Raw genomic sequence first — 1,153,433 nt, forward strand, 5'->3', positions numbered from 1 at the left:
TCCCAGTGCTTTGTCAGCAAGTGAGACAGTCTATTCAACACTTCCTCCTGATAAATTTCAAACACTTTTAGGACAGAGTTTCCTTGACTGTTGCCATGCCCTGGGTAGCATCTACCTTCTTGATAAAGATGGTTTCAAAGTATTAATTTAGTACCTCAGCCATTCTTCCATCCTCCATGTATAAAGTCCTTCTAATTCTCTAATGGGCCCTATTCCTCCTTTTATCACCTGTTTATTATTTCTATGCCTATCAAAGGATTCCCCTTTATGTTGGTTGCCTGTATTTTCTCACAATCCCTCTTAGGCTTTTTCACCTCCCTCTGAACCTTCTGTACTCCTCTTGGTTCTCAACTGTATTTTCTACCCAACACCTGTCATAAGTACACTTTTTCTTCCATAGTAGTGAATCTCTGGAATTCTCTGCCCATTGAAGCAGTGGAGGCTCCCTCGTTAAATATGTTTAAGACACAGGTAGATAGATTTCTGATCAATAAGGGAATTAAGGGTTATGGGGAGTGGGCGGGTAAGTGGAACTAAACCATTATCAGATCAGCCATGATCTTATTGAATGGCGGGGCAGGCTCGAGGGGCTAGATGGCCTACTCCTGCTCCTATTTCTTATGTTCTTATGTTCTTATATCTTAATTTCTATCTCCGTTTTTATCCAGGCAGCTCTGGATTTATTTGTCCTACCTTTCCCTTTTAGGGGAATATAGCCTGACTGTTTCCAGATCATTCCAGCCCATTATTCGGTTATAGATTTTCTAATTAACCTTTAATTTCAGTGTAACTGGCCCAGTTCCATTCTTGCCCCATTAAAGTCAGATCTCCCCCAGTTAATTATTTTTACTCCGCATTACCTATTATCCTTGTCTACCATAATCCTAAACCTAATGATACAATGATCACTGTCTCCTAAGTGTTTCCCTCCTGACACTTGATCTACTTGGCCCACCTTATTTCCAAGAACCAGATCCAACAGTGCATTCTTTTTTGTTGGGCTGAACACAAAGAGAAAGCAAGCATGGAACTATTCTTTGTTTTGGCCCTCTTTAGATACTGCGGAACAAGGAGTCAGTGAGCTTCCCATTCTGCCGTGGTGGATGCTTCAATAAAAATTGTCCCATCACAGTCATTACAAAAGTGAAATAAAGATCTAAACTATACTTCATCCAGCCAAGCCTTCAGCTGCAAAACATACAAAAAGATTTCCAAACAAGAGCAAAGATTTGCACAAATACAAATGCACAAATGCAAATGCAAATCAGGTTAAAATCAACCAAGTGGAAAATACTAAGAGAAAGAGTAATATGATGATCCAGCTGACACACTCTCTGAACTTTCTTTTTTCTAAGATTGCAATCCGGAAGTACTGTATCCAAAATACACTGACTACATCTGTATTCAAAAAGTTATATAACCACAGAACACCAGGGGCAAAATGACTCACGAAGGATAGAAGACATGCCTTTTTCCCCTTAGTTAATAACCTGCTAACAAAACTGGCTCTTTGGAAGATTTTCCTGCTTATGATTTAAGTTATTTAACGACATAGAAACACTGGCATTCTCCCACAAAACAGAAATTATTGGGCCAGAAATAAAACATTGTTTCAACCCATGTTGACAAAAAGTGTCTGAAATTCATACAACTCGATTTGGTTTGATTTATTATTGTCACATGTGTTAGTGTACAGTGAAAAGTATTGTTTCCTGCATGCTATACAGACAAAGCATACCGTTCATAGAGAAGGAAAGGAGAGAGTGCAGAATGTAGTGCTACAATCATAACTAGGGTGTAGAGAAAGATCAACTTAGAGCGAGGTAGGTCCATTCAAACGTCTGATGGCAGCAGGAAAGAAGCTGTTCTTCAGTCAGTTGGTACGTGACCTCAGACATTTATATCTTTTTCCCGACGGAAGAAGGTGGAAGAGAGTATGTCCGGGGTGGATGGGGTCCTTAATTATGCTGGCTGCTTTTCTGAGGCAGCAGGAAGTGTAGACAGAGTCAATGGATGGGAGGCTGGTTTGCGTGATGGGCTGGGCTTCATTCACAACCCTTTGTAATTTCTTGCGGTCTTGGGCAGAGCAGGAGCCATACCAAGCTGTGATACAACCAGAAAGAATGCTTTCTATGGTGCATCTGTAAAAGTTGGAGAGAGTTGTAATGGACATGCCAAATTTCCTTAGTCTTCTGAAAAAGTAGAGGTGTTGGTGGGCTTTCTTAACTATAATGTCGGCTTGGGGGGGCCAGATCAGGTTGTTGCTGATGTGGACACCTAAAAACCTGAAGCTCTCAACCATTTTTACTTCATCCCATTGATGTAGACTGGGGCATGTTCTCCACTATGCTCCCTGAAGTTGATGACTACATCCTTTGTTTTGTTGACATTGAGGGAAAAATTATTGTCGCCACACCAGTCCACCAGATTCTCTTTCTCATTCCTGTATTCCGTCTCAGCAAAGATTGAAATTTCTATCTGTCAATCAGGTTGGATTTCATTTCCCTTGTGCTGGATTCAAAAATGACACCACAAAAATCCTCAATACTGTGGTGCACTGTAATCTTTGATCAAAGGTTAAACATAGCCATTTTCTGAAATAAAATGACACTGAACTTATGCTACAACTTTCTAAGTAACCAATTAATGCTTTGCTAATGATTTAATGTAATTTCAAATGCAATTAAAATTATTCATTGTTTATCTATAAAACTCAGTTTAAATGCAATTTGGCTTAGAGGGGGATTTAGGCTGAGAAATACGAATACATTTTTACCTGACTCATACTTCAATGTTAACTAAATGTTGATGAATTATTACCTAAGAAAGAACAATGTTTAAAATAATTAAGAAAAACAGTAATTATAGGAAATTGTTAAAAATTATGATAAAAGGTTTTTCATTTGGGAGTCATCCTAATCTAATAACTGAAGTAGTCCATAATAAGTATACTGCTTCTAATTCTCTGCCCTTTCCACAGTGGTATAGAAAAATGAGACTGATACAAAAAACACCTGGACCAAAAAATCCAATTGCCACCCCTGCATTTTTCTGGTGTAAATCAGCTAATTAAGGGTCAAATATGGCAAGTGGTGTGTGAATATACATTCCACATGAGAAGTATTTTGGAGCTGGCTCCTATGTATCACAACTTGGTATGTCTCCTGCTTTGACCAAGACTGCAAGAAACTACAAAGGATTGTGAACATAGCCCAGTCCATCACGCAAACCAGTCTCCCATCCATGACTCTGTCTACACTTCCCGCTGCCTTGGAAAAGCAGCCAGCATAATCAAGGACCCCAAGCATCCTGGACATACTCTGTTCCTTCTTCTTCCGTCGGGAAAATAATACAAAAGTCTGAGGTCACCTATCAACTGATTCAAGAACAGCTTCTGCCCTACTCCCTTCACACTTTTGAATGGACTTACCTTATATTAAGTTGATGTTTCCCCACATCGCAGCAATGGCTGTAGCACTACATTCTGCACCTTCTTTTTTCCTTCTCCCCTATGTACACTATGAATGGTATGCTTTGTTAGTATAGTGCACAAGAAACAATATTTTTTACTGTATACCAAGACATTATGAATAATAAATCAAATCAAAAAGAAAAAGGCAAAATACTGTGGATACTGGAATCTGAAACAAAAGCAGACAAGATGACCCTTCGCTCTCAAAGGGTTATCCTGACTTGAAACATTGGTTTTATTCTCTCTCCATAGAAGCTGCTGAGATTTTCAAACAATTTATAGAAGCTTGGAGTTAATAATAGTTAAAAGCTAACTCGTGTTTGTCTCATCGGGTAATTGTTGATAGTGAAAAAGCTTGAACAATGAATGATCCATCTCTAAGATTGTAATGGAACCAGGGAGTCTGGAGCAAGGGCAATTACACACATTGAAATATTAATTCTTCATATGGGTTACTGAATCAAAGAGCTAATTGAAGGTAAAATAAATTGTTTGCACCAACCCAAAGTATGCTACATTGCCATAGAGGTAGTGATTCATGGTGGAGCCTTGGTTAGAAAGTTCTTTTGTTTGATTTATGTGTGCATTTGCTGACAGAAGCAGGCAGATTTGGTCTTCATCGGTCAGTACATACATTTGGATTCGTATCATTCCACGGGCTATAAGGTTGGTCATATCAGCAATCTTATAAATAGGGCCCGGCCATTTTTCCAGCTTGCAAGCTTGATGCAGAAATAGAACACATCAGAACTATTCTGTGAGACAGTGCCTCTCCTGAGCAGATCATTGTTTGCTGTGCCCGAAGAGAAAAAACGCTGGAAAATCTCAGCAGATCTGGCAGCATCTGTAAGGAGAGAAAAGAGCTGACATTTCGAGTCCAGCTGACCCTTTGTCAAAGCTAAAAGGCATAGAAAGTGGGAAATATTTATACTGCGGGGGAGGGAATGAAAGATGAGTCATAGCTATAGAAACCAGGGGAAAAGACTGCTAATAGCTGTTCACAGAGAGAATAAAGGGTGTGAATGGCCAAGCGGTGACAGATGAAGATGTTGGGGGCCAGGTTGGGGGGGGGTAGTGGGACAGAGATAGAATGTAGAAAAGGGGAAGCGGGGAGGAGAAAAGGTAAGGTAAGGGAGATGAAGTAGGGGGAAAAAGTGGGGGGGGGGGAGGGGGGGTGGCGGGAAGCAAAATGAAGAAAGACAATCAAGAAATAAAAGATAGAGAACAGTAAAAAATTAAATAAAATAGAATGAAAACAAGGATAGAGTCCCCCTTGTTCTCACATTTCACCCTGCCAGCCTCCGCATGCAAAACATAATCCTCCACCATTTTCGCCAACTCCAGCGTGATGCCATCACTAAACACACATTCCCTTCACTCCCTCTGTCAGCATTCCGCAGAGACCGTTCCCTCCGGGATAACCTGGTCCACTCCTCCACTATGCCCAACACCTCTCCTGTCACTCATGGCACCTTCCCATGCAATCGCAGAAGGTGTAACACCTGTCCCGTTACCTCTTCCATGCTCACTATCCAAGGTCCAAAATATTCATTCCAGGTTAAGCAGCGTTTCACTTGCACCTCTTTCAATTTGGTGTATTGTATTCGCTCCTCCCAATGTGGTCTCCTCTATAATCGGAGAGACCAAGTGTAGACTGGGTGATTGCTTTGCTGAGCACCTTCGGTCTGTGCACAATCAGGACTCTGACCTTCCGGTTGCTTGCCATTTTAACACATGATCCTGCACCCATACCCACATGTCTGTCCTTGGTCTGCTGCAATGTTCCAGTGAAGCTCAATGCAAACTGGAGGAACAGCATCTCATCTTCTGACTAGGCACTTTACAGCCTTCCAGTCTCAACATTGAAACTGACAACTTCAGATGATTTGTTCTACCCCACCTTGGCCCCCTTTGTTTTCATTCTATTTTATTTAATTTTTTACTGTTCTCTACCTTTTATTTCTTATCTTTCTTCATTTTTCTTCCCTCCCTACTCTTTCTCCCTACTTCATCCCCCTTCCCTTACCTTTTCTCCCCCCCGCTTCCCCTTTTCTACATTCTACTTCTGTCCCATTCCCACCCTCCCCACCCCCCACCACCCCAACATCTTCATCTATCACCACTTACAGCTTCTCTGCTGACCATTCACCCTTTATTCTCTCTGTGGACAGCTATTAGCAGTCTTTTCCCCTGGTTTCTATGGCTATGGCTCATCTTTCATTCTCTCCTCCCCCCCCCCAAGTATAAATATCTCCCACTTTCCATGCCTTTTAGCTTTGACAAAGAGTCATCTGGACTTTTCTCTCCTTACAGATGCTGCCAGACCTGCTGAGATTTTCCAGTGTTTTCTCTTTTGGTTTCAGATTCCAGCATCCGCAGTCATTTGCTTTTATCCATTGTTTGCTGTGCACAAACTTGCAAATGGGACGTAGACCAGCACTTCCAGACAAGCATTTCCAGATGTGAAAGCTTAAAAAGTATATTTTAAATCTGGAATTAAAAGTCTAATGATAACCATGAAACCATTGTCAACTGTTGTAAAAACCCATCACAAATGTCCTTTTAGGGAAGGAAATCTGCAGTCCTTACCTGGTCTAGTCTACCTACCTATGACTCCAGACCCACAGCAATGTGGTTGACTCTTAAACGCCCTCTAAAATTCATGGGCAGAGTCAAGGACAATTAAGGATAGGCAATAAATGCTGGCCCAGCTAGCAATGCCCACATTACCTGAGCAAATAAAAAGAAATGCCCAATGCCACTTTACTAATAAAAACCATTTCTACATTTCCGTTTAACCACATGTGACTAGTGACTGAGGTTTTGGAGAACAGTGCTGTTAAAATAAATCACATCTGCAAAAATAATTACAATTATCTGTACACGGGGAGGCGATGGCCTAGTGGTATTATCACTGGACAATTAATCCAGAAACTCAGCTAATGTTCTGGGGACCCGGGTTTGAATCCAACCATGGTAGATGGTGGAATTTAAATTCAATAAAAAAATCTCTGGAATTAAGAATCTACTGATGACCGTGAAACCATTGTCGATTGTTGTAAAAACCCATCTGGTTCACTAATGTCCTTTAGGGTAGGAAATTTGCCATCCTTACCTGGCCTGGCCTACATGTGACTCCAGATCCACAGCAATGAGGTTGACTCTCAACTACCCTCTGAACAAGGGCGACTAGCGATGCAAGCTAGCGATGCCCATGTCCCATGAATGAATAAAAGTAAAACATAACTCAAAATATATTGCAACTCAGTAAATATATTACAAAGGGTATGCAGTATGTTAAACAAAATGACTAAAAGACAACAAAGAATCAAAACTGTGTTTTATTTTTAATGTTAATATTTTGGTAAGTTCTGCCCCCTGGTGTATAACTTGACCATCTTACAAAATGCTGAGTACAATCAGATCACCCATTGACAGAATTTCATTTTAGCAAAAAAAAAGAAAATATTTTCAGCATGTCTCATAAGCAAATTGATTAATGATTTTGAATTGCTTTTCAATTGATGAGTTTAAAGCTTCTTCATTTAGACCGATGATCAATCAATATGAATCACTATTGATTTTTCCAGTAATAATGGAGTTAGCCAAACTCTGCCTTGAAAGAAAATTAAATAAAGATCTGAAAATTAATAAACATTTTAAAATTGAAAGGAAGTAAAACAAATCTGTTCAACCCTGTATTGGTCCTTGATGAAAACAAAATAAAATTAATTCCTAATTTCAGGAAATAACACTTTTTACTATTCAGTGTGTGGTAACTTGGCCCCTTTGAGGGGGTGATCCTCGAGGGTCAAGTGATCAAACCAGACCCTATGGAGAGGCTGCGCGGGAAGCCCGGTCAGTTGGGAGCAAATGCATATGTCTTGGGTGGAGAGAAACCTCAGTTGGAGCCAGGGAGGAGGAGAGTAGATGTGTATTACAGTTCTGTCAAACACTTGATTGTACATATAAAAATGTTGTTATCAATAAATCAGTTATAACTTGAAGCCACGGCAGTTGCATTTGAAGTTACTACACTGGCGATGAGGAAAAACTTGATTAGTTGTTGGGAGATTGAAGCTACAGAGGGAGGAGAATGAGCGTTGAAGCTGCAAAAAGACAGGTAAATATAAAAAACCTTTAATTGGAAAGATTGAGCCGTTTGACCCACAAGTGGAAAATTGGGTACCGTATATCGAAAGGCTGTGTTATTTCTTCGTAGCTAATGAGATCACAGAGGAGGAAAAACAAAAGGTGATACTACTCACTGTCTGTTGCCCACCAACATACAGCCCAGTGAAGAATCTAACATCGCCTGATGCACCAGACACAAAGGGGTGATCTTACCAGAATTTGGCAAAGTGTTGGGTGCTTCTTTCCAGAGAAACAGGTGGTTTTCTCTTCAGATCTTATGACACTCTGTCCAAAAAAAGGTGAGTGTTTTCCATGCCATCATACAGAGGGGCGGAATCTAAACACGTCAGCAAAGCTCGGCTGCACTGAGATCGGGGCGCCATATTTAAACCCTGAGGCAAAGCCAAAATTCTTTAGTGTCCGCCCAGTACTTTAAGTACTTCATCATAAAGTAGAAGTAGAGCTGTACAGTTCTCTGAATGGGCTCTGCTCATAGTCCCTATTCTCAAACCGGATCACACTGCAAGAGTCTGTGGGGATTATAAACTAACTGTAAATTGAAGAGCTCAAATGGTTGATACCGCATTCCTAGAATTAAGGACCTCTACACCAGATTGATTCCAGGGATGAAAGGGTTGATGTATGAGGAGAGATTAAACAGTTTGTGCTTATACTCACCGGAGCTTAGAAGGATAAGAAGGGTGATCGAGGTATATAAAATACTAAAATGGATTGATACAGTAAACATAGACCAAATGTGTAGCAATCTAGGACAAGAGGTCACAGGTATGGGTTGAGGGGTAGTAGATTTAAAACTGAGATAAGAAGGAACTACTTCTCGCAGAGAGTGGTGAATTTGTGGAACTCGCTGCCCCATAGTGCGGTGAAGTCTGAATCGTTAAATGGTTTCAAGAAGGAGATAGATATATTTCTGATTTTTAAAAAAGCGGGTTAAAGGGATATGGGGAACAGGTAGGGAGATGGATTTGAGATCGGGGAGAGATCAGCCAGGATCTGATTGAATGGTGGAGCAGGCTCAAAGGGCTGACTTTTCCTACTTCTGCTCCTAACTCCTATGTTCTTAGACCAAATTAGTAAGGGGCCTTAAGTACACCAAGTTAGATTTCAGTCACACCTCCTAGCAGCTGGAGTTGGATGAAGATTCGCGGTTACCGGTTAGTTACCATTAACACCCACAAGGCAATAAAACAGTACACGTTTATCCTTTGGGTGTCATCAGCCTGTGCCATTTTCCAGCGTATGATGGAAAGTTTATTGTAGGGCATTCCTAATGTAGTGTGCATCTGGATGATGTTCTATAGCTGGAGTGCCCCCTCAGGAACACAGAGCAAACTTAGACAAGGTTCTAAGAAGATTTAAAGAAGCGGGTGTCCATTTAAAATGAGAGAAATGCACTTTCGAGGTAGAAGAACTTAAATACCTGGGTTTCAGGCTAGAAGCTAAAGGTTTACATCTTTTGAAGGATAAACTTGTAAATAAAATTATTAAGGAGGTACCACAGCCTAAAAATATATTGGACTTAAAATCGCTCCTAGGAATGGTGAACTATTACGTCAGATTCTTACAAAATGCATCTACAACTTAGCTCCACTTCCAGCTTTTGAAGAAGTCTCAGCAATAAAAATGGGGGGAAGCACAAAAGGTGTTTGCAAAAGTAAAGCAAGCCTTACAGTCATTGCCAGTACACTCTGATTCAACCAAACAGGTAGTTAGTTACCTGTGATGCATCACTTTTAAAGTTTGTTTATTAGTGTCACAAATAGCTTATATTAACACTGCAATGAAGTTACTGTGAAAATCCCCTAGTTGCCACACTCCGGCGCCCGTTCAGGTAACACCAAAGGAGAATTTAGCATGGCCAATGCACCTAACTAGCACATCTTTTGGACTGTGGGGGGAAACTGGAGCACCTGGAGAAAACACATGCAGACACAGGGAGAACATGCAGACTCCGCACAGACAGTGACCCAAGCCAGGAATTGAACCCAGGTCCTTGGCGCTGTGAGGCAGCAGTGCTAACCATTGTGCCACTGTATCACCATATGGAGTGGGAGCAGTTTTTCCCACAAGATGTCAGATGGAGTAGAAAAGCCAAATGTATTTGCTTCAAGATGATAAAAAGTATTCTCAGATAGACAAAGTAAGTCTGGTGGTAATTTATGTGGTAAAATATATATGCGGTAGACATTTCACCATAGTATCAGATCACAAGCCATTGTTGGATTTATTCCGAAAGGATAAACCAGTGCTAGCAATTGCTTCTGCAAGGGTGCAGAGATGATCTCTATTGCTAGCTGCATGTAGCTATTCTTTCCAGCATAGGCCAGGGCTACAAATATCAAATTCGAACACGCTCAGCTGCCTCCCTCTGCCGCAGACAGCACCATCATTATCTGTACCACAAGAAATAGTGTTGCACTGAGAGACTTTGCCGGTCTCAGCTACTCATGTGAAAACTTAGAACTGGGTCCCTTTCAGTCCATCAAAAGTTAAAAGGATGGGGATGCAAGGATGGTGATACGATAAGTCAGGGCAAATTAGACCTTACCAGCAGCACTGATGGAGATAACATGTGAAGACGGCATATTATTGTGGGGCCAAAAGAGAAAATGCTGGAAAATCTCAGCAGGTCTGGCAGCATCTGTAAGGAGAAAAAAAGAGCTGACATTTTTTTTCTCTCCTTACAGATGCTGCTAGACCTGCTGAGATTTTCCAGCATTTTCTCTTTTGGTTTCAGATTCCAGCATCCGCAGTAATTTGCTTTTATGTTATTGTGGGGCCTCATGTTATCATGCTATCCCAAGGGCGATGGCATTTATTACAGGAATTGCATGATGCACACCCCAGACAAAGTAAGATGAAAGCACTAGCCCGAAGTTACGTTTGGTGGCTGGGCATCGATAATGAAATCAAAAGAATGGTCAGCTAGTGCCAAGTTCTGAAGCTCAACAGTCATTGCCGCCCCTGGCAAATATATAGCCTTGAGTGTGGCCGGATCCGCCATGGTCAAGATTGCATATGGACTCCACAGGACCATTCATGGACATAGCAACCTCATCCCGGTTGATGCTCATTCTAAGTGGTTGGCTGTCCAATTGATGAAGTCTACAATGGCCACAGCCACCAATGACAAGTTGAGGCAGATTTTTGCCATCTATGGCATCCCAGAGATCTTAGTGTCAAACAATGGCACAGCAATTACAGCAGAGGAGTTTCATAAACGTGTCAAGTCAAACAGCATTCATCACATTCGATCAGCCGCTTATCAGCCAGCTTCCAATGGTTTAGCAGAATGAGCTGCACAAACATTCAAATCATCTATGATAAAGCAAGTTCACAGGCCACTGCCTATTTGTTTGGCAAATTTCTTGTTGTAATACAATACCATGCCCAATGCAACCACTGGAGTTACGCCAGTTGAATACCAATGGGACACTGCCTATGGACCCATTTGGATTTGATATTTCCAGATTTGGTGGGGAGGGCGGAGGGTTACGCAAGCCTCCCTGAAAGAAAACCACGACTCGAGATAAGGGGACAGAGGTTCCCAAGTTGGTGATTTAGTTCTGGCCAGAAACTTTGCAGCAGGATCAACATGGCTGGCTGGCAAAATTGTGGAAAAAAGTTGGTCTCCTATGTAGAAGTACAAGGCCACTCTGCAAAAGAAAATGTGGATTATTTGAGGCAGAGAGTTGGGCCTGATACAGGGTCAACAGGTGTGCCCTGCGGTGGATCTGTGTTCAACAATTGCTGATCCAGGGATTCCTGTTGTAAATGTGGAACCGGGGCAAACAATTGTTTCTGAAACTGAGGAGACAGAAGCTACTGAGGAGGATTTCGACCCCGGATTGATGAGTTTACTTTTGCATTTCTCCGTCCAGATTCTTTACTCACATTTGTGGCACAGTTGCTACCAAGCAGGATATTGATATATTTAGAACAGTGCGACCACAGTACAGAGTCACATTGCCTGCTTATGCAAACAATACAGTGCACAAGCCTACTTCAACACAGAGGCTACTGAACAGAATCTGGATAACATGAACTGAAACCTTCAGTTGATAAGAACTAATCCCTGTTGAGACTCTGAATTGGATTTGATTTGATTGAATTGGAAAAGTATTTTTAAAAAATCCCTCTATCAGCTGTTTTCCAACTTTAAGTTCAGTAATTCCCCATAATCACTAGTAACAAATGACCTGGTACTTAATTGAGACATTTCTCCCGGATCTGGAAGTCTCCTGATCGACTGAATTTGCGATGGTTTTTACCTGGTGCGTCCCTGATGTCTTGTTGTGCTATGCATGCCTATGTGTAATGATGCTCCTTTTGTTTCATTCATAAGTGGACTCAGGAGTTAGGGGAGGAAGGAGCGTGGTAACATGATCCCTTTAAGGGGGTGATCCTTGAGGGCTCGTGACAGGGCCAGACCCTATGGAGAGGCAGCACAGGAAGCTGAGCCAGTTGAGAACAAGAGCACATGTCCTGGGTCAGGGAGGAACCTCAGTTGGAGCCAGGGATGAGGAGAGTAAACATGTATTACAATTCTGTCAGACTCTTGATTGTACATATAAAAATATTGTTATTAATAAATCAATTAAACTTGAAGTCATGATGAGTCACCTTTGAAATAAAATGCATGCATATAGCATGTATCTTCCTCACCTACTTTATGTTTCTTCAAGCTAAATATGGAATTTACTGGCTGGAAGGAAGGGCCTGTAACATGCTGGTTGACCTCTGTACACATTTATTGTACAGTTGCTACCAAGCAGGATATTGATATATTTAGAACAGTGCGACCACAGTACAGAGTCACATTGCCTGCTCATGCAAATAGTGCACCAGCCTACTTCAACACAGAGGCTACTGAACAGAATCCAGATAACATGAACAGAAGCTTGCAGATGATAAGAACTAATTCCCCAATCAGTTGTTTTCTAACTTTAAGTTCAGTAATTCCACATGATCACTCGTAACACTGAAAGTTCAAGGTGTCAAAATTTTAAAATGCAACTGTGTGAAGCCAAAGTATGACAAGACCACCACCTATTCGTGGATTCACATTGTTAGAAAAACATTGAATAGATGCAACTTCAACAATGTATTTTGTCCACCTTCTGCCTGTGGAATACAGAAATTGTCTCACACTGAAGCTGCTATCAAGTGCAGAAGGCTTGTGGTGACCCACTGTAATTACATGTGTATGCCTGGACACACCCATGCTGCACCTGCCCCGAGACTCCTCCCTTTCCACCTGAGACTCCTCCCTTTCCACCTGAGCGAGGTACAAAGGTGATGGTTCCTCCTCCTCGCCTCAGTCTGGGCCAGGTTAGCTACAAGGGTGTGCTCCAGTTCTTTGCGAATAAAAGCCTGTTATTTCACTCACTCGCTGGAGTCCTCGTATCGTGATTGATAGTGCATCAATTTTATTCGCAAAGAAAACAAACAGAATGGATGCATCAAGGTTGATTTTAATTTCCCTCATACTGCCTTTGAGGAAAAGCCCAACATTTGATTGGTACCAGCAAGGTGATCTTAGGGATCCATTGTAATACTATACAATCATAGTGCAACACAGACACACTGCATTCACATAATCTCAAAACACTTCTAGTATATTGTTTGAAAGCTTATACCCATAATGCATTTTTGTACTAGTTACATATTTAAATAGTTGCAGGTTGCTTTATGTGCTGATCACATGATTTAATGGTGATGTCATTAGGGTGTTGTAGAGGCTGCTGTTTTACATTCAGTTTATATTTGTACAGGCCAGAGCTCCTAGAATAAGTGTTTTTGTTAGTTTGAATCTACGTGTGCAAACCACATATTTTCTTTTGTGTAAAACCCACAATCCCTAAAATAGTTAGGACATTACAGTACTGAACATCCAGCCTAACAGTTAAAGCCGGTATTGCTCAGACAATATAGAGCACTCATTTAATTTGGAGATGTGAACAACAATGTGGCATGGGTCCTGTTTGAAAATATTAGTGTAGAATGCCAAAGTATCATGCAAAACATAACCACGAGTCTGGGTCCAATAGATTTGTGGCAGGGAACTTCCAAGGTGAATATTAAGAATATTAAAGCATTGAGATAGATGGTTAAAGACAACACAGTCAAAGACAAGGTAGAAATTGTAAGTATTATGATAGTGTACATAGCCATGCAAGTTATGTCAGAGAATATAGATAGCAATACCTTAAGAGTTTATTTGAAGTGGGTGAGTCAAAGTCAAGTGCATGCAGTACCTGGCAATTTAATTTTTGGATAACAATACAGATAGTAGATATCAGAGAAACAAAAATTAAGGATTAAAATATCACCTGGGCAATTATATATGAAACATAAAATGAGCAAGATTAAAACATCTAACACTTTGGTTATAGTACTCACATCAGGATCAGGTACTATTTAAGTTAATATTTAATCATAATGAATTCTGATGTTTGAATGTAAATACAGATCCCAGTTAGTGCTGATTGACTCAAATAAGACAAATAAAAATGAATTAACATAGTTTGATATTCAATATACTTCTCAATTTCTTTCTCATCATTCCCGTTTATAATTACCCTCTAAGAGATTGGTGTTTATTTATATGTTATTTGAACATCACACAATTAAGTTACTAAAAATATAATAACCCCCATAGAGACCAATAACTTTTAAAAAGATTTGAATTCCCCGTGACCAACTCAAAGGATCATACAACAAAATTTGATATTAAGACTTTGACGAAACAAGCTAAAATCAACATTGATGAAACATTACTTAGTTGATAGCTAATTTACCAAACTATAGAAAAAATGTTCCTTATTAGTTTCTTCACATGACTGATAACCCCATACCACGTTTATATGTTATGTCACATTCCCAGCAGAAATATAAATGTTATCAAGTCCTGAATCCCTCCCAGACTTTCAACAGGCTCTCTTCTCCCTACTACACAGGGAGAAGTCTTCTAAAGGGCTCTTGCAAGTGTTTCCAATCAATCCTCCAGATCATAATCAAATTCACTTACAACAGCAAGGCACCCTCAGGTGGTTTCTGTACAAGATCCATATGTTCAAATGAAAAATTAATTCTCAGCAGCATTCTGTTCCCACAGAAATAGCTTCCCACCTTTTTACACATCCAGCAGCATCTCTGTATCCCTCTCTCCAAGGTATCGGAGTCTGATGTCCATCTATAGCAAATCCAATTGCTTCTTTGTTTTGCGGTCTGAAAGCTTGCACATGAACTTCAATAGGACTTGACTGGGTCCCCAGCCTCCATGGTAACTAGGTCAGGTAGGCTTATTTATGGGCAGAACTAGCAATAGGCCACATGCCCCTCTTTATTACTCTATTTTACCTTGAATCAAAGAGACAATTTAAAACATAACCATCTTATAAAACCTCACACCCATAACATTTCCCCTCCAAAAAAATTAACATATAATTTTTTCCATAACACTATCAAAATACAACATTGAAAACTAGTAACAACCAACTTACTACATACAAGTAATATTATTTTGCTTGTTGCCCCACTTCACCATTAAAAGTCTGTCTTGGCAACTTCAATATGCGTAACTTGTGGAGTTGAGGATAATCATATCATAACAGTAATGATCTCACAGAATCGTAGAGCAGATTCAATGCTATAATCACATGGAAAGGTACAAGATACAGGAAATTCACCTTGCAAATGTAATGTATCGAATTCATTAACCAACTGAATTAAAAGAAAGATTTTGTAACCATTGCTTGATAAGTTAATTGTTAACATCGTTTCATGTCCAGTACAGACATGTTGTAGTATAAACTTGGTCAATGCTTTTAAAAATTGGACAAACAAGCTGTTAAAATGACTGTTGTAAATCATGCAGCTTTTGCCATTTGGGTTAGACAGTATCCAGTCTTTGGTGAATACCTAATTAAATATGGACACAGGTGATGGTACCTTACTGTCACTAGTAGAATTTACACATCTCCTTGAAGGATGAGCCAAAACCTAAAGACTATGAAGTTTCCAGTCTCCGTGTTATAAAGGACATAGGGAAAGTCTTCGGGGTTTGGAGGAACATGCTTGGGCAAGGGTTAGTGCCAGAGGGATGTGCCAGGGTGGGCCCTCATTGAAACCCGATTGGTTCCAGAGGCATTAGCAGTTATGTGTGGTTGGGGGGGGGGGGGGGGGGAGAAGAATGGGTGACTTACAGGCATGGGGGGAGTGGGCATGGGGGGTTGGGAACGTGTGGCGATACCTCCTTGGTGATGGGGGAGGAGAGAGCCCCAAAACATTGTACTTGTGGGGGGCGGGGCAAATGTTTATTTCAGAAGCTGGTCACAATCTCTGTGGAGCTGGTTTTGCTGGCTGTATCAGGCCCCGTCCTGATACAGTGATGGCGCAAACCCCATCCACTCATTTATTTTTCACCCCAAGAGGCTTAAATCTGGAGTGAAAACTGTCTATGCAGATGGAGAGTAAGATTCCGCTCATAAAAATCCCTTAGCAAGTTTGAAAATCTCCAGTCAAATCTGAAGCTCTCTTTGGGGTTTCCTTTATGAAACGCATCAGACTTATTCAAGTATAGAAAGTTAAAGCACAAGGTAGCAATATCAAGGTATTAATATCAAGGTATTGTCGCCTTCAGGTTTTGTAGGGATACTGCTGAATGCAGCATTACCAACTAAGAGCATAGCCTTCAATACAAAGTATTCACAAGTTCCTATTTCAGACCACCCCACCTTCTGGACCAATGGCTTGCGTGATTATTGGAGAGAAATCTACTGCAGAGGGCCATTTGGTTCAGATATTCCAGTATCATGCTTGTCATTTCAGAAAGAAGGCATTCATATCTGATCACTCCACAGAGAAGTTGCCAATTGGCTGTCCAAATAAATTTACCCTAGTGACTATGAGTGTTTTTAAACACAACTCTATTATTCTGATAAAATCCAATTGTTAGAATATCCGATTACCTTTATCGTTAGTTAAATATGCATTCCTGGTAAGTTATATGTTTCATTCCACATTTATCACATACGGTATTGCAACAGGAAGTGAAGAGACAATGGTTGGTTAGTTTAAGAGACTAAATCTCAGGAAAACAACCACAAAGAATAAGAACATTACTCCAATTGCTCAATGACCCTATTGACAGTTACAAGAGATGTATTCAAGGATCAAAACATTTGTTCACCACATCTCTGCAGTCACAATCTGAATTTGAATGGTCATATGTTGCAATGATAAATTTGTAGAAATAGTCTCAGGTAGTAAGTTTTTTGTTATATGCAAAATATTGACCAGACTCTCTTAAAAAAAGTTTCAATTTTGTGTAGCTGGATGGGTATTCATGAAGGCACCAGCATAATAAAGGCACCAGCAAAGCCTGATGGTTAAAAGGGCTAACTCTGTATCAGGCTGAGGACAGTGAGAGTAGCAAAGAATAGGATGCGCAGCTATGGAAAAGCATCACGAGAATTGATTGGACAGTGGCTGTTATAATGTCTTGAACAGAATAGTGATTGAACAGGTCCCCATGTGTCATGTCCCTGAGAGAAACATGATCCTCTGACAGAGGCACAACTCTACAGTAATCATGACCAAAGAGTGATTAATTAGTGCCTGTCCTGTGAGTCTGTGATTGGAAACATGATCAGTGTCAGCAGGATCTGTATAAGAGACAAGAGACATCAGTAGCAGTAACCCAGGATCAATCACTGTATAAGAAGCAATAAGTCTAGGACTCAAGACATCAGACCAAAGCCCATCAGGAGGGAATCTGATCAGTTTGCCTCATCACATGCAGTATCTCTAAGTCCAAGTCATAACTTTGGATATTTTGCGAAGTTTTGATTTCTTATGCATGACCTACATTCTTAGGTTAGCTACTTTATATCAGAGTTTGATGCCTGGTGTAATTTTGCAGTAACTTGATAAGGAGATTTGTAATACAATAATTCGAGATCTTGAGTGTCTTTGTTCACAGCATCAGTTGACCAAAGGTCAAGGGCAACAGTTGAAGCAGTTCAGTAGCAAGATGGATATTTCCTGGCACAATGTTGCTCGTCACTTATCAGTCCAATCTTGAATGTTGAAAGTAGTGTATCATCTAAGGAGTTGCAAATGGAACTTAACATTGCAGTCAGCAGCAAACAGCCCCAGGCCTAACCTTACAATGGACAGAAGGTAATTTTTGAAGCAACTAAAGATGGTTGGGACCTAGGACACTGCCCTGAAAAACTCGACAATCACCAGGCAAGACTGTTCTCTTCCTGTTGGGGAGCACTTCAGCGGTCACGGGCATTCGGCCTCTGATATTCGGGTAAGCGTTCTCCAAGGCGGCCTTCGCGACACACGACAGCGCAGTCGCTGAGCAGAAACTGATAGCCAAGTTCCGCACACACGCGGACGGCCTCAACCGGGATATTGGGTTCATGTCACATTATTTGTAACGCCCACAGTTGCATGGACCTGCAGAGTTTCACTGGCTGTCTTGTCTGGAGACAATACACATCTTTTTAGCCTGTCTTGATGCTCTCTCCACTCCCATTGTTTTGTTTCTTAAAGACTTGATTCGTTGTAAGTATTCGCATTCCAACCATTATTCATGTAAATTGAGTCTGTGTCTTTATAAACTCTGTTTGTGAACAGAATTCCCACTCACCTGAAGAAGGGGCTTGCAGCTCCGAAAGCTTGTGTGGCTTTTGCTACCAAATAAACCTGTTGGACTTTAACCTGGTATTGTTAAACTTCTTACTCTGAAAAACTCCAGCAGCATCTCCTGGGGCCAAGATGATTGGTCTGCAATAATCACCACCTCTTCCTTAATGCTAGATATGACTCTAGCCAGAGTACACCCCTCCAACCCATCCCACTTAAAAACTTTGAATATCTTTCTTAAATCAACCCATAGCCTTTTCTACTGAATAACAATCCCAATTCTCTGAAACTTTGTATTATAAATTTCCCTCTCCATGGTCCTGACATCTTTTCTAAAGCGTGATGTCCAGAATTAAGGCATATTACTCCAGCTGCCACCCAAACAATGATTTATAAAATACAACATCACTCTGCTTTTGAAACTATGCCTGGACACCTTTTCACTGCAATCCCAAGCTACTTATTTGTCAGAAGAGATACAGGTTATTTTGCAGCTAGCATCTATCTGGAGGTTGATCTGGCTATCCACCAACTGTTGATGCAGTTGAGCCGCAGGTTGCTCTGACATGATGTTGGTACTGTGACATTATTCAAAATACCATAAACTTACTTTACAGCACTCTGACACAGCAAGCAAGGACCACCATTCAACGAGACCCAACCACAACAAAATCCTTCAATGGTCAATCAGCTGATGGTTGTGAAGGCAGACAGAAGGTTGCAGCAAGGCCTTGTCCACCAATATACTGGTTCGCCCGATAATTCCAAAGGCCTGTTATTCAACAGGCCTCCCACTTTAAAGGATACCACGCAGAGGACCGTCTACAGATGCAAAATTTCCTCAAGTCCTTTAGTGATCAGCTTTTTACGACAGACTGGAATGCGATAGCTGGGAACTACCAATTCTGGAGTAACAGAAACAGAAAATGTGTTTCTGTGCCCCCTCCTTTGGTGCCAATGTGAAGCACAATTTCAAAGATCGGGCAATACCAGGCTCTTCACTTGGCTTGCTCCCCTCATTCTCCCCTCCAATGCAGGAGGAGTGTCCCAGCTGGTGTCAACACTCTGAACAAGTTTGATGCACAAGTCATTGATTTTTTTTCCCACCCCCCACTGTCTTTTTCCCATTGAATCTTTCTACTGGTAGTGTGGTTGATTTCTTTTGAAACAATTTGGCTGAGGCTCAAGTTGTCTGAGCTGACATCAACTGCTAATATCAATGGTGTTTGCTTAAATTTATCTTTAAAAAAAATTTCATTTTGCAATATCGATCAAGTTGAGCACATATCTGAAGCACATTATTATTTTTCCAAGACAGCAACGAGGGAACATACTTTATTAAATCACATGGAACCCACTCCCCAAAACATTGTCAAATGAAATTACTTAAAGCACAAATAAGCAGAGACAAATTCTTTTTTGTTTTCTTTATTGGTGCTTGAACATGACATTGGATAATGTACCATTGGAAGATTTATTTACACACACGGTCTACAAATTGATTTTTCTTGTCTCTGATGAAAACTATCACACAGGGCTAGCTAGATGAACAAGCTGATGACCTTAAGCAAGTTAATTGCTGCTTTTACCATTTACAAATATCCAAAACTTACGACTGATGAAATTACGAAAACCCCACCCATATATTAGCAATCAAATTAAGTGGTCTCAGCTAAGTTTTTCTTTAATACAGAAAGAGACTATTATAGGCAAAGTTTAAAGGCAGACAAAATTCTATAGAATTTTGAATATAACTGGTTTTTATAAAACTAGTCTTGAAAATGCAAATGGAAGTCACATTATTAATTTACACTCCTTACTTCATATAATCCTGTAAATTTAACTATTATGCACATTAATGCCACTGCCAAAATCTTGTTGCCCGTGAGTTACACTGAAAGTCTACGCTCAGGAATCCTGAACAAATCAGATCTTCCAATATTTCCAGAGCTGAATCCCAAAACACTGCAATAGATATTGGTCACATGTTCCTCAAGTTGATTTTATACGAGCTATAAATACAAATGGACGTGTAGACTTGATGGTTCTGAAAGAAGGTGTTAGAGAGATTAAAACTGTAAAATCACAAGAAACTAGACCACTTAAGCAATAAGGTGTATGCTCAGAAATAAAAAAAGCCAACCCTTACTTGCCTAACACTTCTGGTGCCTGTACGATAACAAAAAAAAACTGAAGGAAAAAAGACCCATTAAGAACAATGTCCACATTTGCACCAAGTATGCAATTAGAATTGGCAAATACAATTTACAAAGTAAGAACTTTGGCTGTATACTTACCTTCCTCCACCATTTAATATAGCTGAAACCACCTTTGGAGTTCTGAAAAGCAGAGCTTCTGTTTGATGGTGCAAATACCATTTTTTCTAACCAGGTTTAAGATTAGAGAGGTATATTAAGCCATAACAAGTCATCAAGATGGAAGATAATTGATGAATTATTTTGAAAAAGATTTAAAAGTCCCCAATTTCTAACTGTTCAGTATCCCCAATTGTTTAAATATTTTAAAAAGATTGCAGATTGAAAATGCACTAATGCATTCAAAAAAATGGTGCAATTGTAAATATTTCATATTTTGCTTCACATTTTCTCCAGTGGTCAATGCTTAAATGTGGAGCATTTCCCATTTTTACATTATCAGCATCTCCAGGACATGTAAAGCTGTTAGCTAACTCCATTCAGTTCCAAAAGTGAATGTGACATTTTGTCCAGGAAGACTCCTCTTCAATACTATTACATGATATCAATTTCTGATCACCAGTTGTGGCTTCTGTGGCAGACTGACCACAAGTAGGTATTTTTTTGCTGTGGTACCTACCAAGAACTACTGCTCCTCAAGATCTATTCATTGGCACATGTTTAAATTCAGTCCAGGACAGGTTGAAAAACATCCTGCACTCAAGGATGTTGATGTAAAATGGGAATCATTCAATGCTATTCCACACATTTTTTTTTTCAACGTACACTAATTTCCAAGCACGTTAAAAGGTAACTGAACATAACCTAAAACTGAAGGATCAACACAAGACTCTAGATTTCTACAAGTTACCCTCCCACAAGAGAAATGCTGTGAACAGCTGCATAGCTGTTTTTTAAAAAAAAAATCAGCATGAGGCACATAAAAAGGTGAAGTGGACATATTTATAGGGGAGTGTAAATAAACCGTACCATTTTCATTCAAAGTATTTAATAAGATGGAGTAGTCCAGACTTTTTTTCTATAGGAAATAATGGGACAGTGACTCCAATTGGCTAAAGTTCCATGACTCTGGAAAACTACACTGAGGTGCAGATTTCCTAACAAAGCATTATTTTCCAGGGTACTGGAAATCTGGTGCACCTCTCAGACTGGTTTGAAGTTGTTGCCTCTTCAGTTTCTTATGGAAAACACAAGGATCACAAAAAAAACTTAAGAGTCCTGACTTAAGGGTCTGAATTCTTGCAACAAAAACTGTAATTTAACAAAAATGTCAAACAAAATTCAGCTGTTACCAATACTGTATCCTGATTCATGATTGGCAATTTGAACAAATATGCCTGTAGAATTTACCTCTTTAAAGTTTCTCCTCCTTTAAAGACCACATGTACTTACACAGACCCTCTGCATTGTATGCTGTAGACATACAGGTGTATACATAATGTGCACTTCAAACTCACTAGTCTTTATGGTTCTTGTAATAAAAATGCATCAAAATCAGTTTTCCATGAGGAAAAAACTATTATGGCTTAATATACTAATTTAGTAGACTGGAGTACAATTCTAGCACACTCAAAGCAACAATAAGTTTAAGATTACATCAGCAAGATTTCACCAGGACATATGCCCAATTTCTTTTAATGTTTTCACAACATCTCAGGTGGATTTGCTCAAGACACGAATAACTTTAAAATAAGTTTCATGCACTTTTCCAGAAATTACTGAACTTTTAAAAACTGCAGATGTTAAAAGGCTATTTCTGTTTAGAACTTGAACGGGAGCCCGAATGAGAGGATCCAGAGGACGATCCACTGCGCCTGCAAAAGACAAAAAAAATCAACAAGGTGTGCAAAGCTGAAATTTGGGAAACTGCAGTTACATCTTACAATAACTCTTCTAAATTAATATACCAAAAATATACATTGCTTCTATTATAAAGCCCACAACCTGTGTAAAGAAGTATCCTCTGACTTTTTAAATCCAACAATATTAACAAAAAAAAGCCTTTGTTTTAAATGGGATGGTTTCTGCAGTCCTGTTAAACTCTAGTAATCTTATTCTACAGAAGCCCAAACCTTTCTGCAGACCAAGATCTTGAGTCAGAACGTCTAGTTTTTTTGCGGCCACTTGAGGATGATGACCTGGAACGGCTTCGTTTTTTGCCTCTTTCAGAGGATGATGATGATCGCGAACTTGAACGAGACCTCTTCCTTGGAGATGATGACCCCCGGCGTGATCTGGAGCTGGATTTTGATTGATTGGGAGAAAATTAGATTTGTGCCAACTACTAATCCAACAGATTCAAGGTTACATTTGACTGTTTTTAGCTGGTTTAAATTTAATTAAATGTTTAAGTGCAAGGTTATCACTACAGCATGAGGATATCATAATGAAGGGTATTTGCTTGTTCCAATAGATTAAAGGGACTCATAAGTTGTCTTAACTACAGAGATGCAACTGTGATTAAAGCTTTGAACACATCAACTTTCATTTAAATACCAAGAGCGATCAGTTAGTGACAAGACAGGGATAGGATAAATATGTGCTCAAATCATAAAAAACACAAGTGCTTTCTAATCCAGAGAAGACCTAACTATTTCTTTTGAACTCCAGCACCCAATTTACACTTATGCTTCCTCCCCCCAACCCAAAATTTGCTAGTTTCTCCTTTTGGTGAATTTTACAAATCTGGAAGGCCTGCTTCTGGCACTGTTGCCTCACTTCTGGAATAACTGTTAAATCAGGAATAACCAAGATCTGTTGATGTCAACAATTGGAGATATGTGCAAACTAATTAATGGGAACTTGAATTTTAATCCTGAGCTTTCATGGTGCATACTTACATTGTTTTTGAAGGCAAAATGTTGACAACCCTGCTCTAATCCACTCTACTACTCAGAATATAATAAGAATTATACAGTATTTTGGAAGTGTCGGCCTTTTGATATAGCATTTTGACACAGCAAACATCCAGCGGTTACATAATGGCTCATTTCGCATAGTAGCAGTTACGTCAGCAACTACAAAGAACAAGGTTTTAGATATTTAAATTTTAAAAAAAAAATCAACCTTTTCAACAACTCTGAGACAATGAATAAAATGATAGGGTACTAAAATCCCAAGTCTTTGAAACATATACTGAATTAGTCACTATCACATGAAGCCTAGCAGAACCCTCTATTGATTAAATATTTAAAGGAATCAAGGAAACAAGAACACATCAAGACTTTATCTTACATATATAGTACCACATGCTTTGCCCTTATTTCTTCAGTTCTTTAAAGCCTGGTTGAATAAGGTACTTCTTAAAAGATTATTTTTCAGAGTGGATTTTAAGAACAGGGCATCCAAATTTGTTTCAAGCAAACAGCAGCATCAATTTGTTGAAAGGCCTCAACTTAAAACACCAACCCTGTTTTTCTCTCCACTAGTTCATAATACAGTAATAGATTATATCTGGTAATTTTACATTGCCATCTATTGTTCATCATTCAGTAAGAGACTAACTTTCAAACACTAAGTTTGCAACAGAATTTGGACAGGCAAAAAAAAACTCCACTCCAAGATGGTGATCCAATTACCTTAAAGTTATCATTGCTGCACAGCCAAATAGTTAAGAACATTTATTGACTTTCTTTTAAGATGGGAAGGTGTATGTGGTACAGAGTATGCATCGGGGAATATAAAACAAATTTTGTTGGATTACACTCCACACTAAAGCTGCTATATAAATGCAAGATACTGAGATTACTCTCTCTTTAAAATACTTCCTCAGCTTCTCTTTCAGAGTCTTCCTTCTGCTTCAATTTCTCATTTTGTCCAATTTATGGCGACTTGTCAGGCGATCTTTCTGGTTAGTTTGCCTTCAGAAATACCCGATTTGCTCTTCTCGCAACTGATCAAAAGATGTGCTCATACTAATAAAACATACCGATCACTATTCTACAAATTCATTCACCAGAGCTGAAGCGTCAGAACTGCATCCAAAATTTAGCACAGCAGTCTCCTGTTGCATCCTGACATAGGACGTCCAATTAGAATGGTGCAGAGGGTCACAAGCTACTTACACAGCCTGTACCCGACTCTAACCTGGTTTTTGTAAAGACTATTCAAAGTCGGTAGTAGAGCATTTGAGTAGGCACACAGCATGCATCTTTATGGTGCTTCTCACATTAAGAACATGCTTTACAATTAGGAAGACAAGAAACTAAAGTGTAATACAACTTGGACACTAAAGTCATAAAAATAGAAAAGATCACGGAGTTAAGACAGGAATATCAAACTCAATTTGCATGCTGGTCTGATGTGACATCATGGAAAGCTGGCTGAGGCACTCAGCAAAATTATTTGAAGACATTGGGATAGTATGCATTTTGCAATTTCTTGGAATGTAAAATTTAGTATATACTATTTCTAGGGCGCAAGGTCTTCAACTCAATCTGCACAGCAGCATCCATATTGACTCTCAGTCCTCTGAGGCAGCCCTGGCAGTTGTCTGAAGTTAGCACTGGTTTAATTTAAACATGCAGAGGGTTTAGTGGCTGTCTCAGGACCATTTTGTAAAACACTTTAGCTAAGTAGAGCACTTGCCATCCAGGTTCATTAGATCTTTCAGTTCCGCTGCAGCCTGAACAGTGATGATATTGAGGTTGAGAAAGAGATGGGGAAGTAAAGCCTCTAGTTGCTGCCTAAGAGAGAAACTGAGGGAGGTGCTGTATGTTTTAGCAGTGCCACCACTGAAGCCCTCTACCCACCCTGTGTAGATTGTGACATATCGAGCACACTATTCCTTCAGCACAGTGAGAACCTTCAATCTCATTTCCCTGGTCCCCCATTCACATATCTGTGGAAAACAATTCCATTATTTATGCATAAAGTTCCCAGATTTCACTCACTCATCACAGGCTGCTTCTCTTTCAGCATCGCTCAGTCATTATGTTGCTTCCAATGGGCACCATTCCCACAAAACAACACTACATTCTCCAGTTCACTTTCTCCCCACAATCTCCCACCCTCCAATCTTTGGGACTCCTCTTTCCCCACCCTCAAATCCAGTCTTTGTCTTGCTTCCCACCCCATCAAAACATCAGCCTCCAAGCCATAACTTCACCGAGACTGGATATGGGATTGATCACTCTAACCTGTCCTTCTGAGACAAAGAAATTTTTGACTCTTGGGATAAGGAATTCAACTCTCTGGCATCTATTTTGCACATCAAAAATGGGGGCAGGGTTCCTTGATGACTCTCTTACACCCAAAGCCAACTTTTTTATCCAGAAAAGCCTGTAAATGGCCGAGTGGTCTTCTGCCTTGTAACAGGTATATGTAAATTCAGCCTTGTGCTAGTTGTAAGACTCCAGCAGAAATCCCAGGCACAAATTCATGGAGTTCACGTTGCACAAGTTCTACCTAATTGTTCCCGACCTTGAACGGCCTAATCAACAATTAAGGGACTACTAGAGGCCAGTACAAAGTTACTGCCACAAAAAGGAAATTTTGGAAGTTCCAGAAGAAACGGGACTTTCAGCTTTCCAAAAAACTAGCTGGTGCCAGCTCAACCCATTCCCCCTCTCAACACCTAACTGTGGGTCTGCTAGGTGTTCAAAATGGGTCCAAGCAGTGAGCTACATCAGTATGATCATTTAGCACATGCAGCTCACCAGTTCAATTGAACAGAAACTGATACCAGCAGCAGAAAAGCACAGCAAATCTGTAAACTCAAAAAAACTTCCCCCGGTGCTGGAATATACCAGTGTTTGTTAAGGATAACAAATGAGGAAGAAAAGTCCATAACAGAGACTAAAGTTGGAATCTCAGGAAATGTCAAAAGGCATAACACAGAATAAAATATTCTCACATTTCAAAAGTTTTTTTAAAATTCTGGACTTCTAGAAAAAACAGCACATATTCTGAAATACACTACAACAGCTTTAATTTTCACTTAACACGATCGTATTCTCCTTACGTCAGGTATTGCAGAGTATTGTGTGCATAATCATGACTAGCCAAAACATGTTTTTTTTCTTGATTTTAAACACAGTTTTGTCTAGGTCCAATGTTACATACACAACTCAATTCAGCTGGATTCCTTGCGTAGTTGAGAATATCCTGAGATATGAAGTATATACAAACCAAAACAGTTTCCCACATTACATATTAAACAAAATGTGCAAAACGGAATGCAACTTGCAATATAGTAAAAGCAGATGCTGGAATCGGAAACTAAAACAGAAAATGCTGGAAAACCTCAGCAGGTCTGACAGCATTTATGGAGAGATCAGAGCTAACATTTCAAGTCTGGGTCCAGACCTGCTGAGATTTTGCAGCATTTTCTGTTTTTGTTGTGAGGTAACGTGCAGTGTTTGGAAACGGGCAAAGTTTCTGAATATATGCTAGCTGATGTTTCAAAAACTAAACTGGCCCAGATTTAAAATGTACAAACATTTATGTCACTTTTGAAAAATATTGCTTCCATATTTAAAGTTGTACTTTGCACTTTAATAAAAGAACATTCAAACAAACGAATTCATTAAAGGTTACATAGCAGCAGACCGTTAATAATTGTAAACAGATACAGAGCCACTTGTTAAAAACAAAGACAAGGTACAAATTTCCTGGCAGTAAAAGATAACTGAAGTAACATACGTAATTTAGTTGATGTTCTGGCCACCAATTTGGAAGGGGACTGAGTGATGCGCAGAATTTCACTTTGAAAAGGTATGAGGTATTTAACAAGTACCTGTTAGCTTACTTTATACAGTGTTGGAGACCAAGACAACCCCGGCACAGTTTAATAATCAAGTATGAAAGAATAATACAGAATGGATTCTTGTAGGATTATGTGACAACTAATTGCATTCTAAGATGGCCACATGTACTTAGTCTTATTTCATGGAAGTCAAGTCCTCTATAAGCAAAAGGAGGCAAAGTACAGAATTTGAATAATTTGACAAAGTATTTAAATAGTTCTGCAAACGATGTGCCAAGAGAAATAAAAAGGCGAGGAAGAAGGTATTTGTTTGATAAGCTACAAACTAATGGAAAATTGGCAAAGGATAAATTGGTTGTAAAACAAAGTAAATTCTAGAGCCTAGTTAGGGGAAAGCAATGTTCCATCATTAGGCTTTTCATAATCTTGGATCCTATACATCTCCAAAATAATTAAAAATGCAATATCATCTGTTTTGGATCACAAAAGGATAGATCCGAGTATTTTTTTTTAAGTGTTGAAAGCTAGTGAAGATCTAAGGGTCATGTCCACAAATCACTCAAATGTAGCAGTCAGATACAAAAGACTTTAAAAACCAATGGAATGTTAGGCTTCACATTTAGAGGGTTGGAATATAAGGGAGGGGAGGTGAGCTTTTCAATAGCCATACAAAGGTCTGATCAGAATTCATTTGAGGGTACTTTTCTAGCACCAAACCCTGGCAAGGATATAGTGGTCGCAAAAGGAGTACGGTGGAAATTCAGCAGGATATTAAATTATGAAATGAGATTAATTCAACTATATATAAATTTCTTGGAATATAAAAGGCTAAGGGATGATTTGATCCAAAGTTTTAGAACTTTGAAAGGAACATTTTCTGCTGATGAGGGAAGTATATAGTTCAGGGGATATAACCTTAAAATCAAAGCCAGGCTATTCAGGAGAGAAATTAGGAAGCACTTCTGCACACAAAGATGAAATGTGGAACTCCATCCCACAAAAAAAAGCAGATGTCAGTTAATCATTTTAAACCAGAGCTTGATAAGATTTTTGTTAGCCAAGTGTATTAAGGAATGTGGAGCCATGGTGGGTGGATAGAGTTTGTTTACCCATTAGTCATGATCTCACTGAATGGCACAAAGGCTTGGCTGGGGAAAGGAAGGGGTGCGGAAGAGACACAGTGAGTTATTTACTCCTGTTCCTATCTTGTTCCATTATGTTATACTTAAATCTATCCTCGCTTACTAATTACTGATTGTGTAAATATGCATTGTAATTGGTACCAGAAATCAAACAAATCTTCTGGATTGCTAAAAATTTGTTGACGGACCAGTCCATTTGTTATAATGCAATTGTAATTTTAGGACTTTTATTAATGTAAATCTACTCAACATTGCATAGAACAGACTTGGCCCTGCAATACATTATAATGTTTCAATAAACAATTAATATTATTTTGCTATACAGGTGTTGAGGATGTTTGTTCCTAATTGGAGGTAAAGTTTGCAGACTTCAGTCACCTATTAAATCTATTAAAAAATACTAATATAAACATTCAATGATCTGGGTCATAAGATTACATTTCATAATGCTTTTTGCTCTCAGACATCAAATCTTTCCTGATGTTGGCGGTTATCAATTGTTGTCTGGTATCTCCTGTCCTTTTACTGCAATAGCAAACACTGAATACTGAAGAAAATTAACTGCATCTATAAAGAGATTCTGTAATTTGGTCCAAAATTTTCTTCTTAAAAACTGTTCACTTAGACGGTGTACGGAAGGTGCCAGCTGTTCTCTGACAACTTGCCCAAGTAGTATTAACTAATTCAACATGGAGTTCACATGTCCAAGGAGAGGGACTTCTCTGAGCACAATGCACTTACTCACCTGAGAAACCCACACTTTTCCAGCAGGGGATGAATACATATAATTAGTAACATTGGTGCATTTCTATTCCCTTTAATTTGGTGACTAAAATCAATTTCATCAATCCTACTGCCAGCCAGGTCAAGATAACATATCCAAGATTATACAAGATGTGGATCAAACCAAGGACATTATTTGCTAATATAAGCACAGTATCATATGGGACAATACATATACCTATTAAGTTAAATCTTTAAGTTTATGCTAAATCTGTCTTACAGGTAATTAATAATTGCAGCCAACTCAAGGTAACAAGGTAATTATTTCACTTCTGTGCTCACCAGACCAGTTTTTATTCTAAAGCAACTGGACAAAAATCATATCGGCGAGTGCAAAAGCAGAATGTTTACCTCAAATTGTTATTAAGCTTGACACATTACTGCGGGCAGGAAACTAAAATGGTTGAATAATACACTGACCCTTTCAGGTTATAAAATATCCTTTCAGGTTGATGCAAATCCAGGAATGAAGTCAACTGTGGTCCTATTTGAATGGCAATGGTAATAATGATGGTATGAAAATGTCAATATCAAAAGGAGCTTAGGTGTCCTTGCCCTAGAAGTACTTTTTAAACTCTCCTAGAAGGAGAGAATGTTACCCCATTCACCTTGACTTCGACCGGGGTGATCTAGATTGACCTCTGGAGCTGGAACGTGACCTGGATCTGGAAGTGGTAGAACTTCTGGTCCGGGACCTGCAATAAAATGGTAAATATTTTCCAATACTAAGTTTACATTTCAAACTACATAAAAACTGGAACTAGAAACACTTCAATTTCACACAATTCATAAAACTACTCATTGCTGTTTACTAACTACCACATACAAAAGAAAACAAATCAGCCTTGTAGCCAAGCTGAGAGAATAATGGAAATCAAGTCAGATTTTCCAGTGTTTGCACAAAGTCCAGGTAAAACAATCCCTCATTCATTACAAAAGGACCTCATCACTGCCCACTTTTAGAATCATTGGTCACAGAACACCATTTGTATTCTTTTAAAATGGGTAGATAGCAAATAGAGATTTTTAAAAACAAACAATGTTAAACCAAGGGTCACTATAAAACACGAGATGGACATCCATCTAAAAGTGACTTTAGCATGGTTATTTAGAAAACTGTTCTTATTGCAACATTTCATACTACTTCCTATAAATAGGAAGCATAATTAAAATTCATCAATTAAAACAACTTGCTTTTCAAAGAAAAGGAAAACAGAAGTGCAGTCATCTCTTCAACCATGTGGAAACATGCATGTTCAACCAAGCAGTTTGTGCGTGAGTTTGGAAAAGTACGTGACAATAAAATAGGTAACATTGACTTTAATTTCTCAGCCATCCTTGTTCCCACCAATTTACATTGGTTCCAGTACAAGTTATTTCTGGATTTAAACTTTAAAATTGAAAATTAACATTAAAATTGTTAGTCTCGCATTCATGTGGCCAAACTTCGCTTGATTATATTTTTATTTTTCTAGCTTCATAACATCAACTTTTCAAAACCACTATGAAATGGTCAGATATTATTGTAGAGTGTTAAGTCTCAATTATTGTAAATCAGTTAATTACATAATTAGTTGCTTGTTTTATAAACGACTTGACTGAGCACAGCCAAAGCAAAAAAAATTGTAACCAAGACAAGAAAAGACATCACAATAATGAAGAACAATTCAAAGGGATTGGGTGAATTTCCAACTAATCTAACCAATAGGCAGAATCAATGTTTATATTAATTGACTTTAAAAAGTTAATATGGGGAATTAAAAAGGACCAGCTGATGAATGAAATTGTCAGAAATTAGTATAGGAAAGATCATGAGTTGACAAATTAAAAACAAATAAGCTACTGGGCTGGATTAACAGAAAACAAGGGACAGCACAAAAAGCAGTATCACAGGATTATTAGTGGACAAGGCTATTCAGTCCATTGTACACAACTCTCCAAATGAGCAATTCACCTAGTCCTATTGCCCATCTTTGCCCTGCAAAGCACTTGTGCATTCCAGATCTTAATCATTCCCTGCTTGAAAAAGCTACCTTTGTGTCTTTTGCCAATGATTTTTAATCTGCACCCTTGTTTTCTCGATTCTTTTAAAAATGGGTAGATAGCAACAGTTTCTTTCTATCTCCTCTGTCTAGAATCAGCCTTCTCGGCTCCAAGGAAAACAGTCTTAACTTCCTAACCTATTTTCATATCTGAAGCTCCTCGCCCCTCGAACCATTCTTGTGAATCTTTTCTGCACTCTCTCTCTCTGAACTTCTCTATCATTTTGAACTTCTACACTATCTTCCCCACAGTTCACAATTCTTCCAAATTTTGAATCACACACAAGTTTTGAAATTATACCCTGTACCACAACCTAAGTCATTAATATAGATCAGGAAGAGCAAGAGTTCCCACGGGGAACTCAACTACTGACCCTCTTCTACTAACTTTCCTCCATTACAAAAGACATCCGTTAACCACCAGCCTGTTTTCTGGCAATTTTTTAATCCATGTTGCTGCTGTCCCTCTTATTCCATGAACTATAACTTTGCTCACAGGTCTGTTGTCTGGCACTGGAGCAAATGCCTTTTTGGAAGTCCACACAGCATTACCTTCAATCTTATCTGCATTTCTTAGAAAAAAACCTCGAACTTAAGCACAACTTTCCCTGAAGAAATCCCTGCTGGTTTTCCTTAATTAACCGGCATTTGACCATGTGACTATTAATTTGTCCCAAATTATTGTTTCTGAAAGCTTTCCACATCACAAAAGTTGAACTGACTGGCCTGTAATTACTGGCCTTATGGATTTAAAGTTTATTTATTCATGTCACAAGTAGGCTTACATTAACACTGCAATGAAGTTACTGTGAAAATTCCTTAGTCGCAGGGACCGGTTAGGTACACGGAGGGAGAGTTTAGCATGGCCAATGCACCTAATGCATCCTTTTTTGAGTTAGAGTGCAATATTTGCAACTACCCAGTTCTCTGGCACTTCCCAATTCTAAAGAAGACTGGAATATTATGGCCAGAGCCTCAACAATTTCCACTCTCACTTCCCTCAATATCCCTGGAGCCTCGCATCTGGTCTTGATGTTTGTTAACTTTAAGACAGCCTAGTTAACACCGCGAGTGTATTAATTGCTTCATCTTTCATTGTGAACTGGGTAGCATCTCCTTACTTGGTAAAAATCAGATGCAAAGTAACCATTCAAGAACTCAGCTCTGCCCCATCCGCAAATCCCCTTTTTGGTCCCTAATCAGCCTCAACCACTTTTACTATTTATCTGCTGATAAAAGACTTTGGGATTCCTTTCAATGTTACCTCCAGTCTCTTTTCATATTCCCGCTTTGCTTCACTTATTTGCTTTTAGTTTCCCTCTAAACTTTCTATATATCTAATATATATTATACTTTTTTTCAGTCCGATTCTCCATTTTATTACCCATCAGAAATGTCGCAAGAAGTATTTTTCTTCATTTTAATCTATATCTTTTTTTCTTCATCTAGGGAGCTCTGATTTGTTTGCCCTACCTTTCCCCTTCAGGCGAATATATTGTGTCTGTTCCCAAATACTCTCTTCTTTGAGGGTAACCCATTTTTCATGTACCATTATCCTATCAATTTTTGATTCAATTTATTTGGCCCAAATCCATTCTTACCCATTGAAACTGGCTTTCCCCCATTAATTATTCTTACTCTGGATTGTGCTTTATCCTTTTTCATAGCCAATCTATGTCTTATGACACAACGATTGCAACCCCCTACATGATCTCCAATCGACCCACCTCATTCCCAAGAGCTAGGTCCAACACTGCCTCCTTTTTCACTGGGCTAGAAACAGACTGTAGTAAATTTTCCTGAACACACTCTAGGAATTATTGCCTTCTCTGTCGTTTACACTACTATTCCATTGAACATCAGCTCTTTCTGTATTATGCAAGGTGTTTCTCATGTTATTTGGATGACTGTACAGAGTTCTGATCCCCAGTTAAAGTGAGCAATTACTACCCCTGAGAATACACAAGGAAGCAAAGAAAATAATTCAAACATCAAAAATGTAAGTTACAATGGAACGTAAAGTGGTACATGTGCTTTATAAAAAAGGGAAAACTTTCAAGTGCTCCCTGATCCAGACAAAAGGTTTCAAAGAAAGTGGGTAACTGAAATGGATATAAATAGATTTGAGGCCAATTGGTCACATTTGCTCACTTTCCTATTCTTAACAATTATAATCAGGTTCTTGATAAAATACACAGAGGGAGTCTTCCTTCTATAAGCACCTGAACAGAAAATAATGATTTGGAATATAATAAAGTAGGTAAATAAGACTACGGTTATATCAGAGGAGGACCAAGTCTTCGGGCCTCTCCATACCTTCACTTCCCCCACCCAACAATTTCTAAAATACAGCAAGTCCTTGCTTAATGTCACCTCTGTTTAACAATGATAATACCGTGCATCTCCCATTTAATTTTGCCAGATTTACTTTAATATTGTTTGCAAGACTTCCTCTTCTGTGGCCTTCCTACTCACAAAACCTTTCCCCCACTGATTGTGCTCATACCCCTTCGTGCCTCTTCCCTACTCGCTGTCACCTTTGCCACCTGCCCTTGCTCCCAAGCCTTGTCTCTTGTTCTGTTCTTGCACTAGACCCTGGCATCAGTTCTCGCAGCTGCTCGCTCCACAGCTGCTACCTCCAGTGCTGAATTCCCTCTGAAGTCCTGCCCTCCATCTTGTGGCAGAGGTTGGTCAGTGCAGACAGTTCCGGGATTTCAGCTGATAACTGCAACTTCACCAACCAAATTCTGTCACTAGACGCAGTCTGGTCAACCCAAGTACTGTTCAGTACAGGAATCTGTTTGGTTGGTGCATTTTAAAAATCTGATACTGCATTGTATTTTTTCTATTTAATAATGCATTTTATTTTGCAAGGAATGCATAGTGCTATGATACAGTATTTCAACTTGTACATCGAATATTTCTTGCCTCAAAAAAAAATCAAAGGAACCTAACTTGGGCTTTAACAATGATTCATTTAAAAGTTTAGTTTCAGGAATGCAACCACAACTTTGAATGAGGAGATACTATATAAAATAAGTCTCAGAACTTTGGAAATAAATTCACGTTCTAGCACCTAAAAACAAAAAATTATTAAAGTCTTACGGCTAAAGATCTTATGATTGCAAATTTTGATCTATGACAACTACAGAATACATTTGATATTGCAATATTTTAGGTGATCCAATAGCAGCCATCTAAAAGTCATCTCCTAAAGGAAGGAATGTAACTTCAGATGCAAGACTTGACTCAAAACTTCATATCACATGAATAAACATTTAAAAGAAAGAAGTTAAACTGATACTGACATTTTGCCCGGTGTCACCCTTGACCTGTACCCGTTTACCTGGACCTTGAACTGGAATGAGCAGCAGAAGACGACGAAGATCGAGATGAGCGTGACTTAGAGCGACTCCTGCTTTTGGGAGGCTTCTTTTCATCTTCACTTGCATCCAGGTTGTACTTTGAGAGATCCCCATCTTCATCATCATCGTCGTCGTCATCCTGTAAAGTGTTGTAAGTTTATGCTAGCACATACAGAATTGGATATTCCTGACCCCTCAATTTAACAGAAGTTGCAATAAAGAAATATAGATAGACCTGTTTCATGTTCAAAACAATTTTTTTCATTTGTTAGCTTCCCTCCCTGGATATATTGGTCTTAGACTGGCTTCTAATAATCAATGTAGCTTCAGGACTGGAGGTAGCAGCTGTGGAGCGAGCAGCTGCGAGAACTGATGCTAGGGTCTAGTGCAAGAACAGAGAACAAGAGACGAGGCCTGGGAGCAAGGGCAGGTGGCAAAGGTGGCAGCAAGTAGGGAAGAGGCACGAAAGGGTACGAGCACAATCAGTGGGGGAAAGGTTGTGTGAGTAGGAAGGCCACAGAAGAGGAAGTCTTGCAAACAATGTTAAAGTAAGTCTGGCAAAATTAAATGGGACATGCACAGTATTATCATTGTTAAACAGAGGTGACATTAAGCAAGGACTTGCTGTATTTTAGAAATTGTTAATATTTATGATTCAATCAATCAAGGAGAGTCAACTTTTCTTGGTATGACCCAAATGGGAAATCAACTGGTTCGCAACATTTCACCAGTGGTTAGCTTTAGAAACAGAATTCACAAACTGGGATGAAGAGTCATTTTGAAAGCAACAAAATATAACACTGTGGCAAATTAATCTTGCTTGCTTAATGCATTGTCTTTTTTTCTTCTACAGGTGGAATTTAAAATATGGTTTACTCCCAAATGGTGTCTTCTATTCAATAATGATTCAGGAATATGACAGAAAGCTGGTTCTATTTTTTTAAAATCTAAAATGGAAAAGAGCTTGAATCTTGCAGCATCTTTTACACCCAGGAGTCCTTAAAAGCACTAATAACGAATGAGTTACTTTTCTTGAAGCGTTGTAACTCTTCTGTTATCATAATATAGATCTGTTTGGTTATGCGTCAGAGGGAGCACCCATTTAATTCAAATGATTGGATTTTAAATAATGTGTGACAACTTGTACTAATATTATGCCTTTACTGCAGTAAAATGCCCCAAGGTGCTTTAAAGGTGCTTTAAAATAGACACATATTCGATTATAATTGATTAGGTTAAGAGGCAAATACTTAAATTTAGACTAAACTGCGTTTGTCAATTTTGCTTTCCATTTCTCAGCTAGTTGTCAAATTAGGAAGTTTGCCTGAAGCCAGAGAGAAATCTTGGTAAATGCTAACATTCAGGGAACTCTTGGTTGGTACAGTTTAATACAGCAGAATTGGCCCCTAATTTCTGAAATAAATGACAAGCTACAGATCAGTTATTGAACTTAAATTTGACCACATGTAATCGCATTCATGTGCAAATATGCAATTATGCCTGCTTTAATGAAGTTGCCAACAAAAGAATCATAAACCTCACTGCGGGAAGTGTTTATTCAAAAGCCTTCTGAAGTCTAGGATTCAGTGAGGCCACATGTTGTAAACAACAGCTGAAATATACGGCTTTGTTTGATTCCTGAACTTGCTATAAATTAGGTCTGGGTCATAAGGAGCAAGAGCTGACTTGAATGATCTCAGATAGTAAAAACACCAAAATAATATCTAGAGTAAAACATTTAGTTGAAACTACCATGCAAACTCAACTATGATTGTGTGGAGCGACCAAATAAAAAGTAGGACCTCTTGTGGTAGAGTAAAATTTTTAAAAACAAAAGGTCATAAAGGATAGCACGTGCCTCATTATTTATGGTACAGATGTAGTTTTTTTAATAACTTAATTTCCGAGTTTACTTTATAAACAAAATACCCATCTCATCTCAGATGAATACATCCCCAAATAATGGGCTGGATTTTCATCGAGGCAGGCAACATGGACCATAGAATCCCTACAGTGCAGAAAGAGGCCATTCTGGCATTGAGTCTGCACTAACTCTCTGAAAGAGCATCCCACACAGGCCCTCTCCTCTATCCATAACCCCACACATACACCATGGCCAATCCACCTAACCTAAACATCTTTGGACTGTGGGAGGAAGCCAGAGCACCTGGAGGAAATCTACACATACATGGGAAGAATGTGCAAATTCCAAACAGGAAGCTTCCTGATTGTCACATGTGTCAATGTCCAGAGAAGCAGCTTTGACATTTGTTTCTGGACCAAACTTTACTCCACTGCAGGTGAGATCTGAGCCCACAATCCCTGGCTCAGGAGGCCAGTGCCTTATCCATTATGTCAATGGGGCTGTACAATGAGTTAGGAAAATTCACAGTTCAACGTGTGCATGAAAGGGCTGCGTTTAGGCCAGCTGGTTCAATAGAGTTTGATGTAACCACGGAGAGGCCAGTTTAAAATGCCTTTCTTGCACTCATCCCTGGTCTTGGTTAACTCCATTGCATTGAACATATTTGGCAGCTATATAAAGAAAATGAATTTTGCGACCATCAGGGAATAAACTAAAAATACAGGAACTAGTATCCACCATGTCCCCCTCCCCCCACCCCCATCCAATCCAAAAAATTCCCTTTTAACTTATTACAAATTTATTACCGTAATTGAAATACTGACTTTTAGCTTATTTCCAAGGAGAAACATTTACTAGGCCTCAGATTTTCTCCCTTCCTTCTCCATCTCCATTTCAAACAGGTCAGCAATGCTAACTATTTTATCTGCAGCAGTGTCTTTTTTACACTAATACGCAAGGTTAAGGACCTTGTCAAAATAAAAACATTTTCTTAACGCAACTGTACATAATGAGATACATGCATGCACAGTGCTTAAAAACAGAATGACTCACGTCCAGTTTGTATTTGGACAGATCTCCATCCTCATCATCATCCTCTTCATCTTTTTCACTTTCAATTTCTTCTTGCAGGATAGTTTTGGGTCCAACTGGTTTTCCACGGAATTTCTTCTTTTTCCTTCCAAACTAGTTTAGGAAACAAATAAAAGGATAATATTCCAAATGTGGCCTCCAATTTGACATTTCCAGTACTTTACAACTGGATCAAAAAACTGTTTTGAAACTGCAAAATATGAAAAATGTTGCTTAGCAAGTATGGGTAGCTCAGGGCTAAATTAAAAAGCAGAACTTTAAAAAGTTCTATGGATTACTACCTGAGCCACAGGCAATTTGGAGTAGGGAAAGTAAGATAAAAGTGTTAAATGCGTGACTCAGATTGGAGAGAGAAATAAGTTTCGACTCACAAGGCGCTGGCACCAGTACTGGGGAATGTGGGAGCTGTACTATTGGGAGGGTAATCACCTAAAGCGTGCTGGGACACATGTTCCGGTGAGTCATAACTGAGATGGGTCAGGGTGATCGCAACAAAATAGTGGGGACAATGGATCAGCTGAGAAAAGATGTGATAAATTGCAAGAGAAGACAAGGAAAGAGATTTGTTAATTCGAATGCAACAGGAAGGAACCAAGTTTACTAGCATACAAGGCGAGAAGTTGCAAAAATAAAACGGTACTCAATGCACACATCATTTGCAACAAGATGGAAGAACTGATGACACAAATGGAAGTAAACAGCTATGATTTAATTGCCATTTTGGGGACGTGGCTGCAGGGTGATCAAAGCTGGGAACTGAGTGTGCAAGGGTATTCAACATTCAGGAAGGATATAAGAAAAGGAGGTGGAGATAATAAAGGATGCGATGAGTACATTACTGAGAGGATCTTAGATTATAAGATCAGGATGTAGAATCAGTTTGGATGGAGCTGAGATATAAACAACTCTTACCAATGTTTGTTGTAAGTCAAACATTGGTGGTAATGTAGGGTACTGCATAACATCAGGAAGTTAGAGGGTACATGTAGCAAGTGTAATGTAGTAATCATGGGGGACTTTGATCCACAGACTAGGTAAATCTAATTAACACTAACTCTGCAGAAGATCAATCCCTGGAATGTATAGATGATGTTTTCTAGAACAGTAGATTAAGGAACAAACTAAAAAATGGGTTTAGATCTGGCATTGTGCAATTAGAATGGGCTAATAAATAAATTGTTGTAAAGGACCCTCGAGACAAGAGTGACCATAATGAGAAATTTTACATTAAATTTAAAAGTTACGTAGTTCAATCCAAAACTAGGGTCTTAAATCTAAGCAAAGGTATGAACGGCAAATTGGTTGGGTAGTTTGAAAAACTATATTAAGAGGTATGGCGGTAAACAGCAATGGCTAGCATTTAAAGAATCAATATGTGGTTATAAAGTGAATTTAGATTCCTTGGAGCTACAAAAAAACACAGGAAAGGCAATTAAATCATGGCTAACATGAGAAGTTAGAGATTGGATCAAAGGAAGAGGTCTATTAAATTACCGAAGTGTTATTGCCCTTCACTCTGTGGACAAATCCTTCTCTAATTCTGAAGTGATTCTCGAGTCTAAGAAAATACACACTTTTTCTTCTGTGATCACGATTTTTAAACTCCCTTTCCCATCACTTTCTTCCCAGCTTGTTTGAATTAGCAAGTGCAAGAAATACAGGGATTTCTTCATTTCCAAGATCAGTGCTTCTTAAGCACTGCCTCCAAATGCCTCTCATGTCATAAACATTTCTTTACCATCACACCCCCTCCCCACCCTCTGCCAGCTCTTCAGAAACCCACATCTTGTCTCCTTGTTCCTCCCCATGGTTCAATTGTCTTCCTGGCCACAATACTTGCTGACATTGTTAATGACTCCTTTGAAATAGGCCATTGATGACATGTAATATGCAATCTCAAAGATTACCTCTCCAATGCGTCTTCCAAATGCTTGCCTGACAACATAAATCAATATTCTTTTTAATTATTACTGGATTAGTCCACTGGCAATGTTACTTTGATTGACAATCCTTGGTTGCCCTGAATATACAGATATTAGACCACTTGAGAGCAAGAGTCAACCGCATAGTATAGGCGACTTGCATGAAAACTGTTCGTTGAAGTACACTGAGCAGAACATCATACAGGCTGCATCCTGTGGGATGGATTTCAGGACAAAGAATTCTGGAGTACAAAACTCTGTCTCATAAGGATTTTGGGTCACAGCAAGACCCACCAACCCAGTTGCTTTCTTCAGGATTCCGGCCATTGCCACCCCTGTGCTGTCCACAATACTTCAACTGAGGCCTAAGCAGCGATTTAGACGCGAGGATTTTTTCTGATGCAATGCTAATCAGCCCAATGCTAGAAGTGGGAAAATCTGTGTTGCTCTTCAAAAGAGCGTGCAAGAGGAGTCAGCTAGCACGGCCGCCTGGTGCATTCGAAGGGGATAAACTGGAAGAATTTGTCTCTCGCTCAGCAGGCTTGAAAATAAACTTTAATAAGGTAAATACTAGTACTGGATTCATTCTGTTAGGCTATGCATTATCAGAGTTAACACCAGCGGCTCTCATTTTTGACCAGCACCCTGTTCTCCCCCACCACTATACACCCACCCAGACAGATAACCTTTTGGCTAAGATCAAGTGTCAAATCAAGCCTAGAATGGGGTGCAATGCCTCATCTTGTGAGGAACTGGAATTGGATTCAATTGGAATTTGAATTTGGAGAAGGCAATGAATGGATTCCAATCTCCCCCAATCCACTCTGAGCATTGGCTTTGTAACATTAAAGATGAGTGTGCTCTCTCTGCTCCGGAATCTATTAAAGCAGAACAGCTGTTCTTCTTGGGAGCTCAACTTCTGACATTTCAGCAAATAAGATTCCTCCAAATAGACTCTCTGCCTCTTATTAAAAAGTACGCTTTTGCCAAGTCTAAACAACATTTTCCTTTCAGACCAAGGGTAAGAGGCTTACCCTCACTCTGAAAGTGACATTACTGTACAAGAAAATGGACATTACATCAATTTATGCTTTACAGTGCATGTACCAGTGATAAGGAAGGACTGTAGAAAAAGAGATAATCAGCCATGGATATCTAAGGAAATAAGGGAGGGTATTAAATTGAAAGAAAATGCATACAAAGTGGCAAAGATTAGTGGAAAGCTAGAGGATTGGGAAATCTTTAAAGGTCAGCAGAAAGCAACGAAAAAAGCTATAAAGAAAAGAAAGATGGATTGAGAGAGTAAACTAGCTCAGAATATGAAAACAGATAGCAAACGTTTCTACAAATATGTAAAAAGCACGGCTAAAGTAAACATTGGTTCTTTAGAGGATGAGAAGGGGGATGTAATAACTGGAAATGAGAAAATGGCTGAGGCATTGAACAGGTATTTTGTGTCGGTCTTCACAGTGGAAGACTACAAATAACATGCCAAAAATTGATGACAGGAAGGCTATGGCAGGTGAGGACCTAGAACCTATCACAAAAAAGAGGTAGTGTTGGGCAAGTTAATGGGGCTAAAGGTAGACAAGTCTCCTGGTCCCGATTTAATACCCTGGGATGTATTCCAAGAGATGGCGGGAGAAATAGCAAATGCACTAGTGGTAATTTACCAAAATTCGCTGGACTCTGGGGTGGTTACCGCAGATTGGAAAACAGCAAATGTGACCCCACTGTTTAAAAAAGGAGGTAGACAAAAAGCAGGTAACTATAGGCCGATTAGCTTAACTCCTGTAGTAGGGAAAGTGCTTGAATCTATCAAGGAAGAAATAGTAAGACATCTGGATATAAATTGTCCCATTGGTAAGGCGCAGCATGGGTTCATGAAGGGAAGGTCATGTTTGATTAATCTGATGGAATTCTTTGAGAACATTACATGTGCAGTGGACAATGGGGATCCTGTGGCGAGGGTCAGGCAGATGGAGTACAATGTTGGGAAGTGTGGGGTCATCCATTTCGGTAGGAACAGCAGCAAAATGGACTATTATTTAAATGGTAAAAAATTGCTGCATGCTGCTGTGCGGAGGGGCCTGGGTGTCCTTGTGCAGGAATCTCAAGGAGTTGGTTTGCAGGTGCAGCAGTTAATTAAGGCAGCAAATGGAATTTTGTCCTTCATTGATGGAGGGATGGAGCTTAAAAACAGCAAGGTTATGTCGCAGCTGTACAAGGTGCTGGTGAGACCACACCTTGAGAAAGGATATACTGGCACTGGAGGGGGTTGGCTTATGAGGAGAGACTGAATAGATTGGGGCTATACTCATTGGAATTCAGAAGAATGAGGGGAGATCTTATAGAAACCTAAGATTATGAAGGGAATAGATAAGATAGATGCAGGGAAGTTGTTTCCACTGGCGGGTGAAGCTAGAACGAGGGGGCATAGCCTCAAAATAAGGGGGAGCAGATTTAGGACCGAGTTGAGGAATTTTTCACACACAGGGTTGTGAATCTGTGGAATTCCCTGCCCAGTGAAGCAGTTGAGGCTACCTCATTGAATGTTTTTAAGGCAAGGATAGATAAATTTTTGAACAGTAAAGGAATTAAGGGTTATGGTGAGTGGGTGGGTAAGTGGAACTGAGTCCATGAAAAGATCAGCCATGATCTTGTCAGGCCCAAGGGGTCAGATGGCCTACTCCTAGTTCTTATGTTTGCATGATACAATTTCCAAAATGTCTCATTTATACCAAGTCTTACCTCATCATATTCATCATCAGATTCTTCACGCTCAATGTATTCTACATTTTCTCTTTCATTAAATCCACCTCCATATCCTGTCAGAAGTGAAGTGATAATACAATTTTTTAAAAATCTAATTAAATGTAGTTCAAGGATTAAATGCCATAAGAACTGCATTCCAAATATTATGTGGTTTATTAGGAGATTATGCATACGATGTCTATTTTTAGAAAATGTAACCAGGAAATCCCAGGTCATGAATCAAAAATGTGTTAATACAAAAATTAAACTAAAAAGTTAATATTTGCAGACAAAGTCGAGTTGTGACCACAACCAGATCAGCCATGATCTTATTGAATTGCAGGACTGGCTCGAAGGACTGATAGGCCTACATCTGCTGCTAAGTCCTATATAGTGACAAAAACATATCAAGTTCCAAGCTATAAAAATTGTTAGTGCAGATTGCATTTTAATTACTATTAATTATGTATTATACTTTTCCATTGCATTTGCAATAATACTTAGTAATTAATTATGACCAATGAGAAGTAAACAAAGCTGTAGCTGCTACAGAGCAAACATGCTAACTGGTCCAGAATTACAGGTATTACACTACACACCAACATTTGACAGCAGTATTGTACAAATTACCCTAAGTGAACAGAGGTAGAATCTAAATTGCACTGAGCCGAGGATATTTGAGCTTTATTATTTTTTAAAAATCCCTTTCACCCCTCCCATCCTGGCCTCTTTAATATTAGTGGCCATATGAAGACTCACATCTAACAAAATGTTTACGCCCACTACAGAACATGTGCACATAAATACCTGTATAATGTTTTTGATTAGGAAGGAGCACTGGACAGCACAGTGGGTTTAAATCCAATGAACTAATGTGAATGGAAGTTTATTTCTTCTATCTACAAGCATCCTACCTCAAACTAATTGAGGAGTTCAACCCAGTTCTCAATAAATACATAGTATTATAATACTGAGTATACAGTCAGGTAAGGACAGATTTAAAAAAAAAACCTGTTAGAGCAGAACAGAGCTTAATTTTACACCCCGGCAGTGCTATAGCCCTTAATGGAATATCCAGTATTGAAACACAATGCCTATAGGGAGAGTATTCCAGACGCAAACACCAACATACCATTCAGTGCGAAAATTTTCCAAACGAAAGTTAATGATGGTTGTACAGGATTGAAATGTACAAGGGCAGTCTCTTTCTTCCTCCTTCCCTCCACATCAAATGAGGCGCATGTATTTTCTCACGAGCCCGATCTGTTCTCTTTCCTGCTTGAATTGGCCCAATCAGCTCTTAACCACATTCATTCCAACAGAAAGTCCCCCTTTGATCTGTTTTTCAACATCTGCTGTCTGGATTCACCCTCTATAAACTACTTTTGCCATGGATTTAGCTCCTGCTCTTCAAATTTTCTTTGGTTTCTATTTATTAGTCTATTATCTCCTCGAATTTTTCAAACAATAAACTGGAAAAATCTGGTTAGTGCTGTTCACTTATTTTTAATGAAGAAGCAGCACTCTGCAATCCTTTCCAAACCATAAGGCCTACAAAATTCACAGGAATAAGTTAACAGCTTATGAAACATGAGAAAATATGCCATTAAGTTTTCACAGACCAGATGATCACATCTGCACTGTAGGCCATTTAGACACACTGCTTCTGATGTTGCAGAACAAATCAAAATGTCAACAGTACTTAAGCCAAACTTCAATATTTGCTTTAGAAACGCAGGATTCACATTCTACACATCTACAAAGATCAGTAAGATTTCACACATTGCTACACTGCATGAAATATTCTAGGTAGTCCAGAAATTACAGAAACGAGTCATTTAGTCCAATTGGTTTATGCTCCCATCTTACTCCATCTCACCCGATGAACACGTCCTATTTATTTCTCCTTCATATATTTATCAAGCTTCGTCTTGATTACATCCACACTTTCTCCCTCAACTACTCTATGAGATAGCAAGTTTCAGATTCTCATCAGTCTCTCAGTAAAGTTTCTCCCGAATTCCTTATTGAATTTATTAGTGACCATCTACTATTTCTGACCTGGATTTTGAATGGCCTAGAAGTGGAAATATCATCTCCATGCCTATTCTATCAAACCCCTTTGGAACTTTAAATATTTTGCTCTGGCCTCTCCTCAGTTTTCTTTCCCTCCGGAGAAAGCTACAGCCTGTTAAATAGTGCCCAGTGTGTGTTCTGGCATTATCCTCGCAGATCCTTTTGCTACTTTCTCCAGGGCTTCCATATCTCTTTTGTAATATGGAGACAGAAATGTGCACAATTCTACAAGTATGATCTAACTAAAAATCTATACCACTTTAACATAGCATTTGCGCTTTTGGATTCCACCCTTTGAAAGATTAATCCTTTGTTGAAATACAGATTTTAGCATCAATGAATCAGCGCTGCTTGACTGCGGAAGGATGTTGAAAATCTGCTTGGCAAGCGGTATTCAGGACAATGTCTCTAAAGCTTTATTCAGTTAAATCTAGATATCAAACTTATGTTCGAAATTACTTTCATCATTTCAGCTTACACTGAATTGCAATTTTAAAAAATGGTATTAGTCATAAACTGAACACGTGGAGATATCAATTGGACTCAGATTTAAAGTTTTAGTCAGATGGCTTTTACTAGCAGTATATTCTACTATTGGATATTCAGATCTCACCAGTCCTTTCTTCCAATTTGGCATACTTTGGAGTGTTGCACATGTTGCACTCTGATCTTCGTGCCCAATTCACATTCCCACAGCTAAAAATTAAAATTTAAATCATTAGTCTCTACAGTTATAGCAAAATATATAAACAACCATGGATTCTATGCCTACTTACACCCAACTGAATTTGAATAGAAAAAAAAAACTGGCACACAACTAAGAGCACAAACGCTTTTTTAAAAACTTGAATTTAACCCAAGTTTCAGAGAACTTTTATTTTGCAGTAAAATTGAACACACTTCTTTAGCTTGATAACCTTACGTTTTACATTGCCAGTCATTGGCACTGAAAAGGCCGCGGCTCTTTTCTGCAAGAGTCTTCCCAATTTCTGTTCCTCCAGCCTTCATGAGTTTTGCCTCACATGTTCTTTCTGAAGAATATATAAAAATGCTACAATCAAAATTCTCTCAAAATTGCGACATTCTATTTTTTCAAAATCAAGCTTGAACCACGATTTCCAGCCCAGCATTCTGCCACATGATATGACAAGAGATGCACTGGAAAACTAAATCAAATTTAAAAGTTTTGACGTTCAATCTGGAATTCTGTAACATTTATATCTGCTGGGTAAGGGCGAAGAGAAAAATCTGTTTTCTCCCAACAACAGGAGGTGACGAGCCAAGGGAAAGTACATTCAGATTAACTGATCTCAGTTGGATTGGAGTTACAAATTTACATACCTGCAGTAAATCTCTCAAGCTCAGGGTTCAGCAATCAATTTCCAGTTGAACAACAGTAAAAACTAGCAGTCGTAACAAGCTTTCGCAACGTGTGCACAGAACACTATAATCATGCATGCATTGATGTGCAATCATCTTTTCAGGGGAGCTGAGTAACAAACACTCAAGCAAGACAAGACTATTTGTAAACCAAACTAGCTTATAACAACCCATTCATTACTACTTGTAACATAATAAAATACACATTTACCATTATGGGAAAAACTTAAAACTTCCTAGCTGCCAGCATTGTTTTCTTCACAGGCTAAATACATACATGCGACAATTTCCCTATAGCCTTTCTCACTCAATGGAGAAAGAGACATCTGTATCTGGCTACTACAGGCACAGAATGTTCTAGAATTAAACTCAAGAGAAAAGACAAAAGTTAACCTCTCAAGTCAGTTCTCTTTTGAAAATTGGCTCACCTGCCAAGGTTAACACCTGTTTGAAGGCCCTTGTCTAGCATGATGCATTTCCCAAAGCACTTTACAGCACAGATGGAGGCTATTCAGCTCTTCATGCTTACGAAGGGTCCTCTGTACAACTATTCAATTAATCCTCCTCCACTGCTCCTTCCCCACGTCCCTGTATATTTGTTCCTTTCAAGTATTTATCACCTTAAATTTGTGTTTGCCATCAACCTTAAATTGGTGTATTGTCGTTACCAAACCTTCAGTCACTGGAAACAGCTGTTATTTAATTTATCATAACAGTTCATGATTTGAATAACTATCAAATCTTCAGTTAACCATCTCTACTCAAAGGAGAACAACCCCAGTTTATCTACCCAAGTTGCTCATCCATGGTAACAGTTCAGTATTTCTCATTGCACTCTCTTTGACATCCTTCTTAAATCAGTGTACAAAATTGAACAAAATATACTAGCTGAGACCTAACCAGTGTTTTATAAAGGTTCACAATACCTTCCTTCTTTCTTAACTCATTGTTATCCATGCCAAAATTGTGCATTGAGTCAAGAAAAGCAGAAATCTATTTTAATTGGAGATTAAAACTGAGCAGAGACCCCAAAGCTATCAAAACAATGAAAAGATTTAGATGAACAATTTATTTACTGGTAGAATGAACACAGAGCTGGAGAACACATTTACAAAAATCCAAGCCATGGCAGTTAGGAAATGATGTGGAGATGCCGGCGTTGGACTGGGGTAAACACAGTAAGAAGTTTAACAACACCAGGTTAAAGTCCAACAGGTTTATTTGGTAGCAAAAGCCACACAAGCTTTCGAGGCTCTGAGCCCCTTCTTCAGGTGAGTGGGAATTCTGTTCACAAACAGAACTTATAAGACACAGACTCAATTTACATGAATAATGGTTGGAATGCGAATACTTACAACTAATCCAGTCTTTAAGAAACAAAACAATGGGAGTGGAGAGAGCATCAAGACAGGCTAAAAAGATGTGTATTGTCTCCAGACAAGACAGCCAGTGAAACTCTGCAGGTCCACGCAACTGTGGGAGTTACAAATAGTGTGACATAAATTCTGATTCTAGGATCGCATGATAAAGACTCAGGAGGAAAAAAGCAGAAATATTTATGTGAAATAGTGTGACATAAACCCAATATCCCGGTTGAGGCCGTCCTTGTGTGTGCGGAACCTGGCTATCAGTTTCTGCTCCGCGACTCTGCGCTGTCGTGTGTCGCGAAGGCCGCCTTGGAGAACGCTTACCCGAATATCAGAGGCCGAATGCCCGTGACCGCTGAAGTGCTCCCCAACAGGAAGAGAACAGTCTTGCCTGGTGATTGTCGAGCGGTGTTCATTCATCCGTTGTCGCAGCGTCTGCATAGTTTCCCCAATGTACCATGCCTCGGGACATCCTTTCTTGCAGCGTATCAGGTAGACAACGTTGGCCGAGTTGCAAGAGTATGTACCGTGTACCTGGTGGATGGTGTTCTCACGTGAGATGATGGCATCTGTGTCGATGATCCGGCACGTCTTGCAGAGGTTGCTGTGGCAGGGTTGTGTGGTGTCTTGGTCACTGTTCTCCTGAAGGCTGGGTAGTTTGCTGCGGACAATGGTCTGTTTGAGGTTGTGCGGTTGTTTGAAGGCAAGAAGTGGGGGTGTGGGGATGGCCTTGGCGAGATGTTCGTCTTCATCAATGACATGTTGAAGGCTCCGGAGGAGATGCCGTAGCTTCTCCGCTCCGGGGAAGTACTGGACAACGAAGGGTACTCTGTCCACTGTGTCCCGTGTTTGTCTTCTGAGGAGAATCAGAATTTATGTCACACTATTTGTAACTCCCACAGTTGCGTGGACCTGCAGAGTTTCACTGGCTGTCTTGTCTGGAGACAATACACATCTTTTTAGCCTGTCTTGATGCTCTCTCCACTCCCATTGTTTTGTTTCTTAAAGACTGGATTAGTTGTAAGTATTCGCATTCCAACCATTATTCATGTAAATTGAGTCTGTGTCTTATAAGTTCTGTTTGTGAACAGAATTCCCACTCACCTGAGTTAGGAAATGTCAGAAGATAACATGTGGAGCATGCTCCCAAAGATAAATGACTCAAATCCAATTTTCACCTATAAAAAAGGTTGAAAAACAGATTAAGGTTCGGAACAAAATAGCATTGCTTAATTTCCCTCGCTCCTTCCTGGGAAGGAAGTTAGAGCAGATGGCACAAGAAACTTCTTTACATAGAGTTGCAAAGTTGTGGAAGGAACAAAGTTTCCAGAGTTAGTATTAGAGGCAGCAATATTGAAAGTTAGGCTGGATAGGTGGACGGAGAGAGAGAGATTGAAAGGATATTGAAACAGAATAAATAAATAAGATCAGAAACATGGACTTGGACTGGGTTGGCAAAATAGTCTATTCTGTGTTGTAACTTATGTACTTTCATGGATGTTAGCATTTCTTAAAATCCAGAGATCAAAATTAGTATGACTTGGAAACCTACGATAGAACACTTATGTTCATGGAATCGCAAGCATGGAATCAAATTTGGCCATCACTTCCCATTGGGGAACAGTCAGCTGAAACTTAACATTAACTGACCACCTAAGCAAAGTACTGCAAGATGCCCAAGGCAATGTGGCCTGAAAAGCAATCCATACTTGAAGGGCAGGGAAGAAAATCGCAAAGAAAAATTAATATTTTACCTAAACAATTGTGAAAATTCTGTCCAAATATACAAAATGTGATAAAGTGACTAAATTTAAAGGCAGCAGCCCAAATAAAATCTAGTACCACTTACCTTTTCCACATCTGTTACAATTTGTTCTTCTTGCAAAGTTAACATTCCCACATCTAAAAAGAGAAATGTAAGAACTACAAATGAAAAGCTTGCTCCCAAAGATACACATTAATTCAGAAATCAATATCATTCATTTTAATAGGTCTTTAGGTTATTCCTATTTAGATGTGCCAGTTCGGTGCATAGGCTATGCTAAATTCTCCCTCAGTGTACCAGAACAGGCACCAGAGTATGGCAACTAGGGGATTTTCACAGTAACTTCATTGCAGTGTTAACGTAAGTCTACTTGTGACACAAATAAACAAACTTGAAACTTTTTTGGGGGGAAGTACGTTATTATATTTCATCTGCAGACTGCTCATTAAGCTGAATACTGCACCGTATCTATTTTTGATTATTTCAGCTGTACAGAAAAAACATTTAAACATGCATATTTTGCAGTAACATTCATTGATCTGGAAATATGGTAAGCAACTTTGTCACAAAATCACATTTTTCTCTTAATAGACAAGGAAATATAGTGGTAACAATTAATGGCTTCCTCTAGTAAACAGGAGTTTTAAATTTTAAAATTTAAGTCCAAAACATATGCACATTAATTTCAATTGACAACATATTTGAAAAAAAATTGTCTGTCTCTCCACAATAGTGACTCTTAACAAATAATGCCTGAATATTAAACTCAAATTAACTGATGGACTTGAATATATTATTAACAATGCGATTAAAAAGTTTACAGAACTGTAACTCCATGTATAAAGAGCAAAAGCTTCTATTTTTAAGGTACTTATAAAGATACCATAATGACGACAAGGAATAAATATATTTCTCCTCCAGCACTGAGTAGCATATGAAATGACAATTGATCCCCAAAGTAGAGATTTAATATATAGAACAATGGTTTAAAATGTTAGTTTCTAAAAGTGCTATAGCTGTTGAATAAATTTCCCTGGCTCGATCACTCTCCAACAATGCATCATGAACAAAAAATTCCTGTTTCTCTGCTTTTAAACCCAGCGGTTGCTCTTGTAGGATCGGAATTACCGCCAACTCGACCTTTATTAAAATTAAACTCCAAATGCTGCATAAGCATGAATACTGTACACAAAACAGACCAAATCTGAACAGAGGAGGCAGGTTGTACTCCAGATAGCTGAAGGCTGAGGTCCAGCAAAAAACCCCGCAACCTAAACAGATGGTGGGTGGTGAAAGTGCAGGAGACCCAGCAGTTAGCTGACAACCATGGCGCACAAGGTTTCTTTAATGCAGTCAAGAACAACTATGGACTGAACACCCAGGGCCCCACCCCACTGCTGGGAAAGAGCGGAAAGGTGTTCATCAAAAAAGAGAGGCAATCAGCATGCACTGAAAGGAGCACTTTGAAGACCTCCTCAACAGAGGCTGTGTCTTCAACACAAGTATCATTGACTCGATCTTACAGCACGCCACCTGCCAACATCTCAGCACAACCCCTACCTAGCATGAGATAGAAAAGGCCATTCGAAAGCTAAGAAACACAAAGTTATCAGGAGCAGATGGAATCCCTGCTAAACCACTAAAAACATGGTGGAGAAGTACTATTGATGTGAATACATGACCTCATTTCCCTTATGTGGAAAGAAAGCAAGCCAGGAGATCTCAGGCAAGCAGCAGGAGTAGCCAAGTTCAAGAAAGGTGAAAATTCCGACTGCAATAACTACTGAGGAATTTCTCTGTTGTTGGCCACAGGGAAGGTCATCACAAGAGTACTCTTTAATTGTCTTCTTCCTGTGGCTCAAGAGCTCCTCCCAGAGTCACAATGCAGATTCTGCCTATAGACGAGCATAATGGTTATGACCTTCACCATGCGGCAAACAGCATCAAGGTTGCCCCATCCCCGGGCACTGAATTACGATGCTTCTATCTGCATAAACCTGCAGGCCGAGCTCCAAGCCATCATCTTCACTGAAGCGTACAAGAGTATGGGCCTTAGATTAAACAAAAGGTCCTCTCGGAACTTGCCCCTCCACAAGATCCTGAAACTCCATTGGCAGAATACACACACCAGTGGTCCAACTCAGGCCAACATACCCAGCACTGAAGCACTGTCCATGTTCAATCAGCTCTGCTGGTCAAAGCACATCGTCCGCATGCCTGACAGAAGACTCCTGAAACAAGCTTTCTACTGAGAGCTTTGACATGGCAAGCCCCAGGAAGGAAAAGGAAACCCTTCAAGGACACCCTCAAAGCTTCTTTGAAAAAGTGCAACATTCCCACCGACACCTGGGACTCTCCGGCCCAACACCATCTGAAGTGAAGAAAAAGCATTCATGAAGGAGCAGAACATATTGAGTTTCATTGGTGAGCAAACTGAAGCCAAGTGTCGACAGCAAAAGCAACATGCGACAACCTAGGCACCCTACCCACCTGCTCTCCCAACTGTACAGAGATTGTAGGTCGCACAATGGACTCCTCAGTCACTCGAGAATTCATTCTTAATTTAGAAGCAAGTCATCTTTGACTCCAGTACCCCCTTATCTTGCTACTCCTTCCAAAGTGCATCACCTTTCAATTTTCAAGGTTAAATTCCATCTGCCACTGATCAATCCATCTGACCAACCCATCTATGTCTTCCTTAAAACTAAGGCCTTTTTCCTCACTATTAACTAGCCTGCCAATCTTCGTGACATCTGCAAACTTACTCATCATCTCCCCCCATATTCTCCCAAAATATGACTGCCCCTTTTATACCCAAGCTCTACCCACAAAGCCTCATTTGAAGAGCCCAAGATGTTATCCTCCCTTAGCATAATAATAGACTCCTTAATTAATAATACAACAGCCTCCCGTCGTGCTTTAAAATCCCATACCCTGGAATGTTGAGTTGCCAGTCCTGTCGTGAAGAATCCCAAGTCTCATCACATGGTAGATGGAGGGGCCTTAGTTTCTTCCTGTGATGACGGGTGGTTAAAAGATGACAGTTGTTGGGATACAGATGAACAGTTTGTGCTTATAAATCATCAGTAAGATGATGCATTTGCTTAATTCTTCTGTTCACAGGTGTTTTTAACACCAGCACACCTGACCATTTTCCATGGTTATTTGCCAATACCATTGTTGGATCAACTGGATGAGTAGTTTGTTCTTGGCAAATGTTTCAAGAAAGTACTTGCTAATTTTAGTAGTTGAATTCAGAGATCAGCTTACAATGTAATAAGGTATGCATAGGGTGGGCCATTAAAAAAAAAAGCAAGCCTGGTGCTGACTGCAAATGCAATATTAACACACTAACTTAACAGTTTGAATTGTTAGGCTTCAGGTAGTTGTTCCTGAAATTTCACAATGGTTTGGGAGAGAAAAGGCATTCGTGCAGAACAAACTGCCATGCAACTTTAGGTAAAGTCCCATCTTCTTAAGCGGGACGCAAAGAATGGAGCCACCAACAAATGTAAGCAACACGGAGAGGGGTGTGTGGGGATATTGTTTCTACCAGATTCTGTCTTCCCTTCTCATTCTCCGCCCACCCCATCCCTCCCAAATTCAACCACTACCTGCTGGCTCCCATCACATCTTACACCATATCATTAACCTTCCTTACCTCATAGCATTCCACCCCCACTCTCCCTCTGTTCAAATTGCATCAGCTTTTCCTAGTCATTATGTTTCCACTTATTTCACCAAAACCCCGTATTCGCTTCCAATTTCACTTCAAAGTTTCAAAAGGTGAAAGGCTCCCCCAACTGGAAAATTACCTTCCGTAGAGACATCAGTTGCTTTAAAATAAACTGTGCCTGTCTTTCAGTCTGTCTCACAGGTGTACACATCACACATTGACCTTTCAGTCGTCAGTAGGACATAATTGCTGTCAAAATAGTAATTTCTCCTTCTCAAAAAAGAGAACATTAAATGCAGACATACAATCTCCCAGGCAGACCATGCCTTCTTCAGCATAATATGCTTTCTACAATTGTTAGAACATAAACAAAAACTAAACTATCTTTTCTGACACCACTAACTGGAAAATTAACTGGACTAGCCATATAAATATGGTTTCTGCGAGCGCAGATTAGAGGCTAGGAGTAACTCACCTCCTGATTCCACGAAGCCTGTTACAATCTACAGGGCACTAGTCTAAAGCGTGATGGAATATTCTCCCCTTGCATGGATGAGTGCAGCTCCAACACTCAATAAGTTTGACACCATTCAGGGCAAAACAGCACGCTTGATTGGCACCCTATGTTTGTGAATGGTTTGATTTATTATTGCCACATGTATTAGTATACAGGGAAAAGTATTGTTTCTGGCGCGCTATACAAAGCATACCATACATAGAGAAGGAAAGGAGAGGAGCAATGGTAATGCTGTTGAATGTCAATGAGTTACAAGTTAGATTCGCTCTTGTTGAAGATGGTCATTATCTGGCACTTGTGTGGCATTAATGTTACTTGCCACTTATCAGTCCATGGACCACATTGTCATGAACAGTACGGAACACTGTGCAATTACTGGAGATGATGTCTTCAGGTTGCCAACGCCAGAAACTCTTGAATTCCCTCTTTTGGAAAGTCCCTGAAAACCTCTGACCAAGCTTTTGATCATCTGCCACCATCCTAACATTCCACTTCTAACCTTATTATGTTTGAGAGAATATCATTGATGAGGCTGTAAAGATGGTGGGCTCTGAGGCACGACCCTGAAGCAATGATCTAGAACGGAGATGATTGACCCCCAACTACCGCAACCAGCAGCAGAGCTCAAGTTCCTGGCAATCAGTCAAATGTTACCTCGATGTGCCAAGAGCAGTCCCTCTTGCCTCCCCTCTCGAGTTCAGCAGTATTTTGGAAATGCAGTACCCAATTTGCATACAGCAAGCTCCCAAAAAAACAGCAACACGAGAATAATCAGTTTTGTGTTGTTTGAGGCATTAACATTGACCTGAACACTACAGACAGACCCTTGGCTCTCCTTTGAAATAGCTCACCTGAGGGGGGCTAAGGCTATTCAGGAGAGAGCAGTGGCACGGTGGTTAGCACTGCTGCCTCACAGCACCTGGTGTTGAGAGACTTCTTACTGTGTTTACCCCAGTCCAATGCCAGCATCTCCACATCATGCCTCACAGCACAAGAGACCCGGGCTCATTCCAGCCTTGGGTGACTGTGTGGAGTTTGCACACTCTCCACATCTGCATGGTTTCCTCCAGGTGCTCTGGTTTCCCTTCCCTGTAAGAAGTCTCACAACACCAGGTTAAAGTCCAACAGGTTTATTTCCCTTCCCTGTCCAAAGATGTGCCAGTTAGGTTGATGGGGCAATTTAACATGCCCATTAGTGTTCCAAGATATATAGGTTGGGAGATTAGCAGGATAAATACGTGGGGTTATGGGGTACAGCCTGGCTAAGGGTCAGTGTAGACTGTATGGGCTAAATGGTCTCCTTCCGCACTGTAGGGATTCTATGAACGAGTGCTACCATTTGATGTGGAGATGCCGGCGTTGGACTGGGGTAAACTCAGTAAGGAGTCCTGGTGTTGTTAGACTCCTTACTATGCTACCATTTGAGCCATGGTTGCTGATATGAATATTGCAATTAGCTGTAAATCACTCAGTTGGGAAGTTGAGATTCTGCTAGAAATTTATAAAGTGCAACTAAGGGGACGTTGAGCGAACATCACACTGATCGCTCATGTATCGATTCCCCACCCATCAAAACACTCATTACCTAAGCCAAAGCAAGTTATAGGTGAAGAACTACATGATGCCAAACCATTGGTACCTTAAGATGTTAACTTCTCCATAAGAAAAATGACTAACAACTATTAAGCATTGTATGTATACCATGTGTTCACGTACAAGATTGTTAAAAAATTATGCCACAGCATCAAGACGTCCAAGTTTCAATGTTACCATTACTTTCAATTTCGCCGTCAGTTCACAACAGGAAAGGAATCAAAAATATACCTCATCGCGAACTTTTAAAGGCCCAGTAAAATTGTAAGTTAATTGTAAATGAGTCAGACGCAGCAAACCATAATCAAACACGGCGAATAGAAACGACGCCGCAGTTGGAGCAATAAGCACAGCTCGGCTTTGCAGAAATGGGCATGGGATAGAGGCAGAATAAAACAAAGTAGCTCAATTACACCGCGGGCACTTCTAAGAGATCGGGGCCGAAGAACCCAGAGATAACAGGTCAAAGGGGGTCGGGGCGACTCAAATAGGGCGAAAACTTTAGGACGTAGCGTGCACAACAAATCTCGCTGAAAAGTACAGATGAGATAGATTCCTGCCTAAACGGTGAATCGTATCAATTAAAATAAATATGAAATCAAAAATAAGAATCGGCTGGAGGAGGAATTGTTGAGCTGACAGCGCGGTTTCTGCCTCAGTGAGCGGAGCGGGCCTGATGTCCACGTTCTCCATTCACTCACTGGGCCTACGTCTGAGTGCAGACAGCAGCACGGCTCCCAGCCACCCCGCCCGCCCTCCCTCAGCATCAATCAGCGGCAGCATTATTATTACTACTACTATTACTACTTCAGTCCTCTTACTTTTTATCGGGACAAATCCAGTCCCCGTCGCTGACGCGAAAGCTTTTCGCCGACATCTTTTCCGCCTCCATTGAAGAGGCCGGGGATGGAGACACACACTGAGGGAGAGAGGCTGCGGCCGGCTCAAACAGCAACACAAAAACTTTCTCCTCCTGCTCCGACTCTCTCGCCCTCTTTCCCGGTGTGTTTGTGAGTGTTGGGGGAGGGGGGGGGGGTGTTTGTATCTAAATATTACAGTCACCGACTCCCCAGCGCCTGCACCCAGCTCCGGCCTAGTAACTACCGCTCGCACAGCCTCCCGGGATACTGGAGGACCTCAACTCCCAAGCTCTGATTGGCTGGCTCCCCTCCCCCAGGCCACTCCAGCCCTGCACTCCCAGTGTTTAAAGGGACAGAAGGTCTTGCTGGCTCAACCTTGCATCCATCAACATGTTGTACATATATGCAAAACAAAACATTTCACTTTTAAAATTGAGTGCTTATAAGTTCATCAGACTTTGAACTTCTTTTTGCTCTTGCCTGTATTATAAACCATGTTTTTTTTGAAGGGAGCGTGAGTGTCTTCAATTGGTCAGTCCTGGGGAAGTTTGCCTCCTTGTGTTCCAGCAAAATCATGAAACGAATCATCGAAACCCTGCAACGCAGAAGGAGGCCATTCAGCCCAGCAAGTCTGCACCGACCACAATCCTACCCAGGGCCTATCCCCGGAACCCCACGTATTTACCCTGCCAGGCCCCTGACATTAAGAGTCAATTTACCATGGTCAATCAACCTAACCCACACATCATTGGAGTTGAAAACTAAAGCTCATCTACAAAAGTGGCTTGCCGCTGAAACACATCCTTTACAATAAATATCCCTCAAACTATTTGATTGATTGTCCCAATAAAATTTGGGCCTTTTGTCGCAAATTTTTTAACGACATGGTATAGATTCATGAATCTCTACAGTGCAGAAGGAGGCAATTTGGCCCATCAAGTCTGCACTGACCATAATCCATCCCAGCCCCTATCCCTGTAGCCCCACATATTTACCCTGCTAATCCCCCGACACTAAGTGTCAATGTAGCATGGCCACTCAACCTAACCTGCACATCTTTCGGGCTGTGGGAGGAAACCAGAGCACCTGGAGGAACCCCATGCAGACACGGGGAGAATGTGCAAACTCCACACAGACAGTGACCTAAGCTGGGAATCAAACCCAGGTCCCTGGCACTGTGAGGCAGCAGTGCTAACCACTGTGCCATCGTGCCACCCTGGTATAGAATACTTAGATATTTGACTGCAAGATTAATGCAACAACTCCCATTCTGTTTGAAAGTCACAGATATCCTAATTTTCACATGACAGAATTAAACTGCTCACTACTGCTCCTTTGTGCATCAATGTTTATAAGGTCAAATATAGTGCAAACAATGTTATTAGATTTAGTAGAGAACTCAAACCCCGGTACTTTTTTTCTTGTTGTCAGTAAACACCTGTAAGCTGTAAGAAGTAGGATACTCCAAGGAGTCATAAAAATGTCAGAGGAGATGATATAGATGAGATAGGGGAAGATGGTGTAAAACCAATTGAATAAGATTTCCGAAACTCATGGAAGATGGATAATGTCAAGGTGGGCTTTCACCCCCATGGTTTAAACAAAGAATTTGATACACCATTGGACATTTCATACCAAGAGCTTCTATAGGACAATAAGACCTGTCAATATTACAACTCAGATCCACACCTGAAAGCATATTAACGATGATGAAAAATGATAATCTATACGACAGTTGGAAGGACGTAACTTGGCCTGGCATCACACATATGAGGACCCACAATCAAAGTTGGACTAATCATTCATTGGTGGATGTATGTACGGATATAATTTGTTACATTATCAGTGTAATATCCGCATTAGAGTGTATCAGAGAAAGAAAAGAGAATGTGACTGGTGGGTTACTTTGCCCTCATTGGGTATGCTCTAAAATAGAGTTCTTGGGATGGGGAAAATGGCACGCAATGCCTTTCTCTATCCACACGGCTAACTTTTCCGAAGCTTTCTCCCATGAGAACTTCTGTTTTTTGTGCAGGATTCTTGAACATGTGAAAAACAAGGCTGGGAAGATGCTAAAAAGCAGGATGATGATGCAGTGCTCAGATTCTCTGAGGCTTTAAATTACATTCCCCAAAATTCTGGTAAAGCCCTTTAGGAAATCTCACCACCCTACTTCAAAAGCTGGTTCCTGGTGAAAGAAAGGAAGCATTCTTTAGAAGTGCTTTCTAGATCAGGGGAGAGTTGAAGAATGAACTTACCAGAGGCTGAGGAGACGGAAGAATTGGGCAGCTGGAAAAGGAGTGAGGAGGCATTACAGGGTCAACAGCAGCAACAATTACACTGTGATAGTTAAGTGTTCACATTGGAAATATTTATGGTAAATTGAATGACAACAGGGACTTGGACAAAAACTGCACGCTTATTTATGACACCTGTTTCCTTCCCAACTTTAAAAAAAAATTATCCTTTCATAGGATGTGGGCATTGTTGGCCAAGTGGTACTTATTTCCCTTCCCAATTGCTCTTGAGAAGGTGGTGGTGAGCTGCCTTTTTGAACTGCTGCAGTCCACGTGAGGTAGGTGCACCCACAGTGCTGTTAGGGAGGGAGATCCAGGATTTTGACCCAGCGACAGTGAGGGAATGGCGATATATTTCCAGTCAGGATGGTGCATGGCTTGGAGGGGAATCTCCAGGTGGTGGTATTCCCATGCATTTGCTGCCCTTGTCCTTCTCGGTGTTAGAGTTTGCAGGTTTGGAAGGTTCTGCCGAGGGAAACTTGATGAATTCTGCAGTGCATCTTGCAGATGGGACACACTACTGCCACTGTGCATCAGTGGGGAAAGAAGTTAATGTTGGTGGATGGAGTGCCAAACAATTGGGATGCTTTGTCTTGGATGGCGTCGTTGGAACTGCACTCATACAGACATGTTATGAAATTTTTGTTATACTTTTATTTTCAACTTTTATTGGTCCATATTTATTGAGTTTTACCTATATCAATTTGTCAAACCGAAGTCAAACAAAGAATAAAGAGCAAAGAAAATTACAGCAGAGGAACAGGCCCTTCGGCCCTCCAAGCCTGCACCGACCATGCTGCCCGATTGAACTAAAACCCCCTACCCTTCTGGGGACCATATCCCTCCATTCCCTTCTATTCATGTATTTGTCAAGACACCCCTTAAAACTCACGATTGTATTTGCTTCCACTACCTCCCCCGGCAGCGAGTTCCAGGCACCCAACACCCTCTGTGTAAAATACCTGCTTCGTACATCTCTTTTAAACCTTGCCCCTCGCACCTTAAACCTATGCCCCCTAGTAATTGACTCTTCCACCCTGGGAAAAAGCTTCTGACTATCCACTCTATCCATGCCTCTCATAATTTTGTAGACTTCTATCAGGTCACCCCTCAACCTTTGTCGTTCCAGTGAGAATAAATCAAGTTTCTCCAACCTCTCCTCATAGCTAATGCCCTCCATACCAGGCAACATCCTGGTAAATCTTTTCTGTACCCTCTTCAAAGCCTCCACATCCTTCTGGTAGTGTGGCAATCAGAATTGAACACTATATTCCAAGTGCGGCCTGACTAAGGTTCTATAAACCTGCAACATGACATGCCGATTTTTAATGCCCCAGCCGATGAAGGCAAGCCTGCCGTATGCCTTCTTGATTACCTTCTCCACCTGCGTTGCCACTTTCAGTGACCGGTGTACCTGTACACCCAGATCCCTCTGTCTATCAATACTCTTAAGGGTTCTGTCATTTACTGCATATTTCCTATCTGTATTAGACTTTCCAAAATGCATTGCCTCACATTTGTCCGGATTAAACTCCATCTGCCATCTCTCCGCCCAAGTTTCCAACCGATCCATATCCTAGTTGTATGGTGACTTAGTGAAACTGCAGTTGTCATTTTGAATGGAGTTACAGTCAAGGTGTGTTTAGTGTTGATTATTTATCTTTTGTCTAAGATGTAAATTCTAAAATCATGGCAATTTCTTTACTCTAATCAAGTGATTTTGTCTCACTATTGTCTCATCCACTGGTATTTTCTCGATCTGCCCACATATCATGTATGATGACAGACCAGGAAGCAGCTATTTCCACTCTCCAGGACAGGATTATTATGTACTTCAATTTAAAATGCTGCAAAGATTTGGGAAATGATTTGCAGTGCCTTTCGTGACAAATTACTCAAAATTAAAGCTTGTGTAGTGGCTGGGTAATATTTTGAAATATTAAGGGGCAAGGACATTTTTTTAAAAACTGGTAATTCTTTGAGGAATTCCATTCTATTTGGAAGGAGAGCAGTTACATTGACAGGTGAAAAGAATACACGGAGTTGCAGTTTCTGGAAAGCCAGATAAGAAGAGGGGAGTTTGCAGAAATCCTTACATTCCCAACAGGAATTATAAGCTCAGAAAAGTATACCAAACAGGTTAAACTTGTCAAGGGCATTTGCCATAGAACTGTGTAATTACCAGAACAGGATTTGCAACATATTGCTACAGCTGAAACTATATCACCTGTTGCAGCCTAAGTCACAGCAGACGTGAATTTTATCAACATCTTTTTCTAGATTGTAACCCAGTATATGAGTAACACCTGTCAATCTCTCATCCTTAAATGTATTTTAAGAAGGTGACTGATAAGTTATATTTCCTTTGGACAAATGGAAACATCAGGATAGGTCCCCGAGGTCACTCAGATTGAGGGTTTCTCCAAGTCCAGGGTTTCGTTATACCCATATCACCTTGAATGACCCCATTGCTCTCATGAGTTACAAGACCTTCTTAAGGGTCACTGACGTATGATTACCAGTAGTGCATCTGGAAGGTCTATAACTGTATTCCCAGCAACCACCTTCCATTCCCCCCTCCCCCTCTGTACAACAAGTGGGGCTGGTTGCATGGGGGCAAAAATACTTGGCTTATGACTTCACACAGGAAGCTGAACTGCACTAATATCAAAACTGTAGTTAACAAGAGTCATCATTAAGCAGACCACTGGAGCTCACTGGCAACCATTCCACAGATGGGTCTACAATGTGGTCCAAACATACGGTGGGAGTTTCCACGCACCCACAGCATGTTTCACAGTGGCGGAGATGGCCTGCCATTGACCGGCAGCAAGATTTTCTGATCTCGCTGCTGTCAATGGGGTTCTCTGTTCTATAGGCTACCGGGAAACCCGCAGAGAGAGCGGCTGGAAACTCCTGGCATTGGTGTCTCATATGACCTTGATTTGCTCTGTGCTGCATAATGTTCCTCTAGGCAGGCACAATGCAAGGAGTAACCATAAGACAAGGATTATTAGAATGATCAGCCATGATCAGGGGCCAAATGGCCTACTTCTGATCCTAATTCAAATGTTCATATGATGTGGAAGAGAACATGGATGGCTTAGTGAATAATAAAGAAACTGGTGCACTTTGGCAATAGCTCATTGAACAGCACTGTATATGAATAATCCTGCCTCCTCAACATAACAGTTATGTCCAACATTTGTCCTCATCAAACTCCTAATAAGCTATATCTATAAGCATTGATATTCGAGTCATTTGACATTATAGGGTTATTACTACTACTACGACAAGAAGAACTGGAATTTTCTGAGAGATTTATTGTATTACTGACTTCCACAAATGCCTTCAAACTAATCATCACATTAGTTTGAGCCCATAGTGTCTGCTTTAAGTGAGAGGAAGATAGGACCAGGACATTGAACCCCTCAATCCTTGTCAGCCATTCAACTTTTAAAATTTGTGTATGGGATGTGGGCATCACTGGCTAAGACAACATTTATTGCCCATCCCTACTTACCCTTGAGAAGAATTAGGTCATGGCTGATCTGTATCTTAACTTCTTATATCTGTCCTGCAGCCCATTAATACATCTGTGCAACAAAATTGTATCAATCTCAGTTTTGTAACTGTTAATTAACCTAGCCTTAACAGCTTTTTGATGGATGCTGTTCTAGATTTCCACTTCGCCATTTGATGAAATACTTTCTGATATCACCCTGAACACCCTGCACTAAACTTGAGACTATACCCACCCCCCCTCTTCTGGATTGCTTTACTGGGAAATACTACTGCCCACAGTGTGATGTAAAGAGGCACACGACTTGAGATTAGGGTCAGTTGGGGACTCCGCAGTGACTTGTGTAGAAGCAAGCATGGAGTTAGCTTATATCTTGGGTTAAACTGTATATAGGTACATAATGATATGTTATCCAGAAACATAGAAAAACTACAGCACAAACAGGCCCTTCGGCCCACAAGTTGTGCCGAACACATCCCTACCTTCTAGACCTACCTATAACCTCCATCCTATTAAGCTCCATGTACTCATCCAGGAGTCTCTTAAAAGACCCTATTGAGTTCGCCTCCACCACCATTGACGGCAGCCGATTCCACTCGCCCACCACCCTCTGTGTGAAAAACTTACCCCTAACATCTCCCCTGTACCTACCCCCCAGCACCTTAAACCTGTGTCCTCTCGTAGAAGACATTTCCACCCTGGGAAAAAGCCTCTGAGAGTCCACCCGATCTATGCCTCTCAACATCTTATACACCTCTATTAGGTCTCCTCTCATCCTTCGTCTCTCCAAGGAGAAAAGACCGAGCTCCCTCAGCCTATCCTCATAAGGCATGCCACTCAATCCAGGCAACATCCTTATAAATCTCCTCTACACCCTTTCAATCTTTTCCACATCCTTCCTATAGTGAGGCGACCAGAACTGAGCACAGTACTCCAAGTGGGGTCTGACGAGGGTCTTATATAGCTGCATCATTATCCCCGGACTCCTAAACTCAATCCCTTGATTGATAAAGGCCAGCACACCATACGCCTTCTTAACCACCTCCTCCACCTGCGGGGCCGATTTTAGAGTCCTATGGACGTGGACCCCAAGGTCCTTCTGATCCTCTACAGTACTAAGAGTCTTTCCCTTTATATGGTGGCAGCTAAGGGAAAAGCCCAGAATCTCAGAGAAGCTGGAGTAAAAATTCAAACATTAGAAAACTAAAGGAACAGTATTCTTACCTGATTAAAAGTACTTGAAGTGAAGACACAGAAGAAGATCACCTGAAAGAAACTCCTTTGCAGAATTGGAAGCAGAAATGCAGAATAAAAAATTCCACTGTGCAACTGAGAACTCCACAAGATCTCATGGAGCTCCATTGTGATTGCCCACGGAATGAAGAATCCAAGTGTCCAGCAGGGATGAAGAAAATTTTTTAGTTCTAAGCCAAGACTGGTTTAATTTAAAAAAACTTAGAGCATCCCTTTTCTGAAGGTGGCCTGTCTGGGTTCAGAATCAGTGCCATACCATGTGGAAGTCAAGTTTGCTGTAAGAAGGGAAAAACTGGAAGTGGTAGGTTTAAAACCTGGGAATTGATTGTAAAATATTCAGCCTGCAAAATGTGGCAAGTGTGGGGAGGCACTGAAAAAAAACACTTGCTGTGGTGACATCTTGAAAACCTTCACATCATTTAAAGTCGTACTCACCTGAATTTTAAAGCAACCACAAACAACAATTCGACAGCACCAGACCATTTTGGAATGATCCAAGCACCAGACCAAACACAAAATTGGGAACTTGGACAGAAAAGATTCTTAAAACCTGATAACTTCGGGGTTAGATAAAAAGACAGAAGCTGAACAGGTAAATGCATTATTTTATTCAGTAAGTCTGATATTCAAAAATATTATTGCAAAGCAAGGAATAAATGAATCTTCAAATAAATTTGATGACGTTCTAAAATTGTGCAATACATATTTTAATCCGAGAAGCAAAACGTTTGAGAGAGAGCGAAATTCAACAAACGTGTCCAATAGCCTGGAGAACTGGTTAATTCTTTTAGAAATAAATTATGCAGATTAGTTGAAGGCTGTGATTACGGTGACCTTAACACAGAACTCATAAAGGGCAGAATTGGTGTTGAAGTGTCTGACAATGCCCTTTCACAGTAAGAGTTTTAACAACACCAGATTAAAGTCCAACAGGTTTATTTGGTAGCAAATGCCATTAGCTTTGGAGTGCTGCTCATTCGTCAGATGGAGTGGAAATCTGCAGATTTCCACTCCATTTGACGAAGGAGCAGCGCTCCGAAAGCTAATGGCATTTGCTACCAAATAAACCTGTTGGACTTTAACCTGGTGTTGTTAAAACTCTTACTGTATTTACCCCAGTCCAATGCTGGTATCTCCACATCATGAATGCCCTTTCAGACATACTACAGCTCAAGGAAGGTCTAACTTGTAAGGGTGGAAAATCCAGAGCTCAGACCCTTTCTAGTTCCCCATTAACTGGATGATGATACAGGAGCTCTATCTTCCTGTAGCCCAAGACAATCAACCTCACTGTTAACCACCTGGCCAATTTTTGTGTCATCCTCAAACTTACTAATCCTATCCCCCCACATAGTCATCTATGTCATTTATATAAATATCAAATAGTAGAGGACACAGCACAGATTACTTTAGTATGCCACTGGACACTGTCTCCCAGTCACTAAAGCAGTCTCCTATCATCACCCTCTGTCTCCTACAACTAAGCCAATTTTGAATCCACTTTATCAAATTACCCTGTATCCCATGTGTACCTGTCTTCTTTATAAGTCTTCCATGTGGGATCGTATCAAAGTCTTTGTTGAAATCCATATAAACTATGTCAACTGTACCACCCTCATCTACACACCTGGTCATTGATGCTCTATCAATGACAATACGAAGACTCTAGCGAGTGAGTGAAATTAACAGGCTTTTATTCACAAAGAACAGGAGCACACCCTTGTAGCTGACCTGACCCAGACTGAGGCGAGGAGGAGGAACCATCACCTTTATACCTCGCTCTGGTGGAAAGGGAGGAGTCTCGGGCCAGGTGCAGCATGGGTGTGTCCAGGCACACACATGTAGTTACAGTGGTTCACCACATTCACCCCCTCTTTAAAAAAAGAGTCCGGCGGGGTGGGTGGAACAATATGTACAGAGGTATGAAAATATATATATACACAAGAGTCACAAAACGGAGGTAAGGCGTCGTCCCTTCACAGGTTCAGCCTGTCGGGCGGCTTGATCAGTCGCTGTGACCGCCGCAGTACCAGTTGAGGTGTTGCTTCCGATGGCAGGGTGGAACCGCTCGTCGTCGTCCCTTCTGGTTGGGTCCTGCGTGGTGACTCTGGGGACTCAGGCGAGCTGCATACAAGGGGCAAAGATGTAAGCAGACCTGGTGCTACCTGAACAGAGGGGTCTAGGGATGTGGGGTGGGGGGTCATAGTGGGCTCCGGGGCACCCGCCGGCGCCAGGTCCTGGATAGAGACCGTGTCCTCCTGCCCATCGTGGTATGCCACATTGGGGGTTGGCGTGGAGGAGCTGGACCTTTTCAACCAGGGGGTCCGACTTATGGGGGCATACATGCCTCCAGAGCAGAACGGGGCCTGGGTACGCCAGCCACGACGGTAGTGTGATTCCCGAGGAGGACTTCCTAGGGAAGGCAAACATCTGCTCATGGGGGGTAGCATTGGTGGCCGTACACAGGAGGGACCTAATTGAATGCAGTGCATCAGGGAGGACTTCTTGCCAGCGAGAGACTGGAAGGCCTTTAGACCGTAGCGCTAGTAAAACGGCCTTCCAGACTGTCGCGTTCTCCCTCTCTACCTGCCTGTTACCCCTGGGTTGTAGCTGATAGTCCTACTCGAGGCTATGCCCTTAGAGAGCAGGTACTGACGCAGCTCATCACTCATGAATGAGGATCCCCAGTCGCTGTGGATGTAGTTAGGGTAACCGAACAGGGTGAAGAGGCCGTGCAGGGCCTTGACGACCGTGGTTGAGGTCATGTCCGAGCAGGGAATGGCAAAAGGGAATCGGGAGTAATCATCTATAACGTTGAGGAAATAGATGTTGCGGTCAGAAGAAGGAAGGGGCCCTTTGAAATCGATGCTGAGGCGTTCAAAGGGGCGGGTGGCTTTTATGAAGTGTGCCCTGTCTGGCCGATGGAAGTGCGGCTTACACTCTGCGCAGACCGGGCAGTGTCTGGTTATAGACCGGACGTCCTCAACAGAATAGGGCAGGTTACGGGCCTTAATAAAATGGTAGAGCCTGGTGACCCCCGGGTGACAGAGGTCATTGTGGAGAGTCTGTAGTTGGTTCACCTGTGCGCTGGCACATGTTCCATGAGACAGAACGTCTGGAGGCTCATTGAGCTTCCCGTGCTGGTATAAGATATCGTAATTGTAGGTGGAGAGCTCAATCCTCCACCTCAATATCTTATCATTCTTAATCTTGCCCCTCTGCTTGTTGTTGAACATGAAAGCCACTGAACATTGGTCCGTGAGCAAGGTGAACCATCGGCCAGCTAGGTAGTGGCGCCAGTGTCGCACTGCTTCAACGATGGCCTGAGCCTCCTTCTCGACAGAGGAGTGCCGAATTTCTGAGCCCTGAAGGGTCCGTGAGAAGAAGGCTACGGGTCTGCCTGCCTGGTTAAGGGTGGGGCCAGGGCGAAGTCAGACGCATCACTCTCCACCTGGAAGGGGATTGACTCGTCCACAGCGTGCATCGTGGCCTTCGCGATGTCCGCTTTGATGCGGTCGAAGGCCGAGCGGGCCTCTCCCGACAGGGGAAAAAGGGTGGATTTGATAAGCGGACGGGCCTTATCCGCGTAATTAGGGACCCACTGGGCGTAGTATGAGAAGAAGCCCAGGCATCTCCTCAGTGCTTTAAGCGTGGTCGGGAGGGGAAGTTCCATGAGGGGGCGCATGCGGTCAGGATCGGGACCGATGACCCCGTTTTCCACCACATATCCCAGGATGGCGAGGCGGTGAGTGCGGAAAACACACTTCTCCTTATTGTAGGTCAGATTAAGGAGAGCGGCCGTATGGAGGAATTTATTAAGGCTGGCGTTGTGGTCCTGCTGACCATGGCCACAGATGGCGACGTTATCCAGGTACGGGAAGGTGGCCCGCAGCCCGTTCTGGTCCACCATTCGGTCCATTTCGCGCTGGAAGACCGAGACCCCATTGGTGACGCCGAAGGGAATCCTAAGAAAGTGGTAGAGGCGGCCATCCGCCTCGAAAGCCGTATATTTGCGGTCCTCCGGGCGGATGGGGAGCTGGTGGTAGGCCGATTTGAGGTCAATCGTGGAGAACACCCGGTATTGCGCAATCTGATTGACCATGTCGGATATGTGCGGATGGGGATACGCATCCAGCCGCGTGTACCGGTTGATGGTCTGACTGTAATCGATGACCATCCGGTGTTTCTCCCCAGTTTTGAACACTACCACCTGCGCTCTCCAGGGGCTGGTGCTAGCCTCACTGATCCCTTCCTTCAGGAGCCGCTGGACCTCGGACCTAATGAAGGTCCTGTCCCCCGCACTGTACCGTCTGCTCTTAGTGGCAATGGGCTTACACTCGGGGGTGAGGTGTTCGAATAGCGGTGGAGGGGTGACTTGGAGGGTTGAAAGGCCGCAAGTGGTGCACGGTGGGCAGTCTAGGAACTATGGGTTGCAGACGGAGATCGGGGGAAGAGGCCCGTTGTACTGCAACGTGACACTCCTAAGATGGGTCAGGAAATCAAGCCCTAGGAGTACGGGAGCGCAGAGGTGTGGCAGCACCAGGAGCTTAAAATTTGCGTACTCGGTCCCCCGAAGCGTAAGGGTCACCACACAATACCCGAGGACATCCACCGAGCGGGACTTTGAGGCCAAGGAAATGGTTTGCTTGACTGGCTGCACCAAAAGGGCGTAGCGGCGCACAGTATCGGGGTGGATGAAGCTCTCCGTACTCCCGCAGTCAAACAAACAATTTCCCGCGCGACCGTTTACCTGGATGTCCATCATGGACCTGGCGAGCTGATGCGGATGAGACTGGTCCAGCTGGACCGCTGCCACCGTGGGTCCCGGAGAATCATCGACCGGTGTCCAAAATGGCGGCTCCCTTGTCTCGCATGCGGCCGACGGCGTCCAAGATGGCGGCTCCCTTGACTCCCACACGGCCGATGGCGTCCAAAATGGCGGCTCCCTTGACTCACATGTGGTCGATGGTGTCCAACATGGCGGCTCCCTTGACTCACACGCGGCTGATGGCGTTCGGATTTTCGGTTCCCTTGGGTCGCACGCTGCGCTGTTTGGTTTCGAGGCCGACTTTGCCCTGCAGACTTTCGCGTAGTGGCCTTTCTTTCCGCACCCAGAGCAGAACACCTCCCTTGCCGGGCAGCGTTGTCGGGGGTGCTTCCCTAGACCACAAAAATAGCACTTTGGGCCTGTAACAGCCGCAGCAGTCGAGTCGTTGGTGGGGCGCTGTGTGGCATAAGTCTGTGGCCCTCCTAGGTACTGGGGTGGTAGTGGCCGTGAGGCCCACGATGTCGCCGCGTGGTCGGGTGCGTACGCCTCGAGATTATGGGATGCCACTTCTAGGGATTCAGCGAGTGTCACGGTTTTTGGTAGATCTAGCCCACCTTGTTCTAGCAGGCGCTGCTGAATATAGTTGGATGCGATGCTCGTAACGTAGGCATCGCGGATTAAGTCCTCCGTATACTGCGCAGCGGATACAGCCTTGCAATTACAGGCCCTGCCGAGCGCACGTAGTTCGCGGAGAAACTGTGCGTTTGCTTCTCCCAGCCGCTGTTTTCGGGTAGCCAGAAGGTGCCTGGCGTAGACTTCATTTGTCTGTTGGTTGTATTGGCTCTTTAGGAGCGCTAGCGCGTCCACGTACGTCTCTGCGTCACAGATGGTGGCATAAACTGTGTTGCTTACCCGGGCGTGGAGCATGTGCAGCTTGTCTGAATCGGACTGGACGGCAGTGGAGGCTCCGAGGAAGGCTTCGAAGCACTTCAGCCAGTGATCAAAGCTGCTGGCGGCTCCCACAGCTTGCGGATCCAGGTTTAAAGTATTGGGCTTTAGAAGTTGCTCCATTCTGTTTTTTTTTCTCTTTGTGAATTAAATTGATGCACTATCAATCACGATACGGAGACTCCAGCGAGTGAGTGAAATTAACAGGCTTTTATTCACAAAGAACAGGAGCACACCCTTGTAGCTGACCTGGCCCAGACTGAGGCGAGGAGGAGGAACCATCACCTTTATACCTCGCTCTGGTAGAAAGGGAGGAGTCTCAGGTGGAAAGGGAGGAGTCTCGGGCCAGGTGCAGCATGGGTGTGTCCAGGCATACACATGTAGTTACAGTGGGTCACCACAGTCATCTCCTCAAAAAAATCTACCAAATTTGTTAGGTATGACCTCCCTCTGACAAAGCCATGCTGACTATCCCAATCAAACCTTGCTTCTCCAAGTGAAGATAGATCCTCTCTTTCAGAATTTTCTGCAATAGTTACCCTTTGACTGACGTGAGACTCACTGGTCTGTAGTTCCCTGGTTTATCTCTACAACTCTTCTTAAATAGCTGAACCACACTAGCTGTCTGGCATCTCTTCCATGGTAAGAAGTCTCACAACACCAGGTTAAAGTCCAACAGGTTTATTTGGTAGCAAATACCATAAGCTTTCGGAGCAATGCTCCTTCGTCAGATGGAGTGGTCTCTGTTCTCAAACAGGGCACGGACACAGAAATCAAATTACAGAATACTGATTAGAATGCAAATCTCTACAGCCAGCCAGGTCTTAAATGTACAGACAATGTGGGTGGAGGGAGCATTCAACACAGGTTAAAGAGATGTGTATTGTCTCCAGACAGTACAGCTTGTGAAATTGTGCAAGTCCAGGAGGCAAGCTGTGGGGGTTACTGATAATGTGACATAAATCCAACATCCCGGTTTAGACCGTCCTCATGTGTGCGGAACTTGGCTATCAGTTTCTGCTCAGTGACTCTGCGCTGTCGTGTGTCGTGAAGGCCGCCTTGGAGAACGCTTACCTGAAGATCCAAGGCTGAGAGACTTCTTACCCCAGTCCAACGCCGGCATCTCCACATCATCTCTTCCATGGCCAGAGGGGAATTAAAAGTTTGGGTCAGAGCCCCTGAAATCCCCTCTATTGCCTCCTATAGCAGCCTGCGACACAATTCATCCAGACCTGGAGATTTGTCCGCTTTTAAGGCTGTCAACACCTCCAATGCCTTGTCCTTCCCTCCGTCAATTTGCTCAAGAACCCCACAGTCACTTTCCATGAGTTTCATACCTTCATCCTCATTCTCTTGGGTGATGGAAGTGAAGTATTCATTCAATATTCTACCGATGTCCTCTGGCTCCACACACTGATTGCCCCATTTGTCCCTAATGGGCCCCACTTTTTCCCTGGTTATCCTCTTCCCATTGATATACTTATAGAATAAGTAGCCAAGAGTGGTGGGAGTGTGGAGTGTGGAATGAGCTGCCGGATAAAGTGGTAAAACTTTTAACATTTAAGAAAAACTTGGACAGGTTCATGGATGAGAGGAGTGTGGAGGGATATGGTCCAAGTGCAGGTCAGTGGGACTAGGCAAAAAATGGTTCGGCACAGACAAGAAGGGCCAAAAGGCCTGTTTCTGAGCTGTAATTTTCTATGGTTCGATGGATGAATTAAGGATGTGGATTGACTCATGAAATTGTGATATGGTAGCCATCACAGAGGTATGGTTGAGGGATAGGCAGGATTGGCAGCTCAACATTCTTGGATATGAAATCTTCAGGGGAGACAGGGAAGCTGATAAAAGAAGAGGAAGCATTGCATTATCTGTTAAGGAGTTAATTACTGCAGTAAAGAGAGATGATGGCCATGATTTTATCAGCTTGCCTGGCCCATCCCTCAACCATACCTCTGTGCTGGCTACCATATCACAATTTCATGAGTCAATCCACATCCTTAATTCATCCACCACTCTCTCCTACAATAATCCTGGCATTAAAGTAGAGGCTATCCAACTTTGCCTTACTCCCTTGAAACTCAAGATAGCTGTACTTCCTTTGACTTGACTGTTTTACTGTATTCTGCAAACAGTCTGTGTCCCCTTCCTCTGCTGATTTAGTTTAAACTCCTCCATAATGTTCAAACGTCCTTTTCTATGCTGTAACTGATGGATGTTTCTTTGATTCTAAGAAATACAAAAACAGTTCTGATGTTGGGGTGCCACTGAGATTGGCAAAATCCAGGCCAATGTTTCAGGTCAATGTCCTTTTCAGCAGAACCACATATTTTTTACTATTTTGGACTCCACCAATATGGTTCAGATTTTCTCTTGTGCAGATTGGTTTGCCCCAACTCAAGTTGTACCAGGGCTCCAATGCCAGGTTCCCAGCATAGCATTTGGGCCTCCAGACCTATATTATTGGGCAGGACTTTATGCCCCCTGCGTCGTGTTCTCAGCAGCAGAGACGACTTGCTATTGGCCGGCGACGGGATCTTCTGATCCCACAGCTGTCAACAGGGTTTCTGGCTGTTCGCACTCTCCGCCGCTAGCGAACCCACGGCAGGGGGTCACCATCAGTGGGACCGGAGGACCCCACCAGCCAGAAAATCCCGTCTTCTTCACTGTCCTTTGAAGCGGCCGAACAATTTACTGGGTTGTATCAAGAGACAGTGGCCCTTCACAACATTCTCAAAGCAACTAGGGATGAACAATAATTAATGTCATGCACAGTGATGCCAGATCTGAGAAGCACATCGATAAAAGACGTGAGTTTTGTTCAATACTTCCCTTACACCCACTGTACAATGGGGCTATTTATTCTGTGTTAACAATTCAGTTTGTGCCCTTTCATCTGCTGAAAATTCATGACCTGAAACGCTAACTCTCTCTATGGATGCTGCCAGGCCAGCTGATCATTTCGAGCATTTTCTGCTTGTATTTCCAGATTTCCATCATCCACAGTATTTTGCTTGTAATACTATTCATTTGTGCTGATGTCAGATGCCACCTAGTGTATAAAAGGGCCAACTATTCTTCACAAGAAGGCCTTGGCAAGTAAGATTAAGGAGAACCCTAAGGCGTTCTATAAATATGTGAAGAGTAAAAGGATGAGATGTGAAGGAATAGGACCTATAAAATGTGAAGGTGAGAAAGTCTGTACAGAACCGGAAGAAATAGCAGAGGTGCTTAATCAATATTTTACCTCGGTATTCACGGTGGAAAAAGACCTGGGTGGTTGTACTACAGGATTGAGGTGGACTGAAAAGATTGAGTATGCGGACATTAAGAAAGAGGATGTGTTGGAAATCTTGAATAGCATCAAGATAGATAAGTCGCCGGGACCGGATGGGATGTACCCCAGGTTACTGTGGGGGGCGAGGGAAGAGATTGCAGAGCTTCTGGCGATGATCTTTGCGTCGTCGATGGAGACGGGAGAGGTTCCGGAGGATTGGAGGATTACGGATGTGGTTTCTATATTCAAGAAAGGGAATAGGGATAGCCCAGGAAATTACCGACCGGTGAGTCTAACCTCAGTGGTTGGTAAGTTGATGGAGAAGATCCTGAGGGACAGGATTTATGAACATTTAGAGAAGTTTAGTATGCTCAAAAGTAGTCAGCACGGCTTTGTCAAAGGAAAATCGTGCCTTACGAGCCTGATGGAGTTCTTTGAAAATGTGACTAAACACATTGATGAAGGAAAAGTGGTAGATGTGGTTTACATGGACTTCAGCAAGGTGTTCGATAAGGTCCCCCATGCAAGACTTCTTGAGCAAGTGAGAGGGCATGGGATCCTAGGGGCTGTTGCCTTGTGGATCCAGAACTGGCTTGCCTGCAGAAGGCAGAGAGTGGTTGTAGATGGGTCTTTTTCTGAATGGAGGTTGGTCACCAGTGGAGTGCCCCAGGGATCTGTTCTGGGACCCTTGCTGTTTGTCATTTTCATAAATGACCTGGATGAGGAAGTGGAGGGATGGGTTGGTAAGTTTGCCGACGACACGAAGGTTGGTGGTGTTGTGGATAGGTTGGAGGGATGTCAGAAGCTGCAGCGTGATAGATAGGATGCAAGACTGGGCGGAGAAGTAGCAGATGGACTTCAACCCGGATAAATGTGTAGTGGTACATTTTGGCAGGTCAAATGGGATGAAGGAGTATAATATCAAGGGTAAGACTCTTAGCAGTGTAGAGGATCAGAAGGACCTTGGGTCTGGGTCCATAGGACTCTTAAATCGGCCTCGCAGGTAGGGGAGGTGGTTAAGAAGGCGTATGGTGTGCTGGCCTTTATCAATCGAGGGATTGAGTTTAGGAGTCCGGGGATAATGATGCAGCTATATAAGACCCTTGTCAGACCCCACTTGGAGTACTGTGCTCAGTTCTGGTCGCCTCACTATAGGAAGGATGTGGAAAAGATTGAAAGATTGCCTGGATTGGTTGGCATGCCTTATGAGGATAGATTGAGGGAGCTCAGTCTTTTCTCCTTGGAGAGACGAAGGATGAGAGGTGACCTGATAGAGATGTACAAGATGTTGAGAGGTATAGATCGGGTGGATTCTCGGAGGCTTTTTCCCAGGGCTGAAATGGCTGCTACGAGAGGACACAGGTTTAAGGTGCTGGGGAGTAGGTACAGAGGAGATGTCAAGGGTAAGTTTTTCACTCAGAGGGTGGTGGGTGAGTGGAATCGGCTGCCGTCAGTGGTGGTGGAGGCAAACTCGATAGGGTCTTTTAAGAGACTTCTCGATGAGTACATGGGACTTAGTAGGATTGAGGGTTATAGGTAAGCCTATATATAGGCCTAGGTAGGTAGGGACATGACCGGTGCAACTTGTGGGCTGAAGGGCCTGTTTCTGCTGTATTTTTTCTATGTCTATGTTCTATTCAATACTGCATTTAATACTCCTGTATAAAAGAACTGTTTATTCGGCAGTGCATTTACTACTACTATGTAAAGGGGGCAATTACTCAGTACTGAACTCAATACTGGTGTATAAAGGAGTCATTTATTCAGTACAGTAATTGATTCATCTGTATAAATGGACTGTTTATTCAGCACTGGACTCTATTACTCCACAGAACGACCAATTATTCAGTGCTACATAAGTACTATTGCATAAAGGGACTGTTTATTCAGTGTTACTCTAAAAGCTACTGTATAATTAATCAGTTTATCCTCAAACCTCAGAGCTACCATATAAAGGGACCATTTATTGAAAACATTGACACAATTATGTTCTGCTTTCGTTCTGTTGGAATTGAACAGATAGCAGATCACAAAATTGCTGTTTTTTTTCTGTCACAATGCAAGAACTTTCTTGCACAAGGGAATAAAGATGAATGGAATCTTTGTTTGATTATCCACAAAGACAGATGAGCTAATGTGGCCCTAGCAATTTATGTATAAAGGGTCTAATTATTCAGTCCTTCCTTGAGACCTGTTGTCCAATGGGGTCATTTGTTCAATGTTACGCTCATGTTACAGAGTTCTTTCTTGCCATCTGTATGTAAGAAGAGGTCTTTGAATGCTTGAATTAGGCCATGGCGTGTTTCCCCAAACCCTGTTTGTGATGTCAATTTTAAAGTGATTCACATCAAACTCGGCTGTTCTCACTGGTGGGATCTTCCAGTCCTGCCAATGGTGAACCTTGGCCATGGGTCTCCCGGCAGTGGGGTGTGCATAGAATGAGAAGCACCGTTGACAGTGGTGGAAGCAGAAGTGAAACATGCCACAGAGGGCACAGAATATCTCACCCATTTTTCCTAATGCATTCAAACCTGGGAATGGTTGCACCTTCATTCACACACAAGCGCACAATAAGAAGAAAGCAAAGAGGATTTTTTATAACAATGCATAACTTTAAAAAAAAACACAGGTATGGATATCAGTTTACTCGATTGCCAGAGTCTAGGAAGTCACTGCCCATTGAGGATTTCTTTTTGGAGGAGTTACAGTTTAGGCGAGTTCAGCTGGCTAAAGCGGGAACAGCAGAATTATTCTAAAGTTAACGGTGAGGCAGCAAAATGAGGTTGATGCAAGCTGTTGGTCAGCCTGAAGTCCTGCTGTGGTGTTTGCAGGACAGAGATGAAACAGCGGGCTGAGTTGCAAGTCTAGAAATGTAATATTGAAACTTTCCAAAAGCCACAAGCTTTTAATAGAGTGATGTTGTCGATTAATTAGTCAGTTGTAGGTGGCCAAGCAATTTCTGTGCTTCTGGTCAAAATCCATTGTTCACTCCAGGAGATAGATGATGGCTATTAACATATCTGCAGGTATAATGAGTTTTGATAGTTCTCACTTTGTTATAGGACCAGGCTGGGGAGACAGATCATTTGCTGTTCCCTGGTTTCATTAATTGTAATGTGTGTTCAGAATGAGAGGTGAGAGTTAAGCTTTTATCATGTAACCGCTATTGGAAATTTCCAGAAGCTGTAGCCAAATTGTGAATCATGTGATCTGTAGCTGCCTTTTTGTGTTCAATTTAAATAGGCAGGAGGTAAGATTTGATTTAAACAGTTTGTGATCTCTTTCATACCTTCAGGACTTGACACTCATCCTTATTGTTTAAGGTGTCATTTAATCAATGGCACTCTCAGATCTATGAAGGGGCTGTTTATTCAATGGTGCCATTCGTCATCTTCTCAGCCCCACAGTATTGAGCAACTATTTAATCAGTAGTGCCTGATGATCTACTGAATAATGGGACTATGTATTCAGAGCTCTCCAAAACCCAATGACATGCACAAGAGCAATGACATGAAAAGGGGTTTCAGCAGCATAAGGACAGGTGTGGGTAATGCGACTGATTTGATTTGATTTGATTTATTATTGTCACATGTATTAACATACAGTGAAAAGTATTGTTTCTTGCGCGCTATACAATGCATTCCATTCATAGAGAAGGAAACGAGAGAGTACAGAATGTAGTGTTACAGTCATAGCTAGGGTGTAGAGAAAGGTCAACTTAATACAAGGTAAGTCCATTCCAAAGTCGATAGCAGCAGGGAAGAAGCTTTTCTTGAGTCAGTTGGTACGTGACCTCAGACTTTTATATCTTTTTCCCGATGGAAGAAGATGGAAGAGAGAATGTCCGGGGTGCGTGGGGTCCTTAATTATGCTGGCTGCTTTGCCGAGGCAGCGGGAAGTGTAGACAGTGTCAGTGGATGGGAGGCTGGTTTGCGTGATGGATTGGGCTACATTCACGACCTTTTGTAGTTCCTTGTGGTCTTGGGCAGAGCAGGAGCCATACCAAGCCATGATACAACCAGAAAGAATGCTTTCTATGGTGCATTGTAAAAGCTGGTGAGAGTCGTAGCTGGCATGCCAAATTTCCTTAGTCTTCTGAGAAAGAAGACGCTTTGGTGTTTTTTCTTAACTATAGTGTCAGCATGAGGGGACCAGGTCAGGTTGTTGATGATCTGGACACCGAAAAACTTGAAGCTCTCAACCCTTTCTATTTCGTTCCCATTGATGTAGACAGGGGCATCTTCTCCTTTACGCTTCCTGAAGTCAATGACAATCTCTTTCGTTTTATTGACATTGAGGGAGAGATTGAAGTGGAAGCTGATGGTCTTTGGATTTGGAAGCTCAACTTGAGGTTGAATAGAATGCTGAAGTTTCAAACACTGATTCAACCTGTGATTATGGCAGGGAAAGAGGGGGGAATTGAGTGTTCAGAGTTGTGATGGTGGCTAAGAATAATAACTCTGCTTTTTATTTGGTGGACATAATGTTCCATCCATGACTGGGTATTGTTGTCTGTGAAATATTCTATACAGACATTCAACCAATTTATCACTCAAAACACATTTACCCAGGTGCTCTTACTTTATGAGACAGTCAAAAGGACTATAGTTCAAACTTAGCTTTATTAAAAACACTCACCAGATAAAGAAACAATTCTTACACAATAAATTAAGTTAACTTTTTCTCAAACTAGGCTAATTGCCTGAGAAATAGATACCACATCACAAATAGATACTACCCAGTCTGGTAAAATTGATTGGGGCTATTGGATTTAATTCACTGAGCTCACAGCGACAGATAGACTCAAGGTTAATCTTGCACGTCCCAGGTAACAGTAGGTTTGGCGGAGTCTTCGCTGGAGTTTGTCTTGAAAATTGCTGTTTTTACCCCTCCCCCCTTCGAGTCATTTCTGGAATGTTCTCTGGCTTTCAGCCAATGGGATGACAGGGCAGGGGTCACAGCACCCAATGAGGTTAGGCCGGCCATCCTGGTTGTACATATCGCATTTCAGGATATGGCTAAAAGCAGGGAGTCCGGCTGAAATGAGGGAATACACAATCATAATGTATTTCTCTATTCTTCTGGCTGAGTGCCTCCTGATAGGTTTTGGGCCACAATGATTCTTCGTTACATATTACATATATTCAATGTGTAAGAGCTCTGGGTTCTGGTTTTGGTTAATAATGACTTCCCATAGCTTAAGGTCAGGTTCCTCTGTTTGATATGTGAGACAGCTTTGTTCGGTGTCCCTTTTGGCTTTTGACCTGCACGTTAAGCAGTTTGGCTGTATTACTTTAACGTGTCCAATTTTACATTGGGCCTAATTGCTCAGGCCGTTGTCTACTTGGCCACACTATCAGACACGTTTTTGACCACATAAAGACAGTGGAGGCATTGAGGGAGCTAGTAGAGATGTAGAGCTGATTAAGGGACAAAGTGTGGACAAGTATGAAATGAGAGCCAATGATGGATCTACTGAATTTCTAAAATGAACAATATGAAATGGGAAGAGAAGCTATTGCTGGAGATCCTTTAGCCATGTTCAAGACAGGTAAAAATGGAACCAAGCAAGGCTATTTCCAAGGATTTGGACAGCAGAGAAGGATTGGGGGAGCTCAGTGTGTTTGACTGCCAAAGCCTGAAGACAGGTCAGAGGAGGTGCACCAAGTGGTAGACAAACAATAAAAAATTGTGTCTTCAGCTTTCAAGGCTTTTCTCTGGAGAGTTTTCTGGCAAATTGTCTCTGCACTTTTGTCTTCTGTTGGGAGCTTCATTATGCTCAAAGCTTTCATTGAAGTTTTCTCAGTCTTCCAGTATCTCAGCATTTTAGCAAGGTTGCAAGTGTTCATACGAATTGTTAGTATATAATGGAGGAATAATACAGCAGCTTGTCTTTTACCTTCAGCAAGTTTATTCTGCATCCAACTCAGCACAGGTACAAACTCCATTTACTCATTCCCCTGACACCCAACTGTTCCATTTATACTCTATTGGAGGTTGAGCCAATAACCATTACCATTCTTTAATAAGGCAATTGGCTTAATGGGGCGGTACGGTAGCACAGTGGTTAGCATTGCTGCTTCACAGCGCCAGGAATCCGGGTTAGATTCCTGGCTTGGGTCACTGTTTGTGTGGAGTTTGCACGTTCTCCCCGTGTCTGCGTGGGTTTCCTCTGGATGCTCCGGTTTCCTCCCACAATCTGAAAGACGTGCTGGTTAGGTGCATTGACCCGAACAGGCGCCGTACTGTGGCGACTAGGGGAATTTCACAGTAATTTCATTGCAGTGTTAATGTAAGCCTTATTTGTGACTAATAAATAAATTTTACTTTACTTAACAATGTAATTGCCAAAGCATACACCTTTTTTTTGATTTTTCGATTTGATTTATTATTGTCATGTGTATTAGTATGCAGTGAAAAGTATTGTTTCTTGCGCACAATACAGACAAAGCATATCATTCATAGAGAAGGAAACAAGAGAGTGCAGAATGTAGTGTTATAGTCATATCTAGGGTGTAGAGAAAGATCAACCTAATGCAAGGTAGGTCCATTCAAAAGTCTGATGGCAGCAGGGAAGAAGCTGTTCTTGAATCGGTTGGTACGTGACCTCAGATTTTTGTATCTTTTTCCCGATACAAGAAGATGGAAGAGAGAATGTCCAGGGTGTGTGGGGTCTTAAATTATGCTGGCTGCTTTGCTGAGGCAGTGGGAAGTGTAGAGTTAATGGATGGGAGGCTGGTTTACATGATGGATTGGGCCACATTCACGACCTTTTGTAGTTTCTTGAGGCGTTGGGCAGAGCAGGAGTCATACCTAGCTGTGATACAACCAGAAAGAATGCTTTCTGTGGTGCATCTGTAAGAGTTGATAAGAGTCATAGCTGACATGCCAAATCTCCTTAGTCTTCTGAGAAAGTTGAGGCGTTGGTGGGCTTTCCTAATTATAGTGTTGGCATGGGAGGACCAGGACAAGTTGTTGGTGATTGGACACCTAAAAACTTGAAGCTTTCGACCATTTCTACTTTGTCCCCATTGATGTAGACAGGGGCATGTTCTCCACTTCCTGAAGTCAATGACAATCTCCTTTGTTTTGTTGACATTGAGGGAGAGATTATTGTTGCCGCACCAGTTCAACACATTCTCTATCTCATTACTGTACTTTGTCTCGTCATTGTTTGAGATCCAACCCACTACAGTGGTGTTGCCAGCAAACTTGAAAATCGAATTGGAGGGGAATTTGGCCACACAGTCATAGGTACATAGGTACACTTGCTGACACATTGACAGACTGACAAAAGGTTTTTGATTCCCAGCTGCCACCATTTTGGAAGAGCTTTGGTTATAGAATGGTGTCTCTTAAAGAAGCCTTTATTCAACTGCCACCATTTTGGAAGAGCTTTGGTTACAGAATGGCGTCTCTTAAAGAAGCCTTTATAGTCTTGAGTAGGCTAACTGTAAGTATTAAGAAGCAGAATTATTTAGACATGTACAGTAAAGCGTATAGGCTAGGAGTTATCTCCAAGCTTAGCTCTTTTTCTGTCTGCTCAAAATTACACTGACCCCTGGGTCTGGGACATGTAGCTTCTTACATCACTGTGTGGGTGGTACTGTATGATTTGATTTTGATTTGATTTATTATTGTCACATGTATTAACATACAGTGAAAAGTATTGTTTCTTGCGCGCTATACAGACAAAACATACCGTTCATAGAGAAGGAAACGAGAGAATGCAGAATGCAGTGTTACAGTCATAGCTAGGGTGTAGAGAAAGATCAATTTAATGCAAGGAAAGTCCATTCAAAAGTCTGACAGCAGCAGGGAAGAAGCTGTTCTTGAATCGGTTGGTACGTGACCTCAGACTTTTGTATCTTTTTCCCGAAGGAAGAAGGTGGAAGAGAGAATGTCTGGGGTGTGTGGGGTCCTTAATTCTGCTGGCTGCTTTGGCGGCGGGAAGTGTAGACAGAGTCAATGGATGGGGGGCTGGTTTGTGTGATGGATTGGGCCACATTCACGACCTTTTGTAGTTCCTTGCTGCCTTGGGCAGAGCAGAAGCCATACCAAGCTGTGATACAACCAGAAAGAATGCTTTCTATGGTGCATCTGTAAAAGTTGGTGAGAGTCATAGCTGACATGCCAAATTTCCTTAGTCTTCTGAGAAAGTAGAGGTGTTGGTGGGCTTTCTTAACTACAGTGTCGGCATGGGGGGACCAGGACAGGTTGTTGGTGATCTGGACACCTAAAAGCTTGAAGCTCCCAACCCTTTCTACTTCGTCCTCATTGATGTAGACAGGGGCATGTTCTCCTTTATGCTTCCTGAAGTCAATGACAATCTCCTTCGTTTTGTTGACACTGAGGGGGAGATTATTGTCGCTGCACCAGTTCACCAGATTCTCTATCTCATTCCTGTACTCTGTCTCGTTATTGTTTGAGATCCGACCCACTTCAGTGGTGTTGCCAGCAAACTTGAAAATCGAATTGGAGGGGAATTTGGCCGCACATTCATAGGTATACAAGGAATATAGTAGGGGGCTGAGAACACAGCCTTGTTTGCAGTAATGCCTCAGTATCAAAATTCTTATCCTTTTCAAATCCATCTGTGGCCTCATCCCTCCTTATCTTTCTAATCTCCTCCAGGTTTATAACCCTCCAAGTAATCTGCAATCCTCCAATTCTGGCCACTTTTGATAGCCATTTTTAAATCGATGCACCATTGGTGACAATGGACGGGATTCTCCAATTTCATTCGCCCTGTCACCACTATCAGCGAGAACAGAGAATCTGGCGCTCAGCCAAAACTCCACTCACTGCAGCAGCACTGGAGAATCCCAACCGCGAGCGGGTCTGAGATTTCCTATGAATGTCTTCAGCTGCCTGTGCCCTAAGATCAGGAATTCCCTTTCTAAACCTCTTGGCCTCTCTGTCTGTTTTTAAAACCTAGCTCTTTAACCAAGCTTTTGTTCAGCCATCTTATCTCCTTATGCGATCTAGTGTCACTTTAATATTATACTTTGTTTAAGGAATGGATTGCCTCCTCACTTCGTCCATTCTGTGAGGTTGTTCAAAGTGTATTTGTAGCTGATTGCAATTAGTATTTACGTTTTAAGTTCATCCCTTATAAATGCGATAAATATTGGGGATTCATGTACAGAACTCCACACCTTATGAAGCTTTTCTTTATCCAGTCAATGCAATTGAGGATCAGATGTACAAAGCATGCATTCGTAAATTGTCAGCCGCATCAATGGACGGGAGGCTGGTTTGTATGATGGAATTGGGCTGCATTCACGACCTTTTGTAATTCCTTGCGGTCTTGGACAGAGCAGGAGCCATACCAAGCTGTGATACAACCAGAAAGAATGCTTTCTCTGGTGCATCTTTAAAAGTTGCTGAGAGTCGTAACTGACATGTTCACCAGGTAGTCGCAAATTCACAAGCTATTCAATTTAGCCCCTATTATGTTTAATAGGTTTACTAATATATCCATAATAATATGCCTGTTTTTTGTGCTTTATTTCTCAGCTCCTCCTAATTAGTTACTTAAAATATTTATTGTCATTATGACACAAGTTTTCACAGTAATTGTTTGTAAAACCTCAAATGGTTTTGCTGAGGGACTGCATGGGTATTCCCATATTGAATTAAAGAGAATAATCAGACATTGCAATGGGATCCTTCCACAGTGCTCATACAGTCCCTTTGTAGAATAAACACAATTATGTTTTATCATGCACAAGGAAAGCATTTACTGTGATAGCTCTTTGCATTAGGGGACAGATTTGATAATTCACAATGCATTGTAGAACGGTCACAATTAACAACACAAGTAATAATAAATGGCAGAATATTACTGGGAGCAATTCAACAGCTCTACATAGCAATTTGAAATCTAAATTACATTTTCCCCCAAAGAACCTTTATTGTGTAAATGACCATGCATTTGCATCAAATAGCACGATATTTGGAGTGTCTTTTAATCAGCTGGACTACATAACATCCATCGTCTGACAGAATATTAAATGCTTTTAAATGCAAAGATACCTTTCCTCTCACAGATGTATCAAAATAATGCCTGGGGTTAGTTAATTGAAAATTTTGAGACTTGGCTGGCAGCATAACGTCACAGAATTCACTTATTAGCGGTGTCAGCTTGGTTCAGTGGTAATGTAGTCACTGTTGCTTTTGTAAGCAATTGTGGCAGCCATTTTACACACAGCATGATTACATAAACAGCAATCAGATAAATAGGAAAACAATTAATTTTGCACACCATTTATCATTGGGCACAGTGCCTGGTTTAAAGTTATCAGCACCAACCAACCCCAGGATCTCTACTACTGCAAGAAGGACAAGAGCAGCAATGTCATGAAAACATCATCACTAGCATCTCACTATTGTCATAGAGATATGGATAAGCGCATTGATCCAGAAGAATATGTAAATTTTTACTTAGTGAATCTTGGAGCTATTTGCCCTCCTGCAGGACATACTTTTGTATGTCATATTCTCAGCATTAAGAATAGGAGAATGCCACAGAGCTAAGTCCCAGAGCCCTTAGAAACACCCAAGGCATATTGGTGGCTTCACTGAAGGTCAGGAGGTGGTGGCTGGCTTTCTTTTGTTGGAAATTGCCATTGGTTGCATAGCTGAACTGAGCACAGAGGATTAAGAAGGCTATGTGAGAACATCGCCAAAAAAATGTTCTCATGTTATTTCAACTTCTTATTGACCACAGCAAACTTTTCAATTTTCACTCTTTCTATATCTTCTTTGTCCTTTGCTTCCCACATCCTATTAATTATCTCCACCAGACTATTATTTGTACTCATGATTGCAAGAAGTCACTTTTTATATATCCTCTTCTTCCTAGCAAGGCTGAAAATAGGAAAATCCTATAGGTGGCACTCCTGTGCTACCATCTGCCCGGGATAAGCAAGATATTAAAGCTAATGCCAAATCCAATATTGCTTTTTACAAGGGAAAATAACGTAATGTTAAAAAGAACTACAGTTAATTTCCCACAGCCTTTAATTTATTCTGCACACAGTGTCCTCCTCAAACCTTAATTTGCAATCTTTTGGTGATATTTGCATACACAAAGCTTCAGATTTTTTTCCCCAGATTTTGTTTGGTCCATGTCAAGAATTTAAATTCTGTTTCTGAGCCATAAACCTGTAATTTTCCTGATAGTTATATTTCTAGTTAAAGCTTCTGATACTCAAGGCACAATGTGCATAATGGTAACTAGTGGAGACATTTTGTTACAACCAATTTAATCTTCTGTCATGATTGTTTTGCTTGGCTTAATTTGATCCCAGTAAGGTTCTGTCCAGGATTATCCATTTATATTATAATCTACTGCCTAATTCAAGAGGTTTAAACTATGATTTGTTAACAACCCTTCATTCTTTGTAGGAGGTCAGCACTTGAGCTGTGGGGTGTGGAACGTTGTATAGTCTGCTGCAGTAATATGCATGTTACAGCTGAAATGTCATATTCTGCTTTTTGAAAACAGCTTTCCAGTTTAATACTCAGTTGCCATGGAGATATTTTAACAAGTCTGTTTACAGCATAGCACTGTGATCTGGGAAAGTGTTCATGGAGAACGTCACAGAGATCATATTAAGAGGTTGCGATAGGCACTGAAGAAAGAATGTGCAATTTCAATTAGAATACATAGATATACACACACACCATATAGAGGATGCTTGTTTAATGGAAAATTATTCTATTCCTTCATTCTTCATTTGCAATCTTGGCAACAGTTAAGGAAATTTTGAAATGACACGAGGGCTGAAAATAAGCAAAAAGCATTTACTTTCTGGCAAAAAAATGAACATTATGGCTGGAATTTTACCGCCTCAATTCTGGGGCGGGCGAGGCTCGCAGAAAGGCCTTCTCCGTTGGCCTCGGGCAAGATCTTATGAGTCTCAGGCAGGCAAGGCGGTAAAATTCTGGCATATATCTTTTCAATTTTTTCCCCTCTGCTTCTTATGTTTATTTAATTTATTTATGGGATGTGGGCTTCGCTGGCTAGGCCAACATTTATTGCCCATCCCTAATTGCTCCTGAGAAGGTGTTGGTGAGCTGCCTTCTTGGACCGCTGCAGCCCCTGAGGTGTAGATGTACCCACAGTTCTGTTAGGGAGGAAATTCCAGCTCATTTTTCAGGTATGCCTGGTGTTGCTCCTAATATGCCCTCCTGTACTCTTCATTGAACTAGGGTTGATCCCCTGCCTTGGTGGTAATGGTACAGTGGGGGATATGCCGTGTCATGAGCAGATTGTGGTTAAGTACAGTTCTGCTGCTGCTGATGGTCCACTGTGCCTGATGGATGCTGTTGAGCTGTTAAATGTGTTTGACGTCTATCCTATTTAGCACAGTGGCAGTGCCACACAACACGATGGAGGGTGTCCTCAATGGGAAGATGGGACTTTGTCTCCACAAGGACCGTGCAGTGGTCACTCCTACTGATACTGTCATGGACAGACGTATCTGGCAGGTTGGTGAGGTCAAGGTCAAATATGTTTCTTCATCTTGTTGGTTCCCTCACCGCTTGCCGCAGCCCCAGTCCAGCAGTTATGTTCTTTAGGACCCGGCCAGATCCTTCTGTGGTGGTACTACCAAACCACTCTTAGTGATGGACATTGATGTCCCCCACCCAGAGTATATACTGTGCCCTTGACACTCTCAGTGCCTCCTCCAAGTGGTGTTCAACATGGGACAAGTACTGATTCATCAATTTCTCACGAGATAATCACAGGAGACTCAGAGGAGGTTACCATCACTTATTCAAATGTATGCAGGGAGAGCATTGCTTCAGAGAAAGGCCTCTGAAACAAACTCTGGTGTTACACCATGCTGCACACTTACACAGACATTGTTTAAATTTCAATCCAACAATACATATAGGTTTTGCCAAAAACAGGCACATCTTGTACTAGTCACATATCTACTCTTGCACCCACTGCTGAGGCTTCCAATTTATCTTGGGTATGACTACTACCCTTCTCTCTATCTGGCCCTTCTATCTGACTCCAAAACCCGGTTATTGATAAAGCTAATGCAGACTTAGTGAGGTGCTAAACGCAGCTGGAAATTCTGCTGAATTGTATGAAGGTCAATTTCTGCTGGAATCCTATTTATAGAATCCCTACAGTACAGAATGAGGCCATTCAGCCCATCGAGTCTGTACCCAGTGGTGAGGAAACAAACAACAATTTGATGCTAATCTTTGTGACAAAGAGATCTGTAACCATTTTCTATTATTTTCTTATTAATTATTAATCTTAAACCTCACTGCATAATTGTATTAAAATGTCAACTTTTATCATTTATTTTCTCTAACAGTAACCAGCAGGAGGTTGCCTTGCCCATGTTTGATCTGATGCCCTGAGACATCATGGCATCCAGAGTAAATGTTGAGGACTCCCAGGGCAACTCCCTCCCAGCTGTATACCATTGTGCCATCACCTCTGCTGGGTTTGTCCTGCCGGTGGGACGGGACATACCCAGGAATGGTGATGATGGTGTCTGGGACATTATCTGTAAGGTAAGATTCCGTGAGTATGACAATGTCAGGCTGTTGCTTGACTAGTCTGTGAGACAGTTCTCCTAATTTTGGAACAAGCCCTCAGATATTAGTAAAGAGACTTTTCCGGGTCAACAGGGCTGGGTTTTCCATTGTCTTTTCCAGTGCTTAGGTAGATGTTATGTGGTCCGTCCAGCTAATTCCTTTGTGTTTCCTTTGTAGCGGTTGGATATAACTGAGTGGCCATTTAGGAGGACATTTAAGAGTCAACCACATTGCTGTGGGTCTACAGTCACATGTAACTAGGCTGGGTAAGGATGGCAGGTTTACAAAGTACATTTCTTTAACTGCCTCACTGAGAGCTGCTAAAGCACAAATTCTACATCAAGTTAGTAACTCTCTGTTCTATATCATTCAGTACCACCAAGAGGGAACATACGAATAATTTGTATTAGCTAGGCATAGATTAGTTGAGCTATTGGACATTGGAATTATTAAGTATCTTACAAGTGTATGTTCCAGACCACTTGCATTGTATCTTAGGTAACATTGAGTTAATGTTCAAGTTGCAATGTCACTTCTCAACTCTGTTGGTGCATCACAATTAGGTAATCACCCATGTTTGACTCCCGTCTCCAATGACACAAGGAAATGAAATTATAGAGCAGCATAGATTGAATTCTGTTAAATAGTATAAGTGACTATCGCTACGGCTTTTAACGTTGTTCAGTTCTGACAGAAGAGAAAGGCAAGTCTGCCCAGAGTATTCTTACCTATAAGTGATGTAAATGTTGAGGACATTACATTTTTCAACCTATAATAAGGAAAAGGGTGACAGAATTATTCAGAAATGACAAAGGCGGGGATTCTTCGACCTTGCTGTGCGTTGATCTGGAGAATAGCGCACAAGCTTAAAAATCCATTTCACACCCGGCACAAGACAGTTTGCAATTCTCTCAGCCCCTTTTTAATGGCGCGAATCGCTTCGCGCCCATTCTCACCCAGAAATGGCACAAGGGTGATTAGCATGAGATTGACTGCATTTCAATATTATTAGTGAAATTGCTACATGACCCACCCCCCCCCTCCTCCTGAAATGCACCCTCCTCTCTGGATGTCACACCAACATGAATCACTACTGCTCCTTTAAAGTATGGTTCCGGCACAACAGTTGTAAGGGAGAGTCAGGAGGTGAGCACTGCTGTGCACCAACCTCCAAGGTGCAAGAGGGTGGGTCAGCTGCTGCCATGGTGTGGACTGGGTCTCTCCCCCCCCCCCCCCCGCCCCCCCCCCCCGCCCCCCCCCCCCCCACCACCATGAGTTCTGGGACTTGGGTCCCTCATGGTTTCTAGGCCTTCTGGGGCCTTGGGCTGGGTGGGTGTCATGTGGCGAGCATTCACTCTGCCTGCTGAAAGACCCCTGAGGGGTTTTAGAGGTTGAGTTCAAATCCCACTACCGTTGCACCCTCCATCCTATTACCTTGCGGCTGGGAGAGCTCAGTGGTTTATTGCGGACATCCCATCCCGGGTCCCACCAGCAGTCACAAGTATCTGACAGGTGTCACCCAAAACAAGGGAGCTCAGCACATGCTAATACGGCTCTGCACACTGCATGAACTCTGCGGTGCTCCCTACAATGACCACCTGTCACAGGAAAGTTAGGAGGGCATCTCCCCACTGTCTGTCTGAACAGCACTCCATGTCTGGAAGCCACTTTTCGCCAAATGTCCTGGAGGGTGCACGCAAGTTTATACTGCAAGAGTTCCTCAATGAGGACTTTCCCACAGCCAACTCTACATGAGTGCCACAGCACTGAGCCTAGTCTGTCTCTTGCTGCCGCCAATGGCATGTGATGTTAGGGCTCCATATCAGAGTGGGCAGATCTGCAACACACAACAGTGAGCACGCAACTGCACTCGGGATGCAGAAGACATTCTGCCACATCATGTGAAGGGAGGGTACAGCCATGATTGACACCATTGGTGACCCTGTGGGGGTAGTTTCCATTGCTGCTGAGGCAATGAGGTGGTAACAGTCGGTAGCCAATTGAGGTTGACATAAAGTTTATTAGTCACAAGTAGGCTTACATTAACACTGCAATGAAGTTACTGTGAAAATCCCCTAGTCGCCACACTCCGGCACCTGTTCGGGTACACTGAGGGAGAATTTAGCATGGCCATTGCACCTAACCAGCACATCTTTCGGACTGTGGGAGGAAACCAGAGCACCTGGATTAAACCCACGCAGACACTGGGAGAACGCGCAGACTCTGCACAGGGACAGTGACCCAAGCCAAGAATTGAACCCGGGTCCCTGGTGCTGTGAGGCAGCAGTGCTAACCACTGTGCTACTGTGCCGCCCCATGGTGGCACTGGAGACGGTGTTGTGTTGCCAAGATTCAAGCACATGGGGACACGAGTTGCTAGGAGGGATTGAGGGCCCAGGATGGATATGGTTTTTCTTTCACTCTGTCCTTCTCCAGATTAGAGCTGCAGCGATCATCATCATTGCCATGGCGGTCAACAAACATTGCCACCCGTGGCATGGCCAACCCAGGCAGGAGATCGCAGCAGGCCAGTAGGGGGCTACTGATTCAGGTTAGGACCTGGCCGCACATCAGCCCAAGGTGGTGGCCAGCAGATGGCGGAGGAGGAAACTTGGCAGTAGAGGGCTTACATGTCCTTCCATGAGCTGCCGGATGCCATGCGCCACTGAAGGCTCTGCCTGAGAGTGGAAACAGTACAGCACCTGTACCACATTCATGGACCTGGCACCTCGTGGGGAAGGAGGACACGCACTTCCTGTAACAGTTAAGATAACGGCTGCCCTTAACTTCTACCCCACCGGGTCATTCCAGGGCTCGCTATGTGCCACCTTCTCCTGTGGAGACATAAGGGGATGATTGAGAGCTTAATGTTGGCAGCCTAGGGGAGGGGAGGGGGAATGGGTGGCATAGATTGGCAGCATGCCTTACCAGACAATGGTTGTGACTGGGGGTGTCAGGGGGTATGAAGAGAATGCTGTGGGGTTGGGTAGTGGATGACCTTGGGGTGCCCGGGAGTGGGTCAAAGTGAACATTCCAGATGAACAGGACTGCTGCCAGAACAAGATGGATGAGCACTCACCCTTGCAGCCCAAATAAGGTCGTTCATTTTCTTCTGACATGGTGCGCCAGTCCTGCATGTCAAACCATGGGCACTGAATGCTACAGCCACTGCTTCCCAGGCAGCATTGGAGCCCCTGCTCCTGGGTCGTCTTCCCTCCCAGGGGGACTGGATGTCCTGCTTCTCCTCCACCGCATTCAGGAGTTCTCCCTCCGTGAACCATGTGGTTGGTCTGCGTGGTACCATCTTCCTGGCGTGACTGGCTGAGTACAGCAGGAGCACTTAAATGCAGCTCCCTCTTGTTAACGGCACACAGCTGTGGCCACCTCAGGCGAGTCTTGCGCCTCAAGACTCCACAACGGTGTTATTCATGTGACAGCTTTTTCAGTGCACTGAATGTCAGTGAATATGCAGTGCGGAATGCACCAAAGAGACCGGTGCAGATCACTCCACTGTTCTCCCCATAATGACACTTAGAAAGTTTTGTGGAGAATTCCACCCGACATCTCTCGCGAATTATAGACAACCTCAAGAGCAGAAATGAAAACTGCAATTCACTGGGAAATGGTTTCATAAAACACCATGTCCAGAAATGATGGTGTGGGACATTAGTACATGAACACTCAATGCATTCTCCCTCTGCTAATTTAGCAGAATCATTAGTCCATTTAAATAGGTAGCACCAGTACTAGAGGACTTGCACTTTAATTGTTTGTACAACAGTATCCCATAACACAAGTTCAAAGCTTTAGGACAAGGGCATAAATTGTATTCAGGCAAGATCAGCAAACTCATTGATTGATACTATCAAGATCCAAATGGGATTCTACATCAATTCTAGGTTCATATCATCAATGGAGTACTTTCCTCCTCACTTCCACTTGTACTTGTTACTCTTTCCTCGCCATGCTTCTTTCGCTGTTGGTCTCTGAGTGCTAAGGCACAGGTAGTAGGTTGACTTTGGCTCAAAATTCAAATGTCAGAAAGTTCACTCGCACCCGAGGTCACATCTTTCACCCATTTACACAGCAACTTCTAAACACATCTTTCTGCTCTGATACGATTTGTACTTTAAAAGCATTTTGGAGGAAATTACAAAATTCAAGCTATGTAATGCAAACTCACCTAACATTATTTAAAAGTGCATTTTTACTTTGTCATTTAACATTTTCCCCATGTCTTCCTATATACCTTTCCCTATATCTTCCTTCCTCCTTCATACCCCTCTTATTTTTTACATCATGTACTTTTTAAATCTTTTATCCTTTCTTGCTTTCCTCTTACCCTTTAATTCCTTCTTCAAAGACATCAGCCCAACACAGGCCATTAGACCTTGACAAACTCCAGCCGGACTTACGCACATATTTATTGAGTTAAAACAATGTAATAGATCCAGGGCGACACGATACAGCTTTAACAATAAAGGCTTTATTGCCAACAGAATAAATATCTACATGTACAACAAGGTAAGACTACATTACAAATGTGACTGCTCTTTCTGACTTTCTGGCTCCAACTGTGAATCCCTCCACGAACTGTGGTCTGCGCCCTCCTGCCAATTGACTCAACTTCGCACTGGGACGATACACATTATCCTCGCCAACCATGTGGCCCTCGGGAAACACTCCTCCTTAAAGGGCCACGCTACTACAAACAGTAAGTAAAAGATCATAAGCAACTGCCAGGGCCATGCCACACAACAGCGAGCTTGGCTGAAGTTTTGCTTTGTCCCTTCAGATACAATGTTGCTATTCCTGATGCTTCTTCTTTGGAACAGGTAATATTAAAGACTTAAATGCAAATATGTATTTTTTTTCTATATACCAGTTGATCTTTCTTCTCATTGCCCATTTGCTAATGCAGTTTTCAGATGAAATGGAATAAGGGGCAAGACTCAGGCTGCATGCATAATTCAGTCTCCATTCCAAATCAAAGATTGTGTCCTATTTTAATATTATAATTTGATTCCATATTAAATAGAAACATTTACAGAATATTGGAAGTAGGGAAGTAGAGTTTCTTCACAGGCTGAGGAGCTTTGAGATGCAGTACTAAATAAAGCACCACACAATTTGCTCTGGTAATGGGTATAATGACAGTGTGGCACCCTTGCAGAGGTAGTCTCCATTATAAATGTGGAAACAGAAATTTATAATGAAAAGATAATTAACAAAATATAATCAGGTTTGAGCCTGGCTGCATTACCTTCTATTTACCTGCTGATATTGAGGCTTTCATGTGGGGCGATTTCTCCTGTCCCGCCCGCCACGGGAATCGTAGCGAGTGGGGAGCGGACCACGCAAATGTCCATTGACCTCGGGCCGGGTTCTCTGATTTTGGGGTGAGCGCGGCCGGAGAATCCTACCCATGAACCACTTCAGCACAGACTGAAGATGGAAACTGGCACCTCCCAGGCTGAGTTACACCTTTGACGTTATGAGAGTTCCAACTGAAAAGTTTTCTTTCTGTTGAGTAATCTTCTGATAATAACCAAGGGTTAAAGCGCATATTTCCCTCAAGTGTATTGTTTAACCATGTGCGGTTCAAAATCTATTTTTACAGCTTTCTTTGGATTTGAAAAGTAGATAAACTGTACTTAACTCCCCCTCTACAATCTGCCCTATTTGTATTCTTCACACTTTATGGCTTACAGCAAACGTTTGTCCTATCACACCAGAGAATTACTTTATATGAGTGGCAGCGGCCCTTGACAAATGGTTTTTATCTGTAAAGCAGATTGTGGCTCCCTGGGTTAAAAAAAACAGCTTTCCTAACATATTTGCGAATGCGGAATTAATTGCTAGAAAACGTGTAGCTTTATTCCTTCAAGATTTAGCCTGATACATGGTAGACAGTGAGTGTATGAAGCTTGACCTTTTTACAACCCATTCATCTCACATTTTTCAAATCAGATTCACAGATTTCCTTCTAAAAGAGATTTTTAAAAAAATCAAACCACTTCACTTCCCAGTACCACAAGGCCCCCTTCCTATTCACAGGTGCTGACCAATGCAGCAATGCCTTTCCCAAGACACTAGTCTTTATGCTGATAGTGGATCCTGGCAGACTATTCAACTATTAGGAGGAATCACAGCCAATTCTGAACCTGTCCTCAATTAATTTCCATGAGGCTCTTGCCAGGACGAACAGCAATCAGGAAGCTCTGCCTTGGCCAGGGCTGCAGAAACACACTGTAGAACTTACATCAGTGCCATGGCTGAGATCAACACAGGGGATCAAATCTGGGTTCTTCCATGTCTTCATTCGCTGGGACACTTAAACCTGAGCCATTCAGGCAGCAGGAATAAATTACAAGTTGATTGTTCCATCATTATAAACATTCCAATAAATGGAAACCTCTTAACTCACAATGCTCAGTAATGTTTCTGCTTTAATACAGTTGATAATGGACAATTAGGTAAAACAGCCATCATTCACAGCAGATTTCTCTGGTCTATGACACCACAAACACAATTGAAAATGCAAAAGAATTTATTCGTACTGCTACCATGATAGCTTTTCTGCTTCTGAGTTGGAAGGTTGTGGGTTCTAGTCCCACTCCAGAGACTTGAGCCCATCATCTAGGCTGCTACTTCAGTACTTCATTGTTGGAGCTGCCACCTTTCCGTCACCCATGTTAAAACTGAAGTTCCATCTACCTTCTCATGTGGATATTAAGGCACTTCTCTAAAGATAACGGGGAGTTCTTCTGGTGTCCTGACCAATATTCATTCTAAAGCAGATTATCTGGTCATTATCTCATTGCTGTTTTTGGAACTTTGGCCAAGTGCCACTGGCCTGCTGCATTTTCTACATTACAATAGTGACTATACTTCCAAAGTACTTCATTGTAAAGTGCCTTGGCATGTTCTAAGGTTTCTTTCACTTTCTTTTGTACTGTAAGGACTATAGTGTTACATTTCTGCAGTAGCAATTGTAAAGCATAAAACACTATAGTAATTGGTGAGTGACACCTGTAAGTGTGCAGGTATATATCTTCCATAAATTAATATCCTCAACATAAAGTAACAGAAAATATCCCTCCTCATCTGGGTGGAAATGAAAACTGTGAGGTGGATACAGAGGAGCTGCAAAGAGATAGAGATAGGTTAAGTTAGTGAGCATCAAGGCAGATGGAATATATTATGGGGAAGTGTGAGGTTATTCACTTTCCTTTTAAGAATAGGTAAGTAGAATTTAAAAAAAAAAAATGTAGGGCATTAGGATCAGTTCTGGGGAGGTGGGACCAGTACAAATGGGATGGGTTACATCTGGGCAAAACTGGGACTGATGCCCTAGGATGAATATTTGCTAGTGTGGTCAGGGCGGGTTTAAAGTGGAATGGGAAACTAAGCAAAGTGACAAGGGAAAGAGGAATAAGGACAGTAATAAAAATATGAACAGTAAAATGCAAAAACAATAGACAGGGTAATCAAGAGCGAGAAGCACAAAAGGCCACGTACAAAGAAAGTTAGGATGATTAAAAATGGCAAAAAGGCAAGCCAAAGGGCTTTGTATCTTAATACATGAAGAATTTGGAATAAGGTAGATGAACTGACAGCACAAATCGAGGTAAGTGGATATGATCTCAGGGCCATTAGGGAGACATGGTTAAAAGGAGATCAAAATTGGGAACTTAATAGCCAGGGATATTTGACCTTTTGGAAAGACGGGCAAGGGGAAGGTGGTGAGATAGCACTAATAATAATAGATATATGAAGTCAGTCGTGAAAGATGATCTAGGATTGGATGATGTAGAGTCCATTTGGATGGAGGTAAAAAAAAGCAAGGGAAAGAGACATTGTAGGAGTAGTAAATAGACCCCCAAACAATGGCCACACTGTAGGAAAGGGTATAAATCAACAAATAATGGGAGCATGTTAAAAGAATAGACCAAAAATTATGGATGACTTTAATCTTCATGTTGATTGAGTTAATCAAGTTGGAAAATGTAGCTAAGGCAACAAATTCAGAGTGTGCGTGGGGTAGTTTCCTAGAGCAATATGTCATGGAGCCAAACATGGAACAGGCTATCTTGGATCTGGTAATGAGTAATGAGGTAGGTTTAATAAATGACCTCAGAGTAAAAGATCCCCTAAGAAGTAGTGATCATAACATGATAGGATTTAATATTCAGTTTGAGAGTGAGAAACTTGGGTTGGAAACAACTGTATTTAACTTAAATAAAGGCAATTACGATGAAATGAGGATAGAGTTAGTTAAAGTGGACTGGGCGGATAGATTAGCAGGAAAGTCAGAAAGCAAGCAGCGGCAGACATTTAAGGAGGTAATTCATGACTCTCAACAAAAACATATCCTAGTAAGGAGGAAAGATTCTATGAAGGGGATTAACTAACCATTGCTAACCAAGGAAGTTAAGGAAAGTATTAAGTGGAAAGAAAAAGCATATAAGGTGGCAAAAGTCAGTTATAGCCCTGAAGACTGGGATAAACTCAGAATCCAGAAAAGGAGGACTAAAAAGTTAATAAAGAGAGAGAAAATAAACCATGAGGAAAAACTAGTGATGAATATAAAAACTGACAATAAGATCTTCTTTAAATATATAAAAAGGAAGAGAGAGGTCAAAGTAAACATAAACCTCTTAGAAAATGAATCTGGGGAGATAGTTATAGGGAACAAGGAAATGGCAGAGGAGTTAAACAGATATTTTGTGTCAGTCTTTACAGTAGAAGATACTTCGAACACCTCATTAATACTAAAGAATACGGGGGAAGAATGAAATACCATCACAATAACTAGAGAAGTAGTATTAGACAAACTGATGGGGCTAAAGGCAGACAAGTTCCCTGACCCTGATGGTTTACATCCTAGGCTCCTAAAGGAAGTAGCTACAGAGATTGTGGATGCATTGGTTGTAATTTTCCAACAATCTTTTGATTATGGAGAAGTACTGGAGGATTGGAAAATTGGACAACCCTATTCAAAAAAAGAGCGAGGCAAAAACTGATAACTAGAGGCTGATTAGCCTAATATCTACTGTTGGAAAAATGTTGGAGTCAATTATTAAGGAAATAATAGCAGAATATTTGGAAAATCATAACCTAATCAAGCAGAGTCAGCAAGAAAGGTAAATCGTATCTGACTAATTTGAGATTTTCGAGGAAGTCTCAACCAGAGTGGATAGAGGATAACCAGTAGATGTGATGTACTTGGACTTCCAGAAGGCATACAGCAAGATACCTCACAAAAGGTTAAGCTATAAGAACCCAAGGTGTTGGAGGTAGTATATTGGTATGGATAGAGAATTAACTAATGATCAGGAAACGATGAGTGGGGATTAGGGGTTCTTTTTCAGGTTGGTGACCTGTAATCAGTGGGGTTCTATGAGGATCAGTGCTGGGATTACAATATATATATTGTAAAGGAAGGAAGCGAATATACTTCAGCCACATTTGCAGATGACACAAAAGTAGGTGGAAAGGCAAGTTATGAGAGGAATACCAACAGTTTACAAAGAGCTATTGATAGGTTAAGTAAGTGGACAAAAAGTTGGGAAATGGAGTATAACGTGGGAAAATGTGCAATTGTTCATTTTGGAAGTGAGAACAAAAGAGCCGAGTATTATTTAAAAAGAGAAAACTGCAGAAAGCTGCAACACAAAGGGGCTTGGGTGTACTTGTGCATGAAACACAGAAAGCTAGCACATAGGTGCAGCAGGTAATCAAGAAGGCGAATGGAATGTTAGTCCTTATTTCAAGGGGGTTGGAGTTTCTGAGTAGGGAAGTCTGTACAAGGTGCTGGTGAGGGTACATCTGGAATACTGTGAGCAGTTTTGGTCCCTTTATATACGGAAAGATATTATTTAATTGAAGGCAGATCAGAGAAGGTTCACTGGGATGATCTCTGGTATGGAGGGATTGTCTTATGAGGAAAGGTTAAACAGATTGGTCGCTACTCATTGGAATTTGGAAGAATGAGAGATAATCTCATTGAAACATATAGGATTCTTAAGGGGCTTAAGGGGGTTAAATGGTGAGAGGATATTTCCCCTCATGAGAGAGGCTAGGACCAGAGGGCATAGTCTGAGAATAAGGAGGCACAATTTAAGATTGAGATGAGGAGGAATTTCGTCTGTCAGATAGTTGTGAGTCTTTGGAACTCCTTGCCACAGAGAGTTGTCAGGACAGAGTTATTGTGTATATTTAATATTGAAATGGATAGATTTTTAATCAGTAAGGGAATTAAGTGTTATGGGGAAAGGGCAGAAAAGTGGATGTGAGGAATGTTGGATCAACCATGATCCTATTGAATGGCGCAGCAGACTCAAGGGGCCAAATGGCCTACTCCTGTTTCTAATTCTCATTATTTTATGGTCATATTAATCTTGTATATGCTGATGTTCAGAAACACTTAAGTATGTTCATACAAGGATGCACATATAGCAAGCAATCAGGAGGGCAAATGGCATGTTGGCTTTTATTGCAAGGGGAATTGGATTATAGGTGTGGTGATGTGACCCCTTTAAGGGGTGATCCTTTGAGGGGCACATGATCAAGCTGGACCCTATGGAGAGGCTGTGTGGGAAGCCAGGCCAATCGGGAGCGTGGGCGCACGTCTTGGAAGGAGGAGGACCTTCAGTTGGAGCCAGAGTGGAGAAGAGAGTAGACATGTGCGAGAGTTTACTGTCAGATCCTTAAATTGTATAGATATGATCAGCAGTTAATAAAACCTTTGTTGTTGGAGCCACTTTGAATTGCCTCTTATTATTACAACAGGAGTAATTGTTGCAATTGTACACGGTTTTGGTGAGACAACCTGGAATATTGTACTCAATTTTATATATTTAAGAAAGAATATACTCACATTGGAGGTTGGACAGCAATGGTTCACAAGATTGGTCCCTGAGATGACAGGGTTGTGCTATGATCAAACGTGATTAAATGGGGCTTATACTTTCTGGAGTATGAAGAATGAGAGACGATCTTATTGAAGCATATAAGGTTCTGAAGGAGTTTAAAAAGGTAAACAATATGGGCCCTATTTTACTATTTTGATTCTAAGTGCTGGGCGGACTTGAAACTGGGAACATTTCAGATCCGACTTTTAGAGCCGTTCTCACGCACTCTGCCTGAAAAAATATCAGCAATTCCGAATCGCACTGCACAAGCCTGTGGGCGGGGCTTAATGTGCCCGAAATCATAGAAATCCTACAGTATAGAAAGAGGCCATTCGGCCCATCGAGTCTGCACCGACCACAATCCCATCCAGGCCCTACCCCCATATCCCTACATATTTTACTCACTAATCCCTCTAATCTACACATCTCAGGACACTAAGGGGCAATTTTAGCATGGCCAATCAACCTAACCCGCACATCTTTGGACTGTGGGAGGAAACCGGAGCACCCGGAGGAAACCCACGCAGACACGAGGAGAATGTGCAAACACCACATAGACAGTGACCCAAGCCGGGAATCGAACCCAGGTCTCTGGAGCTGTGAAACAGCAGTGCTAACCACTGTGCTACCGTGCCGCTCTGATCCTGCAGCTCCAATCGGAACCTCCACCAGCGCATGCACAGAAAAAAATTGATAGAATGCGGCTCCCCTGCCACATCCCTCCCGGGCCGGATAATGCCTCCCCCTGGTCCCCACAGACATTGCCCTACCCTCTCCGCCACCCAGACCGATCGTGGGCCCCTCCCCCCCTTCCCCCTCACTGATCTCAGGCAGAGTGGCAGTGGACCCCCCCTTCCCCCTCACTGATCACAGGCAGAGTGGCAGCGTACCCCTCTTCGCCCCCTCCACCGATCTCAAGCAGAGAGCCGTTGGATGCTTAGCACTTACCTCCTCATTAACTGGAGCGCCCGAATCGGACTTTTGTGGAGCATGTCTGTTTTGCGCCGAATCTGGATGGGCGAATGCAGTGGTAAAGGGGGAAGTGCCGGTAAAGTTGGGCGTGCGGCCCATTAAATCAATTTGAATGCATGCAAATGCATTTAAATGGCCGTCGTGCCCGTTTCAGGTGCAGTCCCGATCGTGGCCATTTTCGGGCCTTGGTAAAGGGGGAACCAGTGCGGAGGTGGGCGTAGACCAGCGCGGAGGTGGGCGCAGACCGCGCTACTCGTCTCACCCCTGACTTTACCAAGTTTTTGCGCCCGAAAATAGGCGCAAGTTGATGGTAAAATCAGGTCCTGAGAGGCTGTTTCTGCTGGCTGGGAGATCTAAACCACAAGGTTTAGATAAGATAAGGAAACTGAGAAGAGGAGAAATTTCTTCATTCAAATGGTTGTAAATCTTTGTAATTCTCTACCCCAGAAGATTGTGGATGTTCCATTACTGAAAAATTTAAAGCTGAGAGAGATAGATTTTTGGTCTCACAGGGAATGGGGAGTGGGTTGGAAAGTGTACGTGAAGCCCAAGATCAGCCATGATTGTATCATATTGAATTTGCAAAGTCATATGGTCTACTCCTGGTCTTCTCTCTTGTGCTCTTGAGTTCTTGTGTGTGCTGCTTTCTAAGTTTTACCTTTACTTAAGTTTTAGGTTTTACCTCCCAGGGTTTTGTTCATTTGCCCTAATACCTTCTTCTGTGGCTTGTTGTCAAATTTTATTTGACTGTAAGGAGCTGTATAATTACAAGCAGATGTCGTTATATATCCTTAAAATGTCAGTCTGGCTTAGCAGTGAGAATCTCACCCAGGAGTCAAAAGTTTTGGATTCAAGACCCTCTCCAGGGCTTGAGAGTATAATGTGAGCTGGGTCTACTGAGGGAGTATTGCATTAGCAGAGGCGCTGTCATTAAATGAAATTTAAACTGTAGCTCTGCGTACATGTTCAAGTAGAGCAAAAAGATCTCATAACAGTACTTGAAGGAGAGCAGAGAAATCTCCGAGTGTGATAATTAACATAATTTTGCCCCCTCAACCAAGATCATCCAAGCTGGTTATCTGGTCTTTTATCTTAATGCTGTTTCTGGGACATTACCATATACAAATCAATGGCTGCACTTGCCTACAGAACAACAATGACAGGGGGGGCGATCTTGAGCCCACGCTCACTGTCTGCGGGAATGGCAGCAGGGAAATCAAGGTTCGACAAAATCCCAGAAGTTGCAGGGCTGGGATTCTCCCCAAAAATTCTAAGTCCCCAATTCGTGTGAAAACGGGAGTAACTCCCGCTGGTGTTTTTAGCGGGATTTTCAAATTGAATCTCTGAAACTCTGAGCACTGCAGAGTGCCCCAGTAGGATTCCCTCTGAAAATCAGGGGGCAGGGCCTATTCCTGCCGAGAGGCCGGCAGCATAATGCTGATGTGGAGATGCTGATGTGGCTTGTGCTACCAAATAAACCTGTTGGACTTTAACCTGGGGTTGTGAGACTTCTTACTGAGCATAACACTGAGTTGGCCACTGCGTTTGCGCCGATCTGTCAGAGAGGAGATCAACACATGCGCAGTAGCCCCGCATTGCCCGCCCTCGCCGGCCAGTCCCGATCTCCCTGAACACCCACCCTCCCCACCCCCAGCAATCCTGACCCCGCCCACCCCAGCAGCCCTGAGCCTACACCCCCCCCGACAGCTTTGAACCCCCCCAATGGCCCCGACACCCCCCGCACCTGAATGGCCAGCCCCAATCACTGTCCTCTCTCCCTCCCTCTGCCACTAATCCTGAATGCAATGTGGCAGCAGAACCCCTCACCCCCACGATTGCCCCCCTATAGGCCCTGCTCCCAATAGGCCCTGTCCCCCTCTGGCCTTGCCCCCTTGGCATTGCCCGATGCCTGGTGGGAAGTGCCAAGGTGCCCCTTGGGCATTTCCAGTTTGCCCTTGGGTAGTGCCAAGGGGCCAGGCTGGCACTGCTAGGCTAGCACTGTCCAGGGGACAACTTTCCTTACCCCTGACCACCTGAGCAGTAGTAAACCTTGCTGGAGTGAACCACTCCTGTCACGGGTGTGGGTGTGGGGGGGGCGGCATCGTCTCCCCCCACTCCCCTGAAGTCTCCAGGCCCGCTAACCAAATGTAAATGTTAATTTAAATATTGAAATCAGCTCCGTACCCATTTCCCCTGGGGGAGAGGGACATGGCCAGGTAGTGCCCTGCCAATGCACCCTGGCACTGCACCTTGGCACAGGTTGGCACTGCCAGTTGGCACCTTATATTTCTAAATAGTTGTTCAGTTGACTGTGATGCACTTTGGAATGTGCTATTGATGTAAAAGAAGCTATATAAATGCAGGTTTGCAAGGGATATCAAAACAACAGTAAAACAATATATTTATAAATATATTAGGAGAAGCAGAGTAGAAAAGGGGAATGTGAGCCCGGAAAAGATGGAAGCGAGTAATTCCATAATGGAAGGTTAGGTAATGAAAGATTGGTTGAGCAAATATTTAATTCAATTTATAATGGAGGAAGAGAACATAATAGCACTGGTACAGGGCAACCAAGATGTCAAGAGGCAGAACTTGGTGGATTTAATATGAATTTTTAAAAATGTAATGAAAAAGTATTAGGGCCTAAGAGACAAATCTACAGGAACTAATGCTTTTCACATGAGGGTATTTCATGAAATAGATGAGGAAATTGCAGATGATTTAGTTATAATTTTGCAAAGCTTCCAAAAATAAAAATTGCAGAAGAGGGAAGGAGATATCAGGTGATTAATCAGTTTAACATCTGTTTTGGAAAAGCATCTGGAATCTTTCATCAGGGACAATGTGACTGCACTTGGACAAGTATGAGCTGATCAAAGGATCAGTGTGGATTCACGAAGAGGAGGTCTCAAAGGCCTCTTTATCTCAGGGGGTTGGGATGAAATCAATATATATTTTCAAGCAATCAATGGAGACCACCCTCCACCACTCCGCACCGTCCCTTCCCCCTGACCTGTGCCTCTGCCTGGAGTTCTGTTTTTCTTTCTCCTAGAAAAGAAAGCTAACAATTGTGAGTGTGAGAAGTGAGTTGCATGGAGAGAAAGAAATGAAATGATACGATGCTGAGAGAAGAAAGGAATTGAGGTGCAGATCATCCATGGATATTTGAATGGTAGAACAGGGTGAAGACTCAATTGCTTGCTTCTATTCTTATGCAGGCTCTGTCTTTATTTGCAAATGTGTTCTGTCAAAATGAAATGTCTTTAATTGAGAGATGCCTTTCCCTCCAGTTTTCTCCTTGCTCCTCCTGAAAACAATCACCTCCACTGGGATATTGCGGTATCCACCTTCTGACATCTTAGCACTGCTGCCTCACAGCACCAGGGACCCGGGTTCGATTCCCGGCTTGGGTCACTGTCTGTGCGGAGCCTGCATGTTCTCCCAGTGTCTGCATAGGTTTCCTCCGGGTGCTCTGGCTTCCCCCCACAGTCCAAAAAATGCGCTGATTAGGTGCATTGTCCATGCTAAATTCACCCTCAGTGTATCTGAACAGGCGCCTGAGTGTGACAACTAGGGGATTTTCATGGCAACTTCATTGCAGTGTTAATGTAAGCCTTCTTGTGTGACACTGATAAATAAACTTTAAACTTGAAAACATCTTAGATAGAGTTTTAACTGCCAAACAGGGGTGGAGATTAGGGTGTGGGCTGACAGTTAAAGCCCTGAAAAGTGGCATGAGATCAGAAAGCAGACATGATCCTGCCCACGTCAGGGTTTAACCTGGGCGGGTTTGCAGATATGTGGGAAACCTCTGTGGAAATGTGAGGTAAAGTAGCTTCGATACTGACATCCCAGTTGACACAGGATTTAACACACGTTCTGTTTTTAACAGCCAGCACACAGGAACTTCCCAGGGTCAACCAGGTCAGAACACAGTGGGGGGTGTGAAACTGGCAGGGTGGGAAATCTTCAAAGAGTGAAACCTTTCCAAGGGCAATTAGGGTTGGGCAACAAATGCTGACTTTTCAAGTGACGCTCACATCTCACAAATGAATAAAAGTTAAACTAATTAGCTGCAGCCCTGCCTGGGTGAGAGGTCGGTGCCATTGCAGTACGTCAGGGAGTGTGCGCTCACTGCCTGACAGGTGATTTCCAACTTATTGAAAGTCATTTTACCTTGATCTCTGTTACCTGCTGTCAGCCTTCACTGTGGTGTGGGAATAACAGGAGCAACACCAGCAGCATTAGCTACTTTTTCCTCAGCTGCATGCCACTTCAGAGAACAGAAAGGATAGAGATCCCATTTCAAGCAGTCGGGACCCCCCAGCAGAGGATCAGTTCCCTCGACTTGTGTGAGTGCCAGTGTGTCAAGGGCTCACACCCTCTCAGCAAGTCGTTGCTGATATGCAGTCTTCCTTTGCAGTGGAGCAAGTGATCACACTTTGCCAGCGGCCATTAAGATGGTAATCACAGGAGATCCACCACCCATCCCCAGCCACCACCACATGACAGGTAGGTCATGCTGAACAAACTTGGTTGAATTTTTTGAAGAGCTTACTCAGGTGGTGGATAGGGCAATATAATTTCTACAGTCAAAAGGAGGCTATTCAGCCCATCGAGTCTCCAAAAGAGCATCTTATCCAGCCCCCACCCCCCTACCCAATCCCCATAGCCTCACACATTTACCTTGGCCAATCCACCTAACCTGCACACCTTTGGACTGTGGGAGGAAACTGGAACACCCACGCACGCACCCACAGGGTGAATGTGCAAACTCCACACAAACAGTCACCCAAGGCTGGAATTGAACTCTGCTGCTGTGAGACAACAGTGCTAACCACTGTGCCATGGTTTATGTCTATGGATATTATTTATATGGACTTCCAAAAGGCCTTTGATAAAGTTCCACACAAGAGACTGTTACCAAAGGTAGACGCTCGTCCAATTGAGGGCAAATTACTGACGTGGGTGGGAAATTGGTTGAGTAGCAGGCGACAGAAGGTAGGGATAATTGGTAGTTACTCAAATTGGTGAGATGTGACTAGTGGTGTCCCACAAGGATCTGTGTTAGGGTCTCAATTATTTATTGACAACTTGGATAATGGCAAAGTCATATATCCAAATTTGCTGATGATACAAAGTTAGATGACATTGTCGGCAATGTGGAAGATAGCATCAAACAACAAAGGGATATTGATAGACTAGATGAATGGGCAAAACTGTGGCAAATAAATTTCAGTGTAAGCAAGTCTGAGGTTACTCATTTGGACTGAAAAAGAATGGATCAGGGTACTTTCTAGATGGTATGAAGTTAAATACGGTCGATGTCCAAAGAGACTTGAGGGTTCAGGTGCATAGATCTTTAATTTGGTACAAACAGGTGCAGAAAATAATCAAGCAGGCTAATGGAATGCCAGCCTTGATATCTGGAGGACTGGAGAATACGGATGCAGAAGTTGTCCTGCAGTTATATAGAATCCTGGCTAGACCACACTTGGAATATTGTGAGCCGATGTGGGCACCACACCTTAGGAAGAATATATTGTCCTTGGAGGGAGTACAACGTAGGTTTACAAGAATGATACCTGGACTTCAATGGTTTAATTATGAGGAGAGATTATACAAATTAGACCTGTTTTTTCTAGCATTTAGAAGGTTATGGGGTGATCTGACCGAAGTCTTCAAGATATTACCAGGAAAAGACAGGGTAGATAAAGATAGACTATTTCCACTGGTTGGAGATTCTAGAACTGGGGGCATAATCTAAAAAATAGGGCCTGTTCAGGAGAGATGTTAGGAAGCACTTCTACACACAAAGGATGATAGAGGTTTGGAACACTCATCCACAAACAACAGTTGATGCTAGATCAGTTGCTAGTTTTAAATCTGAGACAGATAATTTTTTGTTAAGCAAAGTTATTAAGGGATGTGGACCAAAAGCAGATATATGGAGTTAGACCACTGATTAACCCTGATCTCATTAAATGGTGGAATCAGTTTGAGGGGCTGAATAGCTTACTCCTGTTCCTGTGTTGCTAAGTAATATCCCGGATTTTCTTAAAGCCAGGGATGAGTTGCCAGCCCTATGGCAGGGATCACATTCAGTTCTCTGGTGGACAGACATAGCTGTAAATTGTTGAATTTTGTTGCCTCCATATACAGCCACTCCACTAACATCACCAACTATCTTTCCTTTATTCAGGTGCTTTCAACTCTGAAAAGGCAGATGGCTGAGGAGATGCAGTGTTACTTTACTTAAATATCTCCATTAAATTCTGAAAACTATCTTCAGTTATGGAAGTGTTGCAAAAGTACCATACAAAGTACATTTGTGCTTTGACAGCATCAGTCTAGGACTTGAACATCCCAAACTAAATACCATCCATGACTGCAGTGAAATAGAATATGTTAACCTTTGCCAGAATTTAAAATCTGAAGTTTGAGCACACATCTGAAGTGCGTAATAATGTGCAAGAGGATGTTGGGCACGCATTCCAGCATCATTGCGTCCTCATGCAATATTTTGGTTGGCGAGCACGCACACACGCGAATCAGAAATGCGCCCACCGACAATCAAGAAACCAATATAAATTTATTAAACAGCAATTGACTGGGATTTTATGTCTGCTTTTATGTTTGGCAGGCAGGCCAATTGATGGCCTTTATGTTTAAACTGCAACCTCGGTCCAGGGCGGGATGAAAGGTTAGGGCTCAAATAAAATTAACAAATGTGTCTGGGGTCTGAGGTCTCTGTGTGATTGTATTGCCTCAACACTCATGGCGTAGTTTTAACATCGATATTTATTTTTCACGGGTCAGCAGCTCCCTCAGACTGCTCCACAGCAGCTGCGCCCCTGAGGGAGCACATTGGAAATGCCAGCTCGCACCCTCCCTTTGCTCAGGCCTGTCCTCTTCCCAGTGCTTAGCCTTCCACAGAGCACGTTTCACACTGGATGGTTGTTAATTGGCCAGCCAGCATGAAATGACCCACTGGGGGCTGACTGCAGCCAAAAACATGTTTCATGCCCGTTTCCGGGTCTGTCAGTTGCATGCACCCTACGGGTGAAAAATTCAGACCATTTATATTATTTTTTGAGAAAGGTTTTAAGTTTTTTGAAAAGAAGAAAAATCTGTTTTTAATATGGTGTGGACAGAATCAAGATTGCAATCTCTAAAATAATATGCACCGTAATGATTGTGTAAATGTTGTGGTACCTATTTATCCTAATGTAGCAATGGCTTATAATGTATTTTTAGTTTAATTATTGTTCAATGCTGCATGTCAAGATGGCTCCAGAGGAAGTTCTTGTAATGAAGCATTAATTAATGCTGTGACTACTGGGGATGCACAATTATATGGATTTATTTCTGAGCCCAAAGCTTCACTAATGGCTAAGTGGGTAAATAAATTACTCAGTGAATAATGAATCAAAAGTGACTAGGTTAGTATCAGGTTTTATTGCTAGTCTGGGCTAAACTGAGAGGTCAACAGTTGGGGTGGTACAATTGACCTTAGCACCCTGGTCTGGGGGCAGGAATAGAAAACATCAGCTAATCTTCCTGTTCCTAATTACCATCCAATAACCATTGCCAGAAAGTCCTCAAGTCTTGGCAAGACAGCTCCTTATGGATATTGAGTGAGGACAGGAATGGACTTGATCACAATTCTGACTTTCTGCTCTGGTCAAAACCCGGCATAATGTTGGCATGGTGGACAATATATTCACCTGTGCTGGCATGTGTTCTTGATTCAGCCTAGTTAGTATAATTTTGGAAGGCACCTGTTAAAATTCCTCCCTGTGGTGAAGAGGCCAGTGGAGCAGTGGAGATGGGAATTGAGAAAGGTTGGGATGAGGGAGAGATGAAAATCCATGGTTGTCCTCAATTGTCTGCAGAGAAGAATGGGGGCCAACAACCTAATGGGGCAGCTGTAAAAATGGAACAAACTTTAAAAAAAAACTCACATTCCCTGGGGAGTGGAATGCAATCAGCAACAATAACTTGCCTTTATGTAGTGACTTTTGGTATAACAGAACATCCTGAGGTATTTTACAGAAGCACTATCAAACAAAATTTGAAACTGAACCACATAAGGAAATATTAGACCAAATGATCAAGACTTGGTCAGAAATGGGCTGTAAAGAGCATTTTAAAGGAGGAAAGAGAGATGGAAAGATTTAGGAAAGAAATTCCTGAGCTTAGGGTCTAGGCAGTTGAAGGCATGGCCATCAGTGGTGGAGCAATTCAAATGGAGAATGCTCAAGAAAGACACATCACAAAATCTTACCAAAAGATAGCAGAGTGTTGGTTCCAGCATGAAATATGGAGTGATTCCCGCTGACAGTGCCGGCATGATTTTGGAACGAATCTTATGCCTCATTCCTGAAAATGTTTATGCCCAGGAGAGTCACCTCGCTCCTGCAGCGTGTTCCCTTTGATTTGTTTGCCCCGCAACAGCTTAATCACTGCAAGCACTGTGAAGCTCCCCAGCACTTGTTCCAGAACGACTGCATGGGATGGCAGCTGAGAAGTCTGCGCCTTGATTTTCGGGTTGGAGTGGGGGGTTTTCAGAAAATCCCAGCCATAATCTTTTACGGAATGTTGATTGAAAGATAAATATTGGTCAGGACATTGGGATGACTCCTCTGTTCTTCTTTGAATTAATGCCATATTTCTATTTACCTGACTCATCCTAAAGGTGGCACCTTGAAAGTGCAGCAGTGCTCTATCAGTGCTACACTGGAGTGTCAGCTTTTTGATTTTTGTGCTCAAGTGGGACTTGAACCCAAAACCTTTTGACACAGAGGCTAACAACTGAGCGATGCTGACACTCTGACAATTCATCACAGAACAGCTATTAAACTATTGACTCTACAAGTTGTACAGCTTTTCCAAAAACTGGACAAACCCTTCACCCCACCCGGCAACTGGAGAACCAAAAATAAAGAATTGCCATCACACTATTTTGATTAGTTCTTCCACATGTCTTTTTGAAATGTTTTCATTAAATATTAAGCAAGCTGAGCACTGAACACACTTGTTTAGGAACCCAAAAGGGTGAAGGGAATAAATTAATAAATCCAATCATAGACAGCCTTCAACCAGTGAATAGTAGTGTTTTTCCACAACACCCTTCAACAATGCAACTCCTCTGAACTCCCTTTCCTCTGACTGGGCCTTTGATGCACCCACTCTTTACTGGCTACTTACATCTGTCCTTTCAGATGTCTTAGCCTCAATCTTTGGAATCCATACTAAAATGCTTTAATCTCTCTTTCTTTAAAGACTCTCCTTAAAATACCTCGCTTACTGACATTTGATCGTCCCATCTATAAACTCTTTCCATGGCTTTATGCCTATTGTTCCGTGCATTTCCAGGAATATTCATCCTCCTGCTTCAAGTACCATGTCCTAAGACAGAGTTGGCAACCATGGACTGCCATTGGATTGGTCCATGATTATGCTTGGCAAAGTAGTGCAGTCACTTGCAAAATGACAGACCAGAAAATTCTCTCGCTCTTACTGCCTGCCGTCACATATAGTTGATGGATTCTATGAAGACTGTGGGATCGATTAACTCTGCAATAGACATTCTTTGAACCAAAGTAATTGTTATGGGTCATACCTTAAAAAAAAGGTTGCTGATTTTTTAAAATTATAGTATTCACTGCTGTTGTTCCTTTCCTTTCTGAAGGTGCCAACTCATGTTGGTGTCCCACAAGTGTTTATCCTTCATATATATGTCTGTACAATGAGTTATTCTTCTAGCAGGCATGATCTTTGAACAGAATTCTGCCCTCACCCAATGTCCATTTGCTGGTAAATTAGGTCCTCTAGGTTTTTCCATTCCTTAATCCAGGGGATGAAAGTTGGTTTTGGAATGTAACTCCTACCTCAGTGCATATTGGAGTTTAAACCCCTGACCATCCAGGTAAATGCCACATGGTGAACTGTATTTAACCACTGAGAAACTGGGAGAACCTGGGAGGATTTCAAGTCAACAGATTTTTTTTTGAGGTTACACATAAATCGATATTGGTTTGATAATAATGACAAAAGAATTTTAATGTACATGATTGGTACAAATACAGCAGAACCAAAGATTTCACAGATTTCAATTACATTAGAAATTGTTGTAGACAGGAACATAATTGGCAATTTTTGCTGACAAAAAAACCCGCTGAATTATACAAAACCTTTTCACCAATATAATGTACAGAGTACAGCTTTCAAAGAGTACATTTCACTAAGAATGCACGGCAACAATCATCTTATAGTTTTAACCATACAAAAATATTAAATAGGAGCATGAAAAAAACAAATATTACACAGCGTAATAGTGCTGTAACCTCATATGCATGAGGCTGCTAGAATTCTACGCTATGACATGCTTCTAATGTCATGCACCCTAAAATGTATTATGCTGTCGTATGTTTCTACAGCAGTCTTAGCTCATTCAAGTTCATGGCAAGAATCGTGTCACACTTCATTGAATGACCAAGGCATATTACTCTCTTTGCACTCAATAAACTGCACTCTCAAAACATTTAACTGTAATTCTAAACTGCACTATACAACAAGAATTGCTGCAGTAACATTGCAAAACAATGCAACCCTACACTTGTCAAATTGATTCAAACTGTACATTGATAGGGCACTTTACATTAATCAACATCACCATCACCTTACATTAAAGCAATAATGAACTCCAAAGGTGTGTATTACAGGGATGTAAGACAAAGAAGAGTTTACCCTTTATATTTTGGAGTAGTGGTATTCAGAAGATAGCTAGGGCTATTTTGCAGCTCCTTTCCTCTTCATCTGTTGTCTTTAGCAATTTGCCTCTGGGTTTTTGTTTGTGGTCTACCCTAATAACCAAGTTTGAACTTAACACTGTTCTCTCTTGTTTTCTTGCTCGCCAGCAAAAGAAGGTGAGGGAGTGCTAATCTAGGGGGCTTTGTTAGCTCAGATTTCATACGGCAAGCACCCTATTAAAATAGATCTATTGAACAAAAAATTATCAGTCCTGCATTCTTCCTGTGTGAATGTGTTTTGTCTTCTCTTACCAAATACACACAGTAGTATGATGTAAATTAGAACTCACTGTATGAAGAATTATAAGTGCAGGTGTGCATCCCTTCACCTCATGGTACGTGCTCCTTGAGCAAGGTACCACTCAATTTGAGGCTAGTAACTAAAGTTAGTAACACCGCATTGGAGTTATCTTGTTTTAATTCCTTTGCCAAATCAGACTTACACTTGACACTTAAAATGAACTAGAATTCTATAGAATACAAATACTGAATATCATAAGTAATAAACTGCACAATACACTGAAAACAAACGTTTCTGTTTTCGCATGTTAAGATGAAATGTTGTCTTGTGAAATATCATGTCAGATGGATGATTTAATTTATCCTTTGAATATCCTTTGACTATTCAGCTTTACAAGAATGACATTTATTTTCTTATTGGAATTTCAACAGGTAATAACTGTTATATGTACTAAATAATCAGTGAAAATGCAGTGACACCTCATTTAAAATGCCAAAAAGGTCATTTTGATCATAGGATTGTCTGTAGCTGTATTATTTGGCACATTGCTATTAATATGCTGCACCAAAAATTTACACTAAAGCCAAAATCGTTATGTGACATACTTCTTGCAAGATATCCTGACATCACTTCAAATTGCTTCTACCACCAACACAATTGGTAATAGGCTTGTAACCAGAACCTAGTGCAATACAGTTCAAAAATACTCTTTGCAAATTTGGAAGAATAAAATTATAATTTGAATAAAAAGAATAAAACTATAATTCTACTTTTGGCTATTTTCCATAGCCCTAGCAAACATAATATGAAAATTTCACATCTCCACCATTGTGCTTTACTGAAATCCTGGGAACAACATTAATTCCATCCAATGTTAACTGATTTTCTACAATATGTTATTATGTGTCCATGCATGTATACATTTCTTCTGCTTCTTGTTAGTTTACTTAGAGCAAGATTGCAATGAAATAATAAACCAATTCTGTAAATCAATCATTTAATATACAGTTCACTTATAGTAACATGAAAGGGCTGAGAAGTAATCTAGTAGCCTGCAAACATATGCCCTGCTATACCTTATTATTGACTGCTGCTCTAATCTAATTCTTTATTTTTACTTCACTTATCACTGCGGTACTGCACCATTGAGTTAAACCTTTGCACTGTGTGATCCTATTCATCTCGAGATCAACACCTATTTGCTATAATTCTATTACTTGATTTCCCAAGTGCCTTGCAGTTCTAATCTCATTTTGAGACATAAAGCCCAAGTCTTGCATTTTGTAATAGAGGCATAGTGTGTTTCCCATGCATAATTGCATAAGGTGGCTGTAGAGGGTATCATCAAGTTGCTGATATATGCTGACATTGAAAGGAAATGTTAAATGGCAATTTATGTTCTGCATTTCCAATCTCATACTTGACAAGTGTTTTCCCCATGTTATTCCTATATGTTCTGAAGGTGCTGACTTATGTTGGATTTTAGTTCCAGAAACACCAGCTCCTGGTCCAAATAGGATTCTTCACAGGTAGGCAGGCCATGGTTAGCATCACAGCTGAGTCCAGCCCTATCCCCTGTTTGACATTCACGTGCACGGACTTTACAACAAGGTCACTAGGTAGGAATTCGAAGTGAGAGCCCGAGGTGTTTTTTTACTCTATTTGTCCACAGACATTGAGGTCAATTCTACTGTAGTCCCAGGTGAGACCAACTAACTCAGCACAATCTTGCAGTTAGAATATGTTGGTCTGCGGAACTTAGTACCACGGCACACAGTTTCTATTTAATTACTAAAGCCATTGGGGAAGTGGGTTAATGCTGAATATCTGAATCAAGAAACAAAGACATTGGTAAATTGAAATATAAAACAGCTAGAGATTAGATACACCGGATTTAGGATGTGTTAGTTGCAATATGTTTTGCATTTTAATGGACAAACATGCATATATTTTTTGCAAATGTTGCTATTAAGTAGAATAAATTACAGAAACAATATTTTTCAAAGAGGCTAAGGTTTGCTCTCTATTCTTGCATTTCTTTATAATGCTGACCTCAGTATTACCTTTGTCATTGGTGAAATGCTTTGTATATGCATAGTCTCATTACCATCATATTGTGGTTTCACTGGTGCTCTCTAACACACTCTATTTCTTATGTCAAATTGCAAAGCTTGGACTACTTTTCCCTCAATCTCGAAGCTTCACAAAAGACCTGCCATGATTATGTTTAGCATATATATGTGCAGGCATGGAATCTGTACACCTTAATGGTTGACTCATGGAACGCATTCTGTATTCTGTGCTCAGTCCACAAATAGTAATTTAGAATCAAGATAAACTCATGTATTTCAAATAATCTTCATATTGTAATGGATTTTCATATTTATTCGATAGGACAAATAAACCTGAATCAGAATGGTCTATGAGCTTTATGATTATTTACCATTGTAGCCAGTTTTCGACCAGCTAGCAATACTGCTGGTGCTGGGCACAACATGAAGTCCAAGACTCACTGGGGGAGGGGGAGGTGGGGGGGTGTGTGGTTGGTGGTAGTGTAGATAAGGGCTGTTGAAAGCAAAGTTTTCATTGGTCTTGAGTTTTCCTTTTATCAATTAGCTGTTGTTGTGCTGGTAAGATATATCATAAACCCACTCAGGCTGTTTGTTACCTGTAGGTTTCCTGATGTAGCTAACTTAAACATTCTTGGCCAAGCTCTGGTCCAACTGTGGAAGTTGCTTAGTGCTATTGAAATAATTACACTCTACAAACATCATCAGCATCAGCAAAACGCTGTTTGATAGGATGTTAAGCAGCTGATGAGTGGTTTTTCTGGCAATTTCTACCAGATCACTAGATGGCATCTCTCACCCATACCATCAATCTAATGTGATCATATTAAGTGGCGAAGCAGGTCTGAAGAGCTGAACGAACTACTCTTGCTTCTATTTTTCTATGTTTCATGAGTGTTGTTGGAACTGCACTCATCCAGGCAAGAATTCCAAGGCTTTGACCTGCACTTATAGTCACAGTACTTATATGGCTGATCCATTTCAGTTTCTTGTCAATGGTAACTCCCAGGATGTTGATGCCGGGAGATTTGGTGATGGTAATACCATTCATTGTCAAAGAAAGCTGGTTAGATTCTCTCTTGTTGGAGATGGTCATTGCCTGGCATTTGTATGCTGTGAAAACCGTTTGTCACTTATCTGCCCAAGCCTGAATGTTGTCTTGCTGCATATGGACACAAACTGCTTTGGTATCTAAGGAGTTGTGAATGGTGGTGAACACTATAATCCTCAACGAATATCCCACTTCTGACCTTAGGATGGCTCATTGATGAAGTAACTGAAAATGGTTGGGCCAAGGATCCTATCCTGAGGAACTCCCGCAATGATGACCTTGGACTCTTCATTTGTGCTAGTTATGACTCCCAACCAGTGGAGAATTTTCTCACTGATGCCCGTTGACTTCAATTTTGCTGCCCTTCTTGATGCCACACCTGGTCAAAGATGTCAAGTGCGGTCATTCTCACTTCACCTCTGGAATTCATATCTTTTGTCCATGTTTGGACCAAAGCTGTAATGAGGTCAGAAACTTAGGTGCAAATGTCAGTGATTAAAATATGAAGAAAATGAGTTGGAAAAAAGTTCCTCAGCTTTCTATAAAGTTGGACTTTACTTCTACTTGTCTGAGAGCATGGGGAAGCTGTTAGACCATTGTTCATTTTTGAGTAGTTACACTGAGTGTTGCACACCCAGGAAACCTCTGTATGCCTGTACAAAGACCTGTGGCTATATATCGTGTGGCTTTTGCTACCAAATAAACCTGTTGGACTTTAACCTGGTGTTGTTAAACTTCTTACTGTGTTTACCCCAGTCCAACGCCGGCATCTCCACATCATGGCTATATATTCTCCATGCCTCAACAATGTAGTCAGAAAAAGTGGATCCCGGTGTATTTTGACAGGCACTGTTCAAAATTTCAAGGAAATTTGTATTTAGTGCAATAATTGCATGCTACTGCTGTTTGGAGCTACTCCTCCCAGGAGACATGCTGTCAGGATATGTCACGCTCGTCTGTCCTGCAACATCCTCACACATTCACTATAGCTCATCTGCAACTGTTCAGTGACGTCCATCAACCAACTGTGCCTCGGACGACCCGTCTTTCTGTTGCCCTTTAGAAGTGATTTCTGTAGCTTTTCAGCTCTGATTAAATGGCTAAAATCCTGATATTTTCTTTTCTGGACATGACTTCAGAGTTCTATTCGCTCTTGCAACTTCAAGTATCTCTTCATTTGACCTATGGTCTGTATATGGAATTTTTAGTATAGGTCTTTGCGTCTATATGGCATAAAAGTGGCATAATGCGCTAAAAGTGATTTCCCATGATCTTTAACAGTGCAGACATACTTCCAACATGAGTCGAATTTCCGGTAGGGACACGATTAGAATGCTAGCTTGGAAATTACATCTATTCATGCCCTCATTTTGTTGACATCAATTTGCACTTAAATTTCCTGTCATCTCATTAGCATGTGCCAGAACATAACATTTAGTGTAAACAACTTGTGGAAAGCACCAAAGTCACACCATATAATCACCCTTTCAGTACGAAAATTAAAGTTTGAAGCCATCTAACTCACACTGATACCCATTGGACATGAAATGTTCATGATCCTGTGGTCATGGATAATTTTAATTAATTAAAAAATGAATTCACAGAAATAGAAATGAGATTGTAGGCCTCGGAATTCATTTTAAAAATATCACAATGAAACAAGAGAAAAATTATGGTTCCCTGCTGCTACTTGAAATCTTGGGTTTAATTTTGAACCTGTATTGAACCAGCATAATTGCATAGAAGGAGAGGATCTTGTGACATCCCGCAGTCCTTCCAGTGGGGTGGGGGTAGTCACGTCTAGGGGGATCAAGTGGGGAATCGGTAGCAAGAGCGGGGTGTGCCTCTCACAGAAGCTCTCTGTCTGATGCCAGGTCCCTCGATCACGTATCAAGTGGCTGACAACTGGAACCCCCACTGATGCCCACCAGCAATCCAGACAGGGTTTGCTCTTGGGACTTCTCGCATGGCGAGTTCCCCACCCACTGCTGAGTGAACACCAGTGGGAGGATGAGGCCCTCAAGTGGGTGTTAATTAGGGGCTTCATTTGGCATTGCGGTGGGAAGGTTGTGCATGAGCCTTCCCGGCCCAGACTTCATTGGGGTGGAGGTGAGAAGGTGGCAGCCTCCTGTTCGATTAAATGCCCCCTCACCATTAAACTTTGCCCATTTTGCCCTTCAGATGAACCTTGACCCAGAGAAACATTTCAGGATTAGTATGACTTTGAAAATGTAGGCTGAAGCCCTGCCCAGCCAGGACTCTTGCCCAAAGGAGGATTCTGCCAGTGGTTCCCATGTTGTTGACATGCTGAATGTGTCATGTACAGAAAGTAACATTATAAGTTTGAATAATGAAAGTGGAAGTATACATAAACATTGCTTGCTAGTTACCTTTAGAAAAAGCATTTCAGCAATTTCTGTATGGATGCCAGTGTTTTTGTCTGATGTATGTGGTTTCCTGAACCAAATACAGTAATGCCCAAGTGCAGTGTGTGTATGACTCTGGTTTACTCTGTATCTTACAACAGCCCACAACAACATAGCAGCATTCCCACAACCTGTAGGATTATCTAATAAGAAGGTTTTGGCCAAAAGAAATTGATGTGTGTCCGATGGTATCAGCCTATTCTTAGCATATCATTACCAGATTACCCAATGAATAATAATGGAATACTGAAAAACCTCTCCTGAGTAATTTGGCAATATTCCCTAAATTTTAACTCTGGGTGGGTAGCCAGATGAATTAACTCGCTGCCCCAGAAATGACAGCGGACTAATTTTACCACCACCACCACCACTTCATTTTTATTCTGCCAGCTGACTTTCTACTCAGAACAGGCAGAAAGTTGTAGGAAAAGGAAATAGAACTGTTCAGATGCTACCTGCCAAGACAGGTAGGTGGTGGGATCGGTTTCAGGAGGGGGTGGGGGGGGGGGGGCGGTAGTGGAGGGAATCTATAACAAGGGAATCTCAAATTTACCTATGTGTCCTTGTGACTGGGGACTAATGCAGCTCCTTATGGCCAAACAATTAAAGTAAAAAAACAGAATGGTTTTGGCCATTAGTTACAATTGCAATATGCCCTATGTTATCAAAGTGGCTATACATTCATGTATGGAGAAGGACCTCACCAGCTTTGGCATCCTGTGCCACCTGCTGAGGGCAACAAACTAAAATCCGGAATGGTAAGATGCAGGAAGCTTTCCGGTGGGTAAGTAACAAGGACAAATTTACCTGCCCATGATTGAGGTTTCTGCCAGTTATGCACAAATAAAATGGCTCTTCTGGCCTCCCGCCTGATCTTCTAGAATTGCATTACACACATTGAATACACAGCTTGAATACACCCAAAGTAACTGCATGTTAACCATATGAAAGACATTCTGCAGTGTCACAACCATGTAGAGTGGGGAAAATGGATGTAAATGGATTACTTGTGCAACATTGCTGATGATTAAACTAAATATGAAATTGTAACGTGTTCAAGTCAGAATATGGTTTAGTGCAGGAATTCCACAGGCTTAACACTGTGGTACCTGTTGGAACAAATCAGTGTGACGCACTTGTTAAAAAGACAGCATTGTTTTTTTGCAGACTGTTGGTACATAGTCATCAGAACAGAGTGCCTAATGAAACAAATAAATGAAACATAGATCTGGGAAAGCCTGTGTGGAATTAATAATCCTGATGTGAACCAGTGTTTTTCTCCAACTGGACACCTACAGAAATCTTGAATTCTTTTCTCAGATTGCACCTTATCCATGGTTTGAAACTCCTGTGATGTGACATAATTAGATGGAATCATTGTTTTTTCAAACAAGAAGACTCTCATTGTGATGGATCATGTACTTTTCATGCAGGTACTGTAATAATGTAGATTATCCCAGTACAGTAAGATTACATTATGGTGAAAGGATTGCAGCGGGTAGCCATGGGGACCTGATTTGTATGAAGACTGGCATCCTCCAAAGGTGACAGAATGGATCTGAATGGACAAATGGCTGCACAGGAAGGTTAAAGCCATGATGGTGGGACAGTGTGGGGTAAGATCTGTCTGGTTAAATAATAATAAACCAAACAGCTGTGGGAGCTACCAGAGGGACTAGAGAGAGAGGGAGAGAAATATTTGATTTGATTTATTATTGTCACATGTATTAACATATAGTATTGTTTTTTGTGCGCTATACAAAGCATACTGTTCATCGAGAAGGAAACGAGAGAGTGCAGAATCTAATGTTACCGTCATAGCTAGGGTGCAGAGAAAGATCAACTTAATGCAAGGTAGGTCCATTCAAAAGTCTGATGGCAGGAGGGAAGAAGCTGTTCTTGAGTTGGTTGGTACGTGACCTCAGACTTTTGTATCCTTTTCATAGAATCCCTACAGTACAGAAAGAGGCCATTCGGCCCATCGAGCCTGCACTGACCACAATCGCACCCAGGCCCTACCCCCATATCTCTACATATTTATCCACTAATCCCTCTAACCTACGCATCTCAGGATACTAAGGGCAATTTTAGCATGGCCAATCAACTTAACCCGCACATCTTTGGACTGTGGGAGGAAACCGGAGGAAACCCACGCAGACACGAGGAGAATGTGCAAACTTCCCTACTGAAGAAGGTGGAAGAGAGAATGTCTGGGGCGTGTGGGGTCCTTAATTATGCTGGCTGCTTTGCCGATGCAGCGGGAAGTGTAGACAGAGTCAATGGATGGGAGGCTGGTTTGCGTGATGGATTGGGTTACATTCACGACCTTTTGTAGCTTCTTGCTGTCTTGGGCAGAGCAGGAACCATATCAAGTTGTGATACAACCAGAAAGAATGCTTTCTATGAAAGAGAAAGGGGTCTTGTGGCATGTATGAGCAGCTTATTTATGACTGACTGGCTGCTCATTATGCTGCTTTGTTTAGAGTTTCAGTTTCCACTTTAACAAGGTTTAAGTGGATGCTACTGTGACAGGATTCATAACTCCACTTTTCAAACCAGATAAAGGCTGTTCTATGAGGACATAAGGAGTAATTTATAAATCTCTGCGGCTGACGCACAGCCTTGCTAGATGCATGCATGGACCTAAAGATAGGGCCATCACATTATATAGTCTCATTTTCTGACCTTCACTTGTCACTCTGCACAAATTTGTAAAATTACCGAGAAACTAGCCCCACAAAGTAGTATTGATTCACTGCATGCTTGTCTTTACAATAGAAGTTGACATCCTAATTGTATCACAGCAATAATGAAGAAATCATTCTTAATAACAAATCAGACTGATTGGAAGTTTTGATTTCAACAGGGATAATCGAAAATCAGAATACTGGAAATCTCAAATAAAAATCTCAAATCGAAAAATAAAGGCAGTAGAAACTCAATAGGTGAGGCAGCATCTGTGGGGAGAGAAACAGAGTTAGCGGGCTGAATTCTCCCCAAAAAATTCTAAGTGTCGAATTTGCAGGAAAACTGGAGTAATTTACGCTGGTTTTTTCAGTGGGAGTTCAGAGAAGAATCTCCCACACTCAGTGCACTGCTGAGGCCACCACGGTGAATATCATCAAATTTCAAAGGGCAGGTCCTATTCCCATCGGAGAGGCTGAAATCAGCGCACTGAGCGGACCTCTACACATATGCTGATCTGTCAGTGCCGAGATCGCTGCATGCGCAGTGGCCTCGCACTAATGGCCTCCCAAATGCTGGCCAGCGCCACCCCTGCAATGACAGCTGTCCACCCCCACACGGCCCGTACGCTGGCCCCCTAACCATTCCTGGGCCCAGCCCCGGCCCCCTCCTCCTGACCCACCGGGATTTCCAGCCCACCCCTCCCCCGACAGTAAACTACCCTCCCTGCAGCCCCGACCCCCTCCACCCGGCCCGCCGCGATCTCCATCACGCCCTCGACAGTAGCCCCGTCCCTCCCACAGTCCCAACTCCCCCCCTGCAGTGCCGACCCCCCCCCCCCCCCAAGCAGGCTGATTGCCCCCTTCCTGACCCCCCACCCCACCCCGATCAATGGCCTCCCTTCTTCCCCTACCAATTCCAACTGCAAAGTGGCAGCAGGACCCCACACTCCCACCAATCACCCCCTAGGCCTCTCATAAAGTGGAGAGCTAGTATAATCCCTGCTGGAGTGAAATACTCTGGTGGGTGGGAGACGCTCGTGGACCAAGAGACTTCACATTTGAATAATATTGAAATGACCGTTTAAATTGTCTGTGCGTCTCCTGGCTGATTTCCAGTGTGGAGCAGACACCGCCGGAAATCCGGCGCTGGGAGACGCAAGCGGGATATGAACGCTCACGCAAACCCCCGTGAATCGGCCGCCGCGGGATGGGAGAATAGCGGCCAACATTTCAAGTCTGTCACCTTTCGTCATACCTGGGAAAAGTTATTGATGTAACAGGTTTTGTGATTAGGGGTGGGTGGGACAAGGACAAAAGCAAGGTCTGTGATAGGGTGGAAGACAGGAGACACAAATGTTAGTCCTTCAAGTCCAAAGACAATGGAGATGACGCAAGAAACAAAGAAACAAAAGATGTCTCTAGAGCAGGAAAAAGAACATGCCAGACTGTGCATTTTGAGGCAAGGAAGAACAAGGGAGGAAAGTCCAGAGTTGAAAAGACAAGAAAGGAGCAGAGTAGGAAGGCTGGTGTTGGATGTTAGAGGGGACATCTGGATTGCCTGATATATTCCAAGTTTTTTCTTTCATAAAAGAGGCTAGGACTGCAAGAAAGGTTCCAGGCACAGAAATAATCACCTTGTTGTTACTGTGCTCCCTCAACAGTATAAATCAAGTTGAATGGATTCAAGGCTGGAAACAAAATACTTTCCATTTCAGGCACATTAAGTACTCCCCATTCAGTTAGGCACAGAATATTCTATTTCAGCAAGGTGCCTGAGATTGAAGTCCTGAGTCTGAACTCTAATTTTACAGTCTAGACACAAACCCACTCAGAACTGGATTGAATTTGCTCAAAGGAATAAGGCCCCAACAGCCAATCAGCAAAGGAGACTCCCATCCCACCAGTCTGGGTTGAATTTTAATACAGATCTTAGAGACGAAATCCACCAACCGATATCAGCCATTTGTTATCCAAATAGTATCACAAATGTAACTACAGACTCCTCAGCAGAAACACTAGTTCAACCAATAAAACAAATGTCTTCCTTTGGCAAGAGACACCCTTAAAGACTTTGACATAATTTCCTTCAGTCGAGAAAAACACAACAAATTTCCAATTGCAGAGATTTATTAATCCTATACATGCCATAGCTGTAAATCAAGAAGGTGTTATTGCTTTCCCCTACCTCATCACGCTGTACCTGATGAATGGACTCCTTCTGATTCTGAGAATCCAAAGAGCTTCTACAAATACATAAAGGGCAAAATAGTAACTAGGGAAAGAGTAGAGCCTCTTAAGGATCAACAAGGTCATCTATGTGCGGATCCACAAAAGATGGGTGAGATCCTAAATGAATATTTCTCATCAGCATTTACTGTTGAGAAAGGCATGGATGTTAGGGAACTTGGGGAAATAAATAGTGACGTCTTGAGGAGGAGGTGCTGGAAGTCTTAAAGTGCATCAAAGTAGATAACTCCCCGGGACCTGCTGAAGTGAATCCCAGGAACTTCAGGCCGTTGAGCCTCACATCTGTAGTGGGTAAGTTGTTGGAAGGTATTCTGAGTGACAGAATCTATGGGCATTTAGGGAGACAAACAATGATTAGGGATAGTCAGCATGGCTTTGTGAGTGAAAAATCATGTCTCACGAATTTGATTGAGTTTTTTGAAGGGGTAACCAAGAAGGTAGATGAGGGCAGTGCAGTCGATGTTGTATACATGGACTTTAGCAAGGCCTTTGACAAGGTACTGCATGGTAAGTTGTTGCATAAAGTTAAATCTCACAGGATCCAGGATGAGGTAGCCAATTGGATACAAAATTGACTTGATGACAGAAGTCAGAGGGTGGTTGTAGAGGGTTGTTTTTCAAACTGGAGGCATGTGACCAGTGGTGTGCCTCAGGGATCGATGCTGGGTCCAATATTTGTCATTTATGTTAATCATTTGGATGGGAATTTCGGAGGCATGGTTAGTAAGTTTGCAGATGACACCAAGATTGGTGGCATAGTGGACAGTGAAGAGAGTTATCCAGGATTGCAATGGGATCTTGATCAATTGAGCGAGTGGGCTGATGAATGGCAGATGTAGTTTAATTTAGATAAATGCGATGTGATGCATTTTGGTAGATCGAACCAGGGCAGGACTTACTCAGTTAACATTAGGCTGTTGAGGAGGGTTATAGAACAAAGAGATCTAGGAGTACAGGTTCATAGCTCCTTGAAAGGGAAGTCACAGGTGGACAGAATGGTGAAGAAGGCATTCGGCATGCTTGGTTTTATTGGTCAGAACATTGAATACAGGAGTTGGGACGTCTTGTTGAAGTTGTACAAGACATTGGTAAGGCCGCACGTGGAATACTGTGTATAGGTCTGGTCACCCTATATAGAAAGGATGTTATTAACTAGAAAGAGTGCAGAAAGGATTTACTAGAATGCTACCAGGACTTGATGGTTTGAGTTATAAGGAGCGGCTGGATAGACTGGGATTTTTTTCCCTGGAGCGGAGAAAGCTTAGGGGTGATCTTATAGAGGTCTCTAAAATAATGAGGGGCGTAGATAAGACAGATAATCAACATCGTTTCCCAAAGGTAGGGGAGTCAAAAACTATAGGGAATAGGTTTAAGGTGAGAGGGGAGAGATACAAAAGAGTCCAGAGGGGCAATCTTTTTCACAGAGAGGGTGGTGAGTGTTTGGAATGAGCTGCCAGAGGTAGTAGTAGAGGTGGGTACAATTTTGTCTTTTAAAAAGCATGTACATGGGTAAGATTGGCATAGAGAAATATGGGCCAAATGTGGGCAATTGGGAATAGCTTAGTGGCAAAAATTGGGCGGCATGGACAAGTTGGGCTGAAGGGCCTGTTTCCATGCTATAAACCTCTTTGACCCTATGATGCTTTAATCAGTAGCATTGTTCCAGCATTTTTTGTTTTTATTGGCAACCTTGAGCTTTCCAGAACACCATCAATGTACAGTATCATACAGATTCTCCACAGCAAACAACTATAAAATTTAAATGTGATATTATATATGGGGAACAGAAACTTCCCTTGTCCACTTCAGGCTGGTCATGTTGCATGGAACCACCTGATTCCACAGGCACCATCAGAAGGTCTAAACATGATCAAATGACATTGAGGTTGCGTAGCATTTTTATGAACTGCGCATTAACATAGTTATTAATATGGAACTTACTCAGAACTTTGACCATCACCTTTCTCCTGAAGAAGAGTGATGAAGAACAAGAAAGTAAACAGCTAAATTTAAAATAATAAAATTTTGAAGGTGGGAAGAGAGGGAATATTGCTTGCTAACGCCAGAAGGGTACCATGCTGAAATGCCAGTTAGGTTTAAATCAGAGATAAAAGCAAGGCTTATACCACTGGGGTCAAATCTGACTGCCATCAGTCTTTTCAAAAATAATTTAGTAAGAACGCCCCTCGGAGAAGTTGCTATTTATTTTGTGGAATATAGGTTCCCTATTTGTATGTCAATTTACTGCAATAATAGGAAGTGCATGAGACATTTGTCTGCAGATTGTGGATAGCTAAATGTGATGTCAATCAGATTCATTATAACTATCACTATTAACAATTTATCTGATATTATCAAGGAGAGTGGTTCTATTGGAGAACTGGTTTAAATAATTAAGATTTTTCTCGCTCAACATGTATTACTCCAAAATTTCATGTCAGACATACATTGCTCATTTATCTTGCTCCAGCTCTCACAGCAAGTGTTATTAGGAGGCAGGGTTTTCACATTCCCTTATGTTCTCATACTGGTCCATTCTCATTAGAGATACAAATTTGGTTTCATTCAGATTGTGCAAGAAACTCAAATAGGCCTGCTTCCCAATAATGCTCGTAAAAGAACAGCATATTGCAAAAGGTGCAGCAGGTGACCTGTGACAATGGTTTGTGGTCAAATGAAAGTCAGGATGGGGAATTTCGAGGCACATTAAGCCAGTAATAATCAGTAATGAGCAAGAACAAACAACTTACCCGATCGGCTGAATTCCTCAAACATGTCAGGTCTCTACCAACTTATCATAAACTCTAATAAAAATATAGTATTCTGCTTATGATTTTAAGACTAAAGTTTCAGGCATACATATGTTCTCCTGATTCAACAATAATGCATTAATGCCTGCCCTATTGTTTTGAGAGGAAAGGCATCAATGAGGTTTTCCTTTACTAACGGTGACATTTAATACTTCAAATTACCATGCAGGCCAAAACACAATTGCATGTCATAATCAAATGTTACTGCTTAATGTTTTTTTTGTGAACAACATTAATACCTGAATGACTTTTCTTCCTTGAGGCAAACTGAACTTTTTACAAAAGGGCTCCATGTTACATGCTTTGCTTATGTTCTTTTTAAATCTAAAAAGAGCAATAGTTTCTTTTCAAGGTGGTTTTATCCCTTGTCTCTTGGGTTCTTTGTACCACAACCACTTGTGGCCGACAGGGTAGTTAGAGTTAGTATTAACTTGTTTGGTTTAGTGTGGAATTCCCCATGTAACACAAGCTCATGTTACTCAGGATATTAAAGGTTTCTGCTTCTTTGAAATGATAGTTTTAAAGTGAATACAGCATTTGACAAGTGATTGAAGTTGAAACTGAAAATACAATTATCCTTGGCTGCCTATGCTGATATTGGTGTCATATACTTCTGTTTTGTCCAAATTATCTCTCCACTTATTTCCTCCTCTTCCTTTTCCAATGATTTCAAGGGTGTTAATTGATGTTTGGTAACTTGGCCAAGACTTTATGATTTACGTGTGATCCTTTACAGCAAGTATCGAGATTTTCTTTAGCAGAATTTTGTCCGAACCCGTTAACTGCACATTCTTAAGCACGGCGAACAGGATAGGAATGCTTGCTTGTTTCTCCTTCCAGACCAGAATTTGAAAACATTTTTAGGATATGGGTGACATTGGTAAAGTCAAATTTATTGTCCATTCCTAATTGGGGACATTGAGTCAACCACATATTGAGAGACTAGAGTTACAGTAATTCAAATTGTGTGGGGTGGTAGTTTTCATTCTCGGCAGAACATGAGTGAATCAGTTGGGTTTCCAACATTCCAGCAGTTTTACTGATTACTTTTCTGCTGCTAGCTCCCAGATTTATTGATTTCAATTTTATAACGTGTCGCGGTGGCAATTGAAATCCTGATCAGACACAGAATCCATAAAACTAACTCAGCATTGTGTAGATCGAACCATATTGTTTCTGCATCTGTGTGACTCAGTATCAAACAGAGCCATCAGGATGCTGCTGTCAGACTCTTCTATCTATTTCTCGTGTTTCAACAAATGAAGTTACGATAATAAAACAACTGGAAAGAGCACAGAGTAGCTTACACAGCTTCAAAAAGATATTTTCCATTGCGTAATGCTTACTCTATTGCTTCTTCCATGATGGAGCTTTTGTTCTCTGCCATATGATATGGGTATACTGAAGGTTTTAAGTTAGTCTCAATGTTGCTGTTGCTGCAATCACAAATTAATTTCAGTCTTCTTAAAAAAACTGAAAATTTTGAATGTCAGTCAACTTGTCGGTAACTCCAACTATTGCAGTTTTCCATTCAGCTGCTCTCTAGTTATTTCACTGCTAAAATATCTAACTAGAATCATTCAGCCTCTGTGTTACCAACAGCAAGAACAGACAGCCAGATACGTGGGTCTCTGATGTGAAGTGAAGAAATCTCATTCTGTTGGTGATTAGCGCAACTTTAATCTCCTCTAATGCATTGTGGACATGGTGAATTATGGTAATGATTTGTGGAAGCAATCAAGGCCTGAAATTTTTAATGATTTGGCAGTCACCAAATAATTGCCTGAAATTAATTAGTTGAAGTATGTTACTTAAAGATTGACAGTGATGCAATGAAAACACTTATCTTTTTACTATTCAGCAAGCAGAGGCAACTTCCCGGACTGCTGTTTCTGAACTACGTATTTAACATTTCCATATATATCAGTGACTGTCACATACCAGTCTCATTTAATGAAACAGATGAATAGATAAAGGGATTACCATCATATTTTATATAATCCATTAGAAATGCACCATGCCTGCTACCAAGTACTTTCAATCTGAGTTCTTGGACAGAATTCTCCCAAAAACTTCAAGGTTTCATGGTACGGCACAATGCCTTCTGCACCCCCAATACAGTTGTGTGGTCACTAGTGTGTGGTGTTGAGGTGTCCTTCCGGATGGCTGGTCGCCCACCCCACCCCTCCCTCCCCCCCCCCAACTACGGACCCCTGATATAGGCCATTGGCGGCAGCATGAGGCAGGCTAGGCTCAGCGCTCTGGCGCTCATGTAGAGCAAAAGGATGCTGTGAGAAGGTCCTCATTGGGGAACCCAAGCTGTATAAATCCTCTCCCTAGATTGGGGTGACAGCTGTCAGTCCTGGTGCTTGTAACTGTTAGTGGGCCTGGGATGGGATGTCCACAATAAACTACAGAGTCTGTCCAGCAGATGGGTGGCAGGGTTAAGAGTGTGACATTAGTGGAATTCAAACTCAACCTTGTATGGAACCCCTTGAAGGTCTTTGGGCAAGCAGGGAGAATGCTTGTCACACGGGCCTGAGCTCTGTGGTGACCCATGACCCAAGGCCCAACCCGAACACTCTCAAGCCTCTGCACCCATGGGGGCCACCCAGCTCACCCCACACTATAGTAGTGACTGACCCACTTCCTTACATTCTGGAGTTTGGTGTTAAGCGGTACTTACCTCCTCACTTTCCCTTGCAACTGCTGCACCTGAACCAAACTTCAAGGGACAAGTAGTGATTCTTGCCAGAGAGGTGTGAGCATTCCAGAAGCAGCGGAGGAGAGAAGGGGGGGGGGGGGGGGGCGTGGGGGGGGGAGGTCACAAGCCAAATTTGTCAATGAGATTGAAATCCAGTCAATCTCATGCAAATCGGCCTCACGCCCTTTCTGGGTGAGATCTGGTTCACACCATTAGAAAGGGGCCGGGAGAATCGCAAACTGTTTTGCACTGGGACTGAAACCAATTTTTAGGCCCGCATGCAATTCTCCGAGTTCAGCGCGATCTGTGCCAGGTGCAGTGAGGTCGGAGAATCAGCATTATATATAGCACGGAAATAGCCATATCACTGTAAATTATAGGGCAGTATCTTATCAGCTGTGTAAAGGTGGCTTTGGAGAGGAGAAAGGTTTGAATCATGTGCTCGGCTCCACATTGGAAGCAGGGTGAGAACAGCAACAGCTACTCATCTGACAGCAATGAATAGCTAATTATCAGCAATTAAGTGGCCACTTTGGGCAGATTGATGTTGCTGGGGTTTTACTGGCTTCAGATGGGCCCCCGCTGAGATCAAAGCTCAGCAGATGCCTGGAGGTGGCCCTCTGATGGCAGATTAGATGCCAGCAATGCCTTCGTTAAGTCTGCTCGCTCGACCCACAGTTTTGTGTGATAGAGAGTCACAGTTACAGCCATAGACCATCCTGTGGAAGGAATTCCCCTGCACAATGGTGGTCTGGTAGTTGTGGCCACAATTTATTCTTAAGCATTTGAAAGCCTCAGAGGACATCTTCATCTTGTGGTGCCCTCGCGGTTTCCCCTCTACATCTGCAATTTATACCTCTCCTGTTCCCTTGGAGCCAGAAGATGTGGGAGCGCTCTCCCCTGAACCCACAGTCCTGATAATTCATTTGACATGGACCTAGCTCGTGGAACCAGTATTATTGCCTTGCGGAACCACAAAGCTCAGTCTGCCATTTTTTTCCATCGACAAACGATGGCACAGAAAAAGGGCTCTGCCCAGATTGAATGCCTGGTCCCATCTGCACTGTTTCTACTGGAACTTCTGTACCATCGCTTCTAAGATTGAATCATCTCTTTTGCCAATCACCTCTTGTGATGTCAACTCCACTGGAAATGTGAATTGTACAACATTGCTTTTCAACATACTTCACTGTGCTTTGATTCTGGACTCTGGACACACGTGAAACAATAAATCATTTCAACACTTTCATCATTAGGCAGTAATATTTTCTTTAGTTGTCAGTATTGAAATTATTTGCTGGAGATGATGACTGGGAACCAGGATGCTGCCTTCATTTTATGGGTAGATTTTTGAGGGTGGTGAGCAATCGGCACTCATCATCCTGAGAATGGTGCCTAACGTTCACCCGCCGACCCTCGCACTCCGACTGCCATTTCACGCTCAGTTGAGCATTGGTTGGCTCTTGGAAGGAAGTCCCGCCTGTGAGAGCTGTTGGCCAAGCAGATTGGTCACCAGCTCTTCAACCTGACCAGACACAGCACTGCAGTGACCAGACATGGAGAGTGAAGAAAGTTATCTCCGATTGCAACAGGATCTTGATCAATTGGGCCAGTGAGCTGACGAATGGCAGATGGAGTTTAATTTAGATAAATGCGAGGTGATGCATTTTGGTAGATTGAACCAGGGCAGGACTTACTCAGTTAATGGTAGGGTGTTGGGGGGAGTTACAGAACAAAGAGATCTAGGGGTACATGTTCATAGCTCCTTGAAAGTGGAGTCTCAGGTGGACAGAGTGGTGAAGAAGGCATTCAGCATACTTGGTTTCATTGGTCAAAACATTTAATACAGGAGTTGGGACGTCTTGTTGAAGTCGTACAAGACAGTTGTACAAGTAAGGCCACACTTGGAGTACTGTGTACAGTTCTGGTCACCCTATTATAGAAAGGATATAATTAAACTAGAAAGAGTGCAGAAAAGATTTACTAGGATGCTACCGGGACTTGATGGTTTGAGTTATAAGCAGAGGCTGGATAGACTGGGCCTTTTTTCTCTGGAGCGTAGAAGGCTGAGGGGTGATCTTATAGATGTCTCTAAAATAATGAGGGGCATAGATCAGCTAGTCAATATCTTTTCCCAAAGGTAGGGGAGTCTAAAACTAGATGGCATAGGTTTAAGGTGAGAGGGGAGAGATACAAAAGTGTCCAAAGGGGCAATTGTTTCACACAGAAGGTGTGAGTGTCTGGAACAAGCTGCCAGAGGTAGTAGTAGAGGCGGGTATAATTTTGTCTTTTAAAAAGCATTTAGACAGTTACATGGGTAAGATGGGTATAGAGGGATATGGGCCAAATGCAGGCAATTGGGATTAGCTTAGGGGTTTATAAAAAAAAGGCAGCATGGACAAGTTGGGCCAAAGGGCCTGTTTCTATGTTGTAAACCTCTATGACTATGACGTGGAAATACAGTGCTCTGTCTGAGACTAAGCCCTGGGACCTTGGAGAAGAGAAGTCCTGGCGATCCCAGGGTCGGGAGGATAGGGGACACATTTTGGGATTGGAAGGAGTGCGATTGTGGCATCTGGTATTAGGCCAGGGGAGGGAGGTGAGGGGTACTCAGAGTTCCAATGTCCTGAGAGGCCTGGGTGGGGAAAGAGGGTACCCCAACTCTGAGGGGGTCATCAGAGGGGGTCATCCCACCCTCCATCTGCTAGCTGGAAAGCTGACAAGAAACCATCTCAGCCACTGAAATAGTCAATTCCCCAAGGTCAAGGACCCCACGGAATTCCACTCCCCTAACCACCCCCGAGAACAGCCGGAAAATCAGGGGCTGCTGGCTGTTTTTCTGCCATCAGAGGCCCAGATTTCTGAGCGACCCAGGCCAGAGGTAAATCATGACAGGAAGGGTTCTGCAGGGTGTGGGCTGCGTGGGGTTGGGGGCGGGGGGGGGAGAGGACAATGTATACTTACTTCCCTCTAGTCTGAACAATAACAATTTGCAACTCCTCTCCATTCTCTGCCTCTTAGCTAAGTTCATGTCCACACTGCCACTACTCCTTTAATCCCACTCAATGAATTTTGCTAATAAGTCTATCTTGCAGTACTTTATCAAACATCTGATGCTGGCGCAATATGAGTTTGGGATCGTGAAATTCAGCCACAATTGGGGTCCCACCCCCAAAAGAAAAGTTCAGCCCAGAGTGTATAGTAGACCTTTCAACAGTTACAAAAAAAAATACAGCAATACTGCATCGTAATTGAAGAACATAAGAAATATCAGGTTTTGTTTGTGTCCCCAAATTGGAACACTGATGTGATATTGAAAATTGAGAGTTGAGCTGAGAGAGTTCGTATTTAGATACATTTTGAATCAAGTGGGATTTTCCTGCCTCAAAGCTCACTTTACTCCACATGAGAGTCCTTCTGCTTTTCTGATTAAATTGTAGATCTTTCCATTTTGTCAGCCATCCCAGCTGGTTTTAATTTCTACAGAGGCAGTTAAAAATGTTTATCAATCATTTCAATAAAATACCACTTCCTTCAGAGGTAAATTGTGTAAGTTTCACTCCTGGCCGATCTGAAATTTAAAGCTAATAGCAAATATAGAACATAGAACATTACAGCGCAGTACAGGCCCTTCGGCCCTCGATGTTGCACCGACCTGTGAAACCAATCTAAAGCCCATCTAACCTACACTATTTCAATATCATCCATATGTTTATTCAATGACCATTTAAATGCCCTTAATGTTGGTGAGTCCACTACTGTTGCAGGCAGGGCATTCCACGCCCTTACTACTCTCTGCGTAAAGAACCCACCTCTGACATCTGTCCTATATCTATCACCCCTCAATTTAAAGCTATGTCCCCTCGTGCTAGCCATCACCATCCGAGGAAAAAGGCTCTCACTGTCCACCCTATCTAATCCCCTGATCATCTTAAGTGCCTCTATTAAGTCACCTCTTAACCTTCTTCTCTCTAACGAAAACAGCCTCAAGTCCCTCAGCCTTTCCTCATAAGACCTTCCCACCATACCAGGCAACATCCTGGTAAATCTCCTCTGCACCCTTTCCAAAGGTTCCACAGCCTTCCTATAATGCGGCAACCAGAACTGTACGCAAATACTCCAAGTGCAGCTGCGAGTCTTGTACAGCTGCAACATGACCTCATGGCTCCGAAACTCAATCCCTCTACCAATAAAAGCTAACCCACCGTATGCCTTCTTAACAACGCTATCAACCTGGGTGCCAATTTTCACATGGATCTATGTACATGGACACTGAGATATCTCTGCTCATCCACACTACCAAGTATCTTACCATTAGCCCAGTGCTCTGTATTCCTGTTACTCCTTCCAAAGTGAATCACCTCACACTTTTCCGCATTAAACTCCATTTGCCACCTCTCAGCCCAGCTCTGCAGCTTATCTATGTCCCTCTGTAACTTGCAACATCCTTCCGCACTGTCCACAACTCCACCGACTTTAGTGTCATCCGCAAATTTACTAACCCATCCTTCTACGCCCTCATCCAGGTCATTTATAAAAAGACAAACAGCAGTGGCTCCAAAACAGATCCTTGCGGTACACCACTAGTAACTGAACTCCAGGATGAACATTTCCCATCAACCACCACCCTCTGTCTTCTTACAGCTATGATGTGGAGATGTGTGGCTTTTGCTACCAAATAAACCTGTTGGACTTTAACCTGGTGTTGTTAAACTTCTTACTGTTCTTACAGCTAGCCAATTTCTGATCCAAACCACTAAATCACCCTCAATCCCATGCCTCCGTATCTTCTGCAATAGCTTACCATGGGGAACCTTATCAAACGCTTTACTGAAATCCATATACACCACATCAACTGCTTTACCCTTATCCACCTCTTTGGTCACCTTCTCAAAGAACTCAATAAGGTTTGTGAGGCATGACCTACCCTTCACAAAACCATGTTGACTATCCCTAATCAAATTATTCCTTTCTTGATGATTATAAATCCTATCTCTTATAATCCTTTCCAAAGCTTTGCCCACAACAGAAGTAAGGCTCACTGGTCTATAATTATCAGGGTTGTCTCTACTCCCCTTCTTGAACAAGGGGACAACATTTGCTATCCTCCAGTCTTCTGGCACTATTCCTGTAGACAATGACGACATAAAGATCAAAGCCAAAGGCTCTGCAATCTCCTCCCTAGCCTCCCAGAGAATCCCAGGATAAATCCCATCCGGCCCAGGGGACTTATCTATTTTCACACTTTCCCGAATTGCTAACACCTCCTCCTTATTAACCTCAATCCCGTCTAGTCTAATAGCCTGTATCTCAGTATTCTCCTCAACAACATTGTCTTTTTCCTGCGTGAATACTGACGAAAAATATTCATTTAACGCCTCTCCTATCTCTTCGGACTCCATGCACAACTTCCCACTACTGTCCTTGACTGGCCCTAATCTTACCCTAGTCATTCTTTTATTCCTGACATACCTATAAAAAGCTTTAGGGTTTTCCTTGATCCTACCTGCCAAAGACTTCTCATGTCCCCTCCTGGCTCTTCTTAGCTCTCTCTTTAGGTCCTTCCTGGCTAACTTGTAACTCTCAAGCGCCCTAACTGAGCCTTCACGTCTCATCTTTACGTACGTCTCCTTCTTCCTCTTCACAAGAGATTCAACTTCCTTAGTAAACCACGGTTCCCTCGCTCGACCACTTCCTCCCTGCCTGACAGGTACATACTTATCAAGGACACACAGTAGCTGTTCCTTGAACAAGCTCCACATTTCAATTGTGCCCATCCCCTGAAGTTTCCTTTCACATCCTATGCATCCTAAATCTCGCCTAATCGCATCATAATTTCCTTTCTCCCAGCTATAACTCTTGCCCTGCGGTATATACCTATCCCTTTCCATTGCTAAAGTAAACGTAACCGAATTGTGGTCACTATCACCAAAGTGTTCACCTACGTCCAAATCTAACACCTGGCCGGGTTCATTACCCAGTACCAAATCCAATGTGGCCTTGCTTCTTGTTGGCCTATCTACATACTGTGTCAGGAAACCCTCCTGCACACATTGGACAAAAACTGGCCCCTCTAAAGTACTCAAACTATAGCTTTTCCAGTCAATATTTGTAAAGTTAAAGTCCCCCATAACAACTACCCTGTTACTTTTGCTCCTATCCTGAATCATCTTTGCAATCCTTTCCTCTACATCTCTGGAACTTTTATATCACTGGACATAGAGAGAGAGAGAGAGAGGAGAGTGAAGCAGACACAATGGATTGCAAGTCAGTCACTTTGATTTTGTTTTTGCTCTTTTTTAAATAACGAGGACAAGTTTGAAGCTTGATCATTTCACTTTTATAAAGATTTATTATTTTAGAGCGCGAATATCAAAAAGAATTGTAAGCTTATTTCTGTGGAGGATTTTTTTGTTGAGCAGGTCACAATGATGTTTTGAAAAACACTGACCACTGAAGAGTGCTGTTATATTACAGGTAATGGTTTGAAACTAGCACCTCTTTCGAATGATGGCAAAAGGCAGATCCAAGTTACACTGCAAACTCCATTTTTCTCTTTGGTCAGAGATAAAGTAGTGCTGGTCATAAATGATCTGCTCATACGTATCTAATCTGAACTACAATGCTAAAACTTACAAATTCAGGTTAAAACATTTGCTTTGCATCAATTGTGAAACATTCCTTCTCAAGTTCAACTCATGCTGATTGCTCCCATTTGGACATTTCCATTTTAAATGACAAAAGAACTTTGCATTGCTGTGAAGCTAAAACCAAAAAGTAACAGGTGTGTTTTCACTTTTAACCAATGTGAAACGTGGGACTAATATTCCACGAAACTATGCAAATTTATACAGCCAGATGGCACTTAAAGCTTTTAAATCATTGGCAACCCTTCCCGTTCACTCCCACCTTAAAGAGATGTTTCAGTGTCACATTAATAGAAAAAATTAGGGTTTTTATTTCATTTGGCTGAGGTAACATAGGATCATAAATAATCTGTTTTGTTATGGATAATCTATAAGAGACTTTTGAAATTTGAGAAGCAGAAGGCTGTCAGCAGAACCAATCTTTTTAAAAAATGCAACTATAATTAATTAGCTTTTGCGCCGCTATATTGCATTTGTTTTAAATAAATCACCAGATGTCCCAACATCAAGGAGTTACCGTATCCAACTGTGTGAAGGAGTGCACTTAGCAGGAGTTAAGATACAACAGGGTTATTGAAGCACGGGTGCTTTAGCCTTATTATAGTGTTACTAATTATCTTAATTATTAATGTATTAATTCAGCTGCCTTGCATTACAGTTACCCTACCAGTGCTTATAATTATGTAATCAACACTCAAAGCTCAGGCAAAAGTATCCACAAAGAATCGTCTATTTTGAAAAAAAAATATATATTCAGAAACCCAGCTCCACAGGACACCCAAGATCACTGGAATAGGAGAGAAATTAAGAAAATCAGTGAGTGACTAGATGATTTCAGGCTTTCTTTCTGTTTAGTGTCTTAACTTTGCAGCCCTGGCAAGGATTGAGAAAGAATAATTTAATTTAAAAAGAGGTTTGATACAAAGTTTTCTCTTTTAAATTTATATTATACAAGGAAGTTTTGGATTGAAGTCTTGAAGGTATTGAATGAAAAGCATTATAAATTGCTTAAGCATAACTGTATAATCAGAATACCTAGTAAATGTCAATCTTATCCATTCCAATTTATTTTCAGCACTTCCCAATATAACTGAGGCCAACCGTTAAGTATCTATTTTTCCTTCTGCCCCTCTCAATCATGTAGGAAAGACCTCTAAATTCTATACAATCTATTGGTGTTGAACCTTGTCAATATTCAATGTGTTAAATGCCAGGACGCAATTAAAACAAAACATCTTGGAGATACCTTTCTTTATTTCAGCTGATACTATTACATCATACTGTAGATTTTAAAAACATTAAACCAATTTCACAGATGTCTGTTAAAGTCCAGAAGCAGTACTCTATAATTCTGGAATTAAATTCTTTTTATTCAAAGTACATCTTTTTTTATTTAATGTGCTGTAAAATTTTCAGTTTATGTCAATGTTCAAAAGTGTCTCCTGGTTTTGGGTTCCCTTCAAAGGTTTGGTATTTTTTTCCCAAATGTCAAAACAGAAATAGAATAAAGAAACCTTATTTCGCTAGACTTTCTCCTTTAAATCATTAAGATTTATTCATTCTGCACATGCTTACATGCATGTCATCCTGTTTCTGAGCAAAGTGATGGCTAATCCAATTTTAATTTGTACTTCAACTTACTTGGGCTGTCTTAAACAACGTGGTTTGCATTAAGGATACGGCCAGAAACCTCTCCAAAAAAGTACAGTAAACTTACAAAATAATAGATAGTCTGTTAAATTGAAAGAAACTATCAGGATATTTAAATGTGTTGAACTAAAAGACTCTTCTGTAAAATATAATTTGTAAAAGTTAACAAATAATAGAGCCAAGATGAGACAACTAAGACACCAATGTGATAAGCAGGTTTGGGCTCATTTTCTTGCATCTTCCAATTTCAATAGATGTAACTAAACTTTTTCTTTTCAATTTAATGTGCACATCTGGGTAATTGTTGTTTATGGTCAAATCGTTATTCCTTTAGTTTTTGTGTGAACTTTTATGTTCAAGGTTACTGGCATTTGTGCAAGGTATTGGAAACTATTTTTCATTTTTGATATCTGGGTTGGCATTGTTAACGACATTATGATCCCCAGAGAGGCATCTCTCCTGCAATAGATTGAGATCTGCTGCAGCACCGCAACCCCCCATCCTTTGCCCACCACCTCTTACTCGGCTGGCCATTCTGAGTTGAAACAATTCCAGTGACAGAGTAAGATTGTCTGTTTAGTAGTGAAATTACATGCAGTTTTATTCTGTGGCCCCACGTACACTGGAACAGGATCATCAAAACTAATTTCACATGCAACTCTTACGCCCTGCAGTCATATACCTTGATGTGGAGATGCCGGCGTTGGACTGGGGTAAACACAGTAAGAAGTTTAACAGCACCAGGTTAAAGTCCAACAGGTTTATTTGGTAGCAAAAGCCACACAAGCTTTCGGAGCTCCAAGCCCCTTCTTCAGGTGAGTCTTCACCTGAAGAAGGGGCTTCACACCATCAGCCAAGGTTGGATTGCAGAAGTATTCAAACAACTGCAGCTTCGAGGCCAGGGGAGAGGTCAGCAAAAACCAGTACTGCCATTAGGATTTGCTTCTTCTTCCTCAAGTTCTCCAACTTTAGTGATCTACAAAGATTTTCCTTTCAATCTCAATGTATGCAACTGGGGAATAACTGTCATTAATACAATATCAATCATTATTAGTCTGCAAGATAGATTTTGGAAGAGGAAGAAATGACTTGCAGAAGAGTTGCAATTTTCCATGACTAACACGATAAATATCTATGCTAGACTGTATGTTGTGGCTCTGATGTTGTGGAATGGAGAACGATGTTGTGCCATAAAACGAGACGGTCAGTGATTTTGATATCATCGAGCCACAATGTACAAGGCAGCATAGCAGCAGGCCAATTGATTGTCAGTTGCTAAGGCCCAACTACAAAGTATCAGGGCATCATCACGAAGAAGTGTGTTTAAAGTGCCAGATTATTTAATGTATAAAAGATGTTCCAGCTTCAATTCAACTGAGAATCTCTTGACCCTCCCAAAAATTCTCCCCTACTTTTACTTGTTACATTTGAAACAACAGTGAAACAAATAATGGTGAAATACTGATCATTAGAAAAATATATATAATTCCATACAGATGGAATTATTCAATAAATAATAGTGAGCTATAGCGTCCACAATGAATTCCACACTGCCACAGCTTGAATAAAGAAAGATAATCAAGAGTGGTCACACTTGCTGCACTCCAAGATGAAGACCTTTTATCTTCAACTATTAACTGGGAGCTCTGTGTGTTATAGCAACACCTGAATGAAGTTTGAGTTTGTAGTATCTGGACATTCTCACTGACAGCAGGTAGACTGCAGCTTCTTTGGTGAAGCAAAGTCTAAATATATATTTGATCTCTGACAGTGACTCCAGTCTCTGGGTGGGTGAAGAATAGCTATTTTGCTGCACACTCCGGCCATGGTGCATCAAGTGCCGTGCTTCCTACCTCTGCTTCTCTATGTTAATCAAGACCAGGACGATGTCCAGGGAACAGGTCATTGCAATCCTTTCTCCTTTTTAAATTGGGGTGGGTGGATTGGGTGGATTGTCATCGCTGGTTGGGGGACGGGGGATCGCGGAATTATTGCCTTCAAACACTAGCAGGAAAGAAATATTTTCAGTCTGCTTGCCCGTGGCTCCATAACTGTTCTCTCTTGGCTGAGAGTCAAGTAAGGTCATAAATCACATCAGCATCAGATCACTCTCACCATGATACAAATTTTGACCCATTGAAAGTATCAAGCCAAGGTAAAGGTGCATATCCCAGCTTGCCAAGGATGATGTAATTTGCCATATCCATACTATCAGGTTCCATTTGCACAGTAAGGCACCTTGTTCAAGTAGCTATTGCTCTTAATCAGTCTACATGGTGCGTATCTGTAGGTTACTCGATCAATTGGATCATCAAAACTGAGGCTAATCCTGTCTTCAGGCAACGTCTATACCCCTCTCCCTCTTCTGAGAGTGGATGCTGGAGTGATTTGGAGCAGAAGTCTTGGGGATTTCATTTTTTTCCCTCAATGGATTTAGCCATTGCTAGCAAGATAAACATTTATTTCCCATCTCTAATTGTCCTTGTGGTGAGCCACTTTTTAAATCACTGCCATGTGTGGTGAAGGTGCTCTCACAGTGCTGTTAAAAATGGTGTTCCAGTATTTTGACCCTGTAGCAGTGAAGGATTTGCTCCTCGCCAGAGTAATGGTACTAAGGCCATAAATAAGCCTTTGCTAACATCCCAGATAATATCAGTTAACTCAACTCATACCAGGTGATCAAACTTGAAACCATGCTGTTCAAAAGGCAGTTTGCCATGTAACTGCTGAGACTACTAATTAAGCTCATTCTAAAGAATCTCAGGGATATCTGTAGTTTCTTTCACATTAACCTAAGCCTTTCATTTAAATTACTGCTTTGGAATAATCCTCATATTGCTCCCTATATAATAGCAGCACTGGCCTTTTTGAGTATACAAGGTAAAAGCTTCAACCAATCTGTTCATCTGTTTTATAAACTGGAATCATGAACTGAGAGTATTCAGAATCAATTTGAATTTGAAGTTGATGCTTTTTACTGGTACAGATGTAGATCCCAAGTTATTGGGATGTTAGTGATCATGGAAGATTTATTTTAGTGTGGTAGATGAGGAATCAGTGTATTTGTATTAATGTTATCCCAAATTGTGGGTAAGTTAATTTAACAGCAAACATTTAAAATAGCCTGTTCTCAGAAATGTAAGAATTGGTGGACAAATAAAAGATCAAGTCCAAAGATGTGCGGGTTAGGTTGATTGGCCAGGTTAAAAATTGCCCCTTAGAGTCCTGGGATGTGTAGGTTAGAGGGATTAGTGGGTAAATATGTGGGGATAGGGCCTGGGTGGGATTGTGGTCGGTGCAGACTCGATGGGCCGAATGGCCTCCTTCTGCACTGTAGGGTTTCTATGATTTCTATGATTTCTATCTCATCTACCTTCTGCCATCCACCTAGTTGCAAGAAACAGCAATAAGTATGCTGCAGCTGGAGCTAGAGTCAATGCTGAATGCAACTGACTGCACCATCTTTCAGACTGCCAGGTTATTTGTAGAGCTAGTAATATTCAACACATGATTCAAGCTGAAATGACTAACTGGAACAGACTGTATCTCCAAGTTGTGACAATAGTCTAATCAACAAAAGAACTGGCAGGTGAAACTAGAACTAAGGGGCACGACTTCAAAATAAGGGGGAGCAGATTTAGGACTGAGTTGAGGAGGAACTTCTTCACCCAAAGGTTGTGAATCTGTGGAATTCCCTGCCCAGTGAAACAGTTGAGGCTACCTCATTGAATGTTTTTAAGGCAAGGAAAGATAAATTTTTGAACAATAAAGGAATTAAGGATTATGGTGCGTGACCGGGTAAATGGAGCTGAGTCCACGAAAAGATCAGCTATGATCTTATTGAAAGGCAGAGCAGGCTTGAAGGGCCAGAGGGCCGACTCCTGCTCCTAATTCTTATGTTCTTATGTAACAAGGCAATTCTTGCACCTTCAACTGAACAAATTCTCCAGGCTTGGGATCACTTTTTGAAAGATGGTGAACTATATAAGCATGTAGGACCTTCTTAGCTCCCCCACTGCATCTCCAAGCCACTCAATGTGGATACTGGAACTAAATAGGTTGGCGCAGGCTGCTTTATATTCCATTATAATTGCCCTGGTTATAGATTGGGACCTTTTATTGGCAAGAGATGGAAGTTATGTTTTCCTCCTCCTATGAACACACCAGCCCAGATCTCAGGCAAATCTCTAACTTGGCACATTGTTGACCAGCTCCTTCCTAGAGACGTCATTCATCTCAGGGATATAATTTAACTTAGTATGTTGGTGCAATTCTATCCTTAATGTTACAACTGATCAGTATTCACAGGAGTCATTCTGGTTAATAATATACTTTAGATTATTGCTAACCATGGACATTCTTTTCACAATCATGTAAGTTCCAATCAATCATTTGAAACAAGTAAAAATAAGAAAGGTCAAGTGTAACAGTATGAATATACATGCAAATATACAAATTAGGAGCAAGAGACAAAATAGGCCATTTGACCCCTCAAACCTGCTCTGCCATTTTATTGGATCATGGCTGATTGAGAACTCAACTCCACTCTCCTCCTACCCTGATACCCTTTGATTCCCAATCAAGCATCTTTCTAATTCTGCCTTAAAAATATTCAATGATCCTGCCTCCGAAGGCTCATAACCCTCTTGAGAGAAAACATTGTTCCTCATCTCCATCTTAAATGGGAGACCCCTTATTTTTAAACTGTGTCTCCTAATTCTAGTTCCTCCCACAAGGGGAAACATCAGCATCCACCCTGTGAACTCCCCTCAGGATCTTGTATGTTTCAAAAAGATCACCCCTCATTCTTCTAAATGCTATTGGATATAGGCCCAATTTGAATTCCAAGAATCAGTTGAGTGAACCATCTTTGCACTGTTTCTAATGCAATTATATATATATATATTTTTATATATTTAATTGCATTAGAAACAGTGCAAAGATGGAGACCAAAACCGTACACCGTACTTGAGATGTGGTCTCACCAGTGCCTGCGCAACTGCAGCAAACTTTTCCTACTGTTATATCCCATCCCCTTACAATAAACAACAACATTCCATTTGCCTTCCTCATCACTTGCTGTACCTGCATCCTAACTTTAAGTGATTCATGTACCAGGACACCCAGATCCCTCTGTACTGCAGAGTTCTGCAGTCTCTCTTCATTTTAAATAATATGCCATTTTTCTATTTTCCTTTATTATACTCCATCTGCCAAATTTTTACCCACTAATTTAACCCATCTATATTCCTTTGTAGACTCCTTAAATCCTCTCAACAGCTTATTGCCCTACCTATCCATAAACATGATAGATTCTTAATAACTCTGTCTAAAACATGTATTCGATGCTATAAGGATTGGACACAACTGTCTTGTAACATATTACCATTTCTGGTATAAATTCTAACTCATGTAGTTAAATACCAATACTCCTGTGAGAAGGTTTATGGCAAAGAGATTCTGCAAATTAAATTATATAATACCAACACTGGTTGGATACGCTGCTTCAACTAAACAACCAAAGTACACTACAAATCTGCCAGTCCAGAGCTACACTTCCTCCCTCTCTCCAGAAGGCACTAATTCATAGGGTTAGATCTAAGTGTAAAGCAGGTGATAGTGAGACTTCAATGGAAATAAATTCAGGAAATATGGAAGTGCCTACTGACTGGATATCAGCTGTTTTACATTATTGCATAAAGACCCCACAGCAGGTTACAATTCCAATGGTATTGTAGCCTCCTTCCTTAAGTGGCCAGGCTTCGCATAAATTGTGACAGCATTAGCGTGCTAATGGTTCATGGGATACATGAGACCAAACACTGATCTTCTCCACATCCACCATCCACAGAAGTGTACTTTACAGCAGGAATCACAGGAGAATAATCATGAACTATAACTGCTTCTTACCCTGACTAAATTAAGGATGCAGAAACCAATTGTAATGACCCTATTATAGCTCCAGTTGAGCAAAACTAATGGGGCACAGCTAAGGGATCAAAACAAAGACCTCAGATTCAGTTCTACAGTGGACAAGGTTGACTACAGCCCAGTTACGTTTATTGTAGCATCAATAATTCTCTAGTGTTAAATTCAAAACTTAATACAAAATTATTGGAGCAGAATATTTTGAAAATCGGTGCTACTGTATTTGTCAATGTTTTATTCTATTACCATAAATTCCATTTGGCAAGCAAACAAATAAGTCACTGTACTATTTTACTCACCATCTTGTTACATATGTTAGCTTTTTTCCGCTCTATTTTTGTTGCACAGGACACATTTTCTGTAAACACTTTACATATTAAAGTGGGTGGACTGTAACTGGAGAATCTCACAAGAGAAGGAGACTTAATAACACTGATGAAATTTCATTAAGAATGTAAAATCTGCCTTATTGTTGTAAACATTATTTTCCACATCACAAATCACTACAGGCAGCCCAGGCAGGCAGCAGAGCTCAAGACATTGTCATGTAATCTCCCAAAAATATTAACAAAAACATTATTTTCTGAAAAAGAAAATCTCCAATTGGTCCAGATATGACAACAGCTTTAGATTTCAGGGATGCCAAATGATTTCACTAGGATGTTAGTAAAGTGTTATGCTCGATTCATGAAATATTCATACCTGGCTCACTCGGCAATGATATGTACCCAGCAGAACAAGTATAACTGTCATCCCTCCAAACTTGAGCTGTATAATGTTAAGGTGAAATATTAAAGATTACAGATGTATAACTTATATTATTTGCAGTGATTAAAGGGAGTCATCAATCAGTATTGGTTCATTACTAAAATATATTGACCTAAAGTGATTTTTAAAATATGTTAGTAGACAAATATTAGTTAATCACTTCACTGCATTTTATTTGTGGTTCCCTGATCTATTTCTGCTTTATTTTAAAATCATAAATGTATTATTTAAACCACAGATGTATTATTGAGTTTTGGAAAGACAACTGAACTGTTGTATATTTTTCATAATTTGCGTGAATCTGGTATGAATATTTCTCACATCCAGCTTTTCAAATCCTCGGGGGGAGCACTGAGTATCTCTTTAAAGTTGATATCATATCTGGGATGACTGAAGGATTTTTCCCAGAAAAAAATGTGTATTTGATTTGCTGCACACCTTTGTTCTTGGGCAGTTATAAACTATTTTACCATTTGCACCATTACAGTTAGTCAACTAAATTCATCATGTAGAACCATAACACATACACATATATAAAGGGTTACAATCTTCACAAGAAAGTGTTTGTAAACTAAAACAAAATTGCCGAACACATGCCTTTATATAAACTGCATTGGAGAAATGTATCACTGCTTGCACTTGAGGTCACCATGATTGAAAATGATGCACAGCTTTTTGGTTTTACTCCCTCCTCCACGAGTTTGCCAAACGTTCCTTCATTAAGTTAATACACTAAAGAGATGGTCTGATCATTGGATTGGGGAAGAATATCAGCATATCATTTTCTTCATGATGGCACTACAGACAAATGATACTATTTGTAGTGAACTGCAGCATCCTGTCACAATATTTGCTAAGCAAATCCAAATAATATTTTAAACATTTGAATAAAGACAGTTCCACTTTAATAAATCAAGACTGTAATTGCAGATATTTTATAAAGGTATTCCTTACTGAACATTACTTTGCTGTTCTAGCTCCTGTAAACCCCTGATCTTACAAACCTTGTACAATTGTATAACTACTAGTTGTTTTTGTTCTTTAATAACAACAATTGATTTTCTTTCCTCCTTATTCCAGGTTTTTTGTAGACAAAAATTTTGTTGGAGTAAATTAATATCTTAATATGTTGCGTGCTTCTGTGCTGAAGATGCTAATTGAACATAGATCCTACCAAGAACACCATTACTATTGAAGTTGTATTATGCATGTGGAAAGGCTACAAGGTTTGGCACAGATTGTTTTTTGAAGCATTGAAACCTAGATATGACTTTTTTGTTTTGTTGCAACTAGATGCACAGCCATCTGGTCAAACAAGTGAATGGTAGAGTTCTTGCAACATGTAAATTGGAGGTTTCCATCCTTACTCTCTCCTGTTCTCAGGATGAGCTAGAATTTAAAAGTAACCACAATAATTTCTTGTTATCTTCCATATATGAACAAGTGTGGTTATTATGTGCTGCAGCTTCATATAAGTCACACAGCCTTTTAGGTGGAAATGGCGTGAAACAGGCAGTGGGTAGTGAAGTCACAAAGTCAGCCAGCCAGGATGAGCCCATTTGCATACTAAACTGGGGATATAAACAGGCTAACCATCAAATACAGAAGAGTGAAAAAATAATCATGCCTTTATGTTAGTTTATTCTACAATGAAATGAACAGTCAATGGTTGTCACCAGCTAAAAAAGAAAGTTTGGGTTGGATTTTCCATTAGAATAGAACATTCTTATGTGGAGGTTCCCAACTAAAATGTTAACTTGCCTTCCCCGCTTTTTCACATGTTGTTTATTTCCAAAAAATGATTGTGTCATTTCATATTTCTAGTATTTTCAGATTTTATTTTCTATTTACAATGGGAGAGGACAGAAATCCTATGGAACAAAATAATCGTAGAAAAATGATTTAAATGAGATCCCCGATCTGAAATGTCACTTTAAGTGTATGTGTGGGAGTGAAGTAAAAGGGAAAAATAGAAGCATGACAGACGACTGACCTATTCTTTCTAATTTTCTCCAGATAAATTATTCCACAACTGCATGGGATTTTAAAAGAAAATCGAAGCGTGTTAAAAGGTATTCCTGTGGCATTCATTCTAATATTTTGACAAATGATTATTTGAAGTGGATGCTTTTCTTGTTGTCAGTTTATTCAATTGTACAAATGGGTTTCCTTGATTTAGTTTTTTTTTTAACATTTCTATTAAAACGTCAGAACTAGACACAAGAGGTCCATTTTCACTGAATGCTCTGTGACCCTACGATACAATAATGAAGGTTAAATCATATTATAGGTGGTGAAATCTCATGCAAGTGCCATATCTTTCTTGCATGTATTCAACACAGTGGGTAGGGTTAACCTAGTCTGTGAAGCATTGCAGCTTATATGCAGGATATTACAATATATGTTCTCGAAAAGTAATTTCCACAGCCTACAAAGCATGATAAAGGACAATGAGTTCAGTGTTAGAACTTGATGACAACCTGAAAAGAATATAGTTTAGACATTTACAGAATCATTAATCCTAGGAAAGGTTCACATCCCTGTGTTTGTACTGCTGGTTGATTCTCACACTTTTCCGTGAATGAACTGTACCAGATTGTATCCAGTTCCCAGCACTTGGAAGAGATTCTTCAACTTCTTTGTGGTTCTTTTTGTTCACTGCGGCTTGCACATTTTCCCCTCTGCTAGTATGTGCTGACCAGACAGGATAAAGCCATCACCAGGCACCACCAGGATAAAATAACTTCAGCACTGCCGGTGATCCAATAATGCTCTGTGCTTGGCACTGTGAAAGTAAGAGAAATCATAAATCACTACATAATGTTTTTAAAAACACACAATTTTGAAGCATATAAAGACATGTGAACATAAAAAAGGATTAGGAGCAGGCCATTCAGCCATTCACTATCATAGCTGATCTGATTTTAGCCTTAATTTCACTTTCCTGCCAGTCTCCCATAACCTTTGACTTCCCAGTCAATCCAAAGATCTGTCAATCCAAAAATCTCTCTAACTCAGTCTTGAATATATTCAATGACTCAGCTTCACTTCACTGTGAAGAGAATTCTAAACTCTAACAACTCTGAGAAAATAAATTCCTCCTCATCTCTGTCTTAAATGGAAGACCTCTTATTTTGAAACTGTAACCCCTGGTTTAGATTCCCCCGTGAGGGCACACATCCTCTCTACATTTACCCTGTCAAGCTCCCTCATATTAAGATATGTTTATGTTTCAATAAAATCATCTCTCATTCTTTTAAATTCCAATGAGTCTCGGCCCAACCTTTCCTCATTGAACAAACCCTTCATCCCAGGAATTAGCCGAATGAATCTTCTCTGATTCTATTGTATGTCTTTGCGACCAAAGCTATAATCAGCATTCTAGGTGTGCTCGCACCAATGCTATGTACAGTTGGAGCAAGACTTCCTACTTATATATTTCCCCCTTTCACTTACAATAAAGGACAACATTACGTTTGCCTTCCTAATTATTTGTTATACCTGCACTGTGACCTTTTGGATTCATGTACAAGGAATTTAAGGTTCTTCTGTACCACAGCATTCTACAGTCTCTTTCCATTTAAATAATATTCTGTTTTTCCCACCAAAGCGGACAACCACACATTATGCGCCATCTGCCAAATTTTTCTGCCAAATTTTTGCCCTTTCACTTAATCTATCTATATGTCTTGCAGAATGTTTGTATTCTTCTCACAACTTGCTTTCCTAAATACCTTTGCACCATCGGCAAATTTGGTTACAATGCAACTGGTATCTTTACCCAAATCATTAATATAGATTGTAAATAGTTGAGACACCCAGCACTGATCTGTGTGGATTTCCACTCATTACGGTTTGTCATTATGAAAAATACCTATTTATCTCAACTTTCTGTTTCCTGTTAATTTGGCAATCCTCTATCCATGCTAATGCATCACTCTCAACGCTGTAAGCCTGTATGTTGTATAGTAACCTTTTATATGGCACTTTATCAAATACCTTTTGGAAATCCAAATACACTACATCTATCAGTTCCCATTTATCCACCTTGCTTATTACATCCTCAAAGAACTTCAATAAATTTGTCAAACATGATTTACCTTCAACAAAACCATGTTGACTCTGCTTGATAGTATTGTAATTTTCTAAATGTCTAGCTATACCTCTTTAATCATAGATTCAATCATTTTTTCAATAGCAAATGTTAGACTAACCGGCCTATAGTTTTTAACTCCCACCCTTCTTGAACAGAAGTGTTACATTTTCAATTTTCCAATCCACTGGGACCTTTCCAGAATTTAGGAGATTTCGGAAAGGGGTGTAGCTCCTTTGCCGGTTGCCTATGCCTATCAGTTGCACCTCCCCAAGGTCATACCCCCTTTATCCCTCCAGCCTCTTAAACTGGGCTCCCCAATCCCTATCAGGAGCCTGCCAACCAAGCCCCGCTGATAGCCTAGACTTACCTTCAGTCTGATCTCCATTGGCTCCTATTCTTTGGGGACTGTCTGTAGCCCCTGCAGTGGCCGCTGTTTGAACGTGGAGCTGCTGGGACTACAGAGCCACCGGCCATCTGATTGGCTGGCAGCACTCTATTGCAGGACTTCCTCCCAGAAGTCTCTCCCTTAGGCAATTAATGCCCTGTCAACGTTTAATGGCTGCGGGGCATCCAGTATCAGCAGGGATGTATTCCCCACTAAGTCTTTAAGTGAAAAGGTGACATCCAAGAGATCCTGCCCTTTAGTTTAAAGCCCTCTCTACAGTAAAATGATTTTAGACAGTGGTTTTACAAAAATTAAATAATTTACAATAATGTCATACCAAGGCAATGAAGACTGCAGAGGGAATGAAATTATATTCTGTAATAACAAGAATTTAGCATACCAAGTGGCATTTTTAAATTAAAATTTACTGATAAATTTTGTGTTCACAAAAATAATAATTGGGAATAAAACTCTCCTATTTTGGTCTTGGGAGTTCTCTGGAATCACACCAAAACATCCCCCACTCATGTCTGGGCCTAGACAGAATATGTGGTCAAGCCCACTTTCCACTTCAACTGACATTCACACATTATGATAACTTATGGCATTTTGAGGAAGAATTTGCAGAGCGGGAACACTGCCATACTTCATTCCTCTTTAGCCCAGGGCATTAATGTCAACTACAGCAATTCCACAACTATCTTGGATGAACATTACATAAACCAGGAGAGTGTAGGGATCAAAGCTGTGGCTCACAAACCACCCGCGTGCGGCATTTACTCACTGAGCCTATGGGCAGCAGCCAACTTAAATTGAACAGAATTGTACTTTCCACAAGATTTTAATCGCTTCACATGCACTGCCACATGAACAGTTTGACACATTGCTCACATCCGATTGCACAGTTAATTGTAAAGCTGTAAAGGAAATGTTTTTATCGAATTGGGCAATATAAAACCATTTTTAAGTGGAATTAATGAAAGGCTGCAAGTAACTGAATAATGACTGCCCAAACTGCTCTTTAATCTCAATCTTCTGAGTTCATAATTCAAAGTAAATGCCAACGTTGATGCAGGTAAATTGCTCCTAATGGTGTGAGAGTTCTAGTCCAGAAAATGCAATTTATAATTAGAGAGGAAGGCGAAAGGTGGCCAGGTACTAACCTTTCACCCAAAGAGCAACACGCTTGTGAAGTAAATTACTAGGGAAGGCTTTTGAGGTGGACAATATGAGTGGATGAAGAGATCCTTTGATGTATTTTCAGAAAGGACAGACAGGTAGCTTTGTTTGATCTGTCATTAAGAAACAGACTGAGCTCAATTATCTTTTTGTGGTTATAGAAATCCTGTGCTCACACACAATTACCAAAGATTTTACCCAAAAACAAATGAGATCAAGACCAGCATTTGTAGTGGGTGAGTGGGGTCTTGTCCCCCAGTTGGGGAACCATTGGGAACCCCGCGTTACTGCTTTGCGGGAGGCCCAAAGCAATTTCATTCCAATCAGGCAATTACCTGTGGGCCTCCCATCCAATTGAGGTACCAACAGGATGATAATTGCCTCCGAGAGCAATCAGAGGGCAGCGGTTTTCCAGTACCGGCGGTGCCACCTGGAGCGGTAGCAACTACTGCCACAGTGAGGCTGACTGATTTCACCAGACAGAGGTGGAAGTACGGGTGGGTCACAAGGAGGGTTCGCTGGCAAGGCTGGGAGTAGGGATGGGAGACGGAAGCAAAGGCAGAAGTTGGCTTCCTGTGAGGCCCTCCATTCCCTAAGTTCGGTGTCTCAATTGGGGTGGCCCGTGAATGAAGGACCCTCCCTCCCCATCCCCTCCATGAGGCTGCTGGCTCCCCCTCATCAACTCTACCAGTTATATCCTCAAAGAATTCCAGTAGATTTGCCAAGCATGATTTCCCTTTCATAAATCCACGCTGTCTCTGTCCGATCCTGCCACTTTGTCCAAGTGTTTGCTTTAAAATCTTTGATAATGGATTCTAGAATTTTTCGCAATACTGACATCAGGCTTACTGTCCATAATTCCCTGTTTTCTCTCTTTTGAATAGTGGGGTTCCATTAGCTATCCTCCAATCTGTAGGAACTGTTCCAGAATCTATAAAATCTTGGATGATGATCACCAATGCATCCACTATTTCGCGGCCACTTCCTTATGCACTCTGGGATGTAGATTATCAGGCCCTGGGGATCTATCAGCTTTCAATCCCATTATTTTCCCCAACACCATTATTCTACCAATACTGATCTTCTTCAGTTCCTCCTTCTCACTAAACCCTGTGTTCCCCGACATTTCTGGTACCTTATTTGTGTCCTCCTTCTTGAAGACAGAACCAAAGTATGTATTCAGCTGGTCAGCCATTTTCTTTGCTCCACATTATAAATTCTCCTGTTTTTGACTGTAGGGGACCTACATTTGTCTTCACAAATCTTTTTCTCGTCACATACCTATAGAAACTTTTAGGGCATGATCTTACCAGCCGTTCTTGCCACGCTCCCATTGCAGCGCGGTTGGAGAATTTGGCACCCAGCTAAATTTCTGTTCACTGCAGACGGTTGGGAAAATCCCGCCAATGTGAATGGCCATAACATTCTGGCCTTACAGTTAATTTTTATGTTCCCTGCAAGCTTACTCACATACTCTATTTTCCCCTTCTTAATCAGTCCCTTGGTCCTCCTTTGTTGTATTCTGAACTGTTCCCAATCTTCAGGTCTATTGTTTCTCTGGGCCAATTTGTATACCTCTCCCTTGGATCTAATACTATCTCTAATTTCTCTTATAAGTCCTGGTTTGGCCACCGTTCCAGTTTTACTTTTGTGCTAGACAGGAATAAACAATTATTGCAGTTCATCCATGCCCTCTTTGTTTGCCGTTGTCTATTCACCATCATGCCTTTAAGTAACGTTTCCTAATCTATCATAGCCAACTCATGCCTCATATCATTGTAGTTTCCTTTTTTAAGATTCAGGACCCTAATCTCAGAATCAATTGCATCACTTTCCATCTTGATGAAAAATTCTTTTGTGTTATGGTCACTCACCCAAGAAGTCTTGCACAACTATGTTGCCAATTATTCTTTTCTCAATACACAATACCCAGTTTAGAATGGCCTGCTCTCTAGTTGGTTCCTCAACATATTGGTCCAGAAAATCATCCCATATACACTCCAGGAATTCCTCCTCTATGGTATTGTGACTAATTTGATTTGCCCAATCAAATGGAAATTAAAATCGCCCATAATTACAGATGATCTTTTATTGCATATATTTGTAATTTCCTATTTAATGTCATTCTCAAAACCACCACCACAGGTTGGGGGGTCTATATACAACTCTTAATATAGTTTTTTGCCCTTTGGTGTTTCTTAGCTCTATCCATATGGATTGTTGGAGCTAATATACTTTCTCAGTATGGTGTTAATTTCCTCTTTATTCAGAAAGGTAACTCCACTGCCTTTAACTTTTTGTCCATCTTTCCTAAATACCCCTGGATGTTCAGTTCCCATCCCTGGTCACCCTGCAGCCATGCCTCCGTAATCGCAACTATATCATATCCGTTTATGTCTATTTGAGCAATTGATTCATCCACTTTATTGCGAATGCTCCGTGCATTAAGGCACAAAGCCTTTAGACTTGTCTTTTTAACTTTACTGTCCCATTCCCATTATTTTTCACTGAGGCCTTGTTTGATTCTATCCCTTGGTTTCTCTGTCTATCAATTTTCTTATTCCCCTTTTTGTCTTTGGTTTTTGTTAATTCAAAGAATCATAGAATCCCTGCAGTGCAGAAGGAGTGGCATTCGGACCATCTAGCCTGCACCAATGCTCCGACAGAGCATCTCACCCAGGCCCACCCCCTGCCCTATCCCCCTAACCCCACACATTAACCTCCCAATCTCCCCAACCTACACATCTTGGGACACCAAGGGGAAATTTAGCATGTCCAATCCACCTAATCTGCATATCTTTGGACTATGAGAGGAAACCGGAGCACCTGGAGGAAACCCACGCAGATACAGGGAGAACCTGAAAACTCCCCACAGACAATCACCCAAGGCTAGAATTGAATCAGGGTCCCTGGCACTCTGAGACAGCAGTGCTAACCACTGTGCCACCATGTCGCCTACCCTGTCTCATTGAATAGGTTCCCAACCCCCTTGCCATTTTAATTTAAACCCTTCCCAGCCACTCTTACAAACACTGACCCGAGGACATCAGTCCCCGTACTGCCCAGGTGTAACTCATTCAGTTTGTACAGGTGCCACCTCCCCCAGAACTGGTCCCAGTGACCCAGGAATCTGAAATCCTCCCCCTCATACCATCTCTTCAGCTCTATATTCATCTGATATATCCTGCTATTTCTACTCTGACTAACACATGGTACTGGTAGTAATCTCAAGATCACTGCCTTTGAGGTCCAACTTCTCAACTTTCTTCCTAACTTCCTATATTCTGCTTTTAGGACATCATCGTTATTTTAAACTGATGTCATTGGTACTGATGTGTACCATGACCACTGGCTGATCAACCTCTCCTTCCAGAAAGTCCGATAACTGCGTTGAGATATCCTTGACCCTAGCGCCAGGGAGGCAAGATACCATTCTGGAGTATCGTTTGCAGCCACAGAAATGTCTATCTGTTCTCCTTACAATTGAATCCCCTACAACTGGGCGGCACGGTAGCACAGTGGTTGGGCGGCACGGTAGCACAGTGGTTGGGCGGCACGGTAGCACAGTGGTTGGGCGGCACGGTAGCACAGTGGTTGGGCGGCACGGTAGCACAGTGGTTAGCACTGCTGCTTCACAGCTCCAGGGACCTGGGTTCGATTCCTGGCTTGGGTCACTGTCTGTGTGGAGTTTGCACATTCTCCTCGTGTCTGCGTGGGTTTCCTCCGGGTGCTCCGGTTTCCTCCCACAGTCCAAAGATGTGCGGGTCAGGTTGATTGGCCAGGTTAAAAATTGCCCCTTAGAGTCCTGAGATGCGTAGGTTAGAGGGATTAGCGGGTAAAATATGTGGGGGTAGGGCCTGGGTGGGATTGTGGTCGGTGCAGACTCAATGGGCCGAATGGCCTCCTTCTGCACTGTAGGGTTTCTATGATTTCTATGAACTGTAAGCATTCTCACACTTTTTACTCCTCCCCTCTGCAGTGGAACCAACCGTGATGCAACGAATTTGGTTGTTCTTTCCTGGTCCTCGTTACTACTGAATATACCCATACAAACTATAAAAAAAAGATCTCTGAGCCTATGAGTGATAAAAGTTTTAAATACTTACCTAACCTTACCCACTAATTACCAATCAACTCTCTTCCCTTGTGTCCTCTAATACTGCAGCAGGGCAAGACCACTCTCTGAAGATTTACAAGTTAGAAAGCGAGGAGAAAAAGCAAAAAGCACCTCTTTTTCCCCTGCGCTGAATTCTCACTCAGCTCCAAATTTCTGATGTCCACACTCACTCTCACTTGAGTACGCTTGCAAGCCCCTTTCTTAGAGCTGAGGTGAGCTGAGATGACTCACATCAGTGAAACTTCAAAAGAATTCACACATTCAAAGGTATTCACACCTATTGAGGCCCTAATCAGGATGATGAAAATATTCCACCACAGAGACCGATGGTGCTTTCATTTTCACTCCAATTACTATCTGCTTACTCAGCATTGGAAAATGGTCCGGATATGCTGTGTAAAACCACACCTATGATATGAGCAACCAAACATGGGCCTTCAGTCACTCAGTTTCAAAAACTATTGTAAAATAATTGATTTTGTTTTTGTGCAAGTTATCAAATAAGTGGTTTTGTATAATTAGTGGCGTTATCCAGTGAAGTAGATACTTTCAAATCTGAAACAATAAAATCATAGTTCTGCATTGCCTCAATATTTAACTGAGATATCCTTATTGCACCTTTATTGCTAAAATGATCCTAAGTACATAAATTCTACTTAAGTCATTTTCAAAAAAGTTTATTTATTAGTCACAAGTAGGCTTATATTAACACTGCAATGATGTTACTGTGAAAATCCCCTAGTCGCCACATTCCGGCGCCTGTTTCGGTACACTGAGGGAGAATTTAGCATGACCAATGCACCCAGCCTGCACATCTTTGGACTGTGGGAGGAAACCGGAGCATCCGGAGGAAACCCACGCAGACACGGGGAAAACGTGCAAACTCCACACAGACAGTGCCCCAAGCCAGGAATCGAATCCGAGTCCCTGGTGCTGTGAGGCAGCATTGCTAACCACTGTGCCACAAGTCTCTAGTCAAATTGAGTTTCTAGGTGGAAGTGCAGGTCAGCACTCTGGAATAACTGCATCACTAACTCAGTATTAAGGTTTGGTATGATTTCAACTGAAATCACCCTGGAGCAGGCACTGTGGGTAAGCCAGTACATAACTGTGAGAATTAATTAGGTGACAAAGATGATGATTAGCAAAAGGAACATATCATAAACAGCCTTCAGAATTTCATTATCTAATCACCCCTAAATGCACGGGATTATCAAACAGTTTACAGCTTCCGTCAAAATTTCAGGAGCATCAAAGCAAAGGTACTCTACTGCATAAGTTAAGTATAAAGTCCCAACTTTTCTCTCAGTTTCCATAATAAAGTATTAAGAGAGTCTGGCTAAATGCATGCGGGCATACTGACCTGTGGTTAGGGGAGGATTAGAAGGACTAGTAAAACTAGTAGACTCAATTAGCTCTACAAAAAGGGGGAAAGGAAAAAAAAATGACATGTATCTTTCATCAACATATGGAAGATAATGCAGAGAAACAATTATAGACAGACAGATGGTTTACAGATAGCTATCTGACTTGGATGGCAAGTTAAAAGAAATGGTGTATTTCTTAAAAGTATATATGGCGTGTTTAATAACTTTCATATTTTCAAATTCAAAACAGCATTGGTTTGAAAGATTGGCCTTTGTAACTGGACTGAAATTATTTTCATCAACGTAAAACATGTTCACTGGAGGTGCAAACCCCATTATGGCCGTTAAGTCTCACCAGAGGACCATAACGGGGTTTGCGGCAGCCAGACCTTAGTTTGACATCTTCCCTGCCCACACCTGCCTGCAACATAATCAGGTTCGTGCCCAGAAAGGCATAGACCTGATTTCCATGAAATTGAATTAATTTTAATGTCATTATATGCCTTAATGCCATTGCTTCAGCCGCGTTAAATGCTCCCCCACCCTGCCAGCATGATGTCACACCAGCGGGAACCACTACTGGTTTTCAAAAATGGAGTCCTGATTTCCACTGAGGGGCGGGGGGGGGGGGGGGGGGGAAGAGGAGGGCATTTAACTTTACTTTGTAATCAAAGAGCACTCCGATCTCTGTGGAGCCAACTTTGCCGGCTCTGTCGGGCCCAGCTCTATCAGGCCCTGCCCTGCAAGAGTGACGGCGCAAAACAACATCCCCCGATTTCTTTTTGGACAAAATGTCAGAAGATCTGGTGAGAATACCTGCCTGGAGAGAAACATGCTGGTTTTCAGTCTGAACCCAACACTTCACCATCTTTTTTGAAAAATTCTGCGCAACATATATTGATGAAAAAAGTGTTGGGAAACATGGAAACTCTGGAAGTTATATAATCTGCATTGAAATGCACCGTTCCATCACTTGCAGGTGATGCTTTTGGAACAAACTGACCTGTTCAGCGCTTTCACTCCAACATAATTTCCCAACAGTTTTTCACCCGTAAAGACAACCATCAAGTGGAATTTTCTTCCTCAACTTACCATTACTTTTAGACAAGTTCATATTTAAAGATAATTAAACTTTCAGTTTTAAGTAAGAACACTAATGCAACTTAGTAAGCTTTGATTTTTTAAAAAATAAAGACAGTTCTAAGAGGAAGTAATAATTTTTCTGCCATGTAATTGTTATATCACATAAAAATTAAATAAAAGAACCAAACAAGGCAGAAACCAGCTCTAGTCCATTAGATGGCAGAGGAAGTATAGATTGTGCTTGTGAGCAGTGTAATGGACATGCCAAAAGAGGTTGGAAGGCATTGAGAGGTTTGGCTGACACTGGAAATTGGTTCTCTTGTAGCAGAGAGACTAATGCCTCCATTGCCCCTCGAATACTTGTGCCTATATTGCCCCTCAAGAAACCCCTGGGTTTCTTCTGGGTCAACGATTTGGCTTGTCCTTTTATATTGCAGAAGTATTTAAGGACATGGCAAAGCAAAATATATTCTCACATTTCTCACTGAGCTCAGTATAATACTTCAACATCACAAGATGGCAATGATGAACCATTGGAAAATCACACACCATCCTGGATTTGCCTGCACAGCTTCCAGTTCACTACACTCACAATACTTCAGACAGCACTGGACTTAGAAAAATCGTCTTATGGTTTAGAATCTATTATTTGACTATTTCCACACTCATCGACTTGATATTAGACATAGACATAGAACAGTACAGCACAGAACAGGCCCTTCGGCCCACGATGTTGTGCCGAGCTTTATCTGAAACCAAGATCAAGCTATCCCACTCCCTATCATCCTGGTGTGCTCTATGTGCCTATCCAATAACCGCTTAAATGTTCCTAAAGTGTCTGACTCCACTATCACTGCAGGCAGTCCATTCCACACCCCAACCACTCTCTGCGTAAAGAACCTACCTCTGATATCCTTCCTATATCTCCCACCACGAACCCTATAGTTATGCCCCCTTGTAATAGCTCCATCCACCTGAGGAAATAGTCTTTGGCTATATTACAAACATGAAAAAGCAGTACATGCAGAAATTGGTGTCAGACGTAAAACCATCAATACACTTCTTCCAATTAAAATACCAATCGCAAATATTGCAGCATTTCACACAGCTCAGGCCAATTTGCCTTTTGAGAGTGATCAATGATGATGAAGCAAAAGAAACCCTTTTGAGGGAAGGGCTATTTGGTGGAAAATCTAAAAGAAAAGCATTATCTCATTAACCTTTGACAGGACATGGTAGATTGCAGAATCACAGAATTGTTACGGTGCAGAAGGAAGCCGCTTGGCCCATTGTGTCTGCACCAGCTCACCAAATGAGCATCATGGCTTAGTGCTATTGCCCTGCCTTTTTCCCGTACCACTGCACATTGTTTCTATTCAAGTAATGCCCTCTTGAATGCCTTGATTGAACGTGCGTCCACCACACTTCCAGGCAGTGCTTTCCAGACCTGAAGCACTTGTTATTAAACTGTGCTTCTGGAAATGCTCTGCTCAATCTATTTTTTAGTGGATAAGGATAGTCCTATTCTCAAGAAATGGATTTAGAAAAATCTAGAATATATATATCAATATATATTGATAGAAAAATATATCTTTGGCAAATAAAAGTGTTAATGGACTTCCCTTTTGTTAAGGCAAAAGTATGATTTTAGAGTGTGGGAATGCATTAGATGTTACTATGGAAGAGGTAGACTAGTGTATCATTGTATACTTTGAATTTTGTGATACAATGAATTGTTCAAATGTGTCTAGCAGTTTATGGTTAAAGTTCGCTGGTTTTTATTCCCATTGAAGGAGGGGTAGAATTCATGTTTGCAATGTACTGGTGTCAGATGACTTCAAAATGACCATATAGTCAATAGTGTGAATATCGATGGCGAGAGAAACCAGATTATGTTACAACGTAGGTGTATAAGATTTTGATGGGTATAGATAGAGTGAATGCAAGCAGGCATTTTCCGCTGAGGCTAGGGGAGAAAAAAACCAGAGGGCATGGGTTAAGGGTGAAAGGAGAAAAGTTTAAAGGGAATATTAGGGGGGGCTTCTTCACACAGAGAGTGGTAGGAGTGTGGAATGAGCTGCCGGATAAAGTGGTAATAAAGTGGTAACATTTAAGAAAAACTTGGACGGGTTCATGGATGAGAGGGGTGTGGAAGGATATGGTCCAAGTGCAGGTCAGTGGGACTAGGCAAAAAATGGTTCGGCACAGACAAGAAGGGCCAAAAAGCCTGTTTCTGAGCTGTAATTTTCTATGGTTCTATGGTAGCAGGGAACTGGACAAGGAAACTGAACAAGATCTGGACAGGGAATAGTGAGGAATGGTGCCAAGGGAGAAGGGAGCCTGAAATAGATCACAGTTAAAATATAGGGAAGGATTAAAAGCTAACAAACAGATTTGTGCTAACTGACATGGAATAAAGGAATGGAGCAATGCTGTGCTGATATTCAATACTGGGAAGATAGGTTTGGAGGCTAGTGGAAGGGAAGAGGTAGAACCTGAGGGAGATAAGAACACATGGCTTTGTCCCAATGTTCCTCTCACAACTGCTTTGTGGCTTTCAAATTCCAGGCTCAAACTGGCAATGCAAATGATAAACATTCTAGACCAGTTAACATGATATAAATCTTTTTCATTGTGCCCTGAGAGATAAATGGCAGGAAATTCTTAAATTAAATTATTGAATTAATTCCCCATAATGTTTTTGAAATGTTGTAACAGAAACATATACTGTACTATCGCAATCACTTGCATTCTAGTTGATCTAATTCACTAATATTCAAGATTTTCATGAATTATATCCTCTCTGCATATAGTGTCTTCCACCCTTACTGTACTGTAAGCAAAGATTTCGCTTGGTTAAGCGTTGTGATATAATTTCTCCTTCCTCAGGCTTATAGTCGAACTCTTTAAAAACACTTTCTTTAATCCATTGTTGTAGGCCATTTACACTACAGTGCTTCCAATTACAGCTGTGGTTAATTTTCCCCATTTTTATATTAGAACACACTTACGGTATGTGATCAATGGAAAATAATTAAATCTGGTAATGATAATAACCGTTTGTTCAGGTGACTCAATTAGCTGAACAATTATTGGATTGAAAGAATCAAAAAAGGAACTTAAGCTATAAATCTGATGCTTAATATAGTCAGAAACTACAATTGTGAATGAAAATTATCCTATTTCAACAGCTAACGGACATTTCTCAAGAAATATAACAGGAGACTTTGTTAAACAGTTCAGAAGATTTTTCTCCCTGGGATACACTGTACACCACGAAGCTACGAAACCTCTGGTTAGTAGCCTGTACTTCTCAACACACTATCAATAAGAGATGCTAATATTTATTTAAATGGATTAAGAAAGCTTACAATGCCACCTATCTTTGTCTCATCAGTAAACTTGAATATGTGGATTATTCCTCATTAACCAAGTCATTAATACTGTGAATATTTGAGGCCCCAAAGTAGATGCTTGCATGGTAACACCATCCTGCCAATTATAGACTAACTGCCCATTATCACAAATCATTGTTTCCTGCCACTCATCCAATTTCCTAACTAGACCAATAATTATTTTTTAGTTTATTTATTAGTCACAAGTAAGTCTTACATTAATGAACACTGCAATGAAGTTACTGTGAAATTCCCTTAGTCGCCACACTCCAGCGCCTGTTCAGGTCAATGCACGTCTTTTAGACTGTGGGAGGAAACCTGAGCACCTGGAGGAAACCCACACAGACACGGGGAGAATGTGCAAACTTCACACAGACTGTGACCCAAGCCGGGAATCGAACCCGGGTCCCTGGCGCTATGAGGCAGCAGTACTAACTACTGTGCCACCGTGCTACCCCACAGCAATTCCAGGCATTTCAACTTTATTTAAACAGCCTTGTACGGTGGGCTTTATCAAATACTTTCCTGAAGTTCATATAGATAACGTCCATAGACATTCCCCTGTCCACTCCATTAACAAGCTGTTTAGACAACTTAATTAGTTCGTTGGGTATGACCTACCCTTTACTACTTCATGCTGGTTCGATATGACTAGCTGAAAATTTTCAAGGTGTTCAGTTACCCTACCCCTAATTATTGATTCCAGTCAATGGTTTTCTGTATTTGTTCATGGGATATGTGTCACTGCTCATCCCTAATTGCCCTTGAGAATGTTATGGTGGGGCCACAAACATTCTTGAACTGTAGCAGCTCATGTGATGTAGGCATATCCACAGTGCTGTTAGGGAGAGTGTTCCTGAACTTTGGCCAGGCAACAGTGAAGGAACAATAATATATTCCAAGTCAGGATGTTGAGCGAGTTGAAATGGAGTTTGCAGGTGGCTGGGTTACCATGTTTCTGAAACCCTTGCTCTTCCAGATGGTATTGGAAAAAATTCTGAGGGACAGAATTAATCTCCACTTGGGAAGGCAAGGATTACTGGATCCAAAATTGGCTTAGCAGCAGGAGGCAGAGGGTGATGGTCGAAGGTTGTTTTTATGACTGGAAGCCTGTGTCCAGTGGTATTCTGCAGTGATCGGTGTTGGGTCCCTTGTTGTTTGTAGTATACATTAATGATCTGGATGGGAATGTACGAAGTATGGTAGGTAAGCTTGTAGATGAAAAAAATTGTTGGTGCGGTAAATAGTGAGGAGCGAAGGCTTAGGTTATAGGACGATGTAGATGGACTGACTAGATGGGCAGATCAGTGGCAAATGGAATTTAACCCTGAAAAGTGTGCGGTATTGCATTTTAGGAGGACTAACAAGGCAAAGGAATATACAGTGGAGCCCCGTTTTAATGCGATGGTTGGGGTCCATAAGATGTGATCGCGAATGTTATCGGGGTCGCGCTAAATCGGTGTCGCGCTAATTCACTAAACCGGAAATAGTAAAAAAAAGGGTCCGTCGCGCGATCGCGTAATATCCGATTTCGTGCTAAATCGGGGCGCGTAAAATCGGGGCTCCACTGTACAATGAATGACAAGACAACAGAAGGTACAAGGGATCAGAGGGATGTTTGTGTGCATGTCCATAGATTACTGAAGGCAGCAGGACAGGTAGATAAGGTGGTTAAGAAGGCATATGGGCATATACTTGCCTTTGTTAACTGAGGCACTGAATGTAAGAGCAGGGATATTCTGATGGAGCTGTATAAAATGATTGTTAGGCCTCATCTGGAGTACAGTGTGCAGTTCTGTTTGCCACATTATAGAAGGGTTTGATTGCATTATGGAATGTGCAGAGGAGATTCACCAGAATGTTGTCTGAGATGGAGCGTTTCAGCTATCAAGAGAGACTGGATAGGCTGTGGTTGTTTTCCTTGGTGAAGAGAAGGCTGAGGGGATACCTGATTGAGGTGTTTAAAATTATGAGGCGCACAGATAGGATGGATAGGAAGGAACTTTTCCCCTTAGCAGAAGAGTCAATAACCAGGGGGGGCAGAGGTATAAATGAAGGGGCAGGAGGTTTATAGGAGATGGTGAGGAAAACCTTTTAACCCAGAGGGTGGTGGAAATCTGGAACTCACTGCCTGAAAAAGTGGTAGAGGCAAGAACCCTCACAACATTTAAGAAGTATTTAGATGAGTACTTGAAATGTCATAGCATACAAGGTTCTGGGCCAAGTGCTGGAAAATGGGATTAGAATAGATAGGTACTTGATGGCTGGTGCAGACACGATAGGCCGAATGACCTCTTTCTGTGCTGTAAACTCTGTGACGCTAAGACTAACTGAGTGGCTTGTTAGGCCATTTCAGAGGAACTAACCTCATTGCTGTGGGTCTGAACTCGTGTGTAGGCCAGAGCGGTAAAGGCGGCAGAATTTCTTCTCATGAACCAGGTGGGTTTTTATGACAATTCTGTTGCTTCATGATCACCATTACTGAGACAAGCTTTTTCTAGATGTATTTAATTCATTGCATTTAAATTCCCCAAGATGCTCGGGTGAGATTTGAACTTTCTTGTCTCTGGAAAATTAGTCCGGGTCTCTGAATTACTTGTCCAGTAATGTTTCCACCATGCTGTCCTTCCCTCATTTCCGAACAACAACTGTTAGGCTAACTGGTCTAGAATTCCTGAGATTCTCTCTCTCACCATTTTTTAAATAGCAGAGTGACATGCACAATTTTCCGAGTTAAAGGAAAGTTTCCTGAACTGGGAGAACTTTATAAATAGAGCAGCTTCAATATTCTCACTTATGTCCTTTAAAACCTTGGGAAGGAAACAAACAGATCCTGGGGTTCTATCACTCTTTAGTGACATTATTTTCTTCATTCTGTTGATCTTTTCCTCTTTTTTTAATTCATTTGTGGGATGTGGGAGCTGGCTGGCCAGCATTTATTACCCATCCCTAGTTGTCCTTGAGAAGTTGGTGGCGACCTGCCTTCTTTAATTGCAGTAAGAGTTTTAACAACACCAGGTTAAAGTCCAACATGTTTATTTGGTAGAAAATGCCATTAGCTTTCGGAGCGCTGCTCCTTCGTCAGATGGAGTGGATATCTGCTGTCAAACAGGGCATACAGAGACACAAAATCAAGTTACAGAACACTGATTAGAATGCGAATCTCTACAGCCAACAAGGTCTTAAAGATACAGACAACGTGAGTGGAGGGAGCATTAGGCACAGGTTAAAGAGATGTGTATTGTCTCCAGACAGGACAGCCAGTGAGATTCTGCAAGTCCAGGAGGCAAGCTGTGGGGGTTACTGATAGTGTGACATAAACCCAAGATCCTGGTTTTGCGCCACAGCGAAAAACCGCACCGACCTCCTCAGAAGACGAACACGGGACACAGTGGACAGAGTATCCTTCGTCGTCCAGTACCTCCCCGGAGCGGAGAAACTACAGCATTTCCTCTGGAGCCTTCAACATGTCATTGATGAAGACGAACATCTCGCCAAGGCCATCCCCACACCCCCACTTCTTACCTTCAAACAACCGCACAACCTCAAACAGACTATTGTCCGCAGCAAACTACCCAGCCTTCAGGAGAACAGTGACCACGACACCACACAACCCTGCCACAGCAACCTCTGCAAGACGTGCCGGATCATCGACACGGATGCCATCATCTCACATGAGAACACCATCTACCAGGTACACGGTACCTACTCTTGCAACTCGGCCAACGTTGTCTACCTGATACACTGCAGGAAAGGATGTCCCGAGGCATGGTACATTGGGGAAACCATGCAGACGCTACAACGACGGATGAATGAACACCGCTCGACAATCACCAGGCAAGACTGTTCTCTTCCTGTTGGGGAGCACTTCAGCGGTCACGGGCATTCAGCCTCTGATCTTCGGGTAAGCGTTCTCCAAGGCGGCCTTCACGACACACGACAGCGTAGAGTCGCTGAGCAGAAACTGATAGCCAAGTTCCGCACACATGAGGACGGCCTAAACCGGGATCTTGGGTTTATGTCACACTATCAGTAACCCCCACAGCTTGCCTCCTGGACTTGCAGAATCTCACTGGCTGTCCTGTCTGGAGACAATACACATTTCTTTAACCTGTGCCTAATGTTCCCTCCACTCACGTTGTCTGTATCCTTAAGACCTGGTTGGTTGTAGAGATTCGCATTCTAATCAGTATTCTGTAACTTGATTCTGTGTCTCCGTATGCCCTGTTTGAGAGCAGATATTCACTCCATCTGACAAAGGAGCAGCGCTCCGAAAGCTAATGGCATTTGCTACCAAATAAACCTGTTGGACTTTAACCTGGTGTTGTTAAAACTCTTACTGTGTTTACCCCAGTCCAACGCCGGCATCTCCACATCATGACTTCTTTAATTGCTGCAGTCCATGTGCTGTGGGTTGACCCACATGCTGTTAGGGAGGGAATTTTAGGATTTTGACCCAGTGACTGCGAAGGAAGGGCGATATATTTCCAAGTCAGGATGGTGAGTGACTTGGAGGGGAACTTGCAGATGGTGGTGCTCCCATGTATCTGCTGCTCTTGTCCTTCTAGATGGAAGTGGCCATGGGCTTGGAAGGTGCTGTCTAAGGATCTTTGGTGAATTGCTTCAGTGCATCTTGTAGATAGTACACACTGCTGCTACTGAGCGTCGGTAGTGGAGGGAGTGGATGCTTGTGGATCTAGCATGCTGCTTTGTCCTGGATGGTGTAAGCTTCTTGAGTGTTGTTGGAGCTGCACCCATCCAGGCAAGTGGGGAGTATGCCATCACACTCTTGACGTGTGTCTTGTAGATGGTGGATAGGCTTTAGAGAGTCAGGAGGTGAGTTGCTCGCCACAGTATTTCTAGCTTCTGACCTGCTCTTGTAGCCACTGTGTTTATGTGGTGAGTTCAGTTGAGTTTCTGGTCAATGGTAACCCCAAGGTTGTTGACAGTGGGGGATTCAGTGATGGTTACACCATTGAATGTTAAGGGTGGTGGTTAAAGTGTCTCTTATTGGTGATGGTCATTGCCTAGCTTTGTGTGGCGTGAATGTTATTTGCCACTTGTCAGCCCAAGCCTGGATATTGTCCAGATCTTGTTGCATTTGAACATGGACTGCTTCATTATCTGAGGAGTCGCGAATGGTGCTGAACATATCTGCAAATATTTGTACAGTGTAATTATGTAATATAAAATCTGCAAGATCATCTTTCCAGCGTGGGAAGATCTTACAGTTGTGCCACAACTGCTAGCTCCAGTTGTGAGCAGGAGAGCAGGAAATGTATCAGTGAGGGTTAGGGTTACAATCTGTTTTCGAGATGTGGTTGTCATGACTGAACGGCTGGTAATATGTGCAAGCTGTGTGATGTGGGTGAGGTTTCAGCAGTGGTAAGTGTGTGAGAGGAAGGTAATGCTATGAATGTTGGCTCAGCGTCCTGATTGATAGAGACTGTTTGTAGATGAATGATCTGGCTGTGGTGCATTGAGCTTTATCAGAGGCAGTTGTTAGGATATGGCATTTGAATAAGCATTCACTGACCTTGACTATTTATGCAGGCTGTTGAGGATTTTGCAGTAGCGCGTGCAGGTTTGCGGGGTTTGACTCCCGGCACTGACTGCTGTGGTTATCTGGTCCTAACAGCTTGGCTGGGGGGCCTCCAGGATAGACAGCAACTCTTCTGTCTGTCCTCAGCGAAGACCTCCATTCCAATGTTGGAAAAGTTTGGAAGCTGCCTTCCGTCGTGTTGTACCATTCTTGTTAAAATTAGTTGTAGAAATGACTTTCAACACCTGCTGCAGACATGCTGTATTTCCCTTTTAAATTAATTGGTACTAACATCTGACAGTTTTAAGCCTTCTGCTTAGGCATGCAGCCATTTAACAGCACAATTACTGCTGGTTACACACTGCAATTATGTCAGTTTTAAAGTGGAATGAAATTGTCATAATGCCTACATTGGAAGCATTGATTGATCCTGCATCATGATCCCCATGCCCATTTTTGCAGGCTAACGAATTTACTTCTCCTAGTCTCCATACCCTCTAAGCTGCCCTGGAATTTCTGTGGCTTCCTCCAGTAACAGGTGCATGTTAAGGTCTCTCATGGTAAACATGTGTGAGTTGTGTTCCCAGCTTCACTTTCTATACAGCCCCAGTATTAGAAAATTGCACATTTTTTGAGGGGCAATTAGGCGAGGCAAGTCAGCAGTAACTAACAGACAGCTGGTCTCAGATGGGCATTCTGACTGCTATTTAGGAGGCCAATTCTGATGCCCTAAAGCCAGCAGCTATTCCTGCTTTAAAGCAGCCTCAGAAGGTTTCAGCAGAGGTTGATTTCTCCATCCCTATAGTGTCTCAGTGAGTGGCAGAAGCTGACTTATGTATCCAGAGACAGGATGGACTTGTTGCAGAGGCTGGGGGTTATGGGAGACGCTAAAAATAGAATGGCTTCTGTTTTGATAGCTCATTGAAATACAAGAAGAAAAGCTTAAGTGTATGTAGGATGATTGCAGAAGCAAGATCAAACTGACCATAACATATCGCTTGCTATATGTGCATCCATTTTTCCTACATTTTGATTGTGTAAGTGTGCCAATGACTGGCTAGTTTTGAGCATTTACATTCACAAAGAGTGAAAGGAATCAATGTCAATCCCCAGGATCTGAGTAGCTGTGTTGCAGTTGATTTTAGTAGGCACTCCCCTTCAGAAGCTTTCATAAACTGAGTTTCAAATGCAAAGCTTTCTTTGATACATACACTTCGCCGCACCCCCCCCCCCCCCCCCACCCCAAACCCTGTCCGCTCTGCAAACAGCCAGATGACAGAGCATTTTCGTAAGCACCGTGCACTTTACTGTTTTTAACTTGTGAGTGACACTTAGCGACTTGGTGTAGCTCAAGGCTAGCAATTACCCATTTTCTGGGTCTTGCTCAGAATCTTTACTACAGCTGTCAATCTGAAAATAGATGGAAAATAATTTGCTTGACCCTGACCAAATGCTGAAGCAATTAAATTCAAATGATTTCTAATGAGAGATGATTTACAGAAGCAAAGATGTTGAAAATACTTTAGTAAAATAATTGATTGCAATGTCTACAGCTGTCTTGACCCTACTAACTTCAACTTTCTATTAAACCATCCATTTTTCTCCACCTCCTTCACTACCTTTTGAAAGACTGCTCTAAACTCTGCAGATTAAAACTTCAAGTAATTGCTATCTGGTTCTCAAAGCTTGACATCCATTCTAATGCTTTTCTGTGAAGCTTTTGGAGACATCCTTTGATGTCATAGAATCCCTACAGTGCAGAAAGAGGTAATTTGGCCCATAGAGTCTGCACCGACAACAATCCCACCCAGGCCCTATCCCCCTAACCCCATGTATTTACCCTGTTAGTCACCCTGACACTAAGGGGCAATGTAGCATGGCCAATGAACCTAACCCCCATATATTTGGACTGTGGGAGGAAACTGGAGGACCCGGAGGAAACCCATGCAGACACGGGGAGAATGTGCCAACTCCGCACAGACAGTGACCTGAGGCCGGAATTGAACCTGGGTCCCTGGCGCTGTGAGGCAGCAGTGCTAACCACTGTGCCACCATGGGACCCAAAATACTATTTGCATGCAAGTTGTTGGTGGCTTAATTCTGATCAAATGAATGACTCTAATAAATGCAGCGACAAAGGGATGCAAGTGCTCACTGAAAGAAGACATCTAAAAAACAAAATGGACGCAAAACATGAAGGAAAAAATAATTCAAAAGGTTGAAGTGTTTTGAAATCTTGAAATCAGGAAGTCGGGGGAAGACGGGAGAGAGAACAAGTAAAGGAGACAATGGCTGAAGGAGTGGATAAATTTGGGGGATAAAGAGTAACATGGGCCTGGATTTTCACTCCCTGAATCAGGATATTTTCCAGTTTCACAAACCCGACCCGATAGAAAGTGGCTTGGAAGGTCAGATTTCTGTTCCGGCATGATGAGGATCCCTGGGAGTTGGACCGGGTGATCCTGGAATGAGTGAAAAATTCAGGGTGCAGAGGCGGGCACCATGTCGAAGTTTAAAAAAGATAAATATAAAACCATCTGCCAACCCTCAACCCTCATGCCCTCTCAGGCCCCCTACACAGTCCCCATGCCCCATTCATGTCAACCCATGCCACCTCATCTCCCTCTGCCCAACTCCATGGCCTTTCATACCCTCTATGTCAACATATGCCCCTCTGCTTACCCCATTCCCCTCATTGCCAACCCGACATGATCCTTTATAGCCCCATGCCAATTTAGTGTCAACTAATGCCAACCCATGCCCCCACCTACAACCCTATGTCATTAACCAGCGTGCTAACTCTAGTGCGCTTATGCACATTTTACGCACACCACTGCTTACTTTGCCCAAAGGCAACCTGACCTCTCCCAAAGGGCACTCAACCTTCCCCATAGGTGTCCCAGGATCAAATTCAAAGGATATCCTGGCTAACCAAACAATCCACCAAGTTTAGACCTGTTCTGACCAGGTCTAATCTGCGCACATCAAGTTTCAGACACCTCTCACACTAAAATCATGAATGGGGCTGATGCTGATTTCTATAGGCAGCTGCCTATGTAAAATTTGGGTGTGTGAATCCCAGCCTGGGTCCATTCTTATCCCTGCAACAATGGTAGTTGCTATTTTCAGGGGTGGGACCTTTTTGGCTATTTTTGCAATGATGGAGTGGTTCTCAATTTTTGCAGAAAATCCTGGCCATGGGTCCAAAAAGCAATGATTGCACTTAAGAATGTAGGGCTACAGGCAGTCACCAATTTTGGGTTGGGCAAGATGACTTTGAAAGTGAGGCCAAAGCTTTTGAAATTAACCCATTGGGAGTCAAGAAAACAGGAGTGATCAAAATTCAGGACTTTTTGAATGAAGATCTACTATTTTGAATGAGCTGGGAGGCTGATTCAGAATTGTGGAGAAGTTTGACCGTAAGATGTTAATTAGAGTTTTAATTCCAATAAAAAGTGGAGGCTAGCATGTTGTGGAGACTGAAGAAACTAAGCTTTAGTTAATGGAATGCATATTGTGGAAAGCGGCTTAGCGCAATGTTGGACAATACATCAAAGTTCTGCAGCACATTATAAAGCTGGAGGTCACAGTTTGAGAGATTGACAGGATTAAGACCAATGCTCAATGTACAGTTTGAGCCAAAGAGAATGTTTTTAGTTTTACAGACTTGAAACTATGTACTGCTCCGAGCATTTGTCATTAGGAAATTAAACAAAATGGCTGGTTATGTTATCTACCACATCAGTGGGTGACACGTTAGATGATAGTGCACAGTTTCTAATACTACACAGGAGGTTGACAGAAACACAAACAAATTGATTGTGCTGTTGACCTTATCAGCTTACTGACAGCGCTGTTCATGTTGGAACGCTGGAAAAGGAGGAGGACATTTGCACCCTCGAGCTTGTCCCACCTTCACATCTTTCCTGAAGTGTTGTGCCCAGAGCTGGACACAGTGCTCCAGTTGGGGCTGAAGAGATATTTTAGACAGGTTTATCATTATTTCCTTGTTTTTGTACTCTATGCCCCCATTTACAAAGCCCAGGATCCCACATGCTTTATAAACCACTTTCTCAACCTGCCCTGCCACCTTCAATGACTTGTACACTTATACCCCCAGGTCCCTGTGCTCCTGCACCCCATCTAGAACTATACCTTGAATTTATGCTGCCTCTGCTTGTTATTTATAACAAAGTGACAATCTGGGTCATGGGACAAGAAAACAGTGATCCTAATACTGACCCATGGACAACCCCACTACAGATCTGTCTCCAGTTTGGGAAACAATCCTTCACAACTACTCTCTGCTTCCCATCACCCAACCCATTTTGTATCAATGCTGCCACTGTCCCTTTTATTCCATTGGCTCTAACTTTGAAAGCCTGTTATGTGGCTTCTTCTCAAATACCTTTTGGAAATCCATCGTTATGTGTTCCTAATGTCATAGTTCATGTTTTAGAGGTATAGCTTTTCAGTTTAGAAATTGAATTTTAAATGTATGTTCAGTGGGGAAAACCCTAGTAAAAATCTACAGACTGGCAAACTACAGAGACTTAAGATAATTACAATTCTAAAGGTAATTTGTGCAGAAAGATCATAAAATGACAGCTTGGATTAGTTAGCTAAAGAATTGGAGAAATGATGCCTGCAGTTATTCTATTAAAAGTTATACAAGTTATTCATGTGGTTTCCCAGAATTACGGAAAGCTTTGGAATTAAAAGGTAGTTCATTTCAATTTCTACTTGGGGACAGGTCATGTATGTCACATTGCCATGGAGCTTAATGAGATTCTTTGTTTTGAGCTATCTCTGAATTCAGTTAGAGCATAGCCAACAGGAACACTAGTTAACGTTTGGAAAAAGCAGTTCATAGAGAATCATAGAAACCTTATAGTGCAGTCTGCACTGACAACAATCCCACCCCAGGCCCTCTCCCGACAACCCTACACATTTAGCCCGCTAATCCCTCTAACCTACGCATCCCTGGATACTAAGGGGCAGTTTAACATGGCCAATCAGCCTAACCCACACATCTTTGGACAGTTATGAGACTACTTCAGCTTTAGGTCTTCTGTAGGTTGTAGCTCTGTGGAGGTTGTGTGGAGGTAAAGCCAGACCTACACATGAAGTGGAGTAAATGCTAGATCTATTGTCCATGACACAACCAGTGGCTGAGAGCTGAGATTCAGTATTAGACAAAACTGGAAAGGGGAAAAACAACTGGAAGATTTGTTTAGCTAGAAGGAATAAATATCCAGTGACCCTCTCACAGTTAAGGGCAGCACAGTGGTTAGCACTGCTGCCTCACAGCACCAGGGACCTGAGTTCAATTCTAGCCTTAGGTGACTGTGTGGAGTTTGCACATTCTCCCTGTGTCTGCGTGGGTTTCATCCGGTTGCTCCAGCTTCCTCCCATACTCCAAAGATGTGCGGGTTAGGTTGATTGGCCATGCTAAATTAGTGTCAGAGGGACTAGCTGGGGTAAATATGTGGGATTACAGGGATAGGGCCTGGGGGGGGATTGTGGTCGGTGAAGACTTGATGGGCTGAATGGCCTCCTCCTGCACTGTAGGGATTCTATGATTTAACCTTGTTGCAGTGAAAGTTCCAGAAATGCAGTTTGAAATCATAGCAACAGGCTATTAAAAACCAGGATGTTTTAAGCCACTGCCTAGGAGTTACAGAGAGGCCAGTACAGAGTTGTGAGATCAGTAAAGAAATTTGGGAATTACATAGCCAAAAGCTAAAGGATGACCCCCATAAAATCTTGTACCTTGGTAAATAGCTCTAACAGTGAAGAGTAAGTTCTAAAGAACACTGATATATCTTTTGATTTGGTCCCAGTGTTACGATCCAGTTAGAGTCTTTTAACATCTAAAGAGAAATGTGAACACTTTGTTTTAACTAATAGAACTTTGCCACAAGATTTCACTTTGTTTTAAACAAAACTTTATTGTAACTAGTACAAGTCAAACAAAGCACACGTGATTAAGTTACACTAAAATCTTAAACCCATATGCCAGGCCCTCAAGGTTACTTTGTGCTTTCCCAATAAGTCTTTTATGGTTTTGATATCTTAAAATGATTTATTTATATAGGGAACAAACATAAGTATGTCACAGTCCTCTGGAATTTACTTCAATTCTGCTTAGCTCCAGCTATTCTCAGAGTTTTCATTTACCATGTCTGATGGTGGCTGCCTCAGTCTCCTGTTTTAGTTACTTTTTCAATATGTGCAGCTAATCTGTTGGTTCCTTTTGTCACCACAAGACCTGAGGAGATTATTGGACTAGATTTAAATTGGATAATGTTCCTGCTTCTGTTCCCTCATAAAATTCAAGCTGGGATTAAATCTCACCTGCACTCCACAAGGATGAGTGATGATGTTACTCTGCTTCCAGTGCAGGTCTACCTAATTGTGAATTACTTTGGCTATCTTTTCTCAGCGAGTTGCAAAGTGCATTCCAAACTGCAACTGCTCCTTGGGTGACTCTGTGACCACTGCTTACAACCAGATTCCATCTGCCCAGATTTTTGGCATCCAAACCTCGTGTTCAGTTTTTGTTTCCTTCGTAAGGTACCTGACCCTCCCAGTTACTATGTTCCCCTTTTCTGTTTCATTTCAGTATCTGCTTTCAGTTAGGTCATATTATGCTTAAGTTACTCTACCTGCTGTTTTATATTTCTACCTTTCTATTATGACCTTTGAAGTATAATAACTTCCCAACTTGTTTACACAGCATTCCCCATTTTCTACAATTGTGACCTTAATTCGTAAAACTACAAGTTATATACTGAAACGCAAGGACTATAAACTACATACGTGCAACATCAAGAAAAGTGAATGAATCTCAAAGATTTCATTGGATAAGGAAATAACTCTTGGGTGAAATTGAAAGTAGAACTGAGTTTATAGCCTTTATAGGCCATGGTTTAAGTTAGCAGTGCTTACATTTTAAAATTTCCCCTCACATATACAATGATGTTCGTTCTGTTAAAAACGTGAAAGCTTGTGATATAGTTCCATTGGTTAAAGTTAAGTGTTCAGATTTCTCTTTAAACATTAATGGTCCCTAGCAGAATCATAACATGTGCAACAATCGCACTACCATCACATCAACCGTCTATTAGTTCAAAAAATTCAAGCAAGTTAATTAAACAAAATTTGCCCTTAGCAACAGGATCACAGAGAGAAATCATGGACCCTGGTGCTTCTCCTGTTCCTGAGTCCCATATCCCGACATCCTAACCCTCAACAGCTTTTACCGAGTCCATTCACGATACACTTTGGGTCCTACAGACTAGAACTGAATAGTGCATCAAAGAAGGCCATTCAGCACATCAAGTCTGTGTCAGTTCTTTTGAAGAGAAACCCAGTCAGTCGGAAAATCCCCTCCCTCCTGCTTTTTCCCTATAATATTTCTCTCCAAGTATTCACTCAATTTCCTTTTGAACACTCATTTGAATCTGTATCCATCACAATAACAGGGAGGAAGTGCATTCTAAATCCTAACCACGCTATGTGTAAATGTTTTTTTATGTCACCTCTGGTTCTTTTGCCAATCAACTGAAATAAAGTTACATCTAGGCCATCTAATTATTGATCCTTCAGCCATTGGAAACTGTTTCTATTCTTTTATTTAAATTCTTCAGAGCTTTATACACTTCCATCAAATTCCCTCAGGCTTCTTGGCTCTAAGAACAACTGCAGCTTCTCTGTAATCCTTCAATGCCTATTCCAGTAAATCACTTCCGAATTCTCTACAAAGCATTTGCATCCTTCGGGTGCCAAGAATTGGAAGCATAGTCACAGCGGGCTGAACTGTTGGATATATGTTAAGCAAAACATCTTGGCTTTTGTACTCTATGCCTCTACTTATAAAGCTCGTTGAAAGTGCAGGTTTCCATATGATACACTTTACAACCACAGCTTTGTTGGACAATTGCACACAAATGTTCAGTCATATTATGCAATCAGCTCCACTTCTTTCAACCTGGCTCTATGCAATATCCGGAGAGCAACATAGAGTCCCTACAGTGCAGAAAGAGGACATTCGGTCCATTGAACCTGCACCTACAACAATCCCATCCAGGCCCTATCACTGTAACCCCATGTATTTACCCTGCTAATCCCCCTGACACTGAGATGCAAATTGCCATGCCAATCAACCTAACCCGTGCATCTTTGGAATGTGGGAGGAAATAGGAGGACCCGGAGGAAACCCACGCAGACATGGGGAGAACATGCAAACTCCACAGTGTCACCTGAGGCTGGGACCCACATCCCTAGCACTGTGAGGCAGCACTACTAACCACTGTGCCACCGTGTTGCCCTATAAACATCCAAAAGATTTGAATCTCATAAACACCGCAAGCAACAATCACATGTACAAATGAGAATATCTTGAACTAACAGTGACATATTCGATTCACACATAACTCCTGGTTTCAATTTCAATTTTTAAAATGGTAAAGTAAATTGGAAGAGACCAACTTATCTGCTGCTTCTAGCCACACAAATAGACTTTGTTAATAAATAAGGTATATTTTACACCGGGTGATAAATACTTTCTCATTTTAAATTGAAACTAACAACAGTTACAAATGCCCAGCGTGGAACATACAATAGCAGAACAAACCACTGCAGACGCTGGCAATCTGAAATATAAGCAGAGAATGTGGAAATACTCAGCAGATCAAGCAGCATCTGCGCAGAGAGAAACAAAGTCATCGTTTCAGGTCCCTGATCTGTACTGGTTCTGATGAAGGGTCACTGACCTCTGTGGCACAGATGCTACCAGATGTGCTAAGCATTTCCAAAACTTCCTGAGCAAAAAATATCCCTTTTGCCAGCCCTCCAAAAAGCATTCATTCCTCTTCAGTAAGAAGCTCAGCAGCAGCAGCTGCCTGAGATCTGCTTTGGCAAAACATTAATCACGAATTGCAAAAAAAAACAAGTTAAGGTATGAAGAAAACATAAACAACTTGCTGAGCAAAAAAAAGTCAAAGCAATAAATTGATAATTTAGAAATGAATAATAAATAAAAATTATCATTTAAAAGTGCCAGATATGACGGGAAAGGAGTGAGATGCGGTTGTTGACAGCTCCCACGATTCCGGTCATTTATCCCTGAAAAACTGACTAATAACAGGTTAAAGATTCAAGTTCAGAATTGTGTTTATCTGTTGCTACTCTACAAGCCTCTGTCGCTTCATTCAATCAAAGGTTCCAGGATGTTGAACAGTTAGTTATTGATTCGAGTGACAGAATTGTGGCTCTGGAGACCTAGTACACTCACCTAGAAGCCCAAAACACTGAATTGCTAACAAAGGTCACTGACCTGGAGAATGGCAGCATAATTTAAGGATTCTCTTGGTACCTGAGGGAATCCCTATAACTTTCACTGAGGCAATTCTTTTGGAGGTTTTCGCCAAGGAGAGTTTCAATTCACCACTGGTAGTGGATCGAGCTCATCGTTCTTTGTCACCATGGCAGCAGCATGGCGAATCACCAAGACTGATAATACTAAGACTGCCTCACTACAGAGTGAAGGATCAAATTGTGCGCCAGTCTAGAGAAAAGGCTCAACTATATATCTGTGGAAGAAAGATATTCATCTACCCTGACCACAATGTGGATCTAGCCCAGTGCTGTGGAAGATACAAATCTGTTAAAGCCAGACTTCATGAAGCCATCTCCATCCTGTTCGCCCATCTGTAACTTTCAGAGGAGTGAATAAGATTTTCAACATACCGCGTGAAGATTCAGCTTTTCTCAAGAACACAATTGTACTTTCCCATAGTAAGTTATAATATGACTGCCCAGGACAAAACAGTACTCATTGCCTAATTGGGTAACTGCGCCTGTTGGTTCTGTAACACAATAAGATTGGTTTGTTATTTTATGTCCAAACTGCATCAATTGCGGGAAGTTATACATAAACCCAATTGGTGTTTGTTTTTAATCTTCCACCACAACTGAGTTTGTGATTTGAAACTGTATATCTTAATGTCTGTCTTAAACGGCAGAATTTCTTTTTCCTCTCTTTCCATATTTCGCCTCTCTTGTTGAATACTGTATTACAAAAACTGTTTCTTCCAAACAGAATTTGCACTGTGCTCATGCCCCGATCCCATGGTCAGGAAAAGGTCTTGATTTTGAGACCCTTGCCTCACTTTAATTTGGCAGAAGAATCATGGGTCACCCAGACGGCTGTCTCAATGCTGCTTTTTGATCTCAGCAATGAAACACCAGCAGAGACCTGCAGGTAGAGAGAGGATAAGACATGCGATACAAAAGCAGAGGAGAGTGGGAAGAGGCAGGACCAGAAGTGGCCCGCAGTATTTTTGTGTAGCCAAGAGGAACACTTCTGCTCCTGAATTCACGCAAAAAATAACAGGAAACATTTTTTGATTCGGCTGCTGGTCCATGTAGGAGGGGGCATTGTGACAAATAGCTCCGAGCCCAGAGGGAGCTCTCTAGACTCAGATGATAGTCTAGGGATGTCACGCAGTGCCAAAGCCAGAGCTGCCCACACCTGGGCTTCCTGAGCTCCATGTATGGGCATATACATCAGAGGCGGAACGGAACCCACGGCCACCGCTCCCAATGCTGGCAATGAAAGGATTCATTCACCGGGGGAGGAGAGAGACGAGAGAAGACCAGCTCTGACCAAGAGTCTTTGTGACTCAAAACATTAGCTCTGTTCTCTCTCTGCAGGTGCTGTCAGACCTGCTGACATTTTCCAGCACGTTCTGATTTTGTTTCAGATTCTAGCATCCACAGAAATTTGCTTTTATCTTTATATTATATTGGGAGACTCAATGTTTCATTTCAAACTTTTTATTTTCCATCCCTGATTTAGATTCAAATAATTTATTTCTTGGAACAGACCTTACTTGTGTTCTTAACCCAAATTTAGATAGTTTATCCATTAAATCTGTTCCAATATCGCAACCAACCTCAGCCACAGTGATCTGACGAAGGGTCATCCAGACTCAAAACGTTGGCTCTATTCTCTCCCCACAGATGCTGTCAGGACTGCTGAGATTTTCCAGCATTTTCTGTTTTGGTCTCAGCCACTACACACGGATTGGTGGACCCATAGAGCTTTCTGTCCCCGTAAGCAAGTCAATGCTCCTTTTTCCCTCTTGCTCACCACACTGACTCATGTATTGACTATTGTTTTCATGACAAGAGGTTGCTCCCGTAAATTCAATCTTGCATGCCATACATTTCCTATCTCTGACCATGCCCCCTTAGTTTTAACAATACGATTTGATGGCCAACTTGTTTCTTGTCCACCATGGCGACTTAATTCTCTCCTTCCAGCAGACCCAAATTTTACTATATTTATTTCCTTGCAAATGAATAATTTTATGGAACTTAATACTACTTCAGATATTTCTGTTGCTATTATTTGGGAGAGTTTGAAGACTTACTGATGTGGACAAATAATTTCATATACTGTTCAACAAACGCAATCCCTCAAAATTGTCCCAATTGATTGACCAGATTCTCATAGTAGACCGACAGATTGCTAATAAATCTACTCCATCCCTATACCAACAGCAAGCATCTTGCTCTACAAACTGAAGTTGATCTTCTTTCTACTAAACAAACAGAAAAGCTTATACTCAGATCACGTTGTACGTTTTATGAACATAGTGGAAAAAAACGGTCAACTCTTGGCTCATCTGCTTCCTCTCAAACTATTACTGAAATCACCATTCCAACAGGGTCAACCACTGACAAACATCAGGAGATCAATGATCAATTTAATATTTTTTATTCCACTCTTTATGCCTCAGACTCCCTTTCAGATCCTAGCCTATTTCACAACTTTTTTGATAATATTGATTTCTCTATTGCCTGACTCTATGAATGTGTTCGAAGCAGCCCTCTCCAAAGATGAAGTATTCAAAGCAATGAAATTCCATGCAAAGTAATAAGGCACCAAGGCCTGATGGATTTCCAATAGAATTTTACAAAAAATTCTTATCACAACTTTTGTCCATTATTATTGTCTGTGTTTTTAGATGCTATCTCTCTAAAATGCTCCCTCCTACGCTGTGTGAGGCATCTGTGTCTGTTCTTTTCAAGAAGGATAAAAATCCTTTGCATAGCAGTTCATACCTGCCTATTTTGCTTTTAAATGCGGATGTTAAAGAGATCAGCTAAAGCCTTAGCCCATCGGCTTGAACCTGTCCTTCCAGCTATTATCTATCCTGACCAGACAGGTTTCATAGAGGGCAGGCAATCCTCTTATCTAAGGCGTCTTTTCAATATTATTTATACACATTCAACGACTCTTCCTGAGGTTCTTATAACTATGGATGCAGAAAAGGATTTTAATAGATGAAATGGGACTTCTTCATTCTTCAAAAATTTGGATTTAGACCCAGTTTATAAATTGGATGAAACTATTGTATTCCTCCCCAGTTATCCCAGTACACACAAAGAATATCCACTCTAAACTCTTTAACCTCCACTGAGGTACCAGACAGGGCTGTCCCCTTTCCCTGTTACTTTTCACTGTTGCTATTAACCCCCTGGCAACTTCACTGAAGACCACTGGATATATACAGGGTGTTTATACATGTGGAGTCAAAAGAAACTCTCCGTACATGCTGATGAATGTTTTTTACATTTTTGATCCGGCGTCATCTTCCCCACATATTCTCTCTATTCTTCGGCAATTTGGTCACGTTTCAAGTTTTAAAATTAATTTGGAAAAGAGTGAAATTTTTCCTATTAATAGATCAGCTAATTAGCTTCTTCCTTCTGGTGCACCTGTCGGGTAGATTTCCCTGGAGGCGACCAGTTCAGATGTCTAGGAACTCCGTCCAATTAGACATGCGGTCGGGTTTCAGAGTCGGGATGTGCATTCAATGCAGTCTGCGGATATGTCTATCTGCACAGAGGTGCGGTGTTGCCAGTAAAGCAGAAACTGCGAGATGAACCGGGAGCCCATCCCCTTGAGATCAGGAGTCCCCGCATTTTGCACCTTTTGCTTCCCTTCTCTCCCAGGACTAGCTTAACAAATCTGTGCTGGCTTTCTTTAATTTATCCACATTTGTCCAATTGACTGTTAACCACAGAATCATAGAATCCCTCAAGTGCAGAAGAAGGCCATTCGGCCCATTGAGCATACACAGAAAACAATCCCAATCCCCGTAACCCCATGTATTTACCCTGCTAGTCCCCCTGACACTGAGGGTTAATTTAGCATGGCCAATCAACCTAACCCACAGATCTTTGGAGTGTGGGAGGAAACCGAAGCACCCGGAGGAAACTCACGCAGACACGGGAAGAACATGCAAACTCCACACAGACAGTGACCCGAGGCTGGAATTGAACCCAGGTTCCTGGTGAGGCAGCAGTGCTAACCACTGTGCCATCATGCCGCCCATGCAAAATTTTCATGGAAAATGTTTCCCAGAATAATTGTTTCCCACCATCAAGGTTAAACTGACTGGACTGTAATCACTGGCCTTTTCCTTGCATCCTTTTTTGAACAGAGCATGTAACATTTGTAATTCTCCAGTTCTCTGGTACCACCTCTATAACAAAAGGGGATTGGAAAATTATGGGCAGTGACTCCTTGGATACATCTCATCTGTGTATTAACTCTTAAGTACAGCCAGCCTATTCCAAACTTCCTATTTGTCAATTTTTAGGTGATCTAGTGTCTCAACTGCCTCCTTTCACTGTGACATTGGCAGCAACCTCTTCCTTGGTAAAGAAAGATGCAAAGTACTTAGTACCTCAGCCAGGCCCACTGCCTCAATGAAAAAAATCCCCTTTTGGTCCCTAATCAAATTCACTCTTCCTTTTATCATCCCTTTTACTATTTATATGCTAATAGAAGACTTTTGGATTCCCTTTTCCCTCTGAACCTTCTATACTGAGCCTTTTTTCACCTGTATTATTCATCTGATATCTGTCATATGCACCCTTTTTTCTACTTCATCTTACTCTCTATTGCTTTTGTCATCCAGGAAGCGCTAAATTGGTTTGTCCTATCTTTCTCCCTCCTGGGAACATATCTTGACTGACCATTGGTGCAGTTTTGCCTACCAGTCTTTGATTCCAATTTGCTCCAGCTCTTTTCGCACCACATTGAAGTTGTCCCTCCCTCAATTAATTATTTGTACTCCAGATTGCTCCTTGTCCTTTTCCATAGTTAATCTGAGCCTTACAATGCTATGATCATTATGCTCTAAATGTTTTCCTGCTACACTTGATTTATTTGACCCATCTTTTTCTCCTAGAGCCAGATCCAACAATGCCTTCTTCTTCATTGCAGTATAAAATATACAAAAATATAGAAAATTATCCTCAACACACTCTAGAAATTCTTATCACTCTCTTTACACTATCGCTATCCCAGTCTGTACCAAGATAATTAAAGTACCCCATTATAATTACTCTATAATTCTTGTACTTTTCTACAATTGCCTTGCAAATTTGTTCCTCTATATCTTTCCCACTAGTTTATGTCCTACAGAATACACAAGACAAGGTAATGATAGTGTTATTGCTTCTTCTCATCTATTAGATTCTGTCCTTGACCATCAGGGACATCTCTCTCCAACATTTTTTTCCGTTCATGGGATGTGGGCGTCGCTGACTGGGCCAGCATTTATTGCCCACTCCTGAGGGCATTTAAGAGTCAAATAAATTTCTGTGGGTCTGGTGTCACACATAGGCCAGACCAGGTAAGGACGGCAGGTTTCCTTCCTTAATGGACATTAGTGAACCAGATGGGTTTTATGACAATCGACAATGGATTCATGGTCATCATTTGAATTTTAATTCCAGATTCTTACTGAATTCAAATTTCACCATCTGCTGTGGTGGGATTCAAACCCAGGTCCCAAAGCATTACCCTGGGTCTCTGGATTACTAGTCCAGTGACAATACCACTACGCCGCCATCTCCCCAGACTCTACAATGTTCTCCTTAATCAATACTGCCACCCCTCCTACTTATTTTCCTTCCCCATCTTTCCTGAACACCTTGTATCCTGGAATATTTAGTATCAAGTGCTCCCCTTTTTTGAGCCAATTCTCCATTATCGCCAAGATATCATATTTCCACGTGTCTATCTGAATCTTAGCTCATCAACCTTATTTACCACACTCTTTTCATTCACATTTAAGCAGCAAACATACTTTAGACCTGATTACAATGCCTTTTATGCTAACCCCACCTGATCCCTTATCATTTCCTCCTCTAGTGTTATCTGTCTCTCCCAATTCTCTCTGCAGCTTAGTTTTCTTTGCTAATATGACCACTCTTGGGCCCTTGCCCCATATCCTCAAATACCTTTGGTTAAGAAAAATCTACCAACTTTTGATTTAAAATTAACAATTGACCTAACATCATTTTCCATTTGCAGAAGAGAGTTCCAAGCTTCTATTACCCTTTGTGTGTAAAAGTGTGTCCCACATTACTCCCGAAAGATCTGGCTCTAATTTATAGATAATGCCCCAGGTTGTGGTCTCCCAAATTAATAGAAACAGTTTCCTTTCATTTACCCCTAACTGTTCCCCTTCATATCTTGAAAACTTTGATCAAATTATTCCTTAATCTTCTAAATTCCAGCGAATACAGCCCATGCCCGTTTGACATTTAGTTGTAGCACATGGCCCCTTTTTTCAGTCTGCATTCTCTTTACATTTCTTGCAAAGCTGCGCACACAAGTTATTCATCATAGAACAGGGCCTGCAATGTACCTGTCAGGCTGTTGCATAGCTGCACAACCAGGTAACAGATACAACCCCAAATTTATAAACTCTATTCATAACTTAACCTTTGGAATTCTGGTACTGTTCTTGTAAATCTACACTGCACTCCCTATGATACTTTGTATTCCTCCTAAGCTGCAGTGCACAGAACTATTCACAGTGCTACAGGTATGGTCTAACCAGGGCTTTGTATTGCTTAAACATGAATTCTACTACATTGTCTTCTGGCCCTCTTGATATAAAGACCAGCATTCTAATAGTCTTTTGATTATTTTCTATACCAAGCCATTACATTTTAATAACCTCTGTACTAGGTTCTCCAAGTTTCTTTGGACTTGCACAATTTCTAGCTTTTCACCACACCCTGTTCTATTCCTTTTAGCTCGGCCCAAAGTGGACCTAAATATGGTGCAGTTCAGCTGATGGTGACTTTGAAAACCAGAAAATGCTGACCTGGTTCCCGCACAGATAATTATCAGTAGCCACTTCCAGGTAGGTCTTCTATGACCTGCAGCTATGATTGATGGCATCCTGGCAAGTGGAAAATATCCAGTTGATCTCAATGGCATGCCTCCTTTCATTTGGCATCAGTCAAAGTACCACTTATTGCAATTGGCCAGCTTTCTGCATTAATGTAACAAGGAGTTGCCAATGGGTATTGAAGTTGGTAAGTATGTGAATGAATGTTGATACTGGTGATCCAATTTACAAATCCTATTCTTAAGGACCTTCCAGTTTGATGACCTCTTTTTACAACTTTCACTTTCAGTTCTTTGTTTTATTAGATAAACATTTTCTCACATAACAGCAGGGGAAAACTTCTTTGAAATGATTATCCTTTGGTACTTTACCAAGCAATTTCCCAGGGTGTGGTAGTGATTGATTATAGTACAAAACTGCTTCTTACATTCTCAAAGGACTTCCAGAAATTTGTCAAGCCCAATTTTCTTTCACGAACCATGTTGACTCTGCCTGATTGTATTATGATTTTCTGAATGTCCTGATGCTCCCTCCTTAATAATGGATGGCTCCCAGTGACAGATGTTAAATTAACTGGCCTAGCCTGATTAGCTAATTTCATCTTCGAAGCAAAATGCAACCTGACTGAGATGTTAGTTATCAATTTGATTTGATTTGATTTTGATTTATTATTGTCACATGTATTAACATACAGTGAAAAGTATTGTTTCTTGCGCGCTATACAGACAAAACATAACGTTCATTGAGAAGGAAATGAGAGAGTGCAGAATGTAGTGTTACAGTCATAGCTAGGGTGTAGAGAAAGATCAACTTAATGCAAGGTAAGTCCATTCAAAAGTCTGATGGCAGCAGGGAAGAAACTGTTCTTGAGTTGGCTGGTACGTGATCTCAGACTTTTGTATCTTTTTCCCGAAGGAAGAAGGTGGAAGAGAGAATGTCCGGGGTGCGTGGGGTCCTTAATTATGCTGAATATGAGTGGGAATTTCTTAACCATGCAGATGTTCTAAAATTACTTCTGTCACAACTTAATAGCATTAACATGGACCAAATGTGCCATCCTGAAGGCAGTCCTATGCCTGGAGCATTGAGCACAATTTAATAGTGATTACTATCTTTATTTTGTTTCACTATGGAAAACATGGTATTCAATCCCAACAGTCAGATTTTGCCTGCTGCTATTTATCATTTGTAAGAAGTAAGGTAGTTAAAGGGAAGCCAGTAGACACAGTGCATTTGAATTTCCAAAGGGCATCTGAAAAAGTACCAAACAAAGGTATTAGATCAGAGCATGTGGTGTTTGGGGTGAGTTTTTACCATGGATAGAGGATCCTCTGACCAACAGGAAGCAGCGAGTCTGGATACGTGAGTCATTTTCAGGTTGGCGAACTGTAACTAATGGAGTGCCACAGGACTCAATACCGGAGCCTCAACTATTTACGATCTATCTAAATGGCCAGGATGAAAGGACTGACTGAATTGTAGCCAAATTTGAAGATGATACAAAGATAGATAGGAAAGCAAGTTGTAAGAAAGATGCAATGGCATATAGGCAGTTTAAATAAGTGGAAAAACTTGGCAGATAGAGTATAATATGAGAAAATGTGAGATTGTCACTGACAGGAAGAATAGAAAAGCACAATTTCATTTAAGAGGAGGGAGACTGTAGAATTCTGCAGTACAGAGGGATCTGGGTGTCCTTGTACATGGATCACAAAAGGTTAGTAATCAGAAAGTCAATTTAAATGCTGGCCATTATTGCATGGGGATGGAGTATAAAAGTAGGGAAGTCTTGCTATAGCTCAAAAGGGCATTGGTGTGACTGCACCTGGAGTACTGTGTACAATTTTGGCCTCCTTACTTTAAGAAGGGTATACTTGTACAGGAACTGGTTTAGAGAGGGGATTGGTTCCTCAGACGGAAGGGTAATCTTACAGGGAAAGGTTGAGCAGTTTGGGCCTTTACTGATTGGAGTTTAGAAGAATGAGAGGTAATTGTATTGAAACATATATGATTCTAAAGGGGCCTAACATGGTAGATACTGGGAACATGTTTCCTCTTCTTGGGGGAATCATAAACTATGGAATGTGATTTACAAATAAGAGTCTCCCATTTAGGACAGAGAAGATAGGGCATTTCTTCTCTTAGCGGGTCACTTTTCGTTTGAATTCTCTTCCATGGAGAGCACTGGAGATTGGGTTTTTGAATGTATTCAAGGGTGAGTTAGACAAATTTTTGATCAACAAAGGAGTCAAGTGTAATGGGGTCATTGCAGGAAAGTGGTTTTAAAGCCGCTATCAGATCAGCCATGATCTTATTAAATGGCAAATCAGGTTTAATGGGCCGAATGGTTTACTCCTTCTTCTATTTCTCATGATCTTACAGTGCCAGAGGCACCCCGTTTTCCACAGAAGGACTACTAATTTTTTGACTGCGTTTCACACCAACATTTGTCATCAATGTGTGCACTGGGGAGAGCAGATTTCCTGGTGGGACTGCTCCCGGGTTTGGCAAAAACTGCCGTCTGTAGGTCCGCGATACACAGTATCATCAAGAGGCTCTGATCGCTTGCCGTTGTTCCAAGCCCTAGTTTCCAGACAACCTTGGAGTTGGATCACGCGGCCTCCACTGGTTTGTTCATGATCAGTGGGCAACACAGGATATTGTTTGGTCCATCGGTGATGAGGACCAAATGGAATATTCCATGCATGAAATTTTAATTTGATTGAACCGCTTGTATTGTGTCACTGATGTCCTTTGCTTGAGAAGGACACTTGCAGAGCTATTTGTTCTGCTGATGTTGGCCTCAAAACCAGTGTCATGTTATTGGCCCACATTCAAAGCCGAACCAAAAATCTCCAATTAATGTTTGTTCATAATGAATGGAAGTAATGCTCAGCAGGGCCTCTATTCAAATACTGCACAATTCGCTGAGCAACAGTGCTCAATAGCACACAGGATGCAGACTAAAGCATTGATTTTGGTCAGGATACCTACCCCACAGTTTGTGATTAGCTCTTAGATATTTCTGGATACTCCACTAAAAAAAAATAAACTTAATTGCATTGCTCCATTTGTTACTTTACACTGCAGCCATGGGAGGACCATGGTGTAATGGTGTACAAAATGTTGTTACTGAGCTAAACTTCGCTCTCAAGAGGTTAAATTCATAGCACTGCATGGCTGGCAGGTGTATATTAGATTTTAGATAGGATGTCTGGAGACAATGACAAGATAATTTGACATTTCAGCAACTATCCGCCCTCATTGCTATGCAACAATTCGATTCATTTGAACTTGAACATACAGCCAAGTTGGGCAAGTGGGTGATTCTCTTGGGAAGGAATGGTAGTCAGTTTTGACAAAAAAAGCTAACATTGCAATCAGACTTTTAAAAATGAAACTGAGACCTCTGAAGGCTGGAGGGTTGTAAAGACTGAAGACAGCAGGGAGACGAGGAGCTTTCTACCCTTGGCTCTGGGAGAAACTGCAGAGGAGTTATTGGGGAAGAATTTTGATGTCTGTCTGAAGCAGGCATCTATGATGGATTGAATGTTTTCTTTTCCTTCCTCTATCTTCCAAATTCATCTCTGATTCTGTTACTGAAACAACACAGGTAGTGATACCATGTGTACAGAATATGTCATTAAAGCCAGTGTATGTGAACACAACATAATTCTCCCAGGCCATCTACTAGCTGCATGCTAGATTCAGCAATTACTCTCTGGCCACAAGATAGCTGGAGTCCACAGCAGGAATGGAAATCCCCATGAAGACTGAAAAAGCACAATGTTTAAATCAGACCTTTGGAGGTTTAGAAAAATTTGAACATGTGAATCATCCAATTAGCCCTCACTCCCATTTATTTTTTTGAACCATGTTTGGGCAGGATATAAAATAAGAACAAATGCTTTAACTTTTTCTTTCCTTCCCAATTTACATAGCCTCCTTTCTGTAATTGCTTATTCATATTGGGATGTGATAGCTTATTGGCTGGCATTGGAGGGGGGGGGGGGGGGGGGGGAGAGATGGTTTGGGGGGTGGCAGCAGGGGTTGGGGAGGGGACACATGGACTGGCCATTCCTTATGGTGAGTCTGGATGTTAAGCCTGTGCAGCTCAATCAACTGCTGGAGGTATCGTATTTATTGGTGAATCCATTAGGGAACTGTGCTCATTTAATTGTTAAATTAACTAAAGAAAGAATGGTTAACTGGAATTACATAGGTAGATCTTGACACAAACATTGAAACACAATAACATTTGTGAAACGAAACAGAAAGCTCACAAATATAGCTCTTTCATGCCCATTCATTTTGAGATAATAAATGCAGAAATATTCCCCAAGACTTACTGTGTAGAAAATGACTGGCACTACTTGTCCCTAGCTTATTAACAGCCACGCATGTGTAGTTGCCATAGTGATCCTCTGTAATGTTGGTAACAGTGAGAATAGATCTGGTGCTGAAGTTCTTGATTTCAATTCCCTTCCTGCCAGAGGCCAACCTAATGGATTGACAGAAACAAGTAAGGTGATTAAAAAACAATGAACCTCACCAAACAAAGCAATCACAGCCTGTCCACCCTACCACAAATGATGTAGAACTGAACTAAATGCACATTCTTGCTGAAACATATTTTTAACTATGTGTGTATGTATGTGCATTTGTGTGTGTGTATGTATGTGTGTGTGTGTGTGTTTATGTGTGTATGTGTTTGTGTGAGTGCATGTATATTCGTACTTGTGTGCGTGTATGAGTGTGTATATGTGTATGGTGGGAGTGGGTAGCAATATACAATGAGACAGACCCAAATACACAACTAAATTGAACAGCAAAAACACTAAACAGAACTTTTACTGAGTGAATGTAATGAGTTTTGTAAAAGTAAGAGTTTTAAAATTCCAAGGTAGATTGTTCTGCGATCATATATTGTTTAATATACTTAGACATGAATTTTCTTCCCAGTTACTAGAAATATAAGGTATGTAGCAATTGTACAAAGTGCAGATTTTGTATGATTCAGATTCTGTACATTTTATTTTGCTGTGGTTTTTCAGCAATTAGAATTTATTTTTTTACAGTGTATTTTATCTGTTTTTTGCTGCTTTCCAAAGGTTTTCTTTTGAAATTGGACTCAGATTTTCTGGGTGGTATTTGAACTCATATGATTTGAAATTGTTGAATTCAATGTTGAGTCGGAAAGTCTGTAAAGTGCCTCATTGAAAAATGAGGGACTGTTCCTCAAGCTTACATTGAGCTTCATCACGCAGAAAAAGAGAAAATCTCCTGAAAAAGCTGAAAAAAGGATGCTGAAAATACACAAGGCGGGATTTTTCTCTCCAGAGATAATGTGTGATGGAGGGTCGGAAAAGCAGCACATCTCCCAGTGGCCGGAATGGCAGCTTTCTGTGCCAGATTGTCCACTTTACAGCTCATTAAATATGCATGGACTTTGCATTCTGTGGCAGGACGGGTTGCAATTTATCTGCTCCATTGTGACCTCATTGATTCATCTTTCTGTGCACCTTATTTAACCCACATCCTTCACTGTCTGCAGTCCAGGACTTAGTGGAAGAGAGTGATGGCTCCCCAAGGAAAGAATCCAAGTGCTCCCAAATTCAGTGACAATGAACTGAGGTGACTTCTGGATGTGGTTGAGGCAAATCGTATTGCCCTTTACCTCAGTGATGGGAGAAGGAGATCCACCAACCTCACCACTCTGGCTCTGAAGGTGACCAGCAGTCAGTGCCAACTCAGCACAGAAGTGGTTTGCTATCTAGTGCAGAAAAAGGATGCACGATCTCATCCGCACAGCCTGGGTATGTCAACCTTTTCTTTACTCTCAACTCTCTCACTCAAAAGCCCATCAGACATTCGTAGGGTTACAGTCCACAAGGATCTCACACATGACCAGATCACGTGACATCACCATTGATACTCTCACACATACTTTGACATCTTCATCTCTTCTCACATCCTGTGTAGCTCTCATCCTCAGTCCTTACACAGGTCCGCTCAACACCCATAGAAGGCAGGCATCCTTATCATTAACCTTGGCATCCATCCTGCTCATAGTCAGTCCATTTGTCTTCCTGCAGGAGAAACCTGCCCATAACAAAAGGGAGAGATCTCAGACCCAAGGGGGTTGTGTAAACTCAGGCCCCTCACTCAGTTTGTAGAGGATGGGGCAGAACTGGCTGGTGAGGACCAGGACCGTGCCTGTGTCCAGGGTGCAATCTGCTCTCTCAAGCAAGTGAGAACTCATCACCAGCTCATCGTTCACCCAGCGAAACAGTGAGAGCCTTTGTAACGTTGGATACTATATAGCAAATCACTAATTATATCTTCTGTCTTTGACAAACACCAGTGGGAAATGGAAGGGACCCACTGGCAGCCAACGTCTCAGTTCCAGCTCCCAGACCACCTCAGATAAGGACCCTGAGGACCCTATTAGATGTAGAGTCATCACAGTGTTTACCTGCACCCTTCACCAGTGCAGAGCCACACATCTTGGCAGGACCTCTAGAGCAGGCTCGGTATCACAATCTGGTGAGCACAGCACAGATTTTGGTGAACAGAAGGTGGAGGCAGGGACATCCAAGGCTTCTGACATCCAGAGGACTGCTAGAGGCTAACATTCTGTTGAGTCCAAGTCACATGGTGAGCTTGTGGATTCCACCCTAACACAGATGTTGGAGCTGCACTGAAAGATACAATAATGTCTGGCAATGTTGTCAGATGCAGTCAACAGATTGCAATGGACGGGAAGGAGTCTGTGTCCAGTCTGAGGTCACTGTGCTGACATGCGAATGCTTCAAGGTTGTAGCATCTTGACACGATAGGCGATCACCAGGTAGATGAACAAATAAACGGTTTATTGAGATAAATAACTATTTACAGAGAGTGATGGAAAGGCTACCCTACTCCATGACTCCAGACTCCCAACAACCAGAGAAACCCTGCACTCTGTCCCTGGAACTGCACGCTCTGGCCTGATTGGCCAACTGAGTCACATGACTCATGAAACGCTCACTCCCTAAAGGAGCACTCTACCACAGAGATCGACACTGGTAGGACTGCCGTAGAAACATTGGTCCAATGCACTAGAGTCATATATATATATATATATCAGACGTTGCCCACTTGCAGGCATAGGTAGGATCCATCTGCATCTGCATCCAAGGGAAAGGGGGGCAGGGCACCTTATCTCACTCCAGGTGCACCTTCTCTTCAAGGAGTCAGCCAGGCTCCCATAAGGCCAAGGGCCAGCAGCTGGACAACCTGAAACCGTCCACCTAAATGACTCTGAGTAGGCCGAGCTGATCCCAATCCCCTCTGCCTGTGACCCCACCTGCAAGTCCAAAGCCAAAGAGGGAACACCTGCCACACAGGAGACCTAAAGCAGGCCAGGTTCTACTGGTCTCGGCCCTCTGAAGGACATCTACCAAGGTCATCACGCAAAAGTGCGCAACAGTTAATAGGCTGCCTCCACCTATGCTGTAGCTGTCAGGGATGCGCCAAGATGTAGTGGTAGGATTAGAAAAGTTAAGAAATACTAAGAGCATCCTGCTGCGTGGATGTTCACAATATGTATTGGGTTTGCACAAATGTAAATGGATTTCCATTCATTCCACTCATCATGTTGTGTATGCCTCTTCTATTTGATGATATGCTTCATGGTCAGAGATTTCAACCCCTCTCCTAACATTCTCATAGATGTCCCATCTTGTGCCTCAACTCTATGGTAACTGGAAGCATCTCAGAAGAGTCTTTGTTCTCTGCTCAGTGCCGACATGAATGAAGCATCAGATTGAGAGAACACAAGGTGAGATCTTGCATCAGAGGTTCATCTGAATTTGAGTCATAAGTCTAGAATCTGGAGGTTGCTTTGGTTCCCTGATACTTCTGCATTGTAGTGTTTAGTGTGGATCCTAGATGATTGATGTGCACTGAGACGGGACAATTTTCATTGTTCTGCTTCACCTTCGAGTGTGCTTTACTCATGAATCCGAACTCTGAGCCCTTATGTGCTCCTGTCTTCCTTCAGCATTATCTCATGCCCATTTGTACACCCCAAGATTAGTTTCCGCCTTCTCACCTCCACGTTTTTGAGCTTTTGACCTCACTGACACATGATGGTCCTTGTGTTTCCTGCTAGTTGATTAAAGGGATGTGATCTATGAGTTGTGTGCACAAGCCCCAGAATGCCAACATGGACATAAGAAGATGACGATGCATTGGGCTATAAAGTCTGACTTGCATCTACTGACATTAACCCTCTGCCAGGTCTCTGATGGTCAATCAAAATGTTTATGTGCAACACGAGTGGCATTGGTGTGCCTGGTTTCCATGTGTTCATGTCAGACTGTTGGGATGAAAATGATGTGGAGATGCTGGCGTTGGACTGGGGTGAACACAGTAAGAAGTCTCACAACATCAGGTTAAAGTCCAACAGGTTTATTTGGATTTGCTACCAAATAAACCTGTTGGACTTTAACCTGGTGTTGTGAGACTTCTTACTGGGATGAAAATGGGCAGCCCTGACACTAGAATGAGACAGCAATACATCTGATGGGTGCTCTTTATTATCGGTGAATTGGGTTCTTAAGGGCTAGATGGAGTGTCAGAATTTTCAGGAGCAGAAGTGCCATGGCTAGGCAGGGGTAAAAGTTGGGAAACTCCAAGCGTTTGTGAGCGGTAGGCAGATATCAAAGTTTGCTGCTCATGAAGTTCAAGATCCATTGAAAAGTGAGCTGAACTGCATTCTCACATTGTTGACTGTGAGTTACAAATGACTGTGTCCTGTGGATGTGAGAGATGCTGAGGATTAAGTATGGTGAAGAAGCATCAATACTTGCCTTGCACGAATGATTGGCTGTGTGGAAAAAGCGCAGTGCAGAATCAGAATCGACCTCACATGTGAAAGTGAAATCCACTGAGTGAAGATTGGCCTCCCTGAGGCACCTTGTCACAGAGCAGGCATACTGCCACAAGGGCACTGAGGTTGGCAGTGCTACTCCAGCCTCTTGCAGGCTGCCCTAGACAGTGGAATGTTGGTGAGATGCTTGAAACGGCTGCACCATCTCTGCTGTGCTTACAGAACTCCCTGTTTCTATTATTATCATATTGCAGAAAGGCCACTTGCTCCCGAGCCTGCCCTACCTTCCAAGGATGAGGACATTGTGACGCTAGAGTGGTGCATTGTGGTGAAGATAGCAAAGAGGTAAGGTGGACCCAGCATGGAGGGCACTGGTGAAAGGATTGTCTTAGCTAATCCTCCTGGAACCTGCTGGCTATTAGCATTTCATGTACACACCCACCTAGTCTGGCCATGCTATGGCCTCTTCCTCTGGACCCTCAACTTCCTCGCCCTCATCGATCTTCCCCTTAGCATCCCAAGATGTTTAGGTTAGATGGATTAGCCATGGTAAATGTGTGGAACTGCAGGGATAGGGCGGGAAAGAGGGTCTGGGAAAGGTAGAGTCAGTGCAGACTCGGGCCAAATGGCCTCCTTCTGCTCTGTAGTGATTCTATGATTCAATGAGTGACTGTGGAGACAAAGGGTTAATTTCAGCCCAGTCATTATCTCCTCACTTAGTTCCTTTTCTGTGCCAATACAGTATTTAGGATCACCTGAAGTGCAGCCACCAACCCCACCCCAACCCCAACACTCCTCACCCCTTCCCCACCACCAGCAGCCATTATTGGGCTTGCCACTGCCTTGAAGGATGAAGCAGGCAGGAGAGCAGAGGGCCAGCAGCCTCATGGTCCACACAAGTGCCCGGACGCTGAAGAAATCAAGCCAATCTGCTCAAGCAATGGCAACTTCGTGCATCAGGGCCTCAGTTTGACTCCTCTTTTTTATGGAGGAGTTTTTCATCAGCAGACACAAACAATAATGGCTCCCCGCTGTGTACCCACTGGCTGCTCACTAATGTTTCCCAAACTGTTTTCTCTTTCTGTTATTCACATTGAAAATTTGATTCTGTCCCTCTCCAGCTTGTTAACGAGCTCATCAATGAGTTTAACAGGAAGTTAATTAGAGGCATGCGGGAAATTCCAGCACATCACAGAGATGTGGGATTACTGACACACCATCCATGTGCGCTATTTTTCAGAGTGTGCCAGCACTTGCCGTCACCTTCACAGGTGATTGAAAGTCTGGCCCTATCACACCCTCAGCAACCTCTGTGAAGGTAGATAGGATAGTTGAAGGTTCGACTCCCCCTACTTCCTCATTTGCCCTTGCCGCTGATTTTTTCCATCACCTTGACGTCACAGGCTGAAAGCTTTCTTTACAAATGCTGATGAAGTTGCTTCACATTCCAAGCTGTTACAGTATTTCTCATGTAAACTATTGGTCTTTGGAATGTCGGGTGTTCAATAATACATCAAGTTTTAGCTTTGGGTATATTATATTACAGTCACTTCTGTAGCAAATCAAACTAATAGTTTACCATTATAACTGTTCACAAGAGTCAATATCTTGCTTAACATGAGGCCTGAAATCAAAGACAATCGGAGAAAAAACAGAAAAATGCTTTAGTTCGGAGTGTCAACCTACTTTTTGTCTCCTTTATACCATTCAAACACTGCTGCAGGAACTGCTAAGGCCTCACATCGCAACAATCCTCCTTTACCCAGTACCATCCCAGGACTCTTAATTTCCATTACTGCGGGAGGGTCTAGAACAGAAAACAATCACAGTATTAACACAGAAGTCATGAAACAACTCAGGGAAAATGACATTATTTTACTATTTTGTGAAGCTGGGTTAATCATTTTAGGTCAAAGCAAAATACTGTGGATGCTGGAATCAGCTCTGACTGATCATCCAGGCTCAATCACTGGCTTTATTCTCTCTCCACAGATGCTGTCAGACCTGCTGAGATTTTCCAGCATTTTCTGTTCTTGTAATCATTCTTAGATCTGCAGAGGTCTACGGTCCATTCCCTTTAATGATTCACAGCAAATAGAATGTAGTTCACACGTAAAACATGCACCATTGCTTTCATATCAAATTAAATTAAGGTAATTGTGCAAAACATGCTGCCAATGTTGTCTATCACACGCACAAATTACATGCAATTCATTCATAAAAGAATTTCAAAGCTTATCACAGTTAATAATCAATTCTTTTTTTTTGAATAACCTTATCTCACAAATGTTTCATTCCATTTCCTATAAGAGCAGACGGAGGAGCTTCTGGAAACGTAGTACATTTTCCTATCCTCAGGACCTGCCTGATCAGTTACCTTTAAAGTGCAATGTCTGCTGTTGTGTAGATGAATACAACAACCAACTTGTACACAGCAAAGCCCCACAACAGCAAGGTGACCAGATAATTCTGTTTTGATGATGTTAGTTGATGGACAAATATTATTGAGGACATCTTCTTTGAATTGTGCCATGGGATTCTCTACACCTACCTGAACAAATGGATAGGGCCTAGATTAATTATTACATGAAAGAGAACACTTCTGATGCTGTAGCACTCCTTTGCCTTGAGATCAAAACTTGGAATCCAAATGGGTAATTATTTTGATGAATGATGTATGGAAATAAGCACGTTCTGCTTTACTAATGGAAGTTAGGATAATGACTTCAAAAGGCGTTAGATCTAATCTCCAAACATATTCATAAGTTTACGGAGCTTCAGGCAAATGGATACAAATGGTTATCCCAAAAGAGAAGAGGTTACTGTTTTTTAAAAATCGTTCTATTTAAATACTACTTGAATTTTGGAATTCAAATTTGGTTGCACAAGGTCACACAGCATCTCAGTTATGACCTCATGGGGTGGAATTTTCCGCTCCCATTTGTGTTGGGCAGGTTTAGCGGCGAGCACGAAAAATATCACGAGAAGGCCTTAGATATGTTTCCTGGTGATGTAAGTGCAGGATGCAATCCCTCCCCCCCCCCCCCCCCCAGGAATGTCATCGTAACGTATTAGCGGATCATTTTCAGGCCCATACACTGGAATCATACCCCCATGTCAAATAAAGCATCTATGGTGGTGTGATGTCAGAATTGCACAATGTATGACTAGTTCAAATGGCGTGCACCTGGCGAACAGAACTCCGAGGGGAGCTTGGAGGTAAATGCACTCATGCTGACTCAGTGCTGGCAGAGCGACTCCGCATCTTTAGGGAGGAAGAGGGGCAGAAGTAGAAGGGGAGTGAGGGGTGATCACAAGCAAGTCTGAACAGAAATATATTCGAGGCTGCTTTCTGGTGCAGGGCTATGGGGTTCTTTGAAGGGCTGCACAGAGGGAAGGGAAGCCAGGGGCATGGTCTGCTTGAAGGGCTGCAGAGAGGAAAACCAATTTTGCTCACTCAAGCAGCACTTATGTGTTGCAGTGCCAATGATTGCAGCTCCGCATTTAACCCTTGGTGCACAGACTTCCAAATTCAATGACTGCTATGGTGTGGTTGTACCATTGCCCGACTGGGCAGGCAACTAGAGTAAGGTGGCCATGGCAGACTGCCTGAGGATGGCACTCCTAATTCTTGGCTCTGTGCTGAAGTACCTATTGACATGGGCCAAGCTGAGCATGAGGCCTTGCAGTGAAGGTTTGGATAATGCCTACACTGAGATGAGAGCATAGGATGCAGGAGAGTGGCCAAAACTGTCGTCACTCAGTCGCATGGCTTGGGGTCTTGTTCAACCAGCATGCAACCTAAGTATGGAGCATCAATGTTGTGGCCAAGACGAAAGTCAATAGACTTTGAGAGGCAGCTGCAGATGATGAATGGACAAAGTGTGGTTCTTGGCAGACAAATGCTAACTATCAAGTCTCTCTCTTTTGATACTGTAGTGAGAAGACGATCAGGAACACCTGGCAATCTCGCTGTCATTCTTCTTGCTCATAAGTATGAGAGAGGAAGAAGATGCTAATGAGTGATTGGCTCACCAAAGACAGGAGCAGAATTGCCAAGAGGAAGGAATGGCAGGGCTTGCTTTGCACACAGAAGATGAACCCCAGAAAATCGTTGCTCATAGGCACATCACAAGACTCAAGGTCTACTGAAAGTACTTGACATAGCTTAGATGTCCAAGTGTCAGTGTGGCTGAAGACTATGTATATAGGGAAAGCAGTGGCATGGTGGAATCATCACTGAACTAGTCATCTAGGCACTCAGGAAATGGTCTGGGAACCCAGGTTGAAATTCAATAAAATAAAGCTGGTATTAAAAATTTAAGGATGACCATGAAACCATTGTCGATTGTTGTAAAAGCCCAACTGGTTCACGAATGTCCGTTAGGGAAGGAAATCTGCCTTCTTCACCTGGTCTGGACTGTATGTGACTCCAGACCCACAGCAATGTGGTTGATTCTCAGCTGCCCTCTGAAGTGGCCTCGCAAGCCACACAGTTCTAGGATAACAAATGTTGACTCAGCCAACGATGCCCATATCCCATCAATTAATTAAAAACATTGTCCAGGCAACTCATCTGCCATTGCTGCAGGATTTGGTGCCACAGGAAATTGGAGGGTTTCCACTCCCAGTTTTGCAGAAAGAGATTGCATTGCTCAATTTTTATGCCAGTGGCTCCTTCCTGGGCTCCACAGGTGATCTCTGTGGGATTTCACAAGCTTCTGCACACAAGAGCATCCAGTAGGTCACGGATGTAATCTTTGCGAGGGCATACGACTTCATTCATTTTGATCAGGATCAGGCAAGCCAGGAAGCAAGAGCTCTGTGGCACCAAGCTATGAACTGTGAGAACCACAAGGGCTTCTCTTCACTGAATGTTCAACTGCTCTGTGAGCACATCAAACACGTTCTGCAGGTGTGTGCTCAATTCATCAGAGTGTGCATGGCTCCTACATTCTGAGCTGCTCCCAGATCCCTGGCATTTTTCTGGGTCCACAGAGGCTGCAGTGTTGGCTCCTTCTGGGACAAGGGCTACCCATTGAGGACATGGCTGATGACACCTGTCCAGCGGCCACAGAGCCGAGGGTGTCACACAACGTTGTAGCCTGCAGCCTCCCACACAACCTCGTCTTGCAACAGGGGAGGAACAACCTGAGAAGGAGATGGAGGAGCGGCACATCTCCTTCGATGAGGAGGATGCTGAAAGGGAAGATTAGGAGGTCCTGGAGATCAGGGATATTGGCCATGAGGTCATGGTGATGTCCAAACGAGGCAGATGAGCTTCGGAGCTCATTATTGTTAGATTCATGGAGGGTGATGAGGATGTCCAGTGAGGACATCCCATTATCTTCACATGGCTTCTGTGAGCTTTGTATTCGAGTCTGAGGCTGCACGGTAGCACAGTGGTTAGCACTGCTGCTCCACAGCGCTCAGGACCCAGGTTCGATTCCTGGCTTGGGTCATTGCCTATGTGCAGTTTGCACATTCTCTCCATGTCTGTGTGGGTTTCCTCCGGGTGCTCCGGTTTCCTCCCACAGTCTGAAAGTAGTGCTGGTTAGGTACATTGACCGTGCTAAATTCTCCCTCAGTGTACCTGAAAAGGTGCTGGAGTGTGGCGACTAGGGGATTTTCACAGTAACTTTATTGCAGTGTTAATGTAAGCCTACTTGTGACATTAATAAATAAACTTTAAACTTAAACTGGATGAAGGCAGCATACATATTCTCTGTGATAAGGCTCCTGTTGTAGGGACGTAGTGGATACCCATACCCCCTACATTCCAGGAGGAGGATAATCATCTGTATTGGGGTCAGTGCATAGATCCTCAGAGCTGATGTGAATGTCTGATTCCTGTCTGCCTGATGGCAGCTCGGGTGCTCTCAATGACCAAGGTCACATCATGGTGATGCAGCAGAGAAAATTTAACCTCTCCTGATTCAGCAGCATTCCTTCACGAGCTGAACCCTTGAGGATCAAAGTGTCACTGGAGATAGAAGCCGCTGGGATGGTGGGGCCAGCCACACCTCAAAGATACAGAGAGCACACAGGGAGAATGATTGAATTGTGCAAAGCCAGCCAGTACATTCAGGTAGACATTATAATGCCAGAGAGATAGAGACATGACTGATGTGCTCAGTCACTGTGAAGGGACACTATCAATGAGCTGAGAAGGTTGAACAAAGCACAGGGAGGAAGTCCTGGACTGTGAACCCTGCCTTTAGCTTGTGCAGGAATCAATTTTTCACTTCAGACTGACAGGGACACAGCTCATCATGACAAGGAGCCATAGAAAGGGTGAAATTAGTGGGAGTTTATTTACAGAAGTGCTTCACACACGTGCCCACACTGTGCAGCTACAACTTCTTAACCCTCTTTACCCTGTTGCTATGTCTTGGTGTATCCACAACATCCACAGTGGAAGGTGAAAGCAGCCTACTGACTGCTACACCTTGTTGTCTCTAATGACCTTGGCAAGCGTTCTCTGGAGGACTGAGATCTGAGGACCCCTGCCTACTTGTGGGGTCCTGCCGTGTGGCAGTGCCACCCTCCTCGGCCTGTGGAGTTGGAGCTGAAGCAGGTTCAGGTAAAGGGGATTTGGATAGGTGGTACACTCCCAGAGTTACCCAGATGGATGGCCCCGGGGTGTAAAACAATGGATCTTCTTCCCTGTGGATGCCCGAGGGCTCTTGGCTGCCTCCTGGAGCGCTAGAAACAGCTGGAGTGAGCTCGAGAAGCCTTGGCCTCCCTGGCATTGATACTGGTGGTTGCCACTAGGTGCCTCTACCATGGCTTGCTCCTTCTGCAGCAGTGCAGGACAGAAGTCTTGGATCAAGGTCTCTACTGTGGTCACCACCCTACCAGTGTTGACCTCAGTAAATCTGCCTGTCCTTGTGATGGTGACCCTTGAGCTGGCATTGAGTGAGACCCCTGTAGGTGTGTGAGCTTGAGTTGTGAGTGATGAGAAGAGTGACTTACTCTGGCAGAATGGAGAAGATCATTCATCCTTTTGCAGCATTGGATGGCTGTCCTCTTTTGCAGGGCATAGGCACTGACCACTGCTGCTACCACCACCTCCCATGCTGGATTGATCACCTTGGATGAGGGTCTTTGCCCCATAGTCAGCCTCTATTGCATTCAGGAGGCGCTCGAGGGAAATGTTGGTGAACTTCGATGTGCTTCTTAAGTTTGGCAGCCATGACTTTCCAGCAATTTCTGAAATGTGCTACCTGTGTGCAGGGGCAGCCTTTAAATATGGCGCCCAGACCATTGAAGCAATGAGTGTTGGCGGGATGGACAAATCAGAGGCTGCCTGCCAGCGACATGGTGTGGAATCCGTGCTGGAAATGTTTTCGCTAAGTGCCACACTATCGGGTGAAAATCATCGCCATTTCCATCAGCTTGTAAAGTATGTCACTTTCCCCACCTGAAATCAGACTTTGCTGGTTTCTGAGACGATTCCGCCCATTATGCTAGACATTCCACTCAAATACATTTACCTTGGCTAATTGGGTTCTTTGCCCTCTGCTGCTTGCAATATGCATTCTTGCATGACTAATGTGCTAACCCCATGATATTTCATTGCCTAACTGCATTATAATGGATCATAATATTTGCCTACACATTTGTATACAGTAAGTAGGGATCCACTATATTTCTGCTGTCTGCTGCAGCATTTAAGTATTGCTACAGAATGAATTTATTTCACCTCAAGGTGGATTCTTAAGCAAACAACATTAGCTTAGATTGGTGGCTTGAAAAATATTAGGTTTTGTTATTTATTTTTAAGTAATATTTTATGGATTTTTGCAGCAAATGTGTTCCTTCCACAATGCATGAATACATCATCTTAAAATGGCTAAACATTTGGTGCACAAGATGGTAGCAAGCGTATGGACAAGAAGCAAATGTTAATGTAGTTTATAAAGGCACGTCAAAGAGGGGAAAAGGTACACAAGAGGCAATAGGATCAACACAAGTGCCAGAAGAATATTGGATTAAAAAGATGGAGCTACATGTCAGTTGTCAGCTCTTCTGCAAGTGCATTGCCATTTATACTGTCAAGATGATGGGTCTGCAGGTATTGTAGTTTCTGGGGTCTTTGCTCTGTGAAATATCATAATAAGAGCTTCATTGCAAAATGCAGACAGCACCTCGAAGTAGGCTGTATGGTAGGCTGAATTTTTTTTAAGACACCAGAAGGAAACTAATGGCACTCAGCTTTTAGCAGAGAGGGAAAGAACACAATTGACCCTGCTAAATTGGCTTTATCATGTCATGCACAATATCTAATTTTGCTAAGGTGGAGCTAAATCATTGTAAGATCACAAAGTTTAATGTTGTAAGTAGATTGTGGGTCACTGAAAGTTTAATTACTATATAGTCAGGGAATGTGTTGGCTGGCGTTAGGCTGAAGATTAGAAGTACAAGTGAGAAGCTCCTATTATTTTAGGATTAACTATCTGGCAATGTATAATTTCAGCCAACATTAGATGAACATATGTAACAAATGTACAAACTACTATTTCGTGGTGTGAGTATAATGATTCCTCATTTTTTCCAGTCTCCTGAAGCCACTGAATCCTTCTGGGTTCACCTTCCACTGGAATTCGGCTATTCTTTGTGTGAATATATCAGCAAGCAGCAGAATGCTATCCCACTGTAGTGCTGCACGGTGACACAGTGGTTAGGACTGCTGCCTCACAGTGCCAGGGATTTGGGTTCGATTCCAGCCTTGGGTGACTGTGCAGAGCCTGCACATTCTCCCCCTATCCAAGTGGGTTTCGTCTGGGTGCTCTGGTTTCCTCCCACAGTCCAAAGATGTGTAGGATAGGTGGATTGGCCATGTTAAATTGCACCTTAGTGTCTCAAACAACATGTGTAGGTTAGGAGGATTAGCAGGGTTAATACATGGGGCTTTAGGAGTAGGGCGGGGGGTGGGTGTGGGTAAGATGCTCTATCGGAGAGTCGGTGCAGACTCAATGGGCTGAATGGCCTCCTTCTGCACTGTAGGGATTTTATGATTATTATACCTGTACTCAGTCTCATGCTTGAGCATCTCCCTTTTCTTCTTAAATTTCCCTTCCATGTTGTGGGGGAACGCAGCGAGGGGAATACTGGCTGCCCTGCAGTCATTTGGCAGGAGGTGAATATCTGCCTCTCAGGGACAGAAAGTTCCTCCTCAGTGGGATGTTGGCCAGTCAGAGGCCAGTTGCTCTTTAGCGATTCAGTCCTGGATGAGACGTGCGGCCATGGATTGGAACTGGCAAGGGGGTGGAGGGAAATCTGCTGGGACTTTCCCACCGCCAATTAAATCCAGGTGGTGGCAGGATGGGGCAATGTTGTGGGCATTAATTTCCCACTTAAGGGCCTCAATTGGCCCACTGGCTGGCAGACTGCTGACTCCACTTACTGCTGTTGGTATAATTGCGGTGGGAGCAGAGACGGCTGGATAACATTCCCTCTCCCCACCCCTTCAAATCTGCAGCGAGGAACATTAAATCCAGCCCAATGTTTAATTTTTCTTGCCTTTCTTGATGAAAAGTCATCAACCCTGAAATACTAAATCTGTTTCTCTCTACACAGATGTTGCCAGACCTACAAAGTACTCCCAGGATTTGCTGTTTTTATTTCTGATTTCCAGCATCTGTAGCATTTAATTTTATGTTCGGCTGCATTGTTCTGTCTGTTAAACTATGTGGCAAACATGGCAAAAAATTACAGTACAGCAAGGTCCCACAAGGAGGAAAGAGATGGTCATCTATTTTTGTAGTGTTGGCCGAAACAGAAACACCAGGAGAGCTCTCCTACTCAGCTCTGTAAAGTTCTTTAACTTCCAATCGAATTTGCAGATTGACCTCAGTCTAACGGCTCATCTAAAAGATGGCATCCCCAACATAGCAGCACTCCCTCAGTACTGCACTAAAACGTCAGTCCATTTGTTCAAGTTCTTCAATGGAGCTTGAATTGATAACCTTTTGACTCAGAGGCGAGGGTGATACAAACTGACACTTGGATCAAATGCTTTCCAATTAACATGTCAGGAGATCTGATCAATTAGCTGTATTGATCCCTTTGCTACAAAAGCAATGCTGCCACTCAGTAATCCCATTTTAAAATCACATTCATCGCGTCTACTTAAAATCAAACAAAATAAAGCAGAGTGTTATGATCACCAAAGAGACTAATAACATTTAAAAAGGGATTTGAATTCCCAGTAAATAAAAGCAAATTACTGTCGATGCTGGAATCTGAAAGCAAAAAAGAACTTTGAGAGGGAACTTTGAGGGAAAAGCCCAGTCCAAGCAGGTTTCCCTCCCCACCCTAGCCAGTTCCAATCCATCGCCACACACCTCATCCAGGACTGAATTGCTAAAGAGCTGCTGGCCTCTGACTGGCCAGCATACCACTGAGGAGCTTTAACAAAGGGTCATCTGGATTCAAAACGTCAGCTCTTTTCTCTCCTTACAGATGCTGCCAGATCTGCTGAGATTTTCCAGCATTTTCTCTTTTGGTTTTTGAATTCCCAGTGACCGACTTAAAGGAATCTCATGATGGAGCCTTGCTGAGACCACAGGTGGTGTATTGTGTACAATTTTGATCTCTTTATCTAAGGAAGGATATACTTACCATTGAGGGAGTGCAACAAAGGTTCGCCAAACTGATCCCTGGGATGGCAGGGTTGTCCTATGAACAGACACCGAGAAAACTGGGCCTGTGTCCTCTAGAGTTTAGAAACTGAGACGTGATCTAACTGAAGCATATAACATTCATACAGGGGCTCAACTTATCTCGGTTCTAAATGGCCTACCCGTTATCTTGAAATTAAGTCCCCGTTTCTAGATTCTACAGAAAGGAAACATCCTTTCTACATCTACCCTGCTGTTGATTCCACCGCCTGGCCTCATCAGGATGAACCTTCCAGTGTCCTTAAATCTTTGCATCTGCCTTTTCTTCAACCGGAAGACAAGCTTCCCATTCTGCCTGGTAGCTAGCAGAAAACTACCTTTTCTTTGCTGCTCACAATGACTGCTACTTTCCTCTGTGCGTATCTCTCTAGGTCCATGTCCAGCATTTTTTAATCAGACTGCCTGAGAGACCATCGCCAAAATCACGCTGTCATTAATGCCGCGGGATCTTATGGTCCCGCAGATGGCACACACCCGCCGGGGTTTCCCAGTGGTGAGGGGTGCATTCAACGGGAAATCCCGTTGACAACAGCAGGACCATAAGATCTTGCCACCAGCAAGTGGCTTGCTGCCTCCCGCTGCCATGAAACACAGCGCGGAGGGGGAGAAAAATCCTACTCCATAAGTCTACCCATGGCAAAGCCTGAAGAAGGGGCTCAGAGCCTCGAAAGCTTGTGTGGCTTTTGCTACCAAATAAACCTGTTGGACTTTAACCTGGTGTTGTTAAACTTCTTACAAAGCCAACAACGCAGACCTTTGTTTTCAGGTATTAAACCTGCTTATGGATTTCAATAGCATTTGACCTGGGTTGCTTGTCCCCAGGTCATATCTGCTGATTGCTGGGCAGAACAACCAGGAAGTCATTTTGACTTCAAAGAGACAATTTAATACATAACCATTTTATAAAATCTTGCATTCCTAACAACAGAAAATCCTCTCTCTTTTGTCACAGCCTCTCAGAATTGGACAAAATGATCTAGCTCTCCAGCATGATCTCTGAAATTGCTTGACTAACTTCAAGCCTGTGAAGTAGATGGAACAGTAATCACATCATCTTATCACCATGGTTACATTACTTGTCCCTTCGTCTAAGAAAACAATATTCCAGTTGTTCTGAATTGAGTGCAATCAACTCAAAAGTTTTTCAAATTGAACAGGATTACAGTATTAGGCGTGGAGTATCTCACAAGGGCAATGCAGCAGAGTTAATGCTGAACTCTTAAGAATAAAACTCAGAATCATCTTACTTGTTATACATGAGAAAAATGAGAGAAAATTTTGTTCCTTAAGAAATTCTTACTAGCTTTCCCCATATCTCTAACTGGGAACACAATCGACCTGCACGAAGAAAGATAAGGTAAGAAACTAGAAACTTGGCAATGCTTCCTTCTGTCTGACTTACATCTCTAGTGGGTGCAGGCTCTCCCCCTTCCCCCCCTCCCCCCTAAATAACCCCCACCCAACATCATTAGACCAAGCTGACAGAACCATTTCCACCCCTGGGTTAAGACACCTACTTCGCAGAATGCTTCATTGCAATGATCTAATTTCCTCCCACATGGATAATGGGCTTGGTAATCAGATGATAAAAGTCACTGACACCTTTGATTGATAAATAGGACTGAAAATGATGTTACGTTAATGTTATTTTCAGTGAAACTGGGGGCTGGAGAGTCAAAATTCTAAAAGGAACAAACCTCTCAGAGAAGAAATATAAAAATATATTTGACTGCCAAATTATGAAAATCTTTACATCCCATAACTGGCAATAACTATAATAAAAATGCATAAGCTAATAGTTTATCCCCTCACTCACCATTCCTGAGCTGAAATAGATCTAAGTGATTTAATACCAGATCTTGTAATTCAGTATTTAATGAGGAAGAAAGGCTATCTCTCCACTGCCATTATGGCAGGAGGCTGACAGTGCCCCTGTCCAGCCTGACATCACATACAGGGGAATGTAATTTAGCCAGAATTCACGTGCTCACCTATTAGTATTGACAGCATTAGTGGGCAAAAGCTTAATGCATTTGAATGACATACTTCTTTGCATTATATCAACATTTGGTTACTAATTTCCTTTAAACTAGTTACATGTTAATCATCTTTGCTAAAACAATAGACAGAGGAATGTCATGGAACAGGTCTTCCTTTTGTCTGCTGATATTACCCACATGCTAGACTCTCATCTTCTCATTAATTACTTTGCCTTTATGTCATGAAATTGTCAAAATACCTATTGATTTATTGGAAATTATTTAGAAAGGCAAAGAAGAAAGGGTGGTGAGTAATGTGCCTCTAATTTACAACCATAGAGTCCATTTATGCTATATTAATCTTACTGAAAATCTGTCTCTTTAATTTACGCATTGCTGGCACACTGTCCTTAAAGAATTTTCTCTATCCCTTTTTCCAACTCTGGTACACTTAAATCTGCCATCCTGGCCCAAGTCATTGTTAGGTGTAGGTCCTTCCAATCAGCTGTTGCACATAATCAACTCAAGCTGAGATTTCTTTCAAACTCAACTATCAATTCGTTCTGATGAAGGTTTATGCCCGAAATGTCAATATGTTCCTTTCTTTATTGATGCTGCCCGGCACGTTGAATATTTCCAGCAGTTTATGCTTTTGTATCAATCGGAGGTGTCAGTGATATTGGAATTCAGCATCAACCCAGTGAAGAAGGCTGCTCCCAAGCAGTTTGTTAACAGTTGTTGAACAGGATTCCAAAAGATACTGCACATCACTAATTATATAGAGCAGCTGAACATCACAGCCTGTAACTATTCCTACTGAGTTTGAATGGTAGGAAGGGGAGTATTTTACATTGAATGCTGACCTGGATTCAAATATGCAATGTAAATTGATCAAATACACAGATGGTACTACGCTAGGGGAGCAGTAAGTCAGATGAAGCAGCCAAAGAATTACAGCAGGGCATTGACAACATTTCCAACTTTCACAGATAACATTAGCAGAAATTACAGTGAATGTACCTACCCAATGGTGATGAACTAGCTAAAGGTGAAGCTGAAGGAGGTCTGAATGTGGTAACATGTTTAACTCTGAACATGCTAATAGGACATATAACTAGAATTCTCTTAAAGGGGTCTCAGACATGTTTCTTGTTATAGATTATTCTCTCTGCTGGTGAAGGAAGTTAAAAACCTCCAAAGATTTAAAAGTAAAATAATTTTATATAATCCAGGTAGAATGAAACCTATCATGAAAATAAATGTCTCTGCAGGTGTATTAAGAGCTGTAGTGGCTGATGTTAAGTTAGTTAGCTACAATTATAACCCTAAGCAGAATTTAGCTGTTAACTTTATTGATCCAAACATACATAAAAACATACACAGAAAATAGAAGCAGGAGTAGGCTATTTGGCCCTTTGGACCTGCTCTGCCATTCATTATGATCATGGCTGATCATCAAATTCAACATCCTGATTCCCCCCTTGCCACCATATCCCTTGATCCCTTTAGCCCCAATAGCTATATCTAAATTCTTCCTGAAACCACACAGCGTTTTGGCTTCAACTACTTTCTGTGGTTGTGAATTCCACACATTCACCGTTCTCTGGATGAAGAAATTTCTCCTCACCTCAGTCCCAAAAGATTTACCCTTTATCCACAAACTATGACCCCTATTTCTGGACTCCCATACCATCGGGAACGTTCTTTCTGAATCTATTCTGTCTATTCCTGTTAGAATTTTATACGTTTCGATGAGATTCCCTCTCACTCTTCTAAACTCCAATGAATATAATCCTACCATTTGCCTTCTTTACTGCCTGCTGTACCTGTGCGCTTATTTTCAGTGACTGATGCGCGAGGACACCAAGGTCTCGGTGAATATCCACTCTCTCAATTTACCCCCATTCAAATAATAATCTGCCTTCCTATTTTTGCTACTGAATTGGATAACCTCACATTTATCTACAACAAAGCTCTATTATTGGAGTGCCAATTTTTTTGACACAGATGATGAGTTTTAATTTCAATTCCCAAGGTTAAAGAGGACAGCTATGCCTAAGCCAGTTCCTTAAGGGTTAGAATTTTCACCCCCCCCCCCAATTTGGGTAAGCAGTGTGTAAATTCGTGCAGCTGGACAATGGGTCAGCACGATCCTGCCCCAAGTCATTTTCCTAGAGGCAGGGTCAGGCAAGCAGTATGCAGCAAATTCATGTAAGTTAATGCCAATTAAAGCTAATTATCAAAAGTTGACTGGAATTTTCTATGGCTTGAGCCGCCAGTGCGTAGGGAACAGATCAGGACCAAGAGGCAACCTCTTGGCGGCAAACTTGGGGGGGGGGGGTGGTGCGGGGGAGGTGCAGCACTCTTGGCAGGCTTTGAGGCTCTACTTGCCTATCTGGTCACTGCTGTGACCACAGGCTGCCTGTGATGGGGAGAGATGGATTACATGGTGGTGACCTGACAGCTGTGGCCATATTTTAATTTGAAAGTTTCAAATGCTGCTGAGAGTGCGCCTTTTACCTAAAATGGCAGGCTGCAGCTCCATCCAAGCAGAAGGGCCTCTTATTGACACTCCAGCTTTGAGAGACTGCGCACCATCCTAAACTGAATGACGAGCAGCTCTCTAGTCGTTAATTGGCCAATTCAGAGAAAATCACTTATTGGGTGACAGTCCCCACACAGTGTGGGATTGGGACCTGAATGTTCTTGTAGAGCGACAGAAAGAAGATTGTGAATAAAATTAGGTAGGAGAAAGATGTTGAAATAGTTGGAGTGGGAGGCAACAAATCTGCCTGTACTTCAACCAGGACCACATGGAGAGAAGTGACAAAAGTAGTGAGAGTGACAACAGAGATAAGTGTCAATGCTGCAATCTGCAGTTGATGTAAATTTTGTACATTTCAGACTGTAGACGGGTACTTACCTTAAAAATGCATTGACAAGTCTAAAGATATTCCTTATGCTCTAAATTATTTATACTCTCACCTGCGTATTCAAGTTTAGTAGATAGGTACAGTGTCCTGCAGTGCCGGTATGCCCACTCAGGCTTCACTCGGAATTCCCGAATGCATGGTAGCATCTTTGCCAATTCTATAGCATTTAATAATGTAACCAACAGTTTGTGGACTAAGTGGTAAACTTTATGCCTAACATGTAAACTTTCTCACAAGCCCATGCAGTTGCTTATTTTCAATTTTAATTGCAGCTTATCTTTGTTCCAATTCAGTTAATGATTGAGATGCGGAGTACACTGGTCTGTTTTTACCATCTCTCTCTGAGTCTGAAAGTTTATTGCCCCTGGTCCAATTGATGATACATCTGCGGCAACTGTCATAGGTGATTCTGGATCATGGTGAGTCAATATGTCTGGTGAAATTAGCATCTCTTTTATCCTTTCAAACAAAATTTGTTGACTTTCTTCCCAAAACCATGTTTGGTCTTACCAAGCAACTGTCGCAGTGCTTCATTCACACGTGGCAAATTAGATAAGAACTTTTCTACTTGATTCACCATTCCCATGAAATGCTGAAGCTCTGTGACATTGTGAGATAGTGAAAATTCTTTGATTGCTGTGGTTTTTTGAGAATTTGATGCCTGACGCATGAATAACATGTCCTAGAAATTTAATGGCTAGTTGCAGGGACTCAAATTTATAGCCCTACTTCTTACAAGCATTGCAACACAGCTCTCATACACGCATCATGCTCTGATGCAGTGGGCCCCTGGATCAGGATGCCATCCATGTGATAAACCCTTCTAATCTTTCTACAATACTCATCATTGTCCTCTGAAAAATCTCTGTTGTTGATGTAATACCAAAGAGTAGTCAATTGAAGCAGTATCTCCCAAATGGTGTGAATATTGTCAGTAATCTGGATTGCTCATCCAAAGGGAGTTGCCAAGAGCCACCGTTTGCATCCAGTTTGGAAAAAAATGTGCTTTTTGCTAGCTTTGCCACTCTTGAATCCGCAGACACCATTGGGTGGATCTCCCTTTCCACAGCTTTGTTTAATTGTGTTGGGTCAACACAGATTTGTAGTGAGCTGTTTGTTTTTGGTATTGGAACTATACTTGAACACCAACTTGTAAGTTTGGTCACAGGTGAGATGACTCCCTGATGCAGCACTAACTCAATTTTTTGTTTCACTTTCTGTAAAAGTGGGTGTGGAACTTTCCTTGAGGTAATGATGGCTGGACGAAGTCTTGCTTTAGCTATTGCCCTTTGTCTGAAAGAACTGAAACTCCTTTGCTAGTGTCTAAATCTGTTGACCATAATATCTGCGTTCCCTTTTGTAATTTCTCCCAGGAATGGTACCTCATTGTCTTTTGCATTTTCCATTGCCTGAATTCTACCTGCTTTAATCAGTTTCTCTTTAAATTTCTGAGTTTAGAGCTATTTGCTGCTGCACACAGCATTAAAACATCATCTTTTCTTACAGCAATGGGATTCCACATTTTTGGCAGGACCCTCTTCCCACTGCAGCAAGAACACTAAGTAATGGCAGCTAGTGCACTTTCTTCGCTCTTCCCTGTTTTTCAGTAGGTGCACTGCTACTTTGGTGTCCTACAAACGCCACTGTGTCATTTTTTTCTCCACAAAATCTCTCTGCCACCTTGAATAAATACATGATTTTGCTTTCTCACTTTTGCCTGTTAACTGCACAGTCTGTGATAACATTAAATCCTCCCTTGACAATCTGATAAAGTCTCTTCTAAGACTCCTATAACAATGCAACTCTGAATTAATTTGTCTTTCAGGGCTTCATATTTGCAATTCTTAGTAGTCAATATAAATCATTCATGAAGGAATCCATACTCTCTTCCAGTCTTTGAATACCTTGACTAAATATCACCCTTTCTAGATTGTGTTCTTTCCAAGGCTGAAATATGTGTCAAACATTTTATAACATCTTTGTATGTCACCGCTTCTTCATTAATGCCTTATCTGACCAATATGTCACCTGCATGACTACCTACAACCTAAAACAGGGTCCTGACCTGTTCCTTGCCAGGCTTCCCTGCTAATTCTAAAGTACGTCTGTACCTGATAAACCTATGATGCCAGTTCTGACAATTCTTGGCTTGATCCAGGCCTTTCACATGCTCAAAGTGCGCTGGTACGGGGAAGGTTTTCTTCATGGCTTTTCTTTGCTCTAGCCTTTCTTCAAATTCTGTTGGCATTTTTTCCATGCTCTCCCTTCTTGACAGCCATTTTGCCCATTGCTTTTTCAGTCGCTTCCCCCACCCCGCCCTCCTCATTGGTTAGGATTAATAGGAGGCAAGGTTGTTGGCAAACATTACCTTTTATTAAATATTAATCTAAGTAAAACAGGACAAAGCTTAGCATGAGGCTTCACACAGAACCAGCCCCCAATACACTGTGTTGTTATGTGATTGTACATCACTGATGCTGTAGACTGTCTAGTTATATACTTAACATTAGCCTTTTACACTACAGGAGCCATAGATCCAGAGTCACTTGGTTCTTTCAACCATCCTACGCTTACCACATTGTTAGGAGCTGGGCATAGTTTTAAGTAAGTTATATCCCAATGTGTGGGTGTTAGGAATAAGATAGAGCTTTGAGATTGATTTGATTTGATTTATTATTGTCACGTGCATTAGTATACAGTGAAAAGTCTTGTTTCTTGCGCGCTATACAGACAAAGCATACCGTACATAGAGAAGGAAAGGAGAGAGTGCAAAATGTGCTGTTACAGTCATAGGAAGGGTGTAGAGAAAGATCAACTGAATGCAAGGTAGGTCCATTCAAAGGTCTGATGGCAGCAGGGAAAATGCTGTTCTTGAGTCGGTTGGTACGTATCCTCAGACTTTTGTATCTTTTTCCCAACAGAAGAAGGTGGAAGAGAGAATGTCCAGGATGCATACGGCCCTTAATTATGCTGACTGCTTTTCTGAGGCAGCGGGAACTATAGACAGTGTCAATGGGTGGGAGGCTGGTTTGAGTGATGGACTGGGCTTCATTCACGACCCTTTGTAGTTTCTTGCAGTCTTGGGCAGAGCAGGAACCATACCAAGCTGTGATACAACCAGAAAGAATGCTTTCTAAGGTGCATCTGTAAAAGTTGATGAGTCATAGCGGACATGCCAAATTTCCTTTGTCTTCTGAGAAAGTAGAGGCGTTGATGGGCTTTCTTAACTATAGTGTCAGCATGGGGGGGACCAGGACAGGTTGATGATGATCTGGTCACCTATAAACTTGAAGCTCTTGACCATTTCTACTTTGTCCCCATTGATGTAGACAGGGGCATGTACTCCTCTACGCTTCCTGAAGCCAATGACAATCTCCTTCGTTTTGTTGACATTGAGGGAGAGATTATTGTCGTCGTACCAGTTCACCAGGGAATGATCTGGCCTCACTCCCTCCGCCCCCCAACCAGACAACGATCGGCCCTGCCCCCCCCCCCCCCACCGATCGGGCCTCCCTCCTGCACCCCCCCCCAAAACCAGAGAATGATCTGACCTGCCTCCCTCCCCCCCCCCACCAGAGAATGATCTGACCTGCCTCCGTCCTTCCCCCTCACCACCGATCTGAATCAGAGAGCCGTTGGAAGCAGTGAACTCACCTCTTCAGCAACTGGAACGCCCGATTCAGACTTTTATTCAGCATGTCCATTTCGGCACGATTCCGGCTTGGCGAACGCGGTGGTAAAGGAGGAAATGCTGATAAAGTTGGGCAGGCAGTTCATTAATTCAATTGAAATGCATGCAAATGCATTTAAATCGCCGTTGCGCCCGTTTCGGGCGCAAATCGGATCACGGCCATTCCCGGGTCTCGATAAAGTGGCCATCTGCATGGACGCGGGCGCGGATCGTGTTAATGGCCTCAAACCCAACTTTACCACATTTTCGCGTCTGTTGGTAAAATCAGGCCCTATGTCATTTCTTAAATTACTCACAAATGCTATCACAAAATATTATTTTTTGAAAACAATCAAATATGAATTTGAATGAATCAGTTTCAACTGCCTGCCTCCCTAAGGGCGGTCCATAAAGTGACCAATCTTTTAAGTGTTGTTTCAGCTGATTAGTTTTGATTTAACCCCCATTTGAATGCAGGTTGCATCTCTGACCCTCTTGTTTTGGACCAGGTATTATGGTCTATATTATCTAGTTGCTTCTAAATCCAAAATTAGCAATTATATTACCTCTCGAGCATTTCTTTTCCAGTGAGAACATGCACACTTTACTTAAATGTTTCTCCTAATCCAATGCCCCATTGCTATAATCATTCGGGTTGCTCTCTACTATATGCTCTTATTAGCTGCGATGTCCTTTTTGTACTATGGCACCCAAAACTGTACGCAGCATTCTACATACACTCACACCAGTGACTTATAACAGATTGGATTTCTTCAGCATTACTGCTCAGTCTTGCCCCAACAACTACGTATTTTACCTGCAGTCCCTTATTGTTGCATTATATCCAACCAATCCATTCACATTTCAGATCCTTTGTTTATTATGGTTGTATATCAAAAACTCCAAAACATAAAAGCAAGTCAAATTGTTTTGATGAAAACAGAAGACAGGAAGCATTTTAGGAGCAATATAATTGATAACAAATTATGCATGTGGCCATACTACAGTTTATTTGTTAAATGGCTTGCCATTGCATTATGTCTCAACTTGAGATAAAAGGGATTTATAGTGGCAACCTTGGTCCATAATTGCAGTAGTATTGCTTTTTAGAGCATCATAAGTGCGGCAAATAACAATCTGGATAGTGGTTATTTTTCATGGCTCTAGCAAAAACCTTACACACCACAGCCCTGATCCATAACCTGTATTTTGACACAATGGTAATGAATGTGGCAACGTCTAAAAGAGAAATTAAATTAGCAGGATGAAATAGGGAGATGCAATTTTGTCTTAATTATTTACCATTACTTGATTTACTGCTATGTATCTTGTAAGAGAGTTTTGCTTTCATATTAAATCCACCTGCACTGAAAATCCTTTGCCTTTGCTGATGGTGTTACTATAGAGGGTGATTCATGGTTATGGACGGCCAACAGTTTCAGGATACTGTTTTTACAAAAGGTAAAGCTGGAAACCAATTATCAAGATAGGTTCATGTCATATAAAAGAACCTTCCTTCCTTCCTTGCTTTCCTCCCATTTTTAAAGGTACATGAGGCACGTGCTTATATCTGCTCTGGTTTAAAGCAGTCTCAGTATATTAATATATAACTTCTAATATTTACCCTACAGGTACAGTAAAGACCCATGGGAAGACCACATGAAAACTTACAAAAGATGCGAGGTGTTGTTCAAAACAACTTATACATCTTTGGATGAGGTATAAAGGTGTCAGAATGAAAAAACTGAACAAAATCTCTCAGCACTCTATTGGAATCTCCACCTAGATTTTGTACTCAAAAATGTTTGAAGAACAATATGATGATGAGATTTTTTAAACATTACTTATCAATACGCTTTTATGCACTTCATGACCATATTATTGACATTCCTTTCAACACTAAATATATGAATGTTCCATAATATTTTGTTACAAATGTAAGTTTTTAATCAATTTTGGCAAAGAGTAAATCAGCTACTCTAATTCCTGATGAGCAATAGGGAGGCTAATGTTTTGGGTGTAAACACAACTTGCAAGTGGGTAGGAGCTTAGGGATGGAGGATGATGATGATACCCCTGAGGTTTCAGATCCTTCTTTTAGAGCCTATGGATGATCAATCTCACAAATACTACTTTCAGAAGAAAATGATGGTGGAGCTTCAGGCCTATGTGCAGGTATTGCATGATGGCTTTCAAAATCTGATTTAACCAGATGTTCTACGTCAGATGTCTATCCCCAGTCAGCAGGGCACAGATCAGGGCAGATTTCTCTCTTAAAGGTTAATATATTGGACAACACTCTATTGCCTGGTGAGTGTAAAGACAGGGAAATTGTGGCTGCAGTCTGATTGAGCCTCATTATAATATTATCGATCACTTCAATTGGGATTGTGTAGAGGACTGTGGGTGAGGGCCAAAAAGAGCATGGAACTGATTTGTGGCAGAAAATCAGTGGCCTCCACCCCACTTTACCATCAAAAAAACTGCTTTGAAACTATGGTGAAAACGGCATGGAAAATGTGCGATGTGATCTTTCTTTTCCTGGAATAAATGCTTTGGACTAAATATTAATGCAGATCTGTGCTCAAACCCATGTCAAATTCCTCAGATTGCATATTGGTCATCAACCATGTTGGCGTCCTTGGTTACTGAAGATAAACTTTTTAGCGTCTTGCATAATCCAACTATTTGAACCGATCTTATAAACGACTTTGACTTTACCCAGATACAGCATTGTGTACATTTATTATTGCATCTCCCCTGGTGAATCCATCAATACATTTCTGAACAGGTTTGAAGAAAAATATTGTTTAGAGAGATTTCCCACGAGGATACACTATAATGCTACATTTATTCAGATCTGCATGTTTAATACTAACATTCCTTCAGAACCACCTATCTGGGCTTTTCTACTAACATACGGCAGTGGGGAGTTCTAATCCCACACTATTATCTGAGCAATTTGGGGATCTGTTCGAAAAATATTCCATTGGTTCATTGTTCTTGTTGTTCTGAAGGAAACCTATCATCCAAAATGGTTTTGTATCTTGCTCTAATCTAGTGTCTTTTACCCTTCATGATGCACTGCAGCAATTTGCTAAATAAGGCTCTTTCAACAGGATTTTCCAAACCTGCACAACCTGGACGAGCAAAGGCAGCAGGTGCCTGCGAACATCACTATCTGAAAGTTCCCCTCCAAGTCACACACCATCTTGATCTACAATTAGATTACTGTCGTTTCACTGTCACTGTATCAAATCCTTGAACTCCAGGCCTAACAACACTATGGAACTTCAGTAGTTAAAGAAGGTAGCTCATTAACTTCTCAAGGGTAATTCCAGATGGGCAATAAATGTTGATACCCAATTGAAACTTGTTTATTCTGGTTTGTTTACAAACATACACAAGAGGCTGTGATTACACTCTTCCCTCTTTACGCAAAGTTCAAATTCCATACAACTATATACATTGTTTGTATATATACTTGTAACAAATGTGAGTTACCTGGTCCCCAGACTTATTTCGACTCTGGTTCGATGAATTCTGAGATAGCTGATAAGTCCAATGCATGATCTGCAGACACTGTCACATGCTAGGCAGGTGGTGCTTGAAGAGTCAGGTGGATGGGTTTGGAGGTTTGTGGGCTCTCTCTGATGCCTTGACCTGGCCTCTATGTGTTCCTCGCGAAGTCTTTTGACATGTTTGTGTCCTTTCCAAATGAACTTTTTTCTTATTGGTCAGTCACAAGCCAGGGACTCCCAAGAATCAGTGAAGATGTTTGATCCCTTCAGAGATGAAGATTTCCACTGTCTTCCTGCTGTAACCAAGTTCTAAATCGAGTAGTTACTTTGGGAATCTGGAGTCAGGTATATAAATGGCATGTCTTGCCCAGCAGAACTGGTTCTGAGTGATTAGTGCCTTGATGCTGGACAATTTGCTCTGTGAGAGAGGACCCTGCTAAGGTGTTGCTTTTTGAGCCATCGGATTTGGAGGATTTTGCAAAGGCACCCTAAGTGGTAGTTCTTCAGTGCTTTGAAGTGTCTGTTGTAGGTTGTCCAAATTTCTGAAGCACATAGGAGTGCAGGGATCATTACTGCCCAAAAAACTATGGCCTTAGTCTTGGCTGTAAGATCCTGGTTCTCAAATAGTCCTTCATAAGAACATAAGAACATAAGAAATAGGAGCAGGAGTAGGCCATCTAGCCCCTCGAGCCTGCCCCGCCATTCAATAAGATCATGGCTGATCTGAAGTGGATCAGTTCCACTTACCCGCCTGATCCCTATAACCCCGAATTCCCTTACCGATCAGGAATCCATCTATCCGTGATTTAAACATATTCAACGAGGTTGCCTCCACCACTTCAGTGGGCAGAGAATTCCAGAGATTCACCACCCTCTGAGAGAAGAAGTTCCTCCTCAACTCTGTCCTAAACTGACCCTCCTCTATTTTGAGGCTGTGCCCTCTAGTTCTAGCTTCCTTTCTAAGTGGAAAGAATCTCTCCACCTCTACCCTATCTCTATAAGATCCCCCCTCAGCCTTCTAAATTCCAACGAGTACAAACCCAATCTGCTCAGTCTCTCCTCATAATCAACACCCCTCATCTCTGGTATCAACCTGGTGAACCTTCTCTGCACTCCCTCCAAGGCCAATATATCCTTCCGCAAATAAGGGGACCAAAACTGCACACAGTATTCCAGCTGTGGCCTCACCAATGCCCTGTACAGATGCAGCAAGACATCTCTGCTTTTATATTCTATCCCCCTTGCGATATAGGCCAACATCCCATTTGCCTTCTTGATCAACTGTTGCACCTGCAGACTGGGTTTTTGCGTCTCATGCACAAGGACCCTCAGGTCCCTTTGCACAGTAGCATGTTGTAATTTTTTTCCATTTAGATAATAATCAAATTTGCTATTATTTCCTCCAAAGTGAATAACCTCGCATTTGTCAACGTTATACCCCATCTGCCAGATCCTCGCCCACTCACTCAGCCTGTCCAAATCTCTCTGCAGACCTTCTACGCCCTCCACACGATTCACTTTTCCACTTATCTTTGTGTCGTCTGCAAACTTTGTTACCCTACACTCAGTCCCCTCCTCCAGATCGTCTATATAAATGGTAAATAGTTGAGGCCCCAGTACCGATCCCTGCGGCACGCCACTAGTTACCATCTGCCAACCAGAAAAGCACCCATTTATTCCGACTCTCTGTTTCCTGTCGGATAGCCAATCCCCAATCCAGGCTAACACCCTACCCCCAACTCCGTGTGACCCAATCTTCTTCAGCAACCTTTTGTGAGGCACCTTATCAAACGCCTTTTGGAAATCCAAAAACACCGCATCCACCGGTTCCCCTCTGTCAACCGCACAAGTCACATTTTCATAAAAATCCAACAAGTTCATCAAGCACGACTTTCCCCTCATGAATCCATGCTGCATCTGCTTAATCGAACCATTCTTATCCAGATGGCCTGCTATTTCTTCTTTAATGATGGATTCCAGCATTTTCCCAACTACAGACGTTAAGCTAACCGGCCGGTAGTTACCCGCCTTTTGTCTATTTCCCTTTTTAAACAGCGGCGTAACATTAGCCGTTTTCCAATCCGCCGGCACTACCCCAGAATCCAATGAATTTTGATAAATAACCACTAACGCATCCGCTATTACCTCTGACATTTCTTTCAGCACCCTGGGATGCATTCCATCCGGGCCCGGGGACTTGTCCACCTTCAGTCCCGTTAGTCTACCAAGCACTGCCTCCCTGGTAACATTAATTGTATTGAGTACCTCTCCTCCTACCAACCCTCTATCGTTAATATTCGTAAACTATTTGTGTCTTCCACCGTGAAGACCGACACAGAAAACTTATTTAAAGTTTCAGCCATTTCCTCATTTCCCACTATTAAATCCCCCCTCTCGTCCTCCAAGGGTCCAACATTCACTCTTGCCACTCTATTCCTTTTTATATATTTGTAAAAGCTTTTACTATCATTTTTTATATTTATATTTAGAGCTAGCCTAACCTATCTTTCATTTCTTTATCGCTTTCTTAGTTGTTCTTTGTTGTTTCTTAAAGTTTTCCCAATCTTCCGATTCTCCACTATTTTTGGCCACTCTGTATGCATCGGTCTTTAATTTAATACTCTCCTTAATTTCCTTCATTATCCATGGCTGGTTATCCCTTTTCTTACAGTCCTTGTTTATCACCGGTCAAGCAAAGGCACATTGGAGGAAATGAAGAATTTAGTTGTCTATGCCTATTTTTGCTGAAAGGAAGCTCCTAGGATATTGAAAACAGTCCACTTTTTCCGGGATCTCACTATTGATCTTTATCGAAGAGGTGTTGTACTAGGGGAACTGGTTGGAAGAATATAGAACATAGAACAGTACAGCACAGAACAGGCCCTTCAGCCCACAATGTTGTGCCGAGCTTTATCTGAAACCAAGATCAAGCTATCCCACTCCCTATCATCCTGGTGTGCTCCATGTGCCTATCCAATAACCGCTTAAATGTTCCTAAAGTGTCTGACTCCACTATCACTGCAGGCAGTCCATTCCACACCCCAACCACTCTCTGCGTAAAGAACCTACCTCTGATATCCTTCCTATATCTCCCACCATGAACCCTATAGTTATGCCCCCTTGTAATAGCTCCATCCACCCGAGGAAATAGTCTTTGAACGTTCACTCTATCTATCCCCTTCATCATTTTATAAACCTCTATTAAGTATCCCCTCAGCCTCCTCCGCTCCAGAGAGAACAGCCCTAGCTCCCTCAACCTTTCCTCATAAGACCTACACTCCAAACCAGGCAGCATCCTGGTAAATCTCCTCTGCACTCTTTCCAGCGCTTCCACATCCTTCTTATAGTGAGGTGACCAGAACTGCACACTATATTCCAAATGTGGTCTCACCAAGGTCCTGTACAGTTGCAGCATAACCCCACGGCGCTTAAACTCCAACCCCTGTTAATAAAAGCTAACACACTATAAGCCTTCTTCACAGCTCTTTCCACTTGAGTGGCAACCTTTAGAGATCTGTGGATATGGACCCCAAGATCTCTCTGTTCCTCCACAGTCTTCAGAACCCTACCTTTAACCCTGTAATCCACATTTAAATTAGTCCTACCAAAATGAATCACCTCACATTTATCAGGGTTAAACTCCATTTGCCATTTTTCAGCCCAGCTTTGCATCCTATCTATGTCTCTTTGCAGCCTACAACAGCCCTCCACCTCATCCACTACTCCACCAATCTTGGTGTCATCAGCAAATTTACTGATCCACCCTTCAGCCCCCTCCTCTAAGTCATTAATAAAAATCACAAAGAGCAGAGGGCCAAGCACTGATCCTTGTGGCACTCCGCTAGCAACCTGCCTCCAGTCCGAAAAATTTCCATCCACCACCACCCTCTGTCTTCGATCAGATAGCCATTTACCTATCCAATCGGCCAACTTTCCCTCTATCCCACACCTCCTTACTTTCATCATAAGCCAACCATGGGGGACCTTATCAAATGCCTTACTAAAATCCATGTATATGACATCAACTGCCCTACCTTCATCAACACACTTAGTTACCTCCTCAAAAAATTCAATCAAATTTATGAGGCACAACTTGCCCTTCACAAATCCGTGCTGACTATCCCGGATTAATCTGCATCTTTCTAAATGGTCGTAAATCCCATCCCTAAGGACCTTTTCCATCAACTTACCAACCACCGAAGTCAGACTAACCGGTCTATAATTACCAGGGTCATTTCTATTCCCTTTCTTAAACAGAGGAACAACATTCGCCACTCTCCAGTCCTCTGGCACCATCCCTGTGGACAGTGAGGACCCAAAGATCAAAGCCAAAGGCTCTGCAATCACATCCCTTGCCTCCCAAAGAATCCTAGGATACATTTCATCAGGCCCAAGGGACTTATCGACCTTCAGTTTATTCAAAACTGCCAGTACATCCTCTCTCCGAACATCTATTTCCTCCAGCCTATTAGCCTGTAACACCTTCTCTTCCTCAAAAACATGGCCCTTCTCCTTGGTGAACACTGAGGAAAAATATTCATTCATCACCTCGCCTATCTCTACTGACTCCATACACAAGTTCCCACTACTGTCCTTGACCGGCCCTAACCTCACCCTGGTCATTCTTTTATTCCTCACATAAGAGTAAAAAGCCTTGGGGTTTTCCTTGATCCGACCTGCCAAGGACTTCTCATGTCCCCTTCTAGCTCTCCTAAGCCCCTTTTTCAGCTCATTCCTTGCTAACTTGTAACACTCAATCGAGCCATCTGAACATTGTTTCCTCATCCCTACATAAGCTTCCCTCTTCCTTTTCACAAGACATCCCACCTCTTTCGTGAGCCATGGTTCCCTCACTCAGCCATTTCCTCCCTGCCTGACAGGGACATACCTATCAAGGACACCCAGTATTTGTTCCTTGAAAAAGTTCCACTTTTCATTAGTGCCTTTCCCTGACAGTTTCTGTTCCCATCTTATGCCACCTAATTCTTGCCTAATCGCATCATAATTACCTCTCCCCCAATTGTAAACCTTGCCCTGCCGTACGGCCCTATCCCTCTCCATTGCAATAACAAAAGACACCGAATTGTGGTCACTATCTCCAAAGTGCTCTCCCACAACCAAATCTAACACTTGGCCCGGTTCATTTCCCAGTACCAAATCCAATGTGGCCTCACCTCTTGTCGGTCTATCCACATATTGTGTTAGGAAACCCTCCTGCACACACTGCACATAAACTGCCCCATCCGAACTATTTGACCTACAAAGGTTCCAATCAATATTTGGAAAGTTAAAGTCCCCCATGACAACTACCCTGTGACCCCCACACATATCCATAATCTGCTTAGCAATTTCTTCCTCCACATCTCTATTACTATTTGGGGGCCTATAGTAAACTCCTAACAACGTGACCGCCTCTTTCCTATTTCTAACTTCAGCCCATATTACCTCAGTGTGCAGATCCCCCTCGAAGTGCCTTTCCGCAGCCGTTAAACTATCCTTGATTAACAATGCTACTCCTCCACCTCTTTTACCAGCTTCCCTACACTTACTGAAACATCTATACCCCGGAACGTCCAACAACCATTCCTGTCCTTGTTCTACCCACGTCTCCGTAATGGCCACAACATCGTAGTCCCAAGTACCAATCCACGCCCCAAGTTCATCTACCTTGTTCCGGATGCTCCTTGCATTGAAGTAGACACACTTCAACCCACCTTCCTGTCTACCGGTACCCACCCTTGACCTTGATACCTTCCCCAATACCTCACCACCCTCAACACTGACTTCTGGACTACAACTCCTTTCCCCACTCCCCTGACAAATTAGTTTAAACCCCCCTGAAGAGCCGTATCAAATTTCCCTCCCAGGATATTGGTGCCCCTCTGGTTCAGGTGCACCCTGTCCTGTTTGTACAGGTCCCACCTTCCCCAGAATGTGTTCCAATTATCCACGTATCTGAAACCCTCCCTCCTACACCATCCCTGCAACCACATGTTTAACTGCACTCTCTCCCTGTTCCTCAACTCGCTATCACGTGGCACTGGTAACATACCAGAGATGACCACATGTTTTGTCTTGGCTCTCAGCTTCCAGCCCAGCTCCCGAAATTCCTGTTTTAAATCCCCGTCCCTTCTCTTACCTATGCCGTTGGTACCAATGTGTACCACGACTTGTGACTGTTTCCCCTCCCCCTTAAGAATCTGGAAGACACGGTCCGAGACATCACGGACCCTGCCATCCGGTAGGCAACATACCACCCTCGAGTCTCTTTTGCTGCCACAGAACCTCCTATCTATCCCTCTAACTAACGAGTCCCCAAAGATCTTCATATTCTAGGCATTTAGTGAAAGGCCCGTTTTCTCAGTGCTTCAGAGGAGGAATCAACAATGGCCTGGAGTGCAATTTCGGAGTGAATGCTCACACAAATGTTGCAAGACACCTGACTGAACATAAACTCAAAGCTTTCACTAACTGGAAACTGCACCATACCTCAAAAGAAAAGTAGCAGCCCGACAGGTGCCTGAAGATGGTGTTTCTCTCTCTCCGGTCATTAAGCCCCTACTTGGTTCAAAGGCTTCAGAAGAAGTTGGTTCAAATTTTAAAATACTTTGATTCTGGATAGGACCAACCTTACCCTTGATGTTGCTATTTCTTCTTAGCCTTCTCCATCCAAATCCTGCAAGGAGATTCAATTCGGGGCACCATCTTACCGGCCATTCATGCCACGCGCCTGCTGCAGGGAGGTCAGAGAATTTGGTGGCCGGCAGTGGGATGGGAATATCCCGCCAGCGTGAATGATGGTAAGATTCCAGCCTCAGTGTTATAAGTTGACAAAAGTATTGGCTCAATAAACAGGGAGCCAACAGCTCTCTGATTGCTGCTGGTGCCCAGGTCAATGGTCCCTGACTCCCCCCATGGCTCTCCTTGTATCATGTACCACACTCATATATCACCACTGAAATATGGATGGACAGTTCATTTCAGTGGATTAGTCCCTGTTGAGGGAATAACTTGGTTCGGAAAGGTGATCGTTTTACTATTGAGAGAAATTCAGTTCTTTAACAATGAAGGTTATACTAATGTGCCCAGTAGAGCAAAATCTATTTGCTGATTTTTCACTGGGTATTTTGTTCCATCAATAATCCATTTCTGATAGGATCAGGTAACTGCTGGCAAGAGGTGAGCATCACTGATTCATGAAATTGATATAATCCACAACTAAATTATATATTTTTGAATTTCAGGACAAGAGGTTTGCCCTGCAATATTGAGTTCAACTTAAAATAGGGCATTTGTTCCAAACCAATGCTCCTGCAGTAAAAGAGCTCTTTTCTGATTATTCATATCCACCTGTAGAAAACTGCGACAATAGATTTGACTTATTATCACTGTGGTGTTTTATCCAGACAGGAGAAAAATATGAACCATGTACAACAGGACCGGACCACAAGACAGTGTCATTCTTTAACACCTAATGAGCTGTGTTGAGTCCACACATTGCACTAATGTTGCCTAATTACTCATTATAATATTAATAAAGATTTACATAAATCATTGAGTTGAATTTAATGATCCTTTGCATAAGTTTAATCATTATGTGATGTATGAAGATTGCCACTTTCCTTAAAACTTCCACTTTTTAAATTCTCAGCAGGTACAGAAGCATCTGTGGAGTGAAAAACAGAAGGTGAATTTTGATGTCCATTTCCACCTGGCAAGTTCAGAGATGGTGGAGAGGTGTGAGAGTTAGCAGGGGGTAACATCTTGTCACCTTCCCGCCTCACTCCAATCAGGTCCAAGGTGGGAAGGCTTGCAGGTGTCCTTCCAGCCCAGATGTCAATTGAAGCCCTTGGTATTCAACCAGCAGAGGAGGGAGGAACTCACCATCTAGGAAGGCCACTCACTAAACCTTGTCGGATGTGCGAGCAGCCTATTTGGGGCTTCCTCTTTCATTCTGTGCCTGATTGAGGGACCTGGCGTGAGATGGGAGACTCCGGCAGGAAGGCATCCCCTACCGTTGCTTTCAAGAGCCCCTCCCTCCCCCTCACCAGCGACCAATTCCCTTGACCTGCCCGCACTCACTTTTATCCAGGGATTCATTGCTGATCCCTCCTATAGGTTCCGCTGTAGTACCAGCAGTGGTCACTGCTCCCAGTGGCGCAGTCAGTACCACAGAGCTGCCACCATCTGATTAGCCGGTCACTCTCGGGGCTTAACTGGAAGGGAGGCTCGATGCTGACCAGGTAAGTGCCTGATTGGAATTAAATAGTGTCAGGTCTTCCAGAGAAAAGTGACACGGAGCTCCCACTGGTTCACCAACTAGTGGGTGAGACCCTTGATGCCCACATTAAACCCTGGCCAGAGATAATGCTTCAGGTCAATAATCTTTCAACAGAACCGTGTTTCTTTCTCCACAGATGCTGTCAGACCTGCTGTGTATTTCCAGCATTTGTTGTTTATATGTTGTAGGGCCTCTGGCAGCAAGTGGTGATGAGCACTGAGCAGGGGAACTAGTTGACCCTAATGGGCCCCTCCCTTCAGGGTGCAGTGTCTTTGACTGGCGAGACAGGGGATGGAGTAGTGCAGTGGAGCTAGGTGCCATGAGCTGAGGAAAAAAGCAGCCAGGACTTGAGTGGCAGTATTGACAAGGTAGATGCTGAGAGGTTGCTTGCCCTTGTGGGAGAGTCTAGGCACAGAGGGCATAATCTCAGAGTAAAGGATCACCCATTTAAGTCAGAGATGTGGAATTCTTCACTGCAGAGAGCTGTAGAGGTTGGGTCATTAAGCATGTTCAAGGCTGAGAGGGAATCAGTGAGGCAATCAAGGCTTATGGGTTTAAGGTTTAAGGAACTGATCCACTTCAGATCAGCCATGATCTTATTGAATGGCGGGGCAGGCTCGAGGGGCTAGATGGCCTACTCCTGCTCCTATTTCTTATGTTCTTATGTTTTTAAGGCAGGAAAGTGGAATTGAGGATTATCACATTAGATCAGCCATGATCTTATTGAATGGTGGAGCAGACTCGATGGGCTGAATGACCTATTCTCCTCCTATGTCTTATGATTTTATTGCAACCTAGGGCAGCATGAAGCCCCGAAGATTGGTTAAGGAACCAGGAGGAGATTGTAAACCTAATCAAACTAACTGGCTGCACAACTGAGTCAGAGAGGCCTTAGGGGAGAGAGAGAGAGAGAGAGAGTGGAAGAGACACACTGCAGCTAGGACTTGGGCCACAGAACAACTCTAATCAGTGGCTGCATTTAGCCGAGGCCTTGAATAGGACAGAGATTTCCAGCATTGGCAGTGAATATTCTCCGTAAATAGTTTGTTTCTTGGTGTTACACTTTCACTTGGTGCTACTTTGACGTAGGTATAAAAAAAAACCTTGTTTTATAACTGTACAATCCATGTGCTTAAATTGCATGTTATTTTTATATCAGATTTGCAACATTTGCAGTGTTTTACCTTTCCATCTAATGTTCTTTTAGATCAATTGAAGAGTACACTTTTGTGTGCAGTGGTTTGATGAAGCGATGTGGTTAGCAGGGACAGTCTTGATATGGGGTTTCAATGATTTTTATGGTCTTCTATGCATTTTATCACAGTACAAGAATTAATAATTTTTTTAAAATGGCAGAACAAATTAATCCTCACCATGCTGTGGATGAGTTTCCTTAACTGGTTGTGCTCTACCCATGGGTCATTAATCAGCAGCTAATTAATGTGAGAAGTGTTTCTGGTGCAACTCTGTCCCTCTCGGCTAAGATCAAGTGTGGTCTGGTGATGCTGCACTTGGTCGTGGCCATTGGGTTGCACTTAAGCTTCATTTTCGTGTGAGGCGATTTTTGGAGGCGGCGTCTCGGCCTTTTGGCTGGGATGCGGGTGGGATCGGGCCTTGGAGGCGGAGACGTCAGCCTGCTCCAATCAGCTTGGCTCATGTAGATCAGAACCAAGACAGGGTAAAGGGTCGCATACCCTGTCTTGTCAGCTTGGATCGGAAATGTCTCAACTTGTTGAGACTCTGAATTGGACTTGATTTGATTGAATTGGAATTTTAAAAAACTCTGTCCCTCTTCAGCTGTTTGTCGTACAACTGAAAAGTTGGTCATTGGGTCTTCTTTTAGCCAATCAATTGACAAGATTTTAAAAATATGTTGTTTCACAGCCAAAATGAAGAGGAGGAACAAGAGGGAAAAGGTTCAAGAGTTCAAATAGACTGAAAAGGATTCACAAACATTATTTTTTGTAACTAACTTTATCATAAAGAAGGCACTTCTTCAAATGCATTTAAATTAAGATTTGGCATTTAATTTTGTGCGTTAGAGTTAATTTTACAGAAATGTGATTCTTGATATTTGAATTGTTTTATCACTGATGTTTGTGATTTCTTTCAGTATCACAGTGATACGCATTGTACTCGCATTTTTCCTTTAGTTAATATTAAAGTTACTAAATAGCTTTTTTTTAAATTGAGAGTGAGACCCTGTTTTCACATTTTTCCAAGAATACATTTCTCTCCCAAATCTTTTCCGGTTCTTGCTGCAGCACACAATTCTATGCAACACAAACTAAAGACTGAGTTAATTATAGGCTGGTTGCTTTAAATCAACATCCGGAAACAGGGATGCCAATCTCAATGAATCGACAGAGTTGCACTTTGATATTTATCTGACTGTGACTGAGAGTATCCAGCAGAGCTGAAATGCCACTTTCTCCTTGTGGGCTGGTGATAAAATGCCTGGAAGGTAAATGGAAGTCGCGATATTGTATCCTTAGGTGGTCTGCCCAGAGCATAATTTAAGACAAATGATAATTTCTGTAGACGTGTTTCTTTTTTTTCAGCAATTTGCAATTCCAGTGGGAAAGCTGCGCTTGATGGGGGCGAAGATTGGAACTACAGCTACAATACTAGCTTAGATTCGCCAATCATCACTCAGTTCATGTAAACCTCTCTATTGAGAGCATGGGATCAGTGAACTTACTCTTATATCCTACTTTAATTACTTCATCACATGTCTGGACATTGAAAGTGACATTTCCACTATTACTCACAAGTCCTGCTTCACACCCACTCCTTCTGGCTGTGCAATAATAAAGGTTAAAAGGAAATGTCATCCATCTTCTGAGAAGCCTTCAGCAGTCTTTTTTAAGGACTACACTAGAACGACTTAAGGCCACTCAACATAGGTACAAATGGATAGAGTATACACTTAATTGTAGTACCTGACATTTGGAAAGGGTAGAACCGCACTCCCCCCCCCCTCCCCCACCCCACCACGAAGCCATCCTATGCCATTGCTTTTGCTCCCTGTCTCTCATTGGGTTCCCCATGACCCACATCCTGCCCGCACTAACATCTATCTTAGGATCAATCACTGATCCCTCCTGCAGACCCCACTGTAGTACAGCAATTCTCACATTTTGCCCACTTCTAATTCAAAATTGCAGGATTCTGATTTGAATATTACAAGTGCCCTCTTGCCTGAAACAGAGGGGGATTCACTCTGCAGCCCACCCATCTCAGGACCCTACCCAATTTGGTAGATGTTAGAGTTCCCACAGAAATGAAGTAAACACCTTTACAATTTGCTAATGCCCCATTTATGCCAGGTAGTGGCACTTAAAATTGCACCTCATCTGTTTTTGGCTGGTGCAATAATGATCTGACGGTATGTAAGAGATGAGTTGCAAATGTGAAAGAGGGATAACAGAAAAAGTACAACAAATTCACTTAATTCCCAGCAATGTACAGGGGCTGAGTTGCAGGGTGCAAACAGAACTGAAAATTTGACAAGTTCTGTAATAGGTGGGCAAACCACTAGGTTAGTTTACTGCCCAGTTCAGCCTTCAACACTATTATTCCCACAAAACTTATCTCCAAACTCCGTGGCCTGGGCCCCGACACCTCCCTCAGCGACTGGATCCTGAACTTCCTAACTCACAGACCACAATCAGTAAGGATAAGCAACAACACTTCCTCCACAATCATCCTCAATACCGGTGCCCCACAAGGCTGTATTCTCAGCCCCTTACTATACTTCTTATACACCTATGACTGTGTGGCCAAATTCCCCTCCAATTTGATTTTCAAATTTGCTGACGACACCACTGTAGTGGGTCGGATCTCAAACAATGACGAGACAGAGTACAGGAATGAGATAGAGAATCTGGTGAACTGGTGCGGCAACAGTAATCTCTCCCTCAATGTCAACAAAACGAAGGAGATTGTCATTGACTTCAGGAAGCGTAAAGGAGAACATGCCCCTGTCTACATCAAAGGGGATGAAATAGAAAGGGTCGTGAGCTTCAAGTTTTTAGGAGTCCAGATCACCAACAACCTGTCTTGGTTTCCCCATGCCAACACTATAGTTAAGAAAGCCCACCAACTTTCTCAGAAGACTAAGGAAATTTGGTATGTCAGCTACAACTCTCATCAACTTTTACAGATGCACCATAGAAAGCATTCTTTCTGGTTGTATCACAGCTTGGTACGGCACCTGCTCTGCCCAAGACTGCAAGGAACTGCAAAAGGTCGTGAATGTAGCCCAATCCATCACGCAAATCAGCCCCCCATCCATTGACTCTGTCTACACTTCCCACTGCCTCAGCAAAGCAGCCAGCATAATTAAGGACCCCACGCACCCCCGACATTCTGTCTCCCACCTTCTTCCTTCGGGTCTGAGGTCACGTACCAACCGACTCAAGAACAGCTTCTTCCCTGCTGCTGTCAGATTTTCGAATGGACTTACCTTGCACTAAATTGATCTTTCTCTGCACTCTTGCTATGACTGTAACACTACATTCTACACTCTCTCATTTCTTTCTCTATGAACGGTATGTTTTTTCTGTATAGCGCACAAGAAACAATACTTTTCACTGTATGTTAGTACAATGGAGCCCCGATTTAGCGTGAATTCGCATATAACGCGATGGTGTCACTGGACGCTTTTTTTCCCGCTAATAATTGGCAAATTTAGCGCGACCCCGCTTTTTTTGCGACCCTGCTTTTATGGACCCCAACCATCGTGTTATAACGGGGCTCCACCGTACATGTGACAATAATAAATCAAATCAGTTGATGAATTGCCAATAGCAGCTTGATCTTTCATTAAGTGCTGCTACTTCTTATTGCCGGGATCATCCACTGTGCCTGGAACTCTTTACACTCATGTTCCTAAATCTGGCGCTAGCTCCATATCAGAGGTTTTACTGCTTCAATCGACTGCAACCCACCCCCCTCCAACCACACCTCCCCGCCTCCCACCCCCCCACAACTTCAGCTTAGCTGTAAATGAATTCCTCATCAATACTTCTGTAACCTCAATTTGACTATTCCAACACACTCCTGTCTAGCTTCTCATCTTACATGCTCTGTACACTCGAGTGCATCCAATACTCTGCAGCCTTTGCCTTAACTCATTCCAAGATCTGTTTAACCATTATGCCTGTGCTTGCTGCTCGACATTGGCTCCTTCTTCAGTAACACCTTGGGTTCAAAGTTCTCATCCTTATTTCATATCCTTCTCTATCTCTAATCTCTGCCAGTGCCACACCCTCTGAGGTCTCTGAACTCCACCAAATCCAGCTTCTTAAAGATACCTGATTTAAATCACTTCATCATTAGTGGTTGTGCCTTCAGATGTAAAAATCCTGAGCTCTGAAATTCCCTCACAAAACCTTTTTATATCGGTCCGCTCCTTTAAAATGCTCCTTAAAATCCATCTCTTTGATCAAGCTTTTCATCATCTACCCTCATATCTCCTTACATGGCACAATGTCAAATTTTGTTTAATAATGTTCCTGAGAAAATGCTTGGGATACTTTTACCGTGTTAAAGAGGGGAGTGTTGTTTTTAGGCAATACCTATTGAGATGACTTTTGAAAATGTAAATGTCACTTTGTTTTCCCTTTATTTGGATTAGAAGTCAGCCAACTGTGCATGTATCAGTACTTTCAATTAACCGGAATGTATAATTTATTTTGTGAAAATATAAGATTTTCTGGGCCAGTATACTTCTGCCCTCCCAAAACAGACTACCAATTTCATTTCTTGATCTTTGAGCTTCCATGTAATTGCATTTTCGTTTCTCCCAATGAAAGTGGAGTCAAAGTCTGCCAATTTGTTTTCACATCAGGGATTTATAATCGAGTCCGTTCTACAGCTTGCGTTTTTTGGGGAACATGTCTCTACTGTTCTTTTTTAAAGCATATCTTCACACACATTTTATCCCTTTTGAGGAATATTGGGGAGGTGGTGGAAGGATTCCCAGGCTGCTCATCAGCCCATTCAACCACATCATGAACATTCCTTCTATGGCCAACAAGTCCTGGCATAAGACTTGAACCTGCAATTCAAAGGTAGGGACACTACCATTGGGCCACAAGACCTCCTTCCTCTCTACTGTTTGAAACTGTCTTTTGCCAGGTTGATGACTAAGCTGGCATGTATGACATAGGTATGTGAAAGATCATAGAATCCCTGCAGTGCAGAAGGAGGCCATTCGGCCCATCAAGCCTGAACTGACAACAATCCCTATCCCCGTAACCCCAAGTATTTACCCTGCTAATCCCCCTGACACTAAGGGCCAATTTATCATGACCAATCAACCTAATCCGCACATCTTTGGACAGTGGGAGGAAACCGGAGCACCCAGAGGAAATCCACACAGACACAGAGGGAATGTAAAAACTCCTCACGGACAGTAACCCGAGGCTGGAATCAAACTCAGGTCCTTGGCTCTGTGAGGCAGCAGTGCTAATCACTGTGCCATCCATAATTACAAATTCTGAGGATAAGAGTGACATTTCTTAGCAATGACAGTAAATGCGACAGGGCTTGCAATCTTTCCAACACAGCCCAGAATAGGTGGTACATTTCAGTTATAGTCTTCTTGTTGAGCCTGAACTTCCTCAGCACTTGTACTATTTTTCTTAAGATAAATAGAACATATAACTCATTATTATAATACAAGTTTTCTGTTATTCCCCATCTCATAGAAACATAGAAACCCTACAGTGCAGAAGGAGGCCATTCGGCCCATCGAGTCTGCACCGACCACAATCCCACCCAGGCCCTCCCCCCACATATGTTACCCGCTAATCCCTCTAACCTACGCATCCCAGGGACGCTAAGGGACAATTTTTAACCTGGCCAATCAACCTAACCCGCACATCTTTGGACTGTGGGAGGAAACCGGAGCACCCGGAGGAAACCCACGCAGACACGAGGAGAATGTGCAAACTCCACACAGACAGTGACCCGAGCCGGGAATCGAACCCGGGACCCTGGAGCTGTGAAGCAGCAGTGCTAACCACTGTGCTACCGTGCCGCCCCTCAGCGTCCTTTTCTCAGTGAACTGATTTAGTTTCTCCTTCAGGAGACAGATTATGTCATGACCATTACTGGTGCTGATCAGACTTAATGAATGTGATTCTGATTATGTCACTTATTCACTTGTACACGATATTGCTATTTTACACAGATAGTTCACTAACGCTCTTTTGCTCTGCAAATATAGGTTTACCAAATTGAATGTTCATGAAGGAGATTCTCCTTGTGACATATTATTCAAATTAGTTAACAGTAGAAAGATAATGAGTTTTGATGGCTTGAAAATGTAAAACATTGGATTTACCATTCTAATAGTTCAGGAAATATGAGTATAACTTGGACATAAATTTGCCAAAAGAAGATAGAAAATATGACTGTCTGACCTTTCTGTAAAATGTGGGGTTTCTGTATATGTTAATTATGCTGGTCTTAATTGGTAATTAAAATCTGAAAGAACACTTAGTAAATTCAGGGAAGAGTCAATCAATGTTTCCTTAAAGGTCAGGGATGTGATATGTATACTGCAGTGATCTCACAAATTAGTGTTTTAACTGTCTGTTGAGAATATGACATTTTTGTGTATGTTTTTCAGCAATGGATTCCAATGGTGATTCTCACCACACTGTTATTATCTAGGGAAACTATTCTTGTCCCTCTCTAACAGATACAAGAAAGCCATTGCTGCCCAGCTGATGGACCATCTCTCATCCCTAGCCGCCGATCTTTATGGAGTTACACTCTATGTGGTGTCAAATCTAAAGCAGAGGGCAACTGCTTCATCCAAGGGTTCTCAAGTCACATCCTTTTGAAGTCAAAAAGTTGCAGTGTAACTTCAAAACTGCTGCATTGGTCTCTTTCCTTCCTTAAACTTGGTATAACCTAGCTTTCTTGATTTATTGCATCTTCCCTCAAACTTTTTAACCATAATACTACCAAGGTTAAAAAGTTTGAGGGAAGATGCAATAAATCAATAATGATTACAATGTTAATATGGAGGTTTGTGAACTGCATGTGAACCAAACACCACGCTCAGTGACAGTGCATGCTGCAATGCAGAACGGTTATATTCTAATAAAGAGGATAAGAAACACTGTGTTATAAATTCTCAATCTGACACTGCCTCAGAACTATGCACCATGCTTGGCAAATGAGTAGCTGGACAATTTATTGTTGCCTGTGGCAAATAAAGCACACTAAGAACCAATCCATTGGATGTTACATTCCTCAGTAATGAAGTATTTAAAGACACCAGCAAGGATGTACCTTGAGATTAATAGCTCTGACAACACGGTTTCAACAAACCTCACAATTGCACCTAACAAAATTCCCCTCAGAAGCTCAGTTAGGTGGTGCTCTTGAACACAAAATGTAAAAACTATGCATTTTTCGTATATTCACTTTCACCAGAATTCTACCACCCTGCCCGCTACGGGAATTGGAGAGGGAGAGGGGCGGACAATGGGAAGGTCCGTTGACCTCGGGTGGGATTTTATGGTTTTGGGATGAGCAAGGCTGTAAAATTCCACCCTTTATGCTCAAACCCCATTTCTGTCAAAATCCAACTTCCTGCTTTCTGTATAAAGCCCACAGAATCTATGCTGAGTTTAATGGAGACAGTAAATGGTTGGCTGTAAAGTTCAGACCATTTACCTGCAGTTCACTTCATCTTATTATCTACTGCCTATTTAATCAATATGTGAAAAAAGGAAAGCTACGCATATTAACGTAATGCTTCATGCTTAGGGACAGAGTTTGATATATATATATATACATACATACATATATATACACAATGTTCACACATGCTTTGCAGAGATCCAACAAGAATGATTTTGGTTCACTGCAGACAATGGAATGATCAGATAGTCAAAAATATGCAACAATAAGGACTGTACCATTTACACTTATAAATCTGCAAACTGAGACCAGGGTGCAGCAACTAAAATACATTAAAAGACTTAAAAAGTGGCAAGAATATCAAGGGATGAGCCTGTATGTTTTCAATTCATGCACTGTGACATTGAAATAAACAATACAATTAATGTAATGGAGCTATTTAAATGCTTTGCTGAAATGCTTGAAATAAGCACACAGGCACAATTTATATTAAAATGTATTTATCATCCTGACAATCCTTTTCTTTTCCATTCTCTATCTGTCTAACGTTTACTCTAAAACAGTTGAGCTTGATAATAGTGGAAGGCTGCACACTGCCATCGTCCTGGTGTGACTGACTGTGGGTGCAGTGGGAGTGTTTAAATGCAGCTTCCCCTTGTTAATAGCTACGGCCGATACGGGAAGGTCGCGTGGAGGCTCTTTCAGTACACTACCTGTGGGACGACTGGTGCGGAGCACGCCAGAGAGACCGGCACGGATTGCTCTATTATTCTCGCCATTATGACACTTAGTCGTTTTATTGGGAAAATTTTGCCTCTCATATCAATTTGAAACGCTTTAGACAGAACTTGGCGAGTTGCTGTTGTGCATCTTGTAGATGGTACATACTGTTGTCATATGCACCAGTTATAGAGGGAGTGAATGTTTAAGGTGGTGGATGGATTACTGACCAAGCAGGCTGCTTTATCCTGCATGGTGTTAAGCTTCTTGAGTGTTGCTGGAGTTGCAAGGCACATGGAGGGTCTTCATTCAAAATCATGACTTGTGCCTTGTAGATGGTGGACAGGCTTTGGGGAGTTAGGAAGTGAATTCCTTGCTGCAGAATTCCCAGTATCTGACCTGCTCTTGGTGCTGCAGTGTTTATATGGCAAGTCCAGTTCAAGGGAAATGATAACCTCCCGAGGATGTTGATTGTGGAGATTTTAGCGATGTTAATGCCATTGAATGTCATAAGAAGATGGTTAGAATCTCCTTTACTGGAGATGGTCAGTGTCTGGCACTTGTTTGGTGTGAATGTCACCTGTCACTTATCAGCCCAAGCCTGAATGGTGTCCAGGTTTTGCTGCCTATGGATACCAACTGTGTCAATATGTGATGAATTGCGGATTCCCAGAAGGCAGCTCACTACACACCCATATCTCATTACAACTTGTTTGCGCAGAAACTTTTGAAGTTAGCATAAAGCACTTCAACACCTACCACACTACTCCCTATAAGCTTTTGAAATTTGAAACAAGTATGGAAAGCACCAAATATATATATACAAAATATATTGTATATGTGCATATAACTAACAACAGTTGGAAGAAAGAAAGCAGCAACTAACCTGTAAGTAGTTAATGATCTCTTTAAATGGCACTATTGGAGGTAGTGCTTCATGATACTTAACTCATGTACTGTGCAAAGTTAAGATATGGTGTCATCTGGAGAAGGGTGCTTCAAATGAACAATGCTGGGTTATGATCAGTCTGCTCTGTGCATTTCCAGCAGACGTAAGCGTGCAGATGCTAACGCCTTTTTGAACAAACAAACAAGGAGTAGGCCATTCGGCCCTTCGAGCCTGCTTCACCATTTATTAAGATCATGGCTGATTTGATAGTAACCTCAAATCTGCAATCCACCTAACCTCGATTATCTGTCATCTTCTTGCTTGCCAAAAATCTATCCATCTCTGTCTTAAAAATTCAAAGACTCTATTTCCACAACCTTTTCAGGGAGAGTTCCAAAGACTCACGACCAACCATGCAAATATGTTACCTCCTGTAGCATGAGCTTTTAATCTAAATATGATGCATCCATCATTTTCCATTTACCTACAATACAAGTTACTTCCTCAAAGAACTCCAATAAGTTCGCTAAACATAATTGCCCTTTCACAAAACCGTGCTGACTCTGCCTGGTGACCTTGAGCTCATCCCAGTGCCCTGCCCTGGGTTCGTTTCCCGGCTTAGGTCACTGTCTGTGTGGAGTTTGCACATTCTCCCCGAGTCTTCATGGGTTTCCTCTGGGGGCTCCGGTTTCCTCCCACAGTCCAAACATGTGCGGGTTAGGTGGATTGGCCATGCTGAATTTCCCCTTAGTGTCAGGGGGACTAGCTCGGGTAAATGCATGGGGTTATGGGGATAGAGCATGAGTGGGATTGTGATCGGTGCAGGCTCAATGGGCCGAATGGCCTCCTTCTGCACTGTAGGATTCTATGAATCTATGAAACATATGCTGTAATTTCTCGAATAATAACTTCCAAAGTTTTCACTCCAACAGATGTCAGCTAACTAGCCTGCAGTTTCCCACTTTCTGTCTCCTTCCCTTTTCGAATAATGGAGTTACATTTGCTATCTTCCAATTTAATGGGAGCTTCCCTGATCGAGGGAGTTTTGGAAAATTGAAACCAATGCTTCAACTATCTCACTAGACATTTATTTTATTCTCCGAGGTGAATTTCATCAGACCTGGGTTCTTGTCAGTGCAAAGCACCAACAGTTTTCTCAGTGCCACTTCTCTGGTGACTGTAATTTTCCTGAGTTTAAAGCTTAAAGTTTATTTATTAGTGTCACAACATTAACATTGCAATTAAGTTACTGTGAAAATCCCCTAGTCGCCACACTCCAGTGCCTGTACACGTACACTGAGAGAGAATTTAGCATGACCAATGCACCTAATCAGCACGCCTTTCGGACTGTGGGAGAAAACCAGAGCACCCAGAGAAAACCTCCGCAGACACGGGGAGAACATGCAGACTCCGCACAGACAGTGACCCAAGCCGAGAATTGAACCCCCGTCCCTGGCGCTGTGAGGCAGTGTTGCTAAACACTGTGCTGCCCTCCCTTACATTTCCTGGTTTATAACTGCTTCTGGGACGATACTTGTATCCTCTATGCTGAAGACTGATGCAAAATACCTGTTCAATTCATCCTCCATCTCCTTGTTTTCCATTGCCAATTCTCTAGACATGCTTTCTATAGAACCACCGCTCACTTTGTTAACTCTTTTCTTCTTTAAATACCTATAAAAAACTCCTACCATCTGTTTTTATATTTCTGGCTAGCTTTCTCCCATGCTCTAATTTTTCCCTCCTAATTAATCTTTTAATCATCCTTTGTTGTTCCTTATATTCTGTCTGATCTTCTGACCTGCCATCTGCCTTTGTCTCTTTAAGTTTGGTACTATCTTTAATCTTTCTAGCTAACCACAGATGGTGGGTCTGTCCCTGGCCTTTTTTCTTACTTGTTTGAATGTATCTATTCTGAAATATTGCCTTAAATGTCACTGCATCTCTATTGACCTATCCCTTTACCTAATTTGCCAATTCACTTTAGCCAGATCGGCTTTCATGCCCTCATAATTGCCTTTCTCCTCTCCCCTCAAACTGAATATAAAATTCAATCATATTATGGTTGCTGCTACCTAGGGGGCCTTCACTATGAGATCATGAACTACTCCCATTTCATTGCACAATACCGAGTCTAGGATAGTCTGTTCTCTGTTTGGCTCCAGGACATGCTGCTATAAGGAACTATCTTGAAAACATTCAATGAACTTCTCACCTAGTCTACCTTTGCCCATCTGATTTTTCCAGTCTATATTTAAATTAAAATCTCCCAAGATTATCACTGTACCTTTCTGAAAAGCTCTTTCTTCCTTTATGCTTCACTATTTCATGTGATTACTGTTAGGGGACCTGACCACAAGTGACCTTTGAAATAGTTAATTCATGGGATGCAAGTATCACTGGCTGGGCCAGCATTTATTTCCCATCGCTGATTGCCCTTGTCCTGTGTGGCTTGCTCAGCCATTTCAGAGGGCAATTAAGAGTCAAAGCACATTGCTGTGGATCCTGGAGTCACATGTAGGCTAGACCAGATGAGAACAGCAGATTTTCTTCCCTAAAGGATTTTTTGTTTTTACCTTTTTTCATCTCTACCCAAACCATTTCCACATCCTGGTTTCCTGAACTTAAATCATCTCCATCTATTGTGCTAATATCATCAATAGCTAAGAGACCCACTCTTCCAGTTTTTCTTCACTTCCTGTCCTTCCTAAGCATCCTGTACCCTTCAATATTCAGATCCCAATCCATGTCCTCCTGCAGCCATATTTCTGTAATGGCTAACAAATCATATTTATTTATTTCCATGTGCGCTTTCAGTTCTTCTGTTCTGTTTCAAATACCGGTGCACTCAGATACTGAGCTTTTAGTTCTATCCTTTTCTTATTTTATAACAGCTAGGGGGTGATTTTACCATTTTGATTCTAAGTGCTGAATCTGGGCGTAATTCAGATCCGACTTGGAAACCTTTTCTCAGACGCCCCCATACGCACTGAGCCTGAAAAAAGAATCGCGAGTCTGAATCGTGCTGTGGGCAGGGTTTATCGTGCCCGAAACACTGCTGCTCCGATCAGAGCCTTCAACTGCGCATACACAGTAAAAAAAAATTGAAAACACTCCCGTGCCACATTGCTCCCGGGCCGCAAAAAGTGGATAAAGCGGCTCGGGAGCGATGGCCCCCACAGATATTGCCCCACCTCCACAACATAACTGTTCCTCTTATCTACCTCCCCCACCACTACCCAGACCGATCACGACCCTCTGCCCCCCCACCCCGATTGCCCGCAGAGTGGCAGCAGACCCCCCACTTCCCCCTTCCCCCCCCCCACCGAACACCCACAGAGTGCCAGTAGACCCCCTCTGCCCCTGCCCCCCCCCACCCCCTGTTCCCCCCCAGAGATCCATCTGGCCTCCCTCCTTCCCCACCCCACCTGAGAACGATTTATCCTCCCACCTCCTCCCCACCCCCCACCAGAGAATGATCTGGCCTTCCTCCTCTCCCCCCCCCCCACCAGAAAATGATCTGGCCTTCCTCCTCCACCCCTCAACCAGAGAATGATCTGGCCTTCCTCCTTCCCCCCAGCAGAGAATGATCTGGTCTCCCTCCTCCTCCTCCCCCCACCAGAGATACATCTGGCCCTTCTCCTCCTCCCCTACCCTCCCTCCAGAGAACGATCGGGCCTTCCCCCTCCACCAGAGAATGATCTGACCCCGCCTCCCCCACCCTCACCACCGATCTGAGTTAGAGAGCCGCTGGAAGCTCTGAACTTACCCTTTCAGAAGGTGGAGTGCCCGAAACAAACCTTTGCCGAGCATGTCTGTTTCGTGCCGAATCTGGAAGGGCGAACGCGATGGTAAAGGGGGAAATGCCAGTAAGATTCCCCAATTACACGATTCACAAGAATACCAGCCACAGCATGGTTCTGGCGCAGACCTTCCTAAAGGTACAGATCCCACTTTCCCAGTACTGGTGCCAGTGCCCCAGAACAGGAACCCACATTTCCCATCCCTGCCTTTGCGCCACACATTCATCCCTCTACTATGATCTATCCTATTCTAATTTGCATGTAGCTCAGGTAATAATCCAGAGATTATGGCCTTTGAGGTTCTGCTTCTTAATTAGGTGCCTAGGTCCTCATATTGACTATGCAGAACCTCCTTCTTTATCTTGCCTATGTCATTGATATCCGCATGGACCACAATGACTGGGTCCTCCCCTCCCACTGCATATTCCTCCCCATCCAAAAGATATACTGGCACTGAAGTGGGTGCAGTGGAGATTCACTAGGTTGATTCTGGAGTTGAGAGGGTTGGCTGAGGAGAGACTGAGTAGATTTGGACTATACTCATTGGAATTCAGAAGAATGAGGGGGGATCTTATAGAAACATATAAAATTATGAAGGGAATAGATAAGATGGAAGCAGTGAGGTTGTTTCCACTGGAGGGTGAAACCAAAACTAGGGGGCATAGCCTCAAAATAAGGGGGAGCAGATTTAGGACTGAGTTGAGGAGGAACTTCTTCACCGAAAGGGTTGTGAATCTGTGGAATTCCCTGGCCAGTGAAGCAGTTGAGACTATCTTGTTGAATGTTTTTAAGACAGAAATGGATAGATTTTTGAACAGTAGAGGAATTAAGGGTTATGGTGAGCGGGCGGGTAAGTGGAGCTGAGTCCATGAAAAGATCAGCCATTATCTTATTGAGGGGCCAAATGGCCTACTCCTGCTCCTAGTTCTTATAATATGTTTTTATTTTATGTTCATTCCCAAGCTGATGTCCTGAACTCTGGCACCAGAAAAGCAACACAGCCATCCGGACTCGCACTCTTTGCTTCATAGAATGGCGTCAAGCACTCTGGCTATATCCTCGCCTACTACCACTACATTCCTTTACCATGGCACCTTGGACTTTCTGTACCAAGGTGCCATGGTAAATGAGCTCATCCATCCTACAGCCCCCACTCTCATCTAAACAAGTGGTGAGAATGTCAAACCTGTTGGACAATTGTAAACTGTAAATTGAAAATTGTAAAGGCTGAGGCTCCTGTGCTCCAGCCCAGGTTTCATATAAAGTGCTTCGCAAGACAAGCACGCATGCACAAGGGTACACTGAGGATCCTATGCTGGAATCCTCAGGGATCTCATACCAGCCTGACGTGACCTCCTATGGATCCAAATGGAGAACAAAGTAAAGTGATTTAGGGCTGCAAACACAATGGCACAGGAGGCCATAAATAAAGAGAACAAAGCGCTGGCATTTATTTCTAGACTGGAAGAATTGAAAAGCGAAGATGAAGGGTGGGATTTTCAGATCCTGACTGCCAACAGATCTTCCAATCACGCCAGTGTCGGCCTCTGCTGTGGGTTCCCCGTCAACAGGATGGACGAGCCATACAGAACACTCCAGACTTCAGTGGGACTGGAAGATCCCGCTGGTGGTCCATAGCGAGCCGCTTCCACTGTGGGAAGGCCCACCATGCGGTGCTTGGAAAATTCTAGCCAAAATGTCAACATCAAATAGAACCTTGGCGAGACCACACTTACAGTACTGTGCATAGTTCTGGTATCAACATGATTGAAAGGATATAAATTCACTAGAGAAGGTGCAAAACAGATTTGCAAGGCTGCATCCAAATCTAAGAGGTTATACCTAACAGGAAAGATTGAACAAGCCAGGGATCTTTTCTCTAAAGTTTAGCAGGCTGAGGGTTAACCTATAGGCGAGATCAAAACGGAGGGCCATAAAAATAAGATAATTACCAATAAATCTATTGGGGAATTCAGGAATTCTTTATTCAGAGTGTGGTTAGGGTGTTGAACTTGCTATCACAATGAGTGGTTGAGGTGAATATCACAGATGCACTTAAGAGGAACCTAGCTGAACACATGAGGGAGAAAGAATGGACGGATACTCTGATAGGGTTAGATAAAGAACTGTAGGATCAGGTTCTTGAGGAGCATAAACACTGGCATGGACCAGGAGGGTAGAATGACCTGTTTCCATGCTGTACAATTTATGTAATTTTATGTAAAGTTATCTTGTCCAAACCTGTGGTGCAGAATATTAATATGCTCTTATATTCAACATAGTACATAGTACATCATCGGCATGACATTTCTAGTTCCAGCAACTTAGGATCATGTTCTACACAGCACTCACTCATCTCTGCCCGCATAAATTAAATTAAACTAGGCTGAACTAGACTAAACTCAATTTAACTCAGCAAAAAAAAACATATGGAGAAGGCACTGTATGCCACAATAAAAGTAGAATTTTATTATTTCCAACCTGGACCTTATAATAGTACAGTATTCTTACAACAGCATTTTCTATATATGTTACATGTAAAACGTGTAACACATGGGTGGCACGGTGGCTCAGTGGTTAGCATTACTGCCTCACAGTGCCAGGGACCTGGGTTCAATTCCGGCCTTGGGTGACTATCAGTGTGGAGTTTACACATTCTCCCCATGTCTGCATGGGTTTCCTCCGGGTGTTCCGGTTTCCTCCCTCAGTCCAAAGCTGTGCAGGTTAGGTGGATTGGCTTTGCTAGATTTCCCCTTAGAGTCCCAAGGTGTGTAGGTTAGATGGGTCAGCCATGGTAAATGTGTGGGGTTACAGGAATAGGGTGGGGGAGAGGACCTGGGTAAGATACTCTGTCAGGGAGTCGGTGCAGACTCGATGGGCTGAATGGCCCCTTCTGCACTGTACGGATTCTATTATTCTACATGTGACTTCACAAATAGAGAAACATGCTAAACCATGTAAATATAGTTTAGGGAAGGTGAGCAAATGCCTAGTGAAAAGATTGACTTTGACAAGACTTTTAAAGGGGACAGAAGTGGAGAGGTGAATAGGGCTTAGTATCAGAGTTTCAATGACAAAGGCCAAAGCAGCTGAAGGCTGGTGAGGTGAAGAGAGACAGGAATGCATGCAAATCTGAACTTGAGAAGTGAGTGAAGGGTACAGAGAGGGATGTAAGCTGGAAGTTGTTGCAGAGCTAAGATGGGGCAAGGCTTTGGAGGTAGGGACAGCACTTAGACCATAAGACATAACAGCAGAATTAGGCCACTCGGCCCATCGAGTCTGCTCCACCATTCAATCGTGGCTGATATTTTTCTCATCCCCATTCTCCTGCCTTTTCCCCATAACCCCTGATCCCCTTGTTAATCAAGAACCTATCTATCTCTGTCTTAAAGACACTCAATGACCTGGCTTCCACAGCCTTCTGCAGCAAAGAGTTTCACAGATTCACCACTCTCTGCTGAAGAAATTCCTCCTCATCTCTGTTTTAAAGGATCGTTCCTTTAGCCTGAGGTTGTACCCTCTGGTTCTAGTTTTTCCTACTAATGGAAACATCCTCTCCATGTCCACTCTATCCAGGCCTCGCAGTATCCTGTAAGTTTCAATAAGATCCCCCCTCATCCTTCTAAACTCCAATGAGTACAGACCCAGAGTCCTCAACCGTTCCTCATACGACAAGCTCTTCATTCCAGGGATCATTCTTGTGAACCTCTGGACCCTTTAAATCTAACATGTCAGGGGACATGGAGCCTGTGCAGATCTTTGACAATGTGGGGAGTTTTATGGAGCCTGCAAGAGCAGGAAACATGGCACGCAGGGTGACTGAATTTGGCAGAATGTGAAATTTTGATTTCTTGATTGCGGGTTGAGATGCAGAGATGTCAGTGGTGTGTTTGTAGTGTGTTGAGCATTATACAAGCCTGTGACAAGTTCATACCTGTAATGCATTTGCATGCCATGAATACTCATTAGTGTGAAACCATTTTTTATAAAGTCCTACCGTTGGGATAAAGTGGGCCTAGGTAAGTTGCTCTTTCAGAGAGTCGAAGCAGACTTGATGGGCCAAAAGGCCTCCTCCTGCACTGTAAGGATTCTAAGTACGGTTACATGTGCTGGAAAATGGGATTAGAATGGAGAGGTGTTGGATGGCTGGCGCAGACACGACAGGCTGAAGGGCATCTTTCTGTGCTGTAAAACTCTATGACATCTAATGATCCTGGAATAATAAGCAGCTTTGGCTGAAGGAGTATTAATGAAATGCTCTAGTAAAATCTGGCAATGAATCAGAGGGCAGGATATGATGCTGTAATAACTTCCCCCTCCATCTTAAAACACCCAGCTTTTGCAGTTTGTATTCAGTTGCTTTTCAGCTCCCTGATCTGCCCCCATACAACACCACTCCTCCCCCACATGGCCACCTGTGTCCCTGGCTGTTCAGTTTTGCTCCCAGTAACACATTCTGCTATCTTGCCTTTCGCCACTATTAGAACTCTTCATCCCTTAATGACACCATTAACATTCCCTTTTGTCTTACGTCCATGACCAAATTGTCAATCTCTCCTTTGCCTCGACATATCCCTGTTTCTCTATTCTGCCCCACCTCCTCCACTTTCCAACTATGTAATTCTTTACATTTCAACGTTTCTTCAGTTCTGTCGAAGAGTCACTTAGACAAGAAACACGATTTTCCCAAAAAGTCCTAAGTGTTGAATGCTGGTTTTTTTTAGTTCAGACAAGAATCTCCCACACTCTGTGCAATGCAGAATCACAATCAGGAATATCATTACAAGCTTGGGGGGGTGGGGCCTATTCACACTGGAGTCTGACAGTTCTGGAACTCTGCGCATACGCAGTGGCCCCAATCTGTCAGCCTGCAGTTTGCTGGCCAGCCTAGGACCCTCGCAGTGTTGCCCCTCCAACCCCCCCAATGTCTCAATTGTGGCCCCCATGACCATTCCCAGGCCAGCTCCGACCCTCCTCTTGTCTTGGAGTGCACCGATCTCCAGCCCTCCTCCCCCCTATCCCCCCACAGCAGTGACGACCTCCTTCTCCTCCCCCCCACCGCAGACTCCCCAGCTGACCACCTCCACCCCCCCTTCGGCTGCCCCCATCGCTGGCCTCCCTCCAGCCCTGACCGATCCCCATGCAGACTGATAGCGGGACCCTCCACCCCCATGAATCACCCCAAGGCACTGCCCCAGCTGGTCCCTCCCCTTGGCCCCACCCCAATTAGCCCCGCCCCTAGGCCCCACCCTCTTGGCACTGCCCGATGCCTGATGGGCAGTGTCAAGATGGCTCCTGGGCATGAGCACTTTGCCCCTTGGGCAGTGTCGGGGGCACAGGCTGGCACTGCCAGGGTGCCTATGCCCAGGGGTCACCACCGCCTCACCACCCAAACCCCTGGGGAGGCCACGTTTGCCCCCCCTTTATTCCAGTGGGGGCGTCCCGCTAGTTCAAAGAACAAAGAAAATTACAGCACAGGAACAGGCCCTTTGGCCCTCCAAGCCTGCATCAACCACGCTGCCCGACTTAATAAAACCCCTTACCCTTCCGGGGACCATGTCCCTCTATTCCCATCCTATTCATGTATTTGTCAAAATGCCTCTTAAAAGTCACAAACGTATCTGCTTCCACTACCTCCCCCGGCAACGAGTCCCAGGCACCCACTACTCTCTGTGTAAAAAAAGTGGGGAGCTAGTCTGAACAATGTCGGTTTAAAATTGTATTGGGGGGGTGGGAGATGCCCGCGGGCCTGGCGAATTCAATTCTGGGCCCGCTAATTACATTTAAATTAGATTTTACATATCAGCCCCACCTCCCAGCCAATTTACGATGCCATGCAGATGCCACCAGAAATCCGGGCCTGGGAGGTGCAATCATAGTCATAGTAGCCATAGTGGTTTACAGCATGGAAACAGGCCCTTCGGCCCAACTTGTCCATGCCGCCCTTTTTTTTTAAAAACCCCTAAGCTAATCCCAATTGCCTGCATTTGGCCCATATCCCTCTATAGCCATCGTAGCCATGTAACCATTTAAATGCTTTTTAAAAGACAAAATTGTACCCGCCTCTACTACTACCTCTGGCAGCTTGTTCCAGACACTCACCACCCTCTGTGTGAAAAAATTGCCCCTCTGGACACTTTTGTATCTCTCCCCTCTCACCTTAAACCTATGCCCTCTAGTTTTAGACTCCCCTACCTTTGGGAAAAGATATTGACTATCTAGCTGATCTGTGTCCCTCATTATTTTATAGACGTCTATAAGATCACCCCTCAGCCGCCTATGCTCCAGAGAAAAAAAGTCCCAGTCTATCCTGTCTCTCCTTATAACTCAATCCATCAAGTCCCGGTAGCATCCTAGTAAACGCTCGCGGGAATCCCGCAAATCGGACGACACGCATTTCCCCCACCCCCACTAACTCTGTTTCTCTTCATAGAATGTGCCAGACTTGCTGAGTTTATCCAGCATTTTCTGAGGATATAATGCTTCCCTGCCAAAAGGTATGAGGATGAAAGGGCATGTTAAATCCAATGAACAGTTTGCCTACCCATTTGCCCTGGCCTCCATTGCAATATAATCAATTGTGTGGGGAAGTGTTGTTGGCCAATTGATGCTCCTACGCAGGCAATTAATTCCTACTTAAAGATCTCACCCTGTCAGCACCATAGGGGAGAAGCCCATGCCAAATAGTCAGCCCAGCAAGTTTCTCTGCATGGGCTGATGGTGGGTATAGGAACATATGAATTATGGAGTAGGCTATTCAGCCCCTTGGGTCTGCAGCTCCACCATTTCAAAGATCATTGCTGATCTGATTGTGGCCTGAATGCCATTATCCTGCTTACTCCGATGTTCTTTGAGTGCGTTGTTAGTCAAGAATCTATCCACCTCTGCCTTAAATATATTCAATGACACTGCCTCTGGGGAAGAGTGTTCCAGATTCATGACCCTCTGGCAGAAAAAAAATCTCTCCTCATCTCTGTCTTAAATGACAGATCCCTTGGCTGAATTTTCCAGGTGTTCCCATTGGCAGAATCTTCCGTTGACAACGGCAGGACCAGAAGATCCTGTCACAGGCCAGTGGAGGGCACCTTCCGCTGTGAAATCATGTGCCTTATTTTTAAACTGTGACCCCTAGTTCTGGCTTTCCCACAAAAGAAAACAGCCTTTCAGCATCAACGCTATCAAGTCTCCTCTGGATCTTATATATTTCAATAAAATCACTTCTCATTCTTCTAAACTCCAATGGATACAGGTCCAACCTTTCCTCATATTATAACCCCCTCATCTCAGGTATCAGTCAAGTGAACTTTCTCAGAACTGCTTTGAATGCAATTACATCCATTCTTAAATAAGGAGACCAAAACTGTACACAGTACTCCAGATATGGTCTTATCAAAACTCTGTACAGTGGTAGCAAAACTTCCTATTTTTATATTCCTTTCCCCTTGCAATAAATGACAACATTTTACTTGCCTTCCTAAACACTTATCGTACTTGCCTTTTTGCGAGTCATGTACTGGGACACCAGATCCCCCTGTAACTTCAGAGATCTGCATTCTTTCCACTTAGATAAAACACAGCTTTTTGATTCTTCCCGCCAAAGTGGACAGATTCACATTTTCCTACATTATACTCCATCTGCCAAATTTTTGCCCACTCACTTAACCTACCTATATTCCTTTGCATATTCCTTGGGTAAGATTTTCCCAGATATCAGCAAAGGCTGATAGCAGGTGAGAAAAGTGGTGCTGAAGTTGCCAACAGCAATTGCGGCTTTCTCCGCTGGATTGTCTGGGACATAGTCATAAAAACCTAAAGGGCTAGGTTCCATGACCTAACGGTGGCAAGGCAGGTTCTGATAGAACACATCCCACCAGGAACTTAGTCGCTCAAACATTGGGTGCCATTTTTAAAGGTTGCCCCAGCAAACAAGTGTCACCTGAAAACCCCCGCACCACTGTACTCCCCACGCCGCTAACCCCCCCCACCCCCACCCCCCCGCCACCCCACCCCCCCCACCTGGCACTTCCCAAACACTGAAGTGTTTAAACACTGCCCTCACACCGACCTGGGGTGGGGCGGGGGGAGGAGTTGATTCAGATGTAGGGGTCTGACCATGAGATGATGGCGTATTTAAATAATGTTCCCGACGTTCAAAGTTGGGAATGTGCTATGTCACTGATGGGGAGGGGGTCAATCGCGTTATGCATTTACCACCAGCATGAAATGCGATTTGGATTCCTCGTGAGATATTCCGCTCCCATCACTAAGCCAGCCCAATGAAAAGATCGCGGAAAATCCTGGCCTTAATATCCTCTTCACAACTTACATTTGTACCCATCTTTGTGTCATCAGCAAATTTAGCAACTATACATTTGGCAGGTGCAGAGCAGTCCCTCCTTAATAGGCTCCTTACCACATCAAAGAATCCCCCCCAAATCTCCCAGGGAGAGAGGGGAACCAAAGGCTCCCCTTTCTCCCCAGTCGTTCCCCCCACTCTTCTTACTGGGGCCTGCCAGCTTGGCACTGTGGAGGCCCCGGACTCCCCTGCAGGGCTGGATCTAGCACACTACACCTACTCTCTGCCTTTCCACTCCTGCTGTCACTGCTGGGACTGCAGCTTTCTATTCCTGAGGAGTGCAAGTCCCTCCTCACCTCCCTTAATTGGTAACCAGGCTCATAATGACAGTGCATCAGCCATCGTTCTACCAGGCAGGCACCCCGCCACAATATTTTAGATGGGGTATGGGGTGGACGCGGAATGTGACAACTCATAAATTCCAGCCCAAAGCACAGAAGGAGGCCATTCTCCCATCATGTCCATGCTGGTTCTCTGAAAGAACAACCTGTCTTGTCCCTGCCTTAACCTGTAACCCTGTAAATCTTTTTGCTTCAGAAATTCTCTCTTGAAGGCCTCAACTGAATCAGCCTGCACCACACTCTCAGAAGAGCATTCCAGATCATAACCACTCGCTGCATAAAAAAGCTTTTCCTCATCACCATTGCTTCTTTTGCCAATCATCTTAAATTGGTATCCTTGGATCCTCAATCCTTTCTGCCAAGAACAGTGACCCCCTTACTACTCTGTCCAAACCTTTCATAATTCTGAAGACATCTATCAAATCTCCTCTTAATCTTCTCTTCTGCAAGGACAGCCTCAGCTTCTCCAATCTACCCATGTAGCTAAAGTTCCTTATTCCTGTGAATCTTTTCTGCATCCTCTCTAATGCCTTCACATCCTTCCTAAATGTGGTGTCCAGAGTTGGACACAATACTCAAATTGAGATGGAACCAGGGTTTTATATTGGTTCATCATAACTTCCTTGTTTTTATATTCTATGCCTCTGTTTTTAAAACCCAGATCCCGTATGCTTTTTAAAAAAAAACACTTTCTCAACCTGCCACCTTCAGTGAATTGTGCACTTATACCCTCAGGTCTCCCTGCTCCTGCAGCCCCTTTAGAATTGTACCATTATTTTATATTGTTCCTTTGCATTCTTCCTACCAAAATGAATCACTTCACACTTTTCAATATTAAATTTCATCCGACACTTGTCCGCCCATTCCAACAGCCTGTCAAAGGCCTCTTGATGTTCATCATTAACCTCCTCACAGTTCACAATACTTCCAAGCTTTGTACCGTCAATAAATTATGAAATGGTTTAGAATCATAGAAGCATAGAAATTATGCCCTTCACGCCCAAGTCTTAATCATTAATATGTACCGTATTTAAAATGATCATTTTACTGGAAATATCCTTCACCTGTTAATTAATGTTTGATTTTAGTTTGATCGTTTACAGTAAAAGTTTTAAAAAGTGAAATTTTGGCCAGCAGTTTTCTTTCCAAAAAAGAAATAAATCCCCATGATATTAAAGTTGTTGGCCTATGGTCATCACAACCATTACAAAACAAGGATTTTCAGTAAAATTGAACAGGGTGAGATGCTTAAAGAAGATGTCAGAAGAATAGAGGGGGAAGAGCCAAAGTCTGACTTAAGTTTATTTAAATCCTGGACCTTATTTACATTTCATAGAAATCATAGAAATCATAGAAACCCTACAGTGCAGAAGGAGGCCATTCGGCCCATCGAGTCTGCACCGACCACAATCCCACCCAGGCCCTACCCCCACATATTTACCCGCTAAACCCTCTAACCTACACATCCCAGGACTCTAAGGGGCAATTTTTAACCTGGCCAATCAACCTAACCCACACATCTTTGGACTGTGGGAGGAAACCGGAGCACCCGGAGGAAACCCACGCAGACACGAGGAGAATGTGCAAACTCCACACAGACAGTGACCCGAGCCGGGAATCGAACCCGGGACCCTGGAGCTGTGAAGCAGCAGTGCTAACCACTGTGCTACCGTGCCGCCCTTTTTTTGATTGGCAAACTCCCCTCTTGATTGCATAAAGAACATGACGCAGGTCACTTTCCGGGCTGGATTTCTGATGTGCCTCCAGAAGACTTGTTGAAGCGAGACTGCACCTCTTAAAGGGACAGGTCACAAACTGCAATTGTTCTGTGTCCTCCAAATGGTGCAGCAGATTTTGTTTAGCGCGTGCTCGAGGGAGTTCCCAGGCCTATCCAGGCACCCAAACCTGCTTTAAGAGTGCTAAAGTGTGGTCAGTGTTGCTGTTGTTGGCCCTGAGCCTGTGGTTCTTCAGCATGGTGAGGTTGCTAAAAGATGTCACCAGCCCTGGGTGGAATCAGTGGGTTCAGAGCAGCTTCTTAATGTTCTTGAAAAAGTGACATAAAGAAGAAATGGTTGATTTTTTTCAAGATGAGGGCATCAAAAACTGGCACATATTTGCAAAATTGTTCTCCAAAGAATACAGATCAGCTAGTCACTTATGGAATGTTGATAAAAGCTGGTAGTGGCACAATGGTTAGCACTGCTGTCTCACAGCACCAGGGATCTGGGTTCGATTCCTGGCTTGGGTAACTGTCTGTGTGGAGCTTGCACATTCTCCCTGTGTCTGCGTGGATTTCCTCCCCTTAGAGTCAGGGAGATTAGAAGGGTAAATATGTGGGGTAACGGGGATAGGCCTGGGTGGAATTGTTGTTGGTGCAGACTCAATGGGCCGAATGACTTCCTTCTGCACTGTAGGGATTCTATGATTTATGGTAACAAGAGTGCAGTCCAGAAACTCTTTCAGGTACCACAAGGAAGGTGATAGGCGAGTTGACCTTGGAAATAAAGCACTGGTGAACTGTGCAAAGTCCCTTACAGGATCCTGAAAGGAGCCTCAGTTACAAAAGTTAAGGGCACTGGTGACTTTGACAACCACTCTTAAGCATCACCATTGGCAGCAGGTTTTGGGTTGCAGAGAACAGCAACAGCCTTCTTCTCCTGCACGGCCTCTCAGCGTATATCCGGTAAACTCACTCTTGGCCTATAGTTCCTATAGGCTGAGTAAGGTCTTCTCTAAGCAAATTCCCTCACCTGCAGTGTACGGCAAACCTACTGTTTCTCTTGGTTGCTAAGCTGCTGCTACTGCTCCATCTCCTCTGTCCAAAACAATGAAGCAAGAATGATACCCATGATAAGCTGTGAGGGCCTTTTCAGGTGAGTAAGGAAAGGAAAATCAGAAATGCAACACCAAGCTTGATTATGCCAGAAATCTAAAAAGCACGACTGCGCATATATCATTGTCATCTGAGTGCTTGCACCTGAGAGCACTTAGTATAGCACACTTACTCAGCCTCAGAAACCAATTAGGCAAAGGGCAGGACTTTGTCATTTTAGAGTTGAAAATGTGGTAGGTTCCTGATGATATAGATGACCCCAAATTCCACAAATTGCATGAATATGGTGCATGACAGGAATCAGGCAGGATCAGGGTGGTAATTTTTTGCAGATGATTTTACACTGCTCAATGGGCGTGACAGGATGTGCAATGAGAGTGTGGGCTTTCTCGGGATGGCGGGAGGAAGGAAGAGAGAGACAATCAAGAGAAGCAAGGTGCTGGAAAAGGGGGAGCAGGAGATCAGGGAGGAGGCATAACTGGATGGAAAGTAAAATGAGGAGGAAAGATAGTCAAACTCAGAAATGGCCTAAAATGGCAGCCAAAACACTCATACGAATGAATGCAGAATGAAACTTCAGATTATGTTGGCTGGGAAGCTACGGAGAATAGTTTTGAAGGTGATTCCAGTATCAAGAGTATAAGTTATGGAAGAAAAATAAGGGAAATTGCACATGCTCCTTGATAAAGAGATTTCAAAGTGACCAAGATTAAGTTTTCATGCCTATGAAGGGGAATGGTAAAGCTGACGGGAATTGTTCGCAGTGATGACTGATTCTGCATGAGATTAGCCCTTGTAAAATATATTCGGTCGACACAGTTTGTGACATAGCCAGCTGTAGCTAATTAAACCCTGGGAACAGCTCAAACTAGGAGCCTGTCAAAATGGAAGAAGAAGAATGATGTCACGGTCTCTGGACAGATAACCTTAGTAAGGCCTTGAAAGGGAGTGTCGTCTTCTCCTCGGTAATTTAAACACTGGAAAATGAAAAATGGGGGAGATGGGACATTATGGTGTTTGTCAAACTAATTAAAAACTGCCAATTACAGCTTCTGGAATATGTCTTTTTAGTTGAATGATACTTCTGAAAGTGACATAGCCAAATTTGTCACCTTAATTGGCCATCATTAGTCATGTCCTGGCTGGTTGAGCAGAATGTGTGGCGGAGGCCCAGCCTATGATGACAGCAGGTCCTCATTTAAATAGCGCTGCCTATTTTAACAGGAGTCTAGATGCAGCTTGCTTGGATCTGGAGGTCTAAGTTCAGGCACTTGGGAGTCACCTGGCTGTCAGCAATATATGTTGTTAGGGGAAAGGAAATTTCGGGAGAGTCTCAGGAAGGCTGGGGAATGGGGATTGTGGTGCATGGTCAGAATGTGGGGCAGCAGCCCAAACAATTGTTTGTAATGTCTAGAATTATAGAAGCAAACAGTACAGAAGTAGCACTTTGGTCCACCGAGTCTGCACTAATATGTGAGAAACACCTGACCTCCCACCTAATCCCATTTACCAGTACTTGGCCCATGTATATTCTTTGATTGAATTTATTATTGTCACATGTATTAGTATACAGTGAAAAGTATTGTTTCTTGCGTGCTATACAGACAAAGCATATCATTCATACAGAAGGAAACGAGAGAGTGCAGAATGCAGTGTTACAGTCATAGCTAGGGTGTAGAAAAAGATCAACTTAATGCAAGGTAAGTCCATTCAAAAGTCTGACAGCAGCAGTGAAGAAGCTGTTCTTGAGTTTTTTGGTACGTGACCTCAGACTTTTGTATCTTTTTCCCGACAGAAGATGATGGAAGAGAGAATGTCTGGGGTGCGTGGGGCCCTTAATTATGCAGGCTGCTTTGCTGAGGCAGCGGAAAGTGGAGACAGTGTCAATGGATGACCTGCCAAATGCTCATCCAGGTACTTTTTAAAGGATCTGAGGCAACTTGCCTCTACCACCCTCCCAGACAGCGCATTCCAGACCGTCACTATTCTCTGGGTGAAAAGTTTTTTCATCACACCACCAGCCCCAGCCCCAGCCCCAGCCCCATCGCCCCCCCGCCCCCCCCCCCCCCCCCCACCCCAATCTCCTGCCCCTCACCTTGAAATTTTGTCCCCTCATGACTGACCCTTCAAATAAGGGAAACAGCTGCTCCTTATCCACTCTGTCCATGTCTCTCATAACCTTGTACACCTTGATCAGGTCACCCCTCAGTCTTCTCTGTTCCAATGAAAGCCAGCCTATGGAACCTCTCTTCATAACTTAAATGTTCCATCCCAGGCAGCATCCTGGTGAATCTCCTCTGCACCCCCTCCAGTGCAGTCACATCCTTCCGATAATGCGGCAACCAGAACAGCACACAGTACTCCAGCTGTGGCCTCACCAAAGTTCTATACAACTCCAACATGCCTTCCCTGCTTTTGTAATCTCTGCCTCGAATGATAAAGGCAAGTGTCCCATTTGCCTTTTCACCACCCTACTAACATGCCCTTCTGTCTTCAGAGATCTATGGACAAACATGTCAAGGTCTCTTTGTTCCACAGAACTTCCCATGGCCGTTCACTGAATACTTCCTTGTCAAATTGCTTCTTCCAGAGTGTATCACCTCACAATTTTCAGGGTTAAATGCCATCTGCCACTTATCTGCCCATTTAACCACCCCATCTACATCTTCTTGTAGCCCATAACACTCAACCTCACTGTTAACCATCCGGCTAATCTTTGTGTCATCTGCAAGCTTATTAATCCTAGCCCCCACAAAGTCATCAATGTCATTTATATAAATGATGAATGATAGGGGACCCAGCATAGATCCCTGTGGTATGCCATTGGACACTGGCTTCCAGTCACTAATGCAGCCTTCTGTCATCACTCCCTGTCTCCTACAACTGAGCCAATTTTGAATCCATTTTATCAAATTATATCCCATGTGCATTTGCCTTCATTATAATTCTCCAATATGGGACCTTGTCAAAGGCTTTGCTGAAATCCATATAAACTACATCGACTGCATTACCTTCATCTACCCACCTGGTCACTACCTCAAAAAATGTAATCAAATTTGTTAGGCATGACCTCCCTCTGACGAAGCCATGCTGAACATCCCTGATCAAGCCTAAACTCTCCAATGGAGACAGATGCTCTCCTTCAGAATTTTCCCGACAATAGTTTCCTTACCATTAATGTGAGACTCACTGATCTTAAATTCCCTGAATTATCTTACAACCCTTCTTAAATAACGGAACCACATTGGCTGTTCTCCAGTCCTCTGGCACCTCCCCCATGATGTGGAAATGCCGGCGTTGGACTGGGGTAAATACAGTAAGACGTTTAACAACACCAGGTTAAAGTCCAACAGATTTATTTGGTAGCAAATGCCACTAGCTTTCGGAGCGCTGCTCCTTCGTCAGGTGGAGTGGAACTCCACATCATGAAAAATTATGGCCAGTGCCTGCGTAATTTCCACTCTCATTTCCCTCAATATTTTTAGATGCATCTTATTTGGTTTCTCTTTAAATTCTATGAGGGAGCAGAGGTAGTTTTAGGTGATCTACTCTTGTATTCCCATAGAATACTTACAGTGTAGAAAGAGGCCATTCAGCCCATCTTGTCTGCACCAACTCTTTGAAAGAGCATTCCACTCAAGCCCTCCCCTCCGCTCTATCCCTGTAACCTCGTGCATTTGCCATGGCTAATCCAGTTAACCTACACATCTTTGGACATGAAGGGGCAATTTAACATGGCCAATTCACCTAACCTGCACATCTTTGGTCTGTGGGATTGTCCGGAGGAAACCCATGCAGACAGGGGAAGAACGTGCAAACTCCTCACCCTTGGAGGGGGCAGGGGGGGTGGATATTAGAAATAAACTATAAATTTAAGTGGATTTAATTCAGTGTTTCAGTGTAAGAAGAGGTATAATTCTAGTTAGATTCATATTAAACATATGTGTTCGCATGTATCGAGGTTTTTGGTTTCATTTTAAGCTGTGTCTGTATTGTGCTTAGAGAGTTTATGACATGAAAGGTAAACAAGAGCTTGGAGAATGAATGAACTGTTGCTTAGCAACCAGGGGCCACTTTTAGGGAAAAACAGCTGGTGTTTTTAGTTTCACTTCACTGGACCCAGACAGAAGGAGCTTAGCAGCTAGAACAAGAACAGCTCTCTGAGCTGTGCCAGAAGCAGAATAATTGAGTAATGAAAAGAAAGCAAGTCCCAGAAGAACTAAAGGGCAGTTAGTTCTATAAACCAAGGAATGAAAAGAGAAGTTCGAAGTCAAAAGAACAGAAGAATTGGAACAGGGTACTCTTCATTCAAATTAAAGTCGGAGCTTAAAAGTGAAGGTCTGGTGAAGGTGGCTAATGAAGAGCCAGAAAGATAAGAAGTAAACCTATAGATTGATGATATCTAAGGACAGCATGTGAAGTAAAGGGTGAAGCAATTGTGAAGTAATTGGTGACTGGGTCCCTGAGAGATTGTGTGAAAATTTCAAAGCTTGTGGTTATTCAAGACAAAGGAATACTGAACCAAGAGTTGAAAATCCTGGAAGTGGATCCTTGCTGGAAAGAGTTGAGGGAAGGCAGATTTTACCTTGTGTCTTTTTGCGAGTGGAGTTTGGAAATACTTGTGGGGAAACGGAGTGCACGGAGATTAGTTGGCTCACAGTGTAATAATCATCTGGGGGCATTTGAGGAGAAATCCACAGAAGCTCGATTGGGTAGCTGGCATCTGCCACTTGGTTTCAGAGAGAGGTGTGGTCTGACCATAGTTAGCCTGTTGAGTTACAGGAACTGTGTATTTACTGAGAACATTGTAGCATTAGATATATTTTGTAATCCGTGTTTTCCTTAAGATCTGTGTAGATTTGTGAGGATAATCGGGACAGAAAGAGTACTGTATTATTGTTAAACTTTTCATGTTTAATAAATAATTTTTTTCACGGAGGCATAGCGTGTAAAATGTAAGTCTGCCTCTGTCTCCCCTCAGTGACATCCTTGATCCTGGCACTAGGGAGGCAACACACCATCCTAGATTCACCTTTGCAGCCACAGAAACGGCTAATTATTCCCCTAACTATCAACTCACCTATCCCTATTGATCTGTCTTTGTGACCCCTGTGGAGCTGTGCCAACCGTGGTGCCACGGACCTGGTTCTGGTTGTCGTCCCAGATGAATCATTGCTCTCCTCAGTATTCAGAACTGAATTATTTCAATCTCATTAGCGTTCAAGTGGCATTTAAAAAGATACTGGCAACACTCATCACTTCAAGTGATTTAAAATTTCAACTCAGCTTGGTATACAACAAGCCAGATTATTTTTTGTTGGTTTGCACTATGGTGGGAGCATTCCCATTTATGCATTCAGCCTCTGAGATAAAATTGGTCAGGTTATTATGCAACAAGGATCATAGTTGCCAATTGTCTCTAAATTAATGAAGTGCCCTCAAGAAATGCAGTTGATTGATGGTCAAAGTTAAATTATTAAACAAAAATCACCTCACGTCCTTAGATTTTATACTGCTACAAATTAAATTTGTAATGGTGGCTGCTCCTTTCATGCTCTTTAACATGTGTGAAATGACTCTATTAAAGAGCAACCGACTGTGTGTGCTCTACAGACAGCCAACCTTCGTGTTAGTTTTACGGAGAAGAGGAAAAGATCCAGGGGGCGATTCTCCCATCCCGCTGCGCAGTGGACCAGAAGATTCAAGCGGCATCCGATGCGCGGGATCCGCGCTGGGCGTCACGCCCCGATAGCGTCTCCCAGCACCGGATTTCCGCAGTGTCAGCCCCTGATTGGAGTTGTCAGCCCATCAATTTAATGTAAATGAGGTTGGATCCAAATTATGATCAGGCCTTGTACCACAGCAGTCAGTTTTGTTGGCTTCCTGTCAGTTTTGGGTACAGGCCCAATTTCTTTGCTGCACAGGTGGATCAGGCTGAGGCAGAAATAAAACGTGATGGGATGTGATTCAGTGAAGATGTGTCAGAGATCAAGAGATCACGATTACTAATATTGGTGGCAACATCTCTCACAAAACAGTATGTAAAACATATATTAATTCTAAGGTCATGTACTAAACTTTAGCTAAAGTGACAGGCACGGCATAATCAGGCAAAAAAGTTGAATATGACTTCAAAAACTCATAACACGAAGAACTACTGGTTCAGGTGACTTTTTAATCATTCATGAGTTGTGGACATCACTGCCAAACTCAGCACATTGTCCATCTCTAATTGCCCTTGAGAAGGTGGAACTGGGCTGTCTTCTTGAACCAGTCTCTGTGGTGTGGGTATGCTCACAGTGCTGTTAAGAAAGAACTTCCAGGATTTTAATGCAACTCCGATTAAGGAACAGCAACATAGTTCCCAGGAAGGATGATGTGTGATATGGATGGGAAGTTGCAGGTGGTGGTGTTCCCATGTCTTTATTCGCCTAAACACAGTAAGAAGTCTCACAACACCAGATTAAAGTCCAACAGGTTTATTTGGTAGCAAATACCATAAGCTTTCGGAGCACTGCTCCTTCGTCAGATGGATAATAAGCTCCGAAAGCTTATAGTATTTGCTACCAAATAAACCTGTTGGACTTTAACCTGGTGTTGTGAGACTTCTTACTGTGCTTACCCCAGTCCAACGCCGGCATCTCCACATCATCACTTTATTCACCTAGCCAGTGGAGGTTGCAGATTTCAAAAGTACTGTCAAATAAAACAAAAACAGAAAAGTGCTGGAAAATCTCAGCAGGTCTGACAGCATCTGTGGAGAGAGAGTAGAGCCAACGTCAGAACTTCAGTGATAATATTGGCTCTGACGAAGGGTCATCTAGACTCAACACTTTAGCTCTACTCTCTCTCCACAGATACTGTCAAATAAACTTTGGTAAGTTGTCAAAGTGCATCTTGTGTATGGTGCACACTGCTGTCACTGTGCATTGATGTTGGAGGAACTAAATGCCAAGGTGATTAATGCAGTACCAATCAAGTAGGCTGCTTTGTCTTGGATGGTGTCAAGTTCTTGAGTGTTGTTTGAGCTACACTTATCCAAGCAAGTGGAGAGATTTCCATCACACTCCTGATTTGTGCCTTGTAGATGGTGGACAGGCTTTGGGGAGTCAGTAAGTGAGTTTACTTGCTCCAGACTTCCCAGCCTCTGACTTGCTCTTGTAGCCACAGCGTTTATATGGCTGGTCCAGTTCAGTTTTTCACCAATGGTAACCCCCAAGATGTTATAGTGGGGGATTCAGTGATGTTAATACCAATGAACGCCAAGGAGAGATGGTTAGATTGTCCCTTGTTGGAGATGGTCATTGCCTGGCACATGTGGACCAAGGCTATAATGAAGTCAGGAGCTGAGTAGCCTTGGCGCAACACCAACAGGGCATTGGTTAGCAGGTGATTGGTGAGTAAGTGCCACTTGACAGCACTGTTGAATGACACCCTTCATTTTCAGCATCGTTGTATCTGAGAAACCTGTTCTCCACTTGAATTATCTGCAGCAAGTGTTGCTCTTCTGTCCAAATGGGAAGCAGTAAACATTTTGCAGAAAAATTAAAACCAGTTCAATCTGCCCAGAAATAGCACTGAAATGTTTGTCTCTGGTAGTACTATTCTCTTTAATTTTCCATATGTATAGATTATCATTTCTGATTCGCCCGAAGGCAGATCTGGAGATGTTGAAGGTGGGGAAAACTTCTGTTATGCTGAGTACCAACAACCCAGCTTCTCCGCATCAGCCTCCAGGATGGCCTGAAGCATAAATAAATAGAACTCTGCAGGATGTTCCCTGGGATATACATATTTGGAACAGGTCCAAAAACAAACTAGTTCCCAAAATAGTGAATCGCCAGCACGGAGATCTTTCTACAAACAGTAGAGTTCTGTTCTCATCCAACTCTGTATTTAAAATAAACTGATCGAATTTCCTGGTGCATTGGAGATGGCAAGTTCAAACCTGTTCTGATTCTCCCTGTCTCCCTCACTCCGACTCCTGCCTCCCTCACTCCGACTCCTGCCTCCCTCACTCCGACTCCTGCCTCCCTCACCCCGACTCCTGCCTCCCTCACTCCGACTCCTGCCTCCCTCACTCCGACTCCTGCCTCCCTCACTCCGACTCCTGCCTCCCTCACCCCGACTCCTGCCTCCCTCACTCCGACTCCTGCCTCCCTCACTCCGACTCCTGCCTCCCTCACTCCGACTCCTGCCTCCCTCACTCCGACTCCTGCCTCCCTCACCCCGACTCCTGCCTCCCTCACCCCGACTCCTGCCTCCCTCACCCCGACTCCTGCCTCCCTCACTCCGACTCCTGCCTCCCTCACCCCGACTCCTGCCTCCCTCACCTCGACTTCTGCCTCCCTCACCTCGACTTCTGCCTCCTTCACCCCGACTCCTGCCTCCCTCACCCCGACTCCTGCCTCCCTCACCCTGACCCCTGCCTCGCTCACTCCGACTCCTGCCTCGCTCACTCCGACTCCTGCCTCCCTCACTCCGACTCCTGCCTCCCTCACTCCGACTCCTGCCTCCCTCACTCCGACTCCTGCCTCCCTCACTCCGACTCCTGCCTCCCTCACTCCGACTCCTGCCTCCCTCACCCCGACTCCTGCCTCGTTCACTCCGACTCCTGCCTCCCTCACTCCGACTCCTGCCTCCCTCACTCCGACTCCTGCCTCCCTCACTCCGACTCCTGCCTCCCTCACTCCGACTCCTGCCTCCCTCACTCCGACTCCTGCCTCCCTCACTCAGACTCCTGCCTCCCTCACTCAGACTCCTGCCTCCCTCACCCAGACTCCTGCCTCCCTCACTCAGACTCCTGCCTCCCTCACTCAGACTCCTGCCTCCCTCACCCAGACTCCTGCCTTGCTCACTCTCTCTCTCTGATTCTGGGGGAGAATTCACCAGGTTTGTTAGCTCTGGGTGAGGATCACGATGACCTGGAGAATTGGGCGTTGAGCAGAAAACGCGTTTCTCATCGGGTGCCTTGCTGGCCCCGATCGGGTTCTTGCAGGTGGATGGGAACCCGATAAATATTCAGATCGGCCAGTTAATATATTAATAGGCTTGAAGCTCGATACAATTATCTCTCTTCATTCACCTGCCTCCCTAGCGAGATCAGCAGCGAAAGGGCTTTCTTACAGGCCCCCCTTCAGGCCACACACTTTGGAAATGCCCACAGTGCACTGTCCCCTGGCCTGGTGCCTGGGGCTCTGGGTGGGGTCAAGGAGGTAGGTCCTGTGGCCCTTTGCCCCTCTGCTGTTGACAGGCTGCAGAGGAAGGATCCGAGGTTCCGTCTTCCCACCGGCATGGACAATTAATCCTTATTCAGGAGAATCATGGCCTCTGTCTCTCTCACACTCCCTCCCCCCCTCTCTGACACACACCCCTCTCTCTCTCCGACACACTCTACCCCCCTCTCTCTCTGACACACTCCCCCCCTCTGTCTCTCTGACATACTCCCCCCCTCTCTCACACTCTCCCTTTCTCTCTCTCACGCACTCCCCCTCTCTCTCTCTGACGCACTCCCCCACTATCTCTCTGACGCACTCCTCCCCTCTCTCTCTCTCTGACGCACTCCCCCCTCTCTCTCTGACGCACTCCCCCTCTCTCTCTCTGACGTACTCCCTCCCTTTCTCTCTGACGCACTCCCCCTCTCTCTCTCTGACGCACTTCCCCCTCTCTCTCTCTGACGCACTCCCCCTCTCTCTCTCTGACGCACTCCCCCCCTCTCTCTCTGACGCACTCCCCCTCTCTCTCTCTGACGCACTCCCCCTCTCTCTCTCTGACGCACTCCCCCTCTCTCTCTCTGACGCACTCCCCCTCTCTCTCTCTGACGCACTCCCCCTCTCTCTCTCTGACGCACTCCCCCTCTCTCTCTCTGACGCACTCCCCCTCTCTCTCTCTGACGCACTCCCCCTCTCTCTCTCTGACGCACTCCCCCTCTCTCTCTCTCTGACGCACTCCCCCTCTCTCTCTCTCTGACGCACTCCCCCTCTCTCTCTCTGACGCACTCCCCCTCTCTCTCTCTGACGCACTCCCCCTCTCTCTCTCTGACGCACTCCCCCTCTCTCTCTCTGACGCACTCCCCCTCTCTCTCTCTGACGCACTCCCCCTCTCTCTCTCTGACGCACTCCCCCTCTCTCTCTCTGACGCACTCCCCCCTCTCTCTCTGACGCACTCCCCCCTCTCTCTCTGACGCACTCCCCCTCTCTCTCTCTGACGCACTTCCCCCTCTCTCTGACGCACTGCCCCTCTCTCTCTCTGACGCACTCCCCCTCTCTCTCTCTGACGCACTCCCCCCTCTCTCTCTGACGCACTGCTCCTCTCTCTCTCTGGCGCACTCCCCCTCTCTCTCTCTGGCGCACTCCCCCTCTCTCTCTCTCTGGCGCACTCCCCCTCTCTCTCTCTCTGGCGCACTCCCCCTCTCTCTCTCTCTGGCGCACTCCCCCTCTCTCTCTCTCTGGCGCACTCCCCCTCTCTCTCTCTGGCGCACTCCCCCTCTCTCTCTCTGGCGCACTCCCCCTCTCTCTCTCTGGCGCACTCCCCCTCTCTCTTTCTGGCGCACTCCCCCTCTCTCTCTCTGGCGCACTCCCCCTCTCTCTCTGGCGCACTCCCCCTCTCTCTCTGGCGCACTCCCCCTCTCTCTCTGGCGCACTCCCCCTCTCTCTCTGGCGCGCTCCTCCTCTCTCTCTGGCACACTCCTCTCTCTTTGATGCACTCACCTTTCTCTCTGATGCACTCCTCCTCTCTCTCTGATTCTGTCTGATTCTCGCTCTGCTCCTTTCTCTCACTCTGATTCTGCCTCTTGCTCCCTCTCTCTGCTCCTGTTTCTTAATCCAATCATCAGGTTCCAAACAAGGGCAGAAATCTAAGTGATAATTAGAGTAAAGCAGAGCAATAGGGAAGAGGAAACAGAGAAAGGAGGCAGATGACGTTTCGAAGAATAGATAGGTTATGTCTTTGGAACATACAAGATGTTGTTTTTCTCTGCTTGGGAATCTAGGATACAGTCTCAGGACAAAGGGTTAGTTATTTCGAGAAATTTTTGCACTCAGTGCATTGTGAATCTTTGAAATGATCTATCCCGGAGAATCAGGAAAATACTCAACGATGGAGTATCCAAGACTGGAACAGGCAGAGTTTTGATCTCTCAGGGAATCAAGGGATTTGGGGAATGGTGGGGGTGTGACAGGGATCCGTGGGTGATGGCTGCAGAGGAAAGGAAAGTGTAGTTCAGGCTGAAGGTCAGCACTGAATGGGTGAAGTGGACTCGAGGGGCCGTATGGTGTATTTCTGCTCCTTTTTATAAGTTCATATAAAAGAGGGGACAGGAAAGGAGTGTGCAGAGAAGGAAGAGAAAAAAGGAGGGATGGGGAAGGGAGATGGAGAGAGGAAGGGAGGGAGAGGGGAGACAGTGGAGGAAAATATGGACAAAAGAGATGATCAGGAACATTAAACATGGGAATGCCATTCAGCTCCTCAAACTGTTCAGTTCTTCAGAAAGTTCATGGTTGATTTGCACTTCATCTTTATTTACTGCCCTGATTCACATCCTTTGTTAAATTACCTAATAAAAACTTGCTGATCTGAGACTTGAAAATTTCAATTAACCCAAAAGTCCCAGCCTCCAGATCTCCATTTTCCTTTGTGTGAAAAAGCCTTTCCTAATTTCACTCCTGAATGACCTAACTCGAATTTTATGACTCTGGTCAGATTTTCTGGCTGTTCTCGCAGGCGGGATCTTCTGATCATGGGTTTCCCAGTGCTGAACCCCGCCATGGACTAGCATTTAATACTCGTCCCTTACTGTCTTCCATTTCAGAGGGCATTTGAGAGTCAACCACATTGATATGGATCTGGAGTCACATGTAGGCCAGAGAAAACTTCCTTCCCTAAAGGACATTAATGAACCAGATGGGTTTTTATGATAATCGACAATTCCAGATTTGTATAGAATTCAAATTTCAGCATCTGCCAAGGTGGGATTGGAACCCGGGTCTCCAGATCTTGCCCTGTGTCCATGACAATACCATGATGCCAGCTCCTCCCCATTGAGTGACCTCTTGTCCTAAGTTAACCCTTTAAGTCATGGTATTTCTGTGGTGAATCTGTGCTGTAATCCTTCCAAAGCCATGCAATATTCCTGAGGTGGACAGTAGCTAGATGCAGTTCTCCAGCCGGAGTCTGACCAAAGTTCTGTAAACCCAAAATTTTAATATTCTGGCTTCTCCTCGCTATCTTTTTAAAAATTTGCTCATGGGATGGGAGTTTTGCTTGCACAGCCAGTATTTATTGTCCATCTTTAATAGCCATTAAGAATATGATGATGAGTCACCTTCCTGAACTGTGGCAACCCACGTGGACAGCTGGGCTGAATCTGTTTTTCTCATGTCCGATGCCTCGGCGAGTGCCACGTGGTGTCTGGTTTAATTCTTATTCAATCTTTTATTGCGGCTTGCTAGGCTATTTCAAAGGTCAGATTGCTGTGGGTCTGGAGTCATGTGCAGGCCAGACCGGGCAAGGGCAGGCAGATTTCTTTCCCTAAAGACTATTACTGAACTCATTGAGTTTCTAAACTCTGCAGTCCAGTGTCATTCACCCATCATTCAAATGCTCTCTCACATTTATTTTCCATTAAGCAATGGCTCAATTTTTAAATTCCCACCTTTGTTTACAAATTCCTCATTACCTGGACCCACTTTATTTCTGCAACTGCCACCAATCCTATAATTATTTGAAATAAAAGTATTCCTTCAATCTTGGCCTTTTCCACGTCCCCGATTTAATCGTTTTACCACTGGTGCCCATGCTTTCAGCTGCTGAGGCTCTAAGCTCTCGAATTGCCTCCTTAATCCTGTCTCGCTCTCTTTCCTCCATTAAGACAGCCTTGAGAAGCTACCTCGGTGACCAACTGCCCTAATATTCCATGTAGCTCGGTGTCAAATGTCTTATGACAACATCCAGTGAAGCATCTTGGGATGTTTTACATGTTAATGGTACAATGCCAATACAATTTGTACCATGAGGCAAATTTAGACTTCAAGGAAATAAAACATAAATACAGAGTAGAGCTTTAAAACAAAACACAAATGCTATAAATTTGAATTAAGAGCAGGAAACGCTTTTCCAAGAAAAATACACAGAAACTGATAAATGAACACAACAGGGCAGTTAACATCTGAAAGAAAAATATTAGTTCATGATATGGATGAAATCCTTTGTCAGAGCTGGTTCCAGGTTCCGCCTTATTGTTAACTCTGTAAGGAGAGAAAAGAACTGACGTTCCAAGTCCAGAGGACCCTTTGTCAGAGCTTTGTCACAAGGTCATCTGGACTCAAATCGTCAGCTCTTTCCTCTCCTTACAGATGCTGCCAGGCCTGCTGAGATTTTCCAGCATTTTCTCTTTTGGTTTCAGATGCGCAGTAATTTGTTTTTATTTTAAAATTGTTAACTTTTCCTTATTTTTCAGATGCTTACTAGTATTTTCTGTGTTTGGCACAAACACCTATGTCAATTGACTTTCTAAATGAACAGCATTCTTTAAAAGGCAACTTACAATTGACTGTAATGTGGACTCTTCGTGTATCTGGAGAAGACACGTCGTTGTTTGCGAGACATTCGTAGTCTCCAGCTTGGTCCCGAGTAATGCCAGTAATCTCAAGGTATTCACCTTCACTGTCAAAGTCTTTCGCTGAAAGTAATAACACAGTGTTAAAAGATCAGAATCTATTTGACTGCATGACTTATAATGTGAAATTGATACTTTGTTTTGTGTACTTTAATAGAATCATGTAAAATTATTAGTGTAATTTATTGACTGACCGGAGAGAGACAAGGGACATTTTAAATTGAAAAACAAGCACTATTATACATCTATAACAAGGTGGGTATAAATATGCTCCTTGTACATATCTTTTAAACCTTGTGAACATTGTCAGCCCCTCAACTATTTCTATAATTGAGTTCACTGACCCTTCAACAACCATGATTTACTCCATTTTTAGAGTCTTGTACACATCAGCTAATCTCACATCAACTAAATGCACTGACAACAAAATAGATTTTCTTTTCTCAGGAGGTCTTTGCCATGTTACCCATTATATGGACTTGTTTATTTGCATGTGCATAGAATAGAAATTATATCGGAAATTAAGTACAATTATTCCTTTAAGTTTCTTAATTAGTGTCCAAGATACTAATAAGAAACATTCTCTTGGTAACTGATGAATGCATGGAATATACTATGCAATCCATGAATTTCCATGTTCCAATCACTCTGTGCTGAATTATCTTGTCTCAGCTGGAGCTACTGAAAGGGTAACGAATGCCTTATCCATGGTTCCTGCTGCAACTGCATCCAGCAACTCCTGATAGAATGCTACGTGTACAATATATTGGCATTTGATCTTTGTTTTTTATTCCTAGCAGTGAGTTGTTGAGAACATTGACTTGCACTTCATGTTACCTCAGACCCACCCATATTCTCCAAGAAAACCCTGTGAGAGCTGCGTGTTATTGGCTGGGAATGAATTCTTCTCCTTGCCTAGAGCAGTTATTCTGATCAGTCAAGATGACTATGTTATCCACTCCATTCTTCATTTACTCATCAAAATTGCAATTAGCCACATCTGCATTCCCCATTAGCTACATCTGGCTATTGGCTAACTTATTGGACACCTGTGTTTTGCAGCATTAAGGGAAATTCCCCAGAGTTTTGTTGAATTCGCTGGTGGTTTTTGTTTTTTCTAGGAGAGTGCATTGTTAAGTGGCATATTGTTGCACTGTATCACAAGCTTTCAAAGCTTGATAAACTTCTCCATTTTCTTTTCATATTTTATATTTCTTTACACTGAATTGGTAATGTAATGCACAACCTTTGTTTGTCTCCAAACTGCGATCTCAAAATAGTGTATAATGTTATTGTCTTCACAAAAGAAGAGCCTCAGCAGATATCTCCATGCCAAGGCAGTGCAATCTCATTATCTATGGCCAGTCAATGGTGAAGATTGGAAGACTCTACATAACCAGGGAGATGCTGAAATTTATGGAGTCGACCATTCTCTTATGTTCATGCACCGATAGTTATATACTTTCATTGTGCTTTACGTACTAGTCCCTGTCTGTCAGAGTTGTGATGGAAATTGAACAAGCTTGCCAGTTAAGGGTGGGGGCGGTGGGGGGGGGGGGGGGTCTTGGTATTTTCTGATGCTGTTTGCTGGTTTGGCTTTGTCAAATTTCCAGTGGCTCTTGTTGAACCAGCTCGTACACAGGCAGATCCTGAGGTGAGGAGGCAGAGGAGAAGTGCGGGGGAGGGAGCTGGGAAAGACAGTCTTGCTTGGCAGCAGTGCACAGTATTTCTGTGAAGGTTCTGTAGAAAATACGTTTTTAAAAAGTTCTCATAAAGGACTGGTGGTTATTCCCTTGCAACGGTGTTAGAATCTAATTGGCATACACAAAGGCCCCAACTCCCCTACTGACCAAACAGTCGCTGGCTTCCAATTTGACAATCGGAGAAGATTGGCGATAGGGACTGGATTCTGATTCACAATTTTACATCCAAAACAGAACAGGAGAAATAATATTTAATTTCTCCCACTGAATCTGAGTTGAGGTGCTTGCAATTGTTGATGACATACACTTAGATAGTGCCATACACTTAGATGGTGGGTCGAACAGCTCTTGCAGCAGTCTGAGCTGCTCCTGCTCCTTCAAAGGAAACACCATTGTTGAACTTGATGCTACAGCAATTTTGCACAGTTTATTGAAAGACTCATCCTTTAGATAGCATCCCCTGCTTTGATCATCACTGGAACTCTGCCAGCTCCCGCTTGTGCTTAGGTTTAGGTTTTAATTAAGTTAATTATAATGGTATGAAAGTGAAGTACATTTTCAGCAAATTTGTATGTTCCACCTTCATTGTTTATCAAGCAAAAACAAAATGCATTGTCTACATCCTAGTTCAGAAATATTTGCATTCAGAGACAAGTTAGAAACTAGAATCAGAGGGTGAATATTAAAGCCCCCCACCCCCAGGTGGGTGTATTATCTGTGAGGGGAGCACATTTAGTAGGTTGAGTGGGTAGCTCTGCTGCCCAACCCCATCTCATAATATGAGGGGTGGGTCAGGCTGCCCATTTACCCGTCTATCTGTTCTTAGACATATTGAGGCTCTTACCTGTCCAATTAAGTGGCAACTAAAGACCTCAATCTGCCCACACTAGCATAATATGCTGGGCAGTGGAAGACAGGCAAGAGTAAGAAGGTTGATTTTTCACCACAGTTGCTGAAAGGGTGGGAAGGAAGTGGGGTACATTCTTTAAGTGGTGCCGTGTGCATATTGAGGAGCACCACCCACCAGGATAATAACTACCCTCTTTGTGCCTCCATGCCTGGCCAACAAAATCCACCTGCCCATCCACTCACCGTCCTTGCTGCCAAAGAAAACGTGGAAGTACCCACTCTCCCATGTTCATTTTTGATCTTTAAGTGCCTCCTTGCAACCCCAGAAGCTCCTACTACTCACTGCTGGCAGTGCTGAAACTGCAGGAGCTTCCAGCCAATCTAATTGCAGCACAGTGGTTAGCACTGCTGCCTCACAGTGCCAGGGATCCGGGTTCAACTCCAGCCTCGGGTGACTGTGTGTGTTCTCCCCGTGTCTGCATGGGTTTTCTCTGGGTTCTCCGGTTTCCTCCCACACTCCAAAGGCGTGCAGGTTAGGTTGATTGGCCATGCTAAATTACCCTTTGGTGTCAGAGGGAATAGCAGGGTAAATATGTGGGGTTATGGCGATAGGACCTGGGTGGGATTGTTGTCGGTGCAGGCTTGATGGGCTGAATGGCCTCCATCTGCACTGTAGGGATTCTATGATTCTATAATTAGTTAGCCGCTCTTGAGGGCAGGATTTCCTTCCTCTGAGAGGAGGTACTCAAGGTGTCATTCAGCCCATTAAATGGTTACAGCACAGAAGGAGATCATTTGGCCCATTGTATCTATGCCAGCACTCTGTGAGAGAACTCACTTCTTGCCTTTTCCTATAACCTTGTGATTCTTCTTCTCCTTAGATAATTATATAATTCCCTTTGAAAAGGCACAATTGAATCAGCCTCCACCACATTCTTAGGCATAGCATTCCAAATCCTAACTACACAAATCAAAAAAAAAGATATTCCTTGTGTCAACTTTTGTTCTTTTGTCACTCACTTTAAATTGATGTCCTCTGGTTCTTGACCCAATTTTCAATGGGAATAGTTTCTCCCTAACTAATCTATCCAGATCCGTTATGATTCTGAAAATCTCTATCAAATTTATCTTAACCTTCTCCTCGCTTAGGAGAACAATTGGAATCTATCCAATAAACTGACCATACAATTAATGCCATATTACAGACATACTATTCTTCATTGCACAATTGCAGGCAGTAGTTCAAGACACTGAAAAATGTATGCTTACACCCTTGTTATATCTAATGAAGCTCATCAGTAATTTAAGAAGAGCAAAAAAAAATCGGATAAGTACACACACACTGTTAGACTGGGTGAACTATGACTTGTATATTCTTGCTCCCTTCAATTATGTTCTCCATCAATGCAGTGTTTTGATCTCTTTGAGTGAACCGTAAACCACATTTACTAAATGATCCCCAAATAATGAAATTACCAACAAGATTTCACAATTTGTAACTTCCACATGAATCAGAACCAATAAAAATTAAACACAAATTAACTGGCAAAATATACTTCAAATGAAAAGGTAAATTTCACTTTAAATAGTTGATGAAACAAAGAAAAGTCTTACACAACTACAAGCGTACTCCTTCAGTGTGTATGACATGATTTAGCTACACAATATGCTGTTCTTAATTAAAATGGGAAAGGTCAGGAATCCTATCCGACAGCAGTTTTCACCTTCGGGTTTCACAGGTGCGATTCTCATCAGCAAGACTCACTTCCACAAACCCTTTCTCCCTCGGGTCACAACAGTCCTACTGGTAGCTTTTCAGAATTCCTTTCAACCAACCAACCAATATTAATCATTCATGGCTTGGCCACCTCTGGGAAAACACCCAGCTCTTCAGCATCTCTGAGTTATTCACATAGATTTCCAGGTTTTTGATCTTTTTAGCCAGCTTGTACAGTACATCTAAGAGCTTGTCTCTCTTTTTCTGCCAAACAGAAAAACAGACATCTTCCTGAGATTGATTTGTCGTCTCCTCACAAGAATTCTGTGTTCCTCATTCTGCTTTCTCCTTATGTCTGTATTTATGTGCAGTTTGCCTTCATTCTCCAGCTCTTCCGCTTGTACCTCAGCTGCTGGTGATGCTCATGTTGCTGCTGGAGTTGTTGGTGGTTGTGTGTCCTCTGTTTATAATCCTCAGAAAAGCTGCGTAATGGATCAGCATAAGCTTCCCCATGTTGTAGTGAAGGCAGGCAACAGGGAACTCCAGCTGAGGATGAGTGAAGCACCAGTAGGTGAAATGCCTTCCAAAAAATTGGCTCATCTGTCAAACAATGAAAACACTCTCAAAGAAGAAGTGCTTTGACCAGCAGTCCCTCGATGGCTGCGGCTGAAGTGGTAACAGGGATATAGGTTTTAAGCAGGATGGAGGAAGAAATACACTGGTGTTGAATAAATTGGGTGGATGGGGGATTGTTGTTGAGAGAGTGGTAATGGGAGGCAGTGGTCTAGGCTCCAAGATGTGGTCAAGAAAACATAGCATTGGCATGATGCTCAATGGTGTTCAGCTTCTCCTAGGATTGGTTAGAATCTGAGCAAGGTGACAAAATAATTGATTGTTTTTTTTAGTCAGAGCAAGCTTTACCAATTGGCAATGGATTTGTATGGGGAAACCATATAAAACAAGAAAAGAGGGTACTCAGTATCTCTGCCACACCGTGTTTACTCAATGTTATTACAATTACGTAGTTCTTCCTCAACCCTTTTCCCTGTCTGGTTCATGTTCTGTAAATACAAAGCTGAAAAAATAAATCTTTTTCTTAAGAGCTTCCGTCTCACAAAGGAGGCTCTAAACCAATCCATATCCAACAACTTGCTCTGAAAACTCTGCTCACATTTTGACGGCGGAGACAGAGTCCACAACACCAGCCGAGACAATGTACAACATTTTAAAACAATCAACAACATTCTTTGCTTTACAATACTTCAGGATCAGGATTCAAATCTTGATCTGTATCAAAAATTAATCAATTATTCCTTGGGCTATAACCTACTCTATCTCTGTACCAAGTTTCATTGAGATATAGGCTGGAATTTTACCGCTGGGTCGGGCGAGGCTTGCAGAACGCATTCTCCATTGGCCTCAGGCGGATCTTATGAGCCTCGGGCTGGCGAGGCGGCAAAATTCCGGCAATATTATTTACAGACAAACAGACTGACAGGCAAAAACATTATCTAGGCTAGAGAACACATAAAATTGTTGCAATCGTTCCTTTTCACATATGCTTTCACCAAATGTAGGTGGAAGGCAGAGTAAGAATGCCAGCCAGATCTGGGCACTTTGCCAGAGCACCACTATTGTGAGAAGAATGGATAGCAAACATTGTGAGAGCATGGTGCATTGTCAAAGATGCGACAATCAAAAATAACTCGAGATTTTTACATATTACTCATCAACCTCCCACAACATTATACATGGCGAGTCAGAAACATGTGAAGCTTTTTTTCAGATGAGACCAGAGGATGAGAACAGAGAGATGAAATTCCTCATTTTAAAGTTATACAGTTTGTCCCTACTTTTCCATTATAAGTTCCATTGCCCACATTTATAATGAAAGCACTCCCAACAGTGCAGCGTCTCCACTAATGGGGAGCTGTATTTATAGCTTAAGAAATTCATCAAGACAGTTTCATTATAAATGTGGAAATTATAATTTTGGAAAAGGTGACATGGAATTCTTCAATTGGAAGATTTTTAATATAGATATAAGTAGATTAGCAGCAATATCCATGAATGAAATACTTTGGGGTTATAGTATAACAAACGATAGACTTCACAGTGTCATTTATTAATTACTTTTATGATTTATTTGCTATTATACTCATGCCATTAATTTCCATGGGTTTATCCTGTTCATCCACTGTAATTTTGGCAGAGAATCTGTGGGAAAATCATGAGAAATGGCATGAAAGTGTTTACACCATTTCTCCAGTGTCACTTTGGATCTGTTGTCCAACTTATGATGGACACTCAGGAAACTCCACTCCTGTGGAAAATCCTAATGTCCGCTCTGGGTATCAGCCATGACGGTACAACAAAGTCTTTTTGTATTTTTATCTGTAAACATTTTCATGGAGTGTCTTGTTCCACAGAACAATAGAATCCTTGCAGCTCTCTGAAGTTGGGGGTTGCGGGAGCTATGGTGGAATCTGGTTGAAGGTTTAGTGATGTTTTGTACCCAATGTTTCACACAGATGTTTGGACAATTCCATGCAAATCATTTGACTTCCAACTAGATTCACATTCAGGGCCAATACAAGGATAAGAATTGTATGTCTGTATAAATGAGTTAATTAAGCTGGAGAAAGGTTAGTAGAAACAACTTATTTGGGCGATAAAAAGGGTAAAAGTGCAAAATGCATGCATTTGTAAAAAGAGGCCAAAGTGAAGTGGGTTTATAAGTAAATAGATTGGGTTTAGAAATTTGCATTTGGAGATGGATAGGGACTTGGCTTTTCAACTGATAAATTTCAAGGGATGAGTAAGGGGACTTGTACAACTTACAAAGGTTTGATAAGTAAACAAGGGAAGGTTCTTAAATTTTATTTGGGGAGACTATAGGAAAACATGAAAGATATTTACATTTTGGAACAGTTGAGTTCAAAGGGGTGCTGAGGAAAATAGGATTGGTGATGATAGGGAATAAGGATATTTAAGGCAGGATGTGGGGAAGGCATCCTGACAATAACTCTATGCTGAGAGAAGGAGCAAAACCTGAGCAATTCCATGCAGATACCAGAAAGCAATTCGGTTTCTGAATTGTTTTGGATTTCCACAACAGAGTGGAAGAGATTGAGTGGTCATGTGATATACTTCTACAAAAGTGACAGCAGTTTCACCTTGGGTAATATTACTGAATTTCTAGAGTTAAAAATCTATAAGCAAGTGTTGCTCAGAGGTACTTACTGGTGGTGTTCTGACCAAACAGGTTTACTTGGAGGGCGGAGGGGGGGAGGGGGGTGTAACTTTAATTTGTTCTTCTTGTTAATAAATCTTTTAATTTCCAAAATCTCAAATGTGCCACTGGAATTCTATATTTCTGGGATCAATAGATTTCTCCTCAAGTGCCCTGCCCCTGTGCCGTATATTTTTATGATTTTATATTTTCTATGTTTTGCTGGTATTTATCCAGGTCCTTGGGCCGGACTCCGGACGTTGATTTCTGTGGTTACCTTCTTCCACTGCCTTTGTAATGTATGTCCGAAGGGCCTACTGGGCCCCTGTAGAAAAGTGACCTCTCTCTTCCTATCCTACTCCTTCACTAAGGTTTCCAGCAGTACCTCTAGGAACCTTGGAGCCCTGTCTCTGGCCTGCTGCTTTCTTCTTTTACAAAGTCTCTCCCATCCACTTCCAGCACCTGAAGTCCTGCACAAACCGAGGCTGCCTGTAGAGGATGCAGCCCTCAACAACATCTTTAGCACTGGGCTGCATGTCACAATCTTGGGGATAAGCAGGTATCCAGCATCACTTCCATTGGGAGCGGGGTAATCACAATCCCCTCATCAGCTAAGAGACATTGTCCAATTTTTCTTCTCTAGTCTCTTTGACATTCAGTAAAGGACACTCACGAAAAAAGGAGCTTCTGGCTGTTTGGAAGAGAGTGGCTCAAGCAGCCGATGCCACAGCAACCAACCCGTGAATGACCGTTCGACATTGTGGAGGTTTTATGAAACAATAGAAGTTTGATTCAACTCCACAATATCCAGGGCCATAGAACATTAAGGAAGTGATGTAATGAGACAGTTATTATGCATAAGGAAACCTCATCAAACACTGTCCCTCCTATTCTCACAATTTAAATTTCTCTCCTACCATTACATTGTCTCCTATCATACTTTCTAGCATGCTTGAGTGAGTGAGAAGTGTAGTGATTGCTTCATTGCCTGCATCTCTTAGTATGATGATAACAAAATAAAGTTTTGCATTTAAAGTTTATTTATTAGTGTCACAAGTAGGCTTACATTAACACTGCAATGAAGTTACTGATCTGCAAAGACTGGTAAAATAAAATTGTGAATTGGTCTGTAACTTGTTGAAACTGAATCGAGGACTAAAATCTTAGGCACTTGGTGCTTAAAGTATCTATGATTCCAGAAGATTGATCTCATGTGTAAGGAATTGGGAACAATAGTCATCTCGTGCTGTAGATAGTGGGTAAATCAACAGAAAACTTCTGTAAGATCACGAACAAAACAAGGCATAATATGAAAAACATTCTAATGGGTGTGGTAATCCAGGAGATCACTACAGTGTCCACCTGTCAAGAAAAGGTCCAAAGTTGCTTCTGGAGTACCAGTAATGCATTCTATTGATGTCCTGAAGGACAGCCTAGCCAGCTTTCATAACTTAAAATGAACTCTTGGCTCTGTTTGTGCACAGACCATTAACCCAGCAGAAAGTACCACCAGTATTTGTGTGTTTAGATGTCCCGTGTTAATGTACAAGCATCAATGCAGCCCCCTCCAACATCAGCGCAAGATAAAGCTTCTGGCTTGGGCCTAATAGGCATTAGATGCACAAGTGACACGATATCAGAAGCAGTTCCAGAAGGAGCTCAGCGTCCAGAAGTTAATGCCCCCTCAAACTTTTAAAAATACTTTGGCACAATCTCAGTCATTAATCTTACAATCTCCTGACACTGATGTAGCATCACATAGGAGCAAGAAGATCATGCAATTTAAAGCTTTTGGAAGCAAGGGGAACATACATTGCTATGTAGCAATAGGGCATAATGAAGGGACGAGATGGAAGTAATTGGAAAAATGTTTTGCAAATTGGGTGTTTGAGTGTACTCAGTGGAGGCCTCCTGATTTATAAAACTTCATAAGGCGATTCCTGTCAGTAGGTGCCCTCCGTGGAACACACAGCAATGTTGTAATATAATTGGATTGAGGTAATTTGAGAGCAAGACGGGAGATAGTTAAGGGTTTTTGTGTTAAGCACCCTTTTTCTTGTGGAAGAAGTTGCTGATGATGAGCAGTCTGATGGTACATGTTGCTGTCTGAAGGCTGTCCCGAGTCTTTTCTTTATCTCTTTATCATTGCCACCGCTTTCATTTTCTTCAGCTGTTCTGGATGAAAGACCCAATTCCTTTGTAATGACTAAACTAAGCAGGTTGTAGCAAGCCTGTAATTCTGGATAACCTTGCTGGACTGTATAGCATGGCTACCCACCCCCTCCAACCTCTCACCGCTCTGTTGAATCTTAACCAAGCAACTAAGAATACCAGTCTGCTCAATTATCGTTTAGGTAGTACAGCACTTTGTTAAACCTCTTTTTGCAGATAATGGCAAGAAAAAGTCATCGATCCTGCCAGAAACAAGTACCTCACATCTCTTTTCAACCACCCTGATATGATGCTCTGGCTGAGAAGTGCAGCTAACTGGTATTGCGAGAGAATCAAAGACTTGTGACTGCTTCCAAAGTAATATGCAAAGACATGTAGAAGCATTGATTTGCATCACTCACTATCAATGAATGAAATCACTTCCTGTTGATGCAATTCAGCTGGGGCCTGTTCTCCATATGTGTGACATCAATGCTACTTTGTACCTGTGGGATTCCAGCCACTCAAAAATAGTTGACTGACTCTGGTTGACTGGTAGGGCATTGAAAAGGTTAATGAGCTCAGCAGCTGAGATTCTAACAAAAGATCACAGACCTGAAATGTCAATCTGACTTTACTCCCTCCATAACTGTTGAGACTTCCCAGCATTTTGTGTTTTTATTTCAGAACTCAAGAGGCATGATTGAACAGGAAATAAATCACTTGTGCGTTGACACATTGCTGATGGACTGATGCCATTAACACCACCACAGCCCTATTGAGGCTCTTAAGTGAACAACTAACTGTTACTTAAGGATCTCATTCCATCTCTGCTGCAATTTTTCAGTCTGCGGGGGAAGGTGGAAGCAACATGGGCAGCCTGGCAATTTTGATAGTGCGGACTGCTGTCGGGTAGGGAAGTGTATACCTCATGGGGGGGAGGGGGGTGTGCACTGGTTTCCTCCCACAATCCCAAAGATGTGTTCGTTAGGTGCATTGGCCATGCTAAATTCTCCCTCAGTGTACCCAAACAGGCACTGGAGTGTGGCGACTAGGGGATTTTCACAGTAATTTCATTACAGTGTTAATGTAAGCCTACTTGTGACAATAATAAGTAAACTTTAACCTTTAAGTCAAGGAGGCTTCTTCATTGATTCCTGGGTACTGGTGGTAATGGCCACTACTGAAATCTGGCAACTCTCTAGGGTGAGATTTCCTGTTCCTGATGGGTGGAAGTCTCACTCTGCACAAATTAAGGCCACTGTAATAATCTTGCTGAAGCCAGTCTTCTGTCACTATTACCCTTTATTTACAACATACATAAAGTACCACTCGGTGGCTACAATATACAGGTCAAGCCCCAGAGTCCTTCGACAGCTGGCCTGCCTGGGGCCAGCTGGTTTGAAAGCCCTTGCTGTCCCTTCCCTATTGGCCAAGCCACCAATCACTCGTACTCTACTGTGAGATCTATTGACAATCCCCCGTGGCCATCATAAAATCCCTCCTCCCTCACATCCCACTGCTTGGCAATCAGCCTGGGGTCGATTGGAGGCAGGATCAGATCTGAGCAGAGAACTTTGCTTCCGAAGGGAGTGCCTTAAAGCCACTGACACTGGTTCTTCCGGAGGTCTCGCTTCCGTTGGACAGGTGTGGGTCAACTTCTAGTGCTGGCTCGACATTGACAGTGGTTGTCTCCATTGGCTGGTAATGAGGTCTGCACTGGTGCAGGCTCCCTACTCCTGAGCTGGCCCAGGTGCTGTCTGACAACTTTGGCCTGTCTTTGCACTTTATTAGACATAGACCCTGTTTTTTCCATTATGATCCCAGGGACCTGACTGACACTGTCCCCAAAGTTCCTCACATGGACTGGGTTGCCGGTTTTGAACTTTTTCTCTGTGCTTGCAGAATCATACCTTTCCTGCTGGGATTCCACCCTCCCTGCCAGGTTTTGGAACAGTAAGCTTAATTTTGTCCAAAGCCTCCATCCCATTAACAATTCTGCTAGGGCAATTCCTACCATTGAGTTAATCATAATAAAATGCATTGGTTTAGTCTCTATGGATGCTGCAGTTTGTTTCTTCATGTCGAACTTCAAGTCTGCATCACTCGTTCAGCCAATCCCTTCGATGATGGGTGTGGTCCTAATGTGTTTGATTTCATTGGAAAGCATGAAGGTCTGAAACTCAGAGCTGGCAACGACAGTCCAATTGTCAGAAACCAGGACATCAGGTATCCCATGTGTGCAGAGACTTTGCCATAGTGTCTCAATGGTAGCATGTGAAGTGTTGGAGCTCGATGTACCTCCATCCATTTGGGGCATGCATCAACTATAATTCAGAACATGGAACCCATAAAAGGCCCGGCAAAGTCTACATGCAGTCGCTCCCAGGGCCTACCAGGCCACTCCCATGGATGCAAGAAGGCTGGGGTGGAGGGGAGGGGCTGGTGGGGAAGAGTTGTTGGTTCTCTTTGCACAACTCACCCATTAACTTAAAATAATTAGCAAAAGTACCAAAAGCAAGATGAAGAAAAACTTTTATGCCGTAAGTGGTCATGATGTGGCATGCATCGACTAAAAGGATGGTAGAGTCAGATTAAATTGTGACTTTCAGAAGGGAATTGGATAAGCACCTGAAGGGAAAACAAATTGTAATGCTGTGAGGTAAAGGTGGGGGACAGGAACTACCTTTAATGCCCTTATAGGGAGCTGGCACAGACTCTATAAGCCAAATGGTCTCCTTCTGTGCTGTAACCATGCTATTGCTATAACCTACCAGATGGTTAGACATTCCTTGTGTACACAATGCCTCAATTCCCTCCTCCTCCATGTCCTCATCATTTTCTACTCAAAGCACAAGGAGAAACCCATCATCTCTTTCAATTGTCAGAAATATCCAGCAAACATTTTCAATGTGGACTTAAGAGGGGAGACGGTGTCATAGTTGTAATACCACTACTGGTGATCCAGCGGCTCAAGCTAATGCTCTGGGGACATGGCCGCTGGTGGAATTTAAATTCAATTAATAAAATCTGGAATTAAAAGCTAGTCTCAGTAATGTGGTCCAGATCAGTAATGCCAGTCGGAGGGACAGCGGAGGAATTGAGGAAGCCTTTCCTTGGGGGTTCCCTCTTGATGGAATACCTGTCTCTCTGCCACTTGGCAGAGCAAAACTCTGGACAGTCTTAACAAGCAAATTCTAGCCTATCGCCAGCTATTAGAGAGGAAAGGAAACATGTGTTTGTGGATAAATTTATTACATCTTTTAACACTGCCCTCTTCTTTTAAAATTGACATTGGAGGTAAAACCTCCTTACTTTCTCTCCTGTGTTCCTTCCTTACACCATCCCTGCTTACTAATTAGTTGAGTCACATGCTTCTTGACCTTCTACAAAGTCATTTTGACCCAGCTGGTGTGAAAGGAGTATGAATTTTGACATTCCCTCTGGTTTTTCTTCTCCACATCTTCCCTCACTGGAAAGCAAAGCATATGGGAGTGTAAGCTACTAACTTTGCCTGTCCAGAAAACTAGCAATAGACAGCTCGGACATGGTAGACCAACTAGGCACTGATAAAACTGACGGCAGTGAAACGAGTGTGTTATTGATGATATAATAAGTCTTCAAACATTTCAGTACATAGCTTCCATTTCCAGCACTTTAAACTTTCCCAAACTCGTCTGTAACAGGGAAAGAAAATCTCAGGCCCTCTGGAAAATTGGAATTTTTGCCAATTATCGAAACTTAAACAAAAGGAGATCTATGTCAGTGCTGGTTGACTTTTGTCACACTGCAAATCTGTAGAATAAGTAGAATGAATATTAAAATGCCCTCCAAATAAAATGCTGTGTTCGAGGAAAGGACTGTAAGTAACCTAATTATGTCTTGTCTGAAAATTACTGCACAAAAGGTTAGATAAAAAATGTTCTTATAAAACCATTGACAGATACAGATGTTCCTAAAACATTAGATTACTTAATGTCATGTTCAATGTCTGATTCATTTATATGGGATTATGATGCCAATGTAGAAAAATTGAGGTTGAATAAAGCATTAGGTAATACCTTCATGCCTCCATTGGCCTTGTAAACCCAATTTGAACATGGAATATCAGTATTTCCACAGTATGGCCAGTAGGTACCTGATTTTGACACATGATTATTCTTAAAACATGTAAGGCCATTCTACTTTGATAATTATTTTCCATAAGAAATGTTTTACATGGGAATGAACATCAGTTCAACAATCAACGGGATTAATTGTTTTTATATAAATTATCTGCTAACATATACAGTGACTAATTCAGTCTCTGTACTGTGTGATCCATTTAGTAATTATATAAATTGCAACTTGTAATCATTAATATTGAAATAAATCATTTATTAACCTTGGTGCAGGTGGATGAAGCCATAAGATAGTAAATTATTTTCTTTGTTTAATATATCAGGGCATTGTCTAGAAAATGAAGGACGTGATAATGAATTAGTACAACAGGGTAGGTTACTGCTGGAGCACTGTTCACAGTGTTGCCATTGAGCTAGTCATACAAAAGTGGCTGTGTAGATTTATTAAGATAATACCAGGAATGAGAGAATATAATTATGATGAGCGACTAATCTGTGTTTATTAACTGGAGCAGAGAGGCTAAGAGGATCTAACAGAAATATTCCAACTTTTGTTAGGATAAGTACTGCACTACTTGCTTCCACTACGCAGTGAATCAGTAACAAGGGATAATAAATTTAGAATTAGAACTAAAACATCAAGGGGGAGATTAAAATAACTTTTCACATGAAGGTGTGTTGATAAGTAACATGCTTTTTAAATTGAGACAATCAAGACATCCAAGACAGGATTATATAAATATTTAAAGAGGGAATGTACTGAGGGATAAGGGTAGGCAGGAATATGAAACACCAATGTGGAGCTATGACTGACACAAACAAGAAGAGCTAAATGACCTCCTTCTGTACTGATGTTTCTATGGTTCTTTAATGAGGAATTATTATTGACCATATTAACTTATGAACACTTGGTGCAACTGTATAACCATTACTTTTTTCTGTAATCCACGGGTGATGTATTTAAATATGCCAGCTCGTTAAATTATTTAGCGCAGCCACACACAGGCAGCATCTTAAAGGGACTGCCTTTGCGCACAGTGCGTAGGAATGCTTGATTGTTACGCACTCATGTGCTTCGTGGGAACATTGCGTAAAACATCCATCCCTCTGTCTGCTATTTTAATTGAAGTGTTGATCTAGTTTAAATGGACAGCAATATCTGGGCTTCAAATCCTCTAGAACCATGATTCTATCATAGGATGTTTTGGAACAGCTCGAGGACAGATGAATTCACTTGAGGAATTTGTTTTTTTAAAAATAAACTTCCTTTCCTTTTTAATGAAAGCACAGACCCTCGCTGGTCTGGGTTTCTCGGGTCACTCACCTTAAAGCATCGTGTCCTCATGTGAGCCCAGGCAGTAAGTACAGCAGGCAGTTTAATCAGGCAGAGAGCATCAAGGATGAACCTGATGCCGTTTCACTAATCTTCAGAGATCTACTTTCTAGCAATCAAGAGCTGTTTTCTTCCTCTCACTGGCAATGAATCATTTGTAGCCCAATTTTGACCCAGCTGAGGTTAGTTCATATAGCACACATTTGGGAACATAGGGCCAAGTAGAGGGTATTCATGTCTTTGAGTCTGCAAATAAGTGGTTCCCAAAGGGTGCGGCGCGCCACACTGGTGTTAAGTCTTAACACAAAGAGAGATGGCATGAAATCTGGAAACTTCTATGGGTTTCTATACATGAATGTTTAAATGTTTCTTTGATTGTCCTTGAATCTTCCCGCCATCCTCTCCTGCTGCACCAGTGTGGCGCGCCGCACCTTTGGGAACCACTCTATCCCAAATTAATTTGCTTACCTTTGTTCTATAATCCCTTGATACCTAATAAAAATCTCTCCCTCTCTAGGTCAATAACTTTCACACCAAAATAGTGACTTAAAACTAACTCAATAATTCTAAATTCTAAGGGAATTTTGAGATATTGGCCGGAATTCTCAGACCTTGCCTGCGGCTGGGATTCTCTGGTCCCACTGTAGTGAATGGAGTGTTGCTGAGTGCCAAATTCTCCAGTGTCGCTGGTAGTGGAGATGGACCGGAGAATTCTGGCCATTATATAAATTCTGCATTAGACAGGCCCTTTACAATTCTGTAACATTTTAAAGTCAATATCTGTAACAAGCAAAGTTAGAACTGTAGAAATGGGTGTGGGAAATCACAAAGAGAAAGCAGATTTACCAAGTGGCCAAAACTCTGACAGATGGAGTTCAATGTGGGGTAATGTGAGAATATTCCCTTGGAATCTGAGAAATAAAATTGGAATATTTTCTCAATGGTGAGAGACTAGAATTTGTGAAGATATAAAAGGATTTGGATTTCCACATTCACAAATCTCTGAGAGTTACAGAAAAGGTACATGAAGCAATCAAAAAGGCGAATGAAAAGTTGACCTTTATCTCGAGGATTGTAACACAAAAGGGAGGAAATTATGATTCAGTTGTACGGAGCATTGGCCAGGCTCCATCTGTGTTCAGCTTTGGGCACTACACAAAAGGAAAGATTATTGTGCCAATTCACCAGAATACCACATCTGGAATGGGTTAAATTATGAGGTGGACTCACCTGATGAAGGGGCAATGCACCGAAAGCTTGTGGCGTGTGCTACCAAATAAACCTGTTGGACTTTAACCTGGCATTGTGAGACTTCTTACTTAAATTATGAGGCCAGGTTGCATAAATTTGACTTGTATGCCTCCGAATTTAGAAAGATGAGAGATGATCTAATCGAGGTGTTTAGCACAGTGGAAGAATTCAATAGGGTGGATCCAGAGGAATTATTTCCTTTGATAGGGAATCCAGAATAAGAAGGCAACCCCATGCTCTCGATCTTTGGGCACCTATTGTAGAGGGGGGCGGAGGGGTCCTCCAGCTCCTCATAGGCATGCTCCTGGGCCTGGCCCAGGTGGTCATCAACAGACAAAAAAAATCAATAAGTTAAACAATAATCAATAAATGAGAGGGGGTGATGGCCCCTTGTGCAACACTAACAAAAAGTCAAAAGTTCAGAAGAAATTCAAAGTATATCAAATTAAAATGTCCTTTCTGGGGGGGGGGGGGGGGGGGGGGGGTGATGAATCCCCACCCCCACAGCACCCATTGGTTATGGAAGGCCTAAAGCGTACCAGTGGACACTGCATGCTCCCTCTCCAGAGCCACCCGGCAGTGAATGGAGCCGTATTCTTTTTGAGAAAGCAAAAATCAATTAATACAACAAATTAAGAGGGGTGATAGCCCCTGGTGGGACACTGCAGCTAAAACAAAATGTCAAAAAGGAAACTTAACTAACTAAACCAAAGTATCATACCCCAGGGTGATGATGCATCCCAGGCCCTGCAGCGCCCACTGGTTGCAGAGGCCTGAATTGTATCGGTAAACACTGTGTGCTCCCTCTCCAAGGCCATGAATGTAACTATGATGCAAGGGCCGACGTTTCTGTTGGATGACCACCTCAAATGCCCGCTGCCAGGACCTGTTAATGGCTAACTTGGCCAAGGCCTGGAGTAAGCTGACACAGGAGGTCTTCTTCCCTCCCTGTCCCCCTCCAATGCTGGTTGACCGACAGAGACGGATTTACAAAGAAAATAGAGCCCCAACCAATGGGGATGAGGGAGGCCCTTTACCGGGCCAGTGCACTGGGCATCCAACCTGCATTGAGCAGCAAATGCAGAACGAAATCAGACTCCAATTGCTGAGTCTGAATGAGGAGGAAAACAGGTGACCAATGGTTAACCTGAGGCACGTGCATGAGCCTAGATGAGAGGAGAAGGACAGACTGCTGAGATTTGTGAATCAAGCCATAAGGTGCAGAGCAGGCAAGCAGATTTGTGATGGGCACTGACACTTGCAGACGCAGGCCAATACTAGCGAGGCAGGACCATTGAATCAAGCCACCAGGATATCGCCTCGCAAAGGAGTGGACCCAGGTGCATGACAACGGCCTGAGGCATGGTGAGTTGCGGTGGCCATGGTGAGTGAGGCACAGCTCCCTTGATCTCCACAGGTGAGTGAGAAGGTGAGAATGGGAGAGTGTGAGGGGATGGAGTTGGGGGGGTGGGGAGGTTGGAAAATTGTGAGGATGTCGGTGGAGGAGAGTGTGCAAGAGGGTTAGGTTGCAGACTTGCAGAGAAGGAGAGTCTGTGAAGGAAGTGGGCAGGAGAAAAGTAGATTCTCATTTGATTTGATTTATTATTGTCACATGTATTGGTATACAGTGAAAAGTATTGTTTCTTGCGTGTTATACAGACAAAGCATACTGTACATAGAGAAGGAGAGAGTGCAGAATGTAGTGTTACAGCTAGGGTATAGAGAAAGATCAATTTAATGCGAGGTAGGTTAATTCAAAAGTTTGATGGCAACAGGAAATAAACTGTTTTTGAGTCAGTTGGCGCGTGTCCTCGGACTTTTGAATCTTTTTCCCAATGGAAGAAGGTGGACGAGAGAATGTCTGGTGCATGGGGTGCTTAATTATGCTGGCTGCTTTTCCGAGGCAGCTCGAAGTGTAGACAGTGTCAATGGGTGGGAGGCTGGTTTGAATGATGGACTGGGCTTCGTTCACAACTCTTTGTAGTTTCTTGCAGTCTTGGGCAGAGCAGGAGCCGTACAAAGCTGTGATATAACTAAAAGGAATGCTTTCTATGGTGCATCTGTAAAAGCTGGTGAGAGTCATAGCAGACATGCCAAATTTCCTCAGTCCTCTGAGCAAGTAGAGGTATTGGTGGACTTTTTTAACTATAGCATCGGCATGGGGGGATCATAGAAATCATAGAAACCCTACAGTGCAGAAGGAGGCCATTCGGCCCATCGAGTCTGCACCGACCACAATCCCACCCAGGCCCTACCCCCACATATTTATCCGCTAATCCCTCTAACCTACACATCTCAGGACTCTAAGGGGCAATTTTTAGCATGGCCAATCAACCTAACCCACACATCTTTGGACTGTGGGAGGAAACCGGAGTACCCGGAGGAAACCCACGCAGACACGAGGAGAATGTGCAAACACCACACAGACAGTGACCCAAGCCGGGAATCGAACCCAGGTCCCTGGAGCTGTGAAGCAGCAGTGCTAACCACTGTGCTACCGTGCCGCCCCTGTGCTACCGTGCCGATCAGGACTGGTGGTTGATGATCAGGACACCTAAAAACTTGAAGCTCTCAACCATTTCTACTTTGTCCCCATTGATGTAGACAGAGGCATGTTCTCCACTACACTTCCAGAAGTCGATGGCTATCTCTTTCGTTTGTTGACATTGAGGGAGAGATTATTATCATCGCACCAGTTCACCAGATTCTCTATCTCTTTTCTGTACTCTGTCTCATCATTGTGACTGAGTGTTGTTTGGAATCCAGTTTGTTTGAATCACAGCTTCATAGTTAAAAGATTTATTTAATTTTTGCAGAGCTTGATCCTGATAAAAATGTGGGATTGACTGTGCAAAAATAATGCCTACTCTTTCAAACATTTCTCTAAAATCAAGGTCAGTTTCTTATGTGATATGAAGCAACATAAATCAGGCTGTCAAAAACACAAAAAACTGAAGGCAAGGCAAGAGGACAAAGCGAGGCAAAAAGACAGTTTTCATTTTACTTTAAAAGTTCAAAGTATTTAACAGTGCACAAACTGCACATTCATCCTCATCCATAAGAATGGGTGAATTATTAGATGACTTAGACTTGCCAATCCATTGCACATCGTCTGAAACAGTTAAACAAGATGTGGTCTCTAACATGACAATGGGGCTACAAGACATTGTTGATTCTTTTGTTGAAGTAAGTTAAGAAAGCTACCCTGAAGATATTGCCTTATAGCCAACACCTGTTTCCCTGGGTATGAAAGAGTATTTTGCAATCAATAAACCAGAAAGCAGGCAATATGGAAAATTTGAGAAAAGTGTTTGAGGTTGGAGGCTGAAAGCCGGTTAGGAGCTTTCATAAGCACCATTTTCTGAGGGTGAAAAGAAATGGGATTACAGGAATTAGAATTTGGTTAAGTTCTTTTGGAAAACTCTGAGGCAGTTTACTGTTACGTTTGCAATATTATATTGCAAAATTACTCCCTGACCCTAGTAAATGGAAATAGGCATTCATCAATGGGTACTTTAACTGGAGAAATGTTGGAAGAGATCTTGCTGGTCATGAAACTTCTAAAGCTCATAGTAAAGCAATGTGTGCATCTGTTCAAAGATGTAATTTATCTGGAAGAATTGATTCTGTGTTACCACTCAGCTTGAAAAGGTAGTGTTCTTATTGGTAGAAAGAATTGTCCTTGAAGGGGCAATTAAGAGTCAACCACATCGCTGTGGATCTGGAGTCACATGTAGGCCAGACCAGGTAAGGATGGCAGATTTCCTTCCCTAAAGAACATTCAGATGGGTTTTCACAATGGGCAATGGTTTCCTGGTCATCTTTAGACTTTCAATTCCATATTTTTATTGAACTTAAATTTCACCATCTGCAGTGGTGGGATTTGAACCTGGGACCCCAGTGCATTACTTTGGGTTTCTGCATTACAAGTCCACTATGCCACCACCTCCCCCTAGCCCAGATGGGCCATCCTGTTTGGAAAATTTGGGATAATGGGTAGTCAGTAACCAAATATAATATGGAGTCCTGTTGTATAATTGTAAACACAGGTATCTCCTGGTTATCGTGTTTTCTCATAGCACATTTTTCTTTTAGTGTGGTTTGTAAATTAGGAAAGTTACCCACTAGAGCTGCTTCCATTTCATTTTAGAGAGGTTACTGTGCATGTGCCAGGAACCATGTTGATACTGCGCATGCTGTCATGTTTTTAAAACTTATCACTTCCATCTCCCACTCACCACTTCCCACCACTTGCTCTCTTCTGGCTCCTCCCCCCATTTGCCACATCTTTCGCTTACTTCCTCACTCTTTCCACCCCTCTCCTGGGCCCTTGCTCACAGGGTAGTGAGCAAGGCAGCAAGTGGGAAGAAATGAGGGTTTGGAAGAGGGAGCAGGAGGGGCAAGTGGCAAGATGCAGGATCAGGAGGTGATCAGAAGGTGGGAAGTGCTGCATGGGAGGTAAGTAGAACAAGTTAAAGAGGAATTTTTGGCCAGTTCGGTTCAAGCAGCCAATAAATTTTTAATATAAAGATTACAGGTCAAGAACATAACCTGCCTCTACTGCATGTTTTCTTATGGAAAAGTGATTTCCATTTAGCACGTTAGCATTCAGCACACAATTTTTTAAAGTAACATATTAGGAGTACTAAACGAGCAATAGCTGTACACTCAATGGTTTAAATCTCCAAAGAGTAACAGATTATGTTAAACCCAGAATTGTATTGATGGAGTCTGAAAGGTTGACCTGAGTTAAAGGAAAATGCATTGTATTAACAATTTCTCTATTAGCCTAATAAACTACAGAACTTGACCTTCCATATTGGCAAAGAAATAAGTACCTCCGAGTTATGTCTAATTATATTCGGTATTAACTAATGATGACAGATTTTAATTGAAGGATACATTTAACTGAAGGATATATTAAGCTTTTCTTACCTGATGGGGATATGTGCTTCCAAGTGATGGTGGGCTCTGGTTTTCCACTTGCTAGACAAAAAAGAGTGACATTGCTGAATTCATTCACGACACAGCCAGTAGAGATGTCAATAATTTTTGGAGGAACTAAAAGAAAACAGAAAGGGAAGACAGTTAGATAACATTTATTGTGTTATTAACCTATAAACATTTTAACTGATCCTGATAAGCACTGAATTAAGCAGCCAATAAATATTAAACTTTTATCAGGCTTTCCACAAGATATGAATGACCTAGAGCAATCTTTTTAATCAAAACTTTCTGGATCTGAACTCCCCAAATAGAAACAATGCAATTCATACACAACAATGAAAATAATGGAGGGAATTTTAATACTCACTGGGTGAAAACAGAACGGTTGAGGAGTTAAAATGCCCTGGGCTACTGAAGTGCCTGGTTACAGTTAGATATGTCTCCGTCAGGGAGAGACTAGAACTAGGGGGACATATATTGAAATAAGGGGTCTCCCAATTAGAGTCATAGAGGTTTACAGCATGGAAACAGGCCCTTCGGCCCAACTTGTCCATGCCACCCTTCTTTTATAAACCCCTAAGCTAGTCTTGGTCAAGTTAAGTTGGAGATGAGGAAAAATCTTTTTTTCTCAGAGGGTTATGAACTCTCCTCCCCAGTAGCGGCGGGGTCATTGAATATTTTTAAGGCAAACGTTCTGAATTAACAAAGGAGTCAGAAGTTATCGGAGGGAAGTAGTGGAATGTGGAATTGAGGCCAGAATCAGCCATGATCTTATTGAATGGCAGAGCTGGCACAAAGGGCTAAATAGCCTATTCCTGCTCCTAATTTGTATGTTTGTATAAGGTGCCCAACCAATGATAGCCTGCTGCTAATTTACATGTGTTAATTGGGGTCTAATAACAATCAATCGTGATTTTAACTTCTATTTGCGTAGGGCAATTCCCAATGTTGCGGTGATGGCCAGGAACAGGAGCACTCCTCCAGGCTCACATGAAAAGTTTAGGCCTCCCCTGCCCCAGACTTTCTCATCATTGTCATTACACGCCCTTCTTTACACATACCTGAGAATCGTGGAGGAAGCTCTAACTGGCTGGTTTTTGGGAGGCCAACAGCACATCCTCCCACCCACGTCTGACTAATTTTTGATGGGAAATAGATCAGTGGCAGGTTAATGAGACCCACTAGTTAAAACTGTCACTCTTTCATATTGCACTGACTGATAGAAAGTTAAGCGGCACTAACAGTTTGCCAAAGGAAACCAGTTGACAGTTAAAATCACTCATTATATTTTAGAAAAAGGTACTGAAACTGAAAAATGAGATTAATTTAGATCTGATCTTATACCAAACAGTGAAAAGTCGCAAAATTCATAGAATCATAGAATCCTCCAGTGCACAAGAAGGCCATTCGGCCCATCGAGTCTGCATTGACCACAATCTTACCCAGGCCCTATCCCCACAACCCCATGCATTTACCATAGCTAGTCCCCCTGACACTAAGGGGCAATTTAGCATGGTCAATCCAGCTAACCCGCACACCTTTGGACTGTGGGAGGAAACCGGAGCACCCGGAGGAAACCCACACAGACACGGGGAGACTGTGCAAACTCCACACAGACAGTGACCAAGCCATAAATCAAACCCGGATCCCTGGCACTGTGAGACAGCAGTGCTAACCACTGTGCCACCGTGTTGCCCTTATATAGAAGTGGGTGACAACATTATAAATTTGTTCCAGAGCACATGTTTGGCATTAAACTACGCAATTTACTTCCTCCTTCTTTGACCAAGCTATTGTTCCGTACTCCTCCCCTGATGGTAATGGCTCCTCCCCGAGATACTCTCACGATTGCTGTGCACCATCCAACATCTTGCACTAATGAACATCCTGCATGTGGCAACCTATGTGTCTCAGTAAGTTAGCAAGCTGTGTCTTCACATCCACACTCATATAACCATTAGATAGCAATCAGGAGAAAGAACCCTAGTTAATTTTCTTCATCTTAGTACAAGGGCTCTTAAGCCATGTGTAACAGCTGAATTGCCAAAATAGCTGAGATCGCGACTTCAAGCCACGTACTTCGAATGACCTGAGATACTCTTTCCCTTTCCACCTCCTAGTCAATGCAAATTACCTGGCAATGGCTGCTATACCCATTTCTCTGACAAAAAAGTACATGTTTTCTTCACTTCTATACTGTACAGTTGTATGTTAAAGTATTACTGTTAAGTAAACTTGGTGGCCTAGCAATCACAAGAACAGCTAGACCCAAAGCTCACATGGTCTCATGTCTCCTTTAAAAAAATGTTAAATTGAGAAGGGATGTTTGATGTGACTAGGTAGTGCACTGAAGAATTGATATCAGATTTTGAGCTATCGCCCTCAGGCAGATCCTGGAAGTTGAAGGCAGAGACTATTAGCAGGGGGCAAAGTGGGAGCTGGCAACTGTCTTCATCACTAGAGTGGAATTGAAAGATTGGTTCTGTTCCTTCTATGACAATTTCTAGGATTCTTAACCATGACTGGTTGGAAGATAAAACTTTGGACTTGCTGTTCCACTGGAGGGAATTTCAGGTGAAGCAACTCCAACCCTTGGAACAAATAATGGATTACAGCGGGTGGCACTGTAAAATGGATATGTAACTACCTAAGAATTAAAAAGAAAAATTTGCATTTAGTTACAACTAATCTAAAAGGTAAAACTCAAATGATAAAAATAAAAGGAAATGGGAGGAAATGTTAATGAAGATATCAAAAAGGAAATCGGAGAAATACAATATTTCAAGCTGTTTATTTTTAATTTTGCAACATTAAGGTGATAAAACCAATTCTGAAATCAGAACAGATTTATTTCTGCATTTGTTGCAGCGTCGTGCTCTGAGAAATTGCCCTTAACTCCTAAACTCTGTTTCATCTTTTCAAACCAGTTTTAATCCAATTTGCTAACTTTCTCTTAATTCAATATCTCTTGATCTTCTTCAATAATTCCCTGTGCGAGACCTTGTCAAAAGCTTTTTAAAAGTTCACATACACATCCATTACGGTTCCCCATCTATAACATCTGTCACATCTTCAAAGAACTATGTTGCCAAGCCAATCTTTCTTTCAAGAATCTGTGTTGGCAGCTCGAATTAATTTCTCTTTATCTAGATATTTAGTAATTTCCTCTTTGATTAAAGATTCAAAATTTTCCCTACTCCATCTATTAAACTGCTGCTTTGTAATTACAAAATAAACTGTGGATATACGAAATCTAATACAAAAACAGATTATGCTGGAAATACTCAGCAGGTCTGGCAGAATCTGTGGAGAGACAAACATGTTTTAAATTGATGAACTGGGTTAATTTCTCCTTCTTATTTCACCTACTTACTCAGCTGCCACTGTTTGTGGACATGATGTGGAGCGCTGTTTAGGAGTTCCCCCTTAGGAACAGTGCTCCGAAAGCTCGTGACTCCAAATAAACCTGTTGGACTTTAACCTGGCGTTGTGAGACTTCTTACTGTGCCCACCCCAGTCCAACGCCGGCATCTCCACATCATGGCTACCACCGACACCGCAAACTGCCAGCTCAAAGTGGAGAGGATCTCCAAGACGATCACACCTATCAACACAGACATCGAGTTTCTACACTCACCTGAGGAAGGAGCAGTGCTCCGAAAGCTTGTGATTCCAAATAAAGCTGTTGGACTTAAACCTGGTGTTGTGAGATTTGTGTGGAGGGACTGAATGTTTGTGAAAGGGGAAGCAATCTGGTGGGCTGCTTTGTCCTGGATGGTGTCAGACTTCTTGAATGTTGTTGGAGCTGCACACATCCAAGCAAATGGAGAGTATCCCATTACACTCCTGACTGGCACCTTGTAGATGGTGGACAGGTTTTAGGGAGTCAGAAAGTGAGTTACTCGCCACAAAATTCCTAGCCTTTGACCTGCTGTGGTAGCTAAAGAACTGATGAATGCTCTGATCTGAAGAGTTACAAATGGTGCTGAACATTGTACAGTCATCTGCAACCATTCCTACTTCTGCTCTGGTAGCTAAACAACGGATCAATGAACACCGCTCGACAATCACCAGGCAAGACTGTTCTCTTCCTATTGGTGAGCACTTCAGCGGTCACGGGCATTCAGCCTCTGATCTCCGGGTAAGCGTTCTCCAAGGCGGCCTTCATGACATACAACAGCTAAGCAGAGACTGATAGCCTGGTTCCGCACACATGAGGACAGCCTCAACCGGGATCTTGGGTTCATGTCACACTATCTGTAACCCCCACAACCTGCCTGGATGTGCAAAATCTTACTAGCTGTCCTGTCTGGAGACAATACACATCTCTTTAACCTGTGCTTAATGCTCCCTCCACTCACATTGTCTGTACCTTTAAGACTTGATTAGCTGCAAAGACTCACATTCCAATCATTATTCATGAAAATTGAGTTTGTGTCTTTGTGCCCTGTTTGTGATCAGAACTCCCACCCACCTGACGAAGGGACAGCCTGTTCGAAAGCTAGTGGCTTTTGCTACCAAATAAACCTGTTGGACTTTAACCTGGTGTTGTTAGACTTCTTACTGAGCTAAAGAACTGACGTAGCTAGTTCAGTTCAGTTTCTGGTCAATGGTACCACCAGGATGTTGATTGTGGGGGATTCAGTTATGGTAATGACATTGAATGTCAAGGGGCAATGGTTAAATTCCCCCTTGTTAGAGATGGTCATTGCCTGGCACTTATGTGGCATGAATATTACCTGTCACCTATCAGCCCAAGCCTAGATATTGTCAGGTCTTTCTGCATTTGGACATGGACTGCTTCAGTACCTGAAGAGTTACAAATGGTGCTGAACATTGTGCAACCATTCCTACTTCTGACTTTATATGAAAGGAAGGTCATTGATGAAGCAGCTGAAGATGGTTGAGCCTACGACACTACCCTGAGGAACTCCTGCAGTGATGTGTTGTAGCTGAGAAAATAGACCTCCAATCATCATTCTTTGTGCTAAGTAAGACTCCAACCGGTGGAGAGTTTTCCCGATTTCTATTGACTCCAGTTTTGCTACAGCTTTTTGATGCCACACTCAGTCAAATGCTGTCTCGTCAGGGCAGTCACTCACCTCCGGAGTTCACTTTACTGATCATCGAGAGTAGACTGATTGGCTGGGTCGGATTTGTCCTGCTTCTTGTGTACAGGACATACTTGGGCAATCTTCCATATTGCTGGGTAGATGTCAGTGATGTAGCTGTATTGGAACAACTTGGCTAGGGGCTAGGCAAATTCTGGAGCACATCTTCAGTACTATTGTTGGAATATTGTCAGGGCCCATTGCCTTTGCCTATCCTGTGCCTCCAACCATTTCTTGATATCATATGGAGAGAATCAAATTGGCTGAAGACTGACATCTGTGATGCTGGGGACCTCCAGAGGAGGCCGCGATGTATCATCTATTCGGCACTCCCGGCTGAAGATTCCTGTGAATGCTTCAGCCTTATCTTTTGGATTGATGTGCTGGGCTCCTCCATCATTGAGTATGGGGATATTTGTGGAGTTTAAACATGATTTCTGTAGCAGACGGCTACAGGAGGATAGCAGTGCTGACACTCCCTCAACTTTATGAATGTTTTTGCAATCAGCAGTAATTAGTGGCAATTTTAACCTAACCTACCTGTCAGGTACCAAAGGGATTAGGTCTTGAATCTCATCTGATTTTACTTTCTGTGATAGTCACTGGAGAGTAATTCTGGTTGATTTGTAAATCTGGCATTTCATCCAATCCTTTCAGTTTCCCAAAGGAAACATTATCCCTGATAGTTTCGACATTGCTTTATGAACTGTCTAGAACTGTGATGTCATGAAATCTGATGTTTTGAAGTATTAATATCTAACCATTGTCAAAGGTAGCGTCTCCATATCTGAGTTACCAGAATAGAAAGGTCTCAGTGGCAGTTCCTGGTTGAGTTAGATCATTTCAACTAGATCAGTGGTAGGGGAATTGCAACTGAGTTACAGAGCTTATAGTTTAGGAAAGAACAATTACTGAGAATTTAGCGGTATTTGGTATTTCTCAACAGATTTTGTGTAATTCACAGGTGGATAACAAACTCTTTTGCATTTGACAAAGGGTCATCTGGACTCGAAACGTCAACCCTTTTCTCTCCTTACAGATGCTGCCAGGCCTGCTGAGATTTTCCAGCATTTTCTTTTTTGGCCTCTCACATTTATGCCAGTGAAGCGACATTCTAGGTGCCTGAGAAGTATTAAATAATCATTATTACACAGATAGAAATGGTAAACAGATACACAAATGACTGCACAGATAGATACTCGGTCAAACACAGAGAGACATTGTAAGATAAAAGCAAAATACTCTGGAAGCTGGAAATTAGAATTAAAACCAGAAAATGCTGGAAAAACTCAGCCGGTCTGGAAGTATCTGTGGAGACAGAGACAGAGTTAATGTTTTGCGTCTTTATGACTTCTTCAGAGAGAATACACTGGCAGCACACACATAAGACTCTCTCCAGCCCACGGGTCTTCACCAGATCATGCAGGATGTCCAGATGCCCTGAAGGAAAAGGCTAACAGCAGAAGTCTGTTCCTCGATTCACCCTCCCCGAGTCCACTACCTGTGAGGTGCCCATGCTCCACTGGAATCTTTATCCATTCCCTTCCAGAAAACAATGTGGAAAACCGTTGGCTCCTTTGTTTGTCAGCTTTTCATTCAGCCTTGTTAGGGTCTTCTCTCCCTCTGGTCTTCCCTCTGCCTTCCATTGTTCATTTTATCCATTCATCACCTTGTCCCTCTGCCTGCCATTGTGAGCTGTGAACCCTCGCCTTTCCCTTGTTCCTTGCACAGTCTTCTTTCCACATTGCCCCCCAACACTGCCCAACAACAGGATTAAAGATTGAAGTGCCAGTGTAGGAAGACTCAAGAAAGAAAAAGAGCTCTCTGTGTGGTTTTAAAAGAGGATTTTTTTTTCCAATCAGAAAAACGTCAGATTCCAGGCAATATCTGGCATATTTGAAAAGAGTGGATGCTTTGCTGGACGGTTGGGATCATGGGAAAGGAAAAAATATACATCAAGTCAACGGTCTCCAGGGTAAAAAGGGGAGTACTGGGAAGACAATAAAAAGATATATACATATATTAAGCAGTCTTGAGTTCTAGTGCCTGCAAGAGAAATGAGGGTCAAGTAGGATCCATGGGCCTTTTCAATGAAGAAAATTAGTCATGGAGTTCCTATGTAGAACTTTTTCAGTACTTTGTACAAACGAATAAAATTGCAAACAAGGTGCTTGTACCTGTCTTTTGCAGTACAGTAGCATGTAAAACTTTTAATTTGTTCCAGAACTTGTTTTATCCAGCAAAGACAGAAACCAAAACTCACAATGACTTGACAAAGATTCTTGAAGAGCATTATTGTCCAAATCCACTGATAGTCAACAGTTCAGGTTCCACTGATGGAATCAAGTGGAAGGCAAAAGCTTTGCTCAATTTGTGGCAACCTTAAAACAACACTGTGAAGTTTGAGAGTCATTGGAAGATATTATTCAAGATTGTCTAGTCTGCGGTCTCCAAAATGAGGCTATCCAAAGGAGATTGCTTACTGAACATGCTTTGACTTTAAAGACAGCAATGGAAATCACAATGTTGATGGAACTGGCTGCTAAAGAAGCTTCACAATTTGGTGCAGGAATGAAGATCCACAAGTTGGGAACTGCCCATAAGAAGCAACAAGCTAATGGGCCATTCAGCAGGTGAATGCTGGAGCAATGACAGTCAATGCAAGAATTGTTGCAAAATGGATCATATTGCATAAGCTTGTTGGGTTAGACCAGCTTCCCCGAGAAAATATTCAGAAGAAGAATCTGGGGACTTTCAAGAGGAGGAACAAGTTGCAATCTACAGAAAGAATTTACAACATGGAATAAAAGAATTATAACTGTGAAGAAAATGTCCAGAAATAGGATGGAGAGCTCCAACTGAACTTCTTACCCATACTGGGTGAATCACATAGATTCTGGGTGATTCGGAAGTTAAGTGGCCTATCTGTGAGGATATTGATGCTGAGATTGCATACCAATAAAGTGCATCGAGGGGGACATTGGATGATGGGGAAGGGAGTTGTGTAGAGGGGAGTGAGATGGTGAGGGGTAAGGTTTAAGGGGCCTTTAAACAATGTTAGGAGCCGTGCTGCTGTTGCTGAGAGGGCCTTCTTACCTGCCACCTCTATGTCTGTATTTCTCCCACATTGGTTCAGGGCTCGCAAACTACACTGTGAACCTGAACCCTGCAGGAAAAGACCAAAATACCAGGCAGAGTTGCACATCAATTGGGGGTGCAGTTCGCAAACCCCTGGTTGTAAAAGATGATTTTAAAGTCTTGGGGTGAGTTGAAGAGTGGAATTAAACCAGGCAGTTCACGCCGCAAAAAAAATAGTGGCATGCACCTGCTTCGCTAAGCACACCTGCTACAAGCGGCAGCTCGGAAATCTTCACTTCAAGCTTTCAGGTGTTTTTGTTTTCTCTTTTTAAAAGCCCACTAATTATCGGTAATCTAATTAACCATGTGTCATAATATAATTGGATAGTGAGCTCCTCAACAGTTTTCCCATGAAGATAGCAATCAGTGAAGGCTTTTTCGCTTTTCCTCTTCTGAATCTTAGTCAATTTGGTGAGTCAATTCTCCCTGTTAAGCTATGAGTGAAGATACTGACACTTCAAATTTCACTACCCACTCATTTCAGTAGCCCAAGAGTTTACATAGCCAAGCTGCCAACACTTGATTTTTTTTTCCCATAACAATTTCCACCATAGAGTTGTCCATCAATTGTCAGAAATATGGGTTTGTTTAAAACAATATTCTTTTTCAACATCTTGTCAGCTAGTTATAATTCACTGCCTCGTAGGCTGTGATTCTCAGTGGATGCAACACGGCTGCATTTATCACTGGAATATTTTCTGATAAAGCTCTCTCTCTGCAGCTCTTGATTATTTTTATTAATGTTTTGCTTAAGAATTTTTTTCTAACTGTCAAAATAAAGTCAAATTCAAACCAAAACAAGATAGGCAAAAAAGATTACAGTTTAGAAAATAATGTGTGCAACATTAATGTACAACTACTTAACACTTGTATGAAACATTCATTATCTGCGATTTTAACACTTATTAATCCACTTGAAATAGGGTAATCCAAGGCAGTCGCTTCCAGATGAGCATGCCAATAATTCACAAGTCTAATTAGAAAGCTCACATATTCACAATATTAACATAAATTTTGAAATATGATCAAAGGCATAAAATTGTACTTAAATAAGCAAACTTCACAAGGTTTATAAACTAGTCCTTGTGCTGTCGCACCTTGGTGACAAGACCGTATATCATGAGTTCATCATGAGTGAAATGATTGGAAAGAAAATGGTGCGTGCACACTGACTTCTGAATTCTTGACATGTACTAGCTTTAGAGGATTTTCAGTGTATCTCACTTACTTATCCTCCAGTGACAATATGAGGCCAGAGCAATTTTACCTATTGGGCTTCATTAATTTGCTACAGGTTCAGGATCTTCCCCCAACCAAACTGGGTGGAAAGTGGGTGAGAAGCAGTTACTAACCTCCAACTAAGGGATTAAAGTAGACGTGGGCACTGGGATTGCATGAGATATTGATGAATGTGGTTGTACAATGCAGGAGAGGTCAAAGCACTCCTGCTCCCCCTGGACCCCATAAAGTAATGTAAAAGAGTTATTTGGAAGGCCTCTTTAGCTTCTTAAATCACTTCAACTTGACCTTCGCTCAGTGTGGAAACAATGACAGCTTCCTTACTCAGACTATAGTTAAAGTTGCCTTTGGGATCTGATGGCTTTGTTGGATCCTGATTTACAAAGTGAATTGGGATCCCACTGATTTTACGCAGGCTATTTTGCCACCTAAAAGGAGCAAGAGTAGGCCATTTGGAACATTGGGCATGCTCCACTATTCAACATGGTTGATTTGACTGTGACCTTAACTCCACTCCTGCACCCAACCCCCCCAATACCCTCAACTATTTTACTCCTGTCTAACTCAGCTTTGAATTTATTCAATTACCCAGCCCGCACTGCTCTCAGCAGAAGAGAATACCAAATTCTAGTGACCCTCTCAGAGAACAAATTCCTTTTCATCTCAGTCTTAAATGGGAGGCCCTTTATTTTTAAGCTATGTACCCAAGTTCTAGATTAGGGGAATCATCCTCTCAGCATCTACCTTGTCAAGCCCCTTCAAAATTATGTGCCGGATTCTCCCACCTCGCCTGCAGCCAGGATTCTCCCGTGCCACTGCAGTGAACGGAGACTTGGCTGAGCCCAAATTATCCGTTCTCGTTGGAGTGGCGGCGAGATGTGAACAGTTGGAGAATTCTGGCCTATCTGTTTCAATAAAATCAGCTCTCATTCTATTAAAGTTTAAAGAGTTTGTGCCCAACCTGCTCACTCTTTCTTCATAAGACAACCTGTCCCGAAGTGTCACTTAAAGTTAGAAATAGCACAATACCAGCAACTGTCTGAAAGCCAAGTAACTTGGGCCACCTGAGTTCCCACCCACCCAGATTTTGCTGGGTGTGTAGAGTTAGGTTCTCCCTACGCGACAATTCAATTTTTCAGGTACATCGCCAGCAAATACATGCCACAGCGCTTTTCGAGGCAACATGTTACATATTTACTGCTAGTGCATGCAAAGCTCTCATGCAGTCGTATAGCTCTTTCACTGCTGACTACGTGTACCTGTAGGTATATGGTTCTATGTATGTTAGTACTGTAACACACACTTGAAATTGTCACTGCACTCAATTGTCAAAGATCCTCACGTATAAAAGCACTAACACAGCCTAGCTGAATGATAAACTGTCACTTAACAATAGCCAAGATGAGGGTTTTGGCTTCTGCACCCATGTCACTGTGCACATGCTCCTTCAATTTATGACAGATCAAGGATATTTATGGGATTGCATAACAGGAGGTCGCTTGATATCAAAACAAATCCAAACTGGAGGAAAACTCAGAAATTACAAGCCCTAAACGTTTTTTCAAGCTGATCAAGTTTGACAATCTAACTTGTAAGGACATTGAGATGGGTAAGAGAAACCTGAAACTGAAGACCTCATCGATCTATCGATTGGTTTGACTCCCATTCGCATCCACACAGTCCTACACATACCAAATAAACATCATTAACAATGACTAGTGCTGTAAGCCTATTGAATGGTATGTTCTGGAGTTAATATTGTAAAATGTACCACTTTCTGTCTCTATTGGCTGGATTTTACAGGAGGGAATGGGTGCCAAGCTCTTAATTTGTATTAAAGAACAATATATAGAATGTTTTACTCAACATGCCATAGTATTAGTCACATTATGTTCGATTGCCAAAGCAATTGAGTTCAAATTGCCAAAGGTTGTACTAAAGCTATAGTGTCTTGATGAGGTATAGCTGGACAAACTGAAAAATCTTTGGCTATCATGATATCAGGAAGCCATCCATGACTTAAAGGCAGTGGACGAAACCCATTTTTCCTTCAGAAATTGAACAGAGGATAGCAACATGGAAAATCTCCAGAGCGAGAATGAAGAGCTTTTTGGATGATTCACTAAGCTGGGGCTCTTCAACATAATGGATGTCTCAAAGCGAACTAGATAAGGTAATTAATCGGATAGAGACTGTAAACTTGAAACAACATTTTCAAATACACCAGGCACCAGAATAGGATTTTCTTTGTTCTATTATCGGTGGCTGTTCCTTCAGCTGTCTGGACCCCGAGCCTTGGAATTCCCTCTCCAAATCTTCTCTGCCTCTTTACTTCTCTTTCCTCTTTTAAGACGTTCCTGGAAAAGTACCTCGCTGACCAAGCTTTTGGACATCTGCCTTAAGACCTCCTTAAGTCACTCTGTGTCATTTTTTGTTTGATAACGCTCATGTGGAGCAACTTGGAACATTTTATGAAGTTCAAGGTGCTATATAAATCCAAATTATTGCCACAGCTCTAGCTGCCATAGAGCAGGTAAGTTAAAGGGACCAGTGAAATTGGCGGGGCCATGCAGAAGGTAAGTGCCTCAGGCAAATGGATAGGATTTGGGTAGTCAGAAGGCCAAGGGGATGGGGGAAATCAGGGGGGGTCGAAGGTTGAGGGTGTCAGTTTGGACCTGCGGGTTAGGATGGGGAAATCCTTGGCGGGGGGGGAGGGTCGGGATATTGGGAAATACCATTGAGAGGCGTAGTCGGGGGTGTGGGGGGGAGACCCATGGGGGTCAGTTTGGGTGTATACAATAGCTATCCAGAAGATTGAAGTGGTTTTAATTCTTCTAAAATTTTCTGGGTAAAAATTAGTCGAACCCCATTGGAACCGTCTGAAGTTTGTGATTTAAATTGCATTTTTGGATGGTTCACAGCACAGGGCAATTGCCCAGAGGAAGCTAGCACTGCTATGCCATGCAAACCCTTACCTGGGAGTTTCTGAGAGGGATTCCACAGTGTATCTTTGGGGTAAGCACCAAATGCTGAGATTTATGGTCCTATTGCACATTAATGGAATGGAGTTATTTTCTGTTTATGAAGTATACAGGTCCCAGGGAGTTCTGATCACAACATGCATAGAGCCAGTTCCCCTCTGCACTTGTGGGAAACCCACAATGGTACCAAAGCCTTCAGCTCTTGCACACTGGCTCTCTGGGTCTGCACAGCCCTTTGAAATAGTGCATTGATGACCTTTATGATGCAGCAATGCGCAGCTGCCTGGGAGGTGCCACACATTTCTCCTGTGGAACCCTGGAAGAAGCTGCTGCCATAGAAGTTCAATGCCACAGTGACTTCTAATGCATTGGATTCCTTTCTGGTCCAAGGGGCTGCAGATCATCCTGAAGAAGAATCCACAGGTCAGTTACTGTCTCCCTGTAGACATCTTCAGTGTCTTTGACACTGGCTATCAGTTTTCTGCAGACAGTTCAGAATACTTCAGGACACACCACTGCTTGTCATCACATTGACTTCTGGTTGCCCCCATCTTGACCAGCCTCAGAATCTGATGCTGCTCCTTCTTGATTTTTTTGCCCTGACCCAATGCCATCTTCCATCTTCTATGTTCCTGTTCCTCCTCCACTCCAGGCTCCAGCTGCTCTGGGTGGACGAAACACATTTTTCCTTCAGAAATTGAACAAAGGGCAGCATCCAGGCAAAGGTGTGCCCTCCACTGTTGACCTGACCCTCAAGCAAAACCTTAGGCCTATGGACAAATGGCACTCATTCTGATCTTCATCAACTATACCCTGATTTTGCTCTCAATGTCCCTTGACCTCTCACACATCCTTGCCCTTCCTTCAGTCACCCTTGAGCTTCCCTTGGTCACTCTTGAGCTTCCCTTGTCACCCTTGAGCTCCCCTCGGTCACCCTTGATCTGTCCTGTGATGATTTTCTGTCTCTTCTCCCCTATTCCAACAAATTCGCCCAAGTTTCATCCAGTTCCAACTCACTCAGCTTCAGTCTTGAAGTCTGCCTGACTTGCTCCATCCAGCTTTAAGTAGTTGTGAAAGCGAAATTGTGTATTTCCTGTGCTCCTCCAACTTAATTACAAAGGTAACATTTAATTGCAAAACCTTGATGAGTATTCATATGCAAATCTATTATAATTACCTCTCTGCTGTGTGCCGTTGACACTGCATCCCACTTGTAACCCACTGGCGGGAGATTTCAGCGCATCTATCGTGATGTCAGGAACTTGAAACTTTGCCTCTCTCCCTAATCCCCACCGACCTCTTCCCCGCTCCCTTGGCAAGCATTAAATGCGCCCTTTCCTTAATTATTATAAAGTCAATCATTTAAACATGGATTACTGCCATTATTTTCAGTCTCCAGGAAATCCTTGGCCAAACAAGTTCCGCATTATGCAATCAAACAATGGATTCCAAGATTTAGTTGCCCACTGTGCAATATGAAGGAGCAGCATCAGTGATGTGATAATGACATCCTCGTCAACTTGTGAACAATATCTGAGATTTTCTGGTATTCAGTGTGAAGATATCAAAAGTAGCTTGGAAACAAGCCTTGTTTTTCTTGACTTGTTTCATCGAAAATAATTAGTGTCATCAATGCAAATTTATACCCAGAGCTGCAATCATTCCCAGAGCAAGCATATCATATTTTATATATAAAGTCACATTATACATAGAAATATTGAATATTTTCCATGTTTTCTTTCTCTAGATAATCAATAGTGAACCTCAGTGAAGTGTTTCATAAAGGAAAGCTTTCTTGCATATTCAAGCAACCCTCACCTGTCTGTGGCTTGTCTGACACATTTCATTTGTGTTAATTGACTATCTCTGTTTAAACAGTGTTCCTCGCATGGAATCATAGAATCATAGAGTGCAGAAGAGGCAGTTCGGCCCATCAGGTCCGCACCGACACAATAGAAACATCTGAACTCCCACCTAATCCCATCCACCAGCACTTGCCCCACAGCCCTGATTGTTATGATGTGCCAAGTGCTCATCCAGATACTTTTTTTAAAAGGATGTGAGGCAACCCGCCTCTACCACCCTCCCAGACAGCGCATTCCAGATCGTCACCACCCTCTGGGTAAATAAGTTTTTCCACACATCCCCTCTAAACCTCCTGCCCTCAGCTTGAATCTATGGCCCCTCATGACTGACCCTTCAACTAAGGGAACAGCTGCTCCTTATCCACTCTGTCCATGTTCTCATAATCTTGTACACCTCGATCAGGTCGCCCCTCAGTCTTTTCTGCTCCAACGAAAACAACCCAAGCCTATGGAACTTCTCTTCATAACTTAAATGTTCCATCCCAGGCAGCATCCTGATGAATCTCCTCTGCTCCCCCTCCAGTGTAATCACATCCTTCCGATAACGTGGCGACCAGAACAGCACATCGTACGCTAGCTGTGGCCTCACGAAATTTCTATACAACTCCAACATGGCTTCCCTGCTTTTGTGATCTGTGCCTCGATTGATAGTGTCCCATATACCCTTTTCACCACTCTACTAACATGCCCTTCCGCCTTCAGAGATCTTATTAATCCTATCCCCCATAAAGCCATCGATGTCATTTATATAAATGAGGAATAATTGGGGGCCCAATACAGATCCCTGTGGAATGCTATCAGTTATCTATCTCACCAATAGCTAAACCTCTGTGCCAGTTCTTGTAGAATGGTGGCACAGTGATTAGCACTACTGCCTCACGGTGCCAGGGACCCGGGTTCTATTCCTTCAGTGACGGTCTGTGTGGAGTTTGCATGTTCTCCCTGGTTCTGCTTCGGTTCCCTCCAGGTGCTCTGGTTTCCTACCACAGTCCAAAGATGTTCAGGTTAGGTGGATTGGACATGCTAAGTTGCCCCTTAGTGTTCCTAGGTGTGTAGGTTAGATGGGATTAGCCATGGTAAATGTGTGTGATTACAGGGATAGGGCGGGGGAGACAGCGTGGGTAAGATATTGAGTGGGATTTTATAGCTTTGCTTGGGCGAGATCTTAAAATCCTGTCCGAGGCCAATGGAGATTTCCGTTCTGGGAACCTCGCCTGCCCCGATTCTGGGGTGGGTGAGGTGGTAGGTTTTCAGCCACTGTGTCAGGGAGTTGGTGCAGACTCCATGGGCTGAATGGCCTCTTCTGCACTGTAGGGATTCTATGGAACGCATAATCGAGAATGCTTTACTGTTCAGTATCTGGATGAACAGGATATAAAGTGCCTCAATTATTTCATTATCTCCATAGAAATACAGCAGAAAGCATATTTCCTTTCATTGAAAAACTATCTTAACTCAATGGCTCAAGTTGCTTGATGGATTTGAAATTCAGTCTCAAATCTGGCTTGGGTCTTCGAGGAAATGTACCTCATTACATTTTTAAAATACTCTATATTTCAATGGTACATTTCTATTCCTGGTCTTTAACCAGTAAGGTATTACAATGTAGAAGAAGAAATGCACCATATGAGGCCAAAACATTGTGTGTTTCCAAGAAGAAATTAGATATAGCTCTTGGGGCTAAAGGAATTAAGGGATATGGGCGGAAGGCGGGATCAGGTTATTGAATCTGATGATGAGCCATGATCAAAATGAATGGTGGAGCAAGCTTGAAGGGCCGAATGGCCTACTGCTGCTTCTATTTTCTATCCTTTTATGTTTCTAATACAAAGTTTAGGGTCTTTAGTTTCAGGGATTTTATGAGTAGAAATATCAAGTCTTCTTTTGAAAAAGTCAGCCAGTTTCAATAAAATCAATCCAAAATTATTAATAAAACGATTTCAGAAGAAACCTGTGTGCCCTCATGGTGAAAGAATTACAAACACCTCTACTTTCTCAGAGGACTAAGGAAGTTTGGCATATCCGCTACAACTCCACCAACTTTTACAGATGCACCATAGAAAGCATTCTTTCTGGTTGTATCATAGTTTGGTATGGCTCCTGCTCTGTCCAAGACCGCAAGAAACTACAAAAGGTCGTGAATGTAGCCCAATCCATCACACAAACCAGCCTCCCATCCATTAACTCTGTCTACATTTCCCGCTGCCTTGGAAAAACAGCCAGCATAATTAAGGACCCCACATACCCTGGACATTCTCTCTTCCACCTTCTTCCATCGGGAAAAAGATACAAAAGTCTGAGGTCACATACCAACCGACGCAAGAACAACTTCTTCCCTGCCGCCATCAGACTTTTAAATGGACCTACCTCGCACTAAGTTGATCTTTCTCTACACCCTAGCTATGACTGTAACACTACATTCTGCACTCTCTCGTTTCCTTCACTATGAACGCCATGCTTTGTCTGTATAGTGCGCAAGAAACAATACTTTTCAGTGTATACTAATAAATGCGACAATAATAAATCAAATCAAATCAAAGACAAAAGGTGAGATTCTCCGATCTCGTCTGTGCTTGTCCCGCTGCCAGTGAGATCGGAGAATCTGGCGCTCAGCAAAATTCCATTCACTGCAGCGGCGCCGGAGAATCCCAGCCGTGGGTGAGGATGGAGGTTCTCCATAAAAATATTTTGATTTCCAACTGCGAAGCAGGAGATTTAAATCAAATGCTTGAATTGATGTGTGCGAACTTCAGCTTTAATCTAAAGGGAATCTATTGGAGTCGATTTTCTTGCATATGCCTTACCACTGCAATAGTTAGCAAATCCAACATCAACAGTAGCCCAGTACTATAAATAAGTTAACACATCATCATGAGGGAGTCAAGAAACGTAGAGGAAGTTTCATTGGGTTGAAAACATCAAAACCTGGTTTCCATCTTCAAAAATAAGAGTCACAGCTAATTTGAGAGGTCACACAACACTAGGTTATAGTCTAACAGATTTATTTGAAATCACAAGCTTTTGTCAGGTGAAGTGATTTCAAATAAACCTGTTGGACTATAACCTGGTGTCGTGTGGCCTCTCATCTTGTCTGCCCCAATCCAACTCCCGCATCTCCACATCACGGCTAATTTGGACACCTATAAACTCATTGATTTCATATGAATAGTTGGAGCAACAATGGAATTGGTCATCAGGAACAACCTGGAAGATTATCTGAATGAAAAAAATGGGTTAATGCCAATCCTTGTGGGTTCAGTTACCATCTGTTAACATCATGGACAAATTGACCATGGAAAACTCCAGAAAGCATTCACCAAAAGCCGAAGCATCCAAACTTAAAGAAAAACAGACAAAAGCCTAACAATTAGTTTCAGAAAGATGGAACAGCTGACAGTTTAAACAGAGCCTTGAATGTAGGTCTGACAGCATGTTTCGATAGGAAGCTGCATTGTAAGTGGAAGGGAAACTGAGCAGATCACAACATAAGCTGCAGGCGTATCAAAAAGTCCTATTTTCCTGTTACAAGATGCTCCTCTTTTCACCAGAGACTCATTACCTCTCATTTGCACTCTCTTTGCAGGACAAAAGAGCACATCACGGCAGGAAGAGAAGTGAGATCAGGGAAAAACACACAATTCCGTGGGCTGCCGGAGTAAGCAATGGGAATCAGGGGCCCTGCCAAAACTTTCAGGATGGGAGATTTTGAGACAGGGGATGTCTGGGAAAGGGCTCTGATTTGCTTGCATAATTTCATGAATGTTTGTGAAACATGTAGGAGTGAATTTTCAGATGGTGGGCGACATATTCACTGCCTTACGGGGGGTGGGGGGGCGGGGTTGTAAGATGGGGAATAGCACAGAGATGGATGGGAAGTCAGTAGGATAGCCACTTTTATTTGAGTGTCCCCCACCTCCCATCTTCAAATACGCTGGTAAGGGGCCTTGAAACTCCCCATAATCACACAGTTCGACTCCATGAAGCTATAATGAGATAATTGTGATCTGCTACTGTCTAGCCTATCAGTGCCATCCTCTCAGTTGCTGATTTTTCCTTTGCTCCAGGTCCTTCTGGGCAGCAAAAGCTTTCTGAAGAGGACACCTCAGGGAGGAACAGTCTTCCTGATGAGGTCATCATGAGCTTCATCCCTACCAACAGTGGCACTCAGTGTGTGTCAGCTAATGAATCAGCGTGGTCTACATATAGTACAACGCTCAGAACCAGTGAGCAACTGGTGGCAAGGCTAACCCAGGTGGCAGCTTGCCACAGGACAAAGTCCTCTGCTACAGGGTTGAAATCCCCTGAGGATTCAGGGATCCAACTATATTCACTAAACCTTATAATCAGAGAATGAGTCAGCACAGAATGAGGCCATTCAGCCAATCATGACTGTGTTAGCTCTTTGAAAGAGTTATCAAATTTGTCCCACTCCCCTGCTTTGGCTACATAGACCAACAGAATGTCCCACTTTAACTATTTATCCAATTCCCTGTTGAAATATATTATTGAATCTGCTTCCACCGCCCTTTTGGCCAGTGTATTCCAGATCACAACATATTGGCAAATATTTCTTCTTTATGTCACCTCTGGTTCTTTTCCCAATTACTTTGGATCAGTGCGTCCCCTGATTCCCAAACCTGGTGCCATCGGAATCAGTTTCTCCCTGTTTGCTCTAACAAAATTGTTTATGGCTTTGAACACCACTATCAAACCACCTATTAACCTCTCTGCGTTAAAGAGAACAATTCCAGGTTCTCCGGTCCCTCCACATAACTGAAGTCTACCCTTTGCTGGTACCATTATAGTAAATCTCCTCTTCACCCTGTCCAAGGCCTTGACATCCTTTGAGTGTCGTGCTCAGAATTGGCCTAACTGGTGTTTTATAAAGGTTTAGCATAATTTCCTGAATTCCATAATCTATAACTCTATCAAGCCTTGGCTTTTTTTAAAAACAGTCTTATCAACTTGTCCTGCCTTTATAGATTTATGCACATACACCATCAGCATTCTCTTATCCTGCACCCCTTTTAAAATTGGACCATTTAGTTTCATCTTGCCTCTCCTCATTCTTTCTGTCAAAATGAATTACTGCTCACTACTCTGCACTAAATTTAATCTGCCATGGTGTCTGCCCACTCTGTCAGTCTGTCTCTGACCTCCTGTATTAGTTACTATTTTCCTCGGCATTTTCTATGAAAGTTTGTGGCATCGTACAAATAATTATATCACATTTTGGATTACTCATCAATAGGGTTTTCAGCAGTAAGTGTAGGCCTCTATCAATAGGTCAACTTCATTGAATCAGAGAATCATAAGCTGGAATTCTACCGCTCTGCCCGCCATGGAATCAGAGCGGGTGAGTAGCAGACAACGGAAATGTCTGTTGACCTCGGACGGGAATTTCCGGTGTCGCTCAAGTGAGGCCATAAAATCTCACCCATTGAATCTCTACAGTGCAGAAAGAGGCCATTTGGCCCATTGAGCCTGGACCGTCAACAATCCCACCCAGGTCCTATTCCTGTAATCCCAGGTATTTATCCTGCTAATCACTGACACTCAGGGGCAATTCAGCTCGGCCAATCAACCTAACCTGCACATCTTTGGACTGTGGGAGGAAACCGGAGCACCCAGAGGAAACCCACACCGACACGGGGAGAATGTGCAAACTCTACACAGGCAGTGATCCGAGGTTGGAATTGAACCCAGGTCCCTGGCGCAGTGAGGCTGCAGTCCTAGCCACTGTGCCGCCCCTGTCTGCCTCTTTGTTCCACTTCAACCAATACTCTCTATAGTGCCAGCAAATCAGCAGAGCCAGACTGTTCCAGCAGTAGCCCAAGTGTAACAATCTACGGCTGGATGCTCACAGATTCAAGCTCCCAGAAGTAACCAATTACAAGTATCTCAGGGGACAAGAGAAACAGCAACCTTCCATAATGCTTAGGTCAATTAATGAGAACCTCGTAAGAGTAGTGGTGCCAAGAAACCCTTTTATCAGAAAATACCATGGGTTGATACTTACGCGAGAAAAGAATTAAAGGCAATTAATATATTGAAAAATAATATGCCCCATGGTGTGTAGTGTTATTTTATAACAGCTTCTGTACTTAGAGTATGGCATTGTTAAATACATTGACCAAATGGCTTTGAATGTTTTTTTAGCAGAGCATTAAGGGAGTGCTAAACGATGTAAAAGGAACTATTAATAGAGAAGAGCTTTTTCTCAAGGCAGGAAAATGAGAAAGTAAACCACAATTGCTGCATACTTAATTTGTTCCTCATAACATTTGCTAGAAGACACTGCAGTTCCTCTCCTTCTTTTGCTGCTTCCTTGCCTTCATTATGGTCTTGGACACGTACCAACCAACTCAAAAACAGCTTCTTCGCTACTGCTGTCAGACTTTTGAATGGACCTTGCATTAAGTTGATCTTTCTCTACACCCTAGCTATGACTGTAACACTACATTCTGCACTCTCTCATTTCCTTCTCTATGAACGGTATGCTTTGTCCTTATAGCGCGCAAGAAACAATACTTTTTACTGTACGTTAATACATGTGACAATAATAAATCAATTTGAATCAAAATTCATTGTCCGACTGTTGCTTCTCCTGCTGCGCATTCTCTGAATGCAGTTCTGTAGGACACAGCTGTGCAGGTTGCAACACATTCGATATATGTGAATGAAAGGGGAGACATTTTCTAGAGCATATTGTATCCTGTCCATGCACTTGAGCCACTGTCATATGGTGTATTCAATAATCATCCCACTGGTCCCATGACTTTATTCTGCTGTGGTTTTCTGGGCTTCTTTGGGCGGACCTTCTCACTGCCAGGGAAGGTGGGAGCAGCAGTATTCCCGTAGATTAGGACATGGGTAGGAGTGCTGACACGTTCCCATCTCCAGACAATCTTATGGAGGTGGGTGAACAACAGCAGTGGTTACTTTGCTCAGTGGCAGAGGTTAGCCAATAATCATCAATTAAAGGCCCAATTGGGGGGGGGGGGGGGGGGGGGGCGGCAAGGGGGAAAGATTCTGTCAGAATCTTCCCAGTGTTTTGGAGTGGATTCCTGTTAGGTGCTGAACCCAGCCGTTTTGTGGGAGTGGCTTCCCAAAAGGTGGATCTGAGGGCTAACAGACCCAGAGATTCCATGCCCCAGTGATGGAGCCATGGATCGGAAAAGCCTCTGGAGGTGTTTCCGCTCTGAAGGGCCTAGGGCCTCATCCCTATTCATTCTTGAAATAAGACTCAGAGAGCCGTGGAGACATTTGTAGCATAGAAGGAGGCCATTCAGCCCATCAAGTCATTCTGACTCGCCTCAAAGTAATTCAGTCAGTCCCCCTTCCTGGCTTGATCCCTGTAACCCTGCAAATTTATTTCCTTCAGGTGCCCATCTAATTTCCTTCCAAAATCATGGATTGTTTCCGCTTCCAACACCTTCATGGTAAGTGAGCTTCTGATCATTTCCACTCACTGTGTAAAAACGTATGCTTGCTTGCAAGGGTGCCTCCGTTTTCATAGAATTATAAAATCACTTCAATACAGAAGGAGGCCATTTGGCCCATTGAGTCTGCATCAACTCTCTGAAAAAACATCTTCCAAAGACCCAACCCCGCTGCCCTATCCCCGTAACTCGCTATTTAGCCTGCTAATCCCCCTAATCTCTACATTTTGGGACACTAAGAGGAAATTTAGCATAGCCAATCCACCTAACCTGCACATCTTTCGGACTGCGGGAGGAAACTGGAACGCCCGGAGGAAACCCACGCAGACAAGGGAGAACGTGCAAACTCCATGCAGACAGTCACCCAAGGCAGGAATCGAACCCGGGCCCCTGGCGCTGTGAGGCAGCAGTGCTAATCACTGTGCCACCATGCTGCCCACTGAATTAGACAGTAGATGGTCAATTAGGAGGTCACCTCTTGTAAGTTCACTCCAGTGTGTGCAATGTCGATTCATACACGATCAGGGTCTGGAATGGTCACAATTCCCGAAAATAAACAATCACCAGTAGCTTCCACACAACGGGAGGAATTTTCCAGTCCTTCCCACTGGCGGCATCTTCTGGTCCTGCCAAAGGCGATGCCCTGCGGCAGATTCTCTGGCAGCAGGATGGGTGAGCCATGCAAAACACCATAGACATTGGCGGGACCAGAAGATCCCACCAGCAGCTAATGCTTAGCTGACTCCGCCACTGGCAAACACACTGCCAGTGTGGGGTGTATCTACTGTTCCACTCTGTCTGTGGAGATGTCCCTGGAATCATCAAGCAAGGCTATCGGGGCTCTCCAACTAACCAACTATCTTGATACACGATTCTGAGTCACTGAAGACTGGCATGGTGGATAGTAACTTTATGAAGCACTAAGGCAGCTTCCTAAGTAAATAGTATTGATGTTCAGGATAAGATGATTCGGGAATTGCACACGTGCTGAATAATAAGAGAAAAAAAGTCCTTCCGTTCATAACATTAAAGGCCTTATCAAATGGGGCTTCAGAGGCACATGTGATCTTTCAATTGTTCCTGGAATCTGTGGGAAGATTGCAGTCCATAGATTTGGTTAATTTTCTCTCTTTGTTTGCCAGCTGTTTGAATTAGGAAGTTCATAAATTTCCCAGCCCCCCAGAACAGAATATTAGTGATTGTGGTGAATGGCTGCTTTTGCATCTGGATCCTTCCAAGCAATGTCAGGTAGAAAAATGCCCAGCTGAACTGCCATCGAGCCTGTACTTAGTGCTCCCTTCCCAGTAATGTGAAAGTGTGATTGGATTATCTTGCTGGCAGATTTGGAAAGTTAGCAAAAGAAAACACGGAGAGAAAAAAAAAAGTACTAATTTTAGGATCAATATATAGCATTACCGGCACATGTGAAACAGAAGTAAAAGTTTTTTTTTGAGTATAATCAATGGTATCTTCCTATAGCAGCCTTGTGGGTGGCACAGTGGCACGGCGGTTAGCACTGCTGTCTCACAGCTCCAGGGACCTGGGTTTGATTCCCGGCTTGGGTCACTGTCTGTGCGGAGTTTGCACATTCTCGCCGTGTCTGCGTGGGTTTCCTCCAGGTGCTCTGGTTTCCTCCCATAGTCTGAAAGATGTGCTGGTTAGGTGCATTGACCATGCTAAATTCTCCCTTAGTGTAGCCGAACAGGCGCCGGAGTGTGGCGACTAGGGGATTTTCACAGTAACTTAACTGCAGTGTTAATGTTAGCCTACTCGTGACAAATAAATAAACTTTTATTTATAATAAATAAAATGATAATTCCTTCATTCACGGATCATGAGTGGAAAGTTTTTTTGTAGCCTCATAACAAAAATGAATGCTATATTGTCTGTGAATGGTGAAATTGATTACAAACAGTCGCTGTTAAAAATAATTCCAAAGGTCACTGTGATATTGACAGCTGATGTTAATTGCCAATTTCAAGACACCGCACCTACACAACTTGATATTCTTTCTCAAGTGGATCTTATTGAACTCTACTGGAAGCCAATTTTGTATTTTTTTTACTTGCACCAATCATTTTGTGAGGAAAAAGCTTGTCTGAGCATTTGATTTTGGCTATGCTGCATTTATCCATATCAAAGGTGAGGATTATAACCTTTCAAAAGCTTTACATTTTGGTGGCATTTATAGCAATGGAAAATATTTAATCATTAAGAACTCTACAAATCAAAAATCCAACAAATAATGGATCCTAACCTTTGAAGGTACAAGAACCATAAACATGTTGGAGAGTTTTATTATTTTAAAGAACCTCACACAGGGCCCTGATTTTGTAAGTCTGCAGAAAAAAAGTATTATAGACCCTGAATATTGCAGAAAAGTGAGACATATTGTCGAAGCTTTTAATCTTGCACTCAACAGGACAAATCCAAGAATGCCAAATTTTAAATAATCACAACAATTTAAACTACAGGAGAAAATGGTGCTATTGGTTGGCAAGTAGACTCTGATTGGCCAAGTTGTTGCCATGGAGAAAACAGCAGGAACTATTGTCTTTGCTGAGATCCTGGGTAATATCAAAAAGTCACAAGGTTTGAACATATTCCTCTTGTTTGCAAAGAGCGTGCCCCTGCATATGATAGGACTAAAGAAAATAATGGCACTAAACAGTGACAAATCCCAAGGACCAGATGGTTCCTGGCCCAGGATTTTAAAGGAAGTAGGTGAGACCATTGGAAATGCAGTAACTATAATCCTACAAAGTTGGCACAATTCAGAAATCATTATTTTAGATTTGAAAATTGTGTATGGCACTGTGCTATTTAAGAACAGTGAAAGGGGGAATCTAGGGAATTATAGACCAATTAGCTGAAGGTCAGTTGTCGATGAATCACTGGAGTCAATAATTAAAGGCAAGATGATTGAGCACATTGGCCGGAACTCTACCACCTCACCCGCCACTGAAGAGGAATGGGTGAAAGTCCGACAACTTAGGTTTCCATTGACCTCGAGCAGGAATTTCCGGTCTCGCCTGAGCTTTGTTAATTCGTTGTCTCGAATCAACTGAAAATTTACAATCAGCATTGGTAATGGGTAAGTCATGCCCAACAGATGTGAATGAAATTTCTGAAGATGTGACTAATTGATGGACAAAGGAATGTCTATGGACGTTACCTATATGGACTCCAGAAGGCAGTTGATAAAATCCCTCAGAAAGGTCTGTTATGTGAGCTGAAACCTATAAGGCCCGATTTTGCCATTTTGATTCTAAGTGCTGAGTCTGGGAGTGTTTCAGGTCCGACGTTTAGACTCGTTCTCAGGCGCCTCCAAACACAATCTGCCTGAAAGAAAAGCAGCGATTCTGAATCGCGCTGCAGAAGCCTGTGGGCAGGGCTTATTGCGCCCGAAGCACTACTGCTCCAATCAGAGCCTTCAACTGCTCATGCGCAGTAAAAAAATAGAAAAACGCTACCCTGCCATATCGCTCCCAGGCCGGATAATGCCTCCTCTCTGGCCCCCCAGAAACATTGCCCCACCCCCACAACATGACTGTTCTCCTTATCCCCCCGCTACCCAGACCGATCGCGGCCTCTTGCCCCCCCCTTCCCCCCACTGATTGCACGCAGAGTGGCAGCAGACCCCCCCTGCACTCTCCTACTGGAGAGCAATCTGACCCACCTCCCTCCTTGATGCGCGTCAATGAGCACATGGAATCAAGGCTTTAGTATTGAAGGCTTTAATACAGTAACAATGAAACTACTAACACGAATACACCAGTTCAGACTGAAGGGGTCCTGCCGGAGCAGGGGGTCTTATACCCTGCCACCGGAGGCGGGACCCCACTGGAATGTGCCATGGTAACACTTATAACAGGTAAACACCCTAACCCAACAACATAGTACAACCCCCACAGTAATAACACCCTAGCCCAACAGTAACATGGTAACAAACCCCAGTGGTGAACCAACGATGGTTCACCACATTCACCCCTCCTTTAAGAACAAAAGGTGGCGGGGTGGACGAAAACAGACAATAACAAAAAAAAAAAATCACAGGATTCACAAGTCCAGACGGTCTGGAGGACCGCACCGACGCTGCGATCTCCTCAACACCGGTTGCGAAACCGGAGCAGGTGCTTGTAGTGGTTCTCTCCAAGTAACGTGTGGCTGTCCCCTCAAGGACTCCCGGGCCGGCCGGCCCTGGTGAGGCGATGGTGCAGGGGATCCTGGAACGTTTGGTGGTAGTGGTGGTGGTGGTGATGATGGTGGCGCCGATCTCCGAGTCTCAGGCAAGCTGTACATGGGAGTAAAAGTGTTATGCACTGGTCCCGGTGCTGACCGCGCCACGTCTGGGGAAGTAATGAGGAGTAGTGGATTTGTGACTGGGGGAATAGGAGCGACAGGGGTTCCTACGTCCCCTGCGGGCGCCAGGTCTCTAATGGAGACAGTGTCCTCTCGCCCGTCAGGATATGCCACATAGGCATACTGAGGGTTGGCGTGGAGGAGTTGGACCGGTTCGACCAAGGGGTCGGACTTGCGAGCCCTCACATGGCGCCGCAGAAGGACGGGTCCTGGGTACGTCAACCAGGCTGGCAATGAGGTCCCCGAGGACGACTTCCGAGGGAATGAGAACATCCTCTCGTGGGGAGTAGCATTGGTTGCCGTACACAGGAGGGAGCGGATAGAATGGAGCGCATTTGGAAGGACCTCCTGCCAACGGGAGACTGGAAGGCCCCTGGATTTCAGTGCCAGTAGGACAGCCTTCCAGACTGTAGCATTCTCCCTTTCCACCTGTCCGTTACCCCTAGGGTTGTAGCTCGTGGTTCTACTAGAGGCAATCCCGAATGAGAGCAGGAATTGCCTCAAGTCGTTGCTCATGAACGACGAGCCCCTGTCGCTATGAATGTAGCAGGGGTACCCGAACAGGGTAAAAAGTTCACTGAAAACCTTGATGACGGTGGCAGTTGACGTGTCCGCACAGGGGAAAACAAACGGAAACCGGGAATATTCGTCTATTATATTGAGAAAATAGACATTCCGGTCCGTTGAGGGAAGGGGGCCCTTAAAATCCACACTCAGCCTCTCAAAAGGGCGAGTGGCCTTGACCAAATGTGCCCGGTCTGGTCGATAAAAGTGTGGTTTGCATTCTGCGCAAATCCGACAGCTTCTAGTTACTGACCTGACATCCTCCACCGAGTAGGGCAGGTTGCGGGCTTTGATGAAGTGGTAGAGTCTGGTGACTCCAGGATGACACAGATCATTGTGGAGAGCCTTCAAGCGGTCCTCCTGCATGATGGCGCATGTTCCGCGCGAGAGGGCATCCGAGGGCTCATTGAGCTTCCCTGGACGATACATAATATCGTAATTATAGGTGGAGAGCTCAATTCTCCACCGCAAGATCTTATCGTTCTTGATCTTGCCCCTCTGCGTGTTATTGAACATAAACGCCACGGATCGTTGATCCGTGATCAGGGTGAACCGCTTACCTGCCAGGTAATGGCGCCAGTGTCTGACTGCCTCCACAATGGCCTGAGCCTCCTTTTCCACCGCTGAGTGCCGAATCTCTGGGCCTTGAAGGGTGCGGGAAAAAAACGCGACGGGCCTGCCTGCCTGGTTTAGTGTGGCGGCTAGGGCGAAGTCAGATGCATCACTCTCCACCTGGAAAGGGATGGATTCATCCACCGCGTGCATCGTGGCTTTCGAGATGTCGCTTTTCAAAACCTTGAAGGCCAATTGGGCCTCCGGCGTAAGTGGGAAGGTCGTGGACTTAATGAGCGGACGAGCTTTGTCCGCGTAGTTGGGGACCCACTGTGCATAATACGAAAAGAACCCGAGGCATCTCCTCAGTGCTTTCGTGCTAGCGGGCAAGGGAAGTTCAGTGAGTGGGCGCATACGGTCTGGATCAGGGCCAATGACCCCGTTTTCCACCACGTATCCGAGGATGGCTAACTTACGCGTACGGAATACGCACTTCTCCCTGTTATAGGTCAGATTCAGGCGAGATGCAGTGCGCAGAAAGTGTTGGAGATTCGTGTCGTGGTCCTGCTGGTCATGGCCGCAGATGGTGACGTTATCCAGGTACGGGAAGGTAGCCCGCAACCCATTCTGGTCCACCATTCGGTCCATAGCACGCTGGAAGACCGAGACCCCATTGGTGACACCAAATGGAACCCTGAGGAATTGGTATAGACGACCATCCGCCTCAAAGGCCGTATATTGTCGGTCCTCTGGGCGGATGGGGAGTTGATGGTAGGCGGACTTAAGGTCTATGGTAGAAAACACTCGGTACTGCGCAATCTGATTGACCATATCAGAAATGCGAGGGAGAGGATACGCATCCAGCTGCGTGTATCTATTAATGGTCTGACTATAGTCGATGACCATCCGAGGTTTGTTCCCGCTTTTGACTACCACGACCTGCGCTCTCCACGGACTAGCACTGGCCTGTATGATCCCTTCCTTGAGGAGCCGCTGAACCTCAGATCTAATAAAGATCCGGTCCTCAGCGCTGTAACGCCTACTTTTAGTAGCGATGGGCTTGCAGCCAGGTACCAGATTTTTAAAAAGGGATGGTGTCGTGATCTTCAGGATGGATAGATTGCACGCGGGGCGCTTTGGGCAATTTGGAGGCTGCGGCTGGTTCCCTACTGCCAATGAAGGGAGTGGCCCACCGTACTGTAGGATCACACTCTTCATGTGGACCATAAAGTTTAGTCCGAGGATAATTGGCGCGCAAAGGTGAGGTAGCACAAGGAGCCTGAATTGCTCGTAAACTGTGCCCTGTACCTCAAGAGTTACCATACATCGTCCTTGGATCGGTACAGACCGGGACTGTGATGCCATGGAAATTGTCTGTTTGGCAGGGAGAACCCGGAGTCCACACCTTTTAGCAGTTTCAGGGTGTATGAAACTTTCGGTGCTCCCACTGTCAAACAGACAATTCACAGTTCTGCCACTAACCTTTACCTCCATCATAGAATGTTCCAGTCTGTAATGCCTGGTCTGATCCAGAGAGATCGACGCCACCGTTGGCCCCTGGGCGTCACTGCATGCTGCCGATGTGGATGCTGAGGACCCCTGCTGGTCGCTCCTAGTCGTCGTGGACCATGATGGCCGCCCCCATGAATCGCACGTGGGCGAGGGCGCCAAGCGCAGCGACTCCTGGTGGTCTTCCTCCTCCTCTGTTTGCCACGATGGCGCCGTCCTGAGATCGCACGTGGTCGGACCTCGTGGGTACTGCAACGCCGAAAGAGATGGTCTCCGTTCTGGAGGGTTACAAACTGCACTGCCGTTTTTAGGTCTGGACCTACAGACTTTGCCGTAGTGGCCTTTTTTACCGCACTGGCTGCAGATTGCCGTTCTTGCCGGACACTGTTGCCGTGGATGCTTGGCCCCACCGCAAAAATAGCATCGCTGGCCACCTGGAGCTGCCGCCGTCGTCGAATCGATCTGGGAGCGCGGGTTCGCGGGGCGAGGAGGGAGCAGAGCTTGCTCCAACCACGTTGACTGCACGTGGTCCTCGGGGTACAGCGCCAAGCTCTTCGACGCCGCCTCCAACCTCGCGGCCATCCCCATTGCCTGGGTCAAGTTGAGTTTCCCCTTTTCTAGTAATTTAAGCCTGATGTACGAGGACCCTACCCCTGCTACGAACGCGTCTCGGGCGAGGTCGTACATGTACTGCTCGGCGGAGACGTCCTTACAGTCGCAACCCCTGGCAAGCTGCAGGAGCTCATTGGCATAATCCTCTATGGTTTCGCCCGACTGCCGACGTCGTGTAGCGAGGAGGTAACGAGCATGTATCTCGTTGGGTGGCGTAATGTACCTATTCTTTAGGAGCTCGACGGCACCCTGGTAAGTGGGAGCTGCACGAATGGCTAGGTAAATCGTGTCGCTTACCCTCGCGTGGAGGACCTGGAGTCTATCACTGTCCGTAGTGATAGCTACCGAGGCTGCCAGGTAGTCCTCAAAGCACTTCCACCAATGGTCGAATGTGTTAGCTGCACCGACCGCACGTGGGTCCAGTGTCAGACGATCCGGTTTTAGAATCTGTTCCATACTCTCTGTTTACTGTATTAAATTGATGCGCGTCAATGAGCACATGGAATCAAGGCTTTAGTATTGAAGGCTTTAATACAGTAACAATGAAACTACTAACACGAATACACCAGTTCAGACTGAAGGGGTCCTGCCGGAGCAGGGGGTCTTATACCCTGCCACCGGAGGCGGGACCCCACTGGAATGTGCCATGGTAACACTTATAACAGGTAAACACCCTAACCCAACAACATAGTACAACCCCCACAGTAATAACACCCTAGCCCAACAGTAACATGGTAACAAACCCCAGTGGTGAACCAACGATGGTTCACCACACTCCTCCCCCTCCACCCCCCACCAGAGAACAATCTGATCTGCTTCCCTCCCTCCCCCCACCAGAGAGCGATCTGACCTGCCCCCCTCTGCCCCTCACCACTGATCTGAGTTAGAGAGCCGCCGGAAGCTCTGAACGTACCTCCTCAGAAGCTGGAGCGCCCGAACCGGACTTTTGTGGACCATGTCTGTTTTGCGCCGAATCTGGACGGGCGAACGGGGTGGTAAAGATGGAAATGCCGCTAAGTTTGAGCGTCCAGCCCATTAAGTCAATTTAAATGCATGAAAATCGTGGCCATTTTAGGCACTTGGTAAAGGGGGAACTGGCATGGTGGCGGTCGCAGATCGCGCTACTTGCCTCACACCCGACTTTACCAAGTTTTCACACCCAAAAACGGGTGCAACTTGATGGTAACATCGGGCCCATAGAATTAAAGAAAATTGGTGGGTAGCTTGAGATAGAGTGCAGTTATTTAAATGACAAGATATGAATAATGATGTCCTGCAAGGCTCTGCATCAGGGTCTCAATTATTCACTGTACTTGTTAAGGACTGAGTTAATGGAATAGAAAGCCACATATCCAAATTTGCTGATGACATGAAGATAGGCAGCACGATAAGCAGTGTAAATGGAAACATACCATTGCAAAGATTTATTGGTGGATTGACTTAATGTGGTAAATGAATTTCAATATAGGAAAATGTGAGGTTATCTACTTTGGGCCTATAAAGAATAGAAAAGCATAATTTCTAAATGTTGAAATGCCTGAAGCAGTTGGTGCCCAAAGAGACCGGGGGTTCAGGAACTAGATTATTAAAATGTCATGAACAGAAACAGAAAATAATCAAAAAGGTTAATGAAATGCTGATATACATCATGAGAACTTAGAAGTAGGTGGAAACAATGCTTCAGCTATACAAGTGCAAATCCTCTGCTGCTGTCATTTGTACATCCAAACTGTAGCAGGATATGTCTTTACTGACCCCCAATACTCAATGTATGCCATCATAAGCTCAGCTTTGTTACCACTGTTGCACAAAGTGTGCTGTCACACATCTATGTCATCTACTGTAATTAGACCAGCAAAATAAAAGATTCCATGGTCCTGCATTGAATTTTTATATCATTGGATTCTTCACCGTTACTGACCAGTTCAGTTACACTGCTGTCCATGTAGGCATTATATGTGGAAAGGAGTCAGCTGGAGAGAAACCTGGAAATTGTGGTGTACATGTAAACACTGCTGAACATTGAGCTCATTTTCTATGGTTGACCTGCTCCGATCTCCTACCCAGCACATGGTGTGGTCACATTCAGTGAAACCTATTTGGACACACTGAGGATAGAGACTGATGTGTGTGTTTTGGCACAAAGCCAGTGCATCAATTTCAGGTTGCAATCTCCTGGGCCTTAGTGCAAAGAGCTCATGTCTGTTTCAGAATCATTCCACAAAATGTGTGAAAAAGGTGGAATGCTCAGCCGTGCAAGCTCCAATTAGCTTTTCCAGTTCTACAGCTGCCTGTAAAGTGATCTTTAAATGGACCACTGGAGGCCACTGAAGAAACAGTTGGAAAAGTATTTCTTATCTCCCCGTCTGTAGAGCGTGGAGAAGAATGCAAAGCAAACAGTTAAACAGTCCAGCTGTCTGACTGCAGGAAGATCACCATTTCCTCGGCTGCAGCTTTGATGTAATGTTTAGATAATTTCATTTCATTCCTATTTACTGTGAACAAAGGCTCCATTTATTCAAATACATTTCCAGAGCCTTATCGTGTTTAGATAAAAATACTGTGATGCATTCACAATTTCAAACTACAAATCATCACGGGAAATAAATTCAATGTTTATTATATCTGCTACTCAGTGTGAAGTAGAAATGCTAATTATAATTTAAATGATTAGTAATAAAATTCGAGTCTTGGTGTCTTGCATTACGTTGTAAATTTTTATCTCACACATACATGGGGGTGGCACAGTGGTTAGCACTGCTGCCTCACAGCGCCGGGGACCCAAGTTCAATTCCTGGGTTGAACATAAGAATAAGAGCATAAGAAATAGGAGCAGGAGTAGGCCATCTAGCCCCTCGAGCCTGCCCCACCATTCAATAAGATCATGGATGATCTGAAATGGATCAGTTCCACTTACCCGCCTGATCCCCATAACCCCTAATTCCCTTACCGATCAGGAATCCATCTATCCGTGATTTAAACATATTCAAGCAATAAGGGTTGGGTCACTGTCTGTGCGGAGTCTGCACGTTCTCCTCGTAAGGAGTCTAACAACGCCAGGTTAAACTCTAACAGAATTATTTGGTAGCAAACGCCACTAGCTACCAAATAAACCTGTTGGACTTTAATCTGGTGTTGTTAGACTCCTTACTGTGTTTACCCCAGTCCAACGCCGGTATCTCCACATCATGACTACCATCGTTCTCCTTGTGCCATGGGTTTCCTCCCGGGTGCTCCGGTTTCCTCCCACAGTCCAAAAGACGTGCCGATTCGGTGCATTGCCCATGCTAAATTCTCCCTCACTGTACCTGAACAGGCATCAGAGTGTGGCAACTAGGGGATTTTCACAATAACTTCATTGCAGTGTTAGTGTAAGCCTACTTGTGACACTAATAGATAAACTTTAAACATGAGAAAGAAAGCAAGACAGAGAAATTGAGGCCACCTGACAATAAATAATGCTGAGTATAATTAGTCAGAATGACAAAATCCCTCAATCACCACATAACTTTGTTTTTAATCCATGTTATGAAATAATCAGTGTAATTCATGACCCTCTGACAGTGCAATACTCCCTCAGTACTGACCCTCATTGTATGGAAGGCAGTGAAAGATATTTTCTTTTAGAGTTCTCCCTTATTGCTTGAAAGTATTGATTCTTCTCACAGCGCCTGCCCTGTGAGGAGGCTCCTCCCATTTTCAGAATCAGACCTTCTTTGAATTTTATCAGTAAAGTGTTCGCACCACACAGAAACTAATTTGCTGGAAAATTGGTGCCCTAGGCATGGAGCTGGCCAACAGGTGGGACCTGTTGGAAACGGGGGAAGAGATCTTGTAAGGGTACAGAACAGACTGACAGTACGGTAACAAGACTTTTGCGTGGCCAGAAAGAACATGAAGGTTCTTCCTGGTCCCACAAAAATCTTTAAAACAAAAGGCCTAAAATGTGTCTTTTCCTGAGAGGCTTCCATCAGTTCCTTTGAGTACTCGTAAACATGGCACATGCTCTACCCATTTGTACATTAAAATTATAATAGGAGCTTCTAAAACCGAAGCAGGATTTCGATTTGCAGTTGTATAAAGCTGACTGAATGTTTTAGATGCAAATACTGTTCATCCATAAAAATATCTGGCTAAAATGTTGGCCAAAAGGGGCCTAAAGTCCTCACTTTAGGCTTTCCTTCCACTGCAGATTTCCTGTTTTTCAGGTGAGAAATGTGCAGCTACTAGTTGAACATCCATCCAGACTTGGATGGCAATCAGGATCGGAATCCTGGCTGACCTTTTTGCATACTTTATCCTAGCGTACGAAGGTTAATTATTATATTTCTATTGCCAACCCAAGCTGTGATAAATAATTGAGCAGAGACAGGGGACTGAGTCTAGACATTTTCCTGGTCTGAATGGCTCTGTTTCACAGCATATAGTGCAATTACCAACTAAGCCATGGAGGGAACTCTCAAATTCCTTCACTGCTCCAGTATCTGGTCAATTTGTTCAGAACTCCCAAACCAAAGATTGCCAAACTGTTGGTAAAAGAAGCATTTCTCTTTCCCCATGTGGTCTAGCACCTGGAGCAAATATTTCTGCATCAGATGCCAACCAGACATTACTTTAAGTGCTCAAGAAATTACTGCAGATTCATCCATTCAGCCTGTTCAATTCAGACTATAAACTCGTATTACAAGTATTAACAGTTCTATTGGGTTGCCTTCCAACCCAATAATTAAGTGTGTAACCATGCTGAATACCATCAGCCAAACATTAAATTCTATAGATGTATTTTGCCAAAATGCTGAACAAATTTGCACTGGGTCACCATCAGATGCCAATATAGGTGGTCTACACTTTCCACCCTGTGCCAAAAATCTCACTGTTTTCAATGAAGGGTGCCATTAGTTTCCTGCCCAGGACAGATGCTGTATCAATAACACAGAGACTAGTATCTCAGTGAAAGCTGCTGTCATCCAATGTTTACATGTTCATGTAAACTCACTTTCTGTATTGGCCAAATCTCCAGCTAAAGTCAGTCTAGGGATTAATTCTGAATTCCGTATCTGAACCCTTTCAAAAAGGAAGACTAATTGTTTTCTATGCAAATGAATACAGCTGCTATGAGGTTTTTTTTGCCACTCAACAGAAACATTACAACTGACTCTTGGAGTAGAGGGACAAAAAAGCTGGCAATAATGTAGCTTTGATATCAGCATTCAAGCAGTTTAAACCTGCGTTTGGATTGTTCTGGCTGAATTCAAATGGGAGTGCACTTCTAGGTAGGAAAAGTAAACAGATATATTTGAATGCCATTTATTTTTTTCTTTAAAAAGCTCCAGGATGTAATCACTGCCGCACCAACATCACAGGAAGATACAGAATGAAAAACAAGGCTTCAATCTATTCTTCCAATTCACTACTGTCGCCCTGCGGTTGAGGTCATTGGCAGAGGTCATCAACAGACATTTTCCCATGCTGGAATCACATCCAGGAGAAATTCTGGTTCTTCTAGGAATAAATAAGAAATCCCTGGCCTGATTTTGTGGTTAAAACTCAATGTTAATGATAGATGGCCAACAATTCTTCTTCCTCCACGCTTTATCACTCAGATTCCATCTCCTACTCAAACTGATTCTGTTCAAATAACTTAAAATTGCAAACTGAGTTATTTCAATCACTTCTCCTTTTCTCCTAAAGGCTTTTAAAACTCAAACATGGAGCCCTGTGATGATTACTTAATTTAGATGATTTTTTTCTCATATTGTATTATTCTGTTATTGCATCAGCCATTACTTCATCTAGGTTTACCAATAATATATATATAAAAATGAAAATATTCATATTCACACTACAGACTGCTCTTCACTTTAATTTATAGGAAATTTGCATCATGGGTTAAGAAATATTCCCCTGCCAACCAAACTCCTCTAAGATGGAGCACTCTATCATCCTGAGGTTTACCATCTTGTGACCTAGGCTACAACCAGTGAAGTTTTACCAGAGTGGCTTAGCCACCACAATATTTGACAGGAAATAGATGAAAATCCAGAGCATATGGTGATAGAGTAATGCTATTTCTTTCCTCTTAATACTGAGAAACTCAGGTGTAAGATTTATAATGCGAGACTCCCCCATATCCTAACACATACCAAGACCCCACTTACCCATCACCAAACTAGCTCCCAGTCTGACGACAGCTCAATGTTAAAATTCTCACTCCTGTTTTCAAATCCTCCTATGGTTTCATCATTTCCCATCACTGTAACCTCATCATCCTTACACATTCCCAAGATTTCTGTGCTTCCCTAACTCTTGGTCTTTTGAACATCCTCGATTTTAATTGCTCCATCATTGGTGGCCTTGCCTTCAGTTGGCCGAGTCCTGAGCTCTGGAATTCCCCCCCTCAACCTCTCCGATTTGCTGCCTTTCTCTCTTCTTCTAAAATGCTCCTTAAAACATAGCTCTTTGACCAAGTGTGACCTAATTACATGGCTTGGACTCAAAGGCCCTGAGTCTACCGGCACCCCCGTCCCAAAATTCGGGCGGGCGAAGCTTGCAAAACGGTTTTCTCCGTTGGCCTCGGGTGCAATCTTATGAGCCTCGGGCGGGCGTGCCGGTAAAATTCCAGCCAAAGTCTATTTGAAAAGTCATGTGAAGCCTCTTGAGGGCTATATAAAGACAAGGGGCATGATCTTTCCGGCCCGTTGCACCAATCAATTGGAGCAGTGAGACGGGAAGATAGCGCACGAGGCTTTTACCAGTCTCACATCAAAAGCCATCTTCCTGGCCGTGTTCTGCCAGCGCCCAAGTCATTAACGCACCTGGCACAGCCGTTTCCGGCCTCCTAGACATTTCCCTCTCTTGTCAGTGAGAGGTCTCATCGAAGAGAATCACTCATAGACTTAACCAACTGGGACCAGATGTGACGACCACCCCTGAGGTATTGGAGGCTACTGAAGCCCCAAGGTGGTCAGGGGCATGGCCGGGGAGTGTCCATGGGGCAGTGCCAGCTTGGTAGTGCCTGCGTGGCACCATACCGGGCACCATAACTGCGTTAGGAACAATGCCAAGAGGGTGGGGCCTAAGTGGGGGTGGGGCCTAAGTGGGGGTGGGGCTTAAGTGAGAATCAAAGAATCCCTATAGTGCACAGTGATGGGGGAGGAATGGGGGTAGATCTGCGGGGGGGAAGGGGGTGGGGAGCAGGCCCTGCAAGGGGGGAGGCAAGGGGGCAGCTCCACAGAGGCAGTGATCGGTGGTAGGGAAACTGCAGATGGGGGCTGATTGGCGGGGGGGAGGTGGGGAGGGATCAGCGCAGGGAGCGATCAGCAGGGTGGGGGGTAATGTCCATGGGGATTGGGTGGGTGCGGGGGTTGGCACTGGGAGATCGAGGCACCTGCGCAATGGCATCCCAAGCGCTCTGCAGCTGGCTTCGCCGGCAGCCATTCTCTCCCATTTTCTCACTCGTTCGGCATTTGGAAATGTTTTTTGTAACATTGCGCCCAAGGAGTTGTTGCTGCATCGATAACATTGATAAATATAAAAGAGTTGATTGCTGCTACAAAACAGAACAAAATAATTACAACTCAAATTTAAAGGCTAGGTATATCCAAATCCTGGTGAAAATAACAACTTGCCGTTTGTATTACCGCTGACATGGCCCGGATTTTGCTGTGGTAATGACGGTGAAACTATCAGCATTGGCCATCATTACTCCAGTGAAACTGACACCAATTTCTGCAGTCCACACCTACGCACAACAATTAAGAGACACAAGGCTTGCTGTCATTGATTCTATGCTTCTCAAGACAGTGTACTGTTGAGGTCCTTCAGACTGCAATTAATGGAAATCAATTGAATTGACATGAAGTTCCGTTCTGAAGCTGTTGGTTTTGCTTAAAAAAAACCCTTGTCGCAAGAAGTGTAATAGAAATTGTGATCTTCATAAATACTGCACAACACTCCCATTGGCACTGACAAGCTAACTTTATGTGGGGAAAGTCAACATTATCCAAAATATCAAACAAAATTCCAAATTTAAAAAAATATATTTTATTCTTTTTGTAAACGTTTATCTTTATTTTAAGTTCTATCTGAATCCAAACATAATAAAATATTTTACTTTCTAAAATCTTAAATTAAATTGGGAGGGTCTGATGTGCTTTTAACCTTGTGATTTGCAGTGTGTGAACTGCTTGCTTGCTGGCCCCATTGCTGCTGCAGTACGTCAAACATACTCTTCACTTGACAATAGGGACGGCATTCCCAGCTCGCCGTACCTGGCACAGATTCCGCCGATCCCGGAAAAAAGTGTGCTGGTCTAAAAATCAGTTCGGTGCCCGGCACCAAACGGTTTGCAATCGGCCCAGTTCCATTTCTAATGGTGTAAACCAGACTGGGCCCAGAAAGGGTGTGAGGCCAATTAGCAAATTGAAAGTAGCATTTAAATCTGTATTATCTTTTTGAAACCGGATTCTCCCAGCACCCGGGACCTTACAACCTTTGGGCGCGGTGTGAGGCTGGTGAGAATCTCTACTGGTCTCCACCAGCGGAGACCAGGCATGATGGCCACTCTGAGGGGCTCGGAGGCCATTGAAGCACCGGGGGTTCAGGGACGTGGCTGGGCAATACCCACCAGGCCCCTGGCAGTGTCAGATGGGCTCTACCCATGTGCCAAGGACATTGCCAAGAGGCGTGGCCTGAGTGAGGGTTGCGCCTGAGTAAGGGTTATGACGGAGGTGGGGGCTCATGCAGGGGTGTAACATGAAGATGACATGAAGGGGGGGGGCATGTAGGTTGGGCCTATTGGAGGGGCTCCTATGCCCCGATGCCAGTGTTCCATGTCAGGAAGGGGGTAGGGGAACATGCCGGAAGGGGCTGGAAGACACTGGGTGTGAAATAATTGTTCGGCCCGCATGCTATTCTCCAGGCCCGGTGTGATCCACTAACGCCGCGGCGAGATTGAAGAATTGTCCTCTTAGTTTTTTTTGGAAAATCAAGGGGGGGCAATTCTCCCAGCCTGCTCCAGCAGTGCAATGGGCCGGGAGACATCAGTGAAGGCCGTTTAACCGGCTCCCCGCTGGGCGCTATGGCCTCCACGTGTCTCCAGCTCCCTATTTCCATCCTATTAGCGTCTCCTCCCCTCTCCAATGTCAGGAGTGGTTTCCTCCAGCTGGGTTTACTACTGCTCCCCACAAACAGGGCAAAGGTGGCCCGACCCCGCGGGAGAGAACAGAGGCTGTGGAGGCCCCCAAGAGGCCAGGGGTAAGGGAGGGGTGTCGCCTGGGCAGTGCCAGCCTGGACCCTGACACTGCGCAAGGGGCAAACTGGCATGTCCAAGGGGCACCTTGGCACTACCCACCGGGTATCAGGCAGTACCAAGGGGAGAGACCAGAGATGGTGAGGCCAATTGGGGGCAGGGCCAGTTGTGGGGGGCAATTGGTGGGTGTGGGTCCCGGTGCCAATCTGCCAGAAGATCGCGGGCAGAGGGAGGGAAGGGCAGGTTGGGGCTGTCTGGGCATGGGGGGGGGGTCAGGTCGGGGAGATCAGGGCTGGCTAGTGGGGGGGGGGGAGGGGGACTTGCCCAGAGAGGTCTGGGAGGCCAGCATTTAAGCTGGCCAGCAATTGGGAGCCAGCAGTGCAGGGCACTGCGCATCTGCCGATCTTCGATATAACAGATTCGCGCATGTGCAGTGGCCCACTCAATGCTATGCTGCTGGCCTCTCCAGCGAGAATAGGCCCCACCCCTGATTTTCCAAGATATCCAGTTGTTTACCTTTGCGACTGTTACTTTAACCAGGCTTCTTGTAGTAGACAACAATTTATCAGTTTATTATAAAATCAGCCCGGTTTTATAGAAAGGCGAGGCTTATTAGAAAATGAAATATGAAAGTATTCTAATTACTCTTCTGAGATACGTTAAATCAAAAATATATAAATAAATAAAAACAGAAGACTTCTGCCAAAGGTTAAAAATGATACATAGAAACGAAGGAGTAGGCTATTCGGCCCTTCAAGACTGCTCTACCATTCATTGACCTCATGACTGATCATCCAACTCAATAGCCTGATCCCATCTTTGCCCCATATCCTTTGATACCCTTTGCCCCAAGAGTTATATTTAACTCCTTCTAGAAAACATATAATGTTTTGAAAACATACACTATTCTTACGAAACTCATATCTAAACTCCGTGGCCTGGGCCTCGGCTCCTCCCTCTGTAACTGGATCCTGAACTTCTCAACCCACAGGCCACAATCTGTAAGGATAGGCAACAACACCTCCTCCACGATCATCCTCAACACTGGTCCCCCACAAGACTGTGTTCTCAGCCCCCTACTATACTCCTTATACATCTATGACTGTGTGGCCAAATTCCCCTTCAACCTGGTTTTCAAGTTTGCTGACGACACTACCGTATTGGGTCGGATCTCAGATAATGATGAGACAGAGTACAGGAATGAGATACAGGAATGGTGCGGCAACAATAATGTCAAATAAATGAAGGAGATTGTCATCGACTTCAGGGAGTGTAGAAGAGAACATGCCCCTGTCTACATCAACAGGGGCGAAGTAGAAAGAGTCGAGAGCTTCAAGTTTTTAGGTGTCCAGATCACCAACAACTGTCCTGGTCCCCCCCATGCTGACACTATAGTTAAGAAAGCCCACCAATGCCTCTACTTTCTCAGAAGACTAAAGAAATTTGGCATGTCAGCTACGACTCTCACCAACTTTTACAGATGCACCATAGAAAGCATTCTTTCTGGTTGTATCACAGCTTGGTATGGCACCTGCTCTGCCCAAGACTGCAAGAAACTACAAAAGGTCATGAATGTAGCCCAATCCATCACACAGACCAGCCTCCTATCCATTAACTCTGTCTACACTTCCCGCTGCCTCCGCAAAGCAACCAGCATAATTAAGGATCCCACGTACCCTGGACATTCCCTCTTCCAAGTTCTTCCGTCGGGAAAAAGTTACAAAAGTCTGAGGTCATGTACCAACCGACTCAAGAACAACTTCTTCCCTGCTGCTGTCAGACTTTTGAATGGACCTACCTTGCATTAAGTTGATCTTTCTCTACACCCTAGCTGTGACTGTAACATTACATTCTGCACTCTCTCGTTTCCTTCTCTATGAATGGTATGCTTTGTCTGTATAGCGAGCTAGAAACAATACTTTTCACTGTATATTAATACATGTGACAATAATAAATTAAATCAAATCAAATCAAATCAAACAATGTTTTGGCCTTAACTGCTTCCTGTGGTAGCGAATTCCACAGGCTTACCATTCTCTGGGTGAAGAAATTTCTCCTCATCTCAGTCTTAAAAGGTGCCTCTGGCCACCTCCATCATCGGGAACATCCTTCTTGCATCCACCCTGTCAAGGCCTGTTAGAATTTTATCGATTTCTTTCAGATGCCCCACATTCTTCTAAACTCCAGTAAATACAATCCTAACCGACTCAATCTTTCCTTGTATGTCAGCCCCGCTACCCCAGGAATCAGTCTGATAAATCTTTACTCCCTCTGTGGCAAGAACTTCCTTCCTCAGATAAGGAGACCAAAGCTGCACACAATATTCCAGGTGCGGCCTCACCAAGCCCCTGTATAATTGCAACAAGACATTCCTGCTCCTGCTTTCATCGTCCCCTTTCTGTCTTTTGTTCTTATCCTGGTTTCTCCCTCCTCTGACTCCATAGGTTGCCATCCCCCTGCCATTATAGTTTAAACCTTCCCCAACCATTCTCACAAGTACTCCCCCAGGACATCAGCCCCAGTCATGCCCAGCAGTTGGTCCTCCTTCTACTAAAAGCAAAACCAAGTTTTTAAAACACAGTTTCCAGGCATTTTTTTTCAGTCATAAACTACCATGTAATCCTGTTTGTGCACAGTCCACCGGGGTTTGGAGGTTTCCTGCTCTTTTAATACTGCCTAATTACCTTTTCTTGTAAAAGGATGTTTTTTTTTCCCAGGAATGGAAATCAGAGCCCTGCATTAACCCTTTAAAGAATAGGGCCTTTTAAACCACAAATTCATCCAGAATGTTCTTAGTCCTTGAAGATGAATCATTTTCTGTGATCAAAGTGTTCCTGACAACGCACAGCCATTCTTCTTTAGGGACACAGAGAATGTGTTCTTTGTATTGCAATGCTGATATCCTGGTCATCTAAACAAAATTTAAATTAGATTCAGGTGCCATGGTGACAGTCCTGTTGGAGAAGGAGACATGGCTCCAAATCTTTGGATTTGAACGACAGACACTCCACTGTGTGGAGCAGGGGGGAGGAAGTCTTACTCCCAGTCATCAACAAGATCCTTGAACTATGAGTTATGGCACCAGATAGATCTTTGAGCTGACGTTTGTCAGTCAACAATTGGCCTTTTTCTCTTCTTAGCAATGATGCTGTCTGGCCCTTGATCTTCTTCAGCAGTGGTAAATGTCAAACTACCACTGCCATTAACAACAGTTAACAACATAATACTATTATAATATTAACACTAACGACATTCTCAGTCCATCATCTCCCCCTTCATGTCCTTAATGTTAAAGGTTCAGGTGGTCTGGAACAGCACAGTCCTGAGTCTTCAAACACTAAAGACTATTCAGGCTCTGATTTCAACTGTGATTTCTCTCCTCTTTTGAGGGCCAGGAATATCCATCATCATTCCAGGTCCTGGAACGTCCCTGATGGTCAGACCAACCTGCTGCACATGAAGTTACCATAATACCTCTGGTAGAAGTGGTAACAGGGAAGGATCCACAGTTTGAGAAACCTCTTATGATGATGATACAGTTGGTGGACCACTGTGAATGCACAGTAACTTCCAGCTAGTGTGCCAAAACCACAAGGGATGTGGAACCTGGTAGCAGTTGTGCACCATCATCAACAGAAAGCAGAGGTGAACATGCTACCCAATCTTCTCAGAGAGCTTCCAGACAGCCTAAAGGGAATAGAAAGAAGGAAAAGCACCAGCGAGTAGACAAAAACCGTTTCCGTCCACCCCAATTAAGACAAACAACAACCATACACGGCCAAACCAGCCAGACCAACCAGGCATGGTTTCACCTCAAGCAATGGGAGAAATGGATGTAACCATACCCAAACTCCAGTTCAACATCCAAGCCAACAACAAGAACAAGCAACACCAGAGCTAACAACCTACCACTCTCCTGACAGAACGGTGAATGAGATTTGGAAGGGTTATAAGGATTCCAGACCATCTGAACCACTAACTTCAAGAACTCAAAGGAGGAGATGGCGTAGTGAGAATGTTGTTAGTGTTAATATTGTAACAGCAAACATGTTAAAATAGCATTAAAATAACATTAATGCCCAAGACTTATAACAATGTAAGAGTTGAAAGTAAACTAAAGTAACTCTACATTCCTGGGATAAGAGCTTGGGGAAAGTTTAGTAATAGGGTCTGATACATAAAGGGTTAATGTGCGACTGAGTACAGTATCACCCACACACTGATGTAAGAAGGCACATGACCCAAAGTTCGCGTCAGTCTCGAGATGGGTAAAGACTTAGACTGGAGTCAGCTCAACACTTGTACCTTCTCCTGAAAATATGTACATCGTTAGAGCTGTTAATAAAGATTTGCAGTTAACATACACTAGAATATAAAGCCTACTTAATGGTGTCTGAAGCAGGATTATTTTGTGTCTTAAGATCTTTTGCTCCCGAGAGGGTGACCAGGCCTCATCTGAAAGATGGCGCTCTGACAGTGCAGCACTCCACTTGTACTGCACTGGAGTGTTAGATTGTACTAAGTCTTGGAGTAGGACTTTTCAAGGACATATAATTATGATACTAAAGATTTTAAGGACAACTGTTTTAAAGACATATTTCTGTTTTCAAACCTCTTTCAAAATGGAAATACGGACAGATAACCTGGTACCTTTTTGTGTTTGTTTGAACCTTGTCAGACTATTATCTCTAGAGCTGATTATGAAGAGTCATTAAAATGCCAAGAGTCCTCCAGGAATGTACATTGAATCTTTAAAAAAGTGCAAAAAACGTTTTGGCTTCAGGAAGTCAGTTCCAGTGCACAGCTCTCAGTCGAGCTCACAGTGAACATCATATGGGAGCTGTGTTTCTCTCTGCCACTGGGAGTTAGTATGGGGCTGCTAAACTGAACATCAATTTCAACCCTTCACTTCAGAAAGAAGGAATTCAAGCAACAACATCTCATAGAGCTTTGACAAAGGGTCATCGGGACTCGAAACGTCAGCTCTTTTTTCTCCTTACAGATGCTGCCAGACCTGCTGAGATTTTCCAGCATTTTCTCTTTTGACATCTCACAGAGATTGATTTGAAATCTCATCTTAAGTATCTTTTTTGGCATTTTAATCTTGTATCTATATTTTAGTTAATAACTTCCTCACTGCTACTAAAGTAACTTTCAACAGCAGCAAATAAACTAATCTCGGTTAGGGTTGTATTCATTGGAGTTTAGAAGAGTGAGAGGGATCTCACAGAAGGTTATAAAATTCTAACAGGATTAGACATAGTGGATTCAGAATGAATGGTCCCAGTGGTGGGTGAGTCCAGAACGAGGGGTCATAGTTTGATGATAAGGGATAAGCCTTTCAGAACTGAGGTGAGGAGAAATTTCTTCACCCAGAGAGTGGTGAATACGTGAAATTCACTACCACAGAAAGTAGTTGAAAAGCGTTGTGTGATTTCAAGAAGAAATTAGATATGGTTCTTGGGGCTAAAAGGATCAAGAGATAGGGGGGAAAGGGGGAATCAGGATATTGAATTTGCTAATCAGCCATGATAAAAATGAATGGCGGAGCAGGCTTGAAGGGCCGAATGGCCTATTCCTGCTTCTATTTTCTATGTTTCTATATTGATTTTAGTTAAGACTAAAGAGTTGCTGCTGATTATTTTTAAATTGAAGCACATATAAGTTATAAGGGAGCTTTAGGCAAACATATACAAATTGTTGGCTCATGAACCACTTTGAGGAAATACCTTTTACGTGGTTGTGACATGTTTGAACGCATATCATTCTGTGTGAAGTATGAAAGCGAGAGCAACTGTGCAATGGTGACGAAGATGATTAAATTCACAATTGGATAGAATTGTCCTCTTCCGTTGTAGCTAATGTGATGCAGCAATAGGTCAGAGTTGAGTACTAGAGATACGGGGTAAGTTGGATACTCTTCTGATTTGTTTGATCACCTTTGAGGATCAGGAATGTTTTATTGCTACACTATGGCAGATGGTAAGTGTTAGGCTGCTGAAATCCCTAAAGGAAAGTTGGATAAGCTGTTCTTGATTACTAAGGGCGTCAGGGGTTATGGGGAAAAGGCAGGAGAATGGGGATAAGAAAAATATCAGCCATGATTGAATGGCAGAGCAGACTCGATGGGCCGAGTGGCCTAATTCTGCTCCTATGTCTTATAGTTTTATGGTATTTCACGGCAATTTGTATTTTATTACAAGGAAATGTGTGCACCAAAGTCAGGAGCTAGAATTCCATAACCATCTTTGGCGATTTGAAGTATTAAGTTAAAACATTTATCAACAAAAAGAAAATGTAAACACACACAATTACATTTACACAATTAAAAGCAGATAGTGAGGAACATTGTCAGAGGCTACAGAAGGTTATAGATAGGCTGGAAATTTGGGCAAAAAAATGGCAGACGGAGTTCAATCCAGATAAATGCGAAGTGATGCATTTTGGTAGAACTAATGTAGGGGGGAGCTATACGATAAATGGCAGAACCATAAAGGGTATAGATACGCAGAGGGACCTGGGTGTGCAAGTCCACAGATTCCTGAAGGTGACGTCACAGGTGGAGAAGGTAGTGAATTAGGCATATGGCATGCTTGCCTTTATAAGATGGGGCATAGAGTATAAAAGTTGGTCTGATGTTGCAGTTGTATAGAACGTTGGTTTGGCCGCATTTGGAATACTGCGTCCAGTTCTGGTCGCCACACTACCAGAAGGACGTGGAGGCTTTGGAGAGAGTGCAGAGGAAGTTTACCAGGGTGTTGCCTGGTATGGAGGGGCTTAGTTATGAGGAGAGATTGGGTAAACTGGGGTTGTTCTCACTGGAAAGACGGAGGATGAGGGGTGACCTAATAGAGGTGTATAAAATTATGAAAGGCATAGATAGGGTGAACGGTAGGAAGCTTTTCCCCAGGTCGGTGGTTACGTTCACGAGGGGTCATAGGTTCAAGGTGAAGGGCGGGGGGAGGTTTAACATGGATATCAGAAGGACGTATTTTACACAGAGGGTGGTGGGGACCTGGAATGCGCTGCCGGGTAAGCTGGTGGAGGCGGACACACTGGGAACGTTTAAGACTTATCTAGATAGCCACATGAACGGAGTGGGAATGGAGGGGTACAAAAGAATGGTCTAGTTTGGACCAGGGAGTGGCGTGGACTTGGAGGGTCGAAGGGCCTGTTCCTGTGCTGTATTGTTCTTTGTTCAGTCCTCCAAATATTTGTTCCCAAAAGATTTCTGCTTCGTTAAACTTACAACTAAACACAGTCCCTACAGATTCTTAATCTATAGAAATTCCAGTAATATTACTAAAGACTTCAATGTTGCTATCAGGAAGGTATTTCACAAGACTTTTCCCTCCCATCAATTGACAAAGGAAATCCACAACTTTGCTTTCTGGAACAAAGAAAGATTTTTCTGAGGTTGATTGGAGCTCATTTTGCTTCTTTCACAGTTGTCTCTAAGCACAGCACATGATTCAGGATATTACATGGCTATTCTCTTCCTACCTAGCTTGCAATCGTCCTTAAATGTGCTTTTTCTCTTTCATCTTTAAACCCCATTGTTTCCCATTGTGAAGATTTTAAATTTTAAATGTAAACATTTATTAAAATAAAGGAAAAAGAAAATAACACTTAAAAGACACAGGAACTCCTTTACACAGTTAACAGTATTTCTACAAACATTTCCTGAAAGTGTTCGGCTTAAGTAACTCAGAGCTAAATCCCCTTTTGATGGCAACAGTCTTCACAGATTTTTAATCTATAAAGAAATTCCGGTGATATCACTACACAATGCAGTGCTGGTGTTGGGGAAACCTGAAGCAGGCTTTTTCTCCTCTCTTACTCAATACTGAGAGCCTTGCAGACAAAAACACATTTCTCTGAGGACGGCAGCAGCTGGTGTTCTTAGGCTTTTCGCTAGCACAAACTATCTTGTCAAGATCTCTTTAAAAATGTTTATTTTCTTTGATCTTCCACTGTATTGTTTTTATAGTCCTTTTGAAGTTCCTCTTCCCAGAATTTACCAATCTTTCATGTTACTTTATGACTACTATTTTTTATCAAAGCAAACTTACAACTTTGCCTCACCCAATTACAATCTCTCAATTGTATATGTTCCTTGCAAAATACAACAACTAACTTTTACAGCACGTTCCTTATGCCTAATGTAAATTCCTATTCACATTATCCCCTGATGTTCCATCCTAACTCTGTTCATTTCCACTTCAACCACTTGTCTTCACACCTACCCCTCCCTGGCCACTCGCAGTCTTACTGTCTTCAGTTTAATTAAACCAATCACACCCGTACTTTCACACGCAAGCCTGATTCATGGTATATGACAATGATATTGAAAAAAGTATTGAGAAATCTAATTTTTCCTCATAAAATTGACCTATCCTTAGGCAACTCTTTCTGTTAGAGGAAACCAAGTTGGTGTAGCATTGAATTCATACTGTGACTACGTCGTCATGGCTGTGCAAAACAATGATGACTAAAATTAAAAGAAAAGCAAACTTTTGCATTGTAGGTACATCTGAAAAGTATCAAAAGTAGGTATCAGATTAAGCTGGTTGACTCTATTTATATGCAGTATTGAGGGAGTACAGGTGCTGTGTTTTAAACCAAGCTACCTTATTGTCCATTTAGGTAGATATAAAATATCCCATGACACTATCTGAAGACGACAAATATCTTTCCAAACATTTAGACCTCAACCAAAAGGTTTACTGACCATTTGTCTCATTTGCTGTGTATAAATTGGCTGATATGTTTCACAACAGCGGCTACATTTCATAAGTAAACAATACCCTTGCTTTAAATACAGAAACATAGGGCAGGCTTTTAAATCTTGTGCCAGAGAGCTTGCAGGTGGGAGGGGGCTTGTAAAATACCCTGTGGGGTGTACCCGTCTCTTTCCTGCCCACCCTTGACCCACTTGAGTTCCTTAGGCGCCAACTATTGGCCACTTAAGGGCTAATTCCCAGTGGGAGGCGTTCAGGGACAGAAATATTCCCACTTGTGCTACCCACCTTGGTGGTGAAGATCCAGGCCATGAACTCTGTTTCTCTCATCACAGATGCTGCCAGACCAGCTGAGTGTTTCCAATATTTTCTGTTTTTATCTAAGCATTTGAGAGAGAAGGAAATAGGGGGTCCCGAAGATAGATTTGGATGAGGGAAAAATGGGAAGAGGCTTGTGTGCAGCACAAACACTGGTCTTGATTGGCTGCGCAGAGTTCTACACATCCAATGAGAAGAGAAATTTGAGAGGAGATCTGATAGAGATGTTCAAAGCCACGCAGGTTCTGGATGAGGTAGAGAGAGAGAAACTGCTCCCATTGGCGAGAACCAGAGCAAGTCGATTTAAGGTTATTGTTAAAAGATGCAGCGGCAACATGAGAAAATCCTTAAATCTACAGTGGGTGGTTAGGATCTTAAATGTACTGCCTGGAAGCACAAGTGGTGGTAGCTTCAATTGTGGCTTTCAAAAGGGAATTTGATAATTGTCTGAAAGAACACATTTGCAGCGTTACTGGGAAGTGAGATTAACTGGGCTGCTTTTGCAGAGAACCAACATGACAAAATGGGCTGAATAGTTTTTAACACAGGAGACCATTCTTTAATTACTTATGAAGCCACGTGATATATGGCTGCATGAATGAAAGTTCTTGTTTGCAACACCTATAAAAAAATCAATATCTATTTTGAATTCTAGTAATGTCTTAAAAGTTAGTTCCAAGTAAATTTGTAGCATTGCTCCAATGCCTTAGTTATGAATACACTGCTCTGATTCTGACCATGAAAATTCTGTGTTCAATCTCCAATCTGATTTTGCTAACCTCAGCTAAGTTAAAACTGGTCTCAATGCTCTTGGGCTAGAGGAAGAAAAAGTCACCTTGTTTCAGATCTCCTGATCACTATCCACTGACCACTGCTATATATTTGAGCGAGGTCAAGATTAAGCCTCTGTGTTGTCCTTTATAATGTCTACATCACACATGAAGGAAAATTTCATAGAATCCCTACAGTACGAAGGAGGCCATTTGGCCCATTGGGTGTGTACCGATCACAATCCCACCCAGGTCCTATTCCCATAACCCCACGCATTTACCCTGCTAATCCCCCTGACACAAGGGTCTATTTAGCATGGCCAATCCACCTAACCTGCACATCTTTGGACTGTGGGAGGAAACTGGAGCACCCGGAGGGAACCCACGCAGACACGGGGAGCAAGTACAAACTCCACACAGAAGGTGACCTGAGGCCAGAATTGAACCTGGGACCCTGGCACTGTGAGGCAGCAATGCTAACCACTGTGCCACCATGTCACCCAAAATAGCCTCTTACATTTGTAGCTAAGGGGCATAATTGCCTTTAGAACTGTACATGAAAGTAGTCAGCACCTTCAGGAGAAGACAATAGAAAATTGAATTTAAAAAATCCGTATGCAATCAACGTGACATATTACTGGACGAATGTGGTGATTGTCCCATTAAGCATAACACAGGCCTTGTAACCCTTCAACTAACAATAATAGGATTACATATTCTTCCTCTGATTTCTGATCTTGATGGATGCAGGATTTCTTTCAATCTTTTCAAGTGGCTTACCTTGTACTATCAAATGCAGTTGCGATGTCTTGGGATTGTGTTGGGTCTGGATTGAGCAGGTATATGGGCCATCATCAGTGACTTCTACATTATGAATCTGAAGGCTATATTCCCGTTTACCACCTGATGCAATTGACACCCGTGGGTCCACGGACCATTTGTCGTTTCCTGCAAAGATGATGCTGGACCGGTTCAACCATGCTCCCTTCGAAGCAACATCTTCAAGATAGCACCTGTGGACAATGAAAGACATCCGAAGGATTAGTTTTACATAATGAAAATACAATTTGATTCCGTGGATCTTTCTTTTTATTTGGCCCCACTTTGTGAATGTCATGTCTTTTACACCCCAGCCAAATTCCTGAAGAAAAATTGGCAGTGTTGCATTATGAGTTGGCTGAACTGCTAGCATCAATTTTGTGCCTGGACAAAGTTGAATTTCATCACTCAAGTGTTAGAGGTAAATGTCTAATCAATGCCTAATCCACTGGAGACTGGATATTTTTTTACCTTGACTGAATGCGCCTTTAACATCTGGTGAAAACTTTCCAGGCTTACTTAACTCACTGTAGGTAAAAAAAAAAAGTGCTGGTATCAGGAACAAAACATGTGATTGCAATGCTTTTATCTTCTTAATGCTCAGTGAACCTAATCTTTTATGCAATGAATGCTCAACTGCAAAGAAATTGAATGAGATTCTATGATTGAATGGGGCCTTTAGGACATAATTCACAGTTTAGCTTCTGCATCCCTTTAGTTAATATTGCTTCGATGATCATAAGGTATCGCAGTGCAGGACACAGTCCAACATCGATAGCATTGCATAGTGTTCAACCTTCTCTGCATTCCATTCAAGCACGGAAGACGTTTTTGCCAAAGTACTTAATATTGTGTTACCTAAGCACTTTGAATGAAGAGCAGAAAACGCTCCTGTCCCTCTTGACTTAAAAGAATGCTTTAAAGGCACTTGCCTTCTCCCCAAAATTGCTGTAGTGCCAAGTTTCCCCAAGTTCTTAGAACAGAAGTTGTGAGTAAAGTGCACGAAAGAAATAAATAAATTTGATGGCCATTTACACACTGAAATTGATGAAACATTTGTCAAAGTATTATCTCGCTTTAAGTGAACTCTTAGTCATTTGTAAAATAGTTTTCTGATGACTGAATGAACCAGATTAACCCAGGAAATTTCATGCACTCTTTAAACAAATTCTGGAGGTCAAAGCAATTTTATGTGTGTGTCATGTGTCATAATACAGACTGTAAATTATATACACACAGACTTTGACATATTCAATTATAGAATGCAATTTAGTTCACATTTGTTAGGAGAACTGCAGTCTATCAAAGAGGGCCAAGGATTATATATGAAGCAGTTGCAAATCCCATAAATCATACCTATCAATATCAGTGACTGGTAAAATGTCAGATAATTAACATACTGCAGTTAAGTAAAAACTACAATTCAAAAGCTAGTCTTTTCTGATATTATATTTTATCTTGTAAGGATAATTTGCTATGTACATTTCTAAAAGCACTTAAACACATAAGAGCCCCATTGACGATGCACTGGGCCTGCTTCAATGGCCCCAGTTAATAGATTGGGTTTTTAATCTGTGTATGTGTGAATATCTCATTCTACTTTAATTTGTAAAAGTGGGTTGTACTCAATTAAAACCATGCCAACTCCGATGAAGGGTATAAACTGCAAAATTATCCTGTCATTCTCTCTCTTTCAAATGATGGACCACAGTTCTCCTGATTGCACCATTGCTGTGATTGCCTATTTCCATTTCTGCAAAATCACCTGGCTCTACTCATCTGTTGTAAAAAAATCATATCTTTCAAAACCATATTTTTCTTTTAAAACATGGAAAGGCATTGCATATTGGGACACTTGGATGCTGACCTGGAGAATTTTTTAAGAAGGATCACAAGTCCAACTTTGGCCTGGGAACAAGCCTGCCTTTTCCCAGCAAATCATTTTATCAGCGTAGTCTTAAGGGGGGGTGAGCTGTTCATTGTTTTGAGCTGCAATTCACTTTAATTGATGGGGAAGAAACTGGCTAAAGTTACCAATTTACTGGCAACCACATGACAGAGACAAGCCTTATGTTTTGGACCTTTTGTTTTTGATATCAGTGTGTTTTGGGAAATAAGCTGACAAGCAAGGTTTCACTAACTCTCTCCCTGCCTTGCCTGAATTTCCATATGTGGTTATCAATCTGCTGCCAGAGAAGCTTCATCTGAGTATAACTGGTCTGCATTTGAAAACTTGAAAAGCTGAGACAAGAAGAATTGATCCAATTCTATATTAACCTCCATGCTGAAGCTTCATTGGTAAGAACCTCCAGACATCTACCGGGTCCAGCTGCCCACCTTCACACAAGGGAGCTCCAGATCAACAGCATTGAGATCCTGTGAACTTTATGTTATAAAGCCTATCCTCCAAAGCTCATCTCTGCTGAGACCCTATATAAGGGGAGAGTCACTGGGTACTGTAGCCGTGGTGGGAATCCCAATGGCCTGTTGAAGGGGGCATTGGGGCTAAAATGGGGTTCCTGATGGGCGGCAAACCCATCACCATCCACCCGGCCTGCCCAGCCAATCCAGATCAGGTTCCCACTCAGACCAGGCAGGAACCCCTTGATAATACAAAACTCTCATTGTAATCTCATTAGTGGGCTGGAAGCCCGATTCAGCGGTCTCCAGTGATGCACCTACCTCTCTTGCAGGAAATGTACCAGGCAGGCTTTGGTAATGGGCTTGACATGTATGGATCTGGTGCGGTGGACCTTGAGGGGAGGGTTAAGGAGGTAAATGCAGTGCCCATGTACCCTACTGCCACTTCCAGGCTGCAGAGGGAGGGTCCCCAATGGACCTAGGGATGGGCTGAGGGCATGGGGTTGACCTCGCGACTCTACCCTGGGATGGAGGTCTTATGCTGCACTGCTCCTTGTAGCCCTGGCAAAGCTGAAGACGACTCTTGGCATGGTGATTTCAGGCATCATCTGATCAAAATCTTCATTATGCTCTGTGGACTGTGAAAACCTTGAATTGGCCTGTTCAATTTAATTGCCATGTCCCCTGGACAGCTGAAATGCTTCCAAACCACATCAGCACTCTATTCTGCGGAAGGGGTTCCCCTTTCTCTCTCAAAGTTGCAGATGTGATGCACAGGAGAAGTCATTTCAACTGAAGGGAGGGGGGCGGAATTCCCTTTCCCACAGCTGCTCACACAGGTCCATTCTTGTAACAGTGCATTTGCTTCAAGGCTCTGAGCCTTTCTAGAAAGATCACCTCCATTACCAACCTTCGATGTCTTTTGAAATCCATTGCCAATCTTTGAAGACCTTCGTTTTCATTCAATTACATGGGCTAATATCTTGAACTAGCCTTTGATTGACAGCTTAATGTTTTTTTCACCGCACACTGGAAGTTTGTTTATTAATCTTTCCCTTCAGGGTACCCCACATTGTTCCTAACCAAATGTTTGTAAACATTATAGTTCTGCTTGACAGCTGCAGGCAACCTCAAAGCAGCTAAGTGCTTTTACTTCCTCTTTTCTATCAACAGTCCCTGAGCATATTACCTTTTCTACTCCAAATTTTCAATTTGTGCTTCTCTGAACTTTTCACCATAACAAACAAGTTGGCTTAATCAACTTTCTAAACCCCTTTCATAATTTCATGAAGCAACCCTGAAGATTCTTCTTTTTTAATACTAATTTTCCAATTTCAACCTCCTTCGTGACTTCAAATTCTGATAGCTGGTATTATGCTACTTACCCGTCTCACTCTGTAAAATAAACTTGATCCACTTTCAATTGCTAATATTGTAGTGTTAGCATTTCACCAAAATCTAATCAATAATGCTGTAGGTAGTTTTGTGGCTCTCCTGATATAAAAAAATATTGGTTTCCTTGATAATATTAATCATCTTTTGGCACAATTACATAAGTTCCTATTAGTTAGCCACTTTGAACTCTTTTATCACATTTAATTTGGAACCTGTCATTTCTCCTTCATTATTGCTTTATTAGATCTTCTTGTTCGATAATTATTCTCCATGAACTCGAAATGTAATACATTTCATTGCTCAACAGAATAATATCTTTCATTTTCATTGTTAAATAGTATTAATGAATGCTTTGTGAATCAGCTTCATAAATAAGCCAAGATAAGCTGTTCTCATTATCTTGCTTTGATTTTCTGTCTTTGCCACTCACGCTTGCAAGTCCAAAGGGTATCCTTGTCCTTCATCAAACTCCAGTAAGTTATTTCTTCTTTGGTAACATTCTATCAACTCTACAGTTGTTTGTATTCAATATTCACGTAGCAATTGGTTGTATCATTTTTTTCCTCGAAACCTTAGTAGATGAATATTTCAGTAATTGAAGAAAAGTCTGAAATTTATTCATGTACATCTATATTTTTAGAAGTAAATAGCTTTTTGCTAACAATGAACTTGAAGGCTTGAGTTATTTTGAACAATGCATATCATTGCGAAACAGTACTTCAACATGGTATTCAAAAAGCAGGAGCTCGGTTCCTGGCATCAATCCACTCCTATATTCTTAAATTTAACATAACAAGAACAACTTACATTTACAGTGTGCATTGAACATGGAAAATAAGAGATGTTAAAAATGGCCATCAAATCAAAACTTGAAGCTTTAGTGAAAGAGTTGGGTTTCAAGATGGTCTCCAAAGTTTGGTTGGGTGAGAGAGAGGCAGAAGACTTTAGGGAAGGAATTCAAGAGCCTAGCCCAAGAGGCCAATATCAGAGGAATGCAGAATGATGAGCCATGAGGGGGTGGAGGAGGGCATGAGGGAAAGTGATATGGGGATGGTAGATTGGGGAAAGCACGTTATAAAGAAAGGGAAGTGTGAGGCTGAAGGAATTTACATTCCAGGTTAGTGACATCAAGAAAGATAATTTTTAAATTACTCATTCAAGGGAACAAGGGAGTCACTGTAGATTAATAAGGACTGGGATGATTAGGATATGATGCTGGATATGACATGGCGAACAAGTTTTGGGTGAACTGATGGTTACGCAGGATAAAAGATAGGAGGCCATCCATGGCTGTATTAGTTGAGTTGGGAGGTAACAAATGAACAGATGAGGGTTTCAGAAGCAAGTGAACTGAGGCAGGAGTGGAGTTGGATGTAAACAGTCACTATGATGGAGAGAATATGGGGTTGGATACTCAACTCGGGATCAAACAGGATGCTGAACAGCATTGTTCATCCTGAGATCAGGGAAGGTGATCAAAATAGTGGTAAAGGCATGGAGTGAGTGAGTGGTACAAAGAACATGTTCTCATTGATGTTTAACTGGAGAAATATTTTGGTCTGTAGATTTTTTTAAAAATTGGAATTATTCATGTTGCAGTTGGTCTAATTTCTGCTGTGGCCTAAATGTGGCAGTACAACACCACATTTAATTCAGCATTCCCTTTTAAAAAACACATTTCTGCAGTTAAAATAGCTCAGAAACATTGTTGGAAATAGTCCCCACTGTATCACTCTCATCACTTGTGAGTTGCCTGTTCGAGGTAAATGACATTAATCAGCTTGCAGGACAGAAATCTCCCAGGTCCTGAGTGGGATGGAAAATTTATTGGAGCATTGAGAGGCGAGTTGACCTCAGGTGGGAATTTCTGATCCAAGGGTGGGCGGGACCAGAAAACCCCACCCTTCTTTCATTTTAACAGTTATAGGTGCTTATCCTGTGTAGACCTTCAGAGGACCGATGAGTATTGAATGCTAATGCTTGACCATACTACAGCAAGGGAAGAATATAAACTGAAATTGTGTAACTCAATCCCTGACATCCAAAACTCTTAAAGGGGCTTGACAAAATGAATACTTGTAAACTAACCTAATTAGCCGATATACATTCAGAATGTGACTGATCAGTGCCTATTGTACTGTTGTGCCAGCTAGGTGTCCTATCATAATGGGCACTAAGGCCAGGATGTACAAAATGTTCCATATGTACAGCACTGTATAACTGATCTGAGATTAAGCACTTCAGTTACTTGGAGCCTATGCACCTGATTTACTAAAGCATCAATTCATATGCTATAGGTATCCTCATGGACAGACATCTTTATGTAAAGGTTTGAAGAAAGAGGTGGATCAAATAAGACATGTTTTATAATTATTCAAACTTTTTTACCTGGACATATTCAATGCCAATGGCAGAATTTTAATGTTTAGATCTACTTGCAAGGCTGGCAGTGGGTCTGGAACTTAAATTGTAGAAGTCGGTTTGGCCAAGGGCTTTGTAGCTTAGCCAGGGCATTAACATCCTACTTCTAGGTTTCTGAACTAGTCAGAGTGGTAGGTGTGGTGATGGTCTATTTAAAAGGGTCAGGGATCCTGACAAGGGAGGGTTGGGTGGCACAGTGGCTAGCACTGCTGCCTCACAGTGCCAGGGACCCGGGTTCAAATCCTGGCTTGGGTCACTGTCTGTGTGGAGTTTGCACATTCTCCCCGTGTCTGCCTGGGGTCCTCCGGATGCTCTGGTTTCCTCCCACAGTAAGAAGTCTCACAACACCAGGTTAAAGTCCAACAGGTTTATTTGGTAGCAAATACCATAAGCTTTCGGAGCACTGCTCCTTCGTCAGATGGAGTGGAAATCTGCTTTCAAACAGTGCAAACAGACAGAATCAAGTTGCAGAATACTGATTAGAATGCGAATCCTACAGCCAGCCAGGTCTTAAAGGTACAGACAATGTGGGTGGAGGGAACATTAAACACAGGTTAAAGAGATGTGTATTGTCTCCAGACAGAACAGCTAGTGAAATTCTGCAAGTCCAGGAGGCAAGCTGTGGGGGTTACTGATAATGTGACATAAATCCAACATCCCGGTTTAGGCCGTCCTCATGTGTGCGGAACTTGGCTATCAGTTTCTGCTCAGCGACTCTGCGCTGTCGTGTGTTGTGAAGGCCGCCTTGGAGAATGCTTACCTGAAGATCATTCCACATCATTCCTCCCACAGTCCAAAGATGTGCTGGTTAGGTTGATTGGCCATGATTAATTGCCATTTAGTGTCAGGGTGGCTAGGAGGGTAAAATATGTGGGGATATGGGGAAAGGACCTGGGTGGGATTGTTGCTGGTGCAGGCTCGATGGGCCAAACGGCCTTCTTCTGCACTGTAGATTCTATGATTCACACACAGTTTTTACAGATTATAGGGTGAAGTACTCCTCTTTGGGTGTTTGGGTGTTAGTTCTCAGAGGGGGGGGGGGGGGATCCACCTCCGCTTTATAACACAGCACACTCCAAACACCCTCTGGCTTTCTATAGGACAACCACAGCTCACCTGCACCCCCCCTTCCCCCCGCCCCATACACACACACACACACCTAACTGCAACTGAAAACTCATTTTCAAAAATACTTTTGGATCCCTTTTATCTTAGCTCTCCATTGTTTTCTAATATCCCTTTGAAAACTCAAGTTACCAAATACTAAAATCTTTCATGTTCCTATCTTCCCTCGCATTTAGTTCAATACATTTACAAATGCCTGCCCCTGTTTACTCATTTTTCTTTGAATCACTTTTCTTTGTCTCCTTTGAAGTGCAACAGCTATTCATCAATTTCAACACTTACCCCAAAATGCACATTTCAGATCCATTCTGTTTCTTTGTAAGTTAAGACCCACCCTAAGGCTCCATTATAAAATACAAGAAGATAACGCCTTTAATCTTTCATCCCTTTGACTCTACAGATAATCTGATTCCAACACCCTCTCTTTGATTAACCCTGGACACAGAGACATAACTTTACCCGTACCTACGCAGCATATACACACACAAACACAGAAATATATAAAAAACACATCAATCACACCTAACATTTTGGACAGGATTTTCCAGATGTGCTCGCCCCAAAACTGGAAAATCCCGCCTGAGGTCAAAGGACCTTCTCATGGTCCGCCCCTCGCCTGCTACGATTCTTGTGGCAGGATAAACAGGAAAATTTGCCCTATAGTGTCAAAAGCGGTTCAATGACCTTATTTAGGGCAAGAAGTCCTCGGAGGGAGGGCGGCGGTTGTGAACTCTGAAAAAGCACTGTTGCAATACTAATGAGTACTTTCCATCAGTTTAGATACACACACCCAGATCTGTCCAAGTATCTGAAACACATCTTTGCACCCAACGGTTTGCTCTATGACTACTCTTGTGCTCATATGGCTCAGATTGCACCTTGTTCATTAGTTGGAGGCTTTCTCACTGCTGTCATCAGCCAGTTCCACTGGAGGTCAGTCCATGTCTCCATGGAGTCATCCTTGTTTATGTTTGGAGGTGCAAAGATATGTTGGAGATGTGACTGGTGCAGAATGAAGGCTTCAGAGCAGCTTCCAGGATATCTTGCACAGACATGCACGATAAATTTGTGGTGATTATATACCAGCTAAACATTGATAGAGTGACATCTCTTCTTAAATACTCCTGAATGATCTGAGGGTGTCTTGATTGTCATGGATGAAATTTATGATGCTCTGTGCTTATAGGAATACAGCCATTGCAACAAATTACAGAGCTTCTCATTCTGCATTCATCAGTGGACATGGCCCCGGCAAACATGGCATTGGATATCTGTGAGCTGCACTAAGGTACAGCAGATTGTGAAATCCCACAAATGTCACCAGCAGCTCTTTGGAGTGAGGTTGAGGTGAAGAAATTCAGGGCTGTGGAGACCTTGTTGGCCACTGGCAATGCGTACCCACCTGGTCCTGTTGGAAGGAGGTCTGTTCCAAGAGGCTGCAGATGTCAACAGTTACCGGCCAACAAACTCGGAGCCTCCTGAGGCAACCGCTGCTCCTCAGTCATGTCCAGAAAGCCGATCATGTTTCTGTTCACTGGGAGTTTGTGGTATATTATCCTTCAAGCTGCAGCTATGTGTTCATCCTCTCTATCATGTGGAAAGGCAGGTGGTTAAGGAGAAAGCTGCTGCTCCTGCTGTTGGTGCTGCTCCTCCTTGTCTGAGGTTCAAGGCAAAGGTGCATAAACTGCTCCCATGATGCAGTGAAGCCTGACAGCAGAGAGGTGCAGATCAAAGTCATGAAAGTCCAAGTTAGCACTTAGCAGAAATGACCTCAAAATTGTTGGAAATCTCCAAAGCAGTGAAAGTACACTCTAAGTGCAAGTCCTGTGAGCAAAACCCTTCCACTTACACAAGGAAGTAAATGTCATAGTTCAATATTGAAAGGTTTTCCAGCTTGTCAGTTTGACAGCCCAGTAAATCTCCACTGTGTTGTTAAATAATAAGAGAATTTCACCAGCTGCCATTGTGGGATTGAACACCGCGTCCCCAGAGCATTAGCCTCAGCCTTTAGATTACTGGTTTGGTGACATTACCACTGTCCCTACAAATTCCAAAGATTCACAACCCCTTGAGTAAATAAAATTTTCCTTATCGCAGTTCTAAATGATCACTCTTGAAACTGTTCTCTGGTCTTGTCCGTGGCGGGACCCTTTGCCAACGAGAATGAAAAATTTGACATTCTAGCCAAAAACTCCATTTACTCTTAGCAGCACTGGAAAATCTCATCCACAAACAAGGACGGAAAATTTCAGCCCTTGACTATTTCGGTGACATCACTGTTCATTCTTCGAAACTTCAGAGAATATAGACCCAGTTTACTCAGCTTCTTATCGTACCCTCTTACCCCAAGAATCAATCTGACCTTATGAAGGAGGGAAAGTCATTGTTGAAACAGCTGAAGATGGTTGCGTGTAGGACACTACCCTGAGGAACTTAAGATGTCCTGGGATTGAGATGTTTGACCTCCAACCATCACAACCATCTTCCTTTGTGCCAAGTATGACTCCAACCAGAGGAGTTTTCCCCTCAATTCCCACTGACTTTAGATTTGCTAAGGTTCTTCGATGCCATACTTGGTTAATTGCTGCCTCCATGTCAAGGGGAGTCACACTTACCTCATGTCTGGAATTCAGCTCTTTTGTCCATGTTTGAACCAAGACTGTCATGCGGTCAGGAGCTGAGTGGCCAGGCAAAACCCAAAGTGAGCAATGAGAAAGCTATTGCTGTGTAAGCATTGCTTTGTCACACTGATATGGTGGTGATCGGCTGGGTCAGATTGGTCCTGGTATTTGTGGACAGGACACACCTTGGCAATTAATATATTGCCATTTAGATGCCAGCGTTGCAGCTGTACTGGAACAGCTTGGCTAGGGATATGGCTAATTCTGGAGCACAAGCTTTCAGTACTGCTGCTGAGATATTCTCAGGGCCCATAGCCTTTGCACAGTTTGCAGCATCCAGTACCTTCAGCTGTTTCTTGATATCATGTGGAGTGTACTGAATTAACAGAAGACTGTCGTCCGTAATGTTGGGGCACTTCAGGAGGAGGCTCAGCTGGATCATCCACTCAGCATTTCTGGCTGAAGATTGTTACGAATGCTTCAGCCTTATCTTTTGTACTGATTGCTAGGTTCCCCCATCATTGAGGATGGGGACATTTGTGGAGCTTCCTCCTTCATTTAGTTATTAAATTGTCTACCACCATTCATGGCTGGTTGTAGCAGGACTGCAGATCTTAGATCTGATCTGTTGTTGCGGGAATGTGTAGCTCTGTCCATCACTTGCTGTTTCCATTGTTTGGCATGCAAGTAGTCCAATGTTGTAGTTTCATCAAGTTGACACTTCATTTTTAGGTATGCCTGGTGCTGTTCCTGGTATGCCCTCCTGCACCTTCGCTAGGGTTAATCCCGGCTTGTTGCTAATGGTAGAGTGAGGAATCTGCCAAGCCATGAGGTTGAAGATTGTGGTTGAATACAATGGAGCTGCTGCTGATGGCTCACAGCACCTCATCGATGCCAAGTTTTGAGTTGCTAGGTCTGTTCGAAATCTATTCCATTTAACCTGGTGGTAGTGCCACACAACCCGATAGAGTATGCTCAATGTGAGGACGGAAATTTGTCTCTACAAGGACGGTGCGGTGGCTGCTCCTAGCAATATAACCGTGGACAGATGTCTATGCGAAAGGTAGATTGGCGAGGACAAGACCAAGTGGATTTTTCACTTACCACCTGCTGCAGACCCAGTGTAACACTATGTTCTTCAGGACTTGACCAGCTCGGTCAGTAGTGCTTCGACTGAACCACCTTTCTGATCAAAGTGAACAACTTCACACTTCCCCACATTATATTCCATCTGCCACTTCCTCAGACACCACCTTCCAAACCTACAACCATCACCATCTGGAAGGACAAGAGCAGTTAGCAACAGTCAATAAATGCTGACCTAGCCAGTGATGCTCACAACCCAAGAATACATTTTTAAAAAATGCAGAGTCTTTTTGTCCTTCTCAAATCTTGCATTCCCACTTGGTTTAGTACCATCAGCAACCTAGATACACAACTCCCAATCTTTTAATCTATGTCATTAATATAGATTGTAAATAGTTGAGGCTCCAGGGTTGATGGTGCTCCACTAGTCATAGCCTGCCAATTTAAAAATGCTCCCACTCTGCTTTCTGTCCATTAACCAATCCTCTATCCATGCTAAAAAAAAAGTGCCCCAACTTCTTAAGCCCTTATCTTGTGTATTAACCTTTTAAAAGTAGCCTTAGTGTAATTATCATCGATCTTGTGAAGGTCTTTAAGAACATAAGAACATAAGAAATAGGAGCAGGAGTAGGCCATCTAGCCCTTCGAGCCTGCCCCGTCATTCAGTAAGATCATGGCTGATCTGAAGTGGATCAGTTCCACTTACCCGCCTGATCCCTATAACCACTAATTCCCTTACCGATCAGGAATCCATCTATCCGTGATTTAAACATATTCAGCGAGGTAGCCTCCACCACTTCAGTGGGCAGAGAATTCCAGAGATTCACCTGAGAGAAGAAGTTCCTCCTCAACTCTGTCCTAAACTGACCCCCCTTTATTTTGAGGCTGTGCCCTCTAGTTCTAGCTTCCTTTCTAAGTGGAAAGAATCTCTCCACCTCTACCCTATCCAGCCCCTTCATTATCTTATAGGTCTCTATAAGATCCCCCCTCAGCCTTCTAAATTCCAACGAGTACAAACCCAATCTGCTCAGTCTCTCCTCATAATCAACACCCCTCATCTCTGGTATCAACCTGGTGAACCTTCTCTGCACTCCCTCCAAGGCCAATATATCCTTCCGCAAATAAGGGGACCAATACTGCACACAGTATTCCAGCTGCGGCCTCACCAATGCCCTGTACAGATGCAGCAAGACATCTCTGCTTTTATATTCTATCCCCCTTGCGATATAGGCCAACATCCCATTTGCCTTCTTGATCACCTCTTGCACCTGCAGACTGGGTTTTTGCGTCTCATGCACAAGGACCCCCAGGTCCCTTTGCACAGTAGCATGTTGCAATTTTTTTCCATTTAGATAATAATCAAATTTGCTATTATTTCCTCCAAAGTGAATAACCTCACATTTGTCAACGTTATACTCCATCTGCCAGATCCTCGCCCACTCACTCAGCCTGTTCAAATCTCTCTGCAGACCTTCTACGCCCTCCACACAATTCACTTTTCCACTTATCTTTGTGTCGTCTGCAAACTTTGTTACCCTACACTCAGTCCCCTCCTCCAGATCGTCTATATAAATGGTCAATAGTTGAGGCCCCAGTACCGATCCCTGCGGCACGCCACTAGTTACCATCCGCCAACCAGAAAGGCACCCATTTATTCCGACTCTTTGATTCCTGTCGGATAGCCAATCCCCAATCCACGCTAACACCCTACCCCCAACTCCGTGTGACCCAATCTTCTTCAGCAATCTTTTGTGAGGCACCTTGTCAAACGCCTTTTGATTCAGTGAAACACTCCTCAATTATGAAAAGCCTTAAAAGGATGGAACTCCCTCAGAAATTTATCCATTTGATAGAGAATTTATACACGGAAACAGGCACCTTATCAAATGCGTTTTAGGAATCCAAGTTTCCTACACCTACTGACTCCCCCACTAGTTACATCCTCAAAATATTCCAATAAATTGGTCAAACAGGATTTCCCTTTGGTAAAATCATGTTGACACATTCTAATATTATTATGCTTTTCCAAATGCATTGTTAGGACTTCCTTAATAATAGACTTCTGCACTTTATCAATGGCTGATGTCAGGCCAACTGGCGTGTAGTTCCAAGTTTCCTCTCTCCCTCCATTGTTGACATTGGTCTTGACCCTGTTTAGATGCAACCTCCCCCAGGACAAGTTCCAATGTTCCAGGAAACTTAAACTGTTCCACGTGCTCAATGTTTACAGTCACACATTCACCTGCTCCATCTTCCTATTTTGATACTCAATAATGTGTAACACTGGGAGGAATTCAGAGATTACTGCCATTGAGGTATTGTCTGCTTGTCTCCTTCCTAGTTCCCAAAATTCCACCTGCAGGACCGCATCCTTTTTCTACCTATGTCATTGGTGCTCATATGAAGCAGGACCACTGACTGTTCAGCCTCCCTCCTCAAGAGTGTTCTGCAGCTGCTCAATGAGTTTCTTGACCCTGACACCAGGATGGCAACATACCATCCTGGATTCATGTCTGTGACCCCAGAATGACCTGTCTGTCCCTTAGATATAGAACTCATTTGCATTCCCAATCATCTGCCTGAACTCAGGTACAGCTGAGCCACCATAGATTGTGAATGTTGCTCTGGCTGCACTCCCCAAATTAATCATCACTCTCATCAGTATTCAGAAATTAAAACCAGCTGCAGAGCGAGTTGCACTCAGGGGACTCCTACATTAGCAGTCTGGACTCCCCTAACAGTCTGGTGTTCACCCATTCCCTCTCCCTCCTTGCACACCCTTAAGCTGCAGGGTGCACACCTCCAGAAATGCGTTATACTCATTTTTCCCAGCCTGAGCCTCCCAGTAGATGCGCTACAGTTGCTGCTCCATCTCAAAATTCAGAGCTGCTCCAGCTGATGACATTTCCTGTACGTGGCTATCCGGGATATGAGAGGTGCCTGGAATTTTCACATGAGACATGATGTGAAATCCATGGGACTGAGATGCTTTGCCATGCCTCTATTTATTAATTTAAACTAACAAAACAGAAGTTCTTGCTATACTTACACAAGAGTTGGAACTCCCTTCATCAAAACAAGACAAGTCCTTAAGCCAGAAATTCATGCTTCTCTGGCTTCCTGGAGGTTTGGCATTGTAGAAGTGGAGCGTTTTTTGTGTAAGGTGTGTGATGGAAGTCTCAACTTGTAGTCCCTACCCATTGGTTGCGTAGCAAGCAGGATCTTGAAAGGGTGTCAAACGTTTTGTCGAATATCCCATGTAGGAGACCAAGTGGAACATGGCTGGTTGTGGGAAGCAGAGCAACCCCCACACCTTATGCACTGAATATTGTGAATTGTAAGGGACAGCAGGTTGCCACAACGCCCCCTTCTTTTATCAGGTGATTTTGGAGATCTTTTTGACTGCATTCCTGCTTGATTTGCGGAGGATAATCCATGCCACATAGGCTGCCTAAGTTAATTGAGGACCTTGGCTGCACAATTGCCAAAATACAGAATGGTTCCTTGGACAAGACAGCACAGGATATCCATGGAATATTACCACAGTGGAAATGTTCAGGAGAAAGAGGGAAAAAACAGAGGGAACTTTGAAAACAACATGAAGAAAGATGGATACTTGCCAATTGTATTTGCAAAATCACAATTCCACCACCATTACTGAATTTTAAACCAGGCCCACTGGATGTTTATAAAAAAGATTCATTTGCACATCGATTCAGTCACGACTTCATTTTTGTATGATGAAGAGAAGGTGCGCTACTTTTCTGATCCAGGGTAAATCTTGGCAATGTAATTCAAGACAAGTACGTTGAACAATAGTTCTACAGCACCTAACATTATGCTTATCTAATCCTAAGAGACAAATCCTAACAACTGCTGCCCTGACAGACTTTTATCCAATGCTAGCATCAAATGTAAATGGGATCACTGAGTAAATGTCACAGAAAACTTTATAAAAATGCAGATGAAAAAAATATTCTTTCAAAAATAAATCAAACAATGAAATCTCAGAGATAGTACTGACTAGGGGAGGCTAGACTATGAATCCAGAAACTCAGCTCATGTTCTGGAGTCCCGAGCTTGAATCCCACCATGGCAGATGGTGGAATTTGAATTCAATAAAAAATATCTGGAATAAAGAATCTACTGATGACCATGAAACCATTGGTGGAAAAACCCATCTGGTTCATTAATGCCCTTTAGTGAAAGAAAACTGCTGTCCTTACCTGACCTGACCTGCATGTGGCTCCAGAGCCACAGCAATGCAGTTGACTCTCAACTGCCCGCCAAGCGCAACTAAGGATGGGTAATAAATGCTGGCCAGCCAGCGATGCCCATGGCCCAAGAATGAATAAACAAAACTAAAACAGAAAACAATGTGGCAGCATGCCCCTTTAGGGGGTAGGCTCTCGGTGGGACATATGACCCAATCGGTCCAGAGCGCATGAATCCTGGAGTTGAGCGTGTTTTTTCCAGGCCAGTTAGGAGTCTAGCGTCATGGAGTACGGTAGCCTTTATATCACTCTCTGTACATAGTTATTTACCTTAATAAATCATTCATTCATTAATCTACGTGATGGTCGTCCGCTAGACTCTATATTTGGCGACAAGGATCGATTGGAGCGACTTCATATTCCTGCAAAAATCAGGAGAGCAGCCTGTGGAAGCCTTTTTGAAGCAAATTTGTTCAGCAGTCTGTGGGTGACGAAATGCCTCTTTTTGGGAAACTAGACTCATTCGACCCTAACAGGAGCAGTGGGTGCAATATTTCAAACAGCTGCACTAGTCATTTAAGTTCAATGAAATCGAAGAAGGAAAGAGAAGCAGTGGGTAATGATAGCCTGATAAGGAGCCTAACATTTCCAGATGCCCCCGACTCCAACACTTTTGAGGATCTTGTACAATTAGTCAAGGGGTATTATCACCTGAAGTTGTTAGTGATAATGCAGTGATACAAATTTAATTCAACAACAATAGCCCCAGGGGAATCGACAGCAGCGTTTGTGATGCACCCAAGAGAAATGGATGAACAGTACGAGTTTGGATCAGTATTAAACGACATGTTGAGAGATAGGCTTGTCTGTGGTGTTAACAACATGACTATACAAAATAAACTTTAATAGAGACAAAGATTACTTTAAAGAAGGCATTAGAGGTCACCCAGGCTAAGATAAGTGCCAAAAGGAGGTGATGGAACTGCAGAGCATGCATGAAGGCAAGGTCCAACAAACTTGCTGGGGAGCCACTGGTAATCAAGGAGCCAGGGAGGAGGGCATAAAAGTCAATGAGCAGAGAGGCTCAGAGCAAAAGAGAGTATAGAGCTATAGGGAATTCAGTTGACAGGCCAGGAACTATGAAGAATGCTACCACTGTGGGTGAGATCACCGTAAGAAGTTTAACAACACCAGGTTAAAGTCCAACAGGTTTATTTGGTAGCAAAAGCCACACAAGCTTTCGGAGCTCCAAGCCCCTTCTTCAGGTGAGTGGGAATTCTGTTCACAAACAGGTGAGTGGGAATTCTGTTCACAAACAGGTGAGTGGGAATTCTGTTCACAAAATTCTGTTTGTGAACAGAATTCCCACTCACCTGAAGAAGGGGCTTGGAGCTCCGAAAGCTTGTGTGGCTTTTGCTACCAAATAAACCTGTTGGACTTTAACCTGGTGTTGTTAAACTTCTTACTGTGTTTACCCCAGTCCAACGCCGGCATCTCCACATGGTGATATCACCCTCAGGAGAGATGTAAACTTAGGGACTACATGACATGCCTGCAATAGGAGGGGGCACATTGGGAGCAAATGCAAGAGTAAGCAGAGCCTATCAGAGGCCAGCAAAACAAATTCGGACTCCAATCAGTATTGAGAATAACCTTGAAAATGATTCTGAGATAAACAGGTTAAACAACATTAAGGTGAACAAGGCAGCCTCAATAATGATTGTGTTTATGGTAAATGGTTAGCCATGCAGAATGGAGGTGGACAAGGATTCAGCCCCTAAAGGTTAGAAGCATGTCAGCCAGGCTAGCAACATATACCGGGAAATTTTAAGGATCTTAGGAACAACAACAATGTCCGTAAGATACCGACATTTTAGGCATTTGTACACAGTGCACAGGGGTGATCTTACCAAAATAATTCTAAGTCCAGAATGAGCATGAAAACAGAGTTTCAGATCTGTTATTTCGGCAAGGCCACCAGTCGAATCTTATGACACACTGTGCAATAAAAAAACCTTGATCTGTTTTCCACCAGTCGGGGGACTAGGTGGGGCCTAAATCACCTGAAAGCCAGCTAATAGCAATAGATGGCACCGTTGCACATGTGCAGATTTCTGTTTCTCTGCAGAGACCTGTCATTGCCTCTGCTGCTATCAGCTGGCCTCCGTGGCCCAGCACCCCCACCCCCCGCTAGCACGATCGTGCCCCCCACCCAGAACATTCGTGACCCCCCTCACCCCCACCGATCGCTGTGTCAAGTGCACAGCGGTCCCACCTCCCTCCCCCACTGATCGCTGTGCAGAGTGCAGAGCTCCCCCCTCCCCCCCCCGGTCTGGCCCCGCCCCCTCAGGCCCCACCCCCTTGACACTGCCTGGTGTCCAGTGGGCACTGTCAGGTTCCAGGCTGGTAGTGTCAAGGTGCCCAGTGGGCGGTGCCAGGCTGGCACTGCTCAAGGAGCATCCCCTTGTCCTTGACCTCCCGGAGGGGCCTTAATGGCCTCTGGTTCTAACGGTGAGGCCATCACGTCTTGTCCCCGTTGTTGGGGCCCATGCATGATCCTCGCCAGAGAGAACCTTCGCTGCTGAGGCCACAGAAGCAAGTGAGCCCGGATGATTCCCTCCTGGACTTGTTAATTATATTAAAATTAGATTTTATATTAATTTAAATAATAGATTCAATTATACATTTCAATAATATATCCCAAAAAGGGCGTGAATCTGATCGTGCCAGATATCCGGTGCAGGTAATATCGTGCGAGGCGAGACGTCCTGCGCAAACCTAATTTCTCAGCTCTCTCGTGATCTCACCGATTCGCCCTGTCCACTGGCCCCGGCGGGGTGCAATGGTAAAGTCGCCCCCATATGTCTGACAATCTAGTCTAATCCTATTGCTGCTCTTCTCTTATTTTACTTGAAAAGTATTCATTTTTTGAGAGCTTATCTAGTTCCCTCATAAATATTCTGGCCATCTGACTTCAATAGTCACTTCTGCTTTGTATTCAATTCTCTAAAACACTTTACATGAAAATAAATCTTCCAAACACCCATTTAGAAGTAATTGAAAACGTATTCACCACCAACGGAAATAGATTTTCATATCCTCTCACACCTTTTCATAATTTTTACTTTCCATTGTTTCCCCCATAATTTTCTCTGATCTCCGGAATACAACTGTGTTTTTCTAGACTGTCACTGTAATTGTATTCTCTCAACCCTGCTTCATTCTAGTCAATCTATTGTGTGTCTTTTCAATTGGCTCCAATATGCTTTCTATAATGGGATGCCCAAACTCCAGCTGTGGCCTAATCAATGCCTTGTACAGATATATCATCAACTCTTTGCTTTTATATTCAATGGCCGGAATCATACTTTTTAAAAGCATTTTGCACCGACATTCTTGCTCTTAAAGATGTATACACTTAAATTCCTAGATCTTTATTCATCCATTGTCATTACTGTTTTGCTGTTTAATTATTGTTCCCTTCTTTAATGAAATTGTAATCCTTCATGTGATCTACACTCAATTGGGTTTTCCATAAACCTGCCCATGTGTCCTGTTTGTTAATGTTCTTCGATAGTTCTGTATTTTTTGAGCTCCACTATTTTGATATCAACAAAATAATTTTATGCATTTCCATGTTCAAATTATTTAATGCATTTGAAACAAGAGAGGTCACAATGCAGACTGCTGAAAATGTCATTGGTTAGAGCTTGTCAATTCAAGAAAATGTAATTACTCTTATTCTATATTCTTCAGCCATCCTCTTATCCATGCTGCCACATTATATACATATTGTTGCTGAATCAATGTGCTGTACCGACCTTTCTTCTCCTTAATTTCTGTTTCCTAAAGTTAGCAACTTGTGTCAGGGTACAGTTCTAAAATTGTTTAAATCCCCTTGATACTTCACCCAAAAAATCATTCTTCATGTCTGAATCTAAACAAGTGTGTGGAAACTACTTAAATGTGCCACAAACAAGCAAGAAATCTTCCGACTGCTTCCTTCCTTCTGGGGCAGTGTGACGTCTGTGAAACATGCGCAATTGTGTGGGGTCCTGAGAAAAAACTGTCTGGTGCAAGTCTGGTGTCAGGATATTTATCTTCCATGGGACATGCTGATATACAATAAGATTAGAGCCACAGTACGAGAGTCTCATTAATTTTCTTCACCATCCTTGAGAACTGGTGGTTGCTTGACTATCCTTTGAAATGTTGTCTTTCCAGAATCACTTATATTTACTACTAGAGAAACCTCCATGTTGGCTGATCCTGTCTCTCAATGCACTGAATTTTACCACGGGCTTTGTGACCCTGATGTGAGGTCAAAAAGAGGGTCCTAAGGCCACACTTGTCGCTAGTGATTTTACTGCAGGCAGCTTCCTAATTAGCCGTCCAATGGGTTAGCCGTCCAATTAAGGACTCAGAAGAACAGTAGCTCAGAGGCCTCAGTTGCACCAGTGGGAGATATCTGGATTCTGCTGAGGAAGGCACTTTGGGGGCACCTCAAGACAAAAGTGCCCTCAGGCAACTAAGTACAAATTCAAATTTTGAGGCAAGTGGCAGCGGGACAGAGGAGAAATCCCTTAAAGGGAATCTCTGGGGCCATGGGGCTGTTTATACATGTGGCCCCTTCTTTGGCTTGTGGTCTACCACAGAGAGGCAGCCACTATGAAACTGGTGGCCACCCAATGCAGTGGGTCAGCAACTTTGCAGTTGTAAAATGGTCTTCAATTATGCAAATGGACTACCCACCTCTATGGAGCGTGCAGCTGGTCCCCCTCACTGCTCTGTACCCAACATGGCTCTCTACTATATTCTCAGACTTGCTTGTCTACATTTCTGGCACTTGAGGTCAGCAAAATTCAGTCCAATAAAGATAATATGGGCACTTCCAGTTTTGGAATTATTTATGTTCGATACATTGGGGGTCATTTGATGGAAGGATAAAAATAGACACTAAATGAGGGTCATGGTAATCAGAGTTGCAAAAATAGGTTTGATGCACCATCTTCTACTAAAGTTTTAGACTGCGACAATTGACAGATATTGGTCACTTTTTGGATAGCACTGGGAAGGAGAGAAAGGGCTCACAGGTTCTTGGGTGTGACACTGGCTCTTCTGGTGCAGGTAAGGAGGAGTTGACTGTAAAGCACTTTGACATGTCTGGTGTTGCTGAAACAATCTCAGTGCTAGTTTTTCTTAAACATAGCATAATGTCCTTCATGGGAGAGTGACACCAAGTCACATAAGGAGATATTAGGGTAGAAGACCTAAAGCGTGGTCAAAGAGGTGGGTTTTAATTACTGTTTTAAAGGGAGAAAAGCAAGGCAGAAAGTTGGCGAGGTCGAGGGAGGGAATTCCAGAAGTTAGGTCCTTGGCAACTGAAAGTACAGACACCAATGCTGAAATGATTAAAATAGGCCCAGAATATGGAGGTGCTCAAGGGAAGCTGCAGGAGGTTACAGAGATAGGGAGGTCAAGACCAAGACAGTGATAGCTGAATTCGACTTGACATGAGCTAGGACTTGGGCAACAGAGTTTTGAATGACTTTAAGATTACAGAGGGTAGAATATCAGAGGCCAGCCAGGAGTACATTAGAACAATCGGGTCTTGAAGTACAAAGGCATTGATAAGGATTTCAGCAACAGGTGAGCTGAGGCAGGACCTACTGCAAACAAACATTATCATGATGGTTGGTGAGCAGATTTACCACGAGATTAAATAGTTAATTTATAGTAGCATCATCTAGCAGAATCTAAAAGCCACAAACTAAACCCTTGCATGGTCTCGCTACAAGATAAATGCTGACCCTGCCTTCTTTAGCTGTAGAATGTTAAAACCAATTGAAGTGTTTCTACCAATGTTGTCCATCAAAGCAGCTAACTAAATACAGCCCAGGGATAGAATTTACGATGTAAAAGAGGAATAAATTAGAAGAATGCGAAGAAAACTACAAAGGTAAATCAGTTTCTGGAAATGACAAAAGATTCAACCTCTTCCTTTCCTGTTTTGCGTGCAGCACATTAAATCCAACATAATTGATTCATTTCAGTTCTGGATTTCAGTGGAATATGCATTTCATTAGGAGTTTCAGTGTATTAAATTAACTGTGCATGAATTCTTCAGCTTTGTACTTCCATACTATAAAATTTCTCAATGTAAAGCAGCCCAATTAAATATTTGCAGCTTCATTTGTGCTGATTTTTATTCTTTGAACCCTGTATTGAACCTTTTTAAATTGCAGTCAGATGAAATGTGCACTTATCTCTGCTTTACAGTGCAATTATTGCAGTAATTAAAGTAGACACAGTAATATCAAATGTGCAGCAGTATGGGTGCATTCCTAATCGGGAAATTACAATGCATATTAGATCAATGCAGTCTCTTGTTAGTACAGTCTCTTAATTTTTCATTCTTTTATGCATACTTTTCTGTACAGCACTTGGGAATCAATGCATTTTCACTTAGTATACACTGCAGATAGTCTTTTCTCTTTTTATTGTGCTTTTCATCATTGTGAAAGGTACAATTCTTAAAAAAAAAACCTCAACATTTTAAGACCTTTCCATTTTTACAGTAATACATTGTTTGATACATCACTCAGCTCCTGATTCCAGAAAGATCCCAGGTTTCACTCCTGATCTATATTTTGAGTTATCCGATTTTCAGATAGACTGATGATCCTGATTATTTTCTTTTAGAAAGTGTCCATGTGTAGATGCTGGATAAGGCTTTGTATGTGCTGCTCTCCAATTGAATAACATGTCAATACTCCCTACATGTCCATACATAGAAATGGATAACTTGAAGGGCTTGCCAAGGGGCTGCCATTACCGGTGGATTTTTTTAACCCAGCATATTTCAATGTCCTCAGAAAAGGAATCTCACAACACCAGGTTAAAGTCCAACAGGTTTATTTGGAATCACGAGCTTTTAGAGCGCTGCTCCTTCATCGGGTGAGTGGTGACCCACTCACCTGATGAAGGAGCAGCACTCCAAAAGCTCGTGATTCCAAATGTTGGACTTTAACCTGGTGCTGTGAGATTTCTTATTGTGCCCACGCCAGTCCAGCGCCGGCATCTCCACATCTAAGAAAAGGAGAGAAGAAAATACAAAGAAGCACTGTTGTCAAGTTAGCCATGCCTGGCAAAATGTTTCCCCTCAGTTTCTTGATATATTTCTTATTTCTGCTATTTTCAGCAAAATCAAATCAATCCTTGTAAGTAACAAGTTAATATATTCCTGCTTCCATATGGTCAGAAATTCACATCAAGTTCTTGGTGCAGACTAAGAGCTGTCTATTTTATCGATGTGCACCTAATTCATAGTTCTATTCTAAACTGTGACATCTGCACAAATGTTTTAGTTAATGGAAATTCAGTAGCAAGCAAGTTATTCTATGTCCAAGAATTTAATTCTATAGCTTCATTTCACCCATCAGTTAGAAATGAAAATGTGACTGCCATTGCATAGGAATCCAGATCCATAGGATCTTTTCCTTTTCAAAAGCTGACAGGTCTGCTGCATATTTTCAAGATGACTTGATATTACTAGTGAATACATTGGCCAGGAGCTAACAAGTGAAAAATGATTTAGTAAGTTAATTATATTCATTTGAAAATGGATTTGTGTAATCTTTGACCCTGCATATCGTTTGTGAACTGGCTGATACAAAAGTCTGAGGTCCCGTACCAACTGACTCAAGAGCAGCTTCTTCCCTGCTGCCATCAGACTTTTGAATGGACCTATCTTGCATTAAGTTGATCTTTCTCTACACCCTAGCTATGACTGTAACACTATATTCTGCACTCTCTCCTTTCCTTCACTATGAATTGTTTAAATCCCCTTCTCTGTGTTGCATGCAAGAAACAATACTTTTCACTGTATACTAATACATGTGAGAATAATAAATCAAATCAAAAAAATCATGAATAATGATCTGTGCCCATTTCTTAACCCAAAGCATCCACATAACTTCCTTTCCAAAGAGGAGATATTACAATTTAGTTTATTCACCTACCTTGAACAAATTGTCTGTTGAGGAACCATTCTTAAGAACATAGAAGCAAGAGTAGGCCATTCAGCCCATCGAGCCTGCTCCGCCATTCAATATGATCATGGCTGATCATCGACATCAATCCTCGCCCCCACCTCCTCCCCACACTATCCCCTTATCCTTTTATGTGGTTGGTATTTTGAAATATGTTAATCTCTGCCTTAAACATACTCAATGACTAAGCTTCCACAAGGAAGGGCAGAGAATTCCAAAGATTCAAGACCCTCGAAATAAAAACACTTCTTAGCTCTGTTCTAGAGAATGCCATCGCCAGTGATTGGCTGGCGAATCCCGTCCATTGTGTTGGTGTAAATGAGCTGCAAAATCACACTGGGCTCCAGATTATCACTTTATGTTTCGCGTACATGGTGTATTTATCAATTGTTTTGATTGTTGCTGGTATTTCCAAGCAAATAATATAGATCCAGCCTGTCTGTTGTTCCACAGTGATGGGAAAAAGAAAGCTACAGCCAGTGGAAGGAACACCCTCATTTCAATAGAAAGCCTGATTCTGCTTTTTAGAAACATAAATAATAGGAGCAAGAGTAGGCCATTTGGCCCATTGAACCTGCTCTACCATTTATTATAATAATGGCTGATAATACAACTCAATCCAACTCAAGTCTGATTCTGCCTTCCCTATATCTTTTTATCCCCTTTGTCCCAAGAGCTATATATAGCTCCTTCCTGAAAATATACAATGTTTTGGCCTTAACGACTTTCTGTGGTAACAAATTCCTGGGGCAGCTGCTGAGATATCCATCTGAGGTTAACATGTGATTAAGACTGGAGGTTGGCAGCAATCTTGCAAAAGAGCAACAGTTGATTCTATCTGTTCTCCGGTGACACCAGATCACAATTGTGTAAAACATGTGAGTAACCATGCTAATATGGCCCAAGAATGACTCTGCAAGCCTTTCTCTTTCATTGGCTTTATGTGGCTACTTTGTGATTCATAAAGACTAGAATACAAAAGCAGGGATTTACTGCTGAGGCTTTATAGGGCTCTGGTCAGACCACACTTGGAATATTGTGAACAATTTTGGGCGCCGTATCTAAGGAAGGATGTGCTGGCCTTGGAGAGGGTCCAGAGGCGGTTCACAAGAATGATCCCAGGAATGAAAAGCTTGACATATGAGGAGCGTTTGAGGACTCTGGGTCTGTACTTGATGGATTTTAGAAGGATGAGGGGGGATCTCATTGAAACTTACAGAATACTGAAAGGCCGAGATAGAGTGGACATTGGGATGATGTTTCCATTAGTAGGTGAGATGACGACCCTTTAGAACCAAGATGAGGAGGAATTTCTTCAGCTAGAGGGTGATAAATCTATGGAATTCATTGCCACAGAAGGCTGTGAAGGTCAGGTTATTGGTTGGTAAGGGGATCAAAGATTACTGGGAAAATGCGGGAGAAATGGAGTTGAGAAACTTATCAGCTATGATTGAATGGTGGAGCAGACTGCTTGGGCTGAATGGCCTAATTCTGCTCCTATATCTTATGGACTAATGGATTTGTTCCTTTAAATGGACTGTCTATGGAGCTGTAGATACCATTCATAAAAACTTCGGAAAATCTTTGGCAGTCCACTTATGGAATAGTGGGGTCAACACAGCAGTGCTACTCTGACATCTATGTAGATTCAGGAAAGTTTGAGAGCACCATGGACTGAGTGGCAAATGTTTAGACATCTACAGGAATTTTCTGAGAGCAGAGAATCCAAGAGCAGAGAATCCAAGTGCAGAGAATCCAAGTGCAGATGCAGCATTACAGGTAAATGTTTCTGCTATTGAGACTCCCAGCTTCCATTTGCAGGATGCTCTCATTTCTAGACCCTAGCAGATAGGAGATTAGCTTGAGAGGGCTTTGATGGTGGAATTCACACTCCTGAATGTGGCCAAGAATCTGCTTGGGCTATTGTCAAAAATTGCACAAAGCATTTACCACTCAGAGTAGTAACCCATTTTTGTAGTAATCCCCCTGGTCTCCTCAGAGAATATGCCAAAAATGTTGCTCCTGTAAATATTTCTTCAATCACCTGCCTAATACATCAATGGGCCAAAGTCTGACTTAAGTGGCTAATGTTATCAGTGGTGGTTCCAATGGTGTAAACCTTAAATGCTGCAGTGACTTTCATTGCAGAATGCCCCTGCACCAGACATTGCCCACATTAAACCCTAGTAGACAGTATAAATCAATGGCCTCCCTGGTGAGACATATTGGGATTGCTAACTTCACATATCGAGTCATAGAGTGATAGAGGTTTACAGCATGGAAATAGACCCTTCGACCCAACTTGTCTCTGCCGCCCTTTTTTTTAAACCCCTAAGCTAGCCCCAATTGCCTGCATTTGGCCCATATCCTTCTATACCCATCTTACCCATGTAACTATCTTAATGCTTTTTAAAAGATAAAATTGTACCCGCCTCTACTACTAGCTCTGGCAGCTTGTTCCAGACACTCACCACCTTCTGAGTGAAACAAATGCCCCTCTGGACAATTTTGTATCTCTCCCCTCTCACCTTAAACATATGCCCTCTAGTTTTAGACTCTCCTACCCTTGGGAAAAGATATTGACTATCTAGCTGAACTATGCCCTCATTATTTTATAGACCTCTATAAGTTCACCTCTCAGCCTTTTACGCTCCAGAGAAAAAAGTCCCAGTCTATCCAGCCTCTCCTTATAACTCAAACGATCAAGTCCCGGTAGCATCCTAGTAAATCTCTTCTGCACTCTTTCTAGTTTAATAATATCCTGTTTATAACAGGGTGACCAGAACTGTACACAGTATTCCAAGTGTGGCCGTACCAATGTCTTGTACAACTTCAACAAGATGTCCCAACTCCTGTATTCAATGTTCTGACCAATGAAACCAAGCATGCTGAATGCCTTCTTCACCACTCTGTCCACCTGTGACTCCACTTTCAAGGAGCTATGAACATGTACCCCTGGATCTCTTTGGTCTGTAATTCTCCCCAATGCCCTACCGTTAACTGAGTAAGTCCTGCCCTGGTTCAAGCTACCAAAATGCATCACCTCGCATTTATCTAAATTAAACTCCATCCGCCATTCATCAGCCCACTGGCCCAATTGATCAAAATCCCATTGCAATCGGAGATAACTTTCTTCACTGTCCACTATGCCACCAATCTTGGTGTCATCTGCAAACTTACTAACCAAGCCTCCTATATTCTCATCCAAATCATTAATATAAATGACAAATAACTGTATATAGACAAATATAGGCAAGTAAGTATGCCTAGGTTTGAAAAGGTAGTTTCTTGGCCAACTGACACCCAAGGTGCAAGTGTATCAGCCTTTCATTCCTTTCTTTCCCTGCTTAAACTTTTCTTTTTCATTCAAATCAGCCATTGACAAGCATACTAAGAGTGTGCATGGAGAGCAGTGTGAAAGGAGATGAGGTTGAAAACTGATAGATGTGGCAATTCTGTGGCTTCAGGTAAGTGGAAAAGAAATTATTTTTTGTGGAAAATCAGCAGCATACAACAGAAAATAAAACCAAAGCACAATGGCCAAATCAGAAACAAAGTACAACAAATACAAACAACAGTAAACAACAATCTACTAAAAAGCAGTCAGACACAGCTTCAAAAGATTGTGTTCTGAAAGAGCATCCAGATCATCCACTTCCTGTTTTAATTGGGTAAACAGCACTATGACTCATAAAATCCAGTATATTTCCATATAATTGAGATTCCCATCATAACTGTGTCTGGAATTTTCCAGAGGGACTGCTCTTTAGTCTCAGGCCCAGAATATCAGGTCCCAGACTAACATTGCAGTCTCTGCTGACCTGAAACAAGAGCATTAGAGTAAGTGAAACTCACAAAATCAGAAGTTCCCATTTTCATGATTCTCAGAGGACTCGGCAAGGATCAGTGGGAAGTATGCCTGGTAGATTATGGGGTAGTGTTATTATTACCAATCCAAGCAAGTTGGGAGCAATTTTACCCTTTTTTATTGCAAAAAATGGGCAAAGGGCAACATATGACTTGCTGCCAGTTGATATATCCTGGTTAATACTCATTTCCATTCAAGTCAAACAAGAGTGAGTGTTGTGTTTAATGGGCACCTGATGGGCAGTTGTACCACTGCTGCTGAAAGTTAAAATTGTCCCCAGGACAGAAGTTTGGGCCTGATATTTCCTGCAAGGTTTCAGCATAATAGCAACATTGTGCTGTCGTCTGGATGGGATTTGCGTGCAACTGATCTATGCTGACTTACACTGCACCGTTTTTTATGAGCCAATTTCATCAATTCTTTTTTTGATTCACTCTTGGAATGTGATCATTGCTGGCGAGGCAAGCATTTTTTTGCCTATCCCTCATTGCCCTTGTGCAGCGTCTACACTATATGGCTTGTTAGGCCATTTAAGAGAGCAATTAAACTTGATAAACATTGGTGACAGGGTTCAACCGACTTGAGAACAACTTCTGCCTTGCTGCCATCAGAATTTTGAATGGACCTACCTTATATTAAGCTGATCCTTCTCTACACCCTAGCTATGACTGTAACACTATATTCTGCACCCTTCCCTTTCCTTCTCCCCTATGTACTCTATGAACAGTATATTTTGATTGTGTAGTGCGCAAGAAACAATACTGTATCCCAATATATGTGACAATAATAAATCAAATCAAAAATCAAATCAAAATACACAGTGATGGCAGGTGTATTCATCCACAAAATCTCCCAAATAACCCATAAAAAAAATCAAATATGGGGATGAAAAATTCAAAATATTGATGTATTTTGATCGGCGAAGTAGCAGCAATAGGAAAGACAGGATCTATGAGGAGATGCTCCTCTAATCACAGTCTGCCCCATGCTGGCTGCTCTGGTTCCTCCAATCACAGATTCTCTCCTCACTCTTCCTGAAGACAGAATCCCTGGTTGGATGAGCAGAAAGGGCAGGAGGGAGGTAACCTGTGACTGGAGGTCAAGGAACAGTTATTCTGGCCACACCCAGGCAGGAGACCTTCAGCACCAATTGGCACCGGCACCAATTGCTTTGACAAATTGCTGGACAATGAAATGAGGAGGAGGAACTGGTTTGAAACCCAGTAATGAGGCATGGAGTACAGATGAAGTCACGTTACATTTACACTGTGTCACTTGTTAGCAAGACTATTGGTTCTATCAATTGTAATTTAATTATAATGCACCAGTTGGTCTTACTTCAAGATGCACCGGGTCTGGCACTGAAAGATGAGGGATCTTTGGGAATGGAATCTTGTTGCCCCAGCCCTGGGATAGACAGAACTTGTTGAGGGAACTGGGACTGGCTGCTTTAGATTTCCTCTTAGGACTACACTTCATTATTGTGCTGCCTGTTCAAAGTTGGGTGTGGGTAGATGGTGTAGGGTTCATTTCTCTTCCCATCACCAGCCTCATAACTCTCTTGGCAGATGGAACCTTCAATTTCAAAAGTTTTTTTTCTCTCAGTTGCGAAAGCAGAGAGACAACTGTCAACAGAACAGGTTGTGCGTTTCTGGGATGCTGTGAGGCTGACATTGTGCAGGGTGTCTAGGGTGCTGCAACACTGGGACATGTTGCTTCAATTACCTCAGAAATATTCAACTCGGTTTCACAGTGTTTTGCCAATGCTTGGTTAAATACCACTGAAAAACTGTTCAAAATGCTAATGCTTTCTGTGGCCATGGAAACCCTGTAGAATGAAGCAAAGACAGAAAATCTATCCATCAATAAATAAACTTTAGGTAACTTTCCATGAATTATTACATTTTAGGTAGGAGGAGTTTGGACCATTGTGTCCCAAATGAAGATGATGAACTATTGGTATAACGTGGCCTATCCATTTTGCACACCAACCATTCACATGACCTGGTTGAGACGGGTAAACTGGAGGCATATTTGTAGAACTGGTGGTCCCAAGCCCAGTGAGAATTGGGTTAGGACTGTTCAAATATTGTTCCATGCAGCATCTTTCAAGCCTGCAGAGGGAAAGCAAAGTACCTTTTCCATATAAACTGGGGCTTGGATCAAACATAGGTCATGAGGTGAGAGGACAGTGGTATCATCAAGTTTCCCTCAAATTTATTCCCCTTCTCCTCCTCTTCCTCACTATCGCACTTGGGGGAGCAACATCTGAAAAAGAGGTCAATTGGTCATCATCGATTTTCTGTCTGTGGGAGCTTGCTGTGCTTAAGTCAGCATCACTTAATAAAGGGATTATAAAGGAATAAAAAATGAGACCCCCAAAACCATAAAGTAGTCCCCAAAAAATCAAAAAGAAGCTGTCAAAAAAACTAAGCTAGGCAATTTCTTTTTTCAAAAGGAGCCTTGAAAAATATATTGTCCCTTGATTGGTGGGGTGTGGAGTTAATATAGTAAGAGTTTTAACAACACCAGGTTAAAGTCCAACAGGTTTATTTGGTAGCAAATGCCATTTGCTACCAAATAAACCTGTTGGACTTTAACCTGGTGTTGTTAAAACTCTTACTGTGTTTACCCTAGTCCAACGCCGGCATCTCCACATCATGAGTTAATATAGGCCAGACAGGGTAAGAACAGCAGATTTCCTCCCCTGAAGGACATTAGTAAACCAACTGGGTTTTTACAACAATCTGGTAGTTTCATGATCATTATTAACAAGACTAGAATTTTATCCCAGATTTATTTAATAATTGAGTTTAAATTCCTCCAGTTGCTGTGATGGGATTTGAACCATATCTCCAGAGCATTAGTACAGGCCTATGGATTATTTGTCCAGTAACATTACCACTATGCTATCAACCCAAGAATTGCTGATGAGTTTTCAAGTTATGCCTGCTAAACCTCTCTGTTCAATTATTGCCAAATATTTGAAGAATTCAAGGTACAATGCATCATGTGGACTCTGTAACAGCCCACATAATGGCCAATATGAAGGGTCTAACCAGGGCTACATGCACTACAATATGCTGGAACTCTGGCACCTGGAATCCTCAACCACATCACACCCTCAACCTTTGACTGGCCTGAAAATGATTAACTCAAGTGCATTTGTTGGATTTACAAGTATAATCATCTGGACTAGATCTATGGTCAAGCACTTAGGTATAACACAGATCAAAGTAAGTGTGATTTCAGGAGCTTGATAGCGATTCTCTTCAAAACCTATTTGGAAATCTTCTGACTTAGACCTGAACTATATTTATCAAGGTGCTATATTTCCCAGGGCACACTATTTATTTCTGTCCCACCCACCCTTCATTTAGAAGACCTAAGCACTGGAATGGCCTCTCAATGGGAACACCTCTTTTGGTACACAATAATGAAGGTGAAGAGAAGCAACAGTGGCAAGAGGCTTAATGAGTGAGACATCCTGATAGAACATAGCTCCCACCCTCTATTGTCTTATTGTTGGTGCCACATTTATGCAATTTTAATGTTGCTTTTTTACATTCCAGTGTACACAAAAGCAATCATCAGGAAATTTCAGCATGAGTTCAATCCAGGAAACTCCATGCCTTCAAGATGGCCACTAAATTACAGATATCAAAGCTAATTAATTTAGGTAATTAGCATATTGTTACAAGATGCCATTCTCATTAGAACATAGTATTGTCTTTGGGAATAGGTGATAAACACTGTAGATTTCAGATTGGTGAGTAAGACAAACCCTGCAACACAAACCCACTTGTGAGTATCTAACAAGTATTTATTAAGCACTCTAATTGGACTGTTTGAGAGATTCAGAATTTACGTTCCTCATCAGTTATTAATTGTCAAATTAAGGGGTTTATATAAATTTTCTTTAGATTTACAGAAAACAAGTGCAAAAAAACAAAAAACTGCTCTTCTGCAATCTGACTGCATAGGTGAAATTGGGATTTACTGCAGAGTGCCGGTACTGTCTTTCAAAAGGTACATTTTTGTCATAATGTATTTAGACTACAAGGAGAAAATAAAATGAACCATATTTCATACAACTGATTACTATCTGAATACACTGGTATAGAGATGTCAGGTAAGGATGATGTTGCATAATCTACCAACACTCACTGCAGGAACTCTCATGCGTACAACGGTCACTGTGCTTATGTACCAGAGGATAGCTGGTATTCGCAGAACGGTACTCAATAGATCCATTTCTTTACAGCAACAGAAATGTTGTTGGTTTATGCGTGGCCGGTTACCAAACATTTTAAAAGATTGCACAGATTGCTCATTTGTTTCTTTAAAAATTGTACGTTCCTCACTTGTATGTTTTAACACTTTGCATCTTCAATCGTTCTCAAACATTTTTCCTCAATCTTTACATTGCTTGTGGAAATAAATAGGAGCTTACCACCTGTACTAATTGTTGCGATTACTGTAATTTAAAGTGTTTCTTCTGTACGAGTTAAACAAACTCATCATTTCTTTTTCTTAAAATGGGAATCATTTGCATTTTGCAGAAGCAATAATAATCAATCAGCTCTGGCGGAACCAAGTGTCACTTTTGTTACTGCACAATCCACTAATAGTATTCTCATGCGGCACATAATGAATGATAAACAGTCTTCAATAAATTCTGCCTAACAAGCTTACAAATTGACGAGAGCTAGCTACTCATTACAGTTTGCTCTCTGTTCATTTTCTCTCTCCCTTAAACACTGTCATCCTGACGGCTGGGCTGTGTTGTATCCAACTGTTGTGACTAGGATCATGGCTTGAACCTTTGAAGATAAAATGCGGTTTTCAAATTATTTTAAGACAGCCTCTTTCTTTATGGGTCATTAGTGCAGCGGGGATTTTCTTCCAGGTGGGCATGTGAGGGGGCAGAGGAGAACCCCCTGACATCCTCCTGGTCTCGGAGTTCTAGACCAGGCTTTGCAGCATCTTTGACGGGGAGGGAGAAGAGTTGGCTCTTTGTCCCCCAGCATGCAAAAGTTATTTAAATCAAGGGCCATCCCGACTTCATAAATGGTGGAAAGCTGTAAAAATGGGAATTGGGACTGAATAGTTATCAGCACTGAAGGTGCAACAGTTATCAAGTTCCAGTGCTGTGCAGCCTAGGCTGTTCAAATGTGTTTGTGGGGAGCTAGCAAAGGCTCCAGTCACATTTTTTCAAATGTTCCTAACCATGCAAATTGTGCCGTGTGACTGGAAATGAGCTGATGTAGCCTCGAAACCACAATTCAAGATAACATTACTGAATTTAGAGATGCATGGGCGGCGAATCAAGGACAACCAGCGTGGCTTAGTCAAAGGCAAATTGTGTTTGACAAACGTAATAGCTTTTTTGAAGAGGTGACGCATTATAGAGATAAAGGGAATGCAGTCAATGTAATGCATACAAATTTTTAAAAGGGATTCAAAATGGTGTCCACAAGGGTCTTGTTAGATAAATTCAAGCCTTTGGTATTGGAGAAAATGCGGTAGCATGCTAGACAATAGAGGGTGTTGTTTGGACTGGAGAATAATTGCAAGTGGTGTATCCCAGGGTAAGGGCTGTGGGTCCACTTTTCATTCTTAGTAGGGTATACTCTAGACATGGACAGGAGGAGCACAGAATTTGGTGATGACATATCGGTAGATTTGACAAAAGGACAAAAATAAACTTCAGGGTGACATAGACAGGTTCACGGAATGGGGAGACTGGTGTTGGCTAAAACTTAACTATATGTTTACTTAATGTTAGGAGTTGTGGAGGAGTAAAGGGATACCAGCGAGGAAGGGGAGGCGGTGGGAGCCTGTGTTTTAGAGGCTGGGGGGAGGCTTCATGGGACGTATAATCATGGCAGGGGTGTCTCGGATGGGCAAATGGAGACCCCCTAAAGGATTAACTACTACTTTGTGCCTGCCAGCAGCCCATGCAGTGAAAGTTGCTAGGCTACTCGCATTACTTCTGCCTTCCTCAGTCACATGTATTATCCATAATGTAGTGACAGAGGAGGAATGAGGCCTTTAAGTGGCCATCAATCGGTCACATGAGCCTCAATCGGTCTAGGTGGGTGTGCGTGGGGCGGGGGGCTGGTTGCAAGCTGCCTGATTCCTTACCGTACTATGAGCAATAGCTCGCAGGTGGACAGAAAGGTGGTGAGCAGGCCATCTGTTTCATTTTACAAACACCCCACCTTTAAATAGGTTGCAGGAGGGGCTGTAAAATTCATGCTATATCATGAACAAGACTGGAGTGTTGAACTTTATCACAAAGGAAATGAAACTGAAAACTGTGGAAGGAATGATTGAGGTGGATGGAGCCTTGGTCAGACCACATCTGCAATACTGTATTCAGACCTCAGGAAAGAGTAGAGCCGATTCACGATACCTAGCCTGAAAGAATAGATTAAGGTGAACTAATTGAGGTGTATAAAACGTTTACGGGTTTTGATTGAGTAAGTGCAGGGAAACTATTGCCTCTGGTGGAAGGTGAGGGGGTGGGAGTGATTCCAAAACGAGACAGCACAATCTTACAATTAGAGCTAGTTCATTTACGAGTGAAATAAGGAAGTGCTTTTTCCTACAAAGGGCTGGAAATCAGGAATTCAATCCCCTCAAAGGTGTGGATCTTGGATAGTTGAAACTGTCAGGACTGAGATCAGTAGATCATTTTAGGTAAGGGAGTCTTGGGCTGTATGGAACAAGGATGGCTAAATGGAGTTGAGATATAGATCCAAGGCAGAAAGATCTTTGGGAGGGCTGAATGAAGTGTCCTATTCCTATATTTATAAAATCTAGGATCCCATGTGCATTTTTTAGTAACAGTTTTAACAAGGTGTTCCTGCTTTTCAAGATTTATGGATCTAAATGTCGAATACTTTCTGCTCTTCTACTCCATTTAAAGCTTACCATTTAGCATTTATTTCCTTTCCTTCCTCATGACATGCAAAGCCTCACAGTTCCTCATGTTAAATTACATCTGGAACTGTTTAACAAGCTACATACAAAATAAATATACTTAGCACAGTCAGTTAAAGGTATAAAACAAATAAACTGTGAATAAATAAAACAAGTATTTAGTTTGATTTGATTGTCACATGTATTAACATAGTGAAAAGTATTGTTTCTTGCACGCTATACAGACAGAGCATACCGTTCATAGAGAAGGCAACGAGAGCGTGCAGAATGTAGTGCTAAAGTCATTGTTAGGGCGTAGAAAAGATCAACTTAATGCAAGGTAGGTCCATTCAAAAGTCTGATGGCAGTAGGGAAGAAGCTGTTCTTGAGTCAGTTGGTACATGACCTCAGACTTTTGTATCTTTTTCCCCACGGAAGAAGGTGGAAGAGAGAATGTGCAGGGTGCGTGGGGTCCTTAATTATGCTGGCTGCTTTGGTTAAATTTTCTAATCATGGCCATGACCAAAAGGTGACTTGTCCAAAAACCACCATTTAGTAATGAACTGGGCATTTCTTAAATGTCAGAAATGAATCTGCATGAATTCTATGTTTGCTTAAATTAATTAAAACTGTATGAGTTAGAACACTTAATTATTGTTCTGGGAGATAGTTTAAAATTGTATATTTAATAAATAGGAAATGAAAGCAAGCAAATTTTAAGGGCTATGCAAAGGGTTATCCATTAAAGGTTCAAGGTTATTTATTAGTGTCATAAGTAGGCTTACATTAACACTACAATGAAGTTACTGTGAAAATCCCCTAGTCGTCACACTCCAGCACCTATTCCTGTACACTGAGGGAGAATTTAGCATGGCCAATGAACCTAAACAGCACGCCTTTCAGACTGTGAGCGGAAACCGGAGCACCAGGAGGAAACCCACACAGACATAGGGGGAATGTGCAGATTTCGCACAGACAGTGACCCAAGCTGGGAATTGGAAACGGGCTCCTGGTGCTGTGAGGCCACCGTGCTAACCATAGTCCCAACTTTCTGTATTTGCCTTGAACAATTCAATAATTTGTTTGTCATAATGCAGTAAAAAGGATCATCGCCACTTTTTCCAGGGTTTTGATAAATAGAGAACATCTTTTTTCAAATTGATCCCAATAAGCGAAAAAGGGACTTCTTTACCTTTAGCCCCATCTTGTTTGCAGGGTGAAAGAGAAAAATCCCTTAACCGCTTTGCAGAGCTAACATTTTTAAAACTGTCCATCAATCTGATGGAAAAACTGCAGCCCAGTATTTTTATGATTCTATGATTTTGCAGCCAGACCAATGTAGGGAACCAGCTTATGGATTGCATCATCTCCGTAAAATGCAAGACTTCAGTGAAGAGAGTGGGGCTTTACAGTGCGAGACTTTAGCCAGGACAGCAAAGTATAATGAGTGAGATTTCAGAGAGGAAAGTGATGGATACAAGAGAGTGATATAGAGTAAAGAGAGTGGAGTCTATATTGAGGATGGCAGGGTTTATAGGAGAGCAGAGTATATTGGAGAGTGGGGTATATAGAATTGGGGGTGTATAGGAGAGTGGGGTATATAGAGTGTGACTGTCAGTGAAGCAGGCATGAGGACTGAAAAGATACTTTTTTTTGTGCTGTAGCATGCTATCATTGATTTTGTAAAAGAGAAAGGATTGAATGATAAGCTGAAAGACTGAGATGAGGTTGATAGAACATAGGAAGCTTGTATGGATTAGAAAGACTAGTTTGGGCCAAGTGGCCTGTATGTGTGTTGTACATTCTATGTAATAACTGGAAGAGCCTCAGTTCATGCAATTGCCCAACAGGTTTGAGGTTCCTGCAGCATGGCACCAATGTGCAGAGAGCCATTCAAGTGGGAGGAGTTAACAGAATATAGGGGACAGTGTAGTCAGGGGAGATAGACAGAGTTCCCTGTAGCTGACAGCAAAGATCCAGAAGACTATGTTAGCTGCCCACTGCCAGTGTTTGGGAGGTTTATTCAGGGCTGGAGAGGAACTTTCAGTGGGAAGGGGAGGATCTAGTGTCAGTAACTACTCGTGACATAGATATAAGGACATAGGACTAGGAAACAGTTTCTGCTCAGGGAGTAGCTCAAAGTTAATAATCTCTGGATTATTACCTGTGGCACAAATAAATCAGTGCAGGATAAATAAGGTTAGAGAATTGAATGCATGCTTCCAAGATTGGTGTGGGAAAAATGTGTTTTAATTCACGGGTCATTAGCGGCTGTATTGGGGCAAGTGGGAGCTATATCAATGGGACAGTCTTCACCTGGACCATGCTGGGACCAGTATCTGGTCAGTTGTAAGACTAGGTCCATATAGATGGTTTTAAACTAAATAGTGGGGGTATGGGATCATGTGAGAGGAGGTGTGACATATTAGAGGGAAAGCACAAAGTAAGAGATCAAGGTAGCAATAAGGATAATGATAATCAGAGCATGGTAGGTAGGAATAGGGTGGTACAAGGTTAAGAGTAAACCAGCAGATCATAGAATCTTAGAATCCCTACAGTGCAGAAGGAGGCCATTCAGCCCATCGGATCTGCACCAACAACAATCCCACCCAGGCCCTATCCCCATAACTCCATGTATTTACCCTGCTGGTCCCTCTGACAATTTTGCATGGCCAATCAACCTAAGCCGCACATCTTTGGAGTGTGGGAGGAAACCGGAGCACCCGAAGGAAATCCACGCAGACCTGGGGAGAACGAGCAGACAGTGCCCCAAGGCCGGAATTGAACCTGGGTCCCTGACATTGTGAGGCAGCAGTGTTTGCAAAAATAGTTTAAAAAATAAAACTAAGGGCTGTGTATCCTAATGTGCGCATCATTTGTACCAACTCAGATAGAAATAAATATGTATGACCTGATAGCCATTACAGAGACATGGATGATTGAGGCTGGGACATGAACATTCAAAGACACATGACATTTTAGAAGATTGGGGATTAATTAAGGGTGCATTCGTACAAGTGAGAGTTGGCTTTAAGTTGGTCTAAAGTTCAAGATGTAAAATCAGTTTATGTAGCAATAAAAAAGGCAAGATGTTATTTGTGGGCGTAGTGTTTTGGTCCTCTAATAGTAACTACGCTATAGGATGGGTATACAGGAAGAAATAATGGGGGATTGTGAGAAAAATATAATGATAATAATGGGTGATTTTAATCGACATACAAATTGTCAAAGCAGATTTGCAAAGCTGTCTGGAGACGGGTTCCTAGAGTGTTTTTGGGACAATATCATAAAGCAACATGAGAGCAGATTATTCTAGAGTGGTTATGTGTCATAAGACAGGAATAGTAATGGAGTCTCTAGGTCGCAGTAATTATAACATGATCGAATTTGACTTTCAGATTGAGGATGTGGTGTGGGTCTAAGAATAGTATTTTAAACTTAAATGAAAGCAATTACAAAGGTATGAAGACAGGGCTGGCTAAGGCGAACTGGGAAATTAGGTTAAGGGATAAGTCAGCAGAGATGTAAAGGTAGAGATATTTCATAACACTCGGCAAAGATACATTCTAGTGAGAAAGAAATACTCAATGGGAGGGATGCATCATCCGTGGGTAACTAAGGAATATAAAAATGGTATCAAATTGAAAGAAAACACTTAGCATTCTGTGAAGGTTAGTGGCAGGTTAAAAGATCAGACAGAATGTAGAAATGAGTAAAGGAAGACTAATGAAAAAAAATTAGAGTATAAGAAGAAGGCTAGAAATGTAAAAACAGACTTTTTTTAAAAATCTGTTTTTTTTAGCCCCGCCACTGCAAGTTCCCCAATGGCAAATGTGACAAGCCATTCAAACATTGACTTTGGTGGGATTGGAAGAGCTAGCTGGCAAGAGGAGTTGGAAAATTCAATTCTCAGAGTTTCTACAAGTTCGAAAAAAAGAAAGAGTAATGAAGTTGAGCATTGGTCCTCTAGAGAGAGAGTCTGGGGAACTAATAATGGGAAATAAGGAAATGGCGTAAGTTTCATTGTAGAAAACATAAATAACATCCCAAAAATACTTGTAAATCAAGAGGTGAATGAGAGGGACAAACTTTAAAAAAATTGTAATCAACGAGAAAAGAAAATAATGTTAATTGTTGACAACTCCCCAGACCTGATGGATTTCATCCGAGGATCTTAAATTAAGTGGCTGCTAAGATAATGGATGCACTGATTTTAATTTTCCAAATTCTTTAAATTCTGGAAAGATCCCATCAGATTGGAAAATAGTGAATTTAACTCCTTTATTCAAGCAAGGAGGGAGACAGAAAGAAGGAAATTACAGGCTATTTAGCTGAATATCTGTAATTGTGAAAATGCTAGAATCTATTATTAAGGAGATTATTGCAGAGCACTTAGAAGATCTTAACACAATCAGGCAGAGTCATTCTGGCTTTGTGAAAGGAAACTCATGTTTGACAATTTTGTTATCCTTTGAAAAAGTAACAGGCAATATGGATAAAGGGGGAACCTGTAGATGTGGTGTATTTGGATTTCCAAAAGGCGTCATGCCAAAGGATACTACAAAAATAAGAGGTTACTTGTAGGGGGTTACATATTAGCTAACAGGAAATGAGAAGGACAAATGGGTCATTTTCAGGTTGGCAAGATGTCACCAGTGAAGTGCCACAGGAATCAGTGCTGGTTCTCAATTATTTTCGATATTGGTGACAGAGATGAAGGGGCTGAGTATACGATTGTAAAACTTGTCGATGACACAAAGATAGGAAAGTGTGAAGAGGATATAAAGAGATAAGTTAAGTGAGTTGACAAAGATTTGGCAAATGGAATATAATGTGGGAAATGTGAACTTGTCCACTTTGGCAGGAAGAATATTTATTAAACGGAGGAGAGAGAACAATGATCTGCGTGCCCTGGTATATGAACTACAAAAAGTTGGTATGTGGTTACAGCAAGTGATTAGGAAGATAAATGGGATGTTGGCGTTAATAGCAAGAGGGTGGGATATAAAAAAGTAAGGAAGTTTTGTTACAGTTGTACAAGGCATAGGTGAGACCATATCTGTACCGTGTACAATTTTGAATTCCTTACTTAAGATAGAATTTCATCAGAATCAGTACAGAGAAGATACACTCAATTGATTTCTGGGATGAAGGGGTTATTTTATAAGAAAAGGTTGGACAGGATGGAACTGTATCCATTGAGAGGTGATCTTATTGAAATATGTAAAATCCTGATGGGACTTGACAGGGTGGATGCTGAGAGATTAGAACTAGAGGACATAGTTTATCATCAGTAAAGTGATGGAAGGGGTCATCAACAGTGCTATCAAGCAGCATCTGCTCAGCACTAAATTGCTCAGTGACGCCCAGTTTGGGTTTCGCCAGGGTCACTCAGCTCTTGACCTCATTACAGCCTTGGTTCAAACATGGACAAAAGAGCTGAATTCCAGAGGTGAGGTGAGAGTGACAGCCCTTGACATCAAGGCCGCATTCGACCGAGTGTGGCATCAAGGAGCCCTAGTGAAACTGGAATCAATGGGTATCGGGGGCAAACTCTCTGCTGGTTGGAGTCATACCTGGTACATAGGAAGATGGTTGTGGTTGTGGAGGGTCAGTCATCTCAGCTCCAGGACATCTCTGCAGGAGTCCCTCAGGGTAGTGTCCTAGGCCCAACAATCTTCAGCTGCTTCATCAATGACCTTCCCTCTATCATAAGGTCAGAAGTAGGGATGTTCGCTGATGATTGCACAATGTTCAGCACCATTCGTGACTCCTCAGATACTGAAGCAGTCCATGTTCAAATGCAATAAGATCTGGACAATATCCAGGCTTGGGCTGACAAGTGGCAAATAACATTCGCGCCACATAAATGCCAGGCAATGACCATCACCAATAAGAGACACTCTAACCACTGTCCTTAACATTCAATGATGTAACCATCACTGAACCCCCACTGGAATACTGCAACGAGTAACTCACCTCCTGACTCCCCAGAGTCTATCCACCATCTACAAGGCACAAGTCAGGAGTGTGATGGAATACTCCCCACTTGCCTGGATGGGTTCAGCTAAAATACTCAAGAAGCTTGACACCATCCAGGACAAAGTGCCCACTTGATTGGCACCACATCTACAAACATTCAATCCCTCCACCACCAATGCTCAGTAGCAGCAGTGTGTATTATCTACATGATGCACTGCAGCAATTCACCAAAGATCTTTAGACAGCACCTTCCAAACCCATGACCACTTCCATCTAGAAGGACAAGGGCAGCAGATACATGGGAACACCACCACTTGCAAGTTCCCCTCCAAGCCACTCACCATCCTGACTTGGAAATATATTGCCGTTCCTTCGCAGTCGCTGGGTCAAAATCCTGGAATTCCCTCCCTAAGGCATTGTGGGTCAACTCACAGAACATGGACTGCAGCGATTCAAGAAGGCAGCTCGCCACCACCTTCTCAAGGGTGACTAGGGATGGGCAATAAATGTTGGCCAGCCAGACTCACCCATGTTCCTCGAATGAACAAAAAAATAGTTTAAAAATATGGGGACTCCTATTTAAGATGCAGATGAGAAAATTCTTAAATATTTTAAAGACTATGTTAGATAGATTTTTGATTGACAAAGGAGTCAAAGGGCATAGGGGATGGAAAGGAGAGTAGAGTTAATGCCACTGTCAGATCAGCCATTGTCTTGTTAAATGGTGCAGAAGGCTTGAGGGGCTGAATGGCCTATTCCTGATCCTAATTTATGTTTGTATTTCGCTATCCAAAGTGCAGATTAAATAAATGTATTTAAAAGGCTTATCTGTTCACCTCAGCAGGATGTAACTTGTTTTACAATATCCAGAAAGTAAACTTGCTGGCTTGGACTTACCTTTGTGGCACAGTCACCCAAGGAGAGGGACCAAGGCCTGCTACACATGGGACCAGGAAAGTAAGTTGTTGTTCAGCAGTTAATTAGAAATGGAATACGGGGTTCTTGCTTTTATTACTGAATGAACAGAATATAAAAGTAAGGAGTTTATGATAAACCTCTATGAAGCACTGGTTATGTTCAATTCTAGGCAGCACACTTTGAGAAAGGTGTTAAGTCTTTGGAGAGGAAGAGGTTTACTAGAATGGGACCAGAGATGAGGAACTTCAGTTCTGTGGAGAGACCAGAGAAGCCAGGGTTATTTTCCTTACAGCAAAGAAGGTTAAGAGAAGATTTTATAGAGGTGTTCAGAATCATCAATTGGTTTTCTTAGAGAAACTGTTTCTATTGGCAGAAAGGTCAGTAGCCAGAGAACACAAATTAAGCCAATTTGCAAAGTGTAGCTTCAGGACATTCAAAACGCCTTACAGTCAATTAAGCATTTTTTTTGAAGTACAAGTAATCATTATTATAAAGAAGCAAATGCAGCAGCTGATTTGTGCATAGCAAGGTTGCACAAGCAGCAATGAGATAATGACCAGAAAATCAGTTTTAATGATGTTAGTTGAGGGATAAATATTGGCCAGTGCAATGGAGGGAACTCAACATCACGTAGCCAACTGCCAATGCCAAAGCCCGAGGCGTTTGCCATCTGACAACTGCTGTGGAACACACATTGATGCTGAGCGTAGACACGGCAAAGGGACATATTGCTGAATATCTCCATTGATGTTATTTATATGTTGAAATCAAAGCTCCATGGTACAGTAACAACTGGCATCAATGTGATGGAGAGAGCATCAAAAGTGGGCCAGCAATATGCTACATCAGATCGTCCCAACGATTCATGACCGTTTGAGAGGAAAAAAAGCCTCATCTCCATTTTAAATGGGCGACATCTAGTTTTTAAACTGTGACCCTAGTTCTAGATTCTCCATAAGAGAAATCATCCTCTCCACATCCACCATGTCAAAACCCTTCAGGAGCTTATATTTCCAATCAAGTTGCCTTTTACTTTTTCTAAACTCCAGTAGATACAAATCTAGCATTTCCAATGTTTCCTCATAAGACAACCCAGGCATTCCAGATATTTGTCTGGTAAACCTTCTCTAAACTGCCTCCTATATAACTACATCCTTCCTTTAAATAAGGTGACCAATATTGAATACAGTACTCCAGATGTGGTCTGTATAACTAAAGCATAAATTTCATACTTCTGTACTCAATATCCCTTGCTATAAATGATAATATTCTATTAGCTTTTCTAATTACTTGTTAACTTGCATAATAGCCTTTTGCAATTCATACACTAAGACACCAGGACCCCTCTGATCTCAGAGTTGTATAATCTCTCACCATTTAGATAATATGCTTCTATTTTATTCTTCCTGCCAAAATGGACAATTCACATTTTCTCACATTATATTCCATTTGTCATATCCATGCCCACTCACTTAACCTATCTATATATTTTTGTGGCTTCCTTATGTCCTTTTCACAACCTCCCTCCCTATCTATCTTTGTGTCATCAGTAAATTAGGTAACCATCCTATCCATTCCTTCATCCAAGTCATTTATATAAATTATAAAAGGTTGAGGTCCCAGCACTGAACCCTTTGGCAGACCACTTGTTACACCTTGCCAACTTGATAAAGACCCATTTATACCAACTTTCTACTTCCTGTTAGGCAGCCAATCTTCCATCCATGCTACTAAATTACCGCCTGTACCATAAGCTTTTATTTTCTGCAATAACGTCGTATGTGGGCACCGTATCAAATGCATTCTGGAATTCTAAGTACAGTACATCCATTGGTTCGCCTGAGTTCAAAGACTGTTTCTAAATGTTTCCAAACTACAGACAGAATTGTGGACTTACCAGACTGGGTCTCCTCTTCCAAGAGGACAATTTAATTTAATTATGATTCACTGTGGTTTTGACCAGGAGATAACGATGGTTTGTTGACATCTCATTATAAGAATGTAAATTGCGCCTTGACCAAGTTAAAAACTAAGAACCACAGGTGATGGAAGGATTGTCTGAAGTGTGGATGCCTTATTTGGGAGATGATTGGCACTTTGCACATGATAACAGTGGCCACCTTAGTTCCTACAAAGATGATTGAAAGGGGTAAGAAGCTGAGAGAACCATCTTGAAAAAAACTACAACCCAGGGAAAGACAGAGAAAGGCACCTAGAAACAAACATAGTTTCTGCTGTAACTAGGCAGTTTGAAAGTACCACATCTGCATAACAAGAGGAAAGGAACTATCTCACCTCTCTGTAAACCCTGATTCCACAACTAAAATCATCTGTTAAAACCACCTCTGGCAATTCAACAGTGAAAGATATTACAGTTGCAGGCTCAACGCTATAACCTCAAGATTTACGCTTCAGAAAATGCAACACCTTGACTTTAAAACATAGCATGCCTGCACCAAATATGGATCTAACTGATCCAAATTTTATAAGAACTGTGTTATTTTCATTTGCCACTATTTTTTGTATGCATTTGTAGTTGTAATTTCCAGAGCAATAGAGTAGAATATATTAACCTTTCCCTTTTTAAGTAAAATGAGGCTTTGATTCTGGATTATTTTAAATTGGGTTTCACTCCATGGATAAGAAAGTACACACACATACAGATGCATTGTTCGTGGGTGAATTTATGGAGACATCTTGTGAGGAAATATATAGATAGTTTAAGTAATTATATTTGTATTGTGTGTGTTCAGAATAAGCTTTACATTTAATTTTGTGTTTCTGTATTGTATGCTAAGAAAGGTGTAATAACTTTGATTCAGTTTTAGTTTCATATTAATCGTTGCCTGTATTATAATAAGGTTTTATGGCCCTTAAAGCAAATGCACACGACAGCGCAGAGTCACTGAGCAGAAACTGATAGCCAAGTTCCGCACACATGAGGACGGTCTAAACCGGGATGTTGGATTTATGTCACATTATCAGTAACCCCCACAGCTTTCCTCCTGGACTTGCACAATTTCACAAGCTGTACTGTCTGGAGACAATACACATCTCTTTAACCTGTGTTGAATGCTCCCTCCACCCACATTGTCCGTACATTTAAGACCTGGCTGGCTGTAGAGATTTGCATTCTAATCAGTATTCTGTAATTTGATTTCTGTGTCTGTGCCCTGTTTGAGAACAGAGACCACTCCATCTGACGAAGGAGCATTGCTCCGAAAGCTTATGGTATTTGCTACCAAATAAACCTGTTGGACTTTAACCTGGTGTTGTGAGACTTCTTACTGTCCTTAAAGCAAACACAGGGTTTGGGGGTCAGGGGTTATGGGGAAAAGGCAGGAGAATGGGGATGAGAAAAATATCAGCCATGATTGAATGGCGGAGCAGACTCGATGGGCCGAGTGGCCTAATTCTGCTCCTATGTGTTATGGTCTATGGTCTAAAACTCCAGTGAGCACCTGACATACTAGAGTCCCTTCCAACACCAATACATTTTGTGCTTTCGATTACTCACCCCATTCTTTCATCTAACCTTCCTGAGGTTCCTTTTATTGGTCATTCATCGATGTGTCTTCACCTCCCACCTCAGTAGTTTCAATTTATCAAACTCCTCCCTCCTCCAGCAGTGAGCACCAACCCGTTGTTAAAAAGTGGCAGTAAGCCCTGACTCTGTCTAAATGTCTCCTGCTCTTCCTCCAAGACCTTGGAAAAGGCAACAATAGCTTCAGCAGCATAGGCTCCAGCTCCAACTGTAATATGGGTCTTTAGGCTCCCCCAGTGAAGTCCAATTTTTCTACAATACTTTCTCTATTTAAATCATGGTAGCCTCCTCAAACAAAAGAGGTCTCCTTCTGCCTCAATTACCTTTCTGCACAATTCCAATCCGCTCCACAAGTAAAAGGTGTTATCAGTAATAAAGTAATTGGTTGAAGTGCAAGACTGAGTAAAATTACTATAATGAACTTGTAATGGGTTTTATCAAGGATTTATAAATCAGAATTTAATTTACGTATGGAACGTAAGCAAAAGACAGTAACGGCGCCAATTAATTTTCTGTGATGGAGTGGCTTGAACATGAAAACATGCTCAGCATTAATGTTTAATTTGCACAAGCAATAATCTAGTGCAATAACTTCAACCCCATCCATCTGCACTTATCAGACATCTTGTAAAATCTGCTTAACCATAAAACTGTTGATATTTTAAGGTGCTGTATTCAGAAACTCAGTACAGGAACATAGGAACAAACGTAGACCATTCAGCCCATTGAGCCTGCACCGTCATTCAATACAATCATGGCTCAATGTCTTTTATGATGTGGGGATGCTGGCGTTGGACTGGGGTAAACATAGTCAGAAGTCTCACAACACCAGGTTAAAGTCCAACAGGTTTATTTGGTAGCAAAAGCCACTAGCTTTCGGAGCGCTTGCTGCCCCTTCGTCAGGTGAGTGGGAGTTCTATTCACATAATAGAACTCCCACTCACCTGACGAAGGAGCAGCGAGCGCTCCGAAAGCTAGTGGCTTTTGCTACCAAATAAACCTGTTGGACTTTAGCCTGGTGTTGTGAGACTTCTTACTGTGTTTACCCCAGTCCAACGCCGGCATCTCCACATTCTAAAAACCTCCCAATCCTCAGGCTTGCTACTATTTCTGGCAACTTTATAAGACTTTTCTTTTAAGCTCATGCAATCCTTAACTTCCTTTGTCAGCCACGGTTAACGGGTTTTTTGGGGGTTTTTGCACCTTGAAGGAATGTAAAGGTGCTCTAAGCTATGTAAAAGTTCTTTGTAGACTATCCATTGTAGATGCATAGTCATACCTTTTAATGTATTTTTCCAATCCACCTCAGTCAATTTGTCCCTCATGCCTTCATAAGCTCCTTTAACACTAATACCCTGAATTCAGATTGAACTTACTCACTTTTATCATATGTAAAACTCCATCATATTGTGGTCACTCATCCCGAAAGGTTCTTTTAGAAGTGGATTACTAATTAGCCCTTTTCATTGAATAATACCAGATCTGGAGTAGCCTGCCCTCTAGTTGGCTCCTCAACAAACTGCTCTGGAAATCCATCCCAGAACTACACTCCAGAAACTCATCTCCCACATCAGTGTTCACTTGGTTTAACCAGTCTATGTGCAGATTGAAGTCACCCATGATTACTGTATTGCCCATGCTACATTCTGCTCTCATTTCCTGATTATGCCTATACTGTGACAATAGTGTGGCCTTTAAGAAATGTATTTAATCATGTTTCTTTGCAGATTTTTCAAGCGTTGCTGGCTGGTCATCATTTATTGCCCATCCCTAGTTGCCCTTGGGAGGCAGTTGAGAGTCAACCACAGTGCTGTGCTCTGGAGTCACATGGAGTCCAGACCAGGTAAGGACAGCAGATTTCCTTCTCTAAAGGACATTAGTGAATCTGATGGGTTTTTCTGACAATCAACAATGGTTTCATGGTCATCAGTTGATTCTTAATTCCAGACATTTTTTATTGAATTCAAATTCCACCATCTGCTGTGGCCGGATTCGAACCCTAGTCCCCAGAACGTTAGCTGAGCTTCTGGATTAATAGTCTAGCAATAATACCACTGGGATGTTGCCTTCCCAAATGAAATGAATGCCAGAAAGTTTGGACTTCTCTTTGTTGCTTCTGGACAGACAGAGACAATGGGCTGAATAATATGGCGGGCGGGCTGGCATTCAGACTTCCGAGCCCACCGCCCAGCGACATTGAATAAAGTGTCAATTGGGATAATTAAGAGTGATGGGTGGGTTCCGGGCTGCAGACTGAGTGCGTCCAGCCCAATCAGAACGGTAGAGTGGAACATCTGGTGTTGGATCTTATTGACTGACCCGGTTTGAGGTCATAGCCCAGAATTTAAAGGGCCACTCTGGCTCTTTAGCAGAGCAATGCAGAAAATGACCCCTCTGCATGAGGTGTCATGCTCCGAAATCATGAATTTAAGTGAGTACAATTCTATTTCTTTCACAAAGTGCTTCCAGAGAGCACTGAATAGCTAATATTTAGCTCTGCCCTTAGACAACTAACCATTACGGCTTGCCCGTTAAAAAAAACATGAAATACGACTGGTGTGAATCCCACACTGGAAGTGTTAAATTTCATTCTACACATTTTGTGGCAGTCAATTACCTTTTTATTGAGCACAGTTAGCCTTCTATCTGCATAGTGTACAGGCTCCCGATCTCCAGACCCACCCACTCACTCACTGTTTTTCATCCAAACTGGAGTTATAGTGCCAAGAAAATGACCCAACATCTTCACGTCCAATAATACATTGGCCTGTGTGCATTTTTCATCTGTTTCAGATCATATTCTACAGGCCAATGTCTGGGAAGTTACTTAAAAATACAAATAGTTTTTCCAAATTGAATTAATGGAAGAGATTTAAAAGATACTATCTACCAGATCTGTTGCCCTATGAAGATGGAATGGCAAATAAAGTATTTCAGTGAGCTGATTATAACTGGTATGTTGGTGGGATATCAATCTTTCCCCCAGTGTATATCAATCACATTGGCTCCAATCCATTGAGGCATTGAAACTATTACCATATGGCTAAAACCAGCTGGAGAAGAAGTCAATACCTTACTACTACACAAAAGAACCTAATAAGGCAGTCTGTGATCAGCAACACAGAGAAATCACCCAGCAAAATGAAAGAAACCTACCGCAAACAGATAATAATTTCAGGCAGCGTAAAGAGGGGCTAATTTGTTTTCACCTGCAAGGTTATATCTTTTTTCTAAGAAGCTTACCACAATTCTGTATGAAAACCCTAGAAACTTCCAGCCTTCATTATCTGTAAATAACCAAGAGGGAAACCTCTCAGGCCAGCAATGCTTTACATCTCAAAGAACTGGTTAAGTCGCTGGTGCTCCATTCTAGAAAGCACACAACTGTGGACACTGAGTAATAACAGGATTATAATATCCCTTTCACTGTCTAAGTATGTTTCATCTCTAGAACTCATCTTTTCTTGTGTGTCTATTTATTTGAGGAAGTCAGTGTTTCATTTTGTTAATTTTTCGGGTGTTGTGTAAATAAACATTTATCCTTTCTTTTGATTGAAATGCACCAGAAAGCATGCTTGTGTCTTTTCTTTAAAGTCTTAAAAATACATCTTGCTGCAATCAATTGAGAGATGAGTCAAAAGGAGAAAAATTATTCCATGACCTCTCTCCTTCCATTATAGTGAGCTCTCCCAATCGTTCAGCTGGTAACGTTTACTGCTTATTCTGGGACTAAGAAACATGGGCTAAGAGGGCCCAAGTTTCAATGCTTGATCTATGCAGTTATTTGATTTCAGTCGAGTCATAATACTACGGTTCATGTCTGTACCTTCTGGATAGGGAATGAAAACAGAATGCCAACTGGTGCTCCATTCTAGAAAGCATACAACTGTGGGCACTGAGTAATAACAGGATTATAATATCCCTTTCACTGTCTAAGCTGACACATGAAGAATGGTCACTTGAACACTGAAAATCTATGAGTCGCAGCCCTGACAATGGAGCTGTGACTCTCAGTGGCTCCCTTCAGCATTGATTCAGCTGGAGAATGTACTATCAGTGGGAGAGCACCTCGTTAGCATGAGCTAGGTGGGGGAAAGCACCATATCAGATACATGTCTTCTGTCCAGCTTTCCAAAATAAACTGGCAACTCTAGTGCTCTTCCAATGTCAGAGGGGTTAATGGATTGCCCAGGCTCCGATCATGCAGTCCTCAATCAGCTAAACAAGAAAATGAAGCTATTAAAGAAAGGATTTTCTTCAACTGCTTGATGGATCTGGGCCTCAGTCTTTGGGGGTGCATGTCTAATCTTGTAGAGTCCAGTATGTCTCAGCTCACTGAGCTGGGTCCTGACTGAAGTTGAGGATTGGGAACTCCCTGTTGGGCTGTCTCCATCCCTGGTTCTGCCTTCTTGTCACTATTTGCTTGTAAGGGGCTGTGTGATTTCAAGAAGAAATTAGATATACCCACTCTGGATTCTTGCACCATTCCCGCATCCCCACCAGAACCTCCACACATGAAAGAAATCAAGACCATAATTTCAGTGGTTGGTAATGCAGTGAGCATTACATTTGTTGCCAGTGAAAACTCAAAACATTGTGCCCTAGGCATCCAAATTCTGTCTGGTGAATGGAAAGCAAAGTTAATATTAATTGCTGCAAGCTGCAAGTGAGAACAGGTGTCTGCCAGGAAATCCTGAATGTTCTGTCCCTGATTATGCAGTTGTGATGGATTGTGAGCAGTACGCGGTGCCTGCCTGCTACACACAGGCAGAAAGCACGGTTTGTATCTGCTGTACAAACTTGTAAACTCAGCCTGAGTGCATAACAGCGGATTGAAGGGCACTGCTACACTTGTGGATAGAGAGGATTCCCAAAGGTCAACAACAGATTTATTGATCAGCTTGCCATGCCTTGCTTACTGAGGCTGAGAGGCAGAAGCAAACGCTGCACAACTTGTTTGAGGAGTTAATAGAAGATTTGTTCACATATTATGACTGCTGTTATCGGCAAAAGTCGTAACAGCACTTGCTTTTTATTTACTTGGCAATTTCAAACCTTTCCAGAATGACTGGGTAGCAATTAGCCAGCAGTGCTCTCAGCCTTTGTCAATTTCCACTGTTAGATATTCCCTCAGCCTGTCAGCTTCTCAACACCGTCATAGGCGACAACAGAAAACCGAGTTGTTCTCTACACTTGCTGACTGTGGTTTTTAACTGCACCCTGTTATAACTCATCTCTTGTAACAGGAAGAAGTGTGAATTTTTCTAATCTGGAGGTGATGTTTCATACCAGATATGTTACAAATACCTCTGCCAGTTTTCCTCGCAGCGCCCACCTTCCCCTCATTTATCCTCATCACTTCTGGCAAAAGCATATGGGTAATGGAAGCTGAATTGATTAATAGATTGATGAGAAGTAAGACATCTGGATGCGTGGTGTCTGTATTCTTTTAGTTAATATCATTCTGCCTATTGCAGGTGCGAGAGCCTGTCTGACGCCACATGGCCTATAAATCTGACCTCAGGAGAGACATAATTGATGAACATGAGCATACAACCACTCACCGAATTGTCATAAATAAGGTTAGGAGATGTTCAGCACAGTTAATCAGCAACAGGCATTGCTGCACACATGCAGATGTGTGCATGATAACTTCACAGCTTCACAACCCTTCACAACTTACAGTGCCTTTAATAAAGTGCTCCAAGATGATGCTGCACAGCACAGCATAACACATCTTATTTGATCAATGCTTGTCACTCATGTGATCTATTCTGACATCCCTCCATCTAATGCACATCACAATGATATTAAATCCTGATCTTTCAAATTATCCTAAATGGATCTGTCTATATCAGAAATGATCAATCTTGTCTTTATGGACTGCACAGATACATGCATGGAGCCTTGGGGCACATAGATTCACAGGGCAGGATTTTACGGCCTCACTCAACCCAGACTGGAAAATTCTGCCCGAGATAAATGGACCTTCCCATTGTCCGCCTCCTGGCCTCTCCGATACCTATGGCGGGCAGTGTGGTAGAATTCCGACGATAGAGTTTTACAGCATGAAAGGAGGCCATTTAGCCCATCATGCCTGCACCAGCTCCTGAAAGAGATACCCAGCTTGTCCCATTCTCCAACCCTATTTCCATAGCCCTCTGAATTCATCACTTTCAAATATGTATCCAGCTCTCTTTTGAAACCTCCTCTGGAATCCGCCTTCACCACTCTCCCAGGCAGCACATTCTATATCCCAACAACTCTGAGTAAAGAAGTTTCTCCTCATCCCACTCCTAGCTCTCTAGCAATCTTGAAATTGTGACCACTAGTCACTGATATATTGACTGGTGGAAACAGAATATCCTTGTCAAAATCTTCATAATTTTGAACACCCCAATAAGGTAACCTCTTAATCTTCTCTACTCCAAGGAGAATTAGCCCAATTTCTCTGCTCAGAACGGGACACAATACTTCAATTGTGATCTGACCAATGATTTGCCGAGCTGCAGTATCAATTCCTTGCTTTTATATCCTATGCCTCTTCTATTTATAAACCCAAGCACCCTATAAGCTTTCTCAGCAACTGTTTCAACTTGCCTGGCCACCTTCAGAGAATTATGCATTTGAACCCCAAGGTCCCTCTGCTCCTGTACTCCCCTCAAAGTTGTACCATTGAGTCTGCATTGTCTCCTCGTGTTTCTTTGACTAAAATGCATTACCTCACATTTCACTGCACTGAAATTCACTTGCCAGGTGTCTGTCCATTTGGCCAACTTGTCAATGTCCCTCTGATGTCACTCAGCATCATCCTCACAATTCACTATTCTCCCCAGCTTAATTTAATCTGCAAATTTAGAGATTTTGCCCTCAACATCCATCTCTTCATTGTTTATATAAATAAGAAAAAGCAAGGGTCCCAACACTGATCCCTGGGGAACACCACTTTCAACTCGTTTCCAGTCTGTGCAATGCCCATCTGTATCTACCCTTTGTTTCCTATCTCTTAGCCAACTTCTAACCCATGCAACCAAAGACACATTAATCCCAAATATTTCTAATTTGTTAGCCAACCTGCCATGTGGCACCGTATCAAATGCATTCTGAAAGTCCAAATATATAACATCCACGGCACTACCCTCATCCACTGCCTGTATTGCCTCGTCAAAGAACTCAATAAAATTAGACATGACCTGCCCTTGACAAAGCGTGTTGGCTATCTAGTATTAACTTATTGTTCTCTAAGCGTATATTTATCTTATCCTGTATTATGTCCTTCATCAGTTTTCCCACTACTGATGTCTGTAGTTTCCTGGGTTATCCTTTGCCCCTTTGCCACCTTTGCAACCCTCCAGTCTCCCGGGACTAATCCTGTGTTCAGAGAGGCCTAGAAAATTTCTGCCAACGGCTCTGTAATTTGCTTCCTTACCTCTCTCAGCAATTTAGGATGCATCCCATCTGGGCCTGGTGACTTCTCTACCTGGAGAGCTGCGAGCCTTTTTAGCACCTCTTCTTTATCTATCCCTATACTGCTCAGTTGCTCAACACCACATTTTCAACTGGGCCATTGTCACCATCTTTTAGTTTGGTAAAGACAGGAGCAAAGTCCTCAGTTAATACCTCGGGCATACCCTTGCTTCAGTGAGCCGTTTACCCTTATAGATCTACTCTATCCTTCACTAATCTTTTACCATTAATATGTTTGAAGAACATTTTACTATTTGTTTTAGCGCAGCCTGCCATCCTTTCCTCATACTTCCTCTTAGCCTTCCTTATTCCAGCCTTAGCCTCTCTCCCGCATTTGAGATACTCTTCCTGATTTCTATTGCTAACTCTATTCTAGCATGCATCGTATGCCTCTTTTTCCTTCCTTATTTTCACATCAATATCCTTAGTCATCCAGGGTACTCTAGCTTTGGGTACCATAAATAAATGAGTATTTATTTCTCATGGGTATGTATCTAGCTTGTACCCTATTCAGCTCTCCTTTGAAAGTCTCCCATTTTTCATTCAGTTTTATCCATCAAAATGTGTTCCTAATCAACCTGTTCCAGTTCAACTTTTTGACCCCAAAGATTTGCCCTTTTCCAGTCTGGGATCTTAATCCGTGACTGATTTTTATCCTTTACCAACTAAATATTGAACTTTATTATATTGTGATCGCTATTTCCCAACTGCTCCCCCACTCTGATGTTCTCCACCTGGCCTGCCTCATTTCCTAGAATCAGATCCAGCGCTGCTTCCTCCCTAGTGGAGTATAAGGGCGTATGTTTGATATGTATGATATAAAGCATTACTCAGGTTATTACACACATTGCTCATCAAGATCACAAATTGATAATTCATACATCACCTAACAGAACATTCTGTCCATTCATTTTACTGAACGAACATTTTAAGTCGGCGGGTTAACTCTGTGACTGAGTTCCCAATGTGCACTGCCAGCAGGTGAAGATACAAATCAGGAAAGAATGTTTGTAAATTTTAAGTCCACGTTCAGGCTAATTTGCATATGTCTCCAGTTGCTAATGCTAATTGCTCTTGGTGCTTTGATTTAGGAATTGTCCTCCAATTGTAAAGAGCATTGTTTTCCATTGTTTTAATTTCATACTGCTAATTGGTGTTGTGCCCAAACAGGTAATTACATCACAGAGCAAATGCCACACTCCAGCTCTCCCAGAATGGAAGAGGGAAAAGCACAGAAACAGAGATCATGGACAAAGAGAATCTGCGAGTGATGCTTTGGAATGGGAAAAGAACCAGAATGGCAGCATTTGTTGAGAGGGAATGAGAGGGAACGTGCCGGCATGCTAACCTGTGCTGAGGGCTCAAACCAGATCAGTATGAACACTGGAGAGGTAAAGAAGGAAGAATACGTGCTTGACAAGTGCCTAGCTGAAATGGTATGGGTAAGAAATCCTCGTGTGAATTAGAGGGGCAAGGCGTTTAGGCTTTTGAAAGGGTGAAGAGTTGGATGGGATAGAATGGGGAAACTGTAACCTTCTTCAAGGGGCGGGAAGGGTTAACATCTCAAAACCTGGAACTCAACCCAACCAGCCTCCAATGTGCCCCATTTAAACTGATGGGATTATGGTTGGGTGACTAACCAGTTCTCCAGAAACAAATGGACATACACCAGTGTGGCCAAGATTTATTTTGTTGAATGTAAACTTTTCTTTCAGCTTTGCTGAGTGGGCAGCACTCTCACCTTTGAGTCAGACAGTTATGGGCTCTGATACTAAATGTATTCATGAGGCTGTGTAGCAGTCTTTTATATTTAATAGCTGTGGGTTTCGACTTCCTCGGCTCAAGAATCCCAGCAGCCAAAGGGAGGCAAGAATGAATCATCCAATAAGAAGAACCTGTCCACCTACAAGTAAATTTGAGGTGATCAGCCTCCTTTCCTGCAGTTTTTCAAACTACCACAACTAACTAACCCCGCCAATCCCAAAACCCCTACACTGGTCAGATCCTTCCCAACCTATGACCTGAGCACCCCACCTTGTCTGAAGATCCTCATATAATTAGAACCTCGACTCCAAATCTCAACAATACATATCCTGAAGACTGTTTGATCCAAATACCCCTCTCCAATCCTCGTTTTAAAGTTCCCCCCAACCCCTGCAGCAGCTGCAACCCCTAGCCACTTCCTGAATAGAGTTAATATGCTTTCTTCCTTTCTCTCTCCTCTCCACTTCCTGGCTGAAGCCTTATGCCCCAGGCCTTCTAGCATGACAGGCAGCCATAGAGTTGTAGAGTCATTCACTGCGCAGAAAGAGGCGATTCAGCCCATTGAGGCTATGCCAGCTCTCCATGGAGCAATTCAATCAATTCCATTCCCCTGGATGCGCAATGAAGACATGAGGCAGCAGCAGGTGATGGGGTGGTGGCTTGAAAAAACCTAGAGGAAAGGCCGAGTGCAAAATGGACCCAAGCAGCAGCAGTATATTTTTGATAAACTCTTAAATGACAAAAAAAAAGAATGGCGTCAGAGGGCAACAGATAGGTAATTAGTCATCACCACGGAGATCTAACATCATGGCCAAGATTTCCTAATGCCCGGCAGGATATTACAATCCCCACCGAACTGGATAGAAATTTAAATGGCTCGCCGCATCCGCTGGCATCGGGGGGCCGGGGGGGTGGAAACATGGAATCAGCACACATTTAGTCCTGCAATTGAGGATCTGACTGAACTACCCTTTTTGGATACTAACATAAGCCCAGAACCCATAACAAAATAAATCTCCTGCCGAGAGACATTTCTCATATTCATAAAAGCAGCATAATCAATAGAATCGTCTACTAATTTTGATCAATAAAGATTTTAAGTCCTGGGTTTGAGCAGAGCTTATATCACAGCTTTTTCCAGGTCTTGATATGCAATTGGATACAGCATTGAAAAATAATGAATTTTAATATCACACTGTAATATTAGGAGCACTGTGATGGAAGGAAAATCTAGAGACTGAAAATAAATGAAATCAGTGATTGTTTCTTGCTGTATAAAGGTTCAATACTGCTGCTGGAACATTAAGCATCTCCTGAGCTGTTGGGAGTAAGTTGCATCCATGTCAATCTGCAAACCTCAGTAAAACTGATATGCAACCTTAACAAAGTCAAACCTTGAAAAGCATAAAAGCCCAGCCCTGAATACAGGTCCATGGCCATGCCCACTGCTTCAAGGTGACTGAATAAGTTAAATTCCTTTTTGTTGTATTGGATTTCAGGACTTTCATTTGTGTCTTGGGATCACGTACACATTGATCACAATTCAGTTTGTTTTTCTGAGAAAATTGAAATTCAATGGCCTCGTTTCTGATATATAAAAGAAAAATTGTAACAATGAAACTTATACTTATAATGGCTCTGTTTACTGTAATAACTAAGCTTCTATTAGATTATATTTTATTACAGGGGTGAAAACCAAAGTGCACACCTTTGCAGAGATAGATTTAAAGTTTTTTTAAAGCCGGACATCAACTATGATGGTGCAATATTTCCTTGTAGGATCTGGGGTCATTTTCTTCAAGAAATTCTGCTTTTCCAGTGCACCTTTATTTTTTTCAGCGTAGTGTGATTCAGTACCAACTGACTCAAGAACAGCTTCTTCCCTGCTCCTGTCAGACTTTTGAATGGACCTACCTTGCATTAAGTTGATCTTTGGCTACACCCTAGCTATGACTGTAACACTACATTCTGCACTCTCTCTTTTCCTTCTCTCCTATGCACTCTATGAATGGTATGTTTGGTCTGCATAGCACGCAAGAAACAATACTTCTCACTGTATCCCAAGACATGAGACAACAATAAATCAAATCAAAAGCAACAGAAGTAAAAGAAAGAATTTTTGATGAAATAGTAGAAGAAACTAAAGCTCAAGGAAGGAGGGTGATGAGTTGGTGTGGAGGAAGTCAATGGAGGAAGAGGAAAATAGCGTAAGGAGAAGGCAAGCTGAAGAGAAGCGTGATGAGAAGGAGAATGTGGAGGAAGATTACATGAGTATGGATGATCTGTACCTGAAACCTACTTAATCACATTTTTACCACATTTATTATTTGACAAAAATCTATTGATACCAGTCTTGAATATTTAAATTGACTCAGCACCCATTGTCTGTGGGCAGAGAGAGTTCCAGATTTCCACTTCTTTTGTGTGAAAAACTCCATACTATCTTCTGAGAGTTCTGCATTCCTCCACTTCTGGCCTGACATATCCACCTGACTTCCTTGGCCCCACCATTACTTTCATTTGGCTTTCATAAACGTTGTGTTTGCTTCCCTAAGCCTCTCCTCCTTTAAGGCATTGCCTAAAACTTAGTGTTTTATCTGAATGGTTCTCAGAGGTTTGAAATAATCACACTTTTAGACACAAATACTGGAGCTTCCATCGAGTGCCGTGGAATCATACACTGTACCCTCTCATAGTTTACTGAGATCAGCTGCAGCTTGTCGCAACTGTTCAACCCCAGGATAGCAGGACCATCTGTTTCAGTGACGTAGAACATGCAGCTAACGTCTTTTCCTTTAATGTGTCCTTTTGATTGGGTCGTTCCTCGCTGTCGAATCCCAGCTTCACCATATGCTGTCAGCATGACATTGCTTGGTTTTAGAGGATCTTTCTTTGAGTAACCATTTTCTGTCAAATTGTCAGGAAAGATCTTCTGGTATAGTTTTGAACAGGATGATGTTACACCCTGCTTCAGTATCAAGCTTTAGCTTCAGATTTACGATTGTGGGCTTATTTCTCACCTTCTTCCTGATCTAAATGGCTTTGTGAATTTCATTTTTCTGGGAACCTCACATCTTGACGTTTCATGTGAGGGTATAGTTCCTAAATCCATTGTGTTCCCATCATCTTTCAGGATCTGGATATTTTGGTTTCTTTTCTTTCTAATTCACCTTGTTGCTCTGCTTCTGGTAACTCCTTTAACATCTTCTTTCTTTGTTCTGCACCCTTTGTTCCCCAGTGACAAGTTCTGCAGTTTGATCTGCATGCAAGGGCACTTCCTCTGTCTCTGAACTCGTGATCGCTCCCACTTGTGCATATCGTTTTGCTACGTTTCCCTTAATTTAACTGAAGACTAGTCAATTGGATGCTTTCAGGAAAGCGCGAGTACAGTATTTGTAAGCTTTGTGACTTACAGAATACATTACCACCACCAATGTAATTGTGGACTGTTTAACAGGTTGTTGCTGCTTTTCTCACAACAGTCCAATGTAAAAAAAACTGATACTTTTGGCACCAAACATCAGTCTCAAGATGAACATGATACACTGGTTTCACATTACAAGCTCCATCACATCAAGAGCGGTGTGTGACAATCACCTTTCAGAGCTATGGTGAAGCGTAACATTTAAATAGCAGTATGTGCGCAAAGCACATGATGTGTTTTAATTGAAATTGTCACCTTCTGCGTGTTATTTTCCCTATGCTGATAAAATGTAATTCAACTAAAATATTCTTTCAATGGCAAGCGCGGAGACGTGGGAGAGGCAAGAGTAGTGCTTTATATTGTAATCCAAAATCCTTGAAACATAGAAAACGAATATTGTACTTTAGCTTAAAAATGACTTTGCTACTAAGTCAGACTTGAACAATTGTGGAACAAATTGCTAAATTTCTTTATTTGTGGCTATTCAAAGTTGCTTTGGAATCTCCCTAAGTTGAGAACCATGTCGATTACACATCAGCAGGGGTCATTTTTACACCCACGCGCACCCACACACATACACGCCTGTTTTGTTTCCATGTTAAACTTAGCATTCAGCAGCCAGTGCTGTAAGGGGGCGGAGGGGCTTACATGTTCTGTCATCATGGCATGTTCTGTCTTTCCCTGGTTTTACTCCACTCCGGCAAAGTTTCCTGGTGGATGCTGCTCTACGTATTTCTGAAGAACCCCAGTAGAAATGCATAGCGGTGTGGAATCGGTGAAATCTTGGAGCACAGCAACAATCTGACAATCACAGCTGCTACTTGGAAGATTCAGACCATTATAATATATATTAAAATAAAAGTTGTGATCACAAAAGGCTAAAATAGACAGTTTCGAAAAAAGGGACCCAGGCCAGCATGGTGGCACAGTTGTTGGCACTGCTGCCTCACAGCGCCAGGGACCCAGGTTCAATTCCGGCCTTGGGTCACTGTCTGTGTGGAGTTTGCACATTCTCCCCGTGTCTGCGTGGGTTTCCTCCGGGTGCTCCGGTTTCCTCCCCCAGTCCGAAGATGTGCGGGTTAGGCTGATTGGCCATGCTAAATTGCCTCTTGGTGTCAGGGGGATTAATGGGGTAAATATGTGGGGTTAGGGGAATAGAGCCTCGGTGGGATTGTGGTCAGTGCAGACTCGATGGGCCGAATGGCCTCCTCCTGCACTGCAGGAATTCTATGGTCACAATGCATGTTACCCAAAACCCGTTGCCTTGTTGATGCAGGCAGCATACCAACTTCATGCGACCTGCTAATTTATATGATAGATATATGCCCTCGAAACTCACTGCTGTCATCATAGCTGCAGATAACAATGTTCAAAGAAGCATGCAGGTTCTCACAGCAGGCCAGCAACATGCTCTAGATTGGTTGTAGTGCTGCCTCAGAGAAATGAATCTGCTGTACTTTTTCAGGACGACAGCATTCTCCCACCACTGTCACTCCGCCAATACCCCTGTTGTTGCCAGTCAGCCAGCCAGTCCAGACTGATGCCGCCCGTGCCACGCTGGACCTTCTAGGGCCAGAATTACCTGAGGACATCCTGCAAAGCTCTCTACAGTCGCCTGCACTGAAAGTCAGCAGCTTCCACCAGCCATACTGCAGCCACTGGATAGAACTGAATAGATGCAATGAAACAGTCAAAGGCACATAGAAGACAAGCACTAAAGGAATGCACAAGATTATTAGTTGATATTTGCATGCAAGGACATGGTTTGATTTATAAATTTGGTTTGGAATGTTTTTGGTGCCTTTTATTTTTGCATTGTGGCCAAGTGGCCACCGTGATAGTCAGTAACAGAGAAAAAGTAAAGTTTGGGGCTGTTGGTAATCATAGAATCATAGAACCCTACAGTGCAGAAGGAGGCCATTCGGCCCATCGAGTCTGCACTGACAACAATCCCACCCAGGCCCTATCCCCGTAACCCCACGTAACTCCTGTTAGTCCCCGTCACAGTAAGGGACAATTTAGCATGGCCAATCTACCTAACCTGCACATCTTCAGACGGTGGAAGGAAACCGGAGCACCTGGAGGAAACCCACGCAGACACGGGGAGAATGTGCAAACTTCAGAGAGACAGTGACCCAAGCTGGGAATTGAACCCGAGTCCCTGGCGCTGTGAGGCAGCAGTGCTAACCACTGTGCCGTCGTGCCACCCTCTGTGCCACCATGCACAAACTGGGTTTGCATTTATAGTCAGATCAGTAGATACTGTCTGGGAAGAAAGGAGATGTATTGTTAACCTCCTCCTTCTTTTTACAAGAGATGTCAATAAAAGAGCTGGCTTTTCCGGAGTTGGGTCTTTCTGATACTCACATGCCCAGCCATTGGGATTTTGTGGACAACCCTCAAGATTGCTCTTTGTTACACAGGAGGAACAATTATTTGATGAATCATTGTCCACTCCTCCTCCACAGGTCATTGAGGAGATCTCCACTTCCTCATCACTTCACTATTTTCATGCAATAACACTTAGAGCCCCTTCTGATTCTGCCTCAGAACAGGCAGTCTATGCTATTCACTTTCAACCTTGATCTGCTTGTTGTCCTCAATCAAGGTGGAGCTGTTTATTTAAATCTCCGAAGCAGATGGCTGGGTCACCTGTCCTAAGTGATAGCTTAGCTCTCTCTAGTGGAGTTTACTTTGGTGAAGATAACCAGGAACTTCCTCCTGTAACTGTTCCATCTGCCTGATCTCACCTGGCTTGTCCAAGACTACTGGGGAGGCTACCACTCTGGACCCCAGCCAAATAATTTCCCAGGAGGAATCCTACTCCATCCACTAGGGATCCAGAAATGAGTTACACTCTAAGTGCGAGAGGGGTTAGTGAGGTATGGGCAAGTATCCAGCTTCAATTCCTTTTATTAGAACTTTTGCATTCACTACACACGCTGATAGGAAGGTCATGTCTTCATCCAGCAGAAGTGATTGGGTGGTACCTGTGTCCCAATGGCAATGGCGACGATCCTCTCGAATTGGGACTAAGTGCCCATGCCAGTGGAAAGCCTGGAGGGTTTCCCAATGGCATTAGCAGTGTCTATCAGATGGGATTCTCCCACCTTGCTGGGGTTGCTAAGGCTTCCTAGCAAGCTGAAATTGTTGAAACCCTCTCCATTGCACTTGAAGTCTTTTATCTGGAAATTCAATGTGCAGCGCCTTTTAAAAGATTTAGCTATCAGATCAATGGATTTCTATCATCCTCCAGCCCCCTTTGAAGTGGTTTGCAAAAGAGGGAGTGAAACCACTGGATGTCAATCAGGATTAGACATTGCAGTCAGGATCAATGGGGTACTTGAGGTGCCGTCAACCTTGAAAGGAAATAAAAATAAATACAGGTGGCTGCATTGTATGAGGGGGGGAGGACGATGCCTCTCATTGCTGAGGGGTTGGTGGTGCTTCCTCGACCCTTGGGGTCCAACAAGTCAAGTCCTCACATGTTAGAGGGCCCAGTGAATCCCCCCACAATGTTCTTGCTTACCTTATTAGAGGGGTATGGGGACATCTCTCTTCTCAACACAAAGTATTGGTAACCCTCAGGGATTTTTACACTAGCTCACACAGAGTGATATTCTTGGAGGGATCAATAACTGTGGTTAGGGCCATAGGCTTGTCCGAGGTCCCACCTGTCAGGACACTGTTACCTGGACTGGCCTTGTGAACTCAAATAAAACCCGCTGGCCTCCCCTTCAGCATCCAGCAGTCAGCTTTGATGTGCCCTTCATCAGTGCAGTGAAAACACACAGGTTTTCCAGAATTATTCCCAAGGTCTGCACCTTGCCACTTCACCTGAAACCACAGGGTTTCCCTGTGTCTTGTTTGTATTTACTCTTTTACTCCTACCCCATCTCCTATCATTGTCCCACTTTCTGGGGGCGATTCACCCGGCCTGATGCACCGGGAGACTCAAGCAGAGGCCATTTTCCGAGCTTCCTGCTGAGCGCCACGGCCACCGGATTTCTGGCGCCGTCAGCTCCGCGCGGAGCTATATACATTATTCAAATCACTATTTACATTTCATTAACGGGCCTGGGGCTGAAATCTCCGGGTCCACTAGCCGCCCCCCTCCCCCCCCCACCAGGAGTGATTCACTCCAGCGAGGTTTACAATAGCTCCCCACTTGTGGCCCAACCCCGCTGGAGTGAAGAGGTCCATCGGGGCCCCCCAGGAGCTTGGGGGAAAGAGGGGTGCTCCCGGGCATTGCTAGCATGGAAGTGCCAGCCTGGCCCCCTGGCATTGCCGAAGGGGCAAAGCAGCAATGTCCAGGGGGCACCTTGGAACTGCCCACTGGGCATCAGGCAGTGCCAAGAGGGCAGGGCCTAATGTTGGCAGGTCCTATAGGGTAAGAAGTCTCACAACACCAGGTTAAAGTCCAACAGGTTTATTTGGTAGCAAAAGCCACTAGCTTTCAGAGCGCTGCTCCTTCGTCAGGTAAGTGGGAGTTCTGTTCACAAACAGGGCACATAAAGCTACAAACTCAATTTACAAAATAATGGTTGGAATGTGGGTCTTTACAGGTAATCAAGTCTTAAAGGTACAGACAATGTGAGTGGAGAGAGCGTTAAGCACAGGTTAAAGAGATGTGTATTGTCTCCAGACAGGACAGTTAGTGAGATTTTGCAAGCCCAGGCAAGTCGTGGGGGTTACAGATAGTGTGACATGAACCCAAGATCCCGGTTGAGGCCATCCTCGTGTGCGGAACTTGGCTATCAGTTTCTGCTCAGCGACTCTGCGTTGTCGTGTGCCGTGAAGGGGGGTTGGAGGAACAGCATTGCGGGGCCGCGGTCTGCAGCGATCGAGCTGGCCAGCAATCGGGAGGCCGGCAGTGCAGATCTCAGCACTTACACATTGGCATATGAGCAGTGGCCCGCTCAGCGTTATGCTGCCGGCCTCTCCAGTGGGTATAGGCCTTGCCTCCTGATCTTTTGCGAGATTCCTACTCAGACACTCTGCAGTGCTCAGAGTGTGGGAGATTCATTTTGAAAACCCTGCTGTTTTTTAACTCCAGTTTTGATGCAAATTCGACACTTACAATTTTTTTGGAATCCCACCCTCTGTCTTTCCCAAGTGTTTGGAGATTAATGGAAGGGTTTTCTTTGATCAAGGTATTTATGGATGAGTTTGTAATCTTCTACCATTACAACAGATCTTGTGTTCCTCAATATGGGTCCTGACATTAGTTGGGAGACTGTTTTGAAACTTTAATAGAACTACCCTTCATAAAGTCTCATCAGAGAGATCTAATTTTAGATATCTCATCCTGCTCCCAAAAGCCATGCGTACTTCTCTCTCAAATTCAATGGAGGTTTGGGGAGCCGTTTTTCTGGGTAATTCTGTTTTTGTAAAGTTTAAAATTTATTTATTAGTGTCACAAGTAGGCTTACATTAACACTGCAATGAAGTTACTGTGAAAATAACCTCGTCGCCACACTCCGGTGCTTGTTCGGGTACATTGAGGGAGAATTTAGCACGGCCAATACACCTAACCAGCACGTCTTTCGGACTCTGGGATAAAACCGGAGCATGCGGAGGAAACCCACGCAGACTCGGGGAAAATGTGCAAACTCCACACAGAGAGTAAGCCAAGGCTGGAATTGAACCCAGGTCCCTGGCGCTGTGAGGCCAGTAAGAAGTCTCACAACACAAGGTTAAAGTCCGACAGGTTTATTTGGAAGCAAATACCATAAGCTTTCGGAGCGCTGCTCCTTCGTCAGATGGAGTGGAAATGTGCTCTCAAACAGTGCACAGAGACACAAAATCAAGTTACAGAATACTGATTAGAATGCGAATCCCTAAAGCCAGCCAGGTCTTAAAGGTACAGATAATGTGGGTGGAGGGAGCATTCAACACAGGTTAAAGAGATGTGTATTGTCTCCAGACAGAACAGCTAGTGAGATTCTGCAAACCCAGGAGGCAAGCTGTGGGGGTTACTGATAATGTGACATAAATCCAACATCCCGGTTTAGGCCGTCCTCATGTGTGCGGAACTTGGCTATCAGTTTCTGCTCAGAGGCAGCAGTGCTAACCACTGAGCCACCCTGCCTCCCTGTTCCACCATGCCTCTGGCGGTGTGCCTCAGGCACTAACGCATCTATGTTTAAAATGGAAGCTTTAGTTTGTATATATTCTACAGAGCTCTCCTTTGATAACATGGAGGAAGCTTCACAAGCTCTCTTAACTCTGTCGCCTTGCAAAACGTGGCCCCAAGACTCTTCTGACCATGTTAATCTCTCAGCAATTTTCTCAAAAGAAATAAAACAGAATTCAGCCACCTCCTCATGAAACTTTGGCACTGGTAGTAAGTGTTTGAGAAAATCAAAGCTTTTCTCTGAATCAGAATCAGTATCTGAATTGCTCATACCACCTGCATTATTCAATTTCATTTTCTTCATTCCAGCTCTATTTGCCTGATCCTCTCTCTTTCTGCATTTCTTTCTACTCTTTGATCATTTTACCTTTGCATTTGCTTTTCTCTTTCTTCCCTTTTAAGCTCTAATTCCACCTTTCTCATGGAAATTTCCTTATCCATTTGAATTCTGGCTAATGCTACTCTATCAGACTCTGATCCTATGCCTATCTCCTCTGTTTCAGATTTAATATCAAAATTAGCTAGAATTCTAATGACCTTTCTTGCTTCTGGCATTGCATTTACGCCTACCTGCTTGACTAGTCTTAGTGCCTCAGCAGTTGCTGTATTTAATGCACCCCAAGTTTCCTCACCCTGGGGGGATTCTCCCAAAAGTGCTGAATTGGTGGGATAACTGATCCAGTTCACGACTGTTTTTTCAATGCAACTTCAAACTCGAATCTCCCCAGTCTGTGCAATGCAGAGGTCACAATCGTGAATCGCATTAAAAACCCGGAGTCTGACAGCTCCGGAATTCTGCTCATGCGCAGTGGCCCCGATCTGTCAGTCTCCCCGTTTGCTGGCCAGCCCGGGACCCTCGCAGTGCTGCCTCTCCAGCCCATCCACCTCCCCCGCCCCCCCCCCCCCCCCCACACAGCCCAATCGTGACCCCCACAACAATTCCCAGGCCAGGCTGGACTGCTCCCCCCCGACCCGGAGCACCCCAATGTCCAGTCTACCCCCCCAGCAGTGGCAGTCCCCTCCCCCCGCCGTGGACCCACCCCCAGGGTGAGACCCACCCCCCGGGAGGCAGGCCCCCCGGCAGACCACCCCCTGCACCCCCCCCCCCCCCCCCCCCCACCCCGCAGCCCGCCCGATCGCTGCCCTCCCTCCATCCCAGACTGATCCACATGCAGAGTGGCAGCGGGAACCCCCAAACCCCACCAATCACCCCTAGGCCCCGCCCACAATAGGCCTGCCTTTTTGGCACTACCCGATGCCCAGTGGGCAGTGCCAGGGTGCCCCCTGGGCCTGGGAACTTTGCCCCTTGGGCAGTGCCAGGGGGCACAGGCTGGCTCTGCCAGGATGTCCATGCACAGGGGCAACCCTCCACACCGCTCGAGTCCCTGGGGGGGGGCGGGGGGGAGTCCGATTGCCCCTCCTTCATTCCGGCGAGGTCTCCCGCTAGTTCCCCGAAAGTGGGGAGCTAGTCTGAATGCCATCGGTTTAAAATTCTATTGGGGGGGTGGGAGGTGCTCGCGGGCGAATTCAGCCCCGGGCCCGCTAAATACATTTAAATTAGAATTTACATATCAGCCCCGCCTCCCAGCTGATTTCCAACACCGCGCAGATGCCCCTAGATCTATTCCCTCGGAGTGTCTTTGTCACATAGACTGAGGATGCTCTCAAAAGAAATGCTGCTGGTTTCTGTCAACTGCCCATAGGATCTGTTTTCCATTGTTCACACAAATAGTCTCTAACAATGTGCGCATTGAAATGCAAGTGTTTGAGTTTCAGCCATTTGCTGAATCATAGGTTTCTTCTGACAACAGTTCTATGGAATTTGGTTCTGTCGCCAAGACGTCTGCAACCACAGTGAGAACTAGCTTCTGCAGTTATTTGGACAATGGCAATCATTAAATCCATCGGAAAGGTTTGTTGCAATTTAATGCCTTCTCAATGAAATGTCCCAAAAGGTCGTTTGCATTTTAATGTCCTGTCCAGACAAACAGGCTAACTTCTAGCTCTGGATAGTTTCATGTATATTGGTAGAATAGAAAATAATTCACCCAACCCCTCACTCCATTTTGTTTCAAAGTAGATCCATTCTCCTTTCTATTTTTTTATGGTGGTGTCCTATTTTCCACAAAATCCATGTGTTTGACTGCATGGGAGCAACAGGCTAAATGAGATAATAATGGCCCACAAACACATTTATAACATTTGTGAATTAGCAAAAATGGTCAGACCCCATTTGGAGTATTATGAGCAGTTTTGGACCCCGTATCTAAGGAAGGATGTGCTGGCCTTGGAAAGGGTCCAGAGGAGGTTCACAAGAATGATCCCTGGAATGAAGAGCCTGTCATATGAGGAACAGTTGAGGACTCTGGATCTGTACTCGTTGGAGTTTAGAAGGATATGGGGGGATTTTATTGAAACTTACAGGATACTGCAAGGCCTGCATAGAGTGGACGTGCAGAGGATGTTTCCACTAGTAGGAAAGACTAGAACCAGAGGGTACAACCTCAGGCTAAAGGGACGATCCTTTAAAACAGAGATGAGGAGGAATTTCTTCAACCAGAGAGTGATGATTCTGTGGCACTCTTTGCCGCAGAAGGCTGTGGAGGCCAGGTCATTGAGTGTCTTTAAGACAGAGTGATGCACCATTGATTCACACAAAGACTCGTTGTTGCGAAACAACAGGCTTTTATTAACAAGAACAGAAGCACTCCCAAACCGATAGCTAACCCGAACTGAGGCAAAAGGGGTGGAGAGCAGCCACCTTTATACCCCAAGGAGGGCGGAGCCCCAGATTGAGGCAGCAGGGGCGTGCCCAGGCATATCCCATATACAGACAGTATTACAGTGGTTCACCACATTCACCCCCTGTTTAAAAATGAGTTCGGCGGGGGTGAGGTGGTGGAACGACAGTCACAAGTTATTGATTCAAGTTACAAGTTCAGTCTCTCCGGGGGCTTGATCTGCCACTGCAACCGCCGCAATGTCAGCCATGGTGCCGGTTCAGGAGGCCGCGGTGATGGGTCAGACGCCAGTCCAAGACTTGCAGATAGTGAGGAACATTGTCAGAGGCTACAGAGGATATAGATTGGCTGGAAATTTGGGCAAAGAAATGGCAGATGGAGTTCAATCCAGATGAATGCGAAGTGATGCATTTTGGTAGAGCTAACGTAGGGGGGAGCTATACGATAAATGGCAGAACCATAAAGGGTGTAGATATGCAGAGGGACTTGGGTGTGCAAGTCCACAGATCCTTGAAGGTGACGGCACAGGTGGAGAAGGTAGTGAAGAAGGCATATGGCATGCTTGCCTTTATAGGACGGGGCATAGAGTATAAAAGTTGGGGTCTGATGTTGCGGTTGTATAGAACGTTGGTTCGGCCGCATTTGGAATACTGTGCCCAGTTCTGGTCGCCACACTACCAGAAGGACGTGGAGGCTTTGGAGAGAGTGCAGAGGAGGTTTACCAGGATGTTGCCCGGTATGGAAGGGCTTAGTTATGAGGAGAGATTGGGTAGACTGGGTTTGTTCTCACTGGAAAGACGGAGGATGAGGGGTGACCTAATAGAGGTGTATAAAATTATGAAAGGCATAGATAGGGTGAACAGTGGGAAGCTTTTTCCCAGGTTGGTGGTGACGTTCACGAGGGGTCATAGGTTCAAGGTGAGGGGGGGGGGTTTAACACGGATATCAGAAGGACGTATTTTACACAGAGGGTGGTGGGGGCCTGGAACGCGCTGCCGGGCAAGGTGGTGGAGGCGGACACACTGATAACATTTAAGACTTATCTAGATAGCCACATGAACAGAGTGGGAATGGAGGGATACAAAAGAATGGTCTAGTTTGGACCAGGGAACGGTGCGGGCTTGGAGGGCCGAAGGGCCTGTTCCTGTGCTGTATTGTTCTTATAACCGGTGAAGCCGTCCGTAGCGTCTTCAGACTGCCGTGTGTGTGGAGGCTGCTCCTGGGGCTCAGGCGTGCCATACACGGGGGCTAAATGAGCGTGCTGCGACTCTGGTGCATCATGGACAACGTGGAGGTGAGGGGCCGTGGGACGTAGTACCTGCGTGGGCCAGATCGCGAATGGAGACCGTGTCCTCCAGCCCGTCGTGATACGCCACATAGGCGTATTGGGGGTTGGTGTGGAGGAGCCGGACCGTTTCGACCAGGGGGTCCGACTTATGGGTCCGCACGTGCTTCCGGAGCAGGACAGGGCCAGGGGACGTCAGCCACGCCGGTAGTGAGGTCCCCAAGGAGGACTTCCTGGGGAAAACAAACATTCGTTCATGAGGGGTGGCATTGGTAGCCGTGCACAGTAGTGACCTAATTGAGTGTAGCGCATCAGGGAGGACCTCTTGCCAGCGGGAGACTGGAAGACCCTTAGACCGGAGAGCTAATAAAACGGCCTTCCAGACTGTCGCATTCTCCCTCTCCACCTGCCCGTTCCCCCTGGGGTTGTAGCTGGTGGTCCTACTCGAGGCTATGCCTTTGGAGAGTAGGTACTGGCGCAGCTCGTCACTCATAAAAGAGGAACCCCGGTCGCTATGAATATAGCTGGGGAAACCAAACAGGGTGAAGAGGCTGTGCAGGGCCCTGACGACCGTGGCTGAGGTCATATCCCGGCAGGGAATAGCAAAGGGGGACCGCGAATACTCATCAACGATGTTGAGGAAGTATACGTTGCGGTCAGAGGAGGGGAGGGGACCTTTGAAGTCAACGCTCAGGCATTCGAAAGGGCGGGTGGCTTTGATGAGGTGTGCTCTGTCTTAGAAGTGCGGTAGAAGTGCGGCTTGCACTCTGCGCAGACTTGGCAGTGTCTGGTCACAGACCTGACTTCCTCAATGGAATAGGGCAGGTTCTGGGCCTTGATGAAATGGAAGAACCTGGTAACCCCCGGGTGGCAGAGGTCATCGTGGAGGGTCTGTAACCGGTCTAGTTTCGCGCTGGCACAGGTCCCCCGGGACAGGGTGTCTGGGGGCTCATTGAGCTTCCCAGGCCGGTATAAAATGTCGTAATTGTAGGTGGAGAGCTCGATCCTCCACCTCAAAATCTTATCGTTCTTGATTTTGCCCCGCTGCGCGTTACTGAACATAAAGGCAACGGACTGTTGGTCCGTGAGCAGGGTGAACCGTTCGCCAGCTAAGTAGTGGCGCCAGTGTCGCACAGCCTCCACGATGGCTTGTGCCTCTTTTTTGACAGGGGAGTGTCGAATTTCAGGGCCCTGGAGGGTGCGCAAGAAGAAGGCCACGGTCTGCCCACCTGGTTAGGAGTGGCGGCTAGGGCAAAGTCAGACGCATCGCTCTCCAGCTGGAATGGGGTGGATTCGTCTACGGCGTGCATCGTGGCCTTCGCGATATCCGCTTTGATGCGTAATTGGGGACCCACTGGGCGTAGTACGAGAAGAAGCCTACGCATCTCCTCAGTGCTTTGAGGGTGGTGGGGAGGGGAAGTTCCAGGAGGGGACGCATGCGGTCGGGGTCAGGGCCGATGACCCCGTTCTCCACAACACAACCAAGGATGGTGAGGTGGCGCGTGCGGAATACACACTTCTCCTTATTGTAGGTCAGGTTGAGGAGTGCCGCAGTGTGGAGGAATTTTTGGAGGTTGGCGTCATGGTCCTGCTGATTGTGGCTGCAGATGGTGACATTATCCAGGTACGGGAAGGTGACCCGCAACTCGTTCTGGTCCACCATTCGGTCCATCTCACGCTGAAAAACTGAGACTTGGTGACGCCGAAGGGGACCCGAAGGAAGTGGTAGGGATGGCCATCCGCCTCGAAGGCGGTGTATTGGCGGTCTTCCGGGCGGATAGGGAGCTGGTGGTATGCAGACTTCAAATCAATGGTGGAGAACACCCGATATTGCGCAATCTGATTGACCATGTCAGATATGCGGGGAAGGGGATATGCATCCAGCTGCGTGTATCGGTTGATGGTCTGACTGTAGTCAATGACCATGCGAAGTTTCTCCCCAGTCTTGACACCCACCACTTGGGCCCTCCAGGGACTGGTACTGGCCTCAATGATCCCCTCCCCCAGGAGGCGTCGCACCTCGGACTTGATGAACGCTCTATCTCCAGCGCTGTACCGTCTGCTTTTGGTGGCAATGGGCTTGCAATCGGGGGTGAGGTGTTCAAAAAGCGAGGGAGGGGCGACTTTGAGGGTCGAGAGACCACAGGTGGTGGGCGGTGGCTGGTCTGTTCGTTGTGGATTTTGGACGGAGATTGGGGGAAAAGGCCCATTATACACCATAGTGACGCTCCCAAGGTGGCACATGAAATCTAGCCCCAGTAGTACGGCCGCGCAGAGCTGTGGCAGCATGAGGAGCCTGCACTTCTCGTGCCCCGTACAGTCAGATTTGCTACACAGTACCCGAGGACATTCACTGACCGGGACGTCGAAGCCATGGAGATTGATTGCTGCATTGGCAGTACTGGCAGTGCGTAGCGCCTCACCGTGTTGGGGGGATGAAATTCTCCGTACTCCCACTGTCAAATAAGCAGTTAGCAGTATGGCCATTTACCTTGATGTCCATCATCAACTAGGCGAGCTGGTGAGGCCTGGACTGGTCCAACGTGACCGAGGCCACTGTCGGGTTAGGCGATGCGGTGGACGGTTCCCAAAATGGCGGCCCCCATGACTCGGCTGACATTACCCAAGATGGCGGCTCCCATGGGTCGCGCGTGGCTGATGGTGTCCAAGATGGAGGCCTCCGTGGGTCACACGCGGCCGCTGGCGTCCAAAATGGCGGCACCTGTGGATCGCATCCGATCGATGGCGTCGAAGGCAGTCCCTCCCGCAGATCGCACGCAGTGCTGCTGGGCCTGGGGGCCGATTTTGCCCTGCAAACTTTCAGGTAATGGCCCTTCTTACCGCAGCCAGAGCAGATCGCGTCTTTCGCCGGGCAGCGTCGTCGTGGGTGCTTCTCTAGGCCGCAGAAGTAGCACCTTGAGCCTCCGGGGACTGCTGCAGTGGTTAGTTCGGCTTCGGGACGGGGCGTGGCATAGGTTTGTGGCCCTCCCGGGTACAGCGATGGCTGCGGTCGCGGTGTCCACGGTGCACCCTCGTGTTCGGGGGTGTAGGCCTCGAGGTTCCGGAACGCTACCTCCAGTGAGCCGGCAAGTTCCACAGTTTTCTTCAGGTCCAGCCCACCTTGTTCCAGCAGGCGCTGCTGGATATAAGTCGACCTGATGCCCGTGACAAAGGCATCTCTGATCAGGTCATCGGCGTTTTGGGCGCCTGAAACGGCCTTGCAGTTGCAGGCTCTGCCGAGTGCACGCAGTTTGCGCAGGAATTGTTCAGTCGATTCCCCGGGCTACTGTCTGTGAGTGGCCAGCAGGTGTCTGGCATAGACCTCATTCAGCTGCCGGTTGTACTGGCTCTTGAGGAGATCGATTGCCTCCTGGTAAGTCTCTGCGTCTCGGATCAGCGCGAAGATGTGAGCGCTGACGCGGGCGTGGAGCACATGCAGTTTGTCGATGTCTGTTACGACGACGGAGGAGGAGGAGGCGATGATGGTATCAAAGCAGCGCAGCCAGTGATCAAAAGAATTAGAGGCACCAACTGCCTGCGGATCCAGATCCAATTTGTCAGGTTTCAGGAGTTGCTCCATTTCAAAAATTTTGTTAATAAAATTGATGCTCCATTGATTCACGCAAAGACTCGTTGTTGCAAAACAACAGGCTTTTATTAACAAGAACAGAAGCACTCCCAAACCGATGGCTAACCCGAACTGAGGCAAAGGGGCGGAGAGCAGCCAACTTTATACCCCGAGGAGGGCGGAGCCCCGGATTGAGGAAGCAGGGGCGTGTCCAGGCATATCCCATATACAGACAGTATTACCACACAGTTCACCACACAGAGATAGATAGGTTCTTGATTAATAAGGGGATCAGAGATTATGGGGAAATGGCAGGAGAATGGGGATGGGAAAAATATCAGCCATGATTGAATGACAGAGCAGACTTGATGGGCCGAGTGGCCTAATTCTGTTCCCTATGGTCTTATAGTCTTTCCATCGGGTCAATGACCTCGACATTGGGAAATTTCTAATGTGCTCATTTAAATTACCACAGAGAAGGTTCATTAAATTACCACAGAGAAGGTGCACAAGCACTTGTGGGGGACACATTATTGGTTGCCATGCTGATTGCTTCTTGGGCTGTAAAGGAAGTTTATCAATGCTGCAGGAAGAGCCCCACGAGTAATGATCATCTTCTAAAGACAAGGTATAATAATTGGGGGGAAAAATAAGATCAGACTCACTGTCTGCACCATGTTGGGAGGTGATGTTGATAATAATAACTGAAACAGTTCAGTGTTCTTATATTGCCACATCATTGCTGTTAATAGGGGAAAAAAAACAGCTTGAGAACAAAATATAAATATTAGGTCATGTTCCCACATTATGATTTCCCAGTAGCTTTGGTACAATTTGAGTTTGTAGCATTCCAGTACCCAAGTAATGAAAAAAACTTATATAGTAGCTCTGGAAACAACGAGGTCAGGTTTTATGGGATTAACCTCTCTCTCATCATCATCTGGCACTATCAAGACCATAAGACATCGGAGCAGAAGTAGGCCATTCAGCTCATCGAGTCTGCTCCACCCTTGAATGAGGTCATGCTTATCCCCATAATATTTGCTTTCCTTATTGATTAAAAATCTGTCTCATACTTAGTGACCCAACCTTCACAGCCCTCTGCAGTAAAGAATTCCACAGATTCACCCCCCCTGAGAGAAGAAGTTCATCCTCGCCTCTTTCTTAAATGGGCAACCCCTTATTCTGAGCTTGTGCGCTCTGGTCCTCCACTCTCCCATAGAGGAAACAACTTCACAGCATCTACTGTGTCAAGTGCCCTGAGAATCCTATATGTCTCAATAAGAACACGCCTCATTCTTCTAAGCTCCAGTGAGTACAAAGCCAACCTACTCAACCCTCTCCTCATAAAAAAATCCCTTCATACCCAGGATCAACCGAGTGAACCTTCTCTGGACTGCCTCCAATGTCAGTATATCTTTCCTTAGAAAAGGGGAACAAAACTGTTCAGAGGTGTAGTCTAACCAGTGCCTTGTAAAGTTTTAGCAAGATTTCCCTATGTTTATACTCCATTGCCTTTGAAATATAGGTTGACATTCTATATATCTTCCCTAATACCTGCTGAACTTGCACTATTACAGGGAATCTATGTGCAAAGACATCTGACTTTTACTTAACATGCATCTGAAAAACCTTACCAGAAATTTAGGGGGGAGTGGGGTGCATCAGTAAAGTTTTTGATGGTGGAATTTTGATTTTAGTTTAACAGTAGGAAGTGACGCAAAGCTACATGGACCAGTAGGCAAATCCATTGGACTGGCTTCCAGGCTGACACGTTGGGAGTCCATGCAGTCAAGAGGGAGGAGGTAATATCGCGTAGGAGGCTTCCAATTTCTTAGTGGAGTCTGCTCCTCCTGGTCCCACAAGAATATAAGGGACAATTCACAAACCTTCCTTCATGGGTTTTCCTGGCATCAATCCAGTCCAGCAGTGGATTGGCCTAGTAGACTTCAGTGCCTGAGTAAATGGGCTAGAATTTACTAATAAAATAACCATGGCCGTGAAATTATTAATTTGTAAAAAAAACAATGATTTGTGGCAAGGTAGAATTCATTGCAAACTTTTTTTTAATGACTTATAGCGTCAGTCTTGGAAATGAAGAAACCTGTCCTCAATTTCCCATGTGTTTAAAGAAATTGCTGGATTTGCACCTTAAATATACATTAAACTCACAGTGGAAAGTTAGGGCTATGGTATTTCATGACATGAAATATGAGATTTATTTTCCCACAAAGCCACTTAGTCTCTCCTCAGATGAACTAATTGAAACTTTGATACCTGAAGGGTATAAATTATTCCCAGAATTCTTTTTAAACTTTAAAGTTTTTATTCTTACTTTCCCTTTTCCTCACTTCTTTTCCTGAATTGTCAGGGAGAAAATCGGACCTCTCAGGGACAAAGGAGGGGAATTATGCTTAGAACCCAAGGGAATAGGGGAGATCCTAAATGAATACTTTGCATCGGTATTCACGAAGGAGAGGGGCGTGTTAACCGGGAGTGTCTCGGAGGGAGGTGTTGACCCGTTAGAGAAAATCTCCATTACAAGAGAGGAAGTGATAGGTTTTTTAGGGAACATTAAAACTGACAAAGCCCCAGGGCCTGATGGCATCTATCCTCGACTGCTCAGGGAGACGAGAGGTGAAATTGCTGGGCCTCTGACGGAAATCTTTGTCGCTTCTTTGGACACGGGTGAGGTCCCTGAGGATTGGAGGATAGCGAATGTGGTCCCGTTGTTTAAGAAGGGTAGCAGGGATAACCCAGGAAATTATAGGCTGGTGAGCTTGACGTCCGTGGTAGGGAAGTTGTTGGAGAGGATTCTTAGAGACAGGATGTATGTGCATTTAGAACGGAACAATCTCATTAGTGACAGACAGCATGGTTTTGTAAGAGGGAGGTCGTGCCTTACAAATTTGGTGGAGTTTTTTGAGGAAGTGACAAAAACGGTTGATGAAGGAAGGACCGTGGATGTCGTCTATATGGATTTCAGTAAGGCATTTGACAAAGTCCCACATGGCAGGTTGGTTAAGAAGGTTAAGGCTCATGGGATACAAGGAGAAGTGGCTCGATGGGTGGAGAACTGGCTTGGCCATAGGAGACAGAGGGTAGTGGTCGAAGGGTCTTTTTCCGGCTGGAGGTCTGTGACCAGTGGTGTTCCGCAGGGCTCTGTACTAGGACCTCTGCTATTTGTGATATATATAAATGATTTGGAAGAAGGTGTAACTGGTGTAATCAGCAAGTTTGCGGATGACACGAAGATGGCTGGAATTGCGGATAGCAAAGAGCATTGTCGGGCAATACAGCAGGATATAGATAGGCTGGAAAATTGGGCGGAGAGGTGGCAGATGGAATTTAATCCGGATAAATGCGAAGTGATGCATTTTGGAAGAAATAATGTAGGGAGGAGTTATACAATAAATGGTAGAGTCATCAGGAGTATAGAAACACAGAGGGACCTAGGTGTGCAAGTCCACAAATCCTTGAAGGTGGCAACACAGGTGGAGAAGGTGGTGAAGAAGGCATATGGTATGCTTGCCTTTATAGGACGGGGTATAGAGTATAAAAGCTGGAGTCTGATGATGCAGCTGTATAGAACGCTGGTTAGGCCACATTTGGAGTACTGCGTCCAGTTCTGGTCGCCGCACTACCAGAAGGACGTGGAGGCATTGGAGAGAGTGCAGAGAAGGTTTACCAGGATGTTGCCTGGTATGGAGGGTCTTAGCTATGAGGAGAGATTGGGTAGACTGGGGTTGTTCTCCTTGGAAAGACGGAGAATGAGGGGAGATCTAATAGAGGTATACAAGATTATGAAGGGTATAGATAGGGTGAACAGTGGGAAGCTTTTTCCCAGGTCGGAGGTGACGATCACGAGGGGTCACGGGCTCAAGCTGAGAGGGGCGAAGTATAACTCAGACATCAGAGGGACGTTTTTTACACAGAGGGTGGTGGGGGCCTGGAATGCGCTGCCAAGTAGTGTGGTGGAGGCAGGCACGCTGACATCGTTTAAGACTTACCTGGATAGTCACATGAGCAGCCTGGGAATGGAGGGATACAAACGATTGGTCTAGTTGGACCAAGGAGCGGCACAGGCTTGGAGGGCCGAAGGGCCTGTTTCCTGTGCTGTACTGTTCTTTGTTCTTTGTTCCTCTCAGTCAAATCGTCCCTCTCTTTATTTCTCTGCTGGTATAATTTGTCTCAAATTTGTGCTATTTCTTTCCACTTTGTTCCATCTATTTCAGTTCTCCATCTATTAATCTCGTGGACTAATGGATGGACTGTTGGTCTCGTTGTTCACCAAGGTCGCAGATGTCCTGCGATCAACTTGCACTTGTAGCAATTTGCTGCATAAACTTAACTCAAGCTGAGGAATCAGGAAAAACATACAACTCACGGCATTCATTGGGAGATGCCCACCCCAGTATATTAAAACCATAGAATCCCTACAGTGCAGAAAGAGGCCACCCAGGCCCTATCCCCGTAACCCCATTCTGCTAATCCCCCTGACACTAAGGGACAATTTAGCATGGCCAATCAACCTAACCTGCACATCTTTGGAGTCAATATTGCAGTCAGGTTATACTTTCATTACCAGGGCCTATTGTACAAATCCCAAAGAAAAACATCAGCTGTGGCAGGTATCTTTCTAGCCTGCTCAGGGCAGCAGGTTAAAATTGAATCTATCAGCTTCCAACAACTTCAGTGTGGATAAATTGTCTGGGATTTAAAGTGCCCAACTACCCAAGCAAGAAGGGATAAGAATCTTCCCTTCATAGGTTTTTTTCCTTTTGTTTTACGATTTTCTACCTATTTTTCTATAATTTGCATTCAATTTCATTCCCCTTTAGCCTTCTCAGATTTTCTGCTGCTATTTTATGCTTCTGTCTTGCTCTTTATTCTAATTTACTCCTTTTCAGCTCTGTGTGATCTAATTTAACTATTGTTAGATGAAGGTGTTTAAATGTAGTAGGACATAGGCTCTCAGGGCTGTCATTCTGTACATATTGTAAGTGACAGCAGTCGGTGATTGAAGCTGGTGTCTACAATAATGAATAGTGACTCATCAGTGAAAGTCAAGACTTAGATGGTGGCCCACTGGGGTGATAAGGGAGATGAAGCAACACGTTCACAGTTTCCTAGAACTCAATGATTGATCCTGAGGATAGCACAGCCTGGAATGCTTAACAAGGCAGGAATTCATTGAGGAATTGAGATATCATGAACATCCTAAGAAACAGAGGATTTTGAGGAGTAGGCAAAGATCATTTCACCCAACAAGCTTATCTCTTTTGGACCGATCTTAACCTGACCTTCTTGTCTTTTCTGCCATCTTCCCTTCCTCTGAGCGTTCATGCTATTTGCTTCAGTGACCTTCCCTGGTGATTTATGTCTCTTTTTATGAAATAGTTATCGTTACTTTAATGCCAGGATGTTGTTACTGCCTTGGGACATACTTCAGAAGGTTTCATTCTTTTAAAAGAGCTGTAGAAATACATTGATTTCTTACTTCCATTTTCTATTGTATTCTTTTTAGTACAAAGTTTGGGCAGATGTGGAACTTGGTTGCACATTAATAACCGATATTCTACATATTCAAAATTGATCAACAAGGCAACCTCAGATAACATGTCTGATTATGAAAAAGAATGGTTGTGAGTGGTAATTGTCTATTTTTCTGTGTTGAGCACCATTTACAAATATTGACTAATTCCCTGCAGAGCCTCCCAGCTTAACCTCCAAAAGAAAATGTCAGCTGCACAAAGCTTTCGCTGCAGAGACATTTCACATTAGCACACAGTAACAGAAATAACATGGTAGTAAGTCAACAAATACAGATAATCTGATGACAGGCAGATAACCTTGACAATTCCCTGGGATCCCATTATGATTCCCGACAGAATCTAGGATCCACAGCCTGAAAGCCAGATTTAACAGGAAAAGTATAAAGCACAATAGCTTTGAAGGCCTATAAGGTTCAAAACAAGACAGGCCATTTAGTCCAGTCAACCTCTGGCACAGTTACTCTCCCTGCAAGCAAATACTTCTAATCACTTTAATCCACCTAGTCCTTCAACCTTGTTTCTTCATCCACCTATCCAATCTAATCCTGAATGCTGGAGGTTCTGCCTCTACCACGAACGCTGGAAATAAATTCCACATCCTCGCAAGTCTCCGTGTAAACAAATTTCTCCTGTCCTGTTTTATAAATCTAATCTTGTGTCTATTTAATCTTATACCTTTGACCCCTTGTTCTTCATCTTTTAACTATGGGAACACTTTGCTTCTTCCTATCAGGACACAATCTTTCTTAATTTCACTTCTATCATATTCACCCTGAGGCTGCACAGTACCAAAGAAAGGAACTAATTTTTGAAAGCTTTTATATTTTTTCATATCAGGTAACATTGTGTTGAATCTAGGTTTTAGCTCTCTAAAATCTGAATATCCTTCTGTTAGTGTGCAGCGCAGTACTGCATAACTCCAACTGAAGTCTTATCAAGATTTATGTAGGTTGCCCTTTACCTCTTGGATTTTATACTCTACCCTCTTATCATAAAATAGCTACAGCAGAGAAGGCAGCCATTCTGTCCATCATATTTATGCCAGCTCTCCACAAGGCCACTTGCCCTTTCCCTGTAACTTTTTTTTTCTTTTCATTGCTTGTCCAATTCTCTTATGAAAGCCATAATAATTGAATCAGCCTGTACCACACACTCAGACAGTGCATTCCAGATCCTAACCACCCGATGCGTAAAAACGTTTTTCCTCACATCACTTTTGGTTCTTTCGTCAAAGACAAAATGTATCATTTTGTATTTCTGGGAGTTAAATTGCATCTGTCACATGTCTGCCCATTGCATTAGCCTGTCCATGTCATAGAGCCATAGAGGTTTACAGCATGGAAACAGGCCCTTCGGCCCAACTTGTCCATGCCGCCCTTTTTTTAAACCCCTAAGCTAATCCCAATTGCCCGCATTTGGCCCATATCCCGCTATACCCATCTTATCCATGTAACTATCTAAATGCTTTTTAAAAGACAAAATTGTACCCCGCCTCTACTACTACCTCTGACAGCTTGCTCCAGACACTCACACCCTCTGTGTGAAAAAATTGCCCCTCTGGACATTTTTGTATCTCTCCCCTCTCACCTTAAACCTATGCCCTCTAGTTTTAGACTCCCCTACCTTTGGGAAAAGATATTGATTTTCTACCTTATCTACGTCCTCATTATTTTATAGACCTCTAAAAGGTCACTCCTCAGCCTCGTACGCTCCAGAGAAAAAAGTCCCAGTCTATCCAACCTCTGCTTATAACTCAATCCATCAAGTCCCGGTAGCATCCTAGTAAATCTTTTCTGCACTCTTTCTAGTTTAATAATATCCTTTCTATAATAGGGTGACCAGAACTGCGCACAGTATTCCAAGTATGGCCTTACCAATGTCTTGTACAACTTCAACAAGACGTCGCAACTCCTGTATTCAATATTCTGACCGATGAAACCAAGCATGTCTCTTGACGGCCATCATTATCATAATTCACGAAATTCTAGGCTTTTTGACATTTCCAAATTTTGAAATTATGCCATGAACACCAAAGTTTAAGTCATTTAGATCAAGAAGAGCAGTGGTCCTTGTTCCCCAAGGGAATACTACCCTATACCTTCCTCCAGTCTGAAAAAGAACCATTCACCACGACTCCTTCTTCTGTCATTCAGAACTTCATCTTCATGCTGCAACTGTCCCTTTCAATTTTGCTGTCAAGACTGTTATATGAAATCTTATCAGACACCTTTTGGACATGTATACCACATCAATGACATTAACCTCATCAACTCTCTCCGTTACCTCATCAGAAAACTCAATTAAATTGGTTAAACACAATTTGCGCTTAACAAATGACTTTCGGTTTTCCTTATTTAATCTACACTTGCCGAAGTCACTGTTAATTTTGCCTCAGATTATCATTTCTAAAAGTTTCCCCAGGTTAAAGTGACTGGCTTGTAGTTGCTGACATTATTCCTACACATTTAGTCTCTGGAACTGCTGCCATATCTAAGGAGGATTGGTCGATTGTGATCAGTAACTCCACAATTTCCACCTTTCCTTCACAGAATCACAGCATTCTTAAATGCATTCCAATCAAACCTGGTGACTTCTCAACTTATGTACTGTCAGCCTTATAGTACCTTCGCTTTCTCAAATCTAGTACTTCAATTACCTTCGCGTTCATTATGGCGTTGGTAGCATCCCTGAGACAAAAACTAAATTCTATCATTTTTTTACAGCCAGAACAATCTGCCACACATCTTTTACAGCCTTAACAATCTTTTAATGTTATGAACCCCTTTCTCACATTACAATCCCTATTTAGTGTAATTACTGATTCTTCTACTGAAGTACCTGCTATTTTAATATAATTTGCCATCTATAGGCTATCTAGTCCGAAAGTGGGATTTGAACCCCTCAGAGGTGGGGTTAATTATAGAATCCCTGCAGTGCAGAAGGAAGTCATTCGGCCCATCACATCTGCACCAACTCTCTGACAGAGTATCTTACCCAGGCCCTCTTTCCCCCCTATTCCCATAACCCCACAAATTTCTCATGGCTAATCCATCTAACCTACACATTTTGGGACACCAAGCGGCAATTGAGCATGGCAAATCCACCTAACTTGCACATCTTTGGATTATGGGAGGAAACTAGTGCACCTGGGGTAGCCCACACAGACATAGGGAGAACATGCAAACTCCACACAGTCACCCAAAGCCGGAATTGAACCCGGGTCTCTGGTGCTGTGAGACAGCAGTGCTAACCACTGTGCAACCTATCAGTTCAAGTTTCATCTCAGGACTTGATGGCCATAACACAACAAAACAAGTTGGTTGAGTAGGAGTGCTTCCTGATCAGCCAGAACTGTGTGGTAGCTGCAGTGAAACAGACTCCCTGATCCCTTGCACAAGCTCTTGCCACAGTCTCTATTCTGTGGCACGCATCCCCTTGGCTTTGAGGGATAATTCTATAGAGTTCTAGAGCCCTACGTGTCATATTTTGTTTCATGAAAAGCAGCATATAAATATAAGCTTTTGTTTACTGAGGGGGAGCTGAGAATGATTAACGAAACCACACAAAGTCCGAAAAAAAATTGTTGTAAGCAAACTAAATTTAATATGGGTGACACATACTAGAAAAAAAAGGAGGTACTCACTGAGTGGTGTTAAACAAGATAGAGGAGCAGCTAAAGGATTGAAAGGAGATGCAATCCTTCATATGTCCAGTCAACGAAGTTAAGACAGTGCTAAACGTTTCTCCATAGCAACCTTGAAGTTGCTGTAATACTGAGATTTGTATCATACTAAAATGGAGATCCAAGGATGATAATCAGATGTGAGACAGTGCCTCAAAACTACAACTCTTTTCTGACAAAAATACTTGGTCTGAAGTCAGAGAAAAAATGTTCAAGAGATCATGAAGGGTGACAAAGAAAGACAAAGGGGCTCAGAGAAAGCCAAAAGGAAGCTAACAATAAATACATGCATTTGTAGAAAAATTGGGATATATTTCAATTTATTGACTGGGCATTAAAAAGGACGAAAATCTGTTGTGTAAGACATAGCTAAAGTAGCAAAGAATAAAAGCTTAGATAGAATAAAATTGGAAATGTTGGTTAGGCAATGTCTAGGTTATTCGATCAATGTGCTGAGGGGAATGAAGGTTGCATACACTGAGGATTATAATCTGAAGCACATTCTATGCTTTCTTTTTAAATGTTCAAGTGATCTGGGTGTTGCTGGTAAAATCAGCATTTTTGCCCATCCCTAATTGCCCTTGAGAAAGTGGTAGAGGGCCACCTTCTTGAACTGCTGCAGTTTATGTGGTGTAGGTACACATGCAGTGCTGTTAGGGAGGGAGATTCAGCATTTTGGCCCAATGATGATGAAGGAACGGTGATATAATTCTAAGTTAGTATGGTGCATGACTTGGAGGGGAACTTGCAAGGGGTGGTGTTCCATGTGCTTGCTGCCCTTGTTCAACTATGTGGTAGTGGTCACTGGTTTGGAAGGTTCAGTCAAAGGAACCTTGACAAGTCACTACATTATGTCTTGCAGGTGGTGCACTCTATAGCCACTTTCTGCCAATGGTGCAGGGAATGGATGTTTAAGGTGGTGGACAGGATGTCAATCAAGTGAGCTGCTTTGTCCCAGTTGGGCATCAAGTTTCTTGAGTGTTGTTGGAGCTCCACTCAACCAGGCAAGTGGCAAATGGAGGTTTATCATCACATTACCTTGTAAATGTTAGACAAGCTTTGGGAAGTCAGGAGGTGGGTTACACCTTCAGAATATTCAGCCTCTGATCTTTTCTTGTAGCCACGGTATTTTTGTGATTGGTCCAGTTACGTTTCTGGTCAATGGTCAGCTCCCAAGATGTTGATGATCAGCAACAGCAATGCAGGCTATCAGGAGTGTGTGGCAATGTACAGTTGAGGCCACAATCAGATCAGCCATGATCTTACTGAATGGTGGAGCAGGTTTGAGGGGCCAAATGGCCGACTCCTATTCCTAATTCATATGCTCATATGTTCATATGATGAGTAAGAGATGCTTGATAGCACTGTCAATGACACTTTCCATCACTTGAGAATAGACTGATGTAATTGGCTGGCTTTTGGGGACAGAATATAACTGGGAAATTTTCCAAAATTGTCAGATGATTGTTGCGCTGGTAGCTCTACTGAAACAGCTTAGCCAGAGACGCAGCTAGTTCTGGAGAACAAGTCTTCAGCACTGCAGCTGGGGTGGTGTCAAGGCCCATTTCCATTGTGAAATACAATGCCTTCAGCTATCTTTTGCTATCACATGAAGTGAATCTAATTTCAGGCATCTAAGAGGGTGGAGGCCTCAGGTGGAGGCTGAGATGGATCTTCATCCACTAGGCATTTTTGGATGAAAATGGTTACAACACTTCAGCCTTGCCTCTTTCACAGACATGCTGGACTCTGCCAACATTGAAAAGGGGATGTTCATGGAGCCCCCTCCTTCCATTTGTTGTTAAATTTTCGACCACCATTGAGGACTGGATTTTGATCTAATCTATGTTAGTTATAGGATCGCTGAGTTCTGCTTTGAGCATGCAGCCAGGTCTGCACATAATTCTGTGTTGTAGCTTCACCCCAGGTCAGCACCTCAGTTTTAGATGTGTCTGGTGCTGCTCCTGGCATGCTCTTTTACACATCTCATTGAACTAGGGTAACCCCCTGGCTTGATGATAACGATAGAGTAAGGGATATGCTGGGCCATAAGCTTACAGATTGTGATGATGACCCATCTTTCTCCTACTTTACTAACCTTAATATGTTCTGAGCTGTGAGGCTTCATCCTTCACTTAAGCATTGGAATTTTAAAAATAATGGTTATAAAACAGATTTGATTTAAACAGGAACAAAATTACAGTTCCTCTCTAGTAATTTGAGTTAACCGTACAAACCGCTGGTGAGAATGTAGAGAATTGGAAGAGACATTATGTCCTGTAAGCTAATTCCAAAGTCTAAAAAATGTAATACACTGCTGTGTTTTTCATACTTTTAAATCCCTTTCATTACCAAATCCTGTTTTAACCAACTGACAATTGATCCCTAGTGTCTTTCCAGGCAGTGAATTGTACTCATTTGTGACCCTCAGTGTGAAGTATTTAAGGCTAAACTGCTGTCTTATCATTCTCATTCTGAGATTGAGTACACACTTCTTCCTGCAGCATTTATGATTATATAAAATGCAACAGGATCCCCACTCCCCCACATCAATTCCACGTTTTCTCTCCCTAACAATAAACATCAACATTTCTTCCCTTCAGGATTATATAGGACAGGCTGTGCTTTTTTTAATATGAAATCACAACATGTTATGTGGCTCAAGGGAACTCCACTTACATTCTTTTCATTATTTTTTATGAGTCTTTTGATCTAATGCTTCATTTTGCTCTTGTAAAAATCTGGACGCTTTGGGAGTTCAGGCCTAGAACTTGGATCTATTTATTGACTACAGCTCAGCCTTCAACACTATTATTCCCATGAAATTCATCTCCAAACTCCGTGGCCTGGGCCTCGGCACCTCCCTCTGCGACTGGATCCTGAACTTCCTAACTCACAGACCACAATCAGTAAGGAGAGGCAACAACACCTCCTCCACGATCATCCTCAACACTGGTGCCCCACAAGGCTGTGTTCTCAGCCCCCTACTATACTCCTTATATACCTATGACTGTGTGGCCAAATTCCCCTCCAATTCGATTTTCAAGTTTGCTGATGATACCACCGTAGTGGGTCGGATCTCAAACATTGACGAGACAGAGTACAGGAATGAGAGAGAGAATCTGGTGAACTGGTGCAGCAACAATAATCTCTCCCTCAATGTCAACAAAAAGAAGAAGATTGTCATCGACTTCAGGAAGCATAAAGGAGAACATGCCCCTGTCTACATCAATGGGAGTCATGATGTGGAGATGCCGGCGTTGGACTGGGGTAAACACAGTATGAGTTTTAACAACACCAGGTTAAAGTCCAACAGGTTTATTTGCTACCAAATAAACCTGTTGGACTTTAACCTGGTGTTGTTAAAACTCTTACTACATCAATGGGGACAAAGTAGAGAGCTTCAAGTTTTTAGGTGTCCAGATCACCAACAACCTGTCCTGGTCCCCCCATGCCAACGCTATAGTTAAGAAAGCCTCTACTTTCTCAGAAATTTGGCATGTCAGCTACGACTCTCACCAACCTTTACAGATGCACCATAGAAAGCATTCTTTCTGATTGTATCACAGCTTGGTATGGTTCCTGCTCTGCCCAAGACTGCAAGGAACTACAAAAGGTCGTGAATGTAGCCCAATCCATCACACAAATCAGCCTCCCACCCACTGACTCTATCTACACTTCCCGCTGCCTCAGCAAAGCAGCCAGCATAATTAAGGACCCCTCGCACCCCGGACATTCTCTCTTCCACCTTCTTCTGTCGGGAAAAAGATACAAAAGTCTGAGGTCATGTACCAACCGACTCAAGAACAGTTTCTTCCCTGCTGCTGTCAGACTTCTGAATGGACTTACCTTGCATTAAGTTGATCTTTCTCTACACCCTAGCTATAACTGTAACACTACATTCTGTACTTTCTAGTTTCCTTCTCTATGAATGGTATATTTTGTTTGTATAGCGCGCAAGAATCAATACTTTTCACTGTATGTTAATACATGTGACAATAATAAATCAAATCAAATCAAAATCAAATCATTTGCAACCTATCCCTTTCATGCAGGCTCCTAACTCCTCAAAATTGAGGGCATCTTGGTGGTAAAGAACAAACAAGAGACATCTTTTATACTTACTCAAAACAGTTATTAGTCCCTTTGCAGATACAAAAGAGAGGGTTAATGCTTGCTTCAGGCCCATGCTGCAACCAAAGGGAAACTAACTCCACCCATCTGCTCCTTATTCTCCCTTTTAAAATGACCACTATGCTCCTTTAAGTTGGTGCGGACAGTTTAATACTGTAACAGCGCTGGATTTCCTTCCTCCAGAAAGGTAAGCTTCCAAAAATGGCACAATAGCACAGCCGCTCCCTCATAATATTGTAATAATTCTACCATGAGAAAATGCAATGGAGTCACAGGCCAAATCTTCAGCTTTGAAGTGGGAATCAGGAGTTGCAAATTTTCCAGCACTGCCTTCATCTTGGCAGTGCCAGCCAGTTTATTTTGATCTCAAAAAGCTGAGTATGGACTGGAGTTGGGCCTGCTGCCTCCCGAGGCAGGCCTGAGGCAGCAACAGAAACAGCCTAATGCTGAGGCAGTTAGGTTAGAAAACCCACCTCTGACCACTGGGATATAAGCCCAACATGACTGTTGGGCGCCCCAGCCTCATACCTCACCCCACCCATGCCCTCTTCATACCCTTCATATATGCCTTTTACATCCCACGCCCCTCCATACCTCTCATTCATCCTTGATATCTGCCATGTATCCTTTATTTACCCCCAGCTTCCTCCATACTTCTTTCACCCTTGATATCTGTCATGCAGCCTTTATTTACCCCAAGCCTCCTCCATATCTCTCATACAGCCCGATATCTGCCAAGCATCCTTTATTTACCCCAAGCCCCCTCCACACCTCTTTCACCCTTGATATCTGCCAAGCATCCTTTATTTACCCCAAGCCCCCTCCACACCTCTTTCACCCTTGATATCTGCCATGCAGTCTTTATTTACCCCAAGCCTCTTCCAATCTCTCATACACCCCGATATCTGCCATGCATTCTTTATTTACCCCAAGCCCCCTCCATACCTCTCATTCACCCTTGATATCTGCCATGCATCCTCCGTACATCTCATGAACCCTCCATACCATCCATGTCCCTTCTAAATTCCTATGCATCCTCTGTATTCACTCTTCTGTATCCATTAGCTACAAAACAACATTGGCAAATCTTTTAAATACCAATGAAAGTACTAAAATAAACATGTATCCATTCAAAACGACTTCAAAGAAATATAATTCTTTCAGCAGCTCATAAACATGTCAGTCAAATATAGCTGAATATAGCTTTTATAGCTGTGTAAACTGGATAGCTGAATCCATGTATGCATTTGGAGCCCAGCCTAGCATTCATAATTGGATTCCATTGTGCAGTTGTGTTAATAGAAACATAGAACATAGAAACCCTACAGTGCAGAAGGAGGCCATTCGGCCCATCGAGTCTGCTCCGACCACAATCCCACCCAGGCCCGCCCCCCACATATTTTACCCGCTAATCCCTCTAACCTACGCATCCCAGGACTCTAAGGGACAATTTTTAACCTGGCCAATCAACCTAACCCGCACATCTTTGGACTGTGGGAGGAAACCGGAGCACCCGGAGGAAACCCACGCAGACACGAGGAGAATGTGCAAACTCCACACAGACAGTGACCCGAGCCGGGAATCGAACCCGGGACCCTGGAGCTGTGAAGCAGCAGTGCTAACCACTGTGCTACCGTGCCGCCCCTCAAAAACTTAATACATTGAAACTTTTGAAGCAGGATGGACAGATGGTCATGTGGCTCGCTGGATGGCTGACCTGTTTGACTGACAGGTTGGTCATCTGTTCAGCCTGCTTCAAAAGTTTCAATGTATTCAGGTTTAGAGTCTTTGTTGACATACTTTGCAATGAAATCCCATTATGAATGTGTGGCTGAGCTCCAAATCCACTCATGGATTCAGATCAGCAGGAGGTTTTTTACACTACTGTGAAGGGGATTTTTAGCTTTGTTTGACTGACACTTTTATGAACTTACAATAACTTTATCTTTCTTTGAAATGATTTTTCAATCCCTGTGTATCCGTTTGGGTATGCTTAAGAGAAAGTTAAGAGTGAAGGTTTTTTTTCACTGGGAGCATAAATGTCTTTGTTTGTCATTATTATGAGCTTCTGAAAGAATTATGTTTCTTTCAAGTGTTTTTTTAATGGATGCTTGTTTATTATGATAGCCTCTCGAGCATTTCAGACATCCCCCATTATTAGAATGGTCAAAGCGGTCTGCCCATATTGGAAACTGAAGTGTGCTCTAAAGGCTCAATAGAACTTTAAACCAATCAGAAGATGAACACACAATATCCAAATGACATATTAATTTAATCCACTGGATAAACTACCTTTGTGCATGGTGACACTTACCCAAAGCTGGTCAATTTAATGGTAACGTACCTATTAAGAAAAAAGCTCTATCATCAATCATTGAACTAAAACATACTTAAATTTTCATACACCATCTAACCATGATCTGTGAGGTGTGCAACATTTTAAAAACTTGACTGTAAAAAGGTTCCTGACTCCAAACTAGGCCTCGCTCTTGGGTCACAACTCCACCAAGGAACCGTGAACCACATCTCCTGCAGAAGCTGAATGCATTGAAATCTTTGAATCAGGGTAAACAAATGGCCATCTGGTTTGCTGCATCAAAACTGCTGGTGGACTGACATGCCTGTACCAGCAATGGAGCAGGCAAGAGCAGGAACCCCACAAAGCGGGAATGGGGGAGGGAATTCCAGAATTGGAGGCTGCCCACCGTTTTTAAATCCCCCATTGTTGTTCTGACACGGATGTAGGCATGAAAATCCAGTCCATTATATAATGCTGCCAGCCCTCCAGCACTGCCCTTCAGAATTGTCCTTACAAAAATTGACAACTCATGTTGCAGCTGTATAGAACTTTAGTTAGGTCACATTTGAAATATTGTGTATAGTTCTGGTCGCCACACTACCAGAAGGATGTGGAGTCTTTGGAAAGAGTACAGGAATGGTTTACCAGGATGTTGCCTGGTTTGGAGGGTATTAGCTATGAGGAGAGATTGGACAAACTTGGTTTGTTTTCACTCGAACATCAGAGGCTAAGGGCCGAGCTGTAAGGAGTGTAAAAGATTATGAGAGGCATGGATAGAATGGATAGTCAGTCTTTTTCCCAGGATAGAAATGTTACTTACCAGGGGACATCGGTTTAAGGTTAAAGGGGGAAAGTTTAAAGGAGATGTGAGAAGCAAGTTTTTTTACACAGAGGGTGGTAAAAGCCTGGAATGCGCTGCCAGAGGAGGGGGTAGAAGCAGATACAATAGCAATGTTTCAGAGGCATCTTGACAGATACGGGAATAGGCAGTGAATAGAGTGATAGGGATCGCATAGAGGCAAAAGGTCTTTAGGTTAGAAAGGCATCATATGTTGCCACAGGCTTGGTGGACTGAAGGTCCTGTTTCTGTGCTGCACTGTTTTTTGTCTTTGCAAGTCTCTAGAAAATCTCTAGGACAGTGCCACAATCCGTACAGATGAAAAGCCAAAATAGAGATGCAAAGTTGTATTTTTCTTCATTTTCTTTCTGAATATTTTGTGTACAGTTCATGAAAGTATCACCGATGAGATAAACAAAAGCCGTTTAAATGGATATTAAGGATCATCCAATTGGCATCAAAGAGTCTATTGGCTATGGAAAGGCGGGGCAGATGTAGATGGTCATGTTGGGTGACCAATGGTGGGGGTGTGTGTGAGGAGATTGGAAGTGTCAAATGCTGACACTTCCAGGGAGATCAGACCAACAAGCAGAAATTCAGTTCTGATACATTTCTAGCAATAAAGCTATTCGACATCTCATGAACTGTTATCTGAGCTAACTATAAAAAGCAATGTAGGCCAGCAGAGAAGATATTTAAATGCAGCAACAGACATTTGCCATGGATTTCTGCAGAGACTACTCCTCTCATCTGCCAGAGCTTTGACAGTAAATCTGCAGAAATCCCAGAGAATGATGCAGGAACCATTCACTCCATTTCTCTGGATTTTCCATGATCTTTCATCAAGTTACAGCAAATGATTGGGAGAATCACTTCAGAAATTTAAACCAGCCATTTTTATGCTAAAACAATGCATTCTGGAGTTATACTGGAGTTGTAAGCTAATTTTCTTTTATTCATTCGTGGGACATGGGCGTCGCTGGCTGGCCAACATTTATTGCCCATCCCTAGTTGCCCTTGAGAAGGCGGTGGTGAGCTGCCTTCGAGAAAGGCTGATACAACTGAGTGGCTTGCTTGGCCATTTCAGAGGGCAGTTGAGAGTCAACCACATTGCTGTGACTCTGAAGTCACATGTAGGCCAGACCAGGTAAGGACGGCGGATTTCCTTCCCTAAAGGACATCAGTGAACCAGATGGGTTTTTCCGACAATCGACAATGGTTTCATTGTCATCAGTAGACTCTTAATTCCAGATATTTTTTTATTGAATTCAAATTCCACCATCTGCCGCGGCGGGATTTGAACTTGGGTCCCCAGAACATTATCTGAGTTTCTGGATTAGTAGTCTGGTGAAAATACCACCAGGCCAATACCTCCCCATTTCCTATTCCTTCTCATGATCCAGACAAATTTACATTTCTATAATGTTCCTCAGTACAAGCGGCCTCAAAGCACTTCATATGTTGGAGAGAACCTTCTTGTACACGTTTGTAGAATTGTTTAATTCCTTGAGCTATGATCTATATTCTTGAATTTCAGTAACCAGAAATTCCTTTAGGGCAGCACTTTCTTCATTTTCTGATCTTTTCTGACATTTACTTCTTTCGCCATTAACAATTTTGAAAGACTACATGTGCACTCTGCAGATCAGCACACGTTACTTGTGAGAGCATTCCACCATATAACAGACTTTCTGTTCAATTGAACTTTCTCACACATCATTTTCTCCTCTTTAAATCTGTCCTTGTAATATTGAAGGATTCCCTGATAGCTATACACAGGAGGATTATAATTCTTATCTTATTTACATTTCACTTTCCAACCAGCTTATCTTGTTCATTTCCTTTCAGACATCAGATGATTTTGTTTTTTTGGTCAGAACTCTGTGAAAGTGGCAGAAGTCATGTTGCAAAGGCTGATAGTGGGAAGCGAACCCACTTCAGCAGGCAATGTGACCCAGAGCCTCAGTTAAGTTGCTGGCAACCGATTAAGGACAATAGCTTTCCCCCAGGAGCTATTGGCCTAATCAGAGGGTCAGCCGTTCAACAACGCCACTACTAACCTTAACCAGTACTGAGGCTGCACCTGCAGGATAAAGGTACACTGATGGCCATACGCTCTCGCAGGCAGGTAAGTGGGGTCTGGGGGGGGGCACCAGGGCAAGATTTGAAGAGGGGTTAGACTTCTTGAGGAAAGGTGGCATCATTGTCACAGGTGTACCCATTGCCACCCAGAGGGCTCTTCTGTGGGCCATGCAGTTCCCAAAAAGGAAGGAAGCCCCCATCCAGAGCTGCTGGTAGTAGGTCAGGTTTACTTGCTAATCTCTTCATGCAGAGGGCAAGCACTTCCCAAGCAGGGAACGTGCCAGCAGAACAATAAGAAGAAGCTCTTGATTGGTTAATTAAGTTCCACAATTGGGCTTCCAGTCGGCCACCAATCTACAAGGAAGCCATTGTCCTCCTCTCTCTGCTAACAGTCTGAGGCTGAACCAGAATGCATACAACCTTGGCGTTAAACTGAACTCTAAGATGAGCTTGCAACCACATATCCAAACTAAGAAGGCCTACTTCTACATTAATAACATATCCCAACTCCGTTCCTCCCTCAGTGAATCTACTGCTGAAATCTCTAGATTTGACTGTTATAATGCACTCCAGGCCTCACTCCCATCATCCACCTTCCATAAAGTTAAACTCATCTAAATCTTTTCTGCCCACATCCTAACTCAGACCAAGTGTCATTCACTCATCACCTCCGTGCTCGCTGACCTACATTGGCTCCAAGTTAAACAATGCCTCGATTTGAAAATTGTCATCCGTATTTTTAAATCTCTCAAAAGACCTTGCTCCTTCCTATCTATCTAACCACCTCCAAACCCTCAACTCTCTGAGTATCTGTGTTCCTCTAATTCTGGTGATTTTAACACCTCCAATTAAAAAGCTCCACACATTGAAAGCAGTGCCTTCCGCTGGCAAGCCTGGTCGCTCTGGAAATTCCCTCGATAAACATATCTGCCTCCCTAGCTCACTTCCTTCTTTAAGATGTGCCTTAAAACATACTGCTTCAAGCTTTTTGGCCATCTGCCCCATTATATCCTTTTGTGGCTTTGTGTCAAACTTTGGTTCAAAGTGCTCCTGTGAAATGCCTTTAAACATCTTAGTATGTTAAAGGTGATAAATAAATGAAAGTTGTTGCTGTGAAAAATTAAAACTTCTGGAAAGGCAGGAGACAATTAGCTATTGTGATGGATGGACCATAGATTTCAATGGAGGACATAATTAATAGACCAAATTTCTCTCTCATCCGCATTTTTCTTTACAATCTTTGTAAAAGCTTCAGAGGCTTCTGTTTAGAATAACAGTTATATTTTATGGCGCTGATTAAACTACATCACATCAGCCACATGGGAATTCAATCAATATGGTCGTATCAGAGATTAGTCAGAAACCACAAGAGCTGAAGAACTCAACTGGCTCCCTGATGGTTTACTGCCTGGTGTAGAATTGAGCTGTACTGATTAAGAGGGTCTCAGATTGTTCCATTTGTTCTGAGTTATCTAACCTCAATTGCATTACAGCTGGAATTCTACAACTGACATGAGCACCTCCAGGGAGGGGAAGAGAAATAAAATAGCTAGTGTTCCTTATTTGTATAGCTGGGTAACAACCATTACATATAGGAACAGGAGTAGGCCATTTAGCCTCAGCATTCAATTAGATCATGGCTGACCTGTACCTCAATTCCATTTGTCCACTCTGTATTCTTTGATGCGCTTACCTAATAAAAATCTATTGATGTCACTCTTGAAAGGTCCAGTTGTCTCAGCCTCCACATCCTTTAGGGGGGGAGAGTGCTACTGCCTCTTGTGAAAAATTGCTCCCTGATTTCCCTCATAAATAGTCTGGCTTCAATTGTAAGATACATTTCCTCTTGTGTTGCACACCTAAATGATCTACTTCTCATTTTGAAATTATGTCCTCTTGTTCATAACTCCTCCAGAAGAAGAAATTGTTCTTCTGGGTTGGATTTTCATTACCAAAGACAGGTAACTCAAGTCGGCCAATCTGCTGACCTACCTCGGCATACAATGACCTTTATATCTGCTATTCTGGGGGGTGGTACAATGGCACAGTGGTTAGCACTGCTACCTCTCAGTGCCAGGGTCCCGGGTTCAATTCCCAACTTGGGTCACTGTCTGTGTGGAGTTTGCACATTCTCCCCGTGTCTAGGTGGGTTTCCTCTGGGTGCTCCGGTTTCCTCCAAAGATGTGCAGGTTAGGTGGATTAGACATGCTAAATTGTCCCTTAGTGTCAGGGGAACTAGCTAGAGTAAATGCATGGGGTTATGGGGATAGAGCCTGGGTGGGATTGTGGTTGGTACAGGCTTGATGGGCCGAATGGCCTCCTTCTGCACTGTAGGACTCTATGATTCTATTCTTGCTCCAAGGAGGTGGAGGCAGGAGAGAGTTGTGCTTGTTGCCCCTAGAAGCAGATCAAAGGTGGCCACAGGGGCAACTGAGTGCCAAGAAGAGCTGCTTAAAAGGCCTGTCTTATTTCTATGGGACTTGGTCTCAGTTGTTTGGTTATATTTTAGGTAATCTAGTCCTTACCTCTCACATGCCATCAACCCTATACACTCCTTATGCTACCTCCATTCCCCCATGCCAACTCAATGTGAACTCATGACACCCCACTCATCCCCATGGCCCCAAGTACCTTCTATGGCATCTCATTGCCCTTTCTATTCATCCAATGTACACTATGTACAGAAACAATAAACCCTGTTGTGACAAAGGCATGCTCGAAACTGTTTAGAAACAAAAGTTCCATTCAGGCACTTGGCTGACAGCCCAGACTCATATAAAATGATTACACAAGTGAATTTGTTTACAGACATGCAGAGAGGTGTTGAATTTGCTCAACTGGCATCTCTTTGGGGTTATAATAAGAAATTTATTGTGACTTCTTTTGTCAATGTCTCAATGTTTGTTTATGTAAAATTAAGAGGTGTTAAGTGCTAAAAGTTTCTTTTATTCATAATTTAATGATTTTATAGGCTTGTAGGAACACCAGTTATTTTGACAAAAATTTATCTTTTTCTCAGCACTTTCATATTTGCCACTGGTACTATTGGGTTCATTGGTTTTGTACATCGTGTAAACTGGATAAGTGGGCAGGGAAGAGCCATGAGTTGGCATGCAAGTATGAGGGGCTATTGTGGTGGGTGGGAAGCCTGAGTTGGCATGGGGACTATAAGGGGCATGGTGTGGCAGGAGGGGAGTGAATTAGTATTGAATTGACATGAAATGGGCATGGGCAAGACATTTTGAAACTTCCTTTCAGAAGATTCCTGAATCCAAACAATGGCTTACAATTCCACTGAGGGGCCATGAATCACGAGTCATGAAGAAGCTGTCCTAACTCCACAACCTGTGGGGGGCGGTCCGGTGGCATGGGGTGGGGTGTGGGGGCAGGGGGAGGGATGTTGGGATGTGGAAAAGTAAGGAGATGCCTATCCCCATAATGGGTCTGACCAGGTCAGGAGTGCAGGGTGCCTGTTCATTACCCACACCAATGAAAAGCAGAGGCACTCGGAAGGGGGGTGGGAATCGCAGAATCAGGTACATCCATCGTTCTTAAATGGTTCTGGAGTCGTCCTTAGAATCTGGCCCTGAGCAAAATCCCTTCAAGATTTTAAACAGCTCGGTCAGATCGGTCCTCAGTTTTCTATACTCATAAGAGCTATGGGTGTTGGGTAAGAAGCACATCAGACTCCACCGTTATGTCCTGAATAATCTGCCATAAATCACTGTCAGTGCTCACAGACACATGATCACCATCCAAGTGAGATATGAGCGGGTGCCTGGCATCAACATCCTTCAGCAAAAACCTTAAGGAAATGAGAAAAGAAAATCGGAAAGGAATTTTTTCTGACAGTTTCATAAGTGTAATCTCCATAGAACAGGTTGTTTGTTGGTGTTCCTGAGCTGTTGAAGCTCATGTCAATGAAATGCATGATAAGAATGCACATAGCAGTTACTGTTTAAAATACAAAGGATGTCAAACTAGCTTTATCACTATACTAACAAGCTTGGTTCCATTTTTGCTGACATCATGTCATTTCCACAGCAGAGGCTTCGGAAATCTGAAGCCCAAAGGGACTTGGGAGTCCTGATTCTCTCTTAAGGTTAACGTGCAGGTTCAGTTGGCAGTTAGGAAGGCAAATTCAATGTTAGCATTCATTTCTAGAGGATTAGAATGCAAGAGCACAGACGTACTGCTGAGATTGTATATTCCCCATTGGGAATATTGTGAGCAGTTTTGGGCCCCATACCTAAGGAAGGATGTGATGGCCTTGGAGGGGGTCCAGAGGAGGTTCACAAGAATGATCCCTGGAATGAAGAGCTTGTCTTATAAGGAGTGGTTGAGCAGTCTGGGTGGAATTTAGAGGGATGAGGGTGGATCTAATTGAAACTTACAGAATACTGAGAGGCCGAGATAGAGTGGACGTGGAGAGGATGTTTCCACTAGCGGGAGAGACTAGAACTCGAGGGCACAACCTCAGAGTGAAGGGACGCTTCTTTAAAACTGAGATGAGGAGGAATTTCTTCATTCAGATGGTGGTGAATCTGTGGAACTCATTACTACAGACTGCTGTAGAGACCAGGTCATTGAGTGTCTTTAAGGCATAATAGATAGGTTCTTGATTAATAAGGGGATCAAGGGTTATGGGGAGAAGGCAGGAGAATAGGGATGAGAATCATATCAGCCATAATTGAATGACGGAGCAGACCTGATGGGCCGAATGGTGTAATTCTGCTCCTATATCTTATGGTCATTTTTCCACTCAAGCCCTCTTTGCTTTTAGATGTCACTGGACCTTGGAGTGTAAACACTGGCAGCATAGCAAGCAGACTTTTACCAACCAATGATGTAGAATGCTGGAAAGGGGAATTTGATTTATACTATCTCATAATAAATTTAAATGTTTGCAAAAACTATCTTCTTCAATAAATAAATGAAAAAGTGCTAGTTTTGACACCATTTTGAGATTTATTTGTTCATTAGACCAAGTGGTGTAATACCTTTGGAGATTTGCCACAAAATAAAAGCATTGATTTAATTTAACTGTTGCCTAAGCATAGCTGATTTCAGTAGAAAGGCCTGCATACATCTGGAGTCATCACTTCCTCCAGAGGTCAATGAAAGAAGGTAGAAAATTATATTAGCAAATGCCAAAACATTTTGGGAGTTATTTTAGTGAAATGATGAATCAGGCACTAAATGGGTGGTGTGCTAATCAGGCATGTTTGAAGGTCAGATTTTAGCATGCAACTTCGGTCCTAATTGCTGATTAGCATCACTTGAACTTGCCTGAATGTGCTGGAACAGACACCTGCAAATTTAGCACTCAAGCACTGATTGGATGCAATTTTAGTGAAGCAGTATTTGTGTACCCCACTCACTCATTTCCACATGTGGAACGAGGTTCTCTGGCCTTCCAGCTGTGTGTTTCCCGCTGGCGGGAGATGGCAGCAGGATTCTCTGATCCCGCCGCTGTCAATGGGAATTCCCACTGCCGGCGGGAAACCCATGGGCAGGGGTGCGCTGCCAGCAGGACTGGAGAATCCCGCCGGTGTGAATGGCTAGAGAATTCCAGCCATGGAGTCTGTTGGCTGACGCACAGTGGCACTAGATGGCTCAGTGACCAAGTGAGAGGCTCACATGTTCTCAGCAATGGCATTGGAGAAACTGCAGGAGGAGATCCTAGGAAGAGGAGTGTCCTGTACCCATTCTGGGGCACAAGCCCACTTCACTTTTCTATACCCCCTCTGAAGAAGCTTGTGCTTCTCTCCTTGTCTCATGTACTCCTTCCATTCCGCTGCAGATTGAGAAGGGCCTAAGACAAATGCTGATGACCAAGCACTCCCTTTCTCCTGATGACTTCACTAAGGTGTCTAATAAGGTAGTTAGCACATCACTCCCATATATGAGATGAATTTCTCTCAGAATTTCTGGAATGAATGTCGATAAACATTAGTGAAGTCTTGACAAAGTGTTCCAAAAGGTCTCCAATGTGTTTTAAAATTCCTTTTCAAACCTCCAGCAGCAAGTAAACAGTAAATGGTGATATGTCTTAAAGTAGTATTTGAAACTAGTTTACCACTGTTCATCTGGTCTCTGTTTGGAGAGGGTGTTGCTATCCTGTGCTGTCTTGATAATGTGTATTAGCAGGCAACGTGAGTGGTAGCCAGCCCTGATGCACCATCAATCGAGCAAAGACTAGTTTGTATGCAAGAACAAATAGGCTTTTATGAGCAAAAGACTTGGAGCACACCCATGCCGATGAACTGGTCCAGACTGAGGCAGGGGGGTGGGGAGCAGTCGCCTTTATACCTGGACCGGGGGGGGAGGAGTCTCGGGTAGGGCTGGCAGGGATGTGTCCAGGCATGTCACATATACACGTAATAAGCTAACAGTGGTTTACCACATTCACCCCCTGTTTAAAAAAGAGTCCGGCGGGGTGAGGTGGGTGGAACGATATTTACAGAATTACAAATTTAGTCTCTCTGGGGGCTTGATCTGCCGCTGCGACTGCCGTAGTGCCAGTTGTGGTGTCGGTTCAGGTGGCCGCGGTGTTGGTTCAGGCGCCAGGTCGTAGTTGCTCGAGTCGTCTGTAGTCCCTTCAGATTGTCGGGTGCATGGTGGCGGCTCCTGGGGCTCAGGCGTGCTGTATACAGGGGCTGGGGGAGCGTGCTGTGGCCCTGGTGCTGTATGGACAACGTTGGGGGTTGGGGGTGTGGGGTTGTGGGTCGTAGTGGTCCCTGGGGCACCTGCGGGTGCCAGGTCTCGCCCGTCGGGGTATGCCACATAGGTGTTTTGGGGGTTGGCATGGAGGAGTTGGACCCTTTCGACCAGGGGGTCCGACGTATGGGTCCTCACGTGCTTCCGGAGCAGGGCAGGGCCTGAGGACACCGGCTACGACGGTAGTGAGGTCCCCAAGGAGGACTTTCTGGGGAAAACAAACATTCTTTCATGAGGGGTAGCACTGGTAGCTGTGCAAAGGAGTGATCTAATCAAGTGTAGTGCATCAGGGAGGACCTCTTGCCAGCGGGTGACTGGAAGACCTTTAGATCTCAGAGCTAGTAAAACGGCCTTCCAGACTGTCGCGTTCTCCTTCTCTACCTGTCCGTTCCCCCTGGGGTTGAAGCTGGTGGTCCTACTCGAGGCTATGCCTTTGGAGAGTAGGTACTGTCGCAGCTCATCACTCATAAAGGAGGATCCCCGGTCGCTATGGATATAGCTAGGGAAACCGAACAGGGTGAAGAGGCTGTGCAGGGCCTTGACGACCGTGGCCGAGGTGATATCCGGGCAGGGAATAGCGAAGGGGAAACGTGAATATTCATCAATGACATTGAGGAAGTATATGTTACTGTCAGAAGAGGGGAGGGGGCCTTTGAAGTCGACGCTTACGCGTTCGAAAGGGCGGGTGGCTTTTATGAGGTGTGCTCTGTCTGGCCGATAGAAGTGCGGCTTGCACTCCGCGCAGACTTGGCAGTGCCTGGTTATAGACCCGACTTCCTCAATGGAGTAGGGCAGGTTACGGGCTTTAATGAAGTGAAAAAACCTGGTGACCCCCGGGTGGCAGAGGTCGTTGTGGAGAGTCTGCAATTGGTCTATTTGTGCGCTGGCACATATTCCCCGGGACAGGGCGTCTGGGGGCTCATTGAGCTTTCCGGGCCGGTATAAGATGTCATAATTGTAGGTGGAGAGCTCGATTCTCCACCTCAATATTTTATCATTTTTGATCTTGCCCCGCTGCGTGTTATTAAATATGAATGCAACTGACTGTTGGTCTGTGAGTAGGGTGAATCCTTTACCAGCTAAGTAGTGGCGCCAGTGCCGTACAGCTTCCACTATGGCTTGGGCCTCCTTTTCGACAGAGGAGTGTCGAATTTCAGGGCCTTAGAGGGTTCGTGAGAAGAAGGCCACGGGTCTGCCCACCTGGTTAAGGGTGGCGGCTAGGGCTAAGTCAGACGCATCGCTCTCCACCTGGAACGGGATGGATTCATCTACAGCGTGCATCATGGCCTTCGCGATGTCTGCTTTGTTGCGGTCGAAGGCCAGGCGGGCCTCTGCTGTCAGGGGAAAAGAGGTGGATTTGATGAGCGGACGGGCTTTATCCGCATAATTGGGGACCCACTGGGCATAATACGAGAAGAAGCCCAGGCATCTCCTCAGTGCTTTGAGGCTGGTGGGGAGGGGGAGTTCCAGGAGGGGACGCATGCGGTCGGAATCGGGACCGTTGACCCCGTTTTCCACAACACAACCAAGGATGGCGAGGCGGTGTGTGCGGAATACGCACTTCTCCTTATTATAGGTCAGATGTAGGAGTGTGGCGGTGTGGAGGAATTTGTGGAGGTTGGCGTCGTGGTCCTGCTGATAATGGCCGCAGATGGTGACGTTATCCAGGTACAGGAAGGTGGCCCGCAGCCCTTTCTGGTCTACCATTCGGTCCAACTCACGCTGGAAAACCGAGACCCCGTTGGTGACGCCGAAGGGGACCCTAAGGAAGTGATAGAGGCGGCCATCCGCCTCGAAGGCAGTATATTGGCGGTCCTCCGAGCGGATAGGGAGCTGGTGGTATGCAGATTTTAAGTCAATGGTGGAGAACACCCGATATTGCGCAATCTGATTAACCATGTCAGATATGCGGGGAAGGGGGTACGCGTCCAGCTGCATGTATCGGTTAATGGTCTGACTGTAGTCAATGACCATGCGATGTTTCTCCCCAGTTTTAACAACTACTACTTGGGCTCTCCAGGGGTTGGTACTGGCCTCAATGATCCCCTCCCCTAGGAGCCGTTGCACTTCGGACCTGATAAAAGCTCTGTCTCCAGCACTGTACCGTCTGCTCTTGGTGGCGATGGGCTTGCAATCGGGGGTGAGATTTTCAAACAGTGAGGGAGGGGCAACTTTAAGGGTCGAGAGGGTGCAGGTGGTGCGCGGTGGGCGATCTAAGAACTGCTGATTGCAAACGGAGAGCAGGGGAAAAGGCCCATTATACTCCATGGTGCGCTCTTAAGATGACTCAGGAAATCTAGCTCCAGGAGTTCGGCAGCGCAGAGTTGTGGCAGCACGAGGAGCCTGAAATTTTTGTACACTGTGCCCCGTACAGTCAGGGTCGCCATGCAGTACCCGGGGACATCCACCGAGTGGGACTCTGAAGCCATGGAGATCGTTTGCTTCACTGGGAGTACTGAAAGGGCGTAGCGACTCACTGTGTTAGGGTGAATAAAGCTCTCCATACTCCCACAGTCAAACAAACAGTTTGTAATGCAACCGTTTACCTCGATGTCCTGGACATCCATGGACCTGGCGAGTTGGTGAGGCCTGGATTGGTCCAGCGTAATCGAAGCAACCGTTGGATTTTGCGAGTAGTTGCACGCGGCTGACGGCATCCAAGATGGCGGCCTGCACTGCCCACACGCGGCTGATGGCGTCCAAGATGACGGCCCGCACAGCTCACATGCGGCTACCGGCGCCCAAGATGGCAGCCCCCGTGGGTCGCACGCGGCACTACTGGGCTTGGAGGTCGATTTTGCTCTGCATACCTTCGGGTAATGGCCCTTCTTTCCACACCCGGAGCAGATCGCATCCTTCACCGGGCAGCGTTGTCGGGGGTGCTTCCCCAGGCCGCAGAAGTAGCTTTCGGGCCTCCGGAGACTGCTGCAGCGGTCGGGTCATTGGTGGGATGAGGCGTGGCGTAGGCCTGTGGCCCTCCCTATTACAGAGGTGGCAGCGGCCGCGGTGTCCACGATGCGCCCCCGTGGTCAGGGGTGTAGGCCTCGAGATTATGGAAGGCCACCTCTAACGAGTCGGCAAGTGCCACAGTCTTTTGTAGGTCCAGCCCACCCTGTTCCAGCAGTCGTTGTCGGATATAGTTTGACCTGATACCCGTGACATAGGCATCTCTGATTAAGTCCTCAGTATTTTGGGCAGCTGTTATGGTCTTGCAGTTGCAGGCCCTGCCAAGTGCTCGCAACGCACGCAAGAATTGATCACCCGATTCTCTTGGCTATTGTCTGCGAATAGCCAGAAGATGTCTGGCGTAGATTTCATTAGACTGTTTGTTGTACTGGCCTTTTAAAATTTCGATTGCATCCTTGTAAGTTTCTGCGTCTCTGATCATCGAGAATACTTGATCGCTTACCCGGGCGTGGAGCACGTGTAGCTTGTCGGTTTCGGTCCGGACGACGGAGGAGGAGGTGAGGAAAGTTTCGAAACAGCACAGCCAGTGATCGAAGCTTTTAGAGGCTCCTACAGCTTGAGGGTCCAGTTCGAGTTTATCGGGTTTTAGTATCTGCTCCATCCCAAAACTTTTGCTAATAAAATTGATGCACCATCAATCGAGCAAAGACTAGTTTGTATGCAAGAACAAATAGGCTTTTATTAGCAAAAGACTTGGAGCACATCCATGCCGATGAACTGGTCCAGACTGAGGCAGGGGGGTGGGGAGCAGTCGCCTTTATACCTGGACCAGCGGGGGAGGAGTCTCGGGTAGGGCCTGCAGGGATGTGTCCAGGCATGTCACATATACAGGTAATAAGCTAACAGTGGTTTACCACAAGCCCTTTAAACCATCCTTCAGCTCCTCTACCAAGGCTCAAGTTTGGGTTAACCAGCACTTCGGCTCAAGGCTCAGTTTTGACCACCTCTGAGGTTCTTTAGCACCTGATTGAGCCAAAAAAAGTTGCCCCCTATGTTTTAAACATTTGGTCAAATTTCAATGTAAGATCTGACAAAACACATAGCTTGATAAATGCTTCAGGAGCAGTACTAATCATGTGGCTGCAGTCGTTTCATTGACCAATGCCGAAGCTGCCTATTTGGCCCAAGAGTTGCAATATTAATTTGCCCTACAGCTCAGAGATTGCTCGAGAACAAGCTAACACATGGGAGAAAATTAATGTCATCTTAAAAAGCTGATGTTTGGTGCTTATGAGTTTTTCCAAGAAGATTGGGATGAAATTCTATATTTGGTATTCAACAATTTTAACAACAAAAACCTTTCTCCCAATAATAGATCATTTGGGAGAAACAAATTCTCTATAATGAATTTGCACTTGACAGAGAATAGTTCTCAGTGACATTGAAGCAAGTGTTGTGCTCATCCGTGAAAAAAAATGGAAAATGCATCAATTTGGCCCTAATCTTCCTACTCCCATGCACCTCAGCATAAGCCAGATGATGCACTTTTATTAAGTTTCTGACTTAACTATAGCTGCATTAAAGGTTGTCAACTCTGCAGGATTGTCCTGGTGTCTCCAGAAATATAACGTTCATTAATCTCCTGAATACGATCATATGCAATCCAGGAGAAAAATCATTGGGGAATTAAAATAGATTTTTTTTTTAATTTCTTTGATAATTTTAATTCATTAGTTCTAAAAATGTTGGAGATTGGACAATGGCAGTTGATCATGTGACTGAAATGGTCTTCAGATAACACATCTATTATTACCAGAACCAGAAGGAAACTTGGGCAGCCGACATCTCTGCGATAAGCCAGCTGTTCCCAAATGGTACTGTCCAATAAACTCCAGATTCCTACAACATAGCTAATTCCTTTTGTATTGCCTCTTATTATTAGTTTATCCTCTATTTTATTAGCAGCCATCAAAGCTTTACGGTTGAGTGTTTCTGCCTTTCATTCTGTTTTGAGATGGGGGGCATTTACCCATCCCGCCCACCAAGGGAATTGTAGCAGGCAGGGGAGGACCATGCAAAGGTCCGTTGACTTCTTGTGGGATTTTCCAGTTTTGAGGTGAGCGTGGCCATAAAATCCCACCCACTGTTTTGTGGCTCTCATTTTATTGTGTGACCTAATCAAACTATGGCCTCTACTTTCACTTTGGTGTATTTCAGGACTACTACTGAAGGCCCCTCCCTTCCATGATCAGAGGCTTTTGCACTGGTATGCAATTGTTTTCTAATATAAAAGTCATTCCAAGACCCACTATTAGAACTCTTAATGCTCTTTCTTACTTCACTCTCTTTCACCTAATACTCGCACTTCTTGACTATATAACCAATATTTAAACTTAGCAGTAGCTTTTCCTGTCTATCCTACATTTGTTGCATCTCTCAATTTACCCTTAACAGTTTAATTACCCATTTGGATAAGTACTTCCAACCATCATAATCTATTATCTTAGCAGGGCCTTTCCATTCCCAATGGTGTTCTCTTTTGTAAAACACTAAATCCCAAGAATTAGAATAATCATTTGTGCATATTAAGGCTGAGAAAGATAGACTTTTAATTAGTAGGGAAATCAAGGGTTATGGGAAAAGGGCAGGAAAGTGGACATGAGGATTGTTGGATCAGCTATAATCCTATTGAATGGTAGAGCAGGCTTGAGGGGCTGAATGGCCTACTCCTGTTCCTATTTCTTATGGTCTCATAGAAACATAGAATCATAGCATCCCTACAGTGCAGAAGGCGGCCATTTGGCCCACCAGGTCTGCTCCAACAACAATCCCACACAGGCCCTAGCCCCGTAACCCCACGGACCTTATGGTCTCGGATAGTCTTATATAATGCCTTAGAGCTCTCAGAATTTGCCCTTGTAATGAAAGCCCTTTCCCCTGCAAGTAAATCATCAAAATGGGGGGGGGGGGGGAGAGAGAGAGATAGAGAAATGAACTAATTGTAGTCCCTTCAAGCTTAGGGGGACTACCACCCAGCAAAGAAGATAATTTGAGATTATTCCAATAGACCAAGAAATAGGGATTATAAACTCCAAGCATCTGAAGCGAATTATTTTTATGAAGCACCCATCCCAGTGCAGTTATCAACTTGCAGTTTGGTTGATTTTATGACGCATCTCACTGAGCAACACACACTGCTGGAAGAACTGAATGACTACTACGAAGTTCAAGTCTCTAAACTCGTCATTTGCAAATTTCCCTCCATTATTAGTGAGACACTTAGCCAATGCCCCAAATCCAGCTTTCATTCATTCTTCATGATTTTATCTACAATCATTTTGTCTTTGTCATGTATTAATATCAAAAGACTAAATTTGGTTGCCATGTTTATGAAATGTAAAATGAAAGTATTTCTTTTTTAGTCACATACTTTTGGAACCATGGCAGTGACGTCATTGAAGTGACATCCCAAAGGAAGGTTTACAATACAATGTGGCAGTGTTCTTCGATACTTTTTACATCTTTCACATTTTGCACTAATCTCTTTGATGAGCCTATATCTTTTCATCAACCATACCTGTATCCTTGAGCAGGGTTTTTAAATCTTTGATAAGAAGAAAAGCTGTATAGCATGAAGATGATTTGCTTTTTATTCTCTCTTATTCCTATCATCTGATACCAGTAATACTTTTCTAACATTCTGATTCAAAATATCAGGTTTTCTTAAAGGCTTATAATAATACCCTGATTGGATGAACTACAGATCCACTAATTTTCCAAAAACATTTGATTTATCACCCTCCAAGTCAATTTCATTTATGCCTTTTTCGTGGAATGCTTACTAAACTGTAAAGGTATCTCACCAGAGACTGCATTAAAGTGGTTTACTCCAGCTACTTTTCGTGGACTCACCACTCTTTTTAATGATCTTAATGTGCTGTCATTCCCGAATGTCAATCCTCACATCTGAGTGAATCTAGATAACATTTTAACCTATTTGTTCCATATACTGTCCAGGTACAACCACTATCTAACACTGTACAGTTAAATGAATCTTCACCATTACCAGACTAAAACTTACTGTTATGGTACAATTCACTCACTATCGTCATAATATAGTGTCTGAATTATCTGTACCATGTATCACTTTGAGAAGCCTGCTGTTCTACTTTGGGCAGTTCTTTGCATCATGATATTTTGAGTCACACCGGAGACACCTGCTGTCTGTTCCCTAGGAATTCCTAGAATTCACTTACCTATTATTGCTGATCCAATCCTGTCAGCTGTTGTAGTTTCCAGATCTGCTGAAAATGCTTTCATGCTCATTCTTTCTGTCGGTAACTCTTCCATTGTACCAGTGCAAGGACCCCCAAGTGTGTCACGCAAAAATATTCAAAATGATTCAAAATTCATGTAATTAAACTAAAACTAGCCTTCATCTTCAGCTCAGTGGTTGGTATCTCCAAGACCTGACAAATTTTGGGCCTCCTGCGCATGTGTGGCCGGGAAAGAGCCACATGTGCTCTATTTAGATTTTTTACATTGGTCAGGCCCAGGCACATGACCAACAGGACTTGGAGCTGAAGACAAAGATCCTCATGTGCCTTCACAAAAAGCAAAAACTCAAAAAGGGCGCAAAACCCTGGGAGAAATGAGAGAATAAGAAGTCTCACAACACCAGGTTAAAGTCCAACTAAAGTCCAACAGGTTTATTTGGTAGCACAAGCTTTCAGAGTGTCACTCCTTCTTCAGGTGAGTGGCCAAATAAACCTGTTAGACTTTAACCTGGTGTTGTGAGACTTCTCACTATCCTTACCCCAGTCCAGTGCCGGCATCTCCACATCAGAAATGAGAGAGACAGGGAGAGGTTACAAACACAGGCAAGCGGACTGCGAGAAGTTAAAAATAAAGTTCCCAGCAAGGGAAGACAGAGGAAATTAATCTAAATCTACCAAAGTCTGACCATTCCTCCTAGACACCTAACTGATAGTCTTTCTGGTAAACTTTATCCATAAAACCTAATAGAACCAAATCTTCATTTGTATTGAACTGACAGCAAAATACTTTGCTACTGGTTTTCTTTTTGTTAGGAAGTGACAATGCCAAGGTCATACCATGCTTCCTCCATGGTAGGAATGCAACCAGTGTCCACATATCCATTCTATTCTTCCACTGGCCATAAGGTTCAGACTCTAAGAACATCGGCTGTTAATCGTTCCCTGATAATTTACACTTGCCTTCACAAGCCATTCTTCACAAAAGTTACTCCAATTGTAATCCTCTGAAAATATTTTTCTCAGTTTCCAACCCTCACCTTGAGACAACCATCCTCTGCAATCAGATAAGCTCTTGACAACCAGTTAGTGAAATAGGAGACTAGAAGCCAATCTTGATCCCATTTTCGATTTATTCACAGAATGAAACATTGCAAGTGATTAGCTCCTGACTCTACTTCTTCACCGGTGTCAATAAGTGTCTCTTTATGTGTGCTCAAGCAATCATCCAAAACATGCCCTGCACCTCTATATACTTAACATTAATTTATACAATTAATACATGGCAAACACAGATGGTTGGCATGTATACTGCAGTACACTGAATAAATGTATCTTCTGGCAAGTTGTATATATTTATACAAAAATATGTTTAGTGAGTTGAGAATCATTCACTCTCTTTCCTTTGATGCTGTGTATATGTGAAGCTCAAAAACTGGCAAAAGCTCACCAACAACTTCAAGGAGATGACAGATTGACAGCATTGAACAGAACGGTTCAGGGAAGAAAAAGTGTAATGGGCTTTGAACTCATCATAATGTTAAATTGAAGTTATATTCATTATTCTACAACTTGTACTGCAAGATAAAAGACTGAAGTATGCACAGATTGTAGCAGTGGGAGATTTCAAACTTTCTGAAGAGGATATTGGTATTGAAAGTGCAAGGCATGGCACTTGTAAACTGAAATCCTGACTTTAAAGCAAAAATATTTCACTGCAAGGTCTACAGCTACGTCAGAGAGGAATATAAAATAGTTGCACAAACTTCAATACATTACATGGACACTTTCAACCAATAGTGAACTTAACCCTGGAAAGCCCAAGAGAGAAAATTTTACCTTTGCTGCTGGCAGCACATACAAGTACACAACAGAAATGAGCTTTAGGAATTTCGTTACATGTCCACTAAAGAGAATGCGCTGAAAAGAACATTCGGTCTCTGGTTATTTGTTAGCTGATACATATCTTAGTTTGTTTTCAGTTTATTTATTAGTATCATAAATAGGCTTACATTAACACTGCTATGAAGTTACTGCGAAAATCCCCCAGTCGCCACACTCTGGCACCTGTTCTGGTACACTGAGGGAGAATTTAGCATGGCCAATGCGCCTAATCAGCATGTCGTTTGGACTGTGGGAAGAAACCGGAGCACCTGGAGCAAACCCATGCAGACATGGGGAGAACGTGTAGACTCCACACAGGCAGTGACCCAAGCCGGGAATCGAACCCGGGTCCCTGGCGCTGTGCTAACCACTGTGTCACCGTGCTGCCCATATCACCTGATGAAGGAGCACTGCTCTTTCATCAGGTGAGTCACTCACCTGATGAAGAAGCAGCGCTCCGAAAGCTTGTGATACCAAATAAACCTGTTGGATTTTAACCTGGTGTTGTGAGACTTCTTACTGTGCCCACCCTAGTCCAACACCGGCATCTCCACATCAAAGAAGAAGAGGTTAATGTTTAGTGTGCATCTCATTACAATTACTATTTTGGATAATTGGTCACACCTGAAATATTAGCTCATCTTTTATAGACGTAATCCTGTCTAGCATGAGCATGTCTAATAGACCTGACCTTTGGAGTCTGAAATGCTATGCTGCATACTGCACAGTACATATTCCAGCAGAATGCCAGATCTACTTACCAGTGATTCATAAGCCTCAACTCTTCTTCAATGTGCACAATCATTAACTCTAGTGCGGTACCTTTACTGCATTTTCTAATGTCTGACATTAGAAGGAGAATGTGTGGCTAAAACTGATTTACAAAAGAAAGCCTGTGCAAATACTGGAAACCTGATATGAAAATACACTGGAAATGGTCAGTACACCAACAGGCATCTGAAAAGTGAACAGAAGTGAAGTTTGTCTTGGACCAATGGAAAAGAAAATCAGGCAGAGTGTAAAAATCATATTCGTTCATCCTGCCCTACTGCCCAAGAGAATTTTCACCCTGGGTTTTCAGACATAACCCTTCTTCAGAAAAGATGGCACTTTGATTAAAATTTGTGCATCGGTAATGTGTATTTTCAGGAGGGGATGGCCTGGATTGAATCGGGGAGGCCTGGATCAAGCTAGGATCTCCAATTCCGGTGGGACCCGGAGCCTGGATTTTGGCGATGACAGCGAGGCCTGGTAACTATGGGAAGAGAAGGGGGAAGAGTTTGGAGGGAGAGAGGGGGGGGGGGGGGAAGTGCTTGGAGACTGGAGGGGGAAGAGCTTGGAGATTGGAGGAGGGGGAGGAAGAGTTTGGAAATTGGAGGGGGAGTATATCGAGGGAAGTTTTTAACCCTGAGATTGGGGGGTGGGGGGGGGGGGGGGGGAGGTGGTGGGATGCAGTTTATAAGGTTTGCACCCTGAGACTTGGCAGGAGGGGAAGAAGAGTTTAGACCTTGAAACCTGGGATAGGGGCAAGGGCAGAGTTCAGTCACTGAGACCTGAAGGGTGGGTGGATGGGTGGATGGGTGGGTGGGGGGGGGGGGGGGGGGGGGGGGGGGGTATATACATGAGATTGAAATGAATTAAGAACTAATGGGGATCGTGTGGTGTTCTCAAGCATGTACTGTACAGTGGGAAGCTTTTTCGGTCTACATGAAAAAACTGAATAAATTCAGTAATAATATTACTTAAGTAATTAATTTCCTTGTATATTTCAATGCAGGTTGCTGAGTGCATTGGATAGCTCTGTGAATATTGGATGGCTTTGAGCGTACTTGATAGCTTTTCGTGTACTAGAGGCAGCACGGTGACACAGTGGTTAGCTTTGCTGCCTCACAGTGCAAGGGACCCGGATTTAATTCCAACCTTGGGTGACTGTGTAGAGTCTGCATGTTCTCCCCGTGTCTGTGTGGATTTCCTTCGGGTGCTCTGGTTTCCTCCTACTGTCCGAAAGACATGCTGGTTAGGCGCATTGGCCATGCTAAATTCTCCCTCAGTGTACCCAAACAGGTGCTGGAGTGTGGCGACTCAGGGATTTTCACAATAACTTCATTGCCGTGTTAACGTGACACTAATAAATAAACTCAACGCTAAACTTTATAGCTGATGACTGCACTTGTTAGTTTTGTGCAGCCTTGATACCAGAGCACATTGGATAGCTTTGAGCACATTTTGTGTGCACGACAGCACTGAACACACTCAATGCCTTTGAGTGTCTTTTGGCATTCAATGTCAAAGATGGAAAAATGCTGCTGCTCTTAGCTCAATCTCATTCCAAATGAGAACATTTGATGTCAAACGATCGCTGATAGTTCTTGAGCACAATGAATGCAAAAATGTCAACATTTCCGGCTAGGAGGATTTTGTTTGTATTCCACTGGCTGCCTTCCTAAATGATCCTATAGTCAGACAGCAAGAGATCACCAGAATGCACAGTCCCAGGGTGCAAAGGTACATTTTCGAGAGGTGGGGGGTTGAAAGGATTCTTGGTGAAGGAAGGTAAGCCTAGGACAAGAGAGGCTGAAGATTTCAACGTGTGTCCCAGAGGAGCACTCTCAGCCTGTAAGCTAACTTGAATTCTAGTTAAAAGTAAAATAACTCTCTTCGACCCTGGATCTACTTCTTGACAGATTCAGTCTGGTGGGAAAGGCACCACTGCTATCTCCCTCCGGTCCCAAGTTAACATAATTAGGAGCTGATTTGTCCACTTATTAAAAGACTCCACTGGCTTCAGAGTTCAGGCAGATGTCTTCGCTGTCTGCAATTTGAATTTACAGTCAGGTAGAACAGGTTAGGGAACCAATAGGTAAGTCCCAGACTTCAATTTTACTACCACCCCCACCTGGTGTTAAACTTCCTCCTCATGTGACTGCATTCTCAAACAGAGACAAAAGGACAGAGGCTGAGATCATGCTTAATGACAGAGGGTAAATAGTATATGGCATCATTACTGATAGTTGGAATCACACAATAAAGAACTAAGAAGCTTATTTTGTGGACTGCCCTTGTGCTGCATCTGGATTCAGTCATTGTAACAAGAATTTTACCAGGTTAATTTAGGTTTTATGAAAAGCAGTCAGGGAAATAGATTGCTTCTTCAAGCCGTCATCCTTACTCAACTGCTGCTCTTTATCTACTCAACACAGATATACACATGGCTACCCCAGTAATCCAATCTAAAGCATTTGGCCTTCTGTTACTAAACAGGAATTTCAGAAAAAAATCACTGGCATTGATTTTGACATTCTTGCTCCCTTGGAATATCCCTTTTTCCATTTTTCACAATGTTTGTTTCAGAATTCATAATCTCCAGATATTCATTACAAGATATGAGCTAGGAGTCTCCCAATTCTCAAGCTACTGCATATCTTTCTAGCCTAAATCATTGCAGGGCAGCTGGAGGCAGACTTACATTGATCCGTTTTCTCATTTCGAGATGCTTTGTAACATTTGTAGATAGAGCTAGCACTTCATGCAGCAGCCATTCTTCAGTGTGAACTCAGTATAAAATACAACACTTCCCTGAATTCCTATTCACATAAATAACTTCAATAGCACCACTTTCATACTGTAGATTGGGACTACATTGACGTCAGAACATAAAAGGGACAGAATTGCTGTTGGAGTGGCTGATGATGTCCTTTCAGACAAACTGCAAGCCAAGGAAGGTCTGAGTCTAGCAAAGGCCATCCAAATAGTCAAACAGTCTGAAATTCGCTAATGGCACTGATCTGGCAACTGCAACTGCCCAGCTAGTGAAACAATGATGGGGCAGAGAGACACCAGACCAAAAGAGGGTACAAGACCTTGTGGAGCCAAATGTCCTCAAAGGTGAGAGCAATGTTAACAACTTCAGTGCAGTGTCCAATTACGACTGCCCGAGACACTTCAGAAAACTATGCAAAGCTATGACACTCAGACAGGTGGAGAATCCCAAGACAATCCATGAGATTAAGGTACCAATCCAGGAAGAGATCCAACCATGGTGCTTGGGTGAGGTCAAGGATCCTAGATTCTCTTTTTGGAATGTGGGCATCTCAGTAAACGGTCACTTCACCAACTTCAAATTGGAGCCTTAATTATGCTGCCTGCTTTTCCGAGGCAGCAGGAAGTGTAGACAGAGTCAATGGAAGGGAGGCTGGTTTGAGTGATCGACTGGGCTTTGTTTACAATCCTTTGTAGTTTCTTGCGGTCTTGGAAAAAGCAGGAGCCATACCAAGTTGTGATACAAGCAGAAAGAATGCTTTCTACTTTGCATCTGTAAAAGTTGGTGAGAGTCATGGTGGACATGCCAAATTTCCTTAATCTCCTGAGAAAGTAGAGGCTGGTGGGCTTTCTTAACAATTGAATCGGTGTGGAGGGATCAGGGCAGGTTGTTGGTGATCTGGACACCAGGAAACTTGAAGCTCTTCACTTCATTCCCATTGATGTAGACAGAGGCATGTCCTCCACTACACTTCCTGAAGTCAATGACAATTTCCTTCATTTTGTTGACATTGAGAGAGAGATTATTGTCGTTGCACTAGTTCACATGATCCTCTATCTCTTTCCTGTAATCCAGCTCATCATTGTTTGAGGTTTGACTCACTACGATGGTGTCATCAGCAAATTTGAAAATCGAGTCGGAGGGGAATTTGGCCACACAGTCATAGGTGTATAAAGAGTGGGCATTAAGACAATCTCTGTTGTCAACTACATGAAGCTGCAAGTTCCTCAGGGGCCCACATCTGAAGAGACCTTTGAATGAAACTTCAGCTCTGAATTGTCTTCATTCTTCATGGAGCCTGTTTGTCCAATTTCTTTGAAGCTTCTTTGAACAGACCAGCCAAACTTTCAGATAACTACAATGGTGGAAGAACCCAGGAAAATGGTTGTCTGGCCCCTTTAAAGGGCAAACTTCTGAGGAGAGTCACATGACCCAGGCTTACCAATCGGGAACTGAATTGGGGCTTCACTCCAACTTGTCTGGGTTGAGTAACCATCAATGCTTATTTTTCGGGTTACAAGGAGGTTTGTAATGGTGTTCCCGGGGCCAGTACAGGCATCCTTACTTTGCCTGATATATATAAATGATCTAGATCTTGGTGTGCAGGGGGCAAATCAAACCTTTGCAGATGGCACAAAACTTGGAAGTATTGTTAACTGTGAAGAGGACAGTGCAGAACTTTAAAAGAGCATAGAAAAGATGGCGGAGTGGGCAAATAGGTAGCAGATGAAGTTCAATGCAGAGAAGTGTGAGGTGATGCATTTTGGTAGAAAGAACGTAGAGAGACAATATAAAATTAGGGATAAAAGTCTTAAAGGGTGCAGGAGCAGAGGGACCTGGGTGCATATGTGCATTGATCATTCAAATTGGCAGGATAAGTGGAAAGATACGTATAGTATTCAGGGTTAATTAGTAGGGGCATACAGTACAAGATCAAGAAAGTAATACTGAAATTCTACAATTGTCTAGTTAGACTTCAGTTAGAATACTGTGTACAGTTCTTGGTGTCACATTCTTGGAAGGATGTGAACACACCAGAGAGAGTGCAGAAGAAGTTTACAAGAATGGTTCCAGGGATGAGAAATTTCAATTATGAGGATAGATTGAAGAGGTTGGGACTGTTATCCTTGGAGGGAAGAAGGCTAAGAGGAGATTTGATAGCGATGTTCAAAATCAAGAGGGATCTAGACAAAGCAGATAAGGAGAAATTGTCCCAGCTTGTAAAAGGATGAAGAACAAGCGGGCATAGATTTAAAGTGATTTGCAAAAGAAGCAAATGTGATGTGAGAAAATCCTTTTTCACTCAACAAGTGGTTGGGGTCCGGAATACACTGCCTGGGAGTGTAATGATGGCAGGTCCTATCGAGACATTCAAGAGGGAATTAGATGATTCCTTGAATAGAAACAATGTGCACAGGTAGGGGAAAAGGCAGCGTAATGGCAGTGAGTCATGATGTTCATTTGGAGAGCTGGTGCAGACAATGGGCCAAATGGCCTCCTTCTGCACCGTAACAATTTGTGATTCTGTGACATTCTTCACAGCGCAGCTAGAAATAAATTGTGTTTTAGTTCTTGTTTTCAGCAATGTGAATCCAGCAAGTGCTAGCTTTTCTAAATTGTATCAAAGTGCTCCAATCAGTATCTAAGGCCAGAAAGGATACAATCTCTGCACAAAGCCACGCCATTCACTGAAAGCTGTGCTGCAAATGTCAGCAATCTGACATGATGAGTCTCAGCAGGCTGCTCTCTCGCTTATAAAATGTGGAACTGATTTAAATTAGAAAAAAAAATGAAATAATCTAATAGAGTGGGAGTCATTTGGACTCAACATACTTCCTCCCCTATTATTATTCAATTCTCATTTGGAAGTTAGGATGCGCCTCAACACTGGCTCTATTCACTTGCTGCAGAATGAGGTGAAAATTTTGAAGATGACCTATAATTTGCTCACTGGAAATGTTTGAGCCTGAGTGAAGGCCAGATTAATTTATTACACACACACATGCACTCACACACACAGACATACAGAGACACACACACACACACATATAAACAGACATACAGAGACACACACACAGACACACACAGTAATTTTCTTCAAGTCGGGATGGGAAATGGGGGATGGGTAGCCAATTGAGGCACTTAAAGGCACATTAAGGCCTATTGTTGGAGGCAGCAAACGTGCAGCTGGAACAGGCGGTGGACTGTGAGGCTAGTGTTCCGGGTAGTTGAGGCCCTTCCTGCTTGCCTGGGTTCAGCTGCAGCTGCCCTATGGAAAGATTTCCTTCCCCTCTCACCCCCATCACCGCGGTGGCCTGGTTGCAAAGGTGCTTTTTATTTTAGATTGTAGAACGTTGGAGAGAGGCAGCCTTCCTTTTGGGTTGCCCTCTCCTTCATTTAGCTGCCGTTGCATCCTATTGCTACAGGGACTCCTATTGGCACCCCTGCCCCGGTTTCAAGAGTCCCTCCGCTGCCCTTTATTGGAAGGTGAGCCCATCCTCTGTTCATGAATTGGCCAATCCAGGGAAAATCACAACTGCTCCCACACAGTGTGAGCTTTTGACCCCCATTTGTACCTAACAGCTGGACTGAGATGGCCAGAGGGAAAAGCCTGCCCACAGGAACATGTGTGCTCATTAACTGAGGTCTGACACTGCTGAGAAAGTAAATACTTCTCATGCCTTAGCCAGTGACAACATTAATAGCTGCCTCTAGCAAGCTACCAGTGCAACTCAATCCGTTAATGTGACATTTCTATTCAACGCACTTCCAGGCTCTGCTGTTGTGTACACTCTGAATTTTAATAGTCCTGTAACAAATGACATTGCTTGATTATACCCAAATCAAGCTAAAGCACTCCACACGGGTAGTCAGGATATGAATCAAATGCTGATAAAACACTATATTAGGGCACAGTGCTGGGAAGCTGATCAAGAATGGAAGACGAGGTCAAAGTGCAGTTGGGGTCAGATTGAGGTGGACACAGGTGATTAGCAATCTGAATCAGACATGCATGGTGGTCAGCTATAGAGCCTGAGCTTGAAAAGATATGGCAAGTTAAGTTGGGATACAGCATAGTTTGAACGAGTCAGTATCTGGCTGTGTGAAAGAAAAATAGGGATTAAATAATTAACAGCAACTTGTACGTATATAGCACTTTTAATGTAATGAAATGTCTCAGGATGCTTCACAGGCAAACAAACAGACTGTACACACACAAATCCACCTTAAAATCTTTAAAAATGTTTGACTCTCAGATTTGGAACTGAGCACTAAGTGTGCTAATGTCATAGAATCATAGAATTCCTATAGTGCAAAAGGCGGCAATTCAGCCCATCAAGCCTGGACTGACAACAATCCCACTCATGTCAAATCCTCGTAACCCCATGTATTTATCCTGATAATCCCCCTGACACTAAGTGGCAGTTTATCATGACTAATCCACTGAACCCGCACATCTTTGGAGTGTGGAAGGAAAACCACGCAGACACAGGGATAACTTGCAAACAGTCACCCGAGGCTGGAATTGAACCCGGGTCCCTGATGCTGTGAGGCAGCATGCTAACCACTGTGCCACCGTGCTGCCCATAAAGTCTACCCACCTAATCATGCTGGACAGCAGGTGTTCCATAAGCACCATGGAATTGTTCCTTGATGAATTGGTCTTCTTCATCCAAATCATACAGAACAATAGGATCAGCCAAAGAGGCCCTTGTTATGTCTTAAATAAAATGTCTTAGCAAAATAAATGCTTCCTAACAATAGAGACAGATAAAAGTTTTGCAAGATGTTTGATACACGAGAAGTATTCACTGTCAAAAAAAAAATAGGCTACACACCAGGCCTTGTCCCAATTTTATAATGAGGTCCAATTTCAGGGACTAAAATTCTGCACCAAAAGGATGCCTGAGAAACATTCGACCCAAAATTGAGTCAGACAATTTTGATTTAGTATGGTAAGTAGCAAGTATTCTTCAAAGGACCAATGTCTTTGAGAGATTGGGCGGAGTTTTCCGGCCATGTTCACCCAGAAACCGAAAAATCCCACCCGAGGTCAACGGACCTTTCCATGGTTCACCCCTCACCCGCTACGATTCCCGTGGTGGGCGGGACAGGAAAATTCACCCCATTGTCTTTCTCTTAATTCCATGATTTGTTGTTTGTATAAAATTGAAAGTTTCACGACAGATTTGGGTTTGGAATTCACTTCTTGAGGTACATTCCCTTTCTTATCAAGACCAGAGTCAAGAAATTTTAATTAGCCCATTATGTTTATTCCTTGCTACATCTTTCACAATATTGAGTACAGTGAGCATAGCTTTTATTGAGGTGTGTGTGAAAACTAATCCCACTTTTAACTTCTTATACTTATCTCTATACTGAAGACTCGTTGGCCTGGTTTCCAATGATTAATTTTCTGCTTAAATACTGAATTATCTTCATACTTTTAAAAATTTGAACAGAACTTCACCATATGCCCTTCTTCTCCACACTAAGTCAAGTTTATATACTTGCCTCCGTTTGGTGCTCACTTTTCAATGGATCCCTAGTGGAATTAGTTTGAAGAATTATGCTCTATATCTCCCAGGCCACTTCCATGAAAAGCTCACCTTGCTTCTCAAAAATGTCATCTAAGTGGATATGTAAAGCCTAGGCCATGATATAAGTTTTATAATGGCCCAGATTTCACAAGTGCAATGAGGCAAAAAAATCAACGTTTGTTGTCATTATAGCTCTGAAAGAGACAGCAACATCTGGCATCTGCACGTGAAAATCCAGAAGTTGTCTATTAAATCGGTGGAAATGAAAATCCTTAAAAATCGCCAGAATTAATGGAAACGTACATGCAAGAACATAAAATTAGGAGCAGGGGTAGACCACTTGGCCCCTCGGGCCTGCTCCACTCTTCAATAAGATCATGGCTGATCCGATTGTGATTTGATTTGATTTATTGTCACATGTATTAGCATACAGTGAAAAGTATTGTTCCTTGTGCGCTATACAGCCAAAGAGAAGGAAAGGAGAGAGTGCAGAATGTAGTGTTACAGTCATAGCTACGGTGTAGAGAAAGATCAACTTAATGCAAGGTAATCCATTCAAAAGTCTGACAGCAGCAGGAAAGAAGGTGTTCTTGAGTCGATTGGTACGTGACCTCAGACTTTTGTATCTTTTTCCTGAAGGAAGAAGATAGAAGAGAGAATGTCTGGGGTGCGTGGGGTCCTTAATTGTGCTGGCTGCTTTGCCGAGGCAGCGGGAAGTGTAGACAGAGTCAATGGATGGGAGGCTGGTTTGCGTGATGGATTGGGCTACATTCACGACCTTTTGTACTTCCTTGAGGTCTTGGGCAGAATAGGAGCCATACCAAGCTGTGATACAACCAGAAAAAATGCTTTCTATGGTGCATCTGAAAAAGTTGGTGAGAGTCGTAGCTGACATGCCAAATTTCCTTAGTCTTCTGAGAAAGTAGAGGCATTGGTGAGCTTTCTTAACTATAGTGTCAGCATGGGAGGACCAGGACAGGTTGTTGGTGATCTGGACACCTAAAAACTTGAAGCTCTCGACCCTTTCTACTTCGTTCCTGTTGATGTAGACAGGGGCATGTTCTCTTTTACGTTTCCTGAAATCAATGACAATCTCCTTCGTTTTGTGGTCTCAACTCCACATTCCACCTACCCCCAATAACCTTTGACTCCCTTGTTAGTCATGAATCTGTCTACCTCTGCTTTAAAAATATTTAATTACCCTGCCTCCACTACTCTCTGGGGAAGAGAGTTCCAAAGACTCACCACCCTGAGAGAATTTTTTTTTCTCATTTCTGTCTCAAACAGAAGATCCCTTACTCTTAAACTGTGTTCCTTAATTCTTGTGCCCCCCACAATGGAAACATTCTTTCAGCATTCACCTGTCAACTCCCCTCAGAATCATACATATTAATATAATCACCTCTTCTCACTCTTTGAAAGTCCAATGGAAATAGGCCTAGCTGTTCAACTTTTTCCCATAAGATAACACCCCCCCCTCTTCCCAGATATCAGTCGAATGAACCTTCTTCAAACTGCTACTAATAAAATTATATCCTTTCTTAGGCAAGGAAACCAAAACTGTGCACAGTACTCCATATGTAGTCTTATCAATGCTCTGTACAGATGTAGTAAAACTCATGCGTGCGGAACTTGGCTATCAGTTTCTGAAAGATTGCCAACTTTCGCATGCATGAGGACAGCCTCAACCGGGATCTTGGGTTCATGTCACACTACGTGTAACTCCCACCATTTTGCATGGGCTTACAAAATCCTACTAACTGTCCTGGCTTGAGACAATTCACACCTCTTTAACCTGTGATTATCCCTCTCTCCACTCGCATTGTCTGTACCTGTAAAGACTCACATTCCAACCATTATCTTGCAATTGTGTTCCTGTCTATATATGTCGTGTTTGTGAACCCAACTCTCCATTCACCTGAGGAAGGAGCAGCGCTCCGAAAGTTCATGATTCCAAATAAACCTGTTGGACTTTAACCTAGTGTTGTGAGACTTCTTACTGTGCCCAACCCAGTCCAACGCCGGCATCTCCACATCATGGCACTTACATACTCAATTCTCCTCGAAATAAATTTCTTTTCCTAATCACTTGCTATACCTGCATATCAACTGTTCATGTACCAGGGCACCAAGATCCCTCTGTACCACAGAGTCTGTCACTTCTTTCCCTTTAAATAATATGCAGCTTTTCTATTCTTGCTGGCAAGGTGGAAAGGTTCATGTTTTCCCACATTGTACTCAAGAAGCTTGACACCATCCAGGACAAAGCAGCAAACCTCAATGGCACCCCATCCGCAAACATTCACTCCCACCAACACCAACACACAGTGGCAGCCATGTGTATCATCTACAAGATGCAATACAGTAACACACCAAGGCTCCTTAGACAGTACCTTCTCAACACATGACCACTATCATCTAGAGGGACAAGAGCAGCCGACACATGGGAACATCACCAACTGGAAGTTCCCTTCCAAGCCATTCACCATCCTGCCTTGGAACTATATCGCCATTCCTTCACTGTCACAAGGTCAAAATCCTGGAACTCCCTCTCTAACAGCACTCTGGGTGTATCTATCCCACATAGATTACAGCAGTTCGAGAAGGTAGCTCATCACCACCTTCTCAGTGGAAATTAGGGATGGCAATAACTGCTGGCCTAGCCAGCATCATCCACATCTCATGAATGAAATTTAAACAATATGCAAGATCTTTGCGTTCATTTCCCTAAATCTCTTTACAGGCTCTCTGGGCAGGATTTTCTGGCCGTGCATGTCCCAAGGCTGGTAATTCCCACCCAAGGTCAACAGACCTTTCCATGGTTTGCCCCCGCCTGCTACGATTGCCGTGGTGGGCGGGACTGGAAAATTCCGCTCCCATGTCCTTTTCACAACTTACTCTACTACTTATCTCTGTGTAACCAGAGAGTTGAGCAACCATATATTTGGTTCCTTCATCCAGGCCATTGATATAGATTGCAAAAGGTGAGGCCCCTATGGTGCTAGTTACGGCTCATTAACACAAAAATTAATTTTTATCCCTCCTGTTTGCTTCCCCTTAGCCATTTGATCCTCTATCCATACTAATACATTAACCCCTACACCGTGAGCACCTTATCAAAATGCCTTTTGGAAACCCAAGTACCATCCACACATTCCCCTTAGCTACATTGTTTGCTACTTCCTCAAAGATCTCTAATAAATTAGTCAAACATGATTTCCCTTTCACAAAACCATGGTGACTCTGCCTGATTACATTAAGACTCGGTTCTCAATCTTTAAATATTGGATTCTAGCATTTTTCCTATGACAAATATTAGGCTAACCAGCCTGCAGTTTCCTGTCTCCCTTCTTTCTTCAGAGGAGTAGGGGATCTTTCCAGAATATAGGGAATTTTGGAAAATTATAATTGATCAAGGATCTCAGCAGCCACTTCTTTCAGGACCCAGAGTTCAGCCATCAAGTCCTGGAGACTTGTCAGCCTGAATCGGTCAGATTTTGAAGAAGGGTTATTCAGACTCAAAACCTTGTTGGAATTTTCATGTCCCGCCCACTGCAGGAACTATAGTGGGTGGACAGAAAATTCGGTGGACCATTTAAAGGTCCATTGATCTCGGGCAGGAATTTCCGGGCTTGGGGCACCCCTGGCCAGAAAATTCTCCCTCTTAACTCTGTTTCTCTCCACAGTTGCTGCCAGACCTGCTGTGTTTTTCCAGCATTTTCTGTTTTTATTTCAGATTTCCAGCATCCACAGTATTTTGCTTTTATTTATTATAGTGAATGATGAATGGACAGTTTATGGATGCTCCACTAACCAATTTCAGTTGCATTAAATCAGATTAAGCATTATTTAAATGGTGTTTCTTTCGAAGAAAAATAGATGGCTTTGATCAAAAGAAGACATGACCCTTCTTTTAAATGCTGGAGAAGTTGATACTTTGGATCCATGCAGGTTATTTCACTTGGACTGTGAGCACAGAACTACAAGAAAAGTATAAAATTCGTAGAATCCTACAGTGCAGAAGGAGGCCATTTGGCCCATCGAGTCTGCACCGACCCACAATCCCATCCAGGCCCTATTCCCCTAACCCCACATATTTCCCCTGCTAATCCCCCCTAACACTAGGGTCAATTTAGCATGGCCAATCAACCTAACCCGCACATCTTTGGACTGTGGGAGGAAATCGGAGCACCAGGAAGAAACCCACGCAGACACGGGGAGAATGTGCAAACTCCACACAGATAGTGACCCGAGGCCAGAATTGAACCCGGTTCCCTGGCGCTGTGAGGCAGCAGTGCTAACCACTGTGCCACCATGCCGCCCCAAAATTAATGAGTGAAGATTGACATATTGTCACCCCACGGAGCAGTGGACTTGATTTTCACCTTAATGGAAGAGCTGGATGAAGAACTATTTCAGAGTAGAATTGAGTCATATAAGACAACACAGAGATAGTAGAAAAATTATTGTTTGCTTGATTGATTTGATGTGTAGAACACAATGGTCCTTGAGATTTTGTGCCATAGAAATGTCACACTAAAGAATATAATCAGACAGAGATGAATAATGTAAGCTGTAACAGTACGTTAACATTTATCTAATAGCGATCATAATTTGATTGCGCTGAAAGTAGTATTTGAAAAGGAGAAAAGCGAAATAGCTTACAAGATTTTAGATTTAGGTAAGGCTGATTTTAGCGAGATGAGACAGGGACTGTCCACAGTAAACTGAGCATATCTGTTCATGGGTAACATGGCATACATGGATAATAGCGTTGAAAAAAAGTAATATATTGCACCAATTTATACCCTTCAGGGATATAAGGGCTCTATTTAGCAAAAAGGGGACTACGCAAGATAATAGATGTGTTACTAAGCAAAAGCCTACACAAATGCAATTAAAAACAAATTCTGTTGTCTAAGTTTTTCTAGAACAATGTTGCTCCATAAATAATTCTATTGTTGCTCCATAAATAATTTCAGCCTTGGGTCAACCATGGACAAAAAAGCTGAATTCCTGATGCGAGGTGTGAGTTACTGTCTTTGGTATCAAGAGCCAAACAATGACCACACATCAGAACCTAACCATTATCCCTTGACATTCAACAGCTTGGTATTGCTGAATTCCCTTACCACCAACATCCTGAGGATTACCATTGACCAGAAACTTTATAAGACCAGCCATTGAAATACTGTGGTTGTAAGAGCAGGACAGAGACTGGGAATTCTGCAGTGAGTAATTCACCTCCTGATTCCCCAAAGCCTGTCCACGATGTTCAAGGTGCCAGTCAGGGTCTTTTTTAAGCAATTGATGGAATGTGGACATTTCCAGCATTTATTACCTATTTCTAGTTGCTCTTGAGAAGGTGTTGGTGAGCTGCTTTCTTGAACCGCTGCAGTCCCTGAAGCATAGGTACACCCATAGTGCTGTTAGGGAAGGAGTTCTAATCTTTTGACCCAACGACAGTAAAGGAATGGCGATATATTTCCAACTCAGGATGCTTAAATTTATTTATTTTTGTCACAAGTAGGCTTATATTAACATGGCAATGAAGTTACTATGAAAATCCCCTAGTCTCCACACTCTGGCGCTTGTTCAGGTGCACTGAGGAAGAATTTAGCATGGCCAATGCACCTAATCTGCACGTCTTTTGAACTACGGGAGGAAACAGGAGCACCCAGAGGAAACCCTCACAGAAACGGGGAGAACATGCAGACTCCACACAGATAGTGACCCAAGCCAGGAATTGAACCCGGGTCCCTGATGCTGTGAGGCAGCAGTGCTAACCACTATGCCACTGTGCTGCCCTGAATTGGAGGTGAATTGCCAGCTGGCTGTCTTCTCAGCTATCCGCTGCCCTTGTCCTTTCGATGGCGTATATGATGGAATACTTTCCACTTACCACTTACTTTCCACTTTCCAATGTAGGGAGGAGTTATACAATAAATGGCAGAGTCATCAGGAGTATAGAAACACAGAGGGACCTAGGTGTGCAAGTCCACAAATCCTTGAAGGTGGCAACACAGGTGGAGAAGGTGGTGAAGAAGGCATATGGTATGCTTGCCTTTATAGGACGGGGTATAGAGTATAAAAGCTGGAGTCTGATGATGCAGCTGTATAGAACGCTGGTTAGGCCACATTTGGAGTACTGCGTCCAGTTCTGGTCGCCGCACTACCAGAAGGATGTGGAGGCGTTAGAGAGAGTGCAGAGAAGGTTTACCAGGATGTTGCCTGGTATGGAGGGTCTTAGCTATGAGGAGAGATTGGGTAAACTGGGGTTGTTCTCCCTGGAAAGACGGAGAATGAGGGGAGATCTAATAGAGGTGTACAAGATTATGAAGGGGATAGATAGGGTGAACGGTGGGAAGCTTTTTCCCAGATCAGAAGTGACGTTCACGAGGGTTCACGGGCTCAAGGTGAGAGGGGCGAAGTATAACTCAGATATTAGAGGGATGTTTTTTACACAGAGGGTGGTGGGGGCCTGGAATGCGCTGCCAAGTAGAGTGGTGGAGGCAGGCACGCTGACATCGTTTAAGACTTACCTGGATAGTCACATGAGCAGCCTGGGAATGGAGGGATACAAACGATTGGTCTAGTTGGACCAAGGAGCGGTACAGGCTTGGAGGGCCGAAGGGCCTGTTTCCTGTGCTGTACTGTTCTTTGTTCTTTAACTGGATGAGTGTAATTCATACAACAGGAAAAGGTTTGACAACATGAATGTCCCTTTAGGGAAGGAAACCTTCCATCCTTATCCGGTCTAGCCTACATGACTCTTAACTGCCTTCTGAAATGGCCCAGCAAGCCACTCAGTTTAAGGGCAATGAGGGATGGGCATCAAATGCTGGCCCAGGCAGAAACATCCACATCCCATGAAAATATTAAAAAATCCTTTAATAGTGTTACCCTTTATCTAATGAACACTGGCATGCACTAATTTAATAATGGGTCAGATCTTGATGGAACTTGGCATCTGATAGCATGCCCCATTGGTTAAGCATTTTTCTGCACCCTTCAGCTCAAATGATTTTTGCACCACAACTGCCCAGAAGTATGAGCTGATAACAGCACAGTGAGGAAAATAATGTCCTCAGTAAATATTGGGGCCTTAACTAATAAGATTTCGGGATTAAGAAAGAAATGGGGTAACACAGAGAAGTAAGCAAGTGAATTAGAGTCAAATCAGGGAGGGAAAGAGATATAAATAGTGTGAAAGGGACTAATTCGGAGATAAAACAACCAAATTAAAGAAAAAAATGAAAAGAAAATTTTAAAAGTCTCTAATAATAATTTACCAACAAAAGGAATGAGACTGCACAGTTTTAATTGTTCAATTTCTAGGCAAGAGTAGTTGATTGGCCCTGCATTGGCAATTATCACATAGTGAAAAAGATAATTATGCTGCCAATTACCAGACTCAATCCCTGTGGCAAGTTTAATGAGAAATTAATATGCAAATCAAACAAGTTCTTACAAATAAAGGGAGGCTGAGAATCCTAGGGCAGCACGGTGGGACAGTGGTTAGCACTGCTGCCTCCCAGTGCCAGGGACCTGGGTTTGATTCCCGACTTGGGTCACTGTCTGTATGGAGTGTCTGCGTGGGTTTCCCCCGGGTGCTCCGGTTTCCTCCCACATTTCAAAGATGTACAGGGTTAGGTGGATTGACCATACTAAATTGCCCTTTATTGTCGGGGGAATAGCTAGGGTAAATGAATAGGGTTGTGGAGATAGGCCCTGGCTGGGATTGTGGTCAGTGAAGACTCAATGGGCCGATTGGCCTCCTTCTGCACTGCAGGATTCTATGATTCTATGAAATGCAGTTTGTGTGACACAAACATCAGTTGTGTAAATTTGCCAGTAAGTTCTGGAGAATCACAACTCACGCCACATCTCTTAATCCCCTAAACTTTCTGGCTGATGTGAACATTAATGTGTGTCGTTAACATGCTGTTATTTTCCAGGGAGATCTAACCCATTAAGTACAAGAAAGGTCTTGCTTAAAAAGGAAACAATCTAATAAAATCAAAAACAAAAACTTAAAACTGTACTTAGTGATCTGTAAAGGACAAGAATATTCCAGGTTTGATCCCTGTTCTGTTATGATTTGGTAAATCGAATTGAGTAGTGGGCACCTGTGGGTAAGAGAAGAGTCGAATCATCTGGCGTTTTGGTTGATTACTGCTCTCTAACACCCTGCTCAAAAGTCAGTTTGTATTGTCCCGGTCACATCAGGTGATGTAAAGTTCATTGGAAGATAGACACATTAATCTTAAAAAGCAGCATGGATCATCAACCCTCGCCACTTTAAGGGCACTGGACCATGAATAAAATGAACTCCAGAAGGGTCAGATTATTTATTTAGTGGTTTCTATATAGGCAGGGCTAACTTCATGTGTGTACATGTCTCTGGAAAGTCCTCAAAATGTAAAGGGCCTTCCCAAGTGTTAGAACCATAGAATCCCATCCGGCCCAAGTCTGCACCAACTCTCTGAATGAGCATCTCACCCAGGTCTTCCCCTCCGCTCTATCCCCGTACCCCTGTACATTTACCATAGCTAATCCACCTAATCTACACATCTTTGGATGTGGGAGGAAACTGGAGCACCCAGAGGCAACCCACGCAGGCACAGGGAGAATGTGCAAACTCTACACAGTCATCCAAGGCCCGAGTTGAACCCGGGTCCCCAGCGCTGTGAGGCAGCAGTGCTAACCACCCTGCCACGGTACTATCCTTGAAATGGAATGGTGTGATGATCACCCTCTCCATTTCAACTGCAGAAATGTCAACGTAACAATGACTATTTGACATTCTAGCCTCGTGAAGATGATATTTCAAATAAAGATATTCACAAGGCTAATCAGAGCTGGAAAATGATGGGATATCAAAATTCCTCATTGTGTGTCAATTATATCAGTCATCAACTCATTGTATGGACAATAGGATATATTGAAACTGTTGTCGCATAACTGAAACTGGCTGGAGACAGCCAATATCCTTTTAATGCACAAGAGCAGCCAGTCTAGGATACAAAGTCTCGAGGGATGTCATCTCTCACCCAGTGCAGCATTGGACCCTGCCTCAAAAAGCAGGCAATCTCAGGAAATGGAGTGGAGCTGATTAATTTTTCCTGTAGGATTGCAAATTATTCCAACTGGAGGTCGACTACAATGTTATTCTGAAAAGGCCATAAGCTTCATTGTCAAACCTCCATTGTCTTCAGTGAACCAAGAGAGAACTTATCAGGCCCACAAAGTTTCAACAACCATCTGTTTAAACATGTTACCACTTTCTTTGATCCTTTATGGAATTTAAGTGAATGTTACATCCTTAAAAATCATCTTTTCTTGTGTGTGTGTGTGTGGTGTGTGAGTAATATCTGGGAGGAGTGAGTGTTAGATGCAATTAAATTTTGGGTGTCGTGGAAAATGAATATTTATCCTTTCCTTTGACTTACACCTACAAGAAAGCCTATTTTGTGTTTGTTGCTTGAAGTCACAGCATTAGATGGATTAAAACATTCCTTTCCAAAAATTACATCTTGTTGCAGTCAGGTGAGAGGGGAGAAATGGGGGAAATTATCACACATCTCTCCCCATTCGTAAAATTATGTAGATCTCAGGTGAAGACAGGATTTAGCTTGCACAGTGGCACAGTGGTTAGCACTGCTGCCTCACAGTATCAGGGACCTGGGTTCGATTCCTGGCTTGGGTCACTGTCTGTGTGGAGTTGATGGTTGGACTTTAACCTGGAGTTGTTAGACTTCTTACTGTGTGGAGTTTGCACATTCTCCCCATTTCTGCATAGGTTTCCTCCGGGTGCTTCGATTTCCTCCCACACTCCAAAGATGTGCAGGTTAGGTGAATTGGCCATACTAAATTCTCCCTCAATGTACCCTAACAGGCACCGGAATGTGGCGACTAGGGGATTTTGACAGTAACTTCATTTCAGTGTGAATGTAAGCCTACTTATGACTAATAAATAAACTTTACCAGTGATTTTCCTCACAGTGGGCTTATTTAGTGATACCCGATGAGAACAATTTGAATTTGTGTCACCCTCGCCTTTGAATAAGAGTTGATAGATTTACCATATTTTTTATACTGATACTCCAGGTAGTACCCTCTTAAAACAAGCATGCCACAAAGCATATAAAGCACCCATCTGCAGCAGACAGTAGTCCAATTTCAGTGGAGAAATTGTCATCTTTGGGTGGGAATGGTCAGAACTTAGCCCCCTCCAATCAATTCCATGAGCGATAGACCCCTACAGGCTAGGCGAAGGTAAGTTTTATGTTACCTCTATGGGGTTTGCAGGAATAGTACTGCTCTTCAGAATACCACAAAATGGGGACCACTGCCATTCTGGCATCCAAACTCCACAACAAAGGTCACATCACCACCCTCCGGAGTGCAGACTGGCATCCTCATTTGATTCAATGTCTTCACGAGTGGAGGGAATAAATCTGCAATTCATCCTATGAATGTTTCAAACATGCATTTATTCATACCTTCAACATTAATAGAGGAGCACATTTCAGAAAACAGTACTTATTAGAGAATAATAATATTTTCTGAAAAACTTTAATTTCAGATTCAAGAGATTCTGTTGTTTGTTGGGATTAGAAATACTTAAAAAATACACTGAAGTTTCATTAAAATGTCAAGTGATCTGCATTTCTAATACATGGCAAATAGCACTGCTGTTGAGGAAATAATGAAATTATACTTATTTAATAACTTCAAAATGAGTGCACATATGAAGTGATCCTTTATGCTAAGCCATTTGTTATTTCTTGGACAATTTTCATAACGTCTGTTCTGGAAAATGCAAAATAACCTCATGAATCCGCATTTGATTTGATTAAACTGGCTCGTCACACCTTATTAATCATAAATGAATTTTGTTTATTGAGCCATGAAACAGCTGGTATTAGTACAGAATGTCTGAGAAAGTACTATCCGATAACCTGAATTATATAAATTATAGCTTCGCAAGCCATCAGGCAATAAAGGGAAACACCTGAGGTCATTCAGTTTGCCATAACAATCTACTGATTCAGCTGATGTGTGATTTCCTAGGCTTTAGCCCTGATGGGTTGGGGTAGTGATTACGGAGGCAAAGAGCAGGAAGGAGACTGATGGCAGAGAGACATGGGAAAGTTGACTCACTCCCCCAGTTATCTTCTCTCGAGATGATGCTGGAGGTGGAGAGGGCCAGAAGCTCTCTGTTGTCCAAAAAAAAGGGAGTACTGTGTCTGGAATACACCACCTGTGTTGTCGTTTGACATTTTGAAATTCACTCTGACTGGTTTGGAGGAGCAGCCATCATAACCACAATGGAAGATCAATGGGAATCTATTCATGTTTGCCTAACACACATTGAGTTTTGATGTTTCTTTTGCCCATGGTGAAACAGTACGAGGGGTTGACGGGAATGCTATAGCATTTTGTTGACGGTCCATCCTTAACTCACACTGTGAATGTCCATATTTAATTAGGTATTTTCTTGAAACTGTCTGGAGTGGCTATTTTAATAGTCTGTTTATATTCGAAGAATGACATTTTTGTCTGCAAGTTCATAATATACTGGTATGTGACAAACCTGCACCGTGCAAGGGAAAAAGAATGAAATCTGCGATGATTGTTTTTCAATGCTCCCTTGCAGAATAAAAGGAAAATGTACATAATCAGTTCTTCATATACACTCTCACACAGTAATTTGGTTTTGCTGCCGTTTCTCTGTCACATTCTCTTCTTCTTAAAATCCCTAGCTAGGTGGTATCTGGTTGTTGTTTATTAATATCAGTCCACAGGGCGTCTGGAATGGTGACTCTACTGAACATATGATTCGCAATGCAGCTAGTAGTTGGAGAAAGTTCAAAATCCACGCTGGCTCCCAGGGAGGTGTCAGGTTTCACAAGGCTGGATTTGGTTTCGAAGCTTTTAATATGTAAATTATATTGACTGTTTTGTTGTGGTGCCTGCAAGACTCTTTCATGTCTGCTTCCATGCCAAGGAATCTGATAATTTTGATTATTTGTATTTTTTTTAAGTTTATTTATTAGTGTCAAAAGTAGGTTTACATCAACACTGCAATGACGTTACTGTGAAAATCCCCTAGTCGCCACACTCCGGTGCCTGTTCGGGTACACTAAGGGAGAATTTTAGCATGGCCAATGCACCTAACTAACACATCTTTCAGACTGTGGGAGGAAACCGGAGCACCCGGAGGAAACACATGCAGACACAGGGAGAACGTGCAAACTCCGGACAGACAGTGACCCAAGCCGGGAATCGAATCCGGGTCCCGTGCAGCCCCGATGGTGTGGGCTGCAATGTTTTTAGACCCCTGTGAGGTATCTGGGTTCTCCTCCTGCATCCAGATATTGGTGGCCTTGGAATTTAAACTGTTGGATACAGCTGGATTTAAGATTTGAACCTGAACCTGTGATGGGTCTGTGTTAACTGCACTTGTATTTCACTTGTGGTTTTCACAAGTGTGGTTTGCTGTAAGAGATAATGGCTTCTCCATTTCTGTAACTTTGGGGATGGTTTAGTCTCCAACCTGCCCCATATCCTTTGGGGCACTACTGCCCACAGATGCCAGTCAGCTTATGCAGCACTGCCCTGTAACTCTTCCATTGGATAAAGTGACTCTCTCACTGTGTCTGTGTGCTGATTTTTGGGAATTCCTTTGTCCCTATTTAAATCCTGATTGAAGATATTTGTTAACCCCACATCATAGCTGCCTTGCCCTGGTCTCTTCAAACTCTGTTATACGGTCTACCTTTGGTGTTTTTAGCTTTCATGGGTTCTATCCTGACCCTTTCTACTCCAATAGGCCCTTCTCAGGCATTTGGAAAGCATTTGGGGAGGCGATGGCCTGGTGGTATTATCGTTAGACTATTAATCCAGAAACTCAGCTAATGTTCTGGGGACTCGGGTTCAAATCCGGCCACGGTAGATGGTGAAATTTGAATTCAATTAAAAAAAATATCTGGGATTAAGAATCCACTGATGACCATGAAACCATTGCTGATTGTCGGAATAACCCATCTGGTTCACTATTGTCCTTTAAGGAAGGAAATCTGTCGTCCTTACCCAGTCTGGCCTACATGTGACTCCAGAGCCACAGCAATGTGGTTGACTCTCAACTGCCCTCAGGCAATTAGGGATGGGCAATAAATGCTGGCCAGCCGGTGACACCCATGTCCCATGAATGAATAAAAAACACCTGACTTTCTTTCTATTTCCGCCACTCTCACTGGCTCTATCACCCTCTGCTTGGACTTCTTCAGCGTATTTTAGCCAAATATAATTTTTCTAGATGTCTGTTGTTTCCCTGGTCTCTGTGGACTAAACTTGACCCTATGGGCACAATACTTGGTACCCCACTGAGTCATTCCCAACAATAGATCAACTCTCTTTATAGGCAAGCTCGGAATAACCCCCAACTGTCACCACATCAGTGAGTCACTTGCTCTGTAGATGAATTGTTAAGAGAGGAACCTTTAAATATGTGTCAGTAAGCCCTTTTACCTGCACAATGTGTTTGTCCTGCTTTCAGGCAACAAGTCAGCAGCCTTCGCTCCCAACAGTGTTTGAAAATACACTGTATCTCTGAAAATAGTTATTTCTTTTCTTGGAGTTTGTGATTTAAAGAGTCATTATCCCTTTGTATAAGAAGTCTTGTAGGTATCTTGTCCTCCCGCCAGTCCATTTGAGTCTGAGGTTGGTGCCTTCCAGGCTATGGACACCTCCTGTGTTGTCATTTGACACTTTGAATTTCACCCTATCTAATTTGGATGAGAGATTATCACAATAAAATTGAAGGTAAATGGGAATCCACAGAAAGATGAGCTGCCGAGAATGCTATCGGGATGTACTGGCTGTGAAAGCCTATGTTTAATTAGTTATTTGTTTGAGACTCAGCACTATCTGGAGCTCAGAAGCCAAAAGGTCAAATGATTTGCAGTGGCCATTTTAATGGTCTTGGGAGAATTCTCCCAATTTGGGACTAGGTCCTATGGCAAGGGCGGGAACATGGAGCATTTTCTGCTATGGAGGCTGGCAGGAAATCGCGCCCTACCTTCTGGCCCTGACCTCACTAATTATACAATTGTGAGTTTTGCGATGTATTCCATGGAGGGGCAGGCTTGATGGACCAGGCATCATATTGAAAAGGGACCCAACATCACTGGCCTACTATTGAAGAAAGAAGATGGACCTTCTAAAAATGAAGGTAGATCTCTGGGAGCACTCTGAGACCTGAAGATGGGCATCCTGAAAAGGAAGGTAGATATTCAACACTCTGAGGCTGGAAGATGAACTTCCTCAATGACACTGAATCTGGAAGATCCACCGTTAGATGTTCCCCCGCTGCTGTGGTGTTCCACAGTTGCTGGTGGCCTCCATCCTGAATTCCAGAGACAGTCCCACACATTGTTCAGGTGAGGCCCAACATCTGGATGCCATATTGTTCCACGCATGTTCTGCTCTGGCATATTTTCCCACTGACATTGCGGAGAATGAGGCATGGTTGGGAGATTCTGGTCAGGCCTTCATTTACACCCCATCATTGGGGTGCAAATCAGTTTCTTGCTGGCCTTCAGTCAGTTTCCTGGTCCGTTATGGCGGGCACCAGTGGAAAATACTGTGAGAACAGTCAGAGGCTAGATATTAAATTGTTTCCTTTCATTTTGAAATTTTGTTCAACTTTTAATGGTCAAGCTGCTTCATTTGTTAGAGTTATAGTTAAACCGTGTTAGTAAATAAAGTTTGTTTCACTAAAGGGGATTCTCACAGTACCTTCATTGCAGTATTAATGTAAGCCTACTTGTGAGACTAATAAATAAACTTAAATTTAAAAGATCCTGAATTTGTCAGTGGAGTTACTCCTGGAGTGAAGCATCCTATCCTCATATCAATGTCAACATAGAAAAATTGTTGGGGTCTAGTCTGGCATCCTAATGTTTCTGGTTGAGGACCCTAACATTGGCGAGTTCAGTGAGCCTGTGAGCTGGCTGTTAAAGTCACAATCCTATGTCAAAGCCACAATTAATTGACGTCACTGACCAACAACTCCACAGGGGTTTCCCACCTGCCTTGAACTCTGCCCAGGTCAAACCCAGAAATGGACAGAATCATGTCAAATTTCCAACATGTCAATTTTCAGGCATTTAACCGCTCGGCAGGTAAAATTCCACACAAAGTGCTTGAGAGGTAAGAAATCCAAGGTGCACAATTTTGTGACAAGAATGGGAAGGGACAGGAGAGAAACACTCAAGAGAGGCCAAGAATAGGAAGGAGATTAGAAAGGAGAATAGCAGGTTTTAGTTTAGATGTCAATTAAAATATGCATTTGAATAGTCACAAGGGGAATTCAGGTTCCAGAGGCCGGGTAAATGTCCTGATCATAAACACAGGAATGGGAGAAAATGAGAAGACATGACTGATAATTCCTCTAATTCTACCAAATTAATTTGGCAATAAAGCTTCCATTTTTTAGTTAAAATTAAATATTTTAGATTTAGGAAAGTTCCGGAATTAATTAACCTTTGTGTTGCCATGCAGAAAGGCTATACTTTTCAAATTTGCCTTTCGGATACAAACCAATTTATAATTTCCAATCTTCGAGGCGCGTGGCCTCTAAGGGATAAATTCAATTGTTGGTGAAATACTTATTCTACTGTTACCTCATAGTGAAATGAAAGGAAAAAATGGTTCATTTGGATTCTTGCTATATTAATGATTTGTTTGGACGGTCAGATGATCTGCAGCTATCCGCTGAATCTTCATTTCCACTCATCATGGATAAGATGAACTGCAGCAACAAAGAAATGGCCCTAAATATTTACAGGGAAGCATTTCTGGTTCAACATAACAGACTCACTAGAGGCACTGTGGCATATGGTCAGAAAAGAGTAGTCCTGGGAGTTACCAATGCCTCTGAACACCATGATTTCTCATGGCTGCGGGTCAAACATGGGCAAGTAAGCCTCATGCTGATTATCAACTACTGTCCTCCCTCAATGGATCATTACACCTCCATGTTGGAAGAGGCACTGAGTGTAGCAAGAGCACAAAATGTACTCTGGTCGGGGAACTTCAATGCCCATCACTAAGAATGGCTTGGCAGCACCACTACTGATCAAGCTTAATTATTGCCTATTCTTATTGGCACTTGAGGTGATGGTGAGTTCCCTTCTTGAACTGCTGCAGTCCATGAAGTGTAGGCACACACACTGCTGTTAGGAAGGGAGCTCCAGGATTTTCATCCAGAGTGAAGGAACAGCTATAAAATTCCAGGTTAGGATGGTATGTGGTATAGAGAGGAACATGAAATGACCATGTTTCCATGCACCTGCTTCCCTTGTCCTTCGAGATAAATCAGATATTTTTGAACTGTAATCACTGTTATAATGCAAGGAACCATGATAGCCAAATTATGCACCGAAAGATCCCACAAATAATAATGAGATATATGATCAGACATTGCATCTTAATGATGTCGATTAGAGTATAAATATTGACCAGGACATTAGGAAATCTCCCTGCTGTTTTTCAAAGCATGGGATTTGTTACTTGGCTGAAAGGGACAGTTGAGACTCAGGTTTAAGATCTGAAAGTCCATATGCCCCATAGTGTAGCACTGCCTCAGTAATGCACTGGAGCTTATATTATGTGTTCAAATCTTTGGAGTGAGACTTGAAAACTCAAACTTTTGACTCAGAGATTTGAGTGCTACCCAGGAGTAATTAATGTGTAGGTAACATGAAACCTAGCTTCAGTGGGTTAATGCATTGCAACACACACAATTATATATTTTTGATAAGGATTTACACACTACAGTTTGATATTCTGGCCCTTTTACTATGTGACCACTCCACTGATGGGAAAACCCAATCACCATCTACACCACTGAGAAATGTAGTTCACTGTCCTTCCAAAGTGTTAAAAATCAATAATTTGATCCAGGAGGCAACTAACGCAATCATGAGAGATACGCATTTAAATCTCTTTTCTCCCTGCAGTCAACCTTGAATGGGTACCAGGAATAGGTGTCTTTGATATATCAGTCCTTCTGAGACTGTCAAAAAGAGCAGCAGGAAAGTGCAGAGGAGCTAGTCTACATTCCTCACCACCTTCCATATTGTCAAACCCTCATTATGGTAAACCCCAAGATTTCTCCACTGAGCCAAAGCCCACATTCTATTTCGCAACATCACTTTTCTTAGTGCTACCAAAATCCAGCGCTCCCAGCCTCCCTCCCACTGAACGCCCAATTAAATGGATAATCAAAGCAGCTGAATAACAGAAAATCTAGTGGTGGAACTCAATCTTGAGAAATCATGGATGCCATGTAATTAAAATCCAATTTCCATTTTAAGTCATCATAAGTTAGTGTATCTGATAATAACACATTCTGCTTTTCAGAAGCATACCTCTGTTGTAATAAACAGTACATCCTCTGACTGACCATGGGCAATGCAATGAGTTCTGCCAATAATATACAAAGATAATACAGAACTGGCCACAAACACATGCAAAGGGCAAAGTTAGAGCTATGTCATATTTTTTACTGAATACTTGATAAGCAGAAAGTAATACTTCAAAATGGTCATGCTTTTAAATCTGAAACATATGCATATCCCTTAAAATCAAAAACAGCTTTGTTGTGATCATGCTGTGATATGGCCCTGTATCATGTACCTTTACTTTCTGGGGTGCTTGACAAATGGCCTGTGTTTTTTGGTTTCCTCATTTTCTTAATGTATGCATGCAGATAGTTTGCTTTCTTCTGGATAATTGATCAAAATAATTGCCCATTTCTAAATTCCATCCATATGCATTAGTTTATCTTAAATAAACTACAGAAAATACTGCATTATAGATCATTTGCTAATACCACACATTGCTCCCAAGCCCTAATATTTCAGTTGTCTTCCAATAGTCATTTCTAAAAACTCCACAGCTTAGAAACTATGGCCTGGATTTTCAAATCAGCAGCAGAGGAAAAGCACTCAAGCTCACCATGCCGACAGCTGCCTCAAGGCTTTTTGCAGGATTCTGAGTGCCAAGTTGGCGCCATGATAGCACAGTGGTTAAGCACTGCTGCTTCACAGCTCCAGGGACCTGGGTTCGATTCCCGGCTTGGGTCACTGTCTGTGTGGAGTTTGCACATTCTCCTCGTGTCTGCGTGGGTTTTTTCCGGGTGCTCCGTTTTCCTCCCACAGTCCAAAGATGTGCGGGTTAGGTTGATTGGCCATGCTAAAATTGCCCTTAGTGTCCTGGGATGCATAGGTTAGAGGGATTAATGGGTAAATATGTAGGGATATGGGGGTAGGGCCTGGGTGGGATTGTGGTCGGTGCAGACTCGATGGGCCTAATGGCCTCTTTCTGTGCTGTAGGGTTTCTAAGATTCTAAGAAGTTATGATCCTTCAAGATCATTTTCAGTATGGCTTCCTCTGCAGAGAACCTGCACAAAATGATGATGGGGGAGGCCTGGGAGTGGGCGGGGGGGGGGGGGGGGCACGGCAGTGGCGTTATTTTGCAGGCAGGAAACCCAGAAGAGCAGGTTTTCTCAAGGCCCGCTGAATTTATCCACAGCGCCTGATTAATAACTTTGTCTCAAATTCCTGGCCGCAGATGGCCCAATTGAGAGGAAATAACCAGGGAGTGAAGGGAGGGGGAGATTGTGAATTGGTGCCAAGGATCAATTTTGGGACCAGAGACATTTGGAGGACCAGAGACACATTGATGAGGAATGGGATGTGGTTACAGAGTGAGGATCAGACACATGGTGGGGACAGACAGGGATGGGGGGAGCAGTGGAATGCTTCATCCAGCAGGTAAGTAGAAAGGTGCTTCCAGTGCCAGTGAGGTTGTTTGATTAAAAGTTTCAAGTTTTAAAAGGTCATTTTCACCTGAATGCACCAACCCTAATTTTTTAATATACCATGCTTACTAGTTAACTCATGGTTAAGTAAGGTAACTTCAAGCCCTCGCATTGATTTCAATGCTAATCTATTGTTAAGTTACAGGTGGAATTCAGCTTGTACAGGAGGGGGGGGAAATTAAACAGCAATTTTGGAGGCAAACTCGTTGGGGTCTTTTAAGAGACTTCTGGATGAGTACATGGGATTTAATGGGATTGAGGGCTATAGATAGGCCTAGAGGTGGGGATGTGATCGGCGCAACCTGTGGGCCGAAGGGCCTGTTTGTGCTGTGGCTTTCTATGTTCTATGTTCTATGTTAATTTCCAAATTTACACACTTAAATGCACATCAGAGTTACTGTTCAATTTAAGTTTATTTATTAATGTCACAAGTAGGCTTCCATTAAAACTGCAATGAAGTTACTGTGAAAATCTCCTAGTCGCCATACTCCAGTGCCTGTTCAGGTACACCGAGGAAGAATTTAGCGTGGCCAAAGTACCCAACCAGCACATCATTCAGACTGTGGAAGGAAACCGGAGCATCCAGAGGAAACCCACGCAGACACGGGGAGAACGTGCAGACTCTGCACAGACTGTGACCCAAGCCGGGAATTGAACCCGGGTCCCTGGCGCTGTCAGGCAACAGTGCTAACCACTGTGCCACCCACTCCATAATAACAGTGGATGATATTCACCGCAACATTATTCTCAATGCGCAATCTGGACCAGTAAGATTTTTATATGTTTGTTTATATATACACACACACATATACATAATACACATACATATATATATGTATATATGGTAGAATTGTGAGTTAGTTCATATATAGTTTAACCCTACTAATATTTGGTGCTCAAAAAGTGATATTACATTGTTACTTGATATATTTTAATTGTTGCCTTTGCTTAGCAATGGCACAGTAGGGTATTTTTCTCCTTGGGTGATAATGCTTAACAATTATCACCCAAGGTAATTTAAAGCTAAAAAGTGACCAAAAAGACATTGATGAAGTTGCTCTGCAAAACAGTGTTAGATCATGAGTGCAGCCTGTGAACAAGGAATAGAATGGGAGAGGAAACAATACATTGAGAACTCTTCAGTTAGTGAAGGATGAACCAGAAGGTTATCCATCAACTATAGTTCAGAGAGAGCAATCTGAGAACAAACTAAGTAGTCATTCACACAGCTTTGTTAGAATTCCACAAGAATTGTTTAATAGTGAGTATAGGTATAGCCAGAATCTGCCAAGTCTTTGAGGTAGCTGCGTATAGAATTGCTTGTGTTCTAATGTAAGCGGGAAAGACTTACAAACTAGATAAACTCTGATCAAGTCAGAGAGGGAGGGAGGGAGGTCAAAAAAAGGTACTTGTTGTTTTTGAGATATATGAAAAATTGCTGGACTATCTTTTCACCACTCTGAAGCTTCAACTGAGGCATTGCACAAAACCAACAGTTATAAGAATCCTATTAAGGGCCCGAAACTGGAGACAGTGGAAATGATTACTGCATTTGTTGCACTGCCTCTAAGATTCCAGATACTTTTGTATATCTAGATGATGTTCCTTTGTAGTGTCACTAAATCTGAAACTGTTAGGAATGTGATGTGTATAAAAATCCTTGACTGACCGGTTAGGGTTATTTTGGGTTTAAATTAGAAACCTAACCTGCCAACCGTGTTACTGTGAAGGATAATTTTCATGCTGAGAACTTGTCTTATATGACTCTGAGCATGTTCAGATATACAATCTTTTTAGGCTTAGATGAGTAACCAGCAAGGGCAACTAAAGTTGGTTGTGATATCCCAATGCCAGGTCTTGATCATTTAGAAGTATTTTATGGTTTTCTTGCATTACTATGTGAAAATAGTTATTTTTGAGACCTGTGGTCCCAACAGTAGCCTAGGAAATTGGATAAGTATTGGGACTGTTTCGAACATGCACTTGCTCAATTTTCTGAAATAGATAACTTACATGAATCCCAGTTACTTTGACTTTTCTTAAAAGTCAATATTTGACCAAAAGTCTTAAAATATACAAATACAAGTCCATTCAAACTCAGCATTTGCTGCCCCGATAGTTTAAAGATCTTTTTAAAGTAAAGTTAAAAGGATTTAGCATAAATTTTGTAATTTTTAATAAAATATTGTTGGAACTTCAAATGTTTTGGATTGATTAACTGTGATCTCACATTGCAAAAATTAAACTGCCGATAAAAGGAAAAGTAAATGCTTGCACTTGTCATACAGCGGAAATGAGACTAAAGTGAGAAAAATGAGATCAACCACTGTCAGAAAATTATGCAATTGTAGGAAGCAATGAATTGTGTTGCATATCTGAAATGGGTATAGCTATCCATTGATATTCTACAGAGTTCTACTTCAATGTATGTGCAATGAGCTAGAATGAGAACAATTGGAAATCCAGTAAACAAGCAAATTAATGGTGAAAATCAATGTTCTACCATTGAATCTGCAGGCTACACTTCCCTGTAATGGCACAGTTTTAGTCCGATTCGAACTGTGGCGCTTGAACCCAATTTCTCTGGATTAACTCATTAGCGTAGCATTTGAAGATTAGAATAAACCAAGGAAACGCATTAATGATGGCAGTGAGAAAGTTACATATTTGAAGTTTGTTAAAAAATGTGGACAATTAGAAGAGTGTATCACAGTAAAGTGACAACAAAATTTAAAAGGCTTTGGCTACTCCAAAAAAGCATCTCAACCAATTAGTGGCCTTTATCAAATCAGAGGATACAAGGAACTATGAGATACATGAAAGAATGAAAGGAAAGAAATCCTGAGGTGCATGTGTGAGTATGCAGGTAAGTAACAGCAGTGTGGCACTTCTTCCCCTTCCCTGGTTCGAAGGCTGATAAGGGAAAGGCGATACTCAATGGAATGCTGACATTGGCCTTCTCTACAATTATATGTACCATTTCCACAGGACGGTGTTGCAACATTGTGTGGGACCAACGTTTCAGGCTACAGTTGCCCATAACTATTGTTAGATGTGTCATTTCTTTGGCACTGGGAGAGAAAATAATTGACAACTTTTGCCACAAATTATTAAGTTTGACATGTCAAAATAATAGGACATGAGCTCCACACATCAGTTTTGGTTTAAAAAATAACTTTTCTCTCTTGATGTGGATTTCACTGGCAAGGACAATACTTATTGTCCCTTCCTTTTATTTTTAGTTTCTTTCTATCACTGGTACATTATCCTCATTTTCTACTCTGTAAACAGACACAATGTACAAGTTTAACTAATCTGTCAGTTTACTCTAGTAACACCTGCGCCTGTTTTTAATGGGGATATGTTGGCCCATAAAGACAGGTACAGGTGACACTGTAATAGATGACAAGGTAATGGCAGATTTATTAAGCAACTACTTTGTATTCCTTTCCATAAAAGGAAAAAAATGATAAAATACCAGTAATAGAGTGGAAATTGAAAATAAAAGGGAATAACTTATTGGAATCAATACAAGTTGGAAGAAAAAGTAATGAGGATTTAGGATAAAAAGAAATTCCAGGATCTGAAGATTTTCCTAATAAATTTCCGTAGGAAGAAATAAGTGAGGACATTTCCAAAGCACTGCTCCTGATCTATTAAAGCTCTCTTGTTTAGTGAATTGTACTGTTAATGCTAATGTCACTTCATCATTCAAAAATATGGCCTTGCATCAAAGACAGATAATCCCTTTATAACCACCTGGATCTGCCAATCAAACTATGAACACCATCCCCCCTCCCCACTGTGATAGTGATGGGTTGATAGGTACTGGAAGCAGTTGAGCAGCACTAATCCTATAATGATAACCCTCAGGCTTATGTCAACAAACATCTATTGAAATTGCAAGCACCAATTTGTTTTCAACTGCGAGTCACAGCTGATGCTTTCCCAAAACTTTTAGGACAGGCAGTATGAAGGACTTGACAGCTCAACAGTTCCACAGATCTTATCCACCTTTAACGCACATCAACATCTCCACAAATGTCTGAAGCCTACGATTTGTGTTTGGGTGACAAAAATTGCTTCTGAGTCAAGATAGCTGCAGTTTTAAATACACTGCTGCCTCCATGAAATGTGGAACTCCTGCCCCTGTCCTCCCCCACTCCCCAGCAAAAATGATGAGTGCCAGGTTTGGGGTTGGGACTCCCAGAATTGGGGCTCCAGCATCATTTTGGCTAAGTAATAGAGTCCTTCTGACTCAACAGAAATTTGGGCCCATCTTCACAATGCAGATAATTGAAAGTAAATTTAATACCAATTTCGAAAGGTTACACTATCAAGGACAGAGTTTTATTTTCCAGTCCTAACAAATCGATTAACATGAGCACAGTATCACTTTAGTCCCCACACTGCACAAGTCACAAAGAACTGGAAACCACTGTTGGATCTCACAGACTTCTGGTCATTGATCAAGTGCCACGTTAGCAAAGAGATATTGTCCAGTTTCAGTAGATATGTTTTCCTCAGCAGATAAAGGGTAGTGAGAGCTTTCAACAGCACAGTCTAGTCAGCATTCTCAACTCCAGCGACAATATGCCAACCTCGCAATGAGAATCTACCAATGTCACTGACAGTCCACCAACCCTACAGTGATGGTCACCAACCTCAGTGACGAACACCAACCTCAGTGACAGTCCACCAACCTCAAAGGGATGGTCTATCAACTTTATTGTGACAATCTACCAACCTCAGAGGGACAGTCTACCAACTTTATGGTGACAGTCTATTGAAGGCAATGACAGTTTACTATCTTCAGAGTGAGATGACTGCAGCTTTCTATGTGAAATCCCAGAATGAAGGTGTAGAGGAGACAGGGCAGCTTGGAAGAAAGTTTCCACTACATTCTGTTAGAGTTAAATTGTCTCTCTGTTGTATCTCCAACAAAAAAAAATCTAGACCATAATATTTTACTAAGTGTTTGAACCAGATTGAAATAATAGATCTGTGAAACATTTTGAGCCAAAATATTCTGGGCATTGACAATGTGTTTTTACAGTTGGCATGAATTTCGAACACAAAACTGTCCATAATGTGGTGCTAATTAGGACTAAAGTGGCAGGCTCACTCAGAGGTGACAGAGAATGGCTGGCAAGGGAAATCTAAGTGGCACACACCAGTACAGCATTTGCAGTTTATGTTTGAGGCACATTTTTGGCGTGGTGCAAGGAACTAGATGTCTGCATCTTATAAGTTAAATCAGAGTTGCTGCATATCTAGCACTGGAGTAATGATACCAGTCCAATTATTCATACTCAAATCATAATTTAAATACTTTGAAATATCCTATACCAGAACAATCCATGACAATTGAAATTTGAATTGGTGTTTTAATATTTTAACCTTGGTATTAACATACCTATTGTAAATGGTTTATATTATATCAGGTCTATAATACTCAAAGACTAGGCTTGAGAGAGGCTTGTTCCAAATTATATACGCTATGAAAGGTTGAGGGTGAGGCTGTTTTGCTGTCAGAAAACCCAGAAGGACTTTGCGACTAACTTAGTGGTGAAAAATGGGTGGCATGGACAAGTTGGGCCGAAGGGCCTGTTTCCATACTGTAAACCTCTATGACTATGACTTGTTTCCCTTAGAAATAAACACAGAAAATGCTGGAAACACTCAACAGTGCTGAGAGAAACAGTTGCTGGGCTGAATTTTCAGGCCTCCCCAGCTGTTGAAATAAGCCCGCCCAGGCATCATGGTCTCTTTCAACGTTATCACAGGAATACAGAAAGGCTGCATCATCTCTCATTTCCCTTGAGTTCGTTATGAGGGAGATAATAGTGAATGCAAACTTTGGCATTCGTTGGCAACACCATCGGTTGACGAACCTATATTTTGCAGGTGACATCGCCCTGCTTCTGTGTACTCCAGGACATGACCACCAGTATAGAGGTACCAGTGCCAAGGTTGGTTTACACTTCAGCTGCAAAATGACAATGACGACTGAACAACAACAAGCACCTCGACCCTATTAGGATGAGCCAGTAGAACACTGAGAAATGAAAACAGAAAATGTTGGATAAACTCAGCATTTGTGGAGGAAGAAACCGAGTTAATATTTTGAATGTGTGTGATAAATCATATGGACTTGCATAGTTAACTCTGTGGTAGAGATGACAGGTTTGGAAGGGGTTGTCGAAAGAGTCTTGATGAGTTGTTGCACTGCATCTTGTATATCGCATGCACTGTTGCTGCTGCCATTGTTACTTCTGGTTCCCCCAAGGATCTATCATAACATCATCTGAAAGCACAATCGGTATGGGAGAATGCACAGCAAGTCATAGAGAAAAGGGGATCAACTCGACTACTGTGATAGCACAGGAGCAGAACGTAATGTGTTACCGAAGGAACAGAGCAGAGAAAGAAATAGAGCAATGAAGCAGCCAGGATCTCAGAAGAATCAAATCACTGAAACAGCACAGGGAGTGGAAAGGTGGAAATGCAATAAAGGCAAAAATTATTAACCTAAATCAATGAGTGGAAAAGTTTGCTATGACTGAATGATGCAAGTTCCAGACAATTTTGAGCAACCAATACAGAAATGCCAGGGTGCAGGTATTAAGATTTACAGTATAACTCCGGAGTCTTCCTTTCCTCTTGCCACTTGATCAAACCCTCACAAGCAAGCACAAACCGCAAATTGAGGACCACTGACATGGAAAGTTATGGAGATGTGGAGATGCCGGCATTGGACTGGGGTAAGCACAGTAAGAAGTCTCACAACACCACGTTAAAGTCCAACAGGTTTATTTGGCAGCACTAGCTTTCGGAGTCTCAGGCTCCTTCATCAAGTGAGTGAGGACTTGTGTTCTCAAACAGGACATATAAAGACACAAACTCAATTTACAAGATAATGGTTGGAATGCGAGTCTTTACAGGTAATCAAGTCTTAAAGATACAGACAATGTGAGTGGAGAGAGGGTTAAGCACAGGTTAAAGAGGTGTGTATTGTCTCCAGCCAGGACAGTTAGTGAGATTTTGCAAGCCCAGGCAAGTCGTGGGGGTTACAAATAGTATGACATGAACCCAAGATCCCGGCTGAGGCCGTCCTCATGTGTGCGGAACTTGGCTATCAGTTTCTGCTCAGCGATTCTGCGTTGTCGTGTGTTATGAAGTTATGAAGGTTATGGGAAAACAGGTGGAATTAGTCAAAAGGTAACAGGACTTGCTGAAGAAAATGGTCTTTTAATCCTCCTAAAATTGCCAATGTATTTGTTTTCACTGTAATAACTACAACACTGTTGAGATTTGGTACCTGAACCATTTATTACAGAATACAGATTGAGACAGTGGTTTAAGCACTGGGCACACTTCTGGGTTTGAATTCATGCTAGATTGATGGGGTGAAATTCAGTTCATACTGACTAAGGGTTTCATCTGAAATTATATCAGGCTGTCATAACACATCACAACTGCCCCCCTAAATTCCTCTTAGTCTGAAAGGCCAAATGTAAGAATGTCAGGGAAGGTTCTGCTCCCGTGTTTGGGGCTGAGGCAGGCTGTTTGGGCTGGTGATTCAGCATGTGCCCACGACCTAGATGTACTTAATGCTTTAATGAGATGTGAAAATGTGCTGCGCCTGGCAGTAACACATTTCTTCCTTATGAGGTTAACAGTCACAAATAATTTTATAGATATGGGAAAATATTGAGCAAGTGTGTTTAAAATAATTATGTAACATGATGTTTAGGAAGTAAAACATTTTGTAGCTGAGAAGCCCATGAGTAGTAAACCTATGAAACTGCTAAAATACTTACTTCTCTTTGGCGAGTCTGAAGTACTTCTCTACACAAGTGCAATTCTATTTTCAGCATATAGACTACCGAAGTAAAATTCCCAGATTTAACAAACTGAAGCCAATGGATTGGCTTTTAGACTACAATATAGCACAACAACTGTGTATCAAAAAAGTATTTCTCAAGACAAAAACTACAATTCTAACCAGTACACATAGTGTCATACATAGATTCTATTCTGAACAAGCAATCTTCTTGGAGCTAAATAAATGTGAATACAGGTGAATTTACAAATACATTTTCAGTTCAAAAGAAATATTGGAATGCAAGTAGGAAGCAAGGACCTTTTATGAAAGAGGGTTAAAGCTTAAAGCAAAGATACGTTTTGCTTTTCAGCCCACTATTCTTTTCATCACACTGTCGTTAGATTGAACCACCAGGTTATTATCTCAGAATTCACAGCATACTGTACAAATCAATTGGGTCACCACACACATTCACCAGCTAAAAATCAGATGTAATACCACAGTAGAATTTGCAATTGTGCTCAACAACCCATCTATATTGCAATTCCTCCCTTTTTATTTAAGCAATTAACTACTGTATCAATAGAAGATGATCAAATGTTTGAATCTTTAGATAAATATATTTAACACTTCTTACAAGTGGGGTAAAAATTGTCACAGAAATCCCAACAACCTAAATTTCTGGGGTTATATGGATCTGGATATCCTGATCTTCAAACTTTCTTTGGTTGGTGAGTGCACACTCGCTGGGGACATGATGTAAATAGTTCAAAGCGGATGGACACTCCCTGTGGAAATTTAGGGCCAGAAATAATTCCAGGACATTAGCTATTAAATATTTAAAATAGCTTTCTGTGTAGATCTAGGTATGAGGAACCTCAGTTACGAAGATAGATGGGAGAAGTTAGGCACAGTGTGGTGGAGGCAGGTTCAATTGAAGCATTCAAAACGGAATTGGACTGCTTTCTGAAAAAGAAGAATGTATAGGATTATGTGCAGAAGGTGGAGGAATGGTGCTAAGAAAGTTCCACATTCGGAGATTCAGTGCAGACAAGGTCGGCCAAGTATTCTCCTTCTGCACTGTAACAATTCTGTGATTCTGTAAAAGAATACCTTAGGATAAGAATCCATGTTGGCCATCTCTTCCAGCATCCCTATGTGGAAGATGCAGCTTGCGGATTTAAGTATGTTGGTGGCATGATCAATCCTTCAGCTAGTTGTTGAAAATCTAGTATTTGTTCAATTTGTTCAACACCACAGAAAAACATTATTTTTAATTGACAATTGCTTCCCTTTTTAAGCAATAATACTAACTTAAGAAAAATTTTGCAAAGCCTCAAACCATCAACTAGACTTCTTATGCAGCTGGCGTATATCAAGAAATCATGGGTACATTATAAACTTTCCTTCTTATAATTATGTTCAAATGTTAACTGTTGGGGGCTAAATAAAGCAGGAGGAGTTCGGAGAGAGAGGGGGAGAGAGAGAAAGCCCATAAAGCAGCAGGAGTTCAGAGACAGAGCTCATAAAGCAGTGGGGTTGTGAGAGGCCATGAAGTCGAAGTTTGAAGAGAGAAAGAGCCAATAAAGCAGAAGTTCAGAGATAGAAAGCTCATAAAGCAGTGGGAGTTAGGAGAGAGAGAAAGAGCCCATAAAGCAGTGGGAGTTCGGAGAGAGAGCCCATAAAGCAGTGAGAGTGAGATCCTTCAGTGTGATTTGAACAAATTGAGTGGGCAAACGAATGGCAGATGCAGTATGATTTGGATAAATGTGAGGTTATCACTTTGGTAGCAAAAACAGGAAGGCAGATTATTACCTGAATGGCTATAAATTAGGAGAGGGGAATGTGTAATGAAAGGTGTCCTTGTACACCAGTCACTAAAGTTAAGCATGCAAGTGCAGCAGGCAGTAAAGAAAGCAAACGGTATGTGGGCCTACAGAGCAAAAGGATTCGAGTACAGGAGGAGGGATGTCTTAATGCAATTATACAGGGCCTTGGTGAGGGCACACCTGGAATATTGCGTGTAGTTTTGGTCACCTGAGGAAGGATGTTTTGCTCTAGAGGGAGCGCAGAGAAGGTTTACCAGACTGATTTCTGGGATGGCAGGACTGACATGTGAGGAAAGATTGAGTCAGTTAGAATTGTATTCGCTGGAGTTCAGAAGAATGATGGGGGAATCTCATAGAAGCCTATAAAATTCTAACAGGATTAGACAGGGTAGGTGAAGGAGGGATTTTTTTCCGATAGTGAGGGTGTCCAGAATCAGGGGTCCCACCTATCTAAAGCACAAGGACTTGCACCAATCCTCCACAATGCCAGGTGATCAAAGGGACAGTGGCTGCAAGGATACAAAATTGGGTCAGGGGCTCATAATAGTTCCAAACAGTTGTTTACAATACCGGAAGAACGTACAGTTTTTGTTATCCGGCAATGTACCAACTGGAATTCTTTTAAAATTTGGTGTGAATTTGTGTTGTCACTTGTGGTGGTTTTACTGTGATCTCCTGCTGTGCTGGGACCCTTGACTGTCCAATTGCTCCCCCACTCCCCTCAAAAACAAAGCAGCATCCAGAATAATGTAATTGAATAATCCAACAATGCAATTTTTTAATATTAGCAACACCAATTTCTGCAGAATGCTGGATAACTTTTTTTTTACTGTATGTAGTGGTATTCCCCAGGGATTGGTATTAGGAACACTGATTTTTTAAATATATATTAATGACCTGGGTTTGAACATATAGGGCATATTTCAAAGTCTATAGATGACACAAAATTTGGAAAAATAGTAAACAACGAGGAGGATAGCAAATAGAATGACAGACTGCTAAAGTTAGCAAAAATATGGCAGATGGAGTTTAACATAAACATGAAGTGATGCCTTTTGGTAGGAAGAATGAGGAGGGTAAAAAAGTAAATGGAAAGCTACCAGCCATTTGAAATGGAATGGAGTCAGCATGCAATTTCAGTTTGGCAGCCAGAACACAGAGAATTCCTGCAAAGAGAAAACAATCATGGCTCTCTGCAACTGGAAGAATTTTCTGTTTGGCGGTCGTTGAACAGATCCTGGTGTTGAAGAAGGTCTTTGAGAATAGTGCAGAGACTGTGTTACTACTACAGTTGGGAAGGACAAAAAGTGGTGGTGAGCAGCCTTCTTGAACTCCTACAGTTCATGTGGTGTAAGTACGCCCATAGTGTTGTTAACAAGAAGGGAGTTCCAGGATTTTGACTCAGCGACAGTGAAGAAATGGAGATATATTTCCAAGTTAGGATAGTGTGTGGCAGAGAAAGGAATGTGCAGGTAGTCATGTTCCCATGCACCTTGCTTCTCTTGTCCTTCTAGATCAATGATATTGTGGATGGGATGTCAATTAAGCAGTCTGCTTTGCCTTGGATTGACGAAAGGTCATCCAGACTCGAAACGTTGGTTCTATTCTCTCTACACATAAGCTGTCAGACCTGCTGAGATATTTCAGCATTTTCTGTTTCAGATTCCAGAATCCGCAGTATTTTCTTTTGTCTTGCATTGTATCAGGCTTCTTGTTGGGGCTGCATTCATCCAAGCTAGTGGAGAGTATTCCATCACATCCTGTCCCTTATAGATGTTGCATAGGGTTTGGGAGTCAAGAAATGAGTTACTTGCATAGCATTCCTAGCCTTTGACCTCCTCTTGTAGCCACAGTTTTTATATAGGTGGTCCATTCCAATTTCTGGGCAATGATAACACCTAATATGTTAGTGGGGGATTCAGCGATGGTAATGCCATTGAATTTCAAGGGGAAATGGTAGATTATTTCTTGTTGGAGGCCCTAACAAAACTACTGTTAATGGGAATCAGCAGGAAAACTCTCCGCAGGTTGGAGTCATACCTAGCACAAAGGAATATGGTTATGATTGTTGGAGGTTAAGCATCTCATTCCTGGAACATCATTACAGTAATTCCTCAGGGTAGTGTCCTCTTCAGCTGCTGCATGAATGACCTCCCCTCCATCATAAGGTCAGAATTAAAGATGTTTGCTGATCTTTGCAGCGTTCAGTAGCATTCATGACTCCGCAGACATTGAAGAGGTCTGTGTCCACATAAAGCAAGACCTGGACAACATTCAGGCTTGAACTGATAAGTGGCAAGTAATATTAATGCCAAACAAGTGCCAGGCAATAACCATACATTGTTGGAATGCTGTCAGGGACCATTGCCTTTGTTGTATCCGGTGCCTTCAGCCACTGCTTTATATCACTTGGGAGTGAATCAAATTGGCTATAGACTGGCAGCTGTGATCCTGGGACCTCGGGTGGGGGCCAAGATGATTCATCTACTCAGCAATTCTAGCAGAAGATGGTTGCAAATGCTTCAGCCTTGTCTTTTGCACTTAAGTGCTGGGCTCCCACATTGTTGAGAGTGGGATGTTTGTGGAGCCTCCCCCTCTAGTTATTTGTTTAATTTGTCCACCGCCATTCACTATTGGATGTGGCAGGACTGCAGAGCTTTGATCTGGTTGTGGGATCCCTTAATTCTGTCTATCACTCGCTGCTTATGCTGTTTGGCATGCAAGTGATCATGTGTTGTGGCTTCACCAGTTGAAATCTCATTTATAGGTATATCAGGTCCAGCTGCTGGCATGCCCTCCTGCACTCTTCATTGAACCAGGGTTAATCCCCTGGCTTGATGGTAATGGCGGGGCCATAAGGTTACAGATCGTGGTTAAATACAATTCTGCTGCTGCTGATGGTGCACAATGCCTCACGGGTGACCAGTTTTGAGTTGCTAAATCTATTCAAAGTCTAACCCATTTAGTATGATGGTAGCGTTAAACAATGTGATTTCTGGCAATTCAGTAAGTAACATGGTATTTTTAGTACTATGATCATTTTAATAGTACTTCCTGGGTCAAATTACCTGATAATATCAATATTTTCACAGATTAGGTTGCATTATGTTTGTTTAGCTTTTAGAAAAAATATTATACTTCCAAAAGAAGGGAGGGAAGGTTTTCCTGGCTGGAGATGGGTGGAGATATGTCGCTGCAGTGGGGAATGGATCACTTGGTTTGGGATAACAGAGAAAATAGATACAGGAGTAGGCCATTTGGCCCTTTGAGCCTGCACCACCATTCAACATGGTCATGGCTGATCATGCTCTTTCAGTATCCCACTGCCGCTTTCTCTCCATACCCCTTGATCCTTTTAGCCACAAGGGCCACGTCCAGCTTCCTCTTGAACATATCTAATTAACTTGTCCCAACAGCTTTCTGTGGTAGAGAATGCCACAGGTTCACAACTCTGAGTGAAGGAGTCCTTCCTCATCTCAGTCCTGAATGGCTTACCTCTTATTCTTAGACTGTGACTCCGAGTTCTGGACTTCCCCAACATCGGGAACATACTTCCCGCATCTAGCCTGTCCAGTCACATCAGGATTTTATATGTTTCTATGTTTCTTATTCTTCTAAATTGAGTAAAATTCCAGTCAATCCAATCTCCCTTCAAATGTCAGTCCTGTCATTCCAGGAACCAGTCTGGTGAACCTCCGCTGGATTCCCTCAATAGCAAGAATGTCCTTCCTCAGACTAGGAGATCAAAACTGCACACAAATACTCAAGGTGTGGCCTCACCAAGGCCCTGTATAACTGCAGCAAAACATCTTTACTCCTATATTCAAATCCTCTTGATATGAAGGCCAGCATGCTATTAGCTTTCATCACCACCTGCTGTACTTGAATGCCAACCTTTAGAGACTGTTCCACCTTGACACCCAGGTCACGTTGCACTCCCCCTTTTCCTAAACTGTCATCATTCAGATAATAATCTTCCTTCCTGTTTTTGTCATCAAAGTGAATAACCTCACATTTGTCCACATTATATTGCATTTGCCAAGTATTTGCCCACTCAGCCAGTCTGCCAAATCACCCTGCAGCCTCTTAGCATCCTCCTCACAGCACACACTGCCACCCAGCTTAGTGTCATCTGCAAATTTGGAGATATTGCATTCAGTTCCTTCTTCCAAATCATTAATGTATATTGTAAATAGCTGGGGTCCCAGCACTGAACCCTGCAGTACCCCACTAGTCACTGCCTGCCAGTCTGAAAATGACCTGTTTATTCCCACTCTCTGCTTCCTGTCTGCCAACCAGTTCTCTATCCATGGTAGTGATCCAGGAATCTGGAAATTAAGCAATTTATTGTAATACAGATCAAGTTCAATTTATTTACAATTTCCATGAGAAGTTGGCAAACAACATAGTAAATTCACCAAAACTACACTCCCAGTGCTGAGCCACACTTGACAGGAGCACAAGACAGCCGGACTGATGATAATATTGTAAAATCAATTCTTCAACCTGCAATACCTTTCAGTGGGGCTGTTCTGGGAGTGTAGTCTCTATAAATTCACATTATAATCTGATTTCAAAAATACTGCTAACATTCTCCTAATAAATGTCCAGTTTCACTTATTCAATCAACATAACTCAAATGTCCTGATAACATATTAGATGGATGTTGTCTAGCAAAGAATAGCTTATCTTTCAACTGACTGTGAAAAATGCCACGGAAGATCTGCAAGTACACACATATATCATGTGTGTGTCAGGAAGAGGGACAGAAATTCACTGCTGAGGATATCTAAGTTCAAATACTAGTCGATGCCAAGACTTGTACTCAGGCCTGCAGCAGAAACCCAATAAGCTACTGTCAGAACTAGGCCACCATCTGCACACATATTACCAAAGAATGCCAGGTCCTGCTCTTTTAAAATTTACATATATAACAAAACACTACTGAATTGTTAATCACGCAGTCTGTTGCACGCTGAACAAGCTACTTTCACCATAAATGATCCATCTTGTCTGTATATTTATTCTGCACAGCAAAAAAAGAAAGTACAGTTGAATGATTATCTCGCTCCCAGTGAAAATTAAATGAGGATAAGGTATTAAACAAAATGGAGCAGAATTTCTGATCTCCTGCCAGAACTTTGGTGGAAACCTTGCAAAAACAATGGGGGTGATTTTCCTGCCTCGCCGCACCTGGACCAGATTGTGCCAATCCAGAAAATAGTGTGCGGGCCTAAAAACAGGCTTTGCGCCCAGCGCCAAACGGTTTTCAATCATCCTGGTCCCTTTCTACTGCTGCAAACTGCATCACGCCCAGGATGTGAGGCTGATTAGCATATTTAAAGTAGCATTTAGATATGCTTACCCCATTCGACATCGGATTCTCTGAGCTTCCCGGGATCTTTCGACCCTAGAGCATGGCATGAACCCAGCAAGAAGCACTACTGATCTCCACTACCAGAGATGAAGGGTATTAAGTTGAAAGAAAAAGCATATAAGGAGGCAAAAGTCAGCAATAGCCCTGAAGACTGGAATAAATTCAGAAACCAGCAAAGTAGCACTAAAAAAAGAATAAAGAGGGAGAAAATAAACTACGAGGGCAAATTAAAAACTGACGATAAGAGCTTCTTTAAATATATAAAAAGGAAGAGAGAGGTCAAAGTGAACATAGGCCCCTTAGAAAATGAATCTGAGGGAGATAGTTATGGGGAACAAGGAAATGGCAGTCTTTATGGTGGAAGATACTGCGAACATCCCATTAATATTAAAGAATATGGGGACGAATTAAGTACCATCACCATTTCTAGAGAAGTAGTATTAGACAAACTAATGGGGCTAAGGGCAGATAACTCCTCTGGCCCTGTTTGCATCCTAGGCTCCTAAAAGAAGTAGCTACAGAGATAGTGGATGCATTGATTGTAACTTTACAAAAACGCTTGGATTCTGGAGAAGTACTGGAGGATTGGAAAACTGCCTATGTGACACCCTATTCAGAAAGGGAGGAGGCAAAATGTAGGTAACTATAGGCAGATTAGTCTAATATCTATTGTTGGAAAAATGTTGGAATCAATTATTAAGGAAGCAATAATGGTACATTTGGAAAATCATAACCTAATCAAACAGGGTCAACATGGCCTCATGAAAGGGAAATTGAGTCTAACTACAGTTTTTTGAGGAAGTCACAACCAGATTGGATAAAGGAGAACCTGTGGATGCGTTGTATTTGGACTTCTAGTAGACATTCGACAAGGTACCTCACAAAATGTTAAGTCATAAGATAAGAGTTCATGGAGTTGGAGGTAGTATATTGGCATGGATAGAGAATTGGCTAATGGGCAGCAAACAGTAAGTAGGGTAAGGGATTCTTTTTCAGATTTATGACCCATAACCAGTGGGGCTCCACAGGGATCAGTTCTGGGGCCACAACTGTTCACCATATATATTAATAACTTGGAAGAAGGAAGTGAATGTACTGTAGCCAAATTTGCAGATGATACAAAAACAGGTGAAAAGGCAAGTTGCAAGAGGGATACAAACAGTTTACAAAGAGTTATTGATAGGTTAAGTGGGCAAAAAGTTGGCAAATGGGGTATGATGTGGGAAAATGTGAAGTTGTTCATTTTGGAAGGGAGAACAAAAGAGGAATATTATTTAAATGGAGAAAAATGCAGAAAGCTGTAACACAAAGGGACTTGGGGGTTCTCGTGCACAAAACCCAGAAAGCTAGTGCACATGCGCAGCAGTTAATCAGGGAGGCTAATGGAATGTTTCAGTGAGGTTGGCGTATAAGAGTAGGGAAGTCTGCAGCTGTACAAGGTACTGGTGAGACTGCATCTAGAGTACTGTGAGCAGTTTTAGTCCCCTTATTTAAGGAAAGATATTATTTCATTGAAGGCAGTTCAGAGAAGGTTCACTCAGTTGATCCTCTGTATGGAGGGATTGTCTTATGAGGAAAGGTTAAACAGGTTGGTCTTTACTCATTGGAATTTAGAATGGGAGGTGGTCTTAATGAAACATATAGGATTCTTAAGGGGCTTGACAGGATGAGAGGATGTTTCCCCTCCTGGAAGACTCTAGAACCAGAGGGTATTGTCTCAGAAAAAAGGGGTGCCGATTTAAGATTGAGATGAGGAGGAATTTCTTCTCTTAGAGGGTTGTGAGTCTTTGGAACTCCTTGCCACAGAGAGCTGTGGGGGCAGGGTCATTGGCTGGAATTTTAACACCCCACCTGCCACGGGAATCGGAGCAGGCGAGGGGCGGAACATGGGAAGGTCTGTTGACTTCAGGCGGAATTTTACTGTTTCGGGATGAGCAAGACCGTAAAATCCCACCCTTTGTGTATATTTAAGGCTGAGATATATCAGTAAGGGAATCAAATGTTATGGCGAAAGGGCAGAAAATGTGAGGAATCAGTCATGATCCTATTGAATGGCGGAGCAGGCTCGAGAGGCCGAATGGCCTATTCCTTGTTCCTATTTCTTATGGTCTTTTGGTATACATTATAATACCCAGATCATACTCCAGTTGAAATAAAACCTCCATACAGATGTGACACTTGTGACATAGGAAGTAAGTGTGACAACAGGATGTGTGGGTTAGATGCAAGAATTTAATTATAGATGGTGAGTATTTAAAATCTAAAATAACATCGGCACTCAAAAGAATTTTTATTGAAAAGCCCTATAGTCTCCAGAATATTAATAATAAATGAAGTCTACACAATCTGCAATGAAGGAGGGAAAAAAAAGGTTGTATGACAAATGCCTGCACTGCACGTTTGGAATTCAGGACAAAGCTTTCAGCTGTAAAACAATTTAACTGTTTTCAGCTTCATAATATATTAATAAAGGCAGGCATGAACAACCAAATAATCAATTACAGTTGTGCTTTATTTCTGGAGAGTAATGAATAGTTTAAACCCTGCCAGTATTCAGTACTCATCAGGACAAATGCAAGAACGTCAACTTTCAAACAATCACTGCAATTTATATCACAGGAGAAAAGGGTGCAAAGGGGAACCATAGCTCAGTGCAAGGCTTGAACATATTCCTTCTGTTTTATGTCTACTATTAGATGTGATTCTGCAATTGGACAGCAGTTGCTGAACAATCCTGGGTGCATTAATAGTTACACTAACAAGCAATTTAAGATTATCAATCGAGCTCACGATATGGCTCATTTACACTTGCAAGAAGCAACATACATTCATACACAGGGACCCATTCTCTGCAGACAAAAGTAATATGTTCAAGTCTTATGCATTTTTTGAATTACTGAAAGCTAGGGAAACCTACAGTTTCCCCATTACTTTAGCCCTGGCAAAGCCTCTGGCAATCAGAATCGACTTGACAACCAATCAAGCACCCTATACCTCCCGTAGCATATTTTACACTCCTGCGTTTGTCCTGATTAGTGCAAGATGAAAAGAAATGGCAACACGTTTCTCTTTTCAACGATATTCTAGTCCTTTACTGCTAAGTGGCAATATAATTTTGTAAAAAGAAACATTCCCTGTATCACTTTTTTGATTTGACAAGTGTGGAATGTATCACTGCTCCAGCGTGTCTAACCTAAGTTAATGAGAAATCAGCACAAGCAGATTTTGTGTTGAACAGTGTTTCTAAAACTGGGAAGCACATAAATTTTCTAGGGTATCAGTGAAATAGCCCAGCAGTATGAAACTGAACAGTGCTCAAAGGCACGCTTGGTACAAACTGTGAGGAGGCAGTTTAGTGCAGCCATTAAATTTGTAGCGCAGAGTGGTCTGGCTGTTTCAGCTTGTAGGGGGGTCCACATGGAGGAACATTTAGATCAGCAGGTAGATCCACGGTAAGCAAAGCTGGTACTGGCTACCAGCTAAAATCAGTCTTGTTCAAGAAAGGGGATTTTTAAAGAGAATATTTAAGTAAATGCAAAGAAAATGCGTCAAAATATATGTTTGCCCAGATATTATGAGTATTATAATTTAGTTGAGAGGGGTCTGTGATTAGTAATCCATTTGAAAAGGTGTCCTTGCTGAGATTAAGGGGAAATATTTAGGATAGATCAAGTGAAATGGTTTCCGCTGAACAAGGAGATGAGGTTAGGTGGCATAGTCTAAAAATCAGAGATAAACCTTTCAGGAGTGAACCACACACACATTACTCACAAAGGGTGGTAGAAGTTTGAAATGCATTTTCACAAACAGTAATTGATGCTAGATCAATTCTTAATTTAAAATGCGAGATTGATTTATTTTTGTTAAACAAATATAATAGGGGATCTGGGGCAAAGACAAGTACGTGGAGTTAGGTCATCAATCAGCCATGATTTCACTGAACGGCTCAAAGGGCTAAATGGCCTACTTCTATTCCTATGTATGTTTCAATCAAAAAAACTTTTGAGAATCAATCGGCTCATTTCTCCAGCCCAAAGAACCTAGACACATAGTATGATAAAATAGAAGGCTTAAGGACCTCGGGTATGTGCATGGGGTAAGGGGGGTCTTGCTGGCTAAAATTGTAGTGCAAGGGTCTGGCACATAAAGGGTTAACATGGGACTGAGTACAGTACTGCCCACAGAGTGATGCAAGAGAGAATATAACCTGCACCTAGGGGGATCACTGTAGTGTTGGACAGAGCGATGTGTGGACACAAGCACGGAGACAGCTCCTAGCTTGATCCTTTACTGTACAGGGCAGCATGGTGGCACGGTGGTTGGCACTGCTGCCTCACAGTGCCAGGAATCTGGGTTCGATTCCGGGTACTGATGGGTTTTTATAACAATCAACAATGTTCCAGATTTTGTATTGAATTCAAATTCCACCATCTGCCGTGGTGGGATTAGAACCCCGATCCCCAAAGCATTACCCTGGGTCTCTGGATTACTAGTCCAGTGACAATACCACTGCACCACCACCATCTGAAAGAGATTACAGTTGCGGGCAGCACGGTGGCACAGTAGTTGGCACTGCTGCCTCTCAGCGCCAGGGACCCGGATTTGATCCCCGGCTTGGGTCACAGTCTGTGCGGAGTCCGCGTGGGTTTCCTCCAGGTGCTCTAGTTTCCTCCCACAGTCCAAACAACATGCTGGTTAGAAGCATTGGCCATGCTAAATTCTCAGTGTTCCCGAACAGGCGCTGGAGTATGGTGACTAGGGGATTTTCACAGTAACTTCATTGCAGTGTTAATGTAAGCCTAATCGTGACGCTAATAAATAATCTTAAACTTTAAATAAACATATGTACAGACTTTCTGGTAGTTAACAAATACTGTTTACCTACCTAAGACTACAAATATCTTAATAAGACCTACCAAAAGATGCCCAATACCTCACAACAAAAAACACAAAACCTATCAATGCTGATCTCTGGTAAGATTCCTATTGTTTATCCAGCTAGGATTGCCCCAGTTATGGAATCTAATGAATGCAATACAGTGCTGATTCAGATACTGGGTTAGCAACCCAGAGATTCTAAATTGGAAAATTAACTTGAGTAAACATGTGAGCTTGCGTGGGGAGAAATAAGTGGTACCATGTCATGTTTACAAGGTAGGTTGAAGTATTTTAGAAAATCATTCTGTACAAAGGAGCAGTCGTCAAGTGGAAGGCACATCACTTTCCAGGCACCAAAGGGCACATTTTGAAAAGAAAATCTCATTATCTGAGGCTGAGAAGAAAGAATGCAAGCATTTAGTGATTGGTCTACCTTTCCAAATCTCATTAATAACGCAGACTGACTGAGCAGTCAGGCTAACTGTGGCATGCAATACTGTGGACCTGTCTGGCTCAAAAACTGGATTACTGAATCTGCCAAACAGGTACAAATCTCTCTGTCAGCATGACCTTGCTGTCCATAAGGAAGAAAGTAATAATGGGGCGGCACGGTAACACAGTGCTTAGCACTGCTGCTTCACAGCTCCAGGGACCTGGGTTCGATTCCCGGCTTGGGTCACTGCCTGTGTGGAGTTTGCACATTCTCCTCGTGTCTGCATGGGTTTCCTCCGGGTGCTCCGGTTTCCTCCCACAGTCCAAAGATGTGCGGGTTAAGTTGATTGGCCATGCTAAAATTGCCCCTTAGTGTCCTGAGATGCGTAGGTTAGAGGGATTAGTGGGTCAAATATGTAGGGATATGGGGGTAGGGCCTGGGTGGGATTGTGGTCAGTGCAGACTCGATGGGCCGAATGGCCTCTTTCTGTACTGTAGGGTTTCTATGATTCTATGAAAGTCACATAGTGACTCTTAGATAATGACCAAGCTTGGATTTGAGTCCTCACCGGGCTGATAATATCCAGCAGCCATGGCTAGCAATGTAACTTACCAACAAATTTGGGAGTATTAACTGTAGCTTAGGAATTGCACTCTTGCTGCTGAGTCAGAAGGTTATGGATTAAAATTCCACTCCTGAAATTTGAACACTAAATCTAGGCTAACACTTCAGTGCAGCAGTGAAGGAGTGCTGCATTGCCAGAAATGCTTTTTTTTGGATGAGATGGTGGGTGGCACAGTGGTTAGAACAGCTGCATCACAGGACCCTGGTTTGATTCTGGCCTTGGGTCACTGTCCGTGTGCAATTTGCATATTCTCCCCACATCTGCGTGGCCTTCCTCCGGGTGCTCCGGTGTCCTCCCACAGTCCAAAGATGAGTGGGTTAGGTGGATTTGCCAAGGTAAATGAGTGGGGTTACAGGGATAGGGCAGAGGGAAGGGCTTGGGTGGGATGCTCTTTTGGAGGGTGTGTGCAGACTCGCTGTGCCGAATGGCCTCTTTCTGCACTGTAATGAAAATGTGGTGCTTTGAAAGCAAACCTACCTCCAAAGCAACTTCACAATTACGAAAACATATCTCAGTAAGAACATTACACCGAGAAAGGTATTACTGACATCAAACAAAATCTTCAAAGAGACAGACCTTCCCTTAAGGTTATTCAAACTGAGTACACAAAGGAAAATGAGCAAGCATGGCACAAAGACCAGTGAATTTTGAGTAGTCTCATCTAAATAGTTTGGCGTAAAATCTTGGGCTTAATGACGTTCAAACATGAACTGGGTATATAAATTACAGAGCCTCATTAACAGAACAGTGGAAATTTGCAGGCTTGTTTGCCACATCCAGTTTCTCTGGACAAATCGGGTGAAATCTTACCAAAAAATGGTGGATTGTTGTTTCTAGTGAGGAATCCAGTGTGTTCCTCTCCAGAGAAACCAGTCAGTTTTCTCTCCAGATTGTACCACAGTTGGCCAAAATCCCCATCTCCCGCGATCATCGGCCCCTTCTCCATACTGCTTCTTCCCCCCCGCCACCATCATTGACCCCTTCTCTCCCCACAATCATTGATCCCCCCCCCCGGCTCCCCCCACCACATTTGGAGCCGGGAGGCAGCACGCTCCGTTCCCTCCACCACAACCATTATTGCCATTTCAGACCGCTCTTCGGACTGCTCTCAGTCCACAACCACAACTTCAATACCACACCCCCCACAATGGGACTCCCACTGGGGCCCGCCCCTTGGCACAGGTTGGAACTGCCGGGCTGGCATTGCCAGAGTGGCATGGTGCCAACATGGCAATGCCAACCTGTGCTAAGGGTAGTGTCAGAGGACATTGCCAAGGCAAGAAATACATGCAAATACATGCAAAGTAGGTTCATGCCCATTACTGGCGTGAACATGAACCTGATGATGTCACCGGCAAGGGGCAGGGAAAATCTGAATTTGCCAGTGAGAACTGCAACTTCCAGATACTGAGTCCCTGGCAACCTTGCAGATGGTGATGCGCGATTAAATCACTCGGGAGGCTGGATCGTACCCGGGAAATAAAGGCTTTTATTAGTAACAAGAATGGAGCATACTATATAACAATACAATCCCAGACTAAAAGGTCACTCGGCAGTGCAGTGACCTTTATACTCCGACAGGTAGGCGGAGCCAACCGGAGTGTACCACAGAACAATACCAACAGGTAGAACACCCCAACCCTAACCCCAACAGTAACAACAGTAACACATGTACAAGTACCCATAGTGCTAACCATCTATGGTTCAGTACCCATAGTGGTAACCATCTATGGTTCACCACATTCACCCTTCCTTTAAAAACAAAGGCCGGTGGGGCAAAAAAACAGTACGAACTGTCCATATATTCACAAGTTCAGTCGTATCGGAGGGCCGCACCGTCTCTGCGACCTCCTCAACACTGGCGGTAGCGCCGGTTCTGGTGACTGTGATGACCCTCTCTCCAAGGCGGTGTCCAGTGACTCCTCCAGTTCCTCACGGACAGGTGGACCACGAGGTGGCGACAATCTCCTGGACTCAGGAACACCCCGAGGTGGCTTCAATCTCCTGGACTCAGGCAAGCTGTACACGGGAATAAGAGGATTAAGTGGTGGTCCCGATACTGCCCGCGCCGTGTCAGGAGGGGAGATAAAGGGCAAGGGGTCCCTAACCAGGGGTGCGGGAGCGACGGGGGCTTCCAGGTCCCCTACAGGCGCCAGATCTCGAATAGAGACCGTGTCCTCTCGCCCGTCAGGATATGCTACATAGGCATATTGAGGGTTGGCGTGGAGGAGATGGACCTGTTCAACCAAAGGGTCGGACTTGCGGGTCCTAACATGCCGCCGCAGGAGGACAGGTCCTGAGTACGTCAACTAAGACGGCAGTGAGGTCCCAGCGGAAGACTTCCTACGGAAGGTAAACATCCGCTCATGTGGGGTAGCGTTGGTTGCCGTACACAGGAGGGACCGGATTGAATGGAGCGCATCAGCAAGTACCTCTTGCCAACGGGAGACTGGAAGACCCTTAGACCTCAACGCCAGTAAGACAGCCTTCCAGACTGTAGCGTTTTTTCTTTCGACCTGCCCGTTACCCCTGGGGTTGTACCTCATAGTCCTACTTGAGGCAATCCCTTTTGAGAGCAGGTATTGCCTCAAGTCGTCACTCATAAACGACGAACCCCTATCACTGTGGATATAACTGGGGTAACCAAACAGGGTGAAAAGATCCCGCAACGCTTTGATAACCGTGGCAGCGGTCATGTCTGAACAGGGAATGGCAAAAGGGAATCGGGAGTACTCGTCAACCACGTTGAGGAAGTACACATTCCGATCTGTCGAAGGAAGGGGGCCCTTGAAATCAGCACTCAGTCTTTCAAAAGGGCGAATGGCTTTAATGAGGTGTGCCCTGTCAGGTCGGTAGAAGTGCGGCTTGCATTCAGCACATACCTGGCAGCTTCGCGTTATTGACCTGACATCCTCTACGGAGCAGGGTAGATTCCGGGCCTTTACAAAATGGAAGAGCCGAGTGATCCCCGGATGGCAGAGATCATTGTGGAGGGCCTATAGCCGGTCCTCCTGCACACTGGCACATGTTCCACCCGACAGGGCATCTGAGGGCTCATTGAGCTTCCCCGGACGGTACATGATATCATAGTTGTAGGTGGAGAGTTCGATTCTCCACCTCAAGATTTTATCATTTTTGATCTTACCCCTTAACGTGTTGTTAAACATGAACGCCACGGACCGCTGGTCCGTGAGCAGGGTGAATCGTTTTCCAGCCAAGTAATGGTGCTAATGCCGGACGGCCTCCACAATGGCCTGAGCCTCTTTTTCCACAGCGGAGTGCCGAATTTCAGGGCCTTGGAGGGTGCGAGAGAAAAAGGCGACGGGCCTGCCCGCCTGATTAAGTGTGGCGGCCAGGGCGAAATCAGATGCATCACTCTCCACCTGGAAGGGGATGGACCCATCGACAGCATGCATCGTGGCTTTCGTGATGTCAGCTTTTATCCCTTCAAAGGCTAAGCGAGCCTCTGCTGCCAGGGGAAAAGAGGTAGACTTTATGAGCGGACGGGCTTTGTCCACATAATTGGGAACCCACTGTGTGTAATACGAAAAGAAGCCTAAGCATCTTCTCAGTGCTTTGATGCTAGTGGGTAGGGGAAGTTCAAGGAGGGGACGCATACAGTCTGGATCAGGGTCAAGGACCCCGTTTTCCACCACGTATCCGAGAATTGCTAGGCGGCGCTTGCTGAATACACACTTCGCCCTGTTATAGGTCAGATTCAGGCGAGAAGCAGTGCGTAAAAACTTTAGGAGGTTGGCATCGTGGTCCTGCTGGTCATGGCCGCAGATAGTGACGTTGTCCAGGTACGGGAAGGTAGCCCGTAGCCCGTTTTGGTCCACCATTCGGTCCATTGCACGCTGGAAGACCGAGACCCCATTCGTGACGCCAAAGGGGACCCTTAAGAAGTAGTAGAGACGACCATCCGCCTCAAAGGCCGTATATTTTCGGTCCTCTGTGCGAATGGGGAGCTGGTGATAGGCTGACTTCAAGTCGATGGTGGAGAACACCCGGTACTGCACAATCTGGTTGACCATGTCAGATATGCGCGGGAGAGGGTACGCGTCCAGCTGCGTGTACCTATTAATGGTCTGACTATAGTCTATGATCATCTGGGGTTTGTCTCCAGTTTTAACCACCACGACTTGTGCTCTCCATGGGCTAGTGCTAGGTTGAATGATCCCTTCCCCGAGGAGCCGCTGAACCTCAGATCGAATAAAGATCTGATCCTCAGCGCTGTAACGCCTGCTCTTAGTTGCGATGGGCTTGCAGCCTGGCACGAGATTCTCGAATAAAGATGGGGTGATTCTGAGTGTGGAGAGACTGCACGTGGAGCGCGCTGGGCAATTTGGAGGCTGCTGTTCTCCCACTGAAAGTGGAGGGAGTGGCCCATCGTACTGCAGGGTCACACTCCTCAGGTGGACCATAAAGTCTAGTCCCAGGAGTATCGGAGCGCAAAGGTGCGGTAACACGAGGAGTCTGAAGTTCTCATAAACTGTGCCCTGCACCGTTAGTTTTACCACGCAGCTCCCAAGAACGGTACCAGATCGGGACCTCGACGCCATAGAAATTGTCTGTCTGACAGTCTGTACTCGGAGACCGCACCGTTTCATGGTGTCAGGATGAATGAAACTCTCCGTGCTCCCGCTGTCAAACAGACAATGTATTAGGCGTCCGTTTACCTCTATGCCCATCATGGACTTGTCGAGTCTGTGAGGCTTGGCCTAGTCCAGGATGATTGACGCCACCGTTGAATCTTGAGTGCAACTGCAGGCAGCAGAGATGGTTGATGATGATGACCCCTGCTGGTCGTCTGCGGTCGGTGTCGACCAAAATGGCTGCGCCCATGGATCGCACGTGATCGATGGCGTTGAAAGTGGCGGCACTCGCAGGTTGCACGTGTCTTGCGTCGTCGTCCTCAGGAATGGCGGCGCTCGTGAATCGCACATGGTGGAAGACCTCGAGGAAGCCGGAGACAAGGAGACAGATCCTGGAGAGTCACACGCCGCACTGCTTGGCTTCGAGGGTGGTTTAGCTCGGCCACACGCGGAGCAAAATACCGTTCTGGCCGGACATCGCTGACGAGGGTGCTTTGCCAATCCACAGAAATAGCACCGCGGGCCTCCTGGAGCCGTCGCCGCCGTCAAGTCCGAGGTTGAAAGCACGATCGCGCAGTTCCTAGGAGCCGCTGGGTAGAGTTGAGTCGGTGGCTCTACTTGCCACGATGTTCCCATGTGGTTGGTGGGGTAAGTTCCAAGACTTCTGGAGGCCGTTTCCATCACATCAGCCAATTCCACCGTCTTAGCTAGGTATAAGTTACCTTGCTCTAGCAGCCGCAGGCGAATATAGGATGAGCCGATTCCCGCCATGAACGCATCTCGGATCAAATCGTTAGTATACTGGGTCGCCGACACTGGCTTGCAATTGCAGGCTGTGGCTAGCTGCTGAAGTTCGCGCAGGTACTGTCCCGTCGTTTCGCCGGGCTGCCGCCGTCGAGTGGCTAGTAGGTGTCGAGCATGAATCTCGTTTGGTGGTTTGTTGTACAGTTTCTTAAGTAGTTCGATGGCCCCTTTGTAGTCTTGGGCATCACGGATTGTTGCATACACAGTGTCGCTTACCCTTGCGTGGAGGACCCGCAATCTATCGGCGTCGTTTTGAATGGCTGTTGAGGCATCGATATAATCTTGGAAACACTTCAACCAATGGTCGAAAGTGTTCGACGCTCCCGCTGCACGCGGATCTAAGGTAAGCCGATCGGGTTTTAACATTTGTTCCATGGTTTTTTTTTCCAACCAAAATTTGTTACTAATAAAATTGATACGCGATTAAATCACTCGGGAGGCTGGATCGTACCCGGGAAATAAAGGCTTTTATTAGTAACAAGAATGGAGCATACTGCATAACAATACAATCCCAGACTAAAGGGTCACTCGGCAGTGCAGTGACCTTTATACTCCTACAGGTAGGCGGAGCCAACCGGAGTGTACCACAGAACAATACCAACAGGTAGAACACCCCAACCCTAACCCCAACAGTAACAACAGTAACATATGTACAAGTACCCATAGTGCTAACCATCTATGGTTCAGTACCCATAGTGGTAACCATCTATGGTTCACCACAGATGGCAAATGCAGGCTCAAGATTTCGCCCATCTTTTCTTGATGCATGAAACTGTGGGATGAATAGGAGGTTTCACCAGAAGAGGCGCACAACAGATTGCAGTTCAGTTAAGTGAGAAGAAGGGCGCCTCCATTTTGAGATGCCCTCTCTCAAACCTTCTAAACTTTTCATTCTAAAAGTGTTCTCAGCAGTCAGGAAACCATTGCAGAGGGGTTCTCCCCCCCCACACGGGCTGGCCTGCAGCTGCAGCCGCAGCCATGTGGGTAGGTTCTTGAAGGCTGTCGGGAGCATGGGCCCAAAGTCTGCACCAAGTAGCTGACTTAGTTCCAATGACTCAGGGGAACCCGGAAGCCGGCTAAAATTTCCAGTAGGTCTCTTGACAATATATCTTAATCAGGCTTTAAATATCCTGAATTGGCTATCTGTTGCTGCAGGTGCCTAGCCATAACATAACTCATTCTGACTCTGGGGAAATTACCTGGGGGGGGTGCAGGATGGTGTTGGCAGTGCAAGATTTCACACCTGCCATCTTTGTACTTGCTCTGCGGCCCGCAGGGACCTAACTATCTTGCCCATTAACTCTGGAATGTACATAGTGCTGAATATGTGCAATCATCAGCAAGCAGCCCCACTTACGACTTTATGGTGGAGAGAAGGACAGCAATGGAGCAGCTGAAGGCAATTGGGCAATGGCGCTTCCCTGAGTAACATTTCCACCCCATTAACCAGCACATTCCAACCGAGGAAGCGTGAGTGCTTCTTCTTATTACATCGCACAATCCAAATTGCACTCGTGGGGGCGAATTTTACTGTCCCGCCTGCCACGGGAATTGGAGCGTGCAAGCGGCTGACCATCGAAACGTCCCTCGACCTCGCGCGTGCTTTTCCGCTTTCGGGGTGAGCGAGGCCAAAAAATCCCACCCATGAAGTCTCTTGGGAATCCTGTCAAGCTCAATAGTACATACATCTCAAGAGTAAGCACTTGAGATCTATAGTGAATCCACCGCCACTGGATTGGAAGTGTGTTTCATAAAGATTGGGGCAGTGCTAAATGATTATTTTTGAGTCAGAAAGCAGTTTACTAATAAATACCGTGGGTGAATGATTTGGTTTTGGGGTGAATAAATTACTTTTACATAATTTCCTGAATCATCCATTGGTTCCCATGAGCTGCCACTGATCTGCAATACTTGTAATTGATTATTTCCACCCAAGTGAAATGCTTTAAAAGAGTTTGCTCAAAGTCAAGTAAAATGAAGCCTATCCATCTGCTTTTGATGTACGGCATTGAGGATACCAGAGAAACAATCCTGTCGGTAAACCTCGACAAAAATCCTTATCTACAACTCTACAGTGAATTTAAAACTAAACCTAAAATCTGATATTAAAGCAATCCAGATATTGCTTATGTCACACATCTTCCAGATCTAAAAAAAATTTCAATCTAACACATATTCGCATAATCAATTTTACTGGAATGATGGAAAACAGGTGTGAAATTAGATTTTAAAGGTCATCTGGCACCCTCTAATTCTCTGGGGCTATTTCAAACAATTAATTTCTATGTGTGCTGAAAAATCACACCTTCATTTTTCTTGATATTTATTAACAATCCGAGGCTTTAAGTATGCTCACTACCAATAGAAAAGGATGCCCTTAAAGCGTGAAAATGTGAAGATTAAAGATTTATTTTATCCTATCTAGAAAATTCTTTTATGAAAGCAGTAACCTTCTGTTACAATGTAATCTATTATCACCAAAGGCAGACAATAATATAGATATATTAGCAGTGTCTCTCCTGGAACATTGCTCACAGTGAAACAGGGAAAACTAAAATTGAGATTGAAAATCCAGGCCGTTATAAAGATTTTAAAAATATATTATAGAAAATGTTTTCCTCCTCCTCTTTCGATATTGTTTTTCACTTTTGGTTTTGTGGTTGACTTTCATTTCAGCAATTAGATTTATTTTTCTTTGATGCATTCTGTATTTCTCCCTGAAAATTAATGGGAAGTAGAGCAAGTGTTAACACTGGGGGGTGGGGGTGAGGCTGGGTCCAGGCCCACTTTCAAAATTATGCTCCAGAATGGTGTGTCAGTCTTCTCCTCCTCCAACACCCCCACCTCCTCCCAACAACCCCTCAACCCCCTCCCCCAACTCCAGAGATCCCCAAGCAAGGACTGCACGGGAACTGCTCAGAAAGTTTCAACTTACCATGGGCAGCAACCCTACGCCTGGAACCATCCAAAACTCTGATTTAAATTGGAGACTTTGGATAGTTCAGAGTCTCTTAGCAGAATAGTTACCCGGGAAAAGTTAGATCGATCAAAATCATTTCTAACTCCATTATCAATTATGGTATTGATCCCACTGACTGCCCCATTCCACTGACCCTCTGACTATCTTCCCAATCCCCCAACCAGCCAACAGTCCTCAAACCTCCAACTACTCCTACCTGAGCTCCTGACTATCTCCAACTACCCAAACAACCACCCAAAACCCCCAAACCTAAGTAACCCCACCCACCTAACTCCTGTTCACTCAAATTCCCCCATCCCTTTACTATCCTGCCTCCCTCCTGACCACTCTCCTACCTCTCCACCCTCCCAACCTCTGACCACCCAATACTCCTGACCCCGACTCGCCCTGTGATCACCCAACCCCCAGACTAACCTCCATCCACCCGCCCCTGACTACACCCCGCCCCTATGACCTCCTGATCCCTCCACCTACCCAAAAACCCTCCAGCTCCCCCCAACCTGACAACATGAACCTCCCATGGCACCCGATCTCAACTATCTGAGTGCCCCACACTCCTCTTCTGCTCTCGACAGCCTCCTGCCACACCCCACTTACTCTGCTGTCAAAGTGGCTGGGACCTTTCAACTGACCAGTTTATGGCAGAGACTAATCAACATGAAGTCCATTTCATGAACTGTTCAGTCCTTGTGTGAGGAAAAACATTCTGATAATCAATCCTACATCCTACAGCTGGCTTGAGCTTGGGTCACCTTTCACTAGTCTAGTTTGATGTAATGTGCCGCACCTTTATATACATTTATTATTTTATTTTGCCTGAGGAAGTTCCTCTCAGTTGTCTCTTTTTCAGGACCACTGCCACAACTTTCCTGCCGTCTCTTTATAACTCAGCATTCCAACACCATCAGTGTTCAAAATTACAAAAAGGTTTGGACAATGTACATAGAAGCAAATTGCTTCCAATAGTTGAAGGATCTAGAATAGATTCAAGATTAAAAGTCAGAAATTGAGAACAGGGAGTATACTAAAGGACGTTATTAAGTTGTGGAACTTACTTCTATGTTGAGTGGTTGATGCAAAAGCTATGTCACCATTCAAGGTCACGAGGACAGGTAAAAATAATTCTATTTGTGAGGATAAACACAGACATGGAAAGGTTGGGCAGAATGGCTTTTTTTTCCAGTTGCAGCTTCAGTGTATTTCTATAGATGTATTCTCCTAATTCAGACCATCAGCTTGAGCCCTTTATAGCTGGCGTAGGTTACAGTTTTATGGTCATTTTTGCTGACCCCCCACATCATGGTAAACATCTACAACTTTGGTTACGTGTCTGAGTACTCAAAAATGGACATAACTCTCAAGAGGAGCAAGTCTGCAACTCAGTGTGGAAGCTGAGCTCAAAGAGAAAGCAGGTCAGAAATAATCTAAGCTCAATGAGAAAGAAGGTTAGTGATAGGGCTACAAAACTCTTGAGTGCAGGCCCCTGCTGAGTGGGTACTGGATTGGGAATTCACTAGATTATTGTACAGATATAGCATGACAACCTTGACTGATTTGGCTGTATTGTCAACACTTATTCCTTTTGCTAATTGCTATTCCACGATAAATAGAAATCTTAAATAGTATTAAAATTTAAAGTTTATTAGTGTCACAAGTAGGCTAACATTAACATTGCAATGAAGTTACTGTGAAAATCCCCTAGTCACTACACTCCAGCGGCTGTCCAGGTACATTGAGGGAGAAGTTGGCATGGCCAATGTACCTAACCAGCACATCTTTCAGACAGTGGGAGAACACCAGAGCACCCAGAGGAAACCCATGCAGACACGAGGAGAACTCACGCAGACAGTGACCCAAGCCGGGAATTGAACCTGGGTCCCTGGTGCTGTGAGGCAGCAGTGCTAACCACTGTGTCACCGTGCTGCCCACAAACTCTTTCAATCTGGTGGCGTAGTGGTATTGTCACTGGACTAGTAATCCATATACCCAGAGTAATGCTTTGGGGACCCGGATTTTAATCTCACCATGGCAGATGGTGGAATTTGAATTCAATAAAAAATATGGAACATTGTCGATTGTTATAAAAACCCATCTGGTTCACTAATGTCCTTTAAGGAAGGAAATCTGTCGTCCTTACCCAGTCTGGCCAAATGTGACTCCAGACCCAGAGCAATGTGGTTGACTCTTAAATGCCCTCTGAAATGGCCTAGCAAACCACTCAGTTTAAAGGCAACTAGGGATGGGAAACAAATGCTGGCCAGCCAATGATGCCCACATTCAATGGATGAATAAAAAAGATACCATTCATAAAGGGCATATGTTACCTGACTTTAATTCCTATATGTCACTTTATATTTACCTGTATGGAATTTTATCACACTTACAACATTTTATATCTTTATGCTACACCAGATTGGACTATTCTTCACTTCCTGTCCATCTGCACATACAAAAGTATTTCATAAATAATAAAAGTACAAAATACTGGAAACACTCAGCAGGTCAGGCAGCTTCTGTGGAGAGAGAAAAATAAGAGTTTTTATGGGCCAAAATTTGTGACAGAATAATGGTGAGACTAACAGGGCTCACCATAATTAAATGGAAATTGGACAGCAATTTCTGGTGACGACACGCAAACAGTTACATGTGGAAATCAGGAAGTTGATGTCAGATATTCTGCTCCTCCAAAAGCTAGAAAAATATGGGGCTTGTTCATTCCAGTGTAAGTACCTTTCTAATGGCATGGCAGTCTCAATTACTGTCAAACAACCTCACAGGCACTGAAAAATAACTTTTATAAGTTTGGCATCTCAGTCCATCTGATTTTAATTATTGTTGGAGATCAAATAAATAAAAGTTAAATTATTTTTACAAAGCATTTTTTAATCTTTTGTATCTCACTCTTCATCTAATCGTTTTCTCTCTCTCTCTCTATTTCTCTTTCTGTACTTCACTTGAAAATGAATTCAATATTCAATGGTAATTCTTGATTGGTGAAATTAAAACATGTTTCTAGTGCAAAATCCCTTCGGGAAACTATGGGAAAGTACACATGCTGTTATTTTGCAGCTGTGTAAAACCCAACCCAATATTTCAGATTGACAATCTTTAAACATAACCTGATAATTCATAGAATATTTTTGTTTTACATGGTTACAGTTTCAATGCAAGATGCTAGCATTCCCACTTACTGCAATTTGGTTAACAAACAGAATTATGGGAATTCGATTTGAAAAGATAAACTTTTCTCCAAAAGCAGAACTCTGCAGGTGTTCAAAATCTGAAATGAAACAGAAACTGCGAGAAATACGCAGCAGGTCAGGCAGCATCTGTGGAGAGAAACAAAGATAATGGCCACGATTCTCCCGATTTTGGACTAAGTGCCCATGCTGGTGTCAGCAACGTCTGGGATTCTCCCACCTGATAGATGCTAACTAACGCATTGCGGACCACCTGCCGGCCAGCCCTGCTGTTCCAAGACCAGGCTGCCATTTTTAAAGGGCGACCCGATCTCCATGCTTGGAGACGGCACCCCCCCCACAAAAAAAGGTAGCCCCCACACTGACCAGGGAACTAATTCCTCACCAAAGATGGGCATCCTCCCCTCCAACTCACAGTTATCGGGTAACACCGATAACTACGCAGGCATGAATGTCACCTCCACCAGCCCCCCTTCCCCTTAAAACCCTCCACTGTCTCCCTTCCGCCTCAGACCCCAATGGCCCTCTCTCCTCTCAGCTCCTTTCCCCCTCAGACACCCCGCTCAGCCTCCCTTCCCCCTCAGATCCCCACTCAGCCTTTCTTCCTCCTCAGACCCCCACTCAGCCCCTTTTCCCTCCCCCCTTCAGCCCCCAATCCTCTTCAGGCCACACCCCTTGACACTGACACCCTGGCCTGGCACCTTGGGCCCCGAGGAGGCTCAAGGAGGTAGGTCTGGTGGCCATTTGTCCCTCTGTTGCTGCCAAGCTACAGAGGAAGGGTCCCTCAAGGGTCCTGGTGGTTGGGTGGGTTCAGGCCGGGGGCAAGCAGTTGACCTCGCCACTCTCCACTGGGATAGGGGTGTTGCGGCTGGACTGCATCAACAAGCCTGAAGATCACCCTCTGGCATGGGAATTTCAGGCAGCCTTGTGATCAATTTCTGCATAGCTGCCTGTCAGCTGTGCAAAGTCTGGAGTGGGCGCCCACCGCTGCTGGCAGGATTTTAAATGTTTTTGTCCGGGTTCACCTGAACTTACCTGATCGCCGGTCGAGCTTCTCATCGGCGAGAATTACAGCTCGTCTCCATCAGTGGAGACCCCCCCACCTCCAGTACACTGAGGGATCAGGGCATCTGCACAATGGCGCCCCAAGAGCTCAGCAGTCGGCTTCCCCAGCAAGCTCAGGCTCCCCCCTATCCTGCTGGAGAGAAACACATCCCAGCAGCTTGCAGCTCGCCAAAAAAAACAGCGCGATTCTCTCCCGTTTCCTCGCCAGTTTTTCTTATGATCGCATCCTAACTCTTTTGTCTTCCAGTCTCCCTTATTTCTAAGTTTTCCCAGTTCTGGTGACAGACCTGAAACATTAACTCTGTTTCACTCTCTACAGCTACTGCCTGACTGGTGTAGTATTGCCAGAATTTTCTGTTTTTTTATTAGATTTTCTCGATCCGATTCCCCAGCAGAACCAAGCGGAATTCTCCTTTATCTGCAATTAGTTGAAACATCTTAAGCCAGCATTCTACTCTGAATTTCTTTCACAATTAGAGTAAGAAACATAATTCATTGTTTAACAATACAATTGCTGCTCCTTTACTTTGGACTTCAATTTAATTAAGTTTCAGAGTGAGTCATTGTCCCCATATGTCTGTAATTATAATTTTGTAAAACATATAGGCAATCGAACCAGGTTTGATAACAATGATGAATTACCTCTCTAGACAAGGCTATCAGTTTGTTTTACACCTTACAATGAACTAAATAGTCGGTAATTGTTGTTCTATTTTAAAATATTGATATAAAACAGGGATACTGCGCTAGTATTGCATTTCCCTATAATTCTAACTGATTCTATAAACTGCATAAATTCAGTAAATTTTTATCATAATCCCCACTGACTTAAAAGTCTGTTAACACGCTTGAATAAAATCCTCTATTCGCAAATTAGAGAACATATTTCAGCATTCACTCATAACTCTTTGTTCATATGGACATTTATTCCTTCTTTCTCCACCATTTCCTTAATATTAATTAAAAGCTTCCAAACCTGTGACTTCTATCACCAAAAAGGGCAAGGGCAGGCAATGCATGCGAATATCACCACCTGCAAGTTCCCGTCCAAGCCATACACCATCCTGACTTGGAAATATATCCCTGTTCCTTCACTGCTGTAGGGTCAAAATCCTGGAACTCCCTCACTTACAGCGTTGTGGGTGTACCTACGTGACATGGACTGCAGCGGTTTACCATCACCTTCTCAAGGGCAATTAGGAATGGGCATTAAATGCTAGCCTAGCCAGTGGTGCCCACTTCCTGTGAAATAATAATAAAAAAAGCAACATCCCTCAATAAGTATTATGTCACTGGTCTATCTGCATCAACTGATGTGTTTCCTCATTCCTGAACTCAAATGTGGAGCTGTAGCTTCCATAAAGTGGCAATGAGAATTGGATTATCAGTCCACTCCTAGTTCCCTACCCTCTAATGCAGCCGCATCTTTCTCAGCCGCACCCTTCGGCTCAGGCTGGGCGAGAATAGTAGCGTGGTGTGTGGGTTCCCAAGGGCAGCTGAGTCGGAGATAAGGAAGACATAATCCAGTAGGTTTGAAGGTCCAGCTACTTAGTGAAGGTAACTGTATGTGGTAAGTGGTTGGGATTGGATGGGGATAGGGTGTACAGTGGTTTGGAAGGATGGAGGTAGGGTGGTCAGTGGGGAGACAAAAAACAAAGGAACGTACAGCACAGGAACAGGCCCTCCGGCCCTCCAAGCCTGTGTCAATCATGATGCCCTAACTAAAAGAACCATTCTGCCCTTATCGGCCAATATCCCTCGATTTCCTCCCTTTTCATCTACCCAGCCAGATGCCTCTAAATGTTGCTATGGCTGGCCAGCATGAATCACAGGATGCATACATTTGCATCCATCAAGACTGTGGAGGGTGGTCGGGTTGAGGTCAGTGTTTTGTTCATATAGTCAATGGGAGGGTGGTCAGTGAAGGGGGATGGTCTTTGGATGGTTGGGTGAATAGGTGGGTGATCAGCGGTGAGGGGATTTGGGTGATCAGCAGAGGGATGTGGTCAATAGGAGAGTGGCCAGTGTGGGGATCGGGTGGTCAGGAGGGATGCCACTGGTGGGGGTGAGGGTTTGGGTGATCAGTAGGATGGTGTGATCAGTGGGGTGGTCAGGTTGTGAATGGGGTGCTGGGGAGGGTAGTCAGTGGGTGGGGTGTAGCTGGGGATTGGGGAGGGTAGTCGGGTATGTGGTGTAGTTGGGGAGTGGGGACGATGGTGGGGTTAAGGGGAGGATAGTCAGTGGTGAAAGGTCAGTTGGGAGTGGAGTGGTAATGTAGTTGGCAGGGGGTGTTGGGGTGTAGTCAGGGGGTGAGGAGAGCAGTCAGTGGAGGGGAGTTTTGGTGGGGAGAGTGAGTATTCAGGGTTTGGGGGGTAGGGGGCAGGGGATAATCAGGGCTTGGGTACAGTCCTGTGGAGAAGTCGGGGGAGGGGGTGGTTGGGGGTTAGTTGGGGTGTCCTGTCAGAGGAGCAGTTGGGGTGTTGGGGTTGTGGTGGAGGTGGTGGCAGTTAGTCAGGGGTCCTGTGTTGGTTCGAGGTGTGTCAGTACTATAGTTACCCAGAAGTTAGAAATGGTTTTCTTTCTGGGTAACTACTTTTGCTGTAAGAAAGTCAGAACCAAACGAAGTTTGCGATCTAAAATAGAGTTTTGGATGGTTCCCATTGCAGGACAATTGTCCAATGGAAGTTTGAACTCCCCAGGCGATTGCCATGCAATCCTTTGGGTACCACCAAGGTTATTATGCACCAGAACTCAGCTGTTATGGGCCTATGTAAATTGGTCCTATGTATGAATACTGCCACGGACTGAAAATGCCACTGCTAAATAATGCTTAAAATTTGCTTCATAATAGTGGCTGTAATAGGCATGCTTAGAAATCAACTTCTCAAGAAATTATATCTTGTAAAATCAGAACTATAGGGTCAGATACAAACAAGACTTGTTCAAGTTAGAAGCATGCTGAGGAAGAGGTGCCTCCAATTCTTTGCTGATATGCAACATACAACAGTTTTCATTGCAGATTCGCTTTTTAAATTAATTTTGCATTTGCAAAAATAAGAAATGTGACTAGAAATAGAATCCTTTTCCAGTTCAGGCACCCACCTCTTTCCAGTTCATTTATCATCGGAACAGAGGTAGGCCATTTAGTCCTCCACCGTTCAAGGAGATCATAACTGTGCTGCTATCTAATTGAGGGGTTGGTTAGCTCAGTTGGCTGATTCATGCTGGCTAAGGCCAGACCTTCTCAATCTTGCCCCTTGCCTGAGGTGTGGTGATCCTCAGGTTAAATCGTCACCAGTCAGTTCTCCCCTTCAAAGAGCAGCCTATAGTCATCTTATCTCTGACAACAACCTAATTCCATATGCCTGCCTTTGTTCCATATCCCTTAATAACTTTGGTTAAGAAAAATCTATCAGTCTCAGATTTTAAATTAAAAATTGATCTCACATCAATTGTCATTTACATATTCCATTTTTCTACCACCTTTTGTGCATAGAAGATTTTCCGAATTTCACTCCTGAAAGGTTTGGCCCCCTAATCCTACCTCCAGAACCAGTGGAAATAGTTTCTATGTACACGATCTGTTCATCTAAATATTGCAAAAACTCTGATCAAATCACCCCCTAACCTTCTAAATTCAAGGGAACAAAGTCATTGTATGTGCATTCTCCCCTTATGATTTAGCCCTTGGAGTCCAGGCATTATCCTGGTAAAAATCAAAGGCCAGAATCTTACCACCATTCACGCGAGCGGGATTTTCCCATCCCGCCACAGTGAACAGAGATTTGGCTGGTTGCCAATTTCTCTGACATCTCTGCAGCGGGAGCGTGGCATGAATGGCAGGTAAGATCGCACCCAATGATGCTGAAAAATCTCAGCATGACTGGCAGTATTTTTGGAAAGAGAAACAGAGTTACAAGTCTACATGACTTCTTCAGAGCTCGAAACGTTAACTCTGTTTCTCGCTCCACAGATGCTGCCACACCTGCTGGGATTTTCCAGCATTTACTGCTTTTACATCAGATTTCCACAGTATTTTGTTTTTATAATTCCTGTAAATCTGCACTGTGCTCCCACCATGGCCAATACATATCCTAAGGTGTGGTGACCAGATCAGCAAACAGCACTCTCTGTGTAGTCTGACTAGGGTTTTTATAGATGAAACATGAATTCTACATTGTGTATTTTAACCCTCTGGATATAAAGGCCAGCATTCCATTCGCCTTTTCAACTATTTTATGCACATGTTCATTTTAATGATTTGTGTATCTGGACTCCCAAATCTCTTTGGACGTCTAACTTTTCAACGTTTAGAAGTTATGGTTTTTCGGTCCAAAATGGATGACTTCACTTTTGCCTACAATGAAATCCATTTGCCACAATTTTGCCCATTCTAATAATCTATCAGTATCGCTCTAAAATGTTATACTTTCATCCATACTGCTTACAATGCTGTCTAAATTTGTGCCATTGGTAAATTTAGCTATGTGGCCTTCTATCCCATCATCTGAGTTGTGCACAAAATATGATGAATGGTTAGGCCCTAACATGGATCCCTGCGGAGCACCACCAGTCAAACCCTGGCACATGGAGAATCTGCCCAGCATCCCTACTGTTTCCTCCGTCGCTCTACCAATTTCCTAATCAGATTACTAATACATCTTCACTTCCAGGAACTTGAGTATTAGCTAAAAGTCTTTTCTGAACGACTTTTATCAAATGACTCCTGGAGGTTCATATAAGTAACATCCATTAATATTCCTCTGTCCACTACTTTTGTCAACTCTTCAAAACTTCATTCAGGATCGGCAAACATGACCTAGCTCTCCAAATTCACGCTGGCTCTCTCTACTCAGCTGAAAAATTTCAAGGTATTCAGTCACCCTATCTTTAATTATAGACTTCAGCAATTTCCTGACAATAGATGTTCGGATAACTGGTCTACAATTCACGGTTTCCCGCAATCATTTTTCTTAAATGGTACTGATGTGCCCAATTTTCCAGGAAGGAATAGCTATGATATCGGTAGACAGTGACCTATTTATTTATTTTTGGAAATCCAAAAACCCAGCTATTTACTAAAAGAATGAAGCCACAAGGCTCATAGATTAAAACAAAATAATTTTATTACACAAAACTCTCTGAACATGAATACTAATAACTACATTTATCTTAGTCAGTTATATTATAAAGATATTAGAAGTACAGTGGAGAGAGTTACAGTTACTCAGTCTGCCATGAGGGACCTTATTGCTTTACTAAAGTCCATATATACAACATCCATTACCATGCCCTGGTCAATTTTTCTTGTCACTTCCTCAAAGAACTTGATCAAGTTTGTGAGACATGACCTCCCCTTCACAAAACCATGCTGCCTATCACTAATAAGCATATTCTCTTCCAGATGTGAGTACATCCTGTCCCTAAGAATCTTCTCCACTAATTTCCCCAGCACTGATGTCAGGCTCATGGGCCTGTAATTTCCCAGATTGTCTCTTCTGCCCTTCTTAAACAGAGGAACATAGTTAGCTACTCTCCAATCCTCTGGTACCTCGCCCGTGACTAAAGAGGATACAAAGATTTTGGCCAAGACTTCAGCAATTTCTTCCCTCGCCTCTCTCAGTATTCTGGAATTGACCCTATTTGGCCCTGGGGAACTTGTCCACCTTAATATTTTTCAAAGCCTCCAAAATCTCCTCTCTTTTTAACTCAACATATCCTAGAATGTCAACATCCTCCTTTCTACACTCATCATTCACCACATCCTTTTCCTTTGTGAATACTGATGCAAAGTATTCGTTAAGGACCTCACCCACCTCCTCTGGCTCCACACACAAATTCCCTCCACTGTCCTTGAGTGGACCTACCCTTTCCTTAGCTACCCTCTTCCTCCATATATACGCATAAAAATCCTTGGCATTCACTTCAATCCTGACTGCCAAAGACATTTCATGGCCCCTTTTAGCCCTCCTAGTCCCTGTTTAAGCTCTTTCCTGCTATCTTTGTATTCCTCAAGAGCCTTACCAGTTTTCAATTTCCTGAAATTTATGTATGCCTCCTTCTTCTTTTTCACTAAGCTCACAATTTCTCCTGTCATCCAGGGTTCCCGAATCTTGCCATCTTTATTCTTTATTTTTACAGGGACATACTTGTCCTGAATTGCTAACAACTGACTTTTAAAAGACTCCCACATGTCGGAAGTAGATTTACCCTCAAACAACTGCCCCCAGTCTATATTCCCTAGCTCCTGCCTAATACTGTCATTGTTAGCTTTCCCCCAGTTTAGTACTTCCACTCTGGGACTATGTCTATCCTTTTCTACAAGTATCTTGAAACTTATATAATTGTGATCACTGTTCCCAAAATGGTCCCCCAGTGAGACATCAATCAGCTATCTGGACTCATTTTTCAGAACAAAGTCTAAGATAGCCCCTTCCCGAATTGGACTGTCTACATATTGCCTCAAGAAGCACTCTTGGACACGTTGAACAAACTCTGCCCCGTTCATGCCCTGGAACTAAAGGAATCCCAGTCTATGTTGGGGAAGTTAAAACCACTCATCACAACAACACTGTTGTTTTTACAGCTTCCCATAATTTGCTGACATCAGTTTCTCTACTTCATGCTGGCCGTTGGGAGGTCTGTAGTACAAATCCAACAGTGTGATTGCACCACTCCTGTTCCTGAGTTCTACCCATATGGCCTCACTGTATGATCCCACCAAGGTGTCCTCCCTCTGTTTAGCTGTGACATTCTCCCTAATCAGTAAAGCAATGCCCCCACCTCTTTTTTCACCCTCTCTATCTTGCCTGAAGCATCTAAATCCTGGAATGCTAAGCTGCCAGTCCAACTCTTCTTTCATCCAAGTCTCCGTAATTCCCATAACATCATAGTTCCATGTAGTAATCCAAGCTTTAAGTTCATCCACCTTACCTGTCATGCTCCTTGTGTTAAAGCAAACACACCTCTGACCATCTGTCCTGTTATGTTTTGTACAGTCGCCCTGTGTTTTATTTCTCTTAGCCTTACTGGACCCATTTGCTGAGTTCTCCACAGTCTCTGTACTCTGTACTGTGGCCCTTTTTGATTTTTGTCTTTGGTTTCTCTGCCTTTCACTTTTCGCCTTACTGTTTGTTTCTGCCCCCACCTTACTTCCCTCTGACTTCCTGCATTGGCTCCCATCCCGCTGCCATATTAGTTTAAGCCCTCCCCAACCGCAGTAGCAAGCACTCCCCCTAGGACATTGGTTTCAGTCCTGCCCAGGTGCAGGCTGTCCGACTTGTACTGGTCCCACCTTCCCCAGAACCGGTTCCAATGTCCTAGGAATTTGAATCTCTCCCTCTTGCGCTATCCCTCAAGCCACATATTCACCTTAGCTATCCTGACATTCCTACTTTGACTAGCATGTGGCACTGGTAGCAATCCTGAGATTACTACCCTTGAGGTTCTACTTTTTAGTTTAACTCCTAACTCCCTAAATTCAGCTTGTAGGACCTCATTTTGTACCTATATCGCTGGTGCCTCTATGCACCATGACAGCTGGCTGTTAACCTTCCCTCTCCAGAATGTCCTACAGCCACTCCGAGACATCCTTGACCCTTACACCAGGGAGGCAACATATCATCCTGGAGTCTCATTTGCGCCTGTCTATTCCCCTTATAATTAAATCCCTTATCACTATAGCTATGCCACTCTTTTTCCTGCCCTCCTGTGCAGCAGAGTCAGCCACGGTGCCATGAACCTGGCTGCTGCCACCTTCCCCTGGTGAGCCATCTCCCCCAACAGTATCCAAAATGGTATATCTGTTTTGGAGGGAGATGACCGCAGAGGACCCCTGCACTGTCTTCCTACTCTTCCTCTGTCTGATGGTCACCCATTCTCTATCTCCCTCAGTAATTTTTATCTGCGGTGTGACCAACTCACTGAACGTGTTATCCACGACTTCCGCAGCATTGTGGATGCTCCAAAGTGAATCCATCTGCAGCTCCAGAGTTGTCAAGCAGTCTAACAGGAGCTGCAGTTGGACACACTTCTTGCATGTGAAGGAGCCAAGGACACCGGAAGGGTCCCTGAATTCCCACATCGCACAAGAGGAGCATGACAGGGGTCTGGGATCTCCTGCTATGACTTAACCCTTAAATAGACTTATAATAACAACTACAATGCCAAGGGAAAAAAGAAAAGAAAAACTACTTACCAGTCACCAGCCAATCACTTACCTCCTGGCTGTGACGCATGGTTCAATTTCTTTCTACTCCTCACTTGACCTTGAGCCTCCCTTGCAGGTCCACCTCTTTACACCTTCTGAAAATGAGCACCTCTTTCCCCTCAGCACCGAATTTCCACTCAGCATGTGGAGTTTGTGGAGCTGGGAATTTTCCTGACTCTTTGCTCCGAACACAGAAGTGAAAATTCAGCCAAAGTAATTATTCTGTAACTCTACGATTCAAAAACAGGACTTAGGAACAGGAGTAGGCCATTCAGCCTTTCAAGCCCGTTCCATCAGGTTGTGGTCTCCCTTCCACTATGTGGCCCTCATAACCATGACTCCCTTGTCTATCAAAAATCTGTCAAACTCTGCTTTAGATCAATTCAATGACCCACCCTACACTGCTTTCTGTTTTTCTGCTTAGTTTCATTAACAATATCACCATTATTGGGGAAGCGATGGCCTAGTGACATTATCACTAGACTATTAATCCAGAAACTCAGCTGAAGTCCTGGGGACCCGGGTTCGAATTCCACAACGGCAGATGGTGGAATTTGAATTTGTGGTGAACCATCGTTGGTTCCCACCAGGTAGTACTGAGCCAGGGTCTGGCCAGTACTATGAGTCTGTATATATGTTGCTGTTGGGGCTAGGGTTGGGTTGTTCTACATGTTACTGTTGGGGTTAGGGTTGGGCTGTTCTACCTGTAATATAGTTATTATGGTACATCCCAGTCGGGCTCCGCCTCCTGGGAGAGGTATAAAGGTCACTGCTCTGTCTGGGACCCTTCAGTCTGGGATCGTGTATTATATATGGTAGCTCTATTGTAGTAGTCAATAAAAGCCTTTATTTCCTCGAGCATCTCTAGCCTCGTGAGTTATATCGCGCATCAGAATTCAATAAAAAATACCTGGAATTAAGAATCTACTGATGACCATGAAACCATCATCAATTGTTGGAAAAACCCATTTGCTTCACTAATGTCCTTTAGGGAAGGAAATCTGCCGTCCTTACCCAGTCTGGCCTACATGTGACTCCAGAGCCGCAGCAATGTGGTTGACTCAATTGCCCCAAGGTAACGAAGGATGGGCAATAGATGCTGGCCAGCCAGTGATGTCCACGAATGAATAAAAAAATATCAGTTTTCAAGGGGCTCATATTGCTTCTGAACAACCTCAATTTCCTCATACAGTATAATGGTACAAATGTTGTGGTGATCTTGATGTACCTTACAAGTTTTTGTGCAACTTACTATCTGCTTTGTCACCCTTGTTGTTTACCTCTTTAGTTGTCCACTGCTGTCTTTGAGCTCTTAATAAGACTGTATTATATTAAATTCTTTTCTAAACATTCCACACTAATCTTCTGTTACACATTAACTGACTTGCCAAGTTTACTGTGTAAACCCACTGAAGCCAAACTTACGCAAGCCTAGAATCTGAGTCGCTGTTTCACATTCCAAACACTCTGTTGAACTTGATCATATAATGATTACTGTTAAATGTTCAGGCACCATTAAGCTATTAACTAAATCTGGCAAAGCTAATTTACATGAACAAAAAAGTTGTTGAAAATTGGCAGCATAATTATTATAGCAATCAAATGTATGGCATTGGCTGATCCCAGAGATACTGCAATTTATTTTAATATCATTAATGAAAATGGCAAATTTAAAAAGGAAACAAAAGCACTAAAATTGCAATTCAAAATCCACTGGAACAACACACTGGTTGTTTGAAGCAAGAGAAGGCATCATTTTCAGACTTCTCAAAGTGCAAAATAAAAAAAAATCTAAGGTATTAGATGCAAGTGAAATCCATAAAATCAATGTCACGTATAAACAAACATGTCAGTTTTCTTTTTATCATTCAGCATCTTTTGTCTCTTAACTTATACTTAAAAGATGGGCAAGATATTAAGTGTAGGAATTAACAATAAACATGTTTAAAAATCTATAATTATTTGTTCTCTAATCCCAATAGCTCCTGTGTTAAACCCGGCAACAAATCTGTAATGTAACCGCACAGTGTTGGGATTGGTACATGCATGCATTCTCATCTGTTTATTTTACTGCTGCATTAGACTAAATGTTGGGCAATCTCCTTTGCCACATTAAAGTCATTTATTAACTGCGTGCTGATGAGAACAAGTTGGATTCTTGCATTTCTCTGTTTTTATGTATTAAAAACTGTAAAATGATACATTCACAGTATTTTAATGCAAAGGTGATTTTTTTAAAAATTCCAGAACTTTCTATGTGGTAGCGAGGCCCCTTTAAGAGGCGACTCTTCACAGGCCACATGACCGGGCCAGAGCCAATGGAGTGTGGAATGTGAATCAGTTGGTAGGGAGGGTGAGCATTCATAGGGCTGGAGGGCTTCGATTGGAGTCAGGGCATTGTTGGAAGTTGTGTTGTTAAACCCTTCATGTATATAGTTCTTCTTATCAACAAACCCTTTAGTTAATTATTTGCCACATCGAGTCGCCTTGAGTTATTACACTCCACTCATGCTTTTATGTCACTGATTGAGTGCCAGGTACTTACACCCAGGAACCGTGCACAAGTGCAGACATTTTCTGACTTTATACTTTTACAGGAAGCCTCATCTTCTGTAAGGACATATTAGAAATGCAGGCAGTTGCTGTACATGATTTTCTATGATGTGGAGATGCTGGCGTTGGACTGGGGTAAACACAGTAAGAGTTTTAACAACACCAGGTTAAAGTCCAACACGTTTATTTGGTAGCAAATGCCATTAGCTTTCGGAGCGCTGCTCCTTCGTCAGATGGAGTGGATATCTGCTCTCAAACAGGGCATACAGAGACACAAAATCAAGTTACAGAATACTGATTAGAATGTGAATCTCTACAGCCAACCAGGTCTTAAAGATACAGACAATGTGAGTGGAGGGAGCATTAAGCACAGGTTAAAGAGATGTGTATTGTCTCCAGACAGGACAGCCAGTGAGATTCTGCAAGTCCAGGAGGCAAGCTGTGGGGGTTACTGATAGTGTGACATAAACCCAAGATCCCGGTTTAGGCCGTCCTCATGTGTGCGGAACTTGGCTATCAGTTTCTGCTCAGCGGCTCTGCGCTGTCGTGTGTCGTGAAGGCCGCCTTGGAGAACGCTAACCCGAAGATCAGAGGCTGAACACCATCTACCAGGTACACGGTACCTACACTTGCAACTCGGCCAACGTTGTCTACCTGATACGCTGCAGGAAAGGATGTCCCGAGGCATGGTACATTGGGGAAACCATGCAGAAGCTACGACAACGGATGAATGAACACCGCTCGACAATCACCAGGCAAGGCTGTTCTCTTCCTGTGGAGGAACACTTCAGCGGTCATGGGCATTCAGCCTCTGATCTTCGGGTAAGCGTTCTCCAAGGCGGCCTTCACGACACACGACAGCGCAGAGTCGCTGAGCAGAAACTGATAGCCAAGTTCCGCACACATGAGGACGGCCTAAACCGGGATCTTGGGTTTATGTCACACTATCAGTAACCCCCACAGCTTGCCTCCTGGACTTGCAGAATCTCACTGGCTGTCCTGTCTGGAGACAATACATATCTCTTTAACTTGTGCTTAATGCTCCCTCCACTCACATTGTCTGTATCTTTAAGACCTGGTTGGTTGTAGAGATTCGCATTCTAATCAGTATCCTGTAACTTGATTTTGTGTCTCTGTGCCCTATATGAGAGCAGGTTTCCACTCCATCTGACGAAGGAGCAGTGCTCCGAAAGCTAATGGTATTTGCCACCAAATAAACCTGTTGGACTTTAACCTGGGGTTGTTAAAACTCTTACCATGATTTTTTAAACATTGAAGCAAATGGTTGCGCAAATGTGGGCATTACATGCCTGAATTTACAATCAGTTATTCTAGTGGACTAAAACTACACCAGAAATAAAACTGATTTTTTTTCTTTCTGCATGAGTTTAAGCAGAATATGTCACAGAATATGAGCATGGGAAGCATCATATTATAACCGAATCTGCAGCGATTCCAAAGACGACTCATGCATATTCCCCACATAGTAACAGGATATTGATATAAAATAAAATAGAAACCCTGATTTCACCCTTCTCCCTTCACCCAAGGGTAATGAGGAAAATTATATTGTCTCCATTACCAGCCAAGCTGAGGATATGTGCATTACTCATTAGAGAATGGCAAATAAAGTGAGGGTGTTTAAAGGTTGCATAGCTCTGTCTACACCAAAGGTTGCCTTTACCAACTAAGCTAAGAGTTCTAAAGTTAGTATCAAATGCCACACATTTTAAATGGTGTATGAGACTCCAACTAAAAGGTATCTTTACAAGTACATCTGAGCAGCTCAATAAACAACAGGCTCTCATAATCAAGTTATAGGGAACATTTACTTATCTGCACTAATGGAGGTGACCAACCTTGGTGAATAATAGAGCTGAGAGAACAAAACATTCCTAAAATCATATCCTTGATTATTGTTGATAGTTGAATGCTCCCCATCTCCCCACCTGTTTGCTAAAGGCACCTCAGCAGCAATGTCCTTTGACCCACTCCTCCCAAAAAGGAAACAATCAACTAATGTTCTAGTTCAAAGTTCACTCACATACCCCACTTGTGATTTGAGCCACCAGACCCATCACAAGCCAAAACATTATTTTGACATCAACCTCAATCTCCTCGGTCAGTGGTTCCCAAAGGGTGCGGCGGGCCACACTGGTGCAGCGAGAGAGGGTGGCAAGTGTGGCGGGAAGATTCAAGGACAATCAAAGAAACATTTAAACATGGTTTAAACAAGCATTGGTTTATACTTTCTGGATGTCCCATGATCATATTATAAAGTAGTTGTGTCCTATGTTATGAATCAAGCACTGCTAGTTGTTTTTTTTTGTTATTGAATGTATTTCTTATCAATAAAAAATTCGGTGTGGCACGAGCAAATTTTTATTCCGAAAGTGCGGCCCAGTGAAAAAAGTTTGGGAACCACTGTCCTAGGTGAAAGCTGTAGGTAGCAAACCCTTCCGTCAATCTCTGCTGAGATTCGCACTGCACAGCTGAACCCGAGTGAATTGCTTTAGTGATCACCTCTATGGCTGTGGGGCCACAAATGACAATGCCGAGAGCATTTTCCTCTTGTCGGCAGGAGTGGATCAAAGCTGCTGAGGTATCTGAAGCAAACAGGTGGGGAGATGGGGAGCATTCAACCACAAATGACAATGCCGAAAGATATTGTCCTCTTGTGTTCTTGGTAGTATAGCAAGTCTGACAACTAGAAGAATTGATTCCAAGATTTACCTGGGAGTTTCAGTTTAGTGGATTAACTAATAAAGCTCCATTGATAACCAGTTGATCTGCAGGTAGGATGAGCGAAGCAGAACAAAGGAGACGTGACAGGAAAAAGAACTGATCTTCTGTTATCCACAAAAATCCTTGTGGGTAATTGAGAATGCATTGCATGGAAATATAGATGAGCGGTATTCCCCCTGTCCTCGCCTTGGATCCATAGCTTTCCCTCCTAACCTCCTTCATACTCAGTTGGAGCTCATCTCACTCATCTCTTGACCTTTCTGCTCTTGACCCTATTCCCACTGAAATGCTGATATCCATCTCTGTTGCCAACACTTGTAAACTGTATGCTCATTTTAAATAAAGTCCCCCTCCACTTTAAATTTTCTGTCATCACGCCTCTGCAGAACAGATACTCTTGAGCCCTCTTGTCTTACAGTCAACCATCCCATTTCCAACCTCAATTCCTGTTAAAGACCTTGAATGCACTGACACCTCTCAGATCTGTGCCTGCCTTTTTGCAACCTCATATTTGAAACTTTCTCAGAGTTCCATCCCTGCTACAGCACTGAAATATCTGTGATTGTAACCATTGTGTATAATTCCTCTTCATCCTTCTCAACGCCTCCGCAGCACTTGACACACTTGAAAACAATCTCTGTCTGCAATGCCTTTTATTTTCTGTCCAGTTGAATAGGAATGGTTCCCATCTTACCCGTCAAGTCAGAGCTCCAGAATCTCCTGAAATAAGTTCACTTCCCAGCCACTCAGTGTTTTTGGTTCTCATTGATTTCTGCCACTACAGCATTACCTGATGAGACAATCTCAGGAATCACAAAATGTGCTGACAATGTCTAGATCTACTTTATTACCACTCTGCTCTTTGTCTCCCCTGGGTGGAATCTCATGCTGGTGGTGGGAGTCTCAGTCGTTGGCTGGAGAGCCACTGAGGCCCCTGCATCACCTCTTTCCAGGGAAGTCACTGGCAGTACATGCCAACCTGACAGTTAACGAGCCAGCAGCGGGTTTTTCCCTGAGATCAGGGCCCCGGAGGTGGAAGGTTCGCCTACCAAGATTGCTGACTAATCAGAAGCCGGCAGCTCTTTCGAATAGCTGCACTGCTGGGGAGGTCATGACTGCTGCCTGAATGAAAGCCACCTAAGGGCCAGGGAACAGGTCAATGGTGTGCGATGACAGGAGGCCTTTAAGTGGACACTAGTTGACCATTTAAGGGCCTCAATTAGCAGCAGGGCGAGAAGGTCGTCTCAGGCTTTCCTGCAATGGAATTAATCGTGGAGGACCAGGAAAGTGATGCGATCCTGACGCCATGCAATATCCTCCTGCTTGGTTAGATACCTCCAAACACGCCATAGGGAGTGCACAGGGTTCCACCCATTCTCTTTAACTTGTCAAACATCAGTTTTAAATTAGTCACAATTTCCTCCAAATAAACATTGGCAAGGCGAAAGCCACTGTCATCAAGCCCTGCAGAAATGTTATAATTACAGTGTTCTCTTAGCTGGTTTCCCATTTTCCATCTCCCATAATCTCGTGCTTATCCAAACGTCTATCGTCTGGCACCAGTCCCACTCACCCGTCAAGGCTCTGTGCTCATCACTGACTGATCCTGAGTCTTGTTCCACCATTACACTGAATATAAAATTCTCATCCTCCTGTTCTTAATCCATCCATGAACTTACCTCTTCCTGTCTCTGCAACCTTCTCCATTATTACAATGCTCCATGGACTTTGCCTCTAATTCTGGCATTATGTGGTACCCAAACCCTCCATCACTGGCAGCAGTGCTTCTTCACCTCGGCCCTAAATTCTGCAAATCTCTCCATCTCTCTTGTTCTTTAAGATGTTCCTTTAAATCTTATCTCTCTGCTCAAGAGAGATTAGTCACTCCTCAGATTTCATTCCTTGGCTCTGAGCCAATTTTCATCTACTGCACCTGTGTTGTATCATAGAACATTTTCCTGCATCACAGCTGCTATACTAGTACAAGTTGTTATTCTACTCCAAAAGGTTTGAAAAATCATGATATTGTTATACACGTTACAATAAACTATTGCAACATGTGGGTGGCCAGGGAACCATTGCCTCCCTGGGGTGGCACAGTGGTTAGCACTGCTGCTTCACAGCGCCAGGGACCTGGGTTCAGTTCTGGCCTTGGGTCACTGTCTGTGTGGAGTTTGCATGTTCTTCCCGAGTCTGCGTGGGTCTCCTCCGGGTGTTCCGGTTTCCTCCCACAGTCCAAACATGTACGTGTTAGGTGGATTGGCCATGGTAAATTGCCCCTTAGTGTTGGGGGGGCTAGCAGGGTGAATGTGTGGGGTTATGGGAATAGGACCTGGGTGGGATTGTGGGCAGAGTCGATGGGGCAAATGGCCTCCTTCTGCACTGTAGGGATTCTATGATTCTTCTATGAATCAAACCATGCAGATAGTTAGAAAAGTAAAATGCTTTTAAAGGACTTTGAGGGGACATCCTCTAAGAGAGGAATCATAGAATTCCTACAGTTCAGAAGAGGCATATGGCCCATTGAGTCTGCACCAACTCTCTGACAGAGTATCTTACCCAGGTCCTGTCCTCCACCCTATCCCTGTTAACCCCACACATTTCCCATGTCTAATCCATCTAACCTGAACACCTTAGAACACTAAGGGACAATTTAACATGGCCAATCTACTGTGGGAGGAAACAGGAGCACCCAGAGGAAACCCACACAGTCAACTATGGCCGGAATTGAACCCAAATCCCTGGAGCTTTGAGGCAGCAGTGCTAACCACTGTGCCACCGTGCTGATGATAATGCTGATCCGGGTAATACATTCACTGCAGTGAATGGAGATTTGGCTGAGCACCAAATTCTCTGTCCTTGCTGACAGCAGCGGCAGGGTATCCCTGTAACATTTTCTGTTTTTATATGTAGTTAGCACTGCTGCCTCACATTCCCAGAGACCTGAGTTCGATTCCACTCTTGGATGACTGCCTGTGTGGAGTTTGCACGTTCTCCTCGTGTCTGCGTGGGTTTCCTCTTCGTGCTCCGGTTTCCTCTTACAGTCTAAAGATATGCAGGGTTAGCTGAATTGGCCATGATAAATTACTCCTTAGTGTCCAAAGATGTATAGGTTAGGTGGATCAGCCATTCTAAATGCGTGGAGTTACAGGGATAGGGTGGAGGGGAGGGCCTGGGTGGGATGCCGTTTCAGAGAATTGGCGCAGACTTGATGGGCCGAATGGCTTCTTTGTGCACTGTTGGGATTCTATAGTTCTATGTCAGGGCGGGAATTCACCGGCCATTCATACCTTGCCGCTGCTGTCATCGAGGACAGAGAATTTGGTGCTCAGCCAAATCTCCATTCACTGCAGCAAAACAGGAGAATCCCGGCTATGAGTGAGGTCGGAGAATCCGGCCTCAGATTTCACAATTTTTGGATGCACCGATCTCATTTATTTTGTTCTTGTTATGCCACAGTCTGTTTTAAAAGTCAATTCATCACTTGAGCATGATATCATCATGACATGTAACAAATTAGAAACAGATTCAACTTTTCTGGAACTGAGCAATTCACAACAATTACATTTGAGAGTATTCAATAGCTAATGGGTGCAAAAAAAATCAGCGGGAGATTTAAGCGGCGCCCGATCTGCGGGATCTGCGCTGGGCGTCCGCCCCTGAGCACATCTCCCAGTGCCAGATATCTTACACCGTCTGCTCCACACCGGAAATAGGCACGGACCTGCATTATACATGCAAGGGGTAATTTAAATACCATTTGACTGTAATTAGTGGCCCCGGGACTAAGGTTTCCGGGCCCGCTAGCTTCTCCCCACCCCGCCAGGAGTATTTCACTCCAGCGAGGTTTACTATACCTCCCCACTTGTGGGGTGCTGGCAGCCCGACCCCGCTGGAGTGAAGGGAGGGCAATTGGGGCCCCCTTAAGAGGTTGGGTGCTGGGGAATGCCCCCTGGGCATTGGCACCCAGGATGTGCCGGCCTGGGCCCCCGGCACTGCCCAAGGGGCAAAGTGCCAATGACCGTGGGGCATATTGGCACTGCCCATTGGGCGGTGCCAAGGGGGCAGGGCCTGCTGGGGTGAACGGTGGGGGTGGGGTGTCCCACTCCCACTCAGAATTGGTGGGGGAGGGAGGGAGGCGGCGTCGGGACGGATCGGGTGGGGGGGGGGGGCGGTGCTGGAGATCAGGGCAGGACGGGAGTGGTGAGGGTTGGGGTTGGCCCAAAAATGTTCAGGGGGCTAGCAAGCAGGCCATTTGGGGGGGACGGGGGCGCGCGGGGGGTGGCAGCATTGCGGGGATCGCGGGGCTGGCCAGTGATCGAGCTGGCCAGCAACTGGGAGGCTTGGAGACAGGGGACACTGTGCATGTGCCAATATCGGTGTTGACAGATCGACGCATGCGCAGTGGCCCGCTCAGCGCTATGCTGCCGGACTCCCGAGTGGGAATAGGCCCCACCCATAGATCTTCGACAGGATTCACGCTAGTGTACTCTGCAGTGCACAGAGTGTGGGAGCTTCATTTTTAAACTCCCACTGAAAAAAACAGCATGATTTACTTCAGCTTTCATGCAAATTCGACAATTAAAAATGTTTTGGGAGACTCCCGGCCAAATTAAATTTTGCATGCTGACGAAAAATGAATTCCTATGAGGGAGTAGTAAGACAAATATCAGTTTCCCTGGGAAATAAGAGCTTTGCAACAGGCTGTGGCCTTTCAAGCAAATAACATTTACTGAGGTTCTTCTATTTCCTGTGACTAAGATAGCTTTTATTACTGAGAGTGTCGGCATAAAACTCAATGAAACCTCAAAAAGTCTCTTCAAAAATGGGGGCTGACTTATACATTTAGTATAAAAATCAACCGTGAGTGTTAGTGGTCGCCATTCTGAAGTGTTATTGGCATCCGATGCAATGAGTTGGCCTGTCTTAAACTACCACACAACTTTGCAACACAGTCCATATTGTCTGTTCTATCCCTTGTGTCCAGTCATAAGTTACTGGTAAGTGAAACATGTATTTGTGGGGTGAAAATTGAGGCTGACTACCAATGTGAATTTAGCATGTCATGGTTAAAAAGGAGGGTCAACTAACATGCTGACTATAAGCAAGATCATGGCTTTTGGGGTCGTACATACACTGCAATTTATAGTATTCAAAAGTATGCACTTATTGTTGATTCTATCCGGGAAATTTGGTGAGAATTTTCCTCATGACTTCTTGCTCTGGAGAAATGGATTCAAATTCTGTAGCAGCCACCACATTATAATATTTTGAACACCATCTCATAATTCATTTGAAATTTGCTAAATCCTTGTCACTAATCCCATGAGTCTGCCTGTGGCATACACTGGCCCATCTGTTGAACTTATTCCTCAGTGCCTGATAGTCTAATTCTAATGCGAAGCACTTCTCATAATATGCTAGCAGTTGATATGCCAAGCAAGTACTTCAATATGAATACATACTACTGTAAATGTACTTTATAGATTTATGAAGTGCCCTTTGCATTTTATTTTGGTGATGTCTGTTTCATGAGTGGTATAAAAGCACCACATTATAAACCAATTAACTATACCGTTTGCACAATCTGTAATGTTTTAACTTTGCACCTACAGAGACCGAGTTGTGTAATTGGGTATTAGAACATTTAAACCTAATTTAGCGAAATGGTGCGAGGCACCTCCAAAACAGAAAGAATACTCCAAAAAGGTCAGCTCAGTGAATAAACGCACTTCATCTTGTGATGCTATGCTACGGACCACCGCTTAGTTTGTTGATCTCAGTTGCAGCATCGGTTGGAATCACAAGTGGACTCAGGTTTGCTGGTTCTAATCTTTGCTCAGTAAAACTTGCTAGAAAAAATCACATGTGGGGAATGAATGAGAGAAAAGCTCTGCTCAAATGTAATAGCCCCAAACCAACAACATGCTACTGCTGTACTTGCTGTCTTGGTTCACAGATGAAGACTAGCTAATGGATGGGATGAGAGGGCTAGCAGGGACCACAGGAATCAAAATAGTGGGATTCAAAACAATAAGCCACAGAAAAAGACAGCTATAATACACAGAGTCAAAACAAATCAAAAATTAGGATCCTAAAATGTATGCCAGTTAGAAACCATGAAATACCAAAAATTCTACCAGCAACAATGCAATTTGTTTCCCTGCAGAACTGGTATTAGGCTCTCCAATCGCCCTAAATTACATGACAGATTAGATAACAGAATGAAATGAGCACAAATGCATTAACTTTATCATGCTCGTAAGCAACTTGTCATCCAGATCACTGAAGATCATTATAATCTGCAGCAGACTGATGTGATTTCATCACCTGGTTTGTGCCATAGTTCACTGCCTCAAATGATTGCCACTCAATTTGGTAATAAATCCCTGAATCATAAATCAGTTTATTTTGCTTGACAATAGACTGATTTTTAATTAGCTAATTTAGTTATTTGCAGGAGCAGTTTTTTTGTTTTTGTTAAAGGTTTCTTTTTTAAATAACCCAAAAGGCCAGATTTCACTCTGAGATGTGGAATGGAATTGGGCCTGCTGATCCTGGAAGCCATACAAATGCAGAGGCGGATACTGCTTGGGTATCATGCCTTGGGTGTGGTATAGGAGAGCTGTAAAGAGTTCCTGCTGTGAGGCAGGGGGTAGATGGATGTGCTGCTGGTCCTGGGAGGAGATGTCGATCAAGAGACAGCTAAGCACTAACTGTAATAGTTATCCAATTGGTAGCTGACACAGGAAGAGAAGGTCCACCATGACAGACAAAGCCTTTGCCCTTCCACTGACCCTCTTTCCACCCAGCTCTCAGGGTGTGGCTATGCAATTGAGCCATTCCCATTCCCGCCACCACCACATCCCACCCCCTCAACTATCAGACATTGCTGAGCTCCAGAACATGGTCTGTGCATGTAAACAGACATATGTTCAGTGTGAGACCAATCTAATCTGGAAGCCCATGTTTTTATTTTGGTCAAGCCCGAATTTCACAAGAAAGGCCAAGTTGGGAAAGAACGGGATGGACTTCGCCCGCTTCAGTGATCAGGAACTTCAGATCCTGGTCAAGGAAGTCCAGTGACACCAGAAAATACTGAGTGCACTGCCTCCAACCTTTATCCTTGTCCCATTACTCTGGCCTCATGTTGCTGCTGCTCAGATGCCTATATGGTGCGAAAATACAATGGTGCAGCCCCACTTTGCAGCTTCCTGGGCACGACATGCACTTTTCCCCTTATCTGGCACAATCTCCTTCTTCCCACCTGCACGCCTGAGTCAGGAGAGTCGAAGAGAAATGCCTTTCCAATGCCACAGGCCGCACCCTCCAACACTCTTGCGATTGGAATGGTCGAACTTATGTGGCATTTCTTGAAACTTTTGCACTCTCCAGAATGTCAACTGATATCCACAGAAACTTTCCTCTAGTTTTATGACTTTTTCACATAAGGGACACAAGTCAGTTCTGGAGATGCCAATGGCAAAAAAATGCTTCCACGAGCGGTCAGCTGTACCTGTAAATGTTCCGCTGTTTCCACAAAGCATTCATGTGCATAGGGGCGGCACGGTAGCACAGTGGTTAGCACTGCTGCTTCACAGCTCCAGGGTCCTGGGTTCGATCCCCGGCTCGGGTCACTGTCTGTGTGGAGTTTGCACATTCTCCTCGTGTCTGCGTGGGTTTCCTCCGGGTGCTCCGGTTTCCTCCCACAGTCCAAAGATGTGCAGGTTAGGTTGATTGGCCAGGTTAAAAATTGTCCCTTAGAGTCCTGAGATGCGTAGGTTAGAGGGATTAGTGGGTAAAATATGTGGGGGGTAGGGCCTGGGTGGGATTGTGGTCGGTGCAGACTCGATGGGCCGAATGGCCTCCTTCTGCACTGTAGGGTTTCTATGTGGGTCCCTGGCACCATTTTTATTAAAGCTGACACTGCGAAAGTCTGGGCCTAGGTGTGGGTGAGGCTACAGGCAGCAGTTTTCAATGAAGGACGAGAAGTCAGCCAAAAGATTAAATCTGGAAGTGACAGATATGGATGATGATTTCAGTGATGGAAGGGTTACTCGGGTGGTTGGTTAATATATGGATTGTTTAAAATATTGCAGAATGCTTTACTCTTAGTGCATCAACAGTTTTGGGAATGCCTTTTACAAGTTTTAATAACCTTCAAAAGCCATTAATTTCAATGAGATGTAAACCCGCGATGAAAACACATCTATAAAAACTGTTCAATCTACCCTGGCAGTTACTGCCCAGGAAGCAAAGACAATGATCCACAATAACCACTGTCAGATTCTGCGGTATGTCTTGGGTGGTGGGGGGGAGGGTGGGGAGGGGAACAAGATATTTAATTGATAATTACTGTAGAACTGGCAGCAAACTGTCATGAATTCATGAAATGTTTCAGTAGTTAGAGTGGCAGGTCACTATTTTTGTTTGGCGTAATGCATTAATTATTCAGAACGAATTAAATTGTGGCCCAGAAGAAAGCAGGAACAGTGACCACATACCTGAAGCAGGCAGTGCATTCGGAAAGGAGGGCACTGGCGAGTCTCACACAGCAACACCATAATACTGGCAGGCTGGTCGGTCCATCCTGCTGGCTGTAACACACTTGCTGTAGTGATTGCCCCTCTAAGGGCACACAGCCGAGTATGGGTCACATGGTCTATGTGACCAATTGGGATTCAAAGTGTGGAATCATCCCAGTGGGTGGAGTTCTCCTAGGCAGAGACGTTTTGGGAGCTAGTTACAATTCTGAGCCTACTATTTTCTTATTAATAAATAACTTTTATGTTTCCAATGAAATCTGTGAAAATGCATCCTTACGCTTGCCCATGTAATGTAATTTCCAGTGGGTTTGCTATTTAAAACCTCTAGAGTTGATGAAGTGAAATATAGCCGAAGTTTCTGTAGAAAAGCTGTGAAAGTTGTGAAGCGAGAAAGGTTCCCAGGTTGTCTGATTTCACCCTTGAGGTAGTTGTCAGCCGTGAGCAATAACGTCCTCCAGTGGGGAGCTTGGAACAATCCAGAAGGATAAAATCCAAAGGTATTGGTGACTCGTACTGCCACTAGCATAGCATTCCATGGTTATCCCTGCACTCCACCCCCACCCGGGCTATTAGGTCGTCTTCCAGGAGACGACAAAGGTCAGCGACTACATGCCTAGATAATATCAGCCTCCTGAGGCACAGCTCCTCAGACAGGTCCAAGAAGGTGACCTTTAATCTTTACCTCCTGTGAAGTTAGTGAGCTGTTCTGTGAGCAGACTCCTTCACCCGCTGACTACACTAAGGCCCTCCTGCTGCCCCTGCTTCTTCTGGAGTCCTTTCTGCTGCCAATGCATTCACTACTCCTTTTCCTCCCTCATCCAACATAGTGCAGAAAAAGCAGAACACATGCACAGTAGTTATGGCTGCAGTAACTTATGAATAAAGAATAAATCAAAAATATTCAATACAATACGCTATAACCACAGGCCCATATTCCAAAATGGTCAGTTACAGCACCTGTAACTAATCTTGAGTTGGTGCCCTTTGAAATCCAGCAGCCTGTTCAATGAAGAGTCGATCCTGCCTGTGTTCTGCATGTTTATATTACATCCTAATATCATCACAGAAGAAACTCACCACCAGTAAAATTCTGCTGGACAGGAATTGGGCAACTTTGAGCTCATTTGTGCACTAGGCCCATGTTAATCCCTTGCTCACCCCATTCGGACCCAGCAGCAGAGGGTGGGAGTGGAGAGTTAAACTCAGAGGCCATTAATTTTACTGGACATCCGATTCATTTAGGGTAGAAGAAAGTGAACTTAAGTGTAAAGGGGTTAGGCTTTAAAAAAAAAACTCCTGCCTTGTAGAATGTCAAAAGAAATAGTCAAAGGGGCTTTAGTGACGAATTTAGAATGCTAAATTGTGGTGCAGATATGGTAAACCCAGATTACTACTTCAAAGTAGGACCAGAAGACATAAATGGAAATCGAAGTTAAAAGTCAGGAAAAAAAAGCTTTAATATTCAAAAGGGCATCATTTGCAAATCACCACTGGGAATAGATCAGAAAATCAATCGGAAATCATATGTCTAATTTTACAATAGTTGATTCGGGAGCTAAGTTAGAGGTCACGATCTCAATAGTGTGGCTTTATTTATAGATATAAATCACAGTTCAAAGGTCTCGGGTTAAATTTCACACCTATGGATGAGGCTCCGCTCAGAGCATATGCCTTGTTTATAAAATCTGAGTGTATAGGATGGGATCAGTCCAAATAGGTTTCTTCAAGGGAGATATCCTTTACATTGCGCCATATGAAAAGGTGAGGATGGCTAGTTCTTTGTGAGTTCTGACTATTCTATACAACTGAGAAGAGAAAAAAAATACATGCGACTGTAATTACATCTAAGCAGGCATTTGGCTACGCACAGGACAGCCCTAAGACCCATTTGCATTTTAATAATGTTATAAAAATGAGGTTTATAAGATGATGTTGATATTTTGTGGCTGTATTTTTAAAAATGAAGGGGGTTATGTGTCCTGTTCTGAAGTCTGCCTAACAGTAAGCCTGGCTGGTTTGGTTATTAGAGATAAAGGGAAGGCTTGGATTACTTTTCTAGGAGAAGGGACAATGTATTTACACTTGGAGACAACAGCAGCAGCCTGTGTGCTAATAGCATAGACTTAGAGTCTCCAAAATCCCAGATAAGTGTTCAGAAATATCAAGTTGTATGCAGTTGTGCTTTAAACTGCTTGTTTAGTTCCAAGATGAAAAGGGAGTTGGGGTCTCAAGGACAGTTAATTAGCATTTCTACCTAGACGTAGTGTTGTCTCAGTGAAGATAGAGGAAGCCATTTCTGAGATCAGGTTAGAAGCTTTCCTACAAATCAGCAAATATCACAAACCGACAGTAACTGACGTGCTGTCATCAGAGAGAAGTGGCTGCTTGCCTTTGCAATCTACCACTGCTGGATGTGAGAGGGAGTCAGTCTCTGGTGGAAGAGACGCATCCTGCAGTCATCTAAGGATTCCGGGAGATTCATCCTGGCACAGCCAGAGGGAATAATCATCAGGCCAGGCTTTACTGCTGGTGGGGAATTTAGGAAACTCTCTGAAAATTAAGGGAAGCGCCTGTAGGTGGTCACTCAAAGTTACCATTCAGTGAAAAAGGAAAAGCTGAAGGGAGCAGGGAGCAACAGTGGGCCTTTTGTCATGTGGACTGTAATTCTGTGGGGAGTGCAATGAGTACAAAAAGGGACCATACCGTTCTGCAGTTTAAAGTAAATCTTGTCCACAAAAATTGTGTTTATTTAATAGCAAATGTAAAATCTTGGGGCGAATTCTCCAAGCTCACTCGCAGCTGGGTTTCTCTGGTCCCGCTGCAGTGAACAGAGATAGAGTTGAGCACCAAATTCTCCATCATTGTTGGCAGCAGTGGCAGGGTCTGAATGGCCAGAGAATTCCCACCTTTAGAATCATAGAATCCTACAGTGCAGAAGGAGGCCATTCGGCCCATCGAGTCTGCACCGGCCACAATCCCACCCAGGCCCTATTCCTGTAATTCCTTGTGTCATTCTTTTCCACTGTTAACTGGAATTTCAAATGATTAGTGTGAAGAATAATAAAGTTTATTTATTAGTCACAAGTAGGCTTACATTAACACTGCAATGAAGTTGCTGTGAAAATCCCCTGGTCGCCACACTCTGGCGCCTGTTCGGGTACACTGAAGGAGAATTTAGCATGGCCGATTCACCTAACCTGCACATCTTTGGACTGTGGGAGGAAACCGGAGCACCCGGAAGAAACCCACGCAGACACAGGGAGAATGTGCAAACTCCACACAGAAGGTGACCCAAATCGGAAATCAAACTGGGGCCCTGGTGCTGTGCGTGTTAACCACTGTGCCATCATGCCGCCTTAAGAGTGTTGTCTTGCTGGATGTTCTGGTTCCCAGCCAAGTATGCCATCAAGCAAGTTCTCTGGCTTTTAATGTGCCAGCAGCTTATTCAAATTAGGGATGTAGACTCGCTTGTCAAAATGTGAACAGCCTGCACCCTTCACTGTCATTGTGGGTGGTCCTTACATTAACCTAAGCTGGAAGTGGGAGCCTTGCAAATGTTGTTTCTCTGTGTTAACTTTATATACATATATATATATTTGATTGTAATCAGTGCAAAATGCTTTCAGCTGCTATTATTTTGTTCTTTCAGCAAGACTTTCATCATCAACATGCAAGGTGGCTTTTGACTGATAACCTTAATCTGAAAGCACAGAATATGAATGAACTTTTTTTGAACAATGAAGTTCACTATTTAAATTACAAAAAAAAATTGAATCTTTCTAATGACTATGTGATTTCAGATGACATTCATTCAATTATGTGGCTGTCCACTTTACTTCTCCCAGTGTGCACAGCCTTGCAGTCCCATTGCCAATCTAATGAGTAACAAATGTACTGCTAATTCTTCCCAGATTACGGATGATGCTGTTCTATGAATCTATTAATAGGAGATCGGAAAAAGATTGTTTGAGTGAAAACACTCCATGGCTTAGTAATTCGCCTGCTTTTCTGGCCTTTACAGATATGGCAGCTGCAAGCTCAAGTTTATTATATCAGCTGTTATATTGCAAATGGTCACAAAATTGGCATGTAGTACCCATGCCTGAAACAGGCACTGGGCACTATGAATATATGATGAAGGGATCCCCTTTGAAGGACTGATTTTCCCTGAATCAGTTGCCATAGTGCTGTCTGCAATAAGAAAAACATTCTAATTCCTCCAGAGTGGGAGATGGTGGCATTGTGGCAAGAGGTGAGGGTGTGCAAAGCAGGGGACAGGTGTTTAGAAGATTCTTCATAGTGGAGAAGAAATAACACCACACCAAGGAATGAGAAATTATCACAGGTGCTCACCGTTTTAAGCAGCACCTTAACCATGGACAGCAAAGTATATTGGCAGATAGTTTCAGATTTTGAGAAGGAATTCCAGAGTTTAGGATCTAGATGACTGAAAGCAGGTCTGGCAAAAGTGGACAAAGGATATCAGGGGTGCACCAGAGGCCAGAATTGGAGCAGCACTGAGTTGTCGCTCAGATGGTTAAAATTGTTCCAGAGATAGGAACATAAAAGACCATGTAGAAACTCGAATATGGCGATGGATTGTTTTTTTAAAAAGACTGACGGTATTGATGGACAGGAACCAATGTAGGTCAACGAGCTCAAGGGTTTTAGATGAGCTGAAGTTTAAAGAGGATGATAGATGGGAGGCCAGCCAGGAGAGCACTGAAATTGTCAAATCCAGAGGTAACCAAAGCATGAATGAGGTTTTCTGCAGCAGTTGGGCATACGTGGAAACTCCGACGGTCAAACCTCCCCCCGAGCAGATTCAGGCAATTTGGGCAACTTTTAACTTCCCATCTTTCATGTTCTCTACACCTCCAATTTAATAGCAAGAATATCATCCACTGACTGCAGTCTGACAACAAGGTTCACACGAGGCACTCAAATTACTTTGTGAAAAGAAAATGACGTTTTGTTGTCTAAAATAACAGAGAGAGAGAAAGAGAGAGAAGGAAGACAGGCAGTATGTTTCCACATTCAAAGAAGGATGGAAATGGTCTGACTGAGTTTGGGGGGGTGGAGGGGGGGGAGCAGGAGGGGGGGGGGGTGCAACTCCAAGGTGATAAGGGAACTAAGGGCAGGGTTAAAAGCGAGGTCAGTACCAGCACATCAAGGGGAAAGTTGTTAATCAGATCATTTGAAGGTGAGATAGTTTAATGACAGGAATGAGAAGTCATAGTCATTGAGTTTTACAGCACAAAAAGAGGCCCTTCGGCCCATCGTGTTTGCGCCGGCCATCAAGCACCTAACTATTCTAATTCCTTTTTTCAGCACTTGGTCCGTAAGCTATGGTGTTTCAAATGCTCATCTAAGTGCTTCTTCAACGTTGTGAGGGTTCCCACCTCTACTACCCTTTCAGGCAGTGAGTTCTGGATTCCCACCACCCTCTGGGTGAAAAGTCTTTTCCTCAAATCCTGATTAAATCTCCTGCCCCTTACCTTTAAATCTATACCCCTTTGTTATTGACCCCTCTACTAAAGGGAAAAATTTATTCCTGTCTATGCACCTCATAATTTTGTACATTTTCACGATAAGAAAGAAAGGAAACAGTCAGTGATGAAGAGGTAGGGGCTCAGATGGAAGTGAGGAAGAGGTGCCAATATGAGTCAGAGAGAGTTAAGCAGGTAGGGCTACACTTTCCTTGTTACACCACTTTGAATGCAGCCTGCAGGGACTGGTTGCTCCTTTTCCTCCCATAGCATGTATTACCATCTACCAACTACACAGATAATAGAAGTAAAACAATGGGAGGGACAAACATAATGTTATGAGACAGAACACAGCAAGACAAGTAGAAAAAGAGACAGAAAAACGGCAACACTAGGTTGTCGGAGACAGATGATAGTATTACCATATGCTTCAACATACTGTGTGCAGAGCTGTGTGAGAGTAACGAGTTTCATTATTTACATTATGATGGCCTTGACCCAGAAGCAGTACAGCAAGGAAAATTTGTAATTAGTTCAAAATGTCTGTGGAATTGGCGGTTGTTTAAAACGTTTGAAAGAGACTTTTTAGAGTTTATATAAATTATAAAGGATGAATTTTATTTTTCTTGGACAATAAAAAAATACCATTTCATATGACCCAGCCACTATTGATCTGGAAGCACTATCAATAGGAAGGAAGTTAGCAGACAGAAACTGACTGGCTGGCAGTCATAAGACACTGCAGACATAAAGGAAAGCTACAAGCAAAGGATATGGAGGGTGAAGGCCATTTGCCCACATAGACACAAAGAGAAAGTAGACAGAGACAGACAGCAGAATACAGAGAATTCTTGTGAGAAGAAGAAGAAAATTACTCTCAGGTAGAGGACAGTTTTTTTTCTCCTGGGTTGAAAAGGGGACAGGAGATTTTGGAAGCAGTGTTCAAGCTGGATAAAAAGATTGAAAATGTGGAAAGCTTTGGAATAGCTCAGATATGTTAAAGAGTTGGGTATTTTCCCAGAAATGGCCAAACCACGAATTGGGTGCTTTTGTTTGAGTTGTTGGGAAAGAACTCTAGAAAGCTACACCCTCAGAATGGTTAGCATTTAAAGGAATGAAGATTCGTAGAAAACTGAGGAAATTTGTGACGATAATATTTGTTTAAGAACTGTATTTGCGTCAGGTTTCTTGTGAAGGGACTGTTTTGTACTGCAGTTATGATTATGGTGCAATTATCTGCAGCCAGCAGCCCACTTGCTGAGCATGCAGAGAAATAATTGCTCCTGATAACTGGGGTGTTCCTTTTAATCTGAGTTAATGCAGTTTTGTTATTTTTAGGATTGTCCCCCTGGTGCTTTCAGAGTAGAGTTTAATTAAGTTGATTGACATGTGCACGTCACGTGCTAATGAGAGGAGCTAGGCTGACAGAGAGACAGGCAGGCAATGGCTGTTTGAATTTGAATGGAGTAGACTACAATTTCCTCTGCTCTGGAAATTGTAGTCTGGGACCTGCTAGAAAAGAGGTATCTTTTGCCAGAGGTCTGCAAAAGGCAAGAGAGCTCTTCCGTGCCCCCCCACCCCCCCTCTCTCTTTGTGAAGTCTGCTTTCTGAGAATCAGAAGACAGGTGTCTCTCTGTATCTCTGTCCCACAGTGTTAAAAGGCTGGAAGATTGCAACTCACATAAGCCTGTGTGTTTTTGCTAACTGATTCTGAAGAGGCGTTTAAGTCTAGGATGAATATTGCTTAAATTGGAACTAATAGAGATAGCTAACCATTAAGAATTATACCTTGTCATGTTTATATTTCAACTGGTAAAAGTTATGCTAATTATTTTTGTCATAGTTAAACTCACTTGGGTCCAAACATACCTACCTGTTGTCATCAGAACTTTCCAGTTAATTCCTTTCCACCCACATTGTTATCCCAGAGCGCCTTAATGATCTATCAGCATACTCCATTCTCTCCTCCTCATCTGCTCTTTGACAGCATTAGCAATAGACTTCAGGTCAGCTTCCACAAGCAAACTGAGGACACTCAGCTCTCTCTCTTTACATCTGTCTTAACCCCTCCACTAACTCGGTAGTATCAAGCAGTGCTCCATGAACCACAATTTCCTTCGGTTAACTGTTGGAATGTCGAAACAAATTGACCACAAATTGTACCCTTGCTGTTAATTCCATCCCCCTCTCTGGTTACGGTCTTGGGTTGAACCAGATTGTTTGCAGTTTAGGCATTCTATTCAGTCCCAGGACATGCTTCTAGCGCCAATTTCTCTCCATTACCAAGAACATCTATTTAATGCCATCTCTATATCACAGAAATTTCATGCACAGAAAGAGGTTACTTGGCCCATCGTATCTATGCCAGCTGAGGAACAAACCACACAACCTAATCTCACTTTACAGCATTTGATCTGTATCCCTGCAGGCTACGGCACTTGATGTGCATATCTAGGCACCTTTTATATTCTTTGCCGGCCACATGTTGCTGAAACCATCATCTTCATCCTTATTGCATTGTGTCTTGACTGCTCCAATGCTCTGTTGTTCATTCTTCCATCTCCTGGAAGTTTGAACTTATCCAAATTCTGCTGTTGATTGTTGCAGACAAAATTCATGTGTTTTCCTTCACTGCCCATATCAGTATGTTTATGTAATAGGAGGTGCCTTTTCCTACACCAGAGTCCAAGTTAAATGATTTCAGCATCAACCTTTTTGTGACTTGATAAATAAATAAGGTTATTTATTATCACTCACTCATCCCAAATGTTTAAAACTGGATATCTCACTCATTCATCGCATACATTCTATCAGACACATAAAGATTAGATAGAGATAAAGGTAAAACAATACTGGGTATGACTAATAATTATCTCCATCTCTTTCATGGCAGACCAGTAGTTTCTTATGTGAAGTTGCTGCTTTAGTTGAAGTGAAGGTGTTGGAAAGTAAACTGTGGGGCTTCTTTTAGTCGAGTTTCGAGGAGGTTGGTTCTCAGGTGAAATCAAAATTGGAACAGGTTGGAGGGAGCCCTTCTCCCACTTTCAGAGTATTGCTGTTTAGCACCTTGACTGGATGACTTACAGTTGGTCCAATGGCTTTCAGTGCAGTTCTGTCTGTAAGAAGCTTCTTGCTAATTTTTTAAAGTAGGCAACAAAATGACTTCTCATCATGTGACTTGTAAAAGTTCAAAGTCCTTTTTTCAAGACAGGGTGCTGTGTTGATGAGACATCCTAAGTTGTTCTTTCAGAGTTTAAGACAGTCAATGTGTCCGTGCTGGAATGACCCATTCAATTTGAAATTACCCTTCTGGATTAGTTCCAGGAAAGTCATTGATACAACATTGGTTTGGAAGCTTCCTCTGGTCCCCTCTTGAGATAAGGGAGTGGTTTCAATCTACAGAAGAAGTCAGGTGATCCTTGGGCAGCTGTCATTTTCAGCCTTTGGTTCAGTTTGTAAACCAATGAAGTATTAACTGAAAGTTCATAATATACTGGAACATATTATTGTTTCCTGTCTCAGGAGCCACTTGCCTATTAACTCATTCTCACCGGCTTACCATAACTACCAGTTCCCTAACACCTCAAATTTAAAGCTCTCTACTTTTTGGTTAAATCCCTGGATGGCCCTATCCCTACCAGTTACTGTAACCCCTCCAAGCCCAACATTACCCCACACCCGACACCTTCAAGCATTTCATTCCTCGTGGACTCCTTATGGCTTTTTACATCCTCCCTTCCCTTTTCTCAACATTTCAACCTTTGCTCTTCATTCTGATGTCACATGATCTGGAATTCCTTCCCTAACATCTCCAACTTTCTCCCTTTCTTGAAGATATACCTTAAAAACCAACTCGATAACCAAGCTTTTGTTACCCTTTCCTCATAATGAACATATATATCATGAAAGAGTAAGATCTGGCCACTTAGGGACCATAAAGGAAACCTTCTTGTAGAGCAGAGGGCATGGCGGAGGGACTAAATGAACACTTTTCATCTGTCTTTACCACAGAAGAGAATGCTACCAATGTTATGATAAAGGAGGAGATCGTAAAAAAAATTGTATCGGTAAAAATAAACAGGAGCTACTTAAAGTTTGGCTGTGCTTTAACGTAGAAAAGTTATCTGGTCTGGATGGGATACTTCCTAGGTTGCTGAGGGTGGAAAGTGCTGCATCCCTGGGCACAATCTAACAATCCTTAGATCTGGGAATAGTCCAGTAAGATTGCAAATGTTAGATCCTGTTTTTAAAAAGGGGAGAGATAAATTTGTTAACTATAGGGCTAGTCATCCCAAAGTGGTTGGGTAGCGACATGAACCTGGACAAAACTAATTTGCATTTATAAATGAAAGGCAGCATGAATTTGAAGGCAACTTGTGGTTGATGAAGATTGTGCAGTTGATGCTGTCCATATCAAAACTTCTTGAAAGTCCATGAAGTACCACATCATAAACAAGTTAGCATAATTTAAGTCAACGGCTACATGGATATGAAATTGGCTAAAGGACAGAAAACAAATAGTTGTTCTAAATGGATGCTTTGCAGACTAGAGGGAAGTGTGCAGTGGTACTCCCGTAGGTCAATGTCAGGACAATGACACTTTTTGATATATATTCATGAACTGGACTTGAGTGTCCGAGGCATGAAAGGTAATTAGCTGCAGGCTACAAAGGAACATTGGCATCTCTCACAATTGGAGAGAGAAATTGTTTATATAGATTGAGGGGCACCACATTACACCAAGCACGAGACAAACCACAGCTGGCACATGGATTGAACCTGCACTGTTGGCATCATTCTGCACCACACGCTAGTCATCTAGCCAACTAAGCTAACCAATCCCCAGAACAAGGTATGACTTGATACTTTTTACTCAATTTCTAAGTCTTGTAACAGACTTCAGGAAAACAAAGATGAATGAAATGAGGAGAGACACATATGTCACATCAAATTTAATGTACTTAAGTGTGAAGTGATTCATTTTGCGAGAAAGAATGAAGAGAGGCAATAAAAACTAAATTGTACAATTTTAAAGGGGGTTCAAGAAAAGATAGAGACCTGAGGTGTACATTGATGAGTATTTGAAGCTGGCAAGACAATCTTTGAAAGCTGTTAAAAGGCATTTGAGATCCCTGAGTTTATAAATAGAGGCAACGGTACAAAAAGCAAGGAGGTAACGTGAAATAATTTTGGCCCCAATTGGGCTACTGTGTTCAGTTATGAACATCACACTTCAGTAGGAATTTCAAAGCCTTAGACAGAGTTCACAGGAGATTTAATAAAATTGTACCAACAATGAAAGATTTCAGTTACATATTGAGATTGGAGGAATTGGGGTGGTTCTCCTTAGAGAAAAGAATGTAAAGGGGAGAGTTGAAGAGTTTTCGATATAGAGTAAATAAGTAGTTGCATCCTGTGACAGAGGAGTCGGTAATCAGGTAACACAGATTGATTTAAGGTTACTGGCAAGACGCATGGGGAAAAAAATACACATGATCTGGAATGCATTGTCTGAAAGGATGAGGGTAACAAATTCAGTAATAACTTTCGAATGGGAATTAAATAATAATGGAAATGGAAAAATGTGCAGGGCTATCGGGTAAGAGCAAGGGAGTGGGACTAATGGGATAACTTTTACAAGGAGCCGCTCAGCACAGTGGGCTGAATAATCACCTTCTGTGTTGTATCATTCTAAGACTCACTCATCTTCTTTGGCTTGACATCCACTTTTTTAACTCTGCCTCTGTGAAGTGCTTTGGGATGTTTGGTTACATCTAAGGGTCTATTATAAATGCAAGTTGATGCAGTGATACAATACTTCAGGAGAAAAAGATTGTCAAGTTGATAGATTAGCATTAACCTTTAAACTAACACTTGCTATGATTATACGCACAAGCTTCATAACTCTATGCTGTATGGTGCAATAAAACTGCACTGCAGTATAGTCTGCCACGTATTAAACTGTTCAAAAATAGTTCACTGGAACAGTTTCTCATTTACTAGTTCCATGAACAGCTGCATTTAATTTATGAGATGTGAAGAACATTCTATGACATTAGGAAATACAGCCAGCAAAGGTAATGGTTATAACCAATCACAAAAACATTTTAAATAACATCAGGAACTATTATGTGAAAGGTCAAAAGGTATACAGCTCATGGTTAACATGTGTCTTTCACCTTCATTAATGATCGATTAATTTACAAATGCTACGACCTGTTTTTGTGTTCTGGTATCACAGATCTAATTGCCCAACAGCAAATTACAGCATTTTAAGGTGCAAGAGTAGAAGTGGATATTCATCAGTTCAGGTTACAGCAGCGAGGCATGAAGATGAAAAATACTTCTGAATGATGGTGGCTTTCAGCTTTTGTTTTGATGGTGATTAGTGCTGCAATTTATGTGGGTGTTTCAGTCGCTGTCTTTGAAGTTTTATTTGATGTAAAGGATAAAATCTGCAGCTGCAAATGCCTGCAGAGTGTAATTATTCCAAATAGGAGCAGCGAGTTTGTGTTTGTCCCTTTTCACTCAGTTGTTAAAAGGATGCAATGCAATATTTAAAGTGATTATTTGCATGTAGCAATGCAAAGAATGATGCTGAATATGTTCAATTATGAAGATGAATTTATATCAACCTGCAGCGATAAAACTATGTTGCTTTTGCCAATGTTTGGGGAGACTGATATGATACTCATTTTAAACGCTTCCTACTTGACATTTGCCACCTTTATGGTCAGTAGGGGGTCTGCCTGTAATCCTCTCCCTTGTGTTTTGTGCTCTCCTCTCCTGTAAGAGGGCACTTCAGACCAATGAGTGTCTGCAAGACATTGTATTTGGTAAACATGATTATTGGATAGATGCATTATGAGTATCACCGGCATGCTGGATATTAGCGGAGTTGACTGGGGCGGAATCTTATTATATAAACATTGGGGTTAATGGCAGTGGTGGATGGAGGTCAAACATAATGGTGAGACCTACTTAGAGTTAAGTCGGTAAGAGGAGTGATGTAAGCATGACAAGAGGGTAGTCCTCTACAAGATGTAGGTGAACCTGCAACCTTACTCACCTTTATCATTCTGATAAATGACTCAAACATTTACTACACAGGATCCACTTACTTACGACAACTCTCCTGCTGCTCACCTCCAGCAGGTTTACTGAAGCAGCAGGTTTTTTTTACTCCCATTAGGGAAGAGCACTCTTCCTTTCCTTTATCGCAAACAGCAGAGTGTCCAGTTACGCCTGATTAAATTTGAGTAATGACAATGGCCCTTCCTGATTCTATTTCGCAACTTCCATCTAACAGAACATGTTGCACAGAACCTCAGTATTTCAGCCTCATTGAACTGAGTTTTTAAATAGTCAAAGTAAATTGTGTCACGTGAGTCCACATCATGCCTCTCATGCGCAGTGGACACTTGAGCATGATGGACCCAGGAAACTAATCAGTGAAACGAGGCAATTTCAACAGCAGTTCAATAGGTAAACTTGTTATTGTTCCACTTATTGTACCTGCCGTCTCAGTTCCCTCTGACAAATGTTTGGTACAGTGGCCAGAATTTTACCCCCCTGTCCGCCATGGGAATTGGAGCGGGAGAGGGACAGACAATGGGAAAGTCTGTTGACCTTGGGTGGGATTTTACGGTTTCGGGACGAGTGAGGCGGTAAAATCCCGCCCAGTGTGTTTACAATAGATTTTTTTCAAACTTTTGAGGATTTCAAATTGGCAACATCAATATGAGAGGCTCCTTGAATGTGATCAACAACACATCAGAAGAAGCAGCCTATGACCATCCACAGGAATGACTGCATTCTGTGGTGGGATCAGAAATACACAAAGGGGAGTTGAATCAGCAAATGTACCCACCTTTCCCAGTTAGGTCATTAAACCATTCCGTACATCGAATCTTTGACTTGGACACAGCACACCTGTTGGTCATCTCCTCAGTTACCTCCAAGTATGTCTTTCTAGTGAGAACTACAGGTTTCTTGCTCCCAATGCTGGGGAAAAGTATGCTCCCTCTGCTTCCTATCTTCACTCTGTTTGGGGTGGCATGGTGGCACAGTGGTTACCACTGCTGCCTCACAGGGCCAGGGACCTGGGTTTGATTCCCGGCTTGGGTCACTGTCTGTGTGGAGTTCGCACGGTCTCCCCGTGTCTGCATGGGTTTTCTCCGGGTTCTCCGGTTTCCTCCCACAGTCTGAAAGATGTGCTGGTTAGGTGCATTGACCTGAATAGGCGCCGTAGTGTGGCGACTCGGGGAATTTCACAGTAACCTCATTGCAGTGTTAATGTAAGCCTTACTTGTGACTAATAAATAAACTTTAATAAATAAACTTTAAACCCAGCAATAATTCCAGCAAAGCATTATTGCATTCGGGTGCTGCCCTTATTTTATGCCCAACACATATCCTGAATACATTTAATTTCCATTCGTGAATTGTCCATTTAAACTGTGTTGAAATTCATGGCATGTGGGCATGGATCAGGAATGTTAAAAAGGGAAGTAAACTTTGATACAGTTGAGTTTGCAGATTCCAACCAGCTCAGTTGGCCCCCGGGTTCCATCGCTCCCGCCAGTCCCCTCCCCATGTTTGGAAGCCAGCTTCATATTAATATCAGGGCTCATCAGTCTGTTCATTTGTAGCCACTTCAAAAGTATTTTCTTCTCTTTTCTCGCTCCATTTCGGAAGGCACTGAATGGTGTAAAGTTACAGACCGATGGGTGCTGGCTGCCCTCCAATATTTTACACAATATTCAGAGTATGATTATGCCAAATGGATGCAATGAGTTTGAGTTTGTTTATATTTACTCAGGTATATTCCAAAGGTATATACCAAAGGGCAAGAGTTATAGCTGGGGGAAAGGAAATTATGATGCGATTAGACGAGATTTAGCTGGCATAGGTTGGGGAAGGAAACTGCAGGGGAAGGGCGCAATTGTAATGTGGAACTTGTTCAAGGAACAGCGACTACGCGTCCTTGATAAATATGTACCCGTCAGGCAGGGAGGAAGCAGACGTGTGAGGGAACCGTGGTTTACTAAGGAGGTTGAATCTCTTGTGAAGAGGAAGAAGGAGACTTATGTTAAGATGAGACGTGAAGGCTCAGTTAGGGCACTTGAGAGTTACAAGTTAGCCAGGAAGGACCTAAAGAAAGAGTTAAAAAGAGCCAGGAGGGGACATGAGAAGTCTTTGGCAGGTAGGATCAAGGAAAACCCTAAAGCTTTCTATAGGTATGTCAGGAGGAAAAGAATGACTAGGGTAAGATTAGGGCCAGTTAACGACAGTAGTGGGAAGTTGTGCATGGAGTCTGAAGAGATAGGAGAGGCACTAAATGAACATTTTTCGTGGGTATTCACACTGGAGAGGGATAGTGTTGTCGAGGGGAGTACTGAGATGCAGGCTGTTGGACTGGATGGGATTGAGGTTCATAAGGAGGAGGTGTTAGCAATTCTGGAAAGAGTAAAAATAGATAAGTCTCCTGGGCCGGATGGGATTTATCCTAGGATTCTCTGGGAGGCTAGAGAGGAGATTGCAGAGCCTTTGGCTTTGATCTTTGTGTCGTCATTGTCTACAGGAACAGTGCCAGAAGACTGGAGGATAGCAAATGTTGTTCCCTTGTTCAAGAAGGGGAGTAGGGACAACCCTGGTAATTATAGGCCGGTGAGCCTTACTTCTGTTGTGGGCAAAGTATTGGAAAGGATTATAAGATATAGGATTTATAATCACCTAGAAAGGAATAATTTGATTAGGGATAGTCAGCACGGTTTTGTGAAGGGTAGGTCGTGCCTCACAAACCTTATTGAGTTCTTTGAGAAGGTGACCAAAGAGGTGGATGAGGGTAAAGCGGTTGATGTGGTGTATATGGATTTCAGCAAAGCGTTTGATAAGGTTCCCCATGGTAAGCTTTTGCAGAAAATACAGACACATGGGATTGAGGGTGATTTAGTGGTTTGGATCAGGAATTGGCTAGCTGTAAGAAAACAGAGGGTGGTTGTTGATGGGAAATATTCATCCTGGAGTTCAGTTACTAGTGGTGTACCGCAAAGATCTGTTTTGGGGCCACTGCTGTTTGTCATTTTTATTAATGACCTGGACGAGGGCGTGGAAGGATGGATTAGTAAATTTGCGGATGACACTAAAATCGGTGGAGTTGTAGACAGTGCGGAGGGAAGTGGCAGGTTACAGAGGGACATAGATAAGCTGCAGAGCTGGGCTGAGAGGTGGCAAATGGAATTTAATGTGGAAAAGTGTGAGGTGATTCATTTTGGAAGGAGTAACAGGAATACAGAGTACTGGGCTAATGGTAAGATACTTGGTAGTGTGGATGAACAGAGGGATCTGGGTGTCCATGTGCATAGATCCCTGAAAGTTAGCACCCAGGTTGATAGGGTTGTTAAGAAGGCGTACGGTGTGTTAGTTTTTATTGGTAGAGGGATTGAGTTTTGGAGCCAGGAGGTCATGCTGCAACTGTACAAAACTCTGGTGCGGCCACATTTGGAGTATTGGGTACAGTTCTGGTCGCTGCATTATAGGAAAGATGTGGAAGTGTTGGAAAGGGTGCAGAGGAGATTTACCAGGATGTTGCCTGGTATGGTGGGAAAATTGTATGAGGAAAGGCTGAGGGGCTTGAGGTTCTTTTCGTTAGAGAGAAGAAGGTTAAGAGGTGACTTAATAGAGGCATACAAGATGATCAGAGGATTAGGTAGGGTGGACAGTGAGAGCCTTTTTCCTCGGATGGTGATGGCTAGCACGAGGGGACATAGCTTTAAATTGAGGGGTGAGAGATATAGGACAGATGTTAGAGGTAGGTTCTTTACTCAGAGAGTAGTAAGGGCATGGAATGCTCTGCCTGCAGCAGTAGTGGACTCATCAACATTAAGAGCATTCAAATGGTTATTGGATAAACATATGGATGATATTGGAATAGTGTAGATTAGAGGGGCTTTAGATTGGTTCCACTGGTCATTGCAACATTGAGGGCCGAAGGGCCTGTACTGCGCTGTAATGTTCTATGTTCTATGTCTTAAAAGGATAAAATGCAATATTTACAAATGCAATGTTTACAATGATTACTTGAACAAGACTCCAAACCAGCACAAAGTAATGCAAAGAGGGTATCAGGAGGCCATAGATAAACTTAAAAATCAGAGCCAGAGCCAACTTGGTCATTGTCCTATGTCCATAAGGATAACGATTAAGAGAAATATTACTGTCATATTTTAACCCCTCAGCCAAATCTACAATGCACCATTTGATTGGAAATACAAATGGAAATGAGTGCCTTATTTGAAGGCTGATTTTTAAAAAACTAATATTTAGAGGAATATCTTTGTGCGCACGCAACAAATATATCTTGAGAGAGATTGGATCAATGATACTGGTAGATTGAACATGGTAGATTCACTCTAATGTGAATACATGGTCATGGTAAGGTGCATGAAAAGAGGTATTGTAACAATGGCCTTTGGGTCAGGATCCCGCTGTTGGGATTAAATGAGGATCATGATCCCATACTGGGTTTGCAGCAGTCACCTGACACTAATTGTCCCTGACTTGCCCAATTATTGGTCCAATTAAGGATGGTAGATGGGCTTTCAAAGATGGACATCCAATAGGAGGCCCACCAGCAGGGAATGAGCTGCAGCTTTCCATTGCAGGTCTATCATCCTCAGGCACCCTCTCAACAACCTTTTACACTTTTGAACTGAACATTGTCACAGATGCCAGGCCACCATCTTGGAAGGGGAATCTCTTCAGAGGACAGCCTGTGGTTGCATCTATAATAAGGCAGGCGGGGAAATGGGGACCGCAAAGCCATCAGTCTGCCACCAAGAGGCTACCTCCAGGTAACTGGACTGTTCCTGATGCCCTGCAGGCAATTCCAGCCAGCCTCTGAAAATTGACCTGTTGCACACTTTAATTGTCTACCTGGTGCTGGCAGGCAGGTAGCCCTAGTGCCCCACAAATACCTCCAGGAACATGGCTGGGCAGTAAGATGGTTGTGGCACAGTGGCCAGTAGCTTGAAATTATCCACTCACCCACCTGTGTGCATGCCCCATTTCAGGATGAAAATTCAGCCTGAACATGACAATATTCAAACTTGGGCAATTAGGGGTCAAGTAAAATTTGTGCCACACAAATGTTAGGCAATGATAATCTCTAACAAGAAGAATATAACCACTTCTCCTTGTCATTCAACAGCATTACCATCACCAAATACACCATCAACGTGCTAGGGGTCATCATTGACCAGAAAACTCTCTGGACCAGCCACATAAATATAGAGAGGAGATTTTCTGGTCCTTCCTGCCAGCAGGATCTCCTGGTCCAACTTAAGGTAACCCCCAGCAGTGGGTCCCCCTGTGGCAGGGAGGGCAAGCCATACAAAATGCCATGGAACTTGCTGGGACCATAGGTCCTGCTGGTGACCAATGGCGAGCCACTGCCAGAAAACAAGCCAGGGGCGGGGAACAATTCTGCACTAAGCGGCTCTCCCTTTGACTCTCAAAAGCATTTTAATATATTCACCATCTATAAGACAGAAGTCAGCATGGTGATGGAATATGCTCCACTTGCCTGGATCAGTGCAGCTTCAACGACACTCAAGGACCCCTTTAAAAAAAATCATGGTATATCATAGAATCATAGAAATCATAGAAACCCTACAGTGCAGAAGGAGGCCATTCGGCCCATCGAGTCTGCACCGACCACAATATGGCATTGCTGTCCATGCCTCTGGATTACTGATTGAGTAACAAAGTTATTACGCTACTGTTCCTGGTAAGACCAACCAGATAGAAAGCAATCTGCTTAATTGACATCCCATCCAGCACCTTAAACATTCATTCCCTCTCCACTGGCTCCAATGTGTATGCACTGTGTACAGTACAGTACCGTACCAAGTAAGCACTGTCCCATTTGAGGTAAGTTTTCGGATGAGATGTGAAGCTGAGGCCTGTCAGCTCAGCTGGATGCAAAAGATTTTCTGCCACTACTCAGAAGAAGAGCAAGGGAGGTAATCCTGGCCAATATTTATCCTTCAGCCAACACCAGAAGGATAGATTATCTGCCCATTATCACATTGCTGTTTGTTGGTGTTTGCTGTACTCAACTTGGCTGCTGTGTTTCCTACATTACAACAGTGCATGCTGTAAATCATTTTGAGACATCCGGTTGTTCTGAAAGGTGCTTTACAAATGCAACTCTTTCTTTTATATGATGGGTGACAGCAACTCGCCAAGCCACCTCTGACAGCACTTTCAAGACCCACAACCTTTACCAATTAGAAGGACATGTACGTGGGTGGGTCACCACCACCGACAAGCTCCCGCCCAGTCACCCTGACTTGGAAATATATTACCATTGCTTCAAAGTCACTGGGTCAAAATCCTGCAGCTCCCTTTCTAACATCAGTGTGGGTGTATCTTCACCACACACACTGCCACAGTTCAATAAGAGTTCACCATCACTTTCTCAAGGGCAATGATAGCTGGGCAATAAATGCTGGCCATATCCTCGATGCCCAGGTTCATGAGTGAAATTAAAATGTGCAATAAAGACAGGAAGTGCTGCTTTCCAGCATTTCTTTTTGTTTTATTTCAGATTTCCAGCATCCGCTGTCTGTTGCCTTTGTAAAATATGCGCCAGCCATCCAATTTCCCACCCAATTGGTGAGCTGTCTGTTAGCAGTCATCCAGCATTGGCAGGTCACTGATTTCATCTTGATGAGCCCAAATGAACCAGTCAATTGCACCTCTCACCTCGATCAGGTGGACATGATGACTGATCCACCCACCCCCATCTGATCTACTATCAAAATAAATTGGTTACGACATTTTGTTCTCACCTTACTGTTCTCTAATTTTTGTAACAATCATTTCATTAAATATTAGTGTACTAGTGCTCTAATTATACCATAGTAAGAAGTCTCACAACGCCAGGTTAAAGTCCAGCAGGTTTATTTGGAATCACGAGCTTTCAGAGCGCTGCTCCTTCATCAAGTGAGTCACTCACCTGATGAAGGAGCAGCACTCTGGAAGCTCGTGATTCCAAGTAAACCTGTTTGACTTTAACCTGGTGTTGTAAGACTTCTTACCGTACCCACCCCCAGTCCATCGCCAGCATGTCCACATCATGGCTAATTATACCACTACAGTGTGCTGTTTCTCGTGGCTAATTCCTATAGTTATGTTAGCTGGGTGGAGCAGGGAGGGGTGGTGGGGAAGGAGAGCGCTGCGGGCAGTGGAGATGGGAGGATAGAGATAGTCTGTTTTATGCCATCGACTGAACTATATAGATGCCATTGTCCCTGTTTCCACCCCACTCCATTAAAATATCATGGGGGCAGCCCGCCCGGGGGGAGTCCACCCAGGGGACGAACGCCTGGTCCTTAATAGGCCTTTGGGTTTTAAACTCAATAGCTGCCAAAATGCCATTTCAGTGAAGGCAGCAACTGACTTAAATGGCCTTTGTAAGATATCTATGTGCAAAACACGCCCTGTCCCCTGCGGAAATGTGTGGGCCTTAGAATCTTTTCGGCAGTTCAACTATTTTCGCCACAGTGGAGAGGCTCTAAAGTCTAAAATCTGTTTGGCTGAATTCTGCTGCAGCAGAATTCAACTATCATGAAACCAAGAATAGTGTTATATATTTAAGATTGTTTTCAGTAAATATTATACTTGTCAAGGTGAGGGATGTTGGCATTGCAAAATGGAACACTTCTAATTTTAGCAGCCAGAATTACAAGTTTGATGCAGAGTGAAGTTCTCTCCACACTATCTCAGAAACCTATCCAGATATCAATACTGTGTCCTTAGGACTGTTCCAATACGTGGCAGTGATATAGATTTATTTCTAGAGTCTTATGTAAGACATTAGGGCTTAAGACATTCTATTTGACCAATTACAAGGAACAATTTAACTTTTAGCACAGCCCAACTATTTGAAGGACGGCACACACAGTTTTATTGTGCATCAAATGACTTCAGACTATTGGAATAAAACGTAATGCCAAGGATTAATCCGGTTAACCCAAGAATTTGCTGGGATTTGCTAGTGTAATACTGCCAACACTTTGTTCTTTTTGTAATAAGGTTATTGAGTGTTGTGAAATGTAGCATTTCACCTATGAAACATGATATGGTCTTAATCCATACTTTTGAAATAAATAATAATTGTGTGAATAAGAAAGTATGGTCTGTGTGAAGAAGCAAGATAGTGTAGAAATGTTCTTGTGATACGTGCTGAAGTTGGGTGGACAGGACTATGGATCAAAACATTCACGAGACTGAATAGTTATTAAAGGGAAAAAATATTTGCTAGGCCTAAGGTGTTTGATATTTGTTAAATGCCAGTACGTCGATATGTATCTAATACACCAGAGACTTATTATGATGATCCTTACAACATTTTATATAGGATGATTCCTAACTTAATGTTCACAAACAACTATTTGATTTTGGAATTGTGAAATTAATCATATTCCATTTAATGAAGCACAAATGGTATTGTTAACTCCACCTGCACAGCGGGAACTGGGAAAAGGGCAGTTAGGGCGGCACGGTGGCACAGTGGTTAGCACTGCTGCCTCACAGTACCAGGACCAGTTTTAAGTCTGGCCACTGTCTGTGTGGAGTTTGCACATTCTCCCTGTTTCTGCGTGGGTTTCCTCCCACAATCCAAAGATGTGCAGTTTGGGGGGGAGATTGGCCATGCTAAATTGCCCCTTAGTGTCAGAGGGAGTAGCAAGGTAAATATGTGGGGTTACGGAGATGGGGCCTGAGTGGGATTGTTGTTGGTGCAGGCACGATGGGCCAAATGCCTCCTTCTGCACTGGAGAGATTTTATGAAAAAAGGTGTGAGGGACTTACCCATTCTATTCCTACCCCAACCTAGCCTACTATAATATTACATTGATCAGGTCAACTGATCCTTCTTTGAATATGCAGGTTGGGTTCTAATAACATCCATTTGGGTCTGATGCACGACAATCGAGCACGAGACACAAGGCTTCTGTAATTGAAGGCTTTTATTGTCTAACAATGGAACTATTTAAACACGAGTACACCATTCCAGACTGGAGGGGTCCCGCCCAAGCAGAGGGTCTTATACCTCTCCCAGGAGGCGGGGCCCGACTGGGATGTGCCACAACAGCAACCACCACAGGTATATTAATCCCACAGTGTAAACACCCTAGCCCAACAACAACATTAGAACAACCCCACAGTGTGAACACCCTAGCCCAACAACAACATTAGAATAACCCCACAGTGGTAACCAACGATGGTTCACCACATTCACCCCTCCTTTGAGAACAAAGGCCGGCGGGGTGCGAAAACAGACTATATATATACAAAAAAAAATCTACAAGTCCAGACGGTCTGGAGGACCGCACCGTCGTTGTGACCTCCTCAATACCGGCTGTGACACCGGAGCAGGTGCTTGCGGTGGCGTTCTCTCCAAAACAGCGTCCGGCTGTCCCCTCGAGGACTCACGGGCCGGTTGACCCTGATGAAGCGGTAGTGCAGGGGATCCCGGTACCTCCTGCGATGGCGCCGATCTCAGAGTCTCAGGCAAGCTGTACAGTGGAGTATAACTGTTATGCACTGGTCCCGGTGCTGACCGCGCCACGTCCGGGGGAGAAATAAGAGATAGGGGATTCGTGACTGGGGTATGGGAGCGACAGGAGTTGCTACGTCCCCTGCGGGCGCCAGGTCTCGGATCGAGACTGTGTCCTCTCGCCCGTCAGGATATGCCACATAGGCATACTGAGGGTTGGCGTGGAGGAGGTGGACCGGTTCGACCAAGGGGTCGGACTTGCGGGCCCTTACATGTCGCCGCAGAAGGACGGGTCCTGGGTACGTCAACCAGGCTGGTAAAGATATCCCCGAGGACGACTTCCGAGGGAATGAGAACATCCTCTCGTGGGGAGTAGCATTGGTTGCCGTACACAGGAGGGAGCGAATGGAGTGAAGCGCATTTGGGAGGACCTCCTGCCAATGGGAGACTGGAAGGCCTTTGGACTTCAGCGCCAATAGGACAGCCTTCCAGACTGTAGCATTCTCTCTCTCCACCTGTCCGTTGCCCCTAGGGTTGTAACTCGTGGTTCTACTAGAGGCAATCCCGTATGAGAGCAGGAATTGCCTCAAGTCGTTACTCATGAACGACGAGCCCTGTCGCTATGTATATAGCAGGGGTACCCGAACAGGGTAAAAAGATCACGGAATGCCTTGATCACCGTGGCAGTCGACGTATCCGCACAGGGGACAACAAACGGGAACCGGGGGTACTCGTCTATGATGTTAAGAAAGTACACGTTCCGGTCTGTTGAGGGAAGGGGGCCCTTAAAATCCACACTCAGCCTCTCGAAGGGGCGAGTGGCCTTGACCAAATGTGCCCGGTCAGGTCGGTAAAAGTGCGGTTTGCATTCCGCGCAAATCCGACAGCTCCTTGTTACTGACCTGACATCCTCCACCGAGTAGGGCAGGTTGCGGGCTTTGATGAAGTGGTAGAGCCGAGTGACCCCAGGATGGCACAGGTCATTATGGAGGGCGTTCAAGCGGTCCTCCTGCATAGTAGCGCATGTTCCGCGCGAGAGGGCATCCGAGGGCTCATTGAGTTTCCCTGGACGATACATAATATCGTAATTATAGGTGGAGAGCTCAATTCTCCACCGCAAGATCTTGTCATTCTTGATCTTGCCCCTCTGCGTATTATTGAACATAAACGCCACGGACCGCTGGTCCGTGATCAGGGTGAACCGCTTCCCCGCCAGGTAATGGCGCCAGTGTCTGACGGCCTCCACAATAGCCTGGGCCTCCTTTTCCACCGCTGAATACCGAATTTCGGGACCTTGAAGGGTGCGGGAAAAAAACACGACGGGCCTGCCTGCCTGGTTTAGTGTGGCGGCCAGGGCGAAATCAGATGCATCACTTTCCACCTGAAAAGGGATGGATTCATCCACCGCGTGCATCGTGGCTTTCGCAATGTCGCTTTTCAATGCCTTGAAGGCCAATTGGGCCTCTGGCGTGAGTGGAAAAGTCGTGGACTTAATAAGCGGACGGGCTTTGTCCGCGTAGTTGGGGACCCACTGCGCATAATAGGAGAAGAAGCCGAGGCATCTCCTCAGTGCTTTTGCGCTAGCGGGCAAAGGAAGTTCAGCAAGGGGGCGCATACGGTCGGGATCGGGGCCAATGACCCCGTTTTCCACTACGTATCCCAGGATGGCTAACCGGCGCGTACGGAATACACACTTCTCCCTGTTGTAGGTCAGATTCAGGCGAGACGCAGTGCGCAAAAAGTTCTGGAGGTTTGTGTCATGGTCCTGCTGATCATGGCCGCAGATGGTGACATTATCCAGGTACGGGGAAGGTAGCCCGCAGCCCGTTCTGGTCCACCATTCGGTCCATAGCACGCTGGAAGACCGAGACCCCATTGCTAACACCAAATGGAACCCTAAGAAACTGATACAGACGACCATCCGCCTCAAAAGCCGTGTAATGTCGGTCCTCTGGGCGGATGGGGAGTTGGTGGTCGGCGGACTTAAGGTCTATGGTGGAGAACACCCGGTACTGCGCAATCTGATTGACCATATCAGATATGCGCGGGAGAGGATACGCATCCAGCTGCGTATATCTATTAATGGTCTGACTGTAGTCGATGGCCATCCGGGGTTTGTTCCCGCTCTTAACCACCACGACCTGTGCTCTCCATGGACTAACGCTGGACTGTATGATCCCTTCTTTGAGGAGCCGCTGAACCTCAGATCTGATGAAGATCCGGTCTTCAGCACTGTAACGCCTACTTTTAGTAGCGATGGGCTTGCAGCCTGGTACCAGATTCTTAAATAAAGAGGGTGTGGTGATCTTTAGTGTGGAAAGATTGCATGCGGGGCGCTTTGGACAATTTGGAGGCTGCGGCTGATCCCCTACTGTCAGCGAAGGGAGTCGCCCACCGTACTGTAGGATCACACTCTTCATGTGGACCATAAAGTTTAGTCCGAGGAGAATTGGCGCGCAAAGATGCGGCAACACAAGGAGCCTGTATCGCTCGTAAATTGTGCCCTGCACTTTCAGAGTTACCACACAAGGTCCTTGGATCGGTACAGACCGGGACCGTGATGCCATAGAAATTGTCTGTTTGGCAGGTAGAACCCGGAGTCCACACCTCTTTGCAGTGTCAGGGTGAATAAAGCTCTCAGTGCTCCCGCTGTCAAACAGACAATAAACAGTACAACCATTTACCTTAATGTTCATCATTGAACAGTCAAGCCTGTGGTGCTTAGCCTGGTCCAGGGTGATCGACGCCACCGTTGGCCCTTGGACGTCACTGCAGGCAGCCGAGGTTGATGCTGAGGACCCCTGCTGGTCGCTCCTGGTCGTCGTCGACCAAGATGGCCACCCCCATGAATCGCACATGGTTGAGGGCGCCAAGCGTAGCGACTCCTGGTGGTCATCCTCCTCCGACTCCGCCAGCCACAATGGCGTCGTCCTGGGCTCGCACGTGGACGGACCTCGTGGGTACTGCGACGTCGATGGAGATGATCTCCGTTCTGGAGGGTCACAGGCTGCACTGCCGTTCTTGGGCTTCGATCTGCAGACTTTCGCGTAGTGCCCCTTTTTACCGCATTGATTGCAGACCACCGTTTTAGCAGGACACTGTTGCCGTGGATGCTTGGCTCCTCCGCAGAAATAGCACCGCGGGCCGCCTGGGGCTGCCGCCGTCGTCGGGTCGATATGGGAGCGCGAGCCCGTGGGGCGAGGAGGGATTTGTGACTGCTCCTGCCACGTTGTCTCCACGTGGTCCTCCGGATACAGGGCCAAGCTCTTCGACGCCACCTCCAGCATTTCAGCCATCTCCATAGCTTGGGTCAGGTTGAGATTCCCCTTCTCCAACAGCTTGAGCCGGATGTACGAGGATCCTACCCCTGCCACAAACGCATCTCGGGCGAGGTCGTACATGTACTGCTCAGCCGACACAGCTTTGCAGTCGCAGCCCCTGGCAAGCTGCAAGAGCTCATTGGCGTAATCCTCCATGGTTTCGCCCGACTGCCGACGTCGTGTAGCGAGGAGGTAACGAGCGTGGATCTCGTTGGGAGGTCTCGTGTATCGCTTTTTCAAAAGCTCGAGGGCCCTCGGGTAAGTGGTGGCCGCACGAATCGCGAGGTAGACAGTGTCGCTTACCCTCGCATGGAGGACCTGGAGTCTGTCGTTATCCGTGGTGACTGCTGCAGAGGCTGCCAGGTAGTCCTCGAAACACTTCAGCCAGTGGTCGAAGGTGTTAGAGGCGCCGACCGCACGTGGATCCAGCGTCAGACGCTCTGGCTTTAGCATTTGTCCCATACTCTCCTTTCAGTCGAGAGTTTCGTGTTAGACAATAAAATTGATGCACGACAATCGAGCACGAGACACAAGGCTTCTGTAATTGAAGGCTTTTATTGTCGAACAATGGAACTATTTAAACACGAGTACACCATTCCAGACTGGAGGGGTCCCGCCCGAGCAGAGGGTCTTATACCTCTCCCAGGAGGCGGGGCCCGACTGGGAAGTGCCACAACAGCAACCACCACAGGTATATTAATCCCACAGTGTAAACACCCTAGCCCAACAACAACATTAGAATAACCCCACAGTGGTAACCAACGATGGTTCACCACAGGGTCCAACTGCTATTTTTGCCTGAGGAGAGTGGTGGTGGCTTCGCCCGTGAACCTTGTGGGAAAAAGAAGACGCACTTTTAAAAACTGATGCAATTTTGTGTGGAATTGGTGCAGAATCGTCAACTGCACTCAAATGGTAATTTTATCCATGTCGTTCTCTAAAGCACAGTAAGAAGTTTAACAACACCAGGTTAAAGTCCAACAGGTTTATTTGGTAGCAAAAGCCACAAGCTTTCGGAGCCTTAAGCCCCTTCTTCAGGTGAGTGGGAATTCTGTTCACAAACAGGGCATATAAAGACACCAACTCAATCTACAGAATAATGGTTGGAATGCGAATGCTTACAGCTAATTAAATCTTAAAGATACAAACAATGTGAGTGGAGAGAGCATTAAGACAGGTTAAAGAGATGTGTATTGTCTCCAGGCAGGACAGCCAGTGAGACTCTGCAGGTCCAGGCAAGCTGTGGGGATTACAGATAGTGTGACATGAACCCAATATCCCGGTTGAGGCCGTCCTCATGTGTGCAGAACTTGGCTATCAGTTTCTGCTCAGCGACTCTGCGCCATCGTGTGTTGTGAAGGCCGCCTTGGAGAACGCTTACCCGAATATCAGAGGCCGAATGCCCGTGACCGCTGAAGCGCTCCCCAACAGGAAGAGAACAGTCTTGCCTGGTGATTGTCGAGCGGTGTTCATTCATCCATTGTCGCAGCGTCTGCATGGTTTCCCCAATGTACCATGCCCTGGGACATCCTTTCCTGCAGCGTATCAGGTAGACAACGTTGGCCGAGTTGCAAGAGTGTGTACCGTGTACCTGGTGGATGGTGTTCTCACGTGAGATGATGGCATCTGTGTCGATGATCCGGCATGTCTTACAGAGGTTGCTGTGGCAGGGTTGTGTGGTGTCATGGTCACTGTTCCCCTGAAGGTTGGGTAGTTTGCTGCGGACAATGGTCTGTTTGAGGTTGTGCTGTTGTTTAAAGGCAAGAAGTGGGGGTGTGGGGATGGCCTCGGCGAGATGTTCGTCTTCATCAATGACATGTTGAAGGCTCTGGAGGAGATGCCGTAGCTTCTCCGCTCCGGGGAAGTACTGGACGACGAAGGGTACTCTGTCCACTGTGTCCCGTGTTTGTCTTCTGAGGAGGTCGGTGCGGTTTTTCGCTGTGCGCGTCGGAACTGCCGATCGATGAGTCGAGCGCTATATTCTGTTCTTATGAGGGCATCTTTCAGCGTCTGGAGGTATCTGTTGCGATCCTCCTCATCCGAACAGATCCTGTGTATTCGGAGGGCTTGTCCGTAGGGGATGGCTTCTTTAACATGTTTAGGGTGGAAGCTGGAGAAGTGGAGCATCGTGAGGTTATCCGTGGGCTTGCAGTATAGTGAGGTGCACCTCACTATACCGGAAGCCCGCGCAGCAAACTACCCAGCCTTCAGGAGAACAGTGACCACGACACCACACAACCCTGCCACAGCAACCTCTGCAAGACGTGCCGGATCATTGACTCAGATGCCATCATCTCACATGAGAACACCATCCACCAGGTACACGGTACATACTCTTGCAACTCGACCAACGTTGTCTACCTGATACGCTGCAGGAAAGGGTGTCCCAAGGCATGGTACATTGAGGAAACCATGCAGACGCTGCGACAATGGATGAATGAACACCGCTCGGCAATCACTAGGCAAGACTGTTCTCTTCCTGTTGGGGAGCACTTCAGCGGTCACGGGCATTCGGCCTCTGATATTCGGGTAAGCGTTCTCCAAGGCAGCCTTCACGACACACGACGGCGCAGAGTCGCTGAGCAAAAACTGATAGCCAAGTTCCGCACACATGAGGACGGCCTCAACCGGGATATTGGGTTCATGTCACACTATCTGTAATCCCCACAGCTTGCCTGGACCTGCAGAGTCTCACTGGCTGTCCTGTCTGGAGACAATACACGTCTCCTTAACCTGTCTTAATGCTCTCTCCACTCACATTGTTTGTATCTTAAAAACTTGATTAGCTATATGTATTCGCATTCCAACCATTCTGTAGATTGAGTTGGTGTCTTTATATGCCCTGTTTGTGAACAGAATTCCCATTCACCTGAAGAAGGGGCTTAAGGCTCTGAAAGCTTGTGGCTTTTGCTACCAAATAAACCTGTTGGACTTTAACCTGGTGTTCTTAAACTTCTTACTGTGTTTACCCCAGTCCAACGCCGGCATCTCCACATCATGACGTTCTCTAAAGCAACAGCCAAGATTTTTGTCATGACAGACATTCTCTCCATTGTGGCGAAATTGGCAGACATGCCTGGAAATCCTAAGTCTCACTCATGAACACAGCAATTCCTAATTTTGTGGGGACAGGACTGGAGTTGGACAGGGGTTCAAGCATACACACTTTACAGTGGCAACTGGCAATTTAAATCTCCAGCTTCCTCCACTGAAGTGGGATTTTTGTAGGCCAGGGTTACAGATTAGACCAGTTAAGAGCTAATTCATTTGGAGATGCAAAGTACCCCTCTGGATATTGTCTCATGACACCTTTAGGAGAGGTAAGAAACCATTTGGGATGGTTATAAGTAAACATGTGCAAAAAGTGCATAAAATCATTGAAAGGACTGTTCAAGCTGTCAAGGAAAAGTCCAAGAACTATTGTCAAAGAACTCTCAAAACAGTCAAAGAAACTAAAAAATTGTCAAAGCTGTTAAAGAACTGTCAATGGATAGGTGAGTTGGCATGGAGGGTGTAAGGATGGTGGATGGTAAGTATAGTTGATGGGTTGGCATTGGATTATCAGGGACTGTAGTGCAGGTGAAGAGGGGTGGGTTGACTTAGCATGGAGTGGCATAGGGTGCATGAGGGACCATGGGACTGGGTAGAAGGGCATTGATTGGCATGAGAGGCCAAGGAGGGTGGGTGGTGAGCATGGGCTGACATAGGTTGACATGGATGGTGCATGGGCTGTGGGTGGTGTGCACTTGCGTGATTCAGGGAGGTGGGGTGGGGGGGGAGTTGGGGAGGCAATTTTCTGTTCCAGACACACACACCCCCCCACCCCTCTCAACCAATAAAAATCAGAACTGCAGACAGTCATTTTTAAAGGACATATTTGCAGAGTTGGGAATATTTCTGTCTCTGTGCACCAGACCTAGGAGTACAAATCTGGGCCTATGTTTGCAGTTATGCTTCAGTCCTCTTCCTTCCTTATTTGATTTACATTAATTGCTTCAGCAAACATATTGCATGCAGACTTAAGATCACCATATTCGCAGCCTTCAGCCAAAGGGTACAAGTCATTGATAAAGGTGTCCACAGCTTCTCCTGATTCTTGGATCCTTCTATTAGTGTTGCTGTTCCCAAAATATTGTTACTCCAAGGTTAAAGTAACATTTAAAAGATTTTATGGTCTCTTTAAATTTGTCACGTGATTCATTAATGCCTTGGTGGAACATTTTGATTTTTTTTCAAAGTATTGTCTCTGGCGGGGAAAGCGAAGGGCAAACCATCGACTGTCTTGCCGGGTTTTCCCGTCGTACCTTTAAACACTTTGATGAAAAAAGTTTAAGGGGTGGGTCCTGTACTGTCATGTGTGTAAGGGGGGGGGGGCGGGGGGCAAACGCTGAATGAGCAAGAAGTCTCGGCTTCCCCCAAAGGTTTTCCCCCGCCCAGGGAATCCCTCCACCCAACCCTCCCCAACAGAAAACCACCCCACCCTGCCAGCAGTGCTCAGGCAATGTCCCTGGCCATTGCCTTAGTAAGAAGTTTAACAACACCAGGTTAAAGTCCAACAGGTTTATTTGGTAGCAAAAGCCACACAAGCTGCGCCAGAGCAAAAAACTGCACCGACCTCCTCAGAAGACAAACACGGGACACGGTGGACAGAGTACCCTTTGTCGTCCAGTACTTCCCCGGAGCGGAGAAGCTACGGCATCTCCTCCAGAGCCTTCAACATGTCATTGATGAAGACGAACATCTCGCCGAGGCCATCCCCACACCCCCACTTCTTGCCTTCAAACAACCGCACAACCTCAAACAGACCATTGTCCACAGCAAACTACCCAGCCTTCAGGAGAACAGTGACCACGACACCACACAACCCTGCCACAGCAACCTCTGCAAGACGTGCCGGATCATCGACACAGATGCCATCATCTCACGTGAGAACACCATCCACTAGGTACACAGTACATACTCTTGCAACTCGGCCAACGTTGTCTACCTGATACGCTGCAGGAAAGGATGTCCCGAGGCATGGTACATTGGGGAAACTATGCAGACGCTGCGACAACGGATGAATGAACACCGCTCGACAATCACCAGGCAAGAATGTTCTCTTCCTGTTGGGGAGCACTTCAGCGGTCACGGGCATTCGGCCTCTGATATTCGGGTAAGCGTTCTCCAAGGCGGCCTTCACGCCTTGGAGAACGCTTACCCGAATATCAGCGCAGAGTCGCTGAGCAGAAACTGATAGCCAAGTTCCGCACACACGAGGACGGCCTCAACCGGGATGTTGGGTTCATGTCACACTATTTGTAACCCCTACAGCTTGCCTGGACCTGCAAAGTTTCACTGGCTGTCTTGTCTGGAGACAATACACATCTTTTTAGCCTGTCTTGATGCTCTCTCCACTCACGTTCTTTGTATCTTAAAGACTTGATTAGCTGTAAGTATTCGCATTCCAACCATTATTCATGTAAATTGAGTCTGTGTCTTTATATGCCCTGTTTGTGAACAGAATTCCCACTCACCTGAAGAAGGGGCTTGGAGCTCTGAAAGCTTGTGTGGCTTTTGCTACCAAATAAACCTGTTGGACTTTAACCTGGTGTTGTTAAACTTCTTACTGCGTTTACCCCAGTCCAATGCCGGCATTTCCACATCATTGCCTTAGTACCAGGGGGCAGTGCTGGGACCCTCTCCACCCTGGGGGATGTACTTACCTGTGCATTCTCGGTGGGTTCTTTTCGCCAGTTCCCCATTTTACAACACCTGTTGTAAACCCAGCTGACATGACATCTTGCTGGCAGGGGAGATGGAGGTGAGGGTGGGAGAATGCCCTACATTGGGAGATGATACAGTGGGGAGACCCGCTAAGTAGATGTAAATGTATGCTAATGGAGTAAACCTAATGACCTTTCATGGCAGGAACCCCATTATCTCACCGGCAGGGGTAGGAACAGGAAACCCCACCAACATAAAAGCCATTTTGGAATTCTCACTGGATTGTCTGCCACCAGCCCCCCCCCCCCCCCCCCCGCCATTCCCACCTGCCGAAAACAGGGACAGAAAATCCCCCTTCTTGTCTGCCTATCACGTTATCAGCAATTCAATACAAAATGTATTAACCTTCCCAGTCTCTGATTTATTATTTGATACTGATGCAATTCTGTGTCTTAAACATCTCCTGCTCCATAGCACCCAATTCTGTGGGGTCTGGCCCTTCCATCCACCCAACTTGTTCTGCAAAGTAAATTTTGAATCCAGATTAGGGGAGGCTTGCATTAATTTTTTTAAATGGTGCTGCAATAATCAAGTTTTCCCATGTTGATCAGGTTTCTTTGGGCCCCCAACATAGTTACTGGGAGGTTTCAAACCTTCTCCAAGTCTCAGGAAAAATCATGTAAAAGATTACTAAAGCCAATTAGTTACTTTGCTGCATTGAAGGTTTAAATTTAGTCGCCAATTTTTTCTTATTATTTCTCACCATGTGGCCACCACCTAAATGGCACTGATCTTGGTTCCAGGCTGTGGAGCGCACTTTCAAATCAATGGTCTCCTCGTGCTGCCTGGTTACTGCGCTTTGTTTAGGAAATTTTAAAGCCTTTATAAAAATGCGCTCACGCATCCTAGATTGTCGTTACGTTCTTTGAATGGGCATGGTGGAGCCTTTCTTGAGTTGCAAAGGTGATTTCTTCTCTGCCTCTCAGCTTACATGTCTGTTATGGAGCTTCTCTGGCAATTTGCAACTGTTTCGTTGAAATTTTTTATTCTGGAACCTCTTTTTTTCCCGGATCAGGCTGCAGATTTTTCAATTTGAATTTTCGGAGATTTTAGGTGAAAAGAGAATATACTCACCCACTGTAACAATAATGGGCTTGATATAGTGGAGCCTGCCAAAGCAGGTATGGTGATAGAGCGGGCAGGTGAATTGGGCAATAGTACCTTCATCAGGATCCTGATATCAGGAAAACTGTCCCCAGTTAAGTTGGAGGCAGAAAGCGTCTGATGCAGGAATCCTAAATCTGGTAGCAGGAAGGTAATCAGGTTCATTAATGAGCTACTTAAAGCCAATTACCCCTAAAATCTATTGGTGGCTCAGTGATTCTCCTGAACTTCCCCGGCTCTCCCATGCCTCCTGAAGGTACTTTGTGCCCATTAATAATGGGAAAAGATGGAGGTCATTGAAAGCCTCCTGCCGGCCTTTCCTTTGACCTTGCTATCTCTCTCCTCGTCTCCATGTCACTGGAACAAAATCCAGCCTACCATTTTTAGTTGGTAATGGACAGTTTATGAAAAGAACATATTCTTAAGCACAAACATATTGACTGAAAACATGCAATAACCTAATTCTCTCAGCTTTTTGACACTAAGTTCAAATGGAAAGTTGGACATGATTGGTTAAAGTAAGTATAGCTTATAAGGCCAAGAAGGATGTCAAAAGTTTTCACAATACCAAGTCAAGACCATTTGACAAACCCGTAGCTACTCAACCAGTCAATCAAATAATCAGATGCTGGAATTAACACTCTCCCATTTCTACATTGTTGTCATTATGTCAATTCGAGAAGGTCCATATTTTTGTAACCCCTAAAGATATGTAAAAAAAGTCAAGTTCCAGAGGCTATTGGAGTCAGAGAATTCACTTAAGTGTATTGTCTGCTGTGGTAATAGCACACCTGCTATAAAGCAGCCAGGTAACCTAAAATTGCAATTGGTTAGAATCAAGCAAACATCGTGCTTGGTACAGGGTAACATTTTTAACTAGAGACAAAAGTGGCAGACAGACAGATAGAAAGATGTTTACCAACTCAGAAGAAACCGAAGTTTGTATTGGAAAAGTAATTGGTATTTATACATCCATGTTGCAGTAACCTGTTAATCAGAAACTATGAGGGCAGCCTATAGCTGGTTTTGTTCTCATGTAGCTCCTGGATGTTCTAAAACCAGCAGTATTAGCTTTTTAATTAACTCCACTGTGCACTGCAGGACCTACTTGCTATATAATTCCTGACTTTCCTCCATCAAGGAACACAGCAATCAACATCTATTTTCAGGGTTCAGTTTGAAATTCTATCACTTTGAAATCTTTGGTTTCATACAGTCAGAGTTGTTTTATACAGCACTACAACAATTGCATTTTTTACAAACGTAGTTACATACGAATTAGGTCAGGCCTGCTCTGCCATTCGATAAAATCATGGTCGATCTGGTTGTAACCTTCCTCCTAACCCTGATAACCCTTCACCCCCTTGATTATCATGTAGCTCTGCTTTAAAAATATTCAAGGACTCTGCTTCCATTACCTTTGAGGAAGAGAGTTCCAAACACTCACGACCATCCGAGAGAAAAAATTCTCCTCACCTCTGTCTTAATTAAATAAGTGATCCCTTATTTTTAAGCAGCGATCCCTACTTCTAGATTATGCCACAAGAGGAAACATCCTCTTCACGTCAACCCTCTCAAGACCCTTCAGGATCTTAAAGTTTTCAATCAGGTCACCCCTTGCTCTTCTAAACTCCAGTGGATAGCCTGTCCAACCTTTCCTCATAAAATAACCCTCCCATTCACGATATTAGTCTAGTAAACCTTCTCTAAGCTGTTTCCAATGCATATACATTGTTCCTTAAATTAGGAGACCAATACTGTACACAATACTCCAAATGGGTCTTAACTGTGACCTGTACAACTCAAGTATAACCGTGCTACTTTTGTATTCAATGCCCCTTGCAATAAATTATAACATTACGTTACCTTTCCTAATTACTTACTGTACCTGCACACTAATCTTTTGTGATTCATGCATGAGGATACCTAGATCCCTTTGAATCTCAGAGCTCTGCAATCTCTCACCATTTAGATAATATGCTTCTTTTTTATTCTTCCTGTCAAAATGGACACTCTCACATTTGCTGACATTATACTCTATTTGCCAGATCTGTGTCGATTTAACTTATGTCCCTTTGTAGTCTCCTTGCGAGCTCTTCACAATTTACTTTCCAATTTTTAATAGTATAGACCTTAACCACTTACCGGATACTCACCAAACATCTAGCTTCCTCCCCCTGTCATAGAGCAAGAACCAATCCCTACAGGATGAAAAAGTTAGAAAAAACAAAGGAGCACCACCCTCCCCTAACTCCCTCAACTTACCAAGCTCCCAGCACTCTGCTGAGGTTGCACTGAAATATCTGAATATATATGTTCTAAAAATATAGCTGAGCCCGGGTGCAGAAAAAAAGCTTAAGCTAGTTTTCTTAATTAACTATCTCCAATGCATAGCGTCCGTCTCCCTGATAGGCCCCCTGCGTGAAATTTAGAACGTAAACATTGCTTGCAGTTAAATGTTAAATGCAAACAATATTAGATATTTAGAAAGAGACTTAAGCTTCCCTCAACTCACCAAACTTTCAACACTCTGTTGAGGTCGTACTCCTTTCATTTCAAATCTTTCTTTAGTCTGTTTCTAATTTGCTTATTAAAATGTGTGATTTTATATGGAAAATGCCAGCACTCAATATCTGGGAAATACTTGGAATATATTTACATAGTATTTACAGTCAGGCTAACAGGGATAGGGTGGGGGAGAAGGCCTGGGTAAGATGCCCTTTCGGAGTGTCGGTGCAAACTCGAAGGGCTGAATGGCCTCTTCTGCATTGTAGGGATTATATGATGTGTGTGCCAGTGTCTATTTTCTACAGGAACCTTCAGACACCTTTCTTAATCTAACCCCCATCAACACATTCTTCTAATCTTTCTCTCACTTGTGTATTTATCGAACTCCCCCTTAAATGCAGCTATGCTATTCACCTCAATTATTCCATGTGGTAGTGAGTTCCACATCACAACTCTGGGTAAAGAGGTTTCTTCTGAATTCCTGGTTGGATTTATTAGCGATCATCTTGCATTAATCCCAAATTTTGAATTACTCAGCAAATGGAAACATCTTCTGCATATTTATCCTTTCATAATCTTAACACCACTGTCAAGTCACCCCTCAAATATTCCCTCTAGATGCAAGAACCCCAGCCTGTGCAATCTTTCCTAACAAGATAAATCCCTCAGTTCTAATAACATGCTCGTATAATGTAAATTATTTTGGAACATCTCCAGTACTTCATAGTACTGTTGTCTAAAATTCTATACACGTTTAGTACAATCTCTCTGCTTTTCAATTCTATGTTGAGAGGTGATGTTTATGCAGTTAGTTGCACTGCTGGTGAATTTTTCTTCTATATTTTAATTATCAGTAATTAGAAATCATAGAAACCCTACACTACAGAAAGAGGCCATTCGGCCCATCGAGTCTGCACCGACCACAATCCCACCCAGACCCTGCCCCCATATCCCTACATATTTACCCACTAATCCCTCTAACCTACACATCTCAGGACACTAAGGGCAATTTTTAGCATGGCCAATTAACCTAACCCGCACGTCTTTGGACTGTGGGAGGAAACCGGAGCATCCGGAGGAAACCCACGCAGACACGAGGAGAATGTGCAAACTCCACACAGTGACCCAAGCTGGGAATCGAACCCAGGTCCCTGGAGCTGTGAAGCAGCAGTGCTAACCACTGTGCTACCGTGCCGCCCTATGTTGTAGTGGCCAATTTCCGATATGTGAAAGATTGTATTTTAGATGATAAAGCTACTTTGTAAATTCTTACTGCGACTTTATAGGTTCCTGCCTGATGCACTTTCTCAAATCCCCCTTCACCTTCATCTTGCTATTTGGCATTAAGTGCAATCTGCAGATCGCGTAACCATGGACCTCAATTGCTTTCCTCTCTAACTCCCTTTCCCTCCCCTTCTGAATTTCTACTTCCAGATACTCAAGAAATGCTGCCTGATCAGGCAGTGGAACCTCAGGAGGAAGGCGAGAGCTGCCGCAGACCTCTGAGAAAGAACCCACCTCACTTGATGTGACAGTCACAGCCACAGCTCAGATATTAATACTACAAATACCTTGGAATCAGGATCAGCACATGTTGCATTACTGGGCACAACTGGGCTATAGCCAGTTTGAGGCATAGGACAGTTTTTTTTGCCAGTGCCACGGTGAACGAGGTTACAGACAAATTCTGCTATTGGGTACTCAGATCATGTCTGGATGGAACAACATTGTGGTGAAAGCTGATGTGCACACAACTCTGGCAGTCAGCCTTATCACTGTCAAGGAGAATGGAGGAGTGAAGCTCTAACATAGCAGGAAACATCATGTAGAGCTTGGAGCCCATCCTTTCCAGTGTGGAAGTGGTGGGTAATGTCATGACAAAACTTGCAGGCCTGTCCATGATGCATTAGGTCTCAACTTTCTTTGCAGCATAACAGAGAGGGAGAACGACAGTGAGAGTGACAGAGGAAGAGAGGCAGAGGGACAGAGGTGGTTAGCATTGCTGCCTCACAGCGCCAGGGTCCCAGGTTCAATTCCGGCCTCAGGCAACTGTTTGTGTGGAGTTTGCACGTTCTCCCCATTTGTAAGATTCTATGAAGCACAAGTCACTCACCCAATGTCAGAGTGCAGAAGTGGAAGGTCAGTTGGCAGTCATGAATTTTGAATGCTTGCTGCTATGCAGGTTGAGACTGCTGCCATCATGGCTGCTGATCTTGGTGCTCAAAGGGGTGTGCAGAGGTGTGCAGGGTCTTGCAGCAGTCCTCCTATGGATTACTAGGATTGCTGAGTGACCACCTCAGGGAGTTCCTGTAGCTATGCTGAGCATGAACCTGCTGCCCTCTCTTGAAATGGCAGCATTTCTGTGTTGCCACCACTGCCATTACCCCATTGCCTGTCAGTCATCATCCTAAACTGTTATGCCCATGTTGATCCCATGCTGGGTCCTCAAGGCCTGGAGCTACTTGAGATTGCCTGCAAGGCCATCTGCAGCCTCCCCAAGTAAATGTCAGGAATCTTCCACCAGCCAAACTGCAGGCACTGGGGTAGCACTGCTTAGGATCAAAGGGATGGGCAAAGGAGGCAGCAATTCACAAAGGGGAATAGTTCATTTTTGTATGCATCGTTGGATGTGCTGCTGCATAAAGCTTTTATGGCAAGGTTTATGCTGGCAGATTTTACTGCAGGATTTTGGCCATGCATACATGTGATGGGACTTTCCAAGTGGATTGAAAAGTGGCACACTGTCAAGCTCCAATGATGATGGGATGACATCCCAAAGGAACCAGAGTCTCAGTATACACAAAGTCTGCCTGAAATGAAGAGGTCCATGTGCCTCCTCCCTGCTTCCTTGTCTTTTCCAGATGGCCTCTGTGCCGGGTCTCAAGGTCTGTACCCTCAGAAAATCAAGCTTGTGGAGGAGACTGCTATGAATTTGGAGACTTGCCCCATTGAGTATTGCAAGGCTGCCCCAAAAAAGTGTTGCTTGAGAACCAACTATATGCTAATGGAGTGGAACTCTTTGCAGTTCCTGTTTATCATTAGGAATCCGGCTATTCTGGCAAAGCCACCTGCCCACTCCCCCTGCTTTTCTCAGGCTAGAGAGAAGATGACAAAGTCTCCTTTCCTGTTATACAGGGCCTCCATCCCCATCAAATTTTCTAGCCAACTGGAAAATGTGGGCATTGTCACCACTTCAGTCTGGAAGAATCTGTGCAGAAATTGAGTGCATCAGTTACCACTGGCAGTGGTGTCCTTGCCCTGCTGCAAGGTTATTGTAGGATTTGGCACATTTCTATGACTACCGCCTTGATGAAGTGTAGTGACCTCAGATATAGCTCTCGACTTAGGTGGCAGTAGGAGAGGTGCTCCCAGAAGATCTTTCATTGTAAAGACCTTCTGTGGAGAGCCCTCCTCCTCCTCGTCTAAAATGGCATCCCCTCTCTACAGCCCAAGCTCCATCTCTATGCATTGCGTCACAGACCAGGATGAAGTGAGACTGAAAATGACCCTCTCAATGATGCTAGCTGGCTCTCTGTTCAGATGGTGAAAAACTCCTTTGACCTCCCTATTAGAAAGCAACAACACACCCTCCAAAACCCAACAAGTTACCAAATCTCCTTCAAGAATACACGTACTGCCACAAAATTTGCTTAAAATGTTCCTTAAATGCTGCTAGTGGGATCCCACGTGCTGCTGAATGCATATTTGGCTGGGAGTTGTTAGGTTATGGTTGTCCCTCGACCTGCACAGTCCAAAACTGCAAAAGGTGTGTCAAATATGCCTGAAATTTGCATGGAAATTGATCAGAAATGTTGTGCTAACCATTTTGAGGGCCTCACATTTTGCTGCTACAGAGTGGAATTTTGTGGCTTCTATGTTCCAAATGCAAGCTCTTTCTTCCTAATTTATCACACACGTGACATAAATGGTTCAATGCTTGTACATTAAATACAACAAATTCATCAATGGCACCTTGACGTTCACATTTGCACGGGTGAAGGAGGAGGCTTTTGGGTGATAATTGTTAGGGATTGTACAAAGGGAAGCGAATATCATCACCTATTCGTGCACTAAACCTTTTTGCAATGATTCATATACGACAGGGAAAACATACGCCCTTGAGTAGTGTTTACTTTTCAAGGTAGATTTCAAGTCCTTGTCGCTGGTCCCCGTCATTAGCACATGTTGCAAAATCGGGCATTTTTCTGTCAATTGATTCAAGAATCAATCTGTACATTCTCACGCGTTTGGAGTGAGATTCAGACATTTTGTTTTAGTCTCAGCAGGAGCTACTGGGTTCAATAATTTATAAATTTCTAAATAGAAAAAGGTGTGCCTGTCAGAGAATGGAACCGGTTTGCACATCGGTTGGCATTGCCTGCGATTTGAGTGATTTGCCTGGGAATTTCTAAAATGTAAATGAATTATTAAAGGCCCACTACTGTGAAGTTCCACCGACAATGTAAAACATGCTAAGGGCATTTTGCTTTCTTTACCCAGTCTGGCTCGCACCCCCTGAAGAGATCTAGAAAGACACGCAGTTGGATAAAATTTCTACAAAGGTCAAACTTCAGGAACTGCCGAACAGTATTGAGAGCAGCCATAGAATTATATCAAATGTTACAGAAGGGAAACAGGCCAGTCACATACAGACCAACAGACCAAGAAGGTCACAGCTTCAAAGGGCAGTCAGAGTTGACCAATAAATGCCAGCCTTGACAATGATGCCCATATGCTGAGAACAAATGGAAATAAAATGCTCAGGAAGCTACAGGGAAGGTGTGATTATAATCTAATTGCGAATAATTGCTTTAAACCAGCACATAATCTAGATATTAGATCTGATTCCATTTTGCAGCAACATCTGTTACTTAATAAGATAGCAGGTGTAGAGCTTTATAACTTCGTTATTGTTACTTCAAATAAGTCATTTGCGATAACTTAATTTTATTGAATATGTCCAAGAATCACATAGAAAGATAGCAACCACGAAGACAATAAGGAAATTACATTCCAAAAACACCAATTGACACAATGTCCCAGATGATCAAGTCTCAATAACTGTGCTTGAAATCACAAATCAATTAATTCATAGGGATTCAGGTTCATTTATCCAAATAGTCAATAAGTAAATTCCAAGTTATAAATGCAACAAGAACTGATATTAAGTAAATTAACTGTAATTCTTTAACTTTTTCCTTAGCATTTGTCCCCATTCTTGAATTTGATCATAGATTACTGAAGGATATTGCAGAAAACATAAAGTTAGGTCACTACAGTGTGTTCTTTCTTTGTAGATCAAAGTTTAATATAATTGTATGTAATCTTTGTCAGCAGAATTTTGAATCTTTTTTGGGTTTTTTAAATTTTAATCAATCATGTTGGCTGGGATTTTCCCCCAAAAATTCTAAGTGTCAATTTTGCTTAGAAATGGGAGTAAATCCCGCTGGTTTTTCAGCGGAAATTTCAAAATGCATCTCTCACACTGAGCACTGCAGAGTGCACCAGCGTGAATAACGTGAAAAATCAATGGGCAGGGCCTATTCCAGCTGGAGAGGCCGGCAGCGTAGTGCTGAGCGGGTCACTGCCCATGTGCCAATCTGTCAGCACCGAGATCGGCATATGCGCAATGCTGGCCAGCGCAATAACCCTGCAATGCTGCTACTCCGATCTCCCCGCCCGCCGATTGCTGGCCTCCTGGACATCTGCAGGCCAGCCCCTCCCCCCAGCCTGCCTTGATCTTTCTTCCTCCCATCCCGATGGCCAGCCCTGATCAGCCCCTTCCCTCCCTCTTTCACTGATCCCAAGTGCAGAGCGGCAGCAGGTCATTCCATCCCCACCGATCGCCCACCTCAATAGGCCCCACTCTCCTCTGACCCTGCCTCCTTGGTACTGCCCAATGGGCAGTATCACTTTGCTGCCTGGACAGTGCCAGGGAACTAGGCTGGCACTGCCAGGCTGGCAACGGCCAGCGACACTCCCATTACCCCTGACCTCCTCGGGGGAGGCCGCCGTTCACTATGCTCTAGTCATAAAATGTACCACAACATTAAGGAACTTGATACGGCTCTCATTAAAAGTGGAAAGACTTTGAGGTGGTCCAATGCAAAGTTCCAATACCATGGAAAAATTGAGGTAAACTGATGGGCGGAGAAGGCGATGTTATTTCCAACTGCCGGCACATTTCCTGCCTGAGGAATGAATCAGCACTTGACAATCAAGGAGGGGGAGTGGGGAATTGCCTTGGCCACCCCATTAAGGCCTAAGGGTGGCCTGACATATCTTTCAGGAGGTCTTACAAATGATAAGCAGCCACCTGCCTAAACAAGTGAGGGGCTTTGTAACAGGCAAATCTAATCATGGGTTATCCACTCTGTTGTGCCAGGCACTAAGTAACCTATGCTGCTGGATGCCACTCAAAAAACAGCACAGGAAATGTATTTTTTCATGATAAAGTGAGACTAAGAGGAGCAGGAGTGATCTTTCTCAACCCCTCCAAACAATGCTGACCTGATGCCAGCCACTTCAAGCCTACTTCCCCAGGGCAAACAGCATTTGAGACTACGTGCAACCCAGAACTGAGCAATAATCACAGCATATGACTTCCCACGTTTTTCCCACTCAACCCAGCTGCACAACTCCAAGACTCTGATGGAGGTGGCTACACGGAGCAAAGGTTAATCTATCTGACATCCAGTAGCGGATGAGCAGAAAATTCTTTCGATTAGCTATGGGAAGGCTGAAACTATTGTTTTTATTCCCGCTTCAAACTCCGTTTCATAGCTACTGACTTCATCCGCTCCCTTCAACAGCCTGAAATAGTCTGTTTGCTATCTTGGTATAACACTTGGTCCCAAGATGAACTTCCTACCATATATTCATGCCATTACTAAGATTGCTTATTTCCACCTCATAACATCGCAGATAAATGCAAAATACTGCAGATGCTGGAATCTGAAACAAAAGCAGAAAAATGCTGGAAAAGCTTAGCAGGTCTGACAGCATCTGTGGAGCGAGAACAGAGCCAACATTTTGAGCTTAGATGATCCTTCGGTGATCACCGAGACTCGAAACATTGGTTCTACTTTCATAACATTACACCTGTCTGAGTTCATCTGCTGCTGAACCCCATTTTTCATGCCTTTGTTACCTCTAGATTTGTCTATTCTAATACACTCCTGGCTCATCTCCCACATCCCACCCTCCATAATCTTCAGGTCATCCAAGTTCTATTACTCAATCACCCACTCTGCCGGCTGACCTATACTGCTCCCAAACTAGCACGGTCTTGATTTTAAAGTCCTCATCTTTGTTTTCAAGTCCCTCCAATGTCTTGCCCCTCCCTATCTCTGTAATTCTCTTCAGCCCACAACACCCCAAAGTACCTTCACTCCTCTAAATATAGCCTCCTGCACATCCGCAATGAGAATTGGTCCACCTTCGGTGGCCGTGTTTTCTGTTGCCTGGACTCCAAGCTCTGAACTACCTTCCCTACACCTGTCCCCATTTCTATTTCACTTTCCTCCTTTAACATGCTTTCTGAAATTTACCTCTTTGATCAAGCTTTTATTCATGTGACTCAAGTCCATACTTTCATAGAATCATAAAATCCCTACAGTACAGAAGGAGGCCATTCGGCCCATCAAGTCTGTACTGACCACAATCCCACCCAGGCCCTATTCCTGTAACACCACGTATTTACTCTGCTAATGCCCTTGACACGAGGGTCAATTTAGCATGGCCAATGCACCTAACCCACACATCTTTGGAGCGTGGGAGGAAACTGGAGCACTCGGAAGAGACTCACGCAGACGCGGGGAGAAAGTGCAAACTCTACACAGACAGTAACCCGAGGCCGGAGCTGAACCTGTGTTCCTGGCGCTGTGAGGCAGCAAAGTTAACCACTGTGCCACCGTACTGCCCTAATTGTTCTATATTGCACTTATGAAGCACCTTGGAAATGTTTCATTATGTTAGAGATTCTAAATTAATATAAGTAGCTGTTGTGTCACTACTGCTACAGGAAGGAAGATACATTCCACCATGGTGAAACTGCATCATCTGGAGGCTTTTGCTAACATCCACACATCCATCAGAATAAACAGTTACAAATTCCAAAATATCCAAATTAAAATTGGTTGCAACTGTATAAACCCAGCACCATCCTTAAGTTTCAACCTCACGCCTAGCTTTTTATTAAAAGCAGAATCAGCATTGAACAAAAAGCAGCAATTAGAATCACAGAGTTATAGAGGTTTACAGCATGGAAACAGGCCCTTTGGCCCAACTTGTCCATGCCGCCCTTTTTCTTTAAACCCCTAAGCTAGTCCCAATTGCCTGCATTCGGCCCATATCCCTCTATACCCATCTTACCCATGTAACTGTCTGAACGCTTTTGAAGAGACAAAATTGTACCCGCCTCTACTACTACCTCTGGCAACTTGTTCCAGACACACACCTCCCTCTACGTGAAAAAATGCCCCTCTGAACACTTTTGTATCTCTCCTCTTTCACCTGAAACCTATGCCCTCTAGTTTTAGATTCCTCTACCTTTGGGAAAGGATATTGACTATCTAGCTGATCTATGCCCCTCATTATTTTATAGATCTCTGTAAGATCATCCCTCAGCCTTCTACACTCCAGAGAAAAAAGTCCCAGTCTATCCAGCCTTTCCTCATAACTCAAACCATCAAGTCCCGGTAGCATGCCAGTAAATCTTTTCTGCACTCTTTCTAGTTTAATAATATCCTTTCTATAATAGGCTGACCAGAACTGTACACAGTATTCTAAGTATGGCCTTACCAATGTCTTGTATAACTTCAACAAGACGTCCCAATTCCTGTATTCAATGTTCTGACCAATGAAACCAAGCATGCCGAATGCCTTCTTCACCATTATGTCCACCTGTGACTCCACTTTCAAGGAGCTATGAACCTGTACCCCTAGATCTCTTTGTTCTATAACTCTCCCCCAATGCCCTGCCATTAACTGAGTAAGTCCTGCCCTGGTTCAATTTACCAAAATGCATCACCTTGCATTTATCTAAATTAAACTCCATCTGCCATTTGTCAGCTCACTATACCAATTTATCAAGATCCCATTGCAATCCAAGGTAACCTTCTTCACTGTCCACTATGCCACCAATTTTGGTGTCATCTGTAAACTTACTAACCATGCCTCCTATATTCTCATCCAAATTATTAATATAAATGACAAATAAAAATGGACCCAGCACCAATCAGGGGCACACCACTGACCACTGGTCACAGGTCTCCATTCAAAAAACAACCCTCTACAACCACCCTCTGGCTTCTGTCAGCAAGCCAATTTTGTATCCATTTAGCTATCTCACGCTGGATCCTGTGAGATTTAACCTTATGCAACAACCTACCATGTGGTACCTTGTCAAAGGCCTTGCTAAAGTCCATGTAGACAACATCAACTGCACTGCCCTCATTTACCTTCTTGGTTACCCCTTCAAAAAACTCAATCAAATTTGTGAGACATGATTTTCCACTCACAAAGCCATGCTGACTGTTCCTGATCAGTCCTTGCGTCTCTTAATGCCTGTAGATCCTGTCTCTCAAAATACCTTCTAACAACTTACCCACCACAGATGTGAGGCTCATTGGCCTGTAGTTCCCAGGCTTTTCCCTGCAGCCCTTTTTAAACAAAGGCACAACATTTGCCACCCTCCAAGCTTCAGACACCTCACCTGTGACTAATGATGATTCAAATATCTCTGCTAGGGGACCTGCAATTTCCTCCCTAGCCTCCCACAATGTCCTGGGATACACTTCATCAGGTCCCGGGGATTTATCTACGTTAATGCGCTTTAAGACTTTCAGCACCTCCTCCTCTGTAATATGTACACTCTTCAAGACATTACTATTTATTTCCCCAAGTTCCCTAACATCCATGCTTTTCTCAACAGTAAATATTGATGAGAAGTATTCATTTAGGATCTTACCCATCTCTTGTGGATCGCACATAGATGACCTTGTTGATCCTGAAGAGGCCCTACTCTCTCCCTAGTTACTCTTTTGCCCTTTATGTATTTATAGAAGCTCTTTGGATTCTCCTTTGCCTTATCTGCCAAAACAATCTCGTGTCCCCTTTTTGCCCTCCTGATTTCGCTCTTAACTCTACTCCCACACCCCTTATACTCTTCAAGGGAGTCACTTGATCTCAGCTGCCTATGCATGTCATGTGCCTCCTTCTTCTTCTTGACCAGGGCCTCAATATCCCGAGTCATCCAGGGTTCCCTACTTCTGCCAGCCTTGCCCTTCACCCTAAGAGGAATGTGCTTACCCTGAACCCTGGTTAACACACTTTTGAAAACCTCCCACTTACCAGACATCCCTTTGTCTTCCCACAGACTCCCCCAATTAACTGTTGAAAGTTCCTGCCTGATACCATCAAAATTGACCTTGCCCCAATTTAGAATTTTAACTTTTGGCCACCACAAGCACGGGAAAAGAAGCAAAGGTGGATTTAGCCTGGGAGCACAGCTGGGTATGGCTTGATGTCTTTTAGTTTATTTATTAGTGTAGCAAGTCGGCTTACATTAACACTGTAATGAAGTTACTGTGAAAATCCCCTCATCGCCACATCCCAGCGCTTGTTCGGGTACGCTGAGGGAGAATTTAGCATGGCCAATGTGCCTAACCAGCACATCTTTCGGACTGTGGGAGGAAACCGGAGCACCTAGAGGAAACCCACACAAACACGGGGAGAACATTCCACAAGACAGTGACCTAAGCCGGAATCGAACCCAGGTCCCTGGCGCTGTGAGGCTGCAGTGCTAACCACTATGCCATAGTGCTGCTCACCATCTCGAATGGTCATATGTGAATGATGACCATTTTAAAATGGGAAAGAACAGCACCTGTGAAATTGAATCTCAGAAATTACAGGAGGTCAGAGGGGGAAAGAGGAGAAAATAATTATGGGTTGCTGCAGCTCCAAATAGCTAAAATTAAGAAATGAGTCTGGGAAGCAATTGCCAACCTATTACAAAATCTTCCAGCTGGTCTTGCCTCTAATCGATTAAAGTAGCAGCAATTACTAGCAGCACAATTAGCACTTTCTCTCATTCAGTGATTTTGTTTTCAAGCAGAGTGACGTTAGTACTGGGGAATGTGGCATTTTTACACTTACAAATTTTGAAGCGGCCGTGGTGGGATCTGAACTTCCAACATTTGGAAGTGGAAATGAAAACAAGCCACTTGATGGTTTATTTCCCCCACAAAGCCTCTGATCATCACCACCCACCACTCCAATTATGCCTCCAACCCAATTTCTCCTCACCCAACTCCACCTCTGCCCAGGTCTCCAACCCCCCCAACCTGATCGAAGTGCCTGCCCTCAGCATCAACCCCTGCCCAGTCATAGAAGCCATACTGTGCAGAAGGAGGCTATTCGGCCCATCGAGCCTGCACCGACTCTCCGAAAGAGCATCCAACCCAGGCCCTATCCCCATAACCCCACATATTTACCCCACAAATTCCCCTAACCTATACATCTTGGGACACTTAAGGGGCAATTTAGCATGGCCAGTACATCTAACCCATACATCTTTGGACTGTGGGAGGAAATTGGAGCACCCGAAGGAAACCCATGCAGACATAGGGGGGAACATGCAAACTCCACACAGTCATCCAAGGCTGGAATTGAACCTGGGTCCCTGGTGCTATGAGGCAGCAGTGCTATGCTGCCCATCGTGGCGCAGATCAATTGCCCTCCTCAGTCAATCCTACTTGATTAAAACACCAAACCCGTCAATCAGGCTGGTGTCCGGGTGAGGAACCAGTTGACTGTGTCACACTCACAATGTCGAGCGGGGGCAGGAAACATCAAATTCTGGATTCTCATCCTCTGTCAGGCACCCTCCTCTTATCCAGGTGAGTCAAAAAATGTTTCCCAATAATTCTAGATTATTAATCCAGTAACATAACCACCAGAATACAGAACTCCAGATTTAATTGAAAGCTTTTTCAAGCTGCTTGGTAATAAAATGCTCCTTTTTGTTGCTAAATTTGATTTCAGAATGCTTTAGTTCATTGCTTTTTCAAGCTACATTTGGAGGAAATCTAGTGCTGGCTAATTTGTTATACTTGAAGGATAGATCGATCATACTATTCATTTACTGGAGAGATTTTTTTTTTAGTTGCTTAACTTCATTGTAATCGTTTTCTATTACTTTTTTGCTGGCAGAGGATACTTATAACCATTTATAGTCATTTTTTTTACAATATTATGTTTGCAGGGTCTTTGTCCCTTCCTTGCTGACAGATGTGGAGTGACTCCCGTGATTGCAAGCAAAGCACACGGGGCTGTTTCTCTATGTGCCTGCAGCTGCCAGCTGTCATCAGCAAGAGGTTGATACTGAAGAGGGACTGTCGCTTCTGCTTCATGGGGTGAATATGGCTGTGTCTCAGACCCTAAGGAGAGAAGAGGGAGTTGAATGTTGTTTGTTTTCACATATTGCCTGTTTGTTTCTAGATTGTGGAGGATTGGGAATTCATGGATTTCTCATCTTGCATTTTAAGGATCGAGTATATATTTAATTTACATTGCCAGAGCAGGGAAAGGTCTTAAAGATGAACACTTATCTCAGTGGGTTCAGAGGTTAATTTGGTCCACGCTATACTAGCATTGGCATGGTTTCTTTTTTTGGGTGATCAGCCAGAAGATAAGTTCACTTCTTTCATTCACAGTAAAGGATCCAGCTGCACTTAATTATTTTTGCTTTATGAATAGAACATAGAACATTTACAGCACAGAACAGGCCCTTCGGCCCACGTTGTTGTGCCGAGCTTTGTCTGAAACCCAGATCAAGCTATTTCCTCCCTATCATCCCGAAGTACTCCATGTGCCTATCCAATAGCTTCTTAAATGTTCCTAAAGTTTCTGACTCCACTATCCCTGCAGGCAGTCCATTCCACACCCCAACCACTTTCTGAGTAAAAAACCTACCTCGGACATCCTTCCTGTATCTCCCACCATGAACCCTATAGTTATGCCCCCTAGTTACCGCTCCATTCACCTGAGGATATAGTCTTTGAACGTTCACTCTATCAATCCCCCTCATCATTTTATAAACCTCTATTAAGTCTCCTCTCAACCTCCTCCGCTCCAAAGAGAAAAGCCCAAGTTCCCTCAACCTTTCCTCATAAGACCTACCCTCCAAACCAGGCAGCATCCTGGTAAATCTCCTTTGCACTCTTTCCAGTGTCTCCACATCCTTCTTGTAGTGAGGTGACCAGAACTGCACACAATATTCCAAATGTGGTCTCACCAAGGTCCTGTACAGTTGCAGCATAACCCCACGGTTCTTAAACTCAAACCCCCTGTTAATGAACGCCAACACACTATAGGCCTTCTTCACGGCTCTATCCACTTGAGTGGCAACCTTCAGAGATCTATGGATATGAACCCCAAGATCTCTCTGTTCCTCCACATTCTTCAGAACCCTACCTTTGACCCTGTAATCCACATTTAAATTTGTCCTACCAAAATGAATCACCTCGCATTTGTCAGGGTTAAACTCCATTTGCAAAGATCAATGCCAAAGGCTCTGCTATCTCATCCCTTGCCTCCCAAAGAATCCTAGGATATATTTCATCAGGCCCAGGGGACTTATCAACTTTCAGTTTATTCAAAATTGCTAGTACATCTTCCCTCCGAACATCTACTTCCTCCAGCCTATCAGCCTGTGACACCATCTCTTCCTCAAAAACATGGCCCCTCTCCTTGGTGAACACCGAAGAAAAGTATTCATTCATCACCTCTCCTATCTCTTCTGACTCCATGCACAAATTCCCACTGCCGTCCTTGACCGGCCCCAGCCTCACCCTGGTCATTCTTTTATTCCTCACATGAGAGTAAAAAGCCTTGGGGTTTTCCTTGATCCGACCCGCCAAGGACTTCTCATGCCCCCTCCTAGCTCTCCTAAGCCCCTTTTTCAGCTCATTTCTTGCTAACTTGTAATCCATAACCTATCCATAATTAATGGGCGATTCTTATTAATATTCTGTACCTTAATGTTTATGCATTACTTTTGATTGTCACTTTCTCTTCAGGAGATCTGCTTTCCCCTGACTTTTGTCAGAACTCTACCAAAAACAAGCCATGCTTACCCTGATTCATAACCCTACCCGTTGAGTTTGTCAGTACGATGGCAGGCAAGCTGAACACGTTGGGAGTGATTCTCTCAGGCCGCTGAGCTGCTTTTGTAATGCAGCGGGCTGGGAGACTCAAGGAGAGGCAGTACCCTGGGCTTCCTGCTGGGCGCCACGGCCTCCGTGAGTCTCCGGCAGCCGTATTTCCGTCGCCGTCAGCTCCGTGCCAGAAATTGGAGCGGAGCTGCAATAATTTATTTAAATTCTAATTTCAATACAATTTAAGTATCATTCGCAGGCCCAGAACTGAAATCTCTGGGCCCGCCAGTGTCTCCACTCCTCCCCCCCCGCTGCTCCGCCACCCCCAGCAGTGATTCACTCCAGCGGGGTTTCCCACTTGTTGGAAACTAGCGGCCCAATCCTGCTGGAGTAAAGGGGAGAGGGTTGGGCACTGGGGAGGTGTCCCCTGGGCATTGCCACCTTGGCAATGTCAGCCTGGGCTCCCAGCACTGCCCAAAGGACAAAGTGCCAATACCCAGGGAGCGCCTTGGCACTGCCCACTGGCATTGGGCAGTGCCAAATGAGGCAGGGCCTCTCAGGGGAGATCGGTGGGGGTGGGTGGTCCCGCTGCCACTCTGCAGTCGGACTGAGTGACGGAGGGAGGAGGCCAGCAATTGGGGCTGGGACTGAGGTGTGATGCGGATGGGGTCGATCGAGGCAGGCCAGGGCCGGGGGGACGGGGGGGGGCGGTGCTGATTGAAGCTGGCCGGACATGTTCAGGGGAGCAGCGATCGGGCCGTGGGGGAGTGGGAGGGCCAGTGATGTGGGGGTCACGGGGCTGGCCAGCTCAATCGCTGGCCAGCGATCGGGAAGCTGGCAGTGCAGGGCCATTGCGTGTGGGCTGATCTCGGCACTGACAGATCAGCGTATGCACAGTGGCCCGCTCAGTGCTACACTGTCAGCCTCTCAGGCAGGAATAGGCCCCGCTCCTGATTTTTCACGCGAATCTGCTGTGCAGAGAGCGTGGGAGATTCATTTTGAAACTCCCGCTGAAAAATCCAGCGGGATTTACTCCAGTTTTTACGCAAATTCAATACTTAGAATTTTTTTGGGAGAATCGCCCCATATACTCTGATCTCAGCCCAGTGCTGTTTTTCCTTCTCAAAATCTACCCTCTAAACACTAACACAGTATTTTAAAAACATTTTAGACTCATTTCTTAATCTCACTTCTTAATTGTATCCAGTGACTGTTGTGTGGAAAAACTTCCATCCGGGTTAGTTCTGGATTATTTTACGATTTTGCACTATATTGTAATTATGAAGACTATGTTCCAGGATATATGGCTGATATATCTCTCTTGCTCTGAATGTTCTGTTCCTTGCTTCACCTGGTGTTCCAAGGAGATCAAGCACCTCAATCTTTCCCTTCTGGGAATTTATGTCTTAGATTTAGGATCCCTTTGTAACTATTGTAAATCACAGTAATATACTTCAGGCTCCTGTCCCTCAAGGGAAATAGCAAATGTTGTGATAACATTATTCCAACTTTTTAAATAAGAGCGAGGGAGGCCTTTTGTTCTCAAAGACAACCCAAAGAGGATATTTCTCAGCTAACATATGTTTTTGTCAGATGCCAGAGCACATGTTTGTCTCCCAAGTGCACAAAGAGAATTAAACTCATTTGTACTTTCTTCTGTACTGAGTCTTACTCAATTCACAGCGGTTCAATACTATGAATATTTAGATAGAACAGGATGCCTGCAGAAGCAACAAAACAATTTCCTGCAGTGAACTGGAGTGGTTAAGTTGTCTGCCATTCACCCGCAAGCAACAGTGAATTTAACTGATTGTATTCAGAGCCTAAGGATTGAATTTGAGCAAAAGAGAGGAAATCCCAATGTCAGGGTTCAGCATGGGTCACATGCTGCACAGCCAGCAGCAGGACCTCCTTGAGGATTTTGCCACCTACAGCCAATATATGCCCTGTAGGCAAGAGAACCAGTCAATAATGGGTGGCAGGCATGAGGAAGCTCCAGCAGCTCAAAGGCAGGCCACTACATTTAAAGGGAACTGAGCAGCCCTCTTCCAGGCTGCACACAACGAAGACAATGGAAGGGGTGCTGACCAAGCAATGCTGAGCAGCAATGCAGTCAGTGGAGAGATTAGACCAAGGTTTACTGAAGGTGCTGCTGCAAGCAGCAAGGGAATGGACAGCGAGGTGCACTTTCCTGTAGATGGGAGAAGTCCATCAAATCTTGGATCTTGGATCACTGGAGCAGTAGCACACAATACATGGATATTTAGAGTTTCAAGAAGCTGTTTGCTCCCATCCACATATGATGGAAGAGTCTAACTGTGCGGGCCACTGTGCATACGCTGATCTGTCAGTGCCGAGATCAGCCCACACGCAATGGCCCTGCACTGCGAATGTATGGCAGCCTCCACAGAGACTGACGAACAGCATGGAGAACCAGATGCAGCAGACCACCAAGTAGGTACAGGAGGTGTGAGCTGACTTCCCCAATATGGCCTCAACCATTAGCTCTGTGGAGTGACGGGAGGCGAGATGGATCAAAGTCACTTGGACCCATTGCCAGGTGATAAGCCACTCCAGGTAAGCAGGGAGGGCAGGTGGGCCTTGAAAGCACAAGTGAGTGACTGCCTGAAGACTATAGGGTTCTTCTCAGTTACACTGATATAGAAAATTGCATCACCTCAGGATGTCCCTAAAAGCTTTAGAGTCAGGGAGTACTTTCGATGTGTTGTCACATTACAAGTAGAAAATGCAACAGTTGAATTGCATTACACCAAGGTCCCACAAATGAGCCAATAATCTGTTTTAATTATGTTGATTTATTAATAAATACTGGTTAGGCCACTGGGACAGAACTCTTCCATTCTCCTTTGGAAAAGCACCCTGGGTTTTTTTGTATCCACCTAAGAGACAGGTGGGGTCGGAGCTTAATGTTTCATTTGAAGAATGGCTCCTCCCACAGTGAAGTACTCCCTCAGCACTGCAATTGACTGTTATCCTAGATTTTGCCCTCAAGTCCCTTGAATGGGACCTCCGCCCTCAACCATCTGACTCAGAGGAGAGTATGTTTCTAATTGAACCATTGTTACTCGGGGTAGTCATCTGGTTCATTGTATCCTCCCAGTTATTAGATCCTTAGCTACGTACTTCCTCAGCTATTTAAAGGAATGTAATAACTGCAAAGGATGTAAAATATGCTTTATGTAACTCTTCAAGATCATTAGCTTTCTCATCCCTCTGTCCCAGAGTTCATTCAGCAGTGTGGTCTCTTTGGGTATAAAATCCACTTTGTCAAGTTCAAGCCAATTAATTTTGGATCAATCTCTGGTAGTGTTGAGCTCTGACTGGATTTCCCTTCCCTCCGTATCCCAGAGCTTTTTCTGTGCCTCCTTCTCCTAATGTACTTTAAAGAAATTGGAAAATAAATAAAATACGACAATGTCAAACTTTTCCAGGTGATGGAACATGAGAAATAAATCTTATTCCATCAGATTTCACCTGCCACTTCAAAAATTTCAAAATCTAGCATTACTTTTCAATTTTCTTCCCCCACAATGAAAGAAAGGGAATATTGGATATAGCTGCAATTGTCATCGAATACACCAGTGCAGAAGGAGGCCACTTGGCCCATTGATTCTGCAGTGACCACAATCCCACCTAGGCCCTATAAAGTGGTAAATGCGGGGTCACTTTTAACATTTAAGAAAAACTTGGACGGGATCATGGATGAGAGAGGTGTGGAGGGATATGGTCCAAGTGCAGGTCAGTGGGACTAGGCAAAAAATGGTTCGGCATAGACAAGAAAGGCCAAAAGGCCTGTTTCTGAGCTGTAATTTTCTATGATTCTATGGTTCTATTCCCATAACCCCATGCATTTACCCTATTTACCTTTGTCATCATGTAAATTTATGCCCCACTGCACTCTAATTATAATAGTTCACAACAATAACATGCTTTTATACAGCCTCTTTAACATAGTCAGATGTTTCGTGTAATTCTGTGATACTACAAAGATGCTGCCGAGAAGTGTTATCAAATAAAATGACATCAAGCCACATAAGGGGGCATTAGGATAGATGACTAAAAAGTTGAAAGGAGCAGAGTTTTAATCAGGAGCCAAAATAGGTCAGTGAGCACATGGGGTGATGAGAGGGTGAGACTTGGTATGAGGGTCACACAGAGTTTTAGATTATCTCAATTTTACAGAGTGCAGAATGTGGGAGAGTGACCAGGAGAATTGGAATAGTCAAGTTTAAAGGTAATGAAGGCATGAATGAGGGTTTCAGCAACAGATGAACTGAGGCGGTGGCTTGGTGAGCAGTGTTACAGATAGAAACAGGTGGTCAGGAGTTTATCCCAAGGTGAAATATGACACTAACAGTCTGCTTGAGACAGTTGTCATGGAAAGCGATGAAGTTGGTGATTAAAGGGACAGAGTTTATGGGAAATTTCTGCTGGCAGACCGGCAGTGTGTGATATCAGACACATGGATTTTGTGAATGTGTGTGTTTTTGGACAGCAGTGGTTGATGATGTCTCTGCTTTTTCCATACAGACCTCCTCTAAAAGCATCTTTTGTTTTTATACTTGCCACATTGCCACCCTTTTTGCCTTGTACAGTGGGGTGGAATCTTCTGCTCCCGCTGGTGGTGGTCTTGGAGGCGGGAAGGCCACTTACTTAAGTGGAGTGATGGATACTTGAACTCCACCACCTCTCCGCCTCCACCAGATTTAGGAACTGAAAGGGAAGGTCATTGGGAATGGGTGGTCTGCTGAAAGCACCCCCTGTTTTTGCTTCAGACACTCTAGCCCCTTTCCTCATGATCCCCACCCCACTGCCTCCCACATTATTTACCTATAGACTGGGTCTTCTGCAATCCTGGTATTCCAGGGTGTATTCTTCCTGCAGCTATCACAGCCTCCTCAGAGGCACCGCTGAATGCAAGAGTTCCCAGCAATAGTGTGGCCAGGAGCTCTCACTAAGCAGAATTTCTGCCCCTGGAGTCTTGAGCCTTTCCTGAAAGAGGCACTGTAGGTCTTCTGTCAGCTTCCAGCCAGTTCTCCAGCAAGCAGGAGAGGCCCCAACACCCAACAAGATTCCTCCCATCATCCTTTTTGTTCTTTAACTTTTCCTACCTTCCACCATTTCACCAATCTTTCCTTTGGTTACTTGCCAGCCACTTTGAAGCAGATCAAGCTCATTTCACAGTAGACCATTATTAATGCCAGGATAAGATGTTTCGACCATCGTTCCAGCTGGTTTGAAACCCAGGTCCTTAGATGCAGCACTAATCCATGTGCCAACTTGCAATTAGTCACATTGGAAACAAACAGTGAGTTGTGTGTTACAAAGCTTTTATTGACTAGTCGAAATATTCAGAAACATGGTTTATACAATCATAAAAAGATAAAAACTATTGCAACTGACAAGGATCTTCTGCCAATTTGATTCAATACACCCTGCATCAACAGCGAGAATTATATTAGTCTTTAACATTACAGAGAGAACAAATAGTACATTGATTAAATCTGTTGATGCACTGATTCCTACAATACAAAATCAAAGAACCACGCAGTAATATTACGCTGAAAAGATACTGTTTAAAAATTCTCACAGTTCTCATTCCCAAAATGTTTTTGAGAAATAAGCAAATAGATGAATTACAATATACATATCACAACAATGCATAATAGCTTCAGTTCCACACAAAAGCAAACTGTGCAGCACCAAGGGCTAGATCATCTCAAGAGAGTAGAGCAGCCTCATATCACTTCAGCTTGACACTGGTTCCTATGTATCAAAACGTGAAGTTAAAATATCTGCAAGAGGTCCAATGAACTGTCGGAAACTTCTAATCATTGTTCTTAATGTTAGTAAAATACGGGTTAGCATTGTGCTAAAACTGAACTTGATTTTATGAACTTATGCTTGCATGAATGTTCATAGCCCTGTTTCTCCTGGCTAGAATGCAATGGAACACCAGCAATATAGCTCAGCTCTGCTGGATCTGTTGCTCCATCTAGTTACCATCTTGAAAGTAGTATCTATAACAATGTCCATCAATTTTCTGTTTGTATTAACTATTAGAGACGCCCAATTATTCCTTGGAGAGAAAAATGAGGGAGGAGGCATGGGCAGGCTAAGGGAATAGACGTCATCAATGTCTTAGCCCAAACCAGAAATATGTTTAGCAATTAACTCTTTTATTTGGACAGACCTGATATCAATTCTGGATTTCAAACAGGGCATTGCAGGCTGAAATCGATGTAAATTGAGGTGTTAATACTCCAGTGGATGCACTGATTAGTTTAACAAGAAATAATAAAATTGAGTTGCATGAAGTGACGATTTTACCTGATGTCGTGTCACTGCCCACAAAGCAATTTCAAAATCAAGGAAAGTTTTGTATAATTCCCACAACCCTTGAAGGACTGGGTTAGGGAAAAGTAAATTGCTAACAATATTTGCAGTTGTGTGACTTTTAACCTCAAATATGTATTAAATGATAACTCTTTTCAACATTATTTAATTAGCTTGTCATCTAATACCTGGTTAGTGTGTCAAGCCTGTAGATAAGCTAATAGCTGACAATATGTTGACTGCTGCTCTTAATCATGAAGATGTGCTCTGACATCCTCCACAAGTCTGTTATTGATAACTTCCATCATTATTACTCAGGGTTACATATTCCTTATATTCATGTTTCTTATCCATCTTAGAAACTGGATTCTCCTACAAAGGTACATTTATTATATTTAAATGACAGACTGTTTGAAAGTGGAAATTAAGAGGCTCCCTCAATAGCACTGGACACTTGCATTGTTAGTGTGCCAGTATCACCGGACAAGACTGGTTCAGGTTGAATCTCTGATCTCCGCAGATCGTATTGATCTCAACCAGGACAGCAGTAGGAGTTCTGCAACTGAGGAATTGGGAGGAGGAGAAAAATCAGCTAAATCACGGAAGTATGACCAAATGAGGTATATCACCTCCAAGAAAAGGGGGAAAAAGTGGACATTGAACGTGTGTGTATCAGATACGCCTCCAACTGGGAATTGTGTATACAAAGTTAATACAGAGAAAGGAGGAGAAATTTAACTAGGGCCAGTGGCTAATGCAAACTAGATGATGCCATCCCAAGGTAGGGCATTGTAAAATAAACTATTTCTAATATAAACTGGTTAATGCAAATCTGGTGAGCTGACACAGGAATCACTCACTCCTGGACCTATGCTGAGAGGCAAACCACAGAGGATTCCTCTAAGCAGTTAAGCAAGAAAGTTCAGGATTGGCCTAGTTTCTTGGCAGATATCTGATTTGATTTATTATTGTCACATGTACCGAGATACAGTGAAAGGTATTGTTTTGCGTGCTATCCATACAAATCATACCATGCATAGCTCGCAAAGTGTCGCCACGCTCCAGCTGTTGGGGTATCGGCACCCAGCTTTCTTGCTCAATGACCCCACAAACTGCATCCACCAACATGTGCAATCCTGGAGTAACTGCTAAAGATTTCTGGGTCTCCGTGTGATAAAACTGAGCAAAAACAAATGCAAAGAAGATGATCCAAATTCACTGAACCGGGAAAGAGAAACTATATGTAACATTTTGAATATTTTCCAGTTCCTTCAGACCAACACACAAGGTTGATTGTTTGTTGTACTGTTATTGCAGAATGTAAAAGGTGTAAGGTATTTTCATCAGGGTATCAGGAACATACATGTTATAGTTCTGATATAGGGACCGATTTTACCATTTTGATTCTAAGTGTTGGGCGGACTTGAATCTGGGAGTGTTTCAGATCCGACTTGTAGACCCCATACGCACCCTGCCTTCAAAAATAGCAGCGATTCTGAATCGCGCTGTGGGTGGGGCTTATCACACCCGAAATGCTGCAGCTCCGATCAGAGCCTTCAACTGCTCATGCGCAGTAAAAAAATAGAAAAATGCTCCCCTGCCACATCGCTCCCAGGCCGGATAATGCCTCCCCCCCGGCCGCCACAGACATTGCCCCACCCCCACAGCATTACTGTCCCCACCTAGACCGATTGTGGCCCCCTGCCCTCTTCCCCCCCAACTGATCGCATGCAGAGTGACAGTGGACCCCCCTTTCCCCCCCTCCGATCACACGCAGAGTGGCGGCGGACCCCCCTGCCCCCTCGCACCTCCCTGTCCCCCCACCAGAGAGTGATCTGACCCGCCTCCCTCCCCCCCCCACCAGAGAGCCACCTGACCCGCCTCCCTCCCTCCCCCCCGCCCCCCCGAACCAGAGAGCCATCTGACCTGCCTCCCACCCCCCACCAGAGAGCCATCTGACTCACCTCCCTCCCCCCCCCACACCAGAGAGCCATCTGACCCGCCTCCTCAGAAGCTGGAGGGCCCCAATCGGACCTTTGCGGACCATGTCTGTGCTGGTAAAGTTGGGCATCCAGCCCATTCATTCAATTTAAATGCATTTAAATTGCCGTCGCACCCGGTTCAGGTGCGGTCCCGATTGCCGCCATTTTCAGCCATTGGTAAAGGGGGAACAGCCGCGTAGGTGGGTGCGGATGCTCCACGCCCGACTGTACCAAGTTTTCGTGCCCGAAAACAGGTGTAACTTGATGGTAAAATCGGGCCCAATATGGCAAGCTATAAGGACACTTGGGACCTATTTTATATCAAAATAAAATAGCTTTTGAGACCAACACAGTTCGATAAGCTGAATAGCAACCAAAAAAGAACTGGACATAAGTTTCATTTGGCTAATTTGACTAGACGGCTTTAAGAAAGATCAAGAATGTCTCAGTTCCCAATTATGGATGAAGAAATAAATGAAGACAGTTGTCAGCATCTGGAACACTACCTGAAAAAGGTGATGGAGGCGGATTGCATAGACAATTTTAAAAGGAAGTTTGTCAGGTACTTGAGAAACTCACAGGGTTACGGACACAAAGTGAGGATGTGGGACTAAACAACTGCTCTTTCAAAGAGCCAGTGCAGGAATGATGGGCTGAATGGTCTCCTTCTTTACTACAGTGTCCATGATTCTATGATTCTGATCTGTCTCTTATTCCATCCAAGGCAATGTGCATCATTAGACCTAAGCTTATACAAATTGAACAATCCAGATACGGAACACAGGCAATATTGTAATGCAACAAGGATCCGGATGATAAACATTAAGGCATGCTGCCTGGCTTTTCTTTGGTATTGGGATTTTGGTCATCTTTTTGAAGCCGTTAGGGACCTCAGATTGGTATAAAGAGGGGTTAAAGATGTCTGTGAATATCCAAGCCAGCTGGTCCACTCAGGATCTGAGTGCTCATCCGGGTACCCCATCCGAGGCCAGTTGCTTTCCGTAGGTTGCCTTTCGACAAGGCTGCTCTGACGTTTGCAATGGTGATTTCAGATAAAGGTTCTTCTGGGGCTTCCGGGGTGGAAGGCGTGCTCTCACTGACCTCTTGCTCAAAACGGGCATATAATGCGTTGAGCTCATTGGGGAGGGGTGCATTAGTGCCGGCGATTTTACACACCCTCATCTGTGCAGTAGTCACTGCAAAGTGACATTTGTAAGGGCATCAAGTAGTGTAATTGTGAGAGTGCAGAGGAATATCAGAATATCAGACAGGAGTTTGGGTTGCAGCCCTCAGCAGCAGAAGAAACGTTTGGACTGAATGTGAGAGAGCCACTTCATGTTGTGAATGTTGTTCCAGTTGCAGGACAGTGTGGGTGTCAAACAGTAACTGGGGAGGGCTCAGGAGCTGTCATAGACATGTTTCTCAAAGTAGTTATGCACCCATTGGGCTGACACTCTATCATTCTGTCTGTCTACGGGAATAAAAAACATTCATAGCAGGCAGGAGCTCTCAGAGACTGGTGAAAGTGTCCCAGACATACGAATTTTGATCCGCTTTGATGAGAAATTGACAGGGAGGCTGAGCCACAGATGGGGAGACTGGAGTTCCTCAATAATCTAGTGAGGATGCCTCCAGTCTGGTGTTGACAAATGGACAGACAGGAGTAACACCTGAAACATTGTTCAGAGAAGGGATTGTGCATCACCACCAGCTAATTCTTTTTGTTCTGCACTGCAGGTTCCCGCAGCAAGTTAAAAAGTAGGAGGAGGCAGCCTTCCTGCAGCTCCACCTCCACCATGAACACCACCTCGGAGGGTGGCTCGGAACCCTCAGAGGAAACACAGTCATGGCCATTCCCCTCTACCCTCCACCAGGGCAGAGATATTCACCTCGGTGAATACTCATTCCAGATTAAACTCAGGGTCACAATCCAGTAAGCACATTAAACACGTGCCCGTAGCTGACAGAAAATGGGACAGCCGAGATCTCTTACATTCGGAGGACTGTTGGAGACCAACCCATGCTGAGCCCCATCCAGATGATGAGCCTCTGGATTCAGAGACCTGATGGCTTTGCAAAGCTAGGGGTGGTACGGTAGCACAGTGGTTAGCACTGCTGCCTCATAGCACCAGGGATCTTAGTTCAATAGCGATCTCAATCAACAAGGTAAAGCATATCAGCAGGCCATCTCCACATCGGCTGTAGATGTCAGGGCTGCACTTAGGCATCATAGTAGGAAAAGAAAGATTAAGAAGTTAGAAAGGCACAAGTGTCTATTCACCACATATATGAAACACACTTGTAAATATTTGATTAGTTTCATTTAATTCATCTATGTTGTATTTTTATTATAGTCCTGGCTGCTACAATGGTTGCATATATTGAAGGGCATTGCACTTTGTTTCTGATCAGTTTTGGATGACGTAGGCCTAAAGATACACCATTTATTGTGTCACATTGTCAGCAGTGGTATCTCTGAGTATCTTGACATATGTAGGATTAAACCTTGTGCCTCATTTGTAAAGTTGGGAACTTGGAATGCATCTGGCAACGCAGCAAGTTGTGTTTACCCATTTATAAGCCCTCTGAGCACTGCTATCTGAGCAGTATCTGCAGACAAGACATTGCATGTCTTGCTGGTTCCGCATGATAGGAGCAATGCTTCGCAAAGAATTCTATTTGGGGAGAGTGTATCAGTGAGACGTGTGCTATTCCCTGCTGTATTATAAGTGGATGCGACCTCTATTAGGGTCCTGAACCTGAACCCCAAGGTATATTATGGAGTCAGACTAGACCTCAACAGTTTTTCTATTTTGGCATAAGTAATTCCGGAGTAATTCCACTGACAAATTAGGGATCTTTTATCAAAACAAGCTGTATTCATAACACAGTTTAAATATAACTCCAACAAAATGAAAAACTTTTAACGGTCGAACAATAAAAAAATGAAAGGAAACAACTCTAATTTCTAATATCACTATTTCAGTTCCAAATAAGCAACCATCCTCTTAGACTCTAATACCACTGTAAATACAGTTAGCAAACCCAGGCAAGATTGCTATAAATTGGGTTAACACCCTTGAAGCTTTCAGAGGGCTTTTGTTTTTAAGAGCAGCTTGCAGACTTGTCTTTAAACAACCTCTAGCCAGAAACTGAAAACCATTTCTCTGCTGTAAACCTAGCTCTTCCCATTAACCACATTTTCACATGACCTTGTATACCTAAACAAAAACTTCAGCTTCAATTCCTTTAATCAAAAACCCCAGGGGACCGTTTCATCTATAAACAAAAATCCATCAGCTCTTTCCTAAATAAACACTACAAGGCTAAAATGACTAATTATCTTCCTTTCCCAGCATCTGATCAGCATATCGTCTAAACATACAGACTACCCGTAAAAATAAAACTGAATTTTGAAACATTCCCCTCAAACATAAAATGTATCAATAGGACAATATCATCACACTTCCAAACATGCAAACAGGCTTACTTGTGCCAAGACAAATGGTGCTGCAGCAATCTTCCTTTCAGATGCCAGAGATTGTGGTAATGTACATTGTTATGCAGGTAGTGTTCCTGTCTGCTGGTACTGACTGTGCCAGTAGGATGTGTTTTATTTCAGATTAGCACATGCACATCCTAATACCAGCAGCTCCTAAAATGTAGCTCCTAAAACTAAAGTACAATGGAATGAAGCAAAGATGTCATCACACGTGAGAGAACCCCAGGTTGATAACCTATAATGGCATAGAGATGTTACGACACCTCACTCAGAGAGGAATCTGGTGACAATGAGGGTGTCATCGGCCTTTCTGCCACATCACACCATTGCCCTGGCATCTGCTGTCATCAGCACATCCACTCCCTCATCATCAGCATTGTCTACCCCTTCCACTTTGTCAGAGGAGTCATTTGAATCCTCCACCTTCTCCACGGCAACTGGGAATGGGCAATAAATGCTGACCTAGCCAGCAATGCCCACATCCCACGAAAGAATAAAACAAATTGCTTTTCCTACAGAAGCTCAACCACAACTCTGAATAAAAACCCAAAGGCTTCCAACTTCCATCCACCTTCAAAGGAAATGAAATAGGACTCCATCCAGGTCTGCAACTAGCTTGTCTTAAAGATCTATTTTGAACACATAACTTGTTTCCTTGTTGTTTCTCTGTTAATAATTTAAGTGCACACATCATCTGTAAATCTCGTCTTTTCCGTGAGTGAGTTTTACTTTGTATTTACATTCCCGGTGTTCTGTGAATAAATGCTTATCTTTTCTTCTGATTTAAACTCACCAGAAATCCTTTTTTAGTGTCTATTATTTAAAATTCGAAACACCCAAAAGGGATTTAAAAACAATCCCTCCAAGAATATACATCATGTCGCGAACAACTGAGAGGTGTGGCGACAGGGGAAAAGTTATGCCAGCATCACTTCACTCCATCCAGAACATCTCTAAATGACTATCCACAAGGAACAGGCCAAATATATAAGGGATGTTAGACATAGCTGCATAAAATAAAATGCAGCTAGAAGACAGTATATCTTTTTCAAATGCTGAGAAGTGTAAATAAAGGACCAAATTGTAAAATAGAAGAATACATTAAGGAGCAATGATTAAATGAGACTAAGCAATAAGAGTGCGTAAATCAGTAAAATGAATGAAAATGTGAGTGTGGTAAGCTGCTTCATAGATTTGTAGCAGATGGTGCAGTGAGTATTAATGCTGTCAGAGTGAGAATGCAGGAAAAAGGAACAGTAGGTGGCTATATGAAAGTAAATCATGCAGACAAACTCTTGAAAGGTTGATTAACATGACGGCTGAACTGTGAGAAAATAATTGTGCAATACCTCCAACATGCTCTAAGGCAAACAGACAATACAATGTCAATTGTTAGAAGTTGAACCACCCAAATGGCCAGCCATTGCTTTTTTTATTGCCCGTTGCTGAAACCATTGCTGCAATAATTGGCTAATTCAGCATTAGATATGGCTGCCTGAATAGCATCAGTTTTCTAACTGATTGTTTTTTCCAAGTTGGTTGTGCAATACAAAAAAAGTGAATTGCAAGTAAATGACTACACACAGTGAAAAGCACCAGCAGTATAAATGACCTTTAACATATACCATTAGTGAACAGTTCAATTAAAGTGTATGCCATTACCTGAAGCATTGCTTGAAATAATAATTCTCTCCATGAGGAGGTATAATAAATCATAGTAGTTAACATTGGGTAAATGTAAAGGTGTGACATCTTCAGCTGCATTGTAGAATTATCGGCACGGAAACAGGCCATCAACTGTTTTCAGATTCAGATAACTAGAGGGCAGTGACAACGTATGTCTCCAATTGGAAAGGGGGGAGAAAACTCCAAAATTGGTCCATGGTCCTCGGGCTTCAGTTGCTTAATTTGGGAAAGCAGCAGGTACCTGTCATGTTTCCACAAGCCTGCCTCTTTTATAAAGATGAATGTCAGATCATTTGCCTCACTAAGAGTGGCCCAAACACTGGAAAGTTGTGGTTGGGGGGTGCAGGAAGTATGTGGTGAAGTAGGGAGGGAGGGGGTGGAGTGTCATGGCTATGAATTAGAGTACCCATAAGTATTTACCAATCACAAGTGCTAGGGATTGGATGAAGTCCCTATAGCAGTCTGAAAATGGAAAAAAATGAAGCTCTACATTTTCAAAGAACATTCCCATCCAAAAACCTCCAGATGCTAGCAGCCACTCCAACCCATCTAACTCACACACCTTAGGACACTGAGGGGCAATTTATCATGGTCAATCTACCTTGCCTGCACATCTTTGTGCTGTGGGAAGAAACTGGAGCACCTGGAGGAAACTCACACGGACACAGGGAGAACGTGAAAACTACACACAGTCACTGGGATTGAACCTGGGTCCCTAGTGCTGTAAGACTACAGTGCTAACAACTGTACCACTATGCCACCCTCTCTGAAGCTACGCTCCTATTCCTGCTCCCTAATCTCATTCCAAAGAGTAAACAGGGGTCTGGAAATGCTTCATGACCCATGGTTAAGAAATTCCCTCTCTGCCTGAGATGTACTGTATTTGCCATTCACACATCTTCAGCACCCTGTAAAAAGTTCATGGAAAATCTACTTTGTATTTTCCTCGCAGAAAGTTCAACGATTAATCAGTATCACAGAACCTGGGATGAAAGAGCTTGGCTATAAAGATAAACTGGATAATTTTGTTTTATAATGCAGATCGGGAATAAAAGGATAATCTGATTGAGATGCTTAAAATAATGAAGAGGATCAACAGGTTAAATAGGGAACAAGCCTTCCCTCCAGTGGAGCCTAGAACAACGGAACCTATTCTTAAAACGTCAACAAATTGAACAAGGAAAGCAACCAGAGAATTTTGATAATGTGGAGTGTACAATCCCAAGGATCTTAGATGCAAAATAAATTACATGTTCAAAAGGAGGAACTGACCTATTTGGAACCAAGGGCAGTAATGAGTATGGAGTAATTATTTCGAATTCACATTCAATATATTTTATGAGGAACAAAATCGCAGGGCAGGCTGGATGGGCCATTTGGCAGAATCATATTTCTAATTGTGGTTAGCCAGACAGACAGTGAGGCTACAAAGCCTTGGCAGTTTTGGTGGACTCCCACCATGACTCTGGATTCTGATTTATGCTTAGAGACTCTAGGCAGCCTTATAAATGAGCAGAGCCTCCAGGAGAGAGAGACATGTAGACCCAACCACGGTGCACAGGTCAGGTAAACATTCACCGGGCTTGGAGGGCCGAAGGGCCTGTTCCTGTGCTGTATTGTTCTTTGTTCTTGTTCTTTTCCCCTTCACTTAATCTACTACCTCCTTACTATTACCCTTATATCTCATATCACTGCCTCCAGTTCATCTTTTTTGAACTACCTACTTAATCAGTATATCCTTCCCACATCGTACTGTTATCATTCACCTCATCCTTTAACTTACATCTCCTCACTCCGAGTTACTTTCTCAAATGGCTGCTTTCAAGCAGTCAGTGATGCATTTATTTTCAGCCTGCTGTCTTCTCTCTCACCCTTCTCTCACCCTTAATATCTGGTTCTTTCAAAGAGGCTTTCAAAATTGACACATTTGCTTTTACAACATCAAGTCAAATTAGAATGAGGTGCACGTGCCTGCCTTTGTCAAAAGTGTTAGCAATTAGTATCTCTGATTCACAGGTAGAAATTAGTAATTACCTTTTCCAACTTTCAACAAAACACGATTAATTAGTTATATAAGTATCACTCGCTTTACTGCACTTTAAGATTATAGAAACAAAAGTTACAAATATCAATTAGAAGTCATTTTTCTTACTCTCTCTCACATTTGGCCGGAATTTTCCAGCCAGTCCCGCCAACGATGAAACCCTCCACGGATTTCCCGGCAGCAGAGGGTGCGAGCAACAGGAAATCCCGTTGACAGCGATGGGTCCAGAAGATGCTGCCGCAGGCCATGGGGCATGTGGAAAATCCTACCCACAGGAGATTCTCTTTAGGAAAAATATAACCTTTGCCTTAATAAAACCTCCTGACATCTATTGTTTTATTTCCAAAATCACTGGGGGGAATAAAACTACTGAATAGAGCATGCTAGAAGCTAAAGACAACATTCTGTCTGTATAAATAAATGAGTGCCACTGATACACCTTAGAAAATTACTACGTTCAACAATGTTTAAACTACACAATCCCAATTTGATTCACAGATTTAGAGCAGCTGTAGGCAAAACTATCAAAACCAAACCAAGGCTTTTCGGAGTGATGAAGGCATTAAAAGACAAGACAATTCATTGGATATATTTTGTATCATTCTGAAATATGTTCCTACTTCGACATTTATTTTATTTTACCTTTTATATCAGCCTTTACTATGAGCATTAGGAAGTTCAACTGATGAAAGAAAATCGATTTATAAAATGAATTGTGATTTTTAAGATTTTTATAGGTATCCAGTGACAAAACTGTTAGAAATAATATTTCTGTTATATTAATGCAAGTGGAGTTCCCGGCCCTCCTGCTTTGGGAATGAGTCTAACTCATTGAGTTGGCTGTTTTGGATTACCGTGAGATAAATAGCATAATTTATAAATGAAAGAAAACACACAAAAGATAACTTAATTGATTTAAAGATTTAATTGGTCCCCCCAAATTTGGGAGGAATTGTCCATGGATATGCAGGATCCTGGGGACAGTAACATACAATGAAACTGCATTAATTATCTGCGCCCTGCCAGCAACTCTGCTTTTCCAAATGCACCATTTCATTTCTAGACGAGGGAATTGGTGCCACAAAAATTAAAGCTGGGTTTCAGCAATGAGATGTGGGTGCCAGTGAATAGAACTTTGCTTACAGTTTTTGGTTATTGTTTTATAACTTTGTGCGTGATAAATATAGTGCAGAAATTTTAGTTAGATATTACTTATCATGATGTTTTTGTTGAATCAGTAGAATTTACTTGTTATTTTCATTGTGGTAACATTACAATTTTTAAAAAATATTGCCTACGCTGAAATCTTTACATTCATGTGAACTTTTTAAACATTTATAAATTACACTATTTTACTGTAAAACAAAAGGTTAAACATTTTATTTGGGGCTTGGTGATAATTCAGAATCTCAGCTAAGATAAACATTTGTGAGTCGTGATCAAATCTCGAGGAATACATCAAACCAGAGTTAGCAATCCTAGTTTGCAGGGAGCTACTGCAACTTCCTTATTTGTCTCCATTCACTTTTGTGTTCAAGAGTAGGTCACTGGATGACTATTTGATTAAAATTGTGATAAGACTGCTGCCTCACAGCGCCAATGATCCGGGTTCGATTCCCTGCTTGGGTCACTGTCTGTGTGGAGTTTGCATGTTCCTCCCATGTCTGCATGGGTTTCCTCCAGGTGCTCTGGTTAACTCCCACAGTCTGAAAGACATGCTGGTTAGGTGCATTGACCCGAACAGGCGCCAGAGTGTGGCGATGAGGGGAATTTCACAGTAACTTCTTTGCAGTGTTAAAGTAAGCCTTCCTTGTGACTAATAAACTTTTAAAAATGCCCTAACTTAGGGCCTCATTGTGATAGACCACCAAAGAATGAGGGTTACATTTTGACTGTGTGAAGCTTTACAAAGATTTTGACTGTGTAATAGTGCAAAAGGTGAAATTGATAGAAATTAGAATGGATTACATGATCCCACTGTAAAACCAATCTTTGTACAATTGCACATAGTAGAGGGTTGTTGAATTTTAATCTGAAGTAGCTCAGAGAGCACATCATAGGTGATTCTCTTGATGATTGGGTCTAGCCCTTATCAGAACCACTAGCTGATCACTCAATCTGACTCCCTCCGCCCCCTCATCAAAATTCAACTGTGATTAGGGTGCCATTGCATTGTTGTAGCCTCCACTGGTGATGCTCGGTATGTAGATACCATGATGAATCATCCCTCGAGTGAGGCACAATAGGGTTTGTAGAATCATTGGGACTGTACATCAATAACTGGCTGTGCCTTCATGAAAGATGGGGAACGAATGTTAGAAAGGAATGTAAGTGGAAGCTGGATACTTTTAAATGAAAACCTATTTATTTAACTGCTACAGATAGACTTTGTTGTGAAAAAAAGTTTCATTATGATCAAACACTCATGGTGCAGTAGAATGTTATTAGTGTGTACTGTTTGGGAAGGTGGTGGGCGGGGGGGTGCTTATATACTTTTTGAAAATCCAATAATATAGGAATGGGCCAGTGCCAGCAATGAATGAGCACAAGCAGTGAAAATGATGAAGAGTGCCACAGTTTCTCTATGTGTCACTTAAAGTACTTCTACAATATAGCATCAGTTGCCTGATCGACACTTGGATTCATTCATTCTTTTATCCAATTTATCCTACCAGGTTAGCAGAACTTGTTTACACTTACAGCTTTGCACAGTTTATTTTCCACCATGGCAAAACCTTCTAGGCTCATTTCTGAGAGGTCTGTTCAATTTCTAGTTAGGGTTGAATTGCTGTTATATCGTCTACACAGGCATATTCCAGAAACTGATTAACAAGGTATTTTTATGCCTTTTGACAAAATCCATCAGCTGCTAACTGGTTTCCGATTGTGATTTTTTATATTGCTAATCAAGTTAATACTGATGGAGAGATTGTCATAGAATCATACAACACAGAAGCAGACATTTGGTCCACAGTACCTGTGCCAGCTCCTTGTAAGAGGGAGATCTTTCCTCCACAGCCTTATTCATCCCCACTGAATTATGCGGAACAGGTCTGGGGTGGTGGGCTCATGACTTGACATATTTTTTGTGCCACAAACCCTCACCTTCCCAGACCATTATTTCAGCCTGTTCCTAAACCACTGAACTTATTCCTATCTCAACTACATGTTTCTTCCTACTTGCATCCTTCTTTTTTGGCAGTCCCTCAGGATTCAGGATGGCTTGCTTCCTCTTTGGGGAGGTGGGTTTGCAGTGACTAGTCCACCCCTGGAGCTGCAGACTCTGCCGCAGGTTTGGCAGGTGCTGTTTGATGAGGTGGGTGGGTGGGACACTCTGGATTCTGCGCTCTCTTCCCACTGTTTACGCTTGTCCTCCATGTGCTCCACCTGATGACGCCCGAGGTGATTGGCACCTCCATGGATGCTTTTTCTCCTGTTTGTGCGTTCTAAGGCAAGCGATTTTCACATGTCGATGGGTACACAACTTTTCCGATGCCCTATATCACTCCAACAGTTTCTAGTTTTCAGCCCTAACCATTTCCTTTTCATTATCGACATCCAATTCCTCTCCACCTCTATTCCCCACCAGGATGGTCTCTAAGCTCTCCAATTCTTCCTCAAGAGGGTGATGCATCATTCAGGGAGGGCTTTGCGTATATCACAGCCCCCCGTGTCCCAAGATTTGTGCCTCCAAAGTCTGGCCTCCAAAATCCGTCACCTACCCTCCTTTAACTGACAGAGCATCAGCAGAGCTACATTTATTAATGCATAATACACAAGGCCAAGTTCTTTGCAAACAGAAAGAACACGTACGTACATTGTGTTTGTTTCAGCTAAACAAAATAAGTGACAGTCATTTGTTAATTCATTCCCCAGGGCAATGTCTCAACCAATCAGGGTCAGGCTGCCTGGTTTAAATTTCAAACAATGTTTGGCAGTTATCTGTCAGCCACCGTCAACTGGTGCATTCTCCATGACAATGCCTCTATCAAGCAGAATCTACTTGCCACCAAGCAGCATTCTCATCTCACATCATTTAAATTGTTCTTTTCCCCTTACTTTGGTAATCTTGAAATGTCCTGAAGATTACAAGACAAAAAGCTTTGACATTTCTCTTTTTTCAGCAATACTGAATTTTTCTTCTAAAAGAGTAAAGTGGCGTGAAAAAATGAAAGAGAGAATGAAAGGGTCCATTGATTACACATCTGTTATATCTTTTGTTAACAAACTACAGGAAACATACTACGTTTAGTGAAAGAAACAAAATGTCTTTCTGTATCTTAATAGTAGTTCAGTTTTCAAAAAAGTTGAATTTTGAAGGAAACATGAATCCTCTAATTATCACAATTGTCTTTTGTTGACAGAAAATATAAGCATTCTATTTCCTGATGCCACTGAAACAGAAAAGGAGACAGCTGAAAGTGAGTTGAATTTTGCTAACAAAACCTCTTGAGGTGAACCTGTAGGAGCGAAGCGGAAAAGGGGAAAGGGGTTTTGGAAAACACTGGAGAGTGAGGATTAATGGTCTGCTGTTTTCTTCACTTTCCTACAGAGGAACAAGGTGCAGCTAAGGAAGGAGAAGCATATACATTGGGGGCGATTCTCCCATTCCGCTGTGCTGCTTTTTTAAGCACAGCGGGCCGGGAGACTCTAACTGGGGCTGTTTTGCAGGGTTCCCCGCTGGGCGCCCAGGCCTGAGCACGCCTCCCAGTGCCAGATTTCCAGAAATCGGCGCAGCGTGCATAGCCTAATTTGCATACTATTTAAATGCCATTAGCACGCCCAAGACTGAAATCTCCGGGCCCACTAGCATCTCATCCCCACCAGGAGTGTTTCACTTCAGCGGGGTTTACAGGAGCTACCCACTTGTGGGGAGCTGGCGACCCAACCCTGCTGGAATGAAAGGGGGGCAATCGAGGCCCTCCAGAGGATCAGACGCTGGGGGTGCCCCCTGGGCATTGGTACCTTGGCAGTGCCAGCGTGGGCCCCCTGGCACTACCCAAGAGTCAAAGTGCTAATGCCCAGGACACACTTTGGCACTGCCCACTGGGCATGGGGCAGTACCAAGGGGGTGGTGCCTAATGAGGGTGTGGCCTTTTTTAGGGGGCAATTGGTGGGGGTCCTACTGTCACTCTGCACTCGGGATCGGTGGGGGAGGCGCAGAGGCAGCCATCGGGGCACATCTGGATGGGGAGGGGGCAGCCTGCTTGGGGAAGGGGGCACGGAAGATCGGGGTTGCTGGTGGGGGAGTGGGAGGGTCAAGTCTAGCCCGGGCATGTTCGGGGGGGGCACGACGCCAGCGTTATGGGATTGCGTGGCTGGCCAGTAATCGGGAGGAAGACAGGGGCCACTTAGCATGCGCCAATCTCGGCGCTGACACATCGGCGCATGCGCAGTGGCCTGCTCAGCGCTATACTGTCGGCCTTTCCAGTGGGAAGAACAGGCCCCGTCCACTGAATTTCAACATGATTCAAGCTCGTGCACGCTATGATGCAGAATGAGATTCATTTTAAAATCCTGCTGAAAAAAACAGCATGATTTACTCGTTTTCATGCAAATTCAACACTTCGAATTTTTTTTGAGAGAATCCCATCCATTGTCTTTACATAATTTAAAATTTCTTTTGAGATAATACAACTGATTATGCTGATTGATACTGTTAGATTTCCCAAAATACTGCATGCAGTAAATTTGACATATGATCTCTTAACTGTTGCCTTCATGTTGCTGTTTTATTCTCTGGAGTCAAACATGTCCTCTGCTGATCTGCTTAGGTGTCGGTATCTTCTGCAATAAGGAAGCAGGCCAGACTGCCCAGTTATCTTCATTGGTGATTCAGAGTACAGTTTATCCTTTTCTAGACATTAGCACAATGAGAGAAGAGCCACCATTATCCCAAGGGTCAGCAGCCATCTAATTCATGTGCACCTGTTCCTCGGGTAGTACTGAGGAGAAAGAGCAAAATGCGCACAGGAAGTCGAACATCACAAACTGGCACTAACGGAAATATGGTGAAGGAATTCATAAACTATAGGCATGTACTAAGAAGGCAACAAATTCCTCTGGGGTTTTGTTAATCTCCCACTATATTCCATCAGGAATCCACCTTGAAAATAACAGAGAGCTACTTATTTTCTGTAGTTTCCTGTTCGCCTTATTAAGAGCAATAAGGTGAGCATTTCTTACGCTGGAATGTTTGCTCAGACATGCTAATAGAAATCCTAGTCATCAGTGGAGGCTGGTATATCTAGCGAAATGAAGTGCACCAGTTTCCAGTGAGCTGAAACGGGCTTCACCAGTGAGGTCCAGGTCAAAGGAGTAGTCCCAACTTTTGAAGCAGACTTTTTGAAACAAACTTTGCCGCTTGCCCTCTGTACCAGAGAGGAAAGAGTCATCATGGCTTGGCTTGGGGGAATGGGGGGTGCCTAGTATTCACTTCACTCCTCTGTAGGGCAGCTGGAGGAAACAGAGACACATTTACCCTCACGCTTTAATGATTTCCAAAATCTCTTTCCTTTCCTCTACTTCAGGCCGACAGTTTTTCCTCACAGGTTATTTTTAATCAAAATTCAGCTCACCTGACTGTCTCTTTCTCGATGTTTCACTGGTGTTGGTGCTGTTTCCAATGGGGGCAAGGGTTCTAGGGTTCCCTGTCCCCATAGGTAATGGAATGGCACTTATGCTGTTTCCATGGGAATAAGGTGACCTCTCATTCACCTTTCAAACTCTGACAGGATCAGTGCTGGAATGCAATCGAGTGTTGCTATTCCCGAGGTTCCACTTGGATTGCAACCAATAGGTTTTCTACCCTTGTCAGTCTTGTAAATAAATATTGGATTTTGGTAAACCGTGAGAGGTTGTCACTGATGTTTTTGTAAAGTTTTAGAAGGGATTGGGATGCAGTGTGATGGGTGCACTGGGGCTATGTTGCAGGTTAGTTTGCAAAGTGCAACATAGTTCCCCAATGATTTCCCTTGCGAAGTGGAACATCCTTCAGCATGTCCCTGGATGTCTGCAATATGGTCAGAAAATTCTGGTTAGTAGGCACTGACAAATATAAGTAACATTTTCTGGGGATCCCTTTGTAGCACAAGTGAAACTTAACGTATAGTAACATAAACTATGATGCATGATGTTCCTACAGTTCCTAGTTTTATCTGAATACAGCTGTATGAAAGTGGCAGGCTCTTCCAGCACGCAATGTCACTAAAGGCGAAGATTGCTCACGCACACAAATGGGTGAAGATCCTGCAGAATAGATCCATGATTCATTTCTCATCACTGTCTGGCCCAGTAAAAAACTCCTAATGTTATCCACGTGTTCAATGTGCCATGCTTGTGAAAGGCATTGTGCCAGAAGATGCACCCTTAGAAGTTTCATACTTACGATTATATCTTAGGTATTTACAGCGTTATTTATAATACACTCATCTGTTGAGTTATCGAATATATGATTGACTAAACGTGAGCAATTCAAAGGTAGCTAAATTCAACAAATGCCAAAGAGGAACAAAGGAGAAGCAGACAAGGTGAGCAGTCAAATTTCCTAATTATATTTCAAATCTAACAATCACAATTTGACAAATCGCAGAAACTGAATAGTGAATTAACACAAACAATTGTTTCAACTTTGTTTTTCAGCTTGGCAACAATACAATATTTGAAATAACATCAGGAGCTATTTCACACTTTCTTGAGCATAGATTTGTCTCAGTGTCTAAAATCACAACTTAATGAATTAGTAATTTGTAATTCGAAATACAAATCAAACTGTTCAAATAGGCAAGTTTATCATAAGCAGCAAACCAGTTACTCACAATTCCATACCTTTCATAAAACATGATCAGACTCTGAGAGACAGAAATTTACTTAGTCCTGTCTTTGCGCTCAAAATCGATGCTATATCCAAACCAGGAGGTCTGAGGCCTCAGGCAAATAAATCATGCTGTTTTGTCAGCAACAGTTGTGCCCTACAGTCGTAGCCCGCCTCATGGGAACGGCCCCCAAGTAATTGTATGGGGTGGGGGTGAGAGGGGAGGAAGTACCGGGAGAGAAGAGTAGGAAAGTAAGAGGGCCAATTGCAGCCATTAGCAGTGCTGTAAATTTAGTTTACCTCTGTGGTGGCAGCCACTTGCGAGGTTACATCTGCACTTAGAACATCTGATCCCAATCAGACTTGTCCAACTTCTCTGAGGCAAGCTGTTAGATCCTTTGGTAGTAGATGCAATGGGTTGGATATCTCTTTTAGGTGTCCACCCCAAATGCTCGAAAGTTGCCTAGCCTACCCATCCTTGGGGTATGGGGCATAAAATTAATCATTTTTGGTCCTGTTTTTTTCCAGTGATGGAAAAGACATAAGTACTGGTTTCTACCCTGTAACTCAATTCCAAGTAAGTATATTTCAATGTTTCAAATATAAAATTCATCCCATCAGTTACGTATTTAGGTCGACCTCAATTCACTGTTCTCCTGACAGTAGGTGGGTGATCTGGCATAATCATCTTGCAAAAATCTTTAGCTAGCTGTCGGAAAACACAGGCTATGACCCAAGCAGGACATCAAGTGGCTGAACAGCTACTGTATATATAATCTAATAATCTCTGGACAATATTCATCCAGAGGGATAATCGATTCTCCCATTGCATGATGCTGAATATCAGCGTTTCCACAGTGACAGCCAACATACATTGCATCCATAATTTTAATTAATTTTAAAACATTTTAGCTGGTTTTGACTTTACTTTGTCTGGTTACCAGCATGACATCTGTATTTTTAGATATTTTCATTCTGAACGATGTGCTCAATTTCTTTTAGTAAGGTACATTTACAGAGTTCTTTTAGCATAATAACATGTCCTAAGAGCATCGTAAAACAAAATAGGAAATATTAGGTCAGTTGACCAAAGGCTAAGTCAAAGAGGTAAGCTTTAAGGAGAGTCTTAAAGGAGGAAAGTAACTTAGAGAGGTGGAGAGATGTAGGGAGGGAATTCCAGAGCTCAAGTCCTCCAACTAAATCTGTTGAATTTTTCACATCTTTGCATGTCATTACAGAATAAGATTGTTCTTTCCCCACTGGGTTTTCATTCAAGATAAAATAGACTTATGTTTGGATTCTGGAATGTTCCATGGACCATGAATCATTTGTGTGAGAACTAAGACCAAAGGAGATAAAACATATTCATCTGCAGAAACTAAAGGATGAGATGAACGTGAAATCACAAAATTGTAGAAGTTGAATTATTTTCTAAAACTTAATTTACAGCATGTGGGTGTCGCTGGATAGGGCAATGGTTGGATTCTCTGTTGTTGGAGATGGTCTTGTCCTGGCATTTGTGTGGCATAAATGTTTCTTGCCACTTGTCAGCCAAAGCCTGGATATTGTCTGGGTCTTGCTGCATTTGGACATGGACTGCTTCAGTATCTGTGGTGTCACAAATAGTGTTGGGTGTTGCAAATAGTGCTGAACATTGTGCAGTCGACTGCGAACATCCCCAGTTCTGACCTTGTGATGGAAGGAAGATCATTGATGAGGCAGGTTGGGCCTAGGACACTACCCTGAGGAACTCCTGCAGAGATGTCCTGGAGTTATGATTGACCTCCAACCATCACAACCATTTTCCTTTGTGCCAGATATGACTCTAACCAGCAGAGAGTTTCCCACTGATTCCCATTGACTCCAGTTTTGCCAGGGCTCCTGGATACCATACTTAGTCAAATGCTGCCTTGATATCAAGGCAGTCACTCTCACCCCACCTTTGAAATCCATTTCTTTAGTCCATGTTTGAACTAAGGCTCTAATGACCCTGGTGGAACCCAAACTGAGTGTCAGTGAGCAGGTTATTGCTAAGCAGGTGCTGTCTGATTGCACTGTTGATGATCGCTTTACTGATGACCGAGAGTAGCCTGATAGGGCAATAATTGGCCGGGTTGAATTTTTCCTGCTTCTTGTGTACAGAACATACCTGGGCAAATTTCCACATTGCCAGGTGGTTGCCAGAGTTGTAGTTGTACTGGAACAGCTTGGCTAAAGGTGCAGCAAGTTCTGGAGCACAACTCTTCAGTACTATTGTCAGAATATTGTCAGGGCCCAGAGCCTTTCCAGTATCCAGTGCCTTCAGCCAGTTCATGACATCATGTGGAATGAATCAAATTAGCTAAAGATTGACAAGTGTGACGCTGAGGACCTCCAGATAAGGCCAAGATGGATCATCCACTCAGCACTCCTGGGGAAGTAAAGTACTCCTATAGATATGGCCCTGGACATCCTTGGGAGAGATAAGGCACCTTTTTGGGTAAGTGCCTTCTGGGAGCGGAGTCAGACAGACTACAAGGTCAGTTCTGGCTGGGTGTGAAACATAAATTCAGGAGTGCTGTCACGGGAAAATGATAAGTTCATTGATTGGTGACAAGTGTTGTTATGGATTGTGTTTAAACAGCTTAAACTAGAAAAATGTATCATTTATAAAGAAGTAACTCCTTGAACTTCAGTAAGGAACACTAGCAAAAGGGAAGTCAAATTGAATTAGGTTAAGGTGAGATAAGGTAATTAGATAAACAAAAAAAGATAAAATTAGAGCGTGGAACCGGAAGGGTAAAGGACTAAGAACGAGACTGAGAGCGGAGCCAGGAGAATACGGAACAACATAAAGGGCAAGATTATAGAATCCCTACAGTGCAGAAGGAGGCCATTCAGCCTATCAAGTCTGCACCCACCACAATCCCACCCAAGCCCTATCCCGTAACCCCATATATTTACCCTGCTAATCCCCTGACACCGGGGTCAATTTAACATGGCTAATCAACCTAACTAACCCGCACATCTTTGGCCTGTTGGAGGAAACTGGAGCGCCCAGAGGAAACCCACACAGACATGGGGAGAATGTGCAAACTCCACACAGACAGTGACCCGAGGCTGGAATTGAACCTGGGTCCCTGGCATTGTGAGGCAGCAGTGCTAACCGCTGTGCCACCGTGCTGCCAATGCACAGCGGAACTGGGCAGATAAAGGAGTGAAAGTAGGAGCAAGACTGAGAGTGGAGCCAGGTGAATAAAGTAGTTAAAGTAAGATTGAGACTGAGAGCACAGTATTAGTTTGGATATCCTGAGGTGATGGCAGGATTCAAAAGTGCTGCAGGGCAAGTGGAAGCAGCTGAGTGGGTGAGTATGGTCGTGTAAGCATGGTGTCCTTATCTGAAGAAGAATGTCCTTGCTAAAGAGGGAGTACAGCGAAGGTTTACCAGGCTGATTCCTGGGATGGCAGGTCTGTCACACGAGGAGAGATTGGTTAGGATTATATTCACTGGAGTTTAGGAGAGCGAGAGGGGATCTCACAGAAACTTATAAAATTCTAACATGATTGGACAGGGTAGATTCAGAATGTTCCTAATGGTGGGGGAGTCAGGAACTAGGGACTATTGTTTGAAGATAAGGGAAGGGTAAAGGAGTAAGAGCAAAACTTCCTTTTAGAACGGAGGTGAGGAGATATTTCTTCACCCAGAGAATGGTGAATGGTTGGAATTCACTACCACAGAAAGTAGTTGAGGCTAAAACGTTGCGTGATTTCAAGAAGAAATTAGATATAGCTTTTGGGGCTAAAGGGATCAAGGGATATGTGGTGGGAGGAGAGATCAGGATATTGAATTTGATGATCAGCCATAATCATAATGAATGGTGGAGCAGGCTCGAAGGGCCGAATGGCCTACTCCTCTTCTATTGCACCGTCAACTGTTCTGAGAATAATGAACTCCAGGCTGTCTGATTTATTGACTATTATTCATGTTGAACTTGTTTTGAACTTGTTTGGGGACATCCAATTTAAGGGGGAAGGAAATGTTATATATTTGTATTTATTCCTATTGGTTCAATGGAACTGTGCTGTATGAGTGTAAGCACCGGAAATGATGTAATAGACCTAGTGCAGGAAACAGAGAGACGCAGCAGCCATGGAAGAGATCACACGCCATTAATCAAGCTTCATTCCTTTTTAACCAAAGTCTGTCCTGTGTATCATATCTCCAATACACAATAATGATTGTATGTAAAAAGTGCACAAACTTATTGAAACTTTCCATGGGTTGAACTCAGCTGGGCTTTAATTTTTTTAAAATCTGAAATTCAAGAAATAAAAAAGAGCTTGATATTTCATTCTGTTGATTCGGATTGGTTTGAGGCTTATCCATGTGGGACTTATGCTGTAATGACAGATTTTACAAGCTAAAATGATCACAGTGGAGTGCCTGTTCAGTGAGCAGTTTGATTGACAGCTTTAAATGGTTTTAGAATATAAATGTGTTTTCATATGTAATTAGCTGAAACAATTTCTTTCTTTTAAATGTTTTTTGTTCAAAATAGTAATGTCATTAATAGACTTTATTTTATGTCACCATGGCTCCTGAGGTTGGCCCACTATGGATACTAAATTAGTTAGCATAGAGGGGATAAGGGTAAAGGATGGTGCATGGAGGGCATGAGTTGGTATGGGAGCTATAAAGAGCTGGGTTGAGGGGCATGGGTTGGCATACAGGTAAGAAGGGTCATGGGGTGGGTTAAAGGGCATCGGTTGTGTCTGGAACCTTAGGGGTGGGTAGAGGCATGAGGTGACATAGTTTTGCATGGATAGGGTATGTTGGGGGCGGCGGGGGTAGGGGAGGGTGGAGGTATTGCAGGGCGAGAGATGTTTTTTGTTTTAATCAGTTTTTAATTAAATTCAACTAAGTTCTGGAGCACAGAGGCAGGCAGGCCTTATGCTCAGCTCACCTCCCCAATTGTTCCAGGTGCCCGACATCTAATCCAGCCTGCCCCGTTTTAAAAGTCAGGTTCGCAGAGCCAGGAATTCTCCTGTCTCTGCACACTAGATCCAGGAGTGAATATTTGGGCTTATGAGCCCTTGTTGGTCAGAATTGGTCAACAACCTTGAGTGGGATGGGTTGGGATGTCCTTTCAATCACACAGGTTATCATATCCAAAGGGTCTCTCTCCATGATATCTCACACCACTATCCTGCTGAACCTCTTCATAATTTTAAGACATTTTTAAGATGTTTATCAAGTCACCTCTCAGTCTTTTCTTATCTAGAGAAAAGAGGAACAGCATGTTCTGTTCTGCCTGGTAGCGATCACCTCTCTAGTATCATAATTGTACATCTTTTACTGTAACTGCTCAAGTATCTTGGTATCCTTTTTGTAATACCAAGCCCAGAACTGAACACAGTACTCAAAGTGCAGTCTAACCAACCTTATGTGCAAGTTTCACACAGCTTTTCTGCTTTTGAATCCTCCAGAAATGAATCCCAGTGCTTGATTTGCAATTTTATGGCCTTATTAAACTGCATTGCTACTTTTTAACGATTAGGCAATTAAATGGCTCTAGGTACTCCAGATTCCTTTGCTCCTCTACTGCATTTATATTTGTTTGATCCAAGCAGAATGTAGCCTCTTCTGCATTCTATCAAACGTATTCATGATACCAAATTGTACCCTCACTTATCTAAGTTGAAATTAATTTGTCAGTTATATGCTCATTTTGCAACCTTGTTCATGTCTTGTATTTTCTCACAGCCAAATACATCCCACAGTAAATAATCATATTTCTTAACATGTGGTGATACTTTTAACATCCATAAAAGAAAGAAGTCTCAAACACAATGAGCATTTCAGGGAACTATACTCTCAATCTAATATATGTCCATTCAAACCTTCACACTGAAGTATTCTATTTTTATTGGAACGTTTAGAGCTCAATTTTCCCATGGGAGGTGGGAAGTGGGAATCAGGAGATGGGAAAGAAGCCTAGGCAGATTCCCACCTCCGTCTCTGGGTGCCAAGGATTTTCCTGTTGCCACTCACTTTGGCAGACCCAAGATGGGAGCAGGCAGGTTAAAAGGCTGAAACCCAATCCCATTCAATTGCAGATACATTAGCGTAAAAGAATTTCAGAGGTATCTCAAAACTGTGTTAAATTTTAAATATATTCCCCCCAACCCCCACCCACCCCCTCACCCATCCTCCCAAGAGTTTTGCTCGATTTTTTCCTGCGTTGCCTTTCCCCCCCCCTTTACCTTGTTAGTTCTGCTTCCTGATCCCTGACAGAATCTACTTCAAAGCATACATGAGAAAGGGAGCTGCACAGAAACAGGAGTAAGCCCCTTGAGCTTGTTTCGCCATTTGATTAGATCATGGCCGAGTACCTCAACTTCCTTTGAGAACCCAACTGAAAAGTAAACTAATTGATTTCCATCTTGAAAATATCAAATGACCAAAAATCTATTGTTTTGGGGCCCTAATGTTGAACAGGAGGAAGAATGTCCCGGGGTTCACTCAATGCCATCCATTATGTAATATGAGTGCATTATAAAATAACTACTTTCAGGCTGCAAGAAGCTGCAGGCTCTAACTCTGTAGAGCAATTATTGTGCTGATCCTGCTCATTTTCTTCCATGTTGTTGCTCTTTCGCCAGAACAGTGTTTTCTAATTTATTTATATTTTAATTGGAAATTATTTTGCTAATTTTATCTCCAATGAGATGTGTTTGTGCTCCAAAATGCAGTTTCTGTCAGTATTACTGTTCTCATGGTAAGTCAGCAGTTAGCCCTGTAAGACTATGGAGGGCTGACTATAATAGTCACAGTTATCAAATCCCCTGGTCACCACACTCGGGCGCGTGTTCGGGTACACCGAGGGAGAATTTAGCATGGCCAATGCACTTCACCAGGCCTGACTACCAGTTGGAAATGAGGTGGTCTTTGCTGGTACTGCAGAGGATTGGCGATGGCGCCCCAGGAATAAGGCAAGTGGGGCAGATTCACTGCGGCCACTAGGTGAGGGGGCAGGGAGGCTGCCGATTTGAAGGTCAGAAGAGAATCTTTTCCATCAGCAGGTGCCTTTTTAAAATTTATTTATCAATGTCAAAAGTAGGCTTACATCAACACTGCAATGAAGTTACTGTGAAAATCCCCGAGTCGCCACACTCCGGCGCCTGTTCGGGTACACTGAGGGAGAATTTAGCATGGCCAATGCACCTAACCAGCACATCTTTTGGACTGTGGGAGGAAACCGGAGCACTCGGAGGAAACCCATGCAGACACTGGGAAAATGTGCAGACTCCGCACAGTGATCCAAGCCAGAATCGAACCTGGGCATCTGGCAATGTGAGGCATCAGTGCTAGCCACTGTGCCACCGTGCCTCCATCAGGCATGGAGTGTTCAGTAAGGAGGAGCATCCCAACATCCCCACCCCCAGTCAGGCCCCAGGTCTCTCTGCCAGATATTCCTAGTGGTTATCCCATGTGATGGCCCCAGCCATTTGCTAATATAAGTGGTTATGAAAAGGCTTCAACTGGCCTTTGGACCAGAAGGCTATCCTCGAGAATTCCTGTCCTAGAATAACTCAGAGGCAGGCGAAAAGGTGAGAGGCCTCCTGTACTCTGCTTCTCCCCCCCCCCACCCCACCGCCCCCCCCCCCCCCCCCCCCCCGTCAAACAACCTCCAACCCCCAACCTTTGAACCTGCCTCAGGAGAGGCATTGAATTCTGTCATAGCACAAACTATTTTCTAATCTCCATTTGGCTCTGCCATCTACAGTGCTGCTCCAGGACCCTCTCAAACATTCCACTGCACATCAGGACAGTTTACAACCCCACTCACATTACCCAAATATAAAATCTCCCAATTTTCTGATTCCTGAACTTCCCCAACACATTCTGACACTATTCCCCACAATCTCTCCTCATCTCTCACTCCCTCTCCTCCTGTCTCTCACCTCCTGTCCCTCCCCTTCTCCGAATCTTCCTGCCTTTCTACGTGTTCTGTTACCTTCTGCACACATGCTTCCTTCTTATTCCTCCTCTGGGCTTAGCTTTGATCTGTCATCTTTTTTCATATGCTACCTTCTTTCTCTCACCACTGCCTCCTACCCCAGTCTCTATGCCTTTCTAGCCTTTTCTATCCCTTCCCTCCCACCAAACCTCCAATACTGTTTTACTTTTTCCCAATCCTTTCTGATCGCAAAATCCTTCTCTAGTACCTTCTAAGGCTCTGACCTCACCCAACCTAACCAAAGTTCCTTCTTCAGCTTTGAATATTACAATACTCCTCCACTCTAATCAACCCCCATTGTGTAACTTTACTGAATAAAGTAAGGGACATACTTGGGCTGGACTTTCATTACCAAGGCAGCTAGCTCAAGTAGGGAAATTTCCCAACTCAGTAGACCCCTTCCCCTCCCCCGACATTGGTTTAAAGAACCCTTTCATGCATGTTCACCACAGGAAGATAGGTACAGGATAGAATCAGGCCCAGCAAGCCAGAAACAAATCCTATGCAGCGACGGGGACAGCTGTGGGCCAAGATGGACTGAATGGAAGGCCCTTATGTTCTCTGGGACTTGTCCCTGTCCCTCTAGCTCTCTTACACCCTTCAAATCCCATTCCACAGTCACCCTCCCTTAGGGTATGTCTATGACCTCTTTTCCAGCTTAGAACATAAGAACTATGAGCAGGAGTAGGCAATCTGGCCCCTCAAGCCTGCTCCGCCATTCAATAAGATCATGGCTGATCTTTTTGTGGACTCAGCTCCACTTACCCTCCCGCTCACCATAGCCCTTAATTCCTTTACTGTTCAAAAATTTACCTATCCTTGCCTTAAAACATTCGATGAGGTAGCCTCAACTGCTTCACTGGGCAGGGAATTCCACAGATTCACAACCCTTTGTGGGAAGAAGTTCCTCCTCGATTCAGCCCTAAATTTGCTACCCCTTATTTTGAGGCCATGCCCCCTAGTTCTAGTTTCACCCGCCAGTGGAAACAACTTCCCTGCTTCTATTTTACCTATTCCCTTCATAATCTTATATGTTTCTATAAGATCTCCCCTCATTCTTCTGAATTCCAATGAGTATAGCCCCAGTCTATTCAGTCTCTCCTCATAAGCCAACCCTCTCAACTCTGGAATCAACCTAGTGAATCTCCTCTGCACCCCCTCCAGTGCCAGTATATCCCTTTTCAAGTAAGGAGACCAAAACTGTACACAGTACTCCAGGTGTGGCCTCACCAGCACCTTATACAGCTGCAACATAACCTCACTATTTTTAAACTCCATCCCTCTAGCAATGAAGGACAAAATTCCATTTGCTTTCTTAATTACCTGCTGCACCTGCAAACCAACTCCTTGTGATTCTTGCACAAGGACAACCAGGTCCCTCTGCACAGCAGCATGCTGCAATTTTTTACCATTTAAATAATAGTCCATTTTGCTGTTATTCCTACCAAAATGGATGACTTCACATTTACCAAAATTGTATTCCATCTGCCAGACCCTTGCCCACTCACTTAGACTATCTATATCCCTTTTTAGTGCCAACTCCTGTCCTGCGCTCATGTTTCATGGTCCCTCATACCCTCTATGCCAACTAATCCAGTATCCAGCATGGGCAGACCTCAAGAGCCAGATGGCGATTAAATAAAATAAATTTAGAAACATTTGATAACTCTCATTCTACAAACGTGACAGTGAAAAATCATGTATTCATGAAGTCCACTGAAAAACTTGCATTCATGTAGCTTTTAAATATTAAATTGCTAATCTCTTATTTTAAAAAAATTAACAGCTCAATCATTAACAGACTGCTTAAACTGTCAGTCAAACTGAACTCCGAACTGCTGCAGAGATAATTGTAGCTTTTGAAACTCAGCCAAGCTTGCATAATTACGTGGTAATAGTCCTTCGGGAAATGTCAGCAAACATTACAGCAAGAGAGGAGGTGCCATAGTGGTATTGTCACTAGACTAGTAATCCAGAGACCCAGCGTAAGCTCTTTGGGACCTGGGTTCAAATCTTACCATGACAGATGGCGAAATTTGAATTCATTAAAAAAAAATCTGGATTTAAAAATTTAATTAAACCATTGTCGATTGTCTTAAAACCCATTCTTTTGGAGAAGGAATTCTGCTGTTCTTACCTGGTCTGACCTACATGTGACAGCAATACCCTCTGAAATGGCCTATAAAGTCACTCAGTTCAAGAGAAATTAGGGATGGGCAATGAATGCTGGCCCAGTCAGTGATCCCACATCCCATGAATAAAAGAAAATGCTGTACCCAGCTGGCTTATCAATTACAGTAATTCAACGAAGGTTTTTTAAAAATAAAACAATCATTGATACTTTGTTTTATGCTTCAAGTGATGAGGATTTACAAATCTTCATCTTATGACTGTTAAACGATCCTTTCATTCCATCCACTCCCAGGAATTTATGACTCCTACACTGCAGTTCAAATTCCTTGCAGCAGCCAAAATGGAGTCTGCATGAACTCAGGACTACTGAGTTTTGGGTTTTCCTCATGTGTGAATCACGCCCTACCCACTTGCCCCTGCTGGCAAAAATGGAATTGGTCACAAATGGGCCGTGACTTGCTCATCTCAATCCCACCCGTTTTAAAGGACAAGATGTTTTCTGACTCTGCAAAAGTTTGGCCTTTTGTCCTGCCCTCACCATGAGCAACATCATGGGAGATTCATTAGTAAGAGAAAAATCTGAATACCTAGTACACGACGCATCAGTGTGGGAATTATCATATCAAATTCTGCTCACGCTTTGCCATTATTCATGGATAAAGATGTTCAGGTTGAGATGGGCCATGCAGAGCGCTTCACTGCTGCGACACTTCATGCAATTGTCCGTTGCTACTGTTCCTTAGCAACAAGCATTATTGCGAGGAAGCTGTGGATAAAAATCAATCAGTCTCACTCAGAGTGCCAGAAGAAGTGTCAAGATTACAGGCGAGATGTTTACTAGATAGCATTTCGATGGCTACTGAAAATACGTTGTAACTCATTCTGTACAAAGTTTGTGATTGGAAAAGAACGATTGCTTTAAAAATATAGCATCAATGAATACATAAACAGCACGAATATTACAAATCAGCGGATCTGAAAATACACATTTGCATGTTGTTTTGTTGCAAAATTAGAGGTTTTGAAATTTCCATGATCAAAATTACATGATAGGATTTGCTGCCTTATGATTTATAAATACATTCTGACTCGAGTTCGAAGTACCTGAAATATATACTGTTCAATAACATCCTAAGTATGACCCTGTATCTAATCCATGTTTTATATCGCCTACAAATGCTTAATAGCACTTAAAAAGACCTTTATCCTCAGTAATATTGATTCTAGTTAATCTGGGAGTACCCGAGGACAGAGGCCCCAGATATCCATGTTCATTCAGTGTACACAAGCACCCCTTCACCAGAATAGCTGGAAAATAGTTTGGGAATCAGATGCATCAAATCACAGATTACAGCTGGAGTCTCTTCAATGGAATGCAGAGGCAAAATCTTCATCTGGACTGCTTCCTTCCTCAGTGTGTGGAGATGCCGGCGTTGGACTGGGGTAAACACAGTAAGAAGTTTAACAACACCAGGTTAAAGTCCAACAGGTTTATTTGGTAGCAAAAGCCACACAAGCTTTCGAGGCTCTAAGCCCCTTCTTCAGGTGAGTGGGAATTCTGTTCACAAACAGAATTTATAAAGACACAGACTCAATTTACATGAATAATGGTTGGAATGCGAATACTTACAACTAATCCAGTCTTTAAGAAACAAAACAATGGGAGTGGAGAGAGCATCAAGACAGGCTAAAAAGATGTGTATTGTCTCCAGACAAGGCTGTCTTGTCTGGAGACAATACACATCTTTTTAGCCAGTCTTGATGCTCTCTCCACTCCCATTGTTTTGTTTCTTAAAGACTGGATTAGTTGTAAGTATTCGCATTCCAACCATTATTCATGTAAATTGAGTCTGTGTCTTTATAAATTCTGTTTGTGAACAGAATTCCCACTCACCTGAAGAAGGGGCTTAGAGCCTCGAAAGCTTGTGTGGCTTTTGCTACCAAGTAAACCTGTTGGACTTTAACCTGGTGTTGTTAAACTTCTTACTGTCCTTCCTCAGTGTCAGGGGCTGGAGGTGTGTCGCTCACAGGGAGGCAGGTATCCGATGGGCTGGAGACACTCGGGCTTTCCTCGCTGGAGTACCCTGGCCTGGACTCTGTCCCTTCAGGTTCCCAAGGGCCTTTGTGCTCCTCCACGGGATGGAGGGGCAGCCAGAGTGAGATCCAGAAGCCCCGCTGTCCTCTGGTGTTGACACTCGTGGATTCCCACCAGTTCCTGCATCATGAAGTCGAAACCCTGCACCATGGAGCTCACGCACTGAGCCACGGTGCGTATAGCTCCTGTCATGGAGTGCAAGTCCCCTGCCAAGGTCTCCAGTGCGGAAGCCGCCCTTGCAGTATTGGCCTCATTGGGCTGCATTGATGGTACCACCTCCTCGGATAGAAGGCAATGAGATTCCTCCAAGAAGGGCTGCTGTTATCCTAATACTCGTGACTCTGTCTTTGCAGCTTCAGAAGCTGTGGGATGACCAGGCCCAGGGACACATCACCGGCAAGGGGTTCAGCTGAGTCCTGAGCTCCGGCATCCCTCCAAGTGCTGGTTCCCTGAGCTGTCCCTGCCTGCACCTGCTGTGGATCTCCGGCTGTGAGTTGCTCAGCAGCGTGACCCCGAAGCCTGCCTACTTGTGAACAGCTGCGGGTGACAGCTGTGACGCCTCTTCCATGGTGGGATTGGAGAAATCCCTCTCTGAGTTGCTAGAGGTGGTCTGGGGGCGGGGGGAGCGGTGAAGTGAGGGGATGGTTCAGCCTGTTCTGCAAGTCGACCTGCAAGAGAAGGGAGATGGCATCAGTGCATTACAGGGGATAAAGGAGGAAACACTGATTACTCACTTGAGACTTGAGGAATGACAGCATTCTCACATTTCTCTGCTGCTCCCACTTTACCAGCAGCGCAGGCACACTCTTCCTCTTCCCTGGCCAGGTTGAGGGCTCACTCCCCAAAATGTGTGAGGGTTCTCAGCTCGGACATGACTCCAGCTGGCTGTGCCACTGACGCCTGTTGTGCTTGAGTTTATCCTGCAGTGACACAGAGAGGAAGAGTGTAGATGGGAGTGTTGACACTTAAGATGATGATGAGGTGTGGCAGCCGTGGAACCTGGAGTGTGAGGAGCATAGCAGCTACTGGGAGAACATGGTGATTGTGGGAGGGAGCGGGGGGAACCTGGTGCCTGGTGTTGGCAGAGGCCAAGCTGGCTGAGTGGGAGAAAGGGTTGGGGGTGTGAGAGGTGTGTGAGGGAGTCCAGCGGGAGACTGGGAGTGGTTGACTTACCCTGGCCAAGCAAAGACGATCATTCATCTTCTTCTGACACCGCTGCCCTGTCCTCTTCTGCAGTGCACTTGCACTGACCAGGGCTGTCACTGCATCCCAGGCAGGGATGGTGATCTTGCTGGAAGGCCGTCTCCTGGAGTGGGATAGAGTGTGTTCCGTCTCTGCTCCACTCCATCAAGCATCCTTGTAAGTGCCCCCTCCGAAAAGGCCCCCTTCTTGCCTGCCATCTCCTGCAGTCTTTGTAGAAAAAGTACTGGGGAGCCATTTATATAGGGTTCCCCAGTGTTTGCAGCAGTTAAGTTATTGCGGAGCGGACGAATCAGAGGGGACACGCCACTGGAGTGGTGTGAAACTCATGGGCATAAAAATTATTACTAATGAGACATAAGATTTTCTCCGAAAGCACGCCGGCACCTTTCAGTGGGAAAGACTGTTTCTCATGCCAGAACCAATACTCATCATTTTTTGGTCAGGTTTCACCCACACTGTCTAACATTAGATTTGATTCTGCAAGTTGACAACATTTACTAAATAATCCTCAGTGTGCTAAATAATACACTGACAGCAAATTTAAGGTAGTCAGTCAGGCTGACAGTATGGTGCATTTGCTTGCAGTGGAAACCATAGATATAAATGCATAGGGACCCGTTCTTTGCAGACAGAGAGAAAATTTCCGCACATTGCACCTGTTTCAGCTAAACAAAATAAGTAATAGCCACTGTTGGTAATAGTCGGTCAGTCTGGAGAGTGGAGGGGTAGTTAGTGGTTGACAGGCAGAGTCTGGAAAAGGCTAACTAGGGGATGGAGGAGGGGGAAAACAGACCCGAGGATTGGAAGCAGTTTAGAATTTAGCAAAGGAGGACCAAGAGGCTGATTAAGAAGGGGGTAACAGAGTATGAGTAAGCTTGTGGGGAACATAAAAACTAATTGTAAAAGTCACTGACGGTACGCGAGGAGAAAAATATTGGTGAAGACTAATGTAGGTCCCTTACAATCAGAAACAGGGGGGGTTCAAAATGTGGAACAAAGAAATGGCTGACCAACCGATTACATACTTTAGTTCGATCTTCACAAAGGAGGACACAAATAAGATACCAGAAATGTTGGGGAACATGTGGTTTAGTGAGAGGGAGGAACTGAAGGAGATCAGTATTAACAAGAGTAATGGTGTTGAGGAAACTGATGGGATTGAAGGCTGATAGGTCCCCACACCTAATAATCTACATCCCAAGTACTTAAGGAAATAGCCCGAGAAATAGTGGATGCATTGGAGGTCATCTTCCAAGATTCTGGAATGATTCCTATGGATTGGAGGGTGGCTAATGTAACCCCACTATTTAAGAAGGGAGGTAGAGAGAAAACAGGGAATTATAGACCAGTAAGCCTGACATCAATAGTGGGGAAAATTCTAGAATCCATTATCAAAGGTTTTGTAGTAAAATGCTTGGAAAACAGTGGCATCATGGATTTATGAAAGGGAAATCATGCTTGACAAATCTGGAATTCTTCGAGGGCGTAACTGGTGGAGTTGATGAAGGGGAGCCAGTAGATGTGATTTATTTGGATTTTCAGAAGGCTTTCAACAAAGTCCCACATAATAGATTAGCTTGTAAAATTAAGGGCATGGGCTTGGGAATGGTATACGGAGATGGATAGAAAACTGGTTGGCAGACAGGAAACAAAGAGTAGGAATAAACAGATCTTTTTCCAAATGGCAAGCAATGGCTAGTGGGGTAACACAGGGATCAGTGCTGGGACTCCAGCTATTCACTATACAATATTAATGATTTAGATGAGGGAACTAAATGTAATATCTCCAAATTTGCAGATGACAGAAAGCTGGGTGGGAGGGTGAGCTGTGAGGAGGATGCAGAGATTGCTCAGTGGCATTTGGACAAGTTGAGTGAGTGGGCAAATGAATAGCAAATAAATGAGAGGCTATCCACTTTGGTAACAAAAATGGGAAGGCAGATTACTATCCGAATGGCCATAGGTTAGGAGAGGGGAATATGCAATGAGACCTGGGTTTTCCTGTGCACCAGTTGCTGAAGATAAGCACGCAGGTGCAGCAGTAAATAAGGCAAATGGTATGTTGGCCTTCACAGCAAGATGATTCAAGTACAGGAGCAGGGGTGTCTTGATGCCATTATGGTGAGGCCACACCTGGAATAGTGTGTGCAGTTTCGGTCACCTTATCTGAGGAAGGATGTTCTTGCTGCAGAAGGAGTGCAGTGAAGAGGCCAGACTGATGTATGAGAAGAGATTGAGTCAGTTAGGATTGTATTCGGTGGATTTCTGAAGAATGAGGGGTGGTGGGGGGGGGGCAGAGGATCTAATAGAAATCTATAATCATCTAACAGGACTAGACAGGGTAAGAGGGATGTTCTCGATGATGGGGGTGTCCAGAACCAGGGGTCACAATCTGAGGATACAGGGTAGATTGTATAGGACAGAGAAGAGGAGAAATTTCTTAACCCAGAGACTGGTAAGCCTGTGGAATTCACTACCACAGAAAGTAGTTGAGGCTAAAACATTGTATGCTTTCAAGAAGCAGTCGACATAGTATCAAGGGGATCAAAGGATATGGGGGAAAGCAACATCAGGCTACTGAATTGGACGATCAGTCATGATCATAATGAATGGCATAGAGGGCTCAAAGGGCCGAATGGCCTCCTCCTGCTCCTATTTCCCTTGTTTCTATCTGTTGAAAGCTCAGGGGATGGAGAGGCCATTGGAGGTTGGGGTGTCCTGTGTGGGTATGTACAATAGTTACCCGAAAACATGAAGTTGTTTTAATTCTTCTATTTTTCTCTGGGTAACTGTTGCGGTAACAGTCAGAACCATCTGAAGTTTGTGATTTAAATCACATTTTTGGATAGCTCCCAAATGCAGAGCAATTGTCCACCAGAATTTTGCATCTTAGAATCATAGAATCCCTAGAGTGCAGAATGAGGCCATTCGGCCCATCGAGCCTGCACCGACAACAATGCCACCCGGGCCCTATCCCTGTAACCCGGCATATTTACCCCGCTAATCCCTCGAGAACTAAAGGGCAATTTAGCATGGCCAATCCACCTAACCTGCACATCTTTGGTCTGTGGGAGGAAACCGGAGCACCGAGGGAAATCCACGCAAACACGGGGAGAATGTGTAAACTCCACACAGACAGTCACCCAAGGCCAGAATTGAATCCGGTCCCTGACGTTGTGGGGCAGCAATGCTAATCACTGTGCCGCCCATCTTCCTTGGAATTGCCATATAGTTCTTGGCTCCCCATCAGATCTTTTGTGAGTGCTTTGATGGTGGCTTGGGGGAAGAGAGATTTATTGTTTATCAAATGCATACTTTATGTATGTTGTGAAAGTTTGATGGTAACTTATTGATATTAAACATATTAAACCCATGTTATAGTAAGCAATTGATTCCACCCAAATGTATGTGGGCCTGCCAGTAAAATTATTTTTATTATTGATTCATGGGATTATGGACGTTGCTGTCTACGCCAGCATTTATTGCCCATCCCTAATTGCCCTCAAGAAGCTGGTGTTGAGTTGCCTTCTTGAAACACTGCAGTCCATGTGGTGTAGGTACATGCACAGTGTTGCTAGGGAGGGAGTTCCCAGTGACGGTAAAGGAACAGCGACATAGTTCCAAGTCATGATGGTGAGTCGCTTGGTGGCAAATTGCAGGTAGTGATGTTCCCATGTGTCTGCTGCCCTTGTCCTTCTAGATGGTAGTGGTTGTGAGTTTGGAAGGTGCTGTGTAAGCAGACGCGGTGAGTTCCTGCAGTGCATCTTGTAGATGATATACACAATTGCCACTGTGTCGGTAGTGGGGGGGCGTGAATGTTTGTGGATCAGGTGCCAATCAAGTGGGCTGCTTTGTCCTGGATGGTGTTGAGCTTCTTGCGTGTTATTGGAGCTGTACTCATCCAGGCAAGTGGGGAATATTCCATTACACTACTGACTTGTGCCTTGTAGATGGTGGACAGACCTTGGGGCATCAGGTGGTGAGTTACTCGACGTAGGATTCCTAGCCTCTGATTTGCTGTTATCGCTACACTATTTATTTGCCTGGTTCAGTTACGTTTCTGGTCAAATAGTAACCCCCAGGATGTTCCGGTTCAGCCTGTGGCCCTCTGTTAAACTCTGAAAACAGGGACAACTTCAATTTTTAAAACTCTGAAATAAATAAATATAAAATTTCCTATTAGTCACAGAATGAAAACTTTACTTTTAGTCACTTCCTTCATGTCATGTGTTTATTTTTTTAAAAATCGGTATTGGGTTACTGGATGCAGTAGCTATTAATCTTCATTATCTTTAGGAAATAACCACTACCGCTATGTATTTTACTTATTTGCAATTGCGCCAAGAGCACTGCAGATGCAGAAGGTTGCATTCAATGTCAGTGCACTTAAAAAGGAATAAAATATTGAATTGCCATAAAAGATTTTTTTTATAAAATGGTAGAATTAGGAATTTCATACTGGCTGTAGATGCTTTCACAATTCATGGTCATAATTCATACCACTGCGGGCAGTAGGCATTCCGAGGACCTGCGTGATCAATCACTCCACTGCACCTATTGTGCACTGGCATTGAGTAAACAAAAACAGAGTTTTATTACTTTATAATTAACATACGCTCAGGCAAACAAAACACTTTTTTTTTCTTTTTCAGGAGTTTTGTTAGTATTAAATTTAGCCTTGCTCCTAAATCTAACGGTAAATTTAAGAGCTGTTTTTAAAAATATATATACAGTAATCCCTCTTAACCTTTTGTGTCCTTGATGATTCTAGATAGGAACCACCTTAAAGTGAACCTGTTCCTTTTGCTGGAACCCTGAAACTTTATTCATTGCCACTAGAACAGAAAAGATCCTAACCTTAGTTTCCAAAATACAACACAGAACAGAGGGATTATGATTCATCCAGTTATTTGAATACAAGGCTCACAAATTAAATGCCTGACTGTCAAACACTGCAACAATAGACTTTAAATAATTATCTGGCAATTATTTTATGAAGTCAACAGTGTGGCAGCAGGTTTGGCCAAAGCAACACACAATCTATTTTGGTTACCGAGTGTCAAAGGCCGGTGAGAAATGATATTTCTCACTAAACCAACTATTGATGTGCACCCGGTTCACAGGCTGCCAGTTTTAATGACTCATGGATAATGAGAATGGAGGAGTTGGACTAAGATGGATGCAGATTTGGAGTCACACATCAATTAGTTACAGATTCAGGCTATGTTGAGATGGGAGACGTCAAATGAAGATTACAGAATTTCTATGAGGGTGATGGGGAATAAAGAGGGAAAATGAAAGGAATGTCTCTGATAGTTCTGGGCCTTTGGCATTGGATAACGTTAGCAATTATCTGGAAATAGCCAAGCATAATTCTCGCCATCTTATTTGATGCATTCAATATTTTGAAAATAGGTATCCATTACCCAATCCTTTTGTTTCTACCAACAATGTATCATCTGAATAAATTGGTCTTCGGGGCTAAAAAGATTTGTATTATATTTGTTTTTTATATTAACAAAACTGCCATAAGAAATCATACTGAAATCGCATATACAGGTTATCCTGTAACCTTATAGAAGAGTTTACAAGAGGTGGCAGTATATCAACCTCCCCCAGGTTTCAGAAAGATATTGATACTCCCCCAGCCTCACATGAAACACTAAAATCTCCGATTTCTTCCTTCATCTATTCTGAGTTGTTGATTCTCAGCCAAGTCATAAAGATGTCCCAGGTGACAGAAAATGCAAATTCTCATTGTGCATTTATAGAAACCCTACAGTGCAGAAGGAGGCCATTTGGACCATCAAGTCTGCACTGACTCTCTGAAAGAGCCCTCTACCTAGGCCCACTCTCTCCCCCCTGTCTCCATAATTTTGTGCATTGATCATGGCCAATCAGTTTAAGTTGCACATTTTTGGACTCTGGAAAGAAACTGGAGCGCTCACACAGGAAACTCATGCAGACGCAGGGAGAACGTGCAAACTCCACATAGACATCCAAGGCCAGAATCGAACATGGATCCCTGGCACTGTGAGGCTGTAATGCTAACCACTGTGTCACTGTGCCGCAAAAACATAATGGGTATTAGATGGAAGGGCGTAGTTTACAGATAGATGTACGATAAAAAGGCAATAACATTGGGTATTTTAACCATCCCAATGTAAACCAAAATAAAGGTGAGATCAAAGTGAGAAACATGTTCTTGAATAGACCTAGGACTGCGTTCCAGATCAATGGAGAGAACTTTCAAATCAAGCCTAAAAATATGAAGGAAAATCATATAATGCACCTGGTGATATTAACATGATTTAAGTTTGATATCGGAATGAAGTGTTCTGGTAATTAAACAGCGCGTACATTGTAGTGAGGGATTTTCACTAAGCCAGCAGTAGTTCCTGATGGCCTGCACCCTTTATCACTGTCAAACTGAGCTGCAGCTAGTTTTTGTGTGGTCGATGACAGATTCTCAGATCATTCACTGGAGGCCGTAATCCAGAGGGTAAAGAGTAAAGAATTGGGAAATGAATTATGCCAAGTGGGAGTATGTTAAAGTTAGAGAGTGGCCATAGCGTAAATTTGGTTGAAGTGATTATGGAAAGAGACCCCAAAATATCAAAGGTAAAAATACACAACTGGGAAAGGGTGAATTTCAGTGAATCAAAACGAGATCCAGCATATGTAGATTGGAAAAGATGATTGCAAGTTAATGCTTTAATGGAGCAACAGAGATTACTTAGGGAAGAGGCAGTTTGGGTGCAATCTAGGCACATTCTTTTAAAGGTAAAATGGGTAGAGTATGCAAAGCTAATGCACACTGGATTGCAAAGAAAATGAAAGTTAAAATAAAACAGAAAAAGGAGGCTTATTACCAATGTCAGCAGCACGATTCAGCTAATAACCAGCAAGATTATGGAAACTACCAGAGGGAACTGAAAAAGTTAATACAGTCATTAGACAGGTTACAAAAAGAGATTAGCAAGCAACATTAAATTGAATCATAGACCATTTTATAAAGTGAAGGTAGTTTGCTAAGGAAAAGATTGGGCCTATTAAGAACCCAAACTGACAAGTAGAAGCAGAAGACATGGCAAAAGTGTTAACTGAGTATGTTCCATCTGTCTTCATAAGGTTAAAATACGAGGTTACAGACAAGATAATGAGTGGAAAAGGATATTGAAAGGTACACAAAGCAGAGGAATTGCTCACAATTTTTCAATGCCCATTGGATACTGTAGTAATTCCAGATGGTGTTGGGTTGCTAATGTTATACCTCTATTCATTAAAGGGGAGAGGGTTAACTAGGAAACTACATGGAAGAGACTTATCAAGGAAGAGTAATAAAGTTACAATTGAACCTTTGAGAGAAAGGATTACAACAAAGTGTCATACAGGAGGCTAATTAAGGAGGCGAGACTCATACAGAGAAGGAGAAAGTGGCTGCACGGATATTGAATTGGCTCTGTGACTGAAAGGAAAGGTGGTGCCGGATGGATGAATGGACGTCTTTTAGACCTAATGGATACTTCACAGTGATGTTCCTCAGGGGTCAGTTTTGAGTCCATTACTTTTGCAATTTTTATACTCAGGTTAGAAAGCAGTATTGTAAAGTTTGCAAATGATACGAAGCTTAACAAAGTAGCTGATCAAAATGAGGATGATGATCGGCTTCCGGATGGCATAAACGGGTATGAAAAATGGGCAGAGGCATGGCAGATGGTGTTCAATGCCAGAGAAAAGTGTGCTGATGTTCTCTGGGAGGACTGATGTGGAAAGACAATATTCTATAAATGATACAATTTTGAAATGTATAGATGGGCAGAAAGGCTTTGGTGTGTGAATATACAAATTCTAGCATCCCCGGTCTGCTGGGATGGGGGGGGGGGGGGGGGGGGGGGTGGCGAGGGGTAAAGAAGCTACCTCAGCTAGCTGGCCTGGTCCTCAACACTTTGGGGGGCCTCTGTGACCAACTGAAAAATTCTAGTAAACAGCCCGCCTCCTCCATTGACGCTCATCATGGCCTAAATATTCAATCTCATGGTTCAGATGAAAAGTCATCAACCTAAAATGTTAACTCTGTTTCTCTTTGCATAGATACTGTAAAACCTACAGATTTCTAGTGTCTGCAATATTGGAGGTTCAATTGAGTTTTGTTTTAAATGATAAAGGATTTCAATGGGTAAATAAGGAAATTCTTTATTTTGAGAAATCAATTCATTTAAACTTGAACTCAACTTAAAATTACCACCAAAAGAGTATGTTAGGAGAAATTAGGAGAGGTTCTTGGAGCTTGGAATGCTTTGCCACGGGGTGTGGTTGGGGAGGGGGGATCATTGCTTCCTTAAAGAGAATAGCACATAAACATTTGAAGCAGAGGATAATACTGCGCTACGGAGACAGGAGTGAGGCAGTGACATTAATTTTACATTTCTTGAGCAAAGAGCAGGTACAGAGCCCAAGGTCAAAGCCGTAGCCTTCTGTGCTCTAAACTGTTTTAGTTCTTGGATTCATTAAAGTTGGCAATGGGGCTGGAAGGAGGATTAAAAAATGAAACCATCAAATAGAATTCTTCTTCCCAATTTATATCAACAATATTGGAGGTTTTCATGCATGGGCATTGGATAAGGACAAAATTCAATTTGGTTATAATGGTGAAATTCACTTCTCATTTTTATCATATAGGCTCATACATGTTGTTGGCCAATTAGGCAATGCACTTAGTGGAGCTCTACCTCATGTTAATCAGCATTTTTGGTTCAAGAGAGGAGAAATGGGCAGACCGGGACTGGGACAGGGGGGGGAGCTGTGCAACTCTGATCAGCTATGGCTCCTCTCTACCCTCTTGGCCAAGACCAACTAAACATTGTGATCCTGTCGCGTGCAGCACCATTAAACTGGCATGGACAACTAAAGGGATCAGCCAGCTATGTTCCTCTAAATCTCGCACAAGCAAAATGTACAACCACACCCACTTTCAAAATCTGTGTAATATGCTGAAAACAATTTTACTGAAGAAAATAAAGGAGCTTACTGCATACAACCTGAAACCACAGGGATAGTGACATAATGAAACATGTTTTCTGACCCCAATGTCATGGATTTTGAACCATTTAGCTTGAACAACCCTATAATTACAGCACCTATAAGCTATAATTTAAATATCACCTCACAAATGAGGAACTGATTGACTGCAGAATAGTAAGCCATGTATATAATTTACACCCTAGCAATATGCTTAATATCTGGCGCACCAGTCTTGAAATTTCCAATTATCAGGTTTAATCTCATTTGCTGGAAGTTTTAAATCATACATATTTATAAGACAGTTTACATTTTTAAATGTGCACATGAATCACACGGAGATTATGACACGCAGAATGATAAAAATGAATGCTCTTTTTTTAAAAATAAGTTAAACTAAACTTTTGATACATTTCAATTGTAATCAATTACCAATCAATTTACAAATGGAATAAATGAACATGTTTCTCAATCTTCAGGACAAAAATGTTTTCACCTCAGTTGTCAATACAAACTCAGCTGCAATTGCTGCTGAAAGATTCTGTTACATTTCTCAGATTCTTTGCCAGGTACAGTGCATCAGCCACAAAACAATCAGCTTCCCTGAAGGCTCAGTAGACACATTAAACCATCTAATGTGGTCCTATGTTGTACAGACCAGGGTTTTCCCAGATCTGATATCTTTCTTGTCTTCAGTTAACTGATCTCAGCCAGGGTAGTAGCAGGTGAACTACAACTGATATCGCTCATCCAGGCAGCAGGGGTCAAAACAAAATCTTCCACGGCTCCCGATTTCTATCCCATGGATATGGAGGGCATTTGTTATGATAGTTGGATAGTGATACCTATTACCTAGGCTCATCTATGTGGAAGTAGCCTCTCAGGTAAGGTGCTGGATGCTTACCTGTAGGCTTGGTGCTACACCTAGCAGGGGAGAGGAATACAGGTATGATAATTGAAAATAAAATAGCAAAGCAACTGAACATCACAGGCTATGCATATGAAGCAAACTTGTGACACGTGTAGTTGGAGGTTCATTCACTGTGTTTACTTTGTTCTGATGTGGAGATGCTGGCGTTGGACTGGGGTGAACTTAACCTGGTGTTGTTAAAACTCTTACTGTGTTTACTTTGTTCTCCCAGGACACTCACTCTAACCTAGAAAAATATGGAGGTCATGTCCTTTAGCCACATATACATCATTTTCATACATCATTCGGCACCAGTGAAAACAGGGGTTCAAACAAACGGGCCCAGAGACTCAAACTGCCGGAACAAATACACATTAAAGAGCAATGAGGTGATTTATAAACCAAAGCAAATCAAATCATCAACTAATAATAAATGAGAAAGTGTTCAATTATTCTGGGTTCCGACACATCAGACGCTGGTTTTGACACCAGGCAATATCAGTCCCTGATGTGTTGGAAACCACAATAATTGAACACTTTCTCATTTATTATTAGCTGATGATTTGATTTGCTTTGGTTTATAATTCATATCATTGCTCTTTAAAAGCAATTACATAGTCCTAACCCCTTTATAAACACATTTTTAAGATCTGTCTGTATTACACAAAAATTGTGTTTTAATAAAGTATTCTCTTCTGTTGTCTCTCAGTCTTTTATCATCATTCAACAATAGCAGCATGGCAGCTTGTAAAGCTCAATAGAAAGTATCAACTTAGCCAAGCAATAGACAATTAATCCAGCATGAATTAGGTTGCTGTTGTTCAGGTTTGGATTGGCCAGTTAGATTTGTGTGTGAAACACGAACAACACATGTGGCCATGGTGCATTTTTCTTTTGTGTTCTGATTAACCACCCTGCAGTCATAGACACAGTTGATCAAACAATCCTCCCCAAACAACTCTCCTCCATTGTCCAGCTCTGTGGAACTGCACATTTCAATTTTTTACCTGCCCAGTCATAACCGGAGTATCTCGATCAAACGTTTCTTGCCCATTCATCTATTTTCCCCACATCTATTCATGTTCAGAGACCCCCCCCCCCCGGGAGCAATTCTTGATTGATGTTTTTTGGTGAATCTTCCGAAGCAAGGGATTCAGCTTTGACAGAACATCCAGTTTTAACTCTCCTACCACTTCGACTGACCCCTCCAGGGCGCCTCAGTTTCTTAAAACACAAGTACGGGTTAGTTGGATCATCTGTGTGGAGTTTGCACATTCTCCTCGTGTCTGCGTGGGTTTCCTCCGGGTGCTCCGGTTTCCTCCCACAGTCCAAAGATGTGCGCGTTAGGTTGATTGGCCAGGTTAAAAATTGTCCCTGAGATGTGTAGTTAGAGGGATTAGCGGGTAAATATGTGGGGGTAGGGCCTGGGTGGGATTGTGGTCGGTGCAGACTCGATGGGCCAAATGGCCTCCTTCTGCACTGTAAGGTTTCTATGATTCTATAATCACATGATCCTGTCTCACCATCTAACCAGTTACCCAAACATGGTCGCAGCAGGTTAATTCCAGGTCAGTGGTGTCACAATGGTGGGATGTGGGGATTGATTTCATTGGCTGACCAAACATATATTGAACTGTTTTAAAAAGAACCTATTAAAGGCAAGAAAAGACACAAGCCTGGTGTTACAAGTTGATAAGATTCTGGAATGTTCAAATATGAATTGCAATTCAGATGTGCTACAACATCTTTCTCCAGAATTTCACACCTGAGTACGTCAAGAATCACTTCAAAAGAGATTTATTTAAATATACTGGACAATGCATTTGCATTTCTATAAGATGTAGACAGAAGGTCTGCTAGAATAATTGTTACATGGAGATATGTCTCCCTTTCTCATCAAAATGGATAATGATTTGCTTCTTAAAGAATATTTTTTCTTCTATTTATTTTGTGCCTTGAAAAACATGGACATAATTATGTATGTCGCCAAGAAACTTTCATTAGCAGCAAAGCTGTTTGTTATCCCAACTTCTGTCTGCTCCTATCACACCTCCTGTTCACTTTTACTGGCAGCACTGGTCTGTATATATTAGGCAATAGTTTGGCTTGAGATAAAGCCATGTAGCAAGATAACCACTCTGATGTCCGCTAATATACAAGGGTCCTTCTGTACAATATTTTCATCACTTGGCTTCTGGAAATTATTTCTTTTTTAAATTCATATTATGTAAATATATTGAATTATACTTCTTCAGTATAAAACCAAATTGCCCTGAGCTCAGTGTGGATGCTCAAGCAGAAGAGTACCTGCATTGAGTTTCAAACAGAAACTCAAAATACATCGGGCACAATCTTCTAGGCTCACTGACCAGCGCAGTGAAACAGGAAGATAGGGTGCGAGGGGAAATATCCAATTCATGCTTGCTATTTCCCCTGGCCCTGTTTTGTTGGCAAGAACGGCTTTGTGCCCAGAAAGTGCAGGAGGCCTATTAACATAAAAAGAATGAGTGTTAAAAGGACTTATCTGGTCTGGCATGGCTGCTTCCCTCTTTACCGGCAAGATGTCACACCAATGAGAATCACTACTGCTTTGCAGTAGCTGAGACCGGATGACATTGCTATGCCAGGGGGGAAACTGAAGACCACTGAAGCTCTCAGGTTGGGGGTGTTGCCAGGCAGTGCCCACCTGGCACCCTGGCAGTGTTCGGTTGGTCACCATAAGTGTGTCAGGGCAGAGCCAAAGGAATGAGGCCTGAGTGGGGAAGGACTTCCACAATGAAGGGAGGGCTAATGCAATGAGAAGCTATGCAAGGGTGGTGGGGTGGGGGAAGGGGGGAAGAGGGGTGTAAGGTGTGGAATGGTGGCATGTCGGGGTCCGCCAGGGGACTCATCACAAATGATGCCCCGAAGCTTGCCACCCAATCTGGTGTGGAAAGGGGTGACAATAGCACTGACAATTGCGGGAGGGGGGGGGGGGGGCAGTTTGGGTGAGAGGAGGTCTCCTGGTTCAGTAGGAGATCGGGATGGCCTGCGCAATGACGCCCAAGCTCTCTGCAGCTGGCTTATCTGCCACACTGAAGCTCTGCCAGCCTCCTACCGGCGCAAAGCTCCCAGCTGTCAGAAAAGCCGAGTGTGTTCTGGAAGATTGCAGTGTCGAGCTCACCCAAAAGACCGGTGTGGAACACTCCCATTTCATACTTTTATGAAGGGTGGGAAATTCCACCTATTGTTTGCAATAAACTGGATGCCAGTGAGTGAGTAATAACTGTTTAAATGGCAACCCAGGAACCCATTAGTTTATGCTGTATAGCCTACAAACAAAATGAAAATGTTTGAAATGATTTTTTTGCTCCTTAATATGCTGTATGATATGCTGCATGTTTCTGGCACTGTGTGTTTTTACTTCAAACATTCAACATTTTCAGTTTTCTTTTCATCTCCACAGCATGGAAATTATTTCAATCGAGTGGCCTAACATGGTCCTTTTTCTTCAGCTCCACAATGACATTGTTTGATTGTTTTATTTTTGTTTTCCCAATGCAGCCCAGTGCAGTACGGTCACACTCCCTGCAGTGGCACAATTAGCTATGTGCTGTTAAGCATGTCCATCCTGTCACTAAGTTTCATTATTTAACAGGAATTTGCAGCACTCTCAATAAGTGTGCAGCTGTGAACAACCACTGATGCCTTAGTATATTTTCCTGTCACTACATATGCGACTCAAATACATTCTTCTGCAAAATGACATCCTGCATTGAAAGTCCAGCTGTCGTTTTATCTAGTAACTTACGAATATAATTGAGGCGTTGTATTCACTTATATATTTATTAGTTATGATCATTTTGAATATCCAAATTAAAATAGAAGTGCAGTTTGCAGTGGGATTCTGCCCTAGAGCAGAAGGCAGGCTATACAATGTAAACCAGGAAGCAATCAACAGAACATAGCATTCAAATCAAAATGATAAATTTACTTCATTCAGCATTATTTCTAATGTGCTTGCTTCACTGCTGTAGTCACTCTATAACAAGATCGGAAGTCTTATTTAAGTAGCTAGAATGCGAATAATTGCACTACAAACAGTACCACTACTTAATTCTGCATCATACAAGCTTCTGTAATAAATTGTTAAAATGGTGCTCAAATCATTAATGAGTTATTCTGCTTAACATGTGTTGTAGTGTGGCCCTTTAAGGTGGAGGGGGCTGATGAGCATTTCCCAAGGGCTACGGAATTGGCGAGGACCCTGTAGATCATCCCGACGAGCCGCTGAGCCAATCAGCAGGAGGGCGTGGGCCATGGTGCGAGGAGGGACTCGCAGGTGGAGTCAGGGAGTCAGGAAGAGCAGTCACATTTGTAATGTAGTCTTACCTTGTTGTACACGTAGATATTCATTCTGTCGGCAATAAAGCCTTTGTGGTTAAAGCTGCATTGAGTCACCCTTGATCTATTACATTGGCGACGAGGCAAAACATCGAAGTCGATGGGATTCGCAGTGTCGAGCTAGAAGGTGAAGAGACTTGAACATCAAGAGTAAGAAGTAAGGTACACTCAATCCACAATGCCTATGATAGGAAGCTATTTGACACCGAGGTAGATGACTGGGAACAATACATAGAAAGGCTGCAGTATTACTTCATTTCAAATGAAATAATTGCGGAAGACAAAAGGAAGGTTATTTGCTTACAGTCTGTGGTTCACAGACTTGTAGCTTAGTGAGAACATTAACATTGCCAGATGCTTCAGATACGAAGGGAGCAAACTTACCTTCTCGCCCCACCGGTCAATGAGCGGGGTGAGCCGGTAATATTGTGAAAGCCAAAAAATCAGGTTCAAGGCCGATTTCGCGCCTATCACCATCTTACCAGCACCGGATTTCCAGCGTGATCAGCCTTGTGCTTATTTTAGCCCCATTTCACCATTTGTTAAGGAAACACCAAAGGTGGAAATTGGGAGAAGAATTGAAGGAAGCTTTCGCAAAAGTTAAACAGGTTCTGCAGTCATCTGCCTTGTTGATGCATTTTGACCCAAACAAACCCTTAATAGTAACCTGTGACATGTTATGGTGTGGAGAGGGAGTTGTTTTGTCTCACTGGGTGCTTGATGGTGCACAAAGGCCCACTGCCTTCACTTCAAGAATATTATCCAATGCAAAGAGGAAATATTCCCAAATAGACAAGGAAAGCTCATCAGCTATACAGTCAAAACGTTCCATCAGTATATTTATAGCCGACATTTTAAAATAGTCTCAGACCACAGACCGCTGTTAGGTCTCTTCAGAGAAGGTAAGTAGGTGCCACCAATTGCTTGTCTATGGGTGCAGATATGGGTTCTATTGTTAGCAGTGTACAGTTACATGTTTCAGCATCACCCTGAAACGCAGATATCACATGCAGACGGACTGTTTGCTTTCACCACAAACAGTAGCAGCATCACCGGTACCTCATAATGGCTCTGCATTTGGTAGACACCTTGTGAGTCTCCACAAAACACAAAGCTGTGGACAGAAAGAGACCCTGGTATTGCCAAAAGAAGATGGTCATGCAAAGGTGGTGCTATGAAAAGTTAGACTTGTTGAAGCCCTCCCAAAGTAGACAGTCAGAGATAACCTGTCAAGATGGGTGTTACAGTGGGGATAGAACATAGAACATTACAGCGCAGTACAGGCCCTTCGGCCCTTGATGTTGCGCCAACATGAGACATATAACATGAGAGTTATTAGTTCCACCCCAAGGGAGATAACTCCTGTTGCAAGAATTGCATGACTCACATCCAGGTCAAAGTAGAATGAAGGCCTTAACCAGGAGTTAGGTATGGTGGCTAGGCATGGACAAGGGCATTGCCACCAGCAGTGAATTTGCAACCATGGATTGGCCAGGCCAACAATGGGCGAGGCCACACAGATTTTGCTGGGCCATTTATGGGTCATATGTTTTTTTATGCACACTCCAAGTGGTTAGATGTGCAATTGATAAAGTATGCACCAGCCATGGCCGCCACTGACAAGTTAAAGAAGATATTCACTGTCCATGACAGTCCAGAAGTGGTGGCATCTGGCAATGGCACATCATTCATGGTAGAAGCAATCTAAAAATTTCTCAAGTCCAATGGCATTCGCCATATGAGATCAGCATCTTACCACCTGGTATAAAATGAACTGGCAGAGTGTGTAGTATAAGCATTTAAGTCGTCAATGAAAACAAAAAGGTGAACAGGCCCCTTTCTTTGCGCATAGCCAGTATTCCATTATGATATAACACCACCGCAAATGTGACCACAAGGGTCACGCCAGCCAAGTAACTGATGAGAGGTTGATTACGAACAAGAATGGACATGATATTGGATATAATTTAGCAGGGAAGGTAGAGGCTGGGCAAGCCTCCCAATAGGTAAATCATGATTCAGGAAGGAAAAACAATGTTCAAAATGAAGGATGCAGTCTTGGTTAGAAACTTTGCAGCAGGCTCAGCATGGGTGGCTGGTAAAATTGTGGAGAGAACACAACTGGTCTCCTAGATCATGAAGGTACAAGGCTGCATCTTAGGAAACACGTGGACCAGCTGAGGAGAGCATTAATGGACACAGGGGATCTCCAGGCAATCCCTGCAGATAGTTCAAGGTTGCCAGATCTGGCCATTGGAATTTTGATGGAGAATGTGGACCCTGAGCAACCCATGGTTGAGGAGGCAATGAAGCTGAAGAGCCACTAGATCCAGGACTAGTGAGTCTGCCTTTGCTATCTGTCCAGTCTAGCCCTTTAAATGCAGATGAGTCTGCTACCAAAATGAGCACTCTAACAGAGCCAGGAAGGTTGCAGATCATTTGAACCTTTGATGAGTTTTCCAGAGGTTTCTCTTGAACCCTTTTTATATAAGAGCCTGTTGTATACCTATTTACACTGCTCTTTGTTTATCCTTAGGTGTATTTCGGATTTTAGGAGGGAAAAGAGTGTAGTAGTTTGGCCCTTTAAGGAGGGGTGTTTCCCGAGGGCCACATGATCGGCGAGGACCCACTGGGATGCTGAGCCAATCAGCAGGAGGGAGGGACTCGCAGTTGGAGTCAGGAAGAGCAGTCGCATTTGTATTCCAGTTGTACCTTGTTGTGTATTTATACATTTATTCTGCTGGCAATGAAGCCTTTATTGTTAAAGCTGCATCGAGTCGCCCTCGATCTATTACAATGTGGTTTTATTATTTATGGAAAAGTTCTGAATTATAATGGTGTCTGATTGTATGGTTTAAACCTGTGAGAGAACTAAAGGGTTACAATTTATTTCTCCACAGAAGCTGCTACTGCCAGTTTGGCACCAAACACAGACCTCAATACCAACTGGTCAGTTAACAGTGCAAAGGGTAGTCAATAAGTCTGGGGTTAGATGGTCAAGACCCATATTGTCAAGGGGAGGCAGCCAGGTCACAAGTAGGCAGAAAGTAAACATGCAAAACAGCACGTAGGTAGACCTGGGAGGGTATAAATATAGGTACCTCAAGAAGGAGTGGAGCAGAGAAAAGAAGACACTATCACCTGTGTCTGTTCAAAGAAGTCATATTAGACTCAAAATGTTAACTCTAATTCTCTCTCACCAGATGCTGCCAGACCTGCTGGGTTTTTCTAGTACTTTGTTTTTACTATCAACAATGTACAAGCAGCTTCAAGGAGCAAAGATCAAAAGTAGTTTGTCTACTGTTGCCTATCATTAAGTATTTTTCACAGAATCATACAGCACAGAAGAGGCCCTTTGGCCCATCAAGTCCACACCGACAAATTGGAAACACCTGAACTGCCACCTAATCCCATCTGCCAGAACTTGGCCCATAGCCCTGAATGTGCCAAGTGCTCATCCAGATACTTTTCAAAAGGGTGTGAGGCAACCCGCCTCCAAAACTCTCCTAGGCAGCGCATTCCAGACCGTCACCACCCTCTGGGTAAAAAGGTTTTTCCTCGCATCCCCCCTAAACTTCCTGCCCCTCACCTTGAACCTATGGCCTCTCATGACTGACCCTTCAACTAAGGGGAACAGCTGCTAATTATCTACTCTGTCCATGTCTCTCATAATCTTGTACATCTCGATCAGGTCGCCTCTCAGTCTTCTCTGCTCCAACAAAAACAACCCAAGACTATCCAACCTCCCTTCATAACTTAAATTTTCCATCCCAGATAGCATCCTGGTGAATCTCCTTTGCACCCCCTCCAGTGCAATCACATCCTTCCGATAACCGCACACAGTACTCTAGCTGTGGCCTCACCAAAATTCTATGCAACTCCAACATGACTTCCCTGCTTTTGTAATCTATGCTTTGATTGATAAAGGCAAGTGTCCCATATGCCTTTTTCACCACCCTACCTATATGCCCTTCCGCTTTCAGAGATCTGTGGACAAAACACGCCAACGTCCCTTTGTTGCGCAGAACTTCCTAGTGTCGTACCATTCATTGAGCACTTTTGTTCAATCATTGACTTAATAAATTTTATTGCATCAAACTGATTGCATCAAAACCAATGTGTGGTCTTTTCGTCCAGGAACTCAGTTAAGGTTAGAGGACCTAACACTGCAGTGTTCCACCATCTAATACTTAGCTGATGCTCTCACCTCCTCTTGAAAATGGACTGCCACCGTGCGTGTGCATGTATTGTAGCTTAGAGTGACCCTCAGACAGAAAGCACATTGTATGTGTGCCCCACTACATATTTTCACTTGGGTTACCAGCATGGGCATGCCCAGCCACAGGAATGGGTCACTATAATATATGTTAATGTACCCATTTGTTAGAATTCTTGATGTAAAATATAATAGGGTACCAATTTGATCTGTTGTATTATTGTCACATGTATTAGCATACAGTGAAAAGTATTGGTTCTTGCGAGCCAAACAGACAAAACATAGCATACAAAGGAGAGAGTGCAGAATGTAGTGTTACAGTCATAGCTAAGGTGTCAAGAAAGATGAACTTAATGCAAGGTAGGTCCATTCAAAAGTCTGATGGCAGCAGGGAAGAAGCTGTTTTGAGTCAGTTGATACGTGTCCTCAGACTTTTGTATGTTTTTCACCAATGGAAGGAGGTGGAAGAGAGTATGTCCGGGGTGTGTGGGGTCCTTGATTATGCTGGCTGCTTTTCCAAGGCAGCGGAAAGTGTAGACAGTGTCAGTGGATGGGAGGCTGGTTTGAGTGATGGACTGGGCTTCGTTCACAACCCTTTGTAGTTTCTTGCAGTCTTGGACAGAGCCGGAGCCATACCAAGCTGTGATACAAGTGGAAAGAATGTTTTCTACGGTGCATCTGTAGAAGTTGGAGAGAGTTGTAGCAGACATGCAAATTTCCTGAGTCTTCTGAGAAAGTAGAGGCACTGGCGGGCTCTCTTAACTATTGTGTCAGCATGGGGGGATAGAACAGGTTGTTGGTGATGTGGACACCTAAAAACCTGAATCTCTCAACCATTTCTACTTCGTCTCCATTGATGTAGACAGAGGCATGCCCTCCACTGCACTCCCTGAAGTCGATGACTATCTCCTTCGTCTGGTTGACATTGAGGGAGAGATTATTGTTGCCGCACCAGTTCACCAGATTCTCTATCTTTTTGCTGTACTCTGTCTCGACATTGTTTGAGATCCGACCCACAACGGTGGTGTCATCAGCAAACTTGAAAATCGAGTTGGAGGGGAATTTGGCCACACAGTCAGAGGTGTATAAGGAGTATAGTAAGAGGCTGGGGACACAGCCTTGTGGAACACCATTGTTGAGGATGATCGTGGAGGAGGTGTTGTTGCCTATCCTTACTAACTATGGCCTGTGAGTTAGGAAGCCTAGGATTCAGTTGCAGAGAGAGGAGCTGAGCCCCAGGCCACGAAGTTTGGAGATGAGTCTCATAGGAATAGTGGTGTTAAAGGCTGGCAGTAGCTTATGAAGAGGAGTCTGACAGAAGTGTCCTTGTTATCTGTGTGTTCCGGGTTGAGTGTAGGGCCAGGGCAATGCCATCTGCTGTGGACCTGTTGTGGCAATAGGCGAACTGTGGTGGATCCAGACAGTCTGGGAGGCAGGAATTGTTTTGTGTCATGACTAACCTTTCAAAGCACTTCATAATAATTTCAGACATAGATTCTTTTCATGTAGTGCAGGAATCATTTTCATGCGAAATTTCAGACAGCTTGATATCCTGGTACAGTTTTCTCCACAAAGCCTGATTTATTCTCTTCCTTAAAATGTAAAGCACAGCTCCTAAACTGTTAAAAAGCATTAAAATTTAGGTTGTTTTTAAGCACTTGCTTTTTTTCTCCAAAAACTTTTACCTTCCTCACTTGGAAACAGCAAGTTCGAAATCGGGCCGAAGTGCACAACACACTAGCATTTTAAAAATCGAGAACATCAATGACAAATTTGACTCTTTGCACAAGCAACCCAGCTCGGATCAGTCATTCCCTCGGTTGCCTTACACAACAGCAATGTTGAAGAATACATGGCCGCCACTAAAACATAACAAATATTTCCTCCACTTGTATGGCAGAACTAGATTCTATTCCAATTTTTGGCACCATCACCCTTCCTTCCCTGGATCCCACAGATTTGATTTTTTGCACGGAATTGACATGAAATTGGGGTACAAATTATCCACAATGCTGCTGCATCTTCGGTTTATTATTTTTACAGCCTGCCCGTCATTGCGCACCAGTCAAATCACTATGTCCACTGCCTTCACGCTGCACTTCTTCAAATAAGTATTTAATTTAAGAGGCTTCAATCATTTTTTTGATCATTTATGGTCCTTACCTGCCACTTTACAAAAGGCTGTGGGCATCACATATAATTACAACCGACGCAGTAATGGAATGGACTGAGTTATCTATTCATCACAATAATCATAATGTAATCAGTTAGTGTGATGTATTGAATCAATGTACTATTAACATGATTGCGAGTAAATATCTTTGCAGAACTGACATAAATGCACTTTTGTTGTCTCTTCTGCCTGCATGGAATAAGCAACATCAAATGCTGATTGTAAGTAAGTCAGTCCACTACTACGTAGGTGCAAGTTACTGTTCTCTGGAGGTTTGAGAGTATCCTTAATCAATAACATGTTGTTATCAGTTTTAACAAAAAATGCAATTCTTCTGACAGACTCCCCAGCATGGAACAGACTGCATTGCAGCAGCTCATTTCAGAAAATTCCACACACCACCAAGAAAATGAAATCAATATCAGCTTTGTCAAATAAGGTAATTGCTCCAAGTTTCTGTTTGATTTTTGGACAATTTTATAATTGTTTTTCCCTTTCATCCTTTTCTCCTTATCGTGCTAATTAACGTTGGGGTTTAGATTCCAGTAAGCTTCTAATAATTTACCCCAAAACAATCATTCTTCATGTGTGAATGTGAAAAGGGATTCACATAAGGGTCAGTCTTCATCCAGCATCCAAAAATCTGAATGTTATCCATTGACTACATGTGGGAACAATCAGCAGTAAGAACACAATACATGTTTCCTGCTTCAGTCCATTGATGTAACTGTCGTGCTTCCACAGTTGCATCAGACATTTTCTAATTCAGCAGCATTTAAAATACCAAATTTGAGACATTTTTCATATCTATGGCTCTGAACCACTGCAAACAGTGTCTTTGTACATCAAGTTATCAAGAAATGATTGCTGCAATTTTTTTTTAAAATGTAAATTTAATAAGTTCAGAGAAGAAGTGGTCTATACATCTTATGAAAACTTAGCCTTTTATTGCTCAAATAAAATATGGCACGTCATTATGTGAAGATTTAGGTAAAATCGAGTAATGATTCAATAATACAAAAAAGAAAAATAAAGTCACGCGCCACATACACACACACACATTTATTGCAGATAGGCTTTATCAATTTTGTGACTTAATGCATTAAATACATAAATTGGAAATGCTATTGCATAAATTTGCACCACAATTCAAGCAAGCAGATAATCTCACAAGCATGACAGCTTTGTTACTGGGGCTGACTCCCAGAGGACACAGAATCTCAGTTCCAAGATATCAATTTGCTCTGCTTTTTCTGTTTCTATTTACTAATAAGTGTCACCAGAGTCTCTTTAATTACTTATTGCTCCTAAATCGAATCAAAGGTGCACCATTAATGGCAATCATTATGCCAGGAATTAATAACAAAAAACAGGTTACTTTAGAATCATCAAAATTTAGAAAGCTTTTTAAGCTTTTGACACACACAACCAATTCAACAGTTACAAAGGAAGTGTTAGTTCTTGCAGTTCCCAGAAGGCAGATAATCACAGTTTTGGACACAAATATTGAAGATAATGTGCTGCAGAATGCAGCATTGTTGCTTTGATACCTTGACTGTAGTTTAGTGGATTTACATATATACATGTGCATAACAATATAGTTTCTAACTCTTTTTGAATAATAGAACATCCTTCTTTGAAAAAACATTATGCCTCTATATATCAATACAATTGTTCCAATTATCACTTTGTTGACAGTATAAAAATGTTAAAGAAGATTAGCAATCAATTTTTATAAGTAAACTGAACAACCTAGAGTCATCTGTAGTTCTTTGAACAATGTCAAACATTGTTCACAGCATCGCTTAGTTGATAGGATGCTGTGCCTCCATCTTGTGGATTTGTTATTCATCTCTCAGTGATGAGTTGGCAAGCAGTACTGGCAATATTCTGTGTGTTGTTCCCGGTGTTGTCAGAGATGTGCTTGATGTTGATGTTGCGTCACGTGCTATTGACATTGATGATATTCCGTTGCTTGTTGGTGATGCTGTCTCACTGGTCAGTGACGTCGACGATCTTTTCTACTCTCCCTGCTGGGGTGTAGATTGAAAACAAACTCCATTCCTTCTCAAATAAAAACCAAAATACTGCAGATGTTGGAAATCTGGAATAAAAACAGAAAATGTCGGATAAATTCAGCAGGTCTGACAGCATCTGTGGAGCGAGAAACACAGTTAATGTTTCAAATCCATTCGACAGAACGCTTCTACAGAAGGGTCATACTGGATTCGAAACGTTAACTGTATTTCTCTCTCCCTCCACAGATGCTGCTAGAGTTGCTGAGTTTATTCAACATTTTCAGTTCCTTTCCATTTGTTTACCAGTTTTGGTCTTGAGAATAGAACATAGAATCCCTTCGATGCAGAAGGAGGCCATTCAGCCCAGAATCTGCACTGACCCTCCGACAGAGCATCCCACCCAAGGCCCACCCCCAGGGCCTTACCCACTAATCCCATCTAAGGACTCAGAGTCTCAGATTCAATAACAACATTTTCTGGGTTCCGGGTTTTCATGATCGGATCCTACACATGTATACTTTGTCCTTTCAACAATGCAGACAAGGACTTGGCATGCTAGTTTGAAGTGTTGACTTCCTACTGCCTGTGCATTACTGGGATGTTGTTTATTTCGTTCTGCTTATTTGGAGGATGTATTTTCCTTGGCTAAGTTGTCTTGTACTCTGTTGTTGAGTCACCCCGCAAATGGTTTCACGTCAGTCATTAGAGGTTTTGCTCATAGTGATAATAAGGCAAAGTTTGGGTCTTCCTTTGTCTGTTGGCATTTAATGGGCAGCACAGTGGTACAGTGGCTAGCCCTGATGCCTCACAGCTACTGGAACCTGGATGTCATTCTGGCTTTAGGTGACTGACAGACTTTCTCCCTGTGTCTGCATGGATTTCCTCTGGCTCCAAAGCAGGTTAAGTGGATTGGACATGCTAAATTGTCCCTTAGTGTCCCAAGATGTGTAGGTTAGATGGATTAGCCATGGTAAATGTGTTGGTTTGCAGGGATAGGGCGGGGGAGAGGGCCGGGGTAGAAAGGCACTGTGGCACAGTGGTTAGCACTGTTGCCTCACAGCGTCAGGGACCAGAATTCGACTCTTCGCTTGGGTCAATGTCTGTGTGGAGTTTGCACATTCTCTCCGTGTCTGCGTGGGATTCCTCCGGGTGCTCCGGTTTCCCCCACAGTCCAAAGATGTGCAGGTTAGGTGAATTCGCCATGCTAAATTCTCCCTCAATGTACCCGAATAGGGGCCGGAGTGTGGCGACTCGGGGATTTTCACAGTTACTTCATTACACGTTAATGTAAGTCTATTTGCGACTAATAAATAAACTTTTACTTTAACTTTTGTCAAACAGTCGGTGCAGACCCAATGGGCTGAATGGTCTCTTCTGTATTGTAGGGATTCTATTATTCTCTTGGTGGACTGGATGTGCCTTTCGATTAACCTTAGGGAACAAAGCAATGTGGTGATGGTGATGAACCCATACTGCTCAGTGAACGTACAAAAAAGTTCCATCTTTTGTGATTGTGTTGTTCGTGTTTTGTCCATATTTTCTCCACTGTGTCACCCGTTGAGTGAGCAATGCTTGCTTATCTGTGTTTGAAATGTCCAAATTTTGCAAAAGATCCTTTATTTTACAATAGTTGTTTGAAAATGCATGCATGAGATGTGTCTCACAATCTAATTTTATAGCTTATTCCAGGTTAATGAATTTGGGAGAAGTAGTGAACACGAGTTTAAACTATGATAGTGCAGCACTAGATTGGATATTAGCCGATTTGTCTTTTCCCCACTTAGGTCGCCACCTATCCATCACTAATATTCATCCACTTACCTGTTCACACTGGACATTCAAACCTGGAGAGGAATTTCCCAGGATATATTTCAGCCCTTGTTGACCCTGAGCTTTACTCTTTTCGGTTTTTAAATGGGTTGAAAATAAAACCGTCAGTGCTGGAAATCAGAAACAAAAAGCAAAAATTGGAGCATACACAACAGGTCTAAAAACTTGAGTGAAGAAAAACACGGGTTAATATGGAGTATCCTAGCTGCCCAAACCAGTGCTGTTCTTGCATGGCCGGAACCTATTTAATTGAGTCCAAATCAAAAACATGTTCCTCCTTCGCAATTTCACCATTTGGGATCTTTGGCAGGAATGTAACCCCCTTGAATGGCGGGACTTTCCTGTATCATCCTTTTAGGAAATCCTTTCCCCCGGCAAACATAACTCATGGTGCTGAGGCGATTGTTCTCAAATCTTTCACCTTTCTGATGAATGAGAACTTTGAGTAATAGTCTGCAACTATGAGATAGCATTATTGATTGCATGTGAATAAATCAATTCCCACAGTATGTCTTGTTAGTAGCTATCATCTTCTCTTTCTGCTGTGTATTTCTACACTTCTGATATACACTGCTTTCTGGCTCAGAGTTTACACTTCTTCATACCCATGTGGCCTTCATATAGCTTCTGGAGAAGTTCTCTCTGCATTGCTTAGGGCAAGATCACTCCCGATCCGTCCAGCAGAACATTGGTCCAGTCTTCCGATCAGAGTTGGAACAAATGAATCCGACACCGATCAAATCAAAAATCACCCACTTCTCCCAAAACATTGAAACAGACCAGACTTCCAATCCACGATGCAGAAGAACCCTCTCAGCACAGGAATCCACAGAGAGGGCAGCCAAGAAAACAAGCAGATAATCCGCAGCCCCTTTTTACAGCACTTGCTGCTGCAAGGCAAGTTGAAGTGTTCAGCGTGAATGGGTGAATGGATGAATCTTAGTGAATGGATAGTGTGGCAGGATGGATAGGTGGTGATGCTAAGTGGGAAAGGTGGGCAAGGGTGATAGGTAGGCGAGGGGGTAGGTCATCAGGTCAGGGAGGGGCTAGTCAGGTCAGATCAGGGGCAGAGTCAGGTGGGGTAGTACTGGATCAAGCCATGGAAACTTCTCAGCTCTGTCTCGTTTCTTGGAGTTGCCATCTCAGAGATAGCTGTAACGTTTTCTCTCAGCTCAAATCCATAAGGTGTACATCATCCTCAAGAGCTCAAAGTCGGTTACCTTCACAATCTATTTGTTTGTTTATGTTTAGCTTGTTCCCAGTTTTCCTGCCTCTCCATGGCTTCATGTTCTTTTCATCTACAGCCATAGATCTGGGTATCAGCAGCTACGCTGACTGCTCCTTTACATCCCTTGTATCTCTCATCTGTTTTCTGCTGGAACTCAGCCTGGCTCACTTCAAGGCCAAAACGTGGACACAAGAATTTATATCATCCAAATGTTGAGCTGAATGTTGTCAACAGCCTCCTCAAGCTTCACATTCCATGTTCAAGCAGCCATTTCTGGCATCAAGCTTGCTGGAAACGTTTGTCCCTTGCCAGTTCTGGTCTGCTTTCTTCCAGTGTTGCAGTGGGGGCATTGAATCCTCTTTGACGGTTTGATTAATATCTTTGAGATCCAGGCAAATTTGTAGCTTTCCATTTGGCTTCTCTATCACGACGATGGAATTGACCCAATCTGTTGGCCCTATGACTCTGGCAATCACTCTTTTTGTTTCATCTCGGAGCTCTCTTTCAATCTTTCCATTTAGTTCTATTGGTACTTTACATGGAGCATGATTCATGGGTTCCTTCTCTGGGTCAATGATGGTGGTGATGTGATATTCAAAATCTTGAAAGCATTAACCTGTCTCATTAAAACATTCAGGACACATTTGCACCAAAGTTTTCTTGCTTCAGATCAGATGGTATATTTCAATGGGTGTACTACCTTCACCCCCTTCTGATGCCTTCTTCATCTCAAGCTTTGTTGAAATCAGTTGCAGCTCTTTGCAACTGCTCAAGCATAAGAAAGCAGGACCATCTGTTTCAATGATGCAGTGTGTACAGTTAACATCTTTATCTTTGCTTGCCGATTTGGGTTGTTTCTAGCTGTCTAATCTCAATTTCTTCAGATATCATCAGCATAACATTGCTCAGTTTCAGAGCTTTTTACTTTGGGCATCCAATTCTCTTTCAAATGCCAAACATCCGGTATGGTCCGAGTGGGATGATTTAACTCTGCGCTCCAAAATCAAACCTCAGCTTCATGATTGTTGGCTCATTTGTCAGCTTCTTCCTGATCTCAATGGTGTGCTGGACTTCTCCAAAATTTAGTTTGGGTTTTTACTGCCATCCTCAATCATTTCCAAGTGATTGAAATAAAAAGTCGTCTCCTTTCTCTCCTGCCCACAGGAAATTTTCCTCTTCACTAACACCTTTTAGAAAACCACTGAATGTCAACCTACACTTCGGTTTAAACTTCTCAAGTACCTTTACAATGTCATCGGCCTCTTGATTCACCCTGAGCTGGAACATTGTTCATTGTTGGAGGCAGCCATTTTGTTTACACACATTTCATTCAGCTCTCAGGCACATTTCGGAGTTGATTTTCTTCTATCTAATTCAGCAGTAAACTTGTTAAATGCTCAAGTTTTACTGACAAACACCTACTGTTACCATGTTATGCCTTGTGGTTGCCAGAAGTCTGAAAAAAAATCTTACTTTTAGATACACATATTGAAAATTTTATCAAGTGTATCTCTCTGGATCTCACCATATGCTGCAAAGTGATGCACTGTTGTTTTGATATCCTGACTGTAGTGCAGTATGGAGTGATGTGATTTGATTTATTATTGTCACATGTATTAGGTATACAGTGAAAAGTATTGTTTCTTGGGCACTATACAGACAAAGCGTATCATTCACAGAGAAGGAAAGGAGAGGGTGCAGAATGTAGTGATACAGTCATAGCTAGGGTGTAGAGAAAGATCAATTTAATATGAGGCAAGTCCATTCAAAAGTCTGATGCCAGCAGGGAAAAAGCTATTCTTGAGTAGGTTGGTACGTGTCCTCAGACTTGTATCCTTTTTCCCCCCCCGAGGGAAGAAGGTGGAAGAGTGTGTCCAGGGTGGGTGGGGTCCTTGATGATGCTGGCTGCTTTTCCAAGGCAGCAGAAAGTGTAGACAGAGTCAATGGATGGGAGGCTGGTTTACACAATGGATTGGACTTCATTCACAACCCTTTGTAGTTTCTTGAACAGAGCAGGAGCCATACCAAACTGTCACAAGAAAGGATGCTTTCTATGGTGCACCTCTAAAAGCTGGTGAGAGTTGTAGCAGACATGCCAAATTTCTTTAGCGTCCTGAGAAAGTAGAGGTGTTGGTGGGCTTTCATAACTATAGTGACTTTCTGTATATACGCAGTGCATAACAACACAGTCCCTAATTCTTTTCAAGTTATTTAACAATGGGCCAGGTCTCCCCAAGAAGTAATAATCACCATAGAATTACGACCTTATTCATATTTTCTTACTATACACTGCAGCTCCGCATTTTTCTCCCAGACTCCTGGCTTCTTAGCCAATGCAGTGCGTACCTGTTCTCAGTTCTTCACAGTGTAGGATTGTTGACGGAAGACAAGCCATGCGCACTTCATACTGCATTCGCTGCTGTAATCAGGCAAGTAGAGTGTTTAGGGCCAGTCGCCATGTGGCCGGGGTGGGGGCGGGCTGCGGCCACGATAGCGGGGTGATCTGCTGCCCTGCAACCAGAGTGCAAGGTGGGAGTGGCTGCTGCTGGATGGCTGAAGTTGGGGGGGGGGGGGGGGGGCGAAGAGAGAAGAGGTGCCACCTGACCTCATTACAACCGTAGTTCAAACATGGACAAAAGAGCTAAACTCCTGAGGTGTGAGTGGCTGCCCTGGACATCAAGGCCGCAGCTTATCAAGTATGGCATCAAGGGGCACTAGTAAAATTGCAGTCAATTGGAATCTGGGGGAAAACTCTCTTCTGGTTGGAGACATTCCTAGCACAAAGGAAGATGGCTGTGATTGTTGGAGGTCAATCATCTCAGCTCCAGGACATCACTGCAGGAATTCCTCAGGGTAGTGTCCTTGAATCATATAGTGCAGAAGGAGGCCATTCTGCCCATCGAGTCAGCACTGAACACCATCCCACCCAGGCCCTATCCCCATGAATTTACCCTAGTTGGTCCCCCTGACACTAAGGGGCAATTTAGCATGGCCAATCCACCTAACCGGCACATGTTTGGACTGTGGGAGGAAACCAGAGCACCTGGAGGAAACCCACGCAGACAAGGGGAGAATGTGCAAACTCCACACTGACAGTGACCCAAGCCAGGAATTGAACCCGGGTCCCTGGCGATATGAGGCAGCAGTGCTAACCACTGGGCCACCGTGCCACCCAACCATCTTCAACTACTTCATCAATGACATTCCTTCCATCATAAGGTCAGAATGGGGATGTTCGCTGATGATTGCAAAATGTTTAGCAACATTTGTGAATCCTCAGACACTAAAACAGTCCATATCTAAATGCGACAAGACCTGGACAATATTCTGGTTTGGGCTGACAAATGGCAAGTAACATTCATGCCAATCAAGTGCCAGGCAATGACCATCTCCAACAAGAGAGGATCTAACTATCGCCCTTTGACATTCAATGGCATTACCATCACCGAATCCCCCAGAATCAACATACTGGACAAATCATTTAAATATTGTGCACCATCCCTCCTCGTGGTTCTCAATCTCCTCCTCTTTCCACTGTCTCTCAGCTATCAGATGAGTGGGACTGTCCTCATTTTTCTCCACCCTTGACATATCCAACCATGGCCAGCACATCTTAAGCAATGGTTTCATTTTCAACATCCACATTGTTACCTCTGGAGTTCCTCTCCAATTCCTCATCAAAATGTTGCCTTTCAGCAACAACCAACTCTACCTTTATACCATAAAGCTTGACCCTTCCACCGCCTCAGTTTTGACCATCTGTTTGCCTGATCTATAGGAGCCATAATTTCCTCGAGGTTAAAGATCTAAGCCATGGTCTCCTGCTTCTGCTACAAACTCCATATCCTTGTCACTGATTCTACCTCTCTCCCGAGCCACTGTTTCAGGTTCATACCCTTGGCATCCTGAGTTGAGCTTCTGAGTCTATAATCTCTCAATTAGTATGACCATCTGCTTCCCCCTTCCTAACAATTCTCATCTTTGCACCTGCCTCAGCTCTTCTATAGTCAAAATTCTCATTCATATATTTGTCACCTCCAAGCTACGCCATATTGCTTCCTAGTCTATCCAGCACTTCCATTTTAAATATCCATTCTTGTGTTTAAATCCCTTCATAGGAGTCTTTACAAACACCTCCAACTCCACCAGTATCCACAAACTTGGTGTTCGCCGAAGTTTCGTTTTTTACACACCGCCTGTCTCGGACATATTAGAAGGATATGCAAGTTGATAATCATCCTGTTAGGCCATGCTATGAATGCACCTTCCATGGTCATCAAGTTGTGGAGTAGGATTGGAATCTGGAGCTCTGGCTCAGAGGTAGGGCTGTTACCACAGCTCCACAAGACTTCCCTAAATGTCCTTTTCCATAACAATAAAACTGACAATGTGATCACTATTTCTTTTATAAATGCACTGGCAATGAAAAATGCTTCACAACCCTTACTTCATTCCACAGAATGGGCTTCCTTCTTCATTGGGCTAAAACTACTGATCAACAAAATTCTCCTGTACACATTCCAGCAAATCCTCTCATTCTTGACCATTTATCCTAATGCAGGCTGGGGACAAAACTGTAAATTAAATTCACACTATCACAATATTGTTGTTGGGGCAGTATAGAAATGTAAGATGTTGTCATTTCTGCTGTGCATATGGACTGCTGTTACAGGAGGACACCATGGACCAAATTGCAAGATTAACAGAGCACAACAAAAAATCACTTCTTCCTCTCTCAATAAAGAGAAACAGCTGTTATTATAATGTGATTAAATTCAGCCCTTCACTGAGTTTGTTAAATCATTCTTTCCTAATTAAACCAACATAACTGAGAAGTATTCATGTGCTGGATGAGAAACCAATCTGTTCCAGCATATAGAATTACCAAATTTGCTAATCAATCTAAAGCCATTTTGTCCGATAGAAATTACCAACTAACCACAGATGTGCCAACTGTGACAATATTTTTGCCTCATGTAAAAATGAATGACTAATCTTAATAGAAAAGGCCTTACATACATTCATACAAGTCAGGCAAATGCGCTTCAATTGTGTATACGCACCACCAACCACCATTCAGTAACCAAAGAAGTAAAGCACTCTTAATAATGCCATGAACAAACAATACTTCTAGATTTCCATCCCACTTCTTTTGTGAAATAAACAACTGGATATCTATCCTGACATCAATCCAGTATCTCTTAATTTATAATAAAAGCTGTCAGGCTAAAAAAAAATCAAAACACTTTCAGCATGGCTACAGGCAGTATGTCGTCAACGATTCAGGTGACTGCAAATAGTGAGAATTTAGGCCGGATTTTCCTTTGGGCACTGGAAGACCAGACCTGCACACTTTCCTATCTTCCAAAATTCACACCTGGCTCATGAGCCACTTGGCCTGGGTTTTATCTTTTCACATAGGGGTTGGGCTCATAGTGCATTTTGTATGCCATGATAGAGTATGTAAGGAGTATCAGTGCAGTGCAGAAGTGGGCTATTTAGTTCTCCAACATGACCGCCCAGCTCCCAACATTGTTTAAACCTCAGGTCTCACACCACTCACTCCCATGCCCCCAGTGCACTGTCCAATGTCACTCACTCAGTATCTACAATGTATAGTCCTCAAAACCACCAACAATCTAATAAAACATTAAATTCAAACCCTCCATCATTGATGCTGGAAAGAAAAGTGTTCCAGTTCAAAACATTAGAAGCATTTAAGTGCCTATTAGGTTTGCAAGCAAACAAGTACATGAATGACATATTTTGTTATTACAGCTTCTTAAAAGTGTCTTTGCTCTTGAATCCACAGACCACCTGCCGAGCTGAAGTCATTAGCAGCTTTTGAACCACAGCCAAGGCAATCATAATGACTACTGCTGTCACAGGAGGTCTTGTGGCCATGCCTATAAGCCACAAGCTCCAGGTTCGAGTCCCATTCTAGAACTTGTTGGCCAAGGAAAATGTGTTCATAACATGGCCAAATAGGCTGAATATCAATTTGCAAATCCTTCCAATGGCAGGCTATAAGAGCGGGGAGATTTGTAGCCAGCCAACTGATGTAAAGAACAGTGGCATCACTATCCATTGTTCAGATTACAGCACGCGTGTAAAAGTGCCTGTTGCCACGTCAACTCAAACCACAGCAGTCATAAAGTTTCTAGCTATATTGCTTGAATATAACAGAACAGAATGGTGTCCTATTTCAAAACAGTGTGCCTGTCAATCAATGGAGAGGAGCAGGTGCAGAGATTTTTTCAACTTTCTAAAGCTGGATATTTTAACAGCTAGAGCTGTCAGTCAATTTAAATCACAGCACAAAACATGGCAGCAGATATTGACAGGACTTTCTTTTTAATTTTTAGTGCATTGTTGCACTTTTTTCAATGGAAAGAAGTACTAGAACACATGAGGATATTAACAGAATGATGGTTATACCCTTACAGGACAGTGAATGACTATGATGAATGACTGCATCAAAAGTACATTTACATTACAAAACGGCATCTAATAGTGATGTTTGAAGGAGACAAAACATTTTACAATCATCTTTCAAAATGTTTCCAGCTGGCTTCACCCATTGGTCATCAGCTCTTCAAGATCATGCATTTTTTAGGACTTCCAAAATCCACAGGAGCACCGGAAAATAGTGTGTGGGAGGAAATTCAGTTTTCAAATGGTCCTCACAATGGGGATCCTGACTTCTGAAGAGGTGTGTGTGCATTTTCCACCCAAGACCTTCATGATTCATGAAATGGCCACATGAGAATGCTGTGGGTCACAGAGGATGAGGAAAACTGTTTTCCCAGCCAAGCAAAAGAACCAAGTGCAGCATTTTTCGACCTCATTTGTACTCCTTTGGGAAACAAAGAGTCTCCCTTTATATCTGTACCCCAATATAAAATTACAGCCTGGAAATCATTCCTGCAAAATGTATTTTCTATTATTTGGGGCTTTATTCAGTCTAAGTTGCGAGTGTATTTTTTCAAAATTAGTGCTGCCATGGCAGCGATGAATAACTACTGAATGATTAACAATTAAAACAAATGGACTACACTAAATGAGTGGCCATCCACAGTTGGTTTACAACAAATCATTCTGCTTTAATGGGTAATGATAAATAAGGCTACATTAAAAATACTTTGGTTATATTCAATAGATAGTAACTTGAAAGGATATAGCACACAATTACTTGTGCCATTTGTCAGCAGACTGACTTAACCGCTTAAAACACTATCAGGTCCTTCTGCTCTCATCTGCTAAAATTGCTCACTATTTCAGGATCATCCTGAAAATCAAAGATAACCACCAAATCATCTTCTTAAACCCTCTCCCCTCCATAGTTACCACCAACAAATGCAAGGAGCTTTTTTATCACTTCAGAATGAGACAATCTGATCAGCTGCCTCTGATGCATCCCTCTGTTCCAGTGTTTGACCTGGCTAAACTTACTTTAATGCTCCTGCTGCCTTAACCCAATAGTTTATCTTCTGCCTCCCCACATGCATTCTCTGAGCTCATCTTGCCCATGAGACTCGATTCCTGAAACTTTGATTCTATTCCCAATAAACTGATCACACAACTTTCCCTCCTGGCCTCCATTTGTTAGCCTATAATCTTCAGGTCTTGTCTGAATGCTGTGGAACATGGTGGCTGAACATCTGATGTGCATTTTTGAGTTGCCAAGTTGATTGCTGTAAATTGGAAAAAAGCTTCTTTAATATGGTTAATATTTGGTAACAAATATATATTTGTTCTTTAAATCCACTGTCATAATCCCCTTCCTCAGAAAAACAATCCTTGACCCCCCCACTGTCTTTGCAAACTACCATTCTAACTCCTACATACAACTCCCTTTCCACTCCAAAGCCCATGAACATGCTATTGCCTCCAAAATTCATTCCCATTTTTTCCAGATCTCCATATTTGAATCGTTCCAATCAGCTTTCTGTCTCTGTCACATTACCAAAACAGTTCTTACCAGAGTCAGAAATGACACCCGGTGTGACTGTGACAAAGGTAAATGTTCGTTCATCTCGATCTTTCCGATCAAACCATCTTCCTCCAATACCTGTCCACTGTCATCCAGTTAAGTGGGACTTCCCTCACTTCCATTCTTATATATCTAATCATAGTTCAACAAATCAATTGCAATGGCTTCTATCCTGCTCTTTGGCTCTCTCCTATTTCTAATTTCTCAGTGACGTCATCTGAAGGCATACCATTCGCTTTCACAAGTACACTGACAACATCCAGCTCCATGTCACCAACTCTCTCAGCTCCTCACTGTTTATCCGACAGATTAGCAGAAGTTTCCTCTAACATTTGTGAAGACTGTTTTTGGACCTGGCTCCTAACTATGTTCCCTAGCTACCAACATGCATAGGCATCTGGGATCAAGTGGATCCCTTGAAGAGTACAGAGGGTGTAGGAGTAGAGTTAAGAGAGAAATCAGGAGGGCGAAAAGGGAACACGAGATTGCTTTGGTAGATAAGGCAAATGAGAAAGCTTCTACAAATACATAAAGGACAAAAGAGTAACTAGGGAGAGAATAGGGCCTCTTAAGGATCAACAAGGTCATCTATGTGCGGAGCCACAAGAGATGGGTGAGATCCTAAATGAATATCTCTCAACAGTATTTACTGTTGAGAAAGGCACGGATGTCAGGGAACTAGGAAAAATAAATAATGATCTCTTGAGGAGTGTACATGTTACAGAGAAAGAGGTGCCAGAAGTCTTAAAGTGCATCAAGGTAGATAAATCCCCGGGACCTGATGAAGTGTATCCCATTGTGGGAGGTTAGGGAGGAAATTGCAGGTCCCCTAGCAGGGATGTTTGAATCATCGACAGCGCTGATACTTCCTCAGGTGAGTGCAGAGTCCACTCACCTGGTGAAGATGTAATTCTCCGAAAGCTTGTGATTCCAAATAAACCTGTTGGACTTTAACCTGGTGTTGTGAGACTTCTTACTGTGCCCACCCCAGTCCAACGCCAGCATCCCCACATCATACTAAATCTCAGTAAACAGCTTACGTTGACAACTTTGAGAATGTAGTTTTGAAGCATAAGATTAGGTGTTCCACTGCTCCTAAAGTGTGAGACTGCTTTTCTAATACCCAGTCCTGGATGATTCAAAGTTTCCTCGAGTAGCCCGGGAACATGGTTTTCAGTCCTCACAGTTTCCTGGTTACCAACTGCATTCCCTTGCTGGCAACAGACTGAGATTATGTCAGTCTTTTCACAGCTTTATCCTGCATTGAGCTTCTAATCACGTATCTTCCATCACTTAGCCCACCTATTTCCAACTCCAGAACACGATCCAACTATATTCCTATACCAGCTAATCTGCAGCTGAAAGGCACATTAATGCCTTTATTACCTCCAGACTTGATTATTTCAATGCATTCTGGACTGGTTTCTGATACTCTACCTTCCAAAACCTTGAGAACATCCAAATCTCTTCCACCTGTCTCTTCTGGAGATGGGAGACAGAAGCCCTTGCAAAATGGCGTTGGAAGATTTTGGGAGGAGAGACTGCCATCTTACTGCTACCAAGGGATATTCTGATTGGAGGTAACAGCAGAGTGCAGTGGCAACTAACTAGAAATTAACTAAGCCAACAAATAGGCAAATAAAGGGCCATGTCCCATCCCCACTGGTCTTACTGATATCAGGAGGGGCCCCTGTGGCATGTGTGGAGACCACAAGATAAACCATGGAGGTCTCCCAGTGGGTTTCCAGAGAAGGTCCTCCTAAAGGGCAGCACAATGGTAATGGTTAGCACTGCTGTCTCACAGCACCAGGGACCCAGGTTTAACTCCGGCCTCGGGTCACTGTCCGTGTTGAGTTTGCACTCTCTCCCCATGTCTGCGTGGGTTTCCTCTGGGTACTCCTATATCCAAAGATGGGTGGGTTAGGTCGATTGGCCATGTTAATTTGACCCTAATGTCAAGGGGATTAGAAGGGTAAATGAGGGTTATGGGAATAGGGCCTGGGCGGGATTATGGTCAGTACAGACTTGATGGGCCAAATGGCCTCCTTCTGTACTGTAGGGATTCTATGATTCTAATTGTCAATCCATGGCCCATGGAGAAGCCCCCACAAGTGGCACTGGCCAACTCCATGGCTCCAACACCAATATTAGAGGATTCACACCTCTGCGCAACCATCCCAGCCTGTCTGGCCCCAGTACATTAAATAAAAAAATGTACCTGGACGTCAAAGGTGTCTCTTCTTCCTGTAGCTGCAGCAGAAGCTATCTCCATTGCTGGCATTGTCAGGGTTGTAAATTCATTTACAATTCATTTGACCAGCATCTCTGAGAGGCAGGCTGTCTTTAATTGGATGGTAGTCCCAGCAGCAGCTTATTAACTAGCCGCCAGGGTGGCACAGTGGTTAGCACTGCTGCCTCACTGCACCAGGGACCCGGGTTCGATTCCCGGCTAGGGTCACTGTCTGCATGGAGTCTGCCCGTGTCTGCATGGTGCCCCGGTTTTGTCCCATAGTCTGAAAGACGTGCTGGTCAGGTGCATTGACCATGCTAAATTCTCTCTGTGTACTTGGCGCGGAGTGTGGCAACGAGGGGATTTTCACAGTAACTTCGTTACAGTGCTAATGTAAGCCTACTGGTGATACTAATAAACTTTAAACTTGAGATGCCATACAGGATCTCGCCACTTGTCCATTTGGGGTCATGACCTGCTTTCGATCCTGCGCAGAGTCAATACTGGAGCGGAGAAAATTCCAGCCAATAATTTTTCACAAGTAATTGATTTTGAAAAAAAAGGAATTGAGTGATGCAAAAGCATTTTGTTAGTTGAAACTTTGTATTCACCAGATTACAAGGGAAGGAGCCACGTTTCCTCTTTTGCCACTCACTATTAGCATCATGTGTACTAATTACATATTAACTGTATTTAAATGTACGCAGGTGGTGGGCATGAACTGGGGATTCATTTGAGCTTCTGTAAATAGGAACAGACAAACTCTGGATGTTGGATTCAGAATTGCATGTTTGTAATGTGCATCTCTGAAAACAAATGCTCAAGTGTGTAAACATTGGCTCCAGTTCCATCCTTCACCACCTGGCTTTCTGCATTATAACATCACGAACTCCCAAGTCATGTATAGTCTTGTAAAGCATCACATATTAAGAGTGACAATCATTTTGAGTTAGCGATGCAATTTTATTTTTGCATCTGTCTTCAAAATAAGCCAAAGGGCCTTTTTCTGTGCTGTTGACGTCTGTGACTATGGGCGGGACTTTACGGCCTCACTCGGTCAACGGAGATTTCCATTGTCGGATCCTCCCCCGCGCTGATTCCATGGCGGGTGAAGAGATAGAATTCCAGCCTAAAGCTCCATGATTAAATCCATCATTTACAAATAGTGCCAATCGCAAATGTCACACCTAATAATTCCATGTTGTTTTCAGCTTATAACACTATAACACAACCTTTACGCAGATAAACCCCAAACTGACAACTGCTCTGTCTGAATAATGCATTTTAACTTGAATCTTCACAAAAGGCCCCTTTGCTCTTCCAATATGTATGTTCTACTTCCTACATCGACCATTCTTTGGAAATTGACTGAGTCTGCTAATTAGTATTGAATTATTGACCATTTTGAGTCATATTTCTACACCCACCAGGAACTAAGTTGAAAATATCCAAATTATTTCAGGGAATGTCCCTATAACCAACAGAGAAATTAGACTTCATACCATCATTCTGGCTAGATTTTTGGACAAAGGTGAAGGTTATGCGATCTGTCATTTAGCTTGCAAGGCAGCTTCCAGCATTTTGCAGTGTCAGTTGCTCTCTTAAGTAGTATGATGACCTGCTTTTTGTTTGTACAGAAGTTGTGTCACACTGCCCTGTGTCTGGTAACACAGTAGTGAGACTTGGGACGCCAAAATGAAATTCCCTTGTGGTCTAAGCTGACTCTCCGTATCTTACACAAGTGTACAGTTTAAATCTGTCTGAAGGCGAACTGAGTTAATACTATGTGAGACATTGGTTTGATTTGTAAGCTGCTTTATTCCACAGTGGATAAAACATACAGGACAGAATATGATAAGAGTTGCTTGGTAAATCAGAACTTCTGTTCATGGAAAGATAAGAAAATAAACAACACACATACACAAGCTCAATTCAATAGGTCCTTACCTAATTCAAAACAGACTGTCTCTCTGCTATCATTCTGACAGCTATGACAGAAGCTATCTCCCTTCGCAGTTTCTTGCTCCTCGACTTTCTGATCCCTGTTCAGAGTTTTCAAAGCCTCTCGTGCAGCAGTGCACCGTGATCAAAAGGGTTCCCATCATCAAGGTGGAAAATATAATTCTGAATAACCAGACATGGCTAATCAATTTTTCCCTTACCACTGTCTCCCCTTCCCTAATTCCACCAGGGCCACTTGCTACCTGTCTCGGGTTGTCCTTTGTCACAGTGTTTACCTTTGCTCTAACACATTCTGATCTCTTAATGCACCGCTATCAGCACCCTTCCTAGCCATGATCACCACCATTTACATTCCCTTTGTTTTTTGTCCATGACATCTTTGCCAATCTCTCCCTAGCCTCCATTCAACCCCTACTGCTTCACCCTCCCCCCCCCCCCTTTACCCCCACAACAGTGTAAATCTCATCCTATTTCCAGTTTTCTTTAGCTCCGAAGAGATATCCAGACTTGAGACATTAGCTCCATTCTCTCTCCGCAGATGCTCTCAGACCTGCTGAGATTTTTCAGCATTTTCTGCTTTTGTTTCAGATTCCAGTATCCACAGTAATTGGCTTTTATATTATGGATAATCAATTGTTCAGTGTTTGGATCTGTGGGAGAACATCTCATTTTACAGTATAATAATAATATACCATTCACCTGCCAATGAAACTACAACTCAGGATGGAACCATCTGGAGAACACAACTCCTTCAAGGCATTCTTTTGCTAAAACAAACACAACTTAGATAGCTTACGGCCAATTGCTTTCTGTTGGAAAACAGTCAAAGAATCATAACCTAGGATAAGGAGCATATTTTCCATCTGGGAAATCTTTATGCAGACTCAGTTCCTGAAAAAGCTCTCCTATTACCTACCAGAAAAATTTAACTGTAGCAGATTGGCAGCTACGAGGAAATATCCTGTAAAATAATGTGGCACATCCATACCCAACACATATCCAGGTAGCCTGGTTCTACCAGCATGTACTCTAATCCACCTAGCCTTATCTATAGCAAATAAATATAATACACACGCACCTACGAAGACAACTAAAATCTCATTTTCTTTTCCTATAGCTACCCCACATTTATTAAACACCCTTAATGAGCGACCACAAGTGCCCCAAGTCTTATAAACTCAAATGACAAACCTTTGATGAGCAGCACTTCAACCATCTACTCATCCAATACAATACTCTCCAACTAATTGCCCAATTATCCTTTTAAGATCTAGTTTCATCTATCGGCTTCTTCTGTGAGGGAACTTTCCAAATTAATGTGCCTCCTTTATACTCTGGTTAAAGAAAAAAATAGATATGGTGTGGGGAGTATACATTTAAGAAAATTAAAACATATAGTTAAGAAGTGTAGCGAATATTTCAACCTAACCGACAGATAAGATTGATAAAAAATTCAGATCTCAGTAGTGAAAATATACCACAACAATTAACATTTTTTTGCAGCATTTTCTTTCTTGTGGGGTACTTATTTTTAAAAAAGTACGTTTAAACTGACAGATCCAGTTACCACAACATTAATTCCCCAAGCAACAGAATGTTAGGACATGCATTCACTCCCAAGTTTACAAGCTCGGACAAACTGGAAGACATCCAATCTGATCCACAACGAGATCAGCATTGTGCAAAAGAAAACCATGTGTCAAAGAAAGAAAGCACCTTTCACGTTGCTCAGAACATCTCAAACAGATTCACAATTAAGTATTTTTCAAGTGTAGTCACCATCCTGATGAAAGGAAATTGGCAGCCAATTAGTATATAGAAAGATCTGTCAAACAGCAGAGATAAATGACCAGATCACCTGCTTTTTAGTGGCACTGCTTGAGGGTAAATATTGGCTCTTTATTGTATAATGCCACGGAATCTTTTATATCCACGTGAGGGGGCAGACAGGGTCACAGCTTAATATTCAATCCAAAAGACAGCATCTTCGACAGTGTAGCAATCCTTCAGTTACTGATTATCTGGTCATTATTACATTTCTGTTTGTGGAATCTTGCTGTGGACAAATTGCCATGGTTCCATTCTAAAAACAATGATGAGCACTGCTGCTTCACAGCACCAGGGGCTTGGCTTCGATTCTGGCCTTGTGTGACTACGTGCGCGTGCGGGCGGGTGAGGGCGCGCGGGCGGGCACCAGAGAGAGGGAGCGGGCGCCAGAGAGAGTAGTTTGCAAGTTCTCCCCTTATCTTCATGAGTTCCCTCCGGGTGCTCCGGTTTCCTCCCTCAAGCCAAAGATGTGCGGATTAGGTTGATTGGCTGAGTTAAATTGCCCCAACACGTGTAGATTAGGGGGATCAGTGGGTAATTATGGGGGTTGTCGGGTGAGAGCTTGGGTAAAAGGCTCTGTTGGAGAGTCGGTGCAGGCGTCATGGGCCAAATGGCCTCCTTCTGCACTGTAGGGATTCTATGATTTCTAATTATTTGGCTGTAAAACACTTGGAAGATCTTGTAGTTTGTGAAGTTTGTGCTTATAAAATTCTATTTAGTTAATTCATCAGATGCTTTGATGAAGTATCCGGGAGAGTTGATGAAAGTAGTATAGTCAAGATTGCATCTCTGGACTTTCAAAACATATTGGGCAGGATTTTAGGGCCTCACTCAGAGGAGAACGGAAATTTCTGCCTGAGGCCAATGGGGATTTCCGTTGTCGGACCCTCGCCCGAATCAATTCCGTGGAGGGCGAGGTGGTAGAGTTCCTGTCATTGGGTGAATTACTTCATAACAGACATATAAAAAATATCAAAGGGACTGTGGTGACTTAGCTATGAAATTGGCGAAGGAAAAGGAGGTCGTGAACAAATATTTTTCTGCCTCAAGATAAAGTTTGCATTGGAGCCTCTCACGGCTGGCGTCAGGATCATTGCTTTGCTTATATATATATAAATACCTGGATTTGGTGTAAAGAGTACATTTTCAAACTTTGCAGTTAATGCCAAACTTTTAAAAATGTTTTCCTTCATGGGATAGGGCATCACCAGCCAGCATTTATTGTCCATCTTTAATTGCCCTTGCATTGTTGCAGTCCATGTGGTATAGGTACACCCACAATGCTGCTAGGAAGGGAATTCTAGGTTTTTTGGCTCAGTCACAGTGAAGGAACAGCGATTTTGTTCCAAGTTAGGATGATGTGTGGCTTGGAGGGGGTGTTCTCATGCATCTGCTTTGTCCTTCTAGGTGGTAGAGTTTGGGAAGCGTTGTTGAAGGTGCATTGGCAAGTTGCTGCAGATAGGAGAGAAATCAAAATGGGTAAAACGTATTTAAGGGAGAGAGTGTGTGAGAGAGGGGGATTGTGGTCGATGCAGACCCGATGGGCCAGATGGCCTCTTTCTGCACTGTTGGGTTTCTATGATTCTATGTATATGGTGCACACTATTGCCACCGTGCATCAGTGGTGGAGGGAGTGAATGTTTAAAGTGATGCATGGGCAGCCAATAAAGCAGGCTACTTTGTCCTGGATGGTGTCGAGCTTCTTGAGCATTGTTGGAACTGCACTCATCCAGACAAGTCGTGAATATTTCATCACATTCCTGACTTGTGCCTTGTAGACAGTGGACAGGTTTTGGGAAGTCAGGAGGTAAGGAGTTAAGTTACACTCTGCAGAATTTCCAGCCTCTGACCTGGTCTTGTAGCCATGGTGTTTATATTACTAGTCCAGTTTAGTTTCGGTCAACAGTAACCCTCAGGGTGTAGATAATGATGACAGTGTAGTAAATAGTGAGCATGGCGACAGTAGACTTCAGGAGGACATAGACAGACTGATGAGATAGACAGTAAAATAGCAATAAAATTTAATGCAGATAAGTGTAAAGTGATACACTTTAGAAGAAATAATTTTAGAAGTAACATGACAAGGCAATGTTATTTTAATGAAGTTCTGACAAAATTAATTAATTGAAATTAAGTCATTAATCTGAAATCTTAACTTTATGGGACACAACTTTGTAAGTAGGGGCATTGAATACAAAAATAAGGAAGTGATACTAACTCTTTACAAATCATTGGTTCGGCCTGAGCTGGATTATCATGTACAGTTCTGGGCATTGCACATTTGGAAACATATTAAGGTTCTGACGCAGATACAGAAGATATTTACCAGGCATGAGGGATTTAGTTACAAGATTGGAGAATATGGAATTGTTCTCCTTGGAGCAGAGAAGGTTATGGGGAATCTTAAGATATTCAAAATTACAAACCTGTTTTGATTGTTTTTCCCTGTCCTCTGGCAAGTTAAAGTTTATTTATAAGTCACAAGTAGGCTTACATTAACACTGCAATTAAGTTACTGTGAAAATCCCCTAGTCGCCACACTCCGGCACCAAGTGATCAGATAACCAAAAGTCATAGATTCAAAATAATTTGCAAGAACTGGAGACGAAATGTGGAGAAATTTCTTCACAGAGGGCATTAAGATCTGAAATGCAGCATCTGAAAGGGTGATGGAATAGGTTCCACTGGAGCTTTTAAAATAGCATTCAAACTTTATATAAATTGCATAATTTACAGCATTATAGGAGAAAATGATGCAATGTGGAACTAAATTAGACAACTCCTGCAAAGGCATGATGAGCAGACTGTCCCCTTCTTTACTGTAAGATTCTAGATACATCTACAACATTGCAGATAATTTTTATCCTCGCAAATATACCTTACATCTTGCTTCCCTCCAAAATTCTAATTTAGGGAAGTCTTCTTATGCATGCTGAGAGGACTCAATTCATCTCCTCGGATGATCAAATCAATCTAGCAACTTGGATGGAATTTTCCTGTCCCCTCCACCACAAGACCAGAAATTCACACCCCAAGTCAACAGACACTTTGATGGTCTGTGGCAGACAGGACTGGAAAATCCCATGTCAAGGGCACAGCTGATGGCAAATGTCGAGTTGGTCAAATTCCTGAAGGGGAAACTTGAATCAACTACCTCGTCTACTGTGTTTGGAATTTGTATAGTATGAGGAGAGGTTTGAAGTCCAAACAATTATGTCCCCGACTCTTTGTGATGATTTTAAGAAAGTAAATATGTGGTGTTAGTGTGTCTTTATGAGATTCTCTTCTTTAAATCATGTTCTCTGCAGCTCTCCCAGCCTCAATTTAAGTCATTGTTGCCGAGTTGGCTGGAGAAGTCCTTTTATTGCTCCTTAAATGGGGCTTGTTTATTTTTACTTTGGGATCTTTTAGGACCCTGCATTGTTAGGAGGAAGACTGGTTGGTGGGTCATGTGTTTTTGGACAGTTTTTTTCCTTCCTAGTGAATTGAAGGTTTCATTTTCTGTTTCACTGGCTGCAGTTTTCGTTTTAGAAGAGACATCAAGCTGAAAAGAAGTATTTCTCTCTCCCTGGTTTTGGACATTCTGCTGGTTAGCTGAAAGCAAGGCTTATTGCCTTTCTGGAGTAGAACATCTGCTGTTGGTGGCTTGACCAGAGCGTTTTCCTGGCGTTCTGGGAAGCTTTCCTGACTTCAAACTGTTCTGGGTGTATCCAGAGGGCTGCATAGAAGTAACAAGGCTAAGAAGTCAGGGTTTCAATTCTCCAACCAAAGAACCCAGTCCCAATATTGCGCATTAGTCCTTGCTGTGTTAAACCTGTGGAAAGGGTTTTGTCGACGGGAAGTTTTGTTTGATTGGAATGTTTTAGACATATTTGTTAAGGGTTATACATTATCATGGTTGTTTTGTTTGTAATTGATAAAAGTTATTGCTAATTTTCTTTCAATACATGTTAACTATATTCTTAAATAAACTTTGTTTGATGAAAGCTCCCTAGTGGGTCATTTGAATCATACCTGAAGTGAAACGTATCATGCTATTCCCAGCCAAATTCAAAGTACAAAACTTATGATCTAAGCGGACTTCATAAAACACTTTGGAGTTTCTTACCTGAATTATAATAAATGGTTATTAAGAAATAGAAAAAAAAACAAGCTAGAAGTACATTTAACGAAGATAATGGCTTTACATAGGATCACTACTTTAAACAGTTCCAAACAATCAAATTATCTTCAGAGATAACTCTCACCAATCTGTTCCACAACACTTTATAGATTTTAAGATGTATAAAAATCCAATATCTGTTATCACATTTACATTGCTTCTGAAGTACATCAGCAGCTTGCTTTTCCACGTCCAGTTTCTTTCCCAAACTTCTTCCTGGAACTTAGCTATTCCTGCTGAGGGCTGAGATCTGAAGAAACAGTCCCTTGCATAAGTTCCAGTAACCCCTTAAATACATTTTACCCATTTTGATCTCTCTCCTATGTGACCTAATTTCTTTAGAACTATCCACTCCCAGGCATAATTACCTTCATCTATTTTAACTTCTAGAGTTTAAAAGCAAAGTAAATTCACTCTGTCCATATTCCCAATAACGCCTTTCCTTCATACCTTACATCTCTGCCTTTGAATCCTTAACAACCTCTTCATGTTCTATATCCATTGCTACTAAATTGCCTTATGTAAATATCTGTTTATTAGGTTCATTAACATCTTAAATGCACTAGTTCCATTCACTAGTTCTGTCCCTGCCTTAAATTATCGTATTCACATTTTCCCATAGTTCAAAATATATAACCACAGCATAACCAACAGAACGTATTCCAATTTCTTAGATTTCCCTGATATTTTCATGACATTTGGCCAAGGGGTGAGAAAACTGACTAATTTTTCAACCCAGGCCAAGAAAGATTGGTGCTAATAATTTGATGAAAAGTATCTAATTTGACCAAAAGTAAGCTGCATATTATCAGGGGCAGAGACCCAATGTTTATTCTTTACTCAATTTGCAGTGCGAATGATAATTGGGCTAGTAGTCACTTTGCTTGTTTAGACCCTCAGCACAATTTTGCATAAGGTTCATAACAGTCTTAAGTTTGATGCACGTGAAAAGGAAGCTCTGAGACGTACCTGTAACGCCAGAATGTTGCTCCAAACACCTGGTGCCCATTTCTAACAGAAATGTCAAAGAATATGACATTTACAAAAATGCCTCTATTTATTCTGACGTAGCATCTCCTCTATAAAGAGTTGTCCTTCACTGCAGGACCACCTTCTGCAAGGCCTTCAACACCTGATCTGGGACATTCCACCCATGGCCTTTTATAATTAAAAGCACGTACAGCTTTGTAGGAAGCCAGTAACTCTAACAGCAGCTGGTGCCCAAAACCCTATCCCGGCACTCTCCCAGCACATCATGTTCCACATTGAATGTAACATTTAAATATTTATTAGCTGACTTCACATTATGAAGGCAAGGGTAACACGTAACCCAGGCAAAGCCAAATGTAGTATTCCTATCAGTTCTCTTGGTTGAAATCAACTGGTATAACACAGGGCCCATTTGATCTGCTTAGTTCAAAAGCCCAGCATGCAGTACATTTAACTGGTTGGTTGCAAGGGAAAGTGGAAAGTCTTCACTTCTAAATCCTCATTTTTGTCCCTCATCCTCTTTCTTTAATCTTCATTTTTATCTGCCGAAGGTATTTCTGATTTTTCTTCCTTTAGGAAGAGTTCATGCTGTACCATTTGGAGCTACGTTGCTAGCAGGCAACATTTAATTGTCTGTTAACAACATCAAAGACAGCAGCTTGAACTCTAGCTAGAGGGAATGAATCATAGAGAGGAACATCCACTTTGAGCTGCTCGGCAGGATTTCAGTGACAGCTGGGGATACAGCGCTGTACCATTCATGTCAGATTGGTCAAGCCGTGGAGGTGGTAGTAAGGGATCAAGAGTGGTGAAGAATAAAGAAAGCAAGCAATTGGGACTGCAGTTCTGGAGAAAATATAGCAAGTAGTATGGAAGGCAGTAAAAGAAATAGTCTGCAAACTACTCACAGAAACAGATGATTTGTTTTGCATTCCTGCTGGCCTCGAGCACAAAGTTAACAACTCAACCCAGTAAGATAGCAAATGTAATTTTCCACCAAATAACAACCACCGCTACAGAACACACTACAGCAAAAACTCCTTCAATTAACATTTTAGAGATGGTCTCAGAAGCTCTCTCATGTTCTAAATTTATAAACATCATTGCAATAACCGAGATCCCTTCCTGCTGAATTAGTGTGAAAAACTGCCCAAGTGTACTCACCCTATCTTTACCCATCACCCATAAACCTTGCAACGCAGGTTGTGTACAAACGTTAGTCAGAGTTTTACAGCACGGAAAGAAGCCATTTGTTTGTGTTGGCCATCAAGCATGTATCTATTTTAATCCCATTTTCCAGTGCTTGGCCCATAGCTTTGTATGCGAGGGCTTTTCAAGTGCTCATCTAAATAATTCTTAAATGTTGCAAGAGTTCCCGCCTCTACCACCTTTTCAGGCAGCGAGTTCCAGATTCCCAACACCCTCTGGTGAAAAAGTTTTTTCTCACATCTGCTATAAACCTAATTTAAATCTATGCCCCCTGGTTATTGACTCCTCTGCTAACAGGAAAATTTCCTTCCTATGCCCTTCATAATTTTATACACCTCAATCAGATCCCCCTTCAGCCTTCTTTGCTCCAAAGAAAACAACACAGCCTATCCAGTCCTTCTTGATAGCGAAAACGCGCCAGTCCAGAAAACATCTTGGTTAATCTCCTCTGCATCTTCTCTAGTGCAATCACTTCCTTCCTATAGTATAGCGACCAGAACTGGACACAATACTCCAGCTGTGGCCGAATGAATGTTTTATAACTGCCCTACTCTTAAGCTCAATGCCTAGGTTAATAAAGGCAAGTATCCTAGATGCTTTCTTAAGCACCTTATCCATCTGTCCTGCTGTCTTCAGAGATCTATGGACATGTATACTAAGGTCCCTCTGTACTTCCTGGGGTCCAACCATTCATCGTCTATTCCTTTGCCTTGTTAGTCCTCCCAAAATGCATTACCTCATACTTTTCAGGGTTAAATTCCATTTGCCACTGTTCCACCCATCTATATCATCCTGTAATTTAAGGCTTTGCTCCTCACTATTTGCCACACTATCAATTTTTGTGACATCTGCAAAGTTACTTATCATACCTCCTACATTCATGTCCAGATCATTAATGTACACTACAAACAACAAGGGACCCAGCACTGATCCCTGCAGTACACCACTAGACACATGCTTCCAGTCACAGAATAATCTTCGACCACCACCCTCTGACTCCCATCGCTAAGCCAATTTTGGATTCACTCTGGCAAATTGCCTTGGGTCCCATGGGCTCTTGCCTTGTTCATCAGCCTCCCATGTGGGACCTTGTCAAAAGCTTTACTGAGGTCCATGTAAACTACATCAACTGCACTACCCTCATCTACAACACCAGTCACCTCCTTGAAAAATTCAATCAAATTTGAGAGACATTATCTCCCTTTAACAAAATCGTGCTGACTATCCTTGATTAATCCTTGCCTCCCCAAGTGGAGATTAATTCTGTCACTCAGAATTTTTTTCAATAGTTTCCCCAGTTGTTAGATTCACTGGCCTGTAATTTCCTGGTTTTCCCCTTTTTTCCTTCTTGAATAAAGGTATCGCATTAGCTGTCCTCAGTCTTCTGGCACTTCTCCTGTGGCCAGAGAAGATTTGAAAATTGTCAAGCCGCTGCAATCTGCACCCTTGCCTCCCATAGCAGCCTGGAATATATCTCATCTGGACCTGGGGATTTATCCATTTTTAGGCCCGTTAAAACCATTAATACCTCCTCCCTCTCAATGTTAAGTTGTTCAAGTAAATCACAATGCCCCTCCCTGATTTCCACATCATTCTTCTCCATAGTGAACACAGATGCAAAGTACTCATTTAAAACATCTTCAAATTGGGGCGAAGGGCCTATTCATGGACCTGTTCATGGCGGCATGGACAAGTTGGGCCAAAGAGCCTGTTTCCATGCTGTAAACCTCTATGACTCTAAGTTCCACAGAAAAATTGGGCGGCACAGCGATTAGCTGCTGCCTCACAGCACCAGGGACTTGGGTTCAATTCCCGGCTTGAATCACAGCCATTCTCCCCGTGTCTGCGTGGGTTTCCTCCGGGTGCTCCGATTTCCTCCCACAGTCCAAAGATATGCGGGTTAGGTGGATTGGCCATGCTAAATTGCCCCTTAGTGTCAGGGGGATTAGCTAGGGCAAATGCTTGGGGTTATGGGGATAGGGCCTGGGTGGAATTGTAGTCAGTGCAGATTTGATGGGCCGAGTGGCCTCCTTCCGCACTGTAGGATTCTACGATTCTAAATTGCCATGTTGGTCCCTAATGGGCCTTACTCTTTCCCTGCTCAGACTCCTGCCCTCAATATACTTATAAAACACATTTGGATTTTCCTTTATTTTACCCGCCAGTGTTTTTTCATGCCTCCTCTTCGCTCTCCTAATTTACTTTAAGTAACCCTACACTTTTTATACTCTTAGGGCTTCCACTGTTTTGAGCTCTCGGTGTCTGCGAATAAGCCTCCCTCTTTTTCCTTATCCAAACCTGGATATCCCTTGACATCCAGGGGTCTCTGGACTTCTGGTCCCACCTTCACTTTCACAGGAACATATTGGCCCTGTACACTGCCTATTTCGTTTTTGAATGAATCCCACTGCTCTGGTGTAGATTTTCCTACAACTAGCTGTTCCCAGTTAACTTTGACCAGATCCTGTCTGATCCTATTAAAATTGTCCTTTCCCCAATTCAGAACCTTTATTTCTGGTCCATCTTTGCCCCTTTCCATAATTATCTTCAATCCTCCTGAGTTACGGTCACTGCCACCAAAACGCTCCCCCACTGAAACTTCTACCACTAGTCCGGTTTCATTTCCTAAAACTAGGTCCAACAGCACCCCCTCTCTTGCAGGACTTTCTAGTATTGGCATAAAATGTTCTCCTGGATGCATTTTAGGCTAAACCTTTCACATTTTAACTCTCTGTTAATGCTGGGGAATTATTATTATTCTATTATTCTTACAATTTTGAGATTTGCTTAAATATCTGACCTTCTATCTCTTACTGATTATTTGGGGGCCTATAGTACATTCCCAGCAACGCGATTGCCACATCTTTGTTTTCATGTTCTACCCATATGGCCTCAATTGAGGAACCTTCTAAGATATCAGCCCTTCTTACTGCAGTGATTGACTCCTTGATCAATTTTGCAACACCATCTCCTGTTCTACATCCCCACCCCTCTTCTTGCCTGAAGGTTCTTCACCCCAGATATTGAGCTATCAGTCCTGCCCCTACCTCAACCATGTTTCTGTGATGGGGGAAGAGAAATCTCATTGAAACCTTCAGAATACGGAAAGGCACAGACAGTGTGGATGTGGAGAAGATGTTTCAAACAGCAGGAGAGACTAGGATCCGAGGGCACAGCCTCAGACTAAAGGGGCGACCCCTTAGAACTAAGATGAGGAGGAATTTCTGCAGCCAAAGGGTGATGAATCTATGCAATTCATTGCCACAGAAGGCTGTGGAGGCCAAATCATTGAGAGTATTTAAGAAAGTGATAGATAGATTCTTGATTGGAAAGAGGAGCAAGAGTTATGGGGAAAAGGCGGGAGAATGGGGTAGAGAAACAGAAAGCCATGATTGAATGGTGAAGCAGACTCGATGGGCTGAATGGCTTAATTCTGCTCCTATATCTTATGGTCTTAGAACCCATCTGACAGCCAAATTAGTTAACTCCCGCCCCCACCCCTGCCCCCAAAAGCAGTAACAAAACTCCTCGCGAGTTAGTCCAATTCAGATTCAGGTGCAATCCGTCCAACTTGTACTCGTTCCACCTTCACCAGAAATGGACGCAGTGATCCAGGAATCTAAAGCCCTCCCTCTTACATGATCTCTTAAGCCACGCATTGACCTGCTCTAACCTCCCATTCTTATACTCATTGGCACATGGCACTGGGAGTAATCCAGAGATTACAACCTTTGAGGTCCTACTTTTCAGTCTACTACCTAGCTCCCTGAAGCTCTGTTGCAAAACCTCATCTCCCTTTCCACCTATGTTAAAGGTACCAAGGTGAAACATGACCTCTGTTCATCCTCTCCCTTCAGAATGCCATGCAGCCGTTCAGCAACATCCTGACCCTGGCATCAGGGAGGCAACACACCATCTTGGAGTCATGTCTGCAGCCGCAGAAACATCTGCACCCCTCACTATTGAGTCTCCCATCACTATTGCCCTTTCGCTCTTAATCCTCTACGCTTGTGCAGCTGAGCCACCTACAGTGCCGTGAACTTGGCTCTAGCTGCACTCCCCAGAGTAACTGTCACTCTCACCATTTTCCAACACAGAAAAACAGTTCTTGGGTAAGATGCACTCCTAACTACCTACCTGCCTCCCTTTTTCTGGCTGGTGGTACCCTGCAGGATGACCACATCTAAAAATGAGCTATTCATGTAACTCTCAGCCTCACGGATGCACCTCATTGCCTCAAGCTGACAATCAAGCTCCGAAATGCAGAGCTCAAGTTGGTCAAACCGGTGGCACTTCCCACACACGTGGTCATCCAGACTGCAAGGAGCATCTACAAATTCCCACATGCTGCAGGCGGTGCAACACACAGTACTGAGCTTCCCTGTCATAACTTTAATTTAAAGACTCTTGCATTAAATTTATGCCCAGTAGAAATTTATTTAAGGTTCTTTATTTTTAAACCTCTGCTTTAAAGCAGAGAAAACAACTTACCCACTTCCTACTGTGTGTGGGGAGTGCTCTGCCCCAGTTTAGTTCCTGCAGCTGTAATTTACTCTCATTATCTATATTTTCAGTCACATATTTATAACTAGATCGTTCCCCCTTTTCCCTGAATTCCCACTGTCTCCAAATTCCTAATTAGGCCACTCTGTTCAGGATTTACTTACCTAATCAGGTTTGCCTGCATGGTAATGCACATAGCAGACTATCTGAGTACAATATTGGCCTGCAGTGTAAACAGTTCACTAATTTCAGGAGTTGTACTTCTCCCCTTCAAATCTGATGCCATCATCTGTCTCCAAAACCAAACACTTGATCCCATCATTCTTGCAAACGACCAAGTAATGCATTTTAAAATTCTCATCCTTGTTATGGTTTCACCTCTCGCCATCCGCGTAATTTCCTCCAGTCCCATCACAACCTTCTGAGAGATTTTAATCACTTTACAATTGGCTGCCAGGAGTTGTCTGGGCCCCAAACTCTGAAATTCTCTCCCTAGATCATTCTGTCTTTCTTTCCCTCCTTTAAACACTACTTAAAACACATCTCTCTGACCAAGCTTTCCGTTGACTCAATTCTTCGTACATGGCTCAGACTTTGCCTCATAATAATCCTGCTAAGTGCCTTGGGATGTTTGATTACATTAAAATGCTATATAAATACGGTTGTTGTAATAACCGCACATGTCCCTGATTTTCTCACCGTCTCAAGGTTTGACCATAACGTCCATTCTTGTTCCGATCTTTGTGCACACTCATTCCAATCTTCTTTACTTTGTTTGAAGGTGATCTAGGACAGGTGATGGCTTAGTGGTATTATCGCTAACTCGTCATCCAGAAACTCAGCTCATATTCCTGGGGACCCGGGTTCAAATCCTGCCATGGCAGGTGGTGGAATGTGAATTCAATAAAAAATATCTGTAATTAAGAATCTATTGATGACCATGAAACCATTGTTGATTGTCAGAAAAACCCATCTGGTTCACTAATGTCCTTTAGGGAAGGAAATCTGCTGTCCTTATCTGGTCTGGCCTACATGTGACTCCAGAGCCACAGCAATGTGGTTGACTTTCAACTGCCCTCGGGCAACTAGGGGTGGGCAATAAATGCTGGCCAGCCAGCGACGCCCATGCCCCATGAATAAAAAAATGAATTAAAAAGTCTGAAGCGCAAGTTACATGATGGAAAAATATTTACAATGCAACTTTGCAGAGGTTAATGATCCTATTCATATAAAGCCCAAAGCACAAGCTTATCTTAGCTCAGTAATGGTTTTCAATTCAAAGTTCGGATAGGTTGTGAGACAGCAGTCTTAGAAATTTCTACTAAAATACTTACACCATACAGTTTTCATGTTCAAGCACATTAAAAACCATAAAACATTGATTCACACCGAAAATAAGAAATGTTGCATATTCAAGAGATAAATATTTGCATAAGCTCTCCTGATGGTTTGTGGGTAATAAGTATTTAGAATGATATTGAACAGTTTGATTGGGAAATTTTCAAGCTTGATTCCTGGCATATGAAGAGTCAACTGCTCTCTGGAGGTGCTACAATTCAATACTCTCAGACTATATAGCTGGGGGGTTGGGAGGTAGGTAAGCCAGAGTACTTTGCTAGAATCTATGTGAATGGATGTTTACTGAAGCCAAGATTGAGCTCAGCTGTAATGGCCATCATGATTAAATAGCCCACTGATAGCAAGTGCCCAGGCTCACAAATGAAAAATAACACTTGGGGTGAAGTATTAGAGGGCTGCTGGCACTCAGGGGACTGTACCTGAACAAATATAAGTATCTTCGGGAGATGGGAAGAGAAAAGGTAGAAAATTGGAAAAAAAATCTGATATCAAGAAAATTCTTGTCATGTATCACTGTACAAAGACATTTGTTTTCCCAGTGTTCTCCTGAAAGCACTGACTCTTTGATAAAGTGTTGTTCCACAGGTATCAATTACCATCTGGTACCTCATCAAGTACCCATTCTTCTCGTGTGAGCCTAAAGAGAGAATGTCAACAAGCCATTAAATTTGAAGAAGCATCACAGTCCAGACTCATTTGTTTGCACCAGACATCCGCTCTTGTGCACTTCAGTAAGGGTCATTTTATGGTGACCAGTTGTAGGAAGAGTGTCTGATTCTTCTTAATTTAGGGTCACAGAAACTAATTAGAGAACTGCTACCCCTTTCGTATTAGGCAATTAAGCTATTAGAGCTAGTCAACTTAGCACAAATTGCAGAATTAATCTGGAACTTTGGCTGGATAGCTGGTTCGTGGTTCAGAGCAATGTCAACGGCACGGGTTCAATTCCCATAGCAGCTGAGGTTATTTTTCTCAACTTTGCTCCTCGCCTGAGGTGTGGTAATCCTCAGGTTAAATCACTACCAGAAAGCTCTCCCCTTCAAAAGGGGAAAGCAGCCTATGGTCATCTGGGACTGTGACTTTACTCTGTGCCAACTGGTCAAGAGAGATACTTTGTTTGGGTTTGCTGTTTACTACCTTCATTACTGTTCTTCCCCAACTTGCAAAACTACATAAATAATAGGATAAAGCTAAGACTATTTTGTCCACCAAAAATGCTATCATTTTTGCCAATGCTACACTGAGCTTAATTACACAATATGCAGATAAGAGCACTGGTATTAGTACTTTAAAAATTAGAAATACAGTTTTCAATGCTTCATGGCATTCAAATCTGTGTGTTCATTTTTAGCTATTTGTACAACAGTTGGGTTTTATTTTAATTTTGAAGTGACAAGCCAGGGTATACTACCTGTCAGTATGTACTATCTGGGCAAATTGAATTTTAAAAAATTACCAAACAACATAGCTGTGGGTTTCTCAATGAATATTCATTACTAATGGTAGCTGACAGAATTACAAGGAACATCTCTCATAAGATGCCACTGGAGGAGGGTGAGATGTGCTGTCATTGTGTAGGAGCTCCTCTAAGATGGAATTTGAGGTCTATTTAATAAGATTACATTTTGCAAAAGAAGCTTTGGTTGAACTTCACAATCAGACTGCCAAACCACCACTGTGTGGGGAGGCGACGAAAGCAGCGATTGAGGGATGGGGAGGCGCGGGGTGGGGAGGAATTGTCTGTCGGTGTTGTAATTCCAGCAGCGCAAGAAGTCATTAGTGGCTGATGATGGGACTATCGAACAGTCCAGAACGAACATTGATAAAACCATAAGAAAGTGAATTTTGGTCGGTCCTGCCTAGCAGACCCCAGTAAAGATCACAACGGACCCTCCTCCAAAGGAGGTGACTCCCCACCCCCCATGCAGTAGAAGTTGTCAGGCTGCTTGCTTACTTCCCACCTTCCCTAGCTAGATGAAAAGTTGCCGCACAGGTGAAATAAGGCCCTGAAGTGGCCATTAAATGGCAACTTAAGTCCCTCATTAAGCCCAAGAACAGAGTGGCTGGTTAACACTTTGCACACCCAATGCAATATGGGAGACAGGAGGTTGAAAGGTTACCTTTCATATGCGCCGGCAGCGAGCTGTCAAATTCATCCGTATTGCTTAGCGGGCCATTACTGCAGCAGTCAAGGTAACCACCAGTGAGTTGAGCAATGTTTCACCAGACAATAGAAAGGTAGAATGTGAGATGCTGAAAAATTGAAATAAAAAGCAGAAAATGCTGAAAAAGTATTCAGCAAGTCAGGCAGCATCTGTGGAGTTAATGTTTCAAGTCAATGACCTCCCAACAGGTTAGGGAAAAGGGAAAAATTAAGAGGTGTGATAGGTTTCTGCAAGGAGTAGGTGGCACAGTGACAAAATCAGGTCTGTGATAAAAGATAGGAAAGATTAAATGATAGACAAGGCTACAGGAAATGGTGATGGTGCAAGAACAGAACTTGTGTGAAAGCAAAAATAAGAGAAAAACCAAAACCTGCAAAGAAAACAAAATGGGAACCAGTGTTTACAATCTGAAATTACTGATCTGAGTGTCGAGTCCGGAAGTCTGTAAATTGCCTAATTGAGATGCTGTTCCTCAAGCTGATGTGAGCTTCACTGAAACAGTACAGCAGGCCAAGAGCAGAAATGCCAGCGTGAGAAGAAGGAGGAGAATTAAAATGACAGGCTACCCGAAGCTGGGGGTCATGCTTGCTCACTGAACAGAAGTATTCAGCAAAGCAGTCACCCAACCTGTGTTTAATTCCCCATAATGTTGAGATCACATTACGAACAGCAAATACAATGGGTGGAACGCTCCCAAAAAAATCCCAAGTGCCGAGCTCGCGTAAAAACTGGAGTAAATCCTGCTGTTTTGTTTTTAAATACTAGATTTTGAAAATGAATCTCCCACGCTCTGAGCACTGCAGAATGCCCTATCACGAATCACTCCAAAAATCAGGGAGCTTGGCCTGTTCCCGATAGAGAGGCCGGCAGCCTAGCGCTGAGTGGGCCAATCTGTCAGCGTGGAGATCGGCATATGCGCAGTAACCCACACTACCGGCCTCCTGATTGCTGGCCAGCCCTGGGACCCCACATCACTGGCCATGTGGCCACCCAGTTCTGTCCGGGCCAGTCCCAACCCCACCCCCCAGCAGTCCCGATCCCCCAATCCACCACTCCCACCATGATGGCCAGCTCCAATCAGTTCTTCCTTCCCTCTGCTCATGATCCTGACTGCAGAGTGGCAGTGGGACACCCCCCACCCCAACCGATCTTTCCTCCAGTAGGCCTGGTGGGCAGTGCCACGTTGGCAATGCCCAGGGGACACCCCCCTTGCCTCTGACCCTCTGGGGGATGGGGGGGGCAGGCCTCCATGGCCCAGCGTGGTTGGGCCGCCAACTCCCCATTAGTGGGGAGCTGTTCTAACCCTGCTGGAGTGAAATACTCCTGGCATTGAGGGAGGAGGGGAGGGGAGGGGGGGGGAAGAGACATGCTAGCAGGCCCAAAGACCTCAGTCCTGGGCCTGCTAATTATATTAAAATGCTGATTTAAATAATTTATTCTGACGATACCAGAAATCTGGCAGCCGGAGACATGTGGAGGCCGTGGCACCCAGCGGGAAGCCCACTATACGGCCTCCACATGTGTCCTGGCCCACTGCGCTGCTGGAGAATCGCCCCCAATATATTAAATTGTAAGATGTACTTGTAAAAAGCTTCTTCACCTGGAAGGAATATTTGGGGCCTTAGACAGTCAGAAGGTAGGAGGTAAAATGGCAGGTATTGCATCTTTTGCACTTGCTGGAAAGGCGCCATGGGAAAGAGACATTCATTTCATGAGTACATGTCAATATGCTGCCCATTTCTGCTGCACATCAGTCTCACCAGTTTAATTTTCACATATACCCACAACAAGATCAAGACTTCAAGATTTTATAATATGGGATTTCTCCACAGTTCAAGGGATTATAATGCACAGCAGGCTGCAACACTGCTTTTCTTGAACTCCCTCAGTAGGAAAGAAGATCTTTCAATTATATCACGTCTTTGGAACCACAGCACATTAAAGCAATTAAGTACCGCACTTTGGAACTCTGATGCAAGGAATTCTGCGGCCAATTTGTGCACAAAGTTTGCCAGAGACAACTGTAAAATAAACTACAGTTTTAGGTATTAATTGAGATAAATCTTGGCCAGCACACTGGGTCAACTGCCCTGCTCTTCTTTGAACAATGCCTTGCGATATTTTATGTCCATCTGAGATTGAAAACAGGGGCCTCCAATTAACATCTTATCTAAAAGATAACACCTTAATCAATACAATGCTCTATCTCAAGTGACAGCCAAGATATTGATGCACATGCCAGAACACATATTACCTTAGAGGACACAACTGCCAGGTTAAAGAGTCAATTCTATCTGCATCATTCCAGTGGAACTGTGTTTACAAACCTAGTGAAGGCGAGCAGCCTTCTGAAACTGCACATCAAAAGCACATGGGCAGTTAGCTCCATTAGTGTTATCAATGGGTTCCAAAATGAGAAATTCTTCTTTCAAGTGCTTTTGTTACGAGACCCATAATCGAGCAGTTTTAGACTAATATTCCAGAGAATAGGAATTCAAATCTCAACTGCAGTTTAAGAATGTGTATTCATTTTTTTTTTAAATCAGGAAAAATAAACTGGTATAGGTTAAAGTGACCACCAAACTATTAGATTGTCATAAAAACATAACTGACTCACTAATGCTCTGTTAAGGAAGGAACCCTACCATTCTTGTCCAGTTTGGTTTATATGTGATTCCAACACCAAGGTGGTTGATTTTTCACTGTCTTCTAGGAACATCGAACAGTAGCAGGCTATTTAGTCCCCCGAGCCTGCTCCACCATTCAATATGATCATGGCTGATCTGTGGCCTAACTTCATATACCTGCCTTTGGCCCATAGCCCTTAATACCTTTGCTTAACAAAAAATTATCTGCCTCAGATTTTAAATTCGCAACTGATCTGGCACCAACTGCATTTTGTGGAAGAGAGTTCCAAACCTCTACCATCATTTGTGTATAGAAGTTCTTCCTAACATCTCTCCTGAATGGTCTGGTCCTAATTTTTAGTCAATGCCCCCTAGTTCTAGAATCTCCAACCAGTGGAAACACTTTAGCCACAATCTTGCCATTTTGCCCTGCTGGCCAATGGGCAGGGTGAGCCAGCAAGTTAACCAGAGCACCAGGAAATCAGGTTCACGCCCAATTTCTCACCCCTCGTGACCTTACTGGCACCGGATATCCAGCAAGATCAGCCTCGCGCCCGAAAAGGGCACGAACCCAGGATGCAATCATCCAGGCTCACTTGCCTCTGCGTGTTCACCGGTGAAGGCTCCCACCAGCGAGAATCACATCCGGTCCTCAAGAATAATGGGACTGGAGGCCCCCCGGGAGGTTGGGGACAGAGGGGGGTGCCCCTTGGCAGTGCCAGCCTGGCACCATGGCACTGCCCAAGGGGCAAAAACTGGCACCTGCCCATTAGGTACCTTGGGGGAGGGGGGGAGGGGGGGAGAAAAAAACCACTCGCGGAGCCCTGCAATAGCTGGAGGGGGGTTGGGGGGGAAAACAGTGGAGGAGGGAGGAAATCAGATGGCTCATGCTGGGGGCCAAAATCGGCCACGGAAGCCAGTGGCCTAATTTAAGTCAAACCAAATAAACAAACTCAAGTTAAAGGTAGCTGGGGGAGACAGTGACTGACAGATCTCTGTTCACAGAACACAGCGATCTGCACATGCGCAATGGTGCCCTATGCTGCAATATGCTGGCTTTCGGTGAGCTTATGTCCTGCCTCCTCCCCCTTCTGACGGCAAACAGATTTTGCATATTATTTTCACAGAGTGAGGTAAGATTTCATTTTTTATTCACCAAAAAAAGAGCGATTCTCTCCCATTTTTGGACTTGTTCGGCAAATCGTTCCCTTTTTCTTTATCTAACCGCTCTATTCCAATTAATATCTTGAAGGCTTCAATCAGGTCACCTCTTAACCTTCTAAATTACAGAGAAGACAGGCCCAATTTGTATAATTTCTCCTCAAAACTTAACCCCTGAAGTCCAGGTATAATTCTTGTAAACTTACGTTGTACATGCTCCAAGGCCAATATATCCTTCCTAAGGTGCTTATTTTCTGCATGTACACAATTGAGCACTTCAGAGCTGCTACCAGGAGTGGGTCTTGACACAACGCCCATTACAGTTTAAATTCTTTACTGTTCCTCAGCTCCACCCATAAGGTCTCCACTGAATGCTTTCCCCTCATTATGTCCTCCCTCACCATTGAAGTGATTTTGTTTCTCATCAATAAGGCTACCTACACCACTTCCTCTGCCATTTTCCCGATCCATCCTGTAAACCTTATAATCTGGCATATTTAGTTCCCATTCTTGAGTATCCTGCAGCCGTTGTCTCAGTAATGGCTACTATATCATAACCTCCAACTTGAATTTGTACCTGCAGCTCATTTAATTTATTCCTTAAACTCTGTGCATTTGTATATAGAACAAATTTGGGCCAATGATTCTAACCTGCCCCTCAGCACTGATGCTTTATTCTCCTGTTTATTATTTCTCTCTTTTGGTTTAATCAACATGCTTCTGATAGTTTTGCTATGACCACCTATACCTGAAGTAGGATTATTGACTATTTCTTTATTCTCTGTCCTGTTACTGGTTATTGAAATTATATTGACTTCCTGAGGGCTTCCCCACATTTACTATTTTAAAGGCCTTGTGACCACCCTATTTGGCCTTTCCGCTCAGACACTGGTCCCAGATCAGTTCAGGTAGAGTCCATTCCAATGGTACAGTTCTTTCCTGTCTCAATACTGATGATGTGGAGATGCCGGCGTTGGACTGGGGTAAACACAGTAAGAAGTTTAACAACACCAGGTTAAAGTCCAACAGGTTTATTTGGTAGCAAAAGCCACACAAGCTTTCGAGGCTCTGAGCCCCTTCTTCAGGTGAAGAAGGGGCTCAGAGCCTCGAAAGCTTGTGTGGCTTTTGCTACCAAATAAACCTGTTGGACTTTAACCTGGTGTTGTTAAACTTCTTACTGTCAATACTGATGCCAGTGACTCCTCTTTCATGCACCACTCCTTTATCTGCACATTTACTTCCCTAATTTTCTTATCTCTATGCAAATTTGCACATGGCTCAGGTAAAACCCTTGGAGGTCCTATTCTTTAATTTTTTTCCTAATTCCTGATATTCCCCAAACAGGACCTCTTGGGAATCAGATAGCTCAGGTATCTGAATGGCTGGTTCATGATGCGGAGTGATGCCAACAATGCGGGTTCAATTCCTGTACTGGCTGTGGTTACTTATGAAGGCCCACCTTCTTCACCTTGCCCGAGGTGTGATGATCCTAAGGTTAAACCAGCACCAGTCAGCTCTCCCCCTCAAAGGGGAGAGCAGCCTATGGTCATCTGGGACTATGGCATCTGGGCTACACTGGCCTATATTGTTGGTCCCAACATGGACCGCAACAACTGTATCCTCCCCCTCATGCTCCATTAAGCTTTCAAGCCAGTTCAAGATGTCCCTTACCCTGGCACCAGGTAGGCAACACACCTTGCAGGACTCTCGATTCTGCTTAAAAAGGGTGCTGTCTGTGCCCCTGATTATAGAATCATTTGCAACTACCACTTATCTTTTTGCTCCCTGTGCTTGAATGGCCTCCTGTACCATGGTGCAGTGGTCAGTTTGCTCATCCTCCCTACAGTCCTTTTCCTCATCCACACAAGGAGCAAAAACCTCTTATTGGACAAGGTCAAGAGCTGAGGCTCTTCCAATGATAAATTCAGGATCCCTTACCTGCCTTACTCGTAGTCATATCTTCCTGTCCCTGACAACTGTTCAAATTTGAACTACTCAACCTATAGAGCGTGACTGTCTGAAACACAGTGTTGAGGTAACTCTCCCCCTCCCTGATGTGCCGCAGTGTTCAAAGCTCAATTTCAAGCTCACCAACTCTGAACCAAAGTTCCTTGAGCTGCAAACACTTTGCCTGGATGTAGTCACTGTGGCTCGCAATGGGATCCACCAGTTCCCACATACTACAGCTACAACACATTATCTGCACTTCCATCACTTATTCATTTAATTTGGGTTTTTTTTTTACATAAAAGTATTATTCTCAGTCCCTTCACTTTTCAGATTTCTTTTAGTTAAGTCGATGCCGTTAACCCCCAGGTTTAGTCTGCTGCTGCCCAGGCAGTCAAGTTATTCAGCTGTATATATACAAACGCATATTAAATGTCAACTTTATCACACCCATATCTCAGGAATAAAGAACGATAAGAGAAAAGATCAGTGGAAGGATTACATGAAACACCAGAGATGTACTTACATTTGCAGACAAAAATTCACACAGCTAACTTGAAAAAGAACTGAGTGCATGAAGAAGGTCCAATTTTCAAGATAGTCTGTGGAAGCAAACCCAAATAATTATGTAAATGCCTAACTAGACTGCTAGATGGTTCTCTTAATGCGGAATCAGCAAATTCTGGATTGTTTAACATAACTACTGTTCAAAATGTCTGGGCTGCAGCAAGTTTAGAATGTACTGACATCTGATTGCAAAGTTCTGACAATATCTTAAAATTAAAGAACTTTGCACTCAGACGTCAACGATCAATGCTGCATGCCTGGCACATAGGAAGATGGTTATGGTCGTGGAGGGATTAGTCATCTCAGCTCCAGGACAACTCTGCAGGAGTTCCTCAGGGTAGTGTCCTAGGCCCAACCATCTCCAGATGTCTCATCAAAGAACCTCCCTCCATCATAAGGTCAGAAGTGGGGATGTTCACTGATGACTGCACAATATTCAACACTATTCGTGACTCCTCAGATACTGAAGCAGTCCATGTCCAGATGCAACAAGATCTGGACAATATCCAAGCTTGGGTTGACAAGTGGCAAGTAACATTTGCGCCATACAAATGCCAGACAATGCCATCACCAATAAGAGACAATCTAACCACCGCCCCTTGACATTCAATGGTGTTACCATCACCGAATTTCCCACCTTTAACATCCTTGGGGTTACCTTTGACCTGAAACTTAACTGGACTTGCCACATAAACATAGTGGCCACAAGAGTAGGTCAGAAACAACTCACCATCTGACTCCCCAAAGCCTATCCACCATCTGCAAGGCACAAGTCAGGGGTGCGATGGAATACTGCCCACTTGTCTGGATGGGTGCAGCTCTAACGACGCTCAAGAAGCTTGACGCCATCCAGGACAATGCAACCTGCTTGACTGGCATCATGTCCAAAAACATCCACTCCCTCCACCACCGACACTCAGTAGCAGCAGTGTGTACTATCTACAAGATGCACTGGAGAAATTCACCAAAGATCCTTAAACAATCACCCTCCAAACCCACAATCATTTCCACCTAGAAGGACAAGGGCAGCAGATACATGGGAACACCACCACCTGCAAGTTCCCCTTCAAGCCACTCACCATCCTGACTTGGAAATATATAGCCGTTCCTTCGTAGTCGCTAGGCCAAAATCCTGGAATTCCCTCCCTAATGACATTGTGGGTCAACCCACAGCACATGGGCTGCAGCGATTCAAGAAGGCAGCTCACCACCACCTTCTCAAGGACGACTAGCGATGGGCAATAAATGCTGGCCAGCCAGCAATGCCCATGTCCCACGTTTGAATAAAAAAAGAGCATGGCATCAACTCTGCGCTGCATATGGTTTTCCATGAGATTGGCACCATGCTCACTGGAGTAAGTCATGTGTTCAAAGCCCTGAGATATTGTGGTGCACAAGTCCATTCTCATCACCTGCACTGCCTCAGGGAGTTCTCCTCATGTCAGTACACCTCGTGCACCACTGGTCAAAATACAGCTGGCTTGTGACTCTCAGTGCCCTGCATCTATGCCCAACTGAGTATAGCTGTGTCTGTGCTCCATTCACTGAGGGAAATTGTCCATAGCTGACTCAGTTTCTGACACCTACTCCTGCAATGCCAAGCTCTTCACTGAGTAGCACCCTTTCTAACCACACACAAGGATATGTCGATGTGAATGCATCTGCAAAAGTGTATTTGAATGGTGTGGCAGTGCTGGCTCTGTTGGTTTGGTTTCTTGCACGGTCAGGCGCCCCATCCATGACTGATTCTGTAGCAGATACATAAAAGAGATCATGAGAACTCCACCTTGGGCTGCAGAAGGCTCTGCAGAGCTGAGGTTTCTCAATGCAGATGAGGTATCTGCATGCTGTCAGATGGGGAGGAGTGCACTCCATCCCCTATATTTACAGGCATCAATAGCTTTGAGCCACCTCCTTTAGGTATTCCTATTTCCCCATTGCTCACTTAGTTGTATGTGGCCACCCTGGAGATTCCCATTGCTGCATCCTCCATGGCAGTGAGGATGGTGAGCTGGGTCAATCCTCCTCCTGTGTGGGTTCTGTCCACTGAAATCTTTGACCACTTCTCCTGAAAGGGAAAAACAGAGAGAGATAAGGCAATGCTGGCCTCTGTCAACAATGCCAATGGCTCATTTAAATAAGAAGCTGTGTGCATCTGTGCTGCCAGATCCTCTCCTCAGCAATGCTCGGACTCTACGTATTGCTGAAAGGTCAGTACGTACCATGTTCAGGTATACACACTTGGACGGCTCAACTTGTATGTCTGTTGATGATTGCCCTTCAATCTACCTGTCAAGTTGCACTCACCTCCCCAGAGTAGAGGTAATTAAACCTCATATGGTACAGCAAGCCGGTACTCCAGAGAACACTTTAGCTACTGTTGGGTTTGGCCTTGAGCCAGGCCGGTTATGTTTTGCTGGTGGCCTCAGGGAACAAGACCTCTCTCTTATTGCCCCAACAAAATCTCAACCGTAGAACAGCTCTGCTGCTAAGCCTCTGCCTCTCCTCTTGCTGACCTCATGCTTTTATTGCAACATAAAATGACTGCCATTAGAATGGCTGCCAAGCTGCCTTTAAATCAGGCCTGCACCAAGTTTTGCCTCCATCCCATGCCTGCCATTGCTAATTGACATCTAACATGTCCTTCAGCCAATTAGCTGCCAAGTTCGGGCGAAATCATGGCTATGACTACTTGTATCCCACCCCCACCATCCCTTCTGTTCATGGTTAGGACATGAAAATGGTTACAAAGTCAGGATCCTGAGCCCAGAGGCAAAGTCTTGCCCATTATAATCTCAAGGGCACAGCAAACCTATTTTCCTTTAGTTGCCCTGAGCAACACAGAAGAATCCACCTGTTGCACTCACCTACATGCTGTAGATTGGATGCACAGCTTCAATCGTCCAAAATATCAGAATCAAATTTCATTGAGCAATAGTTTGGCAGACACTTGTGATGTTCACTGCATTAGAGACATCACTCAAAGAGGAGCCCGATGGCCCTAACATTTCAAAGAAATTCCTCATTGCTGCATTGCAGCTTTGCCATTTTGACTACCCATAATCCACAGTGGTTGTCATGACACCAGAATATGCCAATTCCTATTTCAGATTTTACAACAACTGACACCGAGCTGAACTTATTGAAGTCACCTCGGTTATGGGATTTGCATCAGTTCTGAAATGCAATCTTCTTTGTTATGAAGATGCTTTCCAAGGCAAAATATATACAAAGGAGAGGGAAAAAGTAAAAGAAATTGATGTAATCTGTTGGAAGTTGATTCAACATCAGCTGCCGTGTTGAGTTGGATACATTGCTTATCTGGCCATTTGCCAAATTGAGCTGTCGACCCGACTTGTACTGAAATTCAATTTCAATAGGAATATGTTTTGAAAATATCTTTTCATCATCAGCATGCATCATTTATGAATGTGAAGACAAAGCAGTTACACACACCCATTCCAGCTGTTCTCCATTTCACTGATGACTGTGCCTTTTGAAAGTTAAAATGATTCTTTGGTTCCTCCAGAACTTCAATTCACAAACCGCTGAACCATTCTAATTCTGACCAAACAGATTAAAGAGGTCTCACCTGCCACCCGACGGTAACTTCACTACATGCTCACAGTTCTCAGTTACATTGTCTCTGCTCAGTACAGCATGGAGGGCTGGGGACTTCTCTACTTTCACAAACCGTATTGTTAACCTGTGGAGATCCGGCTGGGTAGGGTTGCCAATTCTGACTGAACATATGCCTGCCGGTTTCACTACATCCTGTCCTGCCTCATGCTCCTATCGCTGTTTCCCCAGCAAATCCATCCTCACGGTACACCGCATTCCCCTCCCTACTGCTAACTGAACAGATTTTTCTTGATGATAGTCTGGTTCTTGATGGTCATACAAGCCTTTTCCCCAATTCTTATACCTCTACTATTAATAAGCAATGATGTGGAGATGCCAGCATTGGACTGGGGTGGGCACAGCAAGTAGTCTCACAACACCAGGTTAAAGTCCAACAGGTTTATTTGGTAGCACGGGCTTTCGGAGAGCTGCTCCTCCGGTCAGAGAGCTAAGTGAGCCCAGACTATTATGTCCTGATGTTACTAATAGCATTTAAATTATCCTAAGGGCGCGAGGCTGATTACATCAGTAAAAATGGCCTGGGAAGATCATAAACAGCCTGACACCAGGCTCGTGTTGTGAGACTTCTCACTGTATTAATAAGCAAAGGTGTCCAAGATAAATTAAGATAAACCACACACATTTCTAATGATGAGATTTCTTCTGAGTTATTCACAACCGTGTTCGGAGATTAATCTTAAATTCCTGGAGAATGCAGAACATTCCTAGAAGGTTAGCAATTTTAGATGTGGGCTATAATGGCCACGCCCTCTTGTAGCACACCACAAGAAATTTTCAGTACTGTTGCCTGAGACCATGCTCAGTTCACAGGAAAGGAAAAGTGGAACTGGGATAAAGGAATGTTCCATCTGGTCTCCATTTGCAAAACACAAACTAAGGGTTCCCCCCAGAGTTTCTCAAACTTACAACACTGTGTCCAGTCAACAATGGGGTGGAATGGCCACTCAAACCTTTCTTCTTTGTCAGTACAAGGAGTTCTTGTATGGACAAGGAGATCCTGTGAGAATTGCCATGGATCAGAGAACCTGCTTCATTCTCACACTTAAGGAGAAGATGAAACAAAGGGACTTTAATCTTTTTACTTGTTGGTCTATGGGGCTTGAGATCCTCTGGTTATGGACATCCAATTTTGAAGATAAAGGCCTTTCTGCCCTGCTGTGCTGATCGAGTAGCGTAACAAGGCAGGAAATTTTAGTGGGAGGCTAAAAACGGGAAACACACCTGGTGTCAGGCTGTTCACGATCCTCCCGGGCCATTTTTACTGACTTAATCAGCCTCTTGCCCTTAGGATGATTTAAATGCTATTAGTGACATCAGCACATAATATTCTGGGCTCACTTAGCTCTCCGACCTCACCGATGGAGGTCCTTATGGGCGAGGATCACAAATGGCCCCCACCAATGGGGACCTAACGTGATGGCCTCACCAGAGTCACCAGAGGCCATTAAGGGCCCGCCAGGTGGTCGGGGACAGGCTGTGCCCTTTTGACAGTACCAGCCTGGCACTGCCAGCCTGGGACCATGGCAGTGCCCATGCCACAGGGTAGTGCCGAGGGGGTGGGGCCAGAGCCTCACAGAGGCAGAGCCAGACCGGGGAGGGTGGGGAGCAATCTGCATTGGTGGGTGGGGGGCCGATGATGTGACCAGTGATCGGGGTCAAGGCCACTGATTGGGGGTCGGGGCTGGCGATCGTGATGCTAGCGATTTGGGTGGCCAGTGGAGGCCGGCGAATGGAGGTGAGGGGGGGGCGTGTGGAATGACCAGGAAGCCGATGATCGCGTCTGTGGGTGGGTGGGGTGGTTACAGATCTCCCATATGCTGTGTACACTTGTACATCAGGGTGCATGCCTCGCAGTCCGCTTCCCCAGTGTGCTTAGGCTCTGCCCCCCCCTTACTACCATTCTGATTGGGTACCTGTTGCCCACTGAAGAATTCTTCCCAAAAGCAAGGACCACCCTCAAGGAAACAATCCTCCTCACCACTGACATCCCCTCTCCTTATCACTGTGGTCTGGCCTAGCAACCTCACACACCTTTGACTGGACCTGCTCCTGGCTGGTTGCAGTCCCATCAGTAGCTACATTCTCAGGGGCACTGCTGAGACTGAAGAACTGCCAGCTCCCGAATTGGCCAGCAGCTCTTGGTGATAGGATCTGCACCTTTAAAAGGATGTGAGTCCCAATACCAGGCAGTTAATTGCCCTGATGGGCACATAATTGGGTTGGGGCTCCTGAGAAGAGCCAATGTGCAGTTGCCCCCAGCTTTCTAGCCTGTCATTTAGGATACCACCATCCACATTAAATACAGCCCACTGGAGGCTTGGAAGCTTCCTGCGTCTAGTGATGCATAGGACAGATAAAGCACATGATTGCATCTGTTGTATTAAGAGGGAGACAGCATTATCCTTTTAATCATGTCCGATTCAAAACTCAACTTCTGATCTAAGATTCTCTCCATTATGGATACTTCCACCTTCCAACACCACCCACTCCGACCCTACTTCAGTCCATCTACTGATGTATCTCATCAATATCATCTCCAAATTCAATGGAAGACAAATTTGTTCAATAATGCTGCTTCAAGTGATGCTATACAGACAACATTGATTCCCCAGGGACTGACAGTGCCATGGGTCACTACTTGCCCACATGACATCCATTGGTGATATCAATAAAATTGTGGAACTCATTATCACAGCGAACCGTTAAGATGTTACCAAATGGACCGTACAGCTGCCTCAGGCAAAGCTAGGGGAGGTGGTTCTACCTCCTAATCAACACCTTGTGGTGCCTAGATGTAGCAACACTGGTGAGTTACTGCTCCCCGGATCTAAAATACTTGACACTAAAATGCCATCCCTACTACCTTCCACGGGAGTTCACCTCTGTTATCCTGACAGCAGTTTACATCCCACCCCACGCAGACATGAAGACCGCACTGGACGAATTATACACCACCACAAATAGCCTTGAGACGAAACATCCCGAGGCCTTGTTCATTGTGGCCGGGGACTTCAATCAGGCCAAACTCAAGAGCATCCTACCAAGATACCACCAGCACATCTCCTGTTCCACCAAACGTGGACCATTTTCCATATCTTAGAAGGTTCCTCACAATGAAGGCAGATGGAGCCAATGAAATTCATCTTCACCTCCAGCATGCTAGCTCAGCCTTCAGCTGACTGAGGAAAAGAGTATTCGAGAACCAGGATCTCAAACCTGAGACTAAGATCAGAGCTCATTGGGCATACCCATGCTCCTATATGCTTCAGCGATTACGAACCTACAGCAGACGCCTCAAAGCACTGTAGTACCATCAGCGGTGTCTCCAAATCCAGTAGCAAGCAAGGCAGTACAATAGCAACATCCTCTCCCAAGCCAACATGCTCAGCATCAAGGTGTTAATAACTCAAAACCATCTCCATTGAACAGAACATGTCATTTACATTCCTGACACCAGACTCCTGAAACAACTGCTCCACCTGAACGCAGGCACAGCAGGAGACTCCCATGAGGACAGCGGAAATGCTCCACGAATGTCCTCAAAGCATCTCTGAAGCTACCTAACAGTCCCATAAACTTCCGGGAGTCCTTAGCCTGTGACCCACCAAAATGGAGGAGGTTCATCCTGAAAGGCACCAAATACAGCGAGACACTTTGTTGGGAACATGCAGAAGTGAAATCGGTGCATTGGAGAAAACACACAAACCTCCAAACAATTCACCTACCCGACACTTCAAGTACCACTTCCGCCACACGTGGCAGGGTCTGCAGATCAAGCACTGGATTTATCAGCTACCTCAAAACCCAAACTGCAGTGGCAGCAAGTCATCATCAATCCCAATGGATTGCCCAAGATGACGACTCTGGAGATAGATTTTCCCCCCTATTCAGTGAACGCATTCCTAATCAATTTCCCATCCTCCACCCCGCAAGTACTGCAATCAATCCAAAATGTTGCCACTCACATCCTCACACATAAGGGCTATATTTTACAAGGGGATGGGGTCACCACCATCAACACCTCCTCTCTCCGAGGATAAATGTTATCCAGTTTGCCCCACAGCCATTTAGCAGCCCTGGCCCTTTAATTGGCTTGCATCAGAAATGTCTCCACCACCAAGAGCCAATTAAATGATTTGAGAAGGGCATAAAATTCAGCTCCAAATCCCACTCAAGCATTGCCATTTCCATTCATTTATGTAGCTCCCTGTCCAATGCCTTGCAGCTCAGATTCTACTCCTTTGAACCTGGGAATGAAGGGGTTAAGGACACGTGATACCTGATTTATAAAGAACCAATCAGGAGCTGCTCTCTCTTTTCAAAATCTGACATCAGCAGGAAGCAATCCTGAAGATTCTCCCGCTGCTGCTGAAAATGCTAAGCTCCACCCTCCAGACGTTTCTCCCATGATTCCCTAGCTGCTCGAGTTCCCGAGAGAATGACCATCTCCAACAAGAGAGAATCTGACCGTTCTCTCTTGAAATTCAATGATACTACCATCACTGCATCCTCCACCAACAACTTCCTGGGGGATACCATTGGCTAGAAACTTAACTGGGCCAGCTATATAAATACTGAAGCTACAAAAGCAAGTCACAGGCTGGGAATTCTGTGGTAAGTAACTCACTTCCTGACTTCACAAAACCTGTCCACCAGCTACATGGCATAAATCACGCATGTGATGGAATACACTGCAATTGCCTGGATGAGTGAAGCTTCAACAGCACTCAGGAATCTCGACACCATCCAAGAAAAGATAGCTCACTTGATCAGCACTCCATCCACCACCTTAAACATTCACTCCCTCCAACATAGGTGTACAGTGGAAACAATGTAAATCACCTACAAGATGCACTGCAGCAACTCACCAAGGCTCCTTCAACAGCAGCACCTTCCAACTGAGAGCGCTAGCCCCTAGAACAATAAGGATGGGAACACCACTACCTGCAAGTTAATCGCCAAGTAACACACCACCCTAACTGAGAAGTACTTTGCCATTCCTTCATTATTAGTAGATCAAAATCCTGGAACTCCCTCCCAAACAGCATGGTGGGCATACCTATACCACAGACTGTCGTGATTCAAGAGGGTGGCTCACCATCAACTTGTCATGAACAATTAAGAAAGGGTAACGATTTAAGAAGGTGGCTCACCATCACCTTCTCATGAACAATTAAGAATGGGTAACAAATGCTGGCCTTGCTCATGATGCTCTCATTCCATGAACGAGTAAAATAAAATCTGTTTTCGGATCTACTTTTATCCTTACACCTACATCCTTACACATGCCAAGGGCCATTTTTCATGCGAAAGGTACTGTGTGAAAACAAATTGTTATTTTACTTGTTAAAATACTTAAAGAAGTTTATAAACTCAAATTTTGAAACAAATATTAACCCTATAAACTGTATTTTAGTTACAGAATGCAATTGCAACCCCAAATCATTATTCCTTCAGATTAATTTCCTTGAATAGTTTCCTGCAGTGTATAGTTATTGGACTCCGCCTTGAAATATAAAATATTATTGTACATGGACAGCCAAATGATAAGCAAATAAAATTGAGAAGGATGTGGATGGAGACGCATGCAGTAATACCACATTCAATAAGATAATCATGAGGGAAAGAAAATCAAAACAGAATGCAGTCAAATTTTTGACACGACATAGAATGCTGCATTTTACATAAATTTGATGCCATAAGAAACATCTATTATAATCAGTTACTGATTCTCAATAAATGTTTAAGATACAGTTCACGTAAAGGATTGAGTGGAATTCTCCCCCCTATGCTTTCCCCATTAGGTGAACAGCATCGCCGTGCTTCCCTTCCTCATTTGAGAAGAAGGTGAGATTATCTAGCTGTAGAAAGCTGTCAATGCCACACTGTGATTGGCCAAAAGGAGGTGCACTACTCCAGGGTTGAACTGGTCCTGCCAATTATTATTTTCCTGTGGATTCTATTATTAAGTGCTCAATCTCGCACCCCAACTCAGAGCTGCAAAAATTCAATCACTGAAAGATAGGAAATTCAATTGACTCAGATTTGTACTCAGTGCTCTAGGCATTTTTGGCTAACCATCAAGCAGTTGATGATTATGACATACACCATGCAATTAAAGATTTTTAAACATTTAATCCTATGTTGTTTTGATGATGAGGATAAAAAAATGTGAAACTTCTAAAAAGACCCCAAAAAAAATCAAATGCGTTGAAGCCGTCAGTCAGACCTTATTGCTCTGTTAGTTGCAGGTGTAACGAGGACATTAATACAGAAGTATATCTTTAAAATGAATGTTTTTCACCCTTTGTCATATCAGGCATTAACATGTACAAATCTCTTGTGTGGGTGCACAAGTACAGCACATTATGTACTTCAGAAGTTATCAGCATCACATTAAATGGTGATAAGAAAATGAAAGGTAATTTCACATTTCTGCGCAGGAGCCAGTGATGGGCAGTGTGTGTGTCAGAATAATAACGACAATTAGACATGTGTTGCCCATTCATTGCTGACTGTAGGTGGGGTGGGAAATAAAGGGTGTGGCAAAATGAAGTCTGACCATTCAAATACAACTCTTACAGGTCAACTATTATTGCTTCTTACCGTTATTACAGCTCTGCAAAATCAAGCACAATTCGTTGCATCAGTGACAGTATTCTCTCCCTCTATTTCTATTTAAGTTGCGGGTTCAAACGATGTATAAAAACTTACACAAAATACCACAGGCGCCAGTAAATTGTGATGGTCTTAATTTTCAGAAGGGGGGGGGGGGGTCAGGAAGTAAAATTGTCGCACAATGCAGTGGAAGGGATGATATGAAGTGGTTCCTGCTGTATATTTACATCCGTTTTAATTCCCCCATTCAAACTACATTGTGCAGGAACTATGAAAACACACACACACAGCTGTGCATACAACAGATTGGTCAACCATGTGCAACTTAAACCTCCGCCCACCACAACATCCCAAACGCTGCCTTTTTTCTCCCCTCTGCTGGAGAGAGAAAAAAAAATTTTTTGTATATATTTTGTTTAAATAAAAGGTGGCCAAAAGTGTGTGTGTGAATAACATTTGTGATGTGCCGGCGCGGGTGGGCTGGTGTCACAGGTTGTTCCCTACCTGAGGACGGCCGTCTCTCCCTGTCGCACCATGATGTTGTCCACAGCTGGCCAGGGGAAATCCACGCTCTGAGCGGCCGGGAGGCAAGTGGGCAACAAGCAGCACAGGGTAAGCAGGAGAGCCGCCAGCCACTGGCCTGAGGCGCAGGGTGAAGCATCCTGCACGGTGTCCATCGCTTCTCTCCCCACTCCTCCTCCTCTCCCCTGTCTCGGAGCAAAAGCTGGGAAAACCCTCTTTCCCCTCCACCCCCCCGCCCGGCTTCCCTCCCTCCCTCTCTCTCTCTCTCTGCCCAGCCTACAGAGTTTTTTTTTTCGCTCTGGCGCTGCTCTGACTCTAAAGTCGGAGCTCTCTATTCTCCAGCGGCTTCCACATCATCCAGCGACGAACTGATGTAAAATGCGTTTGTGTGTGTGTGAGAGAGAGTGAGTGTGTGTATGTGTGAGGAGAGAGAGAGAGACAGCCCCAGGCTCTGAGCCAGTTGCCATGGCCGTTGCCCAGGCAACATGTCCGACTGACTGGGAGCGCCGAGTATTAAAGGTACCGCTGTACAGGTATTGCACCCATCAGCACAGCGACTCCTCAACCTCCAAACCATCCCTCAGTATGCACATAGATAGAAAGGCGGGGGGGGGGGGGGGGAGAGCTACATGCCCATGTCATGTCGAATCCCACAGCCTTTAGCAACAGAGGTTCTGCTGCTGCATCAACATCTTGCAAAGAACTGTTCAAATGGCTCTGAGTGCTGTACAATTCTAACTTTTAAAAAAAAATTGCAAAACAAAATGTACCAGCATGCTCTATGCCAGGAGACTTTTACTGCCCAGTACACTATTCGCAAGCCCACATCCATAAGACATACTAGTTAGGTGGACGGGCCGTACTAAATTCTCCCTCAGTATACCCAAACAGGCGCTGGAGTGTGGCGACTCGGGGATTTTCACAGTAACTTCATTGCAGTGTTTATGTAACCCTACTTGTGACATACATAAATAAACTTTAAACCTGCAATTTCCTCAGGTGCCATAATGTAAGAAGTAGCCATAACCTGAGATAGAGCCAATGAAGTGTCATAGAATCATAGAAACCCTACAGTGCAGAAGGAGGCCATTCGGCCCATCGAGTCTGCACCGACCGCAATCCCACCCAGGCCCTACCCCACATATTTACCCGCTAATCCCTCTAACCTACGCATCTCAGGGGCAATTTTAACCTGGCCAATCAACCTAACCTGCACATCTTTGGACTGTGGGAGGAAACCAGAGCACCCGGAGGAAACCCACGCAAACACAAGGAGAATGTGCAAACTCCACACAGACAGTGACCCAAGCCAGGAATCGAACTCGGGACCCTGGAGCTGTGAAGCAGCAGTGCTAACCACTGTGCTACCGTGCCACCCATTCGTGGGAAGAATGAACTGAAATACACTTAAAGATCAAAATCGTAAAACTAAAAGAAATGATAACATTATGTTTAACATTATTATGATCAAGAAAAACAAAAGGCAGATGACTTACTATTTGGTTTTTTTTCTTTTGGCTTTCAAAATAGTTTAAGAAATCATAACAATCTGAGATAGCTAGGTCAACATTAGTTAGACACAAAATGTTTTTTTTTGTGTAGGTGTTAAATCAGCACAGGCATTCTCGCCGCTCAAATTATTGCATAAAGTTTAAATAGCAATATTTTTTTAAAATGAGATGTAATTAAAGGGCATTGTCATGCTGAAGTCCTTTACAAAATAATGTTTTGTTTGAAAACAGACCCTCTACATGATGCCATTGTGCCATCTAACACACACTAACACATTTATTTGTAATGACAACTTTAGTAAAAATGAAAGCAAGGTTACATTGAAAGTTCATGTCTCTCCTCCAGAAAGATTTGGCAGTGAGCTAGTGTTATTTTCAAGTTGGACAGCAATAAGCTGGCTCAGGAACTGAGGAACCACCTCAGCAACCACCAAGACTCCCCACTAAGGCAATAATACCCTTTAATTGCAATTCCTTTGTAGCTGATTTATTTTAATCAGGGATGTAGCTATGCTAAATTTACCAATCCTTCTACTAATCCTGAGAACCACCAAGATTTGTAGCTGTTACACTGAACTTCAATGTTACCCCTCCAAATCTCCTGAGATACTAGAAGACTTCATACTTAGATCAGGAATATTCATATTGTTTATGTGTTTCTAATCACTCTCTTAGCAAAGGCACTGTTCAGTGTGGAGTTAGGCCATTCAAACAAGAAGTCTCATCCTTATATTAGCTGTGAGCTGTGCACACTTAACTAATAGCAAAATGTTGGCTGTGGTACTTTCACCTGAGATAGAAGTTTGTGGGCCCACTCCAGAGATTTGAGCATAAAATTTAGGCTGACATCCTGGTAGTACAAAGGAAGATACCATTTTTCAGATGGGACAACATTAAATTGAGGACTTGTCAGCCCTGTTAGATAGACATCAATAATTTCATGGTAACATGAATAAAAACACAGGATTTTTTCCAATGGTACTAATCGCTCAAGCAATATCGCTAAAACATATCATTTTATTGCAGTGTTTGAGATCTTGCTATGCATAGATGGGATTTTGTGTTTCCTCCAACAGTGACTAAGTTTCAGAAGTATTTCATTGAAAATGTCTTAAGGTCAGGAAAGATTCTGTATAAGTAAAAGTCTTTGTTCCTTTGTCAAGCAGCCAACGATATGAATTATTTCAATTGACTTTTGTCCTGGGACCATGGAATGGGAAGATAAGAGAGTATTCAGCTTCTGATGATATTCAATTACCCCAATAGAAAATGTCCTTGAGTGAACCCCAATCTCCATTTTTGAAATGTTTCCTTATTCTTGAAAATTGAACCCATTCTTATGCAGTGGGTACAGAAAGTTGTCTGGAGCAATAATATCAACCAAATGAAAAATGATAACATAACTATTGGTATGAATTGAGGGGTTGTTAAGACATGGAATGTTCACACCAGATACAGTGCAGGGATGGAATCAATCATGTTTTATATCTGAAATTTAAAAAAAAGGAAGAATGGGAAATAGGATGATGTGGATAGTTCTTTCTGAGAGCTGTGCAGTTAGAATGATTCACCAAGTAGCTTCTTCCTGTGCTGTGAATTTCCATAGTTCCCACATGGAAATCGGATATCATCTGAGGAATACTGCCCCTGATTACTCCCCAACATGTCGAGTGAGGAAGAAATTCTTGCCTGAACCCCCAACTATCTTTTCCCTGCCATACTATCTATTGAATAAAGTAACGCACCCTAATTTAAGACTAATTATCATCATTTCATAATATACATAGCCACTATTAAGTATTGTTGTTATGCTTCACATAGGATAAGTGAAGTGATTGACAAACCTTATGGGGTCTAAAGAAATCTTTATATTCTTTGAGAATTTGACTTTATGTTACCCAAGTCTTGATCCTTATAAAATATTAATTAGGTCAGGAACCCTAAAGAGGTAGCAACCCTGGTGCTGAGATTCTATAATAGAGGCAATGGCCTTGATTTGCTCCTCCAAGCACTGACATTAATCGAAAAGCAGAATACATTGTTCTTTCTGGGAGAATGCAGGCCTAAAGTGGACTCACTTAGCCTTGCCTCAGTGCAAGGGTGAGCGACTTACCTATAGAATGTGTTTCTCTCTCCCAGTGAGCTGGTGGCGTACTTCTGTACACCACATCCTACTGCGATAGCGGCTGCCCATGAACATTCCAGTAGCCAACAGCATCACAATGGCTGGGAAACATCCTTGGATAGAGGCTCACTGTTGAAGGAAACTGGACACAAAAGGGACTCTCGCTCTCACACGCACACATTCATTCTTTCATTCCCACACAATCAGCATTTTCCTATTGCAAGATTTTATTTTATTCGTGTCACAAGTAGGCTTACATTAACACTTCAATGAAGTTACTGTGAAAGACGGGGGTGGTAAAGGAGGGACATGGGTTGGTGAAGGAGGGCAAGATGGGGATGGAGGATGGTGAGATGGGGGGTGGAGCTGGCATACCTCAAATTTCAGCCCTGCTCACATGAAAGCCATTCCTGCTCGCGCACTCCTTGGTTTGAACTCCTGAACGCTGGGTGCCAATCACTGCTGTGTTCCCATCAGGCAGCGGGGCTGAATCTCCCCTGAATCTGTACCGACTATTCTGACAGCACAGATGCTTGGCCACATGCAGCGTGGCTAATGTAGTTCCAAATGTGTGAATATCCCAATAGCGCCTGCGCAGAATCGATCAGATAATGGATTAGATATGTTTCACCCCCTCATTTGTGCTTGGTTGAGAATAGATCACTATTTTTCAATTGTGGGCAGGTTTGCAATGTATGTCAGTATGTGATTGGCTGTGAGTGAAATGAGTCAGAACCCCTGCATGTTGGGGCTCCACTACTTTTGGTGGCCCTGTGGCCACGGTGTGTTTCATTGTAAATTTGCCCCTGCATAGTGTGATGTGTAATATATGTGTAATATAGTCTATTGGGATTTGGGGTGCGGACTGCCCCTTTAAGATTATGGGTCAGGTGACCCCTGGGGTATTTGCTCTGTAAGGAGTCTAACAATACCAGGTTAAAGTCCAACAGGTTTATTTGGTAGCAAACGCCACTAGCTTTCGGAGCACTGCTCCTTCGTCAGGTGAGCATTTGCTCTGCCCAGTGTGGGATTCTGTTGGATGGTCTTAGACCTGACTGTGAATGAGTGCATACCTTCAATAAACAGCTCCCAGTTTTGAAGAATTCAAGTCTACCTTGTGATTCTTTATGCTCTTTAGTCCACAGGGGCATGCATAACACATGGTTGTTAAAATTAATTGAGTAGGTAAAATGACATTTCCTCAATAATACATTTTTATTGTCTAATCAATTATATGTCACACTTTTAAAACAAGTTTAAAATAGCAGACACAATGGACCAATGCCCCTCTTCTGTGCTGTAGGATGCTACGATCCTATGTCCGCACCCATTACAAGGAGCAAAGATAAGATCAAGATTCAGCCTGTATTGTTATAGTCACAACTCCAACCTGCATGCATGCTGATTAAGGCTTTGTAATGGGAAGCAGTGTTTTGTAATTTATATTTTGTCCTGCAGCTTTGCAGTACTTCATAACTATTATAGCCTTAAAAGGGTAATTTTAACTTCCTCTGCCCAACATGAGATAATTGATTCATTGGCACAGTTCACACACTGTAACCATTTTACCTCAGGTCATAGAGTCATAGAGATGTACAGCACAGAAACAGGCCCTTTGGCCCAACTTGTCCATGCCGACCAGGTTTCCTAAACTGAACTAGTCTCATTTGCCTGTGTTTGGTCCATGTCGCTCTAAATATTTCCCATCCATGTACCTGTCCAAATGTATTTTAAATGTTGTAATTGTACCCACTTCTACCACCTCCCCGGCAGCTCATTCATACACGCACCACCCTCTGTGTGAAACAGTTGCCCCTCAGGTCCCCTTTAAATCTTTCCCCGCTTGCCTTAAACCTATGCTCTCTAGTTTTGGACTCCTCTACCCTGAGGAAAAGACTTTGGCTATTCACCTTATCTATGCCCCTCATGATTTTATAAACCTCACCCTTCATTCTCCTATGCTCCAGGAAAACAAATCTCAGCCTATCCAGTCTCTCCTTATAATTCAAACCTTTCAGTCCCAGTGACATCCTTGTAAGTCTTTTTTGTGCCCATTCCAGTTTTATGACATCCTTCCGATAGCAGGGTAACCAGAATTGTATGCAGTGCTCCAAATGTGGCCTTACCAATGTCTTGCACAGTTGTAATATAACGTCCCAACTCCTATACTCAATGCTCTGACCTATGAAGGCAAGTGTGCCAAATGCCTTCTTCACCCCCTGCCTATGTGTGACGCCACTTTCAAGGAACTATGTATCTGCACCCCATGGTCTCTCTGTTTGACAACACTCCTAGGGTCCTACCATTAACTGTTTAAGTCCTGTCCTGGTTTGTCTTACCAAAATGCAACACATTGCATTTATCTGAATTAAACTCTATCTGCCATTCCTTGTCCCACTGGCCCAGTTGATTAAGATCACATTGTAGTCTTAGATAACCTTCTTCACTGTCCACCATACCAGCAATTTTGGTGTCATCCTTACTAACCATGCCTCCTATATTTTCATCCAAATCGTTTATATAAATGACAAACAATAGTGGACCCAGCACCGATCCCTGCGGCACATCGCTGGTCACAGGCCTCCAGTCTGAAAAACAGCCCTCTACCACCACCCTCTGTCTCTTACTGGCAAGCCAATTTTGAATCCAATTGGTTAGTTCTCCTTGGATCCCATGTGATCTAACCTTACTGACTAGTCTACCATGCGGTACCTTGTCGAAGGACTTGCTAAATTCCACGTAGGCAATGTCTACTGCACTGCCCTCATCTATTTTCTTGGTCACTCCTTCAAAAAACGCTATCAAATTTGTAAGACACGATTTCCCACGCACAAAGCTGTGCTGACTATCTCTAATCAGCCTTTGCATTTCTCAATTCATGTAGATCCTGTTTCTCAGAATCAGCCCCAACAACTTACCACCACTGATGTTAGGCTCAATGGCCTGCAGATCCCTGGCTTTTCCTTGCCAGCTTTCTTAAATAATGGTAAAGGTCTGTGGGTGGATGGCCCAGACATCCACTAGAAATCAGACAGAAGCCACATTAATCTATATAAGTCAGGATTGAATGCCAATAGAACATTGAAGTGATTTAGAAGCATTTCTTGTAGATGGCCAGCACCTGCTGGCCAGGGAGAAGAGATACCAAAATCTTTGGAATTATTTTGGTGATGTCAAGGAGGAACAGGAGTGCCTGTGGGCTCTTGCTGCTGGATCGCTGTCGGCCGGACTTCCTTGCCCCTTTTCTCCTCCCCTCGACTCTGCCAATAGGCAGGCCATTTAATATTACACCTGTGGTGAGCTGCAGCAAGATGCTGGTTTAAAATATGCAGTTTGCAATCGGCATGTTAGTGAGACCCAGCCCTTGAAATGGGCCCATCCCGCACCCCCTCCACCCAGATTGAATGGATGCTCTTCTCGTCAACCACCCACGATCCAAAATTTGTAAATATAGCTCCACACAAACCAACACAGTCCAATCCTATTGAATAATGGGGCAGTTATATTTCCTGGTTTAGTACTGAGACATTCAAGCCAGAATGTGTTCCATTCAATCCCTGCCCTATGATGGGTATGTAACCTCAGACCATGGTGCAATTGGTCATTGCAGTTAGACTCAGGGTTTCTGTTGTGTACTAAACCTTCTGCAAAGTATCTGAATGAATATCTTGTAAACACATTATCAGGCTCAGTTGTGATGCTTCCTATGATGAATTAACCTGTCAACACTCACTGACTATGTCTACCTGTGTAGAATGAACACTTAGGTGAGATACCAGAAGGTTGCCAGTACCTGTGGAGCTGTACACCAATGAAAATTAAGACCTTCAAAAGAGAAAGAGGAAAAAATAAGCGAAAAAATGAATCAACACAATTATTGGTACATATTTAATGTTTGTGCTTGGCTAAGAGAAGTGCATTTTCTTGGATTTCGCCCACCCATTTACTCTCCTGAAAAATAAATTCTAAAGCTTTTCCCTCACTGAGGTAAATGAAGTAGAAATACAAAACATCTGTCAAACTTAACATTGTGTATTATCTGTCATAATAATTAGGTGATTGTTGTAGTATTAGGTGCAATAAGGTACACTCTGTACTTCATGGGGTCAGCTGACCTGGGGCTGAAGGTCTGATAGTATGTGTAAGAGAAGATTGCAACAAGGCTGGAAATGCCTTGCAGTTGTGTGTTCATGTACTGAAAATGTGTTGGTAATAAAGTTAGTTTTCAGCAGTAGTGTCAGTCATTCTGCAGCATAAAAACAAGGCAATTATTTGTTAGAATCATAGAATCCTTACAGTGCAGAAGGAGGCCTTTTGGCCCATCGAGTGTGCACCGATTCAATTCATCCATGGACAGTTGTTTTTCTTGGTATTATAGGTCCATGGTAAGGAAATCAATGTAAGAAGTCTCACAACACCAGGTTAAAGTTCAACAGGTTTATTTGGTAGCAAAAGCCACAAGCTTTCGGAGCACTGCCCCTTCGTCAGGTGAGTGGGATTTCTATTCACAAACAGGGCATATAAAGACACAAACTCAATTTACAGAATAATTATTGGAATGCGAGTCTTTACAGCTAATCAAGTCTTAAAGGCACAGACAATGTGAGTGGAGAGAGCGTTAAGCACAGGTTAAAGAGATGTGTATTGTCTCCAGACAGGACAATTAGTGAGATTTTGCAAGCCCAGGCAAGTCGTGGGGGTTACAGATAGTGTGACATGAACTCAAGATCCCGGTTGAGGCCGTCCTCATGTGTGCGGAACTTGGCTATCAGTCTCTGCTCAGCGACTCTGCGTTGTCGTGTCTTGTGAAGGCCGCCTTGAAGAACGCTTACCCGAAAATCCGAGGCCGAATGCCCGTGACCGCTGAAGTGTTCCCCAACAGGAAGAGAACACTCTTGCCTGGTGATTGTCGAGCGGTGTTCATTCATCCGTTGTCGTAGCGTCTGCATGGTCTCCCCAATGTACCATGCCTCGGGACATCCTTTCCTGCAGTGTATCAGGTAGACAATGTTGGCCGAGTTGCAAGAGTATGTATCGTGTACCTGGTGGATGGTGTTCTCACGCGAGATGATGGCATCCGTGTCGATGATCCGGCACGTCTTGCAGAGGTTGCTGTGGCAGGGTTGTGTGGTCACTGTTCTCCTGAAGGCTAGGCAGTTTGCTGCGGACAATGGTTTGTTTGAGATTGTGCGGTTGTTTGAAGGCAAGAAGTGGGGGTGTGAGGATGGCCTTAGCGAGATGTTCGTCTTCATCAATGACATGTTGAAGGCTCCGGAGGAGATGTCGTAGCTTCTCCGCTCCGGGGAAGTACTGGACGATGAAGGGTACTCTGTCCGCCGTGTCCCGTGTTTGTCTTCTGAGGAGGTTGGTGCGGTTTTTCGCTGTGGCGTGTCGGAACTGTCGATCGATGAGTCGAGCGCCATATCCTGTTCTTATGAGGGCATCTTTCAGCATCTGGAGGTGTCTGTTGCGATCCTCCTCATCTGAGCAGATCCTGTATAGACGGAGGGCTTGTCCGTAGGGGATGGCTTCTTTAACGTGTTTAAGGTGGAAGCTGCAGAAGTGGAGCATCGTGAGGTTATCCGTGGGCTTGCGGTACAGTGAAGTGCTGAGGTGACCATCCTTAATGGAGATGCGTGTGTCCAAGAATGCAACCGATTCCGGAGAGTAGTCCATGGTGAGTCTGATGGTGAGATGGAACTTGTTGATGTCATCATATCGTTGTTTCAGTGATTGTTCACCATGAGTCCAAAAGAAGAAAATATCTAGTGTATAGCATTGATTGAAGGTCCTGTGCAGTGAGGAGGTCTTGTTCGAACCTGTGCATGAAGATGTTGGCATATTGAGGTGCAAATTTGGTCCCCAGGGCTGTTCCACAACACCACACAACCCTGCCACAGCAACCTCTGCAAGACATGCCGAATCGTCGACACGGATGCCATCATCTCACGTGAGAACACCATTTACCAGGTACATGATACATACTCTTGCAACTCGGCCAACGTTATCTACCTGATACGTTGCAGGAAAGGATGCCCCGAGGCATGGTACATTGGGGAGACCATGCAGATGCTACGACAACAGATGAATGAACACCACTCGAGAATCACCAGGCAAGAGTGTTCTCTTCCTGTTGGGGAACACTTCAGCGGTCGCAGGCATTCGGCCTCTGATCTTCGGGTAAGCGTTCTCCAAGGTGGCCTTCACGACAGACGACAACGCAGAGTCACTGAGCAGAAACTGATAGCCCAGTTCCGCACACATGAGGACGGCCTCAACCGGGATCTTGGGTTCATGTGACACTATCTGTAATCCCCATGACTTGCCTGGGCTTGCAAAGTCTCACTAACTGTCCTGTCTGGAGACAATACACATCCCTTTAACCTGTGCTTAACCCTCTCTCCACTCACATTGTCTGTACCTTTAAGACTTGATTACCTGTAAAGAATCGCATTCCAATCATTATTCTGTAAATTTTGAGTTTGTGTTTTTATATGCCCTGTTTGTGAATAGAACTCCCACTCACCTGACGAAGGGGCAGCGCTCCGAAAGCTAGTGGCTTGTGCTACCAAATAAACCTGTTGGACTTTAACCTGGTGTTGTGAGACTTTTTACTGTGTTTACCCCAGTCCAACACCGGCATCTCCACATTAAGGAAATCAATTACAGGTAGAGTATCTCACGTCCGGCTACCCAAAAACAATAGTATTTGAAAACTGCAGATTTTTTCCCCATAGTCCAGTAAATGTTGATCCCACCTGAGCAACTCCAGGTTGGAAAGGTTTGGGGAATTGCTGAATGTTGATTGGCTTTGCATGCCTGCATTTCCCTCACTCTAGCTAACCTTGACCCTACCTAACCCAGTGCAGATATGGCAGAGTTGGTTGAATTCACCCAGGAATGACAAAAGACACTTGTCGAATGTTGAGCTATGCATTGTACCTGGGATCAGGACATATACCGATTCTTACTGTGCTACAGGGTGCCTGTATTGAGTTTGATGCCTTTAAGGACACCTAAATATAAGCCCACCGACCAAAAATAAAACATAGCCCTTGATTCCCAAAAGCCTTTAAGTTCCATGGGCACTCGTTGCCTTCTTGCAAGTGATCCAATTTGGTTCAAAGAGAATTATTAAATAGGATGCACTGATGTAGGGAAGGCAAGAAAGATTGTTACATCCATTGCATGAGAAGTGAATTAATATCAGAAGCGACATAGCCATTAACCTAAAGTGCTTTGCAATCATATCAGTTCATTTTCCTGTGTCCACTATTCAGCGAATTAAGGCGTTCTGATTTGAATTAAGGTATTCTATTTAAATTAAGGCATTCTAATTTGAATTAAGGTGTTCCAATTTGAATTAAAGTGTTCCACTTTGAAATAAGGCTTTCCGATTAGAATTAAGATGTTCTCATTTCTTTTCCGAAAACAGACAAGCTCGAAATCTAGCATGGACGTGATCATGGGGTTACTAAGTTTGAGGTACACTACATGTATAGAGGCACAATGAATGTCTTAAATTCACAATTTTAATACTGTCACCTGTTAATCTATGCACCCAGAGGACCAATTTTGAAAAATTACCATCAAAATAATGTATCAGGATTCTGAAGTTTGTTCTTCAATTTTAGAATGGTCATCCAGCTATGGCTCTAATGGAGTTTCACATTGGCATGTGAAATTACTTGATCACTTTCAGTAGTATTTCTAGTTTTCCTTAGCATAAAGAACTCCATTCTTCAAGTAACAATGCTTCAGCCTCTATAATGCATTGTACTTTCCAGCATTTTTAAAAACATGTTATACTGTTTCCCACATGAGCTACTTTGCTTCTCAGTCAGTGCATCATTTGCTCCATTTTCACTTTTCCAAAACATTTTCTACACATTACTAATGTTTTTGATCAGGAATCCCAATCATAATTTGTTACAATTGTATTTGAATACGGAACTTATTTGGTGTGCATGGTTTGGAACATATACATTCGATAAATTTGAATTTAGTACATGATAATTGCCTTATGGTTTTGAACAATCGCTTACAGAAAAGTTGAGGAAGAGCGGGATAGAAACTCGATGGAGCTTTTCACTTAAATCTCAGCTGTAGTCTGGAATGGATGTGTTGCTTTGCTGCTGGAAGCTTTTAGTTTTCTGTTGAAACTGAGGGAAGGTGGGCGGGAGGAGGTTCCCCCAGTTCACTGAGAGCTTGGGAAGCCCTGCGCAATAGTGCTTAAGCGCTCTGAAGCCAGCTTGGGCTCCATTCCCCCCAACTGGTGCAAATCGCATTGCTGGCAAACAAAAGTGTGATAAGATTGCATTGCCAAATGTGCCCAAAAAACAGGTGTGAAACACACCCGTTCTCAGAGTGTTATGACATTTGGAATTTTTTTGGTAAGATTGTGCTTGTTGTTTCTCCGTGCTATAGCCAATTATGCTCAGTACCCCATTGCTCAGAACCGAATGCTAGGATTTCTGAATACAGCAATATTTCTTACTAGCTATTTAATTGTAAAAGAACTCTCAAAACACTTCCAGGTAAGAATTTTAAATGTTATTTTTGCTAACAATGTGGGAGCACAAGTGTGATCATTGCGTTTTACTTGTGGGCTTCTGTTCACAGTGCTGAAGCATGCCTTCTGTTTCCTAAGCAGTGGATAAAGGAAATGAAGCAAATGTATTTCTGAATTTAGGGGCTTCCTCTGGGGATGGAATGCCCCAGTACCTTTCTATTCTGGGTATGTGGGTGACCTTTCAACTACAGGCATTGATGCAATGGTTGTTTGAACCTGTAATTCTATATGATGTATCTATATTGATTTGAATGGTGTGGCTAAAATATCTCCATTATCCATAGCAGCTTTTATTATCCCCCTGCTGCTAGTTACTCTCTCAGCACATCCAGAGATCTGTGTGCGAGCAGGCTGCCTGTCTCTGTGCATTGCCTTCTTGGAGGACTGCAAGGATTTAGTTCTCAATACTACCTTCAGACTCTGTTCCACAGATCTATCAATCTCTGAGTATAGTAACATTTTTGCACATCCATTCTCACTTCAGTCTTCCTCCATTTAAACAAATGACCCCTAGTTCTACCTGGCCTCATCACCTCAACTAATGTGTCCACCAATATGAAAGCAAAATAATCTGCGTTAGACCCCTGTAAGGTTATGTTAGTGAGCCCAAAGCCAAAGTTTATCTTCATCGCCTAGTGAACTTTCAAGCGGGATCATCCGTGTACCCTTCTTTATTATCCTTCTCTACAAATGTCCGGCTTGAGCTGCAGGAACAGTAAGATGCATAATACTTAAGGTAAGTTCTCAACATAGTCTGTATATAATCTTGTTATCATGGGCTTCCCAAACAGCCTGCGTATACAGCCCAAGATCCTGCTCAACTGGGCTGCCTGTCTGGTGTATTGCCTTCTTGGAGGATTACAAGGAATTAGTCCTCAGTACTACCTTCAGAATCTGTTCCACAGACCTATCGATCTCTGAATATAGTCACATTTTTGTACATCCATTCCCACTTCAGGCTTCCTCCATTTAAACAAATGACCCCTAGTTCTACCTGACCTCATCACCTGAATTGTTTGTTCACCAATACAAAAGCAAAATAATCTGAGTTAGATTCCTGTAAGACTATGTCATCTGCCACTGACTGAGAACCTTTGGGGAATTGTCAGTAATGTCTTCCTAAACCTCTCTCCTTTCTTGTCACTTTTTATTGATATGTATAGTCAGACACTTCTTTTTTTACTTTGTCTGTCTTGGGCTCACCTCTCCAACAGATACTATTTGTAAATAATTTCTTGCATCAAATGTCCTGATTGTTCCACACTGTTTAGTATCATTTGTGAATTTAATAACCATACTGTTTATCACCCAGCTCCAGATCATTAATAAACATGGCAAAACAGGTTTATCTGCAGATCACAATGAAAGCATCATTACAATTCCCTGCAAAATGTGGCATGGAAACGCAGAATTCATTGTAATTGCTCGAAACAAACTGAGCATTGAGGGAATGGATTCCCTTTCTGGTCAGGAAATTGAAAGAATCTACTGCAGCCCACTGTGCATTGTGGGTGCCATATCTACTTCTCTAAACTTTGACGAGACCACTAACATGATAGAACTAGCACTTAGCATGGCATTTCTAATGATCACTATCCGTACCTTTTCTAGTTTTCCTTTGCATGTAGAAGCACTGCACTTTTCAAGCAACAACTTCTATAATACATAAGGAATCATTGTACCTTCCAGCACTTATTTAAACATGTTATACTGCATCCCACATGAGCTACTTTGCCTCTTGGTCAGCCCACCAATTGCTCTATTTGCATTTGTCCAAAACATTTTCAAAGCACTAATATTTTTTCAACAGAAATCCCATTTATAATTTATTAGAATTGTATTTGAATACAAAACCTATTTGATGTGCATAGTTTTGAATATATACATAAGGTAAATATGAATTTTTGCCCATGATACTTCCCATATGCTTTCGGCACTTTGGAATGAAAATTATTTGTGGAAAAATTGAGAAGGAGTGAGTGATGTAGGTTTTCTCTTATTCAGTCTCGAGTGGATATGTTAACTTGCTGCTGGAAGTTTTTAGCTTTCTGTTGGGTCTGTGAGAATCAGATGGTCATTTTGCGCTTTAACATCTCCTGACTCGTCAGCCAAAATGGATGAATTCATAAGCTCTCCAAAAGAATGTGTTGCAATTATGAAGTGTATAAAATTACTATGTTTCAGAACATGGCTGCAAGTTTACACCTGTGCAAATGTTGATGTGGGTGCAAAATATTGAAAGAGTCAGTAAATGAGAATCTTGCCGGCAAGATCGCAATTTCTGATTTTCCCCACCCCCTAACTGGCGATGTAACGAGCTCCTGCCCTGAAAGTTCGGGAACTTAATTTCAATAAATTAACACCTTATTAAAGGGCTTCCTCACCAGATGGATCCCACCACATTCAAAATTCATGTCACGTCAGCAAAGTTTACACCAGGTTTTGCAAAACGTGAACCAGACAAAGGGAACCTGTTGGGGGCGCACAGGTATATATAGCCCTCAGAGGGAGAGAGTCATGCCTTGGCAGCACTCTGGAACAGCCTCTGGGTACCAGGGGGCCAAGGCAACGCCAGACTGCCAGGGGCAGTGCCAAGGGGGGCCCCTCCAGGAAGTTTGATGGAAGGGTGGGGGGGGGGAGGAGATTACCTTTATTTGTGGGAGGGGGGGGGGTCCCAGTGTCTGTGAGAGGGGTGTTCTCACTGTGGTAGGGAAGAGGTTCTTCTTGTGCATGTGAAGGAATGTTCCGTGTACGTGGAGGTGGGGAGTTCCTTTCTTATTGGAGATCTTCTGGTTCTGCCTCTCCAGTATGGGCCAAGCCTGAATTTCTTTCTACATACAGTGCTGCACAATGTGGTGAGTGAAGCTGGTTTTCTCACCTCAGCCAGCACTCCGCACATAAAATGGAAAATTCCGCCTGATGTCTTTAATTTAGGTTAAAGTGAAGGGGATCATCTGATCTATTCTGAGGTGCACCTTGCTGCAAACCTGTGTGGTTTGATTATTAGAGATTGAAGGGAGCTCATATTGTTTTACTGAAGAAGAAGGTGCAAGGAATTTATGCTTGGATATACCGTGAGTCTCGAAAGTTCCAGGTAAGTGTTGAGAATGTTGGGTAGTAAACAGTTATGCTTTTAGTTCAAAAATGAAAGAAAGTTGGATTCTCCAGGATAGCTAATCAGCATCTCTGCCTGGCTACAAGGCCCGTATGATTCACATTGGCTTCCTTTGCACCTTTCCCATGACATTGGGTTAGAAGATTTCCTTAAAAAAACACTGACTATCACAGATAGGTGGGTTACTCTTCCAGGGTCAGGAACAGAGAGAGTAAACAGAAATCAAAGTCCCTATCATTCACCACATTGGAAAATGGATGGAAATTTACATTCAGTTTGAAAAGATCAGATCCGTGAGGATTTCAAACAAAAGCTACAAAATTTGTTCAGCTTGTGCTAGGGGGAGGATCTCCAGTGATACTCACTGTGAAGGACGGTTTTGAGGTTAGAGGTTACCAGGCTGAGGACGGAGGAGAACAACATTAGAAACTCGAGAGGTAACAACCTTTTTGGACTGATTCTGGAAGAGCCTAATGCCTACTGAAAGGGCAGCGTAACATTTACCTGTGAAATATGTTTTGCCGGCTATGCTAAAAATAAGAAGGGGGTATTCCATTCTGTTGTTCAAAGTATAAGTTGCCTACAAAAATACTTTTTATTCATTGGGCTTTTAAAATTTTATTGTTGTAAACATTAAAATGTGAAATTGTGTAGTGTAATTCTTTCAGCTATTCACTGAAAATTTGATTTTCTTTTAAAAGGTTTTTTATCTCTCTGGGGATCATAACAAAGGAGGCCGGTGCAGACAATATGGAAGAAGTTACCAGTTACAACTTGAAAGAAATTAAAACATAAAATGATGGAAATACCCAGTAGGTCTTATTTGAGGAAAGATGTGGTGGCATTGGAGGCAGTTCAGAGGAGGTTCACGAGATTAATTCCAGAGATGAGGGGTGTGTTGTATGAAGAAAGATTGAACAGTTTAGGCCTATACTCTCTGAAATTTAGAAGAATGAAGGGAGATCAAATTGAGGTATACAAGAAGACAAAAAGAATGGATAAAGTAGACGTGGGGCGGAGCTTCCTCTTTTGGGGCATTCTAGGATGAGAGGTCATAGTCTCAGGATAAAGGGTAGCAAATTTAAAACAGAATTGAGGAGAAACTACTTCTCCCAAAAGGTTGTGAATCTGTGGGATTGGCTACCCCAAAGTGCTGGGGCAGTGAGTAAATTTAAGGAGTAGTTAGACAGATTTTAATTGGTAATGGGTTGAAGGGTTATGGGGAGAAGGCAGGAAAATGTGGGGGAGGAGCATATCAGCCATGATGGAATGGAGGAGTGGACCCGATGAGCTGAATGGCCTACTTCTGCTCCTATATCTTATGAACTTATGAAGTCAGGCAACGTATGTGGAGAGACAGAGTTAACCTTTCAGATCGATGATCTTTTGTATTTTGGAAGGAGACATTTATTAAGGCTGAAAAAAGTAGTGCCTTTAACATCTGTAGCACAACTGTACATTTACTTGATCTAAGCTGCAAGTCATCCAATACAAGTTCATAAGGACATGCTTAGTGAAGTTAATGAGGGTACAACGCATCTTAAGTTCGTAATAAGATCTCCAAGGTCCGGAAACTCATCATGTAGAGTTGGGGGAGTAAATGGAAGTTTGACCTCATCCTCTTTTGATTCCACTCTCTGTTTCTCTTTTATATTTCACCCTTATCCTTCTTGCTGTTTTATGGTATCCCCGAGCAAAAATATGCTGATTTTCCACAGAGCCATCAGCACTGAAACATTGAAGTGCAACTCACCAGCTCCACAGAAGAAAGCAAAATCATTGGAATGTACAGGCAAATTTGCCATATAGGAAAATATTACCCAGCTGTCTATTTAATGGACAACTTTATTTCAATAGATCTGTTTGGACAAGTAAGATATTATCTGAATTCCAACTCCCTATACTATCCATATTACATGTCTTTGCATAGTGGTGAAAAGGCAGATGGAAGAAATAGAGGGCGATTCTCCCAAAAAAATTCTATGTTCTGAATTTGCATAAAAACTGAAGTAAATCCCGCTGTTTTTTTTCAACGGGAGTTTCAAAATGAATCTCCCACCCCCCAAATCACCCCCCCCCCCCCCCCCCCCCCCCCGGCAGCTCTGATCTCTACCACCCCACCACCAGCAGTCACAAGCCCTCCCACTGCCCCCCCCCCCCCCTTGATGGCAGCCCCGACCACCCCTCCCCCACCCCACATTGCATTGCTGCAAGACGCCCCCGGTCATCTTTACCCCTTGGGCAGTGCCAGGGGCCCAGGCTGGCACTGCCAAGGTGGCAATGCCCAGGGGGCACCCACCCTCACCCCTAACCTCCTGGGGGGCCTCAATGGCCTCCCTTCACTCCAGCGGGGTTGGGCCGCCAGCTCCCTAGTAGCAAGGAGCTATTGTAAACCCCGCTGATGTGAAACATACCTGGCAGGGGTGGAGGGAGAGGCTAGCGGGCCCGGAGACTTCAGTTCCGGGCTCAGTAGTGAGATTCAAATTGTATTAAAAGCCTAATTTAAATAAAATATACAGATTCACGCTGATTTCTGGCACGGAGCTGACAGCGCCAGAAATCCGGCACCTGGAGACTCATGGAGGTTCTGGCATCCAGCGGGATACCCACTAAACAGCCTCCACTTGACTCTCCCAGTGGGTGACACAGGGTGTTGGGTTGTGCCTAGTTAAAACTACCCGTTGGCTCTGACATTGTTCTCTTTGGGTATTAAAGAGGAAGGAAAATATATAAGGATGCTAACTTAAAATATCCTGTAAAAATAATTTTAGATGGTAAGAAATTGTAGTGTGTCATGCTGTGGTATTTGTTCATGTGTCATGGGGTTAATAAATGATTGAATAAGCAGATAAGGAATGAAAAATAAAGAATAATTTAATTATGAGCTTGTCAAGGGCTTCCAACATCTCCCCCTTCTACTCTCTCCCTATTAATTCCAGTCAAGACGTTCTACTGTCCCTCCTGACAAAGATTCATTGATGGTGGCTTAGGTAATTCTCTCCCATTTTCCCATGTTCTTTATTGTAGTCATGTGTGGCCTTCTCCTACAAGCAGATATAACAGGAATGTCTATTTGAAAGTGGAATATGGAAAAACATTTGTGCAACCTTAATACCCAGACCAGTCAGGAGTCTATGTGAGTGTGTGAGCATGCAGCAACCAGACATCTTGGGTGGAATATTTACATCCCACCTTCAACAGGAATCGTAGCGGGTGGGACAGAAAATTCGGCCGACCGTGCAAAGGGAATTTCCAGTCTTGAGGCGAGCCTGGCCATAAATTTCCGCCCCTTGTGTTAGCAGTGTGTTTTATACTTGCTCCGTTTTACCTTTAATGGACGTCAGGGAAAATGCATTGTGATGGCAGCAGTGCAGAATGCATTGGTCAAAGAACATGCTTGTTGCCCATTCCTAATTCCCTTGAGAAGTTGGTGGGGAACTGTTTTCTTGAACACTGCCATCCAAGTTGCATCAATTACATCAAACTGCTATTAAGATGCCTTGATAAGCAATGGCAGGAGGTCTTCTGCCTCTGGAGGTAGCCTCACTGCCTCTGGCCAAGAAGCTTCAGGTTCATGGTCCCACTCCAGGACCTGCTGGCACGGAAGTGGTGTTTGTGACATGGTTCAACAGGTTGATAATCATCTGATTAGTTCTTTGAATGCTTCGATATGAAAAACATGAGCTTTGTCAGTCTCTCAAAATAAGGCTGATATGAGCACATTACCTTGCAAATTTTGCACTATCAACAAAATGCTTCTATATCGATACAGTAAGAAGTTTAACAACACCAGGTTAAAGTCCAACAGGTTTATTTGGTAGCAAAAGCCACACAAGCTTTCGGAGCTGCAAGCCCTTCTTCAGGTGAGTGGGAATTCTGTTCACAAACAGAGCATATAAAGACACAAACTCAATTTACATGAATAATGGTTGGAATGCGAATACTTACAACTAATCAAGTCTTTAAGAAACAAAACAACATGAGTGGAGAGAGCATCAAGACAGGCTAAAAAGATGTGTATTGTCTCCAGACAAGACAGCCAGTGAAACTCTGTGGGGGTAACAAATAGTGGGACATGAACCCAATATCCCGGTTGAGGCCGTCCTCGTGTGTGCGGAACTTGGCTATCAGTTTCTGCTCAGCGACTCTGCGCCGTCGTGTGTCGCGAAGGCCGCCTTGGAGAACGCTTACCCGAATATCAGAGGCCGAATGCCCATGACCGCTGAAGTGCTCCCCAACAGGAAGAGAACAGTCTTGCCTGGTGATTGTCGAGCGGTGTTCATCCATCCGTTGTCGCAGCGTCTGCATAGTTTCCCCAATGTACCATGCCTCGGGACATCCTTTCTTGCAGCGTATCAGGTAGACAACGTTGGCCGAGTTGCAAGAGTATGTACCGTGTACCTGGTGGATGGTGTTCTCACGTGAGATGATGGCATCTGAGTCGATGATCCAGCACGTCTTGCAGAGGTTGCTGTGGCAGGGTTGTGTGGTGTCATGTTCACTGTTCTCCTGAAGGCTGGGTAGTTTGGTGCGGACAATGGTCTGTTTGAGGTTGTGCGGTTGTTTGAAGGCAAGAAGTGGGGGTGTGGGGATGGCCTTGGCAAGATGTTCGTCTTCATCAATGACATGTTGAAGGCTCCGGAGGAGATGCCGTAGCTTCTCCGCTCCGGGGAAGTACTGGACAACGAAGGGTACTCTGTCCACTCTGTCCCATGTTTGTCTTCTGAGGAGGTCGGTGCGGTTTTTCGCTGTGGCGCGTTGGAACTGTTGATTTAATGAGTCGAGCGCCATATCCTGTTCTTATGAGGGCATCTTTCAGCATCTGGAGGTGTCTGTTGCGATCCTCCTCATCCGAGCAGATCCTGTGTATACGGAGGGCTTGTCCGTAGGGGATGGCTTCTTTAACGTGTTTAGGGTGGAAGCTGGAGAAGTGGAGCATCGTGAGGTTATCCGTGGGCTTGCGGTACAGTGAGGTGCTGAGGTGACCGTCCTTAATGGAGATGTGTGTGTCCAAGAATGCAACCGATTCCGGAGAGTAGTCTATGGTGAGTCTGATGGTGGGATGGAACTTGTTGATGTCATCATAGAGTTGTTTCAGTGATTGTTCACCATGAGTCCAAAGGAAGAAAATGTCATCGATGTATCTAGTGTATAGCATCGGTTGAAGGTCCCGTGCTGTGAAGAAGTCTTGTTCGAACCTGTGCATGAAGATGTTGGCATATTGAGGTGCGAATTTGGTCCCCATGGCTGTTCCGTGTGTCTGGATGAAGAACTGGTTGTTGAAGGTGAAGATATTGTGGTCCAGGATGAAGCGGATGAGATGTAAAATTGCATCTGGAAACTGGCAGTTGTTGGCGCTGAGCACTGAGGCCGTTGCAGCAGTGCCATCGTCATGGGGGATGCTGGTGTAGAGTGCCGAGATATCCATTGTGACGAGGAGCGCTCCTGGTTCAACTGCTCCATGTGTGCCGAGTTTCTGTAGGAAGTCCGTCATGTCGCGACAAAAGCTGGGGGTTCTTTGTACAATGGGTTTCAGGATGCCCTCGACATAGCCGGAGAGGTTCTCGCACAGGGTCCCATTGCCCGATACAATGGGACGGCCGGGTGTGTTAGCCTTGTGTATCTTCGGGAGGCAGTAGAGATCTCCAACGCGGGGAGTACTTGGGATGAGAGCACGGAGGGTGTTCTGAAGGTCCGGATCAAAGGTCTTGATCAGAGTGTTGAGTTGACGGGTGTGTTCTTTGGTCGGATCTGCAGGTAACTGTCTGTAGTGTTCCTCGTTGTTTAGTTGTCGGTACACTTCTTTGCAGTAATCCGTTCTGTTCAGTATGACGATGGCCCCTCCTTTGTCTGCTGGTTTGATGACAATGTTGCGGTTGGTCTTGAGAGCGTGGATGGCGTTAGGTTTTGCTTGGGTGATGTTCGGGGCTGTCTTGTGAGTGCGGCTGATGAATTTGGTGTTGACGCACCTCCTGACGGCTTGGGCATACATGTCAAGTCGAGGGCAGCGGCCTTCCGGAGGAGTATAATTCGACTCTTTCCTCTTCGGATGCACTGCGGATCTCTCTGTCGGCTGTTCCGGTTCATTGGCTGTCCCATTGTGTTCGTTGTTGGTCTCTTGGGGTTTGTGGAATCATCAGCCTCATTCGCCTGATGAATTCCTCTGTGTCTGCTGCGAGACTGATGGGGTCTATTTTGGTGGTGGGGCAAAAATTAAGCCCTCGGCTGAGAACTTCGATTTCATCTGGTTGAAGTGTGTAGTCTGACAAGTTGACAATGGACTTCCCTGCAGTGGTACTGTTTTCTACTGTGGTACCGGCGAAGGCTTGGTTGCTGCTGGTGGTGATGCCGAGTTTCTCAAGTTTCCTGTTCTTGGTGTGCATGTAGATGGTGTAGTTCCTTCGTCTCAAGACCAACCGCAACATTGTCATCAAATTCATCAGCCGCACTCACAAGACAGCCCCGAACATCACCCAAGCAAAACCTAACGCCATCCACGCTCTCAAGACAAACCACAACATTGTCATCAAACCAGCAGACAAAGGAGGGGCCATCGTCATACTGAACAGAACGGATTACTGCAAAGAAGTGTACCGACAACTAAACAACGAGGAACACTACAGACAGTTACCTGCAGATCCGACCAAAGAACACACCCATCAACTCAACACTCTGATCAAGACCTTTGATCTGGACCTTCAGAACACCCTCCGTGCTCTCATCCCACGTACTCCCCGCATTGGAGATCTCTACTGCCTCCCGAAGATACACAAGGCAAACACACCCGGCCGTCCCATCGTATCGGGCAATGGGACCCTGTGCGAGAACCTCTCCGGCTATGTCGAGGGCATCCTGAAACCCACTGTACAAAGAACCCCCAGCTTTTGTCGTGACACGACGGACTTCCTACAGAAACTCGGCACACAGGGAGCAGTTGAACCAGGAGCGCTCCTTGTCACAATGGATATCTCGGCACTCTACACCAGCATCCCCCATGACGATGGCATTGCTGCAACGGCCTCAGTGCTCAGCGCCAACAACTGCCAGTTTCCAGATGCAATTTTACATCTCATCCGCTTCATCCTGGACCACAATATCTTCACCTTCAACAACCAGTTCTTCATCCAGACACACGGAACAGCCATGGGGACCAAATTCGCACCTCAATATGCCAACATCTTCATGCACAGGTTCGAACAAGACTTCTTCACAGCACGGGACCTTCAACCGATGCTATACACTAGATACATCGATGACATTTTCTTCCTTTGGACTCATGGTGAACAATCACTGAAACAACTCTATGATGACATCAACAAGTTCCATCCCACCATCAGACTCACCATAGACTACTCTCCGGAATCTGTTGCATTCTTGAACACACGCATCTCCATTAAGGACGGTCACCTCAGCACCTCACTGTACCGCAAGCCCACGGATAACCTCACGATGCTCCGCTTCTCCAGCTTCCACCCTAAACACGTTAAAGAAGCCATCCCCTACGGACAAGCCCTCCGTATACACAGGATCTGCTCGGATGAGGAGGATCGCAACAGACACCTCCAGATGCTGAAAGATGCCCTCGTAAGAACAGGATATGGCGCTCGACTCATTGATCAACAGTTCCAACGCGCCACGGCGAAAAACCGCACCGACCTCCTCAGAAGACAAACACGGGACACAGTGGACAGAGTACCCTTCGTTGTCCAGTACTTCCCCGGAGCGGAGAAGCTACGGCATCTCCTCCGGAGCCTTCAACATGTCATTGATGAAGACGAACACCTCGCCAAGGCCATCCCCACACCCCCACTTCTTGCCTTCAAACAACCGCACAACCTCAAACAGACCATTGCCCGCAGCAAACTACCCAGCCTTCAGGAGAACAGTGACCATGACACCACACAACCCTGCCACAGCAACCTCTGCAAGACGTGCTGGATCATCGACTCAGATGCCATCATCTCACGTGAGAACACCATCCACCAGGTACATGGTACATACTCTTGCAACTCGGCCAACGTTGTCTACCTGATACGCTGCAAGAAAGGATGTCCCGAGGCATGGTACATTGGGGAAACTATGCAGACGCTGCGACAACGGATGGATGAACACCACTCGACAATCACCAGGCAAGACTGTTCTCTTCCTGTTGGGGAGCACTTCAGCGGTCATGGGCATTCGGCCTCTGATATTCGGGTAAGCGTTCTCCAAGGCGGCCTTCGCGACACACGACGGCGTAGAGTCGCTGAGCAGAAACTGATAGCCAAGTTCTGCACACACGAGGACGGCCTCAACCGGGATATTGGGTTCATGTCCCACTATTTGTTACCCCCACAGAGTTTCACTGGCTGTCTTGTCTGGAGACAATACACATCTTTTTAGCCTGTCTTGATGCCCTCTCCACTCATGTTGTTTTGTTTCTTAAAGACTTGATTAGTTGTAAGTATTCGCATTCCAACCATTATTCATGTAAATTGAGTTTGTGTCTTTATATGCTCTGTTTGTGAACAGAATTCCCACTCACCTGAAGAAGGGGCTTGCAGCTCCGAAAGCTTGTGTGGCTTTTGCTACCAAATAAACCTGTTGGACTTTAACCTGGTGTTGTTAAACTTCTTACTGTGTTTACCCCAGTCCAACGCTGGCATCTCCACATCTATATCGATAGCCAGATTTGAGCTCCAGGTGAGGCAGCATCTAACTTCCTCTGTTACCTCTATCCAGGCCATTCCATTAGTACTCATAAATCGAGTGTATCTCATCATTTTTAAAAAAGATCCACTGTTCTCCATAGCACCTCCTGAACAAATTTCTCCTCAGTATCTGGAATACTGCTGTCCCATCTCAATACTTTCCTCTAAATATTTGCAGCCAATATAATTTTAAAGGGTGTCTTTTTATACTTGCTGACATCAGATAACCTATCCTTTGACTCATTCCTCTGCACTATATACCAGGAGTGTCGAAAATCTGTATCAATGAGGTAATTTTAACTGCAAAAGAAAATGTTTTCATGAACAAAGCAGCTGAAATATTTGATAATAATGGAGAATGCTGGAAATACTCAGCAGTACAGGCACCATCTGTGGAGAGACAAGAAGTTGGAATTCACCCATCTGGAACTGAGCCTTGTGAGAGGGGTGAGGACAGGGAGATCCCTCAGTAACTTCTGTCCCCAGGCTCAGTCATTTTGCAGCTGGGTGTTTTGCGATGTATTCCATGGCTGGGCGGGCCAGATGGTGCACAGTCATATCAAAGCACCATTATAAAAGGCACCTGGACATCCACAACACTAACACCGGGATGTTTGGAAAGGGAGTCAAAGGGCCAGTGATGTGTCACTACGAGTCCTCCTGGACCGTGTGGCGGTCCAGAAGAATATACTTTTTCTGGCTGGTTGCAGGAGAAGGCCGAGAAGGGAAACCACCTAACATTGGCACAAGTGGCCCCATACAGGGCCGGAAGAGGATGAACGATCATATTCACTCTGCCAGGGTTGCATAACCCACAGAGACCAATATGTGAAGATACATGGGCCTCACTAATCAGGGTCTAGTCATATCGCACAGCCCCACTGCAGTGCATCCATTTTGCAGTGGAGTGACCGCTGTTCTGCCTTCACCTTCAACAGACAGAGAAAGGGTGAGGGGTGAAATGGGCTTAGGCATAGAGGGAACCAGCCACCTGAGCAAATCAAATGCTCAGCTTCTTCCTGGCATCAGTGCTGTGGAGGGAGCTGGTCCGCAACCCTTCTGCACAATTTGGATCAGTGAAGCCCTGCCACACAAACATGGACTAACCTCTGAGGGGAAGTATGAGAGATAAACCAAATTGCGATGTTCAAATGTATGCAATATTCAGCTCCTCTCAAACCCATGTTCTGTTCTCTCTGAGCAGGACAAGGTCAATCACAACAGCAGAGAATGGCACAAGATAGGGGGCGGCACCCACAGAGGTCTCTCATTCAGTCGGAGGAGAGGATATCAGAGCTCACAGAAATAGAGCGGGACCATGCCATTGGCAATGGGGAACACAGACATGCACGTCCACCTATGTAGAATCTATCCATTCTGAGGGTCAGATGTGTCTCCATGTTGTAGGCAGCTGATGCTGTCACCTGTGCTCTCCTCTCTCACTGACAGATGCCTCCAAGAAAAGGCCAAGTGCTGAGCAGGAAGACTCCCTCTCATACCTCAGCACCACCCCCAGCCCAGAGTGGAGTCAGGACAGAGAAGAAGATAAGAGCTGCACATCTGTACAGGCTTCACTGCTGACACCTGCATCCTCCACCAGCCCAGGAACATGCACCTCAGTGGGTATTAGTTCTAGTTTTGGAAGGGTTTCACAAGCTGGTGATCATCACATTGACACGTCAATGACACAGTGGTTAGCACTGCTGCCTCACAGCACCAGGGACCCGGATTCAATTCTGGCTTTGGGTGACTGTTCAGAGTTTGCATGTTCTCCCTGTGTCTGCGTGGGTTTCTTTGGGGTGCTCCGGTTTCTTCCACAGTCCAAAGATGTGCAGATTAGGTGCAGTAGCCATGCTAAATTGCCCCTTAGTGTCCAAAGATGTATAGGTTAGGGGGATTAGTGGGGTAAATACGTAGGGTTACGGGGTAGGGTGAGGGGAGGACCTGGTGGGGATGCTCTTTCAGAGTGTTGGTGCAGACCCAATGGGTTGAATGGCCTCCTTCTGCAATGTAGGGATTCTATGAAGCTGAGTAAGCCACTTAAGGTAAGTCCTGATGTTTTACATGCTATGCTGAACAGATAGTTTTCCCGCTGCCATTGCAGGCAATCAGGCATGGGGGGAAGATTTTGGTTGGGTCTTCATCTGCATCCCACTAGCGGAATGTAAATCACTTTCATGCCAGCCTCCAGCGGGTTTCCTAATCTGCTTTGGTGGGCAGCATTAGAACATCTGGCTGTCATTTCATGCCAGTGTGAAACTGACTTCCCACCAAATTCTCCCCATTCCCTGCCCATCACCGCACCCCCCTCCCCCCCCCCCCCCCCCCCCCCCTCCAACCCTTCCCCCAACATCCATCATTGATCTTGTTGACAGGGGCATGGGAGAGCTTTGCCCAAACTTACCATTTCGGGTCGATGACTGTTTATCAGAGCACTAGTTAGCTCTGTTTCTCTTTCCTCAAGTCATTCCGGACTTGCTGAATATTGCCAGCGGTTTCTCTTTTTATTTCAGATTCTCAGCATCCCCATCCGCAGTATTTGCAACCAAAATACTGTTACGGTTCATGCAGAAACATGATGCAGCTTTTCAATGGAGAAACAAAACAGTAGATAATCAAAAGAGTGTGCAATATTCTCTCCATTGTTTGGAGAAGTCTCTTTGTATTTCCGTTTCTCTGTGGTTAGCAATTCAGTGCTAACTTCGCCCGAATAAAACTTTCATGTTCTAGATTTAGTACAAATGATTTAATAAAACCATCAACAAGACATTGTTATATGAACAAAGAAGAGAACAAAGAAAATTACAGCACAAAAGCAGGCCCTTCGGCCCTCCAAGCCTGCACCGACGATGCTACCCAACTGAACTAAAATCCCTACCCTTTCTGGGACCGTATGCTTAAGGATTTTCAGCTGGCCTGTTAAATTACAAACACATTATGAAAGTTCAGACTTTACGGGGTTCGATTGTGGACTCCAACCTGAAGTCAATGGAATGGGTGTGCTACCTGTCCAAAGCATGTATCGGGAGGCCCATACTAATTTTGGATTTGGGTATCATCCAATTGCAGCCAGTAAGCAACACACATGGAACTTTCTGGATGTCGAAGGACAGGAAATGAGTCTGCACACAAGCAGGGCCAGCCATCAGAGACTGGGAGCCATTCCTTTTGGAATGCAGGAGTTGGGGAGAGGTGGAGTGCAGAAGCATAAGGTGGTACTGATCTGTTGTATCTTTGGGCCTTTACGTCTGTATGGCCACCCACCATCAGTCACCCATTTGAGAAACACTGGTTAGACTGCTCAGTGCCTGATTCATATGGGCAGATCCCATGCTCCATCCATTTTAATCTGAAAATTGCATTCTCAATCTGACTACCAATGTAAAATCCTAATTTGCTTAATTAAGCAGATTACCATCTGAAATAGGTCAGCATAAGTGTTTGCCCATTTAGAGGACTACATGAAATTTTAGGCATCAATGGAGCAGCAAAAGTGCCTAACCCCTTATTTTCAACAGGCAGTTGCTTGTTTTTCAGATGACGAACAAGTGGGAGGCGATGGTCCACTGGTATTATCGCTAGACTATTAACCCAGAAACTCAGCTAATGTTCTGGGTTTGAATCCTGCCATGGCAGGAGGTGGAATTTGAATTCAATAAAAAATATCTGGAATTCAGAATCTACTGATGACCACCAAACTATTGTCGATTGTTGGAAAAACCCATCTGGTACACTTAATGCCCTTTAGGGAAGGAAATCTGCCGCCCTTACCCGATCTGGCCTAACTGTGACTCCAGAGCCACAGCAATGTGGTTGATTCTCAACTGCCCTCTGAAGTGGCCGAGCAAGCCACTCAGTTCAAGGGTGACTAGGGATGGACAACGAATGCCAGCAAAACCCATGTCCTACAAATGAATAAAAAAAGTTGAAAATTGCCCGTACCTCTCTTTAAACCTCAAAGCCTATATTCAGGTTATTGTGGAATACGTTTTAAAATATTTCAATTATATTACACATTCAAATGAAAGGTAAAGTTTTGTATTAAGTAGGATTGTAGTAACTTGATTGATTTGCACTTGCCTCTCGGAGAAATTTACACATGACCAAATTATAATTAATACATTCAAATTGCGATTAATACATAGGAATATAAATGAATCATCTTGAAAAAAAAATCACTAAATTCAAATTAATTAACTGGAAGAATCTGAGTATCAGACACTTTAAATTGCAAAGTGTGTGACTTTTGCATAAAACTGTACTGCAGACGGCCAGTCAGCATGGATCACCAAGGGAGCAGCCACCCATATTTAAAAAGGAATGGCAGTGAAAAAGAATTGCCAGTCAGCACGGAGCACCAGGAGAAGTGTCGTCTCCATTTATACAGAAACAGCAGTGATAGAGGTTCACTGGCCACAGAGCACTGCTGGAGGAGCTGTCTAGCACTAACACCCAAGGAATCTCTAATAAAGGAACATCGACAGTGATGTGACAGAAATATACTGGAGGAGCTCTGAGGATGAATAAATAGGGTGAGGCAACATGAAGTAATTTCTTTAACAAAAATAATTTTCAATCAGACAACAGGAACATAATAGAGTACAAATTAGCCAGTGAATAGTTGGTCTTTTAGTTCAGATCAGAGACAAGTCTTAAAAGTTTAGTTCTGCTAAGTTTAGTTGTTTGTCTAATAAATACAGATAGGGGACATCACTGTCATCTCTCTACTCTGGGTCATACCAATGCCTGATACAGTGGAGCAAGATTTCCCTATTTTTGTACTTCATCCTCCTTGCAATAAAGGCTAACACTTCCATTTGCCTTCCTAATTACATGCTGTACCTACATGCCAACTTTTTGTGATTCATATACAAGGACATTCAGATCCTTGCAATATTCTGCAGTCTTTCTCCATTGAAATTTGTTTCCCACCAAAGTGGACAACCTCACATTTTCCCACATCATACTCCATCTGTCAGATTTTTACCCACTCACTTAACTCCATCTATATCCCTTTGCATCCTCCTCACAACCTGCTTTCCTACCTATCTCAGCAAATTTGGTTATAATAGAGTCGGTTTCTTTATCCAAGTCATTAATATAGAATATAAATAATTGAGGCCCCAGCATTGATCCTTGTGGCACTCCACAGGCTATAATTTGCCAATCTGAAAATTAGAAGAGGCGGGTACAATTTTGTCTTTTAAAAAGCATTTAGACAGTTACATGGGTAAGATGGGTATAGAGGGATATGGGCCAAATTGAGATTAGCTTAGGGGTTTAAAAAAAAAGGGCGGCATGGACAAGTTGGGCCGAAGGACCTGTTTCCATGCTGTAAACCTCTATGACTCATTAAACTCAACTCTGGATGGGATTCTCCAGCCTCACCCTTCATAGGATCATCTGGTCCAACCAAAGGTCAGTGGACATTTGACTAAGCCGCCAAATCTCCTAGGATGGGTTCTGCCACAACGGGGCTGGAAAATCCTGGCCAGTTTGTGTGCTGTTAGCTAGTTAATCCTCTACCCATGCTAGTATGTGACCTCCCAGCACCATGATCTCTTATATCGTCATATAGTTACTGAAAGAAACATGACTTATGAAAGGGCAAGAATGACAGCTCAATATTTCAGGCTACAAAGTTTTAGGTAGGATAGAGAAGGGAATTTAGGAAATGCAGGTCGCAATATTAATTAAAGAAACAATCACGTCTATCAAAAGGAATCAGGTCTAGCAGGAGCATCCTGAGTCCACACTACCTGGAGTATATGTTATAATCCCAATTGATGTTAATACTGGACAGATTCCAGAGTGAAATCTGGCTTGAAAAATCCTAACTTTTATTTTGTTTTTACAGATCGCGAACTTGTTACTGAACAAATTCACAGAAGTCTGCTGCTGAACTTTTACCACAGAAAATAAAACATTTATTTATCAAGAAAATGAACTATATTACACCAGACAAAAAGGTTGGAAAGATCTCAATACAAACACAAGAAAATGATTGAAGTATTCACTATTCCTTCAGCCCTGCTATATCTTTAGATGCATATAAATTTGAAAAGATGAAACAATTTACTATATCTATCTTATACTGGAATATTTAAGGTACATATGCAGTACATATGAACTAACTGGCGATCAGTGGTCAGACACCTCAACCCCAAAACAAGTGACAGATACCACCAAAATAAATCCCATGGATTTCTCATCAACCCATCGAGATGGTGGGTAGGTTGTTATGTTGTGAGCCAACTGGTCCCATTGAAACTCTGTCCTTCTCACAAAGGTTTACAATCTTCACATTTGAAGAGCTTACTTTGGAATTCTCTCCAAACATTGCTCCTATTGGGAATTGTAGTTTCTGAACTCTTTAGGTAAGTATTTGAGTTTCTCAAAATACACTAGATCCCCAGTCAGAGGGAGAAAGAAGAATAAATATGTGGGCAAATTGCTGAGAAGCTCAGAAGCAATAGGGATGTACATGTATAGCATTTCAACTGCATTAACATTAACTGGAATAAAATGCAGACAAAATAAATTGAGCACAGAATTCTTAACATCCATTCAGGACAACAGTTTCAGCCAATATGTAGCAGGCCAACTAAGAGAAGACACAATTCTGGACTTAGTTCTAGGAAATGGATTTGTTAAGGAAAAGCTGTGTCTGACTAACTTGGTTAAATTTTCAAAGAGGGTTAATGAGGGCAATGTTTTGATGTAGCATACTTGGATTTTAGCCACACTTTGGTAAAGATCCACACCAATGACAGGCCAGAAAAGCAAAAGCTGATGGGATAGAAACATAGAAACTAGAAGCAGGAGTAGGCCATTCAGCCTTTCAAGCCTGCTCCACCATTCATTTTGATCGCGCCTGATCATTAAATTTAAGATCCTGATCCCCCCCATATCCCTTGATCACTTTAGTCCCGAGAGCTATATCTAATTTCTTCTTGAAATCAGTTTTTGGCTTCAACTACTTTCTGTGGCAGTGAATTCCACACATTTACCACCCTCTGGGTGAAGAAATTACTCCTCCTCAATTCTAAAAGGTTTACCTCGTGTTATGGTTCAGGTGCGAAATTCGATAGTGTTTTATGAAGTCTGCCTGGATCATAAGTTCTGCACCTTGAGTTTGGCTAGGATAAATATGATATGGTTCACCTCAGATATGATTCAAATAACCCACTAGGGAGCTTTATCAAACAAAGTTTATTTAAGAATATAGTTAACATGTATAGTAAGAAAATTAGCAATAACTTTTATCAATTACAAACAAAAGCAAAACAGCCACGATAATTTATGATCCTTAACAATTATGTCTAAAATGTTTCAATCAAACAAAATCTTCCCATAGATGAAACCCTTTTACGGGTTGAACACAGCAAAGATTAATGCTCATGTGAATCTGGAATTGAGTCATTTGGTTGGAGAATTGAAAACCCTGACTTCTCAGCTTGTAACTTCTAGCAGTCTCTGGATACGCTCAGAACAGTTTGAAATCAGAACAACTTCCTGAATGTCCATCATAGACTTGTCAAGTCTATGAGGCTTGGCCTGGTCCAGGATGATCGACGCCACCGTTGGTTCATGAGCGCCACTGCAGGCAGCTGAGATTGACGAGGATGACCCCTGCTGGTCGTTCGCAGTCGGTGCCGACCAACATGGCTGCTCCCATAGGTCGCACATGGGTGATGGCGCCAAACTCAGCGACCCCTGGTGGTCACACACCTCCGACTCCGTCGACCGTAATGGCGTCGTCCTGGCCTCGCACGTGGACGAAACCCTCGACGATGTCGACGATGAAGAACCGGGCTCTGAGGAATCGCAGGTCGCACTGCTGTTCCGAGAAGCAGGTTTAGATCGGCACACTTTCGAATAGTGCCCCTTCTTACCGCAGGCGGAGCACAACACAGCTTTAGCGGGACACCGTTGCCGAGTATGCTTCGCTCCCCCACAGAAGTAACACCGCGGGCCGCCCGGAGCTGATGCCGTCGTCAGGCCCGAGTGTGAGCACGCCATCACGCAGCATTTCGAACCCGAGGGACGAGGAGGGATTGGCGACTGCTCCTGCCACGTTGTCTCCACGTGGTCTTCAGGATACAATACTAGGCTTTTGGAGGCCGTCTCCAACATCTCCGCTAGTTCTATTGCCTGGGTGAGGTCAAGATTACCTTTCTCCAGTAGTTTGAGTCGGATGTAAGATGATCCGACTCCCGCCACAAACACATCTCGAGCGAGGTCGTTCATATTCTGCTCTGCCGACACTGCTTTGCAGTTACAGCTCCTGGCTAGCTGTAGGAGCTCGTTCGCGTATTCCTCCATCGTTTCGCCGGACTACCGTCGTCGAGTGGCTAAGAGGTAACGAGCGTGTATTTCGTTGGGCGGTTTAATATAACGCTTCTTAAGAAGCTCGAGGGCCTTTGTGTAGTTGGTGGCCGCACGGATCGCAAGGTAGACGGTGTCGCTTACCCTCGCATGGAGGACCCAGAGTCTGTCATCATCTGTGGTGACCGCTGCGGAGGCTGCCAGGTAGACCTCAAAACATTTCAACCAGTGGTCGAAGGTGTTAGAGGCGCCCGCCGCACGTGGATCTAGTGTAAGGCGTTCAGGCTTCAGTATCTGCTCCATACTCTATATCGTTTTTTTTTCGAGGAGAGTTTATTTACAGTAAATAAAATTGATGCGCGTTATCACACACGAGGCTTGAGATGCTCAGGAAATAAAGGCTTTTATTTGCTGTACAACGAAGCTACTAATTATATACACGATCCCAGACTGAGGGGTCCCAGACAGAGCAGAGACCTTTATACCTCTCCCAGGAGGCGGAGCCCGACTGGGATGTACCACAATAACTATAATACAGGGTGTAACAGCCCAACCCTAACCCCAACAGCAACAAGTAGAACAACCCATCCCTAACCCCAACAGCAACATATATACATACTTGTAGTACTGGCCAGACCCTGGCTCAGTACTATCTAGTGGGAACCAACGATGGTTCACCACACTAACCAGCAGAATTTCCAAAACCAGGGAGAGAGAAAGAGAGAGAGAGAGACACTTCTTTCCAGCTTGATGTCCCTTCTAAAAACTAAAACACTGCTGCTAGCCAAAACAAAAAATGAAACCTTGAATTCCCTAGGAAGGGAAAAAAAACTGACCAGAACCCATGACCTTCCTCCTAACAATGCAGGGCCATAAAACAAGCCAAAGTAAAAATAAACAAACCCTATTTAAGCCACTTAAGGGGCAAAAAAGGACTCTTCATGGACAGCTCGGCAACAATGACATCAGCTAAGGTTGTGAAAGCATGATTTTAAAAAAACCCTGAAAGGTAAACTAATGTCACACCCTTATCCTCAAACAATCCCTCTAGTTCTGAACTCCTCCACCATTGGGAACACTCTTTCTGAATCTACCCTATCTCGCCCTGTTAGAATTTTATAAGTTTCTATGAGATCCCCTCTCACTCTTCTAAACTCCAGTGAATATAATCCTAACTGATTTAATCTCTCCTCATATCACAGAACTGCCATCCCAGGAATCAGCCTAGTAAACCTTCACTGTACTCTTCCAATAGCAAGGACACCCTCCCTCAGATAAGGGCACCAAAATTGCAAACAGTACTCCAGGTGTGGCCACACCAACGCTCTATACAATTGCAGCAAAACACCCCTATCCCTATACTCAAATCCTCTCGCTATAAAGGCCAACATACCATTTGCCTTCTTTACTCCCTGCTGCACCTGCGTGCTTACTTTCAGCGACTGATGCACGAGGACACCAAGATCTCACTGAGTATCCACCTCTCTGAATTTACATCTATTCAAATAATAATCTGTCTTCCTATTATTGCTATCAAAGTGGATAACCTCACATTTATCCATGTTATACTGCATCTACCATGCATATGCCCATATATTCAGCCTGCCAAATCACACTGAAGCATCTCAGCATCCTCCTCATAGTTCACCCTCCCACCCAACTTTGTATCATCTGCAAATATGGAGATAATACATTCAGTTCCCTCTTCAAAATCATTAATATATAATGTGAACAGATCCCGACTAGTCACTAACCGCCAATCGGAAAAAAGATCCATTTATGGTAACTCTTTGCTTCCTATCTGCTAACCACCTTTCTATCCATTTCAAGACCATTACCTGCAATCCCATGCACTTTAACTTTACATAGTAGTGTGTTATGTGAGACCTTGTCGAAAGCCTCCTGAAAGTCTAAATAAACCACATCCACTGGTTCTCCTTGGTCAACTCTACTAGTTAGATCCTCAAAGAATGCCAATAGATTTGTCAAGCATTGGCAAATTGGATTCAAAGTTGTCTCAGTGGCAGGACACAGTAAGAAGTTTAACAACACCAGGTTAAAGTCCAACAGGTTTATTTGGTAGCAAAAGCCACACAAGCTTTCGAGGCTCTGAGCCCCTTCTTCAGGTGAGTGGGAATTCTGTTCACAAACAGAACTTATAAGACACAGACTCAATTTACATGAATAATGGTTGGAATGCGAATACTTACAACTAATCCAGTCTTTAAGAAACAAAACAATGGGAGTGGAGAGAGCATCAAGACAGGCTAAAAAGATGTGTATTGTCTCCAGACAAGACAGCCAGTGAAACTCTGCAGGTCCACGCAACTGTGGGAGTTACAAATAGTGTGACATAAATTCTGATTCTAGGATCGCATGATAAAGACTCAGGAGGAAAAAAGCAGAAATATTTATGTGAAATAGTGTGACATAAACCCAATATCCCGGTTGAGGCCGTCCTTGTGTGTGCGGAACCTGGCTATCAGTTTCTGCTCCGCGACTCTGCGCTGTCGTGTGTCGCGAAGGCCGCCTTGGAAGCAAAGGGTAATGGTTGATGGGTTTTTTTTCTGTAACTGAATGCCTGTTTACAGTGGAATTCTCTCTTTACAACAATCTGAGGTCCCTATCACCTTCAAGAAGACGACCATCATCCCGATGCCTAAGAAAAACCAAGCAGCGTGCCTTAATGACTATCGGCCGGTGGCTTTGACATCCATCATTATGAAGTGCTTCGAAAGGTTAGTCATGGCACGAATCAACTCTAGCCTCCTGGACTACCTGGATCCACTATAGTTTGCCTACCGCCGCAACAGGTCCACAGCAGACGTCATTTCCCTGGCCCTGCACTCAACCCTGGAACACCTAGATAACAAGGACACCTATGTCAGACTCCTATTTATTGACTACAGCTCAGCCTTCAACACTATTATTCCCACAAAACTCATCTGCAAACTCCGTGGCCTGGGCTTCGGCACCTTCCTCTGCGACTGAATCCTGAACTTCCTAACTCACAGACCACAATCAGTAAGGAGAGGCAAAAACACCTCCTCCACGATTATCCTCAACACCGGTGCCCCACAAAGCTGTGTTCTTAGCCCCCTACTATACTCCTTATAAACCTATGACTGTGCGGCCAAATTCCCCTCCAATTCGATTTTCAAGTTTGCTGACGACACCACTGTAGTGGGTCGGATCTCAAACAATGACGAGACAGAGTACAGGAATGAGATAGAGAATCTGGTGAACTGGCGTGGCAACAATAATCTCTCCCTCAATGTCAACAAAACGAAGGAGATTGTCATCGACTTCAGGAAGTGTAAAGGAGAACATGCCCCTGTCTACATCAACGGGGATGAAATAGAAAGGGTCAAGAGCTTCAAGTTTTTAGGTGTCCTGATCACCAACAACCTGTCCTGGTCCCCCCATGCTGACACTATAGTTAAGAAAGCCCACCAACGCCTCTACCTTCTTAGAAGGGTAAGGAAATTTGGCATATCAGTTATGACTTTCACTAACTTTTCCAGATGCACCATAGAAAACATTCTTTCTGGTTGTATCACAGCTTGGTATGACTCCTGCTCTGCCCAAGACCGCAAGGATCTACAAAAGATCATGAATGTAGCCCAATCCATCATGCAACCCAGCCTCCCATCCATTGACTCTGTCTACACTTCCTGCTGCCTCAACAAAGCAGCCAGCATAATTAAGGACCCCACACACCCCGGACATTCTCTCTTCCACCTTCCTTCTTCGGGAAAAAGATACAAAAGTCTGAGGTCACGTACCAACCGACTCAAGAACAGCTTCTTCCTTGCTGCTGTCAGACTTTTGAATGGACTTACCTTGCATTAAGTTGATCTTTCTCTACACCCTAGCTATGACTGTAACACTACATTCTGCACTCTCTCGTTTCCTTCTCTATGAACGGTATGTTTTGTCCATATAGCACGCAAGAAACAATACTTTTCACTGTATGTTAATACATGTGTCAATAATAAATCAAATCAAATCCACAAAGCTCAGTACCTAATTTCCTGTTTGTCTTGTTATGTATTGACTTAGATGTAAGGGGTATGATCAAAAAGTTTTCAGAAGATACAAATATTACGCTTGCAATTGATAGTGAGGGTGAAAGCTGTAGACTGCAGGAAGATACCAATGGATTGGTCAGGTGGGGAGAAAGGTGGTAAATGGATTTCAAATTTGGGAAATGTGAGGTGATTCAATTGGGGAGGGCAAACAATGCAAAGGAATACACAATATATGTTAGGATATGTTAGGACACTGATAAGTGTAGAGGAATAGAGGAAACTTGGAGTGCATATAGTCGGAGCCTTAAAGGTAGCAGGGCAGGTAGGTAAGGAGACATAGGATATGACAGCAAGAAGGTTAAACTAAAACTCTATGAGTTAGCTTGCAGCTAGAGTCTTTCATACCATTCTATTTACTGCATTTAAGGAAACATGCGATCATACTGAAGAGTGTACAGAGCAGATTTACGAGGGTGTTGCCAGGTATGGGGGATTTTAGCTATGAGGAAATGTTGAATAGACCTGGAAAATGGCTCAGGAAATATTGAATGGGCCATCTTCTCAATGGCAGTTCAGGATGGGCGATAAATGCTGGTCTGGCCAGCAACGTCCACATTCCATAATTATTGTTTTCCTTGAAGCTGAGGGGAGATTTAATTGAGGTGTGTAAATTTATGACAGGACCTAGATAGGGTGCATAGGAAGAACTAATTTCTCTTCGTGGAGAGGTCAAGAACCAAGGGCATAAAGCTAAAGCAACAGACGGAAAGATTAGAAGGAAGTTGACAATAATTATTTTCACCCAGAGGGTGGTGGGGGTCGGGAACTCTCTGCCTGAAAGTGTGGTGGTGGCGGAAATCCTCATTACATTTACAAAATACTTGGATAGGGACTTGAAGTAACTTAGAGGCCTATGGACCCAAAACTGGAAAGTGATATTAAACTGGATCGACTTTTTTTAGCCAGGACAGTCACAATGAGTGAGATGGCCTCCTCTGTGCCATAAAGTTTCCATGTTTTTAGTTGTTCCAGGGAGTAAGACAACTAATCACAACAGTTCAAATGATTAAAGCAATGGAATGAATTCATGCTGACTATGGGAAAGTGTTCAAATACCTGGGGCAGAGATCCAGAGAGTCGGTGTGTAATTCTCAATTAAGCTCTGATTGGCAGCAGGCAAGATGTCTGTCTACCTTTGGAACGAAGTCTCACCATGGAGAGCTGACAGCCAATCTGATTGGCCAGCAGCTGCCCAACCTGTCCAGGCACTGTGCTGCAATGAACAGAAGAGATACTGCAGTACTCTCTGTCTGAAACAAATCCCGGGACTGCTCTTAACGTAAATCCTGGGGATCCCAGGAGCAGGGAATTGCCCCAGGGGTTGGGAGGGAGGGGGGGGGTGATCACTATGTTGGCATGTTGGCCAGGGGACAGTGGCTGGGGGTGGGAGGGCCAGAGCTCCCAGGTCAGGGAGGGAGGGGAGGGCATCCAAAATCTGAAGGAAGGGTCCTCCCAACCGCACCACCGCCCCCCCCCCCCCCGCCCCCCCCACCCCGCACCACCACCCTTCCCACCTGCATTGGAGTTCCATCCATTTCTCAGTTCCCCACTATTCCCTGACCCACGCCCGCCAGTCCAAAAATTGAGCCTGGACAGGAAAAGGTCCATAAGTGGCCTTAATAAGGGAAAGGCTGGGTTTCCCACCGAGGTCTTGCCTGCCCAACTGAGTAATTGCACCTGGAACGGGGCAGGTGGAATCCCAGGGGGAGGGGGAGGGAAATCCTGGCCAGGAAATTTTACACTCTTTCCCTGCCTCAGAACCCACCAGAGGAACAGAGAACATAGAAAGCCACAGCACAAACAGGCCCTTTGGCCCACAAGTTGCGCTGATCATATCCCTACCTCTAGGCCTATCTATAGCCCTCAATCCCATTAAATCCCATGTACTCATCCAGAAGTCTCTTAAAAGACCCCAACGAGTTTGCCTCCACCACCACCGACGTCAGCCGATTCCACTCACCCACCACCCTCTGAGTGAAAAACTTACCCCTGACATCTCCTCTGTACCTACCCCCCAGCACCTTAAACCTGTGTCCTCTCGTAGCAACCATTTCAGCCCTTGGAAATAGCCTCTGAGAGTCTACCCTATCCAGACCTCTCAACATCTTGTAAACCTCTATCAGGTCACCTCTCATCCTTTGTCTCTCCAGGGAGAAGAGACCAAGCTCCCTCAACCTATCCTCATAAGGCATGCCCCCCAATCCAGGCAACATCCTTGTAAATCTCCTCTGCACCCTTTCAATGGCTTCAACATCTTTCCTGTAATGAGGTGACCAGAACTGCGCGGAGTACTCCAAGTGGGGTCTAACCAGGGTCCTATAAAGCTGCAGCATTATCTCCCGACTCCTAAACTCAATCCCTCGATTAATGAAGGCTAGTACGCCGCACGCCTTCTTGACCGCATCCTCCACCTGCGAGGCCGATTTAAGAGTCCTATGGACCCGGACCCCAAGGTCCTTCTGATCCTCTGCACTGCTAAGAATGGTACCCTTCATATTATACTGCTGCTTCATCCCATTGGATCTGCCAAAATGCATCACTACACACTTATCCGGGTTGAAGTCCATCTGCCACTTCGCCGCCCAGTCTTGCATCCTATCTATGTCTCGCTGCAACTTCTGACATCCCTCCAAACTATCCACAACACCACCTACCTTGGTGTCGTCAGCAAACTTACCAACCCATCCCTCCACTTCCTCATCCAGGTCATTTATGAAAATGACAAACAGCAAGGGTCCCAGAACAGATCCCTGGGGCACTCCACTGGTCACTGACCTCCATGCAGAGAAAGACCCCTCCACAGCCACTCTCTGCCTTCTGCAGGCAAGCCAGTTCTGGATCCACAAGGCAACAGCCCCTTGGATCCCATGCCCTCTCACTTTCTCAAGAAGTCTTGCATGGGGGACCTTATCGAACGCCTTGCTGAAGTCCATATAGACCACATCCACCGCTCTTCCTTCGTCAATGTGTTTGGTCACATTTTCAAAGAACTCAACCAGGCTCGTAAGGCACGACCTGCCCTTGACAAAGCCGTGCTGACTACTTTTGATCATACTAAACTTCTCTAGATGATCATAAATCCTGTCTCTCAGGATCCTCTCCATCAACTTACCAACCACTGAGGTTAGACTCACCGGTCGGTAATTTCCCGGGCTGTCCCTGTTCCCTTTCTTGAATATAGGGACCACATCTGCAATCCTCCAATCCTCCGGAACCTCTCCCGTCTCCATCGACGATGCAAAGATCATCGCCAAAGGCTCCGCAATCTCCTCCCTCGCCTCCCACAGTAACCTGGGGTACATCCCATCCGGTCCCGGCGACTTACCAACCTTGATGCCATTCAATAGTTCCAACACATCCTCTTTCTTTATGTCCACATGCTCGATCCTTTCTGTCCACCGCAAACCAGCAGTACAACCACCCAGATCCCTTTCCACCGTGAATACCGAGGTAAAGTATTCATTAAGCACCTCCACCATTTCTAACGGTTCCGCACAAACTTTTCCCCCTTCACCTTTTAAGGGTCCTATGCCTTCACATCTCATCCTTTTACTCTTGACATATTTGTAGAAAGCCTTGGGATTCTCCTTAATCTTACCCGCCAAGGTCTTCTCATGACCCCTTCTCGCTCTCCTAATTTCCTTCTTAAGCTCCTTCCTACATCCCGTATACTCCTCTAAATCCTTAACACCTCCTAGCTCTCTGAACCTTCTGTACGCCTCTCTTTTCTTATTCACCAGGTTCATCACAACCTTCGTGCACCACGGTTCCCGTACCCTACCAACACCCCCCTGTCTCATCGGAACGTTAGGAAGCATAACATTCTGCTCCTGGAAGCGCAGGTTAGAATTTAGGAAGCTAAAAGCTAAGAGAAAGTCAGGTGGATTTTATTCCCCCTGCTGAGGACTTGTGGGACAGATCATTAGCTAATAATGTTAAAGTGAACAATAACAACCAGGTCAAAATGCAGTGAGATGTAATTGTGGAGAGAGAATGGATTGTGAGAAGGCAGAGAGGCGTGGTTGAGATTAATCCAGATGTCCTTTTCTGTTTTAGATTCTTAGGCTGAGGTTTGAAGGAATATTTTAAGGAGACCAGTTTCCTGCAAGATATAGATTAACAATATTAAATCAGTGCAGAAATCAGTGCTTACATTTGAAACAATTATGCAAATTAAAATGCCAGTGCCAGGAAACACCTTGTATAATTTGTGTTTTCTATTAAACATCCGCAGAGAACTGAAAGACTCGTTGGATTGGCATAATGGTAATGGTTAAAATTCACAGTAATTATTAGTGACAGGTCTGAGCATCTGATATGCACATTTTCTTAAAACTTAATTTTTATGAATGGCAGTTAGTGAACTACAGCTGAATAAGAGACTGTAAATAGCAAAAAAAAAGAGAGAAGGATCCTAGAACAATGGCCATGGAAGAAATTAATCAGTGCAAAACATATACATAGGGATAGGATAGAAATGGAAGAAGATATAAAACATAAAGCAAATAAAAATTAGACCACAGAACATGGTGCAAAATAGAAAGAATTCTTGCTCACGTGCTTGGTATTTTGTTCTATCTTTTTTCAAGGCTGAGTTTGAAATTGGAGGCAGAGGTCAAAAATTAAATCATACAGTTTCAGAAATGAATTTCAGTGAAGTTACAGACGAAGATGAATTCTGGCTCATGTATTAACAATCAATTTTTAATACCATATATTGATGTGATTTTTGCAGTGAAATTACCGGGTAGGAATATAATAATTGCTAAACGAGAAAGACCAAGGTCCATCTAGTTCACCAGCGACTGTCCTGTTAGTCGCTCGATACGACAATTTTGGAGTTGTTGACTAATCATAACAATCAATCATTATCAGTTAGTCTACAGCAAATCCAGGCATGATATTGAGGGACTGGTCAAAAGGAAAAGAGAGGCGTACGTTAGGTCCAATCAGCTAAAAACGGAGGGAGCTCTGGAGGAGTACAATGAAAGTAGGAAAATACTCAAACGGGGAATTAGAAGAGCAAAAAGGGGTCACGAAATGTTCTTGGCAGACAGGATTAAGGAGAATCCCAAGGCATTTTATTCATACGTTAGGAACAAAAGGGTTGTTAGGGAAAAAATCGGACCTCTCAGGGACAAAAGTGGGGACTTATGCTTGGAGCCCAAAGAGGTAGGGGAAATCCTAAATGAATACTTTGCGTCGGTATTCACAAAGGAGAGGGATGTGTTGACTGGGAGTGTCTCGGAGGGGAGTGTTGAACCGTTGGAGAAAATCTCCATTACAAAGGAGGAAGTGTTAGGTTTGTTAGAGAATATAAAGACTGACAAATCCCCAGGGCCTGATGGAATCTATCCAAGGCTGCTCAGGGAGACGAGAGGTGAAATCGTTGGGCCTCTGACGCAAATCTTTGTCTCGTCACTGGACACAGGTGAGGTCCCAGAGGATTGGAGGATAGCCAATGTGGTCCCGTTATTTAAGAAGGGTAGGAAGGATAACCCGGGTAATTATAGGCCGGTGAGCTTGACGTCCGTGGTGGGGAAGTTGTTGGAGAAGATTCTTAAAGATAGGATGTATGCGCATTTAGAAAGGAATAAACTCATTAACGATAGTCAACATGGTTTTGTGAGAGGGAGGTCATGCCTCACTAACCTGGTGGTGTTTTTTGAAGAAGTGACCAAAATGGTTGACGAAGGAAGGGCCGTGGATGTTGTCTATATGGACTTTAGTAAAGCGTTTGACAAAGTCCCTCATGGTAGGCTAGTGAAAAAGGTTGGATCCCATGGGATAAAGGGGGAGGTGGCTAGATGGGTGGAGAACTGGCTTGGTCATAGAAGACAGAGGGTGGTAGTGGAAGGGTCTTTTTCCGGCTGGAGGCCTGTGACTAGTGGTGTACCGCAGGGCTCTGTATTGGGACCTCTGCTGTTTGTGATTTATATAAATGATCTGGAAGAAGGAGTAACTGGGGTGATCAGTAAGTTTGCGGACGACACAAAACTGGCAGGACTTGCAGATAGTGAGGAACATTGTCAGAGGCTACAGAAGGATATAGATAGGCTGGAAATTTGGGCAAGGAAATGGCAGATGGAGTTCAATCCTGATAAATGCGAAGTGATGCATTTTGGTGGGAATAATGTAAGGAGGAGCTACACGATAAATGGAAGAACCATAAAGGGTGTAGAGACGCAGAGGGACCTGGGTGTGCAAGTCCACAGATCTTTGAAGGTGACGTCACAGGTGGAGAAGGTGGTGAAGAAGGCATATGGCATGTTTGCCTTTATAGGACGGGGCATAGAGTATAAAAGTTGGGGTCTGATGTTGCAGATGTATAGAACGTTGGTTCGGCCGCATTTGGAATACTGCGTCCAGTTCTGGTCGCCACACTACCAGAAGGACGTGGAGGCTTTGGAGAGAGTACAGAGGAGGTTTACCAGGATGTTGCCTGGTATGGAGGGGCTTGGTTATGAGGAGAGATTGGGGAAACTGGGGTTGTTCTCCTTGGAAAGACGGAGGATGAGGGGAGACTTAATAGAGGTGTATAAAATTATGAAAGGCATAGATAGGGTGAACGGTGGGAAGCTTTTCCCCGGGTCGGTGGTGACGTTCACGAGGGGTCATAGGTTCAAGGTGAAGGGGGGGAGGTTTAACACAGATATCAGAAGGACATATTTCACACAGAGGGTCGTGGGGGCCTGGAATGTGTTGCCGGGCAAGGTGGTGGAGGCGGACACACTGGGAACGTTTAAGACTTATCTAGACAGCTATATGAACGGAGTGGGAATGGAGGGATACAAAAGAGTGGTCTAGTTTGGACCAGGGAGCGGCGCGGGCTAATTGTTCCTTGTTTCTCGTGGAAGTGGAAATGACTAGGGTTGAGAAGCATTTTCCGATCAGGGCCATTGTGATCTCCTGGACTCGTTTCGATCGCCTCAGGGGGTCGGAGAGGAATTTCCCAGATTTTATTTTCCCCATATTGGCCCTGGGGTTTTTCACTCTGGGTTTTCGCCTCTCCCTGGAGATCACATGGTCTGGAATGGGGGGGTGGGGGTGAGTTAATAGGTTGTAATGAACAAAGCATCGTAGCTGTGGGGGAGAGCTCGGTGGATAGGATATTGGTATGTAGATAGGCTGGAAAATTGGGCGGGGATCCTGGATTCAGGATTCAATCCTGGACCGGGGAGCGGCGCGGGCTTGGAGGGCCGAAGGGCCTGTTCCTGTGCTGTATTGTTCTTTGTTCTTTGTTGATGGGCAAGAAAATATCAGTGATGAAGATCCTTGGGAATGTTGATCCAAAGTCACTAACCATGGCAGGGCTGAAACCATGATCAGGTGAGGCTATCCCATTGCACTTGGGGTGTGCTGACACCTGCGATCGTGGTTTGCCTAAGCTAGGGTAGAGTAAAGGATCAGGGTACCCAATGAGTTAAACTGAGGCCTTACCTGATGCAATTCTTCAAAGCCATCTCAGCCTTTTGGCTAAGATGAAGTGTTAGATCAAGCCCGGGAGGGGGTGCAATGCCTCATCCTGTCAGCTTGGATCTCGTTTGATCGAGTCCAAGATGGGATGCAAAGTCTTGCCTTATCAGCTTGGATCTGGTTTGTCCCTCACGTGGGGACCATGATTGGATATAATTTGAATTGGCTTTTTTGATTAGAAATAAAGTACCGAAAGGTACCGGTAAATAAAAGTCACCTGTTCCTGCCAAATACATTGCATTTACCACAATGTCCTGTCTCCTATTCCTTAGAGTGTATCCCAGAATGTGAATCCTGGGCAAAGTCTTTAAAATTTGTATTTGAATGAATCAGTACTATCCGCTTCCACCATCAACCTAGGGGACCTGTTCCAAAGATTTACCATTCAATCAATTAAATAATGAGGGGAATGGGGGGGTCGGGGAGGGAGGATGGGGTGGGGGAACGTGTGGGCCCTGGTGCAGATAGGGGGCTAAGTCAGCAAAAAAATGCCGGCGTATTGGAAGCCTGACATGGTCCCATGCACTTCCATCTTTAACAAACATGCATTTTCCGGCATGTTGGAAACCCCCTTAAGGGATTGAGGGTCTATTATTTGAATAGTTACAAGGCAGTTGAGTGAAAATTGAACCCAGCATTCTGACTTTATCAGCTCGTGCACAGATTCCCTGAACTATGTGAAACTCGCCAGAGTCAACAAGCTGAGCGGACAGCAGGGTTTGATGGCTCTGTAACATTGACAGGCTGGAAAGTCTTTAATGACTGAAACAGCACAGCTGCTTCTTTGTATAGGTGAAGAGCTATTTCTCACAGGACATTTTCTGGAAATGTCACAGTTTCAAAGGTGATTTCCAACATTTAGGGGATAATATCTGATGCCTTGAACATCACTCACCTTGATCTGCACCTTCCTGCGGTCAATCTTCACTGCAGCATGAGGGCAGCTTATGCAACTCAATCTCATATCCCAAATATGGAACAAGAAAAGCAGCACCAACAGCAGAAGTGGCTACCTTCTCCACAGCCAACTCTGCTTCACAGGACAGAGGGAATGGACAGAGTGTTCCAGTTTGAAGAAGGTGATACCCAGTCTAAGGTGTATACTTTCTCCACATGACTGAGCAACAGTGCTTTAGAAGGATAAGACTACCTTGAAAGGACCTTGCTGACACCTTCAGCTTCCTGGAATAAGACATCCTTTTCCGTGGACTGGGTGAACACTCAATGCCCACAGTCATTAAGTTCACCTCAGCCCTAAAATTCTTCACTTCCATCTCCTTCCAAGGATCTGCTATGACATCTGGAAAAATTTGCAGTCTGTTGCATAAAAGTACTTTTCTCGGGTAACTGATGCAATGTTTGCCAGGGTCACCACTTATGTTCATTTTGCTGCTGATGGGGCCAGTCAGACACAGAGGGCTCCTGCATTTGCTTCATTGGCTGGATTTCCACAAGTACGTGGAGTCATAGACTGCACAAATGTGGCAACCAAGTCGACCTTCAGTTCCACCTGGACTATTTATCAATCGAAAGGGATGCCATTCCATCAATTTTCAGCTGGTGTGTGCCCACCTGTAGGTTTTCATGCATGTTTGTGCATATCCTGGAAGCTGCCATGATGCCTTTATTCTGTAAGAAGTTTAACAACACCAGGTTAAAGTCCAACAGGTTTATTTGGTAGCAAAAGCCACACAAGCTTTTGGAGCCTTAAACTCCTTCTTCAGGTGAGTGGGAATTCTGTTCACAAACAGGGCATATAAAGACACAAACTCAATTTACAGAATAATGGTTGGAATGCGAATACTTACAGCTAATCAAGTCTTAAAGGTACAAACAATGTGAGTGGAGAGAGCATTAAGACAGGTTAAAGAGATGTGTATTGTCTCCAGACAGGACAGCCAGTGAGACTCTGCAAGTCCAGGCAAGCTGTGGGGATTACAGATAGTGTGACATGAACCCAATATCCTGGTTGAGGCCGTCCTCATGTGTGCGGAACTTGGCTATCAGTTTCAGCTCAGCGACTCTGCACCGTCATGTGTCGCGAAGGCCGCCTTGGAGAACGCTTACCCGAATATCAGAGGCCGAATGCCCGTGACCGCTGAAGTGTTCCCCAACAGGAAGAGAAACAGTCTTGCCTGATGATTGTCGAGCGGTGTTCATTCATCCATTGTCGCAGCGTCTGCATGGTTTCCCCAATGTGCCATGCCTCGGGACATCCTTTCCTGCAGCGTATCAGGTAGACAACGTTGGCCGAGTTGCAGGAGTATGTACCTATAAACCTGGTGGATGGTGTTCTCACGTGAGCTGATGGCATCTGTGTCGATGATCCGGCACGTCTTGCAGAGGTTGCTGTGGCAGGGTTGTGTGGTGTCGTGGTCACTGTTCTCCTGAAGGTTGGGTAGTTTGCTGCGGACAATGGTCTGTTTGAGGTTGTGCGGTTGTTTGAAGGCAAGAAGTAGGGGTGTAAGGATGGCCTTGGCGAGATGTTCGTCTTCATCAATGACATGTTGAAGGCTCCGGAGGAGATGCCGTAGCTTCTCCGCTCCGGGGAAGTACTGGACGACGAAGGGTACTCTGTCCACCGTGTCCTGTGTTTGTCTTCTGAGGAGGTCAGTGCGGTTTTTCGCTGTGGCGCGTTGGAACTGTTGATCGATGAGTCGAGCGCCATATCCTGTTCTTATGAGGGCATCTTTCAGCGTCTGGAGGTGTCTGTTGCGATCCTCCTCATCCAAGCAGATCCTGTGTATACGGAGGGTTTGTCCGTAGGGGATGGCTTCTTTAACATGTTTAGGGTGGAAGCTGGAGAAGTGGAGCATCGTGAAGTTATCCGTGGGCTTGCGGTATAGTGAGGTGCTGAGGTGACTGTCCTTAATGGAGATGCGTGTGTCCAAGAATGCAACCGATTCCAGAGAGTAGTCTATGGTGAGTCTGATGGTGGGATGGAACTTGTTGATGTCATCATAGAGTTGTTTCAGTGATTGTTCACCATGAGTCCAAAGGAAGAAAATGTCATTGATGTATCTAGTGTATAGCATCGGTTGAAGGTCCCGTGCGGTGAAGGAGTCTTGTTCGAACCTGTGCATGAAGATGTTGGCATATTGAGGTGCGAATTTGGTCCCCATGGCTGTTCCATGTGTCTGGATGAAGAACTGGTTGTTGAACGTGAAGACATTGTGGTCCAGGATGAAACGGATGAGTTGTAAAATTGCACCTGGAAGCTGGCAGTTGTCGGCGCTGAGCACTGAGGCCGTTGCAGCAATGCCATCATCGTGGGGGATGCTGGCGTAGAGTGCCGAGATATCCATTGTGACGAGGAGTGCTCCTGGTTCAACTGCTCCATGTATGCCGAGTTTCTGTAGGAAGTCCGTAGCGTTGCGACAAAAGCTGGGGGTTCTTTGTACAATGGGTTTCAGGATGCCCTCGCCTTTATTCTGTGCCAGTCACAGTTTCTATGGGCGTTTGCACATTGCTCTTTGGAGGCAATGGCTACCTTCAAAAGATGTGGTTCATGACACATGTGAAGAGCCCTACCACTGATCTGGAGAAAAGGTAGAAGCAGAGTTACATGAGCATAAGATCGCTTACTGAGGAAGCCATTGGGTTGCTGAAGATGCAATGCACTAGCAAGGATGACCAGAATGGTCGTGGTTTGGAAGGTGCTGCCCAAGGAACCTTGGTGAGGTCCTGCAGTGTATCCTGTAGATGGTACACAATGCCTGGTACACTGGTCTGCTATTCTTGACACAATCTGGTACTGCAGGAGGAAAGTAATTACTGTTCTGCATCCTTAGAAGAGGGGGAGGTTCAGGATGAAGAAGAGCCCGATGTGGTAAGGATCCTACAACTGCTTACCGAGCTGCCAGAGATCTTTATGATGGACAGGTCCAGGCATGTTTCAGATAACCTGTGTATGCAAAGCCATAGAATACAACATTGCTGAATGAAAAATTGGGATTTGTGACTGTAGAAATGATTAGTGTTGTTGTTTTAGAGGGAGAGGGGTTGAGAGGCAAGAGCATTGCTGAACCACACACCACCTCCCAACCCTCTCTCTCCAAAACCACAACATAAATCATTCACACAGTCACAAATCTCAATTTTTCATTCACATCCCTTTCTCATCTTTGACTCTGTCCATACAATTCTCCTTAAGGTTAATGGCTGTTTGGAATTCAGAAGTCGACAGTGAAGATAACTGGACAATGGTGGCTGGAAAGAAACATAATGCATGAACATTTTCAAATACATTACAACAGTGACCTTGCCTTGTTATAGATGCTCAAGTGACTCCTTTTATGCAACTGAAATTCCTTCCTTATTTGCCTCCTATCACTTATATGAGGTACATCTTTTTTATTCAATTACGAGATTTGGGCATCACTGGCTAGACCAGCATTTATTGCCCATCCCTAATTACCCTTGAAGGTGGTGGTGAACTGTTGTTTTGAACCACTGCAGTCCATGTGGTGTACGTACACCCCAGTGCTGTTAGGGAGGGACTTCCAGGATTTTGATCCAGCGAGGTGAAGGAATGGTGATATATTTCCAAGTCAGGATGGTGAGCAACTTGGAGCAGAACCTCCAAGTGGTGGTGTTCCCACGTATCTGCTGCCCTTGTCCTTCTAGATGATAATGGTCGTGGTTTGGAAGGTGCTGCCCAAGGAACCTTGGTGAGGTCCTGCAGTGTATCCTGTAGATGGTACACAATGCCTGCCACTGTTTGTTGGTGGTAGAGGGATTGAATGTTTATGGAAGGGGTAGCAATCAAGCGGTTTCTTTTGTCCTGGATGGTGCTGAAGTTCTTGAGTGCTCTTGGAGCTGGCTAAGGGTGCAGCAAGTTCTGGAGCATTAGTCTTCAGGACTATTGCCAGAATATTGTCAGGGCCTGTAACCATTGCAGTTTCCAGTGCCTTCAGCCATTTCTTGATATCACGTGGAGTGAATCGAATTGGACAAAAATTGGCATCTGTGATGCTGATGACCTCAGGAGGAGACCAAGATCGATCAAACACTTAGCACTTTTGGCTGAAAATTGTTGCAAATGCTTCAGTCTTGTCTTTTGCACTTCAGCAGGGTTAGAGTCCAGATACTCATTCTGTCCTGATGGCTACGTTGCCCTGGATGTATGACCTATTGGTTTTGGGGTTCATGATGATCTCCCAGAGACTGCCTTATGTGCCGATATCTGTACAAGGGTAGAGGTAGTTATCAGGGCAGAAGGCAGCACATGGGGCTTTGAATGGGGTGTTTGAAATGGAGAGGGGGGGGTCACCGTGGCATTGGACAAGGAAGAAAGAGTGTGAGTGATAATGAAGAGACCCAACATCTTTGTGCCTCTTTTCCATCTTCCCTCTTCCCGCAGCGCACCACAATAATGCGGGAGACCCTCTGGGGGCTGTATTGCAGGGCACCCTCCGAACAGTCCAGACACCAGAACTGTCCAATGAACTGCTCGAACAGCACACGCATGTTGAAGCATGAGCCTCATTGCATCGAGTCTGTGCAAGTGTTTGTGGCCTCCGTACTGGTGTCATCAGCCATCTCCTGAGTGGTCACCCCTTGTCCCTGAGGAGTCATCCCTCCAGCCACTGCTCTCCCTCAAAGGTGGCTGGCATTTGGGTGCTCCCGGGAAACATGCACACATCTGCATGATGCACATTGTGCGGTCGCAGATGAGTTGCATATTGAGGGAGTGGAGGAGAGAAAAGAATGAGTGGAGTTGCAAGGTTCTAAGGAATGTAATGCAGGAGGATACTGGGGAACTCAAGAGAATGAAGGTTGGCACTTTGACCTGAGATGCTTGAGATGACTTTTCTGTCCTAAAGCACAAACCTCTTGCAGATTGGATCCACCTGCGAGACACCATGTCCCTGCTAATCACTTCAGCTATTTCCAGTATTTTGTTTACGAGGCTGGCCTTTTCCTCCCATTCACAGGGAATAAAACTTGTCTTTGGGTACTGACAACATGACCTCCAGGGAAGCATCTGAAGACCAGAGGGTGAATTTGGGGGCGACCTTTCCATATTACACAGCCATCCTTCATGTTGCTTCACCCTCATTCCTACCCTTAGCGGGATCCCTCTAAATTGAGATCCTTCAATTGACAGGTGCAGGTTGTCACCAGGCCCACACTGTAATTGGTCAGGATACTTGGCAGCAGGATACATAATGTCATGACTGAGTTAAGAAGCCATGGTAAAACTCACTTCACTAACAATTATGTTCCTAACCCATGGCTGACCCTCTTGCTATAAGTGGGTTGGTTATGCAAAAAGTGTGCCAGTTTTTCCATAGATTGCTTTTTCATTTAGCTCTCATAATCCACAGAAGTGTCCCCTGGTTCTATTGATTTAAACAAGGTGAAATAGCTTATCATGGTTGAAATTATCTACTTTAGAATCCTAAAAAGAGCAATCACATTTGTTGGATTTTTATAATTTGTATCCAGATCTCTTAAGGAAGCTTGAGAATCAGAAAATACTGAATACTACTTCTTCTGCAGGTTTTACTTCAATATGTTTGCATATTTGACTATTAAGAAATTCTCATTAAAGTTATAAGAATTCTTAGAATTTTCTAGCTGCCTAATCTATGCACAAACATGTCAAACATGAGGAATAGAACATATTAACAAATAATTAAAAAGCAGCACACTATCTACATGGAGAAAGATTGCAGAACTCAGTGATACAGAGGGATCTGGGTGTCCTGGTACATGAATCACAAAGTAACAGGTCATTAGGAAGGAAAAATTAATTTTGGCATTTATTGCAGGAGGAATGGAATATAAAAGTAGGGAAGTTTTACTGCAGCTGTACAGATCCTTGGGTGAGATCACATCTGGAGTAGTGTGTGCGCTTTTGGTCTCCTTATTTAAAAACAGATATAATTGCTTTAGAAGCAGTTCAGAAAAGGTTCACTGCACTCATTCCTCAAAGCACTTGAGAAGAATCACCAGTGATGTTTTTGAAAGATCCTCCAAAGCCAGTGAAAAGAAAGGTAGTCCTCTCCCAAGCCAACATGGCTAGTATCAAGGTGTGAATCACTTCTGTTCCATTGGGATGAACATGTGATTTATATGCCTGACACCAGACTCCCAAAGCAACCTCTTTATTCGGAATTCTGTCACCGCAGGAGACTCCCTCGAAGACAGCGGAAATGCTTTAGAGTTGTCTTCAAGAGGTCAAATATCCCTGCCAGTTCATGGGAGTTCCTGACCTGTGACTGACAAAAGTGGAGAATGTTAATTAGGGAAGGCACTGAAGAGACCTCATCAGGAACACAAGAGGTGAAGACAACACATCAGAAAGAGTACACAAACCTCCAAACAATTCATCTGATGCAGCATTTCAATTGCACCTTCTTCAATTTGGTCATTGTAGTTAACTGCTCCCAATGTAGAGGTCTCCTATACAATGAGGAGTCTAAATGCAGAGTGAGTGACCATTTTGGGGAACACCTTTGTTTCATCCACAAGAGTGACACCAACCTTCCAGTCACTTGTCATTTCAACTCAACACCTTCCCTCATGCCTCCATGTCCATCCTAGGCCTGCTGCAATGCTCTGGTGATGCTCAACACAAACCAGGAGAACAACACATCATCTTCTGATTAGGCATGATACAACCTTCTGGACTCAACATTGAGTTCAACAACTTTAGACTGTGAATCTTCCCTTCCACCTTGATCTCCTCTTTTGTTTTTTTATTTTATGGTTTCCTTGGCTTGCCCCAACACAATCCCACCCCTCCCCGACATGGCCATTGTTCCTTGTTGTTCAGTTTTGCTCCCACTCAGCACTGACCTCAGTTCTCCTATGAACACATTTTACTATCTTACCTTTTGTTACCATTAGCACTCTTCAGTCCTTAATGGCACCATTAACACTCTCTTTGTTTTACGTCCATGACACCTTTGTCAATCTGTCCTTTGTTCTGACCTACCTTTGTCCTTCTATTCTGCCCCATCTTCATAGAATCATAGAATCCTACAGTATAGAAGGAGGCCATTCGGCTCATCGGGTCTGTACCGACCACAATCCCACCTAGGCCCTATTCCCATAACCCCACACATTTAGCCTGCTAATCCCCCTGACACCAAGGGGCAATTTAGCATGGCCAATCAACCTAACCCGCACATCTTTGGACTGTGGGAGGAAACCGGAGCACCTGGAGAAAACCCACGCAGACACGGGGAGAACATGCAAACTCCGCACAGACAGTGACCCGAGGCTGGAATTGAACCCGGATCCCTGGCGCTGTGAGGCAGCAGGGCTAACCATTGTGCCACCATGCCGCCTTCTCCACCCATCTCTCCAACTGTATCATTCATTACATTTCAACCCCTCTTCAGTTCTGTAGAAGGGTCATATGGACTCAAACCATTAACTCTATTTCACTCCCCACAGCTACTACTAAACCTGCTGAGTTTATCCAGCATTTTCTGTTTTTAACTTATCTACCCAACTCTTTGAACACCATCTGCTTCGCGTATGGTAGAGTCCGCAGATCACACATTGGACTTAGCAGCTATCTCACAAACAGGGTGGAAGGGAGTCATTCTTGATCCCAAGGGACTGGCTAAGAATAAGACACATATCACCTCTCCAGTGAGAATATCTGCAATTTACATAATTGTTCCTTATAATCCAACCTCTCCAGCCCTTAAATCAATCTGGTTACTCTCTTCAGCTTTCAAAAGCTGCAATTACTTTTGCACTTTGTCGACCAAACGTCTTCAAAGGATTTTAAGTGCAGGTGCACAAATGATTTATAAATTGGCAGGTCACTATTTTGGTTCAACATTTATCTTTTAATAGATCGCAAAATCTTATTTGATTTATTTACTCACTGCCACCAAGCATAATTTCTGTGCAATCTTTTCTTTTCATTTAAGGAATAATCCCTTCTCAGACTTCTGAAATTTGTAAGAAGCGTTTTGCATTTCCCTACGTTGAACTTCACCTGCCAGTTCCCTTCTCAATCCCAAAATTTATCCAAATCCACATGTAGTTTATCTTGTTCAGTTTCGGAGTCTGCCATCTACATTAGGTTTGCATCAACTGCAAATCTAGCCACTGTGCCTATGATTCCTAGCACCAGATCACTTCTCGTGACATTAAACAAGAGAGGTCCCAAAACAATCCCCTGTGGGACTCTACATTGTGTCAGGCTAATGACAATCCCTGTACCACCACCATCTGGGCTCTATCAGTCAATATGCATTTAAAACATCTCCATGTCGTGTATAATCCATGTATGTGGAAACATATGTAGATTTATAGGAGTGTTCTTCTGTTATTAATGTTTTTCTCTCACCCCGCACTGTTGATCATGCTTCCGTTTTTATCCTATTACAAACTATTTTTCTCCAGGTTTGTGCTTATCTCTCAGATTGTTTGTTTTTACAAAAACCGATGAATATATTAGTACAATTTTTGTGTTGCTTGCCTTTGCCTTGCCTTGAGGAAGCATTGGCCCCATTATGACATATGTCTTAGGTCATGTGGAGAGAAGAGATCAATGTAGAGTGGAATGGGTTATCCTGTAGGCTTTTCCCTTTATGCAATGTTTGATAGAGAGAATAGAAGATACCAGGCTCTCAGGATCTCAGTTCTATGTTCAATTTAAAAATAGGAACAACAAAAAAGGAATTAAAAACTTCAGTAACTTCAGCAGTCTATCATCCAAGTTAAGATGAGGAATTTCTTCAAGCACTGAATGGTGAATCTATGGAATTAATTGACACAGAAGGCTGTGGAGGCCAGGCCATTGAGTATATTTAAGACAGAGATAGGTTCTTGATTGGGGATCAAAGGTTATGGGGAAAAGGCGGGAGAATGGGGTCGAGAAACTTATCAGCCATGATTGAATGGCAAAGCAGACTTGATGGGCCAAATGACCTAATTCTGCATATCTTATGGTCTTACAGTCTTACCTTTGCTGGTCTCAACTGATGTTACCAACTGGTATCCCTCTTTTAATTAATTGTAAATTACTCTTCATTACTGAGGGGGCACAAGACATCAGTTTTTGGAATTCCAAGACCTTGTCTCCATCTTTAAGAGCAAGACTATAGGAGATAGAATTTCACTAGACTTGTGTGAAATGTGTTGCTATTATTTTTGCAGAAGTCATACAGTCAAGGTAAGAAGGTATGTAGTGAGGAACAAAATGAGTCCATAGTGAATTGTAAATCTACAAATGGCCAGGTATGCTAAAGGTTCAGTATTTCTTTGCTTGAAAATAGATCTAAACAATGGTCCTGTTGTGGAGAAAATGAGTTCTGTGAAAAGAGAGTCTTGTTAGAGTATAAATTAACACTGCAGTCTCAATGATAAAACTAACAGGAGCATAGGAAGTCACAGCATCCGCACTTGAATGAGATGGTCAGAGATCCAAATCTAAATGGTGCCTATCTCTTTAACGCCTTCACAGATGTATGTAACAGATTTCAACAGTTCTATGAAAGCCCCAGACACTTGTATTACAGGGTACTCCAATGTGAAAAACTGGCAGAATTAATCAAATAGAAATAGTGCTCCAGCAACACGTTGTGAACCAGACTCTTCTGCACTCCTGGTTGAAAGAAACTGTGTGGGTTGAACAGCATTGCTTTGATAATAGGGGTTGGGGGCGGGGGGGATGAGAAAGAGATTAAGAACAAAAATAATAACTCAAAAAATTGCAGAGGGACACATTCTGGCATAAAAGACAAAGGACAGAATTTAACGACGTGTGAAAGAATGGGAATTGTGACGGGGGCGGAGAATGGTACATGAGGCTGGGAGTCAAAGGCCCAATGTAAGGAGCAGGAGAAGGAATCATGCGGGCTTTTGAAAGGCAGCAAAGCTGCATGCAAACAGCAGAAAACTAATGAAGGAAATAGAAAAGGCATGTATCTGTTATCTTCATATCCTTAAATGTGATTTAATAGTGCATTCTGAATTTAACAGGAGGCTGACGAGGATCCTGCACCATCTATTACTTGGCTGACTGTTCAACAGGTAAGGTCTCAATCCCTGACTGGAATCAGCCACTTTACAGCCGCAATCTCTGTAACTGACTGGGAAGGAGGGAGAAAGTGCATAAAGCATTATCGGGGAAAGGCTGCTCACAGAAACTGAGGGCCAGATCTCCAGAGGGGAGTGGATGCTCAGAGAGGCGAAGGTTCTGAAGTTGTACGTCGCATCCAAGGGAAGCAGTCAGTGAAGGATAAATCTTCAGGGAATGGGAATCAAACACTCAGGATTTCTGGACCCATGAAAAGTGGAAGGAAGGTGAAGAGGAAGAGGGCTTCCTGAACCACCAGGTCAGCAGGAGCACCAAGAGATGCAGCACGTGGCTGGGCTGGAACCACCAGGACACCACAGGGAATGGTTCCAGGAAAGAAGCAGAAGACACAGTTATCCTCATTCCAAAGACTGTAGAACTGGAAACAACTATCTGCTGTTGCCCAATGTAAGTTTCAGGGCAATCCTCCATATTTTAAAAGGACTCAGGAGAAACCTGACAGTTTAAAAGTGGCCAACTCTGGCTGCTGGCTGATAAAACCTCCCAGAAGGCTCGGCAGGACAAACATAACCTGCCTGTGGACTGTGCTAAGGGAAGGTGTGAGCCGCCTGAAAATGCAAGTGGTCAGGTGCGGCAGAAAGGCAAACACACCAGTGATCTAATCATCAGAAGGACAAAGGGAGATGGAGACCAGCAGACGAACAGTAAACAGACCAACAGGGAGACAATGGCCACGGAAATCGGCCCATCCACAGAAGACAAGAAGACCCATCCCACTAATGGGATACTGTTCAGGAAGCTCCTGAGGAGCATTAAAAAGACATTAAAATAACGACCAACGGGGGTCAAGGCAGTTCCAGCCTTATGTGTTTGGACTTGACTCAATTAAACTGAGACTGCCGGTGATCGAAAGCCTTGAAAATCACCTACGGGGGCAGGGAAGTTGGTTGTTAAATTGGGCTGAAGTTAAGATCAAGGGAGGCAGACAAGCCAAACCGAGCTCTCTTCCAGAATCGCAAGCTCATGTGCAGAGGTGAAGACCAACAGCAGCCCAGTTTCGACCCTGCACTAAGACGTTCGAGCCCATCACAAAGGAACCCCTTTTAGATTTGTGAGTATCCCAGCCAACCTTGTGAAGCTCCCGAGGATAGGATAGAGGTTGAGGCAAGGGGAGGTGTGGTGTATTGTAATTTTAAAGTTCAGTAATCTTGTTTTGAACTGTGTAAAGTAAGATTTTACGTTGTACCCGTTAGCATTTCTCCCATTGTGATAGTATAAAGTATAAGTTTTATTCATGTGTGGTGTGGTATTGGAGAGGTTGATTCTATTGTTAAATAAATCACTGTAAGTTTTGAAACTTGTTTGGAGTTCGTCTTGCCTCTTGTTCTCCCATCAGCGCACTCTGGCGAGGTCACAGTTTCAATATCCCTTACCATAAATCCGGAGTCTAGAACCGAGGGTGATCTGAGCGATTCGAACCCGCTCACTCAAGGGAGACTGCTGGTCAGGAGATAAAGAACAGAGTCTCTCTGTTCTCTCTCTTGGAGACCTACTCGAGTGGAGTGGGTGCAGGGTGGCCGTTGTCCCACCGACGAGGGAGAGAATCACTCAGGCCTTGGTGGCGGTTTTGGGATGGCTGTGTGATATAAGTATCAGGTTACCGGTCAGGTAGAAACGGTGAGCCTGGTTCAGCGCTCTCTCCTGCGGAGTTGCCCCAGTGCAGCATTCCCCGGCCTTTGAAATTTCAAGGCCTGTCAGAAAGAGACACTCGCAGCTATCGACAGACCCTCAAATACCGGCCTGTAAGTGGAGTAAAGAGAAAGATCCCGCTACACTAAGTGAGGGTACAAGAGAAGTCGGTGGTTCTCTGGGGAGTCAGTCATGGTTACAGGATGACCAATGTCCAATGGGGTTGGGTGGGTGACCGATGTCAATGATACCACTGTGTCAAATTTTTACTTCTCCAGATCTTTTCAGCAATCTGCTGGAGATATGTAGGATATCACGAATAACCACACATTAACCCTAACCCTAATGCATCAGGGAAATCAAAATGCACTGCGTCAGTGCAATGGAGAGTTTTTGCATTTCCCAACAGACCTGGAAAGTCAGGCTGAGAGGTCTGCGAACTTCCCACATGTGTAGAGAATCATGGATTTCACACATGTGGCCATCAAAGCTCCATCAGACTAGCCTGCAGTCTTCATCAACAGGTCAGGCAATTAACTTGAAGCTTGTATATGACCATAGGAAGCACATCCTCCATTAGTAGGCCCATTTCCCAGGAGTCACTCACAATCCATTTATCCTCCAGAATTTGGAACTGCCACAGCTGTTCGAGCTTCACCCACAACTCAATGGATGGATCATTGGCTAAACATGGCTGTTAACACCAGTGAGAAACACCAGCAGTGATACAATATCTGCCAGAGCTCCACTCAGGCTATGATAGAGCAGACGGATTTTGGTACCTGGACCGTTCTCGGGGTTCTCTGCAGTATTAGGATCATTGTAGTTTTCTGCGCTCTTCACAATCTTGCACAGCAAAGCGCTTAAATCTAGACAAAATGACGGGGACTGTCTTACAAGGAGGAGTAATGTAGGAGAGGAGGCTGAGGAAGGAGGACATCATCATCCAGCAACCACATCTGAAATCAGAGTACTAAGCCAGGGAGGTTTGTGAGAACCTCATTCAGAGTCGGGTCCTCCACCGTGAGGTTGCTGAAATGTCAGGCAATCGCCAACTATTGAAGATGCCTCACCCACATCTTCAACCATTGCACCATCCAGCACACAGCCTCTCCATGTCCACTGTCCCATCAATGGAGATGGCCAAGCAACACAGTCATCAACACACACATCAGTTGAGGTGGCTACATGCTTCTCCAGAGCCTGCCTCCTGAATGGAATAAAATAAATAATTAGTCCAAAGGATTTTGCAATCAATCCTCCCGTTCATATATGCTGCATGCCTCCTTTCTGCCCGTAGGGTGACACCACTTCAAGTGTTTTCACTCTCATCTCCCACGACTCTGATCTCTCTGACTGCGATGTCATGACAACCTTGCCTCCAGCCAGTTCCAGAGGATCTTTCTCTGCAAGTTATAAGGTCTTAAATCTTGTCATACCTCCACTCGTTTTTGCCCTTTTTTGTTGCTTCTGCAGGCAAAATGAAAAATGGGTCTCCAAACCCATATGTCTAAAATAGCTGTCTAGGGATATCCTGTCATTGAGAGGCAAAGACTGGAGACTCACATCAAGGCATTGTTCTAGAGGCCACTACACCTGGTGCATTCCTTCCTTTCTCCCTCCCGTTAAATTCCCTCCTTCTTTGACACTTATTGCTTCTTGACCACAGGCAGTTACATCTCTGAACTGTCACGAGCAGGCCACATTCTCGCAGTTTTCAGAATTGGACACAGTCGTGCTGCTGGACCCCATGGCTGCTGATCTCCACAGCGATCTCTATCCAAGATTCCAGGTGATACATGGTGACTTCCTCTTGCTGCATGTTGGGAACAAAACATTGACTGCTCTTGGGCCAACTAGTGGAGAACTTGCAGGGAGGCATCACTGAAATGTGGAGCCATTCTCTTGGAAACTATTGCCTTTCTCAAGCTTGCTGATTCTTATCTCAGATTCTCAGATAACTTTAAGCACTGACATTAATGATTTATGTGGCTCACACTGGAAGGACTGCAACTTGCAGTTTAATACCGTTTGCTGACAGCTGGTGCTGTTTTCTGTTTGAATGCTCAATTTCTGTGGTTTCCAAATGGAAGGCAGACACACAGAAATCAATGCAGGCAGGTCTCTCTCAATACGTTGCCAGACCATGTGATGATGTCTGCAGTTACACCCAAGATTTCCACCTTCCAGTCCATGCCCAACACATGATTTGATAGGCCATGCAGAGTGGGGATTGTTAATTGACTGGCTGTTGCGTGATCGGCCAGCTGCTTTTGCTTCATCAGCAACTTTTGGGTCTGCCGCCATAACCCGTGTCACTCATGTTATATTTGACACAAAGGTTGGGACTTTACGGCCTCGCTCAAACGAGACTGGAAAATCCTGCTCGAGAACAATAGCCATTTCCATTGTCTGCCCCTCGCCTGCTCCGATTCTGTAGCGGGCGGGGGTTAGAATTCCAGTGAATGTTTTTTGAATGAGAGGAGATCTTTTTTAATTTAACTTACATCAAGAGGCATTTGCACTTCTGGAAATTGCACCTAGGTATTTACACCTTCTGAGACTGCAATATGTAGTAAGAGAGAGGTAAGTCTAGGGATCAATATTTAAGTAATTTTCATAGAATCCCTCCAGTGCATTGATTCAGTCCATTGAACTTGTACTGACTCTCCCCGTAACCTCATATATTTACCCCACTAATCCCCCTAATCTACAAATCTAAGGGGCAATTTAGCATGGTCAATCCACCTAACCTGCACATCTTTGGACTGTGGGAGGAAACCGGAGCACCCGGAGGAAACCCATGCAGACACGGGGAGAACGTGCAAACTCCATACAGACAGACACCCAAGGCCAAAATTGAACCCGGGTCCCTGGTGCTGTGAGGCAGCAGTGTTAACCACTGCGCCACCATGCCACCCCCACTCTTTTTTTTGTTCTTTACTTAAAAAACTGACTAGCTATTAATCTAAAAGTAATCACAAAGATGCAATAAATACATTACTTTTAGAACTTCTGATAAACAAATTTAGGTGTTATTCAAATAGCTAGAAATTTCAGGCTTAAAAAAATGGACCACTAATCCACAGAAAATAGAACAACATTTAAACTAGATTCAAAGGGCACAGCAATGAGAGATTTTCGTTAAAAAAGTAGTCCAGTGCTCAACAGGAACACATGTTCTGCAATTTTAAACTGCAAGATCCATTTGGAGAAATTTACAGAATTTTAGGGAAAGTAACTGAATATTCCATGAGCAGTATTTCTAAAATTTACAGAAGTACTTGCAGCGGACTGTTGGAGAAGAAGTCAATAATTACAGTGCATTTACTATTTAAAAAGTTATAATAACAGGGATTTTATAAAGTACTGCATTTATCTACATCTCTAGTTGAACATTACATAAACACAACTCTGACAGCAAACACAAATGGCATTGCTGAGTAAAAGTCAAATGTTAAAAACATCATATCTTACTTTGCTCAGTTGTCATGAAAACGTGTGCAAGTCCAACCACGTTTTGAAATTATCTTTTCTTTGGAGATCCTGGGCCTAGGTCAGATGTTTGACAGATGTGCCACTGTTGATTCTATTGGAAGAATGAGCATAGAATCCCGACAGTGCAGAAGGAGGCCATTTGGCCCATCGAGCCTGCACCGAAAATAACTCCACCCATGCCCTATCCCCGTAACCCCGTATATTTACCCTGTTAGTCCTCCTGACAATAAGGGGCAATTTAGCATGGCCAATTAATCTAACCCGCACAGCTTTGAACTTTGTGCTCTGCCACGGCAGATGGTGGAATTTAAATTCAATAAAACATATCGGGAATTAAAAATCTACTGATGACCATGAAACCATTGTTGATTGTCAGAAAAACCTATCTGGTTCACCAATGTCCTTTAGGGAAAGAAATCTGCCGTCCTTACCTGGTCTGGCCTACATGTGGCTCCAAAGCCACAGCAATGTGGTTGACTCTCAACTGCCCTCAGGCAACCAGGGATGGTCAATAAATGCTGGCCAGTCAGCGACACCCATGTCCCACGGAGCACCTGGAAGAAACGCACACAGGGACAGGGAAAAGGTGTAAAGTCCACACAGACAGTGATCCGAAGCTGGAATAGAACCCACGTCCCTGACACTGTTGTGAGACATCAGTGCTAACCACTCTGTTACTGTGCTACCCTTATCTTCTAGACTTAATCCGTTCTGTAACATTGGCATCATTTGTTATCTGCAGCTTGCCTAACCAATGCCGGAGGGCAGGATTTGATTTGATTTAATATTGTCACATGTATTGGTATACAGTGAAAAGTATTGTTTATTGCGCACTACACAGACAAAGAATACCGTACGTAGAGAAGGTAAGGAGAGAATTCAGAATGTAGTGTTACAGTCATAGCTAGGGTGTAGAGAAAGATCAACAATGAGAGGTAGGTCCGTTCAGAAGTCTGATGGCAGCAGGGAAGAAGCTGCTCTTGAGTCGGTTGGTATGTGTCCTCAGACTTTTGTATCTTTTTCCTGATGGAAGAAGGTGGAAGACAGTATATCTGGCTGGATAACGTGCGTATTCTGTCAAAACAAGAATTTATAAGTAAAGGGACTGTGACATGAGTTGTAAGGACTTGCCAGCATTTAGATTATTGAGGCTGCAACAGGAATGGAGAAAACATCTAAGAAGGCTGCTCCCTGGATCTCCCATTCTAACCTAGAGGTCCTGCTCAAGGATCTGAGGGACTTCTGTAAGGTGAACTCTCCAAGGAAGGGAAGAAGACCAACCAAGCAGCTGTGGATGGAAGTGACTGAGGAAGTGAGCAGTTGAATCCTCCAGCCTGGGAATAGAGCACCAGAGGATCCAGGACCCTGGGAAGGGTGGGATAGTTGAGGAGTACAACACAGGTGCCTGAGATATTCCCACCTTGCCGTGGAGTTTGGAAGATTGAAAAATGTTATGTTGCTAAATGATCAGTAGAAAAACTTACAAAGTGTAGAAAAACTCTTAGTTAATGCTTTAATTCTCTGGATTCAGAGTAAAGCAACAATATATCACATAGAAACATAAAATACATGGAACATTATGTAAATAAGGACAAGACAATGACCAACAAAAGAAAACAACAACCACAGATGGTGGTTAATCGCAGGTCTCCTGGCGAAGGATCTTAGAATCCCTAAGAAATTTGGAACAACCCAATGATACGGCGGCCAATCTATTGAAAGGAAGAGGTTGTATGTTTTATATTCAGATTACAGATGAATAGCTGACTGTTGGAAACTTGCCTGTGATATATTAAATATGAAACTCAAGCTTACAAATGCCAAATTGTAACCTTGCACATAGCTCTGCGAGCTTGTTATTAATTAAACACTAGCTATTGTGATATACTTAAGTTACAATATTGTCATTTGGTGAGTTACTGTGATGTCTATAATATTCTGGACGATCAAAATATTGAAATTTCTTAATTGTTAACCTTACGATAGCATTAATTATAATTTTTGATGTTGGTTAATCAATTAAAGTTGTGTTAGTTAATGGATCTTTATGTCCAAGTTCATGTCTTGATTCTGGTAAGATTTAATTATACTCTGTATCACTCTGTATTACAATTTGCATAAAGATTAATATTGTTTGGCCAGGGTTGTGTGATAGAGTCCTAATGCCAGCTAATTTAGGCCTCTTATAAAACATTAATGTGAATGGTAATGTCACAAACAGACTCTCAGTGTATGCACATTAAAAGGAGGGGACAGAAATCAACAGATACATTCTGACTAATTTGTGTCATTTAACATTCATTTATTTTTTACCAAGCAACCTGAAAAGACCTCAACACAAAAGGAATGCAGCAGGGTACTCCTATAACTATAATATTAAGGGTAAGATGCCTGCCAGTGTGCAAGATCAGAAGGATTTTGGAGTCCGGGTTCATAGGACGCTCAAAGCAGCGCGTCGCAGGTAGAGGCTGTGGTTAAGAAGGCGTATGGAATACTGGCCTTCATCAATAGAGGAATTGAGTTTAGAAATCGGGAGATAATGCTGCAGCTGTATAGGAGCCTGGTCAGACCCCACCTGGAGTACTGTGCCCAGTTCTGGTCGCCTCATTACAGAAAGGATGTGGAAGCCATAGAAAGGGTGCAGAGGAGATTTACAAGGATGTTGCCTGGATTAGGTGGCATGCCTTATGAGGATAGGTTGAGAGAGCTAGGTCTTTTCTCCTTGGAGAAGCGAAGGATGAGAGGTGACCTGATAGAGGTGTATAAGATGTTGAGAGGCATTGATAGAGTGGATTCTCAGAGGCTTTTACCCAGGGCTGAAATGGTTGCCACAAGAGGTCACAGGTTTAGGGTGCTGGGAAGTAGGTACAGAGGAGATGTTAGGGGTAAGCCTTTCACTCAGAGGGTGGTTGGTGCGTGGAATCGGCTGCCGGTAGTGGTGGTGGAGTCAGATTCGATAGGGTCTTTTAAGAGACTTTTGGATAGGTTCATGGAAGTTAGTAAGGTAGAGGGTTATAGGTAAGCCTCGTAGGTAGGGACATGTTCGGTGCAACTTGTGGGCCGAAGGGCCTGTTTGTGCTGTAGCTTTTCTATGTTCTATAACAACTAGGCATACCTGAAATGAAGTACCAAAGGTAAAACACAGAAGTGAAGCCATCAGTTCCATGGATTAGCTATGAGCAAGCCTTCATTCATCTGAAGATGTGGTTGTTTCCTGGACTGGTTGGGTGCAATACACGCCTGCAATGGCCTTGTGCATTGTGGTGGTCTGTCACACTCTCCACACGATGGCCCTCCAGAGAGTTTTGGATCTCGAAGAGGATGAATGAGACAGATTGCAGCTATAAATATGGAGCTACAAGAGATTCAAGTTATAAATATGGAGTTATGGATTAAAAAGAGTGAATCTCTTATGAAGTTGGGATTAAAAATTAATGTTGGGTTTATGTCACACTATCAGTAACCCCCACAGCTTGCCTTCTGGACTTCCAGAATCTCACTGGCTGTCCTGTCTGGAGACAATACACATCTCTTTAACCTGTGCTTAATGCTCCCTCCACTCACATTGTCTGTATCTTTAAGACCTGGTTGGCTGTAGAGACTCGCATTCTAATCAGTATCCTGTAACTTGATTTTGTGTCTCTGTTCCCTGTTTGAGAGCAGATTTCCACTCCATCTGACGAAGGAGCACTGCTCCGAAAGCTAATGGTATTTGCTACCAAATAAACCTGTTGGACTTTAACCTGGTGTTGTTAAAACTCTTACTGCATTAAAAATTAAAAGCAGAGTTCCTGCTGGATAAAGGTTTACATAAAAACATAGAAACATAGAAGATAGAAGCAGCAGGAGGCCATAGAACCTTAGAACCATAGAAAATTATAGCTCAGAAACAGGCCTTTTGGCCCTTCTTGTCTGAGCCGAACCATTTTTTGCCTAGTCCCACTGACCTGCACTTGGACCATATCCCTCCACACCCCTCTCATCCATGAACTCGTCCAAGTTTTTCTTAAATGTTAAAAGTTTACCACTTTATCCGGCAGCTCATTCCACACTCCCACCACTCTCTGCGTGAAGAAGCCCCCCCTAATATTCCCTTTAAACTTTTCTCCTTTCACCCTTAACCCATCCCTCTGGTTTTTCTCCCCTAGCCTCAGTGGAAAAAGCCTGCTTGCATTCACTCTATCTATACCCATCAAAATATTATACACCTCTATCAAATCTCTCCTCATTCTTCTACGCTACAGGGAATAAAGTCCCAACCTACTCAATCTCTCTCTGTAACTCAGCTTCTCAAGTCCGGCAACATCCTTGTGAACCTTCTCTGCACTCTTTCAACCTTATTTACATCCTTCCTGTAACTAGGTGACCAAAACTGTACACAATACTCTAAATTCGGCCTCACCAATGCCTTATATAATCTTACCATAACACTCCAACTTTTATACTCAATACTCCGATTTATAAAGGCCAATGTACCAAAGGCACTCTTTACGACCCTATCCACCTGTGACGTCACTTTTAGGGAATTCTGTACCTGTATTCCCAGATCCCTCTGTTCAACTGCACTTTTCAGAGTCCTACCATTTACCCTGTACGTTCTTCTTTGGTTTGTCCTTCCAAAGTGCAATATCTCACACTTGTCTGCGTTAAATTCCATTTGCCATTTTTCAGTCCATTTTTCTAGTTGGTCCAAATCCTTCTGCAAGCTATGAAAACCTTCCTCACTGTCCACTACACCTCCAATCTTTGTATCATCAGCAAATTTGCTGATCCAATTTACCACATTATCATCCAGATCATTGATATAGATGACAAACAACAATAGACCCAACACCGATCCCTGCGGCACACTACTAGTCACAGGCCTCCACTCAGAGAAGCAATCCTCCACAACCACTCTCTGGCTTCTTCCATTGAGCCAGTGTCTAATCCAATTTACTACCTCCCCATGTATACCCAGCGACTGAACCCTCCTAACTAACCTCTCATGAGGGACCTTGTCAAAGGCCTTGCTGAAATCCGGGTAGACAACATCCACCACCTTCCCTTCATTCACTTTCCTGGTAACCTCCTCAAAAAACTCTAATAGATTGGTCAAACATAACCTACCACGCACAAAGCCATGTTGACTCTCCCTAATAAGTCCCTGTCTATCCAAATATTTGTAGTTCCTATCCCTTATCACACCTTCCAATAACTTGCCCACCACCGACGTCAAACTTACTGGCCTATAATTTCCCGGATTTCTTTTGGAACCTTTTTTAAACAACGGAATAACGTGAGCCACCCTCCAATCATCCGGCACCTCCCCCGTGAATACTGACATTTTAAATATGTCTGCCAGGGCCCCTGCAAGTTCAACACTAGCTTCCCTCAAGGTCCGTGGGAATACCCTGTCCGGTCCTGGGGATTTATCCACTCTGATTTGCCTCAAGACAGCAAGCACCTCCTCCCCTTTAATCTGTAAAGGTTCCATGATCTCTCTGCTGATTTGTTCCTCCAATTCTCGCTGACTATTGGGTGGTCTATAATACAACCCCATTAATGTGGTCATACCTTTCCTGTTTCTCAGCTCCACCATAGGGCCTCTGTAGACAAGCTCCCTAATCTATCCTGCCTGAGTACTGCTGTAACATTTTCCCTGACCAACAATGCCACCCCCTCACCTTTTATCCCTCTGCCTCTAACCCACCTGAAACATTGGAACCCTGGAACATTGAGCTGCCAGTCCTGCCCCTCCTGTAGCCAAGTTTCACTAATGGCTATAATGTCATATTTCCATGTGTCTATCCATGCCTTCAGCTCATCTGCCTTCCCCACAATACTCCTGGCATTGAAATAGACACACCTCAAAAGGTTATTTCCACCACACTCAACCCTTCCATTTGTGATTTTGCTTGAACTAACCTGTCTTTTTACCCCTGCTCCACTATCTGCTCTGGCATTCTGGTTCCCATCCCCCTGCAAATCTAGTTTAAACGCTCCCCAATAACACTAGCAAACCTCGCTGCAAGTATATTGGTCCCCTTGTAGTTTAGGTGTAACCCGTCTCTCTTGTATAGGTCCCACCTGCCCCAGAAGAGGTCCCAATGATCCAAGAATCGGAAATCCTGCCCCCTATACCAGTTCCTCAGCCACGTGTTCATCCGCCCAAGCGTCCTACTCCTACCCTCACTGGCATGTGGTACAGGTAGCAATCCTGAGATTACTACCCTTGGGGTCCTGCTTTTTAACTTCTTTCCAAGCTCTTTGTACTCACTCTTTAGGACCTCCTCACTCTTCCTACCTACGTCATTGGTACCGATGTGTACCACGACATCTGGCTGATCACCTTCCCACTTTAGAACGCTGTGCACGCGATCAGAGACATCCCTGACCTTGGCACTCAGGAGGCAACAAACTATGCGTGGTGACCCTGACTGTACGGGTCAACCCCCAATACGCTTATGTGGCGTACCCCGACAGGCGGGAGGACACAGTCTCTATTCGAGACCTGCCATCCGCAGGTGCCCCAGGGACCACTACAACCCACAACCCCACACCCCCAACCCCCAACGTTGTCCATACAGCACCAGGCCACAGCACGCTCCCCTAGCCCCCATATACAGCACGCCTGAGCCCCAGGAGCCGCCCCACGCACCCAACAATCTGAAGGGACTACAGACGACTCGAGCGACTACGACCTGGTGCCTGAACCGACACCACAACCGGCACTACGGCAGTCGCAGCGGCAGATCAAGCCCCCAGAGAGACTAAATTTGTAATTCTGTAAATATCGTTCCACCCACCTCACCCCCGCCGGACTCTTTTTTAAACAGGGGGTGAATGTGGTAAACCACTGTTAGCTTATTACCTGTATATGTGACATGCCTGGACACATCCCTGCCAGCCCTACCCGAGACTCCTCCCCCCCCCCTTGTCCATGTATAAAGGCAACTGCTCCCCCCCTGCCTCAGTCTGGACCAGTTCATCAGCATGGGTGTGCTCCAAGTCTTTTGCTAATAAAAGCCTATTTGTTCTTGCATACAAACTAGTCTTTGCTCGATTGATGGTGCATCACCCTTTGAGCCTGCTCCACCATTCATTACGACCATGTCTGATCATCCAACTCAATAGCCTAATTTTGATTTTTCCCCATAATCTTTGATCCCATTCGTCCCAAGTGTTATACCTAGCCGCCTCTTGAATACATTCAATGTTTTGGCATCAACTCCTTCCTGTGGTAATGAATTCCACAGGCTGACCACTCTTTGGGTGAAGGAATGTCTCCTCACATCCGTCCTAAATGGTCTCCCTGAATTCTCAGACTGTGACCCCTGGTGCTGGACTCCCCCACCATCGGGAACATCCTCCCTGCATCTACCCTGTCTCGTCCTGTTATAATTTTATAAGTCTCTATGAGATTCCCCCTTCATTCGTCTGAACTCCAGTGAAAACAATCCTAACGTAGTCAACCTCTCCTCATACATCAGTCCCGCCATCCCCAGAATCAGCCTGGAAACCTTCGCTGCACTCCCTCAAGAGCAAGAACATCCTTCCTCAGAAAAGGAGACCAAAACTGCACACAATACTCTAGGTGTGGCTTCACCAAGGCCTTGTATAATTGTAACAACACATCCCTGCTCCTGTACTCGAAACCTCTCGTAATGAAGGCCAACATGCTATTTGCCTTCTTTACCGCCTGCTGCACCTGCATGCTTACCTTCAGTGACTGGTGCACAAGGACACCCAGGTACCGCTACACACCCTCCTCTCCCAATTTACAGCCATTTGTTTATAAACATGTCTGGGCATAACCATGTGCTCAAGGACACTTACATTCTGTGGAATAGAATATAGTTCTAACACAAGGAAGTTCTAAAAGAAACAGGAACTCGCCTCTCCATCTCCTTAGAAATTCATGGTAAATTTTTGGATACCACAATCTAACAATGGATAACTTTAAGGATTAGCCTAAATAACTTGTTAACTGAATCCTGGAAACTGAGTGTAATGACCCACTATCTACACATTTCACTATCCTGTTTGCTTGGAGGATGTTGACTAAAATAAAGGATTTGATGAAAATAAAGGATGTTGTACAGCACGGGTGTTCAACATTCTTCCTGCTGGCTGAGTTCTTCTATGGTATAAATATTGAAACCACACATAAGATTTTTAGATTTGTTGGATTTACTCCAGTACTTCTCAAGGTAAAGGCATAGCTGCTTTAATGTAGGGATGATAGTTCTCCCCTTAATTTGGATAGGGCTATCTTGCTAGGCTCAGTAGCTTTCTACATGGATTTAAGGGAAATATTGATGAATATCTTAAATTTGTCTCTGTTACATTATTAAGACCTGAATTCTTTAATAGAAAAAAAGATTATACTTACCTTTCCTAAAACACTCAATGTTGTGATTACCATCAAAAGTGTATTGCATGTTTGGATCTTTAATAAATTTCTATATAATTTAGAAAGTATATTGTTTCATATAGCCTTTGTATCCAAACTTGAAATCCCAAGACTGTACATTCTTCAGTGAAGATGCATATTATTGAGGAGAGATGCCTGGACCATAATAATATCCAGGTTGTTATAATCCAGCTAAAGTGTGTTAAAATGGCGATCTGGAGGCTAGTAATATGTTCTGGTGGTTCCTTTCCTTTAGGAAGAGTTATCAGTTCATCAGATCCATCATAAATGGCCTGTCTTTGTCAACCTTAAGTGAGAATGACCATCCAAAGAGTACATCCGATCCAAAATTGTCCCAAACAATTGGAACTGGCTCGGTCATAGAAGTGGAGATGCCGGCACTGGACTGGGGTAAACGCAGTAAGAAATCTCACAACACCAGGTCCAACAGGTTTATTTGGTAGCACAAGCCACTAGCTTTCAGAGCGCTGCCCCTTCATCAGGTGAGTGGGAGTTCTGTTCACAAACAGGGCGTATAAAGACACAAACTCAATTTACAAAATAATGGTTGGAATGCGAGTCTTTACAGATAATCAAATCTTAAAGGTACAGACAATGTGAGTGGAGAGAGGGTTAAGCACAGGTTAAAGAGATGTGTATTGTCTCCAGACAGGACAGTTAGTGACATTTTGCAAGCCCAGGCAAGTCGTGGGGGTTACAGATAGTGTGACATGAATCCAAGATCCTGGTTGAGGCCGTCCTCATGTGTGCGGAACTTGGCTATCAGTCTCTGCTCAGCGACTCTGCGCTGTCGTGTGTCATGAAGGCCACCTTGGAGAATGCTCACCCGAAGATCAGGAGGCCGAATGCCTGTGATCGCTGAAGTGTTCCCCAACAGGAAGAGAGCACTCTTGTCTGGTGATTGTCGAGCGGTGTTCATTCATCCGTTGTCGTAGCGTCTGCATGGTCTCCCCAATGTACCATGCCTCGGGACATCGGTTACTACAGCATGCTGTACCGCAAGCCCACAGATAACCTCACGATGCTCCACTTCTCCAGCTTCCACCCTAAACATGTTAAAGAAGCCATCCCCTACGGACAAGCCCTCCGTATACACAGGATCTGCTCAGATGAGGAGGATCGCAACAGACACCTCCAGACGCTGAAAGATGCCCTCATAAGAACAGGAAATGGCGCTCGACTCATCGATCGACAGTTCTGACTTGCCACAGCGAAAAACTGCACCGACCTCCTCAGAAGACAAACACGGGACACGGTGGACAGAGTACCCTTCGTCGTCCAGTACTTCCCTGGAGAGGAGAAGCTGCGACATCTTCTCCGGAGCCTTCAACATGTCATTGATGAAGACGAACATCTCACTAAGGCCATTCCCACACCCCCACTTCTTGCCTTCAAACAACCGCACAACCTCAAACAGACCATTGTCCGCAGCAAACTACCCAGCCTTCAGGAGAACAGTGACCACAACACCACACGACCCTGCCACAGCAACCTCTGCAAGACATGCCAGATCATCGACATGGATGCTATCATCTCACGTGAGAACACCATCCACCAGGTACACAGTACGTACACTTGCAACTCGGCCAACGTTGTCTACCTGATACGCTGCAGGAAAGGATGTCCCGAGGCATGGTACATTGGGGAGACCGTGCAGCCGCTACGACAACGGATGAATGAACACCGCTCGACAATCACCAGGCAAGAGTGTTCTCTTCCTGTTGGGGAACACTTCAGCGGTCACAGGCATTTGGCCTCTGATCTTTGGGTAAGAGTTCGCCAAGGCGGCCTTCACGACACATGACAACGCAGAGTCACTGAGGAGAGAATGATAGCCAAGTTCCGCACACATGAGGACGGCCTCAACCGAGATGTTGGCTTTATGTCACACTATCTGTAACCTCCACGACTTGTCTGGGCTTGCAAAATCTCACTAACTGTCCTGTCTGGAGACAATACACATCTCTTTAACCTGTGCTTAACCCTCTCTCCACTCACATTGTCTGTACCTTTAAGACTTGATTACCTGTAAAGACTCGCATTCCAACCATTATTTTGTAAATTGAGTTTGTGTCTTTATATACCCTGTTTGTGAATAGAACTCCCACTCACCTGATGAAGGGCAGTGCTCCGAAAACGAGTGGCTTGTGCTACCAAATAAACCTATTGGACTTTAACTTGGTGTTGTGAGACTTCTTACTTGATCATAGAAGACAGAGGGTAGCAGTGGAACGGTGCATTTCTGAATGGAGGGCTGATCCTCAGGGATCAGTGCTAGGACATTTGCTGTTTGTAATATATATAAATGATTTGGAGGAAAATGTTACTCTTTTGATTAGTAAGTTTGCAGACAACACAAAGGCTGGTGGATTTGTGGATAGTGATGAGGACCATCAGAGGATACAGCAGGATATAGATCGGTTGGAGACTTGCGCGGAGAGATGGCAGATGGAGCTTAAATGTGAGGTAATGCATTTTGGAAGGTCTAATACAGATAGGAAATATACAGTAAATGGCAGAACCCTTAAGAGTATTGATAGGCAGAGGGATCTGGATGTACAGGTGCTTGGTAGACTAATAGGACTGAAGGTAGACAAGTCCCCGGGCCCGGATGGAATGCATCCCAGGGTACTGAAAGAAATGGCTGAGGTAATAGCAGATGCGTTAGTAGTAATTTATCAAAATTCGCTGGACTCTGGGGTAGTGCCGGCTGACTGGAAAACAGCTACTGTTACGCCGCTGTCTAAAAAAGGAAGTAGACAAAAGGCGGGTAACTACAGGCCGGTTAGCTTAACGTCCGTAGTTGGGAAGATGCTAGAGTCCATTATTAAAGAGGAAATAACAGAGCACCTGAATAAGAATGGTTCGATCAAGCAGACGCAGCATGGATTCATGAAGGGAAAGTCGTGTTTGACAGATCTACTGGACTTTTATGAAGATGTCACTAGTGCAGTTGACAGAGGGGAACTGGTGGATGTGGTGTTTTTAGATTTCCAGAAGGCGTTCGATAAGGTGCCTCACAAAAGGTTGCTGCAGAAGATTGGGGTACACGGAGTTAGGGGTAAGGTGTTGGCGTGGATTGGGGATTGGCTATCTAACAGGAAGCAGAGAGTTGGGATAAATGGGTGCTTTTCTGGTTGGCAGTTGGTGACCAGTGGCGTGCCGCAGGGATCGATGCTGGGGCCTCAATTGTTTACCATTTACATAGATGATCTGGAGGAGGGGACTGAATCTAGGGTATTCAAGTTTGCTGATGACACGAAGGTGAGTGGGAAAGCGAATTGCGAGGAGGACGCGGAAAGTCTGCAGAGAGATTTGGATAGGCTGAGCGAGTGGGCGAGGATCTGGCAGATGGAATATAACGTTAGCAAATGTGAGGTTATCCACTTTGGAAGAAATAATAGTAAATTGGAATATTATTTAAATGGAGAAAAATTACATCGTGCGACTGTGCAGAGGGACCTGGGGGTCCTTGAGCACGAATCGCAAAAACTCAGTCTGCAGGTGCAGCAGGTGATCATGAAGGCGAATGGAATGTTGGCCTTTATCGCGAGGGGGATAGAATATCAAAGCAGGGAGGTCTTGCTGCAACTGTACAAGGCACTGGTGAGGCCGCAACTGGAGTACTGTGTGCAGTTTTGGTCCCCTTATTTGCGAAAGGATATATTGGCCTTGGAGGGAGTGCAGAGAAGGTTCACCAGGTTGATACCGGAGATGAGGGGTGTAGCTTATGAGGAGAGATTAAACAGATTGGGTCTGTACTCGGAGTTTAGAAGGATGAGGGGTGATCTTATAGAGACATATAAGATAATGAAGGGGCTGGATAGGGTAGAGGTGGAGAGATTCTTTACTAGAGGGCACAGCCTCAAAATAAGGGGGGGCCGGTTCAGAACAGAGTTGAGGGGGAACTTCTTCTCTCAGAGGGTAGTGAATCTCTGGAATTCTCTGCCATTGAAGTGGTGGAGGCTTCCTCGTTGAATATGTTTAAATCACGGGTAGATAGTTTTCTGATCGATAAGGGAATTAGGGGATATGGGGAGCAGGCGGGTAAGTGGAACTGATTCGTTTCCGATCAGCCATGATCTTGTTGAATGGCGGGGCAGGCTCGAAGGGCCAGATGGCCTACTCCTGCTCCTATTTCTTATGTTCTTATGTTCTTATGTACAGGTACACAGGTCACTGAAAGTGGCAACGCAAGTGGAGAAGGTAGTCAAGAAGGCATACGGCATTCTTGCCTTCATCGGCCGGGGTATTGAGTTTAAAAATTGGCAAGTCATGTTGCAGTTTTATAGAACCTTAGTTCGGTCGCACTTGGAATATAGTGTTCAATTCTGGTCGCCACACTACCAGAAGGATGTGGAGGCTTTGGAGAGGGTACAGAAAAGATTTACCAGGATGTTGCCTGGTATGGAGGGCATCAACTATGCGGAGAGGTTGGGGAAACTTGGTTTGTTCTCACTGGAATGACGGAGGTTGAGGGGCGACCTGATAGAAATTGACAAGATTATGAAGGGCATGGACAGAGTGGATAGTCAGAAGCTTTTTCCCAGGGTAGAAGAGTCAATTACTAGGGGGCATAGGTTTAAGGTGCGAGGAGCAAGGTTTACAGGAGATGTACGAGGCAAGTTTTTTACACATCTAATCCAGGCAGGTTTCAGCTGATTTGCTGTAACCTTGGAGGGCAGCAATGCCTGAAACATTTTGAGCTGAACCTGAGAACAGCTCAATGGAAAACGCAGCCTGGAATTGATCCACTCTTACCAACAATGAAAGATACACATTTGTCCAGAGGTCTCACTATCCCCCTTTAATAATCATTGTTTCTCTGCACTGCCTCTTCCTTCTTTTCTCCATTAAAGAATGGAAGCTCATATATCTGTGTCCATGTATATCCTCTATTCAAAAAGTGAAAATGTGCACCTTTACAGGTGATGCAAACTCCACGAACCACCCAGTTCTCTGCCTGACAAAACAGCCTCTGATCCCACCTACTGCAATGCGATGCTCCCATTGTGGCCTTGGATGAGCTGGGTAAGCCGCCTTCCTATCTTTGCTTGTGGCTGAGGTGCACATAGCACTGTTCCTCATTGTGGAAGAATGAACCATGCTGCTGTACGAATTGAAAAGACTCCTCCATTCTCAGCCTGTGACCCTGCACTGCCCCAAGGAACACTGACATGTGCGTACACAGCCCTTACTGCCCGTCTAAGTGGAGCTTCCTTTTCTGTGACTCCTGAGGCCCTCTATCTGCACCAGGTGCAGCCTGACCGTGTCTGTGCTCTCTTCTCTGCAGGGGACTACTCAAGGCTCCGGCTGCCCTGCTTACCTCCTCTTGCTCATTTGTGATACAATCTCCTCCCAGTGCCACTCTTTCTAATTGCATTTGAGGACCCACTGATGTGAATGTATCTGCACTGATGGAAGGTGCAATGGTAAAATGTGACAGTGCTAGATGTGATGTCTCTCTTCCTTGCAAGTAGCTCAGTGCTGTTGCAAGACTCTGTTGTTCTCCCTCTATATCAGAACCTGTGTGAGACACAGAAAAGATCATGGGAACTAGAAAGCAAATGTCTCTGCAGTGCTGAGGCTTCCCAATGTAACTGACTCTTTGACATGTCATCAGATGGGGAGGAGACCCTTCATCCATTGAATTAAATATCTTTTGATCCTCTCTACTAGGTATTCCCATCTCTCCTTGTCTGTTTGGTCATGGGGTGCCATCTTGAGGTCTCCATGGTTCCCTCCCTTGTAGCAGTCACAATTTGGAGATGAAACACTCTCCTTTCAGAACCCTTTCTCTGCTAATATGAGCCCTTTTCCCAGCAAGGACAAAAGAGGAAGAGTTAAGGCACAGCTGGCCTGTGAGACCAATGCCAGCATCTTATTGATCTAGGAAATTGCATGTATTAATGCTGGCAGGCCCACAGCAGTGCCTGAGCTCTGGGCCTTCCCTAGGCACAGTAGGTACTCTGGATAAACACTCAGCCCATGCACAGAAGCAGTATGAGACACCAAGCTTCTCAATTGGTGTATCTTTTAGAGTTTGGATGCCCAGACGGCCGTTCATCATTGGACTCAAGGCATTGCACTCACTTTGACAGATTGAATTGGGGCAGCACGGGGGCACAGTGGTTAGCACAGCTGCCTCACAGCGCCAGGGACCCAGATTCAATTCCGACCTCGGTCACTGTCTGTGTGGAGTTTGCATGTTTTCCTGTGTCTGCATGGATTTACTCCGGGTGCTCCAGTTTCCTCCCACAGTCCAAAGATGTGCGGGTTAGGTGGATTGGCCATGCTAAATTGACCCTAGTGTCAGGGGGATTAGCAGGTTCAATGTGTGGGGTTATGGGAATAGGGTCTGGGTGGGATTCTGGTCAGTACAGACTCGATGGGCTGAATGGCCTCCTTCTGTACTGTAGGGGTTCTATAAATATAGTTACTGAATCTTTTCCATCATTGACCCAGTTCCTCTCTACCACTTAGGTTGCTCATGGTCTCAGTGCAGCCAAGCCAGCTCTGTTTTAAAAGGCAGCCTTCTCCTATCACCCTTTGGAAAGACAACCTCCTTCTTCTGCCGCACAGCCTCCAGAAAGGCATTGAAGTCAGCATCAAAGAACAAAGAGGTAGCTCTGTCATGGGTGCTGTGGTGGACTACAGTTGTGCCTTTCTCCTGTCTGGACCACTGTTGTTGTGTTTGTCATGCCTGGACACATCCCCTGCCGGCTCCTCCCCTTGTCACCTAGTATAAAGGTGGCTGTTTCCTCCCCCTTCTTTCAGTTCGGGTCGGTTATCTGTTATGATATGCTCCTAGTTCTGTAATGAATAAAAGCCTACAGTTGTATTGGCACACAAGTAGTCTTTTGCCTAATTGATAGCGCTTCAATTTTATTCATTACCTTTGACCGATATGGAGCAGCTTTTGAAGCCTGACAGATTCACTCTCGACCCACATGAGGTCGGAGCATCTGATAGTTTTGACCATTGGCTGGACTGTTTTGAAGCTTTCATCAGCGCCTCTGCGGTCGTCGACTCCGATGACGATAAGCTCCGCGTGCTCCGCGCCCGGGTAAGCGATGCAGTCTACGGTATATTCCGGGATGCTACTACATACGTGGATGCTATAGAACTCTTAAAAGGGCAGTTTTGAAAGAGCCCTAACGTGGTCTACGCCAGACATCTCTTGGCTACTCCCAGGCAGCAGCCAGGAGAATCGTGCGCCCAATTTCTGCGCGCCCTGCGGGTTCTAGCTAGAGCTTGCGACTGTAAGGCTGTTTCAGCCGCTCAGAACACGGAGGACCTGATCCGGGACGCCTACGTCGCGGGTACTGAGTCTACTTACATTCGGCAGCACCTGCTTGAACAGGGTGGCCTGGATCTCCAGCAAGCGGCCACGATGGCTGAATCCCTAGAAGCAGCCTCCCGCAATCTCGACGCCTACAATGCACCCCGTTCCATCGACGGTTCCACTGTGGTGGCTGTTCCAGCGGGGCCCAAATGCTACTTCTACAGCCTATCCAAGCACCCTCGGCGTCGCTGCCCGGCGAAGGATGCGACCTGCTCCAGATGCGGTAAGCAAGGCCATTTCGTCAAAGTCTGCCGGGCGAAGTCGATCGCGAAGTCTCGTGGCGCCGCGTGTGTTCCTCATCCATCATAGGAGCGTCACTTTGCAGTATGATGGCCCTTATTCCCCGCTCTCTGTCTGCAATGCGCCATTACTTAAGCGCTCCCCGCGCACCACCTGCAGTCTCTCGACCCTCAAGACTGCCCCCCCCCCTTATTCGATAATCTCACCCCGGATTGCAGGCCTATAGCCACCAAAAGTAGGCACTATAGTGCGGATGACCGGGCCTTCATTTGGTCCGAAGTACAACGTTTGCTCAAGGAAGGGATCATTCAGGCCAGCACCAGCCCCTGGAGGGCGCAGGTGGTCGTAGTTAAATCAGGGGAGAAACACCGCATGGTGATCGACTATAGCCAGACCATAAACAGGAATACGCAACTAGATACGTACCCTCTTCCCCGCATCTCTGATATGGTCAATCGCATCGCGCACTATAGGGTTTTCTCCACAATTGATTTAAAATCGGCCTACCACCAGCTCCCTATCCTCTCGGAGGATTGCCCATATACTGTCTTTGAGGCGGATGGTCACCTCTACCAGTTCCTCCAAGTCCCTTTTGGTGTTACCAATGGGGTCTCAGTTTTCCAGTGGGCCATGGATCAAATGGTGGACCAGCACGGGCTACGGGCCACTTTCCTGTATCTGGATAATGTCACCATCTGCGGCCATGACCTGCAGGACCATGATGCCAACTTACAAAAATTCCTCTGTACTGCCACTCTCCTGAATTTGACATATAATGAGGCGAAGTGTGTCTTTCGGACACGCCGCCTCGCTATCCTTGGGTACGTGGTGGAAAATGGTGTCCTTGGTCCCGATCCAGCCCGTATGCATCCCCTTATGCAGCTTCCCCTCCCTACTACTCTCAAAACACTGAGGAGATGCCTGAGCTTCTTCTCCTACTGTGCCCAGTGGATTCCCCATTACGCGGATAAAGCCCGTCCGCTTCTCAAATCGACCTCTTTTCCCCTGGCGGAGAAGGCCCATCTGGCCTTCGACGACATCAAAGCGGACATCGCGAAGGCCGCGATGCATGCTGTGGATGAATCCATCCCATTCCAAGTGGAAAGTGATGTGTCTGACTTTGCCCTAGCCGCCACCCTTAACCAAGGGGGCTGTCCGGTGGCCTTTTTTTCCCGGACCCTACAGGGCCCTGAGATTCGACACTCCTCGGTTGAGAAGGAGGCCCAGGCCATCGTGGAAGCCGTCCAGCACTGGTGCCATCACCTTGCGGGCCAACAGTTCACTTTACTTACGGACCAGCGATCCGATGCCTTTCTGTTCAACACCAGGCAGAGGGGCAAGATCAAAAATGATAAGATCTTGCGCTGGAGGATTGAGCTCTCCAACTATAGATATGATATCATGTACCGGCCTGGGAAGCTCAATAAGCCCCTAGACGCCCTGTCCCGTGGCACATGTGCCAGCGCCCAACTGGTTCAGCTACAGTCTCTCCATAATGATCTCTGTCACCCGGGTGTCACCAGATTTTTCCACTTTGTCAAAGCCCGTAACCTGCCCTACTCCCTCGAGGAAGTCCAGTTGGTTACCAGGCAATGCAGGGCCTGCGCAGAGTGCAAGCCGCAGTTCTATCGGCCAGGTAGGGCGCACCTTATAAAGGCCACTCACACGTTTGAGCGCCTCAGCATTGATTTTAAAGGCCCCCTCCCTTCCTCTAACTGCAATATTTATTTTCTGAATGTCATCGATGAATATTCGTGTTTCCCTTTTGCCTTCCCCTGCCCGGACATGACCTCGGCCACGGTGATTCGGACGCTGAACATGCTCTTCACCCTGTTCGGTTTTCCATCCTATGTTCATAGCGACCGTGGGTCCTCATTCATGAGTGACGAGCTGAGGCAGTACCTGCTCGCCAAAGGCATTGCCTCCAGCCGCACCACTAGCTATAACCCCAGGGGTAATGATCAAGTAGAGCGGGAGAACGCAACTGTCTGGAAGGCTGTTGTATTAGCGCTACAGTCTAGGGGCCTTCCAGTCAGCCGTTGGCAAGATGTCCTCCCGGATGCACTACATTCAATTAGGTCACTCTTGTGTACAATGACCAATACGACCCCTCACGAGCGGATGTTCACTTTCCCCAGAAAGTCCTCCTCGGGTACCTCGCTCCCAGCTTGGCTGATGTACTGTGGGCCCATTCTGCTTCGGAAGCATGTCCGGACCCATAAGACAGACCCCTTGGTCGAGAGGGACCAATTGCTACATGCTAATCCTCAATACGGTTATGTGGCATACCCTGATGGGCAGGAGGATACAGTCTTTGTCTGTGACTTGGCACCCGCGGGTGCCCCTGAGGCCACCACGTCCCTCCGCCCCACTGTCCCAGTCCCTTGTGTTGTGCGCCCAGAGACCGCTACGTCCCTCCCCCCTTCAGTCCCAGTCTCCTATATTGTGCGCCCAGAGCCCACTACGTCCCTCCACCCCCTAGCCCCAGTTCCCACTGTTCTCCATACACCACCAGGGCTACAGCTCACTTCTCTCACCCCTATGTACAGCTCGCTTGAGTCGCCGGTGCCGTCGCCACGCAGTACCCGACTACTGGACGGGACGACGGATGGTTCCGCCTCACACCACCTGGCGCCTCCTCTCAATGCTCACTGCATGGAGCCTGGGCTGACATCGCTCCGTGCTTGGACGACTTTGCAACCTGCACTACGACGATCGCTGGCCTGCATTTATTGCCCATCCCACAAGTCAACCATATTGCTGTGGTTCTGTATTCACATGTACGTCAGATCAGGTAAGCACAGCAGATCGTCTGAACTTGTGACATTGTTTCCGCTTCACCCCGTTTTTTTTTAAAGGAGGGGTGAATGTGGTGGACTACAGTTTGCGCCTTTGTCCTGTCTGGACCACCGTTGTTGTGTTTGTCATGCCTGGACACATCCCCTGCCGGCTCCTCCCCGTGTCACCTAGTATAAAAGTGGCTGTTTCCTCCCCCTTGTTCAGTTCGGGTCGGTTATCTGTTAGGATATGCCCCTAGTTCTGTAATGAATAAAAGCCTACAGTTGTATTGGCACACAAGTAGTCTTTTGCCTAATTGATAGCGCTTCAGGTGCTAGCCCTGGTGCATCCATTCTTCCAGTGAAAGAGCAGTGATGCCTGCTGTGGTCTGTTTGTTTATTCAATCCTGCCTCCATTCCCTCCCCCATCACAAATTGTTCAGGAGGAGGTGATGGCCTCGTGATATTATCGCTTGACTATTCATCCAGAAACTCAGCGAAAGTCCTGTGGACCCGGATTCGAATCCCACCAAGGCTGCTGGTGGAATTTGAATTCAATAAAAAATATCTGGAATTAAGAATCTACTGATAACCATGAAACTATTGTCAATTGTCAGAAAAATCCACCTGATTCACTAATGTCCTTTAGGGAAGGAAATCTGCTGTGCTTACCTGATCTGACTTACATGTGAATACAGAACCACAGCAATATGGTTGACTTGTGGGATTGGCAATAAATGCTGGCCAGCCCATGTCCCACGGATGAATAAAAAAAAACCTCATCTGTTCTCTATCCAACTAACTGCCCAGCTTTGCAAAAATCACATCCTGAAGTTACTTTCCCAAACAGAGTTGGGTCAAGACCTAAAAATGGTGCTAACATTGGTTCCCCGACCCAGAAGTCCTGCCCATGTAGCCCAGAGGTGGCCACTTTTAGTAACCTTATTTAATAGCCTTTGTCACCTAAGGATGGCTGGTTGATTAAGCACCTTCAGATATTCAAATATAGTGACGAGTTTCCAACTTTAGGCAGAAACATTCCCTAAGCTAAACTGGAGGGCAGTTGAGAGTCAACCACAGTGCTGTGGCTATGGATTCACATGTAGGCCAGACCAGATAAGGACGGCAGATTTCCTTTTCTAAAGGACACTCGTGAACCAGGTGGGTTTTTCTGACAATCGACAACGGTTTCATGGTCATCAATAGATTCTTAATTTCAGATATTTTTCCAGAAATATGCTGGTGTCAGCAGGATATTTTGTTGGCCAGGTGGATGTTCAACCTTGACAATTTTATCTCTGCATTGAGAAAAGAATCAAGGCTCACATCTTCAAAAAAAAATCTGAACAATTTTACAACTTCACATTCTAAAAATTTACAGCTTAATATCTGATGCTGCACTCATTGCCGCTGCCCACAAGAATTTTTGTGATCTAACCGTTCTGCAATTTTTCAGCCGGAACTACCAATCCCAACTGTAGCAGCCATTGCTGTGGAAGATTGGCAAGCTCAAGATAAGACAGGCAGAGAGAGAGGACGTAAACCTTTTCATGGCATTAGCTGCTGTGTTCAGGCATGTTTTTAACAGGTCCCAAGTCTTACATGCATGCATACACAATAACATACGAATTAGGGGGCAGTAGTAGGCCATTTGACCCCTCGAACCTGCTTCACCATTTGATAAGATCATGGCTGATCTGAATGTGACCTCAACTCCACCTTCTTGTGTACATCCCAAATCCTTTGACTCCCTTGTCAATCAAAAATCTCTTACACATCCTTAGAAATTATTCAACGACTCTGCCCCCACTGCTATCGGGGGAAGAGAATTCCACAGATTAACTACCCTGAGAGAGCAAAATTTTCCAAGGCTGTGTCTTAAATGAGAGGCCTCTGACTTTTAAACCACGTCCCCTGATTCTATTTTCTGTCATAAGCGGAAACATCGAACATTCTCAGGATCTTCATAAGTTTCAGTCAGATCACTTCTCATTCTTTTCAACCGCAATGAATACAGTTCCAAACTGTCCAACCACCTGTCATAAAATAACTACTTCATCCTAGGAATCAGTGAATATTCTCTGAACTGCTTCCAGTCCTTTCTTAAGGAGACTAAAACTGTACACAGTACTCCAGATGTCGCCTCACTCTCTCTCTCTCTCTCTTGCGCATCTTCACACACATTCTGTTCTACCCTTTGGGGAATATTGGGGGAAGTGGTGGAAGGATTTATGAGTTGATTGCTAATATTGAAGTCTATCAGGTCCTGGGGGCCTGACAGCCTTTGACTCTAATAGTTTTCCCTAGTGATTGTGAACTGTTTTAAGTTCCTCCCTCCCTTTCACTTTTTGATTTACAAGTATTTCTGGGATGTTATTTGTGTCCTTTGCAATGAAGACAGACATCTATTCGATGCTTCTTCAGTTTCTTTAATTCCCATTATTAATTCCCCAGACACACACTCTAAAAGATAAATGCCATACTTTAGTTACTGTTTTCTTTTTAAATACTTGTAGAAACTCTTACTACCATTTTTAATACTTCTAGCTAGCTTTCTCTCACTCTAATTTCTCCCTCCTTATTACTATTTTAGTCAGTCTTTGGTAGTTTATAAATTCAATCTTCTGATCGACCACTAATCTTCGCAGAATTGTGCACTTTTACTTACACTTTAATATTATCTTTAACTTCCTTAGTTAGCCATGGATGGTGTATCCTTCACCTGGAGTCTTTCTTTCTCACCGGAATATATTTGATTTGATTTGATTTATTATTGCCACGTGTATTGGGAGACAGTGAAAAGTATCATTTCTTGCGCGCTATACAGACAAAGCATACTGTTCATAGAGTACATAGGGGAGAAGGAAAGAGAGGGTTCAGAATGTAGTGTTAGAGTCATAGCTAAGATGTAGAGAAAGATCAACTTAATATCTGGTAGGCTGAGTCAAAAGTCTGATGGCAGCATGGAAGAGGCTGTTTTTGAGTCAGTTGGTACATCATCTCAGACTTTTGTATCTTTTTCTCGATGGAAGGAGGTGGAAGAGAATATGTCTGCAGTGTGTTGGGTCCTTGATTATGTTGAGTGTTATGAAATATCCCCTTAAATGTCTGCCACTACATCTCCACTGACCTACCCCCTTAACCTAGTTTCCTAGTTCACTTTAGCCAACTCTTTCTTCATACCCTTTTAATTGCCTTGATTTAAGTTTAAAAAGTAAAAGTTTATTTATTAGTCACAAGTAAGGCTTACATTAACACTGCAATAAAGTTACTGTGAAATTCAAAGAACAAAGAACAAAGAAAATTACAGCACAGGAACAGGCCCTTCGGCCCTCCAAGCCTGCATCGACCATGCTGCCCGACTTAACTAAAACCCCCTACCCTTCCGGGGACCATATCCCTCTATTCCCATCCTATTCATGCGCTTGTCAAGACGCCCCTTAAAAGTCACTACCGTATCTGCTTCCACTACCTCCCCCGGCAACGAGTTCCAGGCACCCACTACTCTCTGTGTAAAAAATCTGCCTCGTACATCTTCTTTGAACCTTGCCTCTCGCACCTTAAACCTATGCCCCCTAGTAATTGACTCTTCCACCCTGGGAAAAAGCTTCTGGCTATCCACTCTGTCCATGCCTCTCATAATCTTGTAGACTTCTATCAGGTTTCCCCTCAACCTCCGTCGCTCCAGTCAGAACAAACCAAGTGTCTCCAACCTCTCCTCATAGCTAATGCCCTCCATACCAGGCAACATCCTGGTAAATCTTTTCTGTATCCTCTCCAAAGCCTCCACATCCTTCTGGTAGTGTGGCGACCAGAATTGAACACTATATTCCAAGTGCGGCCTAACTAAGGTTCTATAAAACTGCAACATGACTTGCCAATTTTTAAACTCAATACCCCAGCCAATGAAGGCAAGCATGCCTTCATAACATTTAATCATGTTTGGATCGCTGCTACCTAGAGGCTCCTTTATTTTGAGGTCATTAATTAATCCTGCCTCATTGCACACTGCGAGGTATAGAATAGCCTGCTCTCTAAACTGTGCTGCTCTAAGAAACTGTCCTAAAAACACTGTGAATTATCTTCCAGGCTACCTCTGTCAATCTGATTCATCCAAACTATATGTGGATTAAAAATACCCTTTATTGTTGCAGTACCTTTCTTACTAGCCCTCACTATTTCTTCCTGTATTCCCAACCTGCAGCATTTTTACTGTTAGGAGGCCTATGAATTACTCCTACAGTTGACTTCTTACCTTTTTGCAATTTCTTATCTCTACCAAGACTGATTCTACATCTTGATCTTTAGAACTAACGTCACCTCTCATCACTTAATAATGTCATCCTTAATTAACAGAGCAAAACCCAACACCTTCTCCTAGCTTCCTGTCCTTTTGAAATGTCAAGTACCCTTGAATATGCAGGACCCAGCATTGGTCACCTTGCAGCCACTTCTCTGTAATGACGATCAGATCATACATATTTATTTCTATTTGAGCTGACAATTCAGCTGTTTCGATAGGAATGCTATGGGTACTCAGACACAGAGACTTTAGTTCTGCCTTTTTACTATTTTTGCAAAATCTGCCCTGATCCGCTCTCATGTTCTTAAGTTTGTGTGCTCAGTCCCTTCCTACAATGCTGGTTATCATTATCCTTATTGCTACCTAGCTTGGTCATCTTGTCCTTTCCCTTTAATTTTCCTGAGTGCATGCACGCCCAAGGAAGCAATCTGACATCTTCCCACATGTGACCCTGCAATCCCATTTCTTAATCTTCTCTCTGATTCGCCAGAACACTGGCCCCAGCACGATTCAGGTGAAGACCGTCCCAACAGTACTCTATCAGTGGGTTAGTGAGTGGATATATTGATGAATGCGTGGGTGGATGGTGGGAAGGTGAGTGACTGAGTGTTTGGGTGGTTAGTTGGATGGGTGAGTAAGTTGGTGAGTGGGTGGCTGAGTGAGTGGGTAGTCAAGTGGGGGTTAATCAGTTTGGAAGGATAGTTGGGTGAGGGGGTAGACAGATTAGGTTGGAAGGGTGGTCAGGTTAGGATAATTTGAGGGAAGCTATAATTAAGGTGTTGAGTATGGTGCTCAGTCCAGTTCTGCTGGCTAATCACAGAGTCTCAGCTAATCTCGTCAGCGAGAGCACGCCTTCCACCCGGAAGCCTCGGCCGAACCGATATCTGTGGTCACAATCGCAGACGTCAGAATAGCCTTCTCGAAAATCAACCCACATAAAGTGACTGGCCCAGATGGGGTGATGACATACCCAGATGAGCACTCAGATCCTGCACGGACCAGCTGGCGGGGGTATTCGTAGATATCTTTGACATTTCTTTAATCTCTCTAGGTTTCCAGATCACCAAAAACCTGTCCAGGCACCTCCATGTCGATGCAATAGTTAAGAAAGCCCATCAACACCTCTACTTTCTCAGGAGGCCTTGGAAAAGCAGCCAGCATAATCAAGGACCCCACACATGCCGGACATAGTCTCTTCCACCTTCTTCCATCGGGAGAAAGATACAAAAGTCTGAGGTCACATACCAACTGACTCAAAAACAGCTTCTTCCCTGTTGCCATCAGACTTTTGAATGGACCTACCTCATATTAATTTGATCTTTCTCTACACTCTGGCTATGACTGTAACACCACATCTTGCATCCTCTCCTTTCCATCTCTATGTATGGTATGCTTTGTCTGTATAACGCGCAAGAAACAATACTTTTCACTATATACTAATACATGTGACAATAATAAACCAAATCAAATCAAATCAAAAAGAGTTACACCACGTATTAAGCATTGTAACATTTCCTGGATAAGTATCTGCCTAAGACTCAGGTACCTGACCAAGTCTCTGGTAGTGAGCTCAATGTCAGAACTTTGCAGAGGATCCAGAACTGCAGAAATCGGCTCACCTGAAGTTTAAACTTCCTGGACAATTATGTGTCAAGAATTCTGTACAATTCTGACTAGCATTTGTCGGGGTGTGGGGGGGTGGGGAGGGAGGGAGGGGGTGGGTTGTACAGTGTACAGGGAATGACAGCATGGTTGGTAACCTTCTGTGCTGCCTAATAAGCTTAAAATGTATATTCAACATTCAAAGAAGCCTCTCCATAATAAATTACATACTCTCTTTGGCCCCCTAACCTCTCACCTCTGGCATATGCAGAAATGCTGGGAGCTGACAAGCATCCCTAATGCCCAATTTTTCTGTGACAGTGTCAGCTGGCCGAGGAAATTTGAGACACTGCTGTTCCAGGATTTTGTATCTTTATTTGCAATAATAATGCAAGATTTCATATTTCCCTTATTCCCCCTATCCTCATCAACCGACATTAACTCCTCATCCACCAGTGCAATGAATTCAAACTCCTGTTCTTATTTTTAAATCTGTCCAGACGCTTGTTCTCTGTGACATCCTCCAACGGTATGTATCACTGCCAGTCCTACACTCATCCGGTGGACTTCTTCAGCACCCTTTTGCTTTATTTTTAGTGATAAACTCTCCAGCGATCTTGCATCTGCACTATGGGGTACGGTCTTTAAACCATTCCTCCTCGCTACCGTTTCATTCCTTCGCTCAGCAGCCACCTCTAAACTGATCCCTTTGACTGCATTTAGCTGCCCCACTGAATTCTTCTGCCAGCGTTACGCAGCTCCTGTTTCCGCCATTGTGAAATATTTTACAATGGGTAGCTGCACTAAAGGTGCTGTATTAATTCAAGTTGTTGTTGTTGTGATGTTGATGAGAAATTTAAATTTAACCAAGAGACGTTAATAGTACATAGAGAGAAAATTACTTGAAGAACATAAGTGCAGGTTAAACAGAAACAAAAAGCCCAAATCTTAAAATAAAACATAAATGTCATTGAACAACAAGAACACCATCACACTTGTAATTTAAGAAATTAAGCAGAAGTTGCGACACGTTGTTCTTTACTTAATTTATATTATCATGTGGGTTTTTCTGACAAGCAGCATTATTACAAATTAGGTTTCCCATTAAAAGATTTTGTGTTATATTGTGGGGTTGCCTATATGTTTACTGGAGCATTCATCTACAGTACGAGGTGGAGTATGACAACCAGTAGTTCCATTCAAGATGCAGAGAGTAATTCAACGTTTCAGGAATCATTTACACATAGCTGGGTAACCAGAAAAAGCAAGAACATTTCATTTTTTGGAAGCAGGGGGTTTAGTAAAGTGTTCCAGATGTAATCCAGAAGCTTGTATGAGTTATAGATCTTTCATGGTTGCGAGTATTTCATTGCTATTGCTGAGATAACTTCCATGCACCCCATGAGTTTCCAAGATTAAGGCAGGAAGATAACTTCCACTTACTGAATTTGATTTACTCATTTTGATTCTGGTTCTTCCATTTAGTCCAGTTCGTTTTGCTGATTTTAAATATTTAGGAATTTCAATCTCAAGAGTTCGCCCTCTTTCCTTTAAAATGAAATGATGTCAAATTATATTCAAATTAGATTTGAAAGGATGGACTCTGCTGTCCCTCACTCAAACAGGAAACAATTATCCCCCTTGAAAAGCAATGAATCTCAGGAATTCTGTGGAGAATATTGAATGTATGAGCGCCAAGATCTCGTCCCGTCTATTCCTCGGATGATTTTAGTGACAAACTGTCACACTGTTTAATATTTATTCCTTTCATTTTAGATGAAATAGGCCTAATAAAATGAAAGTCATTCCGCACAGAATCATCAGGGTTTTATTGATTACCTCCACCTACCGAACGATGAACAAATAACTGCTGATGCTAATGTGAAAAAAAGACAGTATTATTGCCAAATAATTGTCAATTTTTGTTTGTGCACAGTGTACCGGTAGTAAATGGTTCTTGGGCTGATTAAATGCAGCCCAAAGGACCCGCATTCTTAAGCTTAACTTTTCAACCATAACACAGGAGTCATTTATGACCTGGAAGATTGCACGTTAAGTCATTGTGTCTTTTCTTTCTACATTTTATTCCTCCCTTTTCTCCAAAAATCATTGTTGTATATTGCAAGATCTGAGCATTTTGTTATATTGCCCTCTCTGCTGCCCTCTCTGTTCTGGAGGTGTAAATAAAGTTTAATGCAATAATGGCTGCCTATAGCTGTGTACCTGTTTGTTTTACTTAATACACAACAATTATACTAAAGCACAGTTCCATAAAGGCCAGCAGTCTCCCCCAATTGGCCAATCTACATCTGTGAACCCCAAAAAAGAGAAGCCATTTACGCTGGTGTTATTTCCCGGGGAAGTTTGCACTTGGTGATCTTCTGCAGCCTTGTACCCACTGTAAATCATAGGATTAGCTCATTTGCAGATCCATTAACACTGGCTAAGTGCAACCTCCAAGCAAGTTGCTGGTACTGGTTGTAAGAGTACAAAGTAAAGATGCAAGTCTTTAAAGCACCTAGAAAGACTAGACTGTTCTAGTAGAGTGGTTCCCAACCGGTGGTCCATGAGAGTATTGCAGGTGGTCTGTGGGAGGGGGAAAAAATACAGTCATATGTATCATAATCAATGTTACATTATTATTCGCAATGGAATTGATTGGTCAAAATGTGTAGGTGTTAGCACAGATGGGGCCTGTAGAAGTTAAGCCAACACAAAAGGGTGGTTTATGTGTAAGACCAGTGGCTCCGCCAGCAACATTCATTCACTGTATCATCCATAGAATCATAGAATAGAAGAATCATAGAAGCACAGAATAAAATCCCTACAGTGGAGAAGGAGCCATTCGGCCCATCAAGCCTGTACCGACAACAATCCCACCAAGGCTCTTTGCCCGTAACCCCACATATTTACCCTGCTAAACCTCCATAACCTAGATACCTTGGGACACTAAGAGGAAATTTACCATGGCCAATCAATCTAATCCGCACAGTTTTGGACTGTGGGAGAAAACACCTAGAGGAAACCCACGCAGGATTGGGGAGAATGTGCAAACTCCACACAGCCACCCATGGCCAGAATTGAAACCAGGTCCCTGGCACTGTGAGGCAGCAGTGCTAACCGCTGTGTCACCGTGCTGCCCAAAGGGAAGCATTAGTTGCAAAGAAAATGCTGGCTGATCTCATGACTGCTTTGGGAGAAGTGGTTAAAACAGTTAATGTTATCAAGGCCCATCCACTGAATTTGTAAATATTTGCAGTTCTATGTGACGAGATGGGCAATGATCTCCTTCAACTACCTCTTGGCTCTCCCAAGGAAAGGTATTCACACGTTTCCTTGAGTTGATGATGAAATGAAAATGATTTTACTTGACTCAAGTCATAGAATCCCCACAGTGCAGAAGGAGGCCATTTGGCCCATCAAGTCTGCACCGACTCTTTGACAGAGCATCTTACCCAGGCTCTAACCCCGTAATCCCATGTATTTACCCCGTTAATTCCCCCTTAGTTTACACATCTTGGGACACTGAGGGGCAATTTACCATGGCCAATCCACCTAACCTGCACATCTTTGGACTATGGGAGGAAACCGGAGCATCCAAAGGAAACCCACATAGGCACAGACAGATGTGCAAACTCCACACAGACAGTGACCCGAGGCCGGAATTGAACCTTGGCCCCTGGCGCTATGAGGCAGCAGTGCTAACCACTGTGCCACCGTGCTGCCCCTGTTTGAACCCATAATGCTTCAGTTGTTTTCAGTGGCTTGCCAAATGGCATATACGGCAGATATTTTCGATCACTTCAATGGTCTCAATTTGAATCTTCAGAGAAAATCAGTGACAGTTTCTCATGTGCAGGACAAAATAGAAGCGATGATCAAGAAAATAGCGATGTGGGTTAAACGACTTGAGCAGCCAAATTGCGAGCCGTTTGCGAATCGGTCAGATTTTTTTGTCCACGGCAGAAATGCAGCTCCCAAACAGTGTAAAACATGACATCAGAGAGCACCTGCAAAGTTTGAAAACAGCTATGCGAATATTTCCCTGTGAGCCTTGATAATGACATCCTTGTAAGCCTGACCTCGAGAGGGCAAGACAGCCTCGAGGAGCTGACTGACTTTTGGCTTAAGTTGCTTCGGAATACCTTGAGCTGTCTGACAAAGCAATAAAGTGTCTGATGTCTTTTCCTACAGCCTACCTTTGCAAAACTGCATTTTCAGGGCTTAGGAACATAAGAATTAGGAGCAGAAGCAGGCAAATTCAGCCCTTCGAGCTGCTCCGTGCCATTCAATCAGATCATGGCTGATTTCTCTCTGGTCTCAAACCCACTTCCCTACTTAGACCATAAGACCATAAGACAAAGGAGCAGAATTAGGCCACTCGGCCCATCGAGCCTGCTCCGCCAATCAATCATGGCTGATACTTTCCTCAACCCCATTCTCCTGCCTTTTCCCCATAACCCCTGATCCCCTTATTAATCAAGAACCTATCTATCTCTGTCTTAAAGACACTCAATGACCTGGCCTCCACAGCCTTCTGCGGCAAAGAGTTCCACAGATTGACCACTTTCTGGCTGAAGAAATTCCTCCTCATCTCTGTTTTAAAGGATCGAGCCTTTAGCCTGAGGTTGTGCTCTCTGGTTCTAGTTTTTCCTACTAGTGGAAACATCCTCTCCACATCCACTCTATCCAGGCCTCGCAGTATCCTGTAAGTTTCAATAAGATCCCCCCTTGCCACATTGAAGACCAAATTCTGGAATAAACTTAACATTGAACCAGATCTCTGGTTCAACCCTGGAAGCTAACATTCAGTTTTTGATGTCTGTGAAACAACATCAGGCTTCTTTTTGAGTAAGCATGATCTGTTTCCACTGGTAGGCCTATTGCAGGCAAATGTGCTATGACGAGTGGAATATACTTGTGAGTGTGCATCATAAACTATTAGGGATTGCTGCATTATTAATACCCATTGATATATAGATTTGCCTCCTGTCAGCCATAGGCTATGTAAAATAAAAATGTTTAAACAGCTTGAGTATGTTGTGGTCCGCAAAAGCTTTTGATGACAATCTAGTGATCAGTATAAAGGAACTGCTCTGGTAGACATGAAGGATGCAGCAGGTAAGAACATAAGTTTCACACTGTAAATAAATGTCAGACTTTGATTTTGATTTGATTTGATTTGACTTATTATTGTCACATGTATTAGTATACAGTGAAAAGTTGTTTATTGTGCACTATACAGACAAAGCATACTGTTCATAGAGAAGAAAACGAGAGAGTGCAGAATGTAGTGTTACAGTCATAGCTAGGGTGTAGAGAAAGATCAACTTAATGCAAGGTAGGTCAATTCAAAAGTCTGATGGCAGCAGGGAAGAAGCTGTTCTTGCGAAGGTTGGTCTGTGACCTCAGACTTTTGTATCATTTTCCTGATGGAAGAAGGTGAAAGAGAGAATGTACGGGGTGTGTGGGGTCCTTAAGTATGCTGGCTGCTTTGCCAAGGCAGTGGGAAGTGTAGACAGAGTCAATGGACGGGAGGCTGAGTAAATATTGAGATAAAAACAGAAAGTTCTGGAAAATCTCGGCAGGTCAGGCAGCATCTGTGGAGTGAAGGAATAGCCATTACTGGGGCCTTAGCTATTTACAGGGAAACAGGGTTAGCATTTCAAGTCTGTACGACTCCTCTGCAGAAGAGAAGAGAGGTAGAAATGAGTAAAGATTGACTCCAGTACTATCCTTCAGCAACTCGTTTTCCAGATTACAATAATCATGGCTGATCTTTGACTTTAACTCCATTGGCTGTTTTTTTTACCTCAACTCCATGGCTTTAATTACCACACAGCCCGCCCACCTCCCGCACTCCCGCACCTCCCCCCGCCCCACCACCCCCCCACTCCCTGTAAATTCAATCATCAGCCCACCCACCCAAAAGCCAGCTGGCCATATCTATTTTACATTGGGAGTAGCATCAATTGTTTCAGGGTAAGATTTCCACCTCCATCTGGGAGGAAGTCTCATCTTAAAAAGCTGCCAATCAATCTGTTTGACTGGCAGCTCTGTAATCCCAGCAGCACTAGATTCAAACCATGGCCACTGCTGGGACTGGAAGCCCCTCACCTCTGGTTGGTCCTTTTTATGAAGGAGACCAAAGCTGTGTACAATACTCCAAATGTGCTTTAACTAAAGTTCCATACAATTGAAGTAAGAATTCTTTCTTCTTGTGCACCAATCTTTTTGTAATGAATTCCAAATTATCATTTACTTTCCTAATTGCTTGTTATACCTGCATATTAACTTTCTGTGACTTGCATAGGTGAACACTCAGTTTCTCTGAATGCCAACGTTTTCCAGACTCTCACTGTTTAAAAATGTTCTGCTTTTCTATTTTGCCTTCCAAAGTGGATATCTTCACACTTACTGTATATTCCATCTGGCATGTTCTTGCCAACTCACTTGACCTGTCTAATTCACTGTGCAATCTCATTGCATCCTCTCATAGCTTTCTTTCCGCCTAGCTTTTTGTCAGTAGCAAACTTACACCTGGTCCCCTCATCTGTCTCAATGATATAAATTATAAATAGCTAAGGCCCCAGTAATGGCTATTCCTTCACCCCACTGTAACCTCTCAACTCTCAAGCCAAAAATGATCTGTATATTTCATACTTTCTGTTTTCTGTCCATTAACCAATCCTGAACACATGCTACCCCCAATCTCAGGAGCCCTCATTATGTGTAATAACCTCTGAGCACTTTATCGATTTTTTTAAACTCCAAATTTAATACCCCCACTGGTTTCCTCCCGTCCACCCTACTAATTATATCTTCAAAAACTCTAACAGATTTCTGAAACATGATTTTCCTTTCATAAAATGATGTTGACTCTGTTTAATCATACTATAATTTTACAAGTGCCCTGATACCACACACCTAATAACAAAATCTAGTATTTCTTCGAATACCAAGGCTAACTGGCCAATAGTTCACTGTTTTCTCTCTTTTTATTTATTAGTGTCACAAGTAGGCTTACATTAACATGGTAATTAAGTTACTGTGAAAATCACCTAGTTGCCACACTGTTCGGGTACCTGAGGGAGAATTTAGCATGGCCAATGCACCTAACCAGCATGCCCAGTGGGAGAAAACCGGAGCACCTGGAGGAAACCCACGCAGACACGGGAGGACATGCAGACTCCACACAGACAGTGACCCAAGCCGGGAATTGAACCCGGGGTGAGGCAGTATGCTAACCACTTTGCCACCGTGTTGCCCCTCTTCCCCCTTTCTTGAATAGTGAACATAAGAACACAAGAAATAGGAGCAGGAGTAGGCCATCTAGCCCCTCGAGCCTGCCCCGCCATTCAATAAGATCATGGCTGATCTGACGTGGATCAGTACCACTTACCCGCCTGATCCCCATAACCCTTAATTCCCTTACCGATCAGGAATCCATCCATCCGCGCTTTAAACATATTCAGCGAGGTAGCCTCCACCACCTCAGTGGGCAGAGAATTCCAGAGATTCACCACCCTCTGGGAGAAGAAGTTCCTCCTCAATTCTGTCTTAAACCGACCCCCCTTTATTTTGAGGCTGTGTCCTCTAGTTTTAACTTCCTTACTAAGTGGAAAGAATCTCTCCGCCTCCACCCTATCCAGCCCCCGCATTATCTTATAAGTCTCCATAAGATCCCCCCTCATCCTTCTAAACTCCAACGAGTACAAACCCAATCTCCTCAGCCTCTCCTCATAATCCAAACCCCTCATCTCCGGTATCAACCTGGTGAACCTTCTCTGCACTCCCTCCAATGCCAATATATCCTTCCTCATATAAGGGGACCAATACTGCACACAGTATTCCAGCTGCGGCCTCACCAATGCCCTGTACAGGTGCATCAAGACATCCCTGCTTTTATATTCTATCCCCCTCGCAATATAGGCCAACATCCCATTTGTCTTCTTGATCACCTGTTGTACCTGCAGACTGGGCTTTTGTGTCTCATGCACAAGGACCCCCAGGTCCCTTTACACGGTAGCATGTTTTAATTTGTTTCCATTGAGATAGTAATCCCATTTGTTATTATTTCCTCCAAAGTGTATAACCTCGCATTTATCAACGTTATACTCCATTTGCCATATCCTCGCCCACTCACTCAGCCTGTCCAAATCTCTCTGCAGATCTTCTCCGTCCTCCACACGATTCACTTTTCCACTTATCTTTGTGTCGTCTGCAAACTTCGTTACCCTACACTCCGTCCCCTCCTCCAGATCATCTATATAAATGGTAAATAGTTGCGGCCCGAGTACCGATCCCTGCGGCACGCCACTAGTTACCTTCCTCCAACCGGAAAAACACCCATTTATTCTGACTCTTTGCTTCCTGTCGGATAGCCAGTCCCCAATCCACTTTAACACACTACCCCCAACTCCGTGTGCCCTAATCTTCTTCAGCAGCCTTTTATGGGGCACCTTATCAAACGCCTTTTGGAAATCCAAAAACACCGCATCCACCGGTTCTCCTCCATCAACCGCCCTAGTCACATCTTCATAAAAATCCAACATGTTCGTCAAGCACGACTTTCCCCTCATGAATCCATGCTGCGTCTGATTGATCGAACCATTTCTATCCAGATGCCCTGCTATCTCCTCTTTAATAATGGATTCCAGCATTTTCCCTACTACAGACGTTAAGCTGACCGGCCTATAGTTACCCGCCTTTTGTCTCCTTCCTTTTTTAAACAGCGGCGTAACATTAGCCGTTTTCCAATCAACCGGCACTACCCCAGAATGCAACGAGTTTTGATAAATAATCACTAACGCATCCACTATTACCTCGGACATTTCTTTCAATACCCTGGGATGCATTCCATCCGGACCCGGGGACTTGTCCACCTTCAGTCCCATTAGTCTACCCAGCACTGCCTCTCTGGTAACATTAATTGTATTAAGTATTTCTCCTGCTGCCAACCCTCTATCGTTAATATTTGGCAAACTATTTGTGTCCTCCACCGTGAAGACCGACACAAAAAACTTATTTAAAGACTCAGCCATATCCTCATTTCCCACTATTAACTCCCCCCTCTCGTCCTCCAAGGGTCCAACATTCACTCTAGCCACTCTATTTCTTTTTATATATTTATAAAGACTGTTCTAGAATCTGAAAAGCAGACCATTTTTAAACAGTGGAAGGCTGGAAAATGTTGGCATTCAGAGGGACTGAGTGTTCATCTACACAAGTCACAGAAAGTTAATATGCAGGTATAGCAAGCAATTAGGAAAGTAAATAATATTTGCATTAATCTGATCCAATGCTAGCTGTCGCATTGAGCTAATTGCAGCCATTGTCAACTTTAAGTTCCATTAATTTCCCCAGTACTATTTTTTTACTGCTACTAATATTGTATTCCTAAATTCCTCATTTCACTCCACCCTTTGTCAGTATTTCTGGAATGTCTTTTCCGCCTTCTGCCATGAAGGCAGACACGGAGAGCAGAATTTTCCCATCCCCCCACCATGAGAATCGTTGCAGGCGGTACACGGAACATGCAAAGGTCCGTTGACCTCGGGCGGGATTTTCCAGCCTTGGAGCGAGCGCGGCCGGAATATCCCACCCATAGTATTTGTTTAACATTTCAGTCATGTCCTTATCCCCTATTATAATTTTTCCTTGTGTCCAAGGGGTCCCTGTTTACTTTCAGTAATATCTGCATTTTTACACACCTGTAGAAGCTTTTACATTCGGGACCTGAATGTCATTGGCCTTTGACTCTAGAAGGAGAGGTGTTTGTCTTTTGTGTCTGATTGAAAGGGTTTGGAACATCAGTGAGACTGGAAGACCACTGGGACGCACATGCTTGTAAGAGTCTTCCAGTGCACTGATTGTGGAAACAGCTTCAACAGCTTGCGCATCCTGAAAAACACAGTATACGACAGCTCAAGCAGCATATTTCTAAAAGCTTTGTGAGTGTACCTACACCACTGCAAAGGTTCAAAGAAATGGCTCACCACCACCTTCTCAAGGGCAATTATGTATGGGTAATAAAAGCTGGCTTATTGCGTGAATGAATAAAACATTTCTATTTTGCCTTGACGTATTAAATGGCAGTAGTGTTTTGCAAAAATGCTTGCAGCAATAACCTTGCTGGATTATTCTCTTTTCTCATTCTTTATCAATTTATTGGTTAACCTTTGTTGAGGTGTAATATTTGCTCTATCCTTCAGTTTATTACTCTTTTTGACAACATTATAAACCTCTTCCTTTAGTTTAATACTATCTTTGATCTGTCGCTCCATTTTCCCCTTGGTTTTTATTCTTTAAGGGAATGTATAATTGTTGCAAATTGATGTTTTCCATTGCTACCGACCATCATATCTTTTAACCTAGTTTCCCAATCTACCTTAGCAAACTCGCTCCTCGTTCCAGCAGTTTACTTGATTCAGTTTTAAAGCCCTGTCTTGCACTTGATTAAATCACCCTCACACTCAATAAATTCTATTTGCTCATGATCAGTTTAGTTTTATTTATTAGCGTCACAAGTAGGCTTAGGTTAACACTGCAATGAAGTTAGTGTGAAAATCCCTGAGTGGCCACACTCCGGCATCTGTTCGGGGTGTATTGAAGGAGAAATTAGCATGACCCATACACCTGACCAGCATGACTTTCGGACCGTGGGAGGAAATTGGAAAACCTGGTGGAAACCCACATGGATATGTGGAGCAAGCAGAGAGGGAGTGATTGGAGGCAGGAGTGCTGGTGAGAGATTGATTGAATTATTTATTTATTTAATTAGTCAGTTAGTGTGTGTTTTTTTTGGCCTTTACTTTTGTAGTAGTATTTTTCTTAAGTTTAAAGTGAAAACCGGAAGTGGGCTGCTAAGGAGTCTGGGAAGGGTTTTTTAAGCGTGTGAAGTATGAAAAGGTAGGCTGCAGTATACAGCGGGCAGCGTGGGTGTGTGGGAAGCAGAGTGTGAGCTATAAGGGCTTTGGCTCCCAGGGCTTCGGGGGACAGGGCGAGCAGGGATGAGTTTAATTCATTTTTGCTGTTTCTACCTTGTACCGGCAAGGTATCTAGAGGGGGATGGGTGTGCAGGCAGTGCTATGTTCCTCTTGCACTATGTTTGAGGTGAGGGACTCCGTCAGTGTCCCTGCTGATTACATCTGTGGGAAGTGCACCCATCTGCAGCTCCTCCAAAACTGTGTTAGGGAACTGGAGCTGGAGTTGGATGAACTTAGGATCATTAGGGACGCAGAGGTGGCCATAGACAGAAGCTTTAGGGATACAGTTACTCCGAGGAATGAAAACAGATGGGTGACGGTGAGAGGGGCTGGGAGGAAGCAGTCCGTGCAGGGATCCCCTGTGATCGTTCCCCTTAGCAACAAGTATTCCGCTTTGGATACGGTTGAGGGGGACGACATACCAGTGGTGAGCCGCAGTGAGAGGATTTCCAGCACTGTGTCCGTCTCTGTGGTTTGGGAGGGTAAGGGGCAGAGCGGGAGGGCAATAGTTATTGGGGACTCGTTAGTTAGAGGGATAGATAGGAGGTTCTGTGGCAGCAAAAGAGACTCACGGATGGTATGTTGCCTACCAGATGCCAAGGTCCGTGATGTCTCGGACCGTGTTTTCCAGATTCTTAAAGGGGAGGGGAAACAGTCACAAGTCGTGGTACACATTGGTACCAATGACATAGGTAAGAGAAGGGACGGGGATTTAAAACAGGAATTTCGGGAGCTGGGCTGGAAGCTGAGAGCCAAGACAAAACATGTGGTCATCTCTGGTATGTTGCCGGTGCCAGTTGATAGCGAGTTGAGGAACAGGGAGAGAGTGCAGTTAAACATGTGATTGCAGGGATGGTGGAGGAGGGAGGGTTTCAGATACGTGGATAATTGGAACACATTCTGGGGAAGGTGGGACCTGTACAAACAGGACGGGGTGCACCTGAACCAGAGGGGTACCAATATCCTGGGAGGGAAATTTGATACGGCTCTTCAGGGGAGTTTAAACTAATTTGTCAGGGGTGTGGGAAAAGGAGTTATAGTCCAGAAGTCAGTGTTGAGGGTGGTGAGGTATTGGGGAAGGTATCAGGGTCAAGGGTGGGTATCGGTAGACAGGAAGGTGGGTTGAAGTGTGTCTACTTCAATGCAAGGAGCACCCGGAACAAGGTAGATGAACTTGGGGCGTGGATTGGTACTTGGGACTACGATGTTGTGGCCATTACGGAGACGTGGGTAGAACAAGGACAGGAATGGTTGTTGGACATTCCGGGGTATAGATGTTTCAGTAAGTGTAGGGAAGCTGGTAAAAGAGGTGGAGGAGTAGCATTGTTAATCAAGGAAAGTTTAATGGCTGCGGAAAGGCACTTCGAGGGGGATCTGCACACTGAGGTAATATGGGCTGAGGTTAGAAATAGGAAAGGAGCGGTCACGTTGTTAGGAGTTTACTATAGGCCCCCAAATAGTAATAGAGATGTGGAGGAAGAAATTGCTAAGCAGATTATGGATATGTGTGGGGGTCACAGGGCAGTTGTCATGGGGGACTTTAACTTTCCAAATATTGATTGGAACCTTTGTAGGTCAAATAGTTCAGATGGGGCAGTTTTTGTGCAGTGTATGCAGGAGGGTTTCCTGACACAATATGTGGATAGGCCGACAAGGGGTGAGGCCACATTTGATTTGGTACTGGGAAATGAACCGGGCCAAGTGTTAGATTTGGTTGTGGGAGAGCACTTTGGAGATAGTGACCACAATTCGGTGTCTTTTGTTATTGCAATGGAGAGGGATAGGGCCGTACGGCAGGGCAAGGTTTACAACTGGGGGAGAGGTAATTATGATGCGATTAGGCAAGAATTAGGGGGCATAAGTTGGGAACAGAAACTGTCAGGGAAAGGCACTAATGAAAAGTGGAACTTTTTCAAGGAACAAATACTGGGTGTCCTTGATAGGTATGTCCCTGTCAGGCAGGGAGGAAATGGCCGAGTGAGGGAACCATGGTTCACGAAAGAGGTGGAATGTCTTGTGAAAAGGAAGAGGGAAGCTTATGTAGGGATGAAGAAACAAGGTTCAGATGGCTCGATTGAGGGTTACAAGTTAGCAAGGAACGAGCTGAAAAAGGGGCTTAGGAGAGCTAGGAGGGGACATGAGAAGTCCTTGGCGGGTCGGATCAAGGAAAACCCCAAGGCTTTTTACTCTTATGTGAGGAATAAAAGAATGACCAGGGTGAGGTTAGGGCCGGTCAAGGACAGTAGTGGGAACTTGTGTATGGAGTCAGTAGAGATAGACGAGGTGATGAATGAATACTTTTCTTCAGTGTTCACCAAGGAGAGGGGCCATGTTTTTGAGGAAGAGAAGGTGTTACAGGTTAATAGGCTGGAGGAAATAGATGTTCGGAGGGAGGATGTCCTGGCAGTTTTGAACAAACTGAAGGTCGATAAGACCCCTGGGCCTGATCAAATATATCCTAGGATTCTTTGGGAGGCAAGGGATGAGATTGCAGAGCCTTTGGCTTTGATCTTTGGGTCCTCGCTGTCCACGGGGATGGTGCCAGAAGACTGGAGAATGGCGAATGTTGTTCCTCTGTTTAAGAAAGGGAATAGAAATGACCCTGGTAATTATAGACCGGTTAGTCTTACTTCGGTGGTTGGTAAATTGATGGAAAAGGTCCTTAGGGATGGGATTTACGACCATTTAGAAAGATGTGGATTAATCCGGGATATTCAGCACGGATTCGTGAAGGGCAAGTCGTGCCTCACAAATTTGATAGAATTTTTTGAGGAGGTAACTAAGTGTGTTGATGAAGGTAGGGCAGTTGATGTCATATACATGGATTTTAGTAAGGCGTTTGATAAGGTCCCCCATGGTCGGCTTATGACGAAAGTGAGGAGGTGTGGGATAGAGGGAAAGTTGGCCGATTGGATAGGTAACTGGCTGTCTGATCGAAGACAGAGGGTGGTGGTGGATGGAAAATTTTCGGATTGGAGGCAGGTTGCTAGCGGAGTGCCGCAGGGATCAGTGCTTGGTCCTCTGCTCTTTGTGATTTTTATTAATGACTTAGAGGAGGGGGCTGAAGGGTGGATCAGTAAATTTGCTGATGACACCAAGATTGGTGGAGTAGTGGATGGGAGGTGGAGGGCTGTTGTAGGCTGCAAAGAGACATAGATACGATGCAAAGCTGGGCTGAAAAATGGCAAATGGAGTTTAACCCTGATAAATGTGAGGTGATTCATTTTGGTAGGACTAATTTAAATGTGGATTACAGGGTCAAAGGTAGGGTTCTGAAGACTGTGGAGGAACAGAGAGATCTTGGGGTACATATCCACAGATCTCTAAAGGTTGCCACTCAAGTGGATAGAGCTGTGAAGAAGGCCTATAGTGTGTTAGCTTCTGTTAACAGGGGGTTGGAGTTTAAGAGCCATGGGGTTAAGCTGCAACTGTACAGGACCTTGGTGAGACCACATTTGGAATATTGTGTGCAGTTCTGGTCACCTCACTATAAGAAGGATGTGGAAGCGCTGGAAAGAGTGCAGAGGAGATTTACCAGGATGCTGCCTGGTTTGGAGGGTAGGTCTTATGAGGAAAGTTGAGGGAGCTAGGGCTGTTCTCTCTGGAGCGGAGGAGGCTGAGGGGAGACTTAATAGAGGTTTATAAAATGATGAAGGGGATAGATAGAGTGAACGTTCAAAGACTATTTCCTCGGGTGGATGGAGCTATTACAAGGGGGCATAACTATAGGGTTCATGGTGGGAGATATAGGAAGCATATCAGAGGTAGGTTCTTTACGCAGAGAGTGGTTGGGATGTGGAATGGACTGCCTGCAGTGATAGTGGAGTCAGACACTTTAGGAACATTTAAGCGGTTATTGGATAGGCACATGGAGCACACCAGGATGATAGGGAGTGGGATAGCTTGATCTTGGTTTCAGATAAAGCTTGGCACAACATCATGGGCCAAAGGGCCTGTTCTGTGCTGTACTGTTCTATGTTATATGGGGAGAATGTGCAGACTCCGCACAGACAGTGACCCAAGCTGGGAATTGAATCCTGGTCCCTAATGCTGAGAGGCAGCACGCTAACCACTGTGCCAACATGCCACTTTTCACTGGTGGTTCCTTTACTACAAGGTTTTATTTATTAACCTTTTCTCAATGCACAATATTACATCTAAAGGAAAATGCTACCTTGTTTGTATATATTTCACAAACTCATCTTTTACACTATTACTGCAAAGTTGGTTTGCCCAGTCAGTATGAAATTTGAAGTCCACCATGATTATTCTGTCACCCTTGGTACATGTAAATCACACTACAACCATTTTTCTGAGGATGATAAACTACTCCCACCATATTTTTCGACTCCTTGTTGTTTCTTAGGTCGACCTAAACTCATTGCATATTTTGATTTTCAAAGCTAAAATCCTTTCTCTTGACTGCCTTTATCTATCCTTTATTATCAGGGCCACTATCATCACCTTTTCCATTTTGCCTGCTCTTCAAAAAGTCAACAATTTTGAAATATTTAGTTTGTAATCTTAGCCACTTTCCAACCATGTCTGTATAATGTTTATGAAATCAAACCCATTCATTCTATCTGTGCTATTTGTTCACCTATTTTATTGTGAATGCTTTGCATGTTCTGATATAGTGGGCAGGATTTTCCAGCTTCACTCGCCCCGAAACCAGAAAATCCCACCCAAGGTCAACAGACCTTTCCATGGTCCGCTCCTAACCTGCTCAGATACCCATGATGGGTGGGATGGTAAAATTTTCCCCAATATCTTTAAATTTAACAGTTCTTTTTATTTTTCCCTTATATATTACTTTGACGCATGAGGGTGACATACTTGTGGAAGGAATGGATTGCATACTGGGATCTGTATATTCAAAATCATCTGTTTTTTCACCACTGTTATCCCAGTTGATATAAAACCTTGTAACTCATAAATTGGATGCCAAAAATGTTTCGCTGAGGCTTAGAAAAATCTGGTTTCACAAGAAGATTTTCATGCAGCTCTGGATTGTTGTATTCATTATTTGTATCGTACGCAACCTTGATCAATTCTTGACCTCAGTAAGCATAGGTTATTACAATGACAGCTGCTCTAACTGCATCCGCATCTGGGATCAGGGAAGGATTTTCAACAATGTATCTGCCAGCAGGAATGAGTCCCACATGACAGAGCCCAAGACTCATATTCTTGGTCAAATTCTTCACTTTTTATTGAACCCATATAAATGATTTTCCATTCCAAATCTTTGGATGGATCTTCAATGCACTCAAAGGTGATCTAGAATTGAAAGAAAACAAGTAATCACGCACCACCACATTGTCCAAATACACCTCAGACTTGGCTTCTAAGTGTGTCTTTTTATTTGTTTATTTAAAACCCCATATTAGGCCCGGCTGTGATGATTTAAAACAGAAGCTGAGATCATCATCATGCTTCAAAGGGTGTGATGTGCCCCAAGTCTTGGCTTTCTCGCTCTGCTCTCTGTAGTGAATGTATTATGAAGTTGAGATTACTGACAGAAATGTAAAGCAAACTGATGATTTGAGATTTTGTGGGAATTTTAATACACGTCTTCAAGTGCAGGTGCCGGCAGAGACACCCAAAGAAATGAGCTGGACATTGGAAAGAGGCAATAACTGTGACCTCAACGTTTTAATGAAGTTGACCAACAAGACCTACAAAGGTCAGGAAAACAATTAGATAGTCATGGGAAAATGCTGCAAAATCGTACCTGAAACTCCATGTCGAGTGAGAACTGAGCAACCCTCTTACTCACAGAACTCAAGACCAGTGCTGGAAATAGATCACTGGTCTGAAAAAAGCAGGAGACATAACACACTGGCACACTCCCGCTCCTCCTTAAACACAACACTGTTCACCCTTGAAAATTAACACAAGTGCACAAAATAACCTTTACACTGCGCTATGGCTGAGGGCTTCTCTAACTCAGTGTGGTGAACCATTGTTGGTTACCACCAGGTAGTGCTGAGCCATGGTTTGGCCAGTACTATGAGTCTGTAGATATGTTACTGTTGGGGTTAGGGTTGGGCTGTTCTACCTGTTAATATAGTGCTATGGTACACCCCAGTTGGCTCCGCCTCCTGGGAGAGATATAAAGGTCACTGCTCTGCCTGGTGACCCTTTAGTCTGGGATTGTATATAGTAGCTCTGTTATTGTTGGCAATAAAAGCCTTTATTTCCCGGGTACATCCTGCCTCCTGTGTGATTTATCGCGCATCACTTAGGACATTACATTATTTGTGTTGCCATCTCCCATAATCACAGTTGCTTGCATGTGTAACCTTAAAACCCATTTCTCCATTTGAGCATGGTAATACCGTCAAATATGTTCCATTAGAGGGAGACATCCTCCAAAGCTAATTCATAATGCTGAGGAAAAGGCCACATTGGAGTCCCGAGAGCAAAGTTATGCCAGATGTTTCTCGACATTAACTTCCTGATATCACCTCCTACATCACTTACTTTCTCACTCCCACACACCAGCTCTAATATTGCTACCCTGGCTGAACTAGTGTAAGTGAGGATATGGTACTGAATGATTCACAGAACATGAAGGAGCTGGCAGACTGGGTAACAATGTGGCACCTCAAGCAACAGCACATCGGAACGCAGGCTCTGAGGTCAATTCCCAAGGACACGCAGCAATTGGTGGCTATGATTCTAGAATCTATAGCTTCATTCATAGCAGCGTCTTGGAAACATTTTCGTCATTCCATTTGTCAATGGGACTTATAGTGGCTTCATTTCAAAATGTGGCAACTTCCCCGCTGTGGAAGTGCTGCATTGATTCCAGCCAAGCTGCAGCTACACTGGTGGTCGTAGGGAGCAGATTTGACAGCACACTTTGTATTAATTTTCAGGCACTGGGGACCGAAATGCGGGGCAGGATTTTCAGAATATGACTCCTGCCATTGAGCCACCTGCTTGCAGATGAGTGGTTTCTCGGACAGGAGCTCTTGTAATGCAGCCAGAAGTCACTCCCTCTGAGGTTAAAGCTTTTTTCAGAAGACACAGCAATCTTAGTCTCAGTTCCTAGTCTTGGGTATCACAAAAGCAGCCAATCGATGCTTGCAATTGCAATACTCAAGTTGAATGAGAGAAAGAAGGACTTTTATAAAACATCCACTTAAAGCAGGGGGTGAGAAAATAATAAGATGGCTTATGTACCTTATCAATCTAGCTAGGGTGACAAAACTAACCAGGGCGCTGCAAGTTATTGATGAGACCTTCCTTGTGCTGATTGTCCCTGTAAGGATCCATCTGCAGAGTCATGGTCACATGACCCGGGGAAACAATCGGGGAACAGGGTATGGGGATCACCCTGGTGAGCTCAGGTTTCTGTTCCAGAACCTTCTTCTCGGAAGCTGGCTGCAGCCACAGGCTGCAATCCTCAGTGTTCTAGTTATATGTAAATCAACATTGCAGTTGTCGTTTACCTAACTGATGAACAAGAATTATTACACTCTTGACCTAACATGGTAACAAAAGCACTCTTTCAGGTTCGTTTCATGACTTTGTTTCTCATTATAACACAGACACCTGCTATTTTTGAATATGTTCATCATCATCCATAGGAAGCAGGAGCCTGGATTGGCTGACTGGCAAGCAACAGCAAGGCACTGGCAAAGTGGCAGTGATGGGAGGACAGCCAATTTCTCCCTGAGAGAGGACACCAGCCTCATGCTCCATAGAACTACTGTCACTCTTCCAGGCAGTGTCTCACCAATCCAGATTGCTGTGACACCTTGTAACCCCCTTTGAAGACTGGTACTCACAGCTGTGATGGCAGCAGCCTGACTCTGCATGGCAGCAAGCTAAGCTTATGTGACTTCAGTCCATCATCTGCAGCATGGAAGGAGTGGCCAACCTGTGGACCCAGCCATTATGCAGCTTTTGGTGGCTAATGTCTCAGTTTCCACGGCAACAACTAAATGTTGGGTGGCTTCTGCTTGTGCTGCAATGGAAGCTGGAACATCAGCCATCAAAAGCAGCATGATGGATGACTCTCCAAGTTGGCTACCACTTCCATGCTGCAGAAGATGGACGCCATGCTCTGCCTTCTTCCAATGAAGCCATGATAAGTCCTATTGATGTATGGGGTGATGAAAAAGTTTCCAAGGTGTTGCTATGAATGAGGCTATAGATGGGCTCGGAGCAAAACCCTCTGTCAAGTTAGTGCTGGACATCTCCATGCTCCTTGACATTTTGACTGCTGGCTTTCGAGCAGGTTTCCCAATGCACCAAGCACTCCATTGTGCATACTCATCATCCTTTTTCTTTATCCATGCCACTGAAGTCCTCAATTGAATTTCTGCACCAGAATTGGTGTGCAACATTGGCCTCTGGGGCACTGGCAACTGCTCTATCCTTCTCCCCAGCTCTGGCTGATGCCACTTTTGCCCGAGAACCTGAACTGGTGACTGCGTGTGTGAGAGTGAGTGATATGTTTCTTCCTTATTGCTGTCTTCCCTCGCCTCAGCTTCCTTCTCTTCTGCCATGGCCTGGCCAGGTTGTGGTTTTTTGGTTATCTGACAGGAGAAAGGCATAAGATTAGAATTGTGGTGAAGAGAAGGGGAAAGAATCAGAGGTGCATGCTTATACCATCTGCAATTTGTAAATCAGAAAAGATAGTCGACGTGGGGAAGCTGGAGGTGAGAAGGAGGATGAGCATACTTTATCTTCAATGTTTTCTGCACTACGGCTGGCAACGGGCCTCAGTCACAATTATTATGTATTCTGGGGTATAGCCCTTTTAAGGGAAGAGGTCATGTGACCTCAGGCATGGGGTAAGCTGTTGGGAACCACCCTATGTGGGCAGTCAATGTTTGGAGTGTGGAGCCAGTAGACAATAAAGAGTTGTCTTCCCTGATGCCTGACTGTGGAGTAGTCACTGAGGAGAAGCCTCGGTACAACGGATTTAATAACAGTCATTTCTGTAATAGGGAGCACTTTCTCCTCCATGGAGATCGGGACATGCAACTGTGCCTGTCCCCCACTGACTGGATGCTGTGTCTCCAGTTGTGTGTCATTGTGAAATCATCAATAATGAGGTAAGTGTCTTTTGGCAATCGTCAGGTTTGAGGTTCAGCTGCAGATGGGTTTATTAAGCCCTTCCAAGTGGAGTGATTGCTTTGCAGGCAGCATCATAGAAATGGCTGAGTGTTTGGGGAGTGCATAATCCAGATGTCGCCAACCAGTCCTACCATATTTTTCCTCTATCTCAGCCCAGAGGCCTTTTACCTCATTTGGTCCTATGATTGACACACAGAAGAAAGAGTATTCACATGATGGGCCATCTCTGACCACAGCTGCTGTACACTAGCTATGTTGGGTAAAGGGTTCTACATATTGCCCTCAAACAATTTCCTTGGCACCACCTCCTCTAGCCGAATTTCTAGATGTTTTCAATAAAGGGGTTGGTCGTTGGGTCTACCCCGGCTCTTTTCTGGATACAATAATCAAGTTGTTCCAAAAGGGAAAGTTGCATGAGCATCGCACTCACATGAATAGCCTGAGGACCATCACAGAAAACATGGGACAGATGGCAGGGGTAACAGCAGAGTCCAATGGAAAATGCCAGGGAAGATTTGACACAGTACATGTGTTCATTAGAATGAGTGGCAGCGTCAGGGATGTCTGCGTCACCGTTCCCCTAATAGAGACCCTGCCAGATCAGTCAGTGAATTCAATGTGGGTGCTTTGACATTGTGAGTAGTATGAAGCTTGCTGTCACTACTCCAGTGATTACCCTGGAGTCTAGAGCTCCCTAGATACTTAAAGCAGCAATCTTTTGGATACATTATTAAAATATTAGGCCGTTCAAAAGTCCAGTACTGCTGGCATCCAAAAGTATGGCTGACCTGTGGTATCTTTCCCCTTTCCTGGCAGACAACCAAGACTCAGACACTCACGACTAGTGTCGAAATGACAAGGTCTCTCCCACCCATCCCGGATAAGTGAGCACACTACAGGTTGGCAGGACCAGTTCTGCTGCGAATAGAATAGGTGGAAATGGAAGAGCAGTTACTTCAACAGATGTACCCCTTGTTGGAGGGATTCAGAGAGAATTCATTTCACCTTCAAGAGTCAAGTATTGTGAGCAACATTCGATATGGATTGTTAATCAGCTTTTTTGAGGGAGGTATCTAAAATACTACAATGGGATGAGAAAACTTTTATAGGCCTCACTCTCTTTATGCTTTGTTAAGTAGAGTACATAGGTATTCTGCTGATTTTATTTCAGCTTCACAAGCTCTGACAGGTAAATGAGATGTTGTCAATCTCCCAGTGTGCAGCTAAATTGGGTAATAAAAGAGAAACATGAAAGTAGGATCCGAATGACATATCTTCTGTAGAGATAAAAAGCCAAGAAATTTTGTAAACTTGCAAGAAATATGTTGAAATGTTATTTATGAGTTTAAGATTAATAGGTTTGTAGAAGCATAATAATAAAAATTATGAGGTATGATATTTGAGAAGTGGTGCCAACAATCGAGGAAAGTTATCTGTGCATATGTTTAAATGTTGATACCTCCCTGAAAACTAAAGGTAAAAGTTATCACAGAATGAAGGCAATGTTTGGCCTGACATTCTCACATGCTTGCTAATATTAGAAAAATATGATTTAAATGAAGCCTGGCAGAATTTCAACTGACGATTCAGCTTGCTTATCAGCACGCCCACTGTTCTTAGTCCTCAAAAAAGAAAGTAGAAGCATGAGTGAAGAGTAAGGGTTTGCATTTATACAAATTAAGAACCTACGGATAACTATCAAACTGAGGACCCAAAATCTTGGCTGGGTGCTACTGGGAGTGAGACTTTCATTCAACATAATATCATAGTGTTGACTTGCTTAATTGGAGTGGCTCCACGCAGGACATTGGGCAGCAAGACTCCGCCATTGGCTCTGGCCCATCATATTCTCCCTGGCTGCAGCTCAGGTGGTGTCCTGCTCTTGGACATCCTCCTCAAATGTACTTCTGTGGTTAGGCCCATCTTATTCCGCCTGGTAGTATCCACTTTACTGCCTCTCTGGTGCCTCTGACCAGCCCTCAGCAGCTCTTCTTCTGATGCCGTCTCTATAGTTTATGTCCAGGGACTTCCATAAGCAGTGCTGGTGAAAAACATCCAAAATGTGACACCTTTGCTGTTCTCTTCCATGTCTTGTTGGTTTAGATTGCTGTTCATAGAATCATAGAATCCCTACAGTGCAGAAGGAGGCCATTTAGCCCATTGGGTTGGCACTGACTCTCTGAAAGAGCACCTTACCCAGGCCCACTCCTCCCCCCTCCCCACCCTGCCCTATCCTCGTAACCCCATGCATTTACCCCACTAATCCCTGTAACCTATGCAACTTTGTACACTAAGGGGCAATTTAGCATGGCCAATCCACCTAACCTGCACATCTTTGGACTGGTGAGGGAAACCTACGCAAACACGGGGAGAACATACAAACTACACACAGACATTCACCCAAGGCTGGAATCAAACCCGGATCCCTGGTGCTGTGAGGCAGCACTGCTAACCACTGTGTCATCCAGTTGATACTACTATGGATGTACCTGTAGCTTCCTGGCTCCCCGGCAATGGATTTGTGTACCCCTGGGAATCAGAGGAAAAACTCTCCACTGGTTGGAGTCATGCCTGGCACAAAGGAAGATGGCATCTCAGCATCAGGATGTCACTGCAGGAGATACTCGGGTTAGTGTCCGGGGCCCAACCATCTTCAGCTGCTTCATCCATGACTTTCTTTTCATCATAAGGTCAGAAGTGGGAAGTTCACTTATGACTGCACAATGTTCAGTCTCATTCGTGACTCCTCAGATACTGAGGTAGTCCGTGTCCAAATACAGCAAGACCTGGACAATACTCAGGCTTGGGCAGACAATTGGAAAGTAATATTAATGCCACGCAAGTGCCAGGCAATGACCATCTCTAACAAGAGGGGATCTAACCATCACCTCTTGACATTCAATGGTAGAATCCCCCACTATCAACATTCTGGGGGTTACCATTGACCAGAAATTGAAATGGACTAGCCCTATAAATACTGTGGCTACTAGAGTAAGTCAAAGGCGAGGAATCCTCCGGTGAATAACTCACTTCCTGACTCCCCGAAGCCTGTCTACCATCTACAAGGCACAAGTTAGGAATGTGATGGAATACTCTCCACTTGCTTTGGTGACTGCAGCTCCAACAGCACTCAAGAAGCTCGACAATATCCTGGACAAAGCAGCCTACTTGACTGCTTCCCCTTCCACAAATGTGCCCTCCACCACCGACAAACACTGGCAGCCGTGTGTACCATCCACAAGATGCACTGCAAGGACTCACCAAGGTTCCTTTGGCGGTACCTTCCAAACCCACGATTGCTACCATCTAGAACGACAAGCACAGCAGATAGCTGGGACACCACCACCTGCAAGTTCCCCTTCAAGCCTCTTGCCATCCTGACTTGGAAATATATCGCCGTTCCTTCGCTATCGTTGGGTCAAAATTCTGGAATTCCATCCCTAGCAGAGCTGTGGGTGTAACTACATCTCGGGGACTTCTCAAGGGTAGCTAGGGATGGGCATTAAATGCTGGTATAGCCAACGACACCCGCATCCCATAATTGAACAAAAAATAAATAGATCCCAAAGGTGCGCTAGGGAATTCCATTTGGAAGTTCCCAGGTAAAGGATTATGCAGCGATTGTCCAGAGATGCTAACTTCCCCTGGGCAACTGCGCTGGGAACTGCTGGGAACATCCAACAAAGTGATTTAAATCGCTAACTTCGAATGGTTCTGCCAGCTTTACACCAATAGTTACACTGAAAGAGTTAGAAGAAACAAAACCACTTCTAACTTCAGTGCAACTATTCTAAACACTCAGATTGAGCCCCGCACTGGACATCCCCTGATCAATCAACCCACAGTGTCATGCCACACCCCAACCCCACAGGCCCATTTGACTCCTCCTCTCCCCTCCAACACATGGGCCTGTCGCTATGTCCCACCTTCCCCACGATCCGACTGACACCTTGCCCCTGCAACAGATCTGACCACCCCTACCCAGGAGCGGTCCCTCCCCCCCCCCCCCCCCCCCCACCCACACACCCACTCCCCCAGAGAGTACCAGATGCCCCTGCTGCCCACTCCGCCCCCAACCAGGGGGGCATCACCACCCAAAGGACCCTCCTCCTATTTTTCACAGACCTGACTCTTCTTCATTCCCCACCCCCTGGATCCTCACTACTCCCTGGACCCCCACTCTCTCACCCATCCCTGGACCCTCAACTTTCGGTAAGAAGTCTCACAACACCAGGTTAAAGTCCAACAGGTTTATTTGGTAGCAAATACCATAAGCTTTCGGAGCACTGCTCCTTCGTCAGATGGAGTGGAAATGTGCTCTCAAACAGTGCAAACAGACAAAATCAACTTCCCTCAACTTTCCACAGCCCATAGAGTGGTAGTTTCATGGCCCTGTTGATGAAGTTCGGGACCCAAACTATGTGGAGCTGCTGGAAGATCGATGCTGATTTTTTCTATTTTTTGTGTGGATATTGGTCACCCTCCATCAGCCTCGCTTCTGAGTTAGTAGAAGTGGCCGATGTCCTTGATGCTCTGTTGCCCGATTTTGTGTGGACATACCTTCGCACAGGAAATCAGTGTTCCAATCATGGCTCTTTCAAAGACTGGCCCCCTGTGACCTGGATGTGTACTTATCTCAGCCTGTTGTCTCTCCACCCTCTGCAGGTAAATGACACTCCTTCTATTTTTCACCTTCATGGCCTCATTCTCCCCGGTGTTCAGTCCTTCATCCATAGATGTACTAAATATTTGAATGGGTGCAATCTTTCTGGCCCCACAAAGGCGGGTTTGGGAGCTTCCAGTGCAAGTCTCTCTGCATTATCAATGTGAATAATTTGGGGGAACAGGAGAAATTTCTGAGAATTACCAGAAACTTCTGTGGGCAACATTTCTCAGGATCTACAGACTCTAATACCAAAAGGTATAGTTAGACTTTAAAAAGGCCATCAAAATGGCAAAGAGAATTTTCAAATTGAATATGACAAAATAATCATAGAATCCCTACACTGCAGAAGGAAGCCATTCAGCCCATCGAGCCTGCACTGACAAAATTCCACCCAGGCCCTATCCCTCTAACTCCACAAATTTACCCTTCTAGTCCCCCTAACACTAAAAGGCAATTTAGCTTGGCCACTGAATCTAACCCGCACATCTTTGGGGTGTGGGAGTGATGCGCGATTGATTCACACGGGAGGCTTGAACATACCCAGGAATAAAGGCTTTTATTCACTACAAATAGGAGCACACTACTCAAAAATATTATCCCAGACTAAAGACTACTAGGAAGTAGCAGTGACCTTTATACTCCTGTAAGAAGGCGGAGTCCTGGGCAGAGCCGAACGGAGTGTACCACATAAACAGTAATAACAGGTGGAACACCCAACAACCCTAACCCCAACAGCAACGAGAGTAACATATATACAAGTACCCATAGTGGTAACCATCTATGGTTCACCACAGGGAGGAAACCCACTCAGACAAGGGGAGAAATGTGCAAACTCCACACAGGCAGTGACCCGAGGTCAGAATTGAACCCGTGCCACCGTGCCCCCCCCACCCCAAAGCTGTTAGATAATAATTATGAATTTTACTGTTAAATGTAAAAAGAGCAGAAGAAAACTGAGGGATGAAGTACAGTCACTGTGATTGGAGTCAGGTTTGGGGTCAGGTTAAGGTCTGACAACTGATACTACATCAGCTACCAAAGTGGGAGATACATTTTTTTCCTTCAGATTTAACCGAAGACCAGACAAGGAAAGCTCTGACACTATTCACATTACTAGCAACATGGTTGCCAAACAGCTGTGCAAACATACGGTGAAGAAATCTCAGTGGCCAGTTTAAATGCAGCTGATGATTCTTCAGGAAATAAGTGAGGAAATTGCAGGAACGTTGGCAAAAATCTTCCAGAAAACATTTAACACTGAAGAGGTGTCTGGGGACAGGAGAAAGGCAGATGTTATTCTTATTTTTTTTAAAGAAAGTAGCAAAAGGGACCCTGCAAATTCCAGAGCATTGAGTTTGACATCCATTTTGAGTAAAATAGGCAATCTTTATTACGGACAAAAATACGGAGCATTTGAAACAAATAAAAAAAATAACTAAAACCAATATGGGTCACTCTGGTTTTCTTTGAAGGTGTGACAAAGTAACTTGACAGAAGTAAGGTCATGAGTGTGTTGCATTTGAATAACAATGAGGTCTTTCATTTAATTCCACTAGGAATTAGTGGAAATATTTTTAAATGGATACATAATTGGTTGGTCAATAGGTTGTGTTACAGGGATTATCATAAGGAATTAGGTGCTGTAAACTGTAACATCTGGAGCATCTGGAGCAACCTAGTAGGAGTAATGTGGTCTGTGCTTAAATGGGGGCTAATTCAAAACAAATCTGCAGAGAGAAAAGGTGAGTGGCAGACTACGATGGGGAGAGTGGGGAACCAAGCAGGGAGTTGTGTTGAGATGGCATCTGGCTCACTCTTGCTGCCAGGGAAGTTCCCAGTTGTGTGTCTACACATGAATTGGCTTCCCATTCAATAGAGCTGGGCAGCTGATTGTACCCAATAAATTAGAGGTGGTTTAATTAGGGATGATATTCCCAACATTGTGGTGTAAAGAGAGAGCCACAGGCAGGGAAGGTCATTTTCCTGGCTCCAGAGGACCATCCAGAGAGATGTCCTCTCCTATCCAAATTTTTATTTTTTATATATGCCCCAATGTTACCCTTCAGGCTGCTGCAGCCTCAGACCTGCCGTCTCTCTGGACATCTCATTGGGGGCCCTCCAACTGTCCTTCATTAGATGGTGACCTCCCTTTTATTGAAGACCACTGTCGAAAAGATGCTAGACTTTCAGGCTTCTAGGTATTTGATTTCAAGGCAGATCTGTAGATGGCGACCCAAAATTTACACAAACTGTGAAGCTGGTACTTATGCTGGAATTGATGGAATTGTGAACAGAACTCCCACTTACCTGACGAAGGGGCAGCGCTCCGAAAGCTAGTGGATTTTGCTACCAAATAAACCTGTTGGACTTTAACCTGGTGTTGTGAGACTTCTTATGGAATTGAAGCTGCCAGTGTGTATCAGCACTGACCCTGCTAATGTGACCTATTTTACAGTGAGGGCATCACAGGCTCATCCTACCCCACCCAGTGATTGCATACTCCTATTTGCAAGAGGAACCATTGGACAATGATCAGGATTGGCAACTCTGGTCATATTTTCTCTTTCCCTCATCTCAATGCTGCTTCCTCAGCTCGGTTCAACTGATTTCGAAGAGTCTGAAGCTGGGACCTCCCTGGTTTGTACGGTTGAACGATTCGCAGCATAAACAATGAGCCATTGGGGAACCTTAAGGTATCAGGCTATGTCTTCTTCAATTTATGATCTGTAAAGTGATGGCAATAGAGCTTTGCTGAGAAAATGCATCAGGATTGTATTGCAAAACATTTATAATAACAAACTTCTGTTCCAATTTTTTTATTTTTCACAACGTGAGGTGGATTGTCCCAGAATTTCTTTGTTTGTATCTATGATCTGAACGTTTTTGAAGATGCACATTATTTATTTATAAGTCTACAAAACCTATTCCAATAAAGAATAATGCATATACAGACTTCAAAGCCTGATCAATTAGACATGTTGACAATGTGCATATGCTTGAGACATCACCACCCAGACCTCTTCAAACAGGTTTGCAAGTCAGTTCCATAGTCGCTTGTTGTCTTGATATAGCTGCTTTAAAAAAAAACACATCAGCTCAAGTCCATAGAGACCTTTAGCTTGTCAAAATTGATTTTGTGGAAGTGGCAAAATGTTTGGTTTGGGAAAGGGAAACAAACAATTCAGCAGAACAGTATCTTTGCACATTAAGAGCCCTTTCAACTGCCACTGGAACAACCTGTTTGTTCTTTCTTTGTATCTATATAATAATCAGATGCTGCAGTTTTTTCATGTGATTAAAATTCTTCATTAACTAAGTCTCAAGTCACCGCCATAGAACAACACATCAGGATTACAGAAGGAGGAGGTATTCTCATTAGTGTGCCATCAGCATTTGGCATTTTTTTCTGCTTTTGATTGGACTTGTGACAGAATTCACATATATCATGCACGCCGCATTCATTTTACTTCATTATAAACAGTTTCTCTGAGCTAACCAAACATCAGCTAACAATCACTGAAGAATATTTAACACTGACAACAAGGTTGTTATTTGGAAAATAATCTCTATTATTTTCCTCACATTCTAGTGGATAAAGGTAGCACTGTATCATCCAGACCACTGAAGACCAGGATTCGATGCCTGAGAACTTGCTACCATATTCAATAATCTTATCAACAAATACCTAGGTTGTTACAAGTGATCTCCACATCTCTGAACTACACAGAGATTCTGTATTTAAAGTTTATTTATTAAAGTTTATTTATTGGTCACTCCAATGAAGTTACTGTGAAAATCCCCTCGTCCGGCTTGATTTTTATTCAATGCATCCACTGCCACAACTAAAGTGTGTGCGTATGTGTGTGTGGATATCAAGTGAGATCACGTTCAGGATTTACATTGACTATAAATAACTCATTGGAATATAGGTGCAGGAGAAGGCAATTCAGCCCCTCGAGCCTGCTCTGCCATTTAACTGGATTATGGCTGGTTTTCTATTTCAACACCATTTTTAAAAAAAGTTTATTTATTCATCACAAGTAGGCTTACCTTAACATTGCAATGAAGTTACTGTGAAAATTCCCTAGTTGCCACACTCCGGCGCCTGTTCTGGTACACTGAGGGATAATTTAGCATGGCCAATGCACCCAACCAGCACATCTTTCAGACTGTGGGAGGAAATCGGAGCATCTGGAGGAAACCCATGCAGACACGGGGAGAACGTGCAGACTCCACCCAAGCCGGGAATGAAACCAAGGTCCCTGGTGCTGTGAGGCAGGGACCACTATGACCACTATGCCACCATGCCAACCTTTCTCCCACACTATCCCCATATCCCTTCATGTCATTGGAATCTAGAAATCTATCGAGCTCTGCTTTGAACACAATCAATGATGAAGTCTCCATAGCCTTCTCGGATAGATAATTCCAAAGATTCACCACTATTCGAGTGAAAGAATTCATCCTCATCTTGGTCCTTAAGTGGCTTGCCCTCATTTTGAGACTGTGTCCCCCATAGCCAGGGAACATATCAATTCCGCAACTACCCTGTTGAGCGCTGTAGGAATTTTATACTCTTCGATGAGATCTCCTCTCACTTTTTTAAACTCTAGAGAATATAGCCTCTTCAGTCTTTCCTCATGGGATAATCTCACTATCCCAGCCATTAATTGGTGAACATTTATTGCACTCCCTCTATGGCTGGTATATCCTTTCTTAGATAAAAACTGAACATACTGCTTCTGGTGTGGTCTCAGCAGGGCCCTATACGACTGCAGCAAGACTTCCTTATTCCTGTACTCAAACCTCCTTTTAATAAAGGCCAACATACCACTTGCTTTCTAAATTGCTTTCTGTGACTTTGAACAAAAATATAGTTGTCCTTTTAGACATCAACACTTCTCAATCTATCACCGGGTGTTCTCTTTTACTATCCTACTAATAGAATCCTCAAAAACTCCAACAGGTATGTCAAATTAGATTTCCCTTTCATCAATACATGTGGACTTTGCCCAGTTATTATATCCTTTACAATGGATTCTAGTAATTTCTCTACTATCGATGTCAGGCTAACAGCTTTGTAGTTCCCTCTTTTCTCTCTCCCTCCTTCCTTAAATAGTGGGGTGACATTTTCTACATTCCAATCTGCAGGAACCATTACAGAATCTATAGAATTTTGAAAGATGCATCCACTATCTGTATAGCCACCTTCTTCACCACCTTCTCCTCTATCTGTATAGCCACTTATTTCAACACTCTGAGATGTAAATCATTAGGTCTGTGGGATTTATCAACTTGCAGTCCCGTTAATTTCTCAAGTAGCATTTTCAAGTAATACTAATTTCTTCCACTTCCTCATGCTCAGCAGTCCCTCGGCCTCTCAGTATTTCAGGAAAGCATTTTGTATCTTCTTACAGACGCAAAGTATTTTAATTTCTTTACCATTTCCTTGTTACCCATTATGAATTCTCCATTCTCTGCCTGTAATAGGCCCACACTTGACTTTACTAACCTTTTCCTTTTTACATACCTACAGAAGCTTTTCTTCATAGAATCCCTGCAGTGAAGAAGAGGCCATTCAGCCCATTGAGTCTCCATCGGTTCTCTGACAGAGTATCTTACCCAGGCCCTCCCTATCCCCGTAACCCCACACATTTACTATGGCTAATCCACCCAACCTACACATCTTTGGACTGCGGCAGGAAACCAGAGCATCCGAAGGAAGCCCTGCAGACACTGGGAGAATGTGCAAACTTCACACAGACTGGAATTAAATCCAGGTCCCTGGCATTGTGAGGCAGCAGTGCCAACCACTGTGCCACCATGCTGCCCTTTCACAGTCTGTTTTTATGTTCCTCGCTAGTTTACTTTCATATTCTATTTTCTCTTTATCTTGGTTCTCCTTTGCTGAATTTTAAAATGTTCCTAATCCTCAGGCTTACTACTTTTTTGGCAACTTTATATGTCTCTTCCTTTGATCCAATACAATCTTTACATTTTCTTGTTGGTAATGGTTGGATCACTTCCCCTGCTAGCTTTTTGTGCCTTAAAAGAATGTAAATTTATTGCAAACCATGTATACATCTTTTAAAGTCTAGCCTACCTACCATCATATATTTTAACATGTATGTTCCTTTGTTGAGATTAAAGATCCTAGATTTTGATTAGACTATATCACTTTCAAACCTTATGTAAAATCCTATCATATTATGGCCACTCTTCCGTAAAGATTCCTTTACAAATAGATTATTAATTAGCTCTTTCTCATTGCACAATACAAGATCGAAAATAGCCTGTAATCGAATTGGTTCCTCAACATACTCTTCTAGAAAACTATCACGTATATATTCCAGGAATCGTCCTCCTCGGTATTAGCGCTAATTCAGTCTAGATGTAGATTGAAGTCCCCCAGATTACTGTGCTACCCTACCTTGGTTACATGCATCTCTAATTCCCTGATTTATTCCGTTCCCTGTATTATCACTACTATTTGGTGTTTCTTAGCTCCACCCAAAATAATTCTACATTTTGATCTTCCAATCTAAGTTCCTCTCACTAATGTATTGTCCCGACTCTTCATTAACAGTGTGACCCTACCCAGTATCACATTCCCAGCAGTGAATCTGACTTGCAAGACACACATTGCAGAGCATTGCAAGAGTGAAACCCACAGTTTTCTGCCCATTCATTTCAGTTTTCCACAAAGTCCTCCCTCTTCTTATGGGAGTGGCCCCTAAAATTCTCTGCTACATTTTCAGCCCCACTAACCTTCTGGACCTTTTCAAGTAAAGTTGAATCTACTAGTGATCAGGCTGATGGTAAAGCAGAGAACTTTGCTATTCTCACTGACTTTAAACCATTTGAAAATTAGCCATAGTAGCTCTCCTACAGCTTTTCCTTATTTGCCTCACATCAACCCCTTGCGGAATACCCTAATGCAAATCAGACCGCATAAACCAATCCTTGCTCAAAGTTGTAAGTCAGCCAAGTGAAGCAGACTTTGAGAATGCCTTGACGCCTGTCCAAATGCTGATTTCCTCATCTAAACATGCCAGTGAAATGTATAAAAGTTCTGTTATCCAGCACTCTACCAACCTAAATCCTCTAATCACCAGAATTCTGGGGTAGGCACTGTGGTGTCTTTTTTCTTGATTGGAGATGTCACACTCATTGATCATAGTTATCAGTAGCCTATCCAGTCTCAGCCTCCCATCGCTCTATAACACCCTCTGCCCTCAGTGCATTCACTCAATTCACATGCTCCTGAGAGCTCAATATCTGCGTGATCACGCTAGAACTTCCTCATTGGATGAAAAGTGGAACTCACCTTACATCTTTGATCAACTGGCAAATCCCATTCCTGGAGCATGCTGGGATAACCGAGATTTTCCTGTAGTTGATGAATTGTTCATATGTTATTCATTTCTTTCTTCAAGAATTTATTATGCAATACAATTCCATAATGCCTGCCAGATTGCCACTTCTTGTAAAAATTCTGATCATCACACCTCAAGGTAGATTTCCATCACCGCCTGAGTGATAGTCCAGGGAAGCAGATTTATGGAGCTTCGTTATACAGCTGGCTGATTTTGCTTTGCTGAAATAAAAGGAATACTAACTACATAGGTGCAGGTAGGATGACCAATCAACCCAATCAGTGCTGAAAGTGAACACAAACTATCAGCTTTCTTCTATGAATCAGATTTAGTTCTGGAAGCAATGGTTTTACTGAACAAGTAAAAGATTAGGGCCCTAATTTAAACCTAACCCAACCAGATTGGGTGAGTCATTAAATTTGAAAAATCACCTTATTGCCCTTTTCTTACTGGAGACACACCCAAGTCCCATCTTAACTCTAGACCTGACATAGATCTGGAAACATGTAATTAGGAGTGAAGGAAGAGAGATGTTCAAAATTAAAAGACAGAAATAAGTGAGTAGGGGTGAACCCAATCCTCCATTCAGCTTGCTCCAAGAGAGATGCTGTTTCTATTTGGATGCAATCTGAGTCACTATCAATGTTTCATTCCTCTATCTCTGAACTGGCTTATGAAAGGGCATCACAAACAACAATGAGGCACTGGCATCGTTTCTCTCGTTGTGACCACCAGAGCAACATTTACTGCCAGCATTACTACAATGGTCAGTACTGAAACCACCTCTACCAACAATACCACCACAAAAATCGGGCACCACCACTCGCACCAAAATAGCTAAACAATCAAACATAAAGGAACGATTCACACATTTCAAAACTCAATTCAACCACTGCTATCAATCATTTGTTTATAAAATTTGTTAAATAATAACTGAACACCCTCTACTTGGAGAGATCTACTTAGCTGAACTAAAATTATTTTCTATCCATAAAATGATGAGCACTGATTTTGAATGAAAAGAGACCTGATGTCATCCTCCTGTCCCTTCTCATTCTTACAAGGAATTGTCTCTGCAATTACTGTCAAATCAAATGAGGCCTCAGTGTATGAAGGTAAGAGGTTTACCTGGGCGCACAAAAGAAAGAAAAGTTAACACAATAATATGGTTGATTAATGCAATTATAGGCCATTGGATAATGTTAAGTGTAATCAATAGTAACAACCTAAGCCTTTAACAGAGTAGCACGTACCCATCAAAAATAGAGAAAAAAAGAGCAGTTCAGTTTCTTCAAACCTGTACCATACTGTCAATTAAGGTGCAACTAATGCACACCGTAACCTCTATCAGTCTGTCAGCTTTGGGAGATGTGAAAAAGAAACAGTGAGAAAGTCTCTACATCAGCGTGGGAACATGTAGAAATATGCTTGAATCTTCACTCCCATCAATGAAACATTTCCTCATGAATTCTAAAACTGCCCATCTTTAGCAGCCAAATGTATTTTGTATGTGTCAGTATGTCTCGACTGCAAATAGGCATTTGAATTTTCTAGCAGTGAAAACCAGCAGCAATTTTATGGTGTGCTTCGTTACTTCTGAAAGAGGTAATGATTGAAACAAAATTCAGAAACACACATCCTTAGCATTGTAAAATGTCAAAAGGCATTTGAGAAACAGTACCAAAGGAAATTTGACACAGAGCCGTATGAAGAATTATTAGGATAGTTGCCCAAAAGATTGGTCAAAATAAGTTTCAAGGAACGTTTTGGAGGAGCAGAGAAAAGAAGAAGGCTTAGAGGGAAAATGTTCCTGAGTTTGAGGCCCAGGAAGAAGAAGACGTAAGAGTGATTAAAATTTTTAGCATAAGAGGCCAGGACTGGTGAAGCTCATACATCTTGGAGCATTGTAGGGCTGTAAGAGTTAACAGAAATAAGGGGAAGTGTGACTATGGGGGAATTTGAAAACAAATTTAAAAATTGAGGTATTGCTGTCTTGGAAGTCGATTTAGGCCTGTGTGCACTGGGTTGATGGTTGATTGGGACTTGTTGAGAGTTTTGGATGCCCTTAATTTCATGGTGCATTCCAGGTCTTAACAAGTCATTGTGGTGGGTTTCCTCATATCACCATTGCTGCTATTGCCAATTACCTTGCGGCTTTTAGTTCTCAATACTTCCCCCAGTAGGGACAGTTTCTCTCCATATACTTTGTCCAGTTCCCATCATGAATGCATATGTCTGAATATTTAGCAACCCAACAACTCTGGCAGTTTTTCACTACATAGTTTGATAAAGCATAATCTGCTCATTGGCTATTAGTGTCTGTGAGAAATTCTTAAAACTACTTGTAATGATTTTTCAGCGACAGATTGCCACAGATTTTTTAAATTCATTCACGGGGTGTGGGCGTTGCCCTAGGTCTCTGGATTACTAGACCAGTGACACTCTCACTATGTCACTGCCTCCCTGATACTGTGTCACACTCTAAAAATAATGTTGGATTATGGAACCTGGGAGATTCTCAGATGTAATTTTCACTCCATGACTATCACCTACCTCTGAGTATCAGAATACTTTAACAGCGCATGTATTTGGATGATTAATGTTTGATGGTCAGCACTTTAAGAGAAAATGTTTGGCAAACTGTTTTTGGTTGGCAAGGAAGGATTGTCATAAAGCCAGCTCTCAGAAACATCTCAAAGCAGAGATGCTGCATTTGGAATTAATGCCAGGAACTCGTTAGGTGAACATCAATTTGTGGGAAGTGACTTCCTATAGAGAAGTAATTGTGCACACATGGGATTGGGTTCAGCTTCAATGCTTTCTATGCTTGATTAGCCTTTTGTCACATGGGACTGGATTCTTCGCCTTCATTCTGTCCCAAACCAGGTGGGCCAATAGGCAGAGATTGAGGGAACATCTGAGTGGTGAGTCCTACCATCACTTCACCACTTAACTTGTGTTTGTCTCGCCTGTTGCAGTTGGGATGCAATGATTGACCTGGCACTCTTCTTAGTGATGCCAATATCCTTGCTTATAATTAAACATTGTTGGCATGTCCATTGGCTGTTGGATACATACTTTAAGTTTTCTCCTGTGCTCATATTAGAGGAGGGATGGATTATTGCAACTATACTGTCACTCACATTATGCAAATACTACCAGTAATAGGCATGTGATTTGTTGTTCTAAAGGTCTGTTTGAAAGCAGATACATAGTTCCAATATGATCTTGAAAGCCTGGATTTGGAATGTGCATCAAGGCATTTATCCAAAACATCTACCATTCTCAAAACTACAGCTGATCTTAGGATCTTCTCGTGACATCTTAATACTTCAGGATCTCCTGAACTGCCATTCTTTCCATTTTGATCTTCAAATGGACAAGAATATTCCATGGTATGGTGGAAATGTGCACTTCCTCCATGTGGTGGTGTTCCCACGTATCTGCTGCTCTTGTCCTTCTAGATGGTAGTGATCGTGGATTGGAACATGCTACCTGGAAGGATAAGAGCAGCAGTTACCTAAGAACACCATCACAACTTGGAAGTTGTGCACCAAAGATGTGCAGGTTAGGTAGATTAGCCATGGAAAACTGACCCGTTGTGTCCAAAGATGGGCAGGCTAGGTGGATTAGCCATGGTAAATGTGTAGGGTTTCAGGGAATAGGGTGGCTGGGTGGGTCTGGGTGAGATGCTCTTTTGGAGAGTCGGTGCAGACTCGATGGGCCAAATGGCTGCCTTCTGCACTGCAGGGATTCTATGGTTCCCATTATCAACTTTGAACCTGATCTCTCTGCTACTTTAACATCTTGGGCTTCTTTTCCAGTTTGTAGATTGAGAGTCAGAAAACTTCCCCAATATCTACTCAGGAAACTGATGATTGCCTTTTCAGCATGCCCAGCTTTTGCAAAGGATACAAAGGCCCAGGATTTCCATAGATCTATAGAACTATTGTTACCACTCTCACATTAGGTTAAAGATGAGAATATGTGGTTCTGGTTGAAACAGATCACCTACAAATTAAATGATCTGGAAAGAGCCCACAGCAAAAATAAATCAGTGCTAATGTCACTTCTGCAGCTGCCTTGCAGTGCCATGACTATTTTGCCGCTTGCTTGCAGGCATTTTCCAAGGGATGACGTAAACCATCCACGGTTTCCTCGAAGCTACTTCAACTCCTCATGGATTGTCTTTTTGTGGCTTCGGTAGAAATAAAGATTGGGAGATGAAAAATCAATCAGAGGCCAGCAACTCTCCATTGCCATCAACGTCACTGGGAGTGGTGGCAGCCGCCTGTAATATCCACCAGGGACCTCGAATCAATGAGGGATGCCTGGCCAAAGGTGAGTGAGGACAGGATGGAGGTTGTGGGGTGGGGATCGCAGGAGAGGTGTCAGAGACAAAGCCTGGAGTTTTTTTCAGTTGCTTCCCCCCTTTCCAATTTTGGGTCCTTTGAGTGCCTTTGAGCAAGGAACAATCCCACCTCCCACCTCCCCATCTTGGAAGCCTCCAAGCAAACCTGTCAGGATTTGTTTTTCAGGCTTCCTGTGCAGTGACTACCGGCCCATGGCAGGTTGAATACCAGCAATAGCCGGGTGAAGACCTTATTGGGCATTGATTGCTCACTAAAGGGTCTCAATAAGCTTCCAGGTGGGAAGTATATCCACGAGCCTTCTTGTCCCCAATGGGTGGAGGTGTGAAGGGATGAGGTCCCTACCTGCATCTTCCTCCTCAATTATTTGCTGCCCAATGCCTTTTGTTCTATACTGTTCTGTATCCCTCCCATTGGGCGCTGTTGCCATTGCAGGTGTTAATAATGTAATCTAACTAGAAGTAGGAGTAAATTTATATATTTGTCTTTAATGATCCTTGCACTGAAATAAAACAGGCTGAAGTGCACCTAACATTTGGCTTCTGGCCTCATTATATGTGAACCAATGAGCTACGGGTATTCTCAGGCAGGTTGCTGTAGGCCTTTGTAGTTTAGACTTTTGCTTTGACAGCAGAAGCCGCTGGCTAAATTCTTAAAGGTCTTTGAGAGGTTGACTGGGATAGGAGTTGCTTGGGACAGAAGCAGTCAAGAAGGTGGAAACTGGTGGGCGGTTTGACTAAGAAAGAAGTAATGAGATGGATGGTACCTGAATGGTGATGGAGGCAAGTGGGAGCAGACGGTAATTTTAATGTAGGGTTGGAGGAACACTCCCGTGCCTTTTGGCCCCACATTCTGGGAAATACTTTAATAAACTGACCTTTCTGGTGGGCGATCTGTAATCGTCGCTTTAAGGGCCACCGGTTACATTGCATGCAGACCTGTTCCTTTTTCTGATGACATCAGGACAAAGCAATGTTGCAGAGGAGGCCCTTTATTTACATTTGCAAAGGACTGTTTCAAACACAGACACTGATTTTGTTGGGAACACCATTTGAGGCTTGGACACCCTTTTTGTGTTTGTAAAATGTGCATGGTATCATTGGATTTCTAGGTCAAATTTAATACGGATTGGGTTAAACCCTAAATGCCCGTAATTATAAAGATCAGTAGCATGGTTTAGAAAGTATAATTTTGCTTAAAGTGACAAGATAATTTCATGGTTCCAATTTTGACAAATCTCTCTGACCCACGGATGCCACCAGAACTATCAGCATGCCAAATAATTAGTAATGAAAGAGGAAACCTTTCATGATTTTACTCCAGTCTGCAAGAGCATTCTCCTACTTCTAACACAAATGCAAATCAAATAATCATTTCAAGCAGCTCCCACAATGAAACAATTGCATTGTTGAAAAAAGCTGCATTTTATTCATTACAGATAATAGATAAGGAATAGGACTGACCTCTGCTTTGAACATTGTATATTGATTACTGGCTCAATAAACAAAATGCTTTCAGACTCCCTGTGACTTTGAAGCTACCGTTATAAACAGTAACACAGGGTGGTGTGTGAGTGCATGGTGATGAGATATGGTCTAGTCACTATAATGAATCATTTAAGCCCTGGTTTATTGCCTTTTGACCTATGGTTCATTTGTTTCATTGATGATTTGATCAAGGATGAAATACTGATTTAGATTAAAAACATTCATTAATGTCAAAATGTACATTCAATGTGAATTGGCTATTGAAAATCAAAATGTAACAAATATTCTTTCAGAAATATTATTTCAAAACATTCAATATTTCCTTTGATTTAAGGGAATAATTGATGTGCTAACCCACTGACTTTTTAAAAATTTACTATTTCATGGGATGTGGACATCGATGACAAGATCCCGCATTTGTTTCCCATCCCTAATTTCCCTCGAACAGAGTGACTTGCTCGGTTGCCCTCATTTCAGAGGGCAGTTAATGATCAGCTACATTGCTGTGAGTCTGGAGTCACACGTGGGCCAGGTAAAGACAGCAGACATCACTGAACCGAATGGGTCTTCACAACAGTTCCATGGTCACTATTACGGAGACTACTTTTTAATTCCAGATTTTATTAATTGGATTTAAATTCCACTAGCTGCAAAGTTGGAATTTGAAATCATGTCCCCAGAACATTTGCCCGGGCCTCTGAATTATGAGTCTGGTGACATTAACACTATGCTATCATTTCTCCCCAAGTAGTGCTGTATGACGTTAAGGGGCAATCCTTCGCAGCCACGAGACTGGGCCAGAGTCAATGGAGCTTGAGCACGTGAACCTGGCCAATTTTGAATGAAGGGAAGCATTCCCAGGGCTGGAGAGCTTATCTGGAATCAGGGCATTGTTCGGAGTAGACCTGTATAGTAATGCTGTTAAACCCTTTGTGGCATATAGTTCTTCTTAAAAATAAATCCTTTTGTTAGTTAGTTACCACATCAAGTCACCTCAAGTTATTGTAGTACCAAAGGAAAGAACAGAGGAACGGGAGTAGGGCATTCAGTCTCTCAATTAGATTACAGTTAATCTCTATCTTAACTCCACTTACCCATCTTAATTCTGTAACACTTGATACCCATACCTAATAGTAAACTATCAATCTCATGTTTGTGTTTTCCAATGCAGCTTCCAAAATATAGGTGTTGATTAATCCTCCATGCATTGGTCTCTCTCCTCTATCTCGAGCCCTCAATAGACCAGAACAAGGAACTAGAACCAGACTTCAGAATATCAATATTTGCTGGGCCAGGGCTTTAACATTGTCTGCTTTCCTGCTTTGTTCAAATGCTCAAATTTGAGGAGACCCAAGACACAAAAGCCACTGTCAGCTTTTCTGGACACTCCTCCAAGTGATTGTCCTTAACTGATTGATGCAATGAGAAAGTGAGAACCCTCCTCTTCCACCTCATTAGCATAGCTCTCTGACTTAACACTTGGTTTATCTGCAGGCTAAGGACCACTTGTCTGGGGACATCTCACAAATTCCAGGGCAATGTATTATGGGCAAAGACCAGTTATAGTTGCTTGCACCACTCAGTCTGCATTGCACATCAAACAGTCCATGAAAACCTTCCTCTGCCAGAGCAAGCCAGTAAATTACATTTAGAATGGATGCCCACAGCCAGAATGATAGAACTATGGGACTTGCAACAGAGGTCAGCTTCCTTGGTATCAGGGCCCCAAAAGATGAGCCAGCAGTCTGTCAATAGGAAGGACTCCCACACTATCAATTTTCAACTGGTACGCCATCACTGCAGAAGGATAATTTACATCTGTGACAGTTTTGCTGGCAGCTGACATGATACCTTCATTCTGTGAAATTCATTCTTTCCCCACACTTTTCTTTTTATTCTGGAATATGAAAATGTGGCCCATAGGGCCCATAGGGCACAAGGTTACTCAGATGTCACCAGTCACAACCCCTGCCATGCCAGAGCATGACCGCAAACAACACAAGCGCAATAAACTCCATGGGGTCATCAGGAACATCATATAGCACACTGCTCGTACTTTCAAACCAAATCAGATATGGTGACAGCACTGGAGCTCCTTACAATAATCGGTAGCAGCATTGCATTTTAATGTGCAGAAAAATACAAAGAAGACTTGAGTCAAGGTAAAGAAGCAAGAAGGAAAATCATCAGATAGGGAAGAATTGGATAAAGTTGAAGGTGAAGGAGGTGAAGCACAAGGAGGGCCAGCAGCAAACAATACAATCGATTGAGTAGCAATTATGGTGATCTCCATAATTCACTTCCCATCCACTAATTCTGTACTAAAGAACACTGAAACTATCTCTCACCTCGATGCCAATGACTTCCTAACAATACAGATGAATAATCAATAAAGCAAAGAAACCATAGAGTAAGGGTATAATTGGTAATAATGTGTTCATTTTCATTCCCAACACAATTGTAGTCACCAAAACGATCATTACATAGTGCTAAAAATGTGTTGTGGATAGTTTTCAACATGAGGGTCATGCTTTGTGACCTGCCATCGCCCATTTGGTGCTGTCTTTCTCAATTATATTATTGTAACATTGGTCCAAGAACCTGCCCTGATTCCTCCATGCCGACACTATAGTTAATAAAGCTCACCAACGCCTCTACTTTCTCAGAAGACTAAGGAAATTTGGCATGTCAGCTACGACTCTCACCATCTTTTACAGATGCACCACAGAAAGCATTTTTTCTGGTTGCATCACAGCTTGGTATGGCTCCTGCTCTGCCCAAGACCACAAGAAACTACAAAAGGTCATTAATATAGCCCAATCCATCACGCAAACCAGCCTCCCATCCATTGACTCTGTCTACACTTCCCGGCAAAGCAGCCAGCATAATTAAGGACCCCATGTGCCCCGGACATTCTCTCTCTTCCACCTTCTTCTGTCAGGAAAAATATACAAAAGTCTGAGGTCACGTACCAACTGACTCAAGAACAGCTTCTTCTCTGCTGATGTCAGACTGTTGAATGGACTTACCTCACATTAAGTTGATCTTTCTCTACACTCTAGCTATGACTGGAACACTACATTCTGCACTCTCATTTCCTCCTCTATGAACGGTATGATTTGTCCGTATAGCGCGCAAGAAACAATACTTTTCACTGTATACTAATACATGTGACAATAATAAATCAAAAGTGAGGGCCCAAGCTGCTGGCTGACTGTGCTTCTAGCAGAGATTCAATCAACATGTGCTGATCTTAGGATGCAGCTAGCTTGCTGCTCTTAAAGAGAATCTGTCCTCCATCTAGTGAAAGGGAGCTGCTGCAAGCCACTTGTACAGGCACCTCTGCTTTTAGGAGCTGCTCTAATGGAACATTAGAAAAAGATAGGGCTCCTAGGTTCACGGATGCAGAACTAGAGCTTTAGTCATGCAGGTGGACAGTAGGAGGGAGGTCATGTTTCTGCAGCTGTGAAGTCCAGAAGCCCCACCATCCTGTGACGCAGACATTCGTGAATTCCCAGCAGTGCCTGCCCCGTACAGTTGAAGCCCTCAGACATGGAGGTCAGTGTGGACATCTCCTGCCATGGAGTGCACGTCCTGCATCAAGGTCTCCACTGCGGACGCCACCCTCACAGTGTTGGCCACGTTGCACTGAAGTGACGGCACCATCTCCTTAGCATAAGGTGACGGGACTCCCCCAGTCAGCCTTGCACCCTAAGGAGGGCTGCTGTCATCCCTTCCTGATATTCATGACTCTGCCTTTGCAGCTCCATCAGCTCTGGAACGACCGAGCCCAGGGACACATCATCGGCCCCGGGCTCAGCAGAGTCCTGGGCTCCGGCATCTTGCCCAGTGCCGGTTCCCTGGGACGTCTCCGTCTCTACTTGCTGTGGATCTTCAGCTATGAGATGCACATTATTGAGCGTTGCAGATAACCGTCCAATTAGTGATCCCACCAAGCTGTGAGTATCTGTGCTGGGTGCAGGTGACAGCTGTGATACTGCTTCAATGATGGGATCTGAGAAATCTCCCTCAGAATCTGGTGGATCCAACAGTGTGAGGATGGCTCAGTCTGTTCAGCTGCTTTGCCTGCATTAGCGCATTACAGAGGATAAAGGAGAGAACATTGATTACTCACTTGAGACTTGAAGAATGACAGCGTGTCTTGAAGATTCTCAGGTTTGTCTGCTGCTCCCACTTCACCAGCAGCGCAGACGCGCTCTTCTTCCTCCCCGGCCGGTTCGAGGGCTCTCTGCTCAGATAGCGTGAGGGTTCTGATCTCCAACATTACTCGGGCTGGGTGTGCTTGCTCATGCTTGTTGTAGTTGAGTTTGTCCTGCAATGACACAGATAGGGAGAGTGTAGGCACCAGTGTTGACATTTCAGATGGTGATGAGGTGTTGCAGGTGTGGATCTTGAGTGGGAGTTAGAGTATGAGGAGCATAGCAGCGAGTAGGAGGGGAACATGGTGATTGGGGGAGGGGGGAGGACGACCTCCTTACAGGTGCTGGCAAAGGCTGAAGTGGGTGAGTGAGAGGTGAAGTTGGAGGTGAGAGGGGTGCGTGAGGGGTCCAGAAAAATACTGCCTAGAGCTCACTTACTCTGGCTTTGAGCAGAAGATCATTCATTTTTATAGAATGATAGAATCCCTACAGTGCAGAAGGAGGCCATTCAGCCCATCAGGTCTTCACCAACTATAATCACACCCACGCCCTGTTCCCCATAACCCCATGCATTTACCCTAGCTAGTCCCACTGACACTAAGGAGTAATTTAGCACGGCTAATGCACCTAACCTGCACATCTTTGGACTGTGGGAGGAAACCGGAGCACCCGGAGGAAACCCATTTGGACACGGGGAGAATGTGCAAACTCCACTTAGACAGTGACCCAAGCCAGGAATCGAACCCAGGTCCCTGGTGCTGTGAGACAGCAGTGCTAACCACTGTGCCACCGTGTCGTTTTCTTGCGGCACTGCTGCCCTGTCCTCTTTTGCAGCGACCTGGTACTCACTGCATCCCAGGTGGGGGTGGTGACATTGGTGGGAGGCTTTCTCATGGAGCGGGGGTGGAGTGCATTTGGCTTTAGCTCCATTCAATCAAGGAGTCTGGTCAGGGCTCCCTCTGAGAAACGTGGTGCCGGCTTCCTGGCTGCCATCCCCTGCAGCTGCTGTGGAACAAGTACTGGGGAGCCGTTTGTATGGATCTCCCCAGTGATTAGTGCGATTAAGTGGAACCGTGGCGGGCAAATCAGAGGGCGGTCACTGGCAGCGTGGCGTTATTCTCGTAGCCATAAGAACTTCTGTTAATGAAGCTCAAGATTCGGTCAGAAGTTACACAGGAGGCATCGGCGTGATTTGTTCCATTTGTCTCGGTGGAACCGACAATCTGGGTAAGATCGTCCCCATTATCCTTAGGTCTCCACCCAATTCCTATTGGGTAAGGATCTACCGCACAAAAGTATCCCCACTTATTTGCATTCAAGTTAAAAATAAAAGACATCCTGGACGCTTAGAATAAGTGCTAATTGATCATTATACAACACTAAACCTTTACTATTTAGGGTACAGAAGCCAGTATTATGTCACAGGATTTAGAATCCAGTGGTCTGAGTTCCTGGAGGACGAGAGGTTAAATTCCATCGTGCAGTTGGAGAATTTAAACTCAATGAATTAAACTAGGTCAAAATTCTGGAGAATTGACCACAAAAGTACCAGATTGCTGTCAAAACCCATTTGTTTCACTAATATCCTTTGGGGGAGGAAATCTTTACATAGCAGAGTGGAAGAGTGTTCTTGGTGCATTTGTCTTCTTTTTATCCATAGACAGACAGTATAAGGCCTATATTGTATGTTTGAGTGTCCCGGTGGGGGGAGGGTGGGAAGACCGCGCTGGTAGATTGCATTAGGGTGACTGTTGAAAATGTAGATCCCAAGTCACTAAAGTATGTGGCACCACTGAGTGAGAAATCCTGTTCACAATTCCATCGTTCCTTTGTAGAAATCACTGTTTCTATTGTGGCATCACGCACCATCATACTTTGTTGTCTGTGCTGTTAGTCTTCGACTTTACCAGTGAATGCTGGTACACATCATGGTTATGGTAATAGGGGGCGATTTTGAGCCCGCACTCTCTGTCTGCGGGAATGGCAGTACATGCTCAGAATCTGGAGAGTGCGACTCGCGCCAGCCAGCAGGTTTCTGATCTTCCTGGCCCCTTGCCAGCGAAGTTGCGTGAAACACGCCGCAAGACCGCAGAAAGCTCATTTTAATACATTCGCATGTCATTAGCGAACACTCTCTCCAGGACATCCCCCCTCCCGGGATATTCAGCAGGCGCTGGCCTGACATCGTGCTGGCAAGATTTACAACAGATCTACGCAAGCGTGAACCTGGTGTCTTCACCTCCGAGGTGGATTTCAGAGCTGAACGCTCAGGCAGTCGGCACTCTCTGCTGTGTGCACTGCTCAGGGGGCACTGAGAGGACTCAGAGGACACAGGTTAGTGTGGTGAACCATCGTTGGTTCCCACTAGATAGTACTGAGCCAGGGTCTGGCCAGTACTACAAGTATGTATATATGATGCTGTTGGGGTTAGGGATGGGTTGTTCTACTTGTTGCTGTTGGGGTTAGGGTTGGGCTGTTACACCTTGTATTATAGTTATTATGGTACATCCCAGTCGGGCTCCGCCTCCTGGGAGAGGTATAAAGGTCTCTGCTCTGTCTGGGACCCCTCAGTCTGGGATCGTGTACTATACTTAGTAGCTTCGTTGTAACAGCAAATAAAAGCCTTTATTTCCTGAGCATCTCAAGCCTCGTGTGTGATAACGCGCATCAATTTTATTTACTGTTAAGTAAACTCTCGTCATAAAAAAAAAACGATACAGAGAGTATGGAGCAGATGTTAAAACCTGAACATCTTACACTGGATCCACGTGCGGCGGGCGCCTCTAACACCTTCGACCACTGGTTGAAATGTTTTGAGGACTACCTGGCAGCCTCCGCAGCGGTCACCACAGACGATGACAGACTCCGGGTCCTTCATGCGAGGGTAAGCGACACCATATGCCTCGCGATCCGTGCGGCCACCGACTACACAAGGGCCCTCGAGCTTCTTAAGAAGCGTTACATTAAACCGCCAAACGAAATGCATGCTCGATACCTCTTAGCCACTCGACGACGGCAGCCCGGCGAAACGACGGAAGAATACGCGAACGAGCTCCTACAGCTAGCCAGGGGCTGTAACTGCAAAGCAGTGTCGGCAGACCAGAATATGAACGACCTCGCTCGAGATGCGTTTGTGGCGGGAATCGGATCATCTTATATCCGACTCAGACTGCTGGAGCAAGGTAATCTTGACCTCACTAAGTCGATACAACTAGCGGATACGTTGGAGACGGCCTCCAAAAGCCTAGTATTGTATCCTGAAGACCACGTGGAGACAACGTGGCAGGAGCAGTCGCTGATCCCTCCGCGTCCCTCGGGTGCAAAAAGCTGCGTAATGGCGTGCTCACACTCGGGCCTGACGACGGCATCAGCTCCGGGCGGCCCGCGGTGTTACTTCTGTGGGGGAGCGAAGCATACTCGGCAACGGTGTCCCGCTAAAGCTGTGTTGTGCTCCACCTGCAGTAAGAAGGGGCAATATTTGAAAGTATGCCGATCTAAACCTACTTCTAGGAACAGCAGTGCGGCCTGCGACTCCCCGGAGCCCGGTTCTTCGTCGTCGGCACCGTCGAGGGTTTCGTCCACGTGCGAGGCCAGGACAACGTCATTACAGTCGACGGAGTCGGAGATGCGTGACCACCAGGGGTCGCTGATTTTGGCGCCATCACCCACGTGCGACCTATGGGAGCGGCCATGTTGGTCGGCACCGACCGCGAACGACCAGCAGGGGTCATCTTCGTCTATCTCAGCTGCCTGCAGTGGCACTCATGAACCAACGGTGGCGTCGATCATCCTGGACCAGGCCAAGCCTCATAGACTCGACAAGTCTATGATGGACATTCAGGTAAACAACCACTTGATTTATTGTCTGTTTGACAGCGGGAGCACTGAGAGTTTTATTCACCCAGACGCTGTGAAGCGGTGTGGCCTCCAGATCCAACCTGTCAAACAGACAATTTCTATGACATCAAGGTCCCGGTCTGTCACCGTGCTAGGGAGTTGCGTGGTAAATTTAACGGTGCAAGGCACGGTTTACGAGCGCTTCAAGCTCCTGGTGTTGCCGCACCTTTGCGCGCCAATACTCCTCAGACTAAATTTCATGGTCCACTTGAAGAGTGTAACCCTACAGTACGGTGGGCCACTCCCTCCGCTTTCAGTGGGAGAACAGCAGCTTCCAAATTGCCCAACCCGCCCTGCCTGTAGCCTCTCGACGCTGAAGATTACCACACCCTCCCTGTTCCAGAATCTTGTGCCAGGCTGCAAGCCCATTGCGACTAAGAATAGGCGTTACAGCGCTGAGGATCGGATCTTCATTCAATCTGAAGTTCAGCGGCTCCTCAAGGAAAGGATCATACAATCTAGCGCTAGTCCATGGAGAGCGCAGGTCGTGATGGTCAAGAGTGGGAACAAACCCCGGATGGTCATTGACTATAGTCAGACCATTAATAGATACACGCAGCTGGATGCATATCCCCTCCCGCGCATATCTGATATGGTCAATCAGATTGCGCAGTACCGGGTGTTCTCCACCATAGACCTCAAGTCTGCCTACCACCAACTCCCCATTCACCCAGAGGACCGACAATACACGGCTTTTGAGGTGGATGGTCGCTTGTATCACTTTCTCAGGGTTCCCTTTGGTGTCACCAATGGGGTCTCGGTCTTCCTGCGTGCTATGGACCGAATGGTGGACCAGAACGGGCTGCGGGCTACCTTCCCGTACCTGGATAACGTCACCATCTGCGGCCATGACCAGCAGGACCACGACACAAATCTCCTGAAGTTCCTACGCACTGCATCTCACCTGAATCTGACCTACAACAGGGAGAAGTGTGTATTTCGTACGCGCCGTTTAGCCATCCTCGGATACGTGGTGGAAAACGGGGTCATTGGCCCTGACCCAGACCGTATGCGTCCCCTCTTTGAACTTCCCCTGCCCACTAGTGCAAAAGCACTGAGAAGATGCTTAGGCTTCTTCTCTTATTATGCACAGTGGGTTCCCAATTACGCGGACAAAGCCCGTCTGCTCATCAAGTCCACCTCTTTTCCCCTAACACCAGAGGCTCGATTGGCCTTTTATAAACTAAAAGCCGACATCGCGAAAGCCATGATGCACGCTGTTGCTGAGTCCATCCCCTTTCAGGTGGAAAGCGATGCATCTGATTTCGCCCTGGCCGCCACACTTAACCAGGCGGGCAGGCCCGTCGCATTTTTTTCCCGCACCCTCCACGGCCCCGAAATTCGACATTCAGCGGTGGAAAAGGAGGCCCAGGCCATTGTGGAGGCCGTCAGGCATTGGCGCCATTACTTAGCGGGAAAACAGTTCACCCTGATCACGGACCAGCGGTCCGTGACGTTCATGTTCAATCACACGCTGAGGGGCAAGATCAAGAACGACAAGATCTTGAGGTGGAGAATCGAACTCTCCACCTATAATTACGACATCATGTATCGTCCAGGGAAACTCAATGAGCCCTCGGATGCCCTCTCGCGTGGAACATGCGCCAGTATATAGGAGAACTGTTTGCAGGCTCTCCATAATGACCTATGCCATCCTGGGGTCACTTTGTGGGCTCTACCACTTTGTAAAAGCCCACAATCTGCCCTACTCGGTGGAGGATGTCAGGTCCATAACGAGAAGCTGTCGGGTATGCGCGGAATGCAAACCGCACTTTTACCGACCTGACCGGGCACAATTAGTCAAGGCCACTCGTCCCTTCGAAAGACTGAGTGTCGACTTTAAGGGCCCCCTTCCCTCAACAGATCGGAATGTGTACTTCCTCAACATCATTGATGAGTACTCGAGATTCCCTTTTGTTATTCCCTGCTCTGATACATCCGCTGCCACGGTTATCAAGGCATTCCGTGATCTTTTCACCCTGTTCGGGTACCCCGGCTACATTCACAGCGATAGGGGCTCGTCGTTCCTGAGCGATGACTTGAGGCAATACCTGCTCTCATACGGGATTGCCTCTAGTAGAACCACGAGCTACAACCCTAGGGGTAACGGACAGGTGGAACGTGAGAATGCTACAGTCTGGAAGGCTGTCTTATTGGCATTGAAGTCAAAAAGCCTTCCAGTCTCCCGTTGGCAAGAGGTGCTCCCTGATGCACTCCATTCCATACGCTCACTCCTGTGTACGGCAACCAACGCAACTCCCCATGAGAGGCTGTTTTCATTCCCTCGGAAGTCTTCCTCTGGGACCTCATTACCGTCTTGGTTGACGTACTCAGGACCTGTCCTCCTGCAGCGACATGTAAGGGCCCGCAAGTCCGACCCGTTGGTCGAACAGGTCCATCTCCTCCACGCCAACCCTCAGTATGCCTATGTGGCATACCCTGACGGACGAGAGGACACGGTCTCGATCCGAGACCTGGCGCCAGCAGGGGACGTAGCAACCCCTGTCGCTCCCATACCCCCTGTTAGAAACCCCCCAACTATTGTTTCCCCTCCGGACACGGCGTGGGCAGCATCGGGACCATTACTTAACCCTTTTACTCCCGTGTACAGCTTGCCTGAGTCCAGAGGATGGTCGCCACTTCAGGGCGTGTCGGAACTCAACGGATTATCATCACCTCGGGGTCAACCAGCCCGTGAGACTGTGGAGGAACCGTTGGACATCGCCTTGGGGAGAATGCCACCGTGAGTGCCTACTCCAGTGTCATCACCGGTGTTGAGGAGGTCACAACGACGGTGCGGTCCCCCTGACCGTCTGAACTTATAGACTGATGACAAATTATTCTGTTTTTTTCCTACCCCACCGGCCTTTGTCTTCAAAGGAGGGGTGAATGTGGTGAACCATCGTTGGTTCCCACTAGATAGTACTGAGCCAGGGTCTGGCCAGTACTACAAGTATGTATATATGTTGCTGTTGGGGTTAGGGATGGGTTGTTCTACTTGTTGCTGTTGGGGTTAGGGTTGGGCTGTTACACCTTGTATTATAGTTATTATGGTACATCCCAGTCGGGCTCCGCCTCCTGGGAGAGGTATAAAGGTCACTGCTCTGTCTGGGACCCCTCAGTCTGGGATCGTGTACTATACTTGGTAGCTTCGTTGTAACAGTAAATAAAAGCCTTTATTTCCTGAGCATCTCAAGCCTCGTGTGTGATAACGTGCATCAGTTAGCTCAACGCGGGGCCGGGGGTGGGGGTCCCAGAATCGCCATTTCGGGGAGAGGGGTCACTTGCAAGCCTTAACTTCCCTTCCTGTTGGGGTGCCCCTTGCTTTACAGGGTTTGTGAAGGCTGGTATGCATTCCTGTCCATATCGCAGCTGAGGTAGTGCCCTTCCTTAGTGGGAGCTGGCAAGAGGGTGAGAAGGCTTGAAAACAAGAGGCTCGGCACTGGGGGTGACTGTGAGTTAACAGGCTGGGGTCCCATGAGAGGCTGGGCTGTCAGGGCACAGTAGGGGAATCAGGAATGGGCTGCATCTGCCGTCATGCAGCCTGAAGGACCTCACATTCGTGGGAGAATGACTGCAGTGTGATTGGAACCCACACTCGGGCAGCAGTGTGAGGACTAAGGAGAGAGGCTGCCCGACAGTCCAAAACCAATTGTCAGGGGTGCTTGTGTGTAATGGTCGATTTCAATGGGTCATTGAAGGCTGCTCAGCTCTGCACCTCTTGTGACCCGGGAGAAACCGGATGCCCTGTAGGAATGCGCTGGACATGCTAATTCAGCCTGCCTTGTCTGCCACAAGAGGCAGACACCTGGCTGAGCAGCCGCCCCTGCCTCCCCTCACTAGTGATTATGCCAATAAATGCAGTGCAGTCAAACAGCACTGCCATTTAGTGGAAGCCACCCTTTAACCCTTTGTAAGCCGATGTCCCAAGCATTGAGCTGACATTCCTGGAAAGGCTGAAACATCACACGTATAACAATGATGTGCCCCCCCTATGCAAGGCATGAAGGTGATGTTGATCATCACTCAACCCGATGGAGGTCAGGATGGGCTGCATCAGCGAGGCCCCCCCTTCAAGATGCAAACACTGTTCACGTACAGCCACTCGACCGCCTGCCAATGTGACATCAGGTTTCTCGGGGGTTTACCATTCCACTATTCCGGGAGCTGCACTGCAGATGTGTAGGTGCCGGCTGAGGGCATTCCGATGTTAGGCATCATACTTGTAGATGTCAGAGGGGCAGTAGAAGGCTGCGTCTATCGCGGGAGACGTTGGACCGCATCTGCCAGACCCTGCAAGAGCTGGCATCATATGAAATGGAGGATGCCCACTGCCTGTGGCCCTCAAACACAAAGCTATTCTAAATTCCTATGCGAGAAGCTCATTTCAGGGTGGCCCGGTGGCACAGTGGTTAGCACTGTTGCCTCACAGTGCCAGGGACCTGGGTTCGATTCCCGGCTTGGGTCACTGGCTGTGTGGAGTTTGCACATTCTCCCCGTGTCTGCGTGGGTTTCCTCCGGGTGCTCCGGTTTCCTCCAACAGTCCAATGATGTGCGGGTTAGGTGGATTGGCCATGATAAATTGCCCCTTAGTAGCCAGGGAGACCAGCTAGGGTAAATGCGTGGGGTTATGGGGATAGGGCCAAGGTGAGACAGTGGTCGGTACAGACACGATGGGCTGAATGGCCTTCTGCACTGTATGATTCTATGATCTGTGTGGCAGCTCCCAGGCAGCCATACACGAATGCAGCCAGGAGGTTACAGATGCCCTTTATGCAAGGGCTCACATGTATATCAGCTTGGACCAGGACCAGGCGAATCCAGATGCTTCACCACTTTCACAGCCTTGCCCCTGGTGCAAGGTTTGATTGGTTGCACCTCCGTGGCCCTGTGCACTCCAGGGGGCACCACATGGCACCATTCATGAACCCCAAGAGATCCGACTCCCTCAATGTGTAGCTTGCCTGTGACCACACGATGAGCTTGATGAAGGTCTGTGCCTGTTTCCCGGGGAGTGTTCGCGAAAGCTACAGTTTGTTTCTTGCGCCGGAACCAACGCTCTGCCATTTTGTGGTAAGATTTCACCCAGTGTCCAATAATGGAGTGTTTGTCACATGCATAATTCTGTTCGCCGATCTGCGACTAAAGTATTCCCATTGATAGCGTCAATAAAATCACACGTCATGGTGTTGAGGCTGAGAGCAGCACAGGAAAACACTTTGAGCCTGAGGCTATCGACAATATCAGAAAGCCAGGGATACCAGGTGCTCACAAGACACTGAGTTATCAGCAGAGGAGGACAGTCCCCAAGGATCTGAGAGAGAATTAACTTCCCAGAATGGTTTGACAGTCTCTGCTGCACTAGGCTTAGATTTAACGAGACGTGTTGTTTGATGCATATGAAGAGTAAGAAGAGGATTTCAAGTATTCTGCGCCTTCATAGCACACTTATGACCTACTGATCACCGAATGTGAAAAGAAATCACTTTGTTTCTATGAAATGTGAACTTTTCTGACCCTAGTTGCTGTCATGTCACTAGTCAGTAGTCATTGAGACCCTCAAGGATCTCTGCTATCTGCTCCATGAGCTGGAATCTTTGCTAGATTGTTTGACAATCCCTGGAGCAACAACTGAGAATAATACAGTATTAGAAAATTATTATACAGTTTGATATCATTTTGACTGCTCCTGAGCATTTTGACTAAATGACAATGTTTCCAGAAAAAGATTTCGCTCAATATATCTGCTGTGCTAATAGCCACGTTATCATGTACAAACTAAGACAGTCACACACTGCACTGGAAATAAAAGGCTTGTGCCCCTATGTAAGGAATGGTAACTGAGTTGTTAGAGTGATGATTTAGAAACTTAAAGGTTACAAGTTCACATCCCACCATTGAGCATTGTGAATTTTAATTCAGTAAATCCTGTAATTTTTCAGTTGGCACCAATAAAATGCCCATGAAAGGTAATGGGTTGCTGTAAAACACAATTGCTTCAATAATAATCTTCAGGAAGGGAATCAGCAATAAACACTTTGTGTCACCCACATCACTAAAAAAAATGAAGAAAAGTGAAGGCAGTGATAGTTTAGATAATAGAAAAGTGCAATGAATCTACTATCTTCAATAGATTATATGACATCTTTCACAATGTGCACAGTGCCGTGGAGAGAGTGAGAGTTTATGAGGTTTCAGCAGCATTAAGACACTAAGGACAGGGTAAGCTTTCAAATTTTGGGAATTAGATGAAATGTGGATTTATGTTTTATGGTGCTGTGAGGCAGCAGTACTAATGTGTCGCCATGCCATGCTCCCCACACTCTCCGATGCCTTTCCTAAAGTGCGGTGTCCAGAACTGAATGAAATACTCCAGTTGAAGCCCAATTAGTATCCTATACATAACCTCCTCGGTAACTGCAGAGGCATGAGAGAGGAGCTGGCCAGAATTGCTTGGGAGAGGAGCCTAGCAGGAAAGAAATTGGAACAGCAATGGCAGAAGTTTCTGGGAGTAGTTCACAGCAAATTTCATCCCAAGGAAGAAGAAGCATATGAGGGTAAGCTAGCCAGTGATATAAAAGAAGATTGCAAGAGGTTTTTTTAGATATATACAGGGTAAGAGAGAGGCAAGAGTGCACATTGGATCGCTGGAAAATGAAGCTCGAGAAGTTGTAATGGGGAACAAAGAAATAGTGGAGGAATTGAATAGGTACTTTGCATCAGTCTTCATGATGGAAGACAATATAACATATCAAAAATTCAAGAGAGTCGGGGGCAGACGTGAGTATGGTGGCCATTACTAAGGAGAAGGTGTAAGGGAAGCTGAAAGTTCTGAAGGTGGATAAATAACCTGGACCAGATGGACTACACCCAGGAGTTCTGAAGGAGATAGCTGAAGAGATAGTGGACGCATTAGTGGTGATTTTTCAGGAATCACTGAAGTCAGGGTGGGTCCCAGAGGACTGGAAAGTAGCTAATGTAACACCCCTGTTTAAGAGGGGAGGGAGGCAAAAGACGGGAAATTACAGGCTGGTTAGCCTGACCTCAGTCATTGGAAAGATTTTAGAGTCCATTATTAAGGATGAGATTTTGGAATATTTTGAAGTGTATGGTAAAACATGGCGAAGTCAGCATGGTTTCGTCAAGGGTGGTCATACCTGACAAATCTGTTAGAATTCTTTGAGGAGGTAAAAGGGCAGGTTAGACAAAGGAGAGTCAGTGGATGTTATCTACTTGGATTTCCAGAAGGCCTTTGACAAAGTGACACACAGGAGGCTGCTGAGTAAGATACGAGCCCATGATGTTAGAGGCAAGGTACTAGCATGGCTAGAAGATTGGCTGACTGGCAGAAGGCAGAGAGTGGGGATAAAGGAGCCCTTTTCAGGATGGCAGCCAGTGACGAGTGGAGTTCCGCAGGGGTCAGTGTTGGGACCTCAACTTTTCACTTTATACATCATTTGATTTGATTCGATTTATTACTGTCACATGTATCAACATACAGTGAAAAGTATTGTTTCTTGCGCGCTATACAGACAAAACATACCGTTCATAGAGAAGGAAATGAGAGAGTGCAGAATGTAGTGTTACTGTCATAGCTAGGGTGTAGAGAAAGATCAACTTAATACATGGTAAGTCCATTCAAAAGTCAGACAGCAGTAGGGAAGAAGCTATTCTTGAATCGGTAAAGGAACTGAGGGTGTTGTGGCTAAGTTTGCAGATGATACAAAGATAGGTGGAGGGACAGGTAGTATTGGAGAGGTGGGGAGGCTGCAGAAGGACTTGGACAGGTTAGGAGAGTGGGCAAAGAAATGGTGATGGAATATAACGTGGAAAAGTCTGAGGTTATGCACTTTGGTAGGAAGAATAGAGGCGTAGACTACTTTCTAAATGGGGAGAGAATTCAGAAATTAGAAGTGCAAAGGGACTTGGGAGTCCTAGTTAAGTTTAATGTGCAGGTTGAGTTGGAAGTTAGGAAAGCAAATGCAATATTAGCATTCATTTTGAGAAGACTAGAATATAAAAGCAGGGATATACTGCTGAGGCTTTATAAGGCTCTGGTCAGACCACACTTGGAATATTGGGGGTGATTCTCCCAACGCGACCCGCAACTTTTCTGGTGGGTCAGGGTGGGAGATGCACGTCGTCGGTCTTGTTTCGGGATTTGTGCATGCGCCAGGAATGCATGCGCATCTCCCAGAGCCGGAGAACAGTCGGAGCCCAGACCATGCTGGAAACCGACGGAAAGACAGGTAAATCATTTGAATCTTTTTTCAATGTAGTTTAAATGTTTTACATTTCATTATCGGGAACTTTCAGGTTCCGACTGAATCTCCCACCCTGCCAGGAGTACTTCATTCTGGCAGCATTCAGACTCGCTTCCCACCTTCGGGGAACTAGCGAGGGACCCTGTTGGAATGAAGGGGAGGCAATCAGGGCCCCCAAAGGGGTCAGGCGGTGGGGGGGGGGGGTGGTGCCCCCTGGGCATGGGCACCCTGGCAGTGCCAGTCTGTGCCCCCTGGCACCGCCCAAGGGGCAAAGTGCCCATGCCCAGGGGTCACCTTGGCACTGCCCACCAGGCATTGGGCAATGCCAGGGGGGTGGGGCCTATTTTGGGTAGGGCCTAGGGGCAATCGGTGGGGGTGGGGGGGGGTCCCACTGCCACTCTGCATGGTGATCAGCCTGGCATGAAGGGGGGGCAGCAATTGGGGTGTGCCGGGGGGGTGGTATGCTGGGGGGGTCCTGCCTCCCCGGGGGGATCGGGGGGGGGTATCTGCCAGGGTGAGGGGGGTAGGGGTATCACCACTGCTGTGGGGATGGGCTGGACACCAGGGTGGTCTGGGGCGGGGGGTCAGGGCTGACCCGGGAAATATTGTGGGGGCCGCGATTGGGCCATGGGGGTGCCTGGAGGGGCAGCACTGTGGAGGTCCCAGGCTGGCCAGCGATCGAGCTGACAAGCAAACGGGGAGACTGACAGATTTTGGCCACTGCGGGTGCGCAGAGTTCCAGAGCTGTCAGACTCCGGCGCGAATAGGCCCAGCCCCCTGTGTTTTTATTGAGATTCATGATTGGGACCTCTGTAGTGCACAGAGTGGGGGGCTGAACTGAGAAAACAGTCGTGATCTAGAACAGTTTTCCCACCAATTCAGCACTTTTGGGAGAATCATCCCCATTGTGTGCAATTTTGAGCCCCATATCTACAGAAGGATGTGCTGGTCTTGGAGAGGGTCCAGAGGAGGTTCACAAGAATAATCCCAGGAATAAAAAGCTTGATGTCCAAGGAGCGTTTGAGGACTCTGGATCTGTACTCGATGGAGTTTAGAAGGATGAGGGGGGATATCTTTGAAACTTGCAGAATATTGAAAAGCCTGGATAGAGTGGACATGGGAAAGATGTTTCCATTAGTAGGAGAGGCTAGAATCTGAGGGCACAACCTCAGAGTAAAGGGACAACACTTTAGAACCGAGATGAGGAGGAATTTCTTCAGCCAGAGGGTGGTGAATCTATGGAACTCGTTGCCACAGAAGGCTGTGGAGACCAAGTCATTGAGTGCATTTAAGACAGAGATAGATAGGTTCTTGATTGGTAAGGGGATCAAAGGTTACAGGGAAAAGGCGGGAGAAATGGGATTGAAAAACTTAGCAGCTATGACCGAATGGCGGAGCAGAATAGTCAAATTTTGCTCCTATATCTAATGGTCCTTGCTCTTGTATTCTACTCCCTTATTAACAAAGCCTAGGATACTGTATGCTTTATTAACCATGCTCTCAACCTGTCCTGCCTTCTTGAATGACTTATACACATATACATCGAGGTTTCTCTGCTCCTGCACTCATTTAGAATTGTATGTTCTATTTTATATTGCCTCATCATGTTCTGTCTATTGAAATTAATCACCTCACATTTTTCTGCATTGAACTTCATCTGCCACCTATCCACACATTCCACCAATTTGCCTATGCCTTTTGGAAGTTCTATGCTCTCCTCCTCATAGTTCAAAATACTTCCAAGTTTCATATCAGCAAAAAAACTTTGAAGTTGTGCCCTGTGCACCAAGGTCTAGATCATTGATATATATCAGGAAAAGCAAGATGGATTTTAACAGCAAGCGTATCCTGGTCACCATTACTAAGGCTAGCTTTGAATCCCAGATTTATTACTTAAATTTAACCAGCCTCCTCAGTGGGATTTGAACCCAGGTCCCCAGAGTATTAACCTGGATTTGCTGGATCACTAATCCAGTGACATTACCACTACGCCACTATCTCCCCCCAAGCTTCTCCTGACATTATGGCAGCAAGAGCCAAGGATTGTTGGTCTCCACATACTTGCCTCCAACTGGCATATTTGGCACACCATCTTATGGCATTTAGATATATCAAAGTTGAAATCAGCGATCACTTCCAAGACTTGTTTTTTTTTATACACATTCCTGCATTCGAAAGCAGCAGACACCTATTACAGATTTACGAATGTTAAGGGATAAAAATAAAACGTGGAAGAAAGGAATATATGATGTATTCACAAATATTTTTATGCAGAATTCTATCCCTAGACCACAAGTTAACATTCTGGAATAAGTATTGTTTGGAAAGATTTCCCTCTATAATTTAAAGCAAAATTAGAATGAAAAGATAAGCTAAATTTGGATAGATTGCAAATGAAAACTCTTGAAGAAATCATTTTGAAAATTGGCACAGACTTGATCGGCCAAATGGTATACTTCTGTTCTGTATTCTTCCATGATTAAAGGAAGTTTTCCCAAGATTAAAACATATTATCCCTGACCGGGAATTATCTGATGCAGATATTGGCAGGGCGGGATTTTCTGGCCACACTCACCCCAAAACCGGAAAATCCCGCCCGAGGTCGATGGACCTTTCCATGGTTCGTCCCTCGTCCGCTATGATTTCCGTGGCGGGTGGAATGGGAAAATTTGCCCCTGGGTTCCTGAAATAAAAGTGTTCCGTTCTCCAATAACTGTGACCTGAATAAGCTCAATGAGTGCAAAATTCAGACAGAAAAAGAGAGAGGGAACTTTTCCGATAACTGTGTTTTCAAAATGAAAATGATAAATATGTGCTTTGGACTCGATGTAATTTGTTTTCCTTCAATAAACCCAAATCTTGGCAGTATGTTCTGAACTCCTTTAATAAGAATGCGAGCTACTGTACCAGTGACAACTTATGCAGATATTCTTGCACATCTAGTTTGCATATGGCACTATACAGTGCTGATGCACATCAGATGGTTTGAAGGGTAGGTGAAATATAAATATTAAAAACTATCTTCCCTGCAAAGATTATATCATTGTTATTAATATCGTTTGAAATACAACATAGTGCCATCTGGTGTCTGCATAAGTGAGCAAAATTTGAGTTTAAATGATCAAATGTTTCTCTGTGACAGGTTTTTCAAGTTAAAGTTGTTTTCATTGGAACACAAGATCTCACATATTGCAGCACTGAGGCATTTAGAAGTATTAAAGTTGAAATCAGGGATCACTTGCAAGTTTTTTTTAATATACCAATTCCTATGCTCGAACACAGCAAGCAGGTGCTTGGAACTGTTAAACAGTGTTGGTGAGAGATGGATTAACCTCAGAGAATTAAATAGTGGACATATTGCAAGGACTGCTTAGACACAAAATGAATTATCAAATGCATGAGACTATACTGAACAGATGTTAACTTGATCTGCTTGGATGGTCTGTTTCTCTTTTGTCTGCCTATTTTACAATTGAATGTTTTTTATTTTCAATTTGAGAAACATAGGGCCTGATTTTACCATTTTGAGTCAAAGTGCCGAATCCGGGCGTCAAATAGATCCGCGCCTGGAATCCTCGTTCCAGCGCGCCCATACGCGTTTTGCCGGCTCCGGTCCGATTCACGCTGTGGGCGGGGCTTAGCGCTGGCGGACCGATCGGAGCTCTGAACTGCACATGCGCAGTTCGAAAAAAATCTGACAGAGCGTGCCCGGGCACGAAAGAAAAAAAAAGCAGAAAGCGGAGAGAACAGCTCTCTGACGATCATCCTCTGGTCGGGAGGGGGGAGGTGGGAGGAGGAGGGAGGGGTGCGAGGTGGAGGGGGGCGTGAGGAGGAGGGGGGAAGGAGGAGGGGGGTGGGACCCAGATCATTCTCTGGTCGGGGGGGGGGCCGCTGCCTGTCTGCAGCCGATCGGTGGGGAGGGAGGGGACAGGGGGGTCCGCCGCCACTCTGCGGGTGATCCGTCCTCCCCACTGGAGGAACGAATCCCTCTTGCCGGAGTGGACGTGCAGTCATGCCATCCCACAAAACCGTCAGGATGAAGCGATTCCTCGCTAAGAAGATGAAGCAGAACCGGCCGATTCCACAGTGGATCCGCATGAAAACTGGCTACAAGATCAGTACAAGTCCAAGAGGAGACACTGGAGAAGGACCAAGCTGGGCCTGTAAAGGGATTCACCATCACTGGTACACTAGCAGCCACAGCCATCTCTCCCGCTCTCTTGCCCCTGCAGGGAAGAGTAATCTGTGGCTGGTAGTGTACCAGTGATGGTTTATCCTTTTACAGGCCCAGCTTGGTCCTTCTCCAGTGTCTCCTCTTGGACTTGTACTGATCTTGTAGCCGGTTTTCATGCGGATCCACTGTGGAATCGGCCGGTTCTGCTTCATCTTCTTAGCGAGGAATCGCCTCATCCTGAAGGTTTTGTGGGATGGCATGGCCGCACGTCCACTCCGGCAGGAGGGATTCGTTCCTCCGGTGGGGAGGAGGGATCACTCGCAGAGTGGCGGCGGACCCCCCTGTCCTCTCCCTCCCCACCGATCGACCGCAGACTGGCAGCGGACCCCCCAACCCCCCCAACCAGAGGATGACCTGGGTCAGAGAGCCGTTGGAGGCTCCGACCCCGCTCTTCGGAAGCTGCAGCGACGACTTCAGACTTTTATTTTGCAGGTCACTTACAGCGCGGATGCTGAATGGGCCAGAAGGCGGTAAAGTGGGATTTGGCGGTAGAGTTGGGCGTGCGGTTCATTAAGTCGATTTAAATGCATGCAAATGCATTTAAATCATCGGGCCGCCCGATTCGGGCGTGGGCCGGACCCGCGCCCGAATCGGGTGTCGGTAAAGCCGCGATCTGCTCGGAATCGGGTGCGAAGTTTTGGTAAAATTGGGCCCATAGTTATAGGGCGAAGGCTGACAGTGCAGAGTGCCAGCAAAGCTGAAAAGAATTGGAAAAAAAAGAGAGTAATCTAAGGAAAACATGGTAAAATGGTATTTCAAGGTATTTAAGGTGGTATTTAAAATTATTTAAATTGTGGGAAGAAGGGAAGTAGGGGGTTGTACTGCACTGAGGACAGTGGCATATGGTTTGATCATTTTTGATTTTGATTCAATTGTTTGTCAAAAATGCCACATTTATAGTTTAGGAAGAGATTCAAAAGACCAAGATAGAATACTGACAAAGTGCAGAAAGAATTAGTTGGAATGGAAAGAGGCATCAGAGGCTAGGTGAGAGAAAATCATTTCTCAGACTCAGACAACTTTCATTATGCCTTGGTTAGGATTCTTTCCAGATGTGTACAAAATGCTGATAGATTACAATTCCACTTGAGGATTGCAATCATCAGAGTCCCTTTGAACTAAGACAATCAACATAGAAAAATAAAACCCAAGCTAACCAAAGACAATGTAAGTCTGAGGTAGCAGCCATGATAGAGTCATAGAGTCAGAGAGGTTTACAGCATGGAAACAGGCCCTTCGGCTCAACTTGTCCATGCCGCCCAGTTTTTACCACTAAGCTAATCCCAATTGCCTGCATTTGGCCCATATCCCTCTATCCCCATTTTACCCATGTAACTGCCTAAATGCTTTTTAAAAGACATAATTGTACCTGCCTCTACTACTATCTGTGGCAGCTCGTTCCAGATGCTCACCACACTCTGTGTGAAAGAATTGCCCCTCTGAACCCTTTTGTATCTCTCCCCTCTCACCTTAAATCTATGCCCTCTAGTTTTAGACTCACCTACCTTTGGGAAAAGATATTGACTATCTACCTTATCTATGCCCCTCATTATTTTATAGACCTCTATAAGATCACCCCGAAGTCTCCCACGCTCCAGGGAAAACAGTCCTAGTCTATCCAGCCTCATCTTATATCTCACACCATCAAGTCCTGGTAGCATCCTAGCAAATCTTTTCTGCAATCTTTCTAGTTTAATAATATTCTTTCTATAATAGGGTGACCAGAACTGTAGACAGTATTCCAAATGTGGCCTTACTAATGTCTTATACAACTTCAACAAGATCATAGAATCATAGAAACCCTACAGTGCAGATGTCCCAACTCCTGTATTCAATGTTCTGACCAATGAAACCAAACATGTCAAATGCCTTCTTCACCACCCTGTCCGCCTGTGACTCCACTTTCAAGGAGCTATGAACCTGTACTCCTAGATCTCTTTGTTCTATAACTCTCCCCAATGCCCTACCATTAACTGAGTAGGTTATGTCCCGATTCAATCTATCAAAATGCATCACCTCACATTTATCTAAATTAAACTCCATCTGCCATTCATTGGCCCACTGGCCCAATTGATCAAGATCCCATTGCAATTCTAGATCATCTTCTTCACTGTCCACTATGCCACCAATCTTGGTGTCATCTGCAAACTTACTAACTATGCCTACTAAAGTCTCATCCAAATCATTAATATAATTGACAAATAAATGTGGACCCAGCACCGATCCCTGAGGGGGAATCATTCACATTCTCTTGGATGGTATGCACAATATTTAGTGTGTGCTTGAACATGTCAAAGATACTGGGCACAATCTTACCGGCCGTTCATGCCATGCTCCCGCTGCAGTGAGGTTGGAGAATTTGGTGCACAGCCAAATCTCCGTTCACTGCAGCGGGATGGGAAAATCCCATCGGCGTGAACATTGGTAACATTCTGGTCTTTATAGCTGTAACATTCATGTATCTTTAAGAAAGGTTTTTGTTTAAAACATGGGCCGCGATTTTCCCAAAAGTGCTGAATTGGCGGGAACACTGTTCTAGATCCCGACTGGTTTGTCAGTTCAGCTTCTCACCTGAATCTCCGCACACTGTGCACTGCAGAGGTCCCAGTCGTGAATCTCATTAAAAACCCAGAGTGCCGGAGTCTGACAGTTCTGGAACTCTGCGCATGCGCAGTGGTCCCGATCTGTCAGTTTCCCCGTTTGCTGGCCAGCTCGATCATTGGCCAGCCCGGGACACATGCAGTGTTGCCCCTCCAGTCCCCCCCACTGCCCAATCATGGCCCCCACAACAATTCCGAGGCCAGCCCTGTGCACCCCGATTTCCAGCCCACCACCCCCCAGCAGTGGCGATCCCCCCAACTCCTCACCCTGGCAGACCCCCCCCACCTTAGCTGACCCACCTGGGGTCAGACCCCCCCAAAGGCAGGCCCCCCCCGGCAGACCACCCCGTCCCCCAGCCCACCCCAATCGCTGCCCTCTCTTCAGCCAGACTGATCCTGTCTGCAGAGTGCAGCAGGACTCCCCACCCCCACCGACTGCCCCTAGGTCCCGCCCACAATAGGCCCCGGCCCCTTGGCACTGCCCGATGCCCGATGCGCAGTGCGAAAGTGGCCCCTGGGCATGGGCACTTTGCCCCTTGGGCAGTGCCAGGGGGCACAGGCTGGCACTGCCAGGGTGCCCATGCCCAGGGAGCACCACCCTCACGCCGCCCGACCCCCTGAGGACGCCGATTGCCCCCCCTTCATTCCAGTGGGGTCTCCCGCTAGTTCCCCAAATGTGGGGAGCTAGTCTGAACCCCGGCAGAATGAAGTACTCCTGGCGGGGTGGGAGATTCAATCGGGACCCGATAGTTCCCGATACTCACATTTAAAACATACTTAAAATATATTTTTTAAAGATTCAAATGACTTCCCTGTCTTCCCGCCGGTTTCCAGCGTGGGTCTGACCGGCGACTGTTTGCCAGCTCTGGGAGATGCGCATGCGCCAAATCCCGGAACAAGGCCGGCGACGCACATCTCCCACCGCGACCCGCCAGAAAAGTTGCAGGTTGTGAGTTCCAAAAGCACTGAATTGGTGGGAAAGCTGTTCTAAATCCCGACTGTTTTGTCAGTTCAGCTTTTCACCTGAATCTCCGCACTCTGTGCACTGCAGAGGTCCCAATCGTGAATATCATTAAAAACCCAGGGGGGTGAGGTTTATTCGCACCAGAGTCTGACAGACCTGGAACTCCGATCTGTCAGACTCCTCGTTTGCTGGCCAGTCCGATCACTGGCCAGCCCGGGACCCCCACAGTGCTGCCCTTCCAGCCCCCCCACGGCCCAATCGCGGCCCCCACAACAACTCCCGGGCCAGCCCTGACCCCCCCGCCCTGGAGCGCCCCGATGCACAGGCCACCCACCCCCCAGCAGTGGCGATCCCCCCACCCCCTCACCACGGCAGAACCCCTCCCCCTGCTGACCAGCCCCAGGGTCAGACCCCACCTGGGAGGCAGACCCCTTCCCCCAGCAGACCTCCCCAGCCTGCCCCAATTGCTGGCCTCCCTCCAGCCCAGACCAATCCCAATGCAGAGTGGCAGCGGGAACCCCCTACCCCACCAATTGCCCCCTAGGCCCCGTCCACTTTAGGCCCCGCCCCTTGGCACTGCCTGATGGCCCCTGGGCATGAGCACTTTGTCCCTTGGGCAGTGCCAGGGGGCACAGGCTGGCACTGCCAGGGTGCCCATGCCCAGGGGGCACCACCCTCCCACCACCCGACCCCCTGGGGGACCGCGATTACCCCCCCTTCATCCCAGTGGGGTCTCCCGTTAGTTCCTTGAACGTGGGGGGCTAGTGTAAACAGCGCCAGAATGAAGTACTTCTGGCGGGTGGGAGATTCAATCAGGACCTGAAAGTTCCCGATAATCACATTGAAAACATATTTAAAATACATTTTTTAAAAAGATTCAAATTACTTACCTACTTTCCTGCCGGTTTCCAGCGTGATCTGGTCTCTGACTGTTCTCCGGCTCTGGGAGATGCACATGCATTCCCGGCACATGCGCAAGTCCCAGAACAAGGCCTGCGACGCACATCTCCCACCGCGATCCGCCAGAAACGTTGCAGGTCGCGATGGGAGAATCGCGGCCATGGTTTCTGCAGATCTCACAATTTCAGTGGTTTCTTAGCTCACAGTTTCAGTTGCCAGCATGACTGGAAGTGTCCTTTTATTGCTACTTCAGTGGCGTAAATGGAGTTGTTTGTGTTTACTCTGGGATTAGTTTTACGATCCTGCATTGTTAGTAGGACGGTCATGTGTTGTTGGACAGTTTTTTTTTCATTTTCAGTTTGGAACTGCAGGTTTGAGTTTTAGTTTTAGAAGGGACAGCAAGCTAAAACGTAGTGTTTTCCCTCTCTCCGTGTTGTTTTGAAAATTCTGTTGGTTAGCTGAAAACAAGATCTTGTGTTCCTGAAGGATGAAAAGCTGCTGTTGTTGAGGGCTGGACCAGAGTCTGGTGTTTTGGGAAGCTGCCTTGTCTTCAAACTGTTCGGAATGAATCCAGGGAACTGCAGACTTCAACCAAAGGATTCAATTTCCATTATCACATGAGCAGGAGACATTGAACTTGTTTAAAGGGTTTTGTCTATGGCAAGGGTTTTGGTTTGATTGGAACATATTAGATACCTTTGTTAATGGTTATACATTATCGTGGTTGTTTTGCTTCTTGCTCGCAATTGATAGAAGTTATTGCTAATTTTCTTTCCATACATGTTAACTATATTCTTAAATAAACATTGTTTGATAAAAGCTCCCTATTGGGTCTTTTGAATGATACCTGAAGTGGAACATATCATGCTTATCGTAGCCAAATTCGAGATGCAAAACTTATGATTGTCATGATGTCCATTCCATCTGACGAAGGAGCAGTGCTCCGAAAGCTTATGGTATTTGCTACCAAATAAACCTGTTGGACTTTAACCTGGTGTTGTGAGACTTCTTACTTATGATTCAGGCGGGCTTCATAAAACACTTTGGAGTTTCTGGCTTGAACCATAACTGAGCAAAAAAGTTAAAGTGATCTTTGCATGTAATTATGAAGAAGGATGCTCACAACCAGCACGTCAATTTAAATTGAAATAATCTTTGAATGAAAAATGATGAACTTCAAGGTAATACAGATATTCAAATAGCGACCAACACAGTTTTCTCAAAAGCTCTTTCTATTCCCGTCTTTGTGGGGGAAAAGTGCCCTGATGAAATCTGACATTTTGCTGACAATATAAGCTTTCACAGAAACTGAAATCCAAAACGGAAGGTCAGTGGCCAGTAGCAAATAGAATTCTTTGTTGCTGCACTTGTATTAGTGGCTGATATTACTCCACTCGTAGTTTCACATCAGGTAATCAGATTTTGACCATAAGCTTTTCAGTCCTGTCATGTGGCTGCATGAATACCAGTGGGTTGACTCGCACCCCTCACCCACAACACCCACCCACCTCCTTGGTTATCTGGTGGAAAGCTCAAAGATTATCTTCAACATCTTGATCACAACAAAAGCTGTTTTTCGGTGATATAGATGTTTTTATCTAAAGCATTTATGCTATCATACCCACAGCCAGAGAGGCAACATTTATACTTTCATGAGGTTTATACTCAGGGTTGTATCAAACAGTCAAACAATCCTCAGGAACTTACTGGGAAATGTTACTTGAAAAGTTGGGTCATGCATTCGGTCTGCACTCTGTCAAGTTTGCAAGCAATACTTGCCCTTTGCTTTCCAATTAAAGGTCAGAGCCAAAATTATTTCCTGCTTTTAAGTCTTAAAAAGCTAAAGGAAGCAGCAAGGTTCTGTGTAAAGTATTGAAAATCAATAAGAGAAACATAATGTGGGCAAAAGCAGTGACATATGTGGTAGTTATTGAAACCAGCAATGGAAATAAGAATTTGCACATTTAGCATCAAGCTGCATAATGACTCATTTGGATGTGTTTTAGGGCTGGATTGTTAGGATTAAGAACTAAGGCCTTTTGTCTTTTAAAAATGAAGAGAAGCTGAAAAATGCAAAAATGGAAATTGTCAGGCTTGACATCATGAAAGAATAAAGGCTGTGATATCAAATGAAATATCTGACGTCTGAACTTAGCAAGGCAGAAGTGTGGGTGGAAAGGGCAAACATCTCTGGATTATAAAAGTGTGACTGTTATGACAGACTCGCTGTTAAAGGAGTAGTGATCCTTAATTATCATTGTTGATGGTAGCAGTACAAAGATTTTACCACAAACACATCCAATTAAAATATATAACACTGTCATGGAGGGCAGCAGGCCATCGAATAACGGAGAAATGTGTAATAGATGAATACTGATTATCTTTAGGAATCTGGAAGTGATTTTGGAGAATTCGACCTTCAGTTGTTACAGGAGGTAGAGTCTACAATAGATCTATGTGTAGGGATTATTCTGGTTAGTTTTTATTGATTTCCATTAATAAATTCCCCATGTTTTTGTGTTGGTAGATTAGCAGAAAACAAATCCTTCCATATCCTTATATTTAAATCCTAAATTCTCTTTTCCTTTTGTGAATCTCAGGGTGCATCTGCAGATTATGTTGATGATATCATCATGCATGTTCCTTGATGTCATTTATATGTAACATGCATGACATAATGTAGGTAGATCCTGAAATGTGTCTGCTGTTGATGTCTCTAAAAGAACAGAATGATGCTGGTGCTACTTCCATGATCATTTTTATTTTTAACTTGAACATCAGGAGACACATTTTGCATTAATGACTTTTTCATTCCATAACTGGTAGTGTTTGTAAACTATTTGTGGAAGATCGACAGATAGCGCGCAATTGTGAATAATTTGTCTCATGAATCAGCACCATCTAGGTATGGGCATGAGAGCGTCCAGTTTAAAATTTCAAAATTGGACTTTCGGCTTCCTCAAACTATGGACGTATCTTGCTGAGAACCCTTTTCATCGGTCTCTGTGCAGCAGATCTCCTGCCTGTCAGTGGTGAAGTCATCCCTGGAGCATCAGGTGACATGCAGCAATGGGATGTAAATGAGGTCTGGGAGCTTAATCTCATGTTCTGGGTAGAGGAGGGTGGTTCCGGGAAGTCTGGCATCACTTTCTCTGGGCTTTTATACCTGTACCTATCCAGAGTGAATATAACTGTATGTTGTATATTCATTGGTAACCATTATTTTCAGCCTTCCAAATGTTCAAGCATATTTGTGATCTTCCACCTATTAGCTTGTGGGTTTTTGTGCTCCAGGAATTTGGTTTTTGAAGATAGTTTATCAAAGGTTGTCTGTCTTGGTCAACTCAGGCACTAGATGGTTTGGGCCTTAGATGTTTCCATGTCCATTAGCAATGCTGTTCCATGATCTTCTACTTTAAGTCATTCATCTTGGGATGGAGGATGTGGAAACTTAGCCAGGGCTGAGATTGGTTTTCACTCTCCTCCAGAATAAATCACCCTTCAACTAGTCACTTAACTCTACAACAATGAAACTCATTTAATTGAGATAAACGAGACTGAGACAAGGACAGCACTATGATTTGAATTCATGATGTTTAACTGCTTGAGCTAACTAGGCCATCTTCTTTAAGTAGAAAATCTATAAAGTTGTCTAACAGGAAAAAGCCCAACAAGGATGTGAAGAAATATCAATATTCACTTGTAACAGTGATGAATATTTGGTCGAAGACCAGTGACCCAAAGATACAAAACACAATTGTCCTTGTACATCCCAGCCAGGTTACCCTGCAGTAGCTGCCATCACCAGTACCTCTACTCCCAATTGTGCAATCTATTAGAATGGTGCGTAATGCCAAAGGATTTATTTTAACTGCAGATATACATGAACAAAATGTAAAACTGCACCTATGTGTAAACCAGGATGAAAATTGGAACAAGATTTTTTTTAGATTTCAAATTCGAAATATTCAAAATTGATACAATTGAAAGCCACAAAGTCCTACAGTGCAGAAGGAGGCCATTCGGCCCACTGAGTCTGCACTGACCACAATCCCACCCAGGCCCTATCCCCATAACTCCATGCATTTGCCCTAGCTAGTCCCCCTGACACCACAGGGCAACTTAGCATGGCCAATCCACCTAACCCGCACATCTTTGGACTGTGAGAGGAAACCGGAGAACCCAGAGGAAACCCACGCATACACAGGGAGAACGTGCAAACTCCACACAGACAGTGATCCAAGCCAGGAATTGAACCCAGGCCCCTGTCACTGTGAGGCAGCAGTGCTAACCATTGTGCCACCATGCCATCCTCACCTTAAGCCATACCTTAAGTTTGAATAAAGAGACCAGAGTGTGAACAAGGAGAGGGGAGTTTGAAATGCAACCACTACCACTGCTGAGAGCTCAAGAAATTAACAGGTATATTTTCAGAAAACCTCAATCAGCCAAGTTCCTTCCTTTCCAAACACATCAGGCCAGATGAAATCATAGAAACCCTACACAGTGCAGAAACAGGCCATTCGGCCCATCGAGTCTCCACCGACCACAATCCCACCCAGGCCCTACCCCCACATCCCTACACATATTACCCGCTAATCCCTCTAACCTACACATTTCAGGACACTAAGGGGCAATTTAGCATGGCCAATCAACCTAATCTGCACATCTTTGGACTGTGGGAGGAAACCGGAGCACCCGGAGGAAACCCACACAGACACGAGGAGAATGTGCAAACTCCACACAGACAGTGACCCAAGCCGGGAATCGAACCCAGGTCCCTGGAGCTGTGAAGCAGCAGTGCTAACCACTGTCCAGGTCCCTCAGGTTTTTAAAGGTTTTGACCAAGTCGCCTTACTCGTCTGAATTCCAAGGAATACAAGCCGAACCTGTCCAACCTTTCCTCATAAGACAACCCACCTATCCCAGCATCAATCTAGTAAACCTTCGCCTCGGCATCACTGATTTTATAAAATGAGAGGGAACTTTCAAATGCTTTTTGAGCCTATCATGGATAATTTTTAAAAGGGTAGAAAAATATGAAATGTGAAATTCTCTACTTTTGGCAGGGAGAGTGAAAAAGAAATTTATCGTCCAAATGGAGAGAGATTGCAGAGATCTGCGATTCGGAGCGTTCTGGGCGTCCTAGTGGAAGAACCACAAGAGGATAGTAAGCGACTCAAGAACTGTTTCTTCCCTGCTGCCATCAGACTTTTGAATGGACCTACCTTATGTTAAGTTGATCTTTCTCTACACGCCAGCTATGACTGTAACACTACATTCTGCGCTCTCTCCTTTCCTTCTCTATGAATGGTATGCTTTGTCTGTATATGCGCAAGAGACAACACTTTTCACTGTATACCAATACACGTGACAATAATAAATCAAATCAAATCAGGTACGGCAATTAATTAGGAAAGCTAATGGAATGTTATTGTTTATTGTGAGGGGAATTGATTACAAAAATAGAGATGTCATGCTTCAGTTGTACAGGGCATTGGTGAGGCCACATCTAGAATACTGTGTAGAATACGGTGCCCTTATTAAAGGAACGATATAAATGCATTAGAAGCAGTTCAGCGAAGGTTTACTAGATTGATGCTGGGATAGGTGGGTTGTCTTATGAGGAAAGGTTGGACAGGTTCGGCTTGTATTCCTTGGAATTCAGACGAGTAAGGCGACTTGGTCAAAACCTTTAAAAACCTGAGGGACCTGGACAGAGTGGATGTGGAGATGATGTTTCCCCTTGTGGGAGAAGCTAGAACACCGTTTAAAAATAAAGGGTTGTTCATTTAAGACAAAGATAAGGAGATTTTATTTCTCTCAAAAGGTCGAGGGTCTTTGGAACTCTCTTCCTGAAAAGACAGTGGAGGAAGCAAAATCTTTGAGTATTTTTAAGGCAGAGCTTTGATAGATTCTTGATTAAGAAGGGGGTGAAAGGTTATCAAGGATAGACAGGTATGTGGGGTTGAGCTTACAACGTGATCAGTCATGATTTTGTTGAATGGTGGAGCAGGCTTGAGGGGCCCAGTGGCCTACTCCTGCTCCTAATTTTTATGTTCATATGTATATAGAGAGCCATTTCTCTCAGAGGAAAATATGTAGGCATTTATCTATTTTGGACCAAGTTCAAATTCTCATCAAGTAATCTGTAGCTCTCAATTTCGATTAGTACTTCAGATTTATCATTCACCCCAACTTGTGGAGTTTAACTGCCAAATATACTCAAAAATAAAATCTCGCCCACAAAGAAGATCAAATCAATGCTAGGAATTATAATTACTGAAGCATTATGCTTGCTTGGAATATCCTTTAAATGTGTAGAAGCAGGCACATCACCATGGTAATGGCAGTGTTCACTTTGCAGATATGAAGTATAATGGCGAGAGGGAAAATGTAGACTTTACATTATTGGTCTCATGAGTCAATCTAGATTTTGTGTGATAATGTAAAACAGGTGATAGTGAGTTGACAGTAGTTTACATCTCTCCCCATTTTTTATTCCCTTTGAAGTCAATGGAAATAAAAATCAAAAGAGCTGTAAAATAGGCTGCTGAGTCACAACAACCTGTTTTACACGATCACATAAGTCTAGATTGAACCCCTTTGTGTTTGAGCTCACTTCTTGTGAGAGAATGAACTAAGCTAAAATTTCCCTCTGTGCAAGGGCACACACACACGTATCTGAAAACACACAGATTCTTACAAACACATCTACATCTAAGCCTTGCAGAAACTTGCAGCAGCAGCCAAAATACACAAGAGAAAAATCCAACATACTTGACATATTCAGATAAAATAGGGAGGATTTTTGTTTTTAACCAAGCCCTTGAGAGCAGCTATCGAGGTGGCGGAGTGAGCTAAATTAAAGAGAAAAGCATCAGGTTCGTTTGCTGACACATTTCCTTCTTTCTCAGGGATGGGCTGAGTCTGATCACCTGACAGCAGCAAGAAGCTAACTGAGGTAGATAATGAGGCAATTAACTGCACTGACTTTGCAACATTAGCACTGTTACAAGGCCAAACTCTATATCAACACCTCGGCAACTTAAAAGAGGTGGCTGCCCAGAGGATGGATCGGTAGAAAAGTTCAAGTTTTCTAACATTTAATAGTGAAAAATGGTAAGGTTAATGTCTTCCACTGCCGGGGGCTTCCCATTGAGTGAGGAGTTCCCTGGGCTACTGTCTCTCATAGTGCCGGGAGTGAGGCAGTGCGACAGACTGACTGAATGATTACATCCCTCTTGCTCCACTCCCCTCAGCAGCATTCCTACTGCAAACACGATGGAGGGTGCCAACATCCCTCACAATGGGATGCCCTCAATCCACCCTCTGTGTCGCTAACTGGGCAGCAATCCTGCAGTGAGCTTCTTACTGGGTCATTGTCCAGAAGACTCAATTGGACCCGTGTGCGGTTTCTAAATTTGGAAAGTTCTACTCAAGGAATCTGCTGATTCTGATAAAAGTAATCAGATAACAATTTTTTAAAATGATTTTTGCAAACTTTTCCGTAAGCTTCTTAATAAAGCTGGAAATGCATAGGAGGCCAGTCAGCATTTGAAGAAAATATATCATGGGTAAAGAGTTTCAGTCTAAGTGTTAATCTTCTCTTTTGTTTTCAGATGCTTTATATTTTCAATTCTTATTGGTTTTGTTTAACATTCATAGAATCATAGAATCCCTACAATGCAGAAGGAGGCCATTCGGCCCATCGAGTCTACACCGAGTCTCTCTGACAGAGTACCTTACCCAGACTCTCTCCCCCACCCTATCCCTCCACACATTTACCATGGCTAATCTACCTAGTCTACACACCTTGGAAGACGAAGGAGCAATTTACCATGGCCAATCCACCTAACCTGGACTGTGGGAGGAAACCGGAGCACCCAAAGGAAACCCACGCAGACATGGGGAGAATGTGCAAACACCACACAGACAGTCACCCAAGGCCGTAATTGAATTCGGATCCTGGGGCAGTGAGGTAGCAATGCTAATCTGTGCCACTGTGTTGGCATAAAAGGAACAATAGGTGGGATTTTCCAGCCGCACTCGCCCTGAAAATCCTGCCTGAGGTCAACGGACCTTTCCAGGGTCCGCCCCTTGCCCGCTCCGATTCACGTGGCAGGCGGGACAGTAAAATTCACCTCATTGTTTCTTTTCAATTCTTTAAGGAACGGCAAAAATTTCTGGCAACAAAAGCAATAGTTAACATTATATAAAGCTAACCCTGAGCTATTATTGTGCAATTTTTTCACTTTTATTTCTTAATCACCTGAAGTAATCATCGATCATCAACCATAATCATAATTGTGTGGATGAACAGAGGGACCTGGGTGTCCATGTGCATAGATCCCTGAAAGTTGGCACCCAGGTTGATAGGGCTGTTAAGAAGGCGTACGGTGTGTTAGCTTTTATTGGTCGAGGGATTGAGTTTCGGAGCCAGGAGGTCATGCTGCAACTGTACAAAACTCTGGTGCGGCCGCATTTGGAGTATTGCGTACAGTTCTGGTCACCGTATTATAGGAAAGATGTGGAAGTGTTGGAAAGGGTGCAGAGGAGATTTACCAGGATGTTGCCTGGTATGGTGGGAACATCGTATGAGGAAAGGCTGAGGGGCTTGAGGTTGTTTTCGTTAGAGAGAAGAAGGTTAAGAGGTGACTTAATAGAGGCATACAAAATGATCAGAGGATTAGATAGGGTGGATAGTGAGAGCCTTTTTCCTCGGATGGTGATGGCGAGCATGAGGGGACATGGCTTTAAATTGAGGGGTGAGAGATATAGGACAGATGTTAGAGGTAGGTTCTTTACTCAGAGAGTAGTAAGGGCGTGGAATGCCCTGCCTGCAGCAGGAGTGGAATCATCAACATTAAGAGCATTCAAATGGTTATTGGATAAACATATGGATGATATTGGAATAGTGTAGATTAGAGGGGCTTTAGATTGGTTCCACTGGTCGGCGCAACATCGAGGGCCGAAGGGCCTGTACTGCGCTGTAATGTTCTATGTTCTATGTTCTATAATCAGAGTTTAGAACAAGCCAGGGTTGGAGGCCTGTGGATCCTAACAGTCCGCTTTCTGAATGAAAAATTGGGAATGCGGTTAAGAGAAAAGATCGGGAAGCAGAAATCCAGTGACCTCGTCATCAGCTTATTGAGGGAATGGAAATGAACAAGGTAACATTACTCATGTCTCTGCTTGCCTATATCTGAGGACAGTCACTCAGCACACTCGGAAAACCTGCACTGCTACATAAAACGCTGACCAAGTGCTTCTTTGTGGCTTTAAAAAAATGTAATCTGTGATATTCCTCAGGAACAGCAGCACCTCCCGAGTGAAGGTGGTCTTTGTGATTTTAGCAACATCACTGCAATCGTATTGATTTACCTGCAGAAGCACAATAGCAAATGAAAACTCACGGCTAATGTGTCTCTTTTAGCCATGGATAGAGCAATCACTGACAGGCCTGGATTTTTACTTGGGTGTGTGAAGCTGGGAAAGTTCCGGCAGTAACAGTGTAGAGCAATAACAAGCTATCAATCCACTCTTAGGTAAGTCCCACAATCCCTCCAGCTTCACAAAATGTGGTTAACTGCCATTTACAAAAAAGATTATAGGAAAAGTAATTTTTCCTTCTTAAGGTGATTCATTATGAACTCATGTGTAATAGCCTTTGAAAGATTTCAGTGAGTCATGGCTTCTTAGCTGTCATTTCAACACTATCTATGGCATTTTTGTGGCAAAAATGGCATTCCTGCCATGCATGCAAAGTTCTGGTATTACCTGTATTAGGCACTATTTTGGTGAAGATGGTAATGTGGACTGAGAGGCCTGGATAGAGTGGACGTGGAGAGGATGTTTCCACTAGTGGAAGAGACAAGAACTCGAGGGCAATAACCTCAGAGTGAAGGGACGCTCTTTCAAAACTGAGATGAAGAGGAATTTCTTCAGCCAGAGTGTGGTGAATCTGTGGAACTCATTGCTACAGCGGGCTGCAGGTCAGGTCATTGAGTGTCTTTAACACAGAGACAGATAGATTCTTGATCAATAAAGAGATCAAGGGTTACAAGGAGAAGGCAGGAGAATGGGGATGAGGATCATATCAGCCATGATTGAATGGCAGAGCAGACTTGATGGGCTGACTGGTCTAATTCTGCTCCTATATCTTATGGTCTTAAGTTAGGAGGGTAGGTCTGAAGTATGCAGTGTAGTCAGATGGGGATATCAGCCAGTATGCCATGCTGATTTGATGCCAATTACCAACCATGTCTTTTTCCAAACATACGGTATGCAGATGAACATGCATTCAGTGACAGGGAAGACCCACACCCCTCCCTCTCCTCCAGCAGTCCTATTTAAATGGCTCATCAAATACTTTCGGGTTAGGACATAGGAACGGTAGTTACCAACTCCCCTTGACCTGCAGCACGTAAGGGGAATTGCTCGGAGGCAGCACAGGAGAGGACAAACTGCTCACAGAGGAAACAGGAGAAGAGATTTGTTTAATTGCTATCCTGGAGTCACATGTAGGCCAGACTGGGTAAGGATGGCAGGTTTCCTTCCCTTAAGGACATTCATGAACTAAATGGGTTTTTACAACAATGGTTTCATGATAATCGTTAGACTTTTAATTCCAGATTTTTATTGAATTCATCATCTGGTGGGATTTGAGCCCTGGTGCCCTGGGCATTACCCTGGGTTTCTGGATTACTAGTCCAGTGACAATAACACTATGCCACTGCCTCCCCAGGGCAACAGGAAGAGAGAGAAGGGTTCTCATTCTGTCCACCTAGGGTTTCCTGAGAGCATTTCTCTTATCTCTAATTAAGGAAAGAACAGTATTTGCAACAGCTCCATTTTACAAAGGGTGTATTTATAACAAATCTGCCACCTCTTCCATGCAGGCCTGCTACCTCAGTAAGGTGAGGCCAGCTGTGCCAGTGGTTGTGAAGGCAATTGGGTGTAGTATAATGGGGAGAATTAGAGACTTGGGGGAGATGTGGTATAATGAGTTAATTTTAATAGTGTGATATGCGAATGAGCCACAGTGTTGTATAATCAGCACTGGAAGTGATTTATTGTTTCTTGCTCTCTCTTGTCTGCAGTAAGAGATCTTCCAATAAAGTTTATGTTTTCCTTACCACAGCAGACTCTGTAAATATTCTATGCTGGTACAAAAAAACCAAGAATATTATATGCTGGCAGTGAGTAATGGAACAATTATGGGAAGGCCCATTACCGGAAAACTGAGCAGGTTGCAAACAAGCAGAAGTGTGGCTGAACTGTGGTTAGGTTGATTGGCCATACTAAACTGACCCTAGTTTCAGGGGATTAGCAGGGTAAATATATGGGGCTATGGGAATAGGGCCTGGATAGGATTGTGGTCGGTGCAGACTCAATGGGCTGAATGGCCTCCTTCTGCACTGTAAGGATTCTATGATTCTATGAAAACTGGCATCGAAGATTTACCAGCTATCGCACCGCATTGGGCCTCACTGCAAAGATGCACGGTGAGCAGGTCAGTATGCTGTTATATGTGATGGGTGGCTGTGCAGATGATATCCTAGTCAGGCAAGGGATTGAGAAGAAAAAGCTACATACGATGAAGTAATACAAGCACTCCCTATAGCGCAGAAGAGGCCATTTGGCCCAATGAGTCTGCACCAACCCTCTGACAGTGTATCTTACCCAGGCCCTCTCCCCAACCCTATCCCCGTAACCCCACACATTTAGCATGCACACCTTGGGACATTAAGGGGCAATTTAGCATGGCTAATCCACCTAACCTGCACATCTTTGGACTGTGGGAGGAATCTGGAGCACCCGGAGGAAACCCACACGGGGAGAACGTGCAAACTCCACACAGAAAGTCACCCAAGTTTGGAATTGACCTTGGGTCCCTGGAGCTGTGAGACAGCAGTGCTAACCATCGTGTCACTGTGCCAAATAAACAATCTATATAGACTTGCAGAGAATCGTGAATATGCTGGCTTAAAAGATGAAGTAATGGAGAGAATTGTTGCTGGCGTCTTGGATGAAACATTTTCTGACCACTTGGCAGTCGAGAGATAACTTCACCTTAAAGGCAATTCACATAAGCAAACAAGCTGAGATCAGGAAGAAAATCGATCATTGATTCAGGGTGACAGGGAAAATCAGATCCTAAAGATGATTAATTCAGTGGAGTATGTCACAGGACTGAGAAAACTGAAGACAACTTATCACATCACTTTACATTCTGAAACAAAGCCAATGAGCATGATTACATCCAGAAAAATTCTTCATTCACCATTGCCAAAGATAAAGAAGGAGATTGACGCTTATGTTAAAACAAGGAGTTATTTTGCCTGTAACAGAACATGAGGATGTGCTGGTTAGGTGCATTGGCCATGCTAAACTCTCCCCCAATGTACCCGAACAGGCACTGGAATTGGGCGACCGGGGGATTTTCACAGTAATTTCATTGCAGTGTTAGTGTAAGCCTACTTGTGACACTAATAAATAAACTAAACTAGGCATAGAAACAGAGACACAGAAACATAGACATAGAAACATGGAGACATAGAAAATATGAGTAGAAGTTGGTACTTCAAGCCTGCTCCACCATTTACGTCATCATGGCTGATCCTCTACCCCAACACCATACTCTAGCACTATCCCCATACCCCTCGACACCATGAGAGTCTAGAATCTATCTGTTTCATAAATATATTCAGTGATTTAGCCTCCACAGCTTCTGTGGTAGAGAATTCCATAGGTTCACCATCCTCTCCTTATCAAATCCTAAATGGCTTTGCTCATATCTTGACACTGTGACCTCTCGTTTTAGACCATTCAGCCAGAGGAAACAAACATCCCTTGTGTCCAGCCCTGACAGAAATGTATACGTTTCAATCGGATCCCATCTCATTCTTCTAAATTCCAGTGAATACAGACCCTTACAGTATAAATCTCGTCCTATTTTCTTTGTGTTTAGCTCTGACGAAGGGTCATCCTGACTCAAAATGTTGGCTCTATTCTCTCTCCACAGAAGCTGTCAGACCTGCTGAGATTTTTCAGCATTTTAAGTTTTATGTGTCTGTAGTGATGTTGCCTTGAGGACAGTTTTGAAGGCTCACATACAATTTATTCTCTTAATGTAGTGATTAGACATAGTTATGTACTTTATGACTTTGGTCTACGCCAGTGGCCCCTGAATATAAGCTTCTCTTGGAGAATTCTCTTCACTGTCAACTGACAGAACCCTACATGGACATGCAATCTATTCCATACTTGACAATAAAAACCATGTAGAATTGGGCCATCTGATGTATCATAAAATGACGTCCTCGGGGGCTAAGTTTCATGGTGCGATAGCACAAATACTGGAAGGATCTGGATCAGTATGTCTATTGTGAATCCTTCATTGCCAGGCAGTAGAAAAACAAAACTCTTGAAGGAGAGAATCCTCTTAAAGAGTCTCAATTGAAACATAAATAAAGGATGTTACAGCACATGCCAATATTTTTAAGATTTTAAAAGAATAAATGCCATATTTGAAATGGAAGAACGCAGGAGATTTTCTCTGGAAGAGGTGTTCAGACCGCTGGTGGGAGATTGGGGTGGAGTTGTGAGTTGGCCTCAGTGCTGGTTTTCCCATACAATCAGATTGGTGACAGACAGCCTTCCCACATGCAGGGCAACATTTTCTGTGGCCCACGGTTATGTTACTGATTAAAGTTTGGATATATCTTTGAAAGCAAATTTGCATTCGCATCACTAAAATTTGCCTGTGACCTCACTGAACGTCTGAGTGCTGAAGATGAGTCAGAATCAAGGCCCCAGGTAATCAGGAGCATCAGCTGCCACCCCCACCCCCCACCCTGCCTCCCCCAAATATAAATCTCATCCTATTTTCTCTGCCTTTAGCTCCGATGAAGGGTCATCCAGACTCAAAACAATGGCTCTATTCTCTCCCCACACATTCTTTCAGACCTGCTGAGATTTTCTAGCATTTTCTGTTTTTGTTTCAGATTCCAGGATCCGCAGTAATTTGCTTTTAACATCACTACAGATGTTGGTGGATTTGTTATTTGCTCTATGTTGGACAGCAATAGGTGAATTTTCTGCTGAAACTGTCGGTAAATTGGGTCTCAAAATGGGGTTGGTTAACCCATTGTCCCATTAGCACTGATATTCTGCTAGGCGCCGTTTTTAGGCTCCTGGATGTGCAGGACTATGATTATCTCCTTAGGTCAGAATTGGTCCTGTTTGCAACCCCTGACCAGTTTATTACCAATCCCTCCAAAGGAAATGGGGAGGATTTTGCGCCCGTGTTCATGGCAAACACAAATGGCAATGTGGGTGCAAAATCCAGCGAGAGTCCAGAAAAGAATTTCTCACTGGTGGGATCTCGTTTCGTGAGGTAATCCCCTTTGGGAGAAAAAGCAAGGAATACCATTAGGAATATATCCTTAATGGAAAGATACTGAAGGATCTGAATGAATAGTGAAACAATGACCAGTAAATACATAATTTCCTGGAAGTGTAGATAGGAAAGCTATTAAAAATGTTCAATAGAATTTTGAATTTTATCAACAGGGACGCAGTATACAAATGTTTAGCAATAATGATAAATTGGTTAGACCATGTTAGAGTACCGTGAATAGTTTTGGGGTGCCCTATTATAAAGAAAGATGCAAAAGCTATCTGTCTGGAATTTCCACAGGGATTCTCCTGTTTCTCCAGTGGAGGATCAGGAGAGTTCCCACAAAGATTACACCTAACAGCATATATTAACCATGATGATGTCAAGGGATGAAAGCCATAATTATGAGGCGATACTTGAGATATTCCACCGGTGCAGAGAAGAATAAGAGGGGATTTAATAAAGATTTTTTTTAAGTATAAAGAATTTTGATGCAGGGAACAGAGAAACAAGATGCCCAGTTGGAGTTCAGAACAAAAAGTCATCAACATAAAATTATTCTAAGAGGAGGGAGGTTAGGAGAAATTTCTTCACAGGGTTGCCGGGAGCATTGAATTCGTTGCCACTGGAAACGATTCTGATAGAAGACATTGTGAGGTAAATTTTCTGGTCCTGCCCTGTTATGGGAATCATCACAACTGGGACGGAAAATTTAGCGGGCCACTAAAGGTCTGTTGACCTCGGGGGAGAATTTCCAGTCTTGGGGGAGGGGCGCAATTGGAAAATCCCATCCTGCATCTTTTAAAGGAAAACTAAATAAATACTTGAAGCAAAGAAGTGGGGTTTGGTTTGACTTGCTCTGAGATGCGCAGCTATGATGGGATGATTAATTTTCTCTTGTGCTATAATCTTCTATGGCTCAAGAGCTCTATTAGTGACTTGTGAACAAAATCCCAGAATTCACACATCTTACCATTATTCTAGTGCAGCAAATTGGTTTGCAGGATAATCCCAGAGAAAAACAAATATTTTTAGGTTTTCCATTTAAGAAAGAACTTCATGCCCAGTAGTCTATAATTGACAGGTTGGCTCCTGGTGACACCTGCCCTGTTGTGCAGATGTTTTTTTGTCCAAAGCAGCAAGGTAGCTCTCGGTAAATGTCAAGCACTGAGAAATAAAATACGGTAAACATGTTTGATATTTTGTGAAATGAGAATGGAACACATTTATGTTCAAATGTAGGTTTTATTGAAAGGAAAAGCCTTTGTAGGTAACCTTTAAAGCAACTTTCAACACTAAAATGAAAACAGAAAATGCTGGAAATGCTCAACATTGTAGTCACCATCAGAAGAAGAAGGCTAGGTTAATGTTTTGAATAGGACCTCTGACCGCAGTATCCGAGGCTTTTCTTTCAGGTGTTACCAGTTCTGCAGTCAGTTTTAGCATTTTCTTAATTTTCCCCATTTATTTCCCTTTCCTCTCTTGATGTTGCCGACTCTAGGTGGGGTACAGCTTCAAAAGCAGTCCTCTAATTGGCTTGTGCTATTTTCTGGCTTTTCACCTCTCTCAGGAGATTTTATGATCTCAGGTGAGGAAGAACTACATATATTGTGAGGCATAACTCAGATGATAACAACATAAGAACATTAGAAGTAGAGTAGGTGCAGGCCATATGGAATCTTGAACACTTTCTGCCATTCAATATGGTCATGGTTAATCTTTTACCTCAGCTCCACTTACGTACCGGATCCCCAAATCCCTACATTCCCTTCAACAAATACAGAAAATGCTGGAAAATCTCAGCAGGTCTGACAGCATCTGTAGGGAGAAAATAGAGCCAACGTTTTGAGTCTACGTGACCCTTCATCACTCTGACGAAGGGTCATCTAGACTCGAAAAGTTGGCTCTATTCTCACCCCACAGATGCTGTCAGACCTGCTGAGATTTTCCAGTATTTTCTGTTTTTGTTTCAGATTCCAACGACCACAGTGTTTTGGTTTTATCCTACATTCCCTTAGTGTCCAAAAATCACTGATCTCAATCTTGAATATACTTATTGATTGAGCATCCACAGCTCTCTGTGATGGAGAATTCCAACAATTCATAATCTTTTGAGTAAAGACATCTCAGTCCAAAATGACCCATCCTTATCCTGAGATAAACTCCTCTTGTATTTGTGAGCTAATGATATCACTTTGGCATTCAACTGTCATGATACACATCAAACTAAACTTACAAAAATGATGGAAAGGAGGACTCACTGGATCATTGAGTATAGGAATAGAAATGTTTTACTGCAATTGTATAGGGTGTTGGTGAGGCCACACTTGGAGTATTATGTGCACTTTTGGTGTCCTTATCTGTGGAAAGATGTCCTTACTATAAGGGGAGTGCAGCAAAAGTTTGCCAGACTGATTCCTGGGTTGGCAGGTCTGTCATATGAGGAGAGACTAAGTCGGTTAGGATTATATGCGCTGGAGTTTAGAAGAGTGAGAGGGGATCTCATAGAAACTTATAAAATTCCAACAGGATTAGACAGGTGGATTCAGAAAGAATATTTTTGATAGTGGGAGAGTCCAGAACTAGGGATCATAGTTTGAAGATAAGGGATTTTTTTTTAGGATTGAGGTGAGAAGAAATTTCTTCACCCAGAGAGTGGTGAAGGTTTGGAATTCAATACCACAGAAAGTAATTGAGGCCAAAATGTGGTGTGATTTCAAGAAGAAATTAGATATAGTTCTTAGGGCTAAAGGGAACAAGGGATATGGGGGGGGGGGGGGGGGGGGAGAGGTGGGATCAGGATATCAAATTTGATGATCAGTCATGATCAAAATGAATGGTGGAGTAGATATGAAGGGTTGATGTCCTACTCCTTATATTTTCTATGTTTCTATCTCGCCTGGCCTACATAGTTCTGATGCACAATGCATCATGATACAGATACTCCCCACTCACCTGGGACCATGCCATCTCCTGAGAGAGGTGAAATGCCAGAAAAAAGCACAAGCCAATTAAAGGGAAAAAACAAAGGAATTGTCCCACTTGCCTGCTCCTTTGGAGAACCCTGCAAATTCTCTCTTTTCAAAGACCTGCGGCCATTCACTCCCCGCTGCCGCTGCAAGCGGGGATGGAGAATTTGCCGCTCAGCCAAATCTTCGTTCTCTGCAGTGGGACCAGAAAATCCGGCCAGCATGAACAGTCAGAAAATTCCCTTCCTTGTCTGCAAACTTGCGGATCCTTCCCTTAGCACTGACACCTGGACCATTAATAAATACAATAAATAGCAATAATAAATAACTATGATCACCAGGGAGGGGTCACCATCAGTGTCAAAGCAGATACAAATTCATTGAAAGCAACTTTCTGCCTATGCACAATCAGCCAATTCTCAACCCGCTGCAGCAGTCACACTAACTTTACAAGATTCCATCTTGTAGAAATATCTTGTGAAGTATCTAATGAGCACCCACAGCTGAGCTCAGTCTTGTTCTCACTCAATATTCACAGATGTGTATTTTCCATTGCTGTCTAGGGACTATTAATCAGAAGCAACATGCTGATTTTTATATCCTTGCTAAATCGGAATTCCTGAGGCCACTGTTAGCAGCTTAACTCCACCTGAGCTGAGATTAGCTAACTCACAGCAGGGTCGAATTTAATTGACCAAAATCAATGTAAATTGGGTAGTATCTGCCGTAAAATGATGTTTGTAGACTTGGGGATAGTACCTGGCCCACTGTCACTTGTCATTGGGGAAATAAAGTGCCTGCCTGTTTCAGTTGGGAGACTACTTCTAATATTTTTTTGATTTGATTTATTATTGTCACATATATTGGGATATAGTGAAAAGTATTGTTTCTTCTGTGCTATACAGACAAAACATAACATTCATAGAGTACAGAGGGGATAGGAAAAGGAGTGGATGCAGAATAAGTGTTGGAGTTACAGACCGGGTGTGGAGAAAGATCAACTTAATATAAGGTAGGTCCATTCAAAAGTCTGATGGCAGCAGGGATAAAGCTATTCTTGAGTCAGTTGATGCAAATTGGATTTCTATGATGTGCAGTATTTTCAACGTTAGTCCAAATTTCCACTAATCTATAGTTTTCTTTTCTATTATATGTCAGCACTGACATAGTTTTTCTGAGTGTAAAGCCTTCTAATTAGAAATGTACTTGAATGATGGAAGTTAATTATTAATTTTTCAGGTTCATTTAATGCTCCTTTGGTGACAATAATGGACAAATATATAAACATAAAAGATAATCGAATTAAATATTTTGAAGAGGTTTTTGAATGGCAGTTTGTTTATTTTGACAGATTACTGAGCATTTTGTTTTATTGAAGGAAGTTTCAATATTCTTGTGTTTGATTGACAGTTCTTTTGGAGCATTTAAGAGGGGCATTTTTTAACTTGACATTTGAATGGCTGATTTTTCATTATTTCTTGAGCACCCAGTATAGCTCGTGAGTTCTGTACATACTGGGCACTTAGTGAATGGACATGGATGACGTATGGAGTGTATGTGGGCATGAGGATATGTGAACAGTGAGGGCTAAGGGACCTCACAGTTATATAGAGAACTGGACCAGTATTCAGTGGAACCTAACTTGCCAGCCTAGCTGCATTAAGATATGGTGGCTAAAATTCTAGCTTGCCCCTGTCTCTGGAAGACAAATGATCTGGATGAATAGATTGACTTTTAGAAATTGGTAGCGCAATGATGGGAAATGGCTTGACTCTCATTTCCTGACTTGAGGAGGAAATCCTGCCCTTTGTATCCTCCTTACATTATGCTTTCAGAGTTACCTTTGTATTGTCAGAAAATTTGGCTAGAATACACACTCCATCCATTAATATAGATTTTAAATAATTGAGGCTCCAGCAGTGATCCCTATGGCATCCCAAAAGCTACAATTTGAAAATGATCCATTTATCTCATCTCGCCGTCTCTGGTTAGCTGGTCAATATAGTATCCATACTAATATATCACCTCCAACACCATGATCTCCTACCTTTCAGGTGGCATCTTATAAAATCCCTTTTGAAAATCCAACTTTGCTCACTACATCCTCAAAGAATTTGAATAAAGTTGGCAGACTTGAATTTCCTTTAATAAAATCTGCTTGATTGTATTATAATTTTCTAAATATTCTGCTATTACTTCCTTAATAATGGATTCCATTATTTTCCAAATGATAAATGTTAGGCTACTTGGTCTATAGTTTCCTACTTTTTGTATTCCTCTTAGCTTGATGGGGTGTTATATTTGTGGCATTCCAATCTTCTGGGACCTTTTTAGAATCTAGGGATTTTTGGAAGATTACAACTAATGCATCCACCAAATCTGGTGCCACTTCTTTAAGATCTTTGGTTGTAGGCCAACAGGTCTAAGGGGCTTGTAAACTTTTAGTCCTGAATGTCTGTACAAAGGTATGCAATGATGAATTTCTTGGGGGTAAATTTTCATTTTCACCACCATTGCCTGGACAATGATCCAGTTTGAGTGGATTATCCACATGAAATTGTTCATTCTTATGATTTATATGGAATGAAAATCAAATGGGCGATCAACTCCTCTAGGTTTTAAGTTTGTTTTAAGTTTAGTTATTAGTGTCACAAGTAGGCTTACATTGACGCTGCAATTAAGTTACTGTAAAAATCCCCTGGTCGCCACACTCCGGCGCCTGTTTGGCTACACTGAGAGGGCATTTAGCATGGCCAATGCACATAACCAGCACATCTTTCGGACTGTCGGAGGAAACCGGAGCACCCAGAGAAAACCCACGCAGACACAGGGAAAACGTGCAAACTCCGCACAGACAGTGACCCAAGCCGGGAATCAGAAACGGATCCCTGGCGCTATGAGGCAACAGTGTTAACCACTGTGCTACCTTGCCACCGACTGCTCAAGTGGCGAAGAGAAGAAATTACCTCTTGGCAGGATATTAGCTCTATTTAGGAGGGAGATTGAGAAAAATTTAAATTTGGTGGACTCCCCAAATTATATTTCCCAGCAATCAGCATAGGTGTGGCCATGCAAATGTCAGGGTAGCCTTCTTAGCCCAAGAGAAGTGTTTGGCATGGGCAAACATCTTAAATAGGAGGAAATAAGATACTGTTTCTGTTCATAGGTACAGCTAGAAGAATCCTCCATGAGGTTGGCATATTGGAAGATGAAATATTCTCAAAAATATCCTCTTATTAAATAAATTGGATTCATAGTGATATTCTCAAAAATTTTGGTTATTGTGTTATTGTCCTGTGCTTGTTCATCCTGTTGTAACAAAGGGAAATATCACCTTGTCAGCAAAAGGTTTTATATTTGCTGGAGTGTACTGTGTGTGAACTCTGAAACTAATTACAGCTCTGAATCTTGTTAAATGACCTTTCCTCCTATTTTCGAATAACCTCCTCTCCTTCCCTCTCCTGAAGTAGCAACTGTTTACTGAGTTATGATTTTATCGGTCATAGTTACCCACCAAGGCCTCACCACTTGACCTTTACTCAAGCATGAGTCTTGATGGCAACTGTCAGCAACTAATTCAATCCTATTCTCATATCCAGTTATTTCCAATAGGTATCCTTAAATTGTGATTGACTGGAGTTGCTGGCTCATACATTCTCCCCTAATCCAGGGTCAGTGAGGCTAACTGGGGTACAATAGTACTCCTAATTGCTGATACTCCGGGGGGAGAATTAATAACTCAGCAATGATCGAACATCAAACCCCAGGAACTATCTGGTCTGCATGCCTCAGCCAATCAGTGGATAAGTTCATTGAGTCATCTAGGGAACGCTTCTTTTTAAAGTTTATTTATTAGTGTCACAAGTAGACTTACATTAACACTGAAATGAAGTTACTGTGAAAATCCCCTAGTCACCACACTCCGGTGCCTGTTTAGCTACACTGAGGGAGAATTTAGTATGGCCAATGCACCTAACCAGCACGTCTTTCGGACTGTGGGAGGAAACCGGAGCACCCGGAGGAAACCCACGCAGACACGGGGAGAATGTGCAAACTCCGCACAGACAGTGATCCAAGCTGGGAATCGAACCCGGGTCCCTGGCGCTGTGAGGCAGCAGTGCTGGGCACTGTGCCACAGTGCAGCCCCCTGAAAATTATTCTGAGAAATATTTTAAGCCAATAACATTGATTAAATTCTTTGCTCAAAGAGACTATACAATTCATGAATAAGTTAATGTAAGGATTGTGGAAATGTACTTAATTTGAATTCATACAAAATATTTATTTTTCTTAAATGTACCAAAATTTCTGATCACATTTATATATAAGGTACGCAAACTATAATTAATTCACTTTAGCTCAACCCCTACCTTTACACTTTTGCAAGGGCTTTTTAAAATCTCTAAGCATTGACAAAAAGCAATCAGAATGACTGTAGGAGGGATTTTGACTCACTGCACCCAGCAGAAATTGGATGGAATGGGAATTAAAACCATGTGGCACATTTTGCCACTCAGAGACCACCGTGTCTGTTTTAACACCGCATGGTTCAGCACGGTGGCACAGTGGTTAGTACTGCTGCCTCACAGCGCCAGGGACCCGGCTTTAATTCTGGCCTTGGGTGACTGTCCGTGTGGAGTTTGTACATTCTTCCTGTGTCTTTGTGGGTTTCCTCCGGGTGCTCCGGTTTCCTCCCACAGTCCAAAGATGTGCAGGTTAGGTTGATTGGCAATGTTCAATTGCCCCTTAGTTTCAGGGGCAATAGCAGGGTGAATACGTAGATTATGGGGATAGGGCCTGGGTGGGATTGTTGTCAGTGTAGGCTCAATGGGCTGAATGGCCTCTTTTTGCACTGTAGGGATTCTATGATTCAATGGTTCTTCTATGAGATTTCTGCCTGAATTGGGATTTGGTAAATTAGTACCGAATTGCTCTGATAGGAACCAGAGGCAATTCCAATGGCCCACTTGTGGGAGCATCTGTTGTGGATATGTGCTACAGCACAACCTGCTTCCTCAAAAGTAGTAATTTATCATGGGGGGGATGGGGAGGGGCTGGGAGGGGAGACGGACAGGATGAGTATGAATGCTTCTCCAGGTCTCATAAGGAAAGTTCAGATTCTGTGAATAAATTTTAAAGAACTCAAAGAAATCTTCCTCCAATGGAGTAGTGCTAACAAATTCAACTCCTCATTGGATATCCACTTAATATAACACCATTTATTTAAATCTTCTTACTGTATCTATTTACTCTGTGAACTAGTCATCGTGTGTTTATTACCAATTGTCACGTATCATACCTGTGTATGAAGCATTGTGAGATGTTGTTGAACAATTCATTACTTTTCATGTAACTGGCGGGGTAAAGAGAATCTTTACAACATTGTGATTAGCTGAAACAATCCTTTTACTTTAGGATTGGGCATTCAAACTTGGATTCCCGTGGAATGGTAATTATTGAGGGATCATTTCTGACAATTGTTTTCATGCAGCAATTCAGAATTTATTTAAGAAAGGTCGTCTGGATCATGGATTAATTGAATTTAATTTTATATTTTGCAGAATGCAGGTACAATTTTGCCATTAATTATGGAAAGTCAGGCTTTGTGCCAAAAATGTAGTTTCTTGCTGTACCGGATAAATGTGGGTACATTGTTATAATCTAGTGGCTAAATAAATGGAAGAGGAATATTGATATAAATGCCAAAAAAGAAATCATTGAAGGGTGCTGACTTTCATTCCCAAATTCCCAACATTTGCTTCTGAAACCCTACATCAGAAATTTAGAAATGAACCCTTATATGTTTGACCAATTTAAAGGCTCACTAAGAACCTTGTTAGCAACAGGATTGTGGCCAGATGTTACGTTGGAAGTGCACATGTCTGATTCCAAAATTTCTCAAAACCATCATGCGCTCATGCGATATTGTGGTTGGCAGGTGTGAGTGGGAGTCGCCGACAATTAAGCAACCAGTTAAAAGGATTAAAAGTCCAATTGATTTGAATATTATGTTGCCCGTTAGGCTTTTAGGTTGGCACATGGGCAACACGGGCAGGTGCCAATTCATTTATGCCAATTTTTCACCCAAGGAGGCAAAAACAAAGGTTGTGTGAGTTGGTTGGAGTCAGCTTGGTGCGGGGTTAAAGTAGTGATTTGTGACTGTTTTCGGTGCTTTCTTGTGAGGCTTTTGCATTTTTTTGGGACTTTTCAGCTAAGACGAAGCATTAGATCAAGCCCAAGATGGGATCAATGCCTCATCTTGTCACATTGGATCTTGTTTGTTCCTCTTGTGGGCACCATGAATTGGATTCAATCTGATTTTTTTGAATGGAATGAAAATCTAAACAAATGTTAGTTCTGTAACATCTCTCTGAGATTTTCACCCCATTGGCATCTTCAGTGCACGGGTCAGTCCCACCTGCATCTCAGCAGCTGAGTATTGTTTACCTAATAGGGAGTAGCTCCTTGCAGGACGAAGACAGAGGACAAAGAGAGAGGAGGCCATGTTCTTGCAGGCATCACCTCAGAGGAGAGGTGCAGTTACAGGGTGTCCCATAGGATCTCTACAGTGCCGAAGGAGGCCATTCAGCCCATCAAATCCACACCAACAATAATCCCACCCAAGCCCTATCCTTGGACTAGCCAGGAGAGCAACAAGAACAGCCTCACAGAAATCGTCACTGCACAGGGTGTACAGGCAGCAGTGCAGCTGCCACGGTGTACAGGCAGCAATGCAGTTGCCAGGGTGTACAGGCAGCAGTGCAGCTGCCAGGGTGTACAGGCAGCAGTGCAGCTGCCAGGGTGTACAGGCAGCAGTGCAGCTGCCAGGGTGTACAGGCAGCAGTGCAGCTGCCAGGGTGTGCAGGTGGCAGTGCAGCTGCCAGGGTGTACAGGCAGCAGTGCAGCTGCCAGGGTGTACAGGTGGCAGTGCAGCTGCCAGGGTGTACAAGCGGCAGTGCAGCTGCCAGGGTGTACAGGTAGCAGTGCAGCTGCCAGGGTGTACAGGCAGCAGTGCAGCTGCCAGGGTGTACAGGCGGCAGTGCAGCTGCCAGGGTGTACAGGCAGCAGTGCAGCTGCCAGGGTGTACAAGCGGCAGTGCAGCTGCCAGGGTGTACAGGCAGCAGTGCAGCTGCCCGGGTGTACAGGAAGCAGTGCAGCTGCAAGGGTGTACAGGCAGCAGTGCAGCTGCCAGGTTGTACAGACAGCAGTGCAGCTGCCCGGGTGTACAGGAAGCAGTGCAGCTGCCCGGGTGTACAGGCAGCAGTGCAGCTGCCAGGGTGTACAGGCAGCAGTGCAGCTCCCAGGGTGTACAGGCAGCAGTGCAGCTGCCAGGGTGTACAGGCAGCAGTGCAGCTGCCAGGGTGTACAGGCAGCAGTGCAGCTCCCAGGGTGTACAGGCAGCAGTGCAGCTCCCAGGGTGTACAGGCAGCAGTGCAGCTGCCAGGGTGTACAGGCAGCAGTGCAGCTGCCAGGGTGTACAGGCAGCAGTGCAGCTCCCAGGGTGTACAGGCAGCAGTGCAGCTCCCAGGGTGTACAGGCAGCAGTGCAGCTCCCAGGGTGTACAGGCAGCAGTGCAGCTGCCAGGGTGTACAGGCAGAAGTGCAGCTGCCTTGACATGGCCAGGAGGCTCTGGCTTTCAGAGAAAGCTGACACTCCCAAATGATTGGGCCAGAGATAGCCCCCAACTGGGTGGACATCCAATGCCCCTGGGTCGCAAGGTCACTTATATGCTTCTGGATCTTTCCAGGGGTTAGTGGGTGATCTTTGTGGGGGTCTCCCAGTTAGTTGTGTATAGCTGTGCCAAGCTGGGAGCTTACACTGTTCAGGTAGGTAATGACCTTCATCCATTTCAGGATGGACCAAGTCAGCCAGGCTGAGGGCCAGAGGCATTGTGGCTATTGCAGGGCTCCCCATATCCAGGGTACGATCAATTCCATCCATGTGGCCATCAAAGTGCCAGCTGGCCAGCTGAACACCTTTGTCACTCCATGAATCCTCAAATTGTGTGAACCACAGGTTCTACAGGTCTGTGCAAGATACCCTGGCAGCTCCCACGATGCCTACATCCTGCGCCACTCACAAGTGCCAAGGCTGTCCATAGCTACAGCCTATCTCAGTGGATGGTTGCTGGGTGACAAGGGGTATCCCTTGAAGAGGTGGCTCATGCTGCCACTCAGGCACTTGAGGACAGAGGCTAAGGAGAGATACAATCACCACCATGTCTCCACAAGGATGGTGGTGGAGAGGACAAAAAAGTCTGCTTAAAATGAGGTTCCAGTGTCTGGACTGCACCGGAAGAGGCCCTGCAATATCTGCCAGAGTGAGTGTTGTTCATAATCATTGTGTGTGGTGCTCTGCATAATGTAGTTCTCGCAAGGGTGAAACCACTCGACCAGGAAGACATTGAATCAGGTGCATGTGCCTCAGAGGAAGAATTCAATGATGACTCTGATGGGGGGCCTGGGCAGGAACAGGGTGAGGATGTGGACCCAGACATGAGGAACTTTTAAGGATGCAGGAACACCAGGGAGGCCTTGATTCAATGTTCCTTAGCTAGGCTGCCAAGGCCCAAGGGCACTGCATCCTTCGCAAACATTTCAGTCAATACCCCAATATCGCCTCACTAACTCAGTAATAAGGTTTGCTGCCCCTACTGTCTATCACAAGGCACTGATGAGGCCTGCAGCTATGCAAAAACATAGAACACTTAGGGTGCTGACATAAAACCTTGATTTACCTCCCCACTTACCATTGATGGATGGGCACCCAGCAGAGGTACCACATCCATTTCTCACACAGGCAGTGACTTGTTGAGGCCATTGCCTGTGTGGTTTTTTGCCGGTCTGTGCATAACTCCAGGAACCCCTGATTCTATTCTTGGAGCTGCCTCTCCACAAGAGTCATCACTCTCTCAATGAAGGAGGCTGTGCGCTCTGTGTGCAGGGTCAACTCAGTGCTCACACTCTGCATGGGTTTCTCTTATGGACTCTTAGGGATCTCTGTCAGATCCTCCCACTGGACATCCAGCATCTGCCTGATGGATACTGTTGCCAGAGACTCATCATCTGCCTGGGACTCAGCATCACCCTGGTCTCCAGCAGTCCTTAGAATGCTAGCACCCTGGGCACTCTCTGCCTCCACCAGCTACCCATGCAACCATGATGTGCCCTCGCCACTGTGCACCATCAACTGAGCCAATGCACAATTGACCACTGGCGTGACTGACTCTGCACTGGTTTTACATGTGGAGAGAGGGCAGGATTGGGTGGATCTATCAGTGGCACTACCTCAGGTCTCAGTGGAATGTCCTGAGGTTCCTGACTGGTTCTGGAGGATGGCTCATCTGAGGAAGGAAACTGATTGGTTAATATTATTACTCATCACAACATCAATACACATGCTAGGTGGCTGAGTTTGACTGATATCAAATTCATCATAGTGGCTTTATGATTGTTGAATCACTGGGGATCTTTTTCAGAAGCCCTTACAAGGGATGAGATGACCCAATATTCTTTTCACTCTCTGCCTATCCTGCTTCTGTCCATAGAACGCCTGCCTCTCCATGACCGGAGGACATTTCTTCATGCTCATACTTGAACTCCAGAGCACCTATTTCATGGCTGGTTAGGATTACCAGGTTGGCCAGTTGCAGATTGATTGGCATTATATGGCAAAAGTCCATTCATTACTCAGCCCTCCATCTGCACTACCGTACCATGCTCCCCTGCTCCCCTGCTCCCCAACCCCACGAATCATCTTGATGTTCCCAACATCTTTTTACATCTGACCCTTAGATGTGACCCAGGGTTCTGATCTTATCTTCAACCTTAACACGCAGAGGCAGATGTATACTCCATGACTCTGATTCCTACAGCCCTGAGCTGCACCAAGGAAAGGCACCCATCCAGACCTTTCTACACTAGGCCATGCCAACTCAGTACCCACTCTTGCCAAGCACACAAGATCATTGAACCTTTATTGGCACTGTACCAATGTGCAGTATACCAAAGTTGTGCCCCCTGACCTCAGATGCCACCTCTGCTCAGGCTTTCTTGGTGAGGTGGGGGGGCCTCCTCTTGCCATCCTGGGGCATTAGGATGACCTCCCTGGCACTCATTGCCTCCATGCAAGTGCACAGGATGTCTTCTGAAAACCGTGGACGGACTGCCCCACCTGATCTGGTGTGTCCCATGGGTGAGGCTGCCATTTTGGAGAGCTTGCTATGTCTTCTCCAAGGTCTTCTGTGGTCTGATTCTAAACCTTCTGTTGGGTTACCATTGGACCCGGCACCCCCCACACTCCTGTCACCATGGTCTTGCAGCACCTATGTCCGGGCATGTTTCATGCTGAGTTGGCCCTTAACTGGCTAGCCAGCACGATATTGTGTCTTTTGGTCGATCTTGGGAGGAAGTGGAGAACTTGGCCACTTCTGGTCCTGCCGGCTGTGTGTGCCCAGCATGGGTAAAATTCAGACCCATTAGTTGGTGGAGTGCTTAAATGGCATTCATTGTCCAGTAACTTGTTTCTATAAAATTTTAATTTTGTAGCCTTTCTTAAATGACGTGCTAAAATTACAAACATTTATTGTTAAAAGCTTAAAATAATGAAGGTGTCAAATTATAAATATGCATTTCTTAGTTACTTTAGCTGCTGTTGCAACCTTTGAATCAAAGCAAGAAGTGGGAGTCTTTGATTGGAATAACAAATGATAAAGGAGGGAAACCCATTAATCAACTTCACAGTGGGGGCCAAAACTGGCAGTGGATCTTCAGATTTTTTAAAATCCAAGCTTAGTGTTGAATGGTATTTCTTTCATTCAATTGCAGTTCTGACTTACAACATCTATGAATGTGTTTTTGTGTACTGATAGACAAACAAAATGAATGGGGAAGAAGGTCCCTGGAATGTTAATGAACTGGGCAAATTAACTGGTGAAAAGAAGATGTCTGATATCAGATTGTCAATTGCAGTTGGCAACAACGTTCACTTTAATTTGATGTCAGAGGAAAAGGAGATTCAGATGGGCAAGATACTCCCAAAGTCACCCAGGTGGATGGGTGTGGGGTGTGTACCAGCTGATGCTCTGGTTCCTGAGGGCCTCCTTGAGAGAGAGGGGCAGCTGGAGTGAGCTTGAGATGCCCTGATCCACCACCTCCCCCCCCCCCCCCACCCCCCTGGATATCAGCCCATACTTCTGCCTTGGAGTGAAGTTCCTGGTTTGGGCCAAGGTCTCTATGGCAGCCACCATCCTGGCTGTGTTGACCTCAGTGCACTGGCCTGTTGGCATAATCAACTTAGACTAAACAATGGACTCCATGGACCTTTTCAATCTGAGGAGTGCAGCAGATATCCATTCCTAATTTTTCCCTCCTTGGCTTTGGAGCTTCAGAAACTGTGGCATGACCAAGACCAGAGGCTCCGCATCTGACTGGGACTCCGTAGTTTCCTGGCTCCAGCAATCCTCTAAGTATTGGCACACTGGCATGCCCCTCCCTCCACCTGCTCTGCATCGCCGTGTGATGTGCTCACCAGATCATGGCGCTAGGACTACTCTAGAATTAAGTTCCACCAAGGAGTACGTTTCTGTACTGGTGAAGGGTGTGGGTGAGGGTATTTTGGGATCCTTGAATTCATGGTCAGGGCTGGAATCGAGGATCTGGCTCGAGGACCCCTTCACTTCCTTCCCAGATGTGCTTGTGAAAGAGAGGAAAGGTCATTATTGCATGGCAAAGGTCTGAGAAACAGGAGATATCACATGGTAGTCTGATGGATGTTGCAGTGCTGGATCCTCACTTGGTTGAGTGCTGCCAACCTCACGATCCGTGTCTTCACTGCCCAGCTGGATGACTCCCTCCTCAAAGTCTGAGAGACCTTGAGTTCTGGCATCCCCACCCCGGCCGCCTGTCTGGAATCTCTCCCTCTTGTGTGCCAGCATGTCCTGCATGAAGGCAGATGGACAGAGTCTTATCAGGACAGATGCCAGTGCAGATATGGGTGCCTGGCATGTGTGGATAGTGAATGGAATGAGTGAGGTGATGAAGACATGACCCATAGGGGAGATGAAGATGTGTTTGGGAGGGTTAGCGATGACGTTCCTTGAGCTGGTATTGAGTGAGATCCCTGTAGATGTGTGATGGGTCTATGAGTGTGTGAGTTGTGAGAAGCATGATTTACCCTGGCAGCATGGAGAGGATCATTCATCCTCTTGCTGCACTGGGTAGCTATCCTCTTCTGCAGGGCATTAGCACTGACCACCACTGCTGCTGCCTTCCATGCTGGACTTGTCAGTTTGGTTGTATGTCTTTGCCCAGAACGTGGGCACAGTACATCATGACAGGTCTCCACTGCACCTAACAGGTACTGGAGGGAGGGTGCAGAATGTTTCCTGGGTCTGACAGCCATGTCTTCTCAGTGAACTCAAACGTGCTAGCTGTGTGCAAGGGTGGTCTTTAAATCTGGTGCCCGGATCATAGAAGCACTGAACTAATGGCAGGGTGAGTGAATCAGAAACTGACCACCAGCGACACAGTATGGAACCTGGGCCTGCAATTCTTTGCACCAAATAGCAGCAAGAGCCGCCATTGCCATCAGTGGACATTGCTTTTCCCGCCTGAAATCGGACCGTGCCAATTTCTGAGCTGGTTCCGCTCAATCATTTTGTTGTTGGTCTGGAGTCACGTGTAAGCCAGACTGGACAAGAACAATGTATTTCCTTCACTAAATGACATTAATGAACCTGACTCCGGTATCCTGGGAAAACACACAGATGTCGTTATCTATGAATTGTAAAGAGTTGTGTTGTTCTCCCAGGATCATTACATAAACTTAGTTTTCTTGTCAAAAAGAGCGATGTAACAGTAACTCCCTCAAGATGAAAGAAACATGTCAGTACCAAGGGAAGTGAGCATGCACAATGTGATGCCACTTGTCCCAAACAAGCTGAGCATTGAGTGAATGGATTCCTTTCTTGTTGATATGATTGATCAGATTATAGTCAAGATTGTGTGAATACAATCTATCCATATACTTTGGAGAATTCAGAAACTCTTTAAAGCTACCGTGCGCAGTCATGTTTGGAGCAAATGTCTACGGGGAATCCAATTTACCTGCTAATTGAAGCAATCAGAATAGATCAGTAATTTACTTGATTTATCTGTGAATCACTGACTATTTAAATTTACTAACATTTGCAGAAACACACTGAAAAGACTCAGCTGCACAAAAACTGGATGGTAGGAAGCTTCTTTTGTAAAGTTTATTTATTAGTCACAAGTAGACTTACATTAACACTGCAATGAATTTACTGTGAAAATCCCCTAGCCGCCCCACTCTGGCGCCTGTTCGGGTACACTGAGGGAGAACGGCCGATGCACCTATCCAGCACGTCTTTCGGACTGTGGGAGGAAACCGGAGCACCTGGAGGAAACCCACTCAGACACAAGGAGAACATGCAGACTCCGCACAAGCACTGACCCAAGCCGGGAATGGAACCTGGGTCCCTGGTGCTCTGAGGAAGCAGTGCTAACCACTATGTCACTGTACTGTCCAAACATCTGGTAGAGGTTGTAGATTTCCAGCTTGTGACATATCAAATTGATGACTTCCTTCTGATCACTTGTGTGCTCCAGTCCTTCTCTGGGATTTTACATTGAGCTTCTTTCTATCTCCTACCATTATTCAGTGGGAGATCCAGAAAATCTAAATGACCATTTTTAGCTATTTATGCCCTTACTCTGGGAATCTGATGATCTCCTGCCAGGGAAGTCCAATGGAAATTCCAGAAATAATTGTAGATAGTTGGAGAGATAGATGGACTTGTATTTATATTGAACTTTTCATGACTCGGGGACATCGCAAAGTGCTTTACTGCCAATGAAGTATTTTTGAAATTACGTCACTGTTGTAATGTAGGAATTATAAATTGTTTATTGTATTGTCATTCTACGCACTGAGACAGGTATTGGCTGCGGCTTAGTTGGTTGCACTCTTGCTTCTGAATCATTAGGTTATGGGTTTAAGCCCCACTCTGGGGCTGGGATTTTCCACTCCCATCTGCATCAGGCGGGTTCGGCAACGGGAGCGGAAAATATCACGAGAAGGTCAAAGTCGCATTTCACAATGGCATTGAAGCGTGACACAAGTGTCCGTTCCACCCCCCCCCCCCCCCCCCCCACCCCCCCACCCCCACCCACCATCAGTGATGGGGCACATTTGCCAATGTTTGACATTGGGAACCTCATTATAATAAATTAGCATACAATTATCAGGCTCACAAGCCGGACTCATCCCCCCCCATGGCAAAAAATCCATCCATGGTGACATGCTGGCAGAACGGTGTAAAGCATTGATGTCAGGGTAGTGGTGCCAGGGAGGTGTAATTGGGTGAACTGTGCTGTGTGTTGGGGCAGCCTTTAAAAATGGCGCCCCGTATCACTTTATGTCTGAGTTGCTGATGGAACGGGTGAATCAGTGGCAGCCCTGTCAACAATATGTCGTGGTACCTGTGATTTCAAGATTTTTTCAAAGTCTCCCCTACATGCCAGAGAAAGGCACCATTGCCGTCAATGGTTTCAACACCGCTTTTCCTGCCCAACATCAACCTTTGCCGATATCCGGGAAAATCTCAGCTCAGGACTTCAGTTCACAAAAAAAACTGGGACTAACACACCCATGCAGTACTAAAGGGAGTTGTGTAAAGTTGGAGTTGCTGTCTATCAGGTAGGATGTTAAATGGAGGTCCTCTCTGCCCTCTCAATCAATTCAGTTCAGATGGACTTAAAAGATCTTGACACTGTTTTGTAGGGATGTTATCCTTGGTGTCCTGGCCAATGTTTCTCTCTCAATTAACATCACAAAAACAGCTTACCTGATCATCGCGCATTGCTATTTGTGGGAGCTTGCTGTATGAAAATTGGCTGCCATGTTTCCAACATCATAAAAGTGACAACACTTGAAAAAGTACCAGGTCTAATGAAGCATTAGTGGAAATGTTTGCTCTATTCTCTCTCCACAGATCCTGTCAGACCTGTCGAGGTTTTCCAGCATTTTCTCTTTTTGTTGTGGTTGAAGAAGTACTTCTAATACAGGTCTAACATAGATAGGAAATGAAGGTCTAATACAGATAGGAAATGTACAGTAAATGGCAGAACTCTTAAGAGTATTGATAGACAAAGGGATCTGGGTGTACAGGTACACAGGTCACTGAAAGTGGCAATGCAGGTGGAGAAGGTAGTCAAGAAGGCATATGGCATGCTTGCCTTCATCGGCCGGGGCATTGAGTTCAAAAAATGGCAAGTCATGTTGCAGCTTTATAGAACCTTAATGAGGCTGCACTTGGAATATAGTGTTCAATTCTGGTCGCTACCCTACCAGAAGGATGTGGAGGCTTTGGAGAGGGTGACCTGATAGAAGTCTACAAGATTATGAGAGGCATGGACAGAGTGGCACGGTAGCACAGTGGTTCGCACTGCTGCTTCACAGCTCCAGGGACCTGGGTTCGATTCCCAGCTTGGGTCACTGTCTGTGTGGAGTTTGCACATTCCCCTCGTGTCTGCGTGGGTTTCCTCCGGGTGCTCCGGTTTCCTCCCACAGTCCAAAGATGTGCGGGTTAGGTTGATTGGCCATGCTAAAATTGTCCCTTAAGTGTCCTGAGATGCATAGGTTTGAGGGATTAGTGGGTAAAATATGTAGGGATATGGGGGTAGGGCCTGGGTGGGATTGTGGTCGGTGCAGACTCGATGGGCTGAATGGCCTCTTTCTGTACTGTAGGGCTTCTATGATTTCTATGAGTGGATAGTCAGAAGCTTTTTCCCAGGTGGAAGAGTCAATTACTAGAGGGCACAAGGTTTAAGGTGCGAGGGGCAAGGTTTAAAGGAGATGTACGAGGCAGATGTTTTACACAGAAGGTGTTTTACACAGGGTGCCTGGAGCTTGTTGCCGGGGGAGGTAGTGGAAGCGGCTATGGTAGTGACTTTTAAGGGGCGTCATGACAAATACATGAATAGGATGGGAATAGAGGGATATGGTCCCTGGAAGGGCAGGGGGTTTTAGTTAAGTGGGGGAGAATGGTCAGTGCAGACTTAGAGAGCCAAAGGGCCTGTTCCTGTGCTGTAATTTTCTTTGTTCTTTGTTCTTTATTGGCTGTAAAGTACTTTTGGACATCCTGAGGTTTTGAAAGCTGCTATACTTTACTATACACTTAGCATTTAAATGTATAATATAGGAACATAGGATACCATAACTCATTTAATTACCAATATTTTTATACACACTAAAATCTACAGCTCAAACATCTTTTGGACTCTGCTTTCTAAATAGCTCCTCTCTTCCTCATATGAAGTGTGTTTCTAGTCCTAGGCTGGCAGTTTTTGGTCCTGCTAACAGTGAGCATAGTTGTGGGCAGGACTGGAAAATTCAGAGAGCTTGGCCGCTCTTCAAAATGCCCCAACCCACTTGCAAAGATGCCCGCTGCACACAGGACCAAAAAATCCCGTCCATAGGCTCCGCCATTTGTTGAATGCCAGTTTTGACTAAGATGAGAAAATCAAATTCATCTGTAATTCTTTGATTATACAGCAGGGCACAAAACAATCCATGGTAAGTTGTCCCTTAGTGTCAGGGGGACTAGCAGGGTAAATATGTGGGGTTAAGGGGATAGGACCTAGCTGGGATTGTGTTCAGTGCAGACTCGATGGGCCGAATGGCCTCCTTCTGCACTGTAGGATTCTATGAGTCGTACAGTGATTCTATGAATCCACTGATGTTTTTCTTGCTTATCCTACATCTTTCACTTTTCAATCCCTTTGTTTATTTTGCCATCATAACAGGGAAAACATTGTAACGATCAAAACATAGCTGAATCATATTTGATTCAGCAATGTTTTGCTACTTGTCCATCATGTCACACTGATCAATGCGGCAATATGCGACTGATGTCAATCTATAACATCCACATGTGGCTTCATTTAAGAGTTTTCAAGGACTCTTTAAACACAGAAACACCTTTTTCTTCTTCACAGTGGTCTGTTTATACATTGATAAGGTGAATGTAGAAGAGATAAACTGAATTTCACTGACAAGTGTTGCTCAGCGGCTACTTAATTTTTTAAAAATTGTACTGTAGTTGTTATAGTGAAAAATAACAAACCTCTTGATTGAGGAAACTGATATGAATTCTATTCATGCTGTTCATTAAAGAGCTATGCCTTGTTGTCTAGCTTCATAATGTTCACTTCATCAGGAACTAATCACATATCATTTTCCATTTCTATCTCTTCTCTCCTAGTGGACACTGAGCAACAACACAGCTGATATGTGCCACGATCAACGGCTTCTTCACGGATGAGCACATTTAATACTTTTGGTTCATCAGTGCCAACACATTAAAAGGGCCCTTGGAGATCAGATTAAAAAATGTTGAACACATAATGCTTGAACTGGGTTATTATTTATTTCATGTGTTACAGGTAGCTCTTGTGTGTTTATCTGCCAACAAAAAGAAATATGCATAATTGAAGCAAGCTTTTTTTTTGTAGCACAAATTATATGAGCATCTTGCATTTAACAACTCGTTACACATCTAAGCACAACTAAGAAAAGTGGCAGAAGTAGCACATTATTATTTGTATTTGTGCTGCCAACTTTATAACATTAAGAAACTGGCAGTGTTCACCGCAGTGTAAGGTTGATCTAGTGGTTTAGTTGGGCTTAGAATTGGATTCTGATTGCTTTGCTGAAAAATAATTTTTGTGTTGCAAAGCACTGCTGTTCCCAATTTACTTTCTCAGTGTGGACTTTGGAATCAAAAGTACAATTTCTAAATTTACAGATGACACCAAATTGGGGGAGGGGGAATTGTTAATACTGAGCACAACTGCAATAAATTAGAGGAGGACATTAATAAACTCACAGAATAGACAAATAATTGGCAAATGGATCTCAAAACAGTTGAATGTGAGGTAGTATGTTTTGATAGGAAAACTAGGGAAGTCATAGAAACATAGAAACTAGAAACAGGAGGAGGCCATTTGGCCCGTCAAACCTGTTCCACCATTCATTATGATCATGGCCTATCATAGAACATAGAACATAGAACATTACAGCGCAGAACAGGCCCTTCGGCCCACGATGTTGCACCGACCAGTTAAAAAAAAAAAAAACTGTGACCCTCCAACCTAAACCAATTTCTTTTCGTCCATGAACCTATCTACGGATCTCTTAAACGCCCCCAAACTAGGCGCATTTACTACTGATGCTGGCAGGGCATTCCAATCCCTCACCACCCTCTGGGTAAAGAACCTACCCCTGACATCGGTTCTATAACTACCCCCCCTCAATTTAAAGCCATGCCCCCTCGTGCTGGATTTCTCCATCAGAGGAAAAAGGCTATCACTATCCACCCTATCTAAACCTCTAATCATCTTATATGTTTCAATAAGATCCCCTCTTAGCCGCCGCCTTTCCAGCGAAAACAATCCCAAATCCCTCAGCCTCTCCTCATAGGATCTCCCCTCCATACCAGGCAACATCCTGGTAAACCTCCTCTGCATCCTCTCCAAAGCCTCCACATCCTTCCTGTAATGTGGGGACCAGAACTGCACACAGTACTCCAAGTGCGGCCGCACCAGAGTTGTGTACAGTTGCAACATAACGCTACGACTCCTAAATTCAATCCCCCTACCAATAAACGCCAAGACACCATATGCCTTCTTAACAACCTTATCTACTTGATTCCCAACTTTCAGGGATCTATGCACACATACACCTAGATCCCTCTGCTCCTCCACACTATTCAAAGTCCTCCCGTTAGCCCTATACTCAACACATCTGTTATTCCTACCAAAGTGAATTACCTCACACTTCTCCGCATTAAACTCCATCCGCCACCTCTCGGCCCAACTTTGCAACCTGTCTAAGTCTTCCTGCAAACTACGACACCCTTCCTCACTGTCTACCACACCACCGACTTTGGTGTCATCAGCAAATTTGCTAATCCACCCAACTATACCCTCATCCAGATCATTAATAAATATTACAAACAGCAGTGGCCCCAAAACAGATCCCTGAGGTACACCACTTGTAACCGCACTCCATGATGAATATTTACTATCAACCACCACCCTCTGTTTCCTATCCGCTAGCCAATTCCTGATCCAATTTCCTAGATCACCCCCAATCCCATACATCTGCATTTTCTGCAGAAGCCTACCATGGTGAACCTTATCAAACGCCTTACTAAAATCCATATATACCACGTCCACTGCCTTGCCCCCATCCACCTCCTTGGTCACTTTCTCAAAAAACTCAATAAGGTTAGTAAGGCACGACCTACCTGCCACAAAACCATGCTGACTATCACCTATCAATTCATTACTCTCCAAATAACTATAAATCCTATCCCTTATAATTTTTTCCAACATCTTGCCGACAACAGAAGTGAGACTCACCGGTCTATAATTCCCGGGGAAGTCTCTGTTCCCCTTCTTAAACAATGGGACAACATTCGCTAACCTCCAATCTTCTGGTACTATACCAGAGGCCAACGACGACCTGAAGATCAGAGCCAGAGGCTCTGCAATCACTTCTCTTGCCTCCCAGAGAATCCTTGGATAAATCCCATCCGGACCAGGGGATTTATCTATTTTCAGACCCTCCAGAATATCCTGCACATCCTCCTTATCAACTGTAATACTGTCTATTCTACTCCCTTGCAACCCAGTGTCCTCCTCAGCTATATTCATGTCCCCTTGCGTGAACACCGAAGAGAAATATTGGTTCAATGCTTCACCAATCTCCTCCGGTTCCACACATAACTTCCCTCTGCCATCTATAACTGGCCCTAAACTTGCCCTAACCAACCTTCTGTTCTTGACATACCTATAGAACGCCTTAGGATTCTCTTTAACCCTATCCGCCAAAGTCTTCTCATGTCCCCTTTTAGCCCTTCTAAGCTCGCTCTTCAACTCCCTCTTAGCCAATCTAAAGCTTTCTAGTGCACTACCCGAGTGCTCACGTCTCATCCGAACATAAGCCTCCTTTTTCTTTTTAACCAACAAAGAAACTTTTTTGGTGCACCACGGTTCCCTAGCCCTACCAATTCCTCCTTGCCTGACAGGGACATACCTATCACAGACTCGCAGTAGCTGCTCCTTGAAAAAACTCCACATGTCGGACGTTCCCAGTCCCTGTAATCTCCTAGTCCAACCTATGTTTCCTAATTCTCTCCTAATAGCCTCATAATTACCCTTCCCCCAGCTAAAACCACTGGCCCGAGGTTCATGCCTATCCCTTTCCATCATTAAGGTGAACGTAACCGAATTGTGGTCACTATCACCAAAATGCACACCAACTTCCAAGTCTAGCACCTGATCATCAAATTCAATATCCTGATCCTCCCTTTCCCCCATATCCTTTGATGAAAACATTTATTATGTGAAAGGTGGAATCTAAGTGGGATAGAGGAACAAATACATTGATCACTAAAATTTGCACCATAGGTTAGCAAGGCCATAAAAAAGGCAAACAAAGAACTAGGCTTTATTTCTAGAGGGAAGTCAAACTAAATGTGCATCAAACCTTGGTCACACTACACTTAGCATACTATATTGTGAAAGGGATATATGAAAGGCAATGCAGAAGGAGCAGAGAACATTTACAAGGATGGTACCAGAAATGTGTGGATGTGTGTATCGGGAAAGGATGAACCAAAAGAGTTTCTTTTCTCATGAAAAAAGGCCGAGGGGCGAACTAACAGAGAGTTTTTAAAATTCTGAAAGTTTTGATAGAATGTGCAGAGAGAGAATGTTTCCACTTGTGGAAAGAGCAGAAGTAGATATCATTAATACCAGATAATCACCAAGAAATCAAATAGGGAATTCAATAGAAACTTCTTTACCTAAAGAATGGTGAGAATTTGAAACTCACTACCAGCAGGAGTGATTGCAGTGAATAGCATCGATGCATTTAAAGGAAAGCTAGACAAGCCTTTGAAGGAGGAGAAAATAGAGGGTTACAATAATAGATATGGATAAGAAGAGGCAAAGAGGCTGGCTTGGAGAATGCATACCAGCATGATCTCATTAGGCCAAATGACCAGTTTCTGTACCACATACCCTATGTAGTAATAGGCCATTCAGCCCCTCAAACCTGTACTTCCATTCAGTTATATCACAGTTGACCTGTATCTTAACTCCATTTACCTCTTAGCTCTATGTCTCTTGATTGTCCTACCTAATAAAAATCTACCAATTTTATCTCTGGAAGTTCTGATTTCCCCAGCATCCACAGTCTTATAAGGGAAAGAATTCCAAATGTTCACTATGCTTTGCAGAAAAAAACCTTTCCTGATTTTTCTCCTAAATGACCTCACTCTAATATTAAGATTATTCCCTTAGTTTCTGATTCCACGCCAGAAGAAACAGTGGCCGATATTTTACGACCTCGCTTGGGCGAGGCTTGTAAAATCCCGCCTGAGGCCAATGGAAAATTCCGTTCTGCGAGCCGCGCCTGTCCCGGTTCCGGGGCGGGTGTGGCGGTACAATTCCTGCCAGTATCTTTGTACCTACTCTTTAAATTCTTTTATACAGTTGATGGCCTCCCAATATTCCAGACTCAAGGGAATATAAGTTAAGTTTATGAAATCAGTTCCCCCATAATTTATCACTTTAAGTCCCATTATCATTCTGTTGCTCTTCAATGTACCTTCCCCAAGGACAATGCATCCTTCCTGAGATGTGATAGAATCTATAGAATCCCTACAGTGCAAATGAGGCCATCCCATTTGGCCCATCGAGTCTACACCAACACAGTGAAAGACCATCTCATCCAGGCCTACCCAACACCCCCACTCTATCCCCATAACCTTGCACATTCATCGTAGCTAACATAACTTACACATTTTTGGACATTAAGTGGCAATTTAGCATGGCCAATCCACCTAAACTGCACATCTTTGGATTGTGTTATTTCAGTTTGGCTAGTTCGAAGCTGTTTGGAATCCAGACTGAAAATAATATTTCTGACTCTCTCCCCTGGTATTGGAGGTTTGGCTCTTGATGGATGGCTAGCTAGTAACTAGAGACAAGTGTCTCTTGAAGTGTGCTGAAAGTTCCAGGGTTAGAAGGCCTCAGCATTTTCAACTCAACATCCAAAGGAGTAAACCATAGAGGGGATTGGAAAGCTGCAAATTCAGCATCAAGTGAGCATACTTATTTTCCGTGCTAAACCGAGGACGGATGTATGTTTGTAAGAATGTTTATTTAGTTGGAACAGTACATTGAGCTGTTAAGGTTTATACAATATCATGGTTGTCTTTTTGCTTGTTTGTAATTGATAAAAGTTCTTGCTAATTTTCTATGTGTTAATCATATTCTTAAATAAACTTTGTTTGATAAAAGCTCCCTTGTGGGTCATTTGAATCATACCTGGAATGAAACACCTTATGCTTACCTGTGCCAAAATTCAAAGTGTAAACCGTATGGTCCAGGTTGAATTCATAAAAAAGTTTCTGATCTGGATTATAACACGCAAAAAATAACCAGGTGCATCCTGAGGGGGTCCATGAATATGAGAGGACCACTGAAATTTTGGTAGCGGTGGGACTCGAACCCATGCTACTTTAGGAACTGAAGCACAACATCTTAGACCACTCAGCCACATCACTGGCCAGAGATGTACTACAGTTCCTGTGTTCAGTTCGGAAAACAAACACAATAAATCCACATTCTCCAAATAACAAGTTCCAAAAATGTGACATTTGTCTCTAATTTTTTCCCACTTTTTCCTGATGGTGGCCTTTCATGCTGAGGTACAGTTACATGGCTGCCAGAATCCTTCATAAATTACCAGAGTGAGCATTGTTTCTATGTGTCTGACTGGCTGTTCAGAGAAGTCTAATCCTGTGATAACCCAAACACTATCCACCAAAGAGCAGCGGATAGGAGTTGGCAACGGGAAGCCAGTTTATTTTACCTTTCTCCATCTGAGGCATATTGTAGGCCCCTTAGGCTGATCAACATCAGTGCACGGCACAGAGCGCGCCCTTTCCTCCAATAAAATTGAAATCAGAGTCCTAACTATGTCATGAAGACATTCATTTTCATTGATAAGAAATCTTTCATTTGTTCCAGGTGGGCCCTGCTACCAGCCGGGCAAGGCCTCTTTCTAAATAGTAATTGCTGGACTCTTGTCGTTAACGGAAGGGTAAATCTACTGACCTCATTTTGAGGCCCTGACTGCGTCATTAATGAAAAAACAATAAATCTTGCGACACATCCAGAATACAGCATCGTCCATTCTTGTTGATTGCTGATTCAGCATGATGCTAATTTGTCATATTTGGAGAAGTAATTTGCCCCCCCTCCCCTTCCCCCCACCCACTTTACCCCCACCCTCATGTTGGGTTTGAAGGTAGAAACCTTGTAAAGTGCAGTGTGTGGCCTGCTCACTGCTTATCCTCCCACCCTGAGTTCTCTGCCAATTTATAGGAGATGGTAGAGGTGATAGGTGGTTTGCTCATTCTTTCCGAACTGAGGCCCTAAGTGCCTCATCCTACTCCCACTGTTACTTTGTCTGCAGCAGGGAGAGGCCCATGTCAGGTGTGTAGAATCAGTTTTTATAGGGTAGGCTTCTGTTGGGCAAGTGGGGGTTTCTCTTTTGGAGGTTCCCAACTGTGCCAATGGGAGGCACCTCCCCACAAGGTTATACGTCCCCCTTTAACCTTCCCCCTTTTGAAAACTAGCCCCACCCAGTTCACTGGGGCCTTCAAGCCAGGCCCCACCCATACCCCAGATTTACCTGAAGACCAGTCTCCATTAACTCCAAAAGGACTCCTTGTCGTCCCAGCAGTGGACAATGCTCCAACCTGGAACTGCTGAAACTATAGAGATGATTGGCTGGCAGTTCTTTAAGCTGAGGGGCCGAAGTCCCATCTCTAGCCAATTAAAGCATCATGAAGAGTTAAATGGTTGCAGGGCAACTGATATCAGCCAGGTTGCATTCCCCACTGACTCTTCAGCTGGTGGGGTGGGAACCTCCACCATCCAAAATATCCTGCTCTTGGATAGATAGTGACACTGTTAAAAAAAATTCTAATTGGAAACCAGAATATTTATAGTAACTGTCATGATATATACTGTGAAAATCTTAAGATTTTCTAGCTTGTTAGCAAAGATTTTATCCAGAAGAATCAATATCCGTAATTCTGATTATATTTTGAATTCAAATATTCCCTTGTCTGAAATAAATTAGTGTTTATGACAATTTCTAAATAATTTCCCAGTATGTGCTATTAACAGCTGCTCGTGTACAGAAATGTTGGATCTATTAAACTCTATAGAAATATTTCTATTTTTCACGTCTGTTTTACTCTCCCAGAACATTGATGTCAATTCCTCTTCATATCATTTGCATTTTATTTCATGTAATACTGACATCCATGTGATGTGTTATTGCTGTTTGTGCATCCGTTGGAATATGTGGACCTCTGCCAGCAGAGATACTGAGCCATCCTTCGCCTTGGTAACCTGACCTTATTTCCATAACAGCGTTTGGTTTGAGTGCAGACCTGCTAACACAAATCACACCATGGGGGAGATTAGCATTATAATGAATGTGCCTGTCTAATTCATAATGCAATTGGTACACCACGCAGAAACTAACTGACGGCATTATTTGATATTAAGAATTCATATAAAATTTGTAAGAGGTTGGATCCTAATTTTCAACAGAACAATCCACTGAACTGGTCGAATTATATGTTTATGCATTTATTAAATCTAATATGCACGAGGACACTGGCTGGATCGTTGCGGCCAAGAGATCAAATGAGCTTTTAAACCAAGCATTTGAACCCTGAGATTGGATTAGTTCTTGTGATCCTGTCCAGCGTTTTATTAATGTTTGGTCCAGGGTCACCGCACTTGCTGTTAACTTTCTGCAAAAATCTCTAGATACTGGGACCATAAAGTATATCAAACCCTTTGGAATGGGGAATTAGAATCTGAGAGAGATAGAAGTTTCATTTCCGCTTGCGATGTGAAAGGAAGTGAAAATTGCCACGGTGTTCTTCACCCACCCCTGATGGGTACAAAACTGGCCATCTTTTTGGAATTTGCCCAAGTGCCATGCTTCCTGAGCAAGCTTGACCAGTGAGTGCTGTCCATATCTCCACCCCACTTCCTCAGCTCAGCTTCCATTGGAAACCTCAGCCATGCCTTTGCCACTTCTAGACTTGACTATTCCAAAGCTGTGCCATCTTCCACCTCCAGAAACATGAACTCACTCAGCGCTCTGCTGCCGTATCCTAATTCACACCAAGTCCTACTCATCCATGATCCCCGTGCTCACTCACTCTGAATGTCAGCATGGAAGTCAAGCTTTGAAGTCTTGAGAAATTCCTCCAAAGACAGGTTCAACTTAAACGCTGATTATAAAAGTAAGCTGCCAGTGTGAGTGGCCACCATCTTTGTTATTTGCTATGCGGGGTCTGCTCAGAGTGAGTGTATTTTAAACCTCCGTGCATCTTTGCAGCACAGCACCTGCTTGATCCCAGATTTAAAACAAAACATTCATTTGTGGAGGGAAAATTGAAGCTGACTCCTTATGTGAGTATAGCATGAAAGGGAGCATTGACTTATATGCTGAGTATATGAAAAAACAGGATTTTTGGGGTTGACAATTTTTTATATTCATTTGTGGGACATGGGCATTGCTGGTTGGCCAGCATTTATTTCCCATCCCTAGTTGCCTTTGAGAAGGTGGTGGTGAGTTGCCTTCTTGAATCGCTGTAGTCCACGTGCTGTGGGTTCATCCACAATGCCATTAGGAAGGGAATTCCAGGATTTTGACCCAGTGACTGCGAAGGAACGGCGATATATTTCCAAGGGGCGGCACAGTGGGAGAGGCGGCATGATGGCACAGTGGTTAGCTTTGCTGCCTCACAGCGCCAGGGAGCCGGGTTAGATTCCTGGCTTGGGTCACTGTCTGTGTGGAGTTTGCACGTTCTCACCGTGTCTGCATGGGTTTCTTCCAGGTGCTCCAGTTTCCTCCCACAGTCTGAAAGACGTACTGGTTAGGTGCATTGACCTGAACAGGCGCTGGAGTGTGGCGACTAGGAGAATTTTACAATAACTTAATTGAAGTGTTAATGTAAGCCTACTTGTGATTAATAAATGAACTTTACTTTATTTTTACTTAAGTCAGGAAAGTGAATGGCTTGGAGGGGAACTTGCAAGTGGTGGTGCTCCCGTGTATCTGCTGCTCTTGTCCATCTAGATGGAAGTGGGTTTGGAAGGTGCTGTCTAAGGATCTTTGGTAAATTTCTGCAGTGCATCTTGTAGATAGTTCACACTGCTGCTACTGAGTATCAGTGGTGGAGGGATTGAATGTTCATAGATGTGATGCCAATCAAGCCGGCTGCTTTGTCCTGGATGGTGCCAAGCTTTTTGAGTGTTGTTGGAGCTGCACCCATCCAGGCAAGTGGGATCATCTTATGCACCAGGTCAACATATAAGCTACAATTTACGTTATCTACATTGTCCCCTGGTCCAGCAACACCACCATTTCAAAATTCCCATTGTTTTTTTCAAGTCTGTCGATGGTCCCACCCTCCTCATCTCTGTAATCTCCTCCATTCCTACAACTTTGCAGATTTCTGCACTTCAGCAGACCTCTCCCACATTCTCAATTTGAATTGGTCCATGTCGCCTTCAGCTGCCAACTCTGGAATTCCCTCCCTCAACCTCTACCTCAGTCCTTAAAATTGACCTCTTGACTGAGTTCTTGGTCACCTCCCCGAATAGCTCCTAATGCGGCTTGGTGTCAAACTTTGCTTGATCATGCTCCATTGGGATATTACACTATGTTAATGGTACTTTATAAATAAACGTTGTTGTTGTTTCCACCACAGTTGAGCAGGATCCCACCTGTAAGAAGGGTGATCATTAAGGGAAATCTTATCTGAATGAAGACAATTGTACCATACTACAGTGGGTAAGATCAAGTAATGATGTGGAGATGCCGGCGTTGGACTGGGGTAAACACAGTAAGAAGTTTAACAACACCAGGTTAAAGTCCAACAGGTTTATTTGGTAGCAAAAGCCACACAAGCTTTCGAGGCTCTGAGCCCCTTCTTCAGGTGAGTGGGAATTCTGTTCACAAACAGAACTTATAAGACACAGACTCAATTTACATGAATAATGGTTGGAATGCGAATACTTACAACTAATCCAGTCTTTAAGAAACAAAACAATGGGAGTGGAGAGAGCATCAAGACAGGCTAAAAAGATGTGTATTGTCTCCAGACAAGACAGCCAGTGAAACTCTGCAGGTCCACGCAACTGTGGGAGTTACAAATAGTGTGACATAAATTCTGATTCTAGGATCGCATGATAAAGACTCAGGAGGAAAAAAGCAGAAATATTTATGTGAAATAGTGTGACATAAACCCAATATCCCGGTTGAGGCCGTCCTTGTGTGTGCGGAACCTGGCTATCAGTTTCTGCTCCGCGACTCTGCGCTGTCGTGTGTCGCGAAGGCCGCCTTGGAGAACGCTTACCCGAATATCAGAGGCCGAATGCCCGTGACCGCTGAAGTGCTCCCCAACAGGAAGAGAACAGTCTTGCCTGGTGATTGTCGAGCGGTGTTCATTCATCCGTTGTCGCAGCGTCTGCATAGTTTCCCCAATGTACCATGCCTCGGGACATCCTTCCTTGCAGCGTATCAGGTAGACAACGTTGGCCGAGTTGCAAGAGTATGTACCGTGTACCTGGTGGATGGTGTTCTCACGTGAGATGATGGCATCTGTGTCGATGATCCGGCACGTCTTGCAGAGGTTGCTGTGGCAGGGTTGTGTGGTGTCTTGGTCACTGTTCTCCTGAAGGCTGGGTAGTTTGCTGCGGACAATGGTCTGTTTGAGGTTGTGCGGTTGTTTGAAGGCAAGAAGTGGGGGTGTGGGGATGGCCTTGGCGAGATGTTCGTCTTCATCAATGACATGTTGAAGGCTCCGGAGGAGATGCCGTAGCTTCTCCGCTCCGGGGAAGTACTGGACAACGAAGGGTACTCTGTCCACTGTGTCCCGTGTTTGTCTTCTGAGGAGGTCGGTGCGGTTTTTCGCTGTGGCGCGTTGGAACTGTTGATCAATGAGTCTAGCGCCATATCCTGTTCTTATGAGGGCATCTTTCAGCGTCTGGAGGTGTCTGTTGCGATCCTCCTCATCCGAGCAGATCCTGTGTATACGGAGGGCTTGTCCGTAGGGGATGGCTTCTTTAACGTGTTTAGGGTGGAAGCTGGAGAAGTGGAGCATCGTGAGGTTATCCGTGGGCTTGCGGTACAGTGAGGTGCTGAGGTGACCGTCCTTAATGGAGATGCGCGTGTCCAAGAATGCAACCGATTCCGGAGAGTAGTCTATGGTGAGCCTGATGGTGGGATGGAACTTGTTGATGTCATCATAGAGTTGTTTCAGTGATTGTTCACTGGCGGCCTTCGCGACACACGACAGCGCAGAGTCGCGGAGCAGAAACTGATAGCCAGGTTCCGCACACACAAGGACGGCCTCAACCGGGATATTGGGTTTATGTCACACTATTTCACATAAATATTTCTGCTTTTTTCCTCCTGAGTCTTTATCATGCGATCCTAGAATCAGAATTTATGTCACACTATTTGTAACTCCCACAGTTGCGTGGACCTGCAGAGTTTCACTGGCTGTCTTGTCTGGAGACAATACACATCTTTTTAGCCTGTCTTGATGCTCTCTCCACTCCCATTGTTTTGTTTCTTAAAGACTGGATTAGTTGTAAGTATTCGCATTCCAACCATTATTCATGTAAATTGAGTCTGTGTCTTATAAGTTCTGTTTGTGAACAGAATTCCCACTCACCTGAAGAAGGGGCTCAGAGCCTCGAAAGCTTGTGTGGCTTTTGCTACCAAATAAACCTGTTGGACTTTAACCTGGTGTTGTTAAACTTCTTACCAAGATCAAGTAACTCAGCATTAATTGAAGATGGAATTTGGGATCTTCATGGTCAAAATAACTTACTACTCTAATGTCAAACATGTGCTCTTCTGAGCAGGGTTCACGAGATAGTAACAGCTTTTTTACAACTTGAAAACTACAACTCCCTCAATATAACAGTTAAGGTAAGCTGACTACAATTTGTGAATGAAATATGGCACCTCTCTGGCCTGCAGGCTTCTATTGTCATTATTGAATTTCCCTAATTAGTTAATTTCTCGTGGAGTCCATGGGCCATGTTTACATAGGTTGCTTTAGGCTGCACTCCCTTTTCAGTTATTTTTTTAAAAACTTTAATTACAGTTTTCTTTTGGCAATTCAGCCACACAATCCTGATCTACGGACACCCGTGTGGAGAGGGGCAGGGAAGGAGGAGGACCTCCTTGAGAACTTGCTCATGGGCTGGCCAAACTCGGCATCAACAGGTCGAGGCAGTAGGCCATCGAGGGGGACAACCAACCTGACTATTTGCCCCTCCAGTGAGGGAGGGAGCACTCGGTGTCCACTGGCACCATCAAGGCCATCCGTGCCCATTGGGCACCACAGGGATTGGGGTGCCTTATCAACCTCTTTAATCACCTTTTGGTTTGATGTTTTAAGTATTATTTATGATTTGCTTTTGTTTAAGTCAGTATCCCTTTAAGGGGCTGCCCCTTTAATTTGTCCTTCAGTTTGTTTGATTTATTTTAATTGCTGAATTGTTTTAATGGGTGGCACGGTAGCATAGTGGTCAGCGCTGCTGCTTCACAGCTCCAGGGACCTGGGTTCGATTCCCGGCTTGGGTCACTGTCTGTGTGGAGTTTGCGCATTCTCCCTGTGTCTGCGTGGGTTTCCTCCGGGTGTTCTGGTTTCCTCCCCCAGTCCAAAGATGTGCGGGTTAGGTTGGTTGGCTATGCTAAAATTGCCCCTTAGTGTCATGAGATGCGTAGGTTAGAGGGATCAGTGGGTAAATATGTAGGGATATGGGAGTAGGGCCTGGGTGGGATTGTGGTCGGTGCAGACCCGATGGGCCGAATGGCCTCTTTCTGCACTGTAGGGTTTCTATGATTTCTATGAACCCAAAATAGAGTAATGTCATTGGACGAGTAATCCAGAGACCCAGGCCTAGTGGTGGAATTTAAATTCAATTAGTAAATTTGGAATTGAAAGCTGGTCTCAAAAATGGTGACAATGCGTGGGATTTTCCGGCTGTGCTCATCCCAAAACCTGAAAATCCTGCCAAGATCAAGGGACCTTTGCATGGTCCCCCCCCTCCCCCCACCCCCGACCCCCACTACCCCCCTCCCCTCCAACCCCCGCCCTCTACAATTCCCAGACGGGATGGGGAAATTCGTCCCCATGAAACTATTTGTATGAAAACTATCAGGTTCATTCATCTGCCATCTCTATCTGGGTTTGGCTTATATGTGACTCCAAACCCACAGCAATGTGGTTGACTCTTAACTTAAAACATCCCTCCAAAATGGCCTAGAATGCCCCTCAGTTCAAGGGTAATTAGAGACGGGCAACGAGCACCCACATTCCAGGAAAGAATGTAAAAGAGTTCCAAATCTGATTCTCAATATAATCATTTCAACAGGGCAAGCAGCATGTTGCAACATGTTTAAATAACAACGACTAAGGATGGGGTTATCTGCACTCCACCGTGGTGTGTTTCGCAGCGGTATGGGGGGCACGGTTGATGGCAGGATTGTAAGATCCCGCTGCTGTCAATGGAGTTCCTGCTTCCCTTCATCCCCCAACCCCCGCCTCTGGGAAACCCATTGCGGGGCCGGTCGTCAGTGGAACCGGAATATCCCACTGGTGCGAACGGCCGGAAAATTCCAGTCAAAGGGCGGGATCATCTGACCCTTCCCACCGACGAGATCTTCTGGTCCTGCCAGAGGCAGGACGCTTACGGCAGGTTCCTTGGTGAAGGCATGAGTGAGCCAAGCAAAACGCTACAGAAATCGGTAGGAGCTCCTGGTCCAAAGGCAAGCTACCTGGCACGGTAGCACAGTGGTTAGCACTGCTGCTTCACAGCTCCAGGGACCTGGGTTCGATTCCCGGCTCGGGTCATTGTCTGTGTGGAGTTTGCACATTCTTCCTGTGTCTGCGTGGGTTTCCTCCGGGTGCTCCGGTTTCCTCCCACAGTCCAAAGATGTGCGGGTTAGGTTAATTGGCCATGCTAAATTGCCCCTTAGTGTCCCGGGATGCGTAGATTAGCGGGTAAATATGTGGGGATAGGGCCTGGGTGGGATTGTGTTCAGTGCAGACTCGATGGGCCGAGTGGCCTCTTTCTGCACTGTAGGGTTTCTATGATTTCTATGATTTCTATGACCTCTGCCACTAGAAAACATACAGCACGGCGGCTGTAAAATCCTACCCTAAGCGTACACAGCTTGATTCATGGCCAAGAGAGTAAAGAGGATGGGGAAAACAAACACACCCCTTTTAAGCTGATCATGAGTTTCCCAGTTATGGTTTAACACAGCTTTTTAGCTTCATGTTCTGGTTTGCTTTATTGCATCTAAGCTTGACACAAGAGAGAGAAAAAAATATTCCATTGTAATTTACCAGCTGCTGTCACAGTGTCTGAATGTAAGTACTAGTCATCATTTGACATATTCTTCTGTGCAAAAGCTCCCCAGTGGATTGCCTGGAACAGGAGACTATAGTCCTGATTTTATCATTGACAGCATTGTACGCAGCATCAATTAGGGTAGTTAATAAGAAACAAAATAACCAGACTCTAGTCCAAAAGGAGACCTGCAAATCCCATTTCCTCCTTTGTTTGCTCTTGATTTATTTCTTCCTTTGAGTCTGTCCATCTTCATTTTTCGCATGCCTTTCTTTTACTACTGGTTACTTTCATTTTTGATCTTCTTTCGCTTTCAATATCTTTGTTCCCTCAGCACTTTTTCCAATGTTTTTTTTCTTTCTTTTGGCTTCTGATTTCCGTTTCATTTCCTTATCCGTGTTCTTTGCTGTGCCTTTATTTTTTAGCACCATGAGGTGTCTATAGTGGTTAAGGAAACAGCAGGAGTGTTGAATGTACCGAATCAATAAGCACTAGACACAATTAATAGAAAGAAAATCCAGGCCATCACATCAAAGTGGGGGAAAATACCAATAGCTCAGAGTAGCAGAGAAAGAAAAGAACTGTAATACAGAAAGCAGGGAGAAAATTAAGTGGAGGATATTAGCTCTGTGAAATTGATGTAAAAGCCCATAACATGCCTCCATTTCATGCTCATGTGTGCTTTTCATGCACAAGCAATAATCTATTTAATTTAAATGTGTTAGACGAGAAAGCATACATAGGAATACAATGAAAGTTCAAGTGTTAATACACGGACTTTGTCAATCAGAATCGCCACCATCAGCTGTATCAATAATTAAAACATTCAACTCCTTCCAAGACAGCATCGTTAAGTTGATGTTTGATCAATTTCTGTGCCAGGAGCTCAGTATTCATCCTCAAACCATTGCCACATTGTGGTCTACCACATGTTGACATAATTGCAACTCCAACAATTCATTCCTGTCCTTTGAACTCTTACCACTTGATGCGCGATATAACATGAGAGGCTGGATGTACTCGGGAAATAAAGGCTTTTATTGCCAACAATAACAGAGCTACCATATACAGTATACGATCCCAGACTAAAGGGTCACCAGGCAGAGCAGTGACCTTTATACCTCTCCCAGGAGGCGGAGCCAACTGGGGTGTACCATAGGACTATATTAACAGGTAGAACAGCCCAACCCTAACCCCAACAGTAACATATCTACAGACTCATAGTACTGGCCAGACCATGGCTCAGCACTACCTGGTGGGAACCAACAATGGTTCACCACACCACTGAGAAGGATGAGATCAGCAAAGTCACGTGAACACCGTCATCTCCAAGTCGCACATCACGATTTGGCCAACTGTTCCAACTCCTTTATTTCTGCATTGAAATCCTGAGCTTCCTTTGCTTTCATCATCATCATCAGACCCTGCTTTTGTTGCCATGTCGTTGATAACACTAGCCCAATTTAGTTTCTGGTCAATGGACAATAAATGAGGCCTTGCCAATATTATCTATATTGTGAGAACGAATAAACATAAATTTCAACTTGCACAAGATTTTAGAGGGCAATTTGTGAAATGTTCTAATTAATTACTAGAAATAGATTTTTGACACTCAGGAGTACAAATAAGCAGGAGCTTCTTTCCATTTTCCATTCATGCTTCTTGTCACTTTTCAATGCTTTTCCCTTTCGACCAGAAATTGAACCATGCAGCCTCCACTTTTTTGAGAGACAAATGTCATCAGAATAGCATCAATATAGCCTGTGATGTGGATGTGTCCATTCAGCATTGGAACACCATAAACTAGATAGGTTAGGTTGTTCAAAAGTTAGGGCGCACATGAACATATATACGAACATGAGCATTAGGAGCAGGAGTAGGCCACTTGGCCCCTCAGCCTGCTGTACCAGACAATAAGATCACGGCTGATCTGATTGTAATTTCAACCTCACATTCCAGGTAACTGTTCTCCTTGGTCAATCAAGAATCTATCTAGTTCTGCCTTTAAGATATTCAAAGACTCTGCTTCCACTGTCTGTTGAGGAAGAGAGATCCAGAGACACTCAACCCTCTGGGAGAAAAGATTTCTCCTCATCTCTGTCTTAAATGAGTGACCTTTTATTTTTAAACAGTGACCTCTAGCTCTAGACTCTCTGACAAGAGGAAACATCATCTCCACATCCACCCTGTCAACATCTATCAGGGTATTAAAGATTTAAAGATCAAGTTGCCTCTTACTCTTCTAAACTCCAGTGGACTAAACCTAACCTCTCCAAACTTTCCTCATAAGACAACCTACCCATTCCTAGGTATACTAGACAAATAGAAGGTATTCGTCTAGTATATCTTCTTGTAACTGCTTCTAACGCATTTACATCTTTCCTGAAATAAGGAGACAAATACTGAACATAATACTCCAGATGTGGTCTTACCAATGCTCTGTACAACCCAAGCATAACTTCCCTATTTTTGTCATAAAGTCCCTTCATAATAAATGATAACATTCTCTTAGCTTTCCTAGTTACTTGCTGTACCTGTATACTAGCCTCTTGTGTTTCATGCACTGGGACAACCAGATCTCTCTGCCTCTCAGAGCTCTGCAATCTCTCACTATTTTGATAATAAGCTTCATTTTTATTCTTCCTGCAAAAATGGACAATTTCACATTTTCCCACATTCTCATTTATTTGGATGAGAACATAAGAACTACGAGCAGGAGTAGGCCTCTCGAAGCTGCTCCGCCATTCAATAGGATCAAGGCTGATCTTTTCATGGACTCAGCTCCACTCACCTGCCCGCTCACCATAACCCTTAATTCCTTTACTGTTCAAAAATGTATCTATCCTTGCCTTAAAAACATTCAACGAGGTAGCCTCAACTGCTTCACTGGGCAGAGAATTCCACAGATTCACAACCCTTTGTGTGAAGAAGTTCCTCCTCAACTCAGTCCTAAATCTGCCCCCCCTTATTTTGAGGCTGTGCCCCCTAGTTCTAGTTTCACCCGCCAGTGGAAACAACTTCCCTGCTTCTATCTTATCTATTTCCTTCATAATCTTATATGTTTCTATAAGATCTCCCCTCATTCTTCTGAATTCCAATGAGTATAGCCCCAGTCTACTCAGTCTCTCCTCATAAGCCAACCCTCTCAACTCCGGAATCAACCTAGTGAATCTCCTTTGCAGCCCCTCCAGTGCCAGTATATCCTTTCTCAAGTAAGAAGACCAAAATTGTACACAGTATTCCAGGTATGGCCTCACCAGCACCTTATACAGCTGCAACATAACCTCACTGTTTTTAAACTCCATCCCTCTAGCAATGAAGGACAAAATTCCATTTGCCTTCTTAATTACCTGCTGCACCTGCAAACCAACTCTTTGTGATTCTTGCACAAGGACACCCTGGTCCCTCTGCACAGCAGCATGCTGCAATTTTTTACCATTTAAATAATAGTCCATTTTGCTGTTATTCCTTCCAAAATGGATGACCTCACATTTACCAACATTATACTCCATCTGCCAGACATTCACCCACTCACTTAGACTATCTATACCCTTTGCAGACTTTCAGCGTCCTCTGCATACTTTGCTCTGCCACTCATCTTAGTGTCATCTGTGAATTTTGACACATTACACTTGGTCCCCAACTCCAAATCATCTATGTAAATCGTAAACAATTGCAGCCCCAACACTGATCTCTGAGGCACACCACTAGTCACTGATCGCCAACCAGAAAAACATCCATTTACCCCCACTCTTTGCTTTCTGTTAGTTAACCAGACCTCTATCCATGCTAATACATTACTCGTAACACCGTGCATCTTTATCTTATGCAGCAGTCTTTGGTGCGGCACCTTGTCAAATGCCTTCTGGAAATCCAGATACACCACATCCACAGATTCCCCATTGTCCACTGCGCATGTAACGTTCTCAAAGAATTCCACCAAATTTGTCAAACATGACTTGCCCTTCATGAACCCATGCTGCGTCTTACCAATGGGACAATTTTTATCCAGATGTCTCACTATTTCTTCCTTGATGATAGATTCAAGCATTTTCCTACTACAGAAGTTAAGCTAACCGGCCTATAGTTTACCCGCCTTTTGTGTCTACCTCCTTTTTTAAACAGTGGTGTCACATTTGCTGTTTTCCAATCTGCGGGAACCACCCCAGAATCCAGCGAATTTTGGTAAATTACCACTAGTGCATTTGCTATTTTCCCCGCCATCTTTTTTAGTACCCTGGGATGCATTCCATCAGGATCAGGAGACTTGTCTACCTTTAGCCCCATCAGTTTGCCCAACACTACCTCTTTCGTGATAATGATAGTTTTTAGGTCCTCACCTGCCATAACCTTCCTGTCATCAATTTTTGGCATGTTATTTGTGTCTTCCACTGTGAAGACCGACACAAAATACCTGTTCAATGCCTCAGCCATTTTCTCATTTCCAGTTATTACATCCCCCTACTCATCCTCTAAAGGGGACCAATGTTTACTTTAGCCACTCTTTTTCGTTTTATATATTTGTGGAAACGTTTGCTATCTGTTTTTATATTCTGAGCTAGTTGACTCTCATAATCCATCTTACTTTTCTTTATAGCTTTTTTTGTGGCTCTCTGCTGACCTTTAAAGATTTCCCAATCCTCTAGTTTCCCACTAATCTTTGCCACTCTGTATGCCTTTTCTTTCAATTTGATACCCTCTTTTCTTTCCTTAGATATCCATGGCTGATTATCTCTTTTTCTACAGTCCTTCCTTATCGCTGGTATATACTTTTGCTGAGCACTGTGAAAGATCACTTAGAAAGTCCTCCACTGTTCCTCAATTGCCCCACCATAAAGCTTTTGCTCCCAGTCTATCTTAGCCAATGCCTCCCTCATCCCTTTGTAGTCTCCTTTGTTTTAGCACAAGGCACTGGTATTGGATTTTATCTTCTCACGTTCCATCTGTATTTTAAATTCAACCATACTGTAATTGTTTCTTCCGAGAGGATCCCTAACTGTAAGATCATTAATTATTCCTGTCTCATTACACAGGACCAGATCTAGGATAGCTTGCTCCCTCGTAGGTTCCATCACATACTATTCAAGGAAGCTATCGCGGATACATTCTATGAACTCCTCCTCAAGGCTGCCTTGACCGACCTGGTTTGACCAATTGATATGTAGATTAAAATCCCCCATGATAATTGCTCTACCATTTTTACATGCATCAGTTATTTCTTTGTTTATTTCTCGCCCCACCATGATGTCATTATTTGGTGGCCTATAAAAGCAAATTGCTGCGGATGCTGGAATCTGAAACCAAAAGAAAAAATGCTGGAGAATCTCAGCAGGGCTTTGACTAAGGGTCACCTGGACTTGAAACGTCAGCTCTTTTCTCTCCTTACAGATGCTACCAGACCTGCTGAGATTTTCCAGCATTTTCTCTTTTGGTTTCTCATTTATTTGCCAGATTTTTGTCTACTCACTTAACCTATCTATGGTCTTTTCTAGCCTACTTACATCCTCTTCACAATTTGCTTTCCTACCTACCTTTGTGTCATCAGCAAATTTAGCAACCATACTTTCAGTCCCTTCATCCAATCGTAAAAGGTTGAGGCCTCAGCACTGTTCCCTGTGGCACACCGCTCATCACATCCTGCCAACCAGAAAAAGACCCATTTATGTCAACTCTCCGTTTATTGTTAATCCATGGCAATATGTCGCCCCTCACACCATGAACTTTTATTTTATGCAATAACCTTTGATGTGACATCTTGTTAAATGCCTTTGGAAATCTAAGTACAGTGCAGCCACCAGATCCATGTTATCACTCGCACATGCAGCTCCTTTGAAGAACTCCAATAAAGTGGTTTAAATAAACATGATTTCTCTTTCACGAAAAGCAGGTTGGCCGGAATTCTCTGTCCGTTCACGCTGGCGGGATTCTCCACTGCCAGTAGCGCACCCCCACCCATGGGTTTCCCGCCGGCAAGGGGTGACGTTAATGGGAATTCCCATTGACAATGTTGGGACCAGAGAATCCCACTGCTAGCAAACAACACGTCACCTCCCGCTGGAGGGAAACACGAGGCTGTGAGGCCAGAGAATTTCGGCCCTTGATTCACACACTTTACATTGTTCCATTTCTTATGCATATCCATGGTCTAATGTCTTTTTAGTCCACTCTCTCATATTGGACTACAACTAATCTAGTACTTTTTTCATCCCTTCCATACAGTGGTCAGTTTTCTCTGGCCTAGGACAACCAATCCAGCAGTTCTGAAATAGACTGTTAGTGATTTCCACTAACTATCCACTTGCATGGTGGAATAGTGGTTAGCACTGCTGCCTCACAGCACCAGGGATCCGGGTTCACATTCCCAGCTTGGGTCACTGTCTGTGTGGAGTCTGCACATTCTCCCCGTGTCTGCATGGGTTTCCTCCGGGTGCTCTGGTTTCCTACCACAGTCTGAAAGACCTACTGGTTAGGTGCCTTGGCCATGCTAAATTCTCCCTCAGTGTACCCGAACAGGTACCGGAGTGTGGCGACTGGGGGATTTTCACAGTAACTTCATTGCAGTGTTAATGTAAGCCTACCTATGACACTAATAAATAAACTTTAAACTCTGTCAAAACGTTTCCATTTTAAAAGCTCTATTCGTTTGATCTCTATTTCTTTTGTCAAGAAAAGGAAGACTCTGCTATTCATCTTTTCCTGATACATGGTGGTGGTATGTTGCATTTCACTCAGGAAATCACAGTTGCTATGGCAACATGCACTTATACCTGCATGTTGTAATCTGGAAATATGATTAGGGGTTCCAATTTTCTTTCTATTATATGGCTAACCAGGAGTGTCTCCCAGTCTTACCACCTGCCATTGGCAAGCGTTGGAAAGATTTGTAGGTTGATACTCAACCTTTTTGGCCGTGTTATGAATGCACCTTCCTTGGCTTTAAAGTCCTGGGATAGTTTAGCTTCTGGCTAAACAGCAGGGTGCAACCTAACGTGCTTCCAGACTTCCTCCTGATATGTACAGCCAAGCATTTCCTTGTAAATCTTCCTTGCACTGCTTCTAAGGCTCTATACCTTCTTTATACTATGGCACACATTACTAGGCATTGTGTAAGCAAAGGACGATACAGATTTAGAACAACTCTCCTCATTTTCAATTCTGTCCCTCTAGAAATAAAGCCAAGCAATTGCTTTACTTTTGCTTAATGGCCTTGCTAATCTATGGTGCAACTTTTAGTGATTGGTGTATTTGTACTCTGAGATTCCTTTGTTTCTGTACCATGTCTAGACTCGCGCCTTCCAAGTAATAAACAACCTCCCTATCCTTCCTACCAAAATGTACAACCATATATTTATTGGTGCAGAACATCATTCGCCAATTATTTTCCCACACTGCAAGTGTATTAATGCTCTCCTGTAATTTTTTGCAATTTAAGTGTTGATTATCCCTCCCAATTTGCTGTTGTCCGTGTCTTTAGAAATCTTGTTTTTGATTCCAAAGTTCAAATTGTTAGTATAAATTGTGAGTAGCAGTGGTCTCACTGATCCCGAAGGAACACCACTTCCCATCTTCTATCACTCTGATTAACCAGCCTTGCCTTGCACTCTCTGCTTTCTGTTTTGAAGTCAACTAGCAATCCATTCTGCTATTTGTCCTCTGATTCCCCATTCTCTGATATTATTGATTAATCTATTATCGAAGACCTTTTGAACATCCAGATAAATTACTCCTGCTGCATTACCATTGTCAACTTTCCCTGGAAACTCCTCAAAAATTCAATAAGGTCAATCAAGCAAGTCTTTCTCTTTTGAAATTCATGCTGCGCACTCTTTATTATATTCTTCATTTCATGATGTTTTTCCATTCTCGCCTTTAGCAGGAATTCCATTGCGTGTCTTATGATAGATGGTAAGCTATAAATACTTAGATCTGTCCTCTTTCCGAAATATAAAAGTTACATTAGCCACCTGCCAGTCCTGTGGCACTACACCACCTTCTAATCAATTACTAAATATATGTAGTAATGCTTCCACTATCGCTTTCCTATATTTCAAAATATGGGAGGAATTCATCTGGGTCAGGGGCTTTATCCTCTTTGAATTTGTTCCCTTTTTCCTTATGTTAAATGCACTTACCTCATACTCCTCATTCAATTTCATGTCTACCTGTTCTAGCTCCCTGTTGAATACCAAAATAAAATTATTTAATATTTTGGCCATCACTCTATCATAGATAGATTCTCTATCAGAGAATCCCTGCACTGCAGAAGAAGGTCATTCGGCCCATCAAGCCTGCACTGACAACAATCCCACCCAGTCCCTATCCCCGTAACTCCATCTATTTACCCTGCTAATCCCCCTGACAATAAAGGGCAAGTTACCATGGCCAATCAACCCAACTCCCACACCTTCAGAGTGTGGGAAGAAATTGGAGCATCCGGAGGAAGCCCCTGTAGACATGGGGAGAATGGTACATGTGGTATTAAAGGACTTTCTCTTAATAGTCCTTTTCTAATTTCCTTTTTACTGATGTGCTTGTAAAATATTTTACTTCATGTCCATTGATAATTTAATTTCATAATTCCTTCTTGCCTTCCTACATGTTTTTTTTACACTTCACAGGTATATTTAACACTGTCCCTTAAGTAATCATTTGTTTTTCCCGAAACCGGTCTGAAGTGATTCTTAAATCCTGAGTGTTTACTTCAATTCCTTTCCTTTCACAGCTTGATAACAGAAGTGTCTTTCACAGTGAGGATTTTTCTTGAAGATTCTCGCTCGAGTGCAAGCTAGGTGACTCTTCCAGCCCCATATCACATCCTCACAAACTTGATCTTTTCAATCTAAGTGCAAGATCTCACCTGCATTTGGAACCATAACCATAACTTTTGGCCCCAAGCTGCTCCCCCGCTCCCAGATCCTGACAGACTGCCTGTATCTGAGTTTTAGTGATATCTCCAAAAACTTTCCTCACTCAAGTGCCATCTCCACAGCAACGTGAATCACATGGGCCCTTAATCCAAGCTGAAATGTTGATCAGCTGCAAGAGGGACAGAGTAGATGTCAGAGGGTGTAATTGCCCTCAATGTGATGAATAAAGGCATCATTGGCGTGATTCTCTCGCCTCCCTGCAGCATGTTTCTTGCGGTGAGAGGTGGTGTGCCATTTGCCGGCAGTGAGATCTTCTTGCCCCATAGTTGTCCATGGAATTTCCCATTGACTGCGTCTCACACTGCTGGGAAACCCGTGATGGGGTTGTGTCATCGGCAGGACCAGAAGATCGTGCTGGCATGAATAGCCAGAGAATTCTGCCAATATTTATTTTTAGAGAGATGTTAAGAAGTGTTATATCCCACGTGAGTTTGATTCACAAATATTCTAGAAACCCATCAAACTAATACCTTCTTCAAAAGTGTCTTGATCTTCTTTTGGAATCCATTCAATTATTATATTCATCCCCTCTCCCATTTGATCACCATTTCTGAAATGTGAAAAATGTTCTGGTGATTGACACACTTTGAACTCTCAAAAATATAGAGAGAGAAAGGGTGGCAGTTAATTCATTCATAGTTCTCTTGAACCAGAAAATTATAAGTAGTTCCCAATCTAACAAAATACCCTCACCAACAACAAAACACAAAATTAATTCAGGAATTACAACAATTTGGCTTTGTGGCCTTAACAGGAAGGCCAACTTTGACACATCTTCATCTTAGCAGTACAATAATGCATTCTATTTACAATTCTCCCATCCTTTTAAATGAAGTACTCCAAGTTAGCATTAGCAATGCTACAGAAAGCCCACCAATAAAGATTTTTAAAATGTTGAGCTGTGTATTATAAGATCAGGAAATCATGGAATGAAGAAGTGTTGTTTAGCTCATGAAATCCATTCCTCTCATTAATTCTACATCAAACCCTTTTCATCCTGTCCAAATTATTTAATTTCTGGAGAAAAGTCTCTGAAAATTTTAGCCTGAACCACCAAAGGTAACCCCGGCAAAACTCCACACTATCTATCTAACCTTGCATCCTATGTTATCAGTTTTCGGAGACTACCTTCTTTGAGAGTAATTACAATGTGGAACTTACTGCTGGGTAGGACTGGATTTGTAAACCCGCAGGGACAGGAATGGGGGCTGTCCTGCCAGCCTGCTTGCCAACTCCATGGCTCCAAAGTACCCTTAGCCATTTTCTCAGAAGCAGGGTACGGAGTAGCAGGGATACCTGCTTGCAAGCAGCAGGTAACAAATTGAGTCTGCTAAGTGCAAGTTAAGGCTTATTAACAGAGACCCACTGGGATTTTCCTGTCAACCTTCAGGTCCCCGCAGGCAGCAAGGGACAGTTTAGCTGCCTGGAGGTGGCCTCCCAGTGGGGGTCTTTCTGCAGGCAGGCAGGCAGGCTTAGAGCTATCCAGTGATGATTATAGAGAGGGTGCTTCGATTGAGGGGCATCCTCCCCCTCACTTACTTGTCATATAGCAGCCTATTGAAAACTCAGAAGCCTCCTATTGATCCTATGCCTCAAAAGCCCACCCTCCATCCTTGATTGGATGACCCTTTGGCCACTAATTGGCTAAATCAGAGAAAATAACACCAAGGGGATAGGGCCTAGGATTGACGTTCGTGCAGGCTTGATGGGCCGAATGGTCTCCTTCTGCACTGTAGGGATTCTGACCCACATTTGATCCCGACAGTAGGGTTCAGAAGCCCATAAGTGAATATCCTACTCATGCAGTCGTTGAGGGAAATAATAGATGCATCTAAGTGGAGGCTGGAGAAGTAGTTAGGGAAAAAGGAATGGAAGGATGTAGCAATAGGGTTAGATGAAGTAAGCAGAGACAGAGCTGATGTGGATCATAAACAGCACATAGTCCAGTTGGGCTGAATGACCAGTTTCTGGGTGGCAAAATCAATTGAACTTACCAAATTCAAGGATAATATTCCCCTGCAGTAAATTATGAATAAAGGGCTTTGAAGTAGAAAATAAAAGTAGTCTTGAGACAGAGATGGATATCTGAAGGCAGAAGGATCTGAATGAAATATTGAAACGTTGCAAAGATGAGATGGTTATCTGGTCAATATGACTCTGAGCCCTTTCAACTAAGCCGAGAAGTTGCAGAAAAGTAGATTTTTTTGTAACTTCATTTTAGCTTTCAAAAGAAATCTGACAATAGTAATGTTTACTCCAATACGGTTGTGTTAGGAACAATTTGAAGAAATATTTGAGATGAGCCATTTTGTAATAAAATAATTACAGGTAAGTCAGTCACTTTACCCAATGATTACCATTGCAATTTTATGTAGATTTTGATTACATCACCCAATTTAGCGAGAATTGCATACATTTGCATTTGACAGCTTTGACAAGAAAATGGTAATAATAATGTCAAAAACAACATTGAGGATGAATTCCAAAAAAAAATGAAATAAATTGTATTGTTTTATGGTATTTAAAGACTGCAAGCTTTTGAGCAGAATCGGGGCTGTAGTACTTGCCACATGATATTTTCACATGAGATCCAAAATGCAGATTCCACCACTTACCTCATGCTATCCTATCGACTAATTAACCCATCTATAATTTAAAATTGCCCTCAATTCTTTAGTTGCTCAATTAGCAATTGAATGGATTTGATGAAAGCATGAGGGTATTTAACTAAAAAACAGCTGGCATTAGTTTAAATCGTTTATTAATTAGCATGGAAAGGTTAGAATGACAAAATAGAGCAAATCACTTAACCAAAGGAAATAGATGTTGGTTCATCCATATTAACAGAGTGTCTGAATGTACTGAACTGCAATTTTACAGAGAGCACATTCCTGAGCTGTTTAGAGATTTAAAATAAAAAGCTGTGGTCACAGTTCTAAGAAGGGCAAGTACACGCAGATAAATTAGAACATTATGTACATTATTGTTATTTACATGTTTTAGGTGTGATTCATTGGAATTAAGTTTCTATCATTAATTGAAAAAAAAAATCAAATTCCACCTCGATTAATGATCTGGCTGGAGTTATTGAGGATTGTAGTGGGTTTTAATAAATATTGCTCTTGCATGGGATACGTAGCACGGGAGCGGGCAATGTGAACGGGAGGGCTCTGGTAGCTGCTGGCAATGCACCCACAGACCCAGGAACAGCAAGAAACTGGAAGGTGAGTAAGGGAGGGCAGGGATGGAGGAGAAGACCATAGCAAGGCAAAGGATGGCTCTCAGTGGGCCGCTCCTTCATAAGGCCAGGTCTCTCGATCACACACTGGCACTGGAATATTACCACTGTTTACGCTGGCAGGATTTTCCCATTCCACATTTCGCCGCAGTGCACGGAAATTTGGCTGGCCGCCAAATTCTCCAACTTTGCTGCAGCAGGACCGTGGCGTGAACAGCAGGTAAGATCTTGCCCTGAGTGTTTTTGAATGAGGGATTCTCCAGGCAACCTGCAAGAAGTCAGGGCTAGCTTTTCAGGCTATCTTTCTAGTTATAGCCCTGTCTATTGTTGGTTGAATATCAACTGTGGTGGGATGAGGCTCTTAAGACGGCAGAATCAATAATAGCCGGTTGGGAAGGTTGTCCATAAACCATCCCACCCCAGATTTAATTGGGGTGGGATGGGAAGGCAGCAGGGTCTCCACCAGCACTCCCCTACCAAATTTAATTCCACCCCTGCCCAAACCTGCCTCGGAGAGGGGATTACATTTCCACCCTGCAATTTTGAATCTAATAATCAAATGTAAATTGATCAGCAGTCGTTCCAACACTGATACTTAGAGGTCCACTGTAATGACTTCAGCCAGGCCATTGAGATTGGCCTATTGGAGTATGAACTCCCTGATTAAGGAGTTCCAACCTGACTGTCTGCCCCTCTACCGCAGCTATATTCGCGGCCGGGTGTCCCTGGAAAGGGAGCATGCGGTGTCCGAGGGCACAGTTGATGCCTTCCATGCCTGTTGGGCACTGCAGGGATGGGGGTGCATTATTGACCCCTTTAATCACATTTTAATTTGATGTTTTAAGTTTCCTTTTGACTTTGTCTTTTGTTTCGGACAGTTCTCCTCCTTTTAGGGAGCTGCCCTTTATGAGTTGTCCTTAAGTTAGTTAGATTTCGTTTATTTGGTTTAACACAAAATATATCCGTGATTAAGGAGTCAATTGATGCACCAAGCAAGGAGTCTTTTCCCTGTATTTAACGAGGAGTGTCAGTTCCTCTGGCACTCCCGAAGTTAGACTGCTGACTGATAGCACACTGTGCTGCTGTTGGAATTGTAAGTAAAGGGATTTTGGTGAAGAGGCTTCTGCCTCTGAAGACTTATTACAACCACTTCCCACCATCTGCCATACTAAATATGATATTTGTCTATGTTTCTGACAAATGTCTAAACAAAACTGTTATATTTTTAAGTTTCAACATTAATGCCCAGAAGTGACCCGTGATACAGTGATATAATTTTGTCACAGCAATTATTTTTAGCACATTCTGCAAAAAGGGGTATGGAATCATTCTGGCCATTGGTGACTTCCTGGTTTTGGCCAGCCTGCTTCTGCTGATGCCAAGTAGAATTCAATCCTACTTGCACCCAGGGATGTGTAATGGCCAGGAATGCTGTCAGGATGTGCTGTTGCACAGCTCCTAGCAACCAGCGACAGATTTAACAAATTTTAAAGAGTAGATTTTTGTCGAGGAAAGAGGCGTAATACAGAACCTTAAGGAAGGACTTTATTGCAGAAATTTATGATAATAGATGGCATCTTGGTTACCCAATATAACATTTGCCTTCATTAAGGTTACTATACTTCATAACTAATTTGCTGCATAGAGGATGTAAAATGGCTTCATATAAGTACAAGTTGTTTTTTCCTCTTTCCTTATATGGAAGCTTGCCTGATGGCCATTATAACAAGAAAATGACAGAGTGTTCTGACAAAAAGATTGTTTTAAGCTGATAAACATATGATTGTTAGGCTAGGACCTCTTACTGAAAATATGATGCGTATTTTTTTATCTTTTTGTATACTTTGTTTTAGTGTGTATTATGTTTGTAGTAAAACAAAAGAAAAAACCTGTGTCAAAAATGTGAACCACTTACAGCAGTGGTACAAAAATGGGAATATAATAATGCAACAAAGAATGATTATGCAGAGTGCTAAAACACAAGAAAAGAAATCCGTCAGCAGAACAAAAAGGCAAGCAGAAAAACAAAAAGAACACCAATGAATCTTGTTGCTCCTGACGGAAAAGTACTCGTGAGGAAAGTCAATCTTTAGTCGTCGCTTTAAAGCATCATTTATAAGGTAATTATAGTGTAGGCTTTAGCCCCGCTTCTATTTCGCCAGTCTCCAAGTGCTCCAGAAATGGCTGCATATTTTTTAAAATGCATCAAGTGGATCCTTTGCACTTGCAATGTTCATATTAATTTCATTGGTCGTGAATTAAAAAGCAATATTGTTTGCCTCCACACTTGTAGAATAACGTTTTATTTTGCTATTACCATTCCAAATGATACACTAAGTCACCCGCATTCAGTTTTCTTAATCAGAGCATCACAATTCAGTGATCTCAGGGTGGGGGTGAAATCACATTCATATCCATCAGAATGCTACTGGAATACATCTGACCAAAATCTGTGAAGCTTAGGACATGTCCAGAAAGATGCACTAAGGCGCCCTCGTCAGATTTACATTTATTACACAAGAGGGGGAAACTGTTCGATAGATCCTATGTAACTTTGTTTTTGAATAATGGCGTCTGTGCATTACTTTGTATTGAATTAGTTGACGTCTGGTATTTATTCTGTAGGTATGCATTCTATTTCAGAGTCTCCCCCCAAACCTTAAGAGAAAATGCTGCAAAATCTCAGCAGGTCTGGCAGCATCTGTAAGGAGAGAAAAGAGCTGACGTTTCGTGTCCAGACGACCCTTTGTCAAAACTCTGCATAATCACTCTTTGTTGCATTATTATATCCCCATTTTTGTACCTCTGCTGTAATTGGTTCACATTTTTGACACAGGCTTTTCCTTTTGTTTTACTACAAAGGGCTTTGACAAAGGGTCGTCTGGACTCGAAACGTCAGCTCTTTTCTCTCCTTACAGATGCTGCCAGACCTGCTGAGATTTTCCTGATTCCAGCATCTGCAGTAATTTGCTTTTATCGTCCCAAACCTTGTCTGAGATCTTCAACCCCATCTCCTCACTCCGTGTGTGTCTAGGAAAGTTATTGGAATCACCCATTTGATTAGAAAATAAGAACTACAAATTGAGAAATTAATATCTTGGACCCAGGTGGGCTCAGTAAAAGTCTATCCATTTCTAATTCCTTTAGGATGGTTGGAGAGTTTCAAAATTGAGGCATGTTTTGAAGTGCATAATTTCTTATTTGCAAATATCAGAAAAAATGTGTATTGAAGGTAAATAACATTTTATCTCTTAATTTTTCAAAGTGGCTAAGTGTAACTATGCCTTTTTATCTCCAAATTATAAAAAAAAATGCATCTGATTGGGAATGGGAGTTAAAGTGTGGTTTTAACATCTTGAGCTATGAATGGGGATATCTGATAAGTTACAGTAGGCTTTTATCTGTTTCCATATTCTTGAATAATGTTTTAGTATAGAATTATCTGATATTACATTAGACGATTTCATTATGGGAAATAGTAGTGCTAAAAGGGAGGTATTAGTGTTGACAATTGTTTCAATAAGCAAGCCATGAAGAAATCTCTGTAGGAGTGTCACCTGGGAAACCATCCTGCCAGTACGTCAATGCTCTTGCATTAGCTGCCCAGTAATAATGCTGAAAATGTGGCAGTCCTAGGCCACCTGTACATTTGGGCTTACATAATATATCTTGGCTACATGATGTGCTTTATAGCCTTTATTCTTCAAAAATACAGCAGTCGGAGTTGGAGCTTATGTTTGAAACAGGAATAACAATGCATGATATTTTCCCCAGTGTTAGGCATCATATCCTGCCAGCAATGCCAACTCTGCAGGATTGGCCTGGAGTCTCCAGGATTTGATGATTAATCTCTAGGATGCTGCTATGTGCAACCCTGGTGAAAAATCAATGATGATTTTTTTCTTTGTCATTTTCTCTTAACATTTCTCTGTACCAAACAGAAAGGTTTTAAAATGGGAAAAAAGGGGACTGTTTGTTTGATGGTCAAGCATCATCCAATTGGGTAATGAGTCTTTTTACTTTCCAGTTGTCATAGAGAGGCTGTACGTTACAAGGATGGATGTGTTGGCCGACTAATGGTTGGAACATGGGACCAGTCACGTAAGGAAACCTGCAGAGAATACTATATCCGTGGTGCACCAAAAAAGTTTCTTTGTTGGTTAAAAAGAAAAAGGAAGCTTATGTTCGGATGAGACGTGAGCACTCGGGTAGTGCACTAGAAAGCTTTAGATTGGCTAAGAGGGAGTTGAAGAGCGAGCTTAGAAGGGCTAAAAGGGGACATGAGAAGACTTTGGCGGATAGGGTTAAAGAGAATCCTAAGGCGTTCTATAGGTATGTCAAGAACAGAAGGTTGGTTAGGGCAAGTTTAGGGCCAGTTATAGATGGCAGAGGGAAGTTATGTGTGGAACCGGAGGAGATTGGTGAAGCATTGAACCAATATTTCTCTTCGGTGTTCACGCAAGGGGACATGAATATAGCTGAGGAGGACACTGGGTTGCAAGGGAGTAGAATAGACAGTATTACAGTTGATAAGGAGGATGTGCAGGATATTCTGGAGGGTCTGAAAATAGATAAATCCCCTGGTCCGGATGGGATTTATCCAAGGATTCTCTGGGAGGCAAGAGAAGTGATTGCAGAGCCTCTGGCTCTGATCTTCAGATCGTCGTTGGCCTCTGGTATAGTACCAGAAGATTGGAGGTTAGCGAATGTTGTCCCATTGTTTAAGAAGGGGAACAGAGACTTCCCCGGGAATTATAGACCGGTGAGTCTCACTTCTGTTGTCGGCAAGATGTTGGAAAAAATTATAAGGGATAGGATTTATAGTTATTTGGAGAGTAATGAATTGATAGGTGATAGTCAGCATGGTTTTGTGGCAGGTAGGTCGTGCCTTACTAACCTTATTGAGTTTTTTGAGAAAGTGACCAAGGAGGTGGATGGGGGCAAGGCAGTGGACGTGGTATATATGGATTTTAGTAAGGCGTTTGATAAGGTTCACCATGGTAGGCTTCTGCAGAAAATGCAGATGTATGGGATTGGGGGTGATCTAGGAAATTGGATCAGGAATTGGCTAGCGGATAGGAAACAGAGGGTGGTGGTTGATAGTAAATATTCATCATGGAGTGCGGTTACAAGTGGTGTACCTCAGGGATCTGTTTTGGGGCCACTGCTGTTTGTAATATTTATTAATGATCTGGATGAGGGTATAGTTGGGTGGATTAGCAAATTTGCTGATGACACCAAAGTCGGTGGTGTGGTAGACAGTGAGGAAGGGTGTCGTAGTTTGCAGGAAGACTTAGACAGGTTGCAAAGTTGGGCCGAGAGGTGGCGGATGGAGTTTAATGCGGAGAAATGTGAGGTAATTCACTTTGGTAGGAATAACAGATGTGTTGAGTATAGGGCTAACGGGAGGACTTTGAATAGTGTGGAGGAGCAGAGGGATCTAGGTGTATGTGTGCATAGATCCCTGAAAGTTGGGAATCAAGTAGATAAGGTTGTTAAGAAGGCATATGGTGTCTTGGCGTTTATTGGTAGGGGGATTGAATTTAGGAGTCGTAGCGTTATGTTGCAACTGTACACAACTCTGGTGCGGCCGCACTTGGAGTACTGTGTGCAGTTCTGGTCCCCACATTACAGGAAGGATGTGGAGGCTTTGGAGAGGGTGCAGAGGAGGTTTACCAGGATGTTGCCTGGTATGGAGGGGAGATCCTATGAGGAGAGGCTGAGGGATTTGGGATTGTTTTCGCTGGAAAGGCGGCGGCTAAGAGGGGATCTTATTGAAACATATAAGATGATTAGAGGTTTAGATAGGGTGGATAGTGATAGCCTTTTTCCTCTGATGGAGAAATCCAGCACGAGGGGGCATGGCTTTAAATTGAGGGGGGGTAGTTATAGAACCGATGTCAGGGGTAGGTTCTTTACCCAGAGGGTGGTGAGGGATTGGAATGCCCTGCCAGCATCAGTAGTAAATGCGCCTAGTTTGGGGGCGTTTAAGAGATCCGTAGATAGGTTCATGGACGAAAAGAAATTGGTTTAGGTTGGAGGGTCACAGTTTTTTTTTTAACTGGTCGGTGCAACATCGTGGGCCGAAGGGCCTGTTCTGCGCTGTAATGTTCTATGTTCTATGTTCTATTCTATATCCTATATCCCGTCCTTCCGGTTAGTCATATCTAGCCAATTCTAAGGAAAATCAGAGAGATTAATTGGTTAATTCTCGTACAGAAAATATGGTATTAATGTATTTTAAAGCATAAGAGGGCAGCACAGTGATTAGTCCTGCTGCCTCAGTGTCAGAGTTTGATTCATGGCTTGGGAGGCCGTCTGTGTTGAGTTTGCGCGTTCTCCCCATGTCTGCGTGGGTTTCCACCGGATGCTCCGGTTTCCTCCCACACTCCAAAGATGTGCAGGTTAGGTGGATTGGCCATGCTAAATTACCACTTAGTCTCAGGGGGATTAATGTGATAAATAGATGGGGCCTCAATGGGATTGTTGTCAATTTAGGCTTGATGGGCTGAATGGCCTCCTTCTGCACTCTTGGGTTTCTGTGATTCAATGATTCATAACAATTTAACTTCAAGGCCATGACTGATGCCTAGTACCCTACCATATCACTCGTCAATCTGCATAGTTTTCCCTTTGTTGAGCAACATATCTAGGATATTCCTTCAGTTCCCTTTTTATGTTTGAGCCTGGAAGTAGCTGCTTTTTATCATTGGGAAACATTTCTCACTTCTTGTGAAATTAAAATGCTGCATATTCTAACACCAGAATCAACCAAAATACCAGGCAATATTTTGATTCCCGTGTTTGCTCAGATGGGGTCACATTGTGTGGGGATCAGTCATTTGGCAATGAATTTATCTGAATTGGCCAATTAGGAACAAGAGACCTTGTTTGCTATCCAGTTAAGGATGACAGCTCAACCTTTAAAGCTCAAAGGCAAATAGAGGCGTTTCCAGCTCAGAAGGAGCAGTAGCCCACTGTTCCAGGTAAGAGAGAGAGAGAGGCATCTCTATCTTGAGGCCTTCTGTCAGCAACATTTAAAACTTTAAATTAAAAAATGGCCACAGTTGCCAGACCACCACTGTGGACAGAAGCTTCTCCATAGCAGCCATAGCTATGGGCAAGGAAGACGTCAAATCTGGAACCTTGTCTGCTTCAGGAACCTGCTGCCAATCAGCTGGCCTGTTTCTGCAGGCTGACTGGAGTTTTCCAATTGGTCTCGACAATAGACCTTAATTGTCAATTTACTCACCTTAATTAACTACCGGCTCTGTGTGGACTGGGGCCTATATTGAAAGTAAGGAGTTAAGATATTCAACTCAGCAATATTCATTCTGTGAGAATCTAAAAATGCAGCTGCACTACAACTACTAGCTGACTTTCGAGTATATCTTTGTACATTGTTTTCCAAGCCTGTGTTTGATTTGATTTGATTTGATTTATTATTGTCACATGTTGGAGAAGATGGAGCAGAATCAGAAGGCCAAGGATAGATGAGAGCTAAGGAGAGATTGACATGGACAAAAGACAAAGGGAGGGGAGAAAGCCTGTTGCCACTCTGGTGCAGTGCCCTGTGAGCGTCTAACAGCCATTAGGCGGCTCTTACGCCACCCCTGGGGAGGAAGTCCCAAATACAGCCGACCAGATAAATGGCCTGCAATTCTCTGGTCCCGGCAATAGCACTTGACATGTTGGCCACTGCTGCGACTACATCCAATCCCCAAACATGAGCTGGAGTCAAAAGCACATGGTGGGAGTCGGGAAGGATGGTAGGGGGATCGACAGGATCAAGCTAGAAGGCCCTGACAAGAAGGGTAGGGGCTGGGGTAGACGGGCAAGGGTGTGAGGGGAATTGGGTAGATGGGAGCCCATTAAGGATTACCACACTCCCCCCACCTTGCCCCTCACAATCTTATGCAGTGAAAGCTGCTGGACAGGATACTTGGCGTGGGCCACATCTGTTGCTGGTGTAATCCCAATGGCAGCAGGATGAGGCGATTAATAGATCAATTACGGACTTCATTTGGTCCATGGGCAGGCTGCCCAACACCTTCTGGAGCACTGGTAAAATTGTGACTGGAGTATGGCAAGTAGGTAAGCAGTGGGCATGGTGCCCATGGAATTTTATGCCCTTCCCCACCTGTAAACACATTGCCGGGGGCCATACAAATCAGTCCCTTAGTTCATATATTTTGATATGATGCGCTAAACACTCGCCTGAAGTGTGCGGCTTGTAAATTTCAAAAAAAGAATTTTATGCATTTTCTTTCTCCAATGGAATTTCTATTGAGGTGAGTAGAATTCAAAGAATCGAATAATCCTAACACCATCACAATTCCTTTTCTTCAAAATAAAATCTTCAGTAAAAGTACAATGTGTGTAGAAATAGTGGCCGCGATTCTCCAGCGTGAAAACTAAATGCTGCCCCTAGTGGGAAAATCGGAGTATTCCCCACTGCCATTGGCAACAGTAGAGAGGTGGGATTCAACAACCTTTTATTGGGGAAATAAATCCCCAACGGGAAACACGCCTAGCATCACAGAGATCGGGGTGCTTTTGTTAAAGGGCACTCCAATCTGAGAGTTAAGTGAAAGTCGCCCCGCCCAACCACAGAAATGGTGACCTCCTGCAGACCAGGGCATTCATAGAAACCTTACAGTGCAGAAAGAGGCCATTTAGCCCATCGAGTCGGCACCGACCACGATCCCACCCAGGCCTACCCCCATATCCCAACATATTTACCCACGAACCCCTCTAACCTACACATCTCAGGACACTAAGGGGCAATTTTAGCATGGCCAATCAACCTAACCCGCACATCTTTGGACTGTGGGAGGAAACCGGAGCACCCGGAGGAAACACACGCAGACACAAGGAGAATGTGCAAACTCCGCACAGACAGTGACCCAAGCCGGGAATCGAACCCAGGTCCCTGGCGCTGTGAAGCAGCAGTGCTAACCACTATGCTACTGTGCCGCCCCATGACCCCCAAATCTTCACCACAGAGAGCAACCTCTCCCTGCCTCCTCACCACTAAATGTGTGTGCTAACTATCCCCCCCCCACCACACACCACGCAAGCATGAGGGGGACCCAGCCACCCCCCCCCCCCCCCCCCCCCCAGTCCGAGGCCTCACCCCCACTCCCCTTCACAAGAGAAATACTCCGATATGGGGTCACCGAAGGCCCTGCTCCTTGGCAGTGCCACCCTGACTATTTTCCCTGTCATCCTGGGGCTGACACCATGGTACTGATACTTCAAAGTGAAAAGAGGAAGGTTTTGAGACTACTGGAGCATGAACTGATTGTCTCAACAGTGAACTGTTTGATCTGCTCTGAAGCTGTCAATCAAATCAGTTCAAAGTGGTCAGGCATCACCTGTGGCTCATTCAGGCCACAAAGACAAATTCTCATTAGTGAAACTGACATCTCCTTTCAGAGTACTTCAAAGGGGTCTGGTCTCACCCGGGGCTTCTGAAATCAACCAAGAGCAATCCGTTCTGGAGAATAGAGTGCTGCTGTGATTTTGAAGGCTTCCAAATGTTCAGGGGGCATGGATATTAATGTGACCCTTTCAAAGGTTTTACAGAACACAGACAATAATAAAGATTTTTTAACAGAAAGTGGCCTGAAATCACTATGTTAAAGAGTGATTTCCACATTTCCCAGGGCAGGAAGGGGAAGTCCAGCCGATAGACCCTCATCCCAGAGGAGAGTCCTGAGATCAACCCCTTCCCCCCACCATGAGCCCACCCAACCCCCAGGTCCCTTGAGGGACACTGTCTCTGCATCCTGGCAGTAGCAGAGCAGCAGATGGGCACAGTACTTATCTCTTTGCCCCACTCTGGAGTCCAAGGTGCCAGGTCCATGCCTGTCAGGACCTGTACTGTTTGTCGCCTGCTGGACCTACTATTAGGTTGGTGGGGGAGCATACCAGGAGGCTGAAGCAGCCGGCTTCAAAACTGGTAAGTAAATTAATATTAATGAGAATTCATGAGGTTCTCGCCCACTCAGGGCTAGATCCTGATGGGGGATGGTGGAAGGGGCTGTGATATTTGCAGTGTGTTTGACACCCAGTGAGATAACTGTAATGGCCCTTACGCCCAATTCAACAGGTCATCACTAATTCCGCCTACAGCTAGCAGCCCCAGAGAACCATCCCCCCCCAAGTATATCTAAAAAATGTATTTACACTGTTAAATCACCTCTCGATGCATGAGAAATAAAATAGATGCCTTCCAAATAGCTATTCAAATCCCATTGTTTTGCACCAAAGTAATTTTGGGATTTCTGAAGAGAGTTCAAGGTTCTCCAGAAAATTAAATGAATTCTTTGTAATTGCCACACTTAATGTGTCCAACTTTACTGTATCATCAGCTATCGCACCTCGTTCACACTTGCTATGAAATTTTTTATTAAATCAGTTTTAATTAAATTGCTTTATTTATAAGAACAACATGCAAATGTTTGAGGCAAAAACATATAGGAAGGAGCAGAAGGGGAGCCAATCAAATCACTCCATGTACGTTTAGACAATTCTTCATCTATTATTTTTGATTCATCATTAAGCTAAACCATTTGTAATGAACCTGTGGCAGGGGCTGGAAGTCATTCAGTTTCAGTTCTGATCTGAAAGGCCCTTTAAAGATGGTGCCCCATTCTCTGTGGAGCCGTGTTTCTGTTCTATCAGGTCACTCCCTGCCAGAGTGGTGGCGTAAACCACACCCACTCATTTTTGTTCTTTAAAGAGGCTCACAATCTGTAGAAAAAAATTGTCTGTGCGACTGGAGAATTACACACCAGTTTTCTCTCTCAGCCTGACATTTTGCCAAATTCTGATAAGATTCACCCAACATGTCTACATGCCTTGAAGCCTATTTATCTCTTCCTCACCACTCTCAATGTCACCTAATTTTGTGTCATCAGCAAACTTGGAAATATTACATTTGATTTCCTCTTCCAAATCATTGATACATATATATATATATATATATATCTGCTAACTAATTCTCTATCCATGCCAATATATTACCCGCAATCCCATGCGCTTTGATTTTGCACACTAATCTCTTATGTGGGACTTTAACAAAAGCTTTCAGAAAATCCAAATACACCACACAGAATCCCTACAGTGCAGAAGGAGGCCATTCAGTCCATCAAGTCTGCACTGCCCACAATCCCCTTAGCCCCACATATTTACCCTGCTAGTCCTCCTGACACTAATGGGCAATTTAGCACGACCAATCAACCTGACCCACACATCTTTGGACTGGAGGAGGAAACTGGAGCACCCGGAGGAAACCCACGCAGACACAGGGAGAACATACAAACGCCACACAGACAGTGACTCAAGCTGGGAACCAAAGCTGTGTCCCTGGAGCTGTGAGGCAGCAATGCTAACGGCTGCGCCACCGTGGTTTACCCTTATCTATTCTACTAGTTAAATATTTCAATACTCCTTAAAAGCCATTTGAGGTCAGATTCTCTGCCCCTGCTCGCTGAGAATGAGGGTGAAAAATCCACCCCCTCTGCCCACAAGCATCCTTGTAGTGCTTGGACATTAACCTGCCAAACTCTTTTTGCCTGCATTTGGATTGTTTTATGTTTTTGAGGTTTGACTTTTCTGCCTGGTCTAGCATCATTTGTAGAGGTGATATGTGCTGTTGAAAATCACAGGATGTGTAACATTCTTGTCTATACGAGGTGGTTTTAATTTTACTGTTCCAATTAGAGTCATAGAGATTATAGAGGTTTACAGCATGGAAACAGGCCCTTCGGCCCAACTTGTCCATGCCATCCTTTTTTTAAAAACCCCTAAGCTAATCCCAATTGCCCACATTTGGTCCATATCCCTCTATACCCATCGTACCCATGTAACTATCTAAATGCTTTTTAAAAGACAAATTTGTACCCGCCTCTACTACTACCTCTGGCAGCTTGTTCCAGACACTCACCACCCTTTGCGTGAAAAAATTGCCCCTCTGGACACTTTTGTATCTCTCCCCTCTCACCTTAAACCTATGCCCTCTAGCTTTAGACTCCCCCACCTTTGGGAAAAGATATTGACTATCTAGCTGATCTGTGCCCCTCACTATTTTATAGACCTCTATAAGATCACCCCTCAGCCTCCTACACTCCAGAGAAAAAAGTCCCAGTCTATCCAGCCTCTCCTTATACCTCAATCCATCAAGTCCCGGTAGCATCCTAGTAAATCTTTTCTGCACTCTTTCTAGTTTAATAATTGTGACAAAAGGTCTGTTCTCATTATTTGTTTCATGCAAAGTGAATTGTTACCTTATATTTTTTCACTAATTTTTAGTCAGCTGTCTGTGCGATTTATATTGTTTTCATAGAATCATTGAATCCCTATAGTGCAGAAGGGGGCCATTTGGCCCATCGAACCTGCTCCGACAACAATCCCGCCCTATCCCTGTAACCCCACGTATTTACCCTGCTAATCCCCTGACACTAAGGATCAATTTAGCATCGCCAGATATAATATATGTTAAGAGTTTATTATCTGACAAACATTAATAACTTACTCACCTTTGAAGTGTCCAACCAGTGATTTAGACGTTTAGAGAACACTGAGGCATTGGCAATAAAAAGTTCATCAACACCAGTAAAAACAAAGAAACTTGTCATTCATATAGATGTGCAGAGAGACCTGGGTATCCATTTCCACAAATCTTTAAAGGTGGTACAGTAAGTGGATAAGACAGTTTGAAAAAAATGCATATCGGTTACTTGATTTATGAACAGAGGAATGAAATATCAAAGCAAAATGATCACACTAGAATTGTATTATCCACTGTTTGGACCTCAGCTCGAGTAATGTAGACAATTCTGGACATCACACATCACAAAAGATGTAAAGGCCTTCAAGGATACAGAGGAGGTTTACCAGGATGTTACCAAGGGTAAGGGACTTTAGTTATGAAGAGTGGGTGGTAAGATTTTGGGAATTTCTGTTTGAATTTGTGAAGATTAATAAGTGGTTTTAAAGATGATGTGAGGTAGAGTACATTCCCTTTGGGGAATGGATTAATAATTAGAGCTCATAAGTTCAAAGCATATGGTCTAGAGGAGAGATGAGGAGAAAATGTGAGAATTGTTGGGATTGTGAATGCTCTAATTGAAAAGATGGTGGATGATGATGGGCACTATGATCAAATGGCTCCTTCTGTGCTGTAAGTTTCTATGATTCATCTCATTATTGTCTATTGGATTTTTCTTACATAAGTTAGAACCATAGAATCCCTACAGTGCAGAAGGAGGCCATTTGGCCCATCAGATCTGCACCAACTCTCCAATCGAGCATTTTACCCAGTCCCATCCCCCATCCCATACCCCCATATATTTACCCCGCTAATCCCCCAATCTACACATTTTATGACACTAAGGAACAATTTAGTATGGCTAATCCACCTAATTTGCACATCTTTGGACTATGGGAGGAAACCGGAGCACCTGGAGGAAACCCATGCAGGCACGGGGAGAATGTGCAAAATCCACACAGACAGTCACCCAAGGTTGGAATCGAACCCGGGTCCCTGGTGCTGTGAGGCAGCAGTGCTAACCACTATGCCAGCGTGTCGCCCGTTGACTGCTGAATTTGCCCACATAACAGCAGTGCTTACATTTCAGTCATAAATCATTGGATGTGAAATGCTCTGGGAAGGTTAGCGGATTTGCAAGCTCTCCCATCCTGAGTATCCACTTACCTATGCCTTCTATGCCTTGTTGATGTTGAAGTATCTTATTTTGGCATGAATTTGCCACATTATAAAAGTTAGCCCTGTAATAATTTATTGGTGCTGCTGCTGCTAGTCTGAGATATGCATTAATAAACATCAGCTTCACAATAAAGGAATCATCATGGTCCCACATGTGTGCATCTGATCTTATGTTGGTAAGACCTCAGGTTTCTCACTATTTGCTGATTTTTCTGATCTATTTTGTCTCCAGTGGAACATGTTGAGCTCTGAGTCAGCTTCACACTGGGGCAGAAGTACTTCCTGGACAAGTCTAATAAAGGCCAATGCTCTTTAGGATGTCTGTAACAGAAGTGGACATGTTTCCTTCCTGCGATCAACTGGATCTTGCACTTTTGGGTGATAAATAGTTGAACACCACACTAACTGATTTGACTGGAGATCTGTACAAGCCAAACAAAATAACAATAAACTGTTTCAAAAACAGAAAATGCTGGAAAAGCTTAGCTGGTCTGAAGAGCTAAAGTTTCAAACCTGGGTGACTCTTTGTCAGACCTGCTGAGATTTTCTAGCATCTTCTGGGTTTTTTTCAGATTACAGCATCTGCAGTAATTTGCTTTTATAATAAACTTTCATCTCTGTGAACTGCTTCAATCAAATCATGATTGACTGGATGAAAGTTTCCTCTGTATTAACTTTAGGGGTTCTTTGGCAAATTTGATTTGATTTATTATTGTCACATGTATTAGTATACAGTGAAAAGTATTGTTTCTTGCCCGCTATACAGAAAAGCATATCGTTCATAGAGAAGGAAAGGAGAGTGCAGAATGTAGTGTTACAGTCATAGCTAGGGTGTAGAAAAGGATCAACTTAATGCAAGGTAGGTCCATTCAAAAGTCTGATGGCAGCAGGGAAGAAGCTGATCTTGAGTCGGTTGGTACGTGACCTCGGGCTTTTGTATTTTTTCACGACGGAAGAAGGTGGATGTTGATGGTGTAAGTTTCGCATATTGACAATTTCGCTTGGGTCACAGAAATGACCAGTGTGGGGAAGAGAAAGATGTCACATTGATGTGGTAGAAGGAGCTTTGCTCCATATTTAATCATGCTACACTTGGCTTGGAAATAATTAGGGATCCCATTGGATTGTTCTTGGCAGTAGAATAAGAACTACTTGATCAGCTAAGGATTTTGCAGGAAAGAGAAGAGAGTGCTGATATTCTTCCACTTGAATAAAGCGTACATCAAAGCATAAGAACATGTGCTCATCTGCCTCAGTGATAAAATGTAAAAAAAACGCTTGGATTTCCCTAGTCAGCTCATCTGCATAAATATTCACAGAACCAGGGGAACACCAGGACAAAGGTACGGAGAGCTTCAATAGTAAGGGTGGCAAAATGCACATCAGTGAAATTTAAAAGGATATTTTTATCACATTTGGGGGAAAGAAACTCTCAAAGTCTTTTGGATGTAACAGGTATGTGCACAAGACTTGCACAATATGGTTCGTGTCATCTCAGTGGTTGCTGCTAATTAGACTTCACTGGCTGATGATCACCCTGGCAAGGCATCTTTTATGTAGTACAATGTAAACTAGGACATATAGTGGGCAGAATGCTTCTGAGAACAATTGTGAAGAGTAGGTCGTCAAGTCTTCATGTGTATCAATGCCGTTAGACCCACTCTAACAACTTGCCTTCAGACTGCAGCGTGCCCTATGCATGAATTAATTGCGAAAGCAAAGTCTGATCAGTTTTGTCTGCAGATGCAGGAGTTCTACTCTGCAAGCACAGAGCATTTCCTGTGTAGTCCAATTAGCCTTGCATTCTCTTGTAAGTCATTGTCCTACCTGCACCTCATAATGAGTGGTTATTACCGGGAAACCCTTCAATCCTATTATACTGATTCAGACAATGGAAAAGTAAAAGTTTGTGAAAGTCTAAGGTTCCACAGAAAAGCAAATGATTAAAGAAAGTTAGATCTGAAGTGGCCTCAGAATTGTTGTTGGAATCTTACAAGTCGCCTACATTTATTTGTCTGTATTTCCCTGTGCCAAGCTATCCTGAATACCCAGACACAGGGAGAACATGCAGACTCCACACACACAGTGACCCAAGCCAGAAATTGAACCCGGGTCCCTAGCACTGTGAGACAGCAATGCTAACCACTGTGCCACCGTGCTACTCACATGTTGCCAGAACACTAGCAAAGCTGCTACTGATTGTAAATCTGCTGTTGCGGTGTATAATACTAATCAGTCTTGCGCCATTCTCAGACATCTACTGTAGCTCATCTGCAACCACTCTGACTGTCATCCAACTCAGTCAGATGGGATCTTTTATCACCACCTGGACAGGTAGATAGAACATTGTTCTGACAACTCTGCCTCCAACTGTACTGGTGAGAAAAGCATGTCACATGATCAGTGACAGACGACAAAGGTTATTTGGTCCATCTTAATTATTCTGGGTGACAGTATTAGTACATCTTGTTCTTTCTTAAATGATTTCAGAGGTTTTACCCCCACCACCATTTCAAATGTTGGGGAATCTCTGTGAAGAAGAACCTAAAGATATCAATCCTAAAATTAAATTATATTAGTCTAAATTTCAATTCAATTTAAAGGAATACTCTATATTATTCACAGCATTTACTGTGTATACTGCTGTAGGATCTCAACTCCAATACTCTCTTTTCAGGCTAAAAGATACAAGTGTATTAATCTATCCCTTATATCTCATAATAAGGAGCAGCCTTGTGGCTCCATTCTGCACTACAGTCTGGTGCAGTTATGAATTCACTGACTTGTATTCCACTGCTTCAATTATGTAGATCATTCAATTGGCTTTTAGTTTTGCTGAACTAAAGTGGTTGTGGACATGGAGTGCAGGATCGACCGAATTCTCAGCTGTTACAATATCATTCACTTTGATTATCGATATCAATACCAATTTCACTTCCTCTTTTCATTTGGTGGCATTTATAAATTTGACCAATATGCATTGATTTTCTGAATCTAAGTCATTAATTTATATTTGAAGCAATAATGGAAACAGCACTGAGCCCTTAGAGACCTTACTTACTACGAACCTTATCCTCCCACCCTGACATTGCACTCTAAACAGTACCCCTTGTTCTCTGCACTTTAGATAATTTTGTATTTATCCATTTTCAGGATTTTCCTGAACTTTATCACATTGCTTTTGGATGTACTCAACTTTGTATGGCTTACTTGGGGTCCCATTTCCACAAAGAAATCAGGGAGGTCAATGGGAGAGGATAAGCACTTTCTAAAGCCATGTGACTGCTGTTTATTAGATATCTGATATTAGATTTATTGCTGATTTATTTGGAGTTTAATAGGTTTGTAATTGCCTGTGCCTATTTTGTCATCCTTTATTTGAATGTGGGCATTACAATTGCTTGCTCCATTCTGTTAGTATCTCACCATTCATAGAATAATACAATGCAGAAGAGGCCACTCAGCCCATCGAGTCTGCACCAGCACGTGAGAAACACCTGACCTCCCAGCTAACCCCATTTACCAGCACTTGGCCTTTACCTATTTAAGTGCTTTACCAACATTTACCAGTCATAGCCTCATGCCCACCCAACTCCCTGGTCCCTTATAGACCCATACCAGCACACTCATCACCCTTTGCTCTTACAACCTCCTTGCCAACTAACCAGGTATCCACTATGGGCAGCCATTAGGAGCCATGTTGAGATAAAGTCCTAAGTATCTATTACAGCCTTCACTCTATTAAAACTATGCCCATTGATTAAAGTCCATTCAAAATATTTGATTTTCCTCAAGCACTTAATCTCTTATAAAAAACAAAGACTGTATTCATAGCCCCACATCAAGGAAAGCTAATATTTTAATGACCTTTTTAAGCTGAGCATCAAACTGTGAGTTTAGGATTCCCTGCTGAGATAGCGATAGATTTTTGAAAGTAGCCAAACATTAATAATGACATAATGATCACCGTTGAGGTAATGGCAACAAACAGCAAAATGCTACAACAGTTTATTTTTAACTCTCACTGATGCAGGCAGCCTTTTTTATTTCTTAACCGCCTGGGGATTTAAATAACTTCACGGATTTCCAGTCCTTCAGACCTCAGATTTTCTACAGCAGCATTTATAATAAATCTAAAAATTTGTAACTCCCACAGTCCAGATTAAACAGCCTTGATACACCAAAATTAGAGTCTGGTTAAATTCAACACCGTATTCAAACAGCTTTGCTGAGCTTGAGTTTCTGTCATGTGTAAACCACACCTCGTTCTTCCCGGCTGGCAAAAATGGCATCTGTCCGATATGCAGATGGGACTTCTGAATCCAGGTCCTGTCTATCGTTTTGGAGTCTCCGTGGAGACTCCATGACTCCATGAAAATTTGGGTCTTAATCTCCTGTCTCTGCTAACACTATGTGATAAATAACATCCAACCGTGGGGATTTATTTCTCTTGTGTAATTTTAGCTTGTCGAAGGCTTCAAACATTTATATTGAAGTGCTGAATTTTGCATCGATGCTTTTTTTGAGGAGGGCAGGTTGTTCATGCTGTCTCTTGTGAATAGTTTGTGAAGTGGATATTCAGTAAGCCTATTATTTTTTGGTGCCTACTCTTCTCTTATGACCATCCTGCTATTGCAATACTGGAATATTTTTTTACAATTATGTTTTGCCTCGGTGGCTATGCTTTTTTCTCCGTCTCTTTTTCCCTCTGGGATGTCTGTCGGATCAACTTTATGCTACATGAACCTATAGATATTTTTGTGAACCCTTTTCCTTTGCCAAGATTTGTTGAAGTAATTTTCTTTTATATTCACTTTTAAATTAGAGCCCATGTTTGTATAGTTTGAACTTACTGAACTTATTGAAATGCAACTTATCTTTGAAAGATGTTATATTCTTCTACTGAAATGGTGATGAGCATCCTCCTTGAATCCATTCGTTTGAATCCTTCCCCATTTTTTTCTGAACTTAGTCCTTTGTCAGGTTAGAAATCTGGCTGCTGATCTTTGATGTAGCTGAATCCCAGATCACATTGAACTTGTTCATTCTGCATCACTGTTCGATAAGAATGCTTTGACTTCCATTTCTTGGGTCACTTACAAACACTGGGTCAAGATAAGGGTGGTTTCTTCTGGTTTCCCTTATGCACTTGATCATGATTGAATCAAGAAGCAGTCAAGTGTTAGACTTTACCAACTTCCACTCTGAACGATTTGGGGGGGGGGGGGGGGGGGGGTGGTTTCCAATGTACATACTGTTGGTTGAAATCTTCCATTGAAATAATCTTCCTGAACAACCTAATTATGTCTTTGTGAAGAAACTGATCTTCTGTTTCCTGTTGACCAGGTAGCTCTGAATATAATCCTGTGTTTTAGTTGTTTTTTTACATTAGAGATTGTTATCCAGAGTGGCTGTTTATATAGAATAGGATCTACTTAATTTACTTCCAAGTCACTCTGACATGTGAGGTTAAATCATTTCCTTTCTGCCCCTTCTGTACTTTCAAAAAACTGAGTAGCAACTCAGCATTTCGGGTTTCTGCTCTTTAATTATGAGTTTAAAATCTGACAAACAGGCAGGTGAGGACATGATTGATTGAAAATGGGTCTCAGGTTCAGTTTAGTTTTGTCTTCCCCAATCATTTTTTAAGATACTGCACTCAACATCCCTGTTTGTAAAATTACATTGATATCATAATGGTAGCATGAAACACTCAGCTCTGAGAATGAAGAGTAGTGTTTTGTCTCTTGTAGAATACAGCCAATCACTTAATTGAGATGGCATTCTGTGACAATCATTTCTAAGGAACACAATTGATGAAGATTATGCACTTCAGTTTTGTTACAAAGTTTACCAATACTCTGTAGAAAAACTGTACTTCAATATGTTTTAATGTTTGCCAATGTAATCTGTAATGGTCTTTATTGTCTCAAAGCATTACAACTGCTATCAGTGTCAGTGATAGATCTCTAACCTTCGAGAAGGCTTATCAGACTTATACCTGGAAAGGGCAGGTTGTGTTATGAGGAAAGGTTGGACAGGCTGGGCTTGTACCTGCTGGTGTTTAGAACCGTAATGGGTGACTTGATTGAAAGTATTAGATCCTGAGGGATCCTGGCAGGATGGAAGTGGAGAAGATGATTTCTCTTGTGGGAGAATCTAGAATTGGGGTCACTGCTTAAAAATAAATGGTTGCCCATTTAAAATGGAGATTAGGTGAATTCTTTTCACTCTGGGGGTTGTGAGTCTTTGGAGTTCTCTCCCTGAAAAGCTGGTGCAAGCAGAGTCTGATTATTTTTAAGGCAGAAGTAGATAGATTCTTGGTAAGCAAGAGCGTGGTGGGTTATTGGGAATAGGTGGAGTGCAGAGTTGTGGTTGCTATCAGATCATCCATGATCTTTTTAAATGGTGGAGCAGGCTCGATGGGCTGAATAGCCTACTCCTCCTGTTTGTATGTAACCACTGATGCATGCAGAGCATTAAATTTCTTGAAATGTTCTCAGTAATCACCATCTAAATTTGGGGCAGAAACTTGCCAAATAGCTTTGTGCTCCAGATACCCATTCCAAGCAGGAAATAGACAGGAAGTTGTTGCTCTACTCTTGAAAATCAGGCAGTTAAAAGGCTGCCTGATGTCATGTGGGAAGGTGTAAGGAAGGAAATTCCTGAAGGACCATGAATTAGGAAAGGGAGCAGATTCCAGGCTACCGGAGGGTGCAACCTTTCTTGTGAGTCCAGAGAAGAATTCCACTTCTCTTCTGACTACTTGTGTTCAATTGTTCAGTGTTTGATTGTGTGTCTGGTATCTGTTCTGGCTTCACTGTGTGTGATTAGTTAAGCCTGGGTGTGGTTACTGAACAAAGAAAAGCTGAAGCAAGCAGCTGTAAGTACCAGAGGAGACAGTTTAAAGTCAGTCTAACCTAAATGTGATTCCAGTCCCCACGGCAGCATGATTGGCTTTTAACTGTCCTCCTGTCTGAAAATGTGGTCTCAAGACAGCTGAAATGGGCAACAGAACGTTCCAAGTAGTTGGATTGTGCTATACCGCCTGTTCCATGTGGAAAAATGTCTGCAGAGAAATGCATTTGACCACCACAAGTCTGCGCAGTGCTCTGCACGTAACGTCTAGAGACCCAATGGGAAAAGGAGATGATGGAGCCTGTCAGATGGTTTCCTTAGCAGACGTTCAAAGTCATTTGGCAGCATGCCTCATCACCAGAACTTTCAAACAAGCAACAAGACCTTGCGTGGCTGGTAGTGAGAGAGGCTCTCCCCATCAGATCCTTCCTACCCTCGAGCCTCACTCCATCTGCACGTGCTGTCGAGGTGATTATGGTAGGGAAGAGAGCATTGTCCACCTCCTTGTGGAATGTGCCTTTGCAGAGAAGATCTGGAGAGAGATGAGATGGTTTTTATCGTGGTTTTTCCCAAGCAGTTCCGTGACACAGTACTCTGTACTCTACAGGCTATTCCCAGGGATGGTCACTGAGACAGACATCAGCTGTAGCTGGAGGATCATCAACTCCGTGAAAGACGCTCTTTGGTCTGCCCGAAATGTGTCGGTCTTCCAGTACAAGAAGTTGTCCCCAATTGAGTGTTGCAGACTGGCACATTCCAAAGCCTAGGATTACGTGCTGATGGACACATTAAGCTTGGGACAGCTGCCACATAGGCGCAATGGGGAAGGTTGCTGTCTAAGACCTTGCAGCCATAATGAACTGAGGGGAGGGGAATTGTATAGAACACCCTCAGGCTCTATGACTCAGATTGAATGTACACAGTGAATATTACAAGCCTCACAATTGAGGAAGCACTTCAGCATGCATCTTACTCTCGATAAACACCTTAAATATCTTTGCACCATTTGTAATGACCATTCTGAAGTGTCTGTAATATCTCTTTGACTGTATTGAAGTACTTCAGAGTGCAACATAAGCTATGTAGAGAACCTAAATATTATTGCACTTTGCGTGATGGCCATTTTGAAATATTTGTAATGTTCTTTTGGATATTTTATGAATAAAGTATATTTTTATAAAAAAATAAGCAGCTAAGGTGGGCAATAAATATTGGCCTTGTCAGTGATGTCCATATCCCTGAGAATGTTTGTTTTATTAATGTGCTGGGAATGACATTGGGAATGAGTGGCATCTCTTTCACTCCTGTTGCTGCAGGTTAGCACCATAACAACTTATTGACTTGACTACAGCAAGCAAGTTAACACATCAGTTACTCGAGCTCTCTTTTCTTCTTTGGACACGGAGGCAACCCAACACAATCCATGCTCTACAAGTAACAGCTGTACAAAAACCTTTCACAATGTGGAGAGAAGTTGACTCAGGGTTACCCTAACAGCAATTATTTTAGCAAGATGCTATAGGGACATAGGAACATAGGAATTAGGAGCAGTAATAGGCACATTTAACCCTTCAAGCCTCTCCGCCATTCAATCAGAACATGGCTGATCTCTCTCTGGTCTCCAATCCACCTCCCCACCTGTTCCCCATATCCCCTTATCCCTTTTTTTATTCGAAATATATCTATCTCCTTCTTGAAACCATTAGATGATTCAGACTCCACCGTGCTATGGGGCAGCGAGTTCCACAATTTCACCCTCTGCGAGAAATAGTTCCTCCTCATCTCAGTTTTAAATCTACTGCCTCTCAACCTATACCTATGACCTCTTGTTCTAGATTGCCCCATAAGAAGAAACATTTGGTCCAGATTTACTTTATCAATACCTCTTAAAATTTTATATATCTCAGATCCCCTGTCATCCTTCTAAACTCCGGCGAGTTTAGGCCCAAACTGTTTAATCTCTCCTCATATGTCAACCTTTTCATCCTCTATCACACCCTTAATTCAGCTCTCCTATGCTACTCCACACACACTCCCAAATTGTTAGCCTTCATTTATTTTGTTGTAGGGGGGAATGATGCAGAATGCTCAAATTCCAGATCTATTTTTTTCTATTGGTTTTGTGAAATGAGCAGATCAAATACAAACTTCTCCATTTAAATGTTGTACTGTCATCAAAAAACTATTTAGCACTTCTGTATGATTGCTGTGTGCACACATAACATCACAAAGATGTGCGGGTTAGGTTGATTGGCCAGGTTAAAAAAAAATTGCCCCTTAGAGTCCTGGGATGCGTAGGTTAGAGGGATTAGCGGGTAAATATGTGGGGGTGGGGCCTGGGTGGGATTGTGGTCGGTGCAGACTCGATGGGCCGAATGGCCTCCTTCTGCACTGTAGGGTTTCTATGATTCTATGATCACATATATGGGATTTTACGGCTTCGCTCGAGCGAGACCGGAAAATCCCACCCATGGGCAGCATGGTGGCACAATGGTTAGCACTGCTGCCTCGCAATGCCAGGGACCCGGGTTCCCGGCTAAGGTCACTGTGTGGAGTTTGCACATTCTCCCCGTGTCTGCGTGGGCTTTCTCCGGGTGCTCCGGTTTCCTCCCACAGACCAAAGATGTGCGGGTTAGGTGGATTGGCCATGCTAAATTGCCTCTTAGTGTCAGGGGGACTAGCTAGGATAAATGCATGGGGTTATGGGGATAGGGTTGGGTGGGATTGCAATCGGTGCAGACTCGATGGGCCGAATGGCCTCCTTCTGCACTGTACGATTCTATGAGTTCATAGAACATAGAACATAGAACAGTACAGCACAGAACAGGCCCTTCGGCCCACGATGTTGTGCCGAGCTTTATCTGAAACCAAAATCAAGCTATCCCACTCCCTATCATCCTGGTGTGCTCCATGTGCCTATCCAATAACCGCTTAAATGTTCCTAAAGTGTATGACTCCACTATCACTGCAGGCAGTCCATTCCACACCCCAACCACTCTCTGCGTAAAGAACCTACCTCTGATATCCTTCCTATATCTCCCACCACGAACCCTATAGTTATGCCCCCTTGTAATAGCTCCATCCACCCGAGGAAATAGTCTTTGAACGTTCACTCTATCTATCCCCTTCATCATTTTATAAACCTCTATTAAGTCTCCCCTCAGCCTCCTCCGCTCCAGAGAGAACAGCCCTAGCTCCCTCAACCTTTCCTCATAAGACCTACCCTCCAAACCAGGCAGCATCCTGGTAAATCTCCTCTGCACTCTTTCCAGTGCTTCCACATCCTTCTTATAGTGAGGTGACCAGAACTGCACACAATATTCCAAATGTGGTCTCACCAAGGTCCTGTACAGTTGCAGCATAACCCCACGGCTCTTAAACTCCAACCCCCTGTTAATAAAAGCTAACACACTATAGGCCTTCTTCACAGCTCTATCCACTTGAGTGGCAACCTTTACAGATCTGTGGATATGGACTCCAAGATCTCTCTGTTCCTCCACAGTCTTCAGAACCCTACCTTTGACCCTGTAATCCACATTTAAATTAGTCCTACCAAAATGAATCACCTCACATTTATCAGGGTTAAACTCCATTTGCCATTTTTCAGCCCAGCTTTGCATCGTATCTATGTCTCTTTGCAGCCTACAACAGCCCTCCACCTCATCCACTACTCCACCAATCTTGGTGTCATCAGCAAATTTACTGATCCACCCTTCAGCCCCCTCCTCTAAGTCATTAATAAAAATCACAAAGAGCAGAGGACCAAGCACTGATCCCTGCGGCACTCCGCTAGCAACCTGCCTCCAATCCGAAAATTTTCCATCCACCACCACCCTCTGTCTTCGATCAGACAGCCAGTTACCTATCCAATCGGCCAACTTTCCCTCTATCCCACACCTCCTCACTTTCATCATAAGCCGACCATGGGGGACCTTATCAAATGCCTTACTAAAATCCATGTATATGAAATCAACTGCCCTACCTTCATCAACACACTTAGTTACCTCCTCAAAAAATTCTATCAAATTTGTGAGGCACGACTTGCCCTTCACGAATCCGTGCTGACTATCCCGGATTAATCTGCAGTTCAGTGGACATTTCTGTTGTCTCTGATTCTATGGCGGGCGGGGCAGTAGAATTCCGGCGATGGTGAAATTCACCAAATATAACCAAGAATTTCCAAACCATTTTCAGCATTACTTTGGGGCAAGTAGGTATCGGCAGCAAAATGGGGTGAAAGGCTATTCATGTCAGTTTCATATCTTCAAATCAACTGCCACCCAGTTTCCTCACAAGTTCAACCCCCACCTTCTGATTCCCAAAAGCCCTCTTTTAAACACAATGAGTGCCAGTAAAATTCTCATCCTTGTGCTTAAGTCTCTCCTTTGTTTCAATACTTCCCATCTCCACATGAAGAGCAGTACATCAACTCTTAAATCCAGAGCCAAAAACAAGACTGATACATTACAACAAGTATATTTTTATTTGGATGAGGAAGCATGTAGTGAACCACAGTGACTAGCAGAGGTGGAGATTGATGAGCAATGAACAGATGTAGGACAGATCCATGGTACTGCCTACTCCTCCCAATTTGTCTCAGGTTACAGAATCAGTGAAGCAGTCACTTGTTTCTACAAACTTCGTAAATACAGTCATGGATAAATTAAGTCAAGCATTGATGGCACAGCAGTTAGTACTGCTGCCTTACAGCGCCAAGGAGCCGGGTTCAATTCTGGCCTTGGGTTCACTGTCTGTGTGGAATTTGCACGTTCTCCTCGTGTCTGCGTGGATTACCTCCGGGTGCTCCAGTTTCCTCCCACAATCCAAAGATGTGCAGGTGAGGTTGATTGGCCAGGCTAAATTGCCCCTTAGTGTCAGGGGGATTAGCAGGGTAAATATGTGGTGGATAGGGCCTGGGTGGGATTGTTGCTGGTGCAGGCTCAATGGGCTGAATGGCCTCCTTCTGCATTGTAAGGATTCTATGAATTGGGATTGGCTTCAAATTACTTAGTGCATGCTTGCAAATAATCATATTGCAGGGATTCGGGAAACTTGCTCATAACTACTGTCTGACTCTCCAAAGTCAGTGAGCACGATGATGCCCTCAAGTAGTGTCATGTGCACAAGACTATCTTGCTGCCACTTGGTATAGGTTCTGGCACTGTAAAATCACTGCAAGTTCTGCCTTTAAAAATCGATGAGCCCAAACAAATAGAGTGAAATAGATACCTAGAGTTAATATGGGTAGCTTAGTAGAAATCACAGATAGTGACCTTCTAAACAATCACCTACAGCGACCATTTACTTGGAAACTGGAAGTTTAATATCCTAAATCAGCTGAAGCCATTCCAAATCACTCCATTCAAACTATCCATAGGAAGCAGCTGGGAAGGTTTTGCTGGTGACACAGACATTAAAGGTCACAATGAGGGAGTTGTTAGCAGGTCTACAGCTATAGAGATATCAGGATGACTAGAGGCAAAGGTGAAATAGTTGGAGTTTAAAATAGAGGCAAGTTAGACAGCACTGTTATCAATGAGATAAATGACTAATTAATCTGTTTTGATGGGGGTAGTTGTTTGTTTTATAGAACTCACCTGCATCATCTTAACAAAAAACAAGGAGACTGACCCTTAATTTTAATGTATCATCCAAATATACTTGGTGGAACTATCAGTGGGGAGTAAATAAAAGAGAGTTTGTAACAAGCAGCTGATTATCTATTATCTGTTTACCCCTCCATCACCCTCTAACCCAGACAATGCAGCACTTAGACCTAAACTTCTCAGACCACAATGATTGTTACAAATATTGTGACCACAAAATTTACTTTTGTAGGGTCAGCAAGCCAAAAAGTGGCCAAGCTGCTTCCAGCCACGTCATGGGACATGGATGTCGCTGACTGGCCAGCATTTAATGCCCATCCCTAGTTGCCCTTGTTCAGAGGGCATTTTAAGAGCTAACCACATTGCTGGGGCTCTGGAGTCACATGCAGGCCAGACCATGTAAGGATGGCAGATTTCCTTCCCTAAAGGACATGAGTAAACCAGATGGGTTTTTCCTGACAATTGATAATAGTTTTATAGTCACCAGTAGATTCTTAATTCCAGGTATTTTTATTGAATCAAATTCTACCACCTGCCATGGTGGGATTCGAACCCAGGGCTCCAGAATATTAGCTGAGTTTCTGGAGTAATAGTCCAGCGATAATACTACTAGGCCATTGCCTCCTCGAGGCATGGGGTATAATGTTTGTGCGGATGTTAGTGCTGTGGAGTTTAAGTTTAAAGTTTATTTATTAGTGTCACAAGTAGGCTTACATTAACACTGCAATGAAGTTACTGTGAAAATCTCCTAGTCGCCACACTCCGGCACCTGTTCAGGTACGCTGAGGGAGAATTTAGCATGGCCAACGCACCTAACCAGCACATCTTTCAGACTTGTAGGAGGAAACCGGAGCACCTGGAAGAAATCCTTGCAGACACAGGGAGAACGTGCAGACTCCGCATAGACAGTGACCCAAGCCGGGAATCGAAGCCAGGTCCCTAGCGCTGTGAGGCAGCAGTGCTAACCACTGCGTCCTCACTGGAAGTATGCAGAGTGGATAGATCATGAGGTCACTCAGCATCATGGGCTGGAATATTACTGTGCCACCCACCATGGGAATTGGAGTGGGCAAGGGGCGGACAATGAGAAGGTCCGTTGACCTTATGGTTTTGGGATGGGCGAGGCTGTAAAGTCCCGCCCCAAATGGTGTCCTAGCTCCTAGTACTACTGCAGGTCCTAGTAATGTCTCTTAAACATTCTCAGCTGAACATGCATTTAATTGCATGAGGGTCCACTCACTAATGCTATTTAAAAGTTTCAACTTGAGGTTTTCAGTGTGTTCAGTATTGTCAGAGGAGTTCTAAAAGGTTGTTGGGGTTAGAATTGTGCGGGACATTTACACGGAGTTCAGAGGGCTTTGTCAGCGGAACATTTGCTAGCACTAATACAGGTTATAGATACAGTCTCTCTTGGGCTGCAACACATCAGGGACCTGGAATACATGCAGCAGAGAGGGAAGAAGGGCTCTCCGTAAATGATCTTACCCACTTAGGGCATTCGGAGAGCACTTCACTGCCTCATCCAAGGATGGTATCTGAGGTGGTTACAATTCACCAAGGAGGTGGTGTGGTGAACCATCGTTGGTTCCCACTGGATAGTACTGAGCCAGGGCTGGCCAGTACTACAAGGATGTATATATGTTGCTGTTGGATTGTACTACTGTTGCTGTTGGGTTAGGGTGGGGTTGTTACACCTGTGTTTGTTACTGTTGTGGCACATCCCAGTCGGGCTCCGCCTCCTGGGAGAGGTATAAGAGTCCCTGCTCTGGCCGGGACCCCTTCAGTCTGGGATAGTCTACTTAAGTTCTGATAGCTTCATTAATAGTTAATAAAAGCCTTCATTTACTGAAGCTTCGAGCCTCGTGTCTAAATTGATGTGCATCAGGTGGTCTCTCAACTGCGTCGCCACCTCCACCTGGATCAGTAACCACAGAGCAGGTCAAATGGCAATGCCAGTGGATCATTGTGCCTTCAGTTTCCATGCAAGCTGATCCTTCCAAGTGGGAGCTGGGAACATCAACTTCTTGCATTTTGCCATACATCTTTGTATCGGGGAGGAGAAAAGACTTTATGGTCTCTGCTCTGACCACCCAAGAGTAGGAGAAGTGAACATTTGGCTTTGCCAGGGCTGTTGTATTCCCAGTGGCGCAAGGAGCCATGACTATTCACATGTGGTTCTGCAGGTGCCGTGCCATGTATAATATCGAAACTATCGCTCCTTTAAAGTGCAGTTGGTGTGCGACCGTGCACAGAATATCATGTTGATGAGACAAAAGCAGGGAATGCTGCAAAAATTCAGCAGGTCTGGCAGCATCTGTCGGGAGAGAAAACAGAGTTAATATTTTGTGTTGTTTGAAGAGAAAAAAAAAATGACTGGAAACTTTGGCCCCAATGTGGGGCCAATCTCCTCCAATGGACTCTGGAGAAGTCGACATGTCTAATCCCTTCTGCTGCTACTTCATGTAGTTGGAAACTTTGTCCTGGAAAAAATAGAGAAGTGTTCCAGTGCGTGTATTGCAATATATTTTGGTAATTATAGCTGAATAGATGGATGTATGTGGAAGCTGTGAGATATGGGTGTGAAGCTTGCAGCACTGGTAAGCCTTGAGACAGAGGTGGAATACCTGAATATTAGGCTCAAATCCTAACTGCTAATAGAGAAATGTTGGGGCTGTGGTGCATTAAGCGGTGTTTGAGATTGGTTGTATAGTGCGTTGGAGATATCATTGGTAGATTTGCTTACCTTGACCACTTGTGATTTTTGGGACATTGGAAAGATACTCATGGGGCCAGATCCCTGGAGTTCACCTCACTGGTTATCTGCTCCATTTCCTCTGCAGGGCTCCCACCACGGCCCTTCTTCCAGCTTTCTGGGATTAAGGCCTACAGTGCCACACCAGAGAACCTGGAAGGCCTCTTTTTGGTGTGCTGCTTCATTGGTAGCCTCTTCCTTCCCTCAAACCTTTCACAATCAGTTCCACTACACCAGCTCCTGCAGCCTGAATGAATCTGATCTTTAAAAAGGGCGGGTTGCCTTTAAGAACGGTTAGCTGTGACTTCACAAGCACCTGAGCCTCCTGCTGATCCTGCAGGCAGTCAACAGCACATTTCTGACTGGGTTACGTGTCACAATCAAGTTGCTAATGATTGTATTAGGTTAAAAGAAGATGCTTTTCATATTGAGAAGAAGTGGCCTGGGGGCAGAATAAGATATCTGCCATTTCAGACTGTAATTTCTTCATTCAGAGAGTTGTAACTCTTTGGAATTCTTTACTACACAATAATGTGGATGTCAGTCCATGAGTAAATTCAAGGCTGACATTGATCACAGGGGGCACGCTGGCACAGTGGTTAGCACTGCTGCCTCACAGCGCCAGGGACTTGGGTTCGATTCCCAGATTGGGTCACTGTCTGTTCGGAGTCTGCACATCCTCTTAGTATTTGCGTGGGTTTCCTCTGGGTGCGTTAGCCATGCTAAATTCTCCCTCAGTGTACCCGAACAGGTGCCAGAGTGTAGCGACTGGGGGATTTTCACAGTAACTTCATTGCAGTGTTAATGTGAGCCTACTTGTGACACTAATAGATTTTTAAAAAATAATTTTTGGACTCTACGAGCATCAGGCATACGGGCTCGGCTGCATGCCATATCGTGATGAGTGAGCACGAAGAATATCTGTTGCCTGCATCATCTCTAATGGGCACAGGATCATCATCCATTGTGATCCCTGCACTCTTGGTGCTTGGATTGAATTTTTAGCCCTGTTGTTTTTTTTAAATCCATGCGAAAATCGACCGCAAATTTACTTTTTGGAAAGAAAGGTTCTACTAATACTTTGGAAGTGAAAGGAAAAGGAAATCATTCGTTGAGTGTAATTATTATACTGACAGTCAGTCACTGAAATTCAGAGAGACATCAAGAAATAAGTATGAGAGAGAGAGGGAGAGCAGCTGGTTGACAAGGAATCAATTCTTGGTGAACATCTGGCAGGGCAATAGCCAGAAAACTTAGTACAAATAAATTTGTGAAAGCATGCCTCTTATTTACTGGCAACAAGAGAATAGTTGGATTTGGACTGTATGATATTTCTTTTAGAGTGTCAGCAATGAATTGTCGATGTGTGGGTATCATGAAGTGATGTATGTTTCAAATGAAGCCCATTGTTGAGATCAGAGTTGATAAAAATAAAATCCCGAGTGCGTTTTATCATAAAATCTGGTATGTAATCCATTGTTGGTTATTTAACAAGCTGTACCTCTGGGAACACTTGAAAGAATTGGGTGACTTCCGTCTGCACCTCTGAGACTTCACAATATAAGTCAGCAAAGGAATGCCATCTTTGGGGAAGGACTGGCAAAGAAAACCCAGGATCATTTATACTCAGCTTTGACAAAGGGTCATCTGGACCTGAAACGTCAGCTCTTTTCTCTCCGTACAGATGCTGTCAGGCCTGCTGAGATTTTCCAGCATTTTCCCTTTTGCTTTCAGATTCCAGCATCCGCAGTAATTTGCTTTTATCATTTATATTCATTTGGAGCGTAAATATCTGCAGAGGCTAGCTGGGCCGAATGGGTTATTCCTGTGCTATAAATTCTATGTCATGTAAATCTATGTAACTGTTAAATCTCTTAGTATCGAGGTGCCTCCTCAAGAACTACTCCACAGTCAGGCATCAGGGAACAGAGATCTTTATTCGGTCTCCTTGCTCCACACTCCAAACGTTGACTGCCCACTCAGGATAGTTCCCAGCCAGCTCACCAACACTCTAGGTCACATGACCTATTCCCTTAAAGGGGCTCTGCCCCACATACATAACAGCCACTAAAATTATAAATTGTGTATATCCAACACATGCTAACCCCGCCCCCCCCGCCCACACACAGACACCCTCAATCTACCTAGAGATGCCCAGTGGGCCTCAGTTCCATGAAAAACTGGTTGGTTTCCAACAGCTGGGTTACACCAGGCCACTCACTGCTGTCTGTAACACATGTGAATTCTGGTGAATTTCAGGCAGTCCTCAGGCCTCCCTTGCTCTGTTGCTGCTCACTCACCCTGAGAATAACAGCAGGCTTTGGGGCCTAATAAATTTAGGCTCTATTAAACTGGATCACCTCAGCAGGCGAGATAGAGGCAGGGAGGAACTTTTGATCGATACCTCAACTGCAGCTACTGCTCTGTTTTCTTGAGCTATAGCAATGCAGCAGTGCCATGATTCCCCACCCCCACTCCCCCTTCTGCATTAGTGAGCTCTCTCTTGGTGCCAGGGATACCGCTGAGAGAGCAGCCTGCATACCCCAGATGAGCCTTAAATCAGGAAAATTCAAGAAACCCTGTTTCGCTCCAGATGCTGCCGCCGCTTGTGGAGTATTCAACCACATTTTCTGTTTCCGTTGCACTTTCAAAGGGTTTGGGAGAATCCTGAAGGAAATCAATATGATTCATTGGCTGAGACCAAGGTGTTAAAAAAAGGGTTAGTGTCTAGGACCATGGTGGGGGGCGGGCGGGGGGGGAGATTTGGCATTGATCAACTTTAGAGATTTACTGGAATTGCCCCAGAAGCAACTGCAAAATTTCTCTGAGCAGTCTTTGTGGTTGGTGAAAATTGTTGGCAAAAGGGGTGGCATGGTGGCACAGTGATCAGCACTGCTGCCTCACAGTGCCAGGATCCGGGTTCAATTCCCAGCTTGGGTGACTGTCTGTGTGGAGTTTGCACGTTCTCCCCGTGATTGTGTGGGTTTCCTCCGGGTGCTCCAGTTTCCTCCCACAGCCCAGAAGACATGCTGGCTAAGTGCATTGGCCATGCTAAATTCTCCCTCAGTGTACCTGAACAGGCGCCGGAGTGTGGTGACTAGGGGATTTTCACAGTAACTTCATTGCAGCATTAATGTAAGCCTACTTGTGCATGGTGGCACAGTGGTTAGCACTGCTGCCTCACAGGGACCTGGGCTCAATTCCAGCCTCGCGTCACTGTCTGTGTCGAGTTTGCACATTCTTCCCGTGTCTGCGTGGGTTTCCTCTGGGTGTTTTGATTTTCCCCCACACTCCAAAGATGTGCACGTTAGGTGGATTGGCCATGCTAAATTGACCCTAGTGCCAGGGGGTTAGCAGGATAAATAAGTGGGGTGATGGGGATGGGGCCTGGATGGGATTGTGGGCGGTGCAGACTCGATGGGCCAAGTGGCCTCCTTCTGCACTGTTGAGATTCTATGAAGACTTTACTTTTAAGAAGGGCAATCAGCCATGAAGCTGGACTTTATACATCGGTTTTTAATCACAGGAGTTTACTGTAGTTCCAGAAAAGGATGGCTGGAAATCTAACAGTGAACAGCACAAAATTAAGTATTGACTCTTTGATTTTGCCCCCTTTTCCATTTGATTTTGTCAGGAATAGCTCAGGAAAATCCAGCCCATTGTTCTGAGCTGTGTTTTGTCTGAATAGCCAATGGGGCTTTGAGACTATCACCATGGTGATGGATTTTGCACAAAGCAATTACGGGGAACAAGCTTTTGTCGTATCGCTCTTTAGCTCAGACTGGATGATGTGGTGGTGATGAAGCAACATTTTGCGGAGCCTGCTGGGATGTATAGTGTATGATTTAAGTTGTTTTAATTGTACACACAGTGATGGTTATTATATGCAGAGGCTGCTTCCAAAATGGAGCAGTAGACTGACCTGAAACACAGTGTAACACTGAGTGATGAACTGCTATTCCTATGTTTCAAACTGCAATCATATGTGTCCAACAGGGGCTTAGGGCTGAAATTGTGGCAGCGAGGCCATGAAAAGCACTTCTTCCAATTAGAAGAGCAATGCCGGAGTCATATGTGTTACTTTTACACTGCATTTTTAAAACCAGTACAGATTTTTGCTGCTTCTCATATTCCAGCCACATTATTATTTGAAGGGTGTTGTAAAATCCTAAAAAAACAATTAACTCATGATCACCACATTGCCACTGACTTGACTGAGGAGAGAGAAGAAAATCACAGGATCACCGAGATTGATTACATTTAGAAACATAGAAACTAAAAGCAGGTGTAGGCCATTCAGCCCTTCGAGCCTGTTCCACCATTCATTTGGATTATGGCTGATCATCGAATTCAATATCATTAACCCATCAGCTGGGATTTTCCGGTCCCACCTGTGGCGAGAATCGTCATGGATGAGATAGAAAATTTGATGGACCATCCAAAGGACCATTAACTTTGGCTGGGAATTTCTGGTCCCACAGTGGGCAGAACTGGAAAGTCCCAGCCATTGCGCCTTCAGCGGCTGACAAGTAGACATCCAGCCCACTGAAGGGCCGAATGGCATCCTCCTGCTTCTATTTTCTATGTATATTTCTCTGTTTCTAATGTCATTTTCCAGCTCCTGGTCCATAGTCCTGAAGGTTACGGCAGTCCAAGTGTATAATCAAGTACTTTTAAAATGTTATGAGGGTTTCTGCAACTGACATCCTTTCATGCAGTGAGTTACAGATCTCCATCGCCCTCTGGGTGAAAAGATTTTCTCTTTGTTACAACGCGTTTTGAAGTTACTTTATTATAGAATCCTTACAACAGAACAAAGAAAATTACAGCACAGGAACAGGCCTTCGGCCCTCCAAGCCTGCACCGACCATGCTGCCTGACTTAACTAAAACCCCTACGCTTCCGGGGACCATATCCCTCTATTCCCATCTCATTCATGTACTTGTCAAGACGCCCCTTAAAAGTCACTACCGTATCCGCTTCCACTACCTCCCCCGGCAACGAGTTCCAGGCACCCACCACTCTCTGTGTAAAAAATCTGCCTTGTACATCTCTTTTAAAACTTGCCCCTCGCACCTTAAACCTATGCCCCCTAGTAATTGACTCTTCCACCCTGGGAAAAAGCTTCTGACTATCCACTCTGTCCATGCCTCTCATGATCTTGTAGACTTCTATCAGGTCTCCCCTAAACCTCCGTCGCTCCAGTGAGAACAAACCAAGTTTCTCCAACCTCTCCTCATAGCTAATGCCCTCCATACCAGGCAACATTCTGGTAAATCTTTTCAGTACCCTCTCCAAAGCCTCCACATCCCTCTGGTAGTGTGGCGACCAGAATTAAACACTATATTCCAAGTGCGGCCTCACTAAGGTTCTATGAAGCGTCAACATTACTTGCCAATTTTTAAACTCAATACCCCGGCTGATGAAGGCAAGCATGCCGTATGCCTTCTTGACTACCTTCTCCACCTGCATTGCCACTTTCAGTGACCTGTGTACCTGTACACCCAGATCCCTTTGCCTATCAATACTCCTAAGGGTTCTGCCATTTACTGTATATTTCCTATCTGTATTAGACCTTCCAAAATGCATTACCTCACATTTGTCCGGATTAAACTCCATCTGTCATCTCTCTGCCCAAGTCTCCAACTGATCTATATCCTGCTGTATCCTCTGATGGTCCTCATCGCTATCCGCAAATCCACCAACCTTTGTGTCATCTGCAAACTTACTAATCAATCCAGTTACATTTTCCTCCAAATCATTTATATATAGTACAAACAGCAAAGGTCCCAGCACTGATCCCTGAGGAACACCACTTGTCACAGCCCTCCATTCAGAAACGCACTCTTCCACTGCTACCCTCTGTCTTCTATGACCGAGCCAGTTTTGTATCCACCTTGCCAGCTCATCTCTGATCCCATGCGACTTCACCTTCTGCACCAGTCTGCCATGAGGGACCTTGTCAAAGGCCTTACTGAAGTCCATGGAGACAACATCCACTGCCCTACCCTCATCAATCATCTTCGTCACTTCCTTGAAAAGCTCGATCAAGTTCGTGAGACATGACCTCCCCTTCACAAAACCTCAACTAAGTGGGGCATCACCCTCACTCTTGTTCTCTTTGGAAACGTCCCTGACGTTCTAAATTTGCCATGAAGCTATCTGCTGAACATATTACAGTGCAAAAAGAGGCCATTTGGCCCATTGAGTCTGCACCAACTCTCTGACAAAACATTCCACCCAGATCCTATCGCCATAGCCTCATTTATCCCCCTAACCCACACATCCTGGATCACTAAGGGGAAATTTAGTATTGTCAAACCACCTAACCTACATATCTTTGGACTGTGGGAGGAAACTGAAGCTCCCGGAGGAAACCCACATGGAATGTGCAAACTCCACACAATCACCCAAGGCCAAAATTGAACCCGGGTCCCTGGCGCTGTGAGGCAGCAGTGCTAACCACTGTGCCACTGATACTAGTCATCTTTGGTCAGTAACATTGTGCCTGTCTCTTGCTGTAACTCTGGATTAAGTATCATCTAAAGGGATTTAGTGGGTTTATCTGATGGTTATCTCCCAGATTGTTAATAACAGCCAAGCTGTTCTGGGTTACCTGTTGGAGTGTTCTTCTCCCTGACCCTAGCTTCATGCTGTTTTTCACAAAGGCTTTCAATATGCACATTTTTTGACTGTAGGGCTGAGTTGCTCTGGTCAGACTTTATGCTTCCCTGCCCACCTCCATAACCATGAATTTATTTGCTCAAACTCTGGCACATTTACAAATCTCATTGTTGCGAGGTTATTGGGCTGTACTTTGATTTTCACCTCCTGTAGGGAGTTGAAAATCAAATCCTGTATATCTGGAACTTCACTTTCAGTCATTTGTTCTGCCAATACGGTTCTGGTTGAGGTTTAAAACTTGGTCTGTTTGGTCCTGCTTTAACCCTGTGTAAGTTTCATTGCTATTCCCCGTAATGTCTGCTTTGGGGTAGGTTAGCTTCTGGGGTTTCTTCTTTACAAACCTGATTCCTATGGTGATTGTGGCTTATAACTTGTGTTTAAGCTCTCGTATGGTGTCTGAACTCACTTCTGATATCTCACCATTCAGGCCTCTACACTGCTGAGTTTGTTGAGGATTAGGGTTTGAAGTTGCTCATTTGATTCACTAATGGATAACGCTGTATTGATTTCATCGATATTTCCCTTGTGGTTTCCACAAGTATAGAACATAGAACATTACAGCGCAGTACAGGCCCTTCGGCCCTCGATGTTGCGCCGACCAGTGGTACGAATCTAAAGCCCCTCTAATCTACACTATTCCAATATCATCCATATGTTTATCCAATAACCACTTGAACGCTCTCAACGTTGACGAGTCCACCACTGCTGCAGGCAGGGCATTCCACACCCTTACTACTCTCTGAGTAAAGAACCTACCTCTAACATCTGTCCTATATCTCTCACCCCTCAATTTAAAGCTATGTCCCCTCGTGCTAGCCATCACCATCCGAGGAAAAAGGCTCTCACTATCCACCCTATCTAATCCTCTGATCATCTTGTATGCCTCTATTAGGTCACCTCTTAACCTTCTTCTCTCTAACGAAAACAACCTCAAGCCCCTCAGCCTTTCCTCATACGATTTTCCCACCATACCAGGCAGCATCCTGGTAAATCTCCTCTGCACCCTTTCCAACACTTCCACATCTTTCCTATAATATGGCGACCAGAACTGTACGCAATACACCAAATGCACCAGAGTTTTGTACAGTTGCAGCATGACCTCCTGGCTCCGAAACTCAATCCCTCTACCAATAAAAGCTAACACACCATACGCCTTCTTAACAACCCTATCAACCTGGGTGCCAACTTTCAGGGATCTATGCACATGGACACCCAGATCCCCCTGTTCATCCACACTACCAAGTATCTTACCATTAGCCCAGTACTCTGTATTCCTGTTACTCCTTCCAAAGTGAATCACCTCACACTTTTCCGCATTAAACTCCATTTGCCACCTCTCAGCCCAGCTCTGCGGCTTATCTATGTCCCTCTGTAACCTGCCACTTCCCACTGCACTGTCTACAACTCCACCGACTTTAGTGTCATCTGCAAATTTACTAATCCATCCTTCCACGCCCTCATCCAAGTCATTAATAAAAATGACAAACAGCAGTGGCCCCAAAACAGATCCTTGCGGTACACCACTAGTAACTGAACTCCAGGATGAATATTTCCCATCAACCACCACCCTTTGTTTTCTTACAGCTAGCCAATTCCTGATCCAAACCACTAAATCACCCTCAATCCCATGTGTCTGTATTTTCTGCAAAAACTTACCATGGGGAACCTTATCAAACGCTTTGCTGAAATCCATATACACCACATCAACCGCTTTACCCTCATCCACCTCTTTGGTCACCTTCTCAAAGAACTCAATAAGGTTTGTGAGGCACGACCTACCCTTCACAAAACCGTGCTGACTATCCCTAATCAAATTATTCCTTTCTAGGTGATTATAAATCCTATCTCTTATAATCCTTTCCAATACTTTGCCCACAACAGAAGTAAGGCTCACCGGTCTATAATTACCAGGGTTGTCCCTACTCCCCTTCTTGAACAAGGGGACAACATTTGCTATCCTCCAGTCTTCTGGCACTGTTCCTGTAGACAATGACGACACAAAGATCAAAGCCAAAGGCTCTGCAATCTCCTCTCTAGCCTCCCAGAGAATCCCAGGATAAATCCCATCTGGCCCAGGGGACTTATCTATTTTCACACTTTCCAGAATTGCCTGCATTAACATATATTCTCCTCTCTTTCTCCTTTGCATTAGGAAGGAGTGTACCCCTAACCTGTCCCATGTCCTCTGGAATACTATTGCCCTCAGCTGGATGTTCAGCTCCTACTGTATTCCTCTGTTGTTCCTCAACTAAGTGGGGCATCACCCTCACTCTTGTTCTGTTTGGAAACGTCCCTGACATTCTAAATCTGCCATGAAGCTATCTGCTAAACAGATCATTGGCTCATTAGCAAACCCCTGCTGCTTTGCCTCGAGAATGGTTGTTTTTCTAACCTCTTCCATGTCCCCTGAAACACTCCTGCCCCAATTGCATGTTCAGCTCCTGTCATACTACCTTGTGGTTCTTCAACTGGGTAATGCATGTACCTCATGATCTTCTGTTTGGGAACTCCCCTTGTCCCTGTTTAAATCTACCAGGAAGCTGTCTGCCAAGCCGATCATTGGCCTATTTCTCTTTGCCTCTATCATCTTTATGAATCTCTTCTATTTCTGCTGGTCCAGCTTTGGTCCTTTTAACTTCCCCAGCTTCCACCAACCCAATTTTGGAGTCATCCTCTTTGTCAGTTTTAAATTTTACTGGCCCTTCCTGGACATCCTTTAACTCTACAAAGGTCTAACCTTGGCCTTTTTAAATTCAAGCCTCTGCTTCTTAGCTACTCCAACCTCCACAGGTTCTATTGCCTCCTTTTGGGCCTCTGAACATTCTCCAGCTCTCTGCAGCCCGGCAGAATTCAGCTGCTTTTCACTCTTTAAATCCAGGTATTCATCTCCAAGCTACTTCAACCCTTATAAATTCCATCACATCCTGCTGAGTCTCTGAATCATTTTCAGATCCCTGTACTCGGATGGATTCCTGCTGGCTTTTTCCAGCCCTCTCAGCTTCATTTGATTTGTGTCTTTTCAGGATTATTATCTGTTGACCTGCTTTGACTGCCTTTATCTCCCTTTCCAGTTCACATAGTCTTCTTTGGAAGCATTCTTTCCTTCCAAAGAACAAAGAAAAGTACGGCACAGGAACAGGCCCGTCGGCCCTCCAAGCCGTGCCGATCATGATGCCCTAACTAAACTAAAACAAACCTGCCCTTACTCAGTCCACATCCCTCTATTCTCTCGCAATTCCTGTATCTATCCAGATGTCTCTTAAACATTGCTAATTTGCCTGCCTCCACCACCTCCTAAACAGCACATTCTAGGCACCCACCGCTCTCCGGGTAAAAACCTACCCTCGCACATTTCCCTTAAACTTTTCCCCTCCCACCTTGAACCTGTGCCCCTTTAATTGACAGTTCCACCCTGGGAAAAAGCCTCTGACTATCCACCCTGTCTATGCCTCTCATAATTTTGTAGAACTCAGGTCTCCCTCAGCCTCCGTATTTCCAGAGAAAACGATCCTAGTTTATTCAACCTCTCCTCATAGTCAACACCCTTGAGACCAGGCAACATCCTGGTGAACCTTCTTTGCACTCTCTCCAAAGCTTCCACATCCTTCTGATAGTCTGGTGACCAGAACTGCAGGCAATACTCCAAATGTGGCCTAACCAAGGTTTTAACGGCTGCAACATAGTTTCCCAACTCCTGTACTCAATGCCCCTGATGTGCAGCAAAAAGCATTACTCTGTTTATAATCACTCTGATAGCTGAACACATACATGCACAACATACACAAACCCTTACAGTTTAAAGTTAATTTCACCCATGATTTGTTGAGTTTATGAGTTTGTCGTTAAACATCCTTCCACCGCTACTCGCTATCTTCTATAACCAAGCCAGTCCTGTATACATCGAGCCAACCCACCCTGAATCCCATGTGAGTTTAGTTTGTGTATCAGTCTGCCATGTGGGACCTTGTCAAACGCCTTACTAAAGCCCATATAAACAATATCCACAGCCCTTCCCTCATCAATTATCTTTGTCACCTCTTCAAAAAACTCAATCAAGTTGGTGAGATATGACCTTCCCCATACAAAACCACGCTGCCTGACACAAACTAGTCCATTTTCTTCCAAATGTGCATACATCCTGTCCCTCAGTATCTTCTCCAAAAGGTTCCCCACCACAGATGTTAGGCTCACTGGCCTATAATTTCCTGGATTATCCCTGCTTCCTTTTTTAAACAAGGGAACAACATTGGCTATTCTCCAATGCTCTGGAACCTCGCCTGTGGTCAAAGAGGATATATTAAGGCTGCAGCTATTTTCTCCCCTTGCCTCCGGCGGTAACCTGGGATAGATCCCATCCGGTCCCAAGGACTTGTCTACCTTAATGCAATTTAGGATACCCAACACTTCCTCCTTCGATATATTGACATTCTCTAGAGCGTTCACACACCTATTCCTGATCTCAACATGGTCATGTCCTTCTCCATGGTGAATACCGATACAAAGTACTCATTAAGAACCTCACCCACTTCCTGTGCTCCATGCATAACTCCTCTCTGTTGCTCTTGAATGGACCTACTCTTTCTCTTGTTACCCTCTTGCTCCTAATATATTTTCTCTCTCTCTGAATTTCCCTGAATGCTTGAAGATTCTAACTCTTTCTGTTGCTGTACAAGCTGTATTCTCACCAATTCTGTTTCTTTACGTGCCCTTGTCATAGATTTGCAACCTAATTTTCTGGCCACCTATTTTAACATCAGATAAAGCTCTAATTCTAAGTGCTTGGGAATCACTTTTAGCTGTTCGAGTAGAGAACTTTTAAATCCTTATATGTAACTCCCCTCTCTTCTAGAATGGCATTGGCACCAAATATGGACATTTTTGCACTTTATTACAAACCCAAGAAAACATTTTGCAGTTTGTAAATTATTTTCGAAGGATCAATTTGCTTTTTGCACTCTAATTATTTTGTTAGTATATGGGGACAAATCCAGGATGAGCCCCCAATTTTGTTCTGACTGGGTGAGGAGGGGCAAACTGGATCCCCTTTATTAGGCTTCCTGAGTGTCACACCAAATGTTTGTAACAAAATTTATTTTCCCCGTGCGTGCCTTTTCCAATTCCAAATGTATTTTACTTTTTAATAAGGAGCCAATTAAATCAGGTTTCCTTGTGTCAAAGAAAGAAGTACGCTTATTAGTTACTAAAGCTGAGTAACAGTAATAAAAGACATGGCGACACGCAGGCACGCTCGCATGCACACACGCACGCACACACACACTCAAAAGTGAGAAAGTTAGAATCCAAATAAGAGTTAAAAGAATGTACGATCAAGTTCTTGGGCAGGATTCCCCCCCTGCCTCTGCCACGACATATAACTTCACTTTGTTGGAGACAATTTCTTTTCTTTTAATTCCCTGAACTGTCTCCCAGAAATCGATGGGTTTCTCCTGGGGTTCTTTGTGATGGAAGTACGCTATCTTTGTGAATGATTTTTAGACTGTTAAGAGATAGTGCTTTTCTTAGCTTTGTACAGAGAGAGAGAGATTTCTTACTGCTTCCTCCAGCAGTTTTTTCCAGATGACTATAATGACTTCTCTCCATGTTTGAATTGGCAAAACCAATTCTTATGAAAACCTCCTGACTGTATATTTCAAGAAAGTTATTGTTGTGGAACGAGTAATCCCATTTTTGATTTTTCATTTCAGAAACTTTTGAAACCTCTCAAGATAGTTGAAACCAACAAGAGATGGGGTTATTTCGCCCTCCACAGTGGGTTTTGTCAGTCTTCTGGACGTACCCTGCCTCGTTCCAGTGGCACAGTGATTTGCACTGGTACCTCACAGCGCCAGGGACCCCAGTTCGATTCCATCCTTGGATGACTGTCTGTGCGGAGTCTGCACGTTCTCCCTGTTTCTTCTGGGTGCTCTGTTTTCCTCCCACAGTCAAAAGATGTGTGGGTTAAGTGGATTGGCCATGCTAAACTTCCCCTTAGTGTCCCAAAATGCATCCCAAATGGTTGTGTAGTAGGTTAAGTACATGGGGTTATGGGAAGTATGGGCCTGGGTAAAATGCTCTATCGGAGAGTCGGTGTAGACCTGATGGGCTGGATGTCCTCCTGCACTATAGGGATTCTTTGAGTTCACAGTTCCCCATTGTCTTGACAGAATTGCAGTTGGTTAAAATCCTGCATTTTGCATTTTTATGCTGTCCTTTCAAGAGTCCCTTTTTTTAAGTCCACCTCGCCACCCACCCCCACCACACAGGTGCGAAATTCCATGCAACATATCAGGGCAGATCTGCAGTGCAATTCATAGAGGAACTTTCCTGAAAGTGGTCAACATACCTTACCTGATATCAGGTGACTGGTGGCAGCCATCTTTGGTCAATGTTTTTCTTCTTGCATGTTTTTCTGAAAGGCATTTCAGGTTAGCTGATGAAGTTACAAGTACAAGTTTGAGTCTGAATTTCCCATTGCTGTGACACCTTCAGTTCACTCTGAGCCTCATATTCTGGCCCCTGGCATAAATGTTGGGGATGATCCCGCCCCCACTCTGTTGGCTTTCCCCACAGCCATTTAATAGTTGGCAGGCCAATAACTGGCTTGAGGCAGGCCTTCTAAACTCATTGGGGAGGAATTACCACCTCCAAGATCTGATAGCCAATCAACTGGTTGGCAGATCTCTTGCCCCAGATATGTGAATGGGAGCAGTGGCCAGTGCTGGAACTGCTGCAGTCCCCAACAGCACTCATCAATTCAGCCAAATGTGAAAGTAAGGAGGGGAAATATTGCCTGGACCAAGCTGGCAACCTTCTGTGAAAAGAGTGGGAGACTCGGATGGAAAAGCCAGGGTGAGGGAAATATGGAACGGGGCCTTATGACCTTGAACGGAGAGTTTCTGAGTACCCATTCTGCCCACAACCACCCCAAGCAGTGACTCTCCCGAGTTTCACACTTGGTGCTAGCTAATACCTGTCTCATGAAAAACTGAGATGAGGCCCTGAAGTGACTATTAATTGTCCATTTAAGGGTGGCCAATGTCACAGCCAAAATTCTGCTGTGGGCTGGAGCGGGTGGGTAGATGCAGGAATAGCTCCTATAACATTGCACCTAATTTTACACTCTTCCTACCCCCATCTGTCAACCTATCCCCGGGGAGTATAAAATTCAAGCCACTAGTCAACTATATTGTTGCCTTCAGGGATCTGTGCACATGCAATCCCAAGGCTTCTCTTTTCCTCTATACTCTCAGTTTCCTATCATTGATTGTATATTTCCTTGCCTTGTTAGCCTTCCCCAAGTGCATTATCTCTCACTTCTCTGGCTTTGGATTGAAGTGCATTGACTACTTGTTCCACCCAGCTGCCAAGTCCATTGATATCTTCCTGAAGTCTACAGCTTTTTTCTTCATTATCAACCGCAAAGCCAATTTTTGTATCATCTATAAACTTCATAATCATATCTGCTACATTCAAGCCCAAATTATTGATACATAACACAAAAAGCAAGGAACCAAGTACTGAAGCCTTTGGAACACCAATGGAAAAAATCTTTTGGTGATTACCCTTTGCTTCCTCCCTCTGAACTAATTTTGGATTCAGCTTGTCACTTGGCCATGCATCCCAAGGACTTTTACTTTTGTGACCAGTCTGGTGATACCTTATCAAACGCATGGCTAAAATGCATAGACTGCATCAAATGCACCACCCTTGTCGACCCTCCTTCTTACCTCCTCAAAATAATCAGTCATGTTAGTCAGCCACAACATCCCCTGAACAAATCCATGCTGACTATCTTTTATTAAAAGATGCTCAGATGAGGAGGATCGCAACAGACACTGAAAGACGCCCTCATAAGAACAGGATATGACGCTTGACTCATCGATTGATAGTTCCGACGTACCACAGCGAAAAACCACACTGACCTCCTCGGAAGACAAACACGGGACACGGCAGAGTACCCTTCGTCGTCCAATGCTTCCCCGGAGTGGAGAAACTACGACATCTTCTCCGGAGCCTTCAACATTTCATCGATGAAGATGAACATCTCGCCAAGGCCATCCCCACACCTCTACTTCTTCCCTTGACACAACCGCACAACCTCAAACAGACCATTGCCCACAGCAAACTACTCAGCCTTCAGGAGAACAGTGACCACGACACCACATAACCCTGCCGCAGCAACCTCTGCAAGACATGCCAGATCATTGACACGGATGCCACCATCTCACGTGAGAACACTATCCACCAGGTACACGGTACATACTCTTGCGACTTGGCCAACGTTGTCTATCTGATACGCTGCAGGAAAGGATGTCCCGAGGCATGATACATTGGGGAGACCATGCAGACGCTACGACAATGGATGAATGAATACCACTCAACAATCACCAGGCAGGAGTGCTCTCTTCCTGTAGGGGAACACTTCAGCAGTCACGGGCATTCAGCCTCTGATTTTCGGGTAACGTTCTCCAAGGCGGCCCTCACGACATACGACAACGCAGTATCGCTGAGCAGAAACTGATAGCTAAGTTCCGCACACATGAGGACAGCCTCAACCGGGATCTTGGGTTCATGTCACACTATCTGTAACCCCCATGACTTGCCTGGGCTTGCAAAATCTCATTAACTGTTCTGGCTGGAGACAATACACATCTCTTTAACCCTCTCTCCACTCACATTGTCTACATCTTTAAGACTTGATTACCTGTAAAGACTCACATTCCAATCATTACCTTGTAAATTGAGTTTGTGTCTATATATGCCCTGTTGTGAACACAAGTCCTCACTCACCCTGATGAAGGAGCAGCGCTCCGAAAGCTTGTGCTGCCAAATAAACCTGTTGGACTTTAACCTGGTGTCATGAGACTTCTTACTGTGATTACCCCAGTTCAACGCCGGCATCTCCACATCACAGGATCAATGGACCAGGAGTCTTAACCAGTCTATCATTATGTGCCATTGGGATTCCCAGGATTGGTGTGGAGTTTGCATATTCTCCCCATGTCCCCATGTCCGGTTTTCTCTGGGTGCTCCGGCTTCCTCCCACAGTCCAAAGATGTGCTGGTTAGGTGGATTGGCCATGCTAAATTGCTTCTTAGTGTCAAGGGATTAGCAGGGTAAATATGTGGGGTTATGGGGATAGGGCCTGGGTGGGCTTGTTGACAGTGCAGGCTCAATGAGCCGAATGGCCTCCTTCTGCACTGTAGGGATTCTATTCTGTGATTCTGGAAAAGTGTGCATACACCTTCAGCAGCACAGATACAGGGGTAGGCAAACTCTCAGTCTTATGAAAGAAATGATATTAGATTTGAAACTTAACATAATCAACAGGGTGTCAACTGGAGAGATCAGCTATAGGAAGCAGGATAGAGAGGGCAGGAGAACAATGATTTTGGTACCAAACAAAAGAGTTTGAGTCTTCCCAATGCTCAGTTGGAAAAGTCAACCTTTACATCTTGAAGTAGGAAGTGCAGTCTGACAATACATTGAGCGAGGCTGATGATGAAGTTGGAGAGCTAGAAACACACATCTTGAAAATGATTTCAAGCCTACAAATAATGTTGCCGAGGGGTAACATATAAAAAAGGAAAAAGTCGTCTCCCGATGACAAAGCTAGGGGAGCTGGCACCTTTTGAGTGGAGCCAGGTGAGTGCAATAGATGGACCATGGAAAAGAGGGATTGGAAGGCAGCCACGTTAGATACCTGGGTGAGATGAAAGAGGACCAGAAGAGGTTGGTGGCTTCAATTGGGTTGGTCTCATTGCAGTGGGTGCATACATTTGCGGATGCGTTGCACAGACAGCTACATATCAATTACCAGTTTAGAGACATTAAAATAAAAAAGTAAGGTTAGATGTGGCATGGTATCAAGCGGTACTGCACCAATGCCATGTGGATCCACAGGTGGATTATTTCAGTACAGCAGTGAAAACAATTTTCAAATCAACATAAGAAATAAATGCTTGTCCTGTAATATTGAAATATCTGAACAAATTTAGAATTAAATACATCTTGGCCAGAATCTTTCCACTGTTAATGTTGACGGATTTTCCCTTCCCACTGCAGTGAACGAAGATTTGGCTGGCTGTCAAATTCTCCGACCTCACTGCAGCAGGAGCGTGGCGTGAGCAGGTGGTAAGATCAAAGAACGCAGAACAAAGAAAATTACAGCACAGGAACAGGCCTTTCGGCTCTCCAAGCACTGACCATGCTGCCCAACTGAACTAAAACCTCCCACCCTTCCAGGGACCATATCCCTCCATTCCCACCCTATTCATGTATTTGTCAGGATGCCCCTTAAAAGTCTCTATCGTATCTGCTTCCACTATCTCCCCTGGCAGCAAGATCCAGGCACCCGCCACCCTCTGTGTAAAAAATTTGTCTCGTACACCTCCTTTAAACCTTGCCCCTCGCACCTTAAACCTGTGCCCCCCCAGTAATTGACTCGTCCACCCTGGGAAAAAGCTTCTGACTATCCACTCTGTCCACGCCCCTGATAATCTTGTAGACTTCTATCAGGTCGCCCCTCAACCTCCGTCATTCCAGTAAGAACAAACCGAGTTTCTCCAACCTCTCCTGATAGCTAATGCCCTCCATACCAGGCAACATCCTGGTAAATCATTTCTGTATATAGGGATATATTCGGCACAACTTGTGGGGCCGAAGGGCCTGTTTTGTGCTGTAGTTTTCTATGTTTCTATGTACCTTCTCCAAAGCCTCCACATCCTTCTGGTAGTGTGGCGACCAGAATTGAACACTATATTCCAAGTGCAGCTTAACTAAGGTTCTATAAAGCTGCAACATGACTTGCCAATTTTTAAACTCGATGCCTTCTTGACTACCTTCTCCACGTGTGTTGCCACTTTCGGTGACCTGTGTACCTGTACACCCAGATCTCTCTGCTTATCAATACTCTTAAGGGTTCTGCCATTTACTGTTTATTTCCCATCTGTATTAGATCTTCCAAAATGCATTACCTCACATTTGTCCGGAATAAACTCCATCTGCCATCTCTCTGCCCAAGATCGTGCCCCATTGCCAGAATTTTACCGCCTCGCCTGCCCGAGGCTCGTAAGATCCTGCCCGAAGCCAACGGAGAATGCTGTTCCGTGAGCCTCGCCCGCCCCGATTCTGGGGTGGGCCAAGCAAGTAAACTTCCGGCCCATATCTCCAAATCTCAACTCCTTTGATAGCAGAGGCCTGAATTTCACGATTGTCATCTTGTTAGAGGACCAACTTGAAATGTAGCCAGACATTGGTGCGGTGCTGCCGGCGGGTCTGGGATCCTGGCAGGTGTTGGGTCAAATAGTGACCCAGAGGTGGGTATAGAACAATCTCAGGCAGCTCCCTGAAGGCTGCCAGAAGTTGGGAAGGAGTCTAATGGAGCTGTCCACAAGAGAATGGAAAAACTGGCACAAGTGATGACTTCAGCACAAAGTGGGTATGAATGGTAGGCAGCATGCCAATACTGGTGGGCACATTCCCCATGATTTGTAGGTGACTGCTGGACTGCTCTAGTGTTGCTAAAGCCACAAATCAAAGCTTCAGATTTCTTTCACAACTCCTTCTAGGTACTGAGGAACGTGGAAGATTCTCACAGCAATACAGTTCTATCTTGCAGAATGCATCTAACAGGGTGATTACAGCAAACATTAATACTGCTGACATTTCATGATTGTGCCCATTACCAAAGATTCAAGAGCATAATTTTGGAGTGTGTAATCATGTTGATTAGATCAATACATATGCAATTATTTCACTGATGAAGAAATCAATTTATAAAATTTTCAACTGACATTTTTGCATCTTAATATTAAAACAAAATATGCTCCACGCCAGGTGATACTGTAAATATATCCTGTCCACAAAACTATCCAATCTAAATTATTGAGCACATTTGACAGGTGTACAGAAGTAAATACACAATTACTTGAACAAAACGTCACTTTATAACTGAGAAAGTGCACTCCAACAATACTTCACCTGACCAGGCTTGAACCAACTTGGATTTGCAGGTTTGTGATATTTAAATAGTGCAGGTGTACAATTGCCTAGGCCTCCCGCCAGCGCCTACAGCACTTTCTCTGATTTATGTGGAATTCTATTTACAGGATCAAATTACAAAAATCATCTGTAGACACGGGAAACCCATCTCCTGGAAAATATGCCAACAATTTCAGGGCACCATAAAACTGATAGAGACCTGGCATTATACGTCTTTGTTACTTCTATTGTGCATTTTACAGGCATACATTACAACCCCTAAAGCTTGGATTTATTATTTAATGGATGCTCCCATGTTCCATGTGAAATTTCCAATGCAGGTGCATACCTCATTCTCATAGTAAACTCCAAAAGACGTTAGTCAAGTTCGACTTTTGTGGAAAGTATAACCATCGGTCATGGCAGAATTGATACATTTTCAAATTGATTGGGTCTAGCTCCAGATCCAGTACCAGATCCTTCTTATAACTTTTCTCCTTCCCCATTCCCTCTTCCTGGAAGCATTGACATCTCTCTGGAGCATGTTTTGAGAGGCAACATTTTCCCACGAGCATCTTGCCTGTGATCTTTATTCATGTAAATCTTGAAACCCTGACTAGATGATCTCAGCAATTGTGGCAGTAGAGTTGCTACATTTTAGTCTAAACGTTCTGAGCGAGAAGGTGAAAAGTTGATAAAATTTAAAACATGACAAGGTTCCTTTTCCTGATCAATATTCATCAATTCTTGCGAGAGGTTTGCAACTTACACATCAGTTATGGATACGATTGGCCCCAGTTTATGTGTCCACTGCAGTCAGGTATCTGCTGATGCTTACTTTTAAGATTCATGGACAATGATCACTTGACTGGAGTTCCTGACATTACCTGGCCACCAAACCCCCGACCCCTTTCCCCAACACTGCAATTAAATAATCAACTCTTTCAGGGGAAAAAGATACTACTGATTGTTCTCAAGAAATAAGATGGCGCTGGAGTGTAGCGACTTCTGGTGTGCTGTCCACAGCATACCCTCTAATTGCATCTTTTACTCTTGTTCTATGCTTTTAAAACTGTACTCTAACTCTTTTAAACACTCTACATCCTAGTTTTGACTGTAACACTACATTCTGCATCCTCTCCTTTCTTTCCCCCCTATGTATTTTATGCTTTGTCCATATAGCGCGCAAGAAGCAATGCAACTGGCACTGGACCGGATGCAGAGGAGATTCACTAGGTAGATTCCGGCGCTGAGAGGGTTGGCTTATGAGGAGAGACTGAGTAGACTGGGGCTATACTCATTGGAATTCAGAAGAATGAGGGGAGATCTTATAGAAAGATATAAGATTATGAAGGGAATAGATAAGATAGAAGCAGGGGAGTTGTTTCCACTGGCGGGTGAAACTAGAACTAGGGGGCATAGCCTTAAAATAAGGGGAAGCAGATTTAGGACTGAGTTGAGGAGGAACTTCTTCACACAAAGGATTGTGAATCTGTGGAATTTCCTGCCCAGTGAAGCAGTTGAGGCTACCTCATTGAATGTTTTTTAGGCAAGGATAGATAAATTTTTGAACAGTAAAGGAATTAAGGGTTATGGTGAGTGGGCGGGTAAGTGGGGCTGAGTCCACAAAAAAGATCAGCCATGATCTTTTTGAATGGCGGAGCAGGCTCGAGGGGCCAGATGGCCTCCTCCTGCTCCTAGTTCTTATGTTATGTTATGGTCTTTTCACTGTATCCCAATATATGTGAATATAATAAATCGAATCAAATAATGTTGCTCGTCATGTGTCATGCTCTCATCTACACTATAGAGAAAATTGACTTGGTCTCAAAATGAGTATTGTTGGTGCTCAAACAAAAAGGTACAGTTTGGCTGCTATGTATTTGATGCAGTAAATCAATATGTTTGTCACGTTGCACTAGTAACTCCAGTAATCATAAATGTGAGAACAGCATGGTAATAATAGCTGAAGTAATTTTTCTTATATTGTTTATGAAGCATACAAGAATAATCATGTTGATTCCTAGTTTTATATTCAGCAGTATGTCTGCTACAAATTGATTCACAGCATGGTGCATTTGGAACCTTTAGCTTCTGGAGGCACCCCCCCCCCCCCCGCCACCCCCCCAAAAACAATTCATGTCCTTGCACTGTATTCCTGGATCATGAGCTTTTTGGGCAACTTTTGCTTCTGCTAAATGGTTTTGATATGAATCACTTGCCGACGAACTGCTGTAGGTTTTCTTTTTTATCCGCTACTATACACTCATGTTTCCATCATGATAGATTCCATCAGTTGCAAGTAGGATTGATGGTAATCAGCTATGGTGTTAAGTTACTGCAGATTTGTACAACACAATGACACTCTAAACCAATATATCAAGAGAGCGTTCAATACAGGTTTTGAAATCATTTGATTTCTTTATGCTTTGCAATGTAAGTCTTAGGAAGCTGGCTGACAAGGTCAGAAAATGTGACCTGAAGCGTATTTGTAACTGACAGTTGTATCTGTTTTTTCTTCCTTTTTTTTTCCTGAGTAACAGACCAGTATTTTTGCAAGAGCGGTGACCTCGACTCTGTGAATCGCATACTTGCCACTTTATTTCATTTGTTGGTTAGATTCTTACAGTCCTCAGCCAAAATGCTCATACATACATTGACAATAACTTTTGCGTTTGGCATTTTAGGATTCCATCATTTGAAACCTTGAAAAAAAAAATTGAAGTTCGATCAATGTATGTGACCCCATTGTTGCGTGTTACTTGTGGTTGGCTAAGGAACAAGTTCAGAGGCATAGATATTTGAACAATAACTGGCTTATTGTAAGTACATAACCATTTACAGGCATTTGTCAGTCTTAGCCATGAACTTTCTCCAACTGATTCCTAGTTTCTGAACAGCCTGTTCCTGTGCTCTACTGTTCTATGTTCTATGATTCCTAGTCATGTGACTCTCTCTTGCATCCTGTGGGCGATACTGTTTCTCCAGTTCCATGCATTAACCCTTTCAGCCCTGAACACCCTACTACCACACCTCCTCCCAAGTCTTTTTCCAAAGGTATTGCACATTTATGAAGTCTCTGACTAGGTCATAGGTCTAATCAATCTGGAGGTTTCATGACTCCTCCTGACCATGTCCTTGTGAGGCTTGGAAGGTCGGTAGCGTCCCTTGGACTTATTTGCTTTGATTTTGTTGGTCTTTGGTAAGAGTTACAGTATCTAGTGTATTGTAGATTTGTTTTTCAACAGATGGTTCTCCCAAACTGATGCTACCCCACACGTAAAGTCTTTCAGCCCTGAGCACCCTGATACTATACTCAAAATGACTGCTACCTAACTGTGCTGATCAATTATTCTGAAGAAACCAGTTAAGTGTAATGCAGTGGGGCTATATTGAGTGGGCGATGAATGAGAATTGTCATTGAAATATCAGAAGTGTTTCCAGAACAAATTATATTGCTTATAGGTGTGTCGACATCTCTGAGCAATGGAAAGTCTAATAGAGACAAACAGTTGTGGGCCTGTAGCAGCAGCTGTAAAAAAAGAGAGGTGAAAAGATGGTGAAGAGGTCGATGGGGCAGCAGATTTCTGTGAAATGAAAATGTCAAAAGCACACCAAACAGTAAGGAGCTAAACGGAAAAGTGTGCTTTTTAAGGTTATGAAGTAGCAAGAGAAATGAAAGAACAATTTTGTTAGATGTGCTCATGATCCCTTCAGCAGTGCTGCCTGTGGCTGCCTTCTGAGTTGTACTGTCTGTAATTTAGGTGTGGTTTGAGGAAGCAGCAGTGGTAGCACTAATGGACATGCTAGTGGAACAGGATCCTGACACACCCCAGCATTCGTATACCAATGAGCCTGTCACTATTGAGTTGGACGATCAGCCATGATTGTAATGAATGGCGGAGCAGGCTTGAAGGGCCACTTGTCCTCCTCCTGCTCCTATTCTCTATATTTCTATGTTTCTATGTTTCTGGGAGTAACACTGACCACTTAAATCTGGATCTCCCTGAAAATTAAAATGAGTAGCGTCTCGGGACAAGTTGATGATTTTTTTTTGTGACTTTGGCGCCACTACTGTGCACTTCTAATCAAAAAGCAATGGTAGCAAATAAAACTCTGCTTCACTGGATCTTCTTTATGGATTGATGGCACATAATATGTTTTATATGTTAACACAGATTAGTTTTCGGGTGTTCTTGGGATTACATATTGGAAGTAAAACAACCCGTTGCCACATAAATGAGGAAAAAAGGTATGAAGGAGAAAATATTTTCTAGAAAAATAATTCAACTACACATAATATGTTCAATAAATAGAGCATTAGGGCTTCAGATGTCCTTTCAGGAATTCATCCACAAATTAACAAATTCAAATCTTACGTATTTAACTTTAATGAACAGGTCTTAATCAAAATTAGGAGGTTCAGAAGGAAGTCAATAACCTTGTTTGTTCGCAAAGAGTTTTATAATCAATTGTCAGGGAAGGCCAAGGATGTTCACAATAGATGAACAATGGGCTACCTTCAAAAAAAGAAATGCTTCAGCACAGTCAGTGCATGTTCCCTCAAAACTGAAACGAAAGGTAAACAAATCTAGAGTTCCCTAGGTGAAAAAGGAGATAGAAATTAAGACAATGAAGGAAATGTGTGCTTAGGATAGGTGTCAGGTAGAAAATACAATTGAGAACCAAGACGAGTACAGAGGATTCAGAGGGGAGGTGAAAAAGCCTATTAGAGAAGGGAAGAGGGATTACGACAAAGGACTGGCAGCTAAAATAAAGGGAAATCACAAAGGTTCTACAATCATAGAATCACGACAGTGCAGAAGGAGGCCATTTGGTCCATTGAGCCTACACCAATCTCACCCAGGCCCTATCCCCATAACCCCACACATTTGCCCTGCTAGTCCCCCTGACAGCAAGGGGCAATTTATCATGGCCAAACAGCCTAATCCACACATCTTTGGAGTGTGAGAGGGAACTGCAGAACCTCGAGGAAACCCACGCAGATAGGGAGAGAATGTGCAAATTCCACACAGACAACGACCCGAGGCCGGAATTGAACCCAGGTCCCTGGTGCTGCGAGACAGCAGTGCTAACCACTGTGCCACCATGCTGTCCCTATAGGCATATATATATTCGACAGGAATATATATATAGGAGAAGGGTTGTAAAAGACAGAGTAGGGCTGATTTAGGGACCTAAAAGGGAATTTACACATGGAATCTTGGGGCATGGCTGAGGTATAAAATGAATACTTTGCTTCTGTCTTTACCAAGGAGGTCGATCCACCCAGACCATGGTGACAGAGGTAGAAACCCTGTCACTAGAAGGGTTCAATATGATGAGGAGGAATTGATGAATAGACTATTGGTACCTAAAGTTAACAAGGCACTGGGACCTGATGAGATGCATCCAAAGAAATTGAAGGAAGTGAGAATGGAAATTGTAAATGGGCTGGCCATAATCTTCTCGTCTTCTCTAGACTCAGGGGAGCTACTAGGGGACTGGGGAATTGCAAATTTTATGTCCTTGTTCAAAAATGGTTGTAAGGATAATGCCAACAATTACAGACTAGTCAGTTTGACTTCAGTGGTGGGGAAGCTTCTAGAAACAACTATTTAGGATAGAATTAGTAGTCACCTGAATAAATATGAGTTGATTAGGAAGAGTCAGCATGTATTTCTAAGGGGAAATTGTGCTTAATTAACTTTCTGGAGTTTTTTGAAGAGATAACAGAAAAGGTCGATGAGGATAATTTTGTTGATATTGTAGGCCCTATTTTACCATTTTGATTCTACTTGCTGGGCGGACTTGAAGCTGGGAGTATTTCAGATCCAACGTTTAGACCTGTTCTCAGGTGCCCCCATACGCACTCTGACTGCAAAAATATCAGTAATTCCAAATCGCGCTGCGCAGACCTGTGGGTGGGGTTTAACGCGCCCGAAATCCTGTAGCTCCGATTGGTGCCTCCAACTGTCCGTGCGCAGAAAAAAAATGATAGATTGCGGCTCCCCTGCCACATCACTCCCAGGCCGGATAATGCTTCCCCCTGGCCCCCACAGATATTGCCCTACCCATACTACATTACTGACCCACTTATCCCCCCACCCCCTCCACCACCAGACCGATCGCGGGTCCCCTGCTCCCCCCCTTCGCCCCCACCGATCTCAAACAGAGTGGCAGCGGACCCTCCTTCCCCCTCACTGATCACAGGCAGAGAGGCAGCGGACCCCCCTTTCCTCTCACTGATCACAGGCAGAGTGGCAGTGGACCCCCCTTCCCTCCACTGATCATAGGCAGAGTGGCAGTGGACCCCCCTTCCCCCTCACTGATCACAGGCAGAGTGGCAGCGGACCCCCCTTTCCTCCACTGATCACAGGCAGAGTGGCAGTGGATCCCCCTTCCCCTCCCCCCCCCCCCCCCCCCTCCCCCACCAATCTCAAGCAGAGAGCCGCGGATGCTCGGCACTTACCTCCTCACTAGCTGGAGCGCCCGAATCGGACTTTTGTGGAGCATGTCTGTTTTGCACCGAATCTGGATGGGCGAACACGATTGTAAAGGGGGAAGTGTCAGTAAAGCTGGGCGTGCAGCCCATTAAGTCAATTTAAATGCATGCAAATGCATTTAAATGGCCATCGCGCCTGTTTCAGGCACGGTCTCAATCGGGCCTTGGTAAAGGAGGAACTGGCACAGAGGCGGGCGCGGATTGCGCCACTCGCCTCACACCCAACTTTACCAAGTTTTCGTGCCTGAAAACGGGCGCAACTTGATGGTGAAATCGGGCCCTGTATATTTCAAAAGGCATTTGACACTGTGCCACACAACACATTTATGAACAAAATTATGGCTCATGGAATGAAAGAGACAGGAGCAACATGTATATGAAATTGGCTGAATAATAGGAAGCAGAGAGTAATGGTCAATGGATATTTTTCCGGCTGGAGGAAGGTTTGTCATGGAATTCTCTAGGTATCAGTATTGCGTTTCCTGATAAATATGAATGACCGAGACCTTGGTGTGCAGGGATCAATTTCAAACCTTGTGGATGATATGAAGCTTGGAAGTATTGTAAATTGTGAACAGGACAGTGTAGAACTTCAAAAGAACATGGACAAGTTGGTGGAGTGGGCAAATAGGTGGCAGAATAGAAACAATGTGCAAGGGTACGAAGAAAAGGCAGGAGAATGGCACTAAGGCATAAGGCTCATTTAGAGAGCTGGTGCAGGCTGTATGGGCCGAATAGCCTCCTTCTGTGCCATAATGATTCTATAATTTTGTGATATAATTGGTTCAATATGCTAATTGGTGCATTTCTGAAAATTGCGGGAACTTGCGGGAATTATAAGGAGCTGGAACTGACATTGTTCAGAAAGATGTAAGAGTTTTATTGTTTAACCTAAAAGTTCATATATGAATAAAGAGCTTGCAAAGGTTAGTCAACAAAAAACAGTTCTTGGTTAGTTATTCTTATAAATAGAGACAGGGTGGAGCATCTCTGTCCAAATGAATGCACAGACATCTGTGTTGGGACATCTAGCACACATGTCCTAAAAAACCATGGGGTGTGTCATCAGCTAGAATAGCTTTATCTTCAGGTTTTGGAGGTTGATCAGCGTTTGGTATCAATATGGTGCATCCAGGAGGCTGAGCCTTTCAATGATGGAGATGGTTATCCTACAGCTTAAGGGTGTGCAGGTAGAGAAGGAAGTGTTGACAGCCAGTCAGTCAAAGAGGACCGGGCAGGTAGTGTAGGAGTTTGCTGAACACATTGCGCTCTTTCAGTTGTATTCAGTTTTGAATGTTTGAAGGATAATGGTTCATCTGGGGCGTGCAGCCAGAGCCAATTTCACAGCACCATGCGGGAGCTAAGCTGTACGGACGGGGGGGGGGGCAGGAAAAAAATTGAGAAAGTAACAGCGATTATGGATTCTATTATTTGGGGAAGAGAAGGGTGTTTCTGCTTCTATAGATAAGAATCCAAGTTGTTGCGTTACCTTCGCGGCTGTCACTGTGAAGCTGCAAAGCATTGTGAGGTGGTGTGGGAGGGTGAGCAGGCAACAGTTACTGAACTGGTGGGAAATAATTTGTTTTTCTCTAACCTGTTGCACTGTGAAATGTTTTTGTGAAGTAATTTCCTCGTATGTAAGCCAGACTGTGTTGTCAGAGAAGGACAAAGAAGAATTATCAAAAAGACTATTAAACAGACCTTGAAAGTCTGGAAAAGGTGATATATGTCAGTTGGTATCCACAAGACTTGATAAGCACAACGAATTACTAACCAACAAATGAAGAACTCAGTCTTCGTATCTGGAAAATTGCCAAGTCAGCCGACCTGAACTGAGTTTAGCCAACATGGGAAGATAAGGACCTGCGCCCAATATAGCACATGATGATGGAAATTTAACTGCATTAAAGACAATAACTTTTGGAATTTTCCTCCCCCTCTGTGGTGGCCAGAGGTGGATCTTGTGGTCCTGCCATTATCAATGGGAATGCACTCCTTGCTGCAGGGAAACCCATGGTGGGGTGCAGTGTTGACTGGACCATTAGATGCTGCTGGCATAAATGTCAGCAAGATTTTGGCAGTAGTTATTTTCAGGATCAGGCTACAGACTTCCCCACAAATCAGTGAACATTTCACACAGACAGTGGTTCTACATGGTGAGTGGAGAGAAAAGGCTACTTGGCCCTATAATGCCCACAGCAGATGCAGAAGGGAGACAATCCCTTCTGCATCTGCTGTGGGCATTATAGGGCGGCACGGTAGCACAGTGGTTAGCACTGCTGCTTCACAGCTCCAGGGTCCCGTGTTCGATTCCCGGCTCGGGTCACTGTCTGTGTGGAGTTTGCACATTCTCCTCGTGTCTGCGTGGGTTTCCTCCGGGTGCTCCGGTTTCCTCCCACAGTCCAAAGATGTGCGGGTTAGGTTGATTGGCCAGGTTAAAAATTGTCCCTTAGAGTCCTGGGATGCGTAGGTTAGAGGGATTAGCGGGTAAAATATGTGGGGGGAGGGCCTGGGTGGGATTGTGGTCGGTGCAGACTCGATGGGCCGAATGGCCTCCTTCTGCACTGTAGGGTTTCTATGCTTTTTTCTATGCTTTCTAATCCCTAAGGGAGACAAGCGCAGAGATACATTCTGCAGCATTCTACATATTCCAGGAGATTTGTTTTGGCATGGTAAGGCAAAGAAGAATAATTGATCCAGGCTTTACTCCTGATGGAAGATTTGGAAAGCTCTCTGAAAACTCAGGAAAGCACCTGGAGACATTCATTCAAAGTTACTACTAAGTGAACTAGTGAAGAGGGGAACAGATGCGAATGATTTTCTATAAGACTGTAATTCAGTGGGGAGTACTATGTATGATAAGTATAATAGGGCAATATTCCTTTTGGACTTTTCCTACAAAAATGAAAGTGTTTAGTCATTCATGCATTTAGTCATTTGTTACAGTAAAAGTTTTAAAATGTGAAATCTTCTCATTCTTTCAGCTGTCAACTGGAAGTTCAAATCACTTTTTAAAAGTTATAGGTATCTTTGGGGATTGTAACAAAATGAATTCAAAAGTCTTTGTATAGAAAATAGTAGCAGTACAAATAGTAAAAAGAACAGGAGAAGGCTGATTTGGGATCAAAAAGGATCTATGCAAGGAGGCAGAGAGCATAGTTGAGTTACTGAATAACTACTTTGGCAGCTAGGTACTTTACCAGGTAAAGTCAGATGCAAAGTCATAATGAAGGAGGAGGTAAGTGAACTATAGGGTGGACTAAATATTTATAAAGAGGGAGCTATTAGAACAGCTGGCTGTACTTAATGTTGATAAATCATCAGAACTACATAAAATGCATCCAAGGATGCTTAGAGAAGCAAGGGTAGAAATTACAGACTGACCATGTAATCTTCCATCTAATCTTAAATAAGGAGGTGGTATTAGAGAAGTTTCAATTGGCAAACATTAAAGGGTATAATGATCAACCCAATTACTACAGCCCAGTCTGTTAAAACTGGGAAAGCTTGAAGAAATGATAAGTCAGGACAAAATTAATAGTCAGTTGGTTAAATGTGGGTTAATTGAGGAAAGCCAGCACCGATTAGTTAAAGGCAATACAGTTGATGTAGTGGATTGAAGTGTGATTTGAAGTGTGAGTTCCAAAGGGTATTCGAAAAAGTACCACATTACAGGCTTGTCAGCAACGTTAACTCCCATGGAATAAAATGGACAATGGCAATATGGATGTGAGGTTGCCTGAGTGATAAGAAACTGAGAGTAGTGGTGAATGGTTATTTTTCACACTGGAGGAAGGTATAGAGTTGTATTCCTGAGGCATCAGCACTGGGACCATTACATTTCTTGATATATCTTATTAACTTAGCCTTGGGTTTACAGGGCAACATTTCAGAATTTGCAAATGACAAAACTTGGAAGTATTGTGAATTATGAGGATGATACTGTTGGACTTCAAGAGAGCATAAACAGGCTGGTGGGATGGGCAGACATGTGGCAGATAAAAATTAGCACAGAAAAATGCAAAGTGACACATTTTGATAGAAAGAATGAGGAGAGGCAATAGAAACTAAAGGGGAAACTCTAAAAGGGAAGCAGGGATTTCTGAGCTATAACCATTCTGTGGCTGTATAATTCTTGGGCTTGTGAAGTGGGTCATCTAACTTGGTTATTCGAGATAACTGAATTCCTGATATTTCTGCTTCAGTACCAGCTATACTCTAGCATCTTTATTATCACTATTAGAGTCTTCATTCGCAAAAATAGTTCGGAATTGAACAATGTCAACTTCCACAAGCAGCATTATGACCATGCACATATTCGTTGCAAGGTTTGGTGATCTTTAGTTCACAAAGAGTTCTTCCATGCATATTGATTAGAGGAACTTACAATCAGGTTCTACATTTCATTGTTTAACAAAATAGGTCAAACACAGCATGTGTATCCAAAAATACCAATATTTTGACATCAATAAATGGAAACTTCAGAGTATCTCATCATTCAGTCTTTATCTCATGGTTTTGGTCATAGTTTAATTGAATAGTTATTTCATTAAAAAACAACAATAAAATGAGATGAAGACTGAATGCTGAGACGCCCAAAATGAAGTGGTGTTGTTCTCCTTGGAGCAGGGAAGATTAAGTGGAAATATGATAAATGTCTTCAAAACCTTTGCAGGGTTAAATAAGTAACCGGTGGTAGTAGGGTTAGTAACCAAAGGGTGTTGATAGAATCATAGAATCCTATGGTGCAGAAGGAAGCCATTCGGTCCATCATGTCTGCACCGATCACAATCCCATCCAGGCCCTATCTCCATAACTCCATGCATTTACCCTAGCTAGTACCCCTGACACTAAGAAGCAATTTAGTTTGGCCAATCCATCTAACCTGCACATCTCTGAACTGATTTAACTCAGTTTCCAAAAGTACCAGAGGCAACATGAAGAAAAAAAATGCAATGAAGTGTTATGATCTGAAAAGGGTGGTGGAAAAGGAAAATCAAAGGAAATAAATTGGAAATGTTTTCTGAGCTATGGTGAGAGAGCAGCAGAGTGGTACCTCTTTCAACTAGTTGGTACCAGCATGGTGAACCTCTCTCTTTTTTTAATTCATTCCAGGGATGTGGTTGTCACTGGCTGGGCCAGCATTCATTGCCCATCCCTAATTGCGCTTGACCTGAGAAGCTTGGCTTGGTCGGCCACTTCAGAGTTAATCACATCATTGTGGCTCTGCAGCCAGACCAAGAAACGATGGCAGATTTCCAGAAGATCCTGCCAGTGGGTAGGGCTGGAAAATCCCACCCATAGTAAGGCCACAGTGGAAATACTGTGTGAAGTACTGGGCATCCTATTTTTGGAATGGCAGTAGATTCACAGAAAGAGTAAAGCAAAGATTAACTTTGTCCCAAAGTGACTTAAGTCAAAGAATGTAGTCACTGTTGCAATTCAGGAAACTCAGCGGCCAATTTATGCTTTAAGGCTAGTGAGGGTACTCTTATCTTGTAGCAAATAAAGATAGACTCAAATTTTTGTTTCAGGCACTTTAGGATGGGGATGTTTTCCACAATCAACTTCAGTCTTGTGCTTTGGTTCACATAAATAGGCTGAAGCTTGACTGGGCTAATCACCTACCTCAGCAACTTTAGCTCAACTTTGTATTGAATCTATGTTGTGAAATCATAAATCACACTCCCCATAACTGTAATGTATTCATACCTAGATCCAACAATGTTACTCTCTGCTGCTTGGGGAATGTGTGCCTCCTGAGGCTGCCAATCTACATTCTCAGGGGCTCCTGTCTGAACCTTTCTGTCACCACTCGTGGCTCCTTTTGCTTTGCTCTGCCTCCAGATGTAGCTTATATTAGAATTGCAGAATGTTATAGTCCTGAAAGGGACTTTTTGCACATCCGATCTACATCATTAATTGTTCCGTGTGAAAATATAGCATCATCTCATTCTTCTGCTCATGCCCATTGGTAAGCAGGAATTCCTGATTTCCTCTGAACAAATGGTTAAAAAATAAATTGAGCATTACTGGTGAGCATGGTGGCACAGCGGTTAACACTGCTGCCTCACAGCGTCAGGGACCTGAGTTCAGGGGTGGCACAGTGGTTAGGGTTCGATTCCCAGCTTGGATCACTGTCTGTGTAGAGTCAGTATGTTCTCCCCATATCCGCATGGGCTTCCTCGGCGTGCTCCGGTTTCAACCCACAATCCAAAAACATGCTGGTTAGGTGCATTGGCCATGCTAAATTCTCCCTCCGTGTACCCGAACAGGCATTGGAATGTGGCAACTAGGGGATTTTCACAGTAACTTCATTGCAGTGTTATCGTAAGCCTATTTGTTACACTAATAAGTAAAATAAATTCTTATTGCTCCTAATTGCCCTTGAGAAGGTTGCATTGAGTCTCCTTTTTGAACTACTGCAGTGTATGTGGTGCAAGAATGTGATGCGGTAGAGAGTCCTGGGATTTAGATCAAGCAAAAGTGAAAGAGTGACAGATGAAACATTTCCAAGGCAGGTTGGTATGTGATGTGGAGGGGAACTTGTTCCCATGTACTACTGGATGGTGTTCCCATGTACTACTGCCCTTGTTTTTCGAGGTAGTTGAGGTTTGGATGCTGATGTCGATGGAATCTTGGCCAGTTGCTGCAGTACATCTTGTGGGTGGCACACACAGTGGCCTCGGTGGGCTGGTTTTGGAGGGAATGAATATTTTGAAGTAGTGGATGGGGCACCAATTAAGCAGGCTGCTTTGTCCTGGATGGTGTTTAACTTCCTGAGTATTTTTGAAACTACATGTATCCAGGCAAGTAGACAGTATTCCATCACACTCCTGGCTTTGGCCTTGTAGATGGTGGACTGACTTTTGTGAGTTGGAAAGTGAGTTACTTACCATAGAATTCACAGCCTCTGGCCTGCTCTTGTAGCCAAGGTATTTATGTGGCTTGTCCAATTTAATGTCATCTGGTCATGGTTGACACTCCGGGATGTTGATGGTGGGGGTTCCAGCAATGACCATTAAATGTCAAAGGGAGATTATTAAATTGTATTTTGTTAGAGATCAATAGTACTCAACATCATGCAGTCATCATCAAACATCTCACTTCTGACCTTGTGATGGAAGGAAGGTCATTGGTGAAGCAGCTGAAGATGTTTGGGCCTGGGACACTACCTTGAGGAACTCCTACAACAATGTGCTGGGGCTGGGATGATTGGTCTCCAGTAATCACAATCATCTTCCTTTGTGTGAGGTATAACTCCAACTAACAGAGAATTTGACCCTTGATTCCCAGTGACTTCAATTTTGCTCAGGCTCCTTGATGCCATACTTGGACAAATGCTGCTTGGCTGTCAAGGGCAACCGCTCCACTGCCCCCCACCTGGCACCTCGCTGAAAAAAAACTATTGTGAAACTAAAAATTCCTCTGAAATGTACAACAGAATGCATGGTGTAACAGTGGCATAACAGCTTCACAAAGAAGTCATAATGTGGAGTGAGGAAGGAACACCCAACATCATAGAATCATAGAATCCCTATAGTGCAGATGGAGTCTATTCAGCCCATCAAGTCTGCACCAACTCTCTGACAGAACTGTTCACCAACTATTTGGATCTTCACAAAACATGGATAAGATCCATCAATAAACACATTCAAGTAGATGTGTCCAGATTCCGCATCAGAATGCAACTAGTTGCCAAAGTGTAAAGTCTCCGTGGAGACTTCTAGGAGTAGGTTTTAATGCTGCTTTCAAGAGCATTAATGATGTTTTATACGAAGTGGAGGCATTGTCCTGGGTTAGTGCCATTATTTTCACTATGGTAAACCAACGCCATACACTATATCACAGTCACTCTTAATCTTCATTACAAAATGAAGATTAGCAGGGTATTTATGCCTCACTTATTATTTTATTGTCCTATTGAGGCATTACCAGGTAATGTTCAACATTATAATTAGTAGCATATTTCAGCAGCATTAATTACAGTTCGGCTTATAAAACCCAGCTGTGTCTAAGGATATTACAATTGTCATAAATGGCTGACAGTTTCTGAATACACTGTGTAAGGACACATCTACGCAGGATGTAAAGTCGGCAGATTAGTTTTATGGATTGCTAGACAATCTGCTGTTCTTGCATATTTGACTAAACAGAAAGGTTCCGTATACAACAAAGAGTTCATAAAGAATGTGGAATGTGACAGCATTGCCAGTTTTCACTTCATCAGTACTATTAGACTCCAGTTCATCTAACCATAGATAGTAGTTGGGTCGGAGTGACCTGGTTTTTGCTTGTGTTGGTGCTGATCCAGATGGAGGTTGGAGGGATTATGGTTGGTAGAGGGGTAAGGAAGCCTGGGAAAGTATGGCCCAAAGTTTTCTTACAGAGCTTGGAGAACAATTTCTGCTCCTTGGCTCACAAGTAATCTTAATAAAACATATCTGTCTGGGTTTCTGTTGGCCTAGGATCCATCTTGTTGGCTATGGCCTCATAGGAAACCTGCTGCAAAAAACATACAGGAGTCAAAATCAAACGGTGTGAATTAGAGCAAGCAGTAAACTAGACTGAGCATACTTCAAAACTTTTAAAAATATTTCCCCATGCATTATTTTCTCTATGCCAATTTTGGTCACCATCCAAACAATGCACCATTTGGCACAGAGACTTACCTCACCCTGTGTCTCTGTGGCTTTGGCACTTTTGTCATAAGATTGAAGTATTATTTTCCCTTTCTTTTGAAGAGAAGTTTATTTTGGCGAAGGCAAATTGCTGAAGGTAAGCAATTGCCTCCTCATTTCTTGAGTTTAAGATGATTAGTCTGCCACTTAGTCTATGGAAGGGACACTCCTTGGTAAAATGCAGCGTTGTTTGTGTCTCTCCCAAGTGAGTAAGGTGTTTGTACTGAGGCGCAGTGGTGGAACTTGGCTGTACAGGGACCTTGGCCTGCAAGGTTCAGCAAGAACCAATCTTGCCAATTTAAACGCTTAATACTCTCCCTGATTGTAATACCAAGGTAAAACTTTGTGGCCTAAAAGCTATGTGTAAAATCTTCTATTCTGCTGATGTATTAACGTGTTGAGGTGTCACTCCAACACCTCTTACAAAAGTCATTTAAAAGCCACATAGTAATGATCTACCTTACACATATTTGGTTTGGGTTCCAAAGATAAATACTGGAGTATTGCAGGTTTATTTTCACAGTCGGAAAATCAAAAACTAGATGTCAAAATATTAAAAGTGTCTGCTATATCATCTGAGATCCAATCGGATCCTTTATGGATTAAATGTCAAAGACTTCAGTAGGCTTCAATTCTAATCTACACATTATCTGACTTCAGTACTACATTTTACAATCAAGGATAAGAATTCTCCTGTCAGGCCAGGAATGAGGTGAGATGGTGGATTGAAATGCTAGGCAGAAATTTGTCATAATCTGTTTTCAGATGTATATGTGCTTGTTCAAGGGTATGCTGGAACTCTGTAAAGAGGCTGAATATTGGCCACAAATTGGGCCTTGGGTCACAATTTAATAATTACAGTGAACCTGCCACACCTCCAGTAGTGGCTCACCTCTGTGGCCCAATTGTATTTGAGCTGTTTGCCTCACCTACAGTAAGTCCAAGGTGTGTCTTGTAATGGAGTAGCAGTGAAGAACTGGATAGGGAGTGATTCTGGCCAGGCAGATGTCAATGTTGATTTGTCTGACAAAAAATGGCCTTTTGGCGAAGATCAAGTGTAAGCGCTCAGGGTAGCAAATGAGGTTAAACTGAGGCCTCATCTGATACAATTTTTTAAAGCCACCTCAGTCTTTTGGCTAAGGTGAAGTGTTAGATCAAGCCCGGGAGGGGGTACAATGCCTCATCCTGTCAGCTTAGATCTTGTTTGATAAAGTCCAAGATGGGATGTATTTCCTTGTTTGTCAGCTTGGATCTGGCTGATCCCTCATGTGAGGACTCTGATTGGACTTACTTGGCTTTTTTGCTTGGAATAAAGTACCAAAAAAAAGAAAAAAATAAGATGATTCTGCAGAGTCAAAAGATTAGACAGAATTTTATTGGCTGTTCTGTTGGTTATATGCAAGATTAGAATCATAGAATAGAATCCTACAGTGCAGAAGGAGGCCATTTGGCCCAATGAGCCTGCACCAACAACAATTCCATCAAGGTCCTATCCACGTAACCCCATGTATTTACCATGCCAGTCCCGCTGACACTAAGGGGCAATTTAGCATGGCCAATCAACCTAACCCACACATCTTCGGAGTGTGGGAGGAAACCGGAGCACCTGGAGGAAACCCACGCAGACACGGGGAGAATGTGCAAACTCCACACAGACAGTGGGAACAGCCCCAAAAAGGACCAGGACCAGGATGCGCTGGGTCCTCACCTGAGTAGGAAAATCCTGCTTGGTTTTGTTGGGGATGGAATCTTTACCCACCCGTTACAAGATCAGTCACGTTAGAGGTGATGGGACTCCCTACCCCAAGGGTTTCTGCTTCCCCTCCACCAAAATTTCCCCCCACCAAAAGAGAGTCAGCGTGAGACTGACAGCTGACACTTTATGTTAGGTGAGGTATATTGGCCTCAGGAAGGATGGGAGGGAGCCTCATATTGACTCTTGATCCCTGACATGCAAAAAAAAAAAATTTCTGTTTCACAATATTTTGTTTTTTAAAGATAAACTATTAGGGTGGCATGTGGTGCATGGTTAACACTGCTGCCTCACAGCACCAAGGACTAGGGTTCAATTCCTAGCTTGAGTCACTGTCTATGCGGAGTTAAATTGCAATTTAATCAGTTGGTTGTATGCAAGATTAGAATCATAAAATAGAATCCCTACCGTGCAGAAGGAGGCCATTTGGCCAATTGAGCCTGCACTGACAACAATCCCATCCAGGTCCTGCAACTCCTGTCTAATCTTTTGACTCTGCAGCATCATCTTATTTTTTTCTTTTTTTTGGTACTTTCTCCCCGTATCTGTGTGGGTTCCCTCCAGGTGCTCCGGTTTCCTCCCACAGTCCGAAAGACATGCTGGTTAGGTGCAGTGGCAATGCTAAATTCTCCCTCAGTGTACCCGAACAGGCGCCGGAGTGTGGCCACTAGGGGATTTTCACAGTAACTTCATTTCAGTATTAATGTAAGCCTACTTGTGACCAATAAATTAACTTTAAACTTTCGATGTAAAAATAACAGGACTAATATATGAAACTTCACTGACTGGATCGGCTCCTGGAAAGTGGTTGCCTGGTTTAACTGTAATCAGATAGTCTGCCCTAGTTTTACTTGCTTAGCACAATTTCTTGCCGGTTTAGCCCTTGCCACCTGGTTTCAACGTGATGCATTGTTGTTGCTACATTGTGCAATTTACTTAATTGCAATTTAATCAGTCAAAGATGTTTTGTCACTGCTCATTATTATGCACACCTGCTGTTTCTCGTCTTTCTCTCCCCCTGCCTCATCCTATCCCTACAATGTTTTCTTACTTTCTTTCTGTTGGAAGATATTGTTAATGACCCAGAAATTGCTGGTTTCATTAAAATGATGCATTAATTTTCCCCTCCATTATTAATTCATTTAAAAATCCAGCAATTTGCAGAGAACACGAGGTACCCCATCAGTTCTGAATGCTGAATGATTTGTGCCATTCTGCCGTTGGCCTCCTCAAAGTTGTAATTATTATCCACCGTTATCCCCAACCCCCAGCAAGCAAGGAATGTCCTTTGAGATCATGGTGGAGATGCTGTGTGTGCACAGGTTATGTGTTAGAGGAATTCAAAATACCCTGGGATTAAAACACTGACAAAGACTATTAAAACAGAGTGGTTTAACTTTGGATAAGAATCACAGACTGCCTTATATATATTTTACAGAGGTATTGTCTGCATAACCACGTATAACCACAGTTCGAGAATTTAAACATGTATTTCTGCAAAGTGTGTTACAGCTTGGCTGATGGCACAGAGTTCTAAGGCATAATGGGAAAATAGTCCAATAAAGTGAACCATATTCTTTATAACAATACACTTACAGAAGCATAGCTCTTATCGGCATGGACGTAGACAGTCTTTATGAATAGAAAATGCATAAACCAAAGGAAAAGCTGTCAAACGCAGACGGCTTAATGAATAGACAAAACCTTCAACCAGATGAGGGAGTCTGGATCGAGCAATAGGTGACCATGGGAAAGTCAGACAGAAACAGCTAGAACTTAAAAAAGCAAATTACTGTGAATGCTGGAATCTGAAACCAAAAGAGAAAACACTAGAAAATCTCAGCAGGTCTGGCAGCATCTGCAAGGAGAGAAAGAGCTGATGTTTCGAGTCCAGATGACCCTTTGTCAAAGCTTTGATAAAGGGTCATCTGGTTATGATTAGGGTTATCAGGGTCACCTGATAAAGGTCTCACCTGATGAAGGAGCCTGAGACTCCGAAAGTTAGTGCTGCCAAATAAACCTGTTGGACTTTAACCTGGTGTTGTGAGACTTCTTACTGTTCTTTGACTGAGCCAGTTTTGTATGCACCTTGCCAGCTCACCTCTGATCCCATGCGACTTCACCTTCTGCACCAGTCTGCCATGAGGGACCTTGTCAAAGGCCTTACTCAAGTTCATCAAACAACACCCACTGCCCTACCCTCATCAATCATCTTCGTCACTTCCTCGAAAAACTCAATCAAGTTTGTGAGACATGACCCCCCCTTCACAAAACCATGTTGCCTCTCACTAATACATCCACTTACTTCCAAGTGGGAATAAATCCTGTCTCGAAGAATCCTCTCCAATAATTTCCCTACCACTGATGTAAGGTTCACCGGCCTGTAAATACCTGGATTATTCTTGCTACCCTTCTTAAACAAAGGAACTACATTGGCTATTCTCTAATCCTCTGAGACCTCCCCTGGAGCCAGTGAGGCTACAAAGATTTCTCTCAAGGCCCCAGCAATTTCCTCCCTTGCCTCTCTCAGTATTCTGGGGTATATCCCATCAGGCCCTGGGGACTTGTCTACCTTAATGTTTCTCAAGAACCCCAATACCTCCTCCTTTTTGATCTCAACATGACTCAAACTATCTACACATCCTTTCCCAGACTCATCATCCACCAAGTCCTTCTCTTTGGTGAATACTGACGCAAAGTACTCATTTAATACCTCGCCCATTTCCTCTGGCTCCACACATAGATTCCCTCCCTTGTCCTTGAGTGGGCCAACCCTCTCCCTGGCTGCCCTCTTGCTCTTTACATATGAATAAAAAGCCTTGGGATTTTCCTTAATCCTGCTGGCCAATGCTTTTTTGTGACCCCTTTAAGCCCTCCTTACTCCTTGCTTAAGGTTCTTTCTACTTTCCTTGTATTCCACACTTGCTTCGTGTGTTCCCAACCTCCTAACTTTGACAAATGCTTCCTTTTTCTCTTTGATTAGGCTCACAATATTTCTCGTTATCCAAGTTTCCCAAAACTTGCCATATTTATCCTTCATCCTTACAGGAATGTGCCGGTCCTGAATCCCTATCAACTTACACTTGAAAGCTTCCCACATGCCAGATGTTGATTTGCCCTCAAACATCTGCCCCCAATCTACATTCTTCAGTTCCTGCCTAATATTGTTGTAATTAGCCTTCCCCCAATTTAGCACCTTAACTTGAGGACTACACTTATCTTTATCCATCAGTACCTTAAAGCTTACTGAATTGTGGTCACTGTTCCCGAACTGCTCCCCTACTGAAACATCGACCACCTGGCTGGGTTCATTCCCCAATACCAGGTCCAGTATGGCCCCTTCCCTAGTTGGACTATCTACATAATGTTTCAAGAAGCCCTCCTGGATGCTCCTTACAAACTCTGCCCCATCCACGCCCCTAGCACTAAGTGAGTCCCAGTCAATACAGGGGAAGTTAAAATCTCCCACCACAACAATCCTGTTACTTTTACACCTTGCCAAAATCTGCCTACATATCTGTTCCTCTATCTCCCGCAGGCAGTTGGGTGGCCTATAGTAAACCCCCAACATTGTGACTATACCTTTCCTATTCCTGAGCTCTACCGATATTGCCTCGCCGTATGAGCCCTCCAAGGTGTCCTCCTGGAATACAGTTGTGATATTGTCCTTACCAGTAGTGCAACTCCCCCACCCCTTTTACATCCCCCTCTATTTTGCCTGAAACATCTGTAGCCTGGAATGTTAAGCTGCAAATCCTGTCCTTCTCTTAACCAATCTCTGTAATGGCAACAACATTGTACTTCCTAGTACTAATCCAAGCTCTAAGTTCATCTGCCTTACCTGTTACACTTCTCGCATTGAAACAGGTGCACTTTACTAATAATGATTGACCTGTACTAATGATGATTGGTTCATTTCCGACTGGTGGATAAACTGACTTTGGAAATTGTATAATTATATTGCCAATGTTATGTAACCTCAGAGAAGTGTTGGACTGCCCAACCCTTCTCTTCCAGCATACATTGGTCAATAAAGAACATGTTTCACCAGGATACTGTAGTTGCCAGTCTTTGTATTAGCTAAGCTCAATTCTTAGCCTCTGAAAAAGCCCCTACACTATGTTTCAACAAGAAGGGACTTGGCCAGCTCGCTGAGATACTAAAAGAGGTGCTGAAGCCACAATTTACCTCCCATAGTCCCTTGTCAGTGTCCACGAATTTGCTGACAGCCTTCAATTCTAAGTATGTGGCTTTGTTCCAACAGGTAGCCGGGACATCTATAATATTACACAAAGTGGTGTAGAGGGCTACAGCCACGTTTCCAGATGCCTCAGTTCCCCAATGAATCTGAGTTAATGACGATATGTCCCCCGTGTAACAAAGATACAGGTTCATTCATAAAATGCTGGCTTCCCCAGAGCTAGGGAACCCGCATGCCACTAAAGGCACTATCTGATGAACTTGTGATGCTCATGAGTAGGAACAGTGAGCATTTGTTTGTGATGATAGTCATTAATGTCTACTTGTGTCTTCCACATGTTTTTGCAGAGTATTGTGGACGTGCATGATTCTTTTGTTCTTCATTATCTCAATACCCCAGGATTGCTGAGCAGGGGGAGACAAGAGCTGGCTGGAGCGTGCGGTACAAGACTTACTATGGTTGATGATACCCTCCATATTGTCAACTATGTAGCACCAGTAAGATACAGCTCTGTTTGTGTTATGTGCCAAGTGGTAAAGAGAACAATTGGGTTGTTCAATTCCAAGTCACAGTGCTGGATGGATCAGGGAGGTTTTACCGTACTCATTGTGCAAAGTGGTTTGCTATGCACTGCACTGAAGAAGGGCTGACCCTCAACCTGGATTACAAGATGTCGATGGCTCTGTAGGATCTCAGCCCACATGATGGCCACCCCACCGACCTGTTAAACCCCCTCCGCTGCAAGGAAGCTATGATGGAATACTATGGGAGGAGAGATGGTGACACATATACGTGAAAAATGATTGCTGTCAGAGATCATTACCTGTCTGCCAGGGATTCCACCAATGGAATTATGGGAGGCAACAGGAAGCCTGGAATGTGTCCACGGAATGATTCCTGGTTCTAGCTGAAAATAATGAAGGACAGTCAATTTTAAAGTGAAGCAATGTATCATAGGGCTGCATGGTGGCACAATGGTTAGCACTACGGCCTCACAGCTCCAGGGACCCGGGTTCAATTCCAGCTTCAGGTCACTGAGTGTATGGAGTTTGCACATTCTCCCCATGTCTGCATGGGTTTCCTCCGGGTGCTCTGGTTTCCTCCCACAGTCCAAAGATGTGCGGGTTAGGTTGATTGGCCATGGTAAATTGACCCTATTATCAGAGGGATTTGCAGGGTAAATATGTGGGGTTATGGAGATAGGGCCTGGGTGGGATTGTGGTCGGTTCAGACTCGATTGGCCGAATGGCCTCCTTCTGCATTGTAGGAATTCCATGATTCAATGGAGTTTTTATTCAGTGTAACAGTTTAAACAACAGGAGTCAACAAATCCAACAGGGAACAGTGCACTCTCATCAACAAAAAAGTAACAAGGAATTAGTCCATGGTTTTATATAAGTAGCACAAAAATATATGTTACCGATCTTTGTTAACAATGGCAAATGATCTTTCTGCAGTGAACATCACTGCCTGTTAACTGAGCAGCATTGGGAATGCTACTTGGGGAAGTTTGTTTAAAAGTAGTGGTTTGTTTTAAAAGTAGTCGCGAAGGCTGATCATGACCTAATGGAGGTTTTTCAATTTAAATTATGAAATATTTTGATCAGACGAGTTCGTTAAATTCTGCCCGAGGCCAATGGAGTTTTCCGTTCAGCGAGCCTCACCCGCCCCGATTCCGGGACGGACGAGGCGGTAAAAATTCCAGCCAGTGTCTGTGGGGAAAAACAAAACTTGAGGCCATCAATATAGAATACTCATCAAGACATCAAAAAGGGAAATCGGAAGGAAATCTTTTCCTCACAGAGCAGTGAGGGTGAAGAACTTGCTGCCGCAGTACTTCGTTGAAGTGGAAGTTTTAGATATATCTAAGGGGAAGGTAGTTAAACACTTGAGAGAGAATAAAGGGTCATACTAATGGAATTAGAAGAGAAAAGATGACACCAGGCTTGACTGAAGCATAAACATCAGCATTGATTGGCTGGGCTGGATTGTGCTCAATATTCTATGTAATTCTATGTCATTTCTTCAGTGGTAACACTTGCAAATGCAGATTTGTTCAAAAGAAGCAAACTTTCAAGTATCAAAGCGGTTGAAACAAGCTCTCAATTATTAAAACTTGAAAATGTTAAACAAGTTAAATATTAAAGTATCATAAAGCCTCAAACTATTTCTTAAAGAATTATTTAACAGCAGCAACAGCAAGAGTAACAAATAACAGCAAGAAAAGAACATCAAAAACACATCAAACACTTCTTAAATTTATGCTTTTGTGGGATGTGGGCATCGCTGGCTCGGCCAGCATTTGTTGTCCATCCTTAATTTTCTTTGAAAAGCTGGTCATGAGCTATTGTCTTGAACTGCTGCAGTCCGTGTGCTGTAGGTACACCCACAGTGCCATTAGAGAAGGATTTCCTAGATTATGTTATTTAAGGTGTACTCATCCAGCCAAAGACTGGATATTGTCCAGGTCTTGCTGCATGTTGACATGGACTGCTTCAGTATCTGAGGAGTCGCGAATGGTGCTGAATATTGTGCAATAATTAGCAAACATCTCCATTTCTGACATTATGGAGGGAAGGTCATTGATGAAGCAGCTGAAGGTGGTTGGGCCTCGGGCATTACCCTGAGGAACTCCCGCAGTGATGCACACTGGAACTGAGATGATTGACCTCCAACCACCACAACCTTTGTGCCAGGTATGACTCCAACCAGCGGAGAGTTTTTCCCCCGATTCTCATTGACTCCAGTTTTCCCATGGTTCCCTGATGCTAAACTCTGTCAAATGCTGTCTTCATGGCAAGGGTTGTTATTCTCTCCTTGTCCCTTGAGCTCAGCTCTTTTGCCCATCCTTTGACCAAAGTTGTAATGAAGTCTGGAGCTGAGTGGCCAAAGTGAGCATCATGAACAGGTTATTTCTGAACAAGTGCCACTTGATAGCACTGTTGATGACCCCTTCCATCACTTTGTTGGATAGACTGATGGGGCAGTAATTGGCCAGGTTGGATTTGTCCTGATTTTTGCGAACAGGACATATCTGAACAATTATTAATACTGCCAGGTAGATGCCAATGTTGTAGCTACTACCATAGAAAATCACAGCAAGAGTCCATTCAGCCCATTCTTGCTGCACCCACTGAAAAAGAGAGAGAAAAAATAAACTCGCCATTTACTTTAATCCCACTTTCCAGCACCTGGTTCATAGCCTTGCAGGTTACAGCACTTCAGGAGCTGATCATAGAAGCAGAAAATACATACAGTACAGAAGGAGGTCATTTGGCCCATCAAGACTGCACCGAGCACTATCTACCTAAGTCCTATCTCTGTAACCCCACATATTTATCTTGCTAATCCCCCTGACACTAAAGGGCAATTTCGCGTGGCCAATCAACCTAACCTGCACATCTTTGGAGTATGGGAGGAAACCGGAGCACCTGGAGGAAATCCATGCAGACACGGGGAGAATGTGAAAACTCCATACACTCAGTGACCTGAAGCTGGAATTGAACCCGGGTCCCTGGAGCTGTGAGGCCGTAGCGCTAACCACTGTGCCACCATGCTGCCTAATGCAGATGATGCCGGCATTGGACTGGGGCAAACACAGTAAGAGTTTATTAGGCACAGTAAGAGTAAAACATTGGCATCTACCTGGCAGTAAACTCTTACTGTGGTCATGCAAGGCTAGGTGACATCACAACAGTATAGAAGAGCATTTTTTACAAAGGACATGAATGCTTGATATTTCAGTTACATTTTTGACTTGACGTATTCAAAGGCACCTGGCAAGTGCTGCTCCATATCTTTTCATGGAAGAATTGCTACAAAGCACTATTTCTGTGCCTAACTCTTACTGTGCCTAATGCAGATCCAGGGAACTTTTAAATGAGTTGAGCATTTCTGCCTCAGCCATCAATTTGGGCAGTGAATCCTAGGTACCCACCACCCTGTGGGTGAAATTGTTTTTCCTCATGTCTACTTATTTTCCTCAAGTATTGGAACAGCCTGGCTAGAGGTGCAGCTAGTTCTGGAGTATAAGTCTTCAGAACTATTGCAAAATGTTGTCAGGTCCTGTAGCCTTGATAGTATCCAATGCCTTCAGCCACTTTTATTTTAACAAGAGACTGAAATGATTATGAAGGTCAGCTATGGGTGAGACTGAATGGGAGGACATTGTCTATATTTTTGTGCATTTATGCCTAGCCTCGGCATGTGCCAAGGGCAGAGCCTCTGTTGGGTGGTATCATAGAGTTGAGAGTTTGGTTCTGGATGTTGCTTTGAGGGGACGTGGAGAGCACGCAGGCTGTTACTACTGAGTAATGGCTGAATCACTGGAGGATAATGCTCAGGAGCTGGGTTCTACAGGGCTCTATCCTTATGGGAAGAAATTTCCTTGAGGAAGAGAATCAGTCTCCCATCTGTGCCCTCTCCCAACTTGCACTACAGGGAGGTAACACTACAAGTCACATGTGTTGAATACTGTGAAGCATTTCATCTTATGCAATGGAATCACCTCTTCAACAGATAAAAGCTGTGAAATTTATATTTATGGAAAGGCCATCTCCTAGGGTAACTAAATTTTATGGTTTGTCTTTGGGTTCTTTATAGAACAAACACTCCTTCCTGCTCGATTAAAAAAAGAGACAAATTTTGTAATTTTTCTTGAGTTGAGGCTCTCCAAGAAGCTTACCTTGCTTTCCCTGTTCAGATCATTATATTTATTCATGGATTGGTTCCCTGTTCATGAGACTATGGAGATTGTGGCTTGGGTCTCCACCAGCTCCCTTCTCATTACTGTGCTGGTGTACCAGCAAGAGAGAGCCTTCGCCTGTGCATTCTGCTCATGCCACGTCTTCACTTTGAACAGAAGAGATCGCAAGTCCTCCTCTCCAAAGTTCAACAATTGTTACTTTTTCCACGAGATATTTTTATATGGAAATGTGTAAGTACAAACCTGTTAATTACATTTTAATGCATTGTAAAGTGGTTAAATATTAATAACTTTTTAAAATTGATTTAAGATCATTTGGGAAGTTGTCACTCATTCGCCGCTGGATACCACATGTTAATTGAGTTTTTATAGTACTGTATTGTCGTTAAGGGGGATAAGCCATTGGCACAACATTCACAATGCCCCACAAATGACATTAACATCATGGTGTTATTATCGGATTGAAGTCCCAGCAATTTGCAGCAGGAATACAGTGTGATGTCAATGTTAAGTCTAAAAACATTGAACTAATGTATTTATCTTCCCACCGCTGTGATTTCTGACCCATTCTGTGGTCTTATGAACTTGGTTAATGATTTCTTATTCATTTGCTTATGACAGTGTTTTTGTCTGAATAGTTTAGCTGCAAATCCCAATCTCTTCAAAAATTTAGAATAATTGCACAACATTTATATAAAACAACCTAAAGATGGAAAATGAATTTTCAGGCCACAGAAGTTGTACCTTCTTCTCTTCTGCATTTCCTAGTCAAACATTCAAATCTTCTAAAATTGGCCAACAATGTTTTAAAATTGTCTTCACCACCCCCTAGTATCTGCCTGAAACTTATCTTCCCCTAATCTACATTTCTGACCTCTGGTCCTATTGTCCTATCTTATTTTAAACGCATTGTAAATATTTACACTGACTGATTTAATATTTACTATTTAATATTTACTATTTAATATTTACATACCTCCACAAAGTCTTCCCTCACTATTCTCTCTCTAGTCTGCAAAGATTAATTTCTTAACCTTTGTGACCAGTCGTCGGCCACTACACTTCACTGTATTGCCTTGTATGAATACACATTTTCTATGTAGCATGATAGCCACAACTCTCAGCATTACTTCAGCCAGCCCACAGATTCCTGAAATTTAAAATGCTTTTCTTCATGTTCAAATCCCTCCATGGCATCCCCACTCCTTTCTTGGTAACCACCTCCCACAATTCTTCAGAAATTCTACCTTCCACTAAATCTGATCTTTTGTGTATCCTGACTGCTTCCACCCCACTGTTGGTGATGGTTGTGCCTTCAGCTGTCTTGGCCCTAAGCTCTGGAATTCTCTTCCAAAACCTCTTGACCCCTCCACCTTTCTCCCATTCTTTCAGACAGTCCTTAAAAGTCACCACTTTGATTCAGATTTTGGGCATGTTTCCACCTTTGGACTAGTGTCACTTTTTGTTTGTTTACACTTCATAGAATCACAGAATCCCTACAGTACAGAAGGAAGCCATTTGATCCATCAATCCTGCACCAACAACAATCCCAACCTATCCCCATAACCCCATGTATTTACCCTGCTAATCACCCCGAAACTGGGGTCAATTTAGCATGGCCAATCAACTTAACCCACACATCTTTGGATTGTGGGAGGAAACCAGAACACCTGGAAGAGACCCATGCAGACACGGGGAGAATGTGCAAACTCCACGCAGACAGTGACCCGTGCTGGGAATCGAACCCAGGTCCCTGGTGCTGTGAGGCAGCAGTGCTAACCACTGTGCCACCATGCCACCCTTCCACTTCCACTTCTGTGGAATATATTGGGATGTTTTACTAGGTTATGGATGCGATATAAATTGCTGTTTTAGTATAACCAGTGCATTATACAATATTGGTATAACCTCATTAAACTTGAATTACGCTGTAATTTTGTAAGATTTTTAAATTGTCTTGCGTTTGGATATCAATAGCAAAGGAACAGTTATTGCTACCAGTTTTCACTCTGTATCATCCTGTGCTAATATTATCCGATTGATTTAGTACTGTATGTTACACAATCCTTTATTCAATCTCCTATACTTTCTGGTTGTTAGGATTAAAATTTCATCCACCATCTGTCTGCATACATGGTCCAAATTCTTAGCCACACTCTGAATTTCTCCTGCTCTGTCGATTTTTAGTTTTATCACAAATCTAATAATTGGGCAGCTGGTTTCCGAATTCAGGAAATTTATCTTTTCATATTTGATTTCTATGAATTCTAATGTCGGTCCATATGTAAAACTTGCATAAAATTACAATATATTTTAAGGAATACAACTTGCTGTCAAAATATGCTGTGCCAAAAGATTCCTTGATACATTCTTAATTTATGCAACACCATGGAGATACCAGTTTTTTTTATTAATAGATCCAAAATACCATTCAGGAACCTGTTTTCTGAATTTTGTTGACAAAACAGCAATGAGTCTACCATCTGTTGCAGTAGAGACTAGCATCGTGAAAAGAAATCAACAATTTTCCCCAAACCCGTTGCTAACCAGTGATCCCTATGGAGGGTGCATTCAATTAACTTCAACTGGGGTTGGGGTTTCGTGGTTGCATCTCTGCAGCATTTTACTTATTGTCTATTTGTCACTTAGCTGATGTATTCTCCATGGCAATGCCTCTACCAGTTCGCTTACCAACCAATCAACACCCTCTTCTCCTACAGTATAAAGTTGTTGTTTCCCCTGGCATTGGTATTCTTGCAATTTGTCCTGATGAATGCAAGACAAAAGGCTTCAACATAATGGCAGAAATTTACAGACACGTTCGCCCGAGTTTCATATGATCCCGCCCGAGGCCAACGGAGAATGCTGTTTTCCGAGCCTCCCCCACTCCTGGAATTGGGGTGGGTGTGCCAGTAAAATCTGGCCAATGTCTTTGTTCAGCAAGAAGGATGGAACAGATTTTGTAAAGTGGCACTGTGTCTTGAAGATCATTGACACAATTCCATCCTCCCTTGGTATTGCTGAGAAAGCACAGTAAGAAGTCTCACAACACCAGGTTAAAGTCCAACAGGTTTATTTGGTAGCAAATACCATAAGCTTTCGGAGCACTGCTCCTTCGTCAGATGGAGTGGATATCTGCTCTCAAACAGTGCACAGGCACAGAAATCAAGTTACAGAATACTAATTAGAATGCGAATCTCTAAAGCCAGCCAGGTCTTAAAGGTACAGACAATGTGGGTGGGGGGAGCATTCAACACAGGTTCTACCAATTCGCATTCTAATTAGTATTCTGTAACTTGATTTTGTGTCTGTTTGCACTGTTTGAGAGCAGATATCCATTCCATCTGACGAAGGAGCAGTGCTCCGAAAGCTTATGGTATTTGCTACCAAATAAACCTGTTGGACTTTAACCTGGTGTTGTGAGACTTCTTACTGTGCTTACCCCAGTCCAACGCCGGCATCTCCACATCATTGCTGAGAAAGCCAATGTTGTGGCATGTTATGCTAGTATCTGCCAGCAGAATGGCTTTGTTCCCATTGTGGAGCCAGAGACCCTTCCTGATGGTGACCAGGATCTGAAACAATGCCAGTACATCACAGAAAAGGTAGTGGGGGCTGTCTACAAGGCTCTAAGTGACCATCACATTTATCTGAAGGGCACTTCGTTAAAGCCCAACATGGTGACTGCAGGCAATGCCTGCCCCACCAAGTACAAGAACTTAAAAACTAGGAGCAGGAGTAGGCCATCTGGCCCCTCGAGCCTGCTCGGCAGAGGTGGTTGCCATTGCCACAGTTACTGTGCTAGATCTTGTTCTTAGTTCTAACTGGGCCTACTGGATTGAACAAAAGTTCAAATTTTTCTCTTCATTGGCATAGGAACTCGAAGGCCAATAGTGTTATTCCCATTGCCACCCTCTTTAAGATTAGTTTCCTCAGCACAGATTGGTGGCTGAATTTTCACCCTGATATGGGGGAAAGAACGGAGGTGGATGGACACAATTTTACATTGTCTGCCAGCATGCGGGTTGGCAGCACTTGCCCGCCTCTGGACTATTTTCCTGGAGGCAGTCAAGCGGTGTGGAGGACTACTCACCCACAGTGAAAGATCAATTAAGACCAATTATCAGAGGGTGACCTGGAATTTTGCAGTTGGCCTGTGGACCATACCCCACAGCATTGATAACAGATCAGCTGCCTGGAAATACCTTCTGGCAGCACATTGGGGGGAGAGGGGGGCAGTGTTCATGCAGGTTTGAGGCCCTCCCTGCTTACTTGGGCACTGTTGTGGCTACACACCACCCCTGCATTTGTAGCCCAAGAGCTGTGCCAATTTCGAAATTCAAAGTTTTTTAAAGTTGCTGAGGGGGGCACCTCAAGATGTAGGTCTTTACCTGCCATGGCAGGCTACAGCTCCACTGCTGGAGGACCTGCTATTGGCCTTAATTTGGACAGCGAGCGGCCCTCTGGCCAAAGAACAAAGAACAGTACAGCACAGGAAGCAGGCCCTTCGGCCCTCCAAGCCTGTGCCGCTCCTTGGTCCAACTAGACCAATCGTTTGTATCCCTCCATTCCCAGGCTGCTCATGTGACTATCCAGGTAAGTCTTGAACGATGTCAGCGTGCCTGCCTCCACCACCCTACTTGGCAGCGCATTCCAGGCCCCCACCACCCTCTGTGTAAAAAACGTCCCTCTGATATCTGAGTTATACTTCGCCCCTCTCACCTTGAGCCCGTGACCCCTCGTGATCGTCACCTCCGACCTGGGAAAAAGCTTCCCACTGTTCACCCTATCTATACCCTTCATAATCTTGTACACCTCTATTAGATCTCCCCTCATTCTCCGTCTTTCCAGGAAGAACAACCCCAGTTTACCCAATCTCTCCTCATAGCTAAGGCCCTCCATACCAGGCAACATTCTGGTAAACCTTCTCTGCACTCTCTCTAACGCCTCCACGTCCTTCTGGTAGTGCGGTGACCAGAACTGGACGCGGTACTCCAAATGTGGCCTAACCAGCGTTCTATACAGCTGCATCATCAGACTCCAGCTTTTATACTCTATACCCCGTCCTATAAAGGCAAGCATACCATATGCCTTCTTCACTACCTTCTCCACCTGTGTTGCCACCTTCAAGGATTTGTGGACTTGCACACCTAGGTCCCTCTGTGTTTCTATACTCCCGATGATTCTGCCATTTATTGTATAACTCCTCCCTACATTATTTCTTCCAAAATGCATCACTTCGCATTTCTCCGGATTAAACTCCATCTGCCACCTCTCCGTCCAATTTTCCAGCCTATCTATATCCTGCTGTATTGCCCAACAATGCTCTTCGCTATCCGCAAGTCCAGCCATCTTCGTGTCATCCGCAAACTTGCTGATTACACCAGTTACACCTTCTTCCAAATCATTTATATATATCACAAATAGCAGAGGTCCCAGTACAGAGCCCTGCGGAACACCACTGGTCACAGACCTCCAGCCGGAAAAAGACCCTTCGACCACTACCCTCTGTCTCCTATGGCCAAGCCAGTTCTCCACCCATCTAGCCACTTCTCCTTGTATCCCATGAGCCTTAACCTTCTTAACCAACCTGCCATGTGGGACTTTGCCAATAATTGGCCAACTGAGGGAAAATGACAGTTTACCTGTCCTGGCAAGAGTGTTGTGTTGGCATCCCCATATGACCCGAACATCAGGGTCCTGACCTAATACACACAATCCTGCCCTATGTCTTAAATATAAAGCTCCTCTTTGGCTCACTATCACATCATGTTTTGCAATTCCCCGCTGAGCCATAGAGGGAGTATTTTCAAATTAAAAGGTTCAGTGCCACATATTACTGGACAGGCATATTGCTGCATTTGGTAACAATGGAAATGCAAAGATACTCAGTAGAGCAAGATGGTTTGGTTGGAAATGCCATTGTTTAATTGTTACGAAGGGGAGGTTGATCTCTCTGAGAACTAACACGCAACCACTCAAAGAGAAGTACCTCCCTTCATAATAGGTTAAAAAGTATGTGTGAAGGGGGATTATCTGCACTTCAACAACTATTAGTGGTCAAATCAAGATAACTACCTGAGACTCACTGTAAAATCAACAAGTAACATTTTATTTATCTAACTAACAGTGAACAGATTAACTAAACCATTAACAAACTGAATAAAACACTATTCTAATGGAATGCTGTTTAGATAATTACCATTCCCACTTATTAACAAAAAAAGATAGAATTTTTGTCACTCTCTAATTTCAATCAGGTTTGTCATCTTCCGGGACCTTCGGTCTTCTTTGCTGATTTTCTTCCGCCTTACGTCGGCACCTTTACGATTGAGCTGAGCCTTTCTTTTAAGACATAAATGTGGCTGTTACCCTGGCAGACAGTTGCTATCTGTGTGTGTGTCTCTCTCTCTCCCTCTGTCTCTCTCTCTGAGAGCTGTGAACTGTGGCAGTTGCTGGCAGGTGGTCTTCTGGCAGTTCTCTGGAGCTGGGAGTTGGTTTTATATCCTTGATGACAGACCAAAACCCCCCACAACAGGATTGGTTTATCGGTTATCAAAACATCAAATTCAAATCTGATAGGCTGTTGCTATTCAAATGCTTAGTTTAAACTGATTGGTTAAATTAAAGAACAACGTGTCGTTTTGGCAGCATTACTGTCTAGGCTCACGATGCATTGCTTCAGTGTGTGTACAACATGCACCTGCTTCTCTTTAGTACAGAAAAAAAACTATCTTTTTATTAAACAGACCATGCAATGCTTTCTGCTCATAGCATTTTTACAATTGTTTTATAATTTTACAAACACTAACTTGGGCGGAATGGTGGCACAGTGGTTAGCACTGCTGCCTCACAGCTCTAGGCACTTGGGTTCGATTCCCAGCTTGGGTCACTGTCTGTGTGGAATTTGCACATTCTCCTCGTGTCTGTGTGGGTTTCCTCTGGGCGCTCCGGTTTCCTCCCACCGTCCAAAGATGTGTGGGTTAGGTGGATTAGCCATGCTAAATTGCCCCTTAGTGTCCCGTAGGTAAGAGGAATTAGCTGGGTAAATATGTGGGGTTACGGGGATAGAATAAGGTGGGATTGTTGTCAGCGCAGACTCGATGGCCCGAATGGCCTCCTTCTGCATTGTAGGTTTTCTATGATTCTATGATAACTTCACAAGATTAATGAATTAGCTAAGTGATGGCCATACCAGTCTCTTTGAGCCCTAAATCAATACATTGTGGCACTCTAAGAGTTAAACTATTTTGCTTATTTATATCTACATTACCCATGCTGTTCAGTGTTCAAAGACCTGGACCATATTCCATCTAAATTTCCTTTTTTATATTCAAAGCAAGTTTACTTCTTTTTGAAGTTAGTCGGCCCACAATTATGGCGCACCATATTCTCAATGCGGCTTAATCAGTGAGAAATGCAGGACTGATTTGTAATTAAATGTCCTGCAGAAACATCCCAGCACATTATTAGCGTTTGTTGATAAGTGCCTCATCACCACAGCCAAGAACGTGATAGTCTAGTGCTCCAGAGCACTGTACAAGATTACACCTTCTGCAGTGAATGAACAGCACCTACATTACATTCACATACACTGGATTGGCAATAAACATATTCATTATTACAGTATCCATCAGCATATAACCCCTACTGCGATGATAGAGATTAATAACAACTCCATAATGAGGCCTCGGGAATAAACAATAAGTTAAAGGAGTGACATAATCATTTTAAACATTGTAGAAAATTTGATTTTCTTATTTGATTGTAAATGCCCAGTATGGTGCTCATGACTGAGATTCAGAGACACTGCAGGAAAATCATGGATTATTAATGTGTCATTAAGGTCTGTAATGGATTCCGATGCTCTAGCCCAATGATTCTTCCTTTTATGAATATCATGTCTTCCTTTCCCAAAACAAATCACAAATTCTAAATTAATTACCACTTTGCTCCAAGTGTTAAAAAGCTTCTACGTACAGCGTTTCTGATGTCAGAGCGAGTCCCTTCGGATGACATAAAGAATTTGCATTTAAATAGCACCTTTCGTGACGTCAAGGCATCCCAAGGCACGTGCATTGTGCAGCATTGTGATAATGATCAGATAATCTGCACTTTATCTTCTTCAAAATTCTGCTGCAGATCTTTTACGCCCTCCTGAGAGAGCAGATGAGGCATTGAGGCCTTGGGTTTAACATCTCACTCTAAAAAAAACCCTCCAACAATGCAGCACTCCCTCAGTACTGCACTGCAGTGTCAGTCTAGATTTTCTCACCTAGGGGTTAGTTTTTACACCACACCCCCACTGGCAGGTTTAAAGATGGGTGGAGTACATTAAATCCAGCCGGTGGCCTTTCTGCTGCCTAACCACTCGCCCCAATCTGTCTGAAAGTTTACTTGGCAGGGATGCGGGGGGCGGGGGGGGGGGGGGGTGGAGTGGTGCGCCTCCTTCGCAGGTTCCCTTGGGCCATTCGAGGGTACTCTCAAAGCTATCCAGGCCATCCCCCCACCCACCCCAAATTTACCCTCCAGTGGCCTATTGAATCTGACACCTTTGCCCTTTACCCCCTTTGCTGTGACCCCTGACCCTATGTGACCATGCTGCTCAGCATGGTGGGATTACTTGCGGTCTCAGTAGTGGTCGCAACTCCCAACTGATGCTGCCGGATAACTATAAAGCTGCCAGTCATCATATTAGCCAGCCAGTGTTAAGTTTACTGCAGGCAAGCTGTCAGGATTGAGTGTGAGCCCCTTGTAAAATCCAGCCCCATGGCCGGAATTCTACTGCCACACGCGCCCCGGAATTGGGGAGGGTGCGGTGCACAGAACAGAATTCTCCGTTGGCCTTGCACAGGATTTTACGAGTCTTGCCCAAGCGAGGTCATAAAATATCGGCCCATGTCTCTGAACCGGAACATAAAACCTGCAAGCTTCTGACTCCAAGGCAAAAAACCTACCGCTGGATAGGCAGAAATGTCCATTTCAATTTAGAAATATTTTTAATCAATAAAATTAGGGTGGCACAGCGGCACAGTGGTTAGCACTGCTGCCTCACAGTGCTAGGGACCGGGTTCGGTTCCCGGCTTGGATGACTATCTGTGTGGAGTTTGCACATTCTCCCCGTGTCTGCGTGGGTTTCCTCCGGATGCTCTGGTTTCCTCCCACAGTCCAAAGTTGTGCGGGTTAGGTGGATTGGCCTTGCTAAATTGCCTCTTATTAATCGAGGGATTGAGTTTAGGAGTCGGGAGATAATGCTGCAGCTTTATAGGACCCTGGTTAGACCCCACTTGGAGTACTGCGCGCAGTTCTGGTCACCTCATTACAGGAAAGATGTTGAAGCCATTGAAAGGGTGCAGAGGAGATTTACAAGGATGTTGCCTGGATTGGGGGGCATGCCTTATGAGGATAGGTTGAGGGAGCTTGGTCTCTTCTCCCTGGAGAGACGAAGGATGAGAGGTGACCTGATAGAGGTTTACAAGATGTTGAGGGGTCTGGATAGGGTGGACTCTCAGAGGCTATTTCCAAGGGCTGAAATGGTTGCTACGAGAGGACACAGGTTTAAGGTGCTGGGGGGTAGGTACAGGGGGGATGTCAGGGGTAAGTTTTTCACTCAGAGGGTGGTGGGTGAGTGGAATCGGCTGACGTCGGTGGTGGTGGAGGCAAACTCGTTGGGGTCTTTTAAGAGACTTCTGGATGAGTACATGGGATTTAATGGGATTGAGGGCTATAGATAGGCCTAGAGGTGGGGATGTGATCGGCGCAACTTGTGGGCCGAAGGGCCTGTTTGTGCTGTGGCTTTCTATGTTCTATGTTAATGTCAGGAGACTAGCTAAGATAAATACATGGGGTTACGGGGATCGGGCCTACGTGGGATTGTGGTTGGTGCAGACTCATTGGACCAAATGACCTCCTTCTGCACTGTAGGATTCTATGATGAAAACAAGATTCTATAATATTTTGAAGCGGAATAGCTGGATCAACAGACAGTAGAGCATCTGTAATGTGCAATATCCACAAACTAAGCTTTAAAAAACTTGTGTAAAATTTCAAAGCAATCGTTTTGGAACAAAGATTTATCGGAACATCGTGAGTGTTTTCCACATTAAAGGTGGCGATATCTAAATGTGTGTTGCTGTTGTTGTTAAACAGGAAATTGTCTGTAGACTCAATAAACCTAGATCAACCTGACCTACCCATATCTTCACAGATACCAGATCGCCTGGAAGAAGAGCGGGAGCTGATCAACCAGGGTTCTGAATCTGTGGAATTCCCTGCCCAATGAAGCAGCTGAGGCTGCCTCAATGAATGCTTTAAAGGCAAAGACAGATAGATTTTTGAACAGTAAAGGAATTAAGGATTATGGTGAGCAGGCGGGTAAGTGGAGTTGAGTCCATGAAAAGATCAGCCATGATCTTATTGAATGGCGGAGCAGGCTCGAGAGGCCCTGCTCCTAGTTCTTATGTTCTTGTGTTCTTATTAATACCTTACAGGAGCTGAATGGCCTGATTATAAGCAAATCATTTCACAGGACTTTTACTCTGCACTGTGTGTGTAGCTATCACCCTTTTATTTATACTGACAAAACAGACTTGAAGCAGCAAAGCATTAAACCAATTTCTAAGGTGATCGAGGGTACACTCAATTATTTTTTTAAATTTAAAAATGATGCATTCTGGTTCATTTTAACTCAAAATTGTTAGATTTTAATATAAAGAAGATTACTTTCCAAGGATACTTTTGGAGATTCAACATTTCAACCAGGCTATTAATTCACACACTGTTACCTCTACCATTGCAACCTGCTCCCGCCAAGGTTCCCCCACGGCACTGCCCCCTGGCACCCTGGCAGTACCACATGCCCATTGCCCAAGCATGTCCCTCTCCCTCTGGAGGTTGTACCTAATTTGGCACTTTGGACTGGTTCCACTTCACTGCCTCACGTTTGTGAAAAGCAATTGTAAACCTCACTGATGTGATGTAACGTTGGCGAGGGGGAAATGCCAACGGTGGGGGGACGATATGGCTGGGAAGCCTGCTGGTCATACTGAAATCTATTAAAATGTGCGATGAGGTTCCTGCCCTTCCTGGGTAGGAACCTTGTTACATCAGCGGTGAGGGGTGGGGTGAATCGCTGTGAGATTCTCCTTTTCTGACACTCACGATATTTTACACCCATGTCACCATTTATGGTCATGTCAAATGCACCTGAAATCATGGCAAATGTACATTCCATCCACTTCCCCACAAAGGCAAAATAAGGAAGCATGTCCTTCTTCAATCCAAATTCGATGTTGGGCCTCGATGGCAGTTGCACTGTGTGGATCATACCCGGCCTGAGTCAGAAGGTCCAGCGAGACATGCACGGAAGAAAATCCATGCAGGTAATTGGGCACAGAGCGGCAATTCGACGCTTAATTTCATTCCAGGGACATTACAACCCATTGATGCGAGCATGAAAAGCTGCCGGGTGACGTATATCTTCCATATACATTTCAATCCTTTCTCTCTGCAAGAATGCATTTTGTTGCCTTTCATACTTGTGTATGCTGTCCATTTCAATGTTTTTTTTCGTAACTCTTCTACCTTTGGGTGAAAAATTAACCCACTTCATGTTTTAATTATAACTTCTTACTTTCACTTTATGTCTCCTGATATGTGAATCCTTCCTCAGTGAAAAACTTGCCATTCAAAATGATCGCTGCACAAGTAATGTGGAATGCATTGTCTTCACCTCACTTGACTCAATCAGATGTGAACCATCCTCCATTGCTTGGCCTCATTTACCACTCATTCATCCTCAACCATTTATCTCCAGCTACACTAAACTTACACTTTACAAAGGAAGTCTCTACATTCAATGAGAATGCAATTCTATGGTTTTAATCTGCTAACAGTGAATTTAATGCTGCACATTTGGAAGGGGGAGTGGGGGGGATTCTCCCAGCCTGCTGAGCTGCTTCTGCAGTGCAACAGGCCAGGAGACTCAAGCGGAGGCCGTTTGCGGGCTCCCTGCTGGGCGCCACGGCTTCTGCGAGTCTCCGGGAGCTGGATTTTCAGCGTCGTCAGCTCCACGCCAGAAATCGGTGTGGAGCTGTTTAATTTATGCAAATGTGCTTTTGAATGTCATTTGCGGGCCTGGAGCTCAAGTTTCCGGGCCTGCTAACCTATCCCCCTCCGCCCATACCCACCCCCGCCAGAAGTGTTTCACTCCAGCATGGTTTACAACAGATCCCCACTTGTGGGGAGATGGTGGCTCGATCCCACTGGAGCGAAGGGAGGCCATTGAAGCCCCTCAAAGGGTCAGGGGTGAGGGCACTACTGATCTCCCCCCCAGAGGCCGGTCCCCTCCATTAGGCCCTGCCCCATTAGGCCCCACCCCCTGGCACTGCCCAAGGGGCAAAGTGACAATGCCCAAGGGGGCACATTAGCACTGCGACTGGCCATTGGACAGTGCCAAGGGGATGGGGCCAAATGGGGCAAGGCTTAATGGGAGAGCGGGGCTTCTGGGGAGAGATAGGTTGGGGTGTGGGGTCCCACTACACTGCACTGGGATCAGTGACAGAGGGAGGGAGGCCAGCGATCGGGCCGTGGGCGGGTTGCACGGCCAGCGATGCGGGGTCGCCAGGCTGGCCAGCGATCGGGAAGCCGGCAGTGCGGGGCTACTACGCTGATCTTGGCGCTGACAGATGCGCAGTGGTCCGCTCAGCGCCATGCTGTTGGCCTCTCCGTGGGAATAGGCCCCGCCCACTGAATTTTTCACATAATTCACACTAGGGCACTCTGCAGTGCACAGAGAGTGGAAGATTCATTTTGAAAATCCCGCTGAAAGAAACAGCAGGATTTACTCCAGTTTTTACGTGAATTCGACACTTAGAATTTTTTTAGGAGAATCGTCCCCTTATTTTTTGCTATGGTTAGTGTCTGTTATCAACTAATCTTGCATTTCCGACAGATACTACTGCTTTGAGAAGAGAAAATGAGGTGTTGGGCTGGAAAGGATTATGGAGAATCATAGAATCCCTACCGTGCAGAAAGAGGCCAATTGGCTCATTGAGTCTGCACCGACTCTCGAGCAGAGCAATCCCACCCAGTCCCTATCCTCATAACCCCACATATTTGCCCCGCCAATCCCCCAACGCTAAGGGACAATTTAGCATGGCCAGTCCATTTAACCGGAACATCTTTTGGACTGTGGGAGGAAACTGGAGCACCTGGAGGAAACCCATGCAGAGACGGGGGAGAACGTGCAAAACCCACACAGAGAGTGACCCTAGGCCATAATTGAACCAGGCGCTGTGAGGCAGCGGTGCTAACCACTGCTGCCTCACATAGAGAAAGGGTTTGGGATAATGGTGTATCGTTGCGGTCCTGAGATGGCCCTGCAGCTGCATGCACCACATCCGACGCTACAATGGCTTCTAATTTTGTCCGATTCTTGGCTCAGTCCACACAATTGGACCGCATTGCTGTTGTAACATCTGACTTTTTGTGCCTATTCCTGCCATGCTAATGCTGCTGGACAGTTTATCAGTCAGTCTGTGATTTGGATGGGAGCAGATAGCAGTGCTACTAGAAATGTTGTGGAAATCCAACATCAGAATATAATCCAATCGGTTACCCAGTTTGGTAAAACTAACTAGAAGAGCTGAGTGAATATTGCTTCCTAAGATGCCAATAACATCAGAAGCAAGCCGTGGTGATGCATCTGTTAAGTGTTGCAGGGAGTGGCGTGGGTTCTGCTGTCGATAATTCAGAAAATGCCACAGGCTCCAAGGTCAATTACAGTTCTATAAAAAGCACCTCGCACAAATGCATGTGGTGAACTCAATCCTTCGCAGCAAACATCAGATCTTGACTTTTAATTCAAGAAACACAGTCACCCTAGGCACAATCTTATGAAAACAATTCGAAAAAGCGGGAAAATGGGAGAGTTTCAGACCTGTTTTTTGAGTGAGTTTGAAAATACAATCTTATGACACACTGTCACTTTTTTTGACAGAAGTGCGATTCTCACCAGTGGGGGGCCGGAGCCTAAGTTTGTTGGCTGAAGACTGTTCGGGGTGTGTGGTGAACCATAGTTGGTTACCACTATGAGTACTGAACCATAGAAAGTCAGCACTATGGGTACTTGTAGATATGTTACTGTTGTCACTGTTGGGGTTAGGGTTGGGGGTGTTCTACCTGTTGATATTGTTCTCCTCCGCCTACCTGGAGGAGTATAAAGGTCACTGCACTGCCTGGTGACCCTTTAGTCTGGGATTGTATTGTATATAGTGTGCTCCATTCTTGTTAGTAATAAAAGCCTTTATTTCCCGGGTACGATCCAGCCTCCCGAGTGATTTAATCGCGCATCACTTTTATTACTAACAAAATTTTGGTAAAAAAAAACCATGGAGCTAATGTTGAAACCCGATTGGCTTACTTTAGAGCCACGTGTGGCGGGAGCGTCGAACACTTTCGACCATTGGTTAAAGTGTTTTCAAGACTACATCGATGCCTCAACAGCCATTCAAAACGACGCCGATAGACTGCGGGTTCTCCACGCAAGGGTAAGCGACACTGTATACTCATCAATCCGCGATGCCCAAGACTACAAAAGGGCCATCGAACTACTTAAGAAACTGTACAACAAACCGCCAAACGAGATCCATGCTCGACACCTTCTAGCCACTCGACGGCGGCAGCCCGACAAAACGACAGGACAGTACCTGCGCGAACTTCAGCAGCTAGCCAGAGCCTGCAACTGCAAGCCAGTGTTGGCGGCCCAGTATACAAACGACTTGATCCGAGATGCGTTCGTGGCGGGAATCGGCTCATCGTATATTCGCCTGCGGCTGCTAGAGCAAGGTAACCTAGACCTCGCTAAAACGGTGGAATTGGCTGACAGGATGGAAACGGCCTCCAGAAGTCTAGAAACGTACCCCACCGACCACGTGGGAACATCGTGGCAAGTACAGCCACCGACTCAACTCTACCCAGCGGCTCCGAAAAACTGCGCGATTGTGCTTTCAACCTCGGACCTGACGACGGCGGCAGCTCCAGGAGGCCCGCGGTGCTATTTCTGTGGATTGGCGAAACACCCTCGGCAGCGATGTCCAGCTAGAACGGTATTTTGCTCCGCGTGTAGGAAGAAAGGGCATTATGCCAAAGTCTGCAGGGCCAAACCACCCTCGAAGCCTAGCAGCACGGCGGGTGATTCTCCAGAGCCTGTCTCCTTGTCTCCAGCTTCTTCGAGGTCTTCCACCACGTGCGATTCCAGAGCGCCGCCATTCCTGACGACGAAGACGCAAGACACGTGCGACCTGCAGGGGCCGCCACTTTTAGCGCCACCGACCGCGTGCGATCCATGGGTGCAGCCATTTTGGTCGGCACCGACTGCAGACGACCAGCAGGGGTCATCATCATCAACCATCTCAGCTGCCTGCAGTTGCACTCAAGACCCAACGGTGGCGTCAATCATCCTGGACCAGGCCAAGCCTCACAGACTCGACAAGTCCATGATGGGCATGGATGCCTAATTCATTGTTTGTTTGACAGCGGGAGCACGGAGAGTTTCATTCACCCTGACACCGTGAAACGGTGCGGTCTCCGAGTACGGACTGTCAGACAGACAATTTCGATGGCGTCGAGGTCCCGGTCTGTTACCGTGCTAGGGAGCTGCGTGGTCAACCTAACGGTGCGGGGCACAGTTTATGAGAACTTCAGGCTCCTCGTGTTACCGCACCTTTGCACTCCGATACTCCTGGGAGTAGACTTTATGGTCCACCGGAGGAGTGTAACCCTGCAGTACGATGGGCCACTCCCTCCACTTTCAGTGGGAGCACAGCAGCCTCCAAATTGCCCAGCGCGCTCCACGTGTAGCCTCTCGACACTCAGAATCACCCCACCATCCTTATTCGAGAATCTCGTGCCAGGCTGCAAGCCCATCGCAACTAAGAGCAGGCGTTACAGTGCTGAGGATTGGATCTTTATTCGATCTGAAGTTCAGCGGCTCCTCAGGGAAGGGATCATTCAACCTAGCACTAGTCCATGGAGAGCGCAAGTCGTGGTGGTTAAAACCGGAGACAAACCCCGGATGGTCATAGACTATAGTCAGACCATTAATAGATACACGCAGCTGGATGTGTATCCTCTCCCGTGCATATCTGACATGGTCAACCAGATTGCGCAGTACCGGGTGTTCTCCACCATTGACTTGAAGTCAGCTTACCACCAGCTCCCCATTCGCCCAGAGGACCGAAAATATACGGCCTTTGAGGCGGATGGTCGTCTTTACCACTTTTTAAGGGTTCCCTTTGGCGTCACGAATGGGGTCTCGGTCTTCCAGCGTGCAATGGACCGAATGGTGGACCAGAACAGGCTGCAGGCTACCTTCCCGTACCTGGATAACGTCACTATCTGCGGCCATGACCAGCAGGACCACGATGCCAATCTCCTTAGATTTTTACGCACTGCGTCTCGCCTGAATCTGACCTACAACAGGGAGAAGTGTGTATTTTGCAAGCGCCGCCTAGCAATTCTCGGATATGTGGTGGAAAACGGGGTCCTTGGCCCTAATCCAGACCGTATGCATCCCCTCCTTGAACTTCCCCTGCCCACTAGTATCAAAGCACTGAGAAGATGCTTAGGTTTCTTTTCATACTATGCACAGTGGGTTCCCAATTATGTGGACAAAGCCCGTCCGCTCATAAAGTCTACCTCTTTTCCCCTAGCAGCAGAGGCTCGCTTAGCCTTTGAAGGGATAAAAGCCGACATCGCGAAAGCCACGATGCACGCTGTTGATGAGTCCATCCCCTTTCAGGTGGAGAGTGATGCATCTGATTTCGCCCTGGCCGCCACACTTAACCAGGCGGGCAGGCCCGTCGCCTTTTTCTCTCGCACCCTCCAAGGCCCTGAAATTCAGCACTCCGCGGTGGAAAAAGAGGCTCAGGCCATTGTGGAGGCCGTCCGGCATTGGCGCCATTACTTGGCGGGAAAACGATTCATCCTGCTCACGGACCAGCGGCCCGTGGCGTTCATGTTCAACAACACGTTACGGGGTAAGATCAAAAATGATAAAATCTTGAGGTGGAAAATCGAACTCTCCACCTACAACTATGATATCATGTACCGTCCGGGGAAGCTCAATGAGCCCTCAGACGCCCTGTCGCATGGAACATGTGTCAGTGTGCAGGAGAATCGATTACAGGCCCTCCACAATGATCTCTGCCATCCGGGGATCACTCGGCTCTTCCATTTCGTAAAGGCCCGGAATCTACCCTACTCAGTGGATGATGTCAGGTCCATAACCCGAAGCTGCCAGGTATGTGTTGAATGCAAACTGCACTTCTACCGACCTGACAGGGCACACCTCATTAAGGCCACTCGCCCTTTTGAAATACACAGAGGGTCGTGGGGGCCTGGAATGTGTTGCCGGGCAAGGTGGTGGAGGCGGACACACTGGGAACGTTTAAGACTTATCTAGACAGCTATATGAACGGAGTGGGAATGGAGGGATACAAAAGAGTGGTCTAGTTTGGACCAGGGAGCGGCGCGGGCTAATAGTTCCTTGTTTCTCATTTCAAGGCTTCATTCTATGATCATCTTGCTGGTGCCAGTACAGAGCGAGATTGCGGATAGTTGGGAACCTGTCTCGGGGGCAGGGAATTCATATGGTGTTTGTGGAAGTGGAAATGACTAGGGTTGGGAAGCATTTTCCGATCAGGGCCAGTGTGATCTCCTGGACTCGTTTCGATCGCCTCAGGGGGTCGGAGAGGAATTTCCCAGATTTTTTTTCCCCATATTGGCCCTGGGGTTTTCACTCTGGGTTTTCGCCTCTCCCTGGAGATCACATGGTCTGGAATGGGGGGGTGGGGGTGAGTTAATAGGTTGTGATGAACAAAGCATCGTAGCTGTGAGGGACAGCTCGGTGGATAGGATATTGGTATGTAGATAGGCTGGAAAATTGGGCGGGGATCCTGGATTCAGGATTCAATCCTGGACCGGGGAGCGGCGCGGGCTTGGAGGGCCGAAGGGCCTGTTCCTGTGCTGTATTGTTCTTTGTTCTTTGTTCTTGACTGAGTGTGGACTTCAAGGGCCCCCTCCCTTCGACAGATCGGAACGTGTACTTCCTCAACGTGATTGACGATTACTCACGATTCCCTTTTGCCATTCCCTGTTCAGATATGACCACTGCCACGGTTATCAAAGCATTACGGGATCTTTTCACCCTGTTCGGTTACCCCAGCTATATCCACAGTGATAGGGGCTCGTCATTTATGAGTGACGACTTGAGGCAATACCTGCTCTCAAAAGGGATTGCCTCAAGTAGAACTACGAGTTACAACCCCAGAGGTAATGGGCAGGTTGAAAGAGAAAATGCTACAGTCTGGAAGGCTGTCGTACTGGCGTTGAGGTCTAAGGGTCTTCCAGTCTCCCGTTGGCAAGAGGTACTTTCTGATGCGCTCCATTCCATCCGGTCCCTCCTGTGTACGGCAACCAACGCTACCCCACATGAGAGGATGTTTTCCTTCCCTAGGAAGTCTTCCTCTGGGACCTCATTGCCGTCTTGGTTGATGTACTCAGGACCTGTCCTCCTGCGGCGGCATGTTAGGACCCGCAAGTCCGACCCTTTGGTTGAACAGGTCCATCTCCTCCACGCCAACCCTCAATATGCCTATGTGGCATATCCTGACGGGCGAGAGGACACGGTCTCTATTAGAGATCTGGCGCCTGCAGGGGACTTGGAAACCCCAGTCGCTCCCACACCCCTAGTTAGGGACCCCTTGACCTTTATCTCCCCTCCTGACACGGCGCGGGCAGTATCGGGACCACCACTTAATCCTCTTACTCCCGTGTACAGCTTGCCTGAGTCCAGGAGATTGTCGCCACCTCGTGGTCCACCTGTCCGTGAGGAACTGGAGGAGTCACGGGACACCGCCTTGGAGAGAAGGTCACCACGGTCACCAGAAGCGGCGTTACCGCCAGTGTTGAGGAGGTCGCAGAGACGGTGCGGTCCTCCAATACGACTGAACTTGTGAATATATGAACAGTTGTTCTGTTTTTTTTGCCCCGCCGGCCTTTGTTTTAAAGGAGGGATGAATGTGGTGAACCATAGATGGTCAGCACTATGGGTACTTGTAGATATGTTACTGTTGTCACTGTTGGGGTTAGGGTTGGGGTGTTCTACCTGTTGATATTGTTCTGTGGTACACTCCAGTTGGCTCCGCCTACCTGGAGGAGTATAAAGGTCACTGCACTGCCTGGTGACCCTTTAGTCTGGGATTGTATTGTATATAGTGTGCTCCATTCTTGTTAGTAATAAAAGCCTTTATTTCCCGGGTACGATCCAGCCTCCCGAGTGATTTAATCGTGCATCAGGGTGCCATTGCACACGTACTCCAATCTTCCAGTGAACTGAGAGACCTCCTGCCATCCATTGTCATCGCCATTCCCCCCAACCAACAACAGCAATGTAATCCCCCCCGCCACCTCCCCCCCTCCCCCACCCCCGGCCACCCACCCCAGGGCACACAGGTCAGTGGCATCAGGATATCAGGATCCTCCTGATGGGCCCCCCCATCACGGGCCCCTCCGTGGCCCACCTTCCCTCCCCCCATACCAGTCACCCCCTCCCTCCCCCCCAGCCAATTTCTCCCTGTACTAGTCTCTCCCCCCACCCCCCCGCCCCCCACCGATTGGTCCCTGTTCCGGTCTTCATGGTCTTCTTTTGGCCATCAGGTCAGGCAAGATGAACTCGGTTTTGACACCTTTCGCAGTCGAGCAAGTTGCCAGTATTAACGGACAAGGTCCACAGGGAGAATAGGCACTTGTCCTTTGAAGGAGTTCCAGTATTTGGAGATCAAATCCAGCAAGAATCAATACCATTGGGAAAGCAGAGAAAGAGTCGGGGGGGAGAAAAAACTCTATAAAAGTGACTGAAATGCCTTTTAAAGAACATCTGAAAATGTGTTGTATTTGGGGAATATTAAGGGACATTATTATTTGCAATTTTGCATGCAGAGTGGAATCCTGAAACAGTGAATAAGGCTAACTGCTTCACTTCTTAATTATTATTAATAAATAATTTAATTTATGTTGCTGAGGATATGAGGCAACTACAACACAAAAAAAAAGAAAAACCTAGGGGGTTGAAATCTGCAGACAGCTAGTTATTCATGCAAAGCTTCTAGTCTATTATTAACTTCGAAGCCAATTCCTGTAACACTCACAGATGATTTAACAATGTGTTTGGTGCATTAATATAAAAAAAACTAATCCATTTTCCCTGCTGTGCATAGCCACTTGTTTAAATTTATTTTTAAAAAACGAGAATATTAAAAATCATAGTAAATTGAAGAAACGCCAAGCAACAGTAATTGATTACCAAGCACTTTCAGTCTGAACCCTGGATGCATTGTGCAACATTGCTGATTTGCCAACATGCTCGAAACAGATGGCTGTAAAGGAGTTACAAGGCAGATGCAGAGTTATGATGTTCAGATGATATAGAGATCTGGAAATCATCTTAGCTCAAGCATTTTATACCCCAGCTCTGAAATTCATCCTTGATTCCGATTCATTAAGGGTCACTTGTAATACTTTATTGTACAAAACGCACATAAATGGCAATGAATTCTGTTGTTGCAAACTATAAAACAGTTCTTCTCGCTTTTAATCATTGTGAGCTTGCAGTTTTTATACATTTCAGACCAGGCCCAATATACAAAAGTCCCAGGAAATCAAGGCGTGAGTTATGCCACTATTCATGCTGTGTCATCATTTCCCGTGACCTTTGCTCTGCTGAAAATGTTGCCATGGTAAGTTGATTAGTATAGCTTGACTTGTCGCTCAAGTCCATGGCAATCACAAATTTCATGGATTTACACTAGATTTCTTGCTTCAATCATTTAAACAGAAAAATAATGGTACAGGTGTGCCCTTGTTTGCCTGCGATTTATGGCTCTCACATAGTTGTCCTGGGAAAAACACTAAAAGGTGATGGAGCTTCAATTTTGCAGCCAGGAGTTTATCTCGCAGATCTGTTTCTCTGTCACTGAAATCTTCAGTTTTGCCAGATTTCCCATTTAAAGCCTGCAAGACTTTCAGGACCCCACCTTTCTCGTGGCATTTCTCCAGGCCTGCAATGGCCTTTCCATTGAACCTACTGTTATTGTGAATTATCAAGGGTGAGAAGGAGGAGGAGAAGGAGGAAGAGGATTGGAGGTAGGATGTATAGTAAGTGAAGCACGATGGCCAGAGACTGCACCAGATCACCACTAGCCCTCCTCCTCAAGGGAGTGCCAGCCATTGGAGGAGTTTTGCATGTTCAGGCAAACCTCTGTGCAAAGCTACAGGAAGACCTGAAGTCTCTATGTACTTCTGGCAGGGTTTGCTGGTTGGAATAAAGATGACTACATCTTTCAAATTCTATCGCCGGAATTTTACCGCCTTGCCTGCCCCAAAATTGGGGCACGTGAGGCTCGCAGAATGGCATTCTCTGTTGGCCTCGGGAGGGATCTTATGAGCCTCAGGCAGGCGAGGCGGTAAAGTACCAGTATATGGCTCTGCTTCCTTTCAGTCATCCACTGGAGATTTTTGCAACGTCAGTCAGGAAAATGTAAGGGTCTACATTCAACAACTGAAGATGACCTCTTCTTCTGGCGCCTAACTTTGGGAAATATGGCATATTCCCTGTGGATCTAAGACAGGACTGCCAATTTCCACATTCTTTTCAACTTTTTCATAATGCCGAAGATTCCACACAAGGGATCAAAGGGATCACGAGGGATTAAATTTAATCACGAGGGATTAAATTCTAAGCTTTGGGGAAGCTGTCATCTATACATTATTCATCAAAGAGAGATCAGGATGATACGGTAGCACAGTGGTTAGCACTGCTGCCTCACAGCACCAGGGACCCGGGTTCGATTCCCGGCTTGGGTCACTGTGTGGAGTTTGCACATTCTCCCCGTGTCTGCGTGGGTATTCTCCGGGTGCTCTGGTTTCCTCCCACAGTCTGAAAGACATGCTGATTAGGTGCATTGGGCCATGCTAAATTCTCCCTCAGTGTGCCCGAACTGGCATTGGAGTGTGGCAACTAAGGGATTTTCACAGTAATTTCATTGTCGTGTTAATGCAAGCCTACTTGTGACACTAATAAATAAACAATGGAAGTTAAATTAGGGAGGTGGAAGGATCAGCAGGGTGAAGCTGAATCCCTGAAGCAGTGGCTGATGGCAACATTCTGAATCACGCAGGAGATGTACAAAGACTCACATGTGGTGACCTGGCAAGTAGAGGAGAGAACCATAAGGTTGCTGAAAGCTTGCTGGGGGGGGGGATGGAAATAGTCTTATATTGGGGGTGAGAGAATAGTCTTAGTGGGGGTGGGGGGGAAATAGTCTTATATTGTGGGTGGGGGAATCGTCTTGGGGGGGAATTAGTCTTATATTGGGTGTGGGGGAATAGTCTTGGTGGGGGGGTGGGGGAATAGTCTTGGTGGTGGGGTGGGGGAATAGCCTTATATTGGGGTGGGGGAATCATCTTGGTGACGGGGTGGGGGAATAGTCTTGGTGGTGGGGTGGGGGAATAGTCTTATATTGGAGGTGGGGAATAGTCTTATATTGGGGATGGGGGAATAGTCTTAGTGGAGGGTGGGGAACAGTCTTATATTGGGAGTGAGGGAATAGTCTTATATTGGGGATGGGGGAATAGTCTTAGTGGGAGGTGGGGGAATAGTCTTATGTTGGAGGCGGGGGAATAGTCTTATATTGGCGATGGGGGAATAGTCTTAGTGGGGGTGGGGAATAGTCTTATATTGGGGGTGAGAGAATAGTCTTGAAGGGGGGTGGGGAATAGTCTTATATTGGGGTGGGGGAATAGTCTTATATTGGGGATGGGGGAATAGTCTTAGTGGAGGGTGGGGAATAGTCTTATATTGGGGATGGGGGAATAGTCTTTGTGGGAGGTGGGGGAATAGTCTTATATTGGGGGTGGGGGAATAGTCTTATATTGGCGATGGGGGAATAGTCTTAGTGGGGGGTGGGGAATAGTCTTATATTGGGGATGGGGGAATAGTCTTAGTGGGGGTGGGGAATAGTCTTATATTGGGGGTGGGGGAATAGTCTTATATTGGGGGTGGGAGAATAGTCTTATATTGGGGGTGGGGGAATAGTCTTATATTGGGGATGGGGGAATAGTCTTATATTGGGGGTGAGAGAATAGTCTTGGTGGGGGGTGGGGAATAGTCTTGGTGGAAGGTGGGGGAATAATCTTATATTGGGGATGGGGGAATAGTCTTGGTGGGGGGGGTGGGGAATATTCTTATATTGGGGGTGGTGGAATTGTCTTGGTGAGAGGTGGGGGAATATCTTATATTGTGGGTGGGGGAATAGTCTTATAGTTCAAATCAAAATGTGAAGGGTTATGGAAGGTTATGGAAGTCTGCTGCGCACTGCACAATTTCCCCTGCTGGATCAGCTCAGTCTAGACTTGAAAGATAAGATGCCATCGAAACCAGGGATCCCAACCTACATACCCAACCCTGCTAGTGTGTAATAGTCTTTCAAAGAATCCAGCCAGAAAGCATCTGGGGGCACATCTGTTTGCTGGTGATAACTCCCAAACCTCTGAAACACCTGCACATCAAATCCACTGTATCAATCAGGCACAAAGATGACCGAAAAAATGATACAGTGGATCGATCCCTCTGGGGCTGCAAACTCAAGGAGCAAAAGACAACATAACGAACAACAGGACTTTGTTTCAGTAAAAGTGAAATCAAACATGCAATCAGCAAACAACTTCAATTAATATTGTTTTCAAGAAACTGCTTTATTAAACTTTTATCCAACAAATGTGTTCAGAATGGGCGGGAATTTACAGCCTCGCTCGTCCCAAAACCATAAAATCTTGCCCAAGGTCAACGGACCTTTCCATGATCCACCCATGGGGCTGGTGAATGTTTTCAGTGTTAGTCAGTGATGTTACTGAGGTTCCTCATTCCCCATTGCACTTACTGCAGTGTATTCAGATTTTCCAGAAAACTTTGGAATAAGTTGGGCAGCACAGTGGCACAGTGGTGAGCAGTGTTGCCTCATAGCGCCAGGGACCCAGGTTCAATGCCCGACTTGGGTGACTGTGTGGAGTTTGCACATTCTCCCCATGTCTGCGTGAGTTTCCTCCGGGTGCTGCGGTTTCCTCCCACAGTCCAAAGATATGCGGGTTAGGTTGATTGGCCATGCTAAATTGCCCCTGAGTGTCAGGGGGACTAGCTAGGTTAAATGCATGGGGTTATGGGGATAGGGCCTGGGTGGGATTGTGGTTGGAGCAGACTTGATGGGCCAAATGGCCACCTTCTGCACTGTAGGATTCTATGAAATTCATAATAGAAAGTTCGGGGTGTTAGACAATTATCAGTTTGCATTGCCATTTATAACTTTCCAAGATTTTTTGGGTCACTATCTTGCATAGCCTCAGATCAATTGCAGGTACAGGATAAATTGATTAAATCCTGGAAGCAGCCATGGGGGTAATGGTAGTCTTCACATACGCTCATTCATTGCATTGCAGGTAGCTTGGCAAATTCATTCTGCCTGCTCTCTTAATGGTTGCTGCTTGCAGTCAGTGCTCCTCGCACTATTCACTGTGGTATGCATCAATAGGGGCCTAATATTGTAACTCTAGGTGTAGCCTGCAATTCTTCTGGTGGCTGCAAGATATGGTGGGAGTTGTTTTGAAGGTCAGTCTGGGGTTGTAATGCTGTGGGCAAGAACGTGTGAAAAAACATCTTCAGAGAGTATGCCGGTGGTCTTGGTGAAGGAGGTGGAAAGAAGGTGTGAAAGGGGTGATACGCTGTATTTGCCGGGTGGGGAGGAAACCCTCCAGACAAATGCTTAGAAGGCAGTGGGCAGAAATAGTGCTGGAAGTGAGTGACAGGAGTATTGCTCCAAGAACATGGATTCAGTAAAGGAATAAGATTAACAATTTAACGCAAGTTTCAAGGTGAGTGAGTTCAAATTTCATCTGGCATATCTAACCAATCGCTTTAATGGCTTCATCCATTGCTTAATTCACGACACCCTTATCATCCACCTACCAACAATTTTTGCCAATCAGTGCTCCGTCATATTGATATACTTTACCTTACGCACACACAGACACAGCAATGTTGCAAATCACGCACAGACAATTCGGAAATTGCACAGTGGCAGCTATTTAAACACCATCACCCGAATATATTGCACGGCACTCACTGACAAGACAAGGTGACAGCAGTCAGCATCAAAAAACCAGAGAAAGACAAGTGTTTTTGCATATGTTATTATCCATGGAGGAGGTCGTGGTAGCTGTGATGGGAAAGGGCTTCACTGAGGGCATGGCGACAGGAGGCGTTGCCCCTCGTACTTTCCCCTCTCCTTTCCCCACAGCACAGTCTGACCCTTAAAACTGGAACCTTCCCAATTAGTGGGAGCAAGAGGACGAAGACGTTGAGCTGAAGAGGCACTCGATGTGTATTTTAGAGGCGAGGATGGAGGAGGATTCTGCATGTGGTGTGAAACTGTTCACAAATGGTCAGGAGTGGGAGTGGAGGAATGGGTGCAACTTTGCCACCTTGGGAAAGGTCACACACTAGTTCTGCTGCAAGGCATAGGCGAGGACTTCAATGGGTTACAGAAGCAATACAAAAATGAAAGATTCATGATGACTGCCAGAATAATGGGCATTCATCTCTGTGAAGACCTGCCTGTAGTGAGACGCCATCTGCACTTATTATAATAATATTATAATAATAGTGAGTGAAATCCCTCTTAGTTCATGAACACTGTTAAGTTCACACGAGGTACACAGAAGGAAATGTGCACGCCATCAGTGGCACTCTGTATCAGAAAGCCCGGAATTTGTACAAATCAAAGAACAAAGAACAATACAGCACAGGAACAGGCCCTTCGGCCCTCCAAGCCTGCACCGATCATGTGTTCCTAACTAGACCATCCTCATGTAAATCCTCATGTTTACTCCAGCTGTTTGTCTTTAACAAAAGAGAATGAGGTGAAGCTATCTCTCTGTTTATAGGGAGCCTCAGTGACCTCCCTTATCCGGCAGTGAACTACAGATTATTGCTTATTTCTCCAGCAGCAGCATGGAAAGAGCAAGAGACATGAATGTTAACAGTTGCAGCCACCTTGACAACCACAGGCAGCTTTCCTTGTTACACTTTAAGTTTGCTGCATGAACTTGTAGACTTCAAGTGATCTCTTTCATGAAGTGATGACATAGAATCATAGAATCATAGAATTTATGGCCTGGATTCAGGCCCTTCGGCCCAAGCTCATCCATGCCAACCAAAAAGCCCATCTAAGCTAACTCCGTTTGCCTGATTTGGCCCATATCCCTCTAAACCTTTCCTATCCATGTATCTGTCCAAATGCCTTTTAAATGTTGTCAATGTCCCTGCCTCAACCACTTCCTCCGACAGCTCATTCCACATACGTACCACCCTCTGTGTAAAAAGGTTGCTCCTCAGGTCCCCCATTAATTCTTTCCCCTCTTAACTTAAACCTATGCCCTCTAGTTCTCGATTCCCCAACCGTGGGAAAAAGACTGAGTACATTCACATCACATTCACTGCTTCACAGCTCCAGGGACCTGGGTTCAATGCCCGGCTTGGGTCACTGTCTGTATGGAGTTTGCACATTCTCCTCGTGTCTGTGTGGGTTTCCTCCGGGTGCTCCGGTTTCCTCCCACAGTCCAAAGATGTGCGGGTTAGGTTGATTGGCCGTGCTAAAAAAAAAATTGCCCTTAGTGTCCTGAGATGCGTAGGTTAGAGGGATTAGTGGGTAAATCTGTAGGGATATGAGGGTAGGGCCTGGGTGGGATTGTGGTCGGTGCAGACTCGATGGGCCGAATGGCCTCTTTCTGTACTGTAGGGTTTCTATGATTCTTTCTATGATTCACCCTATCCATGGCTCTCATGATCTTGTACACCTCTATAAGATCACCCTTTAGTCTCCCAGAGATGGGTGGAGTGGAACTTGATGAATGAGGTAGGGGAGATCTTGGTTGGGGGAGAACTTGGTGCAAGAAATGTGAGCTTGGGGAGAACCACGTTAGTGGCATACGGTGGGTGGGGCGTGACCTCTGGAGTTGGAAATGTGTGTGTGTGTATGGTGTGTGTATGGTCTGTGTGCATGCGTGTGTGTGTGTATGGTCTGTGTGCGTGCGCGTGTGTGTGTGTGTGTGTATGGTCTGTGCGCGTGTGTGTGTGTGCGTGCGTGTGTGTGTGGTTGGAACGGAAGGAAAGAGAGTCGAATCACAAAGCTTTAGAATTTAATTAACACTAATTTGTGGCGGATCATTAAAAAAACCTCAAAAAAGGAGCTGTGCTTGGCAATTTTGGAACTTGCTAATTTTCACTAGGAATGTAGATTGCATTTTTAAAGGGGCAATTTGGATCACAATTTAAATTGTGAGTTGTTATGACTAGAAATGCTCTGTTGGAAAACTTTGCAGAAACAGAGTTATAATAACTTTCAAATGAGATAAATACTTCAAAGGGAAGAAAATTGCAGGGTTAATGGGAAATGCCGGGAATAGAGTTGGCATAAGCATGATGGGCAGAAAGGCTTTCATCTACACTGCATCATTCTATTTTACCAGGTCCCTGTGTCTGGAAGCAACTTGTTTCAGCTCAAACTTTTAAATCAACCAAAAAGTACTTCAGCATCAGCCTGGCCACTCTGTGTGGACCATTCAACCTTCAGCCATGCATAGGAAAGCTCAAAACATATGTACAACTATATCAGTAACCAGAAGAAGTAACGCAGCAGCTATCTTACAAATAGATCATGATCCCTTTAAATTGAATGGTGGTACAGTGGTTAACACTGCTGCCTCACAATGCCAGGGACACCGGAGTTCAAATCCAGCCTCGGGTGACTGTTTGTGTGGAGTTTGCATGTTCTCCCCGTGTCTGCGTGGGTTTCCTCCAGGTGCTCCGATTTCTCCCAACAGTCCAAAGATGTGCGGGTTAGCTTGATTGCCCATGTTACATTGCTCCTTAGTGTCAGGGGGACTGTTAGGGTAGATGCGCGGGTTAACCGGGATAGGGTGGGATTGTTGTTGGTGCAGGCTCGATGGGCCGAATGGCCTCCTTCTGCACTGTAGGGATTCTATGATTGGGAAAGGGGATCCTTCATTTTGTTGAATGTCAGGTTAAGACAGTCAGCGAAAACCTCCGTCCTTGTGGCAGCTGGAATTCTCCGGAGTTGCTGAAAGTGAATGGAGCTTTGGCTGGAATGCCAAATTCCCCATTCTCATTTGCAGCAGGGGCGGCTACAGATGAGATCGGAGAGTCCCACCCAGTGTGTAGGCTGGAGCCTGGAATTTGAAACTGGTAGTGCTGCGCGATTGGCATCATTATCTGCCTGCTCTGCATGCTGCTGGCAGTCATTAGATGTGAGCATGCAAACTCCTTATGTGCACACAATAGAACTATTTTAGGAGACTGCGTATCACCTAAAAATCAGGTGCTGCACAGCCCAATTTCTCCCCAGTGATTCTTCTATTTTCCAAATTGGGATGGTGATTGAGATCACCAATCAACCTGGATAAACAATATTGTCTGCGACTGATTTAATGGCTCTGTGTCCTCTGGCGTTCTTCCCTTAGACAAATTCATAATTGGCGATGATGTTTGGTGTAGTGAAACTTTTCTGATTGAAATTTTATACATTCCAATGAATTTACGCAGGTAGCAGACAAAAGTAATGTCATAATGAAATTATTAGCCACATCATTTATTGCAAAATCGATCTGAATGATAATCTTCCTTTGGTTAATCAGGGGAATATGCCACACACAGATAAATAGAAACTGCTGCCTGCAGTCACAAGGCACTAAATCTCTGCCTGTGTGCTGTCTGAATCATTAATGTCCAGGTTATATTGGATTCTGGATAGGATGATATGGGATGAATTCAGATGCATCCAGTTCAAGCAAATCAGGTTGTATAATTTGGCAATAAATTGTGAACTTACTTGAATTATCTATCAGTAATATGCATACATGGATCAAGAGAAAGCTGCACTTACATCATCTGTTATATATAATGTCAATATATTCAGCACAACCCGATCTGCTGATATAAAATGAGTGAACGACAAACAGTGTTAAAAAGCAAGGCTGCATTGCTGACCATGGAAGTCCCAAGTCGAATCCTCAGTCTCTTTTTGAATTTGCTGAGGTTAAACTGGGCAGAAGGAGGAGTGTTACGGTAGTCTGAGTTCGGATGCTATAGCTCAGCAAGGGTTCCTCTTCCTGAAGGCTATCCAGTGACCTCTGGTGAAAAAGGTGCATAGGTTGAATTTTAACTCCACAAAACAGGTGCAGTGTGTTCGTGGCAGAGGTCAAAATGCTAGAAATCTGAAACAGGAATCATAGAATCCCTACAGTGCAGAAGGAGGCCATTCGGCCCATCAAGTCTGCACCGACCACAATCCCACCCAGGCCCTATTCCCGTAGCCCTTCATATTTACCCTGTTAATCTCCTGACACTAAGGGTCAATTTACCATGGCCAATCAACCCGCACATTTACGGACTGTGGGACGAAACCCACGCAGACACGGGGAGAATGTGCAAACTCCACACAGACAGTGATCCAAGGCTGGAATTGAACCTGGGTCCCTGGCGCTGTGAGGCAGCAGGTCTAACCACTGTGCCACTGTGGCACCCTTGAATCTAACCCTTGAACGCATCCACTTCTGGTTTGAGCAGAGGCAGGATGACTGGTCGGCAACCACTCCACTTCTGGGAAGTTTTTGATACTCATTTTATTTTAAATCTCAGGCAGCCAGTTTTCATCGGGGAACAGTGTGAGGCTGATGAAGTGTAAATATCCCCATTTGAATCTGTTTAGTGAGCTTGGGACACAATCGTCCGGGCTCACTTGGATTTCCAACCTCTCTGGTGAAGGTTCCCACCAGTGGGGATCACAGATGGTCCCCAGCAATTGGGATCAGGTATGATGGCCTCGTTGGTGGAACCAGAGGCCATTGTGGCCCCCGGGGTGGTTGGGGGCACGTGGGGCAGTGCCCTGTGGGCAAGGGGGAACTCTGTATCAGGGAGTGGGGGCTAATGCGGGGCTGGCCATCAGAAGTCAGGGCTGGCGATCGGGAGGGTGGGGCCAGCCATCGGGAGGCTGGCCATTGGGAGGTCGGTGCTGGTGATGTCCAGGGGCTTGGGGGCGGTTTGGGGCTGGGAATCAGGTGGCTGGCAATGTGAGGGGGTGGGGGGGGGGGGGGGGGGGGGAGGGAGGTAGTCAACCCAGCTCCCAGTATACTGGGAGATCAGCACATACCCAATGGCCCCCTGAGCAGTCTGAGGCCAGCCCCTCGAGTAGGATTTGGGCCCCGCCCCCATTCTGCTGGCATGAATCACCTCTGTGTCATCTAGCATGGCATAAATTCATTTAACCACATGTAACGACTTTATTCAGGCAATTGAGGGGGGCCTTTAGAATATGAACTCCCTGATTAAGGGCCAAATTGATGGGCCAATCAGGGAGCCTTTTGCTCTGTATTTAACCAGGCATGTCAGTTCCTCTGGGACACCAAGTGTAGACTGTGAACTGAAAGCACTCTGTATGCACTTGCCAGACTTGTAAATAAAGGGATTTTAGTGAAAGGACTTCTGCTTCCGAGGACTTATTACACTAAGCTTGCCCGACAAACAGGCAGGAAAACTGTTGAGTTCTTAGAATTTTGGGGGGAAAATTACACCTAAAATGTGTGCTGGTTGATCAAACCATTGTTTGCAGATCCAGACTCAATCAGATATAACAACAGTCTTTCCGGGATGCCAGATTACAGGCAATCACTCAGACTCGCTGACGTGTTTTTTTTATGATTTATAACTTCCCCCTGTCCAATTTCCAATCCATTGAATTTGTTGATATGTCAAATGTCCAATCAAACATTGTGTATTATTGGCCCCTAGCCCAGAATTACATTTGTCATAGTCAAAGTGAAAGCAAACATTGTACATGTGAAGTTAGTGCATGAAATCCATATCATTTAAAGAGTTGGTAGGCGCACGATAACAGGTAATTAAGCAAACATTGTTCTTTGGGTAAAATAAAACTCTGACAGTTGCTGAGAATTTGCAACATAAGTGGCTGTTGGGGGGAAAACGCTAACACCTTAGCGAGTTTAAAGAATGGTCAATAAGGAATAATTTAATACACTGGGGTCCAATGATTGGATCCAGAGTGAAATCAATTACAAAGGCTGATACCTGTGAATAATGTAGAATTTCCCCCACATGTATGGTAATTAAACACCCTATAATCTATTAACCGTAACCATAAATTTCAGTCAGAGTCATTCAAAAAAAGCAACCTTCTCTATTTCTCATCAGTTTGTAAGTGTATTTGCTGCCAAGGAAGCACGAAAGAAACACAGTTTCTGGGTCAACCTGAGGGGATATAATTGTGCTCCAGCTTCCAAAAATCAGAATACCCAGTAACTCCCTGAGGAGGACTGTGCAAAGCTAAACTTAAAACACTGGGGAGGCATGGTATGTACAGTTAAAAAAAAATCTTCCAACTAATATGCCTGAAATTGTGCAACAGATGTTCATTTATCTGAACTTCACTTAACCTAGACTATAAGAATGAAGGAATACTCACACTAATCATGTCCCTCGACTCCATTTCTTACAAGTAAAGGAATGTATGGTCTCTACTGGGGGGGCGGGGGGGTGCCTGCACCAGTTCAGTGAAGGGGATTTTGTGCTAGGGTCTGTAGCCAAACAGGAGAGATTTGATGCGTGTGGTACAATTGTGATGGGCTTGAAAATTGGAGGGAGCTTGGAATTTAGCAAGTGTGAAGTGTCAAATTCAAAACAAACAAAAGCTGAAGCAATCATGGTCCTCAAGATATTTTTTCAAATACCTTATTGCTATTTTTCCTGAAAACTGTATTTTGCAAAGTGCAACGTCAAAGCCCCAAAATTAACTGGCATTCTGGTGGGATTCACCAGGACAGCTAGAAACTAGGTCAAAACCCAGATATGACAGGTATATTCTTGAGAATCAACTTTAAGGATTTCCTGTTTGGTCACTTAACACTCAGACCCACTAAGCAGAGTACGCAATCCACCCAGTGCAAGATCAGAATTGCTACAGGGCTCTGAATGCAATTAAGCCGTTACATTGTTATTCCGGGTTATGCCCAGTGCAAAAGTTTTTTTTAAAAGTAAAGTTTATTTATTAGTCACAAGTAAGGCTTACATTAACGCTGCAATGAAGTTACTGTGAAATTCCCCTAGTCGCCACAGTCCGGTACCTATTCAGGCCAATGCATCTAACCAGCATATCTTTCAGAATGTGAGAGGAAACCCACGCAGACACGGGGAGAATGTGCAAACTCCACACAGACAGTGATCCAAGCCAGGAATCAAACCCGGTTCCTGGCGCTGTGAGGCAGCAGTGCTAACCACTGTGCTATCTTGCCACCCAAGCCCAAGCCACCTATGAACCAAAGTAACCTGCGAGGTAGCATGTCCCACATAAATAATAAACCAGTTACTGGCAACAGCAACTCTAGCATACTCTAACTGATGGGCAAATATACTCTTGCAGGCTCTATATGTGTAATTAAAAATCAGGTTATTAACAAATAAAACCAAATTGAAAAGTCAAATAATAGCAGCTAGAATTATCCATTCTATGTGCTTTGCTTACTTACAAAACCTTTTTTAAACAATATAATTCAACAGGTGATGCAAAGGCAAAGGGGATGGTGTGCAATATATCTCCCAAAGATGCCATGTTTGGGCCTCATTACCGTGAGCTGCAGATGCTGCCCAAACCCTGCCAGGAGGTTGCTAAACGGTGGAATAGAAAAAGCAGCCGCCCCTCTGCAGAGCCTGAGCTGGAGCATGGGGAGGGGGAGTAGGCAATCCCAAGTGAGCATCACCAGCAGTTGGCAAAAAGATTCTGTGGGGCCAGAAGCAGCCGTCCATCTATGAGCCTAATCAGAATCAATGGCAGAGCTATCTTTGTCACTTGAACCCTTTTAAGGAGCAATGGTTCATTCCCTGAATGTTTAATCTCATCAGGGAGAGATGTACAACACTGATTCGCATACTGTTATGATGCAGAGGTTAATCCCCTTTACCTCGCTTCGTAATCTGTTAAAGCTTTTGGGAAAGTGTTAACTCCTCTACCTTAACATTTAGAGGTTCATTAACATGAAGACCTGACACTCACTTTAAGAGAATAATTAACAAGTTATTTTAGTCTTAATCAGACAGGAACTTTAACTAAACCAGTAACATTTTAATTAAAGGAAAGCTTGACTGAAATGCTGTTCAACTAAACACAAGGAACATTCATTACCAAAACAGTAGTAACAGAATTTTAGTCACTCTCAAAGAAAATACACAACTAGGTCTGATAGCGTTCAGAAGTTTTGGAGTTCTTCGATAGTTGTCCGCTATCTATAAGTGCTGTCTGATTTGTGTTGGTTAAATAGTGAGTTCTATTCTGACATATTTGAAGCTGGCAGAGTTAAGAACTAACTGTTTCAGTTGATCTAACTGCCCTTAACTGCTCCAATGGATCTGACCCTGCTTCTGGTTGAACTCCTGGCTCAACCCCTGGTGGAACTGAACTGTACTCAAGGCAGTTGAGTTCCTCTTTTATAATCCTTATAACCTATCAACATTCCTGTACCCGGATTGGTTTGATGTTGACAACAACAGCAAATTCAAATCTGATAGGTTCCCTTTAGCTGAGTGTCTTCTTTAAACTCATAGGCTAACAAAATGCAAAAAACCTGCAAAGTCTGTTACCAAGGCAATCCAGATGTTTTGATCTCTGAAACAAATGTTGCAACTTAGAGTCTATGGGCCCAATTTTACCATTGTGTCGCACCTGTTTACGGGCGGGAAAACTTGGTGAAGTCGGGCGAGGGGCGATTAGCACGATCCGCGCCCGCATCCGTATAGATGCCCACTTTACCAAGGTCTGAAAATAGCCGTGATCTGAACCGCGCCCAAAACGGGCGCAACAGCGATTTAAATGCATTTGCATGCATTTAAATTAAATTAATGGGCTGCCCACCCAACTTTACCAGCATTTCCCCCTTTACCATCGCGTTCGGGCATCCAAATTTGGCGCAAAACAGACGTGCTCAGCAAAGGTCTGTTTCGGGCGCTCCAGCTTCTGAAGAGGTAAGTTCAGAGCTTCCAACGGCTCTCTGACTCAGATCAGTGGTGGTGGTGGTGGGGGGGGGGGGGGGGGGGGGGGGGGGGGGGGGGGGGGGGAGGCGGGTCAGATTATTCTCTGGTGAGGGGGGGGGAGGAGGGAGACCCCGATCGTTCTAGGGTGGGGAGAAAGGAGGAGGGAGGCGGGTCAGATGTATCTCTGGTGGGGGGGAGGGAGGCCCGATCATTCTCTGGTGGAGGGAGGAGGTAGGCACGAACGCTCTCTGGTGGGGGGGGAGGGAGGCCAGATGGATCTCTGGTGGGGGAGCAGGGGGGGACCGCTGCGACTCTGCGGGCGATCGGTGGGGGGGAAGTGGGGCAGGGAGTTGCGATTGGTCTGGGTAGCGGGGGCGGGGGGGCGGGGGAGGGCGGTGGGTGGATAAGGGGGACAGTTATGTTGCGGGGATGGGACGATACCTGTGGGGGCCATCGCTCCCGAGCTGCTTTATCCACTTTTTGCGGCCCAGGAGCGATGTGACAGGGGCGCATTCTTCAAATTGTTTTTTCACTGCCCATACGCAGTTCAGAGCTCCGATCAGAGCAGCAGCGTTTCAGGCGTGAAAGGCCCCACCCACAGTGCAATTCAGACCCGCAATTTTCTTTCAGGCTAAGTGCGTATGGGGGCGCTTGAGAACAGCTTTCCAAGTTGGATCTGAATTGTGCCCAGATTCAGAATCAAAATGGTAAAATCGGGCGCTATGTGTGCTCTGCATTTTAAACATCTCAGCATTGAACAAAACCAGCTTTTAAAGGGATTGACAGAAAACCAGCTTTTAAAAGGACCACGCTCTGTTGTTTTCCCTCTAATTTTTTTTTACATTCTTTACATCTTTATAAACTTAACTTCACAACAATGTGTAATAAGCTTGCCAGCTCCAAGATTAGGTTGTATCGTGTTGGCTATATAGGAATCTAATGTACTAAAAATGAAGGGTGTTAGCTAGTCTACCATAAGCATCTACAGTGGACAGAATGTGAAGTCGCTCAAACCTAACACTGATTTGGCATCCAATCTGCCATTTTAGCCTCAAGGGCCGTGGTAATAACTTCTGTTAAACACATCAATCTGAACATGCCTTCTGTTGCAAGAGGGACCCCCGTACTAATATTATTTAAAGGCATTAGCATGGGACCTCAGGTGACTTTTGACTTGCTCTTGCTGCTATAGAGTAGATGGAAGTCTGGTGTACTGTGTTGGTGAGTTCTGAGAAGTTATTGGAGTCAGAAGGGAATAGTGCTGAACTTCTCCAAGTTCAGTGGAATTTGATGGCCTGTCAGCAGAAAGCCTGCTAGTTCTAATGGGGTCATTGTTGCAGCCTCTCTTGGGCTGCAACATGGCAAGGACATGGAGACAGTTAGCAGAGAGGATGGATTATGTGCAGAGGGATGAAGAATTCTGTACTCAGCAAGCATATTTATATCCTACCTTCACCTCAACCAGGATTAGTGTCTGTGGCAGTGGCTATGATTCGCCAAGGAACTGATCACTAAAGTATACTGCCTCCTGCAACTGGGCCTGCAGCCACAGGGCAGAGTAAGAACGATGCTTCTCATAGACTCCGAGATTATCATAGTCCTCAGTTTCTATGCAGGTGGATGCTTCCAGTCCAGAGCAGCTAACATCGTTGAAAGCTCTACAGTTCAGTGTGCACCTGTAATAAAGCAACTTGGTGATGGGACTTTCGCCTGCGTGCAGTAATAACTCCACGGAGGCGAAAGTCCCATCACCAAGTTGCTTTATTTACACCATACATCTGTACACAGCCAGCTCTCCAGTTGCTCCCTGCTGAACGCAGCTGGGAGTCTGACACACCTGCTTGAAATAGAGAGCATGAGGCTCCACGATTTAACCATCAATTAGGACTCATCAGGTATTTCTTTCCATAAGGACTCATCAGGTAGTTCATACTCTAGCAAGCCAAACTCAACAGCCTGACTGAAGTCATCACAACACCATCGCATCAGAAAAGTAATGGATGTTGTACACTAAAAGAGAGGGGACTTTGTCATCTTCTCTTTGAGAGAAGCAGGAGTGAAGACGTGACTTTGCCTCGGTACTGGGATTCACGGTGCTGCGGGGAGTTATTTACTGCACCCATATGGCTCTGTGAGCATGGCATCTCAGCAAGGGGACTGTGAATTTAGACGATTTTATCCTGAACCAGCCCACGATTTTATCCTGTTCCTGCCATATTTGAACCACAATGACCCGGTAGCTGCTTGGTTGCAAGGACTACCCGCTCTTTGGCTGGCTCATTATTTCACTCTACCACCTGAACACGTGCAGATGGTTCACCTACAACAAGAATCATTCTACCACCAGGAATATTGTGGAGAAAACCATCATCAAAAGGAAACAACAGAGCCACTCCCTCAACCACTCAGGAGCTGCCCAATAATACGCGCCAGTTTGTATCTCCATTTTCTGTGATTGGCTCCTGTATGTTATAAAGCCTAGCTCTGGTGAGGACACAGCTCCTGCCATCATGCAGGACTTCGGGAAAAGGCATTTAGGACTCCATCACTCTGAACTAACAGCTAATAGAAACATAGAAACATAGAACTAGAAACAGGAGTAGACGATTCTGCCCTTCAAACCTGCTCCACCATTCATCTTGATCATGGCTGATCATCGAATTCAATATCCTGATTCCCCTTCCTCCCATATCCCTTGATCCCTTTAGCCCCAAGAGCTATATCTAATTTCTTCTTGAAATCAGACAACTTTTTGGCCTCAACTCCATTCAGTGGTAGTGAATTCCACACATTCACCACCCTCTGGATGAAGAAATTTCTCCTCTCCTCAGTTCTAAAAGGTTTACTCCTTATCCTCAAACTATGACTCCTAGTTCTGGACTCTCCCCACCATTGGGAACATTCTTTCTGAATCTACCCTGTCTAACCCTGTTAGAATTTTATACGTTTCCATGAGATCCCCTCTTACTCTTCTAAACTCCAGTGAATATAAGCCTAACTGACTTAGTCTCTCCTCATATGACAGACCTGCCATCCCAGGAATCAGCCTGGTAAATCCTTGCTGTACTCCCTCTATAGCAAGATCATCCTTCCTCAGATAAGGACACCAAAACTGCATACAATACTCCAGGTGTGGCCTACCCAATGCCCCATACAATTGCAGTAAAACATTCCTATCCCTGTATTCAAATCCTCTCGCTATGAAGGCCAGCATACCACTTGCCTTTTTTACTGCCTGCTGCACCTGTGCGCTTACTTTCAGCGACTGATGCACGAGGACTACAAGGTCTCGTTGAGTATCCACCTCTCTCAATTTACACCCATTCAAGTAATAATCTGTCTTCCTATTATTGCTACCAAAGTGGATAAGCTCACATTTATCCACATGAATAATAGGAATTCTGTTTCCCTAAAATTATTCCCATATCACCCTCTTGGCCAAAACCCTAAAATTTTAAAAAAAATCCATTCCATAACAACTTTATATAACAACACATCCAATAATATATACAAAATTCATTATTTGCCTGTCCTAATGCTTCTACGCTGTGCTACCCCTGTGGCTGCAGTATGGCTGATGGAAATGCTGAATTTCTGTAGAGGAGACTGCAGGTGGCCTTTCGGGATGACCCTTGAGCAGTCCAAGGCTTTGAGGTGCTCTTTTCAGATTGGGCAATCTCAACATGGACATCAACAGTTTGGGCTTGCTGGCTGAGGGGCAAAGGCAGGGGCATTGGTGGGGTGACAGTGCTGGAAACATGAATGTCACCATGCTAAGAGGAGGATCTTAGAGATCTGAGATCTTAGAGATCAGAGAGATCTGCCATGTGAACATATGTAGATAGATCAACTACACCACAGCCAGGGGATTGTGGAAGCTCAATCATTGAACATGTTTAAAATAGAAATTGATAGATTCCTGTTACTAATTGTGGTGAACCATAGATGGTTACCACTATGGGTACTGAACCATAGATGGTTACCACTATGGGTACTTGTACATATGTTACTCTTGTTACTGTTGGGGTTAGGGTTGGGGTGTTCCACCTGTTAGCATTGTTCTGTGGTACACTCCGTTTGGCTCCGCCTTCTTACAGGAGTATAAAGGTCACTGCTACTTCCTAGTGGCCCTTAGTCTGGGATAGTATTGTTAAGCAGTATGCTCTATTCTTGTTGTGAATAAAAGCCTTTATTCCTGGGTACGTCCTAGCCTCCCGAGTGAATTAATCGCGCATCACTAATGATGTCGAGGGATATGGGGATGGTGGGGAAATATAGTGCAGGATGTAGATGATCAGTCTTAATCTGATTAAATGGCACAGCAGGCTTGATTGACTGGATGGACTACTCCTGCTTCTATTTCCTATGTTCCTAAATACAGAAACATGACCTCTCTCCTGCTTTTCATCTCTGGACCCAGCCTTGCAGTGCTGTATCAGAGAAGCTGGGAATCCTTTCTCTGACCTGCTGCTCTGGTGGTAATCTTATTCCTTCTCGGAAATATTTTTTTCAGTCAATTGCATGATCTTCCGCAGCCTGATTATGCCTCTCCTTTAAGAAGTGCAGGTTAGCTGTAACCTATGATTACCGTGCACATGTCTGAGTCCCCCTGCTGAGAATGCAGCCAGTTTAGCACTGGGCTCCACATTGCAGTTGTGCTGATGAGCAGGCAGCACTCAGATTGCATGCTTCTCGCATCACCATAAACAAGCATAGGGTCATTGCCTGTTATGATCCCCATGCCTGCAAAGGATTGCGGGTCAAGTTTTAACCCCCTTGTTTTCAATGGGAATTTACTCAGTTATTTCCCAGCCACTCAAAAAGTGTGGTAGTCCAGTCATTGGTGGAAAGGGATACACCATTCCCTCTTCTTCCGTGTTTCTGCCCAAAAATATTTAAATAACTTGCATTCTTAATTTTATGTATGTTGGGGCGTAGTCCCTTTAAGGGAACAGGTCAAGTGACCCTGGGTGCGGGGTAATCTGCCTGGGAACCACTCTAAGAGGGCAGTTGTTGTTTGGAGTGTGGCGTGAATAAGACTGCAATAAATATGTGTTCCCTGCTTGTGGAGTGAGTTCTTCAGGGGACTGTTCAGTAGGAAAGAATTTAACAATTAATGAAATGCTCTTACACCAGAAAGGCAAACTCACAAACCTCTTATTTGTTTTCTGAAACAGAAATTAAAGAATTCAAGGTACTAGCATGTGATACATCCTTCAAAATTCAAGTATAATTACATACGATCAACAAAATATTTTCCACAGTTAGACAAAGCTGCCAATCAAATAGGATCCAGGGCTGTCTCACAGAAACTACTCCAACAATAAATTCTCAGTGAAGCAACAAACAAAGCTGAATAAGCCTCTGGTAAAAGATTCTGTTGAAAATGATTACAATGATTATTTCTGTCTCCTTCTCACAATCCAGTAATTAATCTTAAAGCCTGAGTTTTAACTGCGGTTGGAAGCTTTTTTTGATATCGGTAAAAGTGACCATTAAGTTGTCTGATTGCGATAAAAACCTAACTAATTTTTTAAAAAATTACTCCATCCTTAAAGTTACAAAGCCAATGCTCAGAATAGACTGGGCAAACCCAAACCCATTCCTTTCTTGCTCCAAAAACCAAATTCAAATTCCAATTGAATCCAATTCAAGGTCCCCACAAGAGAGACAAACGAGATCCAAGCTGACAAGGTAAGGCATTGCACCCCATCTTGGGCTTGATCTGATGCTTGATCTTAGACAGCCGATGTTGTTTAGGAAAGGAAATGTATCATTGTTACCTGGTCTGTCCTATGTGCCTCAGGACCATACCAAGGTCGGCCCACCATCACGTTCTCAGGATGACTAGAAATAGACAATAAATGTTGTTTCGCATCAGCACCGCCACATTCTGAGAATGTTTTTTGTAAATGCATGTTTCCCGCTATCGATTATTACCTAGAAATCATAGAAACCCTACAGCACAGAAAGAGGCCATTCGGCCCATCGAGTCTGTACCAACCGCAATCCCACCAGGCCCTACCCCCACATCCCTACATATTTACCCACAAATCCCTCTAACCTACGCATCTCAGGACACAAAGGGCAATTTTTTTCTTAGCATGGCCAATCAACCTAACCTGCACATCTTTGGACTGTGGGAGGAAACCAGAGCACCCAGAGGAAACCCACGCAGACACGAGGAGAATGTGCAAACTCCACACAGACAGTGACCCAAGCCGGGAATCGAACCCAGGTCCCTGGAGCTGTGAAGCAGCAGTGCTAACCACTGTGCTACCGTACCTAGTTATCTTTGACTTGAAAGTGAACACACATGATTATTGAATGACTGTAAGATTGAGCTTAGTTATGACATTCCCCGTGTTCGAATAGCTTGCCAAAACCAATGGGATTCACTCTTAAGAAATAGCCATGTCAGTGAGCTACTGAAGGTATTGAGACACACAAAGTCACATCAAACCAAGAATCAAAGCCTCAGAAGGGAGGAAAATGGATGGAAAATATTAAAACGATAAACTTTACCCTATTAGAAACGTGGTTATTTAAATATAATCCAGTAGACTGTAGGATTATTTGGAAAGCTCACAAACTAGTTTCTGCTTGTTTACAACGGGCAAGGAGCAAGTGGAGGGGATTTCAGATTTTACAGTTCCCTGAGAAGTTAATGCTATGTCATTCTGTAAATTAGTCTCACCTATAAGAATCTCATTTGAAAGGTTCGGCTTTCTATGTTGAAAGGTGCTTTTCAAATTTCACGAGACAGATGAACCTTCATCTCCTTTGTTGCCTTGTCTGTCAAATTTGCTCCAGGCTTGGTCAAATAACATGAAGATTTACTGTGCTCCGTGATGCTGGGTTGAAAATCAAAGGGTACAAATGTGGAGCCTTTCCCTAATTTTATGACAGTGTCATAATATGACAAGGTGTAAGTAATGTGTGATTATATCAAACAATTTTCTCCTGTTACTGGTTTTAGGGGAGAGGTAGAAATAAAATAAATTGCTTTGAAACAGAGGAACACAGGAGCAAGAACAGGAGGCCATTCAGCCCATTGATTCTGCTCTGCCATTCAGTACAATTATGGATGATCATCCGCTTCAAAAAATTTTTTCCCACATTATCGCCATATAGGAAATAACATTGTAAATAGGAACCAGAGTAGGCCATTCGGCCCCGCATGCCTGCACTGCCGTTCAACACGATCATTGCCGATCCTCTATCTCAAAGCCATACTACCACTCTCTCCCCATGCACCTTGACCTCTAGAAATATATCAATTATCTTCTTAAATATATTCAAATGTATTCAGTGATTTGGCCTCCACAGCCTCCTGTGGTAGAGAATTCCACAGGGACATCACCCTCTAAGTGAAGAAATTTCTCCTCATCTTTTTCCTAAGTGCCTACCCCATATCCTGAGACTGTGACCCTTTGTTCTCGACCCCCCTTTATGTAGTTGGCATTGTCAATTTAAAAATATGCTTCCACAGTCCTCTAGGGCAGAGAATTCCAAAGATTCACAACCCTCGGAGTAAAGGAAAATTCTCAGCTCTGTCCTCAGTAGTTTCCCCCTTATTTTGAAATAGTGTCCCCAACTGAGGCAAACAGCTCACCTGCATCCATCCTGTCCATACCTTTAAACATTTTATAGGTTTCAGTGTGGTCACCTCTCATTCTTCGAAACTCCAGAAAATACAGGCCCAGTTTCCTCAATCTCTCTGCATAGGATTGTCCTGTCATCCCAGGAACAGGTCTGGCGAATCTTCATTACACTTCCTCTATGGCAATAATATCCTTCCTAAGGTAAGGGGACCAAAACCGCACAAAGTACTCCAGATGCAGTCTAACGAATGTTCTATACAATTGAAGGAGGGCATTGCTACTCCTGTACTCAACTCCTCTTGTAATAAAGACTAACATTCCATCAGCCTTCCTAATTACTTGCTGCACCTGCATGTTAGCCTTCAGTGAGTTATGGACGAGAACACCCAGGTCCCTTTGTCCATCTACACTTTCTAAACTCTTACCATTTAAGAAATACTCTGCACATCCATTTCTCCTATCAATGTGGATAACATTGCATTTTTGCACATAATATTCCAACTACCACGTTCTTGTCCATTAACCAACCAGAACCTTCCAGCCAATCAGGCTGGTGGGATCTTCCAGTCCTGCCAATGCCACACCCCCCACTGCGGGTTTCACAATGGCGAGGGGTGCATTCAATGGGGAAACCCCGTTGACAATGGCAGGAACAGAAGATCCCGCTGCCAGCCAATGGCAGGTCGCCTTCCGTCACCACCAAACATGCGGCGGGTTGCGCAGTAAATCCCACCCCTTAAGTTTGTTTAAAGCCCCTTGAAACCTTTTTGCATCTTTCCTCCATCACACATTCCCACCTAGTTTTGTGTCATCCGCAAACTTGGAAATATTTACATTTGGTCCCCACATCCAAATCATTGTGAATAGCTGGGGCCCAAGTAGAGAACCTGCGGTATCTAGCTAGTCACAGCCTGCCAATGCAAGAATGACTCGTTTATTCCTACTCTCTGTTTCCTGCCTGTTAACAAATCCTTAATCCAGGCCAGTATATCACCTCCTATCCCCATGTGCTTTCTAATTTTGCTAACCAACCTCCTGTGGAAGACTTTATCAAAAGCCTTCTGAAAGTCCAGATGTCCACTGACTCCCCTTTATCAGGTTTGTTAGTGACATCCTCAAAAAATTCCAAACAAGTTAATCAAACAGGATTTCCCATTCATAAATCCATTTTGACGATGTCCAATCAGATCATTGTTATCCAAGATTCCATTTATAGATTTTCACCACTCCTGATGTGAGCTGAACTGGACAGTAGTTTCTAGATTTCTCTCTCCCTCCCTTTTTAAATACAGGGTGACCTTTGCTACCTTCCAATCTGTAGGGACCATCCCAGAATCTATAGAATATTGGAAGATGATTACCAATGCATCCACTATATCCATAGTTACCTCTTTTAACACTCTGCAATGTAGAATATCAGGTCCTGGAGAATTATCAACCTTCAGTCTCATTAATTTCATCAAATCATAGAATCGTAGAAACCCTACAGTGCAGAAGGAGGCCATTCGGCCCATCGAGTCTGCACCGACCACAATCCCACCCAGGCCCTACCCCCATATCCCTACATATTTACCCGCTAATCCCTCTAACCAATTTCTCCAATACAATCTTCTTACTCATACTAATTTCCTTTAATTTCTCAGTTTCCCTAATCCCTCGGATCTCTAATTCTGGGAAATTTCTTGAATCTTCCTCAGTGACGGCAGACACAAAGTAATCACTTAACTTTTCTGCCATTTCTTTATCCTGCAGTATAAAGTCTCCTGACTCTGCCTGTTTTGGGCCCACATTTGTCTGAGCCAAACACTTCCTCCTTACATACCTATGGGAGCTTTTACAGTCAGTTGTTGTGTTTTTTTGCTAGTTTACACTCGTATTCTATTTTTCTTTTCTTTATCACTTTCTTGGACCTCCTTCACTGTCTTCTAAAATGCTCCCAATCTTCAGTTTTACTACTATTTCTGACAACTTTATTGGCTTTTGCTTTTAATCTTACAAAATCCTTAACTTCCTTTGTTAGCCATGGCTGACTGACTTTTCTTTTGGGTTTTTTTATGCCTTGAAGGAATGTATAATTGCTGTAAACTGTGTAATAATTATTTGAAGATTATCCATTGCCTACATAGCGTCAGACCTTTTAGTATATTTTCCCAATCCACCTCAGCCAATGTGCCCCTCATTCCTTCATAATTTTCTTTGTTCAAATTTAACGTCCTGGCTTCAGATTGAATTATTTCATTTTCAAACAGAATGTAGAATTCCATCATATTATGGTCACTCGTAACTAAAGTTTCTTTTACAACAAGATTATTAGTTAGCACTTTATCATTACATAATATGAGATCTAAAATAACCTGTTCTCTAGTCGGTTCCTTAACATACTGCTCCATCTCTAGACTGCAACCTCCAGAAATCCGTCTTCCACAGAATTAATACTCAAAGAACAAAGAACAAAGACAAAGAACAACAAAGAAACAAAGAACAATACAGCACAGGAACAGGCCCTTCGGCCCTCCAAGCCTGCACCGATCATGTGTTCTTTGTTCTTTGTTCAATCTGTAGCCACATTTCCGCAATGGCAATTAGATGATACCGATTTACTTCTATTTGTGCCTTTAGATCATATACTTTGCTGCGAACACTGCGTGCATTCAGGTCGAGTCTCCTTAACTTTGTCTTTTTGACATTATTCCACATGCTAAGCTTAGTTGATGCTCACTTTGTTTCCCTTGCCCTCTAATTTTACTTGCTACTTTTCTACTTCCCGTTACCAGCTTTATTTCCTTCCAATTTGAGCTACTCCTCAGGTTCCCAGTCCTGGCAACGCTGGTTTTAAACCCTCCCCAATGGTACTAGTAAATCTCCTTGTGAGGATATTAGCTCTGGTCCTGTTCAGGTGTAACCTGTCCAGCTTGTACAAGTCCTACCTGCCCCAGAACCAATGTCTCAGAAATCTGATGACCTTCCTTCTACACTGACTTTCCAGCTGCATGTTCAGTCCTCCTATTCCTATGCTCATTAGTACATGGCACTGGGAGTAATCCTGAAATTATTGTTCATTAGATCCTGCTTTTTAACTTCCTCCCTAACTCCCAAAAATCTGCTTTCAGGGCCTCATCCCTCTTCCCATCTATCTCATTGACACCATTATCCACCATGAGCTCTGACAGTTCACCCTCCTCCAGGAGGATATTCTGCAGCCATTCCGTTACATCCTTGACCCTGGCACCAGGGAGGCAGCACACCATCTTGGTGTCACGTCTATAGCAACAGAAATTCCTGTCTGATCCCCTGACTGACGAATCCCCTGACACTTTTCTGCGTCCACTTTCCTTCCTCCCCACCTGTGCAGGTAAGCCACCCGCAGTGCCATGGACTTGGCTTTAGCTGCAATTCGCTGAGGAACAAATATTTTCACCAGTACTCAAAATGGAAAACTAATTAGCAAGCAAGAGACTCCTGCACTACTGGCCTGGTACTCTTAGACTGCTTGGCAGTCACCCATTCTTTTCCTACCTGCATGTTCCTAATCTGCTATGTGACTACCTCCCTAAACATACTATTCATGTAGCTAGGGCCAAGTCATTTTTTTTCCTTTTCGAGTCTATTGAAAGTTACTATTGAATCTGCCTCTGTCATGTTATTCTAATTATATAATGCTTTGAGCTTATTTACTGTACAAGACACAAGGCACCAATCGCTCATAATGGATTGGGTAAACACATTGTGGATTCATTAATTAACACTCAGCACATGAGAACAGTTATACATAGGCATAAATCTGGGAGACATTAGAGCTGTGTGTGTGCGTGCGTGTGATCTGCTCAAAGTCAAAGCGAAACTAAGACTGAATTTTGTGGGTGGTATCTCGAGCCAGTGTTCACTGTGTGAGAAGTTGTTGGTGGGGGCTCAAGATCTGAAAATTTCCATTCTCGCTGGCAAGAATGTGACGTCAGATCTTCCACACCGCTCGCCAGTGATGTCATCAGTATCACGCCCACAATGTGCGTGGACCTGATTTACATACACTTCCATGGATTTTAATATAATTAACACACATCAGACCGTATCTTGACCTCTTGCCAGATCTTCAAACTGCACCGACATGATGTGATGTCAGCTTGGGTTTACAACAGGTTCACACAGACGTGAATCTGTTACATAAGAACATAAGAACATAAGAAATAGGAGCAGGAGTAGGCCATCTAGCCCCTCGAGCCTGCCCCGCCATTCAATAAGATCATGGCTGATCTGACGTGGATCAGTACCACTTACCCGCCTGATCCCCATAACCCTTAATTCCCTTACCGATCAGGAATCCATCCATCCGCGCTTTAAACATATTCAGCGAGGTAGCCTCCACCACCTCAGTGGGCAGAGAATTCCAGAGATTCACCACCCTCTGGGAGAAGAAGTTCCTCCTCAACTCTGTCTTAAACCGACCCCCCTTTATTTTGAGGCTGTGTCCTCTAGTTTTAACTTCCTTACTAAGTGGAAAGAATCTCTCCGCCTCCACCCTATCCAGCCCCCGCATTATCTTATAAGTCTCCATAAGATCCCCCCTCATCCTTCTAAACTCCAACGAGTACAAACCCAATCTCCTCAGCCTCTCCTCATAATCCAAACCCCTCATCTCCGGTATCAACCTGGTGAACCTTCTCTGCACTCCCTCCAATGCCAATATATCCTTCCTCATATAAGGGGACCAATACTGCACACAGTATTCCAGCTGCGGCCTCACCAATGCCCCGTACAGGTGCATCAAGACATCCCTGCTTTTATATTCTATCCCCCTCGCAATATAGGCCAACATCCCATTTGCCTTCTTGATCACCTGTTGTACCTGCAGACTGGGCTTTTGTGTCTCATGCACAAGGACCCCCAGGTCCCTTTGCACGGTAGCATGTTTTAATTTGTTTCCATTGAGATAGTAATCCCATTTGTTATTATTTCCTCCAAAGTGTATAACCTCGCATTTCTCAACGTTATACTCCATTTGCCATATCCTCGCTCACTCACTCACTCAGCCTGTCCAAATCTCTCTGCAGATCTTCTCCGTCCTCCACACGATTCACTTTTCCACTTATCTTTGTGTCGTCTGCAAACTTCGTTACCCTACACTCCGTCCCCTCCTCCAGATCATCTATATAAATGGTAAACAGTTGCGGCCCGAGTACCGATCCCTGCGGCACGCCACTAATTACCTTCCTCCAACCGGAAAAACACCCATTTATTCCGACTCTTTGCTTCCTGTCGGATAGCCAGTCCCCAATCCACTTTAACACACTACCCCCAACTCCGTGTGCCCTAATCTTCTTCAGCAGCCTTTTATGGGGCACCTTATCAAACGCCTTTTGGAAATCCAAAAACACCGCATCCACCGGTTCTCCTCCATCAACCGCCCTAGTCACATCCTCATAAAAATCCAACATGTTCGTCAAGCACGACTTTCCCCTCATGAATCCATGCTGCGTCTGATTGATCGAACCATTTCTATCCAGATGCCCTGCTATCTCCTCTTTAATAATGGATTCCAGCATTTTCCCTACTACAGACGTTAAGCTGACCGGCCTATAGTTACCCGCCTTTTGTCTCCTTCCTTTTTTAAACAGCGGCGTAACATTAGCCGTTTTCCAATCAACCGGCACTACCCCAGAATGCAACGAGTTTTGATAAATAATCACTAACGCATCCACTATTACCTCTGACATTTCTTTCAATACCCTGGGATGCATTCCATCCGGACCCGGGGACTTGTCCACCTTCAGTCCCATTAGTCTACCCAGCACTGCCTCTCTGGTAACATTAATCGTATTAAGTATTTCTCCTGCTGCCAACCTGTTATGGGGGTTTCCCTGGGTGCATAAAGGGACATAGTCAGGCAGTACACTGACAATGTCCCCGGCACTGCCCCTTGGCATAGGTTGGCATTGCCAGGTTGACACCATGCGATCCTGGCAATGCCAACCTGTGTCAAGGGATGGGCCCCAATGGGAGCCTCATGGGTTGGGGGGGGCGGGGAGGAGTTCATGCAGATTTCATGAGCAGCGGATGCTGGCGATGGCTGTTGCGGGGCAGGGCCAGCTCTGAAGTGGGTCATGGGGGTGGAGGGAGAGAAGGGGCATGATCATGGGGGAGTGGGCAGAAGGGACCGATGATTGCAGAGGGGGGCAGGAAGGCACCGATGATCATGGGGCGGGACGCGGAAAGAAGGGACTGTTATTGCAGGGAGGGAGGTCGTCGGATTGAGTGCTGGTTCCGATCGGGGTTGGGCTGGCGAGTCCCTGAGGTCTCAGTAGTGGGGTGCGGTGAGGTTTATTGCAGTTCTGATCGGGGTGCCACCCTTAAAGGGTGTCCTGATCTCTGTGCAGCTGGGTTTTGCCGGTATGTTTAGGCTTCAGCCCCCTCAATGATGGCATGAATTACGCCCCATAATTTTTTTTGCCAGAGTGCGGTAGAATTTAGAGAGAAAACCAATTGTTTCCCTGGGAGAAAAACTGGCTTTCTTGCCAGAAACAACACTCTCATTTTTGATAAGATTTAGCTCATGACATTTCCCTTCTGCCGATGTTATGCTGATATCCCTCAAAGGCAAATTACAAAAGCTTTTACCAATCTTTCAGGCAGTGCATTGTAGATTATAGCAAGTCACTGCAATCAAAAAAAAACTTTCCACATGTCACCTTTGGCTCCTTTGGCTGATCATCGTGATGGTCTGATGTAGAATGGGTGAGTATTGTAGCTGTGTAGTGAGGTGTCAGGTGTATAGATGGAAATGTGGCTGCTGCACTTGGCACCTCTTTTATTTCCAACTGTTAGCTGAATGGAAGGATTTTCCCAACGAGCTTTTGAGTCAAAGAAATGAGCAAAAATGTCACAAGAAAGAAACCCTTAGGGAACTTCTTAATTTTGAAATGGCGGTGCCTGGATTTTGAATGTCTGAGTACCCCTCTAAAATTTACAGGATGCTTCTCTTTTGCATAAATTATCATTAATTTGTTCCTTTGCTTTGATCTGTTTCTTGTGGTCAGTTATCTGAAGAATTTCAGCCCTAATTGCACTCATGAAGCATTCACTGTCACTAAAGCTTGGGAGATTTCAGTTTCAGTCTTGTTATAGGTTGAAAAATCTGTGCAGGAATTAAAGAAGCAGTTTTTTCCATGTGACATCTTCCACCATATCTGCCACAGCTTTAATGTTAATATTTCCTAGTACCCTGCATTAAAATGAAACATAACTCTCCATCAAGAACTTAGCTTTCTCCTTCCTCTTGGATGCATCATGTAATTTTGCTTTTTCTCTGGAGGTGTGAGCTGATGTCTAGAAGTATTTACTAAAGGGGATAACACTAAATAGCAATTTTTGTAGGGTCTCTAACATCATAGATGATTTGTAGGTGTAATGGATAGGCAAAGCTACTAAAAACTAATGAATACTTTTAGCCAATTGCACATGGATATCAAGGAACAAATGTATGGGACACTGGCAATCATCGTGAATTACTCATCGGACATTGAAGCAAATACCTGATTCGACCATAATGCCTTTTGCCTGTTCCTCAACACCACACATGTCTGCAGTTCAGTGAGTTGGCCTTGAAGTATAATGTGCACGATAAGCTGTTCCCAGGGTTGTACCCCAAGACAAACATCAACTGCTGCTGGAGGATCACTAGCTTGGTGAAAGACCCTCTTTGGTTCGCCCAAAACCTGCTGGTCTTTCAGTGCAAGGAGCTGTCCATGACCAAGTGCTGCTGATTTGCACATTACACAGTTCAGAACTATGTGCTGAGGGACTAAAGCTTGGGGAAGTCATCACAAAAGTTCAACAAGGAAAGGTTCACTGAAGGGGCTGAAACTCATGTATAAACCCAAGGAAATATAAAGGTCTATTCTCAATACAACATGCAATGTAAGTGTACTGAGGCATCTCAGTGGGCCATGTACTATATTAAAAGAAGTTGAACCATATTCACTTAATGTCAAGTCAAATTTGAACTTATATAATCATTTACAAATTCTATGAATAAAAATAATGTGAAGTTGGCTCATTGACAAAGATTTGTGGCATTCTTGACATGTACGACATAATGGAGAGCACTGGATCCAAAGGTAGGTTATCTGGTACTAGTTCCTCCTGAAAGGTTTTCTCATATGTTCTGTTACTGGAAGGAAATCAAAATGGCTGAATCAGTATTTCATTCATTGAAGCAGGTTCGGAAGCTGTGTTGGAAGATAGGAGCACGTCCTCCAGTCATAAACAATGGCAGTGCATGCCGTATGGAAGAGTGTCAAAGTAAATGCCATCAAATCTTTTCTGAAACAAAGGGCAAGTGAGAAAGGTATTTCCTATTCACAGGACGGTTGCTAAGTATTCAAAATGTTCTTAATTGCGCAATGCTGCATCTCACAATGTATCTCACTAGTACTTTCACTGTGAACTCAGTAAAGCCTCACAGCGAGAGAACACATCACATTTTAGCAACTATTTATTTATTTCCTAATGTTTAGGATATTGTGTAGTGCTGCTTTATTCTGTGGCCCATTAATTATAAGAAACAACAAACATCAAGTACATTGCCAATCCTATCTATGTATATTGCTGTGTATACACAGGTTTGCAAGAGGGATTGAACCCTCCCCAGTTGGCAGAAAAGAAGCAAAGGAAAATTGAATGTTTTGGTGGAAGTGGAGTGTTAACCTGAAACTGAAAAATTTAACCCCGTACCTTCAATACAAAAGAAAAATATTGTCCATGCTAGAGATCTGAAATGCTGGCATTGCTCAACAGGCCAAGCAACATATTTTTTGTTATTCATTTACAGGATCTGAGCATCACTGGCTAGGCCAGCATTTACTGCCCAACCCTCACTGACCTTAAAAAGGGGATAGTAGTGGAGAGCTGCCTTCTTGAACCGCTGCAGTACCTGTTGTGTAGGTACACCCATAGGGCCATCAGGAGTTTGACCCAGTGACAGTAAAGGAACGGCAATATAATTCCAAAATGGCGAGTGGCTTAGAACATAGAACATTACAGTGCAGTACAGGCCCTTCGGCCCTCGATGTTGCGCCGACCTGTGAAACCAATCGAAAGCCCATCTAACCTACACTATTCCAATATCATCCATATGTTTATCCAATGACCTTTTAAATGCCCTTAATGTTGGCGAGTCCACTACTGCTGCAGGCAGGGCATTCCATGCCCTTACTACTCTCTGAGTAAAGAACCTACCTCTGACATCTGTCCTATATCTATCACCCCTCAATTTAAAGCTATGTCCCCTCGTGCTAGCCATCACCATCCGAGGAAAAAGGCTCTCACTGTCCACCCTATCTAATCCTCTGATCATCTTGTATGCCTCTATTAAGTTACCTCTTAACCTTCTTCTCTCTAACAAAAACAGGCTCAAGTCCCTCAGCCTTTCCTCGTAATACCTTCCCACCATACCAGGCAACATCCTGGTAAATCTCCTCTGCACCCTTTCCAATGCTTCCACATCCTTCCTATAATGCGGTGACCAGAACTGTACGCAATACTCCAAGTGCGGCCGCACTAGAGTTTTGTACAGCTGCAACATGACCTCATGGCTCCGAAACTCATTCCCTCTACCAATAAAAGCTAACACACCGTATGCCTTCTTAACAACCCTATCAACCTGGGTGCCAACTTTCAGGGATTTATGCACATGGACACCGAGATCTCTCTGCTCATCCACACTACCAAGTATCTTACCATTAGCCCAGTGCTCTGTATTCCTGTTACTCCTTCCAAAGCGAATCACCTCACACTTTTCCGCATTAAACTCCATTTGCCACCTCTCAGCCCAGCTCTGCAACTTATCTATGTCCCTCTGTAACCTGCAACATCCTTCCGCACTGTCCACAACTCCACCGACTTTAGTGTCATCCGCAAATTTACTAACCCATCTTTCTACGCCCTCATCCAGGTCATTTGTAACAATGACAAACAGCAGTGGCCCCAAAACAGATCCTTGCGGTACACCACTAGTAACTGAACTCCAGGATGAACATTTCTCATCAACCACCACCCTCTGTCTTCTTACAGCTAGCCAATTCCTGATCCAAACCGCTAAATCACCCTCAATCCCATGCCTCCGTATTTTCTGCAATAGCCTACCGTGGGGAACCTTATCAAATGCTTTACTGAAATCCATATACACATCAGCTGCTTTACCCTTATCCACCTCTTTGGTCATCTTCTCAAAAAACTCAATAAGGTTTATGAGGCACGACCTACCCTTCACAAAACTGTATTGACTATCCCTAATCAAATTATTCCTTTCTAGATGATTATAAATCCTATCTCCTTGGGTTCTGATGAAAGGTCATCCAGAATGCTAACTCTGTTTTCCCTCTCTGCAGATGCTGCCAGAACTGCTGATTATTTGCTTCTCCACAGAACTTACCCTATCTTTTTTAAACCCCCTCTCACTTGAAAAGCATGAACCTGTTTGCTTACCAGTTTAATGATCACATTGGTGCAACTTTGTGTCAAAACAATCCCATCCAGCTTCCATTCTTGCTCACATTTAATATTTTTTAACTTTTGCTATCCGATGCATAAACTCTTCATCATTCCGAACAGTAATAAAGCATGTAGGTACATGCGTAGGCAATCTTATTGTATGCCTGACAGCCATTTATTTGATAACTAAGCTATTTATCAGAAATGTCAGTCTGATACTGTGATTCATTTATTGAAGGTGGATCAAATGCCTGAGTCATTGATTCTTTATGTTGCGCCTACACCATTTAAGAGACTCTTCATCTGATTCTTTGGAGCCAGCACTATGGATAGTGCTTCAGGCAAGATCAATCCATAATCTGGAATTATAGCAGAATCTTCATTAACATTCTTGCTATAGTAAGAAAACAAGGTCACAATTATCATCTAGCATATCATTAGAACTAAACCAGCCTCCCATCCACTGACTCTGTCCACACTTCCCACTGCCTTGGGAAAGCAGCCAGCATAATTAAGGACCCAACGCACCCTGGACATTCTCTCTTCCATCTTCTTACGTCGGGAAAAAGAGACAAAAGTCTGAGGTGACGTACCAACCGACTCGAGAACAGCCTCTTCTCTGCTGCCATCAGGCTCTTGAATGGACCTACCTTGCATTAAGTTGATCTTTCTCTGCACCCTAGCTACGATTGTAGCACTACATTCTGCACTCTCTCTTTTCCTTCCCTATGTACGCAGTATGCTTTGTCTGTATAGTACGCAAGAAACAATACCTTTCACTGTATACTAATACATGTGATAATAATAAATCAAGTCAAATCAAAAAAAATCAAATAACTGAAAGTTCTTAGTATTTAAAGTGAATATTTCAGTATTAAAATTAAAGAAGTGCCATTCTTCTAATATTCAGCACTGCTTTTGAAGATAATAGACATCATGCAATATATAGTGTTAAATAATGAAATCTCCACAATAAATCCAGTTCTATGTTTTCAGATACTCAACATAATTAATACTTTATTAAACAGTCTCTTGTTTAATCTCAATGCACTGATCACTAGGGGATTTCAGCAGTACATAGAATCATAATCTTCAGCTACAACCCAGCTGGGTTATTAAAAGTTGTGAAAATTGGTAAGAGATTCAGTGACACAATGTGCTGACACATAGGAGCACCAGTGTGCTGCAGCATAGTCTTGCTTGCTTGATTTTTCGCATGGCGAAGTCCTGCTCCCACTAGAACCAACTGATGAAGGCAACCAGCATATGTGTGACACTCGGCAGTGCACGGAGAGAAACATCAAGGGAAGAGATTAACACATTTCAGTCACCGACCTGCATTTGGTTGGTTTAAAGGGGCACTGTGTTCATGAAAATTGCTTGACATAGTTTTTGAGGAGATGAGAAAAGGGCTAGAAAAGATTTGTAAGGGTAGATTTTAAAAGCTCTCGCTGTCACCTGTGTATATTTTAAAATAGTGATAAATGTCATCCATGATATTGCAATTTGGCTTCTGCGCAGAGCACCCGTGATTTTCTGATACCTACTGGTTGCACATCAGAACTCATAATATAATCTTTCACACCGTAAACAAGTGATAGCCCATAGCGTCTTTGCCAAATCTTTGAAGTGTTATCCAATTAATCCCACTCCCATGCTCTTTTCCCAGAGCCCTGCAAATGTTTCTACTTCAAGTTTTTATCCAATTCCCTCTGGAAAGTTATTACTGAATCAGCTTCTACCATCCTTTCAGGTAATGTGCTCTGGATCATAATAGTTTCCTGTATTAAAAAAATATTCTCCTCATGTCATCTCTGGTGCTTTTGTCCTTAAATCAACGTCCTCTGGTTCCTGGCCCTGCTTCCCCTGGAAATAATTTCTCCTTAGTTACTGTGTCCAACCCACTCATGATTTTGAGCACCTCACTTAATGAGACATGCTGTCAAAGTTTTTCATTTTGCACTTTTCAGGACAGATGCAAGAATACCAAATTTGAGAGGGAGCAGCAATTTATACTGCATGATAAAAGGATGCTGGTTGGTTGGCAAGTTGGCTCTGATTGTTTGAGATGTTGCTGTAGAGAATGCACCAGGGAGCTATTGTTCCCGTGCTTTTCTTTAATACAAAAAAGCCACAGTACCTGTAAACAAATGATTTTGCCTGCAGGGGACAGATCCCTGTGCATGAATATATGTAGCTTCCAACAAATCTATTGAGCTACATTGCAAACCTGACTGATAATCTTAAATTTGTTGTTAGTTTTCTTCTTAGCACATGAGGGATTGTTCCAATACATAGATGATATGCTTGTTCTATTCGAACCTGCAGCTGCATGTAAGAATTTCTCTCACACCTTAATGCACTCCAACCTGCACTCAAATTCACCTTTAAACTGGAGCACTGTAACAAGCTCCATTTCCTTAAGATGCTAATTGAGAAATCTGCTGATGTGTTTTCTACTATTGTCTATACAAGCCTATCTTTACTGGCCAATATAATTATTGGGATTTTACAGACCCATACACTAAAAAACAAAAGCAAGATACTGTGGATGCCGGAATCTGAAACAAAAATAGAAAATGCTGGAAAAACTTAACAGGTCTGACAGCATCCGTGGAGAGAGAACACAGCTGGAGGGCCCCGGGCTGTACTCCTGCCAATCCTTTTCCCTTTGGGTTCCTGGAGGCCCCTGTGCCCCTCCATGGCATGGATGGGCAGCTGGAGTGAGATCCAGAAGCCCCGCCGTCCTCTGGCACTGACACTCCTGGATTCTCACCGGTGCCTGCAGCATGCAGTCAAAACCCTGCACCATGGTGCGGATATCTCCTGCCATGGACTGCACGTCATGCACCAAGATTTCCGCTGTGGATGCCAACCTCACAATGTTGGTTTCTATCCTTCTTCTCCTCGGCTAGAAGGCAATGGGACTCCTCCAATGGACTTGCACTCCGAGGAGAGCTGCTGTCATCCCTTCCTGATACTCGTGACTTTTGTCTTTGCAGCTCCAGCAACTGTGGACAACCGGGCCCAGGGGCACATCATCAGCAAGCGGTTCAGCAGAATCTTGGGCTCCAGCATCCCTCCGAGTGCTGGCATCCTGGGACGTCCCTGCCTCCGCCTGCTGTGGATCTTCGGCTGTGACGTGCTCACCAGTGAGTGACCCAGATGCCAGCCTACGTATTGGACCCACCGAGGTGTGAGTTTCTGCATCGGTGCCGGGTGCGGGTGACAGATGTGAAGGCTCTTCAACGGTGGAGCTGGGGAAATCCCCCTCTGAGCTACTACACGTGGTGGGTCCAGGAGGTGTGAGGATGGTCCAGCCTGTTCTGCTGGTTGGCCTGCAAGAGATGGGAGCTGGTATCAATGCCTTACAGAGGATACAGAAGGAACATATGTTGACATTCCTCAATTCTCAAGTGAGTAATCAATGTGTTGAGGATTCTCACATTTCTCTGCTGCTCCCACTTTACCAGCAGCGCAGGCACACTCTTCCTCCTCCCTGGCCAGGTCAAAGGCTCACTCCTCAAAATGTGTGAGGGTTCGCAGCTCGGGCATGACTCCAGCTGGCTGTGCCCACTGACGCCTGTTGTGGTTGAGTTTGTCCTGCAGTGACACAGAGAGGAAGAGTGTAGGTGGGAGTGTTGACATTTAAGATGGTGATGAGGTGTGGCAGCCATGGAACCTGGAGTGTGAGGAGCATAGCAGCTACTGGAGGAACATGGTGATTGTGGGAGGGAGGGGGAACCTGTGCTTGGTGTTGGCAAAGACCAAGGTGGCTGAGTGCGAGAAAGGGTTGCTGATGCGAGGGGTCCAGATTGGGAGTGGTTCACTTACCCGGACTGAGCGAAGAAGATCATTTATCTTCTTCTGACACTGCTGTCCTGTCCTGTTCTGTTCTGGAGTGCACTTGCACTGACCAGGGCTGCCACTGCATCCCAAGTGGTGACCCTGCTGGAAGGCCGTCTCCTGGAGTGGGGGTAGAGTGTGTTCCGCCTCTGCTCCACTCCATCAAGCATCCTTGTGAGTGTCCCCTCCGAAAAGCGTGGCGCTGCCTTCTTGCCTGCCATCTCCTGCAGTCATTATGGAACCAAGTGGTGGGGAGTGCTGGGGAGCCACAGAACCATAGAATCTCTACAGTGCAGAAGGAGACCATTCAGCCTTTCAAATCCGCACCCACTTGATATGGAACTGTTTATGTGGAGCTTTCGGTCCAAGTTTTTATATGTTTTGCTGAGATCAGCAAAGTCTCTATCAGGTGCAGTGCCAACGCTATTTCTTTTGGAACCAGCGCTGAAGGTACTGTCAGTGGCAAAGGTAAGCCACTGAGTGCATCCACATTAGTTCTTTGTGTTCCTGGTCAATGCTGGAATGAGTAACTACACTGCTAGCAACACAGCCCATCTCTGCACCTTCACAGAGGCAATTGGTTTATCCTCTCGGAATAAACCCAACAACAGCTTGTGATCTACTACAATGGTGTAACGTCTACCATATATATACATTGATGAAGCTTCTTCACCACATAAATTACTGACAGACTTTCTTTGTCAATCTGAGAATACCTTTTCTCAGCATCTGATAAGGTTCTTGATGCAAATGCATTTGGATTTTCTACTCCATCTGACATCTTGTGGGAAAAACTGCTCCCACTCCATATGGTGATGCATCACAGGTGACTACTAATGGTTTGGTTGGATCAAAGTGTACAAGCAGTGCTAGTGACTGCAAAGCCTGCTTTACTTTGGTAAAAAGCTTCTTTTTGTTCCTCTCCCCACCTCCAATGCTGATGCTTCTTCAAAAGCTGGTGAAGTGGGGCTAAGGTTATAGACACGTTTTGTAAGAATCTGACGTTCATCATTCCTTGCAATTTTAACTCCAATATATGTTTAGACTGTGGTACTTCCTTAATGGCTTTAACTTTATCTTCCAAAGGATGTAAACTTTTATCGTCTGCCCTGAAACCCAGGTGTGTAACTTCATCCACCTGGAAAGTGCATTGCTCTCATTTCAAACGGACACCCACTTCTTTAAATCTTCTCAAAACGTCCTCTAAGTTTACCCTGCGTTTCTCAGGTGAGGCTCCTGTAATTAGGATGTTATCCAGATACACCACTACATTAGGAATGCACCATAATAAACTTTCCATCATACACTGGAAATTGGCACAGGCCGATGAGTCTTCAAAAGGTAAATGTGTCTACTGGTATAACGCCTTGTGGGTGTTGATGGTAACTAACTGCTGGGAGTCTTCATCCAATTCACGTTGAGAGGGTAGGTATGACTGAAATCTAACTTAGTGTACTTTAGGCCTCCAGCTAATTTGGCATCGAGGCCCTCAATTCTCGGAGTGTGGTATCTATCTATCAGGGCTCCTTGATTTACAGTTAGTTTATAATCCCTACGGATTCTTATAGTGTGATCCAGTTTGAAAATAGGCATTTTGGCTGCAGCCCTTTCAGAGAACTGCATAGGTTTTATAATACCTAAATCTTCCAATCTCCCAAGCTCTACTTCTACCTTATGGCTGAAGTACACAAGGCACTGGTGGGCCCAAAAAAATGTTGGCGTTGCCTCAGGGTTCAAATAAATTTTGGCTTTAAGCTCCTTTTATTTGTCCCAGTTCCTTTTGGAAAACCTCAGTGTATTTACACAGAAACTCCAGAAAATCTCCATCTCATAGGTTAAATATTTCCAACCAATTTAAATGTATTTGCTTTAATTAGACAAGATCTGTGACCTTCAATTACTAGAACAGATAGTTGCACTGCTTGGTTTCTGTATGATACGGTAATTGTTGCCCACTTCTGGTCTTCAATGTCTCTCATGTATATGTAGACAATATGTAGATCTCTCCTGCACTCTCTCTCTAAGGCCTTAACATCTTTCTGTAATTAGGCCCCCAGAACTGGACACAATGGACTGAAATTTAATATACTAAAGTGTATATTTTGTTGGGAATGAGATTAAAATGGCAGAATTGACAATGCATTGGAATCATAGGCCTCAGAAGGAGGCCATTCAGCCCATCGCGTCCGCAACGACCACAATCCCATCCAGGCCCTTATCCCCATAACCCCACATTTTTACCCTGTTAATTTCCCTGACACTAAGGGGCAATTTACCATGGCCAATCCACCTAACCCACACATCTTTGGAGTGTGGGAGGAAACCGGAGCAACCAGAGGAAACCCATGCCGACATGGGGAGAATGTGCAAACTCCACACAGACAGTCACCCGAGGCTGGAATTGAACCCGGGTCCCTGACGCTATGAGGCAGCAGTGCTAACCACTGTGGCACCGCGCCGCTCTGACCCACTTACTTCTACATTTGACTTTTATGGCTCAGGCTACCCTCCATGTGAAAACGTGGTAAAGTTGGGCATGAGGCCATTAATGCGATCCGCGCCCACGTCCGCGCAGATGGCCACTTTACCGAGGCCCGGGAATGGCCGCGATCCGATTCGCGTCTGAAACGGGCGCAATGGTGATTTAAATGCATTTGCATGCATTTAAATTGAATTAATGAACTGCCCACCCAGCTTTATCATTGCATTCGCGCGTCCAGATTTGGCGCAAAACAGACATGCTCGGCAAAGGTCTGTTTCGGGCGCTCCAGCTTGTGAGGTGGCAAATTCAGAGCTTCCAGTGGCTCTCTAACTCAGATCGGTGGTGGAGGGGGGGGGGGGAGGCGGGTCAGATCATTCTCTGGTGAGATGGGGGGAGGTGAAGGGAGGCCAGATCATTGTCTGGTAGCGGGGGGGGGGGGGGGGGAGGGGGGAGGGCAGAGGGAAGCCTGATCGCTCTCTGCTTGGTGGGGTGGGGGGGAGGTGGTGGGGGAGGAGGGAGGCCCGATCGTTCTCGGGGGGGAGGGGCGATCGTTCTCTGGTTTGGGGGGGGGAGGAGGGAGGCGGGTAAGATGTATGTCTGGTAAGATGTATGGCGGGGTGGGGGAGGCCCGATCGCTCACTGATGGGGGCGGGGCAGGGAGGCCCGATCGCTCACTGGTGCCAGGGTAGGGGGGGGTGGGGGCCAGGGGAGAAGGAGGCCAGATGGATCTCGGGGGGGGGGGGGGGCAGGGGGGACCACTGCCACTCTGCGGGTGATCAGTGTGGGGGAAGGGGGGAGGGAGTCGCAATTGGTCTGGGTAGCAGGAGGGGTGGGTGGATAAGGGGGACAGTTATGTTGTAGGGGTGGGGGTGATGCCTGTGGGGGCCATCGCTCCCGGGCTGCTTTATCGACTTTTTGCGGCCCGGGACCGATGTGACAAAGGCGCATTTTTCAAATTTTTTTCTAACTGCACATGTGCAGTTCAGAGCTCTGGTCATTTCAGGCGCACTAAGCCCCGCCCACAGCGCGATTCAGACTCGCAATTTTTTTTTTCAGGCTATGTGCATATGGGGGCGCCTGAAAGCAGGTTTCAAGTCTGAATTGCGCCCAGATTCAGCACTTAGAATGAAAATGGTAAAATCAGGCCCACTATGTTGACTTTGACGTTGGATTCACAGATTTCCCAGGCTTCCTGAAGCTCACCAGTGAAGTCAAGGTGAGAACACAATGCAATTGAGGCAGCTAAAGCACTCTCTTAGGCAAACATGCCAAAAATACCCAACACTCACAGCTACTTTCCTAATTACTAGTGAGAAAGAGTTTATTCACTGTACTTTTGCCGAGAGGATACTTTGTTTAATTTAGAGATTACTTTGTACACTTTGAAAGTTTGTCCTATCACATCACTACTGCCGCCTTAGATTTGATCTCTGATGAGGCCCAAGATGACGAGCAACAGCACCCATAGCAACCTGCTGCACACAGACCTGTAGCTGCACTGCAGAGAAGGTCCAGCAGAGAGGCAACCAGGAGAACATGAAACATGGTCTACACGTAAAGAATCAGTGGCATGTCTGAACACCAGTGTTTCAGGAAGCTCAGGATGTCAAGTCAGAATGTATTAGACATTGGAAGCTTCTTGAAAGACCTGTTGCCTGTTGGACAAGGTGGCCACAAGTTACCAGCAACTCTCAAAGTCACCATTATCTTCAACCTTTTGGGATCTTTTCAGAGTTCTGCTGCAGAGACATGCAGGATCTCCCAGGCTACTGCAGGAAAATTAATAAGACAGTTCACTGGAGCTGTTTGTCAGAGCTGGCAATTTGATCAACTTTGGCAGCAATGATGCCAGTCAGAATGAGTGAGTACTCCACTTAGCAACTTTGGCTGGCTTTTCACAGGTGCAGACTGCCACTGACTGCATGTGGCAATCTGAGCATCTCCAGAGGAACCAACCGTATTCATCAACTGCAAATGCTTCTAATCCATCAATGTTCAGCTGATGTCCAACCACAGAAAGATGTTATGCAGGTCTGCACAAGGTGAGCTGCCACCGTGTTTCATTTCTGCTGCAGTCCAACCAGACTCCAAAATGGTTGTGGTGTGCTGCGTGCTGTTCGATATTGAGCAATAGAGGTTTGGAGCTGTAGGAGGAACAAGAAAAATCATGGTCCCGTGGATGACCTCATGTACCTCCAAGCCGCACCATCCTGGTGTCAGCTTCAAGCTTCTTCCCCCAACGGATAGGGAATGGTTTCTCTCTCCCTCCCTCCTCACAGCCCTCAGTGGTATATTCAGGGAGCTGACATGGAAATGAGGCACATCCTTAGTCCATCTGGAATCCATTCTGCCACTTGCTACTCTTTTGTTCCCAACTCCAAATTGCATGTTTGGAATGTCCTTTTACATCCAGGAATTCAGATCACGTCATGTGGGTCCACATCACACAAACTGCCTTTGATTGAATGGGAAACCTGGAAGGAAAATTAAAATGAGTCGGCTGCATTTAACAGCTACTTACCGACATGCTGCATTTACTTCTGGGTTTCCCATACACAATCCTAACCCTTCGCTCTGCACCCACTCCCACTTCACTCTCAGCGTGCTGTGGAAGTTAAAATTGGGGCTAATGCTCCAGTGAGAATGTAATCAGGATTTTAAAAAGTTTAGCACAATTTCCTTGCTCTTGTACCCGATCCAGCTGGTTGGATCTCAGTCCTTATGCCTGAATCGACAGTCTGTGGATTTTCAGACCCTTTAACCCATTTAAATGAATGAATAATGCTTCAACTAAAATAACAGACAGAGGAGCGTCACACAAACAGGTTATATTTTTATTCATTAATACCAGTAACTGTAATTTCCAGGCTTTGCTGTTTTTATTTCAGAAAAGGCATCAAGTTGTGTGTCTTTAAAATGGTGCATTTTTCAAGACTGGTGCAGGCAGAGAGAGAGACGTGTTCACTAGTTTGTTCTATCAGTTTGCAAAATGATGTCCTGTTGAGAGGTGATTGTTGCTGTCCAGGCAGAAATGCAAATGTCACAAACGTCACTGCTGCAATGCTACTCGACCGCCTTTCCAGTGCAAATGCATCCTTTCACTGATGTGTATAAGACATCTGAGCAACATTACGTGCTGATATTTTCCAGCAATCTCATCATAGGTAGATCTCTCCCCGACGTGAGTAATATTGGATTTAACAATTGTGCTGTCGAGTGTTAAACTCCATACTGCCTAAAACGCCATTTATTTCTCTAAATGGCAATGTTAATATTCAGTTATTAGCCAAGTGGGTTTTACATGGAACAGAGAGGCTATTGACTTCAGTCCCTAACAGGGCAGTAATGGTATCAATATGATCAGACTGCAGCATGTGGATTCTGTAGAGTGGAGGGAGCCCACAGAAATAACTGCGGGTGTGGGAGGGGAGTACTTGGGAGGTCATAGCCAGAAGCAATGCCCCTAGGAAATGGCTCAAGTGCATCAAAAAATGTAATGATTTGACACAAGTGGTCAAGTAGGAATCCTTCTCACAGACACACTTTTCAATAACTGCATCCCCATCAGCATCACAAGGTGCTGCATTCACCATCTAACTATACACTGACATTCAGACGGCGCACACTATTGTATCCTTCATAGGCACAGCTTGCACCTCAGGCACACCTCACAGCTCTTCAACCATGTGAGGCATCCTACACACACCTAAACACACTTGTCTATTTGCTCATGCACAATCATTGTGCTCTCTCTCCCAGGATAGGATAGCACATAACAGGTGACAGCTGGATCTGACTGAGGCAGGGGAAGAATGACAGCACGGAGATTACTCTCCTTGAAAAGACAGTGCAGGCAGTGATCAGGAGGCCAGTGGTGGACACTGTCGTCACAGGCAGAACTGGAGGCTTCCTTATGTTTTTATAACTATTCCTTATTTATAATCTCCCAAATCTATCTTTACTCTCAAACACCAGACAATCTCATCAAACACACCCTTTAATGACATGGCACACTAACCCTTCTAGCTTTTTATTGCAGGTTTCCAGGAGCAAGATCCACCTGCACCACAATCCCACCCTCTGCATTCCCCCATCCTAAAAGAATTGGAAGAGGAAGAAAATGCCATTACATCATGCAGGTGCCCACATAGAAGAAGAGGAGGAAGGAGACACTGTGTCAATCACTACTCCTGTCAGAGGCTTCAGCTCAGTGTAGAGTACATCACATAACTAAGAGGCTAGAGTAGAACAGAGAACCTCACAGGGTACTAGTGAACATTTAGGCTCGGTGGAAGAGATACCATTGATATGACCTTGATGAGGGTGGGAGTGTGGGTGGTGGGGAGAGTGATGAGGGTACATGGTTATATGCTTGTTCTATTGAGGCTTGCAGGGTCAAATTGCATAAGGAAATTAATGGATTTAATGAACCAATTGCCAGATGTAATGGAGAGCCTGCCTGAAAGTATATGGGGAGGGGGATGATGGAGTCTACCTCCTCCTTGACAGATGGCTTGGCTTACAGCCTGAACCCATCTTCTCTGGCATGGAAAGGCTGCCCAATTTCAGCCTGCGACATGTGTAACTCAACATTGTGCCGTGCCTGATGACTGAACTTGCAGCCTCCACTGCAATATAACAACTCCCATGGAGCAACACAAATACTGCAACGGAAGCTCAGCTATTGCCATAGTAGTTCTGGGTTTGCAGTAACCCAGCCAGCTGTCCTCCAGCACATCAGTGGGATGGCTGAACAGGTATCCTAAGCTATGGTATACGTAACTATGGAACAGGAACTGACTGGCTTCTCTCCAGCTTGTAACATTCCTGCTTCCTCCCTTGCTACTCTGCCATTGTTCTTGCTATTATCTGTCAACCAGGCAGCCCAGACTGCTCCAGCCCATGCTAAGATGATGCAAAGTCTCCCAGAAAGTCTCTGGATACTTAACAGGGTCCTCTTCAAACACTGTGGTCAACCTCCAGCGGCAATGAACAGTGAAAGTTGAGCATGACTTCCAGTGCTTGCAATCCTCAGCAATGACTTCTTCATTATTCCTTCTAGCTGGCCACAGTAAAGAGAGGTCATTAATTGCAGAGTTATCCTGCAAAATGACATGCAGCCATAATGAGTGATAGGAGCATTATTGTGTTAGCCACATTATTGGGGTGGCACGGTGGCACAATGGTTAGCATTGCTGCCTCACAGTGCCAGGGACCCAGGTTCAATTCTTGGCTTGGGTCACTGTCTGTGTGGAGTTTGCATGTTCTCCCCGTGTCTGCGTGGGTTTCCTCCGGGTGCTCCGGTTTCCTCCCACGGTTTGAAAGATGTGCAGGTTAGGTGCATCAGCCATGCTAAATTCTCCCTCAGTGTACCCGAACAGGTATCGGAGTGTGGCGACTGGGGGATTTTCACATACCTTCGTTGCAATATTTATGTAAACCTACTGGTGACACTAATAAATAAACTTTAAAAATTATTTAGACATCAGAGCCTTAATTGTCCTCAGGACAATCATTCCTTGTATACATTTCAATTCCTTTAACACAATGGTACCCTGTGCAAAAGGTAGGCTAACCAGCTCAAGGCCCCATATCGGCCACCTCAGGGACTCTTTAGTGACTAAATATCCATGAAAAATTATTTCCCACTCTTATCACAGGTTCCTCCCTCCTTACTTTCTCTCCTTACTTTCCTTCTCTCCTGAAGGCAGTGATTATGATGGGGTGAAGTTGCACCGATATTGATAACTCCCTGGTGTCTTACCTAACTGACCTTTCATATGGGAGTATACATAATGAGTGTCAGCAAGTTATTTGAATGCGGGACCATTACAACTTGGCCAGATTTGGTGGTCATGGGAAATCTATACATTTCCTGATTTTCAACAGGAATCACTTAGAACCCAACTTCTATTACACCTCCACACCACTGTAACCCCAACTGGAACTCAAAGGCTAAGATGCACTGGAATTCCAGAGAGCCAGGAAAGGTCACTGTACATAATCAGTGAGCCATATTATTTGGGCATCAGAGCCTTAATTGTCCTCAGAACAACCATTCGTCACACACACTCAATTCCTTTAACAAGATGGTACCTTGTGCAAAAGGGACTCTATATGTGTACACAGTAGCAGTGCTCCCTATCCATGCTTTTTCAGTGCCTAAGTACACCCTCCTCCCACATGAAGAAGTAAATGCACTATTTCCTTGTTGGCTTACAATTCTGTGAAGACACTACAAATATCAAATAGTAGGAATCAAATAATTTGCATTTTGTGATACCTTGACATCGTGAGGGATGTTGACGATTACAATGACAACTGTAATTTAATAGCTCCCTCCTCTGAATATTGAAAGTATAACAATAAGAAGCCCCATGTATATATGGGAATATCAACTGGAAGCTTTGAGATCAGTTTGCGTCAAATATTTTGATCCATTAGCAGTGACTAATAATTTTATGCATGTGCCCACTGTATGTTGAAAGGCTGTTTTGTATTTATAATACATACATGCCAATTATTTTAGTGAGATTGGCTTAATGGCATAATCATAAACTCAACAAATCATGGGTAGAATTAACTTAAACTGTAAGGGTTTGTGTATGTTGTGTATGTATGAGTTCAGCTATCAGAGTGATTATAAACAGAATAATGCTTTTTGCTGCGCATCTACAATTATTTGCCTAGTTTTGGTGATCCTAGTGATCCCTATAATGTGAAGTAAAGGTTTTTAACAGCTCCTCAGTTAAGTGTTGCCTGCAAAATTTGAGCAGCCAAATGTCTTATCCCAAGGTTAATAAAACTAACATTTTGTAAGGACAACTTTGCCAGACCTACACGAAATAAGAACTGTTAACGCTCACACTTCCATTAATTAAATGTATTAGTTTTGTGCTGTGTAATGCATTTGAACACAGGGATAGAAAAGAAAGAAATTGCTTTCCTTCCACTCATATGAATTCTGTGTATTAAAGTAAGGATGGGAAACACAAAACAATTATTAACAGAATGAGTGTTGACATTGTCAACTAAAGCAAAACTAATGTTTCTTTCGTTTCTGTCTTTCTCTATCTCATTCCTCTCCCCTTGACTCTGGCAAAATCCCAGAGCAGGCAAGCAATGAAGGTCAGCTGAGGAACACAGGTGAGGATAGTTGGACAGCCAGTGATCCCTGGCTCATGCCAGAGGTACCGTCATATATTAGCCTGTGTTTTTACAAAGGTGCAGTATAAATCCAATAAGGTTTACTAAGATACTACTCATTAAATCACAACTTAACTGGTTTAATGAAATCACAGATGTAGTTTGACAGCTCTATTCAATGATGGCGATGCGCTGAAATACAAATTAGCAGGATAATGCCAGGTCGAGTTGACGTCATCTTGCTACCATCTGTTTTCAAGGCAATAACATTCTTTGGCAGAGATTAAAGTTCTGCTTTGAACTCTAGAGACTATTTGATAAACCATGTTTCTGTCAACCAGAGGAGTCTAATAGTCAGATTTCTGTATTGATACAAGTAAGGGGCAGTCCGACAATGTTTGCACCAATACTCTCACACTGCAGTTGAATTGATACAACCTGCTATATAGCCAGGTTAAACCAGCCCCTCAATGTTCATGTACAGGGTTTACCTATGAAATCACCAACATGTCAAAGCAACCTTCTGTTCTTTTTATGGAGGCTGAGGATTGCTACTGTTGCTATGCCTCCTCCAACCTTTCTGTGTGTAGCAAGGTTGTGCTGGATTAATTCTGAGGTGTGCTGGAAGTTAGGGAGCCATTGCTGATTGCATAGGAATCTAGAATGGCAAGCCTGATAAAAGAGGATTACATATTCACAACACTGTTTATTTCAAGTAAATGATTTATTTAATATTTTGATGATTTGTGAGTATTGTCATTAACAGCAGCTTCTATCTCTATTCTATTATGACAGACAAACAAAATCCCTAAAAATTAGGATGCATAAAGGCTATAATAAAAATATGACAAATGATAATGAAGATACATTGGTGCGTATTGTGGTGAAGAATAATAATGCGATAGAATACAACTACTTACATTCTACATTTGGACAGCAAAGAAGAAAACTGCAAACTGCAAAACTATTGCCCCAAGTGAAGTCTGGCAGAAAGAAATGATGAACGATGGAAAATTCAAATAAGGAAATCTTTGCCCAGTGTGTATTTCCCTCCCATTCCCATCAAGGCGACTGTCAGTCGCTGCTACCCATAACTGAAGGAGGGTAACAGTAAGAAGTTTCACAACACCAGGTTTATTTGGAATCATGAGCTTTCGGAGCACTGCTCCTTCATCGGGTGAGTGAAGGAAGGGATCTGAAAGGTCGTGATTGCAAATAAACCTGTTGGATTTTAACCTGGTGTTGTGAGACCTCTTACTGTGCCCCACCCCAGGCCAATGCCAGCATCTCCACATCATGTCTACGAAGGAGGGTAAAGGTAGAAGGTGTTAGCTGTTGATTAGAATTGTCAGAGACATCAAAACAATTGAGTCTTTGTGGGACTGATAAAGCTTTTTTCAGTAAAATGCATACATGAGATAATAATATAATGGCTCATTAATTGTGTTGTATTGCAAAAAGAATGCAAGTTATATGCATAAAGATTGTGACCTGAAGAAAGTTGATAAAGAGAAACACATGATTATATGCTGGAGGAGGATTGACTGAAGAAGGGATACAGTGGAAAGGCGATCAGGGATTAGGATAAATCCTGAATTAATGTAAGAAGAGTCACTATATGAGCTATCAATCACACATGCAGGTATGAGAAGGTGCTGATAGGAGGATGTAAATGTATTAACACCCTGAAAAACAACACTATCATTAGAGCCCATTTTAACCAAATACTTGCTGCTGGGCAAAACCTCAGCATAGCAACTGACCAGTGTGATAGAAACTCTAATAGAATCAATGATCAATGAAGCCCTGTCTTAAGTTACTTCCAATCAATACCCAGGTCTTTTGAAAATAAATGAGATAGCCAGCTCCTTTCAGACTGCAGGCTAAACATCTTTGGAAGGAGCACTGATGCCCTTAAGGTCTCTGGCATGGGGACTCAATGGCAGATGGTACCTGCGGTTGCCATATGCTCCATGGTGAATTTTGCAGTGTTGCTAAATTATTGTGTAAGTTTGTGTTTGTACGGCTATCGAAATCTTCTATCTAAATTGCCATCTGCAGCCATTCCTTGGCAGTGTTCCCAATGATGCTTAGAAAACCTTCTTCTCTTAAAGAAGATACTGTGAAATCTGGACACAAGCTGGCTTTCCATACAGCAAGTATATTCTCATCTGTCATCAAGACCCAATCCTGCTCATTTGTGCTATGAGGTAAGAACACGTAGATGTCATAGAATCATAGAAACCCTACAGTGCAGAAACAGGCCATTCGGCCCATCGAGTCTGCACCGACCACAATCCCACCCAGGCCCTATCCCCATATCTCTACACATTTACCCGCTAATCCCTCTAACCTACACATCTCAGGACACTAAGGGGCAATTTTTAGCATGGCCAATCAACCTAACCCGCACATCTTTGGACTGTGGGAGGAAACCGGAGGACCCGGAGGAAACCCACGCAGACACGAGGAGAATGTGCAAACTCCACACAGACAGTGACCCAAGCCGGGAATCGAACCCGGGTCCCTGGAGCTGTGAAGCAGCAGTGCTAACCACTGTGCTACTGTGCCGCCCACAACACAACATTGGGAAAGTTTGTTTCGTGGACGCTATGAATACTGTTACACCTCCAAGTGCTGGAAGCCTGAGAGCCCACCTCTGGGGTGAATTGTGCCAGGCAACATATTGATGAGGTATTAGCACACACACAGTAAATGGTTTCCAGTAATACGCAGAGTAAGTAGATCATAACATCAATCAGGACACAATGGTGATTTGACACCACGGTGCCAATTTGGAGTTCAATTTTCCACCTAATGCTCTTTCTGAACCTTGCACAGTTGAACACATGTTTAACAGCAGGAAGGTGCCCCACCAATGCTATTTAAAGGGATCATCAGCAATTTACAGATTAGTTGCTGGTTGATTTCTTCTGGCTCATTCTTTGATGCAACAAGTGTTGGTAATGCCGATAATACTTTAATAAGGACTCACTTATTGAAATCTGCCACATGCTACAACCAACTACAGCTGCAGCCTCAGAACAGGCAAAGGACCACACTGCTAATGACTGTGAAGCAGGTGGAAATTTATGCACCTGGCATTTTCCAGGATGGAACTGGAGATATTTGCAATACCTTACAGTTTGTCATTCACATGTATAAGAAAGATCACTCAGGTTTTCTATTCACTGAGAGTTAACTGATGATTAACCATACTCGGCAAATCATGCAGGCCAACGCCTGATATCCTAGCAGCAGTCATGATACTTCTGTGACAATCTGCAGCACTGCCTGCATTTGAGTCACGATGTGGAGATGCCGGCGTTGGACTGGGATAAACACAGTAAGAAGTTTAACAACACCAGGTTAAAGTCCAACAGGTTTATTTGGTAGCAAAAGCCACACAAGCTTTCGGAGCTCTTAGCCCCTTCTTCAGGTGAGTGGGAATTCTGTTCACAAACAGAGCTTATAAAGACACAGACTCAATTTACATGAATAATGGTTGGAATGCGAATACTTACAACTAATCAAGTCTTTAAGAAACAAAACAATGTGAATGGAGAGAGCATCAAGACAGACTAAAAAGATGTGTATTGTCTCCAGACAAGACAGCCAGTGAAACTCTGCAGGTCCACGCAACTGTGGGAGTTACAAATAGTGTGACATGAACCCAATATCCCGGTTGAGGCTGTCCTCGTGTGTGCGGAACTTGGCTATCAGTTTCTGCTCAGCGACTCTGCGCTGTCGTGTGTCGCGAAGGCCGCCTTGGAGAACGCTTACCCGAATATCAGAGGCCGAATGCCCGTGACCGCTGAAGTGCTCCCCAACAGGAAGAGAACAGTCTTGCCTGGTGATTGTCGAGCGGTGTTCATTCATCCGTTGTCGCAGCGTCTGCATAGTTTCCCCAATGTACCATGCCTCGGGACATCCTTTCTTGCAGCGTATCAGGTAGACAACGTTGGCCGAATTGCAAGAGTATGTACCGTGTACCTGGTGGATGGTGTTCTCACGTGAGATGATGGCATCTGTGTCGATGATCCGGCACGTCTTGCAGAGGTTGCTGTGGCAGGGTTGTGTGGTGTCATGGTCACTGTTCTCCTGAAGGCTGGGTAGTTTGCTGCGGACAATGGTCTGTTTGAGGTTGTGCGGTTGTTTGAAGGCAAGAAGTGGGGGTGTGGGGATGGCCTTGGCGAGATGTTTGTCTTCATCAATGACATGTTGAAGGCTCCGGAGGAGGTGCCGTAGCTTCTCCGCTCCGGGGAAGTACTGGACAACGAAGGGTACTCTGTCTACTGTGTCCCGTGTTTGTCTTCTGAGGAGGTCGGTGCGGTTTTTCGCTGTGGCGCGTTGGAACTGTTGATCAATGAGTCTAGCGCTATATCCTGTTCTTATGAGGGCATCTTTCAGCGTCTGGAGGTGTCTGTTGCGATCCTCCTCATCCGAGCAGATCCTGTGTTTACGGAGGGCTTGTCCGTAGAGGATGGCTTCTTTAACGTGTTTAGGGTGGAAGCTGGAGAAGTGGAGCATCGTGAGGTTATCCGTGGGCTTGCGGTACAGTGAGGTGCTGAGGTGACCGTCCTTAATGGAGATGCGTGTGTCCAAGAATGCAACCGATTCCGGAGAGTAGTCTATGGTGAGCCTGATGGTGGGATGGAACTTGTTGATGTCATCATAGAGTTGTTTCAGTCATTGCTCACCATGAGTCCAAAGGAAGAAAATGTCATCGATGTATCTAGTGTATAGCATCGATTTTGCTACCAAATAAACCTGTTGGACTTTAACCTGGTGTTGTTAAACTTCTTACTGCATTTGAGTCAACATTGCAAATCAAAGGGTAGCTATTGGGTGACAAGAGCAATCTACTGACTACATAGTGAATGACTCTGGTGTTCAGCCCATTAACAGGTGGGCACATGCATACAATACAATTCATGCTGGCACAAGATATGTAATAAAGCAGAGCATTGGAAATAATGGCCACGATTCTCCCAAAAGCACTGAATTGGCGGGAAAACTGTTCTAGATCCCGACTGTTTTGTCAATTCAGCTTCTCACCCGAATCTCCCCACTCTGTGCACTGCAGCGGTCCCAATCGTGAATATTATTAAAACCCCAGGGAGGCGGGGCCTATTCGCGCCGGAGTCTGACTGTTCTGGAACTCTGCGCATGCGCAGTGGCCCCGATCTGTCAATCTCCCCGTTTGCTGGCCAGCCCGGGACCCCCGCAGTGCTGCCCCTCCAGCCACCCACCATGTCCCAATCGCAGCCCCCACAACAATTCCCAGGCTAGACATGACTCCCCCCACCCCCCCACCCCCCCGGTCCCGGAGTGTCCCGATGCACAGCCCCCCCCACCCCCTCACCCTGGCAGACCACCCCCCCCACACTGACCCTCTTGGGGCCAGACCCTCTCCCCAGAGCAGGCCCCCCTGGCAGATTACCCCCCCAACCCACCCCAATTGCTGCCCTCCCTCCATCCCAGACCGATGCTGTCTACGGGACCCCCCACCCCCACCGATTGCCCCAGGCCCTGCCCACAATGGGCCCTGCCCCTTTGGCACTGCCTGATGCCTGATGGGCAGTGCCAAGGTGCCCCCGGCATGGGCACTTTGCCCCTTGGGCAGTGCCAGGGGACTAGCTGGCACTGTCAGGGTGCCCATGGTGGGGGCACCACCCCCTCCTGCTGCCCGACCCCCTGGGGGGGCCCCCAATTGCCCCCCCCCTTCATTTCGGTGGGGTCTCCCGCTAGTTCCCCGAATGTGGGGAGCTACTCTAAACCACACCGGAATGAAGTACTCCTGGCGGGGTGGGAGATTCAATCAGGATCAGTAAGTTCCTGATAATTACATTGAAAACATATTTAAACTACATTTACAAGAGATTCAAATGACTTACCTGCCTTCCCGCCGGTTTCCAGTGTGGTCTGACCGACGACTGTTCGCCGGCTCTGGGAGCTACACACGCGTTCCGGCGCATGCACAAATCCCGGAACAACGACCTGCCAGAAAAGTTGCGGGTTGCGATGGGAGAATTGCACCCAATGTTTCTGCTGTCTGGACCATTCTGGAGGAGCACTGCTGTACTCAGCAGAGCGAGTGTTGAGATTCATGGTGTGCTACATGGTGCCATCATTAGGGGAAAATCCTTGCCATCAGCTTCACGGAGCAGGAGAATAAGGAGGAAGAGGACAAAGAGACGGAAGAGAAACATCAACCTTGACAGCCCACTACTGATTGAACTGTCTGTGAAGAACTCCTCTGAGTACAATACCCGTAACAGCGACCCAAATCCACATTCACCAACAGAGCAGATCATACCTTCCCTCTGTCACTGGCCACAACAGTGTGGAATTGATCACAATGTTGAAATAAATATTCCAAACTATATTTATAAATGAAATCAGCCCATATTGCCTACAAAAGTCAACTAAAGAGCCTTGTGTATTCATGTTTTGCCTTTGGATGTCCTCGTGCTCCTATGCAGTGCTACTCCCAAGGCTGGGTTATGACTGATGGAAGGCTGCTGATTTTCACGAAGGAGACTGCAGCTGGCTTTGCAGGAGCTTTGGCCCTACAAGGACCAGTTTCAGACTACAGCATCTGATAAAATGTTGGCAGCAGGCTGGGCTGGCTGCTTACCGGGCAATAACGTACACTAACAGAGTGGGAGCATGCTTGCTGCCTTTCTGAGAGAAGGTAGTGGCTTTGCACAGCATGGAACCATTTCCAACCCCCTGTGATGCTGCATCAACAATTAATCAGCAAACACCAGGTTGGTGCCAGATCCATCCAACCCCCTTGATACTGAGCGCAGGTTTCCTGGCAGGCTTCTTAATGGGCCAAGCGTTTTGTTGTGCTGATCAAGTTGCTCTTGTTTAGTATCTGAGAGGAGAATGCCACAATGTGTGTTGGCATGGGGAGGGGGTCTAGCAAGAGGTACACATTGACACCATCTGCAGCTTGTAAATCAGAAGTGGGTATGGAATGAGAGGAAGTGGGAGGTGAGGATGATTAGGTGCCTTTGATATTTTCAGACTAGACCTCAGCAAGGACATTCCAATATTGGCAACACATGTCTCCTCCATGGAGGTTAGGACATGCTGGTGCACCAGTCTTCCTCCAGTTAGTTTCTTGTGCTTTCATGTTCTCCGCACATATGAGAGTTGAATAGTTGGCAGTTCTTGTAAACTGTGAGGGAGGATATGAGGTTTGCAGCAGTGTTTGAGGATGTAATGGAGCATATGTTTGTCAGGTATTAATCCGATTGATAGCGATTGTTGGTTGGTGAGTGACTTGAGTGAGTGAGTGAGTTGATGTAGTGAATTGAGCAATGCCAGAAGTTAGTGGGGCACGGCCTTTGAAATTGAATTCACTGATCTTAATCCCTTGCATGAGATCATTGAACCTTTAGCGACACTGCCTCTGAGTCCTCCTGTATTTCCTCCTGTCATTGACCTCCAGTGTAGGGTCCAAAAACCTTGCAACTTTCTCTCCCATGTGTGTCATTCTGTGATGTTTCCAAGGTCAGAGTGACTTCCTCCACAACTGCCAGTATCTGCTTCAGCCACAATGCAGGTTAATCTTAGGAATGCCAGCCATGACATTTGCCCTTGGTGATGTGTCCAACCAAAGGACAACATGATGAATGTTGACTGAATGCTGGAATTATTAAAATAAGCAGGTAGCACAAAATTGCGTACTAAATGCATTGCAATCAAAGGAGGCAGGTTAATCACGTGTTGACATCACCATGCCTGTTTTCAGGCTCTATTAGATTTAGTCCCCTAGAGGGCAAATGTTAGGCAGTCCACTTAGAGCCATGGGTGACAATTTTAATGGAGTAAGAAGTTTAACAACACCAGGTTAAAGTCCAACAGGTTTATATGGTAGCAAAAGCCACAAGCTTTCGGAGCGCTGCTCCTTCGTCAGGTAAGTGGGAATTCTGTTCACAAACAGGGCACATAAAGCTACAAACTCAATTTACAGAATAATGGTTGGAATGCGAATACTTACAGCTAATCAAGTCTTAAAGGTACAAACAATGTGAGTGGAGAGAGCACTAAGACAGGTCAAAGAGATATGTATTGTCTCCAGACAGGACAGCCACAATACACATCTCTCTGACCTGTCTTGGTGCTCTCTCCACTCACATTGTTTGTACCTTTAAGACTTGATTAGCTGTAAGTATTCGCATTCCAACCATTATTCTGTAAATTGAGTTTGTGACTTTATATGCCCTGTTTGTGAACAGAATTCCCACTCACCTGACGAAGGAGCAGCGCTCCGAAAGCTTGTGGCTTTTGCTACCAAATAAACCTGTTGGAATTTAACCTGGTGTTGTGAGACTTCTTACTGTGTTTACCCCAGTCCAACACTGGCATCTCCACATCATGGCAATTTTAACCCATTGATGGGCGGGGCGAGCCGGCAAAATCATGTGAGAGCCGAGAAGTTAGGTTCATGCCTGATTTCTCACCTCTCACGATCTTACCGGCACTGGATATCCGGTGCATTCAGCCACTCGTCCATTTCCGAGAGGCTGAATAAATTATTTAAAATCTCATTTAAATCAAATTAGAGAGCCTGGGACACAATCGTCTGGGCTCATTTGCTGGGAGAGGTTCTCTCCGGTGAGGATCATGGCCTCTACAAATGAGGACCTGTCGTGATGGCCTCTCCTGGAGAAGCAGAGGCCATTGTGCCCCCCCCCCCAGGGAGGTTGGGGGCAAGGGGGAGGGCAGTGCCAGCCTGGCAGTGCCAGCCTGGCACCCTAGCACTGTCAACCTGGTACCCTGACATTGCCCACTGGGCACCCAGACCCTGAAGGGGTGGGGCCTATGCAGGGCAGGGCCTGAAGGGGCGGGGTGAGTCCTAGGACAGGGTCTCTGGGGGTGGGGCTGATGGGGGCATGGCCTATATCAGGTAGGGAGGTGGTGCCTGCTGTGACTCTGCACATGATTGGTGGGGGGAGGAGGGCACCGCTGCATGCAATTAGTGGGGGGGGGGGGGGGGGCGGGGGGGGGAGAGGAGTGATCAGTCTGGATGGTGGGAGGAGCAGTGGTGATATTTCCGGGCTGGGGGGGTGCTTGCAATTGACTGCGGGACCCAGGATAGCTGGTTCATTGAGGCCAGCTGCAGCAGCAGAGGGCTGACGGATCGCTCAGACCTGTCAGCTCTCTACTGGTTGCTATTGCGCATGTGCAAGTAAAGGTCTGCACATGTGCAATGGCACCCTCTACTGCTGCAGCAGCCTTCCTGGTAAGTTCACCCCTGCTCACTCCCTCTAGTGGCTAGAAATGGTCAAGCCATTTTTCCTTCTCTAAGTGCATAAGATATGCAATTTGGACTCGCCCATAAAATGGATCTGAAACTCTCCCATTTTCACACTAGCTAAGCACTTAGAATTATTCTCATAAAATTGGAGTCATATGCTAGAATTTTACCGCCCCGCCCGCCTGAGGCCCATAAGATTCCGCCCAAGACCAATGGAGAATGCCATTCTGCAAACCTTTCGGTAAAATATGGGCCATAGAGCCACACAGCGTAGAAAAGGTCCTTCATCCTATGGAGTCTGCACCAACAATATCTACCACTAAATACACACAAATCCTTTTTTCGGCACTTATCCTATATCCTTGAACATTATGATATTTCAAGTGCTCATCCAAATATTTTTTAAAGGTTGTAAGGTTTCCCACCTTCCTAGACTATCTTCCCAGGCAGCGCATTACAGATTCCTACAACCCTCTGACTGAAGGAGCTTTTTCTCTAATCCCTTCTGAATCTCTTACACTAAAATTATGGCCCCTCGTGATTGACCCCTCAAGCAAGGGGAACAGCTGCTCCCTACTCACCTGTCCATACCCCTGATAATTTTATACACCTCAATCATGTCCCCCCATAACCTTCTCTGCTCTAAAGAAAACAATCCAAGCCTATTTAGACTCTCCTGATGTAAATATTTTCTCTCTGTTGTATTGGATGCAATATAGCTTCTTACACCTTCTATCCTTGCTGGAACTTTCCTTCACTAGACTGCCATTCACTTTAATAGAAGTGTGTTTTTTCTCTGATGGTGATAAGAGTTCACAAAATTTAATGTGCAAATTAAAATGTTTGATATTTCAACTGCATACAGTTCTGAAAGGGTCAGTTTTTTTAGATCTTTGAAAATATCACAGAAGTGTCTCTATCGTACAGACTGCCTTTACAAAGCAAAGGTGAGAGAAAGAAAATTATAACATATTGAACAAGGAAAAATGATCACATGAAGTACATTGTTCGCTGGCGCGCTGGAGATCATAGGCTGAGCTTCTGAGGCTCAGTCACATTTGAATCTGTCATTTCCAGCTGTAATAATTTTTGTCCATTCTTATTTGGGGGTCACAAGAGTAATTTTCTGCCTGAAGAGAAAGGAAAACCTGATACGTTTGTGCTCGCTCTCCTTCTGTACTTTCAACTGATCCCGAAGTGGAGTTGACAAGCAGCAGGCCACGACCTCGTATATCTCGCAATTTGGAAACAATGTGACCAGAAATAACAAAATAATTTTATTTTTTTTAAAAAGACAATACTCTGGAAGAAAACTTGCCCTGTCCTGAAATTGATATCTGAACTTGGAAGAAATGAACTTGAAGGAACTGATAAATAAGACTGAAAGAAGAATTGGGCAGTCTATCTGTGAAAGCTGGACAGGATCAAGAACAGACGAATTTTAAGATCAGAAAAAGGCCATTAAAGTTAGCAAGATTGTCAATTTTCAGCAGACCAGCCACACCAGCCTGCTTTTTCACTCTGTGCTTCAACATCCCGCCCTCCACAAAAACATCAATTGTCTTTCAGATCAATTTTTAATGCCTGCTTAACAGCTGGTTCTGATTTCTATTCTACAAGCCTTTTAGATGATAAGGTGTTTTTTTTTATTCCATACTTTCACATCTTTATAACTTGTTATTTGGTGTTTGAACCATTTTATCCACTAAAGAATCCGGCTCTCTCAATTTTGTTTATCTTGTGAAAGAGATGTTGTCCCAGGGCTCTTGGAAGTTGGCTTGAATTGTTATCCCCAAAGTTTCAAGGAGCTGTGTTTTCACTGAGAACTGATGCAGACTTTCTCCAAATAGCCTATCACTATATGGCACTGAGGATGACCTTGGATATTGTGGTGGTGACCCTGCTATCTGCGTGAGGTTCTATGACGTGTAAGTGTAATGGTTATCAAGCGTCCTTTCATTTTTGAGCAGAACTGAAGCAGAGGTTGACTTCTGTGGAGCTTCCACATCCTCTTTCAGATGCTATTTTCATCTCTGAGGATTGCTGATACACCATCCTAGAAGACTGAGGATACCATGAGGATATTTAATGAGGTACCACACATAAAAAAGTGACTGCAAGGAAGATCAAAAGAATTGTAACCTCCTTAGCTGCTTTGTTAACATCATTAAACTTCTTTATGCACTGCAAAGAAACACTTGGATTCAAATTGTGACTTTTCCATGACTTTACGTAGACAAACAGTCTGAAGACATGAAGAGAAGAAGAGATAAGGCACTAGAGGTTGTAATCTATGGCTTAAGCCATAGCCATCTCAGTGTTTTGTAAAGGGTGGAAGTTGGATTGGAGAAAGTTTACCTGGAAATCTGGGACAGCAGGAAACAGAACCAGGAAACAACGACACATTCAAGCTCTTAGAGAGACAAAGAAGATTAAAGATGAGACACCAGTTGAAAAGGATGGAGAGAACTTGGATTGTTTCTTTGAGAAAGGGGTGATGATGAAAGAAAGCGGGAAAATACTTGAGAAAAAGGAACTATTAACAATGTCAACCATCATGGCAACCAAGATCATAAGATCATAAGAAATAAGAGCAGGAATAGGCCATTCAACCTATTCAGCATTGAATACATTTAATGACCCAAACTTGCTCTCTGTGAAAGAGAATTCCTCCTTGTCACCATTTTAAATGGGAGACCCCTTAATTTTATTGTGTCCCCTAGTTCTAGTCTCTCCCATAAGAAAACATATCCTCTCAGCATCCACCCTGTAAAATCCCCTAATGATCTTATATGTTTTTTTAAGATCACCTCTTGTTCTTCTAGTATAGGCTCAACCTTCTCAACATTTCATCACGAGACAATGATATATATTTGGACCTTTTACCCCATCTAGGAGGTCTTGTGGCACATCTGGTAGTGACATTCCAGCCTCTGAGCCAGAAGCTCTGGGTCCAAGTCCCATCCCAGGGCTTGATACCCAAGGAAGGTGTGTTCATAACATGGCCAACAGCTTGAGTATCAGCCTGCAAAATCCTTCCAACACACCGATTGTTGAGGGTAAGAGCAGGAGAGTCTCTTGATCAGCCATGTTTGACAAGGAGTGGTGCCCCTCAAGCGATAAGCTTTTGGCGACAGGCTAGTGACCTGTTCCAGGAAAACCTCACTCTGGGTGAAGATGAAAGCCTGCCTTGTGCACCATTAGGCACAGCAAGAACAGCAACATCTACCAATTTTTTGCCCATTTTTTAAACCAATCTATATTTCTGTGCAGACTCTTTATATCATCCTCAAAACTTGTTTTCCTATCTATTTTCTTACCATCAGCAAACCTGGCTACAATACAATCAATTGCTTTATCCAGGTCAGTAATATAGATCATTAATAGTTGAGGCCCTGCAATGATTCCTGTGGCATTCTACTAGTTACAATCTGCCAAACTCAAGAATTATCCCCTTATCTAACTCTCTGATTCCTGTTGGTGAACCATTCCTCTACCCCTGCTAATACATCACCTTCAATACCGTGAGCTTATCTACCTTTTGTGTGGCTTTTGGAAATCCAAATACACTACATCTACTACCACGCCTTTATCTGCCCTGAATGTTATCTACCCTTTTGTTATGCAAAAATCTCTATTTCATTTTGTCAAACACTATTTCCTTTTCACAAACTCGGCCTGATTGTATTATGGTTTTCTAAATATCCTGCTTCCACCTCCTTACTAACGGATTCCAGCATTTTCCCAACAACAGAACTCAGACTAACTGGCCCACAGATTCATGCTTTTAGTATCCCTCCTTTTTTGAATAGAGTAGTTACATTTGTAGTTTTCCAATTGCTGGAACCTTCCCAGAATCTAAGGAATCTTGAACGATTATAACCAATGCATCCAATATCTCTGCAGTCACATCTTTTGTGGTGGTACGATACAGGCCATCAGGTCTTGGAAACTTGTCAGCCTTTAGTCCTATTAGTTTTCCCAGTATTTTGAATTACATGAACTGAAATCCATTTCTCCCACACCAATTTCTGACTCATTCAAGGGGATATTTCAGTGAAAAGGAAATGAAGAGATCAGAATCTGGGGTTCATGAAAGGGAAGAGCACGCAAAAGGCAGAGAAACTGAAAAAGTACAGAGGATCAGGGGTCGGTACGAGGACCACTGCTTTTTTGAAATACAATAGGTGTGCAGGGCACAATTTCAAAAGTTGGAGTTGACACAAACCTTGTAAATATTGTGCACTGTGAGGAGAACGGTGATAGAATTCACAAACACATAAGCTGGTGAAATGGGTGGACGAGGAACAGATAAATTTTAATGCAAAGAAGTGCAAAGTGGTGGACGAGGAACAGATAAATTTTAATGCAAAGAAGTGCAAAGTGATACACCGTTATTGGAAGAATAAGGAGGCAATAGGAAATAGAGGGTACAAATTTGAATGGGACCATGGAGTATTTGCACGCAAACCATTGAAGCTGGCAGATTGAGAAAGTGGTCCTGGGCTTCATAAATAATAAATAAACGCATAGGGTACAAAAGTTATGATGAATCTTTATAAGGTTGGGTTCCAACTGGAGTATTGTCTCCAATTTTGGTCCATCACATTTCAGGAAGGATATGAAGGCTTTAGAGAGGGCAGAGCAAAGATTTATGAGAATGGTTCCAAGAATGAGGGACCTAAATTATGTGGATGGATTGGAGAAGTTGAGGTTGTTCTCCTTTGAAAAGTGGACATTGAGAATAGATTTAATAGAGGTGTTCAAATTCACGAGGGGTCTGGACAGAGTAGATAGAGATAAACTTTTCTCATTGACAGAATAGTCAAGAACTGATTTAAGATGAATGGCAAATGAAACAACAGCGGCATGAGGAAAAATTGTTTAACATAATGAGTGGTTAGGATCAAAAATGCACTGCTTTAGAGTCCAGTGGAGGGAGATTAAGTCGTGGCTTTCAAAATGGACTTGGATCAGCACCTGAAGAGAAAGAATTTGGAAGGCTATGGGGAGAGGATAGGGGCTGCGACTATTTGAATTGTTCTTCCAAAGATCCAGCATGGGCACCATGGCTTTCTGCTGTGGATGTAACTTTTCTATGATTCCATGATTCTATTCTATGAAATTTGTCCCAGTTTTATAGGCTAGATTTCAGCCTTGGCCTTAAATGCAAAAGGAGTGTTCCAACAAATTGAATATTAAAACAGTAAAATATATGCAAAACTTTATAAAGAAAAAGTGCTTGATTTTTTTGCAATATATAGCTGAGATTATAAATTTATTTCACAGTAATTGAGCAGTTGCTGTGTGGACGAAATAAAGCAGTCTCTGGAAGATAAGATTTGATATGCAGCAGCAATGCAAAATTATGCGAGTACATGTTTCCATCAGGGTTACCTGTTCCAGATAATGCTGAGGACAAACTCATAACCCATTCTTTTATTCAGTTTACCATTAACCGTGCCCCATTCTTTACTTTTCACATTACCATATCTGGAAATATCTTGTAATAAAGAAGTCTCAGCTGCACAGTTGTTAATAAGAATTCACTGAATCAATAAAATTGACAAAATATCACACATTGGTAAGATTATTTATTTCAAGAAGCTATTATCCACTAGCTGTGCTGATAATATTGTTTCCAAAATCATATTTATTTAATTGTACTTGCTTTTTTTTGTTCAATTATATCCGTATGGGAAAGATAAAAGCCTCTTCCTGTTCCCTCATACAGCATCACAGAATCACATAGTGCAGAAGAGGCCCTTCAGCCCATCAAGTCTGCACTGACATGTGAGAAACACCCAACCTACCTATCTAATATGTCTTGCTAAAAAAAAAGCTACTGGAGCTATCTTTGTATTATCTAACAAATTAACTACAGCATAGATGCTAGCCTGAAAAATGGTAATTATTTTATTTCCCTTTGGGGAAAAAAGCAATCTTTTTTGATTGCCTGCTAAATAGGATCAGTGAATGTATTTTCAATGTTGTTGTGGGCTTTCAGTTATCCATAGGAACACTTTTATGTTGAGTCTGGAAACTTAATATTGCCACTGAGTGCAGACAGGACATTTGTTATTGGATTATCTGAGAAACTGAAGAATTAAAACTTTCAATTAGAAGCAAAGTACAGAAAATCTTGGAAATCTGAAATAAAAACAAGAAAACCCAGAACCGCAACGCAAGTCGATATGGAAATATAACCTTTACTTCAGCGATCCCTTCTGAAACTCACCAGTTCCACCTGGCTGCTATTCCACCATTGGAAGAAAGTTTTTTGTCAGACATTTGGGCTATTAATGGTTTTATCATCAAATTTCCACGAGGCAAGAACAAAATGCCCACCAGGCATGGAGGAGCATTTCCCTTTCTTAATTCTTCTCCCCTGGTCTGAAAGTGCTGATTATTTCTGGGATTCCACAGGCTCAGACACCGAGGGGGCGCTCTTATCTTCTCACCGCGCCAGTCGATAAGTGGGGGCGAGCCGGTAAGATCACGAGAGAGCCGAAAAATCGGGTTTGGGCCCAATTTCTCGCATCTCATAATCTTACTGGCACCAAAAAGGACATGAGGCTGATTGCAAAATTTAAGTTTTATTTGAAAAAGAAGTTAAATATTGCAAGTGGGCATGGGACGCTATTGTCCGGGCTCAGTTGCCTTTGTGGGCACGCCGGTGAAGGTCTTCACTGGCGAGCGAGCATCACATTGTGATGGCCACATCAGTCGGACTGGAGGCCATTGAAGCCCCCCCGGGAGGTACAAAGCAGAAAGGGGGAGGGGGAGGTTGCCCCTTGGGCAGTGCTGGCACCATGCAGTGCCAAGAGGGTGGGGCCTGTGAGGAAGCAGGGCCAAAGGCAGAAGTGGGCACTCTGCAACTGGGAATGGGGAGAGGGGGGGAAACGCTGTGCACTCTGCAACTGGAGGTTGGCCGTTCCATGCGGGGGTGGGGGGGGGCAATCAGCGGGCTGTGTGGGGGCAGATGGGAATTGGCTATGGAGGGTAGCAATAGTGGGGGAGGGGGGGGAGAGGGCAATTGGCTGCAGAGGCCAGCGGTAACTGGGGGAAGGTGACTGACAGATCGCTCTGTTCTGTGCTTTTGCACAGAGAAATCTGTGCGTGTGCAATGATGCCCTCTGCTGTAATCTGCTGGCTTTTTGTGATCTTAGGCCCCGCCCCTCCCCTTGCTGGCAGGAAATCTTATTTCATTTTTTTCCTTAGAGTGAGGTAAGATTCAATTTTTAACTTGCCCAAAAAAAGCATGTTTTTCTCCCATTTTCATGCTTGTTCGGTGCTATTTTGGTAAGATCACCCCCTTAATGTCTGCAGGGTGCTTGGTTATGAAATGTGTCATAGTTCGCCCCACCCAAGTGTTCATGCATGTGCATTTTTCAGCAAGAATTATTTGTTAATATCCACATATAGACCAATAACCTTTAAAAAGAGATTTGAATTCCTAGTGATTGATTCAAAGAAATTACACATGATTTTGAATTTTAATACTCCTACTGCAACAAACGAACTAAAATTATGGGCTGCACAATGGCACAGTGATTAGTACTACTGCCTCACAGCGCCAGGGACCTTGGCGCGATTCCTGCTCGGGTCACTGTCTGTGTGGAGTCTGAGCGTTCTCCTTGTGTCTGTGTGGGTTTCCTCCAGGTGCTCTGGTTTCCTCCCACAGTCTGAAAGACATGCTGGTTAGGTGCATTGGCCATGCTAAATTCTCCCTCAGTGTACCTGAACAGGCGCCGGAGTGTGGCAACTAGAGGATTTTCACAGTAACTGCAGTTCTAATGTAAGCCACCTTGTGACACTGATAAATAAACTTAAACTTAAAAAACCTAACATTAGCACTGACTAAACATTACTTAGTAAGTAATTAATACTCTAAACTACAGAACAGGCATTCCTTATTTGCATTTTATCACACTTGAAAACCCCATGCTGCAGTTATATATTACAGCATAATTCTAGTCTTTACAGAAATCAGACTAAGGCTACATCTAGCTTTCACTGAGTCATAGGACAGGATTTTCCCATCAGTGGGACCTTCTAGCCCCGCCCCAAGGCGACCCCCTCATGGCAGGTTGCCTGGCAGTGGGACGAGTGAGCCATGCAAAAGTAAAGATCGGCAGGGCTGGAAAATCCTGCTGGTGGCCAATGGCAAGCTGTCACCACCGCCGGAAAACACACCATGGCATGGGGGATGCAGATAGGTTGTGCTTTCACATCCATAATGTCCAGTGACCATCAAAGATCCTTTCCCTTAGCCCTCTGAGAAACCCTGAACCGACCTCCAGCTGCAAGGCCAACATCAGTGATTCCTTCTTATGGCCACGCCAGAATGAATCTCCCAACATCCTTAAACTTCCAAGAGTTCCATCTCTTCCACCAGAGATCTACCTGGAAGATCTAGACTGAAGCAGATAAGATTACGAGGAGTGTCGACTGGGTGGATGTGGACGGAATGTTTCATCTTATTGGATAATCTAGAATGAGGGGTCACTGTTTAAAAATAAAGGTTCGCCCATTTAAAACAGAGAGGAGGAGAACTTTTTCTCTTGAGGTGGTGAGTTTTTGGAGCTCGCTTCCTCAAAAGGCAATTGAAGCAGAATCCTTGTGCATTTTTAAGTCAGAGCTAGATAGATTCTTGACAAGGGTGTGAAAGGTTATCGGGGGTAGATGTGAATGTGGAGTTGCAATCAGATCAACTATGATCTTACTGAATGGAGGAGCTGGCTCAAGGGACCGAGTGGCTTACACCTGCCCCTAATTTGTATGTATGTATTCTATCTGGTAACTAATAGCAAAACAGCCTTTTCCCCTCTACTGACCACAACAGCTGTGTTCCTTTCTCTCTCTGTCTGTGTCCAGAATGTTTTCAAACTAGACCGCCTGTGAGTCTGTAACCCTGCACATGGTAAAGAGAACAGTGCTCTCCTTTGCTTTCAGGTGTTAAACCTAGCATTTGGGGTTCCAATAGCACTTGACTGAAATCCACTGTCCTATGGTAACCAAATCACATCAGCTTATCTTCGGGGAAACTAGCAGGAGGTCACATGTTCTTTCTTCATTGCACCTTTTTACCTTGAATTAAAGAGACACTTTAAACATAACCCATCTCATAAAACCTCATATTTATAACACACTGGATAGCCATCAATAACTCCTTAATTTTCCACTCCTTGTCCATGGTCTCTGATGTACATTTTAACACTCCAACTGCTGCCTTTTCTGAGAACAGCTGTGTCAACCTGTTCCCCAGGCATCAAACATACAGCATGATTTGTGTAGCCCATTATGTCATGAAGCTATACCACTTTATTTTTGAAAATTTGACTTTTCAACTTTGAACTGATTGAAAATTTGACAATTTAGAATGAAACAGATCAAAAGGCTTTAAAAAAATGCAAAGGCCACCTTCCAAGGTGGCTGTGAGAAACAAACAGATCACCCTCAGGGGAGAATGAAGGGAGAGACATTTTCTATAATCTAGACCCCCATTGAAACTCACAACTGTCTGAGGGAGAGACATTAAAAATGGAAAGTATTGGATATTGAAGCAATGGCTGTCACGGACAGACACACCCAAAACTTTATTGGAAATATACAACGAGTGAAGAATTTCAAGGCAAGGTTACTCAGCTAGTTGAGGGAGATTGCAAGTGACACAGGCAATGTTGAGAAAGTCTTCAACAGAGGAACAGACCGAGGGTTGCTCTCTCGCTCTCCCTCTTTTGGCATAAATATTTTACCGTTTCGAAAAGCCAACTCTACCAGAAACCCACCAGTGAACAGAGACCTCTTAATAATTATAACCTTTTTCTTCATCTTACCACATCCAAGAAACCAGCTAATCTAAATTGGCTGCAATGTTTAAATGAGATTTCCCATTGCAAATGTCCCTGTCCTCGCCAATGATACATCGGGAATCCTGACGTTTAATGTCGGGAAGCCCAATACAATAAATTTACATCTTTATCAGGCCTTTATGCCTATGATAATCCACCCATTACATAATCCATTCACACCAGCGTGAGGGCATGCCAATATGAATTATGACTGCTCTCCCATGGTTTGGATCTGGTGAGCAGAAACCAGCAAAGTTAAGGTGAGTGCATCGCTCAGCGGGAAGACGGTTATGCCAAGGCACTGCCTCCTGAAATTTCTCCGACACTGATCCCTGGCATTGCCCCCTGACATTGCTCCCTAGCACTGCTGCACTGGTGTTCCATGCAAGGGGTTTTTGCAGGGAGGGGTGGCGTTCAGGAGGGTGTTCGGGCGGCTGATGGGGTGGTGTGGTGTTTGGTGGGGGTTCTATTTTTAATGTTTTCTATTGGGGCATCCAATAAAATGGGCACCCTGATCTTTTAAAACCTAAGTTGCAGGCGGTGCAGGCTCTGCCTGTGAGGTGTCATGGGATCTTCCGCTTCATTTTTTTTTCCACTGTCAGAGAATGATACCACTGGGGATGGCGGCTTCCACATGGTTTCTCCCACCACTGCATCATTCTGCCGAAAAATAGGCAAATTCCACCCAATGTCTAGTCAATGTTGTTTTTAGTGTTTGTGTTACAGTAAAAGTATTAAACCTAAAGGGGGCGATTCTCCCAACCCGCTGTGCTGCTTTTGTAGCACAGCGGGCTGGAAGACTCTAGCAGAGGCTATTTCATGGGCTCCCCACGGGACGCCAGGGCCTCCGCGCATCTCCAGCAGCCGGATTTCTAGCGCCTTTAGCTCCATGCTGGAAATCGATGCGGAGTTGAATAATTTATGTTAATGTTTATTATAACATCTTTAACATATAATTAGCGGGCCCAGGACTGAAGCCTCTGGGCCTGCTAGCTTCTCCCCCCCCCCCCCCCCCCGCCCCCCCCCCCCCCCCGCCAGGGGTATTTCATTCCAGCGGGGTTTAGTATGGCTCCCCACTTGCATTGAGGCGTGCTGGGGGTGGGATCAAGGCTGGCCCTGGACATGTCCGGGGGGCAAGCGATTGGGCTGTGGGAGGGGTAGGGGCAAATGGAAGGCGATGAGGGGGTCACGGGGCTGGCCAGCAATCAGGAGGCCGGCAGACTGGGGCCACTGTGCATGCGCCGATCTCAGTGCTGACAGATCGGCACACGCACAGTGGCCCACTCAGCGTTATGCTGCCGGCCTCTCCAGCGGGAATAGGCCACACCGCCTGATTTTTGAACTGATTCACACTAGGGCAGTCCGCAGTGCTCAGAGTGTGGGAGATTCATTTTGAAATCTCTGCTTGAAAAAAACCAGCGTGATTTACTCCAATTTTTACACGAATTCGACACTTAGAATTCTTTTGGGAGAATTGTCCCTGAAATCTTGAGTGATCCTTTCAGCCATTCACTGGAAGTTTGGCTTTTTTTAAAAAAAAGTTATTGGTCTCTATGGGGATTGTAACAATAACAATGGCAGTAATTAGATTTCTAATTATATTCAAAGAACTGTTGGAATTACATTGGCTTTCAAAATCATGGATGAGCTTTCATCAGGTGAGAAATGAAAAGTTGTGTAATTATAGTCTGAATCACACAGCAGATGATGCCAGAAATTTCTGTCGCTATGGTTGCGGTAATTGTTTTGCTTTGAATTTGATGCAGTTTGAGCAATTTCATTTTGTACATGCTTAAACCTCCCTTGGTCGCAGAAGCATTTATTCATCAACATTTTTGTGAGATTTATCCAAAAATCTTTAAAAATGAAAGCCTGGGAATTCTTAGGACTCTGATGTGAGCAGGCATTTTATCCGCATGAATGAATGAAACATGATCCTGTCAGATTTAAGCTTCAGAATACTTAAGTAATGCTGACCGGACATGGGAACCCATAATGCATGGGAGGCAAATGGAGCTATGGCACTGTTTACATAGTTAATGCCCTTCACTTGGACGACACAGTGGCACAGCGGTTAGCACTGCTGCCTCACAGCGCCAGGGACCCAGTTTCAATTCCAGCCTCGGGTGGCTGTCTGTGTGGAGTTTGCACATTCTCCCCGTGTCTGCATGGGTTTCCTTCGGGTGCTCCAATTTCTTCCCACACTCCAATGATGTGCGGGTTAGGTGGATTGGCCGTGCTAAATTGCCCCTTAATGTCAGGGGGATTAGCAGGGTAAATATGTGGGGTTACAGGTATTGGGGTCTGAGTGGGATTGTGGACGGTGCAGACTTAATGGGCCGAATGGCCTCCTTCTGCACAGGATTCTATGATTTACATGGTTAAGAGGGTTGAATAAGCTCTTAAAGGGCCGAACAGGCTGATGCTAAAGAAGGAAACAGACGAATATCGAACTTCTGTGAGGCTGGTGTGTACATGCTGCTGACCAAAGTTGCAGAACAGAGGGATACAATTACTGCTCTAAGGCAAGAGGATATTACATTCCACAGCATGGGTCTTACGGCAGAAGGCAGATGTACCTCTGAGTGGGATCTCAAACACAGCAGGTGGTTTTAACCCTTCTCACCCAAAACTGAACAGATGGGCAGTTAACATCACCGAACCACATTTCCCACCCCCTCCCCTCCCCACTCACAACCCTCCACCTCCCCGAGTGCCCAGGAGCTGATGTTTATGAGTTTAACTTGTGCAGGCGAGCAGATGGCAAGAACTGCAGGCCAAAGCTGCCGTGGTCCTTGTTTTTAAGCAAAATCTTGTCAGGCCTCAGTGACGCCCTGGGGACCTGACTAAGCAGCCTGAGTGGGAAACTGCAGTTCATGTCCCACACACCGACCTAATGCAGTAGTAGCTCAGGATTACGAAGAGGCATCAAAATGTCCGGCGCGGTGGCACAGTGGTTAGCACTCTGCCTCACAGCGCCAGGGACCCGGGTTCAATTCTCGGCTTGGATCACCATCTGTGTGGAGTCTCCAAGTTCTCCCCGTGTCTGCGTGGGTTTTCCACCAGGAGCCCCAGTTTCCTCCCACAGTCTGAAAGACATGCTGGTTAGGTGCATCGGCCATGCTAAATTTTCCCTCAGTGTACCCGAATAGGCGCCAGAGTGTGGTGACTAGGGGATTTTCATAGTAACTCAATTGCAGCGTCAATGTAAGCCTACTTGTGATACAAATAAATAAGTCCAGATTTTAAAATACTTTTTCTTCACTTTCCCAGAAAAAGTGGGGGATGCTTCTTGTAGCTTGATTATCATGGGGACTCTACAACGAAAGCCAATCTTTCTTTTGCCATGGTCCTCCCCCCCTTTCCTCGCTTAGGCCACAAGACCACAGTGAGTCAGCCCTGGAAGGTGATCCTGCCAGTTACCTGCTCTCAGTGGGTGGACTCTAGGTCCCAGATGGAAAGTCTGGGGGCTGAAGCTTTGCTGTTGAGGTGGATAGTTTTAGCTGTAAAATTTCCCAACTCAGCTCATGGTTTAAAGGGCAATCTTACACCACATCTTTGCTCTGGGGACGCAGGGGTAGGATAGATTGGGCCTATTGACACTGGAAGCAGAGCATCGGTGGCCAAGGGAGAAGGAGAGGTGAGCTGGTTAGAAGTGCTGCTTCTTTTCTCTGGGAGGTTGCCCCAGTTGTTTCAGAAGCTGTTTTCCCCTCTGACCATCACCCTTCTCACCCCTCCAACTGTGCAGAATGCCCCCTGAAGGCTGATGGACGTCTCATGCATGCACTCTCATACAACCTCATACCCCAATGCCCCATCCCTAGCCATTCACTCAGTTTCTATTTTGGGCAGACCTCAGAAGCTATGTGGAGAGGAAAAGATCAAACTTTCAAAATTCTGATAGCGTACTCACTCATGTATACTTGATGCTGGAAAGAATTCCATTCATGATACCCATTCAAAGTTTTTAAATACCCATCAATCTGTTACAAAAAAGCTCTATTCAGTAACCGCATCCTTTAAAAGCATTGCTAAACAGTAAATCAAGATATGAACTCAACCCCCCTCCACTGAAATAAATGCTCTTGTAGCTTCTGAAACTCAGAGAAACATTCACAATTACCTCAGCTGTGACAATAGCCCTTGGGAAATGTCAAAGAAGAACTCTATTGAAACAGCACAAATAGATGGTAATTTTTTTCTAATGTACACCAGGTGGTCTGTTAATCAAAGCGGTTCCACACGGTTTTTTTTAACTTTAACTGACAACATTAGCTGGATTCTTCATGTTTAAAGAGCTGGGGATTTAAAAATTTCAGATGATGACGTTAAAATAGACCTGTGCATGCTTCAGAAGAATTTCCAATTACTACATAAATTTTACTCCCACATTGTCCTTGCAACACTAAAAATGTGTCTGATTGATCTCAGCACCAATTTCAAATGGCTGATTTTAGGTTTCCCACTATTATTCCAACTTTCTGTTGGAAAGCGGGTGAAATTTTCATACCTAGGTCCCAACTGTCATTTTAAAAAGCCCATGGAGTCGGTCCAAGCAGTCCCAGTGAAATAAGGCCCGGTAGTTAAAATTTGCCAGGTCTGTGGTCAAGCCTCCCATTCATGATTACTGTCCGGTTTCCTGTCAGGATTAAAATTAGCCACTGTCACCTTTGGAAGAGTACAATCCCCTCACCAAATTCTAGATCTCCTTACCTTCCATCAGTCTTCACTTCCTCCTGTAATCTACAAGGTCTTATAGACCTAATCTCACTGTCATCTAATTGCTACTTTCTGCTTTATCTTCAGATATACTTTGTGTTCAGCACTCCCCGTGCAGAGCTTGATTGCACATCAGGAATTCAGGTACACAATGTTCCATCCACTAATTTTCATTTGGCCACAGGTGCAGCTGATATTTTTTGGAGAACCAATGCTGATATTGTACAGGTATGTTGTAATTGATTAAACTGTTAACTCTGAAAGACTCCCATCACTCCTGTTATAGAAGGAGCTGAATGATTTGTTTCCTCTAAGTGAATGATAGCAAAATCAGTTATTAACTGTGGACCTGGAAATTATTTCCCTGCTAGCATTTCTCTCTTCAAGAGTTGAGTTTATAGTAGGATGCAATTTGTGTCTATTTCAAAACCCTATCTACATTAGACAGTTTGTAGTTCAGAGGAATGAGGCAAACTTATTGAAATGTTTAAGATCTTGAGGGGACTTGACAGTGTAGATGCTCAGAAGATGTCTTCCCTTTTATGAGAGAGTAGGACTTGAGGAGTTAGATTAAAAGTACTGGGCCGTGCATTTAAGATAGAGAGGAGGAGAATGTTTCCCCTGAGAGGGTCATTAGTCTGTGGACTTCTCTTCCCTGGAGAGCAGTGAAAGCAGAGATATTGAATATTTTTAAAGGCTGAGTTAAATAGATGCCTGATTAACAAGGGATCAAAGGTTTTCCTTCAAAAGAGTTGTGCTGGCTTTTACCTTAGAACAGATTAAATATGAAAGACAACAACACCTCTAAGTTTAGGGTTGATTGTCCCAGGAGATGTGGGAAGATTGAGAAGATGGAATTTTAAAGGGCTGCATGAACTAAGATATCTGTATAAAAACCATTGAAGATGGCAGGACAAGTTAAGAAGGATGTTAAGAAAGTATAAAGTACACAGTTCAAAGACAAGGTGCTGTTCTGTAAGGTTGCTTTTAGATTCATTAGAACACTATAGGAACACGGGCGGCGCCATGGTTAGCATTGCTGCCTCACAGCGCCACGGACCTGGGTTTGATTCTGGCCTTGGGTGACAGTTTGCACGTTTTCCCTGATCATCTATTATTATGCAGTGATATAAATTCCACTCAGCCATTAGGAACCCGGGGAGACAGTTCCTGCTTTTGTCGCTAAACTTCGCCAAAAGGCTGAACGCTGAGGTGGGAATTTTCCCGTCTCGCCCACCATGGGAATCGTAGCGGGCGGGGGCTGAACCATGCAAAGGTCCGTTGGCCTCGGGTGGAAGTTTTGGGTTTTGGAGCGAAGGCTGCTGAAAAATCCCACCCCGAGAGTTTGACCCATCTTAAAGTGATATGTTACATGATCACCTCGTATGTGCGACTAACAGTTTGAACATTCAGAATCTAAAATGTCCCTGGATAAAGTGGCTGAATCGGCTCAAGTGACTGAGAGCATTGACAAAGCACTTTTGAACTGCAATGGCGGCTGCTCAGAATATCAGTAGTGAGGGCCCAGCAGAACCCGAGATAAGGAAGAGAAATCGCCAGCCATAAGGACTTGAGAGGTATTATCATTGTTGGGCAGACCACCCCCAAGATAGATGAAAATATAAAGAATTAATTTGTTTCGGATGTAATTGGAAGGGCCATATACAAACCAGATGCAGAGTCAGACCATCCGCACCTAGTTCCCCAAAAAAGTGAGGACTCCAGTGATCAAGATTAAGGAAGGTTCGGAAGAGAAGGCCCAAGTTTATAAGCTCAACATTGTAAAGTTAAATAAGACATCCCACATTGAAATTCCCCTTATGGTTAATGGTTAATGGGCGTCCATTAAATATGGAGGTCAATAAGGGCGCTTTAGCCATGGTAATAGATAAGGACATTTCTAATATTTTCAGGGAGGCCTGCAATCCATGAGGCTCAACAAAACCTCAGCAAAGTTGGCAACCTGTACGGGGGAGTGCCTCCTGAGATTCTTTTCCCCTGGATTTCTAAGCAGACTCAAGCATCACTTTCCAAGTACAATGTCAGATCTTTGGCTCTGTCAAGAAGGATATCATTGCTCCATTGCCCTTATGACCTACAGCATGGAGTCACCAACCTTTGGCCAGCCTTTCTGGTCTTCTGGGCTTCTCTCAAACCCACTTTGCTTGCATTCTGCTCCTCGCAACTCTTTCTTGAATTGTTCCCATCATTTATCTTGTCACAATAGGATCCATCTCTGAACCCTGTCTTTATCCCTACCTGGAACCTTCTTTTGCAACCCCTTCCTGTCCTATTCCTTCCTCTCCGTTTGGGACCTTCACCCTGTTCCTTATCCTGTGTCCTGCTCCATGGGACACCTTTTCTGGAATGGTACTCTGGTTCAGGTCACCTGCCCTGTCTTTTCTTCTTTTTGTTCTTCTTTTCTTCTGCTCAGGTGCACAGGGTCTGTTCCTGGCCTAAAGGATGTGAGAATGGATGTACAGCACACATGCAGTACGGTACATCCATTTCTCAGTCGACTCATGTTCAGAAGGCCCTAAGCTCCTATCCTGACTTTGAATTAAAATTAAAGTAAGTACTTGGGTTTTTTAACACACCTCATCCGAACACCCCTTTTGCCCCTTTACTATACACATTACCATTCTTTTCCCCAGGTCGGTGGTGACATTCACGAGGGGTCATAGGTTCAAGGTGAAGGGGGGGGGAGTTTAACACAGATATCAGAAGGACATATTTTACACAGAGGGTGGTGGGGGCCTGGAATGCGCTGCCAGGCAAGGTGGTGGAGGCGGACACACTGGGAACATTTAAGACTTATCTAGATAGCCACATGAACGGAGTGGGAATGGAGGGATACAAAAGAATGGTCTCGTTTGGACCAGGGAGCGGCACTGGCTTGGAGGGCCGAAGGGCCTGTTCCTGTGCTGTATTGTTCTTTATTTGGCCTTTTGTCTTTCCTACCTGCTACCCTCCCACAGGCCTTCCCTTTTGCTCTCTCCCCTGCCCACCTTCCACTTACTCAAAATCTATTTGAGTGCTTTATGGTCAAAGTTATGGTATCCTATTTAAGATAGTAGATATATAAGCATTCAAAAATCGACTCAGTGGTATTGAAAGCCTGCTGGACTCATTTGAATGGAGCATATTGTGCTGCCCACTCTGTCCATGGAAGAGATATCATTTGAATGGCCCAGGCCACTCATGCTTGATATGGACTCCTCCAATGTTTGTACAATCAAACTGATTCCACTTTGAAGGCCTATCACTGCATTGTCTGTTGCTAGTCAATGTTTCTTTTGTCAACACTATCAATTTATAGCAATGTTTAACTCAGTTGATCTTGGAAAACTGTATCCTCCAATTTGATCACTCAATTTTTGTCCCTGACTGCACCATCTTCTCTAACTATAACTCTGGGGCTAAAGGGATCAAGGGATATGGGGGGGGAAGGTGGGATCAGGATATTGAATTTGATGATCAGCCATGATCAAAATGAATGGAGGTGCAGACTTCAAGGGCTGAATGGCCTACTCTTGCTTCTGCTTTCTACGTTTCTATGTTTCTTACTCACTTTGGCTGTGTGATTCACCAAGTGAGCCCTTATGTTCTGCCTTACTGGCCCCACTGAAGTGTGGGGCATCTGAGCTGGTGTATGATCTGAATGAATCCTGTGATGGTGCAAACTCAGAAGGGTTCATTTCCTCTGCAAAGTTGTCAACCGTTACATCCACTGACTTCTGCTGCACACATGATGACCCTATGGGAGATAAAAAATATTAATTAGCCCTCGCAATGTCAAAATGTTGCACATCATCATCATGAAGATGACCATATTTCACTTGCTGTTGAAACCAAGTCAACACAACTGAGTGTCATCGATATGTGCGTGGTTTTTGTTTAATTGTGTCGACAAGTAGCCAGAGTTCCCCGTCTCCAACAGCCAGAGACCATAACTCCATCTTCCTCCAGCCCCTTCTCCTTTCTTATTGATCTGCTGAGGGCATCTTCTGGTTTTCTCCTTCATGGGTGGCATGGTGGCACAGTGGTTAGCACTGCTGTCTCACAGCCCCAGGGACACCGGTTCAATTCCCCGGATTGGGTTATTGTCTGTGAGGAGTCTGCACGTGCTTCCCGTGTCTACATGGATATCCTCCAGGTGCTCCAGTTTCCTCCCACAGTCTGAAAGATGTGCTGGTTAAGTGCATTGGCCATGCTAAATTCTCCCTCAGTGTACCCAAACAGGCGCTGGAGTGTGGCGACTAGGGAATTTTCACAGTAACTTCATTGCAATCTTAATGTAAGCCTACGTGTGACACTAATAAATAAACTTAGACATTAAACTCTTTATGTTCAATGCCTTCTTCTCTTCCAAGGAGGGAAGGGGATGATGTATGAGTGATGCTTATGGCATGTGTTCATTTGGTGGTTGGAGTAGATTTACTGAGGTTAATATGAGGGAGAGGCATGATGTTGCATAACGATAAGAGTGAGTGCAGAAGTGCACAGAAAGAGAATTATGTGTGTGTGAGATAGTGAGTGTGAGTGGTGATGGAATGGAGTATCTTTGGCAAGGCAGAATGAAGGGCTGGATGATGCACACAGCAGGATGTAGAATGACTGTGTCACTATACTCACTTTCCTGACCTGCTTACGTCATTAAAGCATGTTCTGCACTGAATCCAGAAACAGGCGTCACTATCCTGCTGCTAACTGCCTGTGCCACCTCCAACCACACCTACTTGGTCTTAGCAGCAGGTTCCTTCCTCCTGTCACTCAGCAAAGGTAACTTTGTCCTGCTCCCTCCTCACAGAACACAGCAGCATATTGAGGGAGGGATCCATGAAAAGGCACATGCCCGTTTTGACTATGTGCTGACACTTCCAGTCCTCTGACAGCCAACTCCAACTCCTACAACTTGTATGTTTGGATTATATCTTTAAATAGAGTCATAGAGGTTTTTTTTTATACTTTTCCAATTCAATCAAATCAAGTCCAATTCAGAGTCTCAACAAGTGAGACATTTCCGATCCAAGCTGACAAGACAGGGCCTCCACTCCTGTCTTGGGCCTGATCTACATGAGCCAAGCTGATTGGAGTAGGAACAGACTCTCCTCCTCCAAGGCTTGATCTCATTTGCATCTTAGCCAAAAGGCCGAGATGCCGCTTTTAAAAATTGCTTCAAATGAAGTTTAAATGTAACCTAATGACCTCAACCAAGCGCAGCATCCTATCCATACTACACTTGATCTTAGCCAAAAGGCCGAGAGGTTTACAGCATGGAAACAGGCCCTTCGGCCCAACTTGTCCATGCCGCCCAGTTTTTCCCAATTGCCTGCATTTGACCCATATCCCTCTATATCCATCTTACCTATGTAACTGTCAACATGGCAAGACCCAGAGCTGAGATCACATCATATGGCTCCACATCAAACCTGTTGTCAGTGATTGGATGAAAAACCTGGAAGAAAAGTAACAATAAGATAGCTGAGTTAAAAAGCCCTTCATAGATATACTGAACCAGTATCAGCCCACCCCATTCCCAGTGTGGCTCAAGCTTAAAATCAGACCTAACCTTAGAAAGCAAATTGGATAATGTTAGTAGCAGAAAAATTTGCAGGGATATGGTGTGAGCTCTTCCAAGCCCTTCCACAATCACATTAGACCAAATGTACTCGTAACATTCCGGTCTTGAAAAAGGCCTTATGAAAACTTGCTCTTTAATGTGCAATTATGTTGTATTCTTATTAGTCAATTGAGGAAGGATAAATTCACATATACCAGGGTGGCACTGGGTGCATCTGTGACGTTAGAATTAAGGCATATTGCCAAAGGTTTTTTACTTCATATTTTACTGCGCTATATCTGACTTTAGAGTGCTGAGTTGGCATCAAGACAATAAAACATCAATCCTATAGTACTTGAAAACCTTCATTTTAATGATAATAAAAATGATCAGTTTAAGAAAACAAAATTAAAAAGATATTTCTTAGCCTTCAAGATTGCATTTCTTCATGAAGTAGATTTGGCAATTATGTATGACTTCTAAAACAGAGCACAGTTGTACACTCTGAAAGAATATGCATAAAAATATTCTGACCGCTTCAGCTAAGTCAGAAATCAAATTAATAGCACTCAATTAAATATTCCGATGACAAACCAGCCAGAATAAGAATGTATATTATGTGGAGGAAGCTGACTTTCTTTGTAATTCATCATCCCAAAGAACCTATTATTCTGTGATGTCCCACATCATTTTATGTCACCAGCCTGCTATTTTGTGAGTTCCCATGTTACTTTGAATTATCACAACAGCAACAGCAGAAAATAAATGGTGCCAGAGGTTAATAATAATCTTGAATTTCTCTTTCGCTCCACGCATGATTGATAAACCAATTGCTGCAATTGAAATGGACAACAAAACCTGCTAATTGTCTGGCTGAGGTATTTAAACAGCGGTTACATTTTCGCTTCCAGGTGATGTCGATTGGGCTTCTTCTTGGTTTTGCGATGCACACCTTTGCTTGAGAAATTCAACTAGATGCTAAAATGTCACGTTGGAGGGGTGAAGGCTTCATTCATTATATGCTGGCCTGAGGGTCAGACCCAAATTCAAACTTTGGGTATTGCTTAAATACCTCCAGTCAGCTCCAGGTGCCAAAGGGTGACCTGCTGTAGTTAAATCGTTGGGTGGGTGGGAAATTAGGCAACTCCTATTCTGAGCTGAGAGGCCTGAGGATCAGCGGAATTTGGTCATTGGCATACTCCCACTGCAGCTTGCCTGAGTGATGGTATCAATGTCGGGTACCTGCCTGGTTGTCAGTGTCTCACAGTTAGGGCTGCAAGAAGAACTGGAGCTAGGCGGGGTTAAAGGAGCAATCATGACTCCTGTGGTAAAACAGAAAATGCTGGATAAACTCAGCAGCGTCTGTGGAGAGAGAAATAGTGTTAACATTTTGGATCAGAATGATTTTTCTGTGATATTGGGGAAACACTCCCACTCCTCCTGGCTCCACAGGGTGGGTTTTGTTAAACATATAGTTTACCTGCACTGTACCCGTGAGGGCTGCTGAGGAATCACAAGTGAGATTTGCTGAAGTGAAAAACATGGACTAATTTCTCAATGGGGTCCTTTAACAGCCATGAGGCAACCTAATTTAGACATTTCAGGGACCTAAGCTGCACATAAAAAATGGAAACATGGATTTAGTTGGGTGCAGAGCATCCGACTTCTAAATTAGTTTGTTTTCATAAAATCATAGAATCTCTACAGTGCAGAAGGAAGTCATTTGACCCATCGAGCCTGCACCGATGACAATCTCACCCAGACCCTATCCCCATAATGCCATGTATTTACCCTACTAGTCCTCCTGACACTAATGAGCAATTTAGCAAGGCCAATCAACCTAACCCACACATCATTGGAGTGTGGGAGGAAACTGGAGCACCCGGAGAAAACCCACGTAGACATGGGAAGAACGTTCAAACTCCACACAGACAGTGATCCGGGGCTGGAATTAAACCAGGGTCCCTAGTGCTGTGAGGCAACAGTGCTAACCACTGTGCCATCCTGTGCCCATTTTGTGCCTATTTTATGCCCAGAAAATGCCCAAATGATTAGCAAGTTCAGCCACTGCTGTAAAGGTCCCACTAGCAGCAATGAGATAAATGGTCTGATAATTTGTATTTGTCATGTCGGTTGAGAAATAAATGCTAGCCAGGACGTGTCACCCTTCTGGGAGGGCAGACAGAACCTTGAGTGAGCATCATACCTGGAATATGGCACATCTGAATGTTGTATTGTATAACATTCCTTCAGTACAGCAATGAAGTGTCAGCATACATTATATACTCAAGTCAATGAAGTGGAGCTTGAAAACACAACCCTCTGAGTCAGAGGCAAGAGCGCTACCTCTGAGCCAAGGCTGACACCTAGACAGCAGCTTGTTTCAAAAATCAAAGCCTCCTTTTGCTAGTAATGATGACACCAGCTGGCTTTGTTGCTACTGTGGCAGCCACTTCCTGATCCCACGGTGCCTCTTGCATCAGCCATGGTTGAAATCCTGTTTTTAGCAGGTCAAGGCTCCATCTGTTCATTGTGTTGGTAATAGAACCAGAAACTAACATCTTTCTAATTAAAACTACTGTAGAAATATTATGCTTGGTTACACTGCCAATGAGCACCGGCTGGAATGCATAAAATCCACCAGGAGGACAAAAGGCACTTTCTGAGATAACAGAAACAGATTTTTTCAGAATCCTCAGTCGAGGGAGCTCTCGGCTGCTTCGAACTGCACTGTTCCTGACCTGTCCTATTTACTGGCACTGGGTAGCAAAATGTGGGAAGAGCTCCATTTCTCATCATTGACATTCCTCACCTTAACGAGCACAAAGTTCCTCCCCCGACACAAGAGCCTCAGTTCCTTAGATAACAGCTTCTTACTTCTCAAACATTCTACATACTCACAGAATTGTAAAATTAATATGTACAAATGCATCAAAAAATGCAAAATATCAATGCGACAGCATGAGATATCTGAGCTTAAAAAAGGTGCGTTATTACTAAACCAGTGCAGTCAGTTGCCCGGCAACAAGATCCTTCTTCCTGGCTGGTTTTCCAAAAAGAAATTCCTGGTTAATCTTTACCTTCTGGCATTCTCAATGCATGTCTTAAAATCAGAAGAAAAAAATCAGGACGATTTCATTTGGAGAACTTCATTCATGTTGTTCCCAGAGCAAACTGCGATAGATGAATGTGTAAAAAATACTGACTTTGGTCCCGCCAAAGTCAGTGAACGTTCTACTCCTATTTAATGGCAGCGTTGTGGCATCTTGAGCATCATGAAATGCAAATTATGCTCACGAAAAGGATTGACTAACAATTCGTGAAGTGCTTCAAAACCACAGCTTACTTTCCTGCTTTATAATAATTACTTTTATGCAGCATTATCTCCCCCATCCTCCTCTTATGCACGTCCAACAAGAAGATAGAATAAACAATCCTCTGGGAGCAGTACAGATGCTAAACAATTACTCCCTTATTTCAGGGTATTTAATTAATGTTTATGACCTTGCTTTCCATTATTAAACTTTCACAAAGCTGCATGAATGAGCTTTTATCTTTCAAAGGACTGACTTGGGCATGATAGGTTGAAATCCCATTCCCTGCTCTAAGATTCTATCTGATGTACTTCCTTTTGTATTATTCTGCTCCTTTGTTCTCTTCATTTATATGCTGGAAAGGCATGAAGCTTTGTTAAAATAGGAGATGTAAGCTAATTGAGGCATTTAACTTCTAAATCTGTGAGTCTGCACTTGCTTAATATTAATTTGTTCTTTTGAGACAACGACCATTCAGACTATCTAGTGATGTGATATTTGTATAGAATGTATGTTGGGGTTTGGGGTGCATTCTGTCCCTTTAAGAATATGGGTCAGGTGACCCCCGAGAGTACTGGATCCTCCCAGTGTGGGACCCAGTTGGGTAGTCGTAGATCTGACTGTGGAACAGTGCATAACTACAATAAACAGCTCCCAGTGTTCAAGTTGTCAAGCCTATCTGGTGATTCATTGCACCCTAACTCAATAGGTGCATGCATAATAACTGGCGATGAGACTGCTTCATGGTCTATACATTCTGATGGACTGAGCATCACCCCGGACTTTGGGAGGACGGTGCTGTAAAGGAACCGGAGTGTGGCAACCCCACGAAGAACGGGTAGGAGTGTTCCGACCGCCATTGGTTCATATGAATAGTCCATTCAGGAGGAAGATAGTACTTGCCTGGGAACCAGCCGAAAACATCACGGGAAGCGGTCACAGAGGAGACTTGGGCTGCAGTCAAAGGCGGGGAAGGAGTGTTAGCCATGGTCATCGAATGAGTGGCCATCATGGGGGTCAGTATCCATGGGGACTCGGGCTGCAGGCAGCTGCTGGTGATGGTGGAAGGAGGCTTTAGGCCTAGACTCATGTGGAAACGGGTGCCAAGGGGACTCGGGCTGTGGGCAGTCGAGTCAGCCAGCAGCCTGCCACTGAGGACTGCCGTCCAATGCCGCATGAAGATGAATGACTTCGTTCAAGCTGCAAGGGTGAGGGTCCATCTGGCACATCCTGGCATCAGTCCCATCTGTCACACCTGGAATGTCCACATCGATCCATTCCCTGACACCCGGCAGCCTTCCAACACCCAACCCCCCAGCATCATCCTCAAATCCCTCTGGCACTTTTCGTCAACACCCCTTTCTGTCCAGGCATAGTGTTGACATGTGCCACCTGAATAGGCTTGGTTGTCCTCCTCCAGAATGTCACTCCACTGCTGCGCAATGCACACCACAATGTGCAAGACCCTCTGGGGCTGTACCGAAGAGTACCACCAGAGCACTCCACGCAGTGGAACAGTGTCATGATCATGCCAATGCACTGCTCAATGCCAGATCGAGTGGCAGCCTAGGCCTCATTGTAGCGGGTCTCTGCCTCGGTTTCAGGCTTCCGCACTGGCGTCATCAGCCATGACCTCAGTGGGTAGTAGCCCCTTCTCCCCACGAACCATCCCGGTAACCTGGGGTAGTCCTTGAAGACCCCAGGGATATCCGATTGCCCCAGCATGAAGGTATCATGCTATGATACTCCTGGGCTGTCAGTTCATGAACTGTGAGCCCGAAGAACAGTCAGATGTTAGACCCCTCCCCTGCCCTCAGGACTCTGGATGACATACAGTCAGCCTCTTGTGCTGGCATGTTTCAGTGCTGGGAGTCCCTCCCACCCAGATTCAGACCCTGGCACCCCTGGCCACTGGCAGCAGCATGTGGCAGATTGCGTTGAGCTCCGTGGCATTCATGTAGACAATCCGGGCGGCTGTGAGAAGGCCCCAATTGAGGAACATTTGCACTATTATTTCTGGGTGTAATGATTTCAGGGTGGATGTCTGGTGCGAATGGCATGCAGTTCAGACAGAAGGAAGAACCCTCCTAACTTCCATGCAATTAGACATTGCGGTGCTCATTGAAGGAAGCACTTCAGAGTTTATACAGTGTGAAGAGCTGTGTCACAAGCTCTCTTGATCGAGGTAACAGCTGCCAGATCTGGTGTTTGTAACTGTTAGTGAAGCCTGGGATGGAATGTCAAAAATAAACTACAGAGCCTGTCCAGCAGGGTAACCAGTGCGACGTTAGTGGGCTTTGCAATTGGCATTTTAGGCAGTCCTTCAAGTACCTGTCAGGAGTTAGTGAGAGTACTCGCCACACGAGACCCAACCCAGCGGTGGGCCCCGGCCTGTGGACCTCCAGCCCTGTCAATCCCGCCGAAGCCCCTTGCATCCTGAAAGGCACTCCACCAAGGATCATGGCAATGGTTGACTCGCCCTTTTGCTCGCTGGAGGTAAGTGCTAAATGGTACTCACCTACTTACTTGCCTTCACAATCCATGACGCCTGGAACGCATTTCAAGAGACCAGTGATTTGCCTCCGTGTAATTCCCGCTGGGAGGGGGGAAGCAATCCAGGGAGGGTTGATTTTGTGCTAAATTTGCTAACGAGATTGAAATCATGTCATCTTGTGCTAATCAGCCTTGTGCCTTTTCTGGGTGAGATCCGGTTTGCACCAGCAGATCGCAAACCGTTTGCCGCCCAACCAGACTTGGCCCACAAGCAGTTTTCCCAGATCGGCACCATGTGCCCCAGGTGCAACCCAACCGGAAAATCATAGCCAATGGGTGGAATTTTACCGGCTCACTCCAGCCATTGATGGGCAGAGTGAACCGGTAAAATCATGCGAGAGGCGAGAAATCAGGAACGTGTCCGATTTCTCGGCTCTCATGATCTTACCGAAGCCGGATTCCCGGCGAGGTCAGCCTCTCACCCGTTTCCGGCGAGAGGCTGAATAATTTATTTAAATCCATTAAAATATTGATTTACATTAGCAAGAATGGCGCTCAATTGTCCAGGCTCACTTGCCCTCATGGCCTCACTGGGTGAGGTTCTTTCCAGAAACATCTGCTCCCCATGAAACAGTCATGTTGCCCTCGCCAGTAGAACCGGAGCCCATTGAGGCCCCTGGGGAGGCTGAGGGTGGGGGTGCCCCTTGGGTAGGGACAGTCTGGCACCTTGGCAATGCCCACCAGGGAGTACTAAGGGTGGGGCCAGACTGGGGCGGCCTGCTCAGTGAGGGAGGAGGCCCCACTGTCACTCTGCAGCTCTGATCGGTGGGGTAAGGGGGGGTGTGAGGTGCTGCCACTTTGCATCGGTGGTGGGAGGGGGACGTGATTGGTCTGGGCATTGGGGGGGGGCGGCGGGGACTACATTTTCAGCCGGTGTGGGGCTCACAATTGGCTGCAGGCCCTCGCAATTGCCGGAGGGGATAGAGTTGGTTCAGGTTGGCTCCAACAGCAGTGGCCTGAGAGCTCTCTCTCTCTCTGTCAGTGCTCTGCTATTGCTATTGCGCATGTGCAGACACAGAGGTCTACACATGCACAATAGCTCCCTCTGCTGCTGGCTGGCAAATTAAGCCCCGCCCACTGCCTGTAATAGCTAGAAATGGTCTAGCCCATTTTTTGATGCACTATGTGCACAAGATTGGGCGTAACAACTCACCCAAAAAGTGGATCTCCAACTCTCTTATTTTCGCGCTTGCTGGACACTTAGAATTTTTCTCATAAAATTCTGGCCATAATCTCTAAATAGTAATAAATAGTTCGAACGTTGGTGTCTAATGAATTAGGGCCTGTACATGGCTAATTGTAGCATATTTCTTGTTGCCCCAGTTGAGATTGTCTAGACAAGGAAGTTGATATTTCTGGTCTCTATGCCTCAACTGTTTCGAGTGCTCACATGAGGTTGGTGCCACAATTAACCTTTAGATAGTCTCAAAAGTGCAACATTGAGCCACTGATGCCAACCCAACCTGTACTATTTGGCTCATGGATAGATTACCAGCTGGCATGACAGCGATTCTTCAATTTCCTTTGTTGAACCTCCACCGCCTCCTCCGCGACAATTTATTTCCTGTGATCAAAAAAACACGGACTCAGCCATCATCCCCTTTTGAATCAGGAGAAAATGGAGCAGCAGGATAATATTTCATACCAACACATAAACTGGAGAACTTACATTGTGCTTTGTCTCCCTTCCTTCTAAATGGCATGAGCAATGACTACAATTTAGTGCCCAGACTTATACCACAATGTAATGAAACCCGATATTTCAACAGCATGACTAATATTATGGTTTTATTATTACACTGAAATCTAATTTGATCTCTGGCCTTTGCTTTGCCCTGCCTGTGGGGATTCACATTTTCACTGCACAGCAGCAGTACAGACACTTATCATGGCACAACAGTCTGACACGTCTGCTGTGAATAACTACAGCATTCAGAAAATTCTCAGCTTTATTCACAGGATCAAAGAACAAGTGAACTGGAGAATAAAGAGAAATTCAGAATTCCCGTCACAAATTAGTTGCAGGAAAGCCACTGTATCACTGGCTGAGATAAGTTTCAGGACAGGAGAAAATTAGAGCTGACCATAAGCCTATTCCAGAAGTGGAATAAAAGTAAAAGATACTTCTGAAACAAGAACTGATCTCACCTCCAGCCAGCAAAACGGTGCTTGATGCTCCATCGGCCATTACTGCTCATCATAAGTGGTTCTCGAGCCCTGGCTCCTTAGAATTAGTAAGACGTTTAACAACACCAGGTTAAAGTCCAACAGGTTTATTTGGTAGCAAAAGCCACACAAGCTTTCGGAGCTCCAAGCCCCGGAATCGGTTGCATTCTTGGACACATGCATCTCCATTAAGGACGGTCACCTCAGCACCTCACTGTACCGCAAGCCCACGGATAACCTCACGATGCTCCACTTCTCCAGCTTCCACCCTAAACACGTTAAAGAAGCCATCCCCTACGGACAAGCCCTCCGTATACACAGGATCTGCTCGGATGAGGAGGATCGCAACAGACACCTCCAGACGCTGAAAGATGCCCTCATAAGAACAGGATATAGCGCTCGACTCATTGATCAACAGTTCCAACGCGCCACAGCGAAAAACCGCACCGACCTCCTCAGAAGACAAACACGGGACACAGTGGACAGAGTACCCTTCGTCGTCCAGTACTTCCCCGGAGCGGAGAAGCTACGGCATCTCCTCCGGAGCCTTCAACATGTCATTGATGAAGACGAACATCTCCAACATGTCATTGATGAAGACGAACATCTCGCCATGGCCATCCCCACACCCCCACTTCTTGCCTTCAAACAACCGCACAACCTCAAACAGACCATTGTCCGCAGCAAACTACCCAGCCTTCAGGAGAACAGTGACCATGACACCACACAACCCTGCCACAGCAACCTCTGCAAGATGTGCCGGATCATCGACACAAATGCCATCATCTCACGTGAGAACACCATCCACCAGGTGCACGGTACACACTCTTGCAACTCGGCCAACGTTGTCTACCTGATACGCTGCAAGAAAGGATGTCCCGAGGCATGGTACATTGGGGAAACTATGCAGACGCTGCGACAACGGATGAATGAACACCGCTCGACAATCACCAGGCAAGACTGTTCTCTTCCTGTTGGGGAGCACTTCAGCGGTCACGGGCATTCGGCCTCTGATATTTGGGTAAGCGTTCTCCAAGGCGGCCTTCGCGACACACGACAGCGCAGAGTCGCTGAGCAGAAACTGATAGCCAAGTTCCGCACACACGAGGACGGCCTCAACCGGGATATTGGGTTCATGTCACACTATTTGTAACCCCCACAGTTGCCTGGACCTGCAGAGTTTCACTGGCTGTCTTGTCTGGAGACAATACACATCTTTTTAGCCTGTCTCGATGCTCTCTCCACTCACATTGTTTTGTTTCTTAAAGACATGATTAGTTGTAAGCATTCGCATTCCAACCATTATTCATGTAAATTGAGTCTGTGTCATTATATGCTCTGTTTGTGAACAGAATTCCCACTCACCTGAAGAAGGGGCTTGGAGCTCCGAAAGCTTGTGTGGCTTTTGCTACCAAATAAACCTGTTGGACTTTAACCTGGTGTTGTTAAACTTCTTACTGTGTTTACCCCAGTCCAACGCCGGCATCTCCACATCCTTAGAATTAACCACCTCTTGAAGTAGTGCTGAACACCAGCAGATACATAGATACCGGCTAGAATTTCCGGTCTCACACCACTGCCAGCGAGAATGGAGAATACGGTGCTCAGCCAAATCTCTATTCACAGCATTCGGACCAGGGAATCTCAGCTGTGGGCGAGGTCAGAGTATTCGGCCCAGCATCTGATATCCATTCCATTATAGATATGACACAGATAGAAAAGAACTCAAAAATAGTTAATTTATCAAACAATCACATTTATTTCATAGAATCATAGAATCCCTACAGTGCAGAAAGAGGCCATTCAGTCCATCAAGCCTGCACTGAAAACAATCCCACCCATGCCCTATTCCCGCCACCCCAGGTATTTACCCAGCTAATCCCTCTGACACGAAGGATCAATTTAAAATTGCCTATCAACCTAACCGTGTGCATCCCCGGCATGGTTTCTTTGCCTGGTTCATGCTGCTCCAGACCTGTTGTAAGCCTTGCTGACATGATGTCCCGTTGGCGAGGAGGGAAATCCCAGTGTTTGGGGAGTAGGTGGGGATGGTGCAGCGGAGAAACCCGCAGATGAGATTTAAACGAGCTTCATGATTTTCTTGAGCGGGAACATCATTGCATCAATGGCCAGTGGGGGGGAGGGGGGTGGGCGCGGGTAGGGATGATTGTAATGCAAGACCCCACTGGCAGCATTCTTGTTTTTAGCCTCTTGTGGGAGTTTGTGTCCACAGTAAATGCAGATGCAAATTCCCAGCCTATGGATAAGCAATAGGTGCGTCTATTAATATCTTGTTCACTTTGTGTCATCATAAACTTGACCAAATCTATTTAAATTCTTGAGGGAGCTGATTAAGTGCAGGTAAAGCTGGGATACTAAAAAAAAAATCAAACCACAGCATCTTGCTCCTAATCATTGCCCAGTAACTCATACTGGAAAACCTACACATGTGGAACCGGGGAGAACAGGATCAAACTTGAAAAATTAGGCACACGAAATGAGCAATGAAGGATAAGATCAAGAAAAATAAGACTGGGCCTTGGCCAGTGTCAATTATTTTGCTGAGGTAAACTTTGCCCCTCTGACCACATTAAAATGAACATCGTAACTTTTGCCATTCTTAATTACATTACTGCATCATATCCTTATTTTAGAAACATAAAATGTTATCTGTATTGTCATGAAGTAATGAAACATTCAACATTTCTTTTGTGTAATTCAGGCCTCTCTCTATGGTGTTCGCCAAGAATTATTTCTGAATTCACTGCCCTTTTACTTGTGAGCTTCACATGTTCTCTATTTAAAGTAAGCATCAGGAAAAATAGTTTCTACCCACCCAGGCCATTCCCTTTTTCCTTCATGGCCCTGCAATGTGCATTTTTCCCTCTCACTTCCCATTCGATCTCCCAAGCTCAATGTATCTCCCAGTTATTTATTGGTGCCAGAGGGTCATAGAATCCGTAGAATCCCTACAGTGCAGATGGAGGCCATTTGGTCCTTCGAGCCAGCATCGACAACAATCCCACCCAGGCCCTATCCCTGTAACTCCATAAATTGACCCTGCTAATCCTCCTGATATTAATTCCAAGATGTGTTCCCAGTTTTGGTGCTCACTAGAGCCATGTTATGTATGGCAGCTGGAGGCCCTCAGAGTGACAGGTGCCATGCTTCCAGTCAGTTCAGGCATGGCCCATGTTGCACCCCATGTTTGGAACAGCGCGAGAATGGCCAGCCTGTGCATCTCCCAGAATCTTTGATAATGGATGGATCGTGACATCCTGCAATCGCTCAGCTGATTTGATGTACATTCAGTAAACTTGGAGCACAGAGGTCCAGTGAGTGTCATGGGCCACAAGACCATGTGTGTTTAGTAGCATAAGAGTCCCTCAATTAAAATCATTTAAAGGACCAGCTTTAAGTCAACTTGCAGGTGAGGGGCTTTCGACTTACTAAAATACAGCAATGTACTCTTGGAGGAGTTCTGGTGACTTGCTGGATTTATGAAAAGGAGGTTAGAGGTGTTTTGAAACCCGTCCATAGAAAGACTGTTACAGGGGTGGTAGTTTCCGTCCCACTTATTCTACAACAGGACAGTGGGTTGAAGTAAAGGCTGTAGAGATGAGAAAAGGGCTCTCCACATTACGTCCCACAATCCTCAAGGGTTTTCAGGAGGATTTTTCCTATCTCACCTTAGACAGGGGCAAGGCTTGAGGCACCTGCAATTCACCAAATAGACGATCATAGAACTGTGCTACTTTCTTCAACAGGACAGGTTTGGAGCAGGGTGAGGATGGCACTGCGAGTGGTTATCAAGTTCATCATTGCACGCAATTTCTATGCAACCTGATTCTTCCAATTGGGAGCAGGCAATGTTGCCAATATTGTCCATGTCTGCATCTAAGAGATGATGGAGACTTTGGAGGCCAAGGCAAATTGACAAATTTATTTTAAAATTGGCTAAGAGGCACAAAGTAAAGAGTAATAGTCAAAGGGTGTTTTTATGGCTGGAAGATTATTTCCAGTGGGGTTCCACAGGGCTCAGTCTCAGATCCCTTGCTTTTTGTTTTAAACTCCATATCAATGATTTGGACTTGAACAAAGTGGATATGGTTAAGACGTTTACTGTGTGGTTGACAATGAAACAAAAAGCTGTAGACTTAAGGAACATATCAATGGACTGCTAAGGTGGATGGAACAGTGGCAAGCGGAGTTCAGCCTGGAGAAGTGAGAGAATTGCTCTTAGGGAAGGCTAACAAGGCAAAGGAATGCGCAACAAATGATAGAATTCTGAAGGACAGACAGAGGGACCTTGTAATGCATGCCTACAAATCTCTGAAAGTGACTGGACATGTTGATTAGATGGTTAAGAGCCATACAAAATACTTGCGGGCGATTCTCCCATCCCACTGCGCTAATTTTCTAGTGCAGCGGGCCAGGAGAATCACGCGGGTGGGCGATTCATTGGGTTCCCACGAGCGCTCGTGCCCCTCTAGTGACTCCCAGCACCAGATTTCCAGCACGGTCCGCTCTGCACCAGAAATCAGCGGGGAGGCAGGGCTAGCATTTAAATGATGATTTAAATATTCTTTACATGCTATTAACAGACCCGGGACTGAATCCTCCAGGCCCGCTAGCCTCCTCACCCCGCCAGAGTGTTTCACTCCAGCGGAGTTTAGAGTAGCTCCCCACTTTCGGGAAGCTGGCAGCGGGACCTATAGGGGGTGGGGCCTAGGGGGTGATTGGTGGGGGAGGGGGGTCCCACTGCCACTTTGCATTGAGATCGATGGGAGCAGAAGGGAGGCCAGCGATCGGGGGATGTCTGCGGGGGGGTGCGGTCTGCCTGCGGGGGTGTCTGCACTGCAGAGTGGTGGATGGGGATGGAGTTCGGGGCAGTCTGGGACGGGGGAGGAGCCGCGATTGGGCCATGGGCGGCTTGGGGGGAGGGGCAGCACTGCGGGGGTCCCAGGCTGGCCAGCAATTGAGCTGGCCAGCAAATGGGAGGCTGACAGTTCGGGGCTGCTGTGCATGCGCAGACGCCCAATGGTTTCAGCCTCCCAGGCCCGCCCTCTGAAATCTAATGATATTCATGCCAGTGCCCTCTGTAGTGCACAGAGTGTGGGAGATTCTAGTCTGAACTCCCACTGAAAAAACGAGCCTGAATTACTGCAGGTTTCCTGTGAATTCAATACATTGAATTTTTTTTGCTCGAATTCCGCCCCTCGTCTTTAAAGTCAAAGCATGGAATCTACGAGCTGGAAGGTTATGCTGGAACTCTGTACAATGCTAGTTAGGCCACAGTTAGATACCACATGAAGTTCTGGTCACCAAACTGCAGGAAAATAGTGATTGCAAAAGAGACAGTACAAAGATTTGTGAAGATGTTGCCAAGACTGGAGAACTTTAATTCGGGCGGAAAAGGAAAGGACTGTTTTTGTTGGAACCAAGGTGGACTGAGAAGAGACCTAATTGAAGTGTATACAATTATTAGGGGTCAAAATAGAGTTGATAGCAAGGACTTATTTGGTTGAGGGGTTCAAAACTAGGAGGCACAGATTTAGGGTAAGAGGTTGGAGGTTTGGAGGGGATTTGAGGGGAAACATTTTCACCTCTAGGCTGGTGGGAACCTGGAATTCACAGTCTGAAAGAGTATCAGCAACAAAAACACTCATAACATTTAAAAAATAATAGTATATGCGCGTGAAATGCTATAACCTACAAGGTTGGACTAAGAGCTGGAACGTGGGGTTAGGGTGGATATCTCCTTGTCAGCCCTCATGGACACAATGGGCGGGATTTTCCAGCTGTGCTCACCCCGAAACCAGAAAATCCCGCCCAAGGTCTGCCCCTCGCTCATATCCCTGTGGCAGGCGGGATGGTAGAATTCACCCCAATGAGTCAAATGGCCTCCTTCTGTGCTGTAATTTTCTACTTCTGTGATTCTTTCTAAGAGCCTCTACCTCTTTCTCCTCTCAAGACCCCTTCTCTTCACAAAACTTTTGGTTTGCCCTGCCAACATCCAATTTTTCCCTTCCACCTCTGTGAATGGTCTTGGATTTGTTTTAAACATTAAGGGCAGTGTCTGAAAAAGCAACTTGTTTTTGTGGTTCATGCCCATTTACACTCTTGCAGTTTCCAATAAATGAACTCTGGTGATTAACATTCAATTATACCAATTGAGCCATATGTCTTCCTCAGTCTTCACAGTTAGATTGTGAATATGTAAAATCAAAATAATAATGGTGATCTTCAATTTTAAAAGCTACTTCTGCCTTAAATGGCTTGTGAGCTTTAATTAAACAATTTAACCTGTAGCTTTAACAGTGAATTAGTAGGGCAGTTATTTATTGCCTCATGCATCTTTATCAAACAGAAGTTCTTCTGTATAGTTTCCAATCTTACAATGTCTCTACTAAATTACAGTTTGATCAACTCAAGTCATTAGGAGGGGGAGTTTCTATAGAGCATTGCCAACTTGTCCACCAGTTTCCATCTTTTTGATTCTCTTCAGTTAAAGTTTTGGGGAACAAATCTCTACAGAAATTCACACAAAGGAGTCTAAATAAAATTTAAAATGTCCAAGGGTTGGAAATTGATTGTAGTCACTTTTTGGGTGCAGAACACGCCAAGGCTCATTGCCATGGAGGTAAGCAGCTTGCAAACTCGGTGCTACCTCCTTATCTACCCAATTGTTGTGTTGGTTCAAGCGGGGCTCCACTTCTGGTTGTCTGAGCGTTCGGCAGGGGGATAAGCAGCATGCGCTGACACGATGTAGTGCAGCCAGCTGCTTTTCTTAAAGGCATTTTGTCCCTCAAAGGAAGGCTGTGCTGAATTACAGGACACTGCTGCTGAATACTACTGCTCCAATTATGGACAGGGAAAATGGAATATTCAATGCAGAGAAAGCGCTCCCAGATTTACGAAGGAAGCACTGGAGGCCTTAAACATGGAAATAGACAGGAGCAGAGACATTATAATTCTGTGGGAAGAGCCATGAGGCCCATAGGGACAACACTCAGAAGGAATTGGGAGCAGGTGGCCAAGAAGGTTAGCTCCAAGATTCTGGCACCAAGGACCTGGCAGCTAGTGTCACAAGAAGTCTAATGAGCTCATGAAGGTGGTCAAGGTTAGTATGTACACCTTCATATCACATCACTAAATATTGTTCCATAGCCTCTCGCACTGCTCAGTACATCAAGCTCTATGACTCAACCATTAACAGGCCCTCTCACTCATTTTACATTCAGATACTCCACATCACCCTAAGACCATCTACTAACGCTACCAGCCTCACATCCAGCTCCCCTGTTTCCACATACACCCAGATATTGAACTATGAGAAGTGCATAACCCAAATAAAGTGCAACACAGTGGCTCTCTCTTACGGGACAAGGCAACACACAACAGGAAGGACAGACCAGAATCGGTGTGGGACAAGGGCACCTGCATCTCCTGAGCACCTTGGCTAAGGTGGTTCTCTGTATCATGGGGCCAGCTGCAAGAGAGCCTATGGCATTCAGTGTTGCTGAGAACATTGAAGATGTTGCTGCTTTATGCCCCTTTTCAAATGCCACGTCAGCCTTATCCTGCTATCTGTCATGATGAGAAAGCTGAAGCTGGTGTCACCATGGACCTCTTCCTTCTCTCATTCCTGTCTTCCTCTTTCTGATATTCTGCTTTCAAACATGCAAGAACTGCCACATGACGAGCCACACCGCTGCCTCGGAAAAGCAGCCAGCACAATCAAGGACCCCACCCACCCCGGACATACTCCCTTACACCTTCTTCCATTGGGAAAGAGATACAAAAGTCTGAGCTCACGTACCAACCAACTCAAGAACAGCTTCTTCCCTGCTGCCATCAGACTTTTGAATGGACCTACCGTATATTAAGTTGATTCTTCTTTACACCCTAGCTATAACTGTAACACTACATTCTGCACTCTCTCCTTTCCTTTTCTATGAATGGTATGCTTTGTTCGTATAGCGCACAAGAAACAATACTTTTCACTGCATACTAATACATGTGACAGTAATAAATCAAATCAAATCAAAAGCATACTCCTGCTAAATATAGAAACTCATCACAGCACCTCTAGAAATACTCTGTACTGCTTCCAGTGACTATGCAATAGCAAAAGTTGTTATGAATCGCTTTATCTGCAAGCTTGATGCCTAGCCCTTTTAATAATACTATTGGTAGTCTTAGGCATTAGGTAGGGAACTCCTGGGTATTGGTCTGGTGACATGAAGGATCAGGTGATATGTATCCAAGCCAGCATGTTGACTAATATCGGGCAGAATTTTACAACCTCATCATGCCCGTTTTGCGGCAGGAAAATGTAAAATCGGGCACAATGTGACTAGTGGGAATGGTGCCTATTTTCACGCTCATTCTCATATTACCAAAAAAAAATCGACATAATCGGGAACCCACCCAAAAACGGGCAAAACGTCAATTTGCATTTTTTTGCATTCATCACAATGTAATTAGTGAGCTTCACTCCCAATCGTCCCAGCTCACCTGCCTTAACCACCTCATTCGCTGCAGCCGGATTGGTCTGGAAAACAACGTTCAGTTTTTTGCGGCACTGCTTCCCGGTTCTCCTGGCCAGTGCCCTGACACTAACGCATGCTGCCACAGCCTCCCAGGTTGCACTTCCATCCCTTCCTCTGGGACAGCATCCTGCTGGGGGCGGGGGAAGAGGGTGTCCCGCCTTGCCTCCACTGCCTCCAGCAATCTGGCCAGATCTGCATCCAAAACAATGGGGAGCTGTCTTCCTGGAGGCCATTTCTTCCTGCACTGCCTGCCTGTCTGTCCATCCTTGGGGTTTTTATGGAGCTGTCCCTTGTTAGGGCAGATCAGCTGCAGGTAGTTTGGGCGAGTCCAGCGCCCATTAGAGTATTCCAGTGAGTTTAATGCAGTTTGCCTTGTTACCGTGAAGGGGAAGTCAAGTCAGCACTTGCAGGTGTGCTGATGGAGGGGGGAGGGTGATGGAATTTGTGCCTCTGTGATGATCGGGGGAGGGGAGAGAAAGGGTAATGTCAGTCAGCTATTAGGGCCCGGCGGGGGGGGGGGGAGGGGAGGGCGGTGATGAGGGGGCCATGTGCCAGGGGGTCTGGGGGGGCAGTAGGTAATGTTTGGGGGAGGTCCCTGATGTCTTTTGTTTTTTTTTTAACTGTAATCCGGAAGGGGGCCGCGGAGTAGTCTGGGGAGGGTTTTTCTTTTTTTTTTAGACTGCTCAGGTGCCTGAAGTCAGCCAGTAGTGCGCGTGAGGTTTAAAAAGCAGGCCGCACTATCCAGCGTCGTTAGCGGGCAGTGGAGTGAGCAGGTAGCAGAGTGAAGGCTGAAGGGCTTTGGCTCAACGAGCTTAGGTGGAAACGGGTGAGGCAGGGTAGGTTTAGTTCTTAGTTGTTTCCTGTGTTATTTGAAGAAAGGGGGAATTATGAGTGTGAGGCCAGTTTGTTGTTCTCGGTGTCGGATGTGGGAGGTCCTGGAGTCTCCTCGCCTCCCGGACGTCCATATCTGCGCCAGGTGCATCGAGCTGCAGCTCCTAAGGGACCACGTTAGGGAACTGGAGCTGCAGCTCGATGACCTTCATCTGGTCAGGGAGAATGAGGAGGTGATAGAGAGGAGTTACAGGCAGGTGGTTACCCCGGGCCCACGGGAGGCAGACAAGTGAGTCACGGTTAGGAAGGGGAAGGGGAAAGGTCAGGTACTAGAGAGTACCCCAGTGGCTGTGCCCCTTAACAATAAGTACTCCTGTTTGAGTGCTGTTGGGGGGACAGCCTACCTGGGGGAAGCAACAGTGGCCGTGCCTACGGCACAGAGTCCGGCCCTGTAGCTCAGAAGGGTAGGGAAAGGAGGGGGAAGGCAGTAGTAATAGGGGACTCTATAGTGAGGGGGTCAGACAGGCGATTCTGTGGACGCAGACAAGAAACTCGGATGGTAGTTTGCCTCCCTGGTGCCAGGATCCGGGATGTTTCTGATCGCGTCCAGGATATCCTGAAGTGGGAGGGAGAAGAGCCAGAGGTCGTGGTACATATTGGTACCAATGACATAGGTGGGAGGAGGTCCTGAAAAGAGAATATAGGGATTTGGGAAGGGAGTTGAGAAGAAGGACCGCAAGGTAGTAATCTCGGGATTGCTGCCTGCCTCACGCGACAGTGAGAGTAGGAATGGAATGAGGTGAAGGATAAATGCATGGCTGAGGGATTGGAGCAGGGGGCAGGGATTCAGGTTTCTGGATCATTGGGACCTCTTTTGGGGCAGGTGTGACCTGTACAATAAGGACCGGTTGCACTTGAATCCCAGGGGGACCAATATCCTGGCGGGGAGGTTTGCTAAGGTTACTGGGGAGAGTTTAAACTAGTATGGTTGGAGGGTGGGAATCAAATTGAAGTGATTGGGAGAGAGGAGGTTAGCTCACAAATAGAGAAAGCTTGCCGACAGTGTGAGAGGGAGGATAGGCAGGTGATAGAGAAAGGTTTGAGATGTGTCTATTTTAACGCAAGGAGTGTTGTGAACAAAGTGGATGAGCTTAGAGCGTGGATCACTACTTGGAAATATGATGTGGTGGCCATTACAGAGATTTGGATGACTCAGGGACAGGACTGGTTACTTCAAGTGCCGGGTTTCAGATGTTTCAGAAGGGACAGGGAGGTAGGCAAAAGAGATGGGGGAGTGGCACTGTTGATCAGAGCTAGTGTCACGGCTGCAGAAAAGATGGGCACCATGGAGGGATTGTCTACAGAGTCTCTGTGGGTGGAGGTTAGGAACAGGAAGGAGTCAATAACTTTACTGGGTGTTTTCTATAGGCTGCCCAATAGTAACAGGGATGTTGAGGAGCAGATAGGGAAACAGATCCTGGAAAGGTGTAATAATAACAGAATTGTCGTGATGGGAGATTTTAATTTCCCAAATATTGATTGGAATCTCCCTAGAGTTAAGGGGTGTAGATGGGGAGGAGTTTGTTATGTGTGTTCAGGAGGGTTTCTTGACACAGTATGTAGATAAGCCTACAAGAGGAGATGCTGTACTTGATTTGGTATTGGGAAATGAACCTGGGCAGGTGTCAGATCTCTCAGTGGGAGAGCATTTTGGAGATAGTGATCATAATTCTATCTCCTTTACAATAGCAGTGGAGAGAGATAGGATCAGACAAGTTAGAAAAGTGTTTAATTGGAGTAAGGGGAATTATGGGGCTATCAGGCAGGAAATTGGAGGCTTAACTTGGAAAGAGGTTTTCTCAGGGAAATGTACGGAAGAAATGTGGCAAGTTTTCAGGGAATATTTGTCTGGAGTTCTGCATAGCAACGTTCCAATGAGACAGGGAAGTTATGGTAGGTTACAGGAACTGTGGTATACAAAGGCTGTAATGAATCTAGTCAAGGAGAAAAGAAAAGCTTACAAAAGGTTCAGGGAGCTAGGTAATGTTAGAGATCTAGAAAAGTATACAGCTAATAGGAAGGATCTTAAGAAGTAAATTAGGAGAGCCAGAAGGGGTCATGAGAAGGCTTTGGCAGGCAGGATTAAGGAAAACCCCAAGGCATTCTACAAGTATATGAAGAGCAAGAGGATAAGACGTGAAAGAATAGGACCGATCAAGTGTGACGGTGGGAAAGTTTGTATGGAACCGGAAGAAATAGCAGAGGTACTTAATGAATACTTTACTTCAGTATTCACTATGGAAAAAGATCTTGGTGGTTGTAGTGCAGACTTGCAGCGGACTGAAAAGCTGGAGCTTTTGAAAAGCATCAAGTTAGATAAGTTGCCGGGACCGGATGAGATGTACCCCAGGCTACTGTGGGAGGCAAGGGAGGAGATTGCTGAGCCTCTGGCGATGATCTTTGCATCATCAATGGAGACGGGAGAAGTTCCGGAGGATTGGAGGATTGCGGATGTTGTTCCTTTATTCAAGAAAGGGAATAGAGATAGCCCTGGAAATTATAGACCAGTGAGTCTAACCTCAGGGGTTGGTAAGTTGATGGAGAAGAACCTGAGAGGCAGGATTTATGAACATTTGGAGAGGTATAATATGATTAAGAATAGTCAGCATGGCTTTGTCAAAGGCAGATCATGCCTTACGAGCCTGATTGAATTTTTTGAGGATGTGACTAAACACATTGATGAAGGAAGAGCAGTAGATGTAGTATATATGGATTTCAGCAAGGCATTTGATAAGGTGCCCCATATAAGGCTTATTGAGAAAGTGAGGGGGCATGGGATCCAAGGGGACATTGCTTTGTGGATCCAGAACTGGCTTGCCCACAGAAGGCAAAGAGTGGTTATAGATGGGTCATATTCTGCTTGGAAGTCAGTCACCAGTGGAGTGCCCCAGGGATCTGTTCTGGGACCCTTACTCTTTGTGATTTTTACAAATGACCTGGATGAGGAAGTGGAGGAATGGGTTGGTAAGTTTGCTGATGACACAAAGGTTGGAGGTGTTGTGGATAGTGTGGAGGGATGTCAGAAGTTGCAGCGAGACATTGATAGGATGCAAGACTGGGCGGAGAAGTGGCAGATGGAGTTCAACCCAGATAAGTGTGAGGTGGTTCATTTTGGCAGGTCAAATAGGATGGTGGAATATAATATTAATGGTAGGACTCTTGGCAGAGTGGAAGATCAGAAGGATCTTGGGGTCCGAGTTCATAGGATGCTCAAAGCAGCTGCGCAGGTTGAGGCTGTGGTTAAGAAGACGTATGGTGCACTGGCCTTCATCAATCGAGGAATTGAGTTTAGGAGTCGTGAGATAATGTTGCAGCTATATAGGACCCTGGTCAGACCCCACTTGGAGTACTGTGCTCAGTTCTGGTCGCTTCATTACAGGAAGGATGTGGAAGCCATAGAAAGGGTGCAGAGGAGATTTACAAGGGTGTTGCCTGGGTTGAGGAGCATGCCTTATGAGGATAGATTGAGCGAGCTCAACCTTTTCTCCTTGGAGAGACGAAGGATGAGGGGTGACCTGATAGAGGTGTATAAGATGTTGAGAAGTATTGATCGAGTAGACAGTCAGAGGCTTTTTCCCAGGGCTGAAATGGTTGCCACAAGAGGACACAGGTTTAAGGTGCTGGGGAGTAGGTACAGAGGAGATGTCAGGGGTAAGTTTTTCACTCAGAGGGTGGTGAGTGCGTGGAATGGGCTGCCAGCAACGGTGGTGGAGGCGGATTCGATAGGGTCTTTTAAGAGACTTTTAGATAAGTACATGGAACTTAGTAAGATAGAGGGTTATAGGTAAGCCTAGTAATCGCTAAGGTAGGGACATGTTCGGCACAACTTTGTGGGCTGAAGGGCCTGTATAGTGCTGTACTTTTTCTATGTTTCTATGTCTGTCTGTGGTTATGGGGAGCCTGTATCTGGTCCGGGGGACGGGGGGGGGGAGGATTCTGTCAGCAGAGCTGTTTATTTTTTCGGTTTTCTTGAGCATGCGCAGTTTGTGGCTCCGATCTGAGCTGCAGGCTGTCTGGTGACTAGAAATGGTCTAGCCCATATTTTCAAAAACTAAGTGCATAAAATTAGAAGTGAAAACTCACCCGAAAAACGAATCAGCAACTCTCCCGTTTTCACGCTAGCTGGACACTTAGAAAAAATCTCGTAAAATTCCGCCCGAAGTCTTGTGGTGATAATGTTCCCACGGTGGTGGTACTTGGAAATTCCAGAATAATGACTCGACAACAATGACAGAAAAAAGTGGGGTACATCCCAGTTAGGTTGCTATTTGATTTGGAAGGGAATTTAGATGTTCCCACCACATGTGCTGTCCTTATCCTTCTCAATGCTAGCAGTTGCTGAAAGGGAGATGCCGTTGAAGTAATCTTAGTAATTTACTGTAGTGTATCTTGTAAACTGTACTCACTGCAGTGGTGGTTGTTAAGAAAAGTGACATGGTGAGCTTCACAAATCAACTACCTTGACCTGGATGTTGTTGAGTTTCTTGAGGTTCTTACACCTGAATTCATTCAGGCGAATGGTAAATATTTCAATCACACTGAGTCTTATAGGTGGTGGATATGCTTTGAGGGGGTCAGCTGGTGGGTCACAGGCTCTGCCCTGTTCTTTCAACTAATGTATTATTATGTTTGGAACAGTTCAGTTTCTGGTCAATCGTGACCCTTCAAAATGTTGATCATGTTATCACTGAAGGTCAAGAAGAGATGGTCAAGATTCCTTTCATTCAAGATAACCAATGTTTGGCATTTTCATGGTATAAATATCATCGGTCATTTGTCAGCCTGAATCTGGACATTACCCTGCTCCTGGTTGGCATGGGTGGGTTGCTTCATTATTGGAATATAGCTGAACAATGTTGAACAGCCCCACTCCTGAGCTTATGTCGAAGTGGAGGTCATTGGTGAAGCAACTGAAGATGGTTGGGCCAAAGATACTTCTCTGAAAAATTCTTGAAGTAATGCCCTTGGGCTATGACTGGCTGCTGATAACCACAACCATCTTCTTCTTCCTTAGGTATGCCGATCACTGGAGATTCTTCCCTTTGATTACCATTGACTTAGGTTGTGCTCATCTTGTTATTGGGTCAACTGATGGCTTCACATCGAGGAAAGCTACACTCTCATCTTTGGCATTCATCCTCAGAGTTTCTCCTCTGTTGAGTACCATAACTGCCTTTATACTTGGAATTAATGTAACTGTGGACAGCAAAGATTTCAGAGTGAATCACATGAGTAGTTGAATCACATAGGAAAAAAGCACTTTCAAAATTACTGGGAATTAATTAGTTCTGTAGTGTGCGAGGCGGTAGCTTGGGATCATCTGAATTGTGCTAGCAGGGAGCACACGAGTGTGGGCAGTTATTTGTTATACCATGGCTTCCCAGCTTGGATTGCCTGTTGGATATGATCATTCCCGATTGAGTTTTAAGAACGGTTGCTTAAACAATTCAGAGTTCCTCCCATGCCTAATCTGTGCAAACAACAAAGAACTGATGAGTTCCCCTCACAGATAATTAAGGGTTTGGGAACTGATTCACAAATCACACTTCCACATCTCTTTGTTTGATAATGTCAGATTAGATCCAGGCAGGCACAGGGATTATTTCATTAAACAGTAGGTTTCTTATCCTTCTCCATTCATTTAGTGGAGCAGTACTCTCAGTAGTAATTGCCAATTTTACCAATGAGCTTTGATTAGAGATTGGTACCAGTCACTGTGTCCATATACCTCTATCAAATTGGGCCTGTGTTTCCCTTGGGTTATTTGTCACAAGGGTTTCCCTGAATTCCTGTTATTGATCTAATTTGCCCTTTGATCTGCCAGATCTAATGATATTTCCAGAAACCTGCTTGGGTGAGACATGGCTTCCAACTGTTTCCCGAGCCTTTTCTTAATATGATTATTATTCGCTTTTCACTACACTCAATCACCAAATTAACATAAAATGACAAGAGATTAAATACTACTAACTAGATTTAACTCTTAATGAAGGTCAGTGGCATTTATACCACTGCAATTGCATTTGAACTTTAATTCCAAAGAACTAAAAATCTAGAAGCCATCAGTGGAACGTGTTTACATTCCATCTCTCCTCATCCATGATCAGTAACCTGTCCCAGAGGTATCAACATTTTGTACACCGCTTACCTAAAAATGTTGTTATGTCTGATTAATGGTCACCTTTCATCCTGAAGCAGTTTGGTGCTTTCCCCAAACATTAATCTACAATGACAGCTTGGCTCAACATTTGGGTTAGAAATGGATTCAAGCCCCATGTCAGAGCTTAAACACATAATCTATACTGACACTTTACTAAAGGGATGCTACATTGTAGAATGTGTTGTCTTTGAGAGAGATGTTAAACCAAGCCCTATCTGCCAGTTTAGTGGATAGAAGAGTCTTCTGGCTGTCCTTTGAATAAAGAGCTTGAGGTTCTCCACTGTGTCTGCCAATTTTTATTCCTCTGTCAATGCCACCAGAATAGAACAGATATCCACATTATTGTTGCACGAGGGACCTTTCTGTGCCCAAGATCGGTTGCTTATATATTTATTGATACATAATTTATTTGTTGTAAGTGCCCCTGTGAGACCCGAGGATATTTTCAGGTAGAGAAAATGAAATTGGGGCAGAAGGTGTACAACAAGCCAGGGCGGAGGGTGCATAATGTTGAAAGAGGAAGCTTTGACACCATGGAGGGATTTGCAAATGAGGGTCAGGATTTTAAATTCAATGCATTGGGAGGTACGGACACAAAAGATGTTGATGAGGACAAAGCTGATAAGAGTAAAGGATTTACTGTAGTTTTGGATGTGGGTAATAGCATTTTAGATAAAGTGGAGTCTAAATGGGATGGAAATCAAAAGCCTGAAGCTGACAAAAGCCGTAGACGATGATTGCAGGAAATCAGTGCAGGATGAGAATGAGATAGTTGAGTTGATCTGCAACCGAGGCCTCATTGTCTTTTGACTATTTGACTGTAATTCCTTTCCCTTTAATTTGTAAAGCGGCTTCCTTTGTGGGGGCCAACATGTTTATTTCTTGTGTTTTTGGATCTGTAGTTGTTCTCTGTCCTGAATTTTAAAACTGTTCTGGTGATTTTAGCAAGTAACAACTGATATAATTTGCAATTTTACAGGAATTCAAAGGCAGGTACTTTGTTTAGCACCAGGTCTCTGCTTTTCTCCTTCTTTCTGTACAGAATCACTTTACTTCTTATACCCATGATTTGACCAAATTGCTCAGAGGATTTTATTTAAAAGATCCATTGCTGATGATTCATTGCTCCCCTGGGGCACTTGTACATGGAATCATGTGGAAACATTCAGTTTGTAAGTTGGACAGCTTTGTTCTGGGAATCCTTGTCTAAGCTAATTGCTAGCAGTGATCTTTCACTTGGGTTCTTCATTATAAAAAAAAAAGAAAATAAATTGGGCAACCTTTTTCTCATCACATTCATCAAATACTATTTTGCAGCTTTGGCTAAGACTTTCCCCATCCTGAAACCTTTCACGTTGATGTACATGTGATAGTACTAGCTGTTCTGTATAGTAAAATCTGGGGAAATATACTTGTTCTTTTAAATTTTAGTTAACCCAATTCAGCACAATTATTTTTAGCATCGATCATGTGCATGCACATGCCATGAAAAATATTTTGCTAAATCAATTTTTGAAAAATGCTCCAATAAGATCAATGTTATCCACCTTTTGATTTATAGAAATCCATTACAATTTCACCCGAAGCCTATCAGAGCAGCTAACCAATTTTGCCACACTCAGAAATGCAGCAGGCCAGACTTTCCTCCTTTGCAACTGGGATAAGTGCTCGATAGAGCGGAAACACTTTTCTCGTATTCAGGCACCACAAGCTGCTCATGATGATCTGTCCTGCAAGCTGTTAAACATGGGGAAATAAAACCTGCCCTTAATGTCATGACTCCTGGGGACTTGGAGCAATTCAGCTTTCAATAATTTACTACCTTTGTAATTCAATTAACCCTTTTTTCCATGTATGATGCCTTACTGCGAAAAGCATAGCGTTTCTAATTTAGCAAAAGCGGACGTCAGCTGATCCATGGTGCTTTTGAAAAGGGTGACACGGTGGCACAGTAATTAGCACTGCTGCCTCACAGCTCCAGGGACCTGGGTTTGATTCCTGGCTTGGATCACTGTCCGTGTGGAGTTTGCACATTCTCCCCGTGTCTGAGTTTCCTCCAGGTGCTCCGGTTTCCTCCCACAGTCCAAAGATGCGTGGGTTAGGTGCATTGGCTATGATAAATTGCCCCTTAGTGTCCCAGGATGCGTAGGTTAGAGGGATTAGTGGGGTAATTTGATTGAGTTTTTTGAAGGGGTAACCAAGAAGGTAGATGAGGGCAGTGCTGTTGCTTTTGTCTATATGGACTTTAGCAAGGCCTTTGACAAGGTACCCCATGGTAGGTTGTTGCATAAGATTAAATCTCACGGGATTCAGGTTGAGGTGGCTAAATGGATACAAAATTGGCTTGATGACAGAAGCCAGAGGATGGTTGTAGAGGGTTGTTTACCAAACTGGAGGGGTGTGACCAGCGGTGTGTCTCAGGGATCAGTGCTGGGTCCACTGTTATTTGTCATTTATACTAATGTTTTGGATGAGAATATAGGAGGCATGGTTAGAAAGTTTGCAGATGACACCAAGATTGGTGGCTTGGGGACAGTGAAGAAGGTTATCTCCAATTGTAGCGGGACCTTAATTGGGCCAGTGGGCTGACGAATGACAGACAGAGATTAATTTAGATAAATGCGAGGTGATGCATTTTGGTAGATTGAACCAGGGCAGGACTTACTCAGTTAATGATAGGGCATTGGGGAAAGTTACAGAACAAAGAGATCTAGGGGTATACGTTCATAGCTCCCTGAAAGTGGAGTCACAGGTGGAAAGAGTGGTAAAGCAGGCATTCAGCATGCTTGGTTTCATTGGTCAGAACATTGAATACAGGAGTTGGGACATCTTGTTGAAGTTGTACAAGACATTGGCAAGGCCACACTTGGAATACTGTGTACAGTTCTGGTCACCCTATCATAGAAAGGATATTATTAAGCTAGAAAGAGTGCAGAAGAGATTTACTAGGATGCTACCGGGACTTGATGGTTTGGGTTATAAGGAGAGGCTGGATAGATTGGGACTTTTTTCTCTGGAGCGTAGGAGGCTGAGAGGTGATCTTATAGAGGTCTATAAAATAATGAGGGGCATAGATCAGTTAGATAGTCAGTATATTTTCCCAAAGTTAGACGAGTTCTAAAACTAGAGGGCATAGGTTTAAGGTGAGAGGGAGAGATACAAAAGGATCCAGAGGGGCAATTTTTTCACACAGAGGGTGGTGAGTGTCTGGAACAAGCTGCCAGAGGTAGTAGTAGAACCGGGTACAATTTTGTCTTTTAAAAAGCATTTAGACAGTTACATGGGTAAGATGGGTATAGAGGGACATGGGCCAAATGCGGGCAATTAGTACTAACTTAGGGGTTTAAGAAAAAAGGGCGGCATGGACAAGTTGGGCCGAAGATCCTGTTTCCATGCTGTAAACCTCTCTGACTCTATGACTCTGTGACTCTATAAATATGTGGAATAACGGGAATAGGGCCTGGGTGGGATTGTTGTCAGTGCAGACTCGATGGGCCAAATGGCCTCCTTCAGCACTGTAGGATTTCTACTGCCATCCCATTACAGAAAAGCCTTAGACACTATATTTAGAGTGTTGTGCACCCAGCTGGTGAGCAGAATAGGAAACTTTCTTATGAGGACAGGTACAAATGCTTGGTACGATTTCCACAGAAAAGACTTAAAGAAGGCATAATCGGGTTTCTTTTCAAATAATGAAATGCTTTGAGTGCAATTAAGGAAAGACTTTAATCTAGCTATGGAGTCAATGACGAGGTTTATTGTCGCTGAGGGTTGTTGGTGTCTGAAATATTTTTACCATAGGAGGCAGTGGGGTAGAGATTTTTGTATCTCAAAAGAAAATTGAATTAATATCTGAGGCAGAGGAAGATACAAGGTTAAGGGGGGAGCACAGGCAATGGATTGCTCTAGTAAAGAGGCAGCATGAACACAATGCTCTTGCTCTGTGCTGTAAACCTCTATGGTTCGATTAAAATCTTGTCCATAGAGCTTGGCATGCAGCACACTTGGGGAGCAGAGAGGTTGACAAAGCAGCAATTCTTAAAGTGTTGCATTGCTCCATTAAAAGACAGATTAAGGTAAGGCAGACATTCAAACAGCATTACTAAACCTTATAATGGAGACCCTCTATTGTGGTAAGTGCACAAACAGAGGGTGGTTCTATTTGGGGATAAAATGCCTTCCAGTTAAAGCAAAGATGGATACACAAAGAAAGGTTAGTCCAATCCATTGTGCCAGATTCTAAAAGGGGAAGAGCTTTGCTGGTAACAAGAGCAGGTTGAAGTAACTACACTCTTCCATTTCCATTTCCCGAGGAGCCTAACAATCAAAAACCCAAGCTGGGGTCAGGGAAGATATCGTATGAAGTACTGGACACATTTGTCTGCTTCCTGTTCCCTGGCTGTCATGTCCACTATTAAGAAACCTAGGTTGAGCGGTATAAGCAGAATAAAAGCATACACAAAAGGGCAGTGATACACAGTCTGCAGTATGATGGTTCTCAATGGTATCAGCAGCCACGCAGAGGATAGCCTTTTTATCTTAAAAACCACACATCCATTGTATCTCCTCCTTCAATATATGCAGACACCATGAATTTCTAAGATCAGATGCACCTGAAGTGCAAATGAGTATAAAATCTTTCTCTTCTTAAAGACCCATTGATTTGAAACAAAAAGCCCTGATGACCACATGGGTGTCATCTACAGCATGTTGCTATCAAGAGAAATCTGTCACCCAGTGAAAACAGTGTTCCCTGTGCGGCTGATGCTGCCTTGCCACAGGAAGCATGATAAAACTGTTGTTCACTACAAACATTGTGTCATTTGTAGAATAGAAGCGACAGCAGGCTGTTTGATGGGGGTGGGTGTCCTCTCTGGTGAATTGGAAGGACTGGTCAGTGGAAGGAAAGCTCAACATGATGGTAAGCTCCCTTCTATGGTTAGAGCTGTTGCAGTTCCCAGGTATACTTGAAGATTTCCCTGTAGCAATGAAGTGGAGTAAATTATGTAGCGTATTTGGATCATCCGCCTTACTTTGTACAGTGCGATTGAAATACTGACAATAATAACCTAATAAAAGTAGCAATCAACGTGATTCAGGAGGAGGAAGACCTGTTCAACCCCTTAATGTTTTTTTGAGGAGGCGACAATCCAATTAGAATGTGGAAAGCCCTTAAATATGATGTATAGACTTCTAAAATGCACTTGATAAAGATGTGCACTAAAGGCTATTCATTAACTTTAAAGTTATGTAAATTCAAGATAATCCTTGGATATAGAAATTGAAAGTTCAGAAAGAAAATGTGTAGCTGTTAAATGAGTTATGTCAGGCTGGAGGGCATGTACTGGATGTGGTGCTGGGAGCTCCGAGGTCAAAATCACTCCTGCTTCTAATTAATGACCCAACGGGAAGTTGTCAAATTTTGAAATGTTACCAAATTAGGTGAGGCGTTGGGATCCCGGAACACCATTGATGTTCACAGCAAAGAAAGAGAGCATATTGGCCAAATGCTCCCTGCCAGCTCTCTGAAAGAACAATGTATTCCTAATTGCACAGCCTTTCCCTCTTCCCTGTGGAACCATGGAATTGCAGAAGGCCACTGGGAAATGACACAAGGCGGTGCAGTGGTTAGCGCTGCTACCTCACAGCGCCAGGGACCCGGGTTCGATTCCCGGCTTGGGTCACTGTCTGCGTGGAGTTTGCACGTTCTCCACATGTCTGCGTGGGTTTCCTCCGGGTACTCTAGTTTCCTCCCACAGTCTAAAAGGCGTGCTGGTTAGGCACATTGGCCATGCTAAATTCTCCCTCAGTGTACCCGAACAGGCACCGGAGTTTGGCAACTAGGGGATTTTCACAGTAACTTCATTGCAGTGTTAATGTAAGCCTACTTGTGACACTAATAAATAAACTTTAAAAAGCAATGGCCTGGATTTTCACCCGTAAGGCAGTTAATGAGAGTTGGGAAAATTCCTGGCTTGACCCACCCGCCTCAGGAGAAAGCAAAGGCAGGATTTTCATTGCCAGGGGTTGGTGTGGGCTGGATCAAGCCCAGCTAACCAGGGATGGAGTTTGGAGGCAGTCAACAGGAGCTGCCAGGTATGGAGGCAAGCTGTTGAAAAGGCCTGCTTCAATGCTGCGGGACTTTGTCCCAGTTAAAAACTAACACATAGGCCCTTCAGCCCTCACCCTTCACACACGCCCTGTGCACAGTCCTTGCCAATCCCAATCCACCCCTTAGATTCCCCTCATACCTGTTATGCCAAGCTCTGCCCTCTCACCAACCCCCAGTGGCCCCTCATGCCAAACTATGGCACTTCCATGCCCATAGGACATGCGTATCTCTTCAAGAGAGCTGACCAGGTCTGGAGTACCAGATAAGGGCTTTTGGCAGTAAACAGGCCTTGCCCCTTAAAAGGCGCTCCTGAAAATCTGACAGGCCAGGAACAGGGTTGGGAATCCTGGATTCAGGACCTGCCTCCATTTTAAAGTGCTCTCGAGTTACACCGACTGAGTGAAAATCCAAGTCCATGAATGGGAGAAAACATACAAGTAGACAGAAAAATCACACGTAAAATTTAATGCACACAAATGTTAAGTACTGCACATAAAAAAGAAACAAAATCTAAGCAAAGCATGTATTTCAAAAAATGGTGTTTAAATAAAGAAGAATCAAGCGGGAGTGGTGCAAGCTTCTTTTTAATGGGTGTTGACTCACTTGGCCCACGTCTACTTGCGTGTTAGTATGACCTGGGTGTAACAAGAGTACCCCCTTGTGACCTGAACTGGATATTTGTTTCTTTTGCACTTGTACTTCCCCAATCTCTCCAGACGTGTATCAAGCAAAGATCTGGTGAGACAGGGGCAGGGACAAATTATTATCCTGTTTTACTTCACAGTATGATTAATGTACAGAACAGCATTGATCGTTAGGCTTACAGCACAACTTATTTTTCCGTATTAATAAAGGATAAAAAGCATGCCGTGCTACCCTCAGTGAGACTTGACTTACGCAAAATTTATTTTTTATTTTAGCATTTCTTACTTCTTCAATACAGAGAAAGTCCCCCCAGCTTTCTCTTCAGAAATCTAACTGCTTTTCTGCCTTTCTTCCTTAAAATTCTCACTGACCTGTCTTCGTCCATCTCTATCTTATTGCCTTCTGTTCACAGCCAGTAGGAGCAAAGACTTTTCAATAGAATATGTGGATTTAATTCCCTGCCCCATCACACGTTTTGTGTTGCAGGGTAGGGATTTAATCAGTCAGGAGGGTGGCGGTGGGGACCTCACTGCCTACCTGCCTCCACCTCGATTAAGTCCATGGCAGGAAGGCTCATGGACAGCCTCCTTCCCCGCTGTGAATGAGGCACTTAAGTGGTTGCCTGCTTAATGGCCTCATCCTGGTGCTGTCGGTATTAAGCCAGCAGCGAGTAGGGGGCTCCCATGTGGGGAGCACGACAAGTAAACCCATGTGAGATTGATTGTGACACCCCAGTGGGGGGAGAGGGAGGGGTTCCTCGTTCAAAGGCACTGGGTGCCTTATCAAGGGACCGGGCATTGCGAAGGGGGACCCAGCAAGAACCATTCACTTCCTTTGATGCCAAACCTTCTAGCGTAACCCAACTGTAGCCTAGAATCTAGTGGCGATACTCGGTGCCATTCAATAAAGCGGCCAGTCTCTGATTGACCAACAACTCTTGGCAGGCAAGACTTCTACCAGGGGTCCTCAATCCTGGGCAAGGCCATCTGCTGTCCTGTTAAGTGTCTCTGTGGCACCCCTAGAAGAAGTGATGTGGTGCTCTTGTCGGCTCTCCAACTGGCAGGCAAGGAACCCTGTCACCTCCATCAAAACCCACCCAATATAATTGAGGTTTTGTGGATGATTGGATTATTCGAGCAAATTATTATTTATAGTCAATGGGGAAATAACATTAATACTAGTTCAACTTGTGTAAAAGATTGAAGTTTTATTTTAAATTTTAAAGTTTATTCATTAGTGTCACAAGTAGGCTTATATTAAGTTACTGTGAAAATCCTCTAGTTGCTACACTCCGTAGCCTGTTTGGGTACACTGAGGGAGAATTTACTCATGGCCAATGCACCTAACCAGCACGTCTTTTGGACTGTGGAAGGAAACTGGAGGAAACCCATGCAGACACGTGCAGACTCCACACAGACAGTGACCCAAGCCAAGAATTGAACCCGGGTCCCTGGCGCTGTGAGGCAGCAGTGCTAACCACTGTACCACTGTGTAAAGAGCCAAGATCAAAATAATTCTTCTCTCCATATTTTCTCTCGTGAAAAATGATCAAAATACAATGGCAGATTCACTTCAAGAAACTCTGTAGCCTACTTCATACAACAAACTCAAACCCATTTTTGCTCCACTTGGAAAATCAGGGCACTAACACCTCATAAAAGGTAGTAGCCGACTGCCAGCACCTTTAAAACTGGATCATTTCAGCTGTTGGTGCCTTCAGGAAAGACGAGGAGAAAACCAGAGGGAAAAAAAGCTCAATAAAACCCCTTTTTGATCTTGCTTTGATCAAATCTAAGCAAAACCTTGACAAAGAAGCACGCAGTATGTATCATAGAAAGCAATTTAAAAACATCATTCGACATTATTTTAAACTGCAATTATTTATTTGGGCTTTGTCATGAATGTAAAATTAAATATCATAAAAGGCAAGATTGAATCCTATTAAATTATCTTTCTTTGCGCACTGTATCAGTCACCATTTAATTGTTTGAGAGCTAAAATCAACAGGAGAAACAAACTACGACGCAATGAGTTGATGAGCAGTTGTTGAAATATTAATAAAAATGCAAACGCAATAGGGAATTAAAGATCCCCTTATAAAATAATAGAAAACAAGGATCATAACATGTCATCTGACAACCATCACTAAACATTTGGATTTCTAATTGATGCTGGCAAAGATTGATCTGATTCCCCAATACATTCATTTCCGTCTCCTGTAGCTGCCTGCTTTTAAAACAAATTGACTATCTAATTTGCATAAAACATCTATTTTTGGCTCCAATACTATTAACTAATAATTTGAAATTTACAATAGCAGCTGATGCAGCTGTACTTTGAGTTGACATTGTTTAGGATGCAATATTTCACTGGAAACCACACAGTGCAAACGCTTCTCTTGCCTGGTGAAGGCTGTGGCATTACAACAGGATCCTGTCAAGTATTAATATGCTTCACAAAGTTTTTAGCACAACATGTCACCCTTAATTTTTCTGCAATAATTAATGAGTTCTGATTCAGGACTATATTGGAACTGGTTAGCTAATTGGAACCGTTTTAATTTCATGCAGACCAAGACTGACTGCCCTGTCACACTGCTCTTTTCTTTCTCAATCCCAGCTTCAGAAGGCGCTGACTGATGACAGGATATAATTCCACAAGCACTAATTACCCAAGTAAGTGACCACTCTTCATGTACGAGGTCAGAGAGTACAACAAAGGTCTCATGCCATGTAACACATTATTCGTAATCACTGAATGAGTCAAGTTGTATTTTTATTACATGTGTTCTTGGCTTTTAACAACCACTTCGGTGCAATTTTCCATAAGAACAGTCAAACAGCATTGCCTTGGTGATTATTATGGTCATCTATGTCCTCCATTTTATGTCTGACTTTTGTTTTAATGAAAGGACTGATAGCAAGGTGCCCCAAATCCAGTGTGTGTACCTGTTGTAGTATGCCTTTAAGTGTCATTTGATGGGGTACAATACCATTTGTTCTCTAAAATGGTATTGGTTACCTCTTTGGACTGCAGCCTGTAAGGCCCTGCATGTCCCCAGTGGATCCCTGGAAAAATCCAGAGGTATAGAAGTTGAGAGCCACACTGATGTTCAAGGTCACAAACACAAGGTGCCCACCAATCCCCACAAGTCTCTGCTCGTCCTGTAACAGCACGGAGATTGGTGACAGCCTCCCTTGAAAGTTTCAATCTGCACTGACAATGCTGCTCAGACATCTAGAGATGGTTGAACAATGCACATCAGACTCTCACCTGGGGATAGACCCTTCTTTGTACAGGAGGCTGTTGGCACACTCCTCTACCCCCTTCTCTGGCACTCCCACCCAAAGGATAGCCCTCTTGCTACTTCTGATGTTCCTGATGTGCCCTGGCTGGCACCTGGACCTCCCTCCATCTGAACTGCATCTCCTCCTTAGAGATGGCCATGAAGACTGAGTGGATTAGGCTGATGGCAGGGTAGGCTCTCTCTCAGCCCTGCATGTGCAGTCAAGCTGATATGTCTGTGGCTAATCACTGCTGTCTGTGACCCATTCAACACAAGTTATTTGTTAGTTCTGGCAACTTTACACCCCTTTCACCATCCTGCCATCATCTGGCAATGCCCTCCACTTATCACCCGCTCTTCTACCATACACTAGCTCTCTGGATGGTTGGTTGGCAGGGGCACCACTAAACCCTCAACTCCTTGCCAACTTGTTTAATCAGGTCATTTAGTTTCCATGCCCCATTAATAAAATTAGACATGAACAATAAAATGAGTTAATTGCAGTTCTAAATACATTACCTGACGTGCAGCCACATCATTGTCAGAAACCTGCCTTCCACTGTTCCTGTAATGTCAAGACTTTGATTTGATTTATTGTCACACTTATTGGTATACAGCGAAAAATATTATTTCTTTTGCGCTATACAGACAAAGCATACCTTCATAAATTACATAGGGGAGGATGCATAGTGTAGTGTTACAGTCATAGCTAGAGTGTAGAAAAAGATCCATTCAAAAGTCTAATGGCAGCAGGGTGAAGCTGTTGTTGAGTTAGTTGGTACGTGTCCTCGGGCTTTTGTATCTTTTTCCCGATGGAAGAGAGTATGTCTGGAGTATAAGGGGTCCTTGATTATGTTGGCTGCTTTTCTGAGGCAGCGGGAAGTTTAGATGGAACAAATAGATGGGAAGCTGGTTTGTGTGATGTACTGGGCTACGTTCACAACCTTTTGTAGTTTCTTGCGGTCTTGGTCAGAGCAGGAGCCAGCCTGCCAACAGGAGACATCAGACTTCCAGCCAAACCTCATTTTATGGTGACGAGGTCACTCAGTGATCCAGTAAAAGCCCAGACTTTGTTCTTAATGGTAGCATCCCAGATGTCAGAAAAATGGAATGTCGTGTGCTGTGACATTATTTATCTTACCCCCTGACAAAAACTAAGGCCACAGCTGACTGAATACTCTATCGCAGTCTTTGGTTAACTTATTTGCAAACACTGACTTATAACACCTTCAGAAGTTAATTTTTTTAATGCTATTTCCATGCGTGTGTGTGACGTCAGGTAATAAAGGAAGGGTGCACATCTCTTCCTGAATTTTCCATTATAAACAAAACAGAAGGCAAATGGTTAATCAAACTAGGAATGAGCAAACATTTGTCTGTCTCTGTTTCGTCTCTTTCAATCAGTTTATTTTTCTGAAGCTTTCTATTTTGTATTCATTTTTGGGTTTTGTGGGAAAGGCTGGCATTTATTACTCTGACAAGGAGGTGGTGGGAGCTTTCTTGAGCCAGTGCAAGTCTGGGATTGTTATTCTTTGCAGCAGTTTAAAATAAGTGCCTTAGGCCATTTCAGGAGGAAATTAAGAATCAATCAACCATGTAAGGACGGATTGGAGTCACAATAGGTTAGACTGGGTAAGGACAACAGATCTCCTGTCCTAAAGGATTAAAGGGAACCAGTCGAGTTTTTACAACAACTTGATATGTTTGTAGTAATAGCCAACATTATTCTTGTGAAGCCTAAAGAAGCCCTCTACTTCTTCCTAGCTGCACAAAATAATTAATTAAGCATAATTAAGGACATTCTCTTTTCCACCTTCTTCCTTCGGGAAAAAGATACAAAAGTCTGAGGTCATGTACCAACCGACTCAAGAACAATTTCTTTTCTGCTGCTGTCAGAATTTTGAATGGACTTACCTTGCATTAAGTTGATCTTTCTCTACACCCTAGCTATGATTGTAACACTGCATTCTACACTCTCTTGTTTCTTTCTCTATGAATGGTATGTTTTGTCTGTATAGCGCGCAAGAAATAATACTTTTCACTGTATGTTAATATATGTGACAATAATAAATCAAATCAAATTAATTCCTGTACTCATCTTTTCTGACCTCTTCCATTGTAACATTTGGTGTGGAGCACCCATGGCGGATGTGCCCCACCATAGGCATCTGGAAATCTATACAAGTCATAGGACCCTGATCTTCATAAATTAACGCGGCTCCCACCTGATGTAGGTGGACATTCACTCTTCCTAGTTGAAATCCAGGAAAAAGTGTCAGCAGAATGGGAACAGAACAGTAACTGATGCTCAAACTCAGTTACCACTCTGTTTCTAGCAGATGGATGGAGCTAAATGTTGATAGTAAGGTAGGTTTTCATCTTCACTACACAACTGGTCATCTGCTGAGGCAGATCTCATACAAAACCCACCTGATTGCCATTCCATTCCCCAGCAACTTGAGTCCCAGGACAAACTCAAAACATAGATTATATGAATGGCTAAGGTGAGGCCTATCTTTCTGCTAAAAAGTGTTCAAATTATGCAATAAGGCCAATGGCATTAGCCAGCTAGCAAGCTGCTGGAATTTCACAAGGCCCTTACAGTAGCATCACCCTCTAGTGCCACTTAACAAAGTTCTCCCTGACACTTGCATGGTTGAAAACTGATGTGTGCTCCACTACAGTTTTATTTGTGAGTGTCAATGAGAAAAGATTGTGCAATTACTCTTTCACCTGAATCTTTCTGCATCACCCTGAACATGTGGCTTCCAATGATGGAGGTGACATGATGCCTCATCAGCTGTCGCCATGTCTGACAAAGCAGCAGTTATCAGCTCTTGTCCATTAACCTGCAGCTGTTCAATATTTTGAAGGGGCATTCTGGATCAGAAAGAATAGTCACCTCAAAGTAAAATTGCCAAATCTGTATCATCTCCCCTCTTATCCCTGGTGCACAGGATAACAAGAGAACTGCTTGCAAAGGGACATGCAAACTTGTTTTTACATTGACCAGCTTTCATATCCATGTTTGTTTCTATCTTCCATTATTCCATTTTAAGGGGTAAAAGATCACATTAATAGTAAAGGAAGGGTAAGAGAATATAATGTGGAGATGCCGGCGTTGGACTGGGGTAAATACGGTAAGAAGTCTAACAACACCAGGTTAAAGTCCAAAATAAACCTGTTGGACTTTAACCTGGTGTTGTTCGACTTCTTACTAAGAGAATATAACACATGATTGTAACAATCCCTTCCTGAAGCAAGGCTATGGGCCAAGTGCTGGTAAATGGAATTAGGTGGGAGGTCAGGTGTTTCTCGACGAGCCAAAGGGCCTCTTCTGCACTGTATTATTCTACGATTGCCAATCATGGATAAAGGGCTACAGATAAAGGACCAGCAGATAGTTTTCTGTTACACCCACAAAGAGGAGGCTGTAGACCTCCTGGGCCCATTTTATGGTGCGGGTGATATGTTTGGAACTTGGATGAGTAGGTCCTTTCTGAGCACAGACATCGTATGGTGAAAATAGGTGTTTCCTATATTTTCCTATCAGTGGGATTCTGCTCAACCTGAGTTGAGCAGAAGAAATGTGAAATTTAATTTGTTTTCTTATTTCTGCAAATGGAACACGAGCTCAAAAATAAGAAGGCCGAGGGATACAGCTACATGGGGCCTCAGAAGAAGAGGGCAACTTAAAAACACTCCCCATTTCATCAGAGCCTTTCCCCCCATCCCTCCCCATGACCATTCACCAGCATAGAGAGGCAATCACAGCGTGAATTAGTTTAAATGAGGAATTGACACTGGTGAGTCACAGAACACAATTATCACAGAGAATGTGGGAGTGTAAAAAGGATCATGCTGTTCCTGAGTGGAATGCCATAATTAGACCCCACAGGTCTGAAGCACGCTAACACGCTGAGATAATCTTGGGGGAAGGGGTGCTGTATTGAAGAAAATAATGTTTGCAGATGCACCATGGAGGCTCTGCTGGAATATCTGCATCTGTTCCCAGCTATAGGGAGCACCATAGGTACTAAATGCCTTGTTATGAGGATGTTTTTTTAAAATAAAGATACAATTTCTAATTCTCCTTTCTCTGGGTGGACAAGAAACAATAATCTCATCAATACAATGGAGGACTGCTAGCCAGCCAGAATATTTAACTTGTATTCCAACCATTTGGGATGAAAAGGGAGCAGACACCCCAACACCCTCCCCCACCCCACCAATCCCCCAAACACAGAGTACTGTGAAAGACCCCATACCCTGGGGCTTTCAGAATGTCTTGAAACTTTTCAAAAAAGTTTCTGAGATGAGACATCAGAATTACCTGTTCTAAAAAACAATGATTGCAGCAGACATGGTATTCAAATTCCTTTGGAATATACAACAAGCAAGACTTTTAAGGACTGTTTTAACAAGCCAGAGAGATCACAAGGAGAGCTTAGAATGCTGCAGTGAAAAGCTGCAAGATGTTTCTTTCTCTCTCTCTCTCAAAAGTATTGCACCCAGATTGGCAAAATAACCATCCTGAGAGGAGGGACCAACTGCAAAATGAGATCATTTGGGAATAGAATGTGGAAATCTGCTCCCACAACTACACCCAGGAGGACAACCAAACAAAACAGCCACAAGGTAGAATCACTGCATCGAGACCAGCCAAAGGACAGTTAACCGTGTATTTATTTGATTATTTATTTTATTCATAATGGTAATACGTCTTTAAGCCTATCCTCTTTTTCTACTATCTGTACTATTATATGTATGGGCCCAGTGAATGTGTGTGATATATGCATGGTGATTGTGATTTACTTATTTTTTAATTTAATTCAGGAAGTAGTGTCAATAAACCTGTCTTAGTTGATTTCTTTATTAGTGTCACAAGTAGGCTTACATTAACAGTGCAATGAAGTTACTGTGAAAATCCCCTCGTTGTCACACTCCGGTGCCTCTTCGGGCACACTGAGGGAGATTTTAGCATGGCCAATGCACCCTAACCAGCAGGTCTTTCGGACTGTGGGAGCAAACCGGAGCACCCGGAGGAAACCCACGCAGATGCATAAATCTTGATTTATGTTTAAACTTAGAAAATCTACCTGGCTAATTCTTCATGAGGTGAAGATGTCATAGTGAGGGTTCTGATGTATTAGCCAAGGACATCCTGACTAAACTCACAAAAAGCCTGTTACAGTCAAACTTGGAGTGGTAGAATGGGGAGCCATTTTTAGTCCCCCTTACGTGGCTGGAACACCATCCACAATAAAGTATTGAGTGATGGCTTGTAGACCGCAGAGAACTGAATGGGAGTCCAATTAGTATCAGAGTCCAATTCCTTAAGAGCAGCAACTGAGGGTTCAGGGTACATTCTCTTCTAACAGTTCAGGGGAATGAATGACCCAATTGAGTCTGTTTTCCTGTAATTAAGTAAGTTGCATCATCCCATCGCAGCTTCCTTTGGGCTTGCAGGAAGCTTTGAGGAGTTTGCTCTCCCTACTGAAGTCTCCCCTGGGTTGCTCCTGCAGAAGACTTCAAAGTGAAAATGTGCAGCTAGCCAAAGGCTCCTAAGGACCTAAAAGGACCTAAACTCTGAGATAGTTTAGATAAAACTTAGGACAAGGTTGCTGTGGGTCACCTCCATCCAAAATGGAGAGGAAAACAGTCAAGTACACAAATTTGATTGAAGGCTCACTCCAACTCTTGTGAAGTAGCCAGTCTTTTAAGACTAGATGTAAAAGCCTTAGTGGAGATTTTGAAAATGTATATTATCCAATTAAATAAGTAAATAAGTTGTTGTGGGTAACATTTGACCTTTTTAAAATTTTATGTAAAACTTTACTTTAGATATTAGAGTCCACAACAAGCACTACATGGTTGGAGGAAATAATTTGGGAAAGAACCCAAATGTTTTTTTTTTATTTGTTTACGGGATGAAAGCATCGTTGGCCAGGCCAGCATTTATTGCCTGTTCCTAACTGACCTCTATTGCAGATGGCATTTGAGTGTCAACCATATTGCTGTGGGCTTTGGGGAACCAGTTGGGTTTTTTCCAACACTTGACAATAAGAACTAGGAGCAGGAGTAGGCCATCTGGCCCCTCGAGCCTGCTCCGCCATTCAATAAGATCATGGCTGATCTTTTCGTGGACTCAGCTCCACTTACCCGCCCGCTCACCATAACCCTTAATTCCTTTACTGTTCAAAAATTTATCTATCCTTGCCTTAAAAATATTCAATGAGGTAGCCTCAATTGCTTCACTGGGCAGGGAATTCCACAGATTCACAACCCTTTGTGTGAAGAAGTTCCTCCTCAACTCAGTCCTAAAATCTGCTACCCCTTATTTTGAGGCTATGCCCCCCTAGTTCTAGTTTCACCCGCCAGTGGAAACAACTCCTCTGCTTCTATCTTATCTATTCCCTTCATAATCTTATATGTTTCTATAAGATCTCCCCTCATTCTTCTGAATTCCAAAGAGTATAGCCCCAGACTACTCAGTCTCTCCTCATAAGCCAACCCTCTCAACTCCGGAATCAACCTAGTGAATCTCCACTGAACCCCCTCCAGTGCCAGTATATCCTTTCTCAAGTAAGGAGACCAAAACTGTACACAGGACTCCAGGTGTGGCCTCACCAGCACCTTATATAGCTGCAACATAATCTCACTGTTTTTAAACTCCATCCCTCTAGCAATGAAGGACAAAATTCCATTTGCCTTCTTAATTACCTGCTGCACCTGCAAACCAACTCCTTGAGATTCCTGCACAAGGACACCCAGGTCCCTCTGCACAGCAGCATGCTGCAATTTTTTACCATTTAAATAATAGTCCATTTTGCTGTTATTCCTACCAAAATTGATGACCTCACATTTACCAACATTGTACTCCATCTGTCAAACCCTTGCCCACTCACTTAGATTATCTATATCCCTTTGCAGACTTTCAGCGTCCTCTGCACACTTTACTCTTCCACCCATCTTAGTGTCATCTGTAAATTTTGACACACTACACTTGGTCCCCAACTCCAAATCATCTGTGTAAATCGTAAACAATTGCGGTCCCAACACTGATCCCTGAGGCACACCAATAGTCACTGATCACCAACCAGAAAAACACCCATTTACCCCCACTCTTTGCTTTCTGTTAGTTAACCAATCCTCTATCCATGCTAATGGTCGGCACAACATCGTGGGCCGAAGGGCCTGTTCTGTGCTGTAATGTTCTATGTTCTATAATACATTACCTGTAACACTGTGCACAATGATCATCATTAGACTTTTAATTCCAGATTTTTATTGAATTCAAAATTTCACCATCTGTCCTGTGATTTGATCCGAGGTCTTGCTCTGGTCTACTTGTCCAGTGACAATACCACTGTGCCACTGTCTCCCCTGTTTGCACCTTCTCAACTTGCAGAGGATATTGTGCTCCGTGGACCATCTTACTGAGCTTCAGCTGGTTACCTTTGACAAGAAACTCAACTGGACTCACCACATAAACACAATGGCTACAAGAGCAGGTCAGAGGCTAGGAATACTGCAGCGAGTAGTTCACCTCCTGACTCCCCAAAGCCTATCCACCATTTACAAGCCCCAAGTCAGTAGTGTGATGGAATACTCCCCACTTGTCTGGATGGGTGCAGCTCCAACAACACTCAAGAAGCTTGACAGCATCCAGGACAAAGCAGCCCACTTGATTGGCACCACATCTACAAACATTCAATCCCTCCACCACCGACGCTCAGTAGCAGCAGTGTGTGCTATCTACAAGATGCATTGCAGAAATTCACCAAAGATCCTTAGACAGCACCTTCCAAACCCACAAACACTTCCATCTTGAAGGGCAAGGGCAGCAGATACATGGGAACACCACCACTTGCAAGTTCCCCTCCAAGCCACTCACCATCCTGACTTAGAAATATATTGCTGTTCCTTCGCAGTCGCTGGGTCAAAATCCCGAATTCCCTCCCTAACAGCATTGTGGGTCAACCCACAGCACATGGGCTGCAATGACTCAAGAAGGCAGCTCACCGCCACCTTCTCAAGGGAAACTAGGGATGGGCAATAAATGCTGGCCAGCCAGCGATGCCCATGAACCATGAATGAATAAAAAGAAAGCTCAGCACTCTGCAGCATTTGTGATGCTGTTGCTGGACATCTGAAATTCTGAGCGCAGACATGAAAGCTGTTCTAGATCTGGTGTAGGCCTCAGTTTGGGGAAAAAACAAAGGTGATTAGCCCACCATGGTATGATTCTATGATTCTGTGCTGGAAATATTGGGGGGATCCTCCGGGGCTGCTAGCTCCCCGGCAAGAATCGTGGTAGCCCAGAGAATCAGGCATTGTGCAAAAAATGGGTTTGGCGCTGGATGCTAAACCTGCCGTGATGCTCCCAGCCCGCTCCGCTGGCCCTGATCGGGTACTCGTCTATAGCAGGCGACAGCTATATAATTATGCAAACCCGCTAATTGTAATACAGTGAATGAATTTGACAGACCATTCACTGCCCCCCTTCCATTCACCCTTCAGTGGGAAATTCACCTGACAGATCTCAGCCTGAATTCCACCTGGCAGATGCTTTCAGCGCCGATGGGAAAGCCTCCCGTTTTCCTGCTGGTGTGGGCACCCTGTCCTGACTCAGGAGGATCGTGGCTATCCATATCTATATGAAATGGCAGTGCCATTTCACTTGATCCCAAGGAGAAATTTTATAAATCAGACCTCAAGCAAGATGCCTGTCTGAATTTCTTTTTGGGATTGTGGGATAAGCATCCTTGTTGTGTGGATTGCCATCCCAAATATTCAACTGACTATATCTATAGAGTTTGCTATAGAGGCAACACCAGCGCACAATAAGCAGGCATCATGAACCACCACAATTCCACCTCTCCCACCTCCTCAAAATGGGGACATCAGTTTCCCAACTGGGCTGTCTGGGATCGTTTCAGTTCCATTGAACGCAATTTGAAATCAACCTTCTCAAGGGAAATTCACGTTGTTGATTACAGAAATGCCTTTTGAATGACTTGACCAAATCAACAAACAATGACATGCAATTTTTCACATTTTGCATACAGATTTCCTATTTTTGACGTTTATATACATGCTAACATTTTACATTTTGAGGTGTTACAGGAAGTTGCAGCTGTGGACAGAAATAGAACGCTAACTGCAACGTTTTATTGAAATACTGGATTATTTATTGCCCTTTTAGAAATTCACTGCCTCCGATGCAGAATATGAAAAATTAAATACAACAAAATGAAAGTAAAGAGGTGAAACACTTGAAACAACCACAGATGAATAAAACAATAAGCAATGTCATTATGTGACAAATCCTGCAACCATAGAAATGTCACAAAAACAGAATGCATAATGCTTTTGGAGTTAGTCCATTTTGTAAGAGTAAAAAATGAAGCTGCGCTTATGTAAAAACAAAATGATTATGCATTTATAATTAATAGTCTGTACAAGATTTGTGGGTTCTTAATCCTGCTGGAAGATTATTAAGCTATTATATTTGCTTTATCATGATCAAACTACACAGGCCGCAAAATTTTGGCAATACGAGTGCTGCTTTGGTTCCACAATCATAGAAATCATAGAAACCCTACAGTACAGAAAGAGGCCATTCGGCCCATCGAGTCTGCACCGATCCCACCCAGGCCCTATCCCCACATCCCTACATATTTTACCCACTAATCCCTCTAACCTACGCATCTCAGGACGCTAAGGGCAATTTTTTTAGCATGGCCAATCAACCTAACCCGCACATCAATGGCATCTGTGCTGCGTACACAAACTATCACCTTGCTCCCCACCAGACACCATTTTGGGGAGGTCAGTCGGGTGAGCATTAGATGTCTGTGCCAGAAGTGTGCAAGGTAGGCAGATTGTGATACCCTCTCGTACTGTCATGTCGGAAACATGTGTTCAACAGCCATCATCATTCCTTCAAGGGATCATCAACTACTCTGAGGGTAGTTACTCCTACTGGCTCTTTTTGATTTTGTAGAAGTGCCTGAAGTTTTGTAAGTGGTGAAGTGGTAGGAGGAATTGTTGCATGTGTTAAGATGCAGGCCAGAACCTCCAAGGTATTATGTGAAGTTAGCCTAGACCCTAAGTTTTACATTTGATTTTGGCATGGGTGAGCATAAGGTGTTTCACTCTAGATATGATTCAAGTGATCCACAAGGAAGCTTTTATCAAACAACTAAGAACACAGTTAGAACATAACAAAAATAATTAGCATAACTTTTACCAATTACAAGACTTAAACATGACACAGTATAACTCCTAACAGCTAGCTATCTGTTGTTCCAAGTTAAAGCAACATTCCACAGACATACACCCTTCCACTCCATGAATGTACAGTTGGTATGCCACCACACTTTGCATTTCAAGCAGCTTACTGTCTGCTATCCTGGCAGCACTCATGAAGCATTATTTAGCACCTGTCTGTTGTTTCCTCATTATTTGAGACACCATGACAAATAAGAGGGTGGTTGCTTGGCAATATGGGCGATCTGCTAAAAACTGGCTCATGACTCTGAGAAAATAACCACACTTGGCCAGCTTACAAACACTGACAGCTATGACAGCACAGAAAACATCATGGAACAGATTAATGATCTGCTCAAACAATGGTTCTACTAACTCGACCACTCAGGAAAAGCCATGCAGCATTTGCTAGAGCATGTATCTGACCATCATGGTCCGCTGTGCCCTGCACAACCTTGCCATCAACAGCCCTTGAGACCGGGAATATGGTGAGCTGCTCAGGAGAAGGAGGAGGCGAAAGAGGAAGAAGAGAAGGAGGAAGAAGAGAGGAGGGACATCAGTTTCCCAACTGGGCTGCCTGGGATCGTTTCAGTTCCACTGAATGCAATTTGAAATCAACCTTCTCAAGGGAAATCAGGGAAAGGCGACAAACGCTAGCCTTGCCGTCGATGCCTACATCCTATGAAAGAATTAATTTTTTCAAATTCCTATACTACAAACCATCACATTTCTTACTTTCATTCTACCACTGATCATCACAGCGTCATTATGACCACAGTGTTGAAATAAAAACCATCAGAAAATGACCATTCCAGAACAACTTTAATCAAACAAACATCCGATATTCCAAATTTACAAAAATCCACCAATCACCCTTGTGTATTCCCTCAGTGCTGAACTTGCAGATGACTTTGCCTGACCTAGTCATGCTCCTATCTGGTGCTGCACTGGTTACTACAGCAAGAGCAGTGGAAGGATGCTGACTGGTAGTGGTGTCACTATAGATGAACTTTGAGGACTCCCTTGAGGAACTCCGGGCCTAGAAGGCCTGAGTTTGGACTGAACAACATTGGCATTTGTAGCAGCAGTCTGGGTTGGCTGGCTGGCTGACAGTCAACAGCAAGGGCACTGGCAAAGTGGCAGCAGTCACAGCACAGACACTGTCATTCAGAGAGAAGAAAGCAGTATCGTGCTCAGTGGAGCCACTGCAGCTCCCCCATGACATCCCCATAGCAATCCAAGTAATCTGTTGAAGGACTTTTCTCGGGAACCTGCCACAAAGTACAATACAAGCAAATGCTATAGTTGGCACAGCACTGTCCATTGCCTGTCTTCCCAATCTACTAGAAACATACTCTTTCCCACTCCCACCCACACTTATACTTGCTGAAATCATTTGAGATTTCTAACTTCTCCCAGTCCTGATGAAAAGTCATTGATCTGAAAAGTTGGACTGAATTTTCAGGGTCTTCTGAGGTGGGAATGATGGTGTAGGGGAGCCTCCACATAAAGCAGCATATCTATTTCAAGGCATGAATCTTGCTGCTGGCAATAAATCCCAAAGCGGGGGGAGGACAGTACTGAATCCTGCTCTCCTACCAATTAAGGTCCATGAACTTAGTTGAAAATGTCATTGAGAGTTTATTGAAAGGGGAGGGTGGAATATTTGAAGAGGCACATGGCTTTAGAAGCTATCAGTTTCTGGCCAACTGAGGGGAAGTAGGTACTAGTATGGGAACAAATCAAGGCTGTCCCAATTCATCATGACCCTGGCATTACAGGGCAGAAGGGCAGGGGGGCAAAGCTGCCAATTGCAATAGGACAGCCACCTCTCAAAGACACACTGAAGCTGGCATTGGAGGCACAGCTGTCAGATTTTGGACGCAGTGGTGATGAGGGGGTAACATATTCAGCAGGAAAGAACAAAGAGCAAAGAAAATTACAGCACAGGAACAGGTCCTTCGGCCCTCCAAGCCTGCACCGACCATGCTGCCTGACTTAATCAAAACCCCCTACTCTTCCGAGGACCATATCCCTCTATTCCCATCCTATTCATGTATTTATCAATACGCCCCTCAAAGTCACTATCGTATCTGCTTCCACTACCTCTCCTGACAGCGAGTTCCCGGCACTCACCATCCTCTGTGTAAAAAACTTGCCTTGTACATCTCCTTTAAACCTTGCTCTTCGCACCTTAAACTTATGCCCCCTAGTAATTGACTCTTCCACCCTGGGAAAAAGCTTCTAACTACCCATTCTGTCCATGCCCCTCATAATCTTGTAGACTTCTATCAGGTTGCCCCTCAACCTCTGTCATTCCAGTGAGAACAAACCAAGTTACTCCAATCTCTCCTCATATCTAATGCCCTCCATGCCAGGCAACATCCTGGTAAATCTTTTCTGTACCCTCTCCAAAGCCTCCACATCCTTCTGATAGGGTGGCGACCAGAATTGAACACTATATTCCAAGTGCGGCCTAACTAAGGTTCTATAAAGCTGCAACATGACTTGCCAATTTTTAAACTCAATGCCCCAGCCGATGAAGGCTAGCATGCTGTATGCCTTCTTGACTATCTTCTCCACCAGCGATCTGTGAACCTGTATACCCAGATCCCTCTGCCTATCAATACTCTTAAATGTTCTGCCATTTAGTGCATATTTCCTATCTGTATTAGACCTTCCAAAATGCATTACCTCACATTTGTCCAGATTAAACTCCATCTGCCATCTCTCCACCCAAGTCTCCAACCGAGCTATATCCAGCTGTATCCGCTGATGGTCCTCATCGCTATCCGCAAATCCACCAACATTTGTGCCGTCCGCAAACTTACTAATCAAACCAGTTACATTTTCCTCCAAATCATTTATATATATTACAAACAGCAAAGGTCCCAGCACTGACCCCTGAGGAACACCACTTGTCACAGCCTTCCATTGAGAAGGGCACCCTTCCACTGCTACCCTCTGTCTTCTATGACCGAGTAAGAAGTCTCACAACACAGCGCACCAAAAGCTTATGGTATTTGCTACCAAATAAACCTGTTGGACTTTAACCTGGTGTTGTGAGACTTCTTACTGTGTTCACCCCAGTCCAACGCCGGCATCTCCACATCATGACTTCTATGACCGAGCCAATTCTGTATCCACCTTACCAGCTCACCTCTGATCCCATGCGACTTCACCTTCTGCACTAGTCTGCCATATGGGACCTTGTCAAAGGCCTTACTGAAGTCCATGTTGACAACATCCATGGCCCTACCCTCATCAATCATCTTCGTCACTTCCTTGAAAAACTCGATCAAGTTCGTGGGACACAACCTCCCCTTCACAAAACTATGTTGCCTCTCGCTAATATGTCCACTTATTTCCAACTGGGAGTAAATCCTGTCTCGAAGAATTCTCTCCAATAATTCCCCTACCACTGATGTAAGGCTCACCGGCCTGTAATTACCTGGATTATTCTTGCTACCCTTCTTAAACAAAGGAACAACATTGGCTATTCTCCAATCCTCTGGGACCTCCCCTGTAGTGTGGAGATGCCGGCGTTGGACTGGGGTAAACACAGTAACAGTTTTAACAACACCAGGTTAAAGTCCAACAGGTTTATTTGGTAGCAAATGCCATTAGCTTTCGGAGCGCTGGTCCTTCATCAGATGGAGTGGAAATCTGCTCTCAAACAGGGCACAGAGACACAAAATCACCTCCCCTGTAGCCAGTGAGGATACAAAGATTTCTCTCAAGGCCCCAGCAATTTCCTCTCTTGCCTCTCTCAGTATTTTGGGGTATTTCCCATCAGACCCTGGGGACTTGTCTACCTTAATGTTTCTCAAGAACCCCAATACCTCCTCCTTCTTGATCTCAACATGACTCAAACTATCTACACACTCTTTCCCAGACTCATTATCCACCAAGTCCTTCTCTTTGGTGAATACTGACGCAAAGTACTCATTTAATACCTTGCCCATTTCCTCTGGCTCCACGCATAGATTCCCTCCCCTGTCCTTGAGTGGGCCAACTCTCTCCCTGGCTACCCTCTTGCTCTTTATATATGTATAAAAAGCCTTAGGATGTTCTTTAATCCTGCTGGCCAATGATTTTTCGTGACCTATTTTAGCCCTCCTTATTCCTTGTTTAAGTTTCTTTCTACTTTCCTTGTATTCCACATATGCTTCGTGTGTTCCCAGCCTCCTAGCTTTGACAAATGCTTCCTTTTTCGTTTTGACTAGGCTCACAATATCTCTTGTTATCCAAGGTTCCCAAAACTTGCCATACTTATCCTTCATCCTTACAGGAATATGCCGGTCCTGAATCCCTATCAAAGTAGAACCCTGGGCATTAAGATGGCACGGGAGAGGCAAAGGGGGGAAAGAAATGCAACAGAAGCCAAACCCTCAATACAGGATCTACTGCTAAAGACTTGAGAAACCTGAGACCTCAAGACTCAGTGCAGGGTCCCAGTGAAGACATTATGTCTTCCCAAACAGGTGGTCACAGACATCTGTACTCTCATCACAGAAAACCTCACAACTTGCATCAATGATCACCATGCCCTGCCTGTCAGCAATGGAGTTACAGTGGCCTTGAGATTGTGTGTTTCTGGCTCCTTCCAATGATAAGCTAGGGACATTGGTGGCATCTCACAAACATCTGCACTCCACTGGTCATTAATGCCCTTTACCAGAGCTAGGTATTACATTCATTTAACAATAGATGTGGCCTCACAGAGACAATGGGTTTGGCCTCTGTTGCTGGCTTCTTCCAGCTGTTTGGTATTATTGATTGTAGTCATGTGACCATCAAGGCACCTAGTAACCGACCAGTGAGATCCATCTGCTTTTTCAATGTTCAGAGGAGGCAGAGGGAGATGGCCAGGCTATGAAAAGGCCTCTGCCTGCCATCCTCCAAGAGGAGTACTTCCCTCCACTTCCTTGCAGCCTCCGGCCTTATCTGGCTTGGCATTGATGAAGGAAGGGACTGCTCTGCCCTAGGTTGCAGGCCTTCAGCTCCCCTGTGACACCTTGTTTCCTTGGGGTGAAGTGGAAGGCTTTGGTGCAAACCACAAATGCCCTCCATCTGTAGCATCCATGACAGCTGCCGTGGTTGTCTAACAGAATCCCACACTTCAGCTGCCTCCCATATTTTCCCATCTCCACTGGCTCCAAGAGGACATGAAAGCCATCACCCTCATCCCAGTGAGAACCTGAACTTGACCCCAGCCTGGATTCTGACCTGAAAACATACCCAATTCCTGTTTCTACCTCTGTGGCAAAGCTTCAGCCCATTAACTCTGTTTCTCTCATTGCCATCTGACTTTCTCTCATTGACATCTGAGCTGCTGAGTATTTCCAACATTTTCTCTTTCTATTTCAGATTTCCAGCATCTGACATATTTTATTTTTGTCTTTCTTTATCTTCACTGCTTTAAAGCCTCCGAAGGTGATATCGGTCAGTGTCCGGTTCCAAGTTGCATTACACAGATGACTGACTCTAGAACACCAAACGTTTTCATCACTTTATGACCAGGTCTATTATGAACACTGGACCTTATAAGTTGGGGTTATATTTTAACTGAAAAAATGGAATAGTTTGGAGGGGGGGCGGTGGGTGGGGGGGGGGGGGGGGGGGGGGGCGGGGGGGAGTTGGATGTGACCTCCTAAGGAATCTGCCTTGAGACAAGCCCATGTTTTGTTTTTATTCATTTACAGGATGTGGACATTTATTCCCCATCCCTAATTGCCCTCAAATTTGAGAGTCAACCACATTGCTGTGGCTCTGGAGTCACATATGGGCCAGATGGCAGATTTCCTTCCTTAAGAACATTAGTGAACCAGATGGGCTTTTGCAACAAATGGTTTAATGGTCATCCAGATTTTTATTCTACCATGGTGGGATTTGAACCCAGGTCCCTGGGTCTCCAGATTACTAGGCTAGTGACAAGACCACTGTGTTACCAGCTCCCCTGACCTACAGACACACAAATTCAGATCAAAACTTATTGAAAGCAAAGTGCAATGTTTAAAATGAAGGAGAAAGCAGCTGGTCATGCTTCATATAGACTCAGTCTGTCAGACAGAAAGATTTGGAGAAGAAACTCCACAGCAGCTGTCGTTATGCCAGGTAGAAGGAAAGGATGGTTTTTGGGTTCACCACTAAGCAGAGAGCTGTGAGGACGGATTCCACTTTGACAAAACGAGGGTCGTGGAGAGTTAAAGACAAAGGATTTGCCAGAAGGTGCCCTGTTACAGGGAGTCCATTTGATTATGTTCAGAAGGTTGAATGAAGGGATTTTATTTGAAAGGACACTGGGAGATTCACCCTGCCGGATTTCAACCCTCTCCTTCAGCAAGCTGTCTATAAACAGCACAATTAGCATTGGCAGCATACATAATCAATGCAAATCAGGTTTAACCATGGAAATTGTTTGGGCTTTCCATCAATGTCATCAGGGAGGCACAGCAGGCACCTCATCCATTGCTCATTGTATGTACGCTATGAAGGAATGTTGATTCCCTTTAGTTTTAATCATGTGAAGTTGGCAAGCACCCATTTCAAAAATACATTTTTAAGAGGCAAATATCTCACGGAGGATTCATCTAGAATTGTTTTTATATAACATGCAAAACTTTTAAAAAAGAACAATTTGCATTCATCTTTTTTGTTTAATTCAGTCGTGGGACATGGGCATCGCTGGCTGGCCAGCATTTATTGCCCAACCCTAGTTGCCCTTGAGAAAGCGGTGATGAGCTGCCTTCTTGAAAAGCTGCAGTCCACAATGACGTTATGGAGGGAATTCCAGGATTTTGACCCAGTGACTGCCAAGGCGATATATTTCCAAGCCTGAATGGGGAGTGACTTGGAGGGGAACTCGCAGGTGGCAGTGCTCCCATGTATCTGCTGCCCTTGTCCTTCTAGATGGAAGTGGTTGTGGGTTTGGAAGGTGCTGTCCATTCTGTGATACACAAAAGATGATATGAACAATCATTCTAATGTTGCTACTTCAGTATTACCAGGGAATCATTTTCAGCAGTTGGTAGGAAACAATAATACTTCCTTTACCTTGCACTATATAAAATGTCAGAAAGTGCTTCATCCAAAGAATTACTCTTTGAATTGTAGTGAACACTGCTTTGTAACCACAACACGAAGCCATTCAATGAGAATATTCTCAAGCAGATTTAACAATCTTGTGCAATTCAAAGCAAATAATTGGCAATATTTAAAGCTGCAATTAATTTATGAAAATATTATATTGATTAGTTTGCCACTCATTTTAATTGCTATTAGTTATCCCTTAATTAGCCTTACTTCATAATGATCGATGTCAAAGAGGTTTATTATAATTCAAGTGTTTGAATTCCCTAAAACATAAAACAACTTTAAATAGCCTTACAACATAATTTCATCTTGTTACTATTTGCAGTAAAACATAAGGATTTTTTCTTGAACCTTTTGACAGTTTGCTACGCGTTGACAGAAATGATTTTGGTCAGAACCATTTAATCGATTAGCTAAAACTGAAGTGAACACAGCTTCATGTCAAAGGGATGTATGAATCGGAGATGCTCTTAAGAGCCAGTCTGTAAGACTAGGACAAAAACATGTTAAAAGGAAATACATTATGCAGGTTATATCAAAGGGAACCACAAAATATTACTGCACCTGGCCATTTTAAGTAGATTTGTTAAAGGCAGAAAACAAGTGGTTTGATATAGATTGAAATCATCTTTGGTATTTTCATTTTCTTCTTGTTGCTTTTTGCTGGACTTGCCTCATTTGTTGCACTTTTGAGGTTTTTCTTCCCACAATACCTTTAATCATCACGTCACATGAAAATATAAGGATGGGTACTCCTTGGCTTTAGGGATTCCGAATGCACATATGTAATAACTTTTGAGGCATTTAGGCCTTACCTCTCATTAATCAGGAACTGTACCTGGTCACGTTAGAGGAATCCTCCCTTTGCCAACTCTGCCTCACAGCACAGGCTGTCAGAAGGCTGTGCCATCTGTTGCATAGTGACCTATTCACAACATTTGGATCGGTGACAACTCTTTACTTAGAACTAAAGATTACCACAGCATGACGCTTGCACACACTGGATATCCAGTAAGCCCAGGAGATATCTACTGCATGAGGAAGTCTGCATATATCGAAGTGGTGGCATTTTCTATAGGAGGAACTGCAACTGGGAGTAGGATTTGAATCCTAGAATCCCTATAGTACACAAGGAGGCCATTCAGCCCATCGAGCCTGCACTGACAACAATCCCACCCTATCCCCGTAACCCCACATATTTACCCTGCTAATCACCCCCGAAACTGGGGTCAATTTAGCATGGCCAATCAACCTAACCTAACCTGCACATCTTTGGACTGTGGGAGGAAACTGGAGAAACTCACGCAGACATGGGGAGAATGTACAAACTCCACACAGACAGTGACCAGAAGCCGGGAATCAAACTCAGGTCCCTGGTGCTGTGAGGCAGCAGTGCTAACCACTGCTGCCCCCACTGTGCCGATTTAGGCAAGTGAGAGATCCAGTAACAGCAGTATGAGGCCCACGCTATTTTAACACTCAGACTTTTATCCACATGCCACACATGGTAAACTGCCACACAAAATTTGCAGGATGCAAAAGCTGGACGCTGATCAGCACCGAAGGAAATCTCATCAACAAGCAGGTAATTCGCAGCAAATAAGTATTGAGAGGCCATCTTGGGAGGCTGACTTGAAATGGCCTTGATCTAACTCAGGAACCTTTTTTCATCATCTTCACTCAACAGGAAAAATCACAGCAACTTCCCCCCTCATAGCAGAGTTAAAATTGCATTCAGGCCTGATCAGACCAAGATTTTCATATTTAAAGAAGAACCATGGGTTTCAGGCTGTTTCCTTTGCCTCATGTGCCGTAGGAGGTTAAAATGGGAAGATAGGATCAGGATGGCAAATCACTTGGGTCAATTTCAATTGTTAAACCATCCCCTTTATTTGTAACTTTTCCTGTCCTGCACATCTTTCACCAGGTAAAAGGGTGCCCTAAAGGGCAGAATCCATATAGGCATCTTAGGCTTTTCAAATCAGCCACATGATCTTTATCATGACCTAAATCTACTTGTGCTGCCATGTTACACATGGCATCATCAATGGCCATTAACCAAAAGCAGCCATGGTTTCTTCAGCGTGCTCTCCACTATGCTCTCCTAATTTGAAGGAGAGAATCAATGGGTGGATAATTCACAGAAGGACAGAACTATCCCTGGTTTCTGACCTCAGTAAAAAGTAAACCTAAGAGCAGAGTAACACTTCGACATTAGAGAGGGTGCAAAAGAGATTCACAAGGATAGTTCCAGGCATGAGGAACTTCAGTTGTATGGATTGGTTAGAGAAATTGAGAGGAGATTCGATAAGAGGTATTTAAAATCATGAGGGGTCTGGACAGAGAACAACTGATGAATCTGGAATGCACTGCATGACAGTGTGGCGGAGGCAAATTCAATTGAGATATTGAAAGAGGAATTGAATTATATCTGAAAATGAAAAATATCCAGAGTTATAGGGAGGAGGGAGGGGGAGACACTGGGTGAATTACTCCTTTGGAGAGGCAGCACAGACATAAATGACCTCTTTCTGTGCTGTAACCATTCTAAGATACTTTCACATTTGCTTGCTGTACCTTGATAGCCGTATCTAACTTGAAGACGAGTGACACAACTTCTGCACAATGAAAGATAGTGGGTGCGATCTTATTGGCCTTTCACACCACGCTCCCACTGCAGCAAGGTTGGAAAATTGGCAGCCAGTCAAATCTGCATTCACTGCAGTGGGATGGGAAAATCCCACCACCGCGAGCCGTAGTAACATTCCAGCCAAGGAATGCCTTGGTATTTTCATTTTAACTCTACTACGAGGAGCGGGGGGGGGGGGGGGGGGGGGGGGGCAGGGGGGGGGGGGGGGGGGGGGGGCAGGGGGGGGGGCAGGGGGGGGGGGCAGGGGGGGGGGGGCAGGGAGTTGCTGTGATTTTTCCTGTTGAGTGAAGATGGTGAAAAAAGGTTCCTGAGTGTGAGAAGAGCCATGATGTGGAGATGCCAGCGTTGGTCTGGGGTAAGCATAGTAAGAAGTCTCACAACACCAGGTTAAAGTCCAACAGGTTTATTTGGTAGCAAATACCATAAGCTTTCGGAGCACAGCTCCTTCGTCAGATGGAGTGGTTATCTGTTCTCAAACAGTGCAAACAGACACAGAAATCAAATTACAGAATACTGATTAGAATGCAAATCTCTACAGCCAGCCAGGTCTTAAATGTACAGACAATGTGGGTGGAGGGAGCATTCAACACAGGTTAAAGAGATGTGTATTGTCTCCAGACAGAACAGCTAGTGAAATTCTGCAAGTCCAGGAGGCAAGCTGTGGGGGTTACTAATAATGTGACATAAATCCAACATCCCGGTTTAGGCCATCCTCATGTGTGCGGAACTTGGCTATCAGTTTCTGCTCAGCGACTCTGCGCTGTCGTGTGTCGTGAAGGCCGCCTTGGAGAACGCTTACCTGAAGATCCAAGGCTGAATGCCACAGCTGTAAAATACATTCAAATAGTTTACTCCCAGAGGTTGAGCCAGTTTCCAACTGAACTTTGTGCCATTGATCAAATAAGAAACACGTGATAGAGCAGGGAACCCACTCACCTTTATTGTGCTCCTAATACCAATACAACTTTTCCTCAATTGGAACCAGTTACCATACAAAAGAGTTGGAACCAGTTACAAGGAAGCCGAGTCACTGCCTTCAGATGTCCGGTGCACCTTGCTCCAATCAGTTTTGCTATGTTATTTTCAACAATTAGTTCTTTTTTACCCCTGCAACATTTTCTTTCCTAGTGAATTCTGGCCCTTTAAGAACAGCTGCCTCATTGGATTTTCTGCTCCACGATCAAGTCTGTTACAGGCCAATATCTCTGGCCAAACTCTCCCCGTGTCTGTAGAATAATAAAAGCTGCACCTTCATTTGCAAAATTCACCATGATCTGTTATAACACTGCTTTTTGCAGCTGCACATGTGTCACAGGTGTGTACGGTCCCAATTCTGCTGAGTTCAAAACCTTGTGTATAATCTCTGCAAGTTGCTCATCTCAAAGCTGATAGATTCCCAGCCTGACACTGTTTTGCTGATGGTTTTTTGATTGCTCTAAACAGCCCATCAATTAAATTGTCAATTGCATCTGCACTTGTATCCTCCAGTATAAATACTTAGGGGAATTTGAGACAATTCATTTCATTATGAACAATAAAAGGACTTCCAAATCTACAAAAAAAAACATCAAATGAAGTGAATTGAGTTAAAATTATGAAAGGCAGTGCTGGCACAAATCACAGGCAATTAGTCAATTACTTCAAAGTTAGTAAATCAACTGGAAAGCAAATGCAATTATGTTACGACGCAGGAAGAAAGTGAGTACAACTGGGAAGTTTAAAGGCTACATGTGTAGTTAACTTTGACATTGACCATCTGTGTTGTCAGTGGTTTTAGGTAGCACTGAATTGCTTACCATTCCAATAAGCACAACGTGGTTTGCAGAAGCCAGCTAGTTTCACAAAGAAGCATAGAATCCCTATAGAGCAGAAAGAGACCATTCAACCGATTGAATCTGCACCCACTCTCTGCCAGAGCATCTTTCCCAGGCCCGCCCCACCTCCCTAACCCTGTTTACTCCACTACCCATATGGGGGAACATTTTTAACCTGATCCACGAGGGGGAGATGGGAAATGGCCATTCATATATTTTGGTGCAGAGTAAATTCCTACGGATTACAAAATGAGAGGCCAACCGAACCCTGCCAATTTTCCAACAGGTGGATTCAGTTAAAATGGCTCCATTGTCTGTGACAACCTAAAGGAAATTCCTCTGAAAGTCTGACGACTCCCAAGGTTAGGCACACCTGATAAGAGATAGATTGTTGGTTGGAAAATCTCAGGCTGCAACCTTTGACTTTGTTTTCCATCTATTTAATGAAAATAGATGGAAAACAATGAGGTGGATAGATTCTTGGTCAGCAAGGGAGAGATGGGGTTATCAGGCGTAGGCGGCTTGCAGATTGTACTTACTATCAGATCAGTCATGATTTTATTAAATGGCAGAGCAGGCATGAGGGGCTGAATGGCCTGCTCCTCCTTTGTATGTTTTGTAACAGGAAAACCAAACACTGTGAATTCACTATTGCCGAATCAAAGCTTTCTGCTCATAGAATCATAGAATCCCTACAGTACAGAAAGAGGCCATTCGGCCCATCGAGTTGCACTGACAACAATCCCACCCAGACCCTATCCCCGTAACCCCATTTATTTACCCTGCTAATTTTCCTGACGCTAAGGGGCAACATTTTTTTAGCATGGCCAATCCATCTAACTCACAACCTTTGGACTGGGAAAGGAAACCGGAGCACCTGGATGAAACCCACACAGAGACAGGGAGAACATGCAAACTCCACACAGACAGTCACCTGAGGGCAGAATTGAACCCGGGTCCCTGGCGCTATGAGGCAGCAGTGCTAACCACTATGCCACCATACTGCCCCTGTGCCACTGTGCTGCCATGTTGTACTTGTCCCTGTGGAATCATACCACTGTGACAGTACTGCACCCTTCCCATACGTCTTTTAAAATTCTGACATTACTTGCTTTTTTGCTCTTTCTTTAAATTATGGACTTCCAGCTAACTTCTCCAAAGCAGGCGGATGCTCCTGGTCCAGTCCACACCACCTTCTTCATGCTGTCTTTAAATGATTAGAGGCTGTCCTTTGACACTGAAGACATGTTTTACATTGCTTTGTTACTGTACTCACTTGCACTTGCATGACTTCATCACAAAATAAATGTGGCATTCAGATATTTTCTCCAAATGGATAATGATCTGGAACCTCCTTAACTCAGGGCTCTGACACCGTGCGCTGTTTGCCACCCAAACCGAAATCAGCTAACATGACACAGACTGGGGATTGAAACTAGGACAAAAACAGAAAATGCTGGAAAATCTCATTTTGTATCATCCCATGCATTCATTTTATCATCCTTCTTTCTCACTTCCATTTTTCCACTTTCCATTCCAGCTCTCCTGCTTGCCCCCCTCCCCTCCCCTCCCCCCTTCCCTCCATCCTTCAGAGCAACTGTCACATTCCTCAGGCACTCCTTTAACAGTCTGCACCCCTGTTCTGCCATTCACGCATTCTGATTACTTAATGGACACTTGTTAGCATCTTCTCAGCCTTCTGTATCCTCATTTACATTTCCTTTGCCCCATTGCAACCACTACCCCACCTCATAGCATAAATCTCCGCTGACTCTCTTTGCTCTCAGCTCTGACAAAGGGTCATCTAGGCTTAAAACGTTGGCTCTATTTTCTCCCCACAGATGCTGTCAGACCTGCTGAGATTTTCCAGCATTTTCTGTTTTTGTTTCAGACTCCAGCATCTGCAGTATTTTGCTTTTATCTTATTGAAATTAGGACCTGTCTTCTCTGGATAACTTAGTTGCCCTAATTACATGAAGCTCTGAGGGAGTTCACGGGTTTACTTTTTATGCATTTGCAGTCATTTTCATTTTTCTCTGCTCTTCACTCAGCCATGTTATTAGAGTACAATTCTCTGTCACACTAAATAGCTAGCTATCCATTTTTTATTCAACGTGTTGTTGACGAATATATCTTGTGCTCCTCAGCAAGGTCCATTTTTAGACATCTATTTGTCAAAAACCATGAACAGTAAGAATTCAGTATAACCCTGAAAAATAGCAACAGCCTTTATGCTGCAGATGTCATCATTAGATCAACGCAGAGAGAGGAGATTATTTGTTCCTTTAACTCATCCATCCACAAAGGGAATTGTAGATTTTTGTACCACAAAATCCAAACAGCTGAAGAATGACTCTGAGGCTTTTACCTTCACCAGAGTTATTCATGGAGAAGCTATGCTATATGAGATTGTACAGCTTCCATCTTATACTGAGGCCTCTATTTTATGATTCAAAGGCAGTTTCTACTAGAAACGGGCAGCATATGGATTTAATATCAATTCATACCTTCAGGGTTCTTCTTGGTTGATACAAGCTAGAATTATGAAGTTAGCGGTTTGTTATTAGCACAGTACCGATGGTCCAGTAGATAAATATATCTTTCTTAGTTGCTTTGCCTTAGATGTAGTTAGACAGCAGCCATATGGACTTTCATTCAATATGAATGGAAAACTGCTACTGATTTAACTTTATATTGTATAATGTTAGCCTTCAGCCTCTGGTTAAGTAGGGAATTATGATTCAGTTTTAAAATAGTAAGCAATGAACTTTAGAACTGAAATTGACCCCAGAGCTCTAGCAAGGTCCATCATGAAGTAGTCATCTAATTAGTGGGGAAAGTTAATTAAAAGGTAGGCGGATTTGTAAAGGGTAAGTCATGCCTGACAAAATTGATTGAGTTTATTGAAGAGGTGACTAATGTGCGGAGATAGGAAAATAGCTATGGACGTTCCTTATATGGATGTCCAGAAGGTACTTGATTAAGTCCCTCCTGTTAGCTAAAGTTGAAACTTACGGAATTGTAAGCAAACTGGTTGGGAAATAGGCTGAGCGACAAGAGACAAAGGATACTGATAATGGTGGGCACCATAATTGGCAGGATATGACTAGTGGTGTCCCAGAAGGTTCTGAGCTGGGCCCTAGAATCATAGACTCCCTACAGTACAGAAGGAGAACATTCAGCCCATTGAGCCTGCACTGACAACAATCCCACCCAGGCCTTATCCCCATCACCACACGTATTAACCCTGCTAATCCCCCTGATATTGAGGGTTAATTTAGCATGACCAATCAACCTAACCTGCACATCTTTGGACTGTGGGAGAAAACCGGAGCACCCGGAGGAAACCCACGCAGACACGAGGAGAATGTGCAAACTCATAAAACATAGAACATTACAGCGCACTACAGGCCCTTCGGCCCTCGATGTTGCGCCGACCAGTGAAACCAATCTAAAGCCCATCTAACCGACACTATTCCAATATCATCCATATGTTTATCCAATGACCATTTAAATGCCCTTAATGTTGGCGAGTCCACTACTGCTGCAGGCAGGGCATGCCACGCCCTTACTACTCTGAGTGAAGAGCCTACCTCTGACATCTGTCCTATATCTATCACCCCTCAATTTAAAGCTATGCCCCCTTGTGCTAGCTATCACCATCCGAGGAAAAAGGCTCTCACTTACCACCCTATCTAATCCTCTGATCATCTTGTATGCCTCTATTAAGTCACCTCTTAACCTTCTTCTCTCTAACGAAAACAACCTCAAGTTCCTCAGCCTTTCCTCATAAGACCTTCCCACCATACCAGGCAACATCCTGGTAAATCTCCTTTGCACCCTTTCCAATGTTTCCACATCCTTCCTATAATGCAGTGACCAGAACTGTACACAATACTCCAAATGCGGCCGCACCAGAGTTTTGTACAGCTGCAACATGACCTCATGGCTCCGAAACTCAATCCCTCTACCAATAAAAGCTAACACTCCGTACGCCTTCTTAACAACCCTATCAACCTGGGTGCCAACTTTCAGGGATCTATGCACATGGACACCGAGATCTCTCTGTTCATCCACACTACTAAGTACCTTACCATTAGCCCAGTACTCTGTAATCCTGTTACTCCTTCCAAATTGAATCACCTCACACTTTTCCTCATTGAACTCCATTTGCCACCTCTCAACCCAGCACTGCAGCTTATCTATGTCCCTCTGTAACCTGCAACAACCTTCCGCACTGTCCACAACTCCACCGACTTTAGTGTCATCCGCAAATTTACTAACCCATCCTTCTACGCCCTCATCCAGGTCACTTATAAAAATGACAAACAGCAGTGGCCCCAAAACAGATCCTTGCGGTACACCACTAGTAACTGAACTCCAGGATGAACATTTTCTATTAACCACCACCCTCTGTCTTCTTACAGCTAGCCAATTCCTGATCCAAACCGCTAAATCACCCTCAATCCCATGCCTCCATATCTTCTGCAATAGCTTACCGTGGGGAACCTCATCAAACGATTTACTGAAATCCATATACACCACATCAACTGCTTTACCCTTATCCACCTCTTTGGTCACCTTCTCAAAGAACTCAATAAGTTGTGTGAGGCATGACCTACCCTTCACAAAACTGTGTTGACTATCCCTAATCAAATTATTCCTTTCTAGATGATTATAAATCCTATCTCTTCTAATCCTTTCCAAAATTTTGCCCACAACAGAAGTAAGGCTCACTGGTCTATAATTATCAGGGTTGTCTTTACTCCCCTTCTTGAACAAGGGGACAACATTTGCTATCCTCCAGTCTTCTGGCACTATTCCTGTAGACAATGACGACATAAAGATCAAAGCCAAAGGCTCTGCAATCTCCTCCCTAGCCTCCCAGAGAATCCTAGGATAAATCCCATCCGGCCCAGGGGACTTACCTATTTTCACACTTTCCAGAATTGCTAACACCTCCTCCTTATTAACCTCAATCCCGTCTAGTCCAATAGCCTGTATCTCAGTATTCTCCTCGACAACATTGTCTTTTTCCTGCGTGAATACTGACGAAAAATATTCAATTAGGGCCTCTCCTATCTCTTCAGGCTCCACGCACAACTTCCCACTACTGTCCTTGACTGGCCTAATCTTACCCTAGTCATTCTTTTATTCCTGACATACCTATAGAAGGCTTTAGGGTTTTCCTTGATCCTACCTGCCAAAGACTTCTCATGTCCTCTCCTGGCTCTTCTTAACTCACTCTTTAGGTCCTTCCTGGCTAACTTGTAACTCTCAAGCGCCCTAACTGAGCCTTCACATCTCATCTTTACATAAGTCTCCTTCTTTCTCTCCACAAGAGATTCAACTTCTTTAGTAAACCACCGTTCCCTCACTCAACCACTTCCTCCCTGCCTGACAGGTACATACTTATCAAGGACACCCAGTAGCTGTTCCTTGAACAAGCTCCACATTTCAATTGTGCCCATCCCCTGCAGTTTCCTTCCCCAACCTATGCATCTTAAATCTCGCCTAATCGCATCATAATTTCCTTTCCCCCAGCTATAACTCTTGCCCTTCGGTGGATACCTATTCCTTTCCACCGCTACAGTAAACGTAACCGAATTGTGGTCACTATCACCAAAGTGCTCCCCTACCTCCAAATCTAACACCTGGTCTGGTTCGCCTTGTCTCTTGTTGGCCTATCTACATACTATGTCAGGAAACCCTCCTGCACACATTGGACAAAAACTGACCCATCTAAAGTACTCAAACTATAGCTTTTCCAGTCAATATTTGCAAAGTTAAAGTCCCCCATAACAACTACCCTGTTACTTTCGCTCCTATCCAGAATCATCTTTGCAATCCTTTCCTCTACAACTCTGGAACTTTTCGGAGGCCTATAGAAAACTCCCAACAGGGTGACCTCTCCTTTCTTGTTTCCAACCTCAGCCCATACTACCTCAGTAGACGAGTCCTCATCAAACGTCCTTTCTGCCACCGTAATACTGTCCTTGACAATGCCACACCTCCACCTCTTTTACCACCTTCCCTGCTCTTACTGAAACATCTAAACCCCGGAACCTGCAACAACCATTCCTGTCCCTGCTCTATCCATGTCTCCGAGATGGCCACAACATCGAAGTCCCAGGTACCAACCCATGCTGCACGTTCACCCACCTTATTCCGGATGCTCCTGGCATTGAAGTATACACACTTCAAACCACCTTCCTGCCTGCCCGTACACTCCTGCGATGCTGAAACCTTATCCATGACCTCACTACTCTCAACCTCCTGTACACTGGAGCTACAATTCAGGTTCCCATCCCCCTGCTGAATTAGTTTAAACCCTCCCAAAGAGCATTAGCAAATTTCCCCCCCCGCCGGATATTGGTACCCCTCTGGTTCAGGTGTAGACCATCCCGTTTGTAGGGGTCCCACCTACCGCAGAATAGAATCATAGAATCATACAGTGCAGAAAGAGGTCATTCGGCCCATCGAGTCTGCACCAACCACAATCCCACCCAGGCCTTATCCCCATATCCCTACATATTTACCCACTAATCCCTCTAACCTATGCATCCTGGGACACTAAGGGGCAATTTAGAATGGCCAATCAACCTAACCCGCACATCTTTGGACTGTGGGAGGAAACCAGAGCACCCAGAGGAAACCCACGCAGACACGGGGAGAATGTGCAAACTCCACACAGACAGTGACCCAAGCCGGGATTCGAACCCAGGTCCCTGGAGCTGTGAAGCAGCAGTGCTAACCACTGTGCTTCTGTGCTGCCCCAATTGTCCAGGTATCTGAATCCCTCCCTCCTGCACCATCCCTGTAGCCACATGTTCAATTGCTCTCTCTCACTATTCCTCTCCTCACTATCACGTGGCACGGGTAACAAACCAGCCCCAAGCTTCCACCCTAACTCCCTGAATTTCTGCCTTACATCCCCATCCCTTTTCCTACCTATGTCTCGGGTGCCTATGTGAACCACGACTTGGGGCTGGTCCCCCTCCCCCTTTAAGGATCCCGAAAACACGACCCGAGACATCATGGACCCCGGCACCTGGGAGGCAACACACCAACCGCGAGTCCCTCTCGATCCCACAGAATCTCCTATCTATCCCCCTAACCATGGAGTCCCCAATGACTAATGCTCTACTCCTCTCCCCCCTTCCCTTCTCAGCAACAAGGACAGACTCTGTGCCAGAGACCTGTACCCCATGGCTTACCCCTGTTAAGTTGTCTCCCCCAACAGTATCCAAAATGGAATACTTGTTATACAGAGGAACAGGGGATCCAGGAGATCGCTGCTCTGACTGCTTCTTACCCCTTCTAGCCGTCACCCACGTATCATAATTTCTAGGAGTAGCTACATCCCTGTAGCTTCTATCTATAGCTGCCTCTGCCTCCCAAATGATCCTGAGTTCATCCAGTTCCAGCTCCAGATCCCTAACACGGTCTTCAAGGAGCTTGAATTGGGTGAACTTCCTGCAGGTGTACTCAGCTGGGACACTGGTGTCCCTCACCTCAAACATCCCACAGGAGGAACATTGCACTGCCTGCACTGACATCCCTGCTAACTTCCCTTAATAAGAAACGAAAGAGAGAGAAAAAAAAAGCTTACCTGCTCTCACTCCGAGTCTTTTTCTTTTAGGTTAGAGGAGGGGGGAGGGTGGGGGCTCTACAGGTGTAGAGTCTCGGGTTATCTCCCCGTTCAAATTTATTGGGCAAAAAAAAACCTTCCCAGGCCTCCCTGCGGCCTACTTCTGGTTTCCTGCTTAACTGAAAAAAAACTCCGCTAAAAAGTAAGGTAAAAAAAAAATCACTCTTACCCTCACCCACTACTGACACGAATCGCTCCCTCTCTACTTTGCTCCGATGGAACAATGAGCTCCACACAGACAGTGACCTGAGGCCAAAATTGAACCCGGGTCCCTGGCGCTGTGAAGCCTCAATGCTAACCACTGTGCCACCGTGCTGCTCTGAATTATTTCCCATATTAGTTAATGACTTAAATGATGGGTTAAAAAAACCACATATCCAAATTTGCTGATGATGAAAAGATAGGTAGTATTGTAACACTGGCCAATGGAATTCGATGTAAACAAGTGTGAGGTTGGCCATTTGGAACTAAATGAGTCGGACAGAGCATTTTAAATAGGAAAACAAATCTAAACACAGTGGAGGTCCAAAGGGACTTGGATTTCCCAGATACGTTGATCGTTAAAATGTCATGAAAAAGTACAGAAAATGGCCAAACAGGCCAATGGAATACCGAAACAATGGAATATTGATCTTTCTATCAAGACAACTAGAATACAAAAGGCTAGAAATCATGCTGCTAAACAAAGCCCTGGTTCAAGCACACCTAAAATACTGTGAGCAGTTCTGGAAATCACACATTAGGTACGTTATATTGTCCTTTTGGGAAGTGCAGTGCAGATTTAATCGAATGGGTGCATTTCAAACATTAAGGTCTGAGAATAGATTAAAAGGTTACAAGGCTATTTGATCAAGATATTCAGGGGAACAGATAGGTAGATTGAAAGAAATGTTTCCACTGTTAGGGAATGTAAGACTGGAAGGCATTGTCTAAACATTAGAGTCAGACCTGTCCAGGAGCAGAATTGGAAGACAATTCTTCATGTAAAGATTGGCATAAGTCTGGTAAGCAAAAGTCTCGCATCCGCAAACAGCAATTAATGCTGGATCCACTGTTAATTTTAAAAATCTTCAACTGATAGATTTTTGTTAATCTATTGTACTAAGGGATCTGGGGCAATGATGGGTACGTGGAGTTAGGACATAGATCCTCCATGTTCTCATGGTGGCAGAACAGGTTTGAGGGCTAAATGAGCTACTCCTGTTCCTGTATTACGATATTAATAAAGACACGTCATTGGACTGGTCCTAAGTTTCAGGGGGCTACAACCACTAATAATGGGTATAAGGACAAACAATAGTTTTGCAAAAGGAGGATCTCTGGATAAATATCGGACCAGAAATTGTTAGGATCATAATTATGCATTAACAGCACCTGTCATTAATTTGTTAAAAAAAAACAAATCCAGCAAGTTGCCATATGCTATGTATCTGATTTTCTACAAATTGCTGAATGACTTGTGTTGATTCACTACTGATCTTGCCTAAACCGACAGTTCATTCTGATGATCGGCTCCACGTTGAACATCATGGTGATCATGAAATTGCTGGATTTACAACGCTAATACAAATTATTCCCATCACAGTCATTTAGGGCTGGTAATTAGTGCCAAAGAGGACTCTATTAATGATGTGATTTATGGTCCTGACATGACACTTGTCCTTGGAGGCTCAGAACGGGAACAATGAAGCTGTAGGGGGAAGAATTGGATAAGGTTTATAATTGAGAGTGGAACCACGATATAAGATTAACCCTCACCCATTTATTATGACACAGGCAGCACAAAAACATCCTGCCACCCACCAATGTAAATACAGAGGCATGCAGACTGGCACTCAGCATATTGCTAAGTGGCTGCATGCCTTTGCAAGGGGCCCCAAGTTCATACAAGATCAGCACCACTTCAAATTTGCCATACTTAAATAAAAATTGCACCTCTTAAAAGCAAGGTGCATTCCAGCTGCAGTGGGGCCTGGAAGTGGCTGAGGAAGAATTTGTGTACAAAAAGAGGAACGGAAATGATACCACAGGCCAGCTGGCATGTTCCAAGATTCTCCGATGCAGCAACGGACTCCTTCATGCAGGTGGTGGATAGGATGAGAGAAGCTTGCAGTTGTCAGAGGTCAGGAGTCCCTCCAGACAGACATGATAAAGGCAGAGGGAGCAGATAACCATCTAGCTCGAAGCTAGCAGTCTGGCCCTGAGGACCTGAAAGCCGTGTTGCAAACATTTCAATGCCTCCACACAAATGGTCACGGTCAGTGAATAAGTCTTCACATCCTCACAACTAAATCATTAACATCACACCGTGCTCAATTCATCATTTACTCTAAAATAAAAACAAAGTACGGTGGATGCTGAAAATCCGAAATAAAAACAGAAAATGCCAGAAAAACTCAACAGGTCCAGCAGCATCCATGGAGAGAGAAGCAGAATTAATCTTTCAAGTCCAATATGACTCTTCTTCAGAGTTAAAGAGAGGGAGAAATACAATGGATTTAATACTGATTAAGAGGGGGTGGAGCAGGTGGAGTAAAATAGAAGATCAGGGATAGATGGGAGCCCAGCAGAGATCTGACAATGATGTCATTGGACATATTACAAAGGGAGTGTGAATGATAGTGTTAAAAACAAAAGAAGGTGCTGACCTTTGTTCTGTTATTAACATATTCTGCTAACTTACCTTTATGCTGCTATGAGCATCTTCTTTAGTCTTTAGCACTACCATTAACACCTCACAGCTTGCACACACAGCCAGCTATTCAACTGACCACATGTGGATGGATTGTTGAGTGGAATCGTTAGCCAGGTGTAAAGTGGATAGCCCTTTTCACCCAGCAGCCATTCTTTTATTTGACATGGTGACTCAAATGACAGGGGACTGGTACAGAATGGAAGTAGTATGACTAATGCCAGGATACCCGACTGTAATAACTGGAGACGACTCAAATGTGATTCAACAACAACTTACATAACTATGATAACTATTTACACTATAGGGTCTGACAGAAACTTCACACAGATTTGCTCTCTTCTCCTCCCTGGCTCCAGCTGAACTCCTCCCAGTCACCAGGACGTGTGCCCTCAGTCACAATTGACCCAGATTTCTAAGCTTCCCTTCCAAAGGGCCGGAAAGGATCACCCCTTAAAGAGACCATATTACCACATCAATGTTCACCAGCATGATGTGTTGCATGGTCACACATTCAGCAACTGGTAACCTTTGTGGGTACAGTACAAATCAGCATTGCGAGGCAGAACTTCCAGAGTCCCCTGCGTACAGTCGATAGCAGCCTGAACAACTTGAACAATGATGTCCGCTATCTTGGCAAAACCACGTGCATACTCTGCCTGCTTCTCTTTGGTCAGATAGGATGCAATGGATTCCCCTCTCCAGATACTAATAACATCTCTCTCCTTTAAAATGCAACAGTGGACAGCAATCTCTGATATTACAGAACGTCACCTGGAAGGATACCAACATGAAGAAACTCAGGACTCCAGTTAACTTTTGAAGCTACTGGCAGCACCATCCCTGTGTTCTGAGGTTGTACACTTCTGTTAGCACATCTTTGTAATGTGTAGACTATATCCTAATTTGGCTTTTGGCTAAGGTTGAGGAACAAGAACAGCTCCCAGAAGACTTTTTGTGAACAAGGTCTTCTGCCGAGAGCCCTTGTCCACATTTTCCTCCCTCTGTGGGCAGTTTTCTTTTTTATTTTCTGCCTCGGTTCCATCTCCCTCTCATGCTACCATCCAAGGGGAATTGCATCTGTACAACCCATGGCTGGGAGCAAATGGCCTCACCAGAACCTTTGCAGCCATATTCAAAATCTTCTCCACATTCTTCATCACTCACAATCAACATCACCAACAACCAAGCACTTGTACAAGCTCACAAAAAGCTCCAAACCTATACTCAGCTGTGTGTTTAAGAGAGGGTGTTAGTTGGTGCAGTGAGTTTGAAAATAACAACCTCGTGGCAAATCTTACTGACATCAGGATTTACCTACCCTTCATACTCTTGGCTCACCCTGTTAATGCCCATACTAATACCCTCCCAAAGAGGCCATGGCATAGTGGCAATGCCATTGGGCTAGTAATCCAGATGCTCAAGCTAATTCTCTGGGGGCATTAGTTCAAAGTCCACCATGGCAGCTGGTGGAACTTGAATTCAATTAATAACATCTGGGCTGAAATTCTCCTGTCTCAGTATTCCCACAGGAATCATAGCGGGCGAGACAGAAAATTCGGTGGACCATTCAAAAGTACATTAAGCTCAGGCAGGAATTTCTGGTCTTGGATGCACAGCATCGAAGAATCCTGCCCCTGGAATATAAAGCTAGGGTTCAATAATGATGATCATGAAGCTATTATCAGTTGTTGTAAAAACACATCTGGTTCACTGGAGATGACTTAAATGTGATTCCAACAACAATTTTTATAGCTATGATAACTACTTACACTATGGGGTCTGACAGAATCATCACACAGCTCGAGGGAAGAAAGTCTGACATACATGTGACTCCAGACTACACCAATATGGTTGACTCTTCCCTGCCCTCTGCAATAGGGCATGTCACTAACAAATCACTTCGTTCGAGGTCAATTAGGGATGTGCAACAAATTATCCCATAAAAAAATAAGGCTGCGAATTACTACTAACCCGCTGGCATTAGCAGCGCCCATCAAGTGGGATTCTCCCACCTGATGGATGCTAATTTATTCATAGTGGACAACCCACCGGCCAGCCCCGCTGTTCTGAGACCGGGCCGCAATTTTTAAATGGCGCCCCAATCTCCACGCTCAGACACAGGCCCTCCTCCCACAAAAAAATTAAATGGTGCCCTACCCCAACTGATCAGGGGAGCATTACCAACCCCTCACCAAAGAAGGGCATTCTCCCCTCCACCCACAAATAATGTTTCACCCCCCTCTCCACACCATGCAGGCATGAAGATGACCCAATACCTCCCAGAACCCTCCACTCAGCCCCCTCTCCCCTCAGCCCCCCTCTCAGGTTCCCCTTCCCCCTCAGAATCCCACTCCCCTCAGCCATCTACTCAGGCCTCCTTTTGCTGTCTGACCCACTCAGCCTACCCAGCCCCTTCAGATGCCCCCACCCAGCTCCCTTCAGGCCACACACCTTGGCAATGCCAACAGTGCATTGCCCCAACACTCTGGCACTGACACCGTAGCCTGGCACCTTAGATCCCATGGGGGCTTGACAAGGTAAGTCCAGTGGCCATTTGCCTTTTGCTGAAGCCAGGATTCAGGTGAAGGGCCCCTCACAGGTCCAGGGAGTTGTGTGAGCTCGAGTGGGGGCAAGGGGTTGACCTTGCCCCTCTCCACTGGGATGGGGGTGTTGTGGCTGGCCTGCCCTTGCTAGCCCTGGCAGACCGGAAGATCACCCCTGGCATGGTGATTTCAGGCAGCCATGTGATCAACACCTGCATTCCTCCTGACAGCTGTGCAAATTCTGACATGGCCAGATCACTTTAATCTCCATGCCACCGCCACCCCTCCCCCCCGGTCACCTGGCAGGATTTTAAATCATTGCAGCATTCCATTCTGTAGCAGAGCTTTTCCTTTCTCCCTGTTAGAAGCTGCAGGAGAGATCAAGCCCCAGAGAAGAGATGTCAATTTCACCTGGGGAGGGTTCCAGTCTGCCCAGCTGTGCACTGAGCCCCGATGTATGCACACATCTTTGCTTTGAGGTTGATAAGGCTTCCCAGCAAGCAAGAATCATTTGAAGCCCTCTCCATTGCACTTGGAAGCCTTTGATCTATAAGAAATTCAATGTGCAGTGCTTCGTAAAAGATTCAGCTGCCAGCTCAATGGATTTCTATCATCCTCCAGCCACCTGTGTTTAGTTTCATTTCCCTTCATGATTGAATGCACCTCAAGTACCCCATTGATCCTGATTTCAATGTTGACAGAGTCTAAACTGGATTGACAGGCTACGTTTTCACTTCTGTTTTCGCAAACTACTTCCAACCACATGGAGGTTATAGTGATCTGGCCACTCGGAATTTGCACAGCTGACGGGCAGGGATGCAGATGTTGATCACGGGGCTGTCTGAAATCACTGTGCCAGAGGTGATCTTCAGGTCTGCCAGGGCTAGAAGGGGCAATCCAGCCATGACATCCACAACCTGGCAGAAAGTGGCAAAATCAACCCTTTGCCCTAGCCCGAGACCACCCAACACCCAGGACCCGTGCTTTGCAGTCTCACAGCAGGAGAGGAGCAAATGGCCACTGGACCTACTTTGTTGAGCCCCCCTCAGGGCCAAAGGCATTAGGCCATGGTGTTAGTGCTAGGATGCCAGGGGCAGTACACTGTTGGCACTGTGAAGGTACATGACCTGAAGGGAGACTGAGTGGGGCATGTGAGGGGCAAAGTGAGCTGACTAGGCGGTTTGAGGGAGAAGGGGGCCTGAGTGTGGGGCGGGGGGAATAAACCTCATGGCTGCGTGGTGTGGGAGGAAGGATGCCTCTCAAAGCTGAAGGGTTGGTGGTGCTTCCTCGACCTTTGGGGTCCAACACACCAAGTCCTCGCTTGGAAGGACCTGTTTGTAAGCCCGCCCAGTGCTGATTCCCTCCGGGGAGATGGGTAAATAGCGAGAGGTATTTGAATCGGGCTTCAAGCCAGTTCATTATATTTAAAGCAGTTAATTTGAATATGCATCGGGTTCCCGCCCGCTGTGGGGCGGCCAGCGGGGCAGGCAAGGATCATTGCGATGGGTTTGGCACCCAGCGTAAAACCCATTTTTGCACTGATGCTGGATCCTCCGGCCATCGCAATTCACGATCGGAGCTAGCGGACCTGGACGATTTCCCCCATTTTAAAAAAAGGCAATCAATGCAGACCATGGCAGAAGTGTGTGCTGGCTGTAGGATGCTATTTTGGTGCCCAAACAGTAGCCATAGTACCAAAACGTCAGGTGCTGCAGAATTCAATTTTTCAGCCGATGAGTCTCACTCTTGCAATGAATTATTTATGAGATTTTCTTAGCAGTCCTAATTGCCATCCACTCTCCTATTAGTATAAGCAGACACTAATTTTAAAGATGCAATGTTGCTTTGACACTCTGAGATGTAAATTAAATAGATTTATGTCTAAAAAAAAAGTCTGAAAAATAAGTAACTTGAAACAAGATGCGAGGTTAGTGTAGCATGGTTGGAAAAAATAGGTTGACTTCGGAACTGCTTCACAAAGCTCTTCACCAGTGAGGTTTTCCTCATATCATAGAATCATAGAATCATAGAATCCCTACAAGGCAGAAGGCACCATTCAGCCCATCAAGTCTGCACTAACCCTCTGACAGGGTATCTTACCAGTCCCTCTCCTCCAACCTATCCCTGTAGCCCCACACATTTATCGTGGCTAATCCATCTAATCTACACATCTTGGGACACTAAGGGGCAATTTAGCATGGCCAATCCACCTAACCTGCACATCTTTGGAGCACCCAGAGTTTGGGTCTGTTGTAGATTCATTGATAGAGATTGGTTTCTAGAATTTGTCAAGAACTCGGTTATTATTATATCTTGTGGTTATCGATATGGTAGAAGGTTACCAACAGTGGAGGGAATCTATAAGCGAAAACTGCTGAGGGAAACAGCTCAGGCTGAAGCATCAACAGACAATGAGTCATGAGCCCAGGATTTTGCCACAATGTCTCTCCATCATGGCAAAAATCCCAGATATGGCTGAAAATTCCAAGTCACGACCCCGAACATGACATGTTCGATTGTTGTCTTGGTGGGTATTAGGGAGAGGGTGAAGTCAGGGTGGATTTGTGTATGCATAGTTTACAAAGGCAGCTGGCCATTTAAGTCATCAGCTGAACCGGGATTTTGGAAGGAGGGTGAAACACAAATTGTGCAGGTTAACATAGGTTAGAGATTGTCTGAACTTGGTGGATTTATGTGGATAGCCAGGGCACACAGTAGTCCTTTGGATATGGTCCTGGATATCTTTGGGGTAGTTAAGGCACTATTTGGGATGGTTAAAACTGAACACAGTTGTGCAACTTTTATACACAAGTGCATTGAAGCTGTCAAAGAACTGTCGAATAATTGTCAAGCTGTCAAGGCATTGTCAAGTAGCTGTCAAGAAACTGTCAAATAACTTCCCAGGTGTCAAAGAACTGCCCAACTGTCAAGGAACTGTCAAAGGATGGTCTAGTTATCAAAGAACTGTTAAAGAACTGTCCAGCTGCCGAGGAACTTTCAAAGCTGTTAAAACTGCCAATGAACTATCAACAATTACTAGGTGAATTGTCATGGAGGAGATAAGGGCAAAGGGTCATGGAAGGAATTACTTGGATTAAGTTGGCATAGGAGCTATAATGGGTCATGGGGAAGGGAAAATTAGAGGCCATGGGGGTAGGTAGAAGAGCATGGGTTGACATAACAGGTATGAGGAGCCATGGGGGTATGAGGTTGCATAGGTTAGTACAGATGGGGCATAAGGATTGGAGCATGATGATGGGGTGGGGATGGCTAGGTGAGGGCTGGAGAGCTGCTTATTGTTTTATTAATTTATTTTTACTCCGTGTCGGAGCCTTCCACCCAGCCTGTGTCTGCACCCAGCAGTCTCAGCACTCATTCCAGGGGTGACGGATCCAACTTCCATACCAATTCACACATCTGGAATGAAAATCCTGTGCGTAGCCAATTTTAAAGGTCTACCTGACCTGGAAGTGAAAATCTGGGCCAAGGATCTGCCTTCAGACATGAAGAAGAGTTGGCTGCCGCTTCTCATATTTTTATAAATGGAGTGCGATGGTGTACACACTAGGTGTCCCAGTGTTCTTGATCAAGGTAGGTGGGATGGCTGGTTCTATACTTCATGGGTCAAGAATGTTTGTACACTTCATACTTTGCCATTCACTCATCAACAATTTCTAAAAATAACCTTGTAGCAATGTCATCTTCTTCTGCTTGTTCTTCTTCATTTTTCCCTTTCATTCTCATTCACAATTTTCTCCCTTTCACTCTGTTTAATCCTCTTTCTGTCTTTATATATTTAGTTTACTAATAATTAACCCTATTCCCTTCTCTGTTCTTTGCTGTTTTATTCTCTACCCTTTACTTTCACTAGTTGAGAGGGGAACCCAATGGTCATGAATTACATGAAGTCTTAGATACAGTGATCCTGCATTGCAACAATTTCTGGTCTGTTATCTCTTTAATTGGAATTTCGGTGGAATGGAGGATTTAAGTGGTACTTGGTGATGCAGAATCATTGACAACAACAGCAATGATATATAATTAAAGGTTCCATTATGTAGAACAGCAATTACATGTAATATGAGCAAATTTATTGATAAGATAACCCAGGGAGTTATCCTAATATTTTTAGCACAATTGAAAATGAGTTTGTTGGTAAAGAAACCAGCTTATTAACTGAAGTAAAAGCATAAGTCCAATTAGCTTGTCCGTATATGGAGTTGTATTTTAGCTTTTAGTATAATGATGTAAAATAGAAATGGGTGATTTGTCATGTAATCAGGATGAGACAAATGTATCAAGGTGCCCGACTGTAATGAGTATGTGAATTATTAAAGATTTGGCCGGGCTAAAATTTTGCTAAAAATCACCCACTCCAATGGTGTTCCCAACAGCGGAACCAGAAGTGGGCAGCACTTCCTCTCTCTTGCTGTTTGTTGGCTCCCACACATTTACAATTAAAATTTAGAGTGCTGGCGGTGTGCAGGGGAAATACTTGTGACCATGCAGCATGGGAATCTTTTCACTGGTGAAATTCACCATCAGCTGAAAAAGCAGCAAGTAGGGGCAGGTTCTAACAGAGCCTCCTGGACAAACAGGGAGCCACAGCTTTCCTGCCCAAATCCAATTTCATTAATATAAGGCTTCTGGAAAGCACAAAGGTGGCACAGGTTATTGTTTTCAAATTTTAATTTCACTTGTAAATATTCCACATCACATTGGTTTCATTTTATTCATTTATTTATGTGTGTATCATTGTTAATTGTTGATACTAACTTAGTCAGAGAGTGAAGTATACATGCCTCATGGTTGACACGCATTGATTGTTGCAGAGGAGACAGAGACATTTCTTTATTGTAGAATGAAGTTTTTGCATTCAGCCTTTATTGCTAGTGTCCAGTGTTGTACTTGCCACTCTGTTGGACGTGGCTGAACATTTAGGTTCAACTGGCCCTCCTCTCCGTATATTGTAAAGGACGTTTCCTGTGATCACTCTCAGTGGGGTTATTGGAATGTTGTAGGTGTATTCAATGCCCTGTAAGGACACTGCCAGCCAACATCCTGAGATGGACCCACATGTGGGCATTGCAGACACTGCCCTTTAGGCCCCTCATTTTCTAACCTTGACTGACTGTTCCCACCACCTGCCAGCACATCCAGGCCATTCCCTCTTCCACTCCTCCAGGCCCCTTGACCCCTTGAGGGGCGACACGGTAGCACAGTAGTTAGCACTGCTGCTTCGCAGCTCCAGGGACCTGGGTTCGATTCCCGGCTTGGGTCACTGTCTGTGTGGAGTTTGCACATTCTCCTCGTGTCTGCGTGGGTTTCCTCCGGGTGCTCCGGTTTCCTCCCACAGTCCAAAGATGTGCGGGTTAGGTTGATTGGCCAAGCTAAAAAAATTGCCCTTAGTGTCCTGGGATGCATAGGTTAGAGGGATTAGTGGGTAAATATGTAGGGATATGGGGGTAGGGCCTGGGTGGGATTGTGGTTGGTGCAGACTCGATGGGCCGAATGGCCTCTTTCTGTGCTGTAGGGATTCTAAGATTCTAAGACCTCAATACACTCCACCACACCCCTCAACACAGACTCACACTTGCTGATCCTGAGCCTCTATGTAAGTTGCCATTCTCCTGCTTTCCTACCTTAGGGCAAAGAATTCAAGAAGGAAAACCACATGCCACATTTAAATGAACACGAACCAGGTGCCACAAGGTTCTCACACGGCAGCAGCACTATTTTGAAGGTAGGACATAATTTTTTAAAGTTTTATGCAAAGAACAGAGAAAAGTACAGTACAGGAACGGGCCCTTCAGCCCTCCAAGCCCGTGCTGATCATGATGCCCTAACTAAACGAAAAAAAAACCTTCTGCCCTTACTCAGTCCATATCCATCTATTCCCTCCTTATTCATGAATGCATCAGGTGCCTCTTAAATGTTGCTTATGTGCCTGCTTCCACTCCCTCCTCTGGCAGGGCATTCCAGGCACCCACCACTCTCTGCGTGAAAAACTTGCCCGCACATCTCGCTTAAACTTTCCCCCTCTCACCTTGAACCTGCATCCCCTTGTAATTGACACTTCCACCTTGGGATAAAGCCTCTGACTATCCACCTTGTCTATGCCTGTCATAATTTTATAGACCTCTATCATGTCTCTCCTCAGCCTCCGTCTTTCCAGTGAAAACAATGCTAGTTTATTCAACCTCTCTCATAGTCAACACCCTCGAGACCAGGCAACATCCTGGTGAACCTTCTTTGCAATCTCTCCAAAGCTTCCACATCCTTCTGGTAGTGTGGTGACCAGAACTGCATGCAATATACCAAGTGCGGCCTAACCAAGGTTTTATATAGCTGCAACATGATTTCCCAACTCTTGTGCTCAATGCCCTGGCTGATGAAGGCCAGCATGCCATATACCTTCTTGATCACCTTGGCCACCTGCATTGCCACTTTTAGAGAACTGTGGATCTGTACGTCCAGATCTCTCTACATGTTAATGCTTCTAGGGGGTCTACCATTTACGGTATAATTCACATCTAAATTTGATCCTCCAAAATGTATCACCTCACGTTTGTCTGGATTAAACTCCACCTGCTATTTCTGTGCCCAAGTCCCTAATCTATCTATATCCTGTTGTATCCTCTGACAATCCCCGAATACTAATGAGTATCACTAGCATGTAAATGTATTACATGTGGGAACATGCCGCAGAATAGTCCGACATATCAACACATCGGTGGCTTAATCTCTGCATCTGAATCCACCATCAGGAAATTTCAATTTCAGCTCCCTCTTCATTCAGTCACCTCTCATGCCATGTTTTCCATTCTTGCAGGCTCCATAAACTTCCCCTCCTCACCCAACATCCAGCACTGCCCCTGTTTCTAGACTTCCTGTCTTCTGAACAGACACTGAAGCTTTTAGCCAACCAAACAATTTGGCACCCGGATGAAATGCAAATTCTTCGACATTACTGATTGAGACAAGGGCTTCTTGAGGAAAGTGCTACTTAATTGGGCTATAACCCCCATCTTGTGGGGTAAAGCCCTGGCCAGCTAGAATTACAATGTTTAAATCACACTGACTTGCTCTGGATAACTTAGTTCAAACCTCTGCTGGCTGAAGCTGTTCGGGACCTGCAGTGAAGGGCACGTTGCAACTGGGGGGTAGTTGTTGGGGTCCACATGGTGGTGGGGAGGATGGCTGTTGGGATTTGCTCCAGGGATGTCAGATATCAGGTTGTTGGGGGTTGGTTCTGCATGGGGGTTTGGCTGGGGGGGGTGTGTCGTGGTTAGGGGGGAAGGGGAGAGGTTCTTCGCTGGGGATGACTGAGGTGTAGGGTCCAGGGCCGGGTCTGCCTTGGGTGTCAGAACATAGAGTCAGGCCCATGCAGCTGGGGGTCGGGGGTTGGGAGGAATCCCACGAAAGATAGTTGGGATTAGTCAGGATTGGGTTTTCCGGAGTGTGCGGGTTGTCCCATGCGCGTGTTTAAGATATGTTGAAGTTGGAAATGGTTTTATTTCTTCTAACCCTTTCAGAGTAACTATTGGCATAAAACTGGCAAACCAATTGAAGTTAAGGATCTGAATTGTGTTGTTGTATGGTTTCCAGTGCAGCACAATTGTCCAGGAGAAGTTAGTGCTCCAGGACAATTGCTGCATTAACCCTTACCTGGGAACTCCTGAGAAGGATTTCCCGGTGCATCTTTGGGGTAACCCCCAAATCCAGGACTGGGGAGCCAAGAAGATGGCTAAAGGAAGGGGAATTGCTTCAGACCTACTGCTAAAAATGACTGATAGTCCCCATATTATAGATATTAACATTAAAGTATCAAGATGCTTTTACGTGAGTCCTGAATTGCTTTGAAGAAAAAGTTCAAACAAAGCAAACAATTAAGCCATTAATTGTATCTTAAGATTTCTTAATGGTGTAGGGACCATTGGTACCTACAGAGACAATAAGCAAGAGGTTAGAAGAATGCTGTGAAGCCAATCAGCAGTTAACTAAAAATAAATTGGAAGAGTTGATTTGAGAGGAGTCTCAATGGGCAACGGGCCTGATGGTATGAGGATTAGATGTAACCTTTCAAGTCTTGATCAAACAGCACAGTATTCAAAGCATTACAATAAGTGAAAGCAAATGCGACAGGAGAAGAATAAAGAATTAAAGAGCTCAAGCGGTGAACAAAGGCTGTAAAGGAATTCTGATACTTGTATAGGTATGTTTAGTGTAGCAAAAGAACCAGGGAGTTTGAAAGGAAGGTCAGGGGTTGGTTCCCATCCCCTTCCCCTGAGCACAAGAAAATGTGATGTTTCCTGCCACTTTTGCATCACTGTGTGTGTTGGCTATGAGAAACATTTCATCTAATACATCTATCATCCAAAAACACTGTGATAAGAATTCTTGTTCCTAGCACAGAAACAATGGGCTGGATATTGGACCGCCTGTGCGAGGGAATGTGGGTTAACTGCTCTTTGAAGTCAAGAAATTCAGAAATATAGATTTTCTGAACATCCTATAGTTTTGAACTAGAATATCTTCAAAAATATTTTGAAGATAATATTTTATGTACCCACAGAGCTTCTGACATCAATGGCAGGCAAAATGCTAGAATTTATTATGAAAAATGGAATAACTGGGCACTTAGAAACTAATGGTAGGATTGGGCAAAGTCAATATGGATCCATGAAAGGGAACTAATAATTGACAAATTTATTTTTTGAGGGTGTAACCAATAAAATAGTTGGCCAGTGAATGTGGTAAGTTTGGAATTTCTAAAGACTTTTGATAAGATCCCAAACAGGAAGTTAGTAAGCAAAATTAGAGCACATGGGATTGAAGGTAACATACTGACATGGATTGAAAATTGGTTAACAAGCAGCAAACAATAAAAATAATTTGGTCATTTTCAGGTTGGCAGACTGTGACTAGTGGGGTATCTCAGGAAGCAGTTCTTGGGGCCCAGATATTCACAATGATTTGGATGTGGGAACCAAATGTAATATTTCCAGGTTTGCTGATGACACAAAACTAGGTGGGAATATGAGTTGTGTGGAGGATGCAAAGAAATTTAGACAGGCTAAGTGAGTGGGCAAGAACATGACAAATGGAGTATAATGTAGAAAAAGTTGTCCACTTCAGTAGGAAAAACAGACATGTAGATTATTTTTAAATGGGGATAGATTAGGAAATGTTGATGTCCAAAGGGACCAAGTCTCCTTGCTCATAAGTCATTGAAAGCTAACATGCAGGTGTAACAAGCAATTAGAAAGGCAAATGGTATATTGCCCTTTACTGTAAGAGGGTTTGAGTACAAGCATAAACAAATCTTTTAACAATTGTATAGAGCCTTGATGAGATTGTGACTGAGTACTGTGGCAGTTTTGGTCTCCTTACCTAAAGAAGGATATATAGAGGGAATACAACCAAGGCTTACCACTGATCCCTTGGATGGTGGGATTATTCTACGAGGAGTGATTGAGGAGGCTGGGCTTATGTTCCCTAGGGTTTAGAAGAATGAGAGGTGTTCTCATTGAATCATATAAAATTCTTACAGGACTTCACAGGGTAGATGTCGAAAAGGTGTGTCCTCTGGATGAGGGGTCGAGAACCAGGAGACACAGTCTCTAAATAAGAGATAGGCCATTTAGGACTGAAATGAGGAGGACCTTCTTCACTGAGGAGTGTGGTGAATCTTTGGAATTCTTTATCCGAGAGGACTGTGAAGACGCAGCCATTGAGTATGTTCAAAGCAAAGGTCGATAGATTTCCAGATACCAATGATATCAAAGAAAATGGGGATAGTGTGGGAAAATGGCATTGAAATAGAATCTTAGCCAGGATCTGGTTGAATGGCAGAGCAGGCTCGAAGGGCTGAATGGCCTACTCCTGCTCTTATTTCCTATGTTTCCCCCACCCAAAGCCAGTGGATTGTTGTACCATGAAATAATGCTGTGTGTTTTCTTTTTTACTTTCCTAGTACGTTACATACATCTATAAAGTTGTCTCTTAGTCACCCTCTTTCAAGACTAAAGACATCTTAGTCCTTTGGTACTGAATTATCTCTTGCACCAATACTAGAGCTTTGATAAAAATCAAGGGCTCAGAAATTCCAGAATCCATTTGTTGCCAATGGCTGTGCAGCAGGATGGGCCCAGTTTGGCCTTGTATTAACCTGACCCCGAATCCGGTTTGTATTTAGTTGGTTAAAATTTGACCAACATTGAGGCTAATACTGTGACAGCCCAATGCAACAAGCAAATAAGTGTAATTTTTAAATAAACAGTTCTCAACACTGCATAATTTTGTTCCCAAACCCTCCATCTTATTCCTCACTAAATTGAAATTTAGGCAGGATGTTTGCTGAGGGAACCAGGAAACAGGAGGTTCCAAGTTCCAGTGTTAGCTAAATGTGTGTGAGAGACAGATTTGTAAACTTCCCAGGCAGCCAGCAATACGGTGCAGGGGTTGGCCTGCTTTCTGTAAGAACAGATGATAACATTTTAATTGTGGACCACAGAATTTGTTTAACAGACAGCATGGTGCACACATCAATAACCTTGTAACATGATGCAGGGCTGCTTAAGGCAATTGGAAAAATTAACATTTTCTGTTTACTGTAAAAACAAAGGAGACACAACCTCCAAAATGTCTGTATGCTTCCAGCGTAAAAGGTATAATTGATAACATTTTCCTCCACACTTTCCCCCTTTAGGTCTTCACCGCAGCTTCCATCAATTAGGTAATTGGTTTTAAGATGGGCTTTGCAGCAGAATTATGATAAATGGAACAGCATTTGTCTGGGGGCATATGAAAAGTTTAGCGGTGATCTGTACTCGTTCCCTGCTGTACACACTGTGCATAAATAATAGAGAAGATTCCTCCTATATCTAGTGTGCTCAACTTCTAGCCCATTTCAAACTTAACTTCCTGAGTTTTGCATATGCCACTGAAGTTCCTTGAGGTGTTCTTATACATTAAAGGCAAGTGTGGCAGCATTTTATGTAAATAATTAATATGTCTAAGGTGTCTGATTAATATGCACATTCATTTCCCTTTTCTTCTACACCTAGAAAAACAAACTCTAGCTTGCGGCCTAAATCTGAAACTTGGTATTCATTCTGCTTCACTGCTTTTTACAGGGCAACTTTAACTTATCAACACAGCCTATTTTGGCAAGCTGGTGATACTTAATCCCCTTTAGCTGTGGCCAATTGTCACAATTAAGACTTCTTTCCTGATATGCTTTACTCATATTCAACATTTACAAAATGCAGTTTCCCTGGAAAAAGTCAAAACTTTGTATGAATGTCTTTGTGCCTAAACTAATAATTATTGGTCCCATTGAACAATTTCGACAGTGAACCATTTTATCATGGGGTTTGCATGTGATATCAATGTACCGGACCCTCATTTTTTTGTCACAATATAATCAATCTTTGTTCTGACTGAGAATTACAAATTCATTAACAAATGAGGCTAAACAGTGGCTAGAACAGATATGCAGATAAAACAGATTACAATGTTTTATTTAACTCTGAGCTGCAGCAGGAGTTACTGTATATCAGCATTGGGAGGATAAGGGCTGGTCTTTCTCTTCCCTATCCCAGGATTCGAAAGGCCAATTGCAGTAAACCAGCCTCTTCCCCTGTTGCAATTAGTCAACTCAGCAGAGACCAGGGCCTGAGAACCGTCTTGTCTGTATGTCTCAGCACCACATTCTCTCTAAGCTTTCAGTGGCGCTAACTTCAGACTTTTGGTAACTTAGCAAATGTGAAATTGCTGCAAAAAGAGACATGTTGCTGAAGCTTTTTGCCTTGCACTCACCAGGGCTTAGGCAAGAATGCTAAATTTCAAACAACAAAAACAGTTTTACTGTTGAGAAAAAGGTGCTAATTGTTTGGCAAGTCAAGTCTAAATGGCTGAGACACTGGCATGAAGAAAGCAACTGGACACTATAGGCTTCCCATGATCCTGAGTAATTAAAAAGAAATGCGCAAGGCTGCAACACGTTACTTTTGTTTGCATAGAAGTTTCCTGAATGTCAGGTTTAGCAAGTGTAAATGAGCCATGTTAGTTTGACTGATTATAAACTGGCTGTTAGTGCATTCATGGGGGTCAGTTTAGGTCAGTTGGCTGGATATCTGATTCATAATGCAGAGCGACGCCAATGACGCCGATTATTCATGAAGACCTGCCTCTTCAACTTTGCTCCTTACATGAGGTGTGGTGACCTCAGATTAAATCACCAGCAGTCAGCTCTCCCCCTCATAGGGGAGAGAAGCCTATGATCATTTTGGACCTCACCTTCCGGCGAGGTCGGAACGATAAGTGAGCCTGGACTATTGCTTCCCGGGTTCATTAATGACATGCTAAGCATATCATTAATATTTAAAACAACCACACGCCCTTCCTGGAGGCAAATTACTGTAATTTTGGAATTACAGTAAACAATTTGTTTTGGGTTTTGCAAGTGTGGGAGGTTGTGTACCTAGGGTGGCACAGTGGCATAGTGGTTAGCACTGCTGCCTCACAGCGCCAGGGACCCAGGTTCAATTCTGACCTCGGGTCACTGTCTGTGTGGAGTTTTCACTTTCTGCCCATTTCTGCATGGGTTTCCTCCGGGTGTTCTGGTTTCCTCCCACACTCCAAAGATGTGAGGTTGAGTGGCCATGCTAAGTTGACTTTAGTGTCAGGGGGATTCGCAGGGTAAATGTGTGGGGTTACGGAAATACGGTCTGGGTTAGATTGTGGTCGGTACAGGCTCGATGGGCTGAATGGCATCCTTCTGTACTGTAGGCATTCTATGATTCTATTACAAGGGAACATGTGGATTGATTTGACCAGACCTTGACATATGGCCTCCATATCTGGCATCACACTGGCACTGAAATTTATCCATGACATTGCTGAGTTTTGTGGCGGTCAGAATATCTTTTTAGACTGATGGCTGCAATCTGTTAATGGAAAATACCACTCACACGGAAACTTCATAATAGCAGCGTGTAAAGCCTTGTTAAACATGTTGCGAAAATGTTAAAGGCACTTTGCCTTATCAGGGCACTTTTTGGGTTTGAATGTGGTCATCTTTGGTCCATTTGCAAGTTAACACAGTGCATGATGAACAATGATCTGATCAGTATTGCCATTGTTCCACTAAATAGCTTTGACGTAGAGTACAAATTGTACACAACCAACCCTTGATTGTAAAACGCAAAACAAAGTGTCTACTGTTAGAGTTGATTCCATGATTGGAAGCACTTACAGAACAATCCTGAGTGTGTTAATTGCTACACTAGCAATCAATTTAAAATAACCACCTGAGCTCTTAACATGACTCAGTTATGTTTGCTAGAAGCAACATACATTCATAAGCAGGAACCCATTCTCTATAAACAGAATTAATGGGTGGAATTTTCTCACAAAAATTCTAAATGTAAAACATTTTTCGGCACTCTGTGCAATTTAAAAGCCGTAATCTGATTCTCACCAGTAAGGGGAAGGTGACTAGAGTCGCAGCTCGTCAGAAACTGACTGCTGAGCACCCACTCTACTGGATTTTCTGTCATTCCCCCCCAACGGACATCGCCCCCCCCCCCCCACCACCCTCTCACACCCCAACACCCCCACCCCATGATTGCCGCCATCCCCTGATCGGTACCCCTATGATCACCGCCTACGCTCCAATCACCATCCCCGATCGTCACCCACCCTCCCAATCACCACCCTCTGATCAGTCCCCATCCCCAATCACCACCCGTCCAATCCATGATACAGAGTTACTCCATTCCCTATCCTCCTTTGGACCCCTCCCCCTCATCAGGCTCTGCCCCCATCAGCCCCACCCTCTTGGTACTGCCAGGGTGCCAGGCTGGGCATGCCAGAGTGCCAGGCTGGCACTGCCAGGGTCCCCAAAGAGCACTGCCTGCCCTTTTCCCCGACCACACAAGGGGCTTCAATGGCCTTTGGTCCCATTAGTGAGGCCATTACATTTGGCCCCCATTGGTGGGGCCATCTGTGATCCTCGCCAGTGAGGATCTCCACCGGCGAGGTCGGAATAGTAAGTGAACCTGGAGTATTGCTTCCTGGGGTCGTTAATGGCATGCTAAGCATGTCATTAATATTTGAAAAACCAAGCATCCTTCCTGGAGGCAAGACTGATTTTACTGGTAGAACGGGGCCAGCAAGATCGGAGAAATGAGAAATCAGCCAGGAACTCAACTTTTTTGCCTCTCACTCATATTTCCCGACCCGCTAGACTACTCGGCCAGTGCAACGGGGCAGAAAAGTCCAGCCCTACATGTTCAAACCGTGTTACTCAAGAGCTTGGGGGGTTTATGGATCCCTGTTGCTTTCTCCATGGCAACTCCTCAGCCAATCAGCGTTGATTTGCCAACCAATCAGGACCCTTGTCTCCTGTAGTATAATTTGTTGCAAAAGTTTGAAATTTGGCATTCTTGCATTTGTCCTGATGAATGCAAGATGAAAACCTTAGCCAACCTGCCCCATTCTTCAACAATATTCCAATTTTGTACCACCAAACAAAACATAAAATTGTCAGAATTGAAACACAGAAATGGAATGTTGCGCATTTATTTATCTTACTTCCTGAGAGTAAAGTTCATAAGTTCATAAGAAGTAGGAGCAGAATGAGGCCATTCGGCCTATCAGGCCTGCTTCATCATTCGATCCTGGCTGATATGCTCCTCATCCCATAACCCTTTAACCATTACTAATTAAAAATCTATCTCACTCCTCCTTAAATTTACTCACTGTCCCAGCACACTTTGGGGTAGTGAATTCCTCAGATTCACAACACTTTGGGAGAAGTAGTTTCTCCTCAACTCTGTTTTAAATTTGCTACCCCTTATCCTAAGGCTATGACCTCTCGTCCTAGAATGCCCCACAAGAGGAAGCATCCACTCCATGTCTACCTTATCCATACCTTTTATCATCTTATATACTTCAATTTGATCTCCCCTCATTCTTCTAAATTCCAGAGAGTATAAGCCTATACTGTTCAATCTCTCTTCATATGACAAACCCCTCATCCCTAGAATCAATCTAGTGAACCTCCTCTGAACTGCCTCCAATGCCACTAAAGACTAAAGAGAACATTTTACCAAAGAATAAATACAGTTGCTAGTAAGACTTGCCTTTTGGAAAGTCATGATTTAGCATACATTTTTGGTGACAATAGCTGATTGCCACAATTTGGTTTATTCCTGGCAGTGTTGCATCAGAAACCTATAGACTTAGTATTCAAATGCTGATGAGATTTAATTTTCATACAGCAGCACATGTGGACTCCTTGCACCCACTCCCATGAAAGTGCAAAGTGCCCCGACTGACACCCAGTGTCACCTTGTTGGATGGCTCAGAGGTGGAGGGACAGGTTAACGCATGTGGCTCTGAAGATCCTGGATGGTACAGAATTGATGATACTCTTATAATTAAAGGTTTCATTTTGTAGAATAGCAACTATAGAATAGAATCCTACAGTGCAGAAGGAAGCCATTTGGCCCATCGAGTCCGCACCAACTACAATCCCACCCAGGCCCTATCCCCATAAGCCCAAGCATTTACCCGAGCTAGTCCCCCTGACACAAAGGGACAATTTAGCAAGGCCAATCTACCTAACCTGCACATCTTTGAACTGTGGGAGCAAAGCGGAGCACCCGGAGGAAACACAGACAGATACGGGGAGAACATGCAAACTCCACACAGACAGTGACCTGAGGCCGGAATTGAACCCAGGTCCCTGGCGCTGTGAGGCAGCAGTGCTAACCATTGTGCCACCGTGCTGCCCTTATGGTTATATGGTTGAAAGAACAAAATTATTTTAAAGGATAACCAGAAGAGTTATGCAAGTACAACTGAAAAAATGTTTGTTCGTAAAGAAACTTCAGCTGCTCCATCAATATCCTTCCTTACATCGTAAGGTCAGAAGTGGGATGTTCGCTGATGACTGCACAATGTTCAGCACCATTCGTGATTCTTCAGATACTAAAGCAGTCCATGTCCAAAGCAACAAGACCTGAACAATATCTAGGCTTGGGCTAACAACTGGCAAGTAACATTCAAACTACATAAGTGCCATGCAATTACCTTCTCCAACAAAAGAGAATCTGACCATTTTCCCTGAACATTAGTATTAGCATCACGGAATCCCTCATTATCAACATCCTGGAGGTTCCTATTGACCATAAACTGAACTGGACAAGCCATGTAAAAATGATAACCAAAAGAGCAGCTCTGAGGCTAGGAATCCTGGTGTAAGGAGTGTGATGGAGTACTTACCTGGGCGAGTTTACCTCCAACACCATTCAAGAAGCTTGACACCATCCAGGACACAGCAACCTGCTTGATTGGCATCCACAAACATTCACTCCCTCTACCACTGACACACAGTGGCAGCAGTGTTTACCATCTACAAGATGCACTGCAGAAACTCACCAGTGCTCCTTCAACAGCACCTGCCAAACCCATGAGCTATGCCATCTGGAAGGAAAAGGGCAGCAGACACCAGGGAACACCAGTAACTGGAACAAAAACAGAAAATGTTGGAAAATCTCAGCAGGTCTGACAGCATATTTGGAGAGAGAATAGAGCCAACCTTTCAAGTTTGGATGACCCTCTGTCAGAGCTGAAGACATTAGAAAATAAGATGACATTTCAGCTCCTTGTCGAACACCAAGGAGGAAATGGAAAGCAATGTAGGTTGACATGGTGAAAGAGACAAATGGAAATCCTGTTGGAGAGAACAGCAGTACTTGTTCAGGGTAAACCTTCCTAGAAGAGAAATGGCAGTGAGATAAACACTAAGATAAAAGCAAATTACTGCGGATGTAGTCCATGTGCTGTAGGTACACCCACAGTGCCGTTAGGGAGGGAGTTCCATGACTTTTATCCAGTGACAATAAAGGAAGAATGATATATTTGCAAATCAGGATGGTGAGTGGCTTGGAGGGAAACTTCCTGTTGTTGGTAAAAGCAAGATACTGCAGATGCTGGAACTTGAAACAAAAACAGAAAATGCTGGAAAATCTCAGGAGCATCAAGTCTGGATGACAAAGGGATGGTGAAGGGCCATCCAGCCTGTTTGAAAGGCTGCTGTATGGAAGTCAGAATTCAGGTGTCTCTCTGTATCTCTGGCCAGAGGTGTTAAAAGGTTGTAAGTATAGCTACCTATGTAAGCATGTGTGTTTTTGTTAAACGATTCCGAAGAGGGGTCTACGTCTGTAGGGACATTGCTTAAATTGAAACTATAGAGGTAGCAAGCAGTTAAGAGCTATACCTTGTCATGTTTAAATATTGGTAAAGGTTATGCTAATTCTTTTTCTTATATTTTAACTGTGTTGTTGAATAAAGTTTGTTTTAATAAAAGCATCCTAGTGGATCAATAGGAACGAAATACCTTATGCTCACACTAATGCCAAAATCAAAAAATAGTTATGGTCTAGGCTAACTTCATAATATGCTAGGAGTTTCTGATCTGGTCCTTAACAGGTTCAAGAAGGCAGCTCACCACCACATTCTCAAGGGCAATGAGAGGTGCTGACATAGCCAGCAACACCCATATCCTATGAATGAATAAAACAAAACAGCTTCTTAACTGCAGAAAAAGCATAGATCCAATTAAATTCTCCTTATATGGAGTTACATTTTATCGTTTAGTATAATCATGTAAAGTAGAAATATACAAATTGTAATGCCATCAGGTGTGTGAAAGATGTATAGCAGTGGCAGACTGTAACGGGTATGTGGATTCATTCAGATTTGATCAGCCTAAAATGCTGAGCTATGAAGGGTTTAAAGCCCAGCTATCAGGTGTGGCTCTAAATATTAAGTATAGAGTTAAGCAAGTTTAACTAAACATTGGGCAGGATTTTCCTCCCCCTCTGTGGCATGTTTCCTGGTGGTGGGAGGTGCCATGCCGCTTGCGGGCATGCATTTTGCATTGAACATATTCCTTGCCACCAGGAAACCTGCAGTGGGGGTGTGACGGCGGCAGGGCCATAAGATCCCACCACTGTAAACTTCAGCAAGATTTTGGCGCTTGTCTTAGTTGTAACACTCTCATCCCTGAGTTGGATGAAGTCCCACTTCAGGGACTCAAGCCCATAATTTATGTTAACCCAAAATATATGCCAAAGACACAGGCCAGGGGTGTGGGGAGGGGGTTATTTTGGCCAAACGGTGAAAACAGGTGCTTATTGGATCTTGAGACACAGCTGGGGTCATAGAATCATTAGTGCAGAGAAGGAAGCTGAGTATTCAGCCCATCAAATTCATGTTTGCTTTCTTTTGAACAATCCAGTAATTCCCATTTCCCTGCTCTATTTCTGGTGCCATATAAGTTAATTTCACTCAAATGCTCATCCAATTTCCATTTGAAATCATTCAGCATCTCTGTTTCAACCACCCCAGTAGACAGTGAGTTCCCACTTGCTATATAAACTATATATAAGGGCGGTACGGTGCAAAGTGGTTAGCACTGCTGCTTCACAGCGCCAGGGACCTAGGTTCAATTCCCGGCTTGGGTCACTGTCTGTGTGGAGTTTGCACGTCCTCCCCGTGTCTGCACTTCCTCCAGGTGCTCCGGTTTCCTCCCACATTCTTAAAGACATGCTGGTTAGGTGCATTGACCTGAACAGGTGCCGGACTGTGGCGACGAGGGGAATTTCACAGTAACTTCATTGCAGTGTTAATGTAAGCCTTACTTGTGACTAATAAATAAACTTTAAACTTGAAACACGTTGTTCCCTATATTTTCCCTGTATCTCTTCACCAAAATCTTCAACCTCTAGATGTCGTACCATCAGCTAATGGGAATGGTTCTTCTTTGTCCACCTTATCTAAATCTGTCATAATCCTGTGCACTTCCATCAAACCTCCCCTCAATCTGCTTTGTTTCTTGGAGAATAATATCAACTTTTCTACCCTAACCTTTTTGCTAAAATCCCACATCCCTGGAACCACTGTGGTAAATTCCCTCTGAAGGACACTCACACCTCACAGAATTGGATCTAGTTGTAACCTAAGCAAAGCTTGACATAAGTTTAACATGACTTCCCTTATTTTGTGCCCAATACTTATATTTATAAAGCTCAGGATCCCATATGCTTTACTGAGTACTCTCTTAATAGCACCTGCCATCTTCATCTATGCACATGTGCTGCCAGGACCCTTTGACCCAAACACACTTTAAAACTGCACCATTGAAATATGTAAAATGTATTATACTACCTCTTCCAATTCTTTCTGCCCAAGTGCATCAATTCACACTTCTCTGTATTAGATCCCATCTGCCACTTGTTAGCCATCTATGTACTTTTTTAGAGGATGGATATCATCATCACTGTCAGCCTCAGTGTATGTAAATATCCAAATCATCAATGTATTTCAAAAAAAGCGGTGGCCCTCCGGTGATGCTTGGAGAACACAACTGTCACCCAAACACCAGCCTGAAAAACAACCATGTACCGTAACTTGCTGCTTTCTGGCCTTCAGTCGTTTTTTTAATCATAGCTGACACTGACCTTCCTATTCCATGAACCTCAATTCTGTTAACCAGCCTTTTATGTGTTACTTTTTAAAAACTACCTGTGGACAACTTCCAATGCATTTACTTCATCACACTTCTCTGTTACTTATTCAAAAAATTTAATTAGATTCATCAAGCATATTTACAAATCCATCTGGTTCTCTTTAACTCAAACCTCCACAATCCACCTGTTGATTTTTATGTTCACTGATTACTGTTTCTAAAAATAACCTTTATACATCAGTCATGTCAACCTCATCAGTCTGTAGTTACTAGGAATGTCCTTGCATCCAATTCTTGAAGAAGAATGTCACATCCAATTCTCTGGCACCTCTCCTTCATCTAACGGAGACTGGAAGATTATGGGAAACCCTTTCACTTTCTCCACTCCTACTTCCTTTAGCAATTTGGGATACAAGCCATTTGGACCAGCTGACTTATCCACTCTAAACAAAGCCAGCCTTTGAAGGACATCCTTCCTATTAATTTTTGCCCCATCCATTAACTCTACCATCTCCACTTCCACCAATGTTTTATTCCATCCCCTTTTTTAGTAAACATCAGTACAATGCATTTAATATTCCAGCCTTGCTCTGCACATATGCAAAGTAAATATCAACCTCTTTGCCCATAATAGAACCTCTCACTACCCAATTATTATTTACAAACCGGTAGAAGACTTTTGTGTTCCTTTTATGTTATGATGTGCAATATCTGTAGGCTAAGACTGAGCTGGAGTACAGTCTTCAACATGATAAATGCAATATTGAAATAAGGGCAGTACGGTGGCACGGCGATTAGCACTGCTGCCTCACAGCACCAGGCACCCGGGTTCGATTATTGGCTTAAGTCACTGTCTGTGTGGAGTTTACACGTTCTCCCCGTGTCTGCGTGAGTTTTCTTTGGGTGGCCCATTTCCTCCCACAGTCCAAAGATGTGCGGGTTCGGTGGATTGGCCATGCTAAATTGCCCCTTAGTGTCAGGGGAATTAGCAGGGTAAATGCGTAGGGTCACAGAAATAGGGCCTAAGTGGGATTGTGGTCAGTAGAGTCTTGATGGGTAGAATGGCCTCCTTCTATACTGTAGGGATTCTATGTTTCATCTATTCTGTGAAGGTGCATGCCAATTATTTTTGGAAGGTCAGTAGTGCACTAGTGTTTCGATATTTCACATTTTTACATGAATTTTAAGAAACATTGATTCAATTTATGTGATTTCTATGGCTTCATTGTCTCATTGATTATTTTAAATGACTGAAATAATTTTTACCATATACTTAATCACAGTTAAATTTTTGTGATTTTATAATTGTTAATTATTCATTTATATCTGGTTTTCAATAAACAAGTAATACACCTGCAATGATTTTCTGCATGGACAATAAAATTTGAATTGAATTGAACTGAACACATTAGAGAAATTCTTCCCCCTCCTTTCCATTTTCTCTGATGTTATCCCAATCAATGGGTGGGATTCTCTGGCCACACTCGCCTGGAAACCGGAGATTCCCGACCGACTTCAATGGAGCTTTACATGGTCCGCACCCCCCGCACCCCCCCCCCCCCCCCCCCCCCCAACTTGCTAGAATTCCAGTGGCTGGCAGGATGGGAGAATTCCGGCCAATATTTGGGTAATTTAGGTCCTCCAATATCACCACTCTGTAGTTCTTGCACATCTCTGTGATTTCCCTGAAGATGTGTTTCTCTATCTCTCAACTCTATCTGGAAACCTTAAAAACATCCTCAGAAATGAGATCTTCCAATACTTGCTTCCCAACTCTAACCAAATGGGTTCTATCTCTACTTTTCCAAGGACATCCTCTTTTTCCATATAAAGTCTTCCCTAATTAGTACTGTTACCCGACCTCTTTTTTTCCCTTCAATATCCTTTCTTAACACTTTGTATCCTTGACTATTCAGCACACAGTCCTCATCGTCCTGTTATTGCCACTACCTCATATTCCCACATGGCTGTTTGTGCTTGTAGCTCACCAACCTTATTCAACACACGTTGTCACTTTATATGCATTGTTACAACCAGGTGAGGAGAGGTGAACTGGCCCTCCTCTATTCAACCTCCTCAGTTGGTCACAACAAATGTTTACATTTATTTTTCATGAGGATATACCTTTTCTGAATTTATGCAGTAAGGGGCCAATTAAACAAGGTTGTCTTCAGTAAAAGAACAAGCAAACGTATGAACTGCTAAACTGAGGACAAATAATTGGCCCTCATACAGTCATTTGGTTCCAAAGTTTAATGGTCGATGTCACAAGTAGGCATACATTAGCACGACACTGCAGGTACTGTGAAAACCCCCCAGTCGCCACACGCTGGCACCTGCACAGGGACACTGAGGGAGCATGGAGCATGGCCACTGAACCGAACCAGCACGTGCACGTCACACACTCACACACACACACACACCCTCTCTCTGTGATGTCCTTTACCCTGGCACCAGGGAGGCCACACACCATGTGGGACTCACACTGATGGTTGCAGCAATACCTATCTATTTCCTCATGGAATATTCTATAACAACTGCATTTCTAAATTTTGTTATTTTCCCTTGTACATTCCTTTGCCAGTTGGTGCCATGGTCTGGACAGCACTTCTCCAAGGTGTTGTCAGTCCTCGCAGACTCCAATATTCAGTACCTGTTTGGGAGTGGCACACACCCCAAAGACTACTGTACTTTCTGCCTCATTCCTAAACACTCACTGCCTGCCAAGTGACCACTTCATGGAGCTAAGAGGCAGAAAGTCTCATCCCCCCTGATTCTGTGCAGTGACTCCAGCAGTCCCTCAAACCTTGAACTCAAGCTCAACATGAAATGTCCTTAAGTTTCCGAGTGGTGCAGCAACAGACCCATATAGAGTTTTAAGGATTCTTCAGGGATAGAGAGAGAGAGAGGCGGCCTATAGGTGTCACATGTGGCACTAGAATTCTTGATGGAGGAACTCCGAGGTGAGGGGGTTAGAGGAAATGAGGGGGTTGGAGGTGATGATGTTGGAGGGTTGACAGGGTTGGGGGTGGTGATGGGGTGAGGTGGTTGGGCAGCTCCACCTTCAACTTTTTACCAAGATGTCATCTTGCACTAAACATGAACTAAACAGCCGAAACCCACTCCCATTTGGCCCATTAGGTCTGCTCCGCCATTCAATGAAATCATGACTGCTCTGATGTGATAATCTTCAACTTCACATTCCCGCCTTATCCCCATAAACCTTGATTTCCTTACTTATTAAAAGTCTGTCTATCTTAGCCTTGAACATACTGACCCAACCTCTACAGCCTTCTGCGGTAAAGAATTCCACAGAGAATTCACCAGCTCTAGAAAGTAGAAATTCCTCCTCATCTCTATTATAAATGGATGGCTCTTTACTCTGAGATTATGCCCTCTGGTCCTAGACTCCCACAAGGAGAAACCTCTCAGCATCTAGTCAGCAGGCAATAAGTATAAGTCCAGAATTTGATCTCATTCTCATGTGCATTCTGCTTCCATGACAAGGTGCTGTATAAATGCTAGGGAGATCCAAACTGAATTCAATTAGTTAATATAAAAGGCACTAAGAAAGGGAATGTCACAGTCATTACACTTTGCTCTATATTCTTGACGCTGTGGTGATCACTGACCATTATCAACAGAAAATCTTATTGGTACTCTGCTGAAATCACCACGGCACAATCAACCTGGCAGCATTTGGTCAAATGCAAGCTGCCTATCTCTGCTGCACAGTCATCAATCCAATCACACACCAGCCAGTTACAGTGCAGTCCAGTCAGCCCCCTATCCACTTACTCATTCAATAATCAAGTCATCCATAGCCAGTCACTCACAGCTACTAACTCATTCAATCACCCAGTCTCTCACCCACACAATCAACTGTTCATTCAATCCTACATCAATTGAAATGCTGTCACATTCACCCATCTAATCTCTTACAGTCAGTATCTCACTATCCAGTACCCTGAAAGTCTCATCTATATATGCAAAGTTATAAAGTATTGAAGCAACATACTGTGGATTTTCCATTGGCCAAGAGAGTAGCATCCTATGTGGTACTAAATCGTGCAGATTGTATGTGGGGTGGGTGGTAACTAATGCTCTGGGGAACCAGCTTCAAATCCCATCATGGCAGATGGTGACATTTGAATTCAATAAAAATCTGGAATTAAAAGTCTAATGATGACCATTGTTGTAAAAAAGAAATCTGGTTTACTAATGTCCTAAGGAAGTCTATCATCCTTATCTGCTCTGTTTGGGATTCAATTAGCTACAATGCTTCCCCAAGGTTTGAAAGCAAAGTAACCTAATATTCAATGTCTAGATCCACAAATGAAGGATTGCTTATTGGGCAAGATACCAGTTCACTGCAGTTACTGTGTAAGTGAATGCTTATTAAGAATGATAGAATCACTAAAAGATTTTTGAAAGTGTTACTCAAAATTATCTGTTAAACCGTGAATTTACTAGGAATATTAACTTGTACTGATCACATATAAATAGCCATCAGTTTAAAAGCTAGATTACGGGTTTAGATGATGCTGTTGATGAGGCCTTCGTGAGTTGTTGAGGTGCATCTTGTAGATGATGCAAACTGCTGCCGCTGTGCGTTGGTGATGGAGAGAGTGGATGTTGAAGGTGTGAAGGGTGAGTTGGCACACAGGCTATAAGGGGCCATGTGGATAGTTGGAAGATCATGAGTTGGCACTAAATTGGCATGTGGTTAAGGGACCACAGGGGTGGGTGGGAGGCCATGAATTGGCACTAAATTGACAAAGGGACTACAAAGAGCCATGGAGGTGGGTGGGAGGTCATAAGCTGGCATTAAGTTGGCATAGGGTCCATAAAGGAATGTGGAGGTGGATAGGGCATGAGTTGGCACAAATTGGCATGTAAGAGCATGGGGAGTATGTCAGGGTGAGGGCGAGTGTTTAAGAGAAAAACTAGGTGATGTCCCATATAATCAAGGGGGCTGCTTTAAACAGTCCACGCTGGCACTCAAAAGCCCCTCCAATCTGGGTCGAATGGGAACAGGCTATCATCCCCCCCCAACTCACTGTCACCATGACCCTCCCGCTCTTCACCCCACCCCACCCACCACACTACCCCCAACTCCACCCCCATCCCCACCCCACCCACCATGCCACCAGGGTCCAGTGAGCCAGGACGTCTCCTGGTTTTATATACCCACATTGGGAGTGAAAATTCAGGTCTGGTCATTTTTGGTAAAATATTAGCCTACTTTTTTGTCAAACACTGGTAGGGATGATGCACATTTCCTGCTCTTATTTCAGACATTCAGTATTCATTGTCTTTAGTTTGGTCCTCAAAAGGACTGTAACTAACTGCTGGACTTCCATCTAATTTTCACACCAACCATTCTCTCCTTACTGTTGATTTTTTCTGATGGCACAGTCCACTGATTGCCTGTGCCTTGATCAGGGAGTGTTGTCAGCCTCAACAGTGAGTGTTGACATGTTTGCTGACTGGAGAATAAATTCACAGGTTGTATAATGTTGTAGACCCACTGCTGTCGTGCATTTGCTTCACCCTCAGCTCCTGGCTAGGATCAATGAATTCATCCTCTTTATCCAATCCTATCCTTGTTTGAAAGACCACAAATATGCATCAGTGTTGATAAGATCAATTGCAGTTCTATACTGCACCCCGTTCTTTGGGGTGGCCCAAATATAGGTGACTGAATTGCATAACTCTCAAAAACAGACAAAGAAATCACAGTGTGATTAACCCACACCCTTTTGATGTAAGATAGGCAGCTGCTTGCTCAGATGCATCAGCAGAGACCAGTATCCAGAGTGGCTAGCATCAGTTTAGGTTAACTTGCATTTCTTAAAGCAGAGGAGCATTGTGGCTGGAGTTAGTGTTGGAAATTATGATTGAAGAGAGCATGGCCTGAGAAAAGGTGAGGAATGACATAGCACGTAAGAAAAAGAGAGCAAGAGAAGACTATATGGCCTGCCAAGCCTGGTCTGCCATTCAATATGATCATGGTTGATCTTGAGCTTCAATTCCATTTTCTCACCCATTCCTCACATCTCTTGATTCCTCGAGAGATCAAACATTTGGCTATCTCAGCTTCATCTATATTCAATTATGGCATATCCACAACCCTTGGGGGTAAAGAACTTTAGCAATTCACAGAGCTTTGAGTGAAGGAATTTCTCTTCATCTCAGATCTAAATGATTGGCCCCTTATCCCAAAACTGTGCCCATCAGCCAAGAGAAACAACAGTCTAAATCGGCACCAGAGACCTGATTCCGGAAGTCCCATTTCTGAACCTAGCACCCACTATTTTCCCCAGGAGGGTTGTATTTTACACATCCATGGTTCACAGAGGCAGCTGTACATGTAAAAGTGCAGCTGCCTTCAAACAGATTCATTTTTTGCTAGTAGAATGTCCAAAACATGATTTGCATGCTTGACATTTTCATGAAAGATCTAAAGTTGTAAGAATTATTTGGAGAGTTATGGTCCCCTTTTTCAGAGGCAAAGTACCCTTTTAGATAGGTTCAGTGGCAGCTTTGGAAGAGGTAAAGTGTCCTTTCAGATTGTTAAAAGTAGACTTGAATGTGTATAAAAAGTGGATAACTCAAAATCATTGAAACTATCAAAAAGTTAAGCATTTAAATTTCATTGACCTGTAAAACATTTACATTTCCTGGCCTTTAAACATTAAAAGATGTGCAATTATAAAAGCACAGTGCTTGCTATTTCACTCAGTTTGTTGAGATAGGCATGAGGATTGTCATTATATGATTTGTGCTGCATGATTAATTTCACAACCTATAATTGTCACAGTGGGATACCTGTCCGTTCACAGTTTGATTAACAGCTTTAAGTAGTTATAAAACCTTTGATGTGGAGCTATCAATACAAATGCTTGTTTTTATATGGGATTAAAACAATTGAACAAAATGTTTGTTTTTATAAAGGATTAAGTAGATGAAGAGTGTAAATGTGATGAATGGGTTTTTGTGAGTGCAAATGTTTTTTTTAATATGATAAAGCCTGTAATAAATACACTTTATTTTATTTCATCTCAGCATGGGGCCTGAGGTTTGCCATGGTAGATACTGTGTGAGTGGGCATGGCAGAGTAAGGGCAAAAGGTGGTGTGTGCGTGGCTTGGGTTGGCATAAGTTGGTAATAATTTGACATGGGTACAATAAAGAGTTATGAGGCACAGATAATGGGGCATAAGTTGACATGGAGGGTATAGGGGCCATGCAAATGTGGGAGGGGGCATGAGAAGGCATGGTTTGCCATGTATGGGGTATGGGGAGTATGAAGGGGTGTGATGGGTGAGACTGGAGAGTTGTTTCTTGGTTTTTTTTATCGCTGGGATGAAATCCCTGATCACCAAGTCAGGCCTTTCATGCAGCCAGCCTCCATACCTGGCAGTCCCTGTGGTTGCCTCCAAACTCTTTCCATGGACAGCATGCCTAGATCCCATTAACACCTGCCCCCCCCCCCCACCACCACCACTTCCACCTGCAACCCCCCCCAACCCCTCCAGGACAAACATCAGACATCCAGTCATTTTCTCCCAAACGAAGGGTGAAGAGTTGGATTTTATTTGCACTCTTGACTTGGGACTGAGAATTCTAGCCAACGAGTTATTATCTACCCTGTCAAGCCCCTTCGTAATCCTGAGTGTTTCAATGAGGTCTCATCCTTTCATACTCTTGAGAGAGACTACCCTTGATACCAGACATTTGTCCAAATGTGTCACACAGGAGCCCATGGCCACATAGTGCCAGGGCGGCATGGTGGCACAGTGGTTAGCACTGCTGCCTCACAGCGCCAGGGACCCGGGTTTGATTCCCGGCTTGGGTCACTGTCTGTGCAGAGTCTGCATGTTCTCCCCGTGTCTGCATGGGTTTCCTCCACGTGCTCCGATTTTCTCCCACAGCCCGAAAGATGTTTGGGTTTGGTGCATTGGCCATGCTGAATTCTCCCTCAGCGTACCTGAACAGGTGCCGGAGTGTGGCGACTAGGGGATTTTCACAGTAACTTAATTGCAGTGTTAATGCAAGCTTGGTTGTGACTAATAAATAGACTTTAAACTTTGTAAAATAAACTTTGATGGGAAATAAGGGTAAAAGCTCTCCACTGGTTGGAGTCATATCGAGTGCAAAAGGAGATAGATGGGGTTGCTCAAGGCCTATTGTTTGAACCCCTGGATATTGCTGCAGCAGCTTCCCAGGGACATGTTCTAGATCAAACTATGTTCAGTTGCTTCATCAAAAGGTAAGAAGTGAGGATATTTGCTGTGTTTAGTCCCATTCACTATCTGGCATACGTCCCGCTGGTGGGAAATTTTCTGGTGGTTGCACTGAATCAGGGAGCCAGTTGATGTAATTCTGCAGAATCTTACTGGCCCATCCATTGCCGAGCCCATCACACTGGGGCAGGTAAAATCCTGGCCTTTGTCACCGCAAGGCTGTGTGATGGTCACTGCTACTGGTATTGTTATGGATGGGAACATCTGTCACAAGTGGATAGATGAGCATATGCGATCATGTAGGATTTTCCCTCATGCCTGTTCTCTCACAGTCTACTGCACAACTATGCTTGCACCCACATGTGACAAAATGTTGTGGTAAGAAAATGTCTCTTTACTTCCCCTATTTGGAGAAGAAGATCATGAGGAGGAATGGAGAGATCTCAAACAGTTGTTCTGGTGCATTCCAGCCATAACATCAGTGGCAATCCACTGGAATAGGTGCAAACATCATGATTTCACCTAAAATAACTGGTAGGACATTAGAAATGCCTTCCTGGTGCTTGTGACATTAATTTACTACCAGAACAGAGCAACTTAAACACCATTCAGATGTGCAAGCAGTATAAAAGTTTATTTATTTTTATTATTGTCACAAGTAGGCTTACATTAACATTGCAATGAAGTTTCTGTGAAACTCTCCCAGTCGCCACACTCCGGCACCTGTTCGGGTACACTGAGGGAGAATTTAGTATGGCCAATGCACCTAACCAGCACGTCCTTCAGAGTGTGGGAGGAAACCGGAGCACCCAGAGGAAACCCAGGGGAGAACATGCAGGCTCCATACAGTCAGTGACCCAAGCCAAGAATTGAACCCAGGTCCCTGGCGCTGTGAGGCAACAGTGCTAACCACTGTGCCGCCCAGATTGCGGAATAATGTTGAACTTGGATCTGATGTAGAACTTTCTGCTGATTTTATCCTTTTTTCACATTTGTTAGGCATCTCCATGCCTCCCGAACACGTTCTTCCCAATTGCCTAACATTAACATGTTGCACCTGGGAAAATCTCAATGATCGGAATCATGAATGACCCTTGTCAACATGCAGCATGGATTAGCATTACTGACATTCACAGGGCCATTTGATTACTCATGGGCAGTGCAAGTACTGGTAGATATGATAAGATTTTTATAACACATTCAGGTACCAATTACTAGTGATGGATGAGTGAGGAAACCATCAAAAATTTCATCTTGCCCAAGGCAAGGTGAAGCTCATATGTACAGAAATCACGTTATTGTTTACATTGGACCTTGCCACCTCCCCTCTGTAGAGTAGAAAATGCATTATTTTCATTTCTTGTGTTTACCGTGTATGCAATGAAAATAAATCTAAAATTCAGGGAAGCTCTTTATTCACAAAGACTGGGATTTCAGTACCATGGAATATATCTGTAATTTATTTCCTCTAATATTACAAATGCCTTTCCAAAATCAAGCTGCCATATCATAATTTCCTCTTCATATCCTGAAGGGAAAGCAATTTTATTCAGTCTTCACTAATCCCTGATATTCTCTTTGTTCGAGACAGTTGAGCTAGTACAATAGAGACAGGAAGTTACTCATTAAAAATTCATAAAGATGGTGCCACTGAACCTTTTCATAACCCAGTCTGGCCTCTCTTTGTGTGGCAGCCTTTGTTATTTCTTCAGCTGAGTAGGTGTTTTGAGCATGTTGTATGCTCTGGCCTGGACTGCTGAAAATCTCTCTTCATTCTCACAACAGGGGAAAGAAGAGTGGGGAAAAAATCAAGAGTGCATAAAGTTCGGAGGCACAGTGAGCACAACTCACCGGATACAGCGAGATCTATTTTATCTGCCTACCAATATCTCAAATGAAACCAGAGATAGCATCTGCTCATCAGTCCACTTTTCAATCGAATTTAATGAACTTGTCCAGAAGCTTAGACCAGAAACCTAAACATAATGATACAAAGCCTGACGGCAAGTCAGTGAGGAAAAACATTACCAGGCATGGAACAGAAAACAGTTAATCCCCTAACTACGAAGCAAGGGTCAGATTAGAGAAACAGCTTGCCTCAAGTAGCTGAGGCCTCACTGGATCCAGCCACAATTCAGTATTCCCATCTTTTCCAGTAGGCTGAATCAGCTTGTTTTTTACTTCAGGCTTGAATACTCAATCCTAGCCCCAAGAACGTATTTATTTATTATTAGTTGCAAGTATTCTTACATTAACAATGCAGTGAAGTTACTGTGAAAATCCCCTAGTCGCCACACTCCGGCGCCTGTTCGGGTACACTGAGGGATAATTTGGCATGGCCAATTCACCTAACCTGCACATCTTTGGACTGTGGGAGGAAACCGGAGCACCCGGAGGGAACCCACGCAGACACTGGGAGAATGTGCAACCTCTACACAGACAGTGACCCAAGCCAGGAATCGAACATGGGTCCCTGATGCTGTGAGGCAGCAGTTCTAACCATTGTGTCGCCCCACTTTTGTAGCAGCTTCCACTGGACAATGAGGGCGTGCATTGAGCAAAATGTTGCCCATATGCATGCTATGCAGAACCATGGATCACTCGGTGGCACTGCCAAAAACATATTTCTTAACCGAAACAATCTGCCGTGATCCATTGTGAGGGTTGACGTCATGATAGACAAGTAACTGAGTGTGAATCTAAAACTATCTATAGCTAATTGACCTAATTCGAGAGACTTTAAACTAGAAAGGTTGGGGGGAGGGAATCGAAATGAGGGGACTGAGAGCGAGGAGGTTAGCTCGCAAATAGATAAGGAATGTAGACAGGGTAAGAGGGAGGTTAGACGAGTGATGGAGAAGGGAACTGCTCAGGCTGAAGGTCTGAGATGTGTCTATTTTAATGCCAGGAGTGTAGTGAATAAAGTGGATGAGCTTAGAGCGTGGATTGCTGCTTCGAATTGTGATGTGGTGGCCATTACGGAGACTTGGATGTCTCAGGGACAGGACTGCGTGCTTCAGGTGCCGGGTTTTAGATGTTTCAGGAAGGACAGGGAGGGAGGCAAGAGAGGGGGGGGAGTGGCACTGTTGATCAGGGATAGTGTCACGGCTGTAGAGAAGGTGGACGCCGTGGAGGGATTGACTACGGAGTCTCTGTGGGTGGAGGTTAGGAACAGGAAGGGGTCGGTAACTTTGCTGGGTGTTTTCTATAGGCCGCCCAATAGTAACAGAGATGTTGAGGAGCAGATGGGGAAACAGATCCTGGAGAGATGTAGGAATAACAGAGTTGTCGTGATGGGAGATTTTAATTTCCCAAACATAGATTGGAATATCCCTAGGGCTAGGGGTTTGGATGGAGAGGAGTTTGTTAGGTGTGTCCAGGAGAGTTTCCTGACACAGTATGTGGATAAGCCTACTAGAGGAGAGGCTGTACTTGATCTGGTGCTGGCTAATGAACCTGGACAGGTGGAGGATCTCTCGGTGGGTGAGCATCTTGGGGATAGCGATCATAATTCTATCTCCTTCACGATAGCATTGGAAAGAGATAGGGTCAGGCAGGCTAGGAAAGTGTTTCTCTGGAGTAAAGGGAAATACAGTGTCATCAGGGAGGAAATTAGACGGGTAAATTGGAAGGAGGCATTCTTGGGGAAAAGTACCGAAGGAAAGTGGAGGATTTTCAAGGAATGTTTGTCTGGAGCTCTGCATGACAACGTTCCGATGAGACAGGGGGGTGTTGGTAGGGTACGGGAACCGTGGTGCACGAAGGTTGTGATGAACCTGGTGAATAAGAAAAGAGAGGCGTACAGAAGGTTCAGAGAGCTAGGAGGTGTTAAGGATTTAGAGGAGTATACGGGATGTAGGAAGGAGCTTAAGAAGGAAATTAGGAGAGCGAGAAGGGGTCATGAGAAGACCTTGGCGGGTAAGATTAAGGAGAATCCCAAGGCTTTCTACAAATATGTCAAGAGTAAAAGGATGAGATGTGAAGGCATAGGACCCTTAAAAGGTGAAGGGGGAAAAGTTTGTGCGGAACCGTTAGAAATGGCGGAGGTGCTTAATGAATACTTTACCTCGGTATTCACGGTGGAAAGGGATCTGGGTGGTTGTACTGCTGGTTTGCGGAGTAAAGGGAAATACAGTGTCATCAGGGACAGAAAGGATCGAGCATGTGGACATAAAGAAAGAGGATGTGTTGGAACTATTGAATGGCATCAAGGTTGGTAAGTCGCCGGGACCGGATGGGATGTACCCCAGGTTACTGTGGGAGGCGAGGGAGGAGATTGCGGAGCCTTTGGCGATGATTTTTGCATCGTCGATGGAGATGGGAGAGGTTCTGGAGGATTGGAGGATTGCAGATGTGGTCCCTATATTCAAGAAAGGGAACAGGGACAGCCCGGGAAATTACCGACCGGTGAGTCTAACCTCAGTGGTTGGTAAGTTGATGGAGAGGATCCTGAGAGACAGGATTTATGATCATCTAGAGAAGTTTAGTATGATCAAAAGTAGTCAGCACGGCTTTGTCAAGGGCAGGTCGTGCCTTACGAGCCTGGTTGAGTTCTTTGAAAATGTGACCAAACACATTGACGAAGGAAGAGCGGTGGATGTGGTCTATATGGACTTCAGCAAGGCGTTCGATAAGGTCCCCCATGCAAGACTTCTTGAGAAAGTGAGAGGGCATGGGATCCAAGGGACTGTTGCCTTGTGGATCCAGAACTGGCTTGCCTGCAGAAGGCAGAGAGTGGCTGTGGAGGGGTCTTTCTCTGCATGGAGGTCAGTGACCAGTGGAGTGCCCCAGGGATCTGTTCTGGGACCCTTGCTGTTTGTCATTTTCATAAATGACCTGGATGAGGAAGTGGAGGGATGGGTTGGTAAGTTTGCTGACGACACCAAGGTAGGTGGTGTTGTGGATAGTTTGGAGGGATGTCAGAAGTTGCAGCGAGACATAGATAGAATGCAAGACTGGGCGGAGAAGTGGCAGATGGACTTCAACCCGGATAAGTGTGTAGTGATCCATTTTGGCAGATCCAATGGGATGAAGCAGCAGTATAATATGAAGGGTACCATTCTTAGCAGTGTAGAGGATCAGAAGGACCTTGGGGTCCGGGTCCATAGGACTCTTAAATCGGCCTCGCAGGTGGAGGATGCGGTCAAGAAGGCGTACGGCGTACTAGCCTTCATTAATCGAGGGATTGAGTTTAGGAGTCGGGAGATAATGCTGCAGCTTTATAGGACCCTGGTTAGACCCCACTTGGAGTACTGCGCGCAGTTCTGGTCACCTCATTACAGGAAAGATGTTGAAGCCATTGAAAGGGTGCAGAGGAGATTTACAAGGATGTTGCCTGGATTGGGGGGCATGCCTTATGAGGATAGGTTGAGGGAGCTTGGTCTCTTCTCCCTGGAGAGACGAAGGATGAGAGGTGACCTGATAGAGGTTTACAAGATGTTGAGAGGTCTGGATAGGGTAGACTCTCAGAGGCTATTTCCAAGGGCTGAAATGGTTGCTACGAGAGGACACAGGTTGAAGGTGCTGGGGGGTAGGTACAGAGGAGATGTCAGGGGTAAGTTTTTCACTCAGAGGGTGGTGGGTGAGTGGAATCGGCTGACGTCGGTGGTGGTGGAGGCAAACTCGTTGGGGTCTTTTAAGAGACTTCTGGATGAGTACATGGGATTTAATGGGATTGAGGGCTATAGATAGGCCTAGAGGTAGGGATATGATCAGCGCAACTTGTGGGCCGAAGGGCCTGTTTGTGCTGTGGCTTTCTATGTTCTATGTTCTATGTTCTAATTATACTCTAAACTTACCTTGTAAACTTACCTTGCTTCACAGCGGCAGGGACCTGGGTTCGATTCCCGGCTTGGGTCACTGTCTGTGTGGAGTTTGCATGTTCTCACCATGTCTGCATGGGTTTCCTCTGGGTGCTCCAGTTTCCTCCCACATTCTGAAAGACGTGCTGGTTAGGTGCATTGAACCGAACAGGCGCCGGACTGTGGCAACTAGGGGAATTTCACAGCAACTTCATTGCAGTGTGAATGTAAGCCTTACTTGTGACTAATAAATAAACTTTGTACTTATATGACTCAAGCTATAGATTGCTAGCCAGTGCTAATTATGAGAAAATATAGTGAAATATGCAAAATTGATACATTCATACACATACTGAAATTAAACGTGCATCCAAATGTCTAGTAGTTGAAATAGTTACATAATGTCTTATTCTGAAGAATGTTTTCCTGGCCGTTTAGTGCTCCATGGAGAAGAGCTACACATTAGAGGGGCTGTAGATTAGAGGAGCTTTAGATTGGTTCCACTGGTCGGCACAACATCGAGGGCCGAAGGGCCTGTACTGCGCTGTAATGTTCTATGTTCTATTATCAGAGAAAGAAATTATTTGAGGCCTAATTCAGGTCACTGTACATTTGCACCTACTTTTACTAGTCACGGAAGTAGTTAAAAAATTGTGGACACTTTAGGAAGGATGTAAAGGTCCCTGAGGGGATGGATAGGAGATTTATCAGAATAGTTCCAGGTGTGGAAAATTTTAGCTACTACGTTAGATGGCGGAAGCTGTGTTGTCCTCCTTGGAGCAAAGGAGATTGAGGGGAGAATTCAGATTGAGGGTGGCACAGTGGCTCAATGGTTAACACTGCTGCCTGACAGCGCCGCGGAATTGGGTTTAATTCCAGCCATGGGTGACTGTGTGGAGTTTGTACATTCTCCCCGTGTGTGTTTCCTCCAGGTGCTCCAGTTTCCTCCCACAGTCCAAGGTGTGCAGGTTAGGTGGATTGATCATACCAAATTGCCCCTTAGTGTCCCAAGATGTGCAGGTTAGAGGATTAGTGGGGTAAATGCGTGGAGTTACAGGGATAGGGTGGGAGGGTGGGCATGGGAAAGTTGCTCTGACAGAAGGTTCAGTAAAAATGTAATGGGCCAAATGGCTTCCTCCTGCACTGTAGTGGTTCCTTGATTCTATGATTTGATAGTGTTAATCAGATTATGACTTTCTTGGGTAGGGTAGCCAAATGGAAAACTGCTTCCATTAGCTGATGGTACTATTAAGAAGCTTGAATAACATAGAGATTTAAGAATTGGATAAAATAAGGATTAAAGAAGCTTGGATAAAATGAAGTTTAATGAATTGTATAAAAGGGAATTGATAAGAGTGCAGCTGGCTGGAGGGTTTTGAGGTGTGAATTAGTTTAGCAACAGGGTAAACAGATATTTACTTAAGTGAAGTGTAGAACAATAAAATATAGAATTGTGAGTGTTAAAACTACAGAAGTTATGAGTTCAAAGTGGAGATGGAAGAATGCATTTCGCACTGATATGCTAAAAGCTTGGCTTCTAAGGCAAGTTGTTTAGAGAGAATGAGATCAAAAGGGCAAAACAATATACCAGTAACAGGGTTAGCTCTATACTGTAAGAGAAGAAACTGGTGAGCAGTTAAGAACATAGCCGCTAGAAATGGAAACTCTCCCAAAAAGCAGGATTCTCTGTTCGAAACTGCTGTTTGACTATCTCAGAACATCAATGCTGAATCTGAAGAAAGGCTTCTTAAAATTAAGGATACAACTCATAAGTGGTAATTATTTGCTGGAGTTAGCTCACAGAGTTAAACTGTATGGAATGTTGTTTGGGACAAGTGACATT

General features: G+C 43.8%; 2 protein-coding genes across 3 annotated transcripts; both read right to left on the bottom strand.

The window, feature by feature from the left end:
- Positions 1-19,698: 19,698 nt before the first annotated feature.
- Positions 19,699-55,691, bottom strand: zranb2 (zinc finger, RAN-binding domain containing 2). 2 transcript variants are annotated; one of them, XM_078218463.1, is made up of 10 exons: positions 55,368-55,691; positions 48,845-48,897; positions 45,171-45,279; positions 44,862-44,944; positions 42,170-42,246; positions 37,458-37,589; positions 34,522-34,679; positions 29,742-29,828; positions 22,575-22,742; positions 19,699-22,316 (listed from the first exon to the last, which is right to left on the bottom strand). In XM_078218463.1, the coding sequence occupies exons 1-10, from the start codon at positions 55,436-55,438 to the stop codon at positions 22,253-22,255; spliced, it is 1,002 nt and encodes a 333-aa protein (XP_078074589.1). In that variant the 5' UTR covers positions 55,439-55,691; the 3' UTR covers positions 19,699-22,252. The 2 variants fall into 2 exon arrangements, with proteins under 2 accessions (XP_078074589.1, XP_078074588.1); XM_078218462.1 differs by having other exon boundaries at positions 48,845-48,918; positions 55,368-55,580.
- Positions 55,692-140,606: 84,915 nt separating this feature from the next.
- negr1 (neuronal growth regulator 1) lies at positions 140,607-672,182 on the bottom strand. Its single transcript, XM_078219382.1, has 7 exons — positions 672,010-672,182; positions 326,078-326,310; positions 276,832-276,957; positions 255,468-255,602; positions 186,933-187,053; positions 180,721-180,872; positions 140,607-141,760 (listed from the first exon to the last, which is right to left on the bottom strand). Exons 1-7 carry the CDS (start codon positions 672,180-672,182, stop codon positions 141,660-141,662), a joined length of 1,041 nt encoding a protein of 346 aa, XP_078075508.1. The 3' UTR covers positions 140,607-141,659.
- Positions 672,183-1,153,433: the final 481,251 nt, after the last annotated feature.

The sequence above is a fragment of the Mustelus asterias genome, chromosome 8 (assembly GCF_964213995.1).
Source record: "Mustelus asterias chromosome 8, sMusAst1.hap1.1, whole genome shotgun sequence".
NCBI lineage: Eukaryota > Metazoa > Chordata > Chondrichthyes > Carcharhiniformes > Triakidae > Mustelus > Mustelus asterias.

What these genes read in the sequence shown, in the direction of transcription:
- zranb2 (XM_078218462.1), bottom strand. Translation starts at nt 55,438, where the DNA reads ATGGAGGCGGAAAAGATGTCGGCGAAAAGCTTTCGCGTCAGCGACGGG. An exon ending in TGGATTTGTCCCGATAAAAA is followed by an intron (nt 48,919 to 55,367) that starts GTAAGAGGACTG and finishes TTTCATTTGTAG; the next exon opens with TTCTTACATTTCTCTTTTTA. An exon ending in AGATCTTGGTCTGCAGAAAG is followed by an intron (nt 22,317 to 22,574) that starts GTTTGGGCTTCT and finishes TGTCTTTTGCAG; the next exon opens with GCGCAGTGGATCGTCCTCTG.
- negr1 (XM_078219382.1), bottom strand. Translation starts at nt 672,182, where the DNA reads ATGGACACCGTGCAGGATGCTTCACCCTGCGCCTCAGGCCAGTGGCTG. An exon ending in ACTGCATTTGATAGTACAAG is followed by an intron (nt 276,958 to 326,077) that starts GTAAGCCACTTG and finishes GTTTTCTTTTAG; the next exon opens with TTCCTCCAAAAATTATTGAC. An exon ending in TGCCAGTCATTTTCTACACA is followed by an intron (nt 141,761 to 180,720) that starts GTAAGTCTTGGG and finishes TTACTTTCACAG; the next exon opens with TGCCAAGCACAGAGCATTAT.